This window comes from Aedes albopictus, chromosome 2 (genome assembly GCF_035046485.1).
Source record: "Aedes albopictus strain Foshan chromosome 2, AalbF5, whole genome shotgun sequence".
NCBI lineage: Eukaryota > Metazoa > Arthropoda > Insecta > Diptera > Culicidae > Aedes > Aedes albopictus.
In genome coordinates, this window is record NC_085137.1 from 255979052 (window position 1) to 257132484 (window position 1153433).

The 1153433-nt window shown below is 41.4% G+C and overlaps 22 protein-coding genes and 2 long non-coding RNA genes across 43 annotated transcripts in view; 7 read left to right on the plus strand and 17 right to left on the minus strand.

The window, feature by feature from the left end:
- The first annotated feature begins 3414 nt into the window (after positions 1-3414).
- Positions 3415-74773, plus strand: LOC109428250 (ATP-binding cassette sub-family G member 1). 2 transcript variants are annotated; one of them, XM_029872584.2, is made up of 8 exons: positions 3415-3945; positions 44644-44774; positions 60255-60372; positions 60485-60674; positions 72469-73296; positions 73354-73522; positions 73586-73686; positions 73745-74773. In XM_029872584.2, exons 1-8 carry the CDS (start codon positions 3914-3916, stop codon positions 74243-74245), a joined length of 2070 nt encoding a protein of 689 aa, XP_029728444.1. In that variant the 5' UTR covers positions 3415-3913; the 3' UTR covers positions 74246-74773. The 2 variants fall into 2 exon arrangements, with proteins under 2 accessions (XP_029728444.1, XP_029728443.1); XM_029872583.2 differs by lacking the exon at positions 3415-3945 and having other exon boundaries at positions 44086-44774.
- Positions 74774-122365: 47592 nt separating this feature from the next.
- Positions 122366-831986, plus strand: LOC115266350 (protein outspread). 4 transcript variants are annotated; one of them, XM_029872484.2, is made up of 15 exons: positions 122366-124252; positions 505781-505861; positions 652299-652364; positions 676967-677155; positions 677222-677285; positions 684881-685099; positions 748924-749046; positions 822798-823480; positions 823807-827910; positions 827994-828128; positions 828199-828335; positions 828401-828553; positions 828643-828739; positions 828948-829161; positions 830698-831986. In XM_029872484.2, exons 1-15 carry the CDS (start codon positions 124133-124135, stop codon positions 831075-831077), a joined length of 6765 nt encoding a protein of 2254 aa, XP_029728344.2. In that variant the 5' UTR covers positions 122366-124132; the 3' UTR covers positions 831078-831986. The 4 variants fall into 4 exon arrangements, with proteins under 4 accessions (XP_029728344.2, XP_029728345.2, XP_029728347.2 ...); XM_029872485.2 differs by lacking the exon at positions 748924-749046; XM_029872487.2 differs by lacking the exon at positions 684881-685099.
- LOC134288018 (uncharacterized) lies at positions 320145-469719 on the minus strand. The gene is made up of 2 exons (XR_009997701.1): positions 469426-469719; positions 320145-321585 (listed from the first exon to the last, which is right to left on the minus strand). It is a non-coding gene; the product is annotated as an uncharacterized LOC134288018 (long non-coding RNA).
- Positions 535827-539794, minus strand: LOC109427932 (CLIP domain-containing serine protease B15). Of its 2 annotated transcripts, none has more exons than XM_062851588.1 (4): positions 539483-539794; positions 539065-539419; positions 538759-539006; positions 535827-538094 (listed from the first exon to the last, which is right to left on the minus strand). In XM_062851588.1, the coding sequence occupies exons 1-4, from the start codon at positions 539544-539546 to the stop codon at positions 537766-537768; spliced, it is 996 nt and encodes a 331-aa protein (XP_062707572.1). In that variant the 5' UTR covers positions 539547-539794; the 3' UTR covers positions 535827-537765. The 2 variants fall into 2 exon arrangements, with proteins under 2 accessions (XP_062707572.1, XP_029728350.2); XM_029872490.2 differs by having other exon boundaries at positions 539479-539794.
- Positions 831987-851709: 19723 nt separating the features above from the next.
- LOC109428255 (ras-related protein Rab-9B) lies at positions 851710-864260 on the minus strand. Its single transcript, XM_062851590.1, has 3 exons — positions 863513-864260; positions 862926-863062; positions 851710-852465 (listed from the first exon to the last, which is right to left on the minus strand). Exons 1-3 carry the CDS (start codon positions 863565-863567, stop codon positions 851959-851961), a joined length of 699 nt encoding a protein of 232 aa, XP_062707574.1. The 5' UTR covers positions 863568-864260; the 3' UTR covers positions 851710-851958.
- A 2030-nt stretch (positions 864261-866290) lies between these two features.
- Positions 866291-869698, plus strand: LOC109428256 ((Lyso)-N-acylphosphatidylethanolamine lipase). Its single transcript, XM_029854279.2, has 5 exons — positions 866291-866565; positions 866627-866691; positions 868082-868463; positions 868614-868883; positions 869202-869698. The coding sequence occupies exons 1-5, from the start codon at positions 866525-866527 to the stop codon at positions 869530-869532; spliced, it is 1089 nt and encodes a 362-aa protein (XP_029710139.1). The 5' UTR covers positions 866291-866524; the 3' UTR covers positions 869533-869698.
- A 3062-nt stretch (positions 869699-872760) lies between these two features.
- Positions 872761-949570, plus strand: LOC109428257 (glycerophosphocholine phosphodiesterase GPCPD1). 8 transcript variants are annotated; one of them, XM_029872474.2, is made up of 7 exons: positions 872761-873311; positions 905772-906026; positions 934719-935044; positions 940394-941164; positions 941283-941750; positions 941816-941962; positions 948834-949570. In XM_029872474.2, the coding sequence occupies exons 2-7, from the start codon at positions 905789-905791 to the stop codon at positions 949011-949013; spliced, it is 2130 nt and encodes a 709-aa protein (XP_029728334.1). In that variant the 5' UTR covers positions 872761-873311; positions 905772-905788; the 3' UTR covers positions 949014-949570. The 8 variants fall into 8 exon arrangements, with proteins under 8 accessions (XP_029728334.1, XP_062707575.1, XP_062707576.1 ...); XM_062851591.1 differs by having other exon boundaries at positions 872767-873228; XM_062851592.1 differs by having other exon boundaries at positions 872767-872970.
- Positions 912609-914729, minus strand: LOC109428261 (CLIP domain-containing serine protease B15-like). The gene is made up of 4 exons (XM_029854288.2): positions 913997-914729; positions 913644-913873; positions 913193-913485; positions 912609-913059 (listed from the first exon to the last, which is right to left on the minus strand). Exons 1-4 carry the CDS (start codon positions 914228-914230, stop codon positions 912749-912751), a joined length of 1068 nt encoding a protein of 355 aa, XP_029710148.2. The 5' UTR covers positions 914231-914729; the 3' UTR covers positions 912609-912748.
- On the minus strand, positions 919062-922237 carry LOC109428259 (CLIP domain-containing serine protease B15). Its single transcript, XM_019703988.3, has 4 exons — positions 920278-922237; positions 919791-920026; positions 919440-919729; positions 919062-919378 (listed from the first exon to the last, which is right to left on the minus strand). Exons 1-4 carry the CDS (start codon positions 920524-920526, stop codon positions 919068-919070), a joined length of 1086 nt encoding a protein of 361 aa, XP_019559533.3. The 5' UTR covers positions 920527-922237; the 3' UTR covers positions 919062-919067.
- LOC109427940 (CLIP domain-containing serine protease B15) lies at positions 927589-929133 on the minus strand. The gene is made up of 5 exons (XM_019703595.3): positions 928705-929133; positions 928519-928648; positions 928352-928463; positions 927996-928291; positions 927589-927935 (listed from the first exon to the last, which is right to left on the minus strand). Exons 1-5 carry the CDS (start codon positions 928936-928938, stop codon positions 927607-927609), a joined length of 1101 nt encoding a protein of 366 aa, XP_019559140.3. The 5' UTR covers positions 928939-929133; the 3' UTR covers positions 927589-927606.
- Positions 949571-954902: 5332 nt separating the features above from the next.
- Positions 954903-959432, minus strand: LOC134286476 (uncharacterized protein K02A2.6-like). Its single transcript, XM_062848091.1, has one exon. The coding sequence runs from the start codon at positions 959430-959432 to the stop codon at positions 954903-954905; it is 4530 nt and encodes a 1509-aa protein (XP_062704075.1).
- Positions 959433-978365: 18933 nt separating this feature from the next.
- On the minus strand, positions 978366-994318 carry LOC109428262 (multiple epidermal growth factor-like domains protein 8). Its single transcript, XM_062851593.1, has 5 exons — positions 993523-994318; positions 987368-987908; positions 987064-987297; positions 979852-986644; positions 978366-979579 (listed from the first exon to the last, which is right to left on the minus strand). The coding sequence occupies exons 2-5, from the start codon at positions 987827-987829 to the stop codon at positions 978405-978407; spliced, it is 8664 nt and encodes a 2887-aa protein (XP_062707577.1). The 5' UTR covers positions 987830-987908; positions 993523-994318; the 3' UTR covers positions 978366-978404.
- A 3563-nt stretch (positions 994319-997881) lies between these two features.
- Positions 997882-999898, minus strand: LOC109427949 (caspase). Its single transcript, XM_019703609.3, has 3 exons — positions 999738-999898; positions 999158-999458; positions 997882-998683 (listed from the first exon to the last, which is right to left on the minus strand). The coding sequence occupies exons 2-3, from the start codon at positions 999453-999455 to the stop codon at positions 998157-998159; spliced, it is 825 nt and encodes a 274-aa protein (XP_019559154.2). The 5' UTR covers positions 999456-999458; positions 999738-999898; the 3' UTR covers positions 997882-998156.
- A 7906-nt stretch (positions 999899-1007804) lies between these two features.
- LOC109427947 (uncharacterized) lies at positions 1007805-1030148 on the plus strand. 5 transcript variants are annotated; one of them, XM_019703605.3, is made up of 7 exons: positions 1007805-1008034; positions 1008115-1008484; positions 1011011-1011338; positions 1011406-1011521; positions 1014009-1014527; positions 1015941-1016100; positions 1022235-1022350. In XM_019703605.3, exons 2-7 carry the CDS (start codon positions 1008248-1008250, stop codon positions 1022300-1022302), a joined length of 1428 nt encoding a protein of 475 aa, XP_019559150.3. In that variant the 5' UTR covers positions 1007805-1008034; positions 1008115-1008247; the 3' UTR covers positions 1022303-1022350. The 5 variants fall into 5 exon arrangements, with proteins under 5 accessions (XP_019559150.3, XP_019559151.3, XP_019559152.3 ...); XM_019703606.3 differs by lacking the exon at positions 1022235-1022350 and adding an exon at positions 1025408-1026170 and having other exon boundaries at positions 1007806-1008034; XM_019703607.3 differs by lacking the exon at positions 1022235-1022350 and adding an exon at positions 1030012-1030148 and having other exon boundaries at positions 1007807-1008034.
- LOC109428268 (uncharacterized) lies at positions 1030085-1030743 on the minus strand. The gene has a single exon (XM_019704003.3). The coding sequence runs from the start codon at positions 1030597-1030599 to the stop codon at positions 1030261-1030263; it is 339 nt and encodes a 112-aa protein (XP_019559548.1). The 5' UTR covers positions 1030600-1030743; the 3' UTR covers positions 1030085-1030260.
- Positions 1030744-1040748: 10005 nt separating this feature from the next.
- On the plus strand, positions 1040749-1043403 carry LOC109428264 (PAT complex subunit CCDC47). Its single transcript, XM_019703994.3, has 4 exons — positions 1040749-1040930; positions 1041062-1041960; positions 1042558-1042902; positions 1042965-1043403. Exons 2-4 carry the CDS (start codon positions 1041082-1041084, stop codon positions 1043199-1043201), a joined length of 1461 nt encoding a protein of 486 aa, XP_019559539.2. The 5' UTR covers positions 1040749-1040930; positions 1041062-1041081; the 3' UTR covers positions 1043202-1043403.
- Positions 1043404-1045240: 1837 nt separating this feature from the next.
- Positions 1045241-1047892, minus strand: LOC109427950 (uncharacterized). The gene is made up of 2 exons (XR_002134361.3): positions 1045861-1047892; positions 1045241-1045743 (listed from the first exon to the last, which is right to left on the minus strand). It is a non-coding gene; the product is annotated as an uncharacterized LOC109427950 (long non-coding RNA).
- Positions 1047893-1048670: 778 nt separating this feature from the next.
- On the minus strand, positions 1048671-1062218 carry LOC109428266 (PI-PLC X domain-containing protein 3). The gene is made up of 3 exons (XM_019703999.3): positions 1061890-1062218; positions 1051124-1051489; positions 1048671-1049605 (listed from the first exon to the last, which is right to left on the minus strand). Exons 2-3 carry the CDS (start codon positions 1051378-1051380, stop codon positions 1048873-1048875), a joined length of 990 nt encoding a protein of 329 aa, XP_019559544.1. The 5' UTR covers positions 1051381-1051489; positions 1061890-1062218; the 3' UTR covers positions 1048671-1048872.
- Positions 1051964-1054098, minus strand: LOC109428263 (paramyosin). Its single transcript, XM_019703992.3, has one exon. It carries the CDS (start codon positions 1053890-1053892, stop codon positions 1052012-1052014), a length of 1881 nt encoding a protein of 626 aa, XP_019559537.3. The 5' UTR covers positions 1053893-1054098; the 3' UTR covers positions 1051964-1052011.
- A 2365-nt stretch (positions 1062219-1064583) lies between the features above and the next one.
- Positions 1064584-1086979, plus strand: LOC109427952 (serine/threonine-protein kinase 11-interacting protein). Of its 2 annotated transcripts, XM_062851594.1 has the most exons (14): positions 1064584-1064905; positions 1065004-1065221; positions 1078763-1079803; positions 1079858-1079992; positions 1080445-1080942; positions 1081004-1081115; positions 1081176-1081441; positions 1081724-1081921; positions 1082842-1082883; positions 1084063-1084258; positions 1084330-1084649; positions 1084807-1085245; positions 1085310-1085485; positions 1086102-1086979. In XM_062851594.1, exons 2-14 carry the CDS (start codon positions 1065131-1065133, stop codon positions 1086641-1086643), a joined length of 4056 nt encoding a protein of 1351 aa, XP_062707578.1. In that variant the 5' UTR covers positions 1064584-1064905; positions 1065004-1065130; the 3' UTR covers positions 1086644-1086979. The 2 variants fall into 2 exon arrangements, with proteins under 2 accessions (XP_062707578.1, XP_029728324.2); XM_029872464.2 differs by lacking the exon at positions 1082842-1082883.
- Positions 1086980-1119108: 32129 nt separating this feature from the next.
- LOC115257239 (uncharacterized) lies at positions 1119109-1126135 on the minus strand. Of its 2 annotated transcripts, none has more exons than XM_062851595.1 (2): positions 1125897-1126135; positions 1119109-1125824 (listed from the first exon to the last, which is right to left on the minus strand). In XM_062851595.1, exon 2 carries the CDS (start codon positions 1125695-1125697, stop codon positions 1120913-1120915), a length of 4785 nt encoding a protein of 1594 aa, XP_062707579.1. In that variant the 5' UTR covers positions 1125698-1125824; positions 1125897-1126135; the 3' UTR covers positions 1119109-1120912. The 2 variants fall into 2 exon arrangements, with proteins under 2 accessions (XP_062707579.1, XP_062707580.1); XM_062851596.1 differs by having other exon boundaries at positions 1119109-1125084; positions 1125145-1126135.
- LOC134286477 (uncharacterized) lies at positions 1119379-1120821 on the minus strand. The gene has a single exon (XM_062848092.1). It carries the CDS (start codon positions 1120819-1120821, stop codon positions 1119379-1119381), a length of 1443 nt encoding a protein of 480 aa, XP_062704076.1.
- Positions 1126136-1141686: 15551 nt separating the features above from the next.
- Positions 1141687-1146558, minus strand: LOC134286478 (eukaryotic translation initiation factor 4E1-like). Its single transcript, XM_062848093.1, has 3 exons — positions 1146553-1146558; positions 1141877-1142183; positions 1141687-1141829 (listed from the first exon to the last, which is right to left on the minus strand). Exons 1-3 carry the CDS (start codon positions 1146556-1146558, stop codon positions 1141687-1141689), a joined length of 456 nt encoding a protein of 151 aa, XP_062704077.1.
- Positions 1146559-1149258: 2700 nt separating this feature from the next.
- The window catches only part of LOC109428273 (short neuropeptide F), a 142965-nt gene continuing 138790 nt past the window's right edge, over positions 1149259-1153433 (minus strand). For both annotated transcript variants that reach the window (XM_062851598.1, XM_062851597.1), the window contains exon 6: positions 1149259-1150188. In XM_062851598.1, coding sequence (XP_062707582.1) covers positions 1150141-1150188 — 48 coding nt within the window. In that variant the 3' untranslated portion in view covers positions 1149259-1150140. The remainder of the gene's footprint in view (positions 1150189-1153433) is intronic.

A 1153433-nucleotide genomic window follows, 5' to 3' on the forward strand; every position in this document is an offset into this window, starting at 1 on the left:
ACACGCAGTCAAATGGAAGCAGGTACGCATATGGCTTCCACTTTAGCATCCCATTCAACATCATATACGACTTTGTGTTGGCTGGGTACCGCCCGCGCTGCGTTCTTCTCCTCCAAAATCGTTCTGCACTCTTCGTCGAACAATTCGTTCCGTTGATTCTATTCCACGTACCCGATGGTGACCTCGGCTGCGTCGTTAATGGCCCCTTTTACTGTACTCCAGCAGTTCTATGAGAAGCTGAACCGCTCGCGCAGAGGCTTTGTGCCACAAGGCGACATTTGCCGAGATAATCACGGGAATATTCTGGTCGAGAGGTGGCAGCAGCATTACGATGAGCACCTCAATGGCGACGTTGCAAGTACCGAAGGTGGCGTGGTAACAGATCTAGGAGTATGTGCACAGGACGAAAGACTTTCGGCCCCTGATCTCCAAGAGATAGAGGAGGAGGTTGGCTGGTTGAAAAACAACAAAGCCGCTGGAGCAGATCAACTACCAAGCGAGCTTCTAAAAAACGGTGGAGAAGCACTGGTGAGAGCACTACACTGGGTCATTACCAATATTTGAGAGGAGGAAGTATTACCAGAGGAATGGATGGAAGGTATCGTGTGTCCCATCTACAAAAAGGACGACAAGTTGGATTGCGGGAACTACAGCGCGATCACGCTTGGAGTTTGCGAACAGAAGATGTTGCGTACCATCTACGGCGGAGTGCAGATGGAAGACGGGGTTTTGAGAAGGCGAATGAACCACGAGCTGCATCAGCTGCTGGGAGAACCAACCATCGTCCATACCGCGAAAATCGGGAGGCTACGGTGGGCGGGTCACGTCATCAGGATGTCGGATAGCAACCCGACTAAAATGGTTCTCGAGAGTCATCCGACCGGTACAAGAAGACGTGGAGCACAGCGAGCTAGGTGGGCCGTCCAAGTGGAGCACGATCTGCGGATCCTACGCAGAGTGCGGAACTGGAGACAAACAGCCATGGACCGAGTGGAGACGGCTTCTATGTACAGTAGAGGCCAACCCGGCCTTAGCCTGATCGGTAAGGTAAGTATTGTCTAGCTAGTATACTTTCAGATTATGCAATAAAAAAGTTTGATTTTATAATCCCCGCAAGGTATGTAATGTAACCCCTTAAACTAATCTCTGATGGAATTCCGAATTCCTAAAAGTTCATTTTTATCCAGAGTTTACTGGCACCGATCGGAATAGCCAGGCAGGACAATCGCTATCACCCGTTTTTATTTGTTAATCATTTGTTTGCTTTGTTTGTAGTATGCATGTTCGAATGTTGTAGTGTAGTGAACACGTCCTCCGCACAAGTTCCACTAGTACACAGTTAAAAAATTAGGAATTTACACATGACGTAAACCATAAACAAACGTAAACTTTTCATGACTGAATGGCAAATTTGACTCAATTTTACATGCATCATGTAAATTGAAGTTGATTGCAAAAGATGTCAACTGATCAGCGCAGAAACAGTTTCACATTTATCATCTGAATCACAACTCGGTGATCCACCCAAGTAACAATTCCATTGCTGGTTGGTTTTGTTTGATTTTTATTAGGGTTTTATCTCAGCAATAATTAAAACTCACAGTTTTATGACTGCTTTTATGAAAACCATTGATGAAATGTTTTATAGTATACTTGAAGATATGCATAAAGACAGATTTTAAGAGTAAACAAAACCCTCCGAAATGCAAACCTTCTGGCAATCATTATTACCACAATAAAACTGTTAAAACTCTCAACAGATGGCGATCCGTTCGATTAATAACGATATCTGTTGGTGGAAAAGCAGAAACTACGACACTGCTAGGTTTATTGCGGTCATCATAAAAGTAAACTTGCTTTCGTGTTATTTTCGCTGATTATGGTCGTCGCCATATTGAAGAATTAGCTAACGTGAATGGAAAATAGTTATTTTTGCTCAAATTAGCAATGAATTAGCAATGATAGTATGCCATAATTTCCGTGCTCACTAGCCAAGGGCTGAAAGTCTCTCTAATAAAGACAAATCAATCAATCAATCCGTGCTCACTTAAATAAACTATCTCTGCTGAGTTTTCATGTGATTCGCGATAGTTTTACTAAATTAACCAATTGATTTATTTCATTCCAAGATGATAATTTTCACTATTTTCGAAGCGCATTAATTTTATGGTTCTGCAACCCCAATATTCACGGTAAAATTGAATGCGCATAAGCCTACCAACACAATAACTACTAAAATATTGCTTTAAAATGATCGCTTTCTACTTACGAATGATGCATCCTCCTGAACTTTACGTGCCATCGAAGAAGCTTCTCTGCATCTTGAGCTGTCATAGTTTTATTGATAAAAAAAAAACAACAATCGAGAATGGGAAACTTCTCAACTAGGTTTTAAAACGGGTTTATTGCTACATACTTCTAATGCGGTTTGCAAAACCTCTCCGAGAGTGGTCCACTTAGCCGGAAGATGCTCTTAAAGAGGTTATCAAGAGGTTTTGATATATAAATCAGTTTTATTGCAAGTTTTAAAAATTTGGTCAAGATCTCTTGTAGAGCCGAACAAAACAAATTTACATGTTTTGTTCTAAGAGTGTAGTAGTTGATACCAAATATGTACTAAAGTCAAGTTTAGTACTTGTTATTTGAGCTAATCTTTTCAAAGTTATTCGTTTGCTAGTTCTGCTATTAACTTTGCTAGATTTGATGGGCACTTTCAGAAACGGAGGTCAACATTTTGTTCCCATATGTGTTGCATTGTGTAGGGTTCAAGCTAATGGAGACGCTTGGTTGTTTGATATTGTTCTCCATAGCAAAATTAAAAAACTGAGCGTCCTCCCGAGCTTGCGTTTTAAAAGCTTCCGGTGTTGATCCTCTGCACAAAATGTACAGTGACCCCACAATTTATGAATCGGCAAAAATGACCACAGTTTATGGATCACTCACGCTACCTACCATTGCATTGCAGTGACCAGTATTTTCGTGACATTCATCTATGGGACCAAGAAGCATGTACCCAGATATCTTGTTGTCGCTTGTACTACTAACGAAGATCCTCGAATGTCCATCTTGAGGTAAAAATCTCTGGAAAAGCTTAACAGGTGCTTGTTGGAACGCTCTCTTCTTGTAATAGCACATCGCATTACAATCACCAGCAACAACAGCTTCAGTCATATTGAATCATATTAATCAAATAACAGGTAGGTATACCAGTCAGCCCAAGTGATAGATTGAACTCGGCGCGACCATCGAAGGTTTCCGTCCGAGGCGAGACTTTGGAAGTGTTGAGCAGTAGTTCCGCAAAGTTCCAACCGTTAGAAACTCACGCATACAGCTCCCAGATCCGCGGTCGCGAGTCGCGATCAGTGTCTAACGAAGAAGACACACAAACACGAGACACGCGATCACCGTACGATCCCCGTCCGTACCTCTGCGCGTGTGTGAATGGAAAGCAAGAAAAAAAAATAGAAAAACAAACATTTGCTATCACATTCAGCCAAGTAAGCGCGAATTAAGCTGCGCAATCGCATCAGTCAGTGCCTATAATGAGTGTTCTGTTTTAGTATTCAGTGCTAAAGACTTCTTATCGCGCGGACCGTTTTGTATATTCTTGCGAACAACTGGGCTCGGATTGAACTCCGCTGATAGTTGCAACTAGTTCACGTTGAATGTTTTGTTTGGTCGGATCGCGCGGGGTGTCGTCGTTCGTTTCACTGGAACCGGAATCGGAGAAAGGTTCTGCGGTCGTCATCGTTAGGCTATTAAGTTATTCTGTGGGACGGAAAGTGGTCGCGAGGGAATATAAAAACCGTAATTGGAGCAAGTTTGATATGTGCAAGAGAAGCGTGAATTGATATCCAGACATACGGGAATACATCCAAGTAGCAGTGAAAGTGTGAAACAGCGCACCGTAACCATGGAGAAAGAATACGTTCTGAACAATAATGTGTAAGTTTTTGATCGAAGCATGCCATGAGCAGTCTACAGCGAAAGAGAAATCTGCTGCTGACATGGATTTTCAAGTACGTCCCTTGCTTTGCTACTGTGCTATGGTATGGCTCTACGCGTGAGAGGTTGTGATCCGAGGTGATTTCTAAGCACACACAACTGAGCTGCGAGCTTAGGGTGTATGCACTTCGCGTGATTGACAGACGGTAACCTGCACTTGCGGTGAGACCTTATTCGGTGACCCTTCACTAAAATTGTCATCGACGCCGACTCGGATGATGGTGCTTATTCTATCAATAATTATACTGACCAAGGTCGCCAAGTTGATTATTGGGCTTAGATTGCTTGGCGTGACACGTGTGCGACTTCGGAAAATGATTGACTTGGCAGTTAGTTAGCTGTTATAGAGACAGACGTTCTCAAAGAGATATGTGTAGTTATCGTAAGAAAACGTGATTCGCTAAGCGTAACAGATGTATACAACAAGAATTCTTTAGAAAGTTGTTCAAAAGAATCGTCAAAGTAGTTCTGTTGTTCTAGTTGTTCTAATATTTCATGAGTAGCATCAAGATAAAACTGGAAGTCGACACTTTTAGGAAATCCTGATATAGTTGGGGCAAAACTTAAAAACTGAAGATATGCAATTGGAATTGTCGGGATGGAAAGTTCCTCAAACCCTTTAAAAGCAAATCAAAAATTGCAATTTTTGTGTCTAGCAAAACATAAGATATCGTGTACACATAATCCTGAAGGGGGTAACACTACCCATCGATAGGATTGATTTTAGACTAATTCGTAACGATATAAAGGGTGATACGGTCAAAATTTGGTCACACATTTTTTTCCATAACTTTAGACTGCGTACACCAAAACAGCTAATTTTTGGACCAGTAATGCTAAATTATATGTAGCTTATACCATAAAATTTTCATCAAAAGAGATTAAGTATTGATTGTTATATAGATAAAACCATCGACCTACCTTTTTAAAATGTTGTACAAAGGCGCTTTAAAATTGCAGATCTCAGGGTTCAACAATATCTCCGCAAATACTAGACCGATTTAGTTGAAAATTTTATGGTACAAGCTACATATAATGTACCATTACTGATCCAAAAATCAGCTGTTTTGGTGTACGCAGTCTAAAGTTATGAAAAAAAAAAATGTGTGACCAAAATTTGACTTGACTTGACAAAATTTGAAAAAATTTTACCAGCTAAACAAATATAATTTTGTAACGGCTGGATCAAATTGAATGAAATTTTTACACAACATTTTGATATGTATAGTTTACATACAGAAATTTTTTTATTGAAGTTGGTTCAGTATTTCTGGCTCTATAAATAAAAGAGTAAAAATGTGTTCTTATTTTTTAATCTTTTTTGTACAAAATTTTAAAATTGCAGTTTTCAGGATTCACAACATCTCCGCAAATACTAAACCGATTTTGATGAAAATTTTATGGTATTAACTACATATAATGTACCAAAAATCAGCTGTTTTCGTGAACGCAAGTTATGAAACAAATTGTGTGACCAAATTTTGACCGTATCACCATTTACCGTCTTTAGTGGACGTATTTACCCAAGGGCAGGTATTTTGGCCCACCTTCGGAATTTTATTATTTTAACACATAGGTAATATCTACAAATCTTAGCAAATTATTATTGAAATCTTGGCAAATTATTGGAGCTTCCTATAACAATTTGCTAAGATTTGGTAGAAATTATATGATAAAATTAATACAATAAAGAGATACTAGAAGTTTAAATTAAAAATGAATTCCAAATGGTTTGCAATATACACTCCCGATCAAAAGCTTGGGGTCACCCCCTCAAAAACATGTCATTTTTTTAGGCCCATATCTCCGCCAATTTGCGTCCGATTTCAAAACGCTAGGCTTCATTCAAAAGATAATAAGTCAAAGGAACTTTAAACATGATTGAAAAAAAAACTTTTTCAAAAAAATATGTATGTAAACTTAACCCAAAGTTGCCAAATTTTCTAAAAAATGAAGTAAGCTTATATACAGCAGTGTCGCTGGAAATTGGATCGGCCAAATTTTAAGATGAGAGCGGTAATATACCCCATTTTCAATTAGCTTTCAACTGTTTTTTACAGAAAATCCAGAAAAAAGTTATTAAGTGAATCAAATCTTCATGTCATCGACCAAAAGTTTGGGGTCACTCCTCAATATGATGTATCAGCCAAAAGTTTGGGGTCACTTTCGTAAAACATGGAAAAGTAATTTGGTGATATCTTCGTCATCCATAGTTCAATTTTAATTCTTGGCTCATTTCGAAGATAATTAACTAAATTTACGTTTAATGTCTTTAACTTAACGTATTTAACGATTTTTGTATATAAAAATGTTATGTAAAGTTAACACATTTCACCACATTTCAAAAAATGAGGCAACTTTACGTTAAGTTTTGGTATGTAAATTTCAACAAATATGTGTGGTTCAATGTCTATGCAGTAAGTATCATTCATTGTGTTTCAAATAAGCCAAGAAGAATTAAAATTGAATGAAATATGACAAAGATATCAACAAATCACTTTTCTATATTTTACGAAAGCGAACCCAAACTTTTGGCCGATGACATGAAGAGTTAATTTACTTAATAACTTTTTTCTAGATTTTTAGCTAAGTTCTGTAAAAAGCAGTTGATAGCTAATAGAAAATGGGTCATATTACCGCTCTCATCCTAAAATTTGGTGGACCCAATTTCCAGCAACACTGCCGTAAGTTTATATTCATTTTTTTAGAAAATTTTTCAACTTTGGGTTAAGTTTACATACATATTTTTTTTAAGTTTCTTTTCAATCATGTTTGAAGTTTCTATGACTTATTATCTTTTGAATGAGACCTAGGGTTTTGAAATCGAACGCAAATTGGCGAATATATGGGTCTAAAACATGACATGTTTTTGAGGGGGTAACCCCAAACTTTTGATCGGGAGTGTAGATAGTAGAGTAAACATTCAAAAATTCATTCATCTAGGTTCACTGGTTTCCGAGACATAAAAGTTCAAACATTAGTTGTCTAAAAAATAGCGTTTTACGAGAACGGCTCTAGCTTCACGAAAGATTAACCAATCGAGCTCAAATTAGTATCAATGATGCACATATAATAGGTTGACAAACAGTCAACACTTGAGTATGCTTGATGCGATGCACCCTATGAAAAGTTACAGCACAGAGAAACAGACGTAACTCTTAGAACAAATTTTATTGAAAAACTTGGTCAGCAAAACAGACCCGCCCAATGATAAACGTACTGTGCTTGGCCGGGCAATCACTAGGTGGCGGTAGTGAGCAAACGTCAAATAAGAGAAAAAAACGACGCCAGCGCAGCGAGTGGTCAATCGACTTACTTACCTTACCGGTCAGGCTAAGGCCGGGGTGGCCTCTGCTGTACATAGTAGCCGCCTCCATTCCACTTGGTCCATGGCTGTTTGTCTCCAGTTCCGCACTCTGCGTAGGGTCCGCAGATCGTCCTCCACTTGGTCGACCCACTAGCACGCTGCGCTCCACGTCTTCTTGTACCGGTCGGATGACTCTCGAGAACCATTTTAGTCGGGTTGCTATCCGACATCCTGATGATGTGACCCGCCCACCGTAGCCTCCCGATTTTCGCGGTATGGACGATGGTTGGTTCTCTCAGCAGCTGATGCAGCTCGTGGTTCATTTGCCTTCTCCAAGTCCCGTCTTCCATCTGCCCTCCGCCGTAGATGGTACGCAACACCTTCCGTTCGAAAACTCCAAGGGCGCCTTGGTCCTCTGCACGTAGGGTCCATGTTTCGTGCCCATAGACGACGACCGGTCTAATCAGTGTTTTGTAGATGGTTAACTTCGTGTTACGGCGAACTTTATTCGATCGTAGAGTTCTGCGGAGTCCACAGCAAGAACGATTTCCTGCCACAATGCGCCTCTGAATTTCTCTGCTGGTGTCGTTGTCGGCGGTCACCAGTGAGCCCAACTACACGAATTCTTCAACCGCCTCGATTTCATCACCGTCGATAGAAATTCGGGGTGGTGGGCGCTGTGATTTCTCCCTGGAGCCCTTCGCCATCATGTACTTTGTCTTCGACACATTAATGACTAATCCGATTCGCCTGGCTTCACTCTTTAGACGGATGTACGTTTCCGCCATCGTCTCAAATTTACGAGCAATAATATCAATATCATCGGCGAAACCAAGCAGCAGAACGGACTTCGTGAAAATCGTCCCACTCGTGTTTATCCCCGCTCTTCTTATTACACCCTCCAAAGCAATGTTGAACAGCAAGCACGAAAGACCATCACCTTACCGTAACCCTCTGCGAGATTCGAAGGGACTCGAGAGTGTCCCTGATACTCGAACTACGCACATCACTCGATCCATCGTCGCCTTGATCAACCGTATCAGTTTATCTGGGAATCTGTATTCGTGCATAATCTGCCATAGCTGTTCTCGATCGATTGTATCATACGCCGATTTGAAATCGATGAACAAGTGATGTGTGGGCACGTTGTATTCGCGGCATTTCTGCAACACCTGGCGGATGGCGAACATCTGGTCCGTTGTAGCGCGTTCACCCATAAATCCAACCTGATATTGCCCCACGAACTCTCTTGCAATCGGTGATAGACGGCGGCATAAAATTTGAGAGAGTATCTTGTACGCAGCGCTCAGTAGTGTGATCGCGCGGTAGTTTCCGCAATCCAACTTGTCGCCCTCTTTGTAGATGGGACACACGATACCTTCCATCCATTCGATACCTTCCGGTAATACTTCCTCCCTCCAAATCTTGGTAATGACCCAGTGTAGTGCTCTCACCACTGCTTCTCCACCGTATTTTAGAAGCTCGCTTGGTAGTTGATCTGCTGCCGCGGCTTTGTTGTTTTTCAACCGGCCAACCTCCTCCTCAATCTCTTGAAGGTCAGGGGCCGGGAGTCTTTCGTCCTGTGCACATACTCCTAGATCTGTTATCACGCCACCTTCGGTACTTGCAACGTCGCCATTGAGGTGCTCATCGTAGTGCTGCCGCCACCTCTCGACCACCTCACGCTCGCTCATGAGAATATTCCCGTGATTATCTCGGCACATGTCGGCTTGTGGCACAAAGCCTCTGCACGATCGGTTCAGCTTCTCGTAGAACTTTCGTGTGTCCTCAGCGCGGTACAGCTCTTCCATCGCTTCGCGATCTCGTTCTTCCTGCTGGCGCTTCTTCATCCGGAATACTGAGTTCTGCCTGTTCCACGCCTGTTTGTAACGTGCCTCATTCGCTCTCGTACGGTGTTGCATTCTCGCCCATGCTGCATTATTCTCGTTTTTCAACTGTTCACATTCGCCGTCGTACCAGTCGTTTCTGTGATTCGGAGTCGCGAAACCTAGTGCTGTAGCCAAGGTACTACCTATGGCGGATCGGATGTCCCTCCAGCCATCTTCAAGTGTAGCTGCGCCAAGCTGCTCTTCCGTTGGTAGGGCCACTGCTAACTGCTGCGCGTAGTCTTGAGCCACTTCTACGTTACGAAGTTGCTCGATGTTGAGCCGCGGTGTTCGACTTCGACGCGTGGTGATAACTGTCGAAAGTTTTGAGCGCATGCATACAGCGACTAAATAGTGATCCGAATCTATATTCGCTCTGCGGTATGTGCGGATATTGGTTATATCTGAGAAGAATTTACCGTCGATTAGAACGTGGTCGATTTGGTTTTCTGTTTGATGGTCGGGTGATCTCCAGGTGGCTTTGTGGATATCTTTGCGGGGGAAGAAGGTGCTTCGGACTACCATACCACGGGAGGCTGCAAAGTTTACGCATCGCTGGCCGTTATCATTTGATACGGCGTGCAGGCTGTTTCGCCCGATTACCGGTCTGTACATTTCCTCCCTTCCTACCTGCGCGTTCATGTCGCCGACAACGATTTTCACGTCACGCGGCGAGCAACCATCGTATGTTTGCTCTAACTGCGCGTAGAACGCTTCTTTCTCGTCATCGGGTCTCCCTTCGTGTGGGCAGTGGACGTTGATGATGCTGTAGTTGAAGAAACGGCCCTCAACTCTCAACATGCACATCCTTGCGTTGATCGGCTGCCACCCGATCACACGTTGTCGCATCTTGCCCAACACTATAAATTCTGTTCCCAGTTCATTGGTGGTGCCACAGCTTTGGTAGAAGGTAGCCGCTCGATGCCCGCTTTTCCACACTTTCTGTCCAGTCCAACAAAGTTCCTGCAACGCCACGATGTCGAAGTTGCGGGGATGTAGTTCGTCGTAGATTATCCTGTCACATCCTGCGAAACCTAGTGACTTGCAATTCCATGTTCCAAGTTTCCAATCGTAGTCCTTATTTCGTCGCGTGGGTCTTTGCCGATTGTATCGAGTCGTATTTTCTCCTATGTTATTCGCAATGGGGATTTTTACGGGTGGCTTATTGGGCCTACGCCAACACTCCTGTCCTGGCCCTCCGGTGATCGTGCCAGTTCTGTGGGGGCTACCACCTTGGATCTGGCTGGGCGTGGTGCAGCGTTTCTTACTCAGCCGCTGGATGCCAGAATAGACGCTGTTTGAGCCGCACCTCCTTGGTGAACAGACACTCGGATCGTACCTCCTCAATCTAGCTGAAGTCAGAAGGACAACAGTGCCCAGGCTGCACTACCAGCTAAGCACACAACTCTTAGCTGGCGGTCTTTGTCATTGCTTGACCCGTGGAAGCATGAGGTAGGAACTTGTGAGGACCAGAGCTATGTTGGACGCTCTCCTTATCGACTCACCGTTTTGCAGCCCAACCAAATCGACCTACTACCGAAAATTTGAATCAACCGTTAAAGACAGAATTGTTAGAACCCCAAAATGGCCGCCACAATGGCCGACTCTGGCACCTACTCACGATTTCAAGCGCACAAATCTCATCGTAAGCAAAACCAGTGCATCTAATCTTCTTATTTGAAGATTATTACTAGTGAGCAAGAACAGAATACATAATAAAATGCAGAGTCGTTTGAAGCTTGCCTCTTGAGATTTGTGCGTCTGAAGTTCTGATGCACTGTTGAAGCGGAATTTCAAGACGTTTGTCCTTAAAAGGGTGATCAATGCGAAGCGAGCGAAGTGTGATGTCTGTTTCTCTGGGGTTACAGCATGTTTAACTTTTTTGTGAGGAAAAAAAAGTTGCCAATCACAAACATTTTGGCACCCGCTGTAACAAATATCATATTTTTCATCATGCTACTTTTGGTTTCATGGATATTTTCGACTATAATTCTGATTAGGTTACTAAATTGTCTGAAAGGATTAATTTGACAATTCTAGCTATTTTCTCTAACCATGTGTGGCTTCGTGATCATGCGGCTAGTGTTACCAAGCATTCAGATGCATCGTGCTGGGTTCGATTTCACCGCAGCTGTCAGGAAAAGCCACTGGCGTTGCATGCTAGTCCGTTGTCTAGTGTCGTATGATTCCTTGAAAGAGCGAATAGCTCACTGGAAGCATTGAACGTGTCCGTGTCCTAAAATAATTCTCAGGAGGAAAAAAATTATGAAAAGACAGCATTTTATTCAATCAATTTCAATAAAATTGACTGTTACTGTCTGCTCCTCACAAATGAAGAAGCTAATTAATCTGTTTGGAATCCCCTGTATTGCGCGCTTCTACACATCCGTACAACACTCGAGGCGGGCTTTTGACTCGCAGCAACTCGATGGGCAGAGGCAAATAACAACGGAAAACCGATCGTCTATCGTTAGGTTGTCGGAAACGCTAGGCAATTTGCGCACTGAAGGACTGCAGCTTTTCGCGCTCAATGCACTCTGGGTAGAACGTTAGGACTGACTGACTGTTCGTTCACTTACTTCACCATCACAGTGATGACGTCAAATCTTGATAGCCCCCTTTTCCACCCGGGTGAGTGCAACTGGCTTCAACGAAATGGAAGTCGCATAGTAAGTGCAATGTGCCAGTTCATTGAATGTAGGATTTGACCGGGTATTCCGCACTAGTGTCATACCTATAAGTTTCCTCCTATCAAACAATGCCATGCTGGGCTGATAATTGAATCGCAATTATGAAATGAACCGAATTTGTTATCATGATTTAAGAGCTCAAAGTTGTTGATAAGTTAGGTTTACCCGATCAGTTTTCGCTCATGTGTTATCAGCTTTCAATCACTCTTATAACTTTAAATAGGTAACTAAAGATGCCACTACACAGGATCAAGTATTTGACCAATAAAAAGCCAATGCTCAAACACCTTGTTTGACGCGTTAGAATTTTCATTAGTGTCAAACAGATGTTTGTTGTCTAAAAATGGTGTTTTACCCGAACGGTTCTAACTTTGCGAAAGATTAATCAATCGAGCCCAAATTTGTACCAATGATGCACATATAATAGGTTGACAAACAGTCAAAATTTGAGATTTTTTGATGCACTCTATGAAAAGTTATAGCATGTTGAACTTTTTTGTGAGAAAAAAAAAGTTGCCTATCCCAAACATTTTGGCCATCCCCCGTACAATCGAGTATTTGAATTGTTATACATTATAAATGACCTTTTCACCTAAATAAAGGCTTGATGGTCCTTTTTTAAGGCTGTTTATATTACAATATCACGCTGCTCATAATATTATAGATAGCACAGAACCATCTGAAAACGCATATATTTATTGAAATTATGTACGATATAGTATGCTACAGTATTGCTACAATGTAGTTTTCTAAATAACCCTGGAATTTCAAAGGCAGTTTGTTATAGTTAAAATGTCCAAAGTAGCCCCCACCCGAGCAAAGGCGGATAACAAAATGATAATAAGTTCTGTTATCTGGTTATCATTCGTTTGATAATTGAGTTTGTTATCATTTAGGTTGAATTAAGAGCCAACATCCCGATCAGAAAGGCATAACAAAATTATAACCGGTTAAGTTATTTATTTCAAAGATTTTTCGTAACAGAATGAGTTATAAAATTCGCCGGTTAGGTGTTAAAATAACAAAAAATATAACTAAAATTGCTCTAGTCATAACATAATTATAACAGGTCTTGATACAATTTGTTATACAAGCTTATAACAAAATGAGATATAAAAAATCAATCAAATTATATCACATGTTGTTATAAAGCAGTTATAAATATATTGGGTAAAAATTAAGTAGTGTAAAAATTAACTCATTTTTGGGTAATCAATTTTTAGAGTGAAATTCTATTTTTAGTAAAAAGTTACTGGCATTAAAAAACTTCTCCACATAGTATACATAAAACCCAGGGATTCGAACCTACGACGGCTAGAACCTAGAACAGGAGCTCGTCGTTTTTACCAGTGAGGCCATCACAGCACTTGAAGTGAGGGGCGATATATGCTGAAATATTGGTAGCTCCTCTGTAAATAGACTTGCTGATCCAACACACCGGAGAAGGAAAGTATGACGTCACCATACCAAGTTATGACGTACCATGCACGTTACTACAGCCCAGTCCCTCAGCTTCAATGTCGTGTGCGCTCGTTGTGCACTAGAGCCAGCGTTCACTACTTCGGAGCTGGAGCCCACATCGCTGTACCTACGCGAATAGACGTCACACGAAGCTGTATTTAATGCAGTTGATAGCAATTATATCTTCGTGTTATTAACTAAGTTGAACAGATAGCTAATGACTTTCAAATAGTGAAAAGTGCGTAACTAAGCACTAGTTGCGCCAGCGTTTATTTAAATGTTTAAAGCGTTTTTTGACATGTTTTATTTCATTATTATTAGTTAATGATATTCCTTCTGCAAAGTTGTTCAGTAGTATTATGGCGCTTAAGTGGTGAATGATTCGGTAGGAATATCCACCGCAAATTCTTACAGGAATATTCCCTTGGAGGAATTTTTGAATGAATTTTTAAAAGGATTGAAAAAAGCATTTCCATAATGAGTCATTGGTGTAATTGTCGATAAAATTTGTAAAGAAACCTTTTGATAAATACTTGAAGAGCGTTCAGGAAATCCAAAGGGATATCAAAACACTTTAGTCCGCTGTTGAACTGAATATTTTATTAACTTTAACAATACAACTACATACACTTCATTTGCTAGTACATAACTATTTCGATCAGCAGATATGCATACACAGATTATCTATGCGGAAAAAAGCTGTAGTTAATTGTAGTGATATTTACAACAGAGACTGAGTGACCACATATTAAGAAATTTCTAAGAAATTGGAATTGGATTTAAAAGAACGTGGAATACGTGGAGGAATTCCTTATGGATTTTTTGCAGAAATTCCTGGAGGAAACCTTAGAAAATTATTGGAAAAAATCTCTAGAGGGAATAATGGGAGGAATTACCGTAGGAATCTTAAGAGTATTTTTTTTGTAGGAATCATCGGAAGCCTTTCTAGAAATCCTTGGAGAAGTAGCTGAAGAATTCTTCAACCACAATTTCTAGAGGAACTCTAGGGGAAATCTCTTTAAGAACTTTTGGAGAATTACACAAGTTTACAAAATAAAACGAAAGTCATGAACTTCTGTCAACGACCAAAATTTTTGAAGCACAATTTAGTGCTGATTTCGAAACCGACCTTCAAAAAATTTAAAGTAGAACAGTTTTTGAGTTTTAGCTCAATATCGAGTTTTGTAACTTTTCAAAATATGTAATTTACTAAAATTCAAATATATTGCGTTTTGTTCAACCAATTTTAAATCTTTTTCCATAAATTGAAAGCTGAATACAATACCATTCGATCATCTGAATACAGGTTTTGTGTCATATTGATAAAATTCAAGATATTGGCGAGTTTTAGGGACGATCTTCTTAAATTTTAGCAAAATTCCCAAAATTTTTTGAAGAAATGTATTTTTTCAATAAGAAAAAAACAACCTAAAAATTCTTTCTCGACGTTTATTTGACATATTATATGTAGGCGAGTTACAGTAAAAATTTCAGCTCAATCGGAGCATTGATTACGGAGAATGAGATGTTTGAAGTGAGCGACTTTGCTTAAAAATAGAACAAAAATCGATTTCAAATCACCAACCTTGTATGGAAAGTCGAAAAAATTTCCGCTCTACTGTAATTTTTTTCCTTCGCGTTTTCGAACTCAGGGCATGATTCTACACCAAAAATGATCATCAGCTTACCGAGTTCAAAAATGCTGTAAACTAGTGTTATTTGAATATTTGACTGGACGATCGTCAGTAAGAATTCACGTAGGAATCGTTGAGAAAACTCTCGAAGAGATCTCTGGAAGAACTTCTAGTGAGCTCCCTAGAAGACCAACAAGAGCAATACTTTTAATATCTCTAGATATATTCCCTGAAAGTACTCCGTGGCCATTCATAATAAACATTCAACCTGTAAGACATGTACAAAATCCTGTAAACAAATGTAAACACCGCAGTTCAATTACATACAACATTTTCCAATTGAGAGCCTAGAACTTCTCGACAACTTCGCTGATGAGTGATGATCCGAACTTCCTAGGACAGCAGAATATTGAGATTTATCATATCAAACAGCTCGTAGTAGTGAAATTATGCATACAATTTTACACCATTCGTGAATTTCAAGAATCATGAACAACTTTGCTGAACATACGAACTGTGCAGGTGATCTGGATCATGATAAGAAACATTTGAAATTACCCAATATCATCACGTAATGGTGGAGTTGCTTATCTCATTTTCCACCTTCCAAAGTCATAAGCTTTCTGTACAAATTCGATGAAGACATGAGCTTTTTTGGAAGTTCATATAATGAAGGATATCAACAATTGTGTATTTTCTAAACACAATGGCGCCATACAGCAGTTAATTTACGCACTAAACACTACCAAAAAATATTGATTAGTTACACATTGCATTTTAAAAATTATTACTGAGTTTGTTATAATATTGATGTAATGATGATCAAATCACATATTCCTTTATTGTAACTGACTTTGTTAGAACCTTGAAATAATCCAAACTAGTTTTCGTACCGATTCCAACAAACATATCTAAATATAACAAACCTTGATATAGATATCAACCGTTGATATAATTATGTTATGTTTTTGTTATGCCTTTCTGATCGGGATAACACAAATGATAACTCAAATTTGCTCCACGAATACTAAAATGATAAGAAGTTAAGTTATCATTGTGTTCAAATTGATAACTAATTGTGTTATACAATATTTTACTCAATATTACATTTAGTTATCGACTTGAAAAAATGCAGCTGATGGATAACAGGTTTTGTTATCATTGAGTTATCGTTCAGAGCTGTTTTACCGACCAAGATAGTAAAAATCTACTTTACCGACATAGATAGAAGTTGAAAAAAGTTTCATATAATTATAATTCATGTTTTCAACTATTGCGCCCAGTGGGTCTCGAACCCTGATCGAGTGATTACCGGTCGCAGCCGATACCCCTATACCAACGGAACTCAGTGAGAGGGAGAGTGGTTGAAGGCTACGTTTTCGTACTGCAGCCGCATTGAAGATGGAAAGCGGAATCTATTTTTAGATTCGAAGTCCACCAGACCCTCGGTTTTTGAGAAAGCTATGAAATGTGCGTTTGGAAACTGGTAACATATTTTGTTATCATTTAGTATTTTTATGTTATCGCGATAGACCAAAATTATCGATAACTAAATTTGTTATCATCTGATTATCATCAATTGGAAAGATGATAACAAAAATAACAAAATGATAACACCGATAACATAGTCCGATAACATCACCGATAACATTATCAAAGTGATAGACTTAGTTATCCACCTTCGCTCGGGCATCCAGTTCTATATGAGATGTATCCGATTGGTGTATGAACTACTTTTTTGTTTATTGATGGATTTATCTCAAATTTTGCATACATCCTACATATGTACATACTCACGATTATTGTGTGTAAAAATTGTGCAAATTCATTCACTACTCTGAGAGTTATAATGTCACAAAGTTGAAAAACCATGAAAAAGCGTATAAAGAAGCCCCGCACGATGGTACGGCACGGAGTATTGTAACTATAGAACGATTTAGTGGGCGCTAAATAGTTTTGCTCCATTCAAATCTCCTTAGGCAGATGGGATTTATCCTATTTCGCTTCAGATGACATTTAATTATTTCAAACATGTTTTAAAATAAAAACTATGTTGCCGTTGCGAGAGATGCTACCGAATACCGAATCTTTCAGCAGAATGGAAAATACGTTTATTTTCCGATGATCAGCTACAAAGCTGTAATTTGATTTTTATTAACAGATGGTCCTTATATCTACCTATCGAAACTTACATATTCGGTGTCGTAATGTGTGAAACAGAATAGTTCCTAGCAGACACCTCTTCACTTCAGCTATGCAGACGTACTACTGATCTGAGTATTATTCAATAAGCTATATAATCGTGAAGGTTACTTAGGGGTGCTACAGTTGCAATATTGTATAGTTGCAATATAAAAAATGTTCAAATTAAAATGCGCAACTATGCGCAACAAACTACTTTTTTCAGTTGTGAGTCGAATGAAGAAGCAAAGAGTTTCAGACCTATATCAGATTGACCTCTTTTCTTCAGAAGCGCTTAGAACGCATTGTGGATCATCACATCCGTGATGTTCATCTGGTCAATGTGCCTGGTTAACATGAACCAAATTGCCTACCAATCTGGTAAGTCCACTGTGACTCTGTTACACAAAGTTGTTAACGATCCATCCGAAGGCATCTTTTCAAAATCAGTCTTGTTTGGGTGTTTTCTTAGATATCGAGGGTGCCTTCGACCACGTGCCTTTCGATGCCACATTGGAAGCCGCATGGAGTCATGGTATATCTCCAATCCCACTTAACATTTTCAGCGCTATAAGCTTCAGTCATTTGCTATCTGTTGTGTAACCATCGAGTAAAAGCAGTCAACGCTGAATAAAAGGAAAGCTAGTCAAATATAGTCATAAGCTAATACACGACTGCAAAACAAGCACCATACAGCTACCAAACTCGGTTTTCAGAAATCCATTGCTTGTCACTGGGGCTGCCTTTACTCCACTCTATTCCAACTCCGGGAGATTTCCCGGAAGATGTGAAAACTTGAACACATCGGATAGGAGTCCCCACTAACAAAACAGCTGCTACTGTACAGTACAAATTGTTATACTGACAAATCCCCAAACCAGCAGCGCTTTAAAGGCCATTATGCGATTTCATTACGGCTAGAAGCTGTAATAAAGAAACTGTTGATTCATCAACAGGGCTTGTCGGATGTAAACATTATTGTCAAAACAAAACAAAGAGCGGAATATATAGCTACTATACAAATTCTTTACAGCTATCCATCTCTATGTTGTGAAAATATTTTGGTTGCTTTTATTGCACTTTAATTCAATGCCGGAAGATATGCCGGAATATTTGCCGGAAGATGTGCAAATCGAGTAAGAGTCCCAGTCACTACAACAGCTGCTTTTATACAGTACGTTTTGTAATGTTGCCACAACACAAAACAGCAGCGCTTCGTAGCCGTTTAAAGAACACTCTTTCAGCTAGAATCTGTGAAGAAGAATCTGTTGGTGCAACCACACAGCTTGTTCAATGTAAACATTATTGCGTTTGACGTTTCACAAGCTTTTGCAGCAAGATGAAGTTGGGTATGGTTTCTTGGGACACAATTATGAAGCCTCGTATGGTGTAAAACAAAACGGACTATTTTCTATGTTATTTATGTATAGAAGTGTGGCAGCGAGGACATCATCGGGACCAGTGGATACGGAGATCGGGAGTTCGATTCCAAGTAGCGGCAAGTACTTTAATTATTCAATTTTGAAAGTGATAATTCCAGTTCCACATGTATTGCGTCACGGTATCCATAACCTAATTATATTTAATCGTTTAATTTGGGGATGCCGAAAAATCTGAACTGCGAAAAAGCTGAAAAAGCGCATTTTCAAGATGTTATTCAATTAGTGGTGACATAGGAGCCGAGAAAAGAGCTATGACTTCGTGGCATAGAAGCTGCTCGCACAGCATATACATGTGGACTAAGTTCGCCAGATTCATTGGTATAGGGCTTGCATAGAAGCTTCCGTCCATATGTACAACATTCTGGCAACCCTGCCGTGCTTCGAAGTTGTGTTTTCTGCTGTGTCAACAATCAATCATCATTTTCGACGAATTCGCCACCTATAATTGCCCAACGCCTCATCAACTCACCCGCAACCGTACAATTTCCAAGCCGCACAAGCTAAGCAACGTTCTCAGGAAGGTAGGATTAGTGAATATTAATTATTCCGAGCCGGCTAGAGTGTGGTTTGAGAAAACTGCCGACCTCCATTGCCCAATTCGTACAAATCTCCCGCCTCGCCGCTCTCCACCTTACTGATCTTGCTGCTCTGTGGATGTATTGTTCACCGCCCACCGACTGCTGCAATTAAACAGCTGCTGCCCACCGATCAAGTTTTTTTTTTTTTATCACCCTATATACGCTACTGCTCCTGTTAATCGAGACAATACATCGCTCCCGTTCTTGCCCATCTTCTTACTCGACAATCCGAAACCCCCGCCGAAGCCTTGACAGGCTCAATCATTGGAAATCTTCCGCTGTGCTGTTTGGAGATCATCGCCACTGTCGTCCGCACGATCATCAAGGTAAACACACCACATCGTATTGTATTGCCCAGCACCTTTGCGACGCTAGCTGTGTGAGTGAACAGTCATTTTCGTATCTGTAGCGAACAGTGTTGCCAGTTTCACCGTCTGGTTTTGCAAACTTTGGGTGTGACGCTCGAGTGACGCTCTAATTTCTGTTACGATTTTTTGAACTGACGGTTGATTGCTACGATGGAAATTTGCAACAGCTGCGCAATAACCATGACCTCGCCTGAAGCGATTTGCAAAGGCTTCTGCAAGGCATCGTTCCATTTCAAATGCGTTCATCTATCGGAGTCGTTCTACAAAGAAATTTGTGGAAACCCTGCTTCCTTCTGGTTTTGCAGAGGATGTTGCGAAATCATGAAGAGCGCTCGTTTCAAGAATGCTTTGATTTCGTCGAATGCAGCTTCTTTGGAGCTAAGGGACGCCTATCAACAGGTGGTTGAGGATTTGAAAGCTGAGATCAAAACAAGCCTGTTGGCTGAGTTGAAACAAGAGATCCAAGGGGGTTTCAACAAGTTGTCTCCTGCTGTCCTGTCACCTGTTCCCCGACGTTTTCAGTTCAGGGATCGAGCCACGCCAAAGCGATCTCGTGATGAAGAAACTTCGCTTCCGACGGAGCAACCATCGAAAATCTTCTGCGGTACTGGCCAATCGGTTGGTAACATATCAGTTGAACCTGCTGCTAACGCCAACGATAACTTCTGGGTGTATTTGACTAGAATATCACCCGAAGTCTCAGAAACCGATGTCCAAAATTTGGCCAGGGAACGCTTACAGATCGATAACGTCGTTGTCAAATCGCTGGTTCCAAGAGGAAAACCGCTCTCGACTCTATCTTTTGTATCCTTCAAGGTCGGAGTGCATAAGGATCTGAAATCGAAGGCAATGGATCCGGCAACATGGCCCCAAGGAATACAATTCCGTGAGTTTGTTGACCATGACGCCAATGCTCGGAATTTTTGGAAACCAATCCAACGCTTAGACCCAGGAGCAACGTCCGAATCGCAGCCAACGTCCCAATCTCAGCCAACGTCCCAATCGCAGCCAACGTCCCAATCTCAGCAATCGTTCCAAACTCAGCCAACGTCCCAATCTCGGCCGCCGGTCACTCTTCAACTATCGACACAATGAATCGACGCCCCGTACCTCGCAACCGTTCATCTAGTTCTACCGATTCGCCCCAGTATTACTTGACTGTGTACTACCAGAATGTCAGGGGCATTCGTACGAAAACCAACGAACTTTTCCTCAAAATATCATCCTGCGACTATGACATCGTGGTTCTCACGGAGACGTGGTTGCATTCTACTATCTCGAATTCCGAAATTTCTACGTGTTACAACATTTTCCGCTGTGATCGGAGTTCAGCTACCAGTAACCTCGTACGTGGTGGTGGCGTTTTGATTGCCGTGAAATCCTCTCTCAGCTGCAGGTCTGTTCAAGTGCAAGACTGTGAGAATCTTGAACAAGCCATCGTGTGCATCAAGTTGAAGTGCTCATCGTTGTACGTGTGTGGCATCTATCTCCCACCAAACTCTCAAACAGCATTGTATGCCTCGCATTCGTCAGCCATTCAGCAACTGTGTGAAAACTCATCTGAGCAGGACATGATCGTCGTCGTGGGTGATTTCAACCTTCCTCGCCTTACCTGGGAGAGGGACGATGACATCAACGCTTTGCTGCCGTCTAATGCATCATCCGAACAGGAAATTGTTTTAGTTGAAACAATGGTTGCTTCAAGTCTCCATCAGGTTAACACCTTCCGCAACTCGACAGGCCGCATACTGGACTTGGCATTCGTCAGTGAACCGGACGACGTAGAGCTGTTGGAACCGCCGACACCCCTCCTCAAAATTGACGACCATCATAAACCGCTCGTGCTTCGGGTCGACACGAACATCGATCTCATGCAGCATGCGTCGAATCCCAATCTACATGAAACCTATGATTTTCGGCATTGCAATTTCGCTGAACTCAATGCGACCATCTCCTCCGTTGATTGGACTGGGTTGTTTCACGGTAAGACCACTGATGAGACGGTATGCATATTTTACGAAATATTGCATGGAATCCTGAACGAATATGTCCCGCGTAGACGAAGTAGGTGCCATCCATTTAAGCATCCTTGGTGGACTTCCGAGTTGCAACATCTTCGTAATGTGCTCCGCAAAGCTCGTCGGCGTTATTTTCGGACAAAAACGAATGAAAACTTGGAGAATCTTCGCGCCATTGAAGCCCATTACAACGAATGTCAAAATGCTTCATTTCGAAGTTACATCTTACGAATGGAAACGACTGCCAAGCAAGATCCCTCGTCTTTCTGGAATTTCGTTCGTAACCGAAGACGTTCTAATCGGATACCGACTGATATGACTTTCGAGAATCGTACTGCCGACTCCCCTGAAACATTAGCCGATATGTTTGCGGATTTCTTCGAAAATGTGCATTGTTCTAACTCGCCAACGTTTTCGCCCGACAATCTCAGACAGTGCCCAGTATTTGATCTGAATTGTCCGCTTTTGGAAATAACATCAGCCGATGTCGTATCAGCCCTAAAAGAACTTGACGTTTCTAAGGGGCCAGGCACCGATAACCTTCCTCCAGTGTTCCTGAAGGAATGTACAGAATCTCTGCAAAAACCTTTGTGCGCTATTTTCAACAAATCGCTTCGCGACTGCACATTTCCGGAGCTGTGGAAGACTGCATCAATTCGTCCAATTTTCAAATCCGGCTCTTGTCACGCCATTGATAACTACCGTGGTATTTCCATTCTATGTTGCGTTGCGAAAGTGTTTGAAAGCTTAGTTCATGGCGCTCTGTATACTGCGGCTCAACCGTTTATTTCCGAGTATCAGCACGGCTTTGTTAAAAAACGATCGACCACCACGAATTTAATGACATTCACAAATTTCGTCTCAAATGCGTTCAGGAACAAAGCACAAGTTGATGCCATATATTTCGACTTCTCCAAAGCCTTCGACAGAGTTCCGCACGATCTTGCTGTTGCTAAGCTAAGTCACTTGGGCTTTCCCCGTTGGGTAACAGATTGGTTGCATTCCTATCTGACTGAACGCAAAGCATTTGTTTGTATCAACGGTACGCAATCTCGTCCCTTTTCCATCACTTCAGGCGTGCCTCAAGGCAGTGTCCTAGGACCTTTAATTTTTGTGTTATTCGTGAATGATCTCTGCTATCGGCTGAAATCTGAGAAAGTTTTGTTTGCTGATGACCTTAAGTTGTACAGGACTATTTCGTCGCTCGTTGATTGCTGCGCGCTTCAGACCGATGCTAACGAGATTCAGCTGTGGTGTTTAGAAAACGGGATGGAACTGAACACCAAAAAATGCAAGTGCATCACATTCACCCGGCGTTCCTCAAGCATTCAATTTGAGTACGCAATTGGCCCGGATATTTTGGAACGTGTTGAATCTATTCGAGATCTAGGAGTCACCATCGACTCTAAACTGCAGTTCAACGATCACATTAGCATCACGACTGCGAAAGGATTTGCTGCTCTAGGATTCGTTCGTCGCTGCACCCATAAATTCCGAGATATTTATGCGATGAAAACGCTTTACTGTTCGCTCGTTCGAAGCGTTTTGGAATACGCTGTTTGCGTGTGGTCTCCCCATCACACTACGCAGATCATCCGAATGGAGAGAGTCCAACGCTGCTTCATTCGGTACGCGTTACGTCAACTGCCCTGGTCCAATCCTGCAGACCTTCCTGACTATGGTAGTCGCTGCGCCCTGATAGCATTAGAGACGCTCTCTTCTAGACGCAAGAATTTGCAAAGATTGTTTATATTTGACCTGTTAGTAGGCAACATTAACTGTCCGTCTTTGTTAGAAAATGTGTCTTTGTATGCTCCTTCCCGACTTTTACGTGACCGTGACCTTCTGTTTGTTAGATTTTATAGGACATGCTACGGCATAAATAATCCATTAGACAAATGTATTCGTGCTTTTAATAGTGTTTGTGCTCTGTTCGATTTTCATATTTCAAAGTTTGTCTTTAAAAATAGGATTAGGAACTTAGATTAATATGCAGTCTGGGGAATTTGTATTACAATTCAAGACGGTGATAAATAAATAAAATATAAAAATAAAAATAACACAGTAACTCAGCATCAAGCCGTATTGAGGACGCTTTGTTGACGTTTACATTCACAGTAAATGTTAGTTGGGATGATTTCCAATTGGATTCACCAAATGCTCAAAAACCGATATCGCTTCTCGACATTGCGTCTAGCAGCGATTAGGGAAATGATTGTTTGTGGATGCCCCAAAGGGGAATCTTTGCATCACTTTTGTGGAATCTCGTAGCAGATAAGCTTGAGGCAACTCAATAATAGCGGCATTCCTACTAATGGTTTTGTCTTCGACTACCTAACATTATTATGCCGTTTTTCTTTTTAATCAAACAAACTTTAGTAAAAGCGAAACCGAAGTCGGGTTGGGGCTGAAACTGTGATTTCAACCCCAACCCGACTTCGGTTTCGCTTTTACTAAAGTTTGTTTGATGTTGTTTGTTTACACATTTTCCGCCAATCCAGTTCCAACCCAGGTTAAAAAAGAAAAAACGGTATTAGTTGGTATGTGTAACAGCATCCTTTTCGACCTGATGCAGATAGTTGAGGGGTGTCGCCAAAATGGCCTGTCGATTAATGCGAGTAAAACATCTATTGTTTTTTTTTTTTCATGGAAAGGCAAAACCGTAATGGTGTTCAACCTTTGTTTCTCTGATTCTGAAATCGATGTGACTGATCAAGTAAAGTACGTTTGAGTTATTCTTGGTTCCAAGTTTTCCTGGAAAACTCACTTTGAGTCAGAATCGAAGCTTTCTCGATGGCCGGGAAATGCCGGCGATCCTTTGGTACAACTTAGAGTCTAGAACTTTAGTATTTCAAATAGATTTACACAGCTATTGTTCGACCAATATTGGCCTATGGGTGTCTTGTGTGGTGGTAAAAGGGCAAAGTGAGAACGGTCCAATCAAAATTAGGCCATCTCTAAAGGATGTGCTTAATGGCGAAACTTCTGTGAACCGCAGATGTACACACACCTCGTTTCCACTTTTACAATGACATGTAATTTTCCATATTCGGCACCAACATTTCAAAAGGGCGTAACTGCATTTTGAAACAAACCCCTCTTTCACATCTGTGGATCGTATTTCAATGCCGCCATGCAAATCACCGCCTGTATAGGAAAGAAGAGCAATTTCTCTGTCTAGTAATGTTTGTGAATTTCGTGGGAAACTTAAAATATGACCCACAGATGTGAAAGAGTGATTTGTTTCAAAATGCAGTTACGCCCTTTTGAAATGTTGGTGCCGATATATGACATTTTTCATGAAATTCACTTCCCGGGAAGAGTGGACATCTGGATATCTGGAGAGGAGTATCGTATGTTACACTGATGGCTCCCTTCTCGAAGGTCGAGCTGGTGCTGGTGTCTACTCTCGTTAGCTAAGGCTTTATCAGTCTTACTCACTTGGCAGACACTGCACCGTTTTTCAGGCTTAAATCTTTGCTCTTATATGCGGAGTGCAATCAGCACTTCAGCAGCACCTAATGGGCAAAGTAATATACTACAGGGTGCGTGCGATATTTTTGCACTAAAACATATCATAATCATAAAACACGTTTTAAAAATAATTCGACAATAGATCTATACTAAATGATTTTTCGCGAACAATTGTGATTATTTTAATGATTTAGGAAGAAAAAAGTGGTCCTAATATCGATAACCTTTTTTGAACGATCCTGAGAACCGCTGCAAGTCCGTTTTAGTGTTGTTCTCTATATTTTGGTCAACAATTGTGTTATTTTAGGTAAAACTAGAATATTTTTTGTACGAGGAGCTCCAATGGTATCATCGTTATGTGTGCCGTTCAAAAAATATCCCATAAATTTGAAAACGAGGTTTCTAGAAGACGAAAATTCGAACAACTTGAGTATAAGTATATGGAGCAGCTGCATACTATCTGCATTTTCTCAGCTGTCAAGAACGCTATGAAGCTGATTTTTTCAGTGTAGTTGGGGGATTCCATAGGCTTGTTACCTACAAAAAACTACATCGCTGGAATGGAAGATAGCGGAGAAATAACTGGAAGAAGTCGGAAATTCTAATTTGTGCAATGGTATTCTACTAGGGCTGCTCAAACATTTATGAGAAAATTTAAAACTTAAATATCCTAAGTCTGACCACCTCAATTTACTCCCGTAAGCTACAGCACAAATTTGAGCTGAATTGATAAGGTCTTAGGTATCGCTCGACTAGTCTGAAGTTGAAATGGTAAAACTGGTACAAATATGTGCAGGAAGGGCATAGTTTTAGTTTTCTGCCACTAGATGGCACTGGAAGCGTTCAATAACCCTTATTTTTTAGTATTATTGTAGGGAATTCTATGCGGAACATCTTTGTTGAAGACCGCTAAGTGATCCGATGCTTGCTAAAAAAAAGTTGTACCCTAGACTTAAAAAAAAACAACGAGTTTTTATTGATGCTATTCGATAATGTGTTAAAATCACCACGTCAAAATTATTTAAATTATAATTTTTGAAGCATATCTGTATCATTACGTCTTGTGTATCATTATCAGGCTTTTACGCATTACATTTTACAGATTTCGTCTTATTTTCACAACAAATAGTAGAGCCCGAAATGTTATTGGGCGCGCTAGTGTAAAACATAGGATCTTAAAATATTTTCTCATGCCACCACGTTTTTGATTATTAATGGTTTTATATTTTTCACAGTTCACTAGAAATATGGGGCATTTGATGATGTGGGGTTTATATTTTTATTGCAACCTTTTGATGAAATATTCCTGTTTGAAGGTTAGTGCAAAATAACCGCACGCACCCTGTATACTATACGGACGTTCAGGTTTACAGAAAAAAAAAACCTTTCCCTGTCAGTCTGCAACCAAAGTACAAGCAGGGTTTGGTTACTCGATCTTCCTATAGTTGTTTGCAGTTTCCGGTCGGTACCACGATAAGAACTTCTGAAAAGAAGCTAATGATCTCAATGGGATATTAATTAAGCATTACCCTGGTATTAGAAGGCAGGCTTCAAAGGCACGTTACCCTGCCTTTACAGTTTTTTGAATCTTATGTTTTTATATTTTGTTAGAAATGAGCTGTAATCGCTTTGTTCTCGAATTAGGTGAATTTGGCACTTGCTAATGGCACTGTGACTCAATAACATATTTTTATAGTGTGAAATGGTCTGCGACATCCTATAAAGCAAATCATTCAGGTCGACTTTTTGCATTTCGATTACTATAGTGTTACTATTGCGCAGGAATAAAAATATGCAAATAAGTACTCGGTGATTGTTGTACGTCGTTGGATTAGTCTATTTGAATTCGACAATAACGACAAGAACAGATAACTGCACCTGACATAACTAAAATTCCGGTACATACTCTCAATAATAAATACTACAGCAACGTGGAGGAGTATTAAATGTGGCTGGTGGGAATTTATCGGAGCAATTTAAACGCCAAGTGCGTTCTATGCCGACTGAGTAGGAGGTATTTCGGTGTAATTCCGGCTTATCGCAACTGCGGTACCCAGGCACAAACGATTATATCGACATCACATCGTAATCGCGATTTGACGTTCTGATAAACCGTCATTATTGTGTGGCTCAGCGCCGCGTGAATCGTACGCCTCACCTCACAACAGCAACACGAACACGGACGGATCTGATTGTTTGTTCATCGCAAAAGTTTCCAATGACGAAGGGCGCAGTGGGTAATTATCGCGATTGGTGTGCTACTAATCGAAATTGCCTCATTGAGAAGCATTTTCTGACTAGCTAGGGAACTTCAATGTCATACACACTGTCGTTCGTTGACATAGACGCACATTCGTCGCAGACTCTGGATGTTTCACAACGCGTTCCTTCCTATCATTTCTTCCTTTCACAAAAAAGATCGGAACTACCAAAGACCGCTATTCACCACCGCCAGCCAGATTAGATCCATGTTTGCAGCTGGTGATCATGGTTTGCCTTTTATTGATAGATCAAACCGTTTGTGCAATCATCGCACATGAACTAGACGGCCTTCAAAATCAACTTTTTTCTAACTCGTTTCGAGTCATGAATAACTTGACTTACCCCTAGCTGGTGCGTCTTGTCTTGGGCCTCCTTCCGCCATCACAACCACCGCCGCGTCCGGCTGCAAATTCTAACCACCGCCACCGAGTCAAGTTTTTCCACAGCATGGTAAATGAATCGGTTTGTCGGTCGCGAATTTGCAACATAAACCGAAGCCATTAACCGCGACCGTAAACCACTAAGACTCGGCGACGACGGCGACCAAGACGAAGGAGGAGACCGAGGGATGCATTTGCCTATTAGAAGCCGCCCGAGCTTGATCGTTGCACTTTGATGCACATTTTTCACTGGCAACCACCACAGATGGAAATGAACGTACAGGGGCAGCGGTTTCTTTGGAGAGCAACCAGAACCAGTTTTCGAGTTCCACTTGGTTGATACTTAGCTGAGTTAACTTCACACTTATTGATGCTTTGATTAGCGAATGTTGAAGAAGAGTTATCTAATACAGTCCGGATTCGCTGGTTGGGTCACGACTGCGCCCCGATTAGCGAATCGTGTTCGTTCGTTGGGGCAACTGACAACTGATCAAAATGCTCTAGACACACGCGAGTGATGAGAAATACGTCACGGAACACTCACATACTTGCGTAAACGTTCTGTATGCAGGAGCTGTGATGCGACGGCGGTCAGACGTCAAACTCGTTTTGACATCTATTTTGACATTGACAGTGCTTTTTAGTTGGGTTTTGCCCCAACCAGTGAACATTCAACCATCGAGACAGCCCATCTAACGAGCTCTCAACGAACGAATCGTCACTGTAGTAAACAACTCTAAACATACTTACTTCTACCAAATCGTTTTTTTCTGCATGCACGAAGCAAATATTAAACTTCTTATTATGCGTGGGGGAAGGCAAGGTAAGCTGGCAACTTTAAGGCATTCAAAATGACTGAGTAAACCAGACCACCCTTAAGAGAGTATGAAGGAATTGTTTATAACTGCTGGAATCAAACGGCTACGCAATCTTCAAAATTTAATACATGTATTTAGTACCCCTGAAGATGACACAAATCTCCAGTGTCGAAACGTCGGGCAAACAATAAACCTCTTTTTTTTCGTATTGAAGAATGCGTAGCCGTTTAAGTCCTGAAGTAGTTCTCAGTCGATCCACCAAGAGATTATTAAGAACTATGATGATTGGGAATACTAAGTTTCGGAAGTTGTATGGGGCTTCAATGCGCCCCCATAAGTATGGCTTTGTTCTACCTCCTTCAATACCTACTGGTATTACTTCTTTCATTACTCCTGGTATTCTTCTCAGGGTTCCCCATGAAATTCCACCTGGGATTCGTTCAGGTATTACTTACAGGATTCCTCCACAGATTCCTCCCAAGATTTTTCCGCGACACGGATTGCTTCCTGTGGAAATACAATAGTTACGCCCTTTTGGTAAGTTACTCTGTATCGCCCAACCCTATCAACATTGGAGCTGATGACAGCTCAGCAGATTTTTTCTCATTCTTTCCCAACCGATTGTTCTGAACGCGTGCATTCAATAAAGTTACAATTGAATTCGATTCCTCGCGAGTGTTTCCTACCGTAAATCCGATCCGTCCCGTTCGCTGGAGAATTCGGTCCACCTTGTGCGTGTTCCAGGGTTTCGCTGCTGCTGCTGGTTCTCCCAACAGGTTTTGGGCCCAGCCGAACCGATCGAATTACGGTGGAAGTGACCGAGTGACGTGCCGAGATGCTGAAAAGTTCAGCCGAGTGCGTTTGAGGTTAGGTGTTTTTGATTTCGCTGCGAAAGCGAAGCTCGCGAAAGACAAGGTTCCGCAGTGTGTGCGACGAAAGGGAAGAAGACTATCGGGAAGCCACCACTTGCTGCTGTTTGTGAAGAAAGTTCTGAGTGGTCAGGCAGAACCGCCATTACTGTTCTGAAGCGTTGGAGAAAAGTGGTAGAAAACTCGCGAAGGTGTTTGTGTTGGTGAGTGTCGAACTGATTCCCCACCATCGATACGGTGGAAGGCTAGTGTTCGGTGCCGGCAATAAACATTTTGGTTTGGTTCGCGGAGTGATTTGAGAAGTTGTGAAAATGGTCGATGCCAGATTTTCTATCCCGAAACTGAATGGTCAGAATTGGCAGACCTGGAAGGTTCGCGTCGAAATGCTACTTTGCCGGGAAGATTTATGGTACGTGGTGGAAGATGGTGTGCCGGATGAAGATGATCGAAGCGACAACTGGAAGAAGGATGACCGCAAGGCCAAGGCAACAATCGTGCTGCTGCTCGATGATTGCCAGCTCCCGCTGGTGAAGAACTGTGCTTTCGCCAGTGATGTGTACAACTCGTTGAAGGCGTATCATCAGAAAACGAGTCGGTCGGTGCGCGTATCTCTTTTAAAGAAGTTGTGTTCAGTGAATCTTTCGGAGGGCGGTAATCTAGAGAGGCATTTAAGTGAAGTCGACGAGTTGATCGATCGCCTAGATGCTGCTGGCACGGAGCTCGATAAGGATACGAAGATTTGCATGCTCCTTCGGAGCCTGCCACCGTCGTTCGATGCAATCGTATCTGCGTTGGATGGTCGTTCGGATGACGACATTTCTATGGATGTGGTAAAATCCAAGCTCACGGATGAATACTTCCGACGTCTGGAGAGGGACGGATCTTCTGTGGAGACAGAGAAGGCGATGCGATCATCTGAAGGTAAGATTGGTAAAGATTCCCGAACATGCTATTTTTGCAAGTTGCCAGGCCACTTGCGCCGGAACTGTAGAAAATTTCTGGAGGCTCAGAAGGCGGAACGTTCCGAGGAAGAGGACAAAGCTAAGACTGCTCATGGATTCGGAAGGGAAGTTGCCTTCACATTAGAGGAAGACATGAACCCATCTGCGTGGGTCATCGACAGCGGCGCGAGCACGCACATGACTGGAGACAGGTCGTTCTTCGGTAAGCTGCAGGAGTTTGCTGGTGGGTGGATCACCATGGCGAATGGTGTGAAAACCCAGATTCGTGGCGAAGGATTTGGCGTGCTAGACAGCGTAGGTGATGATGGCGAGAAGGTGAAGATCAAAATGTCTGATGTGAAGTACGTGCCGGGTCTCACGACGAACCTGATTTCTGTAAGGCGTTTAACGGAGAAGAATTTGAAGGTAGTGTTCGAGAAGGACTTGTGCAAGATTTGTGATGGAAACGGAATCGTTGTTGCGACAGGGGCTCGCATCGGCGGGTTGTATCAATTGTGCCGTGGCCCTACGTCGTGGAATGGTTCGGATTCCCATCGGGCCAAATGGCGTCGACGAATTGGCCACTGCAGCATGATGGCTGTACAGCGTTCCCCGGAGGAGGAGCTTACATCCGGAATCAAGCGTGGACCTACTAAAGAAGTGTTAAGAGAAGAATCGGGACAAGCAAATGAAGTGATGCAGCACTTTGGCGGCCACGAAGAGGTGCTGAAGCAGGAGGAGGTGACCTTGGCCGGTGGTTCTAAGCATGAAGCATTGGAAGATCTCAAGGTCGAGTCTCGGAAACGGTATAAGCAGGAGTTCTTCGACAAGCGTGCTGTGTTCTACGGAAAGTGTCGCAGTCTACCTGAGATACATCGAGACCATCGAAAGAAAGCTGGTGTTAACCTGAGACGACGCCAACGGAATTCCAGAGATTTCGGAGTATCTGGTAAAGGACGTAATATTGAGGAGGAGTGTGGAAATACAATAGTTACGCCCTTTTGGTAAGTTACTCTGTATCGCCCAACCCTATCAACATTGGAGCTGATGACAGCTCAGCAGATTTTTTCTCATTCTTTCCCAACCGATTGTTCTGAACGCGTGCATTCAATAAAGTTACAATTGAATTCGATTCCTCGCGAGTGTTTCCTACCGTAAATCCGATCCGTCCCGTTCGCTGGAGAATTCGGTCCACCTTGTGCGTGTTCCAGGGTTTCGCTGCTGCTGCTGGTTCTCCCAACACTTCCGAGATTACACCAGGAATTCTTCCAGGGATCCACAATTTCTTTTGTAATTTTTATGCGGGATTCTCCCCAGGTTTTTTTTTCTAGCATTTCTCTCTGCTTCTGGGTTTCATCAAATGATTCCTCCTTGGATGTCTCCAGAGATTCGTCTCGGAGCCTCCCAGAGATTCCTATAGATTTTGTCCTCTCAGGACTATTTATAAAGTTCTCTCTGATTTCATCCAGAAGTTCTACTAGAGATTCCTATCGGAATTTTTTCACGGTGTTTCTGCATTCTTTTCGGGATTTTAAAAGGTTTTCTCGTCCTTCAATACTGTACATCAACTCCGATTTTTATGCTAGGTATAAGCACAGACAAACAGACGTGTCACTTGCAACATAATGCGATAAAAATCATCTTCACGAAAACATAATGTAATTACGCTGTGGTTCGCAAACCCACTGAGTAGATGGCAGTAGTGAGCAAACGTCAAACAGGGGCGAAAACTATGCGAGCGCCATGAGCGAGCGATTTGCGAACTACAGAATATTTGAATAATCCGTTAAAAAGGAAACGATGGGAAGTGAGTAGAGTAAGACGTCTGCTTATCTGTGGTATAAGGTAGCTAAAAATGGTAAAAAATTTGGATGTATCGCTAGTAGAATAACAGACAGAGAAGTATGCTCTGCCGCTGTTGGAAGTTGTAATGTTAAGCCAGAAACGAGGAGAAGAATCTACAGTGGGAAACAGAAGTTCAACCAAATCAGCAGCTGATGTCTGCTTATACCATTCAATTGTCCTTTCGTCGTCCAACGTTGACCGATTTCAATTGCCCCCATCGTGTCGCGTCACATCGAACCATTATTGAATATTCCAAGCAAGTCAACAAGTGGAGCACACAAAGAATTATACTGTACCAAACAACAACGGCTGAGTTGTCCATACACAGTACAAGGTTCAACCGCCATGTGACGTCAACAATCGTTATCGCTCCTGGCATAGCGGCGCGGTGGCATATTTGTCGAGTCGAGAGAGAAAGAGTAATCAAGTCCGAGAACAACGCATGATCGGAATGGACAACGAAAGCGTGTTGAGTCCAAGTTATTTAGTCACCTTCCTGCGTGCGATAATCGACACAAAGAGATCTTCTCCTAAAGTTCATTGCATTGATTGTGAAGAATGCCAGAAATGCTGATTGGTAAAAAAGCAACGAATGGCGAGAGTAGGTAATGCCGAACGTTTACAGATTCTCTGTATGGCCTTGAAATGATAAGAACGAACGAAGTGTAGCCACAAAAATATTTACTTAAGCTCAGGCGAGTTTTATCTTCTTGCTTTTGAGCAAAATTCTTATCACTTGAGAAGGTGTGTGGTGCTCAGAAAGTGGATAACTAATTACCTACTTATACATGGCTGCTTGGTATGCTACAATTTGCTCCGAGGAATCTAAACCAAATATAGGGTAAGAAATCAAACTTTGAACTAGTCAAATTGTAATCTTAATTTGAACCATTTTTAAATTCATTAAAAAACGTACTTTTCAGGCAAATATTGTCCCAAAAAAGATGTTAAACAGCTTTCCGTAATATAACCTGATAACATGGACTTTAAAAGCATTGTAAAAAGCGTTTTTGTCATGGAAAACAGGTAATTGAAAAATCACTGCGATTTCACCCATTTTCCCCCAGAGAAAGCACATTTTCAGTGCACTCGTACAGCTCATGCATTGTATCACACGCAATATGTGAATACGTCAAATGAAAGCTTTTTTTATCGTAGAATCGACCAACCGAATAATATTCCGCATTATTTGTCATAAAATTATCAAATTTAAGTGATTCTTACTTGGAGAATGTTATCTTAAGTTGAACCATTTGTAATCTAAATTTGAACTAGTAAACGGGGGTGAGCTTCTAGTGTTGGCCTGTAGATTGCGCTAGTGGTTGCTTTGTTTACTCTTGGGGGATGAAAAAATCCAAATTTAGTTTCCAAATTCCTAAAGAATTTCGAACATTCTGTGATGAGATTCCACTGCCTAATGAAATATGGGTATGAGAATTAGCAGATTCATGTGATTTTTCATTGTTTAGCATGGAATTGGCTGTTTTGGTAGTTGCTTGAGCTGCTGCCGCCAGTAGTTCAAATTAAGATTAAAATTGGTTCAAATTATGATTACGATGGTTCAAATTAAGATTAAAATCATTGTTGATGAAAAATCAAATATTTCAATGAAATTCGGTGAAAATACAAACTTTTTACCATTTAACAGAAAGCTTATACCCGTGGCTTTCATGTACATACGATTTTGCCGTAGTAAACTATTTCCATGTGGGAGAAAAAATCACTTAAAATTTGCACTGCTTCAGAAAGCCTCAATTTGGTTCAAATTTTGATTACCTACCCTATTTTGATTATTTTCACTTTACGAAAGTTGGTTTTTGTTAAACTCTGTAATTGGCACTCTCCAGTCTATATACTTTATTACAAAAAAATAAGGAACATGTAGCTCAAAATGTTTTGGAGGGATAAACTAGTAAGGCATTCATTTTTGAATATCCTTTGATCGCTATTATTGTTGAACGGTGCCAAAATATGTTTACATGAAATTTACTATCCGATACCTGGCAGATGAACCAATGGAAAATATTTGGATATTTCAATAAAAATCCATATCTTCCGGTTTTTCTCGCTTTCCTTACTAGTGTTTTTGTTATTAACCATGTATTTCCAATGAGACTAAGCAACACATGGGGCGGAGGCGCATGGTTGTTGATGCGTCCATGTTTAGTGGAATCTTACCCCGTAGCAGTAGGCATTTTGCATCACTTCCGGTTTACAAATAAACTTCTAAAAACGCAAAATAAAAATAGATGGAAATGCATACGTTTTGGAAATGTTATAATATCAAGCACATGAATCCTCCATCTTACCCCATTATCAACACAACAACGATAAGCATTTCATGCCGCTGGTCAGTTTCTCTTCAGCCTTATTTTTCTTCAGTTCTTTGATTGTCGTTTAAACTATCAAAGGATGTGAACCCTGTTTTGGACACTCCAGTGCACCTATATTGAATTTAAAAACAGTTTCAGTAAGGGGATTGGTCATAATTCGATACAAACATACGAAGATTGATTTACGCTAGAGTAATTCGTAAATATACCTGGTACTACAAACCACTTGTTTTCGTGCGGTTTTATTGTATACATGGAATATTCGAATGAAAGAGACTCAGAATTTTGTGTACAGCTAGAAGACTTCTACGGGTTTAGTATTTTGAGGATTGTATCAAATATACTTAGGTCACCCAAAACATTCTGGAGTTTTGAGGTTTGTCTAAAAGGGATTATTTGTTTTATGCATTGAATGACTGGAATTGAATTCATAATATCAAAAAATCTATTTTGAGACTTAAAAAAAGGCACGGACACGTTTGGTGCTTCCAGTGAGCTATTCGCTCTTTGAAGGAAGCACGACACTAGACAAGGGACTAGCATGCAACGCCCAGTGGCACAGCTGAAAACTTTCCCTGACAGCTGCGGCGGGAATCGAACCCTCAGCACGATGCGACTAAATGCTTGGTGACACTAGCCGCACGACCACGAAGTCACTACTTGAGGAGCAGGAAAGCATATTGCAGTGTTGTTCTAGATTGCCTAGAATGCTCTAAAGTCGTGACTGTAAACGTAAGGCCTATACTAGTAATTTATTGTGGACACTTATGAATGCATGTATACTAGAGTGGATCATCATTTATATGGAAAAATGAAAAATTCAATGGTATCCCATCAGATCTAAGCTTTTTTGCTCCCATTTCAGAACCCAAATAAGTGTGCAAAATTTGAGCACGATCGGTTATGTCTACGTTTTGCGCATCGCGTTTGAAGTTTGTATGGGGTTTTACATGGGAAAACACTTTTTTTTTTGCATTTCTCTCATAACAAGCTTGATTTTTTCTAAAACTATGTAACCGATAAAGTAAAAACATAGCCTAGGGTGTCCTGAAAAACTTTGTCGAAGACCGCGAAGTGATCTGATGCTTATGAAAAAAGTTATAGCGTTGACATTGCTTGGCAAAACAGTATGATTTTGTTGCTATTGTTATTCCTTTACATGTTAAAACATAAACACATGCATGCGGTTCATTGGTTATAACTATTTTCACAAGCATCGGATCGCTTTGCGGTCTTCAACAAAGTTTTTCAGAACATCTTAGGCTTTCATTTTATAGTATCGGTTAAAAGGTTTCAGACAAACTTTTTCAACTTATGACAAAAATGCAAAAAAGTATGTTTTCCCATACAAAATCCCATACGAATTTCAATTGCAATGCGCAAAGTGTAGACGCAACCGATCGTTCTCAAACTTTGCACAGATACTCAGGGACCGAAACGGAACCAAAAAAGCTTTGATCTGAGGAAACGGTTCCGATGACCCACACTAATGTATACCGTCCCTTATTTTGCAAAAATTGGAAATGTTGTAAGTTCGTTGTTGGAAAATAATCGTTCTAGCTAAGAAATGAACGTGTCAAAATTTGAAGTCTGTATCTCAAGGCTAAGTGATTCCTCAAGGGGCAAAAAGTTGTCAGGACTAAAAAACCAAGTTATGTTATTGATAAAATACAACCGAAAAATCGTTTTTTTTTATTTTTTTTAAATCCCAACGGAAACCCAACCTATTTTGATCAATAACTTTTAAACAAATGGAGATATCGCAATTTTAAGCACATTGTTGGCCCTTTCGGATCCTAAAATGAGCAAATTTAGTAGAATAGCGTAATTTTTCGTCGAAAAAACAATCATTTTCTTAATCCCATACATTTTTTGAGGGACCACTAACTTAGCCTTGGGATACGGACTTCAAATTTTGACACGATCATTAGCTTAAACGATCATTTTCCAACAACGAACTTATAACATATCCAATTTTTGCCTAATTTTGCAAAAAATTGGATATGTAGATATACCCGAATAAAACTTATTAGATCCACAAATAAAAAGTCCAAATATGAGAGATCAACTCCACGTCTTTAGTGAACCTTAGGCCTTCTCAAGTATTCTAAAGTTACGGGGTTTTGGTCTATACTCGTAACAAGGTATTGAGTAAGTATCGAACCTGTTATAGTGCATTCCACGAATTCAGAGTTGATTATTCAATGCATATTATACTAAAATCATCACAATCTTTCTAACTATTAAATACTAGATGTCCCGGCAAACTTTGTCTTGCCAAGCTGTGGTGGTTGGACAATTGTTAAGGTCATCGCAGCATGGCACTCTCGATTGATTTAATTTCGATGTTGATTTTATTCGCAGGTCATGCAAAATCAGTACTCTATGAATTTTCTAACTTTTTTAGTTCTTTTTAGTAACTTTTTTTTACTTTTAAACACAGCCACCATGAATAAGCATCAAAACATGCAAGAGTCATCCTGATCGTTTCAGTTGTTCGTGAGTTTTGTTATCTCAAAGGCACTTAAACTCATTTATGTATGTATAGATTCGGCTAAAATGAGAAATGTATTTGAACAATTTTCGTATGGTTCACATTTGCCATACAAGGCATGTATGATTATTTACCAGGACATTAAGACTTTTGGTACATTTCAAAATTGATCGAGTGCATTATATGAGTTCAGAATAGTTAATAATAAAGCATTTATTAAGGGATTATATATGTTGAGATGCGTAAAAATAGGGAAAAGTTAAAATTTCAGAATATTTCTTAAATTCTCCTTTCTGCCGTACATAGTGCAATATTTAATGTTTAAAATCAGCTTGAGAACATGAAAAAATAGCACTAGACATCAAAGTAATAACGATTTCTGTAAACGTGTTTTCTTTAGCCTTTCTAATGCATCATGTTGGCAGCAGCTCGCTGATGTAGTAGACGGTTTTGGTCCAAATGACCCTAATGCACAAGGAGGATTAAAGAGGCTTGCCGTGACTATTACAGTCCAACAGCTCAACTGGAAGCGCAAACTAAAAATAAAACCGTTACTGCAGGACCTTGTGGTGTGCTTGAACAATCGGAATAACAAGAAAAGGTGTTCTTTTGTAAACGGTAACGACGTGTTTCCATATAAATCACTTTTTTACAAAAAAAAAATGAATAAAAAAATCATAACATTTTTTAAGAAAAATTTTGGTCGTTCAAGGACTTGACAAGTAAATAGCGGAAACTCAAAAAAAAAAAAATGTTGAAATCGGTTGAAAACTGACTCCGCAATCGTAGTCACCGCATCGACGTTTTTGGAAAAACATGATTCCGAGACGCATAATTGCCCCATGTTGTATGAAAATATCTATATCATGGGAAGTTATAAGAATAACTTCATTCAGGGGATTCCTTTGAATATTATTCAAGATCATCCTTCCCAGATTTTTCCACAGATTCGTTTCGAATTCTTTTCGGATTCTTTTATGAGATTTTCCAGGATTTTTTCCCCATAAGATTTCATCTGAAGTTAATCCAAAGACGCATTTCAGATTTTCTCCAAGGATTTTTCTCCAAGCATTTTTCTCCAAGTTCTTACAGAGATTCCTACAGGAAGTCTTCGAGTAAAATATCACGTAATGTCTTCAGCGTTTCTCGCAAAAATCTCTCAGGGGTTTATCCGGATGTCTTCCAGCAATTCTTCCATGAACTCATTCCGGTTTTTGATTTCTTTCGAAACTTGTACAGAGATTCTTCTCAGAATTCCTTCAAAGAAAATTCTTGAAACCTTTCAAAAATTCTGCATGGAGCAAGGATGACATGCCGCGCAGAAACTGAGCCCATTTACACACATCTTTCACTGAACTTCGTAGTTGCATTCACCAAGAAAAGATAAAAAGAAGAAAACGGACACCAAAAACTATAAAATTGCTCTCACGCAGAGATTTTGACCATTTTTCTAAATAATCAGGATTTTGAGAAAAGTGAAATTTGTAGCAGTAACAAAATTGTCAATTCATATTTCTCAGGTCCCTGATTACTTGGATTCTTGGTGTCTTCGTCAAAGTTGTTTGGTTGGCAAAGGACTTACAGCTTCCACCGCTAGGCGGCGCTGGAATTCAAACAAACTTTAAATTTCACAAACCTCAGAATTCTAATTATTTAGAAATATGGTATCTTCGGCAAAATTATGTGGTAGATCAAGGACTTTGAGTTGAACTAGTTTCTGTCACTTGGCGGCTAGGAAATTTCAACAAGCTGTATTTTTTTTATAAATGGACCAACATTTTGAAAAAAAAAATGACTGCTAGTTCCCCAACTAGTTGGCTATAATTGGTACATTTTTGGGCTTGATTGGTTCACCTAATTTGAAAATGGAGCGTTTCTAGTGAAATAATTGTAATTTTATTACCGTTAATTAAACTGTTATATCTCAGAATTAAGAAAACCGAATGAAATGAAATTTTGTTTATAAATGACTTATATATTGGTCTTTGAAAAACATTTGACTCTACTGAAATTTGTTTGAAAGGAGGAAGGAAGCTAGTAACGTAGAACGCTTTTAGAGAAATTCCAGTAATTTACGAGCTTTTATAAGTTTGCTATTACCACGTCGTGGCGGAATTTTATATCAAACGGCCCATATGTAAGCCTATTTAGACCTATTTAACAACTTTGCCGAAAAAAAATATTTTTAAGTAACCTGATACATATGAGTAATAAAATTTGCGTCGTCTTGTGACAAAACTTTGACAGGATCAGCCCATCAACTGTAAACCCTTGGCTTTCCAAAACACTATGCCGAAGAAACCATCTTCCCAAGTAAGGGAAAGTGGGGTAAGATGTCATTCAAACTTTCATCGTTTTTAATGATAAACAGCCTCTGTTGCAATTCGCAACGAAATGAAACATATTCCGGTTCTTTGAACGGCGTATGTATTTCAGTTTTGGTTGGCACGACGATTAGAGTTTCTGACTCGCTTCTTCTTCACGACGGTAGTATGGCTGACGAGCGAGCTACTAAAATTTAGATTAAGGGTTAGGTTTAGTTTCACAGTAACTTAACAACTATTACCTGTTTTTAATGCATTTGTTTGTTTGATTTGTGTTCGTTCGTCTAGCACGTTCCATTAGAGTTCAAGAGCTGTGTTTAACTAAATTTCAAATATAATTCAATTAAATTTTAATTCGGATTAGCATGGACTGACTGCATGTACTAACCAAACTTCACAAAACGGTAACATCTAAACACGTATGTGGTTTATTCATATACTTCTAACTGGAACTGCTAGCTTTAACTATATTCTTCAGTGGAAAATATTAGGAATTTTAACTGTTTCAACAAAATTTACGGGACTGAACTATGCATGTGTTCTTTTCTAACTGACTTGCACGTTTTTTTCTCTATGAGATTTCTCTGACATATTGGTCTGTAGGGCGCAATGTCTTTCTGTCATCGAACAGGGGACCGAAATAAAGGTTCGCAATTATGAAACGTTTGGATTTAGGGAAAAGTGGGGTAATATGCCTGATAGGGCAGGATCGTGGCTTCCGGCTGGGATTGGGATCACACACGGGCAGAACACTACCGGGGCCGGTCACTATCGGCGGAACTGGGCACCACAAGATTTCACCACACAAAAACTACTAGTTTTCTTCACTTTGGAATCACTTTATTGGGCGTTTTATGGAAGAACTTTATTTCTCGAAGGTTCGATTCTTACTGACTAATTTTTTTGTGATACATTCTAGTTTTACCCTACGTTGTTTGAAATGTTTCGATTTGAATTTGCTATAAAACTATACTATAAATTTGCAATATTTCATAATGCTACCAGCAAACTGACAGCACGGTTACTGTAGCGTACCTGCTTTCGACAGCTAACAGTTTGAGAACTGTCAATGCCATTTTTTAAACTTTCATCGTTTTCAATGATAATAACAAATGAGGCTATTGTTAGGCTTTCAAAGTGGTAATAGCAACTAGACAATATTTGCTCGATGCTTCAGCAAAAATATTCACAAAATTATTGTATTTTCATCCATTTTTTGTGATTTCAAAAACTGGTTCGTTAAACGGAAGTGGTGCAAAAAGGCCATCTGCCATGGGGTAAGATGCCACTTCATGAAAACATTCAAAAATTACGTCCATCAGTTTTCTGGCATTTTCGACTCACTTTCACCCCTCTGTCACATTTTTTTATATACTCAATACCCCCTTCCCCGCTAAACGATGGTCGTCATATTTTTATGACCCCTAACTTGGATAGCGTAGACACCAACAACCATGCGCCTCCATGGGTGCTTCAATCTCCTTGGAAACACTTGACTGGTAATAAAATCACCCGATAACCTTAATTGCAAGCACGAAAAACCAGAAGTTGCCAATTTTCATTGGGAAATCCAAAGATTTTCCATGGGTTTGACGGCCTAGCTTCTAGAAGAATGTTTAATGCAAACATATCTTGACACCATTTACCTATAGTAATGATGAAGTCCCATTCAGGAATGATTTTATGAGTTGGGTCATTTTACCCCATCTTGGCATTTTGGGCTCTGTTCCCCTATGGTGCGGCGCAACGTGAAGTTGCGACAGCCTCATTTGTTAGGCTTTCAAAGTGGTTACAGCAACTAACTAGACAATATTTGCTTGATACTTCAGCAGAAATATTCACGAAACTAATGCATTTTCATCGATTTTTGCGATTAAAAAAATGATTCGTAAAACAGAAGGGGTGCAAAAAGGCCATCTGCCATGTGGTAAGATGCCACATCATGAAAACATTCAAAAATTACGTCCATCATTTTTCGGACATTAAAAAAAAAAAAGACACGGACAACGTCTTCAGCTTTCGGCTGTACAGACTGTTTTAAACTTAACATTAGACAACGGACAACGGAGCATGCACCGGTGGAAACGGGGAAGAATCTATTCTCACGAAAAGTTTCAACGCCAGAAGCGGGAATCGAACCCTCACCCCATAGCATGGTGCGATTAGAAGCTTGGTGACCCTAACCGCACGGCTACGAGGCTCCACTATTTTTCGGGCATTTCCGAGTCCTCTTCCCCCCTCTGTCACGCTTTTTCCGTATACTCTATACATGGAGTGCCACCATCCCTCCCCGCTAAACGTTGGTCGTCATATTCGAATGTCCCCTAACATGGATAGCGTAGACATCAACAACCATGCGCCTCCATATGTATCTCCTTGGAAACACATTGCTGGTCAAGTTGCTGGTAATAGAATCACCACAAAACCTTAGTTGCAAGCATGAAAAACCGGAAGTGTCCAATGTTTATCGAGTAATCAAAAGATTTTCCGTGGGTTTGGCGGCCTAGTTTATAGAAAAATGTTTTATGCAAACATATCTGACATCATTAAACTGTAATAATGATCAAATCTCATTCAGGAATGATTTTATGAGTTGGGCTATTATACCCCATCTTAACATTTTGGACTTTATTCCCCTATAGTTATTTCGATGGCGGGTCGGTGACCAACTTTGTGCATCTTAGGCATAACAACTAGCTAGTTTATCGACCGTATGAGATTTTCTATTTGAAACTTCTATAGCTTTGTCGGTCATTGTCTACTCACAGGGCAAGGGATTAGATATTTAAAGAAGGTATTGAAATGAAAGATTTGATAGCTATCAATACTATAGTATTCGCTAGGGTGCAAACAAGTGTGAAATTGTTTATTTAGAAGGTGAAAATTCAGCATGAAGACCATAAATGAATTCAAACCGACGTCGTTTGAGCCGCACCTCATTGGTGAACAGATGCTTGGGACAGTAACCGTGACAACTTAAAAATCTTTCAATGACAATAAATTTCTACATACAATAATTCGTTCTGTTTATTTTTTTTTCATTAATGCTTTAAACGCCATGATCAGAAGCGGTGATGTTCAACAGAACGTGACATTACACGGGGAAATAAGAGACCGGTCAAATTATCACATACCAAAGTGGCTGCAGCGAAACTTTAGCACATGTTTGTAAAACCGTAGGATATGTCAAACAAGGAAGCTGAAGACGCGGTTGTGACAATAAAAAATTAAAACTTGAAAAAAAAATCTAATAGAACGAATCAAAGGGAGAAAATTTATATTGAATGGAGTTTTAAAAGCTGTCTGTAGATTCCATCCAATTTAACATCGATGATTTCTTTTCAAATCACCTTATTGATAGATAATTGTTGTAGCCGTCGTGTGAATGCCAGACTGCTAGTATTACTGTTACGCTCTGTGCTACACACTGGTACTCATGATACAGCAAAAAAAAACCATTCTGCAATACATTGGATTTGCATTCATCACATGCATGCAACTGGAGTGTATGGTGCTGTGTAAACAGCGTGTAACTCAAATTACATCGACGACGTCGGTGCCCTCTAGTGACACATTCAACAACAGACATTATACATGCAAAGTTGTCACTGTATGTCTGGGGCAGTTTGATATGATACCAGGTCAGTTCACAGTTGAACTGTACTGTTGTTCGAAAGCTTATCTGCGTTGCTTCGCGTAACTTGTGATTTAATTGGCTTTTGAAGCTATTGCTAATCTTAAATGTGTTATCACTTTTCGCTCTTCAACTGAATCAACTGAAAAAGGCCATTTATTCATTCATCATTCAACCTTTCTGAAACGATATGACGTCCAGACTCAAACTTTGCACCCACTGTGTGCCCACCAGCGAGCGTGAATGGGCATAAGGAAATAAGCTCACTTTCCGCTCACGAACCTCGGCTTAGACGTGAATAGTGAATATCTCACCCGAACGCACACCTTGCTGCGCGCAACCTCTACACAAAAGCTGTGGTATGAATAATCATTAAACACACAAACAACAGCTGCTCGCGGCTTAGTGTGTTGTTGGCGAGTAGCGGTGTCGACGGGCAGACTGAGCCCCAACAAGATATACACACTGACCCCACGGTTCTCCCCCTAATACACTGCCACCATATCTCCGCATTCAAGTGCAGTAATTCATCGCTTTGATCAGCGCTGTAGCAAGGACATGTCGAAACCCCCAAAATTTTAAATCACACACCCAAAGAAAGTGAACACTGCTTTCAGAAATTGTAAATTGTAAATTCTCACCTCCATTGGTAAACAATATGAGTTAACCAGTTATTATATTGAGGTATTGTATGGAACCCATAATCAACTCATAAACTACCATCCGCCTCCTACACCTTCCATTGCTGTCGTAAATACGGAAATAAGTCAGTAGTTAGATGGAGCATCATGGTGTTTTATTTGAATTCAAAGCGGAAAATGTCAGAGGTCGTTCTGACCCACTTCAAGGTGCGCAAGAAATCCAAAATTGACCATTTAAGACTCGAACTCAAGACTCCTACTAACTCGACAGGCGTGATATCGTCATTCCAAATTGTGCTAAACCTTTGATTGATCTCTAGCTACGCCGCCGGTCTGGCGTTCAAATGCGCGACCGGCGATGAACGGACACTCTACACCAGAGCCGTGCGCATATGTTTCCATATATTTTTAGTCCGTCGTCATCGTCGTCGTCGTCGTCTTTGTCGTAGTCATCGTCATCGTCGTCGTTCGTTGGTGAGGCCAAAACATTATATCTTACTACACGCATTCAGTCGTTCTTCGGACAGCAGTGTCTACAGGCTGTTCTAGCTCCGCGGTCCGCGAAATTCGAAACAAGTCACACAAAAAAAGCACAAAACCGGACAAGAAGGTCGTGACGGATGAGTGCTTAGTAGAGTAGACTTGGATGAGTCAAGTGACTTTTTTGTGCGGGATAAATTCCATTCTAAGGATTATTGAGACTCGTCGTCATCATCGTCGTTGTCTCCGTCTTCAAGCCTAGGGGTGTTCAAGCTGTGTCTGGTTGGGTTTGAAAAGTGCGCTCAAATGCTGATTGTGGATAATTGCGAGTGCTGCCTTTGGTGTTGTTGATACGGATTTGCACGGTGTCGTCGTCGTCGTCTTCGCTAGTAGTAAACGAATGAATGTGTAAACAGAGCAGTGTGTTACGTAGAGCCATATACAACAGATAATTACCTATTGAATGAAGTGAGCCAAAGCACAGAACGAAGCAAGTGAAAGAAACAAATAACCATGTCGGAAGCAAACGAAAGCAGTAGTAGTAGCAGTGTCACTAATAATCTACTCGATGACAACAGGAAAAATGGCGCCGTCCGAGTGCAGATTGTTCCGTCCCAGCCGAAAACCCTGTCCCACCTGCCACCGCGGCCAGCCGTGGATCTGGCCTTCCACAAGCTCTCCTACCGGGTCAAGGAAGGGAGGAAAAACAGTGAGTAACGATCCCATTTGCTTATATTCATTTTCTTAAAACTGTTCAATGCAAGAAAGTAACTGCCTTTCTGCGTCAGCAAACATTTAGTGTAAGCCTTTCCACTTCTATCATAGTTCATTTGAAAAACACTCAATTTAAACATGGTTTCAGCATCACAGCTTAGTTTCGTACATGTGGCTTACAATTTAGTCTCAGTCTTCAAAATCCAAGTTCTATTTGGATTAATTATGATAATCAGCCCATAAACATTCTCGACAATCTCGACATCAGTGAACACCCACTCATTCAAAGGACCCATATATAGACTATTTCAGATATTATAAATAGGTACACTCCTCCTCTTCTTGGCGTAACGTCCTCACTGGGACAAAGCCTGCTTCTCAGCTTAGTGTTCTATGAGCACTTCCACAGTTATTAACTGAGAGCTTCCTCTGCCAATGACCATTTTGCATGTGTATATCGTGTGGCAGGCACGAAGATACTCTATGCCCAAGGAAGTCAAGGAAATTTCCTTTACGAAAAGATCCTGGACCGACCGGGAATCGAACCCGTCACCCTCAGCATGGTTAGGTACACTATGGTCCACAGTTTAACATTTCCTTTCAATAACATGATATTTTGAAGAACAGTCGAGTTCTCAACCATTTAATACATTCCTAAGCCTCTTTTCTGTAAATAGAAAGTCGCAAAAGGTAAAAATAAGTATACAAATATGTTTTTTTTTTTAATTTTTACCAATTTCAATAAATTAAATTGATTGCTGAATAAGCGCATATTAAGCCTTAAATAAGCCTTTCAAAGAACCTCAAACCAGCTTAAAGTTTGATAAAATCACCAAAATTAGATGTTTAGGGGTTGAATAAAAGATTGTATATCGTGTGCTCAGCTTTTGTTCAAATGAAGGCTGCTTTAAAATGGTTGGAAAAACGATTGTTCAGCATGAAATTGTTATTTGGTAATACCGCAGAGTAATACCAACTAACAGTATTAGATAGTCATCGGCAAAACCATAAGTAGGAAAACCGCTATTATTGAGTTGCCTCAATAGCGTATCTGCTACGAGATTCCACAAAAGCGGTGACAAGACTCCTCTTTGGGGGCATCCACAAACACTCAATTTCCTAATCGCTGCTTGACGCAATGTCGAGAAGAGATGTCGGTTTTTGAGCATTTGGAAAATATAATTGGAAATCATTGAAGATATACTATGACTCCGTGCGAGTTCCAATATGGCATCGGAAGACACGTTGTCAAAGGCATCCTCGATATTTTAGAAAGCACTCAAACAAGGACGATCCACAATACGTTCTAAGCATTTCAGAAGAAAAGAGATCGAACTGATAGGTCTAAAACTCTTTGCTTCTTCATACGATGCACGACCCACTTTCGGAATAAACTTCACAGTTATATCCCGCCAAGATTTGGGAATATACCCTGCAGCAAAACTGCAACAGGTATTTTTTTCAAAACATGTTTGAAATAATCAAATCCCTTCTGAAGCACAATAGGATAAATCCCATCTGCCCCAGGAGATTTGTGTACACTCAATAGATTCTATAGTTACAATACTGCGAGCCGAAGCCAGTGAATCATAACTGCAAGAAAAGACCTCAGGTTCATCCGAAGATGTAATATTCACACATCCAGGGAAGTGCGTGCTGAATAAGCATTCCCGAACTTCCTTATCAGACGATGTGAGATCGCCATTTTGCAAACGAAGTTCGTTCACTCGGAAATGACTGACTTTACTCAAACTAGAAACATTTGTACAAAGGTGTTTCCAGCCGGATCGTTCAGCAGACCGGAGAGCTTTCGTGTAGGTCTTGCGAGCCGACCTGAAATCCAAGAGCCAGTCTGTTCCAACTCTTTCTACATTGTTTCCTGTGTTTCGCCATATCAGAGTTTCACCAAGAGATTCCTCTTGTGATCTTCACAGACCGTAGAGGGCATGCTTCTTCAAAAGCTTCCATGATCAAGGTCGTTGTAGTATCAACGGTATCATCTAACTCACATGGATGGTGAGTATGATTTACGCGGCCGCGTAAATCAAAACCGCGTAAAAAAACCTGACTGTAGACGTATTTCCTGTTGAGTTTTCCAACAGATACATCTATTGTGATAGCACATACATCTCTGGTGATGAGTGCAGTAACAATTGCGTTGTTGACAAACACATAGGTTCGAGGCACGGCACGTGATTGGATCGGTATCGATTGGAAAACGCCAAAGGCGAGGATACACAGAACTGTGTAATTCGCATAATGCGAAACCATATTGGTGAAAATTTTAAGTAATGGATCATTGAAGCCGACTTTTCCGCTACTCATCGCATCAAAACAAAAGCGCCATCGTATATGGACGGTAACACAGTGACAGCAGTCGAGTTACGTCAAACACACAAGGCTACGGTGGCGCTATTTGTTCATTTCATAGCGGCCGTTTTAGTTATTTTAGTGATCCTTTCACAATACCTTTATAACCCCGCTCTTATTTAGCCTCGAGTAAGACTAAAGAAGGGCAGCTAATTGTCTCGGAGGAACACAAGGTCCACTGCACCATTGCTCCGGTTAGCGCAGTAAGGGCAACATACTGTAGGCTGTAACTTTCGTTATAATGCTCCAATCTTTATGAAATTAGGAATGTGCATTAGGGTGGCTCAAGCTTGTATGGCAAAACCACATGTCAAAAAGTTCGATGGGCCCCCTTCTCATTTCGTTCTTAATGACGCCACGATGCTCTGGTCAAATTTTCAGCTAAATCCGTTAACATTAGGGCGGTGCTAAACTCGTTTGAAGTTTGTATGGGAGTTTATATGGGAGAACATCGATTTTTGCAATTTTCTTCTGAGGGGTTGTAATTTTCCTTGAAACACGTAATCAATCCTATATAAATATAGCCTGGGATATGCCGAAAAACTTTGTCGAAGACTGCAACGTAGTCAGACACTTACGAAAAAAGTTATAGCCTAGACAGTACGGGCCCATTCAATGAGATTTTATTGCTATTGTTATTCCTTTACATGTTAAATGTTAAGCACCACCAGATGGTCTGCATGTAATATCTTTATCTTTTCTTCCAAGCTTCGGAAGACTTTGTGGTCTTCGACAAAGTTTTCCGGCACATGTAAGACAATATATCTATATAATCGGTTATGTGTGTTGAGTAAAAATAGTGCCCCTCATGAGAAAAATGCTAAAAACGATGTTTTCCCATATAAACTCCCATACAAACTTCAAATGAGTTTAGCACCGCCCTAATATTAACGGATTTAGCTGAAAATTTGACCAGAGCATCGTGGCGTCATATAGAACGAAATGAGAAGGGGGCCCATCGAACTTTTTGACATGTGGTATTTTGAGTCACGCTAATGTGCATTTTCAAGCTTATGTACTTTCAGAATACACTTCAAAATTTCACCCTTAGGTATGAAACCTCTTAAATGAACAAGAATGCGTGGTGTAAATGCATCAAGATAGAATGGTAACAATAAACAACGAATCGCCGTCTAATTCACATTCAAACAAACATCACGCAAGTTGCAGTTCAGCTAACACCGCCTTCGTTCATCGTGTCAAGATAATTTGAAAGCTTCCGAGAAAAAAAGATACACGTCTCATTTTAACTATCTTGTATATAATGACATGGAACCAGTTCCAGAACGTATGGATATAATGAGTTAATAAAATATTCGAACAGGTTGCATCTTTCCCATATATTTCGGAATTGGAATGACACTGCCTTACTTTCTGAACTCGAATGGGGATTTCAGTTGTAAAACGAAAAAGGTGCGCCACCACTCATTGTAACTCGGACGACGTTGTTTATCACGGCAATTAATTGAACTTTGCTCCGAAATACGTCAAACGGTATATTCCATTGTTTGAATTTTATCTTTCGCAAAGGGAAATAATCCACACGTATTATTCCGCAGCGATAAGGTTCACGTGTTTCAGAAAGGAATTCGATATGTAAAAGGTAAATGAAGCCGATGAAAGTGATACGTAAGGACCTGACTTTTGATCCTCGAAGGTGTATCCCATTGGAATACTTCACTAGTCTCAGTTGGGTATCGGTTATATGTTAATTCCTCACTGAGCTGGTATGAAACAGTGAAAAAGTCGAAACAAAGGCTTCAGAAGTTTATGCCCGGTCCGTTTACTCATTATCAGTGATTAAATATTCACCCGCTACACTCAAGGTGGAATCGAATCGTTATCTTCATCCAATACCAGCAAGAAATCGACGCCCCGGCTCTGTACAGTCAGTAGCTTGCCCGCGATTGATTGTGCGATGTGAGAACTCTGACACTTGGTAACACAATGCACATTTTCCTTTCCAAGAGCTACCAGGCAAGTAACACTCTGAGGAAGTCTAGGCTGGGGGATTCCGCCATCGCCGTCCACTGAACTGGCTTTGCACGCCGATTGAAGACGGACGACGGCGACGACAAGCACCAATTGATGCCAGACGTTGGCGCTCACAAAGAGGATCGCGGGCAGGGCGGACGTTAAGTAACACACAAAGAAGTAAAAAGCCATATCTGAGCTGGTTCTTGTAGAAAATATGTTGAATCATCGTAACTAACTCACTTGCGAATGAGGAGAGGACCGGATAATGAAGGATTCTTGGGGCTTTCAATGTTCTGTTTTGTGCGAGATTTCTTCTTCTGTGATGTGTTATTTAGAAAGATGTTTGCTTCTCTAGGAGGCTTACGCAAAGCCGGTCCAAAGTACGCTCTGTACATGCGTAGTTCAAATGAGATGTTGTTTCATTCATCCTGTATCATGCATGAGACATGTGCTAGTAGTAAAAAGAGGGAATCACACCTATAAACACAAAATGTTGTTGATCATTTAATATATTTTCCGGAGAGTATAACGTTGTTGAATGGATGCTGAGGTGGTCAATGTGCACCTGAAATCACTCAAATTTATTTATGAAATTTTGACGGAATTCTGTAACTTAAAGAAATGTTGTAAGAAATTCTCTGCAAATGTCTGTAAACAGAGGAATGCATAATTATAATAAGGGGATTCACTTAACAGCGTGAACTGATTACTGATTAAACGTCGAGATCACCAAGGCAATACTTGATTATTTCATTCGCAAAATCATGAAACATTTCAAATAAGCAGAAAATCATAGCTTACGCAGTAATTTAATCTGTTTAGTGAGTACCCCTAATGTTGCGAGAAAATTCATCACTATTCTTGTCGTTGATTATTGAGAATGTATACTGAGGCTGTGCGTGCGAGTTGTTGCATTTTACAACCTTCTGTCACGTGTTTCCTCAGTTTGATGTTTTGATTTTGGCCGGATGAACAATGGGCTGGTGGCGTTACGGGCGCTAAGATATCCGACAGACATTATGTATTTACAAAGTAACTGGATCATAGGGTGACTTTTTTTGTCGGCCAATTTGAACGAAACTTTTTTCGAAATCAGGTTTTCCGTTCCTAAATATTTTTTATGACATCGTTGCTTTAATTTTGGCTATAATTATTTATTTTGTGACCAGTACCTTTCCCATTTTTTTTGCCGAAGTCAACAAGTTTAAAGTTGTACAGAATTATTTAATGCACTTTGTACTACATTAGTACTGCAACTTATCACACCGATAGTCTTTATATTTTGCATGTCTAAAAACACATTAAGCTATGGCCAAAAGATCAAACTCACACCAACTCCCGATTAGACGTGTGCGCCGAAGCAGTTTTCACCGGTGGCGGCGCTTATAATAAGTTGAGGCAGTGGCGGCGGCGACGACGGCGTAATCGGAGTGACCTTATTTTTTTAGTTAAAAAACGTCAATTGGAACTGTGTGGCTTCGTGGTCGTGCGGCTAAGGTCACCAAGCCTTTAGTCGCATCGTGCTAAGGAGCGCGGGTTCGATTCCCGCCGCAGCTGTCAGGAAAAGTTTTCGGCTGTGCCACTGGACGTTGCATGCTAGTCCGTTGTCTAGTGTCGTGCTTCCTTCAAAGAGCAAATAGCTCACTGGAAGCATTAAACGTGTCTGTGTCTTAAAAAAAAAAATACAGAATAATTTGTTTCCTGTAATTAAGTACAATTTTCATCTATTTTGTGAGAAAGTTTTAAAATCTGAAATTTTAATAAAAACTATCCTTGCAAGAGTTACGCTATAAATATAAACCCTTAAGGACGTTTAACAGAAAATTTATAAAGGATTCCTCTCGATAGAAATTCACAAAGTCGCACGTCTCTTCTAAGGATATTATTTTCTAAAACTTATTTTAAACTAGTGCTGTCATGGTTAAATCTGTTTATTTTTAGTTCTGTTGGGGTTCTTTTCAGGAATTCTTCGAGGGATTCTGTCATGCGTTTCTATAGGAAGTCCTCAAGAAAATTCTTATCTTAATAGATTCTTCTGGAAGTTCCTCCAGGGGGCTTCCTGGAAGATCCTTAGATATTTTTCCACGGGTGGGATCGCAAAATTCTCTAGAGATTTATAGAAACCTTCTTCAGGGATTCTTTTATTTTTTTTCCGGTAACCCTTAAAAATGCCTTCAAAAAATCTTTCAGGAGTTACTTTAAAAATCACTTCAGGATTTGTTTCTTGACTTTTCTCCAGGAATATCTCAAGAATATCTCTTCTTAGAATTACTGCACAGCATTCTCAAGTTTCCCAGGATATTTATTTTTGGATTCCTTTTAGAATAGTTCTTCTAGGGAAATTGTATCACCAATACCATGCAGGCATTGAACAAGAAATTCTTTCAAAAATTCAAAATATCTCCAGGAGTTCTTCCTGGGTTTTATTCCAAATCATCCTTCAACAATTCATTAAGGGAATTATTCACGAACTCTTTTAGAACCTTTGTCTGCAATTTCTGCACGAATTCCCGATTAATTGTTTCCAAGGATTGCTTCAGAAACTTCTTCATGATTCAATTCAGAAATTCCTCAAGATTTTTTTAAATGCCTGCAGGGAATTTATCCGAAACTTCTCTAGGATTTTTTCCTTAAATTTTCCAAAAATGTCCCATAAAATTCTTCTACAAATTCCTCCAAAGCCATCTCAGGAGTTTTTTTTTCTCACCCCTCTGTTGGGGAAATTAAACCACTGCGTCCAAAAGACTGAACTTTTGTGGTGAATCTCAGGAGCCCTCAAGGGACTTTTCCAGGAGCTCCTCCAACGATTGTTTCTGAAATAATTTCAATTAAATCTCATCGGAAAATTTTAAAAAATTTCTATAGGAATCCTTACAGGTAACCCTCGATGAATAACTCTTACATGTTTAATGTGATTTCATAAAATACTTCTGTAAATATCTGTGGAGTAATATCAGCGGCGTCATAATCGCGATTTTTTCCGCAGTCAAGTTCGCAGATTGTGAACATTCCTCGGTACCCAATTACGTAATTTATGTTTATTCCTTTACTGTCTGATTGTTGTAACACGCTAAATATAACTAACACAAAAGACAATTTACACGGAAAAATACACGGTAATGAATATTACTGGGTACCGAACTGGACACACAATGGTTTATGGTTTTCTTTGGTACATCGAGGTCTTGAAATTAGTCTATGGTAGAATCTCAAAGAACTCCCGGATAGGACGAATCTCTAAAAGAATCCCTGGAAATATTTCTGAAAAAACCGCCGAGACCTTCTAGGCATTTCTTCGGTAATCCCTGATGATATTTTAAGCGGGAATCCTTGGAAGAATTTCCGAAGGAATTGCTGAAAATTCTGAAAATGGAAAAAAAATCATGGAAAAAATGTTTAAGGTAATCTGTTACTGACATTCATGAAAAATCCTTAAACTACCGAAGGAGTCTTAAGTGATATTTTAGAAGGAAATCTTTAGTATCTGTAGTAAGCTTTAAATGGAATCCATCAAGGAATTTCTGGAAGAATCCTTGGAGGAGTTTTTGAATAAATTTTTCATCAAATTCCTCAAGATTATGTGAAAGAGTCCCAAGGAATTTTCTGAAATAATTCTAGAAAGTGTTGCATAAGAAATTTCTGGAAACTCTCACTCAGAAACCCTTGCTAGAATTTCTACAAGGATTTATCAAAAAACATTTAGAAAAAATTCAAGAGAAATCTTTTACCAAAATTCATGGAGGATGTTCGGAAAGAATTCTCGGGGGAGTTCATGAACCTATTTTTAAAATAATCTCTGAAGGGCTGTCTGAAGACATACTATATCTTCTCTAAAGGTTCCTAGAAATTTTAACCCTATCCATGGATCGCATCACCGACCCAGCGGTGACTCCCAGATCTCCCATCCTTTCCGTCTAACAAACACCCCAGTCCGTGCTGGTTGTGGGGACGCAGAGTGCTCTCGGTCTCTAGTTGCAACAACCAGTACACTCTAACATTCCTTTCCCTTCCCAGCTGACTATAAGGACTTGGCCGGCGCCGTTATTGATCAAATATCTAAAGGTTCCTAGAAATTTCCAAAGGAATATATGTAAAACTTTCTAGAAATTTTTACTGAAATATTTTTAAATTTCTTAACGAATCTTAACGAATCTTAACGAAGAAAAAATCCTAATGGTATTCTTTCAAGAATTTGAAGAGGAATTACTGGTGAAATGCGTAGAGGAATACCCGGAGAAACTCATGAACTATATGATTTTTTCTTAAAGCTCACTGAAAGAATATCCACTGGAATTACTACTAAACAAAATCATGGACGAACTTCTATAGAATATCCTGGAGACACTCCACGAAGTAATACATAGGAGAGGTCCGAAGGAGGAATTTCCGATAACTGTGTAAACTGTGACTTGTGTGACTTTATTTATGGAGTCATTTCAGTGGTTCTGCATAGAAATTCTTTGGGTAATTTATGGAGGAACTTAAAGCATGGCAAAAAAATATTTCTGAAGGAACATTCGGTTTTTTTTTAAGAATTTAGTAAAACAAAATATTTGGCATAAACCGTTAAATTATGTGTTAATTGACCAATTCATACTTTGATGCCTGCAAAAAATAAATTCCAAAAATAGCTCAAAATTGTGACGTGCTGAAGCAAATCTGGGCCCGGATTCGGATTCAGCGGTCGAAAATGTGTCAGAGACACATACGTTTGCTTTTGAGACAGACCACATGCAGAAAAATGGCGCTTGTCCACAAAATGGCGCATCCACAAAAAGTTGATCGGTTTCGCCTTTTTTGTCTTTTTTTTAGTCGTTCTCCTCCCCATCCGCTTACCGACGGTCTAAAAATAGATTTTCGAGCTGCCGCCATTGCTGCCGTCACCAACACAATCACATTCCGGGTTTGTTAGTGGCAAAAGTGCAGTTGTTTGAATCAATCCATTATTTCATGTTGAAAATACCATATCTTTGTTTGTTTTAACAAACTGTCAAAAATTTAAACAAATGAAAATATTTGTATTATCAAACAATAGAACAGTTCAGGTTAAACGAGAAATCAGTTTGTCGCTATAATAAACTGGAAAATCGGTTGATTTGAACTAGAATTTAATTGTGTTTACAATTTATTTATCTGCGTGTTCTTAAAGAATCCGAAGAAAAAATCCTAATGGTATTCTTTCAAGAGTTTGAGGAGGAATTATTGGTGAAATACGTAGAGGAATACCCGGAGAAACTCATGAACTATATGATTTTTTTCAGAACTCACTGAAAGAATATCCACTGGAAGTACTACTAAACAAAATCATTGAAGAACTTCTGAAGAATATCCTGGAGACACTCCACGAAGTAATATATAGAAGAAGTCCGAAGGAGGAATTCCCGAACGAACCCTGGGATAACTGTGTAAACTGTGACTTGTGTGAGTTTATTTATGGAGCCATTTCAGTGGTTCTGCATAGAAATTCTTTGGATAATTTATGGAGGAACTTAAAGCATGGCTAAAAAATATTTCTGAAGGAACATTCGGAATTTTTTTAAGAATTAAGTAAAACAAAATATTAGGCATAAACCGTTAACTTGTGTGTTAATTGACCAATTCATACTTTGATGACTATAAAAAATAAATTCAAAAAATCACATATTTTACCCTATAAATTGAGGTATATTTCAAAATTGTGACGTGCTGGAGCAAACTGAACCGGATTCGGATTCAGCGGCCCAAAATCTGTCAGAGGCACATGCGTTTGCTTTTAAGACAGACCAAAAGTTAATTCAACGATCAGCGATCAAATCTGACTATACAGTATACATGTTGGGATCCCAGGTAAACCATCCCATTGAGCCATCTTCTCGGACTATAGTGCGCGAAAACACATCCTTTACTCCAATCACAATTCAACGATCAGATCCCAACTGCCGATCTGTCGTACCACTCAACGTAAACTGTCTTTATTTCTTCAGTACAATGCAATGGATACAATTCAAGTTAATAGAGGCTTCCAGTAATTTTCATTGAACAAATTTGAAATATAACATACATGTCTATGGTTGCTCCTCCGTGATTGATCTTTTTTTTTTTTTTTTAAATCACTTAACCTAATTTACAGCTCTATTGTCCACTTGGGCACTGCGTGAGCGATTCCAATTGGAACCTGTACATACACTTTGTACAGCGCCTAAATGTATTCTATTTCTAATTGTACTACATCGAACTGGTTGCGTTGCGCTGCTTTCACTCTCTACCCTATCATGGTAGAACGATGAGCACGAGGATGTTGATGTGTGGCTGTTGGTTGTTCCTGTTTCCAGTCCGATTGAGGGTCCATTATGGGTTGCCGTTCGCCGATGTCCAAATATCCGGGTTCATTTGAGCCATGGGCTCAGAAGAGGGTCAGTGTCAGCTGCTCTCAGGGGAAAAGAGCAACCGACGAAAGTGCCGGGGCTGGGTTCGAACCCATGACCATCTGCTTACGAAGCAAACGTGGTGATTGATCTTAGCTGGTGCCAATTGCACTGAGATCTAAATGAATAAGGGCTGGGACACTCCACTTATTCTCAAAGTGCAATTTAAGCAGCTCATACAGTTTTGATCAATAACGGCGCCGGCCACGTCCTTATAGTCAGTTGAGAAGGGAAAGGAATGTTAGAGTGTGCTGGTTGTTGCTACTAAAGACCGAGAGCACCTCTGCATCCCCACAACCAGCACGGACTGGGGTATTTGTTAGACGGAAAGGATGGGAGATCTGGGAGTCACCGTTGGGTCGGTGATGCGATCTATGGATTGGGGATGTTCGTAAGGGGGTAACTCCCGCTGAGACCGGCCCACTATTTACACCTTGTCTTCAAAAATGTTTAAGGTGCCGATTTTTTGAAAGTCCTTGCTAAAAAGTAAGGAAAATGCATTTGGTTACTCAAATTGATGGACCCCCGTTAGTTAGAGCCACAACAATTTTTGCAGACCCCTCGATTTTGGTCAAATGGTGCCACGTTATAACTCGAAAACTTGTCCAAAAACCACCTCAAAACGAATTGTTATTGAAAAGAGGGAAGATACAGGGGATGGCCAAAATGTTTGGGATAGGCAACTTTTTTTTCTCTCACAAAAAAGTTCAACATGCTATAACTTTTCATAGAGCGCATCAAATAATCTCAAATTTTGACTGTTTGTCAACCTACTATATGTGCATCATTGGTACAAATTTGGGCTCGATTGCTTAATATTTCGCAAAGTTAGAACCGTTCGGATAAAACACTATTTTTCAGACAACTCATTTTTGAGCTGTCATATCTCGGAAACCAGTGAACCGAATTGAATGAAATTTTGAACGCACACTAGCAATATGTGAATGCTTCATAAACTATTAAAACACAGGTGCTTTTTGAACGTTAAAAAAAGTTATCATGGATTGACACTTTTTGGGTTTTTCTCGAAAAAATGCAATTTTTTTACATCAATGTCAATAAATTTTAGTGTTGATATCCAAAGATTTTCCACTTCTGTTCTCAAGTTATCTCTAATCAGATATATTCGAGCCTATTTAGATTGAAGGAAAAACACATTTAATAATTTTTGTGTGGTATTGTAAATTTGACTTATTTTTCTCTATATTGGTAAAACTTTCAATCCGTTATAACTCAATTCGTCGTGAGAAAATATTACATTTTATAACGTCGTATTAAGTATCAATATATTGTTGATAAACGTTAAAAAATTCATTCAATTCGGTTCACTGGTTTCCGAGATATGACAGTTCAAAAATTAGTTGTCTAAAAATTAGTGTTTTACCCGAACGGTTCTAACTTCGCAAAAAAATAATCAATCGAGTCCAAATTTGTACCAATCATGCACATATAATAGGTTGACAAACAGCCAAAATTTGAGATTTTTTAATGCACTCTTTGAAAAGTTACAGCATGTTGAATTTTTTTGTGCGAGAAAAAAAGTTGCCTATCCCAAACATTTTGGCCATCCCCTGTAGAGCTACTATTTACAATAACAAAAAGTTGGGTCGCCAATATTGATTTTGGCCGCCATCTTGGATTTTTACACTCAAACATTTTTTTCCCCATGATGGCAACCACCGATTTTCAAAATTTTTCCATCAATTGAAAACTGAGACATGTATACATAATATATCAAAAAAATTAGAGATTTATTTTATTCCTACCAAAAATTATCTACAGTTTTGTAAACCACGCCACTATTGCGCACTGGGCCCGGTGCCGGCCGTTGACATAAATGAAGCGTTATTTCGCAGTGTTTACGAACACGAATTTAAAATCTGAACCCACTAATGGAAAGCTTTTCAAAACACTAGAAAAGTGATAAACGCAATGCCCGCATCATTTGTACTCCTAGAATCATGGCTACTAGGTATGTTGCAAGGCAAACTGCAGTGATGTCCATCGAATAGTATAACCATCATGATCAAAGATTTTCATTCTGGATAAAAATTGATAACTGATTAATGAGGCGTCCGATTTGAATGTGGTCTTCAGCAAAGTTGTACCTGATAAAGTAGCCTAGGAGTACCAAGGGCCAACTAACACTATAGCACAGAACAGATGTGTTTAGAGGTGGAAGTCGTAAAAATTTCACTTGGAGAACTAGATTGGAATGTATTTCCTTGGAGAAATAAAAAATAATCAAAGCGTGCCTCGCTCCCGCCCTATACTCGCTGTACAAAAAAGCTTGCTTTCCACCACCAGGTTCGCTACCCGAGTAGAAGTAAAAATCAGAACAATATCATCATTTGATATTCCTCAGTGAAGTACTCAAGATCATAATTAGCTATTGGTTTGTTTGACATAAGAGATAAAATATCAAAAATAAGATCAAAAATTAGTATGGGGAAGAACATAATAATATCTCATTTTGATGTTATAAGATCAGACTAATATCTGGGGAGATCTGGGCTGTAGCACATCTAACCAATATCATAAAATGATCTGACAGATGGATTAGAGTAAAAAAAAAAAGAAAAATGGCCGCGACCAGAATCGAACTTGTGACCTTGTGATTTATGAGCAGTGACATTACCACTGCACTACGACTCATATCTGAAAATAGGAGGTAACAAGAGCATCAAGTTCTACGTTTTCCAAGGTGTTTGCGAGTCTTGGTAGTTGTGTTGGTTTTGTACCGCCATGTTGTAGATGAGTGTGTGAAAGAACTAATTATGATCTTGAATAGTAGTTTTCAGATCTTACAATTACTATTACAATTACTATAGTGTCCAGCAATCAAACGAGCGGCTCTTTTCGTGATGAAGATTCACCCCCGTGACTATAGGACACTTGAAAAAATGCTACGGTCAATTGAATGAAAAACGTCGTTTTCCCATAGTAATTCCCATAAAACTTTGAAGAGCTTGTGCACTCTCAATTTTCAACCAAATCAGCTCAATTTTTGGGAGAAGGCGAGCCATGAACCCATGCACGGCTTCATTCAAAGTTCTCTTTCAAAGTTTACTTTTGCATTTTTGATAGCTGAAGATTTTCAGCAGCCACCTTAACGAGGCCGCGCTTCCTACATATATCAAGATGTTTCGTTATATTTTTGGTTGATGTTTCTGCATAGCTATCTCAAAATTGTTTTGAAGTCTTTTTAAACCATTTATTTTATTTTTATTTTGATAATTTTTTATGTCTGTTAAAGCGTGTTTAGATTTTTCTTTTCAAATCATTGAAAAAATGATGTTTTAGTCATCTTCCTGATGTCAAATATTAAGCCCCATGATCTAGCTCAAATATATTCAAAATCATTTCTGAATTGTGAAATAGATCCTTCCAGTGATGCTAAAACACAAGCTCCTTGCTAAGTATGATATCTACACTTCTACAGTGCAGAGGAATCGAATTTTCTCACGAGCAGCGTGCTCGTTGCTTGCGCACTTTACGTTTCTTCCTTCTTTGCCAAGGTTGCTTGTTGGCCATGATCGTGGCAAATTTATATTCAAGACAAGATTGCTGCTGCAGCAGCCACAGCCACCAACAGCCATACCGGCATGCCGACGCGCGGTGGTCCATGCCGGTTTGCGAAATATTATGAATCGATGCCGGTTCAGCTCGTCTCAGTACTTGCAGAGATTGAATACTTGCTCGTTGGCAGCCAGCGCACCACGATCGCGCGATGGAAGATTGAGGTTGAGGGAAATTGACAGAGTTTTAATATGCTTTTTGGACATCAATAAATAGTGTATGCTTAATTAACATCCATATCAACGAAACTATAAAGTGACCTAACCATAGGAATATTATTTGGGTTAAAATGGAGATTACCTACGTAAAACAATGGATGGTGGAGAGGACGGATGCGTCCCACTTGAAAAGAACCTGCTTTTCATCATAGGGTTCTGATATTTTTTTTTTGGGTTCGTATATCATGAGCAAACACGAAAAAGTTTTCATCTAACTAAATAAAGCAAAGCATATGACACAGACAAACAGACGTAACACCTTGAACGATTTGCATGGAAATCCATCGCCCAGTTCACACTACCATTACCTGGTGGAAAAGTTGCACGAACCACTGTGTTGTGCAATATCGTCAACAGAAGGCGCTAGTGTGAAACGTCAAACGCATTGAAAAACGATGCGCGCGCCTCTGGTTGTGAAAGCCACAACTATGATAATTTAAAATGATCGTTAAAAGCGTGGTCGATGGAAATTTCGCAAGTGTTACGTCTGTTTGTCTGTGCATATGAGTTCTAGATTGTCATATCCATTTATTTCATCCTAATTTAAATGTTATGCCAGTCTGTAACAAAGCGATGAAAATGTAATAGCTTCGCAAAGTTAAACAGGAAGAAACAATAGCTCAATTGCTTTGCATTTTTCTCATTGCAATTTCTACCACAATGACGTTGCTCCGTTAATCAATGCATCTCATTAGTAGCTCGTTAAATAAGAAAAGGCTAGTTCAATGTCTTAATTAGAGGTCAATTTGTGTATGTAAAAGCAATGAATGACTCTAAATGACACGATCCTCAACGACCTTAGTTGTGATTGTAAATGCCTTTTCCTTACATATCGAATGCTAGTTACATTTAGTTTGAATGCTAGTAATACATTTTTGTTTGTTTTGTTCCATAAATCATAATTTATTTTCTTTCTGTTCGTTGCAGATGTGAAAACCATTCTGAAGGAAGTCAGTGGAAAGCTCCGCTCCGGCGAGCTGACGGCCATCATGGGACCTTCGGGAGCTGGCAAGAGTACGCTGCTCAACATTCTCACCGGTTACAAGTACGAATCGTTCGCACGAAAACAAAGAACGAAACAAAAAAAAAAAGAAATGTCCACCTCGTAATGCTTTTATTAATCGATTGACATTTTTCTTTCTGACCGCCGCTGGCAGGACCACAAACATCGAGGGTTCGATCACGATGAATGGAAAGGAACGTAACCTCAGCCAGTTCCGCAAGCTGTCGGCCTACATCATGCAGGACAACCAGTTGCACGCCAATCTGACGGTTCAGGAAGCGATGCACGTGGCGGCCAGTCTCAAGCTGAGCCAAAAAGTGGAGAAAAGCGAAAAGTTGCATGTGGTAAGTGAAGGGGGTTATCGTGAGGAGTGGGTTGAACTATGCTACATGCCCCATTCGATGGTCATGACGGGAAGGTTAATGGCAGTTGAAAAGAAATTATTAAAAGTTTGTTGGTTAATGAATTGGTTCATTAATGCTTTCAAGGTAAACCGGCCTTAGGCCGCCAAAGGTTCGGAAAGAATGGTTTTCTGAACGGTTTACACTTATGTCGTTTTAAGCGGTGGTCTATTTTTTGGTCCAAATTTAACACAGTTCAAAAAATGTGGAACGCTAAAAACTCCGCTCAACTCCACCGGTGTTTGTTCTCTCTCTCTCTCTTCTTGGCGTAACGTCCTCATTGGGACAAAGCCTGCTTCTCAGCTTAGTGTTCTATGAGCACTTCCACAGTTATTAACTGAGAGCTTCCTCTGCCAATGACCATATTGCATGTGTAAATCGTGTGGCAAGCACGAAGATACTCTATGCCCAAGGAAGTCAAGGAAATTTCCTTTACGAAAAGATCCTGGACCGACCGGGAATCGAACCCGTCACCCTCAGCATGGTCATGCTGAATACCCGTGCGTTTACCGCCTCGGCTATATGGGCCCTATCCCTATCGGTGTTTGTTATAAATTCCAAATTACGCATGTTTCGTCAATGACATTTTGAAAGCAGAAGAATTTGTAATTCAATATAGGGTATTGGTTCCCTTATTAAGCATGTGGCTTCCATTTTCATCCTACGAAAAACAAAGGATTGAAGCGCTGTTTGTTTTGTTTCTTATTTTTGTATTTTTTGTTAGAAGTGAGCACCCATGAAAACAAAAAGAACGGAATCAATCGGTGCCGTAATCGCTTGTTTTCGAATAGGATGGATATGGGAGCGTGAGATTACTGATGGTACACATACCCTATTAAGAATTCAGGGGTTCCTCCAGGAATTGCTTTCGAAGTTACCCCAAATATTGTTCCTGGAGTTTTTCCGTTAATTGCTCCAGGAGTTCTGCTGGGAATTGCTACAGGAGTTCTTCCAAGCATTGCTCCAGGAGCGCTTTAGCAGTTTCTCCAGAAATTGCTCCACGAGTTCCTCCGCATATTGCTTCAGGAGTTCCTCTGAACATTCTTCCGGGAATTGCTCCAGGAGATCCTTCAAGAACTCCTCCAGGGGTGTCTCCTAAAATTGCTTTAGAAGTTCCCTCAAAAATTGTTCCTTGAGTTCTTCCGAGCATTTCTCCAGGAATTCTGCCAGGAATTGATCCAGGAATTACTATAGGAATCGCTTCAGGAGTTTCTCCAGGAATTGCGCCAAAAGTTCCTCCGAGAATCCCCCAAGTGCTTCTGCGGTACCGTCTTACGCCGCTGGTTCGACACGTTTTAATACGACACTTTTTGATTCGTACTTTGCTTATTCGACATATGTCGAATTAAAAAGTGTTCAAACTTCACAGCGATGTACACTATAAATGCAAAACAGCTTGACATTGCACTTATACTCGCACCAGCAGCTGCTTCTCTTGCAGCCGCTATTTCCGGAAGTTCTGAATTGGTGCTATTCGACGCTCAAAAAAACCGCCTGATGACTAACCGGAATGAACTGAGGAAAGCAACAATCGTAGAAAGAACTAGCCTTTCATTCGCACCACCACAATATCAGTTGAAATTATGTACCATAACAAATCTGGAAATCAAAACAAAAAGAAAAATAGAGTTGCCAAATTTCAATGAGCACGGTGGCGTAGGGTGACCTGTTTGTCGAATAAAAAGTTTACCCTGATTATTGGATAACAGTCGGTGTAGAATTAGCGAGGTAATACCATAGACTAATTTCAAGACCTCGATATACCAAAGAAAACCATTACATTTTCTGTGTCCAGTCCGGTACCCAATAATATTCATTACCGTGTATTTTTTTCCGTGTAAATTACCTTTTGTGTAAATTATGTTTACCGTGTTACACCCATTTGACAGTAAAAGGACTAAAAATAAATTACGTAATGGGTACCAAGGATTGTTCACAATCTGCGAATTTGGCTGCGGAAAAAAATCGCGAGCATGACACCGCTGGTAATACGGTAGTTCGTCCGGAAGTTCTTCTGAGGGGGTTTTTACAACAATTCTTCTAGGATCTCATCCAAAGATTTCTCCAGGACTTACTCCGAGAGGTTCTCCGGAAGTTCCTCCGGGAATTCCTCCAGGTGTTCCTCCGGAAATTCCTCCAAGGGCTGCTCCGAAAAGTCCTACATGAGTTCTTCCGGCAATTCCGGGTGGCTTTGGAAATTCTTCCAAAAGTTTCGCCGGAAATTCCTTCGGGAGTTCCTTCAGAAATTCCTCCGAAATTTCCTCTATTAGCTTATCTGGAAATTCCTCCAGATATTACTCATATAATATCTAGAAACTAACTCCGGGAATTCTTCCATGAGTTTCTCGAAACATTTTCCAAGAGATTCCCAACAAACATTTTTGCTGTATAAGAGTGGAACAAACCAGTCTTAATCAAACTTTAGCTTAAGAAACTGTTGTTCAGCTACTTCTGTTCCTTGGGTTTTCTGGGAATTCCGTCGGTGACTGCTCCGGAAGTTCTTCCGAGAATTGGTCCAGGAGTTTCCTGGGAATAATTCTAGGAATTCCTCCAGGTGTTCCCCAGGAAATTCCTCCAACAATTCCTCCGAAAATCGCTCCAGAAGTTCCTTCGAAAATTGCTCCAGGAGTCTCCTTGGGAATTTCTTCAAGAGTTACTTCCAGGAGTTTCTCCTGGAATTCCTATAAGAGTTCCTCCGGGAGTTTTTCTATTGGGAGTTCCTTCGAGATTTTTACCGGAAATTCCTCTGCGATTTTCTCCGGGAGTACCTCCGGAAGTTACTCCTCCTGCTATAGAGAATTCCTCCACAAGTTGCTCCGGTAATTAAAAAGACAACTACACCGCCTTCGACCCTTTTGCCCCCTACAGACCGAACATTACTAACATTATACAACGGACAACACATAAGGTACCCCGGGGCAAGTTGAAACGGGTGGGGCAAGATGAAACACGTAGTTTTGAAATAGATTTCAATACAATCGGGGAATTTATCCTTCTTGCCCCACCCATTTCAACTTGCCCCGGTGTACCTTATAACACCCAGTGGCCCAGTGGAGAACTTCCCGTTTGGCGAAAAGTTTTCCCCGGCTGGAGCGGGGATCGAACCCACACTCCAAGGCTTACGAGACACCAAAACGACTGACGCCGCTAACTGCTCGGCCACGAAGCCTACGACTCGTAGAGTTTCCAAAATTTGTTTCCAGAGCTTCCTCTGGGAGTTCTTCCAAGACTTTCTCTACAAAATTTCCAGGATATACTCAGGAATTACTTCGGAAATTTCTCTGAGTTTTTCAGCGAGAATTTTTCTGGAAGTTTTGCCGGGGTTTCCTATTGTAATTCCAACTCAAATTTTTCTAGGAGTTCCTGCGGAAGTTTCTTTGAGAATTCCTCTAGGTGTTGCCCCGGAAATATCTCCAGAAGTTACTTCATTTTTTTCCCGGAGTTCCTCTGGGAAATTCCTCAACAGTTTCCCGAAAAATCCTTCACAAGTTCTTCCGGGAATCCCTCGATGAGTTCCCTCGTGATTTTCTCTAGGCGTTTTTTTTGGGAATTCCTTCAAGAGTTACTTTGAAAATTCCTCTAGGAGTATAGAGAGTATAGATAATGAGGTGTCTAGGAGTATAGATAATGGGGTGCCCAGTTAGCCTAGTGGTTAAGGCTATGGATCGCCAATCCGGAGACGGTGGGCTCAATTCCCGTTCCGGTCGGAAAAAAATTCTCGACTCCCTGGGCGTAGTGTATCGTTGTAGTTGCCTCACAATGTACAAATTCAAGCAATGGATTGGCAAGCAAAGAAAGCCCTTCAATTAATAACTGTCGAAGTGCTCAAAGAGTACTAAGTTGAAGTGAGGTAGACCAAGTCCCAGTCCCGGAAGCAGTATAGATAATTCCTCCAGGATTCTTTTCGAGAATTCTCATGTGGAAGTTTTCAAAAAAAAAAAAATCAGCTTCTCCTTGAATTTAACTTGGAGTTCCTCTCGGAGCTGCTCCATTTGAGCTCTGCCGAGAATTCCTCTAGGAGTTCCTTAAGAACCTCCTGAGTTTCTTCCGGGAATTCCTCGGTTGTGAATTTCTTTAGGGCTTCCACTGGGAATTCCTCTAGAACTTCCACAAGGATTTTCTCTAGAAGTTCCACTGGGAATTCATCCAGGAGATTTACTGGAAGCTCCAAGGATGATTATGAAGGAATTCGTGGTGAAATTCCTATGAAAATTCCATCTACGTGACTACGGGAATTCTCCTGGAGGTATCACGGGGATTCCTCGAGGAGTTCCTACGGGAGTTCCTCCAGAAGTTTGTACAGGAGTTCAACCAGTAGATTCTTCAGGATTTTCTTCAGAAGTTCCTTTGGAAGGTCATGCAGAAATCCCTTCCGGAGGTTTTGTGTGAATTGCCCAAGATTTATTACAGGAACTCCTTCAGGAAGTCCCTACGGGAACTTCTCTCTATGTTCCTACGGGAACCTTTTGAGGAGTTGAATCCTCACAAGGGTTACCTAAGCAATCTCTCAGTAGTTCTTATGGTAATTCCAGGAGAAATTGAATCCGGAAATTCTCTGGGAGTTAATTCAAGACTTTCCACAGATGTTCTGTAATTGTTTAAGAAGCTTCAAAAGTTGATTAGTAGTTCCTACTTGTTTGGTGAAGTATTTCATGTAGCTGTTCACTACCGTGTTCAACCGTTATGTGGCTAGCAAAAACAACACCCGTAGAATGCCGGCAGGTTACCCGGATACCCAAGAAATTGAAAGGATCATATCTCTGCAAATTTCCCACCGATTTTAAAAAAATGGCTAATTCAACTCAGAAACTCATTAAGGACTGTTCATTATCCACGTAGACCAAAATTTGGTCATATCGGACCCCCGCCCCCATTTCCTAGCCACAATAACCATTTAGATATCGAGATTTGAAATCGAAAAAGATACTCGGGTAACCTGCCGGTCACATAATGGTTAAAAAGATCAGCCTGGAGTTCGTCCTTTCCAGCAACCTTGCTGTTCTCCAGCTCTTTGGCATCTTTTCATACCTCACCTAGCGTATGGGTTTCCACAGCTTGTCCATTATCACTGATGCCCAATATGTTCGTCGACATACTAACATTCTCTCCGTTCAACAAAGTTTCAAAGCAAATTCTGTCAGCAAGTAATCTTGAAAACATCATGGAAAAGCCGCTGTTAATAGTTTCGTAAAATTTTCGCATATCACTTTGTTCCACACTGTTTTGCATCAGTAACGACATTCTCCCCATAGATACTGCTACTTTTTTCTGCGGTGAATTCTTTTCTGTGCTGCTCTTGTTTCATTGTATCGTCCTCTGTTCTGCCAGTCTGCCCATATTCGCATAGTCGATGTAAGCGCCACTGTACTTTTCAACATGTTTTTGGAATTTTAACAATGAGTGAATATAAGTTACAAGATTTTTACCACGTTGACATCTAACTAAGTGTTTGATCTTGTGATCGATTGAATAACAATGGTCACAAATATGCACACGCGTTTATGCTAGGCTTTATGCTTACCGTGCCTAGGAATGAATGGCTAGGGGGGGTCTAATAAAAACCTAACCGCTAACGGAGCCTGTGGAGTACCAGGGCGCCCTCCACAGTATGTAGCCCTTACTGCGCTAACCGGAGCAATGGTGCAGTGGATCTTGTGTTTCTCCGAGACAATCAGCTGCCCTTCTTTAGTCTCACTTGAGGCTAAATAAGGGCGGGATTATGAAGATGTTGTTAATTAGTTTAAATTTTAACCTATATGGTTTCGCATTATGCGATTTACACAGTGTATTCTGTGTATCCTCGCCTTTGGCGTTTTCCAATCGATACCGATTTGGTTTTATTGTTGCTGTTCTTTGTTGTGCTGTTGTTGCGAAGAGTTTAATCTTACCTAGTTTGGGTAGTGACTACGGTTAAGATAGCTCAGATCAATCTTCAGCATAAAAGAACAGCAACGATCAATCTTTGCCGACTTATGCAAAATGGTACAGCCCAAGTGGCCTTGGTACAAGAACCTTACTTTCGTAAGGGAAATTTCTATCTAGGAAACCTTGTGAACCCGGTGTTTACCACTTTCAGTAAACATGAAATGGCAAACTCGCGTGTCATGCCTCGAGCCTGTGTGCTTGTCAACAACGCAATAGTTGCTACACTCATCTCTGAACTAACCACCAGAGATGTATGTGCTATCACAATTGATGTATCTGTTGGAAACCTCAACAGGAATACGTCTATTGTTCTGTGTATTTACCGCATGATGAGCCATCCCCTACGGATGCTTTAAAACAAGTCATCGCATACTGCACTTCAAAAGGCCTTCCGCTAATTGTTGGCAGTGATGCTAATGCTCACCATATCATCTGGGGCAGCTCAGACATTAAGGCGAAACTGGAAGCATTTCCTCATTTTTGAGTTTTTGATTTTTTATTAAATAACGAAGCAATATTTTCAAAATCGGTTTCGTGCACATGTAGAGTATAGATCAGGGTATCTTCTGACTTTTTTACGTGGTAGAAAATGTTTTTCGTTTTTGCAGAAACCATTTTTAAACAAAATATCACTAAAAAATGGTTTCTGCAAAAACGAAAAACATTTTCTACCGCGTAAAAAAATCAGAAGATACCCTGATCCATACTCTACAGGTGCACGAAAACCGATTTTAAAAATATTGCTTCGTTATTTAATAAAAAATCAAAAACCAAAAAAATGAGGAAATGCTTCCAGTTTCGCCTTAACTTGAGAGGCTCCAGTTTGATGGAGTACTTAAGTAGTACAGATCTTGCATTACTTAACATAGGCAACCGCCCAACCTTCATGGTATCTGCTAGAGAGGAAGTGTTAGGTATAACGCTTTGCTCTAGCAGAATTAGTCACGAGCTGACCAATTGGCATGTGTCAGATGAAGAATCTTTATCTGACCATCGCTACATCTTTTTTGAACATTTAAATGTTACTTCGCAAACATTGCGTTTCAGGAATCCTCGGTCAACAAACTGGGATCTTTATACTGATTTGGATGCAACCAAATTTCATGGATATTCACCATCCATTGACACTCCAAGTGATTTAGATGATGCCGTTGATACTACAACGACCTTCATCATGGAAGCTTTTGAAGAAGCATGCCCTCTACGGTCTGTGAAGATCACAAGAGGAACCCCTTGGTGGAACTCTGATCTGGCGAAACTCAGGAAACAGTGTAGAAAGCGTTGGAACAGACGGAGGCTTTCAGGTCGGCTCGCAAGGCCTACAGGAAAGCTCTCCGGTCTGCTGAACGATCCGGCTGGAAAAACCTTTTTACAAATGTTTCCAGCTTGAGTGAAGTCAGTCGGTTAAACAAAATCCTTGCGAAATCTAAGGATTTCCGGGTGAACGAACTTCGTTTGCCAAATGGCGATCTGACTTCCTCTGATGAGGAAGTTCTGGAATGCTTATTCAGCACACACTTCCCTGGATGTGTGGATATTACATCTTCGGATGATCCTGATGTCTTTTCTTGTAGTTATGATTCTTTAGCTTCGGCTCGGAGTATTGTAACTATAGAATCGATTGAGTGGGCTCTTGATAGCTTTGCTCCTTTCAAATCTCCTGGGGCAGATGGGATTTATCCTATTTTGCTTCAGAAGGGATTTGATTATTTCAAACATGTTTTGAAAAAACTACTTGTTTGCAGTTTTGCTACAGGGTATATTCCCAAATCCTGGAGGGATATTACTGTAAAGTTTATTCCGAAAGTGGGTCGTGCGTCGTATGAAGAAGCAAAGAGTTTCAGACCTATTAGTTTGACCTCTTTTCTCCTGAAATGCTTAGAACGCATTGTGGATCATCACATCCGTGATGTTCATCTGGCCAACGTGCCTCTTCATGTGAACCAACATGCCTACCAATCTGGTAAGTCCACTGTGACTCTTTTACACAAGGTTGTTTACGATATCGAGAAAGCATTCGCTCAAAAGCAATCTTGTTTGGGTGTTTTCTTAGATATCGAGGGTGCCTTTGACAACGTGCCTTTCGATGCCATATTGGAAACCGCACGAAGTCATGGTATATCTCCAATGATTTCCAATTGGATTCACCAAATGCTCAAAAACCGATATCTCTTCTCGACATTGCATCTAGCAGGGATTAGGAAATTGAGTGTTTGTGGATGCCCCCAAGGGGGAGTCTTATCACCGCTTTTGTGGAATCTCGTAGCAGATACGCTATTGAGGCAACTCAATAATAGCGGTTTTCCTACTTATGGTTTTGCCGACGACTACCTAACATTGTTAGTTGGTATGTGCATCAGCACCCTTTTCGACCTGATGCAAAACACCCTTCAGGTAGTTGAGGGTTGGTGTCGCCAATATGGCTTTTCGGTTAATCCGAGTAAAACATCTATTGTTCTTTTCACGGAAAAGCGAAACCGTAATGGCGTTCGACCTTTGCGTCTCTTTGATTCTGAAATCGATGTGACTGAACAGGTAAAGTACGTTGGAGTCATTCTTGATTCCAAGCTTTCCTGGACACCTCACATTGAGTTCAGAATCAAGAAAGCTTGTATGGCCTTCGGGCAATGCCGGCGTACTTTTGGTACAACTTGGGGTCTAAAACCCAAGTATATCAAATGGATTTACACAACTGTGGTTCGGCCAATATTGGCTTATGGATGTCTTGTGTGGTGGCAAAAGGGTGAAGTGAGAACGGTCCAATCAAAATTAGGCCATCTCCAAAGGATGTGCTTAATGGCGATGTCTGGAGCGTTCTCTTTAACTCCTACGGCAGCGCTAGAAGTTCTCTTTGACGTTGCCCCACTACACATTCATCTCAAACAAGAAGCCCTTTCTTGCACTTACCGGTTACGGGTACTCGGTCTACTAGAGGAAACTCCTGTGAACCGCACATCAACACACACCTCGTTGTTTCCACTTTTAGTGAATTGGGACAAAATTGTCCTTGCTCCAAGTGATCTTACAATTGCTTGTAATTTCCCATATAGGACATTTTCCACGAAATTCCCTTCCCGGGAAGAGTGGACATCTGGTTATCTGGAAAGAAGTATTTCAGACGGCATCGTATGTTACACTGATGGCTCCCTTCTCGAAGGTCGAGCAGGTGCTGGTGTTTATTCTCGTGAGCTAAGGCTGTATCAGTCTTACTCACTTGGTAGACACTGCACCGTTTTTCAGGCCGAAATCTTTGCTCTTATGTGCGGAGTGCAATCAGCACTTCAGCAGCACGTAATGGGCAAAGTAATATACTTCTGCTCAGATAGCCAGGCTGCTATTAAAGCACTTGCTTCGGCCAACTCCAGGTCGAAGATAGTTATCGCTTGTCGAACTCAAATCGAGGAGCTGAATTCAGCAAACGCTGTTCACCTTCTATGGGTACCTGGTCATTCTTCCATCGCTGGAAATGAATTGGCTGATGAGTTAGCTCGCTCTGGAGCATCACATGACTTCATTGGCCCTGAGCCAGCTATTCCGATATCGAAGTGTTGGATTAAGCTTCAGATTCACACCTGGGCTGTCTTTCAACACAGACAATATTGGAATAGTTTGGAGTCATGTCGTCAAACCAAATTGTATAGTGCTGAGCCATCTCTACGGGCGGCGAAGTATCTAACTAATCAGTCTAAGCAGAATTGCAGCATGCTGGTCAAAGCATTGACTGGCCACTGCCGACTCAGCTATCACATGGCGAATATTCAGCAAGCTGATTCATTTGCCTGTGATAGCTGTGAATCCGATTATGGAACTTCGTATCATTTGATATGTAACTGTCCAGTTTTTGCGCAACTGCGTTTCCGAGTATTCGGTAAACACTTATTAAGTGAAACTGACTTCAGAAACCTGAATCTTCAGGATATTCTGTTGTTCTTAACCCGCTGTGGTAAAGAGCTATAGGCTCTCTTTCGCTTTATGCGTTATTACAGTGCCCTTTTCAGGGCGCTGTTTGAACCCATTGTGGTACGCTTGTGCGTTAGTACCCTCTTCCAGGGTATTATTCCTATTTCCCTATCTGTCCCTATCCCCATCCAAATCCTTTTTCCTTCCTTTTCCCTCAGGTAGATGATGAAATAGGCTGTTATTTTGGCGATGGCACAAATGTCCCAAATGGAGGATAACGTGCCTCTGGAGCCGGCCTTCTGATACCTGATACCTGATCGTCCTCTGTTCTGCCAGTCTGCCCATATTCGCATAGTCGATGTAAGCGCCACAGTACTTTTCAACATGTTTTTGGAATTTTAACAATGAGTGAATATAAGTTACAAGATTTTTACCACGTTGACATCTAACTAAGTGTTTGATCTTGTGATCGATTGAATAACAATGGTCACAAATATGCACACGCGTTTAATATTAGCTTTTGTACGGCGGCATTGCCAGTGGTGGTTACATCGACTATTCGAATATGGGCAGAGGTATCAGACACTAACATCCGTCTTCTGACAACGTTCTACTCATTCGTCACTTTCTGGTTCTCCTTATCGGTCCAACCGTATCTGGGTCGTCTTTGAGCAGTACGGGCTCATTTATATATTACGATACGCAAAATTTAACAATTTTAGACCCCCTTACTCTCCCACGTAAAAACTTTTGTATGGAAACTTTTGAAATTTTGTATGAAGTGTAACACAGCCCTAGAGCCACTCTCTCCCCTCATAGCGTTACGTAATATTTGAACGAACCCTACCTAACACTTTTCGTACAGCTGTGCTCACTGTTCCTTGGAAAGATTCCCACTGACTGTTCAGGTTGTCGTCTACATTGATTCCCGTATCCGCTCATTCAGCTTTTGACGGTATTGTTAGAGCTCCTCTCATAGTGCGTGAAATTTTTGTGCATCCTGTGAGTGGTTTGGATAGCACCATTTAATTCGGTCAACGCAGCGGGCTTGATTTTCTAATCGGAAGGTTGCCTCTTTGATCTTGTTTTTAATCATAACTTCGATGTCATTGTCCGGTATGTTCCGGGTCAGCAGTCTTCCATCTCGACCAAGATCTGCCAAAACTGTCGGCTTCTTTAGTACACTGAATGTCGCAAAGGCCTGGCTCCGTGACTCCGTCCGGCAGCCATCCAGAAACTCTTCTACACCTTGGACAAAAGGGTGTTTGCTGGATTTGGGACTGCGGCGCGTCGATCACGCTGACTGAGTTCAAAACAATGAAAAGTGCTGCGAAGCAGGCGCGAGCAATAGCCTGGACCTCCACCGGGGCCACCGGGGTAAGCAGAGGAAGGCCCACATTTTTCCAAGACTTGACTGGCTGGGTTACCGAGGAAGTCATAGACCTGTCTTTCGTGTTTTGGAAGTAGCTAATGGCTCGACTCGACAGCCAGTCGCTAGGGCAAGTTTGAATTTTATCGGGAATATTCCAGCCTTGGCGCTTGTAAGGCATGTGTCGATGGTAGCAACTGTTGTATGATGTACAAATGGTTTCAAAAGTTCTTCAAATGCTCAGTAGGTAATATCAATACTTAGAGCATCCAGAAAGACAGGGTTGCATCCGCTGCTTGGAAACGGGACGATCATTCGCTTCGTCAGCGTTTTCCAGATAGCCTCAAATAAGTCTACGTAGTTTATGGACAGCGCTTGATGATGCGCCTTCAAAAAACTCAGCATCTACAACTCGTAATAGCTACTACAACTAAAAAAAATGATAATAGATAATATTAATTGCGAAACATTGCACCTTGTATTTATCTGTTGCCGACAGCCACAAACAAAACTAAATCTTATACCATCAATAACCACTTTCAGATCAAGGAAATCCTGGACACCCTTGGCCTGGATGAGCACCGTGCCACCCTAACGAGGAATCTCTCCGGAGGACAGCAGAAGCGTCTCTCGATTGCCCTCGAGCTGGTGAATAACCCACCGATTATGTTCTTCGACGAACCGACTTCCGGTCTGGACAGCTCGACCTGTTTCCAGTGTGTCAGCTTGTTGAAGTTCCTGGCGCGAGGTGGCCGAACAATCATTTGCACAATCCACCAGCCTTCGGCTCGTCTGTTCGAGATGTTCGATCAGCTGTACACCCTTGCCGATGGTCAGTGCGTGTACCAGGGTAACACCAAACAGTTGGTGCCATTCCTGGGTACGCTCGATCTGGAATGTCCGTCGTATCACAATCCGGCCAGCTACATCATTGAAGTGGCTTGTGGTGAGCATGGCGATCACACACGTAAGCTGGTCAACGCCATTGACAACGGAAAGCGTGATATTCGAGGCGATTTGGACTTCCCAGCCATGAAAAACAAGAAGAACGAAAACGGAAACGCGAACGCCAACCTCAAATCGAACTATGACAAACTGAACGGAAATAGCAATAAGTACGCCGACAACTTGAATATCGGAGGAAACGGTCTGCTGCCGTCGTCGATGGTGAACGACATTGCCAAGGAAACCACCACCGAGACGATTAAGATCAACGTGGAACCGGAGAAGGAACCCGAGGTGAACACCGCTCTCTTGCCAATCGATGGACAGTTGGACGTGGGACTGTCACCAGAGCGATATCCGACTTCCGAGTTTCACCAGTTCTGGGTTGTGCTGAAGCGAACGTTGCTGTTCAGTAGACGTGATTGGGTAAAGTTGACCTAAGATTACGTTCCTTGTATTGTGATGCGATTGTTTTTCTTTCAGACTCTTATGTATCTCCGTTTGTTCGCGCACATCCTCGTTGGTTTTCTGATTGGTGCTCTGTACTACGATATCGGTAATGATGGCGCAAAGGTGCTGAGCAACCTGGGTTTCCTGTTCTTCAACATGCTGTTCCTGATGTACACGTCCATGACCATTACGATTTTATCATGTGAGTTACATTTTTTCATTGATGGATGTTGAACCCAAAATAATACCCAATTTTTGTTTTCAGTCCCTCTAGAGATGCCTGTCTTACTAAAGGAAAACTTTAACCGATGGTATTCTCTACGATCGTACTATCTTGCGATAACGGTGTCAGACATTCCATTCCAGGTAATAAGCAATGATATTAGCATTTTTGCCGTTCTACAAACTGCTTCCTTCGTTTCAGGCCATTTTCTGCGTATTTTACGTGTCGATCGTGTACTACTTCACGTCGCAACCGCTCGAGTGGTTCCGTTTCGCCATGTTCTTGGGTTCCTGTTTGCTGATTTCGTTCGTGGCCCAGAGCGTCGGTCTGGTGGTCGGTGCTGCCATGAACGTCCAGAACGGTGTGTTCCTAGCTCCAGTGATGTCTGTTCCATTCCTGCTGTTCTCCGGATTCTTCGTATCGTTCGACGCCATTCCGATCTATCTGCGGTGGATCACCTACCTGTCCTACATCCGGTATGGGTTCGAGGGAACTGCCCTGGCCACCTACTCGTACGGTCGCGAAAAGCTCAAGTGTCACCAGGTGTACTGTCACTTCAAATCGCCGACGACTACTCTCGAGGAGCTGGACATGCTCGACGCCAACTTCACTCTGGACATTGTAGCTCTAGTCATCATCTTTGTGGTGCTGAGAGTTGCCGCATTCCTGTTCCTGCGATGGAAGCTCAAAACTACCAGATAAATGATTTTCTAGTTGAAAAGCTTTGCAAAAATGATGTTTTTCTATGAATTTTTCAACATTATACAAAGTTATTACTCGAGAATAGTTTAGTGAAGGGGATTAGATTAAACTTACACCAAATCATTGTGATGTCGGGAGCAATAATTGGACCAATTTTGAACTAAAAATTGGTAAAATGACCTAAGATAGCTATTTTCTACCTTTAACAACAACAAACTATACATAGATACAAGAGAATCGGAAAACGAATACGTTCATAGTGTACACTGTATGAGGCTGTGCTTCAACTAGGATCGTAAATATCAAGATCCAACCACATTGGGCCTGATGAACAAAGTAAACAAAAAATGATTTTCAGATACTAACTCTATCGATGGATTGAGGACTTCAATTAGTAGTAGTTTTATATCATTATCAGAACGGAGCTACATCCGTTGGAACATTTTGTAACGATTCTACAGCAAACCTTTTAAAGTACCATTTGTGATAACATATTGAAAGAAAAAGAAATAAAAAGGTGATACAGAGGTTGAGTTTGGGTTTCATTCTATTTGGTGACATTTCGTTTTCATCTGACTTATTTTTCTAATTGTAGGTTCACCTACATTGTTACTTTTCGACAAATTTATCAAGTGGTGTCAGTATATTTCCTTGCCGGTAATTTCACATGGCGAACAGTGGGGCATACCGTTGACAGTTACATAAAATTTCCGCATATTGTTCCGTTCCATCACACTCTCTTCTTGCTGGGGCCGGATCAAAACTCCCGACGCCATAATGTTCCGGTCCCTATGGCGGATTTTATGCGAAATAACATCCAAAGGTGCGGATGCGGCACAAAATCCGATGTGCCTGAATGTTATAACTTGTTGAAAACCACTGGATTGGCTCTCATGCTCTCGTCATTCTGCGTACTCGCCGATAGCATTTCGTTATACCTTCGGTCGATGCACTATCGCAGAAATTAATTAGAAGAATTGTAACCGCCGTGTTGTGTATATATACGTATACGTGTGGTCTTGTAATGTGTATTTTAGGTGTGAATAAAGTTACCTTTTAATGTGTTTGTTTCGCTACACCCCGAACTCCAGGTCGTAACATAACTTAATTACATTGAAGATATTATAGGTTAAAGAACTGTATTTTTGATAGTTGGACAGATGCTGGAGTGAACAAAATTTATTCATCTATAAATAACACTGCTAAATTCAGGAAATGAGGAGACTATTTCTACTGCTCAGCAGTTAGGGTAAAAGGGTATAATACAATACGCCCCACCGGGGCAAAACGCCCCTCTTCATTTTCTAGCAATTCAAGCGCTTTTCGCATGCGTGATCGATTAGAGATCTGAAATATTGAAGAATAATTGCCATCAAGCTGGTCCGTTAGTTGATTGGTACAGAAAAGCAATAAAAATATCAAAAAGTCTGAAATCGAGGCTTTTGGCGTAATATTTTACCTCTTGTAAACTGGCTTCATTGTAAATGAAGCTAGTTCTTTTCGCTTGTGTTATTTTGCAACTTTTATGCAGTTGAACACTTGTTAAAAGACCCTCCTAGGAAAAGCATGTGGTGGAATTAATCCTTGGTACAGTTTTATCACGGGGCTGGACGTTTTTCTTTTGATGGGGCGTATTGCCCCGTTTGTTTTGATTAGGTAAATTTTGGAACATTTTCGAAAAAAGTTTCAAAGCTTCCATAGCCGTCCCTCCAAAGGCAAAGTTCCCATGCAACACTTCACTGATTTTAGAAACAACGATTTGCAGTGGACAATAGATGGAATAAGGCGTCACTTTTAGATATATTGCCATTTCTGCTTAAGGGGGGCACATTATACCTGTTTACCCTAGAAGCAGTTTGATTGTACTCAAAACAGGGGATTGTGATTGCTGTTTTATTTAAATTATTCTCCGTTTGGAAATTTCAATTGATTCGAAATCTGACAATCGGAGTAATGTCGTTTTCGTTTTTGATTCAGTTCCAACCTGGGTTGGAACTGGATGAGATCACAGTTTCAACCCCAACCCGACTTCGGTTTCGCTTGTACTAAAGTTTGTTTGAGTTTGTTTGACGTTTGTTTGTGTATACATTTTCCGCCAATCCAGTTCCAACCCAGGTTTAAAAACGAATTCGACATAAGTATAGAGGAAACAGATTCGGCATGGGTGCAAAAAATATGAATTGATGACATTCCTGTAGAGAATCTTTTTGGATCAAATGAAGAGTTTGAAACAAATGGAATGCATATCCAAGTGCGGAACTATTGTTTGATGATTTAATCCGGAAGGGGCAGGGATTGATGACAATGGAAATTTCAGAGAAACACGAAAAATGTAGAGTAAAGTATTTTTGTTGCATGTTAACAATCGACAAAAAGGGTCGTTATAGCCGAATGATGATTAAGATGATTTTCTTCCATTGAATTACATTATTTACCCAAATATATGTAAAAATTTTACCAATGTTATCCAAGTATGAGTTAAGTACCTTGTAACCGTTCGTCGAATTAGCACGAGAGATTGTCAAAACGCGGTGGCTTTTGCGCCACTCTCGCGTACGAGAGACCACCGGTTCAATTTAAGTTTGCCCGACTAATGTGACGACTCTTTACTCAAGGGTTTCCTCGAACGGCCGCTGACTCAATTAAACCCTAAACGCACTAAACTTAATACACAAATCATACAAACTAAAACAATAACGGAAACTTACTCAAAAAGACTAAAGAACTGAATAAACTACAACAACCGAACAAATAAAAGTGTTTGAAATGAATTTATTAATTACTTAATCAAAAGAACGAAAACAAGAACAATAAACAATCGAATTCATTTTAAATGTATATTATTTCACAAAAATGCTCGTCAAGTGTGTGTGTGTGTGTGTGTGTGTGTGTGTGTGTGTGTGTGTGTGTGTGTGTGATCATGGCCATGAACTCAGAAACGTACCTGCGCAGGTTTTATTCGTCGACGGTGGTTTCTCCTGGCCAATCGTCGACGTTAGCTCGCTGTCCTAAATATTCGCCGGACTATAGGTGCGGAGGGGCGTCGGCGGTCCGGTACTCTGCCCGATCGTGCGTCACCGCACGCAGGTAGGCCGGAAATAATTCCCCTGTACTCCGTTTAACTGCCAGTAACTGGCGGGCGAGGACGAGCGTTGTGACAGCAAAAATGGCTTAAAGCCCAAAATAAAAAGCGTCTCTTGGACGCTGAGGTCCAAGGACGAAACACAGAGTTAAGACAATATACACTAAAAACGAATTCAAATTTACAATTACCTTTTTTACAACAACTAAACGCACAGGAAACAGAGCATCTGCCCCTGGCGACAAAATCCAAAATTAAAGTCACTACAGAATGAGAAACAAAGACAATTAACGTTAAATTCACTTCAAATGACACTACATTACGAAACTACATTTACTACAAAAACACTACACACCTTTAACAAAACTTAAAACTGGCAGAAGGTCGCTCAAGCTAGCTTCTGTTCTCCAGCCGACTCAAACTGAAAATGATGGAGTCAAGTCGAATTCTCTAGTCAAGTAAATTTCCTGTTATAGAAACAGTCGTCTATACAATCTACAAACTATTATTTACAAGTGCGCCAAATTCAAACCGCACATGGCCGCAAAACTATTTAGCGCCATCGAAAAAGTCCTATAGGATACATAACATGAATCGTCATTAGCTTAGCCTAGACACAAACCTTATATGAAACGGATAATCTCTACTAAATGAAACGGTTCAAATTCAAAGACAAATTCAACGAATCCAATTCACGTAAGATTTTACTTAAAAAGACAAAAACGTCAAAAGCTACAAATTAACTGAAATAATCATGAAAATAATATAATGAATTATTAAAAAAAAAACAAATTCTAAAATAAAAATCAAAATATTCAAAAAAAATATAACAATTTAATCAAATTGAATTCAAACTTTATTTTACTTAAAAGAATAAAAACGTCAAAACGTTACATCACACCACCCAGTTTTATGAAAATTTGATCAGAGGAACTGATCAAATTTTCATAACTCACAAAATACTCTAAAAAAACTCAGTTGAATCAAACTTAACGTAAAACACAAAACTTATGTCCAGTTTACATTGATGGTCATAGAGCAATTAACAACACGGAAAGACTCGAACACGACTACCACAAAGGGAATTTTCCACTGTCAAACAACTTACATAACCGTTACTCCTTGAACGATTACCACAATGGAAACTCCGCAATGTCAAAAAACTTACATAGCCGTGATCTTAACGTAACGGAACTACAGTTAGTTGCATCATCAACACCCTCGTTGACACATTCGCAACTCTAACTGCTTAAACTCGGATCCTCAGAGTCCATCAGCTCATTGCGTCTGACCTCCTCCCTGATTCTCCTTAACGTAACGGAACTACAGCTGGTTGCATTATCAACACCCTCGTTGACACATTTGCATACCAAACTGCTTAAACTCGGATCGTCAGAGTCCATCAGCCCATTGCGTCTGACCTCCTCCCTGACTCTCCTTAACGTAACGGAACTAAACCGCAGCTGATTGCACATCAAAACTCTGTTTGACTCATCTGCAATCAAGTACTGTATAAACGTAAGCAGAAATAAATTCTAAACATCAAACTTATTTTGACAAAACTCAGAATCTGCAAAAAATATCGAACAGCTCTATGTAAACATCCAATGTAAACTGACAGCATAAAATCTTGCATGCAAGTTCTACTACCAACTGCAACGAAACGTACTGTCAACGCGAGTGACGTTTGCGCTGTCACTGACGCGAGACGAAAAGGAACGCAAAAACAAAAACAAAAATAAAAACAAATCAAAATCGGTGGTGTTCGTCACGTCGCGAGTGGAAGGAAAACAACTTAATTCATAAACCGGGGGAGTATTCACTACTTTTTCTATTTATATAAAGAACTCATTCCTTTATGTGTTATTTACAGGAATTCGTCGACGGACTGCAACATACGTCCGCGGTATCGGTAGAAAAAGGTAATGTAAAGTAAAGTAAAGTAAAAGTAAAGTTTCAGTGATGCAAGATGGCGAAATCTTTCTTCGCGACGACGTCGAAAAAGGTAAACATCGCTAATGGACTATGTTTCCATTATCGATGCGATCGATTGATAGATTTTTATTGCGGTTGTTGTCTGGGGAATGTACCCGAGACTGATCGCAATAATTTACGTTTACATCGCGAGAAAAAAAAAACGAATAAAATATTTAACAAACTTTATATAAAAAAACTTAAAAAAAACGTTTTTGTAAACCTTTCTAATTATTATTACCTATTTACAGATTTTTCGACGGCTATCTTCAAACGGCGGTCCTTACACGACGAGACCATAAAAATGGAGTAAAACTGGAAAGAAAATAACGAATTTACGAAGATCGACTGATACTTTTCTTCGGATACCTTAGAGATGTACCTGTTCCTCACAGAATCAGATGATCCTCTAAAAGTACGATAAACAGTATCAGAAGAAAGGATCCGACGCGAAAGTTGTGTTTCGGAACAAACGATGTAGGACTGATCCTAGGACTGATCTCTCTATCACAGATTCATGGCGGCGTTAACTTTCACGACGAAAACAAATTTATCGGGTGAGTTGTTCCAATTTTTCAAATAATCTAACTTTAAAACTAACATAATATATATAAACACACTAAATTAGCTGAGTAAGCCTTTTCGCTAACCCAAAACCTTAAGAGACAGTACATTTGGTTGACTAGCGTAAAGCTGTCTTCCAAACCCGTCACATCAAAACAACAATATATACATCTCTATACAAAATTTCATTGACCGAATTCAATGATAATTTTGCTTAAAAAGAGAAAAACGTCGAAAACGTTTTTCTTTACATAATTTCAACTATTATTGGACAAATTGTCTCAAGTTCATAAAAGATATTCAAGAAAGTGAAAAAAAAATATACAAAACCTATTTGCTCTAGAGAACATTCAAAATGTCAAATGAAAACACACGAAAATCTGGACAAAAACATCAATTGGTCATAGAAAAAGGTCAACTTACATGCTATTTATGCTTTAAGTAGATCTTAGCGTCAAATTTGAATCAACTGAAGGTAAATCAACTAAAAAAAACTGAATTGAACTAAAAATTTAACGAAATAAAGTCTGGAATATCGAAAAATTAACGAAAGTTGTACGAAACTAAAAAAAATATTGAATCAAAATCAATTAAATTCAAAAACCGTAATCAAAACTAAAAGTTAATAAAAATCAAACAAAAAAATTCAAAAATATCTTAAAAACTATACAAATTCAATCCAACCTACACCAAAAACCAAAATTCAATATAAAAAACTAATCAAAAATACAAAACTTGAAACAAACAAACAAATTTCTATTTAATTTAGAAATTTATAGTTTTTGACGTTGGGCGCCAATGTAACCGTTCGTCGAATTAGCACGAGAGATTGTCAAAACGCGGTGGCTTTTGCGCCACTCTCGCGTACGAGAGACCACCGGTTCAATTTAAGTTTGCCCGACTAATGTGACGACTCTTTACTCAAGGGTTTCCTCGAACGGCCGCTGACTCAATTAAACCCTAAACTCACTAAACTTAATACACAAATCATACAAACTAAAACAATAACGGAAACTTACTCAAAAAGACTAAAGAACTGAATAAACTACAACAACCGAACAAATAAAAGTGTTTGAAATGAATTTATTAATTACTTAATCAAAAGAACGAAAACAAGAACAATAAACAATCGAATTCATTTTAAATGTATATTATTTCACAAAAATGCTCGTCAAGTGTGTGTGTGTGTGTGTGTGTGTGTGTGTGTGTGTGTGTGTGTGTGTGTGTGTGTGTGTGATCATGGCCATGAACTCAGAAACGTACCTGCGCAGGTTTTATTCGTCGACGGTGGTTTCTCCTGGCCAATCGTCGACGTTAGCTCGCTGTCCTAAATATTCGCCGGACTATAGGTGCGGAGGGGCGTCGGCGGTCCGGTACTCTGCCCGATCGTGCGTCACCGCACGCAGGTAGGCCGGAAATAATTCCCCTGTACTCCGTTTAACTGCCAGTAACTGGCGGGCGAGGACGAGCGTTGTGACAGCAAAAATGGCTTAAAGCCCAAAATAAAAAGCGTCTCTTGGACGCTGAGGTCCAAGGACGAAACACAGAGTTAAGACAATATACACTAAAAACGAATTCAAATTTACAATTACCTTTTTTACAACAACTAAACGCACAGGAAACAGAGCATCTGCCCCTGGCGACAAAATCCAAAATTAAAGTCACTACAGAATGAGAAACAAAGACAATTAACGTTAAATTCACTTCAAATGACACTACATTACGAAACTACATTTACTACAAAAACACTACACACCTTTAACAAAACTTAAAACTGGCAGAAGGTCGCTCAAGCTAGCTTCTGTTCTCCAGCCGACTCAAACTGAAAATGATGGAGTCAAGTCGAATTCTCTAGTCAAGTAAATTTCCTGTTATAGAAACAGTCGTCTATACAATCTACAAACTATTATTTACAAGTGCGCCAAATTCAAACCGCACATGGCCGCAAAACTATTTAGCGCCATCGAAAAAGTCCTTGTTTCGTCCAGGGCTAGGACTACGTTGTGTGGATGATTGGTAGGGGGGGGGGGGGGACTCCAGGCGATGAAGAACAACTTTTGGATTTGAACTATATATTTGCCATCGAGACAGACGGCGTGTCTGCTCGATGGGGAAACGATGAAACTTATACCTATTTACAATTTCTCTGTCGCCTTTTATAGGCGACAGACACAGTACGGATAAACAATATTCAATTAAACTCTATTGTCGCGCGCATCGCAGTACGCTGGATGTTGCACATACGGTGCCCACCGCGTCGTCGGGCAGACGAGTTAAAGATTGAACAATGCGCAGCGTGGTTGAATGGAAACGCACGCTGCTTGCTTGGATGAGATAGAGCCTACGTTTGCGCCGCTGCTGCTGGTGCGAGATACAACATCCCTCAACATCCCGGCGCCTCAAAACGAAATTGTTAAATTTTCGTTTTCAATTCAAGTAGGTACCTGCGCAGCTCGCTTGGATGCTCTTGATCGGATGGATGATCGGTGTCGTCGATGCTCCTACAAGCCGACCGGTGGTACGTCGACGACTGATTTCGGATGGAATGGTTGGTTGTTGATTGATGCTACTGATGCTGGTCGTTGGGAGGCTCCTGTTGCCGGATGACAACGTGACCTGGCTGCGCCGAGTGGCAGGTCGGATTTCCCAGTTGCCAGCGGATACTGCCGTTGGTCGAATCGGAAGGAAGAACTACGCTTCGGAGGTTCCACGCGCCGGTGGAAGGAATGACCAGATGATTCGACCAGTTGGATGGATGGATTGATGGGTTCGCCGATCCGTGGAATGGACACGCCGGCCCGGGGTTTACTTCGATGAGCTCGCCGGCTCGGATGGACATGCCTGTCCGGAGGATGGATGGATGGTCCGTTGCCTTCTTCGTTGTTTCCTGGGTCCCGTCGGAATAGGATAATGTTGTCCGCGATCGCTCCCTTGCGATCGGTCCTTGGAATGGTCGGTTCGCGGTCGCTCCCTGGCGGCCAATCCTGGTCACGGCACCATGTTTCGTCCAGGGCTAGGACTACGTTGTGTGGATGATTGGTAGGGGGGGGGGGGGACTCCAGGCGATGAAGAACAACTTTTGGATTTGAACTATATATTTGCCATCGAGACAGACGGCGTGTCTGCTCGATGGGGAAACGATGAAACTTATACCTATTTACAATTTCTCTGTCGCCTTTTATAGGCGACAGACACAGTACGGATAAACAATATTCAATTAAACTCTATTGTCGCGCGCATCGCAGTACGCTGGATGTTGCACATACGGTGCCCACCGCGTCGTCGGGCAGACGAGTTAAAGATTGAACAATGCGCAGCGTGGTTGAATGGAAACGCACGCTGCTTGCTTGGATGAGATAGAGCCTACGTTTGCGCCGCTGCTGCTGGTGCGAGATACAACATCCCTCAACAGTCCTATAGGATACATAACATGAATCGTCATTAGCTTAGCCTAGACACAAACCTTATATGAAACGGATAATCTCTACTAAATGAAACGGTTCAAATTCAAAGACAAATTCAACGAATCCAATTCACGTAAGATTTTACTTAAAAAGACAAAAACGTCAAAAGCTACAAATTAACTGAAATAATCATGAAAATAATATAATGAATTATTAAAAAAAAAAACAAATTCTAAAATAAAAATCAAAATATTCAAAAAAAATATAACAATTTAATCGAATTGAATTCAAACTTTATTTTACTTAAAAGAATAAAAACGTCAAAACGTTACAACCTATAGTAACAAAATTCTATAAACTGGCCTTAGTGTAGCATGTAGCAAGTTTAACGATGAGATTCACCACTTCTTTTACTTGCCTCATGGTGTTATGTATCTTTGCTGTGGTGAGTTGCATATTAAAAGGCACAGTGAAATTATGTAGAGGCTCTTGGGGTTGAACGCTTTGTCGAAGAAAACCTTGGTACAACATTTGACCGGCGTCGTCGCGTAGGTGTACATTCAGAAACGCACAAAAAAGAAATGTACATACATTGAAACATTTATTACTATAAAGTGGGGCGGGGCAAGATGGGTCACCTAAGGATGGATCACCGTAACTTTGTAAATACAAATCGTATTGATTTGTATTCGTCCGCTACTCTTTAATACACTAGTTAGCTATGTTAAGTTGATAAAAAGTTCATTAAATACAAAATATGATATTAAACAAGCTGTTTTAAAAAGTGATCGATTTTGCGCCGTGAAAAAAGTGCGGGGCAAGATGGGTCACCTTTGAAGTAATTCACATTTTCTCAGCGAAAAACGTCAAAATATAAGATTTGTTCCGCATTCATATATGCTCCATATCAATACTGAGTAAACAGTAAACAAGAGCTACTAGTAAACATTTTATAAATTTATTTGGAATATAAAAAACTTTACGATTTGAGTGGTCCTAAGGCGACTTGAAAATCGATGTTTTCACTAAAAAAATATCATAATTTCATGTTATAATTTTGAGCGTTCATTCCGCTTGATTGAAGTCATTTATGAGATAGTCTTGTATTAAAAAATAATTATCTTTTGGATGCTCCAAAAGTACGTTCAAAATTGAAGGTGACCCATCTTGCCCCGCGGCCGTTTATATGGAGATTATATGGAATGTATCGCATAAGAAAAATGGCTAAAAACTATTTTATTTTTTATTTCCAATGAGGGTGAATAGTTTTTCAATCAATGCCCTAAACTTTTGTATATTCATGCTGGTCATCTCACAAAATTATTAACATAATCAAAACATGAGTAGTGCGCCCGAAAATGGCACTGACCCATCTTGCCCCGCCCCACCCTACGTTGAAACAACTAAAATTATTACAATTTACAATTTTGTAACAAACAGTATCAATTTACGAGATAAATTGAAATTAGAAAGCATGCGGAAAGCAGCAAGCTTCAAAATATGTCATTCGATATTCAGAAAATCAAAACTTCGGCACTGATTTGAAGAATATGGAATTGTCTCCTTCTCTATGACTTCCTCAATAATTTCCCCCGTCATGTCAGCTTGACTTGAAGCAAGTGATTTTTGCTTCTCAATTAGAAGCAGTTGCTTCGAGAAGGGGTCTAGTCCTTCGACCAACCTTTGCGCCACCTTTTCCTCTTCATTTAAATTTGAATGTCGTTCCACGGAACTGACACCTGCATCTGCACATTTTTGTCCTATTGGCGGTGATGACAGAGTATTTCTTGTTGCTGGAAAGAGGGCGTATCAATATTTCCAGCCACCACTTCTCCGGAGAATTACATGCGATTGTACACACCGTGGATGGCTATGCTATACAATGTTCACTAATTTAACGTTTGAGATTTACGCCTTTTTCTATGTGTTAGCGCTGGTCGAAACAAGCATCACATTGTTTACCTGGCAGTAGCGTAGCCAGAAATTGTCTCTGGGAGGGGTTTTCAACAGTCAATAATACCTTTTTTGATTTGACACTTACATTTCGTAAACAGCAATGAGCAAATGGAATACTCCTTTTTTGAAAATAGCGGATCGTCAGACGCGTTTTATTTTTAAAATTTGTTCCACAAATTTCAGCTCTGGGGAGAAGTTTTAATCCTACACCCCCCCCCCCTCCCCCCCCCCCCCGTGGCTACTCAGGGTACTCAAACTATCCCCATAAACGTTGAGGAAAAGAATTGTGTTAGTAGGGCGGGGTTGTTATGAGGAGCTCTATTCGACAGTCTAGGGTGCAGTTGACATTTGATGGATGGTTTTCAGAGCTGTTAAATGAACTTACATTGATATTCCTGGAAGAGAGTATATTAGTGAAACAAACTGCTCATTGTAAAAAGGCAAGCAGTAAAAGCAGTAGTTGAGTGTTTTTGAGTGTCCAAATTTACTTTAGATCAATCATTACATTCATTTGTTTCATTAAGACAAGACATAACCAACAATAGTACGCCACAATACTCGGTTTGTGGCTGCCGCTCTCCATCCTCGGTCGCGCCCAATGCTCGCCAAGTCACGCTCCACCTGGTCCGCCCATCGTGCTCTCTGCGCTCCACGCCTTCTTGTGCCAACCGGATCAGTTGCAAACACCAACTTTGCAGCGTTGTTGTACGGCATTCTTGCAACATGCCCCGCCCACCGTATCCTTCCGGCTTTGGCCACCTTCTGGATGCTGGGTTCGCCGTAAAGTGCAGTGAGCTCGTGGTTCATCATTCTCCGCCACACACCGTTCTCCTGCACACCGCCGAAGATCGTCATTACCACGCGTCGCTTGAAAACTCCAAGTGCTTGCAGGTCCTCCTCCAGCATGGTCCATATCTCGTGCCCGTAGAGGACGACCGGTGGTTTATTAGCGTTTTGTACATGGTGCATTTGGTGCGTGGGGAATCTTTTTCGACCGCAGTTTTTGCTGGAGCCCGTAGTAGGCCCGACTTCCGCTGATGATGCGCCTCCGAATTTCACGGCTCATGTTGTTGTCAGCCGTCAGTAAGGATCCGAGGTAGACGAATTCCTCCACCACCTCGAAAGTATCCCCGTCTATCATAACATTACTACCCAGACGGATCCGGTCGTGTTCGGTTCCGCCTATCAGCATGTACTTTGTTTTTGAGGCATTCACCACCAGTCCGACCTTTGCTGCTTCGCGTTTCAGGCGGGTGTACTGGTCTGCCACCGATTCAAACGTTCTGGCAATAATGTCCATGTCGTCCGCAAAGCACACAAATTGACCGGATTTTGTGAAAATCGTTCCTCGGCTGTTGAGCCCGGCTCGTCGCATCACACCTTCCAGAGCGAGTAGGCATGAGAGTCACCTTGCCGCAGTCCCCGGCGAGATTCGAATGAACTGGATAGTTCACCCGAAATCCTTACGCAGTTTTGCACACCGTCCATGGCTGCTTTAATCAGTCTAGTCAGCTTCCCAGGAAAGCTGTTTTCGTCCATAGCTCTGCGCGGTCGATACTGTCGTATGCCGCTTAAAAGTCGATGAACAGGTGATGCGTTGGGACCTGATATTCGCGGCATTTCTGGAGGGTTTGCCGTACGGTAAAGATCTGGTCCGTTGTCGACCGGCCGTCGATGAAGCCGGCTTGATAAATTCCCACGAACTCATTCGTTTTAGGCGACAGACGACGGAAGATGATCTGGGAGAGCACTTTGTAGGCAGCATTCAAAATTGAGATCGCCCTAAAGTACTTACATTCCAAATGGTCACCTTTCTTGTGAATGGGGCAGATTACCCCTTCCTTCCACTCCTGTGGTAGCTGTTCGGTTTCCCAGATCCTGACTATCAGCCGATGCAGACGGGTGGCCATCTTTTCTGGGCCCATCTTGATGAGTTCAGCTGCGATACCATCCTTACCAGCTGCTTTGTTGGTTTTGAGCAGGTGAATGGCATCCTTAACTTCCCTCAGTGTGGAAGTTGGTTCATTTCCGTCCTCCGCTGCACTGGCGTCGTCTTTTCCTCCGTTGCCGTGGGCTCCCGTGCCTACGTTCTCCACGCCGTTAAGGTGATGATCGAAGTCCTGCTTCCACCTTTCGATCACCTCACGTCCGTCCGTCAAGAGGCCTCCGTTTTTATCCCTGCATATTTCGGCTCGTGGCACGAAGCCGTTGCGGGATGCGTTAAGCTTCTGATAGAACTTCCGTGTTTTTTGGGAACGGCACAGCAGTTTCATTTCTTCACACTCCGCTTTTTCCAGGCGGCGCTTTTTCTCCCGAAAGAGGCGGCCCAAGTAACACACATGTTATATAAAAGTTACGACAGCGCAAGTTTTGGTTAAATAGAAGTTTATTTTACGTTATTTTAACACAATGTTAGAATTACGTGAAATAAACTTCTATACAACCAAAACTTGCGCTGTCGTAACTCTATTATTACATGTGTGTTGCTTGGGGGGTCTGCTGTTTCCGCTTCTGTTTGTAACGTTCCACGTTCTGTCGAGTTACTTGCTGCAGCATAACCGCCCTCGCTGCGTTCTTCTCCTCCAAAACCGTTCTGCACTCTGCGTCGAACCATTCGTTCCGTCGATTCCGTTCCACGTATCCGATGGTGCTCTCGGCTGCGTCGTTGATGGCTGCTTTCACTTTACTCCAGCAGTCCTCTAGAGAGGCCTCATCGAGCTCGCCCTCGTCTGGCAACGCGGCCTCGAGATTCTGCGCGTATGCTGAGGTGACATCCGGTTGCTCAGGTTGTACCTTGGTGGTCGTCGGTAGCGTACATTGTTGATGACGGAGAGTTTTAGGCGCAGTTTGACCATCACTAGATAGTGGTCGGAGTCGATGTTGGCATCACGAAAGGTCCTGACGTCGATGATGTCGGAGAAGTGCCGTCCATCTATCAGAACGTGGTCGATTTGCGATTCAGTCTGCTGTGGTGATCTCCAAATGTAACGATAAGGGAGGCTGTGTTGGAAAATTGTGCTACGTATGGACATATTTTTGGAGGCGGCGTAATCAATGAGTCGTAGGCCGTTTTCGTTCATCTGCTGGTGGGCGCTGTACTTGTCATTCGTCGGTCTGAATTCCTCCTCCTGGCCTACCTGAGCGTTCAAATCTCCTATGGTGATCTTGACGTCGTGGCTTGGGCAGAGATCGTACTCGCGTTCGAGCTGCGCGTAAAATGCGTCCTTGTCATCATCAGTACTTTCGGAGTGTGGGCTGTGCACGTTTATTATGCTAAAGTTGAAGAATCGGCCCTTGATCCTCAACCTGCACATTCTTTCGTCGATCGGCCACCAACCGATTACGCGCCTCTGCAAATCACCCATCATGATGAAAGCTGTTCCCAGCTCGCGTGTGTTGCTGCAGCTCTGGTAGATGGTATGATAACCTCTAAACGTTCGCACCATGGATCCTGTCCAACACACCTCCTGCAGCGCTATGATGCCGAACCCGCGGTCCTTCAGTAGATCGGCGAGTATGCGGGTGCTCCCAATGAAGTTGAGAGATCGGCAATTCCACGTATCGAGTTTCTTATCGCAAGTTCTTTTTGTTCGCGCTGGGATCGTTGCCGTTGGTCTCGGTTCGTATTATTCTGTTGCTGATTTTCCGTTACAATCGTTTTTTACGGCTGGCTCGTTGGGCCTGACACCAACCCCCTACTTTCCGGAGGACCATAGTGCACAGTTGAGCTTAGAGTCTTTCCCTGGCACTCGGACGTAGATCAGCCGCCCCTAACATGGGGATCAGACGCTGTTGTGAGCCGCTCCTCCTGAAGAACAGACGCTCAGGTTTGCCGAAGCAAACCCCCTCCCCCCTTTCCTGTCAGCTTATGACCAAACCACCGGGGTTGGTTACCCGATCTTCCCTAAGGTTGCTCATAGTTTCCGGCCGGTACCACGAGGAGGTAGGGATAGGAGTTGCTGGGCAGAGGTTAGAGATCAATCAATTGAATCGATTTGGCCTAGATCCACACGCCACTGCAAGCATAACAAGCCACATATAGCCCTGACTTTGAATACTTTTCTATTTCAAGGGGAGAAAACTTAGCGTACACCATATGCGACAATATTTATAAACACTCTTCCTCAAGAACGATCACCTTAGTTTGGCGTTTAGCTGAGAGTTGTTTATGTTTGGAGAAAATATCGATCGGACGCGCGATCAAAACGCAATGCGTGTTGCAAGCGACAGTCCGTCTTGGGTTTTCTTTTTGTTCTTACCTTTAGAACAGATTATCTCTTATAGGACATGGCGATGGATGAAGATGTAAATCCTTTCAATGATTCATACAAGGCAAAAATTTAGCCACTTTTTCAAGGCGAGAGCCTGGGGTAAGGAACAATCGATCCAACCGTGTTTAGGTATAAGTATTCGTACTACAGGGGTTCTCGAACGAATTTGAGTACGAGACATATTCTTTATATATTTGAGTAGGTACGAATCAATCAATTGGGAAACTTCATTAACATCACGAATTAGATCTTATCCCCACCACTTTATATTGATAGTGTGTGGAAATTTTATTTATGGGTAGGGGTTGAAAATATGGACTATCATACTCCCCACCATATTTCATGGATAAATATCCCGAATAGGGACGAATGTGAACCGATATCTCCCCACCACTCTTTTGGGATATTTTCTAGAACTCGTATTCCGATCAAGACCAATCGTTGATCCGATCTCTCCCTTCCATTCGTCACGGATAAATATTCCGAATTTAAACCGATCTCTCCCCACCATATTCTTAGGGATTCGAATTATCCCGATCCAGAACGAAAGCTTTCTTCCGTCATGGATAATTATACCGGACGTGGTCGGATTGAAATTTGAAAGTTCCCATTATGCCTGGTTTACATTGTTCAACTGAAACGAGCATTTCACTGGCCAACTCCTCAAATATACTCATTCGAAATGAATGTTAGACTCAGCAAACGACTCGAACGGGTACTTGAATGCTCTTGAATGCATCTCAGTTGAATCAAGTATTTACATTGTTCAACTCGTGCGGCGCGTAAGCAAACTGAATTGAATTCATCTCACTTGACAAATGTCTTGAATTCAGTTCAAATGAATCGCGGTTTAAGACGGGGCAATTGAGATGATTTCATTTGGCTTGAATGAAAAAGTTCAACATGTTCAACTTTCGTTCAAGTCAAGTCAGTTGCTCATGTGAGTTTCACTGTCTAAACCAGACATTAGGATCGGACTTCATATTGCCTCAAATTATAAAATGATGGGTTCAATTATCATGGGAACATAAGTGATATGGAATGATGCTTAGTTTTTGAGGATGAGAAAAACTATTGGTTTGAAAATATACTTTTGGTTTGTAGAAACCAAAGTTGGGTTCCAATAGAATCGAAGTTTTTATTAGATTCAATGTTTGTTTTTAACTCGCCATGAATGTCAAAAATTGCAATCAGTCAAAACGATTTATACCACCAAATGCTTGTAAAACCAAAAAGCTCTTAGAGCTCAACAAGAGAGCTACATACACTGGCCTAGTAACTGGACACTGCCCGAGCAGGTATCACTTGAAAAATATTGGCCATATTCAGAGTGATATCTGTCGTTTCTGTAATACGGAACGTGAAAACTCAGAACATCTGCTTTGCAGTTGTGGTACACGCGCAGGCAAAGATTTCTAAATAGTGGTTGCTTGCAACCCAGTGAGATCTGGTCTGCAGAACCTGGGAAGGTCTTGGAGTTTATCAATTCCATTGCACCTGACTGGAAGACGACGCGTCGTGGCAGTAGCTGATTACTTGACACATGGTTATTGCTGGCTAGATGCGAGTCAGTCTAGTAATCATCTTCCGCAACGGGATCCACTCCACAGTCAATGAACTACACGTTCACTCTCAAGCCGCACAAGTGCTCAAAGCAATTATTACACGCAGACGAGTGCACTTCGTCAGCAGAAAGATGGGTGCCGAAGTGATTTCTCATCTGATTTTGCTGAAAGTTCGGCACTGGTGCAGGGAATTGCCGCTGGACTAGGTGCAGTAAACTGCCCTTCTTGGCATGTCAGTCCCATGTTGTTTCTAATGCGAATCATATTTTTGTCTCTCACGAGCTCATTTAAAATATATTTGATATTTTTCTTGCCTCATTTCACAGCTCAATGTGCCACGAAAAGTTTATAGATAAATTGAATACATTTTTTTGAAAACAATTGAAGTTATAGTGCAATACGTAGGCACTTTGAAAAACAATATGGGGCTGACATGCGAAGAGGGGCAGTAAACTCGTTCAAAATCAACTTTCCGGCAGAAAATCTTCACAACAATCACTGTTAACAACAAGTTTACGCAATAAGGTTCAGATGAAAGAAGTGGACGAAAACCGTCATTTCGTTGTGAATTTTGGTAATTAACATTTTTTTTTACATGTAGTGCCAGTAATGGGGTCAAAAACCCCTCCATACCAATTTGATAGCCGTGAAAAGGACGATAAGAACGACGTCATATGATTACGTCCAAAATTGATGTTTATATAGGTAATTAGCCTGCCTTGTGATATTGTATGCCGTTGGCTCAATTATTGACTTTGCAAAATACAACACAATACATTTTTTGTATTAGTTGTCATTCATGTGTTCTATTTTCATCCAGTTGTCATACATATGATAGATCATAAAACGGTTAATTACTTTCACACTACAACTGTGTCATGACCTGTTACTGTGGGCCTGCCGTATTATTAGGTTACAGCTCTTTCCATTGTCCACAGACGGAACGATGCGTAGATATTTGATGTCAATCGTGTCCGAGGTACAAAAAACTATGCTTGCACTCACTTTGCACTGAGTTGGCCGACCACCGGCCGATCGTTTGCTGTTTCAAAGAGGTTGACTCCATCGACAAGCATACATATATCATAAAGCACGCCTTAAAAATAAATTGAATGAAACAATTAACATAAATACCGTTTTGCCAAAGACGGGAATGCGGTGGACAACGGCGCCGACGTGAGCTGGGTCGGAGAAAAGCAAAGCGAAGCGACGAAAACAATCCGGAGAAATTAAAAGTATGAACGATGATTCATGACGAGGTTTACCTTTCATTTTTGATATCCACCCCAACCCAGATTGATCAATGAAGTAGGTAGGAAAGTTACCTACCAGTTATTCCAATGGTGGATTAATAATTTGTGAGTTTAGGGAACGTTAAAAAATTACGTCCAACATTTGAGGGAGGGGGGGGTCTACAAAAGTGTGACAGTACGTGTATTAGGTATAGGAAAACAGCGTGACAGAGGGGGGAGGGGGGGGGGTCTAAAAATCCCAAAAAATGATGGACGTAATATTTGAATCTTCCCTTAGATTAGAATTCAACCATCAGGTGCTAGGGATGTGAGTTTCAAAAAGGCCCTTATAGGCGAAGCGGTAATCGCGTCAGTTTCAGCAAGACCATACTTAGGAAGACGGGTTAAGTTCCCGGTCGGTCCAGTAACTTTTCCTAATGTCCGGTTAATAACTGTGGAAGTGCTTATAGCACAAGAGACTAATTGGGCCCCAATGGGGACGTTACACCAAGTAAAATGAAATGTAGAAGACATAAACTTCAAAACGACAAAACAGTTGATTGGGATGGTACACCAGGGTGCGATGACGTCACGTTTTCGATTCTCGCAGCTTGTACTAATGTATACACGCAGAACTCGATGTACACAGCGCAACGAGTAACTTTCACGCAGCGACCGAAAAGACAAAAGAATTTTCACGCAGATTTGTGTAACCCCGGATCAACACAAAACATGTGCTGATCCGGTGTTACACAAATCTGCGTGAAAATTCTTTTGTCTTTTTGCTCGCTGCGTGAAAGTTACTCGTGCGCTGTGTTGTTTCATTTAAGGGTGTAGGGAACCCAAATGCATTGTCAATGCGGGAACCCAATTGATGTTGGCTGCAAACAATTCTATTGGGTGGGAATAGGGATGTCATATACGTGGGATGGTACCTACGCATCTGTCTGCACTGATTACTAGTCAGGATCTTGGGAGCTGAACATCATTCGGTCAAACGACCTATTCGGCCAGATGGCTAAAATGGGCGGACGTCACACCAGCAAACACAAAGTGCTATTCCGGATCATTTTCCTTTGTCGATCACCTGAGTCAAATTAGTTCGTGGGAAGCCGACGGTCGTGATCGATGACCAGGTCCAACGTAACACCTGTTCATCGACTTTAAGGCGCTGTACGACAGTATTGACCGCACAAAACTATTGGGAACGAGAACAGCACTCTCAAGTTCCATTGCTCGATATTCCGATATCGATCATCGGCAACGTTCACCAGACATGCCGGCGTACGGAACTGCTTTCTAGGACCCACAATTCCTGGTGCCCAAACACGCGACAAACACACGCACACATAAATTGAGACCACATCGACGACGGAGGCGGCTCTTCTTCAATGGAAAGGAGTGGTCGCGAACGCGTCGAGAGTTTTGTTTTTCAAATGTGACGAACGCGATCGGTACCTATAGACCATTTTCTTTCGCTTGGGCTGCCAACCAGCTCGTGTTGCATGCCTGCGATTGGCTGGTTGAGTTAATTTTAATCGATAGGTAGAAAGCTTTGTTTGGTGGCTGTGATTACTTGCAGGCGCAACTGAAATTTTTATGACAGAGTAGCAGACGGGAAACTATGCAAACTATTTATGGAAATTATGTTGATGAAGTAAAAGGCGTTGTTAGGGTGCAGAGCACGATTCTAGGTAAAACTTAACACGAAAGGTGCAGCACTTCCGCCACTATCACTTTTTAAGCTTGATTTATTGTTTCAAATGGAGAAATTTTACTGGGTTACAAGAGGGGATTTTTTTCTATTACCGAACAGGTTTAGGCCGAAGGGTCTCCGATTTCAATGAAAATTTTACCAGTGCCAGAGGTAGTGAATATATGATCATATCTGGAACTCAAAAAAATCATAGTGGACTATTTTCCCGGAAAACGTTAGATGCAAACTCACGACTTTTCAAAATTTTCTAAAATACCCCAAACTTTAATAAATCATATTTCAAAAACTATGCATCGTAGAACATTTTTAGTGAAATCGACGCCAAAAAACCTCAGCAATTCAATAAAAATACGCTGAGAAAAAAAAATTCTCAGAACCATAGGAAAAAAACCCCATGACCCCATTCCATGCACTACGGCAGTGGAGTGAGCGTCAGCACATGCATAAATAAGGTTAACTTTATTCATATTATTGCACGATTTTGGTTCACTTCTATTCAATCACTTCATCACTTCTATTAATCATTCATCAGGTTATCAAAAACGCCGCTATGGCTTACCACTTCCGGCGGGTTGCTCTTCTACATTTTACCACTTCCGGCGGGTTACTCGTCTCGTCACCAGTTCTGGAACACAAACGGTTCTCCCAAGTATGATCAGAGATTATTTGCTGGCTAACCGTTTATCATGTTACTGAATAAGTCATTGTTATGTCACATATAATGGTTCTCTTTTACGTTTGACCTTTTTTGGCTGAAAAAGCCTAAAAAGCCGTGATTTGAGGTATCGCATGCATGGGTTTGGTTTCACTTCCGGCACGGAACCGGTTGCGGATCACTGCCGTTAGATTCTTAAATAGTCTAAGCCTATTTGCTTGCTTACGTGTATTAGGTTATCAAAAAAGCCGCGCTTTGCTGTGTCGCATGCATGGGTTTGGTTCAATTTTATATTTAGCCGCTTTTAGAGGGATACCCGGAACTAGTTTCGGCACTACTGGCAGTCCCTAATGTGGTCTATAAATACTTCTTTGATAACTGGTCATCAAGTTGTCGGAAAAGCTGTAATTTGGTATGCCGCATGCATAAGTTTTGTTCACTTTTATATACGGCCACTTCCGGCGGGACATCTGGAACAGGTTCCGGAACACTACCGGTTCAGATATGGTCTGAGACTGTTTTCTTGCTAACTGTTTATCAGGTTATCGAAATTGCCGCGATTTGATGTGTTGCATGCATAGTTTTGGATCACTTTTATATTTGTCCACTCGTTCCGGAACACTACCGGTTAAAATATGGTCTGAGACTGTTTTCTTGCTAACTGTTCATCAGGTTATCGAAATTGCCGCGATTTGATGTGTCGCATGCATGGATTTGGTTCATTTTTATATGGCCACTTCCGGCGGGACACCCGGAACCGGTTCCGGAATACTACTGGTTCAGATATGGTCTGAGACTGTTTTATTGCTAACTGATTATCAGGTAATCGAAAATGCCGCAGTTTGATGTGTCGCATGTATGTGTTTGTTATATTTTTATGTATGGCCCCTTCCAAGGGTACTGGTCCGGAACACCTAAATGGCCATAACTCCGGAACGGCTGGACCGATCCGAACCATTTTCAATAGGAAACAATGGGACCAGATTCCGCGTCGAATGAACCGTCGGTCATAAAAATCGGTTGAGGTTTACTGCCAAAAAGTGATGTGAGTTTATTTTGTACACACACATACTCACACACACACATACACACACACACACACACACACACACACACACACACACACACACACACACACACACACACACACACACACACACACACACACACACACACACACACACACACACACACACACACACACACACACACACACACACACACACACACACACACACACACACACACACACACACACACACACACACACACACACACACACACACACACACACACACACACACACACACACACACACACAGACATCACCTCAATTCGTCGAGCTGAGTTGATTGGTATATGTGACTCGACCCTCCGGGCCTTCTATCAAAAAGTCATTTTTGGAGTGAACATATAGCCTTTCCAGTACACTTAGTGTAGGTACGAGAAAGGCAAAACATCTAAAAATGCAGGTAAAAGTACCGTCCGTATATAAGTGCATCAATTTTGCTATATATTGATATTTAAAATTGTGAATATAACGCTGCATTACTTCCCAAGTAACCCCAAGCATTATATCATTGCACGTATTGGACTGAATATCAACCTTTGCAATGCAAGATGCAGTAATTCCACACTTGTCATGCAATAACACAGCGTAACAAAAATTAACTTTTGGTCTGTCTCAAGAACAAACTTATGTGTTTCTGACAGATTTTGGGCCGCTGAATCCGAATCCGGGCTCAGATTTGTTCTAACACGTCACAATTTCAAGCTATACCTCAATTTATAGGGCAAAATATGTGATTTTGGGCTTTTTTGACTGCAAGCCATTAAGCTTGGGAATATTTTTTTAAGCAATCAAAAGGTTAATTGGTTAATTAGCATCTAAATTAACGACTCATGCAAAAATTTCGTTTTACCTAATAAAATTTGATAGATTTAAGCATTTTATGTTAGTATGTAAACTTGCATGCAACTTTTGGAGCACGCAGAGAAATAAATTGTAAACACAATTAAAATTTAGTTCAAATCAACCAATTTTTCAGTTTACTTTAGCGACAAACTAATTTAAAGTTTGAACGGAACTGTTCCATTGTTTGATAATACAAATATTTTCATTTGTCGAAATTTTTGACAGTTTGTTAAACAAACAGAGATTTGGTAGATTCAATATAAAATAACGGTTTGTTTCAAACGACTGCACTTTTGCTATTAACAAAGCCAGAATGTGATTGTGTTGGTGACGACAGCTCCTGCGGCAGCTCGGAATTCTATTTTTAGACGCTCGGCAAGCGAATGGAAAGGAGATCGAATAAAAAGAGACAAAAGGGTGAAACCGACCAACTTTATGCGAATGCTGTCTTTAGTACTTGCGCGTTATCCATCACGGCCAAAACTGCACTTGGAAGTTGCAGTGATGGATTTGCTACACCTTCCTCGTTGTGGAGAATTTGGGGTAAGTTTTTCAAAGATGTGTGAGTGCTTCCGTGCTGGAGCAAATCTGTGCCCGGATTTAGATTCAGCGGCCCAAAATCTGTCAGAGATACATAAGTTTGCTCTTGAGACAAAAAAATGTTGCGCTGTGTAATCCTTTAGATTGGCATTATCAATGTAATGATGCATTACATTTTTCTTTACATTGTGGTGTATTAAAGGGTGATATACGATTATTCAATAATTCAACACTGCAAAAACTGAATAAATGCAATGTACACCCGTCATAAGTACGGACTCACTTGAAAAAGTATTGCAACACTCAGTTGAATATTGCATCACCTTGAAAAGTTTAGCATCACCTCAAAAGTCAAAACAACTACATATGTGCTAATGTCAATTTCTTGATTTTTAAAATCGTCTTACTTTCGCGAAAAACTTATTTTTTTTATACAAAAACAGTATGGTATCATTAAGTTTTAATCTTTTTTAAATTCAATATGCTCAAGATCTAACTTAGGACAAAAAAATCTACTTCTTGCATGCCTTAAAATCTTTTACAAGCACATAGAAATTAGACTCAAACTTGAAAATACTACACCACTTGTATTCTTCTTAACCCTGTGGCTTGACGTAATATACAATAATACATAGAACTAACCACTTTTCAGATGAAATCATTTGAATTACAACTAATGGGGCCTTGCTAAAAGGAAAGTTATGCAATTTTTACCCCTCCTGACTCATATGTCCACCGGAATAAAACTGTCCTCGTGGTTCCAATTTTTGAGGCTCCCAGCATAATTGAACCTACAAGCTAGTAATGAAGTGAGCCTCAAAATTCCATCGAAAAATATTGATGTTTGCGTCTTTGGCAGCGGTTTGAAATTTTGTTGTAAGCTCCCTTGCTTTCGGGATAAAAGACTTCTTAAATTTCAAAACGTACATTCTGAAATAAATAAATAAAAAATAAAAAACGAAATATGTTAGCAACTTTTGTTTACTTATGAGTGTCAGTATGTGTCTGTTCAACCGGGTATAATAAATCCAAAGTCGCGTGAAAAATGCAGCTGATGCAATTCATTCAACAATCGCTTTCTAGCCAACAATCTTATCGCTTGAGCATAATCGTCATACCTGCAATGCACAGTTTGGTTTTCGCAAAATTGCCGTTGCCTGTCCTGTTGCAACACGCGTAAAAGTAATTGCCTTCGATGTGCAATTCGCCAGAAACAAGTGAAATCCCGTACCAATGAACGTTACCTACCTTACATATCTCGCACGATACGATCATCGCTCATTTTTGCCAATGCCGCTTGGGTTGAGATTAATCCCAGTCAGGCTATCCACTGCACTTCGCCGCAACGGAGGCGAACACTTGAGGGCTTATTAGCGTGCCATACTGAGAAGAGCGTCGTCCGTCAGGCTCAGGCAGGAGACAGACATCGATCACCATCACGTTGCCGTCGCCGTTAATGGAGTGAAAGATGCTCGACGAAAACCTGTGGCCCATCGTCCGTACGAATACTTAGTTACAGGCTATTTGACTTTCGCGCCACTGACTCTTAGTATCGAATCGACGAATTTTTCAACGCCATGCCATGCAGCAGCAGCCGTAAAGAAACGCGAGTGTCTCCATCTCAACGAACCGTCACTTTTGAATTGTTGTTTTTACTTCTGGAGATGATCTTTTCGCGCGTCTCAAGATGGCCATATTAAATCTGAAGTGCCATCCGGGGGAGGAGAGATTGTTTTACAGTGCTCGGCTCGCTCGGGTAAATGACTATAAAAGTGATCTTTATGGAAATTTGAAGACGTTTCTCCTCGACGCGACGGATCCGATGGAATATTGTCAATCATCCAAGCGCCGTTCTCCAGGTGCTGGACTGGACCGCCACCGGGGTGTGTAGGAGAATGTGAACGATCTTCGATGGACGGACAACAAAGCGTAACCTAGATCGCAAAAGGATGTCGTCGGGGAACTTCAATTTTAGCTTGAACCAAAGTTCGATTTCAGGTCATGGCTTCTGTCTTAATTTTGGAAAACGCATTTATTTTGTATCATGATGATGCTGATCAAAAATATTTCTCTAAGTAATAATAATAAATGTGTATACTCCAAAGGCAATTGCCTTTAATGGCTTTTGGGACATGTCTTACACAGCAAAAAAAAATCGGATAGAATGGCGTACGAGAAGTGACAAAAAGTTGCGTCAGTTATTGTTTGTCCCAGATTGCACGGATATTGGCATAATTTCCAAAAAGTTAGTCTGTGACAGAGATACTGATCGAATTGCGTATGAACTCTCTGTTAATCCAAGAAATTTATTTATTTGCGCCAACACTTGTTGATTTTACAGTATTCATAGCTAAACTTTGAGATAATGGCCATGTCCAAATTATGTAATAATATTATGGAAGTAAATGAATGTGTCCAAACCATATATTCGGTGTCCGGTGATTTTTTCAACTTAAATTGCTTTCGTTAAGGTTTTTGTCACCTGAAACGCAAACTACATTCATATTAACAGTTGTCAGCCAGCGCTCGATCGGGTCGGTCAGCTTTTTGCTACACAGCAAACTTTCGCGTTATTTCTGTGGAGTCGCTAAACAATGGCTACCACACGAAAGAATACTATCGTCGTTGACTTCAATGTGCTCCCCGTACGACCAAGTGCTGGAGACATTGAACAGTTCCTGTGCAATAAGTTGGAGATTGATATGAGTAACATCAAAAACCTCCAACTTCATCACATTCGTAATTGCATTCTCATTGAAATGCGCAATTTGGAAGCAGCGGAACATCTAGCTGCATCACACCATCTTAAGCATTCTATGTCAGCGGGAAGAAATAAATTTAATATTCCGGTTTACATGGAAGACACGGCGACCAACGTCCGCATTCACGACCTCCCGCCTGGAATACCTAACGCAATTATCGCTGATTATATGAAGCAGTATGGGAAAGTCATATCAGTAGCTCGTGAATTATGGAAAAAATTCTTTCCGGGTATTCAAAACGGTGTTCGAGTAGTGCGGATTGAACTCGAAAAACATGTGCCATCATTTGTAAGAATTCAAGACCAGCTTACTACTGTGTCTTACCACTCTCAAATCCAGACATGCCGGCGGTGCGAAAAAAGAGCACATCCCAAGCAAAAGTGCTCTGAAGCAGCCGCAAAAGAAAAAGAAATCCCTACAACCACTGAACCTCCACTCGATACTCCATCAACTACTGTGAACAGTGTGGCTGACAACCGAATGCAGATGAGCGTAGTTGAAGTGAACAATAGCGAAGCAGAAACCAAAAGCGAACGAACCAAAAGCCGTCGGCAGCAGCAGAAGCATCAACAACAATCGAAACGAAATGCTCGCCATATGAGTCCGATGGAAACTAATTCACCAGCCCGGAAGAAAGTGGATCAAAATGTAGCACCATGTGACAAAATTGACCAGATGGAACGAGAAAGAACTTTTTCAATTGACATTGAAGCGGATTCAGGTCCAGACCCCGAGCCAGATGACATCGAAGGATGGATTGTGAAATTTAGGAAACGCACAAAACGAGCAGACAAATTTGTAGAAAAATATTGTAAATGAATTGTTGAATTGTAATTATTTAAAATATAATTGACACGAATGCACCTTTGCGGTGTAAAGTGTCGTTAATAAATAATAATAATAATAATAATTCATATTATAAACAGTCCTGTCAGAGATCGTGACCAACACCATGACACTACACATTCAGGCACTTCGCCACCAAAGAAAAAAAAAAAAGATGTTTACATTGTTGTCGCTTTGTCTGTGAGGCTTTTAAAGTTTATTTAATTAACTTTGATGCTATGTTAACTCGTCTAAGAGTATTATATCTGTGGTATTGATCTACGTAGTCAAATTACTTAACTGGTCGATGTAACCAAAGAATTAGCATAAAATATGCAAGGGTTTCCATTATGCCCCGATGGCTGTTCATTTCGCCCCGTACCTATCCTGCCAGCGCTAAAAACACACGATTTACAATTCAAGCATAATTTTTCAAATCGACGTATCTAACTTTTTCACTGATCTGAGTGAATTCATGGTCAATGTTGACGACCGTTTCATTAAAATAGTCTTTATATAAAAAGACTTTCATAAATTTTTTCGTGCTTTACATCACCAGGGATATAGCATGCACTAGGTAAGAAACAAAACCTACTCATTTCATATAATTTTCACAATGAATTTTGGCAAAAATACACATATACCGAGTTGGTTAGAGATACGCCATGCCAGATACGTCGCTTTTGTATGGTGCCAGTTTGGTGTATCTGTTACTTTGGATTTTGGCTAGATACGTCGTTTGATTTTCTCATATATCAAAACGGCGTATCTATCAGCAAAGTTGTAAACATCAAAATAGTTAGATACGTCGTTTCGAAAAATTTACTTAGTTAAACAAATTGAACAATAAATCATCAAACATTGATGTGGATTCTTTAATTTGCTTTATGAATCATACATGCAGCTGAAAACCCAGGTTTGTTTACATTTGCGAGTTACGTCGGATTGAAAAGTTATGCTTGAATTCTTCACGTAAACGACATTCCACCTGCTGTGAATGTTTGGAATACGTAGGAAACAAGCTAAAATTGTAAGTTTTTTTTCTGTTATACAGGCCTAACGCACTCATTTGCTTAGGGTGTCCATTATGCCCCTTACCCCCCCTATCGCGAAGGCTGTGCGAGTGAGCAGATACAGCGACAAATTACAACTGCAGGTAAACCGTCGGGACCTGAAACAAACGATTGTTTATGTTTGAGCTGCCAGTATGACCACAAAGGACCACAAACTACCGGTTCAGATATGGTCTGAGACTATTTTCCTGCTTATCATTCATCAAGTTATCGTAAATGCCGTAGTTTGATGTGTCGCATGGATGGCTTTGGAGCGTTTTCATATCTGGCCCCTTCCTGGGGTACCGGTCCGGAACACCCAAATGACCATAACTTCGGAACGGTTGGACCGATCCAAACCATTTTCAATAGGAAACAATGGGATCAGATTCCACGTCGAATGAACCGTCATTAAAATAAGGTTGAGGTTCACTGCCAAAAGTGATGAGTTTTTTGTACACATAAGGATTGTTCAATTTATAAAACTTTACAAGGCTGTAAAAAGAAGACACGTAGTTCAAATTTAACCACCCTTGCTTCGTTGTTCAGTACATCATCTTTCATTATAGTAATCATTTTTGAATCGAATAAAAATAGTTTTATTTTAAAGAAAATCGGCCAGGTGGTAAATAAGATGAGTTTTTCGATTGCTGTAAATTGAAAATATATATAAAATTACTGCTCACATATGGTATATCGTTTTTAATACCAGAAAAGTATGTGCCATGCTGCAGCAGTATGAGTAATAAACATTCTGGCAAAATTTAAACTCAATTGGAAAATTATGTTTTGAAATATTAAAGTCTCAAGTGAGATTCGATTTTTTGAATAAAATTCAATTGTAAAGCAAAAAGGGTATGAAAATATTGAATAATAATTTTTTTATGCATCCAGTCAAAAGTGAGAATATTGTGGTTTTAAATGCAGAAAACTGCTTTTTAATAGCATTGCTGGTTTGGTTACTGTGCGCCATTACAGATACAGTAATCAAAACAGTTTCGTTCTTTGAAAGTTCTTCCAAATAACAATGCAACAAATTTTGCATAACAAAGATGTTGTAAATAAAAACTTTGCATCCGATTATTATTAAACAAAGTGTACAATAACATAGGACCAACTTTATTAAAAATAAATAATAACAAAATTCGCTAGAGTCGAAAATATGCATCAATGGAGCAAAAAGTATGATTTTTTAATATAACCATCTTTATGGATTAAATTTTTGATAAAAAAAATGCAATTAAAAGTAAATTTTTCTTCTGTATCATTCAGAGAGCAACATTCCACTACTCTGGACAACTGTTTAGCCGAATCCGTGATGCTATTGCAACACAGGACTTAAATGAGCATTTTTTTTTTTATAATTTCTATGAAAACAAGGCATCTTTCCATATCAAGCTGGAGACTGCTTGGTGCATTATTACTGACCAACTATTGAGCTTTACCTATAGAAGAATAGTATAAGATTTCAATACACTAAAAACTTCATGAAAATGTGCATGTTAAGTATGTGGAAAGTTATGTCGAATTTTGAGAAATGGGTTTTCATTGATGTTCTACGGAAACCGCTTCAGTTTCACAATAAAGAACATTTTGCTTAATGTAATATGTAGGAAAAATTTAAGAATCGCTATAGATAGTTACGCAAAAAACTGGTAATGATATTATTGAAAAATAAAAAAAAGATATCGCACAAGTAAGTTGTCCGTTTTATAAATTGAAAAGTCCTTACACATATACACGCACACACATGCACACACAGACATCACCTCAATTCGTCGAGCTGAGTTGATTGGTATATGTAACTCGACCCTCGGGGCCTTCTATCAAAATGTCATTATTGGAATGAACATATAGCCTTTCCAGTGCACTTGGTGTATGAGAAAGGCAAAAGCCAAACGTAGATCAAAACTATACACATTAAAGTCCATCTAGAAGGGTTTGCATGAAACCCAGATTATACAAAACTTTTTGAGTAAACTATAAAGAATTATCGATATTCCAGTCATTAATCAACGCCTTCAAACAGTAGAAAGCAATCGGTGAAGTACTAGATTGAAAGTAGTGAGCTGGATTTTTTTATGGTGAGATGATCAATTCTCCATTTTTGCAATGAAATAGTACAAACAGCGTGGGTATTATGATTTCTTGCCTAATTTGATGATGTTTGAGCAAAAGTTTGGGTTACTGTGCTTTTTTAGTTGCAAGAAATAAAATAATAATACCCCACTCGTTGTCTTTATTATTAAATTAAAACGCTGCACAGTAGGCCTGGCCGCTTTAAGGCTTTTTACGGCATTATCAGCATCGGCAGCCATGTTGGATATGTGGCTCGAAATTTCAAAGTGATAATTCTCAGCCACGAAAGCGAATATTTGTATGAAAAAGTATCATCCCATATGCTCACTCGTAGGGATTGCGATGATACTTTTTCAGCTGCGTTACTGCAGAATTATCAGTTTTTTATCACTTCAAAAACGCGAGACAAATAATCATTGAAAAGTAAAAAGTCAATGATTCGTATGAAAGCTCGGTGATGCATCATGACACCTTAATGCTTGTAATGCATCTCCGATGTACTGCAATCATTAATAATGACAAGAAAAATAATGGAACTAGTCGATTCCATCATTTTCCAGGATTCTTTCAATGAATGGCTGTGTATGTGTAGACTAGACTAGACTAGACTAGGAGGCACCGAGGGTCGAGTCACATATACCAATCAACTCAGCCCGACTAGGGTAAAAATATAATTTGGACATGTATGTAATTTGGACATGCACGGCGATGTATGTCTTGTTCCGGAGAGCTAATAAAAGTAGATACTTCTCAGGCTCCACCCCATTACTCTGAACGCCATGACCCCGAACGCCACCACCCCGAATGCCATTTCCCCGAATAGGCCACTACCTCGAAACCCACTTCTCCGAATGGGTCATTACCCCGAAAGCCATTACCCCGAATGGGCCAATACCTTGAAACATCCAGATAATCACCCAAATAGTGTTGGCCGTGGAAAAGCTATCAGAAATTTATGGAGATGGTAATAAGTTCATTCTATTCTATAAACAGGCAGATACTGATTCTCTCCGTTCTTTTTTTATCATGAATGCTCACTAATGTGGCCTACACTTATATGAAAAACAAAAATATCGATAAATGTCAAGTCTTCCTTAAGGGTTCGTTCAAATATTACGTAACGCCATAGGGGGAGGGAGGGGGTCTAGCTCTGTGTTACGCTTCATACAAAATTCCAAAATGATCCATACAAAAGTTGTTACGTGGGGGAGGGAGGGGGTCTCAAATGGTCAAATTTTGCGTTACGTAATATTTGAATGAACCCTAATCAGTTGTTTTGGACTCCCAGAAGCTATGTTCAAAATTCGAGCAAAATCAATTAAGCCTAAGTGGGCGCTCAAAACGCTTAAAGTTTTCGTGGGAAAACTTGGCCAAATGTTTGCGGAAATTTTAAGTTTTCGAATTTTGCCGCTAGGTGGCGCTGTAAGCGTGCAATAATCAAACCCTTTGGTATTTTTGTAGGTGACTATATGTCAATCAACTTTGCCGAAGACCGCGAAGTGATCCAACGTCTGTGAAAAAAGATATATACCCTAAGTAAAATGAGGATTAACTTTATTGTTGTTTTTCCAATAGGGTAGGTAATCAAAATTTGAACCAAATTGCGGCTTTCTGAAGCAGTGCAAATTTTAAGTGATTTTTTCTTCCACATGCAAATAATTTACTACGGCGAAATCGTATGTACACGAATGCCACGGGTATAAGCTTTCTGTTAAATGGTAAAAAGTTTGTATTTGCACCAGATTTCATTGAAATATTTGATTTTGCATCAACAATGATTTTAATCTTAATTTGAACCATCGTAATCATAATTTGAACCAATTTTAATCTTAATTTGAACTACTGGCGGCAGCAGCTCGAGCAACTCACTAAACAGCCAATGCCATGCTAAACAATGAAAAATCACATGAATCTACTAATTCTCATACCTATTTTTCATTAGGCAGTGGAATCTCAACTCAGAATGTTCGAAATTCTTTAGGAATTTGGAAACTAAATTTGGATTTTTTCATCCCTCAAGAGTAAACAAAGCAATCACTAGCGCAATCTACAGGCCAACACTAGAAACTCACCCCCGTTTACTAGTTCAAATTTGGATTACAAATGGTTCAACTTAAGATAACATTCTCCAAGTAAGAATCACTTGAATTTGATAATTTTATGTCAAATAATGCGAAATATTATTCGATTGGTCGATTCTACGATAAATAAGCTTTCATTCGACGTGTTCACATATTGCGTGTGATACAATGCATGAGCTGTACGAGTGCACCGAAAATGTGCTTTCTCTTGGCGGAAATGGGTGAAATCACAGTGATTTTTCAATTGCCTGTTTTCCATGACAAAAACGCTTTTTTTTAATGTTTTTAAAGTACATGTGATGATGATGATGATGATGATGATGGTCCCGCCACATACCCCTACAAAGGTTTGAGCTAGACGATATATCTTTAAGATAATTATTAATTATGATCAATGAAATCAGATTTGCAAACTAAATACGGTCTGATTCTTTTTACAGATATAAACAACATTATAATTTGTCATACTATACAGCAAAAACATAAATTTCAAAATACTGCTGCTCTCAACTACAGATGTTTGCAAGCGTTACTAGTGATCATGAAAGATCAGAAAATCAAAAATATTGCGAGGATTGATAACGTTCGCGCGATGTCAAAACAGTCGGCAATATTCTCATTCTCAAGAAATTCCCGACATTCAACTAGACAACTCACTACTAATCTACAGAATCCTTCAGCAGTACAAATATTCCATATGATAAATAAATACAAAAATGTCATTTATACCTGTCACCGCGCGCGAGACTCAAACTTTTGTAGACTACACAAAATAAGTTCAGTTAATAATACTACGTCAACAAATATAAAATCCATCATCATCATCGGGGCAACCATTATAGTTTGTTCATGCCTCCTATTACAAAAATATAAATTGTCCACATAAAATATCCGTTGGTAAACTTCGTCAAGATACAAAATCTAGTCAAGAATAAAAAGTCAACAGAGTAGCTGTTCAAAAAGCAGCTTTTACGTGTGAAATACATAGTCTCTTAAACTGTGATAGCGTAACTGCATTCGTGATGTGGTCAGGCATCGAATTGAAAACATTTATACCTTTATAATACAAGGAATTTTGTGAAGCACCATGCAAAAAGTAGGGTGTTCTTATTTGATCCGCGTTTCTAGTGTTGTAACTATGAATGTCACTTCCTCTTTCAATTCGATCACACAAATATCTAGGCAGCATACCATTCTTTAATTTAAAAATGAACACCAACGTTAAATAGACAATTCTTTGCTTCACTGACAACCACTGAAGGGCGTCCAACAAAAAAGTTGAGGAAGTGAATCTGTTACATCTTAAAATCAACCGCATTATTTTATTTTGCAAACGCTGTAGCCTTGATATTTGTGTTTCATTAGCTAAAAACAAAATGGATGGGCAAAACTCAATGTGTGGAGAAATGATTGATTTGTACAACTGTATTTTACTAGCAATAGTCAAATCGTTTTTTAATCGACATAGAATACCATACTTTTTGGCTATTTTCTTGATGACATTGTCGATGTGAGCGTCAAACTTTAGTCTGTCATCAATAATCACGCCAAGATATTTAATTTCGCGCACGCGATCAATTGTCTCACTATCAATTTCTACAGAGACATCATAGTTTACTCGATTCCGCGAAATGACCATGAATTTAGTTTTACTTATATTCAATTTCAACTGTTTGTACTTCAACCATTTACTCAGAGAACGTAAATCTGCATTCATCTGTGAAACGGCTTCCCTCAGATCTTTGGCTGCAATGAATATAACGGTATCATCAGCAAAAAGATTAATATCGCAAAATCGTAAGACTCGCCGCATGTCATTTATATACATAATGAATAAAACGGGCCCTAATACACTCCCCTGTGGTACGCCAAGGCTGTTCACCACGGGGCTCGAAATTGAATCATTGAAAGCAGTCCGTTGGGTTCTGTCACACAAATAGCTTTCGAACCATCTATATGCAGAACCCGCAAATCCAAAGCGCTTTATTGTTTTCAACAACAAGGGCCGAGAAATTGTTTCAAAAGCGCGTTTGAGATCCAAAAAAACAGCAACAATCGTATCTTTACGCTCTAGTTTCTCTTTCCACTTCGCTAGCACCAGATTCAATGCGGTTTCACAGGAATGACCTTCCCGATAACCCGATTGCTCCGGTATTAGCAAATTAAAACAATTTAGATAAGCTAACAGCTGGCCTTTAACAACAAGTTCCAAAATTTTCTCTAATGTGTGCAACATGTTGATGGGACGAAACTCTTCGGCTTTAATCGTTCCAGCAACTTTTTGAATAGGAATCACTAAAGATTCCTTCCAAACGTGCGGCACGTGCCCAGTTTGTAATGAATCATTAATCAGATCCAGCAGGTTGTGTCCGATGACATCAAAGCAATCCTGTATAACTCTAGCATTTACATTATCTACGCCAGCCGTTTTTCCCATAGAAAAGCAAATATTTTTCAATTCTTCCAAAGTTATTGGGTGAAAAGATTCAAATCTACTGTTAATACTAATTGGCTGTTTTAATTCGTCAGGCTCATCTACTAATTCAATTGATTGATTAATAGATGAAACACTATCGACGAAATATTCATTAAATCTACACGCGATAACTTGTTCGGACTCTTCTAATGTGCCGTTGAAGGTTATGGACCGCGGTTTACAATTACTAGGCTTTGACAAAGATTTCAAAATTTTCCATAACTCTTTGCTGTTGTTTTGATACTGTTCAATTTTCCTCTGAATATACTCGCATCTTGTTTGTTTAACCAGCTGCGAGTATTTATTACGCGCGACCTTGTACCTTTTCCAGTTGTTATAATTTTCTCTTCTACGCCATTTTTTGTACAGTTTGTCTCTTATGCGTTTAAGGCGCAAAAGATCCAAATTGTACCAGCTGTTCGAGTTTTTAATTGAAACTAATTTTTGTTCTACTAATTGATTTGTACAGGTTTTTAAGACGTCAGTTAGAACAGCTGATTTTTGATCTAAAGAACCGCTACTTGCATGAAAATCCACATGTCTTTCGACGAGACTCGAAACTGCTTGTTTCGAGTATTTCCTCCAACACTTGAACTTCACAAGATCATTATCCTCGCTACTAGATTCGTTAATATTAATAACTAAAGTTTCATGGTCAGTAAGTTTTAAATCAGAATTTGCAACAACACAAACAGAATCAAAATTTGAATATACATGGTCAATTAAAGTTTTACTGTGTTGGGAAATACGCGTATAAACATTTACTGTCTGTTTCAAATTAAAGAAGTCAGCTAAACGCTTCAAATGATTCGAATTCGGATTGTCACACCAATTGATATTAAAATCTCCAGCAAGTATATTTAATTTACTAAAATCTAAAAACACCTCAAGCCAGTTCTCTAAAATTTCAATAAAACGCTGGTCATTTGCACTGGGAGAGTGATATAAAACACCATAATTACCCATCCTCATGCCACGTACAACCGCTATGCCTAAGAACCAATTTCCTTCACAAACCTCGTTCAATTGAAGCTTGTATTGAACTGATTCTTTGACATAAATAGCAACTCCGCCAGTATGTCTCGAATGTGATACACAGGCAGCCACATTATATCCCGGAATACTATACTGATCAAAAGCATTTACATCAACAATATGCGTTTCAGACAAAAATACTAGATTTGGACGTTTTTCTTCTACAATCTGACGTAATTCTTCGTAGTTTGTAGTTAACCCGGCTATATTCAAATATAAAATATCAAACTGATTCACATTACTTCTGGAACTTGGTTGCTATTCATTGAAATGTAGGTTGCTCTTTTTCCTATTATACAACCTCTTAAAAACTTCACATTCATGACTGAATGCACCGTGGTTATCGTCCAAGTTCATGTTACGCTCTACATTAACCTTTTTACAGTTTATACATTTCAAAACGGTTGCCGTACATTCGGATGTCTTGTGACTTCCACTGCATCTAGAGCATGCTTCACAGTTTTTGCAATTCATACTCATATGCCCGAATTCTCCACATTTGAAACATCTCAAAACATGAATTTCAGGAACAACACGACATCTATCAAACTTTATAAATACTTTTCCGGCGGTCAACAAACAACTATGGGTCTCTTTATCGACCTCAATTATCGCATTGTACTTATTATACTTAAGCTGTGGATTTTCATACATTCTTATTACTTTTACTTCATTAATGGCGATGTCTTCATTTTGATCTTTTAAAATCATAATGAAGTCATCATGTTATCAGGTTACATTACGGAAAGCTGTTTAACATCTTTTTCGGGACAATTTTTGCCTGAAAAGTACGTCGTTTTAATGAATTTTGAAATGGTTCAAATTAAGATTACAATTTGACTAGTTCAAAGTTTGATTTCTTACCCTACATGTAAAGGAATAATATCAATAATGAAATTTCAATACTTTGCCTCACTTTGCCTAGGGTATAACTTTTTTCACAGCCGTCGGATCACTTCGCGGTCTCCGACAAAGTTCTTTGGCATATAGTCACCTACAATAATATGAAAGGGTTTATTTATTGAACGCTTACAGCGCCACCTAGCGGCAAAATTCGAAAACTTAAAATTTCTGCATACATTTGGCCAAGTTTTTCCATACAAACTTCATGCGTTTTGAGCGCCCCCTTAGGCTCAACCGATTTTACTCAAATTTTGAACGTAGCTTCTGGGAGTCCAAAACAACTGTTTTAGGATGTAAGACTTGGCATTTATCGAAATTTTTGTTTTTCATATAAGTGTGGGCCACCCTAATGCTCACCCGTGAAAACGATAGAAGCAAATGTAATGAAAGTAGTGTGATACTCAGTCTGTATGGCCGATGGCTGACGACGATTTACGTGTCTATACAATTATTGATCCTGAAGAGCTCGGTAAGCTGAAGCTAATAGAATTATCTATTCGGACTTAATTTAAGTTTGTTTTTAATTTACTTCAATTGATGTTGGCATCGTCCCCAATAATATTTATACATACATTTTTTCTTCTTATCAATGACTGTTCTTTGAGTCTGTCGCTGTAAAATGCTGTAGAAATTTTACAATTCAAGTTTTTTTTACAGAAATGACCCTTCTTTTAAACTTGTATGTTTTTTCGAAGTTAAGTTATTGGTATGAAAGCTACAAGTATTTCAATCTGAAATTTTCCCTTCTTTTAAAAGTGTACTGTCCATTTGAGTAAACAACCTAAAATCCATACCCCACAACATTCGTTTGAATGATCGAAAAGATGTCCAGCCATTCGGCCAAAAAAATGATTTAGGCCGATAGTCATGAGGATAAATGCCAAATTGCCACCAAGAATTTTGGGATAGATTAGCTGTACTTAGCATAAATTTCCTTCACATTCGAATGTGGTGACAGTTTCCATAGGCTGCTTTGAGTTACTCACACACGGTTGTGAACTGGTGGCAAACGGTTGTACTGATGGTCAAACTACACTTCTTGTAATATTTGCCTTCTTTTAAAAATAGGCTGTTCTTTCGAGTTTTCACTGTCCAACCATGTACTGTTGCAGAGTTATTTGGCGGCCAAACTGTTAATATCTCTGTAGATTTTTTTTCCTTCTTTTCATCAGAGGCTGTTCTTTCGAGTTGGAGTGTTACATAGTTTATTTGCAGACCAACTACTAATTCTATATGAGATTTGTACTTTTTGGAATACTAGGCTGTTCTTTCAAGTTGCGTTTTATAAAATTCACTGGCGGCCTAACTGGCAAACTTGATCTTATATTTTTCTTTTTCTTTAAGAATAGACTGTTCTTATTTCTTACTGTATATGGGATTTGTGCTTCTTCAATGTATAGGCTGTTCTTTCTAGTTACATCGTTACCGAATTTATTGGCAATCAATCTATTAATTCCATCTACCTAGTGTAAAAATGGGCTGTACTTTCGACTTATATTGTTACGTAGTTATTTGGTAGCCATGTGGTTTATGAACACTTGCACATTTCTGTACAGAGGCCATTTATAAACACGTAGTTTTTTGAGGAAGGGGGGTCTATCCAAAGTCTACGCTATGGACAAATGTCTACAAGCGGGAAGGGGAGAGGTCTTAGGTGACCAACATTTGGTCAACGTGGTTTATGAATGGTCCCATAGGAGATTTGCCCGTCTTTAATTTATAGGCTGTTCTTTCTAGTTATATCCTTGTCAACCTTATTCGCAGCCAAAGAATTAACTACATGTTTCCTCTGTTTAAGAATGTGTTGTTTTTCTAAGTGACTACTGTTACAGAGTTTTTTAATTATCAAACTGTCTATACTTCCTTTAGAGATATTCCCTACTTCAAGCAAAAGGCGTTTTTTTTTGAGCTCCACTTTTGGATCGGTATTATTTTGATCTACCTGAATGATCATTTGACTTAGTGATACTTTGACCAAATGTCTTTGCGGTCTAATGAGCCAGTATCGACAGCCAGTATTTAAAGGGCCTTTGCTGACCTTTATATCTCATACAGGATCAGATCGCATACGTATCATTCATTTATTTTGTTTAAGGGCTATTCTTTTAAATGATATCTTCTGGTATTACAGCTGTCAATGTTTTATTGTATTATTCTTTTTTTTTAACAATGTCTGCTCTTTCTAGCAGTAGTGATAATACTGTCAGCATCGTAACTGCTTTTTTGTATTTTTTTTTATTAGGTTTTTATATCAGCACTTTTGATCAGTGCTGAAAAATTCATTTCATCATATCTAGATTTAATCACCTACAGCTCCTTTTAGAAGCTGAACCTGAGAATATGGTATATGAAGAACTTGTGCGGCTAGACCAGTTCTTCAAGAAAGTCACGGAAAAATCGCTATTTTTCGAATATTTATGGTAACTGTCACGGACTACCTTCGAAAAATGCCAATGATATTCACGGTGAATATCATTTGGCATTTTTCAAAGGTAGTCCGTGACATTTATTATTAATATTCGAAAAATAGCGATTTTTCCGTGACTTTCTTGCAGAACTGGTCCAGCCGCATAAGTTTTTCATATACCATATTCTCAGGTTCAGCTTCTAAAAGGAGATGTAGGTGATTAAATCTAGATATGATGAAATGAATTTTTCAGCACTGATCAAAAGTGCTGATATAAAAACCTAATAAAAAAAAATACAAAATAGTTATTTATGCAACAAGTTGTAAAATGATGATTTTTTCAGCACTCGTCGTATTTATCCAACTCGGCAAGCCTCGTTGGATAAATGTACGACTCGTGCTGAAAAAATCATCATTTTACAACTTGTTGCATAAATAACTATTTTGTATTTTTTTTTATTAGGTTTTTATATCAGCACTTTTGATCAGTGCTGAAAAATTCATTTCATCATATCTAGATTTAATCACCTACATCTCCTTTTAGAAGCTGAACCTGAGAATATGGTATATGAAAAACTTATGCGGCTGGACCAGTTCTGCAAGAAAGTCACGGAAAAATCGCTATTTTTCGAATATTAATAATAAATGTCACGGACTACCTTTGAAAAATGCCAAATGATATTCACCGTGAATATCATTGGCATTTTTCGAAGGTAGTCCGTGACAGTTACCATAAATATTCGAAAAATAGCGATTTTTCCGTGACTTTCTTGAAGAACTGGTCTAGCCGCACAAGTTTTTCATATACCATATTCTCAGGTTCAGCTTCTAAAAGGAGCTGTAGGTGATTAAATCTAGATATGATGAAATGAATTTTTCAGCACTGATCAAAAGTGCTGATATAAAAACCTAATAAAAAAAAATACAAAATAGTTATTTATGCAACAAGTTGTAAAATGATGATTTTTTCAGCACGAGTCGTACATTTATCCAACGAGGCTTGCCGAGTTGGATAAATACGACGAGTGCTGAAAAAATCATCATTTTACAACTTGTTGCATAAATAACTATTTTGTATTTTTTTTTATTAGGTTTTTATATCAGCACTTTTGATCAGTGCTGAAAAATTCATTTCATCATATCTAGATTTAATCACCTACATCTCCTTTTAGAAGCTGAACCTGAGAATATGGTATATGAAAAACTTATGCGGCTGGACCAGTTCTGCAAGAAAGTCACGGAAAAATCGCTATTTTTCGAATATTAATAATAAATGTCACGGACTACCTTTGAAAAATGCCAAATGATATTCACCGTGAATATCATTGGCATTTTTCGAAGGTAGTCCGTGACAGTTACCATAAATATTCGAAAAATAGCGATTTTTCCGTGACTTTCTTGAAGAACTGGTCTAGCCGCACAAGTTTTTCATATACCATATTCTCAGGTTCAGCTTCTAAAAGGAGCTGTAGGTGATTAAATCTAGATATGATGAAATGAATTTTTCAGCACTGATCAAAAGTGCTGATATAAAAACCTAATAAAAAAAAATACAAAAAAGCAGTTACGATGCTGACAGTATTATCACTACTGCTAGAAAGAGCAGACATTGTTAAAAAAAAAGAATAATACAATAAAACATTGACAGCTGTAATACCAGAAGATATCATTTAAAAGAATAGCCCTTAAACAAAATAAATGAATGATACGTATGCGATCTGATCCTGTATGAGATATAAAGGTCAGCAAAGGCCCTTTAAATACTGGCTGTCGATACTGGCTCATTAGACCGCAAAGACATTTGGTCAAAGTATCACTAAGTCAAATGATCATTCAGGTAGATCAAAATAATACCGATCCAAAAGTGGAGCTCGAAAAAAAACGCCTTTTGCTTGAAGTAGGGAATATCTCTAAAGGAAGTATAGACAGTTTGATAATTAAAAAACTCTGTAACAGTAGTCACTTAGAAAAACAACACATTCTTAAACAGAGGAAACATGTAGTTAATTCTTTGGCTGCGAATAAGGTTGACAAGGATATAACTAGAAAGAACAGCCTATAAATTAAAGACGGGCAAATCTCCTATGGGACCATTCATAAACCACGTAGACCAAATTTTGGTCACCTCAGACCTCTCCCCCTCCCGCTTGTAGACATTTGTCCATAGCGTAGACTTTGGATAGACCCCCCTTCCTAAAAAAAACTACGTAGTTTATAAACGGCCTCTGTACAGAAATGTGCAAGTGTTCATAAACCACATGGCTACCAAACAACTACGTAACAATATAAGTCGAAAGTACAACCCATGTTTACACTAGGTAGATATAATTAATAGATTGATTGCCAATAAATTCGGTAACGATGTAACTAGAAAGAACAGCCTATACATTGAAGAAGGATAAATCCCATATACAGTAAGAAATAAGAACAGTCTATTCTTAAAGAAAAAGAAAAATATCAGATGAAGTTTGCCAGTTAGACCGCCAGTGAATTCTGAAAAACTCAACTTGAAAGAACAGCCTAGTATTCCAAAAAGTACAAATTTCCTATGGAACTAGTAGTTGGTCTGCAAATAAACTATGTAACACTCCAACTCGAAAGAACAGCCTCTGATGAAAAGAAGGAAAAAAATCTACAACGATAATAATAGTTTGGCCGCCAAATAACTCTGCAACAGTACATGGTTGGACAGTGAAAACTCGAAAGAACAGCCTATTTTTAAAAGAAGGCAAATATTACAAGAAGTGCACTTTGACCATCAGTACAACCGTTTGCCACCAGTTCACAACCGTGTCTGAGTAACTCAAAGCAGCCTATGGAAACTGTCACCACATTCGAATGTGAAGGAAATTTATGCTAAGTACAGCTAATCTATTCCAAAATTCTTGGTGGCAATTTGGCATTTATCCTCATGACTATCGGCCTAAATCATTTTTTTGGCCGAATGGCTGGACATCTTTTCGATCATTCTCATCATCAAAAGGCCAGCCAGTAGACATGGTCTAGCAAGTATTCGGTACTGAATGATGTATGCCTAAAACGAATGTTGTGGGGTATGGATTTTAGGTTGTTTACTCAAATGGACAGTACACTTTTAAAAGAAGGGAAAATTTCAGATTGAAATACTTGTAGCTTTCATACCAATAACTTAACTTCGAAAAAACATACAAGTTTAAAAGAAGGGTCATTTTCGTAAAAAAAAACTTGAATTGTAAAATTTCTACAGCATTTTACAGCGACAGACTCAAAGAACAGCCATTGAAAAGAAGAAAAAATGTATGTATAAATATTATTGGGGACGATGCCAACATCAATTGAAGCAAACTAAAAACAAACTTAAATTAAGGCCGAACAGATAATTCTATTAGCTTCAGCTTATCGAGCTGTTCAGGATCAATAATTGTATAGACACGTAAATCGTCGTCAGCCATCGGCCATACAGACAGAGGGTCTGTGTCAATTGGCGAATCAAAATTAATTTTCACTTAAACTTGACAGTTCGATAATTATTTCCTTAGGAAAACTGTCAAGTTTAAGTGTTGAACTGTCAAATTTAAGTAAAAATTAATTTTAATTCGCCAATTGACACAGACCCTGAGTATCACACTACTTTCATTACATTTGCTTCTATCGTTTTCACGGGTGAGCATTAGGGTGGCCACACTTATATGAAAAACAAAAATTTCGATAAATGCCATGTCTTACATATTAAACAGTTGTTTTGAACTCCCAGAAGCTATGTTTAAAATTTAAGTAAAATCGGTTGAGCCTAAGGGGGCGCTCAAAACGCATAAAATTTGTATGGGAAAACTTGGCCAAATATATGCAGAAATTTTAAGTTTTCGAATTTTGCCGCTAGGTGGCGCTGTAAGCGTTCAATAAATGAACCCTTTTGTATTATTGTAGGTGACTATATGCCAAAAAACTTTGTCGAAGACCGCAAAGTGATCCGACGGCTTATAAAAGTTATACCCTAGGCAAAGTGAGGCAAAGTATTGAGATTTAATTATGGATATTATTCCTTTACATGTATTGGAAAAACAACAATAAAGTTTATCCTCACTTTACTTAGGGTATATCTTTTTTCACAGACGTTGGATCACTTTCGGTAAAGACACTATATGCAAAGACACGAAATGTTCCAATTGGAATTCCAAATTTTCTGTCAATGTCATTCCAATCGAGCAGGAGACCTGTCAAACGTGCTTTAAAGCATTGCTCGTCGGCATCATCGTCATGATTGGATGATCATCATCGACAACAACAATCATCACACTTCGTATCTTTGCTTATAATATCTTTAACTTTCGGTTTTCGGCAAAGTTGTTTGACATATAGTTACCTACAAAAATACCAAAGGGTTTGATTATTGCACGCTTACAGCGGCAAAACTCGAAAACTTAAAATTTCTGCATACATTTGGCCAAGTTTTCCCATGCAAACTTTAAGCGTTTTGAGCGCCCACTTAGGCTTAATTGATTTTGCTCGAATTTTGAACATAGCTTCTGGGAGTCCAAAACAACTGATTTAGGAGGTAAGACTTGACATTTTTCGATATTTTTGTTTTTCATATAAGTGTGGGCCACCTTAGTGATTATGCATGATAAAAAAAGAACGGAGAGAATCAGTATCTGCGTGTTTCAGAATAGAATGAACTTATTACCATCTCCATCAATTTCTGATAGCTTTTCCACGGCCAACACTATTTGGGTGATTTTCTGGATGTTTCGGAGTATTGGCCCATTCGGGGTAATGGCTTTCGGGGTAATGACCCATCCGGGGAAGTGGGTTTCGGGGTGGTGGCGTTCGGGGTCATGGCGTTCAGAGTAATGGGAGCCTGAGAAGTATCTACTTTTATTAGCTCTCCGGAACAAGACATACATCGCCGTGCATGTCCAAATTATATTTTTACCCTAGTCGGGCTGAGTTGATTGGTATATGTGACTCAACCCTCGGGGCCTCTTAGTCTAGTCTAGTCTAGTCTACACATACACAGCCATTCATTGAAAGAATCCTGGAAAATGATGGAATCGACTAGTTCCATCATTTTTCTTGTCATTAATAATGGTTGCAGTACATCGGAGATGCATTACAAGCATTAAAGCGGCCAGGCCTACTGTGCAGCGTTTTTAATTCAACAATAAAGACAATGAGTGGGGTATTATTATTTTATTTCTTGCAACTAAAAAAGCACAGTAACCCAAACTTTTGCTCAAACATCATCAAATTAGGTAAGAAGTCATAATACCCACGCTGTTTGTACTATTTCATTGCAGAAATGGAGAATTGATCATCTCACCATACGAAAATCCAGCTCACTACTTTCAATCTAGTACTTCACCGATTGCTTTCTATTGTTTGAAGTCGTTGATAAATGACTGGAATATCGATAATTCTTTATTGTTTACTCAAAAAAAAAAGCTTAATTTTTTGGATCACCCTATATGAAAATTGGTCACCCTAATGACGAAATAAAAAAATACAGGTCTAATTATTTCCGAAGAACTACAAGCCCACCAAGTTTCACGACAATCGGAGATGCACTATATCGTTTTTCTATGGAATGGCTGTATAAATATATTTTGTTCCTGGCGAACTACATGGGGATGCCGTGCGATTGCATACTTGGAGGCGTATTCTGTGGGTTTGGCTATATTTCCTCGATTTTAACAAAAACTGTAAAAGTTATCAAAATAGATGCCTGTTAAGCGGAGAAATTTGATTATTTGCTAGAAAATATCTGTTAATTTATGCTACTTCCGTGATTTAGCAGTATTCATGGCTAAACATTGAGATAATTGCCCTGTCCAAATTATATATAGCTGAGGGTGTCCAAAACATATATTCGGTGTCCAAAATGCAATTCTAACAGGTGATTGGAAATTGTGATTTTCTCAGCTTAAAATGCTTTCGTTAAGGTTTTTTTTTCACCATGAACGCAAATTACAATCATATTATAAGCGCATTAGCAACTTTGCAAAATAATCAATTGCTTTCTAAGGAAATCGGGATACATGAATTACCCTACTTTCAATTTTGTACTACTTCACTGATTGCGTCCTATTGGTTCAACTACAATATTTTGATTATTGTTCTCAATAAATTATCACTTATTCCCGGTAAATCGACCATAGTTAAATCTAAATCTGGTCTCAAACCTCTAAACGAAGCCCGTTTTCACGATTTGGAATCAATTTTTTAAAATTGGGGTAAACAATCATAGTGACTCAGAAAAAAGTGCTCTTTCGTATAAAATCAAAAAATAGATACATTTTTCTTAATTTAAAAACCCAATTAGATGCAATCACATGATTTTCCACAAGAAGAATGTAAATTATACCTTTCTTCTGGTGACGATACCATTTCGCAGCGTTATTTTGACAGATGGTTAGGCGTCGAACTAAAAAAATATAAAAATGGGTATGTTTAGACGTATACGCCTGTGTGCAATACGTATAGTGAAACAAAACAAACTACAGGGGATAGACAAAATGATCGGGACAGGCAAAATTTTCACTTTTCAAAAAAAATTTCAATTAGCTGTAACTTTTCGAAAAGTGCATCAAATATTCTCAAATTTTTACTAAGTCCTTCAACTAGTTGTGTATCAGTGGACAAAATTTGGAAAACATCGGACAATTCTTCACGAAATTATATTTTTTTTTGAAAAAGATAAAATAATCCGATAGCCAACTTTGAGCTGTTATATCTCCGGATTCAATGAACCGATTGCAATGAAATTTTGACAATTCATGACTTATATAATGAACTCTGGACAACATTTGATTTAACTTGAAATTTTTAACAAGCAAAAAAGTTATAGCGATTTTAGATTTTTCACGGTTTTTTAGTAAATTGGTCTATTTTTAATACGCATTCCATTACTTTTTCAACTTATTGGCGGCTATATTGTTACTTTCCTTCAAAACGCATTTATATATAAGTCAATTAGAGAAAAATTAAATGAACTATAATTTGCATCTTGAATTTTGAAACGATGTTGATGTTTTGGATAATATGGTGTTTTATTAGAAAAATAATCTAATCGTTATCATTTTCTTCCGTGTTAAAAATATTAAGTTCGGTTCATTGAATCCGGAGATACAACAGCTCAAAGTTGGCTATCGGATAATTTTATCTTTTTCAAAAAACTTTATAACTTCGTGAAGAATCGTCCGATGTTTTCCAAATTTTGTCCACTGATACACAACTAGTTGAAGGACTTACAGTAAAAATTTGAGAATATTTGTTGCACTTTTCGAAAAGTTACAGCTAATTGAAAATTTTTTGAAAAGTGAAAATTTTGCCTGTTCCGATCATTTTGTCTATCCCCTGTATCTTATGTATTAAAAATGATAACAGCTTTAAAATGATATTGCTTCTAAGTCTAAAAGTGTTGCAAGCTACCCCATTTGACGGTAGTGTCTTTCCAATAGAAAAGTGAGTTTACACTATAGATAAACATAGATCCGCGGACACCGTTGACTAAAATGTTTCAAGCGTGTAAGTAGTAATTTTCAAGAGTGCGACGATTGAATATGACGTCATGCGCTCCATTGATGTTGTCCAAATCGTGACATCATGCTCGTTTGGATACAGATTTTGACAGTTCGTTTGGATACAACGGATTCATCAACACGGATCTATGTTTACTCTACTATCTATAGTTTACACTAAATCCTTTTTTTACACGACTTTTTTTACATTTTATTTTGCACGATTTTTTTACGCGACTTTCTCGAAGTTACGCGACTTTTTTTTACGCGATTTTGGTTATTTGCGGAGGGCAAACCGCGTAAAAAAAGATTTCCCTTTGATTTTTTTTACGCGATTTCACGAAGTTACGCGAACTTTTTTTACACGATCTTTTTTTGCGCGGACGCATCCATCGCGTAAAAAAAGGATTTAGTGTAGTCAAAAATTGTTGGAACCCGACAATATTGACCAAATCACTAAATAGCAACTTGCTAGCAGGATGGTGACTTCGAGCCAGAAAAAAGCAATGAGAAAGGCTGCAGAGCCCTACCGATGTTAATTTAAGACTGTTCATGTCCATGACTGATTTTGTTCAATAAGCCATTTTACGAGACGTTTCAGAACAGCTGATCGCAGCAGCGGCGTCAACTGACAGAATTCCACGCACGTTTGTTTTGCTGGAATATCGTGTAATTTTTGAAAAGGTACTTGTTCAATAAATTTGAGATATGAGAAATTTGAGCCAAAATAGGCTCAAAAGCTGTCGTAAAAACAATACAAAACTCAATAATTAATCAGGTATTTTTTTCGTTGCGATTCACTCGTTAACTTGCGAAAAAAAATTAAATAAAAATTTCTAATTATGGTTTTAGCCAGTTTCAAAAACTACGCTTGACTTGCACGCAGTCATTAACCATCATCAACCTGATGATGATTGAAAACGTAAACATCAGAGCGCGGAGTTCTGTCGTTTGACTAGCCTCATAAAATAGACTATTACAGAATTAGAGCGAACAACGAGATAGATATGCTGCTGAAAACCCATGACAATGTACTGTGCCTAAACCAAGAGTACAACAACAAAATAAAACTGAGCTAGTAGATCTAAATCTTTCAATGTAACGTGGAATTTAGTCACATTATGAACATAATTTGTACCAATAAATCTTTCAAAAAATCAATTCTCCACAAAATGATTGAATTACTGTCACAATGTACTGCATGCACTGGACTTTCTTAAAAGAAGCAGCATGAAAGACAGTCAAAGAAGCGTTACCTGATAAACACCTGTTGTCTAAACCTGCCATTTGAAGTTATGGAGCCAATTCTTCCACGCAAGTTTATTTTCACCATCAGTTGCTTGTCTCGACTGGGAGACGATCTCTCTGTTTGCCACATATCCACCACTTCTCACCAATCGCTTATTCTCTCTCCCTAATGCACATGCTTAAATTATTGAACGTTTACATATACATACACCAGACGAAGGGCCCATATAGCCGAGGCGGTAAACGCACGGGTAATCAGCATGACCATGCTGAGGGTGACGGGTTCGATTCCCGGTCGGTCCAGGATCTTTTCGTAAAGGAAATTTCCTTGACTTCCTTGGGCATAGAGTATCTTCGTGCCTGCCACACGATATACACATGTAAAATGATCATTGGCAGAGGAAGCTCTCAGTTAAAAACTGTGGAAGTGCTCATAGAACACTAAGCTGAGAAGCAGGCTTTGTGCCAATGAGGACGTCACGCCAAGAAGAGGAGAGGATATACACCAGACGAACAGCCACAGCTGAGAGAGTGCCTATATCAACTCTCTCTGACCATCACTATTGTGAGCGGTTATCCAACTTCGTTGATTTCCAAAGCATTCCTCCGCCGCGGTGTTGTGCACCTACACTGCTGCCAGTCACGACGGCAGTGTCTGTTCTTTCGCGATTGACACGGCTGCCATCGCGGCTAAAATGCGCAGAGAGAGGATTTGCGCAATGCTCACTTGAGAATGGTACACAGAGAGAATGAGCGAACGCAGATGCTCCGGCGGTGTGTTTTGATTGTGCGGCGGCGAATGCAGTTTTCGGGAGAGTCATCATGTTTGAGAGCGGTTGCTGTTGTAAGGTTCGTCGAGGCATGCTTCGCTGGCGCATGAGTTTGTTGCGTTAGTTGTGATCCGACGGTGATCTCGTAAACACTCGTTTCATTCGGGAAGGTGTTTTTTTGTTGTTTTGCGCGTTTTTTTATGGTGATACTAAGCGGAAAGAAGCTCTGCTTAACGTTTGCTGTGGAATTTGTATAAATAAACAATATTCATTTCGAGAATACGAAACAATCGACAAATACGAACGAAAAACTCGAGTACGTTGTTAGGAATACGGGAGTTCACGTGAGGTGAGATAGTTTGTTTTTGGTGGTTTAGAGGTGTGTGACGATCAGGTGGATTGTGACTTTCTGATGGAATCACACCCGGTTTTAAAATGATTCAACCTGCGTGGCGCTGGAAGAAGAGAATCTGGTGACTGTTTTGTACACTGAATTGGTATCACAGCCGACGGAGGACGGTGAATTTCGGCAGTGTGGAAAACGTCAGAAAAAATTAACATATTCACACGCAAGCAGTTTTGATCCAGCGCACGGTGCGGAGCGCGCAACAGGTTTAGCAGGCCTGATTGGTTGGTTTACGCGAGGGTGCCTGTGTTTTTTTCTCGGTTGTGCTAGTAGGTAGTGGCTGCGTACGTGTGTGATGGCAAAGCGCTGACGATCAAGCGAGCCAGTGGAGAAATATATCCATGGAATCGGAGTGGAAGGAAGGTGAATAACGCGATAATATCGCCGACGTTCATTTGCGCTCGTGAGACGCGAGGTGCGCGAGCGATTTCTAATGAATTAATGATGTGGCTCTAAAGCTGTCCCATGGTGGATCAAGTTTTGTACGATTTTGACAGCTAATATTCATTAGAAAGCCGTCGAGTGGCATGTCTGGTTACCCTGGTCAATAACTCCTGGAACCTATTGTGTAGTTAAGTGCGGTTGTGTGAATTGAGGCAAGCAGAAATATAAGCAAATAATAAATATTTGTTTGGTTTGGAAGTGGTTAGGGTTTGCGCGAGCGCCACTCATTGGCGAAGAGAAGGAAGGAACGTAGAAGAAACGAAAAGGCGATCCAACCTGGCCAAGGTGCTGCAACAAGTGAATGGATGGAGTTAACTAGCCTAAGCGAAGGTTTTATGTGGCAAAGTTTTAATCACAGCGCTAGGCAAATGTAATTGTATGCTGATTGAATGGAAGTGAGCTTGAAGAGTTTGAATACTGAAAAGGAAGTGATACAAATTGTTATTCGTGCAGGTGTTTGAAGGTGTTACGTTAATTAGATTTCACATTTATCGATCGATTTCGAGGCAAACCAGTGGAAAACAAAACAGAAAGGAGCCAACGAGCCAGTTTTTGACGACTGGGAAGAAACGGACCCAGGAAAGGAAACACAAAGCTTTGGATTAATTTTCCCTGTTTCTCGGTTTCGTTATGTTATTTTGTTTTCGACAACAGCTTAAATGCTTCGATGTCTCGATGTGTGCGTTGCGAGTGGTTGGTGAGCTCTCGAGCATAAACACAGTGATTGAAAAAATGTGTTCCCATTGAATTTGACCGTCAATATTTGGAGACGACGAAAAATTTTCAATTTCGTTCAATTTCGGTTAAGTGAGGTTTAATTTTACTCTCGATCAGTTGGAGTTTTTTTGCTGTTTTTTTTTTGTTTTGGTGCTGTGAAGAAGTATCCTCCAACGACGACAAGAGAAGAGAGAGAAAAGATTCCAGCGGAATCGAAGAAAAGGAAATATTTTTGATTTTTTCGCTGAGTGGTGATCATCGATCGGTCGGCCCCCTTGGAATTGTGTGTGAAGTGGAGAAAATTCGAAACGATGGGTAGCCGCAACTTGGAGTGTCGTAAATTTTCACCAAACATCTTTAACAAGAGCAAATGTACACACTGTTTTCGCCAGCGCGAGGAGCACAGTGCGGCCGCATTGGAATGCAATCGGGTAAGTTTTTGCGCGCTTTTCAATTCACTGTCCAATCCCCATGGTTCGTTAGAGGTAGCGGAGGGACGACTGGGGCTGGGGTCCCCAGTTCTTTGCGGTTTAGGTAAATGAACCCACGCCACACACTTACTCCTCGAGACACGAACCCCGACACTCTCCTTCGACACACTCTCGAGGCCAAACAGCATCGGCCCGGGTGACACTTTGAATTATTAGTCATAACGAAGTGCGCTGCTGCTGTCGCTGTGGTGTGCGCATTCCATGCATGTTTTACTGAGGTTTCCTCCTCCTCCTTGAGCTGGGCGGCCACAGAGAATATTACTAGCTAGCTCCCTGGGGACTCTTGTCTGGGGTGTCATAAAAGTTTATGAACATATGTTGAGCTCAGGCTGATTTTCATGGCTGCTGCAGCTCTGAGACCACATTCTATAGATTATGAAATTTTGTTTTCTCTATAAATAAAAGAAATTTGTGTAAATATTATTCCTGTGGATAAAACAGCACATCTTTCAAATTTTAAAGACAAATATGATTATGCTACATCGCTTTAGTTATATTGGTTTATTATAATATCAAAGCCACAGTCTATTTATAGAGTTTAATGGATAATTCTCGCTGAGACCGGCCCACTATTTACTTTACACCTTGTCTTCAAAAACGTTTAAGGTGGCGATTTTCGGAAAGTCCTCGCTAAAAAGTAACGCAAATGCGTTTGATTACTCAAATTGGTGGACCCCCCGTTAGTTAGAGCCACAACAATTTTTGTAGACCCCTCGATTTCGGTCAAATGGTGGCTCATTTAAACCGTTCTAACTCGAAACTATTCTTAAATGTCTACTGAGATTTCTTCTGACTTTTCTTTATTGATTTCTAAAACGATTGCTTGGGGAATTTCTCCTGGGACTCCTTCCAGAATTCATTCAGGTATTCTTCCTGAGATTCATTCGAAAATTTCTTAGGGTATTTCTCCTGGATTTTTTGAGGAATTCTTTCAATGGAGGATTCTTCAGGAATTTCTTTCAAAATTTCTCCTGGGTTACCGTCAAGGATTTCTCCCTGGATTCCTTTTAAGATTGCGCCCTGGATTTCTTTTAAGATTGCTTCCGGTATTTCTTCATTGATTTTCTTGAGATTGATTTATGGGTATTTCGGATTTTTTTCCAGTGATTTCCCCGGATTTTTTTTAGAATTCCTTCATTGATCCTTCCCATGACTTCTATAGGAATTCGTACAGCATTCTATCAAGAATACCTCCAATAACTCTTCCATCTGGGATTTCTCCAGCATTCTATTAAGGATTCCTCCAGGAATTATGAATTTCTTAGGAAGCCCTTCTTGGATTCCTTCATTGATTCCTCCCAGGATCCTTGTAGGGATTATCCTCGGGATTACTTCAGGTAATTCTAACGGGATTGCTTCAGGGAAATTTTTCAGAACTTTATAAGGGATATATCCCGAGATTCCTTCATTAATTTCTCCCGGAAGCCCTGACCAGTTTCTCTCACAGATTATTGCCTTGTTTGCATCTGAGATTCTTCCGGGATTCTTCCTGGGTTTGCTCCTGGGATTCCTTAACAGAATTTCTCCATGCATTACTTCCGGGATCCTTTGTAGTATATTGCAGAAATTCCTTGCAGAACTCGTTTTACTGATTCCGCTTTCTTCGTTTATTTTTCCTAGAGTTCATTTGGAGATTTATCTCAAAATTCACTTAAAAATTTGTCTCGTGCTTTTATCAGAAATTTGTTTTGAGATATCTTGATTGATTTCTCCCGGGATAACTTCCAACATTTTTATAGCTATTCCTCCAGAGATTGAGTTAGGGATTTCTATAGACATTTCTCAAGGATCTTTTCATGGATTTTTCTACAAACCTATCCGTGATTCCTTCGTGGATCCTTTCGGGGTTCTTCTAGGAATTTGTCCCGGTCCCCACGTTTCATCTTGTGATTCTCTCCGATAATCATGTAGGGATTCGTCCGATGTTTTCTTCTGGACTTCCTCAGGGTAGTTCAGTCAAAATTCTTCCTGGAATTCCTTGAAGTTTTATTATATGGATTTCTTCAAGAATTCTTTCCGGTACTCTGGGGTACCCTCCGGTTTCACTGAAAGTAGCCTAATGAAAATCTTTCAGGGATTCCCCCGAGGATTCCATCTGTGATTTTTCAATAAATCCTTCTATGATATCTCCAGAGTTTTTTTATTGATTCATTTATTGATTTTTTCTGGAATTCCTTTTGAAATTGCTTCAAAGAATCCTTTATGCATTCCTCCCAGTATTCCCCTTAATTGAGTTCTTTTGGGATCCCATCATCGATTCTTTCCGCATTACTATAAGGGATTCTTTCCGAGATTTTTTCAGGGGATTTTCAAGAACACCCCGGTGTTTCTTTAGGAACTTATCCCGAGATTTCTCCGTAGGATTACAGGGCACATTTATTTTATATGCTTCGAGTTGTTATCAGTGACGTTGTGTTTAATCGTGAATCCGCAGTGTTCTGCTATATTTTTCGTAGTATAGTGCCCAATGCTGGTTTAATACGAAAAATTCCAGTACGGAGGGTTCGCCTATCATCAGTCTAGCTTAGGGACAAAACGTCGATTGACAAAACGTCGAAAACCAAAATGTCGAAAGGACAAAACGTTGAAAACAACCAACATATGCAAATAGTGAGTTCTTTATTCTTTTTAAAAGAAACCCATTCTTTCACTTTTCGACGTGTTGTCTTTCGACGTTTTGCCGCCCATTTCATTTGTCTTATATTAGACTGACTTGTTAGACTGTTAGGATAACCTTTCGTAACACGTTAGGCTTATGTAAATCTGAAATTATACGAAGAATTAGTTTTAGTTAAAATGCACAAATAAAATGAAAAAAAAAAACAAAAATAGTCTGAAATAATGAAATTTGAGAAGGAAACTCCTAAGGATTTTCAGGAGAAATGAACAAAATATATTCAGCAGAATCACATAAAATTTCCAGCAGGGAATTCTCAAAAGAATTCCAGTGAGAATTTCCAAGGGAACTCCTAAAAGGATTCCCAAGGGATGTCTAGGAGGAATCAAAGAAAAATATCCAGGAGGAAACTCTGAAGGAATTTCAGGAGGATACCCCGCAGGGATTCTAGGAGGAAACTCCGAAGAAATCATGAGGAAATCCCAACGAAATTCCAGGAGTAATCCCCGACGAAACATCAGGAATAATCCCCGAATGAATTTTAGGAGGAATCCTCGAGGAAGTCTAGAAAGAATCCCCGAAGAAATTACAACAGAAATCCAGGAAATCCAGAGGGCACCACCAAATTAAATCCGAGAGAAATCTCCGAAGGAATTACAAGCGGAATTCTCAAAGGTGTTTCAAGAGGAAACCCCGAAGGAATTCTAAGAGGAATCTAAAAATTTAGAAGAAATCTCCAAAGAAATTTAAGAAGGAATCCTCGAAGAAACTCTAGGAAGAATCCTCGAATACCAGGAGGAATTTACGAAGGAATTTAAGGAGAAATCACCGAAGAAATTCAAAAATGAAATTTCGAAGGAATTCCAGAAGGAATCGTGGAGTAAGTACATGGGGAATTTCTGAAAGAATTCATTAAGAATCTCCGAAAGAACTCTAAGAGGAATCACCAAAGAAATTCCAGAAGGAAATCCCGAAGGAATTCCAAAAGGAAACTCTGAAGGAATTTCAGCATGAAACTTAAAAAATTCCAGCAGAAATCCCCAAAAGAATTCCAGGGGGAATTTCCAAGCCAATTCAAGAAAGAATCCCTAAAGGATTTCTAGGTGGAATCAACGAAAAATATCCAGAAGAAATCTCCGAAGGAGTTCCAGGAAAAACAATCTGAGGGAATTCTAGGAGGAATCACCGAAGGAGTTCCAAGAGTAGTCCCCGAAAGAATTCTAGAAGCAATTCCCCAAGGAATTCTAGGAGGAATCCCCAGAGGATTTCCATGAAGAATTCCCGGAGGAATTCCATAAGGGATCCCAGAAGGAATTCCAGGAGAAATCCTTGAAGGAAGTTCAAGAGGAATCTGAAGGAAGTCCAGGAGAAATCCCTGAAGGAAGTTCAAGAGTAATCTGAAGGAAGTTCCAGAATCGACGGAATTCCTGGAAAATTTCATGAAGAAATTTCAAGAGAAAACCCTGAGAAAATTACAGGAGAAATCCCTGCATGAATCCCAGGAAGAACCCATGAAGAAATTTTGTGAGGAATCTCCAAAGGATTTCCAAGCGGAATACTCGAAGGATTTCAAGAGGAATCCCCAAAGGAAGTATAGGAGAAATCTCAGAATAAATTCCAGGAGGAATTCCCGAATGAATTCAAGAGAAAAACCCGCTCGAATACCAGGGGGAATCCCCCAACAATTTATCCAGCTTTTTACGCTAGCCTGCCATAAATTTTGAATCACCCCTTCTTGACAATTCTTGCCGACGCTTTTGATTTTTATGGTTTTGATCAAAGCAATCTTCGTGGCGTTGAAAATTTTACAGATTTGCAGGAATGTCAACAATGTCGATTCTTGATTTTGTGAAATTCTTAATTCTTTTCCCTATCCAATTTATCATTGAATTTTTACCATTTTAGGTTGAAGACAAAGAAGCTATTTGTTGGGTGAAATGGCTCCTATCAACGATATGTCATAAAGGATCACCGGATTATTGCGTGTGGGAAGTAACGAGTCTTCTCCGTGCAAATCAAACCCCGACACATGATTTCAAAAGGAATTCTAGTCAGTTTTGTGTGTACCAAAGATATTATAACTTTTTGTGCTTAAAACCCTGTCCAGGTCAAGGTCCAGGTACTCAACCAAGAAATACCACTTATCCATGTCGTCCATCTCCAGTAATTTTTACATTATCTATGCACCTTTATGCACTGATACTACCGTGGGATTCTTCACAAGCCCGTCCCCTCAGACAAACTCCAAACCAAGTGAAAGTTTAATGAAAGCTACTACATATGATAATGAAATCAGATATAACTAGGAGTAGACAAATTTTCGATCTTATATTTTCCATGCCCTGTAAGCCACACAAAAGCAAAAAGGATATTGGGAGGAAATCACCGAACAAAGTGTGAAGACTGTGAATCTCTCGAACTGGATGGATGGGACTAGTTTTGCTAAGCCGAAATATCCAAGAAATATCCCAAAAAAGCCAAAAAAAGACGAAAAGTTTTACGATTTTTTTTTCATTTTTGTCGGCTTTTTTTATATTGCAACTTGGGAAAACTAGTGTCGCGCCACTAGCTCTGATTTTTTTTTGGAAAAAAAGAGATAAAATACTGCTGAATTTCGAAGCGAGTTTTGATAAAAGTTTCTGGCGGAATTTAGAACACTACACCGGGAATTGGTAAGATATTCTATGCGATCCAATTTGAATTGATCAACAGCTCTGAGTTCATTGTCCGCATCACATTATGATAAAAACATCGGCTAGCTCGGGCCATAAAGCGAATTCTTGTTATAATTTGGCATCCCATTGGTCGTGTACATATCTAAAATCAAAAAGACCAAATTTAGATCACAAAATAATAACGATAAATGGATGGAAACTGAAGAAAATAATTGCTAGCGACATGGTAAACGCAGTGAAAATTTCTGACAGTTCAATCAACAATTTGAAGTCACCGCCTCCATAGATTCAGCCATAAAATCGGTCGGCAAGAAATGTCAAAACTGAATAACCCCTCGTTGTTTTATGGCCAGCGTAAAAAGCTGGATAGGAGAAATCATTGAAGCAATTTCAGAAGGAAACCCCGAAGGAATTCCAGGAGGACTCCAGAAGAAATTCCAAGCGTAATCCCTGAAAGAATTCCAGAAGAAATTCCAGAAGGAATCCTAGGAGGAATTCCCAGAGGATTTTCTTGGGAAATTCTCGGAGGATTTCCATGAGGGATCCCCCCAGAAATTCCAGGAGGAAATTTCCGAAGAAATTCGGAGGAATTTCCGAAGCATTCGGAGGAATTTCCGAAGGAATTCCAGGAGAAATCTCCGAAGGAGTTCTAAGTGGAATCAGCAAAGAAGTTCCAGGAGGAAACCGCGAAGGAATTCCAGGAGGATACAACGACGGAAAATTAAGAGGAATCCCAGAAAGAATTTAAGGAGGAATCTCCGAAGGAAGTCTAGGAGGAAACTCCGAAAGAAAATCTAGGAAAAATCTCCGGAGCAATTCTAAGAGGAATCCTCCCAGATCTTTCCGGGTAGGTAGAAGGATCTGCAGAAGGTTTTCTCTAAAGAATTCCTGGAAGAATTTCAGAAGGAAATCCTTGAGGAATTGTTGTAGAAACGCCATGAAAGATCCCTCAAGAATATTCTAGATATATGCCTGATTATAATCCTATGAAATTTATTGAAGGAACTCCTACAAGACTATCTGAAGGAACTCCTGTAGGAATTCCCTAATGAGCTTCTGGAGAAATTTCTGATGTAACTCCTGGAGGCATCCGTGAATCTTCCTGGAAAAATCTCAATCTCAATCTACAATCTGAAAGAACCCCAGGAGGGATCCCAGGAAGAGCTTCTGGAAGAATTCCTAAAGGAAATTCTCGAGGAATCCCCTAAGAATATCCTGAAGGAATCTTGGAAGCTACTCTAATCTAGGAAACCCTGAATAAACTTCTGGAATAATCCCTGAATTCTCCTGGAGGTATCCTTGGGTCTTCCTATAAGATTCTCTGAAGGAACTTCTGTAGAGATTTCTGAAGGAACTTCTGTATGAATCTTTGAAGAAATTCAGGAGGAATCTCTGAAGAAACATCTGCAAAATGTCCTGGATTAATTTCTGTAAGAACTCCTGAAGGAATTGCTTAAAGAGCTTCAGAAGGAATCCCTGCAGGTACTCCTAGACTATTTTCTAAAGACCTCCTGCAGAAATTCCTGAAAAAACTTCTGCGTTATCTTCTTGAGCAATCCCTAAAGAACGTCAGGAGATATCCCTTGTTGGAATTCTAAAGGAATTTATGAAGGATCTCCTAAAAACATCTCTGAGGAAACTCCTGGACTAGTTCCTAAAGAAACTCCGGTAGGAATTCCTGAAGAAATCCACGAAGGATTTCTCAGACTGATCTCTGAAGGACCTCCTATGAGAATCCCTGAAGGATCTTCTGGATGAATATCTGATGTATCTCTAGGAGGCATCCCTGAATTCTCCTGAAAGAATTTCTGAAAGAATTCTTGGAGTTTTCCCTGAAGGTACTCCTGCCGAGATCTGCATGAGAGATCTCCTTGAAAAAAATAATAATGAAACTCCTGGAGTCATCCCTGAAGAATTTTCTGGAGGAATCCCAGGTGGATTTCTTGGAAGCATCATTGAATCCTTTAGGAAGAATCTGGCGAGATGTGAATGATGAATAGTTAATAAATACTAATGAAAAAAAAACAGTTCTAAGAGTTGAGAAATTAATTATTGTAGTCAAACTCTTATGACAGTGATCGTGAGTTTTTTGTTATCTCAACTTTATGTAAGCTTAATTTTGTTTGTGCACTGATCTTCGGCGTGAAAAATGAAAATCGGCGGCGTGACAAACAGGACAAACAGGGCGGCGTGGCGCGGCGGCGCACAGGTCTAGTAATCACCATTGACAATGTCAGCATTCACAAGCTTATATCTATCATATGTGCCTAATTGTGACCAGTTTTAATTAAATAGATCACAAGATCCAATCACTAGCTAGATGTTTTTTGAGAATTTTGCAAAATATCAAGGAGATTGTCTCATAAACTTGTCAATATCTTGATTTTATTAATCTATCGCAAAAACTATGATCAGATAATCGAGGGATATTATATTCAGCTTTTTATTCATACTGAAACAATCAAAATTCGACTTAATCGCACTATATTTCAATATTCCGGGTAAATTCCATATTTTTAATCTTAGAAAATTGGAGCCACATGCCTCATAAGGAAACCAATACCTCACACCAGTTATTATTTTAGGTATTTTATCTCTTATGCGGGGCTTCTTAATACCTCATTCTGGTTGTAGGTTTTCCATACTTCCATTATTCTGCTATTTTACCTGCTCAGTGAAAGTTTTGGTTGTTCATTAATGTTCATGACTATCGTTTTGTTTTGAAAAATATTGCAATTTATGTAGCATGAACAGTAGCGTGGAACACAAAGACTCCTGTACACTTTTTGAGTTCCATTTTGGTCCCATATCAACTGTGCAAAATTTCAGATCGATCGGAGAAACTATATTTTAGCGCCAGCCATTATCACTGTTTCAAAGAAAAATCGCCACAGATTGGCCCTTAATCCCTAATAATAAATCGATGAAAGATTTCTGTTGGAAATTTTACGAGGAACCAACCCTTCGAAGAACGCAAAGCGATCTGAGGCATGTGAAAAAAGTTATCGACTGAAAACCGAATAGCATGCAAACGCTGTTTAACATGTAATGAATAACAATAAATAATAAAATCTCGTTATTTTATCGATCGGGTGACGCCTAATAACTTTTTCCACAAACGTCGCGTCGATTTGCTGTCTTCAGAGGTCTGATACCTAGTGATTTTTTCTACAGAAATCATTCGTCGACTTATTTTTAGAGACCTAGGGGTAACTCCTAGCGATTTTTCTTTGCAGGAGTAAAAGTTCCCCATAGTAAATCGTATGAAAAACTAAGAATGGCGGGCGCTAAAATATAGTTTATCCGATCGATCTGAAATTTTGCACAGTTGACATGGCACCAAAGTGGAACTCAGAAAGTATACAGGAACTTGAGTTTTTCCATTTTTTATATTTTCCCATATAAACCGTGTACCAGGCATTGAACAGCTTCTCATTATCTCTCTAGAGAGCCCTTTACAAGGGCCAACGGCACGCTTTGTCAATTGAATCTTGGTCCTATGTCCCTTTAGAAAACGAAACACTTAGAAAAACCCTCAGCAGTCAAAACAGTCAAAAAGAAACTGATTCAGAATACACATCATCAAAAATTTCAAATCCAGTAAAACGAAATAGTCTCTGAGCTAATTTAAACTAATTTTTGGTAAGCAGGAAGACAACTGCGCGCGTGTTGCTGCAATCCAGGAAGTCGGCAATTCCATCTCGATCCATTAGACCTAACAACGCCATTGACAGCTTTATTTCCCCCAAACTGTCGATAAAATTTCTCGACACCGATGGACGAACAAGTGAGAACGACGAACATGATTGTTGATCCACCAAATTGGGGCCGGTGCGGCGGCGCGTTGGTAGTTGGTACTGTATCACAACACACGCGATAAATAAAAGCGAAATGGGCACTGGCTGTGACTAGATATCTACCGAGTGCCTTCTATCCCATCTTCCTCTGTCGTCGTCGTCATAGTCATCGTCATTGTATTTCACATTTCCTCGACACGTTTCGCTGCGATAATTACCGGTTGATAACTGTTATTAGACGCTTCCGTGACCTTTCGACGATCGCGTCGTCAGTCAGCCAGCTTCAGATTCAGTTTCAGAGACGTCGATCTCCTCGGCGCGCCATGGTGCGGTGGCAACAAATTACACGGTCCGACAAAAAATCACCTTTTGTTCTGCCCAGCTCTAAATTTCACCTTTTCTGATTGCTCCCGACTAGAAACTCATAAATCCGAAGTTTTGACCCTCCCCCTCCTGGGAGAGGGGAGGGGCATTGATTTGAAATTTTGAAAAATCGAAAAATTTCGAGGTTTTTCGACCGCCATTTCGGCTAAATGCACGATGTCAAAAAAGGAAAAGGTTGACCACGGAGCTTTAGGGGTTGTTCAACTATCAACAAAATTTCACGAAGATCCATCAAGCCATTCTCGAGAAACGGTGTTTTTACGAAATGATGTTTTAAAGATTTCTTATATTGCACGCAAAGAATCCAACTACTATATGGCACAATTGTTGATTTAACCATGTCGTTTAGCATCATAGTGTCTTCGAGGAAGTTTTTCACTACAATAACGTGCTTCTTTTGACCTGTTGGTAAAAATGATCAATCCCCCTAAAAGTGAGATAGAAAATTTACTTTTCTAATTTTTCAAGATACATGGTTGATGTCTTCACAAGAGTTGTAGAAAATGCTGTTCTGAATAACTTTGTCGAAGACGCCAAATTCGTAACTCCGTTAGTTTTCAAGATACGTTACGTTTTCATTACCGGCGGTCTCTTGAAAGTGTTTTTTCCTCAATAACTTTTTTCACTTTTGATTCCACAATTCTATTCTCACAGTCTCCAATAGGTCACTCATTTTGACTTTCTAAAGGAGACAATTACTTGTACATTCGCATTTGTATGAGGTAATTTGCTTACATTTGCTTATAAAGTAGTGCGGGGCAAAAGTTCGCACCTAACAGTCTCCACAAAATAACTATTGAGCGGAAAGACAATAATTTCGCTTTTCATTGCTTTACGATTCCCTATCATGTAACCTTCAAAAAATAGCACCACATTTTATCGAGATCTTTCTGTAGCTCTAGTAATAAAACTTTTAATGCAAGTACAAATGCGAAAGTACAAGTAATTGTCTCCTTTAGAAAGTCAAAATGATTGACCTATTGGAGACTGTGAGAATAGAAATGTGGAATCAAAAGTGAAAAAAGTTATTGAGGAAAAAACACTTTCAAGAGACCGCCGGTAATGAAAACGTAACGTATCTTGAAAACTAACGGAGTTAGCCAAATTTCATGGATATTCACCATCCATTGACACTCCAAGTGATTTAGATGATGCCGTTGATACTACAACGACCTTCATCATGGAAGCTTTTGAAGAAGCATGCCCTCTACGGTCTGTGAAGATCACAAGAGGAACCCCTTGGTGGAACTCTGATCTGGCGGAACTCAGGAAACAATGTAGAAAGAGTTGGAACAGACGACGTTCGGCTGGTTCGGAGGCTTTCAGGTCGGCTCGCAAGGCCTACAGGAAAGCTCTCCGGTCTGCTGAACGATCCGGCTGGAAAAACCTTTGTACAAATGTTTCCAGCTTGAGTGAAGTCAGTCGGTTAAACAAAATCCTTGCGAAATCTAAGGATTTCCGGGTGAACGAACTTCGTTTGCCAAATGGCGATCTGACTTCCTCTGATGAGGAAGTTCTGGAATGCTTATTCAGCACACACTTCCCTGAATGTGTGGATATTACATCTTCGGATGATCCTGATGTCTTTTCTTGTAGTTATGATTCTTTAGCTTCGGCTCTGAGTATTGTAACTATAGAATCGATTGAGTGGGCTCTTAATAGCTTTGCTCCTTTCAAATCTCCTGGGACAGATGGGATTTATCCTATTTTGCTTCAGAAGGGATTTGATTATTTCAAACATGTTTTGAAAAAACTACTTGTTTGCAGTTTTGCTACAGGGTATATTCCCAAATCCTGGCGGGATATTACTGTAAAGTTTATTCCAAAAGTGGGTCGTGCATCGTATGAAGAAGCAAAGAGTTTCAGACCTATCAGTTTGACCTCTTTTCTTCTGAAATGCTTAGAACGCATTGTGAATCATCACATCCGTGATGTTCATCTGGCCAACGTGCCTCTTCATGTGAACCAACATGCTTACCAATCTGGTAAGTCCACTGTGACTCTTTTACACAAGGTTGTTTACGATAGCGAGAAAGCATTCGCTCAAAAGCAATCTTGTTTGGGTGTTTTCTTAGATATCGAGGGTGCCTTTGACAACGTGCCTTTCGATGCCATATTGGAAGCCGCACGGAGTCATGGTATATCTCCAATGATTTCCAATTGGATTCACCAAATGCTCAAAAACCGATACTCTTCTCGACATTGCGTCTAGCAGGGATTAGGAAATTGAGTGTTTGTGGATGCCCCCAAGGGGGAGTCTTATCACCGCTTTTGTGGAATCTCGTAGCAGATACGCTATTGAGGCAACTCAATAATAGCGGTTTTCCTACTTATGGTTTTGCCGACGACTACCTAACATTGTTAGTTGGTATGTGCATCAGCACCCTTTTCGACCTGATGCAAAACGCCCTTCAGGTAGTTGAGGGCAGGCTTGATAATCCTCCTCGAAATCAAAAGAGTTTTGCAACATGCTCTAGAGCGGTGTTTTGTTTCTGCCTCGTCGCGAGGGAGCGAACGAACCCCAAACAGAGAGGCAACAAAAACTGAGCGAGGAAGAGCGGAACGAAAAAAGAGCCGATGATTATTTCGGGTTTTTGAGTGCGATTTTCGCCTCGAGAGTCTTTCTTTGTATGGGAGTGGAACTCGCGAGAGCTTTATGAGTGTGAGTGGACGTGAGAAACACAACAAGCAATTATGAGTGTTGGACGAACTCCTCGCTGCGCGGCAATCTCGCGCTCGGTGCTGTCGAGGATTTGCGTTGTGATTTTTGAGTTTTATTTTCACTCCTCAGAAAATCGCCAAAATCGCTTCCTCATTTTCTCGCGAGGGAGTTTCTGTCAAGCCTGGTTGAGGGTTGGTGTCGCCAATATGGCCTTTCGGTTAATCCGAGTAAAACATCTATTGTTCTTTTCACGGAAAGGCGAAACCGTAATGGCGTTCGACCTTTACGTCTCTTTGATTCTGAAATCGATGTGACTGAACAGGTAAAGTACGTTGGAGTCATTCTTGATTCCAAGCTTTCCTGGACACCTCACATTGAGGTCAGAATCAAGAAAGCTTGTATAGCCTTCGGGCAATGCCGGCGTACTTTTGGTACAACTTGGGGTCTAAAACCCAAGTATATCAAATGGATTTACACAACTGTGGTTCGGCCAATATTGGCTTATGGATGTCTTGTGTGGTGGCAAAAGGGTGAAGTGAGAACGGTCCAATCAAAATTAGGCCATCTCCAAAGGATGTGCTTAATGGCGATGTCCGGAGCGTTCTCTTCAACACCCACGGCAGCGCTCGAAGTTCTCTTTGACGTTGCCCCACTACACATTCATCTCAAAGCACTTTCTTGCACTTACCGGTTACGGGTACTCGGTCTACTAGAGGAAACTCCTGTGAAACGCACATCAACACACACCTCGTTGTTTTCACTTTTGGTGAATTGGGACAAAGTTGTTCTTGCTCCAAGTGATCTTACAATGGCTTGTAATTTTCCATATAGGACATTTTCCACGAAATTCCCTTCCCGGGAAGAGTGGACATCTGGTTATCTGGAAAGAAGTATTTCAGACGGCATCGTATGTTACACTGATGGCCCCCTTCTCGAAGGTCGAGCAGGTGCTGGTGTTTATTCTCGTGAGCTAAGGCTGTATCAGTCTTACTCACTTGGTAGACACTGCACCGTTTTTCAGGCCGAAATCTTTGCTCTTATGTGCGGAGTGCAATCAGCACTTCAGCAGCACGTAATGGGCAAAGTAATATACTTCTGTTCAGATAGCCAGGCTGCTATTAAAGCACTTGCTTCGGCCAACTCCAGGTCGAAGATAGTTATCGCTTGTCGAACTCAAATCGAGGAGCTGAATTCAGCAAACGCTGTTCACCTTCTATGGGTACCTGGTCATTCTTCCATCGCTGGAAATGAATTGGCTGATGAGTAAGCTCGCTCTGGAGCATCACATGACTTCATTGGCCCTGAGCCAGCTATTCCGATATGGAAGTGTTGGATTAAGCTTCAGATTCACACCTGGGCTGTCACTCAACACAGACAATATTGGAATAGTTTGGAGTCATGTCGTCAAACCAAATTGTATAGTGCTGAGCCATCTCTACGGGTGGCGAAGTATCTAACTAATCTGTCTAAGCAGAATTGCAGCATGCTGGTCAAAGCATTGACTGGCCACTGCCGACTCAGCTATCACATGGCGAATATTCAGCAAGCTGATTCATTTGCCTGTGATAGCTGTGAATCCGATTATGGAACTTCGTATCATTTGATATGTAACTGTCCAGTTTTCGCGCAACTGCGTTTCCAAGTATTCGGTAAACACTTATTAAGTGAAACAATAGAGTTAATAAACTATAGAGGACGAATGTCGCTGGCGTCGCTGCCAAAACATCTCTTGCTGGCGGAGATAGGACGGGCTATAAGTGTCAAAGCGAAAAAGTATGCAGTTTGACAGATAGATACCCGACATGTTTCCGAACGAGAACAAAGGGAACAGCAGCGACATTCGTCCTCTATAGTTTGTTAACTCTATTAGTGAAACTGACTTCAGACACCTGAATCTTCAGGATATTCTGTTGTTCTTAACCCGCTGTGGTAAAGAGCTATAGGCTCTCTTTCGCTTTATGCGTTATTACAGTGCCCTTCTCAGGGCGCTGTTTGAACCCATTGTGGTACGCTTGTGCGTTAGTAGGGGAGACTGAGGAGACTTGATCCCTGGGGAGACTTGTTCCCCCCATATTTTCTCGGAATCAAAAACATTTTTCTTCTAGCATTATTTTTCCAAAACTACTCCTGGACAAACGACTATGTTTTGGCTACAAGTGATTTCGATTGTACATTGCATTATTTTTTAACGGCTGATGGTTTGTTTTCAGTCCTTCAGAAATCTTTTAGGCGATTCCGAAAAATCTCAATAACTTTGTGAAAATTGAACCAAATCGTGTCAAAATTTCACAGCACATAGTTTAAATAAAATATTTTCAAACTTATTTATCCAAATAATGATGTTGTTTACATATTTTAATTAATTCGGCTTAGTATACACAACAGTGACATGGGGAGACTTGATCCCTCGAGGATTACACACACATTATACATGTGAAAAATAAAATTCTATTCGGAAGCCCCTATATACTTGGAATTCTAGTATATTAAACGATAAAATGTGTCAGATAATTATAACTTTAGTACAAACCAAGAAAAGGGGGATCAAGTCTCCCCATTTTGAAAATACGGCATATCCTTAAAAATTTAAGGAAATCTTACAATTTCAAACACTCCCTGTTCATCGAAAATACAAGAAAACTCGAAAAGAAAATGAAAAGAAAGACTCTGGAATTATTTTCCCTCTAAATAAACCATGTGCTCAAAGGGGGATCAAGTGTCACCCATTTTTGAAAAATGCATCATAAGACATGTCTCCATAAAAACACAGTTTTGAAAACATTAACAATAATTTAAATGCCTTCTGTTGTGTATTAACTTGCAATAGATGTTTACCTGCCAATTTGAACGGAAATCGGATCTAGTTTTGTGTTTTTTCTTAAAGTTTCAGGTAAATTCAGAAAAAGGGATCAAGTCTCCCCAGTCTTCCCTACCCTCTTTCAGGGTATTTTTTCTATTTCCCTACCTGTCCCTATCCCCATCCAAATCCTTTTTCCTTCCTTTTCCCTCAGGTAGATGATGAAATAGGCTGTTATTTTGGCGATGGCACAAATGTCCCAAATGGAGGATAACGTGCCTCTGGAGCCGGCCTTCTGATACCTGATACCTATCATGTAACCTTCAAAAAATAGCACTACATTTTATCGAGATCTTTCTGTAGCTCTAGTAATAAAACTTTTAATGCAAGTACAAATGCGAAAGTACAAGTAATTGTCTCCTTTAGAAAGTCAAAATGAGTGACCTATTGGAGACTGTGAGAATAGAATTGTGGAATCAAAAGTGAAAAAAGTTATTGAGGAAAAAACACTTTCAAGAGACCGCCGGTAATGAAAACGTAACGTATCTTGAAAACTAACGGAGTTACGAATTTGGCGTCTTCGACAAAGTTATTCAGAACAGCATTTTCTACAACTCTTGTGAAGACATCAACCATGTATCTTGAAAAATTAAAAAAGTAAATTTTCTATCTCACTTTTAGGGGGATTGATCATTTTTACCAACAGGTCAAAAGAAGCACGTTATTGTAGTGAAAAACTTCCTCGAAGACACTATGATGCTAAACGACATGGTTAAATCAACAATTGTGCCATATAGTAGTTGGATTCTTTGCGTGCAATATAAGAAATCTTTAAAACATCATTTCGTAAAAACACCGTTTCTCGAGAATGGCTTGATGGATCTTCGTGAAATTTTGTTGATAGTTGCACAACCCTTAAAGCTCCGTGGTCAACCTTTTCCTTTTTTGACATCGTGCATTTAGCCGAAATGGCGGTCGAAAAACCTCGAAATTTTTCGATTTTTCAAAATTTCAAATCAATGCCCCTCCCCTCTCCCAGGAGGGGGAGGGTCAAAACTTCGGATTTATGAGTTTCTAGTCGGGAGCAATCAGAAAAGGTGAAATTTAGAGCTGGGCAAAAAAATTGTCGGACCGTGTTATCATCACGTGAGTTTCTAGGTATCACATGTCGGTGTGGCGGTGGGAGCCCCAGCACTTGATGGCAGAGCGTTTCCGTTGACTTTTCGGGAGCACAAATGATGATGGGAAACGCGAAAGAGAGTGAAACGCAGCTGAACGAGCAATTTTGATCGGAAATCAGGTTAGCCATTATTTGGCTAAGCTAAAACACATGACCTTCTTGTTGATCGTCTGGAGTCTGGGATTTGCTCGAAACGAAACGGCTGGCTACCGTGTGGATCTTCTTCGTTTGATAATGACGGGTGGCTTATCGTACACTATATAGACAACACAACGTCAGGGGTTCTCAATTTTGTTTAGAGATTATCTAGTTGCTCTCACCAAGAACTCACGCTTAAAAATTCCTGAAGCATTTCGGTTTGTCTCCTTAAAAGTCAATGTCTTGTGGTGCCGTAGAGGGCTATCGGAAGAATCAACATTTTATAAATCACTACCTCAGCACTAACATTAGCAGGCCTGCCTCTGCCTCTACCCGCAATCATGTAGTTTATCATTATGCATATCCTCTCTGCCTTCTTCTTCAGAAGAGCATGAGGTAAAGAAATGACGAAGCCACACCTTGAATTTTCAAGAGCACAAATCTGAAGAACCGAATGCCGGTTTCCGCTGAAAATTTGATCGATTGTTTACTCGCTGGTGGTGTCCAAACGACACCTTCCAAAACCCAGCAACATTTGGGAACCCCCAACGCACCAGGCAATTTAGCTGATCGGCATGATACACATGGGGCATGAACTGTTCCGTTTCGAGCCATCCGCCGACCGGGGCCGTTGAAAGAGAAACTCCAAACAGGGAGTGTCAGTCCACAATCGCCGCCATCGCCGTCGTCGTCGTAGTCTTTGGAGTCGGATCGTAAATTAAAGTCTAAATTTAGCGACTAACCTATTCCCGCACTCGATCATTAGTGTTTCTCCTTGCGTTGCGCGCTCATATAGGGTGAACCGATCGGGTAAATGGTTAGGAACGAGCACGCATACATCGACGACGGCGGGGTCGCCAGCAACCTCTTGGTCCAGCCAGCCAGGTCTGCGGCCCGTGTAAGTACGATGACTCTTCCGAATCGCCTCCAAGTGCGAGAAACCATCCATCCATGCAACCCATCGCTCGCGCAACATTTTGGGAAGAAGAAAATCGCCCGAAACTACCGACTCATACTCGGCACTGAAAATAACAACTTGCAAATGTCGAAATTGATGTTCTCGACGTCGTCGTTCAAGTGGCTTTAACTCTCCGGTTCGGATTGGGCCTGGTTTTGGCTTCGGTTTGAAGTAGAAGTGGAATTTCTAGCACCTCGTATAACGCGCATAAGTGGTCCGCCGGTAATGGCCCTTGTGGCGTTCTTCGGGTTTTGCGTTCCGTGACCCAATGGGGCCAGGTTGCTCTTCATGAAAAGTCACTTGTTTTGTGTTCAGTTTGTGGTTTCAAGCGTCTCCTCTTCGCGCGTCTTCTCTCAGCATAAATCATTAGATAACTGTATTCTCCGAGGGTTTGTGGTTTTTGGACCTGTCTTGAGAGATCTTTCCAAGTGGCGTCGTCGTCGTCGTCGTCGATCGGAGTCTACACCGAGTGACCAAATAGTGTGGGATCGCAATAAAAAAACGGCTAATAAATGCTCCACATTTCGCGATCACGAAACCGTTGGCAATATGTCCTCCAACCGCAATCTTTACTCAACCTAATGGTTCATGTACAACCCAGAATCACCGGTGCGCGCACAGCCTCAAAAGTGCATTAAAATGTTTGCCATTCACCTTCGTCCATCGTCGTCGCCGTCGTCGTAGTCGTGGCATGTTTGGCGCTGAGCTCTCGTCGGGGGCCACGAATATTCGCAAGTGGCCGGCCACGATGGGACCTTCGTAGGGTAGCACCCCGCACAAGAGACAAGTGAATCGCGAGAGGCAACTAGGAACGTGCCACGCGCCGTCCGGTCAAGTTACTTGGACCCAGCGTCACTTTCTAGTAGAGGAGCACAATTAAAACTAATCGGAAGCATCGCGGTCATAATAACTTTGAAAAAAAAAATATAGGCTTCCATCAGCGCAATCGTCTAAGGCGCCGCCCACAAATTACGTAACGCTCTAAGGGGAGGGGGAGTATGGCCGAGCGTTACGGCCCATACAAAAAATTTCGGGTTCTCATACAAAAAAGCGTTACGGAGGGGGGAGGGGGAGTCGAAAAATGTCGATTTTAGCGTTACGTAATAAATGGATGTCGCCTAATATACACGGAAATACTGTAATTGGGCATACGCTAAAAAACATCATCTTGTAGTGACCGGTGTTTCTTGTTTAGAGGTAGGATTGATTGGAACGATCGAAACTGCACAAACGGAGCCGACCTCGTCCTTACGGTCATCGAGGAAGGAAAGAAATTTTATTTGGACATCCGTTGCTGCTAGGAACCGGAATAACCTCTGCATATCCGAAATTGTCACGGTATAAATGCTTTTGTTAGTGACAAGGAAGTGATTTGAAATTTCTGATGAGATTCATGCTACTTTTATTTCATAAACCGGAACATTGACGGATGGAATACTTCTAGCAAGTGAGTATTCTCAACACTGCAAATATGGCTGCCTTTCGTTTTACACGAATTTTTACGAGCACAGATCTGGAGATTCACAGAACACATTTACACGCAGTGAAAACCGAGTAGCATTATCAGCCCGAGGCGGTTGATGGTTCTTTGGAGTTATGCTCAAGAAAATGCAAGGCAAAATGCGTTGTATGGAAAAAGCGAAAACTGATGACCTTCACCTTAAAAGGTCTGGTGGTTTCAAAATGCTGAAAAACTTTTCTTTTAAGTTACCTATGGAACAGAACAAACGTCAAACGATTCCCGTTGATGTGGTTATAATTCGAACATGCTCAAGTATGAGACTCTGAGGTAACCACTTCCTCTACTGAATCTAATCCTAATAAGGAACATTGCAAAATTTGCTTCTTCTATCCAAAGATGTTTCTATTGATTTCTCCAGGACTTTTTTTGTGTAATTTATGCTGTAGATTTTCTGATGGGATTGCTTCAGGAATTGTTGCCGGAATTTCTGTAAAATTTCCTTAAGGAATATCCTCAGGGTTCTCCACATCTTTCAATCCAGAAGCCTTCAGGAAGTTGCGGTTCATCCAGGAATTCCTTGGGGACTTCCTCCATGAGTTCTTTTAGGAATTTGTATAAGATCCTTTCAGACATTTCCCTAAGACTTTTTCCAGGCATTCCAACTGTAGTATCTCCAGAAGATCGATGTTTTGGGTGGCTTTCTCAGTCTTTAAGTCGAGAACGAATTGTTTTTTACTCTCCCAACGTTTCGGCCGAAGGGTTTCGGCCTTTCTCAAGGGTCAAAACCCTTCGGCCGAAACGGCGGGAGTGTAGAAAATAATTCCTTCTCGACTTAAAGACTGAGAAAGTCACCCAAAGCTTCGATCAAACATCCAGTCGAAACCCTCATGAAATATCTCCAGAAGTTTTTCTTGTAATTCTTTCAGGAACTGAGAATGAGTACCGTGCAATGATTCTACTTCAAGGGGTTATATATGTTGAGGTGGGGTCTCCAGTTAGCCTAGTGATTAAGGCTTTGGATCGTCAATCCGGAGACAGCGGGTTCGATTCCCGTTCTAGTCGGGAAAATTGTACTTGCCTCACAATATACAAATTCATGTAATGGTAGGCAAAGAGAGCCCTTCAATTAATAACTGTGGAAGTGCTCAAAGAACACTAAGTTGAAGCGAGGCAGGCCAAGTTCCAGTTGGGACGTAGAGCCATAAAGAAGACGAAGAAGATATGTTGAGGTACGTGAAAATAAGGAAAAGTTTGAACTTTTGGAAAAGTATGTAACCATATCTTTTTTAAATTCTCGCTTAACTTCATACATAAAAACTGGACTCGAGAAACATGAGACACTCAAAATAATGTATAACTTTTGATTGCGTTCACAAAAATATATTTTTTAACCAGGAATAGCATGTTATGTGTAGTTAATTCCCTAAAAGTTTCATCAAAATCGGTTCAGTATTGGCGCAAATATTGTCGATACAATAAAATGTGATTTTGGAAATTTTGGGCTTCCATTTAAAAATTGTTTAGGTTATAACTTGGTTGTTAGCTCATCAAAACGTCTGAAAATTTGACAGTAAGTTCTACAAGTTAGTCATAATAAGAGGTGGAAATTTCATTATAATCGGGTCAGTACTTTTTTTTAACAATTAAAACAAAAAAAAGGGGTTTTTAAAATTTTGGGCACTTTTTAACATTTCAAAATCAGTGTGCATTATTTTGATTGTAGTATTGGCAACACTGTCCCGATTTTTTTTTGAAACTTTGACAGTGTAAAATCTGTTCTCAGTGAAAATTTCAGCCATTTTAATTGAACATTTTAAAAGTTAGAGCAGTTTGAATGTCACTATACCAAAAACCACATCTGCTTATTGTGACATAGTGCTACATATATGGCTATAACTTTTTAAAGGTCAAATCAAATTGAATGAAATTTTGATACAATACTTCGGTTCAATATTTTTGGCTCTACGGTTTTAGGTAAAAAATATGATATTTTTTTAAGTGTTTGTTTAGCCCAAGATTCTCAACTGGTAAGTCTCTTGTATCGACGATATCTCCACCAACACTTAACCGATTTTGATGAAATATATGGTATTAGCTACACATAATGTACTATTCCTGGTAAAAACAAACCGCTATTTTTGTGCACGCAATCAAAAGTTATACATTATTCTATGTGTCTCATTTTTTTCGAGTCCAGTCTTTAGTACAATTGGTCGGCATTCGGTCAGAGTGGACTATGCAACTTTTTGGATAGGTAAAGATATGCGAAGGAATTCGACAACTCTGGACTTTTCGTCATTTTTTTTTTTGATGCAGATGTTTCGTTACATAAAGGAAGTATAGTATTTCGAACAAAAATGTACTACATTTGACTTCCCAAGTTCTAGCAGGACATTTTCCCGAAATCGTTGAAAAACAGATGGTCCGGTCTGACTTAGCACCGACCAATTGTTAATGTGTAAAACCAGCTTGAGAACATGAAAAATAGTACGAATTACTAAAGTTATAACATTTTCTGTGAAACGTGTTTTCTTTTAAGAGGTTTGCCGTGACTATGATTACAGTCCAACTGTTCAACTAAAAGCACAAACCCAAAAAAAACCGTTACTAAAGGACCTTGAGGTGTCCTTGAATGATCGGAGTATTAAAAAAAAGTTTGTAGTTTCCAACCGGGGACGTTTCATGTAAAAAAATGTATGGAAAAAATCATAACACTGATATGAATTATTTTTTGGAAAATGTTGATCGTTCAAGGACACGACACATGAATAGCGAACACTCAAAAAAAAAATTGGTTGAATTCGGTTGAGAACTGAGAGTCACCGCATCGACGTTTTTGGAAAAACGTAATTCCGAGATAATCTCGTTTAAAGTTTCAAGTTTGCACTAGGCGCCCGTAAGGGAGTGAGTCGCAAAATGATATAATGCTCGCTGAGAGCAGCCCACTATTTACACCTTGTCTTCAAAAATGTTTTCTGAAAGTTTACGCTAAAATAGTAAGGAAAATGCATTTGGTTACTCAAATTGATGGACCCCCGTTAGTTAGAGCAACAACATTTTTTGCAGACCCTTTGATTTTCGTCAAATGGTGGCTAATTTAAAAGACAATTACACCGTCTTCGGCCCGGGGCCGCACAGATTGAACATTACTAACATTAGACAACGGACAACACATATAACACCCAGTGGCCCAGTGGACAATTTTCCGTTTGACGAAAAGTTTCTCCGACTGGAGCGGGAATCGAACCCACAATCCGAGGCTTACGAGACACCTAAACGACTGACGTCGCTAACCGCTCAGCCACGAAGCCCACAATCCGTTATACCTCAAAAGTTTCTCCAAAGACCACCTCAAAACGAATTGATGATGAAAAGAGGAAAGATAGAGCTACTACATAAGTGACCCGATTTTGTCAGCACCTTTTCGGAACACATTTTTTGCTCTCTCCGAAAACTTAAACAATTTTTCAAACTTCTTATCTCTCTATGTTCTGCTTATTAGCTATAGTTTGATGAAAAACATGAATGAATTGGTTACAATTTGATTGTAAGATAACGAGAGCAAAAAGTTTGTCGCAAAATGGGACTGACAAAATCGGATCGTTCCTGTATTTACAATTATAAAAAGTTGGGTCGGCCATACTGGGTTCGAAATCTCTCAAAAAATGACCACGCAGTTTATGTACAGCCCCAACGTGGATGGATATTGATAGTGTACATCTTTATGCTTTCATTCATTTTTTTCCTGTTGGGGACATAGTACCACTGCGACCATTAATTTGATCTATTGTGGTGTTTGTTTATTATTTATTCATTCATTTAGTCATTGGAAAAGATACACACTTAAAAATTCAAAAATTTGCCCGAGACGGAGTAATTAAAGATCGTTAACATTTTCAAGACTAATTCACGACTTGGACACTATTTTACATGATTTTACATACACTGCGGTGCATAATTGATCGGACAAACGCCAAAGTTGGGGTTGATGGATTGAGCTCAATTTTTAACACGGAACTACTAATATGCTGAATTTTACGTATACAAAGTACAAAATGCTTTCGTTCACTAATTTGGGCGTGGCAAGACGTTCAAAATGTGCAGAAGTGATCGGACAGCGGCACCCCTTTGATTTACACGCGTGCCGCTGTCCGATCACTTTTGCACATTTTGAACGCCTTGCCATGCCAAAATTTGTGAACGAAAACATTTTGTACTTTGTATACGTAAAATTCGGCATATTGGTAGTTCCGTGTCAAAAATTGAGCTTAATCCATCAACCCCAACTTTGGCGTTTGTCCGATCAATTATGCACCACAGAATATGTAAAATCATCATTTACCGATTATTCGTTTCACTCGCGCCAGTACCCATCGCGTATCATTTCTTTTCGCTAGTCATCATTCGACCATTCAAGTAATTTAGTGCTATCCTAGGGGACAGCAACCTTCTTATTTTCACTAGGGAATCGCGCCACTTGGGCGGTGGCTTCTATATTCGTCTGTTTTCCACTATTACTCAGTCACTTTTGAACCAATTGACACAACTTTTGGAATGTGGTGAGATAGGTATAGTATCTACCCGTGTACAACATTTCAAGTCAATTGGTTCAAAATTGACTGAGTTATTGTGGAAAACAGACGAATATAGAAGCCACCGCCCAAGTGGCGCGATACCCTATATGGATTTTGGCGGATTCAGCCACACTCTGTATGTGGAGCAGAAGAAAACTAATGCACGCATTGAATCATCCAGATCACAACATGTTCAATTAAATGAAACTTGAAAAAAAAATGACGGATAACGCGAGAAAAATCGAGGCGAAAATTTTTTGCGTCCGAACCTGTGCAGCGTCATTGAATACAATTAAACAAAACTATGGAACGGCGACATCTCGTCATCAGCTCCGTGTCGTGTCATCAATGTGAAGCAAAAACGTTGGGAGTGACGTTGCTAAGAAAGTTAATGTCACTCCGTTGGATTTCCTTTTCTTGGGATGGGACATAGGTATTTGCCCCTCATGTCCTGGCTCGAAAGCCTAGGCTTAAGCGCCATTGCTCGCTCTCGCACATCGACCGATTTCTCTTTATCGATTTTCTCTTAAACTTCAATAACATGTATCAGTGTATTTTTTCTAGAAGTCCTTCAAATGAAATATCATTAAAGAAAATTAGATTTTTTATTGCCTTTTTTCAAAAGTTGGGTGAAGATTATTGCAAAACAAATTATTCGCTTGAGAAGTCAAAGAAGGGTTAAATTTTCAATGCCTCTTTGCCGTAGAGTAAACCGGGGTAGTTTGGCCACCCTAAGCAAAAGTCGTTTTAACTTGCAGAAAACAACGATAATATCTCGTTTATTGTATGATCATAATGATTCTGATAATACTACGCATGATACATGAAAATATCAAAGTCAAATCGTGTTTATATGCCAAAAAAATATTTTTGAAAAAAGTATGATTTTTGCGTCGATTTTAAACCGTCGGGGTAATTTGAGCACCCTATTTTCAATGAAGATTTTATTCGCCTAATGTAACACAAACTTTATATGAACCGATAGACATTGAATTGTAGTGTGTCAACTTGATGTATACTGAAAATAAACTAATTTTAAACCTAGCTAGTGTATTTGAAGAACAGGAGTCTTATGGGGTGTTTTCATTCAGCCCTCTTCGGGGTAATTTGGCCAACGTTTTTCAATTTTATTTTTCTAATTTACTGTGGGCCTAAACTAATTCGTCCTAACGTTTCAATCACTTCCTTATCAGACCAGCAGTAGAGCTGTAAGGTTGGTTTGTTAAAATATTAGATTTTAGGTGATTTCTATGAGGTGCTCAAATTGCCCTATTGGCCAAATTACCTCGAGTACCCCTACTTCACACCATTCAAACTCTTTTCTTGTTAGAAGCATTTACAATTGGAACTCTTTGCCAACTGATCTACAATTCATGACTTCGTTTGTACAATTCAAGAAAGTGTTTTTTTCAGTATGTTTAAAATGGGAGCATATATGATTAATATATTAGTACATTAGTTGTATATGTAGAGAAGAGGGGGAGCGTAGGTAGAAAGATACAATGTAGGAGGAAAAGAGCCGGATTTTCTGCATAGGTATACGAATTAAAAGCGAAGACCACGAAGCTCGAACGTTTCTTTATTGTTACCAAATGTAAACATATTCCTATAATCTATAATCTATAACCTATTCAATATTTTTTATGTCTAACAAATTTTGTTCACTCTCAACCGTTTTCTCATAAACTACAAGCTTTGAAACTTTTGCTGAGAAAAGAGGTCCGTCAAGTTTAACATTGTTTTAGGTGCGGCTATCGACAGTCCACTATGACCAATAATACCTATGATTGAAATTATGAAACAAAACAGTCAAGGTATATGCAGCTCCACACAGGTAAACCCGATGCATCACTTACCATGCTTTGAGCAGCAGTTGCATTCACCAGAGCGCGGCTGCATCGCACCGAGCGCCGCGCTAGTTCATTGGACGCGTAGCCACCGCGCACAGTTGCAGTGACCTGTCAACCTTGATCTCCGGCACATGACGGCACCCAATCTGGTTGCCGCGCGCGCCGAGAGCGTTCGTTCGCCGTGATTGAGCGCCTGAAAAACTGGCAGCTCCCAGATGGTTTTCATTAAACCGGATGGAATGTGGTTTGGTTTGGAAATGACTCGGTGGATTGGGATACGGGATGTGGGGAAAAAGGAAGGCGAACGCGGTACACGCTGGGGCACTATATGAATACCGATGGCTCGCATGCGGGGATCGGTGCGGTGCTCCACGGCTGATCGCCAACCAAGCACGCGCGCGCGCCTAGCTTTGGGGGCCTTTGTTTGATGCTGCGGGTCCCAAGCAACAACCTCTCGACTCGATCGATGATGGCGCAAACAACCGAATGGACAAGCGTTTGGCCGGCTAGGAGAAATAGAGAGAAAGTTTACATACCCGCCGTCGCAGAGTCCCAGGCGTTCGGAAACTCGCCTCGGCTCGGCTGTATTGCGGTATGTAAGAATTTTAACGATTTTTTCCTTCCATTCACATGTAGTATGTGCACACGCTTACACAAGCAGCCTCGAACCCTGCTCGCGCTCTGTGGTGGTTTGGCGATCATCGGAGGAAATGCCCTGCGTTGCGCATTTCGTAGCCTGGCCGGAAGCGTTTGACGGAGAAAGTGATTGCGATCGCGGTGGTCGGCGGCGGAAGGCATGGCGAATGGATGTGTTTTTTTGTATCTCTCGGGATGGCGGTCTGCGACATGACGACTGCAGGGCAAGAAGAAGGACCGACGACGATGGATGGATGGTTGTGGGGTCGTTGACTCGGCGTAGCGAACGGATATGAACACCGAACCAATCAAGCCCGAAGGAATTCTGTTACGTCCCTCGGCTTTGTGATGTAAGACACTGTTGCCTTAATCAATCAACGGGAATGACGGGGTACAATCGATTTGCGATTAAGACTGGATTTGTTTTTTATTCGGGAAGGGATTTAGGTAATCGGTTGTTAATTCAGCCGAACATGAATTGCAGTTAACATGACATAATTCGGTTGTGGAAAACATCGCATTTTTAGTGGCAGTGGGTTTCATTCAGTTTGTCGTGGTTTTCATTATACATGCTCTCCATCAGTAAAATAACCCAGGCCAATAAAATCGCTAATTAACCATTATTTGACCTTTCCAAGCTTGTTCTCAGAAATAACAGTACAACTTTCTTCTGCTCAGCACTTCCTCATCGCCACCGTGATTGGTTGTGTACCCGTTGACTTTTTGCACCTTCTATTGCACTTAAGAGCTGCACACTCGATCATCTTCATCAACACCATCCATGCACGACCGACGACCAACCTCCGCTCCCAACCAACCAACCAAAGATGACGCGACTGGGGTAGTTGAAAAGAAATTCTGATTGACCGTAAGTCCGTCCATCCGTCCGGCGTCGTTGGTTGGTGGACCGCGGCGAAATGATTGAAGAAAGCAGCATTTGCGAATCGCTGTTATATTGCTGTTCTCGAACCGTCCCATCCGTCCGTCCACCCCGATCGGTCCTGACCACTGCCAATGTGAATGCATCGCGGCTTCTTGATCTTCGCTGCTTGTCATGGACGAGGGCCCTGGTTGGAGGCGAGGTTGTATGCTATTACTTTTTGCACTCTCTCCCGCGAGATGACGACAACGGTGATACCGAAAGGCAGGCTGCTTCTGTGTACGAGGACAGCCGCAGCCGTTTCGGAACATGCCGTCGTGGGCTGCTGCCCGCATCCGTGTGGAAAGCAATCGAGCGGTGGCGGCTGATCGTCCATTCCTTTATGCGGTCGATAATGTTTATTATCGTTATTATTATTATTATACATAACTTTCCCGTACATTTGTAATTACTAATTTTTCATATTGGATACCGTTAGGCTCTGTGTTTTCTGACCCATCCGGGGTCCTGGTCGATCTGGGTACTCGGCGTACTTACTTCATGTATGAGCGAGAACGATCATCAATGTAGCCGCTTTAATCTTCTAGGAGACCAGGGGTTCCTAGGTTGAATTGGTTATTATCTGTTAAACAAAACACAGGATTGATACAATCTTAAAATTTGCATTTGTGATGACAAGACTATTCTAGAATCTCTAATGTTTGCCGATAATTCAACACGCAAAACATTTCCCCCCAGGAACCTTATAAAATATCCCGAAACGCCGTGAAACCCCTAGAAAATCTCTTTGACACCTTCTGAAATCCCCGAAAACTCCTATGAAACCCCTTAGAAACCAACAGAAATCCCTCAAAATCCCTCTGAAACGTATTAACAAAGCTTTAGAACCACTTGAAATGCTCTTAAAGCAACGTGAAACTTCAAAATTCTCTTCAAATTTCCCTGAAAAGCCATAAAACCTCATGGAACACCCGAGAAACCCCCTTAAACGTATTGAAATATCTTGAATTGCATTGAAAACCCGCTGAAACATCCCTAAAATCTCAATGAAAGCATTTGGCAACTTCGGATACAACCTCCAAACCCCCCTTAAACTAGCTCAATCTCCTTGGAACACCCTGAAACGACTTGAAAGGTCTTGATATTTCTCTACGAACAAATTAAAACGTATAAACTCGTGTGGGATTCCTTAAGTATTTTTTTTATCTGTATTAACGAGATTTTTAACCCTAGGCTAGTTCATCTCGGGACCCACGCTTTACTTCCCCTCCGAAGGAAGAACCCACATTTAGTGAGTTTGTCGGGAGTGGGATTCGATCCCAGGTCTTCGGCGTGATAGTCACGTGTTCTAACCATCCAACCAGGTTCGCTCCCCAAATTCTTTTCGGGACTCATTCAGAAGTTTCTGGGATTCCTTCTGAAATTCCATCTGAGATTCTACCAATGCTTCCTTCCGTAATTGCTTCAGGAATTTCTTTTTTGGATTCCTCCTAAAGTTCTTCCCGGAATTGCTTTCGGAGTTACTTTAGGGATACCTAAAAAAAATATTCCGCGATTTCTCCAGCAATTCGTTTCCAGATTTATACAGATATTTCTTCCCGGATTCCTTCAGATATTCTTTCCGGCATAGAAGACTATTAGTTTCTTTTAGGATTCCTCCAGAAGTTGCTTCCGGGATAGCTCCAGGAATGCCTTTGGGAATTTCGCCAAAAATTCTTTACGAGAAGCCTTCCAGGTTTTTCGAAGAGTTTTTTTTTCTGAAATTCCTCCAGGCGTTCCTTCTGCGATTCCAGAAATTCCTTGTGAGATTCTTCTAAAACTTACTTGCGGGATTCCTCCGGCATTTCTCCCGAGAAACTCTCAGAATTTTTTTTCTGGGATTTTTCGAAGTCTTCATTCCGGGATTTCTCCAAAAATTCATCCACGATTCCTTCATAAATCCTTTTCTGATTTTTTCCAGAAATTTCTTCTCAAATTCGCCCAGGAAGTCCTTTACAGATTCATCCCAGGAGTTCCTTTCGGGAATATTTAAAGAGTTCGCTCCAGGATTGATGCAAGAATTTCATCCGGAATTAGAAAATTTCTTCCGGGATTCTACCAATACTTCCATCTAGATTTTTTTTTTCAGAATGACCTTTCGGGGATCTTCCCAGATTTTCTGGATTACCTTTTTGGATCCCTTAAAAATCCTATGCGATTACTTTGGAATTCTCCTCAGTAATTTGTCCAGGTATTCGTTTCAGTTTAGTTTGTGAACGACTTGGTTTTTGTTTTTAAAGAACACAGGATGCAATTTTTTAAATTATTCAAAAAATTTGGTATAATTCAAACTTCTCAAAAATTTCTTAAATCATGGGAAAGAAACCGGTTCATATTTTGGCGGTTCCATGTTGGTTATAATACTTGGCTCATGATTTTTCTTCAAAATTTTGATTGCCCCCGTAAATCTAAGAAAAGTTATCTGTCCCCTTTTAAAAAAGGTTTTGCTTCGAAAATTTACATGTACTCTTTCAAAAAATAAACTAAGGAACTATTTGCAAGTTTTCTTCAGAAAATCCATTACATATTTCTACAAACACTTCTCAAAGTCAAGTACAAGACCCTGAAGACGACCTTACAGTTGAGGTCGAAATACGTATCTGTCAAAGGATGTAAATTCTTAGTGGAATTCAAAGGAACAGTTCTTAACACACAGAAAAAAATATTCATGTAAAATTCAGCGAGAAATCATGCACATAAAGGGAATGCTAGAGTTAGTGCATATTTACATGAGATATCATGTAAAATTACATTACATTCGTGTAAATTTCCGCTAATAGTCACGTAACCGGTTGGAGTCCATGATGGTTTACGCGATGGTTGGCGGAAATTTACGCGATAGTAATGTAATTTTACATGATATCTCATGTAAATATGCACTAACTCTAGCATTCCCTTTATGTGCATGATTTCTCGCTGAATTTTAATTACATTTTTTTTTTTCTGTGCACGATTTTCTTTTTAATAACTTCTCAAAAGCTTATTTTAGAAAATCTTGCAGGATTGCTTCAAAAATTCCAACATGAATTTCATCAGAAATCCTCTTGGAATTCCATTAAATATTTTTCAAAAGATTCCTTCAGAAATTTCACGACAGATTAATTCAGAAAACCATTCACGGATTTCTTCAACAATTTTCCTTTGATTTCTTCAGAAAATTTTCCAGTGATTGTTTTAGAAAGCCTTCCATGAAATCATCAGTAATTCTGCGAAGAATTCCTAATAAAATACGTTTGAGAATTTCTTCAAGAATTCTTACAGGGATTCCCTTAGAAAATCCATAGATTCATTCATGATTTTTTTAAGTTAGCTTGAGATTCATCCAGAAACTGAAGAACTGTTTGATAAATCCTTCCATGAATTCCTCCCAAAATTGTTTCATGGTTTCCTTTAGAAAATCTTCTATGAATTTCTAAGGAGAGTTCAAGAGTTCCATGAGATTCCGCAGAAAATGCCCTTTAGATTCATTCAGAAAACAGATCCTGAGATTCTTTAAAAAAAATAGCACAGTTTCCTTTAAAATACCAGCAATTTCTTTTAGAAAATTGAAAGTTCAAAATTCCTTCAGAATTCTCGCAAAGGGTTTCTCAAGCACATCTAAATGGGATTAAGGACAAGGTATTTGGAGTACATAGCTCAAAATTTCTAGAGCACCGTTTTTTAAACCGTTGGACGGATTTGGATGAAAATGCATCACGCTAACTGTTCAGTGGTTGTCAATAGCGTGATGCATTTTCATCCAAATCCGTCCAACGGTTCTAAAAAACGGTGCTCTAGAAATTTTGAGCTATGTACTCCAAATACCTTGTCCTTAAGTTAAACTTCTAGAGATACATGAAAAAACAACCAAGTTTTTTTTAATTCTTTCAGTATTTTTTTCAGAAAGGTTGAAAATTTTCCATCATGGATTCCTTTCGAAATTACAATATGGATATCTTTTCGAAATTACTCTAGGAATTTATTTATAAAATGCTTGTATTCTTCCAAGGTAACGGGGGCAGGAGACACTAGTTTTGCCAAGCCGAAATGTCCCAAAAGAGCATAAAAAAGGCGAAAAAACCCCAGGTGAAAACCACTAAAGTTCTGCTGCCCTTCGAAACATTGCCTGGGATTACTTCAGAAGTTCTTCTAGGGTTTCCTTTAGAAAAACCTTCTGAGAGAATCAGAATTTTCTCTTGGTGTTTTATATGTCTTTATAGTTGAGATTCTGCATTCAAGAATTATTTTAAAGATTGTTTCAGATTTTTTTCAGCAGTGTTTTTCGTTCTGAAAATATTCCTTCGGGAATTTGAATAGCTGTTTTTTCACCAACTCCTTGGGATTTTTTAAAAGGATTTCATTGAAAATATTCACTGGAATGTCTCCAGGATTTTTATAATTGCTTTATCCAGACAATTATATTTCCTAGAATTCCTTAAATGATCTTTGGAATTCCTTTAAAGATATATCCAGAGATTCCTGAAATTGCATAAAATATTACTGGAGGAATTCTTAAGGATTGATCTGAATCCCTAAACATAAGATGGAGATTCTAAAAAAAACATCTGAAGCAATTCCTGAAAGAACTCCTGGAGCTCAGGAGAAATACTTCCAAGAATTTCTTGTACAACTTCTCAAGATATGAGGGAAAAATTTGCTATTTTTTTTAAACACTCATGGAAGCACTGAGTTAAATTCTTAACGTAAATATTTTTTATGGAATCCCTTAAGAAATACTAGGAAAACCTGAAGAACACTCTGCACTACTCCTGGTACACACTGGTTTTCCCAGTATTATTTCTTGAAAAATTTACGAAGAAGTTTGAATGAATTCTTGGAAAAAAAAAACTAAAGCCATCCATAGAGGAATTCCTGCAACAAGCTGTGTAACACCTAGACAATTCCATGTGAAGCCCGTAGAGAAATTCCAAAAGGAGTTACCTGATTGCGGAGCGGACCTGGTGTGATGGTTAAAGCACATGACTATCACACCGAGGACCTGGGATTGAAACCAACTTCCGACAAACTCACAAAATGTGAGTTCTTCCTCAAGAACGGAAGTAAAGCATGGGTCCCGATGATCTAACTTAGGGCTAAAAATCTCGTTAATACAGAAAAAAATCTGAGAAAATTTAAGCATTTCTGGAAGAAATTTCAGCATAATCCCTGAGAGTATTCCTTCAGAAATTTCCCAAGGAAAACATGTACTAATTACTGAAGCAATCTTTGAAAGAATTGTGTAGAGATCCCTGCAATAATTCTTGGAGGAATACCTGAAGAAACCCGTGCACTAGTTTCAAAAAGGAATGTTTTGAGATATTTCCTCAGAAATTGCTGAATAGATTTCAAAAAAATAGTCCTGGAGGAGTTTTCGACAAAACACAAGGACAATAGACCTGCCCACATTTTTAAATATTTATGCTCTTCCTCAAGTTTGCCCTCATATTTTGGTCGGCATCCTGAAAGTATGGCCAGAATGAAACATAAGAGGTGCATAAAATTAATTTGGTGTTGTTTGAGTATTACTTAGAGTCTGTGTAAAGTTTAAGTATAGTGGAAATTCAATAAAAATGAATGGGAATAATTGCTGAAGAATCTTTTGACGAAACCAAAGGGGAACTATTTACGAAATTATGTTTTTTTTAGTATTTGTAGGGCTGTTGTTGAAACTTTAGATTGTTTGGTGAGACTCTTTTGGAATTGGTAAAATCTACCACTTTTTGGTAAAATCTGAACTTTTTTTTTATGAAACCTTCTTGATTGTCTTTCTATCTAAATATCTGCGTTACCAACATTTTTTTCAAAGTTCTTCAGAAAATGCTTGAGCTCTTCAAATGGAAATCTGAACCTTGCACAGTGTTTTTGTAGTAATGTTGAAGCAACTGTTTTGTGAAATTTTCTGGCGCCAAAGTGATTGCATTTATTAGGTTATTTTTTTGGAAAATTTTGTGGCGTATCCAGTGATTTTTTTCTGGCGATGAAGTTAAATTTTTCTGGAATCGCTTTTGGGATTCTAATTGAACAGAAATTTAGTAAGTGTAGGATGTGAATATAGTTTAGTGTTATTCTCCTTGCGTGTCCTTCCCCTAACAAGCATTAGTGACAGCTAAAACCATGACGAGGTTGTCAGTGTGAAGAAACCTCATTGAGGAGAGGAGCTTTGGCGGAACAAGCCGCCTTCATCGTGTGGATCCGTATTATGCAAAGTGATTCTACTGTAGTTTGCTAAGATGGCGGGGAACGGATTGACCCAGTGAGTTAAATGCCCCACACAATGCATACGTTTGCGTGTGCGTGACAGTAGTTTGAGACATTTCCCATGGGAAAACTGTCAAAAAAACGCAAACCTCGACGGAACGGATGCTATGTGTTCCAGGCTTTAGGAGGAGCAACATGTGATAGTACTTTTAAGAATGGCATCTGCATTTGTTCAGCACAAGGAGGATCAACAAGACAGACAATATTCCTGACGATTAGTGCACTTGACAAAAACACGAAAGGCCAGGTACTTAGTAAAATATTAACTGGTAGGGTCTGGGAGCATTTGGACAGTAGAACCAATTTTGGGCAATTGCTGCAACAACTCAGTCAATTTTGAACCAACTAACTTGATTGTTGGAACACGGTGAGATTCATACACAGTCAGTGCTGAAAAATTAATTTCGTCATATCTAAATTCAATCACCTACAGCTCTTTTTAGAAGCTTAACCTGAGAATATGATACATGAAAAACTTGTACGGATAAACCAGTTCTGCAAGAAAGTCACGGAAAAAACGATATTTTTCGAATATTTAAGGTAAATGTCACGGACTACCTTCGAAAAATGCAAATGATATTCACGGTGAATATCATTTGGCATTTTTCAAAACTAGTCCGTGACATTTACCTTAAATATTTAAAAAATGGCGGTTTTTCCGTGACTTTCTTGCAGAACTGGTTTAGCCGCACAAAATTTTCATATATCATATTCTCAGGTTCAGCTTCTAAAACGAACTGTAGGTGGTTGAATTTAAATATGACGAAATAAATGTTTCAGCACTGCATACAGTATCGAGTCATGATCAAAAATTGAAGTCAATCGATTAAAAATTGGCTTAGCAAGTGCTCAAAATAAATTCCACTACCCAAATGGTTCCAGACTCCATCTCAGCAACAAGTGAGCTTTGTTAGTTAATTTTCACCAAAACGTTTTCTGAATCTCAGTAATGAATTATCAAAATTTCGCAGTTCTTGACAAGTAAAAAAGGTATTTTCATCCGGTGATCTTTATTAGGCGGGCAGACCTTGTTTCCAGCGACCTCTCTTTTTTTCAAAAGTTGAAAAAAAAATCAATCTCCACCTTGGGAACCCCTGCTGCCTAGACAAAGTCGGTTAGTCGTCTCATGCTTGTACCGGATCGTACAACGGAGGCCACTTTTCAAGAGCGCTGGATTAGCACATTTTTCTCCGCTGTTAAGCCTCTCGTTCTGTTTCCCATTTCCTCTGCCTTCGTCACCGACTGGCTGGCTGCTGCTACACAGGTCATCATCGATCGCACCGTCGTCGTCGTCGTCATCATCTCTCCGTAGGTCGTAGGTGTGCGATAACCGGCGAGAAGGCGACACATGCGGAAAAGAAGCGAAAAAGATATTTGTACGCTGCAGTGTCTTACACATCTCTATAACGTATAGAAACACAACATAATAATGCTCCAGGAATGTACACTCGTTTTTGCGCTCTCCGTTCTTCGGCCACCATCCGCCTCCGTTCCGAATCGTCTCGGTCGCCAGGTGTTGCTTGCGCTTGTCCTCTCTCTGAGTCTCATCCGCAGTTCCCAGCCCAGGTAGAGCGGGCCCATTCCCAGGAAGCGTTTGCCGACACGATGATCGTGTTCGAATCGGTTTCTGTCCACCACCGCACATAAGTATGCCATAGGGGTGCGAGCAGGCTCGTGATGAACATCGATTCCTTCCACTTCTGGACGGAGGGAGCTGGCGAAGAGTGATGCAATATGTGGGTGCTTTAGTCGGTAATCTGTTCCCATATTTTAGCGACCCATGGGATATTGCCATTGTACCGGGGCTTCTTGTAATGATCTTCTGGTACGTACGATCACACAAAACAAGGGGAAATGGACGTTCTTGAGACGAATGTGCCAGAAATGGGCAACAAATCTTCCGAATGCACGCAACGCCAGTCGACTTTCCCGCGCGAACGTGATGCCCTTTGAAAACATACCTGGCCACCAGGGCCAGAATAAGAGGAAATTACGGCAGCAGCGCCGCATGGGACTTGTTGAACTCGAACGTGAGCTATCGCCGTTGAACTTTGGACGACGTAGTGACAAAGAGCTTTGTGTCAAGTTGGCATTTCTTCGTTAGTTGATCCAGAATGTCGACTGAAGTATTTGGTCTGCCAAGACTGTATAGACGACTAAGTTATTTCTTACATTCCGGGAAAAAAGTGCTTACTGGGTCAAGGTTCATGACTTTCTTCAGGAAGATAAGATAAGATTATCTTTAGCGTTGCGTCTTGTGTTTTCCATTGAGATAAGGAAGGTTGTTACATAAACTAAATGACTCATTTTGATGCCATTCTATAAATCCAACCAATTGTATTTTTTATGTTATGCCTCTCCTGTGCTTTCATCCGTTCAACGAGTTTAATCTGTTACTGCCTTTCATTTGTTATCCCGTTGTTGCTTTCGGCCAATTTTTGTATCGATTTCGGACAAAGACATTCCAGGCTGTTTTCGTCTTGGTCATCATCATCATCATCGTCGTCGTCGTCGTTGTGATGTGAGTTGACCTGAAAAGTGCAGTTGTCCGTCCACAAACGTTGCCAAAGTTGCACAATTTGCGAACTCTTCTCAGCTGTCTGTGTTGAAGTGTGATCAATGACGACGACTGTGGCCGGTGACTTGGGTGCCAAACCGTGCCACAAATAATTGTCGTGGAATTAAATTCAATTAAAGCAAACCGAATGTTGTTTTAATTTTTCGCCATTGCACCTCGTGTGGGTCGTCATTGCTGCAGAGCAATGAAACCACAACGAGCTGCTAATTGATTGACAGTCAGTTGTGGCTGAAAATGATGATGGATGGATTGTCTTAATTGACCAAGGTCTTAAGTTGGTTCCATTTCGCCGAAATAATTTACCTTCGTGGTCAGAATCGAACATGTGTTTCAAAATAAAACTATATCATTTTTCTCCTTCTCGAAGTATCCTTCCAAATGGGACAGAGCCTGCTTCACAGCTTAGAGATCTACGTGAACTTCCACAGTTATTGGCTGAAGGTTCTATTGTCTGTGCTTTCGCATGTTTTGTAACAAATTCAGACGATATTCTATGCACAAGGTAGCTTAAGAAAACATCAGATACGATCTGGAATGGAACCCTCAGCATTGTCTGGCTGAATAGCCGTTCATGTACAGCTTCGGCTATGAAGGTCCTCTGATAGCTGTAGAGTTCTTCAACTTCACTGCGGTAATCCGCGGCATTACCAATAAAATTCATTCAACATAGACCGACTCAACCCTCAACTCAGAAGCACGTGATGTTTTGTTTCCATCAGACGCCATCCATATCGTCGCCACATTCATCACTCAAAGCACACGCAAAGTCCGTCAATTGTCTGTAGAAGGTGCGCTAAGAATAAAACTGTATCAACAACAATCTACACACACACACACACACACAACACCGCACCACCACCGGGTCGTCGCGATAACGTATCAGTTGTTCCATGCGATTGTAGATCTTCATAGTCTGAGCGGCGATAAGGTCTCTGTACGATGATGCGGGAGTTTGATTTATGTTTATTGCATTCGTCTTATCTTCTCTTGGGCGTTTGTTGATTTTTGAATATTTTTTAGATTTAAGTATAAGATGCACGTAACTACACTTATCAATTCTTTAAACCTGTTTTCTGTTTAGTCCATTAGTGCCTAGCGATCTTTTTGGAGATCACAAGCCTCAAACGCCTAGTGATCGGCTTTTCGTTTACCGTTGAGAAATGAAGCATAATGTAAATATAGTATCTCCATCAACATTATCAAGGAGGTAAGAGAATCTCCCATGATTTAGTACATACATATTAAGCTGTCTAGGTGAACATTACACAGTTTGCTCTGTAAGTGTTTTTTTAATGGTGGAATATATATTATTCGGATTAGGTCATCAAAACTGCTCTTGAGTTTACATGATAAAGTCTACGGGTGTATTACTAACTTTTATCATCATACAACGCTGCGATATGTGAAATTTTTGAAAGTTTGGAAAACACTTTAGTTGCGATGTTCTAGGTCATCCAAAATATTATTAGATTTGGAATAAACGTTCTACAGCCGTTGGAGTTTATTTTTTAATTACATATTACATTGACCATACTAAGATACTTTAGAGATATGCAGGATTAGCCAAATCGTTCTGCAGTTCAGAACATGGGATTGATAGCCGATACAACAACTTTTTTAGAATAAAGTTGGTGTACGGAAAAAACAGAGTTAAGAATTAAGGGGCGCCTACGGCGTGGTTAAGGTTTGAAAGTCTAAGAGTATACGAGAACTTCCTGGAGCTAATGCCACCTGATCTACTAGCGTTATCACAGCCAGGGATGGGAACACTCACTTGCAGAGAGTTACACTCACTTGATGTTTTCTCAGTTCAGAAGCGTGCAATCAAGAAATGGTGTATGGACGACTTTTACCTTGTGGTTTGGTCTAAAAGTTTGCCGAATAGAGTAGAGGTCGCACACGCATATCAAAGCCGTGACAGAGCTGTGAAAGCGACTCTCCACGAGGTGAGTGTAATTTACATTCACCCCGTGGAGAGTTGCCTTCGCAGCTCCTTCACGACTTTGGTATGCGTGTGCGACCTCTACTCTATTCGGCAAACTTTTAGACAAAACCACAAGGTAAAAGTCGTCCATACACCATTTCTTGATTGCACGCTTCTGAGCTGAGAAAACATCAAGTGAGTGTAACTCTCTGCAAGTGAGTGTTCCCATCCTTGATCACAGCCCTATTCAGCTATGTGCTGTCAAGTTGTGAGTTTGTTTTCTGTTTGAGGACCTTCAGATTTCAATGATTCTTTAAGGGTCTCTAAAAATTTCCTTGAGTATAGGCCACCTGATCCATCGATGTAGTTTGTTGCCTCTAAGAGCTTAGACATAACGTGGCTACACGTTCACTTCATAAGTGGATGGCCATGGGTTCGATCCCGGCCCCGACACATGCAATTGTTCATCAGTTGCTCTTCCCCGGAGAGCGGCTGATACCTGACCCTCTTCTGAGCATTTGCTCAAACGGACCCCGAAACATGGATGTCGACGAACCGCAACTCATAATGGACGACCTCCAATTGGTCTGGAAAAGGACTCTATTATTGTATAGTAATACCCGAGAACTCTCTGGGATATGGGTCATCGGAGTAGGAGAAAATAGCTGGAGAATAATAAACTCAGGTATCGAAAACCGAATATCTACTACCTGAATTAGGTATTAAGAAACCCTGCATAAGAGGTAAAATACCCAAAATAACTGATATGTATTCTGTGCATAACACGCAAATAATGACATCAGATATGGTAATACCTAAAAAATAATCGGCGATTTTTTCCATACACATACTGATTTTTCCATAATTAAATAATACAGGGGATGGCCAAAATGTTTGGGATAGGCAACTTTTTTTTTCTCTCACAAATATGTTCAACATGCTGTAACTTTTCATAGAGTGCATCAAAAATTTTCAAATTTTGACTGTTTGTTCACCTGTTTCCCTGTTGCATAATTGGTACAAATTTAAGCTCGATTGGTTAATATTTCGCGAAGTAAGAACCGTTCTGGTAAAACACTATTTTTTAAACAACTAATTTTTGAGCTGTCATATCTCGGTAACCAGTTCACCAAATTGAATGAATTTTTTAACGTTTATCAACAATATATTGATACTTGATACGACGCTTAAAATGTTATATTATCTCTCGATGAATAAAGTTATACCGGTTTGACATTTTGACCCATATAGAGAAATATAAGTCAAATTTACAATAACATACAAAAATTACTAAATGTGTTATTCTTTTAACCTTCCGAAGGTGCTCAAAAAAAGTAACGTTTAAGGTGTTCGGGTCATATTGACCCGGATTTGGTACAACGATTTCACAGTCATTTCTCAATAAAATACTAAAGTTTTTGTACTCAAAATTATCGTTAGGGCTTCATTTTTGTGGATTCGGTTGGATGTGGCCACTTGGAACCGACGCCAGAGGGACCATGGTTTGGCCATTTTCGCTGGAGGTATTTTTCGCAATAAGTTATGCGAAATACAGCTGATTTGAATGTTTGGAGTGCTAAATGCACCGGAAAAAGCAGCATCAAACTGCCCTAACCACTAAGCTAACTGACCAGATGAGTTTTGGCTATCAGGTGGCCACGGGACTAAATCTTGAGGCCTCGGAACGGCTTCCCGGAGACCCCCGATAGGTGACCATTTTACAAATATGGTGAATCCATGCCTTGCGACATATCAAAAGTTGCAGAATTTTATGGAGAATACACCAGTGACCATATCAGAAGCCAGAAGCAAGATTGGCCACTTGGTGGTCCCGGAACCGATTCCCGGGACCCCGGAAATGTGGCCAATTTTCGCAGTCTATATGACCTTGCCGTATGGCACATCGAAATTCGCAGAATTTCATTGATAATTCACCAGTCATCAAACCAGCAGCTGAAGACAACATTGTCCGCTTGGTGATCTCGGAACCGTTTCCCATGGCCAGTTCCGAGGACCCCGGAAATGTGGTCAATTCTCGATTTTTTTTACTATGCCGTGCGACATATCTAAATATGCAGAATTTTGTCGCGAATATATCAGTGGCCACATCAGATACGAAAAACAGGATTAGCCGCTTAGTGGTCCTGGAACAGGTTCCCGGTAACCGGGTAACCGGTTCCCAGGACTCCGAAAATGTGGCCAATTCTCGCAGTTTGTATGACCTTGCCGTATGGCACATCAAAATTCTCAGAACATCATGTGTAGATAATTCATCAGTCATCAAACAAGCAACAGGAAACAATATTGTCCACTTGGTGGTCCCGGAGCCGGTTCCCAGGACCGGTTCCAAGGACTCCTAAAATATGATCAATTCTCGAAATTTTTTACCACGACATGCGATTTTTTCAGAATTTTGATGCGAATGTATCAGTGGCCACATCAGGCACGAAAAGCAGGATTGGCCACTTAGTGGTCCCGGAACAGGTTCCCGGGACCGGTTTTCAAAACCCCGGTAATGTGGTCAATTCTTGAATTTTCTATAATCATGTTGTCTGATGCATTGAAATTTGCAGAATTTTGATGCGAATCCATCAGTGCTCACATCAGATATCAGAGGCAGGATTAGACCCTTGGTGGTCCCGGAACCGGTTCCAGGACCCCGGAAATGTGGCCAATTCTCGCAGTTTGTATGACCTTGCCATAGGGCACATCGAAATTTGCAGAATTTCATAGATAATTCATTAGTCATCAAACCAGCAACTGAAAACAACATTGTTCGCTAGGCGGTCCCGGAACCGGTTCCCAGGGCCGGTTCCGAGGACCCCGGAAATGAGGTGAATTTTCGTTTTTTTTTACCATGCCGTGCGATATATCTACATTTGCATAATTTTGTTGCGAATATATCAGTGGCCACATCAGATACGAAAAGCAGGATAGGCTACTTGGTGGTCGCGGGCCTGGTACCGGAGGCCCCGGAAATGGTGCCAATTCTCACATTTTGTACGACCATCCCATGTGGCACATCAAAATTCGCAGAATTGCATAGATAATTCATCAGTTATCAAACCAGCAACTGAAGATAACGTTGTCCACCCGGTGGTTCCGGAACAGGTTCCCAGGACCGGTTTTCAAAACCCCAGTAATGTGGTCAATTCATGCATTTTCTATGACCATGTTGTCTGATGTATCAAAATTTACAGAATTTTGATGTTCACATCAGATATCAGAGGCAGGATTAGCCACTTGGTGGTCCCGGAACCGATTCCCAGTACCGGTTCCAAGGACCTCGGACATGTGATCAATTCTTGGATTGTTTGTGAACATACCGTGCGGTATATTGAAATTTGCAAAATATTGATGCGAATATATCAGTGATCATGTCGAATATCAAAAGCAGGTTTTGTTGCGAATATATCAGTGGCCACATCAGATACGAAAAGCAGGATAGGCTACTTGGTGGTTACAGACTCGGTTCCGGAGGTTCAGAAAATGTGACCAATTTTGGCACCCGATCTATAAAAAGTTGCAGTAATTTTATGTGAATACATCATTACTCACATCAGATATTACAGGCAGGATTAGCCACTTGGTGGTCCTGGAACCGGTTCCCGAGGCCCCGAAAATGTGACCAATTCCCTGATTTTGTATGACCCTGCCGTGTGGCGCATCAAAATTCGTTGAATTTAATGGATAATTTTCCAGTTATCAAACCAGCTACTGAAGAGAACATTGTCCCCCAAGTGGACCCTGAACCGGTTCCCTGGCCTCCTAGCATTATGCCAGTTCTCGCATTTTCAATGACCATGCCGTCCGATATACCACAATTTGCAGACTCTTTGGAGAATGCATAAGTTTTCGAGCCAGTTGTTCACCTAGTAGTCCCAGAATATGAGGACCTCGGATATGTAATAAATTATTTTATTGATTATAGTAATACCATGCAACCAGTAACCATGTCAATTGTCAAAAACAGGTTTGGCCACGGTTCCGGAAAAAGTTCCCTAGACCCCTAGAATGCGAGTCCCCGGAAGCGCGGTAAATTCTCACTTTCGTATGATTGCATATGGTAAATTTTCACATAGCGTATGATAGGGTATATCAGTTATCAAGCTATTAGAAACAATATTGTCCACCTGATTCGAGGAACCGGTTTCTCGGCGATTGCAATCATCACTGCCCTCTCCATGGGCGAAACTACGGATTTTTGCCAGGGGGTGCACTACAAACAAATATTCATTAGTTAATCCATTCATCATTCATCGCCTCACTGCAATTCATTAAAATTCTAGGAGGTGCCTGGCACCCCGGTAGTTTTTCCTATGTTCCCCTCGTTCTCCACATTGCCCTGCAACCTGAGGCGCCATTCTCGCCAAAAAAAATAGGACACTACCAACACTGAATATCCCGAGCAGCTATCTCATTGGTTCCTTGTGTGAGTGAAGCTGGTTTGGCGATACTGGTGTAGCAACTGCTGGCGATTAATCAAGCTCAAGCTCATGGCACATCAAAATTTTCAGACTTTCATCAATATTCAGAATGTAAAAGAAAGTTAGCATGTTAGTACTACATGGAAATATTCGCCACCTAGCGGCGTAGGACCCAGTTTCCGGAAAGTTGGAAATGCAGCAAATTTGCACATTACACATAAATGTGGGTTTCAGGTGAACTATACATTCATTCAAATTTTGCTGGGAACTGCGTCAAGGTGACGGACATTCGCCTGAAACACGAAGCAGCAAAGGTCGCAGTGGTAGTGAATGCGGCACAAACAAAGTACATGCTGGTAGGCAGAACGGAACACGACCGGATCCGTCTAGACAGTAATGTAACGAAATACAGGGATACCTTCGAGGAGGTGGATAAATTCGTCTACATCGGATCTTTACTGACAGCTGTCAACAAAATAAGTCGTGCAATTCGAACGCGTTCCATCAGTGTAAGTAGCTGCGGTCTAAAAGGTTCACTCACGCAGCAAATGTACCATGTACAAAACGCTGATAAGACCGGTGGTCCTCTATGGACACGAGACACGGACCATGCTTGAGTGGAACCTGCAAATATTTGGAGTTTCGACCGTTGCGTACTAATCTTCGGCGGTGTGAAGTAGAAGGGTGATTGGCGGTAAAGGATGAATCACGAGCTCGTTGCACTGTACGGCGAACCCAGTATTCAGAAGGTGGACAAAGCCGGAAGTATACGATGAGCAGGGCATATTGCAAGAATGCTGGACAACAACCCTGCAAATTTGGAGATCGGGTTAGCACAAAAATTGACAACATTTCTCCGAGAACCGGTTCCGGGACCATCAGGTGGAAAATGATGTTTCCAGTTGTTCGATAATTGATGAATTATCTATGAAATTCTATGAATTTTGATAAGTCTTACGGCACATTCCAGGTGTCCAGGGAACCGGGTTTCGAACCATCTAGTGGCCAATCCTGTTTTTGGCATTTAACTTGGCCACTGATGTATTCGCATCAAAATTCTGCAACTCTTGATAGATCGGACAGCGTGATCAAAGACATTGCGGGAATTGAGCACTTTTCCGGGGTCCTGGTAATCGCTTCCGCGACTACTAGGTGGACAATGTTGTTTCCCGTAGTTGGCTTGAAAACTGATGAATTCATTATAAAATTCTGAGAATTTTGATGTGCCGCACGAGATGGTCATACAAAATGCGAGAATTGGCCACATTCTCGGGGTCCTGGAAACAGGTTCCAGGATCACCAAGTGGCTAATTCTTCCTCTGATACCTGATGTGAGCATCAAAATTCTGCACATTTCGATGCATCGGACAGCATGATCATAGAAAATGCGAGAATTGACCTCATTGCCGAGGACTTGAGAACCGGTCCCGGAAACCTGTTCCGGAACCACTAGGTAGATAATGTTGTCTTCAGTTGCTGGTTTGATAACTGATGAATTATCTATGAAATTCTGCGCATTTTGATGTGCCACATGAGATGGTCATACACAATGCGAGAACTGGCCACATTTCCACATTCGAGAATTGATCACATTTCGGGGGTCCTTGGAACTGGTCCTGGGAACCGGCTCCGGGACCACCAGGTGGACAATGTTGTTTCCTGTTGCTTGTTTGATGACTGATGAATTATCTACACATGATGTTCTGAGAATTTTGATGTGTCATACGGCAAGGTCATACAAACTGCGAGAATTGGCCACATTTTCGGAGTCCTGAGAACCAGTTACCGGGAACCTGTTCCAGGACCACTCAGTGGCCAATCCTGCTTTTCGTATCTGATTTGGCCACTGATATATTCACAACAAAATTCTGCAAATTCAGATATGTCGCACGGCATAGTAAAAAAAATCGAGAATTGACCACATTTCCGGGGTCCTCGGAACCGGCCCTGGGAACTGGTTCCGAGATCACCAAGCGGACAATGTTGTCTTCAGTTGCTGGTTTGATGACTGGTGAATTATCAATGAAATTCTGCGAATTTCGATGTGCCATATGGCAAGCTCATATAAACTGCGAGAATTGACCACATTTCCGGGGTCCCGGGAATCGGTTCCGGGACCACCAAGTGGCCAATCTTGCTTCTGGCTTCTGATATGGTCACTGGTGTATTCTCCATAAAATTCTGCAACTTTTGATATGTCGCAAGGCATGGATTCACCATATTTGTAAAATGGTCACCTATCGGGGGTCTCCGGGAAGCCGTTCCGAGGCCTCAAGATTTAGTCCCGTGGCCACCTGATAGCCAAAACTCATCTGGTCAGTTAGCTTAGTGGTTAGGGCAGTTTGATGCTGCTTTTTCCGGTGCATTTAGCACTCCAAACATTCAAATCAGCTGTATTTCGCATAACTTATTGCGAAAAATACCCTCCAGCGAAAATGGCCAAACCATGGTCCCTCTGGCGTCGGTTCCAAGTGGCCACATCCAACCGAACCTTAGTTTTGAGCCGGATCCACAAAATTGAAGCCCTAACGATAATTTTGAGTACAAAAACTTTATTATTTTATTGAGAAATGACTGTGAAATCGTTGTACCAAATCCGGGTCAATATGACCCGAACACCTTAAACGTAACTTTTTTTGTCCAGCCCTTCAGAAACGGCCAAAATTATCGGTCAAAATTTTAAAAATAAGTTTTTGGCAAAAGATTAAAAGTCACAAAGTTTCAAAGCTATAACAAATCAGGATCAAAAGATATTGTGCCTGAAAAGTGCGATCCGGGTCATATTGACCCGAACACCGTAGGAAGGTTAATAAAAAATAGGCTCTGATATATCTGATCAGAGATATCTTCAGAACAGAAGCAGAAAATCTTTGGATATCAACACTAAAATTTAATGACATTGATTTAAAAAATGCATTTTTTTTCGAGACAGATCCAAAAAGTTTCAATCCATGATAACTTTTTTCAACGTTCAAAAAGTACCTATGTTTTAATGACATGAGAAGCATCAATGTATGATGAACGTTCAAAAGTTCATTAAATTCGGTTCACTGGTTTCCAAGATGTGACAGTTCCAAAATAAGTTGTCTAAAAAAAATAGTGTTTTTCGGGAACGATTCTAGCTTCGCGAAAGATTAACCAATCGAGCTCAAAATTGTACCAATGCACATTTAGTAGGTTGACAAACAGTCAAAATTTGAGAATTTTTGATGCACTCTATGAAAAGTAACAGCGTTTTGAACTTTTTTGTGAGAGAAAAAAAAGTTGCCTATCCCAAACATTTTGGCCACCCCCTGTTCTCAAGCAGTCCTCAACACTTAACTTATAACTCGTTGAGGTATTTTAACAATACCTACAAAAAACCAAAATAAGTTATTTTCAATACCTGGAGAGCCGAGCAATACCTTGTCTTGGTATGGTACCTCACTTTGGTATGCTCCAGTTATGTGTCAGTTATTAATTCCTACTTGGGTACAAGCATAATCATTGATGTATCGGAGTATTATGAATGAAATTTATACCTCAAAACGCCTTCAAACCTCCATGAAACCTCCGTGAGATGTACCTGCCAGCCTCTGAAGTCCCCTAAAAGCATTTTGAAACTTCCTGAAACACCTCAAAACGCTTTGAAACGCCAATGAAATCTCCAACAAAATCACTTGGTGAGCCTCTGAATCCCCCCTTAATCCCCGTTTTAAAATACCTCCTAAGGGGCTGTCCATAAACCACGTGGTCATTAGGGGGGGGGGGTTGGTTCCGGTCAATGACCATTTTGTATGGACCAATAAAACATTTTGTATGGACTAATGACCACGCGGGGGGAGGGGGGGGGCTGGGTTGAAAAGTCCCAAAAAAATGACCACGTGGTTTATGGACAGCCCCTAAACCCCATGAAACCCCCGTAAAATTCACATGAGAGCCTCTGAAGCACCCCAAGACCCCTCTGAAACCTACTGATACGCATTGAAACGTCTTGAAACGCTTTGAAATGCCTCTTAAACCCCCATGAAATCTCCGTCAAATTCGCATAAGAGCATCTAAAGTTCCCTTAAACCTCGCTGAAACCTCTTGAAACATGCTGAAACGCTTTGAAACACCTGTAAACTCCCCATGAAATTCACCTAAGAGCTTCTAGACAGCCTCCTAAAACAGTGCTCAAACGTCCTGAAACGCCCTGAAATGCATTGAAACACTTTAAAGTTTCTCTGAAACCCCCTCTGAATTTATCCTAAAGCTCACCTGAAAGCCAATAAACTCCCCCTAAAGCTACTCTGAACCCTCCTGAAATTCTTTGAATCGTCTTGAAATTCCTATGAAATCCCCGTGAAGTTCACCTGAGAGCCTATGAAGCCCCTATAAACCCTCGATCCTCCTGGAACGCCATGAAACGCCTTAAAACGCTTTAAAACGCCACTGACCCCTCCCCTCCTTAAAACTCCATTGAAATCCCTTTGATCCTTTCCCCTAACCTTCCTCCTCTTTGCATCTGCTAGCCACTTGCCTCTCAAACTTCTTTGCAACCTTTAAATCCATTTCGGTAATGCACTGAATCCATTTAGGTAAAAATTCTTTTTAGACAGTCCAACTTATTACCGAAGTAGAAGTTTGGATGTATATCTTCCAACGTCTCGGCCCTTGGTTTGGGCCTTTCTCAGGGAGGTTATAGGTGTATCGCTAGCGTTTCATCGCCCTTTGCTGGGCTGTGTGGTTGTCGGAATGATGATGAAACGCCAGCGGTACACCTATAATCTCCCTGAGGAAGGCCCAAACCAAAGGCCGAAACGTTGGAAGATATACACTACCCGTCATAAGTATAGACTCACAAAAAGTATTGCAACAATATTGCATCACCCTGACTCACCTCGATATCTCCAAAACCAGAATACCTACAAAAATGCCGCCTTGAGAAAAGTTGCTTCTTTTGAGCTTCTGAATAATTTTGCTGAAGACAGCATCTTTATAAGTCCTCAGTTTTAAAGACATCAAGATGAGTCAATGTGATGCAATATTGATGCAGTACTTCTTGTGAGTCTATACTTATGACGGGTAGTATCAAGTAATTCAAGGACTAAACCCCCTCGGGCACCATGTAACGCACCTTAGACCCTCCGAAACCTCCGGAAATGCATATCCCAAGCTACACACATGTTGTAATACAGTTACGACAGCGCAAGTTTTGGTTGTATAAAAGTTTATTTTACGTAATTCTAACATTGTGTTGAAATAACGTAAAATAAACTTCTATTCAACCAAAACCTGCGCTGTCGTAACTTTTATATAACATGTGTGTTGCTTGGGATGTGACGTCTCCGTAACGTCTCTGAAACCTGCTGAAAATGCTCTGAAGCTTCTTGGAGTGCCACTAAAATCCCCCTCAAACCCCCTGGGATCCCATGTGACGCATCTGAGACTTTCCGAAACCCCCGAAAACGCCTATGTAACGCCTCCGTTATGTCTCTGAAATCCGCCGAAAGTCCTTTGAAACTTCCTGAAGTGTTCCTAAACCACCCTCTCCCCCTCAGACCCCATGTAACGTACCTGAAACCCTCTAGCTCGAGTTATCCGCATGTTTCTTTCGCAGTTTTCGCAACCACTGGAACTCCAGATCTACATTGCAAAACTGTCATTTCATATTCCCATCAGCTTGATGTGTGTTACAATCATGGTGCCATATGCTACATTCATGGCAAACGACATTCATGCATCGAAGGCAGCATGAATGTAGTGTGTGACGGTACATAGTATGCAACATCAGCCGTGACGGTAACAGTATTGCGACGATAGTGAAAAACTGGCTGTAGATGTCAAGCAATGAACTCCAGGATAGTTTGGACAACCGTGAATATTCCAGAAGTGTTTAATAATGTAAAACATATTTATCTTCCAGTAACCCAGGTAGAGCGAAATGGCAATTGAAGGGCAAATTTTACCATTAAAATAGAATGTTTGAATGACAAAATTTGCTAGTAGTTTGTTTAAAATAAGAGTTAAAATAACAAAAATAAAAACTAAATTTCTATGGCATAACAACAAAAGAATAACTGATTTTGACATTGTAATAACAAAATAATAGCAAAAATAATATCAAAATAATATTTTTTTTATTTGATGGTAAATTATGTTATTGTTTTGATATTGTGACAAGATATTATGATAGTAACATTAGTTATTATTATGTTATTATACTATTTAATTATAACTCTCAAATTACAAGTTTTACAATGATAGCAGATTTTGTTATTTACATGTCATCCTTTTCACAAAAAGCTAAAGAATTGCAAATTTAGATATGATGCCAAAATTGGTTGTTCTTTAGTTATTGATTTGTTATTCGCCTTTACCCGGGAAGGCCCGTAGCTATATCGAAATATGCAATAATATTCTGTAAAATTTAGATGATCACTGTCACGACTGTAGACATGCAGTTCTGCTCTTCGAAGTCGTTTGGTTAGTTTAAATCATTTCTAAAGAATTCTGGAACGGTTCCTTTGATTCCAAGGGGATCATAAATAATAATTGGATATTACAATTCATAGCGAAAACCATTAATGTAATATCTGTAGATATCAAGGACTGAATTTCAGAACAATTTGGATATCCCAAAAATATATGATAATTTAAAACAGTTTTCAAGTTGCTCCAGTACCCGAATAAAAAATACAGTAGAAAAACCGAACGTTGGATTGTAACAGTACTATTTCGAACCATATTTTTACACTGTAAAAATAAAAATACAAAAACAATAAGATGTAATGTAGACACCATATAGTGAATTATAAATAAGATTTTCACAATATATTATACAGGTTGTAAAGTATCGTAATAATATAAAAAAATATTTTTCTCCATATATATATATATATTTTTGCAAAACCATACATTTTATTGTTATTGAATTGTTCTAAATACTGATACGTGGGTTTAAATATACCGTACATTATATGGTACATGAATGGTTTGAAACAATAAAATGTACCGCAAAAAAATGTTTTTAATTTTAATTTCACTACTGGTTATACATTTATTTAAATGGTTTTGGTATGTATCTCTTTTGTTATGTTGTATTGTTTTACAATACATAAGGCATATCATGTTAAATTAACTTGTCATTTTCCTCCTGTTAATGGCATCTTGGGCTTACTAGATTTATTAGAATGCGCTTTGGGAATTCTCCAGATAACCCTTCATATATAGGATCGCACACGTCTAAGTCTGAGTAGTCTCTGATAGCATGAACAGTTGAAGCTTGGGCTCCCAAGCCCCACCAGCCAGATAACCGGGTTTTGCATACTAAGCATTATTTGTGGCAACACTTTGACCGGCATGATGGATCTATGCCGAGCGCGCTAAGTGTTATTAGACCACTAATGTAGTTGCATGAAGTGGGTGACGAGGTACATAAGTATCATTACAGCGCGCTTAACCGTTATTGCAATATTGAGACATCAGTTTAACTAAAGTTTGAAATACATAACAACTAATGTGAAAACTGTCAAGTTCGATTCAAATATAAGTTAGGTTAAGAAGCGAATCCGCAAACGAACCTATATTAGAAGTCATTTCAGTGCTCAGTCCAGTCCATATGTTAAAGATGGCTCTACTTCAAAGATAAATTTTGTCAATCGCATTTGATTCGATTGTGGTCGAAGGCAAGTTCACATGCGAGAAGAGGAGAAAACTCCCCTAAATGCAAATACAGAAAGAATAGTGTTGAACTCATCCACTGATTTACGGTAATCTGATCTGTGTCTTTCCGGGTTGACCTACATTCGTATTTCTCTCATCGCACTCTACATACCTAGCCCGCCATATCTTTTGGATTTGCAGTTCTTAGGACAGTTGGTTTACCACTGATTTTAACATTTTATTGATTTTAAATTGATGTTTCAACTTATTCACTTTTTTCTCTTTCCATTCCTTTGGCTCAAAAAAGTCACAAACATCAACAAAACAAAGCACGGAAAAATCTAAAACTGAATAAATAATTAAAAATGCACGGAAAAATTATGTTTCGGAAAAGCGAATGGTTCAAACGTAAGAAAAACAGAATAATATATTGTTACATAATAATCTAATGTAAATATATAGTAGCTACAATGTGTAAAGCTTTTAGCGAACCATTTCATTACAATACGCTTTATTGTAACTGGTACACTGTATGGTACAGGAATGGTTTTCATTAAACACCATATGGTTAGTTTTTATCCGGGTAGCAACGTTACACAGAACAGTGGATATGACTACATTTACGCGGCCGCGTAAATGCAAACCGCATAACAAAAGACCTGACTATATACCTAGTACAATCTGCTAGTTTTCAAGCAGATTTAGTTGATTATGCAACTTTACTCTGTATAGCTAACATGATTACTGGTACGAGTAAAGAAATGAAGTTCTTAACTACAAGTTAGTTTGGATGACTTGTATTATCCCAGTAATTTTAATGAGTAGCTTCCTAATTTCCAAGAGATTAACGAATTTTACCAAATTATGCAATGTGACAATTTGTTTCTAAAACTAACAAAATAATTTCTATTAAAGACAATTCACACTGTCTTCAGCCAGAGGCTGCACAGACTGAACACATTACTTACACTAGACAACGAGCAACACACAGATCATCCCCAGTGGACCGGGGATGAATTTTTCGTTTGACGAAAAGTTTCCACCGACTGGAGCGGGAATCGAACCCACACTCCGAGGCTTACTATACCAGGAGAGGCACACTGAACGTGTACTGCGCCATCGTGATGCGGAGGTTTAATGATAATTGGAGCGAATCATTTGATTCAATTCCTTAAATATTCTCTGGAGAAGTACATGAAGGAATTCTTGTAGAAATTTCCGAAAGAATTAGTAAAGGAATTTCAGAATCAGTCTTTGATTTGGAGTGGACCTGGTGTGATGGTTAGAACACTTCACTATCACGCCGAGGACCTGGGATCGAATCTCACTCCCGACAAACTCACAAAATGTGAGTTCTTCCTTCGGAAGGGAAGTAAAGCGTGGGTCCCGAGATGAACTAGCCAAGGGCTAAAAATCTCGTTAATAGAGTTAAAAAAGTTTTTGATTTAATTCCTGATGGATATTGTTGAGGAGTTCCTGAGGAAAACATAGAAGACAGTCCTTGGAGAAATTCCTGAGGGAGTCTAGCGAGGAGTTTTTGAAGAAATCCTCGGAGGAATCATGGAACGATTTCTTGAAAAAAAATCTCTGAAGTTCTTCTTGATGAAATTCCAAGAGATATCTGTGGAGGAATTATTATGAAAAGCCTCGGAGAAGTTATTGAACGATATTGGGAATTGTGAAGAAATAATTGCTCCTGTTTTTCTGCTTAAGTCGTTTTTGAAGAAGTAAGGTGTCCTTGATGAAATTCTCAAAGGAATACTTGGATGAATTTCCAGAAATTGCTGAATCTCGGAAATTAGACTACATTGATGAATTTTGGATTCAGCTAAGTTGATCTGGACATCAAAGGTCATACAATTATGAACCTTCGATGACTCACTGATGATCGTCCTCGAATATGAGAGCTCGTTGGCTGGATTTTTTTTTCGGCTATCTGGAGCAAGCTGGACATGTGAAGATTTTCGCAGCACACCATTTTTTTTTTAAGCTCTCAGTTTCAGTTTCAGGGTCAGTTTGAAATGAATATACGGGATCTTAGGGATGCCCTAGAAGGGTTTTAGAGGGGTTTCAAGGCATTTCAAGGCGTTTCAAGCAGTTTTATGTAGCTTCAAATGATTTCGTTGGGCTACATGACAGTTAGTCTGTTGACTGGTGCGTTGAAAAAGCAAGTAGTCCGCCAAGATGCTACACAAACGTGTTTCAAAACCATTAGCTTCAAATGATTCAAAATAATTGGTGCTCCATGCTCTTGTGCAAGCATTTGTTTTGACGTTTTATCAAAACTTAATACAATTTAAATTTTATTTGCAATTTTACCTATTGGATTTCAGTCAAAGTTTTTGAACATCGCATTGAAATTGTTTAGATACAATGTATGGTATTGATGATAGGCAGTGTTTGAATCATGCTTGCCAGCAGTCACATGGGCGTGGGTGATTGAAGAAAGTTTAAACTTTTAATTTCTCCACCAGTGCTGTCATGCTAAAATCAGAGCTGGTTACCCAAGCATTCAAAATAGCTGCGCCCCTTATGATGCTACGCCCCCATATAAATAATTCAAGCATTGCGCTCAATTTAACTATTTTGCTGTTCCCAAAATAAAGCAAACAAGACAATTTTCCCGCTCACAAAAAAGTGTTAGTCTTGGATGTTAAAATTGCGCTCATCTTATACCAAAGAAGGATAATAGATTTTTCAGTTCCCAAAATATAAAGTGGCTATCTCAGATTCGAAAACAGCTCTCATCGTAAATCAATAACAATGTGAAAATTCCTTCGCTTTTCAATGAGCTGCGATCTCAGTCGTAGAAATTCCCTCAAAATATATCATTAACAATGTAATATATGAAATTACGGATTTATATGATTTTGTTTGGACAAGTTTAATCATATTTGAAAAATAATAGTGTAATAGTTTTCAATTTATCAAATTTGTTGGTCGGAAAAAAATACATATCATAATTCAAAGATAAGTGGTGTAATAGCTGGAAACTTCATAAAATAAAAAAAAAAAACTAGTGGTGATATCAGATGAAAAACTTGCACTCATAATATTAAGTAAAATGTGACAAATTTTAATTCAATTTAACTATATTCTATTTATACTACAAAATTGCTCTCATCGCAAATTGATAAAAATGTGAGAATGTCTGTCTACCTATTTAAAATAAAGGATTTGCAATCTAAGATGATAAAATATCTTATCTAATTGAAAACATTGAGACAATTTTGAAGTACTTAAACAAAATAAACGAGTTTGAATGTTAGATGAGACCATTGCGCTCTTCATACATTAAAAACAGACCATAATTTGTCGGCTCCCCAAAATAGAAGCGGCGATCGAGGCGGCGATCTTATATTCATAAAACTTCACTCATCGGATAGCCATATGAAACTTCGTCGCTCTTTATAATAAAAGAGTCGCGTACTTAGTTGGAAAAATGTTGCTGTCATATTAAATAGATAATTTGAAAATTGCGCTCATCAAACATGTAAAAATGTTCGCTCTCCTCATAATATTAAAAAAAAAACTGAAAACTGAAACGATTTCTGTTAACTGGCCAAAAGAGAAAAAACTTTCGCTAACTTAAATAGATAATTTGAAAATTGCGCTCATCAAACATGTAAAAATGTTCGCTCTCCTCATAATATTAAAAAAAAACTGAAAACTGAAACGATTTCTGTTAACTGGCCAAAAGAGAAAAAACTTTCGCTAACTTAGAAAAATTTGACCTACCCTAATACGTTAACTACTTTGAATTACCCTAATGTATTAGATGTAACTTGTTTTCCTTTCCAAGTAAACTTACACTACCACAACTATAGACAACCTGTGTAACCCAGTCAGAACAGAAATAAAATGAGTCTATTGCAAACAGTAAAGCTGTTCGGGCGCGTTCTTTCGTTATTTCTCCCCGTCCAAATAATTCCCCGCGAGTTGGAAGTCCGCCATATTCGAAGTCCGCTGCGAAACCCTCGAAGGCCGGTTCCCGAGATTTGGTCGGTTGTGAGCTGTGACCGGGACCGGAAAAAAATTCTGGATTTTACATGGTCCTTCGGCTCGGATTTTCGGTTCGGTCGTTTTCCCGGTATGCAAAAGTGCAAATCCGTCCGACTCGTGTTACTGTGAAATAACGCCAAGGATTGGCTGACACCGACAAGGTGTAGTGAAATTGAATCCTCCACATAAAATTGTGCGAGAAACGGTGAAAAAAGTGCGAAAGTGGCTAAAAATCGACGAAATTCGGTCGATATCCGAAATTGCGCAGTGAAATTTCTTGAAGCGCCACCGAAAGAGAAGAGAAGTTCAAGGGCGGCCATCTTGTGCCGAGAAATTTCCACGAGATTCAGCCAGGTTTCAGAGTGTGTGAGTGAAGAAGATCCAACTTGGATCACGAAGTACAGTGCCAGTGTATTGTGGGGAAAGAAAGCAGAGAAGATACGGCACTTGTGAGTGTCTTTAGTGGTGGCTACCCCGACCACTGTGGCTGAGTGGTACAGGCCATCCAAGTGAGAAGAGAATAGTGCGCCGTTCAGTTGTTGTTGTGTATTCCCCACGCAGACCGAGGATTATTTGCGTGTATGCTACCTGCGCCGCTGCTATATGCGTCGGCGAGAGCAGAGCAAAGAGCGAACTGCCGTTCGTTTGCTCGCGTTTCATTTTCCACGCTGTTCCCGAGGATTCTCTGCCAGCCAGCTACAACAGGGATCGACTGCTGCTGCCGTCATTGAGTGAGTACCTACGCTGCTTCTTTATCATTGCACACGACTCGCGTCGTGGTTCGTTAACCCGTGCCGTTGTCGTCAGCGTCGGTGAGGTACGACTGTTCGTCGTCTCGTTTAGTCGGTTCGGTTGGTCGAGCCTATTGCTGGTACGGAAAGAAATTCGTTTCGTTTCGACTATCGCGTTGAGTCACCGTAAAGACAATGATTAAGGTTGAGGGTGATAAGCAAGCAGATGTCCTGAGCAGGGTTCCTGATTTCCACTTTTTATCTTCTTGCACATTCGAAGACAGTCAGCAGCGAACGGTTGTCGCTTTAGTTCGTGTGTATGCTTGTCAGCGACGACAGCAAACTCCGGCGAACGGTGGGAAGCCACACTTGGAAATTACTCATTCGTCAACATTCGCATCGCAAGCGAATGCGATTCGTGAGTGATGCGATTGATATTGTGCATACGAATATTTGATGTTTTCGAATTATTTTCTTTGCTAATCTAGCATTTCAACAACAATACAGTAAATATGTACAGGGGATACTCAAAATAACTGGGACAGGTAAAATTTTCACTTTTCAAAAAATGTTCAATTCGCTGTAAATTTTTGAAAAGGGCATCAAATATTCTCAAATTTTCACTGTAAGTTCATCAATTAGTTGTGGAGAATTCCCAGAAGAAATTCCTGGAGGAATCCTTGGAAGAATTTCTTGAGGATTGACTAAAAAAAAAATCAAGAGAAATCCCTGGAGGAATTCCTGGACGAAACCCAGGAGGAATCCCTCTAGGTATTCCTGGAATAACGCCTATAGGAATTCCTGTAGGAATTCCTGGAGGATTTCCTGAGAAATTCCTGGAGGAATACCTAGAGGTATTTCTGGAGGAAATTCTGGAGGAATCTTTGGAGGAATCCCTGGAGGAAGCCCTAGAGGAAGCCCTAGATGAATTCCTGGAGGTATCCCTGGAGAAATCCCTGGAGGAATTCCTGGATGAATACTTGGAAAAATTCCTGGAGGAACCCTGGAGAAATTCCTTAAGAAATCCCTGGAGAAATTCCTCGACGAATCGCTGGATGTATTCCTGGAGGAATCCCTGGACGAATTCCTTGAAGAAACCTTGGAGGAACTCCTGGAGCAATCCCTAGGGGAAATCCAGTAAGTATTCCTGGAGGATTTCCTGAGGACTTCCTTGAGGATTTCCTGTAGGTATTTTTGGAGAAATTCCTGTAGGAATGCTTGAAGAAATCCCTGGAGGTATTTTTGAAAGAATTATGATAATTAGCTTTATTAAGGACAGGGCCCCTATAGCCACAGCTATAAAGGCGTGGGTATTCAGTATGACCAAGCTGAGGGTGACGGGTTCGATTCCCGGTCAGTCCAGGATCTTTTCGTAATGGAAATTTCCTTGGGCATAGAGTATCTTCGTGCCTGCCACACGATATACACATGCACAATGGTCATTGGCAGAGGAAGCTCTCAGTTAATAACTGTGGAAGTTCTCATAGAACACTAAGCTGAGTAGCAGGGTTTGTCCCAGTTGGGACTTTACGCCAAGAAGAGGAGGAGCTTTATTAAGGAAATTTTCAGCCCTTGGCTGGTCGATCTCCGGTTTTTTTGAAAGAATTCGTGCAGGATTTCTTGGAGGAAACCCTGGAGGAAGCCCTGGAGGAATTCCTGAATATATCACTGGAGAAATTCATGAAAAAAAATCCTTGGAGGAATACTTGAAAAAAAAAAACCCTAGAGAAATTTGTTAAGGAATCCCTGGAGAAAATCCTTGAGGAATCGATGGATGTATTCCTGGAGGAATCCTTGGAGGAATTGCTTAAGGAAACTTTGGGGGAATTCCTGGATGAATTCCTTAAAGAGTCCTTGGAGGAATTCCTGGAGCAATCCCTGGAGAAATTCCCTGAGGAATCCCTGTAGGAATTAATGGAGGAATTTCTGGAAGATTCCCTAGAGAAATCCCTGGAGGAAATCCTGGAGGAATCCGTGACGAAATTCCTGGAGGAATCCTGGAAAAATTATTTAAAGAATCTCTGGAGAAATTCCTGGAAAAATCCCTGGGGAAATTCCTGGTGGAATTTCTTAAGGTATACTTGGAGGAATCCCTGGAGCAATTCCTGGAGGTATTTCTGGAGGATCCCCTGGAGGAGCCCTTGGTGAAATTCCTGGAGGCGCCCTGGAGGAATTCCTTAAGGAATCCCTGGAGAAACTCCTGAAGGAATCCCTGGAGAAATTCCTGGCGGAATTCTTGGAGGTATTCCTGGAGGAATCCTTCAGGTATCAGAAGGTCGGCTCCAGAGGCACGTTCTCCTCCATTTGGGAATTTCCTGAGGAATTCCTGGAGGAATCCCTGCAGGTATTTTTTAGAGGAAACCTTGCAGGAATCCCTGGAGGTAGACCTGTGCGCCGCCGCGCCACGCCGCCGCCGCCGACACTTTTTGTTCCACGCCGACGCCGACCGAGGTATCGGCGGCGCGCCATACGCCGCTGTTTGACACGCCGCCGATTTTTATTTTTCGCGCCGATGATCAGTGTATGAACAAGATAAAGTTTACATAAAAATGAGATAAAACAAATTCTTACGATCACTAAAATAAGAATTTGACTGCAATTATTGATTTCTCATCTGTAAATGTAATACGATCATTAGCGAAAGAGAAAATCGATGATTCAAATTGGGTTAGTTTTGTAGTTATAGACGCCAGCCTAAACTAATCTCTTGCAGACTACCATGAAGTTATCTAAAAACGAATAGTACTTTAGAAATAATACTTTTAAGCGGATATCAATAAAAGAAAACAATCACTTAAGTCATGCCTCCAAGAGATCCACCAAAGATTCCTCCAGAAAATTCTTCAGGGATTCCGGGAGTTTCATCATTCATTTTTTAGGAGATTTCGACAGGAACTTCCTTTCAGAAGTCGCAGAATACATCAAGAATTTAGTAAAAAGTTCCATTAGGAATTCCTGCAGAGGTCTTTAGAAATTAGTCTAGGAGTTCTTGCAGGGATACTTAAGTTCGTTAAGAAATTCTTACAGGAGTTCTAACAGAAATCAGCCCAGGAGTTCGTTCAGAGATTACTCTAACAGTTTCAGGGATTCTTGCAGATATTTTTCGGAGATTGCTCATGAATTTCTTCATGGATTCCTGCAGAAGTTCCTTCAGAAATTTTTCCTTCAGAGAATCTTATAGGAGGATCCGAGGATACCTCCAAGAGAATTCAGAGATTCCAATAGAATTTTATTCAGGGGTTCCTATATAAGAGTTTCTTTTAAGGCTTTTTACGGCATCATCAGCATCGGCAGCCATGTTGGATATGAGCCTCAAAATTTCAAAGTGATAATTCTCTGCCATCAAAGCGAATATTTGTATGAAAAAGTATCTTCCTATATGCTCACTCGCAGTGATTCCGATGATACTTTTTCTGCTGCGTTGCTGTAGAATTGACAGTTTTTTTATCACTTCAAAAACGCGATTCAAACAATTATTGAAAAGCAAAAAGTCAATGATTCGTTTGAAAACTTAGTGATGCAGCAAGACACCTTAAGATTCCTTCAGGATATTGTTTGGGGATTCCTCGAAAAGTTCTTTTAGAGATTCTTCCAGCAGTTCTTCCAGGGATCGCTCCTATGTTTTTTAAAGATTGTAGATTGAGATTTTCCCAGGACGACTCACAGATACCCTAGGAGTTACATCAGAGATTTCTCCAGAAGCTCATTCAGGAATTCCTACAGAAGTTCCTTCTGGAATTCCTCTAGGAATTCTTTAACTCCTGCAAATCATTCTCTCTCCCTACTCGGTAAAATTCCCTTTGGGAGATTCCCCCTGGAATTGGCTTCTTAAACGGTGTTGAGATACCGTCAAGGCACCATTCACCGTGGATTTAAGAGGATTCGGGGCAAATAAGGGCTGTCATTTGACACCAGTCTTATAAACATTGTTGGTGCCGCTTTTAATTGCCTTCATTATAGGTTAAAATTAAAGCAATATCCACAGAAGTAGAAAATTTTTCACAAAATTTGGTGATATAGTATAATTAGTAAAGGGTAGTAGGGTCGCCTAATTCCGTGGTAGGTCACCATTCACCGTGGTAGTAGGGACCCATTCACCGTGTATGATAAATTTTGTTCTATTTTGTTTAAAAACGATCAAAACAACGCAGCCAAGGGAATTTTCTTCGTTTAAATTCATTTCAAGTAATAACTTGCAAGATTTTATTAGAAAAACGAATTTTCAAATTTTCGATTTTTTCTAGATATATGAGACAATATGGGGCACGGTGAATGGAGACCATTGATTTTTAGGGTATCCATTTACCGTGCCTTTTTGGTTTCAATTAAAAAGTACGAGTAATCGTACTTTCTTGTTAAACTTATTTCGGTAATGCAAAATACATACCTAATATGAGAATTTAATTGCTTCTTGGTGGAATAAAAACGTTACTACATTTAGTTTATCGCTTAAATCACCTTAGCGCAGTTTTCGTTTTTTCACCATGAATGCAGTGAACGAGCAGAAACCCGCTTCATGTAAACACACTTTAGTGTCAAAATGATACTTTTAAATGTTTTTAATGTGCGTTTTGACATGTTAACAATACATTAGTGTTGTATTGGTGAAATTGAAGGGAAATTGTCATATCATTCAATCATAATATGAAAATAATGAAAAAATATTCGAAGGCACACGGTGAATGGAGCCCCCACGGTGAATGGCGCCTTGACGGTAATTGCATATTCTGAATCTTCATTCCAAACTGAGCCTAAATCCAAATTTTCATGATTTTCGGTGCCCGGGAACCTATTTAAAAATCAATTTGAAGTTTGTATGGGAGCGATTCGTCGAATCACCCCTCGTCGCATTTTGTACTGGGCGCAGCTGTCAAGCAGTTGCCCAGCTGTCAAAAGGTGATTTCAAAAAATCTCTTTGAAATTAATTTTAGGTATCAAAATAAAGTTCAAAAAATCTGAAAAAAATCATAGTGGCTCAGAAAAAGGTGGTCTTTCGTATGAAATCAAAAAATCAATACATTTTACAAAATTTAAAAACCCAATTCCTGCAGGGATTTCTATTGTAATTTCTTCAGGGATTCCTCCTGTAATTCCTTCAGAAACTCCTTCAGGAACTCCTGGAATTATTCCGTGGATTCCATTTGAAATTCCTTCGGAGATTTTTCTCAGATTTTCTTTCGGAGATTCCTCCTAATATTCCGTCGTGGATTCATCATGGAATTCCTTCGCGGTTTCCTCCTGGAATTCCTTTGGTGATTCCTCTTAGAATTTCTTCGGAGGTTCCTCTTGGAATTAATTCGGGGAATCCTCTTGAACCTCATCCGGGGATCCCTCCTAGACTTCATTTAGGGATTTCTCCTGGACTTTCTTCGGAGATTCCTCCTGGAAATCTTTCTGGAATTTCTCCTAGAGTTTCTTCGGGATTCCTCCTGGATTTCATGGATATCTCCTGAAATTATTTCGGGGATTTTTCCTGAAATTCCTTCGGGGTTTCTTCTTGGAATTTATTTTATAATTCCTCTTAAATTACCTTCGGAAATTCCTCCTGGATTTCCTTCAGGGACTCTCAATGGAATTCCTCCAGGAGGGCTCCTGAAATTCCTCCTGGAATTCTTCTGGTGATTTTTTCCTAGAATTCCTCCAAAAGTTCGTTCGGAGATTTCTTGTATGCTTCCTATGGGGATTTCTCTTCAAATTCCTTCGGGGTTTACAATTGAAAATCCTTTGAGTATTCCACTTAGAAATCTTTCGGAGATTCCTCCCAGAATTCCTTCAGGGATTCCTCGAGGGGTTTCTCCTGCAATTTCTTCGGGAATTTCTCCTGGAATTTCTTCAGGAATTCCTATTGGAATTCCATCGGGTGTTAGTTTTTGTTTTTCTTCAGGAATTCATCCAGGACTTCCTTTGGGGATTCCCTCTGGAATAAAAACGTAGATACCGTTCCGTCGGAGATTCCTTCTTAAATTCTTTCGAGGATTCCTTTTGGAATCTCTTTGGGAATTTCTCCTCGAATTGCTTCGGGAATTCCTCCTGGAACTCTATCGGAGATTTTTTCTGGACTTTCTTCGAAGATTCCTCATGAAATTAGAATTGCTTTGGGGTTTCCTTATGTGATTCTTTTTGTGATTCCTCCATCGGTAATTTCTTCTGGAATTCTTTAGAGGATTTCTCTTTAAACTCCTTCGCTGATTACTACTAGTATTCTCTCAGGCATTTCTCCTGGAACTCTCACTGGAAATTCTCACTGAAATTGGGGATTCCTACAGGATTTTCTTTGGGATTTATGCTGCAATTCATTCAAGATATCCTCTTGGAATTTCTCTAAGAATTATTTCCTACGAGGATTCCTCCTGGAACTCCTTCGAAAATTTCTCCCTAAATGCCTTCGGGGATTCCTCCTAAAATTCCTTGGAGGATTTCTCCTGAAGTTCCTTCAAGGATTCCTTCTGGATATTTATCAATGGTTCCTGCTAGAATTCTCTGGGGATTCTTTCTCGAATTCCTTTGAAAATTCTTCCTGAACTTCCTTCGTGGATTCCTCCTGGAATTCTTTCTGGCTTTCTTCCTGGAATTAATTCCTTCAGAAATTCCTCACGTAATTCAGGAATTCCTTCTTGAATTTCTTTGGGGAATCCTTACTCGAGAATTCTTCCTAAAAATCCATCGGGGATTTCTGCTGATATTCCATTGGGGATTCTTCCTAGAATCCCTTCGGTATTCCCTCTTAGATTTTCTTTGGTAATTCCTCTTCAAATGTCTTCGGAGATTCCTCCTGGAATTCCTCCGAAGATTCCTCTTTGAATTTTTTAGGCAATTCCTCCTCGAATTATCTCTGGGATTTCTCCTGAATTTTTTTCAGAGATTCCTCATCATATCTTTGGAATTCCCTTGGAAATTTCCACTAGAATGATTTTGAGGTTTCCTGCTTGAAGTTCTTTGGGATTCTTCCCGGATATTTTTCGTCGATTCCTCCTAGAAATCCATAAGGGATTTCTTTTCGAATTCCGTATGAAATTCCTTCGAAGATTCTTCCTGGATTTCCATCTGAAATTTCTCGAAAATTTCAATCAGGGATTTCTTTAGAAGTTTCTGCAGGGATTAGTCTAGGAGTTACTCCTGGATTCCTCCAGGAGTTTCTTTAAGGCTCCACCCAGAATTCCTTCTGAGATTTCTTCCTGAAATCATTCGGGGGTTCCTTAGTGTAAATAGATAGACCTTATTATCAAATTGAGTAGCTTCTGAAAATTCTAAGAGAACCCAACCCAATATCCCAACTGATCTGAAACTGTCTATTGAACTTTCAAAAGACTTACTGGGCAGAATATATTACAAATCGTTGCTTTGTATAATGCAAGAAGTTACCGTTACAGACGTAGACTTTAGGATCTAAACTCAAGAACAGTTTGGATGTCTTTGGATATCCAGAAAATTACTCTGCATCATATTCTACCTTTTTAATGCTTTTAAGCACCAAAACTACAGAAATATGTAGAAAAAGTGTATAATAATGCTTGGAAAAATTCCGGCTTAAAATTGAAAATCCACGTAAATGGAATCCGCGTTTATTCAAAAATTCGCGTAAAAATAAACCGCGTTAATTCAAAAATTCACGTAAAAAAAACCGCGTTAATTCAAAAATCCGCGTAAAAAAACCTCGTAAATGAAAACCGCGTAAATAAAACCGTGTAAAAAAACCTGACTGTAGGTCTAATCACTGTCGAAGTGACTGACCCGAACAGAAATAAAGAAGGTATTTATTCAAACGTAAGTTTATCATCAATGGTCATGAAAAAGCTCAGACTACAATTTGTAGAGCGTAATGACAACTTCTTTGCTTTGCCAATATTGCCATTATGGTCAAATTTTGGCCACGCCGATTCACGCCGCCGCCGCCGCCGCCGAAAGCTGCCACCGGCGTGACGCCGATGACGCCGCCGCCGCCGGCCAAAAATGGCCCTCACGCCGCCGCCGAGCAAAATAAAGTCGGCGCACAGGTCTACCTGGAGGAAGCCCAGGAGGAATCCCTGGAGGTATTTTTTGAAGAATTTCTGGAGGAATCCCTGGGGGAATCCCTGGAGGAAGCCCAGGAGAAATCCCTGGAGGTTATTTTTGGAGGAATTCCTGGAGGAATCCCTAGAGAAAGCCCTGGGGGAATTCCTTGAGGAATCCCTGAAGGCTAGCCTGAAGGAGTTTCTGGAGGAATCCTTGCATGAATTTTTTGAGGAATCCCTGGAGAAATTGCTGGGGGAACCATTGAGAAATTCTTGGAGAAATCCCTGACGAAACTCCTGGAGGAATCTTTGGAGAAATTTCTTCCGGAATCTCTGTAGGAAATCCTGGAGGAATGCCTGGGGGAATTCTTGGAAGAATCCCAGGAGGAATCCCTGAAGGTATTTCTGGAGGATAGCCTGGAGGAGTTCCTTCAGGAACCCCTTGAGGTATTCCTGGAGGAATCCGTGGAGAAATCCCTAGAGATATTCCTGGAGGAACGTCTGGAGAAATTCCTGGAAGAATCCTTGGAGAAATTCTTGAAGGAACTCTGGAGAAATTCCTGAAGACATTCCTGGAGGAACCCTGGAGGTATTCCTGGTGGAATCGCTGGTGGAGTTCCTTGAGGAATCCTTGGAGGAATTACTGGGACAATTCCTTGAGAAATTCCTGAAACCCTGGAAGAATTCCTGGGGGAATGCCAGGAGGAATACCTGGTGGAATTCCTGGAGGAATCCCTAGAGAAATTCCTGAAGGAATCCCTTGAGGAATTTCTGGATGATTCCCTGGAGGTAGCCCTGGAGGAATTTTAATTCCTTAAAGAATCCCTGGATAAATTCCTGGAGAAGTTTCTTGAGGAATCCCTGCGGAAATTCCTGGAGGAATCCCTTGACGAATTCCTAAAGGTATCTCTGGAGGAATACATGGAAGTATTTTTGGAGGAATTTCTGTAGAAATTTATGGAGGAATCGCCGGAGAAATTCCTGGAGGAATCTCTTGAGGAATCGCTGGAGGAATGCTTGGACGATTTTCTGGCAGTTTCCCAGGAGAAATCCTTGGGGGTATTCTTGGAGGAATCTGTGGAAAAATTCCTGGAAGAATCCCTGGAGAAATTCCTAGAGGAATCTCTGGAGAAATTTTTGGAGGGATTTTCGGAGGAATTCCTGGAGGAATCCCTCGAGGAATCGCTGGAGGAATTCCTGGAGGAATGCTTGGATGATTTCTTGGAAGAATCCCTGAAGTTTTTTTTATTGAGGAATTCCTGGAGGAATCTCTGGAGGAATTCCTGGAGGAATCCTTGCAGAAAAGAATGCGAATCTTCACAAGAATCAACGATTTTTTTCTCATAAATTCCGAATTTTTTCTCATTAGTTGCCGAAGAAACGTTCAAAATAATATACGAATATTTTCCCGAATTATGCCGAAAGAATCCCTCAACATAATGTAAGATGAATTTGCAAAGTAATTGCTGGAGAAATCCCTCAAAAAAATTATGAAGGAATTTCTAAAAATTGCCTAAAATAAATTTCAAATTATTTTTCGGAAGAGTGTTTAAAGGAATTTTCAAAAGTAGGTACTTCTGAAAGGATTTTATAATTATTGCTGAAAACTTTGTCGCAGAAAAGTTGAAAATAATGTCTGGAAAATTCTGAAAATATTGAATAAATTAGCGGAAGAATTGCTTAATGAATTCCCAAATAAATTGCCAAAAGAATTATTGATGAATTTGGCAAAATAACTTTAAAACGATTTACGACAATATTTGTTAAATATTGCCGCAGGAATTTCAGAAATTGCTGTTGAAATAATTATATTATTTCCCGAAGAAACTTATAAAGGAACTACGAATAATTCCTCCAAATACTACCGCAGGAATTTCTATAAAAATTGCCAAATAAATTTCCCAAAAAATATTTAAGCGTAGAATTAGCTTTAAGTTGAAATAACATAAAATAAAAACCAAAAATGATTTCGAGAATTTTGAATAAACTTCTAAAAGAATTCACAAATAAGTTTTCCGATCAAATTTAAATAAAATAATGTCGAAGAGAAAATAATTGTTCTTGGACTTTTTATGGGAATTTCCGAATTCCATACCATATTCATATTTATTATGGTTATAATAAGTGATTGCAGGCGACGAAAGGTACAAAACCCCTGGAATTCCGGCAGCTGTCTCCGATTGACCATCGCGGAAACCCTCCATACCGAGCTTGACGGTGTTCCCTCTGATGGTCACATTGTCCAAAAACCTCCGAATTCACCTCAAACACTCTTGATTTGCAAAATCATGATGTTGGATGTGTCGCAAGCCAGGTTTCGTAATTGTTCGGGAAAAGGCCACTATTTCCGGGTAGCCCCAGGTTCCCGAAACATCCGGGATGGTGGTCAATATGTCCAAAAATTTCTGAATGTTCCTCCCAAATACTTGATTTGCGACACAATGTAGAGTGGGACATGACAAATGTGTTTTTTAGAATTATGCTATGCAAAATGTCAGGTGTCAGGAACTTGCGAAATGTGTCTCCTGAAGGCACCCCAAACGTGACCCTAAACATCCGAAACCAGAACCAGGTAATCCCAATTTACTCAAACAATGCATTTGCAATAATAAAACGATAATTGAACACATTTGCAATCTTTTTCCATGTGTTTCTCACAAATAATAAGTGAATAAAAGGAAGTTGGTCCATTTTTGACCCTATTTGACCCCCCTTCAATAACTCAAACCCCAAGAACCAAAAAACCATTTTGATATTTTTCCATGCAACTAGGGATATAGCGCGGTCTTCATTCCAAATTTTGTAAATATCGGTTGAAAAATGAAGTCACGGCGATTTTCTGAAATTAAATTTCTAACTATGACCAAAACGGGTTAATCAAAGGTTTTTCTTTCGAGTGGCATTGTTGTGTAGCTTATGGCAGTTGAACTGTTAACTCTATGGTAGATTTTTTCCGTAATTACACTGATAAAGGTTTTACTAGCAACCAAACTGCATAGTTCATATGAGATTTTTCCTTCTTTTAAAAATAGGCTGTGCTTATTTTTACACTGTTACGAAATAGTGGACCTTCCTTTCTTAGTCAAGCATGTGGAATCATGAAACACATGGGAACAAATGCCCCAAATGGAAGATAACGTGCCTCTTTAGCCGGCCATCCAATGTTTATGAGTAGACATATAACTAATAAACGAAAGAAAAAAATATCAAAACTAATGATCAATTTGTTCGCAGGGTGACTGTGTTATGAAAATAAACAAAAAACATTAGAAAAACTGTGAAATTCTTATAAGCTTTATAAGAAGAGAGAAATTTAAAACCATCTCGATTAAACCAAGTGTCGTAGTGCAAGAGCCACAATTGAAATGGGAAAATACAAGGTTTGCCGGGTCAGCTAGTGAATACATAAAAATAAAGAATCAGGGAACAAAAGCTGTGTGCTAAAGTTTCCAACTGGTTTTTTATTTGTCAAGGACATGTATAAATTGGAACAATGCAAATGTACACACATTTTTCTGATTGGAAATTATTGCCAAGGAAAACAAATTTTAAACGCCCAAATGTATGCACAAGAAATCAACCGTATACAAGTTATAAGAAAAAGTTAAACATTTTCAATCCAACGACAGTATCGCAAACGTAACATGGACATGCATGGGGAGTACACAGGGTGTGAATTTACCATATATAATATACTAATGTTTCAGTTCAGTTCAGTGAAGTGAAGTGATCTGAAAATTTTTGAAGATGTGCACCCAGCTGGTGGTAATAATAACATAACCCATTTCTTTGGGAATTTTGAAATAAAGCGATTTAGGCTTTAAAATAAAACTCCTTAGCGTAAATGTGGTCAGGGCGTTAACAGTGTGCACCCAAAATAACCAAAATTGGCATTTTATAATATTTCGCTTCCTGAGGGGGCGGTCCAGAATGTCGAATTGTTTAAAAATCCATATTCACTAAAACTGATGTGGTCAGGGCGATAACAGTGTGCACCCAAAATAACCAAAATTGGCATTTTATAATATTTCGCTTCCTGAGGGGGCGGTCCAGAATGTCGAATTGTTTAAAAATCCATATTCACTAAAACTGATGTGGTCAGGGCGTTAACAGTGTGCACCCAAAATAACCAAAATTGGTATTTTATAATATTTCGCTTCCTGAGGGGGCGGTCCAGAATGTCGAATTGTTTAAAAATCCATATTCACTAAAACTGATGTGGTCAGGGCGTTAACAGTGTGCACCCAAAATAACCAAAATTGGCATTTTATAATATTTCGCTTCCTGAGGGGGCGGTCCAGAATGTCGAATTGTTTAAAAATCCATATTCACTAAAACTGATGTGGTCAGGGCGATAACAGTGTGCACCCAAAATAACCAAAATTGGTATTTTATTATATTTTGCATCCTGAAAAAAAAATATTTTTTTGAACTGAAGAGCTGGTTACTCAGTGAGTAACTTGGAGTAACCACGATGACACCACTGCCCGAGGGGGCGGTCCAGAATGTCGAATTGTTTAAAAATCCATATTCACTAAAACTGATGTGGTCAGGGCGTTAACAGTGTGCACCCAAAATAACCAAAATTGGTATTTTATAATATTTCGCTTCCTGAGGGGGCGGTCCAGAATGTCGAATTGTTTAAAAATCCATATTCACTAAAACTGATGTGGTCAGGGCGATAACAGTGTGCACCCAAAATAACCAAAATTGGCATTTTATAATATTTCGCTTCCTGAGGGGGCGGTCCAGAATGTCGAATTGTTTAAAAATCCATATTCACTAAAACTGATGTGGTCAGGGCGTTAACAGTGTGCACCCAAAATAACCAAAATTGGCATTTTATAATATTTCGCTTCCTGAGGGGGCGGTCCAGAATGTCGAATTGTTTAAAAATCCATATTCACTAAAACTGATGTGGTCAGGGCGTTAACAGTGTGCACCCAAAATAACCAAAATTGGCATTTTATAATATTTCGCTTCCTGAGGGGGCGGTCCAGAATGTCGAATTGTTTAAAAATCCATATTCACTAAAACTGATGTGGTCAGGGCGATAACAGTGTGCACCCAAAATAACCAAAATTGGCATTTTATAATATTTCGCTTCCTGAGGGGGCGGTCCAGAATGTCGAATTGTTTAAAAATCCATATTCACTAAAACTGATGTGGTCAGGGCGTTAACAGTGTGCACCCAAAATAACCAAAATTGGTATTTTATTATATTTTGCATCCTGAAAAAAAAAATATTTTTTTGAACTGAAGAGCTGGTTACTCAGTGAGTAACTTGGAGTAACCACGATGACACCACTGCCCGAGGGGGCGGTCCAGAATGTCGAATTGTTTAAAAATCCATATTCACTAAAACTGATGTGGTCAGGGCGTTAACAGTGTGCACCCAAAATAACCAAAATTGGTATTTTATAATATTTCGCTTCCTGAGGGGGCGGTCCAGAATGTCGAATTGTTTAAAAATCCATATTCACTAAAACTGATGTGGTCAGGGCGTTAACAGTGTGCACCCAAAATAACCAAAATTGGCATTTTATAATATTTCGCTTCCTGAGGGGGCGGTCCAGAATGTCGAATTGTTTAAAAATCCATATTCACTAAAACTGATGTGGTCAGGGCGATAACAGTGTGCACCCAAAATAACCAAAATTGGCATTTTATAATATTTCGCTTCCTGAGGGGGCGGTCCAGAATGTCGAATTGTTTAAAAATCCATATTCACTAAAACTGATGTGGTCAGGGCGTTAACAGTGTGCACCCAAAATAACCAAAATTGGTATTTTATAATATTTCGCTTCCTGAGGGGGCGGTCCAGAATGTCGAATTGTTTAAAAATCCATATTCACTAAAACTGATGTGGTCAGGGCGTTAACAGTGTGCACCCAAAATAACCAAAATTGGCATTTTATAATATTTCGCTTCCTGAGGGGGCGGTCCAGAATGTCGAATTGTTTAAAAATCCATATTCACTAAAACTGATGTGGTCAGGGCGTTAACAGTGTGCACCCAAAATAACCAAAATTGGTATTTTATTATATTTTGCATCCTGAAAAAAAAATATTTTTTTGAACTGAAGAGCTGGTTACTCAGTGAGTAACTTGGAGTAACCACGATGACACCACTGTTCTCCACTGCTGCAAGGAACGAGCAGGAATGGATGAATTGTCGTTGTTTGAAGCCATGGCTGCAGAGTGGCATGTACGATTGGCGTTGTCATTCATCTGCCGGGCACGTGATTCAACAACCTTTTATACGGATAGGGTAATCCCAAAAGTTTGTCGTTAGAGGTCGTTGTCCAGCAGATCAAGCATTTAAAATTTTCTGGTAATATCCTTCATCGTTCATACGACCTTAGCGTGAGAATTACCGCCACAAACCATGCATTAAGTGCGAAACTGAATAGGGTTCGAAAAAGTTCCTTCTGGATGACGAAAATTTTGCCATGTCACTTGAACGTGGAACATTAGCTTCGCTTTATCTAAATATTTCAAGTTTTTAACCTTCAAACTACGTTAATTGTCAGAGTCACGAATTTATTGATATATTTCCAGATAATTGATCCAAATCGCTCAACTCTGTGACCATGAATGGCTTGTTCGGCAGCGTCCAGATCAGACAATGAACTAGCGTCGTCACAACAGCCAACACCTTCATCTATTTGTTTTATGTCTCAATCGTATTCATCGCACGCATGAGATGTGGTTGGGATTGTTGAACGCAGGGCACGCAGCCACATTGCGCCTCGACGAGCCACTACTCGTCCCATTCGTTTATATACTGTTTGTCATTGCTCAATGTGGCGTCCCATCCAGTCTGATAGTGGAATCAATTTGTTTCAATTTTCATTGTATCAAGCGATTGAGAAGGCAACGAACTGACTTGCACTCGCCACGCCGGCATGCCTCCTCCACTGACCTTACCGAAGCAACCGCCGAAGTCGAGTAGTCGTCCCTTCGAATCAGTCGAGTTTCAGCTACGTTGGACGACCAACTGCAGCAGCGCATGGACCCAGAGTTGGTGTCCGTCCTGTGTGCAGCACATGCGGTTATCCAAAGGCAACCGGGACCGAGTTGTTTCGCTTCGCCGAGTGACTCACTCATGACCTATCCCAATCAATGTGCAATGTGTGTAGTACGCTCGCGCGCGCAACTTTCATGCGCGTCGTCGTCGTCGACGTTCCTTCCAACTCTGCTCACAATTTATTGTTATTATTAGATGTTCTGTATCGTTCGAAAGCGTCGTCGTCGGTCGTCGTCATCGGCGGAATCTGCGCTCTGTGCGCAACCAACCCGCGCCAACTGCAGCCACAAACATATGTTGTTCGATCCCTTGGGGGTCCCTCAGCTGCTTTTCTTCTCAAAACTGGTTTGACTCTTTCGAAAGTGTCCGCTTCGGGTTCGGCCGGAGGCTGGCTGGGGTAGGAGGGAAGTGTTATTAAAAATTTTATACGCGCTTTTACCCCACGTCTTCCACGGACGTTGGACAGCCGTGCGTTGCCTGACACAACAACACGACTGGATTGGATTGAATTGGATTGGTGGTAATCGAGGTTCAATCCCCTTAGGATAATAAACGACGAATAACTGTGGCGGAAAAGATGAGGGAGGCGCTGTTCATTAGGCCTGTAGTGTCACAGATAAGGCGCAGAACCCTGCTGGTATCTTGCAGAGATATTATTTAAAATTAACAAGCAAACACGCAATTCTATGGGCGGGATGAGACGAACGAGGTGAACCGGTGTACCTACCTGATAAGATGAGCAAATAGGGTAAGTGTACCAATTATGGCTATTGTACCATTTATTCGCCATAGTTGATTTTCACCCTTTAACGATATATATCAACAATAAAAAAAAATGTGAACAACAGATCACGTTCACAAAAGAAGGTTGCATTCATTTAAAGTCCACATTTTGCTCAAATTATGGTAGAAATAAATCATTTTCCTTAAAATTTCGGCTCCCTTGCACCCTTTTTCGCCATAGTGTACCAATTATGGCTAATCCCATAAGAAATGCATGCAAATAGTGCGAAAAGGAACCGAAGTTAAAAAATGTAGCCATAACTGGGACAGGGTTCCTATCATTGGCACACGCCGTAATAAATACTAAAAGTAGTTTTGGCTCCGTTTTTATATTTTTCCTGTAAAGTATGGAAAATAAACTATCTTTTAACATGTTGGTGACATTCGTTGGTTTTCGCGTTATTTTTGTACAAATAGTTTACCTTAGGTAGTGCCATAATTGGTACAGGCACCCTATTACGAGACAAGTCTAAACCAACAAAGTGTTTGTAGGTACATAAGATGCAAAACAACGGATATATGATGACGTGTTATGAATCACGTCACATTTTTTGCTTTATATAGTTCACAATTTTCCCAAAAAATGAGACCTAGTGAACAACAACGTGTCTTATAGCTTGGCTCCCATCTGCTGGCAACGTTCCATAGTCGCGTAATCACTCTCGACCTGGTCAACCCGACTTATTAATTGTACTCGACGTCGTTTTGTACCATCCGGAGCTTTTAGAGAAGAATCTTTGGAATGTGATTGCATGGCAATCCGGCATTCTTGAAACATTACCTGCCCTCCATACTCTTCTGCCTTTGATAATCTTCTGATGATGGGTTCACCTTTAGAGCGCAGCGTAGTTGTGTACTTAATACTGGTCTATCGGGGTACAGATGGTACAGCTGTCAACGATAGCGACTTAAAAGAGTTTGGCGATTAACCAGCAGATCCAGAATCTCAAACACAACAGCAGCGGCGCGCTCTGGTGGCAAAAAATCCTCCTCTGATTGCCAAAACCGCCAGCCTGGGTGAATTGAAAGCTATCATGAAGACAATCAACATCGAAACGAAATACAAACTGTGTCACGTCGGTGTAGAAGTGACCCTTTGCTCTAAGGAATACTACCAAAAAGCGGAAACCTATCTTACCAGAATCAAAGCAAAATTCAACTCGTACGACATGCCGTCGGACAAACCGTATAAGGCCGTCGTCTGTAGTCTCGAAGCCATGGACACGGAGGACATCAAGTAGGAATTGGAAAACCACTACAAGCTAAAGCTTCTGGCGGTATTTCCAATGTCTCGCCACAACAAGAACAACTAACAGGATACCAGGACAGCAGTACACCGTAGGAAAGGCTCCGTTAAGCATTATAAGTGGTACGGTTGTTCTACAATACCTTTGTCAAATGGGAACGTTATCATGGAACCAACACTGTGCATGAAATGCAACGAGAAATTGGAACGTGAAACCATATTGTCCATTAGCCAAAATCAGCCCAAACGTATCGGGAGGTTCTCAATTTCGACACAGACAACTTCCTTCTGTTCCCGAACCAAACTCGAGGTCAAACTACCAATCATCAGGTCGGCACAGGATTCAACAACAACGTTTTAAGTCCGGAATAATTTGGTTCAATTGCCCATAAGTTGTATCGGGTGACTAATATAATCAAACGAAATAAATCCGAGGCATAATCCACTTTCATGGGCCTTCTCTACATTGAGAAGGTCCATGGTGGTGTTTGGCATTGATACATAAGCTTTACCGTTACAATTTCTCAAACTCCATAATTGAAGTTATCCAAAACTACATGGAAAATATACGTTTTCTAGTACCCCTGGTTGGTGATGAAAGCAGTTCTTAGACCAAAATAAGGCTTATTTGAATGACTATTGGTTACTTGGAAACAGTCTGACCCAGGGATACTCAAATCGTAGTGATAGATTCTCATTATCTCATAGTTCTTGAAACCAAATGGTCATGAGCCACCAGAAGTAATAAAATAGCACTACTTCATCGGAATCGGAACTAGACAAGCCTTGATAACATCGTCAACACCTTAAGTGGTATCTTGCCAACATTTCTCGATGTGCCAGGGAATGTCACATTTTATCTCCCAATATCTCATCCAATGTAAGTAATTTACACCTTCCACGGCGCGAATCGAGCAATCCTTACATGCACCGTGGAATCGAGATTATGATATGTATGTTCCAACCTCGGACTGAACCTTTGCTGACCGTGAGCATGAGAGCAGCACAAATGCAATAACAATCAGCCAAACCCAATCGTACCGGGACAACTCTCCGAGGTATGCCGACTCATTTCACTGCCGAAGCTTGGTCACAAATGGTCATACAGCATCCATTCTCGCGTCTCCCCCTCCATAAAGAAAGGCGCCAGCTGCAGAAATTTGTTGAAGATTAATCGCCTCTACACATTTGCCTGTTTCGCTTGCCTTTTCTCAGCTTCGTCTCACCCGGTGGAGGTCCACCCAATCTTGATCTGAACAACTGAACCCGGGGAGGGGGACCTACATTAGCTCTTTCCCACATTTCTTGCAGCAGCCCAGCGACGACGACGACGATGGTGCAAGTCCCTTCGCCGCCCTTTTATTGAACGTGCGCCCTTCAACGCGCGCCCGCAGTTGCAATTGTGGGCATGTCCCAAGAGACCCCCAACTTCCAAGCAAGCCTTTTGTTCTTTCTCCTTTCATTTTACCACACACACTCGAGTCGCGGTTGCTTGTGGGATCGCCTTCTCTGATCTGAGTCCATCCATCCAACTTACATCCCAGTCCGGCATCGGCACGCTCGATAAGGTCTTTCTTTTGCTGCTCCCCGGAAAGTGGCCTCTGACTGATTATTTTATTGGTCTCCACACTATTTGAAGAATAACATTATTTATTGTACTTTCGTTGATGACCGCTTGTTGGGTCAGCACAACTCGAGCGCCGACGATGCAATAATGCGATGGATGGATGGTGGCGATGGACGCGATGGTCTTTCTTTGCTCGAAGGAATTTAACTTACAATCGAAAGTTCGACCTGGCCAACGCCCGACAGTGTTAGGCATTTATTCCATCATTAGCGCATCGAGGGTCCCTCTTACTTAAGGACTGTTCATTAAAGAAAGTGGACATCTGTTTACCAATAGTTTAGAGTTAAAACTAAACAAAAAAATGTGTATTTTTGCTCAGTGTGTAAAAACATTGTTCACTTCGGCAACGCATTCAAAGAAAACGGAATTAAGTGAGAAATGTTGAGCGATGGGTTGGATTACCTTAGCGACTAGCAGATAAATTCTGCACAAATGGTGCTTCAAAAAAATGTCGTTTCGAGAATGGGCGTACTAGTACACTTCTGGGACCGTAATTTTTCAAAACTGAGCAGGGGACAGATGTGCTGGATGATGTAGGGTAAATCAGAACCGAAAAATTTGGGAAAAAGTTTTTGGTGTGGCAAGCCAATTGTTCATGCGGCCTAAACAGTTCTTCGTATTTCACAACAGGAACAATCAACGGTGAAAATAACATAAAAGAATGCATCAAAAAACGTCTTCTACCTATCTATCGAAAACATACGGATCCTCCATTGTTTTGGCCGGATCTAGCATCCGCTCATTACGCTTCTTCTACCATAGAGCTGCTCCAGACGAAAAAATGCAATTTTGTCGAAAAATGGCAAAATCCACCAAACTTCCCTAAACTACGTCCTGTGAAAAGATACTGGACAATAGTTAAGCGGCATCTCAAGAAAGATGGAAGAGAAGCAAGCTCTGTTGATTGCTTCAAGAAAATTTGGTCTGCGGCATATCGAAAGGTTACGGAGAAAGTTGTGCAGAGTCTCATGGGAGGTATCAAGAGGAAAGTCCGAGCTCATGGTCTTGTGGCGCCGGAACAGCTTTTCCACGATCTTCTGCAACATCTCAAAGGAGCGTTATTCGCCCTTCGTTTTGGCCATGACTACACTGTAGGCATCACCCCAACGCAGGCCCGTGCACAGAAGTAGTGCCAAGGGAGGGGTTTTCCCCAATTAATGAAGGCTCATCGAAGCGCGAGGTCAGCCATCCCCGATGATGGTCAATTACCTTCGGCTGTGGCCATCTTCCTCCGTGTCCCACCCTGTGTCAAATCGCCAGATAGTCACTGTGCGTACATCCATCGTCGGCCCTACAATTTGTGCTGAGATTTAGACCCGGGCTCCAGAAGGTCACATCAATGATGGACTCTGCATCGTTCGTTGTTACTGTAGGTTTTTGTTTGTCAACTACGTTCGCGACATCCACGTTCCCTCTAGCCTCTCGCGTTAGTTGAGCGGCTACTCCACTCAATCGCCCAGGCGATGAAGTCTCCACCGATGACCATGGTACATGTACATGTACTCAATCCTACTAGTGCGCTTGATAGCGAATCCACCATTGACGAGAACTGGTCTATCGGCCACCATAACAGCTGTAGTAGTACACCTCGTTGATCTTTGCTATTGCGAAACTCTCGTGGAAATTATTTCCAGGACCGGAAAACGACCGCTTGTACAGATCGCCGCTAGCTTGGCCTTATCCGCTACCCAGTACCAGTTATCGGGAGGGATGCGGTATGGGCGATAGTAGGGCGATGTCTGTACTTGACTCCGGGACTGATTGCCACAGCAACTGTTGTGCGGTTTCACATTGGTTCGGGTTTAGTTGTGTAACCTGCATTATCGTAGGTTGGTTCGACCTCCTCGCGCGCCTGGATATTTATTCCAGCCCGTCATGTGACCCTTGTTCGCCGTGCTAATCAGATATGTTGGTGCCGACCGAGTGCAACCACTCTCTGGAGATGTGGCCTTCTACTCCGCACTTCCTGCCGAGTTTGCATCAGTCGGGGCCCCTACACACCCATGACTTGTATCCTTGCTTGAAGCACTTGAAACACACCTCTGGCGTCGCGTACATGCTGACACAGGCAGGCACACAGATCAGCCTACTTTGACCTTGCCGACTGCAGTCGCCTTGTTCGTCGGTGATCTCGTCCAGGTTATTACACTGGAGAGTCGCATCCGCCGGCCGTTAGAGCTCTTTTTTCACCCAATACCTCCTAAGCAAGTAACTGTTTTGGTCGCTTCCTTATTCAGCAGCATTATCTCTTCAGTCCTGGCGCGCCGAATGCTTTTTAAATCCGCGCCCGGCAGTGAGAGACGATTTTCGCTTTGCATGGCCTTCAGCACCTCTGCGTAAGTATGCATCCGCCTCAGTTTTGAAGACTTGCGCGTCGCTCCGTTCGCGCTTGCTCACTTTCCTCAACTTCTTTTTCTATCCAACCTTAAGCCAAGAGTTCTCATTTCCTTGGTCCGGTTGGCCACCGTTCCTCTTAGGGTTGGCCTCTTGGGGCTTGGTTTCCCTGCCCCTTGTGCGTTTCGTAACCGGCTTAGCAGCCCGGTTACTCGCGCTGGCAGTCCCTTTCTTCTTCTTTGCCCTTTCGCCCACCTCTGCCGGATGCTTCTCGGGCCTCGTCTCCTCGGCAGGTTTCGACCATGGAGCTCAAGCTGTAGGGCGGTTTGAACACTTCGCTACAGCTCCGGCGAGCTGTCTGGTTTGTTGTTGCATCGTCGCGTTACAAAGTAAAAACTGTTCGCTTGGGTAGACCGCTCCTCCTTGCACGCATCAGCCGCACTCCGGTCTTCGACCAGGAGATAATACGCTTTCTTGGCCAGAGCCAACGATTTGCGGAGCGTCAGTAGGCCCTGTTTCAGGTCCTTGCTGATGTCAGTGTAGTCGATCAGGTCGTCCAGCTGTTCGGTAACTACCAACATCTTTGGTATGCCGCTCCTGTTGCGGTTCTATGCCCGCGTGAGATCCGCGCCAGTCATCTGTGCTCGGTACTGCGCCGCCTGCTCGCTAACCCACAGCTCCTCGTTGTGGTGATCTGGCCAGGCTTCCTTGCGTGAACGCATTCAGAGGCGAAGTGTGGAATGTTCACAGTTTGTGCGAATCACCATTGGAAGGGTGATTCTAAAAAATAGTTCTTCTAATAATTTCCAGTGGTTTTGCTTAGTGGGTATCAGTGGGTTTGATGACGTTTCAAGGGGTTAAAGAGGCATTTCAGGAGATTTTCAAGCAGTTTCAGCAGCATTTTATGGATATTCATGACGATTCAAGAAGCTTTAGGGACGTTTCAGGAGGTTTCAACGAGATTTAGGAGCTTTTCATGTGTTTTCAAAGATTTTCATGATTTTCGGAGGGTTTCAGAGCATTTCAAAAGGATATCAAGGAGTTATCAGCGAAGTTTCAGGGCTTTTTAACAGGGTTTAAGAGACGTTTCAAAGAACGCATCAGGAGCGTATCAAGGGGTTTCAGATGTGTTTAGGGGTTTTCGAGGAAGTTTCATTGTGTTTCAAGGAGTTTTAGAGACGTTTTTGGGGGTTTTAAAGGGTTTGAAGCGTTCCAAGGGGGTTTAGGGAAGCATCAGGGGCTTTCAGCGAAGTTTAGAAGCGGTATTTCCAAAGATTTGTTTATGACATTTTAGGGTGTTTTAACGGGCTTCGTTGGCGTTTCAGAGGAGTCTTTAGGGAGTTTTAGGAGTATTTAGTAGGTTTCAAGGGAATTTAGGGCGTTTATAAAGGGAGTTTCCATTCGGGATTATCGGCCTTTTCAGATGGCGTTCAAATAGATTTGAGGGGCGCTTTAGGGACGTTCCTTAAATTATCACGGAGGTATCAGTAGGATTTTAGGGCTTTTCAATAGGTTTGAGAAGCGTTTTAAGCAGTTAAAAAGGGTTCTTCATGGATCTTTTTATTTCCTCCTCTGTTGGGGAAATTAAGCCACTGTGTTCAATAAGCTGAGCTTTTGTGGCAGGGATATTCCAAGAAGTTTCAGAGGGTTTAAACTGGTTTCCGGAGCGTGTGAAGCTGTTTAAAGAGACGCTTGATGGCGTTAAAAGAGGTTTAAGGCGTCTCAGAAGCGTATCATGGAGTTTTAAAAGGGATTTCAAAAGATTTTAGGGTGTTTCGGGGAGTTTCAAAAGAGGTTTCAGACGGTTTTAAGGCGTTTAAAAGGGACTTTAATGCGTTAATGGCGTTAAGAAATTAAAGGTGCTCTTCAGAAACGTTCAGAAAGGTTCATGATCATTTTCATAGTTTCAGGGCGTTTCAATGGGTTTGACGAAGATTTGATGGAATTTCCTCTGGAACTGCCCCTGAGACTTACAAAATGTCCTGGAAACTCCCTAAATCTGGGGAATTGATTTGAATTGAAACCCAAGTAACACACTTGTCACAGAACAGTCACGGCGGCGCAGGTTTTTGTTGCGCAGAAGTCACTGTCACTTACATCTAACAAATAAATATTTACTTGCAAAAATTAAGTCATAGTTACTTTTGCGCAACAAAAACCTGCGCCTCCATGACTCTTCTGTAACAAGTGTGTTACTTGGGAACCTCTTGCAATGCTTCTTAAATCTCTTGGGGTGCCCTGAAGCATCCCAAAGTCCCGCCGAAACCCGCTGAGTCGTTTTAAAATATCACTATAGACTTCCTCTTAAATCTCCTTAAACTTCACTGAATCCTTTTGAAGTACCCATAATACTTTGGTTCTACTTAGGATTGCCTTGGATCTACAGTGTCTATAATCTATAAGCCTTAAATTAGTCATAAAGCTTTGCCGAAAACTCACTGCGCTCGCTGCCCTAAACAAAAACGAGAAAATGAAGAATGATGATCCATTCATCCCGCTCGAGTTTGTTTAGAAGAGTGAGCAAGAAAAAAGAATGAGATGGCTACGCCAATGTCTCAAAGTAAGCATAATCCAGATGCACATCAGGTTTAAAATGTGAATGCTACAATGTGCAGGAATATCTTTTAAATCGGCCAATCAACTGCAAGCTTTTAATCTTCTAATTAACTTTGTCGAAAGTCCCATCTTTCTAAGCAATCAGGTATGTGCAATATGTGAGATGTTAAATGAGCATGTTCACTACCGCCGTCAGATAGTGAAATCTGGAATTTAGATTTAGCTTACTGTCCTAAATACTCTTGAAAACGCAAACATGTTTACACTGGTCTACTTGTTCAACATTCACAACAGACTTAGTAAACGTTGGGATAAGGCCATAAGCACTCTGCCAAAACTGGCGTTGCTACTATGTGTTCAGCGCCGTGCAATCATTTCACGTCCGTACGTCGAGATGCTTTCTGTTTGTATTGTTTCACGTTCTGCCGGGTTCCATGCTGAAGCATTACCGCCTGCCTGGCTGCATCCGTTTCGTTGACTCCTGTTTACGTACTCCATGGTGCTCATGGCATCTTGGCTGCCTTAACTGTACTCTATGACTTCCCTTGCCTGGTAACACTGCTTCGAGTTTTTCGGTGTATGCTGAGGCGACATACGGTTGCTCTAGGTAGAACCTTCCATATGCTTAGGTGATCTTGGAAAAAAGTGCTACGGATGGCCATGTTCTTGAGGCATCTCCTGGCTTATCTGAGCGTCTACGACTTCTGTGGCGATCTTGACGTCGTGGATTGGGTTGCAGTCCTACTCGCGTTCGAGCTGCTTATAGAATGCATCGTCAGTGCTTTCAGAGGGAGCACGGTGCACATTGATTATGTTTAAGCTGAAGAATCGGTCCTTGATGATCGACCTGCACATTCTTTTGTCGATCGGCCACCAACCGATTACGCACCTCTGCATATCTCCTATCACGATGAAAGCTGTTTCCAGCTCACGTATGTTGCCGCAGCTCTGGTAGATTGTATGAATACCACCATGGATCGTTCCCAACACACCTCCTGCAGCGCTACGATTCTGAACCAGCAGACCTTCAGTAGTTCAGTGAGTATGCAGGTGCTCCTGATGAAGTGGAGAGATCGGCTGTTCCACGTACCGAGCTTCCAATCGCAATGCTTTTTTGTTGCTTTTTTAACCTCATTGGTGCTACATGTTACCCAGCCTTCGCCGTGTCCTAGTGTACTATCCATACAACATTGCGCTTATCAGTTTTAACAGTTTCGCCGGAAAACCGACCTATTGTAGCTATTTTGTCCCTCCAACCCCCACACTCCTGTTGCAAATTTAAACTAATGGCATTTTCGTATTTTTCTTTTTAATTGCAGGTATGTCAAGCTTTTCGTCTACTACTGAATTACAAGTTAGGTTTAACGTGTAAGTACGATTTGTGGCAATAATGTGAACGGTTCTCTTAGTTACTTTGCATAAATTTACTTAAAAATTTGAAAAACAAATCACCATTCGTGGACAAACTGTAAACCTGTAGCGGAAAATATATTTTAAAAATTGCAATGCTTTCACAAGTCACACCACGACGTTAACTTCAAGTGGCATACACCGAGAGCACCTAAACCAGTCAATCAGCAAAGTCAGCACTACCAACTGCCACTGCTGGTAGTAAAACCGAATTACACAACACAGTAGTCGATCACTTATGTATGTAGTCACCTCCTGCCGCAATGAATGCAACTATATGAATGCATACGAACTGCCGCTGATTGATAGCCGATGGATGGGCGGGAAGCGAACTTGCATACATTCGCGAAACGACAATAATGCAAAAGGCAATGACGAACGACGATGACGGCCATGGTCGAATGGATGTGCACACACAACAACACAATCGGTATAATGGATGGAGGATTTATGGTCTTCGATGGGAAGTGGATGGCGAGAGGCTTTGGGGCACTGAGACTTCACCCTGGTAATATCTAGTGGTACGAAAAATTAGGCTGGGGTGGTGATTTTTCCGGTAAATTACGTAGCGTTCGAATAGAACATAACATAACTATTCCTATTCAGAATTTCAAATCAACTACCGCCCAGAGCGAATAACCGTTTGAATGTTTGACTTCATTTAAAATACCAAACCGAAAATTTGGTTTTCTCTAGTTTGTTTGTTTGGTGAATTGTACAACTAAAGGCCGTCTACATACCTGGCTCAAGTTAGAAAGGAAACGTTTATCTGATGCAACAGTAAGAGCTATTAATTCGCAAATAAAACTCAAACAACCTGTCCGATCCCCCACAAAATCCGTCAACTTGCTCATTCCACGCAGCGTTTTATTACGCGATGTCCTTGTTTAGTGGCCTGTCTGACTCTCCGTAGTCAATGATACCAGCTTCTAAGCGCGAGAAGCTCCCCTCTGTCGCTCTAATCCGAGGCGTCCCACAGATCGCAGCGATTCGTCGGTGTAAAAATTGACACATGACTAAACGATCGCTTAGCCGTAACGGGACTCTCCACTGACTGTGGACTAGGGTGCCCCCCCTATACCTAGGGAAACCGGTCCACTACGGTCGGTCCTCCGTCACATGCGCCCGGCCAAATGGTTTCTTCTTGGGCTCGGAACCAATTGACGTTCCGTCGTCGTCGGTTGGCCGCCTGCGCCTGGTCTCGCCGAGAGGCCGCGCGCGCTTTGGTTTGTTGTTTAGCGCGGCGGTTGCGCTCGCTTCTCGCTTGATTGGAAATTCAAATTTCTTTCTAATTTATGATTTTACCATTCCACGAGTTTATTACGAACACGCTCACGTTCTCTTTCACCGGTCCGTGTCCGCGTGGATTGTAGCGTTTCGGTTGCGCCGCTCATGGGCACAGAAGGGTGTTTGCCGAATATAGCTGGTCGAAATTTGGGTTGGAAAACTTAGTTTTCTCATGAGAAGAAGGCTTCCAATTTCTACACTGTTCAATTCTGCAGCTCAAGCACAATTCAGGAGACCACGGAAGATATGGAATCCCCCTTGTTCGCCTCCCTAATCATCTTTCAACCCTCCTAATATGTTAGGTTTTTTGCACCACGATGGCGTAGTGCACGTTCAGCGTGCCTGTCTCGATCATAATGACTCCAACATCCTTTGATAATGTTGTCCGAAGTGATACCTCTAACGCATATTTCATGCATACTGGCCGTTGGATTCTCGAAACTTTTCAAAGAGCATACGCTCCGTCGTATCATCGAACTTTGTGGACTTGGAATACGCTGGAGGTTTTTCGTGTCAGAATGACCCGAAAAAAATCCAGCTCTGGTAAAAATTCGTTTTGCCATGGGGCCTGCTTATCTGCTAGGATACGCTCCGTGTCAGCTTATGTGTTTATCTGCCTGTGTTGGAGGAGTCTGGCGGTTGGTTTGGGGCCTTTTGTACCACGTAGCTCGTAACACTCATCGTCTTCGGCTACGAATAGTGCTATGGGCATCATGCCTGCTGGCATACATACCACGTGTTATGAGACAGTGCGGTATGCGGTGACCACTGACCATGCTTAGAAGCATCAACCTGTGAGAGCTATCAAGTCTCTCCACATTACGGTTACCCACTAGCGCATACGGCCACGCCATACCGTAGCATGGACACCGCCATGATCGCTGTGTTGGTGCTTTAGTAGACGTATATGACGTGGTTGCCGAGGTTAAGCTTGCCATCGATCATGATAGCCAGCTACTTCAGTAAATGCTTGGAGGTGATCATACACCCACTTGTGGTGACCGCTGCCTGTTGCGCGGACTTCTTTTCGCCCACAATCACCACTGCCGTTATCGGCAAACCAAGCAACTTTACACCCTGTGCTAGTACAGTCTTCAATGGTCCCGGGCCCAGTATAGATCTCCGGGGTATCCCACAGTAATATGGTAGTGCTCTCGGTATAGATCATCAGCCTTGACAGAATGATCCACTCTAACAGCTTTTCGGCAGCAGTGTCCACCAGACGAATTGGTGTGTACGCCGAAGTGCCGCCATATAATTTCCCGTTTTTGGGCTAGTAGAGCCAATCTTTGCCCATTTTTCCTCTCCGGAAGTTCAGCTCAGTCCAGGCCAGCCTCGATGGCTAGGACAGGGTAACCTGGCTCTAGCCACTTTTACCGCAAGGTACGGGAGCCTACGGTCGTGTGCACGGGAACAAATATTCCCTTAACGCCCCTCGGTTTTGGCCATGACTTCCCGGTCCACATGATCCGCTGCCGCCTGCTAACGTGAGTGACCGACGACGATCAGCCACAGCAACATTGGCAGGTGCAGCATGGCACTGGCGATTGCTATTGCTGCCGTTTCTGCTCTGCGCTCGTGGTACGGGCTGTGCCCGTCGACTGGAAGGCCGCTCTTGCACCACTTCCTCTTCCAGCCGCTGGCCGCTCTCTCTGCCCCCCGTTCCAGGACCAGCTCCAGTAGGGGCTCCCTCCTCGGGCGATCGCATTCTTCTGTTTCGTCTTGCTCGTGTCTCCATTATGGGTGTGCTTTCATTCCCGGAAGCTACGGGTTCTGCATTGGCATTTACTCCAACTACAGTGCTAAATAGCTTGGCTCAAAGTTGCTGACAGTAGGGTATCCACCTGCCCCGGCCTTTATTGGGGATCCCTTTCCAACCGCGGGCTTGGATCCAACATAGTAAACCGTCGTCACTACAACAACACTAACCCAAAGCTTGCGCTTACTGGCGTACACCGCAGAGCTATTGGACATCATCCGGGATAGTGCCAGTATAGCTGTGGAGGCCATTTTACGGCTTCCCCGTTCTACGGCCCTGGCATTAAAGTCTCCCGCTATTACCACCGGCCTTCGTCCTTTTAACACGGCCGTCTTCAGTCCAGTATTTACGTGAACTGCTCGATCGGCCACCACGGAGGCGCACAACAGCTACAGAAGAAGACCCCGTTTACTTTGGCGACCACGAAGCCCTTATAGGTAGTAGACATTAACTTCTGGACGGGGCATTTACCCGTCGTCCATATCGACGCCATTTTTCTGGACCCATCTGCGACCCAATTGCCGTTGCTGGCGGGTACTCGGTACGGGTCCGCTATGATGGCGATATCCGTCCCCCACTCATAAACCGCCTGTTAAAGCAGTTGCTGACCTGCCGTGCAGTGGTTCAGGTTCAGCTGCGCTACCTGAACTATGAGTTGTTCTCTGCGGCTTTCTTGAAGGCCGGGCTCCTTGGACCACCCGTTGGATGCCTCTTGTTCACGGATTTCCCGGTATAAATCAGGCTACTGGGTCAACGTGGAAACTATCTATTGAACTGGAAACTGATCCGTTGTACATGGCACCGCTAGCATAGCCTTATCGGCCACCCAGCTCCAGTTCTCGAGGAAGCATGGAGGAGGGGATGGGGTATAGGTACGCTTGTAAGCCAATATCTGTACTTGACTCCGAGACTGACTGCCTACACCATGAGACTGAGACGTACACTTTTGTCGGCTGTTTTGTCTTGCACGTGTATGGCTCCTGTTCGTTGTGGAAATTAGGCATTTTGGTGCCAAGTTACACTCCTTCTTCGCACTTCCTGCAGAATTTACTTTTTTCACTGCCTTTGAAGGTACGCCCAAGACTTGTCTTCTTGCTTGAAACGCGCCTCTGGTGGTTCATAGATACTGAGAGGACAAACTGACTGCCAACTCTTATCTTCTTGACTGTGGCGGACTTGTTAAATTTCCATACTGGGAGCTTAAACGCGACGATCTGAGTGCCTGCTCGACATTTTCGCAGGTGGATTAGTTTCATCTAGCACTTCTGCTTAAAGGTGACTGCGAGCTAGATCAGTGTCGCCTCCACCGGTCAGAGCTCCGACCTGCACCTTCTCGCCTTGGACCTCTTGGGTTAGCACCTCCTACTCCGTCCTGGTACATCCACGCCCAACGACGAGAGCGGATTTTTACCTTTCATAGCCCTCAGCATCTCGTCGTACGTATCCTCCTCGTCATTGAAGATCAGCGCGTATTTCCTATCACGCTTGCGGGCTGGCTTAGACTCCTTTTTGAAGCGTTTCTTCTTCCCTACCGTAATCCGGGGCTCTTCTCCTCCTGGTCCGGTAGGTGTCGTAACCGAATATGCCGGAGTGTTCCGCTTTATTGGCTACTGGTTGCAATGAGGAGCACTCTGAAAACCTCACTGCAAACCTCTACCGCTGATGTTGCTCCGCTGATTCCATGTCGTTCAGCATCAGTTGATCAACTGACTCAAACGATGTCTTGGAAGGTGGACCCTATGAATAGTTGTTAACCCGTGTTTTACAGGAATGAGACGAAAGCACAATGTTAGAACTTGCAAGGAGAGGTTGTATTCATTCATTTAACGCTCCTTCTAGGTTGTCGACCTACCGTTTCATAACCTTTGGTTTCCATTGATGAAGCAGTCGGGGTTACCACTCAGCTAGATCCGAATTTGCATACAATATACAACCACTCTTTTTTTTTTGAGGTCTATCTCTACTACCTGCCATTCATAGGTCATCCAAACTGTTTTTGAGTTTAGATCCTATAATTCACGGGCGTAACGATGACTTCTATCATTATATAAAGCTACGATTTGTAATCTATCATGTACAGTAAGTCTTCAGAAATTTTAATAGACAGTAGCAGATCAAACTAGAAATAATAGGTCATCCAAACAGTTCTTGAGTTTAGATCCTAGAGTCTATGAGTGTAACGGTAAATTCTTTCATTATACAAAGCTATGACTTGTATTCTATCATGTCCAGAAAGTCTTCAGAGAGTTCTACAGACAATGTCAGATCAGTTGGGATAGCCTAGGTCATCCAAATTGTTCTTGATTTTACATTATAAAGTCTACGGGTGTGATGGTAACTTATTTAATAACCCAAAGCTATGATTTGTAATCTATCATGTCCATCATTGGTTATACAAACTGTTCTTGTGATTAGATCCTTAAGTCCAGGGGTGTAACGATTACTTCTTTCATTATAAAAACCTACGATTTGTAATCAATCACGCTCAGTAAGTCTTCTAAAAGTTCAATAGACAGTATCAGATCTGTCGGGATAGCTTAGGCCATCCCAACTGTTCTTGAATTTAGATCTGAAAGTCTACGGGTGTAACGATGACTGTTGTTTTACTGTTATATGGTCACGTTTTGGACATCGAATCAGTTTTCTAGTTTTGACCAACCAGAACCCGCCGCCACCCCACACTGCACACTGTGTTGTTGTTATCCGGGCAGCCCAAGAAAGGCGCGAGATAATTTCGGTCCGCCGCGCTGGCCGCCGCTGCACGCGGCCATGCAATTCCACGATCCGATGAAAACGATCCAACGACATCGCTCGGTGGCGTCGACGCGCGCGACTCTTTCGAAACAAAACGTGTGCGCCGCCACCATCGTCCGTGCCGTGTAGGAGCCCAGCAGAGAGATAGGGAAACCGCCGGCACCTTGATTTCCAATCGTTCGGTGCGGGTTTCCTGAATCCTACACGTCACATGCAAATTAAGCAAGTTATTTCATATTTTTCGCCCTCCGCCACCGATGTGGTGGTGGTGCTGGTGTCGTTTCTCCCGACGACAGTTTAAAAGTTATTTTCTGGTTTTCACTCCCGTTGCAAGAAATCGCGGGTGAACGGACACAATAATCGATTGGCACGCAGATGAGAGTAAGAGGAAAATCGATCGTGCGACACGCGGCGGTGGCCCCGTAAACTACCGAAGAGAGTTTTCCTTTCCGTTTCGATTGAGTGCATTCGTTCTGCTCCAATAAGCAGCTGCTGCGACTGACTTCTTTGGTTCGATCGATTCGTGGAAACCTGGCAGCGAGGGCCAAATTTGTCGCAGTTGCAAGTCCAACAACTGTATAGTTACAGTGGGAGTTTTGAGGTTGCTGTGCGAATTAATTCGATTCGCTGGATTAAGTGAACTTGACAGGATGGTTTCACTTTCCGTCAAAACGCTGACACGATTTATTCGGTCTAATTTGGGCGATCACTTTCGATTGACTGTTTGGGAAATAGTTGGCGGTTTAATCTTATGATTTATGTGTTTGAATTATGCACGCTAGGTTGTTCTGTCGAATTCAGATCATGGCGTTATAAACAGTAGATCTGTGTATAAAAGTAGGAGTAAAGAACTTTGTTATTCATGATACGCTTTAGAGCACTGGCCTCCCATGGGACCCTATTAGTTGTTCTCTGTTTTTAACCCCTTGAAGCCGCAGTTTGTTCAAGCGTAATTATAGAGTAACTTGGATTTGACGGTTATTATGGAGTTTTTTCTACATATTTATGTTGATTTGATGCTCAACAGCATAAAAAGGTAGAAAATGATGGAGAACATTTTGTCTGGATATCCTAAGTCATCCAAACTATTCTTGAATTAGATCCTGGAGGCTACGGGTATAACGGTAACTTCTTTAATTATACAAAATATATATAGGTCATCCAAACTGTTCTTGAGTTTAGATCCAAGAGTCTACGATTGTAACGGTAACTTCTTTCACTATACAAAGCTACGATTTGTAATCTATCCTCTTCAGCAAGTCTTCTGAAAGTTCAATAGGCAGTGTCGGCTCAGTCGCGATATCAAAGGTCATCCAAATTGTTCTTGAGTTTAGATCTTAAAGTCTACGGGTGTAAGGGTAACTTTTTTCATTATACAAAGCTACGATTTGTGATCTATCACGTCTGGTAGGTCTTTTGAAGGTACTATAAACAGTATCAGATCAGTCGGAATATCCTAGGTTATCCAAACTGTTCTGGAGTTTAGATCCTAAAGTCTACGGGTATAACGATTATTTCTTTCACTATACGAAGCTCCAGAAGTCTTCTGAAAGTTCAATGGACATCATCAGACCAGTCGAAATATTCTAGGTCATTGAAACTGTTCTTGAGTTTTGATTTCAGAGTCTATGAGTGTAACGGTAACTTCTTTCAGGAGGAGCGGACCTGGTGTGGTGGTTAGAACACTTGACTTGGGTTCTTCCTTCGGAAGGAAAGTAAAGTGTGGATCCCGAGATGAACTAGCCTAGGGCTAAAAATCTCGTTAATACAGATTAAAAAAAACTTCTTTCATCATATAAAGCAACGATTTGTAATCTATCATATCCAGTAAACCTTTTGAAAGTTCAATAAACAGTGTCAGATCAGTCGAGATATCCTTGGGCATCCAAATTATTATTGAGTTTAGATTCTTAAGTCTACGTATGTAACGGTAACTTCTTTCATTATACAATGCTACGATTTGTAATCCATCATGTCCAGTACGTCTTCTGGAAGTTCACAAAACAGTATCAGATCAGTCGGAATATCCTAGGTCATCCAACTTCTTTAATAATACACAATACTACGATTTGTGAACTATCATGTCCAGTAAGTGCTCTGCAAGTTTAATAAACAGTTTCAGATCAGTAAAGATATCCTTGGGCATCCAAATTATTCTTGAGTTTTGATCCCAAAGTCTACGGATGTAACGATAACTTCTTTCATTATACAAAGCTACAATTTGTGATCTATCGTGTCCAGTAAGTTTTCTGGAAGTTCAATGGACAGTATCGGATCAGTAAGGATATCCTAGGTCATCCAAAGTGTTTCTATGTTAAAATCTTAAAGTCTACGGGTGTAAGGGTAACTTCTTTCATTATAAAAAGTTACGACTTGTAATCTATCATGTCCAGTAAGGCTTCTGAAGGTTACATAGACAGTATCAAATCAGGCGGAATATTCTAGGTTATTATTATTATTATTATAGAGTTTTGGCACTTCTCAGCAAAAATTGCTGGAAACTTTCACCTACCCCGGGCAATCGGAATGCCAAAGGGGATTAGGCTCTGTGGATCTCATTAGCCGGTTTTTTAGCTTATCCTAATGAGTCTGCTTTTGGATGTACTTTCAGTTGTAATGATTCAGGAACCGCCTAACTATACTACAGGTTCCAAGAATCACCGCTTTCAGGATGCTGTTTAGGTCCTTCTTCAATTCCAGCTCGTCTAGGGACCTCAGGAGAGATTTAGGGACAACTCCGGTTGCCGAGAGGACAACCGGAACTATACGGACGTCCTCCAGGTGCCACATCTGCTTCAACTCCTTATTATTATTATTATTATTATTATTATTATTATTATTATTATTATTATTATTATTATTATTATTATTATTATTATTATTATTATTATTATTAGCTTTATTAGGAAGATTTTCAACCCGAGGCTGGTTCATCTCCAAACTATCCTAGGTCATCCAAATGTGTAGTTACTATATTTAGCTTGAGAAACTACTGTCATGGCCATAGATTTTTAAGAACTGAGTTCCAAAACACTTGGGGTAACCCAGAATACCCTAAAAAATTCTAAGAATGCCTTGTGACTTTTAACTATTCAGTGAACATGGTTGATTATGTAGGGTTCCTCTATGTATCGGGAAACAAATTTGATTCAAACATTGAAGTGAAGATACAGGGAATGGCCAAAATGTTTGGGATAGGCAACTTTTTTTCTCCCACAAAAAAATTCAACATGCTGTAACTTTTCATAGAGTGCATCAAAAAATCTCAAATTTTGACTGATTGTCAACCTATTATATGTGCATCATTGGCACAAATTTGGGCTCGATTGATAATTTTTTCGCGAAGTTAGAACCGTTCGAGTAAAACACTATTTTTTAGACAACTAATTTTTGAACTGTCATATCTCGGAAACCAGTGAACCGAATTGAATGAATTTTTAACGTTTATCAACAATATATTGATACTTGATACGACGTAATAAAATGTAATATTTTCTCACGGCGAATTAAATTATACCGGGTTGAAATTTTTACCCATATAGAGGAAAATAAGTCAAATTTACAATACCCCTCAAAAATTATTAAATGTGTTCATCCTTAAATCTTAATAGGCTCTAATATATCTGATTAGAGATAATTTGAAAACAGTAGTGGAAAATCTTTGGATATCAACACCAAAATTTATTGACATTGATGTAAAAAAATACATTTTTTCGAGAAAAATCCAAAAAGTGTCAATTCATGATACCTTTTTTCAACGTTTAAAAAGTACCTATGTTTTAATAGTTTGTGAAGCATTTTCATATTGTTAGTGTACGTTCAAAATTTCATTCAATTCGGTTCACTGGTTTCCGAGATATGACAGCTCAAAAATGAGTTGTCTATAAAATAGTGTTTTACCCGAACGGTTCTCACTTTGCGAAATATTAATCAATCGAGCCCAAATTTGTGCCAATGATGCACATATAATAGGTTGACAAACAGTCAAAATTTGAGATTTTTTGATGCACTCTATGAAAAGTTACAGCATGTTGAATTTTTTTGAAGGAGAAAAAAAGTTGCCTATCCCAAACATTTTGTCCATCCCCTGTATGACAAAGCACAATTTTGAAAAACCAAAAAAAAAAATCGGGTTGCGCTGAAAAGTTGATTGATTGGTAATCCACTGGAGGTGCCGAACCAATCAACCTTTCAACATGAGCCGTGATTTGGCTTTTTAGATTTATGCTCTTGAAAATTCGAGGTTTGGTTTCGTCATGCCTTCACTTTACCTGGAAGTTCTTAGTTGAAGGGAAGTTCAGTAATCCTAAAATATCTCAATGGTATTTTGGAATGGCTCTGAGTGTCACATAAGCTCACGGGTCTGACTCACCCAGACTTAACTTAACTTAACATTTTATATTACAAATAATGACTAAAACGAATTCAGATTTCATATAAAGAGTTTCATAAAAGTTTGAACAACCTTACATGTTCTGAAGGTACAAAATAATGCCACCAGTCTTTGAAGAATATTAGTATATATGGTTCAAAGATTGATAACTTGGTAACAAAACTATCATGGAGTTACACTTGAGTGTTAAGAGGGTCATAGATCCTATTAGGTTGTGCAGTGGCTGTTTTTAGCAACTAAGCTCCATAACAGTGAAGATGGCCCATAATAGCCCAATAATATAGATCAACGCTTGTTGTTCACCCGAACTACTTTGGTCAATAGAGTGGATTATGTAGCACTACTAAACGTAGCGGCAGAATCAATTGTCGCAGGGGTAGACCTAAAGCTATGGTCTCTGGAGTGTTTTGGTTGATCTGGAGTATTGCCAGGGGGATTACTGCTTGCATAATTAACTGTAATACTACAGTTAATTATGAGAATAACTACTGTTACTGTCAAGAGCCAAACTTCAGGACAGTTTGGACGACCCTTAATGTCCCACAAGTTCATAATAATATATAGAAGACCTCAGGTTGGTCCATTAATCGCGATTGGTTATGCAACGTTACGCAGTATATCAGATATGGCTGCTGTTACGAGTGTAGACCTTAAGTTCTGAACTCCAAGGTAATTTTGCTAACCTAGAATATCTCTATAGTGTCTATAAATGACAATGTAGATTTCAAAGAGCTTTACGGATCCCAGTAGATTATACAATGCTATTATTTATGGCGAAATGATATAACATTATTCTTGTAGATTTGAAGGACTCTACTATAGGACAGTTTGGGAGTGGCTTTATGGATTTTTTTTACCTGAGCCCATGTATTCTGGAGATGCGAAGTCAGATTTCGTTGATTAGGTTGTAAGTGGACTCGAGGGCTGGGTGGACTCAAGTTATTGCGAACCTGCGCCGTGTCCTAAGTATGATGACAGTTCTCCAAGGTATGTCCAATCCTTCATTGCATCATGGTAATTAGCTATGCACGGAGTCCAAAAGGGGATTCCATAACTATTTTTTATGTGGGTATATTGGTGACAATAATCGGCGATCCACCATACCTACATGTATCTAGCATAGCAAGCTGTCATACTTGCGCCATATCTGTCTCCGGGCTAGACGACGGATGTAGCGAGTGCGTACTGATGAGCACGTATTGATGTAGTCGTGCTCAAGACAAAGATAAGGGCGAGCAAAAAGGTCTGCTACGAGAGTCTCCATCAAAGTGCCAATACTAAATCATGGGGTAATGCCTACAGGATCGTGATGGCTAAGACACGACGTGTAATGGCTCCTACCGAGCAGTTTCCAGAGATGCTGGAGAGGATCATTGAGGGACTCTTCCCTTGTCATGACCCAAATCGTAGGATCGCTGGGGACTGGGGCTGGCGATGAAGAAAGGGTCATCGATGAGAAACTTGTGGGGATTCCAAAACCCTTTATCATAGGGAAGGCCCCAAGTTTGGATGGTGTTCCGAACCTGTCTTTGTAAGTGGGCATTGCAGAGACTCCCGACACGTTCATATCCGGACGAGGGAATCTTCCCAGATGTTTAGAAGAGACACCGCTCCTGGGTTAATCCGGTGTTTTAGAAACTATTGCGTATCTCTTTCAAAAGACGGAGTCCACTCCTTCATCATCGCATTCCAGGCTGCTTTTCGTGAGGGCCAATCAACGACGAATTAGATGTTACCCTGCGGATGATTCTAGATATATTCCGGTAATTAAACTTGAAGCCTCATCATCTGTACATTGATTTAAAAGTAGAGTACGATTCAGAGACATAGACTAGATCAATCAGTAAACGAAACAAAATTCCGTGGAAATCGATTCCAGACGAGACGATCGACGGTATGCGTTCCACATGCAAGTGTTAACCAAATTGACGCAATCGTCGAAATATTTACGGAATGTGACAACAGTTCCACTGACCGAAAGCAGTAAGTCGTCAATTATGGGTTTCATTTGAGTAAATATTTTGGATGTCGAACAGGATGGATGATCTCAACGTCAATTTCAGAATGCCAACTAATAAACTGTATCTTACATATGCAAGGAGCAAAAAAAAACGAGTCGCGATCAACACACAAGCAAAACACATTTCGAGTCATGTTCAAGATCAAAATGTTTCTGCACGCTGCCGTTTTGAGGTTAGGTTTCGTAACCGCAAGCAGCCAAATAAAAGTGAAGGCAATAAAACGTTGTTGGCGCTCAATCGCAATTTCGGCGTGAACGGATTTTATGGCGACAACTGAACTCTCCACAATATCCTCCAAATGTTCCAAATTAACCGGGCCGAGTTCGACCGACCGTAACCGTAATCACACAATTGTCAGAGATTGACCACAGAGAGACAGAAAGAAAAAATCAACAAAACAGTCGTAAAACCTCCCCGTGGATTGTGTGCCTAGGCATTAGGAAATCATCGAACAAGGATTTTATCTTAACGAGACTCCAAACTAGCCGTCGTCGTCGTAGATTATACCCCTTGGACGGTCATAATTTCGGTTCTGCGACCCACTAGGAGTCCTTGTGCGGCGTCGTCATCGTCGTCGTCGTGCTTTAGGCCTTTTGTTCTAAAAGCTTCCCAAATCGAGAAACACACAATAAAAAACAGAACCAGTTCCCTCTAATCATAGTTGTTCCACGGCGAATCAAGGCGCAGACAAAAACCAACGTGAGCCCGAAACTAGTCTTTTGATTGACTATTAATTATAGAATGGCTTCGCTCGTTTTGGCCCTCCGTTTTCTTCTCCCCTCTTTCCAAGAGAGCTCAATCTTGAGAATAAGAACCACCGAAACACAAAAAAAACATCGTCACGTTTGTGTTTGTGCTCCGAAATTCTCACACCGAATCCGAACGTCTTCCTTTCGCTTTATTTCCAATTATATTGCCTGATGAGATTACACCGACCGCGATCGAGCTGGCCAGCGCGCGGCTGCCGCCGGGGTCCATTCTGGTGGTGTCGGCTTCTCATTAGCCCTTGTAGCACCCCGCGATCTGCGCTGGCGAGAGCTAATCGATCGTTTCTGATGCTGCGCTGCACTGACTGACCTGATGCTGGTATGCCGGAGCCCTTCAACAGGTTCTTGATCGAGATCGAGCCGATCAATTTGGGAAGATTTTCGGGGAGTGGTTCTAATCTTCTTGCCATCGAATGCGCGATGACGTACGGATGGGGAAGGGGGAAGGAGATGAAGAGGCATACACAATGAATGGAAATTAGAAAACTAGAATGAGCCGCCCGTCGACTGGTTCTGAAGGGTGTGCGAGAACCTTACACAATGGAGTTGAGTTTTGTGGAGCATAAGATTCGGGCCATCAGATTTTCTAATTCGTTTTGAATGGAGAATGTGAACCAGTTTCGAAGAATGTAAAAAAAGGTTCAGAAAAAAGTAGGGTCTGCTCAGCTACTGCCGACAAAACAAAACTGCTGTTGAAGTTCAATTACAAGTGAAGGACACATAAAGTTCAACTTTTTCCTTTTGCTTTATTATCGGTCTACTTCGTAAGAAAAAGATATGAGACCTAACACTAGCTAGCTATAGGATCTGTACAAGATCTAAAGACCTTAACTTCATCATAATTTGGATGATCTAATACGTCAACGAATGTGGAACATCATAAATAATCCACATTACTGCTCAGAATGCGAGTATTGATTTGAAGGCCATAGCTTCAAAAGGTTCTGAGATACCTTGGATATCTGCATAATGGTGAGCCGACCAGGAGCGTCCAATATACCTATGGTCCTCACAAATTCCTACTTCATGATTCCACAGGTCAATCGATGGAAATACCGTCAGCTAAGAATTGGGTGCTTAGTTTGTAGTGTAGCCTGGACACTGTTGTCCTTTTGACTTCAGCTTGATTGAGAAGGTAAGTCCTTAGCGTCTGTTCACTAAGCAAGTGCGGCTCTAACAGCGTCTGTTCTGGCATCAGCGGGCAGCGGCTGAGTATGAAATGCTTCTTTATCGGAAGCTATACCTACGATTCCAGCCTCACCATGGTGGTTAGGGTACCGTAGGCCAACGTAACAGAAACCAAAAATGAAAGATTGCGAACTAATTCAACGGGATCGATTTTTAACGCAAAACAAGGGACAAAAATTGAAGCTTAGAATGTACTAACCTTAGCCCAGCAGGGTACTACTGATCAATGTAGCATGCCGTATGAATCTTGATGTTCTAGGGCTGAGCAAAGATCGTTGGTAGAACTTTGGAGAATACGGATTGACGGGTCAAATTAGTCTATATTCTGGCCTACGAGGTGAACACGATCCTTGTCACCGTAGAGTTGATTCCTTGCTCAGCGCCCACGCTGCGCTCATGAAGTGGAAGACTATTAACCTTCTTTTGTGTTTGTGTTTGTGTGGCTTCGTAGCCGTGCGGCTAGTGTCACCAAGCACTTAGCCGCATCGTGCTGGGCAGCGTGGGTTCGATTCCCGCCGCGGCTGTCAGGAAAAGTTTTCGTCTGTGCCACTGGGCGTTGCAAGCTAGTCGGTTGTCGTGCTTCCTTCAAATAGTATTATAGCTCACTGGAATCATTGAACGTGTCCGTCTCTTTTCTTCGTGCTTTCAACACATGCCGACTGATGCTACGGTGAAAAGGTCCTTTGTTGAGGTGCTAGAGAACCGTGCTGCGGATATTCCAGAAAGTGCGTAGAAGATCAATGAAACGCTATCTAGAACGCCTTCATCGTCACTGGTGAGAATAATTCCGGTCGGCTACGTACCCAGAGAAAGCAATGGATCATACGAGCGAAAACACGAGGAGCCAAAGCCGTTGCCCACCAGCGCTATTGGGTTCTCGAGAAAGAGATCAAACGATCCTGAAGACGGGTCAAACCGGCGTAGTTGGACTCCCGAGCCGACGAAGGCGAGAAAGCTGTAAATACCAGCGACATTCGTCTCTTTTACGATGTCTCGCTCTATGGTGTAAAGGGAAACGCCATGGGGCCGGCAACGGAACGGCTACGAAATACGGAACAATTCCGCGAAGCCGCCATTGCGGCAAAACGCAATGAGCCTGGTTTTTCTTGCGGTAAATTTCAACACAACTTCAGTTCACTGAGAATGTTTTGTAAGTAGGTTTTTGATTCCGAGGAGAATCTGTCATACCAATACAGGACAGAAATTGGTAATTCTGGAAAGCTTCTAAGAAAGCTGGTGGTGGCAGAAAGATATAAGGATGCTGGGGAAAGCTGGAACATAACTAAATGCTCGGAAATATAGAACAGGTTTATCTCAAGTAATCCAAGGTTTCCGTAAGGCGGTGCGGTGATTTCATTAGTATTTTTGGGACGATCGGGAACAAATCGGTGTGGTCATAGTTAGAAAATTCCAAGAATGAACTAATGCATTCGTGAGAAGACGGGCGGGTAAAGATTCCTCCAGAGGTTCCTCATTTTTTCTGAAGACTGGGGATTCCTTCGCAGTTTTAAGAATATGTAAGAAAGTTTTCATTGGTAGAATCTTTCAAATGTTACTTCAAAAGTTTCTTTATGCTTAAGGAGTGGTGGAAAATCCTCAAGAAGTTTTTCGGATATTTCTCCAGGAATTCGTCGGGAATTTCTCCAAGAGTGCCTCGGGAATTCCTTCAACAGTTCCTTGGAATATTAGTGAAGAATTAGCTTTAGTTAAAATACACAAGAATAAAAATTAAAAAAAGGTTCATTGGAAATTCCTCCAGGAGATCCTTGCAAAATGGTGCAGCAGTTTCAAGGTAATCTTTCCGGGAGTTGATCGAAAACTCTTGCATGGATACCTAGAATTCCTCAAAAAGCTTCACGGGAATTCCTCAAGAAGTTCTTTCGGAAATTCCTACAAGAGTTCCTCGAGAGCATCTCCAGAAGGTTCACGGTAAATGCTCCAGTAGTTCCTCGATAATTTCTTCAGGAGTTCCTTTGCATTTATTCCAAGAGTTCCCTAAGAAACCGTCCAGAAGTTCCCAGGCAATACATCGAGGAGTAGCCTGAGATTTTTTTTTCCGTAGAATTCTTCCAGGTGTTTTTTTCAGAAGTTTCCCAGGAGTTCCTCGAAAATTCCCCCAAGAGTTTCATTGGAATTCCTCAAGGATTTTCTTCGGGAGGTCTTTGGGATTTTATCCAGGAGTTCCTTGGCAATTTGTTTCTCATAAGTATCTTGGAAATTCATACAGAACTTCCTCGAAAACTTCTCCACGAGTTCCCAGGAAACTTCTCCAGCAGTTCCCCGCAAATTTCTGCAGAAGTACCTTGGGAATTACTTCAGCAGTTCTTCGAGATTTTTTCCACCAGTTCCACCAAAAATTCCTCGGAAATTCTTCCATGAATTTCCTCTATAACTTCGCAAATTCCTTCAGGAGTTGCTCGACAATTTTCCTAGGAGATCCCGGTAGTTTTTTTCAGGACTTCACAGGCAATTCATTCAGGATTTCCATGGGTAGTTCTGCAGGAGTTTTCCGGGGATTTATCAAGGAGTTTCTCTGGAGTTCCTCCATGAGTTTCATGTGAATTCTTCAAAGTGTTCCTCAAGAATTTCTTGGGTTGTTCCTAGGAAATCCTTAAAAAGTTCCACGAGAATACCTTCAGGAGCTTTTTCCCAAGAGCTTATCGGGAATTCCTCCAGCAGTTTCCCGGGAATACCTTAAGGAATTCTTCTGAAATTTCTCGAAAAGATCTCCAGGACTTCCCCGGGAATCTCTCCAGGAGTCTCTCGGCAATGTTCCCATGAGATCACTGGCAACTTTTCCAGAAGTTTCTAGGAAATTGTTTCATAATTTCCTCCGGAATTCCTCTTCGGGATTTCCCTATGAAGTTCGCTGCGAATCTCTCAGAACTCTTGAAAGAATTTCTCAGGAATCTCCGCAAAACTCCTGTAGGAATTCCCATGGTACTGGGGAAATTTCTGGGAACTCTTGGAGGTATTCTCGGATAATTTTTTGAAGGAATTTCCGGGGAATTCCCGAAGAAATTCCTGGGGAACTACTACAGGAATTCCCGTGGAACTCTTGAAGGGATTCCTGGAGGAATCCTGGAGGAATACGCGGAAATTCCCAGCGAACTCCTGAGGGTATTCCCGGAGACTTCTTGAAGGCATTAGCAAGGAGGTGCTGGAGAATTTCCCGGGAAACTCTGGAGGATTTTTTTTGTAAAAACTTGTGCAAATATTTTTAGGGAACTGCTGGATGAGTTTCCAGGCATTATTTTTAGAGGACTTTTTGGAGAAATCTTGAACTCCTAAAGCAAATTTCGTGGAAATCCTAGAGAGATTTTTTTAAATTCTTCAATCACTTAACCTAAATTACAGCTCTATTGTCCCTTAGGGCACTGCGTGAGCGATTGCAATTGGAAGCTGTACTTACAATTTGTACAGCGCCTAAATGTATTCTGTTCTAATTTTACTATATCCAACTGGTTGCCGTTGCGCTGCATTACTTTCTACCCTATCCTGGTAGAATGTTGAGCACCAGGAAGCTGATGTGTGGCTGTTGGTTGTTCCTGTTTCCATTCCGATTGGCGGTCCATTATGAGTTACCGTTCGCCGTTGTCCAAGTATCGGGGTCCAATTGAGCCATTGGCTCAGAAGAGGGTCAGTGTCAGCTGCTCTCAGGGGGAAAGAGCAACTGACGAAAGTGCCGGGGCTGGGATCGAACCCATGACCATCTGCTTATGAAGCAAACGTGTAGCCACTACGCCACGGGCCCCGGCATAGAGAGATTGTTGGGATCATTTATGAAGGAATTACCGTAGACGAATTCCCGGAAAACCCTGGCCAAACATGCAGGAGAAATTCTTGGGGAATTTCTAGAAATATCGCGTTTAATTCTTGGAAGTGTTTCAGGAGAAGCCATGGTGGTATTCCCGGGACCGCCTGTAGGAACTTTCTAGGAGCTTCTAGAGGAATTCTCCCGAAGAACTTCCCGGGTTACTTTTGGAAGGAGTTCTAGGTAGATTCTGAAGAAATTCTCTGGGTTATTATGGTAGAATTTCCGAAAAAAATCTTATAAATTCTAAGGAAACTGCTTGAGACAATTTGGAAATCAATTATCAGAAGTATCACCGAAGGAATTCTGTGAGAACTCTAGGAGGAAACCCAGAAAATGCTTCTGGAAGAATCTCAAAAGGAACTGTTGTAGAAATTCCTAAAGAAACGACTTGAGGAGCTCCTGAAGGAACTACTGGAAGAATTTCAGAAACATAACCAAAAAAAACTCGGACATTCCCAGAAGAAAATGTTTAAGGAATTCCACAGAGATGTGGGATCATCCGAGGTACTCCTGTAGGAATTGTCAATTTTATTATTCTTCACATCCTTCTTGCAGCATCGTTTCGTGAAAAGAATGTCAGTTGAACAAATGTCAAAATTACTTACGGAAAAAGGAGGGGTTTTCAACTTGAGCGCTCTACTTGGGAACAGGAAGCTTACCATTACCCGTGTCAATAGCGAAGCTCGATCAACAAGACAAAATGTGAACATGTAAACACAATCAAGTTTGTAAACACTTCAAGTTTTACAGTAGCGGGGCAAGCAGAGGAGAATGTTGAATGTATACCATAGCTTGGTGGCCAAATGGCGACCGATGATGGCACCAAGATCGACATAGAGGCAGCCTTTGCGAGTTGAATAAATGCATGGAAAAACAATCAGTTTAGTCGATGTACCAAAATCCGAATTTTCAACTCGAACGTGAAATCTGCGCTACTATACGCCAGTGAAACCTGGTGTGTATCAGTGAAGAACACTCAACGGCTGCAGGTCTTCATAAATAGATGCCTGCGGTATATAATTCGTACATGGTTGCCTCACAATCGGAACTTCAGGATCTTCAACGTCGATCTCCATCGTCAATGTCAATAGCCAATGACGACAGAAACTTTGGAGCGAAAGTGGAGGTTGGTTGGGAAATTTACGAGCAATTGTTAGATTGAAACCCAGCAAGACATCGCAGTCGAGGCTGGCCCAGAGGCTCATGAATAAAGAAAGTTGACAGAAAATTGCACTGGCCTGTCAAGCCGATGCGATGGCGGGCAATCGCCCAGGATGAAGATCTTTCAATTCAGAATTTTTTTTTCCACCATGGGTGTTCAGAACTGAAAGTAGTTTCTTCAATTCTAACGTAAATCTTCTTCTTCTTCTTCTTCTTCTTCTTATTTTTTCTTATTCTTCTTCTCCTCCTTCTTCTTCTTCTTCTTCTACGTGGCTCTACATCCCCGTTGGGATTTTGCCTGCCTCGCTTCAACTTAGTGTTCTTTGAGCACTTCTACAGTTATTAATTGAAGGGCTTTCTTTGCCTGGGCTGCAAAACGGTGAGTCAATAAGGAGAGCGTCCAATATAGCTCTGGTCCTCACAAGTTCCTACCTCATGCTTCCACGTGTCAAGTGATGACAAAGACCGCCAGCTAAGAGTTGTGTGCTTAGCTGGTAGTGCAGCCTGGGCACTGTTGTCCTTCTGACGTCAGCTAGATTGAGGAGGTACGATCCGAGCGTCTGTTCACCAAGGAGGTGCGGCTCAAACAGCGTCTGTTCTGGCATCCAGCGGCTGAGTAAGAAACGCTGCACCACGCCCAGCTAGTTCCAAGGTGGTAACCCCATCAGCGTGGTCGTCCAAGTGTTGGTTGGGACGTTGAACACAACTGGCACGATGGCCCTCCGGCGAGACAGGAGTGTTGGCGTAGGCCCAATAAGCCACCCGTAAAAATCCCCATTGCGAATAACATAGGAGAAAATACGACTCGATACAATCGGCAAAGACCCACGTGACGAAATAAGGACTACGATTGGAAACTTGGAACATGGAATTGCAAGTCACTAGGTTTCGCAGGATGTGACAGGATAATCTACGACGAACTACATCCCCGCAACTTCGACATCGTGGCGTTGCAGGAACTTTGTTGGACTGGACAGAAAGTGTGGAAAAGCGGGCATCGAGCGGCTACCTTCTACCAAAGCTGTGGCACCACCAATGAACTGGGAACAGGATTTATAGTGTTGGGCAAGATGCGACAACGTGTGATCGGGTGGCAGCCGATCAACGCAAAGATGTGCATGTTGAGAGTTAAGGGCCGTTTCTTCAACTACAGCATCATCAACGTCCACTGCCCACACGAAGGGAGACCCGATGACGAGAAAGAAGCGTTCTACGCGCAGTTAGAGCAAACATACGATGGTTGCTCGTCGCGTGACGTGAAAATCGTTGTCGGCGACATGAACGCGCAGGTAGGAAGGGAGGAAATGTACCACCGGTAATCGGTAATCGGGCGAAACAGCCTGCACGCCGTATCGAATGATAACGGCCAGCGATGCGTAAACTTTGCAGCTTCCCGTGGTATGGTAGTCTGAAGCACCTTCTTCCCCCGCAAAGATATCCACAAAGCCACCTGGAGATCACCCGACCATCAAACAGAAAACTAAATCGACCACGTTCTAATCGACGGTAAATTCTTCTCGGATATAACCAACGTCCGCACATACCGCAGTGCGAATATAGATTCGGATCACTACTTAGTCGCTGTATGCATGCGCTCAAAACTTTCGACAGTTATCACCACGCGTCGAAGTCGAACGCCGCGGCTCAACATCGAGCAACTTCGTAACGTAGAAGTGGCTCAAGACTACGCGCAGCAGTTAGCATTGACCCTACCAACGGAAGAGCAGCTTGGCGCAGCTACACTTGAAGATGGCTGGAGGGACATCCGATCCGCCATAAGTAGTACCTCGGCTACAGCACTAGGCTTTGCGACTCCGAATCACAGAAACGACTGGTACGACGGCGAATGTGAACAGTTGAAAAACGAGAAGAATGCAGCATGGGCGAGAATGCTGCAACACCGTACGAGAACTCAGTCTTCCGGATGAAGAAGCGCCAGCAGGAAGAACGAGATCGCGAAGCGATGGAAGAGCTGTACCGTGCTAAGGACACACGAAAGTTCTACGAGAAGCTGAACCGCTCGCGCAGAGGCTTTGTGCCACAAGCCGACATGTGCCGAGATAATCACGGGAATATTCTCACGAGCGAGCGTGAGGTGGTCGAGAGGTGGCGGCAGTATTACGATGAGCACCTCAATGGCGACGTTGCAAGTACCGAAGGTGGCGTGGTAAGAGATCTAGGAGTATGTGCACAGGACGAAAGGCTTCCGGCCCCTGACCTCCAAGAGATTGAGGAGGAGGTTGGCCGGATGAAAAACAACAAAGCCGCTGGAGCAGATCAACTACCAAGCGAGTTATTAAAATACGGTGGAGAAGCACTGGTGAGAGCACTACACTGGGTCATTACCAAGATTTGGGAGGAGGAAGTATTACCGAAGGAATGGATGGAAGGTATCGTGTGTCCCATCTGCAAAAAGGGCGACAAGTTGGATTGTGGGAACTACCGCGCTGCCTACAAAATACTCTCTCAAATTTTATGCCGCCGTCTATCACCGATTGCAAGAGAGTTCGTGGGGGAATATCAGGCTGGATTTATGGGTAAACGCGCTACAACGGACCAGATGTTCGCCATCCGCCAGGTGTTGCAGAAATGCCGCGAATACAACGTGCCCACACATCACTTGTTCATCGATTTTAAATCGGCGTATGATACAATCGATCGAGAACAGCTATGGCAGATTATGCACGAATACGGATTCCCGGATAAACTGATACGGTTGATCAAGGCGACGATGGATCGAGTGATGTGCGTAGTTCGAATATCAGGGACACTCTAGAGTCCCTTCGATTCTCGCAGAGGGTTACGGCAAGGTGATGGTCTTTCGTGCTTGCTGTTCAACATTGCTTTAGAGGGTGTAATAAGAAGAGCGGGGATAAACACGAGTGCGACGATTTTCACGAAGTCCGTTCAGGTGCTTGGTCTCGCCGATGATATTGATATTATTGCTCGTAAATTTGAGACGATAGCGGAAGCGTACATCCGACTAAAGAGTGAAGCCAGACGAATCGGATTAGTCATTAATGTGTTGAAGACAAAGTACATGATGGCAAAGGGCTCCAGGGAGGAATCACCGCGCCCGCCACCCCGAATTCATATCGACGGTGATGAAATCGAGGCGGTTGAAGAACTCGTTTACTTGGGCTCACTGATGACCGCCGACAACGACACCAGCAGAGAAGTTCAGAGGCGCATTGTGGCAGGAAATCGTTCTTACTTTGGACTCCGCAGAACTCTACGATCGAATAAAGTTCGCCGTAACACGAAGTTAACCATCTACAAAACGCTGATTAGACCGGTCGTCCTCTATGGGCATGAAACATGGACCCTACGTGCAGAGGACCAACGCGCCCTTGGATTTTTCGAACGGAAGGTGTTGCGCACCATCTACGGCGGAGTGCAGATGGAAGACGGGACTTGGAGAAGGCGAATGAACCACGAGCTGCATCAGCTGCTGAGAGAACCAACCATCGCCCACACCGCGAAAATCGGGAGGCTACGGTGGGCGGGTCACGTCATCAGGATGTCGGATAGTAACCCGACTAAAATGGTTCGCGAGAGTCATCCGACCGGTACAAGAAAACGTGAAGCGCAGCGAGCTAGGTGGGTCGACCTGCGACCTGCGAGTGGAGGACGATCTGCGGACCCTACGCAGAGTGCGGAACTGGAGACAAACAGCCATGGACCGAGTGGAATGGAGGCGGCTACTATGTACAGCAGAGGCCACCCCGGCCTTAGCCTGATCGGTAAGGTAAGTAAGGCTTTCTTTGCCTGCCATTGCATGAATTTGTATATTGTGAGGAAAGCACAATGATACTCTATGCCCAGGGAGTCCAGAAAATTTTCCCGACTGGAACGGGAATCGAACTCGCTGTCTTCCGATTGGCGATCCATAGCCTTAATCACTAGGCCATCTGGAGACCCCGTAAATCTGTAATTTGTGAAAATCCTTGCCATCGTGCAATTTGCAATCCGTGAGCAAAACATGAAACACATTGAAGTGGAATGACCTACGCTGACGTCTCTGGCCTCAACCCTTCCAGGAGCGATGGCGACGACAACGACGCCTAAATTGCAGTCAACCTATTCGATGTACTAGAATAATTTACTTACGCATCGCACATGGCTGGCAATCGGCGAACATTGTAATAAATCTTCCCTATGTGGTGGATTCCTGCCCGGTATGGATGCATGCGTCTATGTCTGCGACCATGGCGACGACAGCGACGTCTGGCCCTGGACCGGATCGGACCATGATCGATCGAAAGGGAAGAACCCGAGAGGAGACTTTTCTCGGACAGAAGAGATACAACTTTGTTGCCCCATTCGGTCGCTTACGGGAGAAATTGAATTATTTCAACCGTGAAGAAGCGTCTGGTAGTTGGGAGTGGGAAGAGCCTCACAAGAGTGAGTGCGGCCAGAGGCCACGAAAAGCAATTAATTTTCATGCTGTTGATCTGCTCTCAGGACTGCTGGATGCTGGGGTGGGAGGTGAGATGACTGCCGTCTGCAGCCGGATTGGATTTGTTTGTAGATTTGTTCCAATCCGGGAGATACGATCTCTGTCGCGTATCAGTTCTGGGTCCGACGAAACCGTTTTCCTCCGAAATGCCAAGCACCCAGCAGCCGTACGTATGTGTCTCCTCTTTGTCCGTGGCTTTCGCATTAGTCATCTGGCTGCTGGTTACGTGATGTGAAACCGGCCAATTCTGGGCTTAATTGCTTCCTATACATAGTAAATGGCTCTCTTCAACTCGATCGATTCGCCGGCGGACAATTGATGATGGTCGGTCTACGACAATTTCACATTAATTGTTGACTGTGGGCATCAGTTGCAGTCAGAGTATCGCAACTCACTAAACATTGGGGAAATTCACAGAAAACCCCAGAAATTAATTGAGAACCGCTGGTTCGCATTGTTCATGACTACAACGAAAAGTTAGTTAGGTTCCCACTAGCAAGCAGCAAACTGTCCCCAACTGTTAAATTTATTGATCGCGGATGTCCAGAACATTGTATTGCATGATTCGAAATAACTGTATTGCCCTTACAATACAGAATCGATCTGGTGGGAATGCTGTGTGGAGCGCATTAGGGCACTGGTACTACAATCACTCACTGTTCTTAGACACGACATGAACACATTCAGTGGGAGTTGGACAACATCCACCGGAATTAAATATGTAATGTTACAACACTCAGTACTTCAGCTTTGTGTAGGTTTCCTAGTAGAAATGCCTTCTACATTTCACGTAACTTTGCTTGGTGGAATCCAAACAGGTTGTACCAACTTCGGACCGAGTACGTGGCAACGATTTTAGGTTAATGAAGGGGCAATGAAAAATGCATTAGGCAACATTCTTCTCTTTGAGTTGCTGCTGCACACTCTCTCAGAGTTTGCCACCTCGTATTTCTATTTTTGCTATATCACCGGTGACGTTCTGTAAACCTATAACTGCGCCTTCGCCAAGTGCACAAACCATTACAAAGTTGCACTACCTAGGTACCTACCAACAGTTTGGCATCGGTTCGGTTGGTTTGGCTCAGCAGCATCCAACGCAAACCGAGCAGAGCGTGGAGCAGAGCAACAAAGTTTATTCATCGAGGAACAAGTTGGCTGCCGAGTGCCGCACTCTGAAGCTAACATGACAAATTAACTCGTTGTCTCTCGCCCTTTGCCGTTAGTTTACAGTCAAGCTACCAACTATTACCACTAGCTTTGGTAGGTCACGAGAAAATGCACGGCGTGTGGGAAACATCTTTGTTGTTTAAATAGATGAAAGGGTGCCCTGGAGGAAATTGTCATAAACGATGATTTTTAAATTACATATCAAGAAATTTGGTTGGAGAAAGTGTAGGGGAGTATCTAGTCTTTTGTTATAATCTACATATACGATACTTTTACTTGAAAGAACTTTGGTAAATGGTAGAAGAGACTACTTCAAACATCTTTCGTGATATTATAAATGATTGCAGCACATCGGAGATGTATTACAAACATTGATGCGGCTAGCCCTACTGTACGACGTTGTTATAAATAATGCTTGCAAAAAATAGTCTACACTACTGATGGAGCCTCAGTGCACAACTATAATGCTAGTACATTCCTTGGATATTTCAGATTTTCCAAACTATTCCAAACTATTATGACTTTCAAGCTCTACAGAATCAACCCTTTGTTTCTCTTCACTCTACCCGAGCAGGAGAAAATAGCAGAAGAATACCTAACTCAGGTATGGAAAACCGAATACATACAACCTGAATGAGGTATTAAGTAGCCCTGCATAAGAGGTAAAATACCTAAAATAATAACTGGTGTGTATTCTGTGCATAGCTCGTGAATAATGACATCAGGTATGTTAATACCTAATTAATAATCGACGATTTTTCAATACAAATAGCGATTTTTCCATAAGAGGAATTCCACGGAGTCATGTCAGTCGATCCTGAGCGACCATTTCAAAAATATCTGAAACTTTGCACAGTTTTTCAATTTCATCTAAATCGTCATTTTTCGATATCAAACCTTCATATTCACTCACGACTAACTTTTCAGAAGGGTGTATGCTAAAACAGCTCAAAAATATTCTAAAAGCTGTACAGCAAAAACGGATTTTTCAATTGTTATGAATTTTTCAGCAAAGTTAGATAACTAAATGATGATTCCTTAGAAAATATACACTGTAAAAAATTTATTTTTTTACTTAAAAAAATATGATTTTTGTCACAAAAACTCAAATATCTCAAAACCCTATCTTTTTACCAACGTTAATTTTTTAGGGGAAATGGCCCTTTATATCAGCTATCTACCATAAAATTTTGGTGATGGTAAACTGATAAACAAAAAAGTTATGACATTTCAAACATTTCACAATTTTTACATTTAGTAACAAAAAAAATTTTTTTTCTGTGTAAATTATTTTGAGAATTATTTTTTGATGCTGATTTTATTGTAAAGGCTACCGCCTGAATTAAACAAGTTGTTTTCATGATACTTTTATTTGATTATTCATAATTTCTATAGTATCTATTTGAAACTTAGACGCGATCCAGTGTTTTGATCAAAAATATTGAGAGTGTCATACTTTTTATTGTACGTGACTGGTGAAAAAATCCCTTGATAGTGTTGAAAAGCTGTTGATTATAAGAAAAATGGAATTAAACTTATTTTTAAGACAAAAGCTGTATAATAAAAGTTTTATATACGCGTATACGTCTAGTTTATCTTCAAAAAATACCTCTTAGAGAACAGACTTTATTATCGGAAGAATGCGAGTAACTTCAACAACAACAAATGCATGAGAGTTACCTACCACGTGAAAATCCATCGCCCAGTTCACACTACCCCCACCTGGTGGAAATGTTTCACGAAATACTGCGATGTGCAATATCGTCATCAGAAGGCGCTAGTGTGAAACGTCAAACGCAAAGAAAAATGATGGGCACTCTTCTGGTTATGAAAGCCACAACCAAGATTCAAAATGATCGTTAAAGGCGTGGTCAATGAAAATTTCGTCAGTGTTACGTTTGTTTGTCTGTATACATACCATGACAATGCTCATGAAAAAGCAAAAAAAAAATACTACCGCTATGGATATTAAATACAGGTCGGACTCGATTATCCGGGTGTTCAATTAACCGGGGGCCCGATTATCCGGGGCTCGATTATCCGGGAAAAATGGCTCGATTATCCGGGGAAAAGATTGTTTTTGCTTTGTTTACAAATTTTTAGATTACAATATGTCATCAAATGTGATAAACATCAAATGCAACACCTGTAAGTAGGATTTAGCCTATTTAAAAATTGTTTTTATTTTTTCACATTTTTCAGCTAAAATTTCATTTTTTAAAAACATGGTTGTAATAATACTAGACGTTGAGTTTAGGCACTACAACGTTATGTATGTTAGCTTCTTTGTTTAACGAACAGTTTTTGATTGAAGAACATCAAAAATAAAAGAAAAGAAGCATGGCTCGATTATCCGGGTGATTCGATTATCCGGGGTGAAATAATTTTGGAGTCACCCGGATAATCGAGTCCGACCTGTAGTAATTTTTTTCTTCAGCCAAGCAAACAACACCAAACTAGTCAGTTAAAACTAATAAGTGATTTTGTTTATTATAATCTAACGAACAACATGAACAGTCGCTTTCTCAAAGGTCTTCAACTCAACTCTCTCTTGTAGACCGTTTGATGAAAAAAAAAATGATCAAAGGAGTTACGAAATCTCACCGAAAGCACCATAGATAATCTGAAAGAGACTGGTTATGCCCAAATTGAATCCAAATTTACGCATTTGCACGTCCTGCCGTCTAGACTTTGACAAACGAGCCATCTGTATATCATCGGTAAAGCAGGGCGTAGGAAGTTCGAAAACGACAACAACTGAGAAATTGCCAGAAGTGCTAAGTGCAGAGAGTCATGTCACCGTACCATCAGCGACATCAGTTTAAACAATTAATCACGCCCTTTTTCAAAAATGCTTTGATATATACTTCAACATCTATACCCATTTCAATATTTTTAACGTTGCAAAACACGCTTTCAACATTCATTTTGAAGAAGAGGGAAAACACTTGTCCTCAAATGTAACAGCAAATAATGAATAAACGACTAATGCGCGGAGGGCGTGATAAAATCGGAACATTACTGTACATTAGTATGGGACAAACATCAAATTCTCGCTCCAGTCGACTTTTTTGATTCCATTTAGGTCGCTTATGAACTGTGCAAAATTTCAGCGCAATTGGTGAAACTATAATTTAGCGCAAGCGGTTCAAAGTTTTCATACGATTTACTATGGGAAAAGTTACACTTTCAAATAAAAAATCCTAGAGGTCACCTCTTGTCTCCTTAATTCAAATCGATCAATGCTTCTTATGGAAAAATCATTTATAAAACTTTCCTTCGAAGACCGCAAAACGATTGGATGCTTGTGGAAAAAGTTATTGATTTATTACCGATTAGTAATTCAATGAACGGCTTTTTGTTTTGTTTTATCAGCAGCACTGTAGCTGCTGCCTTGGCTGCTGCTGTTTCTGTGGGTGGTGATGTCTCCCGCCATCCCATGCAACAACGGCAGCAGCAGTGCTGCTGATAAAACAAAACAAAAAGCCGTTCGTTGGATCACTAATCGGTAATAAATCAATAACTTTTTCCACAAGCATCCAATTGTTTTGCGGTCTTAGAAGGAAAGTTTCATAAGTGATTTTTATACAAGAAACATTGATCGATTTGAATTAAGGAGACAAGGGGCGACCTCTAGGATTTTTCATTTGAAAGTGTAACTTTTCCCATAGTAAATCGTATGAAAACTTTGAACCGCTTGCGCTAAATTATAGTTTCACCGATTGCGCTGAAATTTTGTACAGTTCATATGGGACCTAAGTGGGATCTAAAAAGTCGACTGGAGCAAGGATTTATTTTTTCCATACAAGCGAGTACCATACTACTGTACATATAATATACATAATACATAATAAAAACAGCTTGTTTTACTCACGCAAGGCCATTAACAATAAAATCAGCATCAAACTGCGATTTCCGGCCGAAATAAAGGCAGGAACAAATCTCATTTTCTTCTTTTGTCACAGCGCTCGTTGACTCGTTAAGGGGGAGGATGATAAATAATAAATGTATTCGATGGAAAAATATCCAAACAATTAGGCAACATAGATAAACTCATCGGATTTATTAAGAAAGTTTCTGTGGAACTCGAATTACACCTTAAATTTGTTGATTTTCTTGAACATTTTATTTGTGCCCCCCTCAAAATGTTGAATTCCGACCAAAATTTTCCGAGGGGGCGGTGACATAAGAGAAAATCGAAATTTGTATTAGCCTAATTTACACTAAAAAAAAATATTACTAAATGTGAAAATTGTGAAATGTTTGAATTGTCATAACTTTTTTGTTTATTAGTTTATCATCACCAAATTTTTGTGGTAGATTGCTAATACAATGGACCGTTTTCCCTAAAAAAATTGCGTTGGGAAAAAGATAGGGTTTTGAGATATTTGAGTTTTTGTGACAAAAATGATATTTTTTAATGTTAAAAAAGATTTTTTTTCACAGTGTATATTTTCTTAGGAATCACCATTTAGTTATCTAACTTTGCTGAACAATAAAATCAGCATCAAACTGCGATTTCTGACCGAAATAATTTACACAGAAAAAAATATTTACCAAATGTGAAAATTGTGAAATGTTTGAAATATTATAACTTTTTTGTTTATTAGTTTACCATCACCAAATTTTTATGGTAGATTGCTAATACAATGGACCGTCTTCCCTAAAAAAATTGCGTTGGGAAAAAGATAGGGTTTTGAGATATTTGAGTTTTTGTGACAAAAATGATATTTTTAATGTTAAAAAAGATGTTTTTTTCACAGTGTATATTTTCATAGGAATCACCATTTAGTTATCTAACTTTGCTGAAAAATTCATAGCAATCGAACGAACCATTTTGGCTGTACAGATTTTTGAATATTATTGAACCATTTTCACATACACCCTTTCGAAAAGTTAGTCGTGATTCAAAATAAAAATTTGATATCGAAAAATGGCGATTTAGATGGAACTGAAAAACTGTGCAAAGTTTCAGTTCAATAGAAAATCATGAATTAAAAAATTTCCTTAATTTTGATGCTGTTGCTTGGAATCGCTCATAATTCAATAATACCTCAAGCAGTCCTCAACACCAAACAAATAACTCGTTGAGGTATGTTATCAATACCTACAAAATATCAAAATAAGTTGTGGCTTCGTGGTCGTGCGGCTAGTGTCACCAAGCATTTAGTCGCATCGTGCTAGGAGCGCGGGTTCGATTCCCGCCGCTGCTGTCAGGAAAAGTTTTCGGCTGTGCCACTGGGCATTGCATGCTAGTCCGTTGTCTAGTGTCGTGCTTCCTTCAAAGAGCGAATAGCTCACTGGAAGTACTAAACGTGTCCGTGTCTTAAAAAAAAAGTTATTTTCAATACCTGGATAACCGACCAATACCTTGTCTTGGTATGATACCTGATATTGATATCCTCCAGTTATGTGTCAATTATTCATTTCTACTCAGATATCGGCATAATTTTCTTCACGATTGTGTCTGCATATTATGAGGATTTCTATGCTATTTTATACCGACTGTTTTTGGTATATTTTTAGGATATTTGGCTTTTCAGTCCATTTGTGAGATCACCAATAACCTTTTGTTCTCTTACTCCGACGTTTCGGTCCGTATCGGATCTTTCTCAAGGTTTCTGTTGGTTTATTATAGAAAATTTTACGCATTACATTCATTTTCACAAGACACTTTATAAACATTTGACATATTTCCGAGGTATCGATTGTTTTCTCGTCATTTGGATTTTTCAATCTCTCAGCCTTTCATTTGATTTTTTTTCAAGTTTTTCTAACGGAAATTCGTTTTCCCGAAAAAAAAACACATTTTTTTGTTTTCGTTCGTTCTGTTTTAATTTTTCATTTTCCTCATCTCCATGTTTTTCAACGTGTGAAGTAAGGCAGCGTAGACTACGTTCAGGTTGTCTGTATCTGTACGATTGTTTACTGTGTATTGCGTGTTTTTGATGTAGCAACTTTCCAAAATAGTAAGATTTGATGGTCTATGTGTCCTATTCAATATCTTCACATCGTCAAGTTTGAATATAAATATGATCATTCCCTGCTGTGTGGTCTATTAATGCTGTCTTTTCCCTATAATGTTTATTATCGCTGCGTCAGTGTTCGTGTGTACTGCTACTTAGCGTCGTCAGTCTGCGTACAGTGGATTGTTGTCATCCCAATGTAGCAGCCATCACAGTTGTCGCAGTCGATTTTGTACACAACGTTGCTCTGCTCGTCTTTTGGTATCTTGTCTTTGACTAGTGGTAGTAGCATCCCAATCGTGTTCGTAGTTTTAGTGGCAATGTTTGTTGTTGGATTGTCTCTTTGCATTTTTTGTTCATTATCGAGTGTGAGAGGCCTTCGATATTGATGAGGATTTCTATGTGTTGCTATTTAGGTGTCTACTGACTGGCATACAAATGGGCTCAATGTATTCTGAAGTATGGGTTGCAATATCTATAAATCTTTGGATTTATATTGTATTGAATGCGCGTGGAATATAATCTACGCTACTTCTAGAGCCTCAGAGTGCAACTCTGAAAATTTAGCACCATTCATTTGGTGATCTAGGTCATCTAAACCTTAGGTTCCCAAACTTTCAGGTCGCGCGACCCCCTTTTGCCAGCAGACGCAGTTCTCGCGACCCCCCATAGAAATTCCCTCATTTATTGTCTGTTACAGTAAAATATTTTACTGTCCCTCGCGACCCCCTGAATGAAGGCCGGCGACCCAAAGTTTGGGAAACTATGATCTATGTAAACTATTCTGGAACTGAGACCTTCAAGCTCTGCGAGCTCTACTCTTGTGTCTCTTTACTTAGTCGATGCAATTCTTTCACGATTATTCACGAGAATTCCTTCAGGACTTCCAATGAAATACTTCACGAGTTTCCCGGGAGTTTCTCAGATATTTCTTCAGGAGCTATTCTGGAATTCCTCCTGGAGCTCCTCAGGAATTACTCCAGGATAACCTTTCGAAAAATTCTGCAGGAGTTCCTCGGGATTTCCTCCGGGAGTTTCTCGTGAATTCCTCCGGGAGTTCCCCGAGGATTCCACGGGGTTCCCCAAGAATCCCTCAGAAGTTCCCCAAGGATTTCTTCAGAAGTTCCCTGAAAGCTCCTCCAGTTTTTTTTCCTTCACGATGTCCTCCAGAAATTCATCCAGGGGTTCTTCCAGGAATCCTCCTAAAATCCCCAAGGGATTCGTTTAAGAACTCCTCCAGGAATTGTCCAAGGAATTCCACGAATTCCTCCTCCTCTCCTCTTCTTGGCGTTACGTCCTCACTGGGACAAAGCCTGCTTCTCAGCATAGTGTTCAATGAGCACTTCCACAGTTTTTAACTGAGAGCTTCCTCTGCCAATGACCATTTTGCATGTGTATATCGTGTGGCAGGCACGAAGATACTCTATGCCCAAGGAAGTCAAGGAAATTTCCTTTACGAAAAGATCCTGGACCGACCGGGGATCGAACCCGTCACCCTCAGCATGGTCATGCTGAATACCCGTGCGTTTACCGCCTCGGCTATATGGGCCCCTACGAATTGTGCTCTGCAAATTGTGAAAAAGTGCTCTGACCAGTGCTTCTCCACCGTATTTTAGAAGCTCGTTTGGTAGTTGATATGCTCCAACGGCTTTGTTGTTTTTCAACCGGCCAGCCTCCTCCTTAATCTCTTGGAGGGCAGGGGCCGGAAGTCTTATGTCTTGTGCACATACTCCTAGATCTGTTACCACGCCACCTTCGGTACTTCCCAGACAACCAGGAATCGCATAAGGATGCACGCTGTACATCGTATAAAGTATTATTTTAAGTCACTATCGCATATATGTACGGCTGAGGGACAATTTTCATCGCATATGATGTTATTTTTTGAACTTACTGCGATGTATCTGGTAAAATCATATAAGAGTGCAAATTAACTTTTATAATGCATGACTATTGGGTTTCTTGTTGATGTTTAGACTACTGTGATAATTTGAGAATCCACTGAATCATCATTTCCCAGCGACATTTCACACTAATTAAACTGATTTTGTTTACCTGTTGTGCATCCGGCGCCCCTGTGATGAACTCAACGGAACTTGTGTATGCCAGCCGCTGCGAAGTCGTGTGCGAAATTCGACTGTGATGATAATGAATTTCGGCCGAGTCTAAATGGGTGCAAATGTCGCAATACATCGTAGTAGACGATATTCCGATGTTTTGTTGCGACGAACTTTGCTCATTCGCAAAAGCGTTCGAGTGAACTCGCAAAGTGTCAATCGAATTCGCATAATTTCGTACTGCGATGATTATACGACTTCGCTTGGTGCTTTTCTAATTATGTCAGCTTAACTCGCATTGGCGTACAAACTAAATCGCATAAAAGTGAAAATAAACTCCTTCAAATGTACAAACAATATCGCATAAGCTAGAATCGTTAACGTTGGCATATTGCGATGTGATATGTGATAACAATGAAAGAGGTGCTGTTGGAGTGCCAAAAAGCTAAAAGAAAGTGAAAAGTCATCATTATGGTTGCAAAACAAGTTACAAAGTCATCATTTTTGTTTTGTTGACCTTATTATTAACAATGGGTGGTGCTAGCAAGAGAGGAGTAGTTGTAACTGTGCGGGAAATCATGCTACATCATTTTGATTTCCAAAAAGCCTGCCGAACACGTACAGCACACGGAAACCAAGTGCATGACATTTAATCTGTGTGTTTCATAAGTAGTGTTTGGTGCTAAGTGTGAAGTGCGGCTCGATAATTCAAAGGTTATTAGTTCGATACTCAGGTGACAAGATTTTTTTATTTCGAATATTTTAAGTCGCATAAGGTGCTATATTACGCCGCAATAGTACATACCGTACATCGGATAAGATATCGCTTCAAGTCATATAGCGTTATTATTTTCCCATCAATGCACGTATAGCGCCTCCACTTTTGTACGCATAAGGCACTTTTACTGCATCTTATGCGATGTAACTTTACCGTATAAAAGTACGTATAACATGAACATAAACTTCATTATACGTGCAACTTGGTTGTCTGGGTTGCAACGTCGCCATTGAGGTGCTCATCGTAATGCTGCCGCCACCTCTCGACCACCTCACGCTCGCTCGTGAGAATATTCCCGTGATTATCTCAGCACATGTCGGCTTGTGGCACAAAGCCTCTGCGCGAGCGGTTCAGCTTCTCGTAGAACTTTCGTGTGTCCTTAGCGCGGTACAGTTCTTCTATCGTTTCGCGATCTCGTTTTTCCTGCTGGCGCTTCTTCATCCGGAAGACTGAGTTCTGCCTGTTCCGCGCCTGTCTATAACGTGCCTCATTCGCTCTCGTACGGTGTTGCATCATTCTCGTCCATGCTGCATTTTTCTGTTCACATTCGCCGTCATATCAGGCGTTTCTGTGATTCGGAGTGCGAAACATTGTGCTGCAGCCGAGGTACCGTAATCCGGGGTCAAATTGATCACTTTAAAACAACTTTTGCTGATAACTTTAGTGGCAATTCAAATATTTCCAAAAGAATTTCTGTAAAATCAGTACCCAGTGGATCTCCATGAAACCATGTAACAGAATTTTGTTCAACAAATTTAAACTTTTAGTTAAATTACTTCAAAAATCATAAAATTGAAGATGCCACTTTGGGGCGAAATTGATCAGTTTACATTAAAGCATCGGTTAAAAAGAAAAACTTCCTTATCCACTTAATTTTGCTCTTCTAAATACGAATAACGCGTCAAAACTCTTACAACTAGTGAATTTGACACTCAAAATGCAATATTAAATTTTGAAATTTACCCCTTAACGCCTAAAGGTAGGCAATTTCCTTTGAAATAAGTGATTTCTATCACAATAAATGACTTTTTCGTCGAAAAAAGAACTTGTTTTAACTTACTTGTATTCAGAATAGCTTCATAACTTTCCATTTAAGCAACGCGCGCATTTAAGCAACGCGCGCCGATGGTAGTAAGACGGTAGGATTCGAACTTGTCATCAATAATGCGGGCTTTGTAAAAACTTAAGTATGCCAGCAAGTTTTTTACGAAGTATTGATTCCTACCAGTTTTCGTTTTAAAATCGTGTTACAAACTTTTACATATGTATTTATACTTTTCATGTGTGTGTAATTATGTGTCATGGTTCTGTTGTTTTCACTAAATATCTTCCGTTTGTGATCATCATGTTAATGGCGTGAACAGGCGTGAACGAATAAACATTCCAAATGATTTAAGGGTGCCGAATACGTCGTAGCGCGTTTTTCAGCGGTTTTCTTAAATTTTGTTGCATTTGCGGATTCGCGTCGGTTCAGAGTTCGAATTGTCCGCGTCGTCGTCGTCGGTTTGTTTTTTTTTGTTTGTGCCCGTCATCGTTCTCCAGACGTTCTCCGATTCAGTGCAATTGGCGGTGGTGATGCCAGTCAGTTGCAAATAGCTGCTTCTGTCCGCGTTAATTAGGAGCACATAATCATTGAACACAGAGGTGGATATTTATCGGTGAGTTCGTTCCGTATTAAAATAATTCAACGTGCTATATTAAGCTAGAACATATTTTTCATGCATTTATCCAACAAATATTGAGAGGTTCGTCACTCCATGTGTCGGCACAAGTACCAGAGAAATACATATATTTCTTCCATTTGTTTTGCATTGACAAAACAGTATGAATGGTTCGTCATTTCCAGTGTCGACATGTGTAATATTTTAGTTAAAATGAAAACAAGTAGCTTGGTTTAATTGAGGTTGCATTTTTCACATCACTTACCAAAGTGACTCCAGAACATGTGACTTTTCCCCCACCCCACTTACAAAAATCCTGCTTTGTTGTGCATGCACCGCTCCTGTGAGGGGTGAGTATGGCAGCTAATCGATCGCGTTCGCCATTGTCTCGCGTGAAAATCAAAGCAATAGATGCACGGGTGTTTGGTGTTCAGTATTGTGTTGTTCTTTGCTGTGCATGCGAGTGCCTAAAAATTCTTAAACCTTCTTAGCGATAGGTCGACGGGTGCATGAGTGAATGATTGACGATCGGTGAGCTAGTTTCTTGTTTTTCTTTGAAAAACGCAGTAAATGTATCTTTTAGTTTAAAATCATCCTTTTTATGTTTACTCAGCAAGAACTGCAAAGTTCGTCACTTCAATTGTCGGCCAATTTTTTATTAACTTTATTTAACTTTAATTAAATTCTCCTGTACTTTTGTACAGTCCGCCACCATACGGTGCTGGCCACACTGATTTGATCCGTTATTATGTCAGCATTTTGCCTAAGTTTGTGCGGTCCGTCACTGTTAGTGTCGGCACATTGTTTTGTTTCAATATATCGATTTCATGGCAAGTAGCGTATTGGTTCACCAGTCCTCCCAATTGCGAGGTGACGCAAAATCTTTTTCATTTCATAAATTTTCATGGTCTCACCATTCTTCCAAATTGTGAGGTGACACATTTGTGTGTATACTGTACGGTTGCATGGATCGCATCGCTTACCAAAGTGTATCCTTGATCTATGCAACTATCAATCCCTCCCTACTAACAAAACTCCTTCTCGTGACAACTGTGGAGGGTCCAGTAGTACATACAACCTCTAGTAGCAACGGTTGTCGAACTAACATTCCTTCCCTTCCCCGGTAGACCGTAAGGACGTGGCCAGCGCCGTTATTGACCCAATGAAGTTTGAGCTCATGAAACGTGTACATTGAGGATGGTGGCAAATCCCAAGCCCCAACCAATTGGTTCTCTGTGCAATTTCGCTAGCTCAGGTCAATCACGGAGTAGCAACTACGAAGTGTACGGTCACCAATGCTCATGCTCATGCTTCAGAATAGCTTCATAACTTTCCAACCAAGGCTCCACAAAAATGTTAAAACAAAAAAAATACGGGAAGTCCTAGTGGCAATCGATTGTTTAGAAGCAATGATTTCAGCTAAGTGAGAAATACATTGCAAATTCTTAAAAAAATAAGACAAAACTAACTTTTTTCTAAACAAATAAAAGTCTAAACTTATCTCTAGAAATCTACGAACTAGATGAGGTAGAAGTTTGAGATTATTCCGACGCTTAGAAGTTCCTGGTATGCAATTACAATGTAGTACCCAAATGATCAATTTCACCCCGCTGATCAATTTGACCCCGGTTTACGGTACTACCTATGGCGGATCACATGTCCCTCCAGCCATCTTCAAGTGTAGCTGTGCCAAGCTGCTCTTCCGTTGGTAGGGCCACTGCTAGCTACTTCGCGTAGTCTTGAGCCACTTCTACGATACGCAGCTGCTCGATGTTGAGCCGCGGCGTTGGACTTCGACGTGTGGTAATTACCGTCGAAAGTTTTAAACGCATGCATACAGCGACTATATCTATACTCGCACTGCGGAATGTGCGGACATTGGTTATATCCGAGTAGAATTTACCGTCGATTAGAACGTGATCGATTTGGTTTTCTGTTTGATGGTCGGGTGATCTCCAGGTGGCTTTGTGGATATCTTTGCGGAGAAGAAGGTGCTTCAGACTACCAAAGTTTACGCATCGCTGGCCGTTATCATTCGATACGGCGTGCAGGCTTTTTCGCCCTATTACCGGCATGTACATTTTCTCCATTCCTAGCTGCGCGTTCAAGTCGCCGACAACGATTTTCACGTCACGCGGCGAGCAACCATCGTATGTTTGCTCTAACTGCGCATAGAACCCTTCTTTCTCGTCATCGGGTCTCCCTTCGTGTGGGCAGTGGACGTTGATGATGCTGTAGTTGAAGAAACGGCCCTTAACTCTCAACATGCACATCCTTGCGTTGATCGGCTGCCACCCGATCACACGTTGTCGCATCTTGCCCAACACTATAAATCCTGTTCCCAGTTCATTGGTGGTGCCACAGCTTTGGTAGAAGGTAGCCGCTCGATGCCCGCTTTTCCACACTTTCTGTCCAGTCCAACAAAGTTCCTGCAACGCCACGATGTCGAAGTTGCGGGGATGTAGTTCATTGTAGATTATCCTGGCAAACCCTGCGAAACGAAGTGACTTACAATTCCGTGTTCCAAGTTTCTAATCGTAGGCCTTATTTCATCGCGTGGATCTTTGCCGATTTATCGAGTCGTATTTTCTCCTGTGTTATTCACAATGGGGATTTTTACGGGTGGCTTATTAGGGCTACGCCAACACTCCTGTTTCACCGGAGGGCCATCGTGCCAGTTCGACCTAACCAACACTGGGACTACCATGCTGGTGGGGCTTGGATCTAGCTGGGCATGATGCAGCTTTTTTTACTCAGCCGCTGGATGCCAGAATAGACGCTGTTTGAACCGCACTTCTTTGGTGAACGGAAACTCGAGACGTACTATCCTAATCTACCTAGCTGAAGTCAGAAGGACAGCAGTGTCCAGGCTGCACTACCAGCTAAGATCTCAACTTTTAGCTGGCAGTCTTTGTCATCGCATGAGGTAGGAATTTGTGAGGACCAGAACGCTCTCCTTTACGACTCACCGTTTTGTAGCTCTGAAAATGTTACACTTCTAGCTTTTTGAAGACTTGACATACGAAGTTCGAACTTTTTTTCATCCACTGATCATAGCAGGATTTGGCTACTATTGGTCAAGATTATAGTAAAAGTATAGAATCAATCGACCAATTGATAGCATCTTTAGTATTGAACAAATTGCAAAAAATCTTAGTGCAAAAATATGTTAATATTTCTCTCTACGAGATGAGCTTTGAACAGTTCTTTGGTATCTCTTCTCATAGATATTTATAGTTACGTGAGAAATTTTCAAATGTTATATGGAGTGTAGAGCGTACACGTTGTTCGGAGTTTCCTTCTTTCTAAAAGCCCACCTTATTTGTTAACGGCCCCCAACCGCCATTCGGCAACACTTTAGTCCAAAAAGCAATACATCCATCTTACATGGCATACCTACGCAAGATCCGATGTCACTCGAAATTAAGTGATCTTCGCTCATTCAAAGTGAATGTCGTCCGTCCCAAGCCCACTGGATACCTAACCTTTTCCTTTCATAATTTACGGTTATCGCCGAAGTAAAATCAGCGATTCATTAAAAGTGGGCCAGTGTTCCTGTCTTTTAATGGGATTTTTTTTTTATTTCGGGTAAAAGCTGTTCGGAGAGTAGTATAATTAATTGAAGCCGATCCGCAGCGTGCTCCGTCCCTCATTGGGCTCGAGAAGGGAAACCCAGAGAAAAACTTGCGCAAAATGAAACAAAAACAAAAGCGGACAGGAAATCGGCATATCTGCCTGGGCTTTGGGCCCGAGTGGCGGTGGTTGGTGGTGATGCATGGTAATTATCACAAAGCGAAACATAAATCATTGAAAACGAGGTGATTTCCAGCCGATCACGGCCGGCGCCTAGTTTCGTCATGGGGAGACAGACACCATCAGCCTTGGATTGGATGCTGAAAGAGTGGGCTGCCAAAATTCGATGAAGCGCCAAGTTGATTGGTCCGATTTGTTATTAGTTATCAGCTGCTAAGTCTGGGTCTGATAGCTGCCGATGGGGATGGAATTTCGGTAACTATTGGTAGGCGAAAAGTTTATTAATTATGTGCCCGTGGGAAAATTGAGGATTTTTAGGTCCGTTATACGATCATCATTTTAATTGATTGAGTCGAATGGCTTCCTTAGTGCTGGGATGAGGCTTGGGTTATTTTTATGGATTAATTTAAATGACTTTCTAATTTTTTCGCTATAAACTTCTCTGAGGCTTTATATTCCCATGACCGTTTAGCTGTGTATTCTTATACAATGGATAGATACATATTTGAATTGGGATTGGGGACTACGAAGGTGATGATTTTGTTTGCGGTTTTCTGTGAGAAAGTGAAGGAGGGAAGATTTTTTGCTTTTTTTTTACTCATACTCCCATAAGAAACCCCGTAAGAAGAAAGAGTGTTTCCCGGCTCATCAACCTTCGTAGTCCCCAATTGTCATTTATTGCCGGATATTGTTTTCTGTGCATAGCATTTCCTTTCACTTCCGTGGAGTTACCTGGTGTGTTGCGTAGCCTTTTTAGGATGCTTTAAGCATCAGTTTGAGTGGAACAACAACTCAATCTTCTTAATTTCCGTGTTCTCTCAAAATTGGCGATTCTATTGATTTAAAAACGTATAATGCACGATGCTAATTATTTGTATTATTATATAGATGTGAGTATTTGAAAATACAAATAGCATAGACAAAACATTTTCATATTCTACTTAGGTTAATGGTTCGTCTTCATTTATGAAATGATATTTGATCACTAAAACACCCCTCATATCCATTAATTTTGAGCATCAAATGAAACCACTCAAAATCTCATCAGTTAGCGGCAATTGTTTGCAAATTTTCAGTAGCGTTTCGTCGTCCACTTGACTTTTTTTCACACGCACCATTTGAGTAACCGTAATTTTGAAACCGAAACCCTCGACTTGATTGTTCCAACCAGTGCAACCACAAGCACTAGTAGTGTCTGGGTCAAATGGTCATGACGCCATTTAGGCTCGGCCGGTCGATGGCAAAAGTGCAAAACTGGAGCTTTAATTAAAAGCTGAGCCATTCATTTGGCAAACCAGCTACCGACGAGGCGGACTCTCTCAGAGGCGGAGGCGTCCATCGTCGTAATCGCAATAATGGGAGGAACGCGCAGTTTAAACACTTTCCTTTGTTGAGGGGCCATCAATAAGGCACTTTTTTTTCGCGCGCTCTTTATTACGACCAGACGGGCCCCCCTAAGAGCCTCAGATGCGAAAACCCAATTGATGCTAAATTAACGCAAAGAAATGAAACAATTCCAGCGCGGACGGGAGATTCAAATGGAAGAAAATTGATCAGACGGAGAGGAAGCTGGCTGACTGGCTGGTTGGCGCTGCCTAACGACTGATTCGCAAAATGATGAGACCAAACCAGCTGGGGTAATGATGTAATGAGTTGTTTTTTGCTGCCCTGTGCTAGCAGTGCGTCAATCTGTGCACCTACCGACCGATATGCTTGCATATGCGTCAAAGGAGTGTGGCATTTTGCGTGATTTTTTTCACAGCCAATTTGTTAGGTTATGTGACCGACCATCACTCGTCGTAGGATTCGTTTCATTTGCTGAATTCAATTTTCCTGTAATTAGTTCCAATCCTGCATACTTATGTTCGAATATTTAATTAAGCATTTTGAGTGCTGGCGCCGGCGACGGACTCGTTTTGCACCTAAAGTGGGGTGGGTATGGGAACTACCGATTAGAGATATCACATAAGGCCTTTCATCTATTATTGAAAATCATAATCCTCACTCGATTATTATTTAAGAGCGCAATCTGAAGCATGATTTGCTAATCGTGGCCAATCAAGATAAGACGTAATTTTATTGTCCCGCCAGCCTGTCACGCTTTGCCGTTCGTAAGTGGATGGCTTGAGCGCCACTCCTAAAAGGAGACCACCCAACAGTTTGCAGGTTTGCCCGGTCTGAGACCCTTCGGGAGAATGGGTTAAAGCTTAGAACAGGGGGAAAGAAGCTGACTGGCTGCGTTTAACAAGCCATCAATACCTTAGAAGTACCAAGTTCAAAAACCTTAAATGCTTGAAAGCCTAAATCAACTAGGTGAAGTTTTATCATCATCGGCCTAGTCCGAAAGTCTTTTCATATCGAACTTTCGATTTTAGAGTCGCCAATGCATGCCATTGCAATGGTTGATATCGGGCCGACTTAGGCAGCGTACACAAATGACGTAACGTTATTGGGGGAGGGGGGAGTTCAGCTTAGCGTTACGATCCATACAAACAATGTTAGCTTTTCATACAAAAAGCGTTACATGGAGGAGGGAGGGGGTCTGAAATGACCAATTTTTGCGTTACGTAATTAGTGTACTATGCCTTACCCAGTCCAACAAATTCAAACTACAAAGAAACGATCACACACTACATGAAAATCCCTCATAAGACACTAATCTATCGAATACAAAACTACATCAAGAAACGTTTGGGAATCACTGTATTACTTTATTGACGACATTACAAATGTACCTACATGCTAAAAAAAACATATCGTATAGCTTTATTCAAAGGACGGATTGGTGTACACATATTTATGCGTCGATCGATCTACATGCTTGCCTAAGGGCCGATTTCTTCACCTCGGCTTAACGCGTAAGCCAGGCTTACCCATACAGTTAAACCTGGCTTAACGCCTAAGCCAGGGTGAAGAAATCGGCCCTAAGCCTATCTGTTTATTCCTTTTCCTACTACGTTCTACAATGCTCTAGTGTGTGTCTCCGTTCTTCTTCGCTATCGCACTAGTAATACACGGCAGCGTCGGCAACGTTTCTCCTACAGCTGCGAGCAGACCCGTGCACAGAAAAGGCGACAAGGGAGGGGTTTTTCCTAGTTTTGGCAAAGGGCGGAAGGGCGCCTAGTGTACTGATCATCAACAATGGGAGAGATTTAACCCCAAAAACCCCTCCCTTGTGGGCGGGCTTGGCTGCGAATGTGTGCGAATTCCTATTGGTGATTTACGGTTTCGGTGAGTGGCACGAAGTGGTTTCCAATCTCATTCACAGTACGGGTTATGGTATGTCTCATGCGCATGCACGACACAAACAATCAACATGCATGCTTGGTACTTACAATATCTCGACCATGGATTTACGAGAGGGTTTGGTGGATTGCGTGGTGACCTCTTCAGGTACCTCCTGCACCAACGCCGCTCCTACTGCTCTATCTGATGCATCCAACTCTATCGTGAAGACTTTGCCGAAGTCCGGGATCCCCAAGATAGATGCCGAAGTCAAAATCGACTGGACATCACGGAAAGCTTCTTCGGCCTACCTGATTCAGTTGAATTTCTTGTTCTCCTTCGTAAGCAAGTCCGTTATTGGTGTCATTACCCTACTGTAGTCCTTGATAAATCGCTCGTAAAACCCTGGCAGGCCCATCAACCAACGGACGTCCTCTTGGGTTCTCGGCCTCGCGTAGTCCATAATTGTTTGGATTCGACTGCTAGCAATCGCTATTCCGTGCTCGTTCAACAGGTAGCCCAAGTACATCACTTGTTTCCGGCAAAAGTGTGACTTCCCCAGAGATATTGACAGGCCTGCCCGTTTCAGACATTCTCCTACAATCTTCAGCAGTCGTAGGTAGCGATGACTATGTCATCGAGGTACACTGCGATTCGAGGTCAAACCCCAGATCCCTGTCCATTACCCCGCGACGTAGTGAAAGGCGCGTTAATCACACCGAATAGTAGAACCTTCAAGTGCAACATCCCTTCTGAAGTCCTGAATACCGTATAGTTCCGACTCTCTTCCTTTAGCGGAATCTGCATACTTCCATCCTTCAAGTCTATGCGGAGAAGTACTTAGCCTTCCCTAAACGCCGGAGATTGTCTTGCATATTTTTCATAGGTTAAGAGTCATTCATCGTCAACTTGTTGATCTTCCAGCAGTCCAGACAGACACGAACCTTCCCGTTCTTCTTCGGTACTGGTACCAGTGGGTTGGTCCACTCACTGTTGCATTCCTCGATTGCATCCAGAGTCTTGAACCTTTCTACTTCCTTTTCTATCGCCTCTTGCATGTACGGTGAACACTTGTATATCACCGGATTACGTGGTTACGTACCTTCCTTCAGAACAATCTCGTACTTAATCAAGCCCGTTCTGTCTAACTTCCCCGCTGCTGTTAACTAGAATCCCTTTATCGACGTCTCTCGTCCACTGTCAAATCGCGTTCCGTCTCGATAGTCTCAGGATCCGGTAAAGCTTCTGTTGGTCCTTCATACACGGGAATATCCAGCGTGTAAGCTTCTTCTTCCTGTGTTGCTCCCGGTAACTCGCCTGTAGGCTCTACGGCGAAACACTCGGTCGACTAGGAACCGTTCCTTCCCCAAATCAATTATTGGTTTGATTCCAAATGCGTCCCAGAAGTCCGTGCCTCGAATAATAGCCTGAAACACCTTCGTGACTGCCTTGCAGATGAATGGCATATTCGCGAAGCCCCAACAAGCGTAATTGGAACCATCTGCACGGGGCCACGTGAAAGGGTGCTGGCTGCAACTTCAACCTAAAACTCTCAACGAATTCCACCGAATTCAAAATACTAATTCCTGCCCAGATAAAAATGACTCTGTCTCGAAATCGAAAATTTTCACCCTAATATGGGGACGTATGCTTGCCCTAATCCTAATGTGACACATGTCAAAATGGATCAAATGGTTGCTGGGAAACTACCTTTCATACAGGGATGCGCAGTTCCCCTAGTTTGCTCCCCTTCCTAGGTTTCCCTGCAGTCCAGTTTCCGGAACGGCTACTGGTCTAGCGCAACGTTCACAAGACCTTATCGTTCTTCCAAGGTTCCCACACCCGTAACAGAGGATGTTTCGTGGTCTTGGACACTGTCGCCAACCATGATCTGTTTCTTGTCAGTTCCAACATATTGTTCCCGGTAGACCTGTACCGGTGCTCTGCTCCTGCTGATTCGGTTGTTGCTCTCGCTGAGCCGGCTCGTTGAACGATCGGATTTCCGGTGGTCTTCTCAGCTATTGTACTCTGAAGTGGTTTATCGTCGCTTCCTGTAGCTATTCGTCCTCGGTGTCTTTGGCGGCTTCTGTCTAATTGATGGACTATCGAGATTTTTTACCTATAATGCTGCCGCATATTGTTACCAGTTTTATTTTTCTGTTGCATGTTCGATTTTAACTTGTGAATATTCTCACAATTTTAATGTGCATTTATAGGGTTCTTTCATCACTCAGGAGAAAAATAGCCCTAGCAACCAAAGCGGTTGCATACTTCCAGGTTATTTCGAGCGATAAATGACTGCAAGACAGGCAAACGGTTCCTAGCACGGACATCAAAATGCAGCCGTCTTGCATTAAAACCCGATTCGGGATGGCCAAGTAGGATTAGTTTTCCTAGGCAAAATTAAGCTATGAACACATAACAAAGACTGTTAACAAGAATGCAGATCAGGCATACAAAACACAAACTCCAGGATGACTGATGGACCTAGAACAAATACGAAACCTCGTCATCCTGTGATCGTAAATTGTTACCCATTAGAGTAGCAGGCCAAATTTTATGTTTAGTGTTGTACCAAATTTATGTTTTATATGTGTCAAATTGTGAAGTCTTGAATTATTGAACATTCGTAGTGTTCTGTTTTATTTTTCACGACTGAGCGCCAAGTGAAAAATGAAATAGAGCATTTGTAAGGTTCCACGTAATTTCACGTAACATGGCGCCCAACTGAAAAACCAACTGTGCTGTCCTTATAGTAACACAGGTATTGAAAATGCGATTGCTTATTTGTAGATTATTTTAGGTTAGTTAGATTGGCGTTAAAGATAGTCTCTTGATGATTTGTCACCTTAATTGGTGTGGCTTGAGCTTCTTTATTATTTTGATGCAGTTACCGTACCGTTACCGTTAAGTAAGAATAAGTCAGGTTAAGTTAGGCTAGAAGTTAATCAGCCTTTTCAATATCTTACCTACAAACAGCCTAACGAAATTTTTGTGGATGCATTGCAATCATCCACAAAAATTTCGTTCTCCGTTGGTGAAGGTTGTGTTACCAGTTTTATTTTTCTGTTGCATGTTCGATTAACTTGTAAATATTCTCACAATTTTAATGTTCATTTATAGGGTTCTTCCATCACTCAGAAGAAAAATAGCCCTAGCAACCAAAGCGGTTGCATACTTCCAGGTTATTTCGAGTGATAAATGACTGCAAGACAGGCAAACGGTTCCTAGCACGGACATCAAAATGCAGCCGTCTTGCATTAAAACCCGATTCCCGATTCGGAATGGCCAAGTAGGATTAGTTTTCCTAGACAAAATTAAGCTTTGAACACAGAATAAAGACTGTTAACAAGAATGCAGATCAGGCATACAAAACACAAACTCCAGGATGACTGATGGACCTAGAACAAATATGAAACCTCGTCATCCTGTGATCGTAAATTGTTACCCATTAGGGTAGCAGGCCAAATTTTATGTTTAGTGTTGTACCAAATTTATGTTTTATGTGTGTCAAATTGTGAAGTCTTGAATTATTGTACATTCGTAGTGTTCTGTTTTATTTTTCGCGGCTGGGCGCCAAGTGAAAAATAAAATAGAACAATTGTAGGGTTCTATGTTATTTCACGTAACAATATTGTCCCAAATGACGTCGAACTGCCGTCTCCGGGACAGCTGTTTGGACAACACCCAGTTCAACTTCTCGTTCTGAGATCGAACGCTATGAACGACTCCTCTCGTTGCTTCCTTCGCTTCTGTATCTTCGATCGAATCCACTGGTCCTTGTTGGGATTTCCGAAATGGTACTATGAAGAATGCAGCATGGGCGAGAATGTTGCAACGCCGTACGAGGCGTGTTATAGACAGGCGTGAAAGAGGCAGTACTCCGTCTTCAGGATAGGAAGAACAAGATCGCGAAACTATGGAAGAGCTGAACTACTGAGCGCTGCCTACAAGATACTCTCTCAAATTTTATGCCGCCGTCTATCACCGATTGTAAGAGAGTTCGTGGGGCAATATCAGGCTGGATTCAAGGGGAAACGCGCTACAACGGACCAAATGTTCGCCATCCGCCATGTGTTGCAGAAATGCCGCGAATACAACGTGCCCAAACATCACTTATACGATTGCGAACAGCTATGGCAGATTATGCACGAATACGGATTCCCGGATAAACTGATACGATTGATCAAGGCGACGATAGATCAAGTGATGTGCGTAGATCGAGTTTCAGAGGCACTCTCGAGTACCTTCGAATCTCGGAGAGGGTTTCGGCTAGGTGATGGTCTTTCGTGCTTGCTGTTCAACATTACGTTAGAAGGTGTAATAAGGAGAGCAGGGATAAACTCGAGTGGAACGATTTTCACGAAGGCCGTTCAGCTGCTTGGTTTTGCTGATGATATTGATATTATAGCTCGTAAATTTGAGACGATGGCGAAAACGTACATCCGACTAAAGAGTGAAGCCAGAAGAATCGGATTGGTCATTAATGTGTCGAAGATAAAGTACATGATGGCAAAGGGCTCCAGGGAGTAATCACCGCGGCCGCCACCCCGAATTTATATCGACGGTGATGAAATCGAGGCGGTTGAAGAATCCATGAACTTGGGCTCACTGGTGACCGACGACAACGATGCCAGCAGAGAAATTCAGAGACGCGTTGTGGCAGGATATCGAGCTTACCTTGGACGATGCAGAATTCTACAATCGAACAAAGTTCGCGTAACACGAAGCTAACTATCTTCAAAACGCTGATCAGACCGGTCGTCCTCTTTGGGCACGAAACATGGACTCTACGTTCAGGGGACCAAAGCGCCCTTGGAGTTTTCGAACGGAAGGTGTTGCGTACCATCTACGGCGGAGTGCAGATGGAAGACGGAACTTGTAGTAGGCGAACACGAGCTGCATCTACTACTGAGAGAACCAATCATCGTCTACACTGTGAAAATCGGGAGGCTACGGTGGGCGGGTCACCTCATCAGGATGTCGGATAGAAACTGGTTTAAGTGATTCTCGAGAGCCATTCGACCGGTACAAGAAGACGTGGAGCGCAGCGACAGAGAGCTAGGTAGGTCGATTAAGTGGAGGACGATTTGCGCAGAGTGCGGATCTAGAGACGCACAGCCATGGACCGAGTCGAATGGAGAGTACACCTACGTACAGCAGAGTACACTCAATATCAAAACGCTTGCTCAATTGACTTAACAGTTATGCATTTACTTCTGCTACTATTAAGCCGTCCAAGCCAAGTGTTTCCAATGCAGTCCTTACATGTTCGTACGATTTTGGAAGCCTCATGAGAAGTTGGGTAATGATTTCGGTTTCAGGTATTTGCGATCCAGCTGCTCGTAGATCAGAATTGATCACATCAAACTGCGCCAGAATTTTCCGTTCGACGGAAAGTTTTCTCCGACTGAAGTGGGAATCGAACCCGTTACTTACAATACGCCTATAAAAGACAGGCGCCACCAACAGCATGGTCACGAAACCCACAGAATGTCAGAATTTTCCAGTTGCTTCTCTTATGTTATCTTAAGCTTAGTTTCTTGTTGCCAAGTAGAGCGCTCAAGTAAAATTCCACCTTTTTCCGTAAGTAATTTTGACAACCGATCCAGTATGGGGAGAAACGTTACTTTTCCTTACGGAATAATAGCGCGGACTATTTTTCCGCAAGGAAAAGTGACAGCTCCATTTGATTCGCATGGGAGGCGTTACGAGTGTTACACTGTTTTCCTTACTTGCCATCTGCGAACAGCTCAAGTAATTTTGAAACGGAATCATTACTTGACCATTACTTGCCCTATCTTTTTGCACAGTACGTACGAAGTGGAAAGTAGCCATTAAACTTAAACTTAACTTAAACTTTAAATGTTCGATTTCAATCGCTTCCTCAACTTTCTATGTAATAATTAAATAGTAACACTCTTTTCTCTTCTTGTTCCATTTCAGGTATGTACCAACCAGCCCAGCCACCTATGCGTGACCATTAGACCAGATCCCTACTGAACCATACGGTAACGGTATCACTCCAGCACCGGCCCTTTTGCGGACGAAATTCTTGCAATAATTTTCCACCCCACATGGCAAAATCAGCAGCACAGCACCAACAGGAGAGCACTACCTCCAGCAACAAATATGGTTCGGAGAGTAATTAACCTTAACTCAAGTGAGCGATCGATTTCCCGATAAAGTCAGATCTAGTTTCCCTGCTAGCAGTCAGCAGCTAGCAGCCAGAAGAGTCGATCGACCGCGGAAGACGATGATCTGCGTGCCTAGATTCTGCGTTCCTCGGGAAAAGGAAGGCACCCGCGAGCGCAGTTCATGAGAATTCGACAAAACATGCTTCTCCACGGTTTCCTTTATCGGCTTGTGTGTGGTGCCCTCGTTCCTAGTGAGGAACAAGGGACGACGACGACGGTGGAGGTGACAGACGGTGACAATTGGGGCACTCTTGGAAATCACAATTGTGCTGTAAATTATCCTCCTTTCAACGGCTGATTTTCGAGTCGTTGTTCTGCTGAGAGTGCTTCCCATGATGGATGCACTTTACCGAACGTGAACTCGATGCAGTTGCTATATTTAGAACTTGCCATTACTAAGTGAGAGGAGTTTACAGTCTTCTTGTTTTTTCGGGAACCACATCACACCGTTCAGGTTTTCATTTCTACTGAAACTAAAACTTGAAACTGATGCAAATGCTGTTTGGCTGCAAATGAATGGTAGGGTGGGTCATACATTTGAAGCTTCTTGGAACGAAATGAAAATTCATGATTATTTGAATTTGAATCGCGTGGACGCGCAGGAAAATTGTTTAATTGCCTTATTGCGAAATTGAAAATAAAAAAAAACACAAAGGATTTACCCAGAATTCCTAGTAGGTATTTATAAAGGAATTCCCATAAGGATTTCTCCATGCGATATATTTAGGAATTTCATACACATGGGATCTAGTTCTACCTATCAAAGACAAAAAGGCAGGACAATCGAAGACGATTTGGGTAGAATGGATCAATATATCAGATGTAAGTACGTAGATCGCAAGGGTTTTGAGATACACGTATTTATTTTTTGTTTCTGACGCTAGGTGCAACCTAGCGGATAATTTAATAATCAAAAGCTTCATTACCAAATAGTTCTAAGCTAACTGAACATCTTTGCAGAATGTTCCGTCATTCTAGCTTATCAGAATCCTGAAATATGGGTGTTTCAACGTTTTTGATCCAGCTGCTTTCTGGAGAAAAACTTTCGAACCATGGTCACTGTTGCCAGATAGTCTGCTGAACAACTTGGCTGCTTTGCTTTAGCGTTGCGATATACACGTGTTTGAACTTTTTTAACAACTTGAAGTTTGCATATTTTTTACACTGGCGCCGCCAAACGGGTGAATAGCGAACCAAGGTCGCCGTAGTCAGATAGTTCTTAGCAAGCCCGTGCACAAGAGGGGGGGGGGGGCGGTTGGTGGTTAAACCCCTTCCATTATGGTCCATACACTAGGCGCTCCTCCACCTTTTGCCGAAATTAGGAAAAACCTTTCCCTTAGCGCCATTTTTGTGCACGGGCCTGGTTCTTGGTCTGCTGAATAAATTTGCCAAAAACACTGTTCTTCTTTCGTATGCATCGGTATAGAAGTATATGGTCTTTCTTGGGACCCCAAGAAAATCCGGATTTGTTCCAGAACTATGTGGACCACGTTTTAGCGCGAACGCCAGAGCAAATCAGAGTAGAGCAGAGTCACGCCACCAGCCGGCGAGGCAACATCGCGACGCGTTCAAAGAAGTTTTTCAATAAAGTTTTGTTAAATGTGAACGATTCTGACTTACGATTATTCCGACCGCGATCAATTCCGAATTCCGACTATCCACCCGACAAGAACCGTACCCTGGAAGTCCCGAAAAATACAGTCCACCGATCATTGAGTTTTTTCCGACCGAACACTCACTGAATCAGTTTTTCGAGAATTTGTGAAAGCTTTATCACAATCCAAAGGAAAGCAAAGCAAAGATAACTGTTTATATCGTAGTTGCTACTCCGAAGTTGAACAGAGAACCAATGAATGTGAAAGCTTGGGACTAGCTAACCATTCTCAATGTGTACAATTCGAGAGTTCAACATTATAAAGTAAATATCGGCGTTGGCTACGTCCATATGGTCATCGGGAAAAGGAAGGAATGCAACTAGAAACCGTGGAATCCACAGCATCCCCTTCCCCACAGTTTGTCACGGGAAGGTGTATTTGTTAGTAGGGTAGGGTAAGGTGTGGATCTAGGAACCACCTCTGGTAGGTGATATGATCCACTAGTTATATGGAGATACACGCCGCGGTCTTAATCACGTTGCGAGAAATACACGTACATCATTGGTCGTTTAATATCAAACGAGTCAGCGCATTATTCGTTTACTTAACCGTAAAAACTGACTGACCCACGAACATTGTTGGGCGACTCTGATCCTGGATTTTGCACTTTTACCTGAAAATTGTGCGCCACAGGAACATTCTCGAGCAATTCTCAGTGAAAGTTTTGTCTCAATCCGACAAAAAACTGTGCTTTTAGAAGGTGAATAATTTATGTTGACTGGATGATGGTCAATGTACACGTTTCGAAAACGTGAACTATATTGCAATTTGCTTAACCTGTGGCCGAATTCCCGGCGCACAATGTCTTCGAAAAGAAGATTTTTTTTTCCATTTATGCAATTGTCTGGGGGTGCATACATAAAAAAGGGATAAAAAGATAAAATTTTGTGCATAAATTTGGTCCAGACTATAATAGAGAAACTTAGTTTACGAGAACTAACAGGTCTTGCTTTTGGATTTCAAATGGGATCAAGGGGCTTGCCAATCCCCATAAAAAGGGGGTTCCTAGTGGCTTTACGGGGTTTTAGGAGCATTTTAAGGGCATTCCAAGAGGTTTCGTTTTCGTTTCAACGGGATCATTTCGTGGGATTTACGGAGATTACAGGGATTTCAGGGCCGTTTCAAGTAGCGTTTAAGACCATTCAGGAGCTCTTAAAGATTTTCAGGGGGTTGCTGAACCTTTTATAGGTGTTCCATAGGCTTTCAGGGGTATTTCAAATTGATTATGCTAATTTCGAGGGGGTTCAAGGAGTATCATGGGTTTGCTAGAGGAGGCGGGGGTCTTTTCAAGCAATTTCATTGAGTTTCAGGAGGTCTCAGACATTTCAAAGAGATTACGGGAATTTCAGGGGCGTTTCAATAGCATAAAGCGCCCCAGATATCCCCATGGAACTCCTCTGAAACATCCTGAAACCCTTTGAAGCAACCCTGAGAGTCTCTGGAACCTTCATAAAATCCCATTGATCTCTCAAAAACGCCCGAGAGACCTTCTGAAACGCCACTGTGACACACTGGAACTCCACTGAGTCTCATTAGAATTCCCATGAGACCTCCTGAAAGGCTCCTTAGACCCCGGGGTCCTCCTGAAGCGCCCCTGAGGTCCCCTAATGCTGATGTTTTGCTCGTGGTCCATCGTTGGGAATAAATAGATTCGCGGTGCACATATTTATTATCAACAAAAGTACAATTTCATATTCTTAAAAAAAAAAAAAACTGCTGATATTTCATAGCTTCTCCCAGGCGATGACACTCGACGTTAGAATAATTTTTCCACACTAATTACGAAGCTCACTTATATTTTCTGTTTTCCGTATTAATTGCGGCATAATAAAAATAACTCAGTTGTTCGGCTTGAAATATTTTCTGGAAATTTCCGGACAAAACGTTTCGAAATGCTGTGGGAGATCCTGAGCAGGCTTATGGTAAAATTAATGCCGATTTCTAGAAAAAAATCAAAAGCAAATAGGGCAAGAGGGGGTTATTACTGAATTTCTTTAAAAATAAGGAAACCTCACCGGCGTGAATTATGGCAATATTTCTCGATCTCTTGCATAGTTTTGCCATGGATTCATTGTTTCCATTTATTCGAATAACACAGGCAATGAATGTGAGAAACTAGGTAGACTTTTTAAAGTGCTGTGGTGCACTTGTTATGTCTTTGCGCCACAATGTACGATTTGAAAACCCCTGCTTAGACCCTCTGGAACACCCCTGGAACCCGGTTGAGGGGGTCTCTGTGGGGGACACGTCCTTGAGGCCTCTGGATTTCCCCTGTAACCCAATGGGACCCCTTGAAACATCCCTAAGGCTCCCTAAAGCGCCATTGAGACCCCATGGAGCCTCCCCTGAAACACCGTTGAAACGCCGATGAGAGACATCCTAAAGCACCTTTGAGACCTCCCGCAACCCCCGTGATATTTCCTTTTAACGCCTTTGAGGCCTCTTTGGAATGCCCCTGAGATGTCCTGGTTGCCCCTGAAACCCCCGTATAAACCCCTGAAATCCCCTCAAATGCCCCTCTGGAACTCCCTTGGAGACCCCTGAGACCCCTTGAAACGCCTCTGTGGTCTCCTGGAACACCCTTGATACCCCTTGAAACGCCCTTGATACTGGAGCACCCATGAGAGAGATGTATAGTGTATAACTCTGTTGTTGGTAACGAAACCAAAAAGTGTTGCGGCTGTGAACTTTAAAGGTTTCAGGACTAACTGTTAGAGTCCACTACGATGTCTGTGGATCATGAAGGGGGTTCAGCTAACATGACGAATTTTGTAAATGCCATCACTCAGTCTAGCGAAAAAAGCTACATATTTCAGATGGAATTTCAAAATCAAGGCGGCATCTAGGATTCCATGTGAGGCCCCATTTACCAGCTGAGATTTCAGAAAGGGTACCATATTAAAGATGGGATTCACGATTTCAGCTGGGAACTCAGAACCTAGATGGGACCTAAGAGTAAAGATGGGAAGCAAGATTCCAGATAGAATCCCAGATTTGTGATAGGGTCTTAGGGGCCCCAGATTTCAGTAGATGCATAAGAAATTAGATCGCTAATGGCGCTGTAGCCAATAAATTAATAGGGGACTCCGAGTTAAATTGGTTTCAAAAAACCCCCCAAGACGAAGAGAACAAAACGGCCGAGAATAGGTCATTTCCCCTATATTTTATTTCATACCTCAGATTTTTTTTCCATTATTTTTGAATGCACATGTTGTTGCGGATGTTTTGTTTTGGCTGTAAAAAATTGGTTTGAAACTTGTAGAACCGATACTGACGCTGTAAGGGCGTGGAAAACTAGATGTTGGTCACTCGCCCGAGCAGAAGAGAATAACAACAGCATAACAAAATGCGTTATTTTGGCAAAATAACTGCATAATGGAATTAGTAATTTTCATGTTATTAACATAACATATTGAGTTATAAACTTGTCTGTCATAAGCGGCAAAATAACAAGTCACATAACAAAAATTTGTTCCTGAAAAATCAATTTAATAACATGTTTTGTTAGTGGCAATAACAACTTAATAACAGTGAATTTGGGAAATATTTCAATAACAAATTTTGATAATCAAGAGTTATTAAATTAGTTAAAAATTAGGGTAATAACTAACTTTTTTTACTCATTTTTGGGTAATTATTTTAAGTGTGTTATTCTATTTTTAGAAAATAATAGGCCACATAAAAAAAATTTCGAATTCATTATAAAACTTACAAACATCGACGGGATTTGAACCTCCAATCCTGCTATCGTAAATTTCCAGTCGCCTTTACCAATGAGGCTATCACAGCACTTGCAGTGAGGGACGATAGAAGCTTTACTGGTTCTACGTATTGCCAGTATCCCTATTCCCCCATTTTATGTTTGCCAGTCGCAGGACAAAAATAGACAGAGATTTGAATGCAAGATCAAACAACGAACCTCTCTCTCTTACCAACAGCGCTATCGCGGTGCGCAGACATGTGCACTGTAACACTAATAACAGTGGTGGCGTTCGCAGGGCCCGTCGTCGGCTGTATCGGAACAAAGAGAACGACGAAAAAGTTGCTAGTCGACTATTTATGATTGAGCTTCGTCATGGGGTGCATTTTGGCGGCGACAAAGATCCTTTCAAGACGGAGATGATTTTATTTAATTTTTTGTTTTGTTCGCGTTGTGAGAACGGCGATTATACACGTACCTACGTGAGCGAAGGTAAAAGGTAATTATATCATATGCCGATATGATTACTTCTGCAGATGCTGTTTTGTTTTATCCTGTTTAAGATTATTTTTAGTAATGAAAAAAGATATTTATGACATAATGTCAAACAATATATGATCGAATAATAATAGACCGAAAGAAAAAAAAGTTATAATAGACAAATGCAATCATCAATTGAGCAGAATTGTCTGTATAGTTGACATTTTTATTGATTAGAATTATTTAGTAGGTACCATATTTGCTATCTCCACTCTCACTAACATTCATTACTTCGTAATACATAGTCTGTTCGATACTTTTTGACGTTATAATTAGGGGTTAGAATAGCAGTACATATGACATGACATATAATTTCAACTAAGTTTACTCAATTTTGAGATAAAAAGAACTCATTTGCAGATGTATCACTTTTTGAAGCTAAAATTTTACTTAACCTATAAGAATTGGGAATCGTAGAAAAGTGATAGGAATTTGGCACCGTAACGGAACTGGGATATTGAAAGAAGGAAATTAATACAAAGATAAACATATCAATAGCTATGATGCTATATTTACCCAAAACTCAAATTATAGCAATGAATAAAATAAAAAATACGGAAGAGTCTGATGAAATTTCTAGAAGTTACAATGCCTTTATTTTCTACTTCATAATATGAAACAGCAGACAATAAAATAAAGAAGGTAAGCTATGTAATGGTTATATCTGCGATAAATTTTCTCCGATTTTGACAATATTGATCTCATTTGATCCAGATTTATTTTTTCCATCAAAAACAAATCCGACTGAACCAATCTGGTCATCGTGAGTTAAGAAAAAACCCGAATTGCCATACACGTAGAATTTTCCACAGACCAGCTGCAATTGGCTTCTTTAGTGGTGTTGAGATAATTCCATATTCACAATCTATACATGCCAAACTGAGCCGAAATCCAAATTTTCATGAACTTTGGTGCCCGGGAACCTTTTTAAAAATCGATTTAAAGTTTGTATGGGATCGATTTGTCGAATCACCCCTCGTCGCATTTCGTACTGGGCGGAGCTGTCAAGCAATTGCCCAGCTGTCAAAAGGTGATTTCAAAAAATCTTTTTGTAATTGAAGCTTAAGGTATCAAAATAAAGTTTAAAAAATCTGAAAAAAATCATACTGGCTTAAAAAAAGGTGCTCTTTCGAATAAAATCAAAAAATCAATATATTATTCTTAATTTAAAAACCCAATTGGTGATTGGTACAAATTAAGTACCTTACCAAGAAAAAAAAATGTTAAATTTAAATTTATACGTTCAATATGTAGTCCGTCCAAAGTCTTACACCGTACATCAAAACGTTTTTAATTAGATTTTGTTTTAGATTTTATAGAGGCATTTTAAAATCTTCTCCTGTGTGGTAGGGATAGGATTTTTCAAAACACCATCGTTCTTCTTCTTCTTCATGCACCATCAAATCACCAATAGCATATCTGCCCAGCCTAGGCCCAAAGTATTGACTTCAAAGTAATCATTACGAAGCATAAATGTCAATTTCTTGATTTTGCTTTGGCTGACCAAGCCAAGGTTGACCGTAGCATTTTCATAATTCAAATCTCAATTTGTTCATCGAGCACATGTTCTGTTGTGCTGCACGTGGATGTCAAAGCGTTTTCACGAGAGACCATATTTTTTTCAATACGCTAACTCCAACAACGCCGATATTAGAATAGAGGAGCTTAGAAGCAAAGGGGTGTAAGTTACAAAAACCCACTTTCGAGTAAATGAGCTTTGAAGTTTTTCACCAGTTTTTCATCCCATTCAAAATGTATGGAGTTTCAATATCAACCCAATTTTCTCTGATTTACTGTAATTTTTCTAATCATCATAAAAATAATCTTTAAAAAGTTCCTGTGAGCTTGAAATCTGAAGATTTTTTGATATGTTCAGCTCAAACTCGACAAAACGGTCACTTACACCTCTTTGCATCTGGGCCCCTCAATAGCATAAGGATATGTTCCAGAAAATTTGGACTTTTGGGAATACCGCATAACCCAATCGTTCTATTCGCATAACCAATCAATAAAAAAAAGATGTCTTATTCAAACGAGTTGAAGTTCACTTAAATCGGTTCAAAGTTGAAAAAATATGAGTACTTTTCAGTTTTGAGGGTAGCCGAATACGCTTCCGGCATTCTACGCAATGAAAAACAAGCAAAACTGCAGCCCCTCAACAGCAATTGAATGTTTTTTTTTTTTAAATTTTCAATTACATAGATTAAAGCTGTTTCCTTATAAACATTTTCTGATCTTTTACCTGCTATCCATCGACCTTTTGCTCTACAAGCAATGAAAAAAAACGAATACTTAATCAAATTTCTCATTTTTTGTAATATAGCTAAAAATTAAAATTATTTCATATTCTGATATAATTATGTTATTTTTGCAATTGATTATTTTGTTCAGTTGCAAAAATAACAAAGTTATAACAGAGTTTGTTCTGATTTATTTGTAACAAAACTAGTTACAAAAGATTATAATATATTTTCTTATAATTTAGTTTGAAAAAGTTTGAAACAGTCCATGTCATAACAAAATTATAACATAATTTGTTAGTTATATCACATTAAGATATAATTATGATATATTATTGTTATGTTCATCTAGTCGGGTATGGCCTCCACTTTAGCATCCTATTCTACATCATATATGACTTCGTGATGGCTGAGAATTCTATATATTTAGACCAACATGTGAGAATGCGAACTTCAGTTTCTCTCTTCCCTAATAGGTGTGTTTTCAACTATTCATGTACCTATCTTTCAAATAGGTAGATCCGACTTCATCCTCTGGAACGACAGGGAAAACATGTGAAATACAAAATATTTCTGAAAAATCCCATTCAAAACCATCTACAATTTTGGATTCAGCTGTCTGTATTAGCTTCGTTCAAACAAGTTTATTCCACAAGTTTGACATTTTTATCATTGAAATTCACATGTCAAAGGCGGAATCTGGAACGTCCCTTTGAAAACCTTAAAAACCTTCAATATCGTCTGCTATGTTCTCGTTTAGATGTATGCAGGGTACTGCGCCACTTGGGCAGTGGCTGGTATTTTGGGTACTTTTCAGCTACAACTCAGTCAATTTCAGAAATTTAGCAAAACCTCGCGCCGCAGAGCAGGGACTTTGTTTTGTACACATTACAGCACCTCCATGTCACGTAATATACCATACCTCTTATCAAATGTGATACCGTAAGTGTACCATACTTTGCGCACCTAGGTCCTAACTTTGCGCACTTTTCAAAAAATCGTTAAACAGTTTTTCTGGTGCATTATGCAAACTTTTTCCCACGGAATACTAGCTAGTGATATGGGGCATGCACTTTGTCTCAGTTTGGATGTAATGATAAATGGAAGAGGAAGACAAATTGATGAGTGAATATGCAGTTGCTTTCCCTCAAATGCTGTAAATAACGTTGTAGAATGACGTAGGTTTTGTTTCAAAATTTGTTTTAGTTTAGATAGCAATACCATAAAGTATTTGTGCACTCTCAATAATACAATAATAACCAAACTTGTTCCACAACAGAATGTAATATTGAGATGTTATTTAAGGGCTGCATACCAATTGCTTGGTCATAACAAAATAAGATTGTCCAACAAAACATGTTATGGAAACGTAATGCCTTGATAATTCAATAATAACAAAACAAGATATAAAAACAGGTTTTGTGATTTCGTAGTTATTAATTTGATATTCCCCTCTGCTCGGGCGAACACTCGCTACCTTGACATTCTGTGGTTGGTTTTCTACTCTGATTTCAGAAGAGATCCCAGACTAAAAATGATATTAAAGCAGTCCAGATGAGATCCAAGTTTCCAGATGAGTTCCCAGGTGTCAGTCAGGATCCCAGATTAAAAATGTGACTCCAGATGGAAACCCAGTTTTCAGATGGGATCCAAGGTTCCAGATTGAATCCCTGATTCAAGATTATAGATAAGACTGCAGATAAGATCGCAGATGCACAATGAGACCCCAGGTTTAGAGAGGTATCTCAGATTACAAATAATAGACTGGGTCCTGTTATTGCACATGTCTGGGGTTGAATAAATTAAAAATATGCGTTAAAAAGGCTTAAAAACATGTGCATAAATTAAGATCGGGCTTTAATGAGGGAATTTAGTTCGCGAAAATCGGTCTTGCTCCTGGTCAAATGTCCTAAGGGCTAAGGGGGTATCCAAAAAGTTCCCAGAGAGCCCAAAATGGGGCTTCCAAGTGGCTTCAAAGGAGTTTCAGGGAATTTCAGGAACCTTTTAAGAGCGTTCTGTTAAGTTTAGTTGGCGTAACGGAGTACGGGGAATTCAGAGGCATTTCAATAATATTAGGCAGACAATTAAACGTTCCATAATAAATACAAAATTTCCCATAAATAATTCGAAAAGTCCCAGTGAAGAAACAGGGGTGTAAGCAGTAATAAATAACAAAAGTTCCATAAACAAATAGAAAAATGCATAAATAAATCAAAAGTTTCCATAAATAATTGATTTTTGGGGATGGTTACATAAGGCTGAATTTCAAAAGGCTGAATGCACAAAAGGCTGAACACGAAAGGCTGAAAGAAACATAAGGCTGAATTTCAAAAGGCTGAATGCACAAAAGGCTGAAATTGCAAAAATGCAGGAAATGAGTTATAGTACTTCTTCTTCTTGTTTTTCTGGCGTAACGTCCCATCTGAGACAAAGCCTGCTTTCAGCTTCTATACGCATTTCAACAGTTATTAATTGAGAGCCTTCTCTGCCAATGATCACTTTGCATTTGTATATCGTGTGACAGGCAGGACGATACTTTATGGCCGCGGTTGTCAAGGAATTTTACATTACACAAAAATTATGGCCCGAAGGAGAATCGAACCCGTCACCCTCAGCATGACTACCCGTTCGCTAACCAGATCGGCTACATATATGAGTCCTGGACATAGAATGTGCTTAGTGAAGAGGCTAATTTTGCATACCAACTAACACAAAAAATGACTGATGGTATTTCAATCGGAGATTTTTCCTTCTTTGAGCATGAGCTATTCTTTCGAGTCATGCTGTTATGGAGATTGGTTGCCATTACAGCTGCCAACAATGTGATCAGAGATTTTTCCTTCTTTCAAATATATGCTATTCTTTGGAGAAATACTGTCATAGTTATGTAGGCGATCAATAATGCATACTTTAGCGCGGAAAAACAGTCATAACGCTTTCCGATTTCGAACGAAGTAACGGAAGCATGTTCATCCAATGAAACATCAACCAATGAGCGGTAGTGTGCGTCAAATGTCAAACTCAAGCAAAACCAATGCAAGTGTCAGGGCTGAGTGGTCGGCCAGCTAGCAAATTTTCATAAAGATCATTATATCAGTGTACGATATGAATAGTTAGAGGGCTATGTCTGTTTGTCTGTGATGTTAGTGTTGCCTTTAGGCTCGCATGACTGCCTTTAGGCTCGTCGTTTGAAAACTAGTCGAATCATTATTTCAGCCTTATGTTATTTCAGCCTTTTGACATTTTCAGCCTTTTGTGATTCAGCCTTTCGTAATTCAGCCTTTTGTTATTTCAGCCTTTCGTGTTTCAGCCTTTTGTACGTAACCCGATTTTTGAGCAATTAAAAAAGTCAAAAATGCAATGAATAATTCAACTGTTGCAATAAAAAAGCCAATTTTCCCACCAAATAACTTCGAATTTTCCATAAATAAATCCGATTATTCCATAATAAATTAGAAAATTCACAATAAAAAAATATCGAAAAAGCAATAAAAAATTCAAAAAATGCAATAAAAAATGACGAAATTACCCATGAAAAACAAATGCAGGAAAGTATGATACAGTGAAATGCTGAATCGCACTTATATGACTGAAACGACTGAAAGGCTTGCGTAACTATGATTGCAAATTACCGAGCAATTGCTTGCTGTCCGAACTCGCTATCGCTCGTCGGACCTAAAAAAGGGATAACATCTATGTTTGCATTATACCGGGCAAATTCTTGAATCTGTGGTTTGCCTAGAACCGAATCGATGCAGTTGCGGTGCATCGGATATCGGAAACTTCGGCGGCCTTCTGCCGCCTCAGTTCCTCAATCCTCTATGCGGCTTCGCCGCATGATCTATATAATTTTTGGCTCAAAATGCATTTACGTTTATTGCTCGTTTTTTGATATTTATTGAAAATTTATTTTTTTGTTATTGCACTTTTTGAATTATTTATTGCTTTTTTGATATTTTTTTATTGTGATTTTTTAAATTTATTATGGAAAAATCGAATTTATTTATGGAAAATTCGAAGTTTTTTGGTGGGAAAATTGGCTTTTTTTATTGCAACAGTTGAATTATTCATTGCATTTTTGACTTTTTTAATTGCTCAAAAATCAATTATTTATGGAAACTTTTGATTTATTTATGCATTTTTCTGTTTGTTTATGGAACTTTTGTTATTTATTACTGCTTACACCCCTGTTTCTTCACTGGGACTTTTGGAATTATTTATGACGAATGATCACTTTCTTATGAGTCGTTTATATTTTAGCCATAATATTAAGGGAGTTTCAGGGACCTTTCAAGGGGATTTAAGTGGCAGGCTGTGGCAAAACACAATGACCGCGGATTTCCTGCGGTTAATTTTAAAGCAACTTCAGTTCGGTGAATATGTTTGTTTCCTGGAAGAAGGGAATTATGTGAGAATCTGCAGCATTGCTCTTGATCTGTCTTGCTCTATCAAAAGAAATCTGAGGTTTCCTAGTACTCGAAATTTCCTAGAAGAAATCTTTCAGGAGTTCCCCGATAATTCCTACAGAATGTCCCCCAGGAGTTCACGGGAATACATCTAGAACTTCTCCTCAAGTTCTTCCTTCAGGAGATTATCAGGAATCCCTCCGGAGTTTCCCGGATATTTCCGTAGGTGTTCCCCGGGAATTCCTCAAGGAGTGTTCCGGAATTTCCTCCAGGGATTCCTCAGGAAATCATGCAGAAATTCTCATGTGCTTCCTCCAGGAAATCCCCGATAAAACTTCCGGGAGTTCCCGGGAATGCTTCCAGAAGTTCCCAGTTAATTCCTTCAGGAGTTCGCCGGGAGTATATCCAGGAGTTCCCCGTGAATTCTTGTAGAAGTTTCCCGGGAATTCATGAAGAAATTCTTTTGGAATTCCCCAATGCGTTTCCAAGAAATTCTTCCAGGAATTTCCCAGGAACTCATCAAAAAATATCTCTGAAATTCCCGTGCAATCCTTCCAAAATTCCTGCAGGACTTCCCCGGAGGGATTATTGGAGGAATTTCTGGAGCAATCACCAGAGGTTCTTCTGCGGCAAAACTCCAGAGGTTCTTCAGCAGCAAATCTCCAGAAATTCCTTATGAGATTTCTCCGGAGATTCCTCCAAAAATTCCTCCGGAGATTCTTCCAGAGATTCCTCCCGGAATTCCTCCAAAGATTCCTCCAATAACTCCTCCGAAGATTCCTCCGGAAATTCCTACGGAGATTCCTCCAGGAATACCTCCGGAAATTCCTCCAGACATTTCTCCGGGAATTCCTCTGGAGATTCCTCCAAGAATTCCGCCAGAGATTCCTCCAAGAATACTTCCAGAGATTCTTCCAAGCATTCCACCGGAGATTCCTCCAAGAATTCCTCCGGAGATTCTAGCAGTAATTTCTTCGGAGATTTTTCCAGGCATTCCTTCGAATATTCTTCCAGGAATTCCTACGGAGATTCCTCCAGAAATTCTTCCGGAGATTCGTCCAGGAATTTCTCTGGAGATTCCTCCAGGAATTGTTTCGGCGGTTCCTTTGGAAATTCCTCCAGGAATACCCCCAAAGATTCCTGCAGAAATTTCTTCGGAGATTCCTTCGTAGATTCCCCCAGGAATTCCTTTGTAGATGCCATCAGGAATTTCTTCGTAGATTCCTTCGGGAATTCCCCCAAAGATTCCTCCGATGAATCCTCGGAGGAATTCCTGGAAGAATCTTCAGAGGAATTCCTGGAAGAATTTTAGGAGGAATCTTCGGAGGAATTCCTGGAGGAATCTCCTGAGGAATTCCGGGAGGAATCTCTGAAGGCATTTTTGGAGGAATCTCCGGAAGGTTTTCCCTGAGAAATTTCTGAAAAAAATACTGCAGGAATCTGCGGAAGAAATCCTGGAGCAATACCTGGAGGAATCTCCGGAGGATTTTTTGGAGAAATCACCCTGATGCCATTCCTGGTGTAGTCGTAAAAGAAAATCCTGCGGAAAACCCAGAAGAAACTATAAGAGGAACCCATAAAGTTACCCCTAGAGGAGACTTTGAAGGAGCTTCTGGAGGAATCCCAGAAGAATTTGCTGGAGATAAATCTGATAAATAATTCCTGAAGAAATCCTAAAATGAATTCTTTGAGGATTCATATAAGAAATGCCCAGAGAAAACCTAGAGGGATCCCAAATAGTTCTATTTTAGAAAAAAAAAAACTCCTGCAGAAATCTTAGAATGCATTCCTGTTGAAATCCTAGAAGGAACTCTTGGAATGATCCCGGAAGGAATTCCTTCGGAAATCTCCGAATAAATATTTGAGTGAATCCCGGAAAAAATACTAGAGAAATCCCGGTTAAAAAAACTCCTGGTAGAATCTTAGAAAACACTTCTGGAGAAAACCCTGAAGGAACTCCTAGAAGATTTATTAAATCCTAAAAAAAAACATTAGTTGCTTCATGGAGGGTTTTTGTAGAAATTCCAACGAAAATCTCAGAGACATTTTACGAGAATCTCCGGCGAACCCTGGTGGATGTTCCGGTGGAACACCTGGAAGAATTTCAGAAGGATTTTCTGCGAAATCCCAGAGAAAAACCTTCGTACGGAATGCCAGAAGATTCATCACAAAGAATCCTTCGTGGATCTTAAAACAATTTCCCGTGAAGCTTTGTCCCAGTATTTCTTCAATTTATAATTAGTATCTATCCATAGTTCTCGCTGAATTATTATTTTCCTTGAAAAGCTTCACAACTCCGTTTGAATCTCACTATTTAGATTTTCCCCAGAAGCCCACCCAAAAGTTATAAATTGAGTAATTTTCCCCACATTTCCTGAGGAAACGAACGAAATTTCTTTATGTCCAAATCGTAAACAACCTGGTGCCCTTTTCTTCACATCCTTCTTACAGCATCGTTTCGGTAAAATGCTGTCAGTCGAACAAATGTCAAAATTACTTACGGAAAAAGGTGAAATTTTACTTCAGGGCTCTACTTGGCAACAGAAAACTGCAGTTTTTGACGGTTGTTTCTCATTGAGCTTTGTAATTCGACGAGAACTTCTTTTATACAGTAGTTGAACATTGTAAGGTTTGCAAAATGTGCTGAAGTCCAGGATTTTGAATTTCTACAAAATTTAAAACATTGGCCATTATATCGATGCTTGTGGATTATGGTCGTTGTTCTCCCAGTTATCCATGGTACCGTAAACTGGGGTGTAGTTGATCAGTGGGGTGAACCTGATCACTCAATTACTCGCTGATATCGACTTTCAAGGAAGTTACTATTACATTTTACTGTTACGTCATTGGATTGCGAATGGCTAAAATATAATTGTTGCTTCCTTGAAAGTCGATATCCGGGGGTAATTGAGAGATCTGGTGCACCCCACTGATCAACTACACCCCAGATTACGGTACCTCAAAAGCTATTTAATCTACTTTTGCGGTTATTGCCCATAGATATCCATCCGCCTTCCTTCCTTTTCACAGTTGTCGGACATCGTGAAGCTAGCGAAAAGTCCAAGAATTCAGGACTATCCATGTCTTCAGAATCAATCATTGCCATGCCGCCATTCAATCTACACTTGCGGCTCACCGTCTTTGTCATCCGTGGCGCTTATCAGTGCAACGTAAAGAACACACAATGGAGTTTACTGCTGTGTGTAGCATTGTGGTCCCATTTCCAATGGAAATTCCTATTCACATGGGACACCTATGCTGCGCACGGCAGTTCAGAACTTCCAAATTCCACAGAGCCTTCTACAGTCACCATTCAATCTACAGTTGTGGGCTATAGTCGATGTTATCCTTAAAACATAGCAACCTAACAAGAACTTCTTTTTCGGTTGTGAGGATGTTAATATTCTAATGTGCCTGGATGGCAATAAAAATATCCTGAAGCTCGAAAGCGAGATGGAATTATGAAAAGGGAGTGTTTACTGTTCAAGGTATGAATTTCAGGTCAGTTTGGCATTTTTATCCATAGAAGTTCAACCTGGCCAGTCTAGCGAAAATAAGTTATGGGCTTGAATCTCACCAGAAATTGGTTTTTGTCTCAAATGCATCTTTTTTTATCTGTATTAATGAGATTTTTAGTCCTAAAGGCTAGTTCATCTCGGGAACCACGCATTACTTCCCTTCCGAAGGAAGAACCCACATTTTGTGAGTTTGTCGGGAGTGTGAAATGCATCTTTAAATTTACAAATTTCCTAGTACGTTCCAACCTAGGATAGGATAAGACTACTAATCAACCAAAAAGAAAAAAAAGCTACTAGTGTCACATCCTATCTTAGGTTCCAGCATACTACTAAATCTGGTATATGCCAGTAAATGGCTACATAGCCATGTGCAACAGTCAAGTATTCTAAACAGGCTTCGATTAATCAGTTACACCCTAGAATATTTTCGCTCGTTCGCTGATCGGTCGACGACGACGACGATGTCTCCTAAAAACTGCCTTGCGGATACGATGCGATGTGATGTGATGTGCATAATGTGCGATCTATGGCGTGAACTGACAAGTCTCGTTTTCCAACCATAGGCCGTCTATTTTCGGAAAAGTGTAGCAACATCCCGTCCGCCGTCGTCGTCTGTCTTCTCATCTGATCACTTCCAACCAGAACCAACGTACTAACTGTGATCGAACCAAGGGGAGCTGACTACCAACTCCAAGGTTGACATTTCAAAATGGCTTAATTGTTTATGTAAAAACCAAAACAACTGTCTCAGAATGTAATTTCACTGAAAATTTTAATATCCTGTTTTTATTTAGAAAGTTGAGTAATAGAATAATTTAATTTTTGGACAAAATTGGCAAGATTATGGATTGAAACCCACACAAGTCCTTTCGGTTTGTCATTCTCGGCGAAACCTATGAGTTTCAATTTCGCCGTAAAGACATATGTGCGCTGTGCGTATGGCTCGGACTACGGCCACCGCATCTATGGCGCGATGCGTTCCTCATGTCCCGTCGTCCCCGCACAGACAGTCAGTGCGGGCCATCCGACGACGACGATCCGATGGAGTCATCCAAAAAGGAAATACCACAACTTCTTGTCTTTCATTACCGGACTTTGAGTTGCGGCGAGTGAGGGAGGGGGGGGGGAAGGGGAGAAAGAAGAGAAACACACCAAGCTGAAATCGTTGCTCTTTAGGAAACTCTGTGTGATCGCAATGGAAGAAGCACACACAGTTTAGTTGTGTACGAGATATTTTTTCCGCTTGTCCCCCGATCGGATTCGATTGCAGTTTCTCACAGATTTTGAATAATAGTTTGCTGCTTGACATATTTCTTGTCTAACGTTGACACATTTAACGAGCACGAACTTTGTTGGGAAGCCAGTCGGTATGCGGTTACAGTGTAGCAGAGTTTTCAGGAAGATGAGGGAGTAGACGATTTAATTGAATTAATTTATAGCGTTGAGAAAACGAACACGTGACAGATGGAATTGAACGCAGTAGTTGCTTTAAGTTTGAAGAATTTGTATATAAAACCTTATTTTGTGCAGGTAACTCACTCGTCCAAGCGCACTGCATCCCTGGAAGAAGGCAGGAAAATCCATCGATCAGCAGTCTTTTTTTCTAAATCATAGGGGAAAAAATCTGCTCAACAAACACCCTAACAGGAAGGTTAGGGTAGTATGGGGTTTAGGCCGTCTTCTACAACAAAAGTAAAAATCAGGACTACTCTATCCTCGACCCACTAAACCACATTCTTATGGTCGCCAAACCCTTCGTCTCTCCGGAACCACCAAGAAGGCATTGCTTCAGAGAGGGGCTAGTGCACATCGCACCCACAAGGTTAGCTGCGTAGCCTGCAGCAACGAACATCGATGACTCGCTTTGGAGAGTCCATCACGATAGCATGCTGGCGCTTAGCCAGTTTCCCGAGTGGTCCTCGCCACTCCCTTTGTCCTCTGCAGGCGGGCAGGGTCAACCCCGCCCGCGCCAAACTGCTTTGCAGACATCAAGAACTGATGCCCACGTGCAACCCGATCTGATCTGCTGAAGGCAAGGGTATCACTACCCTTCAGGCCCTATCAGCTGCACCAGAAGGTTGCTAACAGCAGGGTCTCCACCTGCCCCAACCCTTGCCGGGGACCCCTTTCCAACCGCGGGCTCGGATCCAACCCAGTAGACCGACGCCACGGCAGCACCGCTACCGGGACTTCTTCTCCGCGGCCACTTAATCGCTGTAAGGGTCGATCTCGACCGCAGGGCACCGGTATGACCTACGAAGCTGACTCCGAACCCCTGGACCACCTCTTGTACTGCATCTGAACTAGCCATTCTCCGAGTCCACGCGCCACCTCCTCTGTAGCTCCCAGACGATATGGGTGATAGTCGTTAGCCGATCAGCAGTCTGCCATCACCGAAGTCAACAAATTCATGCGTCATAGGAAGGGTATCCCGCCATCCAGCTAGATGAAGCATTACCGCAGGTCTCGTGATTATAATTTCTGAGAAATGTTCGAAACCGTACTAAATTGTAACTGAAGCGTAAATTGTAGTTTCCAGCTTTGAATTTCGTTTATTGAGTTTTTTTGTGTTTCCTTGCAATAATTTCTTGTTTTAGTGTTACAGAACTAGTCTTTTCAGCCTTTGCTTTTTGTTTGTTGCTTTTCGATTTAGTTTCCTTATGAAGTGTCTTGTGTGGTCATTTTAATTTCATATTCTACTAGGATAAGCAAGTTATATCCAAAAAAATAAATATCTCAATCGACCAGCGCTCGGATGAACGGGTGTTCTGATCGAGAAGCGCTTTCGATGGAGCCGTTGATTGCCTCTTCTATTCGTTCCTTGACGGTCTTGAATCTGTTCTTCAGGTTCTCGGTTTGCATCCGGCAGGTCATTTTGTAGTCCAAGACGACCCCAAGGTAGCCGACTTCGTCCGACCAGAGGACAATGTGGCCGCTGATCCGGTGGAGGGAGGAGCTTCGGTGATGGTCGATGTCGGTAGACGATGGTCTGGCTCTTGACTTCGTTGACCTTTATTTTCCAGCTCGAGAGGTAGCCGACGTAAGCCGTTACGCCTGCTATAGATCATGGACGTGCGACTGTTCGCTACGATCGCGCTATCATCGGCGTAGAGTGTCAATATGTACCCACCGGGGAGTGACGGGATGTCCGAAATGTACAGATTGTACAGTATCGGGCCCAGGAGATTGCCTTGTGGAACTCCTGCTAGGACCAGCTGGGGTTCGGACTCTGTTCTTGCGAAATGAACTCAGAAATATCAATTTTCGAGATTATTTCTTACCATTCTTGTCGAGTAGGTCGGAAATCCTGTCTGCAACAGCTAATAGATGAGACCGTTGTGCCAGGCCTTCTCGACGTCCAGGGGGCCTATCGCCGTGTTGTTGGATAGGGCAACGTTGCGGGGGATGGCGTTTTCAACTTGAACCAACTGATGAGCGGTGGAGTGCCCTCGTCGGAATCTGAACTGTTCCGGAACGATGAGGTTGTGTTTTTCTATGTGCTCCATTATGCGCTGGAGAATGATGCGCTCAAAAGCCTTGCTAGCTGCTGATAGCAGGGTGATGGGCCGATAGCTTGACACGTTGGTTGGGTCCTTTCCGGGTTTCGGGATAGAAATAACTTTGCCTACCTTCCACCAGGATGGAAAATATTCCAGTTGGAGACACCTAGAGAAGGCCGCCACTAGGAAGCGTTACGCTTTACTGGAGAGCTTCTTCAGAACCAAGTTGAAGATGTTGTCCTTGCCGTTTGACCGCTGCCCTGACTTCGTCCTCTGTGACTTGTCCGTCAAAGGGTGCGTCGTCGATCGCCTCGAGTTGGGCGATGGTTTGCTGGACTGCTGCTTCGTGGGGGCTCTGCATGTTCACACCGAGGTTGTGCGTTTCGACCAACTTGTGGGCGATGGCGTTCGCTTCCTCCGACGGGGAGACCAGGACGCCGCTGAAGCGGTAGGAACAGGGAAAAGGATTTAAGAAGCAATAAGCAGAATGACGACGAGTTGTTGAGCAGCCAAATGCAGAGAAGAACACGGCATTATAATATAAGAGATTCCATATGTTGGAGAAGCTATCCAGTGAGAAGAGGTCAAATCAAGATTCTTGCAGCGTATACTCTCGGATGCATTGGTCTGTTAAAATGAACAGCAAACACAGTCGGAGTGGCACCAATCAGATCAGCTACCAGCCCAGCGGGAGCTAGTCAAATCGGCTAACAACCGAATGCCAAAGTATGTATTTCAATGCGAACGCATAGTCAACTAAAAACGAAGCAGCCATCATAGCGATTTTAGCCGTTCTTGTATTTGAAGGGATCAGCCTTATCCTGGATAATTCGGTTCACTGGAGTGTATTTCACTCCTCCTTAGAATCGCTTGTTGTCGGCTGCGAACTGTGTGAAATTTCGGCTGTAGCGGTGCTTTGTTGTGGATGGGCTTTCTGCTCATTGCGCAGCAGCTCGAGGTGTCAGAAAGAGAACTCGTCTTTACCGCATAGATTCGCGCTACGGTCCCTATGTACTAACGAAGACTCGTTCGATAAAGCCAGAACTCTCTGACCACGACTTCCAGGTATCGCATGTATTTGTCAATTGCAGGTTCCTTTACACATCAACCATCAACCATGACTCTCTTCAGTGCAGTGATCGGTGTGTCCATTACAATACCTTTAGATAACTGAGTTACTTGAACCCTTCTAGCCCGCATGAGTCTGCACGTTAACGGCGAAGCCTACCAATGTCTCGAGACGATCTTCGCGTATCGGTGGTAGCGAACTGTTCTTTCCTAATGAGCGCAAAATGATCCCCGGTTGACCAAACATTATTCTCAACGTGCTCATTATGCCTTGGATGTTTCCAGGACCTTATCGACCTGCACTTCCACCAGTTTGAAGGCCTTTCCTTGCAAGCTTCGTTGCAGTCGCACAAGATTTTCTTCCTTCATGAATCCAGACATAGCTGTGGGTCTTATGAACATTTATACCATACCGAATGGGGCACGTTCGGTGTAGTACTAGATTTGTAGTAATGAGCTGAATTTTAGTATGGTGAGAAGATCAATTCTCCGTTTCTGCAATGAAATGGTGCAAAAAGCGTGGGTATTATGATTCCTTGCCTAATTTGATGCTGTTTGAGCAAAACTTTGGATAACTATGTTGTTTGTGTTGCAAGAAATGGAGAAAACAACACTGTTGCTCAAAGTTTTGCTTAAACAGTATCAAATTAGGCAAGGAATCATAATACCCACTCTTTTTGTACCATTTCACTGCAGAAATGGAGAATTGACCTTCTCACCATACAAAAATTCAGCTCATTACCAAGGGGGAGTCGCTGAGCACATCTTTACTTGCGCCAATTATTTTCAGTGTGCCACCGGGTATTGAATTGTGCCTCAGTGTGCCCCGAAGTGCCACTGCTTGATGATTCAGATTTTGCTTGGCAACTACCAAGACAACCAACTGTTTGTTTTCATTTTGCAGGTCAAATGCACATGGTTGCCTAGTTTTTTCACCCAAACTCAAGTGTCAAAATTGTGCCTCAGAGTGCCTCGGTGTGCCACACAGCGTATAAGACGGTGTGCTTGGCACCTCTTGGCACAATGTTCCAAGCGACTAGCCCCTTGCTCATTACTACAAATCTAGTACTTCACCGATCTGTCCTATTCTTCCGGATTCAATGCTGCAACATTAACGCCCTGCGCTGTGTTCTTTTCCTCCTAAACCTCTCTGCACTTCTCGTCGATCCATTGGTTCTAACGACTCTACTCCACGTACCTGACATCTTTAAAAATATTTCTCTGATTTGAATGGGACTGGAACCTACACTTCGTGACTTTACTATGCCTAAACGGCATGTGCCACTCGTTATACGATTATGAAGCCTAGTTGGGATGACGCCTATCGGACTGCACAAGAAAATTATCATCACTGTAGCGTGGATTAATCCCGTTTATCTGTACGAAAAAGAGATTAGTTTTTCAACACTTGAGAAAATCAGCAGTCAAAGTATTCCATGTACCGTCATGGTTGACGTTTCCCAGGGCAACGGCATCCGAGGAAATGCGATCCCCAGCCTACTCGGATCAAACCAGGGGAGATAATACCGCTGAAAATGTGTGCCATCATCCATCGACGACGACGACGGCGCTCTCCACGATATAGATAACGTCCCACAGCCCGCAAATCCGCAAGAAATTTGATCTTGTGTGATAAAAACAGAAGTGATTTTCCGTCATTTGTTCGGCACACCCGATCTCCGCTGGTAGCTGTGCAAACAGCAGTGCTCTTCATACCAAGCTGCTCCCGTTCGACGTCGTCAACCATGGCCTGCCTAGATGCAGCAGGCAGCATAAACGGAGGAAGCGAAAAAAGTGGAGCACACTTTATAATAATAATTGCCAACCGCTTCAGATTATTACTTCCACCACACACGACGACCAAAGACCGAAGACTCCGGTGCGGTGGTGACGCCGATGACGACCTCGATAAAGTTATAATTTCTCTCCCGCTTCAAGTGTGGCAACTTCTCAGCAGCGATTAATTCGTCTTAGTTAGAAGCGACGCATTTCTCTGATGTCGGCGGCGATGGTGGTGGCGTTAGAAAGGATTTGTTAATGAGATTACACCAAGAAACCACAACCAGAGGCGAAGTTGCAGCGGCACTCGATCGAGAGACTACGGTGCGGTGTATCGGTGTATCGCTATTGCGCAGCTAACGGACGATGGCGATTACCGGAGGGAGCTGCAAATCTAACAATTAAATCGAATAGGTACACACAGCCCAAGACTTGCGCGGAGGAGAGATAACGTAATATGCCTAATTACCGCTACCGGAGGAAAGATTTGCCTTCGGTGGTGTGTCTGCGCGGTGATCTCGTTACACTGGCATGCAAAGCAAACCGCCTGGATCGAGGCAAGTTATTAGTCAACACACAGATGAGTGCTGCATATCTCGGATCACCCGAGCGGATCGATCCAGTAAGCAATGTTATTTCATGGGTTGCAATTCCTTCTGATGCTTCAGCTGTTGTGTGGCATGCTACGACCGTTTATGCTGGAACTGCTCACGATCGTAGGAGCCGCCGCCCATCGTTTATTATAAACGTCGCCCGATTCCGATCTAAGCATGCGGCCTGGGTAATTTCACTGTCTTGGCTTGGCGAGATAGGTAGTTGCGTACTCTGCAAAATTGGCTCACATACCCTACATCTCGGTCCGCAACGCGACGCGACGGCAACGCGCATGATTGTGAATAATATCTCGCCAACAAACAACAGCAACGTGAGCCTACATGTGTTCGCCTACTTTCAGATTTCTTGCGAATTTGCAGCGGCTCCATCGCCAAGCCCCGCAGACCAGACGATTGAGGGTAATTTGCTGATCGATTCCTAGCAACCTTTGCGTGCACAGCGAAGAACGTCGCCAACAGAAGAAAAACAGATGTTTGCTTCGATATCATTTTGACCTACTTTGCGCGGATCGATCGATGTGGTTCAGGTCGTCTGCTGCCCGCCGCCGATTAGGCAAATTGTTTATTGAAATGCGTTTTCTCCGCGCCAAATTGGATCAGAAGTGGTGCTTATGGGAGACCCGAGGTTGTCCTGTTAGTTTTCCATTGTTATCATGCTTTATTCGCTTGCGAAATATGCGAAATCAGTAGTTAATAGAGGGAGAAAAATCTGCGATCGAAGTTGGAACATGGCAAACTTTGTTTTATCGCCCGTGAAGATTGATTAGCGCGTTATTAGCGCTAGACGTCCATTAACTATAACATGATCGATTGCCACTACAGTTTCATCATTACCGACCTCTTCCTGCTCCACTCTAGAGAGGGTGACGGACGATGAACAATACCAGGCAAGGCATTGAACCTTTGTTCTGACGACCAGCACGGCAATGGACCTCATTTGACGGATTGTTATTCCCTTAGCCACCCGGCCACGATCAAAGCCATCGACAACTACGACGACGAAACGGACACCGTTTTGGGGCTTAATTTGACAGCAATGAGATTGCTAAAACAAGTCTCGATTCTTCCTTCGCCACCATCGCATTGGGCCTCTTACGTGTTCACATATCTTCCTACATACGTTCGGTTGCGGTCACTTGTAGGGTTTTGCATGAGATAGCCAAAATTTTTCGAACATTATGATAAATCGGACGGCGTCATCGGGGACTCTTCAGCGGTCGTTGAATTTATCAGCAACGGTGGTTCCCAAGTTTTTGCTTTTTCGGAACCGTCATAGCTGATGCGTAGACACTTCTTCGATCGATTCACCGTAGATCGGATCACGGATGCAACCGTGCGGGACTTATGAGTTAGGAGGTTATGTGAAAACACTTCCGACCAATATCTGTGTTGTAAAGTAGTACTCGATTCTGGAAGTAACTTCCGTGAATCTTGTACTAGTACCCGGGTATTCCCAGACGCAGGAGCGCATAGGCAATAGCTGCCCAACTGGAGCTGATGAACACGTTCCTTACATTCAGAGTCACTACTGTACAGTAGCGAATTCCGCTACTCTTCAGATGTAGCTCTATGTCGGCGGCCTTTGCAACCGACAAGACAGCGTATACGGTTGATGTCCTTTTCGGTAGCCAAACTGATTACTGGAGAGACCGGTCCTGGAGCCAAAAGATCTACACATTCCTCGTCGGTGATCCCCTTATCGCCAACCCCAGTCCTAAGCGGACCTGTAAAAGGAAGCCAATGACTAGAAATTATGACGCGGAAAGACCCCCTCGTTGTTCTCCTCTAACATCTCCAAAGACTGCTCTGCAGAAGCCATTACGCCTACTATTTTGGCCATCTCGATCCCGTAAGGATCATCCCTCGGATTCGTATTAGCACTCTGACGGAGACCCTCAAAAAAGGCCTTTTTGCTTGCCCTTATCTCGGTCTTTGGCGCGTCCTTGGTAGCGGCGAACGCCACTCGTCGCTCAATTTGCTTTTCAACAGTAGGTGCTCACTGTATCCGCCTCCTGGGCAGTAAGCAGACGCGGCGCAGGTCCGCAATCGCTTAAGCCCATCAGTAAGCTGGTGGTTCCTTATTTATAGGGTTGACTAGCCTAGTCGTTCGTATCGCACGCATGCGAGAGCACCGCTACCAGCTCGTCACCGCTTAAACCGAATAAGTTTCGCTCTCCTCCTCGTTGAAGTATGATTTCTTCCACGTACGAGTGTTTGGTCTTGGTCTTGCCGCCTCTTCCTCTACCCGCGGCCTGCCATTGTTGTAGTCGATACTGTGCAAACCGCAAGATAATCGCTTTGAGTGTAGCTATCGTCTACCCACCAGCTCGAACTAATTGTTAGGCCAGGACTATAAAAAGTCACGTCAATAACCGACTGCGCACCGTTTTGATTAAAGGTACTCTTGCTACCGACATTAGGCATTAACGAGATTTTTAGCCCTAGGCTAGTTCATCTCGGGATCCACGCTTTATTTCCCTTCCGAAGGAAGAACTCACATTTTGTGAGTTTGTCGGGAGTGGGATTCGATGCCAGGTCCTTGGCGTGATAGTCAAGTGTTCTAACCATCAAACCAGGTCCGCTTCCCGTGAAATGGCTACCCCATTCCACGGCCCAGGCATTTAAGTCACCCGCTATTACCACCGGCCTTCGCCCTGTTAGCACGGTCGTCATATAGCTCGATCGGTCACCACGGAGGCGCATAACAGCTACAGAAGAAGACCCCATTTACATTGGCGACCATGAAGCACTCTTAAGTAGTAGATACCAACTCCTGGATGGGGTATTTACCCGTCGTCCCTATCGCCGCCTCTTTTCTGGACCCATCCGCGACCCAATTGCCGTTGCCGGCGGGTATTTGGTATGGGTCCGCTATGATGGCGATATCCGCCCCTAACTCAGAAACCGCCTGACAGACCAGTTGCTGAGCCGCGTCACAGTGATTCAGATTCAGCTGCGTTACCTGCACTGTAATTAATCAGCTACGGCTCTTCTGAAGGCCGGCCACGTTGGACCTCCCATTGGGTGCTTGTAGTTCACAGATTTCCCGGAACAGATCAAACACGTGGGTGGAGCCTTATGGTTTGTGGCCTTCGTCACCGCATCGTCAACACAACTTGCTCCTGTCAGGGCTTGCAGTCTTATAACTTGTGTCTTGGTTCCAGACACCTGAAGCAAGCTTCCGGTAGCTTGTGTATGATCAGTTGGCCTACCGACTGCCCACCTTGAGCTTCCCTACTTCAACGAACTTGTTAGCGTCCGCCATAGATAGCTGTACCAAGAACTATTGTGTCTCTGCTGGGCCTTTTCGCAGTGCCGTGATGAACTCTTCCGCGTCAGTGATCTCGTCCAGGTTGTTAACCTTCAGAGTCGCTTTTGCCTGGTAGTTCATCGCCTTACACGCTTCTGCGATTGCTTGTCATAAGCAATCGCGTCCGGTGTACTTTTAGGACCACCCGTGAATGCGATGGCCTCTGCCTGGGTAGACTTCGGCACCCTTGCAGTATTATGAATGACCCCCCAAAACCCTCTGCTATTATCAATAGCTCTATAACTCACCCCTCAAAACTCGGGAATACCGGTCGTTAAGGCGGTTTTTTTTTTGCGAAATAACGTCCAAAAGCTCAATGTGCCTTCATTCCTTGGGCTTCGTGACATATCTGCTTGTTTGGACGTTATACCCCGGAAAAATATGCCATAAAGTTCTGGGATATTATGGCCTCGGACGTAGATACTGCACCTGAAGGCTCCTTAAAACCGTCCTTGATTAAACCCTCTGAAGCCCCTATGAAAACCTCTGGAAGCCCTCGAGAATCCCTTTGAAAAGCACCTGAATCGCCTATGAAACTTCCGTGAATATCCTGAAAGCCCTCTAAATTCCCTTGGAGCCCTTAGATACAATATAACACTTCATGTTACTCTTACCTTTGCTGAAAGCTTTACTGTAACACTCAGCCATTGAGACTTGTTTGCATTGAAAAAAAAAAAAAACACTCTTTATACCCATTTATAATTTCATAGCCACAACTTCAAAGTATTTTAAATTTCTTGTAAGTTAAAGTAGTGATTAACCCTAAAAGGGATACCTGGGGTCCATTGGACCCCAGGCGCCTTTCATAGCTCGTCTTTGATGGAACACACTCAGCGAGGTGACGAAACTGGGACCATGAAGGTATCCCTTTTAGGGTTAAGCTGATTAACCATTCTTGTAATGAATCCATTTAATTGAACTTTCAATTTGCATGATCTTTTACTTAATTGAGGTTTGGGAGTATAAGGATATTGTTTTCGCTACACTTTTGAAAAATGAGCCGTAACATAGAGTTTGTTAAATTGTTGATCAATCCACGAGTATCCAGTGAGGAATAGCAACTCGTCAACCCGATTCTCTGCATTGCAGATTTCTGTTTACTGATTCCCCCAAAATTTGGGAATCCCTGCTCAAGCACATACACGCAGCACCAGAAGGGGTGTTAACGCCGATGGCTTGTATCACTCTGATCTCTGGCGGAGATCTTGTCTCGGGTGCCTAACTGTTTTGAAAGACCACTTATCAACTCTGAACCCTGCCCGCTCTGGCTGTGCGGACGTATGCACAATGATTGATTGACGAACTATGGGGAAGATGATCGCAAAGAAAGAAAGAAAGAAAGAAAAATCTGCCACGGTCGGCCGTAAAGAACCACTTCAACGACTCCAAGCGGGGAGAAACAACCTCTCAATTCCTGGCAAATTCCAGAGGTTCCCGTTGTTGTCGTCGTCGTCGTCGTCGTCGATTGGGACGAAACGAGGACAGCCAACAGCAACAACCGTAATTCAAAGCCAAGCCCGCAACGTGTTCATATGGGATCGTACGTTTTCGCGAACAAGACTTGCTGCGCTGCTGCCATGTTGACGACTCCATATGTGCCCCCTTACAGATAGATATATAGCGAGATAATTTGAAAAATCCATAAATAGAATTGAGCCATTATCAGTACAACGGCAATCAAATGAGCAATAGATCGTCGAACGAAGTAGAAAGGCACTATGTGATCGCAGTTCGATCGATCCTACAGCTACAGTAGGAGAGCGAATTTGTCACGGCGTGAACCCCCGGTCGATCGATCCAAGTAGGTGTGGAAGGCTGTAATTGTCTCCGGCGCGCGTGAAACAAAGCAAGCGTTGCAAATTTAAAAGCGATTAGCCTTTGCTGGTTTCTTTTGTGTGGCTTTCCTTGCCACAGACACAGCAGCCGAGTGGAATTGGATGGCGGTGCAAAATGGAAATCCAGATACAGCCTTCCTACAAAATCTAACTTTCACTGTAGTCGCCGGTCTATAAAAGTCCATTTGCAAAATGAATCAAAGCTGATGCGCAGAAATGGCCAGCGATTGTCAACCGCCGGTGATCCAGCATGATACAATGGTCAAGCTCGTGACAACCGGACAACGACTCTGCGGAGCGTAGGTTTTTCGTGGGGGAACAGGAGGTGGACATTGAAAAGATAATCACGCCCTCAACAAGGCCTCGGAATTGGCCCCGGACAAGTAAGCAGTAAACTCTGTCATTGCCAAACCTCTAGCGTTGCCAAATGGGCAGACTAGATGTGATCGTCGTCGTCGTCGTCGTCGGTCGTTGCGATCTTTGAAAGTGCGTGATTGTTAGAAGATCGATCAGATACGGCATTATCTGCTGTGGCCACTCGCTTCCCGCCAATAACGAAGAGGCATTGCGCATGGGCGTAATCAGAGGAGGGTCGCTCACAAATATTTAAACTATATCGAGAATTCCGTAGATTAATCCTGTATTTTGATATTTGAAATGTTTTTTTTTTGTGTGCACTTGATCACTCTATCAGATTACCGTATTTTTTTTTTTGAGTTTTTGTTTGTTTCTGCCTGGGAAACATTTCAAGAATTTATGAATAAGTGATTTATTCCAAGATATTTCTAATGTTCTTGCAAAGCTCCTCAAAAATTTCTCCTAGAGATCCTCAGTCCTCAAGAATTCTACTAAGAGTTCTTTGAATCTTTCTCGAAGTTCCTCAAAGAATTCCTTCCGGATTTTCTCGGGAATTCCTCGAGAAAATCCTTGGAAATTCCTCCAGAAGTTCCTTGAACATTCCTACAGAAGTCCCTAGGATTTTTTTTCAGGAATCCCTCAAGATTTTCCCAGGAGTTCCTCAGGAATTCGTCCACGAATTCTTCTAGAAGTTCCTCAGGAATTGCAGCAGGTGTTCTTCTGATATTCTTTCAGAAACTTCTCAATAATCTCCCCAGGAATTTCTCGGAAATTCTTCCAGAAGCTTTTCGGAAATTCTTTTAGAAATTCCTTGCACAGTGGTCCAGATTTGAAAATAACTGGCAAAAATTTACAAATCATAGTCACTATAGTAGCCTGCTAGTTTTAGCCTAAACGAATGTATTGGAATATGAATTAGCACTTAATTCCACGTTAATGGCAGTTTTATTATTTTTCCATTTATTCGAACAAAATCCGAACAAAACATCCATTTTGTTCGGATTTTGTTCGTCAATTCGTCAATTTCATACAAATTGACTGTGCATATTTCATCATGGCGCTATTGTTTTGGCAACTCTTGGCAGTTGCATTTTTCCTTAACTTCTTCTGCATACATCAACGAGTATTTGAACGGAATATCTCCGTTTAAAGCCAAAAGTGTTATTTTGATCTCTTGCTCAATAGCAGATGTCTGACATACATAAGAAATTGCAAATAAACTTTTGATAGCAATTCAATTACTTACATTAACAGACTTTTATAGTGGTTGAACTTGTTTGTGTTCTTTATCAAAAATTCAGTACTTGTTTCATCAGCAGCTATTCAGTGGTCTAACAAGATACAAAATCAATATTTTCAATTTTTTAAGGGCAGGCAGTACTCTTGGTATTATGGATGAATGCTCGATATACTGTATCCCATTGAAAACATGTTCAAAAATTAAGTTTTTGTCCGCTTTTCTCAAAATTGGACCTCTGTGCCTCGGGAATTTCTCTAGGAGTTCACCAAGAATTTCCAGGAGTTCTTCGGGAAATCTTCCAGGAGTTCCTAGAGAATTTCTCCAAAAGTTCCACGGGATTTTCCAAGGAGTGCTTCTTGAATTCGTCCAGGAATATCTCCAGGAGTTTTCGCGGATTTCCAGGAGTTCATCGTGAAATTTTCCAGGAGTTTCTCAAGAATTTCTCCAAGAGATCCTTAAGAAGTTCTCCAGGAGTTCCTGGGACTTACCTCCAGAAGTTACTCGGAAATTCCTCCAGGAATCCTCGGGAGTTTTTCAAGAAGTTCACCAATAATTTTGTTAAAGAGTTCCTCATGAATTTATATAAAAATTACTCGGAAATTCGTCGCAGAATTCATCGGGAATGGCTTCAAGAGTTCTTCGGGAATTCCTCCAGTAGATCCACGGTTATTCCTTCCGAATATCCTCGTGAGTGCAATCAGGGGTTTCTTGAATATTTCACAAGGTAATTCTCAGGAATATATCTGGATGTACTCCAAGAATACCTCAAGGAAATTTCTTGGAAATTCTTCCTCCAAGAATTCCACGGAAATTCCTTCAGGAATTCCTCGTTTCTTCCCATGAGTTCCTTGTAAATCTCTCCGAGTTCTCCGGTAAATCCTGCAAGAATTATTCGTTAATAATTAAATCCCTACAAAAGCAATCCAAAAACTTCTACAGAAGCTTCTCGAGAATTCCTCCAGGAGTTCTACAGGAATTCATTTAAATACTTTACAGGAGTTCCTCGAGAAGTCCTTCAGGAGTTTCCCAAAAATTTCTCCAGTAATTCTTCAGGAAACCTCAAAGAGCTCTTGGAGAACTTCCCGGGAACTCGTGATGGAATCCAGGAGGAATTACTGGATGAATGGCTGATGCACTCTTGGAGGTATTCCCGAGGAACACCTGAAGGAATTCCCGCGGAACTCACGCAGGTATTATTGTGAAACTCTTACACGAATTTTCAGAAGGATGAATTCTCGAGAAAGTCCTGAAGGAAGTCCCGAGAAACTTCTTCTTCACAAGGAAATATGCAAAAGATTTCCGAGAATCCTGTGGAGTAATTTCTGGAGTAACTTCTGAAAAAATACGGAGGTGCTCCCGGGGAATTTCTCCACAATTTTCCGGGGAACTCCTTGAGGAAATCCCAGAGAACTCTCGGAGGAATTCCCGCGGAATTTTTTAAGGAATTCTCCAGGAACTCCTGGAGGGATTCCTGAGCAACTTCTGGAGAAATTCCCGAGGATTTTTTGGATAAATTATTAAGTGTCTGTTGTGACCTTAACCAAGTGTTCCATCAGAGATTCCTGTGATCGTCTAGGTTTTCCAGGATCCGGAGTCTGTAGTGCCCAGGCGGGTATGTAGGTGTTCCGGTTTCAATGAACGTAGGTTCCAGGTGCAGTGCAAGTTACAACGTTTACACTTTAAAACACTTTATTTCACTAACACTACATTTATTAACACTCTACATTGAACATTTATTCACACTACAGACTATACATTTATTGGACTAAAATATTACAACTTAAAATTGGACGGTTGATCCTGTTGGTGGCCGTACAGAGAATGAAGATTCTTGGAGATCTCTAACAGTTTAAAAATGGAGCATCTGTAGAATTCAGGTACTCCACGCGCCAATTATGCCTGCCGTTCAGTATCTCCCTATCTATCTCACGCATTCTGCGGTCATCTCACTATATGAACAGAATCGAGTAGCTTGGTAGCCCTTGGTAGCCATGATGTCGCGAACTGTTATAATATTAGCTGTACGACTACAGATGATAAGCTAAAGCAAGATTGGACAGAGTATAAACACAAACAGTGTCCTTAGAGAAATTTTCGAGAAACTATTCGAGCAACTTTTGTGGATCTCCTGGAGAAATTTCCGGAAAACTTTCCGAGGCAGAAATTTCCAGGGGATTTCTTACAGTAAATTTCTGGGGAGCCCTTGTGGAAATCCCTAGAAACTCCTGGAGAAATTTTGGGAGAACTCCTAAAGGAATTCACGAGGAACTTTTGGAGAAATTCCCGAAGAACTCCTGAAAAAAAAAACCCAAGGAACTACAGCAAAAATTTCGAAGATTTCCTGGAGGAATCCGCGAGGAACTCCTGAACGAATTCACGAGAAACTTTTGAAGTTATTCGCGAGGAACTCCTGAAGAAATTTTGAAGAAACTTCTGCAGCATTTCCGGAGCAATAACCGGGAAACTCTTTTTGGAATTCCCGAGAAAGATCTGCAGGAATTCCCGAGGGACTTCTGGAAAAAAAATCTTGAGAAACTCCTGAAGAAAGCCCCGGGGAACACATTGTGGAATTCTCATAATCCGGGATAGATTTTGCAGATGAATCCGAAGTCATCCTGGAGGAATTACCAGTAATATATTGGAAAACATCCCGGAGAACTCCTAGAAGAGTTTTCATGAAATTCGTGAAAGAATTCCCAGGGAACTTGTTGAGGAGTTTTTGGATGAATTCTCAAGGAAATTCTGGAGGGATTTTAACATAAATGCTGGAGAATTTCCTCGAAGAATAAATCTTGAAATAAATTTCGGAGAAATCCTGGTGGAATTTTCCGGATAAGTTATGGAAGTATTTTAGGATAGTCAGAGAAATCCCCAGGATAAAAATGAAGGGTTAAATACTCGATGAATTCTTGGAAAACCTCTCCATGAATTCCCGTGAAACTTCTGGAGGTATTTCAGAGGAACCAAAGGAGGGGTTTTTAAGAAATTCCCGGAGGAAATTGTAAGGAAATATTGGACGAATCCCCGTGGATCTGCCGATGGAGCTCCTTAAGAAATTCTAGAGAAATTCCTGAAAAAAATCTGGAACTCTTAGAAGTATTTTTAAGGAACCCCTGGAGGGAATTGCGAGAGTCGCGGAGAGAGTGCTGGGAAAAATCGCGAGAGCTCCTGGATGAATGCTCGGGGAACTGCTACGAGGATTTCGCAGAAAATTCTTGAAGTAACTGCCAGTGAAATCTTAACAGAACTCTCTGGGGAATCCTGGTAGGGTACCTGCCTAAATCCTGGATGTACTCCCACACAAATGTTTTATGAAGTTCCGAAGAATTCTCTGGGAAATCTTAGTCAAATTCCTGGGGAAATTCTTCAGAAAGTTTTAGGACTGTCTTGAAAGAAATTCTGTGGAACCCCCGGGAGAATTTCCAGGAAAATCTTGAAGGAATCTTGAAATCCCCACACATAGCTGTATTGATTTCCGAGGAGCTCCTGGAGGGAATTGCCGGTAAAATTATTGGAGAATGTACAGGGAAATTCTGGAAAAATTGCCATGAAAATCATGAAGGAATTCTCACATAAATACTTGATGATTTTTGAGTAACATGCATCCGCTGTCTCAGGGACATTCACTTTATGTCCAGCATAGCATAAAAAAAAATCTCCAAGCGCATCTTCACCGGTAATCTGCCGCGATTGCATCGTTCCAAGAACCATCCGCCTGACCAAAAATTCTAGCAGAAACATTGATTTTTCTACAAATTTCTAAAGAACTACTCAAACTACATCCCGTATGTCTACAATATGAAAACATTACGGCAAAGGGGCACGTTCGGTGTAGTACTTGATTTGTAGTAATGAGCTGAATGTTAGTGTGGCGAGAAGGTCAATTCTCCGTTTCCGCAATGAAACGGTGCCAAAGCGTGGGTATTATGATTCCTTGCCTAATTTGATGCTGTTTGAGCAAAACTTTGGATAACAATGATGTTTATGTTGCAAAAAATGGAGAAAACAGCAACACTGTTGCCCAAAGTTTTGCTCAAACAGCATCAAATTAGACAAGGAATCATAATACCCACGCTTTTTGCAGCATTTCATTGATGAAACGGAGAATTGACCTTCTCACCATACTAAAATTCAGCTCATTACTACAAATCTAGTACTTCATCGATCTGTCCTATTATATCAAGCCCTAGTGCGCATACCATCAGGGATATTCAGACGGCCTGCGGTGATGCAGTGGACATCACAAACAGCAGTGAACCTGAAGGTATTCAACATGGTGGCTCCAGAGAGGATCCAGTGCTTCGTACAGGTTCACGGCTGGGAGATGTTACGATATGAATCCCCACCGCGGGGACGATGAGGAAACCATTCGTGATCCTTCTGTGGATGATGTCACCAAATTGCGGCACGCGGTGATTACAATAACCAGTGGATGGACAGCTATCAAAAAACTTCCAATGAGATTAACCGTCTACTTCCCATGGTTACTCTAGAGCACCATCAATTTTCGTCGAACTCGAGACAAACGAAATTAGATGAATATTTATGATGCAATAGTTTTTAAAATAGGATTGTAATCCCATTAGGCAAACCCAACTCCCAACTACTTGTTTCAATAGTGGAACTATTGATAAACAATCATAATGCTATTGATTTACAACTATTTTTTTTGTGTTGGTTTCGAAAAATTTGGCCAACTTGCAATAACTTTTGTTCAAGCACTTTTGTCGGAAACGCTTTCTTCCCATAGAAATAGTCGTTCAAAGTCGTGGGAAGGAAAGGGTTAAAAAAACTTACACTGATTCGATGACGGTATTCTGCTTAGAGGGATCGAAAAGTCGGTACAAGATAAAAAAAAAAACTGATTGATAAGTTAAAGTTAAGCCAAAAGAGTAGAAAAGTTCATTTTTTACATAGTTTATTGATTCTTCTCCTGATTTATAAACAATAACTGCCAAAAATTCTACATGGTGTCTACAATATGAACCCGGGCAACCAGTAATCTCATAAGATGTTGCATAAGATGATAAAGTGGTGGCTACATGCGTGCATACCTCCATTTAGGCTCATGTAAAATGTACGCATATCGTCTCCAATTCAACATCTCAAACGATCACTGGTTGACTTGGAAAGCACTAGAATTGCTCAAAGTTATCTGAAAATGTCTGAAATTCTGGAAGGATTGTCTTTCAAGCAAAATTTCTAAAAATTCCAGCAAGATAGTATTTTTTTCTGAAATTCCTGAAAGATTCTTTGGAGAGACGGACATGTACATCCTTTTCTTATTCGAAGTTCTCTAGTGTTCCTTGAATATTTCAAACAGTTTTTTATTGAAGGGCTTTAATAGCCTGTCATTACATGAATTTGTACATTGTGAGACAAACACAGAGATACACTATGCCCAGAGAAGTCGAGAAAAGTTTCCGACCGAAAGCCTTATCCGCATGGCTAACTTGACATCCCGACGAGTACGTAGAGCTTTATTACGTACAGCATCAGGGATATTCAGACGACCTGTGAAAAAGATATCCCTACTGAACATTCTGAACAGCAATGAAGCCTGAGGTATCCAACATGGTGGCTCCAGAGAGGATCCAGTACTTCATACAGGCTCACGGTGCGAGGATGTACCAATCATAAAATTTCCCAACAGAAAAAAATAAGAAGATACCTTGTGCCTTTCTCTGACTTTGTATAGAAACATATGTTGAAAGTATTTCTCCGTTATTTGATAAAAAAATGAAACCAAAAAATGTATCCAGCTTTGCCTCAACGAATGTATTTCTTATATTGCATCGTGTTGTGTTGATTTATTAAAGCATCAAGATATTCATTATCTAATGGTGCTCGTTCTCCCTTATTTACCGGACTGGTTACACCCTTGCCATTGCACGCAAAGTCCAAAGTCGCATTAAAGTTCCAAGGTAACAACAGATCGGCACATCCCACTCACTTACATTAGGCACTGGAGGGTATGTACCACCCCCCTTACAATCACCGTCAACGCAGACTTGCTGTCGGTTCGGTGATTGTTCCATTTAGATGTCCGGTCCGAGCGGATCTAAGCAAAAAAGGCAAAATCGCGCGCATAGTTCTTGAGATTTCAGGGCCATCATTCGCTTGTTTCGATTCGATTGAGGGCATCGCATCTTGATCCTGCGCTCCGATCCGATACGGAAAGATAAATAGAAGAAGACTTAGGAGATGGACAACAATCGGTTCGAACAGAAGAGGATCACCGCCGCGCCGGCCGCCGCGCACTGCTGACATCTGTTTGGGGTACAATTGTTAGTGGCCCCTCGCGCGTACATTGCGGTGGAATTGAAGGGCTTTGAATGGATCCCCGCCGAACGACCGGCAAATATGCGAAAATTGCCCGCCAGCAATTTGATGTCCAAAAACGGTGCAGCTGCCACCGTCCGTCCGGTTGTCGCCGTTCCTCGCTCCCCCACGCAACAGTACTGCAAGCAGTTGGACCATCTTGTCAGACCTTCTGAAAGACTGTTCAGCACTGGTATTCAATCAACGGCGGACAGGTTGATATCGCTGGATGTCTTTATTGATTGTTTCGGCTGAAGTGGACTTTTAGATTCAAAGAGATTGTAAATCAAATTGTGTTTAGAGGCCAGTCGCTTTTGTGGGGACGTCATGTGAAGAGGGGAGAGAGATAGAAGTACGAATAAATCGGATTGGTGCTTTTTGAGATGGACGCTTGTTTTGGAAAGGTATTCAACTTGAGGACTGTGCCGCTTTGAAATTGAACTTTATTTAGCTTGATTTGACGAGAATGTGGTTATAAATTAAGTTAATACCATGGTGCACACTGCTTATGAATGATATTAGTTGCAATAAGGTACTTCACATTCCCCGAAGATTTCATCAGCCTCCTTTCTTTGAAAGTCTAAAGACGATGTTGAAAAACAAATTACAATATTATTTTAAAACCTAAGTGTTTTCGTAGAACATTCTATAGATGCATTGATTTTATAGCTTCTTCTTCTTTCTGGCTCAACATTCCAAATGGAACATGGTCTGGCTCTCTTCTATTAAGTGTTCTTTAGAGATCTTCCATAGTTTTTAATTGAAGGGCTTTTGTTGCCTGTCATTGCAAGGATTTGTATGTTGTGAAGCAAGGACAATGATACACTATACCCAGGTAATCGAGAAAAGGTAGCCGACCGAACAGGTATCGATTCCAGCGTCTCCAGGTTGACGACCCATAGCTTCCCAAGCAACACACATGTTATATAACAGTTACGACAGCGCAAGTTTTGGTTGTATAGAAGTTAATTCGACGTTATTTGAACATTGTGTTAGAATTACGTAAAATAAACTTCTATACAACCAAAACTTGCGCTGCCGTAACTGTTATATAACATGTGTGTTGCTTGGGTTTACCACTAGGCTAAGTGGATGGGGGCATTAAAGTTCTCCCTTCCACGAAATTTTCAAGTGTAAGATAAGACGTCTGGGAATCTGGGGGGGGGGGGGGGGGTGGTTTCAGGGGGGTTTCGGAGGCATTTCATTTGGCTTCAGAGGATTTGCAGTGGAGTTCAAGAACGTCTTAGGGTATTACAGGAGGGTTGAAGGGATTTCAGGGACGTTTCAGGATGCAAAGAATATCCAGAAAGCCCATGTGGTGCCTCGAAATTCTTCAAAACCCTTAATACCACCACTGAGTCTCTTGGAACCCCACAAAGCATTCCTGAAACATCCTGAAATCTATTCTAAATCTTTGGAAACTCTCTGTAATGCTTCCGGAAACACGATGAAGCTTGCACCACTTGTAATGCACCTGCAAACCTCCGAAATCCCCGAAAATTCCTTTGAAATCCCCTAAACGCCTCCAGAAACTTGCTGAAACCCCTGGAGACTCTTTCAAATCTTTTGTAATGCTTATGAAATTTTCCAAAACCCCCAAGACACCCCTGAAACTCTCTCTAACTCATTTAAAACTCGCTGAAAATTCTCTCAGACTCCTGGCGATCCCTCCGACAACCATCTTGAAATTTATACATACATTTATTTGCTCAACATCACATTTAAGACAAGACATAATCAACAATAGTACGTCACAATATTCCGGCATTCTTGCAACATGCCCTGGCTACCGTATCCTTCCGGCTTTGGCCACCTTCTGAATGCTGGATTCGCCATAAAGAGCAGTAAGCTCGTGGTTCATCCTTCTCCACTACATACCGTTCTCCTGCACACCGCCGAAGATCGTCCTTAGCACACGTCGCTCGAAAATTTCGAGTGCTTGCAGGTCCTCCTCGAGCATGGTCCATGTCCGTAGAAGACTACCGGTCTTATTAGCCTTTTGTACATGGTGCATTTGGTGCGTGGGACACCTTTTAACGTCTGTCTGTAACGCCATCGTAACCCCCAAAAGTCTCTGAAACCTTGACGCCCCTAAAACCACGGAAATCACCCCTGAACCTCTCTCAAATCCCCCTGGTACCCTGATAAACCTGGGGACTTCGCACTCCCTAAACTTCCTGCAGACTTCCTTCGGTCCCAGAATAAAAACCTGTTTTCACGAGCTAAGCTTCCTCATTTGAAGTATTATTTATGCACAAAAGTCCCTCTGTTTATGACCTGTTTAGGTTACGCCATTTTCAATGTATGCACCTCATCCCATGGAATAATCAGAGGTTCCAGTGAATTGACGCAGGGATCAACTTGGTGAGATAATGACTGGCAGGCCAGAGCAGGTGAGGTGGATGTCCTCGGCTTCCTCTGCATGTTGTCTTCCTTTCACACGACTGTTCCTCAAAATACAGGTATATCTCGATTTAGTGGGCATTTCAATTCTCAAAATATCTATGCAATTGAATTTTACATAAAATCGAAGCAAAATTTTGTATCTTATTTTTTATTCAAATTGTATACCAAAATGTACCAAAACATATAAAAACATTATGAAAACTAAGTTTTCGATAAAAGACTCGGAGTTTTAGCATATGTATATTAGTGATTCTCGCTAAATAACGAATAAACCACTATCTCGCTAACTTGTTAGTGTTCCTCCAGAAGTATCACAAAAAATTCTTAAACGAAATCTGGCATGCATGGCTTTACCAGTTCCTCCGTAATTTTTCACAAATCATTTTAGAGATTGTTTGAGAAATTTGCCCTTAGAGATTCCTTTAAAAAATCTACCAAACAATTCTACACAAATTCTTCAAACGAATCTTTTTAAAAAAATCTTATTCAAAAATTCCCTCACGGATTCTCTCAAAAATTCTTCCATGAAAACATTTGGAAATTTTCTTCAGAGATTTATTCAGAAATTCTTCCTTTTCTACAAATTCCACAAAGAATTCTTTCAAAGCAACTTGCATGATTTACTTATGAAATTCTTCCATTGTTTTTTTTTTCAAAAAATATTCATGAATTTGAGCAGAAATTCCTGCAAGGATTCTTTCAAAACTTCGTTCAGAAATTCTCCAGAAACTTCTCCAGAGATGGCTATAATAAAACATTTAACGACGCCTTTAGAAACAATTCCAGAATATTTCGTAAAATGTTCCAAAAGTTTTTTTTTCAATAATTTGTACTGCGGTTACTTTGGAAATTCTTCCAAGGATTTCACCAAAAATTTCCACAGCAACTTCTAATTTCTCCAGAAATTCCACAATGAATTCCTCCAAAAGTTGTGTAAAAATTGTGTACGAGTTTCTGCAGAAACTCCTACAGGGATTTCTTTAGAAAATCTTTAAGAAATTTACCCTATTTTCTAGGGACGCTTCTGGGTTTTTTTTCCGAAAAATCCTCCGGAAATTCCTTTAAGCATTCTCTCAAACGATCCACCAAGGATTTATTCTAAAACATTCCCCGGGATTTGCTTTAAAAGTTTCTCCAGGGATTTCTTCTTTTTTTTTTGTTTTTAATTGAGTTTCTGTCTGAAGATCTTTCTGGGATTTATTTTTTGAGATTCTGCAAGGGTTACTATAGAAACTGCCCTAGGGTTTTTTTAGAGTTTCTTTCAGAAAGTCTCCAATGGCTTTTATTATAAATTCGACTAATATTTTTTTTTTTTCAGAAATATCCCCGGTGATTTCTTAAGAAATTTCTCCAAGGATTACTTTGGAAAAACTTTCACAGATTTTTCGATATTACTTGCATGAACCCTTGTTGAAATCTATCCTAAGATTCATTTGGAAACTCTTTCATGAGTTCCTGAAAAAAATCTTCTAGGGATTCCAAAAGAAAGTATTTCAAGGAATACTTCCGGAACTTCTCGTAATATTAAAAAATCATCCAGGAAATGCTTGAGAAATTAAGTCAAAAAATCTTTCCAAATATTTTCGAGGGACTCCTTTAGATTTTAGAATGTCCTCCGGATTTTTTTTCCAAGAAATCCTTAATAAAGTCTAGCACGGATAGTTTCCAATAATGTTACATGGATTCCATCAAAAAAAAGTCAAAAGTTTTTTTCAATAATTCAAAAATATTTCAATATTTCAATAATTATTGAAAAAAATATTTCAATAATTCCTATCAAGAAATCTAGCATAGATTGCTTCAGAAATCAATCTACGAATTTCTTAAGATTTTTGTTTTAGAAATTCTCTAGAATTTTTTCAAAGCATTCATCTTGGAAACCTTCCATGAACTTTCTAAAAGAATCCATGGATTTTTTTTAGAAAATGATTCACGGATACATTGAGAATCAGAAATTCAGATTTCTTTCATAATTTTGTCAGAAGCTTTCTAAAAAAAATTCTGCTTTAGAAATTCCACAGAAATTTCTCCAAAGATTTCGTAAGAATGTCTTAGAAAATCCTTCAAGGACCCCTACAGAAATTTTTCTACGGATTCTTTTAGAGATTATTATAAGGATTTTTATGGAAAGGCTGGAAGATATTATCGCAGAGATTCCTGTAGCAATTTACATTTCTGATTTCATCAGAAAATGCCGCCGGGTGTTCTCCTATGTATTTTCTCATAGTTTTCTCCAGCAATTCCTCCAATCGTACCTCTTGGAACTTCTCTATGGATTCCCCCAGGAATTCACTTTAAAATATTAGGAATTTTTCTTAAGAGATTTCTCCAGGAAGTTTTTTTCCACAAATATCTCAAAAGGTTTTATTAGGTATTCCACCAGGGGTTTTCAGGTGTATCTTCAGGTATTCCTTCTTGAATTTCTTCAGAAAATCCATCTATGGATGTATCTAGAATTTTAGTCAGATTTTTTTTTAATTCTTTCTGAAATTCTTTCAGCGATATTCTTGGAAATATCTTTAGAGAGTTTTTCAATTTTCAGAAATTTCAGCTGGGATTTTTTAAAAAAATGTTCCATTGATTCTATCAGAAGTTTCTTCAGGAATTGCTCAATCGAAGCTTTCAGAGATTCTTCCAGGAATCCATCCATGGGAATGTACCAGTATCGAGGAACCTTGACTAACTAGCTCTGATTTTACCATGACAGCGCTGGAAATAATTTATCTCACATCTACACGAAATACACGCCAAAATAGTATAAGGCATCTACCAAAAATTTCATGAATATATCACAATTCTCGGTGAGAAAGTTGTAAGAAATGTTGAAAAAAGTTTTTAGCAAGCTTTGAGAAAAAGTCTGGCGAATGGGCAGTTTACATGCATCCGCCTAGAATATTCTTGTTGTTGTCATTGCTAAGGCATCTGTATCGCCAGAGAAAGTGACAAAGCGAGAGATAAGATTTTTTGTATGAGAACCCAAATGATTTTCTATGGCACGTAAGATTTCTCAAACTCCCCGTTCCCCATAAGCCCTTATTAGTGGACAATTCCAGTAAGTATGTCATGACCCGAGTAGGTGGAAAAATCTGATTAATAGCATATTCAGTTATTATTGTTTGAATTACTGAAGAGCAAAAACTGATAGTGGATTGATTGATATAAGAGGTAAAAGATCAAAAAACAATAGCAAAATCTTATATGGGGAACTACTCATTAATACCTCGTTAAGATGTTACAAGATAAAAAAAAATGCAGACAAGATTTGTAATTTTTTTAGAAAAAAAAAATTAAATGTCAGCATGCAGCATTGAACCTACGACCTTAAGATTCACAGGCGGCGATGCTTACCACTCGACGAGATACTAACATAAGGCTGAATTTCAAAAGGCTGAATGCACAAAAGGCTGAACACGAAAGGCTGAAAGTAACATAAAGCTGAATTTCAAAAAGGCTGAATGCACAAAAGGCTGAAATTGCAAAAATGCAGGAAATGAGTTATAGTACTTCTTCTATTTTTTCCTGGCGTAACGTCCCAACTGAGACAAAGCCTGCTTTCAGCTTCTATACGCATTTCAACAGGTTATAATTGAGAGCCTTCGTTGCCAATGACCACTTTGCATTTGTATATCGTGTGACAGGCAGGAAGATACTTTATGGCCGCGGTTGTTAAGGAATGTTCCATTACAAAAAGTTTCTGGCCCGAGGGAGAATCGAACCCGTCACCCTCAGCATGACTACCCGTTCGCTAACCAGATCGACTACATATATGAGTCCTAGTCATAGAATATGCTTAGTGAAGAGGCTAATGATGCATACCAACTAACACAAAAAATGACTGATGGTATTTCAATCGGAGGTTTTTCCTTCTTGGAGCATGAGCTATTCTTTCGAGTCATGCTGTTATGGAGATTGGTTGTCATTACAGCTGCCAACAATGTGATCAGAGATTTTCCTTCTCTTAAATATATGCTATTCTTTGGAGAAATACTGTCATAGTTATGTAGGCGATCAATCATGCATACTTTAGCGCGGAAAAACAGTCCTAACGCTTTCCGATTTCGAACATAGTAACGGAAGCATGTTCGTGCAATGAACCATCAATCAATGAGCGGTAGTGTGCGTCAAATGTCAAACTCAAGCAAAACCAATGCAAGTGTCAGGGCTGAGTGGTCGGCCAACTATCAAATTTTCATAAATATCATTATATCAGTGTACGCTATGATTAATTAGAGTGTTATGTCTGTTTGTCTGTGATGTTAGTGTTGCCTTTTGGCCCGCATGACTGCCTTTAGGCTCGCCGTTTGAAAGCTAGTCGAATCATTATTTCAGCCTTATGTTATTTCAGCCTTTTGACATTTTCAGCCTTTTGTGATTCAGCCTTCCGAAATTCAGCCTTTTGTTATTTACGCCTTTCGTGTTTCAGCCTTTTGAACGTAACCCCACTCAACTGTGGCTCGCATTTGTAAATAACTCGGGGAAAAGAGCATGCGTTTCTTCATTTCCACAGCTCAGAAAGGGGTACATGACATTTCACTAACATTGAGCCCATTCTATGGGTGGATGTGTTCCATTTCGTGCAGAATAGCTAAACTTTTTCTTATGTAGAAATATTCAGCTATTTCAATAAGAACAAAAACTGATATCATATAACTTTGAGCTATTCGTGCGATATTCATGAGATTTTGAATAACACATCAAAATCACATCGAGCTATGACAGCAAAAAATGTTCGATTTGAGATATGATTTAGATATTCTCGTCTACCCGGGGAGGTATGCTTTGGCACTTTTGTGGGTACTCCACAATAGTAGTTTACGCAACAAGGTGCAGAATGACGATTTTTACAGCACGAGTCGTACATTTATCCAACGAGGCTTGCCGAGTTGGATAATTACGACGAGTGCTGTAAAAATCGAGTTCTGCACCGAGTTGCGTACAACGTTTTTTGCAAGTTCATAAATTACCGTTTGGGGATAGTTTTTAACAAAACTTTTGCATCAAACTGATGATCATAGTTATGTTTAAGAAAATCTGATCATAGCAGGTTATACTGTGCAGTTGTCACAATTTTTCAAAACTGCGTCCAGAAATCATCAAGAAGTTGATCAAAACTGAAAACAGTGCTGTAATGGTTCATTACGTAACGCAAATCAGTGCTGTAATGAACCATTACAGCACTGTTAGTTTGGTGTGGGAAAGTAGGTCTTTTCCTGTCAGATTTGCGTGAGGTAAAACAGCCTATTACGATGAGAAATTGCAAAAAACAATTTACAGTCAATTATTTGATTTTGCACGGGTTGGGTAACTCAATCAATTTTGAACCATTTCTCATGAAATTTTGTACACATATGTAGTCACGATTAGTACTATTCGTGTACAAAAAATCAGGTCAATTGGTTTAAAATTGAATGAGTTACAGCAAAAAATCGACCCGTGCAAAATCGGGTGTATTGATATGAAGTGCTCCGCGTGTCGAAAGGCTGGAAACCCCTGCATTATAAGTCATTCTGCATCAGTACAAGTTTTAAACTGATTGGATATTTAAAAAAATACTGTTTCTGCAGTAATTTTACACGGAGTCTCTGCAGGAGTTCTTCGCGGGGATTTTTCTAGAGGCTATCGCGATTTACTTCCTTAGAAAATCCTGCAGGAATTTCTCTTAGTGGTTTCCCGAGGTGGCTTTGTAGTAGTTTCTGGGGTGATTTCTGTAGAAGTTCTCTCCAGGGAGTTCTTTCAGAGAGTTTTCCGCGATCTCTTGGAGTTCCTCGCGGGACATCGCCTGTAGTTCCTCCTGGGGACTCTCGTAGAGTATAGAGACCCAAACTTCGCTTCGAGACCCCTCAACCACTCGTAGACACCCAATGAGCGTCCTAAGAAGTGACAATATACTGGAGGGTCGTGAAAGCCTAGTTTGGAAAATAGTGTTTTAGAGGTTTTCAGATGTCCTCCTCGAATTTCATCTCGTCCTGGGAAAACATCAAGAATTTTTTTCCGATATGTACCATTTTTCTCAGGGTACAATCAAAGATGGTTAGAAGGAAAAAGATGACCGACTTAATTTTTTTCCATACATTCCTCCGGATACACACTATGCATGCTACACTACCGCCATCTGTTGAGTGAGAAGCGCAAAAAAACATCCTTAATGGCTAAATTCAAGTTAGTGTGTACCATTTTGGCGCAATTAAAACACGCTAAAACCGCGTAACACAAAATCGCGTCGAGTAAATCTGATTAAACTTTTTTTTTTTGTAAATATTTTGCTTTTTGCGGTGTTGAGATAATTCCATATTATAAATCTGCATGCCAAACTGAGCCGACATCCAAATTTTCATGAATTTTGATGCCCGGGAACCTATTTAAAAATAATTTGAAGTTTGTATGCGAGCGATTTTATGAATCACCCCTCGTCGGATTTTATACTGGGCGGAGCTGTCAAACAGTTGCCCATTTGTTAAAAGGTGATTTCAAAAAATCTCTTTGAAATTGATTTTAGGTATCAAAATAAAGTTCTAAAAATCTGAAAAAAATCATAGTGGCTCAGAAAAAGATGCTCTTTTGGTAAAAATAAAAAATCATTGAATTTTTCTGAATTTAAAAACCCAACTAGAAATCTATTGGCGATTACAATACTGCCGTAATTCTGCAAAGTGACGTAAGCGACATTGATAGTTTTGGCCCATTTTTTGGTTATGCATAAAACTCCTTATGCATTGCTCATCCTCTAAATTTCTTTCCATAGATGATAGATTACGACTAGATCTTGCATTCTAATACAGCAGGCATACCACAGTGTTATTTTTACACCAGATATTATATATAATATTCCAAAAATATCGACATTTTGAATGGCGCTTACGTCACTTTGCAGAATTACGGCAGAATAATAACCTTGCGCGTGACTGTGTGAAATGTGTAAAAAAGTTTAGCGTGAATTTGCCTGTACGTTTGTTTTGAGATTTTTACGAAAATTCATTAAGAGTGTATTAGTTGAACTTTGGCTCACCAGAGCGGCGCTATTCGTGTCGCCTGTTAGGAGCGAGAGTCGTTTATCTTTTTCTTACTTACCATCTTTGGTACAATCCAAAGTTCTTTTCGTGTTTTTTCCACTAGATCTTCCTGGAGTTTCTCGCAAGATTTCACCCGGATTGCTTTGTATATTTCTCCTGAAATTTATTATAAAGAATTTGGTAGGTTATTCAAGGAGAAATTTAGTGGTTAATTGGCAAATTCTATCCGGGGCTCAAAGCGCAGTTGGTGACACGATCGCTTCAGAAGATGGTAGTTAATAAGGTTTGTATAGTTTGTTGTGGAAATAATGAACAGAATACATTTTCACATGTTTCTATAGAAGACAAGTAAACTTGTGCCTAATTGTTTCCTAAGTTTTACGAACGGCAATTACTATGTTACCGCAAACACTAAAGAGTCAATCAAATTGGTTCTTCACTCGAAACTGAAATCATTGGGTCCTAGTGATAGTGCGTACAATGTAAAGAAAGTTGGAAAAGTTGAATCTAAGTTGAAATTGAACAACCGTTCAGCCAAAGCACTGACGCCACGCTAAGTTAGATTTTGCACCTCGCCACATGACGCGTATCCAACAATTCCCCAAGGCCTTGTCTACTTTAATGCTATTGCTAATGACGTTTTAATTACGAAACCCCCTACGACGAAGAAATGTTCTAACCAACCCGGCTACCATCATTCGAAAGCATCATTTGAATTTAAATTTGAGCTCACCGAACGACGACCGACCGCCACTAATGACCACGAGCGAACGAGTGAGCAAGACTTAGCCTTGATGAACGGACGCCAGGCCAGGGAGATCATGATGGAGTGTGGTGGAGCTTGTTCTTTTTGGCGGATGATCGGCTTGTTGCGTGACGGAATGAAGAATCGGCCCCACACACAAACACACAAATTGCCGGCACTTTAAGGAGGGCGCCATTTTTCAATCTAAGCAACAATTATGCAGCATACCAGCATACCTCTAGCCGATGGCCCTAGCCCCAAGTTGGGCTTGATCGCTGCCTGCCTCTTTATCCCCCAATCAGAGGGAAGATGTATTACGATTTTGCACCTTCGCGTTGCTGGTTTGAAGGTATCGACGATCATTCTTTTTGTTTTTTGCTCCATCGCCGTCAGATCTTAGGTAATCCAGCATCCAACGAGCCAATGTGGCGAAACAAGTTGATTAATTAGCGAAATTACCTAATGAATGATCGTGGTCCGGCGCGGCGCGCTGGTCAGCCACGAAAAAAAAAAAGCGAGAACGTTTTCAAGGGCAGCTCAATTGGGTTTTGTTTGCGCTGGCTTTGGGAGTTTGACGGAGTTTTTGTCAACGGAAATTTGCGGACGCTGCGTCAATGATGTTTCGCCAATCACGCATTAATTTGTGAAGCAATTAAATTCGTGTGACGGGGCTTCAGATGGCGCATTCAGACACCGGCTTATTCGCTCATTTCCTTTTCCTGCATCTAGGTGGCTCCCGGAAAAGTGGGCTTGGTAGACTTTGTTAATTGTTATACTTGATTGGGTAATTTCTGGGGGTTGGCTGTTCAGATTTACGATAATTGTGCATGGAAAAGTTTTTGAATCGTTTCCTCTTGGTGCGATTGTAAGTTGAAGAAGAGGCTTGTGAGTCCGACACCTTGTCGCAGTCCTCGGCGAGTTCTGAAGAAATTGGATAGTTCACTAGCAACTCATACGCAGTTTTGCACGCCATCCATCATTGTATTGTAGTCTGGTCAGCTTCCCGGGAAACCCGTTCTCGTCCAAGATTTTCCATTACTGTGCGTGATCGATACTGTCGTATGCTGCCTTGAACTTGACGAACAGTTGATGCGTTCACGACGTTTTTGGATGATTTATCGTATAGAAAAAATCTGATCCGCTGTCGACCGACCGACGATGAAACCGGCTTTATAACTTCCAACAAACTCATTTGTTTCAGGGGACAGACGATGGAATCTGGGATAGATGGTAAAATTTCCTGGGCCCATCTTGATGAGTTCTGCTGTGGTTTCATCCTTACCTGTTGCGTTGGTTTTGAGCTGGTGAATGATGTTTTTAACTTCCTTGAGCGCGGGATTTGGATTATTTCCGTCCTCTGCTGCGCTGACGTAATCGTTTCCTCTGCTGCTTTGGTCCCATGCGTGCATATTACGCGCCGTTCAGGTGCTCATCGAAATCCGTCTATCATGAGGCTCTCATTTTTATCCGTGCAGTTTGCGACACGTGGCACGAAGCTGTTTCGGGCTGTGTTGAGTTTCTGGTAAAACTTCGTTGTTTCTTGGAAACGACACAGCAGTTCCATTTATCTGGCCTCCACTTCTTCCAGGCGGTATATTTTACCGGCAAGGCATGAGTCTCCTGTTTCCGATTCTGTTTATATCGTACTACGTTCTGCCGGGTTCCATGCTTCAGCATTACCGCCCGCGCTACGTTCTTATTCTCCAAAATTACACTGCACTCCTCGCTGAACCATTCGTTCCATCGATTACTTTCACGTGTCCAATGGTGCCACATTGGAATGCACGCAGTATCTGAATTTGATACTTGCAGAGCAGTTGGAAGCAGTCATAGTGTCGACCCTGTCGACCTGCTCTTCCGAGGACAAAGGAAGTGGTAAGGCCACCCGGGAAGCTGGCAAAACGCTAGCACGCTTCATTTATACCCTCCCCAAAGATCTGTAATAGGTGCCCGTTGCTGCAAGGCAACGCAGCTAACCTTGAGAGTGCGATATGCACTAGCCCATCTTCGCAGCAATGCTTTCTAGTTGGTCTTGGAGAGGCGTATGGTTTTTCATCAATGAGAGCGTGTTTAATAGAGCGGGGTGTAGTCCCACCTCCTTCAATGGCTGCTGGAGGAGGTACACAACTCCACACTACTTGAGCTTCCCGCTCAGGTATCCGTTGAGCAGGTTATCTTCCATTGCTTAGGAAATAAAGAAGTGGACTTACATCGTGCTGCCTTAGTGTGACAATGCTGCCTCGAGATTCTGCGCGTAGACTGAGGTGACACCTGGTTGCTTCGGTCACTTATACACTACGTTGTACTGTGGCGGTCGACGGTACCGGAAAGTTTTGGGCACAGTTTGACCATCACCACCAGTGTTCAGGGTCTATCGTCGAATATGTCGGAGAAATGCTATCCATCAGTCAGGACGTGGCCGAATTGCGATTCCGTTTGCTTTGGCGAAACTGTGCTGAAAAAGGGCGCAAATATTGGCCATGTTTTTGGGGGCGGCAAAGTAGAAGAGTCGTAGGATGTTTTCGTTCGTCAACTGTTTGGGCGCTGAACCTTCCTATCGTCGATCTGAATTACTCGTCCTTATCCTGAGATAGGTGTTAGGTCTCTAAAGATGATATTTACGTCGAGGCTTGGGCAGCGGTCGCACTGGCGTTCGAGTTGCGCGTAGAATGCATCCTTGTCATAATCAATGGTCCCGTTGATTATGCTAAAATTGAAGAATCGGTCCTTGACACCTGCACATTGTTACCGCATGTGATAACAATGTGAACTAACGACGCACTTGCAAAGGCAATACTAATACACTTACCCGTCAATCGACAAATGTGAGTATCCAAGTGTAGTACCCAAAATGCAGAATAGGGGGGTAATTGCACAATTACCTGTCTATTCTGCAATTATCGTGTATGTACTAACCCAACCCTGCAATTCGTCACGTTTGGCGAAAGACGTATCTGGCAACCCAAGTCGGGGCGAATGGAAAGTATGTAAAAAGAAATAAAAGGAGTACGGATAGGAGAAAGGAGGAGAGGAAGACAAAAGGGTCAGTCGAGTGGAGTCCATCAAAGAGGATAGTTCAGAAAAATCACCCATCAAGAGACCTGGAGAAAAGCTCCGAAAAGCCACGCGGGACGGGCCTGCCCAGGAGATACCCGCAGCCAGGACAGTGAGGACAATTTTCCCGAGTGCCCATAGTAAGAAGCCGCAGAATTCCACCACCGAAGAGCGGCGGGTTACCTCGCGAAACGGGCGTCGATTCCGGAACTACCGAATCTCCAATTCGGCCACTCCACGTGGGGCGCTCCATTACTGCTGGGCGGCCAATCAACTTCCCAAGCAGAAACCCCCGGAGAAGCCGGTCCAAAATCAGAACCAGATACCTCGATAGCTGGATTCGAACATTTGTCCGAACAATACCGTGACGCCCATCTCTCTACTCCACGTGGACCTTCCATTACTGCCGGGCGGCCAATCAACCACCCGAGCAGGCATCATAACCCAACGCTGAGTCGACGTTGAGCAAATTGGCACCAGTCGTGCCTACAGGAGACTACCCCTAGCTGTCCCTGTGGGTCACTAGGAAGGCAACCCATCAAGCCCTCGGCGGGCCAACGAATGCCCTGCCGGTGCACCACCTACCGGAGACCACCCAAGCCACCCCGACGAGACGCTAGGAAGGCCAACCCCGCCAGCCCTTCAAGCCAACGACCGCGAACAGTTGAGGCAGTTGAGGCGAGGAACGAGAAGCGAACAAGGAACAGGAAATGAAGCCGTCGCAGCGTCAGGGACAAGCGAAGTGAGCCAGCGTCGAAGGAGAAGGTGGAAAGAAGTGGTTGTGGAACGAAGAAGGGGCCTCGCCGACCGTTTAAGAGAAGAAGGAAGAATAGTTAAGGTAAGAGATAGGCTGTAAGGAAGTGTGAAGGACAATAAAAGGTACCTGTGTGCCCAAGTCAGCCAATAAAGTGAGGAAGTGTGTTGCAATCCGGAGTTCAAGTGTTTTCTTGGTCGCGACTGGTCACGCGGATATGCCGACCCTGAGGCAGTGAAGAAGGGGGTCTCATTGATGCCGGATAGAGGTAGGCCCCATTAGTTACAAGTTTCATTACGAACTCGAGGCTTCAGTGATTCGTAGGCTCATGTGAAAAGCCGAGGTTTCGATGGCGCCCTCGTTTATCGTACGTTGCATACGGAGGCACTACAAAACGGTAACCTCTAAACGTTCGAACCATTGATCAAGTCCAAAACATGTATCCTTCCGACACTTACCATTTACCTGTACGGGCTGCAAAACGGTGAGTCGATAAGGAGAGCGTCCAATATAGCTCTGGTCCTCACAAGTTCCTACCTCATGCTTCCACGGGTCAAGCGATGACAAAGACCGCCAGCTAAGAGTTGTGTGCTTAGCTGGTAGTGCAGCCTGGGCACTGTTGTCCTTCTGACTTCAGCTAGATTGAGGAGGTACGATCCGAGTGTCTGTTCACCAGGGAGGTGCGGCTCAAACAGCGTCTGTTCTGGCATCCAGCGGCTGAGTAAGAAACGCTGCACCACGCCCAGCTAGATCCAAGGTGGTAGCCCCATCAGCGTGGTCGTCCCAGTGTTGGTTGGGACGTTAAACAGAACTGGCACGATGGCCCTCCGGCGAGACAGGAGTGTTGGCGTAGGCCCAATAAGCCACCCGTAAAAATCCCCATTGCGAATAACATAGGAGAAAATACGACTCGATACAATCGGCAAAGACCCACGCGACGAAATAAGGACTACGATTGGAAACTTGGAACATGGAATTGCAAGTCACTAGGTTTCGCAGGATGTGACAGGATAATCTACGACGAACTACATCCCCGCAACTTCGACATCGTGGCGTTGCAGGAACTTTGTTGGACTGGACAGAAAGTGTGGAAAAGCGGGCATCGAGCGGCTACCTTCTACCAAAGCTGTGGCACCACCAATGAACTGGGAACAGGATTTATAGTGTTGGGCAAGATGCGACAACGTGTGATCGGGTGGCAGCCGATCAACGCAAGGATGTGCATGTTGAGAGTTAAGGGCCGTTTCTTCAACTACAGCATCATCAACGTCCACTGCCCACACGAAGGGAGACCTGATGACGAGAAAGAAGCGTTCTACGCGCAGTTAGAGCAAACATACGATGGTTGCTCGCCGCGTGACGTGAAAATCGTTGTCGGCGACATGAACGCGCAGGTAGGAAGGGAGGAAATGTACAGACCGGTAATCGGGCGAAACAGCCTGCACGCCGTATCGAATGATAACGGCCAGCGATGCGTAAACTTTGCAGCCTCCCGTGGTATGGTAGTCCGAAGCACCTTCTTCCCCCGCAAAGATATCCACAAAGCCACCTGGAGATCACCCGACCATCAAACAGAAAACCAAATCGACCACGTTCTAATCGACGGTAAATTCTTCTCAGATATAACCAACGTCCGCACATACCGCAGTGCGAATATAGATTCGGATCACTACTTAGTCGCTGTATGCATGCGCTCAAAACTTTCGACAGTTATCACCACGCGTCGAAGTCGAACGCCGCGGCTCAACATCGAGCAACTTCGTAACGTAGAAGTGGCTCAAGACTACGCGCAGCAGTTAGCAGTGGCCCTACCAACGGAAGAGCAGCTTGGCGCAGCTACACTTGAAGATGGCTGGAGGGACATCCGATCCGCCATAGGTAGTACCTCGGCTACAGCACTAGGCTTCGCGACTCCGAATCACAGAAACGACTGGTACGACGGCGAATGTGAACAGTTGAAAAACGAGAAGAATGCAGCATGGGCGAGAATGCTGCAACACCGTACGAGAGCGAATGAGGCACGTTACAAACAGGCGCGGAACAGGCAGAATTCAGTCTTCCGGATGAAGAAGCGCCAGCAGGAAGAACGAGATCGCGAAGCGATGGAAGAGCTGTACCGCGCTAAGGACACACGAAAGTTCTACGAGAAGCTGAACCGCTCGCGCAGAGGCTTTGTGCCACAAGCCGACATGTGCCGAGATAATCACGGGAATATTCTCACGAGCGAGCGTGAGGTGGTCGAGAGGTGGCGGCAGCATTACGATGAGCACCTCAATGGCGACGTTGCAAGTACCGAAGGTGGCGTGGTAACAGATCTAGGAGTATGTGCACAGGACGAAAGACTTCCGGCCCCTGACCTTCAAGAGATTGAGGAGGAGGTTGGCCGGTTGAAAAACAACAAAGCCGCTGGAGCAGATCAACTACCAAGCGAGCTTCTAAAATACGGTGGAGAAGCACTGGTGAGAGCACTACACTGGGTCATTGGAGGAATGGATGGAAGGTATCGTGTGTCCCATCTACAAAAAGGGCGACAAGTTGGATTGCGGGAACTACCGCGCGATCACACTACTGAGCGCTGCCTACAAGATACTCTCTCAAATTTTATGCCGCCGTCTATCACCGATTGCTAGAGAGTTCGTGGGGAAATATCAGGCTGGATTTATGGGTGAACGCGCTACAACGGACCAGATGTTCGCCATCCGCCAGGTGTTGCAGAAATGCCGCGAATACAACGTGTCCACACATCACTTGTTCATCGATTTCAAATCGGCGTATGATACAATCGATCGAGAACAGCTATTGCAGATTATGCACGAATACGGATTCCCGGATAAACTGATACGGTTGATCAAGGCGACGATGGATCGAGTGATGTGCGTAGTTCGAGTATCAGGGACACTCTCGAGTCCCTTTGAATCTCGCAGAGGGTTACGGCAAGGTGATGGTCTTTCGTGCTTGCTGTTCAACATTGCTTTGGAGGGTGTAATAAGAAGAGCGGGGATAAACACGAGTGGGACGATTTTCACGAGGTCCGTTCAGCTGCTTGGTTTCGCCGATGATATTGATATTATTGCTCGTAAATTTGAGACGATGGCGGAAACGTACATCCGACTAAAGAGTGAAGCCAGGCGAATCGGATTAGTTATTAATGTGTCGAAGACAAAGTACATGATGGCAAAGGGCTCCAGGGAGGAATCACCGCGCCCGCCACCCCGAATTCATATCGACGGTGATGAAATCGAGGCGGTTGAAGAATTCGTGTACTTGGGCTCACTGGTGACCGACGACAACGACACCAGCAGAGAAATTCAGAGGCGCATTGTGGCAGGAAATCGTGCCTACTTTGGACTCCGCAGAACTCTACGATCGAATAAAGTTCGCCGTAACACGAAGTTAACCATCTACAAAACGTTGATTAGACCGGTCGTCCTCTATGGGCACGAAACATGGACCCTACGTGCAGAGGACCAACGCGCCCTTGGAGTTTTTGAACGGAAGGTGTTGCGTACCATCTACGGCGGAGTGCAGATGGAAGACGGGACTTGGAGAAGGCGAATGAACCACGAGCTGCATCAGCTGCTGAGAGAACCAACCATCGTCCATACCGCGAAAATCGGGAGGCTACGGTGGGCGGGTCACGTCATCAGGATGTCGGATAGCAACCCGACTAAAATGGTTCTCGAGAGTCATCCGACCGGTACAAGAAGACGTGGAGCGCAGCGAGCTAGATGGGTCGACCAAGTGGAGGACGATCTGCGGACCCTACGCAGAGTGCGGAACTGGAGACAAACAGCCATGGACCGAGTGGAATGGAGGCGGCTACTATGTACAGCAGAGGCCACCCCGGCCTTAGCCTGACCGGTAAGGTAAGTAATTTACCTGTACTGGTCAGACTAAGGGCTGAGTGTCCTCTGCTGTACGTAGGAGTCGTCTCCACTCCATTCTACTCGATCCATGGCTGTATGTCTCCAGTTCCCCATTCTGCATAGGGTCCGCAAATCGTCATCCACTTGATCGACCCACCTAGCTCGCACCACATCTTCTTGTACCGGTTGAATGACTCTCGTGAACCATTTTAGTCGGGTTGATATCCGACATCCTGATGACGTGACCCACCCACCGTATCCTCCCGATTTTCGTGGTGTGGACGATGGTTGGTTCTCTCAACAGCTGATGAAGTACGTAATTTATTCGCCTTCTCCAAGTCCTGTCTTCCATCTGCACTCCGCCGTAGATCGTACGCAACAACTTCCGTTCGGAAACTCTAAGGGAGCGTTGGTCCTCTGCACGTAGCGTGAATGATTCGGGCCCATAGAGGACTACAGGTCTAATCAGTGTTTTGTAGATAGTTAAATTCGTGTGCTAGATTCTGCGAGATTTCAGATTCGAAGGTACTCGTGTCCTTGAAACTCGAACTACGGACATCACTCATTCCATCGTCGCTTTGATCAATCCTATCAGTTTATTCGGAAATTTGTAGTCGTGCATAATCTGCCGTAGCGGGTCTCGATTGATTGCATCATACGCCGATTTAAAGTCGATGAACAAGTGATGTGTGGGCACGTTGTATTCGTGGTATTTCTGCAACACCTGGCGGATGGCGAACATCTGGTCCGTTGTAGCGCGTTCACCCATGAATCCAGCCCCACGTACTCCCTTGCAATCGGTGAAAGACGGCGGCATAAAATTTGAGTATCTTGTAGGCAGCGCTCAGTAGTGTGATCGCGCGATAGTTCCTGCAATCCAATTTTTCGCCCTTTATGTACAAGGGACACACGATACCTTCCATTCATTCCTCCGGTGATACTTCTTTTTCCCAAATCTTGGTAATGGCTCAGAGTAGTGTTCTCACCAGTGCTTCTCCGCCGTATTTTAGGAGCTCGCTTGGTAGTTGAATTGCTCCAGCGGCTTTGTTGTTTTTCCCTGACACTAGGACGTCAATCAGCCACCCCTATCATAAGGAACAGATGCTGTTAAGAGCCATTTCCTCTGGAGAACCGACGCTCAAGTTTGCAGAAGTAATTCCAAGTGAAATAGACCCGAGGAGATATTTAGACCCACAATGAATTCACTATTAATAAATTCTCGTTTTATAACGATTGTTACAACAACCTCAAAACTATTTGAATTTAATACCATTACTTGGGATAACAAAGCAGTCTCTCTGCTCACAGAAACTAAATATTACACGATTATGATTTTAAAACTGCATGTGTTTTCTGCCATATCATCCGTCCAGAAGACATACTGATCTTATAATAAACTCTGCAGTTAGCAGAATATTCAAACGTCATTTGACCCATATTGGGACGAAGCTTTCGCAAAAAATCCTCCCTGCTTAATCATGATGCACTTGTGTACGAACGTCGTTGCAGCCATATAATTAAATCTCAATTATTTCCACCGCAAATCCTATAGTCACTTGCCTCGGCGGCGGCGGCGGCGATGTTCGGAATGCTTGAATAGAATTGTGTTGACCTGCATCGCATCGATACATCATCCAAGCCCGAGCGAGAGGCGCAACCGGCGAAAACTACTATCAAGCTTTGAGGCCATTGTACTCTGCACACTGACTGCGGCTGGGGCTTGGGCTCGGCTCCCACTCCGGATCCGGAGGAGCCTGCGCGCGACCGTATCAAATGTGGCGGCTCCTCTTCTTGCCGTGGTGGCACTTCATCGTCCAACTGACACAGACTGACGCCCTTGCCATCGTCGACTCGCCACCCGGAGGAATGGCGGCGGCGGTTGGAACGATCGCCAGGGTGTTGACATGACCGCGAAAAGGAAGTCGTAGATCAATCTGCTATGATTGATTATCTGTCATCGTTTGTTGGGGGGACCTTTTGTAGTTTTGTTTTGCCAAGGCGCTTTGTGCCGTCGTCGCGTCGTGTTTTTGGCACTGTTTCGCTGAATCGCGGCTCGGAGGCTCAGTGGCAACAGCACGGTGCGCGGCGATGGGCTTATCTGCTGGAAAGTGAGAGCGCCGAGATGGTTTAATTGTCACCCACTTGAATTGAATGGAACTGGGTGGCGAATGATCCCGTCCGCCTTCATCCGATCCTATGCTTCTGAGCGAGTGGCTGTGTAAAAGAATCTCCGTTGCTGATTGGTTCGATGAAATCCGTGAAATTAGCCGGGGCTTGGAAAATGGAAATCGGAATTCCAGTAAGCGGGACATGCTGCTGGATATCACCAACTAATGGTGCATGTGGCCAAGTATGCAATCGAAGAGAAATGCTTTCCTTGAATGAGAGTTTCAAGTTTATTAGAGGGTTATCATTTACGCGAAAGTAAGCTGAAGAAGGAATGAGGTACCAAAAAAATCATTTGGAATGCGAAAACTCTCATGCGATCAATACTTCAAGTGTCATATACAAAGTGTTTTAATAGATCGTCTCTCGACCACGATTCGTACTTTGCATTCAAATCACCAGTCAGTGAGTTTGTGTAGATCTTCTTTCAGGGCCACCGATGACCCGTACTTAAAGTCGGTTATTTTGGGTAGCACGTACGCCACGTTGATGGCTATCAGGTGTGCGTTAATGCTTACCTTACTATCGACGGCCTCGGTGAACTATGTATAACCGAAAGCTCGGTAGCAGCTAGCAGTTGATGTAAGACTACAAGGCGATGACAGCTGCCACAGGCCGATGTTGTTTTGTTTGACAAAATCGTCAAATCTGTCCTACCGGGACTCGCCGGTGGGTTCAGGAGGTTCAATTATTTCCGTCGTTTCCTAGTTCGCAGGGATTAGCCAGTTCGGCCGTTGCCTGGCTCGCAGGCTCACTCTGACGATCTTCAGAGAGCCGTCGAGTATCCACCGTTTCCTGACGTGCAGTTACTCACTGACGGGCTAGGTAAGTTCGCGGAGTTTTTTGTCGCTGCTTGGTTTACTTAGACTTGCCGGAGGGTTCCCAGAATGTTTCCCAACGCTTCCGGGCTCGCAGGGACTCTCCGGCGTACTTCGGAGAATCTTTGTTTTCCTCAGTTGCCTGGTTTGCTGGGACTCCACGGCGGGCTTCGGAGATTCGCTGGGTTCTACCGTGGTCTAACTCGCAGGAACTCATCGGCAGCTTTCGAAGGTTCATTGCGATCCACTGTTACCTGGCTCGCAGATCCATGCCGTTGGACTCCGGAGGAGTAGCTACCTTCTTGCAGTAACTCGCTGGGGAGACACGTAGGTTCTCGAAGAAGACTTCTCGTGTTTTTTTTTTTGACACTGATTGGTTTACCGGGACTCGCCAACCTCGTCAACATGCTTTGGAGATTGCGGATTTCCGTCGCGGTTCTTTTTTTTTCTTCTAAACCATAGGGGGGGGGGATCTGCTCAACAGATACCCTAACAGGAAGGTTAGGGTATTGTGGGGTTAAGGCCGTCTTCTACAACACTAGTAAAAGCCAGGACTACTCTCTCCTCGACCCACTAAAACACATTACTATGGTCGCAAAACCCTACGTCTCTCCGGAACCACCAAGAAGGTATTGCTTCAGAGAGGGGCTAGTGCACAACGCACCCTCAAGGTAAGCTTCGTAGTCTAGCAGCAACGAACATCGATGACTCGCTCTGGAAAGTCCATAACGGTAACATACTCGCGCTTAGCCAGTTTCCCGAGTGATCTTCGCCACTCCCTTTGTCCTCGGAAGGCGGGCAGGGCCAACCCCGCCCACGCCCAACTGCTTGGCAGACATCAAGAACTGATGCCCACGTGCAACCCGATCTGACCTGCCCGTAAGAAAGGGTATCACTACCCTTCAGGCCCTATCAGATGCACCCGAAGGTTGCAGACAGCAGGGTCTCACCTACCCCGACCCTTGCCGGGGACCCCTTTCCAACCACGGGCTCGGATCCAACCCAGTAGACCGACGCCACGACGGCACCGCTGCCGGGACTTCCTCTCCGCGGCCACTTAATCGCTGTAAGGGTCGATTTCGACCGCAAGACAGCGGTATGACCTACAAAGCCGATTTCGAACCCCTGGACCACTTCTTGTACTGCATCTAGACTAGCCATTCTCCGAGTTCACGTGCCACCTCTTCTGTAGCTCCCAGACGATATGGGTGATAGCCGTTGAAACGGCATTCCAGCTAAACTCATCCCTACCAAATTCTCCGGAGTTGTGTCCTCCCGCATGTGGCAAGCATGCGGTCACGCATTGTGCGAAAACTGCGGGCACATGAACAAAACGTGTTTCCTCTAAACCATTGCACACTGGGCATTCGGGAGAATCCGCATGCCCGAAACGGTGTAGATACTGTCAGAAGCAACCATGACCTGTAAGGACCTGTGTCAGGTGGAATGTAACTTCCCCATGGCGCCTGTTAATCCAACTATCTACCCTCGGTATCAACCTATGGGTCCATCTTCCTTTGGTGGAACTGTCCCACGTGCGCTGCCATTTTACCATAGAGGCCATCCTGGCAGTCTTGCGTATGCCTCTTGTGCCGCGCATTTCGAAGCAGTCCATGTCCTCACTGATAAGAATGCTGAAAGGCACCATACCAGTAATGACGCAGAGGGCATCGTGTGATACGGTACGGTACGCGGTCACAACCCTAGCATTCAGTACTTAGCGCGGTGCACCACGCCGGGCCGCCATACCTAAGTATGGACGTAGCAACACTAGCCAGAAGCTTGCGCTTACTGGCGTACACCGCAGAGCTATTGGACATCATCCGGGACAGTGCCGCAATAGCTGTGGAGGCTCTTTTACAGGCATAATTGACATGGCTACCGAAGGTAAGCTTATTGTCGATCATCACGCCCAAGTGTTTGACGGAGCGCTTTGACAGGATAGTGCACTCTCCTACACTGATCTCCGTCTGTTGCTCCGACTTCCGGTTGTTAACAACCGTCACCTCTGTTTTGTGGTGAGCCAGCTCCAATTTCCTGGACCGCATCCACGCCTCCACAACCTTGATCGAGTGGTCGGTAGTCAACTTCACCTCCTCGATCGTTTCTCCGTAGACTTCAAGCGTAATATCGTCGGCAAATCCGACAATCTCCATTCCCACTGGATACTCTAACCTCAACACCTCGTCGTACATGACATTCCATAACACCGGACCCAGGATGGAACCTTGCGGGACTCCTGAGGTTATGTGAAAGCACTTCTGACCCACCTCCGTGTCGTAGACTAGTACACTAGTAACTTTCGAGAACCTTGTACAGGTACTCCGGTATCCCCAGACGCAAGAGCGCATCGACAATAGCAGACCAGCTGGCGCTAGTAAACGCATTCCTTACATCCAGAGTCACTACCGCGCAGAAGCGTATTCCCCTCCTCTTAGGCTCGAGTGCTTTCTCGGCGATTTTTGTTACCGACAAGATAGCGTCTACGGTGGACCTCCCCTTCCGGAAGCCGTACTGGTTGCTCGAAAGACCATTCTCACCCTCGATGAACCTCAACATTCTATTGAGGATGATCTTTTCGAGCACCTTCCCCGCCGTGTCAATCAAGCATATTGGTCTATATGTCGACGCGTCTCCGGGTGATTTCCCCGTCACCCAATAGTACCAGGCTCTGCCTCTTCCAAGCTTCTGGGAAAACTCCCTCGTCCAGGCATTTCTGCATAGCAGACCTGAACATCTCGGGAGCCTCTACAATAGCTACTTTTAAGGCCTGGTTCGGAACTGCGTCCGGACCTGGGGCCATACCTACGCTAAGGGACTTTGCTATCCCCGCAAGTTCCACATCGGTGACCATCTCCTCATCGTCAGCCCCAGTCCCCGGCTGTCCTACGAAAGGAGGCCAAGGACTAGGATCATGACGCGGAAAAGTCCTCCAATGATCCCCTCCAACATCTCTGGAGATTGCTCTGTAGGAGCCATCACACCTCTCGTCTTGGCCATAACGATCCTGTAGGCGTCACCCCACGGGTTCGTATTGGCACTCTGAAAGAGACCCTCAAAGCAGGCCTTTTTGCTTGCTCTTATCTCGGTCTTGAGCGCGGCGTTTGCAGCGGCGAACACCACCCGCCGTTCGTTTCGCTCTTCCTCTGATCGTGCTCGCTGCATCCTACAACTCCCGTACCTTCTCCCGATTCTAGTCGTTCTCCTCGCATCTCTCCTATCCTTTTCTTTTTCGCCACTGCTCCGGATTTAGTGTAACCGATAAGGAGTACACCCGGGTGATCAAAACACCGACTACCAACTTCCTTGTAGTAGGCGATGGATGAGCAGACGATCTTCATAAAGATCCTGAACATCTTGAACAATAAATAGCAAAAGTTCCTTCACTGCTAGCTCACGTAGCCACCTCCTTAGAAGCTGATGATATTTTCTTATGGACCATTATTGGAAGAGTTGCGCACTTGTTTTGGGTAAATAGCCTGACGCTGAAATCCAACAGCCTTCGTCCCCAAAAAAGTTCAATGCGTAGCATGGACGTTATCGAGTTCGCGTTGAAAATTCAACTACCCTATTTGATGTTTTTATTATCATTCAACTTATCAAATATGCAAATATATGAAACTAATCAAGTTTATTTTCTCTTTACAGGTAAATATTTTACATCAAAATCGCGATCTACACATGACACACATTTCATGGCTACCATAGTGAGTAAGCAACAATGTTCAGTAATCACGCAGGCTGCCTCAGTTTCAAAATGCCCATGGCAACGCAACCCCGCCCAGCCTACTAATTCCCTTACGTTCATGCTAAATCCCACTCGGGATTTCATCTGATTTCGTATGCACCCCGTGAACTTCCTCCTAACCTATAAACCTGATCAAGTGTGACCAAAGATCGTTTTCAACGAATGCTACCGCGCGCTGCTACTTCGCTTCTGGCCCTTCTGGCCGGGAGGGGGGTTTCTCCATTCCAGGCGGTGGAAAACAAAACGGCGAATTTGCTTCCCCTCGTCGCGCGTCGGTTGGTGGGTTGATGTCGTCGACTTGTTGCGCGCCTGCCGCCTGCCTGACTGGCAACCCAATTGACCGATGACTTCAACGACTCCAGCTGTTCTGTGCCGTACCCGATGTGATCACTTTATTGTACCGTACCGACTCCACCCCGACCAGCCACCGACCGACCGGGTGGAGTGAAATCAGCGAGCCTCAGCAGTCGGTCCGCCACTTGGATTGCTGGAGTGCTGGAATGCGACGGGCGGAGCACAGCGAAGACGACAACGACGACGACGACGACGTCATGAAATGGGTTAAAATGAACACGATCGGCCACTGGCTGACACTACACTGCTGCGGTAGCCTGCCGGACCGTCCCGCTGGGTTCTGAACTTCCTTCTGTAAGACTGGGATGACTGGGACGATGGACGCCGGCCGGCCAGAAGTGTGTCACTAGTGATGTGGATAAAATTGGCGGAGCGTACATAATTACTTAAATTATGATCGGTCGTCATCGCCGTCGTCGTCCGGGATGAAGCTGGAGAAGAATAAAACAGTAAACGGTAATGTACGTACGTATGAATGCCCATACGCCAAAAGTGACGAATAAAGTGAAATGACGTACAAGAGGGGTCGGAAACATCAACCTGGATTTGATGATAGTATTTTATACGGTTGATGACTTGGGGCAAGGCAATCAACGGGCAGCTGGTTTCATTACGCTGCTATCTTGATGTGGCGATTTAATGGGAAGTAGGTATATGACATTGAATAAGCCGTGATATCTGGGCTACATGAATTAATTGAGATCTTAGTAGTTGTCTCAACGGAATGCCCTATGTCGCTTAAAAAATAGGCAAATGCCTCAGGGAATCTACTCTGAGGTTGCAATAAACCACCAAATTTAAATTTAAGGTGTTGATTACCTTAACCCTCAAAAGCCCTGGTCAACCTTGATCTCCTTTGGCCCTACCGTTTTTTATGCGGGCAAATGTAAGTGTATCATAAGTCATAAATTTGGAAGATTATTTTGACATGATATAAAAATAAAACCGCGCTTTCTTTAAATTTTGAAAAACAAACTGTTAATGAGACCCTTCGATATGCTGGCAACGTCTTTTGACAACGTTGGCCGTTTCTTGAGATGTCCCGCATTGGCTTTTTCTTTTTCCCCACTCACTCCCCTAAATAAACACAAGAAAAATTGGGATGAAAGTGGGAGCAACGCCATGTTCCGGAAACCTGGCTCTCTTTAGGAAGTAGCCCCTTTACGATTAATTCTGTAAATAAGTTCATTAGTTATATTTTGACGATTTTCGAAGGGCTTCCTTTGAGCTTCTGGTTAAACTTCCGTGTTTCTTGGAAATAGAAGTTTCATTACCTCGCACTCCGCTTCTTTCAGGTGGCGTTTTTTTTTTTCCCGAAAGAGGCAGGTCTGCAGTTTCTGCTTGTAATCAATCATCCACGTTTCGATTTTGCTCTCCGATGCGTCGTTGATGGCTGCTTTTGGGAGGAATACCTACCTCAAAATTATATTCTTAAGTTTTCCTCCGGTCATCAAAAATCCGTTCTCTTAGCTATCCTCGTTCTTGATTTTCCATAGCTATAACAACTGTTGTATGTAGCCTTGGAGTTGACGGACAAGTGCTGGGTTGGGAGCTGGTACTCACGGCGTTTTTGGTGGATTTGCCGTACGGTGAGGATCTGGCTTGTTGTCGATCGGCCTTTGATGAAGCCAGCTTGATACTTATTTATTGAATTACTACTCATAGCGACCCAAGTAACACTTTTTAGCTAAATGAACTAGAAAAGGTTCTTAGAACCATCATAAAATCAAAATAAAAGATATTAGCTATTATGACGGTTTTCAAATCCTCTACAAGACGAATTGGTCATTAAAATGTTACTTTGGGATGAGTCTGTTGTGATGGTTTGTCTAAATCTTGAATAGCAAACCCATTTTTGAGTTATGGTAAGCTTAAAGCAAGAAAGTAGTTTTATTAGCACAATATTTTAAAGTAATTCAAGTAACTTACACATTTTGGTTATACAGTCAGGTCTTTTTTTTACGCAGTTTGGATTTACGCGGCCGCGTAATCCATACAAAAAAAATTTCATCGTCTTATTTTTGCATGATTCGTCGAGAAATAATGAGACTTGTTTTACGCGGTTTTTCGAAATTTGAACTGAGTTTTTTTTTACGCGGTACGTATCCCCACGTAAAAAAAACGTGACTGTACAACTGTTTGGGAAGGTGTCCTATCACGACAACAAGTATAAGCTTTGATTCCCTACAAACTTAAAACTTTATAAAAAGGTTATAAATAAATATACTCAGTTCGAAAAAAACCTGTAAAATTATGACGGATCGAATGTAACAAAAGGACCCCGTCATATATGATGGAAATTATTGTGCGATCTAAAAATTACATTGCAGATATTTGTTAGAAAATATAAAGTAAAATTGAACTCCGAGCGAGAATAGAACTCAGATCCTTGGGGTATGAGTAGCACACCCGAGCTCTCTCGGCTATCTCAGCTTGTTGAAGACAGCCAAAGTTAAACTGCTTCTACCATAATGCACGCATTCCCGACATGCTCCGGCTACTGCGTTCGTTTAGCTGATGATGGAGAGGGGCTAGCATGATTTATAGCAGATGCATGGAAATTTAAAGCGAATATGCTTTAAAATCTGTAAACAAGCCGTCTGACCAGCAGCGGGCTGCTCGTCTGACGCTAACTGTTGGTGATTTTCATTTTTCTGCCGCAAATTTCAGTTGATCTTCAATTTACGTGTTGTTTAAGTTTCATATTTTTTGCTGTGTATAACTGCATGTATAAATAATTTTACTCACGGCTTAGCTTTACTAAATAGATCAATCTAATTCACGTTTTTCTTAGTGATTGTGGATCGAATCGTTTGGTCCACGCTTCACTGCTGGACGTCGGAGAACACCTAATGCTGTTTGGACGTCCAGGAATTACCTACCGCTTCTACACGCCCAAGAGTCCACTTATCCTTTGCCGTTCCGCCCACTACTAACACCAAATCCCCAACTGCTATGTCTCGCACTTCTTCAAACCACTTCGACCTACGAGAGATGACTGAGAAATATTCCTTCACCCATCTTCCCCAAAAGCGCTGTGTGATTGCCTGCGCAAGTCTTCAGTAACACCGTAGTGCCACCAACGAGTTGACTGCTTCGGTTGGCGATAGCTTGTCATCATTGCAAGTTCCCAAGAGGAAGTGGTTAGGAGTAAGGCGGCAAGGGCTTCCTGGTCTGCCGATTTAGGAGAAATATACGTGAGTGGTCGTGAATTTATGAGGGCCTCAGCCTCAAGTAAAACTGTCTCGAGCACTTTATCATCTGGTGCATTCGCTGTTTCCAATCCCCGACGTTCTGCCATGCTGAAGATAACCAGTGCTGCGTTATTTTCCTAAAAAATCGCCCTGCACCCCACGTCAAACCATTCGTTCCGTCGACTCCGTTCCACGTGTCTGATGGTGCTCTTAACTGCTTCGTTTTGGACTACAGTACAGCACTACAGTACAGTACTCCAGTAGTCCTTACTTGGGGCCTTTCTTGGGGCAATCGAGCTGACACTTGTCGAGCAACCCTGCCTCGACATTCTGCACGTATGCAACGGAGATATCCTATTGTTTCAGCCACTACCAGGCTGACAATGCAATGTACATACATATTTATTTACGTTTATTGTGTCAGAATTTCTCACGATTGTTAACCGTTACGTGTCCGACAAACTTTTTGCTTTTTTCTACACAAAACCCGATAGAAAATACTAATTCCACTTAGTACACACCTCGAAAATGTGATGTGGAACCGCGTTTTGTGTGAAGTTGCCCGATTAACTCACTCAGGGCGGGTTTGGCAACGATCAACTCAACGAAAAAGGAACTCAAAGAGGAAAAAACCCAGATTAATCCACCTAGTGGTGATAGTGCCTTTCTCGTCGAATAAATACTCATGATCTTTCCGTCGACGTTAGCAAAAATGTTCCTGAGTCCTTTATATAGAAAAGCAACAATTTTAACAAAGCCACCATCGATTTGGGAAACTTTGTACCACCAATAAGTTTCGATGTTATGTTCAACAGCAAAACAGAGTTGCAAAATGCATTGGGATCATTATGACCCCATTCTATTCACTACGGCAGCGGCGTGAGCATCAACTAATGCATGAAGAAGGTTAACTTTATTTACAATCACAGATCACTTTGTGATCTTCGACAAAGTTTTTTTTAGCACACTTTAGGTTATATTTTATGTATTATCATTGGTAACACGATCCATGTGAAATTTGACCTCCTTACGAGAAAAATACAGAACATGGAAATTTTCCATTCAAATTTCAACCGCTATGAGAAGAGCGAGGGCTCAACCAGCCGTACCCAAATTGTGAGCTGTTATTTTAGAAGGAAATTGAAGATTGAAAAAACTTTATCCGGTGTTGATGTGATCAAATTATAATTTTTCCACAAAACGTTGATCCATCCTACAATATATTTACACCGCAGCAATCTGAAATGGTGTGATTTGATGAGATCGCTTTGGTCACGATTTTGTTCTCTTGCATATATGAAGACTTTCACCATTTCTTCACTTATAATCTTACCCAACGTTTATTGATTTGGCGTTTATTTCGTTCAATTTTATAATTCCGATATTTGATGTGCAGCTTGCATGGGTTTTGTTCAATTTTACGTTTGACCACTTCCGGCGGGACCGATTCCTCGAATATGGTCTGAGACTATGTTCTTGTCAACTGTTCATCGGGTTACCTAAAAAGCCGAATATTAATGTGATCTGAGGCTATTTTCTTGCTAACCGTTCGGAAAATTTTTGAAAAAGCCACGATTTTATGTGTCGCATGCATGATTTTGGTTCACTTCTATTTAATTACTTCCAATGGAGCACCTGCAACCGATTCCGAAATACTATTAGTAGTTCTAGATGTGGCCTGAGACTATTTTCTTGTTGACCGTTAATCAGATTATCAAAAACGCTGCGCTGATTTGGTTTCCCTCTATATTTTACCACTTCCGGCGGGTTACTCGTCTCATCACCAGTTCTGGAACTCAAACGGTTCTCCCGAATATGGTCTGTGATTATTTGCTGGCTAACCGTTTATCATGTTACTGAATAAGTCAATGATATTTGGCATGTATTGGTTCTCTTTTACACTTGACCATTTCTGGCGGGACACCCGGAATCGGTTCCGTTACGCACTGATATGGCTTGCGTCTATTTTTTGCAAATGTTCATCATGTGAAAGTTGGTGATCATGTTCCTTCCCCGTTTCCAGTATCATCCGGCGTACCGCAAGGCAGTCACCTCGGTCCATTTCTGTTTCTGCTATATATGAATGATGTCAATTCGATCCTCAACTGCATGAAGCTCTCATATGCCGACGATTTGAAGCTGTACTCCACTATTGCGGAACCCCGCGATGCCGTTTTTTTGCAGCAACAACTGGAAGCTTTTGCTGGTTGGTGTTCTGTTAATCGAATGTCCCTAAATGTGTCGAAGTTCTCTGTCATTTCGTTTAGCCGCAAGAAAACAACCTTCCGTTACGAGTACGCTTTGGCAGGAGTACATTTGCATCGTGTATCGACAGTGAAGGACCTGGGGATTCTCCTTGACTCCAAAATGACATTCAAGGACCACGTGGCTTATGCCGTGGGGAAAGCATCGTCGCAGCTCGGCTTCCTTTTCCGCTTTGCCAAGAAGTTCAAGGACGTTTACTGCTTGAAATCGTTATACTGCTCAATTGTACGTCCTATTCTGGAATATTCGGCAGTCGTTTGGGCCCCCTACTACGAAAACAGCGTACAGCGAATTGAGCGAATCCAGCGAAAGTTTATTCGTTTTGCCTTACGCCACCTCAGGTGGAGGAATCAGCATGACCTACCGAGTTATGAGAGCCGTTGCCAACTCATACATTTGGAACCTCTCGCTGCAAGGCGCAATGTTGCTCAAGCATGCTTTGTCGGAGACCTCCTGCAGGGCAATATTGACTGCCCATCACTCTTGAGCATGCTAAACATCAACGCACGCCGCCGGAATCTGCGAACACACTCATTTTTACGTCTTCCTTCAGCTAGGACTAATTACGGTCAACACGAACCGATTCGTAGCATGCCCCGTGTGTTCAATAAATGTTATTCTGTTTTTGATTTTAATGCTTCACGTAAGACAAATAAGTGTAGTTTTAAACGTGAATTATGTAAGGTACCGCGTCAGTCTGTAAGTGTAAGATAAGTGTCGTTGGGGTGACTTGTATTACCTGTTGACTTAGTGTAAATAAATAAATAAATAGCCCAATGTTGCTAAATGTTACCTAAAAAAACCACGATACCTCAATGTATGGGTTTGGTTTGAGCCTATTTCCTTGAAGTTCATCAAGCTATCAAAAAAGCCGCGCTTTGCTGTTTCGCATGCATGGGTTTGGTTCAATTTTAAAATTAGTCGCTTTTGGAGGGAAACTTGGAACTAGTTTCGGCACTACTGTCAGTCCCTAATGTGGTCTCAGCCTACTTCCTTGATTAGCGGTCATCAAGTTGTCGGAAAAGTCATGATGCATGCGTAAGTTTTGTTCACTTTTATATACGGCCACTTCCGGCGGGACACCCGGAACCTGTTCCAAAACACTACCGGTCCAGATATGATCTGAGTCTTTTTTTATGCCAACCCTTCATTATCATAAAAGCCACGCTTTGATATGTCGCATGCTTGGATTTGGTTTACTTTTATATATGGCCACTTCCAGCGGGAGATCCGAAACCGGTTCCGGAACACTACCGGTTCAGTTATGATCTCAGACTCGTTTCTTGTCAGCTTTCATTAGGTTATCAAAAAAGCCCCGCTTAGATATGTTGCATGCATGGATTTGATTTTTTATATTTGGCTACTTCCGGCGGGACACCAGGAACCGGTTCCGGAACACTACCAGATCAGATATGGTCTGAGACTGTTTTCTTGCTAACTGTTCATCGAGTTATCGAAAATGCCGCAGTTTGATGTGTCGCATGCATAGTTTTGGACCACTTTTATATTTGGCCACTTCCAGCGGGACATCCGGAACCGGTTCCGGAACACTAACAGTTCAGATATGGTCTGAAATTGTTTTCTTGCTAACTGTTAAACGGTAATCGAAAATGCCGCAGTTTGATGTGTCGCATGTATGTGTTTGTTGCATTTTTATGTATGGCCCCTAGTATGGCCCCTTCCAAGGGTAGTGGTCCGGAACACCTGAAAGGCCATAACTCCGGAACGGCTGAACCGATCTGAACCATTTCCAATAGCAAACAATGGGACCAGATTCCGCGTCGAATGAACCGTCGGTCATTAAAACCGTTTGAGCGATTCCAAGCAACAGCATCAAAATTGAGGAAATTTTTTAATTCATGATTTTCTATTGAACTGAAACTTTGCACAGTTTTTCAGTTCCATTTCAATCGCCATTTTTCGATATCAAATTTTTATTTTGAATCACGACTAACTTTTTAAAAGGGTGTATGTGAAAATGGTTCAAAAATATTCAAAAATCTGTACAGCCAAAATGGTTCGTTCGATTGCTATGAATTTTTCAGCAAAGTTAGATAACTAAATGGTATTTCCTAAGAAAATATACACTGTGAAAAAACATCTTTTTTAATATTAAAAAATATCATTTTTGTCACAAAAACTCAAATATCTCAAAACCCTATCTTTTTACCATCGTATTTTTTTTGGGAAAGACGGTCCATTGTATTAGCAATCTACCATAAAAATTTGGTGATGGTAAACTAATAAACAAAAAAGTTATAACATTTCAAACATTTCACTATTTTCACATTTGGTAAATATTTTTTTCTGTGTAAATTATTTCGGTCAGAAATCGCAGTTTGATGCTGATTTTATTGTTCAGCAAAGTTAGATAACTAAATGGTGATTTCTAAGAAAATGTACACTGTGAAAAAAAATATTTTTTTAACATTAAAAAATATCATTTTTGTCACAAAAACTCAAATATCTCAAAACCCTATCTTTTTACCAACGTAATTTTTTAAGGAAACCGGTCCATTGTACTACTGCAGTAATTCTGAAAAGTGACGTAAGCGCCATTCAAAATTTCGATATTTTTTGGTATATTATTTATAATATCTGGGGTGAGAATAACACTGTGGTATTCCTGCTGTATTAGAATGCAAGATCTAATCGTAATCTATCATATTTGGAAAGAAACTTAAAGGATGAGCAAGAGTTTTATGCATAATAACCAAAAAATGGGCCAAAACTATTAATGTCGCTTACGTCACTTTGCAGAATTACGGCAGATTAGCAATCTACCATAAAAATTTGGTGATAATAAACTAATAAACAAAAAAGTTTTGACAATTCAAACATTTCACAATTTTCACATTTAGTAATAATTTTTTTTTAGTGTAAATTATTTCGGCCGGAAATCGCAGTTTGATGCTGATTTTATTGTTAATGGCCTTGCGTGAGTAGAACAAGCTGTTTTTATTATGTATTATGTATATTATATGTACAGTAATGTTCCGATTTTATCACGCCCTCCGCGCATTGATCGTTTATTCATTAATTTGCTGTTACATTTGAGGACAAGTGTTTTCCCTCTTCTTCAAGATGAATGGTGAAAGCGTGTTTTGCAACGATAAAAATATTGAAATGGGTATAGATGTTGAAGTATATTTCAAAGCATTTTTGAAAAGGGGCGTGATTATATTGTTTAAACAGATGTCGCTGATGGTATGGTGGCATGACTCTCTGCACTTAGCACTTCTGGCAATTTCTCAGATGGCTCGTCTGTCAAAGTCTAGACGGCAGGACGTTAAAATGCGTAAATTTGTATTCAATTTGGGCATAACCAGTTTATCTATGGTGCTTTCGGTGAGATTTCGTAACTCTTTTGAACATTTTTTTTCATCAAACGGTCTACAAGAGAGCGTTGAGTTGAAGACCTTTGAGAAAGCGATTGTTCATGTTGTTCGTTAGATTATAATAAACAAAATCACTTATAAGTTTTAACTGACCAGTTTGGTGTTGTTTACTTGGCTGAAGAAAAAATTTACTATAAAATTTTTAATATCCATAGCGGTAGTATTTTTTTTTGCTTTTTCGTGAGCATTGTCATGGTATGTATACAGACAAACAAACGTAACACTGACGAAATTTGCATTGACCACGCCTTTAACGATCATTTTGAATCATGGTTGTGGCTTTCATGACCAGAAGAGTGCCCATCGTTTTTCTTTGCGTTTGACGTTTCACACTAGCGCCTTCTGATGACGATATTGCACAACGCAGTGTTTCGTGAAACATTTCCACCAGGTGGTGGTAGTGGGAACTGGGCGATGGATTTTCACGAAAATTATTCTAGGCGTTTCGTCTGTTTGTCTGTGGTATGTACCTCTCATGCATTTGTTGTTGTTGAAGTTACTCGCATTCTTCCGATCATAAAGTCTGTTCTCTAAGAGGTAATTTTTTTGCAGATCAACTAGACGTATACGCAAATATATAAAACTTTTATTATGCAGCTTGTTCAACTTGTTTAATTCAGGCGGTAGCCTTTACAATAAAATCAGCATCAACATATAATTCTCGAAATAATTTACACAGAAAAAAAAATTTTTTTGTTACTAAATGTAAAAATTGTGAAATGTTTGAAATGTTATAACTTTTTTGTTTATCAGTTTACCATCACCAAAATTTTATGGTAGATAGCTGATATAATGGGCCATTTTCCCTAAAAAATTTACGTTGGTAAAAAGATAGGGTTTTGAGATATTTGAGTTTTTGTGACAAAGATCATATTGTTTTAAAGTAAAAAAAGAAATTTTTTACAGTGTATATTTTCTTAGGAATCATCATTTAGTTATCTAACTTTGCTGAAAAATTCATAACAATCGAACAATCCGTTTTTGCTGTGCAGCTTTTAGAATATTTTTGAACTATTTTCGCATACACCCTTTTGAAAAGTTAGTCGTGATTCAAAATAAAAATTTGATATCGAAAAATGGCGATTTAGATGAAATTGAAAAACTGTGCAAAGTTTCAGACATTTTTGAAATGGTCGCTCAGGATCGACTGACATGACTCCGTGGAACGCCTCGTTTGAGGTTTACTGCCAAAAAGTGATGTGAGTTTTTTGTACACACACATACAGACACAAGCACACACACAGACATCACCTCAATTCGTCGAGCTGAGTCGATTGGTATATGTGATTTGACCCTCCGGGCCTTCTATCAAAAAGTCATTTTTGGAGTGAGCATATAGCCTTTCCGGTACTGTTCCCAATAACGGTAACAAGACTTGATTATGATGATTAACCTGGGCTTGATTTCCAGAAACTTAAACACAGTCGACGAATACGTTGTCTTTATTTGTATGTTTGACTTGTATGTTAAATTTTCCCTGTAAATTTCAGCATACATTTAGAAATGTGGGGGTAGTTTAACCTAATCTAACTTTTCGAATTTAATCATTAGGTTACTTACGTTTAGTGTTTCTTTATATCCGTTAGGTCCGGGAAGCGGTCCCGCACGGTAGCTTCTGCTATTACTATCTGTAGTGCAGTTTATGTTATTCGTACATATTACGGCATGATAATTACTTAACATTTACCTTAGTTTATGGTAGGTCTTAACTGCAGAGATGAGGCCTTGACTGAGCAATAGCTGTGATTTCCGAGCAACTAACTGTGATCTAGAACTGTGATAGTTTTTGTTCTGTGCTTAGTTTTTGTTTTGTTTTAAATATAAGTTTAACTAAATCCTATTACCTTCAATTCACCTTTTCGATTCACTAATTCACATACATGTATGCTAGTACTACTTCCGAGTTGAAACAAATTTGCAACTATTAAGCACAATATTATTTAATTTTAGGTAAAGTTTGCAAAAAAAAGCTAATTCAACTTCTTCTCGCTTGATTGTAAACAAACTTTTTTTCTATAGCTAGACATGTGTGGTTGTGTTAGATCTACACTGCTACCAAATTGCACTTAGTCTATTGGTATTTGATCTGGTCCGTTTTCTATTAGTTCCATAAAACCTGCATTGAGTGTTGCTGAAGGTAGAAGCACAATGGGCTTGGAGGTGCTTTGCGCAGCTTGCGCAACAAGTACACTTAGTGTACGAGAAAGGCAAAAAGTTAGAGAACAACCGTACTAAGAAGTTTGGATTTCGTTTGCAAACAGACTAGTGATGTTGATTCGTTTTACACATGTATTCAAAGAATTCTCGAGGATAAGGCGTGTATCCCTAACTTGGCCTATAGTGCGCGCACTTAAAAAGAGGTTTACATACAAGAAAATCCAACCTGTATAGACTAATGTTAATTTTAGATGTGGTACTGATTCACGTGATTAATCGACGACTGGAGCGATGATGACTTGAAGCAGGAGGTCTCGGGTTGTCCGCCGACTGGTTCTGCGTAGCGACCGACGGATGTTAGTGGCGGCGGTAGAGCGGTGAAAAAATTCGTTCACAACGTGGTTTTCTGTCGGTGGATAGCTTACCGCGAGGAAGCGGATTAAAGCGGTACGACGACACTCAATGGAGAGTAATAGTTGGATGATACTCCAAACGCGTATTAATGGTAGCTTATGTCACAGCCACACCTCCACAGTTTGCAATATAACTTTTTGGGCTTTACTTGCGTCTTAACTTCACGATGACCAAAGTTCAAAGAGGTCCGGTTGTCCTCTTTAATCTATTAAGAACCTCGTAAGAGGTTTGACAACTGATCAAATTATCTGATAAGCCTCATCAGTTGAAAAAAAAAGTGATGACACTTTCAAAATAATAATTTAATAACTGTTATACGGGATGATTGTCATCGCTCTGGATGGGTCTCGGCTAAGTTAGCGTTAGCGAGGCTATTGCTTGCAGGCCAGAGCCTTTTTTTAACGTTCGTTTATTGCTTTCGCGCGAGCACGCAAGTTATTGTTCGCTGAACTGTTACACTATGTCGTGTAGGGGTCTTCTACCATGTTTCCTTCTTTAATCTTCTGTCTAATCGTGACGATGTACGACAGTATGGTGCCGTATTGCATCAAGCTGAACACTCTTTTTAATATGCTTAATTTTCTAGTTCGTAAGCCAATAAGGAGTTCAAGGCTTTTTTTGAATAAGTCATGAGTGCGAACGCATAACCGCTCGCTCAGTATTAAAAGTGTAGATCCAATAAACTTAACAAAAACTGTGCTAAAAATGCAACATTTTCTCAGGGATAAGCCATAATACTCATGTCACATGTCAAGCTTGTGAGTCTTCCTTCATCGTACGAATTTAAATTCCTTAGAAGCTCATGAGCCTCTTATTCCACAAACTTGAGGCCTTGGCTACGGATAATCACATCTTCATACGTTCGTTGCGCCGCGTGCGGATGAATGGAACATGTGAGGTTTCTCCTTGCGCCATCATCATCATCGTCGTCGTCGGCCCACAGATCGATCGCATCGATCGATCACCCGTGTCTAATAGGATTTGACATTCACCTTTTTCGCGTGTCACTGGATTTAAATCCACACGCAAACGCAAACGCCGCGACATTCTTCAATTGGATTAGCCATCCACTCATCCGGCAATGTGTCGATCCGGGCACGTTTCAAGCCGCTCGACTGGCGGTAAAAGTAGTAAAATATTATGACATTGCACAAGAGCAGGGGATAGTGGGATGAACATGCCTCATGATGGCAAAATTGATCCAACGCGATCGAAAGGATTATTGATATTCTTACGATTGCTTATGACAGCGTTGATCTTCCATCGTATCGTGTGGTCATCCACTTGACCAACGTTTGGATTTCGGGGCAGAGACACTTGTTTTACCTTTTATTTATTCTTCGTGATTGTAAAAATCTGGGAACAGACTAATCACCTCGTAATACAACACTTAGCGCCGAGTCAAACTTTGATGGTTTGGAAACATATCACTGATTCGTGGCTTTTTGCTTGCGCCTGTCGTTAACAATCTTGGCAATAATTCTTTAAAGAAACAAGAGTTAGATATACGATATGTGTCGTCATAAGCAAGTACAAAATTAGGTGCGGTCTTCGGGGTGGTCGGAGTTGGTACGCCGCGTCGCATCACCAGTCAGTGCATGGATGGAATGCGCACTTTATACCGTGCCGAAAATAAAATATCAATTTACTTGGGCTCGCGTCGACTTATTTGGCTGTCGCGTGTTTTAGGACCGTATTTGTGTATGATTGGTGAGAAAGCTTCTCCAATCCCAAGGAGGGGACTTAACTTCCCGTTGTCGTTACTTTCGTCACTTGTCTCGGACGCTAATCTGTTCCGGTGCAATTTATTTCGGTATTTTAACGATGACAGACGACATTTTCTGTGGTGCGATTTCACGGTAATGTCGCAACAGTCAGTCATGCCGCAGAAAGGTGTGCAGTGCTGTTTGAAAGTTTTGGAAAAAAGTAAATATGGAATTTTACGTTTTCATTCAACGTTTCGGTGGTCAGTGGCAAGCTTCTTAGGAATTTAAATTCGGACGATGAAAGAAGACTCACAAGCTTGATATGTGACATGAGTATTATGTCTCCTCTCATATGTCTAATATCATGAGACCTGGACCATGCTCTCACGGAGGACCTGCGAGCACTTGAAGTATTCGAGCCCGCATACAATTACACAAAAACCTCCCACGAGTCCCAACGATGCACCTGTGCAAACAAGAAATCCAATCAACTCCCATGGTCCGGAATGACATTTCAAAATGGCTCATAATAACCACCACCGCCGCCACGACAAGTCCGTATCGCCGCGAGCGATCACTTCCTGTGTGTACCAAGTTTGGTCAAGTCATACCCGCGCGCGAGTCGATAAAATTTTACATACTAGGTACACGGCATCTCACACCTTGAGCCGCACGCGTTCCAGATCGGCAAGTTTCCATCTTTGGCCACGCCGCGACGCTGACTGCGGTGGGGGCGCGGCTACGGCGGGACACCCGGGAAGTGTCAAGGTGGCCTCCTAACGCCCGTCGTCGTGTTCAAATAAAAACACCACCAACTAAGTAGGCTTCGCGGGGAATTGAACGACATGTTCCACTCCTACACTCTCGCAAGTCTTGCTGCGCGCGCGTTCTGCGTCTGTTTGTTCTACCACACCGCCGCCGACTCTATCGAGCCATAAGGGCGTTACACCGCTGCCAGCCACTCGGCAGAAAAATTTCACAAACCCATCAATGGAACATTTTTATGTCGAAAAACACATTTCGACACCGTCACTTTGGCCCATCACGTTTTGAGTTCTCAGCCGCGAGATTGCTCGTGCTGAATCTGAGCGGCCGCGGCCGACGAGACACAATGTGACTTATACACCTATATAAATATCAAACAACGATGAATCTGCGCTCGCGCGCGGTCGGTCGGTCGGTAATTGGCCTCCGGATCAGCTAACGACGCCGTTGTCTTCTCATTACCCAGGGCGCAATCTGTACTGAAACGAGAAACAGAGAGATACGTATGTTTGTATGAGGTAGACATGAATTCATAACCTACCTTGGCGCAATTTAGATCTTGCGATGCAGATAAGTTCAAAGCCAGTTAGTTTTGCAGCAGATTGCACAGCGCTTGTTGGAGAATAATGAGCAAGGAATGCAGCTCGGAATGTAATGAAAACGAAAACATTGGACGGGTTTTGCAACTGTTTTGCAAAGGATTTGGAATAGTTTCTGGGTCAGGTTGAAAGATCGAAAATGAGAGATAATTTTGATATCGGTTTGGCCGTTTCGGGGCACACAGATACGGCACGAGCTCGCTAATTGGAAGAGGCTCCAATTGATCTCTAGAGGTTTTCAAGTGCTCAATCAATTTGATGAAGCATTCAAATCAGCAGTCATTTTTTGACGCAATGGTGGACAAAAATTACTTTCAATCCGTTAAGAGCACGGTAACTTCTAGAACTGGTCATATTCCCGCAGCATACCAGTTCGTTGATCATTCATTACCATGATCTGTCATTATCAAGCGTTTGTCATTATGGAGCAGCTCCGCTCCTGCTCCATTTTTAATTCAGATCTTCGCTACGTCTACGTCAATCATGTCTATTAAACCATCTGTCAATATTTTTGGATTCTTACTTTGTTTTGAGAATTGTTTCCCGGGAACTGTCGTAATTACGGTCTTCTTGTCGTATTTAAACAAATGAGAGTTTTTTTGGGAATCATCCACAACCTTACACACTAAAACCTTACTGTGATTCTACATTTCCTTCGCGGCATACTTAAAAGGTCCGTTGCGTGTGGCCCTTCTCTTCGCAATTCCAGCAGAGCTTGCTCCTATCAAAGCCTTCACACCCCCATGACTTGTAGCCTTGCTCGAAACACTTAAAGCACACCTCTGGCGGCTCGTACATGCTGATTGGGCACACTGATTAGCCAACTCTGATCTTCCCGACTGCGGCAGCCTTGTAAACTCCCCTATTGGTAGCTTAACCGCGGCGATTTGGGTACTATGGCTTTGGCTTTGGTAGATGGATTAATATGCTTGGTTCATCTACCTCGCTTAGCTCTTTACGGGCGGCTGTAAGTCATCGGAGTCGGCAATATCATCCAGATTTTTGCACTGGAGATTCGCCTACGCTGTCAGGGTTCTAACCTGCACTTCTTCGCCTAGGACCTCTTGGAGTAGCGACTTATAGGACGTGTCTTTCAGCACTGCTTCCTTCTCCAGGACCATAATCATAACGCCCGTCTTGGTGCTCCAGATGCTTTTCACATCCGTGCCTAGCGACGAGAGCCGATGTACACCCGTTTTGGCCCCCATCGGAGTACTTAGCGCGCCTCTTTTGTTGATTCTGGCGAGCTGGCTTAGCCTAAGGTCACGTTCTCTTTTTCTTTCCAAACGTAATGCAGAGGTCCTATTTCCTTTCAGTTAGTAGCCCAAGTAGGATAGGGGTCGGAAACGTACTTTACAGCATCGGTACGGTTTTACAAGACGGAAGGCAGTTTTGACACATGCTCATCCACCTTTTGTGGATTGAATGTCATTATGCTTGGTATTAAAGCGTCCGGCACACTGGCATTATTCCTGATGTGTCTAAGGCACTCCAAGCAAGGCTAAGCCACGCTTTCTTATAGAATGAGAAAATCTGCCTGATCGGATTTCCAAGAGGTGATTCCCTAATTCCTTGGTTATGTGGGGATCGACCCACTAAAAACTCATTCTCTCTCTTCCTTACCTTCGCGGTACGTCCGTTAGCGATGACTTCGAGAAGAGTGGGGGACCGCACATGAGTACTCTCTATTGGTAAACGTTCCACTAGCTACCGGCTTAAATTGTCCTCTCTTCCCTGGAAGCTTGGGTCCTAGCAAGTACTTTATACTACCCATTTGGCTCAAGCACCCTGACAAACCCACTTGCTTTTGGTTTGCCTGCCATTTTCTCTGTAGTTCAAGTACAATTCGGGAAACCGTGCGCCTTTTATGCCGCATCGCTCGAAGCACTTTTCAATTCATTCTCTGCCACCACTAATGCTATGGGCAACATGTCCGCTAGCACACATACCGCGTACTTTGGGACCGTGCGGTATGCGCTGACCATCCTACACTCCAAATTTTGTTTGCTGGTATTCAGCAAACTTTGCTGATTTTTTTTGTGCTGATTTCATTCAGCAATACGAATTTACTGAATATCAGCAATTATTTTTCAGCTTGCTGAATCTTCCAGCAATTTTGACAGATGATCAGCAACGTTGTGCTGAAATTCAGCAAAAATTTTGCTGAAATTCAGCAGTTTATTTTGCTGATTTTTTTGTGCTGGAAGCGTTTCAAAAAATTTGGTGTGTAAGGCTCATCAGCCGGGTACTCTCGAGTCGCTTCACATTTTGATTGGCCACTAGCGCATTCGACCATGCAGCGGCGCCATACCGTAATAAGAAGACCGCTACTGATGCGAGCAACTTACGCTTATTCGAGACTATTGCCGAGCTATTTGACATTATCTTTGGCAATGCCATTATCGCCATGCTTGCCCTTTTGCAGGCATATTCTACGTGGCTTCCGAATTTCAGCTTATCGTCGATCATGACACCCAATTGCTTCAGTGAGCGTTTAGAGTTGATCAGGCACCCGCCTGTGCTGACCACTGCCTGTTGTTCAGACTTGCGACTGTTTACCACCACCACCTCCGTTTTGTGGTGCGCGAGTGCCAACTGCCTCGACCTCATCCAGTCCCTCACTACGCCAATTGCGCGCGTTGCTGTCAGTTCCACTTTCTCTATCGACTCGCCGTATACCACGAGGGTAATATCATCGGCAAAGCTGACCAACTTTACGCCCGGTGGAAATTTGAGCCTCAATACGCCATCATACACCGAGATCCATAGTACCGTACCCAGAAAGGAGCCCTGAGGTGCCCCGCGGTGATCTTCTCACTTTTATCGGTGTTATAGATTAGCATCCTATTCTGGAAGTAGCTTTCCAGTATCCGGCATAGGCTAACCGGGACTCCTAAGTGGTGTATGGCACACTCGATTGCGGCCCAGTTGACGCTGTTGAACGCATTCTTTACATACGTCCAGCGTGACGACCACACAATAGCTGATTCATGTTTGATTCTTTTGGAGCGCTATCTCGGCCATTTTAAACACAGCCCTAATAGCGTGCACCGTCGATCGACCCTTCCAGAAGCCGAACTGGTTATCCGAGAGGTCAGAGTCATGGGTTTCTCGGTATAGACCATCACTCAGTCTCGACCGAATGATCTGTTCCAACAGTTTTCCGGCAGTGTCCAGAAGGTAGATAGGTCTGTATGCCGACGGATCGCCAGATGACTTCCCGGGTTTGGGCAGTACCAGAACCAGTTTATGTGTTTTCCACATCTCCGGAAAATCGCCTCTGTCTAGGCACATCTGCATAGCCATTTTGAACATATCAGGGCTAGCCTCGAAGTCGTCTTGATGGCTACTGTCGGGATACCGTCCTGACCTTGTTCAACTTAAGCGACTTCGCTATTGCAATGAGTTCGTCATTCGTCACGGGGGCGACCTCGCTATGGCCGGTTTGGCCATAGGGGACGAGGGCCTATGGTCTTGTATCGTGGTGCGAGACAGCGTTTCCACGATCTACTGCGGCATCTCAGGGGAGCATTCAGGAAATGCTGATGCGTCCTTCGTTTTGGCCATGACTTATTGTAGGCATCACCTCAAGGGGTTGTGTTGACAGCCTGGTAGAAGTCTTCGAAGCACGCCCGCTCGCGTGCCTTAATCTCTTAGTTCAGTGACAGTTCAGCCGCCCTCTAGACCTCACTTCGTACCATTCTACTCTCATCAGTGCCAGCTCTTTGCATCCTCCTTCTAGCTCTTAGGCAGAATGCACGCAGTTCTGCGAGGGATTGCGTCCATTTCTGGGTGGGGATCGCCTTGGCATTGCGGCGTCACATGTACGGGTTAGGATTCTGACTAGTTCATCGCTGGATAGATCGTCGTCGAAAGTTCCCAAATTTTGCGTGACGTATTAAATGGATGCCCCCTTATGAAATAATCCAAGGCCCCCCCCTAGTGTGAGGAGGTGTGGAATCTGTTCAACGACACCTGAGAGGAAGATCAGGTAGTGGGATCTACTGGGTTGTTGATCAAACTATCTTCCCTCGGAATTCTACAGGAACTGAAAACAGCCATGAGCCATGGCCCGAAAGGACCTGAGTCAGGGGAAATGCTACTTCCCCACGTACAAATTGATTCGCATTGCGAGGTTGCATCCGATCTTTTCAAAACATCCGCATAGTTCGTGAGCAAACCACCTTCAGAAAGCTCCCAGGTTGTGTCCATTCAACCGCTTCCATCCTACTCTCTGCTGGTTCACACAACGACGGCCATTCCACATCCACATATCCCTTCCAAACCGGAGCAGCAGTCGACTCATTAGGTACGAAAACGGCCGATCGATGCGATCGAACGGACGCAAGGTGCGCTGATTATATCGTTTAGTCGGGCCCCGGCTCAGGGTTAATGAACGGAAAAGCTTACGTAATTAATAGCGATTAATTGACGCACCTACATTTTGTCGAACTGGCGAACCCCGGCCGTCGTCATCAGTGCAGCAGTGCAGGTGATTGAGGTCCAGTCACAGCATCACGGCGACGCAGCGGCATGTGCAATCGAAGCATAGAGAGACATAGGAAAATATTACCTATTTAGGATCAATGCGATTGCGTGGTGCGTGGATATATTGAATGAACTAGTTCGGTTGGCATTCGTTCGTTAGGCGATGAAACGATATAGGTTTTACTTAACTCTGATCATTAAAGGCGAAGCGGTTCGGAGTCCGGTTTCATAAATTATCACCTTGCGATTTGAGTAATTGACGATAAGGAAACTTGTGTTGAAACTTGAAGGGCTGGGTTGGAAAATAAGGTGCAAATGTTTATCACAACAAGCTGTGTGAATGGATATGTACTCTCATTTCGTAATGAATAATAAATCTTCAAGTTTATTTACCATATCTGAAATGCTTAAATATAAAAAAGAGGAAACAGAATGTTGAAGATAAACAGATATCAAGTTGAACGGAAAGATATTGCAAGATAACACAAATAACTCACATCATGTTAATTTTCTTGCAATGATCTTTATGTGATCATCACCTTCAAATACCGTAATCCGGGGTAACATTGATCAGAATTTTCGTTCTTTCTTGAATAATTCTCTTGTCAAAGCAAATGTTACATGTTTTATATTTTTAAAAGAAGTACTGGCCCTCTGAGTTTGTGGTTAAGCTACTCGAAAAAGTATTGTAAAACTTTAAAACATGTTTAAAAGGGTTTTTAAATCTAATTTTTGCTTGTGTTGATTTGGGGTAACATTGATCATGTCAGTGATCAATGTTCATTTGTGTTGAAAATACCCTTACTTACTAAATTCGGGGTCGCTGATTTCGAATATGTTGTCTAAATTCTTACAAATAATGTACTTTTTAAGTTATTTTAGGATTAAAATCCTCTAAACCACGAATAACGCCTAAAGGTAGGCAATGGCTTAAGGAATTGATGGTCGACTTTCAATAAATCGTAAATTTTACTGAAAAATAGCATTTTCACAAAAGTTTCGTTTATTAAATCCAACTCTAGGATATCATATTGAAGTAATACAGTGATTTCGAACCTCATATTATATCTAGTATTTACGCTAAGCATGAATGTTTGACAATGTATCTCAATGCGTTACGAAACACAGTTATGGAAAAATCGATTTAATTCAATGTTTATGAAATTCAATTTTCATAAATTGCATGTCATTTAATAGCTAAATGATAGCAGATTACGATATACCATTCCATAGTAGAAACTGATTCAATGTAAAATGCTTGTTTGAACATTTCATGAGGTGGGTCAAGCCGATCAATGTTACCCCGCTGATCAATGATACCCCGGATTACGGTACCTATATACGCACTGCAGCAGCCTACAACAGCATTCTGCTTATTCGCTCTGAATGCGCAGGGGCGCGTGCTGACCTCGTTTCTCAGTAGCACCGAGGGAAATTTTGCACCGCATCGCTCACTGCAAAATGGCATCCAGTCAGTAAGTGCATTGCTCTCTCACATTCACCATCACCCACTCTGCTGGTTTGTTAGCTAGATAGACGTAGTCGGTACCCTACAACACCGGTAAAGTGCATGCAATCGTTTGCCTCAGCTGATGCACTGTCTGCCCCTCTTTGCGGCGTCGTGCCCCTGACCAATCTAATAACGAGGACGATTTGCACAGTCAGCGCAGGGGCTCAGAGCGGATCTCAAACTCGGGGGTGCGCGTGCGCGTTTGCTCTTCTCATTTATATCTATAATTGAAAATTATGTAGATCGTAAAATGCAATGCATTATAGTTATTTTTATGACTCGCCAAGATCGCAGAAGCGCACTGAACAAACTTACGCACTGAACAAACTTACGCGCGCCCGTCTCTTTTTTCTTGTTGGAATGCGCAGGGCACGAGCGAGCGCACCGCTTTGTTTTTCTTTGGCACAAAATATACGCAAACGCACCCCGTCCGGCTCCCACGGGCAATAATCGAGCAGTGCATATTTGTTATTGTTGTGCACATATTTCGTGAGTGTTGCAAACTTTTCTCGGCAGCATTAACCGGGAGCTTTATTGAATAGGTTGTAGAGATTTTCGCACACTCTCTGGGTGCGATACCGTAAACAACTAACCGCTTGCTTCGATCGCGGCGGCCTCCGTCAGCTCAATGCCTACTCGGATGAGCCACTTTACGGTGAGTCAATAAGGGTGCACTCGTTTGTTTTAACGAGAGGTTTTTATGTACCTTCCGATATGGAGCAGCAACCATCGCTTGGTGTTCCGTTCGATGTAACTGTGAATTACTAACCTCAAGATTTCCCTTCACACGTAGCAGCATAGTAAAAATCGAAACCGATCGTGACGGCATGACATTTTGGTTAACATTGCTCGCCAACCCAAAAAAGCGCTTCATTCTATCCCAAAATCATAAAACTCGAGTACGTCCATCCAAGTGACCAAGTCTCGCTTTCCTGTCAACTATGTAAATCATACACATCGTGCCCAAAGAGCGCTTTCGAAGCTTGGACGGACATTGCTGGTACGCCAGCTATTGTTGCCGTCGCGCGCAACGCTATGATTTATTTCCGTTGTCGCTTTTCCTATCATAATTCAGTCTAAACATAAACAGCTAAACTTTCACTGAAAATTACACACTGACGACGGGCGGACATCGCACAACCTTACATATTGCTGCGGTCGGTGTGCTGCCTGTTTTGAGTGCCGTGTTATTTGTTTGCTGAAGTTGTGTTGTCGCGCCGCACGTTTCACTTGTCATGTTTGACCATTGTTTTCACTTTGCGGTTTTTTGGAGTGGACAGTCTTATTTCCCTCTTTGCCCTTACTCTATGGGAATTGGTTATGATCACAACTACAGTGACGATTCGTTCGTTGAGAGCTCGTTAGATGGGCTGTCTCGATGGTTGAATGCTCACTGGTTGGGGCAAAGCCCAACTAAAAAGCACTGTCAATGTCAAAATAGATGTCATAACGAGTTTGACATCTGACCGCCGTCGCATCACAGCTCCTGAATACAGAACGGTTACGCAAGTATGTGAGTGTTCCGTGACGTATTTCTCGTCACTTGCGTGTGTCTAGAGCATTTTGATCAGTTGTCAGTTGCCCCAACGAACGAACACGATTCGCTAATCGGGGCGCAGTCGTGACCCAACCAGCGAATCCGGACTGTACTTGGAAATTATAGACACTAAACTTTTATTAGAGTTAAATATCAAACGATTTCGAAAGACTTTCACATTTTTGCTGCTTGAAACATTCTTATTTAGGATGCGAAATATTATGCCTCTCAAGAAAAATCCAAATATGGCGGTTATCTGCCTCTGTCTTCTGATTTAAGCGTGACAGTTACTCATCATGACAGCTTCACCAGATTCTAAAAGTATTTTATTCCATTATATGGGGTTTGACAGCAAGCACAATCAACTATCTGAGCCACTCTTGCCGTTCATCACAAATACATTAAAAAACATCTGTCACATCGCGAAACCCACGTGCTTTTGTTTTGGGTGGGAATAGATTTTCTTTTGTTTTGCCTTGCGAGTGTCACAGCGACTGTATGCCAGCGAGCATACGATCGCCGCCGGATTCTAATTAAAGATAGGCATGACAATATGTATATGCGAATCATTACATTGATAAAATTATGATAGGACATATAGCTGTGGAAACTGATTTTTGTGGTGCAACTGATGGTGAACTCAGGCTGCAAAACGGTGAATCGATGAGGAGATCATCCAACATAGCTCTGGTCCACACAAGTTCGTACAACATGCTTCCACGGGTCAAGCGATGACAAAGACCGCCAGCTTAGAGTTGTGTGCTTAGCTGGTAGTGCAGCCTGGGCACTGTTGTCCTTCTGACTTCAGCTAGATTGAGAAGGTACGTCAGGAGCGTTTGTTCACCAAGGAGATGCGGACCGAACCGAACACCTAGAAGTGACTATCAGACGGTATAGGCGAAGTGTTCAGTAGGAGTTTTTCATGGGTTTCGTATGGGAACGCCTAGTACGAACAGTACGGACATTGTAGGAATCCCTATAGATCTTCAGAACACCGGATGAAGGGAAGTACACCATTCATCTCATCGAAGTCATAGAATCATCCACGAGCTGGCCGATTGTGCTTCTAGGAATGGTTATTGATGAAGAGCCTACACTCAACTAATACTGAGCTCAAATGACGCTTGTCAACTGGCGCAATTACCAGCAAATCATCTTCCGTCGTCTGTCACCTAAATCAAACGACGGCCGGTCGACAACGGACCAGATCTTTACTGTTGCGGGAGGTGCTTCTTGAGGCAAACGGTGAACCGACTCTCACAGCAAAACACGACAATTACTGTCTCAGTTAGCTAAAAAGCTAAAAATAAAGTTTATTATACTAAATAAATACATTTACCTTATAATTATCTTACAATTTCGGCGACCTGTCACGGGAACACCTCCTCGCTATACTGATAATCCCTATTCAATAAGTATTCTTTTTCGTCTAGCAGTATAGCAATCAACCACAGGGGTTCTCAAGGGTTATTAATGTAATCCTAAAATTTAAGATACGCGGCTATGCGTACGGCAAATCCTCCAGAAATTCCGTGAATACCAGGTCCCAACGCATCACCTGTTCATCGACTTCAAAGCGGCATATGACAGTATCGACCGCGCAGAGCTATGGAGAATCATGGACGAAAACGGCTTTCCCGGGAAGCTGACTAGACTGATTAAAGCAACGATGGGATGGACGGTGTGCAAAACTGCGTAAGGGTTTCGGGTGAACTATCCAGTTCATTCGAATCTCGCCGGGGACTGCGACAAGGTGATGGACTCTCATGCCTACTCTTCAACATCGCTCTGGAAGGTGTGATGCGACGAGCCGGGCTCAACAGCCGGGGAACGATTTTCACAAAATCCGGACAATTTGTGTGCTTCGCGGACGACATGGACATTATTGCCAGAACATTTGGAACGGTGGCAGAGCTGTACACCCGCCTGAAACGCGAAGCAGCAAAGGTCGGACTGGTAGTGAATGCCTCAAAAACAAAGTACATGCTGGTAGGCGGAACCGAAAACGACCGGATCCGTCTGGGTATTAATGTTACGATAGACGGGGATACTTTCGAGGTGGTCTAGGAGGGAATTCGTCTACCTCGGATCCTTACTGACGGCTGACAACAACGTGAGCCGTGAAATTCGGAGGCGCATCATCAGCGGAAGTCGGGCCTACTACGGGTTCCAGAAGAAACTGCGGTCGAAAAAGATTCACCCACGCACCAAATGCACCATGTACAAAACGCTAATAAGACCGGTGATCCTCTACGGGCACGAGACATAGACCATGCTCGAGGAGGACCTGCAAGCACTCGGATTTTTCGAGCGACGCGTGCTAAGGACGATCTTCGGCGGTGTGCAGGAGAACGGTGTGTGGCGGAGAAGAATGAACCACGAGCTCGCTGCACTTTACGGCAAACCCAGCATCCAGAAGGTGGCCAAAGCCGGAAGGATACGGTGGGCAGGGCATGTTGCAAGAATGCCGGACAACAACCCTGCAAAGCTGATGTTGAGCGCAGAGAGCACGATGGGCGGACCAGGTGGAGCGTGACTTGGCGAGCATCGGGCGCGACCGAGGATGGAGAGCGGCAGCCACGAACCGTGTATTATGGAGAAATATTGTTGATTCAGTTTTATCTTGAATTTGATGTAGTACTAAATAAATGAATGAATTACCAGCGAATGGAAGTGGTCGGACGCTTCAAGGTAACTGGGATCAGGTGCGATGCTTAGCAGACGAATTTTACAACAAGGGGATCTAAGAATATCTGCCTACAATCTGCCGTCGTACAAAGTAATTCGACGACACCAAGCTAATCAACGTTAGAGTCCTGATGTTTATAGTCGACCAAGATATGCGGAGCAGCGGGTCATGGCGAGAAGATGGTGAAGGTGATTCCTGGCAGCAATGGCAGAGCACCAAGAGTATATGTGCAGACGATCAACGGAGTGTTGCTGAGATCTGTTACCAAAGTGGCTGTAACACTCTCATCGTTAGAAAGGATCTTCTTCTACTCACCATGCTCCCACAATTATGGTCCATCATCAGATTGATATCTAATCTACAGTCACCTGAGGTCTCCAACCGACTGATGACAATCCTTTCTCCACTCTAACCAACTATACCAACTATAGTTTGATAACCTTCACCTATCACCGAGGTCACCATCTTTCAAGAGCAATTCATCCGTCCCGCGCATCATTCAATTCGCTCTCGTGCTGCCGCCGTGAATAAAGTGGCGTGATGATGATTTCAATTCACCACAATAATCATTTCATCGTACCTACATCTGAAGCTACCACCGCATCCGCCTACCCACTTCATCGACATCGGTGGAGCTCCGTGCGGGCGCACGGGCACACGAGTCACAATTGAGTCATTTTTTCATCACCTTGCATTTTTTTTTGCTGCCCTGATCTTGTTCCCACACCGACAACACCGGATTGTTGTGTCGGTTGTCGGTCGGTCATCATCCGGTGCGCGGTGAGGTGCAGAAGATGAGGTCTCGCCGCATCTCGGCGGGCATTATGCCTATTTGAAAGTGCAATTTTTGCACGTAATGTGGATCACGACTTTTGCTTTGATGAAATCCTCGGGATTGTTCGTGGACAGTTGAGGGCAAATGAGCCGAAAAAAGCGTTGTCGAAGGGGTGTTTTGACAAGAATTTTGCTGTCATAATGACGAAAATATTGTCAGGTGCATTAAATCCAGTCTAAAGTAGATGCCAACGCAAATGCCCCAAATAGATGATAACGTGCCTTTGAAACCAGCCTTCTGAAAGTAGATGCTAAACTAATTAACAACTAAACCTTCATACATCAATCATATGTTAACCTTACGAGGAGTTTTTGAAAAATCTCAAAAAAAAACTGCAAAAATTCTTTTGCTTTTAAATTTTCTCCGCATTAAATTTTTTTCTAGATATTTATTTTGAAACTTCCTCAGGGAGCTCATTAGAAAGGAATGTCCAAAAATTCTTCCACAACTTTCGACGAGGATCCTGAATTTGTATAAAGATTACTTCACGGATACCTCAAGAAATCTTTAAGGAATTCTTAAAGAAAATCTTGCATGGATTGATACAGAAATTCTCCCATGAATTTCTTTGGAAATTACTCCAAAATTTCCATCAGAAATTCCTCTAGAGATTCCACTTGAAGTTTCTCCAAGTACTCCTAGTAATGTTCCTTGGTTTTCTTAAGAAATTCCTCATTTTCATTTATTTAGCATTACATTACAATCGTATTAAAACTGAATCAACAATTCTTCACCACAACACTCGACTCGTGGCTGCCACGCTGTGTCTGAACCAGCAGAATATAAAAATTGATATTTGGAATGCGACCAGGGTTTTGTTGAATAGTCCCTCTGTTATTGGCTGTTTCCGGTCAAAATGGATTTTTAAGCGGAATTACTTTATATCTTCCAACGTTTCGGCCCTTGGTTTGGGCCTTCCTCAGGGAGGTTATAGGCGTACCGCTATGAAACGCTAGCGGTACGCCTATAACCTCCCTGAGGAAGGCCCAAACCAAGGGCCGAAACGTTGGAAGATATAAAGTAATTCCGCTTAAAAATCCATTTTGACCGGAAACAGCCAATAACAGAGGGACTATTCTATAAAAATTGAATGTACATCGGGTTTCTTTCCATAAAACATCAGTATTCATGCTATATTTTCATTTGCAGAAGGTTACAAAATATTCTATCGGTGAAAATTTTTCCATACATTTTGTATGGGAGAGAAATTGATCGAAAATGAGGATTTCAAGCAAATTTGTATGAAAAACGGTCAAAAAGGTGGGAAAATCAAAATTTCTCCGATAGAATATTTTGAAAGCTTCTGAAAATGAAAATGTAGCTTGAATACTGATGTTTTATGGAAAGAAACCCGATGTACATTCAATTTTTTTTATTCTGCTGGTTCAGACATAGCGTGTGCCGTTCTCCATCCTTGGCCGCGTCCTACATTTGCCAGATCGTTGTGTACCTGGTCCGTCCATCTTGCACGTTGCCCTCCAGGCCTTCTTGTACCATCCCGATCTCTTACGAACACCATCTTTGTAGGGTTGTTGTCCGACATTCTCACATCGTGCCCCGCTCACCGTATCCTTCCAACGTTTGCAACCTTCCGGATGCTAGTTTCGCCGAAAGTGCAGTGAGCTCGTAGTTCATTCCAGGCTTGACAGAAACTCCCTCGCGAGAAAATGAGGAAGCAATTTCGGTGATTTTCTGAGGAGAAAAAGTAAATCTCAGAAATCACAACGCAAATCCTCAACAGCACCGAGCGTGAGCTTGTTGCGCAGCGAGGAGTTCGTCCAACACTCATAATTGCATATTGTGTTTCTCACGTCTACTCACACTCAAAAAGCTCTCGCGAGTTCAACTCCCATACAAAGAAAGACTCTCGAGGCAAAAATCGCTCTCTTTTAACCGAAATCATCATCGGCTCTATTTTCGTCCCCCTCTTCCTCGCTCAATTTTTATTGCCTCTTTGTTTGGGGTTCGTTCACCCCTCGCGACGAGGCAGAAGCAAATCACTTGATTTTGAGCAACTCTTTTGATTTTGAGGAGAATTATCAAGCCTGGTTCATTCTTCGCCACCACACACCGTTCTCCTGCACACCGCCAAAGATGGTACACTGGAACCTCTTTTTATGCACATGGCTGGGACTGCATAAATTAAAAATGCTAAGGGGGTTTCCAGGGGGATCCCAAAAAGGGGGCTCCAAGGGGCTTCAGGGGCGTTTTAAGGGATTGTTTCGGGGGATTTGAGGAGCCTTTTAAGGGTGTTCTGTCAAGATTTTTTGACGTTTTCATGGGATTACAGGGATTTGTGGGGTATTTCAATAGTATTAAGTGGGTTTCAGGGGTGATCCAAGGGGCTTAAGGAGCAATTCAGGAGCCTTTGAAGGGCATTGCAAGAGGTTTGAGGGGCATTTTAGAATATTTCAGAGTCTGCTCTGAAACTTCCTGAAATGCCTCAAAAATCCCCCTTAAACCCCCACACGCTATGTCCAAAGGGAAGTATTATGAAAATCGAATGTACCTCAAATGTTATTCCATAGGATCGTAGATTTGGACCTCTAGTTTCAGAATCTTTGCGGTTCAAAATATTTCATCCTGGGTTTTTTTGATATTTTTTATTTTTTTCCTATTTTCCCATACAAATCGCGAAAAAAGTCATTTTAAGGTTACCTAATTTCAACCCATATAAAAATGTATGGGAAAAAACCCAAGATGGATTATTTTAAATCGCACATATTCTGAATCTAGAGGTCAAATAATACGGTTCTAGCGAATAAACTTTGAGGTACATTCACTTTTCATAATACTTCCCTTTGGACATAGCGTGCCCCAGGGGACCCCATGTAACGCACCTGAGAGGCTCCGAACACCACGAAAACTTCTCCGTAACGCTTCCGTAACGCCTCTGAATCACGCCGAAAACGGTTTGAAACATCCTGAAATTAATCCGAAACCCCCTTAAGACCCACTCGGGCTTCATGTAATGCACATGAGACCTTCAGAAACTCCAAACAACGAACCTGTAACCTTCCTTTGTTCTCATCTACAAACACCCCTTGGCCGCCGTTGCAATAGTTCCCGTCATTATTAAATATTCTTATGCACAATATTGGTTCTGAGTAGCTTTCCCTCTTTTTATGCAGGGCATAATAAAAGGTGCATAAATCAAAAGTGGATAAAAATAACATGCATTAAAAGAGGTTTTAGTGTACTAAGCACCCGCTGCTCGAACACTTTGAGTGCTTGCATGTCTTCTTTAAGCATAGTCCAGGTCTCGTGCCCGTAGAAAACCACCTGCCCTATCAGCGTTTTGTACACAGTACATTTGGTGCAGGGGTGAATATGTTTCGACCGCAGATTTTGTGTAGGCCTGACTTCCACTGATGATGCGCCTTCGTATTTCGCTGTTAACGTTGTCTGCCGTTAATAAGGACCCAAGGCAGGTGAAGTCCTCCACTACCTAAAAAATGTCTCTATCTATCGTAATACGGCTGCCTAGGCTTGCCCTGTCGTTCATGGTTCCGCCTGCCAGCATGTACCGTAAACTGGGGTCAAATTGATCAACGGGGTGAAATTGATCATTCGGGTACTACATTGTAATTCCATACTAGTAATTCTTAAGCGTCGTAATGATCTTAAACTATTTACGTCATCTGATTCGTATATGCCTAGAGATGAGTGTAGCCTTGTATTTTTTTTAGAAAAAAGTTAGTTTTGCCTTATTTTTTGTACGAATTTGCAATGTATTTCTCATTTAGCTGAAATCATTGCCACTAAACAATCGATTGCTAATAGGACTTCCCGTAAATTCTCTGTTTTAACATTTTTTTGGAGCCTTGGTTGGGAAGTTATGTAGCTATTCTGAACTTGAAATAGTTAAAAAAAAGTTCAATTTATGATGAAATAGTCATTTATTGTTAAAGAAATCACTTATTACAAACGAAATTGCCTACCTTTAGGCGTTTAAAGGGAAATTTTAAAATTTTATTTTGCATTTTAAGTATTAAATTCACTAGTTGGAAGATTTTAAACGCTTTATTCGGTTTCAGAAAAGCAAAATTAAGCGGAGAAGGGAATTTTCCTTTCCAACCGACGCTTGATTGTATACTGCAGAGGTTCCCAAACTTTTTGCTATCGCGGTGCCCTTTGACATTTCCAAAAATGTCGCGGCGCACCAAAGCTTTTAACAAAGTTTTTTTTTTTAATTTTAGGCAACTTTCACTTTACAGTGTGCAAGACAAAATCGTGAAATACTTTTCTAATATCATGTTTTCAGAATTCATTATCAGGAAAACTAACTATTTTTTTAAATTAATTTCTCAAAGATAGTTTAAACATTTGTAAGATTTCAAAAATCATGTTGATTTCATCATACAAGTTTTAAAAATAAGAAGAAACTCAGATGTACAGGTGAAACAAACAGCGGAATTTTAACAATTCAGTCAAAAATTCTAAAGCGTTTGCAATAATTAAAGAATTCTTATTGAATGAAAATGACTACACAGAACTTGATCAAAGCTTCAACTTTTTGCGGAAATTGCAAAGCAACACTTTTATTTATCTTGGAAAATTTCGGCAAACTAGGACACATGAAGAGATTGTAAAGACCTGCCTGGTGGGCATTGATTGAACTTATTTTCATAAACTTCAACTTAACCCTTTGGGCCTGGATTGGCCATATATAACCCCATTAATGAAACCGAGCATAACAAACTTATTCGAGTTCAACGAGGCTGCGGCAGTACTGATGAAACAGTGCGGTTCAAAAAGGGTCAATGCTAGCTCTTCACATTACCAGATCAGCAAATTTGTATGCCGCTAAGCTGTTCCGAAGACCTTGTAATTCTTTTGAAAAGAACGTAAATCATGTTTTTAAAATAAAAAGTTTGGACAAGTTATAGTAAAATCAAAAGCTAAGCTAAGGCTTAAGAATTCCAAAAACAATAAACAGCAGGTATGCCACCTTGTCGTAGTCTCCATCGAGATTCGAACGTCGCCCGGAGTTTCTTGAACCATCCATCGTTGTTCTGGTCAATCTACTGAGCTTCCAGTAGAAACCGTTCTCGTCCACGGTTTTCAATAGCTCTCTGCGGTCGATACTGATGTCGTAGCAGTTTCCTGTGGTAGTAGTTCGGTCTCCCAGATCCAGACGGTACCGGGTAATTTGACCGAACGCCATTTGCCGAATGAATGATGTACCATACCACTGTTCCCAGCCTCAGTATAACTTGAAAGAACAGCCGGACACCGATCCGGATGATTTCCGGTGCAGGCAGGTGGCCAACTTTTCTGGGCCCATCTTGTTGAGTTCAGCGCCGATACCGTCCTTATCAACTGATTTATTGTTCTTGAGCTGCTGGATAGCTACAGCTATACTTCAGAAAATCATCTAGGGGTTCATATTGAAATTCCCCAGGAAATGCTTAAAAAATATTCAAGGAATCCTTTGGAAAACTTTCTAGAAAAAATCTGGAAATTATTCGAAGGATTCTGTTAGCAATTATTCAAGTGATTCTATCAGAAATTCTTTCGGCGATTGCTTCAGGAATTCGTACGGGAAAGAGACGAACCAGCCAAGGGCTGAAAGTCTCTCAAATAAAGATAAATCAATCAATCAATTCGTACAGATTTCGTTGAAAATTTTCTGAAGGATTACTCCAGGGATTTCTCTAGATTTTTTTTTTTTCATTTTTTCTTTTAGTGGCTATAGCAGACATTTTCACAATGATTTCTGCAGTTATTTATACAGAGATTATTCCAGAAATTCTTCCGGGTTTTTCTCAGAACTGCTTGCAGGATGTCCTCTAACGGAACCTGCCTAGAAATTGTGCATGATTTCCTTTAGAAATTCATTGAGAAATTTCTCTAGATATATATTCTACAAAATCCTACAGGAATTCCTTCACATTTTTTTTAAATTTATTTTCAGAAGATTATCCTATAGTTTCTCTAGACTTAAACATGAAGAATTTCTCCAGAAATACACGAACGGTTTGCTACAGAATTCCTAATACAAAAGACACATTCCAGCGTAACGGGACACCGCGAGGAACTAACTTTCGTAAACAAATGACGTCTGCAATCAAATGCAATGTTCATGACCATATGGTTTAACAGGTTTTATAAAAAGCTTATTAGATGTACTTCCTGATGCAATAATTGTTCTATGGGGTTTTGGTTCCCATTTGCATAATATAACATGTTACATTTCGTAACGGGACACCATCGCAGAAATCTTCTTTTTAAAATTTTCAAACTGAAATGCGTATATCAGCTCTGTTATGAGGTTTCGAATAATAGAGTCTTCTAGACATTTCTTCTTTGGATTGATGTGAACAAGATTGCCGAAGTGAATTTTACTGAGAAATGTATAGTTTCGGAAATATTCTTGATTTAGTTTTGGGAGCGCAGCGTTACGCTCGCGTGAAAACAGTGTTTTGCTAATGGTGTCCCGTTACGGCTAAAGACATCTAGTTGTAGATCAAATGCTTTACTAGATAGATTGTTGCAGTCTTCGGCAATGTTTTTCAGGCAGACGGTAGCTGTCCGACAGGACACAAATAGGCCTTCAAAATCGCTCTGGCCCTATGGTGGCCATCGGAATGGGCCCTGGGGAACATGTTTCGAGGTTTATTTAACCTTCACGTATCCGATTCCCGACAACTTATTTTCAAAATTTTCATCCGATTTTTTTGAAGTCGCCCTTTATTGATCATAAATTGGTGCGAGTTTATTATACTCAAGTGGCCGTGCAATATTCGGAACCATTCCGGCGATATTCCGGATTGTGCAGGGGTCAGGGGGTTGTCAAAATCTCTAAGAGTGATTATTTCGAGAGTTGTGTTTGAACCATCGATTTTCAGCGAAATTTTTGTTGCGAACAGTGAAGCACAGCTGCTGTAACCAGATTGGAACAAGCTGGCCCATCCGAATCCCCGTGACAGATTCCGCGGGGCCTCATTGGGACACTTCTGGTTTTCAACCTAAACATGCCGTGCGACATATCAATCTCCATGATTTCGAATGACTGAGTCAGAAACGATAGACTGAAGTATGTGTCAACTAATTTGGCCACTCCGGAACATATAGCACAGGTTCCACAAGGATTGCATCGGGGACATTTCTAGTTGGCAACTAAAACATGCTGAGCGACGTGTCAATCTTCATGATTTCGAAAGAATGGGATAGAAAATATGACTTAAGTATGTATCAACTAATATGGCCGCTCCGTAACACCTGGAGCAGGTTCCGCGGGAGCCTCTAAAACACAATAACACACACGAAATAATCACTTTTAGCCATTTGGCAAAACAGATCCCTTCCGCACCCCCTGACCACAGTACAACCCGGAATGTCTCCGAAATGGTTCCGGATAAAACATGGCCACTTGAGTGTAATAAATAAGCACCAATTTATGATCGATCGAGAGCGACTTCAAAAAAAAAATCGGATGAAAATTGACCAAATGCCAGTATTTTGAAAATGAGTTATCGGGGGTCGGGTACCTACGTGAAGTTAAATTGTGTCTTCAAAACTATGGTTGTGCGATGTATCTATCTTCGCGGTTTTTCCACATTCTACATTATAATGATCCGAAGAAGATTTAATGATATCTATAGTACATTCTTCCAACACAGTCTTTTCAAGCATATGTCGCATGTTGCTTTAATCCTTTAAGTGAAGGCTCATGCGCCTTGGGAATAAAGGAAACAATTTTATTTGAAATAAATTTTACATTTTAAAGGGGATTTTTCTTCTATATTATGTTAGTTTTGGGAAACCGTTAAACTCGCGGTTTGGTCGAGGTTAGGAAAAAAAATATTTTATTTTGGAAGCGATGGGATTATGGGGGCTTTCCGTTGATATTTAGCTAACGACAACCAGTAACTATACAAACAAACGGATTTCGAGAAGAAAAAAAGGTTGACAACAAAAACGACAAGAGGGAGGTCGCTAGACTTTTAATCAATGGTTACTAATTTATAGTGATGTACCGAATATTCGGTCGACTGAATATTCGGGCCGAATATCAGCTTATTTTCGGTTTTACCGAATATTCATTTAGCCGAATATTAAATGTATTATTTGGCCGAATGTACCGAATAGGACGAATAATGACTTAACATAGCAACAACACGCTAAAATGAAAAATTCAATAAATTGTAAAGTAGATTTTCTGAGTATATATTGGCAAAAAGTTACCATTTATGTGATGTAAAAACGTTTGTGAAGAAGGTGGCTTTCAAATTGCACTTTCTTGAAAACGAAGCTGTCTTCTATAATAATTTCACGAGAATTTAGAAGCAGTTTGCCGAATAATAAAATTTGAAATATTACTATTCGGTACATCACTACTAATTTGTGTAGTCACAAAAAGTAATGCAATGCCATTTTCGTGATGCATTTTAATTTTTTTTTATTTTCAATAAGAATATAAGCTTCAAAATATGTTTGTCGTCATAAAAGTAAACTATACGGTGATTAATGGGGTAAAAAAGGAACGCCAACCATCACTTCGGGATTTTCATGTTTTGAACGTTGTGTGATTCTACACTCGATTCTTTTTTGCACGGGTCTGGTTTTTGCTATAACTCAGTCAATTCTCAACCGATTCTCATGAAATTTTGTACACATGTAGGCACGACTGGTACTACCAGTGTATGAAGTTTTGAGAATCGGGTGAAAATTGACTAGGTTATAACAAAAACCAGACCCGTGCAAAAAAGAATCGGGTGTATAAGCCTTTTTATACATCATGCTGGTAATTTAAAGGACATGTTGAAAAGGTTATAGCATTCAAAGAGTACGCTGTCACAACAAAACTTAATAAAATATCACTTGTTATACTGATCCATCAGAATACCTGCCATTTCTTTACGTAGTTTTCGTAATGCTGAGAAGCGGGCTTTGTTGCAGTAGGGTCGTTACACCAAGAAGGATAATGTAAATATATACCATCTACAATATCATTTCATCATGGTTACAGTTTTTTGGCTAAATATTTGATCAAATCAAACTTATTTATCCACTTATGAATGTCTTTAAAATTTTCGTAACGGGACACCATGTCTACGTACCCATTGTAACGCCTAAAGATAAAGCGTCGATCAAGGTAACCCACATGTTGGAAGAAAGGTCTCCATGAGTACTAAGAGAATCCTGAAAATCATTTTTCTAAAGTTCGTAATAAATTAGTTATTACAACAAATGTGCTATTTGCGTAACGGGACACCATTAAATTGCGGCTATTGCAAAAAGTGCTTAAAACATATCTAAACCCATTTTTATGAAAAGTTGCCTTTGGGTGTACATTTACAAAAAAATAGGTATAATGTTTTTGAACTTTCATATGCAAGCAGTCATATTTGCAACATATCAATGAAAAATTTCATTTTTCTTACATAAAATGCTATAACTTCACCTAACTATTTAAATACGTTACCAGTCAAATTTTAAGTAAAACAAATGGTTTTCCTAAGATTGAATCTACCCTTTTTCATATGCTGGAAAGCTTGGGGCAAAACAATCACTTTGAAATTTCACACCCTTGGCGTAGAAGTGCGTGGAATGTGTCAAAAGATGCTTAAGTTTGCCGGTTTATAGGAAGTTTAAGAATTAGAATACCATTCAGAAAATATTTCAGAAATTTTTATGAAGATATCTTTTGCAGAAATTTCTCCACAGTTACCATCAGAAATTCCTATATAATTTCCGCTTGAAGTTTCTTCAAGTATTCAATTTAAAAAGCTATTGTGGATTCCTTCAGAAATTCCTCCAGGGAGTTTTTTTTAGAAAATCGTTCAGGGATTCATTCGGAGATTTACTCCAAGGATTCATTTAAAATTCTTCCATTATTTCTCATCTGTAGAGCCTTTTAGCCACTGCGAACATTATTTAGGAATATAGTGGTATAACCCATATTTGATTTGGTGCTAGTTAAATATCCTATCACAATTGAGCAGTGATGTACAATGGTTGATGTAACACCTGATCCCAACTAGGCACAACTGTTGGGATTACTTCGCCAAATTTTCAAGGGATCTAGAAACCCATTATCAAATACCGAAAAATTCTTCCATATTTTTTTTTTTAGAAATTTCTGTACAGATTCTTCCAGGATTCTCCAAGGATTCTTTCAGAAAACCTTTAATTTTCGTCACTCATCCGCAATTCCTCCGCGAATTCTTTGGAGGTACTTTGTCAGAAATCTCAACAGGATTTTATTAGTAAAATCTACCACGGATTCCTTCAGGAATTCCTCCAGCGTTTTCTTTACAAATTCCTCTAAGGATCATTTAGGAAATTCTTCCAAGAGCTCGTGAAGAATTTCCTCCTTGTAAAAAAATTAACGAATATTTTCCAATGTTTTCTTTAAGAAAATATTACATAGGTTCCATAAAAGATTCTACAGAGATTTTTTTGCAACTTTTTTCAGGAATTCCTCAAAAAAATCATGCAAAAATTCCTTGAATGGATTGACTCATATTTCTCTACACATTTGTCCATGGATTGCATAAGAAAATCTTATATGAATTTCTTTTAAAATTGTTCTTTTGAATTTTTTTAGTAATTCCTTAAGGTATTTTTTTCTAGATAATCTCCCACCGATTCCTTCGAAAAATACCTCACGAGTTCCTTGATAAAATCTTCCAAGGTTTGTTTTAGAAATTTCTTCTGTAATTTCTCAATTTTTATTCCAGGAAATTTTGAAAAATTCTTCCAGGCATTCTGTCACTTACCCAAGTAACCACGGTGCTGAAGCCTTATTGCATGCAGATATACGGTGTACTTAGAGCAATCATTACTTTACATGCAAACTTAAAGTTGATTTAAAGTGGAAATGGGCAATTATACGACTGCTTCAAGATTATACCAGTATAATCCTAATTTGATTCTATAATTGCCCACTTCCACTTTAAATCAACCTTAAATTTGCATGTAAAGTAATGATTGCACTAAATACACCGTATATCTGCATGTAATAAGGCTTCAGCACTGTGGTTACTTGGGTATTGCTTTCAGAATTACTTCAGAAGTTTCTTCAAAAACTACTTTTAAAAAGCTTTTCCAGAAATCTATCAAAAAGTTGTCTATGTAATCCTTCGTCTAGGGATTGCTTTAGAAAATTCACCAGGAAACAAAGTATTAGAATTTCCTCGAAGCATTCTATCAGTAATTCCTCAAGCGGGTTCCGTCACAAATTCTTCCGGGAATTCTTTCAAAATTGCGTGCGGGTCTCCTGAGAGTTCATTAGAAAATTTCGAATAGATTACTACAGGAAATTCTTCAGGGATTTCTCTGAAGGTTATTTCATGACTTCGTGTTTGATTGCAGCAGAGATTTTTTCAAGAATTTCTACGGTAATCTATACAGAGATTCCTGCAGAAATTTCTCCGGGTATTTCTCAGAATTACCTGCAGGATTTCCTTCTCCAGGATATATTGTCTACGAAACTTTACAGGAATTCCTTCATTTTTTACAGAAGATTATCCAATTGTTTCTCTAAACTTGAATTCAAGGAATTTCTTCAAAAACACACCCACGACTTCCTCTAGGAATTCGTTCAGAAAATCATCCAGATTTTTTTTCTCTCGAGAATTTCTTTCAGGGATTCCACCAGGGTTTTATTCGTTCGTTCGTCAGAAATTTCTGCAGCAAAACCTCCCTTGATTTCTTTTGTAATTTCCCTTAGATTCCTTCAGAAATTCTTTCAAAAATTCCTTTAGTGATTTCTACGGATAACACAAGTTTACAAAATAAAACGAAAGTCGTGAACTTCTATCAACGACCAAAATTTTTGAAGCATAATTTAGTGCTGATTTCGAAACCGACCTTCAAAAAATTTTAAGTAGAACAGTTTTTGAGTTTTAGCTCAATATCGAGTTTTTCAACTTTCCAAAATATGTAATTTACTAAAATTCAAATATATTGCGTTTTGTTAAACCAATTTTAAATCTTTTTTCATCAATTGATAGCTGAACACAATACCATTCGATCATCTGAATACAGATTTTGTGTCAGATTGATGAAATTCAAGATATTTTCGAGCTTTAGGGACGATCTTCTTAAATTTTAACCAAATTCCCAAAATTTTTTGAATAAATGTATTTTTTTTCAATAAGAAAAAAACAACTTAAAAATTCTTTCTCGACATTTAGTTGACATATCATATGTAGGCGAGTTACAGTAAAAATTTCAGCTCAATCGAAGCATTGATTACGGAGCATGAGATGTTTGAAATGAGCGATTTTGCTTAAAAATAGAACAAAAATCGATTTCAAATCTTCAACCTTGTATGAAAAGTCGAAAAAATTTCCGCTCTACTTTATTTTTTTTCTTTTGCGTTATCGAACTCAGGGCATGATTCTACACCAAAAATGATCATCAGCTTACCGAGTTCAAAAATGCTGTAAACTAGTGTAATCAACGTTAGATTTTTACAGACTGTTTTTTAGAAATTCATTGGAAAAATCCTTCAGAAATCCATTGAGAATTTTTTCCAAAGATTCATTCCGAAATTTCTCCTGAAACTTCTTCACAATTGCAAGGATTTCTTCGGGAATTTCAGCAGGGGTTTATCAAGAAATTATTTTATGCTTAATTTTTCGGAAATTCCTACAAGGCTTTGAAAATTGTTACAGAAATTTTCCAATGTGTTTCTTCGCCAAGCAACACGGCTTGTTTCAAAGCCAGTACCAGCAACATCAGTGCAATTTATTCACTGTTCATATTAAGGGCAACAGAACACAATTGCTTCTTCTCTGGAACTCAAATGCGCAGGTTTTAAACCGTTATGCAACTTGAGCTAGGGGGAATGATAAAAAAAAATGAGAAAAATACGTCCAGACTTGAACCATGGACACCAGGACTATTAATCGCTCACCTTAGGATAGAGAGCATTTTGGATGATGTTGCAGGTGCTGCTTGGGCCATGGTTTATTTTTCAAGTTCCTCAGGCGCAATTTTTTGATTGAGCTCAATCTTGTTATAGGAGACTGTTTCAGCAGAGAAAAAAGTTTAAATAATGATGAGTGTAACATTATAAGCTTTCACTCTTTTGTTTTAATAATCGAATCAATAAAGGATTATGAAAGGCCAAAAATGAGCTCACTCAGAATTACGATATCTCTACTCGTTTTTGAGATATTCACAAAATGCTACTAAAAATTATTTAGCTTATGCATAATGTTTTAGATCTCAAAAAAAACCTATCCTTTTTTGCTCAATAACTACCAAAAAAAGTGAAGATATCGCAATTCGGAGCAAAATTATCTGTTTTATTTGGAATCGGGTATTTTTTTTTTTTCGCCGAAAAACTTACACTAAGACCTTACCTTACCTTACCGGTCAGGCTAAGGCCGGGGTGGCCTCTGCTGTACATAGTAGCCGCCTCCATTCCACTCGGTCCATGGCTGTTTGTCTCCAGTTCCGCACTCTGCGTAGGGTCCGCAGATCGTCCTCCACTTGGTCGACCCACCTAGCTCGTTGCGCTCCACGTCTTCTTGTACCGGTCGGATGACTCTCGAGAACCATTTTAGTCGGGTTGCTATCCGACATCCTGATGACGTGACCCGCCCACCGTAGCCTCCCGATTTTCGCGGTATTAACGATGGTTGGTTCTCTTAGCAGCTGATGCAGCTCGTGGTTCATTCGCCTTCTCCAAGTGCCGTCTTCCATCTGCACTCCGCCGTAGATGGTACGCAACACCTTCCGTTCGAAAACTCCAAGGGCGCGTTGGTCCTCTGCACGTAGGGTCCATGTTTCGTGCCCATAGAGGACGACCGGTCTAATCAGCGTTTTGTAGATGGTTAACTTCGTGTTACGGCGAACTTTGTTCGATCGTAGAGTTCTGCGGAGTCCAAAGTAAGCACGATTTCCTGCCACAATGCGCCTCTGAATTTCTCTGCTGGTGTCGTTGTCGTCGGTCACCAGTGAGCCCAAGTACACGAATTCTTCAACCGCCTCGATTTCATCACCGTCGATATGAATTCGGGGTGGCGGGCGCGGTGATTCCTCCCTGGAGCCCTTTGCCATCATGTACTTTGTCTTCGACACATTAATGACTAATTTGATTCGCCTGGCTTCACTCTTTAGTCGGATGTACGTTTCCGCCATCGTCTCAAATTTACGAGCAATAATATCAATATCATCGGCGAAACCAAGCAGCTGAACGGACTTCGTAAAAATCGTCCCACTCGTGTTTATCCCCGCTCTTCTTATTACACCCTCCAAAGCAATGTTGAACAGCAAGCACGAAAGACCATCACCTTGCCGTAACCCTCTGCGAGATTCGAAGGGACTCGAGAGTGTCCCTGATACTCGAACTACGCACATCACTCGATCCATCGTCGCCTTGATCAACCGTATCAGTTTATCCGGGAATCCGTATTCGTGCATAATCTGCCATAGCTGTTCTCGATCGATTGTATCATACGCCGATTTGAAATCGATGAACAAGTGATGTGTGGGCACGTTGTATTCGCGGCATTTCTGCAACACCTGGCGGATGGCGAACATCTGGTCCGTTGTAGCGCGTTCACCCATAAATCCAGCCTGATATTGCCCCACGAACTCTCTTGCAATCGGTGATAGACGGCGGCATAAAATTTGAGAGAGTATCTTGAAGGCAGCGCTCAGTAGTATGATCGCGCGGTAGTTCCCGCAATCCAACTTGTCGCCCTTTTTGTAGATGGGACACACGACCACTAAGCTTTGATATACGGACTTAAAATTTTGACAGGATCGTTTTCAATAACGAACTTTCAACATATCCGTTTTGTTTTTGCATAATAAGAGCCGCCCTAATCTAGAGCCAACTCCAAAGCCATCCAAAGCCTATTTAGAATCATTACAAAGCCAATTTCAAGAAATTGCAAGCTCAGTTTTAATTCAATCGAAATTGGATTCTTTCACGGTCACTTTCAATCTTAAGCTAGTTGGAAATTTTTCAACGGATCGCTTTTAAAACTATAAATGTTTCAACAAAAGCTACAGTATGATCGCGTCCCACTGATTTCCTCTTCGACGCACGTTCCCAAAGATGTCCATTTCTTTTTTCAACCCCTCGAAACACCTTTCATCACGTCTACTGTCTAACTCGGCACTGTGTGCACTGCCTGGTCTGTCTGTCCGTCGCGATATTGATCTTTCGACCCCCCTCGTTGGCTTGCTTGGATCTACATTCTGCGCACAGCCCCTCAAGGTCCGTTTCCGATGTTTGGGTGCGCCTTCTCCCGCGTGCCCCGAGATCCCAGAGAAAAGCTAATGATAATGATTTGAGATATTTGTACATGATTTATTACGCTCTTTTTTGCTCGGCTGAATCGGGGGAATCATAGCAACCACGCCGCTGCCGTGGCAGCGCGGCCATGGCAATCGATTTTCAAAGCTTACTGTGAGAGCCGGGCGCATTGCATGGACTGCTGATGCTGGTGGGATCGCTCGATCTGGATATTGCGCGTAGAGGTTCATTGGTCGGTTCAGCCCGCGAGCTTTACCCGTCCGAGTACCCGCATCGAGAGTGAGAGTTTTCCGCTGTTTTTGCGTTCCCCTGTCTGTACCAGCAGACATTTCGATTTCAATGGAATGTTTCCGCCTTGCAGCAGCCAATAGAGAACCGAACCGAGCGGACGGACAAATTTCCACAGTTTCCCAGGCATTACGGGCAGGCCGGACGGTCTGTGTTTTCGTTCAAAACCATTTTGTGGTTGCTTGGATCGCGGGGAATGGCAAATTCACTTTCAGTTTCTGCGTTCGTTGATTCGCTTGTTGGTAAAGCTACCGCGAAACGAAAAATGACTCACATTTGGAACCGGATCATGCGTGGGAGTTTTGTGTCTGGCATAATTTTTTGCGTCGGATATTGAACTGAAGTTTCGCCGAATAAAACGCTTTCTGTGCGATTTTTCGAGTGGGCAAACGTGGAGTTTTCGGTAACTGCTAAAGAACGATCAATTCAATGACCGTTGCCTTGGAAACGTTTATGGAAATTGGCATTGTGTGAGCACAAGTGAATTTACGATTTTTTCGTGCGGTGGCATCTCCGTGGACAATAACTGTTGTATTGGCGAGGCTTGCACTCCCAGTAATGCACAATTGGAAATTACGTAGGCAAACAACGGTTTGATGGCAGCAATGACAAAACATTTCATACAAATTCTAATACGTAGCGCAACCGCAATTGAAATTATTATAGGTCAACCGGGCTCCGAAACTAGGACACACCTTCGCAAATCGCCCGCGCCTTGCGTAGTTCCATTAGACTCCATACCATACACGTAGATGAAGTTGAAGTTCAGGGCCCGCCCGGAGAGCTTTCGTATTCAAATTAAGCACTCCAGGGCAGTAGGTAGTGTGCCACCGCCGCCGCCGCAGCATCTAATTATATAAATCAATAAACCTATTTAGCTGCGCGCGGCGGCGGCGATGGCGAATAGGCAGCAGGCCTTGCACGACCGTCGTCAACGCGACCGCCACCAACAACGAGACGACAATATCATAACACAGTCATAATTCTCTCTAAAACATTTCAAGCAGCACCGCAGAGCAGAACGACCGGTAACAATTTATTGTCGGTCGCGGTGGTTATGGTCGCCTTGACAACACCTCTTGGCATAAGAACAAAAAACTTCGGAATTCTCTCACACTCAAAAAAAAAAATCATCGACTCCTTTGTTAGCAAACTTTTCGGTGGTGAGTAATCTGTTTCTCCCTCCCAGGTGAGAATGAGCGAGTTGTATGTTAAGGCAGGGATACTCAGATCAGGCATCGCGATTCACTTACTGCATCGCAAATCACGAAATCACAAAAGAAATACAAGAAAAAAAATACAAGAAAACTTGGTCACAAAATAAAAAGTAAGCCTCTGAAGTTATTTCCCCTTAAAATAATTCATGTTCTCAAAAACAGGTCAAGTGTGACCCATTTTTGTGAAATACATCATACGACATGCCTCCATACAAACGCAGTTTTGAATACTTTAAAAATAATTAAAAGCCCGTCTGTTGTGTATAAATTTGCAATAGACGTTTACTTGCCATTCTGTTCAAAAATCTGATCTTATTTTGAGTTTTACTTAAAGTTGCAAGCAAATTAAGAAAAAGGGATCAAGTCTACCCAGTCTCCCCTATAATGTTACACATGCATAAAAAGGACTGGTTGAAAATGTGTTATTCAATTATACCTAATTGTTTTCTTCGAAACTCAAGATATATATTTTTTGATAAAATCGGACTGTCACTAGTATTAATTGATTTTTTTCTCCTTTTTTTCAGGTACGAAGCTGCTCAAGTTTTGGATAAGTATATGACGGGAATTAAGGAAGAGAACAAATTTATCATTTGCAGCTTGCTTAACTTTTTTCCACCTTTTGAACATTTGGTATCAATTCGTTGTTGGTCTCGGATTCATGTTCATGGCTGCCCCCTATCGTGGATGTCAACAAACAGGTGTGTTAGATATCACTATCGTTTCTGTCACGATTAAGCTACCCTATAGTTACCTCCAAAGAAAATAATTTCACAATCGCGTCGAATAAAGAGAATTAAGGAAAACCCCTACAATCCTACATGCATTATTATTCCACGAAACTTTTCTATAATTATTGTGGCAAGTACATTCTTTAAGCAAGATTTTTTGCTTAATATTTCATGATAATTCCACAGGATTCTTCCCAGTTCATCGAAATTGTCTCCCTGTCCGCCCTGACAGCCTTGGCGCCAGCGTACCGGAAGCCCTACCCCAACCGAAATCGCTGGGTCGACTTTGGCATCTCGGCCGCGACATAGCCGAAGAGCTCTAGACTAACCATGATCGTTGCCCAGCTATATCTCCTGGTAACCGAGGCCCCGTCGGTGCGGACGTATCCCACACCGGAACTGGCGGACAACCCTCGGCGCCGGGAGGAGATCTGGAAGAGGGTAATACGGCTCACATGTCTGTTACTCTGGACGACGTGGGAAGTGAAGGCATCTACGAACTCGGGACGCGACGGGCTCTATCCGCTCCCCCCAAGGACAGCGTGGGAAGTCAAGCTTCTACCCTACTCACGTACACTCCAAACGGCCCTACAAACCACATATCACCAAACGCTACCTACTCTCTCCCAGCCGACGAAGTTTCTACATCCTTCTTTTCCGCCGTCGGATCATCCTTGCCTTTGGTGGGTTCTCCACTCGAACCGGCCACTACTGGTAGGGCTCTGTTTCGTTCGGCAACGAACCTCGTCTCCAACTCGACACCACAGGCAAGCACCAACTATCCAGTCCCAGCGCTACCAAAACCTATAAGGTTCTGTTTACAGTGGAACATAAATGGCTACTATAATAATCTAGCGGATTTGGAACTTCTTGTGACCGGTGATTCTCCATGGATTTTGGCCCTTCAGGAGGTGAATAAGGTGACGATAGATCAATTAAACTGCTCCCTTGGCGGTAAGTACACCTGGCGTCTCAAACGTGGAACAAACTTCCGGCATTCAGTAGCTATCGGCATACTAAACTCCATTTCCTATGTTGACCTCAACGTGGATACTAACCTCCCGGTTGTCGGCGCACGCTATGTCTGAACCAGCAGATTATAAAAATTAAATGTACATCGGGTTTCTTTCTATAAAACATCAGTATTCAAGCTATATTTTCATTTGCAGAAGGTTTTAAAATATTCTATCGGTGAAAATTTTTCCATACATTTTGTATGGGAGAGAAATTGACCGGAAATGAAGATTTCAAGCAAATTTGTATGAAAAACGGTTGTCAAAAAGATGGAAAAGTCAAAATTTTCCCGATAGAATATTTTGAAACCTTCTGCAAATGAAAATATAGCTTGAATACTGATGTTTTATGGAAAGAAACCCGATGTACATTTAATTTTTATAATCTGCTGGTTGAGACATAGCGTGCGGCGTCAAGCTACAAGGGCCCATCCAAATAGCTGTAGTGTGCGTGTACCTACCATGTGGTAACATTCCGGATCTCCATGGTGAACTCGAAAGTGTACTCAGTCAAGTTCCTGAACCAAGGTTGCTAATCGGCGATTTCAACGCCCACCATCCAGCGTGGGGGGGGATTCGTTCCGACTCTAGAGGAACAACGCTTTTGGAACTATTCGAGTACAACGACCTCAACATTCTCAACGACGGCTCTCCTACATATCTGAGCGGGAACCATTCAACTGCCATTGACATCTCCCTCGTGAGCAGGTCCATAGTCCAACGTTTCTTCTGGAGCATTAACCCGGATCTATGCGGCAGCAACCATCATCCACTGCAAATCTCGGTGGCAACAGAAGCACCCACAACAACCAGACGCTCCCACTGGCTCTACGACTTGGCGGACTGGGCAAAGTTCAACAACACAGTCCGTACTTCGCTACGATTCTCCAATCCTGAGGACATTTCTAGTTTCACCACCGTCCTCGCCCAAGCGGCGGATTCGTCCATTCCGAAAACCGGCAGGAGACCCGGTCGCAAGGCGCTGCACTGGTGGACACCAGAAATTAAAGCCATGGTCGAATCTCGTAGGAAAGCTCTACGAGCCGTCAAAAGGATGGCCCCTGATCACCCCGACCGCAGAGCAAAATTGGATCATTATCGCGTGAAGCGAAACGAATGCCGGCAAGTGATCCGAGATGCCAAAAGAGTCTCTTGGGAACATTTTCTTGAGAGCATCAACGCGTCCCAGTCTACTGGCAACCTGTGGTCCAAGGTCAACGCGCCGCCACACTAACCACCGTTTGTTTAAACGGAACCTACACGAATGAACCGAATGTCATTGCGAATAGGGCACTGCACTGTTTTGATTTTGTATGGGACTTTGACGTTTCGTGGCCTTGTTGTTTACAAAATTTCTGTAAGAGTGAAAGAGAAGGAGAGATTTTCATGCAGTGCCCTATGGACTTGGTAAACATTTTGGCGAACTGGCCTCCTTCGACGGGTACGATCAGAGCTTTGTTCGGGAGACCAACGCTACTGCAGTAGACGTGGTCAACTTTTATATTCCTCCCGTTAGCAACCAACTAGACATAAACCAACCTTTCTCCTTCGTTGAGCTCCAACACGCTCTGAGCCGCAGCAATGGCAAATCCGCCGGTCCTGATGACGTCGGATACCCCATGATAAAGAATCTCGATGGAACTGCAAAGCTCACCTTACTCGAGCTAATCAACAGAATGTGGCACAACGAATCTTATCCGCCCGAGTGGTGAGAGAGCTTCGTCGTACCCATACCGAAAACAGGATTACAAACACGGGAGCTCTCTGGGTTCCGACCGATTGCCCTGACCTGCTGCCTTTCAAAGGTGGTAGAGCGAATGATCAATCGTCGGTTGACATACTACCTGCAGTCCCACAACCTTCTCGACCATCAGCAACATGCTTTCCGGCCTGGACATGGAACCAATTCCTATTTTGCTGCTCTGGGAGAAATTTTGCATGAGGTCAGTTTGAACAATCATCATACGGAGATCGTCTCATTGGATATCTCCAAAGCTTTTAACAGAGTCTGGGCACCTCTGGTTCTCAAAAAGCTGGTTAGGTGGGGTCTAAGCGGCCACATCCCACTTCATAAAGAACTTTCTATCCGACCGTTCCTTCAAGGTGTTGATAGGGGACACCAAGTCAGCATCCTTCAGAGAAGAGACAGGGGTACCACAAGGATCCGTCATCTCAGTAACTCTCTTCTTGATTCTAATGGACGGGGTCTTTGAGAACCTCGGGGTTATCGGTGTTGTTATCGACCGTGGTTTGACTTTCAAGCCGCATTTTGAAAACATCAAACACAGCTGTCGGAGTCGCCTCAACCTCACCCAAACACTTTCTAAGCCTCATCGGAGCAGCAACAGAAAGATACTCTTCCAAGTGGCAGCCGCCATCATAGACAGCCTCTTGTTTTTTTTTTTTTCCTTCTAAACCATAGGGGGATAATCTGCTCAACAGACACCCTAACAGAAGGTTAGGGTAGTGTAGGTCTGACAGGCCGTCTTCTACAACAAAAGTAAAATCCAGGACTACTCTCTCCTCGTACCCACTAAACCATTCCTATGGTCGCCAAACCCTACGTCTCTCCGGAACCACCAAGAAGGTATTGCTTCAGAGAGGGGCTAGTGCACATCGCACCCACAAGGTTAGCTGCGTAGCCTGCAGCAACGAACATCGATGACTCGCTTTGGAGAGTCCATCACGGTAGCATGCTGGCGCTTAGCCAGTTTCCCGAGTGGTCCTCGCCACTCCCTTTGTCCTCGGAAGGCGGGCAGGGTCAACCCCGCCCGCGCCCTACTGCTGAGCGGACATCAAGAACTGATGCCCACATGCAACCCGATCTGACCTGCCCGCAAAGGAAGGGTATCACTACCCTTCAGGCCCTATCAGATGCATCCGTAGGTTGCTGACGGCAGGGTCTCCACCTGCCCCGACCCTTGCCGGGGACCCCTTTTCAACCGCGGGCTTGGATCCAACCCAGTAGACCGACGCCACGACAGCACCGCTACCGGGACTTCCTCTCCGCGGCCACTTAATCGCTGTAAGGGTCGATCTCGACCGCAGGGCATCGGTATGACCTACGAAGCCGACTCCGAACCCCTGGAGTCCACGCGCCACCTCCTCTGTAGCTCCCAGACGATGTGGGTGATAGCCGTTGAAACGGCGTTCCAGCCAAACTCATCCCTACACATCCTCTGGACCAAGTTGTCCGGAGTTGTGTCCTCCCCGCATGTGGCAAGCATGCGGTCACGCATTGTGCGAAAACGCGGGCACACGAACAAAACGTGTTCCGCCGTTTCCTCTAAACCATTGCACACTGGGCATTCGGGAGAATCCGCATGCCCGAAACGGTGTAGATACTGTCGGAAGCAACCATGACCTGTAAGGACCTGTGTCAGGTGGAATGTGACTTCCCCATGGCGCCTATTAATCCAACTATCTACCCTCGGTATCAGCCTCTTGTTTTACGGTATTGAACTGACCTACCTAGCCATCAACAACCTGATCACCACACTTACTCCGGTTTACAACCGGTATATACGGATCATCTCTGGGCTCCTCCCTTCAACGCCGGCGGATGCAGCGTGCGTTGAAGCCGGGTTACTCCCATTCCGACACCGTGTCACCGTAACACTTTGTTGCAAGGCTGCCATCATTGCTGAACGTACCTCAAGTAATAATACACCTCCTCTTCTAGTCGAGGCTGCCAACCGACTTCAAAGCACTACCGGTCTAACACTCCAATTGCGAAGTGCTTGTGATTCGGTGAATGGGACTGGCGAAACCCCACACTACGCTTCGACAACAGAAACAAAGAAAACTTTAGAGCTGGGGACACGTCCATTCATCTGCGACTAGCAGTGGCGGAACTCCTTCGGACGGCCTATAGCGATCATCAAAAAAGGTTCACTCACGGCTCGCTCTCGACGCTGGGTGTTGGAATTGGGATAGCTGGGGAAAACCTTGCGTTCAGCCTTAGCGTCCCGGAACTATGTTCAGTGTATTCCGCCGAGGCGGCGGCCGTCCTCCACGCTGCAACTAAACCTGCGGACCGGCCTCTCGTGATTATCACAGACTCGGCCAGTTGTATCTCAGCTCTGCAATCAAATACCCCCCGTCACCCTTGGATTCAAGCCACCATCAAACAAGCCCCACCAGGAAGCACTTTTTTGTGGATCCCTGGACATTGTGGTGTCCCTGGGAATGAAATGGCGGACCACTTGGCAGGTTCCCGGTATTCTGGCTCTCGCTACAAAACAACTGTTCCTTTGCTGGACCTAAAACGCTAGATCACCTCATCTATTCAAGACGCCTGGATGAGCGAATGGGCCGGGCCCACTACCGTGGGACCTATTTGCGAAAAATTTAGCAGAGCACCAGCGCCTGGGCGGACTTGAAATCTAAAAAAGAACAAGTCCTCATCTCACGACTACGAACGGGCCACACCAGGGCTTCCCACAACCTGGGAGGGATACCTTTCCACAGAACTTGCGATATCTGTGGAATAAACAACTCGGTCGAGCATATCATCTGCGTCTGTCATGCCTATGAAGGACCCCGGCAGATGTATGGGATCCCCGGAAGTATACGCAATACCCTCAGGGATTGGTCATTAGCACTTGCCGCTTTGATGTGCTTCATTAAGGATGCAGGCCTTTACTTTAAAATATAGCACACTTACTTCTTGCCATGTTCAACTTTTTGTAATAGTTAATCGTGATTCCTCAAGCACTATGTGATACTTTGCTATCGGTCCCTGTTTACAAAATTCGTGTTTTTTGTCCGTTCAGAATTTTAATTTACTAAAAAGCAACCTAAAAACTTTCAATGATGTATCAATTGTTTTGCGTTTTAAATTTGTATCCTATTTGTTCTCATGCAAGTATGATAAATCACTTCGATAAAACTCTGTACATTAGCTCATAAGGAATACTTCTGTAGTTCTTTTTCTCAGGCGAGCCCCTCTGGCTTGTTCTGCTTTTCTATGACCCGGGATGAACCTGCCTACGGCAGAAAATCCCCCAATAAAGAGATAAAAAAATTCTACAGGATTACCTCCAGGAAATGTTCACAGAAAGAATATCCTCGTAGCATTTCTTAGAATGATTTTAGCAAGAATTCACCTTAAGACTCCTCGTAGTATCACTGTGAAATACAACCCCTCTCTATGGATTTTTTTTTTGAAAATTTCGCCAGGGATACCTCCAGGTTCTTTTGCTAGGACTTCCTCAGGAGTTTCTCAGGGAGTTTCTTGAAAGATTCAACCTGAAACTGATTCTCAGGATTTCCCTCCGAAATTTCTCCTGTGATTCTTTGACCCTAGTAGGATGTTGAGGTCAATACGACCCAAACAGGCACGCTGAACGTGCACTACGCCCTCGGGGTGCGGAAAACCTAACACCTTAGGAAGGTTAGGAAATTCTATAGAAAAATCCTTCTAGAATTGCCACATTCGTTAATGGTTGTACTTATTCCTTCATGTATTTCTTTAACCATTTCAGAAGGAATTGCTCCAGAAATATTGACAGATTCTTTCCCAGGAGTTTTTTTTTGGGATTTCTCCAAGAATACTTTTGGAAATTTCTTCAGCAACTTCTCTAGACGTTTCTTCAAAAGATACAATTTCAGGAGATTTTTTCCCAAAGACTCCGAGATTTTTGAACACATTCATGCGGGCATTTTCAATGGAATCCCAGGGCAATAACTTAACAAATCTTTAGTGGACTGAATAAGTACCAGATCAAATTTCTGAAAGATTATCTGATTTTTCTTTCAAATAATCAAAAGGATTTCTAAATAAATTCCCGTAGAAAACTTTAAATGAATCCGTGAAAAAAATCTGTTGATTAGAATTTCTACAGTAATTCCTGGTGGAGTTTTAGAAGAAACTCATAGAGATCTACCTTAAAGAATTTTAGGAAAAAATCTATAAGAATTCCGGCAGGGAATATTTGAAGACAGACCTGGAGAATATAAAAAATAATAATCGCCGGATTAGCTTCTGAAACAACTAAGATTTCTCAAGACCGAATTTTTGGAGTTATTTTCAATGTATGGTGGAATCTCATAAGTATTTTTTAAAGGTTTCTCCGGGGAAAATTGCAATAGAATCCCTGGAAGAAGTTCTCAAAGAGTATGTGGAAGATGTTTTCGAAGCGCTTTTGATTTTCTTAACCTTCCTATTGCATAACGTTGGGCACAGCTCGCTGACGTAGTGTACAGTTAGGGTCAAAAACTATAAGGAGGGTGAAAAAATTGCTGGGAGCATTTTCTGAAGAAATCCGTGGATGATTTCATGAAATAACTATCAAAATTTCTGAAAAATCTATGGAGGTATTTTTAAGGAATGCAACAAAAATTCCGAAGAAAATCTGGAGGAAATTCTGAAGCGATCCATGGTAGATGTTCTAACTAGCTTTCTGAAGAAATCATTGGAAGACTTTTCGAAAAGAATTTCTGGTGAACTTTCTAGTGGAATCCATTGACCAATATCGGGTGAAATTCTGGAAAAGTTTTGTAACAAAACGAGTGTCAAGATTAATTTCTGGGGTTATCTGTGGTGAACTTTGGAGAAAATTCTAAATGAGTCAATGAAAGCTCTCCTGGTGATTTCTCAGAAGAATCTGCTAAGGCATTCATTGCAAAATTTCTTTAAAAATCTTTGGAATTGTGGAGCGCACCAGGTGTGATGGTTAGAACACTCGACTGTCACGCCGAGGACCTGGGATCGAATCCCACTCCCGACAAACTCGCAAAATGTGAGTTATTCCTTCGGAAGGGAAGTAAAGCGTGGGTCCCGAGATGAACTAGCCTAGGGCTAAAAATATCGTTAATACAGATAAAAAAAAAATCTTTGGAAGATATTCTGAAGTAATCGCTGTAAGAATTTCTGAAGAAACACCTGGAGGATTCTTGGATGAATTTCTGAAGATATTCGTAAGAAGATATCCGAGTAAATCTTTGAAAGATTTTTTTTAAAAAGCCCGTTGAGGAATTTCATGAGGAATTTGTGGGGGAATTCTCGAATATATTTCAGAAGAAATATCGGGACGAGTTTCTGAAACTTTCTACTTTCAGTCCTGAGCACCCATGGTGGTGCAGGGAGCCGAATTTCTGAAAGTATTCTCAAAACTATTTCTTTTATTCTAGGTATTTCTGAAAGATTCCCTGGAAGCTGTCCCAATATCACAGAGTATTTATTCTACAAATGGAGGCAACATTATTGAAATATTCAAATGAATTATTACTCTATAGATATTTGTTTGTGAGAACGCAGAAAGATTAAGAAATTGTTCAGATTCGGGAGGGTGGAGTACACGTATGTACGTATTCTTACAAATTGGAGAGGAGAACTATGAAGCAACATTTTCAAAAATGGCACAGGATATATGAATTCCTTAAGGTATGTCAGACACATCGTCTGCACACTTCTAGAAATAGTTTCCAAATAAAAGCCCCGCAAAGCTTCTTCTTCTTTATGGCTCTACGTCCCTACTGGGACTAGGCTTGTCTCGCTTCCACTTAGTGTTCTTTGAGCACTTCCACAGTTATCAATTGAAGGGCTTTCTTAGCCAGCCATTGCATGAATTTGTATATTGTGTGGCAAGTACAATGATAAACTATATTCAGGGAATCGAGAAAATTTTCCCGACTTGAATAGGAATCGAACCCACCGTCTCCGGATTGGCGATCCATAGCCTTAACCACTTGGCTAACTGGAGAATCCACAGAGCTCTAGAAGACATTTCAGTAGAAATTCCAGAAGAAATTCCTATCCCACGAGAAACTGCTTGAGGAATCCAGTCCCAGAAAAAGGTTATTAAGAAATTTGAGAAGTTTATTTTAAAGGGCTCCCAAAATAAATAATTGGGAAAATCCATGAGGGAATTCCTGTCAAAATCACTAAAACTGCTTTTTCAGGGATTTCTATAATAAAAAAACGGATACAACTCCTGGAAGGATACCTGATAAAAGTGCAGGAGAAATTCCACGAATAAAACCCATGAGGAATCTTCGAAGTCTATTTTAGGATTCTCAGTTTCATAATATGTATTTGTCATTAAGGTATTTATAGAACGAAGCCATACCTTGAATTTTCAAACACTCAAATCTGAAGAACCAAATGTCGTAAAGCGCCGAAAAGTTGATCAGTTGGTCAGCCAATGATGGTGACCAATCAATCAACTTTTCAGTGCAATCCGTTATTTCGTTCTTCAGATTTGTGCTCTTGAAAATTTGAAGTGTGGCTTCATCATGTCTTCACCTTAAAACCACGAAAAGAGTATCTTAATAGTTTAAATGTTATGTGGATGATTCCTTAGACAAAGAACATTCATATGAAACTTTTTCAAATGAAGTCACAAACCAAAACCTGCACACATTCGACACATGTGCTCAAGCAGCCATTTCCTCCGAAGAATGTTGTTTATCTAGCGTGCGGGCATTTGCGCTGACTTGAACGCAATGGCAATCCGGCGATGGTAGAAACACCATCCAGTCTGGCGAGCAGCCTCCGGTTCGCCACGCCACGCCGCCGCCATGCCACCGAACCATGCCCGGGGTGTCCCAAATGGAGCGTGTCTGTAATTGAGAACCTACGCGTGAAAAATTCGAGCAACTAGAGCAGAAAATGCCAGGCTGGAGGCACCCAGCATCAGCATCGGAGTCGGCTCAGGTTCAGGTGGGGGAGGGGAAATAGAAGGTTTCGTTCGATCTCGGCCGATCCGCAAGAGTCAGTTCAAGCGCTGTCGGTCGGACGACGGTCCGGGGCTGCCGGCTGCTGGCTGCTCTGTCGTGAGTATGAATTAGCGATGCTGTAATTAGTATCAACAAGATGTATCATTTAGATGAAGTGAAATCGATCCGCTGATTTATGCACACAGAAGCAGTGCGGCGGCATAGAGCGTTAAGCGAAATAACTGGGGTTCGCTCGAGATCTCTCGAGAGAGCTGTTTTGAGCTCGAACCAGAGCAGGTGCAGTGTGCTTGGTGAGCATTTTCGTGACTTTTACTTATGAGCATTAGAATGGAAGGTTTGAACGTGACTGCCAATATACGGTTTGGAAACTATGTGAAGAAAAACGCAATTTATTCACGCAGCTCTTATTTCTTCGAATGCAGGATTCAAGCATATTTCTTAAAAATTGAAGAAATAATCTGATACCAAGTACGACAAATATCCGTGGATGACACAATTTCAAGAAATGTCATTGTATTTCAAAACAATTTGTTTGCTTGTTTGATACGTTTATAAAAGTCATTATTTCACTGCATAACACATTCCCATCCATCCATGAGTCCAAAAATAATTGGTATATCCACATACGGAGCATCAAATAGTTTTACGCGTAATAACCTTCACTTGTTGGTTACACTAGGTTGCCACAGGCTATCAAACTCTCGCTTTCACCCTTCGTAGACACCGATCAAATGGATCCCGGCCTTTTAAAAGGCTAGCTAGCGGGCATTAGTAACAGTGCACACATTATTGTGGTACCTAAAAGCTCGGCGAGCCCGTCCAGTACCAGCGCGTGACTTTCGCTTTCAGCTCTTGGTGGCTGACGGTGGCTACTGTGACTACAATGCGAGGAAGGATCTCCAACCGGAATATGTATAATAAATTCGAAGATCTGCTATGAAAATTGACATTCCTCTTTTGTCGTTCTCTTCGTCACATTATTTATTAACCTTCCTACGGTGTTCGGGTCATAATTAACCGCGATTACTGGACCGATTTGAAATCTATTTGATATTATCATAAACTTTTGGTATATTCAGTGTCGTCCAAACTATCCGATAATGATAATTGAAATCTCAAATGTCATTTAGATACACTGTAGTGATATTCCCGGTTAGCCTATTTTGGAGTTCAGAACTTCAGATCAACACTTGTAACAGCAGCCATATCTGATATACCGAGTAACGTTGCATAATCAATCGCGATTACTGGACCAAGATGAAGTCTACTATATATTATTAGGAATTTTCGGGACATTAAGGGTCGTCCAAACTGTCCTGAAGTTTAGCTCTTGACAGTAACAGTAGTTATTCTCACAGAACTGTAACATTACACATCCAACTGTAATCTGTAATCCCCCTGGCATTTCATGAGTCATTCCAAAATAGTTTTGAGATATTCTAGATCAACCAAACTACTTCGGAGACCATAGCTTCAGGTCTACACTTGTGATAATACCTTTTGCCAGTATGTTAAGTACTGTTATATCCACTTGTATTTACCAAAGTAGTTCGAGGAACAATAAGCGTTGCTATATATTTTTGAGATATTTTGGGATGTTATTAATAATTTTATGCAATTCTGCATCATAATTTCTATTTTTTATGACTAATGTTGATATCATAATGCCAATTTTTTTCCGAATTGGTTCATTATACAACTGAAAAAAGTTGCATAATGAAAAATAGTTTCATAATGTTCATAATGCAACTCATTTGGGTTGCATTAGGCCGGAACAAATCTCAGTTTCTTCTTTTGTCACTTTGCTCGTTGACTCGTCAAGGGGGGGGGATAATAAATAATAAATGTATTTGTTGAGAAATTACCCAAACAATTAGGCAAAATCGCAAAACTCATCGGATTTGTTAAGAAATTTTCTCGATAACTCTATTTTCAGTTCAAAATTTTTGAATTTTTGAATATTTTATTTGTTTCCCCCCTCAAAATGCCGAATTCCGGCCAAAATTTTCCGAGGGGGGGGTGACATTAGAGAAAATCGAAATTTGTGTCAGCCTTATGAACATTATGCAACCCAAATGAGTTGTATAATGAAAAAATCATTGCATAAAATTTTGTATGGAACTCGTTGCAAAACTCGATTTTTTCAGCACTCTTCGTATTTATCCAACTCGGCAAGCCTCGTTGGATAAATGTACGACACGTGCTGAAAAAATCAACTTTTTGCAACTCGTCACATAAATAACTATTAAAATTCTAAAATTCTAAAATTAAATTTCTTCTTTTTTGTAAAAATGGCTGTTGTGCTAGGTGTGATAGGAGTTCTGCAGCGATGACGAATAAGCCCAAGTTAGATGTTATCAAACTTTTTTTTCCCAAACAAGGTGACGGCTTGTTACCAACCGTTTGGGTAACAATATCTTGTGTGGTGGAAAGGCTAGCTGTTGGTTCAGAGCATGTTATTGTTATTGTTTTTTTTTATTGAATATTGTATATTTATATTATTTATTTAAATGTCTAAGTGTATAATAAATGTTGTTCTCCACAGGTTTGTGTTTGAGTTATGTTTATTTTACGCTTAGTAGTTTAAGGTGTCTCTTCATTTATTTATTTGTTCATTCACTTATTTATTTAATTATTTTGATCTGTTCATATATTCCGATTGTAGATTTGTTTATTATTCAGATGCTTGATTTATCTATTTAATTATTTATATTTATTTATTTTTTTTCTATTTATTTATTTATTTATTTACATATTTACTATTCAATATTAGATGCTTTATTTACATATTTATTCAGATTGATTTATATACAATTACTAAATTATTTATTCACAAAAAAATGGAAAACAAGTGTCCGTCAGGTTTTGTTAAGGCATTGCATGTGGCCACAATCGGAATTTTAACTTAAATTCACAAGACACCTTGGTTAATATAATTTGTTTAGAGTGTAAGTGGCTGTCATCATCATCATCTTCAGATCTGTCACCAAGATGAAGAATATCTGGATGGAATAAGGAGTGGGTCCAAGGGTGGTGGAAGACGCCGCCCCCCCCCCCTACACTCTCTCCCCACCTCCGCCCTCTTATTGGGGACTATAAATGACATGGCAGAATTTGGGGAGCTCTCTTATAGTTTTGGTCCGGAGAAGTGATGAACGCGACGGTCCGGTTTTGTCCGCAATATTATAAACCGGTTTAGTTCCTCGTGTTAGGGATTAAAACTTAGACTAAAAATAATCCTAACAAATTTCAATTCAATTAAATGTTAAAAACCTCTACAGCTAAAACGTCACAAACAGTATAAAACATTTAAGTTTTAATAGTACGGATCTTTGTGTGCCATCACCACAACGGTTGGTTAATTAGACACCTTTCAATATAAAGTTAATACCAACCGAGTTAGGCTACCAAAGATCACCAAACGTACGAAAAGTTCGAGCGAGTGTGGTGATTTTGAACTGCAGTGTGTGAAACGGTCGGAAGTGGTAAGAAGAAAGGGAATCCTCGCGTTAGGGCTACCTCGTGACGTTCCGTAAAGTCTGTGCCTTACCAATGAACAATGGTGTCAGCTCGCTCGAACCCCGACCCAGTGAAAGTGCACGAATTGGTACCGCTCTCCGGACCCTGTGGAACAATGGCCGTAAGCTAACCAGGCCTAACCGTCAAGCTAAACCCCCCCCCCCTCTTCTTTTATGAGGATGAGTTTGTGAAGATGGCTGAAGCAGTGAAGAAGAAGCCGAATAACCGTAAGATCACCCGAAACATCCGGAATTCCAGCATCAAGAGCCTACCGGATCATCAGCAGCAGCAACGGCCGCAACGAACCGGTGAGCTCGTCCCAAAACTATCTTGTACATGAACCTTATGTAAAACCGTTACAATACACACACACATACATAACCTCGAAGTTTTTCTAGTTCCGTTAATAATAAATTTGTATGGCTCCTCTGAACCACAGTTTGTATTAGTTTTGATCGTAGAAATCTTGTTTTCCGTTGTCCGTTCCGTTTTGTATTATCCGCCTTTTTACCACACCTATATCCCAGGAATTCTCCAAGATCACCTTAACGACCCTGAGATCCAGGTAATCAAAAGAGGCCTTGAGCGCCCACCCCGGAAGCAGCCGTCGGCTGAAGACCAGCAGCTTGGGGCTTTGGCAGGTCCCCGTCTGGGACCGAACATAAATACCTGGCTCGAAGAGAATCGTTTCAGGCTTCGCTCGTCCTTCGATGCATTCTGCGGCATGTTAGCTAGTTGAATAACGCCACTTGCCGCTGATGATATTTTCGCCATGTAGTGTTTTTTTATCTAGTTCATTTATTTGGGGTTCAATCGCGTATAATGCTTTACGGAGCCGAAGATCTTTTTTTGTACATTATACAGAGTAATAACTTTTAAATGATATCTGTTAGTAATGGGTGGAAGCCAGGGTACTCGTGGCAGCTCGAGGTTAGAAGGTCACATTTTGAGGTATGGACAGGGTAAGGATTGGACCAAAGGTTTCACTGCAGCTCATCCGGGTATGAATCGCATATTGCTAGCGTATTCAATGCCTTGTGATGTCGGTACCAACTTGTTGTGGGACTTGGTCTCCCGGATGGCCAGGAGCAGCTTGGTAACACAAAGAGGACAAAACAGAGAAAAAAAAAACTGGAGAAGAAAACACAAGCGAATTAAACTTTTATACCAGCAGAGCAAAGAAAGTCAAAAATACATCCCACGTATGTGACATCGCGGGTCCCCAACAGATCTCTCACAAAAACAAAGGGTTGTCTACCTCGGGCTTCAAGAGTATCCAAAAGTAGTGCCTTGCCATGTAGTTGATGAACACGTTTAGATCCACTATTGGGACTTGTTCCTGGTAAAGCGCCCAGCTGCCCAGTAAAATTTCACCATCGCTGGTAATTTCTTGACCCTGAGTAGAATCGGGTTTGCAAGGTCAAGTCCTACTGCCTACAAATGCCCACAAAGGTTTTGAACTACCAGTCCAACACTCACGAGTGGCTTTAGTCGATCGAGTTTCAGAGGAGGCGTTACCCGAATTTTAGCGATCATATTGTTCACTATCTATTCCGGGTGGCCGTACAACTGCTGCAGAGTGGACACGACTTGGGGTACTGTCGACGGGTGGAGTAGAAAACTACAGACGAAGTGCTTGCAAACTACGCTGTAGTCGCAATAGACTACACACACACGCTTCCGTTGAATGCCGATAGCTGCGTATGAACAGCGGTCAATCAATCGGGTCCCCAAAGAAAATCGGTAGCTCTTTGATTACAACCTGCCTTGCAGCTAGCTGTTGAGGCGATGGTCCCAAATAACCATTTGTGTAGGCCGGTGATAAACCTTGGAAGGACGCTTGAGAGGAGAAGGGGGGTTCTCGGCACTGCAGGAAACACATTCGAAGTGGGTGGAAATGGGGCATGTATTGTATATCCATTCTACCACTATCAAGTTGCCCGGATTGTGGTGGAATTTCCGGTCGGTCATTTGACAGAATATTGGAGCAGGAGGTGGAAGAAGAGCAGTATCTAAACTGCTGTCTGTGTTCGACACATTGACGGGATCAAACCATGAGATAGGGGGAGGCGGCAAAGGAGGAGACGAACTTTCACCAACTGATTGATCCTCATTGCGGTTGATGGCTTGCTGTACCTCGTTGCGTAAACTTCAGTACTCCTTTTCCGCTTCTCTACGTAGACGAAAAGCTTCATTTTCGCTACGGCAGTTTTCGTCCATCACTGCAACTGTTGTTGTGTTTCTCGCAGGCACTGGGCTGCACGCTCCACTTCTGCCACTTGCAGCCGAAGTGCTTCGCATTCCCTATTAACATTGATCAAGCTGTTTGCGTGATTCTGCTTCCGAAGTGCGCATCCGCTCTTTCTTTTCGGCGAAAGACTTCTCCCTATCCTTGATCTGCGTCTCAAAACTTGTTTGCGATCGCTTTCTATGCTCGAGCTGGCTTCTCAAGCTGTTTTTCGCTTCTCGCAACAGTTTCAACTCTTTAGAGTATTGCAGCTAAAGATGATGCGATTTACTATCTGTACTTCCCGTGTCAGCATTGGGTCAATATCAAACTGGTGCTTGTCCATCAGATCCTGGATGACCCGCTGTGCCGCTTCTGTATGTCTCTGCAACTACAGGACTTTCTGCTTCCGGAGCTCCCCGATTTCAACGCTCCAACGCTTGTAGCAATGAGCGACAAAATGATTGATTTTAGGCACTGCTCCAACATTCGAAACTACATAATTTGGAATTCGGATCTACTTCTTCAACCTTGAGGAGATCTGGATACGGTTAAAAGACACGGACACCGTCTTCAGCCAGAGGCTGTACAGACTGAACGAAACTTAACACTAGACAACGGAAATGACACACATTACGAGCACCAGTGGATACGAGGAAGAAATATTTCTTGTGAGAAGTATCATCACTCGGAGCAAGAATCGAACCCTCACCCCATGGCATGGAACATTTATACGCTTGGTGACGCTAACCGCACGGCCACGAGGCTCTACTGAAGATCGACATATGGTTGAATGGCTGGCCGGGTTCCTCGCTTTTCTTCACCTGTGTCATCTCCAGCGGCAACCTCAAGGGAATCCTCAGACTCCTTTCCAATCGTAACGCTTTCCACGGTCGTCGTCACAGGGTACCACTGCCGTTACCGCAATCTTTATCGGCGTCGATGAAGAGTATACTTCGTGCGGTTCTGCAGGGCCGTCCTTGACTGCCTTACCCAATCCTCCGTTCGTTTCACACTACTTCGACTACTCCGAATACTACGTACGCTTCGTCCTTCCTCGTCGTCCTTCCGAATGAGCAATCCAGCTTCCGAGCAATGAAGTGCCTGCCACGTTCAAGCCGCCCTTTTCAACTCGCTTCCGGTTCAATTCCACCAGCTCCTCTTGCAGGCGTAACAGTTCGCAGTCTATTTTCGCTCTACTGGAGGTGGACGTGCTCTACTTATTAATTCAAACAAAAATTGTGATTTTTTGAAAAAAAAAAAATTTTTTTTTAGAACGGTGCTTGTTTGGACCACCCTATCATAAAGTTGGTCAACCGAATAATAAAATAAAAAAAAACTTGTCTATTTCGTTTCGATGAACTACAAACAAACCCATCAAGTATCATGGCATGCGGAGATCCACTATATCGTTAGCAAACACCAACTTTGCAGGATTGTTGTCCGGCATTCTCACAACATACCTTTCCCACCGTATCCATCCAACTATAGTCACCTTCAGGATGTTGGGTTCTGGGTGTAGAGTGTAGGTAGCTCGTGGTTTAATCTTCACCGCCACACACAACCGAAGATCGTCCTAAGCACGCGTCGCTCAAAAACTCCGAGTGCTCGCGAGCATGGTCCATGTATCGTATTCTTAGAGAACTACCGGTCTTTGTACATAGTGCATTTGATGTGGAGGTAAATCTCGCGTAGATAAGGCGCACTACAGTCTGTGTGCACCTTACCTACGCGTGAAGAAGACAAATTATAGGCTAAGCTAGATAGCTTAGCAGGTAACTCTATTTCTTCCATTGCGTTCGACAGAATACGGTGTAGTATTTTGAACAGCTACTACTCTGTGCTGATGTATACCAGTGAAATGTGTTGTGTATCCGCACGCCTCATGGCTGCACATTTGTGCATGTGTAATTCGCGTGACAAGCAAGATACCCAAGGAAGTCTAGGAAATTTTCCTTTCGACAACTTCCTGAATTGACCGGGAATCGAATCCGTAACCGTCATCTGACACTCGCACGCCTACCGCTTCTGCAACATGAGCCCGGTAATTACTACAGAAATCGAATCCAAATGATCGAATATTGAAGAAAATACTTTATTTACGGCTTTGAGTGAGGTGCCTACAGCCGGAAATTAATTCTGAAGTTTTTTTTTCAGTCAAAAGTTACTGACAAGTTTTCAACAGGATGTTCAAAACACAAAGCAACCCATGTTCCAACAATCAAGACACTGAGCAAACTGCAGTGTCATGACTGGCTTGATCACCTTCCGTCGTCTCCGCCGAGTCCGTTCCATTTGACTATAGAGCCAGCGCAACTCGCGTGGTTCAACTAGAATAATTAAGGCGTAACGATCGGCCAAGGCCTGCATCTATCTCAACTAGAGGCGAGATCGCCACCATTCGATCAAATATGATTGATTGAATTCATTGTGACGCATCGGTTTCCTCTCGATCACGCGCGCGCCGCGTCAGTCAAGATGTCGCTCATCGATCGATGTCAATGTTTGTACAAGTTCCATAAATCTAAGTAGGTAAGAACGCGCTGTTCCATCCAAGGAGGCTGCATTGTGAGGCAGTCAAATTTGCATCTTCCAACACCTCCCTCTTCGCTGTTGTTGTGGCATTAAAAGAGTGTCACGCCCTGCCATTCCGAGAGATGATTAAAAATTCCAGTGAGCATCATCAAAAGATTGCTTTGATTGATCGCCGTCTGAGGTTAGGCTGCTGGTGGCATCAAGTGGTATTTATGGAGTCGCGTGTTTATTCGTAGCCTGCTATGATGGGGCTTTGTGTTTCGAAGGATGTGACATGGGCAAGCACACCTCTTCCTTTACGCTTGATTATTAACGTTGATGGATGTGACATAAAGAACTGCAACTAATTCCTGAGCTTCCTCCCTCTTGTGCTAATCGTTATTATCTGTGCAGTGACATCAGCCTCGAAACCAGTTTCGCGAGGAAAACAAAAAAAACACCCAAAGCAACTCACAAAAGCGAAACCTAACCTTCCCGTGCAACACTGGTGGTCATCCTAAAGGTTACCACCGAAGGAACACTGACTGCTGCAAGCCTACCAAAGCCGACAAAGTTCCGTGGAAAAGACTCGAAAGGTCGAACAACCTTACAAGTGCGCATATTCGCCACGCCGGCCGCTCCACGGAACGAAATTGTCTGGCGTGTGCTGGAGCTGGAAGCGTCTCCATTGTCGACGACAGACACAGGGCAAGAGCTGATAAACCGTGGACTTAATCCCCCTAATTTGACCCTGACGTGGTGCTGAGACTTGGTGCGGTAGCGATGTCGTTTTTGCAGCACCTCTTGTTTCTTTTTTGTCAACGCGTGCCGATTATAACTCCTCAGGTGCAGCAACGGAACGATGAGTTTACAGTTGTTGCATCCAAGTAAGCGGTTTGTTTTGCGGTGCGTTTACTGGAAAGAAGCGTACGTAACAAACACCGTACCTACTGGTTGATAGGGTGATCATACATTAAAAAACTACATTAATCCACTCAGCAGAGACATGCTGAGAAGCTGTCCACGTTCAATCAATGTGATAAAAAAAAACAATCCTTCCAGGGAATCAAAATGTACCAACGTTTGCATTATTTTTTCATAAACAAGTATTGTTAATTTCCCATCGTTATCAGCTGTAAACGCTCATGTGTCCCACATCGTGGTTCCTTTCACCAATCATGCATGTACCTACGACGTACCGCAAGTATCGCACGCTCTTCATGAAGAAATTGCCTATTTACACCACTTTCGGGCGTCACTCACTCACCACAACAACAACCGTTTGCGTGCGTTTCCGTTGGCCGGATTTAATTAGCAATTTGTAGCGCAAAGAAAGTGAGCAATCAGGGAAAAATAACCAGAACAATCACGAAAAATTTCCCTCGCCTGACGCTCGTTGGTTCTCCTCTGCATTGCACCTCTTGTCAGATTGGTGCATGAAAACGCTGCTCACGCGGTGTGAGTGAGGACCCTGCCTGTCCGGCCGATGATGATGATGATTATGATGATGGGGGCTCTACATGTTCGCGCAATTGAACCAGATTTGTGCGGTGCGGCAATGACGGCTAATCATCGCTAATCAACGGTTCACGAATATGCTCCGCTTATTATAAACCCGGGGTTCGCCGCACGACTCAGCTCACTACTCACTTGTTCACCGAGAAGGCCATGGCTGCTGTTGGGGCGACCGCCGCCGGTTAGGTTGATTGTTGCCCTGGCAACGACGACGACGACGACTACGATGACTTCGGTCCAAGAGGGTGGAGCTCAAATAGCGCGCATGAGCACACGTAGTTTAGCACTTTCCTTCATGAGTGCGGTGCGGTGGACGATAAGTTGGCAGGAAATTGAACGGAAATGGCGAAAAACTTCGTGGTTGGCTGATTGGACGGTCGTTGCAGATTACATGAATCTTGGAAATTGCCATTAGCCAATAAGAGAGGATATATGACGGTTTTGGATCAATGTTTGAAAAAACAAAGTTTCTGACTCGATTCAAAAATTCTTCGTAGGAGTTCTTTAACTAGTCCAATGAGAAACAAATTTACCAGTAAAACATGCAGGATGAAAGAGTTCAATCGATGAGGCCTATTAGAAGAATGCTAGAATTTACTATTCAAAACCCAAGATGTTTGGGGTTCTGTTTACATGCCCTTAGCATCTGCCCTCATCTTAGTCTTGGGCGCTGTGAATGCCGGGCAACTCACTGGAAACAATCCGTTCCCAGCCATCTTAGCAAACTGCAGTAGAATCACTTGGCATAATACGGAACCTCACGGTGATGGCGACTTGCTCCGCCAACAGTCCACTCGTCGAAGAGGCAGCATCACACTGACGACGACCCCGTCATGGTGCTGGCTGTCACTGATGCTTGCTAGGGGAAATACACGCATGGGGAATGTTACTCAGCTTTGTTCATACCCCACATTCTCCCTCTTCTCCGAAAAAAAAAGTTTTCTTACTAGTAGGCTTGTTATTTTTACGCTCAAACCCTCAATTGCGTTCTCTTCATCCTTATGGCAAGATACAAGAATTAAGACGAATGGCCACATTTACTTTTTTGTTTGGTAAACGCACTTTTGTTAATATCGAACCTATATCATTTGATTGATAACTTGCAATGCTAACCGATCATCTATGGGGTTTTGCCGAGCTCCAATAAAAATAACTCTTCTCTCCTTCAATCGCACGTCTCGTTATGTAGCCGGCCCTGTTTTTCTCTCACTCAAATCAATCGTTATTCACGATTGCGAAAATTCGACGCATTCAACGAAAACGAATATATTTTATAAGAATTATTTGTCAAAAAAGACAAAAACAAGAGATTAACGAATTTGAGATTTATCAGACTAAAGATTCCGTATATCATATAACTCCATTTTCAATGTTTCAATGTGATGGTACAGATGGACTATATATAACACACAAATGTCCTTCATTATACGAAAATAGATTCTACAAAACGAGTTCGAAAGAGGTTCTACAACATATTTTCAGTAGATATGTTTTCATTGCGTACTTCGAATTTTAAACTGTTTTACGATATGCAATATTTATGGGCGGTTTTCATTACACGTCCCTGCATTTTCCTCACGCACAGCTTTCGGCAGTTATCATGCAACGCCATTTCCTTAGACGGGTTTCTTTACACATCGCTGCATTTTCCTGATGCAAACAATTTTCGGCAGTTTTTCAATAAAGGTCCCATTAGACATGACAAATATTTGGCCAAACAAGCCCAACAAATGACCAACACAACGTGAATCATGGCAACCTTGGATGAATGTCGGACTACAACGGCAAATATTTGTCATAATGGCAAACAGTCTAATAGCCCCTTAACGCCATTTCCTTGGACGGTTTTCATTACACGTCCCTGCATTTTCCTTATGCAGAAAAATTGTCATCGGTTATCCAACAACGCCTTTACCTTGGACGGTTTTCACTACACGTCCCTGCATTTTCCTTATGCAGAAAAATTTTCGGCGGTTATCCAACAACGCCTTTATCTTGGACGGTTTTCACTACACGTCTGTAACTTTCGTTTTACACAGCCCGCTAAATCCGCACTAGACTTTAGGAACACTCAGGGTCGGCACAATTCCTAGCCATGAAGAGATTCGCGTATAAGAGGAAAACCCACAGAGAATTAAGTTGATGGCACTTTTATTGCAAGGTTTTCTAACCAGCCCTAACAACCTGACTCCCTAGCTAGATCCTACCGTTACAATCTACTTACAGTGTGAAGTGTAGTCTCGTTGGGGCCCATTCGCTGCCTGCCAGATGGAGGGGGGGGGGGTTTCCCGTACTCCGATCCTGTTGCGTGTTCGCTCCAGAACCATGGACGCCTTCTTTCACACCGGATTCCTGTCCTGGATCCGACCTTCGATTGGTCCCGGGCCTTCGAGCCGAGGCTTGATGCACTGCCCGGTGTACCCCGATAGTGGGGTCGGGCTGCCTTCCCGAGATAACCGGTCACTGGACCTTCTCCTGCCGACTTGGCTGCTCTGCCACCTGGTTGTGGTATGGGACACCTTCCCGGAACACGCGGTCACCGGAGCTCAACGTGGATGATCCGATTCTTCTATCGAGCCACCCGGACGTGGGTAAGGGACGCCTTTCCGGAACAAGTGGTTACCGGAACGTATCGTAGAGGCTCCGATTTTCGTCGTGGGTATGGGACGCCTTCCCGGAATACGTGGTCTTCGGATTTTATTGGCTTCTCCGATCCTATGCGGCTCCACAGTTCAGTGGAATAATGCTTTCCAAACCGCACACTTTTCTTCCAGAACACTGGTTTGCTTTAAACTTTTGGGACACTTGTTGTCGGCTTCGTCGTTCTGAACTAAGTGACCGAGTTGATCACATTCGCTGGCTCTGGGACCTTCGACCGCCAATTCGAAGGCGTTCCTTTGAGACCGTATGTTTGTCATCTCCTCGGAACCTCCCCATCGTAATAGGTGTGCTACCAATCAAATTCAGCACCGTTAACACAGTAGACTGGTGTGTAGTGTAGCCTTCTGAATATAACGCTTGCCAGTATTCAATTCACTCGTTGTGCCATCCTACTATCTAGCTTTCGTCTAACGTAACGGTTTTATTGAATTTATTTTTATATATTTTTATATGTATCATTCTAGAACCAAGTTGCATGTGATTTTAGACCTTAAATTATGTTCCTACTAGCTAAGCTTTCTGTGTGTGGTTCTTCCTTTTATAATAAACGGTGATTTTACCCCCATATGGGCCTCAATCTAATACGGTTAGTGAACGTGAGTAAAACGATTGGTCACACGTCCCTGCATTTTCTTTATGCAGAAAAATTTTCGGCGGTTATCCAAAAATGCCGTTTCCTTGGACGGTTTTCACTACACGTCCCTGCATTTTCCTTATGCAGAAAAATTTTCGGCGGTTATCCAAAAATGCCGTTTCCTTGGACGGTTTTCATTACACGTCCCTGCATTTTCCTTATGCAGAAAAATTTTCGGCGGTTCGACACGCCATTAATTTGCCCAACCAAAAACCCGAGCAAAAACTAACCCAACCAACCAACGCCGCGAGTATTTTACGGCAACATTCACAATAGTCAAACACCTCTACCATCATGCACATCAACCTGTTTGCGTTTACCGTTCAACCGAGCGACAACACGAGCATGTACGATCCGAGGAATCAACGAAAGCGCGACCATCCATGCCGAGCAAGAACATGAAAAAAAACATGCATGCAATCATCGACCGACCAACCACCTATCCACAGCGTGCTACCAGTCGACAACAAAAATCAACTACGTCACCGCGCCTTTGTTCATGTGTTTGTGCTTAGAACCAAGGCTAAAACAGAACGCGGTTGGAAAAAAAAAACTTTCCGCGCTCTAGCTTTCGTCAGGAACCGCAGAATTACAACACCCACTTCACTGTGTTCGCAGGACCACCACACACTTCACACACCAAAACGATTTGTTTTCTCTCACTGTTTTTATGCCAAGTGATTCTACCTATTTTATGATTAACTTGTTATTGATTATGATGCACTCCTGGCAGGATCGCCAATGTGAATGCCGGGCAACTCACTGGAAACAATCCGTTCCCAGCCATCTTAGCAAACTGCAGTAGAATCACTTGGCATAATACGGAACCTCACGGTGATGGCGACTTGCTCCGCCAACAGTCCACTCGTCGAAGAGGCAGCATCACACTGACGACGACCCCGTCATGGTGCTGGCTGTCACTGATGCTTGCTAGGGGAAATACACGCATGGGGAATGTTACTCAGCTTTGTTCATACCCCACAGGCGCAACTTTGGCAAACGCGAAGGCCACGCGTCGTTCATCCCGTTCCTCATAACAATTTCACTGCTTCGGTTGCCTTGTCCGGCGCTGGTTCGCAATACATTGGTGGACTTACTGTCACTACGCCCTTGGTCTCCCGTTCCTACGGTGGTCTTTTCTAGGCATAATGACATCGCATGCCGCTCCTCACTCCGCTCGGTGCCAGATGTTGTTGTGCTTGATACTGTAGCGAACCGCCAAGTGTTCGCTGTGAATCGAGGCAGTGTCTACCCACCAGTTCGAACTACTTGTTACGTCAGGACAACAAAAAGTAACTTCGGTGATATCCTGCGTCCCTAACGGACCTTTCCATAGTTGGCCAGCCGTGCGTGATGACCATCTGGACTTTACACTGTTTCTGAAGCTTACAGGTAGTTTACGCTTCATACTTTCGGCAAGAAGTTTGTCCGCTAGACATTAGGGGGTAGAGTTCTTACCCGCGGTATCCTTTTTAAGCCCTGAGGCATTTGACTGTTGCTCAAATCACGGGCTTCGTTGCCCTTTACTTCGGGGATAAGAGGATAACACTGACGAGGGATCTGCCTTACAGGACGAAGAGTTCCCCTACACTGCAAGTTCTTCTGAAACTGATACTTCCTGGGCAGGTGCAAAGGTCGATCCTGCGATTCCGGTTGGAGATAGCTTCCAGTTGACAGGCACTCTGACGACCATGTTCCAGTGCTTCCGCAAGCTTCCGCAAGTTGTTCGACAATTCCGTGACAACCTTGGCTGCTTTCCCGCAGGAATTATCGACGTGACTATTAGCCGGCCGTCGATGATTACGCCAAGATACTTCAAGCCTTAAAGTTCAATGCCCCGCTTTGAGTCTATGACATACTCTCCGACTGTGATTGCAGCCATCTGTGTGTGACATTGGCAATGGTAGAACTTTCAATTCCCTCGGTCGCACGTACATTAGTTCTGCATTTTATTCCACCATTTCCGTGAAAAATGAGATCCGGCTTGTGCAAGTGAGGAGTTGAGGTTAGAATTGTAGGATATTCTAGGTTAGATTTGCTATCCACTTCGCCTGAACGATTTTCAGACCCAGAATTATCGTACTTCTAATTAGTTTTCACTGCCGTAAAAAATACTGTTATGCTCAGAATAGAACCTTCGGATCACACTCATTTACTCGTAAATCTCAATCTGACTGTAAAAATAATGAATTTCTTTCCAATGTTTTGAAACCCCGAACGAATTTGACATTGCTTTCGGGAAGCATCATCACGACGACGACAACACTCCCAAGCGGTCGAATCGTCGTTTTGGGGGCGAATTGCCGGAGGTTTTCCCCCACGGCAAACAACACGCTGTAAGCATTCGATCCGACATTTGCACGATGCAAAACAACAGGATCTTTCTAACCTTGCTTTTCGGCAGCGGACATTGCCGGAGGTTTTCCCCCACGGCAAACAACACGCTGTAAGCACAAAATAACAGAATCCCTATAGCTTTTCCTTGCCAGTTACTGCTGCTGGTTTATTTTTCTCGTGTTTTATTTCTTCCTCGATAATTGTCCAAGCACAAAAAATCATCCGGAAGCCTGCACCATCCGGAGCCCACGATGAATATCACGACACATTTTTCACTTTTTCTTTGTGTTGTCGTAATTTTCTCACTTTCGCATGCAAATTGAAGAGTGATTCCTCCCAGCAAAATAATAAATTGGTTCGATTTTTTTCGCAATTGAACGAAAAACTGGCAGGAATTCGCCAATGTGGAGTTTAGGATTTCTCTGGGAAGGAATCACCCCTCACGTGCAGCACACACAACTTACCCAGGCTGACGTTGGTTCGCAAGTGGCAAGAGTGAACGCGGTTGGGTGACGCCTGGAGTTGTTGCTACGCAAGCAGGGATGCTAACATTGTCTGCTTGACAGTTCGCATCACATTCAAATGCGCTATATCGCCTGCTGTGATCATTCTCTTTATCACAGCTTTATTCAGTACATCTTATATCTCACAATCTGCACCACCTTGCAATTGCTGATTAGCATAGCATCAGCATCAACTCCGCTTTCTGACGGGCTACGGACAATTTGTTTCCCTGTATCCGATCTACTATCTCCGCAGCAATCTCCACTGTTTCTAGGGACTCGCAAGCTATCACCAACGTGATATTCAAACGATTATGAGCCTGTCGGTAGCTCCTCTTTCAGGACCCCGTTGTACATTGCGTTCCACAACACCGGACCCAGGAAACACCTCTGTAGGATGCTCGCGCTTACCGGAATGTTCGGCTCCCCTGCACTTGTACTGTAGCACAGGGTCCGGTTGTTAAAGTAGCTACATACTGAGAATCCAGCAGAGCTAATCATGAACCTTCATCTTATGCAGCGCTGCAGCGATGGCTTCCCAGCTTGCGCTGTCAAATGCGTTCTTCACATTGATCTAACTATGGCATTGAAGCGGTTATTTCGTTGTTTTTTCGTGCTTTCCTTGCCACCTGTACAAACAATCATTTGGATGGCATCCATCGTTGATTTCCTTCTTCCAAATCCGAATTGCATCCCCGAAAGACCATTCTCTCCTTCTGCAAAAGCCGTTAACCTAATAAGAATGATCGCTTTAAGCAGCTGGCAGAGGGTTTCCAACATCGGCAGTAACGAACCTAGTTCACCAGGAAGCTTGCCCTGTTTTGGATGCAGTACCAGTTTTTGTATTTTCCACTGAGACGAAAAACGACCCTCACCTAAGGAAATCTGCAGGGAAGTCCAGAACATATCTGGGTTGGCCTCGACAGCTGTTTTCAACGCTTCGTTGGGGATACCATCTGGGCAGGGCACTTTCTTCAGCTCCATTTTCTTGGTTATGAACTCGTCGTTGGTGATACTCAGTGTCCCGCGCCTGACTAGCCGTATGAGTTGGGAACATTTCGTTGACGATAACTTTCAGAGGCACTGGACGTGGACATGTTACAGACCGCTGCCTCACACATCCAACGATTTGGTCTAGTTAACGTTGATGGTGGGACCTGCTGCCGGCCGAGGAGCGATCGGCAAGATCATCGAGCTTACTCTGCATATAAGAGCCCCGTTGTGCTGAGAGAGCAACATCATCAGACAGTTTGAAGTCATTTAGGTACTCTGCACGGAAATGCCCTGTACTGTGCTTCAATGAGGCCGATGTTTTTTTTTTTTCAAGGACACCCTTGCGCCTAAAGGCTAGCATAATTGCCCAATACTCTACGACACTTTCAGTGCCCAGTTCACCAGACATCAGTCTCCCTTTACAGTTCAGAATTATGAAGCTGTTAGACCTCATTTATTGCTTCCTTTCGATATAACAATAATCTAAGATCATTTATTGGCAATAACATTCTTACCCAATATGTCCAATAATTGTCCAAATGGGGTAGGACAAATCTGATTTATTCGTCCGTTACGTACCGGAGGGCAAATTTATCTCCCTAAGTGCCGCCGACCCATATGAATTGACCAAATGCATTCCATTCGTTGCAGCACTATTACAAAAGTTATTGCTCATTTTATGTAACCGCGTCCTATCGAAATCATAATTGCCGACTATTACTCCAACCGGTTTTGCGGAGCTGCTGTTGCTACTGCTGCTAACTAAAAACCCTCGGAATGCAACCAACAACGGAGGAAGTGACCAGCAGTAACAACTCAGTCGGGCAGCCGGGCAGACAGACCCAAGCAGTCCAGTCAATCGAGCACGGCGCGGCGATCATAATCATCAATTCGGGTGTTACTATGCGGTCTCTCTCTGATTGTTTGGCGTGATTTTAGGCACTAATTCAATAAATTCAAAGAAACTGCGCGAAATGTTCGGCCCTCGGCGCGGTTCCTTGGAGCGCTTTTTTTTTGTGGGCTGGTCGGCAGCTAGCCAGGGCACGCGGTGCAGTCGAGGAAAACCCCACAAGAGGAAGGCGACTGATGCACGGTGATGCTGTTTGCTGGGGCAGATGATCATAATTGAAATTGATTGAAATTAATATGTGATTTATCGGTACAATAAAACCTCTTTTTATGCATGTTATTTTTATGCACATTTAATTTATGCACCTTTTTTTATGCCCTGCATAAAAAGAGGGAAAGCTACTCAGAACCAATATTGTGCATAAGAATATTCAATAATGATGGGAACTATTGCAACGGCGGCCAAAGGGTGTTTACAGAGGAGAGCAAAGGAAGGTTACAGGCTCGTTTTTGGGTGTTTCCGAAGGTCTCATGTGCGTTACATGGGGCCCGAGTGGGTCTTAAGGAGGTCATTTCAGGAAGTCTCAGAGCATTTTAGGCTGGTTTCAGAGGCATTACGGAGGCGTTTTAGGTGTTTTGGTTTAGGAGGATTTTTTGTGGCATTTCAGGATGTTTCAGACCATTTTCAGCGTAATTCAGAGGCGTTACGGAAGCGTTACGCAGGGTGGCCACCCAACCGGGGATTCCGGGAAAACCGGGAAATACCCGGGAATCGCAAACAACCGGGAAAAACCGGGAAAAAAACCGGGAATTTGCTTAGAACATAAACCACCCTTAAAATTGAAGGTCCATGATAATAATTTCTATTGCATCTACATGAGAATTATTATTTTTTTCTTAAACATGATCTATATTTTTGTAATCTTAAGATACTATATCGCAGATGCTAGATACAGAGTTCAAAACTTAATCATAAGTTTTATTTTAGATTTTTCTTAAATTTTGATTTTAAATCTTGGACTTTTTTAATAGAACTGTTGTAGATAATTACAATTGTGTTTGAAAAAGCTAAGGTATAAATGGAAAACTTTAAATAATGTGTTTTGGGTAGGACAGTCAGTGTATTGTATCATTGCAGAAAAAAATATTGCCATATTAAAAAAATGCCTTATTTTATCGCAGTGTTCCTTTACAATTACAAATGTGTATGATTTTAGAAATTCTGTTAAATCGATCGTCTTCAAGGATTTCATAACATTTTTTTTTTCAAGTATTCCTTGTTTGACATGTTCTTTAGATAGTATACAATCGATTCTTCCATGTTGCCTAACATTTCTCTTGATGATTAACCAAGGTATTCTTTGCAGATTCTCCTAGAGATTTCTCCAAACATTCATTAGGAGATTTAACAACATATTTTCCCAGGGATTTCTTGAAACGTCTTACAAGTAGCTTTTCCAAAACAATTCAACCATATCAAGCAGTTTTACCAATAATTTCCCTTTTTTCAAGAAAATTATTGATAAAATTATAAATAATTTCTAAAGACGTTCTTAAAGATTTTACATGCTTTTTGTCAAATACTTTTGGAGTAATTTATTTGGGAATTTCAACTATATTTTACCCATTTCAATCCTCCCATGGATTTCTTCAGGAGTCCCTTTTTCATTAGTATACTGTCAAGCATCTCAACAGTGAACATTATCACGGAATCCTTTAATAATTATTCCAGAGATTCCACAAACAGTTTTTACTTTCCAGATTACCTTTACAAGTTTCTTCAAGAGATTTTTCGAATATGTAATCTCCCAGGGATTGCTCCAGTAGATTCTCGAGAAATTGATTTGAGTTTTTTTTTTTTCAAAAATTTCATTTGGCATTTCTATTAGAAATCTCTACCCTAACTTTGAATAGAGCATATCTAATATGTATTAAATTCCGAAAATATTGTCTTGTGAAATATTTTAAGTTTTTAAGACTAGAGAAAATATGGGCTTCTTACTAAATGTGGCCTATATTGGATTTTGTTTTTCCACCAAAGATGCTCTAATAGCAGGGCTCATTCGCTTTTAATTGTTAGGCATGATTTAGTTTTCGCTTTGATCGAGATTTTACTTACGTTTTTTGAATTTTGAATGTTGATAACTTGCACATAACAAAAGAACTTCTGGTACAAAAAATCACATTTAAGTATTTTTAGTCATTTTGAGCGTTAAACAGTTCAAGCTTAAAGCATAAAATTGAACAGTTGTGGTGTTATGTTGTTGGGGAATTCAAAAAATATATAAATATGAAATTAATTAAAGCCGCCATAAATTGTCAACCTCCTAGAACGCGATCAATTGAGCCAAAAGTCTACTTCACTTGGACTGTTTATGATGAATGATATTTTTTGACATTGTTAGACCTTTGACAATGGTGCGCTTCCAGTAAGGTTAACTGTTTACAAAATCAGAAAAGTGAGAAAATAGAAAATAGCAATATCAGTGTTCCGATTTAACCATATAAATCAATTTCTAGAAAACCGGGAAAAAATTTTTAGGTACCGGGAAAAACCGGGAAATAACCGGGAATTTATTTTACCGATTTGAGTGGCCACCCTGGTTACGGAGGAGTTTTCGGGTTGTTCGGAGCTTCTCAGATGCGTTACATGGGGTTCGAGGGGGTTTAAGAGGGATTTTGGAGGCATTTCAAGACGTTTCAGAGCATTTTTGGCGGGATGCAGAGGCGTTACTTAAGCGTTACGAGGAGTTTTCGTGGGGTTCGGAGCCACTCAGGTGCATTACATGGGATCCGAGGGGGTTCAAAGGGGATTTTGAAGGCATTTCAGGACGTTTCAGAGCTTTTTCTGCGGAATTAAGAGGCGTTATGAAAGCGTTATGGAGGAGTTTTCGGGGTGTTCGCAGCTTCTGAGGTGCGTTACATGGGGTCCGAGGGGGTTTAAGGGGGATTTTGGAGGCATTTCAAGACGTTTCAGAGCATTTTCAGCGGGATTCAGAGGCGTTACTTAAGCGTTACGAGGAGTTTTCGTGGAGTTCGGAGCCCCTCATGTGCGTTACATGGGGTCCGAGGGGGTTTAAGGGGGATTTTGAAGGCATTTCAGGACGTTTCAGAGCGTTTTCTGCGGAATTAAGAGGCGTTATGAAAGCGTTACGGAAGAGTTTTTGGGGAGTTTGGAACTTCTCAGGTGCGTTACATGGGGTCCGAGGGGGTTTAAGGGAGATTTTAGAGATATTTCAGAATGTTTCAGACCGTTTTCGGCGTGATTAAGAGGCGTTTCGAAAGCGTTACGGAGCAGTTTTAGGGGGTTTGGAGCCTCTCAGGTACATTACATGGAGCCCGAGAGGGTCTAAGGAGGATTTTGGAAGCATTTCAGGACGTTTCAGAGTCTCTTCGATGGGTTTTAGAGGCGTTACGGAGGAGTTTTCAAGGGGTTCGGAGCTTCTGAGGTACGTTACATGGGGTCCAAGGGGGTCTAAGGGGGATATTTGAGGCATTTCAGGACGTTTCAGAGCAGACTCTGGAAAACCTTAAAACGCCCCTCAAACCTCTTGCAACGCCCTTTAAAGGCTCCTGAGATCTCTTGAATTGCCCCTAAAGCCCCTTGGAACGCCCCTGAAACCCACTTAATACTTTTGAAATATCCCTGAATTCCCCGTAATCCCATGTAAACATCAAAAAATCTTGTCAGAACACCCTTAACCCTAAAAGGGATACCTGGGGTCCATTGGACCCCAGGCGCCTTTCAGAGCTCGTCTTTGATGGAACACACTCAGCGAGGTGACGAAACTGAGGCCATGAAGGTATCCCTTTTAGGGTTAAAAGGCTCCTCAAATCCCCCGAAACAACCCCTTAAAATGCCCCTGAAGTCCCTTGGAACCCCCTCTCTGGGATCTTTCCGGAAACCCCCTTAGCCCCACCTCAACTGCCCAGGAGCAAGACCTGTTCTCGCGAACTAGATTCTCTAATTGAAGCCCGAACTTAATTTATGCATAAATTTCTCTTTTTTTATGCCTTTTTTAATTTATGCACATTTTTAATTTATGCAGTCCCAGCTATGTGCATAAAAAGAGGGTCCAGTGTATTATTATTATTGCAGAAAACTTTCACCTACCCCGAGCAGTCGGAATGCCAAAGGGGATCAGGCTCTGTGGATCTCATTAGCCGGTTTTGCTTCGGATATCAGTTGTGATGATTCAGGAACCACCTAACTGTATGTACTACAGGTTCAAAGAATCACCTCTTTCAGAATCTGTTCCGGTCCTTCGTCAATTATAGCTCATCTAGAGACCTTAGGAGAGATTTAGGGAAAACTCCGGTTGCCGAGAAGACTCTTCCGCTAGGTCGTGGTACTTGGTTATCTTCCCGGACAGGGTGTCTACTCAATTATGAAATTGAATTTCCCTGATATTTCCAGGATTTTTCCCGGTTTTTGAAAATAATTCCAGGTTAACCAAATCGACTAAACTAAACATGTTTTCAGATTTCTAGAAATTCGTGGAAACGCAACTTTTTGGGAAATTTCTAGTTCCAACTGTAATGGCATTTAAGGAGAACATTCCACCAGTATTTCTGATGGAATTCTTAATACAATCTTGGCGATACTTTAGGAGAATTTTCTGCATAATTTGTTTAAAATTTTGTTCATGAATTCATGAAGGAATTTTGCAAAGAAACAACAAGATACTACACTATATTTTTATATAAGGTAAGCTTTGCAGTTCCAGTAAAAAATCTTTCGAGTAGTTCCTGTGCAAACTTTCTTAAATATTGTCGGACATTTTAAAAATGGCAGCTAACGCTTTTAAACAAATTCTCAAAGAAACCCTTCACGCATAGCTTCAGTTATTGCGCACGAAGACCTTCCTTGATTTTGCAAAAGAATCGCTCAAGTATGTAATTTTCAGAAATTTCGCTAGATTCTTCTCTCCAGCGATTTCTTTTTTATATAAATTGCTAGAAACAATGTTAGATATGTTTATTGGATTTCAGTCAGAAAATCCTTTCAGAGTTTCAAAAGAATTGACTTCAAATAATACTGCCAGTTACACTTGAAAATTTAAAAAATATCCACATAAATTCAACTAGAGGAATTTCTTAATTCCTTCAGAATATTTAAATTCTTTTCTCCACAACAAATTTGAACGATTACTTTACTTCAAAAAATCGTTTTACCAAAAGTATACGAACACACATTGTTACAGATGGGCTACTTTCAAAATTAATAGAAAAAAGTAATTCAATAGTATTGATTGTTAATAGTTTCACTCTTGAAACAAGTAATTGGCAATTGGAATATACTAATGAGTTGGTAACCATGTTCCAAAACTATTGTCCATCGAATATAGTTTCTCTCGAGTTCGTTAAAATATGTGGAGCTCAGAAGCAACTATGGGAAAGAGAGAGTTGAACATTATTTCATACATTGTTAAGAATCATTTATGAGTTGTTCTAAAAACGTTTCAGAAATGGTTAGAAAAATATTCAAAAATTCTTCCAGAAGTCATATAGTTAACATTAACATTAGTTAACATCGAATCCGCCAGAAGTTCCAATTGATCAATAATATTCTGCAGGCGTTTCAGGAACTACGCTCAAAATGTATCTTTAAGTTCTTTCAGGTATTTTCCAACATCTACAGGCGAATGCGAATTTGTTAGGCAAACCTCAATAACATGGAAATAAAGAAAAAAAAAGCTTAAACAATTTAAGTTACTAAGCCAATATTTAACGCTGCAATAGATTGAAAGATTTGAGAATTAAAAATTCTAACAATAAAAACATGTCGACTAAGTTTTCCGAAACAGGTAAACCATAAAATAGGATATTGCTGTGAAAAAAACACAAGTTAGTTTCAACGTCAGATATTCATTACATCTGATAAATAATATTTAATGAACGGGTAGTTAATAGCGGCGCAGCCGAAATTTTTATTCGCTTTGCGGCATTTCTAACTGAAAATTTGTATTAAAATGATAAACACAGAAATTCCCTGATGGTCACCAGAATTCCCTGAGAATTCCAGGATTTTTCCAGGTCGAGTAAAATTCCCTGATAATTCCAGGTTTTCCAGGTTTTTCCAGGTAGTAGACACCCTGCCGGAGAACGTAAACCACAATGTCGGGCGGGTTGGCACAAATGAGGACATCCGAAATACTCTAGCGGTCTCAGTACAGCTTTATGCAACTATTTTCCAGAACCGGGTCTGGCTGGTACTTGTCGTAGGGTACAAATCTGTCGATCAAGTTGTGCTTTAAAGCAAGCTGTTGTTGCACAATCTTGGCAACTGCGTTGTGACGATCGAGGTAGGCTGATCCAGCTAACACTGAGCAGCCTGCAACGACATGCTCGATCGTTTCCCCTACTGATTTCCACTTCCTACAGCGGTCCTCCACGTCTTCATGCAATATGTATCGACGATAGTTCTTCGTTGCAATTACCCGGTCCTGGATGGCTACCATGAAACCTTCTGTTTCCGAGAAGAGGTCACCCCGCACCAGCCACGCGTTCGACGCTGCCTTTTGTATGTGCTCGAGCTCCAGTTGATGGAGGTGCGTCCCATGCAACGCCTTCTGCTTCCACGCTACGATCATCTCGTCAACGGTCTTCAAGTCGTAGTTTAGGAATCCTCCTGCACCAGATGCAGGGCACTGTAACCGTGGTCAGCTTCACATACAGTGCGGTACATTTTATGCCAGTTCTGGTTTTCTACGAAATATGCCCGCAACTGCTGGATCTGAGAGACACATAGTGCCTGGATATTGGTGACGCCCCTTCCTCCTACTGCCCATGGCAGGGTGACTCTCTCGATGGACGACGTTGGATGGCGCATGCGGTGCTTGGTGAACGACACTCGTACTATTAGTTCCAACGAATAAAGAACTGGCCAATCGAAAGAAGGCGTGGATTATACTTGTTTTCATTCCCCCACTTTACAGTTGGTAGCCACAGCTGTTCCATCGGTAATTTATGGGGACGTGCTCTACATTCCCATCGCGTGTTACATCAGCCTGATGACTTTCCCGTCTACCTTGCACAACTGCAGTACCTTAAGAAGGTACGAGTCCGTTGTACTAAGTCGTGTAGTCGATGTACGCCATACTGAGGTTCCTCTGAGGTGGTTTGACCAATAATAACAGCATCTATGATGATGATCTTTGCAATCTTGCGTGTTCTTGCGTTACTCTTTTTGTTCCACGGCCATCACGTTGTTGGAATCGCAGTGGGCTTGTATCCTCCTCGCTATTACCGACGAGAGCAGTTTGTACAGACTCGAGAGATACGTTAAAATTCTGCCCAAAATCGGGTCCTGATGCAGCCCAAATTATGGTATACCGGGTAGACTCACGTATATTCTGGGCGGTTACTACGACCGTGGTCATGTCTCCAACTTTTTTACACTGCCGTCGCTCTTCTTCTACAAACCACATCCCCTTAAGTCCTCCTAAAGCCCACGAAAACTTCTTTGAACTTCTCCTACTTCTAAACCTCCATGAGGCATTTCTTAAGTCCCTTGTAAACACTCTGAAAACACCCTCTGATATCCGTTGGAACCCCTTTCAATTCTCCGAAGCCGTACTGAAATCGCTCTGATACTCCGCTGCAGCGCTGAAAATGTCATTTCTACATATCTAAATTCAATCACACTTGTCTTATTTTAGAAGTTCAACCTAAGAATATGGTATATGAAAAACTTGTGCGGCTAGACAAGTTCTACAAAAAGTCACAGAAAAACCGATCTTCATTGAATATTTAAAATAAATGTCACATTCATGGTGAATATAAATTGGCATTTTGCGAAGGTAGCCCGTGACATTTACTTAAACTATTAAAAAAGAGCAGTTTTTCGTGACTTTCTTGTAGAACTGGTCTAGCCGCACAAGTTTGTCATATGCCATATTCTCAGGTTGAGCTTCTAAAATGAGCTGGATGTGGTTGAATTTAGATGTGTTGAAATGACATTCTCAGCACTGCTCCCCTGTAAACTCTTAAAGCTCGCTGAAATTCTCCCAGAATATGATAATTCGTAGCACCATCTTCCAACACAGCCTCTTCCATCGTTACAACTGGAGATCACCACAGCACACGGAATCGCAAAAAGTGCGAGTTCCCCGTGACTGCTCTAGAGAACTGCTGGAGTACGGTAAAAGCTTCCATAAACAACTTAAACTGTAGGTATTTGACACCAGGAGATAATCGCAGTGTCATATAAAGGACTTGCCTGAGCCCCAAGCTGCTGGTCACGCCAGCGGCAACTACTGGGGTGGGTACTCAAGGCCTCATTCGATTCCCGAGTTCCAGGGCGTTTCGAAAGGAACAGCTTTCGGTGGGATGCGGAGAAAAACCTGGACCCCGTCGACTTTCGATCGTGTAGCTGGTGGATTCACCAGACAGCGAAACCGAAGAAGCGAAAAAGATGAGCTGTCAATTGGCCTCACAGCCGGGGACCCCAGCGAACGACCGTGGCTTTGACTAACCTTTCCGGTTTGGCGAGACGTTAGAAAGACAAAGAGTGTTGCGATTGGTGGACCGTAGAGGGCCACATGGGTTTCACGTGGCTGTCTCACGCGAGTGTGATTGTCACTGACTGGTGGATGAAACCTTCTGTCCGGAGCGGTATTATAACTGCAAACCGCACATCGTGAGCAGCACGAGGAGTGGCGCAGACTTGCAACTGGAATACCTGTTATTACCCCGGCAATTAAACCAAGAATAACATAAGTTATCGAGTCGATCGAGGTTACGGCAGCAGGTGGAGGCTGGTGTACATTTCCACCATTTATTACGACTGATTGAAAAAAAAAATGATCAGTTCAATAGCTGGATTCCAGAAAACGTGCTAGTTCTTTTTCGTTATAGACTCCTCCTTTCTTTAGAGCGAATATCGAATGGCTGGTCGATTATTCGTTGTTTCCGATCTAGCAGTTTCTTAAAGTTTCCAGTATTCTCGGTGTTTCTGCCCACATCATCCAATTGAGTTGGCTGCTGAAATTCACCATTCGTTTTATCGCCGCCTATTGTCTACATTTTCTCGCCACTATGAGCGCAAAGTTACTGGTAACTCCTGGAACGGCTGGAACGAATTGTAAGCAGAGATCGTGGAACGAATCATACACAAGCGGAGAGAGCAGACACGGTACAACATTGAGCGACTGAAGCAACCGGATGTCGCCTCAGCATACGAGCAGAATCTCGAGGCAGCGTTGACAGACGAGGGCGAGCTCGATGTGGCCCCTCTAGAGGACTGCTGGAGAACAGTTAAAGCAGCCATCAACGACGTAGCCGAGATCGCCATCGGGTACATGGAAAGGAGCCGACGAAACGAATGGTTCGATGAGGAGTGTAGAGCGGTTCTGGAGGAGAAGAACGCGACACGGGCGGTAATGCTGCAGCATGGAACTCGGCAAATCCTGGAATGTTACAAACAGAAGCGGAAGCAGCAGACCCGGCTCTTAAGGGAGAAAAACACCACCTGGAAGAGGCGGAGTGTGAAGATATAAAACTGCTGTGCCGTTCCAATGAAACACTGAAGTTCTACGAGAAGCTCAATGCATCCCGCAACGGCTTCGTACCGCGAGCCGAAATATGCAGGAATAAGTACAAGAGCCTCTTGACGGACGGACGTGAGGTAATCAAAAGGTGGAATCAGCACTTCGACAAGCACCTGAATGGAGTGAAGGACGTAGGCACGGAAGACCACGACAACGAAGGGAACGACTACGCCAATGCAGCAACGGAATGCAGCAACGGAAATGAACCAACTCCCACGCTGAGGGAAGTTAAGGAGATCATTCACCAGCTCAAAACCAACAAAACAGCCGGCAAGGATAGATGGGCCCAGAAAAATTGGCCACCTGTCTGCACCGGTTGAAAGTCAGGATCCTGGAAACCGAACAGCTACCGAAGGAGTGGAAGGAAGGTGTAATCTCTCCCATTCACAAGAAAGGTGACCATTTGGAATATGAAAACTTTAGAGCGATCACTATCTCGAATGCTGCCTACAAAATGCTATCCCAGATAATCTCCCGTCGTCTGTCACATAAAACGAATGAATTCGTGGGAAGTTATCTAGCCGGCTTCATCGACGGCCGGTCGACAACGGACCAGATCTTCACCGTATGGCATATTCTCCAGAATTGCCGTGAATACCAGGTCACAACGCATCACCTGTTCGTCGACTTCAAAGCGGCATACGACAGTATCGACCGCACAGAGCTATGGAAAATCATGGACGAAAACGGCTTTCCTGAGAAGCTCACTAGACTGGTTAAAGCAACGGTGTGCAAAACTGCGGAAGAGTTTCGGGAGAACTATCCAGTTCATTCAAATCTCACCGAGGACTGCGACAAGGTGACAGACTTATGCGTAACTCTCCAACATCGCTCTGAAAGGTGTTATGCGACGAGCCGGAGTACGATTTTAACCAAATCTGATCAATTTGTGTGCTTTGCTTACTGAAGGCTGGCAACATTGCTAGCCGTGAAATACGAAGGCGCATCATCAGCGGAAGTGCCTATTATGGGCTCCAGATGAATCTGCGTTCTAAAAAGATTCACCCACGCACCAAGTGCACCATGTACAAGACGCTAATAAGACCGGTGGGCCGGTGGACATGGACCACGCTCGAGGAGGATCTGCAAGCACTTGGAGTTTTCGGGCGACGCGTGCTAAGGGCGATCTTCGGTGGCGTGCATGAGAATGGTGTGTGACGGAGAAGGATGAACCACGAGCTCGCAGCACTTTACGGCGATTCCAGCATCCAGAAGGTGGCCAAAACCGGAAGGATACGGTGGGCAGGGCATGTTGCAAGGATGCCGGACAACAACTCTGCACAGTTAGTGTTCGCGACAGGTCCGGTTGGCACAAGAAGGCGTGGAGCGAAGAGAGCACGATGGGTGGACCAGGTGAAGCGTGATCTAACTAGCATTGGGAGTGACCGATGATAAAGAGATGCAGTCGCAAATCAAGTTTTGTAGCGTTCTATTGTTGATTATGTGTTATCATAATTATGATGTTCTGCAAATAAATGTCATGGACCTATCAAAACCAATACACCGCAAGCCAAGTCGCAAGCACTTTTGTACAAATGTCCCAATATTTTGACCATTTACGGTCACCACTGTGCGCGACGTTACCGCGTCGTGTAGGTTGTGGTATGTACGAAAAAATGATTGATTGAAAATCAATGATTAGCGTGGCTGCGATCACGATTTATGATGGATAATATATTTCGATGTAATGGGTCTCTTATGTGAGAGCCACAGTCAGCCGGGTGAGTCGAATTATTCACGCCTGAGGGCGGGCGGCCAGGCCAGCCATTGCATTGGGAGATGGAAGAAGGCGCAAACTGTACCCCGCTATGTTGAGCAAAACTTCCAGATCTGAACAAATCGCGCATTCTAATGCGTACGGTCTCGCGCGGCGGCTGCTCAATTTGACTGTCTGGCAGAACGCGAAGTGTATTGTGTGGGTTCACCTCAACTCGGGCTTTTAAAGGTCGTAGCAGGAAATTGAATGACAATGCCGTGATTAGATTGGATACTTGCAGCCGTTGTATACACGGCAGTAATTATTGCGGTTACTGAATATTCAATTTCTTGTAGAATATCAAATGTGAACAGAACATTGACACTAAGCTGTAAGTTTCTTTGAGACAAATTATTCATTTATCATATGACAATAGATGTGGAAACCACGTTGACAAATAATCTAGTTACTTCATAATGGGTGAATTTCTATAACATTATTAGTTTTATATCATTGTGGTGAAAATCTCATAAATCATTCTTACTGTATTCCTGTACAGTATGTCTACCCTGTTGAGTGCCCATATAGCCGATACAGTAAACGGATGGGTATTCAGCATGAACGTACTGAGGGTGGCGGATTCGGTTTCCGGTCGATCTAGGAATTTTTCGTCAAAGAAATTCATGTCTGCCACACGATATACATATGCAAAATGGTCATTAGCAGAGGAAGCTTCCAGTAGTTAACTTTGGAAGTAAGTGCTCAAAGAACACTAAGCTGATAAGCACACTTTGTCCCAGCCAGGAGGATACGCAGAGAAGCAAAATAAGTTGTATATCCTATTACCGATGACATAACTTAAGATATTCATAATTTTCTTCAGTTTCGACTTTATCTCTACTAGTTCGACCATATCTCATTTGAATCGTATACTAATTACCATTTCACTTCTTTTCTTCCGCAGGTGAGCATCAGAACCGAATGGAAATAATTTACAATATTAACGGTTTGTATACACCAGAAACCAGACGCCATTCCGAAAACTTTTGTTCGCTGTCTATCGTTTGTGACTCTAACGGATTCCTGAACAAAGTAGCACCTCGTTTTCGTCGTCCGACTGGCGGCCTTTCCGTGCGGCCGGGGCATTCATCTAGCTTTATGGGAGAGAAACGAAGCAGCCTGGTCAACAAGGTCATAAATTATTGTCGCATGGGTCTCGCCTAGAACATGGGAAGATGCCCGATCTAATCTGGAGTAGAACTTTTAATCGGTGTCGTTGGACTGCGGGCGAACGCTAGTTGCTGGATGCTGGAGCTGCTGGGGACCAAAAAAACTGACCCAGTGGGGGCCCATATTGTTGCGCTAATTTATGACCGCATTTGAATAATTTGGACACTTTTATTGGTGCGCTTTGTGCTTTCCGTTGTTTCCACCTGGGGTCGGGACAGGTGCCATCCATCTGGAATTCGGTTCCCACCGATTGGTTGTATTTTTTTTTCTCAAAATTACAGTACTGTTTTGGCCGATTTTCAAACAAAATGCTCAAGTATGGAGCTGTAATTCACAGCTTCTAGAGCACCGATTGATCTCAAATTTTATATCATATTGACAATAACATAAAATTTGATCTATACGTTTTCAAGAGTAACTTTTCAAAATATAAAAAAAACGACTATTTTGAGAGGATACGCAAAATGTTTGCTTCGATATATTTTGAGAATTCATCTGTTGTAGTTTGTTCAGACAAGCTTTCAATTTGAATAAACTAGACACCTTTGCAAAATAACACATTAGTCTATTTTAGACTACTCTGTTTGGCATTTGGCATAACGCCGTTTGGCATAATGTCATTTGTTTAATGGCCATTTGGCATAATGGCCATTTGGAATAATGGCCATTTGGCATAATGACCATTTGGCATTATGCCGTTTGGCATAATACGAAGAACAGCCTTCTTGGTAAGAATGTGCATACTCTTTGTTATACCAAATGACCATTATGCCAAATGGCATTATGCTAAACGGCAATGAAATATTGCCAGTCTTCTTGTTAATATGTTAGTGTAGTGGTGCTACAATGGATTTACTGGAGACCAGTTACAATTTTGCTGATCCGGCGGAGAGGCTTCATACGTAAACACATGTATCATACGGCACTGATGCATCGACAAATCCGTGACCTGGTCGAACGTGATTCGTTTGAAGATAGCGAGCGTATGAAAAGGAATTAGCGAAGTCCTACCATAACCTCTGTGTTTCGCCGTTTACCGGATCATTCCATCCAATCTTACATTGTCACAGCCGCTGTACAAGGAACTTGGCAACATCAATGATTATTAGTGATACAAGACTTAATGAATCGAACAAGCTTGCCACCTCCGAATAAATTGCCTCGGAATAAATTGACGGTTTGCTTCGAATTGCGCAGAATTGGTCTTACAATCTGGAAAATGTCCGCCTTTGGATCCTACAGAAGGCCAAGTACATGTATTATTCCATTCGGTCCAAAATATTGTAAAGCGGCTGAATGTTCTTAGTCTGCTGTGTCTCAATAACTCCTTTTTAAGTGTTTCAGCTATATATGTAGCGAGTATAGCCTCATTTCTGCATGATGCTTTTAGCTGCATCACTGCATTACCTGCAGCGAAAAATCTACCTTCACGATGCGGGCTCGAATTGGATAGTCAGTTGATTAGTCTACGGCTAGCTGTTGGGAGTGGGTTGCCTGGAATGGCACGGAGGTTTCCAGTATGTCTCCGTGGTAAGCCTCAGAACTCGAAAGCAGTCCGACGATTGTTCGACACTCGAAGGAAATGTCTCATAGATCCAGAATAATCGGCCGCTACATCTTAGCAACGTCAGCGATAATACGTCGTACAGTTCTTTCTGTTCCTTTGCTCCCACTTTAAGAACTTCGTTGAACGAAAGAGTACCTAGCTGCATTACGGCGTAATGCGGCATGTAGTAGTTCTACTGCCTCGGTTGATCGCGTTACTCTAGAATTTCTCGGCAGTGTCCCACCTACTTTTATTCTCGCATAAACTCGGTGTACTGCTTCTTCAATTCATGTTTCTTCTGAAGTCCCCGTTGTAACATCTGGAACACGCTCAAAGTAATAGATCGGCAATCATTCAGCTTGTTAGCGTTATTTCTGAACGGCAATCTTATGATGGAACGTCCATCTGCAGTGCGACGGTGAGTTGCGAGAAAATGAGCCTTGCACTCTTGCTCCCCGCTAGCCAATCAATAGGCTGGCATCAGGCACTCAATTTTTCAAAAACGCTGTATTGCTTCCTCGACGTCATCTAGGAATGATAACTGAAGATTCCAGCTACCACTCATCCTAAGGAGGTTCATGCACTAGTCCAACAAACGCAAAACAAACGAGTGCTTATCTTGCGGACGCCTCGTGTCATCCGCAACGCCATCGAGGCCTGACGCATAGAAGGTAGTTCCGCAAGAATCGGAAGGATGTGCACCAACCCTCAACACTTCGATTGGTTTCTTGCCACTCCATCTTGCCGCTATTTCAACCATCCCCAGCACCCAACAAGCTAAACCGATTTCCACCACTTTCAGTTTCTCCATCGATCTGACACTATACCAAAAAATGTTTGCAGCTGACGATGCCTCGCGATAAGCTCATCGACATCATAGAAAGCGATGAAAATAGAGGCTTAACTGGAAGGCAACTGTTCAATGTTGAAAAGGAATAACCAACAAGATTGATCAGCGTCGAGTCTGTTCATGTGCAATTCGTACGGAAGCTTGGTTTAGCAAAACAAAAGAAGGTGGAAACGTATTCATTGACGAATACAGATCGCATCATATTGCGAATGTTTTCATTGAATAACAAGCTTGATCAGCGATCCAGCATCTGCAGTTGTTTCCCAGTTAGCTGAGTGTTTTGCACATCTACGTCCAGCTGCTGCTTCAGCTTTGCAGCTGCAACAACTGACAAAGCCAGGGCCGAGTTCAACTGCAGGGCTCCGGTATAACCTACGTAGCTAATTCCTAACTTTTGGACCACTTCTTGTGTAGCGTCTGAACTAGCCACAGGAACCATCACCTCAGTTTTGTGGTTAGTCAACTTCAGTTTTATGTATCTCATCCACGCCTCCACAACCTTGATCGAGTGAGCAGTAGTCAACTCCACTTCTTCGATCGATTCACCATAGACTTCCAGCGCAATGTAGTCAGCCAAGCCGACGATCTCCATCCCCACCGGGAACTCTAATCTCAACACCTCGTTGTACATGACATTCCATATCACCGGACCCAGGATGGAACTTTGCGGGACTCCTGAAGATATGTGAAAGTACTTCCGACCCACTTCTGCGTCTTTTATTTATTTGAAATTTTTAGTTAGAAAAATAGCCGTAAACTAATACTCAATTCTGGAAGGAACTTCCGAGAATTTTGTACAAATACCCGGGTATCCCCAGACGCAAGAGCGCACCGGCAATAGCTGGCCAACTGGCACTATTGAACGCGTTCTTCACATACAGAGTCACTACTGCACAGTAGCGAATCCCCCCTGGAGCGCTATCTCGGCGGTTTTTGTAACCGACAGGATAGTGTCTACGGTCGACCTCCCCTTCCTGAAGCAGTACTGGCTACTCGAGAGACCATTTACACCCTCGGTGTGCCTCAACCAAGGGGGAGTCGCTGAGCACATCTTTACTTGTGCCAATTATTTTCAGTGTGCCAACGGGTATTGAATTGTGCCTCAGTGTGCCCCGAAGTGCCACTGCTTGATGATTCAGATTTTGCTTGGCAACTACCAAGACAACCAACTGTTTGTTTTCATTTTGCAGGTCAAATGCACATGGTTGCCTAGTTTTTTTCACCCAAACTCAAGTGTCAAAATTGTGCCTCAGAGTGCCTCGGTGTGCCACACAGCGTATAAGACGGTGTGCTTGGCACCTCTTGGCACAATGTTCCAAGCGACTAGCCCCTTGGCCTCAACATTCTATTGAGGATGACCTTTTCGAGCACCTTCCTCGCCGTATCAATCAAGCATATTGGCCAATATGACGACGGGTCTGCAGGTGGTTTCCCCGCCTTTGGCATTAGAACCAGGCTCTGCCTCTTCCATACTTCTGGGAAAATTCCAGACATTTCTGCATAGCAAGCCTGAACACCTCAGGAGCCCCTGCAATAGCTACTTTCAAGGCCAGGTTCAGAATTCCATTCGGACCTAGAGCATTACTTACGCCAAGAGATTTTGCTATCCCCGCAAATTTCTCCATCGGTGACCCTCTCCTCATCGCCAATCGCAGTCCTTGACTGACCTATGAAAGGAGGGCACTAGGATCATGTCGCGGAAAAAGCCTCTCGATGATCTCCTCTAATATCTCTGGAGATTGCTTTGTAGGAGCCATTACACCTCTCGTCTTGGCCACCACGATCCTGTAGGCATCACCCCACAGCTTCGCATTGGCACTCTGACAGAGACCCTCGAAGCAGGCCTTCTTGTTTGCTCTTATCTCGGTCTTTTGCGCGGCTTTTGTAGCGGCGAACCCCACCCGTGCTCGCTGCATCCGCCGCCTATCCCAGGCGCAGGTCTACAATCGCTTGAGTCCTCCAGTAACCCAGTGGTCTACCATTTCTAAAGTGGGCTCGCCTAGGCATGATCACATCGCATGTACGCGAGAACACCGCTACCAGCACGTCGCCGTCTAATCCAAGTAGATTACCAATTTCTGGACGGGGTATTTATCCGTCGTCTATATCGCCGCCATTTTTCTGGGCCCATCCGCGACCTAATTTCCAATACTGGTGGGTATACTCAGCATGGGCATCGCTATGATAGCGATATCCGCCTCCCACTCAAAGCTGACAAAGCAGTTGCTGAGCTGCGTCTCAGTGGTCCAGGTTCAGCTGCGTTACCTGCACTGTGATTTGTTCACTGCGGCTTTCATGAAGGCCAGTCATCTTGGACCACCTGTTGGATGCTTGTTGTTCACGGATTTACCGGTACAAATCAGACAAATGGGGTAGACTCGTGCAGCCTTCGGTGCCGCATCTCCTACACAGTTTGCTCTTGCCAGGACCTTTACAGTCCCATGACTTGTGTCCTGGTTCCAGACACATGAAGCATACCTCCGGTGGCTCGTTCACTGTCAGATGACGTTCGCATCAGCCTTCCTTGATCCTCCCTACTTTAACGGACATATTTACGTCCGCCACACTGTCGTGTGCAGCATAGTTGTCCCATGTCAATAGGGCTTCCCACGACAGTTATGCTGCGCACGGCAGCACAGGTAGCTGAACCAAGCTGAACTGCCGACCATTTCCGTAGCCTAACGGCTGTGGTGAGCACCTGCACGTCGCACTGTTGCCGCAGTGCCAAGAGAAGACTCCCATGTTCTGGCATTTCTGCAAAGCAGATCTTAACGTACCGGGAGCCTCTGCAAGCAGCTTATATTAAGGTTAGGCTCGCCCTCGCTACATCCACCTCCTTGCCACGGCGGAGAACATACAATACCTCGTCGTTGAAGTATGATGGCTTCCACCTACGAGGGCTTGGGCTGGGTCTAGCCGCCTCTTCTGCCAACCGCGGTCTGCTGTTGTTGTAGTCGACACTATGTCGAACTGCCAGGTAATTGCTGTGAGTATAGGCATCTTCTATCCCTCAGTTTGAACTAATTTTCAAACTAGGACTACAAAAAGTAACGTCAATTATCAGCTCCGCTTCGTTTCGGCTAAAGGCTGATTTGGTACCAACAATTGGCATCTAGCACAGCCAGTATCTCTAGCAGGATCTGACCCTGCTGATTCGTGAAACGGCTTCACTCACTCAATTTCTATCAGTCTTTAAAGGTAAGCTTTATTCTCTGATTATGTGGGATGCGTATATTCTGCTTAACAATCTCCGGGTAGATGACTGCTTTGCGCCGATACCTTAAATTCCATGATTTTTTATTCGTATGCCATAGAGTTCAAGTGAATTTATTAAGCTTATTTTCTGGTTATAAACATACTTAACTCATTTATAAAACGAGCTTGCTTCCATTTACATAATAGCTTGAACTTTGAGCTTGATTGACCGCCCGTGGATGCTACTCCAGCATCGCCAGACAAGCTACACTCACATAAGGAACCAATAAGATATCTGCCAGGGACTAGCAGGCATCTTCAGTGTGTGAATGTTGGTGATCTTCAATTTTAGGCGACAATGGCGCCTGCTACGTCAATTTGCGGGTAAACGTGGGAAGAGGAAGGAAGTGATATTGCAATCGTGAAAGTTGGAAGGAATGGAAACGGTCTTCCGTTTCTGTTTTACCGATGGCTATGAACAAGTAAATACACATTAGTTGTATATTGTAGATAGGAGGGAGAAAGTATACAGAAAGATACAAATTACTTTAATTTACATATTAATCATTAAAAATAGAACAAGTTTTCAAAAATCAATACCTTTTTTATGCACATAAGTTTCATATTTTACGCTCTTTCTTATAGTACGCCCCAATAGAATGATTGCTGTTTACTTTTCTATTGATTGTTCTCAGTTGGCGCCAGCAGCGAAAAGTGTGGACAAGAACCTTTATAGCATCAAGTTTTCAGCGCTGACGGCTCTGCGGCGACACCATCGCACTTGTATTCAATCCATCGTTTGTGCTACTCTCGGTTGTCAACTTTGTCACCTCAAGCTCACGGAAGCATGGTAGTCAAGAACTGTCAAATCGTATGGAAAAATCGCGAAAAACTTTAATTGTTGCAAAACGGGAAAGTTTTATGAAAAATTAGTGTACAGAAATCAAGAATGGTTCAAAAAGCAGCTTTTTGTGTTTACTTCATATTCTGGGACACCTTCTTAACCGAGAAAATTCGATTTTACTACCACACAACAAAGAGCCATCTGTTATATTTTTAGTTTGGAATGTCGATCTATTCAATTAACTATTCCACAGAACTGAAATCAAAATACCGTTGACTACTCCTTCTACAAATGGTCTAAATTTACAAATTAATCTTTAACCTAATTACATATTTGGAACTATTCCATTGGCGAACTCAACCCTGAGCCAATAACTTGGGTATAAATAATTCCATGCACACAATGAACCTAGTTATACAGCAATCCATCCCCAAAATCTAGCAGCAGCCAATTTCTGAATCGATTCATCAAATTCGAGAAATTCCTTCCCTTCTCTAGTCGGCGTTCTATCAATTGCGCAGATCTTTGATCATCGTCCATACAAAGAGCTCATTGCATTGTACTACACGCTCGGAAACCCGGTCAACGCGATTCATTCTTGCGACCTCGCGTGGCACGATCCGTCTCTACTAAACTACTTTCCCAATTCTTCCAGAACAGGTTTTTGCCGATCGTTTCTGTAGGTAGGGTACGTTTGCTCGCTTCGACAAGCCCAAGCCCGGCACGCAGGAATCTCGGTCAGTGTGATAGCAATTTCAGTTTAAAAAGCTATCAGATGATGAAATCAATTACACAAAATTCTTTACCTTCCTTGCATTCTCTTGTGTATCTCTCACTCGATGTTCACCGGTCCGGCACTGGGTTAAATCATCATCTCGGCGCGGCGGAATGGCATGGTCGCGGTCGTCGTCTTCTTCGGCTCAGCACAAGCGCAGCACAACACCCACAATCCCGCAGCAGCAGCAACCACCTGCCAATAAGCGGGCGGTCGTTCGTTCGGTCGCTCATTGCATCTCCTCCTTCGGTGTTATGTCTGTGAAGAAACATCACAACGAAGGAATATGCGGTCATTTATAATAAGCATGCATACCGGCGCATTTCGAAGATCCCGCCGTCGTCGCCACGCCGTCCGTTGATGGCACAAAGAGCGGTGCTCGTTGTTATTCTCGGCACAGTGAAGCCTGTGGTTAGGCTGACCAGATTTGTCCCGTTTAAATACGGGACACATTTCGGAAACTCAACAAAAAGAAAATCAATGTCCAAAAACAGAACTGCATGTTGTTAATAATGCTATTTCAGCTAGAAAGAACGAATAATTGAGCCAAAAACGTTAACTATGCACCAATGATGAGTGTTTGAAAATTTGGTTGTCCCGTTAAATACGGGACGGATGGTCAGCCTACCTGTGGTTCGGTAGAAGATGGATGAACTGTAACAAGGGGCACACTGTGAACAGTTTGGTTCATCTTATGATTGAAGTACAACACAACGATTATCATGAAATGTTGATTTGGTGTTATCTTATTGAAAAGTAAGAAAAATCAATTTGATTTAGGAGAGTCCCAGCTACTTTGAGACCCTGAACGAATAATGTTTGCAATTACGCAAAAAATTAAACAACGATCAAAGCAGATCAATGCCACCCCATTTCATGGTACGCCGAAATGCACAGTTATTTGTATTTCCTCCCTTCGGGCATGATAAATGCATTGTTGTTTGAGTTTTGAAGGCGAGATTTAAATTTTGAGAAATTGCTGAAATCATTTAAAATGATTCTTTGGAGCATTTCACAAGAAAGATATCATTCGATGGCCTAGCAGCAAACAAGCCTTTTTTTTATTCAAGTAAGTAATACAATGATTCCAATCTAGTACTTGGTCCTAATTATAATCACGAAATGTCAGCGTTTTGCCCAATCCCACACGCAGAGTTCAACGACCTCCTCAACCTACGCCTTTCCACACAACAGCTCTCAAATCTAAACTCCGGAACGATTTGACGGCAAAAGATCACCTCTTGCGTGTTTCAAAATTCGTGTCGCTTCTAGCCTGTCTGCACAAAACGAAAACAAAACGCAACGACCTGCCTTCGACTTCTGACATAAAACACATCGCGTGAACATTCCAAACCGACCTACGAACGCCGCCGCGCCAGGCTCCGAGCTAGTACTAGGTAGTGTCAGTGACGAACTGGAGGACCATCGAGAGTGAAAGCTTCAATCAAGCAATCATAATCTTTCCTGCCATGCCGCATGCCATAACCGAACGAACGACGAACACCTCACGCTGCGCTGGATGCCCTTAGAGTTTACGTCTTTCATCTCCGATAGATATATATGTACATATGTACCTACCTAAAACCACCGACGATCAATAGCGGCAGCCAGCACTGCCTCGGAGACATGCAACCACCTCCATCGGTCCTCCCGCCCACCTTGGCTTATCCAATCGACTACCTGACAGAGTGACTGACTGGCTGAATGACTGACTGACTGACTGACTAACTGCTGGCTCTCTGTTGCTAGGGAGGGATGCTGCCCGGCACCATGGCTTTGGTAGCATAATTTCCTGAAGAGCGATTTGGCCATTACAATAGCTGTGCAAAATACATGGATAGTAAAAGCAAACAAAAGCTCTTCCTAGATCAGGTTGGTATCAAAATCGATTAGTATATCCTTGGTTCATACACATTCATTAAATTTGTAATGTTCTTTCTGAATTCCAACGACTCTTTCCAATACTGTTCGATTTTTTAAACTAAAACCATGATGTCAATACTAACTTTATTTTAAGTAGCTCCCCATGCTTGCCTTTTTGCAGACATATTCTACGTGGCTTCTAAATTTCAGTTTATCGTCGATCATGGTACCCAATTGCTTCAGTGAGCGCTTAGAGTTGATGGTTGTGGTGTTGTGGTGACCACTGCCTGTTGTTCAGACCTCCGTCTTGTGGTGCGCGAGATCCAACTGTCTCGACCTCATCCAGTCCTCCACTATGCTAATCGCGTGCGTTGTTGTTAGTTACACTTCCTTTATCGACATCGACTCGTCGACATCGAGGGTAATATCATCGGCAAAGCCGGCCATGCCCAGTGGAAGTTTGAGCCTCAATACGCCATCATACGTCGCATTCCATAGTACCGGGCCCAGGATGAACCCCCAGATGTACCCCCGCGGTGATGCTGTAGCTACTCTCGCCTTCCTCGGTGTCATAGATTAGCACCCTATTCTGGAAAAAGCTCTCCAGTATCCGGCATAGGCTAACCGGGACTCCTAGGTGGTGTATGGCGCACTCGATGGCAGCCCAGTTGACGCTGTTCAACGCATTTTTTTACGTTCAGCGTGACGACCGCACAATAGCGGATTCTTGTTCACTTCTTTTGAAACGCTATCTCGGCCGTTTTGGTTACAGTCCTAATAGCGTCCACCGTCAATCGACCCTTCCGGAAGCCGAACTGGTTATCCAAGAGGCCAGAATCACCGGATTTCTCGGTATAGACCGTCAGCCTCGACAGAATGATCCGTTCCAACAGTTTTCCGACGGTGTCCAGCAGGCAGATAGTTCTGTATGCCGACTGGTCACCTTTTGGATTCCCGGGTTTGGGCAGTAGAACCAATATTTGACTTTTACACCTATCGGCAAATTCGCCTCTGTCTAGGCACATCTGCATAGGCATTCTGAACATGTCAGGGTTGGCATCGATGGCTGTCTTGATGGCTATTGTCGGGATACCGTTCGAACCCAACTTATCGACTTCGCTATTGCAATGAGCTCGTCATTAGTCACCGGGGTGACCTCGCTATGGACGGTTTGGCCATAGATGACGGGGGCCCTTGGTCTTGTATCGTGGCGCGGGAACAGCATTTCCACGATCTTCTGCAGCATCTCAGGAGAGCGTTCTAGGGGTGCTTAGGCGCCCCTCGTATTGTCCATGACTACACTGTAGGCATCAGCCCAAAGTATTGGATACCTGGCAGTTTTTTGAAGCACGCCCGCTTACGTGCCTTAATCTCCTTGTTCAGTGCCTCACTGTAGGCTCACTTCGTACCATTTTACCCTCATCGATGCGAGCTCTTTGCAACCTCCTTCTAGCTTTTAGACAGGATGCGCGGACTTCTGCGATTTCTGGACAGCACCAGTATACCGGTTTGCGTCCATTTCTGGGCAGGGTTCCCACTAGATCATCGCTGGATAGATCGTCGGTGTTATCTTCCTCCAGCAATCGCTCCACAAATTCCGGCTTATCGAAGCGTGAGGTCAGCCATCCCCGATGACGGTCGATGACCTTCGGCTGTGGCCGTCTTCCTCCGTGATCCACAGTGTATCGAATCACCAGATGATCACTGTGCGTGTATCCATTGTCGACCTTCCAGTCCGAGCTAGGGTTTAGATCCGGGCTCCAGAAGGTCACATCAATTATGGATTCTGCACCGTTCCTACTGAAAGTTTTTTTTTGCAGCCTACGTTCGCGACATATACGTGTAGTCTAGCCATAGCTTCGAGTAGAGCCCAGCCTCTCGCGTTAGTCAAGTGGCCACCCCGGCCCAGCTGTTGAAGCCTCCACCGATGACCACGTGACTCAATCCCACACGCAGAAAAAAGCATGGTAAAATCAAAAATATTTCAGGTAAACTCAAATAAATTGTCAATTTGTTCTGGCAACAAAAATAAAACTGTTTGGAGCAAATCGAAAGTAACATTTGAAGCAAATTCAATCCATATTTGAAGAAAACATGCATCTTCTGACAAGTTATGTTAGAAACAAATGTAAAAATTTTTGTTTTTTGTGGCAGGTCGGCCCTACAGAAATATTTGTTTTCCAATTAAATTTACAAAATCATTTCTTCCTCTAGGAAAATCCACTTCCCGCGTGGCACGAATCAATGGGATTTCGTGGAAACTTTTGGTGAAACTTTTTTGTAAGAGGAAATCTTGTTTGGTACTGCAGCTGGAACTTGAGAGTTTTGTTTATGTTCTCGACGGCGGAACGGGGGGCTCTTCAATGGGTATTGTAGAAATCAATATGTAATAGAGTTAGTTTTAAAAATTAATATTTTAGTTTGAAATATTTTATCAGTTTACCGAATCAACATGAATATTTTTGTTTCAAACGAACGAAATTTGTCTCCGTGCATTAGTGCGCTTGTAAGCGGACCCAGCATAGACGAGAACTGATCTTTCGGCCATCTGGGAGGAGCATAACAACAGCAGTAGTACACCCGTTGATCTTCGCTATTGCGAAGCCCTTGTGCGACGTGGAAATTAGGGGAAATCGTGTATTTTTGCCAGTTTTGTTCTCTTCGTCATGGGGCATTAGCCCCACAATAGCCCCTATGACGAAGAGAACAAACCTGCCGATAATACCCATCGTCACTCTTTTTCCTGGGTTTGAAAAAAAAAACCTGTTGTACAGATCACCACTAGCTTGACCTGATCTGCTACCCAGTTCCCGTTGTCGGGAGGAATGCGGTATGGTCCGATAGTAGGGCGAAGTCTGTACTTGATTCAAAGCCACAGCAACTGTTGTGCGGTTTCACAATGGTTCAGGTACAGCTGTGTAACCTGCATTATCGTCGGTTGATTCGACCTCCTTGTGTGCCTGGACATTTAGGCCCAGCCGTCGTGTGACCGTTGTTCGCCATGAAAATCAGACATTTAGGTTCCGCACTACTTGGCGATGTGGTATCCCACTCCGCACTTCCTGCAGAGTTTTCTCCTGTCGGAGCCTTTACACGCTCGCGACTTTTGTCCTAGCTCAAAGTACTTGAAGCACACTACTGCGGCTCGTATGTGCCGAGCGGGTACACTGACCGCCTACCCTGATCATGCCGATTGCAGTAGCCTTATTCATCTCCTCTACGGGGTGCCTGCCGGGCCCTTTCGCAGGCGTATCGATGCACTTGATGCATCTACCTCGCTGCATCTACCTGCTGTTTAAGTGCGGCTGGGAGTTCATTTGCATCGGGGATCTCATCCAGGTTTCTACACTGGAGAGTCACCTGCGCCGTTAGGGCTCTTACCTGCACTTTTTCGCCTAATGCCTCTTGAGCTTGTGCCTTGTAGGAGGTACCTTTCTTGGCCGCCTCCTTCTTTAGCACTAGCATCATCTCTACAGTTCTGGTGCGCTGGATGTTTGTTACATCCTCGCCCAACTGTGAGAGACGATTTTCGCCTCTCATTGCCCTCAGTACCACGGCGTACATATCTGCCTCGGTTTTGAAGACGCTCCGTTCGAGTTTGCCGTGTTCACTTTTCTCACTACCTTTTTCTTACCAACCGTAACTCAAGGGTTCTCCTTCCCTTGGTCTGGTTGGCCACCCTTTCTCTTATGGTTGGTCTTTAGGCTTGGTTTCCCTACCCCTTGCGTGTATCGCAATCGGTTTGGCAGCCTGGTTACTCGTGCTGGCCGTCTCTTTTCTTCTCTTTGGTTTTTCGCCCGCCTCTGTTGGACGCTTCTTGGGCGGCATCTCCTCGGCAGGTTTCGGCCATGCAGTTTGAGTCGTAGGCCTCTCCGCTACGGCTGCGGTGAGCTGCATGATTTCGTGCTGCATCGTCGCGTTGCCAGCAAAGAGGAAGCTGTCCGTTCGAGTGGAACACTCCTCCTTTCTGAAATCAGCCGCACTCCGCTGATCTATTGTGGTATATCCCGTGTCCTTTGTATAGTGCATGCCGTGTTACTTCATATTGAGTAGTAATAAATTATTCGATTTTTTTACAGTAGTCATTTTTAACTCAATTGTAAGGAAGGATTCTGATTGATAGGTCCGCTTTAGCACGCTCCTTTTTCAGTCAAAATCGGATCCCTTAACGAAAAAGTCAAGAAATGATACCGATATTGACCATGCATCCTAACCCTAGTCCTTACTGCCTCAAACCAGTGTACAACGAAAAAAAGATTAGGAATACTAATCCAGTTTTCCTTGTTTCGAGATCATTCTCGACCACAAGCAAACCGAGACCTTTCACTTTTCACAAGGTATGAAGTGTAATAAGGACCATTTTTTTTTCCTTTGTCTACTAAAATATTCTGTTCCATAGTCGGAAGCAGTTAGGAATAGGGTTCAGTTTGGTAGATCTTTCGTCGCAACGCATGAGCATGAGCATAGATGACCACACAATTCGTAGTTGCTACTCCGTGATTGACCAGAGCAATCGAAATTGCACAAGGAACCAATGAATAGGGATTGGGACTAGCTTACTATTCTCATTGTACACAGTTCGAGAGCTCTTGACTTTAGTAAGGTCAATAACGGAGCCGGCCACGTCCTTGCGGTCATCGAGGATGGAAGGGGATGTTAGTGAGACAAACGTTGTTATAAAGACCGTGAATCGCTGCATCTCCACGTTTGTCTCAGAAAGGAAGTTTTGTTAGTAGGGTAGGGTACATTGTCAATGTGGGAGTCACCTATGGTTGGTGATTTGATTTGACATTGGATCAATAAACCCTAACTTTCGCGCACAATCGTCCACTTTCTATACCAAAACATATATAATAAAAGAAATCCAGTCGCGCGTCTCCACCCCATCAGGGAGTAGAAACTTTAAGCCCATTCCAAGCAGGATTGATTGATTGATTGATTTATCTTTATTTGAGAGACTTTCATTCCACGCAGGAATAAACTAAACGCAACAAAGGACACATCAGTAAACCAAAGCATATGCATTCACAACATGGTGCATTGTAAACACTAAATACCCGCGTATCTAATGTTTTCGGTTTCGCGCGAGACAATTGCGAACGCGATCGATTATGCTGAGATACTCACCCCTTACAGGAACGATGCGTGCACAGCAAAGAACAACACGAAACTCTCGACCATTTTTCCTCACCAATCCAGAAAGAAAATCTTATCGCGCGTCTCCACCCCAATATGAAGTAGAAGTCTTTAGTTAGTATCGTAGGATCATAGTTCACTTCGGTTATATAACTTTTTGATTTTGAATCATATCGTGAAGACTTTCGCACTATTGTTCGCTTCACGCGGAAAGCAAACAATGGATCATCCATGTCAGATGATCGGTCAATGTTTCATCTCAAAACATAATCTAGTCTGCGAAAAGAGTCAGTGCCGTTACTTGGAGTGATGGACTATACAAAGTGTGTTTTAGAAAATACAAAAAAAAAGTCTACGACTATCTTAGTTATGTTATTTTACAACGAATATTCACAATAAAATAATAGCATGAAACGAGCTCACCCATTTACGTGTCTCCATCGCTGGTTGTCTGTTTATCTCGATGTCGAACAAAGCACAAAAGCAAGTGCGCACTAATTTGGATGATTAGCTGCAAAGCTACCGCACAACTCCGATCTTAGGCTACCATACGACGACCGAACTCCCAACGGAACCAATTTCGTCTCCAACCCACGCGTGACATATACAAGCAGTATATGTAATGTATCCTTATATTTGCACCTACGCACGTCGACCGGGTGGCTTGACAAAACCGACTTCAGCTGGAGAAGAACGAACACACGCGCGCCAACCGGGTGGCTTTACGAAACTCGTCGGAGCCCAGCAAAGCGAAGAAAAAAAATCACAAAAATCAAGCAAAGCCAGCGCGTGAAGCTTTGCTGCTGTCGAACTACCGCACACTCTTTGGTAGATCGAGCATCTTCTAAATCCCCTCAATCGTTCATCCATCAGCACGGGTCACCTGACACCTTGGATTAGGGTTACCTGTTTGGTGGACTTTTACTCCCGGAACAGGTGGTCCGTAGTGCTATACTAAGCTGGCAACTATACGGGCTATAATTTCAGTAATGCAGCTCCTGTACAAACAAAAACTTGAGCTGTCCACACTCCTTGGTGACTTGTGTGCTGCTTGGGGATTGATGTATTCATAAACTACATGCAATACTCTTGATCGTAATATAGGCTTACGTAGGGTATTATTGGCACGTTTATTCTCTTTGTCATGGGGGTTTTGTGGGCCAAATTGCCTGAAATTAGGGCATATAGGGTATAAGTGTTCCAATTATGGCTGTAGTACCAGTTATTCGCCATAGTTGTTTTACACCTTTTAACGATGTAAATCAACAAGTGAATAATTTGTGAACAACAGATTACGTCCACAAAGATGGTTGCACTCATTTAAACTGCACATTTTGCTCAAATTATGGTAGATATAAATCATTGTCCTTAAATTTTCGACTTCCTTGCACCCTTTTTCGCCACAGTGTATCAGTTATGGCTAATCCCATAAGGAATGCATGCAAATAGTACGAAAAGGAGCCGAAGTTAAAAAACATTCGTTCGTCTTCTCGTTATTTTTGTAGAAATAGTTTTCCTTAGGTAATCATAATTGGTACAGGCACTCTAACTCAGCTTGGTTTGGAATGATTTGAGGCTTGTTGATCTCAGAAAGTTTCAAAAAACCCCCCATGACGAAGAAAACAAAACAGCCGAAAAACAGTAAGTTCCCCTACTACAAAATGCAGAAATTTGTATTTTTTTTACATACATACATACATACATACATTTTTTGACAGACTTCCTATGCCGCTAATTTAAGAATATGAAGTTGTTCATTTCTGGTAAGAATAATTTGAAAATGCTGTTGTCACTGGATTCATCCTCAAGACGGCGCAAAAAATTGCCATTCAGCGCTAATTTGTCCCACAAAATGCTTTTAAAATAGGAACCGTAGCCAGTAAAACATCCTTTTTGCCACTCTTCCTAACTGATAGAGCCATTTCTGTAACTGCCTCGTTGTTCACGACATTCCGGTGTTCGTTGAAGTGCTACATCCATCTTTCAATCGTGCGTACTTACTTATTACACTAGTTTACAAAATAAAACGAAAGTCGTGAACTTCTGTCAACGACCAAAAATTTTGAAGCATAATTTAGCGCTGATTTCGAAACCGTGCTTCAAAAAATTTAAAGTGGAACAGTTTTTAAGTTTTAGCTCAATATCGAGTTTTACAACTTTTTAAAATATGGAATTCAATAAAATTCAAATATCTTGCGTTTTGTTCAGCCAATTTTGAATCTTTTTCCATAAATAAAAAGCTGAATATAATACCATTCGATCATCTGAATCCAGGTTTCACGTCAGATTGATGAAATTCAAGATATTTGCGAGTTTTGAGGACGATCTCCTTAAATTTTAGCAAATTTTCCAAAAATATATGAAGAAATGTATTTTCTTCAATAAGAAAAAAAAAACAATCTAAAACTTATTTCTCAACGTTTATTTGACATATCATATGTAGGCGAGTTACAGTGAAATATTCAGCTCAATTGGAGCATTGATTACGGAGAATGAGATGTGTGAAGTGAGCGACTTTGCTTTAAAATAGAACAAAAATAGATTTCCAATCATCAACCTTGTATGGAAAGTCGAAAAAATTTCCGCTCTACTGTATTTTTTTTCCTTTGCGTTTTCGAATTCAGGGAATGATTATACACCAAAAACGATCATCAGCTTACCGAGTTCAAAAATGCTGTAAACTAGTGTTATCGAACCAAAACATGCCAAAGTCAAGAATTTCAACACAGCAGCTCATCCTCATCGAGCCTTTGGTAAATGCACGCATCTGAAAGGACCACGTGATCTGGCAGGTAGTGTACATTTTCCACCGTAGAACAAGGCTTATTTTTCCGTCTCAAGTGGAATACTTTCATCAAGAAATGTTTCTGTGAGATTTAGTTCAGTTTGCACAGCGTTTGACTGAAGGCGGTGATCGTATATGTTTGTCGAGTTTCTTACTGCGTACAATTCGTGTGTCAAAATTTGCGAATTCATAGCTTAAGCAAACTACCCCAAATGCTTTTAAAGGTATCAATCTGTAACATAACTAAGCGCACCATTTAAACCCCACATATTCTCACACGACGCTATTTCCCATTCGGTGATTCATTACAAGATAATTCAAATTAATTTTACTACTTTATTTGCCATTCTCTAACGATAATGCACCGAGCGCCACCAAGAGTGCACCTTTCGCGGAAGCAACCAGCCGCAGTCCAAACCGAGAAGCACCGTGCCGCGGAGCATGCCCAAAGTGACCCAATAATTATCGTGCATTAAACTTTCTACTTTGGCGATGAAAATTGAAAATGCACATGTCTCATGAGAAAATGAAACGACGGTGGCGGCAGCCAGCTCAAGTCGTCACCAAGCGCCATCCGCCTCTGCTAGTGGAAACGAAAGCGAAATCTTCCTCCCAGGGGCCAATGAAAGAGAAAATGTGACAAGATGCATATAACCATTTGGCTGTTGTGTGGTGCTGGTGCCATAAACTAAACATTGCCATCGCCTCCCCCACACTCCTCACCAACAGCAGCGTTGCAAAATTGAATGAGACAAACTTTGTTTTATCAATCCGCTGAAATCTTCCTCCACACCGTGTGGTATCGCTGCGGCTTTGTCTACTCTCGTACGCTCCTATACAGCACATATTACCTTCAGCATTTTCAATTTTCCCTGGCTCATGAATTTTCCACCAGCCAGCCAGCAGCCAGTCAGCATCGTCATCACAGGCCGTGGATCGGCCTGCCACGGATTTATGGCTTCTAGCGACATCTCGGCAAATGGAATCACCAACATCATCAGTAGCCACAAGGCACATGGAGCGAGTCAGTGTTCAGCGGGAAACTTTGGTCGAACAGCTGCTGTGGTTGACTGACTCCCGAACAAACATGGGAAACAAATGGTGAAAATGTTTGGTTACTGCCAAACCAGCTACATTTTTACTGAGAATCAAAGTGATATCTGCTTGGGACTAACAGGAATCTTTAGTGTATTAGTGTTGGAGATCATGGGGTCTACTACATCAGGTTGCCCAAAAACTTGGAACGAGCTAACCAATATGTTTCACAACTGCCAAGCATGTTGAACAATTTGTTTTAGGCACAGATTCTGTAACTCTCATCTCACATTCCTCGAGCAAATTGAGTAATTTTGCCATTGCAAACTACCTTCTATGTTCTGACTCGATCGTTCAGCCATCGCCATCATTCATTCGTCGTGTCTGTAGTAGGAATGGTGGTAGATCGCGTAGCGGATCTGATCAAGTCACGTGTGTCCAATGGTGCTGCTTTTGTAAGTCTATGGCCTCCTGCCTTCCACCAGCCTGCAGCCAATAATGTCAACGGACGACCGGGCCAAAGAGTTTGATTAATACATGAGATATGCGGCCATGAGAAATTAAATTTTTACCGCTCTCACCCGAGATCGAGCCTCCCCAGCAGCAGTAGCAGCCTGGGGGAACGAAAGCGAATGGGAAAGTTGGAACATTTGGACGTGGATGGTTGGCTATTGTGTGGTGGCACGTGCAGACAGTTTGCTGAGATTCTTATGAAAGAGAATGTTGCTTAGTTATGATCGGTACTTCCAATGCGAAAAATGCATTTTTTTAAAAGAAAATTTTTTAAAAGAATGACACAACTTGGGCTGTATTATCCATTACTGACATTGTTCTATTTTGATTCGTCTCAGTTATGAGCATGCTGCATCATATTTATTCAAGCAGTGGTTTCCAATTATTCTTCAAACTGCAATTTCTTTACAATACATTCAAAAGTCGCATAAGGTTGTTTCAAATACAGATTTTAGGCTTTTTAACTGCCAAATATCGTACGTAACATATTTATGAGGAATGCATGAAAAAATGACAATTATTATTGACTACATGGCTATTAAGGATAGGGGTGTGGTTGATGTTACGCATTGGATGAACTGGGAAACGCTACTTTAACTTCTCTCCCACTGAATCAGCTGTTTTGCGCAATGCGCAGCCAGCTGAGCAATCCGATATCCAACTGATCCCGTTCGAATACGAGAACCCATTTGGCCGCCCTCGCATTTCAATTCCATTGCGCTTCCACTTTCTGCTGAAAAACACTGTGGAGGCCAGACGAAGCGAGGCCAGTAATATTATTAGCCAATTTTCACAGAGCTTCGCGTGAGCAATCAGCTCTCCTCGATCGATCCCGAGTTTCCGTCTGGCGGCCGCCTGTTGCTGCACCAAACCCGAAGCCCCAGAAACAACAAACCGCACCAAAACAAACATGTGTGCCGCCGCCGAGCCGATTTCTGTTCTGGTTCCCCATTCACCCACATTGCTGCTCGCTGGATGGTTGCGCAGGAGATTGGTTTTTGATCGTTCGTTTGTTCATTCGGTCGATCGATCGACCGATCGATCTTCTCCACCCCCGGCGAATCGGCTGGCTGGCGCGTATCCGAAATCCCCTTTGGGACGGCGCGAACGTTCTCTTTCACTTCGGTTTCGAGTCGACCGAATGCAGCCTCAATCACTGCACTAGTTGCGAGCATAAGTAGCTTGCATGATCGTATACAATGTATGCGGCTTGCGATCATGATTTGAGCCCATATTGGTGCAGACTAGTTTCAGTTTTTTAATTGAATTAATGTTCAGTGGTTTGTTTGAATCGCAAACAGTTGGATATATGCATGGATTGTGTTTACTAACTCAATAGAAAGTTGGTGCAATACCTTAATCCTTTCCTTTTTCGTAGTGCACATTGGAACTTAGATCTTACAAACAACCCTCGGATGTCTAGGCATATTCGTTTATTATACGTGTATTTTAACTATATGGAATTTGCTTTAACCAGACCGACTAAACCTAACTTTATCATTTCCAATACTAATATCATTTGGGAATGTTCTTTAGACAAGCTTATTATCAAGTAAATCACTTTTTTTATACTTAGTGGGCTACCATTCGCTCCATCGAATCTTCGTCGAATGAAGAATCCTTCTCCATTGGACCCGGTCTTGGGCCAATTGCTTCCAGCAATTGGACCCTGGACGAAAGTGCTCTCAGGTTTTCTTCAACCGCAAAAAGCAATTGTGTGCGCGGTCTTTTTTATAATCTTCTAAACCATGTGGGATAATCTGCACAACAGACACGCGGACTGAAGGTCCAGGTAGTTTGGGGAATGCCCGTCTTCTACCAAAAAATGCCAGGACTACTCTTTTCTCGACCCCTAAACAATATTCCCATGGTCGCCAAACCCTACGTATCTTCGGAACCACCAAGAAGGCATTGCTTCAGAGAGGGACGCACCCTCAAGGTAAGCTGCGTAGCCTTTAGCAACGAACATCGATATCGATGGCTCGCTTCGGAGAGTTCACCAAGCATGCTGCAGCTTATTAAGTTTCCCGAGTGGTCCTCACCACTCCCTTTGCCCTCGGAAGGTGGGCAGGGTCAACCACCACGCCCGCGCCCAACTGTGTTGCGAGCACCAAGAACTGATACTTGCGTGCAACGCGATTTGACCTGCTGAAGGCAAAGGTATTACTACCCTTCTGGCCCTATCAGCTAACACACAGAAAGAGTTGCTGACAGTCAGTGGGACCTCCACGTGGCCCGACCCTAACCGGGGAACCCTTTCCAACCGTTGGCTCGGATCCTACCCAGTAGACCGACGCCACGACGGCAACGCTACCAAAATGTTCTCTCATACTTACTTATTTTCAGTCTTGAGCACCCATGGTGGTGCAAAATTGAAAGATCTCCATCCTGGACGATTGCCAGCCATCGCCTCAACCTGGGGCCAGGTCAAATTTCTGTCGTTAGTATGCAGAAAGTGGATGTACTTTCCACGGACACTTAATCGCTGCAAGGGTCGATTACGAAACCGACTCCGAACTCCTGGATCACCACTTGTATAGCGTCACTCTGTAGCTCCAAGACGATGTACGTAATAGCCGATTAAACAGCATTCTAGCCAAACTCATCCCTACAAATCATCTGGACAAGCTCGTCCGGAGTTGTGTCCTCCCCGAACGTGGCAATCATGCGGTCATCTGCGCTATCTTGTCGGTTACAAAAACTGCCGAGAAAGCACTCGAGCCTAAAAGGAGGGGAATTCGCTTTTGCGCGGTAGTGACTCTGGATGTAAGGAATGCATTTAATAGCGCCAGCTGGTCTGCTATTGCCGATGCGCTCTTGCGTCTGGAGATACCGGAGTACCTGTACAAGATTCTCGGAAGTTACTTTCAGAATCGTGTATTAGTCTACGACACGGAGGTGGGTCGGAAGTGCTTTCACCGCAAGGTTCCATCCTAGGTCCGGTGTTATGGAATGTCATGTACGACGAGGTGTTGAGGTTAGAATACCCAGTGGGAGTGGTGATTGTCGGATTTGCCGACGACATTACGCTCGAAGTCTACGGTGAAACGATCGAGGAGGTAAAGTTGACTACCAACCACTCGATCAAGGTTGTGGAGGCGTGGATGCGGTCCAGGAAACTGGAGCTGGCTCACCACAAGACAGGGGTGACGGTTGTTAACAACCTGAAGTCGGAGATCAGTGTAGGAGAGTGTACTATCCTGTCAAAGCGCTCCGTCAAACACTTGGGCGTGATGATCGACGATAAGCTTACCTTCGGTAGCCACGTCGATTATGCCTGTAAAAGAACCTCCACAGCTATTGCGGCACTGTCCCGGATGATGTCCAATAGCTCTGCGGTGTACGCCAGTATGCGCAAGCTTCTGGCTAGTGTTGCTACGTCCATACTTAGGTATGGCAGCCCGGCGTGGGGCACCGCGCTAAGTACTAAATGCTACCGACGGAAGCTGGAAAGTACTTACAGGCTTATAAGCCTGAGGGTTGCGAGCGCATACCGTACCGTGTCGCACGACGCTCTCTGCGTCATTACTGGTATGGTGCCTATCAGCATTCTTATCAGTGAGGACATGGAGTGCTTCGAAATGCGCGGCACAAGAGGCATACGCAGGACTGCCAGGATGGCCTCTATGGTCAAATGGCAGCGCACGTGGGACAGCTCCACCAAAGGAAGGTGGACCCATAGGTTGATACCGAGGGTAGATAGTTGGATTAATAGGCGCCATGGGGAAGTTACGTTCCACCTGACACAGGTCCTTACAGGTCATGGTTCCCGAGTAGAGGAAAAGAGCTCAATAATAGCATATTTTGATATGGAGATCAAAAAGTGATATGGGTTTGAATGACATAAGAGATAAAAGATCTAAAAATAAAATCAAAAATTTACTCCTGGAACATCATTATCAAATCATATTTAGATTTTGTAGGATCTAACCAATAGCAGCGAGCTATTCGTATGCAGAGGTGGCATCCTCCTCAGTGCGAAACGTGAGAAGAGAAAACATACACTCTACACACGACTTTCAATGAGAGCGAGGGTGAACTACGCAACTTTTTTCACACACAAACCAGCCGCTCACTCTCTGGCATCCATCAGCGGCACACTCAAAATGAGTGCTCAAACAAATGATAGAACAAACATGTTTTTCAGTTTCTGCGTGCACATTTTGTGCGCACAGAAAATGTGCACACAAACAATCGTTGAGTGCGCACTCAGTCGTGCTTCCAGTGCAATACTGTGTGTACCACAGGGAGTATGAAAGTACTATTACACCGTCTAGTAGCAAATGCATCTGCTTGTCTAAGATGTCACATAAATCACAGACAAATAGATGTGAGTCACATCATGTGACACTAACGAAATTTCAATCTCATAGGGAATCGCGCCACTTGGGCGGTGGCTTCTATATTCGTCTGTTTTCCACTATAAATCAGTCAAATTTGAACCAATTGACACAACTTTTGGAATGTGGTGAGATAGGTATAGTATCTACCCGTGTACAACATTTCAAGTCAATTGGTTCAAAATTTACTGAGTTATAGTGGAAAACAGACGAATATAGAAGCCACCGCCCAAGTGGCGCGATACCCTATATCTCATGATCCTGATTACTTAGAGAGTTGGTGTCTTCGGAAAAGTTGTTTGGCTGGTCAAGGACTAACCGATAATAAAACATAAGATTGAAAATTCCACCGCTAGGCGGTGCTAGTGAGTTAACAAGTTTTGTTTTTCATATATATCAGGAAAATTTGCAAAAAATTGCAACTAGCGCCGCCTAGCTGCAGAAACTTGAACCAAACGGTAATTATTCTGAAAGCCCTTGATCTACCAAACAATATTGCCGAAGACACCATCTTTCTACAAAATCAGGATGCTGAGATATGCGAAATTTAAAATTTGTTTGCTCTCTAGCGCCGCCTAGCGGTGGAATTTTGAATCTCAAGCCTTATTATCGGTTAGTCCTTGACCAGCCAAACAACTTTGCCGAAGACACCAACTCTTTAAGTAATCAGAATCATGAGATATATGAGATTGAAATTTCGTTAGTGTCACATATCTATTTGTCTGTGATTTATGTGATATCTTAGACAAGCAGATGCAACACTGACAAAATTTCCATCCCATATATCTCAGGATCCTGATTACTTAGAGAGTTGGTTTCTTCGGCAAAGTAGTTCAGCTGGTCAAGGGCTTTCAGAATATGGGCCGTATGATTCGTGATTTCACCGCTAGGCGGCGCAAGAGAGCGTACAAATTTTACATTTAACATATCTCAGCATTCTGATTCTTTAGAAAGATGGTGTCTTCGGCAAAATTGTTTGGTAGATCAAGGGCTTTCAGAATAATTACCGTTTGGTGCAAGTTTCTGCAGCTAGGCGGCGCTAGTTGCATTTTTTTGCAAATTTTCCTGATATATATGAAAAACAAAATTTGCTAACTCACTAGCACCGCCTAGCGGTGGGATTTTGAATCTTGAGTTTTATGATCGGTTAGTCCTTGACCAGCCGAACAACTTTGCCGAAGACACCAACTCTCTAAGTAATCAGGATCATGAGATATATGAGATTGAAATTTCGTTGCAATTTTTTGCAAATTTTCCTGATATATTTGAAAAACTAAAACTGGTAGCTCACTAGCAAAGCCTATTGATGGAATTTGGAACCAAAATATCCATCAACTGTAAGTTCTTGACCAGCTTAAGACGTCTGCTTGTCTCTGATATCACAGGATTTGATACCCCTTAGCGGGTTTTGGACTCACTGGCATGCTTTCGGTTCACCAAATGCTCAAACAACACTGACCCCTTTGAACACACTGCGTGTGCACTGAGTTCTGTTTTTTTTCTGCGTGCGCGCAGAAATTGCGCACTGGGATTATGATCTGCGGGCTCTCATTGCTCTCACGCAGCACTCTAATCACCCGCACAAAAACTCTGCGCGAGAGAAATTATGTACATTTCATTGTGCGTTTTTTCTCTTTCTCTTTTGTAAGAAAAATGAAACTGAGAAGTTCAGTGAAAGATGAGCGTAAATGGGCACAGTTTCTGCGTGACATGCCATCCCTGTTCGTATGATCTTGAAATATCAAATTTTGATATTATTCAGATGTTCCAGGAACATTTTTCAGATATTATTTTCAGATCTTTTATCTCTTATATCAATCAAACCAATATCATGTTTTGATCGTCAGTATTTTACCTCTACCCGGGTTGCTTCCGACAGTATCTACACCGTTTCGAGCATGCGGATTCTCCCGCATGCCCAGTGTGCAATGGTTTAGAGGAAACGTCGGAACACGTTTTGTTCGTGTGCCCGCGTTTTCGCACAATGCGTGACCGCATGCTTGCCACATGCGGGGAGGACACAACTCCGGACAATTTGCTCCAGAGGATGTGTAGGGATGAGTTTGGCTGGAACGCCGTTTCAACGGCTATCACCCATATCGTCTGGGAGCTACAGAGGAGGTGGCGCGTGGACTCGGAGAATTGCTAGTTCAGATGCAGTACAAGAGGTGGTCCAGGGGTTCGGATTCGGCTTCGTAGGTCATACTGGTGCCCTGCGGTCGAGATCGACCCTTACAGCAATTAAGTGGCCGCGGAGAGGAAGTCCCGGTAGCGGTGCTGTCGTGGCGTCGGTCTACTGGGTTGGATCCGAGCCCGCGGTTGGAAAGGGGTCCCCGGCAAGGGTCGGGGCAGGTGGAGACCCTGCTGTCAGCAACCTTCTGGTGCAGCTGATAGGGCCTGAAGGGTAGTGATACCCTTGCCTTCAGCAGGTCAGATCGGGTTGCACGTGGGCATCAGTTCTTGATGTCTGCAAAGCAGTTGGGCGCGGGCGGGGTTGACCTTGCCCGCCTTCCGAGGACAAAGGGAGTGGCGAGGACCACTCGGGAAACTGGCTAAGCGCCAGCATGTTACCGTGATGGACTCTCCAGAGCGAGTCATCGATGTTCGTTGCTGCTAGGCTACGCAGCTAACCTTGAGGGTGCGATGTGCACTAGCCCCTCTCTGAAGCAATACCTTCTTGGTGGTTCCGGAGAGACGTAGGGTTTGGCGACCATAGGAATGGTTTAGTGGGAACGAGGAGAGAGTAGTTTTACTTTTGTTGTAGAATACGGCCTCAGACCTACACTACCCTAACCTTCTGTTAGGGTATCTGTTGAGCAGATTATCCCCCTATGGTTTAGAAGGAAAAAAAAATAGGCACCATACCAGTTTTGACGCAGAGTGCATCATGTGACATGATACGGTACACGTTCGCAACTCTCCGGTACATTAGTCTATAAGTACTTTCCAGCTTATCACGGTAGCTCTTGGTGCTTAACGCTGTGCTCCAAGCGAGGCCGCCATGCCTTAGTATGGCCGCCATGCCTTAGTATGGACCGAGACGGTACAACTATAGCTGTGGAGGCTTTTTTGCTGGCATAATCAACGTGGCTACCAAAGGTAAACTTATCGGCGATCATCACCCCCAAGTGTTTCACGGAGCGCTTCGAGGTGATAGTGCACTGATCACCGCTTGCTGCTCCGACTTTCGGTTGTTCACAACCACCAACACCTCAGTTTTGTGGTGCCCAACTCCAGTTTCCTAGATCTCATCCACTCCTCCATAACCTTGATCGAGTGGGCAGTAGTCATTTCTACTTATTCCATCGATTCATCGTCGACTACCAGCGATCTCCACTCCCACCGAGAACTCTAACCTCAGCACCTCAACCCTCTCCTCATCGCCAGCCCCAGTTCCTAGGTGTCTTGCAATAGGAGGCTAAGAACTTGGATCATGACACGGAAAAGCCCCTCGATGATCCCTCCCAACGCCTCTGTTAACTGATCTCTAGGAGCTAGTACAGTTACACACCTTGCTTTGGCCATCACGATCCAGTAGGCATCACCCCATGGATTCGCATTGGCACTCTGACAGAGACCCTCATAGGAGGTCTTTTTGCTTGCGCTTATCTCGGTCTTAAGCGCGGCTTTTGCAGTAACATCCGCCGTTTGGTTCGTTCTTCCTCAGATCGTGCTCGCTGCATCCGCCGCCTAGCCCGTAGGCAGGCGCGGCGCAGGCCTGCAATCGCGTCGGTCCACCAGTGGCCTCCCATTTCTAGGGTGCACTCGCACCTAGGTATGGTCGCATCGCACGCACGCGAGAGCACTGCCTCGAGTTGGTTTCGCTCACAGTGGATCGCCTCCCTAAAAACCTCGTCGTTATAGTATGATGCCTTCCACCTACGACGGCTTCGCCTTGGCCTAGTCGCCACTTTCTCTACCCGTTGCCTGCTGTTGTTGTAGTCGATACAATAGCGAACCGCCAGGCGATCGCTGTGAGTTTAACCATCATCTGCCCTCCAGTTCGAACTACTTGTTAGACCAGGACTACAAAAAGTCACGTCAATATATAATCGACTCCGCACCGTTTTGACTAAAGGTACTCTTGGTACCGTCATTAGCCAAGTCGACATATAATATAGCCAGTGTCTTTAACAGGACCTGACCTCGCCGGTTCGTGAAACGGCTTCCCCATAACACGGCCCAGGTATTAAAGTCACCCGTTATTGCCACCAGTCTTCGCAGTCCAGCATCTGTGTGAATTGCTCAATCGACCACCGCGGAGGCGCATAACAGCTACAGAAGTAGACCCCGTTTACTTTGGCGACCACGAAGCCCTCATGGGTAGTAGACACCAACTCCTGGACGGGGTATTTACCCGTCGTCCATATCGATGCCATTTTTATGGACCCATCCACGACCCAATTGCCGTTGCTGGCGGGTATGAGTCCGCTATGGTGGCGATATCCGTCCCCCACTAAGAAACCGCTTGAAAAAGCAGTTGCGGAGCTGCGTTACAGTGGTTCAGGTTCGGCTGCGTTACCTGCACTGTGATTTGTTCACTGCGGCTATCATGAAGGCCAGGCACCTTGAACCACCCGTTGGATGCCTGTTGTTCACGGATTTTCCGGTACGAATCAGACAATTGACTTGTGCAGCTTTGTGGCTTATGGCCTTCGGCGCCGCATCTCCTACACAGTTTGCTCTTGTCAGGGCCTTTGCAGTCCCATGACTTGTATCTTGGTTCCAGACACCTGAAACAAAGTTCCGGTGGCTAGTGGAAGGTCAGATGCCATACGCACCAGCCTACTTTGATTCTCCCTACTTTAACGGACTTTTTCACGTCCGCCACAGGTAGCTGAACAAAGGCTACCTGTGTCCCTGCTGGCCCCTTCCGTAGCTGAACGACTGCGGTGGCCACCTGCACGTCACACTGTTGCCGCAATGCCGTGACAAGCTCTTCCACATCGGTGACCTCGTCTAGGTGTTTCACCTTCAGTGTCGCCTCTGCTGTAAGAGCCCTCTGCTCTTCCCCATCGCCAAGAACCTCTTCCACTAAGCTTTTGTAGGCGGCGCCCTTGCGTTCCTTGTTGCGCTTCAGCTCTAGGATCATTTCACCCGTACGAGTACGTCTGATGCTGTGCACATCGGCTCCCAGATCCACGAGCTTGGCGTCGCTAGAGAGTACTCATCCCTCACGGGCTTACCGCGAAGGTATGGAAGACAGAGAATGAGTTTTTAGTAGGTCGATCCCCACATAAACCGAGGAACCACCCCAACAGATTTCCTCATTCTATAAAAAATACTTAATAATGATGATGGACCTGGGCGTGTGAGTGGATTACCTGTAAGTAAAAAGGAAATCGGGTTAAGTACTGTTCCTTTCAATTCCACTAAAAATTTGCATCCTTTGACAGATACGTATTTCGACCTCAACTGTAAGGTCGTCTTCAGTGTTTCGTACTTGAATCGACTCTTATAAAATAATAACAATCGTGATGATAATAAATAGTTGCATGTGCTGCCACCCAGTTATCATTTTCGTTCCGACCAAGGTTATATGTTATTGCTCAGAGACCGTTCATTGTTAATAGACAGACTATTTGCCCGCTTGGTGAAAAGTTGTTTGTGACAGTACTGAGAATTAAACTCATCAACATTTTCTAATACGGCGAAAGTGCAATTCCAAATATACTATATTAACAATATAGGTCACTTCGTGTTTTCACATGCAACGTCATGGAGACGCCGTTTACGAATGATTACAGCACCACCTGCTGTCAGAAAAAGTCAATAATTGTATTTTGATCAATTTTTGTTTACCGTGCAAGGTGACATTTCTGAAAAAAGATGTTAGGGGTGTCAAAGTTTTTTGTTCCAAAATAATCGAATAATAAATAATCGATTTACAATATACACAAACAAAATAATATTGCGCATTTAGTTCACCACTGGACTGCGCACTCGGTCTTTATAAATGCGAAAACGTTAATAAAAGTGGGCGATTGCATCAAATCCAGTTGATGTCTGCAGCGCACTATTTCTTTGATTTATGCTAATAAGTGCTCTGAACACACCAAGTTGATTTGTTGCAATCGTGCACTTTATTTACGTTTTCGCACTCATGAAAACTCGTGCGATAGTCCAGTGGTAAACTAAATCTATATATAAAAAAATGCAGTTGCATACGTGAGACCGCGCATAACTTGCGAACGAATGGTCAGATTTTAATCGTCTTTGTTTTGTTCCAGTAGTTTTCACCCAAGGAAGGTTTATGAGACAAAAAACATAGGAAAAATGAGAGTTTTTGAAAATCGGGTTTTCATACATTTTGTACGGGGACTTGGGCGCTTGGCTAGGGACTTGAAACGTCAAAAAACGCAGTAGGCAAGACAAAGTTTGCCGGGTACAGCTAGTGCGCTATATTTCATTAGATGACATCTACGAATACATCGGTAGAAGAATTTGAATGCTCCCTCATTGTAACGTCACCGAAATCGTTTCACTTCGAAATTTAAAATTTTCACCCTCAAAATTAATTTATATTTTGCCCTGGTGGTTGCTATTTTCCTTTGACAATGGCTTTTAATATCATCTTTCTAAATGTCCACGCTGACATACATACATCGGATTGGATAGCTTACAAAAATCCGAAAGATCACCAAGCAAATGCACGTCAAATTTCTCGTAGCAGAGTGCAAGACATTGAATCCAAGGGTGCACAAGCTAATGGACAGATGCACGAAATTTCAACGTTTGAGCGATCCGTGCTTACAAAAAATGAGCTCCGGGACCGGACCTGAGAATAGAACCCGTCAAATTTAATTTCGATTAATTTCGTTGTTTTTCCGAAGTGAACTGTGAGTTTATTCGAATACTGGTTGTTTAATTTCGGACTAATCGGTTTCCTTTGTTGTTGGATGTGTAAACATTGTGCTGCCAAAGATTGAACATTTACACGATCGTCGCGAAATCCTTGCAAAGCTCATTATTTTTAAATATACAGTCATGGGCTAGGTCATGGGCTTCTGGGTGAACTTCAGTTAGTAAAAATAGCCTTCATATTCTTGAACTTCAGTTAGTAAAATTATTCTGATTTTCCAACGGAAGTTCCTTCTCAGTTTTCTCTTTTCCTTTGCTAACCGGAAAAATCCGTTGTTTGGTTATCCGTTGCTAACCATCGTTAATCGCGTCTAACAACACCTGCGGCTCGGTTAGCAACGGTTGGGAACGGATATATGCGGATTTTCCGATTAGAAAAGGATATGTCATTCCCCTTGGTTTCCTTCTAGTTTTTTCTGAGATTCATTCAGGAGCTCTTTTTGAAATTCTTCCAGGAGTGCCTTGAGAGATTGATTTAAAGTTTTTGTTTCTTAAATTTCTCCAGAGGTTCCTTCGAGGAACCCCCAGGAGTTCCTACTGAAATTACTCCAGCAATTTCTTCTGATGTTCCTTCAAGAATTAATTCTAGGAATCCTCAAGAATTCTCTTCAAGTGTTCGTCAAGAAGTTCCTTATAGGATTCCCTTATAGGAGTTTCTTGGAGTTTTTCTTGGATTCCTGCAGAAGCTCAGCTCCTTCAACAATTCTCTCAGGATTTTTTTTTACGAATACCTCCCGGAGTTCCTTCTGGAATTCCTCCAAAATTTTCCAAGAACGACCAGGAGTTGTTTCATGGATTTATCCAAGAGTTCCTTCAAAAATTCCTCCTTCTGGGAATTTCAACCGGGATTTCTACCAGAATTTTCCTCCAAAAGCTCCTTCTGGAATTCACTCCGCCCTTTAAGGATTTCCACATAGTTTTCTGGGAATTTACAAGGAATTTCTTTTGAAATTTCGGAGAAATTCCAAAGTGACTATGTAAATCACCAACGCGATTTTATATGAACAATTTAATTAATATTTTTCGAGGGATCTTTCCAGGATTCCTTCAGAAGTTCCCTCTTTGAAGTATCAGAAATCCTCCAGGAATTATTTTTGTAATTCCTGCCGAGATTTCTATAAATTTGGAATGTCTTCAGAAATACTTTTTTCCGGGATTCCCAGAAGGAATAAGTGAATACTAGATTTGTAGTAATGAGGTGGTATTTTGTATGGTGAGATGCTAAACTCTCCGTTTCTGCATTGAAACGGCGCAAACTCATGGGTATTATGATTCTTAGCCTAGTTTGATGCTACTTGAGCAAAACTTTGGGAAATATGTTGTTGAAGTTGCATTAAATGAGAATACAACAACACAGTTACCCAAAGTTTTGCTCAAACAGCATCAAATTACACAAGCAGTCATAAACCCTTGCTTTTTTGTTACCATTATTGCAGTTACCATTTTATTGCAGTAACGGAGAATTTAATTTCTCATTATACAAATCATTAAACTACAAATCTAGTACTTCACTGATTGCGTTTTATTCATGGAGATATGTAATCCCAGATAAAAAAAAATGTTGGAGGATGGAGGAGGAACGCTGGAACGCTTTCCCTGAGCAATCCCGAAAGGAGTTCCTAAAATAATTCCAGAATAATTTCTAGGAGGAATCCCCCAAGAGATTCAGGAGGAATCTTGGAGAAAAAAAAATCCAAGGTGCAATTCTTAAAGGGATTCCACAATGAAATTCTTGTTTAATTTCCGGAGAAAATACCGTTCATCACTCGCTAACGGAAAGTTCGATTTGGGTCGTCTGTGTTTTAGTCTGTTATGAACGTTTATCGGTTCAAATTGACTTCTCATCTGCAACTTCGCATTGCGCACGAGTCGCAACTTCGATTTGGTGCTGCGACAATAATATACGCCAGAAATTGTTCAAGAAGAGATTTATTCTAATTTGAGTAGTTGAAAAAAAAAATCGATCTATGTTTAATCGATTATTTCAGAAGAAATGGGCATCCCCACCATGCAATGACAGTTCGACAGAATAAACGTCATTCGGATAGCACATGCATTTAGTGTGTAGTAGTACCTCTTCTGACGCTTGGTGGCGCCACATTCACTAAAAAGGTGTCGCCAAAAAATCGTAAGAGTGACCTATATTGTTAATATATAAGTTCTTTTCACTCATATCGGCTCTTCCGTGCGAGAACCCAAATTTGGCTATACCGCGATAAAGCTCTGAGTGGGTGGTTTCCGTTTGATCCCGGCTAAAAAATTGTAACTCATCGCAAGGTTCTTTCTACCTAGCGTCGACTTTCGAAGTACCCTAGTGGGTTGAAATAAACCCACTTTTGAGTAAACGGCAAAAAACCCAAATTTGGCTTCTCGCACGGACATAATCGGCTAGGTGGCTGCTTCTCGCTTTGTTTTTGACAACATTGCGAGCGGGAGAGCGAGAAAACAACCCACTGCTGGGTAAAAAGTTCAAGCGGTTTACTTAATTTTGCGTTCTTTTAACGTAATTTTTAGGTAATCTGTTTTTTCCGTGTAGTATATTTGGCAATTCTCAAGACTACGAGACTCTGGTTAGTAAGAATTCACCTAGGAAAAACTTCTCAAAAGGTCTCATTCTGCTCTGTATGTAAAACTATGCATTAATCTTTAAAGTATCTTACATGAATCATGATCTGAGTCAATTTTTAGTTTCGCCGTTCAATGCCCTTGTTGAACGCCCATTGAACGAACGTTCAACGACCGCAAATTTCTCATTAAACGACAATCCCTTGAATGCAAAAAAAAGCATGAAACAAAACCAATCAAAACCTGTGACGCTATTCGACAACTTCATCAAAACCGCCTCTGTCTGCGCGGGCTGGCTGGGGAGAAAAAAAAGCCTCTACGAACGACACATTACCTGTTGTTGGGCGGGAGGGCGTTCGAACGACATCGCGCGGTGCTCTCAGGGGGCTTATTGCGAAAAAGTGCATTTTTATGGTTCTATTGTTATTGTGTGGTTGGCGTGTGCTGGCTGACTGGCGTGTCGATTGTCTTCGACTCCAAGCCTTGGGCACAGGGCGGGCGTAGAGAGTGTAGGCTCACCGTCGCCGCCGCCGCCGCCGCGATTAATCCGGCAAACAATATTTTTGCCACTCACTTCCCATCACGCTTCACTTTTCCGAAACGAAGCTTTTCACGCTTCAAAGCTGCGCGCGCCTGCCGCTGCCGCCCGCCACCGAGACGGAGTCACCCAAGCACGAGATGGATTTATGTCGCAACATTATTAAAGCGATCAACATGAGGGAGGAGTTGCTGCCAGAATTGACGGTTAGGTTACGCTCAGCCCTCTCTAGTGGTGTTGTGTGGCACGCTTTTTTCTTTGAAACTCTTTAGCACAGATTGCAATTGGGTGTTATTAGTCCAGGGCTGAGCATTCTTTGCAGTAGTTAACATCGAATATATAGGCCATTGCTAACTACCATCATGCATTACTAACCCAGTGCTCCGTGTCGGAAATGCACGATCAACGAAATTAAGCGAAGAACTAGCGTCGATCTCGTACGCGTGAACTGCATCTCCTCATGGGGTATACTATTATATGTGCGAACATAGAGGTACATTTGCAATCTAAAAATAAGTAGGCTTCAATGCGCAAGATCACACACTAAGGCTCGTTGCATGACTAGCTAAACTTGGGCGCGAGTGCACATTATTAGCCTGATTTGCGGGTGCTGGTTAACCCTTCAATATCTGCAATATTTCTGTTGGAAGGCAACGCGGTTGCAAACCGTGAAGACTCACAGTTTTCACTATCATTATTCACAACCCACCCAGTTATAGGATTTTTCCATAAAGATTTTTTGTCATTTCTTTACTATAGAATTTTCAGCCCAAGGTTGGGTTATCTCTAACCAAAGATAATAATTTCTCCCAAATCATCACTTGTACCGGTAAGGGTTAATCCGATGCATGTGCGCAAACTCGTGTGCATATTGAAGAAATAACATAAATTTCGCTGTCGATATTTAATTCCGAACCGTGCTGTAAGTGGGTAAGTACCTACCAAGCACTGACTGGCTTACAACTGCAACTCCCCAAGGGATGGGTGCTGGCTGCTCATCTGGTCGCACTCACTCTCTTTTCCTCCACGATGGTGACGACGACGACGACGACGACGGGCGGGTTTATTATAACGGAACACGTAATTATTGTTTTCGCGTACACATGTAGAAGAGTGTAGGTACCACCTCAATATGCAATCTGTTGGCTCGCGCCCAAGCTCGTCACGTCAGTGAAGCCGTTTCAGTCGCCGCCGGTTCTTGTCAAGTCCCAGACATAAACAAGTTTGCGTTCTGGCTGACGACGTCGACGATCCTTGGTGTGATGAAACATCTCCGGCCCACGACTGTAAGGCGTTCGTTGATCTGGCAAGCACGAATACAAGCACTCTATGATTATAGTCTATATCGTATAAACTTCTTATGAAAAGTTTTACCACTAATGAGATTCACTTAATTTCATCAAATAAACACAATAGTAATAAACCAAAAATAAGCCCATTATATTGGAACTACATTCTCTTACTGTGCGGACCAACATCTCTCTTTTGTTGTTGACCTACTAAAACATTGCTATGACCGCTAAACCCTTTGTTTCTCCGGAACCGGAACCACCATGAAAGCATTGCTTCAGAGAGGGGCTAGTGCACATCACACTCTCAAGGTAAGCTGCGTAGCCTGCAGCAACGAACATCGCTTTGGGGAGTCCTCCAAGGTAGCATTCTGGCGCTTAGCTAGTTTCCTGAGAGATCCTTACAACCAAACACGCCAACTCCCAAACGCAAGCATCAAGAACTAATATTTGCGTGCAAAGCGATTTGACCTGCTGAAGGCACAGGCCCTATTAGCTAGCACAAAAAGTAGTTCCTGACAGTGAAGCCGCCACTCGCTCCAGCCCTTATCAGGGTCCTCTTTCCAACCGCGGGCTCGGATCCAACCCAGTAGACCGACGACGCCATGGCGACAACGCTACCAGAATGTTCACCCAGCGGCCACATAATCGCTGTAAGGGTTGCTTTCAACCGCTGGGCACCAGTATGATCTACGTAGCCGACTCCGAACCCTTGGACCAACTCTTGTATAACATCTGTACTAACCATTCTCTGAGTCCACGCGCTACCTCCTCCGTGGCTTCAAGACGATGTGGTTATCCACATCGCTAGTTGATGAAAAGGCCTTCTAGCAAAACTCGTCATTATATATCCTCTGGACAAGATTGTCCGGAGTTGCGTCCTCCCCGCATGTGGCAAGCATGCGGTTATGCATTGTACGAAACGCGGGTACACTGACCAGCCCACCTCGAGCTTCCTACTCTAACGGACTTGTTAGCGTCCGCCACAAATGGCTATACCAAGGCTACCTGTGCACCTGTCGAGCCCTTCCGTAACCTAACGGCTGCAATGAACACCTGCACCTCGCACCGTTGCCAAAGTGCCGTGACAAGCTCTTCGCGTAAGTGATCTAGTTTTTTTCTCTACTCGGGTAGCAGCTGCATACGAAAATACCGTTGATACCTCCCTAATAGATAATCTTCCCATCACTTGTATAACAGCCGTTCCCGTGCTATCTGCCAACTTATTTGTTGATACCGAGAGGATTCTGCAATAATCGCAACGTCCCGCTTTGCTTCCGTTGTTGACTGCCTCAACAGTTGCTGTGCGTTGTCGCAATGATTCAGGATTATCTACTATTGGCCTGCGATCGTAATCTTATATGCAGGGTACTTGTATCCATCCGTAGAATGGACGTTTGCTTCTTCCGTTGAGCAGAGCATGCACTTTGGCGCTTACGAGCAGTCCTTCGCAAAGTGTCCCTTCTTAACCACAGACAGCGATAGTCTAATCATCGCTGTTTGCGTACCTTGGTATCCCTTCGTCAGCCGGATCGTTAGAACCTCTTCTCCCAATTCGCATTGCGTCTTAAGTTCGCGACCAAGCTCCTCTACTGCTGTGATCTCGTCCAGGTAGCGACAATCGATCGTTGTTTCCTGGTACAAATCCTTCACGGCTGAAAGTCTCTTAAATAAAGACAAATCAATCAATCAAATCCTTCACGTTCCCTCCATCTCCGACGAGTTCGCCAAATGACTTGGCGAACTACTCTCGATAGGCAGAACTTTTAATCGCCGGATCCTTCTTCAGCTCAAACAGTATATCTCCTTGCTGGGTGCGCCTGGTTCTCACCCTGTTTCTTGAGGATTTCTGCGTATGACTGTTGTTCTTTTGCCTTCCCCAGCAGGGCATCTCCCATGTGGATGGGGCAGACGACGTTTTGCCTGTTCTATTTGAAACTCATTTCATCTCGAACCGGCTTTCTTCCCTTATAGATCCTTTTATTCTTTTTCGTATATCGTTTTTGGACTGATTTTCCTTCTTCTCCTTGCGAATTTTGACAACTTTCCAACCGCTAGTGGCTCTCTCGTTGCTCGACTCCTCGTTGCATTGAACATTTTTCGTCTTCTTCGGGTTTTTCTGCTCGCCTGATGTTTTTCGATCCCGCTTACCCTCTTACCCGCTTACGTCTCCACTAGACATAAATGGCTTACCATTTTGCTGTCAGAAAGAGAAAACGTAACAGAAATGATCAACACCGCTGCTTTCCATGCAAACAGCGAGAGAATATTTCTGTCATGACACATCTGTCCAGCAAAATGGCAAGACATTTCTGTCTAGTGGAGACGTCGGGTTATTCGAGCTCTTATTCCTACGTCCTTTCGGCGTTCCCTATAGTAATTGGCTAAGAATAACACTACGGACCGCCTGGTAAGAATCCACCAACAAGTGACCCCTAATTCATGGTGTGATGCGGTTTTATGCTTACCGTGCCTAGGAATGAATGGCTAGGGGGGTCTAATAAAAACCTAACCGCTAACGGAGCCTGTGGAGTACCAGGGCGCCCTCCGCAGTATGTAGCCCTTACTGCGCTATCCGGAGCAATATGGTGCAGTGGACCTTGTGTTTCTCCGAGACAATCAGCTGCCCTTCTTTAATCTCACTTGAGGCTAAATAAGGGCGGGATTATGAAGTTGTTGTTAATTAGTTTAAATTTTCACCTATATGGTTTCGCATTATGCGATTTACACAGTGTTTTCTGTGTATCCTCGCCTTTGACGTTTCCCAATCGATACCGATTTGGTTTTATTTTTGCTGTTCTTTGTTGTGCTGTTGTTGCGAAGAGTTTAATCTTACCTAATTTGGGTAGTGGCTACGGTTAGGATAGCTCAGATCAATCTTCAGCATAAAAGAACAGCAAAGATCAATCTTTGCAAACTTATGCAAAATGGTACAGCCCAAGTGGCCTTGGTACAAAAACCTTAGTTTCGTAAGGGGAATTTCTATCTAGGAAACCATGTGAACCCGGTGTTTGCCACTTTCAGTAAACATGAAATGGCAAACTTGCATGTCATGCCTCGAGCCTGTGTACTTGTCAACAACGCAATAGTTGCTACACTCATATCTGAACTAACCACCAGAGATGTATGTGCTATCACAATTGATGTATCTGTTGGAAACCTCAACAGGAAATACGTCTATTGTTCGGTTTATTTACCGCATGATGAACCATCCCCTACGGATGTTTTCAAACAAGTCATCGCATATTGTACTTCAAAAGGCCTTCCGCTCATTGTTGGCAGTAATGCTAATGCTCACCATATAATCTGGGCAGCTCAGACATCAATTTGAGAGTCTCCAGTTTGATGTAATACTTAAGTAGTACAGATCTTGCATTACTTAACATAGGCAACCGCCCAACCTTCATGGTATCTGCTAGAGAGGAATTGTTAGATATAACGCTTTGCTCTAGCAGAATTAGTCACGAGCTGACCAATTGGCATGTGTTAGATGAAGAATCTTTATCTGACCATCGCTATATCTTTTTTGAACATTTAAATGTTACTTCGCAAACATCGCGTTTCAGGAATCCTCGGTCAACAAACTGCTATCATTTTACTGATTTGGTTGCGGCCAAATTTCATGGATACTTACCATCCATTGACACTCCAAGTGATTTAGATGATGCCGTTGATATTACAACGACCTTCATCATGGAAGCTTTTGAAGAAGCATGGCTTCTACGGTCTGTGAAGATCACAAAAGGGACCCCCTGGTGGAACTCTGATCTGGCGAAACTCAGGAAACAATGTAGAAAGAGTTGGAACAGACGACGTTCGGCTAGTTCGGAGGCTTTCAGGTCGGCTCGCAAGGCCTACAGGAAAGCTCTCCGGTCTACTGAACGATCCGGCTGGAAAATCCTTTGTGTTTCCATCTTGAGTGAAGTCAGCCGGTTAAACAAAATCCTTGCGAAATCTAATGATTTCCGGGTGAACGAACTTCGTTTGCCAAATGGCGATCTGACTTCCTCTGATGAGGAAGTTCTGCAATGCTTATTCAGCATACACTTCCCTGGATGTGTGGATATTACATCTTCGGATGAACCTGATGTCTTTTCTTGTAGTTATAATTCTTAAGCTTCGGCTCGGAGTATTGTAACTATAGAATCGATTGAGTGGGCTCTTAATAGCTTTACTCATTTCAAATCTCCTGGGGCAGATGGGATTTGTCCTATTTTGCTTCAGAAGGGATTTGATTATTTCAAACATGTTTTGAAAAAACTACTTGTTTGCAGTTTTGCTACAGGGTATATTCCCAAATCCTGGAGGGATATTACTGTAAAGTTTATTCCGAAAGTGGGTCGTGCGTCGTATGAAGAAGCAAAGAGTTTCAGACCTATCAGTTTGACCTCTTTTCTTCTGAAATGCTTAGAACGCATTGTGGATCATCATATCCGTGATGTTCATCTGGCCAACGTGCTTCTTCATGTGAACCAACATGCCTACCAATCTGGTAAGTCCACTGTGACTCTTTTACACAGGGTTGTTTACGATATCGAGAAAGCGTTCGCTCAAAAGCAATCTTGTTTGGGTGTTTTCTTAGATATCGAGGGTGCCTTTGACAACGTGCCTTTCGATGCCATATTGGAAGCCGCACGGAGTCATGGTATATCTCCAATAATTTCCAATTGGATTCACCAAATGCTCTTCTCGACATTGCGTCTAGCAGGGATTAGGAAATTAAGTGTTTGTGGATGCCCTGAAGGGGGAGTCTTATCACCGCTTTAGTGGAATCTCGTAGCAGATACGCTATTGAGGCAACTCAATAATAGCGGTTTTCCTACTTATGGTTTTGTCGACGACTACCTAACATTGTAAGTTGGTATGTGCATCAGCACCCTTTTCGACCTGATGCAAAACGCCCTTCAGGTAGTTAAGGGTTGGTGTCACAAATACGGCCTTTCGGTTAATCCGAGTAAAACATCTATTGTTCTTTTCACGGAAACGCGAAACCGTAATGGCGTTCGACCTTTGCGTCTCTTTGATTCTGAAATCGATGTGACTAAACAGGTAAAGTACGTTGGAGTCATTCTTGATTCCAAGCTTTCCTGGACACCTCACATTGAGTTCAGAATCAAGAAAGCTTGTATGGCCTTCGGGAAATGCCGGCGTACTTTTGGTATAACTTGGGGTCTAAAACCCAAGTATATCAAATGGATTTACACAACTGTGGTTCGGCCAATACTGGCTTATGGATGTCTTGTGTGGTGGCAAAAGGGTGAAGTGAGAACGGTCCAATCAAAATTAGGCCATCTCCAAAGGATGTGCTTAATGGCGATGTCTGGAGCGTTCTCTTCAACTTCTACGACAGCGCTCGAAGTTCTCTTTGACGTTGCCCCACTACACATTCATCTCAAACAAGAAGCACTTTCTTGCACTTACCGGTTACGGGTAATCGGTTTACTAGAGGAAACTCCTGTGAACCACACATCAACACACATCTCGTTGTTTCCACTTTTGGTGAATTGGGACAAAATTGTCCTTGCTCCAAGTGATCTTACAATTGCTTGTAATTTTCCATATAGGACATTTTCCACGAAATTCCCTTCCCGGGAAGAGTGGACATCTGGATATCTGGAGAGAAGTATTTCAGACGGCATCGTATGTTACACTGATGGCTCCCTTCTCGATGGTCGAGAAGGTGCTGGTGTTTATTCCCGTGAGCTAAGGCTGCATCAGTCTTATTCACTTGGTAGACACTGCACCATTTTTCAGGCCAAGATTTCGGCTTGGGGGCAGCACGTAATGGGCAAAGTAATATACTTCTGTTCAGATAGCCAGGCTGCTATTAAATCACTTGCTTCGGCCAACTCTAGGTCGAAGATAGTTATCGCTTGTCGAACTCAAATCGAGGAGCTGAATTCAGCAAACGCTGTTCACCTTGTATGGGTACCTGGTCACTCTTCCATCGCTGGAAATGAATTGGCTGATGAGTTAGCTCGCTCTGGAGCATCACCTGACTTCATTGTCCCTGAGCCAGCTATTCCGATATCGAAGTTTTGGATAAAGCTTCAGATTCACACCTGGGCAGTCACTCAACACAGACAATATTGGAATAGTTTGGAGCAGAGAGTAAAAAATTCGAAGATTGAAAGTGAAGATTGACATTCTCATTTTTTCATTCGTGTTTGGCCACATTCATTGTCAGCTGAATGCCTCTCGTTTTACATTCAATTCTCTGTCACGAATATGTTTTCGCACGTCTTAAAATGTCCAATTTCTGTTAACAGACGCACAATCCAGCTTAATGGACAAATGGAGAGCATAATTAATATTTTAATTAACTACTATACACGAGTTTTGAGGTGTTTGAAAGTATAATCGGGAGTTACGGTCCAGTTTTATTTCTCAGTGAAAATTGTCAATGACAGAAAAATGAATGAATAGGTGAAAAAATTCATTCGTCAAAATGAATTTTATTTTGGTCCCTCAGTTGAGAATTTTCAAAATTCATGTTGAATTTCATTCATTGAAAAAGAAAATTTTAAACTCTGGTTTGGAGTCATGTCGTCAAACCAAATTGTATAGTGCTGAGCCATCTCTACGGGTGGCGAAGTATCAAACTAATCTGTCTAAGCAGAATTGCAGCATGCTGGTCAAAGCATTGACTGACCACTTCCGACTCAGCTATCACATGGCGAATATTCAGCAAGCTGATTCATTTGCCTGTGATAGCTGTGAATCCGATTATGGAACTTCGTATCATTTGATATGTAACTGTCCCGCAACTGCGTTTCCGAGTATTCGGTAAACACTTGTTAAATGAAACTGACTTCAGCAACCTGAATCTTCAGGATATTCTGTTGTTCTTAACCCGCTGTGGTAAAGAGCTATAGGCTCTCTTTCGCTTTATGCGTTATTACAGTGCCCTTTTCAGGGCGCTGTTTGAACCCATTGTGGTACGCTTGTGCGTTAGTACCCTCTTCCAGGGTATTTTTCCTATTTCCTTACCTGTCCCTATCCCCATCCAGATCCTTTTTCCTTCCTTTTCCCTCAGGTAGATGATGAAATAGGCTGTTATTTTGGCGATGGCACAAATGTCCCAAATGGAGGATAACGTGCCTCTGGAGTCGGCCTTCTGATACCTGATACGTCCTTTCGGCGTTCCGTATAGTTCGGTTGATGCTTCCATCAACACCACATGCTTCAAAGCCAGCTTCAAAACCTTTTCAACAGTCTCATCTGTCTACCGTAACGCAGTGTGCTCGTGGTCAGCTTCCATCACGGCATATCTAAGGTTCGACATCCTTTGCTTTTTCTCGGCGCGCACTTTGTCACGGCCGTTTACGTATTCGTGCAGCTCGATGACCTTCATTTAACAGTAAGACACCTTGGGCCTCGCAAGTTGTAGGCCTTCTTGAGTGGTGCTAGCTGCTGCTCGGTGTAGACACCGGGGACCCTCCTATAGTGCTGCCGGTTGGTGTGGACATTAGACTCGTTACCCCTTTTGCTCCAAAGAATCTATATTGCCCACCTCGTTTCGTACCACTGCTATCCGTTGTCGCTATACTGAAAGTTTCTACCGGCGATCGTGTCAATCTACTGCTCCTTAAGAATGCGCTCGCATCCTTATCATTTGCTCCCTCCGTTGTGGTGTTATTTCGGGTCATCTCCATCTGGTTGGGTCCCTCCTCCAAGCCGTCATAAGTAGTTGCCGTCGTGATCCCATGGTGATCTTTGCAAGCAGTGAGGCCATTCTAGGGTTGATATGGTCCTTTATGGGGAACCGTGTTCAGAGCGAGATCGGCACAAGTCAGGCATGTGAATCAACTGGGTCTTACTAGCGTCGATCCTAATGTGCCGATTGGCACTCCGGCTGTTTGGGCTAAAGCACTTTGGAAGCGGTACCAGATCGCTTATAAGGAGTTGCGTGCAGATGTGTGCCTTTTTATAGGAATCCAGAGCCAATTGTTGATCCTCCGCCACATACTAGGCATCCTCCCAACTGCGGATTGATTATTATTCTTTCTTGAAAAAGAGAGGATTCGGAATAAAGTTTTGAATTTTTTTTTAATCTTTGCACAATTAGTTATGCTAGAGTTTAAGTAAGTGCAAAAATGTATTTCTGGTGCGCGGGATCCACTCAGTCCAACATTAAACTGACCTGTTGGTTCGATGAGTTACTGTTCAAAAATGTAAATAGGAACTTATCTACGAGGCATTTACCAGAAATTGCTTGAACGAAATTAATTAATATGCTACAATAGGTTCATCATAAACCTCTCTTTTGCCTTTCGCTTCTTTTTGTTTATATAAAATAGTTTGAATGATTTGAATAATCCAAAGATTTTGTTCAGAAATGATCTGAGTATTTAAGACTTAACAATTTTGATAGTTCACCACATGTATAGCATTCTCAAGTTTTTATTCGCCTCCCCCATCGAAAACAACTCCGAACAATAGATTACCCATGGGTATTTGAAGCCAATTTACCACCCCGAACAACAACCAGCAACAAACAGTACCTATCCGAAAAAGAAACGCCCCACTCAAAGAGCCCATTTTCATGCTCGTTTCGATCGGGCACGCTCCGGCTGCTCCACCAGCTGTGGCGCGATTCTGCACACCTTTTCCCGAACCTAATCGCGTTTTCATTTTCATTCCATCGCGGCGCGGTCGGTCCCCATTGTTGTTATCTCACCACCAACAACTTATTTCATGGCAATTTGTGCCGACTTGTGGCTCACTAGGCGGGTGTAGGTTCGAGGCACGAGACGAGGGAAATAAAAGCGCTTTATGATTGAGTGAGCGAGGTGGAGAAATAAAACGCTCTCCTCTCGAACTGCTTCCAGTGATTTTTGCAGGTTTTTTTCGATCGTGCCTGCCTAGCCATATTCCATAGATGCCCAACTCTGAACATTTGGGATCGATCCATGTGAACGAAGGGGTGGTGGGTGGGGGTGGAAAATCAAAAACTCCGCATCGGTAGATTTGCCAAGTCATTCCAGTTTGGATCCAATCGTTTTGGAACTTTGATTTATCTTTGATTTGCAGATCAGTGAGTCCATCAGAAAGGTATTTTATTATCTAAGGAGACGAGCCGGTTATGTAGAATCGAGTCTATCTCTTTTACTCCAAGAATTACAGGTAGTATATGAAATCTCAAACATTTATAATATTTAGATTAAATGCATTAACAAGAGAGTATGAGTGTAATTTCAATGTAATCGCTCTGAAATGATCTGTGTAGCACACTGAATCAAATTTCAACCATCGCGCATAAATAATGAAAATTTCGCATCCTGCATTTGTTGCGACAATCCACCCAATGCAATGCGACATAAGTTTGTCCCAACTTGAACAGAATAGGATAAAAACCGTGCTCCACGGGTTTACAGATTTTTGCCTTGCATTGCGATTTTCGAGCGGTAACTTCGCATCGGTAAACACTGCAACGCTGTGAAGATCTACCTTCATACAGTTTTAATTTTGGGTTAGTAATAATCTATTATTTACGAGTTGAAGAGTACACTACAAACTCTGCTTCCGTTTTGTCCACAACAACAATTTTCGAGATCATGTTATCATTTGGGAAAAAGACTAGTCGCCGCACCTTCTTTGTTGCTTGTTTTGTGCATCTTTTGTCCGACAATTCTCTACTTTGGTGTAGCATCGTGAAGGAAAGCTATACGGAACAAAGGCAGAAAAGAAAACCAAGAGAACATGCTTCATCGGTACGGCCGACGACAACCTTCAATCCCCATCAATCACTACCTCAGCACTAACCCCAGACAACCAGTAATCGTATAAGATGTTGCATAGGATGCTAAAGTGGAGGCCATATGCGTGCATGCCTCCATTAAGGCGCATGTAAATGTACGCATATCGCCTCCACTTTAACATCTTATTCAACATCTTATACGATCACTGGACACCACAAGGCCTGCCTCTGCTTCAACCTGATGTCATGTACTTCGTCTTCGTAGAGTTAATCGTCAAACCTATCTTCGCTGTCTCTCTCTTCAGAGGAGCATAAGCTTCCTCCACTGCCCTACAATCGATGCCGATGAGATCAATATCGTTGGCTTACTGGTGTACCGACGCGATTGCGGACCTGCGCCGCGCCTGCCTACGGGCTAGGCGGCAGATGCAGCGAGCATGATCAGAGGAAGAGCGAAACGAACGGCGGGTGGTGTTCGCCGCTGCAAGAGCCGCGCTGAAGACCGAGATAAGAGCAAGCAAAAAGGGCCTGCTTGGAGGAGGGTCGATGTCAGAGTGCCAATGCGAACCCGTAGGGTGACGCCTACAGGATCGTTATGACCAAGACGATAGGTGTTATGGCTCCTACAGAGCAATCTCCAGAGAAGTTGGAGGGGATCATCGAGGGACTTTTTCCGCGTCATGATCCTAGTCCTTGGCCTCCTTTCGTAGGACAGCCGGGGACTGGGGATGGCGATGAGGAGAGGGTCACCAATGTGGAACTTGCTAGGATAACAAAGTCCCTTGGCGTAGGTAAGGCCCCAGGTCCGGACGGAGTTCCAAACCTGGCCTTAAATGTAGCTATTGCAGAGGCTCCCGAGATGTTCAGCTCTGCTATGCAGAAATGCCTGGATGAGGGAGTTTTCCCAGAAGCTTGGAAAAGGCAGAGCCTGGTACTATTGCCAAAGGCGGGGAAACCACCTGGAGACCCGTCGGCATACCCGATTAGAGGAAAAGAGCTCAATAATAGCATATTTTGATATTGAGATCAAAATGTGATATTGGTTTGATTGATATAAGAGATAAAAGATCTAAAAATAATATCTAAAATTTACTCCTGGAACATCACCATCAGATCATATTTAGATCTTGTAAGATCTAACCAATAGCAGCAAGCTATTTGTTTGATCTTGAAATATCACATTTTGATATTGTTCAGATGTTCTAGGAACATTTTTCAGATATTATTTTCAGATCTTTTATCTCTTATATCAATCAAACCAATATCACGTTTTGATCATCAGTACTTCACCTCTACCCGGGTATAGACCAATATTCTTGATAGGCACGGCGAAGAAGATGCTCGAAAAGATCATCCTCAATAGAATCTTGAGGTTCACCGAGAGCGAAAATGGTGTTTCGAGTAACCAGTACGGCTTCCGGAAGGGGAGGACCACCGTAGACGCTTTCTTGTCGGTTACAAAAACCGCCGAGAAAGCACTTGTGCCTAAGAGGAGGGCAATTCGTTTCTGTCAGTAGTGACTCTGGATGTGAGGAATGCGTTCAATAGCGCCAGCTGGTCTGCTATTGCCGATGCGCATGGAGGCGGGTCGGAAGTGCTTTCACATAACCTCAGGAGTCCCGCAAGGTTCCATCCTGGGTCCGGTGTTATGGAATGTCATGTACGACGAGGTGTTGAGGTTAGAGTACCCAGTGGGAGTGGATATTGTCGGATTTGCCGACGACATTACGCTCGAAGTCTACGGTGAAACGATCGAGAAGGTGAAGTTGACTACCGACCACTCGATTAAGGTTGTGGAGGCGTGGATGCAGTCCACAAGACTGTCAGTCCACAAGACTGTCAGTCCACAAGACTGAGGTGACGGTTGTTAAAAACCGGAAGTCGGAGCAGCAGGCGGAGATCAGTGTAGGTGAGTGAACTATCCTGTCAAAGCGCTCCGTCAAACACTTGGGCGTGATGATCGACGATAAGCTTACCTTCGGTAGCCACATCGATTCTGGCTTGTGTTGCTACGTCCAAACTGATGTATGGCGGCCCGGCTTGAGGCACCGCGCTAAGTACTAAATGCTACCAACGAAATCTGGAAAGTACTTACAGGCTTATGTGCCTGAGGGTTGTGAGCGCTTACCGTACCGTGTCACACCACGCTCTCTGTGTCATCACTGATATGGTGCCTATCGGCATCCTTATCAGTGAGGACATGGAGTGCTTCGAAATGCACGGCACAAAAGGCATACGCAGGACTACCAGGATGGCCTCTATGGTCAAATGGCAGCGCGCGTGAAACAGTTCCACCAAAGGAAGGTGGACACATAGGTTGATACCGAGGGTAGATAGTTGGATTAATAGGCGCCATGGGGAAGTTACATTCCACCTGACATAGGTCCTTTCAGGTCATGGTTGCTTCCGACAGTATCTACACCGTTTCGGGCATGCGGATTCTCCCGAATGCCCAGTGTGCAATGGTTTAGAGGAAACGGCGGAACACGTTTTGTTCGTGTGCCCGCGTTTTCGCCCAATGCGTGACCGCATGCTTACCACATGCGGGAAGGACACAACTCCGGACAATTTGGTCCAGAGGATGTGTAGTGATGAATTTGGCTGGAGCTTTCAACGGCTATCACCCATATCGTCTGGGAGCTACAGAGGAGGTGAACTCGAAGAATGGCTAGTTCAGATGCAGTACAAGAGGTGGTCCAGGGGTTTGGAGTCGGCTTCGTAGATCATACCGGTGCCCTGCGGTCGAGAATGGCTAGTTCAGATGCAGTACAAGAGGTGGTCCAGGGGTTTGGAGTCGGCTTCGTAGATCATATCGGTGCCCTGCGGTCGAGATCGACCCTTACAGCGATAAAGTGGCCGCGGAGAGGAAGTCCCGGTAGCGGTGCTGTCGTGGCGTCGGTCTACTGGGTTAGATCCAAGCCCGCGGTTCGAAAGGGATCCCCGGCAAGGGTCGGAGTAGGTGAGACCCTGCTGTCTGCCACCTTCGGGTGCAGCTGATAGGGCCTGAAGGGTAGAGATACCCTTCATTTGTGGGCAGGTCAGATCGGGTTGCCCGTGGGCATTAGTTCTTGATGTCTGCTAAGCAGTTGGGCGCGGGCGGGGTTGACCCTGCCCGCCTTCCGAGGACAAAGGGGGTGGTTCTGCATTACCGCCGCCGCAGTAGTAGATGGGATACTTGTATGAAGTATTGGCGATGGGATCCACCGCGTTCTCTGGTTTTGGACCAGCGTATCTCCTAAATAGCTGCCACATTGACGCCGACATTCTGCATTTTTCAAGCGGTGTACGCCAGTAAGCGCAAGCTTCTGGCTAGTGTTGCTACGTCCATACTTAGGTATGGCGGCCCGGCGTGGGGTACCGCGCTAAGTACTGAATGCTACCGACGGAAGCTGGAAAGTACTGTAAGGCTCATGTGTCTGAGGGTTGCAAGCGCGTACCGTACCGTGTCACACGACGCTCTCTGTGTCATTACTGGTATGGTGCCTATCAGCTTCCTTATCAGTGACGACATGGAGTGCTTCGAAATGCGCGGCATAAGAGGCATACGCAAGACTGTCAGGATGGCCTCTATGGTCAAATGGCAGCGCGCGTGGGACAGTTCCACCAAAGGAAGGTGGACCCATAGGTTGATACCGAGGGTAGATAGTTGGATTAATAGGCGCCATGGGGAAGTTACATTCCACCTGACACAGGTCCTTACAGGTCATGGTTGCTTCCGACAGTATCTACACCGTTTCGAGCATGCGGATTCTCCCGAATGCCCAGTGTGTAATGGTTTAGAGGAAACGACGGAACACGTTTTGTTCGTGTGCCCGCGTTTTCGCACAATGCGTGACCGCATGCTTGCCACATGCGGGGAGGACACAACTCCGGACAACTTGGTCCAGAGAATGTGTAGGGATGAGATTAGCTGGAATGCTGTTTCAACGGCTATCACCCATATCGTCTGGGAGCTACCGAGGAGGTGGCGCGTGGACTCGGAGAATGGCTTGTCCAGATGCAGTACAAGAGGTGGTCCAGGGGTTCGAAGTCGGCTTCGTAGGTCATACCGGTGCCCTGCGGTCGAGATCGACCCTTACAGCGATTAAGTGGCCGCGGAGAGGAAGTCGCGGTAGCGGTGCTGTCGTGGCGTCGGTCTACTGGGTTGGATCCGAGCCCGCGGTTGGAAAGGGGTCCCCGGCAAGGGTCGGGGTAGGTGAGATCCTGCTGTCTGCAACCTACGGGTGCATCTGATAGGGCCTGAAGGGTAGTGATACCCTTCCTTACGGGCAGGTCAGATCGGGTTGCACGTGGGCATCAGTTCTTGATGTTCGCTCAGCAGTAGGGCGCGGGCGGGGTTGACCCTGCCCGGCTTCCGAGGACAAAGGGAGTGGCGAGGACCACTCGGGAAACTGGCTAAGCGCCAGCACGCTACCGTGATGGACTCTCCAGAGCGAGTCATCGATGTTCGTTGCTGCTAGGCTACGCAGCTAACCTTGAGGATGCGATATGCACTAGCCCCTCTCTGAAGCAATACCTCCTTGGTGGTTCCGGAGAGACGTAGGGTTTGGCGACCATAGGAATGTGTTTTAATGGGTCGAGGAGAGAGTAGTCCTGGCTTCTACCGGCATTGTAGAAGACGGCCTTAACCCCGCACTACCCTAACCTTCCTGTTAGGGTGTCTGATGAGCAGATTTATCCCCCTATGGTTTAGAAGGAAAAAAAAAGCCAGGAGCCGAACACGTGCGGGTTCATTCGAAGTTCTTACGTTCGAAGATCCGATTTTCCAATCGTTGTCTTTAATTCGTTGCCAGGTCTGTTGCCGTTGAATCAATCTGTTTACTCTACTACTGCTTTTCTTGGTGTTTTAGGCAGGATACCTTACCGAAGCTGCGCGGCTACATTGCGGGATGCATCCTTAGGTATAGCTGACGCATTGCAGCATTTCATTTTCAGCCACTGGATGCCAGAACAGCGGCTAGGTGCCCGACGAGTGGGGCTGTGGCAGTGCGCTTCACGTACTTCTAGGATACTGGGCCAACCGGAAGCCTACCGCAGCATAGACTTGGCTACCGTGACTGCGGCGGAGATCTTCGTAAGATTTTTGAGCTGGTCGTTGGCTTGCCGCCGATGTTTCCGGAAAATACGACGAACGAAATTGTGACGTGTATCTTTGTGGGTGTTCTGGGCTGGCTGTGGGCTTGCCGCCGATGTCGCCAGATGGTCCGCCGAACGGAACTGCGGTGGGGATCCTCATGGGTATTCTTGGTTGGCCGAGGTAGTACCCCATGTGAGTCTACATGGCTTATCGTGGGCTTCCCACCCAGTCGCCGGAAGACCTGACGGAACTGTGGCGGAGATCTTCGTGGGTTGTCTTGACGAAATCGCTGTGGAGCTCCTTCCGCCGTGATGGCTTGATAAATGTGACTGTGCCCTTCGAAGGTTTCCTCCGATATTCCGACTTTCTTAGAGATACGACTGTGATAGTTGATTCGGGGTAATGGCTTCCAGTCTCTTTTAATTAAAAACGGATTCTTATGCTTTCATCCGACGTTTCGGACACATTTATTGTGCCTTCTTCTTGGGATTAACAATGTTCCGTTTTATCGTTAAGGGCCTGCAGCATAGGCACCTTTGTCAACGGTTTATGCTCCGACAATTCACCCACTTTGTTCTGGCCGTGGGCTGGATGGGCTGATTTTTCAGAAATCGATCCGGCTCGCAGAAAAGAGGTGCAGTCTGCTTCGCGCCACTTTCACACTTCACACTTGAAAGTGGCGCGAAGCAGACTGCACCTCTTTTCTGCGAGCCGGATCGATTTCTGAAAAATCAGCCCATCCAGCCCACGGCCAGAACAAAGTGGGTGAATTGTCGGAGCATAAACCGTTGACAAAGGTGCCTATGCTGCAGGCCCTTAACGATAAAACGGAACATTGTTAATCCCAAGAAGAAGGCACAATAAATGTGTCCGAAACGTCGGATGAAAGCATAAGAATCCGTTTTTAATTAAAAGAGACTGGAAGCCATTACCCCGATATTCCGACTGGTTACCTTGGCCGATTGCCGACTGGTTACCTTGGCTTACTCCAGAGGTCCGTGGGCCTCAGAACTCCCACTTGGTGTCTGTACTACTCTACGACTGGTTCCGTGATCAGATCTCAACTCCCGATCGTTCTCCGGCTCTTATTTGGTATCCCTTCCATCCTTTCTATTCTCGTCCAATTGGTTCGGGTACAAAATGTAGACATTTTTACACGGCTTAGACAGAATAGGCAAAAGGCTTCCTACCCATTTTGCCTCTCGGAATTGCGTGCATGGTCTTACAATTGCTTGAGGTTTGTTATGAATTTGAGTAATGTTATTGAGGGTATTAATTCTGGTGGGTACGTCATAGTTCATGAATACTGTTATTCGGTAACTTGTTCGTTTGCAAGCGGGGGCATCGAAAATCGCCTCGTTAACCACGTAGACTTGTACTTGTTCCTGTGGAATTCATCTACAAAAAAACACTGCGATTGCTTGTCTTCAGCACAGGTAATTATTCAGAGGGATCTCGAATAGCAGTTTACGAACACACGGCGGCTTTCCATTGACCTTTTCCTGTGAAGCCTTGCAGATGTACTGCTCGTAGCTGTTGATCTGTCCATCGAAATCCAAATTTCTGGACAGGTGCTTCTCCAACCCCAGGCGCCTAGTCGCCATCTTCTAGTTCTCCGGAAAGTGTCGTAACATCAATCCAAACTCCTCGGTGAATTGTAATTTCCAAAAAACTGCGAGCTCGCGGAGTGAATTGGCTTTGTGACCACAACTTCTTCAAGGGCGAAACAGTTTTTCCATGAGTTGTACATATCACTGTTACTCACCTCTTGACAAACGTGTAGATTCAGCTGTTCTAGATCTGCTCGATGCAGATGATCATGCTTGGTTCCACATCCGCATAACTGTTAACTGGAATGCCTTGTAGATGTCTGTAGGATGATGATAGCTCGGAATAGAACTTGTTTGTGTGCAATTAACGTGGATTGTGAGCCGCGACTCCAAGTTCGCAAAGTCTGCTATCCAACACAATTCGCGTATTGATCAGAATCTCCGGTCATCCGTAGAGCTTCTGAAGGTGTAGGGTATCAATCACACACGGAATTCTTACGGCTTCCAAAGCACAATCTTCCATCTTTGCTCAGGACAGGTCAAATTCTTCGCATCGGTATATCTGCAAAATTTCGTAGTGTTCTTGCAAGAGCTGTAAAGGATGAGTCAATCCTGGGGATCGCCATTGAACTTGGGCAGCTCACGGGGAATTACCTATCGCGCCACGAGCTGGACACTGGTTGGTCCCACACTGTAAGACTCGTTCGTGTTCCATTCGGTACTCCAACTACAGCAAATGATGTTCCAAACGTATTTGCGGATGTCACCGGATAACACAAGGGTGCACTACCGTGGAGAGCTGTCAAACTATGTGAAACTCCTGCAAGTTAAACACTACCAAAACAGCTTCACGTTGGATTTACACGAACAAAATCTCCTGAAGCTACTGCTTTCGTTAGTGGCGGATGTACCGATCGAGTGGATGACCTCCGTAAACTGTTGACATCAGACCACCCAAACCAACGAAGGCTTGCAATGCTGTACCCAGAAGTGAAATGTGGCCGGTGGTGAGAAGGTCACCGACACATCAACGAGGATCGAGAAAGCTCGCCTCGATGAATTTTCGATTTCGCAAAGAAATTCTGTCCGGATTCGGTCCAAATACAAGCGAATATTCGTCGTTATTCACCCGAAAGGAGTGCGATGGATTCACCCTTTTGGAATGGATAGAATAAAATTCAACTTGCTCAAAAGCCTCCCAGACGTCGCGAAGAGGCGCTTGTTGAATTTATTCAATCTATTCTTGGAGAGCAACACTGTTCCAGATGATTGGAGACGAGTGAGGGTTATTGCCATCCAAAAACCCGGGAAGCCCGCGTCGGATCACAACTCGTACCGTCCTATTGCGATGTTGTCGTGTTTACGGAAGCTGCTAGATAAGATGATTCTTCTTCGGCTCGACAAATGGGTTGAATCGAACGGCCTTCTATCAGATACTCAATTTGGTTTTCGCAGAAACAAGGGAACGAGCGATTGTCTGGCGCTGCTTTTTAAAGAAATTCAACTGGCCTACGCTAAAAAAGACCAAATGGGTTCAGTATTTTTGGATATTAAGGGGGCTTTTGATGCAGTTTGCGTTGATGTCCTTTCAGACAAACTCCACGAGTGTGGACTTTCCCCAATTTTAAATAACTACTTGTACAACTTGTTGTCTGAGAAGCACATGTTTTTCTCCCATGAAACCTCAACAACTTCACGAATCAGTTACATGTGTCTCCCCCAGGGCTCATGCTTAAGCCCCCTTCTTTACAACTTTTACGTCAGAGATATCGACGTACACTGTGGTGCATAATTGATCGGACAAACGCCGATTTTCATACACAATGGCCAAGTTTGAGATGCTGTAACTATAGTTTGCTTTGATGGATTGAGCTCAATTTTTGACACGGAACTACAAATATGATGAATTTTGTGTATACAAAGTATAAAATGTTTTCGTTCACAGGTCTGGGCGTGGCAAGGCGTTGAAAAAATTGCAAAAGTGATCGGACAGCGGCACGCGTGTAAATCAAAGGGGTACCGCTGTCCGATCACTTTTGCAATATTTTCAACGCCTTGCCACGCCCAGACCTGTGAACGAAAACATTTTATACTTTGTATACACAAAATTCAGCATATTTGTAGTTCCGTGTCAAAAATTGAGCTCAATCCAACAAAGCAAACCATAGTTACAGCATCTTAAACTTGGCCATTTTGTATGAAAATCGGCGTTTGTCCGATCAATTATGCACCACAGTGTATGTCTCGTGGAAAATTGCACGCTACGACAGCTTGCGGACGACGCCGTGGTTTCTGTCACCGGACCAAAGGCGGAAGATCTGCAAGGACCATTGCAAGAAACTCTGGACAATTTGTCTGCTTGGGCTGTAAAGCTGGGTATCGAATTCTCTCCGGAGAAAACTGAGTTAGTTGTCTTTTCTAGGAAGCGTGATCCAGACGATATAGAGCTTCAAATTTTGGGTAAGGAACTCACTCAAGCTCTTTCGCATATGTATCTAGGGGTCTGGTTCGACTCTAAAGGCACCTGGGGAAAGCACATTAATTATCTGTATCAGAAGTGCCAACAAAGAAACAACTCCATGCGTACACTCACCGGAACATGGTGGGGAGCCCACCCGGAAGATCTGATAAAGCTTTATCGTACAACGCTACTGTCGGTTCTCGAATACGGTAGCTTTTGCTTCCAGTCCGCCGCGAAAACACACATCTTGAAGCTAGAGCGTATCCAGTGTCGTTGTCTTCGGATCGCGTCAGGCTGCATGAACTCAACGCACACAATGAGTTTGAAGGTACTAGCAGCAGTACACCTTTAACAGATCGTTTCGTGGAATTGTCGTTAAGGTTCCTCATCCGCTGATTGCTTCCCAGACTTCTCCGATTCCACTATAGTTTTTGATCTGACCATGAAGGAAGAAATCCGTGGCATCCCAGATCAGCTCCGATCGGCGCACATTCCAAGAATTTTTGCAAGAAAGTTTGGTCATGCTAGTTGCGGCAGAAAGTTTTTCACAGACGGGTCTACAACAAATGATTCCACTGGTGTATTTAATGAGTTTCATAGCGTCGCCCATGAACTTCGAAGTCCTTGCTCAGTATATGTCGCAGTATTGGCGGCTATACACTATGCATTAGAGCGAATTGCCTCTCTTCCTCTGATCAATATTTCATTTTCACGGATTGCTTCAGCTCAATTGAAGCTATTCGTTCAATGAGGCCGGTGAAGCACTCCCCGTATTTTCTAAGCGAAATGCGATCAATTTTGAGTGCTTTATCGAATCAATCATATAATATCACCATGGTTTGGGTCCCATCGCATTGCTCGATCCCGGGTAATGAGAAAGCGGACTCGCTCGCTAAGGTGGGCGCTATGTAAGGCGATATTTATGACCGTCATATCGCCTTTAATGATTTTTTTTTGATTGCTCGTCAGCATGCCTTGGTCAGTTGGCAACAAAAATGGGATGCAGGTAATTGGGCAGATGGCTACATTCTGTTCTCCCACAGGTATCGAAGACGGCGTGGTTCAAGGGGTTGGACATGGGTCCAGATTTTATCAAGATAATGTGTCGACTTATGTCCAATCACCTCTCTCTGGGCTCGCATTTCTATCGAATAGGGCTCACTGTTAGCAATCGCTGTAGCTGTGGTGTAGGCTACCAAGACATCAATCATGTCGTGTAGGAATGTCCCGAATACGGCATTGCCAGATCCGATTTATGTGCATCTCTCAGGGCCCGAGGGAAACCAGAAAAGGAAGACATTAGAGATGTGTTGGGAAAACTTGATCTTGAGTTCATGAATCTTGTATACGACTTTTTGAAACAAACTGAAGTCTTCGTTTGATACCCCTGTCTTGTTGCTGCACTTGTCCACTTCGTGTCCCTTCGAAAACCGTTTGTTTGTATCGTTACAGGTTGTTTGTCCACTCTACGTTTGACTAGCAGCAACTACGTCACCCCATGCTGCTGAGAGTCAATGATAAGCCCCATCATCCCATCCCTTCCTAAAACATTATTGTTCTCCCTAACCTCGACCAAACCGCGAGTTTTACGGTTCCCCAAAACTAACCTAGCAAATAAGTCAAAAGTATGAAATTGTAAAAAAAAAAGTTTCAAATGAATTCGGCTCCGTTATGCTAAATGGCGCATGAGCCTCAAATAAATGATTAAGTAAAAAAAAGGTCACCGTAAGATTGTGGTCATTGTAAGATTGTGCAACAATTTCAAAGAGATATGTACTTATATACTAACATTGACAACACTAACCGATTTATGATATTCAAAACGCGCATAGTTCGAGAATTTGTCCAGTGAGTCAGCTACAGTCTAGTTTAGAAAAATTAGCATGTTACAGATCAATTAGCGTGCTTCGTCCCTCATCTCGGCTGTTCTATTATATTTTCAATGATCAGATTTGGCACTGCAACCAATAGCATAGAAACGGGTTCAAGTTGCCCAGATCAGGGTATGAGCGCCACAATTTCACAATCACTGCTCAGCACCCAATCCAATCAGCTCCGGTCAGCTGTTAGCATCTTCTATGTTGCACCATGTGGGGCGCATTATGGGGACTTGATCCACTTTGTAGTCTCGTTCGAACGGAAAACCCAGCTAGACGCTCGTGGTTTGGGGGCTCGCCCGCCGGTCGGTGGGTGGGACGCTTTCGATTTTCTTTGCCCCAGTGCAGTCCATGCTTGCAACTGTTTTTTGTCTTTATTTCGTTCCACCGATTTGTAGCGATTTTGCAATGCAACGAGCAGTGTTAAAAAACTCAACATTAATGCTCATGCTTTCAGGACAGCGTTATTGGTGCAGCCGTTGACGCCCCCTTGTCACTATGTGCTAAGGAGCAAAACTTTGCAACAAAAATTTAATTAGATTTTCATATTCAACTAGGTATCCCATGAATCGAATATCAATTTTCAAAACGTGTTTGAATAATGTCGAAAAATTTCATTTTGTGGTCCACGTTGCTAGTGCAAGGCCAGTTAACCACCGCGCTGCAGCAGCTTCTCAGAATCGGTTTGGGAACGTGAAATTGTGCACCACGTATGAATTAATCGGAGGAATTTTAATTGGCATTTAGTGGTCGCTTGGTCGGTCGGTCGGAGCACTGCCATAATACGGTCTTCCTCCCTCACTTGGGGGCTCGTCGATTCTGTCGACTCGAGTCGTCGTATCTTCTGTGGAGGCCTCCGCTAGTCCCCTAGTCAGCGAGCGATACGCCTTTTTAGCAGCCGTGTGATTGACGCTGCTGTTAAGGAATTTATGTTTATTTTCCGCTTGCCTGAGCTCGCCGCGCTGGGTTGGAGAGCTGAGCTGAGCTGACGTAATATTGCATGACTCGGATAGAGATCGCATCGCTTTTCGGTGCAGCGAGATAAATAATTTTAAGCAACATACCGTGCTGAGGATATTGAAGTAATGGCTTACTAAATGGTTTGTTTTTGTTTTCTTTCTCTATTTCCAGGTAAGCTTCGTTCTCATTGGAAGTTTGAAAACAGCTTTGGATATGGCATTGCGGACAGGTATGCGACATCAGCGTGTATTGAAGGCCCATACAACCATAGTAGCATAGTAGTAATACCGTGAATAAGGGTTCATCTGATTAGTATACTTTTGCCACCGGAACCGGTGGTCCATACTGGTCCATAGTATTATTCTGAGCCAATTCAGACAACTACTACCGACATTACACAGTTCAAGACCAACAATTGAAAAGGCCGCATCAAAATTGCGTAAACAAACACGTTTTCGTCGACTTGAGGCCTTCCGAGATCCACACTCGCATCTCGCCGCCACTATCAGACAGCTTGGTATTTACGCTTTCTGTTAGTGGGGGTGAGGTGTGTGGGCGAAGTTCAGTAACTGTAACTGTTTGCAAGTGACTGTTAGCATCTCTGTGAGTATCTGTCTGAAATAATGAAAAGCAATCTCTTATAGCCGATGCTGCAATTGCATAGATATTCAGCATAGCTATGCTGAGGGTGACGGGTTCGAGTCCCGATCAGTCCAATATTTCCAAATGAAAGAGAACATACATCTGTAGCCGACCCATTGATACCTGATACCCGGTCAGTCCAGGAGCTTTTTTTTCCATAGTGGGAAAATCTGCTCAACAAACACCCTAACAGGAAGGTTAGGGTAGTGTGGGTTTAAGGCCGTCTTCTACAACAGTAGTAAAAGCCAGGACTGCTCTCTTCTCGACCCACTAAAACACATTCCTATGGTCGCCAAACCCTTCGTCTCTCCGGAACCATCAAGAAGGCATTGCTTCAGAGAGAGGCTAGTGCACATCGCACCCTCAAGGTTAGCTGCGTAGCCTGCAACAACGAACATCGATGACGCGCTTTGGAGAGTCCATCACGGTAGCATGCTGGCGCTTAGCCAGTTTCCCGAGTGGTCCTCACCACTTCCTTTGTCCTCGGAAGGCGGGCAGGGTCAACCACGCCAGCGCTCAACTGCTTGGCAGACATCAAGAACTGATGCCCACGTGCAACCCAAACTGACCTGCTGAAGGCAAGGGTATCACTACCCTTTAGGCCCTATCAGCTGCACCAGAAGGTTGCTGACAGCAGGGTCTCCACCTGCCCCGACCCTTGCCGGGACCCCTATCCAACCGCGAGGTCGGATCCAACCCAGTAGACCGACGCCACGACAGCACCACTACCGAGAATTCCTCTCCGCAGCCACTTAATCGCTGTAAGGGTCGATCTCGACCGCTGGGCACCGGTATGACCTACGATGCCGACTCCGAACCCCTGGACCACCTCTTTTACTGCATCTGAACTAGCCATTCTCCGAGTCCACGCGCCACCTCCTCTGTAGCTCCCAGACGATATGGGTGATAGCCGTTGAAACGGCGTTCCAGCCAAACTCATCCCTACACATCCTCTAAACCATATTGTCCGGAGTTGTGTCCTCCCCGCATGTGGCAAGCATGCGGTCACGCAATGTGCGAAAACGCGGGCACACGAACAAAACGTGTTCCGCCGTTTCCTCTAAAGCATTGCACACTGGGCATTCGGGAGAATCCGCATGCCCGAAACGGTGTAGATACTGTCGGAATCAACCATGACCTGAAAGGACCTGTGTCAGATGGAATGTTACTTCCTCATGGCGCCTATTAATCCAACTATCTACCCTCGGTATCAACCTATGGGTCCATCTTCCTTTGGTGGAACTGTCCCACGCGCGCTTCAATTTGTCTATAGAGGCCATCCTGGCAGTCCTGCGTATGCCTCTTGTGCCGCGCATTTCGAAGCACTCCATGTCCTCACTGATAAGAATGCCGATAGGTACCATACCAGTAATGAAGCAGAGAGCGTCGTGTGACACGGTACGGTATACGCTCGCAACCCCCTGGCGCATTAGCCTGTAAGTACTTTCCAGCTTCCGTCGGTAGCATTTAGTACTTAGCGCAGTGCCCCACGCCGGGCCGCCATATCTAAGTATGGACGTAGCAACACTAGCTAGAAGCTTGCGCTTACTGGCGTACACCGCAGAGTTATTGGACATCATCCGAGACAGTGCCGCAATAGCTGTGGAGGCTCTTTTACAGGCATAATCGACGTGGCTACCGAAGGTAAGCTTATCGTCGATCATCACGCCCAAATGTTTGACGGAGCGCTTTGACAGGATAGTGCACTCACCTACACTGATCTCCGCTTGCTGCTCTGACTTCCGGTTGTTAACAACCGTCACCTCAGCTTTGTGGTGAGCCAGCTCCAGTTTCCTGGACCGCATCCACGCCTCCACAACCTTTATCGAGTGGTCGGTAGTCAACTTCACCTCCTCGATCGTTTCACCGTAGACTTCGAGCGTAATGTCATCGGCAAATCCGTCAATCTCTACTCCCACTTGGGTTCTCTAACCTGAACACCTCGTCGTACATGACATTCCATAACACCGGACCCAGGATGGAACCTTGTGGGACTCCTGAGGTTATATGAAAGCATTTCCGACCCACCTCCGTGTCGTAGACTAGTACACGATTCTGAAAGTAACTTCCGAGAATCTTGTACTGGTTCTCCGGTATCCGAGACGCAAGAACGCATAGGCAATAACAGCCAGCTGGTGCTATTAAATGCATTCCTAACATCCAGAGTCACTACCGCACAGAAACGAATTCCCCTCCTCTTAAGCTCGAGTGCTTTTTCGGCGGTTTTTGTAACCGACAAGATAGCGTCTACGGTGAACCTCCCCTTCCGGAAGCCGTACTGGATTCTCGAAAGGCCATTTTCGCCCTCGGTGAACCTCAACATTCTATTGAGGATGATCTTTTCGAGCGCCTTCCCCGCCGTGTCTATCAAGCATATTGGTCTATATGCCGACGGGTCTCCGGGTGGTTTCCCCACCTTTGGCAATCGTACCAGGCTCTGTCTCTTCCAAGCTTCTGGGAAAACTCCTTCGTCCAGGCATTTCTGCATAGCAGACCTGAACATCTCGGGAGCCTCTGCAATAGCTACTTTAAAGGCCAGGTTCGGAACTCCGTCCGGACCTGGTGCCTTACCTACGCCAAGGGACTTTGCTATCCCCGCAAGTTCCACATCGGTGACCCTCTACTCATCGCAAGCCCCAGTCCCCGGCTGTCCTACGAAAGGAGGCCTAGGACTAGGATCATGACGCGGAAAAAGCCCTTCGATGATCCCCTCCAACATCGCTGGAGATTGCTCTGTAGGAGCCATTACACCTCTCGTCTTGTCCATAACGATCCTGTAGGCATCACCCCACGGGTTTGCATTGGCACTCTGGCAGATACCCTCAAAGCAGGCCTTTTTGCTTGCTCAAAGCAGGCCTTGGTCTTAAGCGCGGCTTTTACAGCGGCGAACACCACCCGCCGTTCGTTTCGCTCTTCCTCTGATCGTGCTCGCTGCATCCGTCGCCTAGCCCGTAGGCAGACGCGGCGCAGGTCTGCAATCGCGTCGGTCCACCAGTAAGCCGGTGGTCTCCCATTTCTAGGGTGGACTCGCCTAGGCATGGTCGCATCCCACGCACGCAGTCCAGGAGCTTTACGTAATGGAAATGTCCTCCACTACCTTGAGCATAGAGTATCTTCGTGCCAGCCATACGATGCAATATAGTCATAGGCAGAGAAAGCTCTCAGTTAATAATCGTGGAATTGCATCATAGCATCCTGAAAAGCTTAGAAGCAGACTTTGCACCAGTGGGGACGTTACGTCAAGAAGAAGAAAAAAAGTAGCTGCTAAAACCTATATAAATTACAGGCTTTTTAAGTTTGTATTAAAGATTTTCTTCAGTGATTCCTGCTAAGATACCAACGAAAATTTCTTCAGTTATTTTACCAGAGATTCTTGCGGAAAATTCCCTTCAGGAATTGTTGCAGAGATTCCTCAGAAAATTTCTACAAGGATTCCTCCAGGGTTTCCTAATTGGACTCCTCTGTGATTTCTGCAAGGATTTTTTTTTGAGGATTCCTTCAGGTATTCCTACTAATATGCTCCCGCCACTAATTCATAAATTCTCACTGGCATTCCTCTAGTTGTTTCTGTACTATCCAGGAATTCCTGCAGGAATTTCTGCTTTTGTAGTTTTTGCTGCGATTCTTACACGATCCTCTAGGCAATTCTTATTGGGATTCCTACAGAAATGCCTTCTGCAATTGCTCTAGAAAAAGCTCCACCGATATTTTTTGCAGAAATTCCTCGTCAGCTTCACCTACGAATACTTTAATAATTGAATTCTTGTAGAAATCAATGGTGGAATCTCTACCATAGAGATTCAAGAATAGAGCTTCTACCATTGATTGTTACAAGAATTCATCCAAGAGTTGCTCAAGGGATTCTCCATGAATTCTTCCATTCATTCCTCAAGCAATACTGCCAAAAATTTCTCCCCAAATTCCTCAAATGGTTTCTCTAACAATCCTCCAGAGATTCCTTAAGAAATTTTCAACAATTTCTGCAGGGATTCCTCAGTGAAGCCTAAAGGTATTCCACCAAAGATTTCATTAGGGATTCCTCTTAGATTCTCCTAGGAATGTCTCTAGGAATTCGTCAGAGATTCTTCCATCCGGAATTTCATTCCGTTCTTTAATCATTACTCAAAAAATTTGCAAGGATTCATTAAGTGAATCCTCAAAATTTCATAACAGTGATTTTACAGGCATTCCTCAACAGACTCCCCCAAGGATCCCGCTAAGCATTTGTTTTATGGAGTTTTTTTTACAGGAGTTTCTGCAGGGATCCCTCAGTGAATCTTCAAACACTTTCTTCATAAATTCTTCTAGGAATTCATCCAAGGATTTATCAAGGAGTCCTTCTTAGCATTCTTTCGGAAATTCTTTAAAAAATCGACTACAGGGATTTTATCAAGCACTCCTCAATGAGCTCCCCATGAAGCCCTTGAGAGATTTCTCTAGGGATTCTCCAAAGAATCCTTCATTGACTACTCGAGGAATTCCATCGGATATTCCTTTTCAGATTCCTCAAGTGGTTGCTCCAAGAATATTTCTTAAGAGTCATCAGAGATTCTTCCAGTGATTTGACAAGAAATTCACAACAATTCCTGCAAGGATTCCTCATTGGGGCCTCAAGATATTCCTTCGGAGACTTCAACAGATATTCCTATTGAGATTTCTCAAAAAAAATCTTTAAAAATTCCATCCGGAATTCCATTTCTTCGATGTCCTTCAAATGGTTCCCTCAAGTATTTCTCCAAAAACAATCCAGAAATTCTCCAGTTATTTCTCAAAAAATTCTCAACAGTATCTTTTTCAGGTATTCCTTAATAGATTTCTTCATAGATTCCTCTTGGGATTTTTTTTTTTAATTCAAGAATTTCTTCAGATATTTAGTTTTAGATTCCCCAAGTGGTTGCTTTGCGGATTTCCCTAAAGATTGTCCAGAGATTTTTCCAGTGATTTCACATGAAATTCATTGCAGAGGCTGAGGAGTGTAGAATTAGCATCTAAGTTAAAATACACAAAAATAAAAACTAAAAACCCTAATTAATCCACCTAGCGGTGATGGCGCCTTCCTCGTGCCTTCGAAACCCCATTTAAATAAAACTCAAGCGAAATGTTGATGTAATCACACTTCTATACAATTAACAGAAATCCATTTCATGATACCAGAAATCATATCGTTTATCTGGCTTTTAATGTTTGAGCATCAAACTCTTAAGAAAAAGACGCTATCTTGAATTTGAAGAGCCATTTAGGATTTAAGATTGTCATCTTGGATGTTCTGGTCGTTACTTTTGGCGTCCAGGCATCTTCCCTACGAAAAATATACTTCATTAAACAGCCGCCATCTTGATTTTGGACCAACATCTTGGATATTCAAGTCGACATTTTTGGAATCCAGACATCATCCACATACCAAATACACCAAAATGCATTGTTTCAGGCCCTAAAACTCCATTAAAGAGCCGCGATTTTGAATTCGGAGCCGCCATCTTAAATTTTAGATCGCCATCTTGGATATCCTGATCGCCATTTTGGACTCTGGAAGTTTTCCCCATAACAAATATACCAATATTGCATGGTTTTAGAGCCTAAAACTTCATTGAACAGCCGTTAGAACCACCTTGGATTTAAGATCGCCATCTTGTACATTCTGGTCGCCATTTTTTTACTCCGGACATCTTTCCCATACCAAATATACCCATATTGCATAGTTTTAGAGCCTTAAACTTCTTTAAATAGGCGCCATCTTGAATTTGAAGCCATTATCTTGGATTTCAGACCGCCATCTTGGATATTATAGTCGCACATTTTAGGAGTCCATACATCTTCCACATATCAAATATTTCCATATAGCATGCTTTAAGAGCCTAAATCTCTATTAAACAGCCACCATATTAAATTTTGAGCAGCCACCTTGAACATTTGGCTGCCATCTTGAATTTTGGACCGACATCGTGGAGCTTCTGGTCTCCAGTGTTGATTTCCGCACAAAACTCGCCAACCATGCTAAAGGTTACAAAAATCGCCGCAGTTTGATGTATCGCATGATGGGACTAGTTCAATTTTATGTACGGCCAGTTCTACCGATGCGGGTCCGGATCACTGAAATGGCCATAACTCCGGAACGCCTTGGCCGATCTGGACCATTTTTGATAGCAAACAATTCCGGTTAGATTCAAGCAATACGAAAAATCAGCCAATGGGAAGTGAATTAAAAGTGAGTGAACTTGTTTTGCGCACATACATACGTACATACATACACACATACATACACATATACAGACATAATCTTAATTCGTTGAACTGAGTTGATTGGTATATGCGACTTGATCCTCCGAGCCCAGTCTTCCCAAACGAACACCAAACTCGCTATGTACTGCTGTATTTATACTCCGTCTGTACTCTGACTGTGCGTTCGTACCGCAACACACAAATCTGTACCCAAACGTGTACTCATGTTCAAAGTTCGTTTCAAACACAAGTTCGAACATATGTACAGTACATGTGTACCGTGCGAAACGAAGTGGGAAGCAATCGTGCAAAAAAGAACTTTCTCGAATGACGATTGACAGTTCGGCACCAATCTTTTGCCAATCCGAACGCCGCTTCGAGTTTCATTCTCGGTTAGTGCTCGGATCGATTTTCGTTTTGTACTTCTGTGCGTACACAAGTTTTGTACTTAAGGGCGGACGGGACGATCGGGGAAATATCCGCCATTGCTCTGTTGCTACTAAGATGGTAATCTCAGATTCTACTTCATATTTTGCAACAAAAACCTATCACTGTGTATGCTCACTTGCAGTGCATATGCTGATTGTTTTTCAGCATCTTCAGTGCGATAGAACTCGAGATTACTATCTTTAAAATCGCGAGGCAAATTGTTAGAAAGAGAGGCAAGATAGGAAAAATAACACGGCGTCCCGTTTCACCTTAAGTACTCTTCGGTACGGAGTACGGTAGCAAACACGGGTACTCCGATGTTTGGCGTTTGATGTTCAACACAAGGGCGAGAAAACGTACAGAAGTTGAACATGTGTCAAGTTTATGGAAAGACTCGGACCGAGCCTTTTTTCGAAAAATCGTTTTTTGAGTGAACATATAGTTTTTTAGTACACTAAGTGTACGAGAAAGTCAAAACGCTACTTTCGAGCTTTTTAGCTTTAGTTATCGAACTAATCCAATAGATTCCAAGATCTTTTTTTGTAGCAAATTTAATAATCTTTCAAATGCGATAAGTTTGACCATTTTCAAGTTATAGCCAGTTTGAGACAAGCAAAGTCAAAAGTTCAATTACTACGTAACGGTTGAGATTTGACCATATGCGCAGGGATGGAAAATGATGAAGATTGCAGCTGAGTAGACACAAACCATATCAAACATACTCGTGAACAACAGGGGCCCGAGAATACTCGCACTTCTTTATTCGTGAGTAAACGAAGCTGGCAAGCACTCGCATGTGATTCGCAAAGCCTCATGAGTTTTTTTTTGCATTTTGACGAAAAACGTATTTTAACGACTGACAGTGCTGCTTTTCAGGAACAATGAAGCATAAAGCATTAGTTTATGTTGGATAATCACTGGATTTGCTATTATAACCACAACAAAATGCACTTCCCGCACCTCCACTAGTTCTTCACGAATAAAAGCTCATGAGTGTTTCTGTTTTTGTTTTGCTTCTTACTCACGAAGCAGGTGGATGCGAATAAGCTCACACACTGTTTACTCTCGGCATCGTGAGTAAGCCTTGTGTTGGCTTTACACTCGCGAATTGCTTCATGAGGAGAGTAATTCCATCACTGCATATGCGTAAAACATTTTTTTCACCGGTCTGAACAATATCTTTGATAACCAGTCATCAGGTTATCAGAAAGCTGTTATTTGTTGTATCGCATGCATGAGTTTGGTACTCTTTTATATTTGGCCACATCCGTCGGGACCCCCGGAACCGGTTCAGACATGGTCTGATACTGTTTTCCTGCTAACCGTTCATCAGGTTATCAAAAATGCCGCTGTTTGATGTGTCGCATGCATGGGTTTGGTACTCTTTTAAATTTGGCCACTTCCGGTGGGACATCCGGAACCGGTTCCGGAAAACTACCGGTTCAGATATGGTCTGATACAGATTTCCTGCTTACCGTTCATAAGATTATCGAAAATGCCGTTGTTTGATGTGTCGCATGCATCGGTATGGTACTCGTTTATATTTGGCCACTTCCGGCGGAACATCAGGAACCGGTTCCGGAACACTACCGGTTCAGATATGGTCTGATACTGTTTTCCTGCTTACCGTTTCTCAGGTTATCGAAAATGCCGCTGTTTGATGTGTCGCATGCATGGGTTGGGTTCACTTTTATATTAGGCCATTTTCGGCGCGACACCCGGAACTGGTTCCGGAATACAACGGCTGTCTTTAATGTGGTCCTAACCTATTTCTTCTATTTCATTGATAATCAGTAATCAGGTTATCAGAAAAGCCGTTATTTGTTGTATCGCATGCATGGGTTAGGTACTCTTTTTTATTATGCCACATCCGTCGGGACCCCTGGAACCGGTTCCGGAACACTACTGGTTCAGATATGGTCCAATATTGTTTTCCTGCTAACCGTTCATCAGGTTATCGAAAATGCCGCTGTTTGATGTGTCGCATGCATGGGTTTGGTACTCTTTTATATTTGGCCACTTCCGGTGGGACACCCGGAACCGGTTCTGGAATACTACCGGTTCAGATGTGGTCTGATACTGTTTTCCTGCTAACCGTTCATCAGATTATCGAAAAAGCCGCTGTTTGATGTGTCGCATGTATGAGTTATGTTCAATTTGATATTTGGCCAATTCCGGCGGGACACCCAGAACCGGTTCCGGAACACTACCGGTTCAGATATGGTCTGATACTATTTTCCTGCTCACCGTCCATCTGATAATCGTAAATGACGTGATTTGATGGGTCGCATGCATGGGTTTGGTGCATGTTCATGTCTGGCCCCTTCCAGGGGTACCGATCCGGAACACCGAAATGGCCATAACTCCGGAACGGCTGGACCGATCCGAACCATTTTCAATAGGAAACAATGGGACCAGATTCTGCGTCGAATGAGCCGTTGATCGTTAAAATCGGTTGATGTTTACTATCTAAAAGTGAGGTGACCTTTTTTTGTACACATACACACACACATACATACACACACACACACATACACACACAGACATCATCTCAACTCGTCGAGCTGAGTCGATTGGTATATGGAACTTGCCCCTGCGGGGGCTGTATCAAAGTTTCATTTTTGGAGTGAACATATAGCCTTTCGGTACACCTTGGTGTACGAGAAAGGCAAAAAAAAAATTGCAGAGGCTTTTGCTTGAATTCCTGAATGGGCTTCCTAATGAATTCCTCTAGGGATTATTTTAAGGATTTCTGCAAGAATTTATTGATGAACTTCTCCATGGATTCCTCTAAGGATTTTTCAGGAATACCTTCCGGGACTGATTTGTGATGCCTCAAGGCATTCGTACAGGGATTGCTCAAAAGATTTCCCCATGAATTAATCTAGGCATTCCTCGAAGGATTTATCCAAAAATGTATTTTGGAATTCCTCCAAGAATTCCTCAAGATTTTCTCTACAAGGATTTTTTCAAGCATACCGAAATGGACTCCCCCACTAATTCCTCCAAGAATTTCTCTAGAGCTTCTCTAGGAATTCTACAGGGATTTTCTTTTGATTCATCAAAGAATCCCATCAGATATTTCATCCTAGATTTCCCAAGAGGTTGCTCACATGATTTCTCTGAAGATGTTCCAGAGATGCCTATAGTGATGTCACAAGAAATTCACAACAGGGAGTTTTCAGGGTTTTATCAATGGATTTCTCTATAAATTCCTCTAATTAACAACTGTGGAAGTGGTCATAGAACAGCGGGCTTTGTCCCAGTGAAACGTTTCGCCTAGAAGAAGAAGAGAAGTGGATTGCTCTAGTGATTTACCAGGAATTCCTGCAGGGATATCTCAGCGATGCCTCAAAATATTTCATCCACGAACTCCTGTAGGAATTTCTCTAGGCCTTTCTCCAAAGATTCCTCAGAGGTTCAGGTGTTTTGGAATTTCTCCAGGATTTTGTGTATGAATTGTTCAGGGATTCATCAAGAAATTTCATCAGGAATTTCATTCTTCATTCTTTAAGTGGTTTCTTCAAGGATTTCTCTAAAAATTCTTCAATGATCTCTCTAGTGATTGCTCAATGAGCTTCTGCATAGATTTTTCTAGAATTTTTTTTCAGTTATTTCTTAAGAAGTTTTACTGGATTTTTCTACGGGTTTTTCAAAGAACTTTCCTGGGATTCCAAAAGTGATTTCAAAAAGGGATTTCTCGAGATGAGTTTTTAAGGAGCATCCAGAAGTTTATCAGGAAATAATTTTAGGGTTTTGTTTTCAGGGATTTCTCTAGGGATTCCTTCACTAATTTTTAAAGAATTTATCTAGTATATATCTAGGGCCCATATAGCCGAGGCGGTAAACGCACGGGTATTCAGCATGACCATGCTGAGGGTGACGGGTTCGATTCCCGGTCGGTCCAGGATCTTTTCGTTAAGGAAATTTCCTTGACTTCCTTGGACATAGAGTATCTTCGTGCCTGCCACACGATATACACATGCAAAATGGTCATTGGCAGAGGAAGCTCTCAGTTAATAACTGTGGAAGTGCTCATAGAACACTAAGCTGAGAAGCAGGCTTTGTCCCAGTGAGGACATTACGCCAAGAAGAGAGAGAGAGAGATATCTAGGAATTCATCTAAGAATACCTTCAGAGATTCCTCCAAATATTTCCATGTTTAATGTGATTTAATGAGATTTATTTGAACATTCCATTGTCCTCAGCTCCTCCGAAATACTTTCGCAAAAAAAAGAATAAAAGGGAAGTCCTTTCTAAAAAGAAAACTAAATGGAACTGAAACTTCGAAAGGTTTGTATTTTCGTCTCTTCATCACCAGTCGACGGAGGGCCTCCAAGGTCAAACAACAGTTAGCACTCAAGTGAATCGCTAAAAGAACCTGTCGGAGAGGGAAGAAATAATACACAATAACCTGTACAGCGCGGCGATCAATGCGATCGAGATCGAGACTCGTGTAGGGCGCGATCGCGCGCGAGAGGACAGATGAACAACAAAACAAGGCCAACAACACAACAAATCGAGAGGAGATGAATTTTAATCATAAAACGTGCTTCACACTTTAAAACCCCGATCGATGATGATGGCCAGCACAGCAGCATGAGTGGATTTTCGAGAGGGCGAGACCATCATCGCATCGGTGGTGGTGGCGGCAGCGGCATGTTACGCAACGTTTTCGACCGATTGATTTGCGCGATTGAACAACCTGTTGGGTGCTGGGTAGACAGAGAGACTAGGCACCAGCATTTTAAGCGCTGTTTTTGCACCACCACCCGTCACTTGGGCGATCGGTGATCGGTGCAACTATGTTGAAGGTAGATGATGGTCATCAGCGGCAATTTGTGGGTTCATCATCTTCACTCTGATGATCAGTCCAAATGAAGCAGCAGAGCAAACGGCCGGTGCGATTGCTACAATGGAGCTGGATGGCATTATTGTTTTGGGATTGATGTCGAATGTTTTATTTTATGCCAAACAGGTGAATGTGAAACTAACTGAAATTTATGCAGCACTTTTGTAAATTGAAACATTGCACCCTCCACAAAAGGAATTCCAACAAAAATGTGCAAAAATGTGAATTTGTGCACACAAAAGTAACATGTAAGTAAGCCTAATAAGAAGGGCAATTTACGCACACTTTGGTATGTGCCCTATCTTGTCATCCGAGCAACGATTCCTGGTTGCACCTTCTTTTTTTTAAATTCAACAATTCTTTGAAATTATATTTCCATGTGGCAGCCAGCATTTTTATTTTGTCTATTAGTAAATTTTCCTCCCGGTTACTGCACATGGAGACTGGCGTAGTCTTGGGCTGCGTACCATTGACAGTTGCACAAAACTTCTGCAAATCGTTTCGAACTACGCGTTCTACATTCCAGTAATCACACTGTATTCTGTCCTGAACCCAACTACGAATATTCGTCAGCATTTAATAGTTAAAAATGCTCGACGGCATCGAAAATTCTGCAAGTAAGTGATCGCAGTATTTAGGGTGCTCAGTACATTCAATTGGACAGCTCATCACTAATTCGGTGTATTTTTCAAGTGAAGCTTTTACGCCTTCTGTGGTAATTACATAGTCCTTTTTGTACTATTCACTCCTTGTCACACAAGCCCTTGTAAGGAGCTAATTTGTTAATTTTGATGTTGATCGACACACTATTCTCTCTGTACTTCAAGCACGGTTTGGGACACCATGGAAAATTCAGAATCAAACTTGTTCACACTGTTCACATTCTTTTACTTGACTAATAAGTCAAGATAACCGACCACGTTAAACTAGCTCCAAAGAATCTATTTTACAATATTTGATTCTTAAATCTGCTAATTCATATCCTCTCTGGAGCCACCATCTAGCAATGAAGATCTCGTGATTTGACGATCCAAATTTCTTGTACACTCCAGTAGCTGTTACATCACGCACGACTCCATCTGGACCGAGGTGGAGGCATGCTATCCTCACGTAGCACGACGATGCTGCCGATTTGGAAATGGTTGACCGACAGTCTCTTCGTTGTTATTTACTGCTGTGTCAGATACTGTTAGATCCACCGTTACCAATAGCGATGTTTTCACCAGGTGCTCACCGGCTTCTTATAATCCTCCGGAGTTGGGCACACGGGTGGAATAAACTGCCACTTGATTCCTTGCTAAATTAGATAGTTGTTAATAGTTACTAGACTGTTAACCGAGTGTATTTCAGCATAGAATTCTCGTTAGCCAATGAACCTTCGTAACACAGAGGGACAAGCGCACAGCGGTAGACAGGTTACCCGCTATCTCAAGGTGCATCGTCTTTGTTATGAAACAAACGATTACTGCTCCTGCGTAGAGTGTGGCTGACCCACCTCCACTTTCTGTCGTTATCGGCTTTTGATGACATCGACGATGGAACTCCACGTTGGAGATCCGATTGTGAGGCCACCATGCACGCATTATATACCGGCACCACAGGTATCTATTGATGAAGATCAGCAGCCGTTGAGTGTGCTTTATTGATACACACCAAGTTTCACTGGCGTACAACAGCACAGATTTCACGTCCGAGTTGAAAATTCGGATTTTGGTGCGTCGTCAACCAATCTGGTTGTATTCCCATACATTTCTTAAACTCGCAAAAGCAGCCCTCGCCTTCGTGATCCGTGCACCTAAGTCGATTTTGATGCCGCCATCGGCCGCCATTTGGCTACAACGACATTGAAAGCTTTCAACATTCTCCAATGCTTGCGCAGCTACCGTAAAACTAAAAGAGTTGACCGTGTTTACATCCAACGATTTGGTCTTGTTGACGCTGATGGTAAGGCCTGCCGCCGAGGAGCGATTGGCAAGATCATGGAGCTTGCTCTGCATATCAGAGCGCCGTTGAGCTAAAAGAGCAATGCCATCAGTCAATTCGAAGTCATTTAGGTGCTCCATGGTAATGGGCTGCCACAGCAACCCACGATTTGGTTCACGGGCAACCGCACCCACCAGAACCTCGTCGAATAATGAGGAACAGTAGCGGTGATAGTATACATCCTTGACTAACTCCAGCGACGACCTGGATAGGGTCGGACAAAACACCGTTGTGCATAAAAATGCCTTGTACTGTGCTTCAATGCGGCCGATGATTTTTTTCAGGGACACTTTGCGCCTGAGGGTCCCCACATGTTTTCGAGATTGGAACGGTCGAAAGCTTTTTCGTAATCAATGAACACCACGTAGAGAAACTCTTGGAATTCATTTATTTGCTCCAGGATGATACGGAGCGGGACAATATGGTCCACATGGGATCTTTCGTCACAGAATCCTGCTTGCTGTCGTCAGAGAGTAGCGTCAATCTTCTCCTATATTCGGTTAATAGTCCGGCTAAGACGCCTTGCATCACAGTCGAAAAGTAGCGGTTTCCCGTATTTAACAGAATATTTGATGCAGCAGTTGTGCTACGGGGTCATTTGAGCATTTTGGCTGATAAGTGATCAACTCCGAGACGATTTCTTGCAACGGATGGCTTTTTTATTCTCCTGTAATAATGGAGTTTCGGTACTGACACAGGTCATGCGCCGAACCCTTAGCGTTGACGGGCTATGGCTTTGGCTCCTCTTGTTTTTTGCTCGCACGGCTTTGGCGTTCCTTCACTCCTCTTTTTTTTTCTAAACCATAGGGGGAAAAATCTGCTCAACAAACACCCTAACAGGAAGGTCAGGGTAGTGTGGGGTTTAGGCCGTCTTCTACAACAATAGTAAAAGTCAGGACTACTCTATCCTCGACCCACTAAAACACATTTCTATGGTCGCCAAACCCTTCGTCTCTCCGGAACCACCAAGAAGGCATTGCTTCAGAGGGGGGCTAGTGCACATCGCACCCTCAAGGTTAGCTGCGTAGCCTGCAGCAACGAACATCGATGACTCGCTTTGGAGAGTCCATCACGGTAGCATGCTGGTGCTTAGCCAGTTTCCCGAGTGGTCCTCACCACTCCCTTTGTCCTCGGAAGGCGGGCAGGGTCAACCACGCCCGCGCCCAACTGCTTGGGAGACATCAAGAACTGATGCCCACGTGCAACCCAAACTGACCTGCTGAAGGCAAGGGTATCACTACCCTCCAGGCCCTATCAGCTGCACCAGAAGGTTGCTGAGAGCAGGGTCTCCACCTGCCCCGACCCTTGCCGGGACCCCTTTCCTACCGCGGGCTCGGATCCAACCCAGTAGACCGACGCCACGACAGCACCACTACCGGGACTTCCTCTCCGCGGCCACTTAATCGCTGTAAGGGTCGATCTCGACCGCAGGGCACCGGTATGACCTACGAAGCCGACTCCGAACCCCTGGACCACCTCTTGTACTGCATCTGGACTAGGCATTCTCCGAGTCCACGCGCCACAACATGTTTTGAAAAAACTACTTGTTTGCAGTTTTGCTACAGGGTATATTCCCAAATCCTGGAGGGATATTACTGTAAAGTTTATTCCGAAAGTGGGTCGTGCGTCGTATGAAGAAGCAAAGAGTTTCAGACCTATCAGTTTGACCTCTTTTCTTCTGAAATGCTTAGAACGCATTGTGGATCATCACATCCGTGATGTTCATCTGGCCAACGTGCCTCTTCATGTGAACCAACATGCCTACCAATCTGGTAAGTCCACTGTGACTCTTTTACACAAGGTTGTTTACGATATCGAGAAAGCATTCGCTCAAAAGCAATCTTGTTTGGGTGTTTTCTTAGATATCGAGGGTGCCTTTGACAACGTGCCTTTCGATGCCATATTGGAAGCCGCACGGAGTCATGGTATATCTCCAATGATTTCCAATTGGATTCACCAAATGCTCAAAAACCGATATCTCTTCTCGACATTGCGTCTAGCAGGGATTAGGAAATTGAGTGTTTGTGGATGCTCCCAAGGGGGAGTCTTATCACCGCTTTTGTGGAATCTCGTAGCAGATACGCTATTGAGGCAACTCAATAATAGCGGTTTTCCTACTTATGGTTTTGCCGACGACTACCTAACATTGTTAGTCGGTATGTGCATCAGCACCCTTTTCGACCTGATGCAAAACGCCCTTCAGGTAGTTGAGGGTTGGTGTCGCCAATATGGCCTTTCGGTTAATCCGAGTAAAACATCTATTGTTCTTTTCACGGAAAGGCGAAACCGTAATGGCGTTCGACCTTTGCGTCTCTTTGATTCTGAAATCGATGTGACTGAACAGGTAAAGTACGTTGGAGTCATTCTTGATTCCAAGCTTTCCTGGACACCTCACATTTAGTTCAGAATCAAGAAAGCTTGTTTGGCCTTCGGGCAATGCCGGCGTACTTTTGGTACAACTTGGGGTCTAAAACCCAAGTATATCAAATGGATCTTCACAACTGTGGTTCGGCCAATATTGGCTTATGGATGTCTTGTGTGGTGGCAAAAGGGTGAAGTGAGAACGGTCCAATCAAAATTAGGCCATCTCCAAAGGATGTGCTTAATGGCGATGTCTGGAGCGTTCTCTTCAACTCCTACGGCAGCGCTCGAAGTTCTCTTTGACGTTGCCCCACTACACATTCATCTCAAACAAGAAGCCCTTTCTTGCACTTACCGGTTACGGGTACTCGGTCTACTAGAGGAAACTCCTGTGAACCGCACATCAACACACACCTCGTTGTTTCCACTTTTAGTGAATTGAGACAAAATTGTCCTTGCTCCAAGTGATCTTACAATTGCTTGTAATTTTCCATATAGGACATTTTCCACGAAATTCCCTTCCCGGGAAGAGTGGACATCTGGTTATCTGGAAAGAAGTATTTCAGACGGCATCGTATGTTACACTGATGGCTCCCTTCTCGAAGGTCGAGCAGGTGCTGGTGTTTATTCTCGTGAGCTAAGGCTGTATCAGTCTTATTCACTTGGTAGACACTGCACCGTTTTTCAGGCCGAAATCTTTGCTCTTATGTGTGGAGTGCAATCAGCACTTCAGCAGCACATAATGGGCAAAGTAATATACTTCTGTTCAGATAGCCAGGCTGCTATTAAAGCACTTGCTTCGGCCAACTCCAGGTCGAAGATAGTTATCGCTTGTCGAACTCAAATCGAGGAGCTGAATTCAGCAAACGCTGTTCACCTTGTATGGGTGCCTGGCCATTCTTCCATCGCTGGAAATGAATTGGCTGATGAGTTAGCTCGCACTGGAGCATCACATGACTTCATTGGCCCTGAGACAGCTATTCCGGTATCCAAGTGTTGGGTAAAGCTTCAGATTGACATCTGGGCTGCCACTCAGCACAAACAATACTGGAATAGTTTGGAGTCATGTCGTCAAACCAAATTGTATAGTGCTGAGCCATCTCTACGGGTGGCGAAGTATCTAACTAATCTGTCTAAGCAGAATTGCAGCATGCTGGTCAAAGCATTGACTGGCCACTGCCGACTCAGCTATCACATGGCGAATATTCAGCAAGCTGATTCATTTGCCTGTGATAGCTGTGAATCCGATTATGGAACTTCGTATCATTTGATATGTAACTGTCCAGTTTTCGCGCAACTGCGTTTCCGAGTATTCGGTAAACACTTATTAAGTGAAACTGACTTCAGAAACCTGAACCTTCAGGATATTCTGTTGTTCTTAACCCGCTGTGGTAAAAAGTTATAGGCTCTCTTTCGCTTTATGCGTTATTACAGTGCCCTTTTCAGGGCGCTGTTTGAACCCATTGTGGTACGCTTGTGCGTTAGTACCCTCTTCCAGGATATTTTTCCTATTTCCCTACCTGTCCCTATCCCCATCCAAATCCTTTTTCCTTCCTTTTCCCTCAGGTAGATGATGAAATAGGCTGTTATTTTGGCGATGGCACAAATGTCCCAAATGGAGGATAACGTGCCTCTGGAGCCGGCCTTCTGATACCTGCATCAGAAGGTTGCTGAGAGCAGGGTCTCCACCTGCCCCGACCCTTGCCGGGACCCCTTTCCTACCGCGGGCTCGGATCCAACCCAGTAGACCAACGCCACGACAGCACCACTACCGGGACTTCCTCTCCGCGGCCACTTAATCGCTGTAAGGGTCGATCTCGACCGCAGGGCACCGGTATGACCTACGAAGCCGACTCCGAACCCCTGGACCACCTCTTGTACTGCATCTGGACTAGGCATTCTCCGAGTCCACGAGCCACCTCCTCTGTAGCTCCCAGACGATATGGGTGATAGCCGTTGAAACGGCGTTTCAGCCAAACTCATCCCTACACATCCTCTGGACCAAGTTGTCCGGGTTTGTGTCCTCCCCGCATGTGGCAAGCATGCGGTCACGCATTGTGTGAAAACGCGGGCACACGAACAAAACGTGTTCCGCCGTTTCCTCTAAACCATTGCACACTGGGCATTCGGGAGAATTCGCATGCCCAAAACGGTGTAGATACTGTCGAAAGCAACCATGACCTGTAAGGACCTGTGTCAGGTGGAATGTAACTTCCCCATGGCGCCTATTAATCCAACTATCTACCCTCGGTATTAACCTATGGGTCCACCTTCCTTTGGTGGAACTGTCCCACGCGCGCTGCCATTTGACCATAGAGGCCATCCTGGCAGTCCTGCGTATGCCTCTTGTGCCGCGCATTTCGAAGCACTCCATGTCCTGACTGATAAGAATGCTGATAGGCACCATACCAGTAATGACGCAGAGAGCGTCGTGTGACACGGTACGGTACGCGCTCGCAATCCTCAGACACATAAGCCTGTAAGTACTTTCCAGCTTCCGTCGGTAGCATTCAGTACTTAGCGCGGTACCCCACGCCGGGCCGCCATACCTAAGTATGGACGTAGCAACACTAGCCAGAAGCTTGCGCTTACTGGCGTACACCGCTGAGCTATTGGACATCATCCGGGACAGTGCCGCAATAGCTGTGGAGGCTCTTTTACAGGCATAATCGACGTGGCTACCGAAAGTAAGCTTATCGTCGATCATCACGCTCAAGTGTTTGACGGAGCGCTTTGACAGGATAGTGCACTCACCTACACTGATCTCCACTTGCTGCTCTGACTTCCGGTTGTTAACAATCGTCACCTCTGTCTTGTGGTGAGCCAGCTCCAGTTTCCTGGACCGCATCCACGCCTCCACAACCTTGTTCGAGTGGTCGGTAGTCAACTTCACCTCCTCGATCGTTTCACCGTAGACTTCGAGCGTAATATCGTCGGCAAATCCAACAATCACCACTCCCACTGGGTACTCTAACCTCAACACCTCGTCGTACATGACATTCCATAACACCGGACCCAGGATGGAACCTTGCGGGACTCCTGAGGTTATGTGAAAGCACTTCCGACCCACCTCCGTGTCGTAGACTAGTACGCGATTCTGAAAGTAACTTTCGAGAATCTTGTACAGGAACTCCGGTATCCCCAGACGCAAGAGTGCATCGGCAATAGCAGCTGGCGCTATTAAACGCATTCCTTACATCCAGAGTCACTACAGCGCAGAAGCGAATTCCCTCCTCTTAGGCTCGAGTGCTTTCTCGGCGGTTTTTGTAACCGACAAGATAGCGTCTACGGTGGACCTCCCCTTCCGGAAGCCGTACTGGTTGCTCGAAAGACCTTTTTCGCCCTCGGTGAACATCAACATTCTATTGAGGATGATCTTTTCGAGCACCTTCCCCGCCGTGTCAATCAAGCATATTATTTGGCAATAGTACCAGGCTCTGCCTCTTCCAAGCTTCTGGGAAAACTCCCTCGTCCAGGCATTTCTGCATAGCAGACCTGAACATCTCGGGAGCCTCTGCAATAGCTGCTTTTAAGGCCAGGTTCGGAACTCCGTCCGGACCTGGGACCTTACCTACGCTAAGGGACTTAGCTATCCCCGCAAGTTCCACATCGGTGACCCTCTCCTCATCGCCAGCTCCAGTCCCCGGCTGTCCTACGAAAGGAGGCCAAGGTTTAGGATCATGACGCGGAAAAAGTCCTCCAATTATCCCCTCCAACACTGCATCACTGCATAGCCATTCTGAATATATCAATGAGAGCCTCTATGGCCTTGAAGCCTATGGCAGGAATACCATCCGGGTTTGGTGCTTTACTTATTTGGGATTACAGACGCTATACAGCATTTTACACTCAGTCACTGTGTATACCAGAACAGACGCTATTTGAGTCATACTTTCGCAGACAGACGCTTAGAACACGCCTTCTCAATCTAGCTGAAATTATTGACGGACCCACGAAAGCAAGAAGTAGGAAGATAGGAGGGCTAGAGCTATGCTCGATATTTCTTCAAGTCATTCGTTTATGGTATTTCGACCTAACAACCTTATGTTCTGTCAACCTTCACATGAGCAATATGAACATCCCATTTCGTTTTCCTGTTGACCAGCCTTCCATATTTTATCAACTCGACAGTATTGATTTCTTCACACGCTTGGTACAATTTGGTGCAACCCATTCAACTTTCACACACCAATCATACTTCCCACCACGACTGCCACGAGTTCCACATTGAACCATCAGTGCTAATCTAAATAACTTCTTAATTACTCTCGAACCGTGGATAATTCAATTTGCCCCACTGACTGACCAGACCGTGCAACGCTCGCTTCGTCTTGTCTTCGTGTCGAGGAAAAATTGACCAAAAAATCTTTAAATCTCCACACACGCACCGAACGAAAAGGAAGCGCGAAAAAGTGGAAATCTCGAGGCTACCGTTTTACGGCTGCTGATGCTGGTCGGTCGGTCGGTCGGTCATGATAGCGGACAAGTCGGTGAAGCGACCGGTCAGAAGAGTAGGTAACTTTTGTTCGTTACATAAAACATGAGTAGGTACAATTTCCAACCGTTGAGTAATCATTCGTGATAAAAAAAACATGTGAATTTGTGGTCCACCAGACCATCTGAAGACCCGTCCGCCGTGGGTCAGTCGGCTTTGGGGACCAATTATGTCCAATTAAGTTGTCGGTGTCCGTCTTCTTCGATCCCTCCATTACTGCTGGCCGACTGGTGGAGTCCGATTTGCGGTGTGCCGGTGCACTTCATCCTATTGACACAAATTTATTAGTTTTTCATATTTGTTTGTGGCCAAGTTGGGTGAAACAAAGCACGCATTTAAATATACGAGCGAGCCCATAAAATTGAAATTCACTTGGCAGCAGACGTGCGTACAATTTAGTCGAACAGTTAGCGTAACGGTAGAATAGAGAGAGCTCGTTCGAAAGTAGGCAGAACTCCGCGGCGGCGGGCCATAAACACATTCACGTATGAGCGCGAGCGAGGGTTTAGGTCTGCCCCGTTTCGTGACACAATGGCCCCCTTTTTCAGCGCCAGAAAATTCGTCACATTGTCTGCGTGAGTTTCCAAAAACTATAAAAATGTGCCAAACCCAAAAATGGGCACATACATACTTGACTGTTTCAAACGTTCTCCCGCGTCTCACACCCGCTGCGCATAAATGCCATAGAGACCTGGGCGGCACGAGGCGGTGGTGCAGACAGGTATTTACCTACCTACGACGGCGACGCGCGAAAAGGGAGGTGGAAAACAGAGTTTCTAATCGTCAGCTACCAACCAACCATTCAACTGGTGGAGGTGAGGCACGCAGAGCACCCAGTTCAATGAATGAAACTACAGCTGATTTCACTCTCATTTTCTGCAATGGTGGGAAAGGGGTGGGGGCACGCGGAAGGGGGAAATCGTGCTGCACAGTTTCTGGGTGTGCGACGACCCGCATGGAGTTAACGATAATTTTATTGTAATCGCCGTTTAATTGAGCGAAAAAGTGAAACAAGCACCGAGAATGTGGGTAAGGAGCACTTATGCAGCAATAAGTCACGGTGGGAGGCAATAGGTGGAGTTTCACGGAATCTGGAAAGTCCTCTGCTTGGAAATTTTGCGTACACACACGCTCGTTGGTAAATGCCAAATGACTAATGTTACAGATGCAAAGCATACAATGCATTAGAAATGAATACCCAATTTATTTAACTCTGCATAGTGTATGATTTTGTCTCAGACATTTTGGACAGATACTGATATGACCCTAACCTGATCGCAGTTTGAAGGAGAAGACATGGCCAATAATGTTTCTTACTTGAAAATATGAGCTCCATCGGGAACGCATTGCGATGATTGTATAAAAAGACACCCTTTGATATAGCAGCGACAAACGATAACTGATGGAATAAAATCCTTTTGGAATCTTGTTTAAAGTTTTACTTGTTTAAACACATAACACTCAACAAGGTGCTGGCGCACTTCCCAGGTGGCCCTTTGTTATTGGAAGACATGTCGAGGGTAAGACTTTGGATCGCCAATCCGGAGACAACCTGAGCAAGTCTCGGGTGACTCAAGAGTTTCATTGGTAGTGGCTTTACTGGCATGGTGTGCCACTTTTTGCCGTTCAGACTGCCAAACTTTTGCCTGAGAGGCCAGTATTGGTTCATCGCATCTGTCTCTGGATGCTTGTAAAACAAAGCTTGCATCACCGATGTCTCACATTCGACGACAGCTTGGAGGGCTCCACCTGAGCGTATGTGACTGTCGCACCACACAATGCAATGGCATTACGTGCTACAGCTTGATGTGCTCATCCTGAGCGATCTTCACATGTCTCGAGTTTTCTGCAATAGAATCGGGCAGATCACCACTGGAATGTTCCTTGTAAGCTGACTCTGGTTCCAAGACGGATGTCGCAGTGCAAAGAGGGTATTCTACTCAGGACAAATCAGAGAGCTCCTCTTGAGCGGACTCTGACTTTCTCGTGCTTGCCGTGTACTCGATGGTACATCCAAAGCAACATTTTGATGACCAATTATAGTCTTATGGCGGTTTTAAAAACCGTCAAAAAAACCTTATACCTTTTATTTTTGTTTGTAGCCCATGGGTTGATGGGTTCGATATGTAGGGTCCTCAGGTGTGGTCTCCGTGGGGCGTCGGAAGGCTTAGCTCCTAGACCCAGCCGATGTAAAAAACAACTGGCGCCAAACGGTGCTAGTTGGCCAGAAAAAAAAGAAGAAGTTCATTGGCTCCATTCCGAAAGACCTAGTCTGCATTCTTGAAGTAAAGTCGGATCCTGCGACGAATGCCGCAGTGTGACCGGGCTGTTCCACCCTGGATGGGTCAATGGGCTTCTTCAGCGCAGGCTCTGGCTGCTTCTCGGCTGCCACTGTCACACTCTCGGTGTACGTCTCCACATGACGTAGCTTCTTGGAACTGGTTCATATTTTATTTATTTGAACTACTTGTAACCCTATGGACATCGAAAAAACTTTGATAGTAACCCTTTCCGCTGATTTATTTTGACTCTACATTCCGTTTCACTGCGTTCCAATAGCAGAACGACATTTGAACCATTATTAAATTATTGAATGATGTGAATATTTGATGGGGTCAAATTTAAAAGTGTTCTGATTAAATGTGGTCAACGGGGGTAGATGGTATTCTGGACGCATCTAGAGCTTCTAGCGACTACATTGCGATTAGTGGTGAATTAATGTCCCTAGTGAAGACTGGCTGGTTGAAATCTCCTAGTCCTAGTCTCCAGACGGGAAATGACGTCAAAACCTAGGCTGCTGGTCTTGGGCCTAAGGCAGCCGATGGGGTGGGCGCTCAAGACCTCTTGTAGATTCCGGGTCTCAGGGCGTTCGAATAACAGGAAAAAAATCGGATATTGTGGGCAGCCTAACTTCAATGGTCGTGTTTAGCAGTATACTTTTAATTGCTAACGAGTGCGTGGTGTAATGTCTCTTTCATAGCGGGCGGCACGTGAAGGGGGCGTTTTAGCACGTGGAGCAGGCGTGGCGGTTCGTGCAGGCGGGGTTAGGTATGACGTAGTTTGCCGGATGCGACGACTTCGGTGTTGGCGAGAATGGCTTCGTCGGATCCTGAAGTTTCCAGCAAGGCCGGTTCTAGGACCGGTTCGGTGAAGATAGGCCGAGCGGCCGAGGAACAATAGTTCCGTATTCGTTACACGCGGCACGTTGGTTAGCAACATAGGTCGATTAGAGGGCGTCCAATCCTGACTCATAGTGCGGTCCTCAACAATGGCCGCCAATGAAGCGTGTGTAGGTCGGGCTACCACACAGATCTCCGAAGGCGGTGGGAGAGTATCCTAGACGAGCCTAGACGGGCAGGAACGAGCCGGGGTGGTCATAGCCCGGGGGACGTGACTTCAACCAAGCCTGGACGTGGCCAGCGGATGCCGTATACCAGGGGTCAAAATGAGCCTCTGAACCGATTCGGTCTCCTGATAACTCAGACGACCAAGTAGCACTTCAGCAATTGTCGGCACGAATCCAAATTGCAGCCACTACGGGTGATCTGCACTCTCGAACTCGGAGCACAATAACGTGTCTTTTGGCGGTCTTGTTCGATGGATAGCCAAAAATCAACTACCCGCCGCTTTGCAATCGCGTCGTCATCCCACTCCAATTTTCCTTTGCTTCTTTTGCTTCCGCCCCCGATATTGACCAACTTCATGCCACTCGATTACACCATCAGACGCAAAGATGGTAAGTCGATATGAAGGAGTTTGAAACGACCGTTTCTAAACTTACACTAATTTTCCTACCAGTCTACATATCCATTTTTGAAAATACATACAATGTTACTTGTTAGTAACAACGTGTATCTCTGTGCCATTCGATAGCACCGCTTTGGATCGGCCGAATAGATTCGTCGGCTCAGACTCAGGATGGAAGCTCGCTTCCAATTCGAGCATAGTCCATCTTTACTGCATGGTTGGCCTGATTTTGTTGCGTGCCGTGCCTCATTCGTACAGGGTGGGCTATCATGCTGCTCCTGGACAGCTTCCAGATGGTCGTTGGATATCTCAGAGATTGCCGGGTTCCCTAGACTAGATGAGTCGTAGAAGTCCTCTGAGATGGAATTCACGTGATTCCGATAATTGAGGCTTCCAAAAACTTGACATTCTCTCGACTGCGGCTCGGTTAGTAACTGAGTGTGAGTAGGTATCACAATGTGATTTGCTGGCGTCACACTGGACAAATTGAAGCACTCTTCCTGAGCGGACTCTGTATTGTTGACGGTCGTTGCAATGTGATGTGACGGTTTCACGTTTGACTTGTCAGAGTGCTCCCTTTGAGCAGGCTTTATTCACTACCTGCTTTGGAAGCTTACCATAGCAAGGCGATCACTTTCGCTGAGATGGTACTTACCAGCCAAGCTCGCAGATAACTGCTCTATCCTCAGCAGCGCTTCGATATGCATCCGGTTGAAGTCCATCTGCAGCACATCCTACTCCTCGAACTCCGATGTCGAGATGTGATTCAAGATCTCCTGGTGAAGGTTGCCGTACTCCTGGTAGTACATGCCTAGCTTCTTCCAGTATACCCGCGGGAGCGATGATCTCATCTACGACGGGTGGTGGTGGTTCATCTCCGCCAGGTTTCTGATGATGTACCGGATCTTCTTCGTGATTTGTTCACGGAGTTAGATGAGTAGCTGTGTCTCATGTATGACGGGTTTCTCAAATTCAGGTGTGCAGTGTTTTTTTCTCGGAAGCTTCACCCGCTTCGGGTACAGTTCACTTCGACGGTTGGTGGTTGGTCGACAAGCCCTCTTTTCGGTGTACACGCAAGAATTCACCGACGGTGCCGATATACTTTGAACGACGGAAAGCCTCGACTTGTTGACCAGGGAAACGATTTGTTAGGGCCGAAATCAGGATCTCAGAAATCGGCGGAAATCTTCTCGTTGATGTCTTTGCTGGCTGCAAAGATGCCACCATTGATGATCGTCATGCTCTGACCGGCAAGATTCCTTGGCCAGCAGGACGCTTGACTGCGACCGAGCGACTCTTCGATACGCTGGTATCCTCACCGGCGGCATGGATGTCACTGTTGAACTCCACGGCTGGTCGCCTCGATGAACAGCAAGACGCATTGATGGTGAACCGAGGATTACAGGGCGGTTCCACTCGACAGGTACGGTATCCGATTCGAAAGATGTAAATGTTGAGGTGCCGCAGTGCCTCAACAGGTAATTCTCGGATTCCTGGCGGGATAGTGTCTCGCAAGACTTCGGTTACCAGGAACTCTCCGTTGATCCGGTTCGAAAGACCAAATGTTGAGGCTCAGTAGTGTCTCAAACAGGTAGCGGTGGACTTCTCCGATATTCCAGGAGGAAAAATGTCTCGCAAGATGCCACGGAACACAGGATTCCGGCTCCAACAAATGTTTGGGGCTCCACAGTTCCTCAAACGGGGATTTTTCATACACAGAGAAAAAACACGGGTTTGTACTTTTCGCGAAGCTCTTTATTACATCCGCTTCGCGTTGCTAGCGGAATTTCAGGAATTTTTTTCTGGTGCATTCTAGAAATTATGGTTTCTGGGGTGTTTCAGGAAGTCTCAGGGGTGTCAAGAGGGCTTCCAGGGTAGTTTCGGGAGTGTTAAAGGGGGGGCTAAGGATGTTACAGCGGGCTCAGGGAGTTACCAGAGGCTCCAAGACTGTTTCCAAAAGTTTTAGTAGATTTCAGAGAATTTTTGGAGCACTTCAGAGGATCTCAGGAGGTTCCATGGTCTCTCAAGGGGCTCTAGTTGGTTTTCATGGATGTTTCAGGCGTATTCCAGAGGGGTTCTGGGAATTTTAGGGGATTCCTAGGATTTCATCCTAGTGCGTTTCAGGGATGTCCAGAAAGTCTCACGGGGGGTAGTTGCATTTTAAGGGCCGCTCTAGAGCATTCAGAACGTTTTAGGAACTTTCAAGGACTTCAGGAGCGGGAAACAAACCCCCACCCACAACATGGTGTAATAAGAAGTTTGGTGGCCCTAACCACACGGCTAGAAGGCTCCACATGTTGGGAATCTTGGTGATGCAAATTAACCTTGGTACAGCAAAGCTCGTAGAGCATCAATTCATGTCTCAAAGTTCTCTAAATTACAGTACGTCCTATAAACAATCTTTAAGTAACTCAGCAGCATTAATAACAATAACGTCATTGTTGCATATTTAAGCCTCTACAATTGGACGATGAGAGCACTTCAGCCAAATGCCACCGAAACCTTGGAATCTTCACCAACAAACAACGATTCATTATGATTCAAAGTTTGGACAAACAAGGTGCCAAAAACACCGTGAGGCCTCAAATACCGTGTTCCTCAAACCATAAAATCTTTCGGCTGTTTGTGATGGAAGTGCAGCACCTACGCGCAGCATACCTACAATGGTCTCCCTCTCTTATTGTGAAGGGGCCGATGGGGGGCACCAGAGCATAAAGCACCCTTCACTGCGATCACTGACTGACTGTTACGCGAGCATATCTCATCTCGCAGGCCTTCACTATGGACTATGTCAACTGGATGGAGGCGATCGGCCGCCGGAGTGTCGTCGTCCGATGATGAAAGGCTTCTTTTTTATAAATTTGCTTGTTATTGTTACCCTGGCAGTCACATCGATGAGAGCCCGCTGGTGGCCATTTTCGGACTTAATACCAGCCAACCAGCATTGGCACATGGTGCGGTGCGGTGGTGTAGTGGCATCTCTCGATCTGCGTTTCCCATGGTGGCATCATATCGCCCGATTTGGTCGATTGTGAATGGGAGGCAATGCCAAAAGCAGAAAACCGTACACATGTTGTAAAGGTCCCAATAATATTTTGAGCCCCGCTCCTCGGTCTGACAGTCTCCCTGCGATGTGGAGTTCATTCCATTCTACAGGAATGAGCAGAAAGCGCGGAGAGACGTTCGGAATCGATGCCAACAGTTAGGCTGTCAAGTGTTAATCAAATTTACGAACTTGGGGTCCCCCGTCAGCGAACATGTGGGAAACGGAGACGTGTGATTGTTGGAGGGAACCTGTTGCTGAATGTTTCGAATGGGTCGTTCCATGATGTGGAACAGCCAATACTGTGGAATAAAATGTAGAATTTGCACAGTCATTATCAGACGTGTAATCCACGCGCTTTTACAAGCATCTTATGGTGTGGATTTGGGTTGTAGTCCAATCCGCTGACCTCTTCCACACATATCTTCGGACGGCTCAGTGTACCATATTCTGGGTAGACGCAGGAATGGAATAAATCTGGAAGTGGATTTTGAGGTCACCGCAGACTGTCCACAAGCATCGCGAACTTCCTCTATTACCGGGCTGGACCGCAGCAGTGGTCACCCATCGGATAGATGTACATTAGGCGCCACTAATTGATTTAATTTATAGCTGGCGGGGCCAGAGAAAGATGTTCGGTTTCCGTCCACTACCTGCAGACACCGGCGGCTGTAAACGCCTCAGAAAGCCCATATCAACCAATTGCTCTACGGCTTAATTACAACCAGATCACTTTCTATTGCGCGCACGCGAAACCTGAATTGGCACGACCCGCCCTGCTGCTGTTGGTTGGTGACTAGTGCACATTGATGGCACTGGAAGTGTTATATTTCACTCGTGCCGGCAGCCAGCCCCGAGAATCTAGTTTACGCAATCTGCTCGGAGCCGTGGTGACATCTTCACAGTCCCTCTCGCGTTGTTCGTTACACGGGGATGGGTTTATCTTAAAGACATTTCCCCCGGTTTTCAGGCCGAGCCATTAGAAGCGGAGAGAAACTGTGTCACTACGGTCGGCCGTGCATTGATTTCCAATTACCGATGCAAATGTATGTCTTCATTTCCTTATAGGGTCTCTGCAGAGTATGCAGATGTTGAATGGATGTTTTAGACACGTTCGACATGCAAATCAACTCCGGCAGATGCATCATATTTACTGTAATTGGAGGTGATTCGTTATGCTTCGTGTTGCGACATTGTATCAATTTCTTGAGGTATGAATTTATGTATGATTGTCAGAGCCGTAGCGTGGTCCCACGGCGCCCTTGGCAAGCATCCAGATTGGCGCCCCACGACAATTAGACATTATTATTTTGCTAAATTTGTTTATTCAAAGTTATGTGTACGTTTTCGAAGTTTTCAAAGAGTACGAACAGATTTTGCATTTCAAGAATCATACTTAGACCAGCACAATAGTTAGAAATGACATTTCAAATTCTTAAAATGTATGATGCATTTCTAAAGGAAATCTTAGTTTTTTTTTATTTTATTTTTAAAAATACTGAATTGAATTGGCTTCTTTAGCGGTGTTGAGATAATTCCATATTCAAAATGTGCATGCAAAACTGAGCCGAAATCCAAAGTTTTGGTGCCCGGGAACCTATCCAGCTTTTTACGCTGTTGTGAGGGGTGATTCATTTTTGACAAATCTTGCCGACAGCCCTTGCAGCATCACAGTTGCCGAAAATTTCAGTTCACTGCTTCACATTTGTCAAAAATTTGCACCGGATGTTACCATTGTTACCAGCACAACAAACACAATGCTGCGTTCGTATAAATGGTTGCAGGATTGGAGAAACTGCCTGAAGATTCCCGGAAGAGATTTGTTGGGGAAATCCCCGGGGATCTCGTAGAGTAGACCCCGGAAAAAATGCAAGAGGTTTTAACTGCTCTTCATGGAGATTTCTTTGGGAGCTCAGGGAGTTACTTATTGGGATTCCTACAGAGATGCTAAATTATTGCAGGATTTCTTGTTTCATAAAAAGTGGGAAACGGGGAAACATTGTCAGCGGGTTCTCGGAAAGACCTACTTCAGAATTCCCCAAAAGAAACTGCTGGAAGTTTCTAGGAAGGAAATGGTGAATGCAGTGAGAATTTAAAATTCCTTCAGGAGTTCGCTTTGGAGATTCCTCCAGGAATTATCTCCGGAGACTCCTTCATAAATTGCCACCGAGGATTGCTCTGGGAATTTCCTTCGAGGATCGCTCCAGGAATTCCAATCGAGACGCCAAGAATTCCCACTGATTATTGCACCAGGTAGACTAACCGGGGATTGCTACAGAAAACTCCACCGGAATCCCACGACGGGACTTCCTTGTGCAATCAGCAGTGGGCATTCTTGAAGTAATCTTATACGGACACCAACACAACCCACAACCCGGTGAAGAGGAGCTTCACATGGAAACTGAAGGAAAATCCAGGTTTTGTAAGGGAACCTGGTCAAACGGGAAGCGAGGGTGTTCCAGATTCGCAAAGTGATTCCGGCGGACATATCGTCCGAAAACTCCGAGGAAGAAATGAAGGTGCTCCGAGTCCGCATAGTAGAACTCCGGTTGGTTAAGCCACTCCACGAGGGCCAAAGGTGGGCCACGAGTAGGACATAGTTAGGGCTGTACGGACGATAAGCACAGGCATCTCGTAATAAAAACCGTCAATCGCAATCCATTGTTTTCCCTCCTCTTGTGAAACCTCGGCGGGAAGAATAAACGCTGAGTGTGCTGGAGCTGGTAGACCTTGGGAATGCGCGGACGTAACAAAGGATAGTTACATTTCCTCGGTGTCTACAGTTAAAGGTGGTGGGCAGCGATCACAAGTCTAAAAAGAAATAATTTTAAGTTCATAACAAATGTTACCAATGTTATTACTAGTTATTATGGTGAAAATTTTTGACATTTCGGGAGCAATGAACTGAAATTTTCGACTACTGTGTTGCTGCATGGGCTGTCGGCAAGATTTGTCAAAAAAGAATCACCCCTCATCAAGCGTAAAAAGCTGGATTTAAAAATCACTTTGAAGTTTGTATGGGAGCGATTTGTCGAATCACCCCTCGTCGCATTTTGTACTGGGCGGAGCTGTCAAGCAGTTCACGGTGTGTCTGGTGGACAACATTAATTTTAAAAAAATCGGTATCGCTAAGACACCCACCAAACGAAAGCTAAGGGTCCCCCTTTCATGTGAGACTTAAAGGAGAAAGTTCTATCTGCGGGTCTAGAACAATTTTTTTTTTGAAAAAAGTTTTATATTTTTTCATTTTTTTCGAAGAACACATTTATGACAAAACACTGTTTTTCCATTGCAAGCATGATTTTCCGACGATATATTTTTATATTATGTTTATTATTCTTCACATAAAAGCACAATAGTACCATGTGAATGGGAAATCCAGGCGATGACAGTTTTGTGTTTATGGACAGTGTGGTGAAAGTACTAGAACATTGAGTATAAAATCGAGTGATATGCAGTTCCTTTGATTTCCAATCTAGATTCCAATAATGTGTTTGCATCCTATGACAGATGCATATACGTCTTTAGGGTCTCGTATTTGACTGGCACCAGCAGGTCACCAATCGACCACCTTTACAGCATATACCGTCATTTGGTTCTTCAGATTTGTGCTCTTGAAATTTCGGGGTGTGACTTCGTCATATATGCTCCTAAAACAGCTTCTCAACTTCAATGCGCGTCTGGTACTCAAGACACATGTTTTCTTTCGTCTTCTTCTTCTTCTTCTTCTTCTTCTTCTTCTTCTTCTTCTTCTTCTTCTTCTTCTTCTTCTTGGCGAAACGTCCCTACAGGGACAACGCATGCTTCTTAGCTTGTTCTATGAGCACTGTAGGAGATGTAATAAGAATAAATGAAATTGTTTGATTTGTTTGAAATTTTCTTATTTTATCTCCTACAAGCACTTTCACAGTTTTTAACTAAAAACTTCTTTTGCCAATTACTTTTGTGTGACTTGCTCGAAAATACTACATGCTCATTTAAGTCAAGGAAATTTCCTTCACGAAAAGGCCCTGGACTGACCGGGAATCGAACCCGTCATCCTCAGCATGGTTGTGCTGGGTACTCACGCCTTTGCAGATGTGGCTTTATGGACACTTTTCGTTATCAAAAACAAATCATCGGTGAACAAAATCGGTTTACTGTTCAGGTCACTCGTTGACGCCGGTTTCTATCTGGATGGTAGTTCATGAATATTTGAGAGCTTCATCTGATCTGCCTGATCTCTGGGTTTAACCCGCAAATATTCAGCAACCGCAGCAACTTTTTGAGAAGTCTGAATGATGTTCAACCTGTTTCAATGTACTTCAGCTTCAGTGCAAACAAGCTGCTTGCCTTTGATCATTTTCTTGTAGCATCTAGAACACAACCGCAACGAGAAATTTCTTTCTGCGTCATCGGTAGTAGCGCTAGATCTGCCACGTTTGCCCATTATGAGAAGTAGTAGTTCTTGCAGAACTACATATTTCACAAATAAGGGCCGCAACTCCATGTAGAAGGTTTCAAATAATATGTAAGCTCATAGAGAGTAAATCTAATGGGTATATTCGCCACCATTGAATGGGATAAATTTAAAAGAGCAAGTCCGAACTTTTTTGTGGGGTAGTACTAACTGCTATCTCTGATATCTTTCAGAAAAAAAGTTTTCATAATATCAACAACCTGCAAGTAGAAACAAGAACAAGTTATGACATTTTCAATCCGTTATGATTAATATGTATGTGCTCAGACATATGTACTTTAATGTAAAACATGTATATATGTCAATAAAGCTGTAGAAATGAATGAAAAGTTGCTAACTCGTCTATTATGCCATGATGCTAGCAGAAGATGTGGAGCGGACCTGGTGTGATGGTTAGAACACTTGACTATCACGCCGAGGACCTGGGATCGAGTCCCACTCCCGACAAACTCGCAAAATGTGAGTTCTTCCTTCGGAAGGGAAGTGAAGCGTGGGTCCCGAGATGAACTAGCCAAGGGCTAAAAATCTCGTTAATACAGATTAAAAAAATAGCAAAAAAAAAAACAAACTATTGATAACCGACAGATTAGCACATTGTTCTTACTACATATACCGTTAGACATGTAGCATTAATTATTCTGTCAGTTGAGTAAGGCTACCTGTTCACAAAGGTATACTGTTACCAATATTTTTTACTGAACAAATCTAAAACAGTAAACATCAACTGCTTTCGATGATAATTGTGGCGAAAAAACATTTCTTCAAACACAAAACGTACTCTTTGGTTTGGTTTTCCTCGTCACTTAGGGGGTTCTTGTCGTAGTTGTTTCTTTAAAAGTAAGGAGCTATACCTAACTGCAATAACTGCAGGAGCTATACCTAACTGCAATTAACTAAAAATGTTTAAGTCTTAGGTACCATAAAGGTGCACAAATTGAACAAATACCGGCATGTGATAATTCTAACCGAACCACGGCATACAAGGATATAAGACATATCATCACATTGATAAAATTGATGTGGAGTTCTAGATCGTTTTATTCATGCTTTTGAACGATTTAAATTGCATCATCAAGAAACTTTAAGTTTTCCGAAATGGATTACCTTCCAAATGTTGTGCCCCGTTATCCGAGCTACTTTGATGTATGTTCAATTTTTGTTGACATTACTCGGCCTACTTTGATCGTTAAACTCTTAAATCATAAGACACTGTCAATAAAAAATAAGAAAATTGCAGCCGCAATAACTACTTCCACATGTATAAAAGGCGAAGTTTATTTGTATACGTGTATGCCCAGATACTGCTGAAATTCTATTCAACTGCCTTAAATATTTTTTTTTTGCACTTTATGTTTAAGCAATATTTTGTAAGGAAAATTTTTAATTTTTGATTTGACCCGTTTACTCTTTTAAAAGGACACGTTACTAATGGGCGACCTCATACAAGCCCATTTGGCTACACTCAAGGTTGAAAAAAGAAAAAACACAAGCCTCAATGATAATAATATTTGAAAAAAAAATTGTTCTAGACCTGCCGATAGAACTTTCTTCTTTTAGGCTCAAATGAAAGAGGGGACCTACAGCTTTCGTTTGGTGGGTGTTTTAGCGATACCGATTTTTTTTAAATAATTTTGTTCTACCAGACACACCGTGAGTTGGCCAGCTGTCAAAAGGTGATTTCGAAAAATCTCTTCGAACGCGATTTTAGGTACCAAAATGAAGTTCTAAAAATCTGAAAAAAATCATGGTGGTTCAGAAAAAGGTGCTCTTTTGTATAAAATCAAAAAATCAATACATTTTTCTTAATTTAAAAACCCAATTTCAGGAGCATTCAGAAATCCTCAAACGTTATTACTATTTTTTGGCTATAGCTTCAACTGGTTTTACCAGAATTTCCTAATAACTTCACCACAAGTTTCTTCTGAAGTTCAATATTTCTTAGAAAATTTTCAGAAATCATTAGACAAAAATGAATATGAAGTATGTAATACCAGGAGAAATTCCTGAAGGATGAGTTTTTGTTGAAATCTCTGGAAGAATTTTTGCTGGATTCATTGAATGAAATTATGAAAGAGATTGCGGAGGAATTCCTGCATTTATCCGCATGAATAAATGATTAAAATTTTCAAGAAATTTAAGTAAGCATTCTAAATGGAATTTAAGGAGTATTTTTTTGCAGGAATTCATGGAGCAATTCGTAAAGAAATGCCTGATATGCTAATGCCCGTAATAGTTTGTAGAGGACCATTAGAAGAGTTAAAAAAACTTGGCAGAATATTTGAAGGAATCTCTGAAAAAGTTTCTTAAGGAATTTTTGGAGGAATTTCTGAAGAAATCTATGAATGGCATTCAGAAGAAAGCTTTGGAGAAATTTTGGATGAAGTCAATTGCAGATTTTCTAACGGAAAACCTGTAGAAATTTCTGAATTATTCCAAATTTATAATTTTATGGAGGAATTTATGAAGACATTCATGAAAAGTTTTCTAGTGAAATTCTAGCAGAAATTTATGGATCAATCCCTAGTAAGCATGATACAGTTTCATATAAGATTTTATTTCAAAAATTCCTAGAAGAATTTCTGAAATAATTCATTCTCAGAGGGACTTCTGAAGGAATCCCTGAAGTGATTTCTAATGGAATCTCTACAGAATTTTTCATAGGAATCCATGGAGGAATTACTAAAGAAATCTATTGAAGGGTTATTTAGTAATCCTTATACACATTTTTTGCAGGAATCCATTGAAGGAAATTATTAAATATCCATGTATAAATGTCGAGAGGAATCCTTTGACTGATTCCTGAATAAATCCCTAGATAACTTCCTGAAAACCTCCCTGAAGGCATTTCTAAAGAGATTCTTCGATAATTTTCAGTAAGAATCTCCAGAAGAATTCTTTATTTGCTTTTTGCCTTTCTCGTACACTAAGTGTACTGGAAAGGCTATATGTTCACTCCAAAACTGACTTTTTGATAGAAGCCCCGGAGGGTCGAGTCATATATACCAATCAACTCAGCTCGACGAATTGAGGTGATGTCTGTGTGTGTGTATGTGTGTGTGTGTGTATGTGTGTGCGTGTGTGTGTGTGTATGTGTGAGTGTGTACAAAAAAACTCACATCACTTTTTGGCAGTAAACCTCAACCGATTTCAATGACCGACGGTTCATTCGACGCGGAATCTGGTCCCATTGTTTCCTATTGAAAATGGTTCGGATCGGTCCAGCCGTTTCGGAGATATGGCCATTTAGGTGTTCCGGAATGGTACCCCAAGAAGGGACCAGATATGAAAATGCATCAAACCCATGCATGCGGCACATCAAATCACGGCATTTTTGATTACCTGATGAGCGGTAAGCAGGAAAATAGTCTCAGACCATATCTGAACCGGTAATGTTCCGGAACCGGTACCGGGTGTCCCGCCGGAAGTGGCCAAATATACAAGTGAACCAAACCCATGCATGCGACACATCAAAGTACGGCATTTTCGATAACCTGATGAGTGGTAAGCAGGAAAATAGTCTCAGACCTATCTGAACCGGTAGTGTTCTGGAACCGGTTCTAGGCGTCCCACTGGAAGTGGCCAAAAATACAATTGAACCAAGCGCATGCATGCGACACATCAAACCACGGCATTTTAGATAACCTGATGAGCGGTAAGCAGGAAAATTGTGGGCTTCGTGGCCGTGCGGCTAGCGGCGTCAGTCGTCTAGGCGTTTCGTAAGCCTCGGAGTGCGGGTTCGATTCCCGCTCCAGTCGGGGAAAACTTTTCGTCGAACGGAAAATTCTCCATTGGGCCACTGGGTGTTATGTGTGTTGTCCGTTGTCTCGTGTATGTAATGTTCAGTCTGTGCAGCCTCTGGCTGAAGACGGTGTAGTGTCTTTTAAAATAGTTTCAAACCATATTTGAACCGGTAGTGTTCCGGAACCGGTTCTAGGCGTTCCGCTGGAAGTGGCCAAATATACAATTGAACCAAACCCATGCATGCGACACATCAAACCACGGCATTTTCGATGACCTGATGGACAATGAGCAGGAAAATCATCTCAGACCATATCTGAACCAGTAGTGTTCCGGAACCGGTTCCGGGGTTCCCGCAGAAGTGGCCAAATCTGAAAGAAAAACACATACCCGTACATGCGTCACATCAAATAGCGGCTTTTTGGATAACCTAATGAACAGCCAGCAATTGTTTCGGAATCGGTTTTGAGTGGCCGGAAGAGGCCAAATGTAAAAGTAAATCAAATCCAGGCATGTGACACATCAAACCGTGACTTTTGCGATAACCTGATGAACAGTTAGCAAAAAAATAGCCTTAGATCACACTAGAGACAACTGGTAGTATTCCGGAATTGGTTCCGAGAGTCCCGTCAAAATTGTCAAACCCTGCATGTGACACCTTCAATTTGCAGCGTTTTTGGTTAACCGATGAACAGTTAACAAGACAATAGTGTCAGACCATATTTGGTTCAGCCGGCAGTTATTGGGAATTAGATCCGGGTAGTAAAATGTAAAATTTAACCAAACCCATGGATGCGGTACATCAAACCACGACTTATCGACAACCTGATGGAAAAATAGGGTCAGACCAAATTAGATTCCCGGTAGTGTTGCGGGTTCGGCTGTGGCTTCGAAAAAGGTTAAAAGTAAAAGTGAAACAAACCCTTACATTAAGGTGGCCCACACTTATATGATCAACAAAAATTTCGAAAAATGACAAGTCTTACCTCCTCAATCAGATGTTTTGGACTCCCAGAAGCTACATTCAAATTTTGAGCGAAATCAATGAAGCCTAAGGGGGCGCTCAAAACGCTTGAAGTTTGTATGGGAAAACTTGGCCAAATGTATGCAGAAATTTTATGTTTTCGAGTTTTGCCGCTTGGTGGCGCTGTAAGCGTTCAATAATCAAACCATTTGATATTATTGTAGGTGACCATATGCCAAAGAACTTTGTCCAAGACCGCAAAGTTTTAAAACGTCTGTGAAAAAAGTTATACCCTAGGTAAAGTGAGGATAAACTTTATTGTTGTTTTTCCAATACATGTAAAAGAATAATATCAATAATGAAATCTCTATATTTGCTTCACGTTGCCTAGGGTATAACTTTTTTCACAGCCATCGGATCACTACGCGGCCTTCGACAAAGTTCTTTGGCATATAGTCACCTACAATAATACAAAAGGGTTTATTTATTGAACGCTTACAGCGCCACCTAGCGGCAAAATTAGAAAACATAAAATTTCTGCATACATTTTGCCAAGTTTTCCCATACAAACTTCAAGCGTTTTGAGCGCCCCCTTAAGCTCAACCGATATTGCTCAAATTTTGAACGTAGCTTCTGGGAGACCAAAATAACTGATTTAGGAGGTAAGACTTGTCATTTTTCGAAATTTTTGTTGATCATATAAGTGTGGGCCACCCTACCATACATGCGATATATCAAATCGCGGTGATTGGGTAATGGTGAAGAATTACCAATAAAATAATCTCAGACCATAATTGGGACAACCGGTAGTGTCATGGAATCAGATCCGGGTATCCCACCGGAAATTGCCAAATATAAAAATGAACCAAACCCACACACATCAGATCGCAGATTTTTTGATAATCCAATAAACGATTAACAAGAAAATAACCTCAGATCACATAAGACTAGCTGTTGTGTAGCAGAACAAATGTTCATGTGAAAAATCAAATCGTGGCCTTGTTTAATGGCCTGATAAACGTTAGGCATGAACAACAGTGACGAATAGGTCTAAGTTCTCATATATGAAAGAGAATAAAATATAGACAAAACTAAAGCGATCTCATCAAATCGCACCATTTCAGATTCCTAAGGTGTAAATTTATAGCAGGATGGGTCAACGTTGAATGGAAAAATAAGTATTTGATCGTGTCAACCCTGAACAGAAAATGGCGGCTGTTTAAAGGAATTTTGAGCTCTAAAACTATGTAAAATAAGTGTATTTGGTATGGGAAATATGTTCGGAGTCCACCAGAGTATCCAAGATAGCGATCCAAAATCCAAGATAATGGCCCAGTATTCAAGTTAGCGCCTTTTTTTTAGAATTTTGAATTCTTGCATTATGGGCATATGTTGTATGGAAACATGTCCAGAATTCAAAATTTGTAATCAGAAAACCTAAGCTGTGCGCTGTTTCACAAGGTCTGCAATATGACTATAATTTGAATGGGGAAGAATTCCGGTCTTCGTCCAGAACTGGTACCAAAAAATCATAAACGACATGCCAAAATTCAATACGGCGATTATTTTATGTAATTTTAGGTACAGAGTCCCAACATCCAAGATAGTATCTCAATGTTCAAGATGGCGGTTAGTTAAGTTGGGGTAGATATCCGGAGTCAAAAAATGACGACCGGAAAATCTAAAATGACGTTCCAAAATTTTGCGGCTTCATGACACTTGTTTGGTTTGAATTTTGGATCGTTGTCTTAAATTTTCTGAATATTGGATGTTATGCTAATATAAAATGTATCCATATTGAGTTGATTTAGCAAGCAGTTTTCATTCTGTATTTACGTCAATGTCATCAACATGTCGCTTGAGTTTTGTTGAAAGGATATTTAAAAGCACGAGAAAGGCACCATCACCGCTAGGTGGATTAATTCGGGTTTTTTAAATAATTTTTAATATAAGATTTTGAGAGAATTGCTGGAGAAATTCTTTGAAATGTTTTTAAAGAAATTTCTTGAGAAAATTCTGAAATAGTTTTTGAAAGATTTGCTTAATGAAGCCCAGCAAAAAATCCGAAGAAATACCTGGTGAAATTTATGAAGAAATTCCCGAAATATTTTATTTGTTTGATGGGAATGAACAGCGTCGTCTGAATATTTTTCATTTAAAATACTTGTTAAAAACACTCTAAAATATGTCAATAAATAAGTTTCCAGTAATTTTCAGAGAAAAACTTTCACTAGAATTTTGAAAACTTATTGATTTTGCTTGCTCGTTAAAAAACAACTAAAATAACTTCCAAAGTAAAAAAACAAGCTAAATTCCCAGGTAACATCATGATAAATAATCTAGCGAACGAATTTTTGAGAATAACGTAATGTAAAAAACACTCGATCAATCTTAGATATTTTGAAGTCTTGGTAACATACAAGAAAACAATAGCATCATAATATTCCTTCTAGCCTTTTACCTTTTCGGCGCCCCTTAGAGGCTGGCGCCCTTGGCGGGGGCCAACCTGGCCAACCCCACGCTACGGCTCTGATGATTGTACGAGGAACACTCCTACGATTTGATACAATAAATTTGTTCGTTCACTAACTCATTTACTCATGCATCCTGAGCACCCCTGGGAATACAAATAAAGGGTTAACGTTAAAAACCTCCATCCAGGGCGGCTGCTCGCTTTGGCCTTGACTTGGGCCCAGGTCAGTTTCTTATCGACTTCCTTGATATCCTTGTTGAGGTTTCGTCGCCATGAGCCGCCCATGGGTCGGCCTCTGTGGCGATGTCCTGCTGGATTTCCATTAACGTTCTTTTGATATCGGTTTCTGATCTCATCATCGATGGAGCTCAGTACTCGAGGTCCAATTGGGAGACCACCACCAGCCAACACAAAGCCTTATATGATGTTGAATAGAATGCTGAAGTGGAGGCCATATGCGTACCTGCTTCCATTTAACCGCGTGTAAAGTGTGCGTATATCGCCTCCACTTTTGCATCCTATTCATCATCATATGCGATGGTGTGTTGACTGGGCAGGTACGAATCATAACCGAACACCGGTTGATGAAAAGCTGTTGCTTCAATGCGATTTCTGCTGACACGCACTACGTTTCAGTACCGTACAACAGATTGAAAATTCGAATTTTGGTGCGTTGATCTGATCTGATCGAATCTCTATAACAATATCGTAAACTCGCAAACGTAGGTAGCTCTAGCCTTCTTGATCCGTGCTTCTCTGTCGATCTGACGCGATCTGGCTTCCAAGATATTGAAAGTTTTCGACCTTCTCCACTACTTGCCCAGCTACTGTAAAGTTGAAGAGGTTATCCGTGTTGACATCCTACGATTTGGTCTTGATGACGTTGATTGTTAGACTCGCCGTACAGGAGCGTTCAGCCAAGTCGTTGAGCTTACTCCTGCATGTCAAAGCGCCACCGTTGGGCTAGTAAAGGAACATCATCGGCCAAATCGAAGTCGTTCAGATGCTCCAAAGTGATGGGCTGCCAAAGAAGCCTACGATTCGGTGCACGGTCAATCGGTCCCACCATGGTCTCGTCGAGAAACAGTAGCGGTGATAGTATACATTCTTGCCTCACACCAGCACCTACCCGGATGGGGTCGGACGAAGCTCCGTTATGCATGTAAAACCTCGTACTGCGCTTCGATGAGATTGACTATTTTATCCGGAACTTCTTTGCGTCTCAGGGCGTTCCGCAGATTTTCGTTTTTTTTAGACGATCGAAAGCGTTTCGTAGTCAATGAATACCACGGAATGTGTTAACCTGCTCCAGGTTAACATTGAAAAGAATACACAGTAACATGATGGCACATCAGTTGTCGTACACAGTCAGGTCCTCCTTCTTGGGAACCTTCACTAAGACGCCCTGCATCCTCTCTGCCGGAAAAATCGAGGTGTCCCAGATATTGCTGAATAGTTGATGCATTATTTGCGCGGACGACATGGGGTCAGCTTTGAGCATCTCTGCCGATATGCGATCGACTTCAGGGGGCTTTTTAGAACTTCATGCTTCGGATGGTTGTTTCAATCTTTTGCAGTGATGGTGCCTCAGACTTGACGCAGATGATGCGCCGTACCCAAGGCGGTTCGTGGTGAAATTTGAAGAAGTTGGTCGAGGTGCTCAAACTTTAGCTGGTCAGTTGGGTCGGTGAGTTTCACTGGTATACTCGGATTCGTCCAGCTCCAGTCAGGCGTCGTGGAATATCGTAGAAGAGGCGGATATCGCCAATTGTGGCGGCTTTTTCCCCTTCTTGCGCCAGGGAGTCCATCTACGCTCGCTTGTCTCGTCTGCGGTACCGTTTGACTTCCTTTGCTAGAACCGAATATCGTTAACGGGACTCGTATTTAGATGCTTTGATTATTGCTCGCTATAAATATCGCGGTTGTTGCTTTTCTGCACTACCGCTAGGTTTCATCAGAGATCCATTCTTTTCACTGAGTGCGCAGCTTACCCAGGTTATTTTCGCTGATTTCAATAAAGGCATTCTTAATGTGACTTTCTGGAACATCCATTGCTCGGGTTCCATCGATACCTTTGCAGCTGAATCTTCTAGTCAACGTTTGTTGAATAGTCGTCCGAATCTTTTCTCCTGCCTTGGATCCGAGCAATGTGTAGCCAGACCTCGTCGATTAGAAAATGATGATATTGCGAATTCCGGATAGCAAGAAGGTTCCGTCTCCATTTTGGGCTGATTCAGATATGGTAGATTTGGTTTTCAATATGTCCATCACGAGAGACCCACGTGATTCCATGTACTGAACGATGGAGAAAAACCGAGCCCCCCAATCACTAGGTTGTTGTTGCCACAAAACTCTGCAAAACTCTTCTCCAAGATGTGAGACTAGATCGCTCATGGTCCGTGTTGTCGGAACCGATCTTCATGTTTCAGATCCTGATGTCTTGTGGAACTTCATCCACGATGGCATCCAGGTCACTGTAGGAATTCTCATTGTCTTGTAGCTCGGCAGAATCGGTCAGTGATGGCTTGAAGGAGTTTCAGGAGGGGATGGGTTTCAGAGGCGTTTTCGGGGGTTTTGGAGGGTCTTAGATCAGAATTGTCATTCAAATAACTAGCTGGGCAGGAAACACGAAAAACCCTGCAAAATTCCGAAAGACTAAAACATTATTGAATGTCGGGTCAAACTCGGGTCAATTTTTATCGTATGTTGGGTCATTGTTGGATCAACATCGAACAACTGTTGGTGGTTAAAATAAAAACAGGTGAATGATAGGTTGATGTCGGGTTTGACGTCATCAACGGTTGCCAAGATGGTTGCCTATCTCAATTTCAGCTGGAAATGACGATGGATACTGACACTTTTCAGCACTGCATGGAAGGGGGAGGTGTATTTAGGGGGCCTATCTCAACATTACCCCCCCCCCCACATCGCCTTAACACCACTCACTACTCTTTCCCGTAAACCAACCTTATACCCAATCTTAAGTACTCCGACTGATCTGAACACAATCAAATTCCATTTAGGTAACCTTACCTAAATGGAGGGACCTAAATAGATTTTACCTAAATGGATCCTACCTAAATGGAGGTTTAAGTGTATTTTAATTCCTCAATCAAGCTGAAGTCAGAAGGACAACTGTGCTCAGGCTGCACTATAAGCTAAGCACACAACTCTTAGCTGGTGGGTCGCAGAAGCCTGGCTGTATATCTTACCTGGGTTTGTAGAAGTTTGGATCAGTCAGATAGATGCCTTTTGGTAACCTCCAAATGAAAAAAATATCAACTCTTGCTGACGGAATGTTGCTCGTTACGGTAGACACTACCGCACATTCTACACACGCTCAATAATCGGTGACTCGGGGTCGGAAATTCACTAAAACTGTCTCCTGGACCGTGCTCTTGATGTCATTGATACGCTTGATTGGAACATTGGTGCGTTGTCTGCGACCTGCTAGTTGATTAGCCAAATGAGTAGAGAAGAGATTTACTTGTTAGCCACTATCCAGAAGAAGACGACATCGGTGTTGTTGGCCTTTCTTACCAGAAAACGTTGACAACTGCGGTTTGCAGGAAAACGGCCTTTGAAGGATTGGCGTTATTGCTCTCCGATTTTTCCTTTGTATGGACATGACTGCTCGATGATCTTGAACTTTGACCAGTTGGCGTAAGATCCATCGAAGGTAGGCATATCGGATCCATCAATGGTTGCTGTTGGACAATCACTCATGGTTGTGGGAGATAAGTTCTAGTAGAATTCACGTCGTATGCACGCATCAGCTCGTCAATGGTCGTCCAGATCTGGTGGTAGCGGTCCTGAAAGGTGATGTAGAACTCCTGGTTCTCGGAAGGCCTTATCGGGGATGTTGTAAATTACCTTGCTATGTATATCGCTAAACTCAGCGTAGGCATCATCGGCGTTCTTCATGTATGTCCTCAACTGTACCAGGCTGACTTGGTTGTGGGTGATGTCAAGCGCCTGTTGCACTCGTATCAGCTTCAGAACCATCTGGCTTCGTTGGCGGGAAAGCGACAACACCCAAGCAAGTCACTGTGACTTACTACGCAACCCTTACATTCGCTGCCGTGGCTGTTTTGTAACCATGTGTGTTGCTTGGGCAGCTCTTTAAGTGTTGTAGCATCAACGGTCAGTCTCCAAACTGTTGTTAGACTTCGGAATGCTGCTTCCTGTTCACACAATTTGGCATGCTCAGCTGTTGCGATAGCAGCCGATCGCGTCTGCGGTGTGCGATCCTGGAGCATGTTTGCCTTTGTGTGTAGGCACCACGCAGACGTGTCGGTTAATCGGTTGGCAATTTCTCCTGGTGACACACGTTCTGGACTAGAACCGTGTAAGGCTCAGCAAAACACATCTCGATGTTCGTACAGCACATAAGTGTCGGACCTCGACACGTTCTGGCTAGAACCACGCAAACCACCTTCCTGCAGCAGTATTGTGGGCGGCGTCTACGTACTGCCAGGTTCCATGCTGCAGTATTACCGCCCACATTCTTGAGTTCTTTACCTCCATAACACTTGGTACTCCTAGTCGAATCATTCTTTCCGTCAACTCCGTTCCACGTACTGGATGATGCTCACGGCTGCGTCGTTACTATACTCTAGCAGTCCTCTAGAGGGGCCACATCGAGCGCATACTCGTCTGAAAACACTTCCTCGAGAATGTGTGCGTATGCTAGGGCGACCTCCGTTTGCTGTTGTTGCTCTATCAATAGTTGGGTGCAGAGGCAGGTTCTCATTCATTTCGGAAAATTGTGTCATAAGTTATTCAGTTGTTCTAGGTTGTACCACGGTATTTGCCGGTTCCGCTTGTCACAATAAAGTCACGGCAGCGTAGGTTTTGGTTGCGCAGAGGCAGAAGTCACTGTGATTTACTTCTAGCAAATAACTAATTATTTACTAGAAGTTAGTAAATAAGAGTCACTATCTGCGTAACCAAAACCTGCGCTGCCGTGGCTGTTCCGTGACATGTCTGTTGCTTAGATGAGAATGCTAAAAACGATACAAATGGTAAGCACATTTATGGTAAAAGTATGTTCAACTGAATTTCTTCATCATTTCCCGTTTACCCAAACATGTCAACAACCGTTCAAACGCATTCAGTTCGTCAATGTGCGGAGCATAATGAAACTTTCCACATTCATTATCCGCCGAGCACACATACATTTATTAGACAAAAGTGGCACCTTCACACACGTGACGGTATTCGAAAACTTCCGTTCCAGTTTTAGAAATTAAACCATAGCTCGCGACAAAACCCATTCATTTCGCTCATGATGAAGGTGTTTCGACGTCGACGGCGCGTTGCGATCGTCGTAGCACGTGCCACCTTCACGCCTTATGCATGGGATGGGCTGCTAGGCATCTAAGCGCTTTTTTTGCATCCTACTCTATAGTTAATGCGAAACCGACGGCGCGCGGCGCTTCATGTGCGGAAAACCTGGCCGCGCTGTTCTGGGGTAAATGGTCCAACTGTCGTCAGCGCGTTTACGGTGCAGAGACATGTTAATGAAACCCAAGTATGTAAATTAATTCTGCTCCGAATAGTTTGAATATGTACTCAATTGTAAAGGTTCGGAGTTTGTCTATATCCATTCTTTCGGGCTGGCTGTCTGTCAAACATGTACAATTTACACGGACAAATAATGTGCAATGGAACAGTTGAAATTGTTTGGAGCCCATTTGCAGTTTCGCAGTCAGTGCCAGCCAGCAGAGCCTTGTGTCTTGTGTGTTGTTCAGCGGAACAGCAGAAATGTCAAATGCCACAATTTATTTGTGTCAAATGGGTATGTGATTTTAATTTGCTGATGCATTGTTTGCGATTCAGGTTATGCTGATTGCTGGCAAAATGCAATACACCGTAATTTCATAGGTTCTGCAGCGTTTCGGTGGCTGCAAGACAACTGAGACCGAGTCACATTACTCTGCTGGGAGACTTGTGAGTGATTGTTCTGAGGGGGGCAAAACTTGAATGGCTCGAAGCGTCTAATGAATGATTGAGGTGTTATGCCGGTTATCTATAAGTACACAGCCGAGCCGTTAATAAACACCTTGGTGGGTCTATAAATAGATGCCCGTTCGAGAACGAGTACATCAAGGCGCGGACAGTTAACCTAGTCGGAATGATGAATATTAAAAAGCTCACATTGAATAAAACTGTAACCTGATTTTTAGCTGCACTACTAGAATGGGTCATATTTCTTGCGATATTGCTCTGGAAAGAGGTTAAACGATCAGTAAAATACGGCCAACTACAATCCACCACATGCTGGCCACTTTGAACGTAGGTACGATGGGATACGATCCAGACCTCATTCCGGAGCGTATAAATTCTGTGATTTATGGAACAGCTAAGCATTCGATCTTATTCGCGGCGGGATGTATCACCTTCAACCCAGCGGGAGTGGAGTTGCTCGTGAAAGAGTTTAATCTAAAAGCATTCATAAATGATGCAACATAATACTTACTTACTTGCTTACTTACTTACTTACTTACTTACTTACTTACTTACTTACTTACTTACTTACTTACTTACTTACTTACTTACTTACTTACTTACTTACTTACTTACTTACTTACTTACTTACTTACTTACTTACTTACTTACTTACTTACTTACTTACTTACTTACTTACTTACTTACTTACTTACTTACTTACTTACTTACTTACTTACTTACTTACTTACTTACTTACTTACTTACTTACTTACTTACTTACTTACTTACTTACTTACTTACTTACTTACTTACTTACTTACTTACTTACTTACTTACTTACTTACTTACTTACTTACTTACTTACTTACTTACTTACTTACTTACTTACTTACTTACTTACTTACTTACTTACTTACTTACTTACTTACTTACTTACTTACTTACTTACTTACTTACTTACTTACTTACTTACTTACTTACTTACTTACTTACTTACTTACTTACTTACTTACTTACTTACTTACTTACTTACTTACTTACTTACTTACTTACTTACTTACTTACTTACTTACTTACTTACTTACTTACTTACTTACTTACTTACTTACTTACTTACTTACTTACTTACTTACTTACTTACTTACTTACTTACTTACTTACTTACTTACTTACTTACTTACTTACTTACTTACTTACTTACTTACTTACTTACTTACTTACTTACTTACTTACTTACTTACTTACTTACTTACTTACTTACTTACTTACTTACTTACTTACTTACTTACTTACTTACTTACTTACTTACTTACTTACTTACTTACTTACTTACTTACTTACTTACTTACTTACTTACTTACTTACTTACTTACTTACTTACTTACTTACTTACTTACTTACTTACTTACTTACTTACTTACTTACTTACTTACTTACTTACTTACTTACTTACTTACTTACTTACTTACTTACTTACTTACTTACTTACTTACTTACTTACTTACTTACTTACTTACTTACTTACTTACTTACTTACTTACTTACTTACTTACTTACTTACTTACTTACTTACTTACTTACTTACTTACTTACTTACTTACTTACTTACTTACTTACTTACTTACTTACTTACTTACTTACTTACTTACTTACTTACTTACTTACTTACTTACTTACTTACTTACTTACTTACTTACTTACTTACTTACTTACTTACTTACTTACTTACTTACTTACTTACTTACTTACTTACTTACTTACTTACTTACTTACTTACTTACTTACTTACTTACTTACTTACTTACTTACTTACTTACTTACTTACTTACTTACTTACTTACTTACTTACTTACTTACTTACTTACTTACTTACTTACTTACTTACTTACTTACTTACTTACTTACTTACTTACTTACTTACTTACTTACTTACTTACTTACTTACTTACTTACTTACTTACTTACTTACTTACTTACTTACTTACTTACTTACTTACTTACTTACTTACTTACTTACTTACTTACTTACTTACTTACTTACTTACTTACTTACTTACTTACTTACTTACTTACTTACTTACTTACTTACTTACTTACTTACTTACTTACTTACTTACTTACTTACTTACTTACTTACTTACTTACTTACTTACTTACTTACTTACTTACTTACTTACTTACTTACTTACTTACTTACTTACTTACTTACTTACTTACTTACTTACTTACTTACTTACTTACTTACTTACTTACTTACTTACTTACTTACTTACTTACTTACTTACTTACTTACTTACTTACTTACTTACTTACTTACTTACTTACTTACTTACTTACTTACTTACTTACTTACTTACTTACTTACTTACTTACTTACTTACTTACTTACTTACTTACTTACTTACTTACTTACTTACTTACTTACTTACTTACTTACTTACTTACTTACTTACTTACTTACTTACTTACTTACTTACTTACTTACTTACTTACTTACTTACTTACTTACTTACTTACTTACTTACTTACTTACTTACTTACTTACTTACTTACTTACTTACTTACTTACTTACTTACTTACTTACTTACTTACTTACTTACTTACTTACTTACTTACTTACTTACTTACTTACTTACTTACTTACTTACTTACTTACTTACTTACTTACTTACTTACTTACTTACTTACTTACTTACTTACTTACTTACTTACTTACTTACTTACTTACTTACTTACTTACTTACTTACTTACTTACTTACTTACTTACTTACTTACTTACTTACTTACTTACTTACTTACTTACTTACTTACTTACTTACTTACTTACTTACTTACTTACTTACTTACTTACTTACTTACTTACTTACTTACTTACTTACTTACTTACTTACTTACTTACTTACTTACTTACTTACTTACTTACTTACTTACTTACTTACTTACTTACTTACTTACTTACTTACTTACTTACTTACTTACTTACTTACTTACTTACTTACTTACTTACTTACTTACTTACTTACTTACTTACTTACTTACTTACTTACTTACTTACTTACTTACTTACTTACTTACTTACTTACTTACTTACTTACTTACTTACTTACTTACTTACTTACTTACTTACTTACTTACTTACTTACTTACTTACTTACTTACTTACTTACTTACTTACTTACTTACTTACTTACTTACTTACTTACTTACTTACTTACTTACTTACTTACTTACTTACTTACTTACTTACTTACTTACTTACTTACTTACTTACTTACTTACTTACTTACTTACTTACTTACTTACTTACTTACTTACTTACTTACTTACTTACTTACTTACTTACTTACTTACTTACTTACTTACTTACTTACTTACTTACTTACTTACTTACTTACTTACTTACTTACTTACTTACTTACTTACTTACTTACTTACTTACTTACTTACTTACTTACTTACTTACTTACTTACTTACTTACTTACTTACTTACTTACTTACTTACTTACTTACTTACTTACTTACTTACTTACTTACTTACTTACTTACTTACTTACTTACTTACTTACTTACTTACTTACTTACTTACTTACTTACTTACTTACTTACTTACTTACTTACTTACTTACTTACTTACTTACTTACTTACTTACTTACTTACTTACTTACTTACTTACTTACTTACTTACTTACTTACTTACTTACTTACTTACTTACTTACTTACTTACTTACTTACTTACTTACTTACTTACTTACTTACTTACTTACTTACTTACTTACTTACTTACTTACTTACTTACTTACTTACTTACTTACTTACTTACTTACTTACTTACTTACTTACTTACTTACTTACTTACTTACTTACTTACTTACTTACTTACTTACTTAATAATTTACTTATTTCAGCTTCAGAGGCACGCGCTTGTAATATTGTTTCCTTGAATATTGAAATCTTAATGGATTTCAAAGTTGCATTGCTAGGATATTTAAAGTGGGGGGTCTGTAGGGTTTCAGAGGGCCTTCAAAGGGAGTTTCAGAAAAAAGTGCATTTTTTTGGGGTTTATGAGAGTCTCAGGTGCGTTACAAAGGGTCCGAAGGGGTTACAGGGGTTTTCAGGGGATTTTCCGTTGCACTTCAGATAATTTCAAAGGATTTTCAGCGGGTTTCGGAGGCGTATTGTAGGATTCTGGAGAGTCTCAGCTATAGCTATAGCTCCTATAGCTCTTTACCACAGCGGGTTAAGAACAAAAGAACATCCGGAAGATTCTGGTTTCTGAAGTCAGTCAGTCACTAAATAAGTGTTTACCGATTACTCGGAAACGCAGTCTCGTTAAAACTAGACAGTTACATATCAAATGATACGATGTTCCATAGTTGGATTCACAGCTATCACATAAAAATAAATCAGCTTGCTGAATATTCGTCATGTGATAGCTAAGTCGGCAGTGGCTAATCAATGCTTTGACCAGCATGCTGCCATTTTGCTTAGACTGCTTTTTTAGGTATCTCGCCGCCCCCAGAGGTAGCTCAGTACAATACAATTATTTTCTTTGACAACATGAATCCAAACTATTCCAGTATTGTTTTTGCTAAGTGGCAGCCCAGGTATCAATCTGAAGCTTTACCCAACACTTCCATACCGGAAGTCATGTGTTGCTCTAATGCTTGCTAACTCAATCAGCTATTTCCAGTGCTGGAAGAATAGCCAGGTACCCATAGAAGGTGAACAGCGTTCGCTAAATTCATCTCCTCAATTTGAGCCAGAGGAAGGAACGGCAAATCAGGCCCCAGCCAGGCGGAAAGCTGGGAAGGATGTGCCAGAAAAGGGTGACCCTTCCCGGAGGATGAGAACAAGGGATTGCGACCGTTGATAGGCCCTAAGCAACCACAGAGTACAAGGGGGAGGACCCTCCCCCTTGGACAAAGGTCGAAGCGGTGCTCTCACGTGCGTGTGATGCGACCATGCCTAGGCGAGTCCACCATAGAAATGGGAGGTAACCAGCTCACTGGTGGACCGACGCGATTGCGGACTTGCGCCGCGCCTGCTTACGAGCTAGGCGGCGGATGCAGCGAACACGATCAGAGGAAGAGCGAAACGAACGGGTGGTGTTCACCGCTGCAAAAGCCGTGCTTAAGACTGAGATAAGAGCAAGCAAAAAGGCCTGCTTTGAGGGTCTCTGTCAGGGTGCCAATACGAAACCGTGGGGTGACGCCTACAGGATCGTTATGGTCAAGACGAGAGGTGTGATGGCTCCTACAGAGCAATCTCCAGAGATGTTGGAGGACTTTTTCCGCGTCATGATCCTAGTCCTTGGCCTCCTTTCGTAGGACAGCCAGGGACTGGGGCTGGCGATGAGGAGAGGGTCACCGATGTGGAACTTGCGGGGATAGCTAAGTCCCTTAGCGTAGGTAAGGCCCTAGGTCCGGACGGAGTTCCGAACCTGGCCTTAATATTGTCAGATTTCTTGAAACGTAAACACCGCACGGTCGTTAAAATGTTTCAAAAAGAGGCTTTGCACAAAAGTTCACGCGTTCTATCATTTTCAAAAGGAACAGCCGCACCGCAGGAAAGGCCGCAATGTTATTCCCCATAAGGATGAAGTAAACAGGGAGTGAAAACTGCGGCTGTACCTTTCGGAAGCGATAGGCCGCGTGTACTTTTGTGCAAATCCCTCAATAGTAGCTATTGCAGAGGCTCCCGAGATGTTCAGGTCTGCTATGCAGAAATGCCTGGACGAGGGAGTTTTCCCAGAAGCTTGGTAGAGACAGAGCCTGGTACTATTGCCAAAGACGGGGAAACCACCCGGACACCCGTCGGTATATAGACCAATATGCTTGATTGACACGGCGGGGAAGGTGCTCGAAAAGATCATGAATAGAATAGAATGTTGAGGTCCGCCGAGGGCGACAATGGTCTTTCGAGGCTTCCAGAAGGGGAGGTCCACCGTAGACGCTATCTTGTCGGTTACAAAAACCGCCGAGAAAGCACTCGAGCCTAAGAGGAGGGGAATTTGCTTTTGCGCGGTAGTGACTCTGGATGTAAGGAATGCGTTTAATAGCGCCAGCTGGTCTGCTATTGCCGATGCGCTCTTGCGTCTGGGGATACCGGGGTACCTGTACAAGATTCTCGGAAGTTACTTTCAGAATCGTGTACTAGTCTACGACACGGAGGTGGGTCGGAAGTGCTTTCACATAACCTCAGGAGTCCCGCAAGGTTTCATCCTGGGTCCGGTGTTATGGAATGTCATGTACGACGAGGTGTTGAGGTTAGAGTACCCAGTGGGACTGGAGATTGTCGGATTTGCCGACGACATTACGCTCGAAGTCTACGGTGAAACGATCGAGGAGGTGAAGTTGACTACCGACCACTCGATCAAGGTTGTGGAGGCGTGGATGCGATCCAGGAAACTGAAGCTGGCTCACCACAAGACAGAGGTGACGGTTGTTAACAACCGAAAGTCGGAGCAGCAGACGCAGATCAGTGTAGGAGAGTGCACTATCCTGTCAAAGCGCTCCGTCAAACACTTGGGCGTGATGATCGACGATAAGCTTACCTTCGGTAGTCACGTCGATTATGCCTGTAAAAGAGCCTCCACAGCTATTGCGGCCTCTATGGTCAAATGGCAGCGCGCGTGGGACAGTTCCACCAAAGGAAGGTGGACCCATAGGTTCATACCGAGGGTAGATAGTTGGATTAATAGGCGCCATGGGGAAGTTACATTTTACCTGACACAGGTCCTTACAGGTCATGGTTGCTTCCGACAGTATCTACACTGTTTCAGGCATGCGGATTCTCCCGAATGCCCAGTGTGCAATGGTTTAGAGGAAACGGCGGAACACGTTTTGTTCGTGTGCCCGCGTTTTCGCACAATGCGTGACCGCATGCTTGCCACATGCGGGGAGGACACAAACCCGGACAACTTGGTCCAGAGGATGTGTAGGGATGAGTTTGGCTGGAACGCCGTTTCAACGGCTATCACTCATATCGTCTGGGAGCTACAGAGGAGGTGGCGCGTGGACTCGGAGAATGGCTAGTCCAGATGCAGTACAAGAGGTGATCCAGGGGTTCTGAGTCGGCTTCATAGGTCATACCGGTGCCCTGCAGTCGAGATCGACCCTAACAGCGATTAAGTGGCCACGGAGAGGAAGTCCCGGTAGCGGTGCTGTCGTGGCGTCGAGTCTACTGGGTTGGATCTGAGCCCGCGGTTGGAAAGGGGTCCCCGGCAAGGGTCGGGGCAGGTGGAGACCTTGCTGTCAGCAACCTTCGGGTGCAGCTGATAGGGCCTGAAGGGTAGTGATACCCTTGCCTTCAGCAGGTCAGATCGGGTTGCACGTGGGCATCAGTTCTTGATGTCTGCAAAGCAGTTGGGCGCGGGCGGGGTTGACCCTGCCAGCCTTCCAAGGACAAAGGGAGTGGTGAGGACCACTCGGGAAACTGGCTAAGCGCCAGCATGTTATCGTGATGGACTCTCCAGAGCGAGTCATCGATGTTCGTTGCTGCTAGGCTACGCAGCTAACCTTGAGGGTGCGATGTACACTAGCCCCTCTCTGAAGCAATACCTTCTTGGTGGTTCCGGAGAGACGTAGGGCTTGGCGACCATAGGAATGGTTTAGTGGGTACGAGGAGAGAGTAGTCCTGGCTTTTACTTTTGTTATAGAAGACGGCCTCAGACCTACACTACCCTAACCTTCCTGTTAGGGTGTCAGCTAAAAAGATGAAAAAATCCAAATTTCCCCGATGAAATATTTTAAAAGTTTCCGCATATGATAGTATAGCATGAATTCTGATATTGTGTGGAAAGAAACCCGATGTACATTCAATTTTTATAATCTGCTAGTTCAGACATAGCGTGCGCTGAAGATTGGGATACGGGCAAGCAATATGGCCTGTTTTGAGAGTCTCTGTCAGAGAGCCAGTGCGAATCCGTGGGGTGATGCCTTCAGGATCGTGATGGCTAAGACGAGAGGTGTAATGACTCCTACAGAGCAATCTCATGAGATGTTGAAGGGGATCATCGAGGGGCTTCTTCCACGCCATGATCCTAGTTCTTGGCCTCCTTTCGTAGGAAAGCCGTGGGGCTGGTGATCAGGAAAGGGTAACCGATGTGGGTGAACCTTATGGGGATAACAACGTCTCGTAGCGTAAGTAAGACCCCAGGTTCTGACGGAGCTCCGAACCTGACCTTAAAAGGAGCTATTGCAGAAGCTCCCAAGATGTTCAGGTCTGCTACGCAGAAATGTCTGGACGAGGAAGTTTTCCCAGAGGTTTGGAAGCGGCAGAGCCTGGTTATATTGTCGAAGGCAGAGATAAACCACCAGGAGACCTGTCGGTATATAGACCGTGAATATCAGAGGTGTGCTTAGCATATATTATGGAATCAAATTGTTCTATTAAAAATAATTTGCGCAATGTAGAATAAAATTAAAAAATATGGTATTGATTACAATTATTGTATTATATAGTTCTCTAACATCCAGATCTGATCTACTGTTTAATACTCCTTAAGGCAACTGCTCTGAACCAACCAATTAAAATTATTGTTTTCGTGGTACATGTCTCTAGTCTCTACAATACGAATGCACGAATCTCTCCTTCAAACAATTAAAAGATAAATAAATAAAAAAGTGACATTCATAAAACACGTATCCAACCATCAGTCATAAAAGGTTTTATTGCCGCATCCAGTCAACCAATTGCACTGCGCACAGAGCATACCCATTTCGCTCTCGGGCCTTCGGTGCACTGCACTGCACCGAGCTGCGCGGCGGCAAGTGAAATTTACGACAATGCTAATTATTTCCTTTTTCTTCTGCTCTCTTTCCCCCGGCAACGGCAGGCGACGAGAAAGGTGTCAAAACGCGGATATTTATTCGTGGCACCCGACTGGGACTTCAGCAATCCGCTCTACAGAACAAAGGTAAGTCCCGATCCTCGGTGAAGTGGTAAGATGGGAGACCGTGAAGGGGGGGCTCTATTTTCTGCTAAACGGCGGCGCAGACTTCATTTGCATTTTGTGCAGTTTCACATTTTATGCCACCCTCTGCGGTTACACGGCGACGGCGACGGCTCTACGGTGGACAGATTTCATTTCTTTCGGTTATGAATGTTGTCTATGGTAAAAGTGCGTCACGTTCAATTGGATGTAATTCTGTTTTCTTCTGTGTGCTTAATATTTTTACCAAACCACTTTATATCGAAGTTTTAATAGTTTTGTTTAGATGTGAGGGAAAGTGAAACAACGAGGAGAGAAAAGAATACGTAGTAGAAGCAAGAAATAAGATAGAAGATGAAACATACATGATAAAAAGAAATACAAGATGTAAGATAGATATTACAAAAGAGAAAAATAGAACATACACAACCAAATGTACAAAACAAAAACCATGCTAGAAATAAAAAGTAGAAGACAGAAGATAATAGATAGTAGATAAAAATTTAATCTATACAAAAGTACTATATAATGATGTACTGAAAGAAGAATAAAACTTACCTGCAAATGACCAAAGGATTTCGTGAACACTCTCCACAACAACGACCAACGTACCTACTTTTAGCACCGCCTGCGCTATGAAACCGACGCGTCACGTTTGGCCGGTGCATTCGGTGGGGCCTATTCTGCATTTTACTCCAGGCAGATTCCAGAACCGGATCCATCACTGACGAATCGACTCCAGGGCGCCACCTCCAAGTTCGACTCTGCACCTTCAGCTGTGCAGCCGACCCAACACAGATTTGATAGCTGTTGGTTGCACAAGTCGCTAGGCTGAGGCGACAGGATTTATGGGCTTACCGCGTTCTGTTTGTTTACCACTTTCAGCTGTTGGTTGGTTCGTTGGACAGGCCCTGGAGGGGACTTGAGGTGCAAATTGAATCATTAGCAGAAATGCACCGGGCGCACTGATTTATTCACGGTGCGATCCATTCTATTGTGGCAGTGAGCTTTCTACGTAAGATTTGTGTAGGTAGACTGATAATCTTAGGGATTCTTTTATGGGCGATGACAGGGGAAGCTCTTATCTAGATAAGACCGATGAATGACGAAATTTTAGCTCAACAGTTATTGATAGATGGTTTGCAGTGGTACTGACAAAGGCGGTACGCTAAATTTATCAATACCCTGAGTGTTTGCGTATTTTGCATTTTCATTTATTACCGCTGCTACCACTTTAAATAACGCTTCTTCAAATTTGATTTCTTCACAGTGATATACCACCTGGTACTCCACACTTTCTTATCCCATTTTTTTGAACACTTGAGCACATCTCTCGCTAGTTTCATAAATCTTTCACAACACTTTTCCAAAAACCCTACGGTTATTAGATACCTTACCTTACTAGCCAGACTAAGGCCAATGTGTCCTTCTTCAGCTATAGGCAAGACTCGTCTCCATGCGGCTCGATCCACTGCTGTGTATCGTTTATCGTCCCAACTTGCTCGTTGCGCGCAACTTCGTCTGGTACGGATCGGACTGCTCTCGATAACCAGTTTCCCGGGTGGCCTCATCACTCCCTAAGTCCTTGGAAGGTGAGCAGGGTCAACCACCACACCTACGTCCAACTGTTCTGCAAGTATCATGAACTGATATTGCGTGCACTGCGATTTGACCTCTTGAAGGCTAAGGGCCTATCATCTAGAACCTTTGAACTCAACTTCTCGTGTTACCTGAAATTCCACCGAATCCAAGATGAAACCTTGCAGGACTCCTGAGGTCTTGTGAAAGCACTTCCGACCCACCTCTGTGTCGTAAACAAGTACTCGATTGTAGAAGTAAATTCCGCTAGTGTTGTTCACGGATTTCCTGGTACAGATCAGACAAATGGGTGGACTCGTGCCGCCTTGTGCCTTATGGCCTGCGGCGCCGTATCTCCTGCACAATTTCTCCTGTCAGGGTCTTTGCAGTCCCTTGACTTGAGCCCTGGTTCCTGATACCTCCGGGGGCTCATGAAAGGTAAGATAGTATACTGACAAGACCACCTTAATCTTCCCTACTTTTACGGACTTGTTTACGTTCGCAAAGGGTAGCTGTATCAAGGTTACCTAACCTGTGTCGCTGTCGGACCCTAACGAGCTCTTCCGCTTTGCAGTGACCTCGTCTAGGTTGTTTGCCTTCAGAGTTACCTCTGCTGTAAGAGCTCTCACCTCGACCCCTTCGCCACGAACCTCTTCCACCAGACTTTTGTAGGCTGCGCCCTTGCGTTCCTTGTTGCGCTTTAGCTCTAGGATCATTCCACACGTAAGCGTACGTCAAATACTACGTACTTCGGCTCCCAGATTCACGAGCTTAACGTCGCTTTGCATCGTCCTCAAGACGTCCGAGTACTTCAACTGTTCAGTCTTGATGACGAGCGCGACGCCTTTCACGTACTTGGCACCAGCTCCTCTATGCCTTCTTGATTTGACGTCCCTTATCTCATCGACTTACGGGTTTTTCGTCCAAGTGGATCCTCTCCTTGGGTCGCCCTACTCAGTGGTTCCTAAGGGCCTAACAACGGTTGTAACCCACTGTTCCGTTCCATCCGGGACGGACCAGCCTTTTCAGGCGCTCCCTTCCCAGCTTTCGGGAACTCCTGGCTGGGGTCCGACTTGTCGGCATTACTACCGACCTCCGGGGTTAGCATCAACTTAGTCTTGTAGGCACCGCTAGACAGCTCCTCACCTGACGGCTGCCTCGCTCGCTTCTGCGAGTGCTTATCCAAAGCAGTCGCATCCGCCACATCTTTTGGGCTTCCTGCGAAAGCAAATGCCTCCGTCTGGGTAGACTTCATAACTAAAGCTTTCGTCGGTTCTGCCACTGCAATGGTCTTCTAGAGTTTCTCGTGGTCTTACTTGGCATCGTCCATCAACTTATGAAGTTGCAAAAGGGCTGTTTTCAGGTCCTTGCTTATGTTGGACATCGTGGATACAAAGACAATGATCTTGCCAAACTGCTGCTCAGCCTCCTATCGTGGATACAAAGTCAATGATCTTGCCAAACTGTTGCTCAGCCTCCTATATTGCAGATAGCCCCGTGAAAACGGAAAATTCTCCATTGGGCCACTGGTTGGTATGCGTGTCGTCCGTTGTCTAAAGTAAGTGCTTGTTCAGTTTGTACAACCTCTGGTTGAAGAAGGTGTAGTGTCTTTCTTTTAACGGAGACATAGCCAATCCACTTCTTGCGAAGTCTCAGGAGTTGCACGGGAAAGGAGGTTCACCACGCCAGAGCCCTGCATTAACGCGGTAAGGAACGAAATACTGTGGGGGGTGCCCAGGTACCCCACAGGCTCCATTAAAGACCGAGCATCTTTTTCGTCCCCTCAATCACTCATTCCTCGTTTGACACATTGAATTGAGGTTAACAGTCCTATTCTTAGCCGGTGACTCCACGACTGACTCGCGAGCGGCGGGGTTCGTCAGGTCCCGGGACTGTAATCCCTGCTGCTCCAGGGGCTACCGTCTTAAATACAGCTGAACGTTAGGTAGCGTTCGAACAGACGCTCGAGGCGCACCTTATCAATCAGGCTGAAAGTCAGAAGGACAACAGTGCTCAGTCCGCACTACCAGCAAAGCACGCCACTTCCAGTTGGGGGTCATTGTCATCGACAGACGACGGGTCCGTGGAAGCTTGTAAGGACCAGAGCTGTGGTTAGACCTGATACTCTTTTGGAGGATTTTCCTTATGGTGAAATCTGGTTCGTTGTCAGCTAGCCATCGAAGAACTTGGCTTGACAGCTTCCCTTAAACCCACTGGTTTCAGGTAATAGACAATACTCGTAAGCTCCCAGGTCCTAACTTGTCACTTAGTCTGACTGAATTTAGTTTAACCCATATCCGCCCAGCGTCCTATTTATAAGACAGATGCCTCGAACGCCAAGCGTCCTATAAATAGGACAGTCCTTTTGATGTGAATATCTCCAGAATTATGCAAAATTTTAGAATACTTTCTTCAGAGAAGATGTTCTCCACACCCATACCTTGCTCATAGTGGACAATATAGTTTGTGACTGGTTCACTAGGTGGCGTAAACGATGCTGTAAAGAATGCATATTGTCACGATCTGTGAGCTTCATTTCCAATGCGAAAAAAAAAATCCCTGGAATCTTGACTATGGTTAATAATTTACAGTTCATTTCTTCGGCAGAGTTGTTAATCAATACATACAAAAGTCGATGTATGTATGATTGTATGTTTATATGCTTGTATGTTTGTCTATTTGTATGTTTATATGTCTGTATGTATGTATGTATATATGTATGCCGGAACATAGGCATAACTCTGGGCTACGTCAAGAAATTTCAATCAAATTTGGTATACACATTCCTTAGGATGTAGAGGTGGTAGCAGGGATATTGAAATTCAAGATGGCGGCTTAGATTCCAAGATGGCTGTCAAAACTCCAGAATATATTTTTTTAACGGCAATGCTGCTTGCAATGCAATATGGGTATCTATCGATCGGGCTTCACAAGTAGAACTCAAAAATGAATATCCGACGCCATTTTGAAATCCAAGATGGCGGACCATATCCAATATGGCGGCCATGGAATGGTAGTTTGATCTATAATACCATGCAATGTGGGTATCTATCGATCGGGCTTGATGAGTAGAAGTCAAAAATCGATATTTGACCCCATTTCGGAATCAAAGATGGCGGACCATATCCAAGATGGCGGCCATGGAATGGTAGTTTGAGCTACGATACCGTGCAATATGGGTATCTATCGATCGGGCATAATGAGTAGATGTAAAAAATCGATATTTAACGCCATTTTGAAATTCAAGATGGCGGACCATATCCAAGATGGCGGCCACGGAATGGTAGTTTGAGCTATGATACTATGCAGTATGGGTATCTATCGATCGGGCTTCACAAGTAGAACTCAAAAATGAATATCCGACGCCATTTTGAAATCCAAGATGGTGGCCACGGAATGGTAGTTTTAGCTATAATATCATGCAATATGGGTATCTACCGATCGGGCTTTATGAGACACAGGGTAGAGGGTCATGGTAGATGGTAGGGTAGCGGGTAGGATAAAGGGTGGAGCAGACGGTCGGGTAGAGGGTTTGGGTGAAGGATAGAGTAGAGGAAGTGAAGTAGAAGGTTAGGGTAGAGGATAGAGTGGAGAATAGGTAGGGAGAAGGGTAGAATAGAGAGTAGGTTTGAGGGTAGCAAAATGTTAGGGTAGAGAGTAGGGTAGACGGTACGATTAGGTACCGTAGGGTTGTAGGATATGATAGAGCGTAGGATAGACGGTTGAAATAGAGGGCAAAGAAGACAGTAAGGTAGAGGCTAGAGAGTAGTGTGAAGAATTGAGATGAGATTAGATGAGCTGAGGTTCTTTTTTAAGATGCCTTCAGGAATTCTTTTCAGGATTTCTTCAGGCATTCTTTTCGAGAATCTTCCCAGGTTTATTCCCGGGATTCCTTCAGATATTGCTTCTGAGATTGCTGTATGAATTGCTCCGGAGTTCTCTTCAGGGATTTTTGCAGGGATTGCTTTGGAAAATGCTGAAAGGATTCTGTTAGTTATTCTTCTCTGAATTCTTTCAGGGATTTGTGCTGGAATTCCTTCAAAGATTCCTTCCAGGATTCATGCTGTTATTCCTTAAAAGATTCACCCCGAAAAAAAATATAAAAAATATATGTTTTTTCCGAGATTGTTTTCAGGCAATCCTAGAGCATAGAGACATCTTCTATGGTTCTTGCAGGAAAGCCTGCTCAGCTTCTGGCCGGCATGCCTGTCATGATCTCTCTAAGGATTCCATCAGGTATTCTTTACGGGATTCCTTCAGGAATAACTTCAGGGATTTCTGCCAGAATTGCTTTGGGAAATCATGAAAGGATTCTTTCAGAAATTTTACCCAGCATTCTTTCATTTTTTAGTATACTTAGTATACTTAGTATACTTTAGTATACTGTCGAAACATATTCAGAGAATCCTAATGGAATTCTTTCTATGAGACGGGATCCTCGCTCGGGATTTATACAGCAATTCCTCCCGGGATTTCTTCTGTGACTTTTTCAGGGATTCCCACCAAGCTTTCAGTTGAGATTCCCTCAGAACTCTACCAGATATGCCTCTCAGAATTCCTTCTGTAAATCCTCCCGGGATTCCTTCGCGGATTTCATATTATCTTTTCGATGTAACTTTGATAGTGCCCAGAATAACACCATAAAACCCACATATTGTTCACGAATAAGCAATCATGGAGTAGTACACACATAAGTGGAAAAGCCGTGTCGGGTATACCTGGTTGAAATTTTATATCAAAACATGGAATGATGATGAACCTGGGCGTGTTAGTGGAATACCTGTAAATATGAGACACCGAAAACGACCTTATAGTTGAGGTCGAAATACGTATCTGTCAAAGGATACAAATTAAATGGAACAGTACGATTTTCTATGAAAAACTTTTGAAAAGTTTACGTATGGTGAGTACGTAAAGAGAGTTTGTGGGGTGCTGAAGGAACAACTCAATTACTTTATTAGAAATCATTATCTGTGTAAAACCTAACTTCTACAGCATTTTAACGTTTGCTTATGCCACACATTGTGAGCTCTCTTTGTTTGATTTGTTAAAAAAATGAGAAATGTTGAACACTGCAGTCGAAATTACATGAAATTACAAGAATCATGCATTGCATACTTTTAGGCGTTTATCGGGTTATATTTCTGTACCAATTTATAAGTCATTTTTATATTCTTTTTGAGTGGTTATCATCTTTCTCACTTGTTTAGAGCTGTATTGTATCTATACGGCTCAAAATATAACAATAGCGTAGAAGTTGGGCTGAAATAGAACTCGAGAAAATTATCAGACATTGAGGACCTACAATGAAGAATTTTTTTGGAACTATACCATAGACTTCCATTTTTTTCATCAAATCATGCTTATTTTAATGGAACTTGACCTTTGATAACAAATTCATTTGGAGATTAAAATTGTGAGACACCTTGGGCGTTAACGGGTTAAATTGAGCGATACAATCGGTTGGTTCACCACCAATGAACTTCTTGGTTTAAGTGGATGCATCTCTTCAAAAGCTCAAGTGCAATTGTCCACACTTCACACGTCCAATTACACCAACCGGCACTAATTTGTCATATCATTAGTACAAATCAACCACCAAATTGCAGTTATGCAACGTCCCCCTCCAAACATCATTTACTTTTCCGACCAACACCGCAGTGTCACACTCCTGCAGTCCAATTTCGCTTTTCCAGCTAATTTAGCAGAAAGTGACAGTGGTGGCCGCAAAAGACTTTGGCTAATTTACGCCTGGCTCACGACTGCTCCAATCACCATCATCATCATCATCATCAGAGGCCTAAGGCCGCAGTCGTCTAGTAAGTGGCAGCAGCCACTTTGGAATTATGGTGACATAACAAGCTCACTTCATTTTCGCTCAACCGTAACCCGGCGCAAACAGCGCGCAGTATAAGTTAACCAAAACAACTACCACGACGAAGACAGCAAGAAACAACATAGTTCGTGACAAGTGAAAACTGCGCTGCCACCGTCGTCGTCCTCGACGTCTCGTCTCGTCGTTGCTCGGCAGGAGTGGTAAACTTGAAAAATTATGCTCCCCTTCCTCGTGCGGACGCGGCAGGTCTTTGGCTTCTGCGGAATGTCGTCGTCCGTCGTGCGTCGTCGTCGTCGTTGGTTGAAACACAGGTTTTCGAGTGTCAGCTAGCAGCCGTCGTGCACCCAGCGTTCGACGACACTCAAGCCACTAATTAGCTGCCATGACAATGCCTCTTTTGTTTAATGTTTACTTGTAGTTTCAGTGTTGTCTTTTTTTCGCCGAATGTTTTAGGCTAATTTGCGGTCAAGAGATGCGGGTTGATGTAATGTACGGCTTGTACTTACTTGTTCACGCTTTTGAGAGCAGTGCTACAATGCGCACCCGTCTAATTGCTGCTAGGGTCATCGAGGGTCATTTTGGAGGAATTTTTTTTTTTCGATGTTAAACTTAAACAGAGGTCTTCATTCGGCTTGACTACTGGACTAGACAAGCAAGGTATTGAGAGCATAATTTCTTGAGTCTGGCAAAAAAACCTGTCAGATCTCACACATCCAAAAGGAACATTTTCGTGGTAGTATTAACGGCTGTTACGTCTGCATTCACCTCTCCGTAATGCTACTTCGATCAAGTAGGATTTAATATGTTGGTTAACGCGAGATTTGCCACAGGACGACGTAGAATTTCTGAACTTGTCAACACATCCACCGGCTTGAAATGACCTTCTTATCCCGGATTAATTTTCACTACCTTACCTTTAAACCATAGATTCCGAGTCGCCTCTCCAACAATGAACACTATGCCCCCTCCCTCCTAAACTAAATCTTTTCGAGCCACTTCGTTGGTCGAGTCAAGTCCAGAAGGTATTGTGCCCATAACTGATCCAGGATAACGCGACACTAGATCCAGCCGGTCCAAGGTAATTCTTCATCTGTTATGGGAACTTTCTTCGGCTGCATGATTCAATTACTGAAAAGATTAAAATGGTGTGGCGTCAAAGCCTCCCGATTCAATGTTCCCAGTGGGGCGTTTGTCCAAGGCTTAGAGTTGGCCATTGCTGCTTCACAAAGTATCGTCATAAAAACTCTCACAGATGGCGCAGGACCGTGGACTCAACCGCTGGCCGTCCTAACTGGTTTGACCATCCTTTCCTAGGCTTCGACTATGTGCGGGAAGGATGGTGGGATGGAGTTCCAACTGATATTAGTATTCGTGAAAATCTTCGCCCATTCTTGGTTCGTACCCGCTACATGGCCAGGCAACTCCCGATTGGCACTGACAAAATCTGTCCCGTAGACGCAGTAGAGTTGCGATGGTGCGCAGCGGTGAGCGATGAAACGACAATGCGTGACGCTGGTAACACGTGTACGTGGAGGGAGTGCCAACCAACTCTTCACATAACCATTTTGGGCCCAAATAATCGTTGTCGACTAATGAGAATGGACGCACGAACCGAGTGACACGTACTTCCAGTAGAGGAATCATCCTGGGTACTACAGGAAGCCCTCTGTTTACTGTGTACCAGTAGTGACACTCGTTTTCAAGTTTACGGGAAAATGTGATAGCGCTGTCGAATTTCATTGACCACAGTTCATGCAGAATCACCAGTCGAGTTTCAACGGACAATGTCCGTCTAATTCTTTATGTTTCCGCAGGATGGTTAACTCTTCGGCGAAGGCCTCGGCTTAAGCATGCCACCACTAAACTGCTAGTTAGTCCCGGTGTCGATCAGTGATCGAATATACTACACATGTTATCGTACGGAGTATTCGTTCCTCTTTGGAGAACCGGTAGCACTCGATGCGCAGCTTTATTATTTTACTCGATGCACAACTATTACGAACATGTACATGAACTACAATTCCGTGCTGGCTAATGGTATCTACCCGAGCAAAGTCCAACAACAAAATTACAGCTAATCGAAAACATGATTTGTTTTCAGCAACAAATTGATATCACATTTTGATATCATTTTATCTTTACTTAATTTGATTTCAAATTTTGTTTTCGGTTTGCTGTCATTTTTAATTAATGTAAACATTTAGTGTTACAATAGTTTTTAAATCTTTTGGTAAACTATGTAAAGTAATTCTAGGGATATAACATTAGTGCAATTATATTATTTCATTTGTAATTTGATATCGATCAAAAAACTTCACATTTAACGATTATTCATTTTTCTTACGCTGATAACAAAGATAGTTATCAATTTGCTATCATCGATAGCAGGAATTGTTTTCAATTTGCTGTCACAGGAACATTTTTCTGCTCTCATTTTTGATGTTTTAACCGTTAAAACGACCAAAACGACAACAACCTGAGTTATAAAAATTTGCAATATCATAACATCAAAATTAGTTTTCAATTTGATATCAGACTTTGCTCGGGTAGCCACCCATCTCTGGGCTAGACGAGAAAGTCCGGTTCTATGAGCTATCGATTGTCCGCATGAAAAGCAGGGCCTATCCTCCATTTGGTGGCTTCATCCGCAACGTTGAGTTTCTACCATTCTGCGATTTACACACAGCGTGTAAAATCCGCAGCGGATTGGGCAATTCGGCTTCCTATAAACACTGCTTGGAGATCCAATCGAGCTCTCCACAGATCTTCAATTGTCACCTTACCGTGAACGAGCAGGTTTAAAGCTCACCCGAGCGGGTCGAACATGTTCAAAACAAATTTCAGGATATCTCGCTTTGACCTTGCAAGAACTCTAACACTCGGGGTCGTCCGACAACTTTACATAACACTCAAACACATCTTCATCCCGTAACCACGCAATCCCTAGAACTAGAGCGCAATCCATCTGCCTTTCTTAGTCGGCGTTGAATTCCTTAGTTGAGATCTTCTCCAATAGAATGCCATACCTTTTTTAATACGGCCGCCAGTTTCGTAGCAATCCAGCCTCTGCCTGAACCTTTCGTACCTCTGACTTCAGGATTACCATGTTCTGGTCTTTATCTTTTTCTTATTTCTGGCCAGCCGAGAACGTTCGGAATCAGCCGTAGTTTAACGTCCGCCTATTTCTGATACTAAGCCTATATACGGATGGTCAGGGAGCCATCTACACACATACGCACACACCTGACACCCTACATATCAAACCCACCATCACATGGGTCAGGGCGTACGATTTACTTCCTATCCGATTGACGCCGTGATCAGGTAATGCTGGTCTCAAAACTATCGCAGGTGTTGGCTAGGATTGAGCACCACAGAAATATGTTCTACTCCGAAATAGTCAACAAAGTTGTTTTCTATCACCGCCGCCGACGCTTCTAGATGTGCTTTCTTCACGTGTTTGTGTTGTTTATAAAGTTCGCCGAGCAGAGCGAAGAAATCAGGCCAAACATGTCTAAAGGTCCTATCTGCAGAAGAGAGGCTTTCTTTGGTTTCTCTCTCTTTCGTTAATATCTCAGCTGTTAATTTGTATTTTGATTGCCTCCTTGCATTGAACGATGGTCAAAACAATCGTCTTTCGATTTTTACTGCAAAAATAGTAGAAAAGTATACCATAACATTGCAATAATTGAAAGAGAAAGTAAACAAAGAGACTCTCAAATGCAGATAGGAACTATTGAAATGTTCGGCCTGAAATCGTGCCGGAGGTCGCCAGATCCATAACAAAAACCCAGATTAATCCACCTAGTGGTGATGGTGCCTTTCTCGTCGAACATGTACTAATGATCTTTCCTTGGTTGGGAGATACGACTGGGATGATTTTGCTTCAAAATGTTGGCTTTGCTGTCTTATGGGGGAATCGAAAACACTAGTTTATGTTATTATTATTATTAATAGCTTTATTAAGGAGATTTTCAGCCCGCGGCTGGTTCATCTCCAACTAGTTTATGATTTTTTCTGACGTTTCGGTCCTAATGGGCGTAGCGTGGCTCAAAATGCCACATGTCAAAAAGTTCGTTGGGCCCCCTTCTTATTTCGTTCTATATGACAAAACGATGCTCAGGTCAAATTTTCAGCTCAATCCGTTAACATTTGGGCGGTGTTAAACTCATTTGAAGTTTGTATGGAAGTCTAAATGGGAAAACATCGTTTCTTTGCATTTTCTCGTGAGGGGCACTATATTTTCATGAATCACATAACCGTTTATAAAGCACTATAGCCTGATAAACCGAATCCGGAACACTACCGGTAGTTTTAAATGCGGTCTGAGCCAATTTTCTTGCTAATCGTTTTTCGGGTTATCGAAAAAGTCACAATGTGATGTATGGCATGCATGGGTTAGGATCACTTTTTCATTTGGCCACATCTAACGGGACACCCGGAACTGATTCAGGGACAGTATCGATTATCCCTTATATGGCTTTATACTACTTTCTAGCTAACTGTTCATCAGATTCCCTAAAAAGCCATGAATTGATGCGTCTAACGGATGGGTTTGGATCATTTTTGCATTTAACCACTTCTGGCGTAACAACTGAATCGGTTTTGGAACACTACCGATATTGTCTAACGTGGTCTGAGCCTATTTTCTTGCTAACCGTTCATCAACCCTGACACCCTAGATCGGTTCCGGAACACTATCGGTAGTATTTAAAAAGATCTTAGATGTGGTCTGAGCCTATTTACTTGCTAATCGTTCATCACGTTTTTTTTTAAAAGCCGCTGTTTTATGTGCCGGGTTTGGTTCTCTTTTACATTTGACCATATCTGGCGGGACATCTGGAACCGGTTCCGGAACACTATCGGTTGTTCCAAATATGGTCTGAAACTATTTTCTTGCTAAACGTTTATCAGGTTGCCTAAAGAACCGCGATTTTATGCGTCGCATCTAAGGATTTGGTTAACTTTTATACTTGGCTATTTCTGGCGGGACATCTGGAACCGGTTCTGTAACACTACTGGTTCAAATATGGTCTGAGAATGTTTTCCTGTCAACTGTTCATCAGGTTATCGAAAAAGGCGCTGTTTGATATGCCGCATGAATGGGTTTAGTTCACTTTCAAATTTGGCCACTTCCGGTGGGACACCCGGAACCGGTTCCGGAACACTAGCGGTTCAGTTATGGTCTGAGACTATTTTCCTGCTTACCGTTCATCAGGTTATCGAAAATGTCGCGGTTTGATGTGTCGAATGCATGGGTTTGTACCCGGGCAGAGGTCAAGTACTGACGATCAAAACGTGCTATTGGTATGATTGATATAAGAGGTAAAAGTGCTGAACATAATAACAAAAAAATGTTCCTAGAACGTCTGACCAAAGTTTGCTATTTGAAGATCAACTAAATAGCTCGCTGCTATTGGTTAACTCTCAAAAGAGCTAAATTGGTTATGATGATGTTGGTCGAGGAGTAAATTGTAGCTATTATTTCCAGTACGTTTACCTCTTATATCAAATAAATCAATATGTATCACTTTTTGATCTCCATATAAAAATATGCTTTTATTGAGTTTTTTCTTCTGCTCGGGTAGCGTTTTCATATCTGGCCCCTTCTTGGGGTACCGATCCGATCCGGAACACCTAAATGGCTATAATTCCGGAGCGGCTGGACCGATCTGAACCATTTTCAACAGAAAAAAATGCGACAATATTCCGCGTCGATTGACACCAAGAGAATTGAAATCGGATGATAGTTACTATCCAAACGTGAGGTGACATTTTTGTATACATACACACATACACACGCACACACATACATACATACAAACACACACACAGACGAGCGGGTGCGCGTAATCGCGGCGGTACCCAGTTGGATGAAAAAGCGCATGCCGCTCGTGAGTGACCCTTGAGCGGCTTCCTTTTGGCAGTGCTGAGGGTTCTAGAATATTCTATTCAGATTTATTGTTGAATATTCTGGGTGCTTTCCGAGGTGCTATAGAAGGCGCCCTTTTGTGTACTAGGAAACAGTTTAATGTGACACAGACACCACAGCTGACGGTCAAGAAGTATCCGTGAAAAGTGGGAATTATTTTGAGCTTCTAAAGGCTCGAACTAGTGTAAATAGTGTATAGCTTTCACGTGACCGCAACAAATCGAAGTGGAAAGTGAATAAGGCGCTCGATAAAAAGTACATCACTATGGAATTTCCGCGGAAATAAACTCGCTGTTTGATGCATTTGGAGTCTCTAACATTTGGTTCTTCGAGCCCTGTATTCCGTGACATGCCGAGATCCTGCTTGCGAGATATTTTCTTGCCCAGAAACAAGAGGATCCAGGTTGAGGTACTGCGGTGCCTCAATAGACAGTCCCAGCCTAGTATTCGTTGCCACTGGTCTTCAGTGCCGTTCTTCTCCACATCCTCCTTCAGGTGCACCATTTGGCAGGTCTTCAGTTGGTTATCTGATAGCACTGCCTGTTTCGGTAGATCTACCCAGAACGCGTGAGATAGCTTCCTCCGATCACACTCCAATTGACTTTGAATCCAGGTTCTTTCTGGAAATCGATCAAGCTAGCTAAATGATTGCAAGATCTCGCTGTGTGAGGTGGCACTCATGTACAGTGCAAGATATTGATACCAATCTATATCAGCGTGACTCTTGCACGGTTCGGTTCGTATTCGTGGTAGCTGTGTTTATATGCACAAAAAGCTACGAAAATCGTTCAAGTGGTATAAAGAATGTAAAAATACTAATTTTTCATGAGCCGGGAAGAAATTTGGCGTGATTGAAATGAAATCAATCTAGAGTGCGTTGCTGCGATGTCTTCAATAGCTGTCAAACCACCACAGCTTGGCAAGACAAAGTTTGCCGGGACAGCTAGTATATGATACAAATTAACCCTTCAGCGCGCGCCGATGTAAAAAGTACAACACTACCAAAAAAACCTCGCTCGTTGTATACAGTGCGAGCGCGGTGCAGTTTCAGCTGCTTGATGGCGCGCGTCCTGGAAGGTTAAGGAAACTTTCAAAAGCATTCTACTCTCTCGCTTGTGACTTGGCTCGTAGCTTAGTGGGTGTCAATGTACGGATTATGGGCATCACACAGGGCAAATAGCAGGTTGTAGTCGTTCTGCGGTTGTCGCAACGTGAGTCACTTTGTACTTATCAGATGGATCCTCCTGGACAGACTCTGACCTCTGTAGATAACTCGATGCTTAGCAGCGCTAATCGACAACACTGTTTGTTCGGGCTGCATCCTGACAGCTCGAAGAATTTTTTGAACGTGATTTATTACCCGATTGCTGCGATGGATTTTGCAACGCATCGAGTCACAGCCGACGAGAGAGGGAGATGGATTCAACGCGCCCGACGCGCCAAGGGCGCGCCGTCGAGAAGAGGATTTGGCGCGCACGAAGCGCGCAGAGAGCAAGTTTTTCAGAATTGAATTGGCGTTCGTCGCGAACGGTTTATATACTCGATTTTTGTTAATTGCTAGTTAATTTAAATGTAGAGAAAAAGTGAATATAGTTTGTTAACCAAAGCTAAGTGCCTTTAAGTGAAGACCATTAAAATTCCTCCGAAATTCCCCGTGGTTCCGCTCCGTTAAGTTGTTCCGTCGTGGTCGATACAGTCCGCTAACCGTACATGAAATGGTCCTACCGAACCGGATGTTCGATGGATTTTAAGTGAAGTGGAATTTCGGAAGAATTGGGGAAATTAAGAAGAACGGCCGAAGTGGAAATTTGAAGAAAAACGTGATCCGGCCGAGTGAGGAAATTGGTGCTACGCCACCGAAAAAATACGAGCTGAAGTGAAGTGAAGACGCCATCTTGGCAAGTGTGCATGTGCGAACAAGTCGCCGGCCCAATCAAGTGGTAAATGAGCGTGGAAAACGCCATCTTGAAAAAGTGAAGTGGTTGCAGTGAAAAAGTGACCGGGAACACCCTTCCGCCCCAAGCACCGTGATTATAGACTTGGCTGTTTTCCGTGCTTGGTTCGGGCATAAGGCTCGAAATGTTCCGGTGATTCCCTGGCCATGACGAAGCACAAGAGCAAGGATAAAGCTCCACCATCTGCAGCAGAAAACCAGCAAACCCCCAGCGTGAAGAAGGATAAGAAGCAAACCAACCTAGAAGCAGCGATGGCGCAGGCGGAGCAGCTAAGCGTTCTCGTTCACCGTCGCGGGTTGGCAAAAGGTAAGCTCACGAGATTATGGGGGCTATTTTATAACTCGAGTCGATTAATTCGGGTCGTCTGCTATCACTGTCGAGTCGAGCAGAAAAGCGATCACAGAAACCGACCAGCTCGACAGTCGACAGCAGAAGAGTGGTCGATTCGCGATTTTGACATATTACTGAGAGGAATTTTGTTTACACAAGCTTTTTACGAGCGGCCGCGTCGTTGAATGTTGGTGTCTGCGGCAAACATGTCCAGCTGGGTGATGCGTGTCTAGTAGTGGCATGTGGATCCGGCCAACCCAATCTGGTCCTGTAGCGGGCATCGAAATTACACCCGCGGGGACCTGGATCGTGAACATTTCGGCCAGGGCACCAAAACCAGGCATGCGAAGGCTCTGTCTACACGATTTTTTATAAGTATTCATCTTCTTGGTAACCGTAAAACGTCAAATGGCCTCCTTGGCCAACCATTGGTCAACCCATGGCCACCGGAATGTGCTCTACAAAAGCCTATTTCGAGGACGTTTTGGCCATACGGTCAAAACTAGAAATGCGACGGCTCTTTCTTCATGATTTTTCATATCGATCATTTCAGTAACCATGAAAAGGTCTAATGGTCTTCCTTATCAACTCGTGGCCCCTGAAATATACCCTGGAGGAACCTGTTCCGAGGACCTTTGGACCATGGTGCCAAATTTAGGCATGCGACGGCTCTATCTTCATGCTTTTTTATATCCATCATCTTGATTACCGTAAAAAGGTTCAATGTCCTCCCTGGCCAATCGAAATGCGTCCTGAAGGTGCTTTTTTCGTGAACGCCAAAACCAGGCATGCGACGGTCTATTTTCTTGATTATTTATATTAATTATCTTTTTTTCCTCCCCGCTGTTAGGGCAATCAAGCCACTACATATAATAAGCTGAACTTTTGTGACATCCATCATCCATAAAAAGGACCAATGGCCAGGCGACTGTGGTCATCCCGTGGCCATAAGAATGTGACCTGGAGAAATCTGTTTCGAGGACGTTCAGGCCATGGAGCCAGAACTACGCATGTGACGGCTCTATTTTCATGAATTTTCCTCTCTGGTCCTCCAGAAATTCCGCCAGGAATTCCTCCGGAAATTCCTCCAGGAATTCCTCCGGAAATTCCTCCAGGAATTCCTCTAGAAATTCTTCGAGGAATTCCTCCAGGAATTCCTCCGGGAATTCCTACAGGAATTCCTCTAGTAGTTACTCCAGAAATTCCAGTAGGAAATCCTTCAGAATTTCTCCGAAAGTTCCTCTAAGAATTTCTCCAAAAATTCCTCTAGGAATTTCTCCAGAAATTCCTCTAGGAATTTATCCAGAAATTCCTCTAGGAATTCGTTCAGAAATTCCTCTAGGAATTTGTTCAAAAATTCCTCTAGGAATTTGTTCAGAAATTCCTCTAGGATTTTTTTCCAGAAATTCCTCTAGGATTTTTTTCCAGAAATTCCTCTAGGATTTTTTTCCAGAAATTCCTCTAGGAATTTCTCCAGAAATTCCTCTAGGAATTTCTCCAGAAATTACTCTAGGAATTTCTCCAGAAATTCCTCTAGGAATTTCTCCAGAAATTCCTCTGGGAATTTCTCCAGAAATTCCTCTGGGAATTTCTCCAGAAATTCCTCTAGGAATTTCTCCAGAAATTCCTCCAGAAATTTCTCCAGAAATTCCTCTAGGAATTTCTTCAGAAATTCCTCTAGGAATTTCTCCAGAAATTCCTCTAGGAATTTCTCCAGAAATTCCTCTAGAAATTTAACCAGGAAACCCTCTAGAAATTTCTCTAGAAATTCCTCTAGGAATTTCCTCAGAAATTCCTTTAGGAATTTTCCCAGAAATTCCTCTAGGAATTGCTCCAGACATTCTTCTAGTCATTTCTCCAGAAATTCCTCTAGGAATTCCTCCAGAAATTCCTCTAGGAATTTGTTCAAAAATTCCTCTAGGAATTTGTTCAGAAATTCCTCTAGGATTTTTTTTCCAGAAATTCCTCTAGGATTTTTTTCCAGAAATTCCTCTAGGATTTTTTTCCAGAAATTCCTCTAGGAATTTCTCCAGAAATTCCTCTAGGAATTTCTCCAGAAATTACTCTAGGAATTTCTCCAGAAATTCCTCTAGGAATTTCTCCAGAAATTCCTCTGGGAATTTCTCCAGAAATTCCTCTAGGAATTTCTCCAGAAATTCCTCCAGAAATTTCTCCAGAAATTCCTCTAGGAATTTCTTCAGAAATTCCTCTAGGAATTTCTCCAAAAATTCCTCTAGGAATTTCTCCAGAAATTCCTCTAGAAATTTAACCAGGAAACCCTCTAGAAATTTCTCTAGAAATTCCTCTAGGAATTTCCTCAGAAATTCCTTTAGGAATTTTCCCAGAAATTCCTCTAGGAATTGCTCCAGACATTCTTCTAGTCATTTCTCCAGAAATTCCTCTAGGAATTCGTTCAGAAATTCCTCTAGGAATTTGTTCAAAAATTCCTCTAGGAATTTGTTCAGAAATTCCTCTAGGATTTTTTTCCAGAAATTCCTCTAGGATTTTTTTCCAGAAATTCCTCTAGGATTTTTTTCCAGAAATTCCTCTAGGAATTTCTCCAGAAATTCCTCTAGGAATTTCTCCAGAAATTACTCTAGGAATTTCTCCAGAAATTCCTCTAGGAATTTCTCCAGAAATTCCTCTGGGAATTTCTCCAGAAATTCCTCCAGAAATTTCTCCAGAAATTCCTCTAGGAATTTCTCCAGAAATTCCTCCAGAAATTTCTCCAGAAATTCCTCTAGGAATTTCTTCAGAAATTCCTCTAGGAATTTCTCCAGAAATTCCTCTAGGAATTTCTCCAGAAATTCCTCTAGAAATTTAACCAGGAAACCCTCTAGAAATTTCTCTAGAAATTCCTCTAGGAATTTCCTCAGAAATTCCTTTAGGAATTTTCCCAGAAATTCCTCTAGGAATTGCTCCAGACATTCTTCTAGTCATTTCTCCAGAAATTCCTCTAGGAATTCCTCCAGAAATTTCCTTCGGTATTTCTCCAGCAATATCTTTAGGAATTCCTGTATAATTCATCCGGAAATTTCGCTAGGAATTCCTCCGGAAATTCCTCCAGTAATTTGTCCACAAAATCCTCTAGGAATTCCTCCAGAATTCCTCAAGGAATTCCTCCACAAATTCATCTAGAGATTCCTCCAGATTTCTTCCAGAAATTCCTCCAGGAATTCCTACATAATTCTTCAAGGAATTCCTCCGTTAACTTCTCTAGGAATTCCTCCGAAAATTCCTCTAGAAATTCCTCTGGAAATTTCTCTGGAAACTTCTCTAGGAATTCCTCTGGAAATTTCTTTGGAAATTTCTCTAGGAATTCCTCCTGGAATATCTCTGGATATATCCCTAGGAATTCCTCCAGAGGAATATTCGGAAGAATTCCTAGAGGAATTTCTGGAGGAAATCTGGATGAAACCCTGGAGGAATTTTTGGAGAAATACCTTGAGGAATTCCTCCGGAAATTCCTGCAGCAATTCCTCCAGGAATTCATCCGGAAATTCCTCCGGAAATTCCTCCAGAAATTCCTCCAGAAACTCCTCCGGAAATTCTTCCGAGAATTCCTCTGGAAATTCGTTCAGGAAATGTTCCGGAAATTCCTCCAGGAATTCCTCCAGAAATTCCGCCGGAAATTCCTGCAGGAATTCCTCCGGAAATTCCTGCAGGAATTCCTCCAGCAATTCCTCCAGGAATTCCTCTAGAAATTCTTCAAGGAAATCCTCCTGAAATTCCTCTAGTAATTCCTCCAGAAATTCCAGTAGGAATTTCTCCAGAAATGTCTCTGGAAATTCCTACAGAAATTACTCTGGAAATTCCTCCAGAAATTCCACTAGGCAATTCTCCAGAAGTTCTTCTTGGAATTTGTCCGAAAATTCCTAGAGGAATTTCTAGAGAAATTCCAAGATGAATTTCTGGAGGAATTTCTAGAGGAATTTCTGAAGGAATTCCTGGAGGAATTTCTGGAGGAATTACTAAAGAAATTCCTAAAGGAATTCCAAGAGGAATTTCTGGAGAAATTTCCGGAGGAATTCCTGGACGAATACCTACAGGAAATCCTGGAGGAATTCTTCCGGCAATTCCTCTTGGAATTCCTCTGGCAATTCCTCTAGGAATTCCTCCAGCAATTCCTCTGGGAATTCCTCCAGCAATTCCTCTAGGAATTCCTCCAGGAATTCCTATAGGAATTTCTCTAGGAATTCCTCTAGGAATTCCTCTAGGAATTCTTCCAGGAATTCCTCTAGGAATTCTTCCAGGAATTCCTCTAGGAATTCCTTCTAGGAATTCCTTTAGAAATTCCTCCAGGAATTCCTCTAGGAATTCCTCTAGGAACTCCTCCGGAAATTCCTTCAGGATTTCCTCTAGGAATTCCTTCAGGAATTCCTCCGGAAATTCCTCCACAAATTCCTCTAGGAATTCCTTTAGGAATTCCTCTAGTAATTCCTCCAGAAATTCCTCAAGGAATTCCTCTAGAAATTCTTCCAGAAATTCATCTTGGAATTTCTCTAGAAATTCCTCTAAGAATTTTCGGAGAAATTCCTAGAAGAATTTCTGGAGAAATGCCCAGAGGAATTTTTGGAGGAATTTAAATTATTGAAGGAATTTCTGGAGGAATTCCTTGAAGAATTTTAAGAGGAATTGCTGGAGGAATTCGTGGAGGAATTCCTGCAGAAATTTCCGTCGGAACTTCTGGAGGAATTCCTGGAGGAATTTCCAGAGGAATTCTCGGAAGAAATTCCGGAGGAATTTCTGGAGGAATTTCAGGAGGAATTTCAGGAGGAATTTCAGATGGAATTTCTGGAGAAATTCCCGGAGGAAGTGCTGCAGGAATTTCCAGAGGAATTCCTCAAGGTATTTCTCCACAAATTCCTTTAAGGGTTTCATCCAGAATTCCCCCAGAAATTCCTCTAGGAATTCTTAGGGGAATTCCTAGAGAAGTTTCCAGAGAAATTTCCAGAGGAATTTCTAGAGGAATATTCGGAGGAATTCCTAGACAATTTAACGGAGGAATTTCTTGAGGAATGATGTTGGAATTCCTGGAGGAATTTCTGGAAGAATTCTGGAGGAATTTGGGAGGAATCTCTAGAAGAATTTGTGGAGGAATTCCTTGCGGAGTTCTGGAGGAATCTCTAGAGGAATTTGTGGATAAATTACTGGAGGAATTTCCGGAGGATTTCCTAGCGAAATTTCCGGAGGAATTCCTAGAGAAATTCCTGGTTAAATTTCTAGAGGAATTTTTGGAGAAGTTCCTAGAGGAATGTTTGGAGAAATTCCTTGCGGAGTTCTGGAGGAATTCCTAGAGGAATTTGTGGATAAATTACTGGAGGAATTTCCGGAGGAATTCCTAGCGAAATTTCCGGAGGAATTCCTAGAGAAATTCATGGTTAAATTTCTAGAGGAATTTTTGGAGAAGTTCCTAGAGGAATGTTTGGAGAAATTCCTAGAGGAATTTTTTGGAGAAATTCCTAGAGGAATTTCTGGGAATTCTTAGAGGAATTTCTGGGAAATTCGTAGAGGAATTTCTGGAGAAATTCCTTGAGGAATTCCTGGTGAAATTTCCAGAGGAATTTCTGGAGAAATTCGTAGAGGAATTTTTGGAGAAATTCCTAGAGGAATTTCTGGAGAAATTCCTAGAGGAATTTCTGGAGAAATTCCTAGAGGAGTTTCTGGAGAAATTCCTAGAGGAGTTTCTGGAGAAATTCCTAGAGGAGTTTCTGGAGAAATTCCTAGAAGAATTGCTTCAGAAATTTCTTGAGGAATTTCTGGATTGATTTTCAGATGAATTTCTGGGAAATTCTTAGATGAATTTCTGGAGAAATTCCTAGAGGAATTCTTAGAGGAATTTCTAGAGGAATTTCTGGAGAGGAAATTCTTAGAGAAATTTCTGGAGGAATGTAGGAGAATTTCCTAGAGGAATTTCTGGGGAAATTTCTTGAGGAATTTTTGGAGAAATTCTTAGAGGAATTTCTGGAGAAATTTCTGAGGAAATTCCTAGAGGAATTTCTGAAGATTTTCCTAGAGGAATTTTTGGAGAAATTCCTAGAGGAATTCCTGGTTAAATTTCTAGAGGAACTACTGGGGAAATTCCTAGATGAATTTTTGAAGATATTCCTAGAGGAATTTCTGGGAAATTCTTAGGGGAATTTCTGGGAAATTCGTAGAGGAATTTCTAGTGGAATTTCTGGAGAAATTTGTAGAGGAATTTCTGGAGGTATTCCTGGAAGAATTGCTAGTGGAATTCCTGGAGGAATTCCTAGAGATATTCTGGGGGAATTCCTAGAGGAATTTCTGGAGAAATTCCTAGAGGAATTTCTGGAGGAATTCCTAGATAATTTTCTGGAGGAATTCATAGAGGAATTGCTGGAGGAATTCCTAGAGGAATTGCTGGAGGAATTCCTAGAGGAATTCCTGGAGGAATTCCTAGAGGAACTCCTGGAGGAATTCCTAAAGGAATTCCTGGAGGAATTCCTAAAGGAATTCCTGGAGGAATTCCTAAAGGAATTCTTGGAGGAATTCCTGGAGTGTAGAAATTCCCTGAGGATTGAGGAATTCCTGGAAAAATTTTCAGAGGGATTTCTGGGAAACTCTTAGACGAATTTCTGGAGAAACTCCAAGAGGAATTTCTAGTGAAATTTCTGGAGAAATTCGTAGAGGAATTTCTGGAGGTATTCCTGGAGGAATTGCTAGTGAAATTCCTGGAGGAATTCCTAGAGATATTCTGGGGGAATTCCTAGAGGAATTTCTGGAGGAATTCCTAGAGGAATTTCTGGAGGAATTCCTAGAAGATTTTCTGGAGGAATTCCTAGAGGAATTACTGGAGGAATTCCTAGAGGAATTGTTGGAGGAATTCCTAGAGGAATTGCTGGAGGAATTCCTAGAGGAATTCCTGGAGGAATTCCTGAAGGAATTCCTGGAAAAATTCCTGGAGTAATTCCTGTAGGAATTCTCAGAGGAATTCTTGTAGGAATTCCTGTAGGAATTACTGGAGGAATTCCTAGAGGAATTACTGGAGGAATTCCTAGAGGAATTTCTGGAGGAATTCCTGGAGGAATTTCTGGAGGAGTTTCTCGAGGAATTCCTAGAGAAGTTCCTGGAGGTATTCCTAAAGGAGTTCCTGGAGGAATTCCTAGAGGAATTTCTGGAGGAATTCCTGGAGGAATTTTTAGAGGAGTTTCTCGAGGAATTCCTAGAGAAGTTCCTGGAGGTATTCCTAGAGGAGTTTCTTGATTAATTCATAGAGGAGTTCCTTGAGGAATTCCTAGAGGAGTTCCTGGAGGTATTGTTAGAGGAGTTCCTTGAGGAATTCCTAGAGGAGTTCCTTGAGGATTTCCTAGAGAAGTTCCTTGAGGAATTCCTAGATGAGCTCCTGGAGGAATTCCTAGAGGAGTTCCTGAAGGAATTCCTAGAACAATTCCTAGAGGAACTTTTCAAGGAATTCCTTGAGGAATTTTCAGAGGAATTCTCAGAGGAATTGCCGGAGGAGTTCCTAGAGGAATTATGTAGGAATTCCTAGAGGAATATCTGGAGGAATTCCTAGAGAAATTTTTGGAGGAATTCTGGAGGAATCCCTAGTGGAATTTCTGGAGGAATTCCTTAAGTATAATCGGTTCATTCCGACGCAATTTCTGGTTTCAGTTTCTTAGATGCCTGCAGTCGAAGAATCAGGTTTTGATCACCTAAACACAGGATAAACATAAAAAGATAGAAGATCTGACGCTATGGTCAAAGCGTTCTCGGAGCAGGCTCCTCCAGAGCATATTCCGGTGGCCACGGGTTCACCAGGGTGGCCGTTGGTTCGCTAAGATGATGGATATGATGAATCATCAAGAAAGAGCCGCCGCATGCCTAGCTTTGGTGTCCTGACCAAGGCGGCCTTGATTGAATGCCAAGGTTTCCGCGGGAGCCATTCCGACACTCGCGACAGGACCAGATCGGGTTGGTCGGTTCTACATGTCCACTACCAACCAAGCTACCAAACACTCATAATCAGCTGGACATTTTTGCCTAATACACCAATATGCTATCTAGTACTGCAACCATAATTTAAAGCGTATGCCGTGTACTGAATACCCGACGCGATCGCTCGTGTATCTCTTTTTGGCGCGACTGATGGAGGGTTTAAAACGGATTCCAATGAATATTCTAGAGTAGTTTTACTAATAAAATGCAAAAAAAAATCCCTACGCGCACAAAGCCATGCTGTTGGTAAAAATTCAAAATTTCACATCAATCTGTCTGATCGCTGTGCGCAGCAGGCACTGATTGCTGTGCGATGACAGGTGGCCGACCGTTTTCATCGAGTCGTTTTAGTGAGTCGAGCATTCGTTGTGCTAGACTATTTCCTCGACATCCAGCGACTAACTCGTTTTGTATAATTCGACAACTATCGAGTCACATGAAATTACGGTCGACTCGAGTTATAAAATAGCCCCCTATTCAATAACCTCCCTGACGATGATGAAGAAGCGCCACAGTTAAGTGAGGCACAGATCCGCCACTATGTTAAGAAAGTGGAGGCAGTGCAGAAGGAGTACACCGAGGTCCATGAACGAATCCTTGCGCTTGTTCCTGCCGATAGCAGAGACAGCCATGACCAACACTATGTGGAATTTGACGAGCTTCAGGATGAAATATCCGTGAAGCTGGAAGAGGAATTGGCCAGGTGTGCAAACACCATGCCTACGTCAAGAGCTACCTTTGCCCCTGCTCAAGCTCCCATTCTTGTTCATCAACCCCTCAAAATCCCAATCCCCACTTTTGACGGCCGCTATGAAAGCTGGCCTAAATTTAAAGTTATGTTCAAGGACCTGGTGGATAAGAATCCCGAACCCCCAGCCGTCAAGCTTTACCACCTCGATAAGGCCTTGACGGGAAGTGCAGCTGGAATAATCGATGCCAAGACCATTAGTGAGGGGAACTACAACCATGCCTGGGAGATTCTTGAGGAACGGTATGAGAACAAAAGGCATGCCATCGACAAGCACATTCATGGCTTGTTACACCTCAAGAAAATGTCCAAGGGAACCTACGACGAGCTAAGAAGTTTGCTGGATGAGTGCTCCAAACACGTCGAGAGCCTGAAGTTCTTGGAGCAGGAGTTCCTAGGAGTCTCGGAGCTGATTTTGGTACATGTGCTGGCAGCGGCCTTGGACAAAGAGATTCGACGACGCTGGGAGCATACGGTTAAGCACGGTGAGCTTCCCACGTATGATGCAATGATGGAGTTCTTGAAGGAGGAGTGCTTCACCATGGAGAGGTGTGATGGTCCAACAACGAAGACAGCACCAGCTCAAGCGAAAGTTTCCACTGGAGCCATCAGATCAAGCCAGAAATCAGTTGCAGCAGTCACGACAGCCTCGGATCCGAAGTGCGACTTTTGTGGTAAGGGTCATCTCAACTTTGCTTGTCCGGAGTTCAAGGAGCTTTCCGTTCAGCAGCGGTTGGCCAAGGTCAAGGAGCGTAATGCGTGTTTCAACTGTCTGAAGCGCGGACATCGAGGTAGCAGCTGCCCGTCGGATAAGACTTGTAACCGATGCAAGCGTCGGCACCACAGTCTGCTGCATGCAGAGGAGAAACCGAAGCCAGCTGTCTCCGAAGATCCGCAGCCGAAGCCCGCCACCCAACCGTCGAAGAGTGAAGATCAGCCGAAGCCACCTGAAGAAGCCACGTCCGCCAGCTGCTGCAGTGAAAAGGTGTTACCCAACCAAGTGTTCCTCCTAACAGCAGTGGTGGATGTTATTGACAAAAACCACAAAACCCACCCCTGCCGAGTTTTATTAGACAGTGCTTCGCAAGTAAATCTTATCTCCAAGCAAATGGTTGAGTCTTTGGGATTGAACACGAGTCCGTCTAGTGCCGTCGTTGCTGGGGTAAATGACACCAAGAGCCACGTTTCAAGAAGCAGTGTTGTTCACATCCGGTCAAGGTATTCAGGATTCAGCGCCAACGTTAAGTGTTTGGTGTCTGAGAAGGTTACGTCGGATTTGCCGTCCTCGACCGTCAGTATTCGGGAATGGGAAATTCCACCTGGTGTCCAACTGGCTGACCCGCAGTTCTACCAATCGGGAAGGGTTGACTTGCTGCTAGGTAACCAGTTATTCTTGAAGCTTCTTATGTCTGGAGAGGTTCAACTGGCGGACAATCTTCCTTGTCTGCGCGAGACCCAATTGGGCTGGGTCGTAGGAGGTGTTTGCGGTGACGCGATGTATGGTTCCATAGTTCATTCGCACTCACTAACAATTGAGGAGTTGAATCGTACCGTCCAAAAGTTCTGGGAAGTTGAGGAGGTTTCGAGCGTGCCGGTGCCATCAGAGGCTGAAGAGTGCGAACAGCATTTTCAAGCTACCCATCGTCGTGATGAAACGGGACGATATGTTGTCCAGATGCCTTTGAAGGAAAATGCTGCCGAGTTAAGCGATTCCCGTTCGATGGCCCTCAAGCGGTTCTACATTCTGGAAAGGAGGTTCGCACAGGATCCAGATTTGAAGCAACAGTACGCGGAGTTCATGGCTGACTACGAGCGGCTTGGGCACTGTGAAGAGATTAAGGAGAGTGAAGATTCTGAAGGTGTTAAGTGGTACCTGCCTCACCACGCCGTCTTGCGTCCGTCGAATACTACGACCAAATGCCGAGTAGTATTTGATGCCTCGGCCAAGGTGAATGGACTTTCTTTGAATGACGTAATGATGGTCGGGCCGTTGAACCAATGCGCTCTGGATGAAATTTGTCTTCGTTTTCGAATTCCCCGCTATGTCCTGACGACGGACGTGGCGAAGATGTACCGTCAGGTGCTACTGGACAAGAGTCACCGGCGTCTGCAGAGAATATTCTTCAGGTTGGATTCGTCAAGTCCGCTCCGAGTGTTGGAGCTGAAGACCGTTACATACGGTACGGCGTCTGCGCCGTTCTTGGCAACAAGGGCGTTGCTGCAGTTGGCAAAGGATGACGGCCATAAGTTTCCATTGGCTGCAGAAATAGTAAAGGAATGCTTCTACGTGGATAATGCGCTTTTCGGGTTCAACGACATTAAGGATGCCCAAGAAGCGCAGTCGCAGTTGATCCAAATGTTGGAGGGAGGAGGATTCCATTTGCACAAGTGGGCCTCAAACTGCTCGGAACTGATGGACTCCATACCGGAAGCAGAACGCGAGGAGCTAGTCAGCTTTGAAGAAATGGAGGTCAACGACGTGATCAAAACACTTGGTCTGCTTTGGAACCCGTCTGCCGATGAATTGGTCTTCGTCGCCAAACCGCCTCCGGACATCGAGAACCCCACGAAGCGTCAAGTGCTGTCGTTGGTGGCAAGCATGTTCGATCCGCTGGGATTGGCTGCACCAGTGATCGTCGTCGGGAAGATGCTGATGAAGAAGATATGGTGTGAGAAGATCGATTGGGACGAAGAACTAAATGAAGAGTTGAAAAAGTGTTGGAACTACTTCCTAAAGTGTTTAAGTGATGTAAAGAAGATCCAGATTCCTCGTCAAGTGGTGGCGCCTACGGCTTCCGCTTTCGAAATCCATGGATTTGGAGATGCTTCTCTGGAAGCGTATGGAGCCTGCGTCTACATAAGATCGGTGGTTCCAGGAGAGCCCCATGTGGTGAAGATTTTGACTGCAAAGTCGAAGATAGTGCCAAAATCAGTGCTAACGATTCCACGCAAAGAACTCTTGGCAGCATTACTGCTGCACCGTTTGGTGAAAAAGGTGATAGCCACATTGAAGATGCCGTTCCGGCAAGTGGTACTGTGGTCGGACAATCAAATTGTGCTTGCGTGGCTGAAGAAGAAACCCGAACAGTTAGAAGTGTTTGTAAGAAACAGAGTGTGTGAAATTACCTCTAACGGAAATGACTTTGAGTGGCGGTATGTGAATACTGCAGACAATCCCGCTGACATTGTGTCCCGCGGCCGTTCCGCCGAAGAGCTAGCCAGTAGTGATCTTTGGTGGAATGGTCCAGCGTTCTTGAAAAGTGAAAACTATGATATGGACACTCCGGCACCGTTGCCTGACGAAGACGTTCCTGAGCTCAAGCCTACTGTAGTCGCAAGCGCTATGGTGGAGCCTGAAGTGCTGCCTGTGTTCGAGAAGTTCGAGAGTTTCCGCAAGCTGCAGCGAGTGGTGGCCTACGTGCTGCGCTTCTGCTGGAACTGTAAAGAAAGCAAGGAGAAACGGGTGGTATCAACATTTCCAACGATAACCGAGATGCAAGCTGCTATGAAGGTAATAGTACGGGTAGTGCAGCGTCAAGAATTTGCCCAGGAAATTGCCAAGATGAAGTCAGGTGAGTCTCCTAAAAATCTTAAGAGTTTGAACCCCTATTTCGACGATGGAGTCCTGCGTGTGGGTGGTCGTCTGCGCCACTCAACTTTGCCGTATCTCACCAAACATCCATGGATTCTGCCTCACCGGAACGCCGTGGTTGAAAGTTACATCCGATGTGTCCACCGCGAAAATTTGCATATTGGACCTTCCGCATTATTGGCAACTTTGCGCAGACAAGTTTGGATTTTGCACGGTCGCTCTGCGGTGCGCAAAGTTACTCGCAGCTGCGTTCGCTGCTTCAAGGTGAATCCGACTACAGCTGACCAGCGCATGGGAGATCTTCCGTCAAGCCGTTGTGATCGAGCTCCCGCGTTCCAAAGGGTGGGATTGGACTTTGCCGGCCCTTTCTTCATTAAGCAAACTGGTAGGAAGGCTGCTCCGGTAAAAGGGTATGTTTGTGTTTTCGTCTGCATGGTGACCAAGGGGATCCACCTCGAGGCAGTTGAGAACTTGACGTCTGAAGCATTCATCGCGGCGCTGCACAGATTCGTGTCCCGTCGTGGCGTCCCGGAAGAGCTGTTTTCTGACAACGGGACCAATTTCGTGGGTGCCAAGAAGGAATTGCACGAGTTGTTCAACCTGTTTAAGGAGCAAGCAACAGAAAAGAAGATTTTTGAATTTTGTCAACCAAGGGAGATTCGTTGGAAGATGATTCCCCCAGGGGCACCTCATATGGGTGGCCTTTGGGAAGCAGGTGTAAAGAGCACAAAATCCGTCCTGAAGAAAACTTGCAACACCGCTTCTCTGAATATGATGGAGTTTTCGACGCTTCTCTGTCAAATCGAGGCCCTCCTGAATTCGCGGCCCCTTTACGCCCACTCGGAAGATGGCATGGATCCGGAACCCCTAACTCCGGGTCATTTTTGGGTTGATCGGCCATTGACCGCAATTCCGGAACCCACGTACGAGGAGGTACCAGTCAACAGGCTGTCCCGCTGGCAGTACGTGCAACTTCTACGAGACAACTTTTGGAATCGTTGGTATCGTGAGTACCTGGTGGAACTTCAGGTACGAACAAAGTGGACCAGGAAGACTGCCAACGTTCAGCCTGGAATGGTGGTGATGATCAAAGAGGATAACTTACCGCCACAAGTCTGGAAGATTGGAGTCGTCGATAAGGTTTTTCCTGGAGCGGATGGCTTCACCCGGGTTGTCGATCTCCGGACTCGATCCGGAATACTTCGGCGGCCAATTCACAAGCTGGCCCCGCTTCCAATCCTGGATAATTCTACAGCTTGATTCACCGCCGGGGGGTGGATGTTCGGGCTGCATCCTGACAGCTCGAAGAATTTTTTGAACGTGATTTATTACCCGATTGCTGCGATGGATTTTGCAACGCATCGAGTCACAGCCGACGAGAGAGGGAGATGGATTCAACGCGCCCGACGCGCCAAGGGCGCGCCGTCGAGAAGAGGATTTGGCGCGCACGAAGCGCGCAGAGAGCAAGTTTTTCAGAATTGAATTGGCGTTCGTCGCGAACGGTTTATATACTCGATTTTTGTTAATTGCTAGTTAATTTAAATGTAGAGAAAAAGTGAATATAGTTTGTTAACCAAAGCTAAGTGCCTTTAAGTGAAGACCATTAAAATTCCTCCGAAATTCCCCGTGGTTCCGCTCCGTTAAGTTGTTCCGTCGTGGTCGATACAGTCCGCTAACCGTACACTGTTCAAATCATCCTGCACGTGAATGGTTCTCTCGCATTCGACGGTTCGTCCTTCGCTATCTCCAGGTTGATTGTAATGTACCTCCTTCCGTGATACCTGTTCACGGAGGTGGATAATCCCTATGTCTCATTAATGTAGGGTTCGCACGCAGCACAAATAACTGGTCATCCTATTGATCAGAATAATGATTCGCTGGTGCCTATCACCTCACTGATCAGCGGAAGGCACTCTAGCGGAAAAGATTCTGCTTTTACGAATCTATCGTTGCTCAGTAAAAGTATGGAGGCGACAACTCGTCAATGGGTAGGATCTGATCCATCATCGGTGTCTTTGCTGGCCTCAAAGATGGCAACGTGATGATAAGCTGTAGCGGATCTGCTTTCACTGATACCTTGGTACCATATTGCTCAGCAGAAGGCACCGAGAGTTTCGATAGTTCCTGTGACCGGCGGGATGTCTTGCCTGGTCTGTGGGAACCACTCAACCAATTATCTCCCGGATCAAAGGATCGCTTTGCTTGGGCCGGCGACTTCAGCGGGGCAGAGAATATTATTCTGGATGTCTTTGCCAGTGTCTAAAAACACACAATTGATGTAGACTGTTCTCTGACAGGCTGAACGGTCGTTTCACCATGTACTGACGATCTATGTTTATTTGTTCTAGCCCCTCAGCAGCTTGCAGGCACGTTTTGAATGTTCTACGAAAAGCGCGAGAGCCAAGGTTGGGAAACGATGGGCCTAGTACATATAGGTGTTCTTCGTTGTGATACTTCCACCTTTCAGTCAAAACAACAGATCAAATTCATTGATGAAGTATTCACCAAAACATCTTCAAGCAAGCCGATGAGCTGATCCGACTCCCAACCGACTCATGAAGAACAATAATAGTAAAAGGGAAAGGAACTCTCCTCAATAATAGAGGATCCCCAACTGGTAACCACCTCATTTTTTTGTCTGTTCTCCCAGCAAATCCACCACAAAGTAGGACCCACCTAGCCGTCACAATCCGAAGACTGACTGACTGTCAGTGCCGGTGCAGAAGATTACGAAATTGATTACTGATTTGATTTCGATTTCATCTGGACCAGTCAGCCAACCGCTGGCTCTAGCACCACGCTCCACTCGCTGCCGCTGATGGTGATTATTACCCACTGACTGCCATTAGTGGGAGGAGAAGGAGGAGAACGTGTCGATTTTCGTTCTTCTCCTCGGTTTTGTTCTCCTGTTATTACCACTTTTTTTTCTCGATTATACCGCGATTGCACTGCTTGCGAACAGGTCGCAAAGAAAATTAGACAATCAAATCAGTTGCGAGCTATAATTTTTCCTTTGAATCATTTCGCCGATTGGTTAACGATGAATCATCAATTTTGAATTCATCGACGTCGATCAGTATAGGTGAGATCAATTTTATGGTTGGAATCTGGATTGGATTTAGATTGAGTTATTTTTTTTGTTTATGTTTCTCACAGATAACTGAAATCAATATGACAACTCTTCTTCGCCTTATTTTTCTTCATCTCATTCATATTTTTGTTTTGTTTTATCTTATTTAGTGTTTTTGTGGCTCTACGTTTCAACTGGAACTTGAATTGTCTCTCTTCAACTTAGTGTTCGATGAGCACTTCCTTAGTTGTTCATTGATGAGCTTTCTGAATTCGAACCATGGAGTTATAAGTTATTTTAAATAGAAAAAAAAAACACTTTATTTGAATGCATAGTAATTGTATTAAATACGCCTCGAAACATTTTAATGATTGTTTTATTAACTCTACAAACTTATCTGTTTTAATGATACCACTTGATTATTTTAATTACATAAAAGGTATCTAAGTACACACTGCCATAGTTCATTCACTTTTCACTCTATTCAACACATGTTGCCATAATTTCTACTTTCGTCCAATCTGCTTCACAGTGAGTTGCATCGATCATTAGCCGCAGTCATTTACACGTTCCAATCCGGGCAGACTTCCCATTATCGACATTATTCCTTGTTTGTCATCTTTCTTATGAATATTCAGCAGGATCGAGACAGAGCTTTGTCTGCTTCGCAACAAGTTTCGCTTTGTCGTTGATCTGGAACAGATAGAGCTATCCTTTACTCGGATTAGAATTGAACGTTGTGTTTTCCAAGAACAATTTCCACATGTCTACACTTGGCATCGAACGCACTTTTGCACTTTCTTGTTTACTTATGTGAAACGCTATAATTAGAAGCCATTTTCTATACTGGGAACACATCTGTGGATGAACGGTTGCCTCGGCGACGTGTTGCCTAGTCAACCTCGTCGACGGTTGCTTCGATCCAATCCTGGTAATCGGCGAGCTTGACGTAGATGCCAGGAATCATACCTCCGCACTGCTCTGGGCCCAAGCTGACAAGCCCCACTTGATACCAGCGAGCGCGAGAGGAAGAATCTGCTGATGCTTGGGCCATCATCAGTGGACCGCCGGAATCTCCACGACAGGAGTCCTTGCCGGGATCCCCTCCTACGCAGAGCTGTGATGGAGAGAGGTCTACACGAATTTGTTTGTAGATTTTTTCGCAAACTGACGCATTTCTCAGTGGAATTTCGATAGGTCGTTTTTGACGGGACATTTGATCTAAAAGAAAAAAAAATACGATGCTTGAAGAGTTGTTCTAGAATACAGATTGATTGATTGATTATATGCTTATATATAGCTCCCCCAAACCGACGCGACTGTCGCCGGCGACAGCGATTTTTCACGTGAGTGAACATTGAAGCCGCGCATCGAATCTTCAAAAGCACATATTGAAAAAACCGAACAACGCTTTGCGCTGAAAATTTGAACGGTTCATTACTCACTGGTGATTATTTATCTATAAAATTTTCAGCGTGATTGAATGTTTAATTTTTTTCCATTTGTGCTTTTGAAAATGCAAGGCTCGGCTCCGATGAATCTTCGCCTGCAAAATCGCTGTCGCGGTCAAAAATCGCGTTGGTTTGGGACAACCTTAACTCAGGTCAAATATCTTCGCAATGGCACATGCCAATAAAAAAAATCCTTCTAGGTTAACCCTCAAGCGATCGCGCATTGTATTTTGTACAACACGTTGAAAAAATCTCGCTTTTTCAACTCAGCGTGAGAGTGATGTTGGCGGTGGTGGTGGTCATCCGCGCGACTGACGAAAGGTTAGCCAGGTCCTTTCAGGCATAGGACACAATAATCGAAGGCTCCGTTTCGGATTAGGCCTTTAACTTGATTTATCTATATGGATAAAACCCTAAACCCAAGGGTTGCTTACCTGCTTCCGGAGGACCCTTGGAAAATATGGTAAACATTTGTCCTTCTATCAGTGAACTAAGTTGATCTTCTTCGCGGATCAAGCATATAGGCTGCACAAAATTGTCGAATTCTACTTTATCAGCCAGCTTCAATAGGGCAACATCATGATGCTTGTTCAGGTCAAACCGATTGTAGTTAGGGTAAACTATGATCCGAAGAATTTCGTAGTCCTTGTAGCTCACATCTCTTCTCACTCTAATACTGTACCTGAAAATAATGTTTTGATTGTTCTTATCTGATTTTCCTGTAAGCGGCAGCTACTCACGGTTTCAATATAAACTGCAAATCTACAATACAGTGTGCCACTGTTAGCGCGTATTGACTGCTGATCAATGAACCGGTGCATCTCTGGGAGAATGTTTTCTTCTTCACGCGATAAACGATGCTCACGACCCACGGAAACGATCTGTGCTCCGAGTTACTCAAAGCTTGCCCACATTTCTCCGAATTTCGCCACCTAGGACAGCACACCAGAGGCGTAGAATCAGAGGCATGGTCGCACTCACTCCGTTGAAGTGCGTCACCAACGACCATAGCCTTCGACAAGATCCACTGGCAATTAGTCACCGGAACACATTTTCCTTGCAATCCGTCAATCGTCCGGCATGGGATATACGCACCTACGAAGAAACACGCAATCAATAAACTATTCCTTCCAGTACATTCCAACTATTCTCACACACGCATCGATCCAACGAATCCGATAGTGCATATCAACCAAATATAGAACAAGCGACTTAAAGCCATACTCTTTCACCTCTGAACCGCGACTCGTCGGAAACTGAACTGTCTGGCTACCGTCAGCACTGAGATTCGTTCCTCGGTGCGCAGAGAGAAAGAGCGCTATTCAGCTGATAAGTCCTGCCTGAGGCGTCTTCTGATCGGGGTTTCCCCCGCGTTCATATAAGACCGGTCCAAATTCCACTGATTGTAGATAATTGTACCTTATACCGCATTTTGGCACTTATTTATAACTAGTTGATTGAGGTTTCATACAACTTCCCTGGGCATTCTTTTGAAGCTTAAAAGGTATTTGTTTTACATATGAACAATCGTGTAGTCTTACTTGTACCAGCCTAATGCAAAAAAGCTAATTTCAGAATCCTCTTGAGCTCATCATCACCACAAATAATCACCTTTTGATATCGGTGAATCACCTCCAGTGAAAAGTTTGGGATATTCCCTTCTTGTGGTTTTTTTTTTCAGAATGGTTCTGCTTTTCTGACTTCATATCTTAACAAGGATTGAATCTGCTTTCAAGCTTGGGTTTCTTAACCCTAGCCGTGCATTGGGGTCATTAAGAGCCCAGACAAGCACAATGCGCGTGTACTACGTCAACGGGGTGAGCATTTGCTAATGTATGAAAAATGTTAATATATGTGAACGATAGCTTGGGAATCGGTACCGGAAATTGTCCTGGTTGGTTGATCCTGGGATGCCTGGCATCCGATTCTTGGGCCGCCTTGGGATTGGGATTCCGTTGGGTATATGTATTTCACTGCCGACTCGAGTCGTTTGGTGTGGCACAAAATACACTCGTTTTATTCACTAACAATCACATACTCCGAATAGACTTTATTCACACTCATTGCACAATTATGGGTCGCACACAGTTATTAGTCACTTTGCACTTTACTCGTTAAACACAAAACTTTATAGGGTAAACGCTCCCTTAGTGGAGGTAGTACCAATAGTGGTGATAGTGGCAATTTAGCACTATTTCGACCAAAAAGCTAGCAAATTACATTTTTAATAGATGCATTATACTGAATTAATTACAATAATTCAGTTTTGTGTCCAGCATTGGTCGAAAAACCTATTTTAAACAATTATTTTCCTTAAATATTTTGCTCCTTTGCACCTATTGTGGCGGTAGTGTTCCTGTAGTGGTGGGTCTCATAATAATTCAATGGGATGCGCCACTATAGGAACCAATGATAAGTGATTTATTAGGAAAAACAGGAATAAACAATGGTTTTAACATTTTTCTCAGCGAATTTAAATGAAAAGCTACCGATCATTGTTTTCAGACTTTTTATTTTGTGGTATTACCAATTCTGTTCAATTATTTTACTACAAAGAGCTACTAATTGCACCACTATTGGTACGTTTAACCTACCACATTTGGTAAATCAAACTTAAACTTTTTCATTTACACAGCCGTTGACGTGGCTCGCTAGTTACAGAGTAACGTTCTTATGTCTATTGATGTTCCAAATTTTGTCAGAATCGGGCTATGCCATATAAAGTTAGAGCGATACTTGTAAAATGCATAACAATATAATAGTCATTTTTATACGGTTTAATCTCCGGATTCAAAAAATGGAATGATGCAGCTGTATATTTGTAAGATCCATTTCAACTACTTATTCAATAAATCAAACAGTGTGCATTACGTCTTACAAATTGAATGAAGGACTTTGCTTGATCGAATGAACACAAAAAAAACACATACGATTGAATAACCGACCGAAGTCACTACGAAGATACTATCCGTATTGAAAGGTTTCAAAATCAAAACTCCATAGCTCTCCATACTCCGTCATCTAGGATTTTGAACCGCAATCTTGGAATTTGGGTTGCCATTTTTGAACTCCAAACATCTTCTCCACACTGAATATATCCAAAAGAATGGTTTTGTTGGGCAAAGGGTGACTCGCCGGGTATTGTCGGGGCGGAGTTCTCTAGACACTTCGAGTCACGGGTCAATCCACAACGGTGCATCCACGGAACAGAAACTTCAATCGCTGTTCATCGAATCGAACGACGGGGCAAATCAGGTGTGTAGTCACGTGGCACTCTTTTTTACGTGATTTCGCGTATCCTCGGCGGTGACCACCTTAGTAACTGGCACTAAATCACACACGACGCGTCTAATGGCCGTCTATTGGTGAACCCCGCATAATACTCCAAAAGCTGTGGCCACTGCATCCAAATATCTTACATACTTACTTGGCATTTATGGGGGTGCATGGGGCCCACGTAAAAGATCTCCATCCTGGGCGGCTGCTTGCTTTAGCCTTGACATGGGCCCAGGTCAGATTCCTATCGACATCCTTGATTTCCTTGTTATGGCTTCGTCGCCATGAGCCCCTGGGTATGCCTCTGCTGCGATGTCCTGCCGGATCCCAATCCAGCTCTTATACATCTCCGACCTTTCGTAGTGTGTGGCCGACCATCGAGATCCAGTTGTGAGGTCACCAGGTTCGAATTATAAACCATAGACCATTGGCGTATCTAGGATTTTTTCCTAGGGGGTGTCTAGGGGGTGCCAGTTTCAATGGCTTCCAGGTTGTTTTGCTTTTTTGTAAAAGGAGATACCTTTTTTTTAGTTTTTATTGTTTTTTTGCACCGTATTCGACCCCCTGCAGAAATTTTTTGTCACACCACAATATGTTTCCACCAGTTTCAGCATACATTTGTTCGTTTCGCTGCTAGAAATTTTAAGCGTCGGTTACACTTTTTGGGTGGTGCTAATAATCGGTTTGTACTTGCTACTTTCTTTGGTGTTTGACGTGTGAACAAATCGACAATGATTTTTCATAAGGGCCTAACTGACTTGATCGATTTCTCTTCATCGACTCTCTTTTTCTTGAGTCGAGCACTTGACACTGAAGAAGTCTGTAAGTCACAGACAAAATAGGCCTATCTGTCCGAAGATAAGCACAGTAGTAGAATTAAACGGAATTTGCTCGTCCTTTCTAGTTTTTCTTTAAAAAGAGTTATTCATTTTTTATTTTCTTTTGCAAAAGTGAAGTATTAGTGAAGTGTTTTTAAATTAAACTAGAGTCTGAAATTCCTGAAACGTTAGAAGCAGCAGGAATTACTTGTGGAATCCGAGGAGGGATCTTGGATGAAAGTTAATAGAAGTTCCTGGCGGAATCGAATGAAAGATATTTGGAGAAATCCCATGAAAAAAATCTTTAGGATTTCCAGGAGTGAATACCGAAGGAACTTCGGCAAGGCTCATAGGAAGATTGCCTTGAATAATTCCCGCAAGTTTTTGAAGGAATCCCTGAATATTTCTCAAAATAATCCCTAGAAGAATTCCGGGAGGTATTACAGTAAGAATTTCTGGAGGAGTCCTAGGAAGAACTGCTGGATAACTACAGCAGAATAGCTTGAGAAATCCAGCTGGAATTCTTGGAGGAAAGCCAAGAAGAATTCCTGGAGGAATCACATGAGAAATTTATGGGGGAATCCTTGGATATAATATCGTGAATTAAAATTCCTATATAGATCACTGGAGAGCTTTTTAAGAAAAAAATCTCATGAAGTATTCTTAGAAGGATTCTTGGCTGTATCAATGTGGAAATTTCGGCAGAAATCCTAGGAGAAATTGCTGGAGGAAACTATACAGGTATTTCTAGAGAAACTATCAAGAATGCCTGGGGGAATTCGAAAATCCTTGGAATACCTAGAGATGTCTCGATTCTCTATGCGATTCCATAAAGAAGGCTCTGAAGGCATCGCAGGATCAATTTCTGAAGTAATCTCAGGAAGATTTTTCGGAAGAATTCCAGCCATAATGCCAGGATAAGTTCATATAGGAATCACTAGAAGAGTTTCTGGAAGTATCATAGTGAGAATTTCTGGAAGAACCGTAGGAGGAGTTGTTTAAGGTATTCTTGGAGGAAGGCCAAAAGGATTTTCTGCAGGAATTCCACGAGGAATTTCTGGAGAAACCTTTGGATAAAATCTCTGGAGAAATTCCTGGAAGAACAACCGAAGGAATTTCTGCAAGAATTCCAGGAAGATTGCCTGGAAAGATACCAGCAAAAAAAAACAGGAGAAAGCTCTAGACAATCCGTAGCATAATTTTTGAAGTACCACAGTTAGAATTTCTGGAGGCGTCCTCCTAGACGAACACCATGGGATATCACTGAATGAATCCATGGAAAATTGTTGAAGGAATCTCTGGAGGATTCACTGTAGGAGCTTTTGGAAGAACCTCTCAAATATTGCCATAAATAATCCCAGTAAAAACTCCTGAAGGTATTACAGTAAGAACTTCTGGAGGAGTCCTATGAGGAATTGCTGGTAGAACCACAGTTGCAATTGCTTGGGGATCTCAGCTAGAATTCCTGGATAAAATCTCTGAAGATGTGCATTGAGGAACCACTGGAGGAACTTCTGGAATAATTCCAGGAAGATTGTCTTGAATGATCTCATCTGGATTTTCCGGACGAATTCCTGGATGAATTTTTTCTAGAGAAATCCTAGAATCAGGAATGCCGGGGAAATCCTAAGAGAAGTTCCTCGAGGAATACCTACAGTTCTCCTCGAAATAATCGGTAGAAGTATACTGGAAGAATCCCTGATGGAATCGCAGGAGGAATTTCTAGGGGAATCTTAGGAAGATAATCCGAAAGTATTGGAGCAAGTTAGTATGCGAGGAGAAATCCTTAGAATTATTTCTGAAAGAATCCTAATGGGAATTGCTTGAATAATTCCAGCTGGAATTCATTAAGGAAGGTCAATAAAAATTCTTGGAGAAATCCCATTTCTGGAAGAACCTCTGGAGGAAGTCCTGGATAAATCTTGAAGAAATCCCTGGAGGAATCACCGAAGGAATTTTTGAAAAAATCCCAATAGAAATTAAAGAAATCTCTAGTGGAATCCCTAGTAGAATTCTGAAGATAACACTGTGAGATTTTTTGGAGAAGTTCTAAGAGGAATCAGTGGAAGAATCGCAGCAGAAATTGCTTAGAGGAATCCTAGCTAGAATTACCAGAAGAAGGTAAATACCCGCATAAACTATAACCACAAGATGTGCTTAACCACCCATTCGAGATACAATTTGAACAGTATGCGGTATTGTTCAACCGTCTACAATACGGTTCGTATATGGTGTTCGTTCATTAGAATAGGAGCTCCTGGAGGAATCCCATGAGAAATTTCTGGAAGAATCTCTGGATAAAATCTCTGAAGGAATTCCTGGATGAATCACCGAAGATTGTCTTGAATAATCCCAGCAGGTATCCTGCATGAATCCCAATAGAATTTTTTAAAGGAAACCCTAGAAGAATTTCAAGAAGTATCATAGTAAGAATTTCTAAAGAAATCCTAGGAGAAATTGTTGGATGAATCTCTGCAGAAATTTCTAGTCTGTATAACCCCATCAGGACTACCTTGAGAATCCTAAGAAGAAATATCGTATGGAACCCATAAAGGGAAACCTAGGGGAAATCACTGTATGAATAGATAGAGGTATTTCTTGATGAATCCATGGAGAAGTCTGTTGATTGTTCTTACAAAATATCCAAATCGCCAAAACGTACAAAAGGGATATAAGTAATTCCGGGTGTATAAGTTTTGTTCAAATGTGCTATTTATAAATATTAGAATTATTGTGTGAAGTTTTAAATTTTAGATGGCTGTCAAGGAAAAATTCTAGGGGGTGCCAAATTTGTTCTAGGGGGTGCCAGGCACCCCTGGAACCCCCCCTAGCTACGCCAATGCCATAGACACCGGTTGATGAAAACCTGTAGCTTCTGTGTGGTCACTGTTGAGGTGCGTGTCCCTCGTCTCGCTGGCGTATAGATTTCACGTTGGAATTGAAAATTCGAATTTTGGTGCTTTAACTGATCTTATTGGATCTCCATATATGTATTTCATAAACTCGCAAAAGCAGCCCTAACCTTCTTGGTCCGTGCTCCTATGTCGATCTTGGTACCGCCATCTGACGCGAACTAGCTGATAAGATATTGAAATTAGTCTTGCTGACGTTGGTTGATGGTAATACCCGCCCTAGAGGCGCGTTCAGCCAGGTCGTTGAGCATGTCAGAGTGCCGTTGGACCAGTTGAGCAACATCATTAGCCAAATCGAATGTTCAGATGCTCCTGTCGTTCAGATGGACGGATGTGCGAGAGTTCGACTGTTGGATCTATATTCTAGGTTAATAAAATTCGGCTTATCAGGACTGATAAGCCGAATTTTCCTAACCTAGAATAAAGTTCAGATGGACTTTCGAAGTAGCCCATGATTCTGGGCACGGTCTATCGCCCCCACTATGATCTCGACGATTGCGATGAGAAACAGTAGCGGCGATAGCATGCATTAGCGACTACCCGAATGGAATCGGACAAAGCTGCGGATGGAATCGGACAATGCCTCGTACTGCGCTTCTATGAGATTGACGATTGTACCTGGAACTCCCTTGTGTCTCACGGCGTCCTCAGATTTTCGTGGTTCAGACGATCAAAAGCTTTTTTTTGTAGTCAATGAATACCAAATAAAACAGTGATCAACAAAGGCGGCCCGCAGGCCGCACGTGATGTCGAGTTCTCTGTGTTGCCGTATAATTTCTTGCAATGTTTCTTATTGAGGTTATTCTACTCCCAAAGTTATCTAGAATAACATGTTGAATGTTTCACAAATGGATCTAGAAGGTACAATACAAGTAGTTGGAAAGATAGCCCTGAGGATCACTGAAATAGAGGGACACTTGGAACTCGTTAACCTACTCCAGTATGATATGGAGCGTGAAAATATGGTTCACTCAAGATCTTCCGGCAAGGAATCCTACCTTCTACCGAACGCGTTGAAATTCTTATTGCAGCTCGTCATTGAATTGATTTCGAATTTAGGCTTTGGTCAGATGATCCGTCATCATTTTACTCAAATTTTGGGTAAAATGTTTGGCTTTTTGGCTTTTAATGTTCGACTCCCCTCCGCGATGCTTCAGTGCGAGACTAAGTTGTTGGTTCTTGAGTCCAATCAGAATCCGTGGTTGGGCATTGTGGCACGAATCTATTGGAAGTTTTTGCATGTGTGTCTACAACGTTGGCAGTTCACTGATGTTTACGGTCTGGTATGGCAGATGAATCTCGTTTGCTGTATGTGCACCGCTGATGGCGAAACTTCTAGTCCAACTGTGTTCACCTGCTATCTCCAGCTCAACGATCTAGGATTTCATTTCTTGCCGTTGGATGCCATCGGTACGTCGCATGATTTTGTATTGTGCTTGTGGCAACCGTGCGATGTTGAGTTAGAGCCGGCCTTTGAAGCTTCGATAGTTTCCGATACTGAAGACTTTTCTGTTGACGAGGATCTCGCCTCCCAATACTACATATTTAGGTTTATCCCAACTTGGACAGAATAGGATATAGATCGTACACCACGAGCTTAGAGATTTTTGAACCTAGGATTGCGGTTTTCGAGGAGTAACTTCGAGACGGTAAAAACTGTATCGCTGTTGCAGATCTACCATCAAACAGTTTCGATTTTGGATATGTATTAATCTATTATTCACGAGTTGAAAAGAAGGTATGTAACATACTAAGCTTCTGTTTTGTTACTAACAGAAAAAAATTAGAGATCATTTCGTTATTTACTCGTGTCTTGTTTGTCCGACACTTCTCTTCTCTGCTTGGCACACAGATTGGCCTGGCATAACCTAGTATGTGATGACAGAGGCAGTGATGACTGCAAACTCACAGATTTCATCACCGTTAGTATCGCCTATAATCAAAAAAGCGCTTTCATTTATCTCAATAGACAGTCTTGCAAGTTCCGATCCGATCCGATGGACTTGGTTCGGTCAAAATGATCTCGGAATGAGTGTTTACAAAGGCCTTTTGTGTTTGTGTTTGTTTTGCGATTTGTTTTGTTCCGAAGTGATCGTGTATTTATTCGTGATGGACGAAATATTCACCACCTGGCAGTACATTCATTAAATGGTTCCTGAAAATCATCCGACCGGTACAAGAAGACGTGCGCATCGAGCTATTTGGATCGATCAAGTGGAGGACGATCTGCGGACCCTTCGCAGAGTGCGGAACTGGAGAAACGCAGCCATGGAGAATGGAGGCGACTCCTATGTACATCAGAGGTCACTCAGACCTTAATCTGATCGGCAAAGTAAGCGTTGTACGATGCTAGGAGTTCATTGTGTAGAAATTCTATAATGTACCCCATTCAGCTTGATCGCTGGAGCTTTGCTCACAGGCCATGGGCATCCAAAATTCTCCACATTTACAGCGAAGTCCACCAGAGTTTCCAGTTTATCTTCTATAATGTCCAGCAGAGAGTTGGTTTTTAGTGGGTGTGTGCACGATGGCCTCTGGCTGGCCGAAGAGTCTTCAGCGTTGGCGTAGCCAGCTTTTTCTTTTTTTTTTTTCTTGATCACTATCCCAAACGAACACGAGAAAGAGAAGGACGGAAGGAGGGGCCCCTCGTATCCTCTTTCATGCCGCTCTTTCTTGTCTTTGTTTAGGAGAATGAGCAAGAAAAACAAAAAAGTGGCTACTCCAATGGTCTTCAAACACTAGGAATATTGAAACATTATTGGTGGCTATAAAGTGTTATCCCAGATCACCTTCCGTCGTCTGCCACCTAAAATGAATGAACCCGTGGGAAGTTATCAAGCCAACTTCATTGATAGCCGGTCGACAACGGACAAGATCTCCACCGTACGGTAATGCTTCAAAAATTTCACAGGGGACTACGACAAGGTGCAAACACTACAACATCTTCTCGGAAGGTGTAATTGGACGAGCCAGGGTTCAATTTCTCGAAATCCGGTCAGCTTGTTTGCTTTTCGGACGTTACAAAACATATGTACAGATCGGTGGAACAATTTTTCACCACCCTAAAACGGGTAGCAGCAAAGGTCGTGCTGGTAGTAAAAGAGTTCAAAACAAAGTACATGCTAGTAGGTAGAACCACACATGACAGCATTCGTTTAGGAAGCAATGTTACGATAAGAGATGAACCAGCTTAGAGCTGAAAATCTCTATAATAAAGTAAAAATAATAATGTTACGATAGAAGTATATCTTCGAGGTAATGGAGAAATACGCCTACCTCGGATCATTATTGACGACTGACAATACTACGATCAAAGCAAAAAATTCCATTTTACCAAATGCATTCTGCTAGACTCATTTGGAAGAGTGAATGACTATAGCACGCTATGTCTGAACTAGAAGATTATAAAAATTAAATGTACATCGGGTTTCTTTCCACAGAATTTCAGAATTCATGCTATATTGTCATATGCAGACACTTTTAAAATATTTCATCGGGGAAATTTTGATTATTTCATCTTTTTAGCTGTTTTTCATACAAATTTGCATGAAATTCACGTTTTCGGCCAATTTCTCTCCCATACAAAATGTATGGAAAAATTTTCACCGATAGAATATTTTTAAACCTTCTGCAAATGAAAATGTAGGTTGAATACTGATGTTCTGCGGAAAAAAATCCGATGTACATTCATTTTTTATAATCTGCTGGTTCAGACATAGCGTGTATAGTGTTACGAAAAGTATGTGTATGTGCTGTAAAAATCATCATTTTGTCACTCGTTGCATAATTAACTATCACAATTTATGCCAGCGGTGCATATTCAAAAGAATTATACACATCTAAGTTGATTAAGAAGCAGAGTTCAACAGTTTCGTAAACGTTAAATTCATTTTTTAAAGAATCGTGCGATCCTCCTTCTCACAATCGAACATCACAAGCATGATGATCTCAATAGTGCAAACAAATGTCACCCAATTAGAAAATAAAACACTCCGATGTCAATCGCCCACTTCCTTAATTAATCTTCTTATTGGCTTCGGAAACTTAATACAATATTTCTTCGAATAGTGCGCATCTATTGGAGATGTCAATTTATTTTTTAGGTATTCCTATCGACTTTTTTTTTTGCATCCGTCACTCTCTACATGATTTTACTAAATACCCGCGTGTTCACCGCTTCGATATATGCTCTTTCGTATTCACCAGAATGCTTAAAGAAATAAGATTGGGTAGAAAACTTATTGCCAAGAAGTTTCAACCAACTACACAGTCAATAGGAGATACTCCTGTATTGATTTCGCAATGCTTCGACCTCTTACCAGACCTTCGCGCGTCGCATGCCGCCGCCAGCCGATTCGGGATAGCTCCACGCTCTCTCGTCAACCAAACGGACAACGATCAATGACACACTAGATCGTTTGTCGCTTGAACTGCCGCCGCGCCGCTGCACTCGTTGTTGGGGGCCGCCTCTCTATCCATCACAATTATATCGAGCTGGTGGCTGGCTGTAGCTGGAGCAGCAACCGCCGACGACCGGTGAGACGAAGTGCCGGTTTGCTTCTGCAATCGATCCTCCGTGGAGGAAAGCGAAATTGAATTTCGACGTCGCCGTCGCGTCCGTCGTGAGAAATTGATTAATTGAGATCGATTAATTCGTAAATTGACATTCCGCCGCCGCCAATTGGACACGGGGCGAGACGAGATAGAGAAAGAGGGAGAGATAGACGCACAACAATCGCGCAAATGTTCAGTTCACCTTCGCGGCCGATCGCAATTGTTTCTAAGGCGGTTTTGGACGATATGAGCGAAGGGTGTTTTGGACCAACTGCGAATGGCATTTACCGTCTTTCGTTTGGAAATGGATAATTGTATGCAGTACAGTAGACGTTCGGTCGGTGCAAACGGTTTAACTGCAATGCTTTTTAACTGCAAGTCCGGTAAGTGCAACAAATTTGCAGTTATCGCACCGCCAAACGTCAAAATGGTGCGCCATGTTAGCCCTAATGAACAGTCGAATGAATTTTTCGTTCATTTTACGTCAATTGACGGCTTGTTGACACTGTCAGGCGTTGCAGTTATCGAAATTTCGTTCGCTAAGTGAAACGTAAACATGTTGCAGTTATCGAACGTCTACTGTACATAGGGGAGACTGGGGAGACTTGATCCCTTTTTCTTAATTTACCTGAAACTTGAAGAAAAAATACAAAACAAGATCCGACTTCCGTACAAAATGGCAGATAAACATCTATTGCAAGTTAATACACAACGGAAGGCCTTTAAATTATTGTTAAAGTTTTCAAAACTGTGTTTTTTATGAAGGCATGTCTTATGATGCATTTTTCAAAAATGGGTGACACTTGATCCCCCTTTGATCACATGGTTTATTTAAAGGGAAAATAATTCCAGAATCTTCATATTCATTTTATTTTCGAGTTTTCTTGTATTTTCGATGAATATGGAGTGTTTGAAATTGTAAGATTTCCTTAAATTTTTAAGGATATGCCGTATTTTTAAAATGGGGAGACTTGATCCTCCTTTTCTTGGTTTGTACTAAAGTTATAATTATTTGACACATTTTATCGTTGAATAGACTAGAATTCCAAGTAAATAGAGGCTTCCGAATAGAATTTTATTTTTCACATGTATAATGTGTGTGTAATCTTCGAGGGATCAAGTCTCCCCATAGAACTGTTGCGTATACTAAGCAGAATTAATTAAAATATGTTAACAACAACCTCATTTGGATAAATAAGTTTGAAAGTACTTTATTTAAACTATGTGCTGTAAAATTTTAACACGATTTGGTTCAATTTTCACAAAGTTATTGAGATTTTTCAGAATCGCCTAAAAGATTTCTGAAGGACTGAAAACAAACCATCAGCCGTTAAAAAATAATACAATGTACAATCAAAATCACTTGTAGCCAAAACATAGTCGTTTGTCCAGGAGTAGTTTTGGAAAAAATATGCTAGAAGAAAAATGTTTTTGATTCCGAGCAAATATGGGGGGAACAAGTCTCCCCAGGGATCAAGTCTCCTCAGTCTCCCCTACTGGTTTCGTTATCATTTGCGTACAAATAGCTTTTTAGTTTAATCATAGCACTAAGTGTACCGTCAAGGCACCATTCACCGTGGATCTAAGAGGATTTGGGGCAAATGAGGGCTGTCATTTGACACCAGTCTCATAAACATTGTTGGTGTCGCCTTTTATTGCCTTCATTATAGGTTAAAATTAAAGCAAGATCCACAGAAGTAGAAATTTTTTCATAAAATTTGGTGATATAGTACAATTAGTAAAGGGTAGTAGGGTCGCCTAATTCCGTGGTAGGTCACCATTCACCGTGGTAGTAGGGACCCATTCACCGTGTATGAGAAATTTTATTCTACTTTGTTTAAAAATGATCAAAACAACCCAGCCAAGGGAATTTTCTTCGTTTAAGTTCATTTCAAGTAATAACTTGCAAGATTTTATTAAAAAAACGAATGTTCAAATTTTCGATTTTTGCTAGATATATGGGACAGTATGGGGCACGGTGAATGGAGACCATTGATTTTTAGGGTACCCATTTACCGTGCCTTTTTGGTTCAATTAAAAAGAACGAGTAATCGTACTTTCTTGTTAAACTTACTTCGGTAATGCAAAATACATACCTGATATGTGAATTTAATTGCTTCTTGGTGGAATAAAAACGTTACTACATTTAGTTTATCGCTTAAATCACCTTAGCTCAGCTTTCGTTTTTTCACTATGAATGCAGTGAACGAGCAGAAACCCGCTTCATGTAAACACACTTTAGTGTCAAAATGATACTTTTAAATGTTTCTAATGAGCGTTTTGACATGGCAACAATACATTAGTGTTGTATTGGTGAAATTAAAGGGAAATTGTCATATTATTCAATCATAATATGGAAATACAGTAGACGTTCGATAACTGCAACATGTTTACGTTTCACTTAGCGAACGAAATTTCGATAACTGCAACGCCTGACAGTGTCAACAAGCCGTCAATTGACGTAAAATGAACGAAAAATTCATTCGACTGTTCATTAGGGCTAACATGGCGCACCATTTTGACGTTTGGCGGTGCGATAACTGCAAATTTGTTGCACTTACCGGACTTGCAGTTAAAAAGCATTGCAGTTAAACCGTTTGCACCGACCGAACGTCTACTGTAATGAAAAAACATTCGAAGGCACACGGTGAATGGAGCCCCCACGGTGAATGGCGCCTTGACGGTACCATAAAGTGGAAGGAAATAGATACACTATTTTTTAAGCATCGAGTCGGACGACCTGAAATCTAACAATGCTCTGGTCCTTACAAGTGTAAGGAGATGAGAAGGTCTACAGGTAAGCAGGCGGGGAAGTTACAAGTTCTTACCTCATGCGGAAACGGGTCATATGATAACACAGGCCACCAGCTAAGAGTTGTGTGCTTAGTTAATAGTGCAGCCTCGGCACTGATGACCTTCTGCCTTCAGCTAGATTGAGAAGGTACGTTCCAAGCATCTGTTCACCAAAGAGGTGCAGTGGTGCCTATTCTGGTCTACAGGCAGTTTTACTACAGTGGATGAGAGACCTTGGGTACTGTAAGGGCCGATTTCGACCGCAGGGCACCGGTACGACCTACGTTGTCGACTCCGAACCCTTGAACCACCTCTTGTGTAGCGCCTGAACTAGTCATTCTCCAAGTCCAAGCGCCACTTCCTCTGTAGCTCCAAGACGAAGTGGGTGATAGCCGTTGAAACGGCATGCCAGCCAAACTCATCCCTTCACATCCTCGAGTTGTGTCCTCCCTGCATGTGGCAAGCAGGCGGTCACGCATTGTGCAAAAACATGGGTACACGAACAAAACGTGTTCCGCCGTTTCTTCTAAACCAGCACAAACCGGACATTCGGGAGAACCCACATGACCGAAACGATGTAGATACTGTCCCGGACATCTTCCGGGACAGTGCCACTTAAGCTGTGGAGGCTCTTTTGCAGACGTAATCAACGTTACTACCGAAAGAAAGCTTATCGTCGATCATTACCCCCAAGTGCTTGTCGGAGCGCTTCGAAGTGTAGTGCAATCGTGTACACTGATCACTGCACTAATCTGTTTCAGTTGTCCACAACCGCCACCTCAGTTTTGTGGTGAGCGACCTTAATTTTCCTGGATCTCATCCATGCTTCCATAACCGCGATCTAGTGGGCAGTAGTCAATTCCACTTCCTCGATCGATTCTCCGTAGGCCTCCAACGTAATGTCGTCGGCAAAGCCGACGATCTTCACTCCCTCCAGGAACTCTGAGCTCAACACTTCATCGTACATGACATTCCATAACATCGTACCCTGTATGGAACCTTGTGGGACTTCTGAGGTTATGTGAAAGCACTTCCGACCCACCTCCGTGTCCTAAAGTAGTACTCGATTCTGAAAGTAACTTCCGAGAATCTTGTACGGGTACCCAGGTATCCCCAGACGCAGGAGCGCATCGGCAATAGCTGCCCCTATTTAACGCGTTCCTTACATCCAGAGTCACTACTGCACAGTATCGAAGCCCCTTCCTCTTACGCTGGAGCGCTATATCATTTGTAATTGATTACAAACCTCTGCGAACACTCCCTTGTTCAGGCATTTCTGCATAGCAGACCTGAATATCTCGGGAGGCTCTTCAATATCTACTTTTTTGGCCAGATTCGGAACTTTGTCCGAACCAGAGACCAAACCTACACCAAGGAATTTTGCTATCCCCGCAAGTTCCACGTCGGTGACCCTCTCCTCATCGCCAGCTCCAGTCCCCGGCTGTCCAGCGAAAAGAGGCGGCCAAGGACTAGGATCATGACGCGGAAAAGCCTCTCGATGATCCCCTCCAATGTCTCTGGAGATTGTTCTGCACAGTACGAACAAAATCTGTAAATTTATGACGAACTGAATGTAACAAATTGACCTCCATCGTGCTCGATTGAAATTTATGTGTGATCTTAAAATTACACTGCCGATTGTTGAGAAAAATGCTATTAATAGCACCGACTTTTCAGAGAAACTTAAAAAAAATCCTGATACGAGAATCGAACTCAGATCTTCCGAATGAGAGTCCACACCTAACTCCTCTAGGCTTTCTCACCAAGTTGAAGAGAAGGCAATCAAAGATAAACATGTTCCACTATAAACGAACAAACTGCTTACCGCTTCAGCCACAAGAGAGAGAGCCGTCCCCGCAGCGAGGCAGACGACGAGCGTGAGCGTGGCAGTCCTCATTTACGTTACTACATGTAAATTTCAAGCGAATATGTCTCAAAATCCGTAAACAATACGCATGATTGGCTGATTACTGAGCGGACTGTATCATTTGACCTTATCTCGGTATTCAGCGCGCGAGTCCACAATCGCTTGAGTCCTCCAGTAAGCCGGTGGCCTCCCTTTTTAAGGGGGGGGGGCTCGCCTCGGCATGGTCGCATCGCATGTACACAAGGGCACCGCTACCAGCTCGTCGCCGTCTAAACCAAGTAGGTTTCGCGCACGGCGGAGCGCCTCCCTAAATACCCATTCGTCGAATTATGATGCCTTCCATTTGCGAGGGCTTGGCCTAGCCACCGCTTCCTTTACCCGTTGCCTGCTGTTGTTGTAGTCGATACTGTAGCGCACCGCCAGGTGATCGCTGTGAGTGTAGCTATTGTCTACTCCCCAGTTCGAACTACTTGATAGGCCAGGACTACAAAAAGTCACGTCAATAATCGACTCCGCACCGTTTCGACTAAAAGTACTCTTGCTACCGACATTAGCCAAGTCGACATCTAATATGTCCAGTGCCTCTAGCAGGATCTGACCCCGTTGGTTCGTGAAACGGCTTCCCCATTCCACGGCCTAGGCATTGAAGTCACCCGCCATTACACCGGCCTTCGCCCTTTCAGCACGGTCGTCATACAGTCCAGTATCTGCTTGAACTGCTCGATCGGCCACCGCAGGGGCGCATAACAGCTACAGAAGAAGACCCCGTTTACTTTGGCGACCCTCAGAGTTAGTAGACACCAACTCCTGGACGGGGTATTTAGCCGTCGTTCATATAGTCGCAATTTTAGTTACTGAGCTGCGTCACTGTGGTTCTGCTGCGTTACCTACACTGTGATTTGTTCACAGCAGCTTTCTTGAAGGCCGGGCACCTTGGACCACCCGTCGGGTGTCTGTTGTTCACGGATTTCCCGGTACATATCAGAAAAATAGTTGAACTCTGTAACGTTTTGCGTTTTTTTTTATTAAAAAAAGTAGATAAAAATAAAAATAAAATTGATTTTTCATTAATGTTTGTATATTAGGTATCAATTTTGAAATACTTCGTTTATGTTCGTAAAATCGGTTCGTGCCTGTTACTTATGCTCTTGTGGAATTTATTTGTCATAGTGTTTGTTAAAGCTTCCTCGATAGTAGCGCTTTTATAGCATGATACGCATGGCGCGTACATACCTTTTGGCGGATTACAGGCGCGATGCAAATTTGTCGCCATGCATGATATTCGCCATGCTAAAATAGTTGGCGCGATTCTTAATAATAGAGAGATATTTGAATAGTCGGACTTTTCGAAAAGAGGCACGGTTTCGAGGCGCAAGACAATTTTCTACTCGTTCATTTCGCTACACAATCGGCTGGAAAGCAGAAGTGCGCGAATATAGTTGCGAGTGATAGCTCCAAAATTACGTTCAGTTGAGTTAGTTATTTGAGATTAAGTTTGAATTTTAGTGAAAGTTAATTTTAAAGTTGAAGGTAAATTAGTAGTGAGTGAGTTTAAGTGCCTTTAAGTAATGTAAAACGTTTTTTGTGATTTTCTTTCTTGTATAGTGGACCGAGGTCCATAAAATCCGCGAATTCTGCTGATAATTTTATTCAGTGACAGAATCTACGAAAAAAGGTAATTAATTTAATGGAATCTAAAAAGTGCTTATTGAAACTAATTCGCTAAAACTAATTCCTGTTGGACGTTGCGGCATCCGCCGCATACTCTCGTCGAGATAAACCGGAAGCTTCCGTCCAGCCGCCACTCCCTCCGCAACGATAATACGGCCATAACGCACACGGGTCTCCTCGTCGTCGCTGCGCGCCAAAACGCAGCACCAACACGCCAGGTACCGCCATCTTCGAGAACCGAAGGACGCCATCATCGAGTCGTCGAGCCTCGTCGTCGCCCCGCCATCGATCGTCGTCAAAAAACCTGCGCCATGGCCATGTTTGCTCTTTCCATTCCGTATTGAAATTTCCGTCCAACACGAATGAGTCGCCTAGAAATAAACGGTTAAATTTTTTAAATTTAGTTCAGTTACATTACGTTTTACGTTGCTTATTTTTAATAAACATACTCACTACCTTTAGTTACGTTTCGTTCCGTTAATCTGCTCGATTGAGTAAGCACCCCTTCGGCTCTCCCTAAGGTTCTGTTAGCCTGCGAAAGAGTAGAACTTAATCTTGCGTTTTTCGAAGCAATTCTGCCGTTTTTCGATGAACCGTTCGAAAACCATCCCTGAGAGGAATAGTCTCTAGCATAGTCGGGCATACTTCAACACGACCGGTGGTCTCTCTCTGAGAGTGGCGCTTAAGCCACCGCGCTTTATCGACCCTCAAGAATAGTTTAGCGAGCGGTTACAACTCTTGCAACCTTGTGCCTTATGGCCTTCGACGCTGCATTTCCTACACTGTTTGCTTGACGTGTGTCCTGGTTTCAGACACCTAAAACAAACCTCCGGTGGCTGGTAGAATACGCTCCACCCTACCTTGATCCTCCCTACTTTAACTTACTTTTGTAATTCCGCCACAGGTAGCTGAACCAAAACTACCTGTGTCCCTGCCAGCCCCTTCCGTTGCCTAACGGCTGCGGCGGCCACCTGCATCTCGCACTGTTTCCGCAGTGCCGTAGCGAGCTCTTCCACTTCGGTGACCTCGTCTAGGTTTACCACCTTAAGAATCGCCTCTTGTTTGAGAACCCTCACCTCTACCCCATCGCCAATGACCTCTTCCGCCAAACTTTTGTAGCCGGCGCACCCTTACGTTCCTTATCGCGCTTCAGCTCCAGGATCATCTCGCCTGTACGAGTACGTCTGATACTGCGTACGTCGGCTCCCGAATCCACGAGCTTGGCGTCGCTTCGCATCGCCTTCAAGACGTCTGAGTTCTTCGATTATTCGGTCTTGATGACTGACCTAGCAATTTCTGGAGAACCATAACCACACTAAGGCTTACAGTCGTTCGTAGCATGTCCGATTCTACATTGAGATAAAGATAGGATCTGTCGGATATGCGACTATTGATCCTATTGTATTGGAGACAATGTTTGACACAAATGCACCCTGGGGTGTAAAAAAAGTACTAATCAAACCAAATTGGTCATCTATCATTCATTAATTTTACTTTCTTTTACGGTACCTGGTCAACCGATATTTGGTTGCAACTAGATTGGTATCGTGGTTGCTGCAGGGGAAATTTTTAGGAAGAAGCCTTCAAATATAGACACTACTAAGCAGAGGGATTCATATAATGTGTTACAGATAAATAAAAAAAAAAACATTTTTTAAGATAAGATCTCAATCTAATTACATTCTTCTCTTTTTAATTTCAGGTAAACTTCGAATCTGTTGGTGTTTCATGTTGAATGGTAAATACTATGCATTTTCATTTCACTGACTCCTGCCGGATTTCCAAACCGGCTGATCAATTTGTCAAGTTAGATTAATGGACAAACTAAATTGTTTTATTGCAATGATGGACTGATTGGTCTAGATTTTAAACTGGTTATCTTCATTTGCAATCAATACGCAAGGGCTCACTTTGAAATGGCCAATTATAAGGTTATGCACATAATTCTGTAATGCAAATCTTGATCATAATATCATATCGAACCAGTCAGCAACGTTCAACAAACTCTTGTAATTAGCATACCATTTTTTTTTTTGGCGTCATAAATCCGTATATTGCGTAGAGCGGTGACCTGTCGATAGCAAATCTGCTCCATGCATAATTGATAGGTATAGCCGAGCCTGACAGTGGTACTGACTGGACCAGGTCACTTGCGTTGCGTAGTTATTTCATCTATACGGACTCGTCACAACTTTCATTTCGCCCGAGGGCATCTGCATAGCTCAGCCGAACGTCGACGACGACGTCTTTGAAGAAAGTTGCTCCCAAAGTGGACACCTGGACATACACCAGTGCAGTGTAATATGGTGGTACGATAGCGTCCGTGATCCAACAGAGAGGATATTGAATGATGCTTGTGCGTAGGTACAGGTTCAGCGACGTCAACTTGTTTCCGAGTTGACTTGTTCCTTGTTGACTAGGTAGAGTGGTTGTGAGACGAGGTCGTAATAGCTAGGCTTGTTTGCTGTTTAGAGATCACCGCTGATGCAGCAAGTTCAACCCGCTGTAAGGCGATGGACAGATAGATAAATGAGATAACTGCCACGCTCTATTATGGTGTTAACGCGCTAATTACATTCATTTTGCAATACACTCCTAAAAGTTTTCAATATGTTTTTGTTGCCTCTTTTAGCTTTTTGATTAACTATCGCATTGACAAATACATATCAGTGATAAACGCACGGGTATTTAGGTGACAAGTTCGATTCTTGGTCGGTCCAGGAAGCTTTTATAAAGGAAATATCCTTACCTTCCTTGGGCCTTCCACACGATATACACAATGGTTATTTACAGAGGAATCTCTTATGTGGAAGCACGGGCGTAGCTAGAGGAGGGCAGGGGGGGCTATTCCTGCAGAAATTCTTCCAGCAATTTGTTAAGAGAGCTTTCCTGGGATTTTCTAAGAAATTCCTCATGGGATGGGTTCCGGGATTCCTTATGGGATTTTTTCAGGAATTCCACCAGGGATTTACCCGTGAATTTCTTCTGTGTTTTTTTTTTCAGGGACAACTCCAGGGATTATTTTAAAAATTCCTCCAAAGCTTCTTCCCGGAACTTTTTTTTAGAATTCCTTCAGGAGCTCCTCTTGGAATTCTTTCAGTAACTCCTTCAGCAATTAATCCAGTACTTCCTCCAGGATTCCCTTAGGAATTCCCCTTGGTATTTCATCCAGAATTTCTTCTGGGGTTTCTTCAGGAATTCCTGCAGGGATTCCTCAAGGAGTCCCTCCACGAACTCCTCTTAGGTTTCCTACAGGATATCTCTAAGAATTTCATCTGTTATTTCTTCAGGAATTCGTCCTGAAATTCTTCTAAGAATTGCTCCAGATATTCACCTGGAAATTTCTTCTGTGATTCTTTTAGGAACAACTCCAGGGAAATTTCACCAAGGATTCCCCCAGGAACTCTTTTTAGAATTCCTTCAGGAGTTCCTCTTGGAATTACTTCCAGGATTCCTCCTGAAGTTTCTCAGGAACTCCTACAGGGATTCCTTCAGGAACTACAGCAGAGATTCCTCAAGGAATTCCTGCACGAACTCTTCTTAGGATTCCTTCAGGATTTCTCCAAGAATTCCATGTACGATTTCTTTAGGAATTCTTCCTGGGATTTCTCCACAAATTATTACAGGGATTCTTCTGAAAATTGCTGCAGGGATTCCTCTAAAAATTCCCCCACGAATTCTTACAGAAATGCCTCTCGAGATTCCTCTAAGGATTCCTCCAGAAATTTCTCCAGAATTCTTCTAGAGATTTCTCCAAGACTTTCTCCAAAGATACCTCTGGGAATCCCTGCAGGCATTCCTCTAGTATACCTTCTGGGATCCCTCCAAGATTTTTTCCTGGACTTCACTCGGGAATTCCTTCTGTGATTCTTTCTGGAACAACTTATTTTAAAAATTCCTCCGAGATTCCCCCTGGAACTCTTCTTAGAATTCTTTCAGGAATTCCTCGTTGTATTCTCTAAGAAACTCCTCCAGGAATTTATTTACTTCGTCCACAAACTATTTAGGCATTCCCTTAGAAATTCCTCTAGAAATTGCTTCTGGGATTCCTTCTGGAGTTTCTTCAGGAATTCCTCTAAGGACTTCTTCAGGAACTACTACAGGAATTCCTCCACGAACTCTTCTTAGGATTCCTTCAGAATTTCTCAAAGAATTCCATCTGCGATTTTTACCGGCATTACTCCTGGTATTCCCCTACGAATTATTTAGGAGATTTTTCTAGAAATTTTATCAGGAATTCGTCCGGAAATTCTTCCCAGAATTCCTCCGGGAATTTCTGCAGGAATTTCTCCAAAAATTCCCCCAGGCATTCCTCTAGAGGTTCCGCCAGAAATTTTCCGTAGGAATTTCTATAGAAATTTCTCCAGGAATTCCTACAGGCTTTACTCTAGGGTATCCTCTAGGAATCCTTCAGTGAATTCCTTGTAGAGATTTATCCATGAATTCTTTCAGCTATTCCTGCAGGTATTCCTCCAGGTATTTATCCAGGAATTGCTTCAGAGACTCCTCAAAAAATTGCTCCAGGAATTCCCGAGGATTTTATTCAGGAATTTTTCAAAGTATTCCTCCAAGGATTTTTCCAGAGACTTCTACACTGCCGTAGTTCTGCAAAGTGACGTAAGCGCCATTCCAAATTTCGACGTCTTTTGGTGTATATCTGGTAAAATGAGTTTGGTGCATAATAACCAAAAATGTGCCAAAATTTTCAATGTCGCTTACGTTACTTTGCAGAAAAACGTACTATTGGAATTCCTTCAATGATTTCTCCAGGAATTACTTCAGGGATTCCTCCAAGAATTACACCAGGAATTTCCCTAGGCATTCTTCCAGGAATTAATCCAGGAATTCTTCCAGGGATTTCTCCTTGGATTCTTGTAGAGATTCCTCCAGGTATTTCTTCATATATTCCTTCAGGAATTGCTTAAGGGACTCCTCCAGGATTTCATGTAGGAATTTATCCAGGGTCTCCTCGAGGAATCTCTCTACAAATAACCCCAAGAATTTCCTCAGGGATACCTCCAAGAATTTCACCAGGAATTATTCTGGGAGTTCCTTCATAAGTTCTGTCAGCAATTCATCCAGGAATTTCCTCAGAAAATCCTTCACGAATTCCTTCAGATATTCGCCCAGGATTTTCTCTAGGAATACCTTCTGGAAATTTTTTCAGGGATTCCTTCAGGTATTCAACATTTCCTCCAGGAATTGCTGCAGGGATTACTCCAGTAATTCCATTACGAATTCCGCTGAGAATTCCTCTAGAAGCTTCTTTAGGGATATTTCCAGGAATTCCTCCAGAAATTCCTCTAGATATTCCTCCAGGAATTCTCAAGGGATTGCTTCGGAAATTTCTCCCAGAGATACTCTAAAGAATTCTCCAGAAATTCATCCATTAATTGTATCAAGAATTCCTCTAGAGATTCCTCCAGGAATTTCTTCAAGAATCCTTCCAGCAATTCCCACAGAAATTCTTCCAGGGACTTTCCCAGGGATTCCTCTAGGAAATCCTTCGAAGTTCCCTTCTTTAAATACTCCAGAAATCTCTCCTGGAAATCCTCCAGAAATTCCTCAAAGGATTTTTCCACGAAATCCTCTAGGGATTTCTGCAAAAATTGTTCCAGGAAATTCGCCAGGAATTACTTCAGGAATTTTTAGGGATTCCTCCAGGAATTCTTCCAAAGACTTCTCCAGGAATTGCTTCAGGGATTTCTCCACAATTTTTTCCACGGATTCCCCCAGGGAAATGCATCCAGTAATTCTTTCAAGAATTTCGCTACAGATTTATCCAAAAATGCCTTCAGCAATTCCCACAGAAATACCTCTAGGAATTTCTGCAGGCACTCCTCCAGGATTTTTTCCAGTAATTTCTATAGGAACTCTTCCCGGAATAACCCCAGGAATTTCTTCAAGAATTCCTCCACGAATTTTCCAGGAATTGCTCCTGAACATCTTTATGAAATTATTTCAAAATTGTGTATTTTTTACAGAAATTTCTTCAGAAATTCCTCCCAAATTTCCTCCAGGCATTCCGATCAGAATTTCTGTGGAGCTTCCGACAGGAATTCTTCCAGGGATTGCTCCAAGAATTTGTCCAGGAATTTTCCAGGAATTCCTGCTGGTTCTCATCCTAGAATTAATCCAGGAATTCCTTCAGGTATATTTTCAGAAATTCCTCCAGGGATTGCTTCGGGAATTCTTCCAGGGATTGCTCCAGCAATACCTGAAGTGATTTCTTCAGAAATTCCTCTCAGTTTCTCTTCTAAAATTCATTTTGGAATCAGCCAGGGATTCTTTCAGGAATCCCTCCAGCAGTTTCTTCAGAAGTTTACTCTGGGATTTCAATAGAAATTATTACAAAAAGCGACAATAAGTCCTCCAATAATTATTCCAAGCATGCCACAAAAGAGTCACCCACGGCACCACAGGTTTTGGTTGCGTAGAAGTCACTGTGACTAACTTTAAACATATAAGAGTTTACATGCTAAAAGTGCTTTCAGACATTTCTCCAGGTAAGAATCTTTCGGAATCCTTCCAGGGATTTCTCCCGGAATTTCCCTAGGAAATTCACCAAGTTTTTTTTCTAGGAATTTCTTCTTAAATTCCTCCAGATTCATCATCATCATCATCAATTCTCACAGGAATAGCTCGAGGGTTTCCTCCAGTGATAATTTCAAGGCTTTTATTAGAATACTTTCGAAAATTCTTCCAAGGGTCCTCCCGGAAAAACGTCAATTGACATTTCTATAGGATTATGCTATTAGATGAGTATAAGCAGTATATGAGTATATAAAGCAATCTTTAGGGAGATTTCGACAAGGATGTACTCGGAACAATTCAACTGATGGTTTCTTCTTAGAGGAATAGAGGCCCAGGGCATTCCAAGGCTGCCAATAAGCAGAAAGAACTCCAGTTAGTCATGAGAGCCATTATATAGACATTTCGAAAAAAAAAGTCATCGGAACGGTTTCCATTATGCTCTATTGGAAAACATTGTTTAAGAAAATCATAAATAAAACTCTGGGTTAGTCCTTAAAAGAGTTGGTAATTTCCCAAAAGAGTTCAGCTATAATTTCTTATGATTGTTTTGTAGATAGGGTCTGGGACCAATCGGGCAGGAGCACCTATTTTGGGCACTTGCTGCTATAACTCAGTCAATTTTGAACCGATTTACTTGATTTTTGAGACACGATCAGATACGCACAGTATCTAGCCATGTTCAAAAATTCAAATCAATCGTTTTGAAATCGACTGAGTTATAGCAGCAAGTGCCCAAAATCGGTGATCCTACCCAAATGGTCCCAGACCCTATCATAAAAAAAATCTGAGTTCCAGAAGAAACAATGCCCGAGTAATCGTAAAATCCTTAATCATCCAGAAATTGGTCACCACTAACAGCACCACGTTGATTTGTGTAGAACAGGTTAAATTCTGCCTGTAGAATGTAATGTTCTTCTTCTTCTTCTTCTTCTTCTTCTTCTTCTTCTCTTCTTCTATGTGGCTCTACGTCCCCACTGGGACTTGGCCTGCTTCGCTTCAACTTAGTGTTCTTTGAGCACTTCCACAGTTATTAATTGAAGGGCTTTCTTTGCCTGCCATTGCATGAATTTGTATATTGTGAGGCAAATACAATGATACACTATGCCCAGGGTGTCGAGAAAATTTTCCCGACCGGAACGGGAATCGAACCCACCGTCTTCGGATTGGCGATCCATAGCCTTAAAGTCTCAAGTGAAGTGGCAAATATTCCAGAACTAAAAATACACTTTTTTTCCAAAATGATCCACCAATCCAAGAAAATTAGAACGTCCGATTGTTTATTTAGTCAATTATGACAATCGGACACGCTAGTTTTGTTCGTCTTTTCGTAATTCTGGAGAAAAGTGCTTTTTCAGTTTCGGACAATATGCGATTCTCATTTGAGCCTTAACCACTAGGCTTACTGGAGACCCCAGAATGTAATGTTATTATATTCAATTTCTTCGTGTTGCGTTCCTTGGTTAATTGAGTAATGTTGCATCGTGTGTCAACCAGGTGTAATTCAACCAGGAAGATATTCTATGCCCAAGGAAAACGCTTCAAATCAAACCATGAATCAAATACCAACAACTCCAATAAAATTCTGCAAAACAGTTGCACATTTTCCAGCTGATTCCCTTATTTGAGTTCCACTGGCACCGAAAAAAGAGACTTACATAACATAATTAAAACCAGCCACGATCCAGCCGACTGTCAAACAACCAGTCCAACTTCCTCACGCGTAGACCCATCTGGATATAGGTTAAAAGCATCTTCAAATATCACATTCTCATAGCCATGACGATGACGGCACGGAACGCTTTGGCGGTCGGTGGTGCCCTCCAATCGGCGTCAATCGAGAGCAACCTTTGGAAGCGTGCAAAAAGTGGGCACCCTCCAGCTGCTATATGTAATAGCTTAAGCTCTAGCTCCTCTTCATCGCCGCCGTTGACAACGACGACGACGACGAACGGCACTGTCGAAGTCTTTGAGACAGTCGCGAAAAAAAAACGTGATAATCATGTCCTACCCTTTCGTATCTAGATCATCGTCTTCGTCGACGACGACGCGACGCGACGACGGAGCAGTCTTCGCCGCTACCGGCAGCTTAGCATGGCAAAAAAAGCAGAGCATCCCTTAAATAAATAGATGGTGATCATCATCTTTGGGCTCGTTGTCGTGCCGTCCAACCGACCGGCGATGTTGATCACTAAATCTAAATTGCACGAAAATGTCAATTGTTCTGAGATTGTTTCACACTTGTTTTCCGTTCATTTTGCTTCGTCATCCTGGTATGAATGATTCGCAAAAAAAAACATATCTTCCCATGCAAGGAATCTAATGCAGTCGTATTTAGTCGAGGGCAACGGTATGGCATAGTGCTGTAAATAGTTACTTGGGAAATTCAAAATTAAAATTTTGAACTCTTATGCTACGACATGCAGAATATCCTTTCTTGATCACGCTCAGCACTTGCCAGGTCACGGTCAAAAGCAGACAAATTGACGTCGTGAAAATCGTACCCCGGCTGTTGAGCTTGATTCGTTACATTTCAGATTTTATGTTACTTACATTGTTTAACTGGTCAGCTTATTCATGAGATTAGAATCAGCTAGATTGTTAACCGAAACCTTTACACACTCTGCCAAGGGGTCGCAAATCGTCCTCCACCTGATCGACCCACCTAGCTCGCTGCGCTTCACGTCTTCTTGTACCGGTCGAATGACTCTCGAGAACCATTTTATTCGGGTTGCTATCCGACATCCTGATGACGTGACCCGCCCTGCGTAGTCACCCGATTTTCGCGGTGTGGACCGATGGTTGGTTCTCTCAGCAGCTGATGCAGCTCGTGGTTCAATCGCCTTCTCCAAGTTCCGTCTTCCATCTGCACTCCGCCGTAGATTATACGCAACACCTTTCGTCCGAAAACTCCAAGGGCGCGTTGGTCCTCTGCACGTAGGGTCCATGTTTCGTGCCCATAGAGGACTACCGGTCTAATCAGCGTTTTGTAGATAGTTAACCTCGTGTTACGGCGAACTTTATTCGATCGTAGAGTTCTGCGGAGTCCAAAGTAAGCTCGATTTCGTGCCACAATGCGCCTCTGAATTTCTCTGCTGGTATCGTTGTTGGCGGTCACCAGTGAGCTCAAGAACACGAAATCTTGAACCGCCTCGATTTCATCACCGTTGATAGAAATTCGGGGTAGCGGGTGCGGTGGTTCCTCCCTGGAACCCTTTGCCATCATGTACTTTGTCTTCGACGCATTAACGACTAATCCGATTTGTCTGGCTTCATTATTTAGTTGGTTGTACGTTTACGTCATCGTCTCAAATTTGCGAGCTATAACATCAATATTATCAGCGAAACCAAGAAGCTGAACGGACTTCGTGGAAATCGTTCCACTCTTGTTTTTCCTCCGCTCTCCTTATTACACCAGCAATGTTAAATAGCAAGCAAGAAAGATCATCACTTTGCCGTAACCCTCTGCGAGATTCGAAAGGACTCCACAGTCTCCCTGATACTCGAATAACGCACATCACTCGAACCATCATCGCCTTGATCAATCGTATCAGTTTATCCGGAAATCCGTAATCTGCCATAGCTGGTCTCGATCGATTGTACCATACGCCGCTTTGAAATCGATGAACAAGTGATGTGTGGGCACGTTGTATTCGCGGCATTTCTGCAACACCTGGCGGATGGCGAACATCTGGTCCGTTGTAGCGCGTTCACCCATAAATCTAGCCCCACGAACTCTCTTGCAATCGGTGAAAGTCGGCGGCATAAAATTTGAGAGAGTATCTTGCAGGCAGCGCCCAGTAGTGTGATCGCGCGATAGTTCCCGCAATCCAACTTGTCGCCCTTTTTGTAGAAGGCACACACGATATCTTCCATCCATTCCTCCGGTAATACTTCTTCCTCCCAAATCTTGGTAATGACCCAATGTAGTGCTCTCACCAGTGCTTCTCCACCGTATTTTAGAAGCTCGCTTGGTAGTTGATCTGCTCCAGCGGCTTTGTTGTTTTTCAACCGGCCAACCTCCTCCTCAATCTCTTGAAGGTCAGGGGCCGGAAGTCTTCCGTCCTGTGCACATACTCCTAGATCTGTTACCACGCCACCTTCGGTACTTGCAACGTCGCCATTGAGGTGCTCATCGTAATGCTGCCGCCACCTCTCGACCACCTCACGCTCGCTCGTGAGAATATTCCCGTGATTATCTCGGCACATGTCGGCTTGTGGCACAAAGCCTCTGCGCGAGCGGTTCAGCTTCTCGTAGAACTTTCGTGTTTCCTTAGCGCGGTACATCTCTTCCATCGCTTCGCGATCTCGTTCTTCCTGCTGGTGCTTCTTCATCCTGAAGACTGAGTGCTGCCTGTTCCGCGCCTGTTTGTAACGTGCCTCATTCGCTCTCGTACGGTGTTGCAGCATTCTCGCCCATGCTGCATTCTTCTCGTTTTTCAACTGTTCACATTCGCCGTCGTACCAGTCGTTTCTGTGAATCGGAGTCGCAAAGCCTAGTGCTGTAGCCGAGGTACTACCTATGGCGGATCGGATGTCCCTCCAGCCATCTTCAAGTGTAGCTGCGCCAAGCTGCTCTTCCGTTGGTAGGGCCACTGCTAACTGCTGCGCGTAGTCTTGAGCCACTTCTACGTTACGCAGCTGCTCGATGTTGAGCCGCGGCATTCAACTTCAACGCGTGGTGATAACTGTCGAAAGTTTTGAGCGCATGCATACAGCGACTAAGTAGTGATCCGAATCTATATTCTTACTGCGGTATGTGCGGACGTTGGTTATATCCGAGAAGAATTTACCATCGATTAGAACATGGTCGATTTGGTTTTCTGTTTGATGGTTGGGTGATCTCCAGGTGGCTTTGTGGATATCTTTGCGGGGGAAGAAGGTGCTTCGGACTACCATACCACGGGAGGCTGCTAAGTTTACGCATCGCTGGCCGTTATCATTCAATACGGCGTGCAGGCTGTTTCGCCCGATTACCGGTCTGTACATTTCCTCCCTTCCTATCTGCGCGTTCATGTCGCTGACAACGATTTTCACGTCACGCGGTGAGCAACCATCGTATGTTTGCTCTAGCTGCGCGTAGAACGCTTCTTTCTTGTCATCAGGTCTCCCTTCGTGTGGGCGGTGGACGTTGATGATGCTGTAGTTGAAGAAACGGCCCTTAACTCTCAACATGCACATCCTTGCGTTGATCGGCTGCCACCCGATCACACGTTGTCGCATCTTGCCCAACACTATAAATCCTGTTCCCAGTTCATTGGTGGTGCCACAGCTTTGGTAGAAGGTAGCCGCTCGATGCCCGCTTTTCCACACTTTCTGTCCAGTCCAACAAAGTTCCTGCAACGCCACGATGTCGAAGTTGCGGGGATGTAGTTCGTCGTAGATTATCCTGTCACATCCTGCGAAACCTAGTGACTTGCAATTCCATGTTCCAAGTTTCCAATCGTAGTCCTTATTCCGTCGCGTGGGTCTTTGCCGATTGTATCGAGTCGTATTTTCTCCTATGTTATTCGCAATGGGGATTTTTACGGGTGGCTTATTGGGCCTACGCCAACACTCCTGTCTCGCCGGAGGGCCATCGTGCCAGTTCTGTTTAACGTCCCAACCAACACTGGGACGACCACGCTGATGGGGCTTCCACCTTGGATCTAGCTGGGCGTGGTGCAGCGTTTCTTACTCAGCCGCTGGATGCCAGGACAGACGCTGTTTGAGCCTCACCTCCTTGGTGAACAGACACTCGGATCGTACCTCCTCAATTTAGCTGAAGTCAGAAGGACAACAGTGCCCAGGCTGCACTACCAGCTAAGCACACAACTCTTAGCTGGCGGTCTTTGTCATCGCTTGACCCGTGGAAGCATGAGGTAGGAACTTGTGAGGACCAGAGCTATATTGGACGCTCTCCTTATCGACTCACCGTTTTGCAGCCCAAATTTTCAGATAGGGTGGTTCTAAAAATCAAGGTTTTAAAAACTAAATATTTTCAAAAAATCATAACTGTTGAACCAGTTGACCGATTTTATACTTTTTTTTTGTTTAAAAGCTATAGAATTGTAGTTTTAAAGTAAAATACGTTGAATGGATCATATCTCACAAAAATAAAAAAAAATATCCATAGCTGATTTTTTGATATATTATGCCAATTTTCCTGAATTTTCTGATAAAAATAAAAAACCAGGGTCCCCCTTTGGTCCCGAGGCCATAAAAACGTGAAAAAAATGCATATTATTGGCACCTAAACACAATTGGGCCACAGCTTTTGTAGAAGGTAGCCGCTCGATGCCCACTTTCCACACTTTCTGATGATGATAATCCTGGAATACCTATAAGTGAAAAGAAAAACTAGTTAAGTACTGTTCCTCTTAATTCCGCTAAGAATTTGCATCCCTTGACAGATACGTATTTCGACCTCAACTGTAAGGTCGTCTTCAGTGTCTTGTACTTGACTAAAGTTGAAAATTCTTAGTGGAATGAAAAGGCACAGTACTCAACCCGATTTTTTTTCGATTCACACTTTCTGTCCAGTCCATCAAAGTTTCCGCAACACCACGAAGTCGAAGTTGAGGGCATGTAATGCGTCGTAGATTTTTCTGTCACATGCGACGATATCAAGTGACTTGCAATTCCATGTTCCAAATTTACAATGATAGTCCTTTTTTCGTCGCGTGGGTCTTTGCCAATTGTATCGAGTCGTATTTTTAATGGGACCAACTAGGCACCGATTCCCGACGTTGGGCCTTTAGATCGACACAGCTTCCTGGACACTCGCGGCGGCATTCCCCATGAAATGGCGCTATTAGATTTGCACGTGGGGACATCCAGGTCTTACCTGCTGTCGCAGTTGTACTTATGTCCTTGCTATCACAAGTTGTTAGGTCCATTTGGACGAATCGACACGATTGATCCCGCAACCTCTAGTTTTTCCTCCGACTGCCGTATTTCCTCTTTTTCTCTTTTTGTCTCCGGGCGTGGTGTTACTACCATTACCAAGGAGTTCAGAGGCGTTACAGGGTACTTGAGGTATATTTTCGGGTGGTTTTGTGAGTTGCATTAGAAGCACTCGTAGCTTCCATCTTGTCAATTAATTTGCACTTGAACTTCGACTTCGTAAAGTTTCGGCTTTGTTTCATAGAAATCACCAAATACTTCGTGTTTGACATCGATTCATGGAGGCGGAGCTTATGTACATATTTCTCACAAGTGACAAAACAGTCAGCTTGCATTAAAAGTGCTATGTTACAGTCATGCAACATCTAACTCTGGTTTGTTTGTTCAGATTATGTTCCGAATGTGTTGCGATAAACTTGCGCTTCTTTTCATTTTGACAGTTCTCTAACTTGTGACAAAGAAGGTGCAATGAAGTAACAAGTAGCTTCAGTAGCTTTTATGGTGTGTTGAGCAGCATTACTCTCACAGAGCGTTTGGTACAGTATGTAAGGTGAGAAGTTAATAATCCTGGTATCCATGGTTCGAGTCTGGACAAAATCTTTTTTTCTATTTTCTTATTATTCTCTCTCATCCACCAGACGTTATTAGAGAGCTTTCGGCGAATTATGAAGGTCTCAGATCCGTTATAGGTAGAAAGAGGGACTTACAGGGGTTTTTGGAGGCATTAAAGAAAGATTCAGGGGATTTTAAGTGGATTTAGGTAAAGAAGCATTTTTGGATGTTACAGAGGTTATCATGTGCGTTACAGGCGGTTCGAGGTGGTTTTCGGAGCCAGTTCAGCAAGTTTCAAAGGTGTATTGGGGGATTCCGGAAATTCTGAAGAGCGTTACCGGAGGTTCAAGCGGGCCTACAGTTTAAAATAATTTTCTTTGGATAACTGCTCTCAGGTGAGCTTCAGGCGGATTTCAGAGGGGTTTCAAAGCGCTTCAGACGGTTTCAGAAAGCATTCAAGGCGTTCCAGGCTGATTATGCTTGCAGACCCAATGACCTACACACAAGGGAACTCTTGCAGGTTCTTAAATAAAAAATCTGGAAGAGAGCTGGAACAAATTTTTGGAGAGATCCAAGTCTTAAAGTTCCTGGAGGATTTTCAGTATCACTTCTTCGACGAATTCTTGGTGGAATTTATTTATTTATTTATTAATTTATTTATCAAACCAAATATGTAAAAAAGACGAAAGAACAGAAGACCGGAAGGATAAATGGTCGAAAGGACAAAAGATAAAAGTATAAACTTTTATGAGATTAAAGGTCGAAAAGTTATTTTCAAAATTTGTGAATTTCTGCGGAGCAAACAATTTTTGAACTTTCAATCTTTTGTCTTCCATCCTTTTATCTTGTCGTCCTTTTGTGCTTCGACATCCCAGACATCCCCATTGTCAATTTGATATTCCGTTGATTTTCAAGGGGCTGTTCATAAATCACGTAGACTTTGGTGACGCAGACGGGGGGTTTTCGCTGGCCAAAGTCCAAATTTTATTTTTTTGTATGGACAAAAGTCTACGAGGAGGGAGGGGGTGGTGTCTGCAATGCCCAAGTTTTGGTCTGCGTGGTTTATGAACAGCTCCCAAATGTACATACCTCGCATAAAGCAAAGTTCTCATGTCCATGATCGCTCCGCTTCTTCTTCCACAATAATCAAGTTCTTCGTTCTCAGTCACATATCACCGAGAAAGCAATCTAACTCCGACCATGGCATTTCGCCGTGGAACGTCCTTTCTCTTTCACCCGCGCAATACCAGGCAAACCGTGGCGGCCGGCGTCGTCATTACCCAGTGCAGTAAGAAAGTTATTACCGGGGACCATCTTCATGTCACGAACCACCGCGGCCGCCGCCATCCGCAGGCAATGCCAATGCGGTAAAGAAAAAAAAACTAGGTTTCGCCGGGACCAGGTTGCTGATCGGGACACAGACGAAAACGGTGGAGGGGGGGGGGGGGGAGATTGCTCCAAAACCCTCACGAGACGACCCGTTGCACCATATTATTACCGAGGTTGAAGTTATTACGGAGCGAGTTGCGGTCGGTCGCCAGCGCATTGCATTCGTTGCCATCGACGTCGTGCCCGTTATTACCGCTATTATGTAACATCATTGCACTGCTCTGCCAGCAGCCTCCTCGGTAGGGCCATCCCGTCTCTCACCGCACGTCCAGAAGCCGAGCGGAGATAGGCCACAATCCGATGCAGTAATGTTTGGAATGAGGTAGAAGGCCGCAACTGGCGAGATGGATCTTGGGAAATATTATGACATATCCACCTGATGATGAAAGTTGCTTTCTTATGGGGTTTGGGTACCTAGTGTGCTTGATAGGCAATTTAACAGACAGCCGATCCGGAGCAAATATACTATATTAACAATATAGGTCACTCTTACGATTTTTTGGCGACACCTTTTTAGTGAATGTGGCGCCACCAAGCGTCTGAAGAGGTACTACTACACACTAAATGCATGCGCTATCCGAATGACGTTTATTCTGTCGAACTGTCATTGCATGGTGGGGATGCCCATTTCTTCTGAAATGATCGATTAAACATTAATCGATTTTTTTCAACTACTCAACCTAGAACAAATTTAATTCTCTCTTCTTGAACAATTTCTGGCGTACACGGAACCGCCAAACTACCCAAAATTGAGTTCTTTTGATGCAATCCCATAGTTCGGCCCAATAAGCCAAATTTGAGTAAATCGATTAAACTCACACTAGGTAAATTGCCTTCACCTCCAGCAAAAACATTTACTTAAGAGTAGGTAAATTCAACCCAAGACCCCCCCTCATTCAACCCAAATTTGAGTAAACCTGCATTTACCCAAAATTGGCTTATTGGGCTCAAGGACCCCCGTTGGGTAGATGCATCTCTGTTTGTTTTTGACAACATCGGTGAGGGAAAGAGGGAAAACAACCTAATTTTGGGTAACTAGTTTATTCGATATACTCAGCTTTGAGTAAAATCAACCCAAAAATTAGGTAGTTTGATTTCTCCGTGTATATTATCGTCGCAGCACCAAATCGAAGTCGCGACTCGCGCGACATGCGAAGTTGCAGATGAGAAGTAAATTTGAATCGATAAACGTTCATAACAGACTAAAACACAGACGACCCAAATCGAACTTTCCGTTAGCGAGTTATAAACGGTATTTTCTCCAGAAATTACACAAGAATTTCCTTGTGGGATCCCTTTAAAAATTGCAGCCTTGATTTTTTTCTCTCCAAAATTCCTCCAGAAGCTCTAGGGGGATTCCTCCTAGAAATTATTCTGGAATTATCCTCCTCCATCCTCCAACATTTTTTTATCTGGGATTACATATCTCCATGAATAAAACGCAATCAGTGAAATACTAGATTTGTAGTAATCAGCTATAATGAGAAAGTAGATTCTCCGTTACTGCAATAAAATGGTAACTGAAATAATGGTAACAAAAAAGCAAGGGTTTTATTTATGACTGCTTGTGTGATTTGATGCTGTTTGAGCAAAACTTTGTGTAACTGTGTTGTTGTATTCTCATTTATTGCAACTTCAATAAAATAGTTCCGTAAAGTTTTGCTCAAGCAGCATTAAACTAGGCTAAGAATCATAATACCCATGAGTTTGCACCGTTTCAATGCAGAAACGGAGAGTTCACCATCTCACCATACAACAAACCAACTCATTACTACAAATCTAGTATTCACCTGAGGGATGCGAATAGAATCAAAACGGTTGTCAAAATATCTCCATGCACTGCTGTCAAAATATCTCCGTTGAACTGTCACAGCTCCAACCGCTACTGTTCTTATGCGATTCCACCCGTCAGAAAAGTATTGCAACAATATTTTTTCTGAACAAGTCAGACACGACATGACAAAGTGCTCTGGGTCACGTGGAAAGCAAGGCAAATAATAAAAACTGTTATTTGTGCATTGTACCGTGGATACACAGTTATGGATCACACACGGTTACGGATCAATTCGATGTTCACAGTCAAATGTTGCCTCTCTGTACAGCATGGCATAACATAGCATAATCTTCATAGCATAAACACTAGTGCGGGTCATCGGAACCGTTTTCTCAGATCAAAGCTTTTTTGGTTCCGTTTCGGGTCCTGAGTATCTGTGCAAAATTTGAGCACGATCGGTTGCGTCTACACTTTGCGCATGGCAATTGAAATTTGTATGGAATTTTGTATGGAAAAACATACTTTTTTGCATTTTAGCCATAAGTTGAAAAAGTTTGTCTGAAACTTTTTAACCGATACTATAAAACGATAGCCTAGGATGTTCTGAAAAACTTTGTTGAAGACCGCAAAGCGATCCGATGCTTGTGAAAATAGTTATAACCAACAAGCCGCATGCATGTGTTTATGTTTTAACATGTAAAGGAATAACAATAGCAACAAAATCATGCTGTTCTGCCAAGCAATGCCAACGCTATAACTTTCTTCATAAGCATCAGATCACTTCGAGGTCTTCGACAAAGTTTTTCAAGACACCCCAGTCTATGTTTTCACTTTATCGGTTACACGGTTTTAGAAAAATTCGAGCTTGTTATGAGAGAAATGCAAAAAAGTGTGTTTTCCCATGTAAACCCCCATACAAACTTCAAACGCGATGCGCAAAACGTAGACATAACCGATCGTGCCCAAATTTTGCACACTTATTTGGGTCCTGAAATGGGATCAAAAAAGCTTTGATCTGATGGGATAGCATTGAAATTTTCATTTTTCCATATAAACGATGACCCACTCTAATAAACACTATACTATGCCACTCCATGCCATGCTAAGCTGCAACATACGATCGTAAACATCGGATTGATCCGTAACCGTGTGTGATCCATAACTGTGTATCCACGGTAGTTTATTTTGAAACGACGAAATGTCCACCGCAAATTAGATATGGAACTTAGAACAAGAGAAACATTTTGAAGTCATGGGGAGATTAATCATGTTTACCTTTTTGCAAACAGCGTCGCGACGGCGTGTTTGACAATTGCGCCGACGGTGGCGGTGGCATGAAAATTAAACACTCGTGCGTGTTTTCAAACCGAGCGTCAAAAGTGTGTTGGTGTGCGTTAGTTAGCTTGAAAAATAAAACCGTTCCTATTCACAGTCCCCAGGTATTCACTTATTCCTTTTGGGAATCCTGAAGAAAAGTACTTCTAAAGAAACTCCAAATTTATAGAAATTTCGTAAGTAATCACGAAAATAATTCCTGGGGGATTTCTGAAACTTCAAAGAGGGAACTTCTGAAGGAATCCTGGAAAGACCCCTCGAAAAATATTAATTAAATTGTTCATATAAAATCGCGTTGGAGTTATACAAAGTCACTTCGGAATTTCTCCGGAATTTCAAAAGAAATTCCATGAAAAATCCCAGAAGACTCTGTGGAAATCCTTAAAGGACGGAGTGAATTCCGGTAGGAACTTTTGGGAGAATACTGGTAGAAATCCCGGTTTAAATTCCCAGAAGGAGGATTTTTGTAATGAACTTTTGGATAAATCCTTGAAACAACTCCTGGTCGTTCTTGGAAAATTTTGGAGGAATTCCAGGAAGAACTCCGGGAGGTATTTGTTAAATAAATTCCTGAGGGAATCGTTGAAGGAGCTTCTGCAGGAATCCAAGAAAGACTCCAAGAAACTCCTATAAGGAAATCTTATAAGGAACTTTTTGACGAATCCTAGAAGAAAATTCTTGAGGATTCCTAGAATTAATTCTTGAAGAAAGATCAGAAGAAATTGCTGGAGTGATTTCAGTAGGAACTCCCGGGGGTCCCTCGAAGGAACCTCTGGAGAAATTTAAGAAAAAAAAAACTTTAAATCAATCTCTGAAGGCACTCCTGGAGGAACTTCACAAAAAGCTCCAGAATGAATCTTAGGAAAAAAAAAATCTAATCGGAAAATCCGCATATATCCGTTCCTAACCGTCGCTAACCGCTTCTATCTGAACCGAAAGTGCAGTAAGACGCGGTTAACGGTTGGCAACGGATAAATGCGGATTTTTCCGATTAGCAAAGGAAAAGAGAAAACTGAGAAGGAAATTCCGTTAGAAAATCAGAAGAAATTCAGAAGGAACATCTAAAGGAATGCCTGACTAAATTTATGGAGGATTAACACTCTGCAGCAGGCGAATTTACCAGAATATTTTTACTAAAGGTGCCATTAGAGTGTTTGTCATTATACAAAATATTTGCAATTGAAGTCCGACATTTATCCAAGGTTGCTATGATTCAAGTTGTGTTGGTCATTTTTTGGGCTTGTTTGGCCAAATATTTGTCACGTCTAATGGGACCTTAACTGAAGTTCACCCAGTAGCCCATGACTGTATATTTAAAATAATGAGCTTTGCAAGGATTTCGCGACGATCGTGTAAGGGTCTGTTCCAATTGGCGAATTAAAAATAATTTTTACTTAAATTTGACAGTTCGACACTTAAACTTGACAGTTCTCCTAAGGAAATAATTATCGAACTGTCAAGTTTAAGTGAAAATTAATTTTAATTCTCCAATTGGAACAGACCCTAAACAGCTAAAACTGATTGTCCTCTCAGAACAGTGCTAGTGCTGGAATAACAAATCACTTATTTTTTTATGTGAATCTTGCTCTTTTTAGAGTAATTTCTTCTCAACTTACAGAAGGTTAGGGTAGAGGGTAGGGCATAGAATGCGGTAGAGGGTTATGGTAGACTGTAGGGTAGAAGTAATGGTGTAGGGTAGGGTAGAGAGTAAGGTTAAATAGTGGGGTAGAGGATTAGGATTGACGGTAGGGTAAAGAGAAGGGTAGACGGAAGGGTGGACGGAAGAGTAGAGGGTAGAGTAGACGGAAAGGTAGAGAGTAGGGTAGACGGAAGGGTAGAGGTATTGTAGACGGAAGGATAGAGGTATTGTAGACGGTATGATAGAAGGTTAAGAGGAATGGTAGGGTTGAGGATCAGAGTGGAGGCTACGATGTATGGATAGGGTAGAGGGTAGCGGGTAACGGTAAAAGCTGGATAGATGGTAGGTAGAGCATTAGAGTAGACGGAGGGATGGAGGACAGTGTAGAGGGTAAGGTATAAGCAGGGCCGGATCTAAGGGGGGGGCCAGGGGGGCCCGGGCTCCGGGCCCCCACATTGTAGGGGCCCCACAAAAACATGTTTTGGTTGCTAACATTAACTTTATTTTTCATATTGCTCAAGTACTGTTCGAAAATAAGGAAAAACATTTTTGGTCAACTTTCCGAGGGGCCTCCACATCCGCTCGGGCCCCGGGCCCCCACAATCCTTAATCCGGGCCTGGGTATAAGGCACGGTAGCAGGTAGGGTAGAAGGTTACGGTAGATGGTAGGACAGAGAGTTGGGTTAGAATAGAGCCCAACTCTCTCTAGTGGGCAGGAAATAGAAGTAATAGGGATGACGAAATGAGATAAAATTATGTAGATTGTGTGGGATTTTCTCAAGATACACTAAAACCTCTTTTTATGCATGTTATTTTTATGCACCTTTTTTATGTCCTGCATAAAAAGAGGGAAAGCTACTCAGAACCAATATTGTGCATAAGAATATTTAATAATGACGGGAACTATTGCAACGGTGGCAAAGGAGTGTTTACAGAGGAGAGCAAAGGAAGGTTACAGGTTCGTTTTTGGGTGTTTCCCAAGGTCTCATGTGCGTTACATGGGACCCTTGAATTGCCCCTTAAGCCCATTGGAACGCCCCTGAAACCCACTTAATACTATTGAAATACCCCAGAATTCCCCATCATCCCATGAAAACATCAAAAAATCTTGACAGAACTCCCTTAAAAGGCGCCTTAAATTCCCCGGAACAACCACTTAAAACGCTTTGAAGCCCCTTGGATCCTTTTTGGGCTCCCTGGGAACTTTCTGGAACCCCCCTTAGCATCACCTCAACTGCCAAGACCTGTTCTCGCAAACTAGATTCTCTAATTAAAGCCCAAACTTAATTTATGCATAAATTTCCCTCTTTTTATGACTTTTTTTATTTTATGCACATTTTAAATTTATGCAGTCCCAGCTATGTGCATAAAAAAAAAGTTCCAGTGTACCTTCTTTCCATTTCTTCAGGCATTCCCTAGACCATTCTTCTTGAGAATTATCCCAGGATTCCCAGGATTGCTTCTCAGATCTCTTCAGGGATTTTTTCAGGGATTGCTTTAAAAAATCTTGAAAGGATTACACTAGTTTACAGCATTTTTGAACTCGGTAAGCTGATGATCATTTTTGGTGTAGAATCATGCCCTGAGTTTGAAAACGCGAAGGAAAAAATAACAGTAGAGCGGAATTTTTTTCGATTTTCTATACAAGGTTGATGATTTGAAATCGATATTTGTTCTATTTTTAAGCAACGTCGCTCACTTCACACATCTCATTCTCCGTAATGAATGCTACGGTTGAGCTGATTTTTTTACTGTAACTCGCCTACATATGCTATGTCAAATAAACGTTGAGAAAGAATTTTTAAGTTGTTTTTTTTTATCGAAAAAAATACATTTCTTCATATATTTTTGGAAATTTGGCTAAAATTTAAGGAGATCATCCCTAAAACTCGCCAATATATTGATTTTCATCAATCTGACGCAAAACCTGCATTCAAATGATCGAATGGTATTGTATTCAGCTTTTAATTTATGGAAAAATATTTGAAATTGATTGAACAAAACGCAAGATATTTGAATTTTATTAAATTCCATATTTTTAAAAGTTGAAAAACTCGATATTGAGCCAAAACTCAAAAACTGATCCACTTAAAATTTTTTGAAGCACGGTTTCGAAATCAGTGCTAAATTGTGCTTCAAAAATTTTGGTCGTTGACAGAAGTTCACGGCTTTCGTTTTATTTTGTAAACTAGTGTTATTTTAGGTATTCTTTTCGGCATTTCTGATCTGATTCCTTAAGGGATTCCTCTCGAAAATAAATATTAAATAACTGCCGATTTTTTTTCCAGACAATCCTGGATAGTTTTGATATTCATGTCGTAATTTCTGTTGAGATTCCTTCAAAAAAAAATACCGTGCTTTTCTAGGGATTTCTTCAATAACTCCTTCCGAGATTTGTTCTATGATTCTTTCAGGACTTCTTACCCAGCTTCCAGCTGATTACTCTAACGATTCCATCAGGTATTCTCTCCGAGTTTCCTTCAGGAATAACTTCGGCGATTTCTGCCGGGATTGCTTTAGAAAATACTGAAAGGATTCTTTCAGGAATTCTAGTCCGCATTTCTTCAGAGATTCCTGCTGGGATAACTTTGCGGATTCCTCCAAATATTCTTTCACAGATTTCTGAAAATATATTTTAAGAGAATCCAATGGAAGTTTTTTTAGGTATATGTTTCCTGCTGGTACTCCTTAACCTTTCAGGATGCGCGCCATTCTGGGATTCCTACCGAGCTTCCAGCCATGATTTCTCTTAGGAATCGTTCAGATTATTATCTCTGAATTTTTGTAGGGATTTTTTTTTATCCACACCATAGACTTCCTGAAATGTGATTGTTAATAACAATTTTTTATAAAGATTTAAATTGTGAGACACCTTGGGCGTTAACGAATTAAGTCCTGGAATTAATACCAGGGGCGTAACAGTGTAAAGAAAATGTAGCGAGATATTTGATCAGTTGATAAGACATAACGAGTGTATAGGAAGATCAAGGTATCACGTGCCCCCAAGCGTCGAACGAATCAGTCTAATAAGTGTCGCCGAAACATTTCGATCGATCGTTATCTGCCATAGCTCGTTTCTATTCAGTGAATTGTACACTGCCTTAAAATAAATAAATAGATTGTGAGTCTGCAAGTTGTGCGCAGGGTGATTTTCTGATCCGTCGTTGATCATCTTTCTCGTAAACTCGCTTGATACTCGCTAATGAAGGATCTTTCAATCGGCCTCAGCTTGTGAGAAATGCTATTCGTCTGTGGCTCCTGTACTCCAGTTGATAGCCCTTCTTATGTAGAGGGAAAATGAGACTATCCTACCAGCCAACAGGTAGTTCTCCCTCTTCCAATATAATCAAAATAAGTGTCGATTCACCTACTCACAATCATGCGTGATAAGCTCCACCAGGAGTTCGTCCTTCCCAGCAGCCTTGTTGTTTGTCATTCTTCTAATGTTGTAGAGCGGACCTGGTGTGATGGTTAGAACATTTGACTATTACGCCAAGGACCTGGGATCGAATCCCACTCCCAACAAACTCGCAAAATGTGAGTTCTTCCTTCGGAAGGGAAGTGAGGCGTGGGTCCTGAGATGAACTAGCCTAGGGCTAAAAATCTCGTTCATACAGATAAAAAAAAAATCTTGTAATGTTTGACGTTGGTATTCCACAGCCTGTCCGTCGTCGTCGATTCGAGTTCGACGCTCTTCCGTTTTCACCGTTCAGCAGTAAGGTACACCGGGGCAAGTTGAAACGGGTGGGGCAAGATGAAACACGAACTTTTGAAATAGATTTCAATACAATTTGGAAATTTGTTCTTCGCTGAAAGATTGTTTGAATCAAAAACAATATGTTATGGCGATCAAACTATTTATCATCATTAGAAAACATAATGTTAACCCGCTGTTTCATCTTGCCCCACCCGTTTCAACTTGCCCCGGTGTACCTTACTTCGAAGTTGTCTCTCCTCCTGGCAGCCACCACTGTTTTATCTGTCAGCATGTTTCCATCACGGTCATTGCACATGACGGGAGAAGACGCGATTTTTCTCCTCACATCATTGACAATTTCGCTAAACATCCGCATATCATTCTGTTTCATACTCTCTTGAGCCTGAGCAATCACACTTTTTGCACACTCTTCTTTTTTTGCGGTGGATTAGTTTTTCGGCAAAGATCGCAACAAGTGTTGAGATTATCGCTCTCGTTGATCTCACTTATCAGCTCGTCTAGCTTCAAGTGATAGTCAGCTAACGTGCATGAATTTCATGATTTTCTTTTATTTAGGAAAATACAGGGAGTGGCCAAAAAGTTTAGGATAGAGAACTTTTTTTCTCTCTCAACATGCTTTAACTTTTCATAGAGTGCATCAAAAATTCTCAAATTTTGACTGTTTGTCAACCTATTATATGTGCATCATTGGTACAAATTTCAGCTCGATTGGATAATCTTTCGCGAAGCTATAACCGTTCTCGTAAAACACTATTTTTTAGACAACTCATGTTTGAGCTGTCATATCTCGGAGACCAGTGAAACGAATTGAATGAAACTTTGAACGTTTATCAACAATATATTAATGCATAAAAATTCATTAAAACATAGGTACTTTTCAAACGTTGGAAAAAGTTATAATGGATAGACACTTTTAGGATCTTTCTCGAAAAAATGTAATGTAATGTGCTTGCATTAACTTATTTGTTTGTGAAACACTAACTTTACGTTATTGAGGAGACAGAAAACCAAACATCGTTGAGATTTTCAGAATAGTTATTTTACCTCAACGATACGTATCAAACTGATTCCCCTAATGAAATTTAAATTTAGACAAATAGCTTCTCAGTTAACAGGATAATACAGTTTTTCTATGATCCAAGAAGCGTAATATGACAAAATTCCACCGAAAATATTATGCGATTGCGATTGTTCAATCAGTTGGCTATGAACATTTACATATTTGTAGATAGGAGGGAGAAAATATATAAAAAGATACAAGATAGAATGAAAGGGGCGGGCCAGGAATTGTTTCCAGGACCTTCTGCATACGAATCAGAAGCGTTAGCCACTAGAAGACACGAAGTCCATCGCGCCCTGAAAATTGAAGACCGACATACCCTAAAAAGGGATCTTTATTCGAAATGGATCAATCTTCCGAAAATAAATGTTTGGGTATCCACCAGAGACAGTTAAATAAGCAATCAGCGTTGTTCAAAATAAAATTTGACTTTAACCAAATTCAGAATTAGTTGCCAACTTATTCTAAAGTTCTGGGCCCTATTCTAAAGAAACTTGCAAACCCCTGATTTAAGGATCACCTTTCAATAGGTACGTATAATGCATCGTTATATGGCACACCCCGTCTACCATTATCCGCTCCGATCGTGTGCGAATAATGTGCACGAAAATTCCCACTAATGGTTCCGCTGATGCCATCTAAGCCCAACATTACAGAATCATTAAATTGTCACACCCATAAAACAAATTAGAACCAACGACGACGACGACGGGGACCACTATGGAGACCCGCATTCAAGAGGAAAGAATCGTGCGCTGAGATTTTTTTATTCTTTCTTCCGATGCAAAACAATGAAGACATTGAATCCAGTGGAGACAAGAGTGGCGCGAACAAGAACAACGCTAACTTTGGTGGAAGGTGATCGTGTTCTAGAAGTCGTTTATCCGGAGACCAACCCATAGGCACACAACGATCGATCGGCGCAGACAAGAAATCGTGCATACTCACCTCCAACACTGGCAACACCACCGTTGGTTGGTTGCCAGCTATGGGATTGAGGCCGCGATTGCGACCATGCGGATAAATGTATGATCACTTGGAGGGCCAAGCCTCTCTGTATGATGTTGTGAAGTGAATGTCGTCATCGATTGCGATCTCTCCTCTTCTACCTAGAAGTGATCTCTGCTGTGACTCTTTCAGAACTATGAGGGTGAAGCTATGCTTTGAAGAGGATGTCACTGTTTTCCATGTTAATTTGTGAAACTTTCATTATACTAGCTGTTTTTACGTACTTCTCTAGCGAGCGAAAAATGAGGCTCAATCGCATCAAATATTTGAAAAAATACGCATATTGTACACACTTAAACCTCTAGGGCCAGAGGACGACCGCAAAAGAAAAGTGGCTATATGAAATTACCAACTGAAAGAAGTGTGCTCTATCTTCAGCAAAGATACTACAAATCTACTCTTCTGTTAGGCAAAAATGTGTGCAATTGAGCTTGAGACATTATTTACTTTCTAAAACATACTAGACACCAAGTAGTTGGAAGGATCAAAATAATTGATAGAGTAAAGTGGGGCAAGAGTTTCTTTTGAAGTTTTTGAGCTCAATTCAAATTATTTCTTTCGGGTGTCAAGGTTGTTCGAAGCCATTTTGAAAAAGAGTCTTTTACTCAAAAAATTATGAAAATTGATCAATATTTCGAAAAGTTATGACAAAATGTTGGTTTTTGATCAAAAAATTGTAATATGCGATGATCCCTCCAACGCATGGAATTGAATTGTAATGAAATCGAATTCGATATTTTATTTTGGGGCGTAACTAAGTATATGTTGAAGATGCTTTAGCATGTATAACTTTTTGCAAAAAAAGATTTGGAAATCATTTTTTACACATAGTGGGGCAAGAGTTCGAGTCATGTAGCAACTTTAGGTAAAAACCTAAAATTCTGCAAAATGTACATATTATCTCTAAAAATGATGGAATTAGTGAGAAAATTTGATCAAAGTTGAAAAAAAATGTTGTTTTATCTGAATTTGGCGGAAAACTACTAATTTTTGGTGTAGTAAATTCAACCCTGATTTGGGTAGAATCCAGATCAAACTTTGAAGTGTATTTCAGTTCCCACATCAAATATCAATTGGTTGATTGATTTATCTTTATTTGAGAGACTTTCAGCCCTTGGCTGGTTCGTCTCTATATCAATTGGTTTTAGGTATACAGGTTACCAAAGTGTCAAGGTAGTGTGCTACGGTTAGTGAAATTCCACAAACACTAGATTCGAACTTTTGCCCCAGTGGTGGGGCAAGAGTTCGAATCAGACACACACATACACAAAAAGTGTTATAACTCAAAATTAAAAAGACATTTGGTGTAACTTTATTCAGCCATTTTTTAGCTCATGCATGGTAGAATCACCACACGGCATTGATTTATTTTTATCTGCTTCGATTTCTCGAAAAAAGTTGAATTTTCAACTAAGGTCAAACTTTCACCCCACCTTACTATACACATGACTTATGGCTATGGTTTCAATCCATTCAGTCTTATTTTATATTCCCAACTGTCCAAATTTCAGCTCTCAAATCTACAAAAGAGATTCTGGTTGTTTCGGCAACGAATAATACCACTGAACAATCTTCTGGAATTCATGAGTCACTTCAAATCTTGAATGCCAATCAGAGACATTATAAAGATATTCTAGAGGTAGAAAATATTCTAGAAATACTCTGGGCTATCCAAACAGTCCTGGAACTCATTTCTTAAAATCCATATCCACAGAATTAACAAGTTCTGCTATTATCCCTCGAGCGATCGCGCTGGTGTATTTTGTACAATACGCTGAAAAAATCTCGCTTTTGCATTAGCGCGGAGCTGACGGTGGTGGCCAACCGTGCGATTAACGAAAGGTTAAGTGTAACTTTACATAACCCCTCGGAAGGCTGTAAAGACATTATTGTAAGAAACGTTTGGGTCATCAAATATGTCATGTATACAGATTTACATTTCTGGATCATAAGATTTTCGAGCATTCGTACATATTGCGCATTTTATACGGATTTTGTTAGCCGCGTAGTCGCCGGCTAAGAATAGGACTACTAACCCCAATTCAAGGTGTCAAGCGACCCGTGCTGAGGAATGAGTGATCGAGGGGGTGAAAAAGATGCTCGATCTTTAACGGAGCCTGTGGGGTACCTGGGCACCCCCCACAGTAAGCTGTCCCTTACCGCGTTAATGCAGGGCTCTGGCGTGGTGGACATTCTTTCCCGTGCTACTCGTGGGATTTAATCATGAAGTCAAATAAAAATCAGAATCTAGGTGGAAATAGTGGTGGGATCAACCCCTTCGCAAGAAGCGGGTTGATGAGATCTCCGACAAGGAGAAGTGAGGAGATAGGCGCTGGGAGTTGCGTACGCAGCTCAAGCGTGGGTGCTCCAGTCCACTTCCCGGCAAGCCAGCCGGTGGAGGTTATGGACGGAGCGTGGTTGTTGAGGGCCGTCAACCGAGGATCTAAAGGACGGTCCGCAATAGAGGTGGCTGAGCAGCAGCTTGGCAAAATCATCGACTTTGCGTCCACTAAGTCGAACATAAGCAAGGACCTGAAAACGGCCTTGCTTCGACTTAGGGCGTCGATCGACGATGCCAAGCAGGAGCACGCGGCACTCGCGTTGCTGACTGCTGCAGCAGCGGAGCCTGCAAATGAGAAAGTGCCGAAGTTTACCCAAACGGAGGCCTTCTCCTTCGCAGGAAGTCCGAATAAGGCGGAAGCGACTGCTCGCGACAAACGGGGCAAGCAATCGCAGAAGCGGGCGAGGCAACCGTCAGGCGAGGAGCTGCCTGGCGGTGCCCGCAAGGCCAGGCGAATCATTACCCCGAAAGTCGGTAATAATGCCGGAAGGTCGGACCCCAGCCAGGGTTCCCGGAAAGCTGGGAAGGGTGGGCCTGAAAAGGCTGGCCCGTCCCGGAACGATGGGAACAAGGGGTTGCGACCGCTAGTGGGCCCTCAACAGCCACAGAGTAGGGCGATCCAAGGGGAGGACCCCCCTTGGACGAAGGTAGAGCGGAAGAGGAAGAAGAAGGCGAATCCGCAGGTAGTAGCGCAGGACGCCAAGCCAAGGCGTAGGAGGGCAGGTGCCAAGCGCGAGAAAGGCGACGCTATCGTCATCAAGACGGAACAGTCCAAGTACTCGGACGTCTTGAAGATGATGCGAAGCGAAGCCAAGCTTGAGGGTCTTGGAGCCGACGTACGCAGTATTAGACGTACTCGTACGGGCGAGATGATCCTGGAGCTGAAGCGCCAGAAGGAGCACAAGGGCGCCGCCTATAAGAGGCTGGCAGAAGAGGTCCTTGGTGAGGGTGTGCAGGTGAGGGCTCTGACACATGAGGCGACTCTGAAGGTCAAGGACATCGATGAGATCACCGAAGTGGAAGAGCTCGTCACGGCACTGCGGCAACAGTGCGATGTGCAGGTGGCCGCCGCAGCCGTTAAGCTACGGAAAGGGCCAGCAGGGACACAGATAGCTTTGGTTCAGCTACCTGTGGCGGACGTCAAAAAGTCCGTTAAAGTAGGGAGCATAAAGGTGGGTTGGTGTGTATGTCACCTGACATTCCACGAGCCACCAGAGGTTTGCTTCAGGTGTCTGGAACCAGGACACAAGTCGTGGGACTGCAAAGGCCCCGACAGGCGCAAACTGTGCAGGCGATGCGGCGCTGAAGGTCATAAGGCCCAAAGCTGCACGAGTCCGCCCATCTGCATGATCTGTACCGGGAAATCCTCGAACAACAGACATCCGATGGGTGGCCCAAGGTGCCCGGCCTTCAAGAAAGCCGCAGTGAACAACAAATCACAGTGCAGGTAACGCAGCTGAACCTGAACCACTGTGATGCGGCTCAGCAACTGCTTTGTCAGGCAGTTTCTGAGTGGGAGACGGATATCGCCATCATATCGGACCCATACCGAGTACCCGCCGGCAACGGCAACTGGGTCGCGGATGGGACCAGAAAAATGGCGGCGATATGGACGACGGGTAAATACCCCGTTCAGGAGTTGGTGTCTACTACCTGTGAGGGCTTCGTGGTCGCCAAAGTAAACGGGGTCTTCTTCTGTAGCTGTTATGCGCCTCCGCGGTGGCCGATCGAGCAGTTCACGCAAATGCTGGACCGCTTAACGACCGTGCTAACAGGGCGAAGGCCGGTGGTAATAGCGGGCGACTTTAATGCCTGGGCCGTGGAATGGGGAAGCCGTTTCACGAACCAGCGGGGTCAGATCCTGCTAGAAACACTGGCCATCTTAGATGTCGACTTGGCTAACGTCGGTACCAAGAGTACCTTTAGTCGAAACGGAGCGGAGTCAATTATTGACGTGACCTTTTGTAGTCCTGGCCTAACAAGTAGTTCGAACTGGAGAGTAGATGATGGCTACACTCACAGCGACCACCTGGCGGTTCGCTACAGTATCGACTACAATAACAGCAGACAGCGGATAGAAGAAGAGGCGGCTAGGCCAAGGCCAAGCCCTCGCAGGTGGAAGACATCATACTTCGACGAAGGGGTATTTAGGGAGGCGCTCCGCCGTGAGCGAAACTTAATCGGTTTAGACGGCGACGAGCTGGTAGCGGTGCTCTCACGTGCGTGTGATGCGACCATGCCTAGGCGAGTCCACCCTAGAAATGGGAGGCCACCGGCTTACTGGTGGACCGACGCGATTGCGGACCTGCGCCGCGCCTGCCTACGGGCTAGGCGGCGGATGCAGCGAGCACGATCAGAGGAAGAGCGAAACGAACGGCGGGTGGTGTTCGCCGCTGCAAAAGCCGCGCTTAAGACCGAGATAAGAGCAAGCAAAAAGGCCTGCTTTGAGGGTCTCTGTCAGAGTGCCAATACGAACCCGTGGGGTGACGCCTACAGGATCGTTATGGCCAAGACGAGAGGTGTGATGGCTCCTACAGAGCAATCTCCAGAGATGTTGGAGGGGATCATTGGAGGACTTTTTCCGCGTCATGATCCTAGTCCTTGGCCTCCTTTCGTAGGACAGCCGGGGACTGGGGCTGGCGATGAGGAGAGGGTCACCGATGTGGAACTTGCGGGGATAGCTAAGTCCCTTAGCGTAGGTAAGGCCCCAGGTCCGGACGGAGTTCCGAACCTGGCCTTAAAAGTAGCTATTGCAGAGGCTCCCGAGATGTTCAGGTCTGCTATGCAGAAATGCCTGGACGAGGGAGTTTTCCCAGAAGCTTGGAAGAGGCAGAGCCTGGTACTATTGCCAAAGGCGGGGAAACCACCCGGAGACCCGTCGGCATATAGACCAATATGCTTGATTGACACGGCGGGGAAGGTGCTCGAAAAGATCATCCTCAATAGAATGTTGCGGTTCACCGAGGGCGAAAATGGTCTTTCGAGTAACCAGTACGGCTTCCGGAAGGGGAGGTCCACCGTAGACGCTATCTTGTCGGTTAAAAAAACCGCCGAGAAAGCACTCGAGCCTAAGAGGAGGGGAATTCGCTTTTGCGCGGTAGTGACTCTGGATGTAAGGAATGCGTTTAATAGCGCCAGCTGGTCTGCTATTGCCGATGCGCTCTTGCGTCTGGGGATACCGGAGTACCTGTACAAGATTCTCGGAAGTTACTTTCAGAATCGTGTACTAGTCTACGACACGGAGGTGGGTCGGAAGTGCTTTCACATAACCTCAGGAGTCCCGCAAGGTTCCATCCTGGGTCCGGTGTTATGGAATGTCATGTACGACGAGGTGTTGAGGTTAGAGTATCCAGTGGGAGTGGTGATTGTCGGATTTGCCGACGACATTACGCTCGAAGTCTACGGTGAAACGATCGAGGAGGTAAAGTTGACTACCAACCACTCGATCAAGGTTGTGGAGGCGTGGATGCGGTCCAGGAAACTGGAGCTGGCTCACCACAAGACAGAGGTGACGGTTGTTAACAACCTGAAGTCGGAGCAGCAGACGGAGATCAGTGTAGGAGACTGTACTATCCTGTCAAAGCGCTCCGTCAAACACTTGGGCGTGATGATCGACGATAAGCTTACCTTCGGTAGCCACGTCGATTATGCCTGTAAAAGAGCCTCCACAGCTATTGCGGCACTGTCCCGGATGATGTCCAATAGCTCTGCGGTGTACGCCAGTAAGCGCAAGCTTCTGGCTAGTGTTGCTACATCCATACTTAGGTATGGCGGCCCGGCGTGGGGCACCGCGCTAAGTACTAAATGCTACCGACGGAAGCTGGAAAGTACTTACAGGCTTATGTGCCTGAGGGTTGCGAGCGCGTACCGTACCGTGTCACACGACGCTCTCTGCGTCATTACTGGTATGGTGCCTATCAGCATTCTTATCAGTGAGGACATGGAGTGCTTCGAAATGCGCGGCACAAGAGGCATACGCAGGACTGTCAGGATGGCCTCTATGGTCAAATGGCAGCGCGCGTGGGACAGTTCCACCAAAGGAAGGTGGACCTATAGGTTGATACCGAGGGTAGATAGTTGGATTAATAGGCGCCATGGGGAAGTCACATTCCACCTGACACAGGTCCTTACAGGTCATGGTTGCTTCCGACAGTATCTACACCGTTTCGGGCATGCGGATTCTCCCGAATGCCCAGTGTGCAATGGTTTAGAGGAAACGGCGGAACACGTTTTGTTCGTGTGCCCGCGTTTTCGCACAATGCGTGACCGCATGCTTGCCACATGCGGGGAGGACACAACTCCGGACAACTTGGTCCAGAGAATGTGTAGGGATGAGTTTGGCTGGAACGCCGTTTCAACGGCTATTACACACATCGTCTGGGAGCTACAGAGGAGGTGGCGCGTGGACTCGGAGAATGGCTAGTCCAGATGCAGTACAAGAGGTGGTCCAGGGGTTCGGAGTCGGCTTCGTAGGTCATACCGGTGCCCTGCGGTCGAGATCGACCCTTACAACGATTAAGTGGCCGCGGAGAGGAAGTCCCGGTAGTGGTGCTGTCGTGGCGTCGGTCTACTGGGTTGGATCCGAGCCCGCGGTTGGAAAGGGGTCCCCGGCAAGGGTCGGGGTAGGTGAGATCCTGCTGTCTGCAACCTACGGGTGCATCTGATAGGGCCTGAAGGGTAGTGATACCCTTCCTTACGGGCAGGTCAGATCGGGTTGCACGTGGGCATCAGTTCTTGATGTCCGCTCAGCAGTAGGGCGCGGGCGGGGTTGATCCTGCCCGCCTTCCGAGGACAAAGGGAGTGGCGAGGACCACTCGGGAAACTGGCCAAGCGCCAGCATGCTACCGTGATGGACTCTCCAAAGCGAGTCATCGATGTTCGTTGCTGCAGGCTACGCAGCTAACCTTGTGGGTGCGATGTGCACTAGCCCCTCTCTGAAGCAATACCTTCTTGGTGGTTCCGGAGAGACGTAGGGTTTGGCGACCATAGGAATGGTTTAGTGGGTACGAGGAGAGAGTAGTCCTGGATTTTACTTTTGTTGTAGAAGACGGCCTGTCAGACCTACACTACCCTAACCTTCTGTTAGGGTGTCTGTTGAGCAGATTATCCCCCTATGGTTTAGAAGGAAAAAAAAAAAAAAAATACGGATTTTGTTAGCCCCGGTCGGCAGTAATGCCGAGAAACGTAGGGGGTGACTCGCTCGTCATCAAGTCTAAGGAGTCTTGAAAACGCTGAGGAGCGACGCCAAGCGCGTAGATCTGGTAGCTGACGTGCACAGTATTAGACATTCTCGTACATGTGAATTGATCCTCGACTCAAGAGCGACAAGTAACGTGAGGGCGCTGCCTACAAAAAAAGGCTGGCGGAAGAGGTCCTTGGCAGGGGGTGTCGAAGTGAGGGCTTATACAGCGGAGGCTTACTGTGACGGACGCTAACAAGTCCTAAAATAGTGATGGACAAGGTGGACCTAAATAAGGGACAGATCAAGGTGGTCTGGCCAGTATACCAACTGGCCTTGCACGAGCCTCCGAAGGCTTGCTTCAGGTTTCTGAAACCAAGACACAAGTCATGGGGCTGCAGGAGCAAGCTGTGCAGGCGATGTGGCAGTAAAGGCCGCAAGACACAAGAGTCCACGCACGTGTTTGATTTGTTCCGGGAAATCCGCAAACAGCAAGCACCCAACGAGAGGTCCAAAGTGCCCGGCCTTCAAGAGAACCACAGCTGACAAATCACCGTGCAGGTAACGCAGCTGAACCTGAACCACTATGACGCAGCCCATCAACTGCTTTGTTACGGAGTTTCTGAGTGGAGGACGGATATCATCACCTTAGCGAAACCATACAGAGTACCCGCCGATAACGGCAACTGGGTCGGGGATGGGTTCAGAAACCACAGTTGATGTCTACTGCTTACGAGAGCTTCGTGGTCACCGAAGCAAAAAAAAGGTCTTCTTTTACTTCTTTTATAGGTGCTATGCGCCTCCGCGCTAGTCGATCGAACAGTTCACCCAGCAAACCAGAAGTCATATAAGGATGTTTATCTAAAGTTATATTAATGAACAAATTAGGTTAGAATTATATAAGGTGCAATAACAGATTAACAATTTAACAAATTAACATTCTTCAACAACTTCAAATGTTCTTGTTGCCACTCCATTATTGTAATCTTAAATGCGAGATTGCATGTGAGGTCATATTGGTAAAAATAAAATCATACGGTGAGGGGATCTAGTTGGAGAGCCAGTGGATAATGGAAATTAAGATGTCTTGGAAATATTTCGCTATGCGCATCGTTTAACTCAAATTGGTACAGATGCAGGAGAGTTTTATTATATTCACCTACCTCAATGTCATACTGGCTGTTCCAAGGGCAGCTCTGTCGTGACCGCATGCTTGCCACATGCGGGGAGGATACAACTCCGGACAATTTGGTCCAGAGGATGTGTAGGGATGAGTTTGGCTGGAACGCCGTTTCAACGGCTATTACCCACATCGTCTGGGAGCTACAGAGGAGGTGGCGCGTGGACTCGGAGAATGGCTAGTCCAGATGCAGTACAAGAGGTGGTCCAGGGGTTCGGAGTCGGCTTCGTAGGTCATACCGGTGCCCTGCGGTTGAGATCGACCCTTACAGCGATTAAGTGGCCGCGGAGAGGAAGTCCCGGTAGCGGTGCTGTCGTGGCGTCGGTCTACTGGGTTGGATTCAAGCCCGCGGTTGGAAAGGGGTCCCCGGCAAGGGTCGGGGCAGGTGGAGACCCTGCTGTCAGCAAACTTCTGGTGCAGCTGATAGGGCCTGAAGGGTAGTGATACCCTTGCCTTCAGCAGGTCAGATCGGGTTGCACGTGGGCATCCGTTCTCGATGTCTGCAAAGCAGTTGGGCGCGGGCGGGGTTGACCCTGCCCGCCTTTCGAGGACAAAGGGAGTGGCGAGGACCACTCGGGAAACTGGCTAAGCGCCAGCATGTTACCGTGATGGACTCTCCAGAGCGAGTCATCGATGTTCGTTGCTGCTAGGCTACGCAGCTAACCTTGAGAGTGCGATGTGCACTAGCCCCTCTCTGAAGCAATACCTTCTTGGTGGTTCCGGAGAGACGTAGGGTTTGGCGATCATAGGAATGTGTTTAGTGGGTACGAGGAGAGAGTAGTCCTGGCTTTTACTTTTGTTGTAGAAGACGGCCTCAGACCTACACTACCCTAACCTTCTGTTGGGGTGTCTGTTGAGCAGATTATTCCCCTATGGTTTAGAAGGAAAAAAAGGGCAGCTCTGTGGACGTACCAGCTCAGCTGTATCGTGGATCTGCAGCTGCGCTGTTCTAGGAAAATTTTGCTCTCGTTCCGCGAACATAAACCAGTCAGCCTCTGCTGCACTTTTTGATATCAGACACATTCTACCGTGACGTTACAACGTTTTGACGCCTTTTTTGTCAGATTTTTCACTATAATTTGTAAATTTGACCGTAAGCCCTCAAATATTTTTGCATATTCGGATTCCTAGTAAAATGTCCAATAAGTATGATCTGTTGAACAGTTAGTTTTCATTGGAAAAGTATGTTTAAAATGGGAATTAGTAGCGTGACGTTACAACGTTGTAACGTCACGCTACTCATTCGCATTTTTAACTTACTTTTCCGATGAAAACTAATTGTTCAACCGATCATACTTATTGGAAATTTTACAAGGAATCCAAATATGCAAAAATATATGAGGGTTTACGGTCAAGTTTACGAGCTATAGTGAAAAATCTGGCCAAAAAGGCGTCAAAACGTTGTAACGTCACGGTAGAATGTGTCATCAGCATAATTGAAGATTTTAAAAGTTTACGAAATATAGTTCACACTATGCTTGTATTTTCAAAAACTTTCTTGCTATCATTCATACTTTTAACTTAAAGACTGACACGACTTGTTGTTATTTTATTGTTTGTCAATATGAAATCGTAAAGGGTCAAATTAAGTTATATATGAAACTAGCTGACCCCGGCAAACTTTGTCTTGCCTACTGCGTTTTTTGACGTTTCAAGTCCCTAGTCAACCCCATGTCCTCGTTCAAAATGTATGAAAACCCGATTTTCAAAAACTCTCAGTTTGCTCATGTTTTTTGCCTCATAAACCTTCCTTGGGTGAAAACTAACAGAGCAAAACTTAGACGGCCCAAATCGGACCATCCGTTTGCAAGTTATGCGCGGTCCCACGTATGCCACTGCATTTTTATATATATAGATTATATAAACCGCCGAATGAATTCGTCAAGATTTGTACATATCAAAATGAGATTGCCAATATGTATGTACGTAGATGTACGAATAGAGCAAATCTGAGCATTTAAAGCAATCCTTTTTAAACGAATCCATATTAAGATAACTCAATTGCGACAGAGTAATATCAGCCAATTTGTAGGCAGGGTTTGAGTGCAAAATGATTACCCTGGAGGGCTGGAGGTCTACGGTGAATCGATTAAAGAAGTGGAATTTACTACGGCCCACTCGATCGAGATTGTGGGGGCGTGGATGAAATCCAGGAAACTGGAATTGGTTCATCTCAAAACTGAGATGGTGGTTGTGAACAACCGAAAGTTGGAGCAGCAAACGGTGATCAGTATAGGTATCACTTCAAGGCGCTCTTTCAAACACTTGGGGGTGATGATCGACGAAGTGCCATTAGGATTTCTTCAAGTTTTTTTTTGTTAGTAATTCCGCTCATTTTTTATTTCATTGTTGTTCCTGATTTTTCCAGGAATAAATGCTCTTAAAAATCGAAAATTCGAAGCTCAAAAGACGAAAAACTGAAAGGAAAAAGGACGAAATGTAAAATTCAATGGGACAAAACTTATTTTTAATTAAATCTTATATATATATAAATGCAGTGGCATACGTGGGACCGCGCATAACTTGCGAACGGAAGGTCCAATTTTGGTCGTTTTAGTTTTGTTCTGTTAGTTTTCACCCAAGGAAGGTTTATGAGGCATAAAACATGGAAAAATTAAAGTTTTTCAAAATCGCCCTTCCATACATTTTGACCGGGGATTTGGTCTTGGCTAGAAACTTAAAATGTCAAAAAACGCAGTAGGCAAGACAAAGATTGCCGAGTACAGCTAGTTTTGTATATAATGCAAACAGCGAAACATTGTTCAAAATTTAAAATCTAGCAATAAATAGTTCTTATACCAATTCTTCGAACTGATAACACTCATAGCAGACCCTCTTTGTATGAGTGTTATCAGTTGTGTACATTTTAAACTCACCCTCTTATGTTTATTCTTTAGCAGATACGCGTATTTCTCTAGTTAGCCTAGTGGTTAAGGCTACGGATCGCCAATCCGGAGACGGCGGGTTCGATTCCCGTTCCAGTCGAGAAAACTTTCTCGACTCCCTGGGCATAGTGGCATTGTCCTTGCCTCACAATATACAAATTCATGCAATGGCAGGCAAAGGAAGCCCTTCAATTAATAACTGTGGAAGTGCTCAAAGAACACTAAGTTGAAGCGAGGCAGGCCCCAGTGGGGCCGTAGAGCCATACAGAAGAAGAAGAAGAAGAAGCGTATTTCTACTCCATCTATGACAAATGGTCGAAATACATAAGGTCGAAGGACAAAAGGTCGAAGGACAAAAGGTCGAATGGACATAAGGTCGAATGGACAAAAGGTTGAATGGACAAAAGGTCGAATGGACAAAAGGTCGAATGGACAAAAGGTCGAATGGACAAAAGGTCGAATGGACAAAAGGTCGAATGGACAAAAGGTCGAATGGACAAAAGGTCGAATGGACAAAAGGTCGAATGGACAAAAGGTCGAATGGACAAAAGGTCGAATGGACAAAAGGTCGAATGGACAAAAGGTCGAATGGACAAAAGGTCGAATGGACAAAAGGTCGAATGGACAAAAGGTCGAATGGACAAAAGGTCGAATGGACAAAAGGTCGAATGGACAAAAGGTCGAATGGACAAAAGGTCGAATGGACAAAAGGTCGAATGGACAAAAGGTCGAATGGACAAAAGGTCGAATGGACAAAAGGTCGAATGGACAAAAGGTCGAATGGACAAAAGGTCGAATAGACAAAAGGTCGAATGGACAAAAGGTCGAATGGACAAAAGGTCGAATGGACAAAAGGTCGAATGGACATAAGGTCGAATGGGACAAAAGACAAATTGGAAGACCCAAAAAATGATCAGAATTCGACAGAAAAACGACGATTAAAAATAGAACCAGTGATGCCAAAATTTTTCAACAACTTCAAAACAATCATTATTAGAAGATAGGAAAGTGCCTACGCCCATAAATGATGGAAAGTAATGTTATCCATGAAGGTTAAATATGGAAAACAATATTACTTGAAAGAACAGCCTATGGGTTGAAGAAGGTTGAATCATAGATCGGAATATTGTCATTTGAAACTCCAATCATAACAGCGCTTAAATAAAGCCAAAATATAAATTAGAAAAGAGCAAATCTCTGGGTATTATAGGGGTGATCTATGAAGTACGTCACGATTACAGGGAGAGGGGCGTTTGCAAAAGTGTAACAAGCAATATATTTAGTATAGAACAGGGGGACGGGGATCGATAATTCTCAATTTTTGGCGTAACGCCTGGATGAGCAAACAAAATGAAATTGTTTACTTATACAGTATAATTATAAGGATCTATCAATCAATCCAAGAGGGGATGATCACTAAGCACAAGTAGTCAATGAATATTCCTGCAGTACAGTTTAAAGAACTGCTATTGAAAAGAAGAAGGCATAATTTCTGATTGAAAAATAAGTCCCTAAGGAGTCAATAATTATTTCAGTTAAAAGAACAGCCTATATATTTAAGAAGGAATAACTCCTGAACAGAAAATCAAACTAAATTGCCAAAAAATAAATACATACTACATTAACACAACTTGAAAGAACAGCCTATAAACAAAAGAAGGAAAAATTATATAGGAAATGCCTATATATGCATAAATTCTATAGGAAAGCCTAAGCCTAATGTTAGTGGCTGAAATGCATATGATTTCTATAACAGCACTATGTACAATGTTTCTCTCAATGAGCGGCAACAAAGACAAAAAAATTGTCCTATAAGCGAGACATACCAGCTGGTAAATTGGTCAATTGAAATTTTTGTTCATTCGACCTTTTGTCCATTCGACCTTTTGTCCCCTTCGACCTTTTGTCCATTCGACCTTTTGTCCATTCGACCTTTTGTCCATTCGACTTTTTGTCCTTCGACCTTCTGTCCCAAAGCCATTTCTACTACCACTTGCAGTCTGACACTAAGGAAAACTACAAGTGGTAATCAAAATACGCATATCTGTCAAAGGATAACCATTACAAGGTGCAACGAAAAGGTTCAAAACTGATTACACTCCCAGATTACACTTATTCGAAACTTAATAGTTGATGTATCATACAATAAAATAACGTTATACATCTTTTCTTTTTCTTGCAGGTACGTGTAACATCATAGGATCTATTGCAAGCAGTTAAGTAAATTGATATGATTCGACTGTATCCTATTTTATTGAATCTAGTCACGGATATAAGAAATCAAATTACAGCGCCATGCAATTACAGCCGTGAAAAATACTCCCATTATGCAGAAGACCACATTAAAATCCCGTACCTAATCCCAGAATACCTGATTAAACAAAGTGCATCCAACTCGTTCCGATTTTCCGTTTTGCCTGTCTCTGATCCCATTCCGTTGCAATCCAATCCAATGTCGGAATGTAGACGTACCTACTACCTACTTGTAACAAACTACGCGCATGGTCAAGCAAGACGAGTTTAAGATCATGTTTGTGCACCCAAGCCCAGAGCCGTCCGTCCAATTTATTCTTTATTCTTTATGGCCTGCTCTCACATATTGCTTTTCTAATGATTTTTCAATCTCGCCTACACGTGGTAAAGAGGGGCACAGAATCCCTTCTCCTCCAAACGGGACGATCCTGTAGCGCAGTGCGTTTCGTAACTCCCGGACTTGGGGTGTCTTGGCTTGGGTGATGGCACGCCTCACCGATCAGCATCAGCAACAACGCAACAACCAACGGTCGAACGAAGGAACGAACGAACAACGGTAGGTTCGATTTAATGATCACCACCACCGCCGGCCGACCGGCAGGCAGATGAACAAGTTCTCCCTGCAGGCCGTTATTTGTAGCTTTGGAGTAAACAAGGTTTCTTGTTTTCTATTTCACTGCTAATTGTAATTATTTCTTACAATCAAAATTACTTGTGAGAACTGGTCGTAACGACAGGCTTCATGCGTGCTAGATAACCATCCGACTCACTCTTTATTTGATGTGAGCTACGATTATTGCGATAGATTCTTGCTCAAAATGTGTCAATTTTTTTTGTAACTTTTAAACCAAATGAATAAAACCGAAAACATTGCGATGATGGTTCTGCCAAAAAAAGGAGTGACGGTCAGCCAACTTATTGCTGTTTTATCCATAGGTCGTAGCCTGTAATAGTGGAAACAGTAAGCGCGCGGGTTTTCAGCAAGTCTGAAAACTGCTAAAAGTGAGGTGTGCAATTTCCAGTCTTAGAACTCCAATCGTCCATTTCGAGATCGGAACAGAACGTTCTATGTCATATCCCTCAACCTGGTTTGACGAACATCCAAACAAAAAACCCTCCTTAATGATCATGCCATTTGCAAGTGGAAAAAGAGCTCAGATTGCAGGATTTAGGGATCATTCCCTTGATCACAGAGTTGTGGTGCGGTTCATTTATGACGAGTTCGTACGACGACCAGTAGTACTTCTGCCTCCGTCAATGTCGACCTCCAATCATTCTACCATGTCATCGATTCTTGCTCAGGTCTTATTCAATCCAGAAACGCAAGGTTTGTTGGCAACCCAAAGGTCAGCAATATACTAATTAACGCCATGGTTTTAGGCCGTGCCGATTTTGGCATAAATTGGAATACAATTCTGAATAGTCACCAAAAATTGCAAATGGACCCAAATGAAGCCCTGCAAAATAAATAATTCAAAAAAATCGGTAAGCTAGTCCGCAATCGACTTGAAGTTTTATATGGAAACTATAAATTTTCAGTATAGGAAAAGCACACTTTTCAAGCTTTTGAAGAAAAGGGCACCTTAAAGAATCTCTTAAAATCCGCTCCACCCTGAAGATTTAGGGCATATAGGGTGCGTGTACCAGTTATCGCACTACCTAAGGAAAACTATTTCTACAAAAATAAGAAGAAGACCGACGAATGCCGTCGATATGTCAAATGATTGATTAGTTCTCATACTTTACAGGAAAAATATAGAATCGGAGCCAATACTACTCTAGTATTTATTACGGCGTGTGCCAATGATAGGAACCCTGTGCCAGTTATGGGCACATTTGTTGATTTGGGTTCCACTTCGTACTATTTACATGCATTCCTTATGGGGTTTGCCATAACTGGTACACTATGGCGAAATAGGATGCAAGGAAGCAGAAATTTTAAGGAATATGATTTATTTCTATCATAATTTGAGCAAATTGTGTAGTTTAAATGAGTGCAATCAACTTTTGTGATCGTGATCTTTTGTTCACAAAATGTTTCTTGTTGATTTGTACCATTAAAGGTTGAAAATCAACTATGGCGAATTTGAGATACTATAGCCATAACTGGTACACTGACCCTATTAGTAAACATTTCGTTAGAAGACAAATTTTTGGTTGCACTTCGGATAAGGGTGTTATTAAATTTCCAAACAATGGCATTTTATTTGCATAATTTCTAACTTCTTTCACTGGCATCACTGCCCGTTTTGCGTGTGGAAGAGGGTGCGGCGTCACCACCCGCCACTGGATGGAGACGCAAGTACCTTATAAAAGTGGGGTAGTTTAGATTGTAAATATTCTTGCAAAATCACATTAATAAAAACTTGGTACCTTCGGCAAAGTTGTTGGCATGGCCAAGAGCTGTCCAATGATAAACTAAATCATTGACAAAGCCTTCGCTGGGCGGCGCTAGTGTGCATCCAAATTGCATTCAAAAATATAAACGTATATGTGTGTATCTCAATGATGTGAAGATTTATATTGGTGGTGTCTGCGGCAAAGTTGTTGACCACAGGCTATTCAGTGACGAATCAAGTACAGTCGAGTATCTTACTAAACGAATTCCTAATAAACGGACTTACCTGACAGGGGTGAGCGTTATAGGAGACCAAACGCTTATGGGATTTCGGCTTTTTGGGGTTGTGGTCATTTATCTCGGGTGTGTTAAGAGATAGCGCAATAGTTTCTTCGGCAAAGTGCCAGGGTTTCAAAAGATCTACCATTTAAAATTTTAATTCATAGGATTAATTGATAACTTGGCCGCTAGAGGCGCCATCAACAGTTTGATGCTTAATTGCACTACAGGAACCATATTAGGCAGTCCAGCAAACGTTACGATATGCGACAGCTCAAGGCCCTGATAATTTGGCAGGATAGTGTCTTTGCAAAAGTTGTTGGGTGCACCAATTACTGTTCCATTTTGATCATCACCGTTGCTGATTATTTTGCGGGTTTGTTCATCGGCTTTTTCGGCAAAAAAAGCCGATTAACAAACCCGCAAAATAGTGCGCCAATCACACAGTGCAACATTTTTTTGTCTCAAGAGCAAACTTATGTGTCTCTGGCAGATTTTGGGCTGCTGAATCCGAATCCGGGCTCAGATTTGCTCCAGAACGTCACAATTTTGCATTGGCGTATCTAGGATTTTTTCTTAAGGGGTGCCTGGGAGGTGCCAGTTTCAGTGGCTTCCAGGTTGTTCTGCTTTTTTTTGTAAAAAGAAATACCTATCCAACCTCAATTTCTTAGTACAATGATATACTACGTCGCGAAACCCCTTCGTTTTGTGGATTCAATACATTGATTAAGAATACATTTTCAGAGCAGTTATTAGAAGTATAAATCTCTTAAACTATAAAACATCCACAAATTTGCGTGTAACTTGTATTCATCGTGACATCCTCTTTGTTTATTGCATGATAACAACTCTTATAAAATAGTTTTCAAGAACAATTGTAAGAGTCTTTTTTTCCTCCCCTGTTGTGGAAATTAAGCCACTGCGTCCAATAGACTGAACTTTTGTGGCATTGTAAGAGTTATAAATACTAGAAATTGCAAAATCAGTATACATATTTGTTTATTTTTTTGTTTAACCACAATATTAGATTTTTCACTTCGGGATTCTGAACTTCGATTTTACTCTCCGGCATTCTAATTCTATGCTATAATAATAATACAAGAAATGTGTGCTTTCGGCAAAACATTGTTTCGGTAATTCCTCAGGGAATATTCCCGGCAATTTATTTGGAAATTGTTTTACAATTTATTTTAATTAGGACTTCTTTTAGAAATCTCTCAGTAATTCCTTTGAATTTCGCAAATTTCTTCGGCAATTTCTTTAAAAATTTATTAAGTATTATGTCTGGAATTTGATACTAAACACCTTTTACGCATCCTTAGAAAATTTTATTGGAAATTACTTTGGAATTTTCTGCGGCGATTCCACTAGGAGTTTATTTGACATTTTTTTTCATTGGCAAATCTTTTGAAATGTTTTCTCGGGAGTTCCTTCAGCAATTCTATTGATATTTGCTTTTTAAAATTCTCCAATTACTCTTCAGGCAATCCCTTTGGGAATGCTTTTAGTGAAGCCTTTGGTAATTCATTCGACATTGACTCTGGGAAATTCCTCACATTTTTTTTTTGGAAATGTCTTCGGCAAGTCATTCTACTTTTTTTTCGGAATTTCGTAGATTTTTTGGACTTCCATTATCTATGCTATTAGGTATTTCTTCACCAATGCCTCCGAAAACTCCTTCGGGAATTCTTTTATAAATCACTCCCATAATTTAAATAAAAATTTTTCAGGTAATTTCTTCTAGATTTCTTCAATAATTATGCAAGGAATTTCTGCAGCAGATCATTTCGGAACACCTTCGGCATTTCCGATTTTTCTTGCTTTGAACATTTATTTGGGAATGTTATCAGCAAATCCTTTGGAAATCCTTGAAATTTATATTATTACTTTAGAAACTTCTTCGGTAATTCCTTTGGAAATTAATTCGGCAATTTTCTTAGAGATTTCTTCTGGGAATTTGTTTGAAAAAAATCTCTGGTGGTTCTTTAAAAATTCTGTTAAAGCAATTACTTTTGAAATTGTTTCTAAATTTTCTTCAGAAATTCCTTTGATGATTTCGGAAAGTTCTTTGAGAATTTCTACTATTTTTTTAGTGAATGTTTGTGGAAATTTTTATGGAATATATTTTGGCAATTTATTGTAAGATTGGATTAAGCCAATTTCTTTAAAAAGCCTTACTATTTTCATCAGGAATTCCTCTGGTAGTTCTAATATGAATTCTTTTGGCAACTATTTTGAAAGTTCTAAGGTAATTTTGATGGATTTTTTTCCGGCAATTTCTTTGGGAATTTGCCTGGACATTTTTCGTGAATTTCTTAGGATTATCTTTAACCCTTTGAAGCCGGAGGGGTCAATCTGATCCCGGCGATGAAACCGAGCATTACAAACGTATTCGAGACCAGCGAGGTTGCGGCAGCAGTGGCGAAATTATCCGGCTCCAAAGGGTTAAGCAAGTCCATTTGAGAATTTTTGAATTTCCAGTACAGCAATTTTCGGAGGCAATAAATTTAAATACAATTAAATCATAAAGAATCACAAAAGTTATCACGATAAAATTGCCTGAGAAATTTACAAAATAACTGAAAAAGAAATTGTTAAAATAATTACGGAGGAATAGCCATTAAAATATGAAAAACAAAATTTAAAGAAATTGTTGATTGTATTCCCAAGAAACGAAACTAGCTGAATATCAGTTTCTTAAACTAAAGTTTGCTTAACCCTCGAGCAATCGCGTATTCGACTACCTGCAACGGCACTGCGTTCACGCCGTATATCACAAGCGTGCGTTTTTAATGGTGCGTGTATTCAGTACACGACGCGACCGCTCCCGGGTTAAGAGTGGTTTGTTCCTCTCCTATAAAGCTGTTGGGTGTCAATGAAACTACCGCACAAATTTTCAAAAAAAAAAACTATCATGACTAAGGAACCCTCAAAGAAATTCCAAACTGCGGTTTAGCAAATACGGAGCCGTGTGTTCTCGAATCCCAAGAGAATGCGTTTTTTTTTCCACAAACTCATCTCTCATTTTGTCAATTAGCAACAGTCTTTGCCTTCTAATGAGTTACAAGTTTTTCCCGTACATTCCTTTAGGATTTCACTAGATATTTCTCTAGTAATATCTTCTAGGATTTCTCTGGAAATTCCAACTATTCTCGAAATTCGTTTAGGGATTCCTCTAGAGATTTCTATTGGGATTCCATCAGCTAGAAGAAGGCCAAGAGGAGTTCCAGGTGTAATACCATGGATAATTTCTAGAGTAATCTATGAATTCCTTTAGAAAAATAACCTGGATGAATCAAAGGCATTTATGGAAGTATCCTAGGAAAACTACCTAGAAGAATCCCGGCAAGAACTCCAGGAGAAATCTATAGAGGGATTTCTGCAGGTATCACAGTAAAAATTTCTGGAGGAGACCTAGGAGGCATTCCTGAAACATTAGAAGCAGCAGGAATCGAGGAGTTCCTGGATGAAAGTCATGAGGTGTTCCTGGCGAAGTCCAACAAGAAATATTTGGCGAAATTCCAATTTTTTTAGGATTTCCAGGAGGACACACTGAAGGTATTTCTGCGAGACTCCTAAAAGATCCCAGCTAGTTTTTGAAGGAAACTCTGGAGAAGAAGCTCTAGAAGAGTTCTTGGAGGAATGACTGGAAAAGTCCTAGGAGGAATTGCTGGAGGAACCACAGCAGAAATAGCTTGAGAAATCCAGCTGAAATTCCTGTATGAAGGCCAAGAGGAGTTCCTGTAGAAATCCCATGGGAAATTTATGAGAGAATTCGTGAACAAAATATCTTGGACAAAAATTCCTGGAGGAATCACCGGTGAGTTTCTGAAGAAATCACAGGAAAAATCTCAGAAGGCATTCTAAGAAGGGTTCTGGGATGTATCACTGTAGAAACCTCAGCTGAAATCCGAGAAGAAATTGCTGGGGAAAACTGTACAGAAAATTCTAGAGAAACCCCATCAGGAATGCCGGTGAAATCCAAAAAAAAATCTTTGGATTACCTAGAAAAGTCCCTGCCAGAACCGGTAGGTACAGGGGATAGACAAAATGATCGGGGCAATCAAAATTTTCACTTTACAAAAAATGTTCAATTGGCTGTAACTTTTCGAAAAGTGCATCAAATATTCTCAAATTTTCACTGTGAGTGCATCAACTAGTTGTGCATCAGTGGTTCAAATTTGAAAAAGATCGGGCCATTCTCCACGAAGTTATTACGATTCTTAAAAAGGTAAAATTATCCGATAGCCAACTTTGAGCTGTAATATCTCCGGATTCAATGAACCGATTGTAATGAAATTTTGATCATTTATGACTTGTATAATGAACTCTGGAAAACATTTGACTCATCTTGAAATTTTTAACAAGAGACAAAATTATAGCGATTTTAATTTTTTCACGATTTTTTAGTAAATTGGTCCAGAATGCATATTAACATTCTATAACTTTTTCAATTTATTGGTGGCTATGTTGTTACTTTCCTTCAAAACAAATGTATACATAAATCAATTAGAGATAAATTAAATGAACTATATTTTGCATCTTGAATTTTGAAACGATGTTGATATTTTAGAAAATTTGGTGTTTTACTAGAGAAATAATCTAATTGTTATAATTTTCTTCCGTGTTAAAAATATTAAGTTAAGTCAATGGTTTTTCATAGCTCATTATATAAGTCATAAATGGTCAAAATTTCATTTCAATCGGTTAATTGAATCCGGAGATATAACAGCTCAAAGTTGGCTATCGGATAATTTTTCCTTTTTCAAGAATCTTTATAACTTCGTGGAGAATGGCCCGATCTTTTCTTATTTTGGACCACTGATACACATCTAGTTGATGAACTTACAGTAAAAATTTGAGAATATTTGATGCACTTTTCGAAAAGTTACAGCTAGTTGAACACTTTTTGAAAAGTGAAAATTTTGCCTGCTCCGATCATTTTGTCTATCCCCTGTATTCTGGAAGATATTCTGGAAGAATCTATAGAGGAGGCCCTGAAGGAATCGCAGAAGGATTTTCTGAAAGAATCTCGGGAAGAATTCCAGCCTTAATGCTAGAATAAATTCGTATAGGAATCACTAGGAAGAATTTCTGGACGCATCATGGTAACAATTTCTGGAGGGATTGCTGGAAGAATCACAGGAGGAATTGTTTGAGATATTCTTGGAGAAAAGCCAAAAAGAGGTTCTGCAGGGATTCCATGAGGATTTTCTGGAGGAATCTTTGGATAAAATCTCTGGAGGAATTCCTGAATGATTCCTTGGAGAAATCCCTGGTGGAGCAACCAAAAGAATTTCTGTAAAAATTCCAGGAATATTGCCTGGAAAGGTCTCAGCAAAAAAGCCAGGAGAAAGCTATAGAAGAATCCGTAGCATTATTTCTGGAGTACCACAGTTAGAACTTCTGGAGAAAGAATAGCTGGAAGAACCGCATGAATTGCTTTAGCAGTCACAGCTAGAATATCTGGAGGAATTCCTAGAACTTCGGGAGCTATCATAGAAGTAATTTCTAGAGAAACCCTAGAATCAGCAATGTCAGGGGTATCTTAAGAGAAGATCCTCTAACAAATTCCTGAAGGAATACCTACAGTTCTCCTCGAAAGAATCGGTAGAAGTATACTGGAGGAATCCATGATAGAATCGCAGGAGGAATTTCTGGAGGAATCTCAGGAAGATTCGCCGAAAGTATTGCAGCAAGTAAGTATGCCAGGAGAAATCCCTAGAATATTTCTGAAGAAGTCCTAATGGGAATTGCTTGAAGAATTCCAGCTTTAATTCATGGAAGAAGGTCAATAGAAGTTCTTGGGGAAATCCCCTGTAGAATTTCTGCAAGAACCTCTGTAGAAAGTCCTGGATATATCCTTAAAAAAAATGTATGGAAGAATCAATGAAGGAATTTTATAGAAAAATCTCAGGGAGATCTTCCGGAAGAACTTTGCTAGTAGAATTCCAGAAGGTACCACAGTGAGAATTTTTAGAGGAGAAGATAAATTGCTGGAAGAATCGCAGCAGGAGTTGTTTGAGAAACCTAGCCACAATTCCCGGTTAAAGGTCAATATAAGTGCCTGGAGGAATTCCATAAGAAATTTCTGGAAGAATCTCTGAATGATATCTCTGAAGGAAATTCCTTCAGAATCACCGGAGGAACTTCTGAAAGGATCCCAGGAAGATTGCTTGAATAATTCCACCAGAAATTCCTGAAGAAATCGTAATAGATTTTTTTTAGAGGAATCCTTAGAAGAATACCGAAAAGAATCGTAGTAAGAATTTCTTAAGAAATCCTAGCAGAATTTGCTGGATCAATCTCTGCAGAAATTTCTAGTATGTACAAACCCATCAGGACTACCTGGAGTATCCGAAAGGAAGTTTATTGAAAAAATATCGGGAGGAATCCATAAAGGAAGCCTAGAGATATCACTGTACGAATGGATAAAGGTATTTCTGGAGGAATCTATGGAGAAGTCTATAGATTGTTCTTACCAATATCCATAACGCCAAAACGTACAACAGTTATATAAGTAATTCTGGGTGTGCTTTAGTTTTGTTAAAATGTGTCATTAATAAATATTGGAATTATTGTGTGAAGTTTTAAATTGTAGGTGGTTGTCAAGGAAAAATTCTAGGCAGTGCCAAATTTGGTCTAGGGGGTGCCAGGCAAGCCTCGTTGGTTAAATGTACGACTTGTGCTGAAAAAATCTACTTTTTGCAACTCGTTACATAAATAACTATGGAAGAACGAATTTGAAAAAATAGACAAAGTGCGATGCAGTCGAAAAACGTTACAATCTACTACAGCATTAACAGTTTGTCAATAAGACACAAATAATATTAACAAATCTCGGACAAATCTCATAGGCCCACCGAAGATGTTAATGAGTGGATATTCAGTGGTGCCTGAAACTTTTGCCAGTCTTGGTAAGGTGGTATGAACTACCAACCAAGCCGATCTGTTTAAAAGCACAGGTCGCACGGCAGAAGTTTCACGCATTCGATGTATTCGTTCAATACATGGCCTACTTGCCTAATTTCACCTTCTATAAAATTTTCACACTTGTTCGCTACCTAGCGAATTCTATCATATCTATCATTTCATTATCCACTTTGATCTCTACTCCCTTATACTTATGAGTAGAAAGAGACCTATATAGCCACAAAATCATCAAGTTAATTATAGAATACGGTCGATAAAACAGTACATGATATTCAGAAAGACCATATGGCGGGTTCGATTCTCTGTCAAGAACATTTCGAAATGTAATTCGGCATAGCGTATCTACGTGCCTTCCACACGATATACATTGAACTGAGACGCAGACTGGAACTTTAAACTTTAAAAGACTCATATTGCAAACTCCATTATTACTGTTAATTTTTATAGCAATCCAATCAATGTTCAATTCACCTTCTTCATTGAAAATCAGTTATCATCTGATTACACATATGCCTTGCAAATATTTCCGACAACCGCAATGAATCCAACACGGTCGCCACTAAGTCTACAGTCGACTCGAACCTCTCTGATCGAACATCGGCCGGTCGTCCTCCTCGCAGGTGTCGTCCACATGTGTGTTCCCCCGCCTCGGTGTTATTTGTTGCAATTCATTCGGGTTGCCCTACAGCAGCGCAGGCTTGCCATCGATCAGACAGCGGAAAACGGCATCGGCGTACCGCAACGTAGTCGTCGTCGGCACCTCAAACAAACGCAGCAACCAACTGGATGGAAAAACGTGCAAGCCCACCGTGGAGATCAACGGTCGCTGATTAAATTTATAAATTGAACCTGCGCTTCTGCGGCCCCGTCAGCCGTCGCGTCGCTGTTGTGGTGATTGCGCAACAAAAGGCCCATAGGTCAGCCGCAGCAGATCTCCACCGGAGAGGAGGATGACTTCACGCATTGCCCGGTGGGGAGCAGGAGGTACGACGGGCACGTCGAGGAAAAGGACCCCTAGAAGAGGTCCTTAGTTTCCAGGCATTGTCAGTACAAAGTTCAAGCATTAGACTGTTGGTCTAGTTTAGATTGATTAAATTGATCATAACTTACGCATCTATAATGAGATACGCAAATTTGTATGTGGCGCGTCTTACTCGAATCTCTCCTCTAAGAGCGATGCATAGACAGCGTTGTAACGGCGGCAGTGCGGGATGATCGGCGACCAACTGATCGCGATCGCCCACTTGAATGAAGGCGCAATTGATGTTAACCAACCAATAAATTGGATTCACCTGCTCAAGTCCCAGTCAGGATGGGAAAAATGAGAAAATAATCCCACCGTCCGTCGTCGTGTCTGCCGCGGATCGATTGCGAAATCGCGCGCAACATATGTTCGAAGGGGTCATCCCGTTCGGACGCAATCGATACCTACGAATTGCCGGCATATAACGGAAGGAATTTCGTGACTCCTCTGTACCCTCACCTCCACATGGAGATCACCCCCAGGGAGAGCAGGAAGCCACGCATTCAGAACGAGCCTCAGACAGAAAATTGATTTTCTAGATTTTTGTCTCCGCTGAGGCTGCCGCGCCGGTCACCTGCCTACCACACGCTATCCAGGTCTACGCCGCCATCACGTACCTAGGCTGCCAACCGAATGGAATGGCCAGTTTCGTCACATTACGGGAGTGGGCCTGCGGCGGCGGCGGTGGTGGTGGTGATGGCCTAGCCTCCGTGAAGGAATAGCGGTAAACGTGCTCGCGCGTCGCGTAATCGTCGTCGTACGGGTTCTCCATACATCTGCTGACTGCCCTTTCGGATAGCGATAAAGTCAGTGCAAATACCGACGTCGAAGAAAGATGACCGACTGCGGCTCTTCCTCATACCATTGGGTTAGGGTAGGAAAATTGAGCTAAGCAAATGTTTGGCTAAAGCTAAATAAAGCATGGTCTGTTTTGCTTACTTCATGGATATAACAGTATTTAAAACTTTGACGCGAAAGTTTTTGTTAACCCTTCCATAACCAGCCAAGAAAGATCAGGCCAAAATTATGATTGGAATTTCCTCATAACCTGAGGGGCATTCTTTCAAAATACTGAATTGAAACACTTAACAGTTCCTCAAAGGGATTCCCCTCTAATCATTGGAGAGATAAATCCTGTGAAAGATTCTTCCAGAATCCTGTGAGTAATCCTTGAAGAATTCCGAGAAGGATACCCTCTGAACTAAATTCTAAAAGACATTCCGTAGAACCCGTGGAGAAAAATTTCTTCAGAATCCAGAGAAATATTTGCCCATATTCCTAAGAGAAATTCTCACAGGATTACGAGATGGATTACCCCAGAGTCCTGAGTGATTTTGCCAGCATCCTACAAAAGATTCTCCGCCAATTCTGAGAGGGATTCCCCCATAATCCTGAAAGAGATTCTGCCTGAAACCTGAGTAACGGATTCTATCAGAATCCTGGCAGGGATTCCTTCAAAATCTTAAGAAAGAGCTCCCCAAAATCCTGAAAGGGATTCTCCCAGAATACTGGAAAGGATTCTCCCAGAATCCTGAAAGGGATTCTCCCAGAATCCTGCGAGGGATTCTCCCAAAATACTAAGAGGGATTCTCCCAGAACCCTGCGAGCGATTCTCCCAGAATCCTGCGAGGGATTCTCCCAGAATCTTGCCAGGGATTCTCCCAGAATCCTGCAAGGGATTCTCCCAGAATCATGCGAGGGATTCTCCCACAATCCTGCGAGGGATTCTCCCAGAATCCTGACAGGGATTCTCCCAGAATCCTGACAGGGATTCTCCCAGAATCCTGACAGGGATTCTCCCAGAATCCTGACAGGGATTCTCCCAGAATCCTGACAGGGATTCTCCCAGAATCTTGACAGGGATTCTCCCAGAATCCTGACAGGGATTTTCCCAGAATCCTGACAGGGATTCTCCCAGAATCCTGACAGGGATTCTCCCAGAATCCTGACAGGGATTCTCCCAGAATCCTGACAGGGATTCTCCCAGAATCCTGACAGGGATTCTCCCAGAATCCTGACAGGGATTCTCCCACAATCCTGACAGGGATTCTCCCAGAATCCTGACAGGGATTCTCCCAGAATCCTGACAGGGATTCTCCCAGAATCCTGACAGGGATTCTCCCAGAATCCTGACAGGGATTCTCCCAGAATCCTGACAGGGATTCTCCCAGAATCCTGACAGGGATTCTCCCAGAATCCTGACAGGGATTCTCCCAGAATCCTGACAGGGATTCTCCCAGAATCCTGACAGGAATTCTCCCAGAATCCTGACAGGGATTCTCCCAGAATCCTGACAGGGATTCTCCCAGAATCCTGACAGGGATTCTCCCAGAATCCTGACAGGGATTCTCCCAGAATCCTGACAGGGATTCTCCCAGAATCCTGACAGGGATTCTCCCAGAATCCTGACAGGGATTCTCCCAGAATCCTGACAGGGATTCTCCCAGAATCCTGACAGGGATTCTCCCAGAATCCTGACAGGGATTCTCCCAGAATCCTGACAGGGATTCTCCCAGAATCCTGACAGAGATTCTCTCAGAATCCTGACAGGGATTCTCCCAGAATCCTGACAGGGATTCTCCCAGAATCCTGACAGGGATTCTCCCAGAATCCTGACAGGGATTCTCTCAGAATCCTGACAGGGATTCTCCCATAATCCTGACAAGGATTCTCCCAGAATCCTGACAGGGATTCTCCCATAATCCTGACAGGGATTCTCCCATAATCCTGACAGAGATTCTCCCAGAATCCTGACAGGGATTCTCCCAGAAACCTGACAGAGATTCTCCCAGAATCCTGACAGGGATTCTCCCAGAATCCTTACAGGGATTCTCCCAGAATCCTGACAGGGATTCTCCCAGAATCCTGACAGGGATTCTCCCAGAATCCTGACAGGGATTCTCCCAGAATCCTGACAGGGATTCTCCCAGAATCCTGACAGGGATTCTCCCAGAATCCTGACAGGGATTCTCCCAGAATCTTGACAGGGATTCTCCCAGAATCCTGACAGGGATTCTCCCAGAATCCTGACAGGGATTCTCCCAGAATCCTGACAGGGATTCTCCCAGAATCCTGACAGGGATTCTCCCAGAATCCTGACAGAGATTTTTCCAGAATCCTGAAAGGGATTCTCCTGGAATTCTTAAAGCCAGAATCCTGAAAGGGATTCTCCCAGAACCCTGAAAGGGATTCTCCCAGAATCCCGAAAGGTATTCTCCCAGAATCCTGAAAGGGATTCTCCCAGAATCCTGAAAAGATTCTCCCAGAATCCTGACAGGGATTCTCCTGGAATTCTGAAAAGGATTCTCCTGGAGTTCTGCAAGAACCCTGTCAGAGATTCTCCTAGATTCTTGAAAGAGATTCTCCTGGAATCCTGAAAAGGATTCTCCTTGAGTCATGAAAAAGGTTCTCCCACATCCCTGAGAGGGATTTTCCCAGAATCCTGAAAGGGGCTCTCCCTGAATCCTGAAACGGGTTCTTCCGGAACGCTGGAAAAGATTCCCCCAGAATACTGAAAAAATCTGCCAATATCCTGAAAGGGATTCTCCTAGAATCCTGATAAGGATCCACTTAGTATCCTCAATGGGATTTTTCTAGAATCCTGTGAAAGATTTTCCTAAAATCTTTAGAGGGATTCTTCCAGAATCATGAGCGGGATTTTACCAGAACCTTATGAGGGATTCTTCTAGAAGCCTAACCAAGATTCTATCAAAATGCTAAGCAAGATTCTCCTAAAACCCTGAGCAGGATTTTCCTAGAACCCTAAACGTAATTCTCCCAGAGTCCTAGCCAAGATCCTTCCAGAATTAGACGACGATTCTTCTTTAATCCTGGTAAATATTATCTCAGAATCCCAAAAAGGATTTTCGCAGAAACTTTAGGAGGATTCTTCAACCATCTTGAAAAGGGTTCTTCTTGAAACCTTAGAAAGATTTCCCCAGAATTCTGAGCAATATTCTACCAGAATCCTGTGCAACATTCGCCTAAAATCCCAAAACCCTAAGCGGGATTCTTCCAGAATCCTGGAAAGAGATGTCCTAGAATCCAGAGGAGGATTTTCTTATATTCCTGAAGAGGATTCCTAAAATTTTCTAATAGAGTCCCGAGAAAGTCTGTATTCTGTTCTTCGTCAGGAATTAAGCACAGACTTGTTAGAATCCCAAAATGGCCGCCACAATGGCCGACTTTGGCACCTACTCATGATTTCGAGAGCACAAATCTCTTTGTAAACAAAATCAGCGCAACTGATCTTCTTATTTTAAGCTTATCACAAGTGAGCAAGAATAGAATAATAAAATGCACTGTTGTTTGAAGCTTGCTTCTTAAAATTTGTGCATCTAAAGTTCTGATGCACTGTTGAAACGGGATTTCAAAACGTTTGTCCTTAATGGAATACATTTTCGTTACAAAAAAAAACATAACGTACAACTTCTTCAAGCCTCAACCATTGCAGGATCCCATTCAATTTTCCCAGCCTAATGCCTACCGAGCAGGTTATCCCGCAGAAGATCGTACGCGATCAAACTCGTCTGCTTTTCAAATCTCACCGTGTGTGTCTCATATCTTACTGCTTTTTATTATTCTGACGGGAGCGGTCGCTCTATGATGACAGGTTTGCTTATTTTCCCCACCGTCGCGTCGCATCTCCGTCCCTGTCGCTGTCATAATACCCAAGCCTAACGTTGTCATGAAGCGCGCTTTTTCCGTGTTGGCTTGGCGGATGATGCCCAAACAAACCAGTCAGTCGTCTCCTCTGTGGAACGCACTACATACTAGATAGTACAGAACTAGAAAGATGTTTGGTCATTGATAACAGCAGGTGAGGCGTGCAGGCCGCGGGAGGAAATCACCGTTGATTTCCAGCATGATACCCGTAGAATCATCGCCACCTAATGGACCCCTGTCGGGATGAGTATCAAACAATTTCACACTATTTAGAGCGTAGGCCCTGGAGGGGCGAACGCAGCTCGGTCATCCCAATCCAACGCAACGCAGGGAACCCCCCAGAAATTCCGACTGCTGCGTGTTCGGTCAGGTCAAAGACCGGCAAATCGTTGACAGCCGTGCCAAAGGCAATGCTTCGCAAGTAAGGCAACTACACCACGAATGTTTGGCCGATTTGCGCAAATAATAATTACACTGATGCAGTGCAATGGTTTCGAAAAAGCGGTGTCCGTCAAATGCCAACGGAAAAGAAACTACCAAACGAGTGCATCAGGTCGCTTTAGGCAACCTTCAACCTGTGATTGCAGCCATTTACATGACACTGACACTCGAGGAATTTGTGCAAATGTGACAGCATGTATGGTGCTGGAAATTCATGGAATGGAAACAAAATTTTGGTTTTAGGAGATATGATTGTTTAATTTGTCAAGGATGATATTGGTTTATTTGTAGAACCTTATAGAATCTTATTGAGAAAAATTCTTCATAACTTAAAAATATATTTCAACACTATGTACTATTTCCCACTGTTGGAGATGCCATTCCAGAATTAGCAGCTTCGGTCATGATGATCACTCACAAGAGTCCCTGTGCACAGCTGTGAAAGCTTTAGATGACGGGATCGATTCCTGGTCGGTTCAGAAACTTTTCGTAATGCAAATTTATTTGACTTCTTTTGGTATAGAGTATCTTCGTGTCTGCCACACGATATACACATGCAAAATGTTCATTGGCAAAGGAAGCTCTCAGTGGAAGTGCTCATGGAACACTAAGCTGAGAAACAGACTTTGTCTCAGTGGGGACGCTAGCCAAAAAGAAAAAGAATGATAAGAAGAAGACCGCCTATATGTAAGGAAAATTGTGATATAACAATTGGTAGACATCTCAACCAAACGGTTCCGACACTACACTTTGACATTTTAACTGCAGAGGCTTTGACCGAGGATCAGATTCTCCACAAAAGAGTACCTCATTCGAAAGGATGCGCCCTTACCAATTACATCAAACCATGACAAATTGGTCCAACACACCGTGCAGAGATAGCGCCAAAATGCAAAAAGGTCGAGTACCTCCCATTATGAATATGCACCCTGGCAATCGAAACGTTTTTGACCACGAAATGCCACGAATGCCCTCGAGAGAAAGAGAAGCTCTCGTATTCGCCTCTTCGAAATATATTCACCCCATCTGTGGTCCTGGTTTGGATTTGCTTCTGGTGGGTTGGTACATATCTGATGCTCCGCCGCGTCACTGCAGTGCAAGAATTTAAGACGAACGCAATTACGCGCACGACTTTTGCCTTAAACACTTTATTTCGAAGATTTTTCAACCGTTAGTGGCGTTCATTATCTGTGAGTACATCGAGTAAGAAAGAAATTCGGAATCGCCGAACGAAAACTGAGGTAATTGCGTGCCGACGAACAATTCAATTGGTAAGAAAAGAACACCTGTACAAATACACAAGCCATTGGTAGGGTAAAAGGGTATAATGCGCCCCACCGGGGCAAAACGCCCCCCTTCATTTTCTAGCGATTCAAGTGCTTTTTGCATGCGTGATCGATTAGAAATCTCAAATATTGAAGATCAATTGCCATCAAGCTGATCCGTTACTTGATTGGTACAGAAAAGCAATAAAAATATCAAAAAGTCTGAAATCGAGGCTTTTGGCGTAATATTTCACCTCTTGTAAGCTGACTTCATTGTACCGTCAAGGCACCATTCACCGTGGATTTAAGGGGATTCAGGACAAATAAGGGCTGTCATTTGACACCAGTCTTATAAACATTGTTGGTGCCGCTTTTAATTGCCTTCATTATAGGTTAAAATTAAAGCAATATCCACAGAAGTAGAAAATTTTTCACAAAATTTGGTGATATAGTAAAATTAGTAAAGGGTAGTAGGGTCGCCTAATTCCGTGGTAGGTCACCATTCACCGTGGTAGTAGGGACCCATTCACCGTGTATGAGAAATTTTATTCTACTTTGTTTAAAAATGATCAAAACAACCCAGCCAAGGAAATTTTCTTCGTTTAAATTCATTTCAAGTAATAACTTGCAAGATTTTATTAGAAAAACGAATGTTCAAATTTTCAATTTTTTCTAGATATATGGGGCACGGTGAATGGAGACCATTGATTTTTAGGGTACCCATTTACCGTGCCTTTTTGTTTCAATTAAAAAGTACGAGAGATCGTACTTTCTTGTTAAACTTACTTCGGTAATGCAAAATACATACCTGATATGTGAATTTAATTGCTTCTTGGTGTAATAAAAACGATACTACATTTAGTTTATCGCTTAAATCACCTTAGCGCAGCTTCCGTTTTTTCACTATGAATGCAGTGAACGAGCAGAAACCCGCGTCATGTAAACACACTTTAGTGTCAAAATGATACTTTTGAATGTTTCTAATGAGCGTTTTGGCATGGTAACAATACATTAGTGTTGTATTGGTGAAATCGAAGGGAAATTGTCATATCATTCAATCATAATATGGAAAGAATGAAAAAAAAATTCGAAGGCACACGGTGAATGGAGCCCCCACGGTGAATGGCGCCTTGACGGTAAACGAAGCTAGTTCTGTTCGCTTGCGATATTTTGAGACTTTTATGCAGTTAAACACTTGATAAAAGACTATCCTAGGATAAGCATGTAGGGGAACTGCGGGCATAACGCCCCCCGGGGGCAAAACGCCTTCACGCGATTTCATCATATTGTGGAAGTTTTCGTTAGATACAAGCAAACTAGAACTCAAACTGAGCAGGTTAAGATCAAGAACGGCTGCTATTGTCGAAAGAAAAGCGTGAAAAACGACGATTTTCCACATTTGGAAAGATTCCCTAATTTGCAGCGCACAGAAATTAAGACATTGCGCGCTGATTCTATGGAATCAACCCATGAAACTACCACGCGCCTCCTACTTCTTCATTTGCTGCTGGGAAGGGTTTGATGGAGCCCCTTGGTATTTCACAACAATTCAAAGCGGGAAATGCCAGCGGGCGTTTTGCCTCACCCAGAAAGGCATTCTGCCTCCTGCAGTTTTCCGGCACCTAAAAAGTAACACTTTTTTAATTGTTTATTTGAATGGGAAATTTTGTGAGCACGCGGGCCAAAAGTTGAAGTCTCTTAGGTAATGGATTATACTGCTCTCCGAGGCATAATACGACCTTAAAATAAGCTTCATTTGAGGTTTATGACCAGTTTATTTTCTGGGACAGTTTTATCACGGGGTTGGACGTTTTTCTTTTGGTGGACCGTTTGTTTTGAAAAGGCAGACTTTGGGACGTTTTCGAAAAACGTTTCAAAGCTTCCATAGCCACCCCTTCAAAGACAAAGTATGCATGCAACACCTCACTGACTTTAGGAACAACGGTTTGCAGTGGACAGTAGATGGAATAAGGCGCCAGTTTTAGAAATATTGCCATTTCCGCTTAAGGGGGGCATATTATTCCTGTTTACCCTAAATAACAACAGTCTACAGAATTTTTGAACTCGGTCAGCAGATGATCATTTTTAGTGCAGAACTATGCCTATCATAGTAGAATGGAAATAAGAGAAATTTTTAATTGTATTTTCTCAATGAAAAAGAAAAATCCATTTCTCCATATCTTTATTTTTTGAATATAAGAAGGTTGCCCCAAAAACTCGCTAATAACACAACTTTTATCAATCTAATCCCCCCCTTCAGCGAGTTTTCTAAGCGAACCATATTCCCATACCCCAGCGTGGACTTACCACTGGATGTTAAGGTGACCGAGCACCCGGGCATACGGATTGCTCAAGCAGAGTAGGCGCGGCGGGGGTGCCAGCAGTGGGCTCTGCTGGGCCTCTTCGGCAGTTCCACACATCCGGAAGAAACTCTGTATAAGCGACATGGCGCCGCCTTAGTGACACATTCTAGCTAGTTGTGCCTCGGGGACATCAGGAACGACGCCAATGAGTTCTTGGTTATGGTATAATGGTCAGTGAGTGGTCATGCTTTGTAATTGATAACTGGGACGGTACACGCTTAGCTAACTACGTACAAATGAGCTGGTAGCGACGGCATTCTATTCTCTTAGAAAGGTCGGGTAACACTGATTTAAAACGGCCGATGGGCTAATGTCGACGCTGTCTTCCGTCCCATAAAACCATGGCGTGGAATTAGAGTACGTTCCTGACCTGTGCTCAGCTGGTAATCACGGCTATCCCCGCGGCTACACCCCTCAGGATTGGCGTGTGATTGCTTCGGGAGGACACACACCAACCCAAGATTCAATGGGGATGGAAGGCCAGGGTTCTGGCCGAACCGGGATTGTTTGACTTGGGTTCTGGATCATGCAGGGTCCGGTCGAGCTGGTTGTGCCTGGTCCTTACCAAGGGTATGCTCTAAAGTGCGTCTAGCTCATGCGGGGTTCGGTGAAGTTCTGAGGGTGGATCCTTAACGGGTATTGCTTGGTTGTGGCTTCTGGAGATGAGCTTCCTATACCATCGACTTCCCGCACGCTCACCGACGGGTGGGTGACTCATCGGATATCGAACGGCGGTCCTTGCCGTCGTCCTCACCTCAGAGACGTCCGTCACCACTGCCCACGTGGCGTGTGGCTCAGTGATATCGTAGCTCACTGGCAACCAGCGCTAGGCACGCCGACTTCGTCACAATTAGGGTGGGGCCTTAGCGATCCCTTCCACCGACTGGTCCACGTATCTAGGTGGGAATTTTTTTGGCCTCTAGGGAAACTGACTTGCTTTTAGGTTAGCTCCGCAAGATATGCGGCCGACTATCGAAATTGCCCTTAGAACCACTCACGAAATATGGCACCGTTTGTCAATATTCTGGAGAAACTACTGAACACTTTGCACTGAGCATGAGTACCGGGCCAAGAAAAATGTTTTTTTTTTTTTTTTCAACTGTCTCCCAATTCCACACGAGGTCACGGATAAAAAAATTTTCGGAGCCTGCTTATTATCGACCGCACTCTTCAATTATACAGTGCTTTCTGTCTCTGCGCCAACCAACCACGGACAGCTTCCTCTTTGCTGGCAACGCGACGATGCAGCACGAAACCATGTAGCTCTCCGGAGCCGTAGCGGAGAGGTCGAACCGCCCAACATCGAGCTGCATGGTCGAAACCTACCGAGGAGAGGAAGAAAGAATCGGCCAATGCGAATAACCAGGCTACCAAGTCGGTTGCGAAACACGCAAGGGGCAGGGAAACCAAGCCCCAAGAGGCCAACCCTAAGAGAAACGGTGGCCAACCGGACCAAGGGGAGGAGAACCCTTGGATTACGCGCTGGTCTTTACAAGAAAGGCACACAGAACTAGCTCAAGAGGTATTGGGCGAAAAAGTGCAGGTAAGACCCCTAACTACAGAGACGACTCCAGTGTTAAAACCTGGACGAAATAACCGACGCAGAAGAGTTGGCAACCGCACTTAAACAGCAGTGCGAGGTAGATGCACCGACTACATCGATCCGCCTGCGAATCGGCCCGACAGGCACGCAGATCGCCAAGATCAAGCGCCCCGTATAGGGAGGTGAATAAGGCGACTGCAGTCGGCTAGATCAAAGTAGACTGGTCAGTGTGCCCGCTCAGCATAAACAAGCCAAGTGCTTTGAGCAATCACATAAGTCGTGGGCGTGTAAAGACCCCGACAAGAGCAAGCTCTGCAGAAAGTGCGGAGGGGAGGGCCATATCGCCAGGGAGTGCAACTCGGCATCAAGATGCCTGATTTGCAAATCGAAAAAGAGTCATACGACGGGCGGGCCTAAATGTCCAGGCACGCGAGGAGGTCGAACCAACCGACGATAATGCAGGTAACACAGCTAAACTTGAACCACTGTGAAGCCTTACAACAGTTGCTGTGGCAGTCAGTCTCGGAGTCAAGTACAGACATCGTACTACTATCGGACTCATACCACATTCCCCCAGGATACGGCCACGGCGATCTGTACATTCGGAAGTGGAACTGACACAGCTCCTTATGAGAAAAATGCGAAAAGTCAGATTTCCCATTTTAAATGAAATACAAATTTCAATCGCAATCCGGGAAACGGGGACACAACCAATCGCTCCCAAATTTTGCACAGTTGTTTTGGAAGCAAATGTGGATTGAAAAAGCCTTGTTCCAGGTTGATGGGATCAAATTTCAATTTTCCCATACAACGTTGACCCACACATATACTGCAAATACGAGCAGAACATGGCCGCACAAGGCTGATTGAGCACGAACTCAATTCCTAAAGATCCAATTGATCACTAATGGAATTCTTGGAAATTCTTACATGATCTTGTCATTGAACCTATTTTTTACATGATATAACATAGATGTGCATTAGAGTGGCTCAAGCTTGTATGGAAAAATCGCATGCCAAAAATTCGATGAGTATCCTTCTCATTTCGTTCTTCATAACGCCACGATGTTCTGGTCAAATTTTCAGCTCAATCCGTTAACATTTGGGCGATGCTTAACTCGTTTAAAGTTTATGTTGGAAAACATCGTTTTTTGCATTTTTCTTGAGGGGTTCTAATTTTTGTTAAACCACGTATATGATTCTATAGAAATATAGCCTGGGATATGTCAAAAAACTTTGTCGAAGACTGCAACGTGATCAGACACTTGCGAAAAAAGCTATAGTCTAGATCAGTGATTCCCAAAGTGGGCGAAATCGCCCCCCGAAAATCAGGTCCATGGGGGCGAAAATTAAAATTGGGGGGTGAAAATTCTAAAAAGGGGGCGATTTTTCAACGCCTCAAATCCATCTATAATATGAACAAATAAGTTGAAATCCTTAAAAAAAATCCGGATCAAAGTTATTCCAATGTAAGTGTGAACAAACAATTTTTTAATGTGTTGATGGAAATGTTGGGAAGCTTCCTACAATTTATCGCAAGACTGCTACAAGAGCTTCCAGAATAATTCCGTGGAAATCTAAAAAAGCTATTAAGAAGCTCCTAGCGAACAATAGAACACACTGTTTGGCTGCCATTCGGGAATAACTTTTTCGAAGTTAGTTTTTTCCATCTCATCAGAAAACTTTGTTTGAAGTTCATAGGTGAAATGCATTATTTCTGTCTTATCTTTATTATCGAGACTTTCAGCCCGAGGGTGGTTCGTTTCCTATTGCATCATTAATATGAAGAAATGTCAAGCAAATTTCATAAACACGTTGCATGTGATATTGATGAGGAAGTTTCTGAAGGAGTTTTTGTGGGATTAACGATTCCCTAAGAAAATTATGAAGACTTTTGTAGTGTAATTGGTCACACAATTTCTGACTTTTCAGGAAAATTTCAAATTTTGATTAACTATTTCCAGAAATTTGTCAAGCTTCTTAAGTATTTCAGAAACACCTTCAAGAAGCGTTTTGATTCTTCAATTCAATCTTTGCAAAGTGATCAAAACTTACTATCCCTTAGTTTCGTTCTACCTAACTGAAACCGTAGGATGCGGGACTATTTTGGAAAGGGGATACTATTTTGGGCACTTTTGTGCTATAATTTCAGTCATTGGCTGAGTTATTGCGGGCAAGTCCTTTAATTTGGTCCCCATCAGCTGTTTTTCATTTATCAACCATCGTGAAAAGGTATCAGAGTTGACTTTTTTTTTTTTGAAAACCTTGCAATACATATCTAGGCTGTGTCAAATTTCCTTGAACATTATGTTTGTGTTATCCATAATAATTCAATTGATTTTCATTTTGTCACTAGTCTTGTTTGATTACAAATGATTAATGGTTGGTTTTCGAACGCAGTAAAATACCTTTATAAAGAGGACACTGGTAAATGCGCTGCTGAAAATAGCAAATGTCCAGAAATTTCGAATATTCAGTGTTTGTTGAACAAATTTAATGGCTAAGCACAGCACGATTCAAAAAAATCCTTTTAAAAAGCAAATAAACAAAAAAGAGAAATATATAAATGTAAATACGTTACATGTTATGATGTATAAAATTTTGCAACTTCAGTATTTTACTTGAAAAATTAAACCTTGCCTAGGGGGGCGAAAAAATATTTCTTCAGCTCCAAGGGGGCGATACCACCAACAAGTTTGGGAATCACTGGTCTAGACAGTACGTGCCCATTCTATGAGATATTATTGCTATTGTTATTCCTTTACATGTTGAATGTTAAGCACCACCAGATGGTCTGCATGTAATATCTTTTCTTACAAGCTTCGGATAAATTTGCGATCTTCGACAACATTTTGCGGCACATATAAGACTACAGTTCTATATAATCGGTTATGTGATTTAAGTAAAAATAGTGCCACTCACGATAGAAGTGCAAAAACGATGTTTTCCCATATAAACTTCCATACAAACTTCAAATGAGTTTAGCACCGCCCACATGTTAACGGATTTAGCTGAAAATTTGACCAGAGCATCATGGCGTAATATAGAACGAAATGAGAAGGGTGCCCATCGAACTTTTTGACATGTGGTATTTTGAGCCACGCTAATTTGCATTTGAACCTATGTGAGTTACACTGTTGAAAATGCTTTGACATCCATATGCACAACGCTCGATGAACAAATTGAGATTTGAATTATGAAAAGAAATCCACGTACTCCGGTGAGACTCGAACTCACGACTCCCAATTCGCTAAACGGGCGCTTCTATTCCTTCAAGCTACGGAGTCACTCGACTATCTCCGTCGCCAGCAGGCCTAGAACTGAACTCGATTCCACAATCGCACATGGTTATCTTCTTTTCACAATCCAAACCTCCTTCAGATGGGATTAGATGAACATCTAACACATACACTGTTGTGCACATGTGTGTTCAAGCGTGAAAGGAAATTGTTTTTAATTGTCAAGAGCTTCGGGCACCGTCTCCCAATCACTTATTGGTATGACAATAGTGTGCAGTCGGACTCTCGACGGGTCGGTCCTCGGCCGACCGATTACGGTAAGCTTAACCGTAGCACCTTACAAATGTCAATTTCTTGATTTTGCTTTGGCTGACCAAGCCATGTGGGAAAACTCTGTTGAAAATGCTTTGACATCCATATGTACAACAGAACATGTGCTCGATGAACAAATTGAGATATGAATTATGAAAAGAAAAACATTTCCATAAAATCCCAATGTCACCCTCTCCCTCTTAAACACTCCACATCGCCATTTTCCAGAAAACCATCCTTAACCATCCTATTTTTCCTAGTCGGAACGTTACCGCAAGTAGCTGAAAAAGAGGAAAACTGAATCCTGACAAGGGTTGACCAGCATTAACAGCAAATATCATTTCCTTGTTATCTCAACGTCATTGCTACGAATGTTCATTCTGAAACAAATCACTTCATTGTCCCGATATCAGTTGCAACATCTACTCTGATTAAATATTGGTTTTATCTAGTTTACTGCTCACTGCAGCTGAGCTTACCCGACAATTAAATGTCCATTACTCCACTTGAAATTCAAATTAATTCCAATGTAATGATACACTTTACGACGACACGGTCCGGTGTGTATGCTCAACGAAAAGGTGTGGGAAAACTGTCCGGGCTGAAATAATTATGTCAGTTATGTATTTTACAAAAGTTTAACACTGCCACGGTACTCGTGTGGTCTTTGAAACGTACCGACGACCACGATGGACGACGTCTCGACCTCATGCCCAATCAACGAACCAACAACCGCAATACACCCATCACGCAGTTCGTCGCTTTTGCGCTGGCACAAGTCTTTTCTTCTACCCCCGCGACTAAAAAAGCACATTGCACTCATCGGTCGGTCGTTGGTATCTTGACTGAAATTAGTTCATAGTCAGTCAACAGCGCTAACGCGTCTGCAAAAGGGTACGAAGGGACCCACTAAATGGACGCGACCACCTCTCATGAATAATAATGTGAGAAATTCTGGCCGTCACTGGTACCACCGCCACATTCTTAGCATCCGAAATGAAGATGCCTATTGTGATTGGGGGACCCTCTATCCAGCGCAACGTTGCGTTGCGTTGTAGGCCAGCCGCAGTGGGTTCTTCCTTGTTTACCGAAATAGCCTACTGTGTGCCATGGTGAGTTTCGTTAGTTTTACGACTCAATGATTTATGTGGAGCAATTTCAGGTAAAATATGTGCCTTTTGCATAAATTTTACCCGATTGTGCGTCGTTGATCGGAAAGAATGTCTGGCAAGTGGGGATTTGTATGCTGTCGGCTCACGGATCACTTTTGTTACTTTTAATCTATAAATTTGAGCATAAAATAATATCAGAGTCAAACAGTTTTCATTGCTTTTTGAATCAGAAGATGATAGGGTTGTGGTTCTCAAGGAATCATTAACACTATATTTCGTCTTATCGGGCTTACATTGCTATTGTATTAGGGCCAGAGGCGAAGTGCCACGTGGTTTCTTGAGTTTGATTCGGGTTTCCCTTTATGTTTTTAATCCAGGTTTCAATATCGTGAAGTTAAAAAAAAACCTCAGTTACATGGCCGAATATAGCATACACAAGGAAAGACTATTACCATAGACAATTTTCTATGTACATTTCTCAATTTACTCTCAAAGCACGTACGTGCACAGGAAATGCGAAAAAGTATGGATTTTCAGCATTTTTGTAAAAATGTGGAGGAGCGCCTTGTATCTAAAAATAGAACAATGGAAGGGGTTTAACTTACAAAACCCCTCCCTTGTGCACGGTCTTGAACCAAGAGAGTCAGAAGGTTTCTATCTAAATCAACAAACCAGACCAATCCAAACTAGCGGTGTCTAGTGCTCGAGAGACTGCGATATGGAAATCCCTGTCCTAGAAACCAACCACTCTTCTACTATCGATCGTCGCATGATCGCGCCCGTGAGGGGACCCATCGTGGTCAACTAACTGTTCTTGTCCATTCTAATGTCCATGGGGTTGTAAATTTCACGACTAGCGGCGACGACGACGACGACGACGACGACACTCGACTGATAATCTAAGGCACGTCACATTGTCACAATTTGTGCCATCGGACACACTGACCCGATCTTGGGCTTGACAGCGGAACCCCGTATGATGGGGCGGCGATTGATGACCACTTCGAAGACTTCGGCGAACGAAGCAGTTCCATGCAGACGGCGGTGATGTCTATCGACGCTGGCCGAGACTGACACTGACACTGTGCCCCGAAGCTGCTCAATGGCGGTAGCCGGTTCAGCTGTCCATCCGTGTTTGAGATCGCGTAAATTTATCGCCGGCGGAGATTTGTTTGTCTTCGCGGGATCCATTGCACTGCACTGCACATCACAACAGTCCAAAAGACAACCCGGCTGCTGTGCGCGCTGTTGCGATCCCCATTGTGGTTCTGCCTCCGGGGGTCTCAAGGTATGCTGCTAGTGGTGCTATGCAGTTTGGTTGCACTGATGTTGTCACCGTCATCGTCGATACCCGTTGATGTGGGCCTCGACTCGGTAGACTCGGTAGCAAGGGAGACAGTGAGGAGCAAAACTCCCCAGCTCGAACGTGAAAATGGCAATTTGCATAAATTGGTGTGTCATTTGTTGGTTCGATCGTTCGGGGCGTTGTCGTTTTCTGGCTGTGGACGAAACTCTGAACCAGAAGGAGTCGTCCAGTTGCCAGCTCAGAAAACAATAACCGATGGGCTAACGGGAGTATCGTTTGAAGTGTATCAACTGATAGATAAATCATCACAGTAAAAGGTAAACAAGTTTGAGCCCTTTGGGCTTTATTAGCGCTTGATCGATTTATGGCCTAAAGAACAGGTGAGGACAAGTGCTTAGGAATGGGCAACAAGATTTTTATTTTGCATTATTGGCCAACCTTGAGTGATGCGTGCTTTTGATAATAAGCGTACCAGAAACACTACTGCTTGATTTGTCTGTACCAGCCTTTTGGGTTATCTGCACTTCCACGGGTTACAAACAGGACTTCAAGTATCTTTGCAGAAAATCGAAAGCGCATCCGGGTAAGAACTGATGCATGAGGCAACTTTAGTGAAAACGGGAACCTCTGATTGGAGACTTGATACGTGGAACAGCTACTGCCGTAATTCTGTAAAGTGACGTAAGCGACATTGATAGTTTTGGCCCATTTTTTTGTTTTATGCATATAACTTTTAGTCATCCTCTAAGTTTATTTCCGAAGATGATACATTACGACTAGAACTTGCATTATAATACAGCAGGCATACCACAGTGTTATTTTTACACCAGATATTATATATAACTAGCGGTACCCGGCAAACTTTGTCTTGCCTACTGCGTTTTTTGACGTTTCAAGTTTCTAGCCAAGACCAAGTCCTCGGTCAGAATGTTTGAAAAATCTGTTTGTAAAAACTCGCAATTTTTCCATGTTTTTTGCCTCATTAACCTTCCTTGGATGAAAACTAATAGCATAAAACTAAGACGACCAAAATCGGACCTTCCGTTCGCAAGTTATGCGCGGTCCCACGTATGCCACTGCATTTTTATATATATATAGATATCCCAAAAAATGTCGAAATTTCTAATGACGCTTACGTCACATTGCAGAATTACGGCAATGCACATGTACGTATGTATATATGTATATATGTATGCCGGAACATGGGCATAACTCTGAAATGCGTCGAGAAATTTTAATCAAATTTGGTATACACATTCCTTAGGATGTAGTAGGGGTATTGAAATTCAAAATGGCGGCTTAGGTTCCAAGATGGCGGTCAAAACTCCAGAATATATGCTTTTTAACGACAATGCTGCTTCGGATACTATCGGCAATATGGTTATCTATCGATCGGGATTTACAAGTTTAACTCAAAAATTAATATCCGACGCAATTTTGAAATTCAAGATGGCGGACCATATCCAAGATGGCAGCCATGGAATGGTAGTTTAATCTGCAATGCCACGCAATATGGGTATCTATCGATCGGGCTTCATGAGTAGAGCATGAGCATGAGCATGAGCATAGATGACCGCACAATGAATTAACTACATCGGCTGTTTTCCTACTCTCCGCATCGACCAATGCGGCGCTAGCTTCCATGCGCGAAAAATCGCTAAAAGTAAATCGCAAAAATATTGTATGGCGAATACAATCTAAAGGCAAATTTCTTAAAGTGGAACACATTATTCAAAAAAATATTTGGTAGTGGTTGTGCACAATGGTGACCACTATTAACCCGGGAGCGGTCGCGTCGTGTACTGAGTACACGCACCATGAAACATGCACGCTTGTGGTACACAGTGTGAGTGCGGCGTCAGTTTATCAAAGACGCGACTGCTCGAGGGTTAAGGCTACCAAATATTTTTTTCGGGAAAGGCTTCTATTTCAAGTAATTCGAGTTTAGATGCATTTCGCCATACAAAATTAAATTGATTTACTCCTGCTGATCAACTGTGGCTGCGCGCAAAGCGGGTAGTCCATTCGTAGTTGCTACTCCGTGATTGACCAGAACAATCGAAATTGCACAAGGAACCAATGAATAGGGCTTAGGACTAGCTTACTATTCTCAGTTCGAGAGCTCTCAACTTTAATAGGGTCAATAACGGCGCCGGCCACGTCCTTACGGTTATCGAGGATGGGAGGGAATGTTAGTAAGACAAACGTTGTTATAAAGACCGCGAATCGCTGCATCTCCACGTTTGTCTCAGGAAACATTTTTTTGTTAGTACGGTAAGGTATATTGTCAGTCCGGGAGTCACCTATGGTTGGTGATATGATTTGACAATGGATCAATATACACAAACCGCCGTTAACAACCGACCACTTTTCGACGCAAAAACTAGCCAAAAAGAAAATTCTATCGCGCGTCTCCACTCCACTAGGGAGCAGAAACCTTTAGTCTATTCCACACAGAAATACACTAAACGCGACTCACTTGTCGGCGCCCGGATTTTTTTCGACCGGCGAGCCCGAACTAATACTTTTCACTTTTTTGTGTAAAAGCAAAAAATGAAAGAAAATATTTATTATCAACTAAAAGTGTATTGGGAACAAGCGCGACGGGAAGCGGAAAATTCGGAACCGACTCGATCCACGACGCGTCCACCGCACACTCACCGCCGTCGAAATGCTCACTTCGGAATAGAAAAAGAAGAAATCGAACCACCGAAGCAAACGCGCGCGAACTGGCACCCGGACGAAATTCTATTACACACTCTCTATCGATCGGGCTTCATGAGTAGAAGTCAAAAATCGATATTTTACTCTATTTCGATATCCAAGATGGCGGACCATATCCAAGATGGCGGCCACAGAATGGTAGTTTGAGCTATAGTGCCATGCAATATAGGTATCGATCGATCGGGCTTTATGAAAAAAAGGGTCATGGTAGATGGTAGGGTAGCGGGTAGGATAAACGGTGGAGCAGACGATCGGGTAGAGGGTTTGGATGAAGGATAAAGTAGAGGTAGTGAAATAGAAGGTTAGGGTAGAGGATAGGGTGGACGCTAGGGAAGAAGGTAGGGTAGAGAGTAGGGTTGAGGGTAGGAAAAATGTTAGGGAAGAGAGTAGGGTAGACGGTACGATTAAGCACAATAAGACTAGAGGGTACGGTAAAGGATAGGGCAGTGGTTATGGTAGAGGATAGTTTAGAGGGTAGGGCAGATGGTAGGGTTGAAGGTTATGATAGAGCGTAGGATAGAAGGTTGGAAAAGAGAGCCAAGAAGACAGTAAGGAAGAGGCTAGAGAGTAGGGTGAATAATCGAGATGTGATTAGATCCCGGGTAGAGGTGAATGGCAAACCAAAAACAAAAGAATAACAAATTTTATTGTCATAACTTATTTTGTCATTCATGAGTTCTTCGTGAATAGCTTAAAACAACATGTGGATAGCATAATATGATATCATATCAAAATATTGCATTCGCTTGTCATTTTAAAATTTGGAAGAATAACTACTGAATGTCTTATTTTGCTATCATAACAAATTTTGCAATTGGTGAGATATTTTGCGAGTTTGATGAACTCGCAGTTTTGGCAGTTACCAAGAACAACATAATGACAAAATTTGAATTTTGGTTATTCTAATGGTAAATTTTGGTATTTGTTTGCAATTACTTTCCATCCAAAAAACTTATAAGTTTTCATTTTGTTATTGGAATAAACAACTTAATATACCCTTCTTTTGGATGACAAGGGAATAACTAATTTTGATATTGTTCTATTTTCAATAACTCAATAATGGTATATTTTGCAATTCTCTATCTTAATTTTTTGTTCTTGGTTTGTCATTGTGATGTCAAAATTTGACGTTCTTTAGTTATTTTATCGAACAATGTCAGTTATTATTTTTGCCCTTTTGTCACTTATTTCAAACAAATTAATGACAAATTTTACTATTCAATAATTCTTTTTGAATGGTAAAACTTGCAATTGTTTTGTAATTCTTTTCTGCCCGGGATGAGCTGAGGTTCTTTTTCGAGATACCTTCAGGCATTCCTTTCGAGAATCTTTTCAGGTTTATTCCCGGGATTCCTTTAGATATTGCTTCCGAGATTGCTGTACGGATTGCTCCGGAGCTCTCTTCAGGGATTTTTGCAGGGGTTGCTTTAGTAAATCCTGAAAGGATATTTTTAGTTATTCTTTTCTGTATTCCTTCAACGATTCCTGCTGTTATTCCTTAAGCGATTCCTCACGACAAAAAATATGAAAAAATAGATCCTAGATCATAGAGACATATTCTATGTTTCTTGCAGGAATGCCTGCTCAGCTTCTGGCCGGCATTCCTGGTATGATCTCTCTAAGGACTCTATCAGGTATTCTTTACGGGATTCCTTCAGGGATTTTTTTATTCTTTCAGAAACTTTAACCAGCATTCTTTTACGGTTTTCTTCTGGCATTATTTTACAGATTCATTTTAGTATACTTTCAGTGTTCTGTCGAAACATATTCAGAGAACCCTAATGGAATTCTTTCATCGAGCCCGGATCCTCGCTTAGGATTTATTCAGCAAATCCTCCCGGCATTTCTTCTGTGATTATTTCGAGGGTACCTACCAAGCTTTCAGCTGAGATTCCCTCAGAACTCTACCAGATATGCCTCTCAGAATTCCTTCAGTAAATCCTCTCGAGATTCCTTCGGGGATATTAACCAGGATTGTTCTTCCCCCCAGCGTTATGTTTTCCAGACTTTTGTACATAATTCTAAATTGCAATTTGTAGATCGAATAAAATTGAATTTTTGGGTAGTTTATCATTTTTCATGTAGCCGAAAGACACCGATGCACAGTGGTACCGCCATAGGCCAAAAATCGAAAAATTGATTGTCTAATATATGAGTTTGTATAATTTTTATAAATCAATAATGTTCCCAAGAATGCAGAAAATTCATTTTTATGTAAGTTTCTGTTGCATATTTTGCATGAGAGCGTGGGTACTCTTATGAAATTTTACATTCTTTAAATTTGTCAAAAAATCACATGACTTTTTGGTTGTACTCCGCGTCTTCGTATAACAAAAGCAAGTAGATTTTCAATTGGTTTTCAACGCAGAGAATCAGAATAGATGTTTATCTTCCAATTCGAAGCGCTAAAAACCGGATCTGGATGTTTTTGGACCAATGGGGATGTGAGTAATAGGCACATAATTTTACCAATAGAATATATACATAATAAAAATTCATGTAATATTTCAAACATGTTCTTAACCACATTTAATCAATCGTCCGCCAGCAAATGATCAGATTTGAGTAGGAGAATCAATCTGTGAAGGTTGTAGCTGCAAATATCTGCATACAAGCTTGCAGGATGTATTGGAAGTTACCCGTTATTTTTATGAAAAATATGTATTAAAATAACCACAAAATTATATATATATACTAGTTTTTCTGTAATTGTCTGAAATGCGTACCAAAATGACTGAAATTTTTACAGGAGATATTCCAAAGCTTTTTACAATAATTACAGGATATTTTATTTGAAAACAATCTTTGAATTTTTTTTTTTAATTATGAAAAAAATACACTTTTGGAGGTATTGAGGTATTCATACCTCAATAGTTCCATAACAACCATTCTTATTTGGCTTCGTCAAAACTTACCTCTGTAATTGTCGAATTTGATAAAAAGTTTTGCATTTGCTGCCAACATTTAAAAAAATTCCTCAAAATCCATTCAGTGCCTAATACTGTAGTGCTGGAAGAAGAAGGAGTTAATACGCTCTTTTAGTAATCTATATATATAAAAATGAGTTTGCAGCCCCTTTGAGGCAACAAAACTCACGAATGGCCGAACCGATCAGCATGACCCTTGCACATTTCGATTCGTATTCATGGTGGCTGTGTTTATATGTATAAAAAGTTACGAAAATCAACTCCAAAAGTTAGAAAATTGATAAAGTACTTATTTTTATGAACTGGGGAGAAAATCAACATGAACGAAATCAAACCAATCTAGAGTGCGGTGCTTAAATTAGCTCAAAAACTGTCAAACCACCACAAGATTGGCAAGACAGAGTTTGCCGGGACAGCTAGTATTTACTAAAAGAGCGTATTTACTCCTCATATTCCCTTTCCAAATCGGAAAATTTGATAAATTCATTAACGTTAAATCTTAGTGTACAAATTAATTTCTTTTAAAATAGCAGGCGCTGATTAAATTGAAATGACGAGGGGTATTTGTATATATTTTTTATTGGGTTAGAGCTACACATGATTAAAATTCCATGTACTATATTACTGCATAGCAGTTGCAATGCAATTGTAAGAAACAAATACGACTGGACAGATACTTGAATCTTTTTTATTGTGCAAAACGCAGGCCCACGAATTATATGACATATAACTGTGTAAAGCAATATTTGTATGGTTGAGAAATTTCCTTTTACGTACGTTTTGTGAATTAATCCTGAATATTTGTTTGAAATAATTTCAGAAGTAATTGATTCTGTAATTGCACTATTGTTACTATTGTTTCAGAATTGTTGCTTTTGGGCATTAGGTACTGTAGTTATACATACTTATTCGATATGTGATGATTTTTTCTGTGTTTCGACAATTCAAACTACCTTATTTCTGAAAAAAAAAATATTCAGTTTCATATATTTATTTTATTGAAGTAGAAATAGAACCTATTAATAAAATCACAATTATAATGCTAATACTGATTCTATTCACAAGAATCTATTATGATACAGTCGTGCTATACATGTTTTGACGTGCAATACTTAGCAGAAATTCCTCAGAATTCGACCCACTCTTCATAATAATTAAAAATATTTGATTACTGATTTCTGTGCAAAATAAAGGTTTTTTTTAATGATATTTTCATTTATCATAAATAAAAATGTTCAAAGTTCATATTTTTCAAGTGATGATCATGAAAATGAACTGGAATATCCTTTTTAGTCATAACATGCTATTTCTGGTCACTTATAATGATTCTGCCCTTCAAAAAACGAAGAAAATGATTTATGACCGCTTCCCTGAACAAATGGAACCACTGTGCGATGTAACTTTGATAGTTCCCAGAATAACACCATAAAACCCACACATAGTTCACGAATAAAAAAAAATGGAGTAATACAAACATAAGCGGAGAAGCCGTGTAGAGTATATCTGGTTGAAATTTTATATCAAAACATGGAATGATGAACCTGTGCGTGTTAGTGGAATACCTGTAAGTTTGTACGAGATACCGTAGACGACCTTATAGTTGCGGCGAAATACGTATCTGTAATAAGTAAATTAAAAGGAACAGTACTTAACACGATTTTCTTTTTAAACATGCAAGATTTCTGAAAAGTTTACGTATGCTGAGTACGTAAAGAGAGTTTGTGGGGTGTTGAAGGAAAAATTTTATTAGAAATCATTATTTTATTTGAAATTATTACCTGTGTAAAATCTAACTTCTACAGTATATTAACGTTTGATTATGCCACACATAGTAAGCTTTCTTTATTTGATTTAAAAAAATGAGAAATGTTGAACACTGCATTCGAATTTACATGAAATTACAAGATCCATGCGTTTCATACTTTTAGGCGTTTATCGGGTAATATTTCTGCCTCAACTTATAAGTCTTTTTCTATTCTTTTGGAGTGATTATCATCTCTCTCACTTGTTTAGAGCTGTATTGTATCTATACGGATCAGAATATAACGATAGCGTAGAAGTTGTGCTGAAATAGAACTCGAGAAAATTATCAGATATTGAGGACCTACAATGCAGATTTTTTTTGGAACTACACCATAGACTTCCATTTTTTTTCGTGAAATCATGTTTATTTTATTGGAACTTGACCTTTGATAACAAATTTATTTGAAGATTTAAATTGTGAGACACCTTGGGCGTTAACGGGTTAATCAATTCCCTCGATGAAACATTTCCAAAATTCCAGAGATGATACCTGGATACTATATCTTTCTAATGGTGGGTACCGCTTAGATGGGTATTTTATTTTTTAATAATGGTTTTAAACACACCGTGACTGAGTTCCATTGAAAAAAAATACACATAATCCCATTTGCTTACAGAAAAGTTTAGTTCTTTGCCTGGTAGATTGTGTTTGGTAATTTTCGTCAAGCTTTTGGTGTTCATCAATTTCCTAAAACTTATTTTCAAAACGACTACATTAGACATCTCACAATATTCAAAATGTAACATTCACTAACTGTTTTACTGGATGAACGAATGAAGTATTGAATTGACGAATTTCTCTAGCGTTTGAAGTCCTGCAAAGGAACAGTTGTTTTTTTAGCGGAAGCCTGAATAGCTGGACCCTGCCAAATAGTCCTCCGTTTCATTCCCAGGGACACCGCAACTGGCCGAGTCTGTGATAATCCCAAGAGGCCGGTTCACAGGTGTAGTTGTAGCGTGGAAGATGGCCGCCGCCTCGGCGGAGACCGCTGAACATTTTTCCGGGATGCTAAGGCTAGGTGCAAGGTTTTCACCGGCTATCCCAATTCCAACACCCAGCGTCGAGAGCGAGCCATCAGTGAACCTTTTTTGGTGATCGCGAATAAGTTCCGAAACTGATAGTCGCAGACGTATGGACCTGTTCCCGGCTCTAAAGTGCTCTTTGATTTTGTTGTCGAAGCTTAGTGTGGGGGTTCGCCAGTCTCTTTCACCAAACCTGCAGCTCCTCGTCAATATTTCACCAGGAAGCAGAGTTACAGCTTCTCAATGCAGGCCATTTATATCAAAATCGGCTTTTCTACTGATTTCTTGAAAACAACTATACGTGATTAATTGAAAAAAATCTTAATATTAAGAAATTTTTTACCGAAGAAATATACATGTGTACAAATATCATTCAAAACTAAGCCTTTATTAGTTTCAATTTACGAACATTCTATGGACAATTAATTAAATTATAGGCGTTATCGGCGGAGGCCCTTTGCCCGTCCCCTTAAACTCATAATAAAATTTATAAGCTCTTCTCATTTATGTCCCGTTTATATATTCCACATTAGTCAAATGAAATCCAACAATAATAATTATCGTAAAAAAAACCTTTCAACTTGAAGCAACATAAAATGTTTGGCAACACTAGCCCGAACGACGATCGTAGCGAAACCAAAATAAACAACAAACATATTGGAAGAAAAGAAGAACAATAAGAAGCCAGTTGTCCGGTCTCGTCTCAGCACCAAACCACAAGCACTTCGCAATTGCCGGGAGTTTTGGACCGGTAGTGCTTTGTAGTCTATTGTCGGCATCGACTAGAAGAGGAGGTCTGTTATTTCTTGAGGTGCATTCAGCAATGATGGCAGTCTTGCAACAAAGTGTTGCGGTGATCCAGTGTCAGAATTGGAGTTGCCCAGCTTCGACGCATGCCGCATCCATTGGCATCAAAGAAAGGAGCCCAGAAATGATCCGTATATTTATACTGGTTATAAATCTGAGTAAGTATAGTGATCAGGTTGTTGATGGCTGGCTAGATAGTTCGTTTCAATACCGTAAAACAAGTGGCTATCTATGGTGGCGGCATTGGCATAGCAGGCTTTTTCATTTATCTCACTCATTCTCCTTGATAAACAAAAGAAAGAGCGGGATGAAAGAGGGGTCTGTGTCCCTTTCCCATCCTTCTCTTTCTTGTTGTTTAGGAGAGTGAGTATGAAAAAAAGAAAAAGCTAGCTACGCCAATGAAAGGCGGCTGCCACTTGGAAGAGTATCTTTCTGTTGCTGCTCTGGCTTAAGATAACGTTTGGATGAGGTTCAGGCGGCTCCGACAGCTGTGTTTGATGTTTTCAAAATGGGGCTTGAAAGTCAAACCACGGTCGATCACAACTCCAATAACCCGAAGAATTTTTCGTACGGGGATTGGTTGACTTGCAATGGTAAGGCCGACCTCTCACCATGTGTCTGAAGGGGCAGAAATGACACCGGACGCTCTTGTGTGCTGAAATGGTAAAACCATCGGATGTGACCCATTTTGCGACCCGAGTAACTGCAGCTTGGGCTTTCCGGCGAGTGGCGGGGGCGGGCGGTTGGCTGGATACTAAGAGAATAATATCATACGCGTAGACAAGGTTGTGAAACCCGTTCGGGAGGTACTCAAAGACCCCGTCCATTAGGAGAAGAGAGTTACCAAGATGACGGAACCTTATGGTACCCCTGTCTTTTCTCTGAAGGATGTTGACTTGGTGTCCCCTATTGACACATTGAACAAACGGTTAGATAGGAAGTTCTTGATGAAGTGCAGAATGTGGCCGCTAAGACCCCACCTAACCAACTTTTTGAGAACCAGAAGTGCCCAAACTCTATTAAAGGCTTTGGAGGTATCCACTGAGGCAATCTCCGTATGGTGATTGTTCAAACTGGCCTCATGCAGAATTTCTCCCAGAGCAGCAAAATAGGTATTGACTATTGATTCCATGTCCAGGGCGGAAGGCATGTTGCCGGTGGTCAAGAGAGTTGTGGGGCTGCAGATAGTATGTCAACCGTCGATTGACCATTCACTCTACCATCTTGGGAAGGCGGCAAGTCAGGGCAACCGGTCGGAACCCGGAGGGCACCCGTGTTTGTAAGCCTGTTTTCAGTATGTACACGATGAAGCTCTCTCGCCACTCAGGTGGATAAGAATCGTTGTGCCACATTCTTATTGATAAACCCGAATGAGCTTTGCTGTCCCATCAAGATTTTTGATCATGTGGTATCCGACGTCATCAGGGCCAGTGGATTTGCCGTTGCTGCGTCTCAGAGCGTGCTGAAGTTCACCGAAGGAGAAAGGTTGGTTTATGTCTAGTTGATTGCTAACGAGAGGACCACGTCTACTTCAGAAACGCCGGTTCCCCAAACAAAGCTCTAATCATAACCGTCGAAGGAGGCCACTTCGGCAAAATGTTTACCAAGTTCAGTCTGTTCCTGGAGTTTCAGGGGTGTACCACTGATTTCAGAGGCGTTTCAAGGGATTTTCAATGGGAGGTGTTCGGAGGTGTTCCAGAGAGTTTTATTGGCTTTTTTTTTATTTCTATTTACGCATTTTCTATTCCGAAGCAAGTTCATCTTGGAGAGGTTGCAGATGCGTTTCAGGGGCGATTCAGGGTTCAGAAGGGTTTCAATGGCGTTCCAAGGCTTTTAAGGGTATTCCAGGTGTTTTCAAGGAATATCTGGAGTGTTGCATGTGGTTTCAAGGACGTTCCAGGGGTGCTCATGTGGATTTCAATAGTAATTTAAGGATTTTCTAGAGGTTTTAGGTTTTATGGTTCGCAGGGGATCTCAGGGAGTTTCAAAAGGGTCAAGGAAATTTCAAAGGGTTTTAAGTGCTTTCAGAAGAATTACAATGGCGTTTGAGGTGTCTTCCTGGGGGTTTTAGAGAGTTGCAGAGGCGTTCTAGTGGACTTCAGGAGATTTAGAAGCGTTACAGGGTTTCAGGTGGTTCAGGCGGTTACGAGATGTTTCAGGGGTATTCTATGAATTCCGACTCACGCAAAGTGCACTTATCCGTGTGTTCAATTAAGATTTTCAAATAACTACAGGCATACAGGGGGTGGCCACAATGTTTGGGATAGGCAACTTTTTTTTCTCTCACAAAAAAGTTCGACATGCTGTAACTTTTCATAGAGTGCATCAAAAATTCTCAAATTTTGACTGTTTGTTAACCTATTACATGTGCATCATTGATACAAATTTGGGCTCGATTGGTTAATTTTTCGCGAAGCTAGAACTGTTATCGTAAAACACTATTTTTTAGACAACTAATTTTTGAGCTGTCATATCTCGGAGACCAGTGAATCGAATTGAATGAAATTTTGAACGTACACTAACAATAAGTATATGCTTCACAAACTATTAAAACAATATACTAATGCTTGAAAATTCTATAAACATTGATACTTTTCAAACGTTGAAATAAGTTAGAGTAGTAGTTTCAAACGAGGAAAAATAATTGTTGTTATGTTGCGAAATCTAAGAGTTCTAGAGAGCCAAAGTTGAGCCATTTGTATGGAAATTTTAGTTTTTTGCGCTCCGTCCCGGAAGAGATATTCACAGTGTTTGGACGAAAAAGTGATAAGTGAACCACTCGGCAGTTTTTCTTCCCTTCTGTTGGTTCTGTTTCAATTACCAAGCGGTGTATGTTCTCTCGTCGAGTCGCATGGTTCACGAAGGAACACAAAGAAGATACTCCGATATAGACAAGCTGCGGCAATGAGCGAGCATCGCTAAGTGTAACACTTACTAATGATCTCTCATCGTTGGATGGGGACAACTGTGAATAATAACCGTTATTTTTATCAGTATTTAATGCGTTTTCGCTTTAAAACCGTGAACTACTTTTTAATTCAACTTTATTCATGACGTTGCAGGTTGTGTAGTCATAATAAAAAAGAATTATGACAATAAAATATTCTCACCGGATTCTCATCGAGCATCTTCTCTCTTGATTGCGCTCTCGTATCGAACCTGACAAGAGAATGAACAGCATTTCGAGGACCATTCCCGAGCATGTCGGTTCACGAAATGTTACATTCACGAATGTATCACTTGCTGAGTATGGACCATTCAGTGGTTCGCGATGAAAATCCACACACTGGATTCTAAAAAAAATCAAACAATTGGATTTTATGATTATGATCTTGTTAGTAGCCAAACCTGTGAAATATGGTGGGCAGGGTATGTTGCGACTAAGTTGGTGTTCGCCACAAATCTAGATGATTCACGATCAAATAAGTCATGAACAAACATGGAGAGTTGCATATTCGGAGGAGTTCTTCATTCGACGTTTATTCTCGAACAAAGGTCAAAGAAGGATAACATTGAAAGTCGCAGGTTTGTCCTCAAGACGTCTAGGTAATTGTGAACTTTAAAAACTGATCACTGGTACTTTGCAGCCACATACGTTGCTCAGATAACATATCTTTGAAGCTTGATTTTAGAGAAATCATTTAGAGAAAAATCGCAGAGTCTTTGACTATTGCATTAGGTCACACACGTCACACACAAGTAGAGAAGCGACAATCGTATAATTGAGAAATCAATTATTCAAAAAGAAACAATTCAGCATTATTTGAATTTGAAAATAACTCTTTCCCATTCAACCACCACGACGCCACGGTGAAAAGCCAATCCCTGCTCAGACTCTTCGAATTCAGTATATCAATTCTAATGGGGATGTCATTATTTGCGGTTCACATTGCGCGACGATGATTGGAAGTCAATCATGTGGCCGATTGGTAATGGAACGTAATCGATTTTCTCCCATAAGAAGCGGCGGATCGTGAAAGGGCAATAATCAATCTGACGCATGTTCGCTCGAAATCACGCGATCGAACAAAAAAAAAACGACAAAAAAACTCTCCACAATAGCAATATTTACAGGAAACGTAATTGTCGATGGAAGTTATGAAATTGTTCCCTCCCTCTGACCACAACGCGTTGTTGGCTGGTTGGATGGTTGCGAGGCCCACGATGCCGATGAAGTTGATGATGACGACGATAATGATGATAGTTTGACTTCTGATGCTTTCTCAGATATCCGAAAACCACGGACGGACCACGCTGCTGGATTGGACACTCATTTATGCCCTACGGGTTAACCAGTCAGTCCTTTCCCTGCCGCATGTCGTCACAACAGGGCAAAAAGGCACGGTACCACCTCGGAATGTTTCCCTTGCTCACAGCTAGCGCAGACATTCCCTTGTGAATCTGATGATGTAACAGCCCCATCCGAACTGTGTTGGTCGATTTACGCGGCTCGCCAGGCATTCATCTCCCAGACTCATAACGATAGTTAAAACAGATGAAGTTTTCGTTTGAATAAATGATACGCACATTATGGCAGCGGTGATATATTAACAGCATGATTAAACATCCCCAGTTTGACACACATCAAACCGCTCGTTTACGAGGACCATTAGCGTTTCCTCCGAAATGATTCCGCTTGTTCCAGTGGGCACTGACCTGACCACCACGATCGAATATTCGCGGCTTGTCATTTCAATTATGGTCGTTGGGACTGAATGGGAGTTCACGGTGGCACAGTGACAGGCAACTGACGGGGGCAGCCAAACTCCGACGGATTAGTGTAATTATCATCATCTGTCTGTCTGTTGGCCGCATCTTTTTTTTTTCGTTCTTAGAATCTGCGAGAACTTCTTCTGGGCAAGAACGGAGTACGATCGCGGAGGAAATGGTGGGGAAACAGCTACTGGCCGCGACACCGGCCAGATAAGAGATTTTATTATTTCGTTGAATTTGGATTAACTTGTCCGTTGTGGCTGCAGAGTACGGAACTTGGGTTTATTGCTTCTCAGGCTAATGCGTAGATGAGAGTTAGATAAGACTTAACTTGCTGCGAGTGAATAATGTTCTTATTCCATTACGCAGTGAAAGGTCAAAGGTATGCGCGCAGGTCTTCTATTAGATGCTGCTTGATATCTCTTTTCCATAGTAAGTTGTCCTCTATCTTGCTCTAATTAAGTCTTTTTTGAGCATCCATTACTAGGATAGCATTTTAGGTCCATTTGTCTGAACATTTTATGCCGCCGTCTATCACCGATTGCAAGAGAATTCGTGGGGCAATCGCACGAGTTACGGCAAGGTGATGGTCTTTCGTGCTTGCTGTTCAACATTGCGTTAGAGGGTGTAATAAGGAGAGCGGCGATTAACACGAGTGGTACGATTTTCACGAAGTCCGTTCTGCCGCTTGGTTTCGCTGATGATTTTGATATTATTGCTCGTAAATTTGAGACGATGGCGGAAACGTACATCCGAATAAAGAGTGAAGCCAGGTGAATCGGATTAGTCATTAATGTCGAAGACAAAGTACATGATGGCAAAGGGCTCCAGGGAGGAATCACCGCGCCCGCCACCCCGAATTAATATCGACGATGATGAAATCGAGGCGGTTGAGGAATTCGTGTACTTAGGCTTACTGGTGAACCGCCGACAACGACACCAGCAGAGAAATTCAGAGGCGCATTGTGGCAGGAAATCTACGATCGAATAAAGTCCGCCGTAACACAAAGATAACCATCTACAAAACGCTGATTAGACCGGTCGTCCTCTTTGGGCACGAAACATGGACCCTACGTGCAGAGGACCAACGCGCCTTGGAGTTTTCGAACGGAAGGTGTTGCGTACCATCTACGGCGGAGTTCAGACGGAAGACGGGACTTGTTGAAGAATTCGAATGAACCACGAGCTGCATCAGCTGCTGAGAGAACCAACCATCGTCCATACCGCGAAAATCGAGAGGCTACGGTGGGCGGATCACGTCATCAGGATGTCGGATAGCAACCCGACTAAAATGGTTCTCGAGAGTCGTCCGACCGGTAAGGGGGCGTCCATAAATGACGTAGCTTTTTTTAAGCGATTTTCAATACCCCCCTCCCCCCTCGTAGCATTTCGTCACAAATTCAGATACCCCCCTCTATAAATGACGTAGCTTGTTCAACACCCCCCCCCCCTCCTCAACAAAATTTTCATGTAGAAAAAATCCGAACTTAGCTCTGATTTCAATTTTAACTTGTATGTTAATAGAATATTATGAAAAAACACAACAGCAAGAAAACATTGGCGACTGCCAGGTTCAGATCGCCAACATCAAAACCAAAGGTGGAACCAGTGAAGATTACTATCACCAAAGTTAATGACTCAATAAACCATCCATCGTTCTGCTTGATGCCGAAGAACAGGAAATTGATGCTCCATTTCCTGTAAATTTAAAATTTATTTAATTTGAACAAAATTCACCACGACATTCGAAGGACCCTGCAGGAGATTCTTCTAAAATTCTTACAGCAGTTCATTTTGAAATTCCTTAAGAAGTTTCTTTTGGGATTCCCATTTTTAAGAATGTCTCCCGTTTCAGTTCCTTCAGCACTTCCTTCTGGGATTTCCCCATGAATTTTCTTTGGGATTCCGTTAGAGAATTCCTCCTTATTGTATTCCTTCAGGGGTTCCTTCAAAGATCTCACCAATAATTCAATCCGGAGTGCCTTCTTAGATTTTTCCAAAAGGTCCTTCTGAGATTTCTCCAGGAGTTTTTTTTTCATAAAGTGTTTTTTTTTTTCTGAAAGTTTATCCAAGGGAAGCCCTTCAGGAGTTCTTTCAAGGGTTTCTTCTCATCTCTTCCACCAGCAGTTTCCTTGGACATCTCTACAGGGATTTTAACCGGAATTTCTTTGCTTTAACCGGGATTCCATCAGAACTTCTTTCCGTGTTTCCTAAAGAAGTTCCTTTCGGGATTCCTCCAGGAGTTCCTTCTTGGTTTCCTTCAGGAATTCACTCAGATATTCATTCCAAGATCTCGGCATGTAACCCCTCCAGCATTCTTTCAAAACCCTCCCAGGAGTTGCTTCTGGGATCCCTCCAGATGTTCTTTTTTGGATTCCTTCCGGAATTCCTTCCTGGATTCTTATGGGATTCCTCGAGGACTTCCTTCTAGGATTTATTCAGAATTTTTTGCCCGGGACTCCTCCAGTAACTTTTTCCGGCATCTCTCCATTCATTCCTTCCAGGATTCCTCCAGGATCTCTTAGAATTCTGCGACGAATCCCTTTACGGATTCCTCCCATAGTTGCTTCTGGAATTCCTCCAGGATTTTCTTTCTTGGATTTCACCAGGAGTTAATCCAGATAATCTTCCGTAATTCCCCAATTTTTTTTTTTGGATTCCTTTAGGAATTCCTTTTTCGAGATTCTTTAGGATGCTTTCAGTTATTTCTTCCGTGCTTTCTTCAGAAATTAAACCAGGAGTTCCTTCTGACAATCTACAAATATCTCTATCTGAGATTCTTCCAGAAGTTTATTCAAGAATTTCTCACGGAATTTCTTTTGAAATTTCTCTATTTCCTTTCAAGACAGTTCCAGGAGTTCCTTCTGAAATTCTTATGTAAGTTCTTTCAGGGATTCCTTCTGAGATACCTCCAGATCCTTTTGGAATGTTTCAGAAGTTTTTTTTTTCTGGGATTCCCAGTAGGAATTCCTGTGGAATTGTTATCCTTCTCCTGTTGGGGAAACCTATGAAGAACACAATGAAAAATTCGTCCTAGAGGAGCTCCTTAAGAAATTCATGGATGAATTCTTCGAGGAAGTCCTTTAGAAACTATATAAGAAACTCCTGGAATAATGCCGTAATGCCAAAAACGTAGAAAAATTTTCCTTTGCAACCATAGCAGCGTGCAGTGCCCTATAGCAAGCAGCAAATTATTGGTCTTGAGAAGCATTTGAGCGAAATTGATTTTTGTCTGCAAACACAATACATTATTATTTACGCAGGATTTCAAAACCACTTTCTCAGATACAGTTGTTGCGACCGATTGCTGCATGTCTTATGAAATGAAGCCGGAATTGATTTCTATTATTTGTTATTTACATTAATGTGAAGCATTTTTTTTTGATTTGCTGGATAATGGTACTTAGTGCAAGTAAAAATGTAATATTTTTTTTCAATAGGCCTAGAAAAAAGCTACGTAGCATATCATAAACCCCTACCCCCCTATCGTCACACTTCGTCACAAAATCACAAACACCCCCTCCCCCCCAAAAAGCTACGTCATTTATGGACGACCCCTAAAAGAAGACTTGGTGCGCAGCGAGCTAGGTGGGTCGACCAAGTGGAGGACGATCTGCGGACCCTACGCAGAGTGCGGAACTGGAGACAAACAGCCATGGACCGAGTGGAATAGAGACGGCTACTATGTACAGCAGAGGCCACCCCGGCCTTAGCCTGATCGGTAAGTAAGTTGTCTGCACGCAATTTCTGATAGATAGTCTGCGTCATGACCCGAGTTCTTAACCTTCTTTGTAGGGGGATTGGGTAGGAAGATGATGAGATGGTCACCGATGAGAACATACGGAAATTGCTAAATCCTTCATTGTGGGGAAGCCCCAGAATAGAATTCCGAATCCGGCCACAAAATCAGCCATAACAAAGGCTTCGAAGATGTCTAGATCTGCTATGCAGAGATGTATGGATAAGAAAGTCTTCCTAGAGATACAGGCAGCTTGGTTCTAATTCAAAGGCGGGGAAAGCACCCGGTACCTTGTCAGCATATGTACCAATGCTGGCAAGCTCGGCGGGAAGGCGCTCAAAAGGAACATCATTAACAAACTGTTGAGGTACAATAAGGGTGTATAGGTTATTGAGTAACCAGCTGTAACCAGTGATAACTCAACAGCGTAATCATCGGTCTCATTGAAGCACATTTCATGGCATTTTTGTGCAGAGTACTGCTCAAGGGTGTTTTGTCTTTTGGCTGATGACGTTGCTCGCCTAGCTCAACGGCATTCTGATATGCAGAGTAAGCTAGATGGCCTTACCAATCGCTCCTAGGCGGCAGGTCTTACAATCAACGTCAACAACGCCAAATCGTTAGATGTAAACACGGTCAACCTCTCCAGTTTTACGGTAGTTGGGCAAGCAGTGGAGAATGTTGATAGCTGCCTATATCTTGGTAGGCAAGGCGGCCGATGACGCCACCAAGATTGGCATAGGTGCACGGATAAGGAAGGCGAGGACTGCTTTTGCGAGTTTTAGAAATGCTTCAGGTCTTCATCAATACAAGCCTGAGATTTTTTTTATTATCTTTATTAACGAGATTTTCAGCCCAGGGCTGGTTCATCTCGGACAAGCCTGAGATATATAATTCGTTCATGGGGGCCTCACAATTGGATCTCCAACGTGGAGCTCCATCGTCGATGTCATGAAAAGTCGATAGTGACAGAAATTCAGGAGGATCATTACGGCGCAGAACTAAAAGTAAGTAGCAAGATGAACGCTTTATAGTACTGACTGGTGGCAGTAATCTGAACATGATCGTGGAAATTATTTTCAGAATGAGTACTGGTACTGAAAACTCAATCTACGCTCATTCTATTTACGCCAAACTAAATTTATTTTCACCTTTCTCGCTCTCCCAGGAAATTCTTTTGGGACTTATCCAAGATTTTCTCTTTTTTTTCTGTGATTTCTGAAGGAATTCTACTTGGTATTCGTGCAGTAGTTCCTTCTGGAACTTCAATTTTAATTCATGTTTTTTCAAGAGCTTTACTGGATTCTTTCTATAATCTATAATCTATAATCAATAATTATTGATAATAGGAGATGCTTCTGGAAATCATCCCGGAGCTACTTTTAATATAATTCCAGTTCTCTCCGAAAGTTTCCAAGACTTTTTCTTTGGGAATCCTTCAGGAGTTCCTTTTAGGAATAATAACGAACTTCTTTGTAGGAAAACTACAAGAGGTGCTTTTGAAAATCCTCAAGGAGTTCTTTCTGGAAATCCTCCTTGAGCGTCTTTTACAAATCTGTCAGCAGTTTCTTCGAAAAAGCCTCAAGAAGTTTTTCAGTGACCCCTCTCGAAATTCCTGGGTTTCTGCAATCATCGAAAAGTTTCTTTTGAGAGTCTTGCTGAAGTTATGTTTTCTTCTAGAAACTCATCTAGAGTTCGTTATCTAGGATTTTTTGTTAGCAATCCCTAGGGAATTCAGTCTCCGTAAGCCAAGCGGTTAAGGCCATGGATCGCCAATCCGTAGACGGCGGGTTCAATTCCCGTTCCGGTCGGGAAAATTTTCTCGACTCCCTGGGCATAGTGTAGTATTGTACTTGCCTCACAATTTACAGATTCATGCAATGGCAGGCAAAAGAAGCCCTTCAATTAATAACTGTGGGGTGGAGCGTACCTGGTGTGATGGACTATCACGCCAAAGACCTGGGATCGAATCCCACTCCCGACAAACTCTCAACATGTGAGTTCTTCCTTCGGAAGGGTAAAGTAAAGCGTGGGTCCCGAGATGAACTAGCCTAGGGCTAAAAAATCTTGTTAATATGTATAAAAAAATAACTGTGGAAGTGCTCAAAGAACACCAAGTTGAAGCGAGGCAGGCCAAGTCCCAGTGTGGACGTAGCGCCATAAAGAAGAAGAAGAGGTAGGGAATTGTTCTGGGGATCCTCCAAAAATGCATTCTGGGAATCTCCAGAGGTCCCACTGGGATGGCTTCAGGATTTCTTGAAGAAATTGCTAGATCGATTTCCTCGATCTCCAACTTAATATCCCCATCAGGATTTCCTGAAGGTGTACTTGATGGAATTTCTGGATCCACACTGATAATTTATGTAGGGATCTTCAGAAGAAGTTCCTGGAAGATTGCCCAGATGGCATTCCTGGTGTAGTCCTTAGATGGAGTTCCTACTGGATTCCCGGATGGGATCTCCGGTTTAAATTTCTGTGGAAATCTCTAGAAGGAAGTCCAGGGGGAATCTCCTGATGGCATTTCTTAAGTAATCCACGGAAGAAGCTGCTTCATTTCCAAATTGAATTTCTGAAGGAATCCCTAGAAGGACTTCTTCGAGAGATACTCAGTTGGAGTTTATGGAGGAATTCCTGCCAGGAATTTATGAAATAATCAAATATGTCATTTTGAGTAATCGATAGAAGTAATTCTTTGATTGAATTCCAAGATAAAGTTTCTGTTGAAATCTCCCCATATACAGTTGTTGGAGAATGCCCAGAAAGTCGTAGTCGTAGTCGTAATTGAGTCCGATCGATGTCCGATGGGATAAATTGACTAAATTTTCCTAATGTAGCTACACTGGGACCACCATTTAGGTAATAATCAATCGGAACTACCTAAAAATAATTTCTCTAAAAAGATTGAGTTTATTGCCTAAAATGGGTTTAGAGGTGTTACAGAGGGCTTCAGGGATGCGATACATGGGGTCAAAGGCGTAACACTGGCGTTCTCGAGGATTTTGGAGGGTTGCAAGTGCGTTACAGGGAGTCCGAGGGAGTTTCAAGAGGTTTTCGGAGCCACTTCAGAACGCTTCAGAGGATTTTCATAGGCAGGAGGGTCTCAGGAAGTTTTCCGAGTCATTTAAGAAAGTTTTAGAATAATTTTCGGGGGTCTCAAGACGTTACAGGAACATTTTTTTTTTTTCAGAGGGTCCCAGGTGCGTTACATTGGGTCCGAGGGGTTTTCAGGGTTTTCGGTAGCATTTCAGGATGTTTCAGAGGGCTTTCGGGGTGTTCTGGAGGCGTTACAGGGACGTTTCGGGGGTTTCAGGGGACTCAAGTACGTTACATTGAGTCTGAAGAGATTTCAAGAAGTTTAAGAAGATTGGCAATGACTTTCCGAGGTGTTACAGAAGCGTATTCGTCAGGGTTTCGGAGGATGTCTGGTGCATTCCAGAGGATAAGAGGGGCCTTTGGAGGGTTTCGAAGTAATTTCAGGAAGTTTCACTAGATTTTCAGGGATTTCGAAGACGTTACAGAATCGATTTAGGAGGTTTGGGACAGTCTTAAATGCGGTTCATGGGATTCGAGTCGGTCGCAGCCAAAAGGTAATCTCAAGGTTCAGCATCAGCTATGCTACTGGCGCAATGTCCAGCTAGTCACGTGGAAGACTGGGAAGCAGAGATGCCAGATATACATATTTTTCTGTATAATACAGACCTTTGACCAGACAAGATACAGAGTAATTTGTATTATTTTTATTTGAATTTAATTTGAAAAATTTATAAATTGCTGCTTAAACTTTAAAGAATTTATGAAAATTTGTACATGTTTTACAAAAATGTACATGTTTTAGAAAAATAAATACCAGTAGAATTTTAAAACCGTCAAAAAGTAGTACATTTTTGTTAGTTTCTATTGAAATCTAGGACGCTCGGTGTCTGCTATACCCTCTAATGCGGCGGTACAGTAAAATCTGTATTGATACAGATTTTTGATAAAATAATCTGGCATCTCTGCTGAGAAGTCAAAAAAAGGAAAAGCTGGGATCATGTCTGGTTGGATGCAGTATCGCCGCTTCGTTCATTACCATCAGTTCTGCACCTTCCCAGGGTTTCATGGTTGGGGTTATTCTCTTCTCTCTTGATGTGGTTGTTAATTTTGGATGTATTGGCTTTGGAATTACTCCAGGAGTTCCTGAATTTCGGAATCTCAGACTAAGCTTCTTGGAGAAACCGCCAGCAGGGATTCTCGAAAGTGTACTTGGGCATTTCTAGAATAGTTGCTGAAGGAATCCACAGAAATAATGTGTGCAGAGATCTACAAAGTTCCTGAATGATTGCCCAGGAAATGGTAGCTGGTCTTCAGTACGGTCAAGCTGGCTTGGAGTGTTCTCAATTTCTCTCTCAAAACAGAGAGAGACAGTAGTCAACTTGAAGGTTATTTGTTAAATATTTTACCCATTCTTGATCCCACGAGTAGCTGGGAAAATGAAGGTCCACTGCACTAGTGAACCGCCGTAGTGCTGTAGGGACAACTTACTGGGGTGATCGCCATGATGCACACCTGGGCCACCTGGCTCCGTTCGTGGTTGAGCATGTTTAGAGCTTACTTGACCATTTAGCCCTTGGCACAGGCGGCACAACATTTTGACATTGCGGGTTATCCATTTTTGCTCTACGCGATGGCCATGGATAACAGTCATTGAAACCTTTCTTCTCTACCGTGGCTTATATACAAGTCTCAAGTTCTCAATAGTTTTGAGTTCTTTCGAAAACACAATGACGGAGAACCATCATTGCTAACGGAGTTCAGGAGATAGTATTTTACTTGAGTTTCCATTCAAGCATGCAAAACACCCATTCTTACTCTCTGCCATCAGAAGCAAGCTTGCATCTTCCCTCAAAGCAAATTGTTTTCACTTTTATTGCGTGTTGTGCTTCTTTATTCAGCACAGCCAGTTTTGACGGTTGATTGATTCGCTACCGAACCTTAGTGCCAGAATAGATTTTCCACTCTGTTGTAATATTGAGAGCTATGAGACTGGATAAATATCCTATAAATTTGTAGCACATCCTAGCAAGTATCCGAGAGATCATCCGAGGCGTTGTAAACCAAAACTTCGAAAACAATAAATCAGAAATCCACGTCAATTACTTTCAAATGCCGAAATTGCATCCAAAACAAGACTACAGCCGTTATCCACATTGAATCGCTCAATTACATGGATAAAGTGATAAATAATTAAACCAGTTCTAGCTTGAAACTACACTAACTGAAACTTATACAGTGGAGCTAAAAGCAAGCAGAGGTATACCTAAAGGTAAAGGCAGAGATATAGCCAAAAGTAGTCAGAGGTACGACGGTCGTTAGTCCACACGTTACATAGCTTGAACCCACTCCAGCTTCTGAAAGAGCAAAAGTTATAAATAAACATATTAAACGACTCCCCATCGACGTTGCACACAGAAATAGCCAAAGGGGATAGTTAACGCGTTCCCACGTGATCCCCCGCCCGTACCTTTCATCATCATCATCATCCAGAGATACGACGATCCTCGCGCACATTATGTGAGCGATCTAATCCCGGAGCTGCCCATCATCACCGATGCGGCTGTTAGGCATATTGTAAGTTTAATTAACATAACACAAAGCCTCTCGCGCCTTGTTTGCCATGGATGGGGTCATGTACCTAATTCATTCATTCAAAATGCAACCCGTTGATACCTCGAGCGTCACCCACACGGACGGGATAGTTTTTTTTCTCCCCAAGTTAGACGAAGCCAGTAAAAAAAGGTGCGACTAGATTAATCCAAGAGGCGCTTCATAACCTAAACAATGACGTGGTAAAAAAAAAGTAGGCTCATGTTGTTTTTTTACGGAAGAGGTTCTTCGATCTTGTTCGTCGTTGGATGTAAGAAAGAATAACTTGTATCCACGCCGAAACTTTTTAGATGGAAAAATATTCTCACATTCGAGTGGGCCCCATTCATCACAGTAGGACCATACTTAGTCATCAGTCACATTACAAGAGTCGATTGGCTCACCGGATCTGGCACTATTGCGAGCATGATTCATACGCCCTTAAGGGATCGGCATTCAGCCACTCAGTCTCACCTTTTCGTAAAAGGCAGCCATTACCTACAGCCGATTGGTCTGAAACACTGAGGCCACCCCATCAAGTGGGCCCAGGGAAAACATGCTGCCAAGATCGGTTAAGCGAAACAAGTGAATTATAATCTACCGCCCCGTAAATTATTGGTATCGATTGGGCCTTTTTCTCGCATATTTATTCTTGGACTGGCGCAATCCTTTCCGTTCGTCGTCGTCATGTTGGTAGGGCTGCTTTGCTAATTAAAGGTTGTCTACCCTTCTGCATCGTGGGCCCTGCATTGGGGCTGGTTTGTCATCGCCTTCGCTGCTGCCTGGCAGTTTGTCGGCGTCCATCGGAGCGCCCGCCCGTTTCTGCTCCGCTCGCTCGGTGCAATAAGCTGATTAATTGTGACCCGTTAATGTATGGATTGGTGACATTTAAGGGAAAGAGAAACTGAAAAATTACTTTCCATAAGGCCGGTATGTTGGGCGCAATTAAAACATCAATCGGTAGCGCTCGTTTTGGCTGGAATTGACGAAATCATGGGCGTAGCAAGGGCCAAGGGGTCTCTAATGAACTCAATTATGATTTGGTATCGTTGGTTAACTGTCTTCAAGTCTATATTTTATTTTCTACTTCTTGGGTGTTTAATTGTGACTTATGTGTGTTTACTGGCATATGACACAGACATCCTTTCCGAATGTTTAACGAGTGTTCCGGGGTGATAATATAATCGCCTGCAATCGCGATCGAGTGGGCAATAGTCAGCCCCATCTCTTCGATCGATTCACTGTATACCTCTTGCGTTATATCAACTTCCTCTTCCGGTAGCCGAACTGGTTGCTCGACAGGAAATCAATAGTGCACCTTTGAATCCTCGATGTACCTGTCTGTTTACGATGATCTTTGTTGCTTTGTTGGTTTTGAGCTGATGAATGGCATCCTTAACTTCCCTCAGCGTGGGAGTTGGTTCATTTCCGTCCTCCGCTGCACTGGCGTCGTCGTTTCTTCCGTTGCCGTGGTCTCCCGTTTCATCGTTCTCCATTCCGTTCAGGTGCTGATCGAAGTGCTGCTTTCACCTTTCGATCACCTCACGTCCTTCCGTCAAGAAGCCTCCGTCCTTATCCCTGCATATTTCGCCTCGCGCTCGAAGTCGTTGCAGGATGCGTTGTTTGTAGCGTTTCACGTTCTGTCGGGTCTCTTGCTGAAGTATTACCGCACGCGCTGCGTTCTTTTCTCCAAAACCGTTCTGCACTCTTCGTCGAATCATTCGTTCCGTCGATTCCGTTCCACATACCCGATTGTGCTCTCGGCTGCGTCGTTGATGGCTGCTATCACTGTACCAGCAGTCCTCTAGAGGGTACTCATCGATCTCGTTTTCGTCTGGCAACGCCGCCTCGAGATTCTGCGCTTACGCTGAGGCGACATCCGGTTGTTTTAGTCGCTCTAGACTGTACCGTGGCGGTCACCGGTACCGTACATTGTTGACGAGGGATTGTTTTGGGCGCAGTTTGGCCATCACTATGTAGTGATCGGAGTCGATGTTGGCGCCACGATAGGTCCTGACGTCGATAATGTCGGAGAAGTGCCGTCCGTCAATCAGAACGCGGTCGATTTGAGATTCCGTCTGCTGTGGTGATCTCCAGGTGTAACTATAAAAGAGGTTGTGTTGGAAAAAGGTGCTACGTATAGCTATGTTTTTGGAGGCGGCGAAAACAATGAGTCGTAGGCCGTTTAAGTTCGTCAGCTGGTGGGCGCTGAACTTTCCAATCGTCGGTCTGAATTCCTCCTCCTCGCGTTCAAGCTGCGCGTAAAATGCGTCCTTGTCATTATCAGTGCTTCCGGAGTGATAACTGTGCACGTTTATTATGCTGAAGTTGAAGAATCTGCCCTTGATCCTCAACATGCACATTCTTTTGTCGATCGGCCATCAACCGATCACTTATCATCATGACGATGAAAGCTGTTCCCAGTTCACGTGTATTGCAGTAGCTCTGGTAGATTGTATAGTTACCTCTAAACGTTCGCACCATGGATCCTGTCCAACACACCTCCTGCAGCGCTACCCGCGGTCCTTCAGTAGATTGCCAAGTATACGGGTGTTCTCAAAAAAATTGAGAAATCGGCAGTTCCAAGTACAGAGTTTCCAATCGCAAGTCCTTTTGGTTCGCTGAGGCCGTTAGCGTTAGTCTCGGTTTATGATTTCCGTTAGAATGGTATTTTACGGCCGGACACTAACCCCCTACTTTCCAGAGGACCATAGTGCATAGTTGAGCTTAGAGTCCTTCTCTGGCACTCGGACGTTGATCAGCCGCCCCTAACATGCGGATCAGGCGCTGTGGTGAGCCACTCCTCCTGGAGAACAGACGCTCAGGTTTGCAGAAGCAAACTCCCTCCCCCCCCCCCTTCCTTCTCAGCCTACGACCAAAGTTCCTAGCGGGGTTACCGGATCTTCCGTAAAGTTGCTCGTAGTTTCCAGCCGGTACCACGTGGAAGTAGGGAAAGGCGTTGCTGGGCAAAGGCTAGTGGATCACAATGGGATCTGAATTGCGCAACATAACCAGCCTTTACCATGCCACCTTTACCGTGTTTGACCTTGAGGGTCGCTTCAACAGGAAGATCCTTTACCTCGACTGAATCGATCCTGCTTCACTGAAGACCTCTTCTGGGTTTTGTCGCGCTTGAGTTCAAGAATCATTCCTCCTGTACGAGTGCATCGAATACTGCGTACTTCAACTGCAAGATCCGTGAGCTTGGTGCTGCTCCTCGTCGCCTTCAAAGCATCTGAGTATCTAGACTCATTCGTCGTGATAACAAAGGCATCCCTTAGCTCCTGTTTTCCGTTCTTCTTCTTTTTCCTCTTCTTCTGTATGCGCACTAGGGTTCATGGGGCATTCTCCCTCTGATCCGCTTAGTCCGTGGTGGCTGAGGGCCGCTATGTGAACTCCCTGTTTCCTTCAACCTAAGACGGACCGGCCTTTAGAGGCTTACCATTCTCAGTTTTCCGGGATACCTGGCCGGGGTTACTTACTGGCATAACTGCTCTTCACTTTTGGAATTAACAACCTCCAGACCGCCGCCTGGTAGCTTTTTTCCTGACGGATGCCTTATTAGCATTGCTCGTTGGATCCCTCCTCTAAGGTATGTTCAGCAACGATTACTACTAGAGGTCGAGTTGAGAAGTCCTACGTAACAGACCTACAATTCACTTTATAGAGATATAAAAAAAAATGTCCAAAAAAGCCATTCGTAAAGTAGTTTAACAACGGCTAAAACTAGCTTTGAGCAGCAAAGCCTATTGTACGTGCATTTTACTTGAATGCATCAAGGGAATCAATGGAATGGAATCAATCCTTGAATTATTTCACGTTTTCAAATAAACACTTAATGCGTATACTGCACCAACCCGTAATCCAAAGATTACTCTTTTTTCTTACCAAATCAATCACGACTGCAGTTGTTCTCTCGCATAATAAGCACCATCTCAACAACAATGTGCATACAATATAGCGTTTCCACGGTTCATCCCGCAGGCTCCATTGGAACTGAATGCCATCCCTGATCCTTTACTCTCTGATTAACTGCAATTTTACTGCCCCAATTGCACACTCACCAAGTATTTTTCTGCGAAATAAACTCACGCATCAACACAAATTATGCCCTCCCACCAACGAATCACCACCAGTTCCAGTTGCGCCTTTCGACTCAAGAATTCTTACTCGAAGTGCCTCCATCGCCACGACGACGTCATTCTCAAAGCCTATAATTTGGGATATCTTGATTTGAGATCATCAGCTCCCCATCAATACGCAAAAGCATGCGTTTCCCGGCTACTCTAAAGAAGTGTTCTTCGTTTCTAGGTCACTCACGCGAAAGGTTAGGCCTTCACCCGTTCGATTCCGTTTGGGTTGGGGTGCTTTGGGAGCGATTAATCAATTAAAAGTAATTGCCAGTGACAGAGTGCCCCAATCGTCCAGGTAGAAAGGGGGCAGCCAAAACAAACACTCCGGCTGAACTCGCTCGAGAAGGCACACTTGTTCCAGCCGGATTGCCGACGCGCGGCCTCAAAATAGGTCCGCTTCATGTTTGGTGAAAATAAAATATCAAATAACTATAAAACGCTTAATTTAGTATGAATTCATCCGAAAGACAAGCAAATTAAAACGAAATAAACCATAAAAGGGGATCTTTAAGCTCAGGCATCAAGCACGCGCGCCACTCGCGGAGCGATCGATTTGACCACGGCGGAAAGAGAAGGGTGCGATGCTGCTGGACAGAAACCGTTACCTTTTGGCGAACTTTCGGTAATAATGTCTCCCCGAAGAAGAATTTAAATGTTTGACCATTGCTGTGGCACCGACTGCGACACTGGGCACACCGATCTGTTCCACTTCTCGATCAATCTTGGCGGGCTTTGGGCTCCTCGCTCGACGGTTCTTTGCAGTGTTTGTTCAATGTTCAAAATAATACTGCGGCGTGTCATTCGTTCGAACAGGGGTTTTCAAATTCCAATGAATGGTAAATGTTAATGAAGCAATTGAGATACCGTATACTTCAATTTTCGCTACATCACAATTAGGATAAAACATAACATCAATTGTACAACTCGGTTTGTTGCTGCCGCTCACCATCGTCGGTCATACCGAATGCTCACCAGATCACGCTCCATCTGGTCCGCCCATCGTGCGCTCTGCACTCAACGCCTTCAATGCCTGGCATTTACGTTCTACCGGGTTCCATCCTGCAGCATTAATGCTCACGTTGCTTTCTTCTCCCGAAAATTGCTCTGCACTCTTCGTCAAACCATTCGTTCTATCGACCCCGTTTCACGTACTCGATGGTGCTGTCGGCTGCGTCATTGATATGGTGGCGAACCACTTGGGCAGCGGCCGGTATCTTCACTATAACTCAGTCAATTCAAAACCAATTGACTTGAAAGTTTATACACGGCTAGATACTATACGTATCTAATCGCGTTCCAAAAATTTTGTCAATTGGTTAAGAATTGGCTGAGTTATAGCAGAAAAGTGCCCAAAATAGGACCCCTGCCAAGATGGTTCCCTAGCTGTTTTTACTTTAATCCAGCAGTACTCCAGAGCGGCCTCGATAAGCGCACACTCGTCTATCAACAATGCCTGGAATTTCTGCGCGAATGAAGTAACGACATCCGGTTGCTTCCCTCGTTCTATATTTTCCCAAGGCGGTCGCCGATACCATACATTGGGTAACAGGTTCGCATGAAAATTTCCTTCCGATTTTGGTTGGCAACCACTGCTTCAATGAGTATTCAATAAAACGGGATAAAAATTCCGGTCATCTTCTCCATTATCGTAATTCCGATTCTGCTCAACCCCAAAAGCAAGCACATAACTAATAGTGCCAATAAACATTGTACCCATCCCAAATAAAGACTTCTGCGGTAATATTGTCTCCTTGCAAATGATCATGGAAGAGCGTGCTCTTTTCTTTTCCGAAACCAACGCGCACATTACCCCAAAAAAATAAAAATATTTGTCTTATCCTCTCTTCAATTATGACCAATTTATTAACACCCCAACCCTCTTGGACCCCACTGTGCATCCCCGAACGGGAACGGGACGGGAGACGGTGTGCACTCATAAATGCATCATATTATTAAAACTTTTTCTTTCAAGTTCTTATTTATGGCTGTCATAATTAATTTCCGATATTTATTTTTCGCTTTTTTTCTGCTTTTCTCTTTCAGCGATGGCAGCGAAGGTGGTTCGTGCTGTACGACGACGGGGAGCTCACATACTCGGTGGACGAACACGTAAGTATCTGATTTTGGCATTCGGGCACGGTGGTGGCGAGGGACGTCAAGCGTTTGACGTTTTTTCAAATGAATTGCTGCTCGCAGAATTTAAAGAAACCAACGGGTGCTCAAGGTTGGATATCGCTTTGGATATGAACTTAAACTGCAGCTTTGCAGAAAATTCCATTCTGCAGTAGGGTTTGATGTATACATGTCAGAACAAAAACACGAGACAATGGGGGATTTAGCAAAACAGGATTAGAATGATCACATTTGGTATTTGGCTAATCTATATATCAAAACATAATTTGATCCAGGGACATGTTCTTGGAAGAATTGAATGAACTTTGCGACTTGACTGAATGCACGGAATTTGCAGTCAAATAACTGATGAAAAATTGAGAGCGTTCCTCATATCGTGAGAAGAATTTCATGAATTCTTCAAGGTTTCATTTTTTTTTGTTTTGTCAGGCTAAGACCATGGGTTGGTCCATCTTGCCTGGTTTCATATTTCGCGTATCGAATTTTCTGATAGGACTGATATTGCGAATCTTTTCTGAAATCCGCATACTGGCCAACAACTTGTGCACCGACAGCCCATGCGCCGGGTTGTGCGTCATACAAAATGTAAATAAACAAGTGTCAAAATGGTTCGCGTCAAGAGCTCTATCTCTCTTAGGGTTCGGATCCATTTTTTGTCTAAAACATTGAACTTCCTAATGTCTGGAAATAATGTGGGGGTATTAGCGGCATAATGGACACCCTAAGCAAATGAGTATGTTAGGCCTGTATAACAGACAAAAATTTAACATATTATCAATTGGCTTACAACTTTAACTTGTTTTATACGTATTTCAATCATTTACAGCTGGTAGAATGCCATTATTGTAAGGAAATAATGAATTGAAAACCGTGTGTTTTTGGGCCTGGCAGGAAAGGTACGGGGCGAAATGGACACCCATCGGGGCATAATGGACACCCCTGCATATTTTACGCTGTATCTTTGAGAATATCAACCAGTTAAGTAATTTGCCAACGGAACTGCTATTTTCAGTGTGTTCTGATCAAAAATATAATACTTCATCCATTGCTAAATCCACGTATACATGTAGATAAGCTAACAATTCACTTGTTTGTATGGTGGACACACTCAATTACTTGTAATACCTTACTTACTGCTGCTTCGAAATTATAAGAAATCCGTCATATGAAAAACATACTTCAATTTCAATGATATTTTGGTACTTTTGAAAAATAGAACAATGCATTGTTCCTTTAGGGGCCATCCATTAAGTACGTCATGGTCCTAGGGGAGAGGGGGGGTTTGTGAAATTGTGACTAGCAATGTATCAAGTATAGGAAAAATCCCGTACGAAGGGGGGAGGGGGGGGTCTGAAAATCCGAATTTTAGCGTGACGTACTAAATGGATGCTCCCTTATACTTATGCATTGAAAGTTTTACATAAAAATCAACGGTTTCGGCAAAAACAGGGGTGTCCATTTCGCCCCGGGTGTCCATTATGCCCCTAATCTCCCTACAACAAAGATATTATTGACGGTAACAACGCTTTAACTTCATTAAACCACTGATTAATAGTGATTTGGCTAGTGAAAAGCTGTGCGCATAGGCAATCGGCGCGCAAATTGTGCGCTGGTGTGTGGATTTGAGTTAATCGTCGCAAAGTGCCCAACACACATTATACCTTGGCGCGCAACCTAGAGGTCAAAGAGAAACTTGTCGAAATGCTAAAAATTCTCGAGAAGCTCAATACTACGACAACAAAATGAAACATCACAAATCTATGATATACAGGGGATGGCCAAAATGTTTGGGGTAGGCAACTTTTTTTCTCTCACAAAAAAGTTCAACATGCTATAACTTTTCATAGAGCGCATCAAAAAATCTCAAATTTTAACTGTTTGTCAACCTATTATATGTGCATCATTGGTACAAATTTGGGCTCGATTGGTTAATCTTTCGCAAAGTTAGAACCTTTCGGGTAAAACACTATTTTTCAGACATCTCATTTTTGAGCTGTCATATCTCGGAAACCAGTGAACCGAATTGAATGAAATTTTGAACGTACACTAACAATATGTAAATGCTTCACTAACTATTAAAACATAGGTACTTTGTAAACGTTGAAAAAAGTTATCATGGATTGACACTTTTTGAATTTTTCTCGAAAAAATGTAATTTTTTCACATCAATGTCATTAAATTTTAGTGTTGATATCCAAAGATTTTCCACTTCTGTTCTCAAATTATCTCTAATCAGATATATTAGAGCCTATTTAGATTGAAGGAAGAACACATTTAATAATTTTTGTGTGGTATTGTAAATTTGACTTATTTTCCTCTGTATGGGTAAAAATGTCAACCCGGGATAACTTAATTCGCCGTGAAAAAATGTTATATTTTATATCGTCGTATTAAGTATCAATACATTGTCGATAAACGTTTAAAAATTCATTCAATTCGGTTCACTGGTTTCCGAGATATGATAGCTCAAATATGAGTTGTCTGAAAAATAGTGTTTTACCCGAAAGGTTCTAACTTTGCGAAAGATTAATCAATCGAGCCCAAATTTGTACCAATGATGCACATATAATAGGTTGACAAACAGTCAAAATTTGAGATTTTTTGATGCGCTCTATGAAAAGTTATAGCATGTTGAATTTTTTTGTGGGAGAAAAAAAGTTGCCTATCCCAAACATTTTGGCCATCCCCTGTATGTTCCATAAGTAATCTTACGCTCCCAAATTCATCCTAATCGAGAACAAGAGCTTAAGGCGAAACTGGAAGCATTTCCTCACTTTTTGGTTTTTGATTTTCAATTAAATAACGAAGCAATATTTTCAAAATCGGCCTTCGTACACAGTTAGATGAAGGATCAAGGTATCTCCTGTTTTTTTTTTCAGGAGGAAAATGTTTTTCAGTTTAAAGGAAACCATCTTTGAATAAAATTTCAAAAAAATATGGTTTTTGAAAATTTGGTAAAAGTTTTACACTTGAAAAAATCAAATCATATCCTTCACGCGAAGGTGTTCCTGCCGGGTTCTAGAACCGGAAGTAGGTTGTAGGGGGATTCGACCACTACGAATCCTCTTGGTGGATCCAGAAGCTTGGCGGCTTGTAGGCTATAGGCCTCGTCGTCCGGCCAGTGAACCTCCATCGCACCTACGGGCCTGGGAGACTCCACGACTCCCAAGAATTTTCGACTGGAAGCCAATCACCATCGGATTCTCGTTCAATTAGCCTCGAGACAGTTGGCGGTCCGCAGTCAATCGGACTCGCATGTGAGAGTGCTGGTGTTAGCGAAGACACGCACCACTGACAGCCTACACGCGTCTACATAGGCAGCCCCGTAATCGATTAGCTACAACCAACACTGCAACAACCAATACCACAGTAACCCCGTTGCGCTATCATCAACCCTGCGTCTCCATCGCCGCATCCATCGTTAGATGTCGTCGCCTGAGCTCGGGTCGAGCCAGATCAAGACAGATAGAATAAGTAGAAAGTGAACTGAGGGACCAAAGTAAAGCACGGCCGTGCGCATAAAAATTTCAATTGGAATCATAGGAGTTTAGGAACGGTTTTGAATACACTGATGCAAGTTTGAACGTTGGCTAGTTTACTCTAGATGACGAAAGATATATGATGGGAATTTAGTGGGATTTTGTTGGGAATTTTAGCTGTGCTCTAAATTGATTACGTCATTGGGGTCAGAGTTGTGGTGAGAAAGGACGGTCTCGAGTAAGAATCTTTCCGTGGTTTGATGGACTCGCCCTGAGTCTCGCTGGGCATTGCATATTGCTGCTTCACATGCAAACGGTTTGATCGTCTGCTTGGCGCTAAAGTGAAGTCAGTCGAGGAAAAGACAAGATTCGATTCCAATCAGATTTTGAACCGTTACATAGGACCATGTTTGCTTAGGGGATGCATATTACCCCACTTTCCCCTACAATGATACACTATGCCCAGGGAGTCAGGTCCCCGACACGGCCTATATCAATGCATTGGAATTATAGTAGACAGGATGTCCTGGGCGCTAATAAATAGCGCCCACTGTCAGATGCAAAGACAACAACAACTTTTTGTTTACCGCTTATTTTGGTTTGTTGATCAATTTTAAAAATCATTTTTTGCACCTCAAATCATCACAGAACACTTCAAACTCGCATTATTATTAATGTACGAGAAGAGGAGCACGCGATTAGTTGAATAAAACAACCCAACAAACACGCAATGTGAAGGTGCATTTCGTGTGTGTCTCACAACATTAAACAAAGCAGTGTTTGTTGATTACACGCTCGTTTAATATTACACAAATATGAGTATAAAGCAGTTAGATGTTGGCTACGATAAAATTCATTGATGCCAGGGGCCTGCAGAGAGTCGAGAAAATTTTCCCGATCTGAACGGGAATCGAACCCGCCGTCTCCGAATTGGCGATCCATACCACTAAGCTGACTGGAGACCCCAAAATAACGATCGAAAACGATGTTACAACAATAAAAAAAAAATATCCCTCAAGCATGAAGTTAAGGTCGTAGAAAAATAGAAAAATACAGTAGACATTCTGCAACATGTTTATGTTTCACTTACCGAATGAAATTCGATAACTGGAACAACTGACAGACGTTAAAGAACTGTCAGTTGCTGCAGAATGCAGTCAATGTGCATTTGAAAAACATCGCATTGCAGCAAAAGTACATGCGGAAACATCTCATCGCTGTTGACATTTTATTTTGACGGATAGCGGTGAGATAACTGCAAAATTGATGTACTTAGCAGACTTGCAGTTAAAAAGCATTGCAGTTAAAGCGTTTGCAACGAGCGAATGTCTACTGTATACATAACATATGCATTAAGGTGGCCCACACTTATATGAAAACAAAAATTTCGAAAAATGCCAAGTCTTAGCTCCTGAATCAGTTGTTCCGGACTCCCAGAAGCTACGTTCAAAATTTGAGCAAAATTGGTTGAGCCTAAGGGGGCGCTCAAAACGCTTGAAGTTTGTATGGGAAAACTTGGCCAAATGTATGCAGAAATTTTAAGTTTTAGAATTTTGCCGCAAGGTGGCGCTGTAAGCGTTCAATAATCAAAACATTTGGTATTATTGTAGATGACTGTATGCCAAACAGCTTTGTCAAAGACCGCAAAGTGATCCAACGTCTGTGAAAAAAGTTATACCCTAGGTAAAGTGAGGATAAACTTTATTGTTGTTTTTCGAATACATGTAAAGGAATAATATCAATAATGAAATCTCAATACTTTGCCTCACTTTGCCTAGGGTATAACTTTTTTCACAGCCGTCATCACTTCGCGGTCTTCGATAAAGTTCTTTGGCATATAGTCACCTACAAAAATACAAAAGAGTTTATATATTGAACACTTACAGCGCCACCTAGCGGCAAAATTAGAAAACTTAAAACTTCTGCATACATTTGGCCAAGTTTTCCCATACAAACTTCAAGCGTTTTGAGCGCCCCCTTAGGCTCAAACGATTTTGCTCAAATTTTGAACGTAGCTTCTGGGAGTCCAAAGCAACTGATTTAGGAGGTAAGACTTGACATTTTTCGAAATTTTGTTTTTCATATAAGTGTGGGCCACCCTAATATGCATACAGTTAATTTCTGGCATCAATATAGATGTTGCGGTGGATTGCCGTTCGGAGGTCTTTGGAGCAAAATTTGCCAATGTTCCCAGGGAAATCAGTTCAACCCGAGCAGAGGAAAAAAAGCTCAATAAAAGCAAATTTTGGTATGGAGATCAAAAGTGATATTTGTTTGTTTGAGATAAGAGGTAAAAGTACTGAAAAAATATCTCAAATTTACTCGCTGGAACATTGTCCTCTATGAACAACTGTGGGTTCGAGTCGATATAAGAGGTTACATCATCAGTATTGGTGTCATTTACTTACCGCCCCATCTCAAGAACGATATCAATGCTATTCATCAACACGTAAACTCTCTTGGCTCCGTTGTTTCCAATCTCAAAACCAATGACATGGCTCTTGTGCTTGGCGATTACAATCAATCAGCTGTGCGGTGGATTTCGTCTAATACCGGAAGTCCGACGATTGACTTTGACCGATCCCGCTTTTCTGTTGCCGCCTGTGAACTGCTGGACGGATTCAACCTTCATGGTTTGACGCAGATCAACTCTGTGGAAAATTCGTCCGGTCGTATGCTAGATCTTGTGCTTGCAAACGATTTAGCCTTGTTGAACTGCACTGTCCGAGTTGCTGTTGAACCATTGATTCCCATCGATGTTAGTCATCCCCCGATTGAAATGGATTTATCTTGCTCGGCACCTATAGCTTTTGAAGATACTCATGAGTTGAACAGCTATGATTTCCGCAAAGCCGACTACGTTGCGCTTAATGATACTCTGCTTGCCGCCGACTGGAATCAAATCTACTCGTTCCAAAATGTTGATGATGCTGTGGATTATTTCTCCGATGTTATTGCCAATGCTATTGCTGATCATGTACCGATTAAAAGACCTCCGAGAAAGCCACCGTGGTCCAACAGCAAGCTGAAACGTCTTAAACGACGTCGCTCGTCTGCGTTACGCAGGTATTGCAACCACCGCTCTGTAGTTCTTAAGCTGCAGTTCAACCTCGCGAGCAGCAGGTACAGGAGATATAACCAACATCTATATGCCCGCTTTATCAGCAATACACAGCGTAACTTGCGATCAAATCCCAAGCAGTTTTGGTCGTTTGTGAAAACCAAACGTAACGTAAATGGACTGCCAACTACGATGTACCACGGAGAATTATCAGCTGACACCGCCACAGAGAAGTGTGAACTTTTTGCTGCCAAGTTCAGATCCGCCTTCTACGATTCTGCAGCGCAACCGTCGCAGACCATCGTAGCCCTTCGAGAAACTCCTTCCGACGTTTTGGATTTTGATCTTTTTGACATTGGTGAAGAAGATGTGTCTAACGCCATTCGGAAACTCAAACTCTCCTTCTCCGCTGGTCCAGATGGGATTCCTTCGGCGTTGTTGAAACGATGTACTTCTGCGTTACTGAAGCCTTTGACAACAATATTCAGCCTATCGTTTCAAAACAGACTATTTCCGCAGAGCTGGAAGTTTTCATATCTGTTTCCAGTACATAAGAAAGGGGATCAATGTAATGTCGATAACTATCGTGGAATAACCACCTTATCAACCTGCTCGAAAGTTTTCGAACTCATTGTCAACAACGTGTTATTTGCTAATTGCAAGCAGTACATATCTACTGACCAGCACGGATTCTTTCCAAAAAGGTCAGTCATGTCGAACCTATCTCAATTCACCTCAACTTGCATACAAGCAGTTGACAATCGAAAGCAAGTCGACGCTGTTTATTTGGACCTCAAGGCCGCGTTCGATAAAGTCGACCACCATATTCTACTGCAAAAACTTGAAAAGTTGGGCGTATCTGCTGCAGGTGTTGACTGGTTTAGATCGTACTTGATGGGAAGATCGCTTCGTGTGAAAATTGGATCCGCTTATTCTGCCCCCTTCGTCAGCCTGTCTGGCGTACCACAGGGCAGCAATCTAGGCCCGTTATTGTTCTCACTCTTTATTAATGACGTGACGCTGATCCTACCATCTGGTGTAAAACTTCTTTATGCTGACGACGCGAAAATTTATATGATCGTAGAGTGCCTTGATGATTGTGTAACAAGTACGCTTTTGCATTCATAATGTTTCACTGTATAAATGTTATTATATATGTTTTTATATTTTCGTCATTAAAATGCATGTAAATTCGTTTTCTAAATTTATTCATATATCTAATCACCGCTACACAAGATCAATCATTTCTGCTTCTAAGAGTTGCATCTGACATACAGTCTATTTCTGAGTTCCCAACTACCAGTTACACGCGCTAAACTTCTGAGACCCAAGCCAACCGCGCGTCATGATGCTAAACGAAATTATCCATTTAGCGGGCAACAACCTGCGAAGGCTTCCTTTGAAGATGCATTGACCTTTGCATTTCGGCTCTGAGCAATCCGTCCAAACTACGGAGAGAAACTTGACTGGGGGGGTTTGAATAGACTGACAGAAAGAGATGTCGCGATGTCACCTAAATTACGTGTGCACAATTGCGAGCAGTTAATGATCGGGAATCTACCTTCGGGCAGATTCGCGACCTTCAGAGATGATGACCCTGAAATCGCGACTATCTGAGGCTTCCTTCAATTTCAATCAGCCACTTCGATTCGATCCGTGGAAGAGGCAAAAGTGGTCGGAAATTTTGTGCCGCGTCGTGGTGTAATTTGGAAGGTAGTGACGATATGGTGGCCCTAGTTAGATAGTAATTAATTACCTTTCCCTTTAGATATAATTCGACATAGCGAAATTGTAGTCGATTAAGTGGCGGCAAAGTGCGTGAATTGAGTGCGTTTAAGGTTCGTGGCAGCCGGGCATTTGCCGTTACACCACCATCCCACCAGAGACCGCTTTTGACCCCATCGATCGGCATCGAAGGTCCCGGGGCACACGTGGCCGGTAGAGGGCCGCGTCTCGTCAAATATCGCGCCCTGGTCAGGCAAGCCCAATCAGTTTTATTCCCGCTCCGTACGACGGGGAAAACCGCCAACAACCAACGACAACGAATACGTTTTGTTGCGCCGTACGTACGCATGTGCCGCGTACTCGCGTAAGCCCACGCGCCGAGGGTGAGAGAGAGAAAATCCGTAAGTGACGCTTACAACCGTGAGCGAAGTGGGGCGGAGTAAGCCAAGAAGCTCCGCGTGCCCGCCGCCATCTCCTCACATCCCATCGAAGACCACGTAAACCCTAGGTAGTGAGTACTTGCATGCATTTCTCTGTTTTGTGATTGTCCATGCGCATGAGACGTTCTCATCACAACCAACCAGTGTATCCATGAATGGTCCCGGTACCTCCAATCTCATGTACCGATAGACACCGATCGAGTATGACACACGCACGCACGCTGGTCAACAGTGGTAAAGGTCGCACACACTAGATAGGACAGTTTGACGAGATAGGGAAAGGGAAGAGAAGATAAGACCTAGGCTAGCTACGAGAACGAATGTAGGGAATAAACAGATCGAAATAAATCTCTCTTGATGTTTGCGTGAAAGCTTCATGTGTTAAACTTAATGACCGAATAGGAAGACATTTGTACCGTTTGCTATACTGCTGTTCGTCGTGAAGTTGTTTGGTAGCGCACCAGATTAGATTCGCAATTACTGTTTAAAGGGGTTCTCATATCGTTTCGGGTACGTTTCAGGTTGTCGTTCTTTGTTGATTTTGTGGAGTAGTCAGCTCCGATTCTGGCTAAGATTACTTTCCAATTGGATACGTTTCGTTCCGTTGAGGTGAGAGAAATTGAGCCGATGATGAGAACCGTTGCGTAGCGTTCAGCATCTCAAAATTGGCATAGTGCATGTGTAAATTTGGGGATGTCTGTGACATGACCACGCATAGCGTGAGGTAAAACGGATTTAAGGCAACCAGTCAGCTTCCTCCCCGATTTCGGGTAACATTGACCCTATCCTCTGGATAGTCTCAGGCCGGGCAAACCTTTAACTGCTGGATGGTCTCCTCAAGGAGTGGCGCTTAAGCCATCCATTTTAAAAGGGAAGCTAGACGGGTTGGCGGGTTATATTTGGCGCCCAACAATACAAGGCATTTTTTTGATTTTGGTGTAACTGGAAAGTGAAAATTTAATTTTGTATTTTGTAGTTATATTTGTATGTAAAATTTGTCTAAGGGAACGTGACTTGTTTAATTTATTCATCTTCTAGGAATTTCTCAATCTTTGTACAATTATTTGTTTATTTTCTATTTTTTTCATTAGTGTATCGTTTATTTCAACAAACGTGATTAGTTTGATTAATTTACATTATACATAATTTAATATTTCTCATTTGCTTATTTATGTATATGTAGTTCAATTATTTCATATCGACATTTATACAAGTATTTTTCTTATTTATTTATTGCTTAAGTTTTTTCAATATTTAAACGCTATTGAAACTGTAATAGCCTCCCTGATTTGTTTTTCGTTAAAGCAACTCGTGTCTTCTTTTGTATATTGTGCGGTTAAACTTTGCTCATTTGTCTTCTGGTTGTAAGTTACAGTACGAATATACAAATCGATCAATATGAATCGATCATTGCCGAGAGCAGAAGATCTCAATTTAGAGGAGATCGATTACGAGTTATCAATTCGTGATCAACCGGAAGACGTTTTCAAACTAGATATACAAGGGAAACAAAGACATTTGAGACTTCTGTTCAAATCCGACCAAAAGGAAGGAAGGAACTATAGGTCAAATACCGACATACTAGACGAAGCGGAACATATCAGTGCGAGAATTGATAATCTAGAAACGGCTCTGTCCAGAAAGATAGAGCCAAAATATGAGTCGAGAGTAATACACTATTATTATCGGGTTAAGAGGTGCATCGCGGGTACTGAAGAAGGGAAAACACTGCGGAGAGAACTTAGTCGTAGGATTGAGAAAATTATGCAATACTACCAGTTCGGTCCTTCGTTATCACCGTTTAAAGAACGAATCAACAATATTCTCCAAGAGACAGAGGGGGCCGTAGGGGTAGCTGGTCAGATCAGTCCTAATATTTCTATAGGGAAGCCTGCGTCCGACAGTGTAGTGGATACCGGCCGAGGTAAAACTTCGGAATTAGGATTTCTGAGTCCGTTAGGGGCTGTACCAAAGCGAAGCCTTCGAGACCATGGTCATCGTGAGCAGGTAGATAGGTCCATGGTAAAAGATACCATTGAGGTATCGCGCACGGAATGGGAGGAGATGAAGAGAGCTTTAGCCGAATTGACGAGCTCCAGGAACAGTGACCAGGCAAGAGATAGGGTAAGCAGGATTCCGAACGTGGAGGACAGACTGAACCGTTCACAGAACAACCCAGGAGCTCACCAACGCTGGACCGATCAGCAGCCAAAAAGTTATGTAGACGAGGGGAACGATACCGATTCGGAGGAGGAACTTCCGGTCAGACAACACTGCAGACAGAGTTTGAGAGGGGACGGGAACCGTCTAAACCGCGACAACTACGAGGACTCACTGTATGAGTACGATAGTGGAAGCGGCGGACAGGCACGGTTTCGGCGAGATGCCAGAGGCGGTCGGCATAGACGGGATCGAGGCCACGGACGGGTTGAGAAGTGGAAACTTAGGTTCTCTGGAGATTCTCGAGGAATGTCGGTTGAGAACTTCCTCTACAAAGCGTCAAAACTGGCAGAGCGCGAGGAGGTGTCGGAGGATATTCTGCTTAGAGATATCCACATGTTGCTGGAGGGAGCTGCATCGGACTGGTTCTTCACCTACGTTGATGACCTGGTCACGTGGGAAGACTTCAAGAACGGTATCACCTACCGTTTCGGAAATCCCAACAAGGACCAGGGAATTCGCTCAAAGATTCAGGAGCGGAAGCAGCAGCGAGGGGAGTCGTTTATAGCTTTCGTCTCGGAGATCGAGAAGTTGAACCGGATGTTGTCCAAGCCGTTGTCCCGTAGACGGAAGTTCGAGGTCATTTGGGACAATATGCGGCAACATTATAGGTCAAAAATCTCGATCGTTCCCGTAAGGGACCTGCAACATCTGATCGATCTGAATTACCGCATTGACGCCGCAGACCACCAACTGCACCAACCGATGGCAGAGCACTTCGTGCGCAGACCAGTCAACCAGATAGAAGCCGCCGAAGAAGACACCGAGGACGAAGAGCTTCAGGAAGCGACGATAAACCACGTTAGGGGACAACAGCAGAGAAGACCTCCGGCGACCCGATCGTTCAACGGACCGGCTCAGCGGGAGCAACAACCGAATCGGCAGGAGCAGAGCGCCGGTACAGGTCTACCGGGATTAATGTGTTGGAACTGCCAAGAAGCAGGTCATGGATGGCGACAGTGTCCAAGACCGCGTAACATCTTCTGTTACGGGTGTGGAAACCTCGGAAGAACGATTAGGTCTTGTGAACGTTGTGCTAGACCAGCAGCCGTTCCGGAAACTGGACCACAGGGAAACTTAGGAAGGGGTGCAAACCAGGGGAACTGAGCATCCCTGTATCAAAGGTGGTTCCCCAGCAACCATTTGATCCTTTCTTGCAGGTGTACCACATTAGGATTAGGGTAAGCAAATGTCCACACATTAGGGTGAAGATTTTCGACTTTGAGACAGAGGCATTATTAGACTCGGGGGCAGGAATTAGTATTCTGAATTCGGTGGAATTGGTGGAGAGATTTGGATTGAAGTTGCAACCAGCAGCTATTCGAGTGGCCACTGCGGATGGTTCTAATTACGCGTGTCGGGGCTTCGTGAATATGCCATTCACTTACAAAGAAGTCACGAAGGTAATTCCGACTATCGTAGTGCCAGAAATTTCGCGGGAGATAATTTTAGGCGCGGACTTCTGGGACGCGTTTGGAATTAGGCCGATGATCGATTTAGGGAAAGGCCCAGAGACCTTGGAAACTGTTCCTAGTCGGCCGAGTGAAGCCGCCATCTGTTTCACCGTAGAGCCTACAGGCGAGTTACCGGAAGCGACACAGGAAGAAGAAGATGACACGTTGGATATTCCAGTGTATGAAGGGTCAACGGAAGCGGTTCCGGATCCCGAGACCATTGAGACGGAGCACAACTTGACAGCGGATGAGAGACGTCGTTTGATGGACGTGATCAAGGGGTTCGAGCTAACAGCAGCAGGGAAGTTAGGCAGAACGAGCTTGATAGAGCACGAGATCGTCCTGAAGGAAGGTGCGAAACCACGGAATCCGGTGATGTACAAGTGTTCTCCGTACATGCAAGAGGCGATAAAGAAGGAAGTAGAGAGGTTCAAGGCTCTGGACGCAATCGAGGAATGCTACAGTGAGTGGACCAACCCACTGGTACCGGTACCGAAGAAGAATGGCAAGGTTCGCGTCTGTCTGGACTCCAGGAAGATCAACAAGTTGACGGTGAAGGACTCTTACCCTATGAGAAATATGCAAGACATTTTTCGGCGTTTAGGGAAGGCTAAGTACTTCTCCGTCATAGACTTGAAGGATGCATACTTCCAGATTCCGCTTAAGGAAGAGAGTCGGAACTATACGGCATTCAGGACTTCAGAAGGGATTTTCCGCTTCAAAGTCCTACCATTCGGTGTGATCAACGCGCCATTCACTATGTCGCGATTAATGGACAGGGCTCTGGGGTTTGACCTCGAACCGCAGGTATTTGTGTACCTCGATGACATAGTCATTGCTACCGAGACGCTGGAGGAACATCTACGACTGCTGGAGATTGTAGGAGAACGCCTGAAACGGGCAGGCCTGACAATATCTCTGGAGAAGTCACGCTTTTGCCGGAAACAAGTGATGTACTTGGGCTACCTGTTGAACGAGCACGGAATAGCGATTGATAGCAGTCGAATCCAACCCATTCTGGACTACGCGAGGCCGAGAACCCAAGAGGACGTACGTCGGTTGATGGGCCTGGCAGGGTTTTACCAGCGCTTCATCAAAGACTACAGTAGGGTAACGGCACCGATAACGGACTTGCTCACGAAGGAGAACAAGAAGTTCAACTGGACCAAAGAGGCCGAAGAAGCGTTCCGTGACCTCAAGTCGGTTTTGACGTCGGCGCCTATCCTGGGGAACCCAGACTTCGGCAAGGTCTTCACGATAGAGTCGGATGCATCAGATAGAGCAGTAGGAGCGGCATTGGTGCAGGAGCATGAAGGGGTTACCAAGGTGATCAGTTACTTCAGTAAGAAGCTTAACAGGACTCAAAGGCGGTACTCAGCAGTCGAGAAAGAATGTCTAGGTGTTCTATCGGCGATACAACACTTCAGACACTACATCGAAGGCACTAAGTTCCGTGTGGTAACCGATGCGAGAAGTCTCCTCTGGCTATTCAACATCGGCACCGAGTCGGGAAATGCGAAGCTGATGCGGTGGGCGTTGAGGATCCAGGCCTACGACTTCGATCTCGAGTATAGGAAAGGAAAGAGTAACATCACCGCCGATTGTCTATCTCGGTCGATCGAAGTAGATGTACTTTCAGTGACCGGAGCCGACCCGGAATACGACGATTTGGTAGACGACATCCGAAAGGATCCACAGAAGTTTCAGGACTACCGAGTGGTAGATGGGAGGATTTTTCGGTATGTGAAGGCGACTAGTCGAGTGAGCGACCCTCGTTTTGCGTGGAAGCAGTACCCTCCGGCTGCCGAAAGGGACCAGATTGTGAAGAGACTCCACGAGAAGGCACACTTCGGCTACGAGAAAACGTTAGACGCAGTCAAGCAGAGATACCACTGGCCAAGAATGAACAGCGATGTTCGGAAGCACTGTCGAGAATGCCTGAAGTGCCAAACCAGTAAGGCAGGGAATACGAATGTGACTCCGCCAATGGGGTCGCAGAAGCCAGTGGAATACCCGTGGCAGTTCGTAACGTTAGACTACGTTGGACCGTTACCGCCGTCCGGTAAGAATAGACACACGTGCCTCCTCGTAGCGACGGACGTGTTCAGCAAATTTGTACTGGTGCAGACCTTCCGTGAAGCCAAAGCAAGTTCGTTGGTCGAGTTCGTGGAAAACATGATTTTTCGGTTGTTCGGAGTTCCTGAGGTTGTTCTGACGGATAATGGGTCGCAGTTTGTCTCCAAACAGTTCAGAGAGCTGCTGGAAGCATACCATGTGTCGCACTGGTTAACGCCGGCGTACCACCCTCAGGTGAACAACACCGAGCGTGTAAATCGCGTGATCACGACGGCAATTCGTGCTACGCTGAAAAAAGAACACAAGCACTGGGCGGACGACATTCAGGAAATCGCAAACGCTATCCGCAACGCTGTTCACGATTCTACGAAGTACAGTCCATACTTCATCGTATTTGGACGGAACATGGTTTCGGATGGGAGGGAGTACGGTCGGATCAGGGACAACTACGAATCCGTCAGTGAAGATGGGGACACGACAGTCGAAAGACGGAAGAAACTGTTCGATGACATCAAGGCCAACCTGACGACAGCCTACCAAAGGCACGCTAAAACCTACAACCTACGGTCCAATGCAAGCTGTCCTACTTACACGATAGGAGAAAGGGTGTTGAAGCAGACCTTTGACTTGTCTGACAAGGGGAAAGGTTTCTGCAAGAAGCTTGCACCCAAATACGAACCAGCGGTAGTGCGGAAAAGGTTGGGAACTAACACCTACGAGTTGGAAGATTTGACGGGGAAGCGACTAGGGGTCTATTTCGCGACTAATTTGAAGAAGATGCTTCCTCATCTGTGCCAATCGTAGGCTAATTGTTGTAAAGCTATGTAACTCTCTAGAGTGACCATACATCTAAAGATGAAGAAACACCTTCGGGTTCAAACATACGGACAATGCTCGACGGACTCGCTTTGGAACGTTTTCGAACTGACCAAAGCTGAGGGTACCGACATTGGGCCTAAGACATTCCAAACCAAAAAGTTCGCTAAGCTATGAATCGAAAGTGACCACAACGAACAGCGCGATAAAAACACCATGAAGGGCAAAGCAACCAAGTCGTTGAAATTCCAATTGAGACGCAAAGCCGAGTAGGTGGACGATTCCAATTGGAATTCATTCGCCTAGCGGTTTGTAAATAGGTAAATATTAGTCGATTAGTTAATCCTAGATTCCTAGCCCTTATTCTATAGTTAGTGCTTAGATTAGATTAGTATATTAGCTTAAAACTCACGATTATTCAATTTTCCATGTAAATTTTGGTTTGCGTTTCTCATTCGTTCGTTTGTTAGATTGCGTCTCTGATTTTCGTCCAATAGTTGTTGATTATTTACCTAAAAATAGTAATATTTATTTATTTTTTGTACAGATAGTAGTAAATATCATTAAGCATAGAGCAATATTTACCTTTTTTAGTTCGTTGTAGTCAATTTCGTTCGTTGTAGCCCAGATAACTAGTCGTTTCTCATATCGTTTCGTTTTCCCACGTACATATCCATTATTCCAATAAGATTTTCGTTGTTTACTTGTCCGTGATCCGTCCTATCATCGTGTCCAGTTTTTTTTTTCCTCGTCCTTTATGGGCCAGTTTATCCTTGTCAGTATCCTTTTTCACATATACATCCTCCCATTCACTCGTATCGATGTTAGTTCTCATCCTTTTCTAGCTCAATCAGTTCCTCCGTCCGTCGTCCTTCGGTATCGCTAACGTACCTGGGGAAGAAACAAAACAAACAAACCAACTTACACCCGATAAAATTGGAACAATATTATGTTCTACTCTCCTCAGACTCACAAGAACGTCCCGATGGACGTTCACCCACGCGCTCCGTATCGTTTTCGCACTTATTTTCACGATTTTTCACAGCTTTGCACGGTATCGACGTACTTCGCGTGCGCGATCCACTTTCCGTTTTGTTTTGGTTTTTCTTGACAGTTCTCTTGTTGTTGACATGGCATGTATGATAGACCGGTCAAATGTTTGAGTGTGTATTTTGTCGGAGTTCAACCGGAGTTGGATTTTGCGAGCAATGTTGTATGCAAGTGATGAATGATTGGATGGTATTTTTGAGTGTATGTGTTATTCTTGAAGAGCTTTCGCAGTCGGCACTGCCTGGCGTTTGAAAACTCTTTTAAGAAGATTTTACGTTTCACGTTTCAGTGAGCGCAAATCGCGGATGCATTTTCCGTGGCAGCGAACTGCAAGGTGCAACAGTTATGTAAGATAGGGAAGTTGGCGTCTCGCGTTTCTCGCTACGTGCTGGGGTAGAGACGACCAATGGACTTATCGGTTTTCGTCCACATAGGTGGAGTTTTTCGTGAATGTTGTCTTCGATTATCGGCTATGTCCTGGTGTATGAAGACAATGATTCGTCAGTTTCGTTATTAGTGTGCGCTTGCTCAGAGTATTGTCGACAACTCTCGAGTTTAAGCCGTTTATCTGTTTGTGTTTTCGAATTTTTTGTGAATGAATGAGGTCATCAACAAGCTTCCGGTCAATTGAATGGTTTATTTCTCAATGTAAAATCTTTGTTTTTCCGTTATCTAGTAATTCTGGCCTACCCGTATTTATAAGTTCTTCAATTAGCATTCGTTTTAGTAATATTATGTGTAGATTTTCGCTGGAGACCGGAGACTCACGTCGCTGATGGTCAGTGGCAGACAGGTTCTGTGATGGATCCTTATCTGTAAATAGAGATGGAGTTGACCTTGGTCGACGATGATCATATATGACCCCGAAAATCGATAGTAGTGTTCACTGAGACGACTTGTTTGGCCTACGAAAATTTGATTGGCTATTGTCATCTCCATTAGCAATGCCAATCAAATTTTCGTAATTTTAGTGGGGAATGATGTAACAAGTACGCTTTTGCATTCATAATGTTTCACTGTATAAATGTTATTATATATGTTTTTATATTTTCGTCATTAAAATGCATGTAAATTCGTTTTCTAAATTTATTCATATATCTAATCACCGCTACACAAGATCAATCATTTCTGCTTCTAAGAGTTGCATCTGACATACAGTCTATTTCTGAGTTCCCAACTACCAGTTACACGCGCTAAACTTCTGAGACCCAAGCCAACCGCGCGTCATGATGCTAAACGAAATTATCCATTTAGCGGGCAACAACCTGCGAAGGCTTCCTTTGAAGATGCATTGACCTTTGCATTTCGGCTCTGAGCAATCCGTCCAAACTACGGAGAGAAACTTGACTGGGGGGGTTTGAATAGACTGACAGAAAGAGATGTCGCGATGTCACCTAAATTACGTGTGCACAATTGCGAGCAGTTAATGATCGGGAATCTACCTTCGGGCAGATTCGCGACCTTCAGAGATGATGACCCTGAAATCGCGACTATCTGAGGCTTCCTTCAATTTCAATCAGCCACTTCGATTCGATCCGTGGAAGAGGCAAAAGTGGTCGGAAATTTTGTGCCGCGTCGTGGTGTAATTTGGAAGGTAGTGACGATATGGTGGCCCTAGTTAGATAGTAATTAATTACCTTTCCCTTTAGATATAATTCGACATAGCGAAATTGTAGTCGATTAAGTGGCGGCAAAGTGCGTGAATTGAGTGCGTTTAAGGTTCGTGGCAGCCGGGCATTTGCCGTTACACCACCATCCCACCAGAGACCGCTTTTGACCCCATCGATCGGCATCGAAGGTCCCGGGGCACACGTGGCCGGTAGAGGGCCGCGTCTCGTCAAATATCGCGCCCTGGTCAGGCAAGCCCAATCAGTTTTATTCCCGCTCCGTACGACGGGGAAAACCGCCAACAACCAACGACAACGAATACGTTTTGTTGCGCCGTACGTACGCATGTGCCGCGTACTCGCGTAAGCCCACGCGCCGAGGGTGAGAGAGAGAAAATCCGTAAGTGACGCTTACAACCGTGAGCGAAGTGGGGCGGAGTAAGCCAAGAAGCTCCGCGTGCCCGCCGCCATCTCCTCACATCCCATCGAAGACCACGTAAACCCTAGGTAGTGAGTACTTGCATGCATTTCTCTGTTTTGTGATTGTCCATGCGCATGAGACGTTCTCATCACAACCAACCAGTGTATCCATGAATGGTCCCGGTACCTCCAATCTCATGTACCGATAGACACCGATCGAGTATGACACACGCACGCACGCTGGTCAACAGTGGTAAAGGTCGCACACACTAGATAGGACAGTTTGACGAGATAGGGAAAGGGAAGAGAAGATAAGACCTAGGCTAGCTACGAGAACGAATGTAGGGAATAAACAGATCGAAATAAATCTCTCTTGATGTTTGCGTGAAAGCTTCATGTGTTAAACTTAATGACCGAATAGGAAGACATTTGTACCGTTTGCTATACTGCTGTTCGTCGTGAAGTTGTTTGGTAGCGCACCAGATTAGATTCGCAATTACTGTTTAAAGGGGTTCTCATATCGTTTCGGGTACGTTTCAGGTTGTCGTTCTTTGTTGATTTTGTGGAGTAGTCAGCTCCGATTCTGGCTAAGATTACTTTCCAATTGGATACGTTTCGTTCCGTTGAGGTGAGAGAAATTGAGCCGATGATGAGAACCGTTGCGTAGCGTTCAGCATCTCAAAATTGGCATAGTGCATGTGTAAATTTGGGGATGTCTGTGACATGACCACGCATAGCGTGAGGTAAAACGGATTTAAGGCAACCAGTCAGCTTCCTCCCCGATTTCGGGTAACATTGACCCTATCCTCTGGATAGTCTCAGGCCGGGCAAACCTTTAACTGCTGGATGGTCTCCTCAAGGAGTGGCGCTTAAGCCATCCATTTTAAAAGGGAAGCTAGACGGGTTGGCGGGTTATAATTGTTTTGCTCTCCAGGAATTGCTTAAACGTTTTGAGCAGTGGTGTGCGGGAAACTGCCTTACACTTAGCATCGAGAAGTGCCAAGTCATAACGTTTAGCCGAAAACTCAAACCTATCATTTTCGATTACAAACTCTCCGGAAGAAGCCTCGAAAGAGTTCATCGCATCAAGGACTTGGGAGTTACGCTTGACGACCGACTTACGTTCCGGTTTCATCGTGATGAGGTCATATCCAAAGCTAACCGACAGCTTGGTTTTATAATGAAAATTGCCAAAGGATTTCAGGATCCGCACTGCCTGCGATCACTTTATTGTGCGTTAGTGCGATCGATTTTGGAGTTCGCTGTCGTTGTTTGGTGCCCGTACCAATCAACATGGATCAACCGGCTCGAGTCCATTCAAAGGAAGTTCGTGCGATACGCTTTGCAAGCAATGTTTGTAAACAAAATCCTCAACGGAATCGTCGACTCTCCATCGCTGCTTGAAATGTTCGGTTTATATGCTCCTGAACGTCATTTACGAAGACGAAACATGCTTTACTTGGATTCCCGGAATAGTCTCTATGGGCAGCACGATCCTGTTCGATTTATGTCGGCTACCTTCAATGAAGTGTCTCATTTACACGACTTCGATGTGCCAGTGTCTACTCTTCAGCGACAATTTTCAGCTCATTTTAGCAATGCAAGGATTTGAATTCATCGGAAAAGCCCTCATATTTTAGTATAACGACATCACTGTTAGTTAAGTTTTAGTTAGTATAGCTTTTATTGTGTGACTAGATTGTGTATGTTCCCGTTTTGCATTGTTTGTTTTCATTGTTTTTATTTTTTAAGATACAGGGTTTTTATGCCCCTTTGTTTTCAATGTGGCTTTTCCCTGTCCAACTTCATTGAGACATCAGGTCAGATGAAGGGATTCATATAAATAAATAAATAAATAAATAGCTCATTTAGCTCTTGGTAAGATCTAACCAATAGCAGTGAGCTATATTTGATTGATCTTCAAATATCAAATTTTGCTATTGGTCAGAAGGTTCAAGAACAAATTTTTGATATAATTTTAAGTTCTTTTACCTCCTATCTCAATCAAACCAATCATCACGTTTTGATCGCCAGCACTTGATCTCTACCCGGGTAAGCTGTAAACACAGGGAAACAGACTTCACACTAATTGCTTCCCATCGATCTCATTTTTAACGGTTGATTCAAATATTCAGTAGTAGGTCGATCTACCACTCGCGGCGCTGATATCGTTTTTGCTCCTGTTTGACGTTTGCTCACTACCACCATCTAGTGGTGGCCGGACCAAACACAGTACATTTAGCATTGGGCGATTCCGTTTTTGTGACGATGTTTTTGAATGAAATGTGTTCTAAGCAGTCCTGAAAAATTCATTTCGTCATATCTACATTCAATCACCTACAGCTCATTTTAGAAGCTGAACCTGAGAATATGGTATATGAAAAACTTGTGCGGCTAGTCCAGTTCTACAAGAAAGTCACGGAAAAACCACTATTTTTCGAATATTTGATGTAAATGTCACGGACTACCTTTGAAAAATGCCAAATGATATTCACCGTGAATATCATTGGGATTTTTCGAAGGTAACCCGTGACATTTACCTTAAATATTCGAAAAGTAGTGGTTTTTCCGTGACTTTTTTGCAGAACTGGTCTAGCCGCACAAGTTTTTCATATATCATATTCTCAGGTTCAGCTTCTAAAATGAGCTGTAGGTGATTGAATTTATATACATATGACGAAATGAATTTTTCAGCACTGGTTCTAAGTGTCACGTCTGTTTCTCTGTGTTGTAAATTTATTCGTTACTGAATTGCATTCAGGAAAAACTAATTCTACTTACAATTGGTCCCGTACTAGGCAAATAAATTTCACGGTTTACAATATATCTAGGGTAGTTTAGTGATAGTTTAGATAGTTTTAATTAGAATTAGTAACAGAATTTCATTTCACTTTACAGTTCACAATTCTGCATCCACAACGATGATTTTTTTATTTTATGACAACCTGTCTGACAGCAGATGGAAGCAGTCGTCGCAGCATCTTCCCCATCGTGTCGTGCGAACGCTGGTTCAACGGCACCACATCCGTGACTCGCAGATGTATAGCGTCCGCCGATATCCGTATCACTACGATCGGCCAAATGCTCTTCGTTACGTCCGGTAACGTCCAAAACTGCCAGGTTGATGATGCTCTTCTTCTCAAGATTCCGGAAGATGTTTCGACATCCACTAGATGCACAGCTCCGCCCTTTCCGGGATATGTTTGACACACGACCGCGAACCCATTGGTTTCGTATTTTTCCATCGTTGATCAGTACTTACGCTCCTTCTTTGATAGGCTTAACGTCACTGAACCACTTTGCCCGTCTGGATATTATTGGTAGATACTCGGTTATCCAACGACTCCAGAGAATCTATCCAACTGATGTTGGAACAGCTCCCAACTGTTCTTCAACGTTTTTCTCTCATCCTCCGGCACCTGTAAGAGCGGTTGTCGAGCTCCACTAGAGCTGAGCATCAAGAAATGGTTGCGAGTTAACGACTCTTGCTCTTCGTTGTCAATAAGCAGAAAAGTTCAACTTCGTAGATTCCGGAAATGTCCCGAGAGCGGTCTTCACGCATCGAACCATGCGCTCCCTACATCCACCCATGCGTGAGGCCAACGACGGATTGAAACGCCATTGAGTGTTAGTATTCGTAAAGGTGCTGCCCAGGCTAACGTTAATCTCTTACAATTTGTCGTTCATTCAGCTCTCTTCTCGCGCCAATGAAATTCGTTCCATTATCCATGTAGATTTTTTACGGTGCTGCTCTGCGAGCGATTAAACTGCTTTCTTACACGAGTTGGTCGAAAGAGAATGCACTAGCTCCCTGTGTACAGCCCGTACAGTTAGGTACGTAAATATCGCTACCCAACGTTTTACTGCGCCACGACCGATCTTCACTGTATATGGCCCGAAGTAGTCTATGCCTACAAATCTGAACGGTTTAACGGTTTAAACGCGTGTCTCTTAGGCAGTATAGTGGTTGCAGACAGCTTGCTGATGAATACACGTCAAAATATTGTTTCAAAGAATTTCAGTGTTTCACGCTCATTAACCAGCCACGAACGCTTTAACCGAGGGAGCGTTTATGCACGCGTTTTTTTACGATGAAAACAACAACAAAGCTAACGGATCAAATTACACATTCAAAACGGCCTGTTAAAAAAACCGTCGTTTACACGTTGATTACCCAATCACAAACGCTTTAATCGAGCATGCAAGATTTTTTTTACGATGGAAACAAACTGTTGCTATTGTTTGTAGCTTAGCTGTCAGCAATCTCTATTATCGGAAATTTGATGTCTCGATCTATGCAATCTACCGAAGCAACCCGACCATCTACGCGCAACAATCCATGTTCGTCTAGCATCGGTGGGAGATCCGCTAGTGCATGGTTTCCCAAACTGTGGGTCGCGACCCCCCAGGGGGGTCGCCGACGTTAATCAAGGGGGTCGCGAGGGACAGTAAAATATTTTACTGTAACAGACAACAAATGAGGGAATTTCTATGGGGGGTCGCGAAAACTACGTCAACTGGCAAAAGGGGGTCGCGCGACCTGAAAGTTTGGGAACCTATGCGCTAGTGTACTGCTTCGGCTCAGCGCTCGCCTATGTTTGGGAGCCGTTTGCGCGTTCATGTTCATTGTATTGACTTCATCTGCGTAACCGAACCGTCCGAATAGGGAAACCGCCAGAGACTTCTTACTGCAATTTGCAAATCCTCACTGTTGATATCCGTAGTTTCGTCGCTCTTCACTTTCCTGATTCGTCGCAGAAGTTTTTTGCCGAATCGGCGAGCGAACGCCAAGCCTCGTAGTAGCCGCTCGAATTTGTGAAACCGCAACAAAAAAAAATGACTTCAGACATAAGCGAGCCGCAGCTCTTCTTCTGTAACGTGTATCGCTCTCTCAAACTTGTCCTTCGGCCAATCCTTTAAGTCGTTGTGTAGAAACGCCGGTCCATCCGCTTTCGAGCTTGCAGTTTGGACGTTTACCTCATTTTGTGGCTTTATGAGCTACGTTGATTTTGGTACCCAACTAATGCCACCCTTCCGTCCTCGATAGGCTTAAGATTTCGTTGACATTGAACGCCACGTACTACCGATACCTTTGAGAATCTGACTTTACCCATGAAATGACAGTGCTTGAGTCGCTCCAACAGAACGTTCGTTTGATCCGGACTGAATGACCATCTCCAATGGTCTTACACAGATGTGTGCCAAGCAAGGCGGCCTGCAACTCCAATCGAGGTACGGAGGTCAGCTGTAGTGGAGCTACCTTCGTTCCAGACGCCACTAGCGCACATCGTATCTATCCCCGATCGTGTACTCGGAAGTATGTTGCGCACTCCCATCCACGAATATGTGGTGCTCTAGGTCTTCGTAGCAGGTAAGATCGTACCCCGGAAAGTAGCTCCGATTCGTACGTTGTCTAACTTCTTCAAACCCTGTATCCATAGCTTTCATCGCATTGCCAGAGAGCTGACTAGTCCCAAGGGATCGTAAATCTTCATAACGAAACTTAACATCGCCATCTTAGTCCGCGTAGTCTTCTTTTGCAGTTCCTCTTGTAGGCTGATCGTGACGCAGAATATGTTGCTCCGCCGCGATCGAAAATTAGTTGGTCTAAGTGGAGACAAGCTGGACAAGCGGTGCTCTCACGTGCATGTGATGCCACCATGGCTAGGCAAGTCCGGCGTACTGCTGGACTAAAGCTATTGAGGGATTTGCACCAAAGTGTACGCGGCCTATCGCTTCCGAAAGGTACAGCCGCGGTTTTCACTCCCTGTTTACTTCATCCTTATGGGAAATAACATTGCGGCGTTTCCTACGGCGCGTCTGTTCCTTTCTAAAAAAATAGACCAAGTGAACTTTTGTGCAAAGCCCCTTTTTGAAACATTTCAACGGCCGCGCGGTTTTTATGTTTCAAGAAATCTGACAACATTGTGAACCGCCCCGCACCACGCTTACCTACGGGCTAGGCGGCGGATGCAGCGAGCACGTGCTGATGAGGAGCCAAATGAACGATGGGTTGCGTTTGCAGTTGCCAAAGTCACTGAAATATTTCAAGCAATTCGGACGAAAATCTTTCTAGGCTGATTTTTGATTTCCCTTTGGTATAATGTCTATTTGAGCATCTAATAAGAAAGTTGATTCTTCCATGCTAAACAATTTCTTTGAAACTACCATCTACCTGTCAGCTTTATCTGACTCACCTTTTGTATTTTTATCTACACATTGAAATACAGCCAGAAACGATTCCTCAAGCCATAATCGACATGACCAAGGTACTGGAGGTAACCACAGCTGAAGATGTTACTAGTCATCCACACTCAATTGCCATTACCGCACCGGAGCGGGTCACATTCGTGAAGGGCACCTGTCCGGAGGAAACCAAGTGGTGGTTCAACGTGCTATCGGCCTTCCCAAAATCAAAGGTGAGTTGTCGACTTAAAAAAAAGCTCAGACACTTCGTAACACAAATCTATTTTTGTACTTCACAGGGTCGACACAAACGGAATGCAACGTTCCCGGGCGGACAAGCAACCACCATCCTGCAGTCGCAACGTAAGTCTGACAAACGGTTTTCACCATACAGTGACGTGAGGAAACTTCTTGTTCTTTGCATATGGCAATTTTCTGACTTCCAGAAGTGTCACATTGTTAGACTTGTGAATTATAAAAATGACTTTAGTGGGACACTTTGACGTGCTTGGCGTCCGAGGGGCCAATATTGAATTAATCCGATCGGCCACTGTTAAAGATCAACACTCAGCGGTAGGTCCATCGGTAATAACTTCTACTGCCCACTCGAGACCAGTGGATTTTAAATCGATGGCAATCATCAGCTCCCGACAAGAGTTGAGAGTGAGAGACTATAATCAGCAATCGTCGTCGTCGTCGCCGTCAGTCCCGGTCCCTGGTCCATTGCAGCAGATCATTCAAGGGAGCTTTATTGCTTGCACAGCCGGGGTGCATCGACGGCCGACGATGACTCGAACTGCAACCAATCAAAAGTGGGAGCGAACAAAACATCAATGTCGAGAATAGCCTACAAGTACCTACCTACCCGCTCGTTCGTACGCTCATACTATCTGTTATAAATGATATGAAACCCGTTATGCAATCAATAATAACTAATGATCCGAGCAAATGGGGACTGTGAGGAGCGGTTGGTATATTCTACTTGGCTTGACTTCTACATTGAACTGTTACGAAAACATTGAGTTTTGCTTCGATGATTGATGCACCGAATAGGACCGGAGCACTTCGTAACATTGAACATTATTTGTATGAATGTTTCCATCTGTTTTCTATAGAATTTAGATCCGATTTTAACATTGGATCTTCTAGTAAAAAATAAATTTACGCCGATTTAGATCGCAACAGGCTCAATACCGCACTATGGCCAAAACTCCGGACTGGCCAAAACTGAAGCTTCTATCCTACCCCGTCTAAAGGCGGGATTGGGTATTAGAGGGTTAACGAGACTATTAGTCCTGGGCTAGTTCATCTCGGGACCCACGCTTTACTTCCCTTTCGAAGGAAGAACTCACATTTTCGGCGAGTTTGTCGGAAATGGGATTCGATCCCAGGTTCTCGGCGTGATAGTCAAGTGTTCTAACCATCACACCAGATCCGGTCCAAATGATGTTTAGTCATGGAATATAAAAAAACAACATGTCAAAATCTCCAGACATACCGAAACCGGTTTTGGTAGAGAAAAAAAAGGACTTTGTAGAATCATATGCTGCAATAGAGTATATTAGCATACAATTCACGAATTGTCATTAGTATTCAACTCAAACAATCGTCTTGCTAAGTGCAATACACCTGGGATTTCTTTATAAATTCTTTCAAGGACACTTTCAGAAATTGCTTCAGGTATTTCGCCAGGAACTTTTCCACCGAGAGACGAACCAGCCAAGGGCTGAAAGTCTCTTTAATAAAGACAAATTAATCAATCAATCAACTTCTCCAGGGATTCTCTCAGCAATTCCTCAAGAAACTTCCCCAGGATTTTTTGCTTCGTGAATTCTTCTGATAGGTGGGTTCTGATAGTGATTGTTTCAGGGTTTGTTCCAAGAAATGCTTCAAGAATTTCTCCCGCATTCCTTCAGAAATTATTACAGATACTTTATTATTAGCTTTATTAACCCTCGAACAGTCGCGTAGATACTTCTGTAATGATGCATCGACGAATTCCTCCAGATTTTGTTTTCCATGGCTTCCTTCAGTGATTCCATCATGGATTACTCCAGAGATTTTTTGAAAGAATTCCTCCATTGGTTTCACTACACATTATTCCGGGAATTTCTCCTAGGATATCTTAAGAGGTTCCATCAGTGATTGCTTTTTCCGATGATTTATCCAGGAATTTCTTTAGGGATTCTCAAAGGAATGTCAACAGAGATCCTTTTAGGTATTTTCCATAGGTTCCTTCAAGAGCTCCACTAGAGATTGTACCAATAATTTATTCTGGCATCTGGCATAATCAGAAGTGTTTCAGCAGGAACATCTTCCAGGAATCCATAATTCCAGAAAATTTTACCAGAGATTATCTAATAATCAATCCAGGAATTCCATTAAAAATATTTGTACAAAAAGATCTTTTGGAAGTCCATCTAAACATTTCTACAATAACTCGTCCAAAAATTATTGCATGGATTCCATCAGATTTTTTCTAGGTATTCCTACAGAAATTTTTCCAGGAATTTCTTAAGAAAGCTTTCCTGAGAATTCCTAAGGGATTCCTTATTGGTTTACTTCCGTGTTCCTCGTGAAGTTCTTCAGGAATTCCTCTAAATTTTCCTCCAAGAATTCCTCCAGGGATTCACTCGGGATTTTTTCTCTGATTCTTTCAGGAACAACTCCAGGAATTATTTTGAAAATTCCTCCAAGGATTTCCCCAGGCAAGAATTCCTTCAGGAATTCCTCATGGAATTATGTCAGGAACTCCTGCAAGAATTAATTCATTACTCCTTCCAGGAAGTGCTTAGGGATTGCCTCAGGAATCCCCCTTGGTATTGTTTCCGGGATTCCTTCTGGGGTTTCCTCAGGAATTCCTCGGGGGATTGCTTCAGGAACTGCTACAGGGATTTCTCCAGGAGTTGCCCCATGATTTTTTCTTAGGATTCCTTCAGGATTTCTCCGAGAATACCATCTGTGATTTCATCAGGAATTCATCCTGGAACTTCTCCAAGTGTTTCTTAAGGGATTCCTCCAGTGATTTCTTCCAGGAATTCCTCTGGGAATTGCTGCAGGGATTCCTCCTTGTATTATTTAAGGACAAACGTCTTGAAATCCCGCTTCAACAGTGCATCAAAACTTCAGACGCACAAATCTCAAGAAATAAGCTTCAAAAAATAGTGCATTTAATTATTCTGTTCTTGCTCACTTGTAATAAGCTTAAAATAAGAAGCTCAGGTGCGCTGGTTTTGTTTACGAAGAGATTTGTGCCCTCAAAATCGTGAGTAGGTGCCAAAGTCGGCGATTGTGGCGGCCATTTAGGGATTCCAATAAGTCTGTCCTTAAGGAACTCCTCCAGAAATTTATCCAGTACTTTCTCCAGGAACTGTTGGATTCCCTTAGGAATTTCTCCTGAAACTGCTTCCGGGATTCCTTCTAGGGTTCCATCAGGAACTCCTCTAAGGATTCCTTCAGGAACTGTTACAGGGATTCCTACACAAACTCTTCTACGGATTCCTTGAGAAATTCTTCAAGAATTCCTTCTGTTATTTCTTCAGGAATTATTCCTGGTATTCCACGAATTTCTTAAGAAATTCCTCCAGAAGTTTATCCAGAAAAACCTTCAGGTATTCCTCTAAAAATTCCTCCAGAAATTCCTCTAGAAATTCCTCTATAGGTTGCTCCAGGAGTTCCTCCAGAGATGCCTCCAAGAATTCCCACAGGCATTCCCCTAAGATATTCTCCAGGGATTCCTCCAGGAATAACTACAGGAATTCTTTCAGGAATTCCTGCAGTAATTGCTCCAGGCATTCCTCTAGGAATTCCTTCAGAGATTCCTCTAGAAATTGCTTCAAGAATTCCTCCAAGAATTCCACCAGTAATTTCTAGGGCTTTATCCATTTATTCTTCAAGGGATTCCTCCAAGGCTTCCAGAGACATCTACAGGAATTTGTTCAGGGATTCCTTTAGGGAAATTAGGACACCTACCTGTTTCTACGATGCTTCGTTCTTAAGTTATGATTTTTCAAAAAAAAAAAAGGCTTACATTTGGACATTTTTTAACAAAGTTGGCCACGGTTTCTACGATGCTTCGTTCTTGAGTTATGATTTTTTAAAGTAAGTAGTATCAGGGAAAAGTAAAAAAATCCACCTGAGTTTTCCGGGAAAATAGGTGACCCTGTTTTTTTTCTTTTTTTCTTTTTTGGTTTATTTATCTATGAACCCTGCCTGTGGAAAAAGTTTCATGAAAAACTGAGCTCGGCTCAAACCCGTACGGTAATAAAAAAAATCCCTTCAAATTACTTCAGGGATTCCTCCAAGAATTCTACCATGATTTTTCCCTGGCATTCTTCTAGGGATTCCTGCTTGGATTCTTGCAGAGATTCCTCCAGGAATTCTTTCGGCGATTCCTCCAGCAAATTCTCCAGATATTCCTCAAGGAATGCTTCAAAAATTCTTCCTGGAACTTCTCCAGGAATTCATGTAGGCATTCCTCTAGGATTTCTTCCAGGAATATTTACAGGGTCTCCTCGATGAATTCCTTCAGAAATTACCTCAGAAATTTCTTCAGGAATTCCTCCAGGAATTTCACCAGGAATTGATCCATCAATTTCTCAAAAATTCTGTAAGCAATTCGTCAAGGATTCCTTCAGATATTATTCCACGATTTTGTTTAGGAATACCTTCTGGAATTTTTCCAAAGATTCCTCCCGGAATTCTTCCAGATTTTCCTCCAGGTATTTCTACAAGGATTTCTCCAGGAATTCCACTTAGAATTTCTCCAGGAACTGCTTCGGGGATATTTCCAGGGCTTTCTCCACGACCCAAGTAACCATATGCCACTATTGTTCACCTTGCGCGCCAATACAGTGCTAGTGTAGAACTAATCAGCTCTATATTGGCTGTATAAAGCCAAAAAGGCGAAACATGATGCTAGTGGATACCTAGGGAATTTCTTCAAGGATTTCCCTAGCGATTCAGGATTCGAGGATTTCTCCAAAAGTTCTTCTTCTCCACAAGAATACCTCCAGGAATTCCTCCACGCATTTTATTCTGGAATTTCTCCAGGAACACCTCCAGGAATTCTGTCCAATTCTCTCCTCCAGAATTACTTCAGGAATTTCTTGATAAAATTACGATCGTCTTTGATAAATTGATAGCGATTGCTGGCGTACTTTCGGTCCTCGGGTTGCTTATAAAACAACTGTTTTAATTAAAGCCGATGTTTCGAGTCTAGGTGGAAGCTGTTGTAATGCTGTTAGCCGTTCCATCAGTCCCTGTCCAAACCCACTTGACCTAAAAACAACTTTTGATTTTGTCCTGAAGATAAGCCAGGGGTTCTCTAGGAAATTCCTCCAGACATTTCTTTTTGAATAAATTCCAGGATAGTTTAAAAATTTGCGAGTTGTGTGTGTGTGTGTGTGTGTGATCCAACTAACCCCCACTGTCCGGCAGTGGTATTATGGAAGAAAGTTTTCTGCAATATCATTTTGATGTTATTGCAAAAAGCTTTAATCCGGGAGTTAGAAGGTGATAGCTCTATTGCAGATTCAGAGACCCATTTCAGAATGGCTGGAGAGACACGTCCATTCAGAAGTCACTTTCACTTACAATAAGCCCCGCATGTGTACATTACCGTTATCATTTGGATAATGATAATGCAAACACACTTCCTGATTCAAAGAAAATCTTTGAAACTGGCGCGTATTTAGTTCATTTTGTTGTAGTAAAAGTAATCAGAACATTCTCACCGGAATCCATGCAATCCAAGGTAGCGCTGCCATCACCATGGCAACGTCTTCATTGTGCAGTCAGGCCTCCTCCTCGTCTCGCCACCGTTGCGCTTGCAGTCAGTCATCATTTGAACACACGTCACTTTAGCTCCCACGAGATTATGAATGTTAAGCCACATGGGATGATTCTGTAATCCCTCGCGAATCACTGATGGTATGGCGGTGGTTTAATGGTCACATTACATAAAAAAAAAACACGAAACAAAACTCACAAAACTGCAGTCATAGTGGCTTTACAAAAACTTTACAATGGAAAGCTATTGGAAGTCGTAGCGCCATTGCACCGTAGCGCCGTGAAAACGCGAAATAAACAACACACACTCTCGAAACGAATTTTAGCACCGTTTCCTAACCCGAACTACTTTAGCAGGGGCATCGTGAGCGGCATTCAAACACACACAATCTTTGAAAACCCCCGCTATCGCACGATTCATTTGGTAATTATTATTTTTTTTCGAATTCCATCAATCCATTCCTGACCATTAAAATTCTCACAAAACAAGCACTCTTTCACACGCGGAAGCTATCCGGATGGCGTAGCACCGGCCAAACCGTCAGCAGAATCACAAAAAAAAATTGGCGAACGCGAAAGAAACGCGACGAGCAAAACAAAACACGTCTGCACGCGGCTACGCCTACTGCGATCATCTTTCCGATGAATTCTCTAATTGGAGTCAGTTTAAAAATTTGCGAGTTCTCCGGAAATTCCTGTTGGATTTTTTTAGGAATTTCTCCAGGCTAAATTTTTAGGAATTCTGACAGGGATACATCGAGGATTTCCTCCAGTTTCAAGGCTTTTACGAGAATTCCTTCAAAAATTCTAAATCTTCCAGAGATTGGCCAACACTACCACGTTAATTCGTAAAGAACAGGCGAGCTTTTTTCAATGCATTGTACAAAATATAATAGCGTGACAACTGAAGGGTTAAATACCTAATGCTTTTAGAATATAATGTTATTATATTCAATTTCATCATGTTTTGTTCAGTTATAAAAGCTTCCAGATATAAATTGGCGAAGGGTGCTTGCCCAGCCCCTCCCCCCCTTACCGAAAAGCTGGCTACTCTCTTGGTTACGAGATAAAATAGTCCTAGTTTAAAATCTCGTTACTATCATTGGCAATAGTCATTCCCAACTATGTACTAGGAAACTAGAAAAAAAACCTTCCTCATCATAAAGTAATCATCCAATAAAGTTTCTCCCGGGGTGGTTGTCACTCTTTGAAAAAGTCGTCTATCTACGCATTCAATCATCTAACGAAGAAAATAACCCTCCTAGGGTGTTAGGATTTTAACACCATGATGGCGTAGTGCACGTTCAGAGTGCCTGTCTGGATCATATTGACCCCAACGCCTTACTAGGGTTAAATTGACGATCTACGATGACTTTCAGGCTTATCATTGAATGGATATAAAACTAAAAATATGGTCAAAAATGGTCTTCAAAAGCTCGAAATATTCAAAGGCCATATTAGGCATTGTGCTTGAGAATGGCTAAGAAGGATTTTATTTTGAAATATGATAGATGTTGTGATGACTAAAATACTCCATATTCGGTTATATAAAAACACATGCAGAATTATTTATTTTTTTATTTATTTGACAACATCTTCGGCTGAATGCCGCACAGACTGATCAGCTAGAATTATGTTAAACTGAGTACAGTTACCACCGCCTAAGTGTCCAGTCCAATCAAATTTCAGATCATCCATGCTACTAAATTTTCTCCGCTTTTCATCTTGCCGACCCTGCTCATTAGCCACTCGTCATAAATTACAACATATCGATACTCCCCACATTCAACACGGCAGCCAGAAGTTGTTGTGCTCGTCCCACTAACGTTACTTACCTACATCTCGACAAGCCCTCCAGCCACCGACTGGAGCCGGGCATCATCAAAAAGATGCCTTCTCCAATTGCCTTCCTCATTCCAGATGCAAATTTATTCATAATTTCACAGAAATTGCTTGCATAGAACAAATTTCTCATTTCGCTCAAAGAATCTATTGCCAATATAGGAGTACCGCTAGAACCGAAGGAATGCACCAGTCAGTAATTGTATTTCCATTGCCTTTCTTTCCCTTCACCTGCGCGCATCGGCAACTGCAACTGCATCCGCTGCTGGCATCTTCATCTCCTTTCGCGCGCCGTTTCCTTGTGATGTGAAAACAAATCGAAACAGCTCCATCAGCCGGTCGGAATCGGCACAATTCGTACCACAAAGACATGCTGCCATCACCCGTCGTGGCTAATCTGGAGGCCCTGACGGCGCCTTGCTCCTGGAATCCCGCGGCCACCACCGACGAGAACAATCTAAATGCAAATAACGAGAACAGCAGCACGGCCATGACGACGACCGGTAGCAACCTCGGCGGTGGCAGCAACAACGTGAACGCCAAAGGTAAGTCGCTATCCATGGCCTGCCGATCGCGTCGTCGATCCTCTTCGAACAGAATTATTTTTCGCGATTTTATGATGGGGCGGGCGGCTTGGGAATGCCGAGTGGAAGCGCATAAACACAGACGAATTATGGGCTTGACTTGTTCGAAGTATGCTACAAGGGCACTTGGAATTGCTTTGAATACTCAATCATAACAGGGCATTTAGAACTAGATACGGTTGGTTCTTGAATCGAGAGAAGAGCTATTATTGGCTAAATTCAAAAAGCATTGAAATTATGGGGGTTTTGCAGGAATTGCACACTGTTGAATCTTTGGCATACCACCCACTTGATACCCATAACAATTTTGCGAATGTCTTCCATCCGATTGAACTGAGTTTGGGCTCTGATTATAATGTAACTGAACCCAACCTACATAAACCCTTATAAGATGACTCAGATGACTCCCCTTGAGATATACTCTCTTTGAACTATTTAGTACCCATCCAAAACTTTCCAAGTCCAATACATATGAAATAAATCTCTACCTGCCTACCGTGATGCCTTGTTAGCTACAGCCAACTTTACTCCAGCGCTATCTCGGCGGTCCTGGGAGATGTTTCTCCAGTTTCTTCAAACGTTTAGGGTTCCCAGTTCTTCAACCACATGCAGTCAGCACGCACGGCCTTCCTTGAAGACGATGACCTCTATCTGGTTTCCTACTGACAAATGTTTTTCGTGATTCATTCTTTCAGCAAACCGAGGGAATCTAAGACTTCCATGACGCTACTTGTGAAAAGCCGTTTCGTCAGTAGCTTTCTCTCGTACGTGTCTCTACGCGGTGCGTCGTCGAGAACGCGAACTGTTTCGTGATTTGGCCCGGACCACTTCCAGGACCAGGATTCTAAGCAATGGAGGGATAATCTGCTCAACAAACTTCCGAGCGGTATTGTTGAGAACGGGAACGCCGTCTGCTTATCGCGGCTAAAATATACCGGTTTTCCGGTTTCTCCTCCCCCAGCATCTGTAGAACTTCCGGCGAATTAGTCATTCAGTTTCGGAATTCGAATCCGCGCTTCATTGCTTCCTCTTCTGTGTCAACATTGTTTTCTTCGCGTTTTGAACGACGTTGATCAGAAAATACCATGCGTGTGTACGCGTGTTGACCCGAGTGGCATTGGCGTAACAAGGGGGGGTTCCAGGGGTGCCTGGCACCCCCTAGAACAAATTTGGCACCCCCTAAAATCTTTTCTTGACAGACACCTAAAATTTTAAACTTAACACAATAATTCTAATATTTATTAATGGCACATTAAAACAAAACTTAAGCACACTCAGAATTACTTAAATACTTGTTGTACGTTTTGGCCAAACATTTCTATAGGTCCTAAGTGCATATGAGAGGCTCTCGTTAAGTCACCTCTCTTTCGATTATAACTTGCTTGTATTTATAAAATTTGATTTACTTCTTGCATCGGAAGGTAGATTAAACAATCCTTTGCCAATCTTTACATCACAAATTGTCAAAATGTTCACAGTGACATCGTAATAATTTAAAAAGAACCGGAACAAAGAGAGCCTATCTTTTGCAGATTGGACCTTTAGATTTGTTTTTCGCCTATTGGTCAGAATCAAAAATTATAGCATGTTGAACTTTATTGTGAGAGAAAAAAAAGTTGTCTATCCCAAACATTTTGGCCACCCCCTGTACATACTAGAAATTTCTGCAGAGATTGGTCCAGCATTTTCTCCTAGGATTTCTTAGGAAATTCTCGGAATTCTTCTAGAGATTCCTCTAAAAATTCTATTGGGATTCCTTCAGAAATTTCTTGCGGGATTATTCAAGACAATATTCTTGGGATCCTTTCAGAAGTTTCTCCGGTGATTCTTTCAGGAATTCCTTCAGAGATTTTATTCAGATATTCTTTCAGAAATTTCTCATGGAATTCCTCCAGGAGCTTATATTGGCCTTCCTCCGGGAATTGTGGCTAGGAATCCTCAAGCAACTCCTGCTGCGATTCTTGCAGCAATTTCTCTTAGAACTCCTCCAAAAATTCTCAATATGGTACCTTGAGGTATTCTACTAGGGAAGTTCCAGAAATTCTTCCGGTAAATTTCCCTTGGATTTTTCTAAAAATCCCTTCGGTGATTCTTCCAGAGATTTCTTTAAGGATTTATCCAGGACTTCCTCCAGAGTTTCTTCCAGAAATTCCACAGAAGATTTCTCCAAGAACTTCTATTGCCCTTCCTCCATGAATTCCAGCTGGAGTTCTTCAAGCAATCCCCATTAGAACTCCTTCAGAAATACTTCTAGGGAATTCTCCTGGCATACTTACTTGCTGCAATACTTTGGGAAAATCCTCCTGAGATTTCCAGGCATTTTTAGGGGAACTACTTTTAGGATACCCCCGGTATTCCTGATTCTAAGAATTCCTCCAGATATTCCAGCTGGGATTCCTAAAGCTATTCCTGCGGTTGTTCCAACTATTCTTCCTCCAGAAATTCTAACTGTGGAACTTTAGAAATTATGCTACGGATTCTTCTAGATCTTTCTCCTGGCTTTTTTGTCGGGATCTTTCCAGGCAAACTTCCTGGAATTCTTGCAGAAATTTCTTTGATTGTTCTACCACGGATTTCTCCAAGCACTCATCCAGGAATTCCTTCAGAGATTTTATCCAAAGATTCCTCCAGAAATTCCTGCAAAACTCCTTTTGGTCTTCCTTCAAGGATGCCTAAAACAAGTTTTCCTGCGGTTCTTCCTGCAATTCTTCCATAAATTCTTACTAGAATACGTCCAGAAATTCTTCTAGTGATTCCTATACGAATTTATCCTAGCATTGTGGCTGAAATTCTTCCGGAAAATCTTCCTGAGATTCCTTCAGAAATTCCTTCTGCGATTCAATCAGGGCCTTCGTTATAAATTCTTTCAAAATACTTTTACCGGTTCTTGCAGGGACTTCTCTAGGCATTTTTTCTTTGGATTCTCCCAGGCATTTCCTGTGTAGTTTCCTCCAGCAATTACTCCTAGGATGTATGCTGAAATTTCTACAATGATAGATCCCAGAATCCTGCAAATAATACCTCTTGAGATTTTTCCTGTGATTTCTTCAGAAGCTCTCCGGTGATTCCTCCAGGATTTTTTAACCAAGGATTCTCTCATAAGCTTCTCATGATCTTCCTCTAGGAATTTCAGCTGGATTTCTCAAGATATTCCTGCTGTGGTTCTTCCAGCAATTCCTCCTAGGACTCCTCCTGAAATACTTACTGAAATACCTCACGGAATTGTGCTGGGGATTCTTCTAATAATTTCTACAGGGATTCCTCCAAAAACTTGCTGGGATTCCTCTAGGCAGTTTTTCTTGGATGCTTTCAGAAATGCCTTTGATTCTTCCAGGGATTTTTCTTAAGACTCATCCAGGAGATCCTCTAGAGTTTTTATTCATGGATTGCTCTAGAAATTAATCATGACATTACTCCCAGAACTTCGCTTGGTCTTCTTCAAGGAATTCCACCTGAAGAAATTCCAATATAAATCTCTACAGAATTCCCTAATCGAATTTCGGAAATAGTTGGAATTTCCAGATAAATTCCTGGAGGTATTACTAGAAAAATCTCTAGTGAAATCGTTTAGGGATGTACGGGAAAAACTTATAATTAATTAGAAGGCACAGATTATAGCTAATTGACAAATTGAGAGATGGGTGAGATTCGAACCCACGCCTCCGTGTTCGCTAGACCACAGTATTGCCATTTCTTTACAAGTTCCTTCAGCATCACACACGAGACGTGACTTGAGGCAAGACATAACACGATTTGCAAAAGAAATCTTAATTGAAATAAATTGCAAAACAATTTCTAAAATACAAATTCCATGTATTATACGCAATCAAGTTTCCAAACCTCACATCAGTACAACGGTTTGGATTTTCAAAAAAAAACAGTTCTTTAAAATATAGCGCGTTTAAATTTACGTTCTTTTTTTTTCTCCGCGACGCAGTACAGTAAGGTTTTTTTTACACGGTTTTTTTTACACGGTTTTTTTTTACACGGTTTTTTTTTACACGGTTTCGCGAATTAACACGGTTTTTTTTACACGGATTCGCGAATTAACACGGTTTTTTCAACTTTCTCGCGCTAAGTGTCTAGAAGGGAACTCTTACTAAAAGGAAGAAATGGGATTTATGGGAAAGGGTTTCAAGGGAATTGAAAAGTGGTATGAGGTGAAGGCGGATGATGATGTAAGAGGTCTGCAGGAAAGGGACGTGTGGGGGGTCTGTTTCTTGAAGGGGGGGGGGGGGGGGCGGTTAATATATGGGGGGCTAGGAGGGGTTAAATGGGGGGTATCCTAAAGGTGATTTTTGGAGTATGGTTCAGCGTCCTACAGGTCCATGGAGCATAGTTCTGAAGAGAAGTAATTTTCAAGGATATTCTAGGGCATCCAAGAACTTCCGCGAATAAAAGCCTTAAGATCTACAAGCGTAATCGATGGATTGTAGTTCCATTACTGATACGGTGCCACATCATACAGGTCCTTAGATCACAGTTCTGTAGAGACGTAGTTTTCAAAGATATTGTAGGACCTCCAAGAACTTCCGAGAGTACAGGCCTGAAAATCTATGAGCGTAATCAATTAATTGTTGCTATATTATTGATGCGGTGTACCATCCTACAGATCCATGGAGCATGGTTCTGTAGAAAACTACTTCCTAAATATGCTCTAGGTCATCCAAGAATGTCCGCGAATAAAGAATTCAACATCTACAAGCGTAGCAAATGGATTTTTGTTACATTACTGATACGGTGTAACATCCTACAGGTTCATGGAGCATAGTTCTGAAGAGATGTTATTTCCAAGGATATTCTTGGGCATCCAAGAACTTCCGCGAGCAGTGGCCTTAAGATCTACAAGAGTAATCGATGGATTGTAGTTACATTACTGATACGGTGCAACATCCTACAGGTCCTTAGAGCATAGTTCTGTAGAGACTTACGTTTCCAAGATATTCTAGGACCTCCAAGAACTTCCGCGAGTACAGGCCTGAAAATCTACGAGCGTAATCAATTAATTGTTGCTATATTACTGATGCAGTGTAACATCGTGCAGGTCCATGAAGCATAGTTCTGAAGAGAAGTTATTTTAAGGATATTTTAAGACATCCAAGAACTTCCGCGAACAAAGGTCTTACGATCTACAAGCGTTATCGATGGATTGTAGTCACATTACTGATACGGTGCAACATCCTATAGGTCCTTACAGCATAGTTCTGTAGAGACGTAGTTTTCAAAGATATTCTAAGATCTCCAATAATTTCCGAGAGTACAGGCCTGAAAATCTACGAGCGTAATCAATTAATTGTTTCTATTTATTGATACGGTGTAACATCCTACAGGTCTTTGGAGCATAGTTCTGAAGAGATTGGGCATCCAAGAACTTCCGCGAATAAAGGCCTTAAGATCTATAAACGTAAGGGATGAATTGTAGTCACATTACTGATACGGTGCAACATCCTAAAGGTCCTTAGAGCATAGTTCTGTAGAGACGTAGTTTTTAAAGATATTCTAGGATCTCCTAGAACTTCCGAGAGTTCAGGCCTGGAAATCTACGAGCGTAATTAATTTATTGTTTCTATATTATTGATACGGTGTAACACCCTACAGGTCCATGCAGCATAGTTCTGAAGAGAAGTAATTTTCAAGAATATTCTAAGGCATCCAAGAACTTCCGCGAGTAGTGGCCTTAAAATCTACAAGTGTAATCGATGGATTGTAGTCACATTACTGATACGGTGCAACATCCTACATGTCCATGGAGCATAGTTCTGAAGAGATGTTGTTTTCAAGGATATTCTTGGGCATCCAAGAACTTCCGCGAATGAAGGCCTTAACATCTATAAGCGTAATGGATGGATTGTAGTCACATTACTGATACGGTGCAAAATCCTAAAGGTCCTTAGAGCATAGTTCTGTAGAGACGTAGTTTTCAAAGATATTCTAGGACCTACTAGAACTTCCGAGAGTTCAGGCCTGAAAATCTACGAGCGTAATCAATTATTTTTTTTCTATATTATTGATGCGCTGTAACACCCTACAGGTCCATGCAGCATAGTTCTGAAGAGAAGTAATTTTCAAGAATATTCTAGGGCATCCAAGAACTTCCGCGAATGAAGACCTTAAGATGTACAAGCGTAATCGATGGATTGTAGTCACATTACTGATACGGTGCAACATCCTACATGTCCATGGAGCATAGTTCTGAAGAGATGTTGTTTTCAAGGATATTCTAGGGCATCCAAGAACTTCCGCGAATAAAGGCCTTAAGATCTACAAGCGTAATTAGTTACATTACTGACATCCTACATCCTAACATCCTACAGGTCGTAAGAGTCTAGTTCTGTAGGACGTAGTTTTTATAGATATTCTAGGACCTCCAAGAACTTCCGAGAGTTCAGGCCTGAAAATTTACGAGCGTTATCAATTAATTTTTGCTATATTATTGATGCGGAGTTTTATCCTACAGATCCATGGAGCATAGTTCTGTAGAAAAAAAACTCCCCAAATATGCTCTAGGTCATCCAAGAATTTCCGCGAATAAAGAATTCAAGATCTACAACCGTAATAAATGGATTTTTGTTACATTACTGATACGGTGTAACATCCTACAGGTCCATGGAACATAGTTCTGAAGATAAGTAATTTTCAAGGATATCTTAGGGCATCCAAGAACTTCCGCGAGTATAGGCTTGAAGATCTACTAGCGTATTCAATCAATTGTTGTTACATTACTGATACGGTGTAAAGTCATACAGATTTATGGAACACGGAGATGTCATTTGCAAAGATGCTCTAGGACATCCAAGAACTTCCGCGAGATAAGACCTTAAGATCATAATAAAAAATAATCAATAGATTATTGTAATATTACTGATGCGGTACAACATCCCACAATTCCATGGAGCATGGTTCTGTAGAGAACTTTTTTCCAAAGATGTTCTAGGTCATCCAGAATTTCCACGAGTGCAGAGTTTAATATCTACAAGTGTAATTGATGGATTTTTTTACATTTTTGATTCGGTGTAACATCTTACAGGTTCATGGAGCAAGGTTCTACAGAGAAGTTATTTTCAAAGATAATCTAGTGATACCAAGAACTTCTGCGAGTAAAGACCTCAAAATCTATTAACAAAATCAATCGGCATTTGTTGCATTACTGATGCCGCGTAACATCCTATAGGTCTATGAAACATGGTTCTGTAGAGATCTACTTTTCTAGAACAATCTAGATCATCCAAGAACTTCTGCAAGAAAAAGCCTTAAGGTCTACAAATATCAAAATGAAATGTTGTTACATAACTGATGCGGTGAAACATCCTAGGTCCTTGGCGCAAGATTCCGTTAACGTGTTTTAGGTCATCCAGAACTTCCAGAAGTAATGGCCTGAATCTACTAGCGTAATTAATCAATTGCTTTTACATTACTTATACGGTGTAACATCATACAGATTTTTGGATCACGATTCTATAGAGAAGTTATTTTCAAAGATTTTCTAGTTAATCCAAGATCTTTCGCGAGTTAAGGCCTTAAGATCAATAAGCATTATCAATGGACTTCTGTTGCATTACTGATGCGGTGCAACATCCTACAGGTCCATGGAAAACAGTTCTGTAGAGTCTTGATTTCCAAGAATGCTTTATGTCTTCCAAGTACTGTTGCGGTTCATGGAAGTTCTTGGAGTACCTAGAAGATGTTTGGCAATTATTTCTCAACAGAACTATGCTCCCTGGACCTTTAGAACGCTATACTGTATCAGTAATGTTACAACAAACCATTGATAACGCTTGTAGATCTTCAGGTCTAAGCTCGCGGAAGTTCTTGGGAACTTGTATTGATTGCGCTTATAAATCTTAGGTCTTTACTCATGGAAGTTCTTGGAGGACCTATAACATCTGTGGAAATTATTTCTATACAGAAAAATGGTTCATAGATCTGTAGCATGTTACAACGTATAAGAAATGTAACAACAATCCATTGATTACGCTTGTAGATCTTAAGGCCTTTACTCGCGGAAGTTCTTGGAGCTCCTAGATCATCTTTGGATTTTTTTTCTCTACAGAACTATGTTCCCTGGACCTGTAGGACGCTACACTGTAACAGTAATGTGGCAACACACCATTGATAACGTTTGTGGATCTTAAGGCCTTTACTCGCGGAAGTTCTTGGAGGTCCTAGATTATCTTTGGAAATTATTTCTCTACAGAACTAGGCTCCCTGGACCTGTAGGACGCTACAATGTATTAGTATTGTGACAACAAACCATTGATAATGCTTGTAGATATTCAGGTCTTTACTCATGGAAGTTCTTGTAGAACCTAGAACATCTGTGGAAATAATTTCTATACAGAAAAATGGTTCATGGACCTGTAGCATGTTACAACGTATTAGAAATGTAACAACAATCCATTGATTACGCTTGTAGATCTTAAGGCCTTCACTCGCGGAAGTTCTTCGAGGTCCTAGATCATCTGTGGAAATTATTTCTCTACAGAACTATGCTCCCTGGACCTGTAGGACGTTACACTGTATCAGTAATGTGGCAACAAACCATTGATAACGTTTGTTGATCTTAAGGCCTTTACTCGCGGAAGTTCTTGAAGGTCCTAGATCATCTGTGGAAATTATTTCTCTACACAACTATGCTTCCCGGACCTGTAGGACGCTACACTGTATCAGTAATGTGACAACAAACCATTGGCAAAGCTTGTAGATCTTCAGGTCTTTACTCGTGGAAGTTCTTGGAGGACCTAGAACATCTATGACAATTAGTTCCTTAAAGAAAAATGGTTCTTGGACCTGTAGCATGTAACAACGTATTAGAAATGTAACAACAATTCATTGAGTACGTTTGTAGATCTTAAGGCCTTAACTCGCGGAAGTTCATGGAGACCTAGCATATCTTTAGAAATGAATACTCTTCAGTGGTTCTACCCCATTACCCCGAATGCCATTACCCCGAACGCCATTACCCCGAACGCCACTACCCCGAAAGCCATTACCCCGAATAGGCCATTACCCCGAAAGCCGTTACCCCGAATGGGCCATTACCCCGAACGCCACTACCCCGAATGGGCCACTACCCCGAACGCCATTACCCCGAAAGCATATTTTTAGATGGGTTATTCTGATGATGGGTATTTTATTTTTTTTATTAATTTAATAACATTACTGACAGCTTTAATACCAGAAGATATCATTGTAAAGAATAACCTTAAAACAAAATAATGGAGTAATACGTATTAGGGATGATCTTGTATGAGATAGAGCTGTCAGCAAAGGTCCTTCAAATCCTGGCTATCGATATTGGCTCATTAGGCCGAAAAGACATTTGGCCAAAGTATCACTAATAAGTCTAATGATCATTAGGCGAGATCAAATAATACAAATTGCAAAATAGGCCCGGAAAGAACATTTTATTGTTAGAAAAAGAAAAAAAATCTTTTAAGGAGGAATAGACGATTTGATAATAAAACTCTATAACAGTGTAACTTAAAAAAAAACATTCCTTAAATGTGAAAAAAAATGATTGATGGGTTGGCCGCCAATAAGGTCTGCAAGGATATAACAAGAAAGAACAGCATATAAATTAAAGAAGGGCAAATCTCCTATTAGACCATTCATAAACTACGTAGACCGAATTTTGGTCACCTCGGTCCTCTCCCCCTCCTCATCGTAGAATTTTAAAAGACAATTACACCGTCTTCGGCCAGAGGCCGCACAGACTGTACATGTACAATACTGTACTGTACTATAGACAATAGACAACACGTATAACACTCAGTGACTCAGTGGAGTATTTTCTGTTTTGACGAAAAGTTTCCTCGACCGAAGCGGGAATCGATCCCACACTCCGAGGCATGCGAGATACCTAATCGACTAACGCCGCTAACCGCTCGGCCACGAAGTCCACGATTTGTTCATACAAAAATTTGAAAATTTGTATAGAGCTTAGAATTTGGATAGACCCTCTCCTACTTACATAGTTTATGCACGGCCCCTATACATAAATCTGCACAGGGAAACATGGCTACCAAACAACTCTGTAATAATATAAGTCGAAAGAACAGCCCAACTTTAAAAGAAGGAAAAACACCAGATGGAATTAATAGAGATATGTCACCAATCAACCCGGTAACGACGTAACTAGAAAGAACAGCCTATAAATTGAAGAAGGGAAAATCTCATATACAGTAAGCAGCTTTCACTCCCAGTAAACTATATAAGTGCAGCTAGAAGAACAGCCTTTCATGAAAAGAAAAGCTACAGTTTTGTCGCCAGAAAAAAAATAGGTAATTTGGTCCAACGATGCTGGATCTACCTTGCTAAGTGAACTGAACTGAATATCTGAAATTCAGTCCAGTACTACAAACTTGGAAAAAATATTCAGAAAACAATTTTAGGGCTTGATGTTTTGGAAACTGATTATCAAAATCAAAAGAAAATCAAAAGAAATCTAGTTGCCAGTTTGGTCGCAAGTCAATTCTGAAAAATTTTACTTGAAAGAATTGCCTATTATTCAAAGAAGATCAAATCCGCTATGGAGTTAGTTATTCATCTGCAAATAAACTACATAACACTCAAACTCGAAAGAACAGCTTCTGATGAAAAGAAGGAAACATTTCTATAAAGAAATTAACAGTTTGGCTACCAAACAACTCTGCAATAGTACACGGTTGGCAACTGCAAACTCAAAAGAACAGCCTATTTAAAAAAAAGGCAAATATTTGGAGAAGTGTAGTTTGATAACCAGCACAATCGTTTGCCACCAGTTTACAATCGTGCTTGACGCCACCAAACTTTTAAAAGAAGGGAAAATGTCAGTTTGAAATACTTGTAGTTTTTATAGCCATAGCTATAAGTTCAAAAGAGCGGGCTAAAAGCTAAAAGTTCAAAAGAGTGTAATTTACATTCACCTCGTGGAGAGTTGCCTCTGCAGCTCCCTCACGATTTCGGTATGCGTGTGCGACCCATGCTCTATTCGGCAAAGTTTTAGAAGAAATCACAAGGTAAAAGTCGTCCATACATTGTTTCTTGATTGCACGCTTCTGAGTTGAGAAAACTGCAAGTGAGTGTAACTCTTTCCAAGTGAGTGTTCCCATCCTTGAGAGCAGCTAGTTTAAAATATGGAAAATTCGTCTTTACTTGTCTTCTTAATTTCATTGCGTTTGCTGCTTTCGTTTTCACGAACCTTACTTTAGCATGAAGCACAACATACGGAAACCTAAGAAAAACGGAACCTATTTTAAACAATGTGCTCCCATTGTCATGCTTTCTAAAACGAAGTAATTAAGAGCTATTTGATTTGTGTTTTATTTTTATATTTTTACTAGCTGTACCCGGCAAACTTTGTCTTGCCTACTGCGTTTTTTTGACGTTTCGAGTCCCTAGCCAAGCGCCCAAGTCCCCGTTCAAAATGTATGAAAACCCGATTTTCAAAAACTCTCAATTTTCCCATGTTTTGTGCCTCATAAACCTTCCTTGGGTGAAATCTAACAGAACAAAACTTAGACCACCCAAATCGGACCACCCGTTCGCAAGTTATGCGCGGTCCCACGTATGCCACTGCATTTTTATATATATAGATAGATTTACTCGTTTCAAAAAGAAAACGGAAAAAAATCGGTACCTAAATCGTCTGTTTAAGAATAGAATTAACATAGGGGCATAAAATGGAGAAGAGTATTCATACCTACACTAGTAACTGATTACCCTTTTCTAACTTATAACCATCTTCATCAACTTCTAATCGGTCACCACTTTTTTGGTGATCTCCTGAACGATTCGGGGTAATGGCCCTTTCGGGGTAGTGGCTTTCGGGGTAATGGCTTTCGGGGAAATGGCTTTCGGGGTAATGACCCATTCGGGGTAATGGCTTTCGGGGTAGTGGCCTATTCGGGGTAATGGCATTCGGGGTAGTGGCGTTCGGGGTAATGGCGTTCGGGGTAATGGGGTGGAGCCCTCTTCAGTACAATGCTCAATGGACCTCTGGGATGTTACAACGCATGTAGCAAGAAACCATTGGCTATGTTTGTAGATCTTCTGGCCTTTACTCGCGGAAGTTCTTGGAGATCAAAATTGGAGGTCATGTTTGAAAATGATTTATTTACAGAACAATGCTCCGTAGACCTGTAGGATGTAGAACAGTATCAGTGATGTAACATCAATCAATCGATTACGCTCGTAGATATCAAAGCCTTTACTCGCGAAAATTCCTGGGTGTCCTGGAACATCTTTCTCTACACCACCTAGCTCCGTGGACCTGTAGAGTGTTGACAGTCTCCTTGATCCTTCGTTTCGTCTGTCTAGACAGTCCTTATCACCCCAAAATATCCTCTACGATCTTTCTTGGAAACAGTATGCACTCTGCTCCCCATAGCCCATCCCTTGTCCACTTCCCCACTAACCCCTAGATTCAACCCTTACTACTACCCCCCCCCCCCTTTTCTTATTACTCTCTAAAACAAACCTCGGATATCTGAAGGTGAGGACATTTCAAATATTTTCAGATTTCCTTCAGTTTTTTTTTTCACGGATTCCCGAATTAGCACGGTATTTTTTTACACGGTTTCGCGAATTAACACGGTTTTTTTTTACACGGATTCGCGAATTAACACGGTTTTTTTTTACACGGATTCGCGAATTAACACGGTTTTTTTTTACACGGATTCGCGAATTAACACGGTTTTTTTTTACACGGTTTTTTTTTACACGGGACGTATCCCCCGTGTAAAAAAAGACCTTAGTGTATATCATTATACTAAGAAAATGAGGGTGGATCGGTACTTCCTTTTACAAAAAAAAGCAAAATAACCTAGAAGCCACTGAAACTGGCACCCCCTAGGCACCCCTGGGAAAAAATCCTAGATACGCCAATGCCGAGTGGTCAAGGTTCTTACTTCACTAGGAATTTTCATCCAACTAAAACGGCGACTCGCACTCTCCTTGTGAAAACTTCAACTCTTTCAGTAACATTCTCCGTTCTCACTCTCTTTACAACATTTTTGTACAACGAGAAAACATAGCGCGAGAGAGAAAGCTCGCGTCTCTTACTTAATATCTAATTGGAATCGGCTAGAATGCTTCCTTATATGAATCATACACCGAGAAAATTTTCTACTCAATGACTGAGTAGGCCTTACTCAGAAATTGAGAAATCCTTTGTTTTCCTACTCAGTTTCGGCTAAAAGTGGGACAACCCATTGGCAATGGGTTGTCCCACTTTTAACAGAAACTGAGTAAGAAAACAAAGGAGTTTTCGATTTCTGAGTAAGACCAACTCAGCCACTGAGTAGAAATTTTTCCCTGTGTATGTGTTTTATCTAGGGTGCCTGTACCAGTTATCGCACTACCTAAGGAAAACTATTTCTACAAAAATAAGAAGAAGACCGACAAATGTTTCCAATATGTCAAATGATTGTGTAGTTTGCATACTTTACAGGAAAAATAAACAAACCGAGCCAAAACTACTATTAGTATTTATTACGGCGTGTGCCAATGATAGGAACCCTGTACCAGTTATGGACACATTTTCTTATTTCGGTTCCACTTCGCACTATTTGCATACATTTTTTATGGGATTAGCCATAACTGGTACACTACTATGGCGAAATAGGGTGCAAGGAAGCCGAAATTATAAGGAAAATGATTTATTTCTAAAACAATTTTAGCAAATTGTGAAGTTTGAATGATTGTAATAATCTTTTGTGAGTGTGATCTTGTATTCACACAATATGTCATGTTGTTTTTCACCATTAAAGGTTGAAAATCAACTATAGCCAATTTGAGGTACTATAGCCATATCTGGTACACTGAGCCTATCATTAAAAACAGCTACGCAGTCTTGAAATTAGCAAACGATGTTTATTACTTGCCAAACGTTCCGACACAGGGTTAGTGTCTTCTTCAGGGAGAACTAGAATTAAATACATGTACTAATTGGTCTGTTACATAATTTTGTCACAGTAACTTACACTAATTTGGTCGGTTTTGGTCTTGTGTTTCGTCTAACTGTAACTGTCTTGTCAACATTTTATTGGTAGGGTGCGGGTACCGGTTTCAGTGTTGGTTAAAACTCAAATTCTCAAATCTCATGGTTGAGTTGTTTCACGCGCGATTCTTGACTCGCCAAACTCACCGCCGAAAAAATCATGCATGAGTTAACTCACGATTTCACTCATTCCTTTATTTCTTGGTGTTCTTAATGTTTACATCGAAGTTTTCAGGATTGTATGATAGAACAAAAGCAAATCTAGCGTACACCAACATTGAATGCCGTACAAATTGATTTGGATTCGTTTTACAAGCGAACGAGATTTCGGCGCTTGACTCGTGAGTGCGAGATTTTGCATGAAATTCTCGTGCGAGAGAAAACGATTCAGAATCGCGTGTGAGTTTGTTCACGCAGGAGCGGTTCATGAGTGTGCTTTGAGTGTGAGTTTACCAACACTGACCGGTTTTGGCCAGTCTAAGGGAAATCATTTTTATAAAAATAACCAATAATCCTATGAAAACAACCAATGTGTCAAATGAAAGGTTTCAATCTATGTTTTGAAGGAAAAATGCAGAAATCAAGACAATACTTGATTTTTGTATTAACCCTCGAGCGGTCACGCTGTTGTATTTTGTACAACACGATGAAAAAATCTCGCTTTTTGTACTCAGCATTAGCGTGGTGCTGACGCAGGTAGTCAACCGCGCGAGTTACGGAAGGTTAAAAGTGGCACTGGCCAAAATAGAAGCACTGCCGCCATTTTGGCCATATTCTTAGGTTTGGTTTCTATTTTGGACAATCACGTGTATTTCTTATGGGAGTGGCCAAATTAGAAGCACCCCGGCCAAAATAGATGTATGGGAGCTATTTTTTTAAGGAAATATATTTTTTTTCTTACAGTTTTTAATCAAAATGTGGGGTTTACACAGCTGTAATCATCATATTGTATTAGGATCTACTAGAAAAAAAAACAAATTTACGCCGATTTAGATCGCAACAGGCTCAATATCGCACTATGGCCAAAACTCCGGACTGGCCAAAACTGAAGTTTCTACCCTACATACTGTAAAGCCCGACAGTGTTTCCGACCGGAAGCATGGTTGTGGATTTCTCTGACGCTTTCTCGACAATATTGTTGCAGTAGATTTTAAATTTTCACTGCCCTGCGTGCTCATTGAAGCAGATATATCACAGCTTCTTGCGGGTCATCTGCTTCAGTGCCAAGACGATGGTTGGTTGACAGACACATCTTGCACAATTTAGCTTCCTCTCTTCGCTCGCAATGGCAGCCGAACCATTGGCTTTGCTGTGGTAGTGCAGACTCTCTTTCATTTTCGAATTGGAAAACTACTGAGGATGACCTGAGGATGACGGCGAGAGATTGAACCCCACAAAATCATCGTCAACTTTGGCTTTGTGGGCATCCGTCCGTTCTTTCCTTTTGGCCCCGCCGGAAATGGACCCATTCACGCTTTACCTGATCTGGCAGCTTGGCGGCCAATGACTTTATTAGGAGCTGGTTGCCGAGGTATTTCTGTAGATCCGCTGCTTCCAATTGACCATAGAGTTGCTCCACTGTGCTTCGGAGGTTCCAGCCGATGCACGTCGTCCAGCGGGCTTTGAAGAAGTTGCTCTGACACGGTGCTCCATTTACCGTTATTATAAAATAAAATATACCATCAGAACCTGAAACGCCATTCTCTTTATTTATCTATCCTACACATCTGGTCAAATTTTTAAAATCATCGTTGGGCGAATTTTTGAGTTACGCCCTTTTAAAGGGCCTAGCCACTAAAAAATCGAGTTTTTTTAATAGAATTACGCCACATATTATAACAGAATCATGAATTAAAGGCATCAATAACAGAAATTATCATGAACAATATTGAAATTTGATAGTATGCATCCATATGAATATCGGTGGAGTGCATTTTGTAGCAAAATTTGTCAGTACGCCCATATACGGTAGAAGTTCTTAGGGCCTATAGAAAGCAAACATTACATTGGTGTATCAAATTCAATAAAAAGTATATTGTACAGGTATTCTTCGATATAACGTACCCTCGATATAGCGAATTCGATATAACGTACATTTTGCTTCGATATAACGTACAACATTGAAGATTTTCATTTTTTCCTGGGAATAACTTTCAGACAAACTACGAAATTACTGAAATCAATGTATTGTTGCAGCCAACCCGGGAGCTACTTGACAGCTGCCGAACAACGTCAGCGTACCTAAAAATTACCTAAAATTACCTAAAAATTACCGAAGAATACCTGTATTGTGATTCCATATGCCAATAGATGTTCATATTACTCTCCGTCAAGGTGATAGTATTTACATGCTCAGCACCAACATTTCAAAAGGACGTAACACAATATCTTCTCCCATAGCTGTCGATCGTATCTCTTCTTTCCCAGGACACCAACAACCACTATCGGAAAGAATTGCATTTCCTCCGTCCAGTAGTGGTTGGCAGAGTTTCAGGTTTTGTTTCGGCAAGCAGTTTCGCCATTTCGAAATGTTAGCACCGATATATTAAGAGCGTACACTCTCTATACAGCAAATCTGCCTTGAAAACAATAGTCAAAATTTGTCAAAAATATTGAATATGGGCAGCCACAAATTAGACAGAATGGAATATGTGTGTGTGCTACAAATCTTAAGATATAAGAATAGAAAACTAAAACATTGAAAGGCCAAAAGACAAAAAATCGGAACAGTCAACAAATAATCAAACATAATTTGCTGGGTGAAATTCTTTCATCTTGTAAAATATGTAGGTAAGACCTTTTGTCCCTACTAATTTAACATTTCTTCGACCTATTGTCTTTCATTTTTCATTGCATTTCCGGAGCAACATTTGGAAAGGGCCCAACAGGTTTTGACAAAACCGTTTTGTGCCTTTTTTTAAATCGCTTCGAGGGCCTAACAGCAGCTCGGCCACGCAAATGAACACCGTTATCCGAATGATTGATGTTTGCTCTAGCTGACAACGGTCTTAGTTTGTGTGAATAAGTTGATGGGGGCTCAGGAGCGACGTGTGAAGTCATTGTTTACCAATGCTTGTATGCTCTTTTCAAATGTTGCTCCAGATTTGTACGATTTATCATTTCAGCTTCAGCATTTCAGAAGGGCGTAACTGGTTGATGATACAGCTCCTTCTTCTATGGATGTAGATTGCATGTCACCCCTCTAATGTAAGTCATCGAAAGAGGAGCATTCTTTTTGTCTAGAAGTGCCACGCCACAGCTTTGGAAAAAATAATGTTGTTTTGGAATGCAGTTACGCGCTCTTGAAATGCTGAGGCTAAGAAGACAAAACGTAGAAATGCAAAAAAAAAATCGAAGACAATATTGCGTGTTTCACCGTGGATTATCGCACAAAAATGTTCAAAATCGCTAATAGATCGTCGCCAGTACATCATACCGTGTTCGTGTCTTCTACAATAAATGCGGAAAATAGCTAATGATTGATCGCGCAGAAGACACCGAAACGATTAAATGTAACCGCGCATATCTATTTACATTTTTGCATAACTTTGCGCCATAATTTTTCTTGTAATAAGTAGAAAAAAATAAAATTAGTAGGGACAAAAGGTCTTACCTACATATTTAAAAAAAAAGAAAGAATTTTCATGCAGCATTTTATGTGTGATTATTTGAAGCCTGATTCGACTTTTTGTCTTTTGGCCTTTCAATGATTTGGTTTACTATACTTTCAACTTAAACCGTTTGGCACACAGACATATTTCTTTTTGTTTAATTTGTGGTTGCCCATATTTGACTATTGTTTTTAAAGCAGATTTGCTGTATAGGGAGTGTACGCTTTTAATATATCGGTGCTAACATTTCAGAATGGCGAAACTGCTTGCCGAAACCAAACCTTTATCTCTGCGATGCAATGTACAACCACTACTGGACGGAGGGAATGCAATTCTTTCCGATAGTGGTTGTTGGTGTCCTGGGAAAGATGAGATACGATCTACAGCTATGGGAAAATATATTGTTTTAAAGATCAGTTACGTCTTTTTGAAATGTTGGTGCTGATGTGCATGTGAATAATATCGCTATGACTGACAGTAATATGAACATCTATTGACATATGGAATCACAATACAATATACTTTTAATTGAATTTGATACACCAATGTAATGTTTGCTTTCTATACGCCCTAAGAACTTCTACCGTATGTTGGCGTACTGACAAATGTTGATACAAAATGCACTCCATCGATATTCATATGGACACATACAACCAAATTTCAATATTGTTCATGATAATTTCTGTTATTGATGCCTTTAATTCATGATGCGTTATGAAATGTGGTGTTATTCCATAGAAAACTCGATTTTTTTAGAGGTTAGGCCCTTTAAAAGGGCGTAACTCAAAAATTCACCCAACGATGATTTTAAAAATTTGACCAGGGGTGTAGGATAGATAAATAAAGAGAATGGCGTTTCAGGTTTTTATGGTATACAGTCAGGTTTTTTTACGCGGGGGATACGTACCGCGTAAAAAAAGTCTCACCATTTCTCGACGAATCATGCAAAAATAAGACGATGATTTTTTTTGTATGGAGTTTTCATTTACGCGGCCGCGTAAATGAAAACCGCGTAACAAAAACTGACTGTATTTTATTTTATAATAACGGTAAATGGAGCACCGTGTCTGAGCAACCGTGATGGCGGCGCAGTTTCTCGATGACGGGATGGATTCGGGAAGGAGGGCGTGCCTGGCCACCAGTTTGAAGTGTCGCCTTCTAGCGCTTCCTGAAATTTCATGAAGTTTTCGTTGTTCGCGTAGAACAATGGCCATTGCGCTAATTTTCCGCAGAAATTCGGGAATTTGTAGGTTAATTCCTTCCTAGCGACCAGCTAGGCCTGCGCCGATTCGAACTGCTGCTGCCCCAGCTCGTTTCAGCTGACATTTCCCCCTCTTGAACGGTGCCACAATATGATCCATTGTCAAGCGGCTGACGAAAAAGCAGGCTTGCTAACTTCTCACAACCTCATTCACTTTAGGCGAAAGACGACGGAAGATGATCTAGGCGGTCATGTATGCCCCATCCGGCACCAAAAGGTTAACCTGCATATTTCGGTTCGCGGCAAGATGCCGTTTCGGGATGAGTTGAGCTTCCGATAGAACTTCCGTGTTTCTTGGGAACGGCACATATAGTTACCTTATCGATCAGGCTAAGGCCGGGGTGGTCTCTGCTGTACATACAGTGATAGACATTCGTTTAGCCGAGACCAAAAAATTTTCAAAACAGTGTCAGGAAACTCATACAAAAGATTTTATGATAAAACTTTTTATCGTAGTGATAGTATATCTAGTACTGTTTTATAAAAATGTGATACATCACACTTACATATACACTGTAGCAAAAACGAGGGTAAAAACCCTTTAAATGACATTTTTTGCCTAGACATTCGTTTAGCCGAGGTAAATGAAAAAATGGTTTTCAATAGATGTTTTGCCATTTCGTGAGTATATTTCGAGGATATACCCCAAGGCATTTAGTTTATGACGTGTTAGCAAGATAATTGACCTTAAAAGTTTATTTATTTGTGAAATTCAGAGAAATATTATAAAAAAATGTCCTGAAAAGGAGAAGCGATGATAAACAAATGTGTTGAGGAAAAATGATTTCTGTAAACACTCAAACGTAAGCTAGATTAGCAGTTTTGAAAATATGGCACAGAATTATTGTCAGAAATGTTCAAATTATTGCATAAAATGTCATGAAAAAATTAAGTATATTGGTTTTTGGTTGGTTAAACCTTAAAATGGTATTGATAAATAAAAAAAAATAAAATAAATAGTTCTGCGTTGAAATAAAGACGTGCCCTAATACCTGTGGAGTATACCTGTTTGATACCAGCATTACTAAATGAGTTAGAAGACTACTAAGTGAAAGAACTGCAAGAAGTGTCAGAATTTTGTACCCTGTTTATTTAAAAGCAGATGCTCATACAAAAATGCAAGATATGGTGAAACAATTGGGTTATTTCATTCAATCTGAAGAAATATATTATAAATGAGTCTTAGTTGTGAACCACATTCATTTTTAACATGAATTATTTGAAAAGAACATCTAAATTATGAAACAAGAAGTTCATGCTAGAAATTTGAATACTTTCGGTGCCATTTCTCTAAATGTGAGCCGTCCAATGTATGTTATTTCAACCAGAATACAGTCTAGAAGATATTGAGAGCTATTAGAAGACGTAATATTAGTAAACGCTGTGATTTATGCAGGTGAAACCATCATATTTCATCAAAACAATACCTAAATACGTGATTTTTTTATGGTTTGCGTTATTTTTTTCTGTTAAAAACATTGTTTTTCGTAAATTTTCAACCTGTACTCGTCATGAGAAACTTTCATTAGATTGTTTTGAAACACTTCCGATAAAAATAACTACATCAAATCACAATTTGGAAACATTTACAATATTATGACATATTTATACGAGATGCATGTAAAATTAATATGGCAACACTTCCAAAAACGATCTAATTCATGATTTACAAGTCGATCTATAAAACAGGTCACCATACAAAATGGTTTTGCTGGATATTTTTCGAAATTTGTTAGTTTTTTATTATGGAATTCAATAAATTGTACAATTCGGCTAAACGAATGTCTAGGCAAAAAATGACATTTGAAGGATTTTTACCCTCGTTTTTGTTTCAGTGTACATGTAAGTGTGAAGTATCACATTTTTATAAAACAGTACTAGATATACTATCACTTCGATAAAAAAGTTTTATCATAAAATCTTTTGTATGAGTTTCCTGACACTTTTTTGAAATTTTTTTGGCCTCGGCTAAACGAATGTCTATCACTGTAGTAGCCGTCTCCATTCCACTCGGTCCATGGTTGTTTGTCTCCAGTTCCGCACTCTGCGTAGGGTCCGCAGATCGTCCTCCACTTGGTCGACCCACCTAGCAAACTGCGCTCCACGTCTTCTTGTACCGATCGGATGACTCTCGAGAACCATTTTAGTCGGGTTACTATCCGACATCCTGATGACGTTGCCCGCCCACCGCACAATGGTCCGAATCCAGCAGGAAAAAAATCCGTATCTCTGTTTTCGTTAATTTTAGGCATTTGGTGTCTTCAGAGAAGTTGTTTGCATTTGTTTGCTGCATCTTTTCCAAAATTTTTTGATTAGGGTGGTCCGCGTCTTAACACAAATCTGTAATAGAACTTTTTAATTTTAAGTCATACGCGATCGAGTTCTTCAGAAAAGTTGTAGGCAATGCTATTTCGAGCAACTTTTCTGAATACGCCGTTTATCTAGCTCTTAATTTGAACATAGTAGGTCAATTTTGAGTTTTGACTTAGGGTGAGCCACCCAAAAACGGTTTTTCGCCATAACTTTTTTATTTGATTTTTTTCGAAGATGTGAGCTTCGGAGCATTTGAAGAGCAAGTAATGACGCATATTTGTTCTGAACATTGCATGTTGCTAGGTCTTGTCATTCAAATGTTATGGGCAATTTTGGCTTAAAAACAACGATGTCTTAAAATGCTTATATCTCTGGGAGCTGGTAAATTAAAAAAAGTTCTTTAAGCCAAATTTGGAGCAAAAATTACGGGAACGTTATTTTTTAAATTAGAATAATTCGACTCCAAAAATCCCCTTAAAAATTGAAAAAACTACTTATAACTCATACAATTTCAAAAATAGAGCCAAACTGTCTTGGAAAAAAATGTAGGTTTTTACCATGCCTACAAGTTTTCCATACACGAGTTTTTTGCAAAACGTGAAACAAAAGCTTGAAATTGATAATTTGATTCTTAGGGGTACAATGCTATGTTTTTCTAGGCAATCAGAACGATTATATTCTTTAAAAACAAATTATCAATTTCAAGCTTTTGTTTTACGTTTTACAAAAAAGTCGTGTATGGGAAACTTTTAGGTATGGTAAAACCCACATTTTTTCCGAAGACAGTTTGACTCTATCTTTAAAATTGTATGAGTTATATGTAGTTTTTCGATTTTTTAAGGGGATTTTTGAAGTTGATTTATTTCAATTTAAAAAATAACGTTCTTGTAATTTTTGTTCTAAATTTGGCTTTATATGTGACCTTCCAAATGCTGCTTAAAGAACTTTTTTTTTATTTTACCAGCTCCATGAGATATAAGCATTTGAAGACATCGCTGTTTTTAAGTCAAAATTGCCCATAACATTTGAATGACAAGACCTAGCAACATGCAATGTTCAGAACAAATATGCGTCATTACTTGCTCTTCAAATGCTCCGAAGCTCACATCTTCGAAAAAAAGCAAATAAAAAAGTTATTGCAAAAAACCCGTTTTTGGGGGGCTCACCCTAAGTCAAAACTTAAAATTGACCTACTATGTTCAAATTACGAGCTAGATGAATGGCGTATTCAGCAAAGTTGCTCGAAATAGCATTGCCTACAACTTTTCTGAAGAACTCGATCGCGTATGACTTAAAATTAAAAAGTTCTTTTACAGATTTGAGTTAAGACGCGGACCACCCTAATCAAAAATTAATGGAAAAGATGCAGCAAACAAATGCAAACAACTTCTCTGAAGACACCAAATGCCTAAAATTAACAAAAACAGAGATACAGATTTTTTTTCCTGCTAAAACGTGGATTCGGACCATTGTGCACCGTAGCCTCCCGATTTTCGCGGTATGGTTCTTTTAGCAGCTGATGCAGCTCGTGGTTCATTCGCCTTCTCCAAGTCCCGTCTTCCATCTGCACTCCGCCGTAGATGGTACGCAACACCTACCGTTCGAAAAATCCAAGAGCGCGTTGGTCCTCTACACGTAGGGTCCATGTTTCGTGCCCATAGAGGACGACCGGTCTAATCAGCGTTTGGTAGATAGTTAACTTCGTATTACGGCGAACTATATTCGATCGTAGAGTTCTGCGGAGTCCAAAGTAAGCACGATATCCTACCACAATGCGCCTCTGAATATGTGTGTGAGCTCAAGTACACGAATTCTTCAACCGCCTCGATTTCATCACCGTCGGTAGAAATTCGGGATGGCGGGCACGGTGATTCCTCCCTGGAGCCCTTTGCCATCACGTACAGGGGATAGACAAAATGATCGGGACAGGCAAAATTTTCACTTTTCAAAAAATGTTCAATTAGCTGTAGCTTTTCGAAAAGTGCATCAAATATTCTCAAATTTTTACTGTAAGTTCTTCAACTAGTTGTGTAACAGTGGACAAAATTTGGAAAAGATCAGACAATTCTTCACGAAGTTATAAAGATTTTTGGAAAAGGTAAAATTATCCGATAGCCAACTTTGAGCTGTTATATCTCCGGATTCAATGAACCGAATGCAATGAAATTTTGACCATTTATGACTTATATAATGAGCTATGAAAAACTATTGACTTAACTTAATATTCTTAACACGGAAGAAAATTATAACGATTAGTTTATTTTTCTAATAAAACACCAAATTATCCAAAACATTAACATCGTTTCAAAATTCAAGATGCAAATTATAGTTCATTTAGTTTCCCTCTAATTGACTTATATATAAATGCGTTTTGAAGGAAAGTATGTTGTTAGCCGCCAATAAGTTGAAAAAGTTATGAGATGCATATTAAAAATAGACCAATTTACTAAAAAATCGTGAAAAAAATAAAATCGCTATAATTTTTTCGCTTGTTAAAAATGTCAAGTTAAGTCAAATGTTTTCCAGAGTTCAATATATGAGTCATGAATTGTAAAAATTTCATTGCAATCGGTTCATTGAATCCGGAGATATAACAGCTCAAAGTTGGCTATCGGATAATGTTATCCTTTTCAAAAATCTTTATAACTTCGTGAATTATTGTCCGATCTTTTCCAAATTTTGTTCACTGATACACAACTAGTTGAAGAACTCACAGTAAAAATTTGAGAATATTTGATGCACTTTTCGAAACGTGACAGCTAGTTGAACATGTTTTGGAAAGTAATAATTTTGCCTGTCCCGATCATTTTGTCTATCCCCTGTACTTTGTCTTCGACATATTAATGACGATTCGTCTGGCTTCACTCTTTAACGGCACATATGTATTTGCTCAATCTAGCTAAAATCAGAAGAGCCCAGGCTACACTGTCAGCTAAGCAAACAACTCTTAACTAGAGAAGTATTCGGCGCTTTATTTATGTTGAGCTCCTCAATTATATCGTATCGCCAAATTATGTTGGCTAGTGACAAGGCCAATTCTTTAGATATTTGTGCAATTTCCGATAAAGCAACTCTGTGGCGCCACGAAAGTTTTGAGTTATTGCTGTACCTGTAAATGTCATCATCGTCCTACATACAATTTCTTCATTCTTGACCAGCGGCAATTACAAATGTAAGTATTTGCTCGTATGTGGACATCGGAATCAACACAAGGCATGACTTATGTGAGGTCAGTCGAACGATTATTCTGTTCATTATCGATAATTGTTGTCCCAAGGTTGTGGCCATAATTGAAGCCACCTCTTCGAACGACTGTGTAAATAAAAACCAGAAGCCAGCGACACTGACACCCCTCCACTATAGCTACCAACAGTACTTATAGGAATTCAGTTCAAGAAATCGAAGCCCGACTTAATCGTAGGGCTATCTAAAGTGTTGTCCGCAACCTTGGACTGTCTCGTTGCACCTGTGATACTAAGTAATAAAACGAAAGATTGCTTCCTCACGGGTGGGTACGAAACAACATGCTGGGTTTCAGGACCCAAAACTGCTGAAACTAACTGGCGCACTGAAATTGAAGTTGGCCCAGCAGTTGCACACATGTCCCAACTGCATCTGCAATTCAAAGCCCCCGATCGCACTCCCCGATAAAATCACAATTTATGCTGGCAGTAATCAATTACATATTTATGATATCTCAATATTTTTTCACCACGAATTCCATTTTCCGCTGGCAGTTGATTTGATTGTTGAATAATGCATTCCGCCGGGTCATAAATCATTTCCCCCCGGTCGTCGACGGCAAGTATGAAATTTGATTTCAAAATCGCTAAATCATACCGAAAACGTGTTTGAAAATCGTTTGGAATTCATGTGCGGCACCTGCTCTGCTGCCAGAGCTGCGAGCGGAAAGGAAAAAAAAAATCTGGAAAACGTTGGCGTCCGCGCACACCTTCGCGTTTCGAAACTCACAGTACACAGCAGCTTCAAGCTTGTTGGCTGAGCCTCGAAGCCAAGTACATTGATATACAGGGTTGGTGAATTCCACCTCTTGCTTGTTCAACTAACCGACGGCGACGGCCGAGTGATCGTTCTTGGCGTGGTTGCCTCAGCAGTAGTGGCAAACATTCCACCAACTGTTCGCCACAAAGACAAAGTATAGTGAATGAAATTTGTGAGAAAAATGGTAAAAATGGAAAAAGTTAAAGACCTCCGGCTATAAGGATTACAATATAACAGCGTTGTTGACACAAGTCTCGCTTTTTGTATGCCTTTTGTTATAGCAATTAATCATGTGCATTAGACCTGTTCACTTTTTGCCCTTCTTACACTCATAAGAAGGGTATAAATATCGCTCGAAAAACCGACTTCCGATCCGAGGCCCGGAGGGCCGAGTCTCATATACCAATGAACTCAGCTCGACGAACTGAGCAAATGTCTGTATGTGTGTGTGTGTGTTTTTTTTTTTTCCTCCCAACCTCCCCAGCAGAGAAAACCGATTGGAAAAACTCTGCTACACCTTGATGCCTCGATCCCCCTGGTACCACTGATATGCGACTGCTTCAGGGGGGGCAATGCGCTCATGCGCTCTTCTGCTACTGTGCTCATGCACTTTGTGTCGCTCCTAATCTATACTCTTACACGTCTCGTATTTTGCTTACTCCGGTTGGTGTTGGCTCGCCATTAAGCGGACAACATGCTTAGTTTCAAATTTGTTATTCTACACGTTCTAATGTTAGTACCTAACATCGCCATTCAGCGACACATAGGTACAACATACACACAATTTGTTATTCTAATACCACGCAAGGCATTCGGATCCTACTAACTTGCTCCGAACGGTGTCCTCCCCGTGCCGCCGTTGCGCCATTTAGCACTCCAGCTTTCCGCGCACGACTCGTGTAGTCCCCGACGGTGGATCTACCCTACGCCGACAAAGAGTTCCCCGGCAGTGGAACATCTTCCGAAACCGTTTCTTCCCAGACAGGTGCCGAGGTCTCTCCTGCGATTCCGGTTGGAGACTGGCTTCCGGTTCACAGGCGCCCCGACGACCAAATTCCGGTGCTTCTTCGCGATAGACTCGGTCTAGTCCCCGGCGGTGGCCCTAGCCTACTCCGACGGAGAAAAACCCCGGCGGTGGAAGTTCTCCCGATACCGATGTTTCTATCCCGACCAGTAAGGTGCCGAAGTCGGTCCGGCGATTCCGGTTGGTGGTGGACTTCCGGTTCACCGGCGCTCCGACGACCAAAAACCGGTGCCACGTTACGGACGACTCAGTCATGTCCCCGGCGGTGGATCATGCCTACCCGGATCGCGTTCCGCCGCTCTCTGGTCTTCGCGCCACTTCCTCTGCAGCGCGGACAGCATCCTCGTTACTGCTCTGTCGACAGCGTTCCACGTGTTTTCATCGCGACACATCTCTTCGACAATGTTGTCGACTGTCACTCCGCCCAGCAAGACGCGAATTTCTTCGAACCTGGGGCATTCGAAAACGACATGTTCCGGTGACTCCTCCACGTTAACACACTCCGGGCAAAAGGGCGAAAGAGCATGCCCAAACCGGTGCAGGTACTTCCTGAAGCAGCCATGGCCGGACAGGAACTGCGTCAGATGGAAGTTCACCTCCCCATGCTTCCTATTCACCCACGCTGACACGCTAGGGATAAGCCGGTGCGTCCACCTGCCATTCGCCGAATTGTCCCACTCTTGCTGCCATTTAGCCAACGAGTTCGCTCTGACGATATCTCTTACGCTCCTGGTACTTCTGCGTTGGTAGCATTCCACGTCTTCGGCGATGGTGATGCAAATGGGCATCATTCCCGCGATAACACATACTGCCTCCGTCGAAATGGTTCTGTACGCGCTGGCGACCCGAGTGGCCATGAGTCGGAATGCGCTGTCTAGCGCTCTTCGATTCCGCTTCGTACTCAGTGCTTCAGCCCATGCTGGGGCACCATACCTGAGTATTGAGCCTGCTACGCTCGCCAGAAGACGCCTCTTACTACTTCGTGGTCCCCCGACGTTCGGCATGATCGTCGCTATAGCATTGACAGCCTTCGCTGCCTTTCCGCAGGCGTAGTCAACGTGCTCCTTGAAGTTAAGTCGATCATCGACCATCACTCCTAGATGCTTCAAAGCTCGTTTCGATGTGATAACATGCTCTCCGACTACGATCTCCATCGTTTGGACTGCTTTACAGTTGCTGACCAGAAGCACCTCCGTTTTGTGTGTGTGTGTGTGTGTGTGTGTGTGTGTGTGTGTGTGTGTGTGTGTGTGTGTGTGTGTGTGTGTGTGTGTGTATGTGTGTATGTGTGTGTGTGTGTGTATGTGCGTTACAAAAAAAGTCACGCACGTTTCTCAGCCGTCTGTCAACCGATTTGAGTTCTCTTGGAAGCAAATGAAAGCTACTACATCCTAGTAGAACGCTATTGAATTTTTTTTCGATTGGACGTTTGGTTACCGAGATATCTCTCGAAGAGTACTTATGAGTCATACTTCTAAACTTTTTAAGATTTTTGTCCAAGTGTATCATAATAAATATTTCGACCGTTTGTCAATCGAATTGGGTTCTCTTGGCACCAAATGAAAGCTACAGCATCCTAGTAGATCGCCCAGAAATTTTGTTTCGATTGGACATTTGGTTACAGAGATATCTTTCGAAGAGTACTTCGGATTTATACAACTAAACCTTTTGAGATTTTTGACCAAAAGTATCATAATAAATAACTTAGCCGTCTGTCAACCGATTTCGGTTATCCTGGCACCAAATAAAAGCTACAACATTCTAGTAGAACCCTATACAATTTCATTAGGATTGGACATTTGGTTACCGAGATATCTTTCAAAGAGTACTTGGGAGTAATACAGGTTAACTTTTTGAGAGATTTTTGACCAAGGGTAACATAATAAATATCTCAGCCGTCTGTGAACCTTTTTGGGTTCTCTAAGCACCAAATGAAAGCTACAATATGCTTGTATAAGGCCCTGAAAATAATTTCGATTCGACATTTGATTACTGAGATATCTTACGAAGAGTATTTCAATAAATTCTTTTTTTATTATATTCACTTGTTATCTTGCATTTGTTTTTGATCAGTCTATGGGAAATTATTTTTCAATAAATGACGCTGACCTCATACAAAGTGTATACTATGTAGTAGGTTATTGTTTTCAACAAAATTATAAATAACAAATTACAAATACACAGGAATTTTATGGAAACTAACAATATGTTAAATGAAAGCTTTGAAGAACCAGACAGCCAAAATAACTAGCTAATGCCAAAACTGATTAACTTAGTAGATATATCATTTTTGTCGTTTTTACACCATAACCATGAATACCAAGTACTTCGGAGCTAATTTAATTGACTGATTTAGACAAAGTGTATCTCGCTGATTTTCTTACCCATTTGTTAATCGATTCAAGATCTTTTAGCAGTTAATAAAAAATACAAAATTCCAGAATATTTAAGCAATTTTTTAAACATTCCATACAAGACTCTAGGAAGTGTCTGGCATTTCTGGTAGTTTAGTCCATGGTCCATGATGCTATTTTGGAAACCAATCCACAAGATGCCAAAATCCACAATATTTTCTAGAACTTTTGGTCAATTCCACAAAACAAATATGTTAAATACAAATAATACAACAATAATTTTAATAAGTGTAAGAAGGGTTCTGTTCACCATAGGTGGATTAAATCGGGGTTTTTTACCTACCCGTGTCACATCAAATTATCAATCCACATGCAAAAACAAGTCTTCAGTCCAAAAATGAGCCAAATTGATAAAGGTTTAGAGGTGTATCAAATCGATTTTGTGTTTTTTCGAGCATTTTCACGAAAATGTACTTCAATATCCAGAAAATTGCACCAAAAAGGTACCGAAAATACCGTTAAAATATAATTAGAACAATACTCTACAACTTTGCCGAAGACACTACGGTGTTTAAATTGCGTATTTCAAAGTTATTCAACAATTTTCGTTAAAAAAATCACGAAAAAATACAATATTTTTACGATTTTTCATGTGAAAGTCATGTAATTTTACATTGTTTTACGTGACTAATTTTATGAGCTATTGCTCTTATGTGTTACGAACATTTCGTCCATACATCATTTTAGTGTAGAAATTCGTTTTCATTGACTAATTATCAAAAGTTTGTCACGTTGATACTAAAAATTGTACAGAGTTGCCAGCATGAAATAAAACAAAGTTACCCATGATTTAAACGTCATTACACTTCTTTGTCTCATCTGCATCAGTTTAAATTTGGTGCAGTTGGTTGAGCATGAGATTGTGGATTCGAAGATTCAAGGTTCGAGTCCTGGAATAGCATTTTTTTTGCGTCTCGATCCTGCTATGAGTTGATGAAACTACGCACTGCATCTCATTACAATTTGGCATCATAGCATTGTTTCGAAACCGTAGAGTGCATAGTAAGAATGAAGTTTCCCTTCATCGTTTAGTTGTGCTGATTTGTGGGTAGATAGATAACAAGTAAGCTCCACCCACAGTTGTCTGCAAAATGTTGCATCCAGAAGAAGTTCCATCATCGTATTGAATTGTTTCAGCTAAATTGATCATTATCAAACAGATGCTCAATATTTCGCTCAGCTGATCTCGTCGACACGATTTATTGTCAACTAGTATAAACTAAATATCTAGCTAGTCCTGGAATGGGCTTAATTGGCAGGTCCCGATCATTATTATTTGGGAGATTGCGTGTAAGTCATGGCAGATTCATCATCCTAACTGCTACAAAGGAAGAAAAAAAAGTTTATCATGTATTTGAGCTTGAACCTGGCACCTTCTGATCCGCAGGCTGGAGCCTTACCATCTGCACCATTTCTGATACTTAAATCAAAAGACATTAGAATACGATGGCATGACGTCTTAATCATGGGTAACTTTGTTTTATTTCGTGCTGGTAACTGTGCGATTTTTAGTATCAACGTGACATACTTTTGATAATTAGTCAATGAAAACGAATTCCTACACAAAAACGATGTATGGACGAAATGTTCGTTACACAAAGGAGTAATCGCTAAATAATTTAGTCACGCAAAACAATGTAAAATTACATGACTTTTATATGTAAAATCGTAAAAATTTCGTGTTTTTTCGTGATTTTTTTAACTAAAATTGTTGAATAACTTCGAAATGCGCAATTTAAACTCCGTAGTGTCTTCGGCAAAGTTGTAGAGTATTGTTCTAACTATATCCTAACGGTATCTCCGGTATCTTTTCGGAGCAATTTTGTGAATTTCTGAGTAAATTTCTGTGAAAACGGCTAAAAAAACACAAAATCGATTTGATACACCTTTAAATCTTCATCAAATTGGCTCAATTTTGGACTGAAGACTTGGTTTTATATGTGGATTGATAATTTGATGTGTCACGGAGAATCGGAGAAAAAAAGTTTCAAAGTGAACAGGTCTAATGTGCATGCTAATATAGTGCTGTTAAAATACTGACAAACTCTACATTGCCTGAGCAATAGACAAAATAAGCTAAATAAATATAGTGAAAACGAATATTTGGACAAAAAAACAGAAAATAAATGAACTGAAATTATTTGCTTCAGTTACGACGACATTATACTAATCACGAGACATTACAACGAAGATTAAAAATGCAATTTAAAATGCATAACTTCGTAAGATCCAATGCATTTCTCTACAAGTCTTGCATAATAAATCCATTCACGCTTGAGACATCGATTTGCAGCACTTCCCAGCCAACTGTAGGTAGGTATTGACCGAACTTGGTTTAACAGATCTTACTATCCCGAGGCACGGTAGATGACGTCGCCGTTTTTACTTTTTTTTCGTTGTTGCTCGCTTACTTATTGCCTTTCAATGCTATTCACTTTCATCGTCGTCAATTTTTCACACGAACTTGGTTCGCCTTGGAAGGAACGAGCTCAGGTGGCTCAGATGCACTTGATGCCATGTGCCGACGATTATGTTTAGCGAGTATAATTTTATATGCTGCCCGGTGGACCGTTTCTGATCGTGTAGAGGTGAAAAAAGCAGTTTGCAATACTCGCATTATGGAACGGCATAGATTCGCTGAGACAGGAGTTCACCCTCGTACAAAATTGTTTACAAATATATCATACAACAACGCAATTTTGATAATGTCTCGAAGAATCTATCAAGGAATCCCTGGTAATCGCGGGAGGAATTCCTGAAGGAGCTCCAGCAGAAAAATCTCAAAAATTCTTGGAGGAAGAAATAGGAGAGATATCGAGAGAAATCATTCAGGCAATCACTACAGGATTCCTTCACGGACTTCCTGGAGAAATCCCGGGAGATATCCCGAAAAAAATGATAAAAACCCGTCGAAGGACTTCATCAGAAATCCCAGAGGGAATTTTGGGACGCGCCGCTGGTAAAATCCTGGGAAGCATCCATGGACATTTCCTTAAAGGAATCCCTCAAGAAATGGTGTGAGAAAGTCTGAGAAGACAATAAATGATTTTCAAAAGAGCTCTGTGAGAAACTACAGGAGAAATACTTACCTCTTTCAGTCCTGAGCACCCATGCTGGGCAAAAGGCCGAATTGAAAGACCCTCATCCTGGGCGATCGCCAGCCATGGCCTTAGCCTATGGCCAGGTCAAATTGCTGTCGACTTCCTTTATTTCCTTGGCGAGGCTGCGCTACCATGAGCCTCTGGGTCTAACTCTGGTGCGATGTCTAGCCGGGCTCCAATCTAACGCGCATTTGCAGATTTCGTTCTCGTCCCTGCGTAAAGTGCGACCGACCCACCTCCACTTCTGCTGCAGAATTTCTGTCGCAATCGACTTTCGATGACATCGACGGAGGAGCTTCACGTTCCGAGCAACGTCATCAGCCAGTTCGAAGTCATTTACGTGCTCCTTAGTAATAGGCTGCCGGGGCTGCCACAGCAACCCACGATTTAGCTCACGGTCAATCGCACCAAGCAGGATCTCGTCGATTACGATGAGGAATAGTAGCGGTGATAGTATACATCTTTGCCTCACTTTAGCAACGATCCGGATGGGATCGGACAAAACACCGTTGTGCAGTTCTCTGCACAAAAATGCCCGGTACTGTGCTTCAATGAGGCCGATGATATTCTCAGCAACACCCCTGCGCCTAAGTGCTCCTTACATATTTTCATGATCAAAACGGTCGAAAACTTTTTCGTAAGCAATAAACACCAAGTAGAGGGATTCTTGAAATACAAATACACTGATTTGCTCCAAGATGACACGGTGCGTAGCAATATCGTCCACACAGGATCGTCTGGCACTAAATCCTGTTTGTTGCCGCCGGAGAGTTGCATCAATCTTCTCCTGTATCCGGTTAAGGGTCACTTTGCAGAGGTCACTGTGCAGAGAAGGATGCACAGCAACATGATGCCCCAACAATTATCGCATACAGTGAGGTCACACTTTTTGGGTACCATTACTAAAACGCGGCTTTGGCTCCCGGTGTTTTCGCTCGCTCTATCGCGGTTTTGGCGTTTCTTCGCTCCTCTATCTTCCTTCAGGTGTCATCTGTGATAAACTGCTTTTTTTGGGTGCGTAGCTCACCCAAATTATTCTCGCCGGTGACGGTGAAGGCGTTCTTATTGGCGCTTCATTGATCTTCTACACTTCCACCTTCCGGAATATCCGCAGCACGGTTCTCCAGCACTTCGACCTCGACGAAGGACCTTTTCACCGCAGCGTCTTCGAGCCGGAGTGTTTTGAACCGGCGCCCGATTTTCTCCTCCTGTCGATGGATCCTCGCAATGCGCAGCCCGGTCTCGCCGATTAGGAGATGATGGTCGGACGCAATGTCGGCGCTACGTTTGTTCCGTACTCTAGGCTCCGTCTCCATTTCCGGCTGATGCAGATATGGTCGGTTACAGGAGGAATCCCTGGAAAAAATTCTTGAAGGAATCCTCAAAAAAGTACGGGGAGTATTTTTTAGAGAAATCGTATTTAGCATATCTTCATTGAATTCCTGGGAGAGTCCCTTAAGAAGTCCTTGGATGAACACGTGGAACAATCCTGGAAGGATGTTGGAGAGGAATCTCAAAAGAAAAATCTCGGGTAGAAATCTGTTAAAAATTTGGATGAATCACTACATACATTCTCAGAGCAATTCCAGAAGAGTTCCTGGAGATATGCCAAGATATGTGCCACGCTAAATCTCTGAAAGAATCCTTGGCAGATTTCCATGAAGAATTTTAGGACGAATCCCTGGAAAATTTTCGAGAGGAATCCCTAGAGAAATTTCGTGAGGAATTTTGAAAATAATCCCTGGGGAAACCTGGCTGGGATTCCTGGAGATATCCGTAGAGGCAACGGCGTAGTCAGCTTTTTCTTTTTACTTACTCACTTTATTGAACAAACATGAGAAAAAGAAGGACCGAGAGAGGCGCCACTCACCCTTGGTTTCATCCCACTTTTTATCGTGTTCATTTGGGAGAGTGAGAAAAAAAAGAAAAAGCTGGCTACGCCGTTGCGTGGAGGTGTTCCTCAAGAAATCCCAGGAAAGACTTCGAGAGCGATTCTGAAAGATCTCCGGAAGAGTTTCATAAGGGTTTTAGAGCCGTTCAGAGAGTGAGTTTCAGATTGTCTGGTAGGGTTTCACTCTCTTGTGGGTTATTTCAGAAGGATTTCGTTTTAGGGAATCTTAAAGGGTTTTATTTAGGGTTCTATGGTGTTTCAGTAGAATCAGGGCGTTTCCTGAGGGTTCCGAGAGGCTTAAAAGGATTTTAGAGATTCTTTCATAGCCCAAATATTCCATGAACCTCCGACACCCCTTTGAAACCCTTCTAGAGCCCCGGAGCCCCTCAATTTTACGCACTAGTTCAATTTATGCATGTTTTTTTTTCGCATGTTTTAACGGGCACAGATTATCAATATTAACTTCTTTTCTCCCCAAGTAACCATTTGCACTATATTTCGCCTTTTTGGCCTTACTTACCTTACCGATCAGGCTAAGGCCGGGGTGGCCTCTGCTGTACATAGTAGCCGTCTCCATTCCATTCGGTCTATGGCAGTTTGTCTCCAGTTTCGCACTCTGCGGAGGGTCCGGAGATCGTCCTCCACGTGACCCGCCCACCGTAGCCTCCCGATTTTCGCGGTATGGACGACGGTTGGTTTTCTCAGCTGATGCTGCTCGTGGTTCATTCGGCTCCTCCAAGTCCCGTCTTCCGTCTGCACTCCGCCGTAGATGGTACGCAACACCTTCCGTTCGAAAACTCCAAGGGCGCGTTAGACCTCTGCACGCAGGTTCCATGTTTCGTGCCCATAAAGAACGACCGGTCTAATCAGCGTTTTGTAGATGGTTAACTTCGTGTTACGGCGAACTTTATTCGATCGTAGAGTTCTGCGGAGTCCAAAGTATTAGAGTATTCACTCCAAGGTAATCTTGTTTGAGAGTTTTGACAACGTGCCTTTCGATTGCCAATTGATTCTGCAATCTCTAGGAGTGACGAAGAATCTAACAAATCGGTCTAAGAAGAATTGCTGACTCAGCTATCACATGCTAAATTTGCAGCATTCTAAGTGTTGTTCAAAACTGGTTGTGGAGAAGCATGACCATGTACCGAACTTTTTGGAGTCTCTATCAAATATCGCTGACACAAGTCTATTTCTTTCAAAAATTTCTTTGTATCATGAAATTATCTTTTAGTTGCCAAATTTTAGATTGAAAATAGTTCTTGAGTCATCTTACTGAGCTGTCACGCTAGCTGCATACAGCGTGCACTCGTACTTGCAGGACGTTGTTTATGTTGGCTACAATTCCACGCAGTACAAACTGGTTCCTGCGGTCATTATTCACCTTAAGATGAACCACTCTCTGCAAACAACAACTAATTTGTAAACGACCGCAGTTAATACACGACAAATAGTTAATTAATGCAGTTCACTCTTCGTAATTCAACGGCGCAAGACCCGCAGCAGCCCAGACCAAGCCGTTCTTCTGACCCGAGAAATCGCACATCCCGCCAAAAGAACTGACCAGCATCCATCGTCGGTCGGCGTCGTCGCAGTCGAGACAGTAGGAGTCAGCTAAATGAATTTAAATTGCTCCCGATCGGATCACATCGGTTCTTCGTATCGAACTGCAGCGCGGAAAAGCCAAGAACCAACGCCGCCGTCGCCGCCACGATCAATGATATTCAATTAATCAATGGAAATAATAGTAATATTTCAATTGACGATTAAATGATTTAAAAACAGCAGAAGCCGTAGGCCGCTCGTGGTAAATGCCGCAATGAACGAGTCACGAAACGACCTCCGCCAGCAGCCAACCAGAAGGAAGATTCTCCGCGCCTAAGCGCAGCACAGCCGAGAAAAACAAGGAATTCGATCGTTCATGAAATGAAAATGAAAACATTTCGAGCGAATGCTGTTGTTGGTATTTAAAAAATAACAACACTGATGAAAGTGGAATCGTTTGCAGCTTCTGCTCGGCAGCGGAGGATGTCGAACTGGCTGCAGCCCTCCCATAACTCTGCACAGGCACAGGCCTCAGAGGTCTCTGCTGGCGTTAAACTCGACCAGGCTCGGTGTTAAACGGCGTGCGCGCGATGAGGCCTACTACGAGAGCAAATGCTTTGAGATGTGAAAAATTTATAAATAATGATGCTCGAGAAGGTCAATAATTATTGCTTTCTGTTTGCCTCTGTTTTTATCGTTGTTTTCCATTTGTAGCTGCCTCTGTGATGGCGCGTTGGAATGTTTTCCCGCCCTTGTTAGACATCATCGATCGGTTTGTAGTTGAATTTTTCATTTTTATTTCTACAGTTCGTTGGCTTGTGTGCTTCTTCGTGCAGCGTTGTCGTCGTCGGCCAGCAGCGATGATTGACCCTGCGCACTTGATTGGATGTCGCTGATAATTTAGCTGATCGTTGACCCAAACTGCCTAGCTGAGGAAACCTGTTTGCACTATGCCGAACTTCAAATTCGTGTAGGTGACTGGGACTATAGAGTCAAGGTTGATGGCAATGTGTGGTTGATCGAAGTCGCGTTTTTTATAGAAGAGGTAAGCGTCACGATTTTGGATGCTACACTTTTGAAAGATCATCATCAAATAGGCAAATCATGATTTCATTAGGGCTGAAATCAGTGCTCACAGACACGAATGGCGTATGATTCATCTACAGACAGGGGATGGTATTGGTCCTCCACGTCATCTTTAACCACATTTTTACACAAACACAATATTTGCAGGGTTGCTACCCGGCTTTCTTGCAAGTTCTTTCGTCGTTGATAGCTGCTTTAACTGTATTCTTCAAGTACTGCGCGGTTTGACCATCAACAGATTGTGGTCAGAATCGAGAACGTGTCGATAATGTCGGAGAAGTGCCATTCATCGATCAGAATATGGTTGACTAGGGATTCCGTTTGCTGTGGTGATCTCTAGGTGTAACGCGTGTGTTTTTGCTGCCCTGGTGGATGGTGTAATAACCACTAAATGTTCGCACCATCAATCCTGTCCGGCACTCATCCTGTAGCGCTACGATGCCGAAACCGCGGTGCTTCAGTATATCATTGGGTATGCGTGTATCATTTTTTTGTCGCATGGGTCGTTGTCATTGGTCCTAGTTAGTATTCTTGTCTTGTTTCCTATTCGCTGCTTATTGATTTTACGGCCAACCCCCAACTTCCGGAGGACCATGTTGCCTAGTTGTGCTTAGAGTCCTTTACTGGCACTCGGGCGATGATCAGCCGCCCCTAACCTGGATAACGCTCAGGCTTTCAAAAGAATTCCCCCTTCCCTATCAACCTATGAAAAAATTCTTTCCAGGGGTTGGTTAGCCGATCTTCCCTAAGGTTACTCGCTGTTTCCAGCTGGCATCACGGGGGAGGTAGTGATAATAGTTGCTGGAAAGAGGTTATCGACCTCAATGGAGTCTTTATTACACGTTACCCAGCCTTTACCGTACCCACGCTAATATGTATGTAATAGAAAAACAATGTTTTCACTTATGAGATGGGTAAGGAAAACACAAAAAGGGCACACGTCAATCTTTGTCCAGCGTTGCATTTCGCCATAAAACCAAAGTAAATTGCACTAAACGATGTGTACGCACCATCATCCGACCTCGTCTAATGCGCAAGTAGGTATGTTCACTACCTTGTCAAAACATTGCATAATCGGCCCTTGTTCGTCAAGGCGGAAAACAGCCATTTTCACGCTGTTTGACTTTGCGCAACAGCACCAGCCAGCCTGCGATCAGATCGGACTGTCTGTCGTCTTTCCCACCGACGACGACGACGACGAGCCGTGCTTCCTCTCCTGCTGCAGTGCTATGGGGGCTACCGGACCTGAGGCGGTGAGTTGTTCCGTCGTTGTCGTCGTGAGTGTCACTGTGACCATCTCGTCCGCCACTACTGTGTTGTTTTTGTGCATTATGCTGCCGGATCGACCAAGACCGACGAGGGTCGTCAGTGAGGCGCAGCTCGGCAACGCCGGAGAAGGTAATCGGTTACGAAACAAGAAAGCGACAAATTTTCACTTTTTAATTAAATTCATACCTACCGTAGTTCACCGACCATTCAGCAGCAGCAGCAGCGGTTCCTCTCTGGTCGGAAACCTGAACCGAGCCTCCTCCGGAAAAGGAAAACAGAGAAGCAAACAAGCCCAAGACCTGCTCTCCTCGCTTCTGCTCGGTCGGCAGTCTCTGGCTGTGTTGCACCCCGAATATGAGCAGGAAAGTTACACAGCTCCCCAGCCAAACGCGTTGCAATTTATCATCTGAGGCCCCAGCCAGCCAGCCGGTTTCCTTCCGCAATGTGCGAGGCGAGTTGATATGGTCGTGCGCGCGCGTGTGGTTCCTTCTTTGGTAGTTTTCCACAATTTTTATGTCATATATGCGGGATGTGCGCGGCAGCGCTGCTGTGGCTACCAACTACCTTCCTGTTCAATGGTGGGGCTACAAGACAGTCAAGAGGAAAGACGAACAGCCCTACTGCTAGGTGGTAATCTTAGTACCGTGACATGATGTTTTGTTGAGATATCAGTCTTTTTAAAAATATAGGTTTTCAGAAATTTAGTTAAAAAAGTATACTATAGCAACTTCATGGTCAAGAGCAAGAGAATACTGTTTTGAATGATGCAGTCTATTCAATCATTCAATGTGCTCACGATTACGAATGGTTTTTAAAATCTCAAATTACCTAAACTAGCTTTAATGCATGAAATATTTCAAGGTTTCAAGTATGGGAAGCCCTAACATATCTTGAAATTGAAGGATCTCAATCTGGGCAGCTTATCGCTTCGGGAGGTGTGTTGGACAGGATCTATGATACGAAAGTTTAGAGGTTATCATACTATCAATCATAGCTGTGGCAACATACGCGAGCAAGCAACAGCTTTCATCGTGATGGGCGATATGCAGAGGCACGTGTTCGTTTCGGCGCCGATCGGTGGTTGATCAGCTGGGTGTAAGGGCTGTACACTTCGCAAGGGAGCATTTAACTGCAGGTCAAATGCGAGTACGACAACTGCCACACACGATACCTTCCATCCACTCCTGCGGTATTCTCCCAGATCTTGGTAATGACTCAGTGCAGTGCTTCTCCACCGTATTTTAGAAGTTCGCTTGATGGTTGATCTGCTCCAGCAGCTTTGTTGTTTTTCAACCGGCCAACCTCCCCCTCCTCCTCAATCTCTTGGTGGTCAGCAACCGGAAGGTTTTCATGCTCCGCACGTACTCCTAGATCCGTTACTATGCAACCTTTGGTGCTTTCAACGTCGCAACGTCGGTGTTCATCGTAATGCTACCGCTCTCTCTAGATCATATCAGGCTCGGTAGTGAGAACATTCCCGTGAATATCTCGGGCACATGCCAGCTTGTGGCACAAAGCCTCTGCGCAGTGGTTCAGCTTCTCGTAAAACTTCCGTGTGTACTTAGCGCGGTACAGCTTTTCCATCACTTTGCGATCTCGTTCTTCCTGCTGGCGCTTCTTCCTCCAGAAGACTGAGTTCTACCTGTTCCGTGCCTGTCTATAACGCGCATTATGTACCCTCATACGGTGTTGCACTGTTGCAATATTCTCGCCCATGCTGCATTCCACTCGTGTTTTAACTGTTCACAGTTACTGTTACTAGTATTGTTCAGTACCAGTCGTTTCTGTGATTTGGAATCATGGAGCCTAGTGCTGCAGCCGATGTGCTACCTATGGCGGATCGGATGTCCCTTCAGCCATTTTCAATTGTAGCTGCACCGAGCAGCTCTTCCTTTGGTAGGGCCACTTCTAACTTAAGCACGTAGCCTTGAGCCACTTCTACGTAAGCATTCGTCCTGATCAATCGCTTCCAGTCAGCATGAACGTTTAGAGCCCTTTGGTCCATCTTAAATGCAAAAAAAAACAACGTTTACCCCGAAGCCAACGGTCCTGAATAGTTTGAACGATATGAAACCATAAGAAACCATCATTCAATCATCATAAACCATTCAAGCAGTTTTTCAGTACAGTGCGTTAGCATTTGTTGGACTTTGAGCGAACAACTACAGTGAGTTTTTTGAACACGATGATTGTTTGTTTCCTTTTAAGCGCATTCAACCAGACCAAACATATTCCACTATACGGTACTCACCTATCTTCAATTTAGCATGGCTCAGGTTAAATGCTCAAGCTAAAAAGTTGCCCCGCGGGCTAGACCTTGCCGAAGCCGGTCATGAACTGTGCTGTGCTGCATCCTTTGCTTTGCAGAGGAATGTGTCTCCTGGGTATTATGTATGCGTATGCTTACAGAACGTTACTTTCCAGCACATGATTGCATCTGACGGCCATCCACTTCTCCGTATGCTGTTGCATATTTTACAACATTGTAACCGCTTTTACTCCAGGCGGAGGTATACAGGAGTCAACAACATAGACCACGTTGTTCCCACACTCGCCCATCCTCACGTCTTCGATCGGTGTCGTCTCGCGATGGTTCCGATAAATATTTAAAATTGACTTGTTCGCTTACATGTGATGCTCACCAACAAAAATAAGCCATTACATTAATTTCCCGAGTAGCTTCTACACAAAGCTTTAATCAGGCGACATGTGACACTCCGCAGAGGCTCTATTGAGTCATCCGAAACAATTGTACCCATTGAGCTATCTACTCCATTATCTTGTAGTTCTCTGTCGTACATCTTGCCACCGATGAGCAGAGTACAAGTACACAGACGCCGGACACCATTATTATCGGGAACTATAAATTTCCCGGACACCAGCACCATCGTCAACCGGGCTGGCGGGGGCGAGGAAGAGGGCATACAAAATCAACACAATGCGATAAAGCGTACCCTCCAGAATAAGAGGTGTTATAAATTCACTGTAGTTAATAATCTATTGTTTAAAACAATTTTCCTTTCGTTCACCTTCCTGCTGATTGTTTCACGGCTTTGACGCTGCTGTCGACTGGGACCAGCAATGGAGCAAAACCACCGATGATCTAGGCGCGAGAGGTGTTCCATTGAATACGGAGGGAGCATCACCTTCTTTCCGATGATCCGAGGTTGCTTGCTGCGGGACGGAAGATGAGATGAGATCATCACAGGCTCGCGCGCACCACTTCGACTGCTGTCGTTCCCCTTTTTCGTAGGTGATAGTTTATGCTGCACAATGCACCGCACCACGAGGGTTGTAGGCCAACGCAACGAACGACGACGGTGCGAAATAGATTAACCTCGAGAAGATTCTTCTTGGAGTTCGGCATTGTCGGAATGGATTGTTCGTACCTAGTGGGGAGTGTGATTGGATTACCAATTGTTGGTAGGGATGGTCAAGTTTAATGTGCAATGTGAAATTGATCAATGAATCAAAATATTTCCGTCCATTTACCTTTGAATATGAATTGTTTCGCCGCTGCTGTTGTAATGTAGGATTATTATATGCATTAAAATGGAAAGTAAAAATAAACTTAATTTTGATATCTCGCTTTGCAGAATATCTGAGGATACATTAAAAGACCAAAATACTTTTTCGTTCGTATTGTCAAACAAATAGTAATGCACATGCCCGCATTAACCTTCACGTACCCGACCCCCAACATCTCATTTTCAAAATGCTGGTATTTCGTCAATTCTCATCCAACTTTTTTGAAGTCACCCTCATTGGATCATAAATTGGTGCAAGTTTATTACACTCAAGTGGCCATGCAATATCCGGAACCATTCCGGAGATATTCCGGATTGTACTGGGGTCAGGGAGGGTGCCGAAATGACTAAAATATATTATTTCGTGTGTTATTGTGTGTGATCCATCGATTTTCAGCGGAATTTCATTGCGAACAATAAAACACAACTGCGATTTGCAGATTGTATAAGTTCACCCATCCGGATCACCGTAACAGGTTCCGCGGGGGCCTCATTATTGGGGTCACTTCTGGTTTTCATCCAAAACATGTCGTGCGACATATCAAACTTCATGATTTCGAATGACTGAGTCAGAAACGATACCCAGAAGTCTGTATCAACTAATATGGCCACCCCGGAATATCTAGCATAGGTTCCACGGGGGTGACATCGGGGACATTTCTGGTTTTCTACTAAAACATGACATGCGACTTATCAAACTTCATGATTTCAAGAGAATGGGGCTAAAAAAATGGACTGAAGCATGAAGCAACTGATATGGCCGCTCCGGAACACCTGAAACAGGTTCCGCGAGGGCCTCTCAAACATAATAACACTCGAAATAATCACTTTTGGTCATTTGGCAAAACAGACAACTCCCCCACCCCCTGACTCCAGTACAAAAAAGGGGGCCCCTGAAATGTGAGGGCCCGGGACCAAACTTGTTTTCATGTTTCTACCCGGAGAAAAAGAATAGCCTGGTCTACACAGTTAAAAATTTTGCATCATATAACCTGTAACAAAAGGATTCCGTTATATCGCTCACATTTATAAATTTACTGGGTCCTCTCAGTAATAAGCTCGTATTCAAAACTCCATTCAAAAAAATTCTTCAATGTAAACTTCAGTGAAATAGAATAGAAGTTTACATGCTATTTTTTACATCGGTTGTAATGTTCAGCAACTTTTGCTGTGTAGTAGGCTACGGCTTATTTTTCAAAAGTTGTTGAAACCTGGAATTCGTAAGCTCTTGTGGATTCAAATGACATAAAAAGTGAAAACCTCTGAGTTTGAGCCAAAAATATTGAGATTTAGAGGGGGCGCAATCGTCTCAAAGTTGAATTTTCGAGTAATAAAAAGGTTTTTTCGCTTCAAGTGCCATCACTTTTTCAATTTTCAATCTTTTTTATGAATCTCTCACATTAAATTTAGAATAAACGCGTAGAACTTGGATTTTTTCCAAAGTCACGCAAAATATGAGTTTTTAAAGATTTAATTGACTTTTTTCTTCTTTTTACAAAAAAAAAAATAGAGTCCGATAACTTTTTAACCTATCTTTGTCCCGAACAAACTATTCGTCAAAGTAGTCATTTTTATGATACTTTTCATCAAAAATTGCCAAAAAATGCCTCAAAACTTTCAATTTTTTCATGTAAAATTGGAGTTTTTGACGATTATTTGCAATTTTTACTCTAAACTAGATACTAAGCATCATATTTAGGGATATGGAAAACATCGGAGGATTTTTTTTTTTTGAAATTTTTTTTCCTCGCGTCTAGAACATGAAAATATTGTTTAAGACACGGACACGTTCAATGCTTCCAGTGAGCTATGGGCTCTTTGAAGGAAGCACGACACTAGATATCGGACTAGCATGCAACGCTCAGAGGCACAGCCGAAAACTTTTCTGACAGCTGCGGCGGGAATCAAACCCGCACTACCCAGCACGCTGCGACTAAATGTTTGGTGGCACTAGCTGCACGGCCACGAAGCCACGAACACTCAAAAAAATACAGTTTAAGGCATCCATATGATTATTTAGAATGATTTTTTCGCTTTAAGACCAAAACTAAGCATGAAAACAATCAAAACTTTGCCAAAATTCTGATTTTTCTATGTAATAACATACGTGTTTTTGAACGGTTTTGGTATTTATCCATTTTCAAACGATTTTTAAAGGTACACTTTATTCACAGCATTCTTAGGCAACAAAAATTTCTACAAAAGCAGGTTACAAAAATTGAAATAGGTCAAACGGTTAAAAGTTATCTAAAGTTAAAAATTCTACGCGTTTATTCTAAATTTAATGTAAGAGATTCATAAAAAAAAGATTGAAAATCGGTTTAAAATTGAAAAAGAGATGGTACATGAACACCTTTTTATTACTCGAAAATTCAACTTTGAAGCGACTGCGCCACCTCTAAATCTCAATATTTTTGACTCGAATTCCAGGTTTCAACAACTTTTGAAAAATATACACTACTGTGTAGTGTAGTCTACACGTACACAGTCATTAACTAGAAAAATCCAGGAAAATTATAGAATCGACTACTTTTATCATTTTTCTTGTTATTATCAATGCTTGCATCATATCGGAGATGTGATACAAGAATTGAAGCAGCCAGGCCTACTGTGCAGCATCATTAGTACAATAAAGCCAAAAAAAAGGGGACACCTCGTACCAACCGCTCAGTACAGTAGGGTCTTGTACAATTTGGGCAGGTGTTGGTTGGGCACTGTAGGCCAGGTATAGGTTGGGCACTTGCCGTTATTACTAAGTCAATTTTGTAATTAATAACTTAATGTTTGGCACACGATGAGATATGTAATCAATGGTTTGAAAATGAATAATTTGCATGTAGCAGTAAGTGCCCAAAATAGGTTCATCTACCCAAATGGTACAAGACCCTATGTAGTATAAATGTAGAGTAAATACGTTGAGGGTGACTTTGCAAATAAAGTAAATATCACTCCGTCGAGGCTCTTCTTCCTGGAATGGAACATGTAAACTTCATGTAAAATAGAACTTCTATTTTGTTTCAAAGTTTTCAAATGTTATTTTCAAAGTTTACATTAAAGGATTTCTTGTATGGAATATTGAATACGAGCTTCATACTGAGAAAACCCTGTAAATTTAAAAACAGATGGAAAATGTGTGCGATATAACGGGGATCTTTAGTTACAGGTTATATCAGCGTTTTTCAAACTATGGGTCGCGACCCACTAGTGCGTCGCGGACTAATTTTTGGTGTGTCGCGAATGCACCGGCGATATTGTAATAAATGTCCCAATTAATTTATGTCAATTGATATTTTTAGACATGTTTTTACAAATTACAAATACTCCAGAAGAATCATCAGTTATCTCCAGAAATTATGTTTCACCCTTATTCTATTCAAACTTTTGTATAATAACCATTTTACCGAACTTCGATAAAACTTAAATTCGGTAAAATGTTTGATAATCCTGAATTTCGCAGAAATCAGAACAGCTGAAAAGTGTCTTCAATGAAATAGAAGTAAAATAAATGTTTAAGAAGGATCTGAATACAACATTTGAACATCCAGAAATACTAATTATAAAAATTCCACTTGATGTTTATCCGCTCATCGTCAATACAAAATGACATTCTCAACCCATAATGTTTGATGGATTTAAAACAAAAAAAAAACACGAGAAAATACAAAACAAAATGCTTAATTTCATTTCCCTTCATTTTAATGGAAATTTTTAAAGTTCTGCAGAAGCATAAAATTGTCACTATATCTTCGAAGACTTTGTATAAATTCTATTTTCCTTTTCTGTTATGTTATGTTGTGTTACATGGAGCCAGACTGGTTACATTTGTGATAGAAACTATGTAACATTAGTCATTAAAAACTATGAAAACAATAACATGTATTTATTCAAAAAGTTAGCCCCATTTTTTTGAATGGCGTCTGTTTAAAAAAAAAAGAGGTGAAAGGTCGCCAAACTTCATACCAATCAATAGTGGGTCGCTAGCTTGAAAAGTTTGAGAACCCCTGTAACATTGTTTAACTGTGTACATATGATGAAAGTGTATAATATAGAAAATATTCGAAAAGAAATCCACATGATAATCGAGATTGCGATGTAGACATCTAGGTACATAATTCAAATCGTTGGCAACTTGAAAGTCAACACAATTCCAGTTTTTTTACGAGTAATGATTGAGCAACGAGAAGTGAAAAGCGGATCTGAGACAAACTGGAAATTTAGTTTGTCCGCACAGCCAACAAACTGAATTGTTTGTTGGTTCCTTTCCAACCAAAGTATTAGTTTGGTGCAACTGCCTCGGTGGTAAAATCAATTCAAAATTTTACCTTGAAAACCCAATGAAAACAACCCGTATTTTAGTAAGGCCGTTACAAATATTTATTTCACTTTTTGTCCTACCCCTCTTGGGTTGGTCGAGGGGGGGGGATAAAAATAATAAAGTTTTTATTTTGAAAAATATTAAAAACTCCACGGATTTGTTAAAGAATTTTTGCCAAGACCCGATATTTTGATAAATATTTTTTTATATGCCCCCTCAAAATGCAAAATCCAGCCAAAAATTTTTGAAGGGGGGGGAGACAAAAAGTGAAAATAAAATTTGTATCAGCCTAAACATAAACTGAAAGTTGGGTAGAAATGACAAAATATTTTGTTGAAATTAACCAGTTCGAATGTTGTTTTGCCGTGAATGCCGTCCCTTATTTTGCTAAAATTGGAAATGTTATAGGGTGCCTGTACCAGTTATCGCACTACCTAAGGAAAACTATTTCTACAAAAATAAGAAGAAGACCGACGAATGTCGTCGATATGTCAAATGATAGATTTGTTTTCATACTTAACAGGAAAAATATAGAAACCGAGTCAAATCCACTTTTAGTATTTACTACGGCGTGTGCCAATGATAGGAACCCTGTACCAGTTATGGATACATTTTGTAATTTCGGTTCCACTTCGCACTATTTATATGCATTCCGTATTGGGTTAGCCATACTGGTACACTATGGCGAAATAGGGTGCAAGGAAGCCAAAATTTTAAGGAAAATGATTTATTTCCATCATAATTTGCGAAAATTGTGAAGTTTGAATGGGTGCAATCATGTTTTGTGAACATGATCTGTTGTTCACATATTTGTTCTTGTTGATTTGCATCGTGAAAGGTTGAAAATCAACTATGGCGAATTTGAGGTACTATAGCCATAACTGGTACACTGAGCCTAAGTACGTTATTGGAAAATGATCGTTTTAGCTAAGAAATGATCGTGTCAAAATTTGAAGACCGTATCTCAAAGCTAAGTGGTTCTTCAAGGGGCCTAAAGGTGTCAAAAATGGTATGGGATAAAAAAAACATGATTTTTTTTCGACAAAAACAAAAAGCTTGTATACCGTTGATTTTAGAGTCCTAGAGGACCAAAAATGAGCTTAGAATTGCGATATCTCTACTCGTTTCTGAGTTGTTGACAAAAAACAAACAAAAAACAGCATTTTTGACGATTTTTTTAGATCCCGAAGGCAACCTACCCTATTTTGCTTAATAACTTAAAAACGAATAGAGAATTCTAAGCACATTTTTGGCCCTTTAGGGTCCTAAAATCATCGGTTTTAGTAGACTAGCGAATTTTTTTGTCGAAAATGTTTTTTGGCCCCACCCAATTTTTAACATCTTAAGGCCCCTTGACGGAACACTTAGCCTTGAGATTTGAGACTTCAAATTTTAGCATTGGCGCCGGCCGTGGTATACCACATTTAGCAGAATTTCACAGAGAACCAAAAGATAAGGCTTGGGATTAGCACAACATGCTCAATAAACACTCAAACTTTAATGGCTCAGTGAACTCAAACTTTTTGGCCAATAACGGCGCCGGCTACGTCCTTATGATCAACTGGGGAAAGGAAGGAACGTTTGTTCGTCAACCGTTGCTACTAGACAGGGCCGGATTTACAAATGTGGGGGCCCCATTTCCAGGGGTATATTTTTGCTTATATAGGATAAAAAATTGTAAAAAATTTATTAAATCTTACAAATAAGAACTAATGTCGTTGTGGAAGAATTTGAAGAAATTATATAAATTTTTTTTTTTTTGCGATTTTGATCGTTGCGTTAGAGTTAGTCGTAATTCGTATAAGAGTCTTTAGATAAATCTATAGAGCAATTCATAGCAGAAAATTTCTAGAAAATTTTGTAAACCAACCGCTGGGGTGGTTTTTGTGAGAACGGTAAATAAAATTTCTAGCAGAATCCCTGGAGCTTGCTGGTCGACTACCATGATTTTTTTGTGGAGCTTAAGCAGAAAAAGTTCTAACGCGGCTGCCAGAGGGTTCTCTGGCGACTTCCCGAAAAAAAGACAAAATTCTGAAATAAAACTTCTGGGGAAGCTTCATAATAGAAATTCTGTCATTTAAAAGTGGGAATTCGAATAGAGACTGTTATTTTTTTTGCGAAAATCCAGGCGAAGTGTCTTATGTAATTCCTAGCTTCATTTCTTATAGCATGTGTTATAAGATTTTGTTGGGATTTCTTTACAAATTTATTTTGCAATGTCTTCAAGAAATCTAAGGATTTTGTCAGAAGTTCGCCATAAATTACATACTAAGTGAAGAAATGTTTCAAGAACCCAACCATATTATTCCAATCAACTTTCCGAATGTTTTCAAAAAAAAAACAAGAATATTCCTGCAATTCTATTAAGAATTCTTGGAAAATTCTTCCAAAATATGTCCAAAATTTTCAACAGAAATAAACACGAATATTCAGCAGGAACTTTTGTAAGTATACATTCTACAGAGTTTAAGAGTTAATCTAGAGTTCAAGCGAAGTTTTTTTCCAGGATTTCCAATAAAATATTTTGGTCAATTGCCCAAGATTGACTAGTTCAAATAAAAAATGTTAACAAGTTTTGGAGGAGCTTCGAAAGCTGCAGTCCTTCAAATGAGAACCATAATATATCACATTCCACCAGTAGGTAGTACATTAGTGACCCGATATTGTCAGCCCCTTTGCAAAACCCCTTTTTTTTCTCTCCCTATAAACAAAAAATTATTTTGAACGATACAATCTATCTTCTGTTTTATTTTTGGTACTCTTTTTTGTTTCAAATTTTTATTCGTGAAGTGGGATTTTGTGGGGCCCCTGAAATGTGGGGGCCCGGGGCCATGGCCCCCCTGGCCCCCCTTAAATCCGACCCTGCTACTAGAAGTTGTACACTCCCGATCAAAAGTTTGGGATTACCCCCTCAAAAACATGTCATTTTTTCAGGCCTATATCTACGCCAATTTGGGTCCGATTTCAAAACCCCAGGTTTCATTCAAAAGATACTAAGTCAAAGAACCTTTGAACATGATTTATGTGAAACTTTTACAAAAATATTTGCATGTAAACTTAACCCAAAGTTGCCAAATTTTCTAAAAAATGAAGGTAAACTTACGGTAGTGTCGCTGGAAATTGGGTCGACCAGATGTTATGATGAGAGCGGTAATACAGTAAGGACCCGATTTTGTCAGCCCCATTTTGCGACAAACGTTTTGCTTTCATTACCATACGGTCACATTTTATGCAATTTATCAATTTTATCATCAAACTTCAGCTGAGAAGCAGAACATAGAGGGATAAAAAGTTAGAAAAGCTGTTACAGTTTTTGAAGAGAGCCAAAAATGTGTTCCGAAAAGGGGCTGACAAAATCGGATCACTTATGTATAACCTATTTTCTATTAGCTTTCAACTGCTTTTTACAGAACTTGGTTAAAAAATCTAAGAAAAAAGTTATTAAGTAAATTAACTCTTGATGACATCGACCAAAAGTTTGGGGTCACCCCTCAATATAATGTATCAGCAAAAAGCTTGGGGTCACTTTCAAAAAAACATCGAAAAAAATGATTTAGTAATATCTTCGTCATCTATTGTTTAATTTTTTTTTTGGCTCATTTCAAAGATAATTAATTAAATTTACGTTTAATGTCTTATACTTAATGTATTCAACGATTTTTATACATAAAAGTTAACACATTTCACAACATTTCAAAAAATGAGGCAATTTTACGTTATGTTTTAGTATGTAAATTGCAACAAATATGTGTGGTTCAATATCTATGCAGTAAGTACCATTCGTTAGGTTTCAAATGAGCCAAGAAGAATTAAATTTGAATGAAAGATGACAAAGATATCAACAAACCACTCTTCCATGTTTTACGATAGTGACCCCAAACTTTTGGCCGATACATCATATTGAGGGGTGACCCCAAACTTTTGGTCGATGGCATCAAGAGTTAATTTAATAACTTTTTTCTTAGGTTTTTTAGCCAAGTTCTGTAAAAAGCATATTTTTGTAAAAGTTTCAAATAAATGCTGTGCCGTCAAGTGCTTATGATTTTTGAGCTGCTTCTTCTTCTTGTTGGCGTAACGTCCTCATTGGGACAAAGCCTGCTTCTCAGCTTAGTGTTCTATGAGCACTTTCCACAGTTATTAACTGAGAGCCTCCTCTGCCAATGACCATTTTGCATGCGTATATCGTGTGGCAGGCACGAAGATACTCTATGCCCAAGGAAGTCAAGGAAATTTCCTTTACGAAAAGATCCTGGACCGACCGGGAATCGAACCCGTCACCCTCAGCATGGTCATGCTGAATACCCGTGCGTTTACCGCCTCGGCTGTATGAGCTGCTTAAATTCTAATTTAATTCTAATGTAGGTTCTCTACCCTAAATGTTTTCTTTATTAACCAATTCTAAAAATAAACTATAATTTTGAATTTTAAATGGTAAAAATAAACTGCACAACCCTTTCTCATTGTTATGTCCAACATAGACCACTTGATACCAGTAAAGAAAAGCAGCATCTGCAGCGCAGCAGCATATCCTCAGCATAAACACAAAACGCCTTGATCACACGTCGTCGTTGCGGGCGCGCTCACAGACAGCACAATTATCATACAATTGATTAATGAGCGTTATCTGATACACCACACGGCTTATTGCTATCGGTCTTGATTCTCTTTTTCATTCTCCGTTTCCCTTTGACGGGTGACCGAACCGACGACGACCGACCCCGGGTCGTCCGGGAAGATCCTCCAATCCAGTCCGAAGCGACCGGACCCTGGGCGGCTTTAACAAAGTTGCACGACGCGACGGCCACAATGAGCAAAATTTTGTACGACCAAGAACTTCTTGGATATGGAACCTTTCTCCCACTTCTTGTCACACACCATCGCCTATTCTCTAGAGAACGACGGAATGCAACTCCTCTTGTGCACGGAGCGCATCTCATTCGTTCTTGGGACTCTGCTCACTCGCTGGTGATTATTGTTGTTGGTTTATTTAGCCAGTTATTAGCATACAATGTTTCACGCCACAATTGGAGATGAAGTCTATAATTTAGTAATGGTATTTTTCATGTTCAGATCTGCGCCTCCCTGCCAGTCTCAACACCAGCCAGCCAGCGTGCTGCTGCAGATTGCGTGATCAGCTTCATTTGCGATCCCATTCCGTGGACCGACCTACTACAGGCTGGCAGGTATATCGTTTATCTGGTTACATACTGCGGCTGTAGGAGAGCGCAGTGCGGCGCGGCGGTGTCCAAGTGGGGGAGACAGAAAATGAGGGAATTATAAGGACGGTTGCGACGCGACTCGACGATTCCAATTTGTTAGGTATCCTCGCGATCAGCACACCGAGGAAGCAGAAGGGTGTTCTTTTGTGAGGCAGTTCCACGCCGCCAAAGGACTGACTGAACGAAATCCGGACGGGATAATTGAAAAATGATTTCGGACAACCTCCCTGGTGCTCTTATCAGGCCAGGACGGTGTGAGTCTGAAAAAAAGAGAAAAAGTGTATTGTTAGGCGCAACAATGTAGAAATCGTCGGATATGGTTCATTCAACCGACAGAACATCCTTTTATTGAGTCACGTATTCAACTTTGGGTTATTATATGCGAAATGCATCTTGCATTATTGAAAGTAATATTATTATTTAAAGCGCAAATGCAGATAATCTAATAAAAATCTGTAAGCAACATAGAAGAAGAATGCAACGCATTGTATCTTATAGTTTCACGCTCGATGTTTTGTAGTTTTGTAATTCACACATTGCACAGTGGGCAGAAACGGGCTCGTAATCGGACTTATTTAGAAGCCGCTGGTTTTGAAACTCGAACTGATGCATTTTCCATGGAAAATGGGCCGATAAATCGAATGGTGATGGTTTCATCCTGTACAGACCTCAGGAAAGGGTTCATTTTGCCCCATTTTACCCTAAATCCGCCGTTTTCAATGGACATACTTTCATAACTCTACACGGCGCTAATTCATGTAAATAAATTGACGAATATGATACTCTTATGTTTACAGAACAGAGTGATGAAGAGTTCATATAGTGCTGAGCCTAATAAGTGGCCCATTTTGCCCTATTTCACTCTAAATTATAATTTTAATGAATGTATGCCTGTAACTTCAATTGAATCAAATTTTTTGTACATGATTGAACCAATTTCATGCTATTATATCTACAAAATTGAATGACGATGACATCATGCTATATTTAGTCCAAGAAGTGGCGTATTTTACCCCATTTCACCCTATAGTCTGTAGCTTCAAATGCTGCAATAATTAAAGCTTATAATTGGACAAGTAATATGTTATCAGCTCTACAGCATTGAATGATAATGGGATCATCTTGTGACATGTCTAAGTAATGGCCCATTTTACCCCATATCACCCTGTATAAATTATTTGGCAAACAGATATCTATATATTAGTTTTATAGAATTTTTTACAAAGTAATTGAGAAATTTGATGTTATCTAAATTTGATGGCAGTAATAAGATGGAGTGCTGAGTTCAAGAAATGGTCTATTTTACCCTATTTTACCCTATATTTATAATTTTAATGAAAATAACACTGTAAATTCCATGCTGATGATTTTCTTTTTTTGGAGAGTGAATGTAAATACTTGATGTTTTATTTTTACAGAATTTCATGGCAGTGATGGTATGCAGTGCTGAGTACAAGAAGTAGCCCATTTTAACCTATTCCACCCTATATTTATAATTTTGATGAAAATATCGCTCTAAATCCGATACTGATTGTAGGGTATCGGGATGCTTCGTTGGCATAGTCCCCTCATTCGGCCTATCTTAACGTTAACCAAAAACTCAAACAAACACGCATAACTGGAGATCGGAAAAGCTATGCGCCATGCAAATGTAACATTTCGTTTCAATTTTAGCATTTTGGAGCATTAAAATTGAATGAAAATGTCACTTTGTTTAGTTTTTGTAGACGCCATGATTCTTCGGCTTAGTGGGTAGTCTATATACATGATCATAAATGGCCTGATTCTGGAACATTTCGAATTGACTTTTCGATAACTGAACATTTTATGCGACGGTCAAAGACGCTATTATGATCTTGTATATTTGTTTTAAAAGAAAAATAACTATTTTACAAATTAAATATGGGCCGAATATTGAGGACATTTTTTTCACTATGTACCCAAATCTTGGCCCATCAGTAAAGTGACGTCAACAACACCGAAAAAGTGACGTCAATCACATTGCTTGCGATTGAACCAGAAAGAACGAACGGGAAGAAAGATTTTGTGTGCGGTGACTGTTAAAATATAACACAAAAATGGAGTTGCATTGTTTTCGTTACTAAATTAAGAAAGAACTTTAGTTTAAGTTATTTCTTTATAGTTATGTGAAAATTTGGCTCCGAAAATGTAATTTGAAAGCAAGATTGGTGAACAAACAGTGATAATACTTCAGCAGAAATATTAAAAAATTATAGAATAAGTGGTTCTAGCGTTTGGAAAGCAATAGGCCAACGTTGTATCCATTAATAGGCCAATTTTTGGACCGTAGACCAACGTTGCATACCATCGCATCGAATCTTTTCAACGTAATTAAGTAAGTTCTTGAATATTTATGCTAGTTTACTTCCAATTGCAGAAACATGCACTGCCTAGAGTGCGTGATAGAGTGAAGACAACATTTATACTGCTATTATTTCACGAGCTATGGTCAAAATTGTCAAGGCGGCTGGCATATTAGGCCAAGGAACGGTACACATACAATATAATGTGTTCAAATTTTACGTTATCGAATTTACAGAATGGGAAGGTGGTGATGGTATGCGATGCTTCCTCCAGAGGGATTCAAGAAGAATCCTGACAGGGATACCACGAGAATCCTGAAAGATATTCTAGAGAAATCCTGACAGGGATTTCGGGGGAATCTTAACAGAAATTCCAGGGTCAGAAAAAGCTGGAAAATACTGTCAGGTATTGCAGGCAAAATTCGGCAGGGATAACAGGAAAATGATGACAAGAATTCTGGAAAAATCCCAACATAAATTCCGGAGGAATTTTGGAGGGATCCTGACAGGAATTGCGGAGGTCCTGAAAGGAATTCCGGAGGATTTTTAACAGGAATTCCAAAGGAAACCCAACAAGAATTCCAGAGGAATCCTTACAGGAATTCCGGAGGTATTCCAATAAGAGTTCCAGATGAATGCTAACCGGATTACCGGAGGAATCCCGATTGGATATCCGGAGATATCCCAACAGGATATCCGGTGTAATATTGGGAGTTATTCCGGTGAAATCTTGACAGGAATTCCGAAGGAAACCTAACAAAAATCCTTACAGGGATTTCAGGGAAAATCCTGACAGGAATTCCAAGGGAATCAGGACAGGGATTCCAGTACAAATCTGGCAGGAATTCCACGAGAATCTTTGCAGCAGAATCCTGGCAGAAATTCCAATAGAAACCTGGCAGGAATTCCAGATGATTTCTGGTAGGCATTCAAGGTAAATCTTGGCAGGAATTCCACGGTAATCCTGACAGGGATTCTAGTGATAATCCTGACTGCGTTTTCAGTGGGAATCTTGACGGGGATTCCAATAAGAATCCTGACGTGAATTCTAGCGGAATCCTATCAGGAATTCCTCCAAAATTCTGACAGAAGTTCTAGCATAATCCTAACTGGGATTCTAGAGGGTTCCTTGCAGGTATTTCAGTTAGAATCCTGAGAAATCATGGAAATGATTCCAGTGGAAATCATAATCAGTGGAAATCCTGTCAGGGTTTCCTGTAGGAATCCGGACATTCTCCATTGAAATCGCAATCAGGATTACCACTGGAATCCTTGTCAGGATTACCCTGGAATTCCTGCCAAGAATTCCCTTGAATCCCTGCCAGAAATCATCCGGAATTCCTGCCAGGTTTCTGCTAGAACTTCTGCCAGGATGCTGCTGGAATTATTGAGAAAAAAAATCCCGTGGAATTCCTGCCAGAGATTTCGCCGGAATAACTCTCAGGATTATACCGGATTTTCTGTTAGAAAATCTGATTAGAATTCCTCCGTTATTCCTATTAGGATTCCTCTGGAATTCTTGTTTGGCTTCTGTTCGCGCCAACGCGAAGGAATAGCACGAATGTTTTTGCCATCAATTTCCCTACTTTATTCCACGCCGTTCGGCTGCCCTTCCAACCAACCGAGCGATCACATGATCAATCATGCACGCAACAATCGACAGAACAACCGCCCATTCATGTACAGCGTGATCAATATGTGCCAACCGCAGATCATGCCCGAAATCATCAATCGTCCTCATGTTCCAGCAGTAACCATCATCATCGACGCCCGAACCAATCAGCTTCTTATGTTCAAGGAATTTTCCACCATCACCCAGACCGTCTCCGTCATGCATCCTTTTCCTTCCATCTCATCTCCATCGCCCGACGCCGCCACCGCACAACAGTCCATTGCCAACCACGAACGAAAACAGTTGATTCGACCCCGACATGTACAAACAATCCGAATATTCGAAATACAATCCTAGTTTAGTTTAGTTAAGTGAACAATCCGCGTTTTTCTCCATCAGTGAAAGTCACAAGGTGTTACAGTCCACCTTCCAAGCGAGCTACCGATCCCGAATACGTTCACCCCGAAAATCCCCGTTCCACGACGGAACATATGGTCCTAACGAACCGGATCGAATAAGTGCCGTGAGAAGCTGCAGCCGCAGCTGTGTTGTCCATCAGCCGATGGGACAATACCGTCCGATTACTACGCCAGTGCAGTGTTCATAACGAGAGGAAATGCTGCCGTTCCCGCCTCAGTAGCTCGACGCGAAATCACAGACAAACAGACCATTCCGTGGTCTGCATTGGCGAAGAGTTTTTTTTTTTCCGAAATGTGAAGTGATGTGACAGTTAAAGTCCGATTCGAAATCAAATCCGAAAGTGAGTCGCGCGCGTGTGAAGTGGTTCCCGCTCCGAAAATGGCCGATATTGCACGACTGCTTGTCCAACTTGGCCACGTTGAGGACGAAGTGAGAAAAGTGAAGAAGAACATTTGTGTAGATGGTGTTCTTCAGCCGAGTTTGGCACGAAGAATGCTGTACGAAGAACAACTCCAGTGCCACTACAAGGAGTATCGACGAGTGTGTTTCGAGCTGTTGTCAACACTTCCACCCGAGAGGCACGATGAGCTCGACAAAGATGCCTCGCATTTTGAGGAGATGTACAAGGATGCATGTGTACTGGTGGAAAAGTTGTTCTATTCCTTCCCGTCTACCGGTGACATGCATCAAAACGACAGAACGTCATCCAGCTGCTTCACTGCGACGACTGCGCCACGCTGCCGTACCCCTCCGATCCGAAGCCGATCAACGAATTCAACGACGGAACACCCCGTTCCGATTCTCGCTGAGACCGAAACGCCACGCACATCATTTCCAAACAGAATCAAAGTGAGTACGATTGTTGCCGACTCATTCCAGAACAAGAAGCCGCCACACGATGAAGATTCCGCCAAGAACACGACTCCTCCGACGAACCAGAAGGATTCACGTGTCGGCAACGAGCCGACCGAGTTCGTAAACAGCAAGACCGAAAACTCGAAGACGATGACGATTCCGATGCCAACCGGACTCGGTCCGGTACTGATGCCGTTTCGCCCACCTCCTGGATTCCACCCAACGCCTAAATGGAAACCGATGCCAACCGGAATGTCTCCGGTGTCCCACTATTCGACCGGTTGCTCTCCGGTACCACAGCCGCTCCAGAGTACGACCGGTTCTCAACCGGTATCCCAGCCACTTCCATCAACGACCGGTTCCCTACCGGTATTTCATCCGCTCCAATGCAAGACCGACTCTCTTCCGACATTGCAGCAGTCCCGATGCGTGACCGGATCTTGTCCGGTGCTCCAGATCCCGTACGAGACCGAATCCTTTCCGACGTCGAAGCTTCCAACACCGATGACCGGATTGCGTCCGGTACAAGAGCAGTACCCGTGTGCTGACGAACCAAATCCGAAGCGACCCGATGTAGCCGGAATTCCTCCGGTGTTGAAGCCATTCCTGTCGACTGTCGAAGTTTCGCCGGTGACCACGCTGGCCCTGATGCCCATCGGTGCCAGTCCGGTGAAGAAGTCAGCCATTACGCCCGTCGATGCTCGTTCGGCGACCAAGCCGACCATGATGTCCGCCGGTCCCACTCCGGTGGCCAAACCGATCTCGCCGTCCGCTGGAGCCAGTCCAGTGGGCAGTTCCGCCCCGATGGCCGTCGGTTTTCGTCCGATGGTCAAGCCGACCCCGATGTCTATTGGAACCAGTCCAGTAGGCAGTTCCGCCCAGAGGTCCACCGGTACTAATCCGGTGGTCATGTCGATCCCGATGTCCACTGGAACCAGTTCAGTGGGCAGCTCCGACCTGAGGTTCACCGATGCCAATTCGGTGATCAAGCCCGCCCTGATGGCCGTCGGTACCCTTCCGATGGTCAAGCCAACACCGATATCCGCTGGAGGCAGTCCAGTGGGCAATTCCGCCCAGAGGTCCATCGGTACCAGTCCGGTGGTCACGCCGATCCCGATGTTCACTGGAACCAATCCAGTTAGCAACTCCGCCCTGATGTTCACCGACGCCCGTTCGGTGATCAATTACGACCAGAGGTCCATCGGTACCAGTCCGGTGATCAAGCCAACCCTGAGGTCCGCCGGTGCCCTTCCGGTGTTCAATTCCGCCCCGATGTCTGTCGGTCCCTTTCCGGCAGTCAAACCGACCTTGCCGCCCATCGAAGCCAATCCGCCTCCAAAGTCCACTGGAAAGAGTCCAGTGGTGAAGCCGACCGTGATATCCACCGGAGCCAAACCCTTCAACGACTCAGCCTGTCTCTGTCCGGTAGCCAAGCCATCCCCGAAGCCCACCGATCTCCGTTCGGTGACCCAGTCAAACCCGACGTCATCCAGCACTGTTGCAGTAAACCCGCCGGCCCCAACAATGAAGATCAACGAGACAAATCGAACGAAGATGCGAACTCCACCGATAGCCGGAACCCGTCCGGCACGCAATCGAGTCCAGAGCAGGACACATCAAGTGCAAACCCCGAAGACAACAGAAATCCGCCCTGCAGCAAGTTGTGCCCTCATGTCCTTTGGAATCCGTCCGATCACGAAAACTTCAACGAGGAAGCAGTGGATCGTGGTGGCCCTGAAGTTCGATCAACCACTACTGCAAGGGTTTTCAGCCCTTTTGGCTCGCGGTGCACTTGTGGGAAATGAATTGATTCGCGGTGCACCTGTTCATTATAGTCAAAGAATCCGGTTTGAGGTCCATTGGACCCCAGGCGCCTTTCAGAGCTCGTCTTTGATGGAACACACTCTGCGAGGTGACGAAACTGAGGCCATGAAGGTATCCCTTTTAGGGTTAAAAACGCTGTCATATTTTCCAAAGTGTCTTCCCGGTGCAACGATATATGATGAAATACTTTTTCCATTGATATAATCGTCAACCTTCGTTGTTTGAACGACTCCTCATGCAAACCAACCAGTTTTTAATTTGAACTTCTAGTAACCTTAAGGGCGTTTTGCTGTTTTGTTTTAATCCTGCGTTCTGTTTCACTCCATTTCATATTCTGCTCATGACGTTTGAATCATTTTCAGTTTGAACGATGTGCAGTTTAGCGGGGATCTAATTAAAAAGTGTTCAGATTAGATGCGGTCAAACTAACGGGGGTAAACGGTATAACATTCGTTAGAGTTTTTGTAACTTGTCGGAGCTTACTACGAGTTAAACTGTTGATGAACCTAAGACATTTTTTTCTGTTGTTGACGGTATTCTTGAGCATTTTCGGACAACAATAATCTCCGATGGATTCCTAACAAGTTAACAAGAACCCCGACGAATTCTTGCGTTTACCCTTGAATCATTTTAAGAATTTTTCAACTATTCAGATTCTCAGAGCATTCCTGTCAAATTTGTCATAATTGACAAAATTTTCGGTAAATTTCATCCTTGTTTTCTGGCCAATTCATAAGGAAATCTAAAGGTAATACAAAAACAACCAAAATTTAAAAATATCAAATACGAGAAGCAATGGAAAATTGAGAGAAATTCTTGAAAGCTGCTTGCGAGACCCTTTCCCAGGTTACATGAGAATTCGTAGCAATACAGGTTGAATTTCATATGAGATTTTGAGCGAAGTTATTGAAGATGCACTACAGATTCCTAGTAAAATAGTTGATGGCCGGATTTTTAAAAAAAATAAACATTCTTACATTTCTCACGAGATTTTTGGCAAGTCAAGGGTAATCAAAACTCTCCCTCAGCAAGAACCTTGCAAATTTATATAGCGATCGTTCGGAGCTTCGTTTTGCAGTCGACTACAAGGTACTTTCGAAAATTGTTCGTTAAAGTGATGGCAGGACTTTTAATATGTCTTGCGGTGCACTTGTCGAGACTTTACGGTGCACCAAGTGCACCGCGGTGCACGATCTGAAAACCGCTGCACTACTGGATCCACCGCCGGTCATCACGACTGGTGCTTTCGAACAGCTCCATTCCGGCATGCGGCCGAGGAAACCACCTGACGAACCTCCGAACCAAACTCTACCCAGCGAAGCCATCGTGGAGCGCGTGTCCCAAACGCGTCCACCCAACAGTCCAATCAGAGACGATCAAGCACTACAGTTCACGATAGTTCTTCATTTCCTGGCCGGGGAGTATGTTCGCGCCAACGCGAAGGAATAGCACGAATGTTTTTGCCATCAATTTCCCTACTTTATTCCACGCCGTTCGGCTGCCCTTCCAACCAACCGAGCGATCACATGATCAATCATGCACGCAACAATCGACAGAACAACCGCCCATTCATGTACAGCGTGATCAATATGTGCCAACCGCAGATCATGCCCGAAATCATCAATCGTCCTCATGTTCCAGCAGTAACCATCATCATCGACGCCCGAACCAATCAGCTTCTTATGTTCAAGGAATTTTCCACCATCACCCAGACCGTCTCCGTCATGCATCCTTTTCCTTCCATCTCATCTCCATCGCCCGACGCCGCCACCGCACAACAGTCCATTGCCAACCACGAACGAAAACAGTTGATTCGACCCCGACATGTACAAACAATCCGAATATTCGAAATACAATCCTAGTTTAGTTTAGTTAAGTGAACAATCCGCGTTTTTCTCCATCAGTGAAAGTCACAAGGTGTTACAGTCCACCTTCCAAGCGAGCTACCGATCCCGAATACGTTCACCCCGAAAATCCCCGTTCCACGACGGAACAGCTTCTTTCGAAAATCTTGTTAGGATTCCTCCTGAATTCCTTTAAGGATCCCTTCAGAATCCCTATTAAGATTCCTCTGAAATTCCTGTCAGGATCCTTCCGAAATTCCTGTCAGGGTTCCACCGGAATTCATGTCAGGATTTCTCTGGAATATCTGTAGACTCGGTAGACGAGAATGTCTAAATCATGTCTCAAATCGAACAATTTTTGCTGTCATTGCTCGATGTGATTTTGATGTGTTATTCAAAATTTTTATGCATGTCGCACGAATAGCTCAAAGTGATATGATATCAGTTTTTGTTCTTGTCGAAATATCTAAAAATTTATACAAAAGAACAAATTTAGCTCTTCTTCACGAAACGGAACACATACACCCTTAAAGATGGCTCAATGGTAGTGAAATGCCATATGCCTCTTTCTGAGCTGTTGAGTAGTATGCATCTTCTTCTTCTTTATGGCTCTACGTTCCCACTGGAACTTGGCCGGCCTCTCTTGAACTTAGTGTTCTTTAAGCACTTCCACAGTTATTAATTGAAGGGCATTCTTTGCCTGCCATTGCATGAATTTGAACATTGTGAGGCAAGGACAATGACACACAATGCCCAGGGAGTCGAGAAAATTTCCCTGACCGGAACGGGAATCGAACCCGCCGTCTCCGGATTGGCGATCCATAGCCTCAACCACTAGTAGTATGCATCGCCGCCTGCAAATCCCTAGGTCGTAGGTTCAATGCTGGATGTTGGCATTTTTGTCCCTTTGGACATTGCATTTGATTTTTTGGCATTCGTCGTTTTGTCCTTAAACCTCCAGGCAGTACCCAGAGAGATCCGAAAAAAGGGGGTTTAAAAAGACTTTAGGGGCATTTCAGCGGGTTGTTCCAGAAGATTTCAGCAGTTTTTTAAGCGCGTTCTGACAGATTTCGTTGGCGTTTCAATGTGATTGCGAGGATTTCAGGGGTGCTTCAATAGTATTACGGGTGTTTCAAGGACGTTTCAAGTGACTTGATGAGCAGCTTATTTTAGAAGCTCAACCCAAGAATATGGTATATGAAAAACGTGTGCAGCTAGACCAGTTCTATAAGAAAGTCACGGAAAACCCGCTCTTTTTTGAATATTTAAGGTAAATGTTATGAACTACCTTCAAAAAATGACAATTGATATTCACCATAGGGGTTTCAGGAAGGTTTTATGTAGGTTCCGAGAGGTTTCAGGGGCATTTGTTAGCATTGCAAGGGCGCTACAAGGCATTTTCATGGAACTATGAAGATGTCAGGGCCGTTTCAAGTTTCAAGACATTTCAGAGGTATTTTATGGAGTTTTAAGGTTTTTCCTAGAGGGATCTCAGCAGCCTTTTGAGATCGTTCCAAGGGGTTTTAGGGGCATTACAAGGCGTTCCAGATGGTTTCAGGGGGTCTCTGGAGCGTGCAGGGTAAAATATTTCAAATGAATTACAAGGGTTTCAGAAGCATTGCAATAGCAGGAAGCGCCCCAGAGACCCCTGGAACCTCTCTGAACTGTCAACTGGAGAAGGTGTAGCACAAGAAAAAGGTCAGGTTAATCAACATAATGGTCTCGGACGCGAAAAATAAATAAAAAAATCACCGAAAAAAAGTCAACAAAGTTCGGTACATACGCCCTGAGACTTCCTGAAACGCGCCTGAGGCCCTCTCAAACAACCTTCTGAAAAAACCTTTAGTTCCTGAAGCAGTCACCTTCGGTGGAGCGCCATGGAGTTTGTTTACGAAATTACAATCACTATCTACGCTGCGACGTGAGGAAGCGAGCTTTGTCGTACGAAGATAAATTTACGCAATTCAGAAACGATTATTACCACACATTATCCAATACGTTTAGTGTTATTTGTAACTGCTGACTCAGTCAATTTCAAACCGATTGACTTGAATTTTTGAACATAATTAGATACTGTGCCTATCTGATCGTGTCTCAAAAATCAAGTCAATCGGTCAACCCCATAAAATCCTCCTGAAGCCCTATGAGACTCCACTAAGACACTCTAAAGCACCCCTGAGACTCCCTGTGATCCGACTGAAACTCCATGGGTGCCCTGAAACGCCCCAAAGACCTCCAGATACTTATTCCAATGGTTCGTCGCCAGAGGCGTCGACTTACTCCGTCAAATTTTAGTTTTATACAAAAAAGGTTACATATCGTCCCCTTAATGCTAGAACTAGGTAACTCGAAAATCATAGTTTCGAGAAAAACGACTTTGAATATTTTACAATTTTTCATGCAGTTGTTCCAAAGGTATGGAGCCTTGAAATAATTTGTTTTAGCATTGATTGCTTGTTCAGCTTCTGCTCTTTCTGCTGCAAGAAAAAAAAATTGAACTGTTTTGGTTTAAACCTTGGATACAAACAAAAAATGGTTGAAAAATTGTTGAGTTACCTAGTTATAGCACTCAAAATGCAACATAAATAATGGAGGAGATGTTCAGAGATACCCAGTTTTTACCACTGTTGATATCATTCTTTTCGGTTTTCTTGTTGCAGTATGCAAATTTAAAAGGATTCACATATTGAAATTAACGTGTAATTACTTAATTTGCTACCACCACATGACACCTCAAAATGTTCATGAAATAATCGTCTACGAACAATCACAGTTTTTAGCTAAATCAATTCAAGTAAAATATTTTAAGTTTTTAGGCCTGAAATGCAAAAACAGTAGTAGATTTTCAATCTACTAACGAAAGAATGACTAGTTACATTTCCACGTCCAAGCGTCCGATAGCTTTTAACCCGTATGGTTGGAAATAGACATAGTTTTCTTAGTTACCTAGTTATAGCACTCAGTTCTTGTATTCTACACTAAGATACCTAGTTTTGAAAATGGTGAATATTTTCGTCGTTTATAATCGTATTTCATTGGTCTTTGGATATATTATAGAGCTCAAAAAGCTCGATATAATGGTATATTCAACTCTAAAACGTCAAATTTCGAGTTAGCATTAAGGAGACGATATGTATAACTTACCAAAGTGAATCCAGAGCATTTAACGTGAATCCTATAAACCTACAAAAACAACTTGCCGTAACAACTGTGGAGGTGCGATATAATTGATTTGATCACTTCACAGAATTTTCAAAGAGAACGCATGTGTAAACCAGACTAGACTAGACAGCAAAATTTTGATTCATCAATGTGGGGTTGGCAACATTTTGCTGATTGTATTTAATGAAAGTTACTTCCTTGATGTGGCCGGTGTCGTTACGGAATTATATAGCACTGTCGAAGATGTGTGAACAAAACCTCATTTTTCTCAAAAACTTCGTTTTAGAGATAAGGATGAAAATTTGTGAACATTGCCGCTGAGTGGACGCAGATGCTTAGGCAAACTTTCTCGTGAACAGCAGGGCTCAACAATACTCATACTTTATTCGCGAACAAGCGAATCACGGACGCACTCGTATGTGATCGTCGAAGAAGCTCTGAGCTTTTAAAACGCATTTACTCGACTGGCAGTTTTGCTATCAAATTGTTGTGCGGTGTGGTTTCTTACCTGATTAAAAGTATGAGCATGAATCAATCGATCATTGAAAGACGAGTTTAGGAATTATAAATCCTTTCCAGAGTTACGGGTACGTTTGACATTCTCATTCATCTGTCGGGCAACTGATTCAGCAACAAGACAACCTTTTTTCCAATTTCTGGAATTATACTACCGTATGTTTTCACTCACCCATCGATACATGTGTTATGAAATCTTGAAAGGTACCTGCTCAATCTATGCGTATTATATTGCTAGTGCTAAACAAATCACATCCAGTAAGATCGTTACTATAATTTATATTTGGGACTTACATTCTTATCCAAACAATTTTCAACCTGTTTTAAATGACAAAATATTGTTTGTCATGGTCCCGGTACGATCACAGCATTTTTGTGTACAGTATTTAAATATTATTTTCTCCCCTCTCCCCTAAAATGTCGTAGCATTTATAAGGCTTTCATTCTCAAATAGTAAACCAATTTTACCACTCTTACACAAAACCAATAATTCTTTCCTCTATCCTCTACTTTCATGATACGCATTTCACCATACACCGATCACCTTTCCGATTCGCACCGATTGTTCTGTAACACCACTCGCCAACCCGCATCACACCCTGCCCCTGCACCACCACCACCACCACCGGCAATCACACAAACCAATTACCCGATCGCGACCCCGCCACGCTACAACAGTCTACAGCGATCAGCCCGTTTCGTCGAAATCGCCACCCACCAGAGATAAATTGCATCCCGAAGGCAAGGCGCAGGCACGTATCAGGAACCGCAATCGATCATCGATGGATGCAACCGACTCAGGTAAGTGCTCGATCCACACTCCGTGCCGGCTTTGCTTCGATCGCATCCCATGTTCTGGCCCCATGTAGAAACATGCACGCAAACACATGGCTCCAGCACTTACCCATAGCAGCATCCTTCCGTACCGGTACCTACCACCGTACAACTACATTACTTTATACGTGATAATCCGCCGCTCGCATATGTCGCCGCCATTCTTGGTCCCTTTGTTTACCAACGCTTTTTCATTGCATCCAGCGCACTTTGGCAGTGCTTTTTATCACGATAGCATCAAATTTAATTTGTCATGATCAGCAACCACTTCCCGATTCTCCTAGCCGTCAATGCAATGGTATTCCCCCCATGACGATGAGGATTACGACCTGTCTGTTCAAAGTCAACCTCACCGGGAACGGTTGGTGTGGATTGGAAATGATGAGTGTCTCCAGCTTTGTGATATGGGTAGTGGATATGTTGTGTCAAAAGGTGCGCACGGACACGACGAGTGGCATGACTTGTCTCGAAATCATTCCAGGGGAAGCGATGATGAAGCCTTCTTCGGGATTGTAAGATCGATGTTCAGAGATGTGCAACCATCACTCTTGGAATGGCAACTTCACGTGTGAGTGATCTGGTACATATCACAGAGCAATTGTCTATTTCATCATCATCGCACGCTACGGGCGGCGGCGCTGAGATACTTTGCGTTTTTTATTTCGCTTCCCTGGCTGCTGCCATTACCAGTTAAGCAGCGCCAAGTTTGATTGAGTGGCTGCAAATGGATCAACGAATGGGATCATGTCAAACGGGTCCGATCAGGAGGGGTGATCGATGCTGGCTAGTCAGACGTCAAACCCGCGCAAAACGGATTCCCTCTGTTCGGTGGGCTCTTGCTCACTCTGTGTGGCTGGCGGCGGCCGGTGCGAGAAGTTACAATGTTGCCTCAGTGAGGGATCGAATCAGATTTCAATGCCAAAGTGGCTGCTTTAGCCGTCGAGTGGGTATGCGTTGGTAAATTGAAATTCCGAGAAAAGGTGTGCCTAAGGTGGTGTTAATCTGTTCCATGATGGTAACAATCAAGAAGTTATTGAACAGCCTATTAGAATAGAAGAGTTTGGCTTTAATACGGCTTACTCGGTCCTAGAGCTCATGTCGTCTAATAAAGGGAACTTTGGACCACGCGGAACCCCAGGTTTCGGCAAATTGAACGGAGATAGAACTTTCAGCAAAGCCAATACAATTACTATTACCATTCATTTAGCGAATATGATGTGAAGCGAATATTTGCGTGTAGCGTAGGTTCGTGCATGAGTGAGCACTCTTTTTGGTAGGCGTTCCACTAGCTACAGTAATAAGTTGTCCTCTCTCCCTATAGATGGGGATAGCTGTCACCCACTCAGCGACTGCATGAGAAAGCAGTTGCAGGGCTGCGTCACAGTGGTTGAGCTTTAACTGCGTTATAACAGCACTGTGTCTTATCAGCTATGGCTCTTTTAAAGACCGGACATTTTGGGCCTCCTGTCGGGTGCGTGGTGTTCACAGATGTCCCGGAGCAAATCAAGGGCAAATGGGAGGGCTTGTGTAGCCTAACGCCTTATGTCTTTCACCTCCACATCGACTACACAGCTTGCTCCCATCAGGGCCTTTACAATCCTACGACTTGTATCGGTGGAAAACGCCTAAATCAAATTCCGGTGAATCTTGTATGCCCAACAGACTCACCGAGCAGAAAAACCTGAGCTTCGCTACTTTAACGGACTTACTGGCGTTCGCAATAGCCAATTCAAGGCTGCCTGTGTCCTAACGAGTAGTTTTGAAGCCGAACGGCTGAGATAGCCATCTGTACCTTGCACTGTGGCCTCAATGCCGTGACGATCTCTTCCGCGACCGTGATCTCGTACAGGCTGTTGACCATTAGAGTTCCTTCAGCGGTGCAAGCCCTCACCTCGACACCCTCACCAAGGACGTCACCCGCCAGATATTTGTGGGCGGCGGCGCCCTTACGGGATCGGTAACGCATGAGCTCGATGATCATTTCGCCCGTACAAGTACTGCGTATGTTAGCTCCAAAATCTACAAGGTTGGCACCGCTCATCATCACTTTCGAGACCTCCGAGTGCTTGAACTTGTCCGTTTTAATGACGAGGGTGTCACCTTCTCACGCATGGCACTTGCCTTCCAACCTTTTCAGGCCCACCCTTCCCAGTTTTCCGGGGCGCCTGCCCGATGACTAATTTGCTGGTAATACTACCCTTCACTTTCGTTTAACAACCTCTTGGCCGTGCGAGCGTCGCCTGGCAGCTCCTCCGTTGATGACTGCCTCACTCGCTTCTGCGATTGATTGGCGTAATCAATCGCGTCTGACGTTCCCTTCGGGCAACAGCTAATTCTGGGAAGCCTCAGTCTGGGAAGCTTCACGGGTTCAGCTGCTGCCATGAGTTTTTTTATGATTCTGCTTGGCCGCCATCGTTGATTTAACAAGTATCATTGAGGATCTTGTTGATGTTCGACTACGATGACGCAAAGCCAATAACAAAGTTGAGCTGCTACGCAACCACATTCGTGACAGAAACCCCATCTCTGTTCTTATCAAAGGTCCTCATGAACGCGCCATCTAAGACCTCCTCCGGCGCGCTAGCCAGCGAGAAAATGAGATCCCTACTCTGGCGCTAATCTACTCTTCGTGAAGGAATTAATTCACCACTAGCGCTATCAGCTGGTTTTTGATTTGTATTTAAGCTCATTTTGGAATTACACGTATTACAGTATCACGGAGAAAATGCCCACAACGCCAGAGCCCTGCATTTATGCGGTAAGGGGCCGTTCATAAACCACGTAGCCTTTTTGGGCGGAGGGGGGGGGGTCTGACTAAAGTCTACGCTCCTTACAAATTTCAAAATTTTTGTATGGACAAAAGTCTACGAGGGGGGAGGGGGTGTCTAAGATGGCCAAATTTTGGTCTACGTGGTTTATGAACAGCCCCTAAGGGGCAAATTACTGAGAGGGATTCACAGGTACCCCACAACCCTTTTTTTTCATTCCCTCGATCATTCATTCTCACACGGATCCAGACACGGGACGCTTAACACCTTAAATTGTGTTATCCTGTTTGGTGAACTAAACGGCATTCCAGCCAAACTCATCCCTACACATCCTCAGGACAAGATTGTCCGGAGTTGTGTCTTCCCCACAAGTGGCAAGCATGCGGTCACGCATTGTGCGAAAACACGGGCACACGAACAAAACGTGTTTTGCCGTTTCCTCTAACACAGTGCAAACCGGACATTCGGGAGAACCCGCATGACCGAAACGATGTAGATGCTGTCGGAAGCAGCCATGACCTGAAAGGACCTGATTCAAGTGGAATGTTAATCCAACTACCTACCCTCGTAATCAACCAATGGGTCCATTTTCTTTCGGTGGAACTGTCCCACGCGCGATACCATTTGACCATGGAGGCCATCCTGGCAGTCCTGCGTATGCCTCTTGTACCGCGCATTTCAAAGCACTCTGTGTCTTCTCTGATAAGGATCTATCCATTTATTACGTAAGGGAAATTTTACGATTCTTCGACAAACCCCTCCAACCCCCCCCCCTCCCCCCTTGTAAGATTTTTTGTATGAGAGCCCAAAAATTTTTGTATGCCTCGTAAGATTTTTGAAGTCCAAACCCCCCACCCTTACCCCCATCCAACCCATAAACCCTTACGTAATTAATGGACAGCCCCTAAGGATGCCGATGGGCACCATACCAGTGATGACGCAGAGCGCGTCGTGTGGCACGGTACTGTACACGCTCGCAACCCTCAGGCACAACAGCCTGTAAGTACTTTCCAGCTTACCACGGTAGCTTTCGGTACTTAGCGCAGTGCCCCACGCCGAGCCGCCATACCTTAGTATGGACGTAGCGACACTAACCAGAAGCTTGCGGTTACTGGCATTCATGGTAAAGCTATTGGACACCATCCGAGACAGCGCCACTATAGCTGTGCAGGCTCTTTTGCAGGCGTAATCAACGTGGCTACCGAAGGTGAGCTTGTCGTCGATCATCACACCCAAGTGTTTGAAGGGGTGCTTCGAAATGATAGTGCCATCGTCTACACTGATTACCGCTTGCTGCTCCGACTTTCGGTTGTTCACAACCACCACCTCAGTTTTGTGGTGAGCCAACTCCAGCTTAGCCGGGGCCCGTGGCGTAGTTGGTCACACGTTCGCTTCATATGCGGATGGTCATGGGTTTGATTCCCAGCCCCGGCACTTGCAATTTTTCGTCAGTTGCTCTTCACCGAGAGCGGCTGACACTGACCCTCTTCTGAACCCCATGGCTCAAACGGACCCGGATACCTGGACATCGGCGAATTGCTACTCATAATGGACCCCCAATCGGACTGGAAAGGAACAACGGCCACCTATCATTCTTGTGCTCATCATTCTACCATGTAGAGTAGAAAAGTGAAAGCAGCAACAAGGTAACCAGTTCGATAAAGTATAATAGAATACATCTAGGCTCTGTACAATACTGTAGGTACAGCTGTCAATTGAAATCGCTCGCGTAGTGCCCTAGTGGACAATAGAGCTGTAAATTAGGTTAAGTGATTAAGAATAAAACTCCAGCTTCCTGGATCTCATCCACGCCTCCACAACCTTGAACAAGTGGGCAGTAATCAACTTCACCTCCTCGATCAATTCACCGTAGACTTCCAGCGTAATGTCGTCCGCGAAGCCAACGATCTCCACTCCCACCGGACACTCTAACCTCAACACCTCATCGTAGTATATGACATTCCATAACACCGAACCGAGGATGGAACCTTGCGGGACTCCTGAGGCTATGTGACAGCACTTCCGACCCACGTCTGTGTAAACTAGTACTCGATTCTGAAAGTAACTTCCGCGAATCTTGTACAGGTACCCGTGTATCGGCAGACGCAGGAGCGCATCGGCAATAACCGGCCAACTAGTCTAACGCGTTCCTTACATCCAGAGTCACTACTGCACAGTAGCGAATCCCCCTTCATTTTGGCTGGAACGACAGGATAGCGTCTACGGTCGGCCTCCCCTTTCTCAAGCGGAACTGGCTGCTCGAGAGACCATTTACACCCTCAGTGTACCTCAACATTCTATTAAGGATGATGTTTTCTATATGCCGACGGGTCTCCCGGTGGATTCCCCGCCTTTGGAAATAGAACCAGGCTGTATCTCTTCCAAAGTTCTGGGAAAATTCCCTCGTCCAAGCATTTCAGCATAGCAGACCTGAACATCTCGGGAGCCTCTGCAATAGATACTTTTAAGGCCAGGTTCAGAACTCCATCCGGACCTGGGGCCTTTCCCACGCTAAGAGACTTTGCTATCTCCGCAAGTTTCACATCGGTGACCCTCTCATCATTGCCAGCCCCAGTCCTTGGCTGTCCTACGAAAGGAGCCTGAAGACTAGGATCATGTCGCTGAAAACGTTCCTAGATGATCCAGGCTTCTAGTAGTCTCGATGTGAGCACTCGCACTTCCTTACCATAATGGACAACTGCGGTATCATTGGCGAACAACGTTTTTTTTTTTAAACACAGACACGTTTAGTACTTCTAGTGAGCTATTCGCTCTTTGAAGGAAGCACTAGACAAGGGACTAGCATGCAACGCCCAGTGGCACAGCCAAAAACTTTTCCTTACAGCTGCGGCGGGAATCGAACCCGCACTCCTAGCACGATGCGACTAAATGCTTGGTTCTCTAGCCGCACGACCACGAAGCCACAAATGTTTTTTTTTATTCTTAAGCACTTATCCTATTTTACAGCTCTTTTGTCCACTAGGCCACTACGTGAGCGATTCCAATTGGCGGCTCCACTTACACTTTGTACAGCGCCTAAATGTATTCTATTATATTCTTATTCTACTAAATCGAACTGGTTTGCCTTTGTGCTGCTTTCACTTTTCTACCCTGTCCTTGGTAGAATGATGAGTACGATGATAAAATGATGTGGTGCTGTTGTGCCTTTTCCAGTCCGATTGGGGGTCGTCCATTACGGGTTGCCGTTCGCCGATTTCCAATTATCCGGGTCCGTTTCAGCTAAATATGAGAGCTCAGAAGAGGGTCAAGTGCCAGCCGCTTTCGGGAGGAAGAGCAACTGACGAAGTGCCGGGGCTGGGATCGAACCCATGACCATCCGCTTATGAAGCGAACGTGTAGTCACTGCGCCACGGGCCCCGGCGCCACAAATGTTTAAATTCTAGATTGATGACCTGCTAGAAACGGAGGTCATCAATTTTAGTGATGTTTTAATATAGGTCACCAGTGTCATAAAGTACTACAGAGAAGTTTGTGTGATTTTATGTGAACTGAACCGTGAATGTGTATGTACATGGCAGGTAGTATTCGTTATGAATGTTAGTTTTTCCCAGCTAAACTCCCGACAGCGATAGGCGTGGTTAGGAACAAGATCCACCACCCTACACGCTGAGCGTGAGCATCCATCTCTGTAGTTCAACAACCCACCACTAGAGGGACGGTTACCATCTACAGAGCGGCCATGAGGGGTGGCGTAGCGACGTCATTAAGGATTTTGGAATTGAGAGGAGAGGGCAATGACCGCGGGACGAGGTCATGAATCCATGGACGGTCGATGACTCCATAATTCGTTCTCATTCTGATAGAGTCCGTCGACGAATACAGAAGTTTGGAAAAATTGAAAGAGTTCAAAGTTCAGACAGTTGGAAGAAAACCTTAAGTTCAAGGTGAAGTAAAGTAGAGTGAAAGTGGAAAATACGAAAGGCGAAGAGGACTTCAGAACCCCGCCGTTTATGAGTTTAAAACCCCGTGAAGCGCCCTACGTCGCCCGTGCGTCCGTGAGCAATTCCAGCAAAGGCTGAAGACCGATCCGTTACAATATCGGTAGGGCCCGGACTAGTAGTTGAAGCACAGCGCGAGTCCCAAGCCACCTCCGAAACCCGTGGAAAGCGAGCCGAGGATCCACGCCCGCACGCAAGTCGCCGTGCAGAAAGGGGCCCCGCAATGCAAAAGAACAGGTCAAATAGTTAGATTAACCCGGGAGCGGTCGCGTCGTGTACCGAGTACACGCGCCATGGAAAATGCACGCATATGGTTCACAGCGTGAGCGCAGTGTCGCAGCAGGTAGTCAAAGACGCGACTGCTCGAGGGTTAAGAAAGTGGGAGTGTAAGTGCCAGGAAGAAGCCAAGAGTTGTAGTTAGAATAAACTGGTGTAAAGTTGAATAGAGCTGTGGTTTTCCTCCATTTTGCGCGAGAATTACCTGCCCTGATGTTATCTTCAACGTATCTTAGGAACCGATCCCCGAAGATTCGATGGTACTATCGCCGATTGACCAAGGATCCAGCTTTCGCCACCACTATAATCCTGGTCCGAGCGGAGTTCCTGGTATACAACCGGCGGGGATATCTCGTCCATGTGGGTGGTCAAGCGTTGCATTAGCCCCCACCAGATGACGTCGTTTTGGTTTCGACGCCCCAAGCTTGATTTTATTTTCTACCATAAAGGAAATTACTTTTTGCGTGTTATTTTCATATCTTCGGGGTGATAAGAACATTGACTTTCGACACTAGGTTAGGCACTTAAATCCTACATGAGCCAGTTCTAAAAACAAATAATTTATTTTTGCGCGGTCACATAAATCAAGCATCTCGTAAACACGGCACTTGTTCTTCAGAGGCTGACCACTGGCAACTCAGTAGTTACAAGCGACGGAAGTGGCTTGCAATTTCCATTCATTGTCCGTCCGTTGCAGAAGCGCGGACGTTCCAGCTAATTGCCAATTGCCAGAGGCTTGTACCCGTGCTGCCCATAAACCCTTACGCGTAATGGTAATTACGCATAAAATTTAATTAAAATTAATTAATTTTATAAATAATAGACTTTACGGCGGGATCCATTTTGCAGATGACGCACTAATGCTGCGAGGATGATCTGTCTGTCGGTCGTGTCAAACTCCGGTTGCATTCAACCGATCAACCGATTCGATGGGATAATATTGGGTTGGCGCATTTTTCGCTCATTGCTCCAGGAAGCTGCATAGTCGTCGTACCAAGCGTGGTCCTCCGATCGACCCATCATCGACCGACACAATGTCTGTTGTCTGAGTTGCACTGCTGGCTGTCATGGCCATTTAGAACTTCCAGAGGCAACGATTGCGCTGGTATTAATAAAAATGAAATGCCATCTCCGTGACTGACGGACGTGCTGGACCGTCCCATATCCCAACCAACAACAACGTCGTCAGACTCAGAACGGACGACGAACGACGAGAATAGAATGGCCTCTGGCGACATGTTAAGCACTATCGTCGCTTAAGACCCCTGCGGGCCACTCGATCGATAGTGCGCCCGACCCTATCATGGGTAATTATTCACGATTATCACTTATCAACGTTCGACCGGTGGCGTTTTTCGTTCCGCCGCGTCGTTGACGTGCGAGTATGCGGTAGCGATCATGATCGATGCGCGGTAGAACGTTCTTCTGCGGGTCCAGGAGTTGCCTGCCTGCACTATATGCGGAATGGCCACGGAGGTTCTCTCAAAGAATGAGAAATATATTTGTACTAAAAATTAGTATAAAGCTTTATGAGTACATAAATTACGCTTAAGCATAGTAATTCGATGTATGGGATGGTTATGGTTCAATTTTTTACTGAACCTTTTGTGTTTGACAGGTTTATTATCTCCGTTCGATTTTATTGATCATGAAATAAATTTTAAATCATTTATTATGTTTAACTACGCAGAGGCTAGAGAAAAATTAATTCATGTCCACATATATGATGTATGACGATAATACTGCAATCTTTCGTAAGTAATATTAAAGATTTTTCAGAAATCATATGGTCGGCGTTAAGTCGGAGGGAACCAAGTAACAAAATTGACGAAAATTAGATTTTTAGGGCATTTGATTAAGAATTACTGAAGCTACTTGGAACATTCACCCAATGTTTAATGTTACAACTAACGAGAGTTATAGCACAATTTTCTTTTGATTGAACTGCAACAATCGATAACAGTGTGCAGTTAGAGTGGACCATATGCTTGATGTCAAGGGAGTTGAAAAAATATGTATTAATTAAAATCCAATAAATAAAATAGTTTATCATCAAAATGTTTTACTTTTCCAAATCGTATGACTCCCTAACGCATTTTCTGATCATTATTGGTCTAGAAAGCACGTGAAATTCCATTTAATTATGGTCAATATCGTATTTTACAGATCATCGTGTTGAAGCATACATATGGTGGCATTTCGCGTGCAGACAGGGCGGACATCAAGGATTAATTTACTTAATAACTTTTTTTCTAGATTTTTTAGCTAAGTTCTGTAAAAAGCAGTTGAAAGCTAATAGAAAATGGGTCATATTACCGCTCTCATCTTAAAATTTGGTCGACCGAACTTCCAGCGACACTGCCGTAAGTTTATATTCATTTTTTAGAAAATTTGGCAACTTTTGGTTAAGTTTACATACAATTTTTTTTGAAAAAGTTTCTTTTAAATCATGTTTAAAGTTTCTTTGACTTATTATCTTTTGAATGAAACCTAGTGTTTTGAAATCGGACGCAAATTGGCGGAGATATGGGCCTAAAAAAATGACATGTTTTTGAGGGGGTGACCCCAAACTTTTGAACGGGAGTGTATGAATGTAGGTATTATTAAACATCGAAAACTCCTCCCAGAGACAATTTCTGGCTACGTCACTGACTAGAGTAGAGGATAACAGCAAATTGATAACAACAGAAATACATGTTTTTGTATCATTATTTTTTTATTATTAACATATCGAACATATCGAAGTACCGTCTACCCCCGTTGGTTTGACCGCATCTGAACACTTTTAAATTTGACTCCCGTTAATCTGCATATCGTTCAAACTAAAAATGGTTCAATCGTCATTCTGCTAATGGAACGAGGTGAAATGGAACGCAAAATTAAAACAAAACAAACAAATAAGATTGCCAGCAGTTTGTTTTTTTTTTTACTCCCACAGGGTTGCTAGCTTGAGCAAACTTATTTTGTTATGATCAAGTTTTTAAGATACATCCCGTAAATAAAATTTCAATAATATATTTTGTTGTAGAACAGGTTTAGTTATTTTTCTGCTATTGAGAATGTATACTTATGTGATGAACAATAATACAAAGATAACATGTTTTCGAATTCACTGCTATTAAGATGTTATTGAACCTCACAAACATGTTGTTAAATTGTTATTCCAGGAACTTTTTTTTTGTTATCATTGAATTTATTCGCGTTTTATACCTATTTTTTCCACTGTGCATTGTGGTAGAATTGATGCTAGGTTCATAATAGCAAGCTTTCTTTGACAATTTTTCCACCATTATGCATTCAAAACATGTTGAACAATATGCTTAGTATGCATTGCTTACTGTATCATGGTGCAGATTTCATTTCTAATAATAGATATTTTTACATAAATCATCCCCACAGGTGAGTGATACAAGTAGTCCTTAACAATATTCAGCGCTACATTTGAAAATCTCTTCTTTGTTTACAAATGTGACATACGGTGTTTGGTAAAGTTAGGCTTGCATTGTTCCAATAAATTAGCAAAATTAAACTATTTTGTTTAACTTTTTACACGCATTCAAACTTAGACACTATTTATATTCATATCTACGTATTTCAATCACATTTTTATGATCAACCTAGTTGATCAACCTAGTGTTGATTCATGGTCATCTTCATTCCAATCATGATTACATACCCAAGTAACACACTTGTTACAGAAAAGTCACGGTGGCGCTGGTTTTTGTTGTGCAGAAGTCACTGTGACTTACTTCCAGCAAGTAAATATTTATTTGTTGGAAGCAAGTCACAGTGACTTTTGCGCAACAAAACGCTGCGCCGCCGTGACTCTTCTATGACAAGTGTGTTACTTGGGTAAATTAGAAGATTTTAAACAGTATATGAACATTTAATACCTGAGTTGAATACATTACTGTTCATGCGCAGCCAGGGCCGGATTCACAAATGTGAGGGCCCTTAGTATAGAAGATAATTCTACCCATATCACATGAAAAGAATCTGAAAAATATTAAACATGTTTACAAATATGTAGTCAAGCAGTATTTGGCCAAGGTATTTTGTCTGAATTTAGACCAACAATTTCCGGTGCTCCTCAAGGGTCGGTCCTTGGGCCACTTCTTTTTTCCCTTTTTATTAATGATTTGCCAACTGTGCTGGATTTTTGTTCAATTCATCTTTTTACAGATGAAAATACTGATCTGTCTACCGCGCGTAATTGTATGAATTTTGATCTCCACAAACTAATGAAATGGTCCAAGGATAATCTGCTTTCGATCAGTCCGGAAAAAAAACTAAAGCGATGCTAATATCCAGGCAAAAAATGCCCCCTCAACCTCCTCAAATTCCTCTTGATGGTGTAGCAGTTCAATTTGTGTAGTGCCAACAACCTAGGGGTCATATTTCCAAATAACTTAGAATGGGATGCTCACGTTAATAGACAGTGTTCTAAAATCTACGGTTCCTTGAAAGTACTGAATTTAACAACAAGACACTGTGATTCTGGTACAAAGTTAAAATTATTGAAATCTTTACCTCAAAATCAGAGATGGATCCGGTGGAAGAATTGTTTATCAAGACCAGTATGAGAAGTATCACAGACAAACAGACGTAACTCTTGGAGGAAATTCATTAAAAACTTTTGCCCAGTGTTTTTTTTTTCATGAGCACACCTGTTGGTAGAACCGCGCGAGACACAGTCGGCCATGATGGATTTCGATTTGACGTTTGTCTAACGCGCACACTACTACACAAATCGCCTGTAGTTATCGTTTGCATCATTCAGCAACGTGTACACTAGCAAACGTCAAAGCGATCGAACACTAGCACCTCTGGTGAAAGGATCGCGGAAATCAAATGAAATTTTAATTGATCGTTAAATGCATGTGCCAAGCCGTTTTGAACTGTGTATTTTGTGGGAGTTTTCTAATCTGCAGTTCCAGATGTATCTATTTCTAGTTTCACTGTTATTGAACGGAAAAGGTGAATCAAAATGTGTTTAAAAGTGAAACATAATTATAAAGAACTGTAGTAAGGCATTTATTTAAGCATATGCCTATGCAAGCGTGGATGCTCTTATTAGACTCCTTTCCAACTATTATGTTTACAGAAGTAAACATGCTGAATAGGGGTAAATCAGAGATAATATTAAACTGCTACAGTCAACATTTTCGAGTTTGGTAAGCAATATTTTAAAGAATGCTGTTTTCAATGCACCGTTAGACTGTATCAATGCAGCTGAAAAACATTACTAAGCAAGTGATAATAAACTTTGTTTAAGCTATTTGTTCCATTGTGAATTATAAGTTGAATAACAGCATCTCATATATTGGAAACAGCTTTGCTTCTACCATTATTATAACACTATAAAGCATCTGATGGAAGGTATAAACAACATTCTTTCAACTTTAATTCGATAAGTTGTTCAATGTACAGTAATATGCTGAACAAAAGTGCTGTATCGGCTGCAACTATGGTTCTAGTGCTCCAATCTTTATTAAATTTTGAATGTGTGGTATACTAGCTAGTACTTTCAGAATATGCAATGAAACAAAGTTCGATTTTTATAATCCACGCAAATGTTACCACTTAAATGCACATTATGAAAATTTCAACTGCGTATAAGATTGGTCTTGTGTTTTAGAAACTTGAGAAGTTTTTGAGAAGCTACTTCAGTTTTATTTTTCAAAAGAGCAAAATAAATAGCAATTTGTTTTTTTTTTCGAAAATTTTCAAATTCCTGTGATTTTTTTTTTCTTTTCTGAAAAATCTCCAGTCCAAAATGTCTTGTGATAACTTCACATATTGTTATAATTCAGATGATGCTCTTTTAGTTCTTTCTGTCGGGAAAATTTTCTCGACTCCCTGGGTACAGTGTATCGTTGTACTTGCCACACAATGTACAAATTCATGCAATGGCAGGCAAAGAATTAATAACTGTGGAAGTGCTCTAAGAACACTAAGTTGAAGAGAGGCAGGCGAAGTCCCAGTGGTGACGTCGAGCCATAAAGAAGAAGAAGAAACTCTATTAGTTCATACAATTCATTTGGGTGTTTTTTTTGTGTTTAGCTTCGTATTCTGTTCCATTTTTTACATTTTGAATTTGATTTTTTTTCATTATGAACTTCTCAATGATTGATTCCTGTTAATCTACCATAAATCATTAAAGTCGCATTTACCCAATAAAAAACTATCGGTATGCAATTTTTCATGTTTTTTTTTCTTTTTAATTTGTTGAACTAATGAATACTGCAAATACTCTCCTATCAATCCTAAAAAACTTTTACTAGGGTAATTCGCCAATTGTTGAACACCACCCAAATGTTGAACAGTTTTTGAAAATGTTATTATAAATTTAACTTAAGTAATTTTCCATCAACGTAAACGTATGATCTAGATGCGTATACATGTGTGTCATGATATTGCTCCAATAAAGTTATAGAATTATACATATTTTACGTCAAAAATATCGATTGAAAGTTTTGTACCGCTGATGACACGAAAACTGCACAATTCTTAAGATTAATTTTAAGAAATTGCTGTTACGAAATAAGCTTTGCTGGTAAAACGACCACAAATATCCAAGTCACACCATAGTAACAATAACTGGAAGGATATCCTTAACAGTTGAACATTGTTTAAAATCACATTTTCATTGTAATTTAATTTGAAAAAAATATTTTTCTTATCACACTATCATTATGCAGCTAAGATCCAATTGTTGAACACTAGCATAACCTACGATGTTAGCATGACTGCCAGATACTTTTTTTCACTTCACCTTTTTCAGGAGCGATCCACGGGTTTTCAAAGTATTTCAGGGTCGTTCCAGGGGTATTCTAGGGAGTTGACTGGGTCCCATGTGTTTCCAGGGGTATTTCAGGGGCTTTCGAAGGCGTTCTTTTCTTTTGTCATTTTCGCTTCTAGTCAAATCTTTTCAGCCATTTTTTGCATTTGGTTTAAAACGATTTTCAGTTCACTAGAGCTCTCTTCAAATGGAAAGCGATTCCTTGGGAACGTCCATAAATTACGTCACACTTTGAGGGGGGAGAGAGGTGAGAGGAGTTCAGCAAAGTGTGACGACCCGTACAAAAAAACAGAGGTCCCATACAAAAAGTGTGACATAGGGGGATGGGGGGGGGGTTTAAATGGACAATTTTTGCGTGACGTATTTCATGAACGCTCCCTCATTTGAATGAATTGTCACTCAAATGACTAACTGGGCGCAAAACACGAAAAACCCGGAAAATATTCCGCCAGAGTGAAAAAATATTGGCTGTCGGGTCAAAGTCGGATCAAATTTTATCAAATGTTTGACCACTGTTGGACCCACATCGGATAACTGTTGAATCTTTGTTGGGTTTGGTGCCCAAAATAAAAACAGGTGAATGATAGGTTTATGTCGGGTTATACGTCATCAATTACGAACAAAGCTTCAACCGTTCAGCAATTAGCGAGAACCGTCCAACATTAGGATGAGCAAGATTAAGGAAGCGTTCAACATTTGGGTTACAGACTTCCCATACAAATGTTCTATTTTCTCTTAGAAAATAGAATTTAAGGGAATTCAAATCCAATGGGCAGTATAAGGAATAAGTAGATCTAGACGTTCACTGGATATTTTTCAACTAAAGTGGAATTATGCACGGAAAAACAAACGAAAACGAAAATGCCAGTACTAACCGTTCAACAATTGGCGAATTACCCTATAAGTTTTCACAACTACTGCAAAACTTTTGGGAAATATTTCGATTAGACTTATTGAAAACTTAAGAATAAACAATTGGTGAGGTTATTTTAAAATTCTAGATAAACTGATTGAACTAATCACAAAATAAATATGAAAATAGATCGTTTGAAGATTTCTTGAAAATCTTTAAACTCCAGGAAGCATTTTGAAGTTTATGGATTAGTTCTGTTAAGAATTTTGAAATTTATTAATATAAAGCTGGTCTGACCTATATTCTTAAAGTGTATTAATACATGCTACTCACACAAAAAAATATTTAAAAAACACCTTTCAATTTGTGTACTTAGTGTGAATTCCACTGAAAGTTAGGAAGTCCTAGAAAGTCCTATAAATAAAGACAAATATAAATAAAATAAGACTGATACAAATTAAATTTTAACATTTTGTAAATATATCTATCTTTGGTAGCTATATTATCGTACAACTAGAAATTAGCAATAAAGTTGATCAAATTTGCCTAACACTTTGTATGGGCGAAGCAATACAAATTCAGGTTTTTATCGAATTACTCGAAATTCTTCAATAGTTTTTCGTGCAGATGATCTCTATTATAAAATACTTCGATAGTTTTCATCAATATTTTTGTAAGATATTGGCTACTACCATTGCATCAATTTGTGCAAATGCAAGCGGCAAAAAGTGCCCTGCAATTTATTCGTTTCAACAAAACAATGGACGGGGATCTTGTGGGTCATCTGAAGATCATTAGAGACTTCGATCTGAACTCAAGTATAAAAACAGTGGAAGATTGGATGATTACGAAGACCAACTATGATGTTCCCTTTAAAGTGGTGAAACCAAGCCGCTATGTTTGGGATTCTGGTGGGCCAAGTTTACGTCCAGGTTCTATTGTATTTTATACTGACGGTTACAAAATGGGTGAAAATACAGGGGCTGGAATTGTAGGCCCTGGCATCAATAAAGCTATACCAATGGGATACAGTCCCACTGTGTTTCAAGCAGAAATTCAAGCAATTTTGGAGTGTGCTTATACATGCCTCAAGAGAAACTACAGGTTTGCCAAAATCTGTATCTTCTCAGATAGTCAAGCTGCTCTAAATGCGCTAAAGGCATTCACGTGCCAATCTAAGCTGGTGTGGGAATGCATTCTTTCTCTGAAGCAATTGGCCATTAGGAACGAGGTTATACTATATTGGGTTCCTGGTCATTGTGGAATTCAAGGAAATGAAAAAGCCGACAAATTAGCAAGACACGGTGCAGCATCGTGTTTTGTTGGTCCTGAACCATTTTGTGGAGTTCCGGAGTGTACTCTTAGAATGAAACTTAAAACCTGGGAAATGTCTATGGTAGAATCTAATTGGAATGCCACGGATACTTGTAGACAAGCTAAAAGATTTATAAGACCCAGTGCAGCAAAAGCCAAGGCCATATTAAATCTGAACAAAAAATATCTTAGGGTAATAACCGGTCTGATGACTGGGCACTGCCCAAGCAGATATCACTTAAATAAGATTGGTAAAATTCAATCTTCTGAATGTCGTTTTTGTCAAACGGAAAACGAAACTGCTGAACACATTCTATGCAAATGTGGAGTACTATATAATTTAAGGTCGTCAATATTAGGGAAAGGGTTATTAGAGCCCTTGGAAATTTGGCAATTTAATCCGAACAGGGTAATCGACTTCATAAAACGAGTTGAGCCTAGTTGGGATCAAGTGCTACATCAACCAATGTCCATCGCATCTCAATTGTGACAGGATATTTGATAAGCACTAAAGCAAACATGGGTCATGCCACAATATTCCTACATAATGGAAGCAGTGGATCAAAGGCTCTACAGATAAGGGGAAAAAAAAAAAAAAAGATATTGGCTATTGCTAGTTTTTGCCGTTCCAGTGCGCGTTAATATTTTAGTCATCTACCTTTACCGTAATGTTAACTGGTTTTATATTGAAACTATTTAAAGTGTGCTTTATCTCTAGGAAAAAGGTCTGATCAATTTCCGCCCGAAGAACATTTTGATCCCGGCTTACGATTAGAATATGCTTCCTGTTATAGCCAGGTTTTTGTTTCTCAACGGTGCCTAATTCCATTTCATACCTATAGATTTAATTCTTGAAACGGAAGAATTTACAAGAGAAGGAATGCTAGTTAAGCTACTATTTTACTAGAGAGTGAACAATACAGTCATCAGAGAACGAGTTTCTAACTGGGTCTCCAGTTAGCCTAGTGGTTTAACCTATGTATCGCCAATCCGGAGACGGCGGGTTCGATTCCCGTTCCAGTCGGGAAAATTTTCCCGGCTCCCTGGGCATAGTGTATCATTGTACTTGCCTCACAATATACAAATTCATGCAATGGCAGGCAAAGAAAGTCCTTCAATTAATAACTGTGGAAGTGCTCAAAGAACACTAAGTTGAAGCGAGGCAGGCGAAGTCCCAGTGGTGACGTCGAGCCATAAAGAATAAGAAGAAGAAGAAGAACGAGGTGGGGGATAAATGGAATAATCCATATTGGTTGGTTTATACGATTTAGAATCCAAACAAGTAGAGAAACAATTGAAATAGTGGTCCTCACGCATAAGTACTATAATACTTCCGGGAATTCACAAGCCAGCCCACCAGAACAACCAAGTCTCACAATGCAGGACATTAGAGACCAACTGACTAAAATCCATCACAAGAATCGAGCTGATCATAAACCGAAAAGTGCAATGAAATTTGATGTCCACAATCCACTAACATTTAGCACGGACACGTCAATTTCACACAACCTCTATAACTCACTGTTGACAGAAAACGGATTTTGCTCAACCTGCCGTAAATTACCGAAACCTGTCCGCCAAGGGACATAAAATCGTGTGTGCACTCTTCGGATGGCAGTTTCAATTCACAGTTCACAGATATCATTTACTGCTGCCGGGATAATAAAGCCATAAATTTGGTGGTAAATGAGCATTCCATGAGGTACTGAACAAGACACTTTGGCATGATGTCAGCCGGCGCGCCACGTTGATTTTATCGTGTCCTCTCCACGGTCATCTTCATCGCGCTGGGCTGTAATATCCTGGTGGTGGAAGCTGCACTTGCTGGCTGGCAGACGGTAGAATTCATAGAACCGCTTTGCACCCGGCACGTCTAGAATCGTGCTGTAGATTTCCTCTCGCGCATCATCAGCGTCATACAACAAGTAGCCAAAGGTCTGATTATGTCGGAGAGATAAGAATTTGCCTTTTCCGCGCAACTCGATTCTTTCTTCATAAACAGCTGTGGAGTGTGGCTATCTCTCTGGGGATAACTCTGTATTATTTTCCCACTGACAAGGAATCCGGTTCCCATGCTGTACCATCAGCTTCTGCCACCGACTGATCCAATAGGGCTTCGATTCACACATGTTGTCACGTTTTATCCGTGAGATGGAAAGTTGTATCGCATAACACCTTGTGTGTCGTTTATTATTCAACTTCTCCAATACTCAATTACCGGTAGTGATTAAATTGCCAAGATATTTGGCTTATTAAATCGTAATCCTTAGTAGTTGCATCACTGTTGCATGGCGATTAATTATTTCTGAAGATATACCAATATTCAGTAGGGAAATGAACCTAACTTCCTAAGATTCTCCAAAGAGATGGAATATGTCCGGATAAATTCTTTAAAACCTTTTTGCATGAAATGAGACAGAAACTCTTCAAAATCATAATATACAAACGCAAGAAAACAGGACACAATTGCAACTTCCCCACGACTTCGTTTTCAACATATTATAAATAAGCAATAAACTTCCTTTTATTAAAAAATTTCAACACCATCAGCAGCCTGGCCCCACGCTCGCGCCATAATACCATGATTAAGCTGACCGTATCATTTGTCGAATGCAGAGTATCGTTTTTTCTCACAAAATCTTCTAATAATTAGGGCCCCTAAGCCAGTAATAATAAGCCCGACTACGCCACGACCAGACTCTGTGCCGGCCCCGGCCTCGGCGATTCTGTGTCCAGCAGAACCAATAGTCTACCAGCGCCATTCAGGCATTGCTCTAGAAGGCAAATCGTGTCCACACGCTATATGGACGCTTTACCGCATCATCAGAAAGAACAACATCGGCAGGGAAGCACAAGCTACTCAGCCCCAGTGCACAGTGGGTCAAACGGTTGGAGAACGCGGATTATTTTCGGAATCGATTGCACGAATGGATCGACGAGAATTGCAAAGCGGTTTAGGAGATGAGAACGCAGTGCAGGCGATAATGCTGCAGCATGGAACGCGGCAGAACATGTGATGATACAAACAGAAATGAAAGCAGAAAACTCACCTCTTTCGAGAGAAAAAAACGCCGTTTGGAAGAATCGGAGTGCGAGAATATTGAACTGCTGTGTCATTCTCAAGAAACACGGTAATTCAATAAAGGCTTCGTACCGCGAGCTCAAATATGCAGAGATAAAGACGGGAGCATCCAGACAGACAGACTTGAGGTGATTGAAAGATGGAAGGAGGACGTTGTTTGTACATTGATACCATTCAGACTAAAGACACTATATGCAAAGACACGAAATGTTCCAATTGGAATTCCAAATTTGCTGTCAATGTCATTCCAATCGAACAGGAGACATGTCAAACGCGCTTTAAAAGCATTGCTCGACAGCATCATCGTCATGACGCGACAATCATCATCAACAGCAACAATCATCAGATTTCGTGTCTTTAGCATACGAAATACTTCAAAACAAGTAGTTGTAGCATAGCATCAACACAGTTAAGTAATTTTTCACATAGAATTTCTATATGAAATTTATAATTTCAAGCAATAATTCAATATTTAAATCATTCGCTAAAGTCCACTGTACCACCGCGGCACCCATCCCGAAGAAACAAATAACGCATTAATCTCACCTCGCACACTAGCTGACTTGGTTCATCGATGCGTCGTCCATCCTCCTGCTGCCGAGAGGTGCGTGATGTGAGCGTTTTTATGCCTTCATGGCGAAAAACTAGCCAGAATAAGAGGAACAAGATGCGCACATTCATCATCACGAACGTTTCTTTGCTATATTTATGATAATAACTGAGATGATGATAGCTCGTTTGCATCATATATGCAGCAGCAGCAGCGGCTTTGACTGTTCGCCCTATGGCCCGCTCCCCTGCGGTCCCCCAATCCACCACCGACGAGCTGCCTCGACAGAAAGTAATAAATGCAACTTGCAGCCGGCCGCCGACCGGACCGACCGAACCGAACCAAAGTAAGAGATGCAACAACAACGACCGGGAGAGTGCCTCATCCGTCCTTGAAATAGATCTTTATTCTCGGGTCCAATTACCAGCTAGTCAAAGAACACAAATATGTGGGAATCAGCGACGATCAGTCCGCAATTCTAGTTCTGCTGTGGCTACATTCATATTGTTTTTTTTTTCTCGGTCTGCACGAGGGTTGGGCAGTCAAGTCGACCGTAGCTCCCCAATCACGACAGGACCGGGAGGCTTCCGATTAGATTCCCACACGTGGTTGACTTCAGCAGTCGTGTGTCGGATGTAGGTATTCAAAACGGTGAGAAACGACTGGAGGTTTTCGACTCTTGGAGGTCACTAATTGTGGAGTGACCATTATATTGGTAGAGCAGTGTAGGGTACATTTAAAAGTCATAAAAAAAATATCAAGAGTTTCAAATCTTACAATTGTTGAGCGTTCACCAAATTACGAACGAAGGCGAAACCCCCGGATGTTGCCTTGGCATACGCGCAGAATCTCAAGGCAGCGTTTCCAGGCGCTGGCTAGCTCGATAAGACCCCTCTAGAGGATTTCTTAAGTACAGTAAAAGGACACCCTTTTAAAGAACGGTTTGAAAGGTGAGCGAGCACCCGAACGGCGTGGACAACGCAGGCACGAAAGATCAAAGCAACAACGGAGGAAACGACTACGTTAGTGTACTCTGCAAAGTGATCCTTAACCGGATACAGGAGAAGACATACTGAACTCTTCGGCGGCAGAAAGCAGTATTCCATGCCGTACGACCCTTTTTCCACGCTCCGTATCATCTTGGAGCAAATCAATGAATTCCAAGAATCTCTCTACCTGGGGTTCATTGATTACGAAAAAACTTTCGACCGTCTCAATCGTGAAAACATGTAGGGAGCCCGCAGGTGCAAGGGTGTCCCTCAGAAAATCATTGGCCTCTTTGAAGCACAGTACAGGGTATTTTCGTACAGAGTACTGCACAACGGTGTCTTGTCCGATCCCATCCGGGTCGTTGCTGGAGTGAGGCAAGGATATATCCTATCACCACTACTTTTCCTCATCATAATGGACGAGATCCTGGTTGGTGCGATTGAACGTGAACCAAATCATGAGTTGCTGTGGCAGCCCATTACCATGGAGCACCTAAATGACTTCGAACTGGATGATGACGTTGCTCTCCTAGCTCAATGGCGCTCTGATATGCAGAGTAAACTCGATGATCTTGCCAATCGCTCCTCGGCCGCAGGTCTCATCATCAGCGTCAGCAAGACCAATTCGTTGGATGTAAACACGGTCAACCCTTCCAGCTTTACGATTGCTAGGAAAGCCGTAGAGAATGTTGTCAGCTTCCAATATCTTGGTAGCCAAATGGCGGCTCCAAGATCGACAAAGGTGCAAGTATCAAGTAGGCGAGCGGCTGCTTTTGCGAGTTTAAGAAATGGATGGAAAAACGATCAGATTAGTCGACGCACCAAAATCCAAATTTTCAACTCGAACGTGAAATCTGAGCTGCTGTACGCCAGTGAAACTTGCTGTGTATCAGTGGAGAACAGTCAACGGCTGCAGGTCTTCATCAATAGATGCGTGCGATGTATAATTCGTGTATGTTGGCCTCACAATTGGATCGCCAACGTGAAGCTCCATCGTCGATATCACTCAAAGCTGATAGCGACAGAAATTCGGGAGCAAAAGAGGAGGTGGGTCGACCAACCGCCCAGGATGGAGATCTTTCAATTCGCCCCTTTGCACCACCATGGGAGCTCAGGACTGAAAGTAAGTAAGTTAGGAGTTTCGCATGCGTTCAAGTGAGCTTCATAGGGTATCTGAGCACTTTCGTCAATTGCTCTTTCCCCCTGAGAGCAGCTGACACTGACCCTCTTCTGAGCACAAGGCTCAAATGAACCCGGATACTTGGACATCGGCGAACGGCAACCCATAATGGACCCCCAATCGGACTGCAAACAGGAACAACAACCTCGTGCTCATCATTCTACCATGATAGGGTAGATCGCGAAAGCAGCGCAGTGGCAACCAGTTCGATATAGTACAAAGAAAATAGAATACATTTAGGCACTGTACAAAGTGTATGTATAGCTTCCAATTGGAATCGCTCACGCAGTGCCCTAGTGGACAATACAGTCAGGTTTTTTTACGCGGTTTTCATTTACGTGGCCGCGTAAATGAAAACTCCATACAAAAAAAAATGTCATCGTCTTATTTTTGCATGATTCGTCGAGAAATGGTGAGACTTTTTTTACGCGGTTTTTACGATTTTGAACTGAGTTTTTTTACGCGGTACATATCCCCTGCGTAAAAAAACCCTGACTGTAGAGCTGTAAATTAGGTTAAATGATTGAAGAATAAAAAAATAATTAAGGCATTCAGCATCAACTTTACTTAAATCAATCTGTTGAATTCGAAATTAGTCATGGATCAATCACATTACTGCCTATAACCGCATAATTGTAACATTTGCATATTTTGCTGTTATTTACCTAATATCGGGGATCATCATCAAATTACAAGTACTTTCGACTACCTGAATAAAATTTTCAAGTTTGTTCTAGGATTTGTGAAATAAACACCAACTCGTTTTGTCTCATTGACCATCAATCACCGATGTGACCGCATAACAGTCACACTGGGAAAGTAGACTGGTTTTAATGCGTGTCATCAATCATACTTAAGTCCGATGTATTTTCTGACAATAGGCTCAGCATACAAGAAGTGCTGTAGAAGATCTTATTGCTAAACAATTGATTACGAATTAATAAAAAAATGTTTACATTTTCGGTTCATTCCCATACTATAAAAATTTGCAATTTTGGGTCCCATGTTCTCCAATGCCTACTTCTGTCGAATGTTACTGTTATGCGGTTATGGGCAGATTATCTGTGACATGTATCCCCATTGCAGAACTTTTGGAATAGTGTAAAAATATAAAAAGTCATGTTTCATCTGTATCTTTTTCACCCCTCTACGGCAGAACATCTGCTGAACACCAATCAATTCTTAACATTGACCTAACAAATTCTGTTCTTTTTTTCATTGCAGGTAATATAAATTCTGTGGATATTACAGAAGAAGCATCAGGTGAGAATATAGTAACAAAATCTCTTGTCATTTACACTGTCAGTTGTTTGAAAAGTTTCCCTCATGTGGACTTGAACTTAATCCAGTGAAAAACAGCCAATAAGAAGTAGAAAACTAGAAATACTTGTCCATGTTTCAAAAAGAAGAAACCACTTACGGGGCATCCATTTAGTACGTCACGCAAAATTTATGCTTGCTTTTGCTTGTCACACTTTTCGAAACTCCCCCTCCCCCCTATGAGCGTGACGTACTTTATGGATTCCCCCTCAGGAAAATAATTGTTTTGAAGTGCATCGTGGATAACTTCGGTCTAAATTTAAACTCTGTATAATCATGAGGTCCCATACAAAAAATGTGACGTACACAGAAAAAAATATGTAATTAAATTTCAGCGAGAAATCATGCACATAAAAGGAAAGCTAGAGTTAGTGCACTTCTACATGAGATATAATGTAAAATTACATTACCATCGTGTAAATTTCTGCCAACCATCGCGTAAACCATCGTGGACTTCAACCGGTTACGCGACTATTGGCGGAATTGTATACGAACGTAACGTTATTTTACATGATATCTCATGTAAATATGCACTAACTCTAGCATTCCCTTTATGTGCATGATTTCTCGCTGAATTTTAATTACATATTTTTTCTGTGTAGGGGAGGGATTGAAAATTGTCGATTTTTACGTGACATAGTTTGTGTATCCTAATGGCCCATTCAACCAACTGAACGGCCTTTGGTCGAATGACATGACATCCTATGATTCAATGTTATGCGCCAACCGATGATGTTGTAAAGCAATGAATCACGCAATAAACCTATATCGGGAACAGCCACATATCTATCATCTACTCAAGGTTAACAATTGTTGATGTCGCAAAGGTTTGGAGAAGAAGAACAAGGCGGGGTTGAACAGGATCTAACGTTCATTAATGAACACGTCTAAACTAATTGGTGGTTCGATTAGGAATGAGAAAATTTTGTAACAACCCTAGTTGCTATGTATCGCTTCACTCCATGTTACGGTTGTCAGGGGCGTAGCGGGGTTGCTACATGGGGTGCACGATTGCTTCGGTTTTCAACACCCCCTCTCAATCGGTTACTCCAAGTCTTGATCTCAAATCTTGGAATCGTACATTGTCCAGTGACTTCGTGAATAAATCAGCTTCTTGGTCTATGGTTCCAATTGGCTCGATCTTTACGGTCCCAGCCGCAACGTGGTCTCTCAGGAAATGATGCTTGATGTCAATATGCTTGATCCGTTTTGATTCCACGTTCTTTGCAAGTCCGATACATCTACGGTTGTCCTCAAATATTGGGATTGGTTCTCCCTTCGAGTTGCAGTTTAGATCTTCCAGGAGTTCGCCCAACCAAATCGCTTCACTGACAGCGGCGCTGAAGGCCACGAATTCCGCTTCACTCGACGAAGTAGATACAGTCACCTGTTTTCTGCTTGCCCACGATACGGTTGATCCAAACACCTTGAAGACAAAGCCTGTTACAGACTTTCGGTCCTCTTGATCGGACGCCCAATCTGCATCCACAAATCCGGTTAGTGGTGACGAGGACTCATTACGCTTGTACAGCAATCCAAACTTGGTAGTGCCTTTCAGGTACCTCACAACGCGCTTCAGGGCCTGCCAATGATGGTCCACCGGGTCCTGCTGGTAACGGCCTGGGTAGCTCACCGGGAAGCAGAGGTCAGGTCGAACACAAAGCATCTGGTACATCACGCTTCCTAGCAGCTCTCTGTAAGGTTCTTGAGTTCTATGTCCGGATTGGCTTAACTGCAGCCCCTTTTCCATAGGCGTTTTCGTCGCGTTGCAGTCCGTCATTTTGAATTTATTCAGAACCTTCTGAGTGTTGTTCTCCTGAGACAGCTTCAAAATCCCTCTTCTGCGGTCGTAGTCCATCTTCATGCCCAGAAAGAATCTCGTCTCGCCGCAGTCCGACATTTCAAACTCACGAGATAGTTGTTGCTTCAGTTTTTCAATTGTTCGAATGTTTCTTCCAACGATCAGTAGATCATCCACATACAACACCAAGTAAACTTCATCATCCTTGTTCGTGGAAGTATACAGGCAATAATATCTCCTTGACCTTAAATCCAAGTTTCAGCAACACCACGTTGAATTTTTCATTCCAGCACCGTGGAGATTGCTTGAGTCCGTAAATTGACTTCAGCAGCTTGCAAACGGTCCCTGGTGCTGATTTGACTCCATCCATGATGTACGTGGAAACCATACCGTACAGCCACCGCCAGTACCACACGAACTGTTGCCAAACGAGCCACAGGAGCGAACGTTTCTTCGTAATCGACGCCAGGACGTTGCAGGAAACCTTTCACGACTAGCTTTGCTTTGTGCCGCACCGCTTGACCATGCTCGTTCTCCTTCAACCGGAAGACCCATTTGGATTTCAAGGGTGTTACCGAATAACAATTTTCATGATTTAAACGCACCCACCGGAATCATAACACTACTCACAGTCGCCACTAATCCCAAGAAATTGTGAGACTATGCACGCAGTACCCAGAGGCAGAATAGGTAAAGAGCCTTTTACCTATTCTGTCTCAACCGTGTAATTCTAACTATACACTTTGTGCCCAAATCAACCGAGCGAAATCTGCACGGGCAACACATCATCCGGTGGCGAAAAACAAAAGGGAGAGGAGAGTGAGAAATCGAGAGTTTGAAGTCCCCCAAAAGGAAGGATGGAAGGGGGTCCGAACGAGAGCCGAGGAAAGAGAGTCAGTAGAGATCGGATCACGGAGCAAGTCGGACGTATCCAACCCGACAAAACGTGTGTGGAAAAAAAGTTGATCGCGAGTCCTACGCTCCTCCCGGAAAGCCCAAGTAGGCCAAGTGAATTAGTCGGCCAGGCTGCGAACTCCCAGTGATATCGGGGGAAACCGGCGAGAACCCCGCGATAGTCTCTTTCGTCGAGTGATAGCGGGTCCCAGTAAGTCCAGTATCCCACGTGGAGCCCCGCGACAGTTCCGTTCGTCGGGACACACGGCGACATCGTCGGGAAGCCACAGTCAGTCACGACAACCCACGAGGCGCTCCGCCACAGTTCCGTTCGTCGGGCAATCCGGCGGAATCGGCCAGAAGCCCACGGCAAGCCAAGAAAATCCACGTGGAGCAACGCCAAGCCCAGCCCGGATCCCCGCTATAGCTTTGGTTGTCGGGCCATCCGGTGGACAGGGTAGTAAGCCCCTCGTCCAGCAAAGAAACTCCACGAAGATCCGCAACGCCGTTCCGTCCGACGGGCTATCCGACGACTCGGTAGGAAGTCCACGAATAGCCAAGAAACTTCCCCCCCCCCCCTTGGAGCACCGCCGTGGCCTAGCAGGAACACCCACAAGAATCCCCGCCGCGGTTCCGTTCGTCGGACCCGCCGAAGAAACAGCCACGAAGATCCCGTCCACCGTTTCGACCGTAAGGCCGCCGGCGATATCGGTCAGCCAAGAACCAACCGCTGAAGCATCTTCGGCAAATAGCCCAACACCGATTCTCACCGATGCAGAAAAGGGCCAGCTTGAAGAAGTGAAAGGCTTCTTCAAAGTGGCCGACCCAGAAGCCCTTACACTGACTCCCTTAACGGAGCATCGCATAGAGATCTCTGACGAGTGGAGAGGAAAACCCCCTGTGCGCCAATATCCATACCCTTTATCACCTAAAGTTCAGGAAAAAGTAGCCTCGGAACTTGAACGTATGCTAAGATTAGGAATCATAGAGAGGGCTCATTCCGATTGGTCTTCTAATGTGGTACCAGTCATAAAACCCTCTGGAAAGGTTCGCCTGTGTCTAGATGCCCGTAAAATCAACGAGCGAACCGTTCGTGACGCCTATCCCTTGCCCCATCCTGGACGAATTCTAGGGCAGTTGCCCAAAGCTCGATACCTGAGCACTATTGATTTGTCTGAGGCCTTCCTCCAAATCCCATTAGAGAAACGCTCTCGGCGATATACCGCATTCAGTATACAGGGCAAGGGGATGTTCCAATTCACCAGGCTCCCCTTTGGACTTGTTAATAGCCCAGCTTCTCTGTCTCGATTGATGGACAGGGTATTGGGGCATGGTGAATTGGAACCGAACGTCTTCGTGTACCTTGATGACATAGTCATCGTCACGGAGACGTTCGAGGAACACATTCGGTTGCTGCGGGAGATTGCACGGCGTCTAGCACAGGCAAACCTTTCTATAAACCTAGAGAAATCAAAATTCGGCGTTAGGGAGTTGTCATTCCTAGGGTACCTTCTTTCCACCGACGGCCTACGACCCAACCCCGAAAAGGTTCGGGCGGTAGTCGAATATGAAAGACCAACCACGGTGTCGAAGTTGCGTCGGTTCCTAGGAATGGCCAACTACTATCGCCGATTTATTGACAACTTTAGCGGGGTCACAGCTCCCCTATCAGACCTATTAAAAACCAAATCAAAAATCCTGGGTTGGAACGAAGCTGCAGAAGAGGCCTTTGCGGCCATAAAGGAAAAACTCATATCCGCCCCCATACTTGCCCCACCAGACTTCAATCTCGAGTTTACCATCCAAACGGATGCGAGTGACGTGGCGGTGGCCGGAATCCTCACCCAGGTGCAAGAGGGTCAGGAGAGAGTTATAGCTTACTTCTCACACAAGATGACAACCCCACAGAGGAATTACCATGCGTGTGAGAAGGAAGCTCTAGCTGCTCTCCTGTCCATCGACGCTTTTCGGGGGTATATAGAAGGGTCACACTTTACCCTTATTACGGATTCTTCCGCATTAACCCACATAATGACGGCTAAGTGGAAGACCGCTTCCAGATGCAGCAGGTGGTGCTTGGAACTCCAGCATCATAATATGACTATTCTTCACCGTAAAGAAAAAAGAAAACACGGTGCCAGACGCATTATCTCGAAGTGTAGTCACTCTCTCTATACCGGACCAAAGCCAGGTCTTCGGTATAGACTCGTCATCGGAGAAAACCGAGGACAATCATAATCTGGACCCTGCAATTCGTTGGTACGAACAGCTAATAGATGATGTGCTAGCCAAGCCTACCGAGCACGTCGACTTTCAGCTACGTGATGGTAGGCTGTTCAAGTACCTATCAACACCCGGTTCCATTGAGGATAATCGCTTTAGCTGGAAGGAAGTTCCTGCCCCTAAAGAGCGGCCAGGGATTATAAGAGAGGATCATGATAATTCCATGCACTTGGGGGTGGACAAAACTCTTTCAAGGATTCGTCAACGTTTCTTTTGGCCCCGTATGGCCATCGATGTCCGTGAGCACATACAGAATTGCACTATTTGCAAGGAGTCTAAAGCTGCTAACACAGCTCTAGCCCCTCCCTTAGGGGAGCAACGGATTACTACCCACCCATGGCAAATAATTGCCTTAGATTTTATAGGACCTTTACCCCGAAGTAGGAAACAAAACCAATATATACTATCGGTGGTAGATTTATTCAGCAAATTCATTATGCTAGTGCCCTTTAGGAGGATTGATAGCCTGACCCTTTGCGGTACTCTTAGAGATCAGTGGTTCTTTAGAAATTCCGTGCCAGAGGTAATTATAACGGACAACGCCACCTGTTTCCTCTCGCACGAGTTCCGCAAGTTGCTTCAACGCTTCGACGTTCGGCACTGGCTCAACTCGAAGTACCATTCCCAGGCCAATCCCGTGGAACGGGTTCACCGAACTATAAATGCGGCTATTCGCACCTACGTTCGGGAAGACCAACGGCTTTGGGACGTAAAACTATCAGAAATCGAGACAGTTCTGAACACATCAATTCATTCCGCCACCGAACTCACTCCTTACTTCACCACTCATGGATACGAATTGATTTCAAAAGGATCCGATCACCGTCGGGGTGAAACGCAATCTGGATTTTCTTTGGAAGAAAGGTCTGAAAGACAAACCGAACTTTACGGAAAAATACGCGATCTAGTTGTCGAAAATCTCGCCAAGGCTCATAAAGAGTGTCAAAAACGATATGAGCTAAGACATCGAAAGTTTGGCAAAGCGTTCGAAGTCGGACAACTGGTATTTAGACGGAATATGAAATTATCCAGCGCCGTCGACCACTACAATGCGAAATACGGTCCGCAGTTCTTGCCGGCCCGAATTTTAGGGAAAAAAGGATCGTCCTCTTACGAGCTCGAAGACCTTGATGGCAAACCTTTAGGGGTTTGGCCGGCTGCCCATCTTAAGCATGGGTAAGCACACAGATTCCTTAGAGAGCCACGAATGTTTCCGATCACCTTACCAATCTTTATTCATCACATGCCAGGCGTCCGAAGTGCTGGAAATTTCGCAAAGGTTTGGAACTTCGTGAATTGATTTATTCAAACTTTGCTCCTCAGAATCAGAAAACTACTGGACTTTGTTTTGTTGACATCTAGTTTTTCCTCAAATGTCATCTATAGGCGTGAAGTTGTCTGCGATGCCTGGGGCGAAATCAACTGTGGTTTCTGAGCCGTGGCCACGGCTCACATCTCTAGTAGCGAAAAGGTAACCGCTACACTAAAAATTCATATAGCTTAAACAAAATCTGGGTCGTTCTTTCGAAAGGGCCTCAAAAGGGACAACCTCCCCCCCCCCAACGGAACGTATGGTTGAGAATATACTTAGGTAAAATACACTCGAGGCAGTAGGTGCCTCGGTGAAAATCCTCAAGATAGAAGGCGTCTTCTGGAATAGAAATATAAAGATAATAACAAATTAGGAACAGAATGAACGAGAGTGAGTTTGTGAATGAATGAATTAGGGCCCAATGAATGAAGAGGAGTGAATAGGATGAATGAGTGGAGCTAGATTAGTATAGATAGCTGCTTAATTTAGTAAACCTGTCAAAGGGAGTCAATTTTATTCCTTTGAAAAGCAATGTAGAAAAGGGGAAGAAAAATCCATATATGAATCCTAGAGAAACCCACACGATAGGCGAAAAATAGTAGAAAACTTAAAACGCGAATCGACAGTTTGATCAAATCCAAGCAATGTCAGCAGAGTTCTGGTTTCAAATGAGGTGAAAGCAAACGGGTACGAGACTTTAAATGATTCCAAGATCCAAACTGATACCCAATCTTATTAGCACCTCGGCTGCCGTTGGCAAGACCTTCAGACGGTCAGCCAAAACTAACAATGAGACGTAAAGTGAAAAATAAAGTCTTCTATTGAACTTTATTTTTCCTCCCGAAGGGGGATGATTGTTACCGAATAACAATTTTCATGATTTAAACGCACCCACCGGAATCATAACACTACTCACAGTCGCCACTAATCCCAAGAAATTGTGAGACTATGCACGCAGTACCCAGAGGCAGAATAGGTAAAGAGCCTTTTACCTATTCTGTCTCAACCGTGTAATTCTAACTATACACTTTGTGCCCAAATCAACCGAGCGAAATCTGCACGGGCAACACATCATCCGGTGGCGAAAAACAAAAGGGAGAGGAGAGTGAGAAATCGAGAGTTTGAAGTCCCCCAAAAGGAAGGATGGAAGGGGGTCCGAACGAGAGCCGAGGAAAGAGAGTCAGTAGAGATCGGATCACGGAGCAAGTCGGACGTATCCAACCCGACAAAACGTGTGTGGAAAAAAAGTTGATCGCGAGTCCTACGCTCCTCCCGGAAAGCCCAAGTAGGCCAAGTGAATTAGTCGGCCAGGCTGCGAACTCCCAGTGATATCGGGGGAAACCGGCGAGAACCCCGCGATAGTCTCTTTCGTCGAGTGATAGCGGGTCCCAGTAAGTCCAGTATCCCACGTGGAGCCCCGCGACAGTTCCGTTCGTCGGGACACACGGCGACATCGTCGGGAAGCCACAGTCAGTCACGACAACCCACGAGGCGCTCCGCCACAGTTCCGTTCGTCGGGCAATCCGGCGGAATCGGCCAGAAGCCCACGGCAAGCCAAGAAAATCCACGTGGAGCAACGCCAAGCCCAGCCCGGATCCCCGCTATAGCTTTGGTTGTCGGGCCATCCGGTGGACAGGGTAGTAAGCCCCTCGTCCAGCAAAGAAACTCCACGAAGATCCGCAACGCCGTTCCGTCCGACGGGCTATCCGACGACTCGGTAGGAAGTCCACGAATAGCCAAGAAACTTCCCCCCCCCCCCCCTTGGAGCACCGCCGTGGCCTAGCAGGAACACCCACAAGAATCCCCGCCGCGGTTCCGTTCGTCGGACCCGCCGAAGAAACAGCCACGAAGATCCCGTCCACCGTTTCGACCGTAAGGCCGCCGGCGATATCGGTCAGCCAAGAACCCGCCGCCGTTTCGTTTGTCAAGCCATCCGGCGAAAGCCCACGACAAGCTCAAGAAACCCACCAGGACCCCCCCCTGTCACCATCACGTTAGTCAAGCCACCACAGCGGATGGTACCCGGTCCGCGTAAAACCCCACGAGGAGCACCGCCACAGCCCCGCTCGTCGGTCACCCAAGGTAAACCGGAGTAGTCAGCGTCAGCAGCGTCAAAGGTATGTGTCGGGGGTACAGCAACTCCCTCCCTCTAAGCATGCCACCACGGGCCCCAACATCAACAAACGGCCGCAACAAGAACTACTAACCCTAACCCACTAACCCAATGAATTGAATAAAAAAAATCATAAAAATGTATCAAAACGCCTAATAATTTAATAGAAGTGGTTCCTTGTGCGTGTGCGTCCCCGGTTGTAGTGTCCACTCTGTACACGTCTACTTCGTGCTTCCCCTGAGCAGGCGTTAGCCGACCCTGGGAGACCCTTACGAAAGGTGAGCTAGTTTAGGGCGTTAGGACGTCCACTGCCCAGACGTGTGGACGTCACTGGGAGTTTCAAGGGCTTGACACCTTCGGGCCGTGAAACCAGTTCCCACACGTGATTGGACTCCATCGATTTCAGCTCCTCGTTTACAGCATTCATCCAACGGTCACGATCATCGTACATCGGAATATCGGAGAATTTTTGCGGTACATCTGAGAAAGGTGAAGAGCCAACAGCAGTTGCTTCAAAACCACTTAAATAATCCAATAACTTACCCGGAAACTTGCGCTTCCGTTCGCTGCGCCTCGTGGACGATTCATCTGAATTTCTGTCCCGTTCTTGGTGCGAAGGGAGCGCGGTGGGTAGTTCGTCATCGGATTCGCTATCTTCTGCTTCGGTTAGATTCATTTCGGCGTCATTCTCCAGGACAAGACCAGGTTGTTCGTTCTCCTCAACGGCGACGGGATTGTTTTCGCCTTCTCCCCTGTTGATGTCGCAAAGGTTTGGAGACGAAGAACAAGGCGGGGTTGAACAGGAACTAACGTTTATTAATGAACACGTCTAAACTAATTGGTGGTTCGATTAGGAATGAGAAAATTTTGTAACAACCCTAGTTGCTATATATCCAAAGTCCAAATTATATCGCTTCACTCCATGTAACGGTTGTCAGGGGCGTAGCGGGGTTGCTACATGGGGTGCACGATTGCTTCGGTTTTCAACAACAATGAACTCCAAATGGCACCAGGAAGAGAAAAAGAGGACCACAGGCGTCTAAATTGCATATGTTCGTTAGAGAACCGTGGAAAGCTCTGTAGAGCGGGAAAAAGTGAGAAATTATCAAACACCACCAATACTCGTATCCTCACACACGTATAACATCACTTGTAACGTCATCTTAGTTTGACTAAGATGATTCTCTTTAGATGACTGCTACGGTACGCTAAAATACTCACTTGGACAACTGATCGACTGAATCGCTAATATTACTGCGCAGAGCATCATTCTCAAAATCCTCTGCAAATCTATACAGAAAAAAAAACTTAATAGAATGAAAAAGATCTCGAACATTTTTCTTGCGTGCCGGAGCACACGGATTTCAGAAAACAGAAGTGTACTGCTAGGCATATAAAACTTACTTACCGGTCAGGCTAACGCGTGAGTGGCCTCTGCTGTACATAGTAGCTGTCTCCATTCTACTCGGTCCATGGCTTTGTGTCTCCGGTTCCACACTATGCGAAGGGTCCGCAGATCGTCCTTCACCTGATCGACCCATCTAGTTCGCTGCGCACCACGTCTTCTTGTACCGGTCGGATGACTCTCGAGAACCATTTTAGTCGGGTTGCTATCCGACATCCAGATGACGTGACCCGCCCCCGTAGCCTCCCGATTTTCGTGGTATTCGCCTTTTCCAAGTCCCGTCTTCATCTGCACTTCGTCGTAGATGGTACGCAACACCTTTTGTTCGGAAACTCCAAGGGCGCATTGGTCCTCTGCCCGTAGGGTCCACGTTTCATGCACATAGAGGACTTCCGATCTAATCAGCGTTTTGTAGATAGTTAACTTCGTGTTACGGCGAACTTTATTCGATCGTAGAGTCCAAAGTAAGCTTAATTTCCTGCCACAATGCGTCTCTGAATATCTCTGCTGATGTCGTTGTCGGCCTCGATTTCATCACTGACGATATAAATACGGGGTGGCGAACGCGGTGATTTCTCCCTGGTGCCCTTTGCCATCATGTACTTTGTCTTCGACACATTAATGACTAATCCGATTCGCCTGGCTTCACTCGTTAGTCGGATGTACGTTTCCGCCATCGTCTCAAATTTGAGGGTAATAATATCAATATCATCGGCGAAACCAAGCAGCTGAACGGACTTCGTGAAAATCGTCCCACTCGTGTTCATCCCCGCTCTCCTTATTACACCCTCTACAGCAATTCGAATGTGAGATTCGAAGGAACTCGAGAGTGTCCCTGATGCTCGAACTACGCACATCACTCGATCCATCGTCGCCTTGATCAATCGTATCAGTTTATCCGGGAATCAGTAGAGTAAAGTGGGGCAAAAGTTCGAGTGGGGCAAGAGTTTCTTTTGAAGTTTTTGAGCTCAATTCAAATTATATCTTTCTGATGTCAATGTTGTTCGAAGCCTTTTTGAACAAGAGCCTTTCACTCCAAAAATTATGAAAATTGATCAATATTTCGAAAAGTTATGTCAAAATGTTGTTTTTTGATCAAAAAATTGTAATTGGACCATCGTAGGTCCTTCCAACGCATAAAATGGAATGGTAATAAAATTGAATTCGATATTTTACTTTGGGGCGTAACTAGGTATATTTTGAAGATTCCTTAGCATGTATAACTTTTTGCAAAAAAGATTTGGAAATCATATTTTATACATAGTGGGGCAAAAGTTCGAATTGTGGGGCGAGAGTTCGAGTCATATGGCAACTTTAGGTAAAACCCTAAAATTCTGCAAAATGTACATATTATCTCTAAAAATGATGAAATCAGTGAGAAAATTCGATCAAAGTTGAAAAAAATATTGTTTTATCTGAATTTGGCGGAAACTACTAATTTTTGGTGAAGTAAATTTAACCCTGATTTGGGTAATATCCAGATCGAAGTGTATTCCAGTTCCAACATCAATTAATAATTAGTTTTAGATATTCCAATTACCAAAGTGTCGAAATAGTGTGCTACGGTTAGCGAAATAGCACAAACACTAGATTCGAACTTTTGCCCCAGTGGTGGGGCAAGAGTTCGAATTAGACACACACATACAAAAAGTGTTGTAACTCAAAATTGGAAAGACATATGGCATAACTTTGTTCAGCAAAATTTTAGCTCATGGATGGTAGAATCACCACACGGTATTCATGTATTTGTATCTGCTTCGATTTCTTGAAAAAAGTTGAATTTACAACTAGGGTCGAACTTTTGCCCCACCTTTTTTATTTTTTTTTATTCCTGTTCGGGTTTGTCACTGCGACCAGTTTTTAGATCTATTGTGACATTACCCGTATCCTTAGTGTAGTGCATGTCGCATTACTCAATTGCCATTGAGGGGCAATAAAGTATCGATTTTGATACAGTTTTTGTTTTGTTTTCTTAGAAAACAAAACAAGAGTACTGATATTGGCCATGCATCGGAAATCTAGCATCACCCTTGTTTTACTGCTAAATTCTCCCCAGTAGGAAGTTTAGGACCCGGGTTTTAACATTAGCAGCAATATCATTCCAATAATGGAACATGTGTTCAGTAATAAGGATTCTAGTATGTTCCTTGCGTACTAGCACTTTCCAGTCTTCGAAGAGTTAGTACATACATGGATCCCTAACCCAATTTGATTTCCTTTGCATTGAGTTTAGCCTCAGATGGTGAGGTTTTTAACTATATGCAAAGTAAAGTTGGTAAACTCAGTTTTATTCAAAAACTGGAAGTCACCAAAACACCAGTAGTAAGGACTAAATACTATAATTCCTTGAATTACCAGAACACATATTCCAAAATTGAAAAATAGGACGACACTAGATTTCGGTTTGGTAGATCTATCACCGTAACGCAACCCAAAAAGGCGATCTACCCACGCTACGGGCTCCGTTAAAGATCGAGCATCTTTTAAACCTCCTCAACCATTCATCCCTCAGCACGGGTCGCCTGACACCTTGGATTGGGGTTACCTGTTTGGTGGACTTTTACCCCCGGAACAGGTGGTCCGTAGTGCTATTCTAAGCCGGCAGCTACACGGGCATTTGCCCCACCTTACTCTATTCGTGCATAATCCGCCAAGCTGTTCTCGATCGATTGTATCATACACCGATTTGAAATCAATGAACAAGTGATGTGTGGGTACGTTGTATTCGCGGTATTTCTGCACCACCTGGCGGATGGCGAACATCTGGTCCGTTGTAGCGCATTCACCCATGAATCCAGCCTGATATTGCCCCACAAATTTTCTTGCAAACGGTGATAGACGGCGGCATAAAATTTGAGAGAGTATCTTGTAGGCAGCGCTATATAGTGTGATCGTGCGGTAGTTCCCGCAGATGGGAGACACGATACCTTCCATCCATTCCTCCGGTAATACTTCCTCCTCAAAAATCTTGATAATGACCCAGTGTAGTGCTCTCACCAGTGCTTCTCCACCGTATTTTAGAAGCTCGCTTGGTAGTTGATCTGCTCCAGCGGCTTTGTTGTTTTTCAACCGGCCAACCTCCTCCTCAATCTCTTGAAGGTCAGGGGCCGGAAGTCTTTCGTCCTGTGCACATACTCCTAGATCTGTTACCACGCCACCTTCGGTACTTGCAACGTCGCCATTGAGGTGCTCATCGTAATGCTGCCGCCACCTGTCGACCACCTCACGCTCGCTCGTGAGAATATTCCCGTGATTATCTCGGCACATGTCGGCTTGTGCCACAAAGCCTCTGAGCGAGCGGTTCAGCTTCTCGTAGAACTTTCGTATGTCCTTAGCGCAGTACAGCTCTTCCATCGCTTCACGATCTCGTTCTTCCTGAGTGCTGCCTGTTCCGCGCCTGTCTATAACGTGCCTCATTCGCTCTAGTACGTTGTTGCAGCATTCTCGCCCATGCTGCATTCTTCTCGTTTTCCAACTGTTAACATTCGCTGTCGTACCAGTCGTTTCTGGGATTCGGAGTCGCGAAGCCTAGTGCAGCTTAGGTACTATCTATGGCGGATCGGATATCCCTCCAGCTATCTTCAAGTGTAGCTGTGCCAAGTTGCTCTTCCGTTGGTAGGGCCACTGCTAGCTGCTGCACGTAATCCTGAGCCACTTCTACGGTACGCAGCTGCTCCATGTTGAGCCGCGGCGTTCGACTTCGACGCGTGGTTATAACCATCGAAAGTTTTGAGCGCATGCATTCAGCTACTAAGTAGTGATCCAAATTGATATTCGCACTGTAGTATGTGCGGACATTGGTTATATCCGAGAAAAATTTGCCGTCGATTAGAACGTGGTCGATTTGGTTTTCTGTATGATGGTCGGGTGATCTCCAGGTGGCTTTGTGGATATCTTTGCGGGGGAAGAAGGTGCTTCGGACTACCATACCACGGGAGGTTGCAAAGTTTACGCATCGCTGGTCGTTATCATTCGATACGGCGTACAGGCTGTTTCGTCCGATTACCGGGCTGTACATTTCCTCCCTTCCTACCTGCGCGTTCATGTCGCCAACAACTATTTTCCTGTCACGCGGCGAGCAACCATCGTATGTTTTCTCTAGCTGCGCGTAGAACGCTTCTTTCTCGTCATCGGGTCCCCCTTCGTGTGGGAAGTGGACATTGATGATGCTGTAGTTGAAGAAACGGCCCTTAACTCTCAACATACACATTCTTGCGTTGATTGGCTACCACGCGATCACACGTTGTCGCATCTTGCCCAACACTATAAATCCTGTTCCCAGTTCATTGGTGGTGCCACAGCTTTGGTAGAAGGTAGCCGCTCGATGCCCGCTTTTCCACACTTTTTGTCCAGTCGAACAAAGTTCCTGCAACGCGACGATGTCGAAGTTGCGGGGATGTAGTTCATCGTAGATTATCCTGTCACATCCTGCGATACCAAGTGACTTGCAATTCCACGTTCCAAGTTTCCAATCGTAGTCCTCATTTCGTCGCGTTGGTCTTTGTCGATTTTATCGAGTCGTATTTTCTCCTATGTTATTCGCAATGGGGATTTTTACGGGTGGCTTATTGGGCTTACGCAAACACTCCTGTCCTTGCTCCTGTCTCGCCGGAGGGCCATCGTGCCAGTTCTGTTTAACGTCCCAACCAACATTGGGACGATCACGATGATGGGGCTAACACCTTGGATCTAGCTAGGGCGTGATGCAGCGTTTCTTACTCAGCCGCTGGATGCCACAAGAGACGCTGTTTGAGCCGCACCTCCTTGGTGAACAGACGCTCGGGTCGTACTTCGTCAATCTTATGGTAGCCTAACAACTGGATATCTCACATTGACCTCCATCATCCTTCGCCAAATACAAATTGTTCTTCTCACAACAGAGATAAATGGAATCATAAAATATTTATGTAACATGGTTCTTTGAATAAACAGCCGGAAATAGGTATGCCTTACAAACAATTGCAAACCATTATAACAGGAAGCTCATCTAAACACGCAGTGCAATGAAAACATAATACCTACACAGTAGAGTAAGTGATGAAACCATTCCATTTAAACCAATAATGTCATATTTTGATATTTATGTCCGAGCAATATTTTAATAACACCCTTTTTTATTACCTCCATAAAAAAGTGTGCCCCTCAGTAAGAGCGCTTTAACCTATCATTAGCCATACTTGAAGGCCATACCTATCCGACTCATCGCATAGCCGGGCCCCGACACGAGAGATACAGGCAGGAAGCTCCATACATGCAGTTTTATCACGTTTCCCATAACTCAACTGGAGATGATGCAAACAAGCCTACTATGAACTTGTTTATACTAATCTAGCAGCAAGTCTATCACGACAAGCTCACCGGGTTCACAAGAATTATTGTCCAAGTGGGACGAAACGTTCCGTTTTATTGTTCGCTGCCAGGCGTCCATTGCCTACTTCGTTTTCCTCTCCGACGACGACGACGACGACGATGGAAAGAACCCATAAAGCAAATAAAACGTAAAGCCATATGCGCGCATCATAAGGGTCTATGAAAAATGAATTAATTCATCTTCCGCCATCTCCGCTCGATGACGGCGCGCAGTGCTGGCCGAGGCACCGGGCAAGTAGGTACTTGTTCTTCTGGACCAGGTTCTGAATCTCACCTCCTCCAACCAACGTTCGTCTGTCGGTCGGTGGCAATAACTGCACCGTACAGAACTTCAGCCAGTATGTGCAGTGCACTATAGGCCTTATAATGATGTTAACAAGTGAAATAAAGCATAATTTACGTGCTATACAGGAGTGTACGTGCCTTTTATTGGCTTGTTAAAACCATGTCGCCTGGCGAAGATTTCGCATTCTCCAGCTTGCTGTTTGAAGTGCTCCTCATGCCCTAGATAGAACTGGAGGGCGCGAAACTTCCCATGACCGTGTATAGAATTGGTGCCGGCGATTCTACACTCTTGATTGCGAGTTGTTTACACCAGTAAAAGTGCAGTTTTTGTGGTACAAGGGTTGTGGCAAACTGCGATACACGGAAGGAGTTAGTCAAAAAGTGAGTTCTTAGATTAGGGAAAACAGAACTACAATAAGTTCTATTCTATTCTAAGTTAATCCCATCTTGCTGCACAGACGAAGCTGCTTCATCGAAAACTTACCTCCACCATTCAGTCATCTCACCTACGTCGGCCGCTGCTCGCCCTAACCCACATTTCGGATCGCGGCTTTCGGATACGTTTAGTTTCCATGTTTCTTGAGAACAACACTGCAACTCTATTTTCTTGTACTCCGCTTTTTCCAGGCGGCGTTTTTCTGCCGAAAAGGGCAGGTCTGTTGTTTCTGCTTCTGTTAGTATTCGTTACATGTTCTGCAGGGTTCAATACTGCAGCATATCCAGCAATCCTCCAATGTAGAAGGACAACATCGAGCTCGCTCTCGTCCGGCAACGTTGTCTCAAAATCGCTCAAGGTATAAATGACGCAGAGTTTTGGGCGCAACTTGACCATCACCAAGTAGTGGTCAGAGTTGCCACAACAGGTGGTGGCGTAAATCCGGGAACGTGCAGCCCAACAATCACATTGGTGTCGATTTGCGATTCCGTCTGATGTTGTTACGTGTGCACTAGTTGCGCCAGTCTAAATTCTTCGTCTTGGCCTGAGTGTTTAGGTCTCCTATGATGAGGGGTTAAATTCGCACTTGAGCTGCGCGTAAAATAGAGGTTTCGGAGGAGTTTCAGTGATGTTTCTGAGTGATTTAGGAGCATTTGCTTTCAGGGGGTGAATTCAAATGTTTATTTATGTTTAAAAGTGTTGAAAGAGGTTTCGGGAGCGTTCCGGGAAGTTTTAGGGTGGTTTCAAGAGAATTAAGGACGTTTGAAGAGGTTTGAGGGGAGTTTCAGGAGGATTCTTTGAACTTCAAGGAGATATCAGAGAGGTTTAAGGTCGTTCTAAGAGGTTTGATAGAGGCTTTTATGGGTTGAAGTTGCGGCTCAGAGTGTTTTCAGATGATTCGGGGGATTTCAAGAACATTTTGAGGATTTTCAAAGAAGTTTCATTCTATTTCAAGGAGTTTCAGGGACGTTTCAGGGGCGATTAAGGGGTTTTGGGAGCTAGTCAAGAGTCTCATAAAGGCGTTGAGGGGCGTTCAATGATCGTTCAAGAAAATTCAGGTATTTCTAGAAGAATGTCATAATATTTCACCGACTGCAACTCCTGGTACCGTTCCTGAAACTCCCTGAAACGCCACAAAAACCACATCAGATATTCCTAAAGATCCCTGGAAGTACTCTGAAATTCTCTGAAATCCCCGTGGAACTCCTTGACCCAACAATGCCAACAATCTCTACACGCGTCTCTGCATAACATTCATCACGATGAAAGCTTCTCGAATCTCCCGCAATTCTGGTAGATAGATGATTACCCCATAAACGATTGGATCATGCATCCTGTTGAACAAACCTCCTACAGTGCTACCCGCGGTCCTTAAACAGATCGGCGAGTATGCAAGAGCTGCCGATGAAATTCAGAGATCAGCTCCACATACTGAGCTTCTGATCGCAAATCCTATCTTAACAATAGGATCGTTACCATTAGATCTGGTGCGTATTCTTGTCTTGGATGTCTTGCAGAGCCTGACACCATCCTCTAACTTTCTGGGTACTTGAACGTCGTTGATCAGTCATTCTTAACACGGGAAACAGAGGCTGTTACGAGCCGCTCATCCTCGTATATATACAATTAGGTTTGCAGAATCACACTCCTGCTCCCCTGTAATCCTACGAACAAGGTTCCTTAAACTACTACGCTTTATGATTCCCATATCACGTTCTGCTAAGTTCAATTTAAGAGCATCCTGTTGCCGATGTAATATTAATTACCATTACCATGGCTATCGTATTTCCACCAACTATTCATCCTTTTCCAAATCATTGAAGATGTTCTGCTCGGACACGTCACTTTCTGATTAAATTCTGTTTGTTACAAAGTAATTGGTTTAATTAATAATACGGAAGGCTAATGTCTACTATTAAATAAATAAGGCACTAATTTATCTCCTCATTTTACTTGCAACTCCTCAATGAGAGCCCTCATCATATTTACTAGAGAAGCATAAATGAAGGACAGGATGCCAATTTTAAAGTAATTACTTCTTCCTCTCCTTCATTTACTCATGTGGCCTCTTATGGTCAGCTGAGAACGTATCATACTGCCATGTGTGATTCATTCATGGAATTATAAATTTCAAAGACCTCTTCTAGACCCAATTCTGCTCCATCCATTCACACAATTCACAATTGTGACTAATTGAATCTCAGCCATCACCCTCAGCGAGTGAATGGGACCAAAAATGACCAATTTGTCCTTAAACTATTGCCCTACTAACAATCGGGGGCTCGTCAATCGCCCAAATGGATATGATTCATGCATGCTGTCCCGTTCAGTTTCGAAGCGTCACCATTATCCGTCCCGGTAACCACCCCTCACCGCCCGAGCTTAGGCTGGGCTGACATGAAGCATTAGCTCCATCATAATGCAGCGCCATTCAACCAACGCTTCGGCGCGCGCGCGATCCACTTCACTTTTCGATGGTTGCGCCACTGAAATCATAAACGGCGGCGGCACCCTTCATAAAGCACATGACAACGAAAAAAAGGCTGCCCACGAATGGCTCACTTCCCACCCAGTCCGAGTAGGCTGCGATCTTGGCCAATGTGATCGTACCGACACAGAGAGGCAACATATTTCACAGTCTAACACGCTAGTCAAGGCCACCGTGATGCCCCATGACTTACTGGGATGGTGTTGTTATTCGTCGATATTCAAATTCTGGGAAGAACGTTCGATATTCGGAATGAGATTAATCAAGCATGCCACGGCGACACCGCAAATTAATCGGAAGCGTGCGCAATGTGCTGGCCAAAGTTTTTTGAACCACCCAGCAGGGATTTCTTGACCGGTTACCATTTATGGAAACCGGCAGCGAACGACGCCATGGCTCATGGCAGGAATCACTGCACTGTGTCACACACCATGAGATGGTTGATGTCTGCGCGACTTCGGAAACAAATTCCCTTTCTGCAGCATCAGGTGGCATCAGGTTGACGGAAGAAGTCAGCAACCGACACCATAAGCTGGGCCGTTAAGGTCAAATCATTAATTACAGCAAAGCGGAATAGGAAGTCCAATGTGCAAGTGCAAATCAATCTTCTATGTATGTAGAAAAAGAAGGAGCAAAAACAGCAGTCGTGATGTGTTAAATAACTCTGGAAAATGCCGTCGATGTAATTTTATAGGGACAATCGTTGTTCCCATAGAAAATCGTTACAGCTGCTTACGTTCCGATTGTTGGAAAACTTATGATTATCACTAATAAAATATGGACTTACGGCAATAAACGTAGAATATACGGCACCATTAAAAGTAATAGGCCACTCATGCCGAGATTGAACCGTTGTCAATACTTTTATTTGCTCAGCTAGCCCGCAAAAGTAGGCAGCCGGCGTGGAACGTGTACGGCGATGTGTTACGCGCCGGCTACTGCGATAATGCTGACGATGCCATTGTAAATATGTCGCTTCTTACATTGCATTGATTGCTTAGATTTGTGCTGACAGCTTGGCTTGGAAGCATTGCTCGCACTTGCAAACAGGTTCTTACACCTGTTTGCTATGATTTATATGTAAAACTGTATCTAATCTAATCTAATCTAATCTAACACAAACGTAGCGAGTACGAGAAAGCATCCTGGAAAACAATCGGGTTAGATTACGCCCAATTATTTTTCTTGTCAATATTGATGATTGTGGCTTATCATAGATATGACACAATCATAAAAGCGGCCAGGCCTACTACGTTGTGTTTACCGCAAAGATGATTCCTAGAAATGCTTCGATATCACGTAAGGATTTGTAAATATCGAAATACTTCTAGAATCTACAGGGGAGGAAGGATGCGTGGACATACCGTACCAAACGCTCCGAGTTGTATAAGTTATATAGTTATGACAGCGTGCAAAATAATATAGATAAAATATAATGAAACACATATAAAACATGGAATAAGCTCACCAAATTGTGCCATTGAGTTGGTAAAGATGGTTTCCTCAGATCCTGGAGATTTTTCAGCTTGTCCTTTCATCTCCGTTGATTTCACAGCACACAAATATTTTCTCCGAAATATCGAAACAATTGTCATACTCGCGGTCGCGAGCATCCAATCACCATTACATCGTCCGGCAGCGATTGAGTAGGGATTTCAACAGCGAATGCCTTTTTAGCACATAATACGCAACGTTTAAAAAGTACAACACTTGCTAGACTAGTGTAATTCGGTACTATGGAATAAATCAACTAGTGATATGGCTAAAACGACTTCATTTAAAAAAAAAACAGACGATAACACAAAGGTCACGTAAGATTCACACTAATGAAACGCTGGTGATGACACAACTAGTAGTTCTTCGCGCAAAAATTGTTAACCGGATGGTGGTTTAATGCCAGGCACATTACCAACGAATCCACGGAAACGAGAAGCATGACACTAAAAGCGTCTGTGCACGCCGAACCGTTTGCCAGACCCACATATTTTCTTTTCCCATATCCTACATTCGAAAAATAATTTCACAATGCACTTTTTAGAAACCATCACTACTGTACGACGTTATTCTCTGCTCACAAACTCGAACTAGCTATGATTTATATGTAAAACTGTATGTATCCAAACTGAATACAACTGTCTCATCTCTACAAATTTCTTCTCAGATCTCCCTGACTTCTGGTATGCGGTTACCAGGGCTGAATCGTAACCGTTGACACCGTTGCTGATTTGCTACTGTAATCTGTATCGATTTTCCTCACTGCTTGCTGTAGCATACAAAAAGGTACCCATGTTGGCGTTCGTCGATTTGGTCTTGCTAACCTTGATGGTTTTACTGACCCTCCACAGGGAAGCGTTCGACTGGATTGCTGAGCTTATAATGCACATCATAGTTCAGTGAATGGTGAACAATAACGTTCAGCTAGCAAGCTCGACAATTCTAACACGTTGTACTACAATTCACTCTATTAAATCTGCGCCGTATGAGCAATCCTTCTCTACTGGACCTGGTCCTGGCACACAAATTTGAAATTGAACCCACACTCCAAGGCTTACGAAACGGCCGGCCGACTGGCGTCCCGGCAACGAAGCCCACGGAGGTTCCAGAAAGTCTCAGGGAGCTTTTATGAGGTGTCGGAAGCTTTTCAGGAAGACTCAGCAGTATTTCAGGAGATTTCGGAAGCATTTTAGGGGATCCAGGTGTTTTTAGGAGGGTTCTTGGGAATCTTTGGGGGCGTTTAAGGGGCTTTCATGAAGTTTCTGATTGTTTTAGACCATTTCAGTGAGTCTCTAAAGGCTTCATGGAGTGTTGCGACAGGAAAGAAAGGGTGACCACTGATTTTTGCAGCTGATTTATTACCGCTTCAAAACTGTAATTGTAGTAAGTTTTAGTTCAGGGTTTACATAATCATACAAAGTAATCTTACTTTTCAGTGTCCTATACAATTCTGGGCCCTTCTATACCACTGTCCAACTTGTTCTTAGGTTAGTTTTAGTGCCTAAGTTTGGTAGATATATTTTAGCATTTAATGTGTAAGTTTTGCATGTAATTTAATATAGTTACCTTTACTAGTTCATAAGCAGGATAAATACACTAGTCTTAAGCACAAACCAATAATTTTAAGATATAATAATTGACAATAATGAATAATGAGTAGCAAATTCCACGTTCGGTGTATATAGTTCACGTTTTGTTTTCATCTCCTCTCTTTTATGTCCTATCAACAGTGACGGCTTGTCACTGCAGTGGTTGAACCGTTTCGGATAGGGTGCCCATCTCGACGGGACCGGTAACAGTCTCCCCCCGGTGCTCCCCTTCAGGGGCAGCACCTTGCCCATGTACGTCGAGCACTGCCAGCCTAGTTGTCGGTCGTCTGTAGATTCCATGTTGAGTTTGTACGGTCGCTTGGCGCACTCGGCCATCAGATCCTTTGAAGATCTGCCTAACCTTGCCTCGTGGCCACTCACTACGCCTAGCCCCGTCCGCGACCAGGACAAGGTCACCCACCTTCAAGGGTCTGGTTTCGTCAAACCATTTCGGTTGTCTCCTGATAACTGGAAGATACTCTACAAGGAAACGCTGCCAAAACTTGTCGAGTTGACATTGGATTGTTCCCCACGTATCACGAAGATATTTCTGCGATTCCCCAATGCTGACACCGCCCTGTTTCGCTCCACTAGAGGTACCCAGAAGGAAGTGATTGGGTGTCAAAGCTTCAGACTCCTCAGAGTCCAAGGGCAAGTATGTCAGAGGCCTAGAATTGACAATACTCTCTACTTCAACAACCAGCGTTTGCAGTTCCTCATCGGTTAATTTCCCCTCTGAATATGCATCATTCATGGCTACCTTGACAGACCGTACCAACCTTTCCCAAGCACCCCCCATATGTGGAGCTCCAGGAGGAATGAAGCTCCACCTCGTGTACGCGTTGGTGAATGTCGTGGACAATTCCTTGTCGATCTGCTCTCGTAATATGCGTTCCGCCCCCTGAAAGTTTGTTCCGTTGTCGCTAAAGATTTCTATCGGCGATCCTCGGCGACCGATGAACCGTCGCACACAAGAAATACAGGAGGCTGTTGACAAGCTATGCGCTATCTCAAGGTGTACGGCTCGTACCGTGAGACACGTAAAGAGGGCAATCCACCTCTTCACGATGGAACGTCCTACTTTTGTTAGAAGTGGCCCAAAATAATCCAGACCAACATAGCTGAACGGGCGGACAATCATCGCCAGGCGTGCTGGAGGAAGTGCCGCCATCGGTGGATTGCACGGGCGTGTCTTGCGAATTTTGCACAGCTGACATCTAAATGCGACCTTCTTCACGATTCTACGCAAGTTTGAAATGGCGTAGCGTTGACGAAGCTCGTTGACGATGGTTTCGTTGTTGCCATGCCGATAGCGGCGATGATAGTCTTCTACCAAAAGGTTGACAGCATGGTGTTTCGATGGCAGAATTATGGGAAACCGGGCATCGTAGGTCACGTTCTCCGCAGCAACAATACGGCTTCGCTGCCGCAACAATCCAAATTCGTCAAGAGCGGGCATCAACTTGACCAAGTTACTTTTCCGATCTAGAGGTAGTTCCGTTGATTCGGATTTATTCTTCTCCAGGGTAGCAATCTCGTCTGGGTAACTTTCACGCTGTACGTGTTTCAAAATCGTCCGTTCTGCACTGAGCAACTCAGCTTGTGAAAGCGAGCCACGAAGCTTTTGTGTTGGCTTAGCAATGTTGCGGATGAAACGTAAAACGTAGGCTGCGGTGCGCAGCATCCGATTCCATGATGAAAAGCGTTCAAAGTCCAGTGTCGTCACGAATACGAAATGGAACATTACTGACGGTCTGATGTCTTCGGTTGTAGACTCGATGGGATTGTCTCTTTTAGGCCACGAATCTTCTGAATGCCGCAGAAATTCTGGCCCATTGAACCATTGGCTTTCCGGACTGAAGTAAGGTCCACGACCCCACTTGGTTGCCTCATCTGCTGGGTTGAGCTTGGACGGAACCCACTGCCATTCGTTGACGTTCGTAGTCTCCAAAATTTCCCCAACTCTATGAGCTACGAAAGGTTTGTAGCGCCTTGGATCTGAGCTGATCCATGATCTCGCTGTTGTGGAATCCGTCCAGAGGAACCGCTTGGAGAATATGATAGGGTGATTATCCTGGACGAATTTGAGCAAACGTGCACCAAGGACACACCCTTGTAGCTCTAATCTCGGAATAGACATAGGTTTGAGCGGAGCAACCTTGGATTTGCCGGAAACCAAAACGCAGGTGAACGATCCATCTCCATCAGCCGTTCGAATGTAAGCTGCACACGAGTACGCTATCTCGCTGGCGTCCACAAAAATGTGAATTTGGGCATCTTTGTATGTTTGCTCTGTTGCTCGTAGGAAATAGCATCTGGGTATCCTTACGGATGCCACGAACTCAATCATCTTCGTCCAGCGATTCCAGTGTTCAAATACTGCATCACCTACTGCTTCATCCCATTCTGTCCCCGCTCGCCACAAGTCCTGAATAAGCACCTTCCCGTGAATAACGAAGAATGCCAAAAGTCCAAGAGGGTCGAACAGTGACATGACGCATCGGAGCACTTGCCGTTTTGTCGGACGAATACCGCTATCCAAGAGCTGCCTGACGTCCTCTCTCAAGCAAGTGGAGAAGCTTAACTCGTCCGTACTTGAGGACCAAAGCATCCCGAGCACGCGTTCAACTTGTTCGTCTGATTCTAGATACAGCTTCTTACTGTCTTCCTTGGCTATTTCTCCGAGTCCTGCCATGACCCTTTTGCTGTTAGACCTCCAGTTACGAAGATGAAAACCGCCGTTACGATGTACCAGTCGCACCTCTGTTGAAACCTTTTCCGCTTCGCTTTCGCTGCCAAAGCTGTCGAGATAGTCGTCGACATAATGGCTCTTCAATATTCCTTCCACGGCTCTTGGGTATTGCTGCTGGTGTTCCGTGGCATTGAGATTTTTCACGTACTGTGCTGATGCAGGCGAGCACGTTGCGCCGAACGTAGCGACGTCCATAAGGTAAATCTCCACTGGTCCATCGGAAGTTTCACTCCACAGGAAGCGCAGAGAGTTTCTATCCTCAGGTCGAATGCCCACTTGATGGAACATTTGTTCTATATCTCCGCTAACAGCGACGGAATACAGCCGAAAGCGAAACAGTACAGCCGGTAACAATGTTAGCTGGTCCGGACCTTTCAACAAGACACTGTTCAGCGATACACCAGAAACTTTTGCAGCCGCGTCCCATATACAGTATCGGACAATAAAAATGCACCAAAGCCGTTTTTCCATACAAACTAGTCAACTTTAGACTGCCATATCTCAATTATTTGTCAACCGATTGTTTTCGACCTTTCTGTGACGAACTACAAAACATTTCAATATTTGAAAACTATTGAAAAATTTCGGTGATAACTATTGATACAAAAGTTACAGATAGGTTGAATTTTGACAATAAAAATGCACCAAGACAAAATATTTTTTAGCGAAAAATTCTGAAGTCAAATCATGTTGGTCTCTTCAGCAAATTTACTCGTCACCACACAAGAAACATATTTGCCAAAGACACCATAATGATATGACGTGACCATGTTTCGTTATATCATATTTTGTCTTGGTGCATTTTTATTGTCAAAATTCAACCTATCTGTAACTTTTGTATCAATAGTTATGACCTAACTTTTACAATAGTTTTAGAAAATTGAAATGATTTGTAGTTTGTCACAGAAAAACTGAAAACAATCGGTTGAGAAATAACTGAGATGTGGCAATCTGAAGTTGACTATTTTGTATGGGAAAACGGCCTTGGTGCATTTTTATTGTCCGATACTGTAAGACGCACCTTCCCAGGTTTATTTGGATTCGTTACGGCTCCTAACGGTAGAAACCAAATCCTCCTGGCGTCCGCAGTCTCCAGATCTGTCGAAGTTGCCCGATGAGCATAGCCTTTGTCGATGTATTCCTGTATTTGTCGACTTATGTTCTCTTTCAGAACTGGCTGACGCTCCATCCTCCGTTGAAGGCACTGATGTCTTCGCAACGCCATGCCGTAGCTGTCCGGTAGTTCGATCTCATCATCCTTCCACAGTAGGCCTGTTTCGAAGTGGCTACCAACTCGTTTAGTCGTTGTCTCCAGCAATTCCTGAGCTCGCCTTTCTTCCGGACTGAGCGTAGTTTCTAGATGCTTCACTCCATTCTCTTCCACCGCAAAAAACTGCTTCACGGTATCATGTAGCTCATCGTCTCTCGTACATCCGCAAATATGGAAGCTGAATCTTTCGTTGCTTCGAGAACTTTGTCGCCCATAGACGCACCACCCCAGTCGTGTTTTAACGGCGATTGGTCCGGATCCATCGCCTTCATTTATCTTCAGCGGCACAGCAAGTTTTATGTTGTCCACTCCGATCAAAATTTCCGGTCTTGCATTACGGTAGCTTTGAATCGGCAGTTGCTTCAAATAAGCGAACTTTTTCGCCGCCTCTTCTAGCTCGAATGTTTGCGTTGGTAGATTTAAGTTCCTCACGGTATGAGCGTTCACCAGTTTGCAATGTCGCTTCTGCCCTGGTCCAGAAATGGTGATCGATACTAGCTGAGAGTCCTTCTCTTCCCGCGACGTGTTTCCGGTCCATTTGAGGCAGATTGGTTGCGGATCCCCAGTCAAGCCAAGCTGCGCTACCAGATTACGTTCGACCAACGTTGATGAAGAGCCCTCATCCAGAAAGGCAAAGGTGTCAATTTTGCCAGACTTCCCATGAAGCGTGACTGGTATGATCCGGAATAGGATACCTGAATCTAGTAACTGGTGAGTGTGAGTACTGCCTGCTTGTGTTGTCGGAGTCGTAGATTTTCCATGCAGCAGTGGATGATTTTTGAATTGACATCCATTCACATTGCACCGATTGTTTATCCGACAGGATCTTTTTCCGTGGCTGTACAAACATATTTGACACACGTTCAGTGCCCGAATACGTCGCCAGCGATCGTCGACGGAAAGTGCCCTGAATGCTTGGCATTCTCGAAGCTTATGGCCTTCTTTATCGCAATGAAGGCACCCGCTCGGCTTTTGCTGCGACGTCGTCGAAGAGAGTGTTTCGTCTGGCCTGGTAACGTGCGAGTTGATGAACCCTTTCGTCTTCTCTCTGGTCCCGATCTTCCGTGAATCCTGTTCGTAGAGCACCACACTTGAAGCATCTTGCATTACGCCGACCATATACTCGCTGAATGTCTTTAGATCCACCCCCGGACGGCCGCGCTTGAAACCTGCCCACATCAGTTTCTGATCTGAGGGCAACTTTCCAATGAGTTCCTGCAGAAGAGTGGGGTTCGACAAATGCGCTCTTTCATCCGCCGCTTCGATGTGGTCACACAGTTCTTGAACCGCCATCCCGAACTCAATGAGGGCTTCCAACTTGTCTCCCCGAATACTGGGCATCGCTTTCACCTTCTGCAACAAAACGTTGATAAGCAACTCCGGACGACCATATCTCATCCGCAACGTCTCTATCACTTGAGGTACGGCAGCTGGAAAGACTAAGCGACTGCGCACACTTTCTAATGCACGTCCTCGCAAGCATCTTTGTAGGCGCACCATGTTTTCTCCGTTTGTGTACCCGCATGTTCTTGTCGTGTACTCGAAGTTGGAGATAAATATCGGCCATTCGGCTGGATCCCCAGAAAACGTAGGCAGATCTCGTGCTAAAGATTGACGAGAGGTTAGCTGTTGCGGCGTTGGCAGTTCGTCTACTCTCCTCACCTGCCCGTTCACGTCTGGTGCCGCACCTTCAGATGATATTGGCGGAGTACCGACAGGATGTTGCTGCCTCGAAGGCTGCTGCGTTGAAAGCTGTTGTACCGGTGGTGCCCACATTGGAAATTGTGGCAGCAGATTTGGCTGCTCTGCATACTGCTGAACTGGATACTGTTGCACCGGACGTGCCTGCACTGACGGCCAACGCCCTGACTGCTGTTGAAGTGAAGATGGCTGCATTAGCGGCTGCTGCATTGACGGTGGCTGCACTGACGGTTGCTGCGCTGAAGCCAGCTGCATTGGCTGTTGGATTTGACCTCGCTGCACTGATGGCTGTGGCACTGGATGATGACGTTCTACATGCTCCTGCACTGACGGCTGCTGCATCGCAGACTGCTGCACCGAAGGCTGCTGCTCAGAATACTGAGGGACTTGATACTGCCGAACTTGAGGCTGCTGTACTATACGCGGCTGCACCAAAGGCTGCTGCACTGGACGCGGACATTCGATATGCTGCTGCACTGACGGCTGCTGCATCGTGGATTGCCGCTCTGAAGGCTGCTGCACTGGAAACGGTTGCGCTGGATACTGCTGCACTTGAGACTGCTGCACTATACGCGGCTGCACCAAAGGCTCCTGCTGCTGCACTGGACGCTGACACTCGATTAGCTGCTGCACTGACGGCTGCTGCATCGTTGACTGCTGCACAGAGAGCTGCTGCACTAACGGCGGCTGCTGCACTAACGGCGGCTGCTGCACTGGAGGCTGTTGCTCTATGTACTGCTGCACCGGTGGCTCCTGCATCGCGGATTGCTGCCCCGTACGTGACTGCAACAACGGCTCCTGTACTGGTGGCTGCTGCACTGGATGCTGACTCTCTGCATGCTGCTGCACTGGACGCTGCTGCATAGCTGATTGCTGCACTGTTGGCTGCTGCACTGGGGGCGGAAGCACTAACTCTTGTTGCACTGGGGGTTGGTACCCGAAAGCATACTGTCGTAGGTGTGGTACTTGGGTTATTGCAGGGGGAAAAGGAGTTTGTTGGGTAACAGTCGGTTGCTCGTTATTTATTGCATTAGAGCGCGCGTGGGCTATACGCTGCTGCTCTTGAGGGGGAATTTGCATGATTGGATGTGATTTTGGTTGAGAGATATTGTTTATTTCGATTTGGTTTTCGGAGGCATGACACTTACCTTGAAGGAACTCGTTCGGCCGGTGCTTTGGGATAGCACCTAGCGGTTTGGCTACCGGTTGTACGAGCTCGTCGTTACTGCTTACCGTTCCTATGTTGTCTGTTTGGGCCGCTGGCATCGACACCGTCGTTAAACGGTACACAGTAGAATGCATTCCTTCTATCTCTTCTCTGCATAGCTGCAGCTGTTGCTGCAGATCCGCCAATTGAGGCGATGTTGGCTCCGACTGCAGTAAGCAGCGCTCCAGTTTCACACGTAATTCACGGATAAGATCCTTGGCATTGTGTTGACTGATTACCTCCGGCAGTGGTTGAAGATCGCTAAAGTCTCCCGTGGCCTCGAAAGCAGGGATTGTCCGATCGCGAAGAGGGGAGCTGTGCAGTTGAATGTCCAAATTATCTGCCGCTGCTGCGGCATCCGAGTTCCCCTGACGTGGATGAGTGTCGTGCTGCTGAACCATTGAAGCTGCTGGCTGGCGATTTCCCTCAGCCGCGCTCGTTGTCTGGTCCGCGCTGCTCTCGATCCAATCTTGGACTCTCCTTCGGCTATCCGTTCGACTCACCTGGCTTCTTCTCTCTACTTCGGCGGCAATCGAAGCTTCCAGCAATTCTCGTTGCTCCTCGAGGAATTTCTTTTCCAGCTCAACCTCTGTGCGCCGTTTCTGCAGCTCTTGGCGTTCGCGCAGACGTGCCATACTCTCCGCTAGTTGCGAGGACGATCGACTCGTGACACTGGCTCTGGAGGAAGCGCGGGAGGTGCGTTTACAGCGGGTGCACATCCACGAACGATCGGTAATTGATCCCGTAACGCCGGCACAACTGAAGTGCCACCACGCATCACAGGCGTCGCATTGGACCAGGTTGTCCGCTTCGTCTGGCCGGTCACATCCACCGCATCCATACTTCTTGCTCGTTTCGGGATGATGACTCATCTCGGATGAAAATTTTGAAGAAGTGTTGCGACAGGAAAGAAAGGGTGAACACTGATTTTTGCAGCTGATTTATTACCGCTTCAAAACTGTAATTGTAGTAAGTTTTAGTTCAGGGTTTACATAATCATACAAAGTAATCTTACTTTTCAGTGTCCTATACAATTCTGGACCCTTCTATACCACTGTCCAACTTGTTCTTAGGTTAGTTTTAGTGCCTAAGTTTGGTAGATATATTTTAGCATTTAATGTGTAAGTTTTGCATGTAATTTAATATAGTTACCTTTACTAGTTCATAAGCAGGATAAATACACTAGTCTTAAGCACAAACCAATAATTTTAAGATATAATAATTGACAATAATGAATAATGAGTAGCAAATTCCACGTTCGGTGTATATAGTTCACGTTTTGTTTTCATCTCCTCTCTTTTATGTCCTATCAACAGTGACGGCTTGTCACTGCAGTGGTTGAACCGTTTCGGATAGGGTGCCCATCTCGACGGGACCGGTAACATGGAGGTTTAAGGGGGTTTCAAGGGCATTCAGAGGGGTCTTTGGAACGCTTCAAGGGATCTTAGGGTCTTATGAAGACTCTGATTCACTTTTGGGAGTTTCATGGGGTTTCAGGATAGTTTCAAGAGGTCTCATGGGTATTTCAGAGAATTTCAATGGGTTTCAGGAACTTTTCAGGAGATCTCAGGGTCGTTTCAGGGGGTTTCAGGAAAGTTTTAGAGGGTTTCAGGTACGGCCCTGGAGATCGGATTCCTCTAAAGAGCCAATTATACCTTTTAAAACGCATGTAGAAGGGCTTTAATCTCTCTAAAAGAAATATCAAACTTACCTGAAACCCCTTAAATCCCCTGGAAAGCCTGGAAACAGATATTACTTCCTTGAAACCACCATAGTTTTCTTAAATTCCCTTGAAGGTAAAGTCGAGTATCCAGGAGATATGCTGTAGAGATATCACTCCGGACAACATTGTTGAAAGGATGTGTACGGGGGCGGATAAATGGCATTCCGTGACTTCCACGGTCTCTCGAATCGTACTTGAACTACAGAGAAAGTGGCGAGCCAACCAACAACAAGTTGAGCTGGCGCCCTTTCCCATCCGGGAGCTTGAGTTCAACGGGTAGTCTACAGTACTAGCCAGGACTCAAGCTTCCAGGGGATAGAGGAAAACCTAAAGCGCTAGCTGGTGGAATGGACTCATTAACCCCCCCCACCTTCTCGAAGTCATCCCTAACGGGCGCACCGCGAAGGTCTCTTCCTTCCCAAGTAACAATCTTGATTCTATTTGGTTTTATTTGTTTTTATGATAGTTTTATCGGAACATTGCATATTCTAGTTGATCTTATCGGAGTTTCAGCTGAGCACAACTATTCTTGGTCAATATGTTGTTTTATAAACACCTCCAAGAATACTTGAGGTTCAGTTCATAAAACCATAAACACAACAAGAACTGTTGAACTTATTTTCAGTTTTATAAGGCTCTTGTAGTTAACTTCAATCATCCGTTCTTGATCAAGAGCAACTGTTCTCGCATAAGAACAGTTTGAAACATGAAAAAAACAATAAAAAACTCAAGCATCAGATTTTGATTCTTATCGTTCCATTATTGCTGCCAATCAAGAACACCTACCCGGAAACCCAACCGCGACGCGGATCGGTGCAGTGCCAAGTTCCTCCGGTTGCAGCATACGAAATGAGGTGGGTTTGGTCATGCAGGACGTCGATTCCCGTGCAATTCGGGTTCCAATCATCGATCTTCAAAATCAACAACTACTTACCTGTTGGAAATGCTGACCGGAGGAATGTGGCACTGTACCGCATCAAGGCCGGTTATCGAAAAAGGTCTGCCTGATTGGCAACGGTACCGGGCTGATGATAAAATTAATCGGACGAGATTCATAAAATCCACCGCGGTGCGATAATTTATTGTTTGTTTACAATTTGGCGAACATGATTTATTACGTTCTCGGCGGAGTTTGCATAAACCTACATCAAGAACGTTATAAACCTGAGTACTCTTGAGAAATACTTCTCACTCTTGCTTAAGATGAAATAAATTTAAGACGTTCTTGATGGAGACCAACCAGGCTGCACTGAGAACGTTATAAATCCTAGTATTCTTGAGTTATGCTTTTAGCTCTGGCATGAGTTGAAAGAAGTTTAAGACGATCTTATGGTGATGTTGATTAAAACCATCGATAATGGACCGACCACCGGCCTAGACTTCAATGGAAGCCATGTTGAGAAAACTCATGAACAATGTTCTCATGACCAGGAATAATAACTTTAAATATTTTATTAATGCATTATAATGGAAGCGCGTTGCAATTTTTGGAAGTATCTTGCAACATATATACGATGAATTTTGCTTGGCATTTGGCCTCCTTGTTACACCACGGAAATATTTCCAATTTGTGTAATAAATTAATTCCAATTACAATAATGTGTCATTTTCATTGTGTTTTTTTTTTTTAATTTATTTCATCAAACTTTTCTGTCGACATTAAAGCTGCATCAGCAACAACACTGACAAATTTATTATCGTTTTATCGTGCACTTGAAGAATTCTACAAGGAGAGAGCAATTCGCCTTGAGGACAACTTGGGAAGTACAACAAGTTTTAAGAGAAATTTAAAAACAACACTCCAAGTGCATCTTAGGATGGGCCTCTTTGGCCTTATGGCGGGTTTATGGTTGAGTTGATGTCGTTTTGCAGAGCAATTTGGTTTATGCATGGTTTTAAAGAACAGGTGTTGAAGAGTACTTCAAAAGCATCATAAAATTAATTTTGTTACTTGGGTTACCTTCGCGATAGAATGAGTTTTTAGTTAGTCGATCCCCACATAACCCGAGGAACCACCTCTTGGGTACCTGAACAGTAGATTTTCTCATTCAACGGTAGTCCATGGCATAAAAAGAGGTTCCAGTGTTTAACGATTAAGGTTTGTACTAACGTAGGCTCATACATTTATGTTCTGTTATTTTTTGCCTGAAACACCTCATAACCCCACTGAAACTTCCCTGAAACACCTTGAAATCCCTCAACAAAGCCGCCTGAGACCCTGAATAATATTATTGGAGCACTCTGGAAGCCCCTGAAATACACTGCAACTTTTCGAAACGCCTTGAACTCCTCAAAAACTTCCTCTGAGAATCCTATGAAATTCCTTCAACTCTAATGAAGCCTTATGAAACCCGTTGAAATCCTCTGAAATGCATTAAACCTCTCAGAAAACCTAGTAGACACCGAGACACCGGTAGATTACATTTAAACCTCACTGAAGCCCTCTGAAACTTCCTGGAATGCACTAAAACACCATTAAACGCCTTGAAACCCAGAAGAAAAGCTCCATTACACCTCCGTTCTCTTAAACTCTACTGAAGGGTGCTGGAACCACCCAAAATTCATTGAAACACCTGGAAATACCTTGAAACCCCCATAGAATCCCCTGAGACATCCGTGCCCTTCTTCCAGCGCCCTGAAATCCAGTGAAATACCTTGAAACAACTTAGCAACCCCCTGAGGTTCTCATGAAACCCCCTCAAGCCCCGTTAAAATCCCGAACCCTCCTTAATCCCACTGTGTGGATAATCCATCCACCGATTCCCGGTGAGAAATTCGGAGTACGCCACTCAGCTGCTAGTCACATCCGGTCCAGTCGGTGTTCCAGCAATGGAAGGGGACGAGTCATGCCGGCGCGCTTGATGCTAGACGCGATTAGCTCCCAATAACAGACGAAGAGTAGGTATGTGTTCATTCGGCTATCAACGCATCAATTCAGTATTGTGTTGTTCTTTTCTGTGCATGCATCGCTCCTGTAAGGGATGAGTATGGCAGCATAATCGATCGCGTTCGCTATTGTCTCGAGTGAAAATCAAAACAATAGATGAGCGGGTGTTTAGTGTTCAGTATTGTGTTGTTCTTTGCTAAGTATTGTGTTGTTCTTTACAGAGAAGAACATTAATCAAGACAATTAGATGATCGGCATTGAACAGGGCTGAAAAAATCTCATTCAATTGAATGAATTTCTGCTGAACTGAATGCTTTTGACATTCATTTTCAGCTCCGCTGTGAGATAGACAAGTGCACCGATGAACTGAATTCATCGCGGTCCGAGAATTTTGACACTACAGCGGGGTCGCTTCCCATATAGCCGAGCCGGTAAACGCACGGGTATTCAGCATGACCATGCTGAGGGTGACGGGTTCGATTCCCGGTCGGTCCAGGATCTTTTCGTAAAGGAAATTTCCTTGACCTCCTTGGGCATAGAGTATCTTCGTGCCTGCCACACGATATACACATGCAAAATGGTCATTGGCAGAGGAAGCTCTCAGTTAATAACTGTGGAAGTGCTCATAGAACACTAAGCTGAGAAGCAGGCTTTGTCCCAGTGAGGACGTTACGCCAAGAAGAGGAGGGCGGGGTCGCTTCCAATCAGAAGTGAAAGATTTCCAATCAGAATTGAACAATTCTGATTGGGAACGACCCCACTGTAGTGTCAAAATTCTCGGACCGCGATGAATTCAGTTCATCGCGTCTATACTTGAAAGTGAACGCAGAAAAATTCAACTACTTTGTGGAGGTAATGACTGCACCATCATCAACACACGCTCTGCGCTGATGGATGCTTCATGTCAACACCGGCCGCATGTATGCGACTCGCCCATAAGCAAGCATGGTAAATTTTTGTCGTTTAAGTGCCGGTCACAGGAAAAATGCTGCTTTTGAACCTCGCCGTCTCTCCAGTGTGAGCGACGAGAGAATTTTTATTCTCTTTTCAATTGCCTCCGTGAAGGACAGGGGCTTCAACGTCAGAAGCGGTGTGGTGAAAAGACAAAAACAAAAACTCACGTTCGTTGGGAGCTTCGGAATTTTCGCAACCGTGCCCCACAACAATTGGTGAGATCTTTCCAATATTATTTATTTATAAATAATTCTACTTCAGTATATTTACTTTATAACTGCATATAAGTTGAAAATTCGCTTTTTTCAATATCCTTTCATCTATTGGAAGATGCTTCAGTTCTGGGCTCTTTCTAAGTTGATGAAGGGATTTATAAATGCTTGCAAGGACTTGGTCAGGTGTGTGGAGCTGAGTGAATCTATGACATTGTAGATAGTAGCGACATCAGCAATGTCAATGGAAATATTCAACTTTGCAACTCCATCCAAGATTTGTGCAAGTATTCATGCTATGCTATGCTACTATGCTATTCAGCTATCAACGCATCAATTGAGCTGGGACTTCATGCACACTAATACGAAGTTACTCGAATATTTACATGCTCCTCATTCTGAAACGTTTTTAAATGCATTGAAACTCCATTGAACTCTCCTCAAAGTCCTTGAAACCCTCCGAAGCCCTCTGAAAATCGATGAAACGTTTTGAAATCGCTCAGCAATCTTCTGGAGCTCTTCTGAAAGCTCTTGAAGCCCCCTGTTCTGATTCAGATATTAAAAGATTCCGTAGAACTTGTTATCTAGTTATAGCAGGGAGCGAAATGCTCTCTAGTCGAGTCCTTTAAAGTCCAAGACTCAACTATGGGACTTCAGCTGTAGCTCGTAAAAAGTCCTGTTTGCAACTGCAAACCGCTTTTTCATCTCGCGGGTGACTTGAGTCTGTCCAGTCGTTGCGTCTTTCATTATGTTATTCGCTTTGCATCGTCGACAAGGAAGTCCTTTTCCACAATTTGACAAAGCATTTGGTTTGGTTGCTCAGATTGTCCATAAAGTTTACTTTACTTTGCTCTTGAAGGCATTCATTCACCCACTGCTTTTCTGTTGCTTCCTGAACATGTGCTGCTAGAGTCATGAATTATGAACTTCCCGTGGAGCTTACCGTACATGCATGCAAATGACTGGGGTGACTGGGTCTTGCACCGAAGCCGTAACTGTGTCGCATTACAGCCATACAGGACATACAGGAGCTTCTGCTGATAACCGACAGTTTGATCATGCTCGTATCACGTGTCATGCAGTCGCACAGTTCTGGAAGAGAATTCCGCTACAAAGTTCAAAACCGTTACATTGAGTTCATAGCTTGCTTACATCTTTGCGTGCAAGAAATTCTTGTACTCTACAAAGTTTGTCCTTAAATACAGCACAGCCAAAATCCGATTCTCGGTTTATCATCATTTCATCAGGAAATTCTTCAGTCGTTCCGTTCTGCAAAACAAGGGCCGCCTTACTGGACAACCATCAAAATCCAGGGATGATTCGGCCTTGCCACAAAAAGTGTTGAGTGTCATACTTCTCATCCTTTCCAAAAAAGCAAAAGGGTCTAACTATCATCAACCTCATGTTCGCATAGTCGACGTAACCACCATTGACAAAGTACACAAGCTAATATCTGTCGTATTTGCGTATAAGTGACCAGTTTTATTCAATACAACAGGAGATCTTACCGTTAGTTAGAACTCAACATGGAAAGAAATCTTGAACTACCAATTATTTGTTACTAAAATTTCAAAAGTGTGTTGAAAACTACAGTGGCGCTTACGTCAACTATGTGAATATAGGCAGATCAGTTCCTTTTTTTTGAGAGTGTGATAGAAGAGAGGCCGTGGTTAAGACTTTCTATAAAAGGCAAAATACGTTGATTCATTATTCTTGAGCTCTGAACCTAACTATGTGGCGGCCCAGACCGGAAGAGAACAACCGATTCGCTCCAATTAAAAGCCAATTCATAAAAATGCAGATTTGATGTGATTATTCGCATTACTTTGCCTATCTTTATCGACCTCGTCAGAGCTGTCAGATTGAATCTCCCACGCTGCTGATCGAGCGTACGATGTACGATGTAAGTCTGGCACTGACTGTCCGACCAGACTCACGCCGCCGTCATCTCTTTGTAGGCATGAGTGAATTGTGATACCGGATGGTGGTGACCACTCTGACTGGACGACTACTAGGTACCGAACGGTCGAGAGACAAAAAGCAGCTCAATTAATATTGAAATTGTTTTCGATCGACTCTGTGTGCCGGTGCCAGACCTCCTCAACCCATTCAGTTGCAGGTATCGAATCAACTTCGACAACTCGGCGCGACGCGACGTCCACAAAGCAATAAGATAGATACCACTGCGACTTATTGGCACAAATGTCAAGTCTGCGTATATTGGGGGCTGGCAAACTTCATAAAGGTAGATTTACTGGATCGCCGAGAATATGTGGAGATGTGGATGCATTTAAATAAGCGGTAATAAATTATCGCTGTAAGGTGCATTCTTGGCAAAACAAATAATAATTGAAATATGCGCTGGTTGAGTCGCCCCCGCAAGAATACTGCCTGCACTGTCGGGTCGGGTGCTGGACCCTATGGTGGTCGTTTGTTTGGAACACGGTTATAAATCATTCGGCGACCGAGCATTACCTGGAAGTTTGCCGCCTGTCTGCCGTTGGATGTTGATATGAATGTGATCGGTTCTCGTAAACAAGAGTGGAAAACATTTATCGATGATCAATTGGAACCTGTGAACATCCGTCCCTTCGCGTTATGTACCAAAGCTGGTCTTGCGAGAGAAAAGACGTGCTATTACAAATCTGACAATGGTGGGTTCAACTCCCGATGTGATCACTGAACAGTAGTTGACACACGTGCTACATCACATTTAAGATAACACATAATCTACAATATAGTAGGCCACAATAATCAGTTTGCAGATGTTGCTCTCCATCCCCAATCACGCTCAATGCTCGCTACATCAAGTTCTGTGGAGGATCTGTGGCAAACATCAATTTGCAGCATTGTAGTCCGGCATTGCTGCAGCATGCCCAGCCCACCGCATCTTTGCGGCTTTGGTTAACGTTCTCCTCAACGTTCGATCAGGTGTTTATCGAAATGCTACTTCCACCTTTCAAGTAACTGATTTCCATCCGACAAGAGGCTCCCGTCCTTATCCCTGCTCATTTAGGCTTACAACATCAAGCCATTGGCTTGTGCGTTGAGCTTCTGGTAGAACTTCCAAGCTGCTTGAGAACAGTATAGCAGTTCCATTTCATCGCACTCCGCTTTTTCCGACCGACGTTTGTCAAAGACGAGTATGCTGAGGCTTCATTCCAACTTCAAAAGCTAGCCTTATGTTAGAAAAAGCTAGTTCTACAACCTGTTGCATAAAACGCCTAACTCCATCAAATTCTAAGATGCATTCTACAGTGCAATAAAATGAAGCATTCGAAAACAAGTTGCAGGCATAACACTAAAATGTCCAGCAAGGTGATAAACCCCTTTACACAACACAGTTCCCTCCAATGAATCCGAAGCATTCAAATCGAATCGTTATAGTCGATTTTACGCTTACTGCCGTAATGCAATTTATGCTATTTCCTTCCCCTTTGGAAAGCCCCATCTCCTCGGCCTCGGCTTATCCATATTATTATTATGATTGGGTGCAAAACGCGACGCAGGGCACTCAAATGATCACCACTTATAACACCCTGGCCCTGGCCCGGCCCGATCGCCGCCGCCAAGTTCACAGCACTATTATTGATCTGGATGCGACGACGGCCGGCCGCGAATACACCGTCCACGAGCACATATGATTGGAGGAAATGGACATGTTCACTTAGGGAGAGCCACTTTATGTGCAGCAGCATCCTTTCCACACCTTGACTCGTTGTTGGTGTGTTGAGAGGATGGCGGAAGGGGTATGTTCTTAGGCTAGTAACATTTGCTGCTGCCACTACTGCTGACCGCGCAACATTGTTGCACCGGATTGCGTACTGCTGCAATCGATCGTTAAAAATGGTGTCGGATTCGACACGGATCGCGCCGTACAGATTGCAGGACGATATCTAAAGAGGTGATAAAGTTGCCTTGCGCAATTGCTTTTAATGTGTAATGCTATGAGTTTTGAATTATTGTGGTCTTTACTTTGATGGAATGTTAGAACAATTAGTTTTAATATGCTATTCTAGATGCTATTGCAATCAAGAAAAATTTAAGAGAATATAAAAAAACACTTAAAACATACCCGAAATCAAATCCGTTTTGGAACGGTTTCCGAAATTTTTAAAAATCTTCTACTTTTACATATCTGGGAGTGTCTTTTTAAATAGAAAGAGGAAATCTGCTTCTACAGATAACCGAGAGGTGGGTCCTCAGGTGATGTGGGGCCGACACTAGAACCTCTTTCTCTCTCTTCCTTACCTTCGCGGTACGCCCGTTAGGGATGACTTCGAGAAGGGGGATGACTTCGTACAATGAGTACACTCTAATGGTAAGCGTTCCACCTGCTACCGCCTTAAGTTGTTCGCTCTTTCCCGGAGGCTCGGGCCCTGACTAGTACATAGACTATCCGTTGGATTCAGGCTCTTGGATGGGGAGGGGAAGCCAACTCAACTAGCTGTTGTTCGGCTCGCAATTTTCTCTGTAGTTCAAGGACGATTCGAGATACCATGAAAAAAACGGCATCCCACTTGTCCTCCCCCGTACACATCCTTTCAACAATGTTGTCAGGCGTGATATCTCTACCGCATACCTCCTGCATACTCGACCTTTGCTCCACGAGGCAAGCACATGCTCCGCGGTCTCGTCGCAGTCTGCACACTCCGGACACGTAGGAGAGCCTGCATGTCCGAATCTGTGCAGATACCACCTAAAGCACCCATGGCCTGACAGAAATTGTGTCAACTTAAAATCACCTCGCCATGGGGCCTGCTCGTCCACTTGGACACGCTCGGTATGAGCCTGTGTGTCCATCTACCCTTGTTGGAGGATCATACTCGCCAGCACGCATACCGCGTCCTTTGACACCATACGGTATGCGCTGATGACCCTAAGGCCCATCAACCTGTGCGTACTTAAGTACGAAATTTCGAGCCGCTCTACGTTTCGCTTGACCACTAGGGCGCTCGATGGCGCATTCGATGGCTGCCCAACTGACGCTATTGAACGCATTCTTCACATCCAACGAGTACCGTGATTACGCAGTAACGAATTCCTCTACGCTTTTTCTGGAGCACTATCTCGGCCGTTTCGGTTACGGTCTTAATAGCGTCCCCCATCTGAGAGTGTATTCTATAAATAAGTAACGACATACGAAAGGGTCTGTTCCACATGGTAGGGGCGACTGATCTTCGTCCGAGTGCCAGAAAAGGACTCAAAAATGAGCTCATCTGGAAACTTCCGGAATTCGGTCCTGCCGGTCCGTAAAAAAGCATGTCTATGAAAGACAAATGCAAGCCGAGACCAATAGCAACGACTCCAGGTCCGAGACAAAAAGAGAAATGCATTTGGAAATTCGGTATATGAAACTGCAGATCTTCATCGGGAGCATCCGCATACTCACGACCGACTAAAGAACCGCGGCTTCAGCATCACAGCGCTGCAGGAGGTGTGATGGGCAATATCCATGATGCGAACATTTTGAGGTAATCATATTAACTGCCAGAGCAGCGGAATATAAGTGAGCTTCGTTATGATGGCAGGCATAAAGAGGCGTGATCATTTGATGACCAATTGACGAAGAATGTATAGCTTGAGAATCAAAAACCGATTATCAACTTTAGCGTAATCAACTGGAACAGTCCTCACTCCGAAAGCACCGATGATGACAAAACCACATTCTACGCGCAGCTCCAACGCACTGGCCCAAGCACGACGTTGAGCTAATCGCTCAGGTAGGCTTGAAGGATCAACTGCTATCGAAGAAGTGATGAAGATCACCACAGCAGACGGAATTCCAAATCAACGACGTCCAATTGATGGACGGCACTACTCCGGCCAGCGCCTATCGTGGCAATCCCGTCTACGACCTGGTGAAAATCAAATTGCGGTCCGTCACTACCATTTTACGATGGACTACGTAAGCCCTAAGGCGACTGAAGTAACCGGATGTTGCCATTACTTACGCGCAGAATCTGGAGGCAGCATTGCCGTGCCTGATACGGATGAGCTCGATGTGATCCTTTTGGAAGACTTCTGTCAAAACAGACACAGCCGACGCCATCGTTGGGCACGTTGGAACGACATCGATGGAACGATTGGTTTGACGAGAAGAGGTTTTTCAGAAGCAGAATGCAACACAGGTAGTTAGTTATACTACAGCATGGGACGCGGCAGAACGGGAAATGAAACGTCCGTCCGTCGTCTCTTAAGAACACCGGTTCGACAGTATCATACCCGCGACTTATAGGGTGACAAAGGGTATTATCGGCAGGTTTGTTCTCTTCGTCAAGGGGGGTTTTTGTGGGCCCAATTTCCTGAAATTTGGGCACATAACTCAGCTTGGTTGGGAAGGATTTGAGGCCAACTTTGAGATCAACAGGTTTCAAAAAACCCCCCATGACGAAGAGAACAAAACTGCCGAGAATACATAAGTTCCCCTATCTGTACAGTGGCCACCGATATCAATTTTATTTCGATCGCCCAATCGCTTCATCATGTCCGGTAACATCCAAAACTGGCTACGCATCCATTGGTTGTAATATCTTTCCGTCGGCGTCCGCTACTAACACCGCTTCTGTGATAGGCTCAACGTCGCTGAACCATTTTGACTTTCGAGAGATCATTGGGTACTCCGCGACTCCAGAGTTAATTCAACTTATGGTGAATCAGCTCCCAACTGTTTTCCAATGCTTTTCTCTCATCCAACAGCGCAGTGAGCGTTTGTAGAACTCCATAAGAGCTAAGCATCAAACAGTGTTTGGGGTTCAACGACTTCTGCACTTATTCGTCGTCCAAAAATTCTTCTGTACTTCTGGTCGTCAAGCTTAGGGAGCCGATTGCGTGTTACAGTTCATCGGAGTTTCTTCTTTGGTGCAACGGCCCGACTGAGTAAACCGCCTCAGGGATGGCAAAAATACTTTTTCCTCTTTTCCGTTCATTGATACCGACAGTAAACTAAAAACAAAACAACGGCAGCATCAATACCATCAGCAGCCGCGCCGTCGGCAGTCAAGCTGGCGATTGATAGTTTTCGCTTCCCCACAAAAATATTTATGAGCAGTCATGCCGAGGCGGGTGATTGCGAAAAATGTCAAATATGTTCAACTGCTAATAATTCACTTGATTTAGTGAATAATTTGAATCTGTTTGCACAAATAGCTAGAGCACACACCTATCTTGGTGATGCATATAAAGAAGTTTGCCTAGAAGCGGTTTGAAACGCAGCAAAATGCGAAAATGGGAGAGACAGTAATTTCTGTTGTCGTTGTGCTCGAGTACCGGCGCTCTCGCGCTTGGAAACCGTTTCGAGGAAGAAGGCATGTTATGACATTTATTTTTCGAACAGTTATGACATTTATTTTTCGAACAGTTTGAGTTTGGCTGGGCCTGTGATGTTCGTGTGGAAAAATGTCAAATGTACAGCCGGTAATCGTTTTTTTTTAGTACATTTCTCATCCCTGCGCCAGATGCTTCTTCCCGCAACGGAGGTCAGCTGTAATGGAACTACTATCGTTTTAAGCGCCACTGGCGCACACAGCACACACTACATAGTCCAAAAAAATCGTAAATTTTCATAATGAAGCTAATCGTGTGGCAGCTCTTCCATTTACCTAAAAATAAATTAAGAAATATCGGGTAACACAATGATCCAGAATATTTTCTGGTAATATTTCTGGCATAACTAAAAGAAATTTTGGTTTCCTGAAAGTGTTCTCAAAAAAGCTGTACTTATACCAAGTGAACAAATCTTTAGTTTTGGCCAAGGAAGGCCTCCTCACAGTCGACAAGCGTGGACATTTCGCTAACGCTAGCTTAACTATGAGTTTTTCCAGAAATTTCGCAAAGAATTATTAGAGAAAATATTTCATGGTTTACTTCAGTAATTCCTTCATGAATCCGTCATAATCCTTCACAAATTTCTTAAGAAATAATTCAAGGTTTCAAAAATTTCCTTCAAGGTTTTTTTTAATGTCAGCAAAGATTCGTTCAGAAATTCCCAGAGGAATTCTCTCACGGAAACATTCAAAATATTCTTCAAGGATTCATTCGCAAATTTTCTTCAGGTATTGTTCCAGCAATATCACAAAAAAACCCTAATTAATCCACCTAGCGGTGAAGGCGCCTTTCTCGTGCCTTCAAACCCCCTTCAACAAAACTCAAGTGACATTTTGATTCACTTTCAAACGTTTAACAAAAAATCCATTTCATGGCACCAGATATGATTCGCTTAACTTGCTTTTGATGTTTGATCCTTAAACCTAAAAAAACGCTATCTTGTATTTTGAGCCGCTCTTTTGGATTTAAGTCCACAATCTTGGATATTCTGGTCGCCATTTTTGGGCTCTAGACTTCTTCCGCATACCAAATATACCCATACTGCATGACTTTAGAGCCAGAAATTCCATTAAACAACCGCCATCTTGAACTTGGAGCCGTTATCTTTGATTTTAGACCTCCATCTTGGATATTATGCCCGCCATTTTTGGACTCTGGACCGGACATCTGCTTCATATAAAAAATATAAGCCGCCATCTTGGATTTTGTGACGCCATATTGGATATTCTGGTCGCCATTTTCGAATCTAGACTTCTTCTCTATACCAAATACACCCATATTGTCATCTTGAATTTTAGGCCGCCATGTTGGATTGTGGGCCGCCATCTTGAAAATTCTATTCGCAATTTTTGGACTTCGGACATCTTCCCCATGCCAAATATACCCATATAGCATGGCTTTAGGGCCCAAAACACTATTAAAAAGCCGCCATCTTAAATTGGGAGCGGCCATCTTGAATTTTAGACCGCCATCTTGAATATTCTGGTTGCCACTTCAGGACTCCAGACATCTTCCCTATACCAAACATACACATAATGCATGGTTTTAGAGCCTAAAACGCTATTCAACAGCCGCCATCTTGGATTTAATACCGTCATCTTGGATATTTTGGTTGTAATTTTTTGACTCCGGATATCTTCCCTACACCAAATATACTCTAATAGCATGGTTTTAGAGCCTAAAACACCATACAACAGCCGCTATCTGGAATTTAGAGCCGCCATCTTGGATTTGGAGCCGCCATCTTGGATTTTAGACTACCATCTTGTATATTTTGTTCGTCATTTTTGGACTCCAGACGTCTTCCCCATACCAAATATACCCATATTGCATGATTTTAGAGCCTAAAGCACCATTCAATAGCCGCCATCTTGAATTTAGAGGTGCCATCTTGGTTTTTATTCCGCCATCTTGGATATTTTGTTCGTCATTTTTGCACGCCGGACAGCTTCCTCATTCCAAATATACCCATATTGCATGATTTTAAAACCTAAGACACCATTAAACAGCCACCATCTTGAATTTGGAGCCGCCATTTTGAATTTTATACCGTTATCTTGGATATTTTGGTCGTATTTTTGGACTCCAGACATCTTCCCCATGCCATATTTCATGGTTTTAGAACCTAAAAAACCATTAAACAGAAACCATCTTGAATTTGGAGCCGCCATCTTGGATTGTATACTGCCATCTTGGATATTTTGGTCGTATTTTTGGACACCGGACCTTTTCCCCATACTAAATATACTCATATTGCATGGTTTTAGAGCCTAAAACACCAATAAATAGACGCCATCTTGAATTTGGAGGCGTCATATTGGATTTTATACCGCCATCTTCGATATTTTTGTCGTATTTTTGTACTCCGGACATCTTCCTTATACCAAATATACCCATATTGCATGGTTTTATAGCCTATCTTGAATATTAGGCTGCCATCTTGAATTTTGGGCCGACATCGCGAAGTTTGTGATCTCCAGTGTTGATTTCCGCACAATATTCGTCAACCAAGCAGGTTTTAAAAATCTGCGCAGTTTGATGTGTCGCATGACGGGGCTTGGTTCAGTTTTATATACGGCCGGTTCTACCGGTGCTGGTCCGGATCACTGAAATGGCCATGACTCCGGAACGCCTTGACCGATCCGAACCATTTTCAATAGCAAACAATGCGGTAAAATTCGGGTTCGTTTCGAGCTATAAAAGAATCGGCCAATGGCAAGTGCCTTCAAAGTAAGTGAACTTATTTTGCGCACAGACATACATACATACACACATACATACATCATCTCAAATCATCGAACTGAGTCGATTGATATATGCGGCTTGATCCTTTTTTTTCGAAAAATCGGTTTTTGTGTGAACATATCGCCTTTCCAGTACACTTAGTGTACGAGAAAGGCAAAAACTCTGAGAAAATCTTGCATGAATTTCTTCAGAAACGCTTCAAAGGTTTCCTCCAGATATTCTTCCAGATATTTAAGCAGGAACTCATTAGGAAGACTCCATTAGAAAATCGTCTAAAGATTCCTTCAGAAATTGTTCCGAGTTTTTTTCAGGATTCCTCTAGAAATTTCATAAAGAACTCTTTCAGAATATCTTGAATGGGTTGCTTCAGAAATACTTCATTCACGGATTCCTTTGGAAATATCTGTAGTAGGGTGGCCCACACTTATATGAAAAACAAAAATTTCAAAAAATACCAAGTCTTACCTCCTAAATCAGTTGTTTTGGACTCCCAAAAGTTACGTTCAAAATTTGAGCAAAATCGGTTGAGCCTAAGGGGGCGCTCAAAACGCTTGAAGTTTGTATGGGAAAACTTGGCCAGATGTATGCAGAAATTTTAAGTTTTCGAATGTTGCCGCTAGGTGGGGCTGTTAGCGTTCAATAATCAAACCCTTTGGTATTATTGTAGGTGACTATATGCCAGAGAACTTTGTCGAAGACCGCGAAGTGATCCCACGGCTGTGAAAAAAGTTATACCCTAGGAAAAGTGAGGATAAACTTTATTGTTATTTTTCCAATACATGTAAAATTTTTGCTTTTTATATAAGTGTCTGCCACCTTAATCTGATGATATTTATTTAGAAATTCATCCAAGGATTACGCTAAAAAATCTTTCCGTGATTCCTCTTTAAATTCTTTAGATGATATTTCAGAAATTATTCCTTCCGGAATTTCTGCACCAATCCATTTAGAAATTTCTCCAAGAATTTTCCCAAAAACTACCCCCGGAATTCTTCCAAGAATTCATTTGGAAATTTTCTCAAAATATGTATTTTGCAGAAATTATTTCTGAAAATTTTCTAACAACTTCTTAAGGGATACCTTTGAAAATTTGGTCATGGATGGAGGCAGTTCTTTCAAAAATCGTCCAAGACCATTTTCGGATGAGATGGAAATGGTCTTGAAGCATTTCATACGTAACTCCTCCAAGGATTATTCTATATATTCGCCCAGAGACTCCCTACGAAATTCCGATTGATATTTCGTCGGAAATTTCTCTAGAGATTATTTTGATGGATGTTTGTTTGTTTGATTTGTTTGGGTCAAAGAAATGGGTGCTTTTTTTCAGGAAATCTCCCATTTTTTTAGAAATTACTTTAGGGATTCCTTCAAAAATTTATAAAAATAGAACAGGAATTTCTTCACAAATTCTTTCAAAAAATCTTCCATTGATTCATTCCAAAGTTTTCTTGGGAAATTAGTTATAAATTCCTGCAAGGATTCCTTCAGAAATTCCAATAGAGATTTTTACAGAAATATTACACAAAAGCTGCCAAAAATCTTTCTAAATTGCTTCAGAAAGTACTCCATGATTTTTTTCCGAAAATTTCTTTAAAAATTCCACCAGAAATTCGTCCAGGCCAGGGGTTTGTTCATATTTCTAGATATTTATCCAAATTTTCCCCTCAGGCATTGATTTAGAAAATCATTCACAAACCTTTCCAGGGTTTTCTTCAGAGATTACCCTAAGAAATCTTTCGGAAATTTCTCCAAGCATTCCTTCAAAAATTCTCCTAGAAATCATTCAAAAAATCTTCCAAAGATTCATTCAAATTTTTTTTTCAGGGAAAGGTTTAAAGATTCCTCAAAAAGTTCTCGAAGGATTCCTTCAGAAAACCATCGATTGATTCCCTTACAAATACCTCCATGACTTTTTTTTAGAAATTTCAAGAATTTTTTCCAGAGGTTCATTCAGAATGGCTTTCAGATATTTGTCTGAAATATCCCTTCAAGAGATTTTTTGTTTGGATAACCTCACTGAGTATCCTCCAAAAAAATCTTGAGTTTTTTTTTCGAAAATCTTTTAGCGAATAATTCGGCAATTTTCTCCAGGAATTCCTCCCAAAAACTTCCTCAAGAAGTTCCTTCAGAATGTTCTTAAGTGATGCATTTGGAAAATTTTCGTGGTTTGCTTCAGAACCACTTTCAAGAATTTCATCGAAACTTTCTTTAAGAATTTCCGCACTAATTCATCCATGGGCTTCTTTAGAAAGTTCTCCATGAATTCCTCCTGGAACCCTTCCAGAGATACGTTCCATGGGTTCATTACGGATTCTTCTGGAAATATATCAGTCTCCTATAGAAATTCCACTTAGAATTCAGTACAAAAAATCGATCCCCTGGAAATTCCCGAAGGAATGTCTCCAACAATATCTTCAGAGATTCTTGCATGATTTTATTTTCACACGGGAAAAAATCCAGAAGCAAAAACTGTTAAACCCATCATGATCTCAGACGAGACTCGCGAAGACGGTTTTCTTTTTCTCCAGTTTGTTAGGCTGATGCAAATTTTATTTTGACTTTTTGTCTCCCCCCCCCTTCAAAAATTTTTGGCTGGATTTAGCATTGTGAGGGGGCAGAGAAAAAAATATTTATTAAAATATCGGGTTTTGGTGAAAATTCTTTAACAAATCCGATGAGTTTTTAATATTTTTCAGATTAAATGCTTTATTATTTTTATCCCCCCCCCCCTCGACCTGTCAAAGAGTGGTGGGACAAAAAGTGAAATAAATATTTGTAACGGCCTTATTTTTTTTTCTTCTTCCTACCTGTGTTGACATCATGTTTTGGGCTGGTGGTTCAAACACGTACGTAACCGCATCATCTCACATGCAGTGTGACTGAATCCCATTCACGCACAAAATCATGTTGAGGTGAAATTTTGCATCGTCAACAATCGCCAAGCAAAGTAATCATTGAAATATTTTGTTTTCAATTTATTTTTGACATCACAGAAGAAGAAAATGCTGCTCGGAGTGAATTTTGGCTTCAGAATATATCTCGAATAGCAATACTTTCCTCGTTTTAGGTAACATTATCAAACGGGCTACAACTGACAGCTGCATCTGAGCTACACTTGTTTTGACGTTGCTTTTTTCCTCTTCGCGAGTCTCGTCTCAGGTCATGATTGGGCGAAAAATATGCAAAATACACCATAAAATTCGGCATGATATCATGCCGCATGTACTCCGACTGAATCATGAAATTTATGTTTGAATTATGACGAACTTTTATGAATGCATAAGCCTTATTCAAAAAACTAGTATTTGTCATTTATGATTGTGATTCCACCGGCATAAATTGGCAATTTCATAATATTATGCGGCATGTACCCCAAAATCATGACGAAAATCATAAGCTTTATTCATGAAACTAGTGCTTGCCTTTTATGATATCTTATTGTTTTTTTTAAGTGATTAAGTTAGAAGTTAGCATGCATGATAACAAAAGAAACAATTCGTGTCTAAATTATCTATTATTGAAATGAGATGAGAACATAGGGGTATAGCAAGAAAAAGGGTACTCATACCCCAAAGCCTTTTTTTTTGGTTTTTTATGATGGTTGTAAGAACCTAATTGTATACAGTCATTACATAGAAAAACGATATAGTGCAACTCCGATTGTCATGAAACTTGGTAGGTTTGTAGTTCTTCGAAAATAATTAGACCCGTATTTTTTATTTCGTCATTAGGGTGACCAATTTTCAGATAAGGTGCTCCTAAAAGTCAAGGTTTTAAAAAACTGAAAATATTCAAAAAATTATAACTTTCGAACCAGTTAACCGATTTTAAACTTCTTTTTTTTGTTTTGTTTGAAAGCTATTGAATTTAGTTTTTAGGAAAAATACGTTAAATGGGCCAAATTGTGTTTTTGTGCAAAAAATAAGGAAAAATATTAGTTTTTTACGTTTTTATGATCTCGGGACCAGATAGGTACCCTAGGTTTATATTTTTATCAGAAAATTCAGGAAGTTTGGCGTAAGTAATCAAAGAATAAAGATGTATGTTTTTTTTTGCTTTTGAGATATGTTTTTTTGAAATTAAAAAGCCAAATTTTCCCATACAAAACTTTTTATTAAATTTTATTATATTTTGAATCCTTATACATGTATGGATACCAAAAAAAGGAATACAAGGCATAGTTTTATGATGATTTACAATATCAGGCAATTTTAGAGCAGCTAGTATTAAAATATATGACTCTCGATTCAGAAAATCACCATTTAAAAAAAATTAAAATTGCCCACACTACATGGCATAGGAAATTTTCATGATTTTTTACATTACGCCGCACAGTGAAGCACCTAGTACATCAAAACTGATCAAAGTTATTTTGACGTATTTTCGCAACCCAAATGCAACCCAAATTAGTAATGAAAAGTATTTCATAGTTTTCAATGTTAAAATTTATTAGTAGGGAGAAACAACCAATCTAACCGAATTCAACAAGATTTTTTTTTTTATTAATAATACAACTATTCCATAGAAAATCGATATAGTGTGTCTCCGTGTCATCGTGATACTTGGTGGTTTTGTGGTTTATCGAAAATAATTAGACCCGTATTTTTTTTATTTCGTCATTAGGGTGACCAATTTTATGATTGAAAAATCAAGATTTTTCGAAACTATTTTTTTTTTCAAAAATTCACAGCTTTTGAACCAGTTGGCCGACTTTAAACTTCTTTTTTATTGCTTGAAAGCTGTTGAATTCTAGTTTTCAGTAAAAATACGTTCAGTGGGCCAAATAGTGTTTTTGGGCAAATAATATCATATAATAATGTAATTTTCACGATTTTTTCAAAGTGCTGCAACTTTTGAAATCGGAAACATCCGGAAGGTTTTCTTTCTGCTTTTGAAAGAGGAACAATAGTTATATCATACACTGAAAAAAGATTTCCCGGAAACAGCCGGAAAATCAACTTATTTCATTTTGAATGTACGGTAAAGGATTCCATCAAATATTTTTTTTTTTCAATATTTTCATATATTGTATGTAAACTTAACGTCAATTTGTTTGGATTTCAAATTTACAGAATAACAACATTAACCTTATTTAACAAACTGCGTCGTTGAATTGATTGATTGTTCATTTTATTCACTTTATATGGTCAAAACTAGCACGCGCTGTGAGTTATAAAAAGAAAACGAATAAAATTCAGCTTCACTAAACCTCTTATACCCTGGTCCTAGCCTGTCCCCGCAAGAGGACAAATCCAAAAAAAAAAAAAAAACCTCTTATGATAAGCGTAAACAAAACATTTGGACACTGCATAGCTGTCAAACGATTACACGATAACTACACTTGGCAAAAACGCAACGGAAAACCCAATTACTTCCACTTATGATCAGGTTTTGATATGATTTACTCCAATGTGCGCCGTTACAAATATTTGTTTTACTTTTTGTTCCACCACTCCTTGTCGAGGGGGGGGGGGGATAAAAATAATAAAGCATTTAATCTGAAAAATATTAAAAACTCATCGGATTTTTTAAAGGTTTTAGCAAAACCCGATATTTTGATAAATATTTTTTTTATCTGCCCCCTCAAAATACTAAATCCTGCCAAAATTTTTTGAAAGAGGGGAGACAAAAAGTCAAAATTAAATTTGTATCCGCCTTAATTAACTATCAATAACATCGCATCACCTTATAACAAACTACATCGCGTACTAAAATTATACTAATAAACCAATCAAGTTTCCATACTGCTTTAGCAGCAGCACTGAGTGCTGCTCAAATCTTACTGCTCAAAAGGATGATACCCGTAACGAGCAATGGAAAACCGCAATCCTATTACGATTGTTGTACCCACCGACGTTAAAATCTCATAAGCCGTATGGAACATTCGAGGATGACTTCTTGTCTCCCTCCCTGCACATAGTTAAGAATATTTGTTTATGGCCATCCTGAATGTATGGTTCACTATCGCAGATTATATCGGATTTCAAATCTTTATATTTATGTTTAATTACCATCCGACATCTCGACTGTCGTGGATCCGTTCGAAGAGTGCGTACGAGAATATGACTATAATTATATGCGAAGTTTACGGCTGGCTTGGCTATCCCATCCGGCCGGATGTATGATCATTTGAAGAGCTGGAATGTGATTTTCCTATGGTGATACAGCACTCTTCTTCCGACAGCGTGGTCCTGAGTCTCTACATTCATTCCTTAGCTTAAGAAACATACTGTCATACATGTGCCCATTCTCAGCTCATTTCAGAATGCGTTAATTTTCAATGCCCGCTAGTTTTATCGCGCAAATAATCGTTGCAGCCATCCACTGCTGGGGTATTAATTGTTCGTTTTTTTCTCTCTCTTTCTCTTCCCTCTGCAGCATCCAAATGCTACCTGTTGGACGACCTTCGACGCGACGAGAAGCTGAAAGATATCGCCAATACGATCACCAATGTGAACCGTTGGAGCTCGCCGTGCATCGTCGACAGTATTCCATTGACGGTGGTTGGAGTGTCGCAGGATGAGAAGCCCACCCGGGACGAGAACACAGTTCCTCCACAGTTCAGTGCCAAGTCGACCGGCCAAATGCGACCCCAGTCCCTGACGATACCGTCCTCAGCCCCGGCCATCGTGTCTGCCATCGTTAAGAAGATACCCACCGGTATCAGTAGTTCCACCAAGTCTGACCTGTCGAAAACCAGCCAGAACACTATCTCTAGTCCGAAGTTGAAACCTAGTCAAACCCACGAGCGAGGCGATCCCGATGGGGATTGCGGTCTCGACGATGCCCCTGCTAACTATCTCTCGAAAAACTCCGAACTCCGGGTTACCATCCCGTCCACGGAAGAGCTGATCAACTCGAAAAAAGGATGGCTCATGAAGCAGGACAGCCGATCCAGCGATTGGAGCAAGTATTGGTTCTCGCTACGAGGTGCTGCCTTATTCTACTATCGAGATCCGGTAGCCGAGGAGAAGGGTGTACTGGATGGGGTACTGGACGTCAATAGCATAACCAGTATCACAGAAGTGCCAGTTGCTAGGAACTACGGATTTCAACTGACGGTAAGTTGCTCATTACAAATCACGCATTTTCATTGTTGCCTAGCTCTGAATTTATCCTTTTCTTGTTGCTTTTGACTAGCAACTCGTAAAACTGAAATTTTCGCTTCTTCTGGAAATGGGGAGGGGTATGGATTCGAAAGTATCGAATCGATGTCTAGAAAAGGTGTACCATGGATTTTTTTCATAGAAGCTGCATTATCCCTAACACTCCATGGTACGCCTTTTCTTTTTTATATTGTGCATGCAATCACAATGGTGATTGAAAAACTTGGAAAATTTTTGTTTTTTGTTTTACAATGATAATGACCCCTATTAATCTCTTTTAGACATGGGACAACCGACGCATCGTACTGTCCACGGTAACCATCAGTAATCGAAACAACTGGATAAATGTGCTCAAGAACGCCGCCGGATTACCTCAGACCAAAGTTACACTAAATAACAACAACCTGGGACTAAACAATCAAAACGATGAAAACTTCAAAACGTTAACCGACAAACCTCCATTAGAGATAGAAATCATAGACAGCAACCCAACGCAGGATAAAATCGGCAGTCATAATACTGGAACCATTAGCACCCGCATCAGTACCGAGACTACCCAAGGCGAAGACCAAGTGGACTGCAAGCCCATCCAAAAAAGTCAGGACGTAGTAGTGCATCTCACCAAGTCAAGCAGCACCTGCGACGCTCTGAACAACAACCTCCCTCCAAAGCCATCCAGCACACCGACGGTCACGAGTCCTGTAACGCCCGTAACGCCAATCACGCCCAAGTCCATGCTGTTCTCCTCCGATGAAGAATATCGCACTGCATCGGAAGGAGGTCGCAGAGACAGCGTCGGTGATTGGGGCTCCCCAGTTTCTCCTTCCCCTCCAGTGCCACTGTCAGCGATAGCTAGAACCAAAGATAGATTAAGAACATCCCACAACCGGTTACATAAACGCAGTCGATCGTCACCCCCGTCCTCGAGGCGTAGCACAATCGAAAGCGTGCAATCGGAAGACCTCCCGCTCATCAACCCCGTTCAGGAAGAAGTTTGCATGGACAAGGAACTGCAACTGCGATTGCAAGCTGCCGAAAAAGAACTGTCGATCCTTCGAGAGGAAACTCACGAGCGAGAAGCACGAATGTCCGACCTGTTGGCTGCACTCGAACGAACCGAACAAGAACTAACAAGGAAACGAGAAAGCGAAGAAAACCGAGATAAACTCATGACGCAACTCGACGCAAGTAGAGCCAATGCTCAGGAAATCATCGACAGGATAACAGTGGAGCTTGACAAGAGTCGCGAAACAGTGAAAGAGCTGGAAGATCGGTTGGCACGTGGCATCGAGGAAAATGAATCCCTGTACAAGAAAATCAGAGAATTTGGCATTTCTAGTCCTGCATCCAGCTTGTGTAGTCTCAATACAAAAACAGGTAAAATGCGTCGGATGGACTCGTTTAGTGATTTGACAAGCCTGAATGAGGTTGACCCGAACACGTTGGACAAGGACATGCTTGCGGATGAGTACCACGAGCTGAGAGCACGTTTCGAGAAGGCCGTCAGTGAACTCAAAGCCATGAAACGAGAACTAAAGGACTCTCACAAAATGTACGATGACCTTGAGATTTCATTTGCCACGTTAAAAAGGGAAATCGATCGACAGGCTAAGGAACAGGAGTCACAATCGAAAATGATGGCCGACAGAATACAGGACATGACGAACAAGTACACCAACGCCGAGAAACAAGTCAGACTCCTTCGACAAAAACTGGTGAGAAATGAAAAGCGGAGGTCACTATCGCTGAAGGGAAAGGAATCGCTAACGATTCAGAAGGAACTGGAAGAGAAGGTTACGGAGCTGGAGCATAAAATCGATGCTTTGGAGCAGGGAGCGGTGATAGCCGAAGCAACGGTGGCTCAAGGAGAATCATCTGAACTGAAAAACGTCAAACGAGCGTCCACTCGGTTACGAAGGAAAAGTTTGGATAGTGCCACAATCTCCTCACAACCGATGCAAGTTCTGCTCAGGCTGAATAACTTGGAAAAACGTGTCGACACTGTTAAAGCAACTGCCGGAGAAATTTTGACAATCCCTGGGTCAAGTGAAAGTGTGAATACTGCTGGTATGATAAGCAGCGGAAGCACTAGCAGTATCAGCAGCGTCGGTGTTGTCAAATCTACCCCAAGCACTAGTCCAAAGGTTTCCGAGCACCTAATGGATCGGTTGAAGAGTTTAGAAGGTGTAGTCATATCCGTTCGTGACCTAGTCGACCAGAGTATGCGTCAATTCCAGAACCTACGATCCTCTCGATCGCGGCGATCAGTTTCTCCCATCGCCGACAAAAAGGATTCGTTCAAATTTATCGAAAGGTGCTTATCGGAAGTTTCCAAATTGTTGCGGGATAGCTGCGAGCATTGCGTCATTCAAGATTGTTCATTGAATAACAACATTGTCCTTCTACCGGAAACCAATCCAATCAAATTGGCTCTCACGCAAATGGAAAGCCAGCTGAAAAATAAGCTTTGTGATCTTCTGAAACAACGGCGAATGCTTCGTGAAACGAATGGGCTGACACAGAAGAAAGACATGGAGTTGCTAGCTGAACGGATCGCCTTCGAAAGCGTTTGCTTTGGCCGGATGCGGAACGCATTGGAAAGGGCGGAAGGCATGAAGGAGCATGAAGAGAAACAAACCAAAGTAGAGGTATCTGAAACGATACAGCTGATGGCAATGCTCAAGGCAAAACTGGCCGGAAAATGTGGCATCAAGCCCAACAGCAGCATTGACGTGCTTGCAAGTGTCCTAGCCAGGAAGCTCATGCTGTCAGCAGGTCGAACCAGTAACATAAGATCACTTAACTTCCCTACCATCAACACTAATTTGCTGGATGATTTACTTCGTCAGCAAAACGAAGTCCACATGGTAGCTAAACGGTACAAAACGACTGTTATGGAGAATCTGGCGTACGGTCTAGCCGCCGAAACGTTAAGTTACATTTCTTCATCAAACGAAACCATTCAGGGAGCCGTGCAGGAGGCTTGGCGACAAGCCCAGGAGGCAGTTAATGCTGAACTGGTACAGTCTGAGATCGCTCATATTATGATGCGAAGTGCTCAACGGTATGAGAACTCGCTAACACCTGCATTCGGTTACGCGTTATCCACTGACGAGCGAATAACGTTTGAAAACTTTGCTGACGCAGTCCAGGATGTGCTGCGAAGAGAGATGGAACTAGCAGTTATGCAGCTGACGGAATGCTACGAGGAAAGCCTGGCGAAGATGAAACGTGGTCAGTGGAGACTCCATCTAGAGCAGGAACGAAAACCGAGCGAAGGGCGCCAGCTGCTGGCAGAATTTGCTGACATTATTGCACACAAAGCTCTGATTGATGCTCGAGTTCAAATCCTGAAAGGTGATTACGTCCCTGCCAAGATCAAACTCATCAATGAAGATAGTAACAACTTTAGCGTTGTTGCGCTGAAGAAATACGAAAACTTGTACACCGATCTCACCGCTGACCTCGAAATCGCCAATTCGGATGACATCCTCGCTGAGGCTGATTTCAATTTCATGTACAAATTCTTCGTAAATGAACATCTTAGCAGCAAAACAGATATCAAAGAAATATCTTCCACGTTAAACGAACTGGAACGATCAGTGGTGTCGTTGCAGAATACAATGACGCCAGATAACGTACTAATCGCCAGTACGGTAGATGTCGACAGTCTACGAAGCATTCATGCTAGGTGTGCGGAGATTCAAAATCGAATAGATTCCCTGATTGACACAGCCAAGTCAATCCAAGCTCAATGTGATGAGTGCGACAGGTTGCAAGATACACTTCATCAACTAACTGATCGACATGAAATCGACATCGCTAGCTTGAAGCAACAAAACGATGAACAGGTCTGTCTGTTAACGAGGACGATTGATGAGCAAAAAGAGCTTATCAAAAGCATCGAAAGTGAAAAGACCGAAATTCAAGAGCGGTTGAGAAATGAGAAAAATGTCTTGAAACTACGAGAAAAAGAATTCAATGACCTCAACAGCAAGCTAAAAGAATACGAAACAATGTGCCATGAGAAGGATAAGGAAATCGAAGATCTGTTGGAGAACTTCGACGAGGAACGTAAAAAGTCGAAGGTGCTGCGCGACAAGTACGAAGAACTGTCGAGCAACTTCCAAAAGAATACCGAAGAGTATGCTGAGCTTGAAAAGGAACGCGATTACCTGTTCGAGCAAATCCGCAAAGAGAAAGATCACGTCAAAAAGTTAGAGAAACACCTGGAGATGCTCGAGGCAGAGCACGCCCAACAGGTGGACAATTTGCATGCCGCGTATCGGGAGCAGCAAATGGCCAACGAAATTGACTCGCAAAAGGACAAAGACGACGAAGATAGCTTGCGACTGAAGTACCAAGCGGAAATCGAGCAACTGAGGGTGAGTGACAAATTGGGGACGGGTGATTTCAACGACTGAATAAACGACTAACCTTTGTTTTGTGTGTTTTTCTTCTTATTTAGGCTTTATGTGAGAAGGGACTGGCAGCGATGGAGGCATCGCACAAGCGAATCATTCACGATCTGGAGGAGAAGCACCAACACGAGATTGCGCAGCTGATAGTGGAAAAGGAGCAAGCACTTGCCGAAGAAACGCAGGTGAGTTAATCGAGATGATTGTTTGTTGGAGGGAATCTATTGTGACTGAATATTGTTTTCTTCGATTTAGGCAACACTGGCAGCACTGGATGCAATGCGCAAAGCTCACCAGAATGAAGTCCAGCGAGAAGTTGCTCGGTTTAAGCAAGAATTTTTGAAGCAATTTCAGAAAGGTGGCCAATCGCCAACGTCTGTCAAAGAAAAAGAGTAAGTTATTCGAACAACTTTGTTTAGAACAGGTGAATCATCACTGCTACAATTGCATATTTTAGGCAAGAATTAGAGGAAGTTCGGCAGGAAATTCTGTCTTTATCGGAAAAGTACTCCATGAAGTGTGTTGAAACGGCTTCGCTTGAAGAGAAGCTAAGAATTGCATCGCAACAGCTGAAATATTCGCAGCAGCACATCCAGCAGCTCGATGTTAGGTAACGTACAACTTGCATCGAGTGCCAAACTAACAAGTGCAATTTTGTAATTATCGTATCTTATTTTGCAATTTCCACCGCAATTACAGAAACAAACAGCTAAGGGCACACTTTGTGTCGGGTGACTCGACTGATGCCATCTCTTCGATCAGCTCAACGCCGAAGGCAACTTCCCTGCAAAGCTTGGTAAGCATCTGATCATGAGTCATGGTGAAAACGTGTTTTGAGTTTTTCGGTGCTCTTTTTGGATTTGTTCCATCATTTTTATCAATAACACATCGTTTTCATTCTAATAGCTCGCTTGTATGAATAGACATTCAGTTGTTTGATTTTGTTTTTGGTTTTTCTTTACCCAACTAAATACGTTCATTCTAACATGGAAAAACACTAACAGCATGATGATGCAAACGTTAAGAAGCCATCGACCGACGGTAACCGGCATCATTCGCTTTCGACGGTGATCAAAGCAGCAGCCAACAACGGTGGTTCCGCAGCATCTGGCAGCCACAACAGTCCTTCCTCGGGCCATTGTTTCGATAACAGCAGCAAAGAATACCATTCTATTAACAATAAGAAAGAATCGCATCCTAGGTTGAAACTATGCGAAGGTATTTCCGTTTTCAGTTGAACTTATGTGCACTTTATTGGTTATGGTTCTGTTTTCTTCCTCACATTCTATCAATGACTAACAATACAAAATCTCAAGAATACAACAATTTTATGAAGACTTGTTTACATTCGGCCTAAAAAAGAGAGATTCTGTTGGAGATCACCAATACTTACCTCACATATCTGTTAAGTTTACTCCATTGATACGCCGCAGCTGTTACTGACATACAGCAGCCAGGGTTGTTTTCGATCACCTGGCAATCTATTGACTCATTTGTCCATAACTCAGTTCCGAAGCCTAATATTGAAATGTGGTGTTCGGCAAAGCTGTAGATTAGGGTTTTCCCTACAATTATCACCAAGGACGCTATATTCTAACTCTCATATATACGGCGCTAGAGCGCTAGTACCACCTACTCACACTAAACGATCGAAAAATCCGATGAGTAGGTGGTACTAACACTTTTACGCAGTAAATATTAGAGTTAGAATATGGCACCATCTCAATTTTGGGGACCAATCTGGGTTTGTCATTATCAAATATATATCCTCCCAGGTGTCCACGCGAGATCCCTTTGATTCTCAACCTGCACATTCTTTCGTCGATCGGCCATCAATTGATCACGCGCCTCTGCATATCTACTTACCATGATCATGATGAACCGGTAGTCCTTCAGTAGACCAGCTAGTATGCGGGTGCTCCAGATATAGTTGAAAGACCGGCAGTTCCACGTACCGGGTTTCAAATTACAGACCTTTTCGATCGCTGGGGTTGTTGCCGATGGTCTGGGTTCGTATTATTCTGTTACTCACTTTCCGTTTTCCTTGGCGCTCGGATGTTGATCAGCCACTCCTAACAGGCGCTGTTGTGAGCCGCTCCTCTTTGAGATCAGAAGCCCAGGCTTGCAGAAGCATATCTCCGCCCCTTCCCTATCAGCCTACGACCGAAGCACACACCGGCCAAAGTTCCCTAGGTTGCTCGCAGCCCAGCCGGTGCCCAAGCTGCTGAAGAGAGGTCGATGACCGCAGAGCCGAATACCGATAACGGATTGCTGCTTTAATTCCTTGTTTTCTCGCTCGTTCAATCGCAGCTCAAGTCCTGTATCTTCCTACAGGTGAAATCTTTGATGCACTGTTACCTCTGGTTGCGTAGCTCACCCAAATTATTCTCGCCGGTGGCTATAGGAACATTCTCGAGGTGGTTCATTGATCTTCTTCACTGCCCTCTACCAAAATGTTAGATGCAGCACGATCTTTACAGTGAAGGAGATTTTGACATTGTCCTCTGATTGATAAGCTTCACCTTCTTTATGTGTCCTCTAGCCGGCGAGTACTGTAGATCTTCTTCTCAAGCACTTTTTTGTAAGTCGACAAAGAATACAAACAAATAATCCTTGATTGTTGCATTCTTGAGAGTATCATTGTAAATATAACCGATTCTATTGTAATGTCTCTTTCAATTATCTGGGTCTTTCTATGTGTCGGTCCAACTTGTACGTCCAGTTTTATCTAACGCAGTTTTTGTCTACTTTCAGGAGCCAAACTAGGCGTATCTACAGTTTTCCCCAACTCCATGTCGACCGGGCTCGACTCGGTGAACCTTACGAGCAGTAACAACCGAACCAAAGTTCTAAACTCCAAACACCTAAATATGAGCCTTCTCAGCGGAGGAGGATCAGCACGACACAGCACCAGCACCACCAATACCATCTCCTCACCGGCCAGCACTGGCCTCAACACCTCGACTAGCAATGCATCGTCGGGCAGCAGCAGCCAAAGTTGCACCAGCAAAACTAATAATAATAATGATAACGAGTGCCTAACCGAGCTTAAGCCAGCCAATAAGATGAGTTCGCCCCTTCCCTTAGATGAGAAGGACGTTGAACAAATTCATCGTTTCGAATTGGAAATCTAAAGAAAAAAAAAGCTTTGCTAAAAATCACGCAAGCAGCTAATTGAAACAACAATCATTATTGTTATTGACACAAACTAAATGGATCAGCTTACGATTGGATCAAGTCACCCACGCCAAAATAAAGCACTGCTTAGAGAGTTGCATTGCAAATGACTTAGAATACCTAACTGACGCCTTAAACCTAACCTCACTGTTTTGTACAATACCCAAGCAGCTTCCTGTTCGCTCCCACCAGTTATTTGTGCACGCAAAACAAATTTATTAATTACCAAACCTTTCTGTACATTGCTGCTATTCGTATGAAATTTAAATCTTATATTGATTATAATTAACGTTATTATTCATGTACAGTTAACTATGTATAAAACACCCCAAAACATATATAGTAAAAATTCATCATAGAACTTAAGCGTAAATACTAGCCCTAACACGATCGCGAGCAGCTGATCCTAATCTTTTGACAATGGAAAGAGTGTTCGTTTAAACCATATTTGCTAACATAAATTAGTTTTCACATCCCTATTCTAGCGTTAGAAACCGATTCAAGTGTTCACACCTGCCCTACACCAATTTTATGAACTATTCCTGCTCATTTTGATAAAGGATAAAAAATTATACGAAATTAGGCACCGTACTGTTGGGCAGACAGCCAGAGTTTAGTGTTTTACTCGTAGACCTAGAAGATTATTTAATTCGATTAATTTTACCACTCTGGTGTAATGCAGTCTAGCATACCTCTATACGTTTATACCAGGTTCCATCGCAAGGCCTTCGTTTCCGAGATACTGTGAAATGGGTAGGTTTTCGGAAACATCTACACGCAGTCTTCCCCGTCCCCTTTGTGGTTCTGTTGACTTTATTTTTTTATTGAACAGCAATAAAATGTGCATGTTTTTTTGTCAAAATGAAGTTATGTCTTCTTATTTTTATATCACATTTCTTTTTTCCATTTCTTTTTCGCAATCGCGATACATAATTGGCTAGATCACTCTCTAGTTTGTTCAACTCATTACGCCCGTTGCGCTCTTGGCGTTCTTGTGTGAACTGAACTGTCTATAAGACCAAGCCCACGCATGGGCTCGATCAAGCGTTTTAACGTTAAGTAGAGCCGCGAACAAAGAAGCGAACCGCACCGGTCGCTGCTAAGAAGGGCTCGAAAACGAAAAGTTTACGTACGGTTCGTAGCGGGGCTTAGAATTTAGAGACAAGCAAACTACGGTCTCTATCCGTAGGCTCGTGCGCTCTCTCGCGTTCAACTCTCTAGGTAGCGCAAAGAGAAGACGAAAAAATATGAGTAGGGATTTGTTGACAATCGTTCCTATTCGGATCATATAGTTTGTAGAGAATGATTTTCCAGTTTTGTACAGGTAATTTATTTAAGTTTGTCTCAAATATTGATATTTATTCTTGCTTTGAAGTTTCCAACGAAATAATATCATAGATCATTACATCAAAAACATAACAATTTATCTGACATACAATAGTGATAGAGTGACAATATAAACGCAGAAAAATAATAGATTGAAACAGACAAGTTTTGATTAAGTATGTTTTGAATAAAGTTTTCATTTCTTCGCCGATCATACATATCGAAAATGTATTGAATTTCTCTCTTAAAAGTAATTACGATTCTTCTAAATTGCAGCTTCAATTTTTTATTCGGCCGATCGTTTTTAAACTTATATTTGAAAAACTTATATTGAATAGTGATTCGGTTCGGCCGTTTTTATACATGTGTCATATCTCTGCTACGCGGCAATCATCAATATTGGCAAGAATAAGAGAAAATGAAGAAGAGAAAAAAGCCTTATTTTGGTTAGAAAATTTAAACGATATACCGTAAACTGGGGTGTAGTTGATCAGTGGGGTGAACCTGATCACTCAAATACCCACGGATATCGACTTTCAAGAAAACTATCATTCCATTCAGATGTTACGTCATTAGATTGCGAAAGGTTAAAATAGAATTGCTGCTTCCTCAAAAGTCGACATCCGCGGGTAATTGAGTGATCAAGTTCACCCCACTGATCAACTACACCCCAGTTTACGGTACTTACTTTTGAGTAAAATAAACTCAAAAAATATGTAGTTTTAGTTCTCCTGGCACGATTACTTTCCAGGATGCTTCCTCATACTGGATTAGATTAGATAAAAGTAGTTTCTTTAAACGTAGGAAAAAACAGTTCTGACTTTTATCTAAAACCCTTTCCTTTTAAAAAAAATACTGCTCAGATTATTTGCCAGAATAAGATTTGCAATGGCACCACAGATGATTTACAGTGCAAAAACCGATGATACGTATGGAATAGAGACCACCGCGCGCAAAGGCGACCGATAATTATTTTACTCACATGGAAACGAACGACCGGTGCGAAAATGGGTGGGTAACGGAATTAAAAATCGTTAACGACGTGTTGTTTCGTGTGTAGTATGGAGCCCACGCGTGGGCTTAGTCTAATCGCATTTGTATGAGATAGTTAGGCGAACCCTTTATAAGGCCGAGAAAACTAGAAGAGTTGTCAACGCATACTATTATGGAAATAATTATATACATGATTACATGAACAAAACAGTTTTTGTTCGAAAGAAACTCTTAAAAATCTAGATGCCGATATAGTTGCCACTGCTCGTTAAGCCCAAAAACGAGCTTTTGAAGTGGCAATATAGTTGCCTCTGCCCGTTTAGACCACCAGTGCTGGTGGCAATATTCTTTCCACTGCCCGTTTAGGGTACATTTCTTCTTTTGACTTCGACAAAAAGCCGGAAAAGAGATTTCAGAGTGGATTAGGGCTTAACCCATAATATAAACTGTGTAGTTCAGCTCATGTCAACCCATAATTTGATTATTTCGACACTGATTTTTCATTTGGGCCTAACTGACATTTTCGAGTTCTCTTCATCGATCGTCTTTTTGTGTTATCACAGAATGTGCTACACTACATGTTGCTATAGAAACAAAAAGAATAATGATTTTGTTTTTTTGATCAAGTTATTAGCGAAAGAGAGAGTCGACGAAGAGAAATCGATCAAGTTAGCATTAGCATTAGCATTAAGCGAGTCGCACAAATTCGTAGGTGGTACAGTCCTAGACCACTGTTATGAGGGTTGCCTCCTTCCCGTCCGAACCAAAGCACAAAGATTTGGGACTAATCTCTGACTCTTAGACAAGACTGACGCAATCCTCCAATGATCGAGCACTGTCCTGGCCACGTCCTTGCGACTGCTGAGGAATGGGAAAGGATGGTTAGTTTTGGACACCTATGAAAAATGTAGACAACTCTACGATCTCTCAGGCCTAGGTGTCACGGGAATTTGGGTGTTGTTAGTGGAAGGGTAAACTCCAAAGGATACGCTTGGTTAACGTTCAGACACACCATTGTTAGACTGCTTCGAATCAGTTGTCAGCCCAATTCATCCTCGTCATCTTGTTGGCATTTGGTTGAATTACTAGATTCTTCGGTTGATAATCTGAAATAGAAAATAATATTAACATCGTTCGTCAAATAAGCTACATATTAGTGATACGCTCGCCACAGTTACATATTTTTAAAATTTTATGTATATCGTACGATACATTTACCTGAATCCTGCTGAAATAAAATGTTGATTAGCAGTACATTGAAACACAAATACTACAAAACACAAGGAAAAGAGCATCAAACTTTGATCTAGGTATATCTAAAAATACGGTAAACATAAAGGTCAAAATTTGATTTGGTAGATCTTACACCGCAACGCACCATTCTAAGGTGATCTACCCACGTTACGGGGCTCGAAGAGAAATCGATCAAGTTAGGCCCTTATGAAAAAACATTGTCGATTTCTTAAAATATTTACCAAATTAACAGTTTTACCTCGAGTTTTACAATAAGTTTGAGCTAAATATCTTTACGCGGTCAAATTTAGCCATTTTGAGCATGAGCATGCATGAGCATGATTGACCGCCCGCGGTTGCTCCTCTGTTATTGCAAGGACAACTGCATTTACACAATGAACCAACAGATGGTGCTTGGGATTAGCTTTCTCTTCATTGTGTAAATGCTGGAATCCCAATACTTTTCAATAAGCAATACTAGCGCCGGCCGCGTCCGAATGCAGGTCAATTGAGGATAGGGAAGGAAGTGATGACGTGATTCTCGCTTAGGCCAATAACCGAGGAATTCTCTGCGTTACTACGAGAAATCACTAGGAGTTTGGACAGGGGAAATGGAGATGTGTTGAGGATTTTGTCGTGGTAAACGAGTGTAATGTTTTGATTCGCGATTAATAATGCGCTCGCGAAGAAATACCCTTCTAAACCTTGGACGACGAACGCGATCTTTCGTGCCTCAAAACTCACCCTACATAAGTTATTCATTCGCAACTAAGGAGAACACAATGCTAAACACCGACGCATCTGTAGTTTGCGTTTCCGCGCGTGACAATGCTGAACGTGATCAATTCACAAGTATTAACAAAATAACACGTGATAAATAAATCAGAAAGATCTTACCGCATGGTTTGCCGTCTATCTTTTACCGACCCTCTCTTTTTCCAGAAATTCATGCAACCTTTATATGAGTCAAAACATTTATTCATTTGGATTAAAATATTACAAGTGTCAACACCGAAGATGACGAACCATTCAAATTTTTGTGCTCATGCAAAAAATGAAAGGAATTTATTTATTATCAACTAAATGTGCATTTGGAACTAGCGCCGACACAGGACGTGACGAACTTTTCAATATTTGTTAGATAAATACACAAAAACCAGAGCTGCAGCATCTTCCACTAACTGGCCTCGAAATTACACTGAACTGCTACAGCAACACACGGGTACGACGATGTGCACATTCAAATTGTCGACGACAACGCGGCCGATCCGAATGAAAAAAGCGGCACTTCCTTTGCCTCCAAAAACACACTGAACCGCCTCGTACGAAGATGAGCATGCACACAGGACGACGACGCGATGCAACGACGAACCAAGACGGGCTGAAATGTCATCCGCTGCTGGCATCACACGACCGACTCGCACAAAAACTAGTTTTTTTTTTTCTAAAAGTACGCACACAGAACGACAACGCGATGCAACGACGAACCAAGACGGACTCTCATGCAACCTTTACTTCAGAGCGTTCATGACTAACAAAAATTCTAATCATGACTAATCATTGATGATTGATGATGATTAATTTGATTTTTAGGATGATTAAAGATTATGATTAATGATTAAAATTGGTTTTATCTGTGATTATTGATTATGATTAATGATTAAAAATGAGTCATTGATTAAAAATCATGATAAATCACTCTGTCCGGGAGATTTTTGAAAACAGAATCATAAACAGAATCATAAATTATAATATATATAACCAATTGAAATTGGATCATATATTAAAAGACACTACACAGTGTGATTAGGATTAATGATTAAAGATTAAATGAGATTTTTTTGTGATAATGATTAATGATTTTGATTAATCTTAATCAATAATCACCAATCATGATTAAAATTATGATCAATCATCAACGCTCTGACTTGAGTCAAAACATTTATTCATTTTGACTAAAATATTACAAATGTCGTCACCGAAGATGACAAACCATTCAAATTTTTATGTAAATGCAAAAAATGAAAGAAACATATTCATTATCAACTAGATGTGCATTGGGTACTAACGCCGACACATGACGTGACGAACTTTTCAATATTTGTTAGATAAATACACAAAAACCAGAGAAGAATTGTATAAATCCTTTAGCATTAATTATTATGATAAAATGGAAAGAGCTCACCAATAAACATCCTTCGAAGTGTCCAGTGCGTATGTGCTACAGCATCTTCCACTAACTGGCCTCTTCTCCGAAATCACACTGAACCGCTACAATTACACACGGATACGACGATGTGGACATTCAAATTGACGACGACGACGACGCAGCCGGTCCGAATAAAAAAGCGGCTTTTTCACTTTGCCTCCAAAATCACACTCCGGTCAAATTTAGCCATTTTTTAGACTAAAAACAGCTCCCAAATTGTTATTTAACCTTTCAGGACGCGCGCTATCAAACAACCGAAGCTGCACCGCGCTCGCGCTGTATACGACGAGTGAGGTTTTTTGGTAGTGTTGTACTTTTTACAACAGCGCGCGTGCTGAACTTTGTGTAAACCACACACTCAATCCTGAATTGCCTGTTCAGCAATTATTTGACGAAAATAGAACAGCAGAACTATTTCGGTAGCTTCGGTAATCGATTTTACTGAGGCTCAGTACACCAACTGTCAAAACCGTGTGCAAAAGGTAAACAATACATCATAGTTGTATTCAGCTGTTCCATTTTCGTCAAAAAATTACCGAACACGGTATTCTAAATTAAGTGTGCAAAAAAGAATTTTGAAATAAATTGTTATAAAACAGAGAAAAAAAATACAAACAGTTGGTGGCAATATAGTTGCCACTGCCTTATAAAAGGGTTAAAGGCAGTTAAAGGCAGGGGCTGCGAAACGGTGAGTCGATAAGGAGAGCGTCCAATATAGCTCTGGTCCTCACAAGTTCATACCTCATGCTTCCACGGGTCAAGCGATGACAAAGACCGCCAGCTAAGAGTTGTGTGCTTAGCTGGTAGTGCAGCCTGGGCACTGTTGTCCTTCTGACTTCAGCTAGATTGAGGAGGTACGATCCGAGTGTCTGTTCACCAAGGAGGTGCGGCTCAAACAGCGTCTGTTCTGGCATCCAGCGGCTGAGTAAGAAACGCTGCACCACGCCCAGCTAGATCCAAGGTGGTAACCCCATCAGCGTGGTCGTCCCAGTGTTGGTTGGGACGTTAAACAGAACTGGCACGATGGCCCTCCGGCGAGACAGGAGTGTTGGCGTAGGCCCAATAAGCCACCCGTAAAAATCCCCATTGCGAATAACATAGGAGAAAATACGACTCGATACAATCGGCAAAGACCCACGCGACGAAATAAGGACTACGATTGGAAACTTGGAACATGGAATTGCAAGTCACTAGGTTTCGCAGGATGTGACAGGATAATCTACGACGAACTACATCCCCGCAACTTCGACATCGTGGCGTTGCAGGAACTTTGTTGGACTGGACAGAAAGTGTGGAAAAGCGGGCATCGAGCGGCTACCTTCTACCAAAGCTGTGGCACCACCAATGAACTGGGAACAGGTTTTATAGTGTTGGGCGAGATGCGACAACGTGTGATCGGGTGGCAGCCGATCAACGCAAGGATGTGCATGTTGAGAGTTAAGGGCCGTTTCTTCAACTACAGCATCATTAACGTCCACTGCCCACACGAAGGGAGACCCGATGACTAGAAAGAAGCGTTCTACGCGCAGTTAGAGCAAACATACGATGGTTGCTCGCCGCGTGACGTGAAAATCGTTGTCGGCGACATGAACGCGCAGGTAGGAAGGGAGGAAATGTACAGACCGGTAATCGGGCGAAACAGCCTGCACGCCGTATCGAATGATAACGGCCAGCGATGCGTAAACTTTGCAGCCTCCCGTGGTATGGTAGTCCGAAGCACCTTCTTCCCCCGCAAAGATATCCACAAAGCCACCTGGAGATCACCCGACCACCAAACAGAAAACCAAATTGACCACGTTCTAATCGACGGTAAATTCTTCTCAGACATAACCAACGTCCGCACATACCGCAGTGCGAATATAGATTCGGATCACTACTTAGTAGCTGTATGCATGCGCTCAAAACTTTCGACAGTTATCACCACGCGTCGAAGTCGAACGCCGCGGCTCAACATCGAGCAACTTCGTAACGTAGAAGTGGCTCAAGACTACGCGCAGCAGTTAGCAGTGGCCCTACCAACGGAAGAGCAGCTTGGCGCAGCTACACTTGAAGATGGCTGGAGGGACATCCGATCCGCCATAGGTAGTACCTCGGCTACAGCACTAGGCTTCGCGACTCCGAATCACAGAAACGACTGGTACGACGGCGAATGTGAACAGTTGAAAAACGAGAAGAATGCAGCATGGGCGAGAATGCTGCAACACCGTACGAGAGCGAATGAGGCACGTTACAAACAGGCGCGGAACAGGCAGAACTCAGTCTTCCGGATGAAGAAGCGCCAGGAGGAAGAACGAGATCGCGAAGCGATGGAAGAGCTGTACCGCGCTAAGGACACACGAAAGTTCTACGAGAAGCTGAACCGCTCGCGCAGAGGCTTTGTGCCACAAGCCGACATGTGCCGAGATAATCACGGGAATATTCTCACGAGCGAGCGTGAGGTGGTCGAGAGGTGGCGGCAGCATTACGATGAGCACCTCAATGGCGACGTTGCAAGTACCGAAGGTGGCGTGGTAACAGATCTAGGAGTATGTGCACAGGACGAAAGACTTCCGGCCCCTGACCTTCAAGAGATTGAGGAGGAGGTTGGCCGGTTGAAAAACAACAAAGCCGCTGGAGCAGATCAACTACCAAGCGAGCTTCTAAAATACGGTGGAGAAGCACTGGTGAGAGCACTACACTGGGTCATTACCAAGATTTGGGAGGAGGAAGTATTACCGGAGGAATGGATGGAAGGTATCGTGTGTCCCATCTACAAAAAGGGCGACAAGTTGGATTGCGGGAACTACCGCGCGATCACACTACTGAGCGCTGCCTACAAGATACTCTCTCAAATTTTATGCCGCCGTCTATCACCGATTGCAAGAGAGTTCGTGGGGCAATATCAGGCTGGATTTATGGGTGAACGCGCTACAACGGACCAGATGTTCGCCATCCGCCAGGTGTTGCAGAAATGCCGCGAATACAACGTGCCCACACATCACTTGTTCATCGATTTCAATTCGGCGTATGATACAATCGATCGAGAACAGCTATGGCAGATTATGCACGAATACGGATTCCCGGATAAACTGATACGGTTGATCAAGGCGACGATGGATCGAGTGATGTGCGTATCATGTATGTTCGAGTATCAGGGACACTCTCGAGTCCCTTCGAATCTCGCAGAGGGTTACGGCAAGGTGATGGTCTTTCGTGCTTGCTGTTCAACATTGCTTTGGAGGGTGTAATAAGAAGAGCGGGGATAAACACGAGTGGGACGATTCTCACGAAATCCGTTCAGCTGCTTGGTTTCGCCGATGATATTGATATTATTGCTCGTAAATTTGAGACGATGGCGGAAACGTACATCCGACTAAAGAGTGAAGCCAGGCGAATCGGATTAGTCATTAATGTGTCGAAGACAAAGTACATGATGGCCAAGGGCTCCAGGGAGGAATCACCGCGCCCGCCACCCCGAATTCATATCGACGGTGATGAAATCGAGGCGGTTGAAGAATTCGTGTACTTGGGCTCACTGGTGACCGACGACAACGACACCAGCAGAGAAATTCAGAGGCGCATTGTGGCAGGAAATCGTGCCTACTTTGGACTCCGCAGAACTCTACGATCGAATAAAATTCGCCGTAACACGAAGTTAACCATCTACAAAACGTTGATTAGACCGGTCGTCCTCTATGGGCACGAAACATGGACCCTACGTGCAGAGGACCAACGCGCCCTTGGAGTTTTCGAACGGAAGGTGTTGCGTACCATCTACGGCGGAGTGCAGATGGAAGACGGGACTTGGAGAAGGCGAATGAACCTGCTGCTGGGAGAACCAACCATCGTCCATACCGCGAAAATCGGGAGGCTACGGTGGGCCTTTCACGTCATCAGGATGTCGGATAGCAACCCGACTAAAATGGTTCTCGAGAGTCATCCGACCGGTACAAGAAGACGTGGTGCGCAGCGAGCTAGGTGGGTCGACCAAGTGGAGGACGATCTGCGGACCCTACGCAGAGTGCGGAACTGGAGGCAAACAGCCATGGACCGAGTGGAATGGAGGCGGCTACTATGTACAGCAGAGGCCACCCCGGCCTTAGCCTGACCGGTAAGGTAAGTAAGGCAGTTAACCTGATGCAAATATACTGACACCACATGTATCATCTCTAAGGCTAACTGCTAACCTTGGGCACACTAAACAAAACCAGCAAGTGCCCTATTGACTTCCGATAGCTGGGTTCATAAAGGTAAACATTTTGAAGAACTCACATTCTTGTCGTTCAAAGTTGGCGTTGGTTTACAACTAAAGAATTTAGTGCTCATTACTTAATCACTTAACCTAATTTACAGCTCTATTGTCCACTAGGGCACTACGTGAGCGATTTCAATTGGCAGCTATACCTATTGTACAGAGCCTAGATGTATTTTATTATACTTTATCGAACTGGTTGCCTTTCTGCTGCTTTCACTTTTCTACTCTACATGTAGAATGATGAGCACAAGGATGGATGATAGGTGGCCGTTGTTCCTTTCCAGTCCGATTGGGGGTCCATTATGAGTAGCAGTTCGCCGATGTCCAGGTATCCGGGTCCGTTTGAGCTATGGGGCTCAGAAGAGGGTCAGTGTCAGCCGCTCTCGGTGAAGAGCAACTGACGAAAAATTGCGAGTGCCGGGGCTGGGAATCAAACCCATGACCATCCGAGTGCTCATTACGACAAATTATAAATTCCAGTGCGAACAAGGATTCTGCTTATTTTTAGCCGTTTGCTTCCAATGCAAAACTATTTCCAAAGATGTGCTCAACAATGCAACGTCCGATTTTCAATAGTGCGCAGTTAATCGGGCGCCAGTTCAACACACGCCAACTGGAAGACGCTGCGGTGAAAAGGTCCTTCGTCGAGGAGCTAGAGAACCCTGCTGCGGATATTCCGGAAGGTGGAAGCGTAGAAGATCAATGGAGCGTCACAAAGAAACGAAAGGTAAATTTTAATATCTTGACGATTGTAAGAACTATAAGTGTTACGTCTCGTCTCACGTCGCGCGTATTGTGAAAGTCGTTACTGTTCTTACGTTGGCACAAATCACGAAAATTTTATAGTAAGGGATAAACCTCACAATCAACGGATCAGTATACGAATCCATGCCAATATTTTAGTTGTATATGATTCATCTATCGATCCGATTCTAGCGATTGCTAGACCTACTTTCGAACTGCGGAAAGGCTGTATTTAATTTGTACATCACATCTGCGAGGCGACTGATGTGCAACGAAAGTGATGTGATATCACACGTTTTTTCTTGCTGTGCAGGTCGTACCATCAACGTCAACAAGACCTAATCGTTCGATGTAAACAAGGTCAACGCTTCCAGCTTTACGCTAGCTGGCCGAGCAGTAGATAATGTTGAAAGCTTCCCTAGGTAGCCAAATGGCGGCACCAAGATCGACATACAGTGTATCAAACAATAGCCCGTACAGCAATTTTTTCGTCAAAATAATTTTTCATTCAAATGATCATAACTTTTTTATACGTCAATCAAATACGCTGAAATTTTGATCAATCATAAACCACATATTAAAGCTCCATTGGTAAAATTTTGAGCGAGATCGAATAAGTTTTGTGAAAGTTATAGAACTTTTAGTAAATTTATAAGATTTTTGAACACATTTTAAAACATTATATCTCAATATGTATTCGATGAAACTTTTTCCATTTTTTTTTTTTGTGATACAGCTTATACATACCTAAGGCTTTCATATGGAGCTTTGTTTAAGGTTTTATATTCACTACAAAAAATATGAAAAATCTGTATATGTTTAGAGTGCCATTTGGAAATTTATCATATTTTGATCAATAAAAGTGCCAAGTGTAATGTAATGCCTAATGTAATATTTTTATACAGGACCCACTAAACTATGAAGAGTAGGTCCTATGTATTTTTCGTTCAGTTAATGCATTTTTAATGGTGAAAAACGTTTGGCAGATTACACTAGTTTACAGCATTTTTGAACTCGGTAAGCTGATGATCATTTTTGGTGTAGAATCATGCCCTGCGTTCGAAAACGCGAAAGAAAAAAATTACAGTAGAGCGGAAATTTTTTCGACTTTCCATACAAGGTTAATGATTTAAAATCGATTTTTGTTCTATTTTTAAGCAAAGTCGCTCACTTCAAACATCTCATTCTCCGTAATCAATGCCTCGATTGAGCTGAATTTTTTACTGTAACTCGCCTACATATGATATGTTAACTAAACGTCGAGAAAGAATTTTTAATTTGGTTTTTTCTTATTGAAAAAAAAAATACATTTATTCAAAAAATTTTGAGAATTTGGCTAAAATTTAAGAAGATCGTCCCTAAAGCTCGCCAATATCTAGAATTTCATCAATCTGAAGCAAAACCTGTATTCAGATGATTGAATGGTATTGTATTCAGCTTTCAATTGATGAAAAAAGATTTAAAATTGGTTGAACAAAACGCAATATATTTGAATTTTAGTAAATTACATATTTTAAAAAGTTGTAAGACTCGATATTGATGATGATGATGATAGTTCTCCATTCATTGTAGCACGGTACTAAGCCCGATAGCAGTGGGCTGTCCACCCAATGTGATTCGATCAAGCAAAACATTATAATTATACTCAAATTGATTTTTTTTGAATCAAGATCACACAATTATATATAGTGCAAGCCATCGCATTGGAGGATGCCCCAATGAATGTGAAGAAGAAAAGGCATCTCCACTCTTCCAACCATATATAATGTATCGACTGGTGGCTCTGATAACCCTTCTCTTAACCCCCAGAATGGGTTGTGTTATATTTGCATTATATTATTGTTATGTTAGCATTTGAAAGATGGTTATTCTATTACATATACCAGATACCAGGTACCAGATTTTGAATTTGGATGGAATGCAATGATCGAAAAAATAAAGTATTGTATACGTGAATAAAAAATATTTACCTTTTATCGTTGAAAACTTACTATTGCCTTACGAATGCCTCTTCGATGAGACCCAGAATCTTATCTAGCCAGTATACTTGTCCAGCTCCTAACGCTGCGACCGTGGCACATCCACCAGCCGCGGAGCTTGTTGCTATCATCCTCTTCCCGCATCGGACGGATGTCCTTCTTGAACAAAGAGTAATCGCTACCGACCTTGATGTCGTCGGCCGGGCTGGTCACCGTTCAGGGTGTTTTCCCACGATTTGGTGCGGTCCGGTTCCTGGTACCGGACGCTCTGGTCGACTGCAGCGGGTGCTTGATCAAACATTCCGGGTCGACGATGACTCTCTGGTCGGCGTGGTTCTCAAAGTTGTAAGACTCGATATTGAGCTAAAACTCAAAAACTGTTCTACTTAAAATTTTTTGAAGGTCGGTTTCGAAATCAGCACTAAATTGTGCTTCAAAAATGTTGGTCTTTGACAGAAGTTCACGACTTTCGTTTTATTTTGTAAACTTGTGTTATATGTGCAAAACAAGGTAAATTTTTAAACATTGTCAACTACATAAGCACATTTTTCATATTTTTTGTAGTGAATATAAAACCTCAAAAGTAGCTGCATATGAAAATCTTAGATATCAGCTGTAACACACAAAAAAATGAAAAAGTTCCAAAGAGTACATACTGAGATATAATGTTTTAAAATGTGTTCAATAATCTTATCAGTTTTTCTTAAAGTTGGATAACTTTCAGCAAACTTATTCGATTTCGCTCAAAATTATTTTACCAATGGAGCTTTAATATTTGATTCATGATTGGTCAAAATTTCAGCGTTTGTGATTGAAGTATAAAAAAGTTATGAACATTTGAATGAAAAATTATTTTGACCAAAACATTGCTGTACGGACAATTGTTTGATACACTGTAGGTGCACGGATCAAGAAGGCGAGGGCTGCCTTTGCGAGTTTATGAAATGTATGTAAAAACAATCAGGACAGTCGACATAAGGGGTAGGCGAGGCATAATGCGCAGCTTTAGCATTTTGCCACCAAATCCAGTAAATTAAGTGCAACCAATGTGTAATTTTAACGTTCAATCCTCATTTGAACCTTAACTGACAAAAGCTAATCGTTGAAACTTCGAATTAAGTTATAAATGTTGTAAAATTTTATGTTTTTATAAAATGTATAAAATCGCGAGTTGCGGTTTGGGGGTGGGGCATAATGAGCACCCTAGGTGGGGCAGGATGATCAATACCAGTTTTGTGCACAATCAAATGCTAATTGACTATTTTTGTCAATGATAAAGCATACCGGCAACAATCAATGAGAATTTGAAGGGATTACGGGGTTTAATTTGTAGGGAACTGTGGGGTTCCAAGTAGTCTTCTATTGAGGAATTTTTCACAGGTACCGAAATTTTCACGCTAATAAATTGAAAGTTACAGACAAAACATTACTATATGCATCAAAACAGAGAAAACCAAAATTACAATTCGTTTGTTGAAGATGTTTACCATTTTCATTATTTTTTCACCAGTTGCTCATTTTGCCCCACCCTACTACCAACTCTATGAAGCATATTTTTTCAACAAAATAATTATACAAATAGTTGAAAAGTGTTACAAATACATTTCATTGTTCTAGGAAATATCAAGAAAATCGATAGATGCCCACTAAGTTGTGGTTTCCATTCCCAAAACCTCATTTTAGGTCCTGATTCTTATAATATTTTCCCAGTACATGACCACTTTACGCATTTTGATTAATTTTTCAAGGTAAACGGATTTTTTGACTGATGTTTTAAACTAAATTAGTCATCAACTAAATTAGTCATCAACTCATTGGAATTCAGATAGGGTAAGTGTACCAATTATGGCTATAGTACCAATTATTCGCCATAGTTGATTTTCACCCTTTAACGATGTAAATCAACAAGAAAAATTTTGTGAACAACAGATCACGTTCACAAAAGATGGTCGCACTCATTTAAACTCCACATTTTGCTCAAATCATGGTAGAAATAAATCATTTTCCTTAAAATTTCGACTTCCTTGCACCCTTTTTCGCCATAGTGTACCAGTTATGGCTAACCCCATAAGAAATGCATGCAAATAGTGCGAAAAGGAACCGAAGTTAAAAATGTAACCATAACTGGTACATGGTTCCTATCATTGGCACACGCCGTAATAAATACTAAAAGTAGTTTTGGCTCCGTTTCGATATTTTTCCTGTAAAGTATGGAAACTAAGCTGTCTTTTAACTTATTGGTGACATTCGTTCGTCTTCTCGTTATTTTTGTATAAATAGCTCTCCTTAGGTAGTGCCATGATTGGTACACGCACCCTAATTGGGCAACAATCAAGCAATTTGTTCTGTTAATTCGAAGATTTAAGTGAAAATACAAGGTGCTCATTATGCCCACCTGCTCATTATGCCCGCCTACCCCTACCAATCCAAATTACCAACTCGAACGTAAAATCTGTACTGCTGTACGCCAGTGAAACTTGGTGTGTATCAGTAGAGAACACTCAGGCTGCAGGTCTTCTTCAATAGGACATCGCAGTAGAATCAGACCCAGAGGCTCATGGCGGCGCAGCCTCAACAAGGGAATAAAGGAAGTCGACAGAAATTTGACCTGGCCACAGGTCAAGGCGGCGATGACGGACAATCGCCCAGGATAGAGATCTTTCAATCCAGCCCTCGGCACCGCCGTGGGTGCTCAGGAGTGAAAGTACCTAACTGCATCAGTCACGGAATTTCGGATATGAAAGTTTTGCGGCCAAACCACATGATATGGTGAAATGATTTTATTGTTAAATTTGTTTTAATAGTTATACTAAGCTAGCTGTTACATATCTTACAAATTTGTTAGTTTATAAATTACAATTCACTGTGGCTTGCGACAGGATATAATGATATTCGATTTATTTAACTCAGTGTGCACTGGTGCAAGAAGGGGAAAAATAATAGATTCTTCTAGTACCTTATATAGCAGCCGTTGATTTTTATAACTCATACAACCCATGGAAGGGACATGTGCTACATAAAATTCGCTTCATTTCTACATCGGGAAAATCAATATTGTGAAACGGTTTACCAACACAGCATCACTAACAAATGAGTAGATTCACAAATAAATCGGTGAGACGGCTTGTGGTTTTATTGTGCTGGGTGTCTTATAATAAAAAAGCAGTGAAAGTGAAGTGGTTTATATTAATCTATATATAAGTGGAATGATACAATAAGGATGTACTCGAGGGCCTTCACTGCTTTCCATTTATGTAGTACATATCCAGCTGCACCGCTGTTGGCTAGCAACAAATTGTGATTTGCTATTGCTTTCTTTTTTTTCGTTGGAATAAGGAAAGAAATATTTGACTGCAAAAATAGTACACTCAGAATATTTTAGTTGTTGATAAAAAATGAGTTCTTCCTTTCATATGTCCTGCATATATGTACGTATGGAGATTTGTCACATTTCGCAATTACCGGTTAGTGATGTCAACTTGATAGAGTCGTTAAGAGTCAGAGAAGTACTGAGCAGAGCGTTAATGATTAATCATAAATTTAATCATGATTAATGATTAATGATTAAGATTAATCAAAATCATTAATCAAAATCACAAAAAAAATCTCATTTAATCATTAATCATTAATCTTAATCACACTGTTTTTGCAATCTAATCATTAATCAGTAATCATAATCATAAGAAAAAATATTTATCAATCATTAATCATTCATCACCAAAAATGATTCATCATATAAAATATATAATCCAATTTAAATTGGTTCAAATGCTGTTTCAAATAATATAATTTATAATTCTTTTTACAAAAATCTCCCGGACAGAGTTACCCTTTGCTTTTTGAAACATCAAAAACATTTTAAACAATAAATATATTTTAATCATTTCCAGTTTTTTTGTGATTGATTAATCATGATTAATCATGATTTTTAATCAATGAGCCGTTTTTAATCATTAATCATAATCATTAATCACAGATAAAACCAATTTTAATCATTAATCATAATCTTTAATCAATAATCATTCTAAAAATCAAATTAATCATTAATCATAATCAATAATCACCAAAATTGGAATTTTAATCACCAATGATTAATCATGATTAAAATTTTTGTTAATCATGAACGCTCTGGGACTGAGTGCTAAGTTATCTTTTATTTATTGCGGGAAAATGTACACGATCAAAAATTATACAGAAGATCTTCCAAAAATTAACACAAGCACATAAAAAAGACACAGACACAGACAAAACGAACGCTTTAACCCACAATTAATTATTAGATAACAAGTGAAGTGAACATATTTGAGAAACCCAAAATGGATAAATGTGTCAAAAAGAGAGATTAAGTTGAAGCATTTCAAGGTCAGTTGGCGAGACCACAGGCGAAATTAGGCAGCAATAAAACAGACAAGCTCTTGTCGTGAAAGCGCAGGTCCTTATCCACGATTAACGAATTGTACAACTTCAATTGGGACAACAAATGCATCTAGCTCAAAATGTTGTATCTATTTTGAAGGCACTGTGAGCTCGACAAATAATCCGGGATCTTTCACGAAATTGTACACCTTCAAGCCCACGTTAGAACGAGCACGAGGGACACCAGCATTTGATGTATGTGAAGCGTCCGCATTGTTCCACCCTATCATAATTCTGCCACACGGAGCGTTTCATTTCTTCCAAAGAGAGACCATAACAAACAACACACAGCACAGAGGAAGAGTGAAACGAACGGCGGGTGGTGTTCGCCGCTGCAAAAGCCGCGTTGAAGACTAATATAAGAGCAAGCAAAAAGACCTGCTTTGAGGGTCTCTGTCAGAATGCCAATGCGAACCCGTGTGGTGATGCCTACAGGATCGTTATGGCCAAGACGAGAGGTGTAATGGCTCCTACAGAGCAATTTGCTTTTCCGCGTCGTGATCCTAGTCCTTGGCCTCCTTTCGTAGGACAGCCGGAGACTGGGGCTGGCGATGTGGAACTTACGTGGAGACTGGGTCACCGATGTGGAACTTACGGGGATAGCAAAGTCCCTTAGAGTAGATAAGGCCCCATCTTATTACAGGCTAATGTGCCTGAGGGTTGCGAGCGCGTACCGTACCGTGTCACACGACGCTCTCTGCGTCATTACTGGTATGGTGCCTATCGGTATCCTTATCAGTGAGGACATGGAGTGCTTCGAAACGCGCGGCACAAGAGGCATACGCAGGACTGCCAGGATGGCCTCTATGGTCAAATGGCAGCGCGCGTGCGACAGTTCCACCAAAGGAAGGTTGATACCAAGGGTGGATAGTTGGATTAATAGGCGCCATGGGGAAGTAACATTCCACCTGACACAGGTCTTTTCAGGTCATGGTTGCTTCCGACAGTATCTACACCGTTTCAGGCATGCGGATTCTCCCGAACGCCTAGTGTGCAATGGTTTAGAGGAAACGACGGAACACGTTTTTTACGTGTGTCCGCGCTTTCGCACAATGCGTGACCGCATTGCTTGCCACATGTGGGGAGGACACAACTCTGGACAACTTGGTCCAGAGGATGTGTAGGGATGAGTTTGGCTGGAACGCCGTTTCAACGGCTATTACCCACATCGTCTGGGAGCTACAGAGGAGGTGGCGCGTAGACTCGGAGAATGGCTAGTTCAGATGCGGTACAAGAGGTGGTCCAGGGGTTCGGAGTCGGCTTCGTAGGTCATACCGGTGCCATGCGGTCGAGATCGACCCTTACAGCGATTAAGTGGCCGCGGAGAGGAAGTCCCAGTAGCGTTGCTGTCGTGGCGTCGGTCTACTAGGATGGATCCGAGCCCGCGGTTTGAAAGGGGTCCCTGACAAGGGTGGGGCAAGTGAGACCCTGCTGTATGCAACCATCGGGTGCATCTGATAGGGCCTGAAGGGTAGTGATACTCTTCCTTATGGGCAGGTCAAATCGGGTTGCACGTGGGCATCAGTTCTTGATGTCTGCTAAGCAGTTGGGCGCGGGCGGGGTTGATCCTGCCCGCCTTCCGAGGACAAAGGGAGTGGTGAGGACCACTCGGGAAACTGGCTAAGCGCCAGCATGTTAACGTGATGAACTCTCCAAAGCGAGTCATCGATGTTCGTTGCTGCAGGCTACGCAGCTAACCTTGAGGGTGCGATGTGCACTAGCCCCTCTCTGAAGCAATACTTTCTTGGTGGTTCCGGAGAAACGTAGGGTTTGGCGGCCATAGGAATGTGTTTAGTGGGTACGAGGAAAGAGTAGTCCTGGCTTTTACTATTGTAGTAGAGGACGGCCTCAGCCCCACACTACCCTATCCTTGCTATTAGGGTGTCTGTTTGCAGATTACTCCCTATGGTTTAAAAGAAAAAAAAACAGGTAGCAACCACCGCCGCAGGGCAGCAATGCAGCACGTAGAATTTGTAAACACTTTTTGCTAGGCGCATAGCGCTCAACGATGAGAGAAACTGTTACTGGTTAATGTATAGACTCTTGGAGCTCCACACGCCGGAAGAGTCAGGGTCAAACAGAAAGCACATGTGGCATGTGGGTCTATGGATGACCGTTACTTTATGAAAAACTTTAGAGGTCGATGACAAATTGGTACAATGACCTAAATTCCTGACACTCCTATATAAAGATATACGGGGTGCATTCAATTTATTTTCTTAAAAAAACGAATCGCGCCGTCGACAGTTTTTGCCAACGCGCGCAAAATTTGTCATCGCCAGAATACCACGCTATATCGATGGCGAGTTGAAATTGCTGACCTACATCATATGGTCAGGGATGACCAAATTCCAAGTTTCTTTTCTGCGTCACTAGTGATGTTCACTTTTTGACCAAAGTTTGTAAAAGTTTTTTTTTATCAAATCTCTTACGATTTCTTACGTGCGATGTTTTGGTTTTGCCTGCCTGAAATCTCTTTTGTTTTCAACTCAGATGAACCAAAAAAAACGTTTCGAAACCGCGATATCCTGTTGATCGCGTTTGGACAAAGGTGGCCTTGCTTGGTTTGAACTCAGGTGAACCCCGAAATTATAATTTCAATTAACATTCGTGGCCGGGGCTTGGCTAGGGTTCATTGTGCCCAACGAAGGTACGCTTTAATAACAAGGCGGCTGTTTTGTTCTGGAGAATTTGTGCCAAATTCTGATGATGATGATAAAGATCATGATGGTGGGGTTCAATTTTGGACACATCTAAGCATTGGATACGCCCAAGTGAGGCGGGGCTAGGAGATTTAGGCTTGGGTGTTAAGATTCTCAGTAGGTCTTATTCGAACACGCTTAAGGCAATTTAATCCTTGGTGTTAAAATTCTCAGTAGGTTTTGGGATACGCCTAAGTTGGAAGAATCGTGACGAGAATAATGGTAATTATGATGATGACGAGTTCTAGGTTTTGAACTTTTAACTTTTACATTTTGGCGTCGAGGTTTAGACACGTCCAAGCGGTTTGGGCATTGTTTAGGAATTTAGGCTTTAAATATTGAGGCTTTTGCTTCGGTCGGGGTCAGTCAGTTGAGTACAGTCAGTACCAGTAGTTATTCCCCATCAACTTGAAGCACATGCAGGAATGCATGCGAGCAACTAAATGAAACTATCGATAATTATTGCCATGGTGGCAGTTCAGCTGGCAAAAACTGTCTATATAATATGAAAGAAGAATGCGCGAAAACAAGCCCTAAAGGCTGCCAAAGCAGTGACTTTTTTACATTTAGCAAATTTGCTGGCAGGAAATAAAAATATTGCTAAAAACATTACCCTGACTCTTAACGACACAATCAAATCGACATCACCAACCATTCGTTACGTCGATCGATTTCGATACAAAGCAAAATGCTTGAGAGGCCATTCTTTCGATTAATTTGTTGCTTAATGACTAAAATCAAAACCTCTCTCTATCTCAGCTCGTGGGATATAAAATTTTGTTATTATAAAAATATGGGAGTCTATATATATCTTACCAATTTGCAATCGTGCGTTGTCCTAACCTAAATCTGCGCCGCATCCGGGTGCCATCTTTGTGTGTAACTACTTATCACAATTTCATCGATTCGGAAACCGACAAGCACACTCTGATAGTCACTTTCACGTATTCTCCTCAGCAAGCAGCCACCAAATGCCACCGATCCTTCATCATAAAGAAACCATTAGTTTGGATAGTCGTCATCGTCTTGGTACGCCGGGGCACTATTATTGCTGCCAATGCAGCAAAACCGGCTCGTATTTGCGCTCAGATTTACACCCTGCGTCAGATCGATTATGTCCTGGCCCTGGGCTCGGAGCTCCCGTTCGGTGGACTTCTCCAACCGTTGCCACTGTTTCACGGCCAAAGCGAACGCTTCGTAAACGTTGTCAGAGGTCTTGGCCGACGTTTCGATGAAGGCGGCCACGTGATGCTCCTGGCACCATTCGGAAACCTCTTCGGCCATCACCTGTCGCTGGGCTGGCGGGATGTCGTTCTTGGTACCGACCACAATGAATGGGAAACGATCCGCCTTTACGTCGTAGTATTTGAGGAATTCTTCTCGCCACTGGATCAATGCACGAAAACTGGCCTTATCGTCGACGGCGTACGCTAGCAGGCAAATGTCCGACCCACGGTAGAATGGAGTCCGCAGGGCTTTGAAACGCTCTTGGCCGGCCGTGTCCCAGATCTAGAATGCGAAAAAAAAAGAATAAATGTAGAATTCAGTCATTTCAATTCTAATAAAACACAACTTTTACACTTTCGCTACATTCTGGTCCGTACAGATACAGGACAACTCGAAACGAGAGAAGGAGATGATAATTACACTACGGCTGACTGCAGAAATGTATTGTATACCTCTGTATACTGTTAAAGACAAACGTCTTGAAATCCCGCATCAACAGTGCATCAGAGCTTCAGACACACAAATTTCAAGAAGCAAGCTTCAAACAACAGTGCATTTTATTATTCTGTTCTTGCTCACTTGCAATAAGCTTTAAATAGAAAGCTCAGAAGCACTGGTTTTGTTTACGAAGAGATTTGTGCGCTTGAAATCGTGAGTAGGTGCCAAAGTCGGCCATTGTAACGTCCATTTTGGGATTCTAACAAGTCCGTCCTTAACTCCAGAATATTTTTTTTTCTTACACTCCCACTCATATTTGACCTAATTCGAACTTTTTCATTCAGTCAGACTATGCTGAGGGTGTCTGGGTTCGATAACCGGTTGGCCCAGGATTTTTCCTTGAGGGAGAATTCCTAAATGACGATGCATCAGGAAGAATCCACTATGAGGATATATCGCGCAACAAATCCTAGTAGGAGAAATTCCCGGATAAATCCCGGAAGGAACCCCGGTAGGAAAATCGGGATAATTCTCGAACGGATTCCTGGAGAAATCCTTGAAAGGATCCCGGAAGAAATCCCAGGAGTAATCTGGGAAGGAATTTCGCGAGGACTCCAAGTAGAAATGTCGAGAGAACTCCATGAGAAATCATTAGAAAAATCTCACAGCAATTCCCTGAAAGAAACTCAAAAGGAATCTCTGAATAAAAATCTCTGAAGAAATTCCTAAATATTTTTTTTTTTGTCTGTATTAACGAGATTTTTAACCCTAGGCTAGTTCATCTCGGGACCCACGCTTTACTTCCCTTCCGAAGGAAGAACCCACATTTTGTGAGTATGTCGGGAGTGGGATTCGATCCCAGGTCCTCGGCGTGATAGTCTTGTGTTCTAACTACTACACCAGGTCCGCTCCAAATTCCTAAATAAATATCGGAAGGAATACCTGAAAAAAAGCGTAAAGAATCCCTAAAGGAATCCTGGAAGAAATCCCTCAAGTCCTTAAAAGAGCCCTGAAAGAATCTCTGGAGCCATCTCTACCTGAAGAAATCAATAAAATAAATAATTCCGGGAGGACCTAATGTAGGAATCGTGGAAAGAAATTCTTAAAAGAATCCTTGGAGAGATCTATACAATAATTCTGGGGGAACCCCTGAAGAAATCATTACAGGAATCCCTGGTGGAATCCCAAGAAAAATTAATGTAGGAATCCCGGGAGACATCCCTGAAGGAATTTCGGAAGGAGTCTCTAAAAAAACCCAGGACAAATCTATAAAAGAATCTTGGGATAAATTCCTGAAGGATCCCTGATGGAATAATTTAAAGAATCTAGGGAGGAATAATGAAAAAAATCTAAGTAGGATGTACTCCTAAATGAAACCCGCGGAGATACAATGATAGGATTACTGGAGAAATTCTTGAAAAAATTTCTGAGAGGATCCACGAGTAATCCCAATCGCTCAATAGATTTTGGAAGGAATGCCTGAAAGATGCTGCAAAACGGTGAGTCGATAAGGAGAGCGTCCAATATAGCTCTGGTCCTCACAAGTTCCTACCTCACGGGTCAAGCGATGACAAAGACCGCCAGCTAAGAGTTGTGTGCTTAGCTGGTAGTGCAGCCTGGGCACTGTTGTTCTTCTGACTTCAGCTAGATTGAGGAAGTACGATCCGAGCGTCTGTTCGCCAAGGAGGTGCGGCTCAAACAGCGTCTGTTGTGGCATCCAGCGGCTGAGTAAGAAACGCTGCACCACGCAAGGATGGGAACACTCACTTGCAAAGAGTTACACTCACTTGCAGTTTTCTCAGCTCAGAAGCGTGCAATCATGAAACGATGCATGGACGACTTTTGCCTTGTGGTTTTGTCTAAAAGTTTGCCGAATAAAGTAGGAGTCGCACACGCATACCGAAGTGGCGAGGGAGCTGCGAAGGCAACTCTCCACGAGGTGAATGTAAATTACACTCACCTCGTGGAGAGTCGCTTTCACAGCTGTGTCACGACTTTGGGATTCGTGTGCGACCCCTACTCTGTGCGACAAAGTTTTAGACAAAACCACAAGGCAAAAGTCGTTCATACATCAATTCTTGATTGCACGCTTCTGAGCTGATAAAATAGCAAGTGAGTGTAATCCTTTGCAAGTGAGTGTTCCCATCCCTGGCACCACGCCCAGCTAGTTCCAAGGTGGTAGCCCCATAAGCGTGGTCGTCCCAGTGTTGGTTGGGACGTTAAACAGAACTGGCACGATGGCCCTCCGGCGAGACAGGAGTGTTGGCGTAGGCCCAATAAGCCACCCGTAAAAATCCTTATTGCGAATAACATAGGAGAAAATACGACTCGATATAATCGGAAAAGACCCACGCGACGAAATAAGGACTACGATTGGAAACTTGGAACATGGAATTGCAAGTCACTAGGTTTCGCAGGATGTGACAGGATAATTTACGACGAACTACATCCCCGCAACTTCGACATCGTGGCGTTGCAGGAACTTCGTTGGACTGGACAGAAAGTGTGGAAAAGCGGGCATCGAGCGGCTACCTTCTACCAAAGCTGTGGCACCACCAATTAACTGGGAACAGGATTTATAGTGTTGGGCAAGATGCGACAACGTGTGATCGGGTGGTAGTCGATCAACGCAAGAATGTGCATGTTGAGAGTTAAGGGCCGTTTCTTCAACTACAGCATCATCAACGTCCACTGCCCACACAAAGGGAGACCTGATGACGAGAAAGAAGCGTTCTACGCGCAGTTAGAGCAAACATATATGGTATATGGCATATGGCAAAGGTATACGATGCACAGTGGGAAAAAATGGACCCAAAATCGCAACTTTTAGAAGCCGCTGATTTGGAAAAGCATCAAATACCTATTTCTATGTAAAAAATAACAGGAATCGAATGGTGGTGGTCTCATTTTGTGCAGACCACGGGAAAGGTCCCATTTCGCCCCATTTTGCCCTTTTTTGCACTATTTTAATGCAGAACATAACAAAGTAGCAAAGATAAACCTCTGCCGCCGACATATAACCCGAGAAAACGTTAAATACTATAGTAGAGGTTGTTCTCAATTGAAGTGGAACATTTCCGTGCTGCCCAGATCACTATAACGCCCCATTTTGCCCCACACTACTTATTAATTATAAAAAAAAACTAGTTTTATCCATGGATTTTAAATCATAGCAATCATGATGCAAATTTTCTTAAACAACTGGATAGAGTTGATTTCCACCATGGCAGAGCACGAGTTGTGGCTTACTTTGCCCCAATTCTCCCTTATTTTCATGTTTCGGTGCTTAATTTTATCAAAAAGCATATGAAGATCTCCGCTAACGATCTGTATCTATAAAAAAAAAAGTTCAATATTTCAGCGAAGATGATCCACAATGAGGGTGGAACATTTTCATGTTGCTCATATCATTATAATGTCCCATTTTGCCCCATATTCCTTAAAATCTATTAAAATGAGTTTTTTTTTAAGTTCTCATGATGTATTCGAAGCTTCCATGCAAATCTTAGCACTGTGTTATAGATAATGGAATTCAGTACATATATGTTCATTATAAAGGAATTTAACCTCTCCATATTATTTAAAAAATTAAGCGATGCTGACCAGCAGTAGCCTTCATATGCTTCTGGGTCAAAGTTTATAATGAATCATCAAAAAAGGGCAAATTGGGGAAAATAAATCACTTTCCGTGTTCTCCCATAGTTGAAATCAACTTCATATCATTGCTCCAGGCTATTTGCGCCATAATTGCTCTAATTTGAATCTTTCGATTAAGATTTGAAAGAATTATTTGAGAAAAATTGGTGAATTTAGGCAAAAAAGGTCACTTTCGTTCTCTGCCGGGGTTGGAATCTAATTCCTCAAAACTATTTGCATCATAATCACTTTGATATTAGGGGAAAATTCGGAACAGCATGAAAACATATTAAAAACATTTTTTTCACAGTTTTTAAGTAGTATGGGACAAAATGGGGCATTATTGTGATATGGGCAACATGAAAACATTCTACCCTCGTTGCATTCTCTACTAAAACGTTTTTCATGGATGTAGATTATCAGTGGAGATCTTCATATGCTTTTCGGTCGTCAAGTTTTGCACCGAAAGATGAAACTTATGATGAATTGGAGTAAAATAGATCACACTTCGTGCTTTGTCATTGTAGAAATCAAGTCTATCTAGGACATAAACGTGACGATGCGAATCAAGTAAACGTGTGCATGTTCAGGCATGTGAGTTGTTCAGGGATTTTTTTCTTTTTTTGATGAGAGACTGCATAAGCCTTGGACTTATTAACATCTTTATTATTCTTTATTTGAAGGATATAAAAGTAGGGTCTGGGACCATTTGGGCAGGAGCACCTATTTTGGGCACTTGCTGGTATAACTCAGTCAATTTTGAACCGATTGGCTTGATTTTTGAGACACGATCAGCTAGGCACAGTAGCTAGCCATGTTTCAAGATTCAAGTCAATCGGTTCGAAATTGACAGCAAGTGCCCAAAATAGGTGCTCCTGCCCAAATGGTCCCAGACCCTAGCTCTAACAGCTATGGAGAAACATAAATTTTCATCATATTTATGGTATGTGTATCATACTTATGGTTGGGTGCACGGTAATGTTCCTCCCTCATATCAAATTATCTTTTCTATAGTATTGAGCGTTTTTAAAAGATATAGATCAGCAACAGTTGCATTAATATGTTTTTTGGTCAAGTTTTGCACCGAAACATGAAAATTAGAATGAATTGGGGCAAAATAGGTCACATTCCGTGTTTTTACATGGTGGAGATCAACTTTATCTCATTTGTAAAAGTATTTGAATCGTGATTGACATAATTTGCATGGGAACTTCGAAAACAGCGAAAACCTATCAAAACTAATTTTTCAATTTTTAGGGAATATGGGGTAAAATGGGACATTATTGTGATATGGGCAGCATGAAAATGTTCCATATTCGTTGCGGATAATCTTTGCTAGAATAATAATGGATGTAGATCATCAACGGAGACCTTCATATGCTTTCTGGTAAAATTTGACAACGAAACATGAAAATTAGAATGAATTGGGGCAAAATAGGTCACATCCCTTGCTCACCCATGGTACAAATAAACTCTATCTAGTTTTATTTAAGAGTATTTGCATCATAATTGCATGTTATTGCATGAAAACCTCGAAAACAGCTTGAAAATATATGAAAAAACTAATTTTTCATGGTTTTGAAGGAATATGGGGCAAAATGGAACTAAAATATTGCTAAAATATTGAACGTTTTTCATGGATGTAGATCATCAGCGGAGATCTTCACATGCTTTCTGGACATATTTGGCACCGAAACATCAAAATTAGAGTGAATTGGGGCAAAATAGGTCACATCTCGTGCTCTTCCATGGTGAAAAACAACTCTATCTAGTTTTTTAAAGAGTGTTTACATCATGATTGCTATGATTTGCATGGAAGCTTCGAATACATCATGAGAACTTAAAAAAAACTAATTTTAATAATGATGATTAACCTGGGCTTGTTAGGGGAATATCTGTAAATAAAAAGAAAATCGCGTTAAGTACTGTTCCTTTGAATTCCACTAAGAATTTGCATCCTTTGACAGATACGTATTTCGACCTCAACTGTAAGGTCGTCTTCAGTGTCTTGTACTTGACTCGACTCAAGTCGGTCCGAGAAAAGTCATGTTCGATAATGTCGGAAAAAGCAGTTGGTGGATTTGGCAGTTCAGGTGGACGACCAAAAATACGCGATCTGCATGTTTAAGATACGACTCTTGCGAACACAAGGGAATAAATTCAAATCCGGCTAACGCCGATGCAGCCGGGGTCGACAAGAACGGGAACGAAACAGGTGGTTTCCGGATTGGCACTTTCGTGCACTGCTTACCTTACCAATCAGGCTAAGGCCGGGGTGGCCTCTGCTGTACATAGTAGCCGTCTCCATTCCACTCGGTCCATGGCTGTTTGTCTCCAGTTCCGCACTCTGCGTAGGGTCCGCAGACCGTCCTCCACTTGGTCGACCCACCTAGATTGCTGCGCTCCACGTCTTCTTGTATCGGTTGGATGACGCTCGAGAACCATTTTAGTCGGGTTGCTATCCGACATCCTGATGACGTGACCCGTCCACCGTAGCCTCCCGATTTTCGCGGTATGGACGATGGTTGGTCCTCTCAGCTGATGCAGCTCGTGGTTCATTCGCCTTCTCCAAGTCCCGTCTTCCATCTGCACTCCGCCGTAGATGGTACGCAACACCTTCCGTTCGAAAACTCCAAGGGCGCGTTGGTCCTCTGAACGTAGGGTCCATGTTTCGTGCCCATAGAGGACGACCGGTCTAATCAATGTTTTGTAGATGATTAACTTCGTGTTACGGCGAACTTTATTCGATCGTAGAGTTCTGCGGAGTCCAAATTAAGCACGATTTCCTGCCACAATGCGCCTTTGAATTTCTCTGATGGTGTCGTTGTCGGCGGTCACCAGTGAGCACAAGTACACGAATTCTTCAACCGCCTCGATTTCATCACTGTCGATATAAATTCGGGGTGGCGGGCGCGCAGATTCCTCCCTGAAGCCCTTTGTCATCATGTACTTTGTCTTCGACACATTTATGACTAATCCGATTCGCCTGGCTTCACTCTTTAGTCGGATGTACGTTTCCGCCATAGTCTCAAATTTACGAGCAATAATATCAATATCATCGGCGAAACCAAGTAACTGAACGGACTTCGTGAAAATCGTCCCACTCGTGTTTATCCCCGCTCTTCTTATTACACCCTCCAAAGCAATGTTGAAAGCAAGCACGAAAGACCATCACCTTGCCGAAACCCTCTGCGAGATTCGAAGGGACTCGAGAGTGTCCCTGATACTCGAACTACGCACATCACTCGATCCATCGTCGCCTTGATCAACCGTATCAGTTTATCCGGGAATCCGTATTTGTGCATAATCTGCCATAGCTGTTCTCGATCGATTGTATCATACGCCGATTTGAAATGGATGAACAAGTGATGTGTGGGCACGTTATATTCGCGGCATTTCTGCAACACCTGGCGGATGGCGAACATCTGGTCCGTTGTAGCGCGTTCACCCTTGAATCCAGCCTGATATTGCCCCACGATCTCTCTTGCAATCAGTGATAGACGGCGTCATAAAATTTGGGAGAGTATCTTGTAGGCAGCGCTCAGTAGTGTGGTCGCGCGGTAGTTTCCGCAATCCCACTTGTCGCCCAACTTTGTCCTCCTCCCAAATCTTGGTAATGACCCAGTGTAGTGCTCTCACCAGTGCTTCTCCACCGTATTTTAGAAGCTCGCTTGGTAGTTGATCTGCTCCAGCGGCTTTGTTGTTTTTCAACCGGCTAACCTCCTCCTCAATCTCTTGAAGGTCAGGGGCCGGAAGTCTTTCGTCCTGTGCACATACTCCTAGATCTGTTACCACGCCACCTTCGGTACTTGTATTTCGGTACTTCCATTGAGGTGCTCATCGTAATGCTGCCGCCACCTCTCGACCACCTTACGCTCGCTCGTGAGAATATTCCCGTGATTATCTCGGCACATGTCGGCTTGTGGCACAAAGCCTCTGCGCGAGCGATTCAGCTTCTCGTAGAACTTTCGTGTGTCCTAAGCGCGGTACAGCTCTTCCATCGCTTCGTGATCTCGTTCTTCCTGCTGGCGCTTCTTCATCCAGAAGACTGAGTTCTGCTTTTTCCGCGCCTGTTTGTAACGTGCCTCATTCGCTCTCGTACGGTGTTGCAGCATTCTCGCCCATGCTGCATTCTTCTCGTTTTTCTACTGTTCACATTCACCGTCGTACCATTCGTTTCTGTGATTCGGAGCCGCGAAGCCTATTGCTGTAGCCGAGGTACTACCTATGACGGATCGGATGTCCCTCCAGCCGTTTTCAAGTGTAGCTGCGCCATGCTGCTCTTCCGTTGGTAAGGCCACTGCTAACCAACGCACGTAATCCTGAGCCACTTCTACGTTACGCAGCTGCTCGATGTTGAGATGCGGCGTTCGACTTCGACGCGTGGTGATAACTGTCGAAAGTCCGAGAATCCGAAATATCCGAGAAGAATTTACCGTAGATTAGAACGTGGTCGATTTGGTTTTCTTGGGACTCCTCCAGGAATACCTCCAAAAATTCCGCCAGGTATTCCTCCAAGCATTCGTTTTGGAATTCCCCCGGGCATTCCTCCAGGAATCCCTTCAGGATTTTTCCAAGAATTTTCTCTTCTATTTCTTCAGAACTTCCCCTGGTTTTTCTTCAGAAAACGCTCCATGGATTCCTTTAGAAATTAACAGCAAATCCTCCAGGAATTTCACCAGGACATTCTCTTCCTCCTTTAAAAGTTGTTCCAAGATTTTTTCTCCAATTATTCCAACAGGAACTCCTCCAGGGATTCCACCAGAAATTCATTCGTGAATTTCTCCTCCAGGGATTTCTCCAAGAATTCCTCTAGCGATCCCTCCAAGGATTCTTCTAAGATTTTCTCCAGGAAATTATCTTGGCATTCCTCCATGACCATGCATTTCATCATGATTTTCCACAGACATTCTCCGGGCATTCCTCCAGGAATTCCTTTGGAGATACCTTCAGGAATTTCTTCAGGTTCCTCTAGGAATTCCTAGAAGAGTTCGTCCAGGAACTCCTCCTGGAGTTTATTCAGAAATTTCTTCAAGTATTTCCCCATGAGTTGCTTCAGGAATTCCTCCAGGCTTTCCTCTGTTAATTCTTCAAGGTATTCCCTCAGAGATTTCGCCAGAGATTCTTCCAAGAATTGTGTCAGGGGAGATTCCCTCAGGAATTTCTACAGGTATCCAGGACTTTCTTTAGGGTTTTCCCAATAATTCTTCTAGAGATCCCTACAGGATATTCTTCATAGATTTCTTCAGGATTTTTTTTACAGTTATTCCTCCAAGAATTCATCCAGGTATTTCTCCAGGAATTTCATCAGAAAAATTCGAGAAATCCTCCAGATATTCGTTCAGAAATGCCTTCGGGGATTCTTCCACAGGAATTCCTCTAAACTCTAGGGATTTCTCCGGGGATTTTTCGAATGATTCCTTCAGCAATTACTGAAGGGATTTCGACAGAAATTTTTCAAGCGATTTGTCCGGACATTTATCAAGGGATTCCTCCAGGGATTTCTTCCGAAATTCCGCCAGGGATTTCTCCAGGAATTTCTTCAGAAATTCCTCCAGGGATTTCTCTAGGAATTCCTCTAGGGAATGCTCCGGGAATTCTTCCAAGGATTGTCCAGGAATTTCTCTAGTGATTCATTCAGAAATTCCTCTCTGGATTCACGAGAGTGATTTCTGAAACTGGTCTCTTCAAACAATATTCAAGAATTTCAAAAATTCTTCCATCATCATCCAAGAATTACCTGAAATTATTTTTTTAATTTTTTGAGGAACTTCTAGAGAAATTTCTCCAGCGATTTGCATTGGATTTTTCAAAGATAATATTGAAGGGATGCATTCTCCAACATGCTTAAAGAATTTTCTCCAAGAAATCCTTCATAGATTCCTTCCAGACTACCCCCTTCAGGAATACCAGCTCCTGCAAAGGAATTCCTTCAAAATTTTTTCCCTCGATTTTTCTCCCTCATGAAAAATCTAGTTTAAGTTGTAAAATCTACTTGTAGTCAAATTTAATGTTCATTTTGTATTTTGCTCTTTTCTTTTTGTTTTTATTTGTTTTGTTCTAGTAGTCAGTAATTCAGTTAATCTATTCCTCCTAATGTACTTAATTATTATAACAGTTGCTTCCTTCCTTCCTTCCTTCCTGATATAAGGTACTCACCAACAGGTTATCGTTAAGAATAAATAAACAAATAACAAATTACAATTTTTTCAGGAATATATCTTGAGATTCTTTTTTATCCAACAAGTTACCCATAGTTTTCTTCAAATCCAAATGTTTCAAAAGAATTCAGAAGAAAAATAAACATCCGGAACCAGAACCAGGCAATCTCAATTTACTCAAGCAGTGCGTCTGTAATAACAGTTTATTATGACTTCTTTTTATTGATTTTGAAATTTTTTGCAAATTCGCAATAAATTTTGTTCAAGCGCTTTTTCGAAAACATCTTTTATATAGAAATGGTCGTTCCAAGTCATGGGGAGGAAAGGGTTTTAAAAGAAAGTTGATCCATCTTTGATCAGGATCAATCATAAGTACAAATCTTATGGTCTACTACAAAAAAAAATGTGCCGAACCGACCAAGATAGCAAAAATAACACGGTCTCTCGTATCACCTTATTAAACTCTAACGCTAAGCAGAGTACAATGCATAGATCTAATTTACATACCTGCAGCGTGTATCGTTCGTTTTCCACCTGAATATCCTTGTTCAAAAATTCCACTCCGATCGTGTGAAAACTGTTGGCGTCGAAAAAGTTCGAAACAAAACGGTTCATCAGGCAGCTCTTGCCAACACCACCATCGCCTGAAAACAAACCAATAAAAGAAGTGTGAATAACATACGATCGTGAATAAGTAAACAGATAATTAACATTCTGCAGGTCAACTACATTGATAAATCTCAGTCATTATCAATCACCTGGTGAAGTAAATCGGAAGGATGCCTAAAACAAAGGGAAAATCAATCAAACCTGATTTGTTAGAGTTTGAGACATTGTTAATGGAAACTTGGCGTAACTTGATTATCAGTGGTTTGTTTGGCAGCCTAATCTACGAATCAATAAGCTTTCTTCGACGATTTACTAAGGGAGTTATCAATATTAGCTACAGCAAAGTGTTGAAAAGGCACAATCTGATTAAAACAGAAACTCGAGCTTGGAATAAACAATCCGCTTATCTTGTTTAAGATACATTTATGATGATCCAACGAATTTAAAAGTCCAATGTTTACAAACAGCTCAACCACGAATCTTACCTAAGATTACCACTTTCAGCAGTATATTTTTACTCGGAGGCCTCATATTCGTCATCTTGTATGGCTTTCGATGTTTACACAACCGCTCCTCTTGGTACTGCTAATCTCCGACGGATGTTAATTCGTTCACTCTGCAGCACTCAACCCGACGGTCACTTTTCACGCCTTCAACTTTTACGTCGACCCGAGGGGCAGAGCTCACGGAACACTGGGAATCGTCTCAAAACATAAAACTTTCGTCTCAGCTTACTCTGCCTCCGAAAAATTACGACAACAGTTCGTCTCTTTGTTTAAATGCGCATAAAATTAAAACATTAAATTACCAAACGATTGCCCCACAAACACTACCAACCAAGGTCGCGGGGAGAGAAGACCGCTGCGCTACTCGTCTACAATTTACGACGATTTTTTCTTACGAATATGCACAAACACTGTCGTCAGCTGGGCTTTGGCCTGATGATAGGCCCTCCACAATGCATCGAAGAGGAAGAGAATCAAAACACCACACAAAGTTGCACTAATCAGCTGATGATGGTGGCGATTGCTGCATCGTACATGTAAACTCCACCTGATGCAGCTATCTATCTGTTCGGTGTACTTGTATGGATTGATTGCACTGATTGTATTATGTTTTCAAACCTCGCCCACCGATCGCCCTTTACTCGCGCAATAACTAATGAAAATCCACACTCTGCTTTTACGTTCGCTCGCTGCTGTGTTCAGACAAAAATCAACAGAAAGTGACTGACGCAGAGCGCGCGGGTGACACATCAACAAGACGAGAGAAGGATTCTGCACAATTAACGACCCCGAATGCCAAAACCCCGAATGATTGTTTTACCGAATCAGTTTAGGTAGAATTACCCCGAAAAGATTTTACACAAGTGGAAACTAGCCACAAATTAATGGCTGTAAAGGGGCAAGACCAACGGCAAGACACTGTGCAATCGGGAGCAACTCTTACATTTACATTTACATTTATTGTTCAAATAACTCTGAACATGGCTGAGGAACTATTTATAGTCGAATCCATTCAAAAACGTCCCCACACACCAAACACTTTCAGCCATTTCTTGCTAAATTTTGCCGAGCTGGAGGTTCCAGCAAATTTTTTTGCTGAACTTTCAGCAAAGTTTGCTGAATTTCAGCAAAATGTTACTGGTGATCAGCACAGTTTACTGAACAAATCCTGTTTCCTTGACCTGATCAAATGCTTCCTTGACCTGATCAAAAGTTATGTACTTAACAGGCAAGTTAACAGATTACCTGTTAGGCTACCGTTTTCAATAAAATACTGTTACAATTACTATTACAGATCAGCAAAAAATTGCTGAATTTCAGCATTTTTTTTTTCTGGAACCTTCAGCTCGGCAAATTTCAGCAAAATTTTGCTGAAACCCTCAACCACTCATCGGATGTTGTACTGAGCGAAGCTGTCGAGCAGTCACCGACGAACCGACGTGACAGTGGTGTTTCAAAACTGTCCCCCTAAATTTAACGGTCGGCCGACGAAGCGAGCGAACGCTTCTGTCAAATCAGCACAGACGCGAACCAGTTCCTATATGAACGCACGGGGGTTTGGGGTGAAGCTATCAAATCATCGCGAATCGTTATAGAGGTGGCGGCAGTGTTCGGCTATTTTTCATCATGGCGTCGGGGACAACAAATTTGAATTTATTTGTTCTAGCTGTCACGTCGGTTCGTCGGTGGAGCAGTTGCCCAGCTGTGAGCTGTCAAAAGGTGAAATCCAAAAATCCGAAAAAAAACATTTGGACTCACGGAAAGATGCTTTTTTGTATATTTCACACAAAATCAATGCATAAACGTTTCTTAATTGTAAAAAATGTCACTTCCATCTTTCAAATCGCGAGTAAAATTGTTAAAAAAATGAGGGAAGGTAGCAGAAACAACACTGCGTCGCGCGTCATCTTAAGCTGAGAAACCCAGGCTTTGTACCACTAGTCCCACTTGAGCCGTTGCGAACAGAGAACATTCAGGAATGACGGGCGACGGTTGGTTGCTGCATCACACGAATCGCATGACTGAAGCAATCGCCGCCATCCAACTACATAACCCGCTGAGATCAATGGGCATTCAGGGCAGTGAATCATAATTCAACCATCGCGCAACAATAATGACAATGTCGCAACCTGTATTTGTTGCGACAATCCACCCAATGCGACATAAGTTTGTCCCAACTTGAAAATAATAGGATTAACATCGTACACTACGAGTTTAGAGATTTTTAAGCCTTGCATTGCGATTTTCGAACGGTAACTTCGAATTGGTAAACACTGCAACTCTGGTGAAGCTCTATCATCAAACAGTTTTGACTTTGGGTTGGTAATAATTGTTTATTCACTATTTGAAAAGTACGCAACAAATTCAGCTTCCGTTTTGTCTGCAACAAAAAAAAATCGAGATCATGTCATTATCTGTTACCAGTAGGGATAAAGAGTAATCGTCGCGCCTTCTTTGTTGCTTGTTTTGTGCCTCTTTTGTCTGACAATTCTCTTCACTGTTCAGGGTAATAATTCATTCGGACTAATGGCCTTTCGGGATAGCAGCCCATTCGGGGTTTTGGCTTTCGAGGTTATGACGCTCGGAAAATTGACATTCGGGGAAATGCGTCAGCACCGCATTTGTCAATTGACGGCGGTAGCTGCTTCCTCAGTGGGCCTGTTTTCTGGTGGTGTCGTCAAAACAAAGCCGTGTGTTTACTTTTGTACCTGTATCTGTTTCTACGAGCGGAGCGACTTGTTTTGCGAGTGTTGCTGGTTGTGCTAGCTTGCAAAGAGACAGAAATCACATACAGACGAACGTATTTTTATTCGTATTTCGCGATGTTGATAAATTCGCTAGATTCTGCCCGAGATACTCATTTGTCGCGCCTCTCCGCGGTTGTGAAGTACCATCGTACAGGCAGAATCGCAAGTGTCGAGGACGCACCCAGGATAGCATTTTGCGCATCAGCTGAGAGGATCTATCTGAGCCGCTGTCAAACGTCGCATCATGATAGAAGTGGAAACTCCGCCTCCTGCGTCCGATAGTGGGTAATGGGAAAAGTGCATTTTGGTCTTCAGTGCGGTGCAATTAATACGGTGTGTTTTTCAGGTGGTTTAATTGGACAAGATTCTCCCACAACATGCTGCGTTCTATTGAAAAATCCATCCTGTCACGTAAGTAATGGTCGTGTATTAAGTTTAAAAGTAGCAATTATTGACGTCATGTTGGATTACGACCAAGTCTCGCTCTTCTGTCTAATATATCCAGATGCTTCTCTAGAGGTACTTGTTTCGTAAGCCTATCTTCGTGTATACTCAAACGAGTTTAGGATTTGGAATTTCATCATGCTGGACGATGTTTCATTTATGGACAATTATGTTTAGGTCTAAAGTCCATAGTAGGCTACGATGTCGTCATCGTATCAAAAACAGCAAATTCATTGAATGACGTTGCTTGTTTTTCCCGCCTCCTTATCTGTGTTTATCGTTCAATCAAGCCTACTAAAAATGCCAGCTAGATGCCTAATAGGGCAACTGTGTAGGATTCCATTAAAGTTTTTTTTTTTAATTTTCGAAATAAAGCTATTCTCAAAATGAATTTTACATGCTTAAATACACTGTTTTGGTTGTTTGGAAAAGTGCATCTCCTTCCAGCAAAGTTGTAAAAATCATTACTGTAGACGAAATCGCAATCAGACTGGTCGATATATCAGCCAGGAACTATCAGTTAGTAGTTCTAAAATTGACTCCGACTGGTCAAATTGCGGCCCAAGCCCTTCGTCATTAACAATGTCCAATACCGACCATCTCGGTACGGTCTAGCTAGAGCTGTATTTTTTCTTTCTAAACCATAGAGCGAAATTTTCCCAACAGACACTCGAACAGGAAGGTCCGGGTAGTGTGGGGTTAATTAAGGCCAAGGATGGAAATCTAGTGATCATGATCAGATTTTGAATGTGTCGCGGTCGAACGGCATCGCGCGATCATAGCAACAACGATAACATTTTGTCGTCAAGCATCATAACAAACTTCGGTCCGAGAAGAATGATTCGCTCGGCATGTGCGGGCGCGATGCGATCGTTATCATAAAGTCGAAATGATAAATTAGTGATTTCATTCACTTTTTGAGCATTCTTGGTGATTTAACTTCCAGATATGCTTATGAACGTATCATTTCGAATCATGAATGCGGCTTACGGGTGTATAAGTGGCAAACAATGTGATGAATACAATTTATCATGACTTGTAACATGATCCGATAACGGGTCATCACGCGATAAAGCGTGCATCAGATGCTTTAATTGTTCTGTGATACGAGCACGGTGTGAGGCGTCAGCATCATGCTACTGCAAGAACAAGGCTATCTTGGATTATTCGTATCCTGTATCATTTATCGCTTGAAGTGATTTTCTGCCATCCTTGATTAAGGCCCTTCGTCTCTCCGCAACCACCAAGAAAGCATTGCTTAAGAGAGGGGCTAGTGCACATTGCACCCTCAACATTTTCAGGCTGTAACAGTTCCATAGGACTGTCTATTTGCTAATGTTTTAATTTCCACTTCCAGATCTCCGGCGTCCGTACCGGGGGATGTTTGTCGACATTGGACCGTGCGTGGGAGAGGCCGACAAAGTGTGGACCATCACCATGAACAACGACTCCAAACGGGTACCGATCGTGATGCTTCACGGCCTTGGCGCGGGAGTTGCCTTGTGGGTTCTGAACCTGGATGAGATAGCGCGGCACAGGCCGGTATATGCGATAGACATACTCGGTTTTGGTCGAAGTTCGCGGCCCAAATTTGCCGACGATGCCATGATTGCGGAAAAGCAGCTGGTGAAATCGATCGACGAGTGGCGCAAGGAAGTCGGCCTGAAGGAGATGATCGTGCTGGGACACTCGATGGGTGGGTTCTTGGCTACAAGTTATGCCTTGTCGTATCCCGATCGGTGAGTTGAGATTGGAACTAGGACTATTTAAAACTATACTGCCTATGATCGCATAATTGTCCCATAGGAATAGGAAACCCAGCAAAGATGGGACTGATATGCGATCATGGGCAGTATACGAGGTTGTATGACATTCCAATTGTTTTCCAGCGTCAAACATCTCATCTTGGCCGATCCGTGGGGATTCCCTGAAAAGCCTCCAGAGACGGAAAACGGTCGGAAGATTCCCCTTTGGGCACAGGCTATTCTGAAAGCTTCGAAACCCTTGAACCCTCTGTGGATACTTCGATTTTTTGGACCTCTCGGATCTTGGCTGGTGGGTAAAACAAGGCCAGATATTTTGCGCAAATTCTCCGGAGCCGTTACGAACGAGGAAGATATACCAAACTACATTCACCAGTGCAACGCTCAGAATCCGACGTAAGTACACATTGCGCCATACTGTCGATACTGGTATCATAGTGTTCTTCTTAGTCCCACTACGGCGATGTGAGATATCGTAGAGGAAATGAACGTCGCCAGTCTTTGTGGCTTTCCTCTCTTTCGTTGCCTGTCCTCGCTTTTTTTTTGTCTCGTCTACAAACATGTGTGGGTCTTTCACTTCCTTCTCAAGAATCGAAAAGCGCTAATGACTTTGGCTTCTCGTGTTTTTGCTCGCTCAATTGCGGCTTCAGCGTTTCTTCTCTCCTTTATCTTCCTCCAAAGTGAAATTAAACAAAATCACTCACTATTTTCCAGTGGCGAAGGTGCGTTCCATACGATGATGAAGGATTTTGGATGGGCTAGGAATCCGATGATCCACCGAATTCAAGATATGAAGAGTACGGTTCCCATCACTTTCCTGTATGGCGAAAAGTCCTGGGTCGACAATAGCCCAGGTGAAACCATACGGCAACTGCGACAACAGGGCTACGTCAAGGTGCATTCAATCAAAGGTGCTGGCCATCACGTTTACGCGGACGATGCCAAGACGTTCAACGAGCTAGTAAACGAAGCGTGCAGGACATGCGATGAGGACTATCTGGCTGTGGTTAAGCATGATGAAGTGATTAAGTCAAGTGACACTTGAATTGTAGTTATGGTTTGTTTTTCATAAAAATGTGTAACATTTTTATTATATGTATTTATAAATATTGCCTCCGCACTTTTAGTTTTTAGATACTTATATGAACAGAAACAGTGAAACATATGTTGTTGTATGTATAAATAAATTATGCCGAATAAGTATTATTCAAGTTGTAGTTTTTGGAATGTCTGTGAATAGGGAAGTAGAACCATCTAGGCAGGGGTCCTATTTTGGGCACTTTTCTGTTATAACTCAGCCAATTCTGAAATAATTGGCACAATTTTCGGAACGCGATGAGATACGTATAGCGAGACATATAGTATCTAGCCCTGTAAAAAAATCGAGTCAATTGGTTTGGAATTGACTGAGTTATAGCGAAGAGTGCCCAAACTACCGGTCGCTGCTTAAGTGGTTCGCTACCCTACCCTTTTCTTACCAAGAACTGAACCAAACATCTTTACCCAAGCAAAAATCTGAATAACTAATACAGGTAATAACTTGGGAAATAATCTATAGAGGAAGAATGTCGATGGCGCCGTTGCCACAACATCTCTTGCTGACGGAGATAGGCAGGGATATAAGTGTCAAAGGCAGTTTGACAAAAAGATACATGTATCCGACACGTTTTCGAACAAAAACAAAGGGAACCATAGCTACATTTGCCCTCTATAGTTTTTTTTTTAATAACTGGACCATACGCGCCTACATACAGGGGATGGACAAAATGTTTGGGATAGGCAACTTTTTTTTCTCTCACAAAAAAGTTCAACATGCTATTACTTTTCATAGAGTGCATCAAAAAATCTTAAATTTTGACTGTCAACCTATTATATGTGCATCATTGGTACAAATTTGGGCTCGATTGATTAATGTTTCGCAAAGTTAGAACCGTTCGGGTAAAACACTATTTTATATGTAGACAACTAATTTTTGAGCTGCCATATCTCGGAAACCAGTGAACCGAATTGGATGAAATTTTGAACGTACACTAACAATATGTAAATGCTTCACGAACTATTAAAACAGGTGTACTTTTTAAACGATGAAAATAGTTATTATGGATTGACACTTTTTGGATTTTTCTCGAAAAAATGTAATTTTTTTACATATACAGTAGACGTTCGCTCGGTGCAAACGCTTTAACTGCAATGCCTTTTAACTGCAAGTCCGCTCAGTGCAACAATTTTGCAGTTATCGCACCGCTATCCGTCAAAATGAAATGTCAACAGCGATTCGATGTTTTTCGCATGCACTTTTGTTGCAATGCGATGTTTTTCGTATGCACATTGGTTGCATTCTGCAGCAACTGACAGTTATGCGACGTCTGTCAGTTGTTGCAGTTATCGAATTTCATTCGGTAAGTGAAACGTGAACATGTACATATAAATACAGTACATATAAATACAGTAGACGTTCGGTCGGTGCAAGTGGTTTAACTGCAATGCTTTTTAACTGCAAGTCCGGTAAGTGCAACAAATTTGCAGTTATCGCACCGCCATCTGTCAAAACGGTGCACCAAGTTAGCCCAAATGAACAGTAGAACGAATTTTGCGTTCATTTAACGTCAATTGATGGGTGGTTGACGTCTGTCTGACGTTGCAGTTATCGAATTTTGTTCGCTAAGTGAAACGTAAATATGTTGCAGTTATCGAACGTCTACTGTAACGTGATTTTATTGAACTCCAGTACCTTTGTTTTGATGCTTAAATTAACAAAACAGTTTTAATTTTCGTGGATAGAATGACAGTTCTATCGATAAAATGACAGTTCGGCCCGAACAAAAAATTTTCCCCATACAAACTTTAAATGTATTTTAAAAATAGTTCCCGATTTCCAAAAATAATGAAATTTTGGATTTCGACTAATTTTTGAGCGGAGAATCGTACATACAGTAGACGTTCGATAAGTGCAACATGTTTACGTTTCACTTACCGAATGAAATTCGATAACTGCAACAACTGACAGGCGTCAAAGAGCTGTCAGTTGCTGCAGAATGCAGCGAAAGTGCATTCGAAAAACATCGCACTGCAACAAAAGTGCATGCGAAAAACATCGCATCGCTGTTGACATTTCATTTTGACGGATAGCGGTGCGATAACTGCAAAATTGTTGAACTTAGCGGACTTGCAGTTAAAAAGCGTTACAGTTAAAGCGTTTTAAAATTGTACGCACCGAGCGAACGTCTACCGTCTACCCCCGTTGGTTTGACCTCATCTAATCTGAACACTTTTTAATTTGACCCCCTCTAATCTGCACATCGTTCAAACTAAAAATTGTTCAAACGTCATTCTGCTCATGGAACGGGGTGAAACGGAACGCAGAATCAAAACAAAACAGCAAAAAGGGTTACCATCAGTGTATTTTTGGATGCCCACAGGGTTACTAGAAGTTCAAATTAAAAAATGAACCCCGCTGGTTTGCATGAGGTGTCGTTCAAACCAACGGGGGTAGACGGTACTGTATTATGAAAAAATCCGGATACCCCTAAAGAAGCCAATTTTCGAATCTCAGATCATTTCAGATTTCAACCAAAAGCATAAAAAGTGTCCTTGATTCACAACACGATCAGGGAAGATTCAAATATTACGTCCATCGTTTTTCCGGATTTCTAGAACCCCCCTTCCCCCTCTGTCACGCAATTTTCCTATACCCAATACACGTACTGTCACACTTTTCTAGACCCCCCCCTCTCCCAAATGTTGGACGTAATTTTTGAACGTTCCCTCAAGCTAGATAAAATTAGATCGAAGTCCAAATTTATTTATTTTTTACATATTTAAAATCGTATCCCACTGTGCACAAAAAAAAACATTCGAATGCGCGGTGGTAAAGTTTGGTTCATGTGAGGTATCTTTTATTTGCGTGTACGAAATGTCGTTTGACGGGCAAAAATGTCGCATCATTTTGCTTCGCGCGATGATCTTTTCCACTGCAGTTTTTGCTCAATGAGAGTATATTACAGGTGAGGAAGAAGAAGAGATGGCTATGTATTAGTAAGCAAAGAAAAATGTAAACACAAATAGTGACGTCACTATTTGACACGCGTTCTTATGGGAGCTCGCTTTGCTTGTAGTAGTGACATGTTTTGCACCAAACACAGATCTCACGCACACAAAGCATCTCTTCCACACCTCCATTATACTCTCATTGGTTTTTGCTCGTTTGTTTTCGTCGTAGATAACATCGCATTATTCATCTTTCAGTATTTACTTCAGTACTCGTCGCCGTGCTTTCCAGTTCGTAGATAAATAGAATAGAAGGTGTTCTTCAGTGCGGGAGTGATTTTCTTTTATTTTCATCACTGCATGTCTGAATTTTTAGAAACTCGCGTGAAAATCCCCGAATTCTGTTCTTCTCAACAGTGATCGATACTCAGTGCATCCACCAGCCAGGAAACAATGGAACTGTTGTAGTTGTACTGCTATCTTTACGGCTTTAAACGTGAGGCCTATTTTTATCACAACTAAAAGCGTAATTTCCTTCGCCGTATTGAAGAGTGCATTGATTATAAAAGGATGATATTCCTTGGAAGCGCGTGATTACGAATATCGTGTAATATTTTGGGTGTTTTTGAAAAAAAAGTGCATTCCTGTGAATCACGTCGAAAAGGTGAAATTTTGGTTAACAAAGAAGTTTGATAACCTACATTGTGCGCCTACTGTGTTCCACTTTGCAAGGATATTTCAGCCAAGTTTGAAGGTAATCGCGTTGCCTTCGATATAGCGCCGCTGTTGGGACGTGTTTGTTTACCTTGATTATCGCTTACTCATTGCTTGACTCAGGTATGTATATAGATTATTTATGAGAATCCTCTTCATTGTTCACAATACGGTATTCGTAATTTTATATGTTTTCTTTGATAATGTTGAACAACTCCATGTATTTTATACCCTTACAAACTTTCTCTTGGCAACTGCGTTCCAGGTCCAAATATCCGTTCCAAAAGAAACCATAAAATTACATTTGATTTTAGTGATCGAGTCATGCGACAGTTTCTGTCTCTTTTGTATAAATAAGTACCCCCTCTCTAGGAGGAGAGTTGTAATACAATGATATTTAATGAAACTCAACATATATATACATGAAAAAGGCTCAGGTGAGATTTGAACTCACGAGTTGTGGATTTTTTCGGAATTTCACTAATAATTTATCCATTTTTTCATGTATATATAATTTGAGTTTTACTAAATATCATTAATGGACCACACGGATTGGTATACCAAAGACTTTCCCTTAAGAAATTTTCTTGTTTTAAAACACATTCACATTCCAAATTTGATTCTATTTCCTTGATTGGTTTTTTAGTTATGCAGAAATCGGTATTCCATTTGTATGGGAGTCCCCATTTCTAGAAGGGAGAGAGGTCTTAATCTATCTTAACTTTTAATAGGTGTACTTAGTAGGGTATTTATTAGGCCTGTCCAGCTTTTCAAAAATGTTCTCTGATTCTCAAGTCCACCCCCGTATTTTGATTGCCATCCTGAAAGAAGTAACTGGTCAAAATTTCAGCCAAGCCCATTGAAATTAAGAGGTGTATCAAATCAATTTCGTGTTTTCTACTATTTTCGAACTTCAAAAAATCATAACTACACTAAAACTCGTCAAAACTCAATTCTTTTGGTAGAAATTGAAAGATACACTTTTTTGCTACAACTTCTCCTAACAACGTATTCCAATAGAATTTAAGGAAACATATGTAATTATCACATTTGTAATCAGAAAAACCTTAAAAAGTTGATTTTTTGATAGATTTTGTTCTGGAACACCCTAATATACGTAATACGTTGGATATTTTAAGGACAGACTTGTTAGAATCCCAACATGGCCGCCACAATGGCCGACTTTGGCACCTACTCACGATTTCGAGGGCACAAATCTCTTCGTAAACAAAACCAGCGCACCTGATCTTCTTATTTTAGACTTATTACAAGTGAGCAAGAACAGAATAATAGAATATTTTGTTGTGTGAAGCTTGCTTCTTGAGATTTGTGCGTTTGAAGTTTTGATGCACTGTTAAAGCGGGATGTTAAGAAGTTTGTCCTTAAAACGGCATCGTATTCCCTAATATTTTGTGATTATTTGCTTCTTTGACATCAATGCTGTAGGAATTGAGTAAAAATTAGGGTATCGCGCCACTTGGGCGGTGGCTTCTATATTCGTCTGTTTTCCACTATAACTCAGTCAATTTTGAACCAATTGACTTGAAATGTTGTACACTAGTACATACAAATTTTAAAATTCGTAAAAGCCAATTTATTTATTTTTTTTTTTTTTTTTTGAAGAGTGACCAGGTGGAGCTGCAGGACAGCTGATAGCAAAGCCTGGACCCTTTCCCAACTTTCCCCCTACTAGGACCAATACTCACGATGGACTAGACGATGTCGTCAACTTGAGCAAAGTGTGTAGTAATTAGCATTCGGTCGTAGTAGTTTTTAAAAATATTGTTTTTAACTTTTCCCATCGCACTAGTGTTTTGATCGAATGGAAGCTCCAAAGATGATTTGATAATTGAACAATATTTCAATAATCGAGAATCTCCGAGGTCACTGGACAACATTCAGAGAAAAAAAAAGGGTGTCTACGTCTATGTTAACGCCTTCAGAGTACTATTCTTAAGAAATATACAAAGAGCAAAAAGAAAAAAAAATGTGTCGTATCTAATTTTTAAACATTTGATATTTCTGAAAATTATTCGAAGACAGCTACCAGAGCTAGCGTTTTTAGCCGATATGGGCAACTAGTTTTTCTGACAGCTTCCCCAAACAATATTCAGATAATATGTATCCTCAATTATTTTATAATACATTCTGAAAATTATTTCAAGCTGATTACCAATAGTGTAAATAACCGATGTTAGTCATTGACAGCACCAGCATCATTCTCAAATAACTTTCATATTAGTGTTAGATAACACTTTTTGAGCTTCCATTCGATATTGTAAAGAAATTTGTCAAACCCTATTTGTCAAAATATAGTCAATAATGTATCAAATTGTGTTCCTAATTTCGCTAGTCGTCTTCTGCATATCTGTGATCATCTCAGTCCAAAGTAATATTATATTCATCATAACCCTTTACATTGTCAACCATCCTACGTCCTAAAGAAACATGTAACTAAGTTCCTATTTTTTGGTCAGTGTTATAATACCGTCTAAGATATAGAAAACAAAAAGTTCAGTCAGCTGATTTTTGTGTCAAAAATAAAAATGATAAAGATTATTTGTCAACTTTTATATATTCATCTCTACAAAACCTATAAAAATAAGAAATACAAATATAAACTCATTTCTAAAATCAACAGTTTTATCTTTACCTAATCGGTCCCTAATTATCTAAAGGTGATGAGTTTAATTGTTAACATAACCTAATTTGTAAGTCTGTAAGTCAACTTATACTAGCGTCCACTGTCCTGTGTACTTTCGAATTCAAGTGATGAATGATGAGTGTAACGCAGAGACCTCCCCTACCCACTCTTGCGTTACGTTAAATTTAACATTTACTGTTAAATTTGAGATAATTCAAAGAATGCAAAGATTAGGTCGATACAAGCCGAATTATAACTTGTCTTTGACTTGTGATAAATGCACAACGGATACTCCTTTGGTTCCCATTAGCACTTACGGCCGATTCCTTCACTTGCGCTCAACTCGTAAACCAGATATATCTAGCTCAAAGTCCACGCGGTGGTGAATAAACTGGCGCTAAAGTGCTAATGGGTTAAGCCCTCCCATCGCGTCAAGATTGAATATCCAGGGGGAAATTCGTAAAAGCCAATTTCGTTCCAAAAACTAGCTTTTTGGGGTCAATCACGCTGTGGCGCGAAATTTTACTGAACGTAGTAGCTTTGCTTCCTTGCAGTTTACCTTGGGTACCCCTTATCGCGGCTGGCAACAAACATGCGTGTTGGTCACCAATATCAATGCCGACGCGATGCCACTTTCTGCGCGCCCAAGCATGATTGCCCCTGAAAAGCTAGTTTTTTGGGACACATTTGGCTTTCACGAATTTTAATAATTTTTGCTCAACAACTACAGGATTGATGTCAAAGAAGCAAATAACCGCAAAACATTAGAGAATATGATACCGTTTCAAAAAAATCTAACATATTGCGTATATTGGACTTGAAAATCAGAGAAGATTTTTGTAAAGCTGGAAGTCTAGTATTTATATATATATATATATATATATATATATATATATATATATATATTTTTTTTAAATTGTTCTGATCGTGACAACAGTATGCTATCCTAATTAAATTGCCTTTTTCAACGATTGCCCAGCAGGTTCTATGTCTTTTCTACACATTGCACACAAAACCCGTACAAAAACACCCTATACCTATTTCTCATAATAGTCATTTCTGTTAAACGAGTTGCAAAATGACGATTTTTACAGCACGAATCGTACATTTATCCAACGAGGCTTGCCAGATTTTCAAGCTCTTGACGTGGAAACACAGGTTGTTGGCCAAACAATTGCATTATGACTCATAATGCAACCCAAATGAGTTGTATTATGAATCATAATGCAACTGCTTTTTTTTACTACACACTCAGATTCAATCTCGTTGTTCGGTAATTATTTTGCTGGAAAAATTCGGTAATGCGATAAAACAACCGTAATTCGGTAATTATGAATCATTTTACAGGAGTTCGGTGATATTATTACCGATTAGTTTGTAATTTGATACTTTGACAGCATTATATGTCAAATAATTTACAGTACGTACAGTAAAATCGAACAATTACCGTTTACTGTAAGAAACACTACCGAAATGCTTGTAAATCTCATCTTACTTTACCGAAGCTCCGTAAAACTCCCAGCAGCATTTCGAAATGTCAAACTGGTGGAAGTTAAAATTTTCATTTCGGTTTCAGCATTAGTGTTATCTGAAAAAGTCTAAGTAAAAAGATCTCGTCAGTGCAATTTGCCATTTTCTAAGCGGAGCATTGGATTTGCTGACATCTGAGTGAGTGTTACCATTTATGCATCTCATGTGCCTTCTTTCAATTAAATTATCAACATTTCATTGCAGCTGCTCCATAGATGTTTATGTGGCAAAGCGGGGTAAAAATGTTCCTGTTTCAAATCAAATCCGGCACATAATAAGTAAAAGCAGACGAAATTTCTTCATAAATGTATCAGAAATTTAGTGAATAAAAACATTTAAATCCTCTAGCCTGCATCTTTTATTCTTGCAAGTACCGAAAAACTGTAAAATATTCAAAAGAAAACATTGAATTACCGAAATCCTACGGTAATTCTGAAACGAACATTACCGGAGAAATTCGGTAGTTTTTGACAGCATTAAAAAATTTCATTTACCGTATGTTCGGTACCCGTTTTGATTACCGAACGGATTACCGAACGTTCAGCTGTTGAGAATTCGGTAAAAAATTACCGAATACTGTAAAAAAATCTAAGTGTGTAAGGAAAAGTAGGCCGCAGTGACACTGAAACGGCAAGTAAAAAATGCAATATTATAGTGCCAAGTTGCAAAAAAATAGTCTTTCGACGAATACTGAACTAGTGTCATTTACCTTCACGTACCCCACCCCCGACAACTGATTTCGTTGCCGAAGTCAGTTCGTACACACTCAGATTCAATCTCGTTGTTCGGTAATTATTTTGCTGGAAAAATTCGGTAATGCGATAAAACAACCGTAATTCGGTAATTATGAATCATTTTACAGGAGTTCGGTGATATTATTACCGATTAGTTTGTAATTTGATACTTTGACAGCATTATATGTCAAATAATTTACAGTACGTACAGTAAAATCGAACAATTACCGTTTACTGTAAGAAACACTACCGAAATGCTTGTAAATCTCATCTTACTTTACCGAAGCTCCGTAAAACTCCCAGCAGCATTTCGAAATGTCAAACTGGTGGAAGTTAAAATTTTCATTTCGGTTTCAGCATTAGTGTTATCTGAAAAAGTCTAAGTAAAAAGATCTCGTCAGTGCAATTTGCCATTATTCTAAGCGGAGCATTGGATTTGCTGACATCTGAGTGAGTGTTACCATTTATGCATCTCATGTGCCTTCTTTCAATTAAATTATCAACATTTCATTGCAGCTGCTCCATAGATGTTTATGTGGCAAAGCGGGGTAAAAATGTTCCTGTTTCAAATCAAATCCGGCACATAATAAGTAAAAGCAGACGAAATTTCTTCATAAATGTATCAGAAATTTAGTGAATAAAAACATTTAAATCCTCTAGCCTGCATCTTTTATTCTTGCAAGTACCGAAAAACTGTAAAATATTCAAAAGAAAACATTGAATTACCGAAATCCTACGGTAATTCTGAAACGAACATTACCGGAGAAATTCGGTAGTTTTTGACAGCATTAAAAAATTTCATTTACCGTATGTTCGGTACCCGTTTTGATTACCGAACGGATTACCGAACGTTCAGCTGTTGAGAATTCGGTAAAAAATTACCGAATACTGTAAAAAAATCTAAGTGTGTAGTCAAGAACAGGTTTGTTTGGTGAAGTGCGCTACAGAATGCACTGCAATGGACGGTCCTTTGCATCAACGTAGATTTGTCGAAACATTTTCCCTACGTCTGACACAAGCATAATCTGTGTTGTACGGCTGCGTAGTATAATAGAACGAAAGTCCTCATGCACAACTGGCCGTGGCCCTGCCAAAAGTACGTCGTTGAGAGATTCACCGGATGCCGTTTTGCATGAGGCATCGAACACCACCTTGGTAGTAGTGTTTGCCTATTTGATTAGGGTTCGTTCAAATATTACGTAACGCTAAGGGGTGAGGGAGGGGGTCCAGCACTGCGTTACGCTTCATACAAAATTTCAAAATTCCTCATACAAAAGTTGTTACGTAGGGGAGGGAGGGGGTCTAAAATAGCCAAATTTTGCGTTACGTAATATTTGAATGAACCCTTACGGGGTACGTTTACTGCTTCGAATTCCGTACCTTCCACTACTTGCATAAGTCCAAGCGCTCGATGTACTCTTCCATGAATTCGTGGTATTGTTCTTGAAAAAACGGATCCCGGGCTAGTCGTCGCTCTGTTCCTTGTTGACGCCGGTATGCGATATCCTTAGAATCGCCCAACCCCGAGATGACATCTTCTTGCTTTGGGAATGAGACGGTATATCGACCGTCCGAACCACTGTGTTTGAAAACTGGTCTACGCAGCGTTTTTCCTCCAAAGAGAGAGAGAGAGCCTTACCTCAATTTCCTCGTAAACCCAGAATCGATAGATCAGTACCTCCAGGTCGTCCAGGTCCGGTTACACGTTGCCTGTAGAGAGCGATTTGAAGTCAAAATACCTCCGCTCACTTGTTCAAGGACTAGCAGAGTCAGAACCAGGTTCGGGAGCAAAATGTAAACACGTCTTTTCTACTACAAGACTGAACGCAAAGAGAAAGTTTTATTTGAAATCCAACATCACTATCCATCCGAATAAAGATTCGTTGAGAGTTGGATTCCCTACGCCCAGAGAAGTCCTCCGACCAGTATGAAAGAAATCGAAGAAGAAATCTACACCGTTGCGTTCAAAAATGCAGGGTCCGCTAGCTGAACCCTATTTGAAAACAACCAGTTTATCCGTATCAGTGGTGGTAATTGGAAGGTTCACTGTGACTTTTGGAAGAACCACAAAATCTATATCGCGCTCAAACGAAGACAAACGTGAACGTACCAACTCATGTATCCTGTGCTTCACTTTTTTCCAGTTTGTCCTATCCCAAGAACCGATATGTCCACTCGTTTCCGTGTTTTCTTCATCTGCTGACTCAATCTCTCCGTGATGAAATTGCACTCCAACCCGGAATCCAACAAAGCGTGAGCAGGTAGGGTATTGTACCATTTGGGCAGGTGTACCCATTTTGGGCACTTGCCGCTATAGCTAAGTCAATTTTAAACCGATTGATTTGAATTTTTGTAGAGTTCGAATCTGCACATGCCTAACTATATAACCATGGAACGTCTCTTCTCGAACTAGTTGCTTTAGTTGGACAGCTCTCTTGGTAGGCGTTAAGGATTTTGTTTTTAATGGATTTCGACGCATCTTCCAATAATGTTATGGACTTGATGTGACTTTCTATGATGTACTCTTCGGATTGTAGGATAGCTGAGTAGGATTCTCAATCAGTTTTCTTAGGATCTTTCAATGTTTTTTTCTATCGTTAGACCCCCTTCCCATTCGAAAATGATGTGTTTATGGTCTGACATTGATATTTCTTCAGAAACATGCCAGTTTTTTTTTTATTTTATCAGAGATAGACCGACTACATAGAGTCAAGTCCAAAACTTCCTGATAAATGGAGTTTTCAAACGTGGGCTTGTCACCAACATTACAAAATTAATTAATGTTCTTGGAAGAGAGAAACTGTAACAGGTACTCACCGCTAGTGTTTATATTCGTACTTCCCCATACGGTGAGATGTGCATTTGCGTCACACCCTATGATGAAGGGGATGTTGTGTCGGTGGCTGTAGGCTACGAGCGCAGCTATTTCTAGAGGAGGGATTTCGTTCACGTCACCGGGGAAGTATGCCGAGACCATCGAGATCTCTCTACTCCCTTTAGCGGATGGTACCTCCATCCTGACCGCTACGATGTCCCTTTTTATGAATTCTGAAATTGGAAAGTATTTACAGTTGTTATGTAATAAAATAGCCGCTCTAGGAGAAAGCTGGCTGTCATCATATACTAACTTACATGGGTGTTGTGGAATACCTTGTATTCTGGATTTATTGACCCATGGCTCTTGAATAAGGGCTACGGTTAGATTCTCTTTGGTGAACCTCCACACCAGTGGCGCTCTCAGCATGGTGGAGGTTCACTTGCAGAACTGTAGTCGCCATTTCCGGGGTTCCCGCTTTTTTCCGGACGACGACTGTCCGGCTTTGGATGTTGCGGATCATCAGGATGTCGTTTGATGTTACAGTTTGGGTTGTTTCTCTTCCCTGTAGCGACCTGGCCCGCCAGTTTCACCTCTGTTAAGATACCTTTGGTTTGGTACCACTAGATCAGGGGGTCGCATATGCTATGTAAGCTTCGAGCTTTTCCTTTAGAGGCGGACAGACTAGCCTTTATGGTGCTTTTTGGTGAGATATACTAACCTCGCCCGAACCGGAGGCTTCCTCAGATTTCTCTTGGGTCGGCCTTCCAGTTAGCCGAACCTTGCCCGAACAGGAGGCCTGTATATTTGGACTTCTTCAACTTTTTTATCAACGCACCCTCTACTGTGAAGATCCATTCGATATGAATGTCTTTCAGAATGGATCGTTTCATAATACGCCAATTAGTTGTTGTGATGTCATTTTGGCTTTCTATGAGAGCCTTTATTCGGTCGTCGTCATAGCTGGAGCTTTGTGAGAAGAATGCTCGGATCATCTTTGGACGTGGAATCGCCACTTCGTCCATTGTCAGCTGCTCTGCACCTTCCCAAGGTTTTATGGATGGGGATATTCTCTTTAACCACTCAGCAGTCTCTTGATCCTTACAGATTAGAACCATGTAACCGGACTTGAAGATGAGTTTGTTGAATTCGGGTTTTATTGGCTCGTTTCGCTGTTGAACTACTCTGAGCAGGAGTGCTTCTTGTAGAAGGTCTAGTTGGGCTGTAGTAAGTTGGACGGTGGTAAAGTCTTTGGGTATTATCCCGATCTTCACGCTTTTGGCCATATCACTGTAGCTGATACCAGTTGTTTCCCTCATGGGTGGGTTTTGTTGTCCAGACACATTTTTCTGAGGCGCGCGGTTTGAGGACTGTTGGGCGATCCAGATGGTGCTTCACCCTTTTTAGTTTGCGGTCCTCTGTGGCATATTTGTCTAGGTCGTTTCTCGAGCGTTTTGAGGAAGTGGGCTCGCTCTCCTTATTCAGGATTATAAACAAGGTCTCATTCCGGTTTTTTCTCTTCTCCCGGAGAGTTCTAAACTGTTTCCTCTGCGAGCGAGTGAGTGTGGGGATTTCCTTGCTCGGAGCCCCCTTGGCTTCCGTAGAACCTTTGTTATCTTCGGATCCTTTGCTACTTGCAAAAGATTCTTGGGGTTGGTGACGATCCTTATATGTATGTACAAAAATTCAAATCAATCGGTTTGAAATTGACTTAGTTATAACGGCAAGTGCCCAAAATAGGTATACTTGCCTAAATAGTACAAGACCCTAGATGATTTCCATTGTTATCTTCAATTATTACGACTGCTGTAGCCAACAAAACCTGACTCGACTGATGATCTCGTTGAGTCGTTGCGGAAACTGCAAACTCCGTGGATACTATATTATAAACTTGAATGGAAGATTAACTGGATGCCTCTTGATGATCCGAAGTAGACGGTTTGTTACCCCCAACAACTGCCGCGACCTTGGCATCCTTTACCCTTTCCGGTTTAAAGCAGACTAGCGTATGATGGCGTCCCCTACAAACAGCTGTATTTAGACGGACAATCTCTCGCCTGATGTACCGTCCTTAAGAAGTTTCGGCAGAGTCTCTTTACCTTTAGACGATTATCTCTATCAGCTACATCAAGTCGTTGAAACTCCTGACAGTGGAGAAGAAAATGTTTTGATGAACAGATAACACAACGAGCTTTAGATGTTTGGGCGGAGTGGGGCCGGATCACAACGTCCTAGGCAATACTGTCCCGGTAAACCCCCACTGTCCCTCGTTCGGGAGAACTCCGACAACGCCGACCCTCCTGTTATCCTTTTCACACGCATGGACGACGACATAATTCCAGGTAGCCAACACATCACAATTGCTCTCTGCAGATCCAAGGGATGTAGGACCGTTTGGATGGTTTGTTGATGCATATCGCTTGATAGAAATCGAAAGTGATGTATAGCACAACGACGACAATTCTATGTGCAACCAGGGTTGAAGTACCTACTCTGGGGTGTTTGCGGTTGCACATACATAATAACGAATGCAAACGTTACGATAAGGTCATTATTTATTAGAAAAAAAATCAAAAATACACTTGCTATAAAAGTTTTACAACTGCTCAATGATTTTTTTTTCGTAAAATCATTGCCGTGTTTTTTACTTAATATTCCTTCAAATTGTCTTCCAAATTAACCGATTCATTACTACAGAAGCTATTAGCTTATCTATGGACCGTTATTTTTTGAGTGGATAAAATTACCAAATTGCCGGGGCCCGTAGCGTAGTAGCTACACGTTCACTTCACAAGTGGATGGTCATGGGTTCGTTCCCAACCCCTTGCACTTGCAATTTTTCGTCACTTGCTCTTCCCCCCGAGAGCGGCTGACACGTGACCCTCTTCTGAGCATATGCTCTAACGGACCGGGAAACTTGGATATCGCCTAACGGCAGCTCATAATGGACCCCCAATCGGACTTGAACAGGAATAAAAGCCACACATGAACATCCTCGTGCTCATCATTCTGCCCTGGACAGGGTAGAGAAGTGACAGCAGCGCAAAGGCAAAATAGTTCGATATAGTAGAATTAGAATAGAATACATTTAAGCGCTGTACAAAGTAAATAAGTGCAGCTGCCAATTGGAATCGCTCACGCAGTGCCCCAGTGGACAAAAGAGCTGTGTATTAGGTAAAGGGGTTGAAGAATAAAAATAAACAAATAAAGCAAATTGAATTGTGTGGTACTCTCCAGCTTGACAGATCAAGTAATAATGAGCCTCTGCACGAATCTGGCGTACTGCTCACTCCCACAGAAAACTTGAAAACAGTTCGCACAGTAAAAGTTAAATGTGACTTTTACTGTGCGCGCTGTTTTCAAATTTTCTGTGAGAGTGAGCAGGACAGGACAAATTCGTGCAGAGGCTCATGATTTTCATCAATGGAAAGGCCTACTAGGTGGTACACGAAACTACCACATCTCCTTTTGTTTAAAGAAAATTGCATTTTTTTTCTACTTCAAATAAGTAAAATATTAAATCATTAATTTTGCACTTGTATTGGAATCAATGAAGTCTCAAATAGAATTTTGTGCTATCTCTAGTAGAAATAATTACCAAAATACCTTCAAAATTATTTTTAGTGGTACTGCGCGAATTAGTTCATTTCTTTTTTAAAACTTTGGAAGCATGCCTTTTGTTAAATCATACATGTGAACATTGGACCGTTGTGTGTTATTGTATCTCTTCTTTTGAATCGAATTTTATTTGCAACCTGGATCCCTCTTTTTGAATATATCTTCAGGTCTGTATTGGCTAGTTTGCTATCAGCCGCTTCGGCATCTCCCTTCTTTGAAGCGAGACATTATTGCCAGCACCGGCCGGAATTTCATCCGCCGCTTTGGCGCCCCCCTTCTCTGAGGCGAGACATTATTGCCAGCACCGGCCGGAATTTCATCCGCCACTTTGGCACCCCCCTTCTCTGAGGCGAGACATTATTGCCAGCACCGGCCGGAATTTCATCCGCCGCTTTGGCGTCCCCCTTCTCTGAGGCGAGACATTATTGCCGTCTACGACTGGATTTTCATCCGTCGTTTCGGCATCTCCCTCTTTCGAGGCGAGATTTTCCGACTTCCCTCATATCCGATCCGATCAGATGCTATCCGTCGGAAAATAGACTATAATTACCTCAAGTTCCGGCTATCCCAGTTTCATTCAGCGTTAAACTGCTTTCCTTGTCCTCGTTCTCGAAATGTCCAATTGAAAAGGATGCCATCGAATTTCCGCTGATCCTATGCCTTCTCGTATCCGTCCATTACGTTACAAAATGAGTCGTAGTAGATTTCACTCGGCCACGATCTGCTTTTGCTTATTAAATGGGTTCTTCCTTTGTCGCCACTGTGGTACTCTCCAGCTTGACAGATCAAGTAATAATGATTTTCATCAATGGTAAGGCCTACTAGGTGGTACACGAAACTACCACAAATTGAATTGAAACTATTTTCCGCAAAATGCTTTAGCAAATAAATCTTCACTTTGCATTTTATTCCATTCTGTTCTATTCTATCCTATTCTAGTGCTTGCACAATCAGTATTGAAAAGCATATTAGGAATGTCATAACTATTTCTGATGTTTTCTTGTCAACATTAAAAAAAATCTACTCTGTATTTACTCAAAATTTTAAGATTATTTTAACAATTATTTTTGTGCCAAATTATGCACATGCAACAAGCCATTTCGGAATTTATCGTTGCTAAGTAACTATTATAAATAGAGAAGTGTGCGATGGTTCGGCAGCGGCAAAGCTATATTCGCGGGCGGAGGCTTTCGGTGTTTTTTTTCACTCGATTATTTGTTTCTGGGCCCGACGAGAGAACCCAGTATGCGCCTGACGACAAGAGACTCCGTGAATGATGCGTGATAGAGTGAACATTTCTGGAGCAACATTTGAAAAGGGTCCAAGAGGTCTTGTGTCTTTGTTCTAAAACGCTCCGTAAGGCATAACAGCAGCCCGCCCACGCAAAATGAACACCGTTATCCGAAAGATCGATGTTTGCTCAATCTGATAACGGTCTTAGTTTTTGTGAATAAGCTGAGGGGGGCTCAGGAGCGACGTGTGATGTAATTGTTTACCAATGCTTGCCCTTTTCAAATGTTGCTCCAGATTTCACGTGGTTTGGAGGGCAAGTTTGATCTACTGGGAAGTGCAATCAGTGGCAAACGCAGAAAACCAGCTGAATAGGATTGTCCGATGAGGTCGTTCTATGTTGTTCTTTTATGCTTTATTTACTGTTATGAGTGTATGCCTACTTTTAAAATGATTTTCATAGAATTTGTATAGTCCGCCACCATGAGTATCGACTAGTATTTTGTTTCATTTTGTAAATGTCACAGTTTACGATTGCATTTTGCGAATTGTTTCTCTCGCTTATTTTTTTCGAATTAAGCTTTATTTTTGGTGCAGTTTTCTTTTCTATGTGTCTGTGTATATTTATAGTATTATTTTTATTTGTAATGCGTGAAAATTGAGTGACCACCTGAAGTGGGGTATCGATTGTTTGCTTCCCGCGTGTTGAAATGAACAACAATAAGCCGGTTCATATGGTGTGTTACGTCTTTTGTAGTAAACATCGAGCGGTCACCTGACGTGGGTGATAAATTGTTTGCTTCCCGTGTAAATCGAATAATAGCGCAGCAGATAGTATATTTTGTCAGGTCGTTTGTAGTGAACATTATGCGACCGCCTGACGCGGGTAGTTGATTCTTTGCTTTCCGCGTAAAGCAATTGCGTGGCAGTCAGCATGGCACGATCCACGGTCAAAAGGTCATATTAGCATTCCTTCCTGCAGCCTTTGGTGGAGTCGCAGCGGTGAACAGGGTATTTCACAACAAAGGTTGCTACTTACTAACATTCCTTCCCTTTTCCAATTTGACTGCCAGGACGTGGCCGGTGCCGTTATTGTACCGTTAAAGAGTGTCTATGAAGCGTGCACAGTGAGAATGTTGACCACCCTCAGTCAATTATTATTCAGTCGATTCATTGTGCAACTGTCATTGGTTCGGGTCAATCACAAAGTAGTAACCAAAGATATGTGCAGTCAGTCTAATTGTAAGCCAGGGGTTCCCAACCTTTTTGAGGTGGTGACCCCTTTTAAGAATTACCAAAACATCTGCGGCCCAATGAATTTTTTTCGAAAAAAATATGAATTAAATGAACGAAACCGAGTTTTTTGGGTACAATGACGTAGCCAGAAATTTACTGCGGGAGGGATTTTCGACGTTCAATGATACTTTTTTTTTATTCGACACTCACATTTCGTAAAAAATATGCCATGAATATTCAATATGAGTCGTAGCTGAAAAATAGCGGCGCAGCCGAAAATTTTTTTCTTCTGAAGGAGTTTTATATTGAAAATTTGTTCCTAAAATTGTGGCTTTTGGGGGTGGCGGTATACAAAATTAAAAATTGGTATAATTTGCACAAAATAGAATAAAAGTTTAACATTTTTGGTAACATCGCGGCCCCTCTAGACTGGCTTCACGGTCCCCCAGGGGGCCGCGGACCACCGGTTGGGAACCCGTGGTCTAAGCTAAGCTAAGTAACAGTGGCGTAGCAAGGGGGGGGCGGAGGGTGCGGTCCGCACCGGGCCCCCGAACCTAGGGGGCCTCCAAATCAGGGCAGGTCTAGTGTTATAAACCTTCCCTGATTTGGAGGCCCCCTGAATTCGGGAGCCCAGTTTAAATAAAGTTCTGTGACTAGCGAAAGATTCCTACATATAAGTATAAGTTAAATAATTGCCGATCTGCTGATAGGTATGTAGGGGCCTCTTCGTGATTATCAAGAGATTTTGGAATGGGGAACACAGATGGCTATTTTGATGTTCTATTATTAACAATTATAAATGTACACACTTTATTCATGTAGTTTCGTTAGTTTTGCTTATATTAATTTGATGACTACTCTTTGCACCTGCAGGAGCCCCAAAATACAATAAAAAATGTGTTCGAAATCAAAATTGAATTTTACGATATTCAGTACCGATATGAAAGTATAATTCATGAACATTATGAAAATGTCCCTGATATCCTAACCACAGAACCAAACATAGGTGTTGATTTAGCATAAAATAGCAGCTGAAATTCAGGGGCCCCATTTATCAAAATTAAGAACTGAACGCATGTTACGTTCTTGAAGGGTTTCTGCGGGAATTCCTTCGGGCAAGAAAATATTTTTCAATTTATCAGGCAGTTACTTCAAAAACTTCTACAAAAATTCCTCTATGATTTACTTCAGAACTTTTTTCAGGGATTGCTTAAGAAAACTTTCTAAGCATTCGTTTATGAATACTTACAATGATTGCTTCAGGAACTCCTCCTGACATTTCTTCAAGAATTACTTCAAACAATTATCAATAAATCTTTCAGGAATTCCTTTGGGATTTTTTTTTAAGAATTTCTTCAGCCAGTCGTTCAGAAATACCATTTCGGAACCGTTCATAAAGCCATTCAAGGATTATATCATGGAACTTTTCAAGAAATCCTTCAGATGGACCTCAAGGAATTTCTCCAAGAATGATTTTAAAGATTTCTTCAAGAAGGAATCTTGCAGTAGTTCCTCATGGAAAATATATTTGATGATTTTTTGAGATTTTTGAAGCCATACCCGAATGGGTCCTTGGGAGGTTTTCCAAAGAAATTTGAATGTATTCCCGAAGGAACTTTTTTTTAATTTCTTTGTATTTGTGAATTTTAACTTAATGCTAATTCTTTACACCCCGAAGGAACTCTTGTAGAAATGTGTGCAGGATTTTTTGAAGATATTTCTAAAAAAATCTTTTAGAACCGCCTAGATGAATTCTAAGATGTATTAGGAAAGAATCATTGGGTTGATTTTGGAAATATATTTGATAATGTTCTGGAAGGATTACTGCAGTACTATGAAGTAGTACTACAAGTACTAGAAGTACTATGAGTAATTACTTAAAGGATTCCTGAAAAAAATCTGTAAGCAATTTTTGGAAGAACTAATTATGAAATGCCTAGATAATTTCTCAAGAAATCAATGACGGAAACCCCAAAGAATTCCAAATTCTTTGGTGCAAATAAAAAAAATCAATCTTCAAAAGAATTTCCGCAGGAGGCCTTGGGTGAATTTCTGTAAGACCCCCTGAGGAAATTTGTGCAGGAATTCTTTAGGGATGAATGTGTCCATCCATGTAGGATTATCTGAAGAAAAACTTCGAGAAATCCATGAACGAATCTTTAAACGTAACTTGAAAAACAAAATCCTTGTTGAAAAGATTAAATTTTTACTGGAATTTCTTAAAAGATTCTTGAATGAATTGTGAAAAAGGACTTAAAAACATTGCCTAAGGAATCTTTGAATGATTTTCTACAGAAATTATTAAAGGAATTTATGAGGAAATCCCTGCAGGTATGATTACTAAAGAAATGCTTGAACAAATTCTTAAGAAATCCTTGAAAGAACTTCCAAGAAAAATCGTATGAGGCAGTGCAAAAAGAACCCTTGAAGAAGTTTCTAAAAAAATCTTGAAGGAACTCCAAAGTATTCCTCTGAAAAAATGCTGAAGAGAACATGTGCGAATCGTTTGTGGATATCTTTAAGAAACTCTTTATAGAGTTCTTGGGATTACATAACACTGAAAAAAATCCTTCAAAGAATTGAAGAAGAAGTTTCCTAAGGAATCGCTGTTGCAACTTTCGCAGAAAATCTTCGAGGAATTTGTAAAGAAGTCCTTGAAGTATTTCCCAGATGAATCGTAAAAGATATCCAAGAAAGAGTTCTTGGAGCTCCGCACTTGAGAAAAAAAAATGATGAAATCGTTAGAAACATTTCGTTAGAAGTTTCGTGTAAGAAATCCGGATGAAACTGGTGTGATCGCTAAAGAAACCGTTAAAGGTATCAATAGAAAAAAAGCTGATAAAAACCATGGAAGAATTCCTAAAGGATTCATTGAGGAATTGCAGTAGAATCTCTTGGAGCAAATCCTGTGAGAATTTTTACATCATTTATTACAATTTTTGAAGTATTTCTTCGGATTTTTTTTTTATCTTTTTCAGTAATTAATTCGGAAACCCGTTACAGATTCGTTAAGGAATATCTTTAAACACTAATTTGAGAATCCATTCGGCTATTGCTCTGAAAATTTCCTTTGACGATATATTTGATTAATTGTTAGGCATTTCCTTTGGAAACTTCTTCAACTAATTCTCAGAAATGCTTCTGATTTTTATTTCTACGAACTTCTTTAGATTTCTATATCTACGAAAATTCTGTTGGGAATTCCGTCTGCAACTTTTCACTGACTTTTTTTTGACAATTCGTTTGAGAAAACCACTGGTAATAACTTTCGGAATAACTTTAACATTTTTCTGGAAACTTCTATGCCAATCCCTACGGGAATTGATTGGGTAATTCATTTGGCATTTTTTTGGTAAAAAAAACATTCAAATATCTTTTGGCGTTTTTTTTTTTGGCAAATTCTTGGGAAATGCTTTGATTGGATTTGATCCGAAAGTTCATATAAGAGTATTCTTGGAATTTTCTCTGCAAATGTTTTTGAAAACTATTTCGGCATAACTCTTTTGGAATTTCTCGGCAATAATATTCAAAGTTGAATTAGGTTATTATTTTTGAAAATATCTTTGACAGAACTTTTTGAAATTCTTTGGGCTTGGAAATTTATTACGGGATTCAAAAGTTCTACCAGCAGTTCCTTTGCTCATATACCTGACAATTATTATTGTAATTGAGGAATTCCACGGAGTCATGTCAGTCGATCCTGAGCGACCATTTCAAAAATATCTGAAACTTTGCACAGTTTTTCAATTTCATATAAATCGCCATTTTTTGATATTAAACCTTCATATTCACTCACGACTAACTTTTCAAAAGGGTGTATGCGAAAATAGTTCTAAAATATTCTAAAAGCTGTACAGCAAAAACAGATTGTTCGATTGTTATAAATTTTTCAGCAAAGTTAGATAACTAAATGATGATTCCTTAGAAAATATACACTGTAAAAAATTTCTTTTTCTACTTTGAAAAAATATGATATTTGTCACAAAAACTCAAATATCTCAAAACCCTATCTTTTTACCAACTTCAATTTTTTAGGGGAAATGGCCCATTATATCAGCTATCTACCATAAAATTTTGGTGATGGTAAACTGATAAACAAAAAAGTTATGACATTTCAAACATTTCACAATTTTTACATTTAGTAACAAAAAAAAAATTTTTTCTGTGTAAATTATTTCGAGAATTATATTTTGATGCTGATTTTATTGTAAAGGCTACCGCCTGAATTAAACAAGTTGTTTTCATGATACTTTAGTTTGATTATTCGTAATTACTATAGTATCTATTTGAAACTTAGACGCGATCCAGTGTTGTGATCAAAAATATTGAGATTGTCATACTTTTTATTGTACGTGACTGGTGAAAAAATCCCTTGATAGTGTTGAAAAGCTGTTGATTATAAGAAAAATGGAATTGAATTTATTTTTAAGACAAAAGCTGTATAATAAAAGTTTTTTTTATACGCGTATACGTCTAGTTTATCCGCAAAAAAAATCCCTCTTACACACTTATTTCTGAATTGCCTGTTCGGTACTTTTTTGACGAGATTATAACAGCAGTACGATCTCGGTAGTTTCGGTAATCGATTTTACTGAGGCTCAGTAAAACAACTGTCAAAATCGTATGGAAAAGGTAAACAATGCATTTTTGCTGAACGAGTTCGGTGCTCAGCAGTTTTAATCTCGTCAAAAAATTACCGAACTCGGTACACCAAATTTTTCGCTATTCAAAAATAGAGACTTCCAGCTTTCATTTGCACGGTCCCTCAAAAAAATCCACCGAGGGATCTCGAACAACTTTTTCAGAATACTGTTTTTCCCCATACAAAATGAACGGTTCCAAATTAATCCCTATTTCTACTTAACAAACATACCCAATTTTTGTATGAAAAAGTTCCCCCGATGGAATATTTCGATGTTGGGCTTGAATGAAAGCTAGTAGCGTCAACTTTCACGTAACGTAAAAATTAGCGATGCCTATTTTTTTGTAATAAATTTCTTATACCAGACACACCGTGCGGTAATCAAAATTAAGTGTGTAGAGAACAGACTTTATGATCGGAAGAATGCGAGTAACTTCAACAACAACAAATGCATAAGAGGTACATACCACAGACAAACAGACGAAACGCCTAGAACAATTTTAGTGAAAATTCATCGCCCAGTTCACACTGTCACCACCTGGTGGAAATGTTTCACGAAACACTGCGTTGTGCAATATCGTCATCAGAAGGCGCTAGTGTGAAACGTCAAACGCAAAGAAAAACGATGGGCGCTCTTCTTGTTATGAAAGCCACAACCAAGATTCAAAATGATCGTTGAAGGCGTGGTCAATGAAAATTTCGCCAGTGTTACGTTTGTTTGTCTGTATACATACCTGACAATGCTCACGAAAAAAACAAAAAAATACTACCGCTATGAATATTAAAAATTGTATAGTATTTTTTTTCTTCAGCCACCAACACCAAACAAGTAAGTTAAAATTAATAAGTGATTTTGTTTATTATAATCTAACGAACAAGATGAACAGTCGCTTTCTCAAAGGTCTTCAACTCAACGCTCTCTTGTAGACCGTTTGATGAAAAAAAATGTTCAAAAGAGTTACGAAATCTCACCGAAAGCACCATAGATAAACTGAAAGAGACTGGTTATGCCCAAATGTCCACATTGTGTACAAAATTACGCATTTGCACGTCCTGCCGTCTAGAATTTGACAAACGAGCCATCTGTATATCATCGGTAAAGCAGGGCGCAGGAAGTTCGAAAACGACAAAAACTGAGAAATTGCCATCAGCGACATCTGTTTAAACAATTTAATTACGCCCCTTTTCAAAAATGCCCTGTAATATTCTTCAACATCTATACCCATTTAAATATTTTTAACGTTGCAAAACACGCTTTCAACATTCATCTTGAAGAAGAGGGAAAACACTTGTCCTCAAATGTAACAGCAAATTAATGAATAAACGACTAATGCGCGGAGGGCGTGATAAAATCGGAACATTACGGTACATAGTATATTATATTATATGTATATATAATATATAATAAAAACAACTTGTTTTACTCACGCAAGGCCATTAACAATAAAATCAGCATCAAACTTCAATTTCCGGCCGAAATAATTTACACTAAAAAAAATTATTACTAAATGTGAAAATTGTGAAATGTTTGAATTGTCATAACTTTTTTGTTTATTTTCATGGTAGATTGCTAATACAATGGACCGTTTTCTCTAAAAAATTACGTTGGTAAAAAGATAGGGTTTTGAGATATTTGAATTTTTGTGACAAAAATGATATTTTTTAATGTTAAAAAAGATTTTTTTCACAGTGTATATTTTCTTAGGAATCGCCATTTAGTTATCTAACTTTGCTGAACAATAAAATCAGCATCAAATCGCGATTCCCGGCCGAAATAATTTACACAGAAAAATTTTTTTTACTAAATGTAAAAATTGTGAAATTTTTGAAATGTTATAACTTTTTTGTTTATTAGTTTACCATCACCAAATTTTTATGGTAGATTGCTAATACAATGGACCGTTTTCCCTAAAAAATTCAAGTTGGTAAAAAGATAGGGTTTTGAGATATTTGAGTTTTTGTGACAAAAATGATGTTTTTCAATGATAAAATAGATTTTTTTTCACAGTGTATATTTTCTTAGAAATCACCATTTAGCTATCTAACTTTGCTGAAAAATTCATAACAATCGAACAATCCGTTTTTGCTGTGCATATTTTTGAATATTTTTGAACCATTTTCACATACACCCTTTTGAAAAGTTAGTCGTGGCTCTAAATAAAAATTTGATATCGAAAAATGGCGATTTAGATGGAACTGAAAAACTGTGCAAAGTTTCAGTTCAATAGAAAATCATGAATTAAAAATTTTCCTTAATTTTGATGCTGTTGCTTGGAATCGCTCAATTCTTTCAATAGCACAGCGTAACAAAAATTAACTTTTGGTCTGTCTCAAGAGCAAACTAATGTGTCTCTGAAAGATTTTGGGCAGCGGGTATGTTAGGTACGATACAAACCACCCTCCAAAAATTGCATGCAAGTTTACATATTGACATAAAATGCTTAAATCTTTCAAATTTGATTTGATAAAACGAAATATTTTGCGTGAGTCGTAAATTTAGATGTCACTTGACCATTTTACCTTTAAATTGCTTAAAAAAATATTTCCATGTTTAACGGCTTGCAGTCAAAAAAGCCCAAAATCGCATATTTTGCCCTATAAATTGAGTTATAGCTCAAAATTGTGGCGTCCTGAAACAAATATGCGCCCGGATTCGGATTCAGCGGCCCAAAACCTGTCAGAGACACATACAGGTACTTTGAAAATTAATTAGTCGATTCGTTTGTAAATTTAAGTGGCAACTTTTAAAAGCTTCTTTGGTAATTCCTCTGTAAATTTCTTCTGATAATTCTTTATTAAATTTCGTCTGTTATTACTTTTGATTTTCTATGAGATACATCTTTGCAAATTAAAAATAAATCCACGAATTAACAACGGAACGACCGAGAAAAATCTCAAGAGAATTACCAAAAGAATTTACAAAAAAATTAAGATTACCAGAAGAGATCACAAACAATTACCTAAAAATGTATGAAGAAATTTCTATAGAATTTCTAGGAGGAATTTCTGTGAGAATTGAAAGAATTTTTTTGTTTTTTTTTTTTGAGTTTATGAATTCTTGAATAGGCTTATTAGAGGAATTTCTAAAAAAAATCTGACAAAAACACTCAATGCATCCCCTGGAGGAATTCCTATGGAATTTCTTGGAGGAATTTGTGTAAGAATCTCCGGAAAATCCTTGCAGTAGTAATTAAATAAATTCATGAAGAAATCCTTGCATAAAAAGACCCTAAAAGATTTCTTGTACAAAATTATTTGTTAAATACCTGGAAAAATCAGTTTAGGAATGAATGAATGAAATCAATTGAAGAAACTCTAAGAGAATACTTGAATAAAATCTGAACGAATCTTCGGGCAAATCGCAAGAGAATTACTAAAGAAATCTCTGGAAAAAATCCTGAAGGAATTTTGGGAGCAATTTCTGAAGGCTGCCTTAAAGGAAATCCTATAAAATTTTGAATAACCTTAGAGCATTTCCTAAATCCTTGGAGAGACTTCTGGAGTAGTTATTTGTTTTGATAAGATAGGATATCTGTTTCTTTACTATTTAGCCATTTACGCTGCCATTTTTATCCCACTCAAAACAATGGAATGAAGCGTTTTTGTTCTGTTTCTTATTTTTGTATATTTGTTAGAAGTGAGCACGGATTATATAAAAAATAACGTAATAATTCTGGAGGAATCAATCATAAATTCTGGAGAAATAGAATTTTTTGAAGAGTGCCCAGAGGAATACTAGCAAAAATTCCTGAAGGAACTCTTGAGAAAACTCCTAGAGTTGATGAATACTGAAAAATTCGTTAGAGGAAATCCAGAAGCATTTTTCGAAAGAATTCCTACAGAACTCCTACAGAATTTCTTCAGTAGGAATCCTTGGAGATTTTGTTTAATTAATGGAGAAATCCTATGATGAATCTCTTAGTAAAACCTTACAGAAACTTCTTGAAGAATCCTTGAAGATTTTTTTGGAAAAGGGAATTTTTGGTGGGATTTCTGAAGTAATCTTAGGAAGTAATTCTTAAGAAATTTTTAAAAAGACACTAAGATAAGTGATGAATGCTTGAGGAAATTCCAAGTTTAATTATTGGAGAAATATTTAAAAAAAGTTATTTGAGGGAAGAATTGAGAAATACTTAAAGAATCTATGGAAAATCACCAAAGGAATATTGAGAGGATTCTCTGAAAGAAACGGAAGAATGTTTAAAGAAACCCTAGAAGGGCTTCTCTTCCTCTGAGGGAATCCCGATGTAATTTCTTGGAAGAACATCTGGTTCTAAATGAATCATTGATGATTTTTTGTACAGTGACCCCACACCGATGAATCACCTTAATTTTGTACACTATTTATAAATCACCATGTTGATCAAATGAGTGATCCATAAACTGTGGTCATTTTTGACGATTCATAAATTGTGGGGTCACTGTAGTATTTTTTTCTGGAAGTTTGAAAGAATTCTTTAGATGATCTTCTAGATGAATCCTCAGAATATAATTGATAGATTCTTAAACTAATATTTCGAGAAATACTCGATGAAGCCTTTGCAAGAATCTTTTGAATTACTCTGTAGTATTTTGAAAACATTCCTGCATGTCTGAGGTGAACCAGCCAAGGGACTGAAAGCCTCATTAATAAGGCTAATTATAATAATATCATTCCTGAAGGAGTGCTTTTAGAGGAGTACTGAATGATATTCTTGCATTTACAACTTAAAAGTTTCTTGAATACAAATTATTCTTCAAGAAAAATTTCTTAAAGAAAAAAGTAAAGCAATCTTTGAAAGCGTTTATAAATGATTATTTGGTGCAATTTCTAAATAAATTGTTAAAACATTTTCAGCATAATTCTTATACAAAAATCTCGCGCTCCCGAAAAAATCATAAAGGAAAACAGAAAATAAGATAAGATAGATAATTTTTAACCTTCCTTTGGCCATCACTGCCAGCATCACTAGAATACTGAGTACAAAAAGCGAGATTTTTTTAAAGTTTTGTACAAAATATAACAGTGAGATTATTCGACAGTTAAATATATAGATTTATCATTGTAAAATATGTACATATTATGTAATTTTCATGGGGGCCCACCAATTTGCTTCCGCACCGGGCCCCCAAATTCCTAGCTACGCCACTGCTAAGTAACAATTATAAATACAGTTGATGATTCCGAAATAACAACATAGAGACATTTTATAATGCTTGGATGTATATTTTTTAAATAAGGGAACTTACGTATTTCCGGCAGTTTTGTTTTCTTCGTTATGGTTTTTTTTTAAACCTATTGAACTCAAAATTGGCGTCAAATCTTTCCCAGCCAAGCTGAATTATATTGTTCAAGTTTCAACCAAATTGGCCTACAAAAACTCCAGTGACGAAAAGAACAAACCTGCCTATCGGCCCAAAGTCATCTAGTAATAAAATAACCCTAATTGGATAGCTATGACATTAATAGAGGACAAAAGAGGATTTTTTCAATAAAGGCAACATATAATATTATAACGAATCTATCCGCTCTATTCCCATCTCTTTTTGTAAAGTATTTTGTCTTCAATACATAGGGTACCGAGCCACTTGGACAGTGGCTGGTATTTTGGGCATTTTTTTTGCTATAAATCAGTCAATTCAAAATCAATTGACTTGAAATTTTGTACACGGCTAGATACTAAAATTGTGTCAGTTGATGTGATGTGAGATTGACTGAGTTATAGCCGAAAAGTGCCAAAAAAAGGCCTGCCGAGATGGTTCCACTTTCCTATGGCTTTCTTACCATAACATATAGACAGAACCAAAGTTCGTCGTTAAAGGGTCTGAAAGTGTTTTAAACAAAGTTGTTACGAGATGCGAAGAATTAAAAAGTTATTACCGTTGCTACTTCCTTCGGTATGACCCGAACAAAATCAACCCGTTAGGCTGAAACTGAAAAAAGTCATTGACCTACTATTAGTACAAATCAATCGATTCTAAGTTTCAAGGTTTTCTTGAAGACACCGCATGGCGGCAAAGATCCCAGCGCAAACCGGTTGAATAGACGATTTTATAATCGATGAAGGCACGCCACCACCATCATGTGATGATTTTGTTTACGAATGCTGAATCGAAAAGCGGCGAAGCAAAATAATGTGTATACGAAAGCTGTTTTTATTTACAAGTATCACGTCCGGGAGAGACTTACACTCGGCCAATTACATACCATGTGCATACCGTATCGCGTGGCAGCTTGGCTAGCTATGGTTTCACGTGCATTAGTCGTCCGTACTCGGTGACATCCGAGGGTAAGAAAACACTAGATAATCCACCGTACATGATGGTATGTTCTATCCCATAGTTTGCGAAGTGCAATTGATATACCTACATAGTTAAACTTCGTTAGTAACTACCAGTGATTCCAATTTTTTTTTGTATAATTGAATACAATTTTTTTTTTCAAAACATTAACAGAGATTGAACAGCTTGGGAAAAATCAAAACTTAATTTTTTGCAAGTCAATATTGTATTCGAGGACTTCGGAGGTTGGGTTTAACTTTCACACACGGTATTCGATTCTCCTCGTTTGTCGGGTGAAGATCACTGCGTCCAGATTTTAGAACTATTGTGATATACCCTTCTGCTGTGAGGTACGCAAGTTATTTTAGTAACATTTTTGTCACTGAGATACCTTAGTATCGTCTGAACTGAAGACCATCTATTATTGATGAATAGAGATCCTGAGTTACAGAATGTTACTCCCCCATTCTGGCGAGACTAGCTTTATAAAGCCAACCACGTTCTTGGGGGATAAAATCCATATGTCAGCAGGCCCTAAAAAGGGCTTGCTAAGAACTTTGAACCTACGTTGGGTGAGTGTACTGCAACAGCAGAGGATGTGTTTCGATTTTTCTCTCTCCTCGTCACAGAAGCGGCAATTTGAGGTTTGGATAGCTCCGATCTTTTGTAGATGGTATTTGCAGGGGCAGTGTCCAGTTATTAGACCGATGTAGATGTTGAGATCCATTTTGTTGAGACCTAATAGTTGTTGGGTTTTCTTGGGGTTAATCGTTACGAGCCTTTTGGATTGGCTCGTATGGAGAAGTGCATTCCAGTTTGATGTGATTTGACTGACCATATATTTGTTCAGTTCCATTTTTACAGAGCAGTCTGACATCCCGCAGAAGGGCTCAGGGCCAATGAACCTTTCATTAGATCCATTCCTGGCTAGCTCATCAGCAATCTCGTTTCCCTCTAGACCCGTATGTCCTGGGATCAAAATAGGTAGACTCGATTGCGTATGGATAAGTTTTTCAAAGCCAGAATGCATTCCCACACTAGCTTTGAGTTAAAAGTGTAGTTATTAAGCGACTTAAGTGCCGCTTGGCTGTCAGAGAAAATACATATTTTTGCAAACCTATACTTTCTCCTCAGGCATAATAACACGTATTCTAATATTGCATATATTTCCGCCTGAAATACTGTGGGCCACTGTCCTAAGTGGACAGAGATTTTTGTTCTAGGGCCATAGATTCCGGAGCCTGTCAGATTATTCATTTTCATCTGTGAAGAAATTTATAGAGCCTGTTGGAACGATGGGTCCACCTCCTTCCCACTCCTGGTGGGAAAGAATGAACACATCGTTATAGTATCAGGTGGACGTGCTCCAAATAAGATACTATTGAGCACCTACTGCATATGGATATGTATGGGGCGGTTCATAAACCACGTAGACCAAAATCTGGCCATCTTAGACCCCTCCCTCCCCCCTCGTAGACTTTTGTCCATACAAAAATTTTAAAATTTGTATGGAGCGTAGACTTTGGTCAGACCACACCCCCCCCCCCCCCCAGCCTCATTAGTGTTAGGCCACCAGACAAGGGAAGCGTAAGTAGTCCTGGGACGGACAATGGTTTTATATATCCACATGATTATACTTGGTTTTAGGCCCCATCTTTTACACAGGGTTTTTGAACAAACCCAAAGTGTATTGAGACCTTTCTGCACAACTGATTGGAGATGAGAGTTCCAATTCAGTTTTGCGTCAAGTATGACACCTAGATATTTTACTTCACTTGAATAAACTATTTGTGTTTGATTCAAGAAAAGGGGTTTCAGTTGGACCTTTCTCCGTTTGGTGAAAGGGATAATGGAAGTTTTTTGTTTTTGTAGGATTTATGCCTAGTTGTTCCTTTTGACATCAGGAAAAAGTGTGATTTGGGGAAGATTTCATTCTTTCCACGATAACACTTTCGAATTTGCCTCGTACAATAATGACAACGCCATCAGCATATCCAACCACTTCGAAGCTTCTTCTCTCTAAGCTGTCTAGAAGCTCATCCACCACCAGTAACCACAACAAAGGAGAAAGCACTCCGCCTTGCGGACACCCATTTGTTGCTTTAACAGTGATGTATGAACCGCTAAGCTCAGAGGAGATTTTTCGATTAGCTAGCATAGCATGTACCCAGGTAACAATGTATGGGTCGAATTTTCTCCTCAACATTGCTGACCCTATAGACGAATAAGAAGCGTTATCGAATGCGCCCTCAATATCAAGAAATGCTACAAGGAGCAATTTCTTTTGCATCAAGTGTTTTTTCGATCTTTTGAACTACCGTATGTAGTGCCGAGATCGTAGATTTTCCACTTTGATAAGCGAATTGGTTTTCCATAATTTTGAGCCTTACAGAGGACTTATCGGCCTGAATGCTTTGAGGTTAGTTTTATCTCTCTTTCCTGCCTTCGGAATGAAGACAGTCCTCGACAGTGGCTCGAAAGATCTCATAGTCCTCTCAATCCTGGCCCGAGTGAAAGCTTGCTTTGCAACCTTTATTGCGTCTTTTTTGATCCATGATTGGATCTCTTGTGGATCTGAGACAGCAATTCCAGTGCCTTGGTAGCCGATGCTCGACTCAGGTGTTGAATCAGGAATCACCGAAAAAAGCCAATTAAAATTAATTATGATAAAGTCATGCGGTGATTGAAGAATCCAATTCTGGACGAACATTTGAAAAGGGCCTATCTGCTTTGCGTAAACAAACATGTTTTTGTCTCTGTAGGGCCCATCTGCATCCACCCACGCACATCAACACCCTTATCAGAAAGAGTGTTCTTCAAGCTATCTGTTAAGGGTGTTGATGTGCGTGGGTGGATGCAGATGGGCCCTGCAGAGACAGAAACATGTTTGTTTACAAAAAGCAGATAGGCCCTTTTCAAATGTTCGTCCAGAATTGGCAAAAACTAATAAAACTTCGGTTCGCATTAAAGATCATTAGGGTACAATAGCAGCATGCGAGATGAAAACGCGAAAAATCCAATTAGTAATGTTCGCTCGTCATGAATCTCTGAACAAGTACCACCGATCGATAGAGCCGAAAATACAGCCGAGTAACATTTAACAGATCACACCACGATCTTTTTGCCTGTCTAGGGATAGTCGTATTCATCTAACTACTATTACCTAGCCGTTCAACTCGAGAACACATGGCAAGAAGATCGTCGTTGTGATTGTTTTGCTCAACAATGGCCCTCTGTTAATTTCAATTTCTGTTCAATTTCTCTTATCGCTCGCTTGCGTATCTATCCACCGTATTCTTTCATTACTTTCCTTACTCCCTCTTACTTGGAGTAGTATAAATATCACCGGAAAAAGCCAACTAAAATTAATTATGATGCATAGAGTCAAGTCCAAAGCTTTCTGACGAATGGAGTTTTCAAACGTGGGCTTGTCGTTGTCACCAACATTACAAATGTCAATGTTCTTGGAAGAGAGAAACTGTAACAGGTACTCATCACCTCTGGTATTTATATTGGTACTTCCCCATACGGTGTGATGTGCATTTGCGTCGCACCCTATGACGAAGGGGATGTTGTGTTGGTGGCTGTAGGCTACGAGCGCAGCTATTTCTGGAGGAGGGATTTCGTTCACGTCATCTGGGAAGTATGCCGAGACCACCAAGATCTCTCTACTCCCGCTACGATGTCCCTTTTTATGAATTCTGAAATTGGAAAGTATGTACAGTTGTTATGTAATGAAATAGCCGCTCTAGGAGAAAGCTGGCTGTCATCATATACCAATTTACATGAGTGTTGTGGAATACCTTGTATTCTGGAATTATTGACCCATGGCTCTTGAATGAGAGCCACGCCACGGTTAAATTCTCTTTGGTGAACCGCCGACAGAACTTTAGTCGCCATTTCCGGGGTTCCCGCTTTTTTCCGGACGACGACTATCCGGCTTTGGATGTTGCGGATCATCAGGATGTAGTTTGATGTTACAGTTTGGATTGTTTCTCATCCCTGTAGCGACCTGGCCTGCCAGTTTCGCCTCTGTGGTCAAGCTGTCGCTTTTTGCACCCCCTTTGCCCTGTTTAGATAACTTTGGTTTGGTACCACTAGAGCAGGGGGTCGCATGTAAGCTTCGAGCTTTTCTTTTAGAGGCGGACAGACTAGCTTTTATGGTGCTTTTGGGGTGAGATTTACTAACCTCGTCCGAACCGGAGGCTTCTTCAGATTTCTCTTGGGTCGGCCTTTCTGTCGGATTGGCGGTAGTGGCAGTCGGTTGATCTGTAATCTTCTTGAGTTGGATTTCATCAAATCGGTAGTTGAGGGTGTATTTGGACTTCTTCAACTTTTCCATCGACGCACCCTCTACTGTGAAGATCCATTCGACATGAATGTCTCTCTCTCTCTTTATGAGACAGACCTGTTTGATCCATATTTAACATTAATGTTTTTCAGAATGGATCGTTTCACAATACGCCAATTAGCTGTTATGATGTCATTTTGGCTTTCTATGAGAGCCTTTATTCGGTCGTCGTCATAGCTGGAGCTTTGTGGGAAGAATGCTCGGATCATCTCTGGACGTGGAATCGCCACTTCGTCCATTGCCATCTGCTCTGCACCTTGGGTTTCATGGATGGTTTCATGGATGAAGATATTCTCTTTAACCACTCAGCAGTCTCTTGATCCTTACAGATTAGAACCATGTAACCGGACTTGTAGATGAGGTTGTTGAATTTGGGTTTTATTGGTTCGTTTCGCAGTTGAACTACTCTGAGCAGGAGTGCTTCTTGTAGAAGGTCTAGCTAGGATGTAGTAAGTTGGACGGTGGGAAAGTCTTTGGGTATTATCCCGACCTTCACGCTTTTGGCCACATCACTGTAGCTGATACCAGCTGTTTCCCTCATGGGTGGGTTTTGTTGTCCAGACACGTTTGTCTGAGGCGCGCGGTTTGAGGACTGTTGGGCGCGCTCTCTCGGATCCAGATGATGCTTCACCCTTTTTTGTTTGGGGTCCTATGTGGCGGATTTGTCTAGGTCGTTTTGAGGAAGTGGGCTCGCTCTCCTTATTCAGGATTATAGACAAGGCCTCATTCCGGTCTTATCTCTTCTTCCGGAGAGTTCTTAGCTGCTTCCTCTGCGAGCGTGTGAGTGTGGGGATTTTCTTGCTCGGGGCCCCCTTGGCTTCCGTAGAACCCTTGTTATCTTCGGATCCTTTGCTACTTGCTAAAGATTCTTGGGAGTTGATGACGATCCTTTTACCATCATCTTCGTTATCTTCCATGTCCAGCAGGTTGGAGTCGGTCGATGAGGGGGGTCGTAGATCGATATTCGATTACTTTGTTATATCATTTATTTTTCTTCTTCTTTATGGCTCTACGTCCCCACTGGGACTTGGCCTGTCTCGCTTCAACTTAGTGTTCTTTGAACACTTCCACAGTTATTAATTGAAGGGCTTTCTTTGCCTGCCATAACTGGAAACCCCATCATTTATTCTTAAACTCTGTATTTATAACTGTTTCGCTCGACGAACAATAGGTAAATGAGGCATTCACAATGTCGTGGCTTAACATTGAGATATTATTTTCTTATCTCAAACAAACAATATCACTTTTTGACCTTCACATCAAAACATGCTATTATTTAATTCGACCATGTATTCCGGCACTATCTGACCCGATTTTTGGTCTGTTTGATGTAACTTATACAACTCTGATACCTTATTCACATCTGGCCGGAAAAAATATGAATAATCTGTATATGTTCAGAGTTTTTTTTTTATTGTTTTTATTGTGGAGCAGGGAAAAGCCCCTGGGAGTGAAATTCTTTCTATCGGAATCTCTTCTCCCAAAGGCATAAAACCTCCTCTTCTTTTCATACATCATTTACAATTCATGGCACACTTCCAGTGAGAAAGTTTCTCTTTGAAGGAAGTGTTTTAACTTATGCTTAACTTACAATAATTACAAAATTCAAAATATAAATAAAAACAAACTGTATAAATAAATATAAACAAACAATTCAATTGGAATTAAGGGTTCCTCCGGATGATGGACTCTAGATGATCAGTAGTTGTCTGCCGTAGTCCAGAAGAGCATCTCACATGTGGGGAAGCAGCATGAATGCAGCGCGGAGCAGATGGTACGCATTCAATTCTGGAAACAGTCATCGACTTTATTAGGCGCGCAGTATCAAAAGCTTCGACCTGACATATACTAATTCGTTACCTAACAAAACAGCAGCCTGCTCCAATCGACGTGCCATACGAGCTGTATGGCTGATAAGCCAGAAAGTCGTTGAAACGGAGGCTCAGTCGTGTGGCTTTCTTTATCCAGTGGAATAGTAGCTTACTTTCGGCCGATGAACCGGACGATCAACTGAAGGACGCAGCCTATGGAATCGTAGTTTTAGTTGAAAATGTCGCATATTTCGATCAATAAAAATGCAAACTTCTTAAAACTCTCTTGTTGTAGCATTTTTGTACAGGACCTACTAAACTACATATGCAGATCATGTATTTTTCGTTCAATTGATGCACTTTTATTTTTGTCAGATTAGATGTGCAAAATATGGTAAATTTATGAACATCGTCAACTGCATAAGCAGATTTTTCTATTTTTTTATTATGAACAAACTACCCGTAACACGTATTACATGTTCTTATGTTAATGTTCCCTCAAAAAAAGTTTAAAAATATTTCATCCAATATTTTTTGACATATTCAGTATTGAAATTTTCTTCAATAAACCGTCAAGCTTTACTGAAAGTTCTGTAACTTTCAAAAAACTTATCCACTCTCGCTCAAAATTTTATCAATGGAGCTTTAATATATAGTTTATTATCGGTCAAAATTTCAGCGCCTTTGACGAAAAAAAATGCGGTACGGACAATTGTTTGATACACTGAAATTTCTGCAGAAAATAATGAAATTCTTTTTATTGTGAAATATTGGCAAACAGGAGTATGCACAGATTTCAAATCGATATTGATCACATATGTTAAGAATGTTAAGATGGGTTGTGATCAGACAGATTTTCGCTAGAGGGGTTCACTAAAAGCTGCGAAAATATTGTTCTGCGTAAACATTGCGAGGCAATTTTACAGCTGTTAAATCTTAAATTATTTAACTGACGAGCTTTAGATATACATAATGTTTCATCTGCAATTTCGTGAAACATTTCATTTCAGCGGTGAGTCACGCTGTTTAGTGAAACCCTCTTCATTTTTTACAATGCTTTGTATCCATATGATGATTCAAACAAAATGCTTAAAAGATCCGAATTGAAACATCTTCGATCTAAGAATATAATCATTCAATAACTTTTAGAACGGTGGTTCAAAGTTGCTCTAAGAGCCGGTGTGCATCTTCCACTCACTTGAAGTAACTTGGGACGACGACGACGACGGTTGATTTTGCCAGACATCGTTTCGTAAGAGCGTCGTATTTTCTTTCTCATAGTGTCGTGTGATTGTGGTGGCTATAGCAGAGAAGGGTTAATGTCTTCAATTGCCAATGGTTTAACGTACTGATCATCGTATCATCGAGTTAGTTCCAGTTATCTTGCCAATTGAATTTTAGAATTGAATGTTATCAGCGAAGGTAGATAACAAGAATCATTTTCAATTGATGATCATTACCATGACCTTCTATTGGTCGTTGAGCTATTTCGTGCTTTTAGTCCATAAGGCGAGCTTCAAAGAAGTGGGTGAATTTTGCGATCAACTTTTCATTACCTGGTAGCTTGTTGTGGCAAGTGATCTGTGAGCAACACCTTTTATAATACTCTGCCGTCAACTGTGTAAAGAAATAGTTTCTAGAGTGATTTAATTTCCTGCAAACACAGCCGTTGCGCTTTATCACTATCAGACGTTACTATTCTCTATTTCAGACAAATAAAACTACATCATGCAGCGGTGGTGGTTTCTTGACGAAAAAGATGGATCGGCCAGCAGCCTAACTTCAGCGGCAGGAACATCGACGAAAAAATCTAAACCGGCTAAGCCCGCTGGTGATCGACGGCACAAGTTTCGAGTTCTTGTTACCTATGAACTACTGAAGGACGAAACTATAGCCGTTACAGGGAACTGCGAAGCGTTGGGCAATTGGGAGCCGGAACATTGCGTTCAAATGCAGTTGGAAGATGGTGAGTACTTAATCTTGTGTTATCAGATAATCTTAAGGTAAACATATAGCTCATTTGCGAATTTACATGGGTTTAGCATATAAAATAGTTCAACCGGACTACCGTCGATATTTTTCAATAATTCCACTAGAATTCTTGAAGTTTTTATTTTATTTTTTTCCAGAATTCTTCCTGTGTGCAAAAAAGAAGTTATTGGCGTATTATGAATGTCGCATATAATAAATTCTTGCCATTGAAGAATCCTTTTAACAACAGTTGTAAAGAAATGGGTATGCAGCATATCCATGCTGAGAATGATGGATTCGATTCCCGGATAGTCCAGGAACTTAAAATCAATCAAAATTTCCTTGACTGCTTGGGCATAGAGTATCTTTATGCCTGCCACAAGATATAGTGTTTGAGTGCCCTTAATAATCACACGCTCCCAAATTCATCCTATTCGAAAAGCGAATAGGGGTTGTCCATATACCACATGGACAGAAAAATCGTGCTTTTTGAACCCCCTCCTCCTCCCCGTGGACCAGCGTGGACTTTAGAAAAAAAAAAAAAGATTTTGCTTCGGAAATCGTTTTTTGTTCAATTAATTTTATTGTGTTTGTTTAATGTATGATCTTTTGATTATTGTTTAGTAAACTTTCAGATCCTTTAAGGTGCCATTAGACTGTTTGTCATTGTGACAAAGATTTGCCATTGAAACCCGACATTCATCCAACGTTGCTATGATTCACGTTGTGTTGGTTATTTGTTGGACTTGTTTGGCCAAATATTTGTCATGTCTAATGGGACCTTTAGTTATTTATTAAACTTTTTCCCACAGTTCTTGCAAAACTGCTTTCCATTCCCTTTGACCTCCTGAAGGAAAGCCTTTCAGCTAGCTAGTACACAGAAGAACTCGTCGAGTCCACCGCCACCTCCTCAGTAGCTCCGTTACGGGTGATTTGGGTTATATAAAAGCCTGAGGTTATATGAAAACACCTCCGACCCCCCTCTGTGTCGTAATCGATTCTGGTAGTTGCTTCCGAGAATCTTGTACAAGTAGCCAACTGGCACTATTGAACGCGTTCCTTGCATCCAGGGTCACTATTGCACAGTAGCGAATTCCCCTCCTCTTACGCTGGAGAGCTGCCTCGGTGGTCTTTGTGACCGACAAAATAGCGTCTACCTTCGACTTCTCCTTCCAAACTGGTTATCCGAGAGGACATCTACAGTATGTTGATAATGATCGTCTCGCGCACCTACCCCGTCGTGTCAAGCAAGCATATTGGCCAACAGGTCTCTTAGTGGGTTTCCCGCCTTAGGCAATAGGACCAAGCTCTGCTGCTCCTAAACCTCTGGGAAAACTCCTTCGTTCAGACATTTCTGCATAGAAGATCTGAACATCCCAGGAGTATTTGCAATAGTTACTTTTAAGACCTGATCGACAGATATTCGTCTTTTAATCTTGCCAGCTTACCTGGGTGAGTCCGAAAAATTTCTACGTGGACGATTTGCTCTTTTACGCGGATACCAAAAAGGAATGCGAATCTCTCTACAAAAACATCGAGTTCTGAACAGTAGTGGCGTTGTTATTCGCTAGTGAAGCTGCAACGAACTAGAAGAACCGGTTTGTAATATTTATTTTTTCGAGAGTGTGGAATCTCTAAAAAAAAATAAAAAAAATAACTCAAAATTTTGAAAAAGGGAAAAGCCCGCTTGATTGATTTCCATTTGAAACCGTTCTCAAAAGGTTGCGCCCTTTATCTTTTCAAATATCATTGTAAAATATTGTAATAAATATTAAAATATAACTGGGTCAACGTTGTATGGAGGAACTTTAAATTTGATCGTATCAACCCGGAAAATGCAAAAAAAGTACGTTTTCCCATACTAACATCTATACAAATTTCAATCGCAATGCGGAATACGGGGAAGCAACCAATCGCTCCCAAATTTTGCACAGTTCAGGTATCAGGTATCAGAAGACCGGCTCCAGAGGCACGTTATCCTCCATTTGGGACATTTGTGCCATCGCCAAAATAACAGCCTATTTCATCATCTACCTGAGGGAAAAGGAAGGAAAAAGGATTTGGATGGGGATAGGGACAGGTAGGGAAATAGGAAAAATACCCAGGAAGAGGGTACTAACTCACAAGCGTACCACAATGGGTTCAAACAGCGCCCTGAAAAGGGCACTGTAATAACGCATAAAGCGAAAGAGAGCCAATAGCTCTTTACCACAGCGGGTTAAGAACAACAAAATATCCTGAAGATTCAGGTTTCTGAAGTCAGTTTCACTTAATAAGTGTTTACCGAATACTGGGAAACGCCGTTGCGCGAAAACTGGACAGTTACATATCAAATGATACGAAGTTCCATTATCGGATTCACAGCTATCACAGGAAAATGAATCAGCTTGCTGAATATTCGCCATGTGATAGCTGAGTCGGCAGTGGCCAGTCAATGCTTTGACCAGCATGCTGCAATTCTGCTTAGACAGATTAGTTAGATACTTCGCCATCCGTAGAGATGGCTCAGCACTATACAATTTGGTTTGACGATTTGACTCCAAACTACTCCAATATTGTCTGTGTTGAGTGACAGCCCAGGTGTGAATCTGAAGCTTAATCCAACACTTCGATATCGGAATAGCTGGCTCAGGGCCAATGAAGTCATGTGATGCTCCAGAGCGAGCTAACTCATCAGCCAATTCATTTCCAGCGATGGAAGAATGACCAGGTACCCAACCCATAGAAGGTGAACAGCGTTTGCTGAATTCAGCTCCTCGATTTGAGTTCGACAAGCGATAACTATCTTCGACCTGAAGTTGGCCGAAGTAAGTGCTTTAATAGCAGCCTGGCTATCTGAACAGAAGTATATTACTTTGCCCATTACGTGCTGCTGAAGTTCTGATTGCACTCCGCACATAAGAGCAAAGATTTTGGCCGGAAAAACGGTGCAGTGTCTACCAAGTGAGTAAGACTAATACAGCCTTAGCTCACGAGAATAAACACCAGCACCTGCTCGACCTTCGAGAAGGGAGCCATCAGTGTAACATACGATGCCGTCTGAAATACTTCTTTCCAGATAACCAGATGTCCACTCTTCCCGGGAAGGGAATTTCGTGAAAAATGTCCTATATGGAAAATTACAAGCAATTGTAAGATCACTTGGAGCAAGGACAATTTTGTCCCAATTCATCAAAAGTGAAAACAACGAGGTGTGTGTTGGTGTGCGGTTCACAGGAGTTTCCTCTAGTAGACCGAGTACCCGTAACCGGTAAGTGCAAGAAAGTGCTTCTTGTTTGAGATGAATGTGTAGTGGGGCAACGTCAAAGAGAACTTCGAGCGCTGCCGTGGGAGTTGAAGAGAATGCTCCAGAAATCGCCATTAAGCACATCCTTTGGAGATGGCCTAATTTTGATTGGACCGTTCTTACTTCACCCTTTTGCCACCGCACAAAACATCCATAAGCCAATATTGGCCGAACCACAGTTATGTAAATCCATTTGATATACTTGGGTTTTAGACCCCAAGTTGTACCAAAAGTACGCCGGCATTGCCCAAAGAACTCAATGTGAGGGGTCCAGGAAAGCTTGGAATCAAGAATGACTCCAACGTACTTTACCTGTTCAGTCACATCGATTTCAGAATAAAGAGACGCAAAGGTCAAACGCCATTACGGTTTCGCCTTTCCGTGAAAAGAACAATAGATGTTTTACTCGGATTAACCGAAAGGCCACATTGGCGACACCAACCCTCAACTACCTGAAGGTCGTTTTGCTCGAAAAGGGTGCTGATGCACATACCAACTAACAATGTTAGGTAGTCGTCGGCAAAACCATAAGTAAGAAAACCGCTATTATTGAGTTGCCTTAATAGCGTATCTGCTACGAGATTCCACAAAAGCGGTGACAAGACTCCCCCTTGGGGGCATCCACAAACACTCAATTTCCTAATCCCTGCTAGACGCAATGTCGAGAAGAGATATCGGTTTTTGAGCATTTGGTGAATCCAATTGGAAATCATTGGAGATATACCATGACTCCGTGCAGCGAAAGGCACGTTGTCAAAGGCACCCTCGATATCTAAGAAAACACCCAAACAAGATTGCTTTTGAGCGAATGCTTTCTCGATATCGTAAACAACCTTGTGTAAAAGAGTCACAGTGGACTTACCAGATTGGTAGGCATGTTGGTTCACATGAAGAGGCACGTTGGCCAGATGAACATCACGGATGTGATGATCCACAATGCGTTCTAAGCATTTCAGAAGAAAAGAGGTCAAACTGATAGGTCTGAAACTCTTTGCTTCTTCATACGACGCACGACCCACTTTCGGAATAAACTTTACAGTAATATCCCTCCAGGATTTGGGAATATACCCTGTAGCAAAACTGCAAACAAGTAGTTTTTTCAAAACATGTTTGAAGTAATCAAATCCCTTCTGAAGCAAAATAGGATAAATCCCATCTGCCCCAGGAGATTTGAAGGAGCAAAGCTATTAAGAGCCCACTCAATCGATTCTATAGTTACAATACTCCGAGCCGAAGCTAAAGAATCATAACTACAAGAAAAGACATCAGGATCATCCGAAGATGCAATATCCACACATGCAGGGAAGTGTGTGCTGAATAAGCATTCCAGAACTTCCTCATCAGAGGAAGTCAGATCGCCATTTGGCAAACGAAGTTCGTTCACCCGGAAATCCTTAGATTTCGCAAGGATTTTGTTTAACCGACTGACTTCACTCAAGCTGGAAACATTTGTACAAAGGGTTTTCCAGCCGGATCGTTCAGCAGACCGGAGAGCTTTCCTGTAGGCCTTGCGAACCGACCTGAAAGCCTCCGAACCAGCCGAACGTCGTCTGTTCCAACTCTTTCTACATTGTTTCCTGAGTTTCGCCAGATCAGAGTTCCACCAAGGGGTTCCTCTTGTGATCTTCACAGACCGTAGAGGGCATGCTTCTTCAAAAGCTTCCATGATGAAGGTCGTTGTAGTATCAACGGCATCATCTAAATCACTTGGAGTGTCAATGGATGGTGAATATCCATGAAAGTTGGCTGCAACCAAATCAGTATAAAGATCCCAGTTTGTTGACCGAGGATTCCTGAAACGCAATGTTTGCGAAGTAACATTTAAATGTTCAAAAAAGATAAAGCGATGATCAGATAAAGATTCTTCATCTGACACATGCCAATTGGTCAGCTCGTGACTAATTCTGCTAGAGCAAAGCGTTATATCTAACACTTCCTCTCTAGCAGATACCATGAAGGTTGGGCGGTTGCCTATGTTAAGTAATGCAAGATCTGTACTACTTAAGTACTCCATCAAACTGGAGCCTCTCAAGTTAATGTCTGAGCTACCCCAGATGATATGGTGAGCATTAGCATCACTGCCAACAATTAGCGGAAGGCCTTTTGAAGTGCAGTATGCGATGACTTGTTTGAAAGCATCCGTAGGGGATGGTTCATCATGCGGTAAATACACAGAACAATAGACGTATTTCCTGTTGAGGTTTCCAACAGATACATCAATTGTGATAGCACATACATCTCTGGTGGTTAGTTCAGAGATGAGTGTAGCAACCATTGCGTTGTTGACAAGCGCACAGGCTCGAGGCATGACACGCGAGTTTGCCATTTCATGTTTACTGAAAGTCGCAAACACCGGGTTCACAAGGTTTCCTAGATAGAAATTTCCCTTACGAAAGTAAGGTTCTTGTACCAAGGCCACTTGGGCTGTACCATTTTGCATAAGTCTGCAAAGATTGATCGTTGCTGTTCTTTTATGCTGAAGGAGCTATCCTAACCGTAGCCACTACCCAAACTAGGTAAGATTAAACTCTTCGCAACAACAGCACAACAAAGAACAGCAACAATAAAGCCAAATCGGTATCGATTGGAAAACGCCAAAGGCGAGGATACACAGAATACACTGTAAATCGCATAATGCGAAACCATATAGGTGAAAATTTAAACTAATTAAAAACATCTTCATAATCCCGCCCTTATTTAGCCTCAAGTGAGACTAAAGAAGGGCAGCTGATTGTCTCGGAGAAACACAAAGTCCACTGCACCATTGTTCCGGTTAGCGCAGTAAGGGCTACATACTGTGGAGGGCGCCCTCCACAGGCTCCGTTAGCGGTTAGGTTTTTATTAGACCCCCCCTAGCCATTCATTCCTAGGCACGGTAAGCATAAAGCCGCATCACACCATGAATTAGGGTCACCTATTGGTGGATTCTTACCACCGGAACAGGCGGTCCGTAGTGTTATTCATAGTCAATTGAGACAATCGCTACCGACACTACACAGCTATCTAGGCTGATCGAGAAAAGAAGTTAATATTGATGATCAACTTCATACGGACTCGAACAGCCAGCAAACCAATCAGGGAAGCAACCAAATTTTGCACAGTTGTGGTCGCTAAAAGGAATCGAAAAAGTTTGTTCCGAAAAATCGACTTTGTTTACCCAGTCTAATAACTATTCTAGAGGCTCAAACGGATTTCATACATCGCAGAGCCGAAATCTTGAATCGACACAATTATCTTATGCCAAATTGCATTATGCTAAAGAGCACTCCTTTCAAAATCAAAATAGCAAAATTAACAGAAATTTATTTATTTGTCACGCTGATTAAGTTAACCACCGAAATTGCTTTTTTGGCTATGCAGTTTGTGTTCCAAACAACCCATCTTGAACTATTCAATGTACTGTATAGAAAAAAATATATGGTGGCTGTACACTATGGCGAATTCGATATCAAAGTTTCCTCTATCCAGTCTAGATAATTGCCAACATTGGTGTAAACGCCGGGATGATTTCTGGTGCCACATTTGTACGCTCCGAAGCTGACAACCCCAATGAGGTAGTTGACAAGTTCATGTTCACGCGTTAAAGGTCCGCCTGAATCGCCGCGACATGAGTCCTGCCCTATTGATCCTCCGATGCAAAGCTGGTCCTTTGATAGCACTATACGCTGCAAATCGAATGCTTTATCGCAGACACTTTTGTTTTGTCCGATTACCGTCACGTGCCGTTGTAGTCCGGGTGTTCCTGAAAGTTACGAACATTTACAGTAAGCTTGCTTCAGAAGAGAATTAAAAGAAAAAAGTGATCCTGCGACATAAAATGGCTTTGTTACAAGGCTTAATCAATTATTATACTTGTGATCCTGAAAATATCGTACCTTGATCAGTTTGCCCCCAGCCCGTAACGACAAATTCTTGTTGATCGATGGGCAATTGTCTGATGATTTCGCTGATTGGCAAGCAGACTGGCTTTACAAAATCGTTTATTTCAACGTCTGTTTTCGTTTTCAGCAGTCCGATGTCGTGCCGCATGTTTGGATCGTAGACATGATACAGAGGATGTGGGAAAGCCTTTTCGATTTCGTATTCTGCTCTGCATATTTCAACATCTCTCTTGATGGTACAACTGGCTTTTTTCGTGGTATCCCACTCGTTGAATCTGATACGGTGGCTGAAATCAAGTGTTAAATTTTAGTTGATCAAAAAGGAAGCAAGTGAAACTGGTTGATCGACAACAATGACTCAAACTGAGGCTTATGAACTCTGATTAACTTGCTGTATTCAGCAAAGTGGCTTGGTACAAATGCTTAGGTAATCTAAATAGCTTACATCGACCAATATCTCGGAATGCTGAGAATACAATGTGCCGCCGTTAAAGCCCACCGATGATGCACCAAGGCAACCCCACAATACACGGAGAACCTTTTTCTGCTGACTCGATATTGAATTACACCTGCCCATGGATACATTCCTGCTTCGGTTTGTTCACCTCCGAAAATACGATTTTCGAGTTTGGCAACTCCACATCCTGCAACATTTTGAACCACCGGGCAGCATACCTTGAAGAAATACAATAATGGTTTAAAACCGATGCTAGTTTAAAACCCACTTATAATTCGTAGATTATGTGTGATAAAGAAGGTTGACCTTGAAGCAATCAGCTTAATCCATTCCATACGTACCAAAGGCTTTGGTGGACTATCATCCGTCTGACCACATTTGCTATGATCTAAATAGTAATATTCCTCGTATGTAACATTTTGCGATCGTAGAATTTTTAATGCAAATTTGCAATCTGGAGGTGCCACACATCGTCCTACTCGGTCGTTGGCTGTTATACAAGTATCGTTGAGTTCGCTTTTGACAAGACAGATTCCCAGTATCAGCAAAAACAGTACGACAGCCGAGGGAAACATCTCAGACTGTGACGACTGTGAACAATCGTGTCCGATGCTCGAGAGATCAAACGTCCAACTGATACATCTACGATCCGGTTTTTACCAACACAGTACCAAAGCCAGGAAGATGATGTTTTTCAATACGGTAGTGTATCAAAACCAACGTTTTCCATTAATCACGCTACGTTGATTCCTTTCATCCATGGGTTCACAAGCTGTGATATGTTTGTGATTATTAAGGTATCAACACAAAGTATCATGGTCAAACAAATTGTGTTTGGATTGCAATACGTTTTTTATTGTTCAGTACCATCCGTATTTTTATGCATTGAATACATACGACAAGTGCTGAACATGTGAATTTAGCAAAAAAAATGTACTACTTAATAATCATCAGCAAGTTTGGCTGTTTTTTGTATGTTGAGTGCATTCAGCAATACGACTTCTGACTTTCAGCGATTTTTTCTTCAATTTTTTGAATTACTTTTGAATTGTTTTTTCTTTTATACTTTGCATATACTTCCATGGTATATACCTTCTGACCTTGCTTCTGACTTTCTACCGAAAAAACTTAAGCATAGCATACATACCTGCGATAGTGATATTACTGTCGTACATGCAAACATTTTCGAACTTTTCGAACCCTCTAAACAGAATACCCTCTTCGAATGAGTGTGATCAGTTTTGTACCTTTTAATTCCGCCCTATTTTGCTTATCCTTTGACAGATACGCGTATTTTAACCACCGATAAACCGACGTGACCGACGTGACAGTGGTGTTTCAAAACTGTCCCCCCTAAATGTAACGGTCGATCAGCGAAGCGAGCGAACGCTTTTGTCAAATCAGCGCAGACGCAAACCTTTTCCTATATGAATACACGGGGGTTTGGAGTCAAGCTATCAAAACAACGCTAATCGTTATTGAGGAGGCGGTACACTGAAATAAATTTTGTTGTTGTTTCCACCGAATCCATGGTAAAATTAAGAACTGTACCAACAATTTTCAACCGAATGCAAAATTCTGTTAATTGTACTGAAACATTGTCAATACTACCATGCGTGAAGTACCATTGACTAAAAACATTCTTGATGTTACTATTTTGACAGTGTATTTTTGACCATGTTTATCTAAGACGCGCAACATTCAAGTCTACATGGTCGAAATTACAATGCCCAAACAGTAGAACTAAAAATGTTTTTAGTCAACAGTAATACACGCATGGTAATATTGACAATGTTTCAGTACAATTAACAGAATTTTGCATTCGGTTGAAAATTGTTGGTACAGTTCTTAATTCTACCATGGATTCGGTGGAAACGACAACAAAATTTATTTCAGTGTAGTGTTCGGCTATTTTTCATCATGGCGTCGGGGACAACAATTTTGAATTTATTTGTTCTAGCTGTCACGTCGGTTCGTCGGTGTTTTGACTATCACTTGTAATCTTCTTCAGTATCAGTTATCCACTTATAAGTGACACTGACACTGGATAACTGACATTGAGGAAGATTACAAGTGATAGTCGAAATACGCGTATCTGTCAAAGGATAAGCAAAATAGGACGGAATTAAAAAGTACAAAACTTATTACACTCATTCGAAGGTCTCAATCTGTTGTACAGAAATCAGAATACGAGTTGACTTCTTCGGCACCAATGAAGTCCTAAAGCTAGTTCTTATTCCCATATCTACAACAGAATATGGTAAAGTATTTCGTTTAGCTGCTCACTACCGTATTTGGAAGGTTCAGACGAGAGTTCGTTCGTTCCTTTCTTACATCATCTACCTTCGGCGGCTTCACAACCTGGCAGCTACCATAGTTTTATCTTTCAACAAGCTTCCGCGCTATGGCGCTCTTTTTCTCCGCACGCCATGGACAGTTTCGTAAGATTTTCACATACCTTTCTGTTTCATACCATTTTTGCACCTCAGCAATGATATTTTTGTAGTAGGGTAACTCTCGCTGAGACCATCCCACTATTTACACCATCACCATGTCTTCAAATATGTTTATGTGAACGGTTTTCTGAAAGTCCCCCTCAAAAAAGTAAGAAAAATGCATTTTGTTGATCAATTTGATGGACCCCCCGTTAGTTAGAGCCACAACCATTTTTGCGGGCCCCTCGATTTTGATCAATTGTTGGCTCATTTAAACCGTTATAATTCAAAAGTTTCTCCAAAAACCACCTCATAACAAAATGTTTTTGAAAAGAGGAAAAATAGAGCTACTATTTACAGTTATAAAAACATGGGTCGGCCGTATTGGTTTTGGCCGCCATCTTGGATTTTTATACCAAAACTGTTTTTTCACCATGTTGGCAACCACCGATTTTCAAAATTTTTGCGTCAATCGAAAGCGTATCATAACTTTTGATAGGAAAAAGATACATCTCTAAATTTTTGATATGTTGTGTAAAAATGTCCCCGCTTTCGATAGACGCAAAAATTTTGCAAATCGGCAGTTGCCAATATGGCGAAAAAACAGTTTTGGTATAAAAATCCAAGATGGCGGCCAACATCAATACGGCCGACCCATTTTTATATAACTTAAATAGTAGCCCTAACTTTCCTCTTTTCAACAACGTTTTGTTATGAGGTGGTTTTTGGAGAAACTTTTGAGTTACATATATGTTATATATAACGGTTTGAATGAGCCAACAATTGATCAAAATCGAGGGGTCCGCAAAAATGGTTGTGGCTCTAACTAACGGGGGTCCATCAAATTGAATAACCAAATGCATTTTTCTTACTTTTTTGAGGGGGACTTTCAGAAAACCGCCACCATAAACATATTTGAAGACATGGTGTAAATAGTAGGACGGTCTCAGCGAGAGTTACCCAGTAGCGTTAAGATAGAGTTCGCTGAACTGATTACATATTACATATTCAAATCTAGGCTAGGGTCTTATACCATTTGGGCAGGTGTAGCTATTTTGGGCACTTGCCGTTATAACCAAGTCAATTTCAAACCGATTGATTTGAATTTTTGTATAGAGTTAGGCACGTACAGTATCTAACTCTGTACAAAAATTCAATTCAATCGGTATGAAATTGACTTAGTTATAACGGCAAGTGCCCAAAATAGGTACACCTACCTAAATGGTACAAGACCCTACCTACTTAATAGCAGCCAAGGATAAAATGTTCATGACTTGATAAGCGTGACCCAAGTAACCATGACGCTGCATATAGAGCATTAATTTCGCTTTATAGTGTATTATATGACATGCGATGTAAAGTTGTTTTGTCATATTGGCACCATTAAAGTAGGTTTAAAGTCGAAAGTGGCGCTACTATTGTTGATTTGAAGCAAGCTTTACTGTGGTTATTGCTAAAGCATAAAAAAATGCTTGTACCATATAGCTAATGCAATGAAATAGTATGGAATGTATACTTAAGGCATCATGTCAACAAAAGAAAAAAGTATTTTTTGGTTTTTCTGTCTATTTTTATCTTCTCATACCTGTTCCGATACTCTCACTCTGATGTTTTTTATTCTAATTCGGGAATTGAACCTAGACTGCTGAAACTGGACTGCCATGAAACTCGGACGCGCTAACGCTGTGCTACGACTACCATGCATTTTGCACCCGGAAAATTGTGCAACATAAAGTAACGTATACTCAGCTCGTGCTTTATTGATTTGTGTTTTCAGAGGCTCTAAGAAGTTGTGCTAGGGTCTGAATGCCATCAGTTATCTTACTCTCCCAAATTCATTCGATAACAAGCGATTGTAGAACCAAACGAAGATAATATAAAGATATGAATTAGTCTGTGTTGATTCTGCTCTTATTGTTTTCATACGTGCTCACTTCTACCATTTATTTTATGAAATCGGGGCACTATATGTTAAATAAGGAAACCAATACCTCAACCCCACATATTTTTTGTTCCCTCAGCATCTGATTGTCTTTATGTCCCAACCAGAATAAAAAAAACCATACACAATATAAATTTTCAGCAACATCTGAGCATGATAATCCAAGTTGTATGCAGCAATCCATGAAAATTTGGGTTTGTTTTTCTTTGGTTGTGTTTTTAAAAAGATTGTACAGATTTTTTTCGAACTGATGTTTTTTTCTGTTTACAACTAAAGCTTTTAACATGGTAATGCAATGAAGCATTAAACAACGTCCCTATAGAACTATACCGAACTGTCAAAATCCCATAATGCTTCAATGCTTTCATAATGTAGATTAAACGCTATATTACTTGACAGGTGTAGAATAATAGTAGTTTACGCAACAAGGTGCAGAATGACGATTTTTACAGCACGAGTCGTACATTTATCTAACGAGGCTTGCCGAGTTGGATAATTAAGACGAGTGCTGTAAAAATCGAGTTCTGCACCGAGTTGCGTACAATGTTTTTTGCAAGTTACCGCTTGAGGATAGTTTTTAACAAAACTTTTGCATCAAACTGCACACTGATGATCATAGTTATGTTTAAGAAAATCTGATCATAGCAGGTTATACTGTGCAGTTGTCACAATTTTTCAAAACTGCGTCCAGAAAGCATCAATAAGTTGATCAAAACTGAAAACAGTGCTGTAATGGTTCATTACGCAACGCAAATCAGTGCTGTAATGAACCATTACAGCACTGTTAGTTTGGTGTGGGAAAGTAGGCCTTTTCCTGTCAGATTTGCGTGAGGTAAAACAGCCTATTACGATGAGAAATTGCAAAAAAGTTATTTCGCATTAGCTAAACTATAATACGATTGAATTAATGTTATGATATAATGCTTGTGGTTACTTGGGGAGTACATTACCTTGAAGTACTTTCAAAAGTATTGGAACAGTCGGAGCACATAAGGGGAAATTTCACAAATATTGAAACGACGTTATAACTTCTAGCTAGCTTAGTTCAATTAGTTGATGCTCAATCCAGTCTATATAGGCAGTAACATTGGTGTAGACGCTAGGTTGATTTCTGACACCACATGTGCGATCCCCAAAACTGACCAATCCTATCAAATACCAGATATCATTCATACGCCGCATCAACGGTCCACCCGAATCACCCCGGCATGAATCCTTTCCTTCCTCTCCACCTACGCAAAGTTGCGTTTCGGACAAGGCTATTCCGTGTTTTCTAAACACTTCGTTACACATGCTTATGTGTCTACCGGTTACGGTAACTTCTAGTAAGTTTGGACTTTTGTTACCTGTAGTCAAAAAGATATTGTTACTTTTAAATTGACGAACAATATTCCTCACAAAACTCACCAAGTTCAGTTTCTCCCCAGCCGACTACAGTGTATTGTTTATCTTCCTCTTTCATTGACATTAATTGTAAAGAGCTATCCAGAGGAAGGCATATTGGTTTGACGTATTGACTTATTGTGACTTCTTTTTCCAATTGTAGAAGGGCTATATCGTGTGAATGACTTTTGGATAGGCGGTTATATTGGTCATGTATAGTAGTTCGTCGAACATTTAATTCTTGCTTGCAAGTTGATTCATTTTCACTGTTGCTGCAATATTCACTGTTCCATTCACCTAAACGAACCTTTTGCCTGGAAATAAACTTCCTCACTTGACAAAACTATCTCCAGTAGTCGAACTTCAAACACTTACATTCTCCAGTTTCTCGGTAAACCTTCGATGCAGTGAGCGGCAGTTAGGACGTGTTGAAGGTTGATCAGTACTCCTCCGCACAGCGATCTAGAGATTTCTCTACCCAGTGTGTACACTAACAATGTTGCCCATGAATGCGATCCAGGTTCCACTTCGCTGCCACCATTAATTCGATTCGTAACTATTGGGTCTGGTTTACCGCAATTGACACAGTTTTGAAGAACTGGACAGCAAATCTAGTAAGTAAAGTTTGATTAAGTTTCTGGTCAAAAATATCAACGAAGCAATACTATTAGAGTTTGGCGCAATACTTATTATTCACCTTACTCTGCATATATCCAATATCAATGATCACTAAAATGGGAGTTAAATATCCTCGTTCAACAAGGTTTGAATACTCTAACTAAATTCAACTTGCATTGCATAACTAATAGTTAAAATATGAACTTTACATCCATACATATTCAATGTCTTCTCACTATTTTACCAGTGTTTCTCGTTGTCGGCTTTCATCTGATCTACATATCGTGCCATTCCAAATCGAATCATTTTCAGTCACACCGGAACAATGTTCTCGTCTAACACAACGTCCCATTCTGTGCGACGGAGAGCTGGTGCACAGTTGGTTCAAGTCTTGACCGAACGTCAGTTCAAACACTACGAGTATTACTAGAATGTGTAACTGAAACTTACACTTCGACTGCATTGTAAAAGATTCTCGCGAGTACTGTTGCATTCGTGGTTCTATTTATTGAATAAATTGCGGCTCAAAACATAGAGTCATAAACATACGAGTTTTGTGTTTTATAATATGCGATAAGCGCACTGTTAGTAAGCGAATACTTGGAAATTATACCACTAATGGGGAATCGCAACCAAATTGGGAACTACTAACACACAAATCTTATATTCAAAACTAGTCAGGGCAAGTATTAGGTAAATTCAATGTTTATACCAAAATGCTAATTCATCGAGTAAAACAGTAATTTAACACTGTTTTGCAATGTTAATGTGGTGATTCATGCAAGTTTTTTTTCCAAAAAAAATGCTTACGGTAAAATTTCAATTGGAACTCCTTATCTGACTTTTATTTGAATCATTTATGGCACTTTTGGTACGATCAACTGCAAAATAATAAAACAATTTGGAACGGTTTTAATCTTATGACAAATGTTGTCTATTTTTTTTTGTTCATGAAATATATGTAAAATTAAAATAGCCACACTTTCGAGATTTAAATTTGATTATGTAATTCTAAATATTTTGCAATTCGGTTAAATGAATGCGTTCCCACTGTATTCTCGGGCTAGTTCGTATCGGATTCATGGCTCTATTTCATACATACTTTCCATACTATACTGTGAACCCTGCGCAATCTGTACACTGAGCATATTTGGCATACAGTACACGTTTCTGTTCGGATTGGGATTTCCCAAACAATAAAATCCCAATTGCATTAATAAATGCAATGTTTTGATTTCGGTTCACCACCAGAAAGGTTCTTGTCTGTGTAAGCGATGAACTTTTCTCCAAGCCGAGTTTCGTAATTTTGCGGATGTGTTTTTTTTTTTGTTTTCAGATGAATTAAGAGGTTTTTTTTTCGCGCGTTCGCAAAGTTCCGATGATCTTGGAAGGATCGGTTTTGCTTATGCCTCTCGCTCTCACTGAGCAGAAATATAATTTATACAATAAATAGAAAAAAAATCTCGTTTGATATTATTTTTGTTAAACTCGTTTTAGGTGATTTTTTTTTCTACGTTTTTTGAGATAAATCGGATCGTTTATTTTATTTACGCGGTTTCTTCTTTACTTTGCTTTGCTTATTTTATTTTATTTTTTCTCGGATCGCCGGCTTGTTTTTGCATGTTTTAAACATTTATTATGAACTTCCGATGACCCTGGAGGGATCGGTTTTGCTTGTGCCTCTCAGTGAGCAGAAACATAATTATTTATCAAATAAATAGAAAACATTTTTTTTATTGCTGGCTTTCAAAAGATAAAATTTTAATCAAGTAAACAACAAATGCCATGGGTCCATCACCAGCTTGTCAGGTGATTCCTTGACCTATTACATCTCCGAACCACCCACTCCGTAGTACTTATGAGAGTGTGACTGAGTCGGAGGTCTTTTAAGTATGTGCTACATCCACATTTCCTTCCCCTATCCCAAGTTACGGTAAAGATGGGCGTAGCAGGGAATAATAACATACGTGCTTTTGATATTCTTGCTTAAGATTGGAGCAAAGTGACCTCCCCGGACTTGTTCCGAAAAGCAGTTTGAGCATGATTATCATAAGGTACATGAATGTTGTTAGTATCCAATCTACGAAGTATACCGTAAATGTCATTTGATCATATCTAAGATCAACCACCTACAGCTCATTTTAGAAGCTGAACCTGAGAATATGGTTTATGTAGAACTTGTGCGGCTAGACCAGTTATATAAGAAAGTCATGGAAAATCGCTCTTTTTAGAATGTTTAAGGTAGATGGCACGGATTACCTTCGAAAAATGCACATGATATTCATCATGAGTACTCATAACAAAAAAAATAATGAAAAAAGAGAGGCATTCAGCTGACAATGAATGTGGCAAAACGCGAATAAAAACATGATAATGTCAATAGTTATTTTGGATCTTCGATTTTTTTACTCTCTGGTATAAACTAGAACTGCTAGAATTTGGCTTGAAAATTTTAGTTTTACCTTATTGTTTTTTTTTTTAATTTTAAGCATTTTAAAGTATCTTGTACCGACTTTTCGAACCATCTAAGCAGAATAACCTCTTCGAATGAGTGTAATCAGTTTCGTACCTTTTAATTCCGCCCTATATTGCTTATCCTTTGATAGATACGCGTATTTCGACTACCACTTGTAATATTCCCCAGTGTCAGTTATCCACTGATGAGAAATTTGAAACAAAAAAGATAGAGCGTTTAAACTCTTTTGACCAACTTTGGAGCATTTTCCCATAGTTTTCATAGGGTGAACAAATCGTTTTATTGCTTTATGTTTTTTGTTTCAAATTTATCGTCAAAGTCGCCTAAGAACCACTTTTAGAGCTTCCAAAAACGCGCATTTTCATGCGCTGAGAATGTTGCTACGTCATTCCGTTCAAAAGATATTGATGATTTTCTAGAAAAAAATAGGCACTTTTCAAGTATTTTTCACTTGAGTTACAAAAATAACACCCCTATAATTTTTTGATATGTTTCATAACAACATTTCTTCTTTCGAATGCGGGCAAAAAATATTTTTTATGTTTGCCCCAACCCGTCATAACACCTTTTAAAAATTTTGATTTTTTAAGAAAAACGCCTATAACTATTGAACCAAAAGAGTTGACGACCATCTCAGCGCACGAAATGACGCGTCTTCAAATGCTCTACAAGTGCTTTTTGGGCGACTTTGATGAAAATTCGAAACTGAAAAAGTTAATGCCAGAAAACCGGTTTTTTTAACCCCCCTTAGCTTATTCTGAAAAATACCTCTAGATCGCTCAATTTTAAAGCTACATAAAAAGTGTCTTCAGCAAACTTGCTCAAAATTGACTTTCCCGAAGAATGTATATAGTTATTCTTTCACATAAAAAAATTTGGTTCCCAATTTCATTGAAAATATGGACCACCCTAATTTTCATGTACATTGAAAAGAGGGCCTTATTTTTAGGAACAACTTTGTAGAAGACAATATTAATCTAGAAAATCATTTGAAGGCGCTGAATGCATCTTTCCTCGTAAATCTGTTTTGTGGACCATTGTGCAATCGGCGCTGGTTTATAGGTTCGAGGTAGCACATTGCGAAGTGTCCAACACACAGCATACTCTGGCGCGTGACCTAGAGGTCGAGGAGAAATGCTTGAAATGCTAAAAAATCTCTAGAAGCAAAATAAAGAATGGCATATTATGTCCTATTATGTCTATTGTCCATTATGCCTCACGTCCATTATAACAATCGTTAATTATACCTATCGTATTTATGGCTTTCGTCCATTATGCCTAACGCCTTTATGCCTACCATCTTCGTGTGATCACTTTTAGCTTCAATAACTGCTCGGAATCGTCGTGGCATCGACTCAACAATCTTAGCATTTGTTTCCGAAGTGTTTTTGTCCCATTGAGTTGAGATTAGCTGCCGCAATTGGGTTTTTTAATTAAGAAAAAAAATATTGATTTTTTTTTTCATTTTGTATGAAAGAGCACCTTTCTCTGAGCCACTATAATTTTTTCCAGATTTTTAGAACTTCATTTTGATACCTAAAATCAATTTCAAAGATAATTTTTTAAAACACCTTTTGACAGCTGGGCAACTGCTTGACAGCTCCGCCCAGTACAAAATCCGCCGAGGGGTGATTCAACAAATCGTTCCCATACAAACTTCAAATTTATTTTTGAATAGGTTCCCGGGCACCAAAATTAATGAAAATTTGGATTTCGGCTCAGTTTGACGTGTAGATTCAGAATATGGAATTATCTCAAGACCGTTAAAGAAGCCAATTGCTGGATGCTTGATGGTTTTTGTTCCTGGACCTTTATTTTAAAAATTGACAAGAGATGCTCGATGCTGGCCACTCTATAACCTTGATATGCTTTTCCTTGATCCACTGCGAAACCCGCGTTGAGGTGTGCTTCGGATCTCCGTCTTCTTGGAACATATACATCTGCGCTCAAACTTCACCTGTTGTGCAGACGCTGGTAGTTTTCGCTTCCAAATGTCCAAATAAACCTGCTTGGTCATCGACGAACTCAAGCTCTTCTACAACGGATGTAACTATAGTTCCCCATTCCATGACTCTACTGACGAAAAATCATTGTCAGGCTCAGTTGGTAGAAAAATAAATGTTGATACTCACTCTTTTTTCCAAACTTTCATCGGTTCGTCGGTTCTCGTAATATACCATTAGACCCAAAAAGGATTACTTTCGACTCGTCTGACCAAATGACCGTATTCCAGTCGTCATGAAATGTGGTCCTGGACCTACTTCAATTTTTTTTTTTGTATTTTTTGCGGACAACCATGGTTTCATAAGTGCTACTCTGCTTTTAAAAAGACAGTTTCATATTTATTGTGTTGCCAGTTTAATGGAAAACTCACATTCAATCTGTTTCGCAATTTACGGAGCTGATAGTCCCCAGATCCGCCTTCTTCTCGATAGCTCTATCAATTCGGCCAATTATCTTTTAAGGGGCACCCCGATCGCATAGCTGTAGAGATAGAACCTTCTTCTTCTTCTTCTTCTTCTTTATGGCTGTACGTCCCCACAGGGACTTGGCCTGCCTCGCTTCAACTTAGTGTTCTTTGAGCACTTCCACAGTTATTAATTGAAGGGCTTTCTTTGCCTGCCATTGCATGAATTTGTATATTGTGAGGCAAGTACAATGATACACTATGCCCAGGGAGTCGAGAAAATGTTCCCGACCGGAGCGGGAATCGAACCCGCCGTCTCCGGATTGGCGATCCATAGCCTTAACCACTAGGCTAACTGGAGACCCCAAGAGATAGAACCACGCTTTTTTGTATATCTGCCCAATCCTACCGATCGTATCTTTGTGAAGCTAGACAATTTCGACAATATCACAATAACTTTTATCTATTTTGATCAAAAATCAAAATTTGGATACTAGCTAGATACTACACATCTGAATACGTATATAAAAAATCAAGTCAATTGGTTCCAAATTAACTAAGTTATAGCGAAATAGTGCCCAAAATAGAAGCCCTACCAAGATGGTCCACTTCCTTAGTATGTCCTAAAAGCTTTTCAATTTTATCAATCCATTGTAGAGGGACTGTTGTACGTAGTGCTTCAGGTTTCAAATAGTAGGGACAAAAGACTTCAACGCAGCATACAAAAAGAAAAGAGAGAAAGTGTAAATGTGTAAGTGGTTATATTTGGAACCTTTCCAATTGATTAGGATATAATTCTTGAAACAATATCTTCCAAGTAGATTCGAACCGCCTGTAATTGCATCCGTGCTATATGAATGTAGAAAGTAATCTACATAAATTTTCATACCATTATATAAGTTACTTAAGTTGCCCAGATATCAATTGAATGAACCTGATTCTGAAATTTCATATTTTATTGTGAATATTGAAATATTTGTCTATTAAGAGGACATCTATAAATCACATCACGCTTTGCTTGCTGTACAGCAAAATGTAAAACAGGGTGAAGGGGGTAAATATCAATTTTGCGAGACATAATTTATGGACATTTCCTAACAATGTTAGAACAATTAGCCACTCATGTTGTTTCAATTATTGAAAAAACACATCAGGGCTCGTCCATAAAACTACGTAGACTCTAAGGATGAGGGGGGAGGGGGTCTGGCCAAAGTCAACGGTCCACACAAATTTTCGAAGTTCAACTGGTGGTTCTGAGATGACCAAAAATGTACCTACAAAGTTTATAGACAGCACTTTACTACACTCTTAGAAAAAATCCTGTAAATTTAAGTTCACATGGATGCACATAAAAGGAGCGGCCCGTTTGACACAAAATTTGTACGTCTTCTATCACAAATAAAGTAGAGCTAGTAATAGCTAGAACCGAAGCGATAGATAAAACATAAGTAAGGGAAATAATAAACTGGATTCGAACTCTGGTTCGCTGATTGAGAGGCACGTTGTGAGACAAACGAAAAATGTGAAACTGTTTCTACCTAGGGTAGGTAATCATGAATTAAACCAAATTGCACTTTTGATCGATTTTTTCATCCACATGGAAATAATTTGCTACGGTAAGGTCTCACGTATATGAAAGCCACGGGTATTAGCTTTCCGTAAAGTGGCAAAAAGTTAACATTTGCACCAAATTTCATTGAGAAATTCAATTATTTGTCAATAGTGATTTTAATTTTAATTTGAACCATCGTAATCATCATTTGAACCAATTTTAATCTAGATTTGAACTAGTGGCGGCAGCAGCTCGAGCAATTCCCGCAACAGCCAATGTCATGCTAAACAACTAAAAATCACATGGATCTGCTAATTCTCATAACTCTTTTTCATTAGGCAGTGGAATTTCAGCTCAGAATGTTCGGAATCCTTCAGGAATTCGAAAACTAAATTTTAAATTTTCCATCGCCCAAGAGTAAACAAAGCAACCACTAGCGCAGTCTGCAGGCCAACACTGGAAGCTCGCCCCCATTCATTAGTTCAAATCTAGATTTCAAATGGTTCAATTCAAGATAAGATTCGCCAAGTAAGAATTACTCAAATTTGATAATTTTATGACAAATAATGCGGAATATTATTCGGTTGGTCGATTCTGCGATAAATAAGCTTTCATTTGACGTGTTCACTTGTTGCGTGTGATACAATGCATGAGCTGTACGAGTGCACCGAAAATGTGCTTTCTCTGGGGGGAAATGGGTGGAATGACAAAAACGCATTTTTCAATGCTTTTAAAGTCCATGTTATCAGGTTATATTACGGAACGCTGTTTACCATCTTTTTCAGGACAATATTTGCCTAAAAAATACGTCGTTTTAATGAATTTCGAAATGGTTCAAATTAAGATTACAATTTGACTAGTTCAAAGTTTGATTTCTTACCCTATTTGGTTGGTTAACATCTTGTGCAAACAACTCGAACTTACATGATGGATGTAAAATTGAGTCAAATTTGCCATTCAGTCATGAAATGTTTACGTACGTTGATGGTTTACTTCACATGTAAATTTCTAGTTTTTTTAAGAGTGTAGAATAAGGTATGTGATATGTATCGATTTGCAACTATTTGTATGACTGGCATCATTCTATTCCAAATTTCATTCGGGTTTTTAAGACGAAACGTGGCACACGATAGAGTTTTTAGCTCTCGTCATCTAGGCAATGGAGTTGGTTGGCTTCCTCCTCAATCCACTTCAGATACTTGGTAACGTCTGTGTAAATTCCTGGGAAGCCCTGTTTGCCGCAATATTTATTTCCAAAACTAACGATACCTGCCTGATACCAAACAGTATTCACGAATCTCAACAGTGGACCTCCAGAATCACCTTTACAGGAATCCTTGCCCGCCTCTCCACCCACACATATTTGTGTTTCCTCCAGTGTGACATTTGCTATTGAGAACGCTTCATTACACACATCATTTTTCTTCCCAATCAGGTCGACATGCAATTGAAATGCACTGCGAGTTTCTGAAATTGTAAGATGGTCATTAGTGTTCAAAATTTTAGGCACACAGTCATTCTAATTACGGTTGTCAGTTTGGCCCCACCCGGTAACTGTAAAATCTTCATCATCGATCGGCATATCTCTGATTGTCTCATCGAACGGAAGACAAATTGGTCGAACATATTTCCCGAACTGAACCTCTTCAGCTAGTCGTAATAGTGTGATATCATGCACTTTATTACGTACGGTTTTGTCATACTTGGGATGCACTATTATCTTTTCGATTTTATACTCTTGGCGACAAACTTTCTCATTTTCACTGATAGTAGTACATGTGTCGTTGCTGAAGGCATCCCATTCACTGAATCGCACGTATTCCCTGGAATTCGAAATTCATATCTTACCACCAGAACACCGAAATAATGAAAATTCTACTCACAACTTCCACTTGCTGGGAATATCTACGATGCAATGCGCAGCCGTTAGAACATAACGGGAATTTATCAGAGATCCTCCACATCTTGGCGCTAAACGAGGATTTGATTCGTTTCCTAAACAGAGCAAATCATTACATTGTGCACATAATTGTATGCAGAGCTAGTTTACCATTCAGATCGTATATCAGCAAACCTGCCCACGGATGCTCTTCAAGTTTCGTAAGTTCTCCACCAACAATTCGTTTTGATATATCTATCAAACCGCAACCGGTCGGATTGAGCAGTACTGGACAGCATGTCTAAAAAACTATCAACGTTTTGATTGATACACAACCTACTACACTGTAAAACTTACCAGAGGAAAATGCGGTGGATCAGGATGATTTCCACAAATGCTTGAGTTTAAATACTGACTGTCCTTGAACGATGCATTGGGATTTCGCAATCTGCCGAGAGCATAATCGCAAGATCTTACTAGCACACATTTACCTGGTTTTCCACATGGAGTAACACAATCGTCATTAATAGTCAAATTTGATGCGGATACCAAAGCAATATAGCAGACTATCACTATTAAGTGCGACTTCATACTGTAAAGTTCTACTTCATAAGTTAACTCTAGTGAATGGACACCGCGTACCACCAAACTGATGCCGAACGTTTCAGCGCCGATACCAAAAGAAATGACGATGGAATAAAAAGTCCGATTACCCGGGAAATCCCCGGGGAAAGATCAATCCCCGTAATGTATACATGACGTGATCTTCGCATTTCTTCTCTTTCCGTGGAACAATCGTTGGTTCGTCAAAAGTGTACGAATTCTTATCAATTAATAGGCGGATGAATACCAGTCTTCAATGAATACCAACGCGATTGAAATAACGCAAACAGTTATCGCCATTATTGTACTTAACGCAGATGACACACATTCAAACAGGTTTGGAATATTTTTTTATGAGATGAATTTCGCGTCTAGTTTCTTTTCCGCTATGCTTCTCATGTACTTTGCGGTGTACTGATAGGCAATGGAATCATTCGAAAAAAAAAATCGAATTCAGTATAACGTGAATTGGTTCTACCGCATATTAGGTTTTAGCTTTAGGACCGAACTTTTATTGTGCTATTTGTCATAAATCAGCAGTTTATTTACAATCTAGGTATGTAACGGAAGTCAAAATCGATTGCGCGATTGTCGTTTTTAAAGACAAATGTCTAAGGAAACTCTATAGGAAGAAATACCTAGCAGGCTACCTAGAGCCGGGATGAAGAAAGTGCGGCCAGCGGGCCGCACGTGATGTCCAATTATCTATGTTGTCGTAGAATTCCTTGCAATGTTTCTTATGGAAGTTGTTCTACTCCCGAAATAATCAAGAATAACGTGTTTAATGATTGACAAATCGATCCAGGTTCCAGGTGTTGCAATACACGCAATTGAAAAAATTGGCTTGAGGAGCACTGACCTAGAGATTTTGGGGGTTGCTATCACATTTTATGTCTATGGTCTAGACATAGATAAGTGCAATTGACTGTAGTGTTTATGTTGATGAGAACAAGTCGCTGAGATCTGGTCAACATTAAAATTGCCTAAAAGGTGCATTTTGAGATCTTATGGTCTTGTTGTTGTCGTGGAAGTCATTCGTTAAATTTATGCTTGGAATTATTGAACTGCACCATTCTCTCAAGGTGGATTGCTCCACGTTCTTCCGAGAGCAATAAAAAATCTTATTGATTTTCTGTAAAAAAAATAGTAGCAGGGAAACCCTGATTTGAAACACACAAAAAAACAAGATTTTTTCTGTTTGGGTGAGCCACTACGACCGTGTCCTTAGTATGGTCGTCGTGGTTGAAAACCGAAGTTACCCCACACTTGACAACCGGATTTTCTCCAATTCCATACATGAAACCTAACATCGACGGAGTTTGCTGGACAACGGATCTGGTTCTCTATTTATACAACGTATCATGCCCGACGTACAGTGACCCCACAATTTATGAATCGGCAAAATTGACCACAGTTTATGGATCACTCCATTTAATCAACATGGTGATTCATAAATAGTGTACAAAAATTAAGGTGATTCATCGGTGTGGGGTCACTGTATACGTTAAGGAGAATAATCAATTTTCAATTGCTTAGACTTCTCAGAAAAACAAAACGGTAGTACTGATATTTATTCATGCATCGGAACTCTAGTTCTCGGCCTCGTGCTGTAAAAGTCATCATTTTGCAATTCGTTACATAAATAACTATTAAACAACTAGGGTGCGGGCTCCGATTTTGGCCAGTCTAACAGTAATCATTTTTATAAAAATAGCCAATAATCCTATGAAAATCACCAATATGTCAAATGAAAGGTTTCAATCTATATTTTGAAGGAAAAATGCAGAAATCAAGCTGATTCTTGGTTTTTGCATTAAAAGTGGCACTGGCTAAAATAGAAACACTGCATCAGTTTTGGTCATATTTTCAACTTTGATTTCGATTTTGGCCAAATCACGTGTATTTCTTGTGGGAGGGGCCAATAGAAGCACCCTGGCCAAAATAGGTTAGATATATAAGAGCTAATTTCTCTAAGGAGTTTTTTTCTACCATTTTTAAATCAAAATCTATGGACTTCATAGCTGTAAACATCCTATCTACTTGTAAAAAATAAATATATTCCGATTTGGATCGCAACAGGCTGAAAAAAGCACTATGGGCAAAACATCTGACTGGTCAAAATTGAAACTTCTACCATATGCATATATCGCAGCATTATTCAAAGGTGTTTCATCATTTACAGATAAACGTATGTAGGTTTTTGAGGACATGAAGATTTTTATTGTATTACTTAACAACACTCTGAGGTATGGTTGGTCAAAAGTATAGCTTTTTTTTAGCGTTAGAACGTTACGAAAAATCAACAGTTTTGATATTTATTCAAACACAGAAAAAGTTCTAGAAGTGTAATTTTGTATGCCCTTTGTGCTCAAGAATGTCTTTAAAATAAGAGACAAAAAATAGCGCAATGTAGGTCTATATTCAAACTGATTTCGTTGTGTAGAAGCTCTTTAGTTAAAGTATCGTAGCATAGCATAGCATAGCATGAATACTTGCACAAATCTTGGATGGAGTTGCAAAGTTGAATATTTCTATTGACATTGCTGGTGTCGCTACTATCTACAATGTCATAGATTCACTCAGCTCCACACACCTGGCCAAGTCCTTGCAAGCATTTATAAATCCCTTCATCAACTTAGAAAGAGCCCAGAACTGAAGCATCTTCCAATAGATGAAAGGATGTTGAAAATAGCGAATTTTCAACTTATATGCAGTTATAAAGTAAATATACTGAAGTAGAATTATTTATAAATAAATAATATTGGAAAGATCTCACCAATTGTTGTGGGGTTTTTGTGGTTCAATGCCGATCATCTTTTTAATTGCCTTGATTAATGTCCTTCTCTGTAAAGAACAACACAATACTCAGCAAAGAACAACACAATACTCGCTCTTTAGTTATCATTAGGGCCCGCTTATAAACTACGTAGACTCTTGTTGGCTGGGGGGGGGGGGGAGGGGGTGTTTAGCCAGTCTTTGCTTCATACAAATTTCGAAAATTTTGTGACTGTGATTATACCGCGATCTTTTAAAATGTTTTAATCATAATCAAATGCCACACAAATTGACAGTGATAATTAACCCTAAAAGGCATCAATTCTTGTGATATTTGAGATAAACAGATGTAACACTGATCAAAGTACCACCTTATATATCTCATGGTTCTCTAAGGGTCGATTTCTTCACCCTGGCTTAGGCGCTAAGCCAGGTTTACCTATATGGGTAAGCCTGGCTTACGAGTTTAGCCGAGGTGAAGAAATCGGTCCTAAGTGATCAAAACTGGTGTCTTAAGTAATGCTGTTAGTCTAGTCAAAGTCTTACAGATGATAAATAGTTTGGTTCGCAATACCAGCAACAGGCGGCGATGGCAAACGTACAAATTTTATATTTCATATATCCGTATCTCGAGGGCTTGCAGTTGATTTACTATTAGATGCAAGATTCCGCCACTAAGCGACGCTAGTTATCATTTTACAGTAGCGCTAGCAAGTGATTATAAAACCTCAAAAAGTATTTAACAAGCTGGATTTTTTTTCCTTTTGAACATACTTTATTCGAATCAAATGGTAATCAAAGACCAATATATTAGTTATACCATAATATAACTCGATAGATTCAAAAATATCGCCGAACAACATTGAAAAGATCACGACCACAATCTGTTTGCCTGTATCCATCTAACTACTATTCCCAGGACGTTAGGCAAGAAGGTCGTCGTTATGTTGTGATTGTGTTTCTGTTCGCATGCGTATCTATCCATTCGCTTCTATCTGAACTATTTGTGTATCAGTTGTCAAAATTGGGAAAGATCGGGCTACTTTACACGAAGTTAGAAATATTCTAGAAAAATGTATAATTATCCGACAGCTAACTTTGAATTGCTATATCTCTAGATTCAACGAACCGAATACAATGAAATTTTGACCATTTATGACTAAATACTGCCGTTCTACGCCCGATCGTCCCATGTTATATGGGAAGTTTGAGAGTTATGCGTAGAACTGCAGTATAATGAGCTTTGAAAAACGTTTAACGTAACTTATTTATAAAAAAAATTACAGTTATTTCGATTTATTGATGGCTATTTTGTTACTTTTCTTCAAAGCATACTTACGTATACTACCCATGATCGCATATTAGTCCCATCTTTGCTGGGTTTCCTATTCATATGGGATAATTATGCGATCATAGGCAGTATGTATATGCATGTCAATTTGAGGAAATTTAAATGAATTATAATTATTATCTCGAATTTTGAAACGGTGTTGAAGTTTTGGATAATTAGGTGTTCTATTAGAAAAATGATATAATCGGTATAATTTTCACCCGTGTTAAGAATTTTTAAAATTAAGTCAAATGTTTTTCATAGCTCATTATATTAGTTATGAATGGTCAACATTTCATTGCATTCGGATCATTGAATCCGGAGATACATAAAATAATTTAAAGTTGTCTATCGGATAAGTATACCTTTTTCTAGAATCTTTCTAACTTCGTGTAGAATAGCCCGATCTTTTCCAAATTTGGACCACTGATAAACAACGAGCTCATCAACTTGCAGTAAAAATTTAAGTTTGTTTTATTTTCTTTTTTAAGAAGTCACAGTCGTTAATTAAAACAAAAGTTTAAGATTGATAGTTTTACACTTCAGGCTTTACGTGTGTCTTGTTATTTTTTTAATAACTAGATTTAGACTCTAGAAAATTGTTCCACATAAAACTACGTAATCGCAACAAAGTGTGCTCCTTCTGCCGTGGATTGGATAATTTGGAATAAGTGGGAAACACTCAATCAAATCAGACGTGCGCCGACACTTCGTTTATGTCTAGCCAGGCATTATTGTTAGTACACCCGCAGTTAGATTATTCAGTACACTGCAATTGGGAGGGGACGGCTCTATGTCGTAGGGGAGAATTATCATTACTATACAATATACATTCTTCATTCATACACTGAAAGTAAGAGACACGCAAATTCTGTTTGAGGATTGATAAATCTTATCTGTGTGTTTCGTTTATTGTAACTATTGTATACACTAAAGATGCAATGACATTGCCTTACGTCATACGTCATAAGTGTAGTGGCAAGCACTTGATGGTAGACACGGTACTATTTGATATTCAAGATTAGCAGGTAGGTCATGTTTTTATGGGCAGAAAGTGTGAGGATTGTGTAAAAAGAATATTTGCTACTGATCCGAGGATGCTGCGCTCCATGCCACCGTGTTCAGTGTTTTCTTTCCTTTCCACAGCTATGCTAACAAAACGTTTCCAAAAACAGTAATTAAACAAATGTTCTTACAAATTGGATTGTTTTAAAAATCAATGATCTTTTATGGTGTAGCCATTTATTAGTTTTTTTATTGTTTACCACTAGAAGTAATTGTAGCTAGTAATTGGGTTAACCTTATGGGTTTATAATCATATTCTCGTAATTGTTGCAACATATTCATCTGGTTCCATTTGTCCCGAATTCATCGAAAATTGATGGTGCTCTAGAGCAACCATGAGATGTAGAGGGTTAAAACTGGTTACGGGCTACTTATAAATTAAAATTGGTTTCAGCTACTTACGGGGTTTTGTATTCCGGATAACCACAAATGTTAATCCTTAATCAATACGAAAATTACAAATTAAAAACTTAATCATTAAATCATAACATTTACATTGTTGAAGTTTAAACAAGCAATAGATAACTCATCTACATCCAAACATAAAAATATCCTATCGTTTTATACATAACTATCTCGCTTTCTTAATATTTCGCAGGTTCATCGAATATCTGGTACCTGGAGATCGACCTACCTCAGAATGTTGCCGTAACCTATCGGTATTTGATTTGCTCCATGGATCCCACTAGTGAGAATGTGCATGTCCGGCGCTTTGAAACCCACATAACACCGCGTACTATTCCAATCGATGGCGCACCCAGCCAGGCCGACCAGGAGTCAAAAATTGACACACTCGGTGATATTGATGGGTCGATCAAACTAGACAGGGGCTGGCTTACCAGCGAGACAATAATACAGTTTAAGTTCTTCGACAACCCCTTTTCAGTAAAGGAGAGAATCAAAAATCGACTACTGTATGTTAAGGTTAGTAGAGCGTCCGCAGAACATTATTCATTACATTACATACATTTATTTGCTCGTCATCACAGTCATCATAATACAAAATCAACAATTTCACGCTTTAGCAGTTGGTTTGCGAATGGCAGCCAACATCGATCACGCCACGTACACTCGTTAGATCATGTTCCCTCATGCCAGCTGCGCTCCACGATTTCTCGTATTTACCAGCCGGATACCTAAGTGGTGAACACTTTGTAGGTTTGTTGCCCGGCATTCTAGCGAAATATCCTGTCCACCGTATTCTATGCAACGAGCTCGTCGTGCATCCTTTGCTGCCACTTATCATTCTCTAGCATACCGGTCTAAATACGGTGTTTTATTTAGTAGAAATTCAGAATACAGATATGAGCGGAATTTGTATATGTCATTTTAGCAACGCTGTTTGTTTTGTATGACAACTGCCAACACTTTTTCCAAAGCTCGATGATCAAACTTTGTGCGTCACTTTTTCGTGGTTCAAGTTGTTTTATTTACGTTTGCCAAATGATGTATATTTTTTCCGAAATTTTCCAAGAAATAGCAGTAGGTTAAGCACAATCGAAGACATAGTGAAATACATTATAAAGTGTTCCGCCTATCATGGTGGCAGAAGTGAGGCTAGCAGCAGCAATGTTAGCGATTTTTTTTCGAGCAGAGCAACGGAAAACTTGGCTTGATGAGCATAAGCTCTTGACAGCAAACTTAACTTATTAAATACTTACCCTTTAACTGAATTTACGTATGTTGTTAATTTATTCTTATTTAAAATTTTCGGTAATAGTTCATTTTGTTCTGATTTAAAAGGTATTAATTTTAAACTATGCATTCCTCCAAATGATAAGCATTTTCATTTGGCTCACACTTTGACTGTTCTCAGTTTTTTGTGCACTAGAACTATATTAGGAAGGCATTCTAAATTTGTATGTTTTTTTTGTTCGGGCGAGCTGTCATTCTATCGATTGAACTTTTATTCTATCATAGGAACTTAAAATTGGTTTGTTTATTTGACCCATAAAACAAAGATATTGAAGCGCAACAAAATCTTGTTATACTCAGAAATATGCGCTTTTTCGATTAAGCTATACTGCTCCCACTCACATATAAGTCCCATTCGACTTTTGAATACTTTTGAGTTAACGTAAAGAATCAAAATCAAATCAAAGTGCAATCTCATACTTTACGAGATATATTGCGTTGTATGTGCATGACCCTTAGAAATCATATATTTCATCATAACTTCTTAACGAGATTTTTTAGATTTTTTGCGTCTTCTACAAAGTTGTTTGGAATGTAAAAATACATGTTTTTGCTGAACATTGAAAAACGCTAGCTTTTGAAAAAAAAAAACAAAGTTATTTACAAATGACTGATTTTTATAGGGTAACTTTGAACTCGTGTAACTTTTTTCGGCGCAAAATGGCGCTAAGAACAGTTTTGAATATACTTGACAAGTGTAGAATTAGCGTTATGTTAAAATACACATAAATAAAAACAAAAAAAGAAACAGTTTCGAATAATGAAACAACTATATTTCTAATATATGAAAATGGCTTAAACTTTTGTATGCAAGTGTATTCCTTATGTGCCATGGTAAATATACAAACAATTATCAAATATTGAAATTATTTAAAAACTTCTTAATTTAAACCCTGGCCAAGTTCGCAGTTGACGGTATTAAAGTGAAGGAGTTTCATTTTGATTATTGTAATGTAGTGTTCTTTAGTGAAACATATCACCTTTTTAACACTTTAATGCGCCTCCAACGGTTCATCACGAACCGGCTGCTGCAGATGGAGTATGGATGATCATATGCATCAGACATGCTCGATAAACACATAGGAACCGCCGGGGCTCATTAGAGTCTATTCCCAAGCAATAGTTCTAAGTCGGTTGGATTTGAAAAGGTTTTGATGATCATGACAAATCCTAATAAAAGCATTATAGGATTTGTGACAGGTTTTGGAATCTTTCACAGCCAGCAGACTTCAAAATGTTGTTTGGGCTCTATTTCCCACGTTTCTCGGTTGATTTTGATTAGTAATTTATTGATGTCAATGCGTTCGACGTGACATTTTGGACAAAAACCGACTGCTTTTATTAACTGAACAACGTTACTTGTGTTTAACTAGGTTGACATTTCTAGGCTACACTTGAGAAAATGGCATGGTTTATCTAGATAGGACCGATAGGACAATTGAACGAATTTGAATATTTTGCATAGTATTTGTAGTGGGATGAATACATAATAGACAAGCAATCTTTATTATTTTAAAATTTTATTGCAATCAACTCACCAACTTGGCGTATTTTTGTTTATCTCTTAGATGGTATTATGACATCAACAGAGAAATATCAGAAGTTCAGTTAGGCTCAGTGTACCAGCTATGGCTATAGTACCTCAAATTCGCCATAGTTGATTTTCAACCTTTAAAGATACAAATCAACAAGAAAAAAATCGTGAACAACAGATCACGATCACAAAAGATGATTGCAATCATTCAAACTTCACAATTTGCTCAAATTATGGTAGAAATAAATCATTTTCCTTAACTTTTCGGCCTCCTTGCACCCTATTTCGCCATAGTGTACCAGTTATGGCCACTCCCATAAGGAATGCATGTAAATAGTGCGAAGTGGAACCCAAATTAACAAATGTGTCCATAACTGGTACACGGTTCCTATCATTGGCACACGCCGTAATAAATACTAAAAGTAGTTTTGGCTCCGTTTTTATATTTTTCCTGTAAAGTATGAAAACTAATCAATCATTTGACCTATTGTTTACATTCGTCGGTCTTCTTCTTATTTTTGTAGAAATAGTTTTTCTTAGGTGGTGCGATAACTGGTACAGGCACCCTACATGTTTATGTGGGGTTTGGACCGATCATAATTTAAGGACACAAGAGATGAACACAGAGAAGTAGAAAACGATTAGCGAAATCAAGAAAACAATTTGTCCCAGGATTGACTATATTTTAACATACGGGGTTCGATTGATTCGATGAAAAAAAAAACAAACATACGACAACTGACTTAACGAGGAGAAATACATATTAAACGGAACCATACCACAAAATCAAACAAGAAGACAAACACAAATTGTGTGACCATAACACTACATAGGCAAATCCTGAATGACTGACCAATTGAAACCTTTCCAATCTTCTACCGTAACTTTTTGAGTCAGTTGCAACAGTGTCTTGATGGATATCATTTTCCGCGTACGGCTGGTGGCAAACTGCTTCTGAAAGATTACGTACTCTTTTCTATCTTCGGGTCTAGTGTAGAGGTTTTAACTCTATTCAGAGTGCAGCTAGAAACCTAGCAAAAAAAAACTAGAATGTCGCAATGTTCAGCAAAATTGTGTATTCTTGTAAGCTCAACAACTTTTTAGAACATGAAAAAATTGTAGAAAATCTTGGTAAAAAGCTATTATTATTTTAACGAGTTATAAAAAAAAACATATTTAAAAATCACTTAGACATCGATCTTTATTATAACTTTTAATCCATAATTTTTACATTATTTGCATGTTCTGCAAAGTTGTTGAGCATATAAAAATACACAATTTTGCAGAACATTGCGACATTCTTTCTCGTTAAATGAAGAAGTTATTAAATAATTTCAATATTTGATATTTTTTTATTTATTTACCATAACACATAAACAATACACTTGTATACAAAAGTTTAAGCCATTTTGATATAGTAGAAATATAGTTGTTTCATTATTCGAAACTGTTTACTGCGCCATTTTGCGCCGAAAAAAGTTACACGAGTTCAAAGTTACCCTATAGAAATCAGTCATTTGTAAATAACTTTGTTACCGTAAAACGGGGCGAATAGAAACACCTCCCAGCATACTTAGGCAAGTATCTCTGGAACCGTGCGTAATAAAGTCAGTTGCAAGGCTTTTAACTTTGGGTCCCTCCTCCCTCTTTAATTGCTGTAATTAGGATTCAAAACTTATATTGATTTCGTTAACTTATTTGAAAAAAAGGTTGCTTGTTTCTATTCGCCCCGCAATGGGGCGAATAGAAACAGCTTTAAACAATTTTCGATATTTTTTCCAATTTCAAGACAGAAATAACTTTTAATTCAATTAAAACTCTAACACTAGATTATAATAATTCACCTAGTGAAGAAAAAATTGTCGAATGTCGAAAAATACTTTAGTCTGTTAATATATACCAAATCGATAAAACGCAATTTCAATGGCGGAAGTTCGTTTGCCTCTAAATCGATACTTTGCTTTTAAAAATTTTCACAAAAAAATTAACGGAATTATCATCCCAAAAAAGGTTGATTGAAACACTAGTAGCATCCAACTAGCTAATAAAGTTATGTTTTGATGAATTTTAAAACATAATTGCCATCTTTTTTACAAGAAATTATTTGTTCCTATTCGCCCCATTGTTTCTATTCTCTCCGTTTTACGGTATTTCAAAAGCTAGCGTTTTTCGATGTTCAGCAATGTATTCTTACATTCCAAACAACTTTGTAGAACACGCAAAAAATCTAAAAAATCCCGTTAAAAAGTTATGATGAAATATTTATATGATTTCTAGGGGTCATGCACATACAACGCAATATATCTCGTAAAGTATGAGATTCAGCATTATGGCGTCTTTGACAAAGTTGTTCAAAATTGCATTTTGCACAACTTTGCCGAAGACTTCGAACGTCTGCATTTTTTGAAAAAATATTTTTTTCATCTCACTTATAGGTGGAATGATCATTCAACTCTTTATGTCAAAATATGCGCCTTGTCTAATGTAGAAACTTCTCCGAAAAAAACTATATCGCAAAGATCATCGGTTGAAACGTTATAAAAAAAAGCGCACGAAATCGGCTAAATAAAGAACTGTAGACTATTAGGTATTCAACTGGGGGCAGTAAAGAAAATAGCAATATTTCAATAACACAACAAACCCATTTATATTAACCCTGTGCTGCTCATAGATACACTTTTATGTTAGCATTAAACAAAAACCTCAATGTGCTACTTCCATTTAGCTTGGTTTGTCTGTGAACAAATTTCTTTAGGTCAGGTCATTGCACATGATGGGCAGTACCGCAGATCTTCTCCCGCCGGCCGCCACCTTTAATAATTGCATAAAGCCTCCACATATTGTTCCGATCCATGATTTCCTTTTATTCAGCAATGATACGCTCTTCGTGCTGCTGTTTTATACTGCGATAAAGTCGTGATTTTTTTGCTTTTTCCGTCGACCTTACCACACCTAACACCTATTATTTGCACTGTGTCGTGGATAACCTCCATTGCATTGTTGATATCGTTAAGCCCTTCATATCCTTCCTTATTTTTTTTCAGATAACTCCAATGAATCTGCGCATCAATGCGGAGTCGCAAAGCCTATCCACTCTGTTGGACGAATCGCTATCCAGCGATACGCGGGAGAATGGAACCGATCATCAAGCCTACGCCTTCACTGAGGTGGTATCGATGGGCAATCCAAAGGCAACATTCGAACAGCAATCCCAATTTGGGTGTCCCTATCATCCGGAAGACTTCCTCGTATTCAATGTGACGGTGGCAGAGCCAGAAAACGTGGCCTATCTAGTTGATCTGTATACGTACAGCTCACGTTCCAAGGAAGATGAACCACCCTACCATTTGGGCTATCATTATATTTTGCCCAACTTTTTGAAGAAATCCGAAGGCATCCTGGAGCTTCCGGTGACCTGCGCCAGCAAGCATCGTCCACTGGGCATGATGCGCATCGAGTACCTGAAAGTGACGCCGCTGCTTCCATCGCGGTGTACTCTTGAGCGATCTTACATTAGGTATTGGAACAAGCGCTGGACTGGGCTAGATGTTGGCCACAGAGGCTCGGGAACCAGTTTCAAGGCCAGCGATGGAAACGTGATCAGAGAGAATACGATCGCTTCTTTGAAAAACGCCGTGGCTCATGGTGCTGACATGGTTGAGTTCGATGTTCAGCTGAGTAAAGACTTGGTACCGGTTATCTACCATGATTTCGATATTTATGTCTCGCTGAAACGGAAAACGACCCTCGAGATCAATGATATGTTGGAGTTGCCGATGCGTGAATTGACGTTAGAGCAGCTGAAAAATCTCAAGGTAAATGCTTGGTTCTGCTCATTGACATATGATCACAATCTGTCCAAAAAACCATTGATTTCAAATAAGTAAAAAATCCAAAGTTTTTTGTGTGTAATTGTTGCTCCCTTGAGCGCAGGTCTACCATGTCGTAGAAGGTAGAAACCGCGAAGCACGCTTCTTCGATGAGGATCTCGACGAACACCAGCCATTCCCGCAGTTGGCCGACGCCCTGGAACTGATCGACCCTCACTGTGGGTTCAACATCGAAATCAAATGGTCTCAGAAGCTCAAAGATGGCTCGATGGAATCAGATCTAAATTTCGATTCGAATCTATACGTTGATTGTATTTTAAAAGTCGTTCTAGAGAAAGCCGGCAATCGGCGGATCGTTTTCTCTTGCTTCGATGCGGACATTTGTACGATGTTGCGTCTCAAGCAGAATCTGTACCCGGTGATGTTCCTGACGTTGGGCGTCACCAGTAAGTATCCGAGCTACCACGATCCGCGGTGCAACTCGATCGAAATGGCTGTGAGGAATTCTTGTGCTACAGAGCTGCTGGGAATCGTCGCGCATACGGAGGATCTGCTGCGCGATCAGACACAAGTAAGTTTGATAGCTTAAGCTCAAGTTTTGGTTACGCACCAAATCATTTCTCGTGGTTTTTATAGGTTAATCTAGCAACAGAGAAAGGATTGATTGTGTTCTGCTGGGGCGACGACAACAACTGCAAAGACACCATCAAGCATTTGAAGAGCCTCGGGATCCATGCAATCATCTACGATAAGATGGACATTTACTCAGATAAGACTGTCAAAGTAAGTGTATATTTTTACACATGATTTCTGTTTGTTATGTTGTTGTGTTTAGTGCTTTGTAAAGTTAAGCAGTGTTTGTCCTTTGTGTTATATCTTGCTATGTTTTATGTTATTGATATTATTGCCTTTTAGTTATGTTACCGTTGTATTATAGATGTATTTATCTCTTTATATTTATATATAGCTTGTAAAAGAAAGTTTATAAGAAAGGTTCTATCTCATTCCCACGAAATCATTTTTTTAGAACAAAAGCTTTTCTTAAAGATTCAGACCATAATCTGAAAGCTAGTGAAGGAAAATGTTAAGTTCATTCAAAGTCGATAATATGTCGGTTTGTGGTATTCGTGCAGCTGTGATAGCATACAATGACTAATCGGATGGGAACGGACAAGGCATCATTGTACAGTAACCTTACCCGAAAATGCCTTATACTGAGCTTCAATGAGACCGATAGCTCTAGGAATTCTTTAATTTGCTCTAAGATGATACAGAGCGCGACAATATGGTCCACACAGAATCGTTCGGCATGAAATACTGCTTGCTGCCTTCAGGGAATTACGTTCATTACAATCCTTCTGTATTTTCCTCCTGTATTTGGTTGGAGATAACTTTACAAAGGGCATAATGACGTTTGGCATAAAGGACATTTGGCATAAAGAAATTGTTTCGGGGTAACTTGTAAGTCTTGACAAAAATGAAACACTATTTATTCTATTTTGTCCGCCGTTTCGGTTCAGTTTAAAACCTTCTTCAACGACTCAGTAGTTACAGTGTTTTGTCCAGTGTGGTTCGGTAGAACCTGCAACTGTCGTTTTGGTTCGAATTTTCCCGCACAATCGCAGCCAAATTGGATGTCCTATCGGGGGAAAACCCGTTCCGAACATTAGCACTCTGGAATTTAAAACCTACTTCGAAAACGATCACCATTGCTCTCCAATTGGCTGAATATGGCACAATTATCTTCTCATAACCAGACTTCGTGAGTGCTGAGCAGAAGACCAATACGATGACGGAAGGCATGCTCGCCTGAGGTCAGAGTATAGAATAATATAACCCGATCCAATCTGTGTTTCATACGCATGCCTCATTGACTAGTTGGTCGGAGTTCTGCTAAACCGAACGAAAGACCATTAAAAAATACCTTTCTCAACCAGTAGAAATTTCTGTTTGGCAGAACATACAAAACATAAAATTACTTCCAACCACAGTGAACTGTAAACTTAGAATTAGCCAAATATTTTAGTTTTGGTCCGGACGATGAACACTTCAGGTTCTCCTCATTGCCGTCAGATATCTAACTTCTTACCAAATCATAGTAACAATTTGTGAGAGAATTGAACACCTTATTAAAAATACGGATGTTGATGGTCTAACTATGTTTCGATGGCGCTGATTGCCAAATCTACTGTAGGTAGGGTGTGGGGACCCGTTTTGGCCAGTCTAAGGGAAAGAAATTTTATAAAAATCATCAATAATCCTATGCTATCCTATCCTATCCTATCCTGGCCAAAATAGGCATATGGGAGCTGATTTTTTAGGCATAATTTATTTTTCTTCTAGTTTTCAATCAAAATGTATGGTTTTCACAGCTGTAATCAGCATATTATATTAGAATCTACTAGTGAAAAATAAATTAATGCCGATTCAGATCGTAACTGGCTGAATACCGCACTATGGCCAAAACTCCGGGCTGGCCAAAACTGAAGCTTCTGCCGTACATATTTTAGAATCAATTTGTTCTCAACAATACAAAAATCAACTGGTTTTGAAAACCTGCATTATGTCGATACACCTCACACTGATAATTCAACATTTTCTAAATCTACATACAAAACTGAGCCGAAATCCAAATTTTAATGCTTTTTGGTCCTCTTTGGATTTTGTATTGGACGGAGCTGTCAAACAGTTGCCTACCTGTCGAAAGGCGATTTTAGAAAATCTCTTTGAAATTGATTTTAGGTATCACAATTAAGTTCTAAAACAAAACAAATAACTGACACATATTTGCAGCATACCTAATTCAGGTATCATACCAAGACAAGGTATTGCTCGGTTATCAAGGTATTGAAATAACTTATTTTAGTATTTTGTAGGTATTGATAAAATACCTAAACGAGTTTTTTTTTTCGCAATCCGACTGGTTTTATCTATATAAAAAACAACACATTCAGCCACACTGAACTATAAATCATATTCTAATGTTTTGTTCAGCCAGAGTGAACTGAGTGCAGTGTACCGAGTAATGAAATGTAACTAGGGTACTGGTTCCCTTATTAAGCATGTGGCTCCCATTTTCATCCTACGAAAAACAGAGTATTGAAGCGTTGTTTGTTTTGTTTCTTATTTTTGTATTTTTTTGTTAGAAGTGAGCACGCATGAAAACAAAAAGAACGGAATCAATCGGTGCCGTAATCGCTTGTTTTCGAATAGGATGAATATGGGAGCATGAGATTACTGATGGAACACATACCCTATATCAATAATTTCAAATAATTATTATATATTGTTCATCTCTGATCGTTAATGAAGGCCTGCAAGTAGCATGTGCGCGGAGAAGTTTTAAGTAATCTCTGCTGTTGTTTATTTGTGAACATTAGCGTGCGCAGCTTTTTCTCTTTTTTTTTCGCTCATACTCTTTGATAAACACATGAAAGAGCGAGATAAAAGAGGGGGCATGTGCCCTTTGGATGCCGGAACGAGATCAGATGCTGTTTGAGCCGCACCTCAATCTAGCTGAAATGCAGAAGGACAACTGTGTTCAGGATGCACTACCACAGCTAAGGACACAACTTTTAGCTGGCGGCCTTTGTCATCAATTGTACCGTGGACGGATGAGGTGAGCATGAGAACTATGTTGTACGCTCCTTGTCGACTCACCATTTTGCACCCCTCCATTAAAGTTTGATGGTAAAAATCAACGAATTTGACAAGTTTGATAAATTTAAAAGATAAAACAGTACATTATTTACACATTGTATTTATAAAGATGAGTGAACAGTTAAGTGGGCCTTTTTCTTTGTTAGTGATTACATTTCTTTATAGACTACACCACTGAATCAAATTTCAACCATCGCGCAACAATAATGACAATGTCGCAACTGATTTGTTGCGACAATCCACCTAATGCGACAAAAGTTTGTCCCAACTTGAACAGAAAAGGATAAAGATCGTATATCGCGAGTTTGGAGATTTTTAAGCCTTGCATTGCGTTTTCGAGCGGTAACTGCGAATCGGTAAATACTGCAACGCTGTTGAAGATCTATCATCAAAAAAAAAAATGATTTTTAGCTAGTATTCATCGATTATTCAAGAGTTGAAAAGCACGCAACAAATTCAGCTCCCGTTTTGTCTGCAACAGAAAAAAATCGAGATTATGTCATCTGAGGGATGCGGACTCAACTTTTTTGGTCATTCAATTTGAGCACGTATTCTTTCTTCCAGTGCTCCCCGTTGTTTCTTATCTCTATGGAGATCAATTTCAAAGTGCGCGCATAAACTACTTCACACAACTTTTAAACCAAGACTCAAACATATCGATTACAGCAAAAGCTACAATAAAACGTATATTCAGCTGACTTGGTCGTTATGGGCTTGGAAGAATTATTTACAAACTTTAGGCAAGATTCACACATCATTTTCTCGCAGATAAAGCGTTTTATACGTTTTCGTATCTGACGACAAAGTTTGTGTGTCATTAAATGTTTCACTTGTTTTAGCGTGACCAAGCGAACCAAACTTGTATCCAGGCACACTCTGATCATTTTGGAGATTTGGTAGCAGCCTGGCTGCTGTCAAATTTCAGTCCGCAATCCTCAGTATGTCATTATCTGTTACCGGTTGGGATAAAGAGTAATCACCGTGCCTTCTTTGTTGCTTGTGTGCCTCTTTTGTTCGACAATTCTCTTCTCTGGACTACATTAATGGTATTGATCAAATCTCTAAAATATTTTTTTTTTACCTATGCCAACTGTCTCCAATTTCTCGATCTCCATCAGCTTGTGTTTGCACAATATTTAGATTATGTTACGTCGTTATTTTAACTGGATGGGCCTTGGTATGGTTTATTTGATTTATTCAGTTTGAAGTTCATTCTATTTAATAATAGCACTGTAGCACTAATTTGCTGCGTTTCTAGTTTAATGCGATTTTAAGTTCACATATCCATCAGCTCATGCCCGTCTTATTCATAAAAGTAAATAAGCGACTGCTGCTCCAAAAAAACGATTACTTCGGTTGCCATTTTGAATCTTTTGAAGCCCTCACTGCTCCAACGTATTCCATGGCCTCTCAGAGCATTTCTACATAAAAAAGCATCTCCTCCCTCTCACGTAGACTTGTATATCGTTCAATCAATCAATCGCTCTGTCCATAGCTTGTTGCCGAAGATCTGGTCGAGTTCAATACGGTTTTCTCTTCTTCTCTTCCCTACGACCTATCATTCCAGGTGGAGGGTGGCAATACCGCTTCTAGTCAGCAAAGTTGTTCACGGGGTTAAGCTCGATAACAATAATAATAACTCGTTTTGTGATCCCATATTGTACTGTCCTGTAAGCGCGTCTCTCATGTGTCTCGATGTGATTGTATTGTAGGAGGAGGAGAAGGAGAAGGAGGCGATCCCTACTGAAGAGGCATCGATTGAAGCGAGGAATGGCTTCAAATTTGGGTGGTTTCCCAATTTTCAATGGTTGTGAACTTACCTATATGCTGTAGCTATCCCCACCAGAGGATTGTTTCAATAATTGTTACTTGCCCAAAGCTATTTCTGTATGAAGGTTTAATCTATTTATTGTTATGTATTTTCCTACCTGTAGTCTAGATCTTTGTAAAGTATTGTGATTGTGAGTAATTATCGCTGAAAACAGGTCACCATTCACGCATTGAAATGGACAGTAAGAGTGGAAACCATTTTGACTATCCTTGCTGGACCATTTGGTTACCAAGCGGCTGATATTAATGAATATTTAGCGATTTTTTGACGAATTTAGCAGCGTTTCCCAAACTGTATGGGGTTATCGCTCCATTGAAGCTGACGAAATGTTTTTCTTTACAGTTCAATAGTTCCAGGAGATGGCCAAAATGTTTGGGATAGGCAACTTTTTGTCTCCCACAAAAAAAAAAACAACATGCTGTAACTTTTTATAGAGTGCTTCATCGACGGCCGGTTGACAACAGATCAGATCTTCATGCGCTCTTCGGCAACATTCATCAGCTAGATTTGAAAAACTCAAATTGACTTTGAACCTATGACTTCATCTTTGTAAAACACTTCAGTGCGGAGAACGTTGTTTGAAAATTCTTCATAGTAATTCCCATAAAAACCATGTTTTGCTTTTGGACCAGATCAAATTATCATCAAAATGGCTGAAAATTTGACAATTTGACAATTTGAAAATTGGACTCTAGTTTTGTACCAATGATTGTAATGAGTATATGGGAACTTTGATTATCTAACATGTTTGAAATCTGGACTGCCCTAAAATATAAAATTTGAGCCAAAGTTGTGTAATCATCAGTTTAATCATGTCTTCACAATAAAATTTAGTTGCTAATAATCAGGAAAATTTTAATTATTTTCAAAGCATTTGACTTGCGTTCTGCTGAACTAGAAACCCTTTAAAAGGGGTTTTTTGGTTAACAAACTTTCTATATATTTCAGACCGGATCATAAGTATGGTAAGTGGGGGCAGGATGGGTCACCTAAGAAATGTATCCCTATAACTTTCTGAATATAAATCGCATTTCTCTGTATTCTACCACGACTCTCAGATACACTAGTCAGCTATGATATAAGAGTATAAAAAGGTAATAAAGTTTGAAACCTGCGTCTTGACAAACAATTTTCAAAACATGGCCCATCTTGCCCCACCTCATTTTAACGGGGGCAAGATGGGTCAGCTATAAGAAAACTCGATTTTCCTCCAACAAAAAATACTATATCTTCTAGTTTTTCTCTATACATCTAAGCTCCATAGACGTACAGATTACATGAAGAAAGTGTTGAAACATATCGGTAGATTATTCTTAGAACTAGAAGATTTTTGTTCGGGTAGCCTTAAACGGACTTTGAAAATCTATATTTTTTGAAGGAAAATTTAAAAAATATGTTCTCAAATTTTCAGTGCTCTCATCGCTTCGATAATGTAGGTCACAGAATAGCCTTTCCATGAAAAATAAAACATTTTCAAAAACTATGCAAACATACCGAAAAATTAATGTGACCCATCTTGCCCCGTCTACACAATACACGTAGTTATATGGAATGTATAGCATAAGGAGTATAACGAAAAAATATTTTATTTTTTTCTGTGCGAGGAACGTATAGAATTTTCAAAACAATATACCACTTTTTTGTGTTTCCCCGTCTTTCATCTGAGAAAATTATTGAAAGATTCAAAACTTATATTGTGCGATTGAAAACGGTACTGACCCATCTTGCCCCCTGACCCATCTTGCCCCCACATACCATAATTGTTACGTGATTCTTGTTTATCAAAAGTTTTCAACCATTGGCCATAAATATTCAAAATCGCCTTTAAATTGGATTTCTTGGAATTATTTGAATTATTATTCTAGTTATTTCTATAGTTGAAACAATATTTGAGAATCGTCTAAAAAATCATCACATAATGGGTTTATACATTAGAACCCAGTTATCCCATTTGCAGCAATATTATATGTTTAAATATCAATTACTGTTCATAAAATAATATCTAAGGCAATATATCAACGGTTACCTGGTTTCAGCGAAAATTACTCGCATAGCGAATTTGTTGTATTATGTCCCAGACGTTTGAATGGTATAGTAATATTAAGGCGTGCAATGAGGCCCAATAGCTACCTAAACAAGCATCGTTTGATTTTCTTTTTGTAGGAAAGTGTATTTTTAGTGGGTGCTCGCGAGTCCCAGGCCGCCTTGCTGCAGCAGATAGATATCGAAAATCGACACGAGCAAATCGTTCATCACGATTTCGTAGTCCAAAGCAAACCGAACAAGGCCCCTTCCATAGATGCCACGACGAACGCGCCGCTGTCGCCGAAATCTGCTGCTTGAGTGGACCAGAGTGGGACTAGAGAGGTAAAAGATTGTTGATATTTTATGAACGGAAGAAATTTATGAATGTCGTAATCAAAATCCCTTGTTGTCTGATGCGAATGATCCAGCTTCAGTTGTTGGGGAACTTATTTGAAACCTTCGAATTTATACTGGATAAAACAGATGTTGTTCTTACTAATTCATCTTTCTCAACTGTTGTTAAAAGCAATCATGTAATTGTAAAGGCTATGAGCAGTAATATTTAAAAAAAACTTACAGCTGTAGAAAAAAAAAACGCAATTAGTTTTAGATAACACAATGAATGACATATTTTCAAACTTTAATCTCTTGGTCTTAGTTTTTCCTATTTAGCAAATCAAACTCACAATAAAATGCAACCAAATAAACAGAATGACTCACAACTCCACAAAAGCCTAAATAAATTTGACGGGTAATCAAGTTATAGACATGAGATTACATTAAATAGTCAATAATGAAGCTAAAGAAGATTGTTTCATTTTTATTCAGTAGCAGATTTTCAAACATCCATCAAAAAATAAATAATAGACAAGAAATTGTATTAAATTATTTTATATCACAGCATTTTTGGCTTGCGGGCACACTATATTCATAGAAAATATACACTACCCGGGTAGAAGTGAATGGCAAACCAAAAACAAAAGAATAACAAATTTTATTGTCATAACTTATTTTGTCATTCATGAGTTCTTCATGAAGAGCTTAAAACAACATGTGAATTAGCATAATATCATATCATATCAAAATATGGGTCATTCCGCGTCAAGTGACCGACCGCTTGCTATCGACCATCACGGATTTGAACCAAATTTGACTGAAACATTTATTTAGATGGAAAAAGAAAAAATCCAAATTTTGGTGCCTCGTTTTGGCTGATATGAAAATTATCCTCTCTTTCTTTTAATTTTATCATTGAAACGATTGCACATACACATTTTCGACCTTCGGCTTTTTTGAAGGAAATCCTTCAGGGAATCCAGAAAATATATTATTTTTTTGATACAGTGTTGCCAGATATCATATTTTTCAATTTTAAAACTAAAAATCGATTTTTCTCCAAATACAGTGCGGTACCCATATTCTGAACGGTTAAGGGAATCTCACAACAAACACTAAAATAAATGGAAGTTCTTGTTGCTAGAGATAATGCTTCACATTACCATCAAGTGTGTTTGTTGTCTAGCTAAATGTATAAAATAAATTAAATCTCATAATATTGCGACATTTGCACCCATTTAGACTCGGCTGAAATTCATTATCATCACAGTCGAATTTCGCACACGACTTCGCAGCGGCTGGCATGCACCAGTTCGGTTGAGTTCAAGATAGGGGCGTCGGATGCACAACAGGTAAACAAAATAAGCTTGATTAATGTGAAATTTCGCTGGGAAATGATGATTCAGTGGATTCTCAAATTATCACAGTAGTCTAAACATTAATGAGAAACCCAATAACTTGCAGTCTCTGATGTAGACATATTTTTGTTTGTGGACGACGTGTTCCTAATTATGGACACCATAAGAAGCCGTGGTCCTAATTCTGAACACATAGTGTTACTAACTATGTACAAACACATTCTCTACGTTCGCAGTTCTGTCAAAAACTATATGTTTTGTAACGATTGAATAATAGAGGGGCTTAATAAAATTAACACCTCAACTCTCGATTCTAAGGAAAATCTATTTTGCGTTAGCCGACTGTTCAGAATATGGAGCTGTCTATAATATGGTGCTCGCACGGTACGTATATTTTGATTTTAAAAATTTTGATTCCATCGTGTTTATCAGACGTTTTTCGATCGAAAAAGCTGAACTTCCCAAAGTAATTTGCGTTGTTCCTGAGATATAGCGTTTTTAAGAAAAGATATTTATTTTTTTCATATAAAATATCATATAAAATCAGGCACAGTTTACAAATTTTATAAAAAAATACATCGTCTCTAACGACCATGTTGTTGGCCTTTTCTTGACAGACAAACAGACGTAGCAATTTTCGTGAAAATCCATCGCATAGTTCACGCTACCACCACCTGGTGCAAATGTTTCACGATTCACTGCATTGTGCAATATCGTCAACAGAAGGCACTAGTGTGAAACGTCAAACGCATAGAAAAATGATGGCGCACCTCTGCTTGTGAAAGCTACAAACTATGAAGGTTTAAAAAAATCGGTAAAACCGTGATCGATGGAAATTTCGCCAATGTTACGTCTGTTTGTCTGTGTTTTCTTGTTTATGGTCCTATCTGACAAAATGACCCGATAATTGACAGTTATTATTAGTTTAATAGTTCAATACAAAATAGGTTTATTGCAAATATGAGGATAAATAGTTGAAATATAAAATGTATGTATTGTGAAATACATTTCAATTGTCATTAAAACAATTTTATTCATTTCAACAATGTTGTAGATGGAAGTGTTACCACACATGTCGTTTTTATTGTAAACATCTAATTTACACGAAAGCTTCCGTAAATAGATAACACCAAATAAAAACAAATGATTTCTGTTTTTTATACATATCGAGCATATTTGGCAACACTGCATGAGTATGAGCATAGATGGCAACACAATTCATGATTGTTACTCCGTGATTGGTCGCAACGAACGATTGTCGCTTTAGTTTGTGTGTTTGCTTGTCAGCGGCGACAGCAGCCACTTCGATCACTCACCAGCATTCTTCACCATTCACCATTCATTCATTCGCTTGCGATCCAAACTGCGACGAACGGCAACGAATACCTGAATATCCATGGCAAGCAACTTGCGCATGGCTTCCTACTGGTGATAAGGTTGTGTGTTTGATCACGACAATCCGTTTGCTGTATCTTTCTCGATTCGATTCAGCAAAGAGGAGTGATTATGAACGGAGTGAGGCGAATATACCGATCCTTAATATGATACGATACATTGTCGATCTGAGAGTCACCTATAAGTGATCGAACAATCGATTTGATTTATCGGAATTAATCTTCGCGTACAACCGATCTTTTTTCCATGCAAAAAAAAACCTAAAAAAAGTAGTTACCAAACCTTTAGGGAGCAAACGCCATCAATCCATTTCACTCAGAAATTTTAGTTCATTCATCGCCACGAAGAACAAACAAAAACTCATACCATACGCAATCATATCAATAGACAACACAATACTCAATACTGTTCTTCACTTCTCTGCCCGGGACAATAAAGGACATGATCTATTATTCTGCGATCCCCTCATAGGGGTGATGCATTCACAGTAAGAGTAAACGCAATACTAAGCATCCCCGCACCTATTGTTTGCGTTTCCGCGGAATACTAGCATACTTGGCAACACTGCCGTAAAAATCAATCAAAAGATATTTTTACAGGGATTTTTATAAGGAGTTGAACCCTGGGCTTGGTTTATATATTCCAGGAAGTATTGATTTTCGGCATATGACCATTGTGCTTTGCAGTGTTGATTGGTTGAACTGAATGTAGATTCAATGGTAAATTTTAAAATCAGATAATTCAATCCTCTGATATAGTGATTCCAATTATACTACGGCATAGTGTAACGGTATGTTGTCAAAATTACTTATGTACCGGGAAATATAATTCCAAGCTGGTGAGAATATTACCACTGAGGGGGGTTATGAGCCCAGTCAGACCCTTGATGGGACAATAATGTGGGATAGTATATGGGAATACCATTGAAGGTGGTAATAATCTCCGAGGCTTATGAAATCCGACAGGGCGCGTGCATTAGGCTGCGGATCTATGCTAAGGGAGATCAGTAGCATCTGTTTGTTATTAGTAGAACAAAATGCCGTTCTATGAAAACGCAGTGTGAGTGATCTCCGATGGTGCTGTAGTACTATAAATGATCTCATTCTCTGTGAATTCTAACTTTGACTATCTAGTCAGTAAATAGTAAAATTATTAAGATAGCTTAAGAGCTAAACCTTTAAAGCATGCATTTTCTAAATATGACAAGGTTTTGAAGACAAACATGAGATGAGTATCAGATTTTATTCTTTTAATGAGTCATTAGCATAATCGTATGTGAGACATAGGGTCATGTCGAGCAATTGATTCAATACTACAAATCCACGCGGACAATTTCATTACAAACTATTGGTTTTCGTCAGTCTTATGACGGAAAGGCTCAGCTATGCTGCAAATCCATATATTAGAGTCCGTTCATAAAACATATAGACCGAACCCTCATAAAATTGTGTCCATGCAAAACCAAAATTGCATGAAATTACAACTTTGCCTCTCCTCATGAAGTACATGTGATTTATGAACGAACTCTTAGTTGAATCAAATTAATGGATTTTTATTTCTGGGGCACCCATTGGGTATATCACTTCAATAATACAAATACCGCGAACATCGACTCGGATCATTATCTTGTAGCCGCTAAAATTCGGGCCGCTAAAATTCAGGACGATGCGTTTCAATATCCAGCGCTTGTCAGCCGAAGGGGTTGCTGCACAGTACCATCAGAAGCTAGACGAGAGGATAGGAGAGACCAACGGATCTGGAGATGTCAACAGCTTGTGGGGAAGTATCCACGAAGCAGTGACAACAACAGCGCAAGAGGTGATTGGTACCGCTCAGCGACGCCAACGTAATGGTTGGTTTGACGAGGACTGCCAACGAGCGACGAACGAAAAGAATGCCGCCAGAAGTCGAATGCTAGTGGCCGGTACCCGGCAGAACAGAGAGCGGTACAGGGTTGCAAGAGCAGAAGAGAAACGAATCCACCGCAGGAAAAAACGGCAACACGAAGAGAGTGTTATTGCTGAAGCGCAGGAAAGTATGGATAGGAACGATATGCGGAGATTTTATGCAACTGTCAATGGCGCGCGGCACAAGACTGCGCCAGTGCCCGCCATGTGCAATGACCGGGAAGGAAATTTGCTGACAGACAAAACAATGGTGGCAGCCAGGTGGAAGGAGCACTTTGAAGATTTGTTGAATGGTAGCAGCGAAGGAGCACCCAGGAACAGGATAAACATAATGGATGACAGTCAAGCAGTGGAACCACCAACACTGGATGAGGTTAAAAAGGCCCTTAAGGAGCTGAAAAACAGCAAGGCTGCTGGGAAGGACGAGATCCCGGTCGAAATTCTTAAGCACGGAAGCGAGCAGCTACATCAATCAATCCATCAGATTATTATAAAGATTTGGGAGGATGAAGAATTGCCCACTAGTTGGTTGGATGGCCTCATATGCCCAATCTACAAGAAAGGGCACAGACTGGAGTGTGCCTTATTAAAGTATCCAACTGTTTCTCCTTGACCTGATAATAGGTATACAAATGTATCCAACAGGGTGTCGTAACTAATAAAATTACAATTACAATTACAATTACAGAGGGATTACCCTTTTAAATTCGGCGTATAAGATACTGTCGCGTGTCCTGTTCAACAGACTGCGACCTCTTGAGGAGTCCTTCGTCGGCGAATACCAGGCTGGTTTTCGTGAGGGCCGATCAACGACGGATCAAATGTTTACCCTGCGGATGATCCTAGATAAATTTCGGGAATATAACTTGCAGACTCACCATCTGTTCATTGATTTTAAAGCAGCGTACGATTCAGTGAAAAGAAATGAGCTTTGGCAGATTTTGTATCGCACGACTGTTCGGACAACGGTGGACGATTCACGTAAAAGACGAACCGAAATAAAACGCGTACGTGATTAAAACTTAACAATTTTATTACGGAACGTTAAAACTATCACGCGACACAAAACAATCTTAAAACTCAACTGTGACAATCAAAACATTTGCCTCACACGAGTGACAGCTTTCTCTGTCATCGGTGAGCCCATCGGGAGTAGTTGTGCAACCGGGAGTGTTGCCAATCCAGTTCTGTTGACCACAACATCTCCCCTCTCAATATAGCTGATAAGGGTCGAACCATCGTGGCTGCTTTCTCGGGCGAGAAGATCGCCGTGGTAGAACTACTTTAGGTTCTGATTCGGTTGCAGATTCGAACCCAGTAGATGTTGTAGAAGTTGACCCCGAAGACGACTCAGATATCCTTGGAACCTCCATACCGTTGGTGCTTGATGATGAGTCACATTTCGGTGTAGAAGACGCAGGCTGCTCTACAACTGGAACTGGTGTCACCTCTGATGCTATTTCATTTGATGCATCTGTAGGCTCGGGTACCAAAGGAACGGATCCGTATTCTTGCGACACTCTTGGTGACTGAGCTAAGTCCCATGCTGACAAAAGAATATCTAACGGAAGAGGGCTCGCAGTATTCTGTCGTATTGTGTCCCCGCCTAGACGACTAGCAGAATTGCGACTACGCAGCTGATTTATGTGTGAACGTACCATTTGGCGAGTATCAGTCCACACGTTGTACATTACATCGCCCACTCTTTCGAGAACAACGCCGGCGACCCAAGACCAAGTGTTCCTCGAATATACCTTTGCGTATACAGTATCGTTGCGGTTAAATGATCTTTGCAGTCCATCAGAGCGTGTATCTTCAACCGTCGAAAGTGCTGGCGGTGGGCGCAGTAATTCAAGACTAGTTCGAATTTTACGTCCGAACAAAGCCTCCGATGGTGACTTGCCTTCAGGTACGGAGCGGTTTGGAGTGCTCCTGTAAGTAAGCAAGAAGATGTCTAAAGCTTCGTCCAACGTTCCTCTCCCCTCTTTAATTTTTTTCACAGATCTTTTGAAGGTGTCTACAAACCGCTCTGCTTGGCCGTTTGACTGCGGATGATAAGGGGCTGTAGTGAGGTGTTCCACACCGTTCATTGCACAGAAACTTGCGAAATCCGAACTAGTGAATTGCGTTCCATTATCGGACACCAGGGTAATCGGCATTCCTAGCCGGGCGAATATACTACGTAGAATGGCAATCGTAGCTTTGGTACTAATGCTGTGCGTTCGAACAATTTCCGGCCATTTCGTCAAAGAATCGACCACAACCAAGAAGTAATCGCCGTCAACTGGTCCTGCGTAGTCGATGTGTACACGTTGCCATGGACCGCTTGGCTTGGGCCACGGGACTGGCTGAGCGTGAGGAGGAGATTTCGCAACGGACGCACACTGGTGACACGCCTTGACGTAGCCCACGATGTCCTCGTCGAGCGATGGCCAGTACACGTAGCTCCTAGCTATTGCTTTCATCCGTTGCATTCCTGGATGGCCTTGATGAAGTTGGTCCAAGCATCGTTTCCGAAACGGCGATGGAATAACGAGTCGGTCAGCGAACAAAATGCATCCGTCCACTACCGTGAAAGATTCCTGTCTAGCGTAGAATCGTTTGATGTCCGGCTCGATTTGCTCAGGCTGTGGCCAGCCGTTTTGCATGTACCGATATACCTTGCGAAGTAATGGATCTGCCTGGGTGGCTTGTGAAACAAGTTTGAAGTTCAGAGGCAGGACGTTGAGCGTATCCGCAGCTACAGATCTGACGTCTTCCTCGAGAGTAACGCTGGCAATTACGTAGTCTTCATCCGGTCTTGCATGCTGACTAATCAATCGAGACAGAAGATCGGCGTTGCCGAATTTCTCAGTCGGTACGTACTCGATATCAAAATCGTAAAGCAGCAAGGTAAGGGCGAATCGCTGCAAACGGTTGGCCGTATACACTGGAATGCCCTTCTTAGAGCCGAAGATACGAAGAAGTGGAGCGTGGTCAGTTTGCAGACGGAACTTACGACCAAATATCATTTTGTGGAACTTTGTTACTGCAAAAATGATGGCCAAACCCTCTCGGTCCGGCTGACTGTAGTTTTGTTCCGCCTTAGTAAGTGCTCTTGAAGCATGCTGTATAACCTTGACAGAGCCGTCGGGAAATTTATGGCTAATTGTTGCCCCGACACCGACCGAAGACGCATCAGCAGATACAATAATCTCTTTCTTCGGATCGAAATGTGTGAGTAGCAGATCTGAAGTGAGGATCTGCTTGAAACGATCGAAAGCCTGTTGACACGCAGAACTCCACACGAACTTCGCATCGGATTTGAGGAGACTATCGAGAGGATAGCGAAGCGCTCGCATATTAGGAACGAATTTACCATAATAATTAATCGCTCCAAGGAAAGAGCGCACCCCTGATACGTCGGATGGAGGCGGAAGCTTGCGGATCGCCTCAACTTTGGCTGGATCCGGACGCAACCCGTTTTCGTCTATGATGAGCCCGAGATAGTCGATTTCTGGTTTACCGAAGGAGCACTTCTCGGGTCGGATAGTGAACCCGAAATCTTTAATCCGTTGGAGAACTGCTCGAAGATTGCGGTCATGTTCCTCCTGGTCTTTGCCGCCTACAACAACATCGTCGAGATATCCAGATGTCCCTGGTAAGTCTGCCAACATCGTATCGATAAGTTGTTGGAAAGCCCCTGGAGCTATCTTTACACGAAACTTCTCGTCGACCGCCACTTGCAGAAAGGCATCTGAAAGATCAATTTGGCTGAAAACTTTACAGTTGGCCAATTTAGCGAATATATCCTCTGGGAGAGGCAGAGGATATTGATGCGGCTGCAGTGCAGAGTTGAGTCCAGTAGAATAGTCTCCGCAGATCCGGATTGCACCATTCGCTTTGCGCACGACCACTATTGGAGCAGCCCACTCCGAGTAATCAACCGGTGTAATGATTTGTAGCCGCTCCAGTCTGTCCAACTCTTGATTGACGGCGTCCTGCATGGCGTACGCGACAGGTCGCTTGGGGCAGAAGACTGGTTTACAACTTGGCTTTAACTCGAACTTGACGGTCGCCTTGTTGCACAAGCCAAGATCTCCGCTAAAAACTTCAGGAAACGTCGACTTCAGCGTCTGCAGAGACGCCGGAGAGGAAGATATATTGCAGCAGAAACTGTCCATCGGAATTGACCAAAGATTGAAACAGTCGACCAAATCTGTCCCAAGGAGTTTTATCGGCTTTTCTGTTACTCTGACCACCGCGCTCCGTGTAGTTGCACCTATAGAAACGTCGCACAGAAATTCGCCCTCGATCGGCAAAATGTTTCCTGAGGCGGTCTTCGCGTGGACCGTCGATGGTTTTAACACCGGACTCCCAATTGTCGTCCAAAGCTCCTTGCTAATTACGGTGATATCCGAGGCAGTGTCAAGCTGCAGCTGGATTTGTGTTCCGCACAGGCTGATCGTAACAAATTTTCGCCGATCCTGTACACTGCATACGTCCACTGTTACCACCTTGCTGTCCACCGATCGTTTCTTCTGCTTCTTCTTTTTAGTTTTCCGTGCGTTGTTTGCACTGCTGCAATATCCTTCGCGGTGCCCAAATTGGTCACAATCTGAACACTTATGTTGTTTATAGCTGCAGTTTCGGTTGAAGTGCAATCCACCACAGAACCAACACGGCGAATAGGGCTTTCCGTCACCGTCACTCGAACGCTGGTCAGGTGAATCTTCTTCACGAATGTTGTACTGCCTCCTGCTGTGCTTGATAGCATTCACTTGATCGAAAGAAGCTGGCCCTTCAATCATAGCAGTGTCGTGTTTTAGATTAAAGAGACGCTGGCATTCGTTGGAAAGGTGTTCAAGTGTAACATCGTTGGTTTCTTCGATCTTCGAAAGGAGCCGGGTCCTGATTTCGGCATCGCTTTCGGATTTTAAACCACAAACGTATATCAAGCACTTAAACTGCTCCTCTGACAATTTACCGAGCTCAAACTCTACACAAGCCTTGTTTACCCTACAGGCATAGGCTACGTGATCTTCGGTAGGATTTCGGGTGATTTGTAGACAACGGTAGCGCTTACTTATCACAGACTCCTTTGCTCCGAAGAGATTCTTCATCTTCTCGACCGTTTGACTGAAGGAGAAGTCTTTCGGTAGTCTGGGAAGAATGAAGCTCACGTATCTTTCGTGCTCAACTGGTCCCAGTTTGCGCAGCAGTAACCTCACCTTCGCTTGATCATCCAATCTGGAAGCATCTTTTTCGAACAACTCATCGTAGCGAGTATACCAAGACGCAAATGTTACATTACTGTCCGGTTCATAACGAAAATCCTTTATGTTGTTCGCCAAAGAGTCGAGGATTTGCTCCGGATTGTAGGGCGCTTGCTGATCTCTCGATGCCGTTAGAGTACGAATCAGCTCTTGATGGCGAGCATCACTTTGTTGCATCATCTGGAACATTTGGCCCATCATTTGCTGCATTGCTGTCACAACCTGACTGAGCTCCGATTGGCCTATCCCGTGCTGCTGAGGAGAAGTGTGAACGTACGGTGGCTGTCCAGAGGGAACGAACTGTTGATGATGGGTTGCGGCTCCCAGCTGCTGCTGCTGGTTTGGGAGCTGCTGCTGTTGATCACCATCACGCAGGATCTGTGGACCCGTGGCTCCTTGCTGCATATTCAACGGCTGCGGCTGCTGCTGTTGATTCAGGAACTGCTGCGGTCGGTCTACATCCCGCGGATCACGTCCTTCTTCCATCGCACTGTAGCTTCTCTTCCTCCGTTTACGCGCGGGTGACGAAATGTTGGGTTATATTGAGATGACTCGATCACAAGAAAAATACCAACAATTCGCACAAACTCGTCGCCACTTTTGTATCGCACGACTGTTCGGACAACGGTGGACGATTCACGTAAAAGACGAACCGAAATAAAACGCGTACGTGATTAAAACTTAACAATTTTATTACGGAACGTTAAAACTATCACGCGACACAAAACAATCTTAAAACTCAACTGTGACAATCAAAACATTTGCCTCACACGAGTGACAGCTTTCTCTGTCATCGGTGAGCCCATCGGGAGTAGTTGTGCAACCGGGAGTGTTGCCAATCCAGTTCTGTTGACCACAACAGCAGATAATGTCAGAACATGGTTTTCCGGCGAAACTAATTAGGCTGATACGCGCAACGCTGGATGGATCAAAATCAAGTATTCGGATCGCGGACGAAGTGTCTACGTCGTTTGTGACCTTGGATGGATTGAAGCAGGGGGATGCTCTTTCAAATTTATTGTTCAACATTGCACTCGAAGGAGCGATTAGGAGGTCAGGCGTGCAGAGGAATGGCTCTATCATCACACGGTCGCACATGCTCCTCGGTTTTGCGGACGATATTGATCTCATCGGCATCGATCGTAGGGCAGTGGAGGAAGCTTATGCTCCTCTGAAGAGAGAGACAGCGAGGATAGGCTTGACGATTAACTCTACCAAGACGAAGTACATGATAGCGGGTAGAGACAGAAGCAGGCCTAGTGGTGTTAGTGCTGAGGTAGTGATTGATGGGGAAGTGTTTGAAGTTGTTGAAGAATTTGTTTATCTTGGAACACTTGTGACATGTGACAATGACGTTTCCGGTGAAGTGAAAAGGCGTATTGCAGCTGCGAATAGGGCCTTTTACGGATTGCGTAGCCAGCTTAGGTCCCGTAACTTGCAAACGCAAACAAAATTCGCTCTGTATAAGACGCTGATTCTTCCGGTTGCCCTCTACGGTCACGAAGCGTGGACGTTAAAGGAGGTAGACCGAAAAGCTTTTGGAGTTTTTGAGCGCAAAGTGCTGCGGACAATTCTCGGTGGGAAACAAGAAAATGGAGTGTGGCGCAGACGCATGAATCACGAGTTGTACCAAGTGTACGAAGATGCGAATATTGTGAAACGTATAAAATACGGCAGACTTCAGTGGGCTGGACACGTTCGGGGAAACTGGAGGAACATCGCCCAAGACCGACGAAGATGGTGCTCTACTATACGCTCGGCATTGGAGTAAAGTTACTTTGTAGCCAACAAGGCAAGGTAAGGTAATACAAATACCGCTAACTCTTCTGTAGTTTTCTGTAGTTACACTATCCATTTGAAGATGTATAGTAAATAGTAGTAGTTCATATAACCAATATCTATATAACTTCCTCAATCCTCTTTGTAAGATTTGGTAGATAGTATGACAGCATTGATTGAAACACGAGAGCTCTTAAATCATGTTATTATTCGCATGGTTAATTATTTTATGAACAATAATTTTATTGACGAATCCGATTTAAAATAATTGAATAGTAATTTTTGTTAAGCCATATTAAAATAATCACTATCATTATCAATGAATGCTATCCGCTCAAGATCTTCGCTACATTGAATTTTGAATTATTGGAGGCTTCACTTATCAACAAATTTACAACGAACACGCTATAACAGTATCTAGAGAATCGTGGAGGGTGAGAAACCTGAACTAGTAGCAGTATGCATATAGATTAACAATTATACTCTATTATTTTCAACCATTGCAACATTATACTAATATGTGCGGGCCGCCCATTTGCGGAGTTGTGCGGCCAATTAATCTCTTTCCATTCCAGAAACGACCGTTTTGAAGCAAGAAGTGTCCCAATGGCCAACACAAACGGGACTTGTCCGAAACACACAAGATAAGTACAACAATTTTATAATCAGGCACCCAACTCTTTTTACTATTTTGCTAATAGATAATGCAGTCTGCATACTTCAATATCAATTATTTGTTTGTTTGCGCGTTTATTTATGACACTATTGAAGCATTCGTGTCGCCGCGGAATAGTTTACAATTTATCTTATTTACATTTTTCAATTCACTTTAAAGTATCTAACACTGCTTTTACAATTGTGTATGTCAACTTGTATCTTAATTATGTTTATTATTAATAGTAGTCTGATAATCCAAGTCTGTGAGTAATTGAAAGTAGTTATATCGAAATGACATTTTCAGCACTGTTGCTTATAAATACATCCATTAAATGTTTTCCTGAATATATTTTACGTCGATGTTGCCAAATATACTACCCAACTAACATTTATTGTGAATGTAAACGTCAACAAAGCGTCCTCAATACGGCTTGGTGCTGAGTTACTGTGTTGTACATATGGACGGAAGCTTCTATGCAAGCCCTATACCAATGAATCTGGCGAACTTAATCCACATGTATATGCTGTGCGAAGCAGCTTCTATGCCACCAAGTCATACCTCTTTTCTCGGCTCCTATGTAACTACTAATTCAGTGCTTCCCAAACTGTGCGCCGCAGCGCCCTGGTGCGCCGTGAACATCTCTCAGGTGCGCCGCAGGCTCTTGGGCCAATACACAATGAACAAACTCTTAGTATTGAAGGCAGAATATATTTTTAGCTGTTTTTGTATTGTTTTGTAAAACTAGTGTCACCTCAGAAACTTTTTTGTATTTGATACCAATGATTTGGCTTTTTTATGGAAGATTCAAAAGAAACTCATATAAAGGGGTCATCCTTCTTCTAAATTTTCAATTAAATAGTAAATATTCCAAAGTCTACGAATGTTTTTCGGATTTTATAATATCCTCATAAAACATTTAGATTTTTACATTTTTTTATATATATAAAAATGCAGTGGCATACGTGGGACCGCGCATAACTTGTGAACGGAAGGTCCAATTTTGTTCAGCTTAGTTTTGTTCTGTTCGTTTTCACCCAAGGAAGGTTTATGAGGCAAAAAACACGGAAAAATTGAGAGTTTTTGAAAATTGATCTTCCATGCAATTTGTGACCGGGGACTTGGTCTTGGATAGAAACATGAAACGTCAAAAACGCAGTAGGCAAGACAAAGTTTGCCGGGTACAGCTAGTTTTTTTATATTTCTGGAATTTTGAAAATTTTTGTATGACTCTCAAATTGTTGGACTTTTTATGATTTGGCTTAGTTTTCGATTCATCAATAGCTTGTAATTCATACCTAGAGGGGATAGACAAAATGATCGGGACAGGCAAAATTTTCACTTTTCAAATAATGTTCAATTAGCTGTAACTTTTCGAAAAGTGCATCGAATATTCTCAAATTGTTACTGTAAGTTCATCAACTAGTTGTGTATCAGTGGTCCAAATTTGAAAAATATCGGGCTATTCTCCACGAAGTTATAAAGATTCTTGAAAATGGTAAAATTATCCGATAGCCAACTTTGAGCTGTTATATCTCCGAATTCAATGAACTGATTTCAATGATTTTTTGACCATTCATGACTTATATAATGAACTCTAAAAAACGTTTGATTTAACTTGAAATTTTTAACAAGAGGAAAAGTTCTAGCGATTTCATTTATTTCACGATTTTTCCGTAAATTGAACTATTTTTAATATGCATCCCATTACTCTCTCAATTTATTGTCGGCTATGTTGTTACTTTCCTTTAAAACACATTTATATATAAGTCATTTAGAGGGAATTTAAATGAACTATAATTTGCATCTTGAATTTTGAAACGATGTTGAAGTTTTGGATAATTTGGTGTTTTATTAGGAAAATAATCTAACCGTTGTAATTTTCTTTTATGTTAGGAATTTTAAGTTAAGTCAAAAGTTTTCTATAGCTCACTATGTAAGTCATAATTGGTCAAAATTTCATTTCATTCGGTTCATTGAATTCGGAGATATAACAGCTCAAAGTTGGCTATCGGATAAATATACCTTTTTGTAAGAATCTTTATAACTTCGTACAGAATAGCCCGATCTTTTTCAAAATTGGACCACTAATACACAACTAAATGATCAACTTACAGTAAAAATTTGAGAATATTTGATAAACTTTTTGAAAAGTAACAGCTACTTGAAATTTTTTTGAGAGGTGAAAATTTTGCCTGTCCCGATCATTATGTCTATCCCCTGTATTACATATTTCATTACATATTTCTTAAATTTCATTTTTAAATGTCTGGTATATGAGATAATGTGTAAGAATTTTATACTAATGTAAAGAAGAGGTTATCATATGACACATTCCAGCGTAACGGGACACCGCGAGGAACTAACTTTCGTGATCAAATGACGTCTGCAATCGAATGCAATGTTCATGATCAAATGGTTTAACAGGTTTTAAACAAGCTTATTAGATGTACTTCCTGATGCAATACTTGTTCTATGGGGTTTTGGTTCCAATTTACTTTATATAACATGTTACATTTCGTAACGGGACACCATCGCAGAAATCTTCTTTTTAAAAGATTCAAACTGAAATGCGTATATTAGCTCTGTTATGTGGTTTTGAATAATAGAGTCTTCTAAACATTTCTTTTTTGGATTGATGTGAACAAGATTGCCGAAGTGAGTTTTACTAAGAAATGTATAGTTTCGGAAATATTCTTGATTTAGTTTTGGGAGCGCAGCGTTACGCTCGCGTGAAAACAGTGTTTTGCTAATGGTGTCCCGTTACGGCTAAAGACATCTAGTTGTAGATTAAATGCTTTGCTAGATACAATGTTGGTGTCTTCGGCAATGTTTTTCAGACAGATGGTAGCTGTCCGACAGGACACAAATGGGCCTTCATACCCGCTCTTGCCCTATGGTGGCCATCGGAATTGGCCCTGGGGAACCTGTTTCGAGGTTTATTAAACCTTCACGTACCCGATTCCCGACAACCCATTTTCAAAATGCTGGCATTTCGTCAATTTTCATCCAAGAGTTTATTATACCCAAGTGGCCGTTTAATATTCGGAACCATTCCGGCGATATTCCGGATTGTGCAGGGGTCAGGGGGTTGTCAGAATGGCTAAAAGTGATTATTTCGAGTGTTGTTGTGTTCGAACCACCGATTTTCAGCGAAATTTTTGTTGCGAACAGTGAAACACAGCTGCTGTAACCAGATTGGAATAAGTTGGCCCATCCGAATCCCCGTGACAGGTTCCGCGGGGCCTTATTGGGGACACTTCTGGTTTTCAACCTAAACATGCCGTGCGACATATCAATCTTCATGATTTCGAATGACTGAGTCAGAAACGATAGACTGAAGTATGTATCCACTAATTTAGCCACCCCGGAACATATAGCACAGGTTCCACAGGCATGTCGTCGGAGACATTTCTAGTTGGCAACCAAAACATGCTGAGCGACGTGTCAATCTTCATGATTTCGAAAGAATGGGATAGAAAAAAATGACTTAAGTATGTATCAACTGATATGGCCGCTCCGTAACACCTGGAGCAGGTTCCGCGGGGGCCTCTAAAACACAATAACACACACACACACACACACACACACACACACACACACACACACACACACACACACACACACACACACACACACACACACACACACACACACACACACACACACACACACACACACACACACACACACACACACACACACACGAAATAATCACTTTTAGTAATTTGGCAAAACAGATCCTTTCCCCACCCCCTGACCACAGTACAACCCGGAATATCTCCCAAATGGTTCCGGATAATACATGGCCACTTCAGGTAATAAATAAGAACCAATTTATGATCGATCGAGAGCGACTTAACCCTCTAATACCCAACCCCGCGTTTAGACGGGGTATAGTTTGAGCATTTTTGTAATTTTTGTTTGGTGGAAAATCGAAATTTTTATATTTTTGACTGATATTTAGGACTGTTTTGTGTACCTCAAAATCGTTTTTGGTGTATTTTAAGGTATATTTATATTTTTTAGAAATCATTGGAAAATTGATGTTTTAGTCAACTTTTAGAAGTCATTGTTTATTTTGTACTGAATCGCTACAATAAACATATTTTATTTTTTTCCCAAATCATTCTATCCTAGTTTAATAGTTTAAGGAAATCGAATAGACTCTAAAATTATTTTCTTTAAAATTACACGGGAAATAAAATTTTCCATGAAAAAAAATTAAAATAAAAATATTTCAACAATAATCATAAAATCTCAAAATGTTTTCATCTCAAAAAATCCGTACCCCAAATAGGCTTTCAGGAAAAATATAAAAGTTTGGGGATGTTCAAAAATAAAAATTAGAAAAATCGAAAACTAAAATTGGCGAAATCGAGAATTAAAAAGAATCATCATCCAAAACATGTTTAAATCGATTTTAGATGCCGAAAAATGATATTTAGATCAAAATCAAAAATTTGGGTATTAGAGGGTTAAAAAAATCGGATGAAAATTGACGAAATGCCAGTATTTCGAAAATGAGTTATAGGGGATCGGGGACGTGAAGTTTAATTGTATCTCCAAAACTATGGTTGTGCGACGTATCTATCTTCGCGGTTTTTCCACATTCTACATTATAATGATCCGAAGAAGATTTAATGATATCTATAGTACAGTCTAGTGTATGCTGTCACAACAAAACTTAATACAATATCACTTGTTATACTGATCCATCAGAATACCTGCCATTTCTTTACGTAGTTTTCGTAGAGCTGAGAAGCGGGCTTTGTTCCAGTAGGGTCATTACACCAAGAAGGATAATGTAAATATATCCCACCTACAATATCATTTCATCATGGTTACAGTTTTTTGGTTAAATATTTGATCAAACCAAACTTATTTATCCACTTATGAATGTCTTTAAAATTTTCGTAACGGGACACCATGTCTACGTACCCATTGTAACGCCTAAGATAAAGCGTCGATCAAGGTAACCCATATGTTGGAAGAAAGGTCTCAACGAGTACTAAGAGAATCCTGAAAATCATTTTTCTAAAGTTCGTAAAAAATTCGTTATTACAACAAATGTGCTATTTTCGTAACGGGACACCATTAAATTGCGGCTATTGCAAAAAGTGCATAAAACATATCTAAACCCATTTTTATGAAAAGTTGCCTTTGGGTGTATAAAATATACATTATTATACTACATTTACAAAAAAAATAGGTATAATGTTTTTGAACTTTCATATGCAAGCATGCATATTTGAAACTTATCAATGAAAAATGTCATTTTTCTTACATAAAATGCTATTACTTCACCTAACTATTTAAATAAGTTACCAGTCAAATTTTAAGTAAAAAAATGGTTTTCCTAAGATTGAATCTACCCTTTTTCATATGCTGGAAAGCTTGGGGCAAAACAATCACTTTGAAATTTCCCACCCTTGGCGTAGAAGTGCGTGGAATGTGTCATATGATTCTTGGTTAATGAAACATGAAAATGTTTAAATTTGGCAACGAAACATGACAATTAGAATGAATTGGGGCAAAATAGGTCACATCCCTTGCTCATCCATGGTAAAATAATCTCTATCTAGTTTTATTTAAGAGTATTTGCATCATAATTGCATGTTATTGCATGAAAACTTCGAAAACAGCTTGAAAATATATGAAAAAACTAATTTTTCATAGTTTTGAAGGAATATGGGGCAAAATGGAACATTATCGTGATATGGGCAACTTGAAAATGCTCCACTCTCGTGGTGGATAATCTTTGCTGAAATATTGAACGTTTTTCATGGATAGATCATCAGCGGAGATCTTCATATGCTTTCCGGACATATTTGGCACCGAAACATCAAAATTAGAGTGAATTGGGGCAAAATAGGTCACATCTTGTGCTCTTCCATGGTGAAAAACAACTCTATTTATTTTTTTTAATGAGTACAGGGGATAGACAAAATGATCGGGACAGGCAAAATTTTAACTTTTCAAAAAATGTCTAATTAGCTGTAACTTTTTGAATAGTGCATCAAATATTCTTAAATTTTGACTGTAAGCTATTCAACTAGTTGTGTATCAGTGGACAGAATTTGAAAAATATCGAGCTATTCTGCACGAACTTATAATCATTAAGAAAAAAGGTAGAATTATTCGATAGCCAACTTTGAGCTGTAATATCTCCGGATTCAATGAACCGAATGCAATGAAATTTTGTCCATTTATTACTTATATAATGAGCTCTCAAAAACGTTTCATCAAACTTGAAATTATTAACAAGAGAAAAATTTATAGCGGTTTCATTGATTTTATGATTTTTAAGTAAATTGGTGTATTTTTAATATGCATCCCACTACTTTTTCAATGAATTGCCGCCTATGTTGTTACTTTCTTTCAAAACATATCTGTATTCAAGACAATCAGAGGGAATTTAAATGCACTATAATGAGCATCTTGAATTTTGAATCGATGTTGAAATTTTAGATAATTTGGTGTTTTATTAGAAAAATAATCTAATCGTTATAACTTTCTTCCGTGTTAAGAATTTTAAGTTATGTCAAAAGTTTTTTAAAGCTCATTACATAAGTCATGAATGGTCAAAGTTTCATTGCATTCGGTTCATTGAATCCGGAGATATAACAGCGCAAAGTTGGCTATCGGATAATTATAACTTTTTTTAGAATCTTTATAACTTTGTGCAGAATAGTTCGATCTTTCCCAAATTTTGTCCACTGATACACAAATAGTTGATCAACTTGCAGTCAAAATTTGAGAATATTTGATGCACTTTTCGAAAAGTTACAGCTGTTTGAACTTTTTTTGAGAAGGGAAAATTTTGCCTGTCCCGATCATTTTGTCTATCCCCTGTATTTGCATCATAATGCTATGATTTGCATGGAAGCTTCGATTACATCATGAGTACTTAAAAAAACTCATTTTAATAGATTTTAAGGAATATGGGGCAAAATGGGACATTATAGTGATATGGGCAACATGAAAATGTTCCACCCTCATTGTGGATCATCTTCGCTGAAATATTGAACGTTTTTTTATAGATACAGATCGTTAGCGGAGATCTTCATATGCTTTTTGGTAAAATTTAGCACCGAAACATGAAAATAAGGGAGAATTGGGGCAAAGTAAGCCACAACTCGTGCTCTGCCATGGTGGAAATCAACTCTATCCAGTTGTTTAAGAATATTTGCATCATGATTGCTATGATTTGAATGGAAACATCAAAAACTGCTTGAAAATCCATGGATAAAACTAGTTTTTTCATAATTAATTAAAGTAGTGTGGGGCAAAAGGGGGCGTTATAGTGATCTGGTCAGCACGGAAATGTTCAACTTCAATTGAGAACAACCTCTACTATAGTATTTAACGTTTTCCCGGGTTATATGTCGGCGGCAGAGGTTTATCTTTGCTACTTTGTTTGCATAAAAATAGTGCAAAAAAGGGCAAAATGTGGCGAAATGGGACCTTTCCCGTGGTCTGCACAAAACGAGACCACCACCATTCGATTTCTTGTCATTTTTTACATAGAAATAGGTATTTGATGCTTTTCCAAATCAGCGGCTTCTAAAAGTTGCAATTTTGGGTCCATTTTTTTCCCACTGTGCAGTGGTGCTTCGGTTTTTCGCGGTAAAAAAAATATCGTGAAATAAACGAGACCGTGAACTTGGCGAAACGAAAAGTAAATCGTGGGCTTCGTGGCCGTACGGCTAGAGGCGTCAGTCATCTAGGCGTTTCGTGAGGCTCGGCTCGGTGTGTGGGTTCAATTCCCGCTCCAGTCGGTGAAAACTTTTCGTCAAACGGAAAATTCACCACTGGGCCACTGGGTGTTATGTGTGCAGTTGTCCGTTGTCTAATGTTAGTGCTTGTTCAGTCTGTATAACCTCTGATTGAAGACAGTTTAGTCAGAGCCGTAGCGTAGTCCCATGGCGCCCTTGGCAAGCATACAGATTGGCGCCCCACGACAATTGGTGATTGTGATTTTTAAAAAGATTGTAGTTATTCATTTTTTTTTTTAATATTTAAAAGTTGGGTTTTGGTGTTTCGAAAAAACAAGTTGTCCCTCGATTTTTTATTTTCTTAGAGTACTTTTAATTCGTGTTTTTCTTTTATTGTTCAATGGATGTCACCTAATTTTTTTTTTAAATTTCTTTCTCTTGTACGAATATAAGTGCAAACATATTTTGTATTTCAAGAATTTCACTAAGACCAACATAATAATAAGAAATGACATAAATGATGAATATATTTCTTCAAGATATCTCACCGATTTTTTTCTTTCCTGGGTTTTTTGTTCAACTGAATGATGTTTAAAAAATATACTCAATTGATTTTCAAGGATTTTCAGGAAAACTCAAACGATTTATTTTACAAATTTTCGGCGATTAGCTCAATTGGTTTTACCAGCATTTTTCCATTAACTTAAACAGATCTTCTGAAGTTTAATTACAATATTTCACAGAAGATCTGTGACAAACTTTTCATTAATCATTAGACATGCTATTGACAGGATAACCCAACATGCATTTTTGCTGTAGGATGCAATATACCACTCTAAAGCAAGGTTTAGCTTAAGAAACTGCTATACAGCTGGTTCTGCTCTCGAGGTATTCCCGAAGAAATTTCTATATGAGCTTTTGTTGGAATCCGTGCAATAATTCCTGCTAGTATTACTAAACATATTATGCAGGAATCTCTGAAGGAATTCTGCTAGATATCATCTGAAAATCCAGGAGACATTTCAGCAAGAATTTCCAACGGAATTCATGCAATAATTCTTACAGGAATTTCTGTAGTAGTTTGTAAAGAAATACACGAAGGAATGCCTGTAGGAATTCGTGGAGAACCCCTGGAAGAATTTCGGAAATACTGCTGAAATTTTTGAAGGAATCCCGGTAAAAGTTTCCTAAAGAATCTCTTGAGGATTTTCTACAAAAAATCCGTAGAAAATTTTATGAAGAAATCCCAGAGAAATTTTTGAAGGAATCCATGGAAGCTTTCAATCGAATTCTTTAAAGAAATTTTGTTACAAATCAATGGTAGATTTGCAAACGGAAAACCTAGTGATGTCTGAAGAAATTCTATATTTACGGGTTTCTGAAGGAATTAATTATGAAATTCATAAAATGTTTTCCATGGAAATTCTACCAGAAATGTTTGGATCTCTAGTGAACATGGAACAATTTTTGAAGATTTACCAAGCTCTAATGTTGTCGATGCCTTTTTTCTGAAGGAATCTATAGAACACTTTTTGAAAAAATATTTGGTCAAATTATTTACTAAAGAAATCTATAAAATATTTTCTAAAAAAAATAACAGGAAGAATTTCTGAACGAATGCTTAAAGGCATTGCTGAAGAAATCCCTGCAGGAATTTCGAAAGGAATCTCTGCAGGGTTTTCTGTACAAATGACTGAAGGATTTCAAAGTTAACCTTGTAGATATGTTTGCAGGAATCTTCTTAGGAAGATTTCTGAAGACAATTTTGGAAAATTTATAAAGAACCTTTTTTAAGATTTTCCAGGAGAAACCCAGGAAAAAATGTGAAATAGAAGTATTAGGAATTTCTGAGGCTATCCTTCAAGAAAATTTACAATTTTATCACTGAAAGATTTTTTGCTGAAACTCTGACATAACTAAGGTTAAATTATCTAATAAAATCTTTAGAGAAATATCAGGAGGAATCATTTGACTTATTCTTGAAAAACATTCTAGATAACTTCCAGAATTTCTAAAGGAATAAAATAAATACTTCAATGAATGCGAAGAAAACCCTCGGAAGTAATCTCAAAACATCCCCAGTGAGAATGTTTAGGAATTTTTAGAAAGAAACTAGAATTTTGAAAATGGTTTCTCAAAATAAAATAGTAGATAAACTCCCTGCTCATATCATGGTAAAGGCTTAGAATAAACTAGAGGAATCTGAGTTTTTGAGAATACTGAAAAATGAAAAAAAAACATATTATCAATCTCAAATATTATAAACAGTGAAATCTTGACAACATTGCAGAAAACATAAGCAACATCCGATTGAACACGAATGTCAACTCATCTGGTAAAGTGTTCTTTATAAAACGTAATAATTATAATTAGCATCATCCAGTTCCCTTCTAGCCTTAGGCCTTTTCGGCGCCCCTCGGAGGTTGGCGCCCTTGGCGGGGGCCAACCTGGCCAACCCCACGCTACGGCTCTGAGTTTAGTGTATTTTTTTAAATGTAATTTTATATTCAAAATCGATCAACTGCAAAATTGATGTATTTTTAACAGTTTTTGTGGACTGAGCTATGTTATATTGATTTTACATTGATTTCGAAATATTTTGTAGAACTGTGATAAAAACGAAATGAAAATCATGACAAAATCGAAATGAAAACCACCGTGAATTTGGGCGAGTAGTGATTAAAACGACTAGTGTTAAAACCGAAACGCCACTGTAATGCTAGTTTGTCATGGAATAATAATGGTATCGTCTATGAACATTTCTTTCTAAGGGTAGTACAATAGACATAAAACCAATTAACATTTTCGTGAGTCAATTTTGGGCAACGATTCTCTTACATATTAGTGATTGTCATCAATGAAAAATACAAATTTAATACATCGCTTTTCTTTATTTACCTACGTATAAATTTGTTTGTCATATAAAATATACACAGAAGTTTACATGTTCCATCTACGCTTTTGTTTCCCTCTACTTGCCCTTCAATAGTGAATGAGATTCAAAATACATATACCTAACACAATTTGGTAACTATGGAAAACTATATCGATAACAACGCTGGCTGAGCGTTACAAAATAAGTATTTGTTTCCTAAACATTCCTACCATCATCCTTTGTTGCTATGTATTGAAAATGAGGAATCATCACGCACCTTCTGTTAGACAGCCATTGAGACATTTATGGATTATGGCTACTGCAATTAGCAAAGGATCGGCAAAAACTTGCCAGTAATTATCTGAAGATAGTTGCCTCAAACAAAGTTTGTGGACTCATCTGGTGCCCAGTAATGATGCTATTCTTTCAAAATTTACACTAACCGTTAATTGTTCATTCATTGTTTCTTGAATACTCCAACTTTAGTTGGCATTTAATCCACATGCGAGATCAATGGTAATAATCGCCTTTACTTACAGCCGTATTGATGTGCACCTAATTCAATTAATTGTCTATAAATATTTGTCTTTCGTAATAATTTACACGATTTGTTTGTACAATAAAAATGTAATTTGAAACGAGTGTTAGTGAAACTAAGGCTTTTCGTTTGACTACTACATACTTAAGTAAGGTTCAGCTTCTACCTATGTGAAATATGGGAAATAAGAATCCTTATTATGAGGAACTAGTTTGGCTCATAATCTTAAAATTCATAACTCCGAATGCATTTTTTTATATAGGTACTATTACTTTTGGTAATGTATTTATTAGCGTGGTTCAAAAAATCATTTTTGCTCCACACCGCTTATTCGATTCCTAACCAGATTATATGCCTTCTCCCAAAATTTGAGCTCATTTGGTTGAAAATTGAGACTGCACAAGCCCTTCAAAGTTTGTATGGGAATTACTATGGGAAAACGATGTTTTTCATTCAATTGACCGTAGCATTTCCCCAAGTGCCCTAGAGGGTTAGTTGACCCTTGATACTCCTAGGCTACTGTATCAACTACAACTTTGCCGAAGACCGCACTCAAATCGGACGCCTCATTAATTAGTTATCGATTTGTATCCAACTGGACAAACTTTAACAGTGATCCTCCAGCTTCCCAGCAGGCAACGTTACTGCATATGGCGCCAAAGATAGCACACTGAAATCATGGCTACTATGTTTCACTGCAAAATGCAGTGATGCCCACCGATTAGTTTAACCATCATGAGTAAAGATTTCGATTCTGCTACGGTCGATTGAATGAAAAACATCGTTTTCCCATAGTAATTCCCATACAAACTTTGAAGGGCTTGTGCAGTCTCAATTTTCAACCAAATGAGCTCAAATTTTGGGAGAAGGTATATAATCTAGTTAGGAATCGAATGAGCGGTGTGGAGCAAAAACGATTTTTTGAACCACGCTAGTATTTATAGGTCGGTGTTAGAATGTCACGTATACTTGGCTAATTCCATCGTACGTCAACAATATTGACACATATCTTGGTATGATCATAAGGGTGCTATTACACTCTTTGCCCAGACGCCAAATATTTGACCACTTTTGACAAATAAATTTTGGTGTCTCCTATGATGAATTTGAATTGTTCTCAGTTGAAAGTTAAACCAAATCTCTCTCTCTCTTCTTGGCGTAACGTCCTCACTGGGACAAAGCCTGCTTCTCAGCTTAGTGTTCTATGAGCACTTCCACAGTTATTAACTGAGAGCTTCCTCTGCCAATGACCATTTTGCATGTGTATATCGTGTGGCAGGCACGAAGATACTCTATGCCCAAGGAAGTCAAGGAAATTTCCTTTACGAAAAGATCCTGGACCGACCGGGAATCGAACCCGTCACCCTCAGCATGGTCATGCTGAATACCCGTGCGTTTACCGCCTCGGCTATATGGGCCCTTTTAAACCAAATCTCTGAAATGTAAATGTAAATATTAGATGTAGTACCGTTGAATTCTGGAAAAATAAATTAAATTGAATTGAATTTTGGTAGGTTGTTTGGCTCTGTTTGTCCCTATTCGTTTTTCAAGAGTGACAAATATTTTTGTTTGCCAGGTACACCTTGGTCAAAATTTAACTGTCAAAAGTGGTCAAATATTTGGCATTGGTCAAAGAGTGTCATACTAGCTTAAGCTACTGGACCAGTTTACCGAACGTTCGGTAATTTTTCGCCGAACTTCGGTATTAATTTGCTGAACATTCGGTAATCTGAACTTTTACCGAAAATAGAACAGCTGAATACGGTACTTCATTTTAAGTGTGGCAGATTCAGTTTCGTTGTTCGGTAATTATTTTGCTGGAAAAATTCGGTAATGCGAAAAAATACCGTTCTACGGTAAGATGATCCAGTTCGGTAATATTATTACCGAATGATTTGTGATTTCATACTTTGACAGCATCATGTGTCAAAAAATTTACAGTATGAACTGTAAAATCGAACAATCATCGTATACTGTAAGAAACATTACTGAACATCTTGTAAATCACACGTTACTTAACGAAGTTCGGTACAGTTGCCAGCAACATTTGCAAAACGTCAAACTAGCAAAAGTGGACTTTTTATTTCGGTTTTAGTAGTTCATAGTTATATCCTCTGAAAAATCTGTAAATCTAAACATCTTGCCACCAGATATTTGTGAATTTTTTAATCACAGCATCCCGTTTGTTGTAATTAAGTAACCGTAAATTATAGCAGCTTATCCTAAATCAAATAATCAACATTTGGTTCCAGCTCCTCCAGATGTTTACGTGGTGGAACGGGGTGGAAACTCACTTCGCGTCGTACTACAAATTAGTGTCGAGTAGAGTGGCCCACACTTATATGAAAAACAAAAATTTCGAAAAACTCCAAGTCTGACCTCCTAAATCAGTTGTTTTGGACTCACAGATGTTACATTCAAAATTTGAGCAAAATCGGTTGAGCCTAGGGGGGCGCTCAAAACGCTTGAAGTTTGTATGGGAAAACTTGGCCAAATGTATGCAGAAATTTTAAGATTTCGAATTTTGCCGCTAGGTGGCGTTGTAAGTGTTCAATAATCAAACCCCTTTGGAATTTTTGTAGATGACTATACTGCCCCCACTCGCATAACTGTCCCATATGAATAGGAATCCCAGCAAAGATGGGACTGTTATGCGAGTGGGGGCAGTATATGCCAAAGAACTTTGTCGAAGACCGCAAAGTGATCTGATGGCTGTGAAACATGTTATACCTTAGGCAAAGTGAGGCAATGTATTGAGATTTCATTATTGATATTAAGGACTGTATCGGAAATTCACTATAAACATTCAAAATGCTCTATCTCGACGCACGGTTGATCTTTTCATTCCGGTTCTTCTATGAAATCTTCACAATATAGTTAAGTTTAGAACAGCTTGAAGAAATGTGGAAAATGTTTAGTATTATTGAAAAAAATACATCTGTACACACAGCATTTTAATTTTAATTTTTTTAACGTTTCAAAGATCTCTAGCGAAAAAAATTTGTACGGAAAAAAATCTGGAAAATAATGATTATTACTAGCAGTTATGTACACATATCACTCAAAAACGACTTTTAAAATTTTTATCTTGGATAGAAAAACCTTCAACATTAAGAATATGGTCTGTCCCAAATAAACACCTACTTTTTGGTCGAACTTTGACGCTCTGTTTTAAATATCTTTAGAGGTTATAAAATTCCGTTCTCTGGCAAAACTACCTCTTCAATAGATTTAAATACATACCCAATCGAAAAAAATGCAAATTTTTCAACTTTATGTATTTTTTATTTTCGTAATCGTTCTTTGAAGACGCATAAAAAAAGAGTTCCTCGAAAAATGGCCTTTTTTCATTTTTAAGAATTGCCCTAAACAGCGGAGGAAATTTTTCTTGATAAAAATTATTTTCCTATATCATGAGCATTCTGGAAAAGAATATATTTGCGCAAAAATAAGTGAAAAAATTAAATATTTTCCCACAGTTTTCGCAATTTTAAATTTTTAGGAGGTGTCCAAAATTTTAAAAACATGTGTGCAATCTTTGAGATAAAAGTCCAAATTAAATGATTATTTTTTGAAAATCAGAACTGCCATTCTTTATTTAAGAGATTTACATAGTATCTCCAAAAATAAAGTTATGTTTATTTCGAACAGATTATTTTTCAGGCAATTGTGAACGTTTATAGTTAATTTCCGATACAGTCCTTATACCTTTACGTATTGGAAAAACATCAATAAAGTTTATCCTCACTTTACCTAGGGTATAAAATTTTTCACAGACGTTGGATCACTGCGCGGTTGTTTGGCATATAGTCACCTACACAAATACCGAAGGATTTGATTATTGAACGCTTACAGCGCCACCTAGCGGCAAAATTCGAAAACTTAACATTTCTGCATACATTTGGCCAAGTTTTCCCATGATTTCCAATTGGATTTACCAAATGCTCAAAAACCAACATCTCTTCTCGGCATTACGTCAAGAAGCGATTAGGAAATTGAGTGTTTGTGGATGCCCCCATGCGGGAGTCTTGCCACCACTTTTGAGGAATCTCGTAGTAGAAACGCAATTGAGAGAAATCAATGTGGTTTTCCTACTTATGTTTTTGTCCATCATAAGCCTCAACAGGCTGCTTCATTTGTATAACTTATCTGAGAATCCGACTGTGGAACTTTGATTCATTTGATATGTAACTACCCAGTTTTTACGCAACTGCGTTTCCGAGTACTCGGTAAACACTTGATTAAGTGAAACTGACCCAAGAAGCCTGAATCTTCAGGATGTTCTATTGTTCTGAACCCGTTGTGGCAAGTACAGGGGATAGACAAAATGATCGGGACAGGCAAAATTTCCACTTTTCAAAAAATGTCCAATTAGCTGTAACTTTTCGATAAGTGCATCAAATATTCTCAAATTTTCACTGTAAGTTGATCAACTAGTTCTATATTAGTGGACAAAATTTGGAAAAGATCGGGCTATTCTGCACGAAGTTATAAGCATTTTAGAAAAGGTAGAATTGTCCGATAGCCATCTTTGAGCTTTTATATCTCCGGATTCAATGAACCGAATGCAATGAAATTTTGTCCATTTATGGCCTACATAATGAGCTCTGAAAAACGTTTGACACAACTTGAAGTTATTAACGAGAGAAAAAGTTAAAGCGATTCCATTAATTTTATGATTTTTTTAGTAAATTGGTCTATTTTTAATAAGCATTCAATTACTTTTTCAATAAATTGCCGCCTATGTTGTTACTTTCTTTCAAAACATATCTGTATTCGAGAGAATCAAAGGGAATTTAAATGAACTATGATCAGCATCTTGAATTTTTGAACGATGTTGAAATTTAAGAAAATTGGGTGTTTTATTAGAAAAATAATCTAATCGTTATAATTTTCTTCCGTGTTAAGAATTTTTAGTTATGTCAAAAGTTTTTCGAAGCTCATTATATAAGTCACGAATGGTCAAAATTTCATTACATTCGGTTCATTAAATCTGGAGATATAACAGCTCAAAGTTGGCTATCGGATAATTCTACCTTTTTTTAGAATCTTTATAACTTCGTGCAGAATCGTTCGACCTTTTCCGAATTGTGTTCACTGATACACAAATAGTTGATCAACTTACAGTGAAAATTTGAGAATATTTGATGCACTTATCGAAAAGTTACAGCTATTTGAAATTTTTTTGAGAAGTGAAAATTTTGCCTGTCCCGATCATTTTGTCTATCCCCTGTAGCTTTAGGCTTACTTTACGCTCTAGGTATGTGTTTTTTACAGTGCCCTTTTCAGGGCACTGTTTTAACCCGTTGTGGTACGCTTTTGCGATTATGTCGACCCTATTCCCTTACCTTCCCTTTCCCTATCCCTTCCCTTTCCCTCAGGTAAATAATGAATAGGCTCGTATTCATGGCGATGGCACAAATTTCCCAAATAGAGGAGAACGTGCCTCTAGAGCTGACCTACTGATACCTGATATCTGGTAGCCCTAACGTTAGGGGAAACTGGAAGAACACCGCCCAAGACCGTCAAAGATGGGGCTACGCTTGGTGTTGTAGCAAAATTACACTGTAGCCAGAGTGGCGCCAAATACACAAAAACTGATCAGATTTAGAAGAATTTGGAAAAGGTAGGTTTGAATCATGTGTTTTTTTACATAACTTGTTGACGAGATGTACCTACGATAAAAATGGGATTGTACCTATCTACTTCTCATTGTTTCACGATAGATAAAAGCTAACCGTCTTGCTGCGTTCAAATTATCACAACTGGCTTCCTCTTATGTGCTTAAAATAAATATTTACAACAGTCCATGGATTGTGCGAGCCTAAAACTTAGAACCACAGTGTGAGTTGAATAAAAAAAAACAATAGCTATTTGCAAAGTCCCGTCGCCCTCAATTATTGCGTTCTAGTGGCCTGTGCAACGCCATCGGTTGCAGTGGAACTTGTTCGTGTGGCAGATCGACAAACATCGGTGGCACCTGTTGCGCCTGGCCGCCTCCCTGTAGGTGTTGCTGAGCTTGCTGATGGTGGTGGTGCGACGAACCTCTCCGTCTGTGAAATGCCCTATTGTATGTGGTATGGTTCCGGGTGAGGACCACCAGCGACGACGCCAGGGCAAGGGTAACCTGTGACTTTTGTTTACCTGGAAGACGTACAAAGACGGTACCGACGGCGGCAACGTTGTCCGCGGTTGGCTCCAACGCAACCGGAGCTATATCCTGCTGCAATTGTTGAGCCTGAGCCAGGTGTTTACTGCGGCTGCGTTTTCTATGACTGGCCGGAGTTTCACTGGGGCTATCTAAAGTTAAGTTTATCCTACCGAAAGGCCGTTTGGCCATGTGCAACATTTCGACCACATGACGTCTTCTAGCGCGTCGCATGTCGGCCGCTTGTTTGGCCTTCCACGCGAGGACACAAATCGCCAGGAACAAGAAGAAGCACGAAAAAAATACTGAGAAAAATACAAACAAATGTATGTGGAGCTGGTCCTGGCGGAAAAATACCAAACCGTAACTGGCCGTTGAACCGGCGCGAGCTCTTAGAGCTATGTAAAATTTGGTCTGACCCAATGCATGTATCGTATGGGGCAGTGTCACTACTAAACGATTCTTCAAACTAAACACTCGCAGCAGGGAATTACACTGATACAGTGTAACGTACGTTATTAGGTCCTTGGCAATTTTATCCTTGACAAAAAAGAATTTTTCCGTATCCATTCGACAGTTGGAATGGGATGTACCCAATCCAATCGGCATGGATGGGTCAATACTCATGTCGGATCCATTGCCATGAACGTTGAGTGGATACAGATTTAAAGTATCCACTGATGTAACATCAACTAAGTCATGCTGCCAAGAATACCGGTTGTCTAAGAAGATGTCATGATGGCCGGAACTGCCATTCGCGTGAACAACGAAGGATTCGTCGTTGGGGCTCATGTAAAAGTCTAATTCGCCTTGCGTTACGTCCACAATGAATCTAATATCGACATTCATGTAACGTGGTTGAATGACGAAGAATACTGTTTGGCCGGATTTAAGCGGCTGTGGTTTGATTTTGCACTCATCTGAAAATAAAAATATAGAAAACAGATTAGATGGGTAGGGGAGAATAACGTGCCATTTGGCGCAGCAGACAGTTACACAGGGAAGTGTCCAATTTGAATCATGATTGCCATTTGGATTTAATTTTGCATAATAGACATTTGGTATAAAAAAGGATGCATTTTGGTTGTGCCAAATTTTCATTAGACCAACAGCTAAATGAGGTAATACCAAATGTCTCGCTAACGCATTATTCTTACGCTACAAATGAACAGTAAAACTAAAATACACTTACCGATGGTTTTGGCATCGAAGCACATTCTGGAATCCACCGTGATGTGTTTGTAACACTGATGCCCATTGGACGGATGACCCGAGTAGGAATCCTTGCATTTTGTGCACTGCATCGACCAACAACTGTACGCCAAATTTTTCCCTTTCGCAGAGCAAGTGTTGTCGCTTTCGGTGTTGTTTCCACAGTTGCACTTCTCGCCGGTTACCGGGTCACACATATCTCCGTGCCCATGGCACTGACAAGGTCGACACGAATCGCTGGCAATGGTTGCACCCCGGAAGTATCCCGGAATGCAAGTGTCACAGCGATCTCCATCGGTGAAATTTTCACATCGCAAACATACTGCCTCCGACTGGGATCCTTCCGTTAGATGGTTGTTCAATTCGGCTCTGGTCATATTTTTTACGATCGGTTCCAGCTCTTTCGCGACACACAGGTCAGTGTGACCGTAGCAATATTCGCTACATGGAACGCATTCGCCGTTGTTCCGGGGATCCCGAACAAAGAATGGCATACATTTTTCGCACTGTGGCCCTAGGGTGTTGTTGTGGCAATGCAAGCAAGTGTCCAGCTGATCCGGCCCAGCACAATTGGAATGACCATTACATTGGCATTGAATACTACAGTTGGCACCAACATATCCGAAATCGCATTCGCATTTGTCCGGCTCGGTGCAAAGTCCTCGGACGCATCCCTGACGACATACTGGAATGCAAACTCCAGCATCGGATTTGTATCCGTCAGCACATTGGCATTCGTAGCCATGCGGTCGATCTACGCAACGTTCGGACTTTACATTGCAGCTGTGGTGACTATTGGCACATTCGTTCTCCGGAGGGCACTTGACATAATTCCAGCTGAATCGGTCGTTCCGATCGATGACGGTGATGTTGTTTTTGACACTGTAGATAACGTCACAGGTCGAGGCTGCCGGGTAATCTACCGGACTATCCAGGGACCCTTCGGTACAAACGCCATCGCCCTCAGTTCCGTTACGAGAACACCATCCACAATGGGCATGCCTTAGGCATGTTGCACACTGGGTAAACGCACCGCACGGTTCCGGACACTGTTCGATGTTTGAGGGGTCTAACACCAGGCCACAGATGCTACCGGCACAGTACAGAGGTTGATAACTGGGAGAAATACATTCGTTTAACTGGGTAGACCACCGACAATCCGAGTATCCTCCTTCCGACGATGGTTGACTTAGGCAAGCACTGCAGGATACGTAGGTGTGGCAGTTCGGAGGGCATGCAGCAGGTTTTTTGTTACTATCGGATTCGTTCCGAAACTGGCATTGAAAGTGCTTTCCGGTGAATATCCACGAACAGTTTGGCATTGTATGGCAACTCTCGCAATCTGATGCGGCACAGTTGAAGGCAGGACAGCTATCTAAATCTATGATGGACGTGTGGTTGAACTGGCATTTGTCGTCTGCCATACATTCGCTATCATACTGAAGACATTTACCGCGGACGCCACATTCCGGACACCACTGGCAGACAGGTTCGGTTTCAATGTGAGATGGAAACGATGCCAAACAAGTCGAGCAGGTATCAAACAAGGAACAGTTCCTTTTCGAAATCCACTCATCGTCGCAAGGTGCTCCGTTGTTGAACGACAATGTTCCATTCTGTGCATCACAGACATCCGAGTTTCCCACCGAGTAACAATGAGTTTTGGATCCTTCCATGGTTGTAATCGCGCAATAACTGCATCCCATGTATTGCCGACAGTGGTACTTCGAACTGCTCCAGAGATCACACAAGTCTTGCGGCATGATGATCTTCGTGACACGACTGTAGCTACTGCCATCCCAGCCTCCCACGGCGTAAAATGCGTCGTAATCTGGATCTTGGGTCATCGCTTGGGCGTAGGTTTGCCCGAAAGGGTTTCCAATCACCTCGATATCTGCACCAAGTCTCAGCCACCGATTACATTTGTAGACGTAAGCTATCATCGCATCTCCTGCACTTCCAGGGTGTGACCGGCCGCCAAACACCAACATATAGTTCTCCGTCGTCACAGCGGAATGTAGGTAACGCGTTTGAGGAACGTAATCGGTTGGTTTGCTAGCAAAAACTGGAAGTTCGGTCCATTTTAGGGTTTTGTAACTGAATGCGTAGAGCTTGTTGGACACTTTGGTCTTACCAGATGAAAAAACAATACCGCCGTATATATACAGAATCTGCTTGGTTGGATGGCAAACCGCGCTGTGACCAAATATTCCAATAGGTTTGGCTCCGGTGGTGAGAATTTTAGACCAGCTGTTGGAACCCAAGTCAAACATCCAGATGCGATTTTGCATGCCACCATCTACTGAAAATCCACCGATTATTAGAAGAACGTCTTTATCCGCTTCCTTTACAACCGTCATGCTGTGACCTGCCAGTGGCGGAGGTTTGGCTCCATTTTGAGTTACCATGCTCCAACGTTGCGTTTGAAGTCCGAACTGCCAAAAATCATCCAGCACCAGGTGGGATGACTGATTCCGGGACAACCCACCGTAAACATAGATTGCCTGCTTTGAAAAGATTATTTCTGCGGCGTGGAAGTATCTTCCCTGGGGCATTCGATCTTCTGGACTGGAATCGACGGTTACCTGCATCCATGTATTATTTTTGGTGTCAAATTGGCGGATGTCGTTCAGCGGACCATGGGATAATGAATATCCGCCGAACATCCATAGCGACCCGCGACGATCGGCGACCAGAGAATGACCAAACCGAGGCAGGGTTTTGCGCAAATGCTCGAAGCTATCGGAAATAAGGTATGAGTTGAACAGTTCTACGAACACAACATTTGAAGGTTTAATGGAGCGTGAGCAGTCGGGGCCTCCATAGCCAGTCGTGCAGACACAACGTCCATAGCCTGAATCGCATGTACCTTGTTTCCGGTCGGCATTGCAGTCCGATGGACATATTTTTAGTGAGCAACGAGGTCCGGCAAATCCCTTTGGGCATACACATTTATCCGCGTGGCAAACGTACGGACGCTTACACGTATTGATCGAACAGCTCATCACGTTGTAGATTGCTTTGAAGCCTTGCCCGTGACCTCCTTGTTTGTAGTGGATCGTTAGATGACCTGATCGAGCTTCCGTTATCCATGGGCTTTTATCTTCGCTGCAAAATACCGCCAATAGCTGTTTCTGCTGGGTGGCGCCCGTTAAATCCGGTAAACCGTCATATACATATACTGCATTCTGCCCACAAGTAACGTTCATGTCCTGCGGTTCAATTTCAAACTGGATAATAGCATTTTTCAATTCTACTCCGTGTTTCACGTACGGGCTGATAATCCATAAACATTCGCGTGCTTCCGTACCTCCCCGTATAGACCGATGGGATTGATAGGAACCAATTCCTTCAGTTCCAACGTTTGTTAACACTCCTCGGGGTTCGCACTGATAATAGCATTGGCCACCTCCTTTGGGATCACCGAAAAAGTTCCGGTTGCACATTTCACACTTAAGTCCTTCGGTATTGTCCTGACAGTAACATTCACCTGTTTGGGAATCGCAAATACCCAGCGCCTCATTTCCGTGTCCGTTACAATCGCATGGTTGGCATCCCAGCTCCGCAGTAGCATTCCCGAAACTTCCTGGACTGCAACGTTCGCAAAACTGTCCTTCCGTCCAGTTCATACACTTATCGCATTTTCCAACCCCTTGAACGCAGGTAGAATGATTGTTGCATTCGCAATTTTGACTGCAATCGATTCCGGTCCATCCGAGATCACACTGACATTTATAATCCGGACCACCGGAGCAGTATCCGTGCACACATGTTTCATAGCACGTTTGAATACAATTCCGAACTCCATCTCCCAGGTAACCTTTCCGACAACGGCAACTGTACGAACCGTGTGTATTGGAACACTCAGCCTGCTCATGACAATCGTGAAGTCCTAGTTCACATTCATCCACGTCCGGACATTGGGCGTAAGACCATCGCTCTTTTCCGGCAGTTGTGTTCAACGTAGCCTGGCAGCTGTACGACGATCGATTGAAATCTCCTTGCATGCAAACTCCTTCGATGGGATTATCCACGTCATAACACCACCCGCAGCTGAGCGAGCGTAGGCATTGGGTGCAATTCCGATGGCTGCTGCATGATTTGCATTGCTGAGCCGGTTGACCGGCGTGCTGACTTCCTGCGGTGGTAGGCGTAGGCATTGTTTGATCCAGCCATTCGCGACATAACCCAAACTGATATTCGCTTGTATAGACGGAAAAACTAAAGCATTGATTCGTGGCTTCACACCAAACGCAGCGTCCCCGCTCGTTCAAACATGTCGAACAATTGGTTCGCAGGTAGCAAGGGATCGGGCAGTGGTCTAAATCTTTGACCGCCGTCAGGGACCTTCCCTTTCGCGAACATCTAGCATCTTCGGCCCACCATTCGCAAAGTCCCGTCTGGATGCACTGCTCGCAGGAGATGTAGTTGGAACAGTTTGAACATTGGGCCGGTTGTACGGTAAGATAGCGCCAGTTTGATCCTCTCCGACAGGCGGAACTTTCATTCGCGAGACGGGAAATGCATTGCGAGGTTAGCTCACACCATCCGCACAGGGAGTCGGACAGACAATGCAAGCAATTCCCATAGGAACTACACGACCCATTAGAAAACGGTTCTAGGAATTCAAACGTGAAGGTTTTGGGGTTTTCTTGCCCGATGGCGCTGTGTTGGAGTCCCATTTTACTGATTTGCTGGTGATGGCTTTGAATGTTAACCGTGGTGCTCCGCTTGGCTTGAAAATCGACCATGACACGGAAGCGAGGTTCCAGACTCCTCCATTGGGCCATTTCGCAAACGTTTTGACCGGCTGTTATGTTCGCCGTGACAACGGGAATAACTTTTTTGCGGGAATTCGTGTTGCTCAGATCAGTTGAGGCCATGCGTAGAACAGCCTGTGAATAGCTTGCGCAAGCACGCAGGCGTTCTCCAGCTCCTTCCCAAACTACAGGAGGGCGAATGAAACCCAGCAATCTTGCCACAACCTGCCCATTGAAAGATTGTTCCGCATGTGTGGTAGTGGAGGGGACATTGAAATCTACCATGGTAGCGTTTACAACCATTACCGAATCGGGCATCGACCAGTCGACGGGGTCGAGATATTTTAGAAATGTGAGCCCTGGTCGAGTGTCCTTCTGAGTACATTGATCCGGAGACAAGACTTCCGTGCCTTTGGCGCCCCACCAGCCGGGATTCTGCGAAGGTGTATCTTCACCGCAAACACCGTAGTTGTCGTTATTGTGATGACATCTGGCATTTTGAACGCACCAAGTGCAGCGATCGAACCCCAACTTGTTGGAAACTGACTTGGAGCTTCCTTTGGCGGCTGATCCGTGAATCAAGCAGGAATGGCAATCGCCGAGGGCAGGACATATTCCGCGACATCTTGTGGTTTGTAAGTTGGTAGTACAGTTGGCGCCAATCGTTCGACCGTAACAAACGTTATCTGCTGAGCACCATCCGCATTCCGGATCCGAAAGACATTCCGTTACGGAAGTGTGCTTTGGACATGCAGCTTCTGGTTCAAAGTCTTCTTCATTATCGACAATCAAAAGTGGTGGCAGAGTGTACGCCAGCAGGTCTCCATTCACATTTCCATGGTATCCGCCCACCAGAAACAAAGTGTTCCCGTTTCTTAGCGCTGCTGCATGGGCAAATACACCTTGCTGCTTCGGATAACGTTCATGTCGACTCGTCCCTAGTACATCCTGATTCACCCAATTGTGGCAGCCCAAATGGTACAAGTACATTTGATTGTCGTAGCAGATCTCTTCCTTATTATGACGATGCGTATAGCCGCCGAATACGATAAGATAGTTTCCATTTATTGTGGTTGTATGGAATGCACGTTCCCGAGGAATGTAAGCATCCCGCAGAGGAGTGCGTGGATACATTATTTCAGCCCAGTGCAAATGCTCTAGATGAAACGAAAACATGCGATCCGAAAGCTTTGAAAATCGAGCCACTCCTGCCACCACTCCACCATATACTATCAACGATTTACTGTGTCTATGATAGGACGTCGTGTGTGCAACAATGCGAAGGTCCAATGTCTTTCCACCGCGCGGGATAACTTCCTCCCACTGCTCTTCAACCGGATTTGCCGATAGTTTTATTCGAAATAAACGGGACGAAAATTCGCCACTTTCTAAAGCACCTCCAAACACGTAGATGTAGCCATTGGCAAACGTTAACGTATGCCTCGTCAACGATGGCGGCTTAAAAGACGACATCTTCGCTCTCTCCGACCAGGTTCCGTTGTTATGGCTAATATTATACAGCCAAAAGTCGTGCGATAAACGCCCTCCGGCCAACTTTCCCCCAAAAATCACGAATCCATCTTCTACGGCACACGCCGCATGTCCATATCGTCCAGTTGGTCTGCTGCTATTTGCGTACATCCGTCCGAAAGGGCCCGTCCTATTATCGGCCAACGAATAAATAACATTGTTGAAAAAGTTCGGTCCACTGGATTCCTCCGAAAGCCACACTCCCATCGGAGATCGTCCGTCCAACGTGTCGAAATCTTCGCTGCTGATCCGCAGTCCCCATTCGTTTTCCCAGTGACTTTTCGAAAATCGGTAGATTTGCAGGCTGTCCAACACGTGGTTCAAATTGTATCCGCCAAATACGTAGAGTGAATCCGTTGGGCCGTAATATACGGCCGTATGAGTGGCTCGAGGTGTGAGGCCATTTTTCGAGTTGGAGAGCCAATGCCACTCGTTCGGGGGCGGATGGCTTTTTTGCAGGCTGCAGGACTGGCCGGAATATTCCTGCAAAACATGGTAATGTATACATATAAATTTGGTAATAATTATTTATTAAGAAGAGAATGGAAATTGTGCAACGCAAATGAGTTGTATATATAATATAAAAAAAAATGCTAGAAATTTGTGTTAGGGTATTGGTTCTCTTATTAAGCATGTGGCTCCCATTTTCATCCTACGAAAAACAAAGGATTGAAGCGCTGTTTGTTTAGTTTCATATTTTTTGTTAGAAGTGAGCACGCATGAAAACAAAAAGAACGGAAGCAATCGATGCCGTAATCGCTTGTTTTCGAATAGGTAAAATGAATATGGGAGCGTGAGATTACTGACCCTATTCATTTGTGATGTTTAATTTTGATGTGGTTAAAAAAAAAGACGACGCTGCTTTAGCCAATAGCTATTTTGAGGATGTTTGATATACTTACACTTGAACAAACACATTTCGCATTTGCGCATTTCCCTCTGCCTTCGTCTTGTCCACATTTATCGGGACATGCATCCTGACTGCAGTCCAGCCCGATCCAATTGTCTTCGCACACACACGAGTGATCGACGCACTTCCCGTGGTTTGTGCAATTGTTAGGACAATTTGTTACAGAAAACTCCGCCTTGAATCCTTCCAGTACGTAGTTGGTGTCGCTGTAGAGCAGTACGAGCATCTGAAATGTTTTAAAAAGCACTGTATTTATCACCATTATTTGTAAAATAATAATTTTATGTATCATTTACACTTCCAGATGCAGCCAATACTCGCTGTGGTTCTGTTTTCCCGCTGAAACTACCCAAAAGGGGAGACCGAAACGAATCGCCATCGTATATGAAGATGTAGTCGTATGAACACTCGGTTCCCATGCTGCGAAACGTTAGCGTAATGAACTGGCTATCATTATGCGCCCGGATCAACCATTCGCAGTGGGAATCTTGGGTGTAATTATAGCCGGATGGGCCATCGCTAATCTCACCATACGGTTCGGTGAATACTCGTCGGGATTTGTCACACGATTGGTGCTGTGAATTCTTTGTCAACGAGAGTGCAATCGTGACCAATGGTGAACTACAAAATAGCAGCAGGAACAGCATTTTCGGTGCGTTGAAATTATGTTTATATAACGCCGAAACCGGTGACGGTCTTATCCTACAGCGATGCTTGTTAGACGATGGCGGCGATGATTCCTCCACCGGTTCATCCATATCGCTCGTTCGTTCACTACACTGATGGGGGATTACTGCTCATGTCTTGCATGATAGATACAATACTGACTGCTGCTACCTGTTGGTGAAAATGTCATGAAAATTGAATGAGGAGACTATAATTACATATACGAGCTAGTTACTAATGATCTGATCAACGAAAGGGCAGGAAGTTATGGAAAAATAGTGTCGCTGGCCCATGAATGGGTTCAAGTGCAATTACCGTCCGGGTACCAAGCAGAGGTTCTCAAACCATTCATAAAGTGTAACATACTTTGGGCATGTGCATGTGTATTTCGGAGCGGGATATTTTTAGGAACGTCCATGAATCACGTCCCGCTAAAATTTCCTTTTTGCAAAATGTAACTTGAATCAGTTTCCCAATTATATAATTAAATCTTTCACATTGAGCTAGTTTTATACGCATATTACATATGGGTAACTCTCGCTGAGACCGTCCCACTATTTACACCATGTCTTCAAAAATGTTTAAGGTGGCGATTTTCTGAAAGTCCTACCCAAAAAAGTAAGGAAAATGCATTTGGCTAATCAAATTGGTGGACCCCCCGTTAGTTAGAGCCACAAGCATTTTGGCGGGCCCCTCGATTTTTGTCAATTGTTGGTTCATATAAACCGTTATAACTCGAAAGTTTCGCCAGAAACCACCTTAAAACTATAGGTCAGGGATTTTCAGCCCTTTTGGCTCGCGGTGCAATTTTGGGAAATGAATTTCTTCGCGGTGCACCTGTTCATTAGGGGTGATACACAAATTATGTCACGCAAAAATCGACCTTTTTCAACTCCCCCTCCCCCCTATGTCACACTTTTTGTATGGGACCTCAATATTTTTTGTAAGGGTCGTCACGTTGTGCAAGACCCCCCCCCCCTCCCCCCCTAAGGGCGTGACGTAGTTTGTGTACGACCCCTTATAGTCAAAGAATCCGATTTGGGGGTTCTTAAAAACGCGATCATATTTTCCAAAGTGTCTTCCCGGTGCAACGATATATGTTGAAATACTTTTTCATTGATATAATAACCGTCAACCCCCGTTACTTGAACGACTCCTCATGCAAACCAACCAGTTTTTAATTTGAACTTATAGTAACCCTAACGGCGGTTTGCTGTTTCGTTTTAATTCTGCGTTCTGTTTCACTCCATTTCATATTCTGCTCATGACGTAGGAATTATTTTCATTTTGAACGATGTGCAGTTTAGCGGGGATTAAATTAAAAAGTGTTCAGATTAGATGTGGTCTACGGGGGTAGACATTGGTTAGCTTTTTTGTAACTTGTTGGAGCTTACTACGAGTTAAACTGTTGATGAACCTAAGACAATTTTTTTTTCTGTTGTTGACGGTATTCTTGAAAATTTTCGGACAGCAATAATCTCCGGTGCATTCCGCACACGTTAAAAAGAACCTCGACGAATTCCTGCGTTTACCCTTGAATCATTTTAATGATTTTTCAACTATAACGAGATTCTCGGAAGATTCCTGACAAGATTATACAAAATCAATAAAAATTCAAAAACATCGACTTCGAAAAGCAATGAAAAATTGAGATAAATTCTTGAAAGCTGCTTGCGAGACCCTTTTCCAGGTTACACGAGAATTCATAGCAATACAGGTTGAATTTCTTTTGGTAAATCAAGGGTAATCAAAAATCTCCCTCAGCAAGAACCTTGGAAATTTATATAGCGATCATTCGAAACTTCGTTTTGCAGCGGACCACAAGGTATTTTCGAAAATTGTTCGTTAAAGTGATGGCAGGACTTTTGATATGTCTTGCGGTGCACTTGTCGAGACATTGCGGTGCACCAAGTGCACCGCGGTGCACGATCTGAAAACCGCTGCTATAGGTTGTTGAAAAGAGTGAAGGTAGGGCTACTATTTACAGTTATAAAAAAATGGGTCGGCCATATTGATTTTGGCCGCCATCTTGGATTTTTATACCAAAACTGTTTTTACACTATGTTTGCAACCACCGATTTTCAAAATTTTTGCGTCAATCGAAAGCGGGGACATTTTTACACAACATATCAAAAATTTAGAGATGTATCTTTTTCCTATCAAAAGTTATCTGCACTTTTGTGAATCATGCCACTTTTGCGCACTGGGCCAGGTGCCGATTGTTTACATAAATGCAGCGTTATTTCACAGTGTTTACGAACATTTATTCTAAATCTGAATCCACTAATGAAAAGTTGAAAGTTTCAGCTTTTCAAAACACCAAAAAAGTTTAAAAAGCAATGCCCGCATCGTTGAGAAACAGAAATGAGAACAAACCTCCGATTTGCCCTAATTTTGCTGCAGGTGCGTTTGTGTATACAAGCAGGCGCCAACTTTGATGTTGTTGCGTGTCATTGCCGGTGCGCATGGAAATGTATGGAGAAAACGTGTCATGATTTACAAAAGTGCAGATAACTTTTGATAGGAAAAAGATACATCTCTAAATTTTCGATATGTTGTGTAAAAATGTCCCAGCTTTCGATTGACGCAAAAAAATTGAAAATCGGTGGTTGCCAACATGGTGAAAAAAATGTTTTGGGAGATAAATTCAAGATGGCGGCCGAAATCAATATGGCCGACCAAACTTTTTATAACTGCAAAGAGTACCTCTATCTTTTCTCTTTCCAACACAACAACCTATAGTTTTTAGGTGGTTTCTGGCGAAACTTTCGAGTTATAACGGTTTAAATGAGCCAACAATTGACCAAAATCGAGGGATTCACCAAAATGCTTGTGGCTCTAACTAACGGGGGGGGGGTCCACCAATTTGATTAACCAAATGCATTTTCCTTACTTTTTTGGGGAGGACTTTCAGAAAATCGCCACCTTAAACATTTTTGAAGACATGGTGTAAATAGTGGGACGGTCTCAGCGAGAGTTACCCATATGCAATAGATAACTGCTCGAATTTGTACTGGCCTTCTTACTCTTGGTGTCGGCACCGCTCAAACGTCAAATTTACGATGAGAGTTAGCAGGCCAGCATAAATTCGTGCTGTGGACCATAGGCCATAGAATAAAACTAATATAATAACCTGAAGCCTCTAAACTAGGCCTTGGATATGAAATTCCTTCTCAAGCAGTTTACCAGACGTACACGGATGGGGTGGCATCCAAGAAGACGCTGTTGCAAACTGACCCGGAAGGTTACGGTGAAAGTGTGAAAATTTGTTTTCGTAGTAAGGTCTATGTATATGTAGTCAGTTAGCTTCTCGTCAAGATCAGCCATACAAGATGTGGATTTACCCATTGGTGCGGCAATAGGAAATTAGTCGGCTATTCCATTCCTAAGGCGTTCTTATGAGAGTGATTTTAAACATGACGTCACTACCACTACGTCAAAGCCGTAAGAATGAAAGAGACGACCTATAGTTTCTTATTGCTGCGCATATGGGTAATCCATATAGAGTCATACTCCATCTGCAGCAGCCGGTTCGTGATAAACCGTTGGAGGCGCATTAAAGTGTTTAAAAGGTGAAATGTTTCACTAAAGAACACTACATTACAATAATTTTTTTTTTTTGTTTTTGTTTTTTTTTTTTTTGAAGAGTGACCAGGTGGAGCTGCAGGACAGCTGATAGCAAAGCCTGGACCCTTTCCCAACTTTCCCCCTACTAGGACCAATACTCACGATGGACTAGACGATGTCGTCAACTTGAGCAAAGTGTGTAGTAATTAGCATTGGGTCGTAGTAGTTTTTTAAAATACTGTTTTTAACTTTTCCCATCGCACTAGTGTTTTGATCGAATGGAAGCTCCAAAGATGATTTGATAATTAAACAATATTTCAATAATCGAAAATCTCCAAGGTCACTGGACAACATTCAGAGATAAAAAAGGGTGTCTATGTCTATGTTAACGCCTTCAGAGTACTATTCTTAAGAAATATACAAAGAGCAAAAAGAAAAAAAAAAATGTGTCGTAGCTAATTTTTAAACATTTGATATTTCTGAAAATTATTCGAAGACAGCTACCAGAGCTAGCGTTTTTAGCCGATATGGGCAACTAGTTTTTCTGACAGCTTCCCCAAACAATATTCAGATAATATCCTCAATTATTTTATAATACATTCTGAAAATTATTTCAAGCTGATTACCAATAGTGTCAATAACCGATGTTAGTCATTGACAGCACCAGCATCATCCCCAAATAACTCTCATATTAGTGTTAGATAACACTTTTTGAGCTTCCATTCGATATTGTAAAGAAATTTGTCAAACCTTATTTGTCAAAATATAGTCAATAATGTATCAAATTGTGTTCCTAATTTCGCTAGTCGTCTTCTGCATATCTGTGATCATCTCAGTCCAAAGTAATATTATATCCAGCGTAACCCTTTACATTGTCAACCGTCCTAGGTCCTAACAAAATTCCTGCTTTTTTTGATCAGTGAAATAATACCGTCTAAGATATAAAAACAAAAAAGTTCAGTCAAATGATTTTTGTCAAAAATAAAAATGATAATGATTATTTGTCAACTTTTATTAATTCACAAAACCCATAAATATAAGAAATACAAATATAAACTCCTATAATCAACAGTTTTATCTTTACCTAATCAGTCCATAATTTTCTAATTGTAATGAATCTAATCTGTAAGGCTGTAAGTCAACTTATCCTAGCGTCCCCTGTCCTGTGTACTTTCGATTTCAAGTAATGAATGATGAGTGTAACGCAGAGGCCTCCCCTACCCACTTTTGCGTTACGTTAAATTAAACAATTATTGTTAAATTGGAGAAAATTCAATGAATACAAAGATTAGGTCTATGCAAGCTGAATTATAACTTGTCTTGAACTTGTGATAAATGCACAACGGATACTCCTTTGGTTCCCATTAGCACTTACGGCCGATTCCTTCACTTGCGCTCAACTCGTAAACCAGATATATCTAGCTCAAAGTCCAAGCGGTGGTGAATAAACTGGCACTAAAGTGCTAATGGGTTAAGCCCTCCCATCGCGTCAAGATTGAATATCCAGGGGGAGGGTAGAACACTACATTACAATAATCAAAATGAAATACCTTCACTTCAATACCGTCAACCCCTGCGAACTTGGCAAAGGAATAGGCCATATGAATTGGGTTCTTTAGGGGTATTCGGATTATTTCATAATCGGATTCTCCGCCCAAAAATTAGTCGGAATCCAAAATTTCACAATTTTTGGAGTCCGGGAACTATTTTTAAAATGCATTTAAAGTTTGTATGGAGGATTTTTTTTGTTCGGGTCGAATTGTCACTTTATCGATTGAACTGTCATTCTATCCACGAAAATTAAAACTGTTTTGTTAATTAAACCATCAAAACAAAGGTATTGGAATCTAATAAAATCACGTTATACTCAGAAAAATGAGCTCTTTCGATTAGGCTATAGAAAATAGCAATATTGTATTCACTAAAGAACCCAATTGCTACTATAATAATAAATTACAATTACAAAACTGAGTACATAAGAATAAATTACAAAATACTCTTTACTCAAATCTCTTTGAAGGTTCAGAGATATGCTCTATACGGTTTCACATAAATTTAGTAGAGTTTTTATTCAGCTTTATTCATGTTTTTTTTATTTTGACATTATTGATTGGGTATCGAAAATTTGGGAACCTCTGTAGAAAATAAACACTCACTTCTCTTGACTTCTGGCAGTAAATGCGAACAAATGAAAAAAATAGCAGAAAACCAATCTTACCTTTTTAACTAGTTTGTCGTTTAGATCTGCATTTTAATGTATTGATTACACAAGTAAACTAATAACATTCACTAAATATGCTCAGTTTCTGTTTCATTGCCCACGGATCCGTTTGTAAATTTTCATCTCCAACTCAAAGCTTTCTCGGAGGGGGTCGCGATGTCCGTCTCGCTGTTGCACCCTACTCAGATGCAAACTCTTTTTTCACCAGTATACTTGAATTTTCACTATCACATGCATGCACAAACGCAATTGCTCCACTTTTCACGCCAGAAACTTCAATGGAAAACCGATTTGATATGTTTTATTGCACAAAAATTCGCAAAAAACTGTCGTAAGAAGGAAATTTTTCTCCGACTTTTGTTCGTTGATGGGACTGATGGGAGTTTTCACGCACTGTCATCCTGAACACTGTTGCCATACAAATTTAGTAAATCACACTTCGAAACGTTTTTTGAAGACTGTGAATTCGCATCTGTAATCGGATTAGAACATGGATTGTAGATGACCAAATTAAATGCTAAGAGCAATGAACTAAAAACCTTATGAATTTACAGTCATAAAACAATGTTATCGTCGAAAAGACCGAAAATCATTACTTTCGTTACAGTGCAAATTGCTCGAACTGACAGAAGTAATTTAATCTGCTGGCACTGTTTAATTCAGAATCGAAATGAAATGTTGATAACCCACTGGGCAACTTTTGTTTATGTTGCGTTTTATGCTTTGTTGTTTTCGTTCCTTTCACGGGTGGGTGGCACATAAAGGGAGGTCCACTTGAAGGTAAAGGAAAAGCGCTTCAAGCATGAAAACAACCAAAGTGGATAAGCAATCAAGGTATGATCAACCCGTACACGCGTAAGGCAGTGGGAAAATGTGCGTTCTTTCTTCGGATGGAGGGGAAGTAAAGTCGTATGGGTTCCGTGATGAACTAACCCCGGGCTAATAAAGATAAAAAGGGGCAATATGTATGTACTACAAATATATTGCTGCCACCTACAATTAGGGAAGTGGAACCTTCTCGCCAGGGCTCCTATTTTGGGCACTTTTCTTAAATAACTCAGTCAATTTTGAATCAATTGACACATTTTCGGAACGCGATCAGATACGCATAGCATCTAACAGCAATTATGTAGTTCTAAACGTCTGTTTCAATTAACCCTTATGTGGCCGACAGGGTACCCGGGTACCCAGCGCCCATTTGAAAAGCACGGTATAGAAAAAAGCAAAAAGTTTGTCGGACACATAACAGTTAATGTACAGTCAGGTCTTTTTTTACGCGGTTTTCATTTACGCGGCCGCGTAAATGAAAACTCCATACAAAAAAAAAAATCATCGTCTTATTTTTGCATGATTCGTCGAGAAATGGAGAGACTTTTTTTACGCGGTTTTTCGAATTTTGAACTGAGTTTTTTTTACGCGGTACGTATCCCCCGCGTAAAAGAAAACCTGACTGTATTAACATTGATTAAGCACTAGAAGCACTAAACATTCCACATTAATGTAAAAATTGAACATCTTGAACATTTAATGGTTTTAACGGTTTTAGCAAAAAAATAAAAAATAAACGAGAAGTCCAGAATCAAATGGGTGGAAGTGACCATTTTGTCGATTTATACCTGAGCATAGGGGTAGGCGGGGCAATATGGACACCCTAAGGTTTTTGCCAACTTTACCTGGCAAGATGTCAAAAAAGTTTAGTTTTTTTAAACATGTATCCTTTTAAAGGCTATTTAGCATCTATTGCATAAGAATGCTCACGAAGAAGAATGATTTATCCACTTCAAAAAATGTTATGAAAAATGTTAGTTTTTCATGACCGTCTTCATGACGGGGCAGAATGGACACCCCCATGGGGCAATATGGACACCATGAGACTTTTACGAATTTCGTACATTATTTACACCTATAAAGCCATTTCATTACAAAACAACTATTATGGATGAATAATACGCCGAAGTAGTTCATTTTTGTTCAGTTAATTTAAATTCAGGCTGTTTTGAATAAAGCTTCGTTTTTGTCGGCATGTACAGCTGTGCCTAGAACAACTATTTTCCACTGTTGTCGTTTTTTGACCAATTTGTTTCACCCTATGTCTACTATAGTGAACATTTAACCGATAATATACTGAAATCGGAGAATTTGGTTGTGGTTTGTGATTTAGGTTATATTTTTCCCTTGCCACTTCTTTCAAAAAGGTGAGTGTCCATTTTGCCCCGGCAGCAGAAGATATTTCCAAACTTGATTTTTGATATAATAAAGAAGAAAATATAAACATGTTAAGCATGTAGATACAGCAAAACTACTTGCATGTGTTCTACAAATATCAGGTTTCAATCGACTTGCAATAAATTAATCACTAAATCTTATTTTAGATGATGTGAAAATTATAATTTCCATGCACAAAAAACGGAGGACGCAACTTTTTCGTGTAAAATCAAGCATAATTTTAATTTCGAATGTTTCTTTCCTGAAACTACGTTTTAGACAAATGGACTATATTCTCCATTCATTAAAAGTTCAAAAAAGTTCGCATATTTCAAAATATTGAGGGTGTCCATTCTGCCCCGGGTGTCCATATTGCCCCGCCTACCCCTATATTTTTTTTTAGATTTCAAGCTTTCAGGAACTTTTTTAAGCTTATTTTTACGATGAATAAATAAATTACATCGAATTTCGACTGTTGATGATTATGTTGGGAGGTATGGCGTTCAGTCTTTGGAGGAATAACTCAAAAACGGATTCTTAAGCATTCATCCGACGTTTCGGTCGCTATATTGCGCCTTCTTCTGGGAATTAACTATGCTCCGTTTTTCCGTCCGTATGAGCCCACAGCATAGACCACATTTGTCCCAGACGTAACGTATCGTCTGCCGCCAGCGGCGGTGTTCCTTTGGATGAAATATCCGAAAAATATCCGAAAAAACTATCCGGGTCGCAGAACGACGATGCAGTTGCCCGTTTTGGCGCCACTTATAGCCACAATATAGCGACCGAAACGTCGGATGAAAGCTTAAGAATCCATTTTTGAGTTATACCTCCAAAAAATAAATTACAATAAATCGTAGAAAATTGGGTCGATTTTAAAACTCCATACATTTTGTATGGGATGACAAATTGAGCATGAGCATGAGCATTGGTGACCGTACACAATAGTACGTAGTTGTTACTCCGTGATTGACCAGAGCTAGCGGAATTGCACAGAGAACCAACAGAAGAGGCTTGGGATTAGCACGACATCCTCAATGTACACGTTCCGAGAGCTCTAACTTTATTGGGTCAATAACGGCGCCGGCCACGTCCTTACGGTCAACCGGGATTTTGTATGGGATACACAATTGGCGAAAAACTTTAAACCTCATTTACTCCAAACAATAATAATATCAAGAATGCCCACTCCGCTGATGCTCGGGGGACACTAACGCAGCGCTATCTACGGATGAAAGTTCAACCTTCATGCGGTAGTGTGCGTTACTGAATGTATGCGGATATCAAAACATACGCACACTACGTTCTCTTATGACAAATCACGAACACTGTTACAGATAGCTTCCACCTCGATACGCTTACAGAGCGCCACTTATCTTGTCGCTTGACGTTTACATAGAAAAAAGCAAGAGAGGGCATTCTTTCTATTTTTATTCTTCGATAGAAGTAATGTAGCCTCCGTGTAGTAATGTGTCGTCTTTGTATTCTACATTAATTTGTTACTCCCTACATCTGGGAGTTTAAATAGACAGTTATGTCTCCCGGCCACCCCGAACTCCAGATGGTAGCAGATATCAACATAAATGCGAGAAGGTGAATTGAGACGGGTCAGTCATACCATATTAAACGGACGCAGACGAAATCTGCAAGCAAACGGTGGATTGGAATCGGACAGGACATCACAGCAGAGACAGACTCAGGAGCTCGTGGCGACGAAACCTCAACGATAAAATATAGAAAGTCGATAAGCAGTTTGATCTGGGCCCACATCTATGCGTGCTCAGGACACATGAGTGAGCGAGTGACAAGGATGCACCCATATACGAAAAAAATCTTGGTCCGAACCGTCACCTTTAAGGCTCAATTGAGAATAACAAATGCATAAGAACTAAAAAGCACTTTTTCCCTAAATGATCCGCAAATCGAAGAAAATAAGAATGTCCGATGTTTTATTTTGTCAATTATGATAATCGGACACGCTGGTTTTGTTCGCTTTTTCGTCATTTTGGAAAAAATTACTTTTTCACTTTTGGATAATACGCGATTCTCATTTGAGCCATAAACATTCCCACCCAAGCCTTTTTCCGCTTCAAATCTTCATTCCCTGTATATAGTTCGGAATATGTATACTTAATTTGAATTGAACTTCGCGATGTTTTAGTACGAAAATTTATTGGTGAAATTTTAAAATAACAGTTTTAAAACTCATATTAAATAAAACAATGATGTTTAATGTTGTTAGCGCTACGCGAGCTATAAAACTAAGAATCCTGATGATTGTTGCGTTTATCTTTGGAATGTAAACTAGACGACCAACATTCAAAGCGATTCATACATAGTTTTAAATGTACGATAGATTTCCTGTTATCGATTATTAGATCTTACATGGTCATGCGAAGAATTAAAAACTTTTTACATCTGATAAGTTACACATTATTGAACAGCAATAGTCTGGTTAACATGGACACCACACAGGGAGTTTGCTTCTTCATGTGGTGATCTGGATGGACTGGAGCATATGATTCATAACCGTAGGCTACTTTTTGAACCACAAAAGTCAACAACGTAAGCATATCAAGTCGCTGTCCATTTTCGTTCAGCTCGTTGCACAGCTCTCGAATAAACCAGGAACCATTTTTGGTGTTTCGGAAGGACATGAAGCCCGAAATTGTAGCGAACGCGAACAGAAAATCGGCATTCGTTGGAATACTGTATCTGGCTACGCCATCCTTTTCGACTTTAACGCCGGAATCCAACTCGTTTCCTCGACATGCTTGAATGATAAATATTTTTGGTTTTCCTACAAGCGTCCGACATCGGTCCCCGGTGAACTGTGTCCAAATGCTCGATATCTGATAGGGGGTGTCATGTGCGTAGATTACTTCACCTTCGTCGCCATGCGATAAGACAGCCACCAGCAGGCAGTCACTGTTGGAATGGTCCATTGAGGAAACTGCAGAAACATGTAAATAAGGATTATTCTATATTTGTCTGTTATAGGTTGCGAGACGATTTTATCAGGGGACCTATTTTGGGCATATTCTACTCCAAAACTAAAAATAATTACGAAAAAATTAGCGGAAAATCTGGAAGCTTTAGAAGCTGCATGCAGTTATATAAATCATAGGTAAAAAAGACAATATTACTCAACAAATTGTAATTATACTAATGAAGAAAATAGTTGATTAAATTATGTCAAATAACTATTCACCTCAGCCAAACTAATTATACCCGTTTACTAGATTTCCAGCAAAAAAATCAAGTGAGATTTGTTGCGTGTTAAATAAAAAAAATGTATGAGAAGTTATTTAGTTTTGAACTTTTTGAATAGAGGTTTTAAATAGTTATTGATTGCTGATGATTGAATGATAATTTCTTGAACTAACTACAGTAACCCAGATAGAAAGCGAAAGTAAAATAGACAAACCTTTCTCCGTCACTCTAAGGATATCACTTAGCCGGTAATCTTTGTACAATGTCACTTCAAAATGCAAGCGCTCAAGCGATTCCACCAGCATGTCACAATCCACATCACTACCATCTCTGTTTGGTAACTTCACGTTTGGCACAGCGAAAACCGAGTGTGCAAATATGATTGCTTGGCCGCGGTGCTTATGATTCATTGGATAATAAGCGGAATAGCGTTCAATAGTATACGCTGGCGCCACGGTGGGGCTTATCTGCGGCGGAGAATTGACTTCTTTTCGACCGAACATCTTTTTCATGATCTGAAAACCGAACAGAAACAAGATATTACTTCAGATATTACTTCAGTGTCCAACATTTAAAAGCCCTAAAAAAATCAGCAGACAAAGAACCTCTGCTGACTCTAACTCAACAACAGTCAATGCGCGCAACTGCGTGTCCTTTTGTGACACAATTTAGCATCCATCAAGTACCAAGTTCATTGACCATCGAAAATGCACCTACATACTATGAGTCATATTACACCGCAAGAATCTGTGCATTCTACACGTAATAATTAATCGTTATCGATGTAATTTTACCTGCAAAACTCAATAAAATCACTAAACTAAAGAGGTAGATCCGGTTTCAGTCTTATCAGATGGTTATCCGGCGGATATCACTACTGAAGTGAAGAGTGAGACTCGTGCGGACATGAATGTGAATGAAACAACTCTGAATGACTTCATCGCTATCTAGTTAGGATAGGAGCCGTCAAAACAGAAAAATGTGTATTTCTACTAAGGTGATGGTGTGACGAAAGACACTTGTATGTGGTGTGACGATGACTAGTTGGTATATCAACCGAGCTTGTGCTGTAAATATTCAGTTGAGGTATGGTGTATTAGCGTGGGACACGAAAATACATTTTACTCCTGTACTGCCATGAATCGCAAGTCAGGAGTAAAAAATATATATAGTTTGTTCAGTAAAATTGAAAAACAACACCAAGTCAGATTGTCCCATAATGAAATGTAATCGCAAGTCAGTCCCATTAGGAACATGTCCACCCTTTAGTACAAAACCTAACACTATTTTAGCCAGTTTTATATTTTTCACTGTTACGTTGTCACGTTTGAAACAATACCTATGTTAAAGTTTTGTGATGATCGCAGAACTTTTCAATTCATGGCGATTTTTTAGAGTTTCACATAGAAATCGGATTTGAAAACTTCAGAGGCCATTTTCTCAATGCCTACTTTTTACATATGGGACTGACTTGCGATTCACGGCAGTGTACACTTTTTGAGTTCCATTTTGGCAACTGTGCAAAATTTCAGCTCGATCGGAGAAACTATATTTCAGCGCTAGCCGTTTTAAGTTTTCATACGATTTACTATGGGGAAAATCACTTTTTCATAGCAAAATCACCACAGGTTGCCCCTTAACCCCTAAAAATATATCGATGAATGATTTCTGTTGGAAGTATTGCGAGGAACAAACCTTCTGAAGAACGCAAAGCGATCTAAGGCATGTGGAAAAAGTTATTGACTGAAAACCGAATGACATGCTAACGCTGTTTAACATGTAAGGAATAACAATAAAATCTCGTTATTTTATCGATCAGGTAAGGCTTAATAACTTGTTCCACGAATGTCACTTCGCTTTGCGGTCTTCGGAGGTGACGGCTAATACAAAAAAATGGTGAGATACAAAAAGTGTGACTTAGGGGGGAGGAGTGTTGAAAAAGATCGATTTTTGCGTGATATAATTTGTAGATGCTGTTCAACTTAAGTTAAAAACATCAGTTTCAGGTGGTAAGACTTTGCATTTTTCGATTTTTTGTTTTTCATTTACGGCACATAGCATAGAGCTTGCTGACGTGTATTCAACTTTCTCTTTCGAACATGCAGGCGGAATGGGATTTGTTCAGTGGCGTCTCGTAACCTCAATTTTTACCTGTTCAACGACCCTAAAAATTGTAATTGCGAAAAGCTCAGGTTCTGAATCCAATTGAAAATGGATGGAAACGGCTATTCTCGTCATTCTCTACAAATTACATGCCAATTTGTTGAGAAAATTCAAGAATTTACATTTGTTGAACAGGTAGATTTGAGGTTAGGGAATCGCCACTGGATTTGTTGTCATCAGGAAAGGTTTCCCGATGAAAACAAATCCTATCCCGCCTGCAAGCTTGAAAGAGAGAGGGGAATAAACGTCAGCAAGCTCTATGGTGTCAAAATCTCAAACAGCCATTTTGAATTTTGATCAGCCATAGGGAAGTGGAACCATCTCAGCAAGGCTTTTATTTTTGGGCACTTTTCGGCTATAACTCAGTCAATTTTGAAGCAATTGACACATTTTGTTGGAACGCAGGGAGATAGCTATACAGTCGGAACCCGCTCGTAGAGCAACAACCTCCACCCAACCAACGAATTCGATTCGCTAGTTGGGTGAAGTGACAGCAGCACAAGGGGCGTGCGCATTGTTTTTTCAAATCATGTTTAGGTTGGGAGCAAAAAGGAAAATTTTTCAATTTGTTTCACATTTAGAGCAAAACTGATACGTTTTGCAAGATACATATATGGTCAATGCGAGTAATAATTATGTTCATGAAACCACCCAGACCAAAAGCAAGCACAAAACGCTTTCAATGATCGACAAAATAAAGATTACCAATGTTTTGCATTTGTTTCGAAGTAATTGTACATATTCTTTTTTTTTTAAGAAATATGAAATAAAAATTCTTTTCGATTATCAGTAAAGTTTAAGAAACCAAAAACTCATTAGCTCGCCCCTCGGAATTACAGATTGGTTGTCATTTTCAGTTTGACATTGAATTATGACATCCAGGTACTTTTTAGTTGGCTGACAGCTCAACTAACGGGGCCCCAACTAAAAAGTCACCCAACTATTAAGCCCCCAACCAGCGAGTCATGACTGTAGTATAAAACCGTGTACAAAATTTCAAGTCACTTAGTTTGGAATTGACTGAATTATAGCCATTATTTAATAGCCATTTTAAAATAGTAACATCGGCGGATTCAATGAACCGACTGGAATGAAATTTCAAACGATCATGATTCAAATAATAAACTTTGACTTTAACTTTAAGTTGTTTTGGTGATGAATGAAAGTGAGTTTGGAGTTTAAAAGCGTTTATAAGAATATCTAAATCTTTTGAACCTTTCAACATTCTGATTTCCGAGAGAAATTCTTATATTAGAGTTAGGTTTCCTAGTTAAATAAATTATTTTGCATTTGCATTTTTTTAGAAGGCTTTTTTGGCACAAAGTGTGAGATAGTTTTAAATAGTTTCAAAACGATTCAATCTCATCAATGCTTTAGTGTGCATAAATTAATGCTATTATTTTCTTGAGAATACCGCGTCGTTTACAAACAAGATGAAACAAGCGACCCTTGCGAAACCTGCTCATTAAATCTGATTTTAGGATTACGGTTGTTCAGATATGATTCAATCCATTTTAGGAGATTTTGTACCGACTTTTCGAACCCTCTAAGCAGAATACCCTGTTCGAATGAGTGTAATCAATTTCGGACCTTTTAATTACACTGATTACACTCATTCGAACACTTTAGGAGTGTTACAGCCTATATTTAAAGCAGCTGCTAATCTTGGACTTAACGACTGGGAATATGAGGAACTCTTTGAATATCAACATGCAAATTACTATTCTATTCTATTCTAGTGCTTGCACAACCAGTATTGAAAAGCATCCTGGAAATACCGGAATTTCTTCGGATATTTTTTTTTTTTGTCAGCAATAATATTTGTAGCATATCAGCGAGATGACACAAATACTGAAACGGCCAGGCCCACTGTGCAGACTAATGGGTTTGAAGACAATAAAAAAATACGACAATCAGGTTATCCACTTATGAATAACATGATTGACGCATGTTTTTGAATTCGATAATTGAAGAAACGGGGACAACCGTACCAACCGTTTCATTTTAGGGGAATGAGGTTTGTACGTTGAATCGGTGGGAGTTGTGTGGCTAAGAAAGTTAAGGCACACTCCATATCAGCACAATTTCCTGGGATGGGGCAGTGATATTTACATCGAGTGTCCTGGCCCTAATGCCTAAGGCTTAAGCGCCTATACTAGCTCTCTGAAACGAACAAAAAGTACCCCTTAAGTGCCCTACACAATGCATACGTTTGCATGTGCGTGACAGTAGTTTGACACATTTCCCATGGGAAAACTGTCAACAAACGCAAACCTTGACGGAACGGACGCTATGTGTTCCAGGCTTTACCCCCTTAAAGTCTAAAATGCATGGAAACATTAAATAAGTACAGGATTCACGATTTTTAGAAAAAATACAAGCGCAATAAAATAAACAGGAACGAAACCATCGTGAATAACATAAAATGCCTTCAGAGTTCCAGCATCCATGAGCCAAAACTTTACTGAACCAAGTTACGCCAAATGTCTTTTCAATGTTAAGTTACAATATTATGTTTTGTAAATGTGCGTCCGACCTGGAACCAATTAATATTTGATGTTGGAACTGGAATACACTTTAAAGTTCGATCCAGATTTTACCCAAATTAGGATTATATTAACCACACCAAAAACTAGTAGTTTTTCGTCAAATCCAGATAAAACTGCAATTTTTTATAACTTTGACTCAATTATCTCACTAGTTTCTTCGTTTTTAGAGATAATCTGTAAATTTCTAAAAGTTTTAGAACAATTCAAACTTTTGCCCCACTATGTGTAAATATGATTCCCAATTTGTTTTTGCAATAAGTTGTGCATGCCAAAGCATCTTCAAAATATGCCTAGTTACGCCTCAAAAAAAAAAAAAAAAGTTCGAATTCATTATAATTTCAATCCACGCAAATTACATTTTTTTGATCGAAAACCAACATACCTATTATTATTTTATATATATTACTAACTTTTCGAAATAAATCAATGTTCATAATTCCAATAGAGTTAATAAACTATAGATGATGAATGTCGCTGCTGTTCCCTTTGTTCTCGTTCCGAAACATGTCGGGTATCTATCTGTCAAACTGCATACTATTTCGCTTTGACACTTATATCCCTCCCTATCTTCTCCAGCAAGAGATGTTGCGGTGGCGACTCTATTATAATTTCTAGAGTGAAAAACTTTCATTCTAAAAGGTTTAGAACAACCTTGACACCCGAAAGAAATAATTTGAATTGAGCTCAAAAACTTTTGCCCCATCCAAACTTTTGCCCCACTCTACTTTATCAATAAATTTTCATTATTTCTGCAGTGAACAACTCTTATTCAAAAGGATTTAGAGCAGCCCGGAACCCGAAAGAAACAATTTGATTTGAACTCGAATACTTCAAAACGCATTCTTGTCCCACTCTAACTTTTGCTCTACATCTCACGTCCTTGTTAAAACAATATATCAGAACTTTGGCTACTTTCAAACATATCTGGGATGTGAATTCGAATGAATATAATAGACATTTTCCTGGCAAAAACGTAAATGGTAAGGAAATGGTCTATAGGCAACAGAAAACTTGTCTCTCTACCAATTAGTAAATAAGAGTTTGTAGAATAATAGCGATAAAAGCTTACTAAAATTATTGGACATACATATGCGATCAATTGATTTTGGCCATCAGTAATGCAAAGGATGAGTACAATTCAAAAACAGAACTTGAATTTAAAGAACTTCTTCAAAATCCAATTAACAGCTCCTCTATATCACTGAATAATATGCCACTGAAATCTGGTTTTACAATGTTCAACAAGGACAATTGAAACAAAAAAGTTATGTCGTAAAACACTTTATCAGCTTCTATTGCTTCACAAGTTTTGGAGATGGAATTTTCCCGCCTTCGACAACGTATCTCAAAATGGCTTTATCTACAATGTTTCCATAGACGTCATTCGCTTTTGGCCAAAAAATAAAGAAATATTTTTTATCATGATGTATTATATCTCCCTTAACAAAAAAAGGTAAATCTTTAAGTACTTGGAAAACTATGAAACACAGCGCATCGTCGAGTATCGTCTCATTTGATAAACAATGCTACGAAGATTCCAATGAAGAGCATCGAAATGCAGTTAAATAGGGTAAGGTGCCATTTTTCAAACTTTCATCGTTTTCAATGATAAATAGTCTCATTTGTTAGGTATTTAAAGTGAAGAATTGAACAATATTTGCTTGATACTTCAGCAGAAATATTCCCGAATCTAATGCATTTTCATCGATTTTTAGCGATTTGAAAAGTTGGTTCGCTGCCTATGATCGCATAACTGTCCCATATGAATAGGAAACCCAGCAAAGATGGGACTGATATGCGATCATGGGTAGTTCGTGACTTGGTGCATCACAGAACTTTCATAGGAATCGCGATTTTGAAGTGATTTAAAACGGGCAATACTGCAGTCACGCAGCTGAAAATGTATCATCACACTCACCACGAGTGAGCATATGGAATGATACATTTTTATACAAATTTGCGCTTTGGTGGCTGAGTTTTATCATTTTGAAATTTTGAGCGAGATTTCAATGACGCTGATGACGTCCTGAGAGCTTTTTCTGCCAGTGATCGTTTTGCATTTGGCAGGCACGAATATACAATATTCAATTATATGAGCCTTAGCCTTCATTTTTGATAATTTGCGAAATCCATATTAGATATACAGGGGGTGGCCAAAATGTTTGGGATAGGCAATTTTTTTTTCTCTCACAGAAAAGTTCAACATGCTGTTACTTTTCATAAAGTGCATCAAAAATTCTCAAATTTTGATTGCTTGTCAACTTATTGAGTATATGTGCATCATTGGTACAAATTTAGGTTCGATTGGTTAATCTTTCGCGAAGCTAGAACCGTTCTCGTGAAACACTATTTTTTAGGCAACTAATTTTTGAATAGTCATATTTCGGAAACCAGTGAGCTAAATTAAATGAAATTTTGAACGTTTATCATCAATATATTGATACTTATTACGACGTTATAAAATTTTTATATTTTCTCACGACGAATAAAGTTATAGTGGTTTACGTTCGGTAGTACGCTCAGTGGTATACGTTTTCACCCATATAGAAGAAAATAACTTAAATTTACAATATCACACAAAATTTACTAAATGTGTTCTTTCTTTAAACCAAATAAGCTCTAATATATCTTATAATAGATATCTTGTGATCAGAAGTAGAAATTTTTTGGATATCGAAACTAAAAATTAATCACATTGATGTAAAAAAATTACAATTTCTCGAGAAAGATCCAAAAAGTGTCAATCTATCACAACTTTTTTCAACGTTTAAAGAATACATATATTTTGAAACCTTTTCAAGCATTAACATATTGTTGAGAACCGTTCAAAATTTCATTCAATTCGGTTCACTGGTTTCCGAGATATGACAGTTCAAAAATAAGTTCTCTAAAAATAGTGTTTTACGAGAACGGTTCTAGCTTTGTGAAAGATTAACCAATCGAGCTGAACTTTGTACCAGTGATGCACATATAATAGGTTGACAAGCAACCAAAATTTTGTATACACTCTATGAAAAATTACAGCTTGTTGAGCTTTTTTGTTTGAGAAAAAAAGTTGCCTATCCCAAACATTTTGGCCACCCCCTGTACCTATGACATTGACACATTCTACCGTGACGTTACAACGTTTTGACGCCTTTTTAGTCAGATTTTCCACTGTAGCTTATAAATACGTCCGTGAACCTTAAATATTTTCGCATATTCGGATTCCTAGTGAAATTTGTGATAAGTATGAGCTGTTCAACATTCAGTTTTCATTAGAAAAGCTTGATCAAAATACGAATTAGTCGCGTGACTTTACAACGTTGTAACGTCACGCTACTAATTCGCATTTTGAATATACCTTTTGAAAGAAAACTAGATATTCAACAGCTCATACTGTCGTGTGCAGCATAGTTGTCCCATGTTAATAGGGATTCCTATAGAACTTGAGACAACTATGTTGCACACGGCAGCATACTTATTATTATTGTTATTTTGTGTGGTGTAGAACCATATTTTCAATAATACTAAACATTTTCCAAATTTCTTCAAGCTGTTCTAAACTTAACTATATTGTGAAGATTTTATAGAAGAACTGGAATAAAAAGACCAACCGTACTTCTAGATAGAGCATTTTGAACATTTATAGTTGATTTCCGATACACTCCTTAAGAAAACGAAATAAGTCAAATAGGTACTCATACTGTGCAAAGTGCTGAAACAATTTGTACTGATGTTAAACAATGGTGTTCTGGAATTTACTAAAATTTTGGTGGAAATTCAGCAATGCATATTGCCAACTTTTTCATGACTAAAAGCGTTTGGTGTGAATATCAACGGTTAAGACAAGCGTTGGCGACGATTAAGATAGCCTGCTTTTTTATCTCCAACAATAATAGCTATCCATTTCGGTCATAAAGAGTTTTATACCTACAACACCAGTATGCAATGCACGAGATACTACATAGCTAACATAACACAAAAAAGAGTAGAACGAGCATCGCTCCCACAGATAGATAATAAAGTTCTATAGTCGGATGGCTCGTCAATATCCACAATGTACACATAATTCATTCAACCATCAACCAACGGATGGTTGTCCAGCGCAGTTCACCTGTGTATGATGATATCTCTGCCCGGCACGCTTACACCTTCCTTCTGTTCTTTAAACATATTCTTGTTCGCGGTGTAGGTGCTTGTGTAGTCGGTACACAGGTTGTTATATCCATGTTTCTTTTCTCCAGAAAGCTGTATTAGCTGGTAGCAGGTCGTATATATGTGTATGTAATTTTGATTCATAAAAACTGTTCATTCTCTGTCTAGGAGAGTTTCTGCTCTCGTCGTGATGAGTTTTTATGCTAGCTTTATTCCGCAAGTAAGTGTCGGATATCAAACAGGTATGCAACTGACTCTCCATCCACGTATACAAATTAAATCCAATTAGCATACAAAACTAATTTTGTCGCACTTGTCTCAGGTAATCGCCGAAAGAAAGACGTGTATAGTGTGTCAAAGTGCCTTGCCCGATTCGAGATACAGTGGATTTAAATGTAGAATCATTAGCGCGATTGCTCGATACGTTTGAATAAGTGCGTTTTAAGTGCGAAGTGATGAGTTCTAATAAGGGCGCAGATGAAACTGACCGCAGTGCGGTGACTAATGGTGACCACCAGCAAAACAATGCCACAGCAATGCCTTCGGCGACGGAGTCCGAAAATAAGACTGCTACCAGCATTCAAGAGACCTCGCTTTCAGTGACGAATAACTTGAGCGGGACAGCAGATAAGGAAACACCCAAGACTACCAATTGGGTCAAGTTTGATGATGAAGATGATGGCGGTAAAAAGGTACGTTTTTATCTGTTTTTAACGTAATATCAGTGTTGATTACTGAGCCATTTAAACTTCTACAACCCTCTTTGAGTGGCGATTAGTATTAAATACTTATTTGTAAATGATCAATAAATTTGTCTTGCATGTAGTCTTCTATGCAAAATGGGTTGAGTTCAATATTATTTCAGTTGTATATCAATACGAAAAGTTGGTGAGCTCCGGTATGCGATAGCCGATGTACGTGTTCAAAATAAATACGAAAAACATACATCCGAAATCCGAGGCCAATGGAATTTCTGTATGGATGTAGTTGTTATTGCACCTTCTCTAATCACCTATAAAGCACCACAGATAGGATTGAAACATGCATTTGCATAGTAGTGGCTCGGGGTGCTCTGCTAGCGGTAGGGCTGACTAACGACGAGCAAATTGTTTTGTCGTCACGTGTTACCATTTTTCCGCTTCATTTAGATTCATCAATGAATCAAAGTGGACAGCAGCTGCCAGTCTCAGCTCGTTGGCGTTTGTTGTTACTATAGCCGTACAGCAGTTGAACATGTTTTACAATGGATAGACAGGCAGAAATAGGTTACCTGGCGACACAGTTTACAGAGGTGATTTTCTGAATACCACGGATGAGATCATTGAGACTTGGATTAATCCGGCATGAATGATCATAAACCTCGGAATTTTACCTGTAAAAGAAAATCGAGTTAAATACTGTTTCGTTCCAAGACATTGAAGATGATATGATCTTACAGTTGACGTATAAATACGTACATCAACGCTCAAAAGTTTGGGGTGACGCCCTCAAAAACATGTCATTTTTTGACCCATATCATCACCAATTTACGTCAGATAATAAGTCAAAGAAACTTTGAACATGATTTAGGTGAAACTTTTTAAAAAATATTTGTATCTAAACTTAACTTAAAGTTAACAAATTGTCTAAAAAATAAATTTGAACTTACGAAAATTTATGATGAGAGCGGCAATATAACCTATTTTATATAAGCTTTCAACTGTATTTTTTTGTCGAACTTAACCTTCCGTAACTCGCGCGGTTGGCCACCACCGCCAGCACCACGGTAATGCAGAATACAAAAAGCGAGATTTTTTCAACGTGTTGTACAAAATACAACAGCGCGATCACTCGAGGGTAAAAAAACTAGGGAAAAAGTTGTTAAGTAAATTTACTATTTATGTCATCGACCAAAAGTTTGGGCTCACCGCTCAATATGATGTATCAGGGTAACTTTAGTAAAACATGGAAAAGTGATTTGGGGTGACCCCAAACTTTTGATCGGGAATAAAACGGAATCGTATTTAATTCGATTTTCTTTAATTAATTCGGTATTTATTTTATATTTCAGCCTTTTGAGGCCTAATTTTCCCAAGCATTATTATTCAATTGTTACGTACTTCTTCATTTTAGATGCTTAAAAACATAAATGTGACAAAACAATTGTAAAGGATATTTTTTGCATGTGCTAGCACATACAAACTATCTATGAGTTGTAAATGTGTAAATGTAACTTTTACATACAATTCTAAATTGTTTAAAAGTTCAGCAAACATATTATCCAAACTGAAATTCAGGACAAGTGAATCTACGGGGAAACGGCCGTAACAGTAGGTTTATTTGCTATTTTGAGCAACGCATCATTACCAACCACAAGGATTGTATCTCAAGCTATATTATAAAATACTTACAGGACTACAGCTTGGTGGGATTACAGGAGTTCAAAGCTAGAAAGCCGTGATATCATTCATTAAACAATGCGAAAAAAGGGCCAAAATTGATATGGTGCTTGGTTTCTAATGAACCAATTGGGCTGAAATTTTGACGGTCGCCATGGAAATGGGGACTACGAAGGTGATGATTTTGTTTGTGATTTTCTGTGAGAAAGTGTGCTACTTTTCACTCATACGCACATAAGAAACCCTGTAGAAAGGGTGTTTCCTGGCTCATCAATTGTAGTCGCGAATGACGTGAATTTTGTTTTGTATTAAATTGATTGAGCTCTGTGCACTACATTAAAAGTTACAAATATACGATGCGACACAAAATTAAATCAGCAGGTTAAAATCCCACTTTAAAATCAAATACACACCTACGCTCTGTCTCTGTTGAGACGTAACGCCAGAAATAAGAAGAATAATCCATTTTACGAGCTGATTTTATGAAATAAATTTTGGCAGAAGTTGGCGCAATAATATGTGAATATCAAGATGATTATCAACATCGTTTGTCCTTTGGGGACAAATGGGTCGTATTTTCCCAGCCGAGAAAATCGATCATCACAAACGTGTTCTAGACCAACAAGGTTGCATCCAGAAAAGCGAAAATTCCGTTTCCAAAGAGTTAATCAATTTTTGGCACGGGTCGTTTTTTGCTATAACTCAGTTAATTTTTAACCATTCCGCATGGAAATGTGTATACAGAGAGACATCGTTCTATCTGTGTACAAAACATCAATTCAATAGTTTCAAAATTCAGCTTCTGGTACCAAAAATATAATTCATTACTTCCTCTTTCAGGACATTCCCAATCCCTTGGCACCGCCCACTTCTTATAAACCCACTATATCAGCCCCGGCTGTCAAAGACGACATAACTCCCGCAGTTCTACCTACGGAATCCGTTCACGTCAATCTAGATGCAAGGGTACCGAGTACCCCAAAGCAAGGCGCTCAAGCAAGTTCTACCACATCAACGGCTCCGTCAAGCCCACCAACAACGGCTAGCATAAACAAAACATCACAACCGGCAGTGATCGACATTCCGAAACAGTCCGTCAATGTTGTTCAACCGATCCAGTCAATGCGCACAATTGAACTCTCAACCGGTCGTGTCCGGGAGGGTTTCGGTAAGCAGTTTTTTAAAGTAACATTGGGACAGAAAAAAAACATTGGAAAGTTTTCTTTTTTTTGTAGCAAATGGCGATGTCATCGTTACATTGTTACCAACTAATACTCGTTGGCCATGGATAACGCCAGCCGTATTTCGCCCAGAACTTGTCCCCGAAGAATTGATGGCCCAAGGGTTAACGGTAAGTACCAAATAATTACGGGTTCTCCAATGGTTAACATCAGTCTCACCCACACCCCGCCAGATCAAGTTGTGTTTTCTTATGCTAAACGTGTGGTGAAAATAGTCTTCATTGAGTTGTTGAACTACATTATTACACCAAGACTGGTGGTGATTGTTCAAAACCTTCGGGTAAAGTTTCACGTAGTTAACCCTCTTCTCACCTAATATTCATCAGCCAATTCATTTCCAGCGATGGAAGAATAGCCAGTTACCCATACAAGGTGAACGGCGTTTGTTGAATTCAGCTCCTCGACAATCGATAGCTCCAGTTAGCCTAATGGTTAAGGCTATGGATCGCCAATCCGGAGACGGCAGATTCGATTCCCGCTCCGGTCGGGAAAATTTTCTCGACTCCCTGGGCATAGTGTATCATTGTACTTGCCTCACAATATACAAACTCATGCAATGGCAGGCAAAGAAAGCCCTTCAATTGATAACTGTGGAAGTGCTCAAAGAACACTAAGTTGGAGCGAGTCAGGCCAAGTCCCAGTGGGGACATAGAGCCATAAAGAAGATGAAGAAGAAGCGATAACTAACTTCGACCTAGAGTTGGTCGAAGCAAGTGATTTTACATCAGCCTGGCTATCTGAATAGAAGGATATTACTTTGCCCATTACGTGTTGCTGAAGTGCTAATTGCACTCCGCACGTAAGAGCAAAGATTTCGGCCTAAAAACGGTGCAGTTTCTACTAAGTGAGTAAAACTGAGGTAGCCTTAGTTCACGAGAGTAGACACCAGCACCAGCTCGACCTTCGAGAAGGGAGCCATCAGTGTAACATAAGATGCCGTCTGAAATACTTCTCTCCAGAGAACCAGTTTTCCAATCTTCCCGGGAAAACAATTTCGTGGAAAATGTCCTGCATGGGAAATTACAAGCAATTGTAAGATCACTTGGAGCAAGGACAACTTTGTCCCAATTCACCAAAAGTGGAGACAACGAGGTGTGTGTTGAACTGCGGTTCACAGGAGTTTCCTCTAGTATACCGAGTACCCATAGGCGGTGAGTGCAAGAAAGTGCTTCTTGTTTGAGATGAATGTGGGGCAACGTCAAGGAGAACTTCTGAGCACTGCCGTGGGAGTTGAAGAGAACGCTCCAGACATTGCCATCAAGCACATCCTTTGGAGATGGCCTAATTTTTTACTGGATCGTTCTCACTTCGCCCTTTTGCCACCACATAAGACATCCATAGGCCAATATTGATCGAACAACAGTTGTACAAATCTATTTGATATACTTGGGGTTTAGATACCAAGTTGTACCACGGGTTTGCCGACATTTCCCGAAGGCCATTCAAACTTTGTTGATTTTGAACTCAACGTGGGGTGTCCAGGAAAGTTTGGAACCAAGAATAACTTAAACTTACTTTATCTGTAAGTCACATCGATTTGAGAATCAAAGAGACGTGAAGGTCGAACGCCATTAAGGTTTCGCCTTTCCGTGAAAAAAAAACAATGGATGTTTTACTCGTGTTTACTGAAAGGCCATATTGGCAACACCAACCCTCAAGTACCCGAAGAGTGCTTTGCATCAGGTCGAAAAGGGTGCTGGCTGATGCACTACCAACTAACAGTGGTAGGTAGTCGTGGGCAAAACCATAAGTAGGATAACCGCTATTATTGAGTTGCCTAAGATAGAGCTGTTTAGTCTCTAGGACGTAAAACTAATAAGTTGAATGGTGGCACCACCTATACAGATAAGTTGCAAACATCTAAATTCCTGACAATTAATGCCCCTGATCATTACAAAACTTTGTCGAAGACTCCATGTACCGGAATTGCGAGATTGCGATCCTGGCCCTTAGTGCAGTGGACTGACCAGATTGATAGGCATGTTGGTTCACATGAAGAGGCCTGTTGACCAGATGAACATCACGGATGTGATGATCCATAATGCGTTCTCAGCATTTCAGAAGAAAAGATGTCAAACTGATAGGTCTGAAACTCTTTGCTTCTTCATACGACGCACGACCCACTTTCGGAATAAACTATACAGTAATATCCCGCCAAGATTTGGGATTATACCCTGTAGCAAAACTGCAAACAAGTATTTTTCTTTTAAAACATGTTTGAAATAATCAAATCCTTTCTGAAGCACAATGGGATAAACCGCATCTGCCCCAGGATATTAGAACGGAGCTATTTAGTGCCAATGCAATCGATTCTGTCAAAGAATAAGTTATATAGGGCAGAATTAACGGGTGCAAGACTGATTACACTCATTCAAAAAGGGTATTCTGCTTAGATGTTTCGAATAGTCGGTACAAGATTCATAAATATGTTTAAGCTCAGTTTAGTACGAATAAAGGATTGCGGATAACTCCGACATTGAGGGTTACTTTCAAGGCCAACGATAATGAAAATGTCGTAGGTAGATTGAGAAGATTAAGAGTAACCTCTGCACTTGGGATCTATCTGCGTTAATTTAACACCGTTGTTTTCCTTTCAGCTCACCGTCGAGGAGTACGTGCATGCTATGGAAACCCTTGTAAATGACTATCGGTTCACCATGTACAACATATGCTACAAGCGTGTTCTGGTTGTGTGGATCCTGTTTGCGTTCGTAGTTTTGTTGGGACTGCTGTTTTCCGGCCTATATGGAATCACGCTGTTCTCCCTTGGAGTGGGATGGCTTTTCCTCAACGCGGCCGCGATCTTTTTGTGTATGTGGGTGAAGCTACGGCTTGCCCGTGGACTGGAACGTTGCATGGCTCGAGTGAACAAGCAATTGATACGACACAAAATTTTGCTGGCCCTAGATGACCGAGGACACATTTCCTGCCACAAGGTTAACCTGTGCTTTATGTACTTTGAACCGTCGCAGTGCATTAGCTATCTGAATGAGTTTATCGAGAGAAGCGAACAGAATGGAAACACGATCGAGCCTGGCTGGGAAAGTCGGTTAGATGTTGCTACAAATGATATCGTAATTCAGGGAGCTAACACCACTCGTCTGTCGAGAAAACAGGTAAGTGTCATGGATGTTTGCATGTGTAAAATATATATGTTTGGATAAAATATTTTAATAATTTGACAACAGTTTTGAATTCAAGAGATTTTGGATTTTTGTGCAGTTTCCGTAAACAAACTGTATTAAACACCATCAACAAACTTCATTGATTTTACTAAAAACTAGATGCCGGCAATTTCTTGAACATTAGAAAATCTGAACTTTTACTGAAATTAGAACAGCTGAATACGGTGCCTCATTTTAAGTGTGTACCTAATCAAGAAAATAAATGATTGATAGAAGATACGAGACTAATAACAACATCTATTACGTTTATTGAATCTGTGTCAAATCAACCAAAAAAAGGTATACACTTTCAATTATGTGTCCCCGAGTAACCACAAAGAACTGATTTAGCGCCATTAATGGGCTGGCAAGTTCTATATTACTGGTACTATAGCCCTATAAGCCCAAAAGGCAAAATGTCGTGCTAAAGGCTGGCAAACTTGAGAAATGGACCATAGCCCATTAGCCGTCCATCAATTGCGAAGATTTACGAACATATCGCATTTTCAAAATTTTCAAAGATTATCATATAAACAGCAATCACTTAATTTGGAAACTATGAGAAAACATTTTTTGAGTGAATTTAAATTTTTAAGTGTCCAAACGAAAATGATTTGTTTGATTCAGAACTAAACTTTTTGAAAATACGTGTTTTGTTTCCTTTCTGTAACTGCACAAGAATCCAAAATTAAAAAAAAAATACTATTGCTTAGAACATACTTTAAGCAATAAATCTAATTTTTAACTTCCATGTAAAATAATGTAACCTTTAGGGCAGAGCAGAAGAAATTTTCCTACGATATCTGCAGCGTTGGGGCAAGGATTACCTACGGAGGCGCCTGGATTGGACCATTGAAGAGAACGGCATTGTTTCCTCACCTAGACACATACCAACTGCCTATTGCCCTTGTCAATATGCGGAGGAAGTGCTTTTACATAAAAAACCAAAAGATGACCCTCGAGTTTGTTGTGCATCACTTCGTCAGCGAGTACAAAGGCTAGGGTTTCAGTTTTGAATCCTCTTGAACAAATGCATAAAAGTAAACAAGCGCCAAACAGATCCAATCTTAAACAAAAGCGAAATAAAGTGAAGCATACTGTACAACTTATGAAAATTTACTAACATTTAGTACAAACGTGTTAACATACTGTGCCTCAAAAAGAAAGTTTAGAAACCTAACAAATGTCAAAAATCGGTGGAGGGTGATACAAATTCTGTAGATAACTGACCAAAATCTACTTATAAAGTAGGATTTTTATAAGTCGATAAGTTTAAAATTATAAAATCTACACAATACCAACTTAAGTCATAGCCATCATGCCCAAAAAAGACCAACAAAAAGAAATTAACATGCTTTGTTACAGGAACGAGGACTGCTGCTGTTGCTGCGTTATGCCTCTAGATGGGGCAATGAAACGATGCGTGGATTGCTTGATGTGACGTCCGTTGAGCCTGCTCGTCACTGTCGTCAGTTCCAATGTCCTTGTCAGTATATCGAATTCCACCTCAAATGCAAACCTCAAGGCAAGTTGTTAAACTGTCCTAGTGTTTTCGCTCGGTGATGGATACTCAAAAAAAAACAGACGTACCACTTGAGATATTTTGATTGAAGAAAAGTTGTAGTTGGGATAGTTAAATCGTGTGAACTGAACAACATTCCATTGAAAGTGTGCTAAACATAGTAGAGAATTAAGTACTGACATGGTAAAATACTCAAGTGCTACGTCAGTTTATCATTGGAAACGTAGTTAGTTCGAACGTTTGGCTTAGTGGTAGAAGGTTTGCCATGGTTTTCATACATTATGTTGTACATTGGAAAAACTGCGTTAAGTGCCTTGGTGTTTCACTGAACATAACACGTATGTAACTATCACCATAACACATAACAAAATGATTTAGTGAACTGAACTGATGGATATTTTGACCAATAACGAACCTAAAAACTCAAATATTTGCTCCAGTTAAATAGAAACATTTTGAACAGTCAATAAATTTTACAGGTTCACTAGAACATAAACGTACTTAAAACATCACGATCTTGATTAAACTTTAACGTACTTAATAAGCCATTTGTGTCTTAACTACAAATTTTATGAAAACAGTACGCTTTACTATTAAATTTAGGAAACAAAAGTTTGGAAACGTTGATTTAAGAAGCGACCTCGATGGTTCGAAAACTATTTTCGACCAGTCCGAAAATACGATGGGATGAGTAATGATATAAACCGATAGAAGCGAATCTTTTGACATTTTTTTGGTATTGTTACCTTTTGAAAAACATAAAACCATTCATCATAATTAAGGACCCAAAAAGTATTAATGCATAAAAATCATAATCTTATATATTTTATCATCATCATAAGATATCATATCATATAATCATTATTAACCCTCGAGCAGTCGCACCTTTGACTACCTGCAGCGACGCCGCGACCACGCTGTACACATGCGTGCATTTTTCAAGGTGCGTCAGTACACGACGCGACCGCTCTCGGGTTAAAAATTCTGATGATTCAGGGAAGTTCATGAGCTTATGATCAATTATGCTTTGGAAAACATGTTTGTCGATCATCAGGTTTTCGAGATATCCAAGATGTGGCGAAACTTTTAAAGGAGACAAATTATGCATGCAATACTTTTTTTGTGCGTCCATATTTATGGTGGCAGAGCGGTATAAACAAAACTCCACTAGCTCTAAACTGTCATCTCTTCCCACTGTACTTCCGTGGGCAGCATAATTGTCCCATGTTCTATAGGAATCCCTATTTACATGGGACAACTATGCTGCACACGGCAGTGTATTTTATTTCACCAGTTAGATAAATCGAAACGATTTTCTAGTAAACTGAACAGTAAAAGCTCGAAACTTTCCAGAGTACTTAATGGGAACTTAATTCCGTCCAAAAACACTAATTATGACTGTACCATTAGTAGACAACTGCTCATTTATGAAATATATGTTACTTTGTTGAATATGTTCGAATTTAAAAAGAAGATTTATTAGATTTAATAGTTAGTATCAATTGAACTGTAGTATAAACCCTGTTATAACGTTATAATTCCATCTGAAACGGTCGCTAATAAAATACTATTGTTTACCCATAAACTCACGTGTACAATTAATTCCGAAAACGCACATCCTTCCATTATCAGCACTACCTCTAATATGGTCAATAATTTCATTACTGTTTCTCGCCAAACAACTTTTCTATTTTCTCAACATTTCTATTTTTTAACACTACTCTATCGCTAAATGGTCTTTTATATGCACTTGAGTAATCTGGTTTTTATTTTAACCATTTGTTTGAGCAATCACATAAGTAGGTACACAATCCTTAACAATCATTACAGTACAACAAATTTAATATGAAATCATTCTTGTTTTTTTTTTGTCTATAGAATCCTGAGTAACAATGTTTATAACGAATCAGTTTGTGATTTCTGAAACAAATGCTATACCGCAGCCACTCGCATAATAGTCCCATTTTTTCCTGAGTTTCCTAACCATATGGGACTGTTATGAAAGCTTGGCAGTAAGGTCTGGAACCATTTTTTTGGGCAGGGCAGGCGGAACTATTTTGGACTAACTAAATCAAATTTGACCCAATTGACATGATTTTTGGGACACGGTGAGATAAACAAGTACAGCCATGAACAAAAATTGATTCGAAATTAATTGAGTTATAGCAGAAAATGACCAAAATAGGCCCCCTGTTTTCACTGGGATAACCAATAAAATCATTATGATATCAGATTATGTTACATTTAAAAATACTATACAGATGTAGGATGACTTTGGGTGTTATCGGCAGGTTTGTTCCTTTTGTCATGACGGGTTTTTATCGACAAAATTGCCTGAAAAGTCGTTTGATTCAACTTGATTGGAAAAGATTTGAGGTCAACTTTGAGTTTTACAGGTTAAAAACCCCATGACGAAGAGAACGAACGGGTGAAAATATGTAAATTCCCCTAGTAAACAACTGATTTCATGAGTTTGCATGATGGAATCCTACGCTATCCAACGGTACATTGTAAAGCCGATGAGCTATAGAGCTTGCTGACGTTTATTCACCTTTCTCTTTCAAACATGCAGGCGGAATAGGATTTGTTGTCATCGGGAAAGGTTTCCCGATGAAAACAAATCCTATCCCGCCTGCATGCTTGAAAGAGAGAGGTGAATAAACGTCAGCAAGCTCTATATAATGGAAGGCGGCTAGAACTTTCGTAGAAAAAAATATTGTCGCGCTTATCTTTTATTAGAGTTCTGCGGCGGTCGTACGCTCGCAAGGCATACCGCCGCATGACAGTCGCAAGGCAAAACAAAAGAAAAAGTGTTCCCGCCAAAAACAAAAGCACGTGGGTTTCGCGAAGTGACAGATGTTTTCGAATGTATTTGTGACGAACGGCAAGAGTAGCTCAGTGGAATGAGTGTTCTTGCTGTCAAACCCCATATAGTGGAATTACATACTTTTAAATCTGGTGACGCTGTTATGATTAGTGACTGTCGCGCTGATATCAGAAGCCAGAGGAAGATAATCGCCATATTCTGATTTTTCTTGAGAGGCATAATAACAGAAATATAGACGCGAAAAACACTGTGCGAACATAACAACGCTGGCACCAAAAGCAGAAAAAAAACCAAAAGGATTAGTTTACCGTTGTACCCCAAAGTAACCAACTCAATAAAATCAAAGTTTAAATAACATGGATTGCAAGTAGTGCATAAAAGCGGTTACTCAAGGAATTACTATGTAATCTGAAGGACAAGGTTCCCCCGGATGAGTAATCAGGATTTTTTTATCTGTTTTAACGATATTTTTAGCCCTAGGCTAGTTCATCTCGGGACCCACGCTTTACTTCCCTTCCGAAGGAAGAACTCACATTTTGCGAGTTTGTCGGGAGTGCGATCCCAGGTCCTCGGCGTGATAGTCAAGGGTTCTAACCATCACACCAGGTCCGCTCCACTGATCAGGAATTTATGACATTCCGTGTAGAGACTGTCCAGCTGGCTACATAGGTCAGACACGCCGGAAATTCAAAACCAGGACAATTTCTAGTTGAATTTGTAGATCAATGTTTGGAATTTTATCGCGAGTTAGGGTAGTGGACGTATTTTGGCCCACCTTGAAAACTTCATTACATTTATCATATAATCTCTACAAAGTCTTGGCAAATTTAGAACTTCCTCACACTATTTTGTTGCGTAATTATGTTTAAGTACTTTTACTTTAGTTTGTGTGATCCGTTGGAATTGTCAAGCTGTTATACTTCCGGAAGATGTATTGTTGTTGTTGTCAGAGAGCGAAGAGCAAACCAACCCAACTTTGACAGTTCGGCGCGGGAAGCCAAAATTGAGTAAACAGCATTGAACTCAAATTTGAGTATTTTGAACTAGCAGTTGGGTGAAAAAAAAACTTAGCCGGTAGGTACTTTGCCACACGGGATCAAATGTAAAAACCCACTTCAACATCGCTTCCACGAACTCAAATATGGGTTCCCGCACGCAACCCCGAAGTTGGGTGAAATACACTAAGGTCTTTTTTTACACGGGTAATTTTTCTGCTTTAACTCGGTCAATTTTGAACCTACCTATCTGATTTTCCGTACACAGGTAGTACTAACCGTGTCTACCTGTGTACAAATTTTCATGTGAATTGGCTCAAAATTGACCGAGTTAAAGCAGAAAAACTACCCTATAAAAATACCTTAGTGTAAACTCATATTTGGGTACTTTGTTTTCTCCGTGTAGTGGCGGCCCGACCAAACACAGTACCTTTAGCATTGGGCGATTACGTTTTCGTGACGATGTTTTTTAATTAAATTTGTTGTAGGTGTTACGTCTGTTTCTCTGTGCCCTAACGTTCCCTTCCCATATTCAAACTCCTAGTAGCTTCTCATAGTAACGCAGAGAATTCCTTGGTTATTGGCCTTAGCGAGAATCACGTCATCTCTTCCTTCCCTATTCTTAATTGACTTGCATTCGGACGCGGCCGGCGCTGGTATTGCATGGTTCATTACATCACACATTTGCGTTGCGTAATGAACTATTACAGCACTGTTTTCAGTTTGGATCAACTTCTTGATGCTTTCAGGGCACAAATTTTGAAAAATTGTGACAACTGCGTAGTATAACAATGATGCAACAATGATCAGACCACAGACAAACAGACGTAACACTTCGAACATTTTTCGATTCACATGATAGTCCAATGCTAAAAGGACTGAGTTTGGCCGACCATCAACTAGGTGGCGGTAGTGGGCAAACGTCAAACTCGAACAAAAACGATGCGAGCGCCACGGACAGTGAATCAAAATTCAACCATCGCGCAACAATAATGACAATGTCGCAACCTGTATTTGTTGCGACAAATAAACCCATGCGACATAAGTTTGTCCCAACTTGAAAATACTGGGATTAACATCGTACACCACGAGTTTAGAGATTTTTAAGCCTTGCATTGCGATTTTCGAACGATAACTTCGAGTCGGTAAACACTGCAACACCACCGTAACTGTGACGTAGTAGGACTCCCGATTGCGATAGCATTCTACACAGTTGCACTCCAAACTCATTTCTTTGACCACCGACATCCGAGGGTGGAAGAGAATGTTATCACTGGATAATGCACATTTTTTCGTCACTTTCAAATTTTGTTTTATCTTCACACGTGCACAGATTCCACCAAAACTACGGCAAACATACTCAAATCTATGCCGGAGGGCGTAGCACCAACCTGGGTTCTTACTTCTAACCAAAAATAAGAAACAAAACAAACAGCGCTTCAATCCTTTGTTTTTCGTAGGATGAAAATGGTAGCCACATGCTTAATAAGGGAACTAATACGCAATACCCTAAAGAGAAGGGAAGAAAAAGATTGTCGAGTGGTTCATTTATAACTTTGGCTTCTAAATTTAGAAACAGTGTTAACACTGTTGTAGAGCAATCCTCAATCCCTGCAAAACAAAACATAAAAAAGACACTACATCGTCTTCAGCCAGAGGCTGTACAGACTGAAAATAACTAACACTGGACAACGGACAACGTTTACGACACCCAGTGGTCCTATGATGAATTTTTCGTTTGATGAAAAGTTTTCACCGACTGGAGCGGGAATCGAATCCACACTCAGTGGATTACAATACGTCTAAACGACTGGCGCCACAAACCGTACGGCCACGCAGCCCACATTGACATTCCTAACGTAATTCGTAAGGCTCTTTTTAGATATATACAAATCGATATAATGTAACTACGGATGTCGTGATACTATGTGGGTTTGTAGTTCATCGAAAATAATTAAACCCGTATTTCGTTGTTAGGGTGACCAATTTTGAGATGAGGTGGTTCAAAAAATCATTTTTTTTTCAAAACTAAAAGTTTTCAAATTGAATTATAGTTTTTAGGAAAAATATGTTGGAAAGGCATAATTATATATAGGAGTTTAACCCTCCTAGGATGTTAGGATTTTCACACCACTATAGCGTAGTGCACGTTCAGCGTGCCTGTGGGTTGAAATAAGTCACAGCCGGTTTCGGGTAATAATCAAATTGTTTCTAATAACAAACAACTCAGGGAATCATGATTAAATATACATATGTGCTTCAGACTAATGACTTAACAGAGCTGCAAACTAAAACTGATCTAACTATTCTTGTAGGATTCCTTCGCAGTTTCAACTTCGGAGCTCAACCAAGCATTGCTGGATCACATTCCGCTGCATATTAATAATTCAATAAAGTATTGCATTCGATATGAATGAAAAATATAAACAAATACATTAGTTAGATTCTTAAAACGAATTCCCCGCAAGCAGTTTTACCAACTTCGATTTACACACGAAATCAATGTAAAATATTCCTTATCAGATGCGACAACTAATATGTAACTTTTCATTAAGTTTGATTTGAGGTATATGACAACTTTACTATGAATTTTCAAACTTCGTCTGTTGGCATATCTTAAATATCATGTCAAAGTATTTTTGTATAAGTGAGTTTACTAAAAAAGTATTAGGGGGACTCACTAAACAGCGTAAACTGATTAAATTGATTAAAGCGATCACCAAGGCAATCTTGGATAATTTCATTGGCAATTTCATAAAATATTTCAAATAATCAGATAATCATGGCTTACGTAGTCAATTAATCTGTTTGGTGAATACCCTTATTAGTTTTGACCACGAATTGAAATTTGTTTTAGTAAAGCTATACAACAGAACATTATGCAAAATTTATAAGAATTCTACAATTATTTTCTCTAAAAATATATCGACTAGTCGACTAGTGAGATAGTCTTTCATATGAGAATTTTTGAAAAAATCTTTCTGACAGGATGTTAGCTTCTGTTAAAATATGTACATAGCTCAGAACTTTTAATGGCTTAATAAATGAATATTAAATAAATTTTCAATGGGGTAATGGATGAATATTAAATAAACATTCTAGAAAACGTCAGAAAGAAACCATGAAACTCTTCAGAAATCTTTTCCATTTAGAATCTTTTCTGAAAAAAAGCATTGGCGCCTCACTTGCCATTGACCGATTCACACTTATATGAAACGATTGACCCACACTTAGATATAACATAAAGTTCAATTTCCAGAAGCTACGTTCAAAATTTGAGCGAAGTCGATTAAGTCTAAGTCTCTTTGTTTGTATGTGAAAATTTGGCCAAATGTATGTAGAAATCTTTGAAGTGTCCCAAAGTCTGAGAAAAAAGTTATACCAGCATTAGGATTTCATTATTGATATTTTTCCTTTACATATACTGGAAAAACAATAATATTTTGCCTACAGTGGCTTTTTTAAATAATCTTTATTGGTATCTTTGGGCTGCAAAACGAGGAGTCAATAAGGACAGCCCCCACTCGCGTAACAGTCCCATTTCACTTTTCATCACATTTGAGTTAACGTTATGAATAATCATCATTTTCAATGTACATTTCTATAAACCATAATAAAAATTGTGGATTTTCATGTCAATGCGTGGAAAAAATACCAAATCATGCGCGTCCCTTATTGAAAGTACCCGCATAAGAGTCCTATTATGGATTTTTGTACCATGTAACACAAAACTGATTTTTCTGTGGTTTCTGAAAGTTGAGTTTTTATCTAGCAAGAGTTCCAGATGCTACTGACCATTTTTTTGGAGTTCCTTTTATAGTGACAACATGCCTATAGTATACTTGAAGGTTTCATATAAAGAACTCTTGGTTTAAGAGGCAATATTATAAGTTTTGGAAGCATTTGGAGAAATCTTCCATTTTTGTTTATTTTCAATCTACTACAAATGACACGCAAACTTCGCCCCAGTGCTGAAAATGTCATATCGACATATCTAGATTCAACCACCTACAACGTATTTCAGAAGCTGAACCTGAAAATATGGTAGGTATATGAAAAACTTGTGCGGCTAGACCAGTTCTACAAGAAAGTCACGAAAACTCGCTCTTTTTTCAAATATTTGAGAATAATGTCATCGACTATCTTTAAAAAATGACAATTGATGTTGCAGACTACATCCCAATATGGACTATCACACTTTTTTGGTACGCCCAAAAAGTGTGATAAAAGTGCACTTGTTTTTCCATTTACAAGGAATAAGTGCACTGAAGACCTTAACTTGATCCGACGTGGCCCGGCGCTGCAATCACATTTTGAAGGTGTGTGCACACTATTGTGTCAGTCCAATTTGGGGTGCAGTCAACAATATTCATGATGATGATCAATTGTCATTTTCGAAATGACATTTTCAGCACTGGCTGAGATAATTGTGTCAACTGATAGAACGATTTTTGACATCCCTGAGGCAAACCAGGTAAGTCGAAGGTAAAAATGTAGTATTGCTGACTGCAACACAAATTGGACTGACACAAAAGTATACACCTTCAAAGTGCGATTGCAGCGCAGGACCACGTCGGATCGAGTTGGGGTCTTCGGTACATTTATTCCTTGTAAATCAAGGAATAAGAGAACCGAAGACATCGAGATGACCCGAGGCAAATGTGCAAAGTGCGTAGGCGTACCAAAAATAATGTGATAGCCCAATTTGCGGTGTTATCTGCAATATACATAGCTAGAAAAATCACCAACTCCGGTAATGTTTTACAGGAATCTCAACCACTGAGTGCTCCTCGGTAAATATTTTTACCGAAAAAAAAATCAGTAAAATTAGCAAATTTCACCGTACTTCGTACATGTAACTTTTACTTACCCCAGGTAGAGGAAAAGAGCTAAATAATAGCATATTTTGATATGCAGATCAAAAAGTGATATTGGTTTGATTGATATAAGAGATAAAAGATCTAAAAATAATATCACAAATTTACTCCTGGAACATCATCATCATATCATATTTAGATTTTGTAAGATCTAACCAATAGCAGCGAGCTATTCGTTTGATCTTGAAATATCAAATTTTGATATTGTTCAGATGTTCCAGGAACATTTTTTAGATATTATTTTCAGATCTTACGTTTTGATCGTCAGTATTTTACCTCTACCCGGGACACGGAATAATTTTTCATATAACGCGTAATAGTTTTTTTTATGGATCGCCACGGTTTATTAAAATCCCCTTAAACTTTGCGAGCAGAGCAGAAAGCACTAACATCACATTTTAGATAGGGTACAATTATGTGGGTTGCTCGAACAGTGTACATATTTATAAATTATGACGATCAAATACCTAGATTCAGTTGAATGCAATTATCATATGCAATATTACGCTAAAATGGTGGATGTAAATAACACGTTAAAATAAAATATTCGTTTGACTCGGTTCCATGAAGTTTCATCATAATGTTGTGTTTTCTGACGGATTGTCTTATAGGCTACCCTTGCAGTTGTTGTGCGACCCTAACCGATCCACACTTTCAATATTCGTACTGACCCCGGCTACTGGACACATGTATCACTACGTTTCGAACTCTATGATAAATAACACCTAAGGACATTCAGGATCATCTTAGAGATACTGCTCTCATAACATTACAAGGCGTTTTTTTTTTTGACAATCGAGCAATAGAGCGACTCTGTTATGTGGAATCAAACAGGTAAATGTGTTCCATTTCCGGACACAATAAACATAGTGTAATACTTTTGATAACAAATTTATACAACTGACATTCCAAGCTTTACTATTAGATAATAATTGAAATTTATAATAATTAGTTGATACTTGTATAATAAAGCAATGATGTTCGATATATTGGTATAAATATTCTTTCGTGTATTTGCATAAAAAATATGATAAAAAACTTGTTTTGAAATTTGGTGCGGTGTTCGAAAACCTTCATTCAACACTGACATTTCAAAAGGACACAACTGCATTTCTATATACAGCATTATTCCTAAGATGTGAATCATAGCACGCCCCTCCTACGCATTACACATCCACTAACGGAAGGAGAGCATTCAGTATAGTAATAGAAGATGCGGTAGAAGATGATAAAGAAAGTCCTCAGTTTTAAAAGATAATGTTGGTTGTAAAAGTAATTACTCATTTGAGTTGCATTATGAACATTATGCAACTCAAATGAGTTGCATTATGGAAAAATCATTGCATAAAATTTTGTATGGAACTCGTTGCAAAACTCGACTTTTTCAGCACTCTTCGTAATTATCCAACTCGGCAAGCCTCGTTGGATAAATGTACAACTCGTGCTGAAAAAATCAACTTTTTGCAACTCGTCACATAAATAACTATTTTATTACAAGAATATACCTAAGAACTAAGTAAACATCTTTCAACATTTCTGAGAATTGTTCATGGGATTTCTGCAGAAGTTTTTCAAGAGATATCTGTTGGAGTATCTCCAGATATTTCTTCCAGAGGTTTTCCGATATGCGTCCAGGGCTTCTCACTGGATTCCTCCTGAACATCCATCCAGAATTATTCAAAGTTCCTTAACGAATGGCATTTAGAGGTTTTCCGGGTTAGCTTTCTAACAGTCTATCTCGGGATTTTTATCGATAATTTTCTAATTTCTCTTGAATTTCCTCACGGAATCACGGATTCCATGAAGATATCCTTAATATTTTCTCTCGGGATTACTCTTTGAACATTTTTTCGAGATGGTTTGAGTTATTCATGAAGTTCCTGTTGAAATTTCATCAATAAGACTTTGCCGAGTTTCTCACAAGATTTCACTTGGATTTCTTCGAATATTTCTCCGGAAATTTCTTTTAAGGAATTCCGTAAGTTATCCCAGCGACTGCTGCAGCCCGTGAAAAATCCCTGCAAGAAATCAGGGTGTACCTACCCGACAAACATTTTTGCTGAACAACGACTGAATAAACTGCTTTTCAGCATGATTTCAAAAATTTTGGCTGTATAAGCTGTTATTCAGCTATCATTGTTTCTTGGGTATTAAAGAAATCCCTAAAGGAGTAAATATCCAGAATCTTGGGACAATTTCCGGTAAAGATCCCGGGAAGAGTTCTGAGAATAATGCAAAGAAAAGCTGTAAAAAAAAACTCTCAGAGTGATCACTGCAAGTAATCTGGTACAACTACGAGGAAAAGCATAGCTCTGACAGAATTCTTGGCAAGAAATCAATGAGAAATATTAGCCAACGCTCCTGCAAAAATCCCAGTCACTCCTGAAAAAATCTGAGGAGAAAGTCCTGGGTAAATTCAGATTCGCTCTTAGAGACATCCCAGGACCAACATCGGAAGTAATCTTTTGAGAGAAGTTCTAGAAGAAACTCCAAGAGAAATCTCAGGAGAAATTTCATAATAAAATTCGCATGAAATACACAGAAAAAAATATGTAATTAAATTTCAACGAGAAATCATGCACATAAAGGGAATGCTAGAGTTAGTGCACTTTTACATGAGATATAATGTAAAATTACATTACCATCGTGTAAATGTCCGCCAACCATCGCGTAAGCCATCATGGACTCCAACCGACTACGCGACTATTGGCGGAAATTTACACGAACGTAACGTAATTTTACATGATATCTCATGTAAATATGCACTAACTCTAACATTCCCTTTATGTGTATGATTTCTCGCTGAATTTTAATTACATATATTTTTCTGAGTATACTAGCTGAAACTGCTATAGAACTGCTATAGAGGCGTCAGTCATCTAGGCGTTTCGTAAGCCTCGGGATGTGGGTTCGATTCCCGCTCCAGTCGGGGAAAACTTTTCGTCAAACGAAAAATTCTCCACTGGGCCACTGGGTGTTATGTGTGTTGTCCGTTGTCATGTGTTAGTGCTTGTTCAGTCTGTACAACCTCTGGTTGGAGACGATGTAGTGTCTTTTAAAAACCAGGGAAGAACTCTAGAAGAAAGCTCACAGAAATTTCTTGAAGGTATTACAAGAAAACCATAGGAAGAAATCTCGGGAGAAGCACATGCAAAAAAATGTGAAAAACTCCATAACAAATCCTTGGAGGAATTGTAGTAGAAATTCCAGGAATAACTTCTGTAGTAACTTTGAGAGAATTTCTGGGAAGATCTCCTGGGGAAGTCCCAAGAGGAACACCGGAAGGAATCGCGTAAAATCTCTAAGAGAAATCCCGAAAGAAATTCTAGTAGAAATTCTGCGACAACCTCTACGATTTATTCTGAGAGCAAATTCTTATAAAGAATTCGGGATAAATTCTGGTAGAAATCCTACGAAGTTTTTCTTGAGCAAAACGCAGATAGAACTCCGGGAAAATCCTACGAAGGGAGAACAATTTTCGAGAGTACCCAAGATATTCCCTATAAGTATTTCAGGTTTTTTCCTGTTAAACAAAATTCCATGAGGATTCCCGGTTTTCCAGGTAGGGAGACACCCTGTTTGGAATCGGATTGTTTTGTTGCTATTGTCGCAACCTCGCTTATCTCTCAACACGCGTGTTATTGATGGTTTCACCGACTACTTTATTTTGCTCCTACTGTTGCGGTATTCGTTCAAATCACCAGCAACATTTTTATATTAGTGGTTTAGGCGCATTTCCCACCCCACTGCAGTCTTAAAATGAATACCGTCTGCCCCCGTTGATGTGTTAAATGAAAGGTTTCGATCTATATTTTATTAGAAAAATGCAGAAATCAAGCTAATACTTGATTTTTGTATTAAAAGTGGCACTGGCCAAAACAGAAGCGTTGCCGCAGTTTTGGTCATATTCTCGGCTTTGCTTTATTTGATTGGCCAAATCACGTGTATTTCTTATGGGAGTGGCCAAATTAGAAGCACCCTGGTCAAAATAGATATATAGGAGCTGTTTTTTTAAGGAAATTTTTTTTTTCTTCCAAGTTTTAATCAAAGTGTATGGTTTTTACAGCTTTAATCATCATATTATATTAAAATCTACTAGTAAAAAATGAATTTATGCCGATTTAGATCGTAACAGGCTGAATACCGCACTGTGGCCAAAATTCCGGGCTGACCAAAACTGAAACTTCTACCCTATATATTTAACAATATATCAACATATAAATATATGCTACGCATACTGTGTTCTTTGAATTGTTTTTGATATTTTTATAAACAAATTTTTAACAAAACAGTGCTGACTACATGAAATTACAAGAGCATTGCATACTTTTAGGCGTTTATCGGTGCATGCCGATTTCAGTCTCAATTTATAAAATTGATTCCAATTGATGATGGATTTTCATATGTAGGGTCTGGGACCCTTTTAAACAGGGGACCTATTTTGGGCACTTGCTGCTATAACTCAGTCAATTTTTAACCAATTGACATGATTTTTGGAACATGGTGAGATACATAGAGTATCAATCTATGCACAAAAATTGACGACTATTGGTTATAATAGCAAGAGCCTAAAATAGGTCCTCCTGCTCAAATGATCCCAGACCCTATTGTTTCAATCTACGCTTGCGTTCTTCTCAATTGATTGAAAGAATCATAGTTATAACTTATAAGATAGCTATACAACGCCTATCGCATTATCAAAATTATCCCGTTTTACGATATGTATATGAAGAATTTGTGCGGTTAAAAAAGCCACAGAAAAACCGCTCTATCTCCAATATTTAAGGTAAATGTCATCGACTACCCTCGAAAATGGCATTTGATATTCATGCTGAAGACGCCAAGTGAGATTTACTAAGGAAGCTGAATTCATATTATTATTTAAAACAACAATTTCATTTGTTTGCTCAATTTTTAAACAAAATTTCGCGTATTCCTTCAAGCGACAATTAAGTTCAATCTTTGAAGCAATCATGTGAATCGAATGTTGTTAAACCCTTTATCGCAACGTATATTTTTTACTAACACACAAACTTTATTTCTATCGCACGACCAAGCGAATACTAGTTTTTACTAATCTTCAGGTGAACGGAACTGCATTGCAAAATATCATGACTAAAATACGAACGCACTGCTTTTACTGCAAATAGTTTTGTTGTGTGTTGTAGCTTAACTCTTTGGAAAACGATGTTCAAAATTAATTGGAATTTTGCAGGCTATCCGTGTAAATGGCTAGCGCCAATCGTTGGTCATGTTTACCCCTATAATTAAGAATGAAACCAATGATGTATACTCAAGAAGTATTAATTATATTTACAAAGTTTTAATGTTACCAATATACGATATAATATGTATTAAAATATGAGAAAATAATAAATCTGTAAAAATAAACATCATGGAAATGGAAATAATTCATGTATACAAATTGATTTAATTCGAAACCACCTCCCTGCGGCTACAGATTTCAGCTTTTTATGGTAAGTCTTATTTTCTCCAAATCCTCGTCAATCTGTCGCTGAATGTTGTCCCTTGCTGCCTGCAGCTCGTTCTGTGTGGCCAAGAGTTTCTTCTTCAGGTTCTCGATGTCGACCTTCATACTGTGGAACTGTTCGTGGTCTTCCAGGTAGGTTTCGAAAACCTTCCACCAGTCTTCGATGTCGGGCTCTTCTGCGTTGCTGGTGTCGAACGAACGTATTTTCTCCAATGGCTTATGTTCCACGCAGAAAGTTTCCAAATCTTCCATTATCTGCTCGATCGATGGGGGCACGGGTTGCGGCGAGAGTTTATTCGACTTTTTGAACATGTCGCTGTTTTCAAACGGAACAAGCAGTGTTATTCGTAGGAAAAAATTGATATTGCTACTTCAAAAATGTTTTTTTTTTTTTATAATTTTTCAACAGCTGAATGATGGTTGGTCAAGCTAGTGGGTGCATTTGCACTGTGCGATGAGATTATTCCAAATGTCATAACGTCATGGGCCACCACAGGTACAGTGTGTGCTGAATGACCCTTTCGAAGCAGGATGACGATTTTTCATATTATTGATTTTTTTTACCTAAAGAGAATCTCCATCTGATGGCTTCGTTCAGTTACAGAGTATTTATCTACCCGAGCAAAGTCCTACAACAAAATGATATTAAATCCAAAGCACGATTTGTAATCGACAGCAAATTTATATCACATTTTGATAGCGATTTATCTTGATAAAATTTGATTTCAAATTTTGATTTCATTTTGCTGTCACTTCGAATTATTATAGGGTAGGGCGGGGCAAGATGGGTCGCGGGGCAAGATGGGTCAGTGTCATTTTCGGGCACATTACTCATGTTTTGATTATGTTGATAATTTTGTTAGATGACCAGCATGAATATACAAAAGTTTGGGGCATTGATTGAAAAATTATTCACTCTCATTGGAAATAAAAAATAAAATGGTTTTTAGCCATTTTTCTTATGCGATACATCTATATTTATAAAAATGAGTTTGAAATCCCTTTGAGGCAACAAAACTCACAAACGGCTGAACCGATTAGGATGGCTCTTGCACGGTTCGATTCGTTTTCATGGTGGCTGTGTTTATATGTACAAAAAGTTATGAAAATCAACTAGAAAAGTAACAAAATTGAAAAAGAACTGATTTTCTATGAGCTGGGAAGGAAATCAACACGATCGAAATGAAATCAATCTAGAGTGCGGTGACGTTATTGTGGTGAATACCACCCTCGAACAATAAATGAAATTGGTAACGATCACAAATGTGTAGCTACGATGTATTGAATAAATGTAAACGACGAGCAGGGTCTCGTCCTCTTTACTGCTTCAACAGCAGACTAATCGACATCTTGTGTTTTAGTCACATTAAGAAAGAATAACTTTATAATATCATTTAACTGCTTTCCGTTTTCTACGATAAACTTATTGAACAGATATAAAAGTTATGAGCTCAACAGTTGTCAAACCACCATAGCTGGGCAAGACAACGTTTGCCGGGACAGCTAGTTCCATATAATCTCCATATAAACGGTCGCGGGGCAAGATGGGTCACCTTAAATTTTGAACGTATTTTTGGAGCATTCAAAAGTTATTTATTTTTTATTACAATACTATCTCATAAATGACTTCAATGAAGCGAAATGAACGCTCAAAATTATAACATAAAATTAGAAAACATCGATTTTCAAGTCGCCTTAGGACTACTCAAATCGTAAATTTTTTTATATTCCAAATAAATTTATAAAATGTTTACTAGTAGCTCTTGTTTACTCAGTATGGATATGGAGCATATATGAATGCGGAACAAATCTTATATTTTGACGTTTTTCGTTGAGAAAATGTGAATTATTGAAAAGGTGACCCATCTTGCCCCGCACTTTTTTCACGGCGCAAAATCGATCACTTTTTAAAACTGGTTATTTAACATCATATTTTGTATTTAATAAACTTTTTATTGACTTTTAGCATAGCTAACTAGTGTATCAAAGAGTAGCGGACGAATACAAACCAATACGATTTGTATTTACAAAGTTATGATGATCCATCCTTAGGTGACCCATCTTGCCCCGCCCCACCCTACATATTAAAGTTTTTAAGTAATTTCAAAATTTCTAGGCCTTCTTGTACAATACGTTTTATCATACACCATTTGTGCAATTATGTTATTGCATTTAGTTTTCTATATTAATCGTGAAAACTCTACATTTGACGATTTTTCCATTTTTTGCACTGATAGCAAAAACAGTTATCAATGTGCTATCACTGGTGGCAGGGACTGTTTTCAACTTGTTGTTAAGAGAACATTTTTTCTACTCTCATTTTAGATGTTTTAACCGTTAAAACAAGCAAAACGATAGCAACCTGAGTTATCAAAATTTGTAATATCACAACATCAAAAGTAGTTTTCAATCTGCTATCAGACTTTGCTCGGGTACTCATACAACAAAATAAAATTCCCTAAGTTTTCCAGATTTTCCCAAGGGGGAATTTTGAAAGTCATAAACTCAATTTATGACTTGCGCGTTTTCCCTTAAAAAAATCCCTTAAAATAATATTTTCGATGATATTTCTGCATAGTTTATAAAAAAAAATGATAAATCAAAATGTAAGCAGAACGTTTAAAACGTTTATGATAGTTTTTAAAACTATACAGATAACTAACATACGGTTAAACATCATCAAAATTGAAAGTTAAAAAAAAACAGATGGTAACTGACTAAATGTTTTTCTCACAAAAAATGCGAATAGCTTTTTGAGATATTAAATTTTTGGTAAAAATAAATCACTTTTTTAGATGAAAATCAATATAAATTACTCAATGTGTAGTTTTATGAGTTAATTTACAACTTTGTCGAAAACACTTTTCTGACTAACACTTTCAAGTTCCTATGCTTTGGGCATGTATGATTGGTATTACCGTATTACTAGAAGAAAACAGCAATTAGCATGGAAGGTAATAAATGATCGGGACAGGCAAAACTTTCACGTTTCAAAAAATGTTCAACTAGCTGTAACTTTTCGCAATGTGCATCAAATATTCTCAAATTTTCACTGTAAGTTCACCATAGTCGTGTATCAGTACACAATGGTCGGAAAGAGATAAAGTTTGGCCAAAACTCTTTTTATGTGTTTAATCGAAGTTATAGGTTGTCTAGATATGTTATATAGTATTTTAGTGTTTAAAAAGGGGTATTCAAAAATTACGTAACTTCAATAATTTCAAAAAACGGTAAAAATCAGTAAACCCCACATTTTTTGCGATTTTTTGTTAAAAAATCAATTTGAATTTAATTAAATGATCATCTTTCGATCAAAACCAATTAAGTTTGTTCAAAACGTTTGAAAAATGTGGGAAAATAAATATTATTTCAGTCAAAAATGGAAAAATAACGTAAAATATATGAAAAAACATTACTTTTTCAAATAGCTCTAATTTGAAAAACTGCAAATTTCTGCAAAATATTTAAAGGTTTTTATGCAGCCCTAAGCATGATGTTTAAGATGTAGGGGGACTAGGGGCATAATGGACACCCTAAGCAAATGAGTATTTTAGGCCTGTATAACAGACAAAAACTTATCATTTTATCAGTTGGCTTACAACTTTAACTTGTTTCCTACGTATTTCAATAATTTGCAGCAGGTAGAATGTCATTATTTTGAAGAAATAGCGAATTTTAAACCGTGTGTTTTTTGGGGCTGGCAGGAAAGGTACGGGGCGAAATGGACACCCATCGGGGCATAATGGACACCCCTGCATATTTCATGCTGTATCTTTGATAATATCGACCAGTTAAGTAATTTGCCTACGGATGTAAATACCACAGATATAATTCTCCATCTTAGACGAGTTTTCATATCATCAAAGTTAATTAAATAAATTTTAGGCTAAAATAATCGGATAGATTTTTTCTAAACTCTCTAAAACGCCTAACAATATGCAACGCCCGTACATCCATTCATAATTGCCAGTGTTCATTTCGCCCCGAATCGACTACTGCATTGAAATTGTTATTTTGAGTAAGTTTTGATAAAAAATGTGATACTTCATCCATTGCTAAATCTGCGTATACATGTAGATAAGCTAACAATTCACTTGTTTTATGGTGGACACACTCAAACACTCGCAATACCTTATTTGCTGCTGCTTCGAAATTATAAGAAATCCACCACATGAAAAGCATACTTCAATTTCAATGATATTTTGGTTATTTTGAAGGAATATAAATGGTACTTTTGAAAAATAGAACAATGACTTGTTCCTTTACACTTATGCATTAAAAGTTTTACATAAAAGTCAACGGTTTCGGCAAAAACAGGGGTGTCCATTTCGCCCCGGGTGTCCATTATGCCCCTAATCCCCCTACTATTCGAAATTGCGGCGACACGTGACGACACGAACCGTTTTTTAACTTAAAAACTACCAAAATTTCTAAGGTACAATATATGAAAATTTGAAAAGTTTTGTGACATATTAGTTTTGCACCATGCGTGCATTCAAACAGTCCAATAACAAGCTTTCATATGCTGGATAACATAAAACATGTATTCCATTCTCAAAATACTATTATTTTACTTTTTTCGAATAATTCATTTTTCAATTTTATGACTTAGGCCACTTTGGCAGTGAAAATGTCATTGAAATACAAAAGCTGGTATGCTTTAAATTAGGAATCATAAAACTACAATACATTATCTTTGTTATAAGGTGAAATAAAGTTTAAAAATATCAATTTCGTTTTTTAAGAGTTTTGGCCGCCTCTTTGTATGGAGCCCGACCAATGTGCAGTAGTCCGAATTTGGAAAAGATCGGGCTTTTCTTCACGATAAAGATTCTTGATAAAGGTATAATTATCCAAAAGCCAACTTTGAGCTGTTATATCTCCGGACTCAATGATCCGAATGCAATGAAATTTGACCATTTATGACTTGTATAATGAGCTCTGAAAAACGTTTGACTTAACTTGAAATTTTAAACAAGAGAAAAAGTTATAGGCAACTCCAACGGAAGCTAACGATCCCTCCGCATCTGGTGGCAGGAATGAGAAACCTATGAAAAGAGGGGCTCCTCCAAAATTTGCAATTGCGCAGCATAGGCAAACTGCACTTTTTTCACTTTTTCATATCGAATTCCGCATCGTAGAGAAACAAACGAGCACTTTTTGAAAAGAAAATCTAATTCTCTTTCAGATGCGCTTAGATCCGGTAGGTACTTACGAACAACTTATGTGATTAATTTGAGGAGCTCTTGCTATGCCTCTGGCGGGCAATCTTCCGGATTTTTTGTTAGCTGGTCAATCCGGTGTCTGTCGCCGTAGGCATCGAGATTGATGATAATAGAAGCCATTACCAATGGAAAATAGCAATCACCAAGGCAAAATATGAGTTAATTTTGAAAATGAAAAATTGAATTTTTGATGTAAACAAACGATTTTCACCTTATCTCACTTAGCGCCTCTACAATTGGGGGTCATCCGAATTCACCTATAGCGATTTCATTTATTAAACGATTTTTTAGTAAATCGGTCTAATTGTAATATACATCCCATTACTCTTTCAATTCATTGGAGGCTATGATGTTACATTCTTTCAAAACACATTTATGCATAAAGTCAATTAGAGGGAAATTAAATGAACTATAATTTGCATCTTGAATTTTAAAACTATGTTGAAGTTTTGGATAATTTGGTGTTTTATTAGAAAAATAAAGTAATCGTTATTATTTTTCTCCATGTTAAGAATTTTAAGTTAAGTCAAACGTTTTTTTATAACCCATTATATAAGTCATAAATGGTTAAAATTTAACTGCATTCGGTTCATTGAGTTCGGATATATAAACAGCTCAAAGTTGGCTATAAGATAATTATACCTTTTTCAAGAATCTTTATAACTTCGTGAAGAATAGCCCGATATTTTCCAAATTTTAACCACTGATACACAACTAGTTGATGAACTTTGGGAATTTGGGAATATTTGATGCACTTTTCGAAAAGTTACAGCTAGTTGAACATTTTTTGGAAAGTGAAAATTTTGCCGGTCTCGATCATTTTGTCTATCACCTGTATATGTACCATACCTTGGCCGCTTGTAAGCCGCTTTGACAATTTAGACCATAACTCGTGAAAGCACTAGAAATGATATGTTGACCCTAATACGCATTCTAGACAATGCATGTTTCACCACTTGGAAGTAAACTAACGTAAAAATTCAAGAACTTGCTTAATTACGTTGAAAAAATTTGATGCGATGGTATGCAATGTTGGTCTATGGTACAAAAATTGACCTATTACTGGATACAACGTTGGCCTATTGCTTTCCACTCATTCCCTCATTTTTTCCAATATTTTTGCTGAAGTATTATCCCTGTTTGTCCACCAATCTTACTTTTAAATTAAATTTTCAGAGCCAAATATTCCCAAAACTATTAATAAATCACTTAAAATCCAGTTATTTCTTAATTTAGTAATGAATACAACCCAATCCAATTATTTTTTTTTATATTTTTACAGTCACCGCACACAAAATCTTTCATCCTGTTTGTTCTTTCTGGTTCATACGCGGCAGCTTTCATTTATTACGTAACGCTCGTACTCCCCCCTCCCCCTAGAGCGTTACGTAATTTGTGGACGGCACCCAAGCAATGTTGTTGACGTCACTTTATCGATGTTTTTGACGTCACTTTACTAATGAGCCAAGATTTGGGTAGGGTAACGGTCGAATTTTGGACCCCTAGAGGACATCAGTTTGTATTTAAGCTACAATTAAACAAATTCAGAGGGTGTTACACATAATGATGATGTTGGTATGATCGTCAAAGCCTACACTGTCCGTCAAAAATACCCATAAGGTCATTTTTGGCTGAAAATTTGATAAAAATAACTGATTTTTGAAGCATCACTTTTCACTGTTTTGGACACCCCAATGTATTTTGGACCCTCTTAAGTATACATTTTGGACACCCGGTGTTAGAACCCGCTGGAAACTATTTTCGTAGAATCTGCCACTTGGATATGCTAGATCACATCCTAATTACTTGATTGACAAAAGCTGATTAGACGAACTTTGCGAATTTAATGCGCTAGAATGATAAACGTTTTTGTTTACATCTGCAAGTTTCTCCAGCACCACATTCTCTTTTCGTAAACATGCCGCGACACTCGCACGGATGACGAGATTAGCAAAAAATATTTTCAAGACAAATAATGATGTTTCCTGTGAGGAAATGATTGTTGCTCGTACAGAACAATCTAATTTAGCTAATGATTCTAAACATTCTAAACAGAGATGACGAACTCTTCATTGAATCTGTGAAAATTACGATAATACGAGCCAGGGGGTCCAAAATATATGGGGGTCCGAATTATATTGGTTACCCTACATTGTAAAAAAAATGTCCTCAATATTCGGCCCACATCTAATTTGTAAATAGTTATTAGTCGTTGAAAACAAATATACAAGATCAAAATAGCGTCTATGACCGTTGCATCAAATGTTCAGTTATCGAAAAGTCGAATCGAAATGTCCCAGAATCATGCCATTTATGTTCAAGTGTATAGACTACCCACTCAGGGGTTTTCAGACCTTTTGGCTCGCGGTGCATTTTTTGGAAATAAATATTTTCGCGGTGCAACTGGCCATTAAGGTCAAAGAATACAATTTAAAATTTGTTAAAGAAGCTCTCGTATTTTTTTTAAACGATTCTCAGGTGCATACGTCCTTGAAATATATTTTCCCACACAGATGCGATTGTAATCACATATCATATATGAAACTGATTATAATCACATATCATATATGATACTGACTTACATTTTGTTTTAATTATTTTACGGAGCTTCGCTCGTAAAATGTTATCTTGCTGGGGATATTCTGGAAATTTTCGGTTGACATCCCGTACACACCCATAGTGAATTTCTTGCAGTAGTACTGATAAATTTTAGGTGGATGCCTAACGAGAACCTCGACAAACTCTTGCGTCGACCGCTGTATGATTACTTTTGCGATTTTTGAAAGTTTTTCCAATACTTTTGCTGGATTTCTGAAAAAAAAAAACTATGCCAAAAACTCCTGCCAGATCCTTGATCCTGCCAGATCTACCGCAACAGCTTTACTTTTAGAACTTTTGCATATTTCTGGCAAGATATTTAATAAATTGCTTCAAGGTTCTCTGGCCAACTCATGATGTCAAAAGAAGATTCCATTGAAACCATTACCATTTTTTCAAGATTCCTAGACATTTTGTTTCTAAATAATTGATCCCCGCTTAGACTCTACCCAACTCATTGGATTACTTGCACAAGTTGGATTTCTGTCGAAATTTTAGCGAAATTTGTGAAGAAAAAATCCTTGTAGGATGTTTGGTGCTATGGAGGACATGCATAGCAAATTTTTGAGAAAAATGATATGATATACATTTAAATTTGAGTGTAATTGAAATTTTATATTTAGCTACTGCAAGTGATGTGAAGGTAGAACTTTTGAACTACCGCGGTGCACTTGTCAAGGCTTCACGGTGCACCAAGTGCACCGCGGTGCACGGTCTGAAAACCCCTGCACTAGGCCGAAGAATCATGGCGTCTACAAAAGCTAAACAAAGTGACATTTTCATTCCATGTTAATGTTCTAAAAGTGCTTAAATTGGGTTGTTTAATGAATAAAATATTGCTATTTTCTATAGCCTTATCGTAAGAGCTCATTTTTCTGAGTATTACGTGATTTTATTGGGTTCCAATACCTTTATTTTGATGGTCAAATTAACAAAACAGTTTTAATTTTTGTGGATAGAATGACAGTTCAATCGATAAAATGACAGTTCGACCCGAACAAAAAAAATTCCCCATACAAACTTTAAATGCGTCACGTCGTGGCAGTAGCTGATTACTTGACACATGGTAATTAGCTGGCTAGATGCGAATATCAAAACGGGACATGCCACAAAAGTTCAACCTATTGGACGCAGTGGCTTATTTTCCCCAAAAGGGAAGGAAAAAAAAACTTTAAATGCATTTTAATAATAGCTCCCGGACTCCAAAAATTATGAAATTTTGGATTTAGACTAATTTTGGGGCGGGGAATCCGATTATGAAATAATCCGGATACCCCTAAAGAACCCAATTGAAACGAAATGTTACAGTTGTTTGTCGCATAGCTTTTCCGATCTCCAGTTATGCGTGTTTGTTGAAGTTTTTGGTTTATAAACCAAACTTCAAACTATAAACCAAACCAAACGTATACGTTAAGATAGGCCGAACGAGGGGACTATGCCAACGAAGCATCCCGATATCCTATGAAAAAAAATGTTCTTCGTATTAAATGGAATAGCTGTGCAAAAATTCAGACTGATGAAAAATGCAACATTAAAAAAATACATTTTTTTCGTGGAAAGCCTCTTTAGTTTTACATTTTTTGAAATCCACCCATTAATTTAATGCAAGATTTAATGATTTTCTAGAGAAAATAAAACTAACTGTTCTATCAATATTTTTTAGAATAAAATCTGACTTTGAATGGTTTGAAAATGCTATGTGTCTTCCGTTTTAAGCGCTGTCTTGTGCAGGTCATTGACAAATATTAAAAATACTTTAAATAAATTCTAGATTGAGTTTAAATAAGGGCGAAAGTAACATGAGAGAGTTCTCTTCATCGACTCTCTCTTCTTCAAATTAAAGTGGCAAGATGCAAGTACAGGTATTCTTCGATATAACGTACAAAAAAAATCTCTTTGTACGTTATATCGAAGTGTACGTTATATCGAAGCAGAGAAAAATTTAGTATTTTTTATGCTAGTGTTGATGTATTCGACGTGAAATTGACCCCAAATAATGATTTCGATGAAATTCACAAAATCAATAATGAAAAACATGATTTTCACGAAAAAGTATTTTCGTTTTTTGTGCTTCGATTATCTGGTGATTATCACTGGAAAAAATGATTTTTTTATGTTGTACGTTATATCGAAGCAAAATGTACGTTATATCGAATTCGCTATATCGAGGGTACGCTATATCGAGGGTACGTTATATCGAAGAATACCTGTATTGTTGAATTTTTTAGACATAAATCGCTAGGTTGCGATGCAATCTAGCGTCTAAGTATAAAAAAGTTCGATTGAATTTGCAACTTGTCACTTTAATTTGCAGAAGAGAGAGTCGATAAAGAGAACTCTCTCATGTTACTTTCGCCCTTATTTAAACTCAATTTAGAATTATGAAAAAATAACCTGATAGAGATAACGGGGCGTCAAAACATGTATTGATTTAGGCTAAATGGATGAACATTAGTGAAAACTGAAGACGTCGTAGTACATGTGCATCTATTTAGATTTAGACTATGTTGCACATGGGACTGATTTGAAAATGTGTAGGCAATATTTACAATTAAGCGAATGAGACTGTCTAGTCATCAACGAAGTTGGTCTCGTACCTGCGTATCGTACTAATCACGTGGTCTAAAATGAAATGTCATCAACAACACTGTCAGATGCGTTGTTCCCAGGAGGAGAAAAGCACAGATCGATAAGTCATTGAATTTGAATCAATTTATTTCTGCAATTGTGCTTGGAAAAAAAGGATAAAAATCGTGAATTGAGTTCAATATCTAATACTGGTGTAGTTTGTGGTCGTATTTGCTGAGTGAATCCTTCGAGGTAAATGGAATATCAAATTCAAAACTTCTAACCTTCAGAGCACATTACTGATCCAATCGGTATCTTCAATCCCAAATATGGGCTTATGTCAAAGTGTGAGTAAAAATTTATCACGGTCTTCAATTTTGCAGGATTTCACGGCACTGGAGAAATGAAATTGCACATTATCTTTTTGATAGCGGCATTATTATGCTTGCTACACGAACCTTTTGCGCTGGCTGACAACTTTGAAGAAAATGATTTTGCCGAGTTTGAGGACTTCGATGAGGATGAGTTCATAGTGGGAAACGCAGCAAGTGACCAACAATCAGCCGGTGGTGTAGATTCGGCTGCCAGTTTAGGAAAATCAAATCCTAATGCTAATGCTGCTCAAGACGATTCAAATGACTTCGCCGAAATCGATGACAATGATGAAGATGAAGCCGTCGTGGAGGACGAGGAGAATGAATTCGAACACTTCCAGGATGAAGAGGAGTTTGAAGGTTTCCCCGGTACAATGAACGAACAAGAGGAAGTCAAACTGGCGGATACGAAAAAATCGGAACCAAAGTTGACCATGGCTAAGGTCCCAATGCATTTCAGGACCCACTGGGATTCGTATTGTCTGGAAATGTTGATGCTGGCCGGCTTGTTGGCATATTTCGCCAATTATTTGTTCGGCAATAAGAAGAACTCATCCATTGCCAATCTGTGGCTGACGACCCACAAGACCCTGCTGGAAGACAATTTTGTCCTGGTGGGCGACGATGGTAAAAAAGAAACCGAAACTTCCACTTTGAGCTTCATCAAAGAGAGCGAAAGCATCTACACGCTCTGGTGCAGCGGACGGACCTGCTGTGAAGGAATGCTGGTAGAGCTGAAAATGATCAAACGGCAGGATCTGGTTTCGCTGATCGCCGGTATCATGAAACCCGTTCAGGATCAGCTACATATCAAAGTTGAAATGTCGCCCGATTCGATGGATAATTTCGTGTTTTGTATCGCCTCGAAAAAGCAAGCTACAAAAATGTTCAAAGAGATGAACGATTTGGTAAGTTAAAGTCACTAAACAGATGCATTGAAGAATCACAGTAAAAAGACGATCCAAAAAGGTGCTCAATTCATCATGATACACTGAGTACTCCACAAATTGACATGTAAGACCTTGTACTATTTGGGCAGGTGTGCCTATTATGGGCACTTGCCGTGATAACTAATTCAATTTTATACCTAATATCAATTAATAACTGTAATTAAATTATGTAAAAAAATCCGCTACAAAAGCTTAAACAAGAGTGAAATAATCAGTGAATATTTTGCTGGTTTTGCTTTCTGCCGTTCTACGCATAATTGTCCCATGTTATATGGGATTCACATGGGCGTAGAACGGCAGTATATTGGGGACCATTGAAAAGAAAAAAAAATCAAAGATTAGGCTTATTTCTGATAACACATATTCTAATCGGAATTGTAATCAGAATTTGATGTAACAGCAGATAAACAAAAAAAAGCATCACCACAGATGTGATGATTTATCAGAATTTTAAACCATCTCATGAACACCTACCATATTGGTTCGCTCTTTACGGTAGTACAAGGAAGCATTCAATGGTAACAAGTTAATATAATTCATGTATTATATTTCCAGAGCAAATTTTGCACTCTAGTCAACAAAACTGAAGAAAAGTACAACATACCTGGTTACTCATTGTTATCGGAGATTGCCGAGGCATCTTCCAGCTTGTTAGATAGTAGACTGATAGCAGCTTTGAATAAGTATTCGCACCTAATAGAGTATATACACGTGTCGGACCAGTATAGTGGCCCGGTCCAGCAGGAGGATCCCAACACACTGAAACAACCCGAAGTCAAGCGTATCTTACATTGTGGCTTCAACATGCCCGCAAAGATCGATATGGAAGAAATGAAACCCCTTTTGGTTCTTGTTTTCTATCTCATGGAACGTATCAAGCGCTTCCGCCTATCCAAAGAGGTAACATCAATTATATTGTTCCCGTTTTAGGTATCGTTTAATTTCTCTTGTTCATTTACCAGGGTAAATCCAAGTCTGACAAAAACCGTGCCCGCGTCGAGGAGGAATTTATGAAAAATACTCACGCCGCCCGTGCCGAAGCTGCTGCACAAAGACGCGAGGAAAAGCGCAAGGCCGAAAAGGAGAAGGTCCTGGCCAACGATGATCCGGAAAAGCAAAGACGCTGGGAGGAGAAGGAACGGAAACGTCTGGAGAAGAAGCGTCCCAAGATGAAACAGCTGTCGATCAAGGCATTGTAAGAAGACGATCAAACAAATTGCAAGGAGAGTCGCTGCGCAGTTTTCTGCCCGATTATCTCCAGAAACCTCACACATTGTTAAGGTAGTAGATAATTTAATCATTCATCGATGGAAACATCCACCAATCATTTTCTTCGGTTTAGTAGCGAACAAGTTCATAAACAGAGAAAAATAAAGGTGTTTTGATTGCCCCTTAGAACAATTTATTTGTTTTTTTTTTGTACATTGTCTTCACACAGAAAATAGTCCCTAGTATGAAAGCTTTATCTAATGCTTGCAAATAATTATGTGACATATTGAGGGGTAACATACCTTACGAAGATAAAAGAAATCGACCTTTTTATTGCATAATCTGAAAGTATACTAGCTATATGGTAAGTGGGGGCAGGATGGGTCACCTAAGAAATGGATCCCTATAACCAGTGGTGGAAATTGATCGCGAACGTGTGCTTACGCGCTACAAAAAATGCCATCGCATCGCAAACCTTTGCTGTGCGATGGTGTTCGTACGTCTGTGGCTCACGCTCGTACGACACGAACGCCAACGAGTGCATCGCATCTTTTGCAAGCGCGATGCTTTTTAATTTTAGAGGTTCGCGGCCGATATTTCTGTAATGAAATCAAATGTTGGTAAACTTTTTCGTCGATTTAATTTATTGGACTGGTACCTGGCCAGTATAATCAAAAAACACCCAACTAATTACCTTTAAGTGTACAAAAAATTGTAACAAACCAAGTGTTCTACATTGTGATCCTTCTGGCGAACCAACTGCGATTCTGCTCGTTCGACATTTGTTTTGTGTTGGTTCGTCGATCCGGGAAATCGTGAACCGTTCTCTCTTTTTGGGTTCGCGAGCGCGTGAGCAAAGATTGTGTTTGATGCGAACCAAAAAACACGTCAAGCGCATGATGCTTTCCACCACTGCCTATAACTTTCTGAATATAAATCGCATTTCTCTGTATTCTATCACGACTCTCAGATACACTAGTCAGCTATGATATAAGAGTATAAAAAGGTAATAAAGTTTGAAACCTGCTTCTTGACAAACAATTTTCAAAACATGACCCATCTTGCCCCACCTCATTTTAACGGGGGCAAGATGGGTCAGCTATAAGAAAACTCGATTTTCCTCCAACAAAAAATACTATATCTTCTAGTTTTTCTCTATACGTACATAGACGTACAGATTACATGAAGAAAGTGTTGAAACATATCGGTAGATTATTCTCAGAACTAGAAGATTTTTGTTCGGGTAGCCATAAACGGACTTTGAAAACCTATATTTTTTTAAGGAAAATTAAAAAAATATGTTCTCAAATTTTCAGTGCTCTCATCGCTTCGATAATGTAGGTCACAGAATAGCCTTTACATGAACAATAAAACATTTTCAAAAACTATGCAAACATACCGAAAAATTAGGGTGACCCATCTTGCCCCGTCAACACAATACAAGTAGTTATATGGAATGTATAGCATAAGGAGTATAACGAAAAAATATTTTGTTTTTTTTTTCTGTGCGAGGAACGTATAGAATTTTCAAAACAATATACCACTTTTTTGTTTATCCCCGTCGTTCATCTGGGAAAATTATTGAAAGATTCAAAACATATATTGAGCGATTGAAAACGGTACTGACCCATCTTGCCTCCTGACCCATCTTGCCCCCACATACCATAAATACATATTACAAATTTCAGAAAGATTGAAGCACTAGAACCAATGTTACAACCCATTGTAGCACGCACCCTCCGTATGGACAAGGCAAAGCGTGATTATCTCGGAATGGTGTTTTTAAAAAGTACCGTAACAAGATCACAATATCTTAAAAACCAGATCGATTTGCAAACTTTATTTTTAATTGTTCGTATTTAAAATCTCGAGGAACTGAATAGATTTTGTTTATCCCCGGAAGGTATAAATATAACCCCTTAAACATTTTGATCAATGCTACCCCGGAATACGGCAATTGAAGTATAGACTTAATTTCCCTTTGAAATGGCTTTCGGAAGTTTTAGATACATTTACAACACAGAAATCATTGTGTTCACCAAATATTTCCAAATATGCTATCTTAAACGTCGAAAATCACAATTATTTAACATGGAATTTCATCACAAATGTGTATGTTTGGTTTTTGTACGGCCACAACGTTCATAAATTCAGTATTATGTATAAACATCGTTATCTACCAACTACTTCATGAGAACAGTCTGATTGCATTTGATTGTGTGCTGATTGTTTGTCGGTTATCGCTAATGTGTAATATAATTTTAGGTAAAAGATCTATGCTCGGTAATATTCCTGTTTTGCTTTCCAACATTTTAAAATTTAAATATCACTTTAAAACAGTACGGTAAAACATGCTTTTGTTTTTTTTTTTGTAACACTATGGAATTTACTTGGAAACGCATAACTTAAGGAACGGACGGGAAAGTATGAAAGACGTTATGTTGATTATGTTAGTAATAGTTTGTCTAAGAAGAGACTAGATTAGTGTTATCATTTCATAAATATTTAACGTGCTAATTTCTACATGGAAACCTTAGATTATTTATAGCCATTGAAGTTATTTATAAAAGTGAATGAATATCTATCTATGCTACCATATGAAGCAGCTATTCAATCCACAGGAGAATAATGGAAGATGCTTTTGTTTACTTTTTACTTTGATCCCATAAATTCCACTCTTTTTGCCAAAGTAAGTTAGGAAAGTAGAAAGTAAGTTAGTGACCAATAAATCACACCCCCAAACTATTAATACGATATTGAATTTCAAGCTCAAACTTTCAGCTTTCTTATGCTTGGATATCTGCTTATTGTTTATCATTAAACGCGTGAGTAGTTTCCTCACAAGTGGTTGACGGGATAATAAATTCAAACGTAGTAAAGGGTGTGGTTACCAGACCTCCCACAAACGATTGTACTCAAAAGTAGTTGAGTAAATCGATTTTCATATAAAATGATCAACTTCGAATAACTTTGCTAATAAAGAATCAAATGTATGATGTGTCTTCTTCAATTTGATTTTCAGAACTTTAAATGTAATTTTCAGAATATGTAATTTACTCAAACAAACCACCAGAAACCTATAATATCAATAATTGGTTATTGTTATTTTTTGATTGGGGACACATTCAATCCGAAGCTGGGTTATCTAAAAAATCAAATTGGTTTTATAAACGAGTCATATCTAACAGATAGTTTCCACTTTGTAAGTATACTGAACAAAAAGTTAAGACAAGTAATGATTCCGCTTCGAAATTACTTGAGTAGTTCGCACATGGGAAGTAAAGGGAAAAGTATAACAACAGTAACACTTCCGGTGCATTTCGAATAGAGTTGTCACTTTTCCGCGCGGAAAAAAAATACTCATGGCCAGTGCTGAAAATTTCATTTCATCGTATCTAAATTCAACCACCTACAGCTCATTTTAGAAGCTGAACCTCAGAATATGGTACAGTGGCGTTTCGGTTTTATCACTAGTCGTTTTAATCACTACTCGCCCAAATTCACGCTTTTTATTTCGATTTTATAACGATTTTCATTTCGTTTTTATCACACTCTAAAGCATTCCGAAATCAATATAACATAGCCCAATCCACTAGAACAGATAGAAAATGTGAACTGCAGTTTGCAGTTGATCGATTTTGAATAAAAAAATTACATTTATTTCTCGTTTCGCCAAATTCACGGTTTCGTTTATTTCACGATAAAATTTGTTTTGACCTTTATCACGAAAAACCACTGTATGTGAAAAACCACTGTATGTGAAAAAATGAACCGTGAATATCATTGGCATTTTTCGAAGGTAGTCCGTGACATTCACTCTAAATATTCGAAAAAAAATAGCGATTTTTTCGTGACTTTTTTGCAGAACTGGTCTAGCCGCACAAGTTTTTCATATACCATATTCTCAGGTTCAGCTTCTAAAATGAGCTGTACGTGATTGAATTCAGATATGATGAAATAAATTTTTTAAGCACTGCTCATGGATCTATTGTCAAAATTGCTTGCGGAAAAAGGAGGAATTTTATAGTCACAAAATAGACGATTTTGGGTGAAGATCGTTTCGTTAGTTTGTTACCTTTATAATACGGAATGTAGATCTCTATATACCTGAGAATTTTGGTTTGAAGAAATATTTAATGTGGGATCAGATTTGAGGTGCCCAGATGCAAAAGGATATGACCATTTGCCAATTTTGAGCTGAGCATATCGGAAAATTCTACAGATTTCAAGGTTTCAGGAACTCTTATGATTATTTTTATGATGATTAGAAAAATTAAATAAATCGAAGAAAATTTGGTCGATTTTGAAACTTCAGTACAGTACTCTACAGCACAGTGCTCTAAAAGAGTTTGAAGTAGCTTATTCAACGTGCTAAGAATAATACTACAGACCATTTGTTTTGGCGCTAGAAGTTCTGAAGTACGGAAGACATTTTTTACAAAAAAAGCTTAATTTACAGATTCAGTATGTGAATGTAACTGTGCATTGCAAGGTGTTTGCAATTTTTAAAAGTATGTGTAACAAAAAAAAATTAAACTAAACCTTACAGCAGATTCACAGAATAAACACGTTTGAAAAATTGCTAGGTCGGAATTTACTAGGTAAATGTTTGATTGTTTTGGATCTCGGGATTGCTTACTAGATTGTTGCAAGTATTGTGTTAAACATGTTTATTTTTTATAAAATACTAGCTGTACCCGGCAAACTTTGTCTTGCCTACTGCGTTTTTTGACGTTTTAAGTTTCTAGCCAAGACCAAATCCCCGGTCCCCGGTCCCCGGCATGGAAGATCGATTTGCAAAAACTCTCAATTTTCTCATGTTTTCTTGCCTCATAAACCTTCCTTGGGTGAAAACTAACGGAACAAAACTTTGACGACCCAAATCGGACCATCCGTTCACAAGTTATGCGCGGTCCCACGTATGCCACTGCATTTTTATATATAAGATTTTTGCGAAAAAGTTCTTCAATTCACCATCAATAGCTTCGAGCTAGCTTATCAAGGGCTATTGGCCCTACATTATTTCTTTCTTCAATATGTCCATTGTAGATTTATTTTATATCAGATTGCACGAATCTTCCTAAAGCTCTCTGACAGATGCATGGTAATGTTGGGCTTATGAGGAAATCTGCCCTTATTTCGCCAATAAATGGTACAACATATCCGTCAAACATTTCTCTTAGAATCCGACAAAACTGTCGAATTGGATGTCGTCAATAATATCGCAAAAAAATCTCAGAAGTTCGCCACGAATGACTGAAAAAATCTACCATGTAGGATCTCCTAAGCCAAATGTGCTTGACAGAATTAGTTAATGGAGAAAGATTGATATGTGATGGCAATATAGTGCCACTGCATAAAAAAGGGTTGACGGAAGTTTTAAGGAAAACATACTGAAAAGAGAAAAGTTCAGGTCAAACGATTTTCAAACTTTGAGAAAAAAATCATAAGAAAAAGAATTCTTTATGAAAGAAAATTTGAATTATCCTAATCAGTAACCCCAAAAGAATCTCCCGTGAGTAAGTTTTCTAGACGTGAAAATCCCTATCTAGATCAGTTCAGTGTTTCCTAATGTATGAAGTAGTACCAATAGTTTGTTCAATACATACTTAATAGCTACATGTAAACATGTCGGTGAGTTTAGTACCTAATTAGACTACTTTATATACTTTTCTTAGATGGAGAGCTTTGCGCGCTACTATTCTGATCCAGTATTTTCCGGTTGAGACCTACGACAATCTTGCAAAAGTTACTCTCTTGAATATCGATAAAATCCGCCAGGAATACGTTTGACTTTGGTCTGTCATCGACACCGAAAGGGCCAGGGGTTTGCGATTTGATCCAATCCGAAAGTTTCTTGTCCACTTCCTTGGCGCACGTTGCGCGTAACGAAGACATAAATCTAGGAACTATGTATCGAACGCTGGGCGTCAAGACGCACTGTGACACGAAGCCGGCATCTGGATTACGTTGAGTTAAGCTTTCATCCAGATACTGCCTTAGTTGTTTCACATTGACCTCATTTGGCCACGGAGTTGGCCAGTCTTGACTCAACCAGAAGCGATCATTAACGCAAGCATCACTCCGATAAACGATAAGTATCTGCTGGCCATTGCCCGTTGCTGATTCCAGCGTACAATCCTTGAGCTGATTCACGTTGCGGGAGTAGATTTTCTTATCAAAAATTCTGTTCAACTCTGCCGAGAGGACGCAGTGATCTGTCGGATTGAAAAGGTAGAAGTGTTGGCAATCTAGTACGATAAATTCGCGTGGATGGGTTCGGAGAAATTCCTTCAACTGTTCTAGGGGTTCCGTTACTTCCTCGCAGAAAAGTCCGTGCACGAAGTAGAACTTGTTTTCCGGCCTTTTCATGCAAATCCTCAGATCGAAATATCTGTGACATTTTCAAATAGACATATTTACTGTGATTATTATTTCAAATTCAATGTGGTTGTTTAAAATTATAAAGAATAATATTTTTCACATTTTACTGTAGGATAATTAACTGAATTCGGAAAAAACAGCAAATCATAGAAACATTTAAGTTAGGTATTTAAAAAATAGAACAACTGATAATCCTTGAGGACATCTCCTGAAAACATGAACCAATGAACTTAAAACTCTATTAAATTAAATCCCAAAAAATATCTGTTATGAAAAACTGTTTTGTATTACATATTTAAAAGACAGTACCGAGTACCGCCAGAAGCTTGATAAGCGGACTGGCGAGCGCAGCATCAAGAAAAGTTAAAGCAAAACTGGATAAGTTTACTTTATTTTCGCCATCTAGAGTTTACAAATAACGGAGCAATATTTTCAAAATCGGCAAGGATCAAGCTATCTCTTGTTTTTTTTCATTTAAAAATGGTTTCTGTCAAACTGACCAACAATTTTCACTAGGAAAAAAATCAGAATACAGCTTGATTCTTCCTCTAGCTGTGTGTATGCAAACCGACTTTGAATATATAACTCCCTTATTAAAAAAAAACACAAACCAAAAGATGAGGAAATGCATTTAGTTTTGCCTTGGTATTGCTCGAAATCGACCCACAACAAACAATGAGTAGAATGAAATGTGGAAATTGCGAAACTATTAATTGTACGCAGAGAATAACAGCGCCGTATTGTACCGTGCGCAAGTAGTACATACTATGATTATGATCTCATCTAAATGTTATCGGTTAGCGAAATTTGAACCCGCATAAAATTAGGGCACCTTACAGTATTTTTTAAAGGATACAGGTTGGAGTGTCAATTATCCAGGAATGAGAATCTCTACAATCATGGTACTGTCTATTGCTTCCAAAGTAGCGTACGATTCAGTGAATAGAAATCGTCCCAAAGTCGATCCTAGGTTTTGCAGACGATATTGATATCATTAAAATTAGTTGTCGTCCTGCTATTGAAAAGGCATTCGGGAGCGAAGGGAGACAATAAGAATTGGTATCAAAATCAACACTATCAGGACCAAGTACCTACATTGATAGCTGGTAGAAGCGTGCGCCAAATAGTGATGCCTCAAAATATTTCCGAAATATTAGAACAGTAATCAATGTTACACAAGTATTAACAGTAGGTACTAAGTATGTAATACAAAATATTATCATAGTGCTTTTTACAACTTAATTACAAATAGGATCGGAGTGCCACAAGTAATCTCATGTTCCCAAGTTCATCCTATCTTGTTTAAGAGATTATGGCACCGATTGATTCCGTTCTATCTGATTTCATGTGTGGTCACTAACACAAAATACAAAAATAAGGAACGACATAAACAGCGCTTCAATTCTTTGTTTTTCGTGGGATAAAAATGTGAGCCAAACGCTTAATAAAGGAACTAACACCCAATGTATGTACAACAAAAAATGCATGAACCAATAAACAATTCTAAACACATGATATGTGTACTTACCGGATTCCACTCTTCAGCTGCTCCACCACATCATAGCGCTGCGTTATGGCCCAACGTCGCACTACGCATGGAATGAACTTGTTTAACGTTTCAACAACCGGTTCCGCGTCCGGAGCTACCGGGGACTTCCTTTTGATCCCATACGACATGGTATCGTGCGATCCCGGAATGGCCAGATTTATTATTGGGACGGCTCTCAGCTCCGCCGGAAGCTTACCCATCCAGTTTTCCAAGTCTTCGGTGAAATCGGTTGTCATGATTGGGGTTTTATTGAGTCGATCGCTCCGCTTGCCTTATTACGAGTATCAAGTGTTGTTTGGTCCCGCGTCTGTTTGAAATATATTACCTGCCTGCAGGAATATATATCTGCAACGAATAAAGAAAATAGACATACAAAATGTTGACAATCAAAATAACAAAGGGGGGATTAATTCAGCATGCTAGGGCATAAGGTGAACGTTTGCTTACTATCGCCACTTAGTGGTTACGCGGCCAAATACAGCATGATTAGCATTGGTCGTTTACGTTTTCAAGACGATGTATTTGAATGTAATTTGTCTAAGTATTACGTCTGTTTCTCTGTGGTTTATGCCAGCAAGGCCAAATGAGATATGGATTCGAACGAATCAAATACGTTCGAAAGTGCAAACATCCCTTAACAAGTACATGTCTTTTCCAGGACGAGTCGTACATTTATGAAACTCTATTAGGCGATATATTTAATAGGTATATTAAAATTTAAAGAATCCATAATTATAGTAACACAGGGACAAATATTCTACATTCTCGAACATTTTAACTACAAATATGTTAGCGTAACAACAAATAAACGACAACAGATTGATTTCCACAAAGTTTATTGACCCAAAACAATAGATAACGGAACGACTAGGCAAGCGCGCCATATCGTTCATTTTGCAAAAACGTGAGCTGATTACGCAGCGATTGTATCTGGATTTGGGCATCGTTCAAGCTGCCCGATAGCACCCTTATCTGACCTTGCATTTCGCGCAACGCTTCCTCGCGGTTGTTGATAGTGACGGAGGCCGCCGCCCGACACTGGGTCAGTTCCAACTCAAGGCCTTCTATTCTGGTCAGGGCAGTCTTGCGTTCCTCCTGGGCTCGGTCGTTTGTCCTAGCAATCATCTTGGCCGTCTCGGTTCGCGTGTCGTCAATTTCCTTTTGGGCTTCCTCCAACTGAGTGTGCAGTTTTGCGTTTTTCTCCCTTTCAGACTGCAGAGACGCCTGGAGCTGTTCTAGTTCAACTTGAAGCAGATTGTGAGCTTTTTCCAGTTCGGTGTTCTGTGAAGCATGTGCATTGTGCAAACGGTATTCAAGAGACTTGATTTCCTTGGCGGATTTCTTTAGTTCTTCGAGAAGTTTTTCATTTGAATCTTTAAGCTTGGAGACCTTTTCTTCTTCTGCTTCTAGAAGACGAGGAAAGGGCGTCAACTGTCTGAGCTTGTCCTGGAATTTGGCTTTGATTCTTTGAACTTCGATATTGATCTGCTCTTCGATGCGTCGATTTGTAACGTCCATTCTTCCCATCTCCAGCTTTTGTTCTTCCACTTTTTGCTGGGCGGAAAGGTATTTCAAGCGGTATTCATCCAGTTGATCGCCTTGTTCTTTGATGAGAATTTTAAATTCCTCTTGAATGTCCAGTAGCTCCGAGCATCGCTTCTTAAGCACGTCTACTTCAAGCTGTTCAGGTGTTTCGTTACGGCAGGAACAAGATTTGGCCAAACGGTCTGTCAGTTTCTGGCATTCTTCGTTCTTCTTAGAAAATTCTTTCATGAGAATGTTGTATTGATCATCGTCCTGTTTTGACGCCAAAGATGATCTTGGAACTTCACCAGTACTCTTTTGTCCTCCGTTTGACGATGTGAAGAATGTCCGGCAGCCGGCAGACTCCTGACATTCACCGGTCAAAGCAGGGCCTAGTTCTGTCCGGATGACTCCCAGTGCTGCGTCCATCTGTTTCAGATTCTTCTCTAGAGCATCAGTGTTCTCTTTGTAGAATTTTAATCGATTGAAAATGTCGGCTTCGCAGAATTTTGTTTGCTTGGGTGTTTTGTCCAAAATGGCGTTATTGTCCCTCTTTACCTTCATAACGTCAGCCGTGAGTGCTTCAACGCGAGCTTGCAGGATTTCTATTACTCGATCGCGATTCATTAGTTCCTTTTTGATGTTGTCGTCTAGATCGCAAACGTGTTCAACCGACTCCCCATCCACTTGAGCTTTGGACGATAGGGACGACAAAGTAGAATCGAATGAGAAACGTTGATCCGGCATAGGGAGATTTCCTAACATCCAGGGATTACGACAAATATCTTCGAGGGGGTCAGTGCACAGCCGAATCTGCTCCCATCCCGGACTATCTGCCGTTTTCTGTTCCTTGATGAGCCTGTCAACTAAACCTTTTAGCAGCTGGTTTTCCTTGTCCAATCGACTCTTTAGAAAAGCCAGTTCTTCGTGGTTCGCAATCGATTTGGAAGGCATCGATGCCAATTCGCGGATTTTCTTCTTCAACTCCGCTATGAAGTTGTTCTGCTTCGCCACCTGTTGTTTCATCTTTAGAATACGCCGATTATCCGTTTCACGGCTGTGACGAGGTCTGGCACCTCCCGCACCAGATGAGGATGGTTGTTGCTGCTGCTGCCAATCATCGCCGCTGGTTCTTGTTGCGGTCGCTTTCTCAGGAACAGTTAGGGCCAAGCTTTGGATGAGATCCCGGGCGTTCGCGGAACTAAAGGAAATTTGGGAGTTCATTGTTCGGACAATTTAGCTGAAGAGAACTTCGTGATTCCAGACCGTGAAAATAACTGACAAGCGCAAATTTCAAGGCCTACTGCTATATCGCAATTGTAAATTTTCCGTATGCAGAAAATGACGCTAGTCACGTGCTAGGGGTGCTAGGATGTTAGACCAGAGATGGCATGTTCGTAATACCGTAAACGCACCATACTTTGCGCAGTGTGCACCTAGGGCCTAACTTTGCGCACTTTAAAAAAAAAACCGTTAAGCAATATTTTTTTGTAATTGCGTTGCATTTTCCCCTACTTTTCACTCGCGGTTACTATGATAAAACGGCCTACTTTTCTTTGCTAAAACAAAAGTGCCGAAAAGTATTACTTTTCGGCACTCTTAAGAGTGCTGAAAAGTAATACTTTTCGGCACCTTTGCCAAACCCACTTCTCGATCGCTTTCGCGGCTACTGTAGACACAGCTGCTGCTTCTACATCCTCTGGACAGCTCGAATCCGAATGAGGACTATTCTGATTTGGATTAGGACTGCAGGGCAGGTGTAGAAACAGCAGCTGAAGCTACATTTGCTCTTGCCCATGCTGTGAAACGACGACGACGGGCCCTTGAAAATTTCTGACATCTACCCTATCATAGCCTACCTGATCGAACAAAAGCACCACGCTGACGCGCATGAGTGCAGACACGTGGTTCTCTTGATACATGTTCGTGTAGCATGAAAATAATATACTGATTGGGTATTTTTCGCAATTACAAAAAACTTTGTATGCAACTCGTTGCAAAACTCGATTTTTTCAGCACTCGTCCCGGGTAGAGGAAAAGAGCTCAATAATAGCATATTTTGATATTGAGATCAAAATGTGATATGAGTTTGATTGATATAAGAGATAAAAGATCTAAAAATAATTAGGGGATTCACTTAACAGCGTAAACTAATTAAACAGATTAAACGTCGCGATCACCAAGGCAATCTTTGATTATTTCATTCGTAAAACCATGAAACATTTCAAATAAGCAGAAAATCATGGCTTACGCAGCAATTAAATCTGTTTAGTGAGTACCCCTAATATCTAAAATTTACTCCTGGAACATCATCATCAGAGCATATTTAGATCTTGTAAGATCTAACCAATAGCAGCAAGCTATTCGTTTGATCTTGAAATATCAAATTTTGATATTGTTCAGATGTTCCAGGAACATTTTGCAGATATTATTTTCAGATCTTTTATCTCTTATATCAATCAAATCAATATCACGTTTTGATCGTCAGTACTTCACCTCTACCCGGGGTCGTATTTATCCAACGAGGCTTGCCGACTCGTGCTGAAAAAATCATCATTTTGCAACTTGTTGCATAAATAACTATTATGCGAAATGCAAACTTGTTTCCACGGATTACTAGCTGTAGCTAGTGATCGTGGGCATGTGCGAAAAAATATAAATAGGGGGATTAGGGCCATAATGGACACCCTAAGCAAATGAAGTACGTTAGGCCTGTATAACAGAGAAAAACTTATCTACGTTATCTACGTATTTCAATCATTTACATCAGGTAGAATGTCTTTGATGTGAAAAAATAATGAATTGTAAACCTGTGTTTTTTTTAGGGCTAGTAGGAAAGGTACGGGGCGAAATGAGCTCCCTGCATATTTTATGCTACATAGCTAATTTGCCAACGGAGATGAATACCACAGCTCGGCACCAACATTTCAAAAGGGCGTAACTGCTTTTGCAACCAATGCCTTCTCACAGAGCTATGGGTCGTATTTCATGCATCTCACGCAATTCACATCCATTAATCGAAAGAGGAGGATTTTATCTTTCTGTTTGTGCTAGTGGATTGCTCGAGAGGGATGGGATACGCTCCACAGCTTTGTGAGAAGGCATTGGTTGTAAATGCAGTTACGTCCTTTTGAAATGTTGGCGCAGAGATATCTTAGACGAGTTTACAAAACATCAAAGTTAATTAAATAAACATTAGGCTAAAATAATCGGATTGATTCTTTTCAAACTCTCTAAAACGCCTAACAGTATGCAATGCGCGTTCATCCGAATTATAAGAATTTCGCCATATGAGAAACATATTTCAATTTCAATGATACCGTCAGTGTACCAGTAGCCGCTCGTGTTCCAATAGCCGCTCACCGTCTTGAAAATTATGTTTATTGGCATAAATATGCATGATTGTCTTCATCCGTGCATAATTCGGCACGCATATTTTGAGTATCCGTGGAAAAAAGATTGTATTTTTGCAGGGAACTTTGTTTTCTACACTCGTGAGCGGCTATTGGAACACGAGCGGCTACTGGTACACTGAGGGTACTTTGATTATTTAGGAGGAATATAATTGGTACTTTCGAAAAATAGAACAATGACTTGTTCCTTTACACTTAAATTAAAAGTTCAACATGAAAGTCAACGGTGTCGGCAAAAACAGGGGTGTCCATTTCGCTTCGGGTGTCCATTATGCCCCATCTCCCCTATAGAAAAAAATGGCTCAATGGTGCGCTGGTTTTGTTTACGAAGAGATTTGTGCGCTCGAAATCGCGAGTAGGTGCCAAAGTCGGCCATTGTGGTGGCCATTTTGGGATTCTAAAAAGTCTGTCCTTAAACTAGTGGTTATCACCCAAATGCGCAATGTTTGGCACTGCGCAGTTAGGTGCCTACACGATACCACGAACAGTCATGTGATAGTGATACGAGTGTGATACTCGTATCCTAGCTCTTATCATGGTATACACTGTAAAAATGTTCTTACAACTTGAACATACAAAATCAGTGAATCTCATTTCAAGGGAAATCATCCATTACCCGATGCGGTTAGCGCACGGTTATTCAACAAACTATGTTAGGGGCTGTCCATAAACCACGTGGTCATGGGGGGGGTTAAAAAGTCCCAAAAAAATGACCACGTGGTTTATGGACAGCCCCTTAAGAGGGAAGTCGTAAAGGAAATTTCTTTGACTATCTTGGGCATAGATAGAGGAATGAGAGAGTATCTTCATGTTTGCTACTCGATATACATAACATATGCAAAATGATCATAGAGAGAGGAAGCTCTCAGTCAGCTGATATGCCGGCTTCATCCCAGTTGGGATGTTACGCTAAAAGAAGCAGAAAATATGTGTCAAGTCAACAGACCGAACTCGATTATCCAAAGTCGTGTTTTGAAATCCCTTATAACAAATTGCTTGACGGAGACAAAAATGTCATTGATTCGACACAAAAAACAATCATGTTTATTCGGTAAACTAATAAAAAATTAGAAACTAAAATTATTTTTGCATTTTTTCATCGTAATAGGCTGTTTTACCTCACGCAAATCTGCCAAAAAAAGGCCTACTTTCCCACACCAAATTAGCATTGCTGTAATGGTTCATTGCAGCACTGATTTGCGTTGCGTTATGTACCATTTTAGCACTGCGCAGTTTGGTGCCTACAGAGAACTATGAACAGCCATGTGAAAGTGATACGAGTGTGATACTGGTATCCTTATTATTTTTTTTTATCTGTATTTTCGAGATTTTTAGCCCTAGGCTAGTTCATCTCGGGACCCACGCTTTACTTCCCTTCCGAAGGAAGATCTCACATTTTGCGAGTTTGTCGGGAGTGGGATTCGATCCCAGGTCCTCGGCGTGATAGTCAAGAGTTCTAACCATCACACCAGGTCCGCTCGACTGGCTCTTAATCATGGTACATACACACTGTAAAAGTATTCTTACAAGGTTAACTGGAACATACAAAATGAGTGGATCTCATTTCAAGGCCAATCATCCATTACCCGGCAAGCCTCGTTGAATGTACGACTCGTGCTTTAAAAATCTTAATTCTGCACCTTGTTGCGTAAACTATAGTGTTTTACTTCCCATGGTTGCTCTAGAGCACTATCGAATTCGACGAACTCGAGAAAAACGAAATTTTATGAATATGATGCAATACAGTGGCATTTCGGTTTTATCACTAGTCGTTTTAATCACTACTCACCCAAATTCACGGTTTTCATATCAATTTTATCACGATTTTCGTTTCGTTTTTATCACACTTATTCTAAAATATTTCGAAATCAATTTAAAATCCATTTAACATAGCCCAATCCACTTGAATAGTTAAAAATGTGAACTACGGTTCATAACTTTTGCGTATGATCGATTTTGAATAGGAAAATTTACAATTATTTCTCTTTTCGCTAAATTCACGTTTTCGTTTATTTCGCGGTAAAATGCTTTACAGTTTTTACAGTTATGATTGTAATTTCATTATAATAAATATAGGTTAACACAACTGGCAACTGCTTCTTTTAATAGTGCAACAAAATACTATTGAATTCAAACATTTTTTTTTTCGTTGATTTCGAAAAAAATGACCAATGCAATACCTTTTTTCTAACACTTTTTTCGGAAAAGCTTTCTTGGCATAGAAATAGTTGTTCGAAGTCTTGGGAAGGAAAGGGTTAAAAAACTAGCTCAATGGATCAATGAAGCCAACTTTTCTAGCGTTCACCGCATCTAAACAGAGGCGCCACCGTATATGGACATTAACATTGTGACAGCAGTGGAGTTATGTCAAATACACAAGGCTGCGGTGGCGCTATCTGCTCATTTCATAGCGACCGTTTTAGTCATTTTAGTGATCCATTACATATTGATTTCTACATTCATTAACCCTCCGAGTGATCGTGCTGTTGTGTTCTGTACAACACATTGTGGACGCGCCAACTTGGTCAAATTATTAGTGGGGCTAAGCCTGGCTTTTCTGTTTTTTTTTGTATGGGAAAATCTAAAAATCATCTAATGTTAGGGGGGGGGGGGATTGCAAGCAACCTCAGGAGGAGTGCCTGGAGGATCTTCTAGACAAATTCCTGGCAGAATCCCAAGTGGAACTCCTGGAGAAATCCCTAGGGGAATTCTTGAAGAAATCTCTGAATGAATCCATGGCGGAATCGCTGAAGGAATTCTGGGAGGAATCCCTGGAGAAATTTTAGAAGAAATTCCTAGAGGAGTTTCCAGAGAACTGTTTCTGGAGGAATTCTTGGAGGAATTTCTGGAGAAATCGTTGAAGAAATTTCTGGAGGAATGTCTGGAAGAATCATAAGAGGATTCCCTGGAGAAATTTCTGAAGAAATTCCTGGAGGCGTTCCCTGGGGAATTCCTGGAGGAAACCATGGAAATAATCCCGGAGGAATCTCTGGAAGAATTCCAGAATAAATTCCAGAAAGAATTTATGAAAGAATCTATGGGGGAGTTCCTGATTAAATATCTGGAGGAATTGCTGTAGGAATTTTCTAAGGAATTCCTGGAGGTATTCCTGGATCAATACGTGGAGGAATTCCTGAAGAAATACCTGGAAGAATACCTGGAATAATTCCTGGATAAGTTCCGGGTGAAATTCCTGGGGGAATTTCTTAAGGAACCCCTGGAGGATTCCTCAAGAAATCCTTGAAGGAATTCCTAGAAGAATCTCAGATGAAATTCATGCAGGAATCGCTGGAATAATTCGTGGAAAACTCCGGGAGGAATTCCTGGGGAAATTTCTCAAGGAATGCATGAGGATTTTTTGGAAAAATTTCTGGAGAAATTGCCGTAGGTGTTGTGCAGATATTCCTTAAGGAATTCCAGGAGGCTTAGAGCAAACCCAAGAGGAATTCCTGAAGGAGTACCTTGAGGAACTCCTGGAGAAATTCTTGGAGACATGCCTGTAGGAATTCCTGGACGAATCTCTAAAGGAATTCCTGAAGGAATCCCTGTTTAGGCTTCTCCCCTTTTTCAAAAAAGTACTCTGGTTCTCAAGTTCACCCCATATTTTGATTGGCGTCCTAACAGAAGTAACTGGTCAAAATTTCAGTAAAATCCATCAAAATTAAAAGGTGCATTAAATTAATTTAGTGTTTTTCGACAATTTTTGAGCTACAGAAAATGATAACTACACTAAAACTTGTCGAAAATTAATTCTTTCAGCACAAATTAAACACAGAAGATTCCTCCAGGAATTCCTCCTAAATGTGCTCCAGTAGTTGTTCAAGGAAATCCTCCAGGGATTCACCATGTATTGTATAGTATGGTGAAACTTTCAGGAAGAATTCCTGGAAGAATCTCTAGAGATATTGCTAGAGGAATTCCCGGACTAATCCTAAGAACTTCTAGAGGAATCTATGCAGAAATTCCCAGAGGAATCCTGGTGGAATTTCTGGAGGAATCCCTTGTGGAAGAATTCCTGAAGAAACCTAAGGATCGATTTCTGGGGGAATTCTAGGAGGAGCTTCTGAAGAAATACCAGAAGGAAGTACTGAAGAAAATGCTGAAATTCCAGAGGAAATCCTGAAGGAATCCTAAAAAGTGTAAGCAGAGTATCTTTTGCAGCAATTCCTGAAGCAGTTCCTGAAGAAACACCTGGAGAAAGCTTCAAAGCAATCCCAAGAAGAATTCTTAAGGGAATCTCTAAACAGTTCCTGGAAGAATTCTTAGATTAATTCCTGGAAAAGTTTCTGGAAGAATTTCAGGAGGGATTCCCGAAGGAATCCCAAGAAAAGCTCTCGGAGGCAGTTTCAAAATAATCCTGGAAGTTGTCCCGAAAGAATCACAGAAGGAATTCCCAGGTGAATCCCAGGAGGAATCTTGGAGAAATTGGTGAAGAAACCCCATATGAATCCCGGAAGCAATCCCATGAGGAATTCTTTAGGGAATTTCACGAGAGCTTTCTTAGCGAATTCCTGGAAGAATTTCTGTAGGATAAAAATTTGAAGAAATCCATGTCTGCAGTGATTTCTGGACGAATTATTGAAAGAATACTTGGATGAACTCCTAATGGATTTTTTAAGATGTTCCTGTATAATTTTTTAATCATCTCTAGTAAAATTTTCTGAAAGAATTTCATGCAGATATTCCTGCAGATATACTTCGAATAATTCCAAATGGGATTATTGGAGCAGGAGCGGAATTCTGGAGGGATTATATGTAGAAATCCTTGAACAAATCTCTGAAGGAATAACTGCAGAAATACCTTAAAGGATCTCTGGAGAGATTCTGAAGGAAACCTCGAAAGCAGCACTTGAACCATCACTGGAGAAACCTTTAAAGATATTATATGTCAAATTCATAAAGAAATGTCTGGTGGAATCCCTAGATGAATTCTTGAAGGAATCTCAGGAGGAATTCAAGATGGAATCACTGCTGCAAGCAATCAAAAAAAATCATGGAGGAATAATTCAGCAATTATTGCTCATTTGGTTTACGAAACTAGAAACAAATCTTAAACAGTCATTTTGATTCCTCAAAACTGCAATGCATATTCACATATCGGGCGCCCATAAGAAATTCTAAATAAGCCAATGGTTTTACGACTCTGTGTCGAACATTTATATAACGTTAAGACAATGCATTCTGAGGAAAAATAAAAATTTAATATTTTTGAATCGAATGAAAAATCGAATGTAAAAAGAATCGATTCGGTCGATTTTGTGGGGTTTCTACATTGATTCAAAAAATCAAATCGAAACAAAAACATCGATGTTGCGAACATCGATTTAAAATTGCCCAACGCTATTCTAACACGTTTTTTTTTTATTTCAAGGAATTCCTCTTGATACTCTTCCAGAATAAGTTTAGAAAACACAATAACCCAAAACTGTGAAGTAGGGAAGATTTTCTAAATTATTCTATATGTTCAAAAATTTTGATAAAAAATATTCATACAATGGTGCATCTATGAGAACCCCCAGCCCCAAGGCCCTTCCCTCTAGAAAGTGATTACAATCGGGTGAAATCGATACCTAGAAAAACAAAGCCGAGGTAATCTTAAATTTAAGGTCGCCATAATGGAAACATAAATGGCATTTGAATTTCTTAATAATCCTAAAAATCCTTATAATTATTAATGGATCCGGATCCATCGTGGAACACATACAGTTCGTCGAAAATTCTGATGAGGGACGTGCCCCCAGCCCAGGATAAAAAGAAAAAAAAAAACAGATCGGTACAACAGGAACCGTTCACCAGCAATTGACTCACCTTCTCTTCACAGCAGTTTGCTAAAACGATTGCCCTAGATTGCACAGCCCGTCGGGTAACGTGAAGCACTAAATTATATCACATTAGACCGCAAAATTCCGGCGAAATTCCCTAAACTTCCAAAACCACTGCAAAATCGTTCATGGCTGCTGCTTATTTTTGTCAAATTTTTGCAACAAAACGAAACGCGACAGGAGGAGAATGATGCGATACGCACACCACGCAGGCAACCGTGTGCGTACAAGCTGTGTGAGGGATGTTTTGTTTTGGTTTTGTACAAGTTTGTGTTTGTGCAATGAAAGAAAATGCGGTTGCGGAAATTAGGTCAACTATTGTTTAAGTCAACACTGTGTACTAAAATAAAAAAAAACAGAGAGAAACCTTTGGGTTTGAGCCAATATTCTAAATTTCACCAGGTTAGGCCCATCGGGCAAAGTGGTGTTTGTGATATGATAAATTTGAAGTACACTCAGCGAAATAACCTTAAGATTTCCATAAGGCCTAACTTATGAAACGGCCTTTAAATAATTCATAATGATTCGGATGAATTTCATAAGGTCACTCTATGATGTAAAATCGTCTCACAGCTTGGCTTTTATTCATGTTTAGCAACATGGAAATCTCAAGCGTCGGTAGCCGTGTGGATAAAACACGGGCTCGGTGATCCCGACGTCCATGGATCGAATCCAGTCTGCATCATTTAAAGATTTTTTTGTTCTTTTCATAAGTCTATCTTATGAAATTTGTCATAGCAAGCACGATCAATTTTCATAAGGTATTCTTATGTCATCCATAAGAATTAGTTATAGCAAATTTTCATAAGGTATTTCGATGAATTTCGCTAGTTTTTTTCGCTGAGTGTAGTAGTCGTGTCATGTCAACTTCGGCAAGCCGAAATCGCACGAAGTTGCCGAAGGTGACGTCACGTTCCAGAAGCTGCGAACAAATTTTCTGGCGAAAGTGACGTCGCGATCAGCTGATCGGTTTGTTTACATATTTTTATCGACAAATACAGACAAACATATACGTTCACCCGGACCTGTGAATAATTGACATCGGGTTTGAGCAAAATAATAATGGTCCACTGCACGAATTCATGCTGGCCTGCTTACTCACAGAAAACTTGACCACAGACAAACAGACATACTACTCAAATCGGAATCATCGCACGATTTAACGGTCACTTCGAAAATATAATGTGGTTCGGACGTGGGTTCGGACTGTATCAGTAGGTCGGCTCTAGAGGCACGTTCTCCTCCATTCGGGAAATTTGTGCCATTCGTGCCATTTGTGTTCGGACTGTGCTCGCATGTGTCATGGTGGCGCTGCTGTGCCTCAATTTTGCTGAGAAATGAACGCGACGCCGATCAATGTTTACATAAAATGACTCAATCATGAACCTTCATTCATGTTTTGTGAATGAATGACGGCAAGGGGGAGTCGTCACCTGCAAAATTGTTACATCGAGCCGAGGGAAACAACACCTGCAAATGAATGCTTCGGATTGAGCATTATAGAGGGTGCTAGTGAGATGCCAAACGATGTTTTTGAAGCAATTTTCTTCTAAGTAATATGTCTGTTTGTCTGTGACTTGACGTTCACTTAGTCAAATAATCTTAAAATTTCCATAAGGCCCAACTTATGGAACGGCCTTTAAATAATTCATAATGTTTCGAATGAATTTCATAAGGTCGCTCTATGACTTAGAATCGTCTCACAGCTACAGCTTGCTTGGCTTTTATTTATGTTTAGCAAGATGGTATTCCGAAGCGTCAGAAGCCGTGTGGATAAAACACGGACTCGGTGATCTCGACGTTCATGGATTGAATCCAGTCTGCATCATTTTAAGATTATTTTGTTCTTTTCATAAGTCTATCTTAGAAAATTTGTCGTAGCAATCACCGAGGCAAGCACGATCTATTTTCATGGTATTCTTATGACATCCATAAGTTTTAGTTATAGCAAAAATTCATAAGGTACAGTGTCGGACAAAACAATGAGACCACCGGTCCTATTTCATACAAAATGGCCAGGTTTGACGATATAATACTCGGTTCCTAGTAAACCAATTTGGCTGAAATTTTGACAGCCGACATGAAACTACGCGAATTTTAATTTGTATCAAATTGATTGAGTTTGTTCTGTTCACTACTTTTAAAATTACAGGCGACAAAATTCTAACACCAAATTTTTATGATGGTTATTTGTGGTCAATTCAATAAAAATGTCCCCAATGTCATCCTTAAATGTGACCCAACCAGCAAATTCAGCTGAAAACGCGTTAGGACGTCACCTCCTGTAAAAATTTAATTCATGAAAACGGCTCGTAAAATGGACTATTAATAATGGCGTTCGATTTGAATAGGTTGAATCTGCAAAGAAATCACTGCACACTTACGACCTATTCAAATCGAACGTCAGAATACTAAAGACTCTATATGCAAAGACACGAAATGTTCCAATTGGAATTCCAAATTTACTGTCAATGTCATTCCAATCGAGCAGGAGACCTGTCAAACACGCTTTAAAGGCATTGCTCGGCAGCATCATCGTCATGATACGGGAATCATCATCGACAGCAACAATCATCAGATTTCGTGTCTTTAGCATATAGTGTCTTTACAGAATACTATCAAATATTTTTAGTACAACCATATATTTTCAATCACCACCATCAGCGAACTACAACCCTGGTTTGACTGTTTGTGAATCAATCGCGGCGAGTGACAGCTGTTTTTCTTCGTCATTTTCTGTCCAGGATCAATCAGTGTTGATTGTGAGTGAAAAGTTTAGTAGAAAAATCTGTTTTATTCGTTTTAAAAGCTTATTTCTGTTCAGAAAAGTATTTCCACAGTTGCATGAATCCCGTGTGCCAATTTTGAACATTACGCCCGAAAGATTGGTAAAGTTTAAATTGTACAATTTCCCGATTCTTCGATAGGGAAATTTTGTTGGCTTTCTTTTTTACTGCTGGCTGCTGCTGCTGTTAACAACAACAATAACAAGGCCGTTTTAGGTGAGTTTGCACTAATACCAATGGATTTGGTTGTTATTTTTGTTATTCCTTACGTTGTGCAGTAGTTTTGTAAACAAACCTTGTTATTATAATTTCAGCATAATTTTTCTACGAGCTATGAAATAGGACGACATTAGTCAGTAAAAGTCGTGTTGACAAATCGTGTTGTGCGATTCAAACATCGAAATACCTATTATTGGTCACGGCGATAGTTTCGAGGTCACAATGGATCCCAAGCAGATAACTGCGTTGGCAAAGCTTCTGAAGGACAGTGGCGATAAGGTGTTAAACTGTGAATACAAGCTGTCTCTGTCAGGTATTTAATTTTACATAAATTTGATTGGTCGTTCAGTCAGAATTACGGTGGTTATGACAGTGGGTCGAAATTTATGTGAGAGCTTACACGGTATATTGAGCCATAATTGAGGAGCAATTCCAGATAATTTCATCCAAATACTTTCTGCCCCACTCGCAGTCCCATTTGTAAAAAAATAAGGATTGAGAAAAAAGCATTTGAAGTTTGAAATTTCGTTTCTATGTAAAACTTTGAAGAATTACCATAATTTGAAAAATGTTTCGATCATCTTGACATAACATAACTGTGAAAAGTATTACGTTTACATACTACAAAATTGTGTTACAGGGTACAGAAATCCACGATGGAACTATTATTTCGTTTCATTTATTTATTTCCCAATAAACTTATGACAAAAGTCTTTTGTGTTTTAAACTTTCAATGATAACATGGAGTGCGTCGAATGCATGAATGTGACAATTTCTGTAACTGACTAATTATTTATCTAAGTTGCTCTAAAAATACCTCCTTGAATTGTTCAAACAAAGTCATGAATTGTAGATCAGTTGGCAAAGAGTTCCAATTGTAAATGCTTCTATGTAACAAGAAAAGAGTTAGAATGGTGTAAAGTACGACAAAGAGGCAATAGAAATTTAACCCCCCTTTGACTTCTCAAGCGACTGAGTTTGCCAAAAAGATAGTTAGGACATTTTTTATTTATTATAGGATATAATAAGAGTGGATCTTGCTTCAGGAAAATTATTGAATGAACAACCAATAAAAGATATGTGCAGGTGATAAACTCTAGCATATCGATTCAAGTTATATACATATCTTACACCCATATAGCCGAGGCGATTAACGCACGGGTATTCAGCATGACCATGTTGAGGGTGACGGGTTCGATTCCCGGTTGGTCCAGGATCTTTTCGTAAAGGAAATTTCCTTGACTTCCTTGGGCATAGAGTCTTCGTGCCTGCCACACGATATACACATGCAAAATGGTCATTGGCAGAGGAAGCTCTCAGTTAATAACTGTGGAAGTGCTCATAGAACACTAAGCTGAGAAGCAGGCTTTGTCCCAGGAGGACGTTACGCCAAGAAGAAGAAGAAGAACATATCTTACACAACATTTGAGAGCTTTTTTCAGTTTGTTCAGAGCAATTGTGGATGCCTGGGTGGTAACAAAATCACAAAATAGAAAATGAGGATATATTAAACTTTTAAACAAATTCAACTTAGTGTCTTGTGGTAAGAAATCAGCATTGTAACGCAGAGTACGCAGAACCGAAGATATTTTTTCACATTGTTTTGAAACAAAATTATCACATGATCGATTGTTTACTAGGGTTACTCCTAGACTTACTACAGTATTTGAATACATAATCGGAAAGTTATTCAAAACTATCTCGGGTCTGTCTTGATTTTGATTCTGGCGAGTAATATAACACGCTTGAGTTTTAACCCTATCCCGCCCATGACTTCTTTTATTGTTTAAAAATAGTTTTTATTATTTTTGCTAAAAATCGTAGAACAAAATCTTATTTTCTATGCCAAAATTATCGTTTAAGGCTATTACAACTCAAATATGAGGTGGTGCTCTGGAGCACCACCAGGCATTTGGAGAACTTTATTTCATGATTTTTCTCGTTAAAAATGGTCAAATCACAGAATGCTTCATTTGACAATCGAAGAAAATCACTTTCCGAACCAGTTTTATACAAATTCATTACAATTCGAGACAAGTTGTTCTCAAAAACTTCGAACTTTAATGCCAACAGAATTCTAGAATGGGATGCAAACAATGAATACATTGGAAAATTGCTTAATTTTTGCACGCCATGTGCCCAGTGGTGCATATATGCACCATTCATTTTGTATCAAATTAAGGGTTTAAATACACATTTCAGTTCTTTTTAACGTATGACTACACAAATAAATAGTAAATCTGTAAGGGAACTATTTTTATTTCAATCCATGAGGATAACTAGCCATTAATTAACACGTCCAAGTTTGTCATTATTTTTTTGTCGAAAAAATAGCTTTTCGTGAAAACTTTTTTTGACAAAAACATTGAATTTGTATGCGCATACTTAGTGTAATGCCTTTTGATAGAGAACAACATGTGAAATCATGATTTACAACTAAAAACATTCAAAAAACTTCATTAGTTTCAGAGTTAGGGTTGAAAGTTATGGTGCTCTACAGACACCATGGGCGGGAAAGGGTTAAGTGCATTGAGTTGCAGAATTTTCATTAGACAAATTAGAAACATCCACACATATTTGTACGTCGTCTGCGAATAAATGAATCTGGCATCCATTGAGTCCTAAAGGCAAATCATTTATATAAATAGAAAACAGTAGTGGTCCTAGTACAGATCCTTGATACTATTGGAAGAAACTCAGAGAAACTAACATTTATGAAAGCAGTTTGCGTTCTTTCTGAAAGATATGAGTGAATAAGGTGAACAGCATTGTAACTAAAACCAAAATAATGTTCTAATGTTTTGCATAATTTGCTGTGTTGATACTAAATGCTTTAGAAAAGTCAAGCAATAAGAGAACAACAGATCCTCCTTTATCTAGAACAATTCCTATGTCATCACACACTTTTATCATTGCTGTTGTGATGTTATGCCCTTTTCGATAACCCGATTGATACTGAGACAAGAGATGATTTTCTGCCAAGTGAACTGTTATTTGGTTTTTCAACAATTTCTCAAAAACCTTGGATAGTGCACTCGAAATACTGATAGGTCACAGGTTTTCCAAAGAGCTCACCGTCGATTTTTTCTTGATTGAAATTATCTTGGAATGTCGGGTAAATTCCTCGTGATTATATTATTAAAAATGGATTTTAAAGGTTTTCAAACTAGTGGGAGTATCATTTTTATAAATTTCAGAGGAATTTCGTCGAGACCAACAGCGTTTGATTTGACATCATGAATTGCGTTAACTATATGACAATCTTCAAGTTCGTTAAACCTGAAAGATAATGTACATGCATAATTGTTCTCTTCTGGAGCAGATAGTGCAATTGTGCTAAAATTTCTGGAAAAATGACAGTCAACATCATCTGGAGTTGCATCGACCAAAAAATTATCATTTCTCTTTGTAACATTCAATGAATTCCAATTCTTGCATTCCAATATCGTTTCTTAGCGTTCGTAATTGAAGTAGTAACATAATTACGCAGTCTTTTGAAGTGTGCATAGTCATTTTCGCTTTCTGTCGACTTCCATAGACGAATAGCTTTTCGAGCACGATCAACTATTGCCTTTGAAATTTGATTATTAAACCACGGGTTGTATTTACTAGTTTTCATACTGTGTTTTAGTGGTACTGTCATGTTGAAGATATTTTTCACATGATCGTTAAAAAAAGTCAACAGGATATCAGGGTAATTCATTTCATTTATTTAGTTAACATCAAATTCATGATAATACTGAATCAACAATTTACCGCCATCATAATACTCGATTTGCAGCTGCAGCTCTCCAACGTCGGTCACGCCCAACACTCGCCAGATCACGCTCCACCTGGTCCGCCCATCGTGCTCTCTGCGCTCCATGCCTTCTTGTACCAACCGGATGGTTAGCAAACACCAACTTTGCAGTGTTGCTGTCCGGCATTCTTGCAACATGCCCTGTCCACCGTATCCTTCCGGCTTTGGCTACCTTCTGGATGCTGGGTTCGCCATAAAGTGCAGCGAGCTCGTGGTTCATCCTTCTCCGCCACACACCGTTCTCCTGCACGCCGCCGAAGATCGTCCTTAGCACCCGTCGCTCGAAAACTCCGAGTGCTTGCATGTCCTCCTCGAGCATCGTCCACATCTCGTGCCCGTAGAGAACCACCGGTCTTATCAACGTCTTGTACATGGTACATTTGGTGCGGGGGTGAATCTTTTTTGACCGCAGTTTCTTCTGGAGCCCATAATAGGCACGACTTCCACTGATGATGCGCCTTCGTATTTCACGGCTCACGTTATTGTCAGCCGTTAGCAAGGAACCGAGGTAGACGAATTCTTCTACCACCTCGAAAGTATCCCCGTCTATCGTAACATTGCTGCCAAGGCTTGTCCTGTCTCGCTCAGTCCCACCTACCATCATGTACTTTGTCTTAGCCGCATTCACCATCAGGGTTATTAATACAATGAAATGCTTCCCAATCAATTTGATTAAACATTGTAATTACAGTGGAAGAAACAAAATTCCTGTAGTCTCTGAAACTAACTGGCTTTTGAATTCGTATCATATCAACTTCTAGGGACGCAAACAGTAAATCATGATTGGACATAAAAGGGACGTCAATTTGGTTAAAACGAAGCACTAAATCTTGCCTATTTGTCAACATCAAATCTATTTGCAAAGTACCGTGACTTCGGGTGAAATTGATCACTTTTCTCAGTTTTTGGCTTCTAATTTTTGAATAGTTATCGATATGGTTAAACCACAGACAAGCAGACGTAAAACTTCGAACATATTTCCATTCAAATCATAGTCACGGAAACATATTCGCCCAATGCTTAAATGACTAAGTTTGGCCGACCATCAACTAGGTGGCGGTAGTGAGCAAACGTCAAACTTGAACAAAAACGAAGTGAGCGCCACAGGTGGGTAGTTGGCCAACTATCAAATTTTGAAAAAGATCGTTAAATCGAAGTACGATGGGAACTATCAGAGTGTTACGTCTGTTTGTCTGTGGTTAAACTCAATGCTTTAAAACAAGTACGACCACGGGTTTCATCAGTCGACGAGGTTGAAACTTTTACTGCAAATCTTTATATTGCAATAAATATCGTTTAAAATAAAAAATCAGAAATTTTAGTTTCGGGGTGAAATTGATCAGTCAGTGAAATGTCTTTGTAAGTGCTGAAAATAATTTTTCCATCTGAATTAACCACCCCAGAATGCGAAAAGCTTTGTAAAACTTATACAAGTTTAATAAATTCTTAATTATTTAAATTTTAAATTTAACAAATCTAAAGCAAACGCCTAAAAGTATGCAATTTTCATACTAAACAAGTCATTACTTTAGAAAAAGTACAATTTTATGCATAAATATCAATATTTATAGAACTTTTGATGATGAAATCGGGTTTTAGCGATCACTTGGCAGCTATAAACAGTCATTCGAATATTTATTTCATGTGCAATACAGCTACGGTAGCAAAAGTTTGAAAGTGTCTTTCAAATTTGCCAATCACGCAGTTTCGGAAAATATTAAATTTAATACAGAAATATGTGACTAAAGATTCCAGTACACAGGGTCAAATATTTGTCCAAAAAGAAACCAATGCTCAAACATCTTGTTTGACTCGATCGAATTTTCATTAGTGTCAAACAGATGTTGTTTCTTGAGTTCTTTCCTTGTCAAATATTTGTCCCTGTGTACTAGCACCCTAACTAGCTGTAAAACATGTAAACTCATCATTCAATAACCCTTGAGCCAGATCATGGTCATTTTGTACAAATTGTTCTAAGTTCAAAGCTTTATTTTTGACAAATAAAATTTGTCCTCACATCGATCAATTGCACCCCACTGATCAATTTCACCCGAAATCACGGTACCGGTTCTATGAAAGTGCGTAGGAACAGCACCTAAAGAGGAAAAACCGAAATCCTGCATGCGATTGAAATTGTTTACTCTTATCACAGTTATTTTTCAACAAATTAGTATTAAAATCACCCATCAATAAAATGTGTTCATACTGTACTTTGAAAACTTTTGTGCTAGCAAATCAGTGCAATCAAATTCCGGTGGATTATAAAAGAACCCTAGAAGCGTTTCATGGTTATTCATTCGTAGTTCAAGAAGCATATATTCAACTTGTCCAAACTGATAGCAAGACATTTCAATTGTTCTAAACGATAGATTATTACTCATATAGACAATTGAGCCACTACCAAGCCGTCCAACCCGATCATTTCTTACAGCAGTATAGCTTTTAATGCAGATAATGTCATCAGATATCTTATCATTCAACCAAGATTCTGATAAACATATTATATCAAATGCTGAATGTCTCAAAAATAAAGGAATAAAAATATATCAACTTTAGAAACAGTATGCGAGTACTTTCAATATTGAATGCTCATGATTTGGTATTTTGTTCACACATTGGAATAAAAATCCGAAATTTTCATTATAATTCTTGAAAGAACATTCAAAATTATGGCTATTCCTAACGTTAAATCAAAAGTGATGAAAAGTCAAATGGTACTGATATGCGAGTGGGCAGTATAGCAAGTCGTAGTTTTAATTATTAGTGACAGAGTTTAAAATTTTCATTTTCAATGAATTAAATTCAACATGAATTTTGAAAATTCTCAACTGAGGGATCGAAGAAAAATTCATTTTGGTAAATGAATTTTTTCACCTATTCATTAATTTTTCTGTCACTGACAATTTTCATTGAGAATAAAACTGGTCAGTAACTCTCGATTATACTTCCAATTACCTCAAAACTTGTGTATAGTAATAAATTAAAATATTAATTATGTTCGCTATTTGTCCATTAAGTCGGATTGTGCGTCTGTCAACAGAAACTGGACATTTTATGACGTGCGAAAAAATATTCGTGACAAAGAATTGAATGAAAAAAGAGAGGCATTCAGCTGACAATGAATGTGGCCAAACACGAATGAAAAAATGAGAATGTCAATCTTCACTTTCAATCTTCGAATTTTTCACTCTCTGATTAGTGAAGCATTTTTTAATGCCTGTTGCCTTTTCTGAAAGGTAATAGTATTTGTATTCATTTAGTAAATACAAATTTTAGTAATGCATATTTGACCTCAAATTTTCCATTTTCTACCACTAGCATTTCAACATTTACGTTTGAACATATAAAAACGATGTTTTCAAATTAGGGGTTTGGTTTTGGTAACTAGAATAGAAAAAGTCCAAAACTATCGGCAGTTATCTATTCTGTTTAACAATTCGGTATACCTAAGTTTTTTTTTATGAACTAGTGCAATGAGTTTTGAATTATGAAGTACAAAACTGATTACATTCAAAGAAGGTATTCTGCTTAGAGAGTTCGAAAAGTTAGTACAAGAGTTTTTTGGAGCTGATTGATCTTCAATTGATCATTTAAGTTAAATTACCAAACACAATGTATAGGTAAGTTAAGAAAATTTTGGGCAATATAGTATTTTGATTTTGATCTTGAATGCATCAGTGAATTCTATTTTTCTATTCATATCCCGATTTCATTTTTTTTCTACAATTCCATAACAATAGAACAAAATCGGTAACGTATTTGATTTGTAGAAATGAGCTGAATTTTTGTATTGTGGCATGTTCAGATCTCCATATCTGCAATAAAATAGTTGAAAAGCGTGAATATTAGATCCCTTGCCTGTTTGAGCAAAACCTTTGATAACTGTGTTTTTGTTAAGATGCAAGAAATTGAGAATACAACAGCACAATTCCAGAAAAGGAGTAACTAAGTACATATAGACTGTTCCTGAAATGATAAATACATTAACGATTCAATGTCATTTCATTTTGAGCACAATATCTAAAAAAGTTTCTTATAGCTTTTAGAGTAAACATTCTAACGAAGCAAATAATACCAACTTTGTTGAAGTTTTTTGTAAAAGTTAAAAAATAGGGCTTTATAAACTAGATGATTAAAAGTTGCACAAAGTGGTCAAAAAATGTAGAATAGTAGAGAAGAAAAGTCTCACAAATAAAATATTAAATTTACAAACACAATAAAAGTTACTTTTTTTATTTGATTCAGGATGTAACTAGGGTATCGCGCCACTTGGGCGGTGGCTTCTATATTCGTATGTTTTCAACTATAACTCAATCAATTTTGAACCAGTTGACTTGAAATGTTGTACACGGGCAGATAGGGTGACGATGGGTATTATCGGCAGGTTTGTTCTTTTCGTCATGGGGGGTTTTTGTCGGCAAAATTTCCTGAAACTTTGTCGTATAACTCAGCTTGGTTGGGAAGGATTTAAGGCCAACTCTGAGTTCAGCAGCTTTCAAGAAACCCCCCATGACGAAGAGAACAAAACTGCCGAAAATACACAATTTCCCCTACTATACCTATCTCACCGCATTCCAAAATTGTGTCAATTGGTTCAAATTTGACTGAGTTATAGTGGAAAACAGACGAAAATAGAAGCCACCGCCCAAGTGGCGCGATTCCCTATACAGTCATTCATCCAATTACTATATTAGAGAAAAAAATAACAAATTTTAGATCATAAATCAGAACGTCTAAAAATTAAGCTAAGGATTTCACTTAAATTGTCTTCAATATTGCATTGACTTCTTTGTAGTTCATATTTTTTCTGCAATCCACAAGTATGTGCCGCACTGTCAATACTGCATTACACGTTTCACATATATTTGAGTTTCTACTAAATTGATGTCTATCGTCTATGGGTTATGTTCGTATGCCCTATCCTTAATTTACTTAATGCTCTCTGTTCCACTGCAGACAACCGATCTATCCATGGAAAAGTGGGGACTTTCACTTGCCGAAGAAAGTTGGAGCATCGGTACCATTCACTTTCCCATTAATAACGGATAACTGCTTTACAATTCGTATGGCATCTTCTCCCTGGATGGGAATTTCCATTATTTCCGCTGTTGTCTTTTGCTTCGCTAGGTTGTCTGCTCTAACGTCTAACAGCTTTTTGTAGTCTTTTCCTAACTGCTTTAGGTTATGTCCTTTTACGACTACGATAACATCGTCAGTACATACAAACATTTCAATTTCTTTGGGTGCGTTATTGAAAATCTTCTCCATTAATACGAGAATTAGTGTCACTGATAATGTAGATCCCTGTGGCACTCCTGTCTGTTGAACACGCTTGGATGACAAGGTATCCCAACCGCAACACGAAAGCACCGGTCAGTCAAAAATCTTCGTACGAAATTTAGCATTCTCAATGAAAGTTACTGTTTCGATAAAAAAATATATTTCTCAATTAATTAAAATAATTTTCACTGGAATATTAGATCAAGAACCATCATTACCTCAATGCCCTGGCCAAGTTCGCAAGGTTTGACGGTATTAAAGTGAAGGTTATTGTAATGTAGTATTCTTTAGTGAATTATATGACCTTTTTAACACTTTAATGCGCCTCCAACGGTTCATCACGAACCGGCTGCTGCAGATGGAGTATGGCTGATCATATGTTTTGGTATATCCATCAGACATGCTCGATAAACACGGAGGGACCGCCGGGGCTCAATGGATTGTATACCCAAGCAATAGTCCCAACGCTGATTGTTTCTAAGCTGAAGGACGTAACTTGTGTATAACTAGACTGACATTTCTAGGTTATGGGGGAGAAAATGACTAGGTTTATCTAAGTAGGACCGATAGGACAAATGAACGGTTTGGCTCTGTTTTAATAGTTAATCTGTTTTCTTATCTCGTATCATTGGAAGCCCATGACATATTCAAAACTAGTGTCTATCATTGGGGATGGCACCACAGCTGTAGGTGGCTACCAACATAGGTGTTATCGCAGTTACGGTTGTTGTCTTCAATTGGTATTTGACCGTAATATTCCTTGGAGATAGCATAGGCACAGTTGTCAACATAGACAGCATTTTGTGTTATGTTATTTCCAAGAAGTAATAGCAAGGACCTAAACATTCCTGGGGCTTCAGGTTCCGCGGGTTAAGATTTATTCTGATAGCTTCATAGACTTCACATGACTGAGGGCGGACATGACTACAGTCATGACTCGCTGGTTGGGGGCTTAATAGTTGGGTGACTTTTTAGTCGGGGCCCCGTTAGTTGGGCTGTCAGCCAACTAAAAAGTACCTGGATGTCATAATTCGATGTCAAACTGAAAATGACAACCAATCTGTAATTCCGAGGGATGAGCTAATGAGTTTTTGGTTTCTTAAACTTTACTAATAATCGAAAAGAATTTCTATTTCATATTTCTTTAAAAAAAAAGAATATGTACAATTACTTCGAAACAAATGCAAAACATCGGTAATCTTTATTTTGTCGATCATTGAAAGCGTTTTGTGCTTGCTTTTGGTCCGGGTGGTTTCATAAACATCTATATTTTCACTTCACCGACTAAAAATGGGTGAAAATAATTATTTCCTGCATTGGCCATATATGTATCTTGCAAAACGTATCAGTTTTGTTCTAAATGTGAAACAAATTGAAAAATTTTCCTTTTTGCTTCCAACCTTAACATGATTTAAAAAAAACAATGCGCACGCCCCTTGTGCTGCTGTCACTTCACCCAACTAGCGAATCGAATTCGTTGGTTGGGTGGAGGTTGTGGCTCAACGAGCGGGTTCCGACTGTAATACATCTATGGGAGGGAAAATGCAAAATTTTGATTAAAACTAGTAAGGCACAATGTAAAAACTAGTGTTAAATTGGGAAACATAGCCTATTGGTGATTTGATGTTGCATGAAGAAGAAGAAGAACGATGGTGTTTTGAAAAAATCTTATCCCTATAACACAGGGGAAGTTTTTAAAATGCCTCTATAAAATCTAAAACGATGGCATTCGGAATATCTGCCTTAAGCGCTTGCCAAGAAAAGGGCTGGTGGTGCTGACCAAAATCTTCAACGCATGCCTGGTCCTGAGTTACTTCCCAATTAGATAGAAACACGCCAATGTGATAGCTATCCCGAAAGCGAACAAGGATATCACCAATCCAGGTAAATACCGACCGATAAGCCTCCTAAGCAGCCTGAGCAAAGTGCTCGAAAGGGTAATCCTCGCCCGTTTGAACCGTCACCTGGAGACAGTGCAATGCATTCCACCCGAGCAGTTCGGCTTCAAAACGGGGCACTCAATGGTGCATCAACTCGCTCGCATAGCGCAAAAAGTGAAGCGCGGGTTCCAAACGGGAAAGTCGACTGGTATGGTTCTCCTGGATGTCGAAAAAGCCTACGACTCGGTTTTTCAGGAAGCCGTGGTTTTCAAGCTCTTCCGCTCGAATCTCCTTCTCTACCTAGTTAAGATCGTGCAGTCCTTCCTTTCGAACCGATCTTTCTCGGTAACGGTAAATGATGAGTACTCCCGTGCCCACAACATTCCTTTTGGCGTGCCCCAAGGTTCAGTGCTAAGCCCGACTCTTTACAACGTCCTTACCTCTGACGTACTGATGGTCGACGGCGTAACATACGCATTTTTTGCGGATGACACCGCTTTCCTGGCGTCAGACAAAGACCCGCACATTGTCGTCACTCACCTACAAGCAGCAATGAACAACCTTGAGGAATTTCAACGCAAATGGCGGATCAAGCTCAACGCGGGGAAACATCTTCACCAGGAGACGAGTCGCTCGTCACCTCCCACGTCGATCAATCAAGGTCAACGGCCAGCAAACTACGTGGGATGACGAAGTAAAGTATTTGGGAGTGATTTTTGACCAGAAGCTCAAGTTCGATAAACACGTTCGATATTCACGTACGCGTGAAGAACAAGTTGTTGGTGGTCAAGTGTATCATCCGGCCAATGCTAATCTATGCGTCCGCGGTTTGGGGCAACTGCGCCAAATCGCACCGTAAACGACTACAGGTGAAGCAGAACAAGCTGCTCAAGATGGTCTACAACCTGAACCCGTGGTATCCGACCGATGATCTCCACAAGCTGGCTGGTGTCGATACAATTGACGCAAGCATCGAACGTGCTACAAGATCCTTTCGGACTTCCTGTGCGATGTCCGCAAATCCGCTCATCGAAGCACTCCACCTTCAACATTTGTGATATTAGCGTTAAGAATCATGAAATCTAGGGTTTTTTTTTCAATCTTAAAACTCGTTTTCCCTAAAAAGCTACTCGTAGCTAGCAATTTCTAAATGTTGTACATACGTCTCTATTAATGAAATTGAATTGTTCTCAGTTGTAAGGCTATTCAATTCTCTGAATTTGTTAATGTTAAGTTCTTTCTTTAAAATAGTGTTATTAACTACAGAAAAAAAAATTTAATTGAATTGAAAAAAAATCTAAATAAAATCTAATTGAAAACGGTTTGATGTACGGTGTTAGGCTTTGAACGGACTACATATCAGAGTTTAAAATTTTTATTTTAAATGAATGAAATTCAACGTGAATTTTGAAAATTCCCTACTGAGGGATCAAAATAAAATTCATTTTGGTGAATGATTTTTTTCACCTATTCATTCATTTTTCTGTCACTGGCAATTTTCACTGAGAAATAAAACTGGACCGTAACTCCCGATTATACTTCCAATCACCTCAAAACTTGTGTATAGTAGTTAATTAGAATATTAAGTATCTTCTCTATTTGTCCATTAAGTCGGATTGTGCGTCTGTTAACAGAAATTAAACATTTTACGACGTGCGAAAAAATATTCATGACAGAGAATTGAATGAAAAAAGATAGGCATTCAGCTGACATTGAATGTGGCCAAACACGAATGAAAAAACGAGAATGTCAATGCTACATATTAAGTACCTTATCAAGAAAAAAATGTTAAATTTAAATTTATACGTTCAATATGTAGTCCGTCCAAAGTCTAACACCGTACATCAAACCGTTTTAAATTAGATTTTGTTTTAGATTTTATAGAGGCATTTTAAAATCTTCCACTGTATTATAGGGATAGGTTTTTTTTTCAAAACACCATCGTTCTTCTTCTTCTTCATGCAACATCAAATCACCAATTCCGTCTAAACATTGGAGATGAAATTTGAATAACGGGTTCAGCCTTGACAAACAAGCTGTCACGCAGCTCCAACTGAAAACCCATAAAAAAAAATAAAAAATAAAAAAAAAGAACCATCATTACCTCAATGCAAGAATTTTTGTTTCCAATTTCTCAACAGCACATGTAGTATAACAAACTGTGCACAGTGTATGTGTTAGATGTTCATCTCATCCCATCCAAAGGAGGTTTAGATTGTGAAAAGAAGATAATCATGTGCGACTGTGGAATCGAGTTAATTTCAGGGCTACTGGCGACGGAGATAGTCGAGTGACTCCGTAGCTTGAAGGAATAGAAGCGCCCGTCTAGCGAATTGGGAGTCGTGAGTTCCAGTCTCATCGGAGTACGTGGATTTCTTTTCATAATTCGAATCTCAATTTGTTCATCGAGCACATCTTCTGTTGGGCACATGGATGTCAAAGCAATTTCAACAGTGTAATAATTGCTAAATTTATCGTAACACAAGAGTAGGTGGGGGAGGTCTCTGGGTTACAGTCATCATTCAACATTTGAATTCGAAAGTACACAAGACAGTGGACGCTAGGATAAGTTTACTTACAGCCTCACAGTTTAGGTTATTAATATTAACAATCAAATTCGTTACCTTGCATTATAGAGTCGTAAGCTTACTTTATCGAGTTTAGTGGTTATGTTGAGGTGAAAAAATCGAAAAAAGTTGAACCTGGTTTAAATTTGGTAGAGCCTTGTTTTAAGCGCAGGTAAAAAAAAAACGGCTCTGTAAAATTGGTTGTGTCACATATTTTAGCAAATGGCTGATCGATATAATTACTTATATTCTTAGCATTTGAACATATCGATAACATTTTAGAAATAACAAAATTCTAGACGTAGTTCTAAACAATGCCATTTTTCAGGATCCCTATTGCGTGCACTGAACGACGCATTCAGTTTGATAGTGGACAAAAATGAGACATTACCGCCTCAGAGTTTTCAAGTGGTGAAACCCCACAATGCCAAATCGGACGTGTTCCGGGACATTCAGTTTATCTACGATTTTGTTCAGAAAACTATTATTTTGAGTTTGAATCAATTCATCAATGACGACCCGTACGAGTTCGAAGTGGACATCAGTAAGTTCAGAAGCCTTAGAAAGTTGGAGATTCAGAAAATCCCCATCAACCAGATAATCGGGATTCAGCAAATGAGATCCCAGCTCAACGAAATCGTATGCATACGCAGTATATCGCATGTGAAGGATGTGATAACTGCCTGCGGAGGAGACAATAGCAACGGTTTCACTTGGAACGAACTGAAAGCTGCCAATTTTTCCTACAACATGTTGCATCACATCGATAGCTCTCTAGAGTTCACACCGTGGCTGGAAAACTTGAATCTGAGCCATAACCAAATAGTAAGTGTGTCGGCGATCAAGTGGCTTCCAAATCTGCGTGTGCTCAATCTTAGCTACAACAGACTGAACCATATTCCCTCGTTTCACGTGGATGCGGTGCGAAAGATACACGTGTTTCACATATCCAATAATTTTATAGAGGATCTTTCGGGTATTTCGCGCCTATTGTGTCTGAGTGAGCTGGATGCCTCCGGCAACTGCATCGTAGATCATACGGCACTGTTACCCGTTAGCACTTTGGCTTCTTTATGCTTCCTGAACTTGAAGGACAACCCGTTGGCATGCCATCCTAAGCATAGGCAAGCAACGGCTCGGTATCTAAATAAGAATACTTCCACTTCGAAGTTTGTTCTGGACGATGAACCGCTGTCCAAGTATGAGAAAACGCTGACTGGAAACTACGACAGCTATCATGCCATTTTGGCTCCGAGGCTTCCGGGAAGTGTAGCCTCAAGTGGTCTTAACACACCGGCCACGAGAAGCGCGATAAATACTCCAACCGGAAGCGTGTCGTCTAAGAGCAGTTTTCGAATGGATCCTGGAGGTGACAATAGTAGTTGTTTTTCATTTTCAATATTTGATTCATTGTTTTTTTCAGATGAGATGAGTTCATCGATAATTAGCCAGAAAAGAATCAAGGTGCGTCGTGCAATCATAAGCGAAGGTGATTCCAATGAATCAAATCCGAAAGAAGATGTCAAACGGGAAGTGGGCACTGCAGACAGTAGTCTGGGTAAGTAAAAATAATTAAAAAACATTTATGCTACAGCGCTTTTCAGTGGTAATGCATCGAGCCCCAGATATCAATAGTAACATGAAATTTGCTTATTTTCTCAACGTACACTGCTGTGTATCGCAAGTCAGTTCCATCTGTAGTGTGAAGAACTGACCGTAGTTAAAATTCACAAATAAAAAAATCACATGGAAACATGATGAGCTCAAGCTTGCATGAAAAAAGCATGTCATAAAGTATGATGGATCCTCTCCTTAATTCATTCTACATTATGCCACGATGCTCTGGTCAATTTTTTACCTAAATCCATTATTACTTATTTGAAGTTAATATAGACATTTATATGGGAAAAATAGACTTCTTTGTATTTTTCTGGGTTATAGTTTTTCATAAACCACATAGCCGACAGACCACAAAGTAAGTCTCACTTACTATCCATTCCCTTCACATAGAAACCAGCCGTGACCATTTGGAAACAAAAAAACAAATCGAGAGTCTTCGCAAACAGTACGGTAGTGAATGGCTCCAAAGACAAGCTGGTAGTATGGTAAAGAACGTTATCGGATTTGATCCCTCCGTTGATAAGCAATATGAAAGTGTATTGTACTATGAGGGTGATAGGAAAGCGAGAACGACGGAATCGACTTCGTCCGTTGCCAAAACTATTCCCGTGGATACAACTGTAGCTAGTTGCAGTACGAACGATAGCATAAAAACTTCGACGCCCGTTGATCGGGATTCTTCAACGCTGATGGAACCGTGTGAATCACCCATAAAGTCCCAAGGAGGACGTCGTTCTGAAGGAGTGGCTAGCGAAGCTGATTTCAAAAGCGTCATCCCCGATGAAGACTCTTCAAACTATCAGTCGGTGTCAGATGTGACCCCGGGTAATGCGTCGCATTCATTGATACTAAATGATATTTACGGCAATCCCGTAGAGGAAGAGCTAGGTAACTAACCATGCCTGTGAGGAAAATGATCCTATTTCGATAGTTTATTTTTCCCTTTCAGAATCAATCGAGGAAGAAAATGAGAGATCCTACATTGTGTACCGGATGGGAGATCCAAAGGAGATTATTCTCGTTGTGTCAGATGCTAGCATTCGAGAGAAAGATGGCGACAAGTATGCATTTATAAAGACATATTATTATCTAACTATTGTAATTAAATTCTCCATCCGCAGAACCAAAACGAGATGGGGCATCTCATCCCTCGAGGCATGCGAGCGGCCGACTTCCACCAGCATCACACTGCTGTTCGGTACGATCAAGAAGGATAAGAAAACGCGCACATACGAAATGGACGAACCCAACTGTCAAGAGCTGGAATCTTTTCTGCGGGGTATTTTGTCCAAGCGACCACTGTCGGAGATGAATCAAAAGCTGTTCGATTGTGTTGTTTGCAAAGCAAGGTTCTCCAGGGAAGTAAACTTCTCGAAAGTCATTGACAGTGAGTATTCCTAGTTTGTTATTTTACTAGTTTTATTTTTTTTTTGCAAAAGATGGTGCCATCTTATTCAAAGTAAAACTATACTGCATGAACAAAAATGTAAGATAAAATCAAATCACCTTTCCGTGCGAAAAAATATATTCCGTTCTATTATTCCGCAAGAAAAAGGGCCGATTTCCTCTATACTGAATCTTAACTTGTGAAAAAAAAGGAATTTTATTTGAGCGCTTTTATTTGGGAACAAAACACTTACAGTTGTTTTCTAAAACCACTCCTTTTCAGATTTGCAATGCCCCGAATGTAGTCAACCGTTTTGCGTTGAAATATCAGAATCACCTGCCAAATGGATTCCGACTGACCAGAGCAAAAGGGATGGCGGAGCTTCAGCGCTACCACCGGAAACGACAGCCGAGCTGACCGCACCAGGTCCATCTGGTTTGGGTGCCATATTGAAGCAAAGCGAGTCTAGGGCCAGTATCGGTAAACGTAGCTTGTTATAAGTATTTGGTTCACTTTGATATATGTTTTCTAGTGATTAGATAGACTCAAGATAAACATTTTAGCTTGCTTGGTAGTAGCACTTGGTTTGTAGGCTTGGATTGTTTTGAGGGTTTGCTTTTAAAAACTGTTGTAACGTGATTCTGTGATTATTAATTTACTTATGGTTGAAAGCATCTGAGATATTGCGTTCGATCAGATATTACGCATAAAGGATATTTGGATATTTCACAACGTCTAACGTCTAACTAATCGACCGACTTTCACCTATGTTGGAAGTATAAATAATTATGCTGCATTGCGATTTTTTTTTACAGTAATAAGAGCGGTGCTGGTTTCGTATAAGCTCACGACAATAATTAATAGCATATTGTTTAAAATTCCAAGTTGTATTGAGAATTGCTGTGGTCATGCACCTCAATGCTTACACTACGATCACTTTGCTAACTCGACTTTTTCACTTTGTCATTTACTGTTATCATTCTGCGTCCTGAGTACTTTTCGATTAAATTTTCCAGATTAATCCGGTGCAAATGGTTTCTATTCCTGAATTATCATACTAACAACTAAACTTCTGAGAATCGCATATCCTGAGCTTTAATTGATCTGGCCAACATTTTAATAATGTGCATGCCCGGTTATGCATTTCTTCAAATTTCTTCATGTTCTGTCATAATGCAAATGACGTTATCTTAAATTAATTCAAATTCGAGATATAATTTCACAAACATTGTTTTACAAAGTTCATTTGAAAATGCCATTTGAAATAATGAAATAAGTACTTTTTTCGTGAAGTTATAGCATATTACTCAGAGAGCGTATCAATATGTTTCCTCTAATATTACTAATCATTTAAGATATGTATTGGAATGGTATTGAACTAAACATAATTAAATCGACAGCACTGCCGGATGCATGGAAATCACCGGTGAAAAATAAACCGAGTAAGCTGTTTGATTATCAATCTGTCTTTAGCGTTAGAATCGATGCGGTAACCATTCATTACGTTACTCTAAATAAATTATGATCGATTGTGTTTTGTGACGCTCTATAGTGTAATCGCAAAAGAGTAACTTAATTTGTGGATGATTCTCGCATTTGAAATCTATAATTAATGCTTGAATGTTCTGTACTACCCATGTCTAAAATGTCGTTCTTCGCATAAAATTGAACCATGATTGTATCACATACATTTAGAACACCCTTCTTAAACAGACAGTTTGTTGCAAATGTTAGTTTTGTAGCCAGTTACTTATGCGAAGAATGTCAGTCTTACCGCAATTGAAAAAAAATGTGAGTACTCCATTTAGTATATTGGTATTTAAAGCGTTACTTCGCATATCACCTATTGTGGAATTTCCATGTTTTGTCAAATACATATCAAATTGTATGCCCAAATACCATTTAGCATAGCATTGAGTTTGCTATTTTTAAAGGATCCAATCAGTGAAGTCCTAGATTTGTAGTAATGAGCTGAATTTTTGTATGGTGAGAAGGTAAATTCTCCGTTTCTACAAATGGAACAAACAACGTGGGTATTATGATTCCTTGCCTAATTTGATGCTGTTTGAGTAAAACTTTGGGTAACTGTGTTGTTCATGTTGCAAGAAATGGGGAAAATTACAACACAGTTACCCCAAGTTTTGCTCATACAGCATCAAATTAGGCAAGGAATCATAATTCCCACGGTTTTTGATCCATTTCATTGCAGTAACGGTAAGTTTACCTCCTCACTATATAGAAATTCAGCTTATTACTACACATCTAGTTCTCCACCGATCGTAAGGGATTGGCTGCTATTTATGCTTTGTTAAAGAAATTGTGCCAAATGAACGTTACGTGAAACCACACATGCTGTGTTTAATGTGTAAAGGGTTAGGTCTCATGCTGAATGGAGTGCTCTTCAAAAATATAATGTGTTTATTTAATTAGAGAAAACATGTTTGTGCTTTTTATTCGTTTATATCATAATTTGCTTTTGAACCGACGTTTTAACAGTGAACAAGCACTTCTAAACCGTTGGTTTTCTTTGCACTGTATAACGATGGTATGCTATACCGTATTTTAGACATTCAATCACGAGTGCCACCAATGATCACTTACCTATTTGTAAATGCTTTCAGGATCAACTGGTTCTCTGAACGATTCATCCTCATGTTCTCGTATCTCGCAACCGAGTAGCTCATGTGATTCGAATCGAAGCGTGGCTGGAAGTACCAACTCGGAACGTGATCGGGACGTGGACCTTATTGGCAATGATAGCGACATAGAAGTCCTTAGCAACCCTAGTCAAAGCAGTATCGAAGTACTGGACAGAGGGTAAATGATTCGAAACTCTTGGATAGTATTTCAAATAATACGATTCTCATGTCTGGATTATCTTCTTTCAGATTTCATCCGAGTAGAAAGCACTCAGAGGAAAGAAAAAACCTCCAGTTATCCGGATTGGACGATGACAGTCTCAAGAACATATCAACGACACTCATCAATCAAGAAACTTCAACCCATGATCTCAATGCGAAAGTGGAGGATAGCTTTAATAAAATAATAAAAATCGAAGACGCTCCAGCGACTGAAAAAGAGTGCGGGTCGACACCGAAACCGAACCTATCCCACAAGAAATCGTTTTTGACGGCGGCTAACCTCACCGAGAGCAGTTCATCCGGATCGGTGACGGACAGTGTTTGCACGGCGTATGAATCGAATCAAGGTAAAGCATTTAGATTTTCGTAAGTTTTAGCATAAGCTTTTATTTCTAGCTAAACAAATAAAAAAAATCACAAATATTTCTGGTTGAATTATTTAGCATTTTTTTCCGTTTTATGTTCTAATCTGTTTATTCAATTGCTTTTCTTTTGTAATTGCAGATCCTAAGCAAAGCAGCACATCGGATGAGGTCGGTGAAGGCGAAAAGTCCAAGAAAGAATCCCTTTCCGCCAAACCTGGACTTGATTCTCCGGCAGCTAAGTCGGAAAATTCTGTCATCAGCACTGTACTGGGTGGACTGTTCCAGTCCACTAACATGTTGATGTCCAAAACACCAAAACCCAACAAACCGGACCCGAGCACCAATTTACCGTTTGAACCCATCAAATATTCATACACAGACTACTCCAATGTTGACCACAGATTGAAGTTGTACCTCTACCAGAACCTTTTCGAAGATACGAACGAATCCCTGAAGTGGCTCGTTTCATGTGTAATCTTCGACGAAAATCAACTCGATAAGTGGCCAACGGGTTTCGACGGATTGTTCATTATGTCAACAACTAAGTTTTATGTGATGAAAAAGACCGCCGCTGAAAAGTAAGACAAAAATAAAAGCAAGTGGTGAATTCTTGGCGTGATGACTATTCTTTTCTACTTGCAGTGATGATCCATCAAGTTGGATGAAGAAACATCTGTCCGGCACTATTGATCGTGTTGGAATTGCCCAGGTGCTTCCGTGGAAAATCGGCATGAAGTTCGTCATCAGTGCAGTAGGAGGAATTCACATAATCCTCCAGGACATTTTAAGGACGGACTGTTTGATTTTATTTTTTGCAGGTAAGAACATTCTTTTAAAAAAATATTAAAGTGTCGGAATGGATGGAATACTACCTACATTGGCAAAATGTGCACCATAAATGTATTAAGCACTTTCTCTCACACACATTTTTTTTCACTTTCAACTCTGATTGTAATTTGAAACGCAAAATGTATTTTATGCAATTCAGTATCATAATTTCTGTTTTATACTACTCATTTTAGTATCATAATGACCTACTTTTCCATACCGGTTCATCATGAGTTACATAATGAAAAATAGTTGTATAATGTTCATAATGCAACTCCTTTGAATTGTATTATGAATATTATGCAACTCAAATGAGTTGTGGAATGAAAAAAAAATAATTGTTTAAAATTTTGTATAGAACTCGTTGCAAAACTCGATTTTTCAGCACTCTTCGTATTTATCCAACTCGACAAGCCTCGTTGATTAAATGTACGACTCGTGCTGAAAAAAAAAATCAACTTTTTGCAATTCGTTACATAAATAACTGTAATCCATATTCGTGTATATATTTTCAAAGTATCGAACGGAGCTTGTTTGGTAGACCACACGGCTTTCTCAAGTTGAAATATTTCCACTAATCTCTAGTGCATTTGTTTTTTATCATAGAAAACCCGCTTTCGGAATATTGTACGTTTGACTACCAGCCGTCGGAGTTGTTGACCAACAAGCTGAGTAAAGCGACCGGTGGCGAAATGGTTAAAATCCTAATGGTCATCAACTTCTGCGAAGTGCTCTCCGATGATGTGTTGCACAGTGTGCAATTATGCACACTGTTGCTCACAGATAGTCAGCTCTATCTCGCACCGGACATAAAATGGTTGAACGAAAACAGCAAATACCAAATCGAATCTAAATATTCCCAGCTGATGTCGAATCTCATCGAGCTGGAAGACATCCACAGTCTTTCGTGTCGTCTCAATTTCATCGACGAAAAGGAAGATAAGTATGAAACATGGCGAATCGATTTTGCCACAGCCACCGCCAAAGAAAGTGCCGTTTCGACGATATGTAACTCTTGGCAAAAGATCTTTGGAGTGCCTTTGATTAATCCCAGCGGGAATAGCAGCAGCAATAACAACAATAGTAGCATAGTCTCCCACACCAGTCAGATAAACGATAGTAAATTAATAACGAATATTTCCAATTGATGTAAGTTCCCACCGTCCTCATATAATTTTACATCAAATGAGTTAGGCTTACAATGGATAAGTTTGAAAACAATTGTATCATAATTTGCGTGTTATTAGTTTGTGACATAGTTTTGCATACTTTAGAACGTGATATTAGGTCTAACTAAAAAGTTTTACCAATTATTTTTCATTAGTGTTGTCACCCGTGTAGTAAGATATTTATACCAACTTTTTTATCCAATTATGTACTATATAACAAAGAAAATGTGATCGTAATAGACAGTCTCAATTTACATTAAAATATAATAATTGGCTACCTGATCATGAATAAATTTTAGTACGTCCTGAAGCGAAGCATTGTTTGTGTTTATCATTTCGAACGTCGTGTATTATCACACTCATGAATCACATATTGTTCTTGGGGCCGGATCATAACGGTCGGGGCTATAACGTCCCGGTCCTTGTGGCGCGTTTTTATGCTAAATAACGTCCCAAAGCTAGGATACGGCATAACATCCTAATTGACTATACAGTCAGGTCTTTTTTTACGCGGTTTTCATTTACGCGGCCGCGTAAAAAAATCTACATACAAAAAAAAATTTCATCGTCTTATTTTTGCATGATTCGTCGAGAAATGGTGAGACTTTTTTTACGCGGTTTTTCGAATTTTGAACTGAGTTTACCCTGACTGTAAATCCAAACTACAGTTAGGGATGATACACAAATTATGTCACGCAAAAATCGGCCTTTTTCAACCCCCTCCCCCTATGTCACAATTTCTGTATGGGGCCTCAATATTCCAATATTTTTCTATGGGTCGTCACGTTCAGCAACCTCACCCCCACCCCTCCCCTTATTACGCCCCACTATTCCCAAAACGGGTCTGTGTCATTTGGCATAAAGTCATTTGGCATAAGGCCATTTGGCATAAGGTCACTTGGCATAAAGCCATTTGGCATAACGGTCATTTGGCATAATGGACACTTGGCATAATAAAGAAGGGTGCATTTCGAGTATGCCAAATGTCCATTATGCCAAATGACCGTTATGCCAAATGGCTTTATGCCAAGTGACCTTATGCCAAACGACCTTATGCCAAATGACTTTATGCCAAATGTCCTGCTCCCTCCCAAAACCATTGGTGAAGGCGTTTTAAAGAAAATTATACCTGGAACGCTCCTGAACCCCATGAAACTCGCTGGAACACCCAGGAACGCTTCTGGAGCACCTCTGGAACATGCCTGGAAGTCCCCTGGAACCCACTGGAACCTCCCAAAACAGCATTGAAACTTCCTGAAACGCCTCTGAAAGCCCCTGAAGCCCCCTGGAAACCGCCGGAACACACCTAATAACCCTTGACTCCATGGAACGCTCCTAAAACACGCTGGAACGTCCCTGAAATTCCATGGAACGCCTCTTAAACCCTCTGGAAGGCCCCTGAAGCACCTTGACAACTTCTGAACGCTCTTGAAATATACCAAGTAACAACGGTGCTATAGAATTAATGCGCATGCAGTTGTATGGACTGTTCAATTTATAAAACGGACAAGTTTTTAAGGCCTTAGAAATAAAACGTGTACCTAGTTGTTGGAGATAGCCACAACGTATTATAGAATAACCAATTATCCAGTCAACCCCATCATCTCTCATCAATTACTCTCATCAATTAGAGCGAAAGAATGAGTGACCACCTAAATAGCCGATGGTCAACCGACGACGCTGTGAATACAGCAACAAACAAAATACACGTTGAAGTAGAAACTACGTTCGATCTTCATCTCTTCGGTCGGTCGATGACATCGTCCCAAAGTTTATTAACCTCCGGCGCGTGTGATAATCAGAAAACGGCTAAGTCCCAGCGTAGCACAGGATTTGGAAAAAAAATGATGTTTTGGGGTGTACTATCGCGAGTTTAGTGCGTTTCGGTGCTAGTCTAGGACTAGCGAAGAAAGTCCTTCGAGACGCGGCAAGGCGAGTATCGCCAACATTTGGTCCTTCGAGCCGGATCGAAGGCGATTCCGAGCCGAAAAGTGCTTCTCCGCGGTAGTGCAGTGCATTGAAACAATCAAACCGACCAACCGCGCGCGCAGGTCATTGTCGGTGGCTTCCATTCAGTTAGGCAATTTTCGATTGCTTTTGAGCGAACGGACATACGGTGCGAGTGCGCTGGGAGGATTTACAAAGGCGTGTGAACCTCGGTAGTCAGTGTGTGGAAGAACAATTTCAATCAGCAAGAGCTCTATCGTGTGTGACTATTTCGCGCGTGGGGATAGTACCAAGGCGGGTACTATTCGGCAGCCGTAGGAGACAGTGACTTGATACCGTATTCGTACACGGTGATACAAATTCGCAAATACGATTTTGCGACGGTAATTTAGGTGAACGATAGGTACTATTCGTTCAAGTGCTTCGATCGCGGGTGTACAAAATCAAACTTTCGGAGCACTTTCTGCCGTCGGCAAACGTTTCGCGTGCGAATTGTGTGGCGTGAAGAACAATTTCGCGCTTGAGAGTGCACTAAGGCGAGTGTTACTCTGTTGTAAGGAAGAAGATCGGACTTTGTCCTGGCCGTTTGTGAACTTTCCGTGGCCATTGTGTAAGGTGATTCACACTGTTTCACCGTCATCGCCATCTTCAGCGCTTGCTAGCGTGAATTGGAAACGCGACTCGGCGCCATCAACCTGGTGCCATTGGATCCATTTGGCACAATTTCATCGAGTCTTTGGATAGCATCCGCCCCAAGGATTGCTCCCGGTGAGTCCGTTCCAATTTTTTGCATGTGGCTAGCAGTAGCCGTGATTAGAACGTAAGAAAGTGGGTAGCTGTTTCCGAATTTGCTATTGTGGCTTGGTGGTAAGACGGCCGCGAATCGAGTGGGAAGCCGTTCGCGCCCTCGATTTGCGATACCGCGTAGAAGTGGGTTCGTTCGCGACGGGAAGGAGAGATCGATTCGATTGATAACGATCCACTTCCGTCGAATTTTAACGTCGCGAAAGGGTTTGACACCGCGACGGGAAGGAGCAAATCGTTCGATTGTTTTCAACCCTCGCCGGTTCGGTCTCGCGTAGAAACGGTCAGTTGCGCGCCGGGAAGGACTTGTCGTTTGATTTCAACTACCGTTTCCGTTCGTTTCGTTCGCGATGCCCAGCAAAGAGGAGAAGCTATTGGCTGACAGCCTATCGCGTCGCAAGTGCCTGATCAAATTGCTTGAAGCACTGGAGCGCTTTATTCGCGACTACGATAATGCTCGTGACAGCTGTCAATTGTGTGTGCTGGACAAGCTGAATGAAGATTACGGAGAGTGTCAATGTGTCATCGAAAGGCTGGATGAACCTGAGGAATTGGACGAGCACATCGACGAACGTGTGGAATTCGAACAACGGTTCTGCGGGGCAAAGGGATTCCTGCTCTCCAAGCGCGTGGCTGACGCAAACCAGTCAGCGCTCAACGATTCGATGCCCCCGCAACATAATCAGCCGCATTTCCATCTCCGCCTACCCAAAATCGAGATGCCGAAGTTCAACGGCGATTTCTCGCGCTGGATCTCGTTTCGGGACACGTTTACTTCGATGGTCCACGTGAACGGAGACATTCCCGCTGTTGCCAAGCTCCAGTATCTCCTTCAATCCCTCGAAGGTAGCGCCAAGAAACCCTTCGAATTAGTGGACATCGAGGCTGACAACTACGCGACGACATGGGACGCGCTGCTGAAAAGGTACGACAATAGGAAGTACATCAAGAAGCAGCTCTTCAGGGCTCTCTACGATCTGCCAGCAGTCAAGCAGGAGTGCGCAACGCGCATCCACGGCTTGGTCGACGATTATCAACGTCACGTTCGCGCCCTATCCAAGCTGGGCGAACCCGTGGGCCATTGGGACTTGCCACTCATCCATCTGCTTTCCTACAAACTGGATCAAGCGACACTTCGGGCCTGGGAGGAGAAAACCAGTCAGAAGGACGATGTGAAGTACGATGAACTGGTCGAATTTCTATACCAACGGGTACGGATTCTCCAGTCCGTAGGACCAGAAAGTCATCACTCTGCCTCGTCGAAGGTGGCCGGCAATCCGCAGAAGAGCTTCAAGCAGAAAGTGTCAGTCAACGCCGCAACAGCATCCCCTACAAGCTATTCGTGTCCACTTTCCTGTTCGGACAGTCATTCGTTGCGAACGTGTCCAGTATTCCTTGGGAAAGGTGTCAGCCAGCGTCGTGAGCTGGTTTCCCAGAAGCGGCTGTGTTGGAACTGTCTCAGCTTCGGTCACCAATCCAAGAAGTGTGGTTCCAAATTCAGCTGTCGCACGTGTCGTGAGAAGCACCACTCGCTTCTGCACGATCCCGCTCCAGTGCAAGTATATGCTACTCCAGCCATCCAAACAAGCTCAGCCGAGCCAACCGTGTCATCGAAGCCCGCTCCATTGGTTCAACAACTGCGTCCATCCACTTCCCAATCTGTGGATGCTTCGGGTTCCCGTCAAGTCAGCATGGCAGTCCAAACTGCATGCACCATGACGTTGCTGGAAACGGTTATTCTCAACATCGTCGATGATCACGGCAACACGCACAAGGCTCGAGCTCTCCTCGATTTGGCATCGATGTCGAATTTCATTTCGAAACCGCTGGCGAAGAATCTATACAGTCGCCGGTCTACAGTGGATGTGTCCGTCGCAGGCATCGGAACATCCACGCAGAAGATTAGTAGTGCCATTACTGCCACCATCGAGTCGGGAGATCGAACGATCTCGATGAAACTGCAGTTTTTGGTACTGAAGCAGCCGTCGTCGGATATACCAACAATGCCGATAGACATCTCGGCATGGAAGTTGCCCAACGTGCATCTAGCAGATCCGCAGTTCAGTGTTTCTGGAAGTGTTGACCTCGTCATCGGTAGTGAAACCTACTGGGAACTCCACACGGGACGGAAGATTTCTCTTGGTGAAGGTCTTCCGTGGGTAGTCGAAACTCCATTTGGTTGGGCGGTCACTGGTCCCGCCTCTCGCTCGGCTACCTGCATTCCACAGTTCTGCTATCTCTCTACCGCTGATGATCGACTGGAAGCCGCTCTACGAAAACTCTGGGACATGGAAACAATTCCATCGAATCCAGTTCGATCGTCCGAAGAAAATCGCTGTGAAGAGCTGTACACTGCAACAACGACGCGCGATGCGACAGGAAGGTGCATCGTTCGCCTCCCGAGAACCGAAGAACGACAGTGGGTTTCGAACGCTCAGGAAGAGCTGAAGGATGATCCAATGGAAGATCTGGCGATCCAACCACTTCACGGCGTGCAAGATAAGCAGGCGATCCCCACGCTCGGTCTCCTTTGGGATCCGAAGGCCAACAATTTCCGAGTTAAGCTAGAATCTCTCCCCGCTGCCATCCGAATTAAGCACAAAGTGATGTCGTACATCCCTCAAGTCTTCCAACCGCCAGACTGCTGGCCCAAAACCACCATCGACCAAACAAACTCTCCCGCGGCGTCCGAGAAAGGACGCAAAACTGTGGCGATAACCGCCGCACAAGCAACATTCTTCAGAGATTTGTTCTTCAGTTATTCCCGCAACAACAAGCTTCGCCGAGTAGCAGCATTCCGTAATCGCTATCGGCATCATCTAAAGGAGCGTGCACAGCTGCGCCGTTCCGGATCGGACACCGCTGCGCTAAGTGTCAGCAGCCGATCAAAGACTCCACCTATTCCACCACTCACCACCGCCGAGCTCCACCACGCTGAGCATCTCATCTGCCGTCTGGCACAGCACGAAACATTCGCTGAGGAGTTCTCAGACCTAGCAAACGGCGATCGTGTGGCCAAGTCATCAGCACTCAAGCTGCTGAAACCCTTCATCGATGAAGGTGGTACCCTCTGCATTGGTGCTCGCCTGCGTAACGCCGCACCATCCACCGGCTACAAGCACCCTATCGTTCTGTTCGCCGAGCATCCGCTGTCTGCTCTGCTGGCTAGCAGTTTACACGTAAGCCTATTGCACGCAGGTACCACAACTCTTGCTAGCCTTTCTCCGTCAGAAGTTCTGGATCCTTGGCGGCAGAAGTTTTGTAAAGTCCGTCTTCCACCAAAGCCACACTTGTTTCCGATCCAAGCCCACTCTAGTCCAGCAGAGCACAGCCGATCTGCCGGTCTCGTGGGTTTCGCCGTTGCGTCTATATATCGTGTGTGGAGTCGACTGCTACGGATCGTTTTACGAGAACACAGTCGTTCGAAATCGTGGCCCTACCGAAGTCTAGGTGGCCATTTTCATCTGCTGCAATACGCCCGTCGTTATCGAAGTCGGAGCCTACGTCAACATCAAGGAGGACAACGTTCCGCCAGAAAGCTGACCGCTGGGGAAAACCATCCGGCACCTCGGAAAGGACGGTATCGTCCGAGTGGTACCCCTCAGGACAGCTATGGCCAACGAAGGTGCGACCCGTGGCTCGAATCACTCTGCACCCATCTCCAAGAATTATGTAACAGAAACCAGGTAGAGCAACCCCTAGTGGGAAAACTTGCTCGATGCTCACCTGTGTTTCTGCAAAGGTAATTGCAGGTCCAATACTGTATGTTTCCCTCGTAAGATCTACCTGGTCTTTTTCTTTGTTCCCGGTCGACAACGATGAATTCTCACCGGCCGGCTACATCCGAGGATCTGCCCAGATGTCATGAATTCGTCTGCCAGCGAAGTTGCACATCGTCAATGGCATCGTGAACTACTGTCCCAAGCATCTACCAGGAAGCAGGATTGAGCGACCCTGGAGCTTTTATAAATAGTTTTCTTTGAATTTTATTGAAACATTCTGTTTCAAGGTGGCCAGAATGTTGGAGATAGCCACAACGTATTATAGAATAACCAATTATCCAGTCAACCCCATCATCTCTCATCAATTAGAGCGAGAGAATGAGTGACCACCTATTATCGTCGCACCACCAAATCGAAGTCGTCGCTAGAAGCACATGCGAAGTTGCAGCTGCGAAGTAAATTTGAATCTATTTTTTCTGTTGCGCATCATTAAGCTAATTAAGAGCAACAATATACACTAATCCAAATTGAGTTGCGACATTTCTTAGTTGGTTAAAAATCAATTTTCGCACGTTCGGTCATTTCGTATTTTGACCAAAAGCATAATAAATAGCCGATGGTCAACCGACGACGCTGTGAATACAGCAACAATTGTAAATAGTAGTTAGTAACAAAATACACGTTGAAGTAGAAACTACGTTCGATCTTCATCTCTTCGGTCGATCGATGACATCGTCCCAAAGTTTATTAACCTCCGGCGCGTGTGATAATCAGAAAACGGCGTAGCACAGGATTTGGAAAAAAATGGTGTTTTGGGGTGTACTATCGCGAGTTTAGTGCGTTTCGGTGCTAGTCTAGGACTAGCGAAGAAAGTCCTTCGAGACGCGGCAAGGCGAGTATCGCCAACACTAGTTCATATTTAACAAACCTTGATTTGTTGTTTAGTGACACATTCCACGCACATCTACACCGCGATTTTTGAACTTCATTGAACGATGTTTCCGGGCTCTTGCTGTCGATTTTGATTCTTTTTGCACCAAAACGAATATAATTATTTATTTTCTTCGAATAGTAGGTACCGTAATCCGGGGTAACATTGATCAGAATTTTCGATCTTTCTTGAATAATTCTCTTGTTTAAGCAAACGATACATGTTTTATATTTTTAAAACAAGTACTGGCCCTCTGAGTATGTGTTGAACTACTCGAAAAAGTTTTGTAAAACTTTAAAATATGTTTAAATAGGCTTTTTAATCTAATTTTTGATTTTGTTGATTTGGGGTAACATTGATCATGTCAGTGATCAATGTTCGTTTGTGTTAAAAGTACCCTTACTTACTTAATTCGGGGTCGCTGATTTCGAATATGTTGTCCAAATTCTTACAAGTTGTGTACTTTTTTAATTATTTTAGGATTAAAATCCTCCAAACCGCGAATAACGCCTAAATGTAGGCAATGGCTTAAGGAAATGATAGCCTACTTTTAATAAATCGTATATTTTATTGATAAGTAGCATTTTCTTAAAATTTTTGGTTATCAAATCCAACTCCAGGATATCATATTGAAGTAATACAGTGATTTCGAACCTATACTGTATCTAGTATTCATGCCATGCATGAATGTTTGACAATGTATCTCATTGTGTTACGAAACACAGTTTTGGAAAAATCGATTTATTTCAATGTTTATGAAATTCAATTTTCATAAATTACATGTCATTTAATAGCTAAATAATAGCAGATAACGATATACCATTCGATAGCAGAAACTGATTCAATGTAAAATGCTTGTTTAAACATTTCATGAGGTCGTTCAAGCCGATCAATGTTACCCCGCTGATCAATGATACCCGTTTTACGGTACCTGAAACTTTGAAAACTGCTTCAAGAAAGTAGCAAATTTCTTGTCGTGTGGTCAAAATTCGCCATTTGGTGTCCCGTCACGCTGTATTTCTTGATTTCTTTCGAAGTACAAAGGTCCAATTCCCAATTAGAAAGCATAAAATGAATCTTCTATTCATATCGGATCGTTTGATATGCTGGTTAGCATGTATTTAACAACATAACCATTTCTGGAAGCAATAGTTTGACTCTCAGGCAAAACGTAATGCGTGGAATGTGTCTAGTACGTTATATTTATATGTCATAACCACAATTGAATTGAATAAAAACAGTTGAACTTCATAGAAATGTGAAAAAGTGTTAGAAGAGGTAAATTTTTCGATTGTCAAAAACTTAAAATCAAAATAAAACTACTGTAAAACATTGGTATATCATTGTTCATGTCTGAAAAAATTGTGGCATGTTGAAGCAGTATCCTAAGTGATAAATATTCTGGCAAAATATGAACCTAAATGGAGTTGTTGAGATATTAAAGTTAGTAGTTAGACTCGATTTTTTTACTACAATTCAATAGTAAAGCAAAAAAGTATGAAAATATTAAAATAATAATGTTTCCAGTGCATTCAGCCCGAAGTATGAACACTGCAATTTCAAATGCAGAAAACACCTTGATATTATTAATCCAGCTGGAACCCGATATTTTCGACTAGCGAAGTTGGATTTTTTTCCAAATCCATGCGCTGAACCTAACTTCGGAAGTGGTGCACTGGGACTAAATTCAAGCTCTTTGAGCGCCCCTCAATTAATTTAGCTTAAATTTCAATCACAGCTTGTGGGAGTTCAAAGCAACAAATTCAGGAGATTTAATTTTATGTTTTTCTAATAAGTGTGGTCCACCCTAATAAGGAAATGTTCACAACAGCTTTAAAAATGATTTGATTCGACATTTCGTTTATTTTATTATTGAAGATACTGTATAAACATTTAAAAAAAGATATTCCAGTGTTTTTTTTAATCATCATTTAACCAGAACTTTATTGAAAAATATTGAACATATGTTGAAGTTTTTAAAATTTTGCACACCTTCAAGAAAGTCGAAATTGCAAAATTGTACGATAATGTTCGAAAATTGTTATTTTTTTTGCATAAATATATTGTTCCCCGCTCTTGATATAGGTAAAATATTTTGTTCAAGAATTTCCACTGCATTAGCGCAATTCATAAAAATGAAAAAAATAAATAAATGAGGAACCCCTTTTCCCATGCTCCTCCAAATCACGTTTTAGCAAATATAAAATGCATCGAGTTCGCATATTTCCAATTGAGCATTTTAATTCATTGATGAGATCAGGGATGAGATAATTTCAGCAGAGAACGGAATTTTATAACCTCCAAAATTATTTAAGCAGAGTGTCAAAGATTGACCTAAAAAACTAGGATATGAAGGATCGACTATTTTCTATATGTTAGGAATTTTCCTATCGAAAACAAAAATTTATAAAGTCGGTGCTGAATGATATGTTATGTATACATAACTGCAAACAAAAATCGATATTTTCCAAGTTTTTTTTATCTTGCAAATTTTATTTGCTTCGCTTGAAATGCCAAAAAAAATCTCCAATTTCGCATTTTGTTCAGATTTTTATTTTGTAAGGTGTTTTCATTCAATCCTATTTTAAATATTATTAAACATTTTACAAATTTCTCAAGCTTTTCTAAATTTGACTGTTTTGAGAATATTCCATAGAAGAAACGAAATAAAAAGACCAATCCAGCTTCGAGATAGAGCATCATGAACATTTTTAACTACTTTTCAATACAGTCCTCTTGCATAAGTACATCGTTTACATTGAACGAGAATTAGGTACTTAAGTTCGATTTATAAAGGCCGTTCACACCATAATCCGGACAAAGTATTTATCCTGTTTCTTAGTCAAATTACCACGGAATGGGATGAAACTTACTATGCTCAAGACTGATTCATAGACGAAAGAAAATAAAATACATTGTTCTCCAAATCACCTTTCGTATTCAGGATGGCACCATCTGAGTTAGCACGCAGAAAATCAGTTTTGCACAAAAGCTTTGAAAATTCGTATTCTTTATTAACAAGTTCTCCCAAAATTCCGTTGAGTTGTGATGGACGATGAAACATACTGCCTGAGAAAGTTCGAATATCTCACAGGACAGAATTTTAACACAACAAACTTACCATAAAGAAGATCCTGAACGTCTGAAACGAAAATTTAAAACCAAATTCCCTGAAAGGTATGGCAAGCAATATGTTCGTGGGAGCTAAAATTTCAGATTTTTGTGACAACATATACATTGAGATTTTTTCGGGAGAATGCCGCCAAAAGCGTCTCTTACGTTTTCTGAACAAAAAAAAAAAACATGTGACCTTGTTCTGGTCAGATTTGACCAGTTGCCATTAGGTTAAAGATACAATCACTTGGTACCATCAAAACAACGTTGCTTATGTAACCAAGGATTGTTATCCACTAAACCTTCCACAGATGCGACCAATTGAATCATACTGGTCTTTTACTAGTCTATGATGAAGGAAGACCTCAAAAAGCAGTGTAGAAGTGTCAACGATCCAATAATTTCGTTCTCAGTGACATATTACTTAGAAGTAAATCGACAAGTTCACCGTGCAAAACTTCACGAAAGGTGTAAACAAGAAAGTGCGCGCAGCAGCTAATGGAATCAAATCCATATAAGTCTATATGCTGTGGTGTTGAGCATTACATTTGTCTGTAATATGAATTAAAAAATATGGATCAAACACATGCTGTTGTTTTTCTAGAATAATTTTTCTGTGTCCGGATTTAGGTGTGAACATGTTAAACAATAAATATATTTTAATCATTTCCAGGTTTTTGTGATTGATTAATCATGATTAATCATGATTTTTAATCAATGAGCCATTTTTAATCATTAATCATAATCAATAATCACAGACAAAACCAATTTTAATCATTAATCATAATCTTTAATCATCCTTAAAATCAAATTAATCATTAATCATAATCAATAATCACCAAAATTGGAATTTTAATCATCAATGATTAATCATGATTAAATTTTTTGTTAATCATGAACGCATTGGTGTGAACGGCCTTTAATGCGATTTTCAGAACGTGTACAACATTTGAGTAGTGGTCAACAATTGGCGAATCACCCTATATTTAAGTATTCATTGAGACACTCTTATATCATACGAAAGTTTTTTAAATACAAGTAAAAATTAAAAAAAAAAACTACGGGGCGTCATTAGAATTATCAATCATTGCACTCGAACTTTGAAGATGCAAATCTTATCCCGAAACAACATACAAACAGACGTAACACTGGCAAAATAAACATCGATCACGTTTTTAACGATCATTTCAAATCTTAACCTTCGCAACTAAAGGCACGCGCATCGCTTTGCTTCGTGTTTGACGTCTCACACAAGTGCCTTCTGCTGGTAATGTACTGCACAACGCAGTGATTTGTGAAACATGTTCACCAGGCGGTGAAAGTGTAAACTGGGTGATAGATTTATGCGAAAATGGATTTGGGTATTTCGTCTGTTTGTCTGTGTCCAAACTTTTGATGCGAATGGTGATGACGTTTAACAATTCGTAATGCTTTTTGTATGAAAATCTCAAAATTTGTATGGGCCGTAACGCTCAGCTTTATTGATTTGATTGATTGATTTGTCTTTATTTGAGAGACTTTCAGCCCTTGGCTGGTTCGTCTCTTTGCTCAGCTTTATTCCCCCCTCTCTTTAGCGCGTAACGTAATTTGTGTATGGTGCATAATCACTTTTAGGTGCATCGTTGGGTAACCCGTAGTTTACCTGCACAATGTGCAGTGCACATCTGACGTCTTTTGGCCATAAAATGGCCAAACCTGAACCCAGATCAGGATCCCTCTCTATCCTCTTTGTTTTTTTTTTCATATTAGTTCATCTAAAATTTACTAACTTAATATAACATTTATCGCAACAAACAATAAGGAACGTGGCAACCCTTCGAAGCACTTTCTCTTGCGTACTTGATACAGCGGGCAGTCAGATGCTGCAGCTGAGAGCATTGTTATGTCGCGCGTTAAAGCCTTATCGAGGGCCACGAGAGGTGGATGCTGTTCTACAGAAATATGCTTATTTTCTTTATGATGTACGTTGTAAACGGTGGAAAACAAGCACCGGCGAAGCCAATATAATTGCCGTTATGAGCTCGTGTTTTTCTGCACCCACCCAGTTGGTCAAGAACCATTGGTTGAACATTTTAACTAGATACTCTTGTTGTCGCTGAAAGCAAAGGAAGCTAAGAATAAGAAAAAAAAACATGGTAGCTGTTTATACCTATCTTCGTTCAATTGGCGTTTTTAGAAACTTTTCATAAAATTTCTTTGAGACTAGGTAAAAGTCCTAGGGGCTTTTATTTCTGTCACTGCCTCAAAGTTAAAACTTGCTGTGATACTTCGATGTCAGAGAGAACTGGGGCTCCGATTAGATTCTCGCTTATCCAATTGCTGAGGTCGCCAATTTAGTAACTAATTTATCCTGTTTTATGCTTTGATGTATTGAAATCTTGATTGAAATGATATGTGAATAATACTAATTTCGAAATACATGTAATATTACAGCCAACTCTCCAGAACTCGATATCCAAATAGTTATTTGTGTAATTGTATTGTATTACCACAGATAACAGACGTTTATGCTTATATTGGCAATGTGTGTAAAAATGCTCAACAGCCATTTTGAATGTAACGAGCAGCTGAAACTCATGTAGCAATCATTTAGAGATGGCGCAGTGATCGATAGTCAGTGATCGCTTTCAAGATTGCATGCACTACGCAATTTTACATTCAAGATTGTATTCGATCTTGAATGAAAGTGGAACTTTGAACTATTCTTGCATTCAAGTTAGATGTAATGTCGCAATCAGTTGAGTAGATGGCGGTAGTGAGCCAACGTATATCGTTTTGAACATTTACACAGGATTCTGCGAAAAATTTGTACTAGCATAATCATCTGTTATCTGTGGTATTACGATGACAAATAGGCTGTTTTGCCACCGACGAAGTTTTACCTCACGCAAAGGCCTAGTTTCCCACACCAACTTAGCAGTGCTGCACAGTGGAGCACCTAGTACATCAAAACTGATCAAAAATATTTTGACGCATTTTCGCAACCCAAATGCAACCCAAATTAGTAATGAAACGTATTTCATAGTTTTCGTATTTTTTTTATTTCGTCATTAGGGTGACCAATTTTAAGTCAGATTTTTCGAAACTAAAATTTTTCAAAAAATCACAACTTTTGAACCAGTTGACCGATTTTAAACTTTTTTTTTTAGCTTGAAAGCTGTTGAATTCTAGTTTTCAGCAAAAATACGTTCAGAGGGCCAAATAGTGTTTTAAGGCAAATAATATCATATAATAATGTAATTATCACGATTTTTTCAAAGTGATGCAACTTTTGAAATCGGAAACATCCGGAAGGTTTTCTTTCTGCATTTGAAAGAGGAACAATAGTTTTATCATACACTAAAAGCAGATTTTCCGGAAACAGCCGGAAAATCAACTTATTTAATTTTGAATGTACGGTAAAGGATTCCATCAAATATTTGTTTTCAATTTTTTCATATATTATATGTAAATTCAACGCCAATTTGTTTGGGTTTCAAATTAACAGAATAACAACATTAACCTTCTTTAACAAACTGCATCATTGAATTGATTGACTATAAATTTCATTTACTTTGTACGGTCAAAACTAGCACGCGCTGTGAATCATATCAAAGAAAACGGCTAAACTTCAGCTTCACTTAACCTCTTCTGATAAGCGTAAACAAAACATTTGGACACTTCTTAGCTGTCAAACGATCACACGATAACTATACTTAGCAAAAATACAACGGAAAACCCACTTGTAGTGGGTAGGATTAGAATATTAAGGTGAAGATATGACAAAGCCACACCTCGCATTTTTAAGAGCACAAAATTGAATAACCAAATATCGCACCACGCTGAAAAGTTGATCGTTTGGTTACTCGCTAATGGTGACCAATCGATCAACTTTTCAGCGCAAACCGACATTCGGTTCTTCAGATTTGTGCTCTTGAAAATTTGAGGTGTGGATTCGTCACATCTTCACCTTAATTCACTTTGTTGAATTTAGTTCTGTGTGTATCGAAAAGCGATACATGCATAATATTTGCGACATCCCTTGACGAATCAGCGTGGAAACGGCATAGAACAGCAAAACTTGACGAAGGTTTGCTGCATCTGTCTGAAGCGAGACAGCACATCGATCCGAGCCCGATGCGAGAACGGGAACGGTAGTTGGGTGGCTTGGACAAGGAAGCTCCGAGTTTAGCCGAGTCGATGGATACGAAGTAGCAGCATGAGCTCGGCGGAAACCGAACATCGGCATTCTGGTTACTATTGTAGTAGCGTCAAGATGTGAATTCAAAATCATCTTTCGTTACGACACCACTGATTTGCATTGCGAAATAAACCTTTATTGCACTGTTTTCTTTTTTTGTTCTATGCAGTAATACTGTTTTCTGAAATTTTGATTTTAGGAGAAAAAAATGAGCTTTCAAAGTTGTTCTTGTAGATTTGAAATAAAAATCAAATTGTCTACCAAATGAATAGCGTTTATTTCATGAATTACTTATTTCTATCTTATTTATGTTGCTAAAAGTTAATGGTACAGTTTGTCAAAAAACGTGATTTGAGTTTGCCGGGCGCAGTTGCGTATACAACCGGAACAGCTTCAGCATGTCGACACCGGGTGCATTACCAGCCGTGATTACAAACTGTCGAACGATCTTGGTTTTCGTATTGGGGATTGTAATTCTTACGTTATCCCCCATGTCTTCGATGTCGTTCAACTCTAGTTTTAAAAGTTCTTCTTGCCGGCATACCCCATACACTCCAACAAGCAGTACAACCTATAAAAAGGCAAAGTTTGAACTTAGTTAATGCTCAAAATTTAGTTCAATAAATTTTACCTTAACTGCTAAACAGACATCGTTACTGCCACTCAAAAATTTCTTTTTGAGAGGATTTTTTGATTTTCTTGGACGATACCCATTCGATATGCGCTTCAGGAAAGCATTTTTTTTTTTGAATTTGCCAATATCAATGCCCATATTGACACTGATTGTAGTCTTGAGCATAGAAAATCTTGTCCGTTTTGTTGATGGCTTCTGCTGCTTCGTTTCATGCGAAAAGTACACCAGTTTGCATTTTTTTCGTTCACCGTGTGGACCTTGTTCTTGATGCACCACTAATTATCATGTTTGAATGCGTCTTCATATATTATTTTTGATTTTTCTGGTAGGAGACCAGCCAGGGCAATCTCTGCGGCCGATTCGATATCGAGAGGAATATCCGAATCAGAATCACTCATCTTCGTTAGTTTTGATCAACTTCTTGATGCTTTCTGGACACAGGTTTGAAAAATTGTGACAACTGCACAGTAGAACCTACTATGATCAGACTTTCTTAAACATGGTTATGAACATCAGTGTGTAGTTTAATGGAAAAAATATGTGAAATCCGCAAGTGGTAATTTATGAAATTACAAAATACGTTGTGCGCAACTCGGTGCAGAACTCGCTTTTTATAGCACTCGTTATCCAACTCGGCAAGCGTCAAAAATCATCATTCTGCACCTTGTTGCGCAAACTACAGTGATAGACATTCGTTTAGCCGAGGCCAAAAAATTTTCAAAAAAGTGTCAGGAAACTCATACAAAAGATTTTATGATAAAACTTTTTTAAGTCAGTGATAGTATATCTAGTCATGTTTTATAAAAATGAGATACATCACACTTACATATACACTGAAACAAAAACGAGGGTAGAAACCCTTCAATTGTCATTTTTTGCCTAGACATTCGTTTAGCCGAGGTAAAGGAAAAACTTGTTTTCAATAGATTTTTAGCAATTTCGTGAGTATATTTCGCGGATATACCCCAAGGCATTTAGTTTATGACTTGTTAGCAAGATAATTAACCTTAAAAGTTCATTTATTTGTGAAATTCAGAGAAATTTTATAAAAAAAATGTCCCGATAAGGAGAAGCGATGATAAACAAATTTATTTAAGAAAAATGATTTCTGTAAACACTCAAACGTAAGCTAGATTAGCAGTTTTGAAAATATGGCACAGAATTATTGTTATAAATGTTCACACTATTGCATAAAATGTCATGAAAAAAATAAGTATATTGGTTTTTGGTTGGTTAAACCTTGAAATGGAATTGTTAGAAGCTAAAATGAATAGTTCTGCGTTGAAATAAAGACGTGCCCTAATGCCTGTGGAGTATACCTGTTTGAAATTAGCATTACCAAATGAGTTAGAAGACTGCTAAGTGAAAGAACTGCAAGAATTGTCAGAATTTTTGTACCCTGTTTATTTAAAAGCAGATGCTCGTTCAAAAATGCAAAATATGGTCATATAATTGGCTTATTTCATTCAATTTGAAGAAATATATTATAAATGAGTATTAGTTTTGAACCACATTCATTTTTAACATGATTAATTTGAAAAGAACATAGTTCATGCTAGAAATTTGAATACTTTCGGTGCCATTTCTCGAAATCTGAGTCTTCCAATGTATGTTATTTCAGCCACAATACTGTCTAGAAGATATTGGGAGCTATGAGAAGACGTAATAGTAGTAAAAGCGTTGATTTATGCAAGTGAAACCATCATATTTCATCAAAACAATTCTTAAATACGTGCTTTTTTGTTGGTTCGCGCGCAGACAGACGTTCAAGTTTGACTCAGCAGCTTGTGTAAAAAACATGGCCGCCACAAATTGCCAAGTGGCAATCAGCGAACAGATGGCGTTAGCGACGTTATATTCAATCGCTGCCTCACATGTGCGTTGCGACCAACAACTGTCACCACGGTCGTCTTCCAGCCGGATGGCGGGAAAAGACCGCACCTGTTGCACGCTAATAATGTTTCCACATAATGTGTGCAGAGTAAATGACTTTAATTTAATGTCCAAAATCATTTGCACAAATTAGCGCAGAACTCTTGTTAAATATTTTACACATCATAACTTTTATTTTACATAGATTTGCTTGAATAGAACTGCATTTGGATGAACTTCACTCACATTGGGAAATCTTTGTGAATGTGACGCAAATGTAGGAATGATTTTGACAGTGTTTGTTTTGATTTTATTTTTCGGTGGGTGGTGAATTGGGTGGAAAGTAAGCGGCTGGAAGCACGTGGTTTCTCAAACTGTCAACTGAACGCGACTTCACTGTGGCAATCGGTTGCCTAGGTGTCGCTAGTGAAAATTTACATAGAAAATTTGAATAAATTTGTTCGAGCTAGAACGTCTGTCTGCGGTGAAACCATCATATTTCATCAAAACAATTCTTAAATACGTGCTTTTTTGTTGGTTCGCGCGCAGACAGACGTTCAAGTTTGACTCAGCAGCTTGTGTAAAAAACATGGCCGCCACAAATTGCCAAGTGGCAATCAGCGAACAGATGGCGTTAGCGACGTTATATTCAATCGCTGCCTCACATGTGCGTTGCGACCAACAACTGTCACCACGGTCGTCTTCCAGCCGGATGGCGGGAAAAGACCGCACCTGTTGCACGCTAATAATGTTTCCACATAATGTGTGCAGAGTAAATGACTTTTATTTAATGTCCAAAATCATTTGCACAAATTAGCGCAGAACTCTTGTTAAATATTTTACACATCATAACTTTTATTTTACATAGATTTGCTTGAATAGAACTGCATTTGGATGAACTTCACTCACATTGGGAAATCTTTGTGAATGTGACGCAAATGTAGGAATGATTTTGACAGTGTTTGTTTTGATTTTATTTTTCGGTGGGTGGTGAATTGGGTGGAAAGTAAGCGGCTGGAAGCACGTGGTTTCTCAAACTGTCAACTGAACGCGACTTCACTGTGGCAATCGGTTGCCTAGGTGTCGCTAGTGAAAATTTACATAGAAAATTTGAATAAATTTGTTCGAGCTAGAACGTCTGTCTGCGGTTCGCGTTATTTTTTTCTGTTAAAAACATTGTTTTTCGTAAATTTTCAACCTGCACTCGTCATAAAACTTTCATTAGATTCTTTTGAAACACATCAAATCTCAATTTTGAAACATTTACAATATTATGACATATTTATATGAGATTCATGTAAAATTTATATGGCAACACTTCCGAAAACGATCAAATTCATGATTTACAATCCGATCTATAATGCAGGTCGCCATACAAAATGATTTTGTTGGATATTTTTCGAAATTTGTTAGTTTTTTTTTTTGGAATTCTAAAAATTGTACAATTCGGCTAAACGAATGTCTAGACAAAAAATGTCATTTGAAGGGTTTCTACCCTCGTTTTTATTTCAGTGTATATGTAAGTGTAATGTATCACATTTTTATAAAACAGTACTAGATATACTATCACTACGATAAAAAAGTTGTATCTTAAAATCTTTTGTATGAGTTTCCTGAACTTTTTTGAAAATTTTTTGGCCTCGGCTAAACGAATGTCTATCACTGTACTATTGTCGGTGTTCTATGCAGTACTGAGGTCTGTATCCATATCAGAAGCATAAGAATGTCTGATATTTTTAGAACTTAATTTTTAGAAATTTCTTTCAATATCTAATACGAAATTAAAATATCATAATATACAACTGTTTGAAAGCTCGTTCAGATTGAGACCGATTTTAAGGAATCGCTCCTAAAAAAATTTCCAAATGATTTTCAGAATAGTTCCGGGTTTAATTTAACTTATTTTAGATCTGGACTGCCTTCATCTGTGGGATAATAAAATAGTCTGGAAGCATTTCTCTACGGTTGGCGTTTTAGGCGCTTTTGGTCCCTGTTCCCCTGAACAAAACTGAATAAATAAATTCATCGTTCTCTACGAATGGGTAGGCAATGGGCGAAGATGAAGGCGTACGCTCGAATATCTCCGTCGCCAGCAGGCCTAGAACTGAACTCGGTTCCACAGTCGCACACGGACGGAGATAGTCGAGTGACTCCGTACTCCGTAGCTTGAAGGTGTGAGAATCTTTCTCTGTAATGATTATTCAACAACTGTATGCATTATTTGTATAAACTTTATTACCGATACTTCAATATTACATACAATGATTCACACTCCAGACAACAATAACAACATCTCCGCATATGACAGATACTCAATGTAAACATACACGCTAAACGTAATAGAGTAATACAATAATTTATTATGTGCATACCACAAGGTACCACATCTCGTTTTTTCTCCAGATCTGCAGCAAGGTCACTCCACGTTGTTTCGCTTATAGTCTCCTCAGTTTATGAACGTCTCGCTTCAGTCCCACATCAGAATTAGAAGTACAGTCATCCATCTCTGCTCGGCATTTTGGTAAATTACTTGTAAATTACTTGGCCGTTACTTGTGGTTGTACCTAAAAAGAAATATTATTTTGACCCAAATATTTTCCCAAATCCCAAAATATTTTTAATACTGGGTGTCAAGCTAAATATTACCTTTGCTGATGAATTAATTGAATTGCTTTCCTCTTCTCAAATGTTTTCAATGACAGCTAGCATGCAAATATTGTATACTTCCCACTGATTTTTTTTTTTGACATGTCCTTTCATAGAAGAATCTCATACAAAAGGTATGTATATTCAGATTATTATTCAGACATTTTTTTAACACTTATGTGGCCGGCAGGGTACCCGGGTACCTTTTTCAATTTCAAATCTCGATATTTTAATGGTTATTGAGACTAGGATGTTGGAACTCTGTTAGATCTTAGAACTCGTGAATATACATCTATTAATGGGGTTGAGCGAATTTTAAAGTGAGGAGGGGCAGGGGGAGGGGCTCCTGCATTTTTTTTTATTACGTGGAAGGCCAGCAGGGTACCCGGGTACCCACGAAATTGAAATGATCACATCTCCGTCAATTTTTCATCGATTTTGGAAATTTTTAGCTCATTGAACTCAGAAACTCATCATCTATCGGGAAAATATTTGGTTAGACCGATCTAATCACCGTGGTTTTAGGAAAATCCATAATTTTGGGAGCATATCCTTATACCATATTGAAACCCACATTGTTAAGGCTAGGATACCTTAAAGTGTTTATGGTCAACCATGGCCCCACGGGAAGCGTGTTCCGAAATCACAGTTTCAAAGTAAACACGTTTTATGATTCCAGGCCGGTCAGATACAATATGCCAAAGAAATTTTACGATGCTTGGTACCAAAATTGCTACTAACCTACCGAAAGTCCCGTATATTGTATTGTATACAAACATGGATCCGTAAATCCGGATTTTCCGGTACCTATGGTGACCGGACCGGTCCAACCAAATACGATCTCGATGGATAATGAGTTTCTGAGTTGAATAAGGCAAAAACTTTTAAAATCGGTGGAAAAATCACTGAGATATGATCATTTCCATTTTGTGGGTACCCGGGTACCCTGCCGGCCTTCTACGGGTGTTTTTTTTGCTGGCCACACTACGGTTAACCCTCTAATACCCAAATTTTTGATTTTGATCTAAATATCATTTTTCGCCATCTAAAATCGATTTAAACATGTTTTGGAAGATGATTCTTTTTAATTCTCGATTTCGTGAATTTCAGTTTTTGATTTTTCTAATTTTTAATTTTGAACATCCCCACACTTTTTTATTTTTCCTGGAAGCCAATTTGGGGAACGGATTTTTTTAGATGAAAATATTTTGAGATTTTATGATTATTGTTAAAATATTATTATTTTAAATTTTTTTCACAGAAAATTTTATTTTCCGTGTAATTTTAAGGAAAATAATTTTAGAGTGTATTCGATTCCCTTAAACTATTAAGCAAGGATAGAATGATTTGGGAAAAAATTAAAATATGTTAATTGTAGCGATTCAATGCAAAATAAACAATGACTTCTAAAAGGTGACTAAAACATCAATTTTTCAATGATTTTAAAAAAATGTAAATACGTTTTAAAATACACCAAAAACCATTTTGAGATATACAGAACAGTCCTAAATATCAGCCAAAAATATAAAAAATATGATTTTCCACGAAACAAAAATTACAAAAATGCTCAAACTATACCCCGTCTGAAGGCGGGATTGGGTATTAGAGGGTTAACTAACACTCCCACTGCCATGCTATAAATCACTTACACCAACTGCCATGCCTCAAAACAGTGGGAACGGTATTTTTCAACTGCTAATATCTCAGCCGTTTTACATCCGATTTGAAAATTTTTTGAAGCTATGAATTTTCCCAGCTTTCTAGATGAGTATAAAATTTTCAAATTATGTATTTGACGAAAGTTCTATTTTTGAGTACTCAAAAACTCGGAGCAAGTACCATAAAAAATACTGTTTTTCTGGAGCCATTCCGAATGTAAATTAGTTTTCACGCATATTTTAATGTTGAATTGCCCATATTAATAAAGCAAAATTATTGCAAAGAAATATATGGAGATACACATTATTTGAGACTATAAAATCTTCACAAAATTACGTATTATACAGAAAATTTGTATATTCGATTTGAACTTTGTATTCATCGCGACATCCCCTGTGTTTTATTGCTTGAAACCAATCACGTGCACATGAGAAATCTTTTTCCAAACGATTGTGAAAAGTATGAATCTCAGAAACTACAAAATTTTCATAAAATCACGTATAATACAGGAAATTAGTATTTTCAGTTTGAACTTCACGTTCATCGCGACAATCTCCATGTTATATTGCTTGAAAACAATCACGTGTACATAAGAATACATTTACAGATAAATGAGGACAAGTGTGATTTATAAAAACTACAAAATCTTCACAAAATTACTTGGAATACAGAAAATTTGTATATTCGGTTTGAACTTTACATTCATCGCGACAACCCCTGTGTTTTATTGCTTGAAAACAATCACGTGTACATGAGAAAACTTTTTCGGAACGATTGTGAAAAGTGTGTATTTTAGGAACTACAACATTTTCACAAAATCACGTATAATACAGAAAATTTGTCTTTTCAGTTTGAACTTCACGTCCATCGCGACAACCCTTGTGTTTATTGCTTGAAAACAATCACGTGTACATTAGAAAACTTCTTCCAATCGATTGTGAAAAGTGTGTATTTAGTAACCACAAAATTTTCACAAAATCACGTATAATACAGGGAATTCGTATTTTCAGTTCGAACTTTACGTTCATCGCGACAATCCTTGTGTTTTATTGCTTGAAAACAATCACGTGCACATAGGAAAACTTTTTCAAAGCATTTGTGAGAAGTGTGAATCATCAAAACTACAAAATCTTCACAAAATTTCGTACAATACAGAAATGTTGTATATTCGGTTCGAACTTTACACTCATCGTGACAATCCTTGTGTTATATTGTTTCAAAGCAATCACGTGTATATAAGAATAAATTAACAGATTACTGGAAACATGGATTCCTACATTTTTTTTTCTTCTAGGCATTCCTACAGAAATTGTTTCAAGAATTGTTGAGAAAACTTTCCTGGGATTTCCTAAGTAATTCCTCGGACCTGGTGTGATGGTTAGTTAAAGCACAGGCATTTCACCCCGAGGACCTGGGATCAAATCCCACTCCCGAAAAAACACACTCAATGTGAGTTCTTCCTTCGGAAGGGAAGTAAAGCGTGGGTCCCGAGATGAACTAGCCAAGGCTAAAAATCTCGTTAATACAGATAAAAAAAAAATCCTCATGGGATTGCTTATGAGATTCCTCATTGAATTTCTTCAGGAATTCATCCTGAGATTATTTCTTCTGTGTTTATTTCAGGAACAACTGCAGGAATAATTTTAAAAATTCCTCCAAGAATTCCCCAGGAACTCTTTTAAGAATTTCTTTGGGACTTCCTCTTGGAATTCTTTCAGGAATTCCTCCAGGAATTAATCCAGTACTTTCTTCAGGAACTTTTTATGGATTCCCTTAGGAATGCCTCTTGGAATTGCTTCCAGGATTCATCCTGGGGTTTCTACAGGAACGTCTGCAGGGTTTCCTTCAGGAACTGCTACAGGGATTCATCCAAAAGTTCATCCACTCTTTCTAGAATTACTTCAGGATTTCTCCAAGAATTCCATCTGTGATTTATTCAGGAACTTATCATGGGATTTCTCCACGAATTTGTTCAGGAATTCCTCTAAGAATTCTTCCAGTGATTTCTCTGGGGATTGTTTCAGGGATTCCTCTAAAAACTCTTCCAAGGAATCCTACTGAAATGCCTCTATATTTTTTATCATATTACTCTAGGAATTCCTTCAGAAATGCTTCCAGGTATTCTTGTAGAGATTCCTCCAGGAGTTTCTCCAGAGATTCCTCAGGAAATCCCTACACGCTTTCCTCTAGGGTATCTTCCAGAAACTGCTCCAGGAATTTCTCCAAGGCTTCACTCGGGAATTCCTTCTGTGATTCTTTCTGGAAAAACTTATTTTAAAAATTCCCCCAGTAACTTTTCTTAGGATTCCTTCAGGAATTTCTCCTTGAATTCTTTAAGGAACTCCTCCAGGTATAAATTCAGTACTTCCTTCAGGAACTGTTTAGGGATTCTCTTGGGAATTCCTTGGGATTCTTCAGGAATTCCTCTAGAGTTTTCTTCAGGAACTACTATAGGGATTCCTCCAAGAATTCCATTAGGAATTTCCCTAGGAATTTCTACAGGATTTTTTCCAGTAATTATTCAGGGGATTCCTCCAAGGGTTTTTCCAGATACTCCTACAGGAATTCCTCCAAAGATTTCTCCAGGAATTTATTGAAGGGTTCCTCCAAGAATTCCACTACGAATTCTCCTCGGCATTCTTCCAGGAATTTATTCAGGGATTTTCCAAGGATGGATTCATCAAGAAAATTTTCCAGGGTTCTTTTCAGCGATTCCTTCAGGGATCCCTCCTGATATTCCTCCAGGAATTCATGCAGGCATTCCTCAAACATAGGAAAATTCTCCAGAAAATTCACCAGGAATTGATCTAGAAATTCCTCCATAAATTCTGTCATAAATTCATCCAAGAGTTTCTCTATGAAATCCTTCAGGGATCCCTTCAAAAATTCTACAAGGATTATCTCTAGGAAGACCCTTTGAAATTTTTCCAGGGATTCCTTCAGGAATTCTTCCAGATTTTCCTCCAGTAATTGCTGCAGCGATTTCTTCAGGAATTCTGCAAAGAGAATTCTTCCAGAAACTTCTTCGGGGATTTCTGCATGAATTTCTCTAAGGATTCCTCCAGGGATTTTTCAAAAATTCCCTTGAGGATTTCTTAATGAATTCCTTCAGAAATTCCTCTAGAAATTCCCCCAAAAACTTTTCAAGATTTTTACAAATTTTTACAAAAAAATCTCCCAGAGTTCCTTTAGAGATTCCTCCAGAAATTCATTCAATAACTATTTCAATAAATCCTCCAGGTAATCTTTCAGATATTCCTCCAGAAATTCTTACAGAAATATCTCCAGGAATTCCTCTAGGATTAAGTCTAGGAATTGCTCCAGGAACTCCTGTAGGAAAATCTCCAGGAAATGCCCCAGGAATTTCTTCAGGAGTTGATTCAAAAATTGCTCCTGGACATTCTTCAGAAATTATGTCAGCAATTTCTCCTGGAATTTCTCCAGGAATTTCTCCAGAAAATCCTTTAGGAATTTCTTCAAAATTCTTGCAGGAAATTCTCCAGGAATACCTTAAGGATTTTTTAGGAATTCCTTCAGGCATTTCTCCAGGAATTACTCCAAATATTGTTTCAAGAATTGTTTCAATGATTCCTCCTGGGATTTCTCCATGAATTTCTCCAGGGCGTTTCTCAAGAATTCCTCCAGGAAATCCTTCAAAGATTCGTCCAAGAAATACTTCAAAGATTCATCCAGGCAATCGTTCAGAAATTTCTCTAAGAATCTTCTAGGGATTTCTTCAGAAATCCTTCCAGGATTTTTTCCAGGGATACTTTCAGGAACTCCTTTAGAAATTCCTCTAGGAGTTGCTTCAGGAATTCCTCCTGGGATTTCTCACAAATTTCTCTAAGGATTCCACTAGGCATTAGTTCAATAATTCCTTCGAAAATTTCTCCAGGAATCCCTTCATAAATTCCTCTAGAAATCCTTCAGGAATTTCTCAAGGGATTTTTTCAGAAAAATAAATTTTCCAGATTTCCTTTAGAGATATCTCCAAAAATTCATCCAGTAATTATTTCAAGAATTCCTCTAGAGATTCATCCAGGAATTCCTTCAAGGATTCCTCCAACACTTCTCACAGGAATACTTCTAGGAATTCCTCCAGGCATTCCTTCAGGATTTTATCAAGGAATTTCTCCAGGAACTCCTCCGGGAATAACTCCAGGAATTTCTTCAGGAATTCTTCCAGGAAATGCTCCTGGACATCTTGCAGATTTCAGATTTTTCCAGAGATTCTTCCGAGAAATTCTTCGAAAATTCATCCAGGAAATCCTCCAGAAATTCCTCTAAGGATTCTTCCAGGAAATCCTTCTGAAATTTCTCAAGGGATTTTTCTAGAAATTTCTCCAGAAATTCCTTCCAGATTTCCTCTGGATATTTCATCAGGAGTTGCTCCAAAAGCTCCATCAGGTATTTATCCAGGAATTGCTACTGGGTCTCATCCAAGAACTCCTCAGGGGGTTACGCCAGGAATTCATTTAAAAGTTGCTCCATGCATTCCTTCAGGATTCTCTCTAGAGATTTGTTCAGGAATTGCTTCAGACATTCCTCCAGGAATTCCTTCACGGATTACTCCAAGAATTTCTTCAGAGGTTCCTTCAGTAATTCCTCCAAGACTTTCTCTAGGAATTCCTTAAGAGATTTCTTCAAAAACTTTTCTAGGGATCCCTCCCATAATTCCTTCAGGATTTTTTAAAGAAATTACTCCAAGGAACCCTCATGAAATGTATAGAGGATTTCTTCTAGGAATTCCTCAAGAGATGTCTTCACAAATTTCTCGAAGGACTCCGCCCAGAGTTTTTCCAATAATTCCTCTTGATATAGTTTTAGATAATACTCCAGGGATTCCTTCAGAAATTCTTACGGCATTTTTCCTGGAAGTCTTCCAGGGATTGCTCGTGGAATTCTACAAGTGATATCTTCAGAAATTCCTCTCAGGTTCTTTTCTAAAATGAAGAAAGAAGTTCCTTCAGAAATTTCAGAAATTCTTCAGTCATCTTTTGCAGGGATGTACCCACGAATTTCTCCAGGATTATTTGATATTTTTTTTTATTATTTCAACAATTTCTGGAGAACTTTATGCAGCGAATAGTATTGGAAGATAATTTAATAAAGATGCATACAAGAACCAGGAAATTTTCCAAGGATTCTTTCAGTAACCCCTCCAGCAGTTTCTTCAGAAGTTTACTTAGCGATTCCATTAGTAATTCTTTCAATAAGCGAGACTATTAGTCCTCCAGGGAATCTTCCAAGCAACACACATGCCACAAAAAAGTCACGGCAGGGCAGGTTTTAGATTATGCAGAAGTCACAGTGACTTACTATAAACATCTAGATACTTACATGCTAAAAGTGCTTTCATACATTTCTCCAGGGAATCCTTCAGGAATTCACCCAGGAAAGACTCTTTCGGAATCCTCCCATGAATTCATCCCGAAATTTCTCTCAAAAATGCAGCAGGAATTCCTCCAGGAAATTCTTCTTAAATTCTTCCAAACATTTTTCTTTGAGTAAACTCCAGGACTTTTTAAATTCTTCTAAGGATCCTTCTATAAATACGTTCATTGACATTTCTGTAGGATTATGCTCTGACATTAGTGCATGCAGTATATGGGTATATAATACCGTAAACCGGGGTCAAATTGATCAGCGGGGTGAAATTGATCACTCGGGTACTACACTGTAATTCCATACTAGGAGCTCTTAAGCGTCGTAATGATCTTAGACTTTTAACGTCATCTGATTCGTAGATGTCTAGAGATGAGTGTAGACTTTTAATTTTTTAGAAAATGTTAGTTTTGCCTTATTTTTTCAAGGAATTTGCAATGTATTTCTCATTTAGCTGAAATCATTGCTACTAAACAATCACTTGCTAATAGGACTTCCCGTGAATTCTCTGTTTTAACATTTTTGTGGAGCCTTGGTAGAGATGTAATGCAGCTTATCAGAAAATGAAATAGTTATAAAAAGTTCATTTTATGAAGAAATAGTCATTTTTTGTGATAGAAATCACTTATTTCAAATGAAATTGCCTACTTTTAGGCGTTTAAGGGGAAATTTCAAAATTTAATTTTGCATTTAAAGTAATAAATTTATAAGTTGTAAGATTTTAAACGCGTTATTCGGTTTTAGAAGAGCAAAATTAAGCGGTGAAGGGAATTTTCCTTTCCAACCGATGCTTAATTGTATACTGATCAATTTCGCCCCAAAGTGGCATTTCCAATATTTTGATATTTGTAGTTATTTAACTTAAAGTTTAAATTTGTTGAACAAAATTCTGTCACATTGTTCCATGGAGATCCACTGGGTACTGGTTTTACAGATATTCTTTTGGCAATATTTGAACAGGCACTGATGTTATCCGTAAAAGTTGTTTTGACCAATTTGACCCCGGTTTACGGTACCACCTTTAGAGAGATTCCAGCAAGGATGTACTCGGAACAATTCAACTGAAGGTTATTTCAAAATAATTATACAAAGAGGATGCCGCTACGAACGTTGTGTTTTTACCAAAAATAAAACAAAATCTGTATTTTACGTAATTTTGTGAAGATATTGTAGTTCTAATAGTTCCTCATTTTCACAATCATTCTGCGAATGTATTCTTATGTACTTGATTATTTTCATGCAAAAAAGCAATAAGGTTGTCACGATCAATGCTGAGCTCGAACTTAAAATACATTTATCTTGCATTATACCAGTGGTTTTCAACCAGGGGGGAATTCCCCCATAGGGGGGAAATTCGTTCTTTCATGCGGGGAATTGCCAATTCAAGAACATTATCGCCCTCCCCATGGATATTCGATCTTGCCGCGATGGGAGGGCTTAACCCACTAGCAGTTAAGCCAGTTTCTTCACCTCCGCTTGGATCCTGATCTTAGCGATAAAACTGGAGTTGAGCGTAGGTGAAGAAATCGGTCGTAAGTGCTGTTGGGAACCAAAGGAGTATCCGCTGTGAGCATATCACCATTTTTCTAAGTCATGTCATAGTTCTGCTCGCATAGATCAAGAAGTGTAACGCAAGAGTGGGTATGGGAGGTCTCTGTGTTACACTTGCACTCACCCATCATTAACGTTAGGAATCTCGGAGACAATGGACGAAAGGATAAAAATTGTTTTGCAGTAGAACGTAGACGACAGTATAAAATTGTGGACTTAGTATTAAAATTAAGTTTTTCATTATTTTAACAGAGGCTCCAGTTTTGTTAATCTCCAATATTGATACATGACATATAAAATAGCAGGAATTTTAGGAGACATCTATTTTTCATAATGCATATACAGCATATTCAACTAAAACGTGTTTTGAAAACTTTTTTTTTTCTTTTTTTTTTGTCTTTATTAAAGAGATTTTTCTTTGATCTTAGCATAGCATAGCATAGCATAGCATAGGCGATTGTACACATCGTGGGTGGCTATACAATGCTCAGCTCTATAGGTTTTGAAAAGTAACACGTATTGTCGCTAAAATAACGTTTAGGATTAACGCATTTTTCTACGTGTTATAGTTGGTCAAAACAAGCATCACATTGTATACCTGGCCACGTCCTTACAATCGCTAGGAAAGGGTAGGAATGTTAGTTTAACGTTTACTTCGGACGATACAGGGCACCCAAACTATCTCCGTAAACGCTAAGGAAAGGGAATTTGTGTTAGTAGGGTGGGATTGTTACGAGGAGCTCTACACGACAGTTTAGAGCGCAGTTGGTATTTCACAGGCAGTTTACAAATCTGTTAAATGAGCTTACCTTGATATTCCTGAAAGAGAGTATGTTATTGTACAAAATAAAAATATAAATAGCATACAGGAGTGATGCATGCACAGCAAGGAAATACTTAAAACTCTACTATTTAAGATTTTCAATATTTCACTAAATAAAGTAGAACACAGCTCATTCACACGCACATTTATTCTCAACTTCCCTATGGTTTATTCATCTGAATCCGAGGATTCCGCTAATTCGTAAATTTCATTGATTTTGTTTTTAACCTTTTCTCTGTCCTCTGCTAACTCTTCCCATTCTTCTAAACTTGTCAACATTTTGTCGAATGACGTCGAGCCAAGTGAATGATGGTCTTCCTTGCTTTTTATAACCTTTCTTGTACTTAGCAGCGAATTTAAGTAAATGATGATTAGGGTGGCTCAATCATACAATTTCACTACTACCGAGCATGTGTTCACAATAGCTAATATTGTACTATAATCTGAAAAACTAAGATTAATTTGGTTCATGCTCTCATATGCTGATATTGCCCTCATTTTCACAAATTTCTGATTTCGATGTAGATAGTTGGAAGAAACGTTAACGATGCTCCCCATTTTCTTTTTAAATTCTACCCTATTTACCAGGGTATTCGGAAGTTGGTGAATAATCGCATAGTATAGAGATTCTGATGATGCTGGTGATATTAAATACTTCAAGACGGGCGTACTTGAGCCTGATACATCAAAAAAGTATCTGAATTGAACTTGTTGTGACGGGTTTTTGTGAAACTGGCAACAGTGATCGATGAAGGGAATCAGTTGTTAAGAGTGAAGTGATAGAGAGGACGATTCCTTTGAAGAGCGTGAAATGGGCACCAAACTGTAAATATTTTATTATTATTTGTAAATACTTTTAATCTAAGTAAAGTGAATTTCAGCATTGAAGCTGCTACCGAGAATAAAGCTGCTTTCAATATTTGTGTGTACGCGCTAATCCCAATCCTGCCATATGGTTGTTAGCAAGACCATCATTTCCACTTAGTTCTGTATGCCCCATGGAGGAATCCTGATCTATTCGATTAACTGTGCCCTGACCAGTCAGTTCTTTAACCTCTCGAACACTGTCGTAATGGTTTACCCTATTATAGAAAATATTGATCGTCTCATTTGCAGCTCTACCCTCGAACAATAGTGGACTAGATTCGACCGCAAAAACTCTTATTGTTACTCCAAGGATCTCGGACTGCAGCTATCGACTCTGACCCTGCCCATATGCCGTTCTGACTAATGCTAAGCAAATAACTTGACACGATCGAGTCATGCCTATCCTCTTCCGGCCACGAACCTCCTCTCTCTATTGCCTCTGTTATGATAAGGTTTCTGTAAGTACCAGCGGATTGGTAGAGGTGCCTCACACATTCCCTGCGCATAACCGAAACGGCCTCGTGAAATACTGCATGAGTATGGTGCAACTCCGTCAACCGATGCACGATTGCAGAAAACAAGCAATTCCCGTCGCCGGGCATCAAGTCAATTTTGATTTTGTATTTGTTATTGACCGTCCTCTCCATGGTGTACAAGTTGGTGTCTTCCCTAACGCAACCTGGTACAACGAAATATGATATAGGATCATCGTAATTAATTTAACTATACTTCCAAAAATGTCTCGCTTCATTTTACCGCTTATAACTCATTGAAAATTTAAAAATCACTTGATCTCGCAACAAATCCTGGAGTGCGATCTTGTTACCGTCTGTTACTTGTCTGAGTTCTTTATGTAACAATTCGATCAAAACTGTCAATTACCTACACGCAACATGAAAACTTTTTGCTGGAAAAACAAATACATCCATATAAATTAAATTCTTCTGTGTATCCCTACATACCTGTACATAACTAGCATTAAGGGCTATTCCCATTACACCGGGCCGGGACCGTGCCGGGCCCCGGTCATCGATTTCTTACATGCGATTACTATGGCGTGTTTCACATCACACCGTGCCGGGGCTCGGTCGGGCCCCGGCCGGGCTAGTGAGAAGCACGCCATAGATATCGTTAGAAAGAAATCGATGACCGGGGCACGGCCGGGGCCCGGCACGGTCCCGGCCCGGTAAAGTGAGAAGACCGCTTTATGCGACCGACACTTCCTACCAACATAATTTGTACGCTTGTAAATACGCATTCATTCATACCAAGCACACATACTTGTACTCACGTGTCTGAGAGTTATGATTCTCAGATTCCAACCTTCCGCACCCCGTCTTGATGCAGCCTGATACCACACAGGTACCATTTCCCCCGCTGTGGCAGACGTCGGTTGGTTCAGCCATATACATGTAGCAGTAGCATACACATATACATACACACCATCAATCTCCACCGCACCCGCAACAGATCTTCGTCAGCAGTCATCATGATGATCATTACCACCACAAACAGAGCACATTCTTCTCAATAATACCACACGCTCTCTTGACTCTCTCCTCGAACACTTATTTTTCATTCACTTTAGCAAAACAGCAGTCGGCTCAGCACCAGTCCAAACTAGCATATGTGTGGATGGTTTATTTACTGCTGCACAACACCACCACCCACCACAACCACTATGCCATGTCATGCGCTACTCCCGTGTTTTTCGATGACGACCGACCGACCACCGCACCAGCACCATTCGCACCACTACACTTTCAGCTGTGGCAAATTGCGCTCACGCATACAAACACAACCGTGTCCGCATTTTTTTTTTTCTTCCTCCATTTTCTCACTGCGGGGACAACTGCAAATGGACATTGTAGATTCACTTTTCCGGCTCAAATTCACATCCCATCACTAACCGCCACCCAATTACGACGATTGCGTACGTACTCCCGCGATTTACTCACTTTTCGCGATCGGATTCAACCGAAATCAATCGAAAAAGCTGCGATTTATCAGCAGCCCGAAAAACACTCTTCCTATGCGCACGATCCCCACGTCTGTCCCCTCAAAAAGAGATTTTTCTTTGATCTTTAACACAAACTTTTACTTATTATTAATTTAAAATAGGTACATATTTTTTCTCACCAAATTTTTGAATTCAGAAGAATAGTTGGTATCATTTCATAATTTTATGGCTTTAACACATTTAAAATCAGAATCAATATTGTATATTTTATCTTTTACTAGTATTTTATGTTTGGATTCGGTGATTGTTGGAGAGGTAGACGTTCGGATTCCCACAGCGAAACTCACTGTTATGCTTGGAGCTTGCTTTGAGCTGTAATTAGTTCATTTTAATTTTAAGTACAAATTTAGATTTAGTTAAGAAATTCAACAAAAAAAAACTTACATTTCTAGTCCAATTTTTAGTATGTTTGTCCTCTGTCCAACTTTGATTTTAGAATAGATTTTTAATAACTTTTATATAATTCAATCGTAGTGTTTCGTTCCACGTCCTATTACACACTGTCAATCTATCATAGCTACAGAGACCACTGCTATTGTTCACCGCCCTGCAGCAAATATCACGGTAGAGTAGAATTACTAGGGTGACCATCTTCATCGCTGCTGGTGTCCGCAACATTCCCCGCCCCGTATTGCTCGAGATTCCCTTGAGCTGTACCGCCGACTTCCAGGACAGCTAGCTTCGTCACCGGTCGCCGAAGAATGGTACTCGCCGTTTTGACCACCGCACTTCTAACGCGTCCATCGCGTCCAGGGATAACTCTAAGCACTCTTCCTCGTATCCAACCATTCCTCTGCGGTTCTTCAACAACGACAACCAAGTCGCCAGTCTCTACGGGCTTGCAGTCAGCGAACCACTTAGTTCGTTTGGTTATGGTGGGTAAATATTCTTTAACCCATCGGTGCCAGAATTGATCCAGCATGTATTGTAGCATGTTCCAGTTTGAGGCACTCGCTGAGCCCTCTTCTACCATGTACGTTGCCGGTTGATTGACGCCACTTGTACTCAACATTAGGAAACAGTTTGGTGTTAAAGCGGCCTGATTTTCGGAGTCAATGGGCATGTAAGTTAGTGGCCTGGAATTGACCATCGATTCTGCCTCCGCTAACAGGGTAAGAAACGTTTCGTCGTTGGGTTTGCGTACCGCTGAAAGCGAGGCTAGTGCACATTTCACGGACCGAACCATGCGTTCCCAGACCCCCCCCATATGCGGCGCTGATGGAGGGTTGAAACGCCACTGTGTTACGGTGTTGGTGAATGTATTGGCCAAACTACGGTTGATCTCGCTGCACTGCTGGGCTAATTCTCGGCTGGCTCCCAAGAAATTCGTCCCCTGATCACTGTAGATTTCCTTTGGAGCACCCCTACGTGATACAAATCTCCGTATTGCCATTTTACAGGATTCCGTTGACATGCTTGTTACCGGCTCCAAATGGACAGCTCGTATCGTCAGGCAGGTAAAGAGAGCTACCCAACGTTTCACATCCGAGCGGCCTTGTTTGATGAGCAGCGGTCCAAAATAGTCGACCCCCGTGTAGGTGAACGCTCTTACATGTGGTGTGATCCTTGCTACAGGTAACGGGGCCATTCTCGGAACCTTCGGTGTTGCCGAGTGAACTTTACACCACATACAATTCTTCTTGACCTTCTTCAACACTTCTCTCAGTCTCGATACGTGATATCTCTGCTTCATTTCGTTCACAACCGTTTCGTTACTGTGATGCTGATACTGCCGATGATACCAGTCGATCACTAGCATCGTTCCGGGATGGTCCTTTGGAAGGATGACTGGATATTTGAAATCCCTGGTGAAGTGAACCGCATTTGCTATTCTGGATTCCATACGAACCACACCGTGTTCATCCAAGTACGGAGAAATTTGACGAAGTTTGCTGTTTCGATCTAGATGTTCTCGTTGGTTTGGTGGGAGTTGCTGATTTCTTCGCATCTTGACTATTTCCACGGCATACTGATCGAGTTGAATCTGCTTCCAAATTGTCATTTCTGCCTTCACCAAATCGTCCTGGCTCAACAAGTTGAGTCGTTTCGTAGTTGATTCACCCTCGATTCGTTGACGCAACACGCTGATGAATTTATGGACGTAGGCGATGGAACGCAGCATCCTCTCCCATTTGGAAAACCTCCCAAAGTCTATCAGTCGAAACTTCGATACTTCTCGGTGCGCATGAACTGGACGAATTTCTTCGACTGTGCTGGGAACAGGTGTATCTTGTAGAGGCCAGGTGTCCGGAGGATAGTACAAAAAAATCTGGAGCCCGGAACCAACGACTGCTTTCGTCAATTTGGGGTCCCTTTCCCCATTTTGTTGCATCGTCAGCCACGTTCAGACGAGTGGGAATCCAACGCCATTCGTCTACTGTCGTAAGGTCTAGAATTTCTGAGACCCGATGAGCCACAAACTGTCGATACTTTCGGACATCTGACCGCAGCCAGGAGAGTACAGTGCTAGAGTCCGTCCACAGTACACGTTTAGCAATTTTCAGTGAATGGTTCTCCATGACTGTTCTTGCTAGCCTTGCGCCGATGACTGCTGCCTGCAGCTCCAACTTCGGGATGGACAAAGGTTTCAACGGAGCAACTTTAGTTTTTGCCGATACGAGAGAACATCTAACTCTTCCCTGGTCGAAAATCCTAAAGTATGCAGTACATGCGTACGCTTCTTCGCTGGCGTCCACAAAAACGTGAAGTTCTATGTTCTCGAAACTGCTGGGGTCGTATCCGGGAAAGTAACATCTTGGAATTTTAATGCGTTCTAGTTCTTTCAGGAGACCAGTCCATCGCATCCATTGGTCACGAAGATCATCGGAGATTGGTTGATCCCACGCCGTTCCAGATCGCCATACGTTTTGTATCAAAATTTTCCCGTGGATGACAATTATCGCTATAAGTCCAAGTGGGTCAAAAATGCTCATAACAATACGAAGTAGTTCCCTTTTTGTTGGAGTGGAGCAGTTATTCAGCGATAGTAGAATTTCCGGCTTGAAAAGTCCTTCGAAAACGAATGTATCCTCTTCTGGCAACCATGTCATTCCAAGTATCCTCTCGTAGTTCTCCAGTTTGTCAGCTTTGAAACTTTTCGTCTGTTCCTCACCTGCATCGCCGACTTGTTCCAGAACCTCTGCAGAGTTCGACAACCAATTGCGAGTATCGAAACCTGCTTTCGAATTAACGAATTTGACCTCTTCAGCAAGCTGTATTGCCTCTTCTTCAGTATCCAAGCTGAATAGTACGTCGTCTACGTAGGTATTCTCAATTATTGCAGCTGAAGCCTGTGGATGTTGATCAGCATGTTCCACTGCGTTCCTGTTTTTTACGTATTGCGCGGTACAAGGCGAACAGGTCGATCCAAAAATAGCTACGTCCATGATGAATACTTCTGGTGGTTTGCTAGCATCGTCCCTCCAGAGAAATCGTTGCGCCTGACGATCCTCAGGTCGTATTTCGACCTGATGAAACATTTCTCGAATGTCTGCGCTTACTGCAACTTTTCTTTGTCTGAAACGACACAGCACTGAAGAAAGAGGTGTAAGAAGATCTGGACCAGACAACAACATCGAGTTGAATGATTGACCTCCGGCTTTAGCGGCTGCGTCCCAGATCAAGCGTAGTTTCCCAGGTTTCCGAGGATTGGCGACGACACCGAGTGGAAGATACCAGGTGCGTTTTGGATCGGCATTCTGAAGTTCGTTAGCGGTAGCTTTATGGGCGTACCCCTTAGTTTGATAATCAGCAAGCAATTGTTTCACGCTCGCGTACAGTTCGGGGTTTGTCTGTAAACGACGCTCAAGACACTGCAATCTTCTTTCTGCCATTGGACGACTGTTGTTGAACTCTACGAAATCGTATTTCCATAAAAGTCCTGATTGATAACGACCCGAAGAGGTGCGAGTTGTCGTCTCTTCTAGAATTTTGCGCGCTCGTTTCTCCTCATCACTCTCCAATAGCGGCGATAAAGTAACTCCAACGTTTTCCAAGGAGAAGAACTGATTCACTAAATCGTGTAATTGTTGTTCAGGAGTTTGAGCGCAAATGTGCAGCTGTCGATGTACTTGATCCATTGGTCCCGGGATTTTCCCATAGATAGTCCATCCGAGCCTGGTCTTAGCAGCAATTGGTGCATCTTTCCCCCCTTCTCGCAGTTTTAGGACGGCTTTCAAATGACTGTTATCCAAGCCAATAAGGATCCTAGGGCGCGCATCAATGTAACTTTGGATGGGCAGACCACGTAGATGAACGTATTTTTCACAAAGTTCTTTCGCTGACAGTGTTTGAACTGGAAGACTGAGGTTTTTCACTGTATGTACTTCCCTCATAGTGAACAGTTTCGACGCATTTGTACCTGAGATGTCCAACCGAACGACACGCGAGTTTTGCTCTGTCCTCTCGATATCATTGGTCCATTGTAAGCACAGCGGATGTATGTCTCCGCTCAATCCCAACTCTTCGGCTATTTCTATGTCAATCAACGTTGAAGACGATCCGTCATCAAGGAATGCGTAGGTGTTCAATGAGGTTCCTTTTCCATAAAGTGTTACTGGAACTACTCGAAACAACACAGTGTGACCTGACTGATGATGAGCGGCAACCGTTGTTTTGACAACGTTACCTTCTACCGAAGAAGCTCCGGGTTTTCCAGGATGTAGGAGTTTATGATGTCGCTCCTCACAACCGTCATAGCCGCAAACAGAAGCCTTACAGGGGAATTTACCGTGGCCTATCAAGCAACGGCGACAAAGATAGCGTTCTTGGACACTTTTCCAACGGTCATTCAAACTCATCTCACGAAACGTAGAACAATCCCTAGCTTTGTGTCCTGGTTCCTGGCAGATAGGACATGACTTCACGGGTGCGTCCTTTCGTTCACTTGCATTTATTCCGCCGAACGGTTCCTCTCTACGTTCCATGTTGTCCGTTGAATGCGTATTCACAAACAGCTTCTCCCTCGGCTGTCTTTTTTCTTCCTTGGTCGTGTTGTCTGCTACGTGTGAAAACGTTACATCACTTGCGGCTGATACGAGATTCGACATGAAACTACCAAATGTTGTTAGGTCCGCAACGGGGAATCCACGTTTGTACATTGCCCAATCCAATCTCAAACTAGGAGGAAGCTTCTCAATTAGTTCCTGTAGAAGGGATGGATTCGCGAGATGGGCCAGTTGTCCAGCTGCTTGTAGATGCGCACACAAATTTTTGCACGCCAATCCGAATTTGATCAACGTATCCAATTTGTCGGTCCTTGGGGCTGGCATACCGCGAACTTTAAGCAAAAGGGAATTGATGATGAGTTCCGGTCTCCCGTACAGGGTTTGCAGCGTGTCAATAACGATTGGTACCGATGATGGGTTCAGCAAAAAACTCCTTACAGCTTCCATGGCATTTCCTTTCAGACAGCGTTGTAGTCTCAGAAGATTTTCCCCGTCCGAAAAGCCACACATTTCCGTTGAATTGCGATAACTGCTAAAAAACAATGGCCACTCAACAGGGTCGCCCGAAAAGAGAGGCAGGTCCTTGGGAACGACGTGTCTGGCTGCAAGCTGTTGAGGGTTGGGACCATTGAATGGCTGCTGGGGATGTTGCGGCGTTGACTGAATGGAGGGAGTAACGACTGGCGAAAGGAAACTCGAGACAGTTTGCACGGAGGGGCGACTTAGACTCTGATATGCCAAGGGGGTGCTTCCAATCGATGGTTGGAAATCATGGGACACGGCCGGTGGACGTGGGGGGGGTGTACATGGTTCGGTCAAAGGTATGGGTTGCGGTATTGAGTGAATATGTGCATTTGGCGGCGTATCAAGTACTGATAAACTCGATTCATTTATTTGATTTGTTGTTATGATATCGAAACATGCCTGACTTACCGAAGCAGCTTGTGGTATTGAGCTACTGACGAACGGGGTTTCTGTCCTGGACGGCAGGGTGGACGTCCGCGTGCTAGCGAACAACCGAGGGTTCCAAGTAATTGCCGGTTGGCTACGAATTGGCTGGTACTGCAGCGGTGGAACTAGCAGATGTTGGGATCTGGAAGTTGGCAGGCCTTGCGACATTAGTGGTTGCGATTTGGGAATGCTGGTTGCAGGCGGATCGGCATGATTCGAAGCTGATCGCAACTTCTGCTGCAGGCGTTCCATCCTCTCCTGAAGTTGGGCGAATTCTTCGGTGAGGCGATCGGCTGACGGTGGGAGTAAAGTCATAGCGTCGGAAACCTTGGCTTGAACGGTCGAAACTGGTGCTGCTACCGTTGAACCTAAAGTGCAACGCGTATGGTCATTGCTAGGCACTGGGAGAAAAGTTTTTGGGATGGTACCAGTTCGAGACTGTTGTCCAGTAGTGGTTGGCTTGATACCTGTACTAGCACTGGTCGGAACTGATTGGCTATCCACCCAATCTGCTATTCTCCGTGCGCCACGGCTTGAACGACGACTTCTTACACTCCCAGCATCTTCTGGCTCATCTAACTGCGAAAGCAGCAAGTCATACTTCTTGGCTAAGAACTGTTGTTCCAACTGGAAAGCTTTCTCCCGTTGTGATTTCTCCCTCTGCGCTTCATCGGCAAGTTGCTTCGCATGTAATTGTTTTTCTTCCTCCAATCGTTGCAGCTCGAGTGCGGCTCGTGCCGCGCGCGTACTTGAGGTTGATGATCTACCTGATCTGCTACCATGCGAGACAATTGCGAGCTGTGTGCACGTTTTGCAAACAAATTGCCGATCGTCGTTAGCAATGCTATCACCTACATCGGCACATGTGTAGTGGTGATAAATTAGACATCGCTCGCATTCCACCATCTTGCCCGAATCTGGAAGACCACATGGGCAACAATTCTCCAACGATTTATCGGTATTTCGTCTCGGTCGCGACATTCTTTAGCAGGTGGCTCTTAATCCTGCGAGATCCGATTTCTAATTAGAAATCTCAAAGTTTGTTGGAGAGGTAGACGTTCGGATTCCCACAGCGAAACTCACTGTTATGCTTGGAGCTTGCTTTGAGCTGTAATTAGTTCATTTTAATTTTAAGTACAAATTTAGATTTAGTTAAGAAATTCAACAAAAAAAAACTTACATTTCTAGTCCAATTTTTAGTATGTTTGTCCTCTGTCCAACTTTGATTTTAGAATAGATTTTTAATAACTTTTATATAATTCAATCGTAGTGTTTCGTTCCACGTCCTATTACACACTGTCAATCTATCATAGCTACAGAGACCACTGCTATTGTTCACCGCCCTGCAGCAAATATCACGGTAGAGTAGAATTACTAGGGTGACCATCTTCATCGCTGCTGGTGTCCGCAACAGTGATAATGAATTAAATTGTTTAAGTTTTGTTTCATTAAATTTCACGGTATTATTTGTATTGTGCCACAAGTCTAATCCAATTCCTTTCCCCAACCTATACCTTTACCCTTCCGATGGTGTTCATGTGGTCCGCACGGACTATTACGGCCATTACCCTTCCCTGATCTTCGGCTTTGGATTGACTTGCGCTCTTATTGCCCCACCAAATGCTGCAAAATGAAAATGAAATGAAAGATTTACACATTTCACATTCGTTTTGAAAAAGTATTCTTAAGCACAAGCGATTGTTCTCAAGCAATAAAACACAGGGGTTGTCGCGATGAATATAAAGTTCAAACCGAATATACAAATTTTCTGTATTGTACATAATTTTGTGAAGATTTTGTTGTTTTTATGATTCACACTTGTCCCCATTTATCTGTAAATGTATTCTTATATACACGTGATTATTTTCAAGCAATATAATATGGGGATTGTCGCGATGGACGTAAAGTTCAAACTGAAAATACGAATTTCCTGTATTATACGTGATTTTATGAAAATTTTGTAGTTTCTGAAATTCACACTTTTCACAATCGTTCGGAAAAAGATTTCTCATGTGCACGTGATTGGTTTCAAGCAATAAAACACAGGGGTTGTCGCGATGAATACAAAGTTCAAATCGAATATACAAATTTTCTGTATTGTACGTAATTTTGTGAAGATTTTGTAGTTATTATGATTCACACTTGTCCCCATTTATCTGTATGTCTATTGTTATGTACACGTGATTGTTTTCAAGCAATATAACAAGGGGATTGTCGCGATGAACGCAAAGTTCAAACTGAAAATACTAATTTCCTGTATTATACGTGATTTTATGAAAATTTTGTAGTTTCTGAGATTCACAATTTTCACAATCGTTTGGAAAAAGATTTCTCATGTGCACGTGATTGGTTTCAAGCAATAAAACACAGGGGTTGTCGCGATGAATATAAAGTTCAAACCGAATATACGAATTTTCTGTATTGTACATAATTTTGTGAAGATTTTGTTGTTTTTATGATTCACACTTGTCCCCATTTATCTGTAAATGTATTCTTATATACACGTGATTATTTTCAAGCAATATAATATGGGGATTGTCGCGATGAACGCAAAGTTCAAACTGAAAATACTAATTTCCTGTATTATACGTGATTTTATGAAAATTTTGTAGTTTCTGAGATTCACAATTTTCACAATCGTTTGGAAAAAGATTTCTCATGTGCACGTGATTGGTTTCAAGCAATAAAACACAGGGGTTGTCGCGATGAATACAAAGTTCAAATCGAATATACAAATTTTCTGTATTGTACGTAATTTTGTGAAGATTTTATAGTCTTTAATAATAAGTATCTCCATATATTTCTTTGCAATAATTTTGCTTTATTAATATGGGCAATTCAACATTAAAATATGCGTGGAAACTAATTTACATTCGGAACGGCTCCAGAAAAACAGCATTTTTAAGGTACTTGCTCCGAGTTTTTGAGTACTCAAAAATAGAACTTTGGTCAAATACATAATTTGAAAATTTTATACTCATCTAGAAAGCTGGGAAAATTCATAGCTTCAAAATTTTTTCAAATCGGATGAAAAACGGCTGAGTTATATCAAGTTGAAATTACCGTTCCCACTGCACAGTGGGCAGAAACGGGCCTGTAATCGGACTTATTTAGAAACAGCTGGTTTTGAAACTCCAACTGATGCATTTCCCATGGAAAATGGGCCGATAAATCGAATGGTGATGGTTTCATGCTGTGCAGACCTCGGGAAGGGGTTCATTTTGCCCCATTTTACCCTAAATCAGCCGTTTTCAATGGGTATACTTCCATAACTCTACACGCCGCTGATTTTTTGTATATAAATTGACGAATATGATATTATTATGTTTACAGAATTGACTGATAATGATTTCATGCAGTGCTGAGCCTTATAAGTGACCCATTTTGCCCTATTTCACCCTATATTTATTGTTTTAATGAATATATGCTTGTAACTTCAATTCATTCAGATTTTTTAGTACATGAATGAAGAAATTTCATGCTATCATATCTACAAAATTGAATGACGATGCCATCATGCTATGCTCAGTCCAAGTAGTGGCGTATTTTACCCCATTTCACCCTATATTCGAAATATGGATGATTATAACGTCTATATCTTCAATTGCTCCAATAATTTAAGCTTATAATTGGACAATTAAGATGTAACCAGCTCTGCAGTATTGAATGACGACGGGGTCATGCTGTGACAAGTCTGAGTATTGGCCCATTTTACCCCATTTCACCCTATGTAAGTTATATCGCAAACGGGTCATTCCATATGAAGTGACCGAGAAAAAGTGGAAACGTGTTATCGACCATCACGGATTTTGATCAAATTTTGTTGGAATGTTTGTTCAAATGGAGGAAGAAAAAATCCAAATTTTGGTGCCGATCGGATCACCCCTCGGCCCGTGGCAGCACCCCTCGTCTTTGCCAATACAAGAAAAATCCAAGTTTTCCCTTCCTTTTCTCAATTTATAGCTTTGAAACTATAACATATACACATTTGTGACCTTCGGCTTTTTTGAAGAAAATTGTTGGAGGAATCCAGGAAAAATATTATTTTTTCGATACAGTGTTGCCAAACATGTTATTTTTCAATTTTAAAATTTAAAATCGATTTTTCGTCGAATGAGTATATTTTGATTTCAAAAATTTTGATTCCATCGTGTTTATCAGGCATTTTCCAATCGAAAAAGCTTAACTCCCCGAGGTCTTTTTGGCCGTTCCAGAGATACAGCGTTTTTAAGCTTGAAAACCGTTTTTCTCTTATATATAAAATAAGTCAAATTTACAAGTTTCGCTAAGAAAACATTATTTGATGCATTTTAAACGTGATTTAGGCTGATTTAGACCAAGGAGAATTGAAAACTATTTAAAAATAATAATATGACAGTGTTGCCAGTTTATCAATTATTGATTTATTAGAACGGATAACAATAAATTGCTAAAGTTTAAAATTTATGTATTTCAACCCTTATTTCAATTGAAATTCTACCTATGTAAACATTAAGGTTGACGAAAGTGTTGCCAGACATTTTAATTTTATTAAAATAATCTACATGAGAACTTTTGTATCAAATCAAATTATCAAGCAAGAATCATAAATTCGTTTTTTTTTTACAATTTTATTACTATTGGCGAGAGACGAACCAGCCAAGGGCTGAAAGTCTCTTTAATAAAGACAAATCAATCAACTATTGGCAACACTGAACCTTGATAGTTTTTGTTCGGTGTGCAACTTTTTATTCTTCGAAAAAACCTTTAATAAGGGCAGTGGTAAATTCAAATGTTCACTGGAATTTATTTATGGTTCAGAATTACGCTAATTGATTCCGACTGTTCTTGGTGTATTTTTAGAATTTTTTAGCTTTTCAGTTCGATTGTTAGATCAAAAACAACCTTAAGTTCTCATACTCCAACGCATAAGGATCGAAACGTTGGAGTAAGAGAACATAAGGTTGTTTTTGTTCTCACACTCGGACTGAAAAGCCAAAAAATCCTAAAAATAAGTTCAGAATTATGAAAAACCATTCTGGATGATATGTTATGCCTTAGCGTACAAGTTGCTATTCATTTTTTTCGGTTTATCCATTGTTTTGAACTTGTTACGGGGAAAGGAAAGTTCCCAAAGGTGAGTTCAGTTAACTCCATTAACTCGCATACAGACAGAGTACTTAGAGTAGAAGTTCTTTTTACCCAACCGCTAGTTCAAATTTCTCAACTATCAATACTATGTCACTTACTCATCCTTGGCCAACCTTGTTGTTTAGGTACCTGGATAATTACACCTTTTATGCACTCTCGGGTTGCTAGTCTTTTTAATTTGCCATCTAATCCTTCGCTTGGTCCTTTTTCAAGTGCGAAACAATGCAACTCTACGGGAACTCAAAAATGCTTCTTGTTAAACTTTTACATTTAAACTAACTTTTGAGCTCTGTTTTGCATCCTCTCTGATTCGCTCTCTTTATTGTTGTCAAAAAAAAAAAGAAGAACAAAACAACTCAATTTCGAAAATTCAATGCAGGAAGCCAAAAATGAGTGACATAGTATTGATAGTTGAGTAATTTGAACTAGCTGAAAAACTAGGATCTAGGATACTTGAACTAGGATAAAAAGAACTTCTTCTCTAAGTACTCTGTCTGTATGCGAGTTAATGGAACTTACCCACTTCAAGGTTGGGTAGATTGAACTCATTTTTGTGAACTTTTCTTTCCCCATACAGGTTCAAAACAATGCATAAACAGAAAAAAAAAAAAATAATAGCAACTTGTACGCTACGGCATTAAATGTCTTCTAGAATCGTTTTTCATAATTCTCAACTTATTTTTAGGATTTTTTGGCTTTTCAGTCCGAGTGTTAGATTAAAAACAACCTTATGTTCTCTTACTCCGACGTTTCGATCCGTAGCGGATCTTGAGAAAGCGTTGGAGTATGAGAACTTAAGGTTGTTTTTGATCTCACAATCGGACTGACAAGCAAAAAAATCCTAAAAATATACCAAGAACAGTCGGAATCAATTAGCGTAATTCTGAACCATGAATAAATTTCAGTGAACATTTGAATTTACCACTGCCCTTATTAAAGGTTTGTTCGAAGAATAAAAAGTTGCACACCAAACGAAAACTATCAAGGTTCAGTGTTGCCAATAGTAATAAAATTGTAAAAAAGGATTTATGATTCTTGCTTGATAATTTGATTTGATACAAAAGTTCACATGTAGATTTTTATAATAAAATTAAAATGTCTGGCAACACTTTCGTCAACCCTTATGTTTACATATGAAGAATTTCAATTGAAATAAGGATTATAATACATAAATTTTAAACTTTAGCAATTTATTGTTATCCATTCCATAATAAATCCATAATTGATAAACTGGCAACACTGTCATATTATTATTTTTACATAGTTTTCTATTCTTCTTGATCTAAATCAGCCCAAATCATCTTTAGATTGCATCGAATAATGTTTTCTTAGCGAAACTTGTAAATTGGACTTATTTTATGTATTAGAGAAAAACGGTTTTCAAGCTTAAAAACGCTGTATCTCTGGAACGGCTAAAAAGACCTCGGGGAGTTAAGCTTTTTCGATTGGAAAATGCCTGATAAACACGATGGAATCAAAATTTTTGAAATCAAAATATACTCATTCGACGAAAAATCGATTTTAAATTTTAAAATTGAAAAATAGCATGTTTGGCAACACTGTATCGAAAAAATAATATTTTTCCTGGATTCCTCCAACAATTTTCTTCAAAAAAGCCGAAGGCCACAAATGTGTATATGTTATAGTTTCAAAGCTATAAATTAAGGAAAGGAAGGGAAAACTTGGATTTTTCTTGTATTGGCAAAGACGAGGGGTGCTGCCACGGGCCGAGGGGTGATCCGATCGGCACCAAAATTTGGATTTTTTCTTCCTCCATTTGAACAAACATTCCAACAAAATTTGGTCAAAATCCGTGATGGTCGATAACACGCGGTGTGTACACTTGGTGTGGAATGACCCATCTCTATAATTTAGTTTGCTTCAGAATATTTTACTAACTAATCGGCAAATTTTATGTTATCATCTATTCTGAATATAGTGATAGTGATGGCATGCAGTGATGGAAAACAGTAAGGAATGCAGCTGAGTAGACACAAACGCAAAGCTATCCTACTCGTGAACAACAGAAGCCAGAATACATTCGCACTTCCTTCACTCGCGAGCTAACGAAGCTGGTCGCACTCGTGATTGATTCGCGAAGCAGCTCTGAACATTTTTCAATTTTGTGAAAAAACGAATTTACACGGCCGACAGATTAACTTTTCAGGAACAATAAAGCACAAAACACTTCTATCTGATGGATAATTACTTGCTTTGCTATTAAAATCGTACTAAAATGCAATTCCCGCATCTCCACTTGTTCTTCGCGAATAAAAATTCATGAGTGTTTTTGTTTTTGTGTTGCTTCATACTCGTGAAGCAAGCGGGTGCGAATAAACTCACACACGGCTTACTCTCGGCACCGTGAGTAAACCGTTTGTTGCTTTTACACTCGCGAGTTGATTCACGATGAGAGTGTTTCCATCTCTGATGGCATGCAGTGCTGAGTTCAAGAAATAGTCCATTTTACCCTACTTTACCCTATATTTATAATTAAAATGAAAATATTCCCCTAAATCCGATTCTGATGATATTTTTGTAAAGTGAAGTACAAAATTGATGTGACAAATACAAATGATGTGATTGATGTGATGTGATGTGATTGAAGTGATGTGATGGATGTGACAGCATGGCTCCATTATTATAAAATGCTGTAGAGCTGATTACACATTACTTGTTCAATCATAAACTTGTATTATTGCAGAATTTGAAGCACTATACGTTATATACACTAATATTACTAATATAGGGTAAAATGGGGTAATATACTCCAATTAAGCATAGCATGATGTCATTGTTATTCAATTTTGAAGATAAGGTAGTATGGAATTTCTTCATTCATGTACTAGAAAAACTGAATAAACTGAAGTTACAGGCATATGGTCATTAAAACAAAAAATATAGGGTGAAATAGGGTAAAATGAGTCACTTATAAGGCTCAGCACTGCATGAACGCTTCGTCAGTCTATTCTGTAAACATAAGAATATTAGGATTCCCCGGAATTCTTTACAAAATTTCCCTGGAAGCTATTCTGTAGAGCATTACGCCAAATTTGAACAATACGATATAAAAAGTATCAGAATCTGATTTAGAGCGATATTTTTACTAAAATTGTTAATGTAGGGTGGAATAGGGTAAAATGGAACACTTTTTGAACTCAGCATTGCATTCCATCATCACCATCTAATTCTGTAAAGATAAAAACATCAATTTTGTACTTCACTTTACAAAAATATCATCAGAATCGGATTTAGGGGAATATTTTCATTTTAATTATAAATATAGGGTAAAGTAGGGTAAAATGGACTATTTCTTGAACTCAGCACTGCATGCCATCACTATCATTATATTCAGAACAGATGATAACATAAAATTTGTCGATTAGTTAGTAAAATATTCTGCAGCAAACTAAATTATAGAGATCTGTTTGCGATATAACTTATATAGGGTGAAATGGGGTAAAATGGGCCAATACTCAGACTTGTCACAGCATGGCCCCATCGTCATTCAATACTGTACAGCTGGTTACATCTTAATTGTCCAATTATAAGCCTAAATTATTGGAGCAATTGAAGATATAGACGTTATAATCATCAATATTTCGAATATAGGGTGAAATGGGGTAAAATATGCCACTTCTTGGACTGAGCATAGCATGATGGCATCGTCATTCAATTTTGTAGATATGATAGCATGAAATTTCTTCATTCATGTACTAAAAATCTAAATGAATTGAAGTTACAAGCATATATTCATTAAAACAATAAATATAGGGTGAAATAGGGCAAAATGGGTCACTTATAAGGCTCAGCACTGCATGAAACCTTTATCAGTCAATTCTGTAAACATAATAATATCATATTCGTCAGTTTATATACAAAAAAATCAGCGGCGTGTAGAGTTATGGAAGTATACCCATTGAAAATGGCTGATTTAGGGTAAAATGGGGCAAAATGAACCCCTTCCCGAGGTCTGCACAGGATGAAACCATCACCATTCGATTTATCGGCCCATTTTCCATGGGAAATGCATCAGATGGAGTTTCAAAACCAGCGGCTTCTAAATAAGTCCGATTACAGGCCCGTTTCTGCCCACTGTGCACTGTTTGGAAGGCATGGCAGTAGGAGTGCTAATATGTCGGAACACTGCACGAATGTTACAGTGGAAAAAATATCAATATCCATTAACTCGTTTTCGATCCAAAGTGTCCAAGTGTCATGCAAACACTATTTCATTTCATGTTTTTTTAGCGAACTTTGCTGGAACTCGTTTCTTGTTCAGAATATATTCAGAAGTTTGGCTTTACAGATTTTGTTTTCTAAATATCGAAGGGATTGATACTTTTTTTAAATCAAATCACGATTTCGAAAAACGTCACTTGTCCAAAGCAATATTTGTAATACTAGTTTTAGCTAAATAGTAATTTGAAAACATCCAGTTTTTGAATTATATTTAATATATATTGTTCACAAAACTCGCACCCGCACTAGCTGTTTGACAGTATAGTAGAATATTAATATTCATTCTTTTTTTTTCATGTTGTAATCCTATAATTATCTCAAAATTTTAATACATACATCATCGTCGCAGTACCTAATCGAAGTCATGCATTTAAGCACATGCAAAGTTGCAGTTGTGACGTAAATTTGAACCGGTTGCTGGTATTGCGCATCATAAAGCTACTTAAGAGCTGAAATTAGCACTAATCTAAATCGAGTTGCTATGTTTATAAGTTGGTTAAACATCAATTTTCGCACCGCCAGTCACTTCGGCTTCCAACCGAAAACGTAATGATAGTAGCCAATTATTATATACAAAGCAATTTTCTCCAGATAACAAAATAAATAGGTGTCCACGTTTTTAGGAATCATGTTTCCGATAATTTCGGAATTCTCATGATTTACCATTTACCTTTAAAACTGAATGAGTTTATTTTTACGGTTTGGTCGTTGAATAGGTTTACATTCTACGATGCATATTTTCCCGCATTATGGCTAGTTTCCACTTGATAAGTACTGTGTAAAAAGATAGGACAAGTAATGCTCACGTAAAACTTTTGCAATCAAAATTACTTAGGCGTTCGCAGTTGATAAGTAATTCACAGCCAGAAAGATTTGCCAACAGATGGCACTGTTATGCGATGCTGTCAGTCATGTTGTTGATTTTCCGTACGGAATAATATGTTGATGTATTATTCCGTGAGTAAAAGGGACATTTCTCTTTCTTTGTGTTTCTTCTTTCGCGCCTGCGCGTTCGTTCACAGTGTGCATTAGTATTTAGCCGTGTCGCTCTATAATGTGTGCTCTGTCGTCCCTCAGCATGGCTGCATCTGAACACGAGATTGAATTTCTTGAGGTTGAATAATTTGCCGTTACGTAGTTTAAAAATTTATAAAGACACCCCAAAACTGAATTGTTTATAAATAGTTCGACTATTGAAAAAAGCAAATAGCATTTGAGTTTAGCTGATGAGGAGACAATGATTCTAAAAACTGTTGCATCATAATCATTTCATTTCGTATGTTGAATAAAATGTTCTATGGTGCACTAGAACCATGAGAAGTAAAGACTGTATTCGATGAAACTTGGACACAGAAAATAATGTATAGCTTTTGATTGCGTTCACAAAATCAAATATTTTTTTGATCAGGAATAATATATAATGTGTAGCTAATACCATAACAATGACAACGAATTCAGTTTGGTATTGGCGCAGATATTGTTAATATCATAAAATAAGATTTTAGCAATTTTTTTCATCCGTTTCAAAAATTGTAAAGGCTATAATTTTGATGTAACTCGTCAAGGCGTCTGAAAATTTGACTCGAAGTTCTTATCAATAAACTGGTAAAAAAATCTTAAAATTGGTTCAATACGTTTTTCTAGTATTCAAAACTCAAATCGCTTCAAGGCATATTTTAGGTACAATTTAACCATTTTATTCCGTGTGTACTATTTTTTTTGTACAACTGTCATGACTGTTCCGATTTTTATTAGCATAAACATTTTTGCTTATTGTGACTTTGTGCCACATATCCCTTTCGTGACGGAGCGCAAAAAAGTGAAATCTCAATACAAATTGCTCAACTTTGGTTCTTCAGAACTCTTAGATTTTCCAACAAAATAACAATTATTTTTCCTCATTTGAAAGAATTACTCTTTATTATTCGATTTCTAGCTTTCATTACCTAGATAAATAGAAAATAAACAATATGCGACAGATACAACTTTTTCATGTTTTACAGTTTTTGACCACTTTTTGTTTACCTTGTTGTGGTAAATCTCACAGACAACATGAACAAAAGTACACATACAACTATATGTAATGGCTGAATTATTGAAACAGTTTACAGCACACAAAACAAAGCCTAAACAGTTGATAAAAACATGCAAAACTGATACCGCTCAACAGCACAATTGTGCTGGTTCGTCACGAAAGGGATATACGGGCACGGCTATAACTTTATTACGGCTAGGTCAAATTGAATGAAATTTTTACACAATATTTCTACATGTATACTTTACATACAGAACAGTTTTGATTGAAATCGGTTCAGTATTTTTGAATCTAGAGCTATAACGGTGAAGAAGTGATATTTTTTAAAACGTTCGTTTGCTCAAACTTCTCAAATGGCCAAATTCTTGTTTCAACGATATCTCCACCAATATTCAACCGATTTTGATGAAATTTGTATAGTATTAGCTTTACGTAATACACTATTCCTTGTAAAAAAAATAGTCATTTACTATTTTATTATGAAATCTTTCTGAATTCCAGGAATTCGTTCTGAGATCCCTACGAGAATTGCTCTGGGATTCCCTCAGAATTTCTGCTTGGGATTCCTCCAGAAATTCCATCCTAGATCTCTCTCGAAATTAATACAGGATTGCTCCAGGAGTTCTTTCTGGGATACCTAAGGGAGTTCCCTCAGATATTATTCCAGCAATTTGTTTAGGATTTGTTCAGAACTTCCAGGAGTTCTCTCCAGGATTACTCCTGTAACTCCATACGGGATTCCTTCAGAGACTCCTTCATGGAATTCTCTAGAAATTCCTTCCGAGATTCCTCCAGAAGATTCCTATGAAATTATTCTAGAAGTTCTTTCAGGGATCCTTTCACGAGTTTTTATTATGATTTCTCCAGAACCTTTTGGAATGTTTTCAGATTTTTATCTGGGAAGAAACTATTGAACGAATCTCTGAAATCGCTCGTGTAGATATTTCCCTGCAAAACTGCTGGAGATATTCCTTAAGAAGCTGTTGGAGGAATTTTATAAGGAACTCAAGAACAAGTCTTGGAGTACTTCCATAAAGAATAAAAAAAAACTTCTGGAGTATTTCCATGAGCAAAATTTAAGAAACTTCCAGAATGAATTCCAGAATATGTAATCTGCAAGGAATCCCAGTAGAAGTTCTTGGAGGAATCCCGGAAGGATATCCTGAATAAACTCCTGGAAGAACCTTGACTTATTTTCCAGGAGTCTGGAACTTCTAAAGAAATTCCGGAAAGAACTTTTGAAAAATTCCCGGAAGATACCCCGGGTAAAATTTCTGGAGAGGTCCCTGATGCCACCCCTGGTGTAATCTTAGAAGAAAATCCTGGAGAAATACCAGAAGAAACTATGAGAGGAACCCATAAATTTACTCCTAGAGGAAACCTAGAAGGAGTTCCTGGAGGAATCCCGGAAGAAGCTAGAGGAATTACAAAAGGAATTCTTTGAGGATTCACATGAGAAACGTCCACAGAAAACCTAGATGAATTTCAAAAAGTTGTATCTTAGAAAGAAATCCTGGAAGAATCACTGAAAGAACTCCAGGACGAATCTAAGAATGAATTCCTATCGAAATCCTAGAAGGAACTCCTGAAATGATCCCGGAAGGAATTCTTGCGGCAATCTCCGAATAAATATCTGAGTGAACCCCGGATAAAAAATACCTAAGTAATCCCGGATGAATTATTGTAGAATAGTTCGAAAAAACTCCTGGTAGAATCTTAGAAAACACCTCTGAAGAAAACCCTGAAGGAACTCCTAGAAGATCCCAAAATAAAAAAAAAACAAAATAAATAAATCCTGAATTAGAAGGAACTCACGGAGGGATTTTTTGTAGAACTTCTAATGAAAATCTGAGAGACATTTTATAAGAATCCCCTGCGAACTTCTGGTGGATTTTTCGGTGGAACATCTGGAAGAATTTCAAGAGGACTTTCTGTGAAACCCCAAAGAAAAACCTTCGTACGGAATGCCAAATTGATTGATTTGTCTTTATTAGAGAGACTTTCAGCCCTTGGCTGGTTCGTCTCTCGGAATGCCAAAAGATTCATCACAAAGAATCTTTCGTGGATCTTCATTAAATTCCCCGTGAAGCTTTGTCCTACCTCGTATTTCATCTAAAACTCCACAAGGTAACCGTCAGAGTCCCAACCGAATTCCTCCCACCGTAGTCCGAACTCCAATATTGCAGAATTTATAATTAGTATCCAACCATAGTTCTCGCTGTTATACCATTAAAAGTTTTTTTTTTAATTTCTTTTTATTTGTGAATTTTAACTTAGGCTAATTCTTCACACACCTATTAAAAGTCCCCTCAGAATCCCAGCGTCTCTCATTAGCATTTCCCTTGGAACTCCGTTGCACGGTGTCAAAATTTCGATTATTATCGAACTTCCATGTACCTCGGATCTTTCTTCACAGAAAGTCAGCATTTTGGATTACTTTATAATTGGAAAGTTTTAAAATATTCCATCGGGGAAATTTTGATTTATCTAAGTTTTTGGCTATTTTCCATACTAAAATTAATTAAATACTGATTTTAACCAAAAAAACGTCCCATACAAAATGTATGGGAAAATTTTCACCGATAAAATATTTTCTCGTCTTCCGATTATGAATATATAGCCCAAATACTAACAATTTCCGAAGAAAAATCCGAGGTACATGAAAGTTCGATAATAATCGAGATTTTGACACCGTGGCGTTGAAATCTCACTATCTGGATTTTCCCCATACGCGCGCAAAAATTAAATTTAAATTTCAATCACACTTCCTGAGGAAACGAACAAAATTTCTCTAAGTCCAAATCGTAAACAACAAGGCCACGAAACGCCACACGAACAACGAACAATTTATCTAGCAACCGCCGTATGCAGTGCCCTTTTCTTCACATCCTTCTTACAGCATCGTTTCGTAAAAATGCTGTCGGTTAAACAAATGTCAAAATTACTTATGGAAAAAGGAGGAATTTTACTTGAGCGCTCTACGTGGGAACTGGAAACTTACCATTAACTGGTGATTCGTGCTCAATCAAACCTATTTTAACATTACAAAACCAAAAATTTGTTCCTTTGATGTCGCTCTTTTGGGTTCTGAACTGAAGGACTTATTTTAATGGTGTACCTCCAAAATATTGCAAAAGCCCCTCAACATGTTATGTTTTCACTCTAGATACCTAATGAAGCTATTTCAACAAGCCTTTTCCAAATTATTCGCATTCAATGTACCGTCAAAATTTAGAACTTTTTATCTTTTTTTTAAGTAACTCTGATTTTCTACATATGCTCATCATATTGATAATATTCTCAGTTCGTTGGATCGAACTAGAATATTCTGCATTATTGCAAAGCCCAGTTATCTGTCTATCATATCACTTATTTCACATTTTTTCGATGAAATACATCCTCATTTTTTTTGTTAACGACTACAAGTCTGACGTAGTGCACACTGACCATGATTGTCTGTGTCATGATGGCCCTTACGCTTGCCTCTACGATTCATTTCTTTGTACTGAAACAATTTAAAGCACGTTTTTATTCAAATTTTCAATGAACTTATTAACACAAATATCACTTATACATGTACACGCATTTTTATTGGTAAAAATCCATGAATTTGATATATAAATTTTATTTGTACACACATACTCGTTTTCCACGCTGGATCACATATAAAATCGATGGACCTTATATAAACTATGTGTATCTACACATGAAAAGGGTTATCTATGACAAATTGCAAAAATCTATGTGAGCGACACATGCATACAATATTTGCAGTTTTTCCAGTGTATGAAATCTAAAAATTCAAACAAGGTAACATGTTAGTAAATGGTACCTGTTTGCATTAATAAGCTCGACTGAAAAACAAACCTCATAATCCAGCTTTCATTAGATATATCTATTCCTGTAGCTACAGAAATGATTATCTTTTATTATTCCAATATCTTGTGCTTTTGATATACTGTACGTTAATCTCCTCAATAATAGTTTCAATACTTCTTTAACTGATCAAAATTTGTCTCTTTCTGTAAGGAAATTATTGTGCAGAATTTGTTGTTGAGCGTACTGCTGTACCTTGTTCTCTAACTTGTGCCACAGTTCTTGGCAAGATGGCCCACTCATTAGCAAAAATGGCACTATATCCAGTGTTAGGCAATCATAAGTCAAAATGCCCCTCCTGACCACACCCGATACATTTTATATTTAAAGACTTCAGAAGTGATTACTCAAGAACTCACTGTACTTGAATCGCATAAACATTTAGTGGCATTCAATAGGTTATAAAGCGCTTTTTACTCGAATTCCTGAGACTTCTAGTTAAGCCGAAAAGTTTCATTTTTTTATTGCGTTGCGTTGCGTTGCGTTGCGTTGCGTGGTAACGGAGTAATTCGTAGATTGCATACTGAAAGTTGTCATGTTAAAACTTTAATACTCCTATTCTAATTGCTTATGGAATGCTATTTGGGAAGGAACAGCTATCCAACTAGAGGTTGAAGTAAAAAAGACATGAGAATTTCCATTGCCGGCCACGCCCATCTTCTCCGTTACGAGGATAGGAAAGGATGTGATGATATGACACCTACTTTACAAGAGGTCAGCGACTCACCGACACTCCCATAGGTGTCAAGGAGTTGGATATTTGGAATGGGGTAATTTGGGAATCACTATAAGCGAGTGATGCGACAAGATTCAGATTGTGAAAGTGTATTTGAGTAAATCATGCAGATGTGTTGGAGTGAGTGAAAGTGTTTTAGTATATTTCAACACCAACGTTGGGAGTGACATAGCTAAGAAATTTTGTCACTCCATGGGCCTTTATGATTCCGGGATGGGGCACAGGCATTTACACTGTGTCCTGGCTAACAAGCCTAGGCTTAACCGCCATTGATCGGTCTCTGAAACGATAAGAAACACGTTATGTGGATGGGAAAGGATAGTAGGGAAGGGATAACTATTTATCGAGATGCCAGCGACTCACCGACGCTCTCGAAAAAATAGAAAGGAAATAGGATTTTGGTACAGGAATGGTCAGGAATTCAGTATGATTTTAACAGTACATGTAAATAATTAAGACACATAAACATGATCCAGACACAAAGGAAACCAATAACCTTCCTCCCATAAATACAGAGAAAGACAAATAAACCAATCAATCGTAACTTACTTATTGGATGATGATGATAAGGTTTTCCATTCATTGTAGCATGGTAACTAAGCCCGATAGCAGTGGACAGTCCACCCAATGTGATTTGGTCAAGCAAAACATTATAATTATACTCAACTTGATTTTTTTTCTTTTTAAATCAAGATCATACAATTATATATAATACAAGCCATCGAATTGGTGGATGCCCCAATGAATGTGAAGAAGAAGAGCACGCCATTCTCTTCATAATGGTTTTAAAGGGAAGTTGGCATCTCCACTCTTCCAACCATATATAATGTATCGACTGGCGGCTCTAATTACCCTCCTCCCCCAAAATTGGTTAAGTAATATTTAATATAACAATTTCATAATACGTCAAATCGCCAATTGAATGAATAGAAAAGGAAAGATCTCACCAATTTAGTACGGTCGTCTTAGCTTGCCCTTTCCGGTCTCCGGGAAGAAGTGTGTCGGGGTCAATGCCCAGGCATTGTTAAGCGTCACGATCAGCCGTCGGATGTTCGCCCTCTTTTTCCACTTTCCCTCCTTGAGCCGCATCGTCACTTTCGAATGCCTCTCCGATGAGACACAAAATCGTATCTAGCCATACTTGACCAGCTGCGGGCCGCCGCGCTTGTTGCTATCGTTTTCCCCATCAGACGGATGTCCTTCTTGAACAAAGAGTAATCGCTACCGACCTTATTGTCGGCCAGGCTCTTTATGTGGTTGAGTAGACTCCAAAAGTCCTCGACGGTGGAAAATCTGGTCACCTCGTTCAGGGTGTCTTCCCACGATTTGATGCGGTCCGGTTTCTGGTACCAGAGCGTCCAGGTTGACTGCAGCGGGTGCTTGATCAAACATTCCGGGTCGACGATAACTCCCTGGTCGGCATGGTTCTGCTCGGTGTTTTCCGTTTGCTTGTAATGTTGGAAGCTTGCCGCGAACCACAGTTAATGTCTTGAGAACGGGTTCCGCCACAGTCAATGCAAAAACTTTTACAAAAACATAGCAAAAATATAGATTTTTTTTGCACAAAATGACAGAGCAGAAAATTTGAACGTCTACGCTGCTTCACGGCACACCTCGATCTCCCGAAAAGTTTCATTTTTTTATTGTTCGATTTTTTTAAATATCCAATTCAACTAGCCTTTTGACTAGCATGATACTTAACTGCTCTGAATATGTCGTCTAGCTTCAACGAATGCTTTATTGTGACTTCCTATCTTGCAAACTACCAAGAGTTTAATTATTCTCACACATTGATGTTAATTTTCTTGAAGTTACATTTTTAGTCTTGTAAGAGAGGACAAAGCATTAGTTAAATCATGTCTTCATGTTAATTTGGTTTCAAGAGAAACCCTTTTTACGTCTCCGTAGACTTATTATACTTTACTGAGCAATGATAACTTCAATATATATCACCTGAGGTGGGTCCACAACAATCTCAGTATCTGCTCAGTTATATTCGCATTTGGAACATATTCAAATACTATTCGTTCCTGTTTTTCTAGTCACACTCAGCCTAAAGTTTAGTTTTGTCTTTCGCCTTCTCAGTTGCCACTTAATTGGTGTGAAATTTCATTTTTAATGGTTCAATTTAACTAAAAAGCCCAGATTGGAGTTCAAGAGAAATCGCTCAAGAAACTTCTACAACGATTCCTGGCAGAAACTTTCTACGGTGACTGCCATTTGAACTGTCATTTCTTCACAACTGCGTACTGCGATCGAAGAAAAAACGGTTTCTTGAGTGATTCAGCCAAGGAATTTCTCATGCCTCAAGATAGGCCGAGAAATTCCTTCTGATCTACAAACAGCCCTTAAATCTGCGTTGGCTGGTAATCTGTTTCTTACGAAATTTATGACACTGTTGCGTTTTTAGTACTTTAATTTTTAATAGCACAATTCGCCTTATACGGCTCTACAAAGAATCGACTATATCTGCCTTGCTGGTCTTACCGCCTTCAACGGCATTTCCACCTTCAACGGCTTTTTCCGCCTTCAACAGCTTTTCACTCTCCGACGGATCTTTCCGCCATCGACAGTTTTTCGCCTTAGTCGGCTCTTCTGCCTATAACATTTTTCCGCCTTCAGCGGCTTTTCTATCTGTAATCCTTTCCGTCTTTTACGGCTATTTCAAGAATGTCGCCTTCATTAGCTTTTATAGCCTTCATTGGCTTTCATCGCCTTCACTGGCCTTTAACACTTATGTGGCCGGCAGGGTACCCGGGTACCTTTTTCAATTTCAAATCTCGATATTTTAATGGTTATTGAGACTAGGATTTTGAAACTCTGTTAGATCTTAGAACTCGTCAATATACATCTATTAATGGGGTTGACCGAATTTTAAAGTGAGGAGGGGCAGGGGGAGGGGCTCCTGCATTTTTTTATTACGTGGAAGGCCGGCAGGGTACCCGGGTACCCACGAAATTGAAATGATCATATCTCCGTCAATTTTTCATCGATTTTGGAAATCTTTAGCTCATTCAACTCAGAAACTCATCATCTATCGGGAAAATATTTGGTTAGACCGATCTAATTACCGTGGTTTTCGGAAAACCCATATTTTTGGGAGCATGTCCTTATACCATATTGAAACCCACATTGTTAAGGCTAGGATACCTTAAAGTGTTTATGGTCAACCATGGCCCCACGGGAAGCGTGTTCCGAAATCACAGTTTCAAGTCAACACGTTTTATGATTCCAGGCCGGTCAGATACAATATGCCAAAGCAATTTTACGATGCTTGGTACCGAAATTGCTACTAACCTACCGAAAATCCCGTATATTGTATTGTATAAAAACATGGATCCGGAAATCCAGATTTTCCGGTACCTATGGTGATCGGACCGGTCCAACCAAATACGATCTCGATAGATAATGAGTTTCTGAGTTAAATGAGGCAAAAACTTTTAAAATCGGTGGAAAAATCGCTGAGATATGATCATTTCCATTTCGTGGGTACCCGGGTACCCTGCCGGCCTTCTACGGGTGTTTTTTTTGCTGGCCACACTACGGTTAACAGCAACGGCAAAATTTGATTTCAAAATATTGTTTCACCTCTACGCCTTCCTCGGCCATCTGGTTAACAAATCAATACTTCATTCATCATTCAGCATTTAAGTCTTGATTTAGGACAACAACCCTATTTAACGAGTATCAATATTACAATCAACAAAACTTAGATTTTCTTCACAGTTCTTTATTTCTTTATCTGACAATAGTGATTGTCATCGATTTGAACTAAACAATACCGATCACCATCAAAATCTCTCACAGGTTGATCATTGTCATTAGTCGAAGGTACAAATAGATTGTTTGATTCATATTGAACAGTTAGCACATAATATTTACCTTTTTGATTCCAATGTTGAAATTCAATCACAAGTCATCACCTGGAGATTATCACCACTCTGCATGCACCACACACACACACCACTCATCTCTTTCTTTTTCCAAAGACAACACTTCCCGAACAGAAACTAAACTAATTTCACATGCACTGTTCACCGTTCTCGTCGCCAATGTGAGAATCTTTCTCTGTAATGATTATTCAACAACTGTATGCATTATTTGTATAAACTTTATTACCGATACTTCAATATTACATACAATGATTCACACTCCAGACAACAATAACAACATCTCCGCATATGACAGATACTCAATGTAAACATACACGCTAAACGTAATAGAGTAATACAATAATTTATTATGTGCATACCACAAGGTACCACAGAACTGCCCATATTCACATAGTTGACGTAAGCGCCACTGTACTTTTCAACACACTTTTGAAATTTTAGCAATGAATTACTTGAAGTTCGAGATTTTTTTCTACGTTGACATCTAGCTAATGGTTAGATCTTGTGTTGAAGGTATAGAAGCACCCGTCTAGCGAATTGGGAGTCGTCAGGTCGACTCTCCGGAGTATGTGGATTTCTTTTCATAATGCAAATCTCAATATGTTCATCGAGCACATGTTCTGTTGTGAACATGGATGTCAAAGCATTTTCTACAGCAGAGGTTCCCAAACTTTTTGCTATCACGGCGCCCTTTGAAATTTCCAAAAATGTCACGGCGCACCAAAGATTTAAACAAAGTTATTTTTTAAATTTCAAACAACTTTTACTTTAAAATGCCAAAGACAAAATCGTGAAACACTTCTTATATAATATTTTCTTAGAGATCATATAAAATTTGGAAAACAAGCAATTTTGTTCTTCCTCTACAAGTGGTTGAGGAAGCGTTGCCTGTACGATAGGCAAACAGTTTCAAACAATAAACAAATCGCTTCCGCTCTTCGTACATATGTACAACAGAGATGGTTATATTTGCGGTTTAGGGGAAGATGATATAGATCGATGAGATTAGAATTGAACCTTATGACAACTAAGTTGTCGGGTCATTAATTGGCTCGGTAGCTTAGTTGGTAAAGCACTTGTCTAGCGAATAAGGGTCGTGAGTTCAAATCTCACCTGAGCTGTGGATTTTTTCCCAATTTAACCAATAATTTACCCATCTGTACATATGTACGTTGAGTTATTTGAATTTCATAATTTTTTTGTTTAATAAATTTCTCAAATATAATTTGAATATTTGTGAAATTTCAAAATTCATGTTGATTTCATCATAGAAGCTTTATAAATAAGGAAAAACTCAGATGTGGAGCGGACCTGGTGTGATGGTTAGAACACTTGACTATCACGCCGAGGACCTGGGATCGAATCCCACTCCCAACAAACTCGCAAAAAAATGTGAGTTCTTCCTTCGGAAGGGAAGTAAAACGTGGGTCCCGAGATGAACTAGCGTAGGGCTGAAAATCTCGTTAATACAGATAAAAAAAGATAAAATAAAAAATAAAATAAAAATAAGTTCAGGTGTACAGGTAAAACAAGCTGCTGATTTTTAATAATTCAGCCAAACATTCTAAAGCGTTTGCAATGATTTAAGAGTTCTAATTGATTTAAAATGACTCCACAGAGCTTGACCAATGTTTCATTTTTTCGCGGAAATTGCAAAGCAACACTTTAGAACACTTTTATTTATTTTGGAAAGTTTCGGCAAACTGAGTCATTGTAAAGAACCTACCAGGTGGGCTTTGATTGAACTTTTTATTTTCATAAATTTCAACATAACCCTTTGGAGCTAGAGTGGCCATATATAACCCCGGTGATGAAACCGAGCATAACAAACTTGTTCCAGTTCAGCGAGGTTGCGGCAGTATTGATGAAACAGTCTGGTTCAAAAAGGTTAAAGCTAGGTCTTTAAACTTTCAGAACGGCAAACCTTCATGCCGCTAAGCTGTTCCAAAGACCTTGTAATTATTCTGAAAGTAAATAAGGTTCTTGAAATAAAAACTTTGGACAATTTATAGTAAAATTAAAAGCTAAGAATAGAGACGAACCAGCCAAGGGCTGAAAGTCTCTTTATGGAACAATCGAAGACTCAGGGAAAGATTTAAAAAAGTGTGAAGCGACTATAATGTTACTAAACAAATAAAAAAACAAATTAAAGGTGTTGCGCAAAACAAATAAAGAATTTGTTCTTTTTGTTTCGTCACAACACAAAAGCCTGCGGCGCACCTGGGAAAGGTTTGCGGCGCACCAGGGCGCCGCGGCGCACAGTTTGGGAAGCACTGTTCTACAGTGTAACATTTTTTGTTCTACATTTTTCGATAGATAAATGATGTAATAGCAAACGTGTTCTTTCAGCAAGTTAGAGCCAGAAATCTGGTTATTATTGTACCAGTCTGAGTTAATTCAGAAAAATTGTCTTCAGCAAATTTGTTCAAATTGGGGAATCTTCAATTTTGCCGAAGAATGCGAAAAATGTGTGTTGTTCGTTCTGCAAATAAAAAAAATGGTAGCGTATTTCTTTTATAATTTGAACTACGCTAATTTTCATTTACATTAAAAAGAGTGCATTATTATTTTAAATCGCTTTGTAGAAGACTATATTTATTTCAAACAATCATTTGAATGAATTGAATATACTTTTTCTTGTAAAACTAGGTGCTTGACCAATGTGCAATTAAACATAGGTGAACATATAAACTTGCCTTCTCCACTATCGATCTTTTGAACGCGGTCTACCGGTCAAAACTCTTACAACTAGTGAATTCGTCTGATTAAAGGCAAACTTAAATGTTGAAATTTCGCTATCCACTTAAATGTTGAAAGCGGCAATCGATTGTTTAGGACCATAGGTTTATGCTATGGAAGAATTGAATTGAATTCCATGTTTCAAATTTCCAATCGTAGTCCTTATTTCGTTGCGTGGGTCTTTGCCGATTGTATCGAGTCGTATTTTCTTCTATGTTATTTGCGATGGGGATTTTTACGAGTGGCTTATTGGGCTTACGCAAACACTCCTGTCTCGCCGGAGGGCCATCGTGCCAGTTCTGTTTAACGTCCCAACCAACACTGGGACAACCACGCTGATGGGGCTACCACCTTGGATCTAGCTGGGCGTGGTGCAGCGTTTCTTACTCAGCCGCTGGATGCCAGAACAGCCGCAACTCCTTGCTGAACAGACGCTCGGGTCGTACCTCCTCAATCTAGCTGAAGTCAGAATGACAACAGTGCCCAGCCTGCACTACCAGCTAAGCACACAACTCTGAGCTGGCGGTCTTTGTCATCGCTTGACCCGTGGAAGCATGAGGTAGGAATTTGTGAGGACCAGAGCTATGTTGGACGCTCTTCTTATCGACTCACCGTTTTGCAGCCCTCGTAACAATACTGCCAAATATCAGCGAAAAAATGCTGAATACAAGAGCTTGCTTGAAGGCATCCATAAGGAAAGGTTGAAACATGCTGTTGACGTTATCCTAAGATATAGCAAGCTCGAGGCACGACACTTCACGGGGGTCGCAAGGTAGCCTATACAGAAGTTATCCTACGAAAATTAACTTTTTAAAGTAGAGCCACTTGGGCTACGAACGCTTTTTACGCTGAAAATTGATCTGAGGTTTCCTAGCCGTAGCCACTACCCAAACTAGACAGGATGACACTCTTCACAATTATAGCACAAAAAGGAAACATCAACGACTAACCAAATCGGTGTCAATTAAAAAACGCCAATGGCGAAAACGCATTAAGCGAAACCATATAGGTAGCAATGTAAGAAAATTTACAACATTTGAATAATCCCACCCTTATTTAGCCTGAAATTTGAGACTTAAGAAGGGCAACTGATTATCTCGGAGAAACGCGAGGTCCACTGCATCATTGCTCCGGTTAGCGCAGTAAAAGCGTAATACTGTGGAGGACGCCCTAATTATCCACAGGCTCCGTTTGTGGTTAGATTTTTATTAGTCCCCCCCATTCCTTCACGGTAAGTACGAAGCCGCATAACACCATGAATTAGGTATCACCTGTTTAGTGGACTCTTACGACTGGATCAGGCGGTCCGTAGTGTTATTCTTAGTCAATTGAGACAACCGCTGTGATCATTGGCACGGTGTAGAAGTTGCAAGTATATTCCATACAATTTGATCCCCGTTTGATCAATTTGACTTCGGTTTACTATATCGTTGTTTCCACGTGGTTTTGAAATATTCGGGAATTTTCATGTTTTTTTTTGCGTAAGCTTTGCGATTCTTTCGGACTGCTTTCCTTTGGTGAGTGAAATATTCGAGGTTCATTCACTGCTGTCTGCACATTACTACTGACACATGTACAGCAAAATAAATAAAATACCTACCTTAGCCGTAATCAATTGCACCCACGTGATTCATTAAAATGTCCGAAGCAGTGAGCGACAATCGATGCTCTGCTCCAGTCGGGAACTGTCGTACGGGCATTTAACGCTTTTTTGTTTAGCAATTAGTACACCGTGATGGCAGTACGTTTCGGACTAATGATGATGATTTGGCTAAATTCTGTTGATAATACTCCATATCATGCTGATTACACTGCATCGCGCACTGTTGAAGGGAAATGTGTGGGTTCACAGGGGGAAAAAAAGTTGCGTACCAGTAAAAAAAAAACTCTGTTCGTTTCTCCACTAGATGTGAATTTAATAATTTATTTTATACACATGTACATGCTGCATTTGGCTTTAAATACAATTCGTCTCCATACATTATCTCTTCTAAATCTTCATCTCTTTGCATGCGTTGCTAATAATTGTAACCTTTTTTATAGTTGTGTGGGTTGGGTGGACACACAGTATCCCTTATTAAATACTAATAATACTTCAACTTGGCATACTATCTGTATATATAGATTAAAATTTGAACAAATACTGTTGATTTGCAACGGCGAGAGAAAAACGGTTTGTTTAGTGCATTAGTTGAATGATTGAGTGCCGGGTACTTTGAACGCCTTCGCAGAGCATCTATGTATTTTCCTATTTCAAATGCATATTCCAAGCAATACACGCAGATGTTTGAAATTGTTTGCAAACTCCTTGTCATTGACACAGTTTTTCATTTTTGACTGGAATGGAATTATTCGGTTCATTACTTTACAAAGCAGCGATGTAAAATAGTATCAATTAATTTTATCTCCTATTATTGACACTAACCATCACACATAGTATGCTCTGTAATTGCTGCGATTTTTTTTATTTATTTTGTTTGATATAATTTAGGTGTTTGTATGCTTTGGGATTTGATGATAAGATTTATTCCTTGTTCGTAGCTGCTTTTTGTGTTTGCTCACATCTGTTTAATTACAAGTGCGACTGTTCGATGAAAACGATGTTATTTATTATACCATATGTAACACAATAAACATTGGTACTCTATTGAGTGCTATAGAACCGATAATATACATCTTTGGGGGCCAACACAATGAAAAACTAGATTATAACATTATAGAAACTGAAAAATGAGTTATGCTCGGGTCTGATTTATCGATCTTGTGGTCTGAGTTATTTTTTGTCCATATTACTTGGAGTGTTTTCCTCGGATTCGATTTGCTGGAATGTGAAAGAAAAGGAAAATTTTCATTATTTCACTAGGCCTACCATGTTGTGCTGGAAGATTATAATAATTGATCAATAATGGTGGAAATACTACAAATAAGCTGCAAATTTCGACAATTCATTTGAAAGTGTGAATAATTACAGTGTGGGTTTCATTAGTTCCATTGAATATTAGCTTTCTCAAGAAATCGAAAATTTTCGGAGAATTTATTTATTTGCCGTCTTTAGTCAGAAAAACTACACAGACCGATACTTAATCCTATTTTTAAACTCTATTCTACTAACATTAACATCAAATTCGTCATAAACAGCATTAAATAATTCACAAGACCTGTCCAGAGGATTATTACGTCCATAATCAGTTCTATGTCCGGGAATCCACAAAAGGCTAGCAACGCGGAGTTGTCGGTTCGGTGCACGGAAACTGATTCTTTGGAGCAAGCAGCTACAGTCGATGCGGTTGGTCAGCATGTCAAAAATAAACATTCTCCGCAGGAAAGTTTGTCGTTCCGTTAGAGTCTGCACTCTGCAGTCCAATTAGAGTGCACCTGTGTTCATACGGAGGTAGGTTTCGGGCATCAATCCAGGGCAGTCGGCGTAATGCAAATCGGACGAACCGTTTCTGAACATTTTCGATTCGTAGTTCGTGAACACCGCGATACGGGGCCTAGATTTGAACCCCATATTCAAGGCCGCTGCGAACCAGCGAACAATACAATGCTTTTAGGGCGTAGATGTAATCGAAATCAGCGGTATTACGGCGCAAGAAGCCAAGCATTGAATTGGCCTTCGCAATGGTCTTGGAAATGTGCTCATTTAACTTCAGTTTGCTATCTAGAGTTATTCCAAGGTCCTTAATGGAGTAAACTCTCTGCAGCATCGCAGAGTCCATCGAGTACTCAAACCGTATCGGTTCATGCTTTCGGGTGTAGGTGATGACTTTGCATTTTGATGGATTTGTCTGCATTCCATTCATTCGACACCACGATGTCAATCTGTCAATATCAGACTGAAGAGCACAGCAATCCAGCACTGATTTGACTATGGAATTATCCACCGATGAACCGAATTCATCGCGGTCCGAGAATTTTGACACTAGAGCGGGGCCGTTCCAATCAGAATTGGACGATTCTGATTGGAACAGACCCCGCTCTAGTGTCAAAATTCTCGGACCGCGATGAATTCGGTTCATCGGTGGATAAGTCCATGCGATAAATTTTTAGGTCATCAGCATACAACAGCTTGCAGGAACACAAATGGTCACACACGTCATTTATAAATAGAATGAAAATTAGAGGCCCTAAGAGGCTTCCTTGTGGTACATCCGAAGGAATATCAAAAACGTCGGATCTGGTATTGCGGATCTTGACAAAGGCCTTTCTGGAGGACAGATACGAATCAATCCAGGTGACTAACCATGAAGGAAGCCCTAGTCGGCTCGGCTTTGCGACGGCTAACCAAATAACAACATGATGTTCGGTAAGAGTTTTTTTCTCATCTGTATTAAAGAGATTTTTAGCCCTTGGCTAGTTCATCTCGGGACCAAAGCTTTATTTCCCTTCTGAAGGAAGAACTCACATTTTGTGAGTTTGTCGGGAGTGGGATTCGATCCCAGGTCTTCGACGTGAAAGGTATGCGCTTCAACCGTCACACCAGATCCACTCCCATTTCTATTAGAGTTAAGGAAGCGCAAGTTTTGGTTTTTTCCTCCCCTGTTGGAGAAATTGAGCCACTGCGTCCAATAAGTTGAGCTTTTGGTTACATAGGAGATAATTTGACGTAATTATGACACAATGCGCCGTCTGGAAGAAGCGGAGTGTGAAGAAATGGAACTGCTGTGCCGTTCCCAAGAAACACGGAAGTTCTATCAGAAGCTCAACGCATCCCGCAACGGCTTCGTGCAGCGAGCCGAAATATGCAGAGATAAAGACGAAGGCCTTTTGACGGACGGACATGAGGTGATCGAAAGGTGGAAGCAGCACTTCGATTAGCACCTGAACGGCGAGGAGAACGTAGGCACGGGAGCCCACGGCAACGGAGGAAACGACGACGCCAGTGCAGCGAAGGACGGAAATGAACCAACTCCCAGGGAGGAGGGAAGTTAAGGATGCCATTCACCAGCTCAAAACTAACAAAGCAGCTGGTAAGGATGGTATCGCAGCTGAACTTATCAAGATGGGCCCAGAAAAGGTGGCCACCTGTCTGCATCGGCTGATAGTCAGGATCTGGGAAACCGAACAGCTACCGGAGGAGTGGAAGGAAGGGGTAATCTGCCCCATTCACAAGAAGGCGACCATTTGGAATGTGAGAACTATTTTAAATGCTGCCTACAAAGTGCTATCCCAGATCATCTTCCGTCGTCTGTCACCTTAAACAAATGAGTTCGTGGGAAGTTATCAAGCCGGCTTCATCGACGGCCGATCGACAACGGACCAGATCTTTACCGTACGGCAAATCCTCCAGAAATGCCGTGAATACCAGGTCCAAACGCATCACCTGCTCATCGACTTCAAAGCGGCATACGACAGTATCGACCGCGCAGAGCTATGGAGAATCATGGACGAAAACGGCTTTCCTGGGAAGCTGACTAGGCTGATTAAAGCAACGATGGACGGTGTGCAAAACTGCGTAAGGGTTTCAGGTGAACTATCTAGTTCATTCGAATCTCGCCGGGGACTGCGACAAGGTGATTGACTCTCATGCCTACTCTTCAACATCGCTCTGGAAGGTGTGATGCAACGAGCCGGGCTCAACAGCTGGAGAACGATTTTCACAAAATCAGGACAATTTGTGTGCTTTGCGGACGACATGGACATTATTGCCAGAACATTTGGAACGGTGGCAGAGCTGTACACCCGCCTGAAACGCGAAGCAGCAAAGGTCAGACTGGTGGTGAATGCCTCAAAAACAAAGTACATGCTGGTAGGCGGAACCGAACACGACCGGATCCGTCTGGGTAGTAATGTTACGATAGACGGGGATACTTTCGAGGTGGTGGAGGAATTCGTCTACCTCGGATCCTTACTGACGGCTGACAACAACGTGAGCCGTGAAATTCGGAGGCGCATCATCAGCGGAAGTCGGGCGTACTACGGGCTCCAGAAGAAACTGCAGTCGAAAAAGATTCACCCACGCACCAAATGCACCATGTACAAAACGCTAATAAGACCGGTGATCCTTTACGAGCACGAGACATGGACCATGCTCGAGGAGGACCTGCAAGCACTCGGAGTTTTCGA

Coding starts and splice junctions, on each gene's coding strand:
- LOC109428250 (XM_029872583.2), top strand. CDS start 44,579: ATGTCGGAAGCAAACGAAAGCAGTAGTAGTAGCAGTGTCACTAATAAT. Junction 44,775..60,254: donor CAAGGAAGGGAGGAAAAACA/GTGAGTAACGAT, acceptor TGTTCGTTGCAG/ATGTGAAAACCATTCTGAAG. Junction 73,687..73,744: donor TGTCAGACATTCCATTCCAG/GTAATAAGCAAT, acceptor CCTTCGTTTCAG/GCCATTTTCTGCGTATTTTA.
- LOC115266350 (XM_029872484.2), top strand. CDS start 124,133: ATGGGTAGCCGCAACTTGGAGTGTCGTAAATTTTCACCAAACATCTTT. Junction 749,047..822,797: donor GATGGATGCAACCGACTCAG/GTAAGTGCTCGA, acceptor TTCCCTCTGCAG/CATCCAAATGCTACCTGTTG. Junction 828,336..828,400: donor ACGTCTGTCAAAGAAAAAGA/GTAAGTTATTCG, acceptor TGCATATTTTAG/GCAAGAATTAGAGGAAGTTC.
- LOC109427932 (XM_062851588.1), bottom strand. CDS start 539,546: ATGGCTTTAAGTCGCTTGTTCTATATTTGGTTGATATGCACTATCGGA. Junction 539,420..539,482: donor CGGATTCGTTGGATCGATGC/GTGTGTGAGAAT, acceptor GTTTCTTCGTAG/GTGCGTATATCCCATGCCGG. Junction 539,007..539,064: donor TTGCAGTTTATATTGAAACC/GTGAGTAGCTGC, acceptor CATTATTTTCAG/GTACAGTATTAGAGTGAGAA.
- LOC109428255 (XM_062851590.1), bottom strand. CDS start 863,567: ATGACGAATATGAGGCCTCCGAGTAAAAATATACTGCTGAAAGTGGTA. Junction 863,063..863,512: donor GCTGAAAGTGGTAATCTTAG/GTAAGATTCGTG, acceptor GTTTGTTTTCAG/GCGATGGTGGTGTTGGCAAG. Junction 852,466..862,925: donor ACGAACGATACACGCTGCAG/GTATGTAAATTA, acceptor TTCGCATTCTAG/ATCTGGGACACGGCCGGCCA.
- LOC109428256 (XM_029854279.2), top strand. CDS start 866,525: ATGATAGAAGTGGAAACTCCGCCTCCTGCGTCCGATAGTGG. Junction 868,464..868,613: donor GCCTTGTCGTATCCCGATCG/GTGAGTTGAGAT, acceptor ATTGTTTTCCAG/CGTCAAACATCTCATCTTGG. Junction 868,884..869,201: donor TGCAACGCTCAGAATCCGAC/GTAAGTACACAT, acceptor ACTATTTTCCAG/TGGCGAAGGTGCGTTCCATA.
- LOC109428257 (XM_029872474.2), top strand. CDS start 905,789: ATGCAGCGGTGGTGGTTTCTTGACGAAAAAGATGGATCGGCCAGCAGC. Junction 906,027..934,718: donor TCAAATGCAGTTGGAAGATG/GTGAGTACTTAA, acceptor AATATTTCGCAG/GTTCATCGAATATCTGGTAC. Junction 935,045..940,393: donor ATCGACTACTGTATGTTAAG/GTTAGTAGAGCG, acceptor ATTTTTTTTCAG/ATAACTCCAATGAATCTGCG.
- LOC109428261 (XM_029854288.2), bottom strand. CDS start 914,230: ATGTTTCCCTCGGCTGTCGTACTGTTTTTGCTGATACTGGGAATCTGT. Junction 913,874..913,996: donor ATAGTCCACCAAAGCCTTTG/GTACGTATGGAA, acceptor TATTTCTTCAAG/GTATGCTGCCCGGTGGTTCA. Junction 913,486..913,643: donor ATTCCGAGATATTGGTCGAT/GTAAGCTATTTA, acceptor ACTTGATTTCAG/CCACCGTATCAGATTCAACG.
- LOC109428259 (XM_019703988.3), bottom strand. CDS start 920,526: ATGCAACAGTACTCGCGAGAATCTTTTACAATGCAGTCGAAGTGTAAG. Junction 920,027..920,277: donor GCCGACAACGAGAAACACTG/GTAAAATAGTGA, acceptor TTTACTTACTAG/ATTTGCTGTCCAGTTCTTCA. Junction 919,730..919,790: donor TTACCGAGAAACTGGAGAAT/GTAAGTGTTTGA, acceptor GTTTATTTCCAG/GCAAAAGGTTCGTTTAGGTG.
- LOC109427940 (XM_019703595.3), bottom strand. CDS start 928,938: ATGAAGTCGCACTTAATAGTGATAGTCTGCTATATTGCTTTGGTATCC. Junction 928,464..928,518: donor GCTGATATACGATCTGAATG/GTAAACTAGCTC, acceptor TGCTCTGTTTAG/GAAACGAATCAAATCCTCGT. Junction 928,292..928,351: donor ATTCCCAGCAAGTGGAAGTT/GTGAGTAGAATT, acceptor TTCGAATTCCAG/GGAATACGTGCGATTCAGTG.
- LOC134286476 (XM_062848091.1), bottom strand. CDS start 959,432: ATGGAAGAAGGACGTGATCCGCGGGATGTAGACCGACCGCAGCAGTTC.
- LOC109428262 (XM_062851593.1), bottom strand. CDS start 987,829: ATGGATGAACCGGTGGAGGAATCATCGCCGCCATCGTCTAACAAGCAT. Junction 987,298..987,367: donor TATTGGCTGCATCTGGAAGT/GTAAATGATACA, acceptor AAAACATTTCAG/ATGCTCGTACTGCTCTACAG. Junction 979,580..979,851: donor CTTCGATGCCAAAACCATCG/GTAAGTGTATTT, acceptor TTTTATTTTCAG/ATGAGTGCAAAATCAAACCA.
- LOC109427949 (XM_019703609.3), bottom strand. CDS start 999,455: ATGAAAAAGATGTTCGGTCGAAAAGAAGTCAATTCTCCGCCGCAGATA. Junction 998,684..999,157: donor CCTTAGAGTGACGGAGAAAG/GTTTGTCTATTT, acceptor ATGTTTCTGCAG/TTTCCTCAATGGACCATTCC.
- LOC109427947 (XM_019703604.3), top strand. CDS start 1,008,248: ATGAGTTCTAATAAGGGCGCAGATGAAACTGACCGCAGTGCGGTGACT. Junction 1,008,485..1,011,010: donor AAGATGATGGCGGTAAAAAG/GTACGTTTTTAT, acceptor TTCCTCTTTCAG/GACATTCCCAATCCCTTGGC. Junction 1,011,522..1,014,008: donor TGATGGCCCAAGGGTTAACG/GTAAGTACCAAA, acceptor TTTTCCTTTCAG/CTCACCGTCGAGGAGTACGT.
- LOC109428268 (XM_019704003.3), bottom strand. CDS start 1,030,599: ATGTTCAAAAAGTCGAATAAACTCTCGCCGCAACCCGTGCCCCCATCG.
- LOC109428264 (XM_019703994.3), top strand. CDS start 1,041,082: ATGAAATTGCACATTATCTTTTTGATAGCGGCATTATTATGCTTGCTA. Junction 1,041,961..1,042,557: donor TCAAAGAGATGAACGATTTG/GTAAGTTAAAGT, acceptor TTATATTTCCAG/AGCAAATTTTGCACTCTAGT. Junction 1,042,903..1,042,964: donor GCTTCCGCCTATCCAAAGAG/GTAACATCAATT, acceptor TTCATTTACCAG/GGTAAATCCAAGTCTGACAA.
- LOC109428266 (XM_019703999.3), bottom strand. CDS start 1,051,380: ATGACAACCGATTTCACCGAAGACTTGGAAAACTGGATGGGTAAGCTT. Junction 1,049,606..1,051,123: donor CAGCTGAAGAGTGGAATCCG/GTAAGTACACAT, acceptor AAAATGTCACAG/ATATTTCGATCTGAGGATTT.
- LOC109428263 (XM_019703992.3), bottom strand. CDS start 1,053,892: ATGAACTCCCAAATTTCCTTTAGTTCCGCGAACGCCCGGGATCTCATC.
- LOC109427952 (XM_062851594.1), top strand. CDS start 1,065,131: ATGGATCCCAAGCAGATAACTGCGTTGGCAAAGCTTCTGAAGGACAGT. Junction 1,084,650..1,084,806: donor GGCGTATGAATCGAATCAAG/GTAAAGCATTTA, acceptor TTGTAATTGCAG/ATCCTAAGCAAAGCAGCACA. Junction 1,085,486..1,086,101: donor TTTGATTTTATTTTTTGCAG/GTAAGAACATTC, acceptor TTTTTATCATAG/AAAACCCGCTTTCGGAATAT.
- LOC134286477 (XM_062848092.1), bottom strand. CDS start 1,120,821: ATGACAATTTGGAAGCAGATTCAACTCGATCAGTATGCCGTGGAAATA.
- LOC115257239 (XM_062851595.1), bottom strand. CDS start 1,125,697: ATGTCGCGACCGAGACGAAATACCGATAAATCGTTGGAGAATTGTTGC.
- LOC134286478 (XM_062848093.1), bottom strand. Junction 1,141,830..1,141,876: donor GGCGGCCCGCAGCTGGTCAA/GTATGGCTAGAT, acceptor GGCATTCGAAAG/TGACGATGCGGCTCAAGGAG.